This window comes from Scyliorhinus torazame, chromosome 11 (genome assembly GCF_047496885.1).
Source record: "Scyliorhinus torazame isolate Kashiwa2021f chromosome 11, sScyTor2.1, whole genome shotgun sequence".
NCBI lineage: Eukaryota > Metazoa > Chordata > Chondrichthyes > Carcharhiniformes > Scyliorhinidae > Scyliorhinus > Scyliorhinus torazame.
Window position 1 is genome coordinate 217,201,184 of NC_092717.1, and position 1,124,092 is coordinate 218,325,275.

General features: G+C 47.3%; 3 protein-coding genes and 1 long non-coding RNA gene across 12 annotated transcripts; 1 reads left to right on the top strand and 3 right to left on the bottom strand.

Annotated features, from left to right (window-relative positions):
• The first annotated feature begins 67,580 nt into the window (after window positions 1–67,580).
• LOC140385791 (focal adhesion kinase 1) lies at window positions 67,581–972,352 on the top strand. Of its 9 annotated transcripts, none has more exons than XM_072468319.1 (34): window positions 67,581–67,842; window positions 329,577–329,603; window positions 491,871–492,091; window positions 503,533–503,699; window positions 532,410–532,497; window positions 554,095–554,174; window positions 563,232–563,294; window positions 592,352–592,406; window positions 607,111–607,251; window positions 612,917–612,994; window positions 625,339–625,446; window positions 637,452–637,569; window positions 647,723–647,753; window positions 676,287–676,339; window positions 701,216–701,233; window positions 720,724–720,780; window positions 740,545–740,565; window positions 740,742–740,839; window positions 747,363–747,447; window positions 762,331–762,431; window positions 773,999–774,114; window positions 775,804–775,904; window positions 779,670–779,759; window positions 784,315–784,519; window positions 860,722–860,833; window positions 879,987–880,073; window positions 880,956–881,096; window positions 882,300–882,431; window positions 917,474–917,536; window positions 918,558–918,597; window positions 920,293–920,399; window positions 949,415–949,570; window positions 950,686–950,766; window positions 971,321–972,352. In XM_072468319.1, exons 3-34 carry the CDS (start codon window positions 491,903–491,905, stop codon window positions 971,534–971,536), a joined length of 3,198 nt encoding a protein of 1,065 aa, XP_072324420.1. In that variant the 5' UTR covers window positions 67,581–67,842; window positions 329,577–329,603; window positions 491,871–491,902; the 3' UTR covers window positions 971,537–972,352. The 9 variants fall into 9 exon arrangements, with proteins under 9 accessions (XP_072324420.1, XP_072324418.1, XP_072324419.1 ...); XM_072468317.1 differs by lacking the exon at window positions 67,581–67,842 and adding an exon at window positions 277,389–277,550; XM_072468318.1 differs by lacking the exons at window positions 67,581–67,842; window positions 329,577–329,603 and adding an exon at window positions 374,892–375,187.
• LOC140385793 (uncharacterized) lies at window positions 863,387–896,445 on the bottom strand. Its single transcript, XR_011933477.1, has 2 exons — window positions 896,329–896,445; window positions 863,387–863,755 (listed from the first exon to the last, which is right to left on the bottom strand). It is a non-coding gene; the product is annotated as an uncharacterized lncRNA (long non-coding RNA).
• Window positions 972,353–1,020,426: 48,074 nt separating the features above from the next.
• On the bottom strand, window positions 1,020,427–1,029,126 carry LOC140385794 (large ribosomal subunit protein P1-like). Its single transcript, XM_072468323.1, has 4 exons — window positions 1,028,944–1,029,126; window positions 1,024,520–1,024,594; window positions 1,020,842–1,020,944; window positions 1,020,427–1,020,563 (listed from the first exon to the last, which is right to left on the bottom strand). Exons 1-4 carry the CDS (start codon window positions 1,029,109–1,029,111, stop codon window positions 1,020,484–1,020,486), a joined length of 426 nt encoding a protein of 141 aa, XP_072324424.1. The 5' UTR covers window positions 1,029,112–1,029,126; the 3' UTR covers window positions 1,020,427–1,020,483.
• Window positions 1,029,127–1,041,210: 12,084 nt separating this feature from the next.
• On the bottom strand, window positions 1,041,211–1,057,341 carry LOC140385795 (lymphocyte antigen 6E-like). Its single transcript, XM_072468324.1, has 4 exons — window positions 1,057,323–1,057,341; window positions 1,057,129–1,057,216; window positions 1,048,772–1,048,897; window positions 1,041,211–1,042,615 (listed from the first exon to the last, which is right to left on the bottom strand). The coding sequence occupies exons 2-4, from the start codon at window positions 1,057,178–1,057,180 to the stop codon at window positions 1,042,416–1,042,418; spliced, it is 378 nt and encodes a 125-aa protein (XP_072324425.1). The 5' UTR covers window positions 1,057,181–1,057,216; window positions 1,057,323–1,057,341; the 3' UTR covers window positions 1,041,211–1,042,415.
• Between the last annotated feature and the right edge of the window lie 66,751 nt (window positions 1,057,342–1,124,092).

A 1,124,092-nucleotide genomic window follows, 5' to 3' on the forward strand; every position in this document is an offset into this window, starting at 1 on the left:
TGGGCGAGGAGTGAGTGGAGCTGTGCCCTAAATTCTGCATCCGGGAAATCGGATGTGACTTCTGGAGACAGAGTGTGTACGCGCTGAACGAGGTGGAGGATCTTGCACGCCTGTGCGCCTAGCAGGGAGTCCTTCGAGGATCCAACTATCTCAAAGGACAGTGTGGCTGTGTATGCATTGTGTGTAACCTCGAGCTGGCAGGGTCCCAGGGCCGGGATAACCTTTCCGCTATAATCGACCATCTGACAGCGGGATGGCCGAATCGGTGGTCTGACCTTCAAAGCGTAGAAGGCTGACCATGCTATGAGGTTGGCGGAGGCACCAGTGACTAAACGGAATGTGATTGGTGATCGGTTGACCGTTATCGCTGTTCACTGGCATCGGCTGGTGGGTCCTGCTTGGGGACATCCGGTTCCTGTCAATGACCGCGACGCGGAAGGCTTCCCGGTCGTCGGTATCCCTGGTCTGTACATCGTCAGGGTATGACTCGGTGTATGGAGGCTGAATGGCCCGCACGTCCCTGCGAGGCTGGAGGAATTGGGAGCGTTGGCAGGTTGAGCTGCTCGACAGCAGGCAGCGTAGTGGCCCATCTTGCCACAGCAGAGGCATTATCGATTCTCTGCTGGACATTGCCGCTTTAAATGTGCGGATCCACCGTTGCCGCACGTCGTGACGTCATGGCGTTCATTGCACCATCGCGCATGCGCAGTTCGGTCCTGCGTAGAGCGCGCCTGCGCGTCGCGTCCCTCTGCGTCGACGTCTCTATTGGCGCGTACAAGTGCGGGAGGCCGTGGAAAGCGCTCGAAATGGCCGCCCTCGTCTGGGCCGCGGGCCGGGAGGAACTCAATCGACTGGACCCGCTCGGCCTCGTAGGACCCCTGCCGTGCCGATTCAGCCGCCTGGAATTGGGAGTACCGGCTGGTCGCGTTTTCGTGGAGGACGCAGGTTTCGATGGTGGTGGCGAGGGTGAGGCTCTTAATTTTGAGGAGCTGCTGGCGTAGGGTGCCCGAGGTGACCCCAAAAACTATCTGGTCTCGAATCATGGAATCGGAGATGGCCTCATAGCCGCAGAACTGCGCGAGGATACGGAGGTGTGTCAGGAAAGGTTGAAAAGGCTCATCCTTACCCTGCAGGCGCTGCTGGAAGAGGTACCTCTCGAAGCTCTCGTTCACCTCGCGCTGAAGTGCTGCTCGAGTTTGAGAAGGTCTGTCTTGTACTTGGTCTTGTCCTCACCGTCCGCGAACACCAGGGAGTTGTAGATGTGGATGGTGTGTTGCCCTGCCCTGGAGAGGAGGAGGGCGATCTTCCTGGTGTCCGAAGCATTCTCCCTTTCTGTGGCTTCTAGGAAGAACTGGAAGCGCTGTTTAAACAGCTTCCAGTTGACGCCGAGGTTTCCAGCGATTTGGAGCGGCTGCGGCGGGCTGATGGTGTCCATGGCGCAGGATGGCGGATCTCTGAAGATGTGCAGGTAGGTCTCACAGTTGCTGGGTTCCAATCCTGGTACTATGTCGTGTTGGGTGTTCCGCTATACAGACAAACCAACACGGTTGCAGATGGTACAACTCTGTTTTATTACTATCATAACAACATCTGTAAACTTATGACTGTGGTTCGTTCTTTACCCTTTAACCTGTGGACCCAGCCCTAACACTATCTTAGAGAGGCACTCAGCACATGTTGTATGTCTGAGTGGCTTGCTGTGAGCTCTGTGCCGTGATCTGTCTCCTGCTGGAATGAGCGGGAAGTGTGGTGTTCCCCATTTTATAGTGCGTGTGCTCTTGCTTGTGAGTTGATTGGTCCGTTGATCTGTCCATCAGTGTGTATGTGTGTTTGCACCATGATGTTTATCTGAATATCATGACACTTGGTTTCGGACAAAGCTCGGCACAACATCGAGGGCCGAAGGGCCTGTTCTGTGCTGTACTGTTCTATGTTCTGTGTATTTGCAGATAATGATCATTGAACAAAAAAAAACTTTTTTAAGCCAAAACATCGAGAACGTGATTTTTGATTCACGCTACAATGGTCTGCCCTTCAAATAAGTGGCTACCAATTTTAGTTAAGACGTGCCATTCATTTAAAAAGTCGATGGTCACTAAATGACAAGGAGCCAGTCATTCAATCTCTTTGTCTGCCTGGTAACTTTATTGCGGTGCTGTCAGCAACCACTAGAGGGTGAACAGCATATAGTTTCTCTCGCTCTGTCCACGACTACCAGGCGCAATCCATTTCAGATTCATCTTCAACCTCCTTAAGCAGATGTGGTGTGAAGAGAGAGCTCCACCTCGGAGGAAGGGGAAATCACGGGGCGTCGCCACTAGGGGTTCCAGGCGTGTTGCCAGAAGGCAAACTCTTGTGTGTTTTTGAAGCTGGTGAAATGTGGCCAACGTTTATATAAGCGCCCAAAGTACCAGAACTCAAGATCCACACGAACAATCCCAAAGCTGGGAATAAAGCAGGCAGCAAGCTCAAGACCCGAGAAAGGCGAAAACTGTTGTCAATGTATAAAATACACATTTGTGTTTTTTAGAGTTTTATTTTGTTGCAATGTTATTCGTTTTATTTTAGGCAGGTAGCTATTGCTCATCGTGCCAAGTCTAACATCCGCCTACTGCAGAGCTGAGAAACCCACAAACAATAAATCTGAAAATGATGCACAGGGAATTGCTGCTGAGAGTTGGAGGGCACAAGTTCCATCCGCCACATGCGGTCCTGCCAATGAAGAGAGAGGAGGAGCAGAGCCGGATATCCTGCTGCTCTTTGCTTTTTCTATGCGTCAGTAATGCATTGAGAACAATGCAGAAGCAGAGCTGCGATCCTCGAGAGTGTTCTGATCGGGGCTATATGGCTTGGGACACCCCAGCCGGTCAAAGACAACCGAATTTCAATCGGTGCTCAGACACAGGGGCGGATCCCATCCTTGCAAACATTTTTAGAATCTTGGCACTGCAATAAAAAAGGTCGAAATAAGAATGCTGGCCCGGACTGTTTTTGCCTATTGGGGCAGCTACCCGATATTGCCTCCGACCCACACTTTGCCCCCAGGTGCAAAATGGACAATCACCGGTGCACATCTGAATTAGCCTGGCCCTGAAAACTCAATCTGTGAGCGTTTTGCCATTTTCAGTGGAGTGGGATTGTAACCATTCAATTCCTTATAATTAGCTCAATGAGGAGTCAACAGATAAAAGGACTTGGAAAAAAAAGTGTGTGGGGAAATGGTTGGAGGTTTCAGGATAATGTGTCTGAAAAAAAGGCATTCGGCCCCTGGGCTTTATAAATAGAGCAATAAAATGCAAAAACAAATAAGTTATTGCGAGCCTTTATAAAACACTGGTGTGGTAGTACCAGGTATTGCGGTACCTGAGAGGTGGATGACCATTGGTTAGACCCAGGAGTCTACCATTGGCTGATGTACATAGCTCCGCCCTGAGAGGCGGAGTATAAGAACTGGTGCCGTCCCAGCAGCCTTCACTTTCTGTATCGTAGCTGCTGGGGAAGAGTTCTAGCAGATTAAAGCCTTCAGTTATGAATCACTTCGTCTTGAGAATAATTGATTGCGCATCAACTGGTACAACCTCAACTGGAGTGTTGTAAACCAAGTCTGTTCACCACACTTTAGGAAGGATCTGAAGGCTTTACAGAGGCTTCAGAAAAGACTTACGAGAATGGTTCCAGGGATGAGGGACTTGAGTTTTGTGGATAGACTGGTGAAGCTGCGTTTGTTTGCCTGAGCGAAGAGAAAGTCGAGAGGGGAATTGATAGAGGTGTTCAAAATCATGAGGACAAAGTAGATAAGGGCCCGTTTTAGAGACACCTTTGCTGGAATGGTTTAAGGTGAATGGCAATAGAACAAATGGAAATGTGAGGAAAGATGTTTTTGTGCAATGAGTGGTTAGGATCTGGAATGCACTACCTGAACACATGGTGGAGCCAGATTCTTTTTTAAAATATTTTTATTCAAGGCATTTTCACATATATACACAAAATATCAGAAGAACAACACATCAATTTGATAAACAACCACAACCCTTCAATGGTGACCCTTCAGTCCACTTTTTAAAAATTGATAAATGGTTTCCACCTCCGGGTAAATCCCTCTGCCGACCCTCGCAGAGTAAACTTGACCTACTCCAGCCTCAGGAATTCTGCCAGGTCACTCACCCACACTCCCACTTTTGGCCGCTCTGAGTCCCACCACCCTAGCAAAATCCATCTCCTGGCTATCAGGGAGGCAAAGGCCAAAACGTTGGCCACTCTCACCCCCTGGATTTCTGGGTCTTCCGCCACCTCCGGAGTCAGGACCACCCCTATACCCAACACCTCGGACATCACGTCCAAAAGCCCCAGCCAGAACCTCCTCAGTCTTTGACCTGTCCAGAACGTGTGGATGTGATTCACGCCCCTCACCATGCACCACCCACACCTGTCCTCTACCCCCGCAAAGAACCTACTCATCCTCGCCACCGTCATATGAGCCCTATGCACCACCTTAAATTGGATGAGGCTTAACCTTGCACACGACGAGGACACGTTCACCCTCTGCAAGGCCGCCGCCCACGTCCTTGCCCCAACCTCACCTCCCAGCTCCTCCTCCCATTTACGCTTAATATCCCCCACCAGGGCTCCCTCCCACTCCATCAATTCTTGATAGATATCTGACATTTTCCCCTCCCCTGTTTCATCTTTGTCCTGAAACCCCAGGGGCGACAGCCCAGGAAAGGACAGCACCTCTCTCCTCACAAAATTACGAACCTGCATGTACCTAATGCCATTCCCCTTGGGCAGCTCATACACTTCCTCCAAGTCCTCCAGCCCTGCAAATTTTCCCCCTATAAACAAATCCCCAAAATGCTCAATCCCTGCCTGCCGCCACCCCCTAAACCTTGCATCCAGCCCCGCTAGCGCAAACGTAGGGTTGTCACAGATCGGTGCCCACATCGAGACACCCTTCAGCCCCAAATGTTGCCTCCACTGCCCCTTAGGGCCGACACCACCACTGGGCTCGCGGAGTACCTGGCCGGCAAGAACGGTAAAGGCGTCAACAACAAAGGCCTCAAACCCGTTCCCCTACACGATGCCGTCCCCAGACTGACCTCTCCTCCTCAGCCCACTTACGCACCATTGCAATATTCGCAGCCCAATAATAATTTATCATATTCAGCAATGCCAGCCGCCCACCCCTTGCCCTTCTTCCAAAAAAGCCCACTGCACCCACGGAGCCTTCCCGGAGATGAGCCCATTGACATTCCTAAAGAATGACTTGGGGACAAAGATAGGGAGATTCTGAATCACGAACAGAAACCTAGGCAGCAGTATCGTTTTCACTATCTGCACCCGCCCGGTCAGCGACAGCGGCAACACATCCAACCTCTTAAAATCCGCCTTCATCTTCTCCACAAGCCGAGCCAAGTTCAGTTTATGCAGCTGAGCCCAGCCCTGCACCACCTGTATAAATAAATACCTGAAACTCGCTCCCACCACCCTAAATGGCAACTCCCCTGCTCTCCTTTCCTGCCCTCTGGCATTAACCGGAAACATCTCACTCTTTCCCATTTTCAGTTTATATCCCGAAAACTGGCTGAATTCCCCCCAGGTTTCCATAATACCTCCAATGCTACTCACTGGGTCCGAGATAACAAGTCATCTGCATACAGCAAGACCCTATATTTAGCACCCCCTCGCAATCCCTCTCCAATCCTTCAACACCCTGAGCGCCATTGCCAATGACTCTATCGCCAAAGCGAAAAGCGTGGAGTTAGATTCAACCATAGCTTTCCAAAGGGAATTGGATAAGCACCTGAAGAGAAACAATTGTAGGGCTACAGGGAAAAAGCTGTGGAGTGAGTTAACTGAATTGTTCTTCCAGAGATCTGGCAGTAACATGATGGGCCAAATGGCCTCTCTGTTATATAACCGATGTCATATGGTTCTATGATTCGATAAAAACATTCCAGGATACTATGAGTAGTTACATTTCATTCCGATCTTTGCTTTGCAGAGTGAAGTAGGTGTTTAAATATTTTTTGATTGGTTGCCTTGCAGTGAATTAAGTCAGAGTATGCTTAAGCACCACTTGGGACAGATCAGATGTGAATGTTTGTTTTTCAACTAGATTTTTAATTTATATTATATTATTTATTATATTATAATTTAATAATACAGCAGGATTTAGATTGTTTGGAGACTTGGGCGGAGAGATGGCAGATGGAGTTTAATCCGGACAAATGTGAGGTAATGCATTTTGGAAGGTCTAATGCAGGTAGGGAATATACAGTGAATGGTAGAACCCTCGAGAGTAATGAAAGTCAAAGAGATCTAGGAGTACAGGTCCACAGGTTATTGAAAGGGGCAACACAGGTGGAGAAGGTAGTCAAGAAGGCATACGGCATGCTTGCCTTCATTGGCCGGGGCATTGAGTATAAGAATTGGCAAGTCATGTTGCAGCTGTATAGAACCTTAGTTAGGCCACACTTGGAGTATAGTGTTTAATTCTGGTCGCCACACTACCAGAAGGATGTGGAGGCTTTAGAGAGGGTGCAGAAGAGATTTACCAGAATGTTGCCTGGTATGGAGGGCATTAGCTATGAGGAACGGTTGAATAAACTCAGTTTGTTCTCACTGGAACGAAGGAGGTTGAGGGGAGACCTGATAGAGGTCTACAAAATTATGAGGGGCATAGACAGAGTGGATAGTCAGAGGCTTTTCCCCAGGGTAGAGGGGTCAATTACTAGGGGGCATAGGTTTAAGGTGAGAGGGGCAAGGTTTAGAGTAGATGTACGAGGCAAGTTTTTTACGCAGAGGGTAGTGGGTGCCTGGAACTCGCTACCGGAGGAGGTGGTGGAAGCAGGGACGATAGTGACATTTAAGGGGCATCTTGACAAATACATGAATAGGATGGGAATAGAGTGATACGGACCCAGGAAGTGTAGAAGATTGTAGTTTAGTCGGGCAGCATGGGCTGCACGGGCTTGGAGGGCCGAAGGGCCTGTTCCTGTGCTGTACATTTCTTTATTCTTTGTTCTTTGTTCTTGAGTTGTGAATGTCCCTGACAAAGCAACATTCATTCCCCATCCCCCTAATTGCCCTTGAGACGGTAGTTGTGAGGCACCTTCTTGAACTGCTGCAGTCCATGTGGTGTAGGAACACCTGTGATTCTGTTAGAGAGGGAGTTCCAGGCTTGTGACCCAGTAATTGTAAAGAAATGACAATAGATTTCCAAGTCAGGAGGGTGTATGACTTGGAGGTGAACTCACAGGTGGTGGTGTTCCCATGCATCTGTTGCTCCTGTCCTTCAAGGTGGTAGAGGCTGTGGGTTTGGAAGATGCTGTTGAAGTGGTCTTGGCAAGTTGCCAAAGTGCCTCTTGTGGTTGGTACACACTGCGGCCACTGTGCGATGGTGGTTGAGGGAGTGAATGTTTAAGGTGGTGGATGGGGTGCAAATCAAACTAACTGCTTTGACCGGATGCCATTGAGCTTCTTGAGCATAGTTGGAGCTGCACTCATCCAGGCAAGTGGACTGTATTCCATCACACTCCTTACTTGTGCTTCATAGATGGTGGAGGTGGGTTATTTGCCACAAAGCATTCTGGCTTGTTCTTATAGCCACAGTATTTACATAAAAGGATCTGTACGGTTTCTGGCTACTGGTTACTGCCCCTCCACCCCTACCCTACTGCCACTAGGATGTTGATGGAGGGCAATTCACTGATAATAATGGAGTTGAATGTCAAGGTGGGGTGGTGGCTAGCTTTTCTCTTGTTGCAGATCAAAAGACCATAAGAAAAAAGGCTGAAGTAGGCCATTCAGCCCTTTAAGCCTGCTCTGCCATGCAAGAAGACCATGGCTGATCTGATTGTGGCCTAAGCTCTATTTTCCTGCATGTTTCCCAGAATGCTTATTGCCTTGCACTTGTGCCGTGCAAATGTTATTCATCACTTTTCCCCCTAAGCCTGAATGTTGCCCAGATCGTGCTAACCTGGACTGCTTCATAACCTGAGATGTTGGGAATGGTGTTGAACACTGTTCATTCACACCAGACATCTCCACCTCTGACCTTACAATGCAGGGAAAGAAATTGATGAAGCAGCTGAAGATGGTGGAACCTAGGGCACTATCCTGAGGCACTCCTGCAGACATATCCTGGGTCTGAGATGGTAGGCCTCCAATAACCATAACCATCTGTCTTTGTGCCTGGCATGAGCTGAACCAGTGGGATTTTTCCCCTCTGATTCTTATTGACTTCAATATTGCAAGAGTTCACTGATGTCACACTCAGTCAAGTGCCACTTTGATGTCAAGGAAAGTCACTTTCACCTCAAGTCTGGACTTTGGTTCTTTTGGCCATGTTTGGAGAAATGGTGTGATAAGATCTGTAGCTGAGTAGCCCTGGCAGAATCATACTGAGCATTGGTGAGCAGATTATTGACAGATTGTAGTTTGTGAATTGGCTAGTTCTGGAGGAAAGGTCTTGTTGTCGGAGTCCATAGCATTGGCTGTGTCCGGTGTGCTCAGTCATTTCTTGATCTCATGGAGTAAATTGAATTGGCTGAAGATCCCGTACCAGCCTCCCTGAACGGGCGCCGGAATGTGGCGACTAGGGGCTTTTCACAGTAACTTCATTTGAAGCCTACTCGTAAGCAATAAGCAATTTTCATTTTTTCAGATTGGCATCTGTGAAGCCAGGAACCTCAGGAAAATGCCGGGATGAATCATCCACTCAGTTCATAAGTTCATAAGATATAGGAGCAGAATTAGGCCAATTGGCCCAATGGATCTGCTCCGGCATTCTATCATGTATCTCTGGCTGAAGAAGTTGAAAATGCATCAAACTTGTATTTTGAGGGCAGCACAGTGGCTCAGTGGTTAGCATTGCCGCCTCATGGCGCTGAGGTCCCAGGTTCGATCCTGGCGCTGGGTCACTGTCCATGTGGAGTTTGCACATTCTCCCCGTGTTTACGTGAGTTTCGCCCCCACAACCCAAAGATGTAGGTGGATTGGCCACGCTAACTTGCCCCTTAATTGGAAAAACAAAATTGCGTACTCTAAATTTATTTTTAAAAACTTGTATTTTGCACTGACATGCTGGGCTTTGTTATCAGTGAGAATGGGGATATTTGAGGAGCCTTTTCCTCCCATTAGTTGTCATCATACATGACTGGATGTGGCAGGGTTGCTGAGCTTTGATCTGACCTGTTGGTTGTGGGAGTGCTTAGCTCTGTCTATGCTACTTCCATTGTTCAGCATGTGTGTTCATGTGTTGTTAGCTCACCAGGTTGGCACTTCATTTTTCAGCATGTCTGGCACTGCTCCTGGTTTACTCTTCTGGATAAGGATTAATCTCCAGGCTTGAGGGCAATGGCAGAAGGAGAGATGTGCTGGGCCATGATGTTACAGAGTGTGGTGGAATACAATTCTGGTGCTGCAGGTAGTGCCTCACTGATGCCCAGTTTTGAACTGCTAAATCTCTTCTGAATCTTTCCCATTGAGCATGATAATTAGGCTGAGCGACACAACAAAGTATGAGGTGGGACTGGACTTTGTCTCCACAAGGGCTGTGCTGTGGTCACTCCTGCTAACCTGTTATGGATGGATACATTTGTGACAGGTAGATTGGTAAGCAGCGGGTCAAATAGATTTTGCCGTCATGTTGGTTCTCTCACCACCTGCATGGGTTAAAATCCAGATGGCCGAAAGACTACAATCGACAACAGTTGTGGCGTATGATGCAGCTGTACAATAACATCTATCTCATTTAGTGGAGTTAAATTTCAAGTCACTGAAAACTGATGGAAGCATTGTTTGCGGTTTCCAGTTCAAGGTTTAATTTTTTTCCTACTGTGACCCAATCATCAAATACAATTATTATCTGTGTTCATGTTCAAGTCCAAGAGATTAACAGTCTCTGCACTCCCCCTAGGTGCACCAGTTTTGATGAAGGATATCACTTGCTTTGACGTCACAGGCATTGTAACTACATGTACAGGAAGGGAGCCCTCTGCAGCTGCAATGTCACAAACCCCAGCCAAGAAACAAATAGGCAAATGGAAGGAATAATTTTCCAAGTGGGAGTTGAGCCTGATAAGTGTTCAATTTACCATGCACAAAAGCAGTTTAACTACCATTCTAGCCATCTGATACTGCTATTCAATGAAACTTTGAAATATATTTTCGTAGCCGTTCATTTTGAAAGAAATTTTGAAGGAATATTGAATATGTCAATTTATCATGCTTACAGCATAATACCAGTGGTTGAGACACAGCTCTTGACTCTGCATTTGAGATAGGAAGAGGCAGGTCAATCATAAATGAAGCATTTCTCTGTAACTATGTTATTTATTTGTGTACGTAGTGGTTACAGGGTGTTACTTTTTTTATATTTGTACGGGAAGGTAACTTTCAGCTGCCTAGTATATTATGTTTTAAAGTACATTGTAACTACATTGTATCCGCCTGGAAAGGCCAGCAAAGATAATGGTTTCCTTTCATGACTCCACAACGGACGTTTGTGGTAACAATCTTTTGACAGAGGAAACTGAGATTAGCCACAGATAATGGTTACAGTGGTAACACAAGTGCAGAAATGAACCACAGTGAAATTAGTGGAAGAAGCTAACATGGATAATACATTCATTCAGGAACTGATGCTACCTACAGGGATTACAAATCTTAAAAATCAAATAGATATTTTTCAGTCACATAGATGTTATAAATATTTGCAAATTAAGTTTAGTTTTGAAAGCAGAAAACTTAGAACACAGCTCAGAACACTTCCAGCTTAGAACAGCTTAGAACAGCTTAGAACACTTCCCTCTGAATTAGAGAAAAGAAATTACATCTTTTCACTAGTCCAGCTGCATTAGTATTCCGCATGCTCTCCGGAAGTGCATTCCATAAAATAACATTCTTTCTTATTTCTTTCTTCCGTCCCAACAATTCCGTGAATAAAATTGCCTGCTCTTCACACATTTTAGAAATTTGAAAAAAAATACTCTTCCACAACTGTATGTAAAAAAGAAACACCTGCTTCACTTTGCATCCATTGATTCAAATTCTGTTGCGAATTGTAAGCTATTGTTATGAACAATATAGAATTTTTACATTGGATTTTTTACGTATGTATTCTTGTGTTAAGGAAGGTAGAATGAATCATAGAATCATAGAGTTTCCAGTGCAAAAGGAGGCCATTTGGCCCATCGAGTCTGCACCGCCGCTTGGAAAGAGCACCCTATTTTTTTTGGGAAAATATTTTATTGAGGCACTTATAATTTTAACAACAGAGCGGTCCAACACACGCAAAAACCCCACAATAACATTCCCAACTTCCCCCCGCCCTAACATTTAGCTACCCATATACTAGATTCCCTGCCCTTATTCTTCACTTCCATGCCTCCCCTTCCCCCACCTGACGGTCCCCAAACTGACGGTCAGTTTTCCTTAAAGAAGTCGATGAACGGCTGCCACCTCCGAGCGAATTCCTGTAATGAACCCCTTAAGACAAATTTAATCTTCTCCAGCCTAAGAAACCCTGCCATGTCGCTGACCCATACCCCCGACGTTGGAGGCTCCGAGTCCCTCCATCCCAGCAAAATCCGTCTCCGGGGCACCAGGGAGGCAAAGGCCAAACCATTGACTTTCTCTTCCCCCCTGGGCTCCTGCATCTTCTGACACTCCAAATATTGCCTCCTCTGGACTTGGAGTCACACTCCCTTCCAAGACCTCTAACATGACTTCTGAGAATCCCTGCCAAAATCCTCTCAGCTTCGGACAAGCCCAAAACATAAGTACATGATTCGCTGGTCTTCCCCCGCACCGCCCACACCTGACTTCCACATCCTCAAAAATCGTATTCATCCGGGCCACAGTCATATGAGCCCTGTGGACCACCTTGAACTGAATCAGACTGAGCCTGGCACTCAACGAGGATGTATTGACTCTGCTCAGGGCCTTCTCCCTCAGCCCGACTTCCAACTCCCGTGAAGCACCAAGTGAATCTTCAAAAGTTCACCAGAATAAAACCGTCAGCAACTGTGCCAGCCCAAGCAAGAAACCTTGAAGTCAAGATAGTGGTAAATCTTCACTGGTGTTTAATGTCCATGGAGATATTTCTGGGGGTAAAGGAATGTTAGGAAATTGAATCATCTTCTTGTGTTTGCATTGAGATCTTTCCACATTTTTGTCTGGAATAGTATAGTTAATTTTTCTTGTTTTAATAAATATTTTTGTTCTTTGTGTTCATCAGCCGACTCCTGTGAATTTGTTCAGTGACTTCCCTCCATGGTTTGTTTAAAAAAAAAGTTAAGTGTCACTCTGGGATCTCACTTGTCCAGTATTAACATCAGCTGGGACTATGACATTATGTACCCAAAAAGAAAATGCTGGAAAATCTCAGCAGGTCTGGCAGCATCTGTAGGACAACATTCGACGGCCACTTCTCTTCCAGGAATGCCGACCCTGAAGAAGTACCGCTCTTCTCTCCGACAGGATTTCTGAATGTCCCTCCTCCGCTATCCACCTTCACTGCTTTCCATTTCTCTCTTAATGTTGGACAAAGTATTTACCAAGACTCGCTTCCACAGCCATATTTCCGTCCTCAGTGACTGACTCGTCTCCGACTTACACCACGGGGATTTCAACTTAAATTCCACCCTGCATGTAACCTCCAGGATGGCAGGTAACTCCAGGATATAAAACATTCTTCCAACTGCTGCTCTCGCCGCCTCCTGAAAGCCACACTCAGTGCCATGCGCCGCCACATGAAGGCACTCGACATCTCTCTCCAGCAACACCATCTTACTCTCTCTCAAAGCTGCCCCTGTCACCAGTTCCATTTCATCCTTCACATCATTCGACGCCTCCTACAGATGCTGCAGACCTGCTGAGAGTTTCCAGCATTTTCTTTTTGGTTTCAGATTCCAGCATCCGCAGTAATTTCCTTTAACCCAAGACATTATGTTATCCCTAGATGACTCAGTTGGTGAATTGTTGTCTGTTGATGAACTAAACCCATTGGCTGTGCTTAAAAACTAATTTCAACTGAGGCAGGAATATGGTTATTTCAATTGGTTAACATTCCTGGGACAGGAAGCAGGGAGGGGAAACCCTCAATTCTCACAGTTGAATATTGACTGATAAGAACATAAGAACATAAGAACTAGGAGCAGGAGTAGGCCATCTGGCCCCTCGAGCCTGCTCCACCATTCAATGAGATCATGGCTGATCTTTTGTGGACTCAGCTCCACTTTCCAGCCCGAACACCATAACCTTTAATCCCTTTATTCTTCAAAAAACTATCTATCTTTATCTTAAAAACATTTAATGAAGGAGCCTCTACTGCTTCACTGGGCAAGGAATTCCATAGATTCACAACCCTTTGGGTGAAGAAGTTCCTCCTAAACTGAGTCCTAAATCTACTTCCCCTTATTTTGAGGCTATGCCCCCTAGTTCTGCTTTCACCCGCCAGTGGAAACAACCTGCCCGCATCTATCCTATCTATTCCCTTCATAATCTTATATGTTTCTACAAGATCCCCCCTCATTCTTCTAAATTCCAACGAGTACAGTCCCAGTCTACTCAACCTCTCCTCGTAATCCAACCCCTTCAGCTCTGGGATTAACCTAGTGAATCTCCTCTGCACACCCTCCAGCACCAGTACGTCCTTTCTCAAGTAAGGAGACCAAAACTGAACACAATACTCCAGGTGTGGCCTCACTAACACCTTATACAATTGCAGCATAACCTCCCTAGTCTTAAACTCCATCCCTCTAGCAATGAAGGACAAAATTCCATTTGCCTTCTTAATCACCTGTTGCACCTGAAAACCAACTTTCTGCGACTCATGCACTAGCACACCCAGGTCTCTCTGCACAGCAGCATGTTTTAATATTTTATCATTTAAATAATAATCCCTTTTGCTGTTATTCCTACCAAAATGGATAACCTCACATTTGTCAACATTGTATTCCATCTGCCAGACCCTAGCCCATTCACTTAGCCTATCCAAATCCCTCTGCAGACTTCCAGTATCCTCTGCACTTTTTGCTTTACCACTTATCTTAGTGTCGTCTGCAAACTTGGACACATTGCCCTTGGTCCCCAACTCCAAATCATCTATGTTAATTGTGAACAGTTGTGGGCCCAACACTGATCCCTGAGGGACACCACTAGCTACTGATTGCCAACCAGAGAAACACCCATTAATCCCCACTCTTTGCTTTCTATTAATTAACCAATCCTCTATCCATGCTACTACTTTCCCCTTAATGCCATGCATCTTTATCTTATGCAACAACCTTTTGTGTGGCACCTTGTCAAAGGCTTTCTGGAAATCCAGATATACCACATCCATTGGCTCCCCGTTATCTACCGCACTGTTAATGTCCTCAAAAAATTCCACTAAATTAGTTAGGCACGACCTGCCCTTTATGAACCCATGCTGCATCTGTCCAATGGGACAATTTCCATCCAGATGCCTCGCTATTTCTTCCTTGATGATAGATTCCAGCACCTTCCCTACTACCGAAGTTAAGCTCACTGGCCTATAATTACCCACTTTCTGCCTACCTCCTTTTTTAAACAGTGGTGTCACGTTTGCTAATTTCCAATCCGCCGGGACCACCCCAGAGTCTAGTGAATTTTGGTAAATTATCACTAGTGCATTTGCAATTTCCCTAGCCATCTCTTTTAGCACTCTGGGATGCATTCCATCAGGGCCAGGAGACTTGTCTACCTTTAGCCCCATTAGCTTGCCCATCACTACCTCCTTGGTGATATCAATCCTCTCAAGGCCCTCACCTGTCATAGCCTCATTTCCATCAGTCACTGGCATGTTATTTGTGTCTTCCACTGTGAAGACCGACCCAAAAAACCTGTTCAGTTCCTCAGCCATTTCCTCATCTCCCATTATTAAATCTCCCTTCTCATCCTCTAAAGGACCAATATTTACCTTAGCCACTCTTTTTTGTTTTATATATTTGTAGAAACTTTTACTATCTGTTTTTATATTCTGAGCAAGTTTACTCTCATAATCTATCTTACTCTTCTTTATAGCTTTTTTAGTAGCTTTCTGTTGCCCCCTAAAGATTTCCCAGTCCTCTAGTCTCCCACTGATCTTTGCTACTTTGTATGTTTTTTCCTTCAATTTGATACTCTCCCTTATTTCCTTAGATATCCACGGTCGATTTTCCCTCTTTTTACCGTCCTTCCTTTTCGTTGGTATAAACCTTTGCTGGGCACTGTGAAAAATCACTTGGAAGGTTCTCCACTGTTCCTCAACTGTTTCACCATAAAGTCTTTGCTCCCAGTCTACCTTAGCTAGTTCTTCTCTCATCCCATTGTAATCTCCTTTGTTTAAGCACAAAACACTAGTGCTTGATTTTACCTTCTCACCCTCCATCTGTATTTTAAATTCCACCATATTGTGATCGCTCCTTCCGAGAGGATCCCTAACTATGAGATCCTGAATCAATCCTGTCTCATTACACAGGACCAGATCTAGGACCGCTTGTTCCCTCGTAGGTTCCATTACATACTGTTCTAGGAAACTATCGCGGATACATTCTATAAACTCCTCCTCAAGGCTGCCTTGACCGACCTGGTTAAACCAATCAACATGTAGATTAAAATCCCCCATGATAACTGCTGTACCATTTCTACATGCATCTGTTATTTCTTTGTTTATTGCCTGCCCCACCATAATGTTACTATTTGGTGGCCTATAGATTCCTCCTATCAGTGACTTTTTCGCCTTACTATTCCTGATTTCCACCCAAATGGATTCAACCTTATCCTCCATAGCACCGATGTCATCCCTTACTGTTGCCCGGATGTCATCCTTAAATAACATAGCTACACCACCTCCCTTACCATCCACTCTGTCCTTCCGAAAAGTTTGATACCCTCGGATATTTAACTCCCAGTCGTGACCATCCTTTAACCATGTTTCAGTAATGGCCACTAAATCATAGTCATAAACCTTTCATGACCTTTCATGGAAAGTGCATGTTAACAGATGTCAGATGAGGAGAAAATTAAACTTTACTGATAGCGGTAAGTAATATTGGTTGAGGAGAGATTTCCTCCCAACTAAGTATTGGGAAGACCAAAGCCACTGTCTTCACTCCCACCATATTCTCCATTCCTGACTAACCAACTCCAACTCTGTCCCTGAGATTCAACCAGACTATTTGCAACCTTGATGTCCTGTTTGATCCCCAGATGAGCTTCAAATCACAAACCCAGGACATCACTATGATGACATATTTCCGTCTCTGTAAAATTGATCTACTCATTTCATCTGCTGCTAAAACCCTCACCCATGGCTTTGTTACATCTTGACTGAGAAAGAGATCCACCAGGTGGCTCAATGTGATTTTAGAGCCAATGGGGTGTTCTAATGTTGGAAACACAGCAGCTAGTTTGTACACAGCAAGGTCCCACAAACAGCAATGTGAAATGGCCAGATAATCTGTCTTTGTGATGTTGATTGAGACATTATATTGTATATATTAGCCACAATACCCTCCACTGCCCTACTGGGGAATAGTGCTATTCTTCCCAAGAATAGCAGATGGAACTGTGATATAACATCATAGAATCATAGAATTTACAGTGCAGAAGGAGGCCATTCAGCCCATCAAGTCTGCACCAGCTCTTGGAAAGAGCACCCTATTAAGCCCACCCCTCCACCCTATCATCGTAACCCAGCAACACCAGCTATCCTTTTTGGACACTAAGGACAATTTATCATGGCCAATCTAGCACGGCAGCACAGTGGCTAGCACAGTTGCTTTGCAGCTCTGGGTCCCAGGTTCGATTCCTGGCTTGGATCACTGTCTGTGCGGAGTCTGCACGTTCTCCCCATGTCTCCTTGGGTTTCCTCCAGGTGCTCCTGTTTCCTCCCACAGTCCAAAGATGTGCAGATTAGGTGGATTGGCCATGATAAATTGTCCTTCGTGTCCAAAAGGGTTGGGTGGGGTTACTGGGTTGCGGAGATGGGTTGGAGGTGTGGGCTTGGGTGAGGTGCTCTTTCTGGGTGCCGGTGCGCACCCGATGGGCCGGGTGGCCTCCTTCTGACTGTAAATTCTATGATTCTATGAACCTGCACATCTTTGGACTGTGGGAGGAAACTGGAGCACCCGGAGGAAACCCATGCAGACACGGGGAGAACATGTATACTCCGCACAAACAGTGACCCAAGCAGGGAATCGAACCTGGGACCCTAGAGCTGTGAAACAACTGTGCTAACCACTGTGCTACCATGCTGCCCACTCATTTTGTGTACGATAGCATCTCCAACAATGCAGCAATCCTTCAGCCCTGCATCGGAGTGGTAACATTGATTTTTGTTCTTCAGTCCTGGAGCGGGTCTTGAACACACAACCTTCTGACTCAGAGGCTTGTGTGCTACCAACTGACACACGATTGCTGCAATGCATTCTTGGTTGGTTTCCTACTTTTCGCCCTCATCCAAAACCCCATCAAAAACTCTGATGTCTGTGTCCAAACTTGCACCAACCCCCGTGCCTTTGTGACCCCTTTAAAGTAACACTGTGATTTTAAAATTCCCCTTCCTATCTCTGTAACATCTCATCCTCCACAGTCTGAGATCTCTGCAGGCGTCTAATTCTGGGCTTTCCTAATTCTAATCACAGCATCATTGCTAGCTGTTCTTCAGCAGCCTTGGCCCTCAGCTCTGAAATTCCCTCCTCACCACCTCCCTATCTCTCTTTCCTTTTATAAGAGGATCTTTAAAACCTACATCATTGACCAAGCTTTTGGTTGTCTTCCCGAATAACCCTTACAGGACATGGTCTCAAATTTTCTTTGATAGTGCTCCTGTGGAAATTGCCTTTGGGTGTTTTACATTATTAAAGGCACTATATGAATGCAAGTTGGCATTTAATGGTATTAGATGGTATAGCTAACTAAATATGATATAATGTACGAAAGTTATAAATTCGATGTTTCATTCCTCACATTGTACTGTTTAGTGAACAATTCTACGTGAGGAATTAAACTGCAAATTGATAACTTTCAAAGATGCCACTATATTAGCCACAAGTCGCATGCTAATTGCATTTCTGATCAGTAAACAAAATAGAGAAATGGATCACCTACTTGGGTTGATATTGTCATGTGAGTGTCCCTTTCTAAAAATATATTTTTTATTCTCCTCCTTTTTCACATTTTCTCCCAAATTTACACCCAACAATAAACAATAATCAATAACAAATGTAATGTCAGTCCCCATATCAATAACAACGATCCCATCCTCCCACCGAACCCCAGACATTGGCCCGCATGTTAACATAAACAAATGACAAAAAGGAATCAGGAATCACCCATAGTCACCATTTCCGTACCAGCCTCCCCGAACAGGCGCCGGAATGTGGCGACTAGGGGCTTTTCACAGTAACTTCATTTGAAGCCTACTTGTGATAATAAGCGATTTTCATTTCATCTTTTTTCATTAACACATACAGTTCCTCCTCCCCCCAACCCTCCCAGCCCCCAACCCCCCTAATGTTCGATGTGATCCAATTCTCGAAAGTGCAAAATGAATAACGCCCAGAACCCCTCCGTCCTTCCCCTCAGTTCAAATTTTACCTTTTCAAGCGTTAAGAATTCCAGCAGGTCCCCCCGCCACGCTAGGGCACAGGGTGGAGAGGTTGATCTTCACCCTAACAGGATCCGCCTTTGGGCGATCAATGAGGCGAAGGCTACAACATCTGCCTCTGCACCCGTTTCCAACCCCGGCTGGTCTGACACACCGAATATGGCCTCCCGGGGGCCCGGGTCCAGTTTCCCGTGCACCACATTCAAGATTACCCTAAACACCTCCTTCCAGTAATCCTCCAGCTTTGGACAGGACCAAAACATATGAATGTGGTTTGCGGGGCCTCCCCCGCAACGTTCACACATGTCTTCTACCCCCTCAAAGAGCCGGCTCATCCTTGCCTTTTTAAGGTGTGCTCTGTGTACCACCTTCAGCTGTATCAGCCCCAACCTCGCACACGAGGTGGCGATGTGAGTGTCACTTTAAGAAAGGTTTAGTCTCTTATCATGTGACTTGGAGCACATGTGGCTGTGAGGTGAGAGGGAGTTTCAGTTTCAGTTTGACTGCTTTGGATTGCAGAGGGAGAAAGAAGTGTTTTCCCTGTTTTTTCTCTGTTTTCATTTTAAAAGCTGTTCCAGCAAAAAGCACATTGGTTGTGGCTAACTGCCTTGGTAACTTTAAAGATGTAGTTGTTTTCCGGAAGGAGTTTGAATGGGGCATGCCTTTGAAAAGGGCTTTTGGCTTAATTGGATTTTGTTATTGAATTGGAACAGCTAAGGGGGAATTCATTAAGTGTTATGTACATAGATTACTGTCGCTGTGTGGTGTCTTCATGTTTGTAATTGATAAAAATTCTTGCTGTGTTTATATATATATATTTGTTAACTACATTCTTAGAATAAACCTTGTTTGGATTAAAGTGTCTAGGAGGTCTGGTGAATCACACCTGCAGTGAAGGCTTTTGTGCTCATCCTAGTCAAATTCAACATAAAGGTTGTCGGTCAAGCGAACTTCACAATACACTTTGGAGTTTCTAAGCCCTGGCCCATAACAAAATCAATATTCATACTATCACGTGCATACGAATGTGTACTTTACTGTTTTTGTTCATTTGGTGGTAAAATGGTTTAATTAAAGTCAGACTTTGCAAGTGTTTTTTGATTTGTTATGACTGTATTGCTTCCTTGTGGTTACTGAACAGCGGTAGATGTTTGATATACACATGAAGTACAGTTAGCTGTAATGCATGAGTGGAAGACATTTTCTGCTAAAATTAACACACAGTTAAAACAGTGTTGCTGTGACCACGCTTGTAGCTCATCAGCAATTTCTGTTGGACAACATGGCAATAGTTGCCCATTGCATGCAGTATTACATGTAACTATTTTATTTGAAGGCACATATTGTAAGAGTGTTCTATTGAGCTTGAAGGAGACCTTGTGGCTCAGTAGATAGCACCTCTGGACCAGATGCTCTGGATTTGAGTCGATCTCCAGATCTTTTTGGCCACAGAATGCATGTTCGTGATGTGGTTTAAACTGGTTGATAATAAGCCTGTTAAACTTCCCGTACTATTCCCCAAAGGAGGAAATAGTGTGTAAACAGTTGTGCGTAAAAAAAACAAATATCTTTAGCTCTCTATGCTTTGTTGTATGCTGGAACCTTTGATTGTAAATTTAATATTTAGTATTTCAGACTCACAAATACCAAAGTCTAATCAGCTTGTAAGCACATTATATTTTATACAATAAAAATGCTCAGAAAGTCTGGCAGCATCTACAGAGAGAGAAACAGAGTTAAAGTCTCATCAGAACTTTATTTTTGAAGTTGACTATACAAACCTACTTATTTACAATTATCTTTAATCAGGAAAGAATTATTATCAGAGAAAGTAGGAAAGTCATAAGTTCAATCCATAGTTTGATTTTGTTTTTAAACTTCGCCTTCCTGGCAGCCAACCTTTGGGTCACAACCTGCTTTGGCCCCTCATACTGTCAATGCATTTGTCCTTTTAGAGCCTTTCAGCAGCTCTCCAATGTCCATCAGCGCCATCCAGAGTGGTGGCTGCTGCCACTAAAGCACCCACCCGAGGCTGAGGATTGACAAAAGTCAGTCGATGTGGTATATTTGGACTTTCAGAAGGTGTTTGACAAAGTCCCGCATAAGAGATTATTGTGCAAAATTAAAGATTGGGGAAAATGTATTGAGGTGGACGGAAAACTGGTTGGCACTTCTGGTTCCGGCTATGCGGAGCTAAGCCGCACATTCGGCGGCTCCCGCTAAAACGGACTTTTGGGCTCTCCATAGGAGCCCCAACGGCAATTTTTTCGACGACTTCCAGTGTGGGAAGGGGATAGTAAGGTCCCCCGTCCCCCCCCCCCCCCCCATAGTATATGGAGTGGACCAGGAGTGGAGCGGTCAAAAAAGCGTTTTTGGAGCAGCGAAAAGTGCGAGGGAGAAAAAACAAGATGGCGGCGGGCGGAGATCAAGCGGCATGGGGGCCGGAGCAGCAGGAGTTTCTCAGGCGCTGCTTTGAGGAGCTGAAGAAAGAGGTGCTGGCGCCCATGCTGACGGCGATCGAGGGGTTAGTGGAGAGCCAGAAAGCCCAAGGGGCGGCGATCCGGGAGGTGCGGGAAAAAGCCTCGGAGAACGAGGATGAGATCTTGGGCCTGGCGGTGGAGCTGGAGGCACACAAGGTGCTGCATAAGAGGTGGGCGGAAAGATTCGAGGACCTGGAGAACAGGTCGAGGAGGAAGAATCTTCGGATTCTGGGTCTCCCTGAAGGAGTGGAGGGGGCCGATGCCGGGGCATATGTGAGCACGATGCTCAACACGCTGATGGGTGAGGAGGCCTCTCCGAGTCCCCTGGAGCTAGATGGGGCTCATCAGATCCTGGCGAGGAGACCCAAGGCCAACTAGCCGCCAAGGGCGGTAGTGGTGAGGTTTCACCGTTTTGTGGATAGAGAGTGTGTCTTGAGATGGGCCAAGAAAGAGCAGAGCAGCAGGTGGGAGAATACGGAGATCCGAATCTATCAGGACTGGAGTACGGAGGTGGCAAAGAAGAGAGCTGGTTTTAATCGGGCCAAGGCGGTGCTCCATCGGAAGGGGGTGAGGTTTGGAATGCTGCAGCCAGCGCGATTGTGGGTCACATTTCAGGATCGACACCACTACTTCGAAACGCCTGAGGAGGCTTGGACCTTTATACAAACTGAAAAGTTGGACTCAAACTGAGGGTTTGTGGTTGTGGGGGGGATGTCGGCTGTATACAGGGTTTTAACTATGCGTAGGGAATGTTCCACGGGTTGGGTGATGGATGGGGATGGGGAAAGAGATCTGATGGGGAGACTGTGAGAGAGTGTGGGCGCGAGGGCTGGAAGGAGGGGAGGCCCGGGGATGGGGGAATTGGGATAAGGCCACAACAGGAGCGGCGCCAGAGGGGGCGGGGCCAGCTCAGGAAAGCGCGGGCTTTTTCCCCGCGCGAGGGAAGGACGGAGGGGGGGGGGTGGAGGAGCGCACACTGATTGCTGGGGACGAGGGGGAGGGGGGATTCCCACACGGGGGGGGGTGTCAATGGGACGGCGGGGGACGCCGGGGTCAGCAGGAGTCAGCTGACTTACGGGAGTGTTATGGGGGGAGCAAAAGAGCTAGATACGGATCTAGCGGGGGGAGGGGGAGGGGGAGGGGGGGGGGGAAATAGGGTTGCTGCTGCATTGGCCGATGGGGAACTGGAAACAGAAGAGGTGGTCGGGGCGGGGTCCCCCATCTGGGGGACTGGAGGGTGTGGGAGGCGCGGGCACGGGACTGGCCTAGAAAAGGAGATGGCTAGTCGGCAGGGGGGGCGGTGGGAAGCCCCCAATCCGGCTGATAACTTGGAATGTGAGGGGCCTGAATGGGCCAGTTAAGAGGGCCCGAGTGTTCGCGCACTTAAAGGGACTGAAGGCAGACGTGGTCATGCTTCAGGAGACACATTTGAAGGTGGCAGACCAGGTCAGGTTAAGAAAGGGATGGGTAGGACAGGTATTCCATTCGGGGCTGGATGCGAAAAACAGAGGGGTGGCAATACTGGTGGGGAAGCGGGTGTCGTTTGAGGCCAAGAATATTGTAGTGGACAATGGAGGTCGATACGTGATGGTGAGCAGTAGGTTGCAGGGGACGTGGGTGGTCTTGGTAAACGTATACGCCCCGAACTGGGACGATGCTGGATTTATGAAGCGTATGTTGGGGCGGCTTCCGGATCTGGAGGCAGGAAGCTTGATAATGGGGGGGGATTTCAACACAGTGCTGGACCCAGCATTAGATCGCTCCAGATCTAGGACGGGGAAGAGGCCGGCTGCGGCCAAGGTGCTTCGGGGGTTTATGGACCAGATGGGAGGAGTAGATCCGTGGAGATTTGCTAGACCCCTAGCCAGGGAATTTTCTTTCTTTTCTCACGTACACAGAGTCTACTCCCGGATAGATTTTTTTGTTTTGAGTAGGGCGCTGATCCCGAAAGTGGAGGGAACGGAGTACTCGACCATAGCCATCTCAGACCATGCCCCGCACTGGGTGGAGCTGGAGTTAGGAGAGGAGAGGGACCAACGCCCACTGTGGCGCCTGGATGTGGGATTACTGGCGGATGAGGAGGTGTGCGGGAGGGTGCGGGGGTGTATTGAAAGGTATTTGGAGGCCAACGACAATGGGGAGGTGCAGGTGGGGGTAGTATGGGAGGCGCTGAAGGCGGTGGTCAGGGGAAAGTTAATCTCCATCAGGGCTCACAGGGAGAAGAGAGAGGGCAGGGAGAGGGAGAGGTTAGTGGGGGAGATCCTAAGGGTGGACAGGAGATATGCAGAGGCCCCCGAGGAGGGAATACTTAGGGAGCGGTGAAGTCTCCAGACGTTGACCACAGGGAAGGCAGAGGCACAGTGGAGGAAAGCACAGGGGGCGACGTACGAGTATGGGGAGAAGGCGAGCCAGATGCTGGCACATCAGCTCCGTAAGAGGATGGCAGCGAGGGAGATAGGTGGAGTCAAGGATAGCAGGGGAACTACGGTGCGGAGTGCGGTGAAAGTAAATGAGGCATTTAAGGACTTTTATGAGGAGCTGTACAGATCACAGCCCCCAGCGGGGGAAGAGGGGATGCGACGATTTCCAGATCAACTGAGGTTCCCGAGGGTGGAGGAACAGGAGGTGGCTGGTTTGGGGACGCCAATTGGGTTGGAGGAGCTGGTTAAAGGACTGGGGAGCATGCAGGCGGGGAAGGCCCCGGGGTCAGATGGGTTCCCGGTTGAGATTTACAGGAAGTATGCGGACCTGTTAGCCCCGTTGTTAGTGAGGACTTTCAATGAGGCAAGGGAGGGGGGGACCCTGCGCCCGACAATGTCCGGGGCGCTGATCTCTCTGATCCTGAAGCGGGACAAGGACCCACTGCAATGTGAGTCGTATAGACCAATCTCACTCCTCAATTTGGATGCTCAGTTGCTGGCAAAAGTGTTGGCTACGAGAATTGAGGACTGTGTCCCGGGGGTGATTCATGAGGACCAGACGGGATTTTAAAGGGCAGGCAAATAAACACCAATGTGCGGAGGCTCCTAAATGTGATAATGATCCCATCGGTGGAGGGAGAGGCAGAGATAGTGGCAGCTATGGACGCGGAGAAGGCCTTTGACCGGATGGAGTGGGAGTATCTCTGGGAAGTGTTGCAGAGGTTTGGGTTTGGGGAGGGGTTTATCAGTTGGGTTAAGCTCCTATATAGAGCCCCGGTGGCGAGTGTGGCTACGAATCGGCAGAGGTTGGAGTATTTTCGGCTGTATCAAGGGACGAGGCAGGGGTGCTCCCTGTCCCCCCCTGTTGTTTGCATTAGCAATTGAGCCTTTGGCCATGGCATTAAGGGAGTCCAGGAAATGGAGAGGGGTGGTCCGAGGAGGAGAGGAGCATCGGGTGTCGCTGTATGCGGCCGACCTGTTGCTGTATGTGGCAGATCCAGTGGAGGGGATGGTGGAGGTCATGCGGATCCTAAGGGAGTTTGGGGACTTCTCGGGCTCAATTTGGGAAAAGTGAGCTCTTTGTGGTGCACCCAGGGGACCAGGGAAAAGGGATAGACGACCTACCATTGAGGAAGGCGGAAAGGAGCTTTCGGTACTTAGGGATCCAGGTAGCGAGGAGTTGGGGGCCCCTGCACAAACTTAATTTGACGCAGCTGGTGGAGCAGATGGAGGAGGACTTTAAAAGATGGGATGTGTTGCCACTCTCGCTAGCGGGCAGGGTACAGTCGGTTAAAATGATGGTCCTCCCGAGGTTTCTTTTTGTGTTCCGGTGCCTTCCTATTATGATTACCATGGCCTTTTTTAAGCGGGTAGGTAGGAGCATCATGGGTTTTGTGTGGGCAAACAAGACCCCGAGGGTAAGGAGGGGGTTTCTGGAGCGTAGTAGGGACAGGGAGGGCTGGCTCTGCCGAATCTGGGTGGCTATTATTGGGCAGCCAACGTGGCGATGATCCGTAAGTGGGTAATAGAGGGAGAGGGGGTGGAAGAGGCTGGAGATGGCATCCTGCAAAGGAACGAGCCTGAGGGCGCTGGTGACGGCACCGCTGCCGCTCCCGCCGACAAGGTACACCACGAGCCCAGTGGGGGCGGCAACGCTAAAGATCTGGGGGCAGTGGAGACGACATAGGGGTGAGATGGGAGCCTCGGTGTGGTCCCCGATCCGGGAGAACCATCAGTTCGTCCCAGGAAGGATGGACGGGGGGTTTCGGAGCTGGCATCGGGCAGGGATCAGAAGGATGGGGGACCTGTTTATAGACGGGACGTTTGCGAGCCTAGGGGCGCTGGAGGAGAAGTTTGGGTTACCCCCGGGAAATGCGTTCAGGTATATGCAAGTGAGGGCGTTTGTGAGGCGGCAGGTGAGGGGATTCCCATTGCTCCCGGCACAGCGGATCCAGGACAGGGTGATTTCGGGTGTATGGGTCGGAGAAGGCAAGGTTTCGGCGATATATCAGGAGATGAAAGAAGAGGAGGAGGCTTCGATAGAGGAGCTGAGGGGTAAATGGGAGGAGGAGTTGGGGGAGGAGATTGAAGAGGGTCTGTGGGCTGATGCCCTGAGTAGGGTTAATTCCTCTTCCTCATGTGCCAGGCTCAGCCTGATACAGTTTAAGGTTGTTCACAGAGCGCATTTGACAGGGGCGAGGCTGAGTAGGTTCTTTGGGATGGAGGACAAATGCGGGAGGTGCTCGGGAAGCCCGGCGAATCACGCCCACATGTTCTGGTCGTGCCCGGCACTGGATGGGTTCTGGAGGGGTTTCGCGAAGACTATGTCCAAGGTGGTGAAAGTCCAGGTCAAACCAAGTTGGGGGCTGGCATTATTTGGCGTGGTGGACGAGCCGGGAGTGCAGGAGGCGAAAGAGGCCGGTATTCTGGCCTTTGCGTCCCTGGTAGCCCGGCGGAGGATCTTGCTATTATGGAAGGACGCAAAGCCCCCCAGTGTGGAAGCCTGGATAAATGACATGGCAGGGTTCATTAAGCTGGAGAGGATAAAGTTTGCCTTGAGAGGGTCTGCGCAGGGGTTCTTCAGGCAGTGGCAACCGTTCCTAGACAATCTCGAGGCGTGGGCCTTTGTTCAGGCCAAGAAGCTGGACACAAACTGAGGGTCGGAATGGGGGGTCGGGCGTGGGGATGGTCGGGGATTGTTGTTGTTGTTGTGTTACATTTTGAGGGGGGGTTCTTTGTTCTTGTTCCTTTTTGGTTCCGTGTGGGTGGTTAGGGTGGGTTGGGCATTGTTTTGGTTGGGTCTGTCAGGTGGGCTCTTGGAGGGGGGGGCAAATAAACGGAGTAGGGGGTTGTTGGCCGGTTAGGGGGATGGGGCCCCGCGGGGGAGGGGGAGGCCCGAGTCGGGGGTGAGGGGACTGGGCCTGTAAAAGGAGCTGCGCCAGAGGAGGCGTGGCCGAGCAGGTGGAAAGCGCAGGCTATTTCCCGCGCCGAAGGCTGGAGGGGGCGGGGCTGGGGCGGGGGGGGGGGGGCGAGAACCGGGTTGCTGCTGGTATGGTCAAGGGTGAGCTGGAGGGAGTAGAGGGAGTTGGGACGGGGGTCTGCCGCCGTGGGGAACGGGTCAGGCGTGGGGAGCAGGCGCGTGGCTGGCCGAGGAGGGGTTATGGCTAGGCGGCGGGGGAGGGGGGCGGGTAGCCCCCTGATCCGGCTGATAACCTGGAACGTAAGGGGACTGAATGGGCCGGTTAAGCGGGCCCGGGTGTTCGCGCACCTGAAGGGGCTGAAGCGGATGTGGTCATGCTCCAGGAGACACACCTGAAGGTGGCAGACCCGGTAAGATTGAGGAAGGGGTGGGTAGGCCAGGTGTTTCATTCGGGGCTGGATGCCAAAAATCGGGGGGTGGCGATCTTGATGGGAAAGAGGGTGTCGTTCGAGGCGTCGAGCATTGTGATAGACAATGGCGGCAGGTACGTAATGGTAAGTGGTAAGCTGCAAGGGGAGAGGGTGGTGCTGATCAACGTGTACGCCCCGAACTGGGACGATGCGGGTTTTATGCGGCGCACGTTGGGTCGGATCCTGGACTTGGAAGTGGGGGGCCTGATAATGGCGGGGGGGGGGACTTTAACAGGTGTTGGATCCGGCACTGGCCCGCTCCAGGTCTAGGACGGGTAGGAGGCCGGCGGCGACTAAAGTGCTGAGGGGGTTTATGGACCAGATGGGAGGGGTGGACCCTTGGAGATTTGCAAGGCCGGGGGCTAGGGAATTTTCATTCGTCTCACATGTCTTCAAGGCTTATTCCCGGATCGACCTTTTTATTTTGAGCAGGGCGCTGATTGCGAAAGTAGAGGATACCGAGTACTCGGCGATAGCCATTTCGGATCACGCCCCGCATTGGGTGGACTTAGAGCTGGGGGAGGAGAGGGACCAGCGCCCGTTGTGGCGCTTGGAGGTGGGGCTGTTGGCGGACGAGGAGGTGAGCGAGAGGGTCAGAGGAAGCATAGAGAGATACCTGGAGGCCAACAATAACGGGGAGGTCCGAGTGGGGATGGTCTGGGAGGCGCTGAAGGCGGTGGTTAGGGGAGAGCTGATCTCCATTAGGACCCACATGGAGAGGAGAGAGACAGGGAGAGGGAGAGGCTGGTGGGGGAGATGATGAGGGTAGGCAGGAGTTACGCGGAGGTGCCAGAGGAGGGACTGTTGAGGGAGAGGCGTAGCCTCCAGGCCGAATTCGACCTGTTGACCTCCAGGAAGGCGAAGGCGCAGTGGAGGAAGGCCCAGGAGGCGATTTATGAATATGGGGAAAAGGTAAGTCGGATGCTGTCGCATCAGCTTCGGAAGCGGGATGCAGCTAGGGAGATTGGGGGAGTTAAGGATAGGGGGGGGTGGGGTGTGGCGCGGAGTGGGGTTGGCATCAATGGGGTCTTCAGGGACTTTTATGAGGAACTATATTGGTCCGAGCCCCCACTGGAGGAAGGAGGGATGGGCCGCTTTCTGGACCAACAGAGGTTGCCGAAGGTGGAGGAGGGACCGGTGCCGGGATTAGGGGCCCCGATTGGGCTGGAGGAGCTGGCCAAAGGGATAGGAAGCATGCAGGCGGGGAAGGCACCGGGGCCGGACTGTTTCCCGGTCGAATTCTACAAAACATATGTGGACCTGTGGGCCCGTTGCTGGTTAGGACCTTCAATGAGGCAAGGGAGGGGGGGGCTCTGCCCCTGACGATGTCCTGGGCACTGATCTCCTTGATCCTGAAGCGGGACAAGGATCCCTTACAGTGTGGGTCTTGCAGGCCGATTTTGTTGTTAAATGTAGATGCCAAGGTGCTGGTGAAGGTCTTAGCCACGAGAATTGAGGATTGGGTGCCACAGGTTATCCACGAAGACCAGACGGGGTTTGTGAAGGGGAGACAGTTGAACGCGAATGTGCGGAGGCTCCTGAACATTATTATGATGCCGGTGAGGGAGGGGGAGGCGGAGATAGTGGTGGCGATGGATGCTGAGAAGGCCTTCGATAGGGTAGAGTGGGGGTACTTGTGGGAGGTGCTGAAGAGGTTCGGGTTTAGGGAGGGGTTTGTCAGGTGGGTTAGGCTGTTGTATGAGGTCCCGATGGCGAGTGTGGCCACGAACAAGAGGAGGTCTGAGTACTTTCGGTTGCACCGAGGGACGAGACAGGGGTGTCCCTTATCCCCCCGCTCTACGCACTGGCGATTGAACCCCTGGCTATGGCACTGAGGGAGTCGAGGAACTGGAGGGGGTTGGTGCGGGGTGGGGAGGAGCATAGGGTGTCGCTCTATGCGGACGACTTGCTGCTATATATGGCAGACCTGGTGGGGGGAAAGCTGGAGGTAATGAGGATCCTCAGGGAATTCGGGGATTTCTCGGGGTACAAGCTCAACATGGGGAAGAGCAAGTTGTTCGTGGTTCACCCAGGGGACCAGGAGAGGGGGATTGGCGAGCTCCCACTAAAATGGGCGGAGAGGAGCTTCAGGTATTTGGGGGTCCAGGTGGCCAGGAGCTGGGGAGCCCTGCATAGGCTTAATTTTACGAGGCTGGTGGAGCAAATGGAGGAGGAGTTCAAGAGGTGGGAGGCGTTGCCGCTGTCCCTGGCGGGTAGGGTGCAGTCAGTCAAGATGACAGTGCTCCCAAGGTTTTTGTTCCTGTTCCAGTGCCTCCCCATTGTTATCCCGAAGGCCTTCTTTAGGAGGGTTAACAGGAGGATAACTGGGTTTGTGTGGGCGTGAGGGACTCCGAGGGTGAGAAGGGTGTTCCTGGAGCAGAGTAGGGATTGCGGTGGGGGGGGGCTGGCGCTGCCCAACCTCTGTGGGTACTACTGGGCCTCAAATGCGGCGATAGTGCGCAAGTGGGTGATGGAGGGGAGGGGGCTGCATGGAAGAGGCTGGAGACGGTGTCTTGTGAGGGTACGAGTCTGGAGGCACTGGCAACGGCGCCGCTGCCACTCCCTCCAATGAGGTATACCACGAGCACGGTGGTAGCGGCTACCCTCAAAATTTGGGGGCAGTGGAGACGACACAGGGGGGAAGTTGGGGCCTCGGTGTGGACCCCAATACGGGGGAACCACCGGTTTGTCCCAGGGAGAATAGATGGAGGGTTTTCGGGGTGGCACAGGGCAGGGATAAGAAGGTTGGGGGACCTGTTTGTGGATGGGAAGTTCGCGAGCCTGGGTGAGCTGGAGGAGAAGTACGGGCTCCCCCTGGGAAACATCTTTAGGGATCTACAGGTAAGGGCGTTTGCCAGGCGGCAAGTGGTGGAATTCCCGCTGCTGCTGCCACGCATGGTACAGGACAGGGTGCTCTCGGGGGGGTGGGTTGGAGAGGGGAAGATCTCGGCAACATACCAGGTGATGCAGGAGGAGGAGGAGGAGGAGGAGGCCTCAGTGGAGGAGCTGAAAGGTAAGTGGGAGGAGGAGCTGGGGGAGGAGATCGAGGAGGGGACGTGGGCAGATGCCCTTGGGAGGGTGAACTCTTCCTCTTCGTGCACGAGGCTCAGCCTCATACAGTTTAAGGTGTTCTATTTTATTTTTGTTTGTCTATACTGGGGGATCTGAGGGCGTGTATATACTTGCTATGTTTGCTATGTGTTTCAGGGTGTTAATTTATTATTTATGTATAGGGGAGGGGGGGCACGGGGTTGTTTTGTTTTGTTTTGTAGCACGGTAGCATTGTGGATAGCACAAATGCTTCACAGCTCCAGGGTCCCAGGTTCGATTCCGGCTTGGGTCACTGTCTGTGCGGAGTCTGCACATCCTCCCCGTGTGTGCGTGGGTTTCCTCCGGGTGCTCCGGTTTCCTCCCACAGTCCAAAGATGTGCGGGTTAGGTGGATTGGCCATGCTAAATTGCCCATAGTGTCTGAAATTGCCCTTAGTGTTGGGTGGGGTTACTGGGTTATGGGGATAGGGTGGAGGTGTAGACCTTGGGTAGGGTGCTCTTTCCAAGAGCCGGTGCAGACTCGATGGGCCGAATGGCCTCCTTCTGCACTGTAAATTCTATGAATTCTATTGGGTTCCTTTTACATTTTGTTGTTGATATTTTGTGAAAACTTTAATAAAAATTATTTTTTTAAAAGATGGAATTCTTCAGCTGTTTCGGCTGCGACTGGTCGAGAGTGACTGCGCCCAGTTGCGGGTAGCCTGTGTGGTCGGTAGAATCACAAGATGGCGGCCCCTATGAGTCGCACGTGTCAGGCTGGGGCGAAGGTGGCAAGCAAGATGGCCGCCCCCATTGGTCGCACGTGTTGGTCGGTGCCGGAGGCGGCGGCCAAGATGGTGGCCCCCGTGAGTCGCACGTGTCGGTTGGAGTTGGGGCCAGCGACCAAGATGACGGCCCCCACGAGTTGCACGATGCTGATGACGCATCTGACGGGGGCATTCCGGGCAGGCACGCAGCCACATTGCGGAGTCTGCGGGGCTGCGCGTCCATGGGTCAGGCCTGGTGCGTTTTCGATTTCTGAGCTTTAGGTCGGCCCAGATAGACTCTAGCGAAGTGCCCCTTTTTCCCACAGTCGCTGCACTTCGCTGTGCGGGCTGGGCAACGCTGCCGGGGGTGTTGGCTCTGGTCGCAGAAGTAGCACTGCGGTTCCCCGGGCTGTGCTTGCAGCCGTGCGGCACAGTCCTGCGACGTAGTCGGGTCCAATGGGGGTCGCGGTGAGGGTGTCCACGAGGTGTTCGCCAGGCCCGCGGGGAACGCGCTGAGGTTCTGGTAGGCCACCTCTAGCGAGGTAGCTAGCTTTTCCGTGTCCCGCAGGTCGGAGGTCCCATTTTTCAGCAGGAGCTGTCTGATGTAGTTCGAGCGGACCCCCGCCACGTAGGTGTCCCGGATCTGTGAGTCCATGTGTTCCTCCGCCGTCACTTCTCAATAGCTGCAGTTGCTCGCGAGTAGAGTCAGGGTTTCCAGATACTCGTCCAGCGATTCTCCGGCACGTTGACAGCGAGTAGTGAGGAGGTGCTTGGTGAACACCTCATTTACGGGCTTCACGAAGTGATCCTTGAGGGTTGCGACCGCCACCTCATACGTGGCCGCTTTCTCGATCATAGAACATATAGAACATAGAACATTACAGTGCAGTAGTCCCTTCGGCCCTCGATGTTGCGCCAACCTGTGAAACAAGCCCATCTACACTATTCCCTTATCGTCCATATGTCTATCCAATGACTATTTGAATGCCCTTAGTGTTGACGAGTCCACTACTGTTGCAGGCAGGGCATTCCACGCCCTTACTACTCTCTGAGTAAAGAACCTACCTCTGACATCTGTCCTATATCTATCTCCCCTCAATTTAAAGCTATGTCCCCTCGTGCTAGACATCACCATCCGAGGAAAAAGGCTCTCACTGTCCACCCTATCCAATCCTCTGATCATCTTGTATGCCTCAATTAAGTCATCTCTTAACCTTTTTCTCTCTAACAAAAACAGCCTCAAATCCCTCAGCCTTTCCTCATAAGATCTTCCCTCCATACCAGGCAACATTCTGGTAAATCTCCTCTGCACCCTTTCCAATGCTTCCACATCCAACCTATAATGCAGCGACCAGAATTGCACGCAATACTCCAAATGCGGCCGCACCAGAGTTTTATACAGCTGCAACATGACCTCATGGCTCCGAAACTCAATCCCTCTACCAATAAAAGCTAACACACCGTACGCCTTCTTAACAACCCTCTCAACCTGGGTGGCAACTTTCAGGGATCTATGTACATTGACACCGAGATCTCTCTGCTCATCCACACTGCCAAGAATCTTACCATTAGCCCAGTACTCTGTCTTCCTGTTATTCCTTCCAAAATGAATCACCTCACACTTTTCTGCATTAAACTCCATTTGCCACCTCTCAGCCCAGCGCTGCAGCTTATCTATGTCCCTCTGTAACTTGTAACATCCTTCCGCACTGTCCACAACTCCACCGACTTTAGTGTCATCTGCAAATTTACTCACCCATCCTTCTACGCCATCCTCCAGGTCATTTATAAACATGACAAACAGCAGTGGCCCCAAAACAGATCCTTGTGGTACACCACTATTAACTGGACTCCAGTCTGAACATTTCCCATCAACCACCACCCTTTGTCTTCTTCCAGCAAGCCAATTTCTGATCCAAACTGCTAAATCACCCTGAATCCCATGCCTCTGTATTTTCTGCAGCAGCCTACCGTGGGAACCTTATCAAACGCTTTACTGAAATCCATATACACCACATCAACTGCTTTATCCTCATCCACCTGTTTGGTCATCTTCTCAAAGAACTCAATAAGGTTTGTGAGGCACGACCTACCCTTCACAAAACCTTGTTGACTATTTCTAATCAAATTATTCCTTTCCACATGATTATACATCCTATCTCTTATAAACCTTTCCAAGATTTTGCCTACAACAGAAGTAAGGCTCACTGGTCTATAGTTACCGGGGTTGTCTCTACTCCACTTCTTGAACAGGGGGACAACATTTGCTATCCTCCAGTCTTCTGGCACTATTCCTGTAGACAAAGATGACTTAAAGATCAAAGCCAAAGGCTCAGCAATCTCCTCCCTAGCTTCCCAGATAATCCTAGGATAAATCCCATCCGGCCCAGGGGACTTATCTATTTTCACACTTTCCAGAATTGCTAACACCTCCTCCTTATGAACCTCAAGCCCTTCTAGTCTAGTAGCCTGAAGCTCAGTATTCTCCTCGACAACATTGTCTTTTTCCTGTGTGAATACTGACGTAAAATATTCATTTAGCACCTTTCCTATCCCCTCGGACTCCAAGCACAACTTCCCACTACTGTCCTTGACTGGTCCTACTCTTACCCTAGTCATTCGTTTATTCCTGACATATCTGTAGAAAGCTTTAAGGTTATCCTTGATCCTACCTGCCAAAGACTTCTCATGTCCCCTCCTGGCTCTTCTTAGCTCTCTCTTTAGGTCCTTCCTCGCTAACTTGCAACTCTTGAGCGCCCTAACTGAACCTTCATGTCTCATCTTTACATAAGCCTCCTTCTTCCTCTTGACAAGTGTTTCGACTACTTTAGTAAACCACGGTTCCCTTGCTCGACCACTTCATCCCTGCCTGACAGGCACATACTTATCAAGGATATGCAGTCGCTGTTCCTTGAACAAGCTCCACATTTCCATTGTGCCCATCCTCTGCAGTTTTCCTCTCCATCTGATGCATCCTAAGTCTTACCTCATTGCATCATAATTGCCTTTCCCCCGGATATAACTCTTGCCCTGCGGTATATACCTATCCCTTTCCATCACTAAAGTAAACGTAATCGAATTGTGGTCACTATCACCAAAGTGCTCACCTACCTCCAAATCTAACACCTGTCCTGGTTCATTACCCAGTACCAAATCCAAAATGGCCTCGCCTCTCGTTGGCCTATCTACATACTGTGTCAGGAAACCCTCCTGTACACATTGGACAAAAACAGACCCATCTAAAGTACTCGAACTATAGCGTTTCCAGTCAATATTTGGAAAGTTAAAGTCCCCCATAACAATTACCCTGTTGCTTTCGCTCCTATCCAGAATCATCTTTGCAATCCTTTCCTTTACATCTCTGGAACTTTTTGGAGGCCTATAGAAAACCTCTAACAGCCTGACCACTCCTTTCCTGTTTCTAACCTCAGCCCATACTACCTCAGTAGATGAGTCCTCATCAAATGACCTTTCTGCCACCGTAATACTGTCCTTGACTAACAATGCCACCCCTCCCCCTCTTTTACCACCTTCCCTGAGCTTACTGAAAAATCTAAACCCCGGCACCTGCAACAACCATTCCTGTCCCTGCTCTATCCATGTCTCCGAAATGGCCACAACATCGAAGTCTCAGGTACCAACCCATGCTGCAAGTTCACCCACCTTATTCCGGATGCTCCTGGCATTGAAGAAGACACACTTTAAACCACCTTCCTGCCTGCCGGTACACTCCTGCAACTTTGAAACTTTACTCATGGCCTCACTACTCTCAACCTCCTTTATACTGGAGCTACAATTCAGGTTCCCAAGCCCCTGCTGAACTAGTTTAAACCCTCCCGAAGAGCATTAGCAAATTTCCCCCCCAGGATATTGGTACCCCTCTGGTCCAGGTGTAGACCATCCCGTTTGTATAGGTCCCACCGACCCTAGAATGAGCCCCAATTATCCAGAAATCTGAAACCCTCCCTCCTGCACCATCCCTGTAGCCACGTGTTCAACTCCTCTCTCTACCTATTCCTCGTCTCGCTATCACGTGGCACGGGTAACAACCCAGAGATAATAACTCTGTTTGTCCTGGATCTAAGTTTCCACCCTCGTTCCCTGAATTCCTGCCTTACATCCCTATCCCCTTTTCCTACCTATGTCGTTGGTACCTATGTGGACCACGACTTGGGGCTGCTCCCCCTCCCCCTTAAGGATCCCGAAAACAGGATCCGAGACATCACGCACCCTGGCACCTGGAAGGCAACACACCAACCGCGAGTCTCTCTCGTTCCCACAGAATCTCCTATCTATCCCCCTAACTATGGAGTCTCCAATGACTAATGCTCTACTCCTCTCCCCCCCTTCCCTTCTGAACAACAGGGACAGACTCTGTGCCAGAGACCTGTACCCCATGGCTTACCCCTGGTAAGTCCCCCCCCCCCCCCCCAACAGTATCCAAAGCGGTATACTTGTTACTAAGAGGAACAACCACAGGGGATCCCTGTACTGACTGCTTCCTCCCAGCCCCTCTCACCGTCACCCATCTATCTTTATTCTTCGGAGTAACTACATCCCTGAAGCTTCTATCTATGACCACCTCTGCCTCCCGAATGATCCGATGTTCATCCAGCTCCACCTCCAGTTCCCTAACGCGGTTTCTGAGGAGCTGGAGATGGGTGCACTTCCCACAGATGAAATCAGTAGGGACACTGACGGCGTTCCTCACCACAAACATTCTGCAGGAGGAACATTGCACTACCTTCCCTGCCAACCCCTCGAGATAAAAAAGTAAAAGAAAGAAAGAGCTTACCTGTTATTCACTCCCCTTCTCAGCAAGCACTCACTTAGCAACCTCTGCACCCCGCACGATAACACCTGAGGGAAAATAAAAGAAAAACTACTTACCAGTCACCAGCCAGTCCCTTACCTGCAGGCTGTGACGTCACGGTTCAACTTCTTTCGATTTCTATTTGCCCTCGAGCCTTCCTTTTGATCTTTACAGCGGTTGTTATTTTTTTGGTTAGAGGAGGGGGTAGGGAGGGAAACACTGAGGAAGTGTTTCGGGTTTAATTGTCACTTGACAACAGCTCCTCCACAAACCACCTTCAAGTTAGGGTGAGCACACGGACGTATGCAAATTTCCCCCGCAACAGCCAATCAGAAGCTCCGCTCTACTGCCCTCTGCTGGATTCTTACTGAGATTCGATGGCTCACCCAAGCGAGGAGTCGCAGCCTGAGGGTCTCCGTGGGAGGCGTTGTGGAGGAGTTGAGGTAGGCCTCGAAGCATCAAAGCCAAAGTTTGAATATCTCCTTGGCTTCGGACGCGCTGGCGTCGAGTTTGAGCCGGTCTGGCTTTAGAGCGGCTTTCATAGTGCTGTCTATGATTAATTAACTGATATACCTTCACTTCATCGAGAGGCAGAGAGAGCGAGTGAACATAAGACTTTATTAATAATGAACTTGCCTAGCCAGAGTTGGTTGTACAGATGAATGCCACCCACAGGCGGCTGTCTATATATGGCCCCGGTCAGGGCGGAGCCAGAGGCGGAACCCACCGGGGTTACAGTACAGTACCTGGAAGCAGCTCGTATCACCATTTCCAGGTCATAGGTCATAGGTGACAGTATCATACATGCATTAGGTGAATACATTCACCACAGGTCTCCTTCTCTGAGGAAGGATGTTCTTGCCCTCGAGGGAATGCAGCTGACTGATTCCAGGGATGGCAGGACTGTCATATAAGTAGAGATTGACTAGGTTGGGATTGTTCTCGCTGGAGTTCAGAAGAAGAGGGGGATCTCATAGAGACGTATAAAATTCTAACAGGACTAGACAGGGTAGATGCAGGAAAGATATTACCAATCCATGGGTGTGTCCAGAACCAGGAGTCACAGCCTGTGGATTAAGGGTAAACCATTTTGGACAGATATAAGGAGACAATTCTTCACACAAAGAGTGGTGAGCCTGTGGAATTCATTACCACAGGAACTAGTTGGTGCTAAAACTTTGAATATATTCAAGAGGCGGCTAGATATAGCACTTGGGGAGAATGGGATCAAAGGTTATGGGGAGAAAGCAGGATTAGGCTATTGAGTTGGATGATCAGCCATGATCGTGATGAATGGCGGAGCAGGCTCGAAGGGCCAAAAGGCCTCCTCCTTCTCCTATCTTCTATGTATCTATGTCCCCGGTCACAGATGAGTGAGGGTGGGATAGAGATCATGGGGTGAGAAATTTGGGTTTGATACAAGTTACGGGGGGGGGGTGGGGGGGAGCTCTCACTGTTCACCTGCCTTCCTGGCTGTGTCCCTCGATTTGGCAGTAAGTGCCATCGAAACAGGGGCCGCACCCCCCAGCCCCAGGAGGCTGTTGGCTAATCTGACAGGATACAGGAAACCCATGCACGTTTGGGGGAATTTCTGAGCCACCACTAAATCCCACTGGGCTCAGGGATAATACCTTAACGTGGCTAGTTAATGAGCCTAATTTGCAAACGGGTGGGTTCCCAGTGTCGGCCTGTTCCCACTGCTGGCATAATGGGGGTCAGTTTTCCTGCCATTGGGAAAGCCTCCCCCATGATTCTGCTGACCCACACACCACCTATCCCACTCCAGTAAGCTCCATTAAATCCAGCCCCACGTCTCTATCTCTCCTAAATGTTGCCTTTTTCTTTTGTAAATGAAGCAACTGTGTCTTGATGAAGGAGGAGAATGAAAAAGGATTCACAGAAAGTGTAATTCCAACGTATAGTTCACCTTATAAAGGAAAAACATAAATAAAATTGTTTTTCTTGAGGTGCATCTCACTTTAATATCAAATGCTCCAGTATTGCACAATTAGTTTTGATTCTTTGGCATTGAATTAGTAGCACTCTGGAAGGCAGCAAACACTAAGAGCACCATTTGTCAACCCGTGTTGCACCCAGCGCCAATCTGGTCATGTCAGAAGCATCGCGGAAGAGGCTCAAAATGGGCTTTGTGCTGGGCGCAAAACTGCATGAGTCACCTGACTTGTAGTGCCTGGCACAATCTGGATTACTCCCTTGCTGGGCATGATCCAGCTAATGATATTTAAATGTGCCATAGGGTCATTTAAATATGTGCCCGGGAGTCATCGGCAGCACCAGCGAGGCCTCATCCAGGGACTGATTAGCACTAGACTCCACAAGCGGAGACGAAGTGTGATGGCTACTCCTGGGGCCCTGGAGGCCATTAGTTCCCCCCAGTGGTTGGGGCAGGGCTCTTCTCTGACGCTCCCCAATGCACGCAGACATCTTGGCAAAGCCAATTTGGCACTCAATGTAAGGCAGCCAGATCCTGAGTTCATATACCTCCAAAGTGCAAAAATGAGTATCATTGCAAGCATTTTGAACAAAATCTTTCAGTGGGAGGTAAGCAAGCAGTTGTGAGCACAGACACGTTATTACTATTGTATGCCTGACTTTGAATGAGTCCCTTGAATTGTCATTCTGTTCTCCCCTTGGTTTCAATGGCAAATTTTGATAACAAGTATCTTGATCCAGTTTCCCCTGATGCAACACTTAACAAAATGTGATCATGGCTGATCTGTGACCTAACTCCATAAACCTGCCTTTGATCTATATCTCTTAATTCCTATGCTTAACAAAAAATGATTTGTTTCAGATTTAAAATTCACATCTGATCTGGAATCAATTGCCGTTTGTGGGATAGAGTTCCAGACCTCTCCCACTTTGAGTGAAGTGCTTCCCGACATCTCTCCTGAATGGTCCAGCTCTCATTTTTAAACTATCCCCCAAGTTGTAGAATCCCAAACAATGGAAACAGTTTATCCTTATCTACCGTGTCTTTTCCTGTTAATATCTTGAAGTATTCGATCAGATCACCCCTTAACCTTCTATATTCTAGAGAAAACAGGCCTAATTTGTATAATCCCTCCTCTTCTGTATTTCTTTGGAACGCTCTGTGTTTCATAACTTAACCCCTGAAGTCCAGATATCATTCTTGTAAACCTATGTTGCACTCTCTCCAGGGCCAAAATATCCTTCCTGTGGTGTGGTATATAAACTGGCTATAAACTGGTCCCAGGTTCAATCCCGGCTCTGGGTCACTGTCCGTGTGGAGTTTGCACATTCTCCCCGTGTTTGCGTGGGTTTCGACCCCCAACCCAAAGATGTGCAGGGTAGGTGGATTGGCCACGCTAAATTGCCCCTTAATTGGAAAAAATGAATTTGGCACTCTAAATTTAGAAAAAAAATAATAAACTGTCTGTCAGTCCCCCAGCATAACAATGCTAGTGCAGTTTGATAAAATCTGTTCAAAATATGGTATGAAATTAGATGGAAGAAAGATTAAAGTTTGCATCCTAAAAAGAGCTGAGCTAAAGTTAGATGTACTGTATATTATGGGGGAAACGCAAGCAAGCTGACAATTGGTGTTACTATGGTGTGATCTTCTTCAGAGGCTAGATAATTATCAAGAAACATTGCCTTGTCAACAAATGTTACTCATACTAAAGCTATGTTTACAAATTAATGCAATATTCATGCACCTTCATGACCTTCTCCTTCTCTGCAGGAAGGTAGGTTCCATTCCACAGGAGGTGCATAACGCCAAAATCATTACACGATAAAAAAACAAAGGTGACAGAAGGCTGGGACATCTAATTCCTTAGTGCCACAAGGAAGACCTTCGCTAGGACATATTAAAGACTCTAGCTATTTGCAGACCAGGTGTACCCAGAATCACAGTGTGATGTCCATGCCAGCAGGTCTACTGTGGACATGATCTTCTCCATACACCAGCTCCAAGGGAAGTCGAGTGAACAGATATACCCCTTTACCTCTGTCAATTTCACTCAGATATACAACACTGTCAGCCGACCAGGGCTCCACAAGGTTTTGGAAAAAAATTGGCTGTCCATCCAAGTCCCTCGGTTTCATCCGCTCCTTCCATGACAACATGCACTGCATTGTACAGTTTGATGCCTCCACTTCCAACAGCTTCCAATAAAGATTGGAATGAAACAGGACTGTGTGCTAGCCTCCACTGGTAGGAATCATCGTCTCCATGCTCCTGACCTTTGCCTTCCCTGTCAATATGGAAGGAGTCGACCTGCACACTAGGTCAGATGGTAAGTTCTACAATATATCAAGACTGAAAGTGAAGAGCAAATCACATTGCATCCAGTCGGAAAACTCATCTACAACAGATGATGTTGTGCTAGTTGCCCCCACCGAAACAAAGACCTGCAACTTGTTTTCCTTGGCTCTCAGCTTCAAGAAGCTTCTCCACCCCTGATCACAGCCCACTGGAAGTGGTTAGCAAATTCGTTTACCTGAGGTTCACATTGACAATTTAGGCATAGCACTTTGGTTAGCACTGCTGCCATCACAGCTCCAGGGACCCGTGTTCAATTCCGGCCTCGGGTGACTGTCGTTGAGTTTGCAATTTCTACCCCTGTCTGTGTGGGTTTCCTCTGGGTGCTCCGGTTTCCTGCCACAGTCCACAGATGTGTAGGTTAGGTGATAAATTGCCCCTCAGTGTCCAAATGGTTGGGTGGGTTACTGGGTTATGGGGATGGGGTAGAGGCATGGACTTAAGTAGGGTGCTCTTTTCAAATGGTCTCCTTCTGCAATATCGGGATTCTATCCAAGATTCTATGACAACCTGTTTCTTGATACAGCTCAATATAAACAACTACTACATTAGGTTGACATTCAAAATGTCATGGGATAACATCAACCTAACCCTTACGACCAAGCTGATAGCTTAAAAGGCCTGTATTCCCAGGCAGCACGGTGGCGCAAGTGGTTAGCACAGTTGCCTCACAGCACCAAGGTCCCAGGTTCGATCCCGGCTCTGGGTCACTGTCTGTGTGGGGTTTTCACATTCTCCCCATGTTTGCGTGGGTTTCGCCCCCACAACCCAAAATATGTGCAGGGTAGGTGGATTGTCCATGCTAAATTGCCCCTTAATTGGAAAATATAAATTGGATAATCTAAATTTTTTTTTTAAAAGGCCTGTGTTCCCAACACCTTTCTGTATGACTATGAAACATGGGCATCTATGCAGTCTGTGATAAATAATGGCTATATGCCGGCAGGACAAAATTTGCAGTCCTCTCAAAGACTGAGCTCCCAAGGGTAGGTAGATTGGCCATGCTGAATTGCCCCTTAATAAAAAAATGGAATGAAATGAAATGAAAATCGCTTATTGTCACAAGTAGGCTTCAATGAAGTTACTGTGAAAAGCCCCTAGTCGCCACATTCCGGCACCTGTTCGGGGAGGCTGGTACGGGAATCAAACCGTGCTGCTGGCCTGCCTTGGTCTGCTTTCAAAGCCAGCAAATTTGAATTTAGCCCTGTGGTAAACAGCCCCTCTGCTTGCAAAGCATGACACGAAGGCCCAAAACATTGACTATCGTACCTGGGAGTCATTAACTGGCAAGACGGAATGGCTACACTTCCTGTGGGCAGATGTGAACTGTCATGTCAACCAGTGGCCATAGCAGTGTGGCAACAGGGCCAATACCACAAACAACAATCCAGGTATCACTTGGCAGCCTCATGTACAGCTTTTGTGGCAGAACCTGCCTCTCAAGAATTGATCTTCACAGCCAAATGCAAAGGTGCACCAAATTAAGGCATGCCATCTAATTGGATTGTCCACCATCTCTTGTAGATGAAAGGATGCCAACACACTTCTGTTTTTCAGAGTTGATAGTGGAAAAAATATTTATCAGGCGTTTGAGACTGCCTTCACTCCCATCAAATACATTTTATGGCAATGTGATGGAAGCTAAGTTTCATCTTGCTTCAAATTATAAATTGTAGTATATGTATTTTTCCCACATAATAAATATTATTGGCAGAGGAAAATGCCAATAATTTTAACTAACTAGGAATAAAGCCAAATTGTCTTTCTGGAAGAAAGCCAATCTGGTAATTAATTATTAAAGGTACATGTGATGCCTTCTACAACATTTAGCAGTGCCTGGACAGGAGCGACCTGGATGAATGTTCAACTTTGTCTTTAAAATTAGTCGGATTGCGCTGTGCAAGTATACTCATTTCCCAAGGTGTTTAACTCACTTACATGTTCAAGTGGCTGCAGTGAGATGGAACTCCATGGAATTAGAAGCATTCACAATTTTTAAAACTTAGTTACAATGATAAGGAAAGGGATCTTATGCTTTGGTTTCAAAAAATTGTTGAATATATCAGAGAATAAGCATTGTCATTTATCAGTTGATTTGTTTCTACTGTGCAAAACTTTAGTTTTTCAATAATGGTGTGTTCGGTGTTCGATGTCTAGCAAGGTATCTACCAAATGACTTGAGTCTTGTCCAAACCAGGATCTTTATTGAATCACACGTGGTTAGATAGTGATCTGTTACAGAGCAAGTTATCATGGAGTTTCTTTGTACTCCTCTGGAACTACCCCTAGGGAACTACCCCTAGGCACGACTGTCCACTTGTACATCTTATAACCAGTTCTCTGTGACTGGATGTGCCCCCACTTATATTGGAGTGCCTTGTCACATGACCACCATCTTGAGACTGCATTGGGTTTCTGTACCGCCACCTGCTGGTTGGAGGTCGCACCACCAACCATCTATGATATTGCTACAGGCATATCACCAGAAATAATTTTACACTTTAATTATTCTGAAAACTGCCCCATTTATACGGCAAGATTGATTTCAAAACAAAGAGCAACACAAAACTGCATTTCAACGGTGATTAAACTTGAAAAATAATTGGCTATAAAGCATTTGGATTATCCTGAGGTCATGAAAGATGCCATATGAAAGCAAATCCTTTTTTTCCTTCACATATGCTTTTTCCTTCGTGTTTAACAATCATGACTGCAACTTTTCATTGTTTTTAGGGGTGATCTGAAGGACTGAAATTCTACTCCTGCGTACCGGCAACATAGGTGCCCAAGAAGCAAAGGAGAAAGAGAAAACCAGGGGCAATATTCTCACACTGGATTTCCACTGGGGCTGAGCCAAAACAAAGTTTGGGCTGTTCTGTGCTACAAGCCTTGTTAATATGTGCATTTAGGGAGTGGTGTCCTGGAAATTCCAATGCTTTGTGCCACTGCTGCAATGCTATCCAGATGTATCAGAAACATTTGGAGCAGATCCTAGGCTGGCCCACGTACAACAGCTTAAGTTATTCAGAATGTAATTAATTCTTTATGAAATATGATCAATTTGCTTACCATGTCATAATTACAATTAAGTAACCACATAGATTTTAGCTGTAAGAATTATTTACTTTTTTTGCAAGATTGCTAATATATGCAGAGAACTGAAAGTAAAAACCTGACCATTACTGAAAAAACTATGAGCAGAATTGAAGTTTAAATATTGTTTGAACAATTCCAACATATGTATTGTGAACAATAAATACACGTTCATAAATATAAGCCTTTCCCTCTTCTACTTAAATCTTTTTGGTTTTTTTGGCAGTAACTATGATCCCTGTTGTATAAAGAAAATGGAGCAAAATTACTTGTAATATAACATTTGCTGTAAATACCCCAGTAATGAGGGTCAGCATTCTATCAATACAGAGTGGGTTGAAATTTCATTGTTACTCTATTTTTGCTTTGAAACAGGATTGGCAGATGGCCAAACAAGCACAGCTTCCCTTCAGTATTTCCCTTTCATAAGCAGATTTTTCGATGGTTCAAAGCTTCCTATTTTCTCTGTTTGATGTTACGCATGTTACTAATTATTTTAGTTACTGTCTCCTTTAAGTTAATGGTTGTGTATATGAAATCCTGCAACCATGTCTCAGTTGGCAGCACTTTCATTTAAGTCCAGACTGGAGCACAAAAATTTAGGCTGTCATTCCAGTGTGGTACTGCATAAGAAAGTGCTACACCATCGGATGAGCCATTTTTCAGATGATACATTAAACAAAGGCACTATCTGCACTGAAGATCATAGTATCATAGAATTTACAGTGCAGAAGGAGGCCATTCGGCCCATCGAGTCTGCACCGGCTCTTGGAAAGAGCACCCTACCCAAGGTCCACACATCCACCCTATCCCCATAACCCAGTAACCCACCCAACACTAAGGGCAATTTTGGACACCATGGGCAATTTAGCATGGCCAATCCACCTAACCCGCACATCTTTGGACTGTGGGAGGAAACCGGAGCACCCGGAGGAAACCCACGCACACACGGGGAGGATGTGCAGACTCCGCACAGACAGTGACCCAAGCCGGAATCGAACCTGGGACCCTGGAGCTGTGAAGCATTTGTGCTATCCACAATGCTACCGTGCTGCCCCAGATGGGTATAAAAGATTAGGGGAGGCAATGGCATAGTGGCAATGTCACTGGACGAGTAATCCAGAGACCCAGGGTATTGGTCTTGAGACATGGGTTCACACAATAGATGGTGAAATTTGAATTCAATAAAGCATCTGAAATTAAGTCTAATGACGGCCATCGTCGATTGTCGTAAAAACCCGTCTGGCTTGGGGATGGGAATCTGTCATCTTCATCCTGTCTGGTCTACATGTGACTCCAGATCCACAGTAATGTGGATGACCCTTAACAGCCTCAAGGGCAATTAGATACAGGAAAGAAATGCTAGCCAAGCAAGCGACACCCACATCCCATGAAAGAATGGCAACATTTTGAAGAAGAGCTGGTGAGTTATCCTTGGAGGCCGAATCAATATTTACCAATCAACAAATATGACCACATAAAAAGACATTAGCTGGTTATTACCACAGTGCTGGTGGGAGTTTGCTGCACGTTGGCTGCCATATTTTCAACATTCCAACTGTGACAACACTTCATAAAAGCACTGGTTTGGCTGTAGAACACATAAGAGATATCCCAAAGTTCTCCAAGGAACTATATAAATGCAAGGTTTATTTTGCACCTTCCCAATATGTTTGCCAGAGGATGGGTAATAGGAAGCAAAGTCATCAGTAGGCACGATGAGCTTGAGTGAAAGGAGTGAGCTTAACTCCAGTTTCCCAGCTTGGCCCACCTCCATGATTTGGCCAATGGGGTTTAAATTGTTATGAGGTGAGACCACTGTTCCTCTTCAGGAAGAATTCCTACTTCATAAAACTGCCAGTCAAGAGTACTGGCAGCACCACCGGGAGTGGTGGCCACTGCTGGTACTGCCCTAAGGACATTGGGTGGAGCTTCAGCGATGGAATTGGAACTGCAGGCAAGTCTGTGGTGGGCCACAGTGATGGGGATAACAGATAAGTGGTGGAAATGTTAGACAAGGGAAGATGAGGGTAGACATGGGGAAGAAAAACTAGGGGAAAGGAGGAAATCCCTCCCTTTGACTGATTAGCAGCCTACATAGTCAAATCTGCCAGGCTACACTTTGGGCACAGGTCCTCCCTGCCGTCTGTCTCAGGGAGAATTGATTGCCCAATTAAGGGTCTCAATTAGACCAGGGGCAGTTAGCCCGTCTGATGCCTCCTACACCACTCACAAAATCCCTGGGGTGGAGGTGGATAGGCAGGTAGTCGGCACATGGCCAATGTCATGGCATCCTTATTATGGGTCCATTCGCCTGATTTCTGGCCTCCAGGTGGATAATAAAATCCAGCCCTATACTTCTATCTTTGTTAAGGGAACACAAAAGTGTTCTGAGATTCCGAAGCTATATGTACTCTTCATCAGCCCTTCATAACCTCCTCCAGCCCCACATTCCTCTGAGATTTCTGTGCTTTTAGTTGCCTGGGCCCTAAGTTGTGAATTACCCTCCCTACACCTCTCTCTCTCTCTATCTCCACCCCCCCCCCCCCCCCCCCCCCCCACCCACCACCACCACCACACCACCACCATTCCCTAGCTTTCCTTGTTTAAGACACTCCTTAAAGCCTACCTCTTTTGAACAAGTTTTCGGACATCTGAGCCAATACCTCCTTAAGTGGTTTGATGCTATATTTTGTTATATAATGTTCCTGTGAAGCCCTTGGGCCATTTTATTATGTTAATAAATATTATATATATATACACACACATGTTTTTGTGGTACTCATAAGTTTTTGATCCATCATAATATTTCAACTCTCAGTTTTACTGATGACACCTCTCAGACCTTTGGGGTTGTCTTCCTATTTTAAAAGCACAATATAATTACACGTGTTTGCTGTTGATAAAACATGAATATAAATTCTAGTCAAAGAAATTTCAAACATTTAACATAAAATAAAGACCTGCACTTATATAATGCTTACAACCAATAGGTGTATTCTTTGTGGTGTATTGCCTTTTGTAATCTAGGAATCACAGAAGCCATATTGCACACAGCAAGCTCCCACAAACAACAAAGTGATAATAATCAGATAATCTGCTTCTTTGTGTTAATTGAGGGATAAACATTTTCCAGGGCACTTGGGATTACTCCTCTGCTCTTCTTCAAAATAATGCCACGGGATTTTTATATCCGACAGAGTGATCAGAGTGGGCCTCAGTTTAGCATCTTATCTGAAATATTGATAAAATATTGGTAAAATCAAAATAATTTGCATGATTAGAAACACATAATTTACTTTTAGTGCAAAATGTTATATTCACAATTTGCAGTATGAATATTTTTTCTTGATGTTGATTTTCCCTTTATCTTTCCTCCTGAAGAAGTTGACTGCTTGTTGAGGAATGGTCACCAGTATTTATCCCATGTGGGCCATTATTCATGTGGGAGCCTCAACAGGGATCTATCAATCTAAATAAGCAACCAGACGGCATGGTAGCACAGTGGTTAGCATTGCTGCCTCATGGAGCTGAGGACGTGGATTTGATCCCGGCCCTGGGCCACTATCCGTGTGGAGTTTGCACATTCGCCCCGTCTCTGCGTGGGACTCACCCCCACAGCCCAAAGATGTGCATAGTAGGTGGATTGGCCACGCTAAATTGTCCCTTAATTGGAAAAGAAATTGGATACTCTAAAAAAAATTTAAAAAGCAAACAAAATTTAAACATTTACCAATAGGAGACAACCTGGCTAATTTACCCTGCTCCAATCCAGGACAATAAAGCCAATTGTAGAACCTACGTGACATCTGCTTAAACCAGCACCAACAACGATGTAACTTGCCACTTTTAGTCATGTTTAAGTTTTTGCCATGAGCGAAAGCTGAGGGTTTATCCTCATGATTGAAAATATCACACTGAGGATAGTTTCAATGTTGGTAGCTCTGTTGTTTGTTGCTGTGTGGTGTGTCTAGATCTTTCTAATTGCTTTTCAATTGTTATGCATCTGGAACTGGAAGTCTGAAGCATTTTGTTTCTCTGAATGGCAGTTTCCTGTGCTGTACATCCTGCCTATGAAATTCCGCTCAGAGTCAGAGAACCTTCAGATGGGTGCTTGTCATACAATTATACTGTGAATAACATGGGTGGTTCTGTACTGAAGTAGCCCAATTCTTCCTCGGCATTAAAAATAGAATAATAAGTCTTACAGCTGGTGCACATTGTTGCAATGAGTTGCCTCTTAATTGCTTTTGATTCTGAAATGTCAGTTAATATGATCAGTTTTCCCCAATGAAAAAAATAATTCCACTGCAACTCAGAACTGGTTATGTTACTAGACTAATAATACAGATGTTATCCTGGTCCTACTGCAGTAGCTTGATCATTTGAATTCAGTTTCAAGCTAAAAAGATCTGGGTTCAATAAAAGTTGCCAAGATGTTGGTGGACTGTTGTAAAACTCAACAAATCCACAGTTTTGACAGCGGATGTTGTAAACAACTCTATGTGCCTTCCTAAGTTTTATTTTCTTCAGATTGCCTTTCAAGTGCATTCTTTAGTTTCACAGAAATGTGTGGAGTACAATCAGATGAAAAACTTAGTAAAAGGTATATTAATTAAATATCAGACTGTGTTTTCAATCCCATGACTGCTATATCACTGAAAATTTGGAATTATCAAAAGGAAATGCATTTTTCTTGTCCGATAACCATGCATAACTTTGTCCTTGAAAGTTAATTTTACTTGTTGATGGAAGATGAAGAAGTTGGCTGGAAAGGCGAGGGGGAGACAATTACCAGAGCATGACTTTAAAACCTGTCCTGGCAATATCTGTAACTAAACTCCCTTAACTCCTACTCGAGAACTTTTAATACAATGGGGGAACTGTTGCAATACTGATGTTTTTTTTTAAAAATCAGCGTGGCCCAATTGGACATCAAGCAAAAGCAAGTTAAAAAAGTCTTGAAAAGGCTCAACATACATTTACATAAATTAACATTAGAAACTGTATGCATTATATACCTAAATGCATGATAAATTATTTAATTTTTTAGAAAGAATTAATACAGTTTTAACAGCTACCTAAATGATTTTCAGAATATCATTAAAATCAATTTTCACTTATGTGCATTGACAAATTTTGGTTCTCTCAACTTTGAAAAAATTCATCTGAGATAAGTTTCAGAATGGAGGGGGAGCCTTTCGAGGCCTACTGAAGAGAACCCAGAGGCTCTGAGATGAGGGCCATTGTAGCACAAAAGTCTCATGTTGGTACATCACAGCCAAGCACCACTGGATGCCTTGGCACCCAGGTATCACCATGGTGCATATCAGGATAGATTTAGGAACAGTTCAACAGCAAGGGTAGATACATTGGTTAAACAAAAAACTTAAAACTTTCTGTATATAAATCTGCAGTAACACCATTTTGTAATAATCTTCCGAGCTTTGTCTGTATTTGTTTGTTTTGTGTTTTATAAGGATGTTTGGTCAATTTGCAACATGGCAATGAGTTACTTTGTGCCTCCTTACTGAATTGTTGCCTTTTTGTTCATTCGTCCATGGGATTCGACACATCCCAGTAATGCTAAATCATTTCCATTACCTTAATCTCATGTCCAAACTGTTGTGGTTTTTCTCTTTTCCACTAAATAATCGTTGGAGACTCAGGTACAGAATGATTGTTGGGAGAGCCCAACTTCAGATAGACCTCTAGAGCTGACACCCACCAACACATTAAATCAAGTAACATTTAGACAGAGTACCAGTTATATATTGTTTGCATTTGAGCATTATCTGGTTCAAACTTTAAACAAGTTACATATGTGTACCCAGGCAGAGTGAGTGTTATCTACTTTTAATCCACTCTTAATTTTTCTATGGATCACTCTCTAACTTCCCTACTTGGTGCCAGACCTGATACAGAGTTAGGAAAACATGTTTGTTAACCTTTATGCTGACTGCTGTAGATTGTGATTTAAGAACTGTTAAGGTCACTGAAAGCTGGTTTAATTGGAACATACTGTTTGACCCTTATGGTGACTGCTGCAGATGGTGCCACGTCAGCTTTTAGCTGATATCTTTATGGAAATTGACCTTTTTTGCTTCAGCATATTGTACTACACCATATTGATTCAAAATCCCCAAGAATAAGTGCTAATTGTCTGAATACATTGTTGTTAATAAATCCTCATCATTTGTCTTCCTACACCAGTTGGCGTAGTCGGCAGGACTGGTGGTCGAGCGGTTAGGATTTGGCGCTTTCACCACCGCAGCCTGGGCACTGTTGTGGGAAGACAAATTATTAGGATGATGGTGGTGGTGCGTGTTTGGAGGTGGGGGTGGGGACAGTGTGTGGGTGAGTGATAGGGTAGGTGCAGGCTACTGGTCTGGGTATAGGTCTGGAGGCAGCCATAGGATGCAGAAGCAGTGTGTTTAAAGGGCCCGCCTTCGTGTTGTGGAACTTCATCCCAGTTGGAATAACAGAGAATAAAGGCCCTCCAGCCCTCACCTCCCAGACACTACCCATGCCCCATCCTTGCCATTTAATGCCTCCATCTACCGCTTTTGTCAGGATGTGCCCCTACCCACCCCTTATTGCCCCTCATGCGCAGGTATGTCCCCCCACCAGCTTCTATGGCCCCATATTCCCTGCCCCCCACCCCTCCGCCAAGTTCAGCTATGGTACTTCCTGGGCCATTCAACCAATATACAATGTACAAAACCAATCTGGGGTTGGTTAGCTCAGTTGGCTGGATGACTGATTCATGATCCAGAGTGATGCAAACAGTGCGGATTCAAATCCTGTACTGGTTGAAGCATTTCATGAAGGCTTTTCCTGTTCAATCTTACCCCTCATCTGAGGTGTGGTGACCTTCAGATTAAATCACCACTAGTCAGCTCTGTTGCAAAGGGGAGAGCAGCCTATGTGGCTACATTTCCAGAACCAATGAACAATATACTCAAGAATACACAATGAGTCTTGGTTGAGAGCCCATAAATATGTTGGAACACATGAAAACCAGGGAATGCATTGCTTAATTGACAGCTTTGGCTCTCTGATCTATGCTGTGATATATGAAATGTTTTTAAACAAGGGGAAGAGGTTTCAAGTGCTTCAAGTTTCTGGATGGTTGACTCTTTTATTATCCTGTCGTAAACTGGACGGCACGTTAGCACAGTGGATAGCACTGTTGGTTCACAGCGCCAGGGTCCCAGGTTCGATTCCCGGCTTGGGTCACTGTCTGTCTGCATTTCTTCCTGTGTCTGCGTGTGTTTCCTCCGGGTGCTCCGGTTTCCTCCCGCAATCCCGAAAGACGTACAGTGAAGTGAATTTAGAATTTAAACATGCTGTTAGGTGAACTGTTAAGGTCACTGAAATCTGGTTTAATTGGAACATGTTGTTTAACCCTTATGTTGACTGCTGAAGATGGTGCTACGTCAGGCGACGGAATGTGGCGACTAGGGGCTTTTCACAGTAACTTCATTGCAGTGTTAATGTAAGCCGACTTGTGACAATAAAGATTATTAAATTATTAAAGACGTATTTTTAAGAGTGGAAAGTTATCAACGAATGCGTGTTTGTTTTTCAAAGCCTTTTTTAAAACATCCTACTTTCACCATAGCGTTCATTGGTTCAATACAGTGTACAGTATATTCTAATTAAGTTGACCTGTATCTGAATTTAATGACCCCTTTTTTGTTTTAGCTGTCAGTGGACTCGAGTAGAATAGTGGTTGATCCTATCATTTGGTGTAGCTTTATCTTACATTCCTCTATTATTTCCCAGAAAATCACACCCGCGTGCTTTCCAGCAGTATTATCAGACAGAATTTGACACCGTATCATATATATTTTAATAAATTTTGAGTGCCCAATTCTTTTTTTCCAATTAAAGGGCAATTTGGGGCAAGGTTTAGCACACTGGGCTAAATAGCTGGCCTTGTAATGCAGAACAAGGCAGCAGCGTGGGTTCAATTCCCGTACCGGCCTCCCCTAACAGGCGCCGGAATGTGGCGACTAGGGACTTTTCACAGTAACTTCATTGAAGCCTACTTGTGACAATAAGCTATTATTATTATTTAGCATGGCCAACTGACCTACCCTGAACATCTTTTTGGGTTGTGGGTGTGAGACCCATGCAGACACGGGAGAATGTGCAAACTCCACATGGGAAGTGACCCGGGGCCGGGATCGACCTTGGGTCCTCGATGCCGTGAGGCAGCAGAGCTAACCACTGCACCACCGTGCTGCCCAACACCACATCATATTAAGACAGGTAACCAAAAGCTTGGACAAATAAATTGGTTTCAAGGAGCAACTCAAAGGATGAGAGGGGGAGAGACAGCCCCATGTATCTATAGTTCCATTATTTTCTTTTACTTCTTTCAGATTCTTCCATTTTGTTTGCTGGTAGCCACAATGCTTGTTGATCACCCTTCTCCATCTCGCCCTCTCAGTCACACATTCCTTTTCCATTCCTGTTGTGTTTAAGTATCCTATCACCACATCCTTCAATCTGGTCTTAGGCCTTCCTCTTCTTCTTCTTCCTGGCAATTCCATCGCCATCACTCATTTCACAATTCCCCCTCTCTCCCTAACATATGGCCAAACCATTTCAGTCTCTCCTCAGCTACTTTCTTTGATGCTTCCACATCTTCACTGACCCCGATGAACTGATTCCTATGCTGTACTTTCTCCTTACTTCAAACATCGATCTCCGCATCTCATTGTTACTGTTCCTCTTTTTGATGTTTCTTCAAAAATATTTCATTGAATATTGTCCAATAAGTACAAAGCAATAAAACAAACCAAGAACGATAACATCCATACTCCCCCAGAACCCTATCCTCCCAACAGCTGATAGTGATGAGCTATCTAAAGTATAAAATAAACAGCAGCCATCTTTTGTTGAACCACTCTATTGCACCCCTCATGGTGTACTTAATTTTCTCAAGATGTAAAAATTCCATATGATCCCCCAGCCATATTGAGGCATTGGGCAGAGAAGCTGACCTCCACTCCAACCGTACCCCGCCAACGAGCGATCAGCGAGGCGAAGGCTAATACATCCGACCCCGCACCCTCCTGCAGCTCCTCTTTTTGATGTTGCACCAGTTTCTGTACTGTATAACAAGGCCAGTCTCATAATTGCCTTGTAGATTCTTCTCTTCAGTTTCAGCAATACTTTTCTGTCACATAGCACTCCGCTGCGCTTCTTCCAATTACTCCAACCAGAGTTCTGTAGCTTAGCTTCAATATGCGTATTTCCATCTTCTGCCAACACTAACTACAGGTACTTAAACCTGCTTACTTTCTCCAAAATTGCATCGGTAGTGCATCTTCCAGGCATGAATCCAAACTGACCTTCATGAATTTCCACTGTTTTTCTCATTCTCTGGTGGAGTTGAGGTTTATTGGGGTGGGGGCATATAGGAAAGTGGAGTTGAACATGGGGTCACATCCAATTCAGGCACACAGGGCTCAAAAGTAAATATAATTCTTATTTCCCCAGTGTTTATCCAGAGGGCAGTCCAAAATCATTTCATGTGCTGGAAGGTGCTACATTACCTGAATGAAACACACACAGATTTTTGATTAACAGTTAAAATCCACAGGGGATTTCTGTCAGCTCCTTTTGCTTTTCGATACAAATCTTCATCATAGTCAAAACAAAGGCAGCATGCAACAGGCATCTTGTAGGCAGGTTAATGTCACATTATTTTCACAGGAACTTTTAAACTGATAAGATTATTTTTGAAAATGGTGTTTTTGGGGAAGAGCAGATCATAGAAATGAGTATTTCTTCAGTATTTTGTCAGTTTTATAATGCCCCCAGCTGATTCAGTGAATTCCTTATTTTATTCAATCAAAAACATTTTTTTTGTTACTTAAGCTACACTTAATTTTTCCCACTTGAAAGAATGAGAGCGTGAGCTTCAACTCTGGAAGAAATCAGAACAGCAAAATTGTAGGACTGGATGAGATACCTGCGGAAGTATGGACCTGCAGAGGTGAACATAGGGTCCAGATCCTGACCAATTTACTCAATTGTCTGACGAGAGAAAATCAGAATGCCATGGAGGAATAGCATTTTGGTACCTTAATTGAAAGGAAAGGGATACATTTAAAAAATAAATTAATTTACAGGATGTGGTGTCGCTGGTTAGGCCAGCATTTACTACCCATCTCTAGTTACCCTTCAGAAGGTGGTGGTGAGTTGCCTTCTTCAATCACCGCAGTCCTTCAGGTACAGGTACACCCACTGTGCTGTTAGGGAGGGAGTTCCAGGATGTTGCCCCAGCGACAATGAAGGAGCGGCAATATATTCCCACGTCAGGGTGGTGAGTGACTTGGAGGGAAACCTCCAAGTGGTGGGGTTCCCAGGTATCTGCTGCTCTTGTCCTTCTAGACAGTAGTGATCGTGGGTTTGGAAGGTGTTGTCTAAGGAACCTTGGTGAGTTACTGCAGTGCATCTTGTAGCTGCCACTGTTCGTCGGTGGTGGAAGGTTTGAATGTTTATGGAAGGGGGAGAAATCAAGCGGGTCGAATGGTCACACGGGATGTGAAACCAACAGTTATTGAGGAGTTTTCAATACCCTCAAGACAAAGGCAAATAATGCGATTTCTTGGCATGAGTGGATTTGATCGAACATTTGTGCAAAGGTTTTGTAGGGTGATTGCTCCACTGATTGACTTACTGAAGAAACGTCGAAAATTTCAATGGACAGCGGACTTTCAACAGGCATTGTGCTGTATTTTTCTATGTTCTATTTCACTGCCTGAAATCTGTGATAACTAATGCTCATGTGTTGGAGAATTTCTTTTTTTTTTATTAAATATTTTATTGAAAATTTTTGGTCAACCAACACAGTACATTGTGCATCCTTTACACAATATTATAACAACACAAATAACAATGACCTATTTTATAAACAAAAAATGAATAAATAATAAATAACAAAAATGAAAACTAGCCCTAATTGGCAACTGCCTTGTCACAAGTAACACTCTCCAAAAATATAATTTAACAGTCCAATATATAATTATCTGTAGCAACGACCTATACATACTATACAGTATATATTAACAACCCTGAGAGTCCTTCTGGTTCCTCCTCCCCCCCCCCCCCCCCCCCCCCCCCGATCCTGGGCTGCTGCTGCTGCCTTCTTTTTCCCATTCCGTCTATCTTTCTGCGAGGTATTCGACGAACGGTTGCCACCGCCTGGTGAACCCTTGAGCCGACCCCCTTAGGACGAACTTAATCCGCTCTAGCTTTATAAACCCCGCCATGTCATTTATCCAGGTCTCCACCCCCGGGGGCTTGGCTTCTTTCCACATTAGCAATATCCTGCGCCGGGCTACTAGGGACGCAAAGGCCAAATCATCGGCCTCTCTCGCCTCCTGCACTCCCGGCTCTTGTGCAACCCCAAATATAGCCAACCCCCAGCTTGGTTCGAACCGGACTCCTACTACTTTTGAAAGCACCTTTGTCACCCCCATCCAAAACCCCTGTAGTGCCGGGCATGACCAAAACATATGGGTATGATTCGCTGGGCTTCTCGAGCACCTCGCACACCTATCCTCCACCCCAAAAAATTTACTGAGCCGTGCTCCAGTCATATGTGCCCTATGTAATACCTTAAACTGAATCAGGCTTAGCCTGGCTCACGAGGACGACGAGTTTACCCTGCTTAGGGCATCTGCCCACAGCCCCTCCTCGATCTCCTCCCCCAGCTCTTCTTCCCATTTCCCTTTTAGTTCATCTACCATAGTCTCCCCTTCGTCCCTCATTTCCCTATATATATCTGACACCTTACCATCCCCCACCCATGTCTTTCAGATCACTCTGTCCTGCACCTCTTGTGTCGGGAGCTGCGGGAATTCCCTCACCTGTTGCCTCGCAAAAGCCCTCAGTTGCATATACCTGAATGCATTCCCTTGGGGCAACCCATATTTCTCGGTCAGCGTTCCCAGACTCGCGAACTTCCCATCCACAAACAGATCTTTCAGTTGCGTTATTCCTGCTCTTTGCCACATTCCATATCCCCCATCCATTCCCCCCGGGGCAAACCTATGGTTGTTTCTTATCGGGGACCCCCCCCAAGGCTCCAGTCTTTCCCCTATGCCGTCTCCACTGTCCCCAAATCTTCAGTGTAGCCACCACCACCGGGCTTGTGGTGTAGTTCCTCGGTGAGAACGGCAATGGGGCTGTCACCATAGCCTGTAGGCTAGTCCCCCTACAGGACGCCCTCTCTAATCTCTTCCACGCCGCTCCCTCCTCCTCTCCCATCCACTTACTCACCATTGAAATATTAGCGGCCCAATAATACTCACTTAGGCTCGGTAGTGCCAGCCCCCCCCTATCCCTGCTACGCTGTAAGAATCCCTTCCTCACTCTCGGGGTCTTCCCGGCCCACACAAAACCCATGATGCTCTTTTCAATCCTTTTGAAAAAAGCCTTCGTGATCACCACCGGGAGGCACTGAAACACAAAGAGGAATCTCGGGAGGACCACCATCTTAACCGCCTGCACCCTCCCTGCCATTGACAGGGATACCATATCCCATCTCTTGCAATCCTCCTCCATCTGTTCCACCAACCGCGTTAATTTAACCTATGCAATGTGCCCCAATTCTTAGCTATCTGGATCCCCAGGTAACGAAAGTCCCTTGTTACCTTCCTCAACGGTAGGTCCTCTATTTCTCTACTCTGCTCCCCTGGATGCACCACAAACAACTCACTTTTCCCCATGTTCAATTTATACCCTGAAAAATCCGCAAACTCCCCAAGTATCCGCATTATTTCTGGCATCCCCTCCGCCGGGTCCGCCACGTATAGTAGCAAATCGTCCGCATACAAAGATACCCGGTGCTCTTCTCCTCCCCTAAGTACTCCCCTCCACTTCTTGGAACCCCTCAACGCTATCGCCAGGGGCTCAATCGCCAGTGCAAACAATAATGGGGACAGAGGGCATCCCTGCCTTGTCCCTCTATGGAGCCGAAAATATGCAGATCCCCGTCCATTCGTGACCACGCTCGCCACTGGGGCCCTATACAACAGCTGCACCCATCTAACATACCCCTCTCCAAAACCAAATCTCCTCAACACCTCCCACAAATAATCCCACTCCACTCTATCAAATGCTTTCTCGGCATCCATCGCCACTACTATCTCCGTTTCTCCCTCTGGTGGGGCCATCATCTTTACACCTATCAACCTCCGTATATTCGTGTTCAGCTGTCTCCCCTTCACAAACCCAGTTTGGTCCTCGTGGACCACCCCCGGGACACATTCCTCTATTCTCATTGCCATTACCTTGGCCAGGACCTTGGCATCTACATTTAGGAGGGAAATAGGTCTATAGGACCCGCATTATAGCGGGTCCTTTTCCTTCTTTAAGAGAAGCGATATTGTTGCTTCAGACATAGTCGGGGGCAGTTGTCCCCTTTCCTTTGCCTCATTAAAGGTCCTCGTCAGTACCGGGGCGAGCAAGTCCACATATTTTCTATAGAATTCGACTGGGAATCCATCCGGTCCCGGGGCCTTTCCCGCCTGCATGCTCCTAATTCCTTTCACCACTTCTTCTACCTCGATCTGTGCTCCCAGTCCCACCCTTTCCTGCTCTTCCACCTTGGGAAATTCCAGCCGATCCAAGAAGCCCATCATTCTCTCCCTCCCATCCGGGGGTTGAGCTTCATATAATTTTTTATAAAATGTCTTGAACACTCCATTCACTCTCTCCGCTCCCCGCTCCATCTCTCCTTCCTCATCCCTCACTCCCCCTATTTCCCTCGCTGCTCCCCTTTTCCTCAATTGGTGTGCCAGCAACCTGCTCGCCTTCTCCCCATATTCGTACTGTACACCCTGTGCCTTCCTCCATTGTGCCTCTGCAGTGCCTGTAGTCAGCAAGTCAAATTCTACATATAGCCTTTGCCTTTCCCTGTACAGTCCCTCCTCCGGTGCTTCCGCATATTGTCTGTCCACCCTCAAAAGTTCTTGCAGCAACCGCTCCCGTTCCTTACTCTCCTGTTTCCCTTTATGTGCCCTTATTGATATCAGCTCCCCTCTAACCACCGCCTTCAACGCCTCCCAGACCACTCCCACCTGGACCTCCCCATTATCATTGAGTTGCAAGTACTTTTCAATGCACCCCCTCACCCTTAGACACACCCCTTCATCTGCCATTAGTCCCATGTCCATTCTCCAGGGTGGGCGCCCTCCTGTTTCCTCCCCTATCTCCAAGTCCACCCAGTGTGGAGCGTGATCCGAAATGGCTATAGCCGTATACTCCGTTCCCCTCACCTTCGGGATCAATGCCCTACCCAGCACAAAAAAGTCTATTCGCGAGTAGACTTTATGGACATAGGAGAAAAACGAGAACTCCTTACTCCTAGGTCTGCTAAATCTCCACGGGTCTACACCTCCCATCTGCTCCATAAAATCTTTAAGTACCTTGGCTGCTGCCGGCCTCCTTCCAGTCCTGGACTTCGACCTATCCAGCCCTGGTTCCAACACCGTATTAAAATCTCCCCCCATTATCAGCTTTCCCATCTCTAGGTCCGGAATGCGTCCTAGCATCCGCCTCATAAAATTGGCATCATCCCAGTTCGGGGCATATACGTTTACCAAAACCACCGTCTCCCCCTGTAGTTTGCCACTCACCATCACGTATCTGCCCCCGTTATCCGCCACTATAGTCTTTGCCTCGAACATTACCCGCTTCCCCACTAATATAGCCACCCCCCTGTTTTTCGCATCTAGCCCCGAATGGAACACCTGCCCCACCCATCCTTTGCGTAGCCTAACCTGGTCTATCAGTTTCAGGTGCGTTTCCTGTAACATAACCACATCTGCCTTAAGTTTCTTAAGGTGTGCGAGTACCCGTGCCCTCTTTATCGGCCCGTTCAGCCCTCTCACGTTCCACGTGATCAGCCGAGTTGGGGGGCTTCCTACCCCCCCCCCCCCCCCCTTGTCGATTAGCCATCACCTTTTTCCAGCTCCTCACCCGGTTCCCACGCAGCTGTATCTCCCCCAGGCGGTGCCCCCCCGCCTATCCTCTCCCATACCAGCTCCCCCCTCTCCCCAGCAGCAGCAACCCAGTAATTCCCCCCTCCCACCCCCCCCGCTAGCGTAATTACTCCCCCCATGTTGCTCCCAGAAGTCAGCAAACTCTGGCTGACCTCGGCTTCCCCCCGTGACCTCGGCTCGCACCGTGCGACGCCCCCTCCTTACTGCTTCTCTATTCCCGCCATGATTATCATAGCGCGGGAACCAAGCCCGCGCTTCTCCCTTGGCCCCGCCCCCAATGGCCAACGCCCCATCTCCTCCACCTCCCCTCCTCCCCCCATCACCACCTGTGGGAGAGAGAAAAGTTACCACATCGCAGGATTAGTACATAAAACCCCTCTTTGCCCCCCACATTCGCCCCACCACTCTGTTCAAACGTTCTTTTTAATAACCCGCTCATTCCAGTTTTTCTTCCACAATAAAAGTCCACGCTTCATCCGCCGTCTCAAAGTAGTGGTGCCTCTCTTGATATGTGACCCACAGTCTTGCCGGTTGCAGCATTCCAAATTTTATCTTCTTTTTATGAAGCACCGCCTTGGCCCGATTAAAGCTCGCCCTCCTTCTCGCCACCTCCGCACTCCAGTCTTGATAAACGCGGATCACCGCGTTCTCCCATTTACTACTCCGAGTTTTCTTCGCCCATCTAAGGACCATTTCTCTATCCTTAAAACGGAGGAATCTCACCACTATGGCTCTGGGAATTTCTCCTGCTCTCGGTCCTCGCGCCATCACTCGGTATGCTCCCTCCACCTCCAACGGACCTGCCGGGGCCTCCGCTCCCATTAACGAGTGCAGCATCGTGCTCACATATGCCCCGACGTCCGCTCCCTCCACACCTTCAGGAAGACCAAGAATCCTCAGGTTGTTCCTCCTTGCGTTGTTTTCCAGTGCCTCCAACCTTTCCACACATCGTTTCTGATGTGCCTCCTGCGTCTCCGTCTTCACCACCAGGCCCTGTATATCGTCCTCATTCTCGGCTGCCTTTGCCTTCACGACCCGAAGCTCCCGCTCCTGGGTCTTTTGTTCCTCCTTTAGCCCTTCGATCGCCTGTAGTATCGGGGCCAACAGCTCTTTCTTCATTTCCTTTTTGATCTCTTCCACACAGCATTTCAAGAACTCTTGTTGTTCAGGGCCCCATGTTAAACTGCCACCTTCCGACGCCATCTTGGTTTTTGCTTGCCTTCCTTGCCGCTGTTCTAAAGGATCCACTGCAATCTGGCCACTTCCCCCTCCTTTTTCCATCCGTATCCAGGGGGGATTCCCTTCTGGTTTACCGCACAGTGTTTTTAGCCGTCAAAATTGCCGTTGGGGCTCCTATCAAGAGCCCAAAAGTCCGTTTCACAGGGAGCTGCCGAAATGTGCGACTCAGCTGGTCATCGCCGCACCCGGAAGTCGTGTTGGAGAATTTCAAGGGACTCTGTGATCAGATTGAACTAAAGTATCTGACTTTAAAGATAAATGCCGTGGACGGATCGTGCAGAGACCTTCTTGTTCAAGGAGATTGTGAAACGAGACGGCTTTCAGTTGGAGGAAGAAAAGCAAAAAAAAAAAAAGGACTATATTATTATACCTGTTTGCGTGTGCTGTTTTTTGAAACGAAAAAGTATATTTATTGTGTGCATTTCTTAAAGGGTAGTGAAAAATGAAACCATCTTGAAGTTGATGGTTTATTTTTTTTTCTTGGGGGCAGGTGTCATGTGAGAGTACTTTAAGAAATGGGTGTTTATAATGGGTGTGTATATAAATATCTGCTGTTAGAGTACCTCTATAAATATACTCTATTAGAGTACCTCTAAGAAATGGGTGTTTACTACTGCAGTGATATCAGAGACTGGGTGGAGCTGGGCTGTCTGTCAGCTTTTTACTTTTGTTTTTGAGCAGGCTGCAGGGTGTTTTAGTTTCATTTTCGGAGCTGGATAGCTGCAGTCACAGCCAGAAGGTGTATGAATCTCTCTCTGTAATCTAAAGACTGTAAATCGATCCTGGTGATTTAAAAATAACAGTAGTGACTTTAACCTTATGTGCTTCTGGTAAAAGGTGTTTTAAGTCGTATGGATGTTAAAAGGAACGCTTAAAGGATTACTTAGTGTTGTAGTCTTTGGGAGTTGTATTTGAATTAATAGTTGCTAAGATGTTCACTGTATGTTTTAAAAAGGTTCGAGTTCATAGAATAAACATTGTTTTGCTTTAAAAAATACTTTTCCATTTCTGCTGTACCACATCTGTAGAGTGGGCCGTGTGCTCCCCACACCACAATCTATTAAAAGTTGTGTGTCAGGTGAACTCCATGATATACTTTGGGGTAATCTAAATCCTGGCCCATAACAGATCTGGACCCCATGTTCACCTCTGTAGGTCCATACTTCTGCAGGTATCTCATCCAGTCCTACAATTTTGCTGTTCTGATTTCTTCCAGGGTTGAAGCTCATGCTCTCATTCTTTCAAGTGGGAAAAATTAAGTGTAGCTTAAGTAACAAAAAAAAAAGTTTTTAATTGAATAAAATAAGGAATTCACAAATTCACTGAATCAGCATTGGGCATTATAAAACTGACAAAATACTGAAGAAATACTCATTTCTATGATCTGCCCTTCTCCCAAAACATTTTTGAAAATAATCTATCAATTTAAAAGTTCTTGTGAAAATAATGTGACATTAACCTGCCTACAAGATGCCTGTTGCATACTGCCTTTGTTTTGACTATGATGAAGATTTGTATTGAAAAGCAAAAGTAGCTGACAGAAATCTCCTGTGGATTTTAACTGTTAATAAAAAAATCTGTGTGTGTTTCATTCAGGTAATGTAGCACCTTCCAGCACATGAAATGATTTTGGACTGCCCTCTGGATAAACACTGGGGAAATAAGAATTATAGTTACTTTTGAGTCCTGTGAGCCTGAATTGGATGTGACATTATTAAAGGAAATAATAAGAGCTTTTGTAAACATATCTTAAATAAAATAATAATTTAAGAGGGGCCAGGACATTTCCTGAATGAAGGGAAAATTTAGATATGGAGGATGAAAATGACAGATATTAAATGATATTAGCAGAGACACACAAAAAATATTTGCAATTCGGATTTTTAGAATTTTTTCACAGGAACTGGGTATCTGACCAGACCAGCATTTATTATCCATCTCTTATTGTCCTGGAGAAGGCACAACAGTATTTATTTTAATCCTCATCCTATGCTGTTCCATCCTTCCCATGCTATCCCAGTCTATTCATTTCATCCCACTTATTTAATTCCCTTTTCTTTAAAAAAAAAATATTTATTAAAGTTTTTAACACAATTTTTCTCCCTTACAAACAATAACCCACCCCCCACCCCACCGTAACTAAAAAAAGAAACGAGAAATCGCGCGGAGCAAGATATATGCATGGCAAAATAGTATATTTACATAGCTTTGTACACTGGCTCTCTCCCGTACGTGCCAGTTTCCCCGACTCTTCATGTTATCTCTTGCTCATCCACCCCCCCCCAGGCAGCTCCCCCTCCCCGGACTTCCCCTCTCCCCCCCCCCCCCCCCCCCCAGGTTGCTGCTGCTGACCGACCTTCCTCTAACGCTCCGCGAGATAGTCTAGGAACGGTTGCCACCGCCTGTAGAACCCCTGCGCAGACCCTCTCAAGGCGAACTTAATCCTCTCCAACTTTATGAACCCAGTTATATCGTTTATCCAGGCCTCCACGCTGGGGGGGGCTTCGCCTCCTTCCACATTAGCAAGATCCTTCGCCGGGCTACTAGGGACGCAAAGGCCAGAATGCCGGCCTCTTTCGCCTCCTGCACTCCCGGTTCGTCCACTACTCCGAATATTGCTAGCCCCCAGCTTGGCTTGACCCGGACTTTCACCACCTGAGATATTGCTCCCGCCACTCCTCTCCAGAACCCCTCCAGTGCCGGGCATGACCAAAACATATGGACATGGTTCGCCGGGCTCCCTGAGCACCTTCCACATCTGTCCTCTACCCCAAAGAACCTACTCAACCTCGCCCCCGTCAAGTGCGCTCTGTGGACCACCTCAAATTGTATCAGGCTGAGCCTGGCACATGAGGAGGAGGAAGCAACCCTACCTAGGGCATCAGCCCACAGACGTTCCTCAATCTCCTTCCCCAGCTCCTCCTCCCATTTACCCTTCAACTCTTCTACCAGCGCTTCCCCCTCTTCTTTCAACTCCTGGTGTATTTCCGACACCTTGCCCTCCCCGACCCATGTGCCCGAGATCACCCCGTCTTGAATTTCTTGTGCCAGGAGCAACGGGAATTCCCTCACCTGTCGCCTTACAAAAGCCCTCACCTGCATATATCTAAAGGCATTTTCCGGGGGTAACTCAAACTTCTCCTCCAGTGCCCCTAGGCTCGCAAACGTTCCGTCAATGAACAGGTCCCCCATTCTTCTGATCCCCGCCCGATGCCAGCTCTGGAACCCCCCGTCCATCTTCCCTGGGTTAACCGATGGTTACCCCTGATCGGGGACCACACCGATGCTCCCATTGCACCCCTATGCCGTCTCCACTGGCCCCAGATCCTTAGCGTTGCCGCCACCACCGGGCTTTTAATTCCCCTTTCAACCATACCATGTTATCCTACCATATGGCTTCCCCCAACCCTTCATGCCATCCTCCCAATCCTATTCCTTCTCCCATGCGGTTCCCCCCCCAGCCTTCCTCCCATGTTTCCCCCCATGCCTCCGTCATCCCATTCCATCTACCCACCCTGCCAGCCATGTGATTTTCTCCCATGATCCCACTTCCCTCCAGCCAGAGTAACTTTGCTTTTGGGTCCCCCTTACTTACCAACCTAAATATTTGCAGCAAAATTATCTTTATTGCAACAGTACTTATTGTAATTCTCATCCCATCCTTCCCATGTCATTTCTCTCTTGCCATACCCAACATATTCCTTTCATATTATTCCCATCCCAACCCCATGCTATACCTCCCAAACATTCCATGCCATGCTGAACAACCCATCTCCCCACCATGCCATTCCATCGCTAACTCCCTAACACACACCAGGAGTGTTTCACCTCTTATGCAGTTGTTCTTCAAATCTGCTGTTCTGCATTGGACGAATGGAAGATGATAATTAGATATTTTAAAACTTTATTGTAACATTCAGGAACTGAGTATTCCCACGTGCCACTCATCAAATAAACCCACCAACATCCCTTAAACTGACCAATTAAAACTGTCTGAACAGAACAAATCAGCATATTCTTATAGATTTTGGATTCTTTCACCAATGATGGAGGAAATTAGAATACTGGTATACCTGAAGAGGACATGGAACAATTGCAACTGAAGACTGTGGAAACAGAATTGGTTCTGAAAATATTTGCAGACCGTAAGATGAATATGTCCTTACACCATGGCGTCAAATAGTTTGTACTATTGGAGGAATTGGAATGATGATAGAAGAGGTTTTGCTCAATTTTAAAAATGTTCATTATTTGTTAGTTGCATAGAACCTTTCAGAGTCCATCAGAAAGTCCTTGGGCATAAGAGGGGTTATGATCCCAGGCAGCGGAGGTGTGGAGGTCAATTCCTCCCTGTAGTTGGGCGACGTTGCCTTCGTCTGCTTGGATTTGTTGTTTGTGTGCAGACCCTTGAGCATCTGTGACCAATTCAAACAGACCTCAGGGATCCAAGGTAAATCATGGCAAGAGCACGGTCATGTTCTTTGGGAACTGGGCCATCCGATCTTTTGTCCCCTTCACCGTCAGGTCAGACTACCTGAAGGTGCTGGGGATATGGTTTGGAGAGGCTGGGCATCTGCCAAAAGCTGGGAGGAACATATAGCCAAGGTAAGGCAGAAACTGGGCATTGGGAGCATGCTCCCTCTCCATTATTTCAAGAACCTGGTCATCAGGTGTGAGGTACTCTCGGTGTTGCAGTACATGGCACAGCTCTGGCCCATACCCCAATCCTACACCCTAGCAGTCATCCAAGGTATCTTCTACTTTATCTGTAAATTGAAGATGGATTGTGTCCATGGGGAGACACCATGTACAGAGCTTTCGATAGAGGGGGAGAAACGTATCCAACATTGACCTCATCCTGATGGCCATTTTTGTGCGTGGCTACATCAAGCTGTGCACAGACCCTCAGGAAGCAAACCACCAAGGGCGAGGTCTACCAACTGCGGTGTGTCCGAAAAGCAGAACTGCCGGTAGGTCCTTCTTCTGGGATGTACCCGGCTCACCATGCCTCATGAGATCTAACCCATTGTGGGCGGGATCACTTCCTGGAAAGTCTGCATATTAGAGTGAGACAGCTAGTCCAGGGATGTACTTCTGAGGTTGTATAAGGCTCTGGTCAGACCCCATTTGGAGTATTGTGAGCAGTTTTGGGCCCTGTATCCAAGGAAGAATGTGCTGGCCTTGGAAAGGGTCCAGAGGAGGTTCACAAGAATGATCCCTGGAATTAAGAACTTGTCATATGAGGAACGTTTGAGGATTTTGGGTCTGTACTTGTTGGGAGTTTAGAAGGATGAGAGAGAATCTTATTGAAACTTACAAGATACTGCGGGGCCTGGATAGAGTGGACGTGGAGAGGATGTTTACACTTGTAGGAAAAACTAGAACCAGAGGACACCATCTCAGATTAAAGGGACGATCCTTTAAAACAGAGATGAGGAGGAATTTCTTCAGCCAGAGGGTGGTGAATCTGTGGAGCTCTTTGCCGCAGAAGTTTGTGGAGGCCAAATCACTGAGTGTCTTTAAGACAGAGATAGATAGGTTCTTGATTAATAAGAGGATTAGTTAGGGGTTATGGGGAGAATGCAGGAGAATGGGGATGAAAAAATATCAGCCATGATTGAATGGGGGAGCAGACTCGATGAGCCAAGTGGCCTAATTCTGCTCCTATGTCTTATGGTCTAATATGCATTCCCACGATCTAACCAAGGCATCGGATCTAACACCCTCGTCTTGGGAGATCTCGGGCGAGTCCCGTCCAGTGCTGGTCTCCCCAAATGGAGAGGCACCCAGGTGCTTGCCCTCTGGACAGGGTGGCGCCCTGGGACTACTGGTGCCACCCAGGCACTGCCAACTGCCCACGTGGCACTGACAGCTAGCAGGGGTTTTGCCAGGGTGCCAGGCTGCATTTTGCACGACGGGGAATGGGACTGGCATGCCCTGTGTGGGTGGGTGCTGAGCCAAGGTTCCCCTTATAGGTGAGTTGGGGCTTTTGGGGGGGGGTTTGAGGTTGTGTCAGGGTGTCAAGATATTGGGACGCCGTTTCTCCCTGCACTGAAGAGTTTAAGCGAGCCGAGTTCCTCAGTGTAGAAAACGGGATTAAGTGCGGCTAGGCTGCTCGTTCCCTGCTGAGGCCCCTGATCTACCTGAATGGCCGTTCAATGGCATGGTGTTTCTTGACGCTCCAAACACTAGTAAACACCTGGTTAATTGTGCTATGATGAAAGACTATATAATACTTCTGATCCAAAAGGGAGAGAAGGATAAACTGGATAACAATCGATCAGTTGGTATAACACCATAATAAAATGTTGGAAATACTCAGCAGACAAGGGAACATCTGTGAAGAGAACAGAGTTGACAATTCAGCTCACTGACCTTTCATCAGAACTAATGAAAAAAGAACTAATGAAATTAAACACACATCAGACTACTGTGATTATATGAAATAATTTTGGTTTTATCTTTTAATATTTAACCATTTCTTGTAACATGGTAATATTAATGGCATTTTTAACTATACATAATTTTATGTAGCCGAAATGAAATCGCTAATGTAAATTATTTTCTCCTTTTATGTGTGAAGCAGATCATCTTCTAACACATTTTGTGGGGCTCTGCCACTTCTAACCAGAAGGAAATCCTGTGTTTCTTACGAGTTTATGACAAAGCATGTTCATGCACTCATGGGTGCCTAAGTCACAAATATCATTGTGAACATACAAGATTGAAGGTCAGTAAACTTGTCCATTAAACCTGCCCCATATCATGCTGCAATCTATGCACAGCATAACCGCCATCCATGCCCCCTCCCCATGCCAACCAGTCACACAATCTCCTACACCTAACAAATAAAATAACCATTTGGCGAGGTTTGACCACCTACTATTGAAACCCAGATGCCTTTTTATAATCCACTGATTCAATCACTCCTTTGGTCTCCTAACTGTTTTCCCATTCTCCACACTCCATAAATGTTAGCTAATCTGAAACTCTCCTGCCTATATCCTAACCAGCACCAAGTTCTGCTAACCAAACCCCACCCTCATTTACCTTTTTGTATTTGTTCATGGGATGTGGGCATGGCTGGCTATGCCAGTATTTATTGCCCATCTCTAATTGCCCTTGAGAAGGTGGTGGTGAGCTGCCTTCGTGAGCCACTGCAATCCATGTGATATTGGGACACCCACAGTGATGTTAGGAATGGAGTTCCAGGATTTTGACCCAGTGAAAGAATAGCGACATAGAAACTCCTTATTTCACAATGTTTCAAATTTATCCTCATCTGTAACCATTGCCTCACCTCTTCCAATCTAAATAATCTCCTCTTGCCCTACAACCTGGCATTCCTCCAATCTTTGTTTCTCTGGGTCTGGTCTCTTGCATATTCATCTCTTTATGCCTCACTGCACCTTCAACTGCTTAAATTTCAAATGACACAATTCCTTCCCTAATCCTGCTCTTGATGATGATTTGTTGACCTGTTCCTTGTAGTTTGTTGCACTATAAATGTTTACATAGACAGTTGCAATATTGTTAACACAAAAGCATGACTCAAAATTGTGACAGAGAAACTAAGGCTTGTGGATAGGAAGGATGTTACACAGGTATTTTTAGATCCAAAATTGCTAGGTATACAAAGAAAAAAGTGTACAGTTGTCAGATTAAATACTGGGAACACGTTTCTCAAGAGGTCCATGGTGAGTAAAAATAAATACATTTTGTTCCATCAGGGTTCAATTTTCTCACAATGTTTGGACCTCCCCCACACAAAATTTTCAGGAAAAAAACAAGGGGCGAACACAACGAGACTCAAAATCCATTCAATCATTTGGGGAACAGTCAGTGAAAATAATAACCCGAGTGTCCCATTGCGGTTAGTGACAATATTTAAAAAAAACTACTTTGGTGAGAAGTTACAACTACCAGGGGGGGGGGGGGAATCAAAAGATGCCGAGTGGGAGGGCGTGTTCATTATTTAACAAACAAGAATTGAAACATTCAGAATGTTAGATTTAAAAGGGAATGGATTCTTGGCGAACAGTGGGGTTGAAGTAAACAAGTGCACGCTATCCAAATTGGGATTTTTTTTTCTCCCGGTCACACGTCGGGGACATTTGGCGGCTGCAAACACGGGGCCATCAGTCAGAAGCACTTGTGGTTGTTGGGATTCTTACTCTCGGTCTTGTGCGTCCATCTCACTCACTCACTCACTCCTTCTCCCTCTTCCCTGCCGCCATCTTGGGATGCTGACAATCCCTCCCAGCGGCCAGCGCGACTGGCGGTTGGCAACCGTTGGGCCGGCGGGGAGAGGGGGTGAAGCCGGAGTAACGGCTGGTGGTGGAAGGGGCGAGCGCGCGGGGGGGACGGGGGCTGAGCGCTGCTGCTGCTGCTGGTGGGAGGTCCGCTGCATCTTCGCAGCGTCTGTCAGACGCAGCCGCTAATCAAGTAAAACGCGGCCGGAATCTGAACCTCCTTTGCTGATTATCTTTTTTTTTTCTTTCCCCACCCGTCCCTCGCCATCGATTTTTTTCCTGGGTTGAAAAAAAAAACAAACAATAAAAAGAGACGGCTTTGTCTATGTGTGTGTGTGTGAAGGAGGAAGATCGAATCGTTTACGGCAGCGACGGATTCCCCCCTCCCTCATAACTCGACAGAAAGTAAGTGTGGGTTTTGTTTTACATTGTAAATGTACGGGAATATTCTCTCCTTCCCACTCAGACTTTCGGTGTTGGTGCGAGTGGGGAGGAGGCTGTGTGATAGCTGACGGTCGATCCTGTTTTGAGTGCCGAAGTTTGTTAGGCGAGGATGGAGAGTGGCGCCGGCTGTCGCCCCGCAGTCCTTGTTCTCCTCCCCGTCCGGCCCTTCAGAGAGGAAAGAGTGGGGTGGGGAGGACTTTATTATTTTTTTTTCAAAAGCAACTTGGAAAAAAATAAATCTTGCAATTGAAAAGTGCAACAGATGCAAGCATAGTATTTTATTTTGTGCCTTTCTCCTTTCTTTGGCACGAAGTTCATTCTGGATGTGGGCAACAACAAAAAAATAATTGCCAGAGGTGTTCCTTTTGAAGTGTTGTGATTTTTTTGGGGGGTTGCATTTGGGCCTGAGGTTATGCATCTCTGTGTGAGAGTTGATCGTTGTTGCACTTTTACTGCATTTACGAAGGCTGCAATCAGTTGTAATGCCTGTGTAATATGCTGCTTGCCTCGTTTTGTTGTGTACATATTTCAGTTAACAGGATATGCAGTGGAGAGTTGCGGCTGTTTACTCCCCCTACCTGTTTTCTCTGCCTAAGCTTTTATTTCTTTGCAGATGAGTGTTTCGCTGTTTTCCTTGAGCAAAAATCTGTACTTTTAGGTCGTGTCCTGGATTGAATTTCATTTTCACTGCTATTCGAAATATGGGAACATACTTCCTTCCACCCACACCAAAATCCAAATCCATCCGCTGCAGTGGCACACGTACACCTGATTCAGTGTGTTTTCATTTGAATGTTAAGCAATTTTCTCGCCTCGCTCGGAATGAATGTCTGTGGCATAAATTTGCAATCTGCATTTTAACCTTCAACCATGCAGTGGTATGGTGCAGAATGGTGACACAACATATTTGTGTGCTATAAGATAGATTGAATGAAGTAATAGTCTCATCATTAATGGGTTATATTTAACTAAACCGTAAGATTAATTCGAGGTATTTGTTCCTTTGAATTGAACAGTTTTTATTGTATGTTGTTGACATTATTAATTTATGCTACACGAATGTGGCCATTATGATTTTTGTGTGAAATGTCTTGTATGTGTCCAAGATTCCTTTTAACTCATGGCCTTAGACACAAACAGTTAATGAAGAAGACTTTAGCTTTCGTATCTATCTTGTCTGAATAATGGAATAGTGTGGAACTTTGAGAAGTGTTTTAATTAAATATTGCTTTGCAAAGGAAAACCGTAATCTGTTGAAACTTTCATTTTGAGACCTATCTCAATGTATCTCAAAGGTCTACTATAGCTTTAAAATATCAATTTAAAACATTAGTCATTTCATGCCAGAAATATATATGATTCTCAAATTCGCCTATCTACGAATACAAATGTTATTTGTAGCGACAGATCAGAAATGAGCACTTAACTCTTTCTTGGAAATGAATCTAAACTGGTGTAAACTCAGTGGTATTTGAAGGAGATAGATATTGATGAGCAACTAATTCTAACAGGAAAAATTGTATTGAATATCTGTCTGATTTAATTGCTGTCAAAGACTGAGGCAAATGCACAACCTTTGAATCCAGTGATGTTGTGTTCCCAACAGAGCTTGATGTACAATATTCCTTATGAAGGAACGTCTACAATGAAGACCTGTTCTCATATCTTCTTCCACAGTTTGTATTTCATGAAAAAAGCTGTGATCAACTGGCAATCAACTTCCTTTGATTTGACTAAGTTAGATCAAACTCTAAACTCCAAGAAGACATACATGGACTGAAACAATGCAATTGTTCAGATAACCGATCAAATAAACTACTTTTTAATACTTTTCAGTAAAAAATGAAAAGGATTTCAATAAATAGCTTCTCAGATTAGTAAAGATTCTAAACCTGTAAATGAGTAACTCAGCATACCAGTCATCTGTTTGCAACATGACTGGCTGAATTTATGAGGCAGCAGCCCAGGAATTAAAGCATAAATAATTAACATCATGAACTATTCATGTTTTAAAACCAAACTTGATCACTCCCTTCATATACAACAATTAGATTATAAATGTCCAAAGAGAAGGCAAATAACCTGATGTATATTGTGGCATATAAGTCCACCTTTGAAGCCTCCAAAAATCCTTTCAAAAACAAAGACATGCCGAGAATAAAGAAATATGAACTGCCGGTGTGGGAGATTGCAATTTTGAAATGTGTGACGCATGTAAGAAATTGTCATATGTATTATATTTTTTGCAGTAATGTTATTAAAACCTGGGTTCAGATGCATACAGACAGTATGCTATAACAGTGATGAAGATGTTGTAAAAGTGAGGTGATCGTTGGTTAGCAGGTGAAGTGTTCATGTTAATAGGTCTTGAGAACCACTTACTACTTTACAGATAGCGACCTAATGGAATATTGTTTACATTTGGTGGACTCCTTGGGTGTAGATAATTTGAGGGGTATTGTGTTTGGTCCTTGCTAACCAAGTCAGGGGACATCTTGTAAGAAGAGACAAAAGAATGCCTTGTGCTTTAGGTGCAGATGATGTCATTAATGGGAGGAGCCAAGTCTGTTTTAAAAGTCTGTCGGTTCTAGAATTCTCAACTGAACAGAGATGTTTCAGTTTGGTCCTGAAAGGTTCTGTCTCCAAAGATTCTGCACAGAGAAAGGCAAGTAAAACCCTGATTATTAACTTTATTCATGAGTGGTATTTGAAATATATTGGTTTGCTTAAATGGAATATAGTGGTAGATTTAGGAAGTAAGTTAAGGTTTTCTCTTTTACTTAAGAACTGTTCTAACTGTTAGCTGCAAAGCTATTTCTTGGTTGCTAATGTGGGTTAATTTATTGTTTTAATATAAAAGATACCTATGGGTGACTGTTAACTCTTGTGGAGCAGTAACATTTTCTCACAGTTTTACATATCGCAAATAGTTGGGTTCTCGCCTGGGATCTTAACAAATGTGAAAAAATAGCACCAGTAATTAATAATTTAGTATGGCATGGCTTATTGAATCAATTCTACAAAGATACCTTTAACCCAAAGAAGGCCATTGTCTTTGGCATCTGATGCAAGCATTAATCAAATTCATTCTGAGTCACTTTGGTTATGGCATCATTGGCAGAATCCCACTCTGAATCAGATATGGTACTTTTGGTGTCAGAATCGTCCCTCCACAACAAGTCAGCAAAATCTCTACCCATTGCATTGGGATATTCTGCTATTTTTTGAATGATCTAATGACACTTGGTGCAACAATATCATCCCACGATTTGATGATGAAACCACATAACTATGAACTGCCTTCTGGAGCTGCTGCAGGCCATGTGGTGCAGGTATAATGACGTTAGAAAAAGAGTTTCAAGATTTTGACCCAGCAATATTGAAAGGGCGGCGATATATTTCCAAGTTACTGTGGCTTGGAGGGGAACTTGCAGGTGGTGGTCTTCCCATGCATCTGCTGCCCATGTCTTCTAGATGGTAGGGGTCATGTGTTTGAAAGATTTCGTTGAAGGAGTCTTGGTTAATTCCTGCAGTACATCTTGTATATAGTACATAGTGTTGCCACTGTGCGTCGATGGTGGAGGGACTGAATGTTTGTGGATTGGGTGCCAATCAAGTGGGCTGCTTTGTCTTGGATGGTGTCAAAATTCTTGTGTTGTTGGAACTTTACTCATCCTGGCAAGTGGAGAATATTCCATCACACTCCTGAGTTGTATCTTGTAGATTGTGGATGGACTTTGGGGAACCCACGGCCACTACAATCTAGAAGGAAAAGAGCAGCAGCTACCTGGGAACCCAACCACCTGGAGGTTCACTTCCAAGTCACTCACCACCCTGACATGGAAGTATATCGCCATTCCTTCGCTGTTGCTGGGCCAAAATCCTGGAACTCCCTCCCTAACAGCACTGGTGTACCTACACACCTGAAGGACTACAGCAGTTCAGGAAGGCAACTCACCAACACCTTCTGAAGGGCAACCAGGGATGAGCAATAAATCTGGCGTAACCAGCGACGCCCACATCCTGTAAATAATGTTTTTTAAAAAGTATCAGCAGTTGCGAATAGTGCTGAACATTCTGCAATCATCAACGAATATACCCACTTCTGACCTTATGATGGAAGGAATGCCATTGATGAAGCAGCTGAAGATGGTTGGACCGAGGACACTACCCTGAGTAATTCATAGAACATACTGTGCAGAAGGAGGCTATTCGGCCCATCAAATTTGCACCGACCCACCTAAGCCCTTACTTCCACCCTATCCCCATAACCCAATAACCCCTCCTGCAGCAATGTCCTGGAATTGAGATGTTTGACCTTCAACAACCACAAACATCTTCCTTTGTGCTCGGTATGACTCCAATCAATGGAGAGTTTTTCACTAATTCTCATTGATTCCAGTTTTGCTCGGGCTCCTTGATGTCATACTCGATCAAACGCAACCTAGATGTCAAGGGTAGTTATGCTCAACTCACCTCTGGAATTCAGCTCTTTGTCCATGTTTGTAGCAAGGCTGTAATGATGTCAGGAGCTGAGTGACCATTTTGGAACCCAAAAGAGTGCTTGACGAAGCAAGTGCCGTTTGATGGCACTGTTGATGGTCTTTTTCATCACTTTGATGATTGAGTGGACTGATAGGGTGGTGATTGTCTTGATTTTTGTTTACAGGACATACCTTTAGATTTAGATTTATTGTCACAGTACCAAGGTACAGTGAAAAGTATTGTTCTGCGTACAGTCTAGGCAGGTCGTTCCATACATAAAAAACATAGGACATACAATAAATACACAATGTAAATACATAGACATCGGGTGAAGCATATGGAGTGTAATGCAACACATTAGAGAAGATGCATGGAGAGGTCAGTTAAGTCCATAAGAGGGTCATTCAGGAGTCTGGTAACAGAGGGGGAGAAACTGTTTTTGAATCTGATAGTGTGTGTTTTCAGACTTTTGTATCTCCTGCCAGATGGAAGAAGTTGGAAGAGAGAATAACCCGAATGGGAAAGGTCTTTGATTATGTTGCCCACTTTCCCAGTGGACGTGATTTTTTTTAGATTTCCAGAACGCCTTTGACAAGGTGCCGCACAGGGACTGTTAAATACGTTAAGAGCCCATGTGTTAAGGGTAAGATCCTGGCATGGATAGAGGATTGGCTGACTGGCAGAAGGCAGAGAGTGGGGATAATGGGGTCTTTTTCAGGATGACAGCCAGTGACTAGTGGTCGGTGCTGGGACCACAACCTTTTAACAATATACATTAATGATCTGGAAGAAGGAACTTAAGGCACTGTTGCTAAGTTTGCAGATGATACAAAGATCTGTAGAGACAAGTAATGTGAGGAAGCAGGGGAGGCTACAGAAGGATTTGGGCAGGCTAGGAGAGTGGACAATGAAGTGGCAGATAAAATACAATGTGGCAAAGTGTGAGGTTATGCACTTTGGAAGGAGGAATGGAGGCATCGACTATTTCCTAAAATGAGGAAATGCTTTGGAAACCAGAAGCACAAAGGGACTTGTTCAAGATTCTCTTAAGGTTAACGTGCAGATTCAGTCGGCAGTTAGGAAGGCAAATGCAATGTTAGCATTCATGTCGAAAGGGATAGAGCAGGGATGTTCTTCTGGGGCTTTATAAGGCTCTGGTCAGACACCGTGTGGAGTATTGTGAGCAATTTTGGACCCCGTATCTGAGGAAGGATGAGCTGGCCTTGGAAAGGGTACAGAGGTGGTTCACGAGAATGATCCCTGGAATAAAGAGCTTGTCAGACGAGGAACAGTTGAGGACTCTGGGTCTGTACTCGTTAGAGTTTAGAAGGATGAGGGGGGATCTTATTGAAACTTACAGGATACCGCGAGGCCTGGATCGCGTGGATGTGGAGAGGATGTTTCTACTTGTAGGAAACACTAGAACCAGAGGACACAATCTGAGACTAAAGGGACGATCCTTTAAAACAGAGATGAGGAGGAATTTCTTCAGCCAGAGGGTGGTGAATCTGTGGAACTCTTTGCCGCAGAAGGCTGTGGAGGCCAATCACTGAGTCTCTTTAAGACAGAGATAGATAGGTTCTTGATTAATAAGGAGATCTGGTTCTTGATTAATAAGGGGATCAGGAGTTATGGGGATGAGAAAAATATCAGCCATGATTGAATGGCTGAGCAGACTCGATGGGCCGAGTGGCCTAATTCTGTTCCTATGTCTTTCTTTCCCAAGGCAGCGAGAGGTGCAGACAGAGTCAATGGATAGGAGGCGGGTTCGCGTGATGGATTGGGCTATGTCCACGACTCTCTGTAGTTTCTTATGGTCTTTGGCTGAGCAGTTGCAATACCAGGCTGAGATGCAGCCAGATAGGATGCTTTCTATGGTGCATCTGTAAAAATTGGTAAGAGTCAATGTGGACATGCCAAATTTCCTTAGTTTCCTGAGGAAGTATAGGCGCTGTTGTGCTTCTTTGATTGTAGCGTCGACATGGGTGGACCAGGATAGATTGTTGGTGATGTACGCACCAAGAGTTTGAAGCTGTCAACCATCTCCACCTTGTCACCATTGATGCAGACAGAGGTGTGTACAACACTTCTTTTCTTGAAGTTCATGACCAGCCACTTTGTTTTGCTGACATTGAGGGAGAGATTGTTGTCATTGCACGAGACCACAAATTCTCTCTCTCCGGCCCCTGTACTGTGTGTGCATGTGTAATATAGTAGGGGGCTCACTATGCAGCCTTGCGGGGCCCCGGTATTGAGGACTACCGCGGAGAAGGTATTGTTTATCCTTCCTGATTGTGGTCTATGAGTCAGGAGGTTGAGGATCGAAATGAGCATTGAATGCATTGAGTTCATCAGGGAGGGGTGCTTAGTTGCCAGAGATTCTACCCAGCTTTGCTTTGTAGTCGATTATATTGTTTAAGCCTTGTCACAACCGACGTTAGCCTGTGATTCTAGCTTAGTCTGGTATTGTCTCTTGGCATCCCTGATAGCTTTGCGGAAGTCGTACCTAGATTTCTTGTATAGGTCAGGGTCGCCTGTCTTGAATGCATCAGACCTGCCTTCAGTAAGGAGTGAATCTCCTGGTTAAATCATGGTTTCCAGTTGCGAACGCACGTGCTACCGTCTTTGGCATGCAATCTTCTACACACTTCTACTGATGAAGTCTGTGATGGTGGTGGCATACTCGTCTAGGTTGGCTGCTGAGTTATTGAATAAAGACCAGTTCATTGACTCCAAGCAGTCGCATAGGAGCTCTTTCGTTGCCTTTGGCCAGCATTGCATGACCTTTTTTTTAAGAAAATGAAAATGAAAATCGCTTATTGTCACGAGTAGGCTTCAATGAAGTTACTGTGAAAAGCCCCTAGTCACCACATTCCGGCGCCTGTTCGTGGAAGCTGATACGGGAATTGAACCGTGCTGCTGGCCTGCCTTGGTCTGCTTTAAAAGCCAGCGATTTAGCCCAGTGTGCTAAACCACCCCCTGGTTTTATTGAAGCATTTGTAATTTTCACAGTTTAACACTAACATTTCTCAACCAACAGCGCGGGCCAACACATGCAGAACACCTAAACGAACAAAAAATAGTAAACAACGTCCCTTACTACCCCTGCCCTATTCCTTAATTACCCAAATATTGCCAGTTCTGGACTTGGAGTTACCCTCCCTTCCAGGACTTCTGACATAATGTCCGCAAATACCTGCCAGAATCCTCTCAACTTCAGACATGCCCAGAACATATGTACATGGTTAGCCCCACACTGCCCACATCTGTCCTCCACCTCCTCAAAGAACCTGGTCATCTGGGCCGCCGTCATGTGGGCCCTATGAACTACCTTGAACTGGATCAAGCTAATTCTGGCAGACAACGCGGATGAACTGACTCTCTTCAAGGCTTTTTCCCACAGTTCAATTTTCAGCTCTCCTCCCAGCTCCTCTTCCCACTTCCTCTTCACCTCTCTGATAGGAGCCCCTTTCCACTCCATCAACTCCTTGTATATCTCCAAAACCCTTCCCTCTCCAACCCCTGTTTTTGACATCACCTTGTCCTGAGGTCCCCTCGGGGAGGCGAGGAAAGCTTGGAACCTGCCTCCGTATAAGTCCCGTACCTGTAGGTACCGAAACCCGTTCCCACCCGGCAACTCAAAATTCTCGTCTAATGCCTCCAGGCTCGGGAAACCCTCTTGAATGAAAAGATCCCCAAATCTCTCAATCCCTGCCTGCTGTCATCTCTTAAAGCACCCATCCAACCCCCCCCGGGGCAAACCGGTGGTTGTCACAAATTGGTGACCACACTGACACCCCCTCCAATCTCATATGCTGCCTCCATTGCCCCCACACCCTCAGGGCTGCCACCACCACAGGGCTTGTAGAGTACCGAGCGGTGAGAATGGCAGAGGCGCCGTTAGTAAAGCCTCCAAACTCGTACCCTTGCAGGATGCCGCTTCCACTCGCTCCCAAACCGACCCATCCCCCACTGCCACCTTCCTGACCATCAATATGTTGGCCGCCCAGTAATAGTTAATAAAGCTCGGGAGGGCCAAGCCCCGCTCTCCGCGACCCTGTTCCAGAAGTGCCTTCTTTACTCTCGGGGTTTTACCCGCCCACACAAAACCCTATATCGCCGCGCTCATTTTCCTGAAAAAGGCCTTGGGGACAAAAATCAGAAGGCATTGAAAAAAGAAGAGCAGTCTCAGAAGGACCGTCATCTTCACCGTCTGGACCCACCCCGTCAGCGGGAGCATGTCCCATCTGCAGAAGTCCCTTTTCATTTGATTGACCGCTTTGCCCAGATTTAACTTATGAAGCTGCTCCTAATCCCCAGATATCTAAAACTCCTCTGAGCCACTTTAAAAGGTAACCCCTTCAGTCTCCTTTCCTGGCCCCGTGCCTGGATCACGACCACCTCGCTCTTTCCCATATTTAATTGTAACCTGAAAATCGCCCAAATTCTCCTAGTATCTCCATGATTTCAGCCACTCCCCGCCCCCCCTCCCCCATATTCAACGGGCCTGTGACATAGAGCAGCAAGTCGTCTGCATAGAGAGAGATGCTGTGATCCACCCTCCCAACACCCCCTCACTATCCCCCGCCAGGCATTCTATGATCTAAAGGCTTGCTAAGGGCTCTATGAGCAGGGTAAACAGTAATGGGGAGGGCATCCCTGCCTTGTCCCCCAACAGAGACTAAAGTATTCTGACCAAACTCGGTTGGTTCTTACATTTGCCACAGGAGCCTGAAATAACAGCCGGACCCAGTCCACAAATCCCTGCCCGAACCCAAACCTGCCTAAAATATCCCATAGGTACTTCCACTCTACCTGGTCGAAAGCCTTCTCCGCGTCCATGGCTACTGCCACCTAAACATTGCGCCCCTCCGCTGGCATCATTATAACATTAAGCAGCCATCTAATATTGGACGTCAGGTGCCTGCCCTTCACATATCCTGTCTGATCCTCCGGGACACAATCCTCTAGTCGGGTGGCCAAGATCTTTTCTAGCAATTTAGCATCTACATTCAAAAGGGCAGCACGGTAGTACAAGTGGATAGCACTGTGGCTTCAGAGCACCAGGGTCCCAGGTTCGATTCCCCGATGGGTCACTGTCTGTGCGGAGTCTGCACGTTCTCCCCGTGTCTGCGTGGGTTTCCTCCGCGTGCTCCGGTTTCCTCCCACAGTCCAAAGACGTGCAGGTTAGGTGGATTGGCCATGATAAATTGCCCTTCATGACCAAAAAAGGTTAGGAGGGGTTATTGGGTTACGGGGATGGGGTGGAAGTGAGGGCTTGAGTGGTCGGTGCAGACTCGATGGGCCGAATGGCCTCCTTCGGCGCTGTATGTTCTAAAAGGGGAAATTGGCCTGTATGATCCACAGCTCTCCGGGTCCTTGTCTCGTTTCAGGATGAGAGTGATTGATGCCTGTGATAGCTTTGGGGGAAACACTCCCAGCTCCTTGGACTCGTTAAAAGCCTTGACCAGATGCGTCCCCCGTAGCCCAGAAAACCTTTTATAAAATTCCACTGGGAATCCTTCAGGTCCCAGGGCCTTGCCCGATTGCATCGCCACCGATCCATCTATCACCTCTCCAGCCCAATTGGGCCCCCCAGGACTTCCACCAGCTCCTCATCTACCTTCGGGAACTCTAGCCTCTCCAGGAATTGATTCATACCCTCCTCCTTGACTGGGGGTTCCGACTCATATAATCGACTAGAATTCACGGAGCACGTTGTTAACCGCCCCCGGGTCCATCACTACCGCTCCCTCGTATCCTTTATTTTCCCTATTTCTCTCACCGCCTCCTGCTTCCTCAGCTGATGCACCAGCATCCTGCTAGCCTTCTCCCCATATTCATATATTGCCCCTTTTATGCTCCTCAGCTGTCCCTCCGCCTTATCTATGGAAAGGAGCACAAATTCCATTTGGAGTCTTTGACGCTCCTTGAGGAGCTTCTCATTCGGAGACAGGGCATATCTCCTGTCCACCTGTAAGATTTCTCCTCCCAACATGTCCAGCTCCCCCCATTCAGTCTTCTCCCTATGGGCCCGAATTGAAATACATTCCCCTCTAATAACCTCCTTTAATGCCTCCCACACCACCCCAGCCGTGGTCTCCCATGTCGTTGTTCTTTATTTAACCCCGAATGACCTCCCTCACTCGCTCACGGATCTCGTCGTCCGCTAACAGCTCTGCACCTAATCTCCACTGAGGGCCTGGGACTTTCCTGTGCTTACCTGCAGGTCAATCCAATGGGGCGCGTGGTCTGACACCACAATTGCTGAGTACTCAGTGTCCTCCACCCCCGCCAACAGTGTTTTATCCAGTACAAATAAATCTATCCTGGAGTATGCCTTGTGCACGTGATAGTAGAATGAATACTCCTTGCTCTGTGGCCTCTCGAATCTCCACGGATCAACCCCTCCCATGCGCTCCATGAACCCCGCAGTTCTTTCGCCATTGCTGATACCTTCCCTGGCCTAGAACTCGACCGGTCCATCCTCGGATCTAGGACCGTGTTGACGTCACCCGCCAATAACCAACCGTGCTAGTCAAGGTCCGGGATCTTTCCCAGCACCTTCCTGACAAACGCGACATCATCCCAGTTTGATGCATATATATTTACCAACACCACTGCCATTCCCTCCGGTTTCCCGCTAACCATAATAAATCTGCCTCTCAGGTCTGCCTCTGTCTTCCCGACCTCAAATGCCACCCTTTTGTGAATCAGGATGGCCACCTCCCTTGTTTTAAAGTCCAGTCCCGAATGGAATACCTGTCCGACCCGTTCCTTCTTCAGTCTAACTTGGTCTCTCAGCTTCAAGTGTGCCTCCCGTAGCATGGCCACGTCCACTTTTAGCTGTCTCTCAAGTGTGTGAACACACAGGCCCTTTTGACCATTCAGTCCACGACGAACATTCCACGTAACCAGTCGGGGCGGGGCAGGGGGGGCGGCATCTGCCCCACATATCTGTCGATCAGCCATGACCTTTCCTCGGCCAGCCCTTAGCCCATGTCCCGCACCTCCCTGGCCCACCCCTCAGCAGCCACCGCCATCTGGTCTCCATCTCCAACCTCCTAAAAGTGCCCGAGTCGACAGCAGTCCGCCCCCCCCACCACTTTGTCTCTCTTCAGCTCCCCCCCCCCCTTGCTCCTGTGAACCAGCTCTCCCAGCTAGCCAAGAGCTCCCACCCCTGGCGCCTAGCATCCGACCCACCTGCTGGATCCTCACCCCCCCCACCACCACCACCAAGGTCCGGGAGTAGAGGCCCACCCCTCCTCCCTTTACAACATCTTATCAGTCCCATCACCTTCAAATAGCCGAAAATAATAGAAGAAACATCAAGCAGGTTAAGAAAAAATTTTTTTTTGCATGCAAAAGCTCTTTTGTCTGACCCCCCCCCCCCGTCTTGATACATCTCAGAATCTTACCACATGAACCGTTTTGGCTGCCTGGCCCACCTCATAATGCGTTCCTTGTCCAGGAACCGATGCAGCCTCGCCACCATCGCCCTCGGGGGCTGACGCCCCTGGGGCTTACGCATGAGCACCCTGTGAGCCCGGTCCACCTCTAACGGCCTGTCGAACTCATCTTCTTCGGCACCTTCCCCACATACACACCGGGATCCGATTCCTCCTTTCCCTCTGGCAAACCGACAACCCGGATATTCTGCCTGTGAGAACAATTCTCCAGGTCCTCCACCTTCTCCAACAGCCGTTTCTGCCAATCCTGTAGGATATTAATTTCCATTGCCATCGCAGTGGACTGCTCCTCTTGTTCCGCCGCCAGCTCCTGCAACATTTGGATCGCCTGTCCCTGAGTTGTCACTTTCTCCTCCACCCGGTTGACCACTTCCTTAATCGAGGCCACTGCCCGGGTCAGGTGCTCCGCACACTCCTTATGTTGCCGGGCGAACTTCTCATCTAAGTATTTAACCCACTGATCCATCGTCCATTGAAGTGGCATGGTCGAACTTTGCTTCTCTGTCATTGCTTACAGCAAACTCTGAGCTTCACTCCCAACCAACTTTTGATTTCTTCTTTTACAATTGTTTCTTGGGCGCAGCTCCATAAACTAGGGGCCGTCCTCCTCTCCTCTCACTTTTATCCACTTATGTTGAAAAATTCCCATGGAAATCCTGCTTAAAAGCCTTTAAAAGACCACCAAGAGCAGGAGCTGCTAAATGTAGAACAAAGAACAAAGAAAATTACAGCACATGAACAGGCCCTTAGGCCCTCCCAGCCTGCGCCGATCCAGATCCTTTATCTAAACCTGTCTTCGATTTTCCAAGGATCTACTTCCCACTGTTCCCCGCCCATTCATATATCTGTCTAGATGCATCTTAAATGATGCTATAGTGCCCGCCTCTACCACCTCCGCTGGCAAAGCATTCCAGGCACCCACCACCCTCTGCGTAAAAAAACTTTCCACGCACATCTCCCTTAAACTTTCCCCCTCTCACCTTGAATTCGTGACCCCTTGTAATTGACACCCCCACTCTTGGAAAAAGCTTGTTGCTATTCACCCTGTCCATACCTCTCAATTTTGTAGACCTCAATCAGGTCCCCCCTCAACCTCCGTCTTTCCAACGAAAACAATCCTACTCTACTCAACCTTTCTTCTTAGCTTGCACCCGCCATACCAGGCAACATCCTGGTGAACCTCCTCTGCACCCTCACTAAAGCACCAAAATCCTTCTGGTAATGTGGCGACCAGAACTGCACGCATTCCAAATGTGGCCTAACCAAAGTCCTAATCAGCTGTAACATGACCTGCCGACTCTTGTACTCAAAACCCCGATGAAGGCAAGCATGCTGTATGCCTTCTTGACCACTCTATCGACCTGTGTTGCCACCTTCAGGGTACAGTGGACCTGAACTCCCAGATCTCTCTGTACATCAATTTTCCCCAGGACTCTTCCTGACCGTATAGTCCACTCTTGAATTAGATCTTCCAAAATGCATCACCTCGCATTTGCTTGGATTGAACTCCATCTGCCATTTCTCTGCCCAACTCTCCAATCTATCTATATTTTGCTGTATTCTCTTGACTATCCTCCTCGCTATCTGCAACTCCACCAATCTTAATATCATCTGCAAACTTGCTAATCAGACCACCTATACCTTCGTCCAGATCATTTATGTATATCACAAACAACAGTGGTCCGAGCACGGATCCCTGTGGGACACCACTAGTCACCTTTCTCCATTTTAAGACTCTCTCTCCCACCACTACTCTCCAGTTGCCCAGCCAGTTCTTTATCCATCTAGCTAGTACACCCTGAACCCCATACAACTTCACTTTTTCCATCAACCTGCCATGGGAAACTTTATCAAACACCTTACTGAAGTCCATGTATATAACATCTACAGCACTTCCCTCATCAATTAACTTAGTCACTTCCTCAAAGAATTCTATTAGGTTTGTAAGACATGACCTTCCCTGCACAAAACCATGCTGCCTATCACTGATAAGTCTATTTTCTTCCAAATGTGAATTGATCCTATCCCTCAGTATCTTCTCCAACAGTTTGCCTACCACTGACGTCAAGCTCACAGGTCTATAATTCCCTGGATTATCCCTGCTACCCTTCTTAAACAAAGGGACAACATTAACAATTCTCCAGTCCTCCGGGACCTCACCCGTGCTCAAGGATGCTGCAAAGATATCTGTTAAGGCCCCAGCTATTTCGTCCCTCGCTTCCCTCAGTAACCTGGGATAGATCCCATCCGGACCTGGGGATTTTTCCATCTTGATGCCTTTTAGAATACCCAAAACATCCCCCTTTCTTATGCTGACTTGACCTAGACTATTTAAACATCCATCCCTAGCCTCAACATCCGCCATGTCCTTGGTGAATACCGATGCAAAGTACTCATTAAGAATCTCACCCATTTCCTCTGACTCCACACATAAATTCCCTCTTTTGTCTTTTGAGTGAGCCAATCCTTTCTCTAGTTACCCTCTTGCTCCTTATATACGAATAAAAGACTTTGGGATTTTCTTTAACCCTGTTAGCCAAAGATATTTCATAACCTCTTTTAGCCCTCTTTATTGCGTGTTTGAGATTTGTCCTACTTTCCCGATATTCCTCCAAAGCTTCATAAGTTTAAAGTCGCCTAGATCTTATGTATGCTTCCTTTTTCATCTTAGCTAGTCTCACAATTCCACCCGTCATCCATGGTTCCCTAATCTTGCCATTTCTATCCCTCATTTTCACAGGGACATGTCTGTCCTGCACTCTAATCAACCTTTCCTTAAAAGACTTCCAAATTTCAAATGTGGATTTACCCTTAAACAGCTGCTCCCAATCCACAATCCCTAGCTCCTGCCGAATTTTGTTACACTTGATCTTTCCCCAATTTAGCACTCTTCCTTTAGGACCACTCTCGTCTTTGTCCATGAGTATTCTAAAACTTACGGAATTGTGATCGCTGTTCCCAAAGTAATTCCCGAATGAAACTTCAACCACCTGGCCAGGATCATTCCCCAATACCAGGTGCAGTATGGCCCCTTCCCGAGTTGGACTATTTACATACTGCTCTAAAAAACTCTCCTGGATGCTCCTTCCAAATTCTGCTCCATCTACGCCCCCAACACTACGAGAGTCCCATTCAATGTTGGGGAAGTTAAAATCTCCCATCACGACCACCCTATTGCTCCTACATTTTTCTATAATCTGTACATATTTGTACCTCTACTTCACGCTCGCTTTTGGGATGCCTGTAGTAAAGTCCCAACAATGTTACTGCACCCTTCCTATTTCTTAGCTCTACCCATATTGCCTCAGTGCTCGAATCCTCCATCGTGCCCTCCTTAATCACAGCTGTGATATCATCTCTGACCAGTAATGCAACTCCTCCACCCCTTTTACCTCCCTCTCTATCCCTCCTGAAGCATCTATACCCTGGGATATTTAGTTGCCAGTCTTGCCCTTCCCTCAACCAAGTCTCAGTAATACCAATAACATCATATTCCCAGGTACTAATCCAAGCCCTAAATTAATCTGCCTTACCTGCTACACTTCTCGCATTGAAACAAATGCACCTCAGACCACCTATCCCTTTGCGTTCATCATCTCTTCTCTGTCTACTCTTCCCCTTAGTCACATTGAGTTTATTATCTACTACCTTACTGGCTTTAGTTGCTGCCTCTTTACGGACCTCTAACTTCCTAATCTGGTTCACATCCCCCTGCCACATTAGTTTAAAACCTCCCCAACAGTGTTAGCAAAAGCACCCCCTAGGACATTGGTTCCTGTCCTGCCCAGGTGTAGACCATCCGATTTGTAATGGTCCCACCGCCCCCAGAACCGGTTCCAATGTCCCAAAAATCTGAACCCCTCCCTCCTGCACCATCTCTCAAGCCACGTATTCATTCTGACTGTTCTTGAATTTCTACTCTGACTGTCTCGTGGCACTGGTAGCAATCCTGAGATTACTACCTCTTGAGGTCCTACTTTTTAACTTATCTCCTAACTCCCTAAATTCTGATTGTAGGACCTCATCCCGTTTTTTACCTATATCGTTGGTGCCTATATGCCCCACGACAACTGGCTGTTCACCCTCCCCCTTCAGTATGTCCTGCAGCCGATCTGAGATATCCCTGACCTGTGCACCCGGGAGGCAACATACCATTCAGGAATCTCGTTTTCGACCACAGAAACACCTGTCTACTCGCCTTACGATTGAATCCCCTATGACTATAGCCCTGCTAGTCTATTTCCCGCCCTTCTTTGCAGCAGAGCCAGCCACGATGCCATGAGCCTGGCTACTACAGCCTTCCCCTGGTGAGTCATCTCCCCCAACAGTATCCAAAACGGTTTTGGAGGGAGATGACCGCATGGGACACCTGCACTGCCTTCCTGCTCTTTCTCTGCCTTTTGGTCACCCATTCCCTGTCTCCCTCACCAATCCTAATCTGCGTTGTGACCAACTCACTGAACGTGCTATCCACACCCTCCTCATCACGAGGATGCTCCAAAGTGAGTCCATCCGCAGCTCCAGAGCCGTAATGCGGTCTAACAGGAGCTGCAGCTGGACACACTTCCCGCACATGAAGGAGTCAGGGGCATCGGCCGCGTCCCTGAACTCCCACATTGAGCACGAGGAGCATAACATGGGTCTGGGATCTCCTGCCATTTTTACACTTTACCGTAACTGATTACAAATATAATAACAAATAATGAATAAGTGAAAGGAATAAAGATTTTACTTGCCAATCACAATACTTACCAACACATGAAGAGTAAAATTTCTCCCAGCTACTGCAAATTGGAGCACTTTCCTTACCAGCCTGCTTTGCTGTGATGTCACTCTTCAAGGTAAGTTTTAAAAGTTTTTAAAGAAGAAAACTTACCTTCCCGACAGACCCCTGGCCACTGCTGCCGCCGAAAATCTGAAGGCAGCTTCTCCGCCGCTCTTCTCGCGCTCTTTTATCCTGTATCCCCGCCACTCTACTCGCGCTCTTTCACTGAGTCTCCGCCGCTCTCCTCACTTTACTCGGCTGGGATCCTTACAGTGATTGTCTTTCTTTTTGGGTTAGAGAAGGAGATAGGGAGGGAAACACTGAAGAAGTGTTTCGGGTTTAACTGTCACTTGACAACAGCTCCTCCGCAAACCACCTTCAAGATACGGTGACCGCAATGCACTTATGCAAATTTTCCCCACAACAGCCAATCAGCAGCTCTGCTCTACTGCCCTCTGCTGGATGTGCAAACGTTCACTCCATGGTCGCCACTGGAAGTCTCCTTGCACGATCTTCTTAACTGGAATTACCCGCTTAAGTTTCTGCTTATATGCCGGGAGAAGGAGCACTATCTTGTGGTCCGATTTTCCGAAGCACGGTCGGGGGATGAGGTGGTCAGCGACTTGATGTTTGTTAGCAGTGGTCAAGGATGTTGGGACCCCTGGTGGGATAGGAGATGTGTTGGTAGAATTTTGGCAGTATGCTCTTGAGGTTGGCCTGGTTGAAGTCCCCGGCCGCGATGAACAAGGCCTCCGGATAATCTGTTTCACTGTTATTTATAACGGTGTAGAATTCATCAAGCGCTTTCTTCACTTCCGTTTAGGGTGGTATGAAGGCTGCCGTGATGTTAGCAGAAGTGAACTCTTGGGCAATTCTCTACATTGCCAGGTAGATGCCAGTGTTGTAGCTGTATTGGAACAGCTTGGCGAGGGGATGCCTATTCCGGACAATGACAACTTCACTTCATTCTCCTCCATCCAATTGCTGAATGGCTATGCACCAAAATCTCTGCGCAAAACCTTATTTCTGGCATGGTTTTACATTTGAAATTAATTATAGGCTTTAATTTTGTTCCGTTGGCCACGAAAGCTCGTACCACTGAACCATATCTTTGTTTTTATTTATTTTGTTAATTCATAGGATGTGGGCATTGCTGCCCAGGCCAACATTTATTGCCCTTCCTTAATTGCTGCTAAACTGAGTGGCTTGCTTGGGCATTTCAGAAAGCAGCAAGAGTCAACCACATTGTTCTGGGTCTGGAGTCCAATGTAGACCACACCAGGTAAGGATGGCAGGTTTCTTTTAAGCACATCTGTGAACCAAATGGGGTTTTACAAAGATTGTGAGGTTGACACCGTTGTTGTATCAGTTTTTCACTAACACCAGGGGCGGGATTCTTCGACCTCCCGCTGGGTCGGAGAATCCCCAGGGGCGGCATGAATCCCACCCCACCGCTCCGATGCCGGCTGCCATATTCTCCGGCGCCGGCTTTTGGGCGGGGGCGCGGTTTACGCCACGCTGGTCGGTGGCCTGGCCTATACCGTGGGGGGCACTCCTTCCTTCCTCGCCGGCCTCTGCAAGGCTCCGCCATGGCCGGTGCGGAGAAGAACCCCCCTGCGCATGTGCGGAACCACGCCGGCAGTTCTGCGCATGCGCCGGCCCTTCGCCGCCGGTTGTTGCGGCGCCAACCCCTCCGGCGCAGGCCTAGCTCCTGGAAGTGATGAGGATTCCACAACTTCCGGTTGGCCCGACGCTGGAGTGGTTCGCCGGTGTCGGGCCATCCCGCCAATTGGGGGAGAATCCCGCCCCAGATTTCTGTGCGGCAGCACAACTTTTTTCAGACAAGTTGGCAAATTTTATAACTTTTTGCTTGAAACCAGTTTAAGACTTCATTTTTTGAAAGAGTGATTTTTATTCATCGTTTGCTCTGCGCAGTCTGTTCTCTGCTTGCATGTCCCTGTTCCCCCGCATCTTTGAAATGCGGATCATTTTGCCTGTTTAATTACTTGCGCCCAGTCATAATGTGCATTCGTGTGGTGAAAAATTGGGACTGACTACTAACCCAAGTATAGTATGATGTGTCTGAATTACATACTAATTTACAGACTGGGTGTATGCACAAATATGGGTCGGGATTCTCCGACCCAGTGCCGGGCCCCGATGGGCCGAGTGGCCGATGCATTTGGCCGAGTCCCGCCGGCGTGGATTACTCACATCCCACACGGCGGGACCTGGAAGGTTAGTGTGCGAGGGCCATCCTGGAGGGGGGTTGGGGGGGCCCACACAGTAGCTTGGCCCGCGATCGGGGCCTTTCCGATCGGTGGGCGGGCTGGTTCCGTGGGGGCCTACTTTACTCCGCGCCGGGTCTCTGCAGGGCACCGCTATATTGCCCGGGGCCGTTGCGGAGAAGGAAACCCCCACACATGCGTCGAATCACGCCGGTTGTTCCGCGTATGCGGGAAAATTCGCCGGTCGTTCTGTGCATGCGCGAAAATACGCCGGCCGTTCTGCACATGTGCGGACCCGCGCGGGCCGTTCCGCACCGGCTGGAGCTGCGGGGACGACTACGGCGGCAACCTAGCCCCCTAGAAAGGTGAGAATTTCTCACTTTCGGGGGCCGTTGACGCTGGAGTTGGTGCTGGTTTTCACGCCGGCGTGGGGACATAGCCCCATTATTAGAGAATCCCACCCATGATTTTTACACCCTGAAAATTTGGGTTGCCTAATTTGCCAGGTAGGCTTGTACACCATGATCGATTGTAATACCTTTAATTGATACTGGTCCAGTTTGTCTTTTGGGGAAAAATTGTATTATGGTGATTTCTGTCAAATATCATTTCTGCTGTTTTTATAAATTTAGAGGACCCAATTAATTTTTTTCAATTAAGTGGCAATTTGGCGTGGCAAATCCACCTACCCTGCACATCTTTGGGTTGTGGGGGCAAAATCCACGCAAACACGGGGATAATGTGCAAACTCCACACGGACAGTGACCCAGAGCGGGATCGAACCTGGGACCTCTGTGCCGTGAGGCAGCAGTGCTAACCACTGTGGCACTGTGCTGCCCTAACATGTTAACATTTCTGCTTGGAGCTGGCTATTCCATTTATTTTGTTACTTTTTTGTACTTTGTTCAATGAAAGAATGACAGACAGCAGTCCACTGAATGCTGCTTTAGACATTGTTGCTGGGCAGCATTCTTGAACACTTTCAAACTTTATTATGCTTTTGCGCTTGTGTTTGGTGGGGGTCAAGTTTGAAGAGGGAATGAAATGCATCAAAACAAAAAAACTGGAAGTATTTTGTCAAGCCCAACCCTGGAAAGACCATAAACAGATTATCCCCATGGTACTTCTGTAGTCTTGTGTTCAACTGCAATGAAAATTATCTTTGAAAGATTGCAGTTAAAAATCAAAATCAAAAAACCTAGCAAAATAGGTATAATTACAAGCTGTCAATCGTTATTAAGGAAGAGCAGACAAATGTGCTGAACGGTTGTGATTTCAGTCTTTGCTACTGTTTCTTGCTATGACCGTTGTTAATTTCGGATAATGGAATGTGTTGCATACACAGAATTTTTACTGCACAGAAAGTAGTAGTGTTGGCCGCCAAGCACCTATCTACTTTAATCCCATTTTCCAGCACTTAGCCCGTAGCCTATGGGCATTTCAAATGCTTATCTAAATGCTTCTTAAATGTTGAGGGTTCCCACCTCTCCCAGCCTTTCTGGCAGCGAGTTCCAGATTCCAACCATCTCAGGATGAAAAAGATTTTCCTCCCATCCCTTTGAACCTTCTGCCCCTTACCTTAAATCTGTGTTCTTGGTTATTGACCTCTCTGTCATGGGGAAAAGTTACTTCTTATCTATCCTATCTATGCCCTGCATAATTTTATACATTTCATTCAGGCCCTCCCTCAGCTGTCTCTGCTCCAGGTGAAACACCCCAGTTTATCCAGTCTCTCTAATCTCTTCATAGCTGAAATGTTGCAGCCCAGGCAACATCCTGGCAAATCTCCAATGCACCCTCTCTAGTGCAATCATTTCCCTCCTATACGCCCAGCAGTATTTGCATCCTTTCAATTTGAGTTACCTCTCACCTAAAATCATTAGACTGCTGTGATCAGTTGCTAACAACAGGATGTGTGACTGTGACAAAGGTGTGGTCTCCCTTCTCATCGTTCTTGACTCTTTTCTCTGGCTTTTTGACGTTGGTTACTGTGCCATACCTCTCCGTGGTTGTTTTTGTTTGCTGTTGATTCATTTGTTATTTGTCTGAATGTAGCCAGCATATATTTAGTTGTTTCTACTATGCCCACAAAGTCACCATTGGAGTAAGACGTGGCTGTAAATGTTCAGCAGGTCTGGCAGCTTCTCAAGGAAGAGAAAGAGTTAAACATTTCAGTTCAATGACCTTTCATGTGAAATGAAGGGACATTCGGAAATCTAATTTGGGAGAATAGCAGAATTCCTTCCAAGTGGGCATTTCTGGGAGAGAAGTGTCAGTGAAATAAACAACAACACAAAAGCAAAATATTGCAGATGCTGGAAATCTGAAATAATTATTTACATTTCTGATTTCTAGTATCCACAGTAAGTGATCTTTGTGCACCACTGTTCCATCCTTCCTGTCCTTCATCCTCATAAATATGTTACCACTTAGTAACATTATTTCCAAGCAAACAGATAGTTATGATAGATTTCCTGACCATACCCACTATTGTTATTCCGCCGCTTTTGATTTTTAACTTGCTGCATTGGGCAACAGCATGCCTGGTTTTGGGTGACCCAGAACCTCTCTGGCAGCATTGGATTGGATTGGATTTTGTTTATTGTCACGTGTACCGAGGTACAGTGAAAAGTATTTTTCTGCGAGCAGATCATTAAGTACATGAAAAGAAAAGGAAATAAAAGAAAATACATAATAGGGCAACGCAAGGAACACAATGTAACTACATAACACTGGCATCGGGTGAAGCATACAGGGATGTAGTGTTAATGAGGTCAGTCCATAAGAAGGTCGTTTAGGAGTCTGGTAACACAGTGGGGAAGAAGCTGTTTTTGAGTCTGTGCGTGTTCTCAGACTTTTGTATCTCCTGCCTGATGGAAGAAGTTAGAAGAGTAAGTAAGCCGGGTGGGAGTAGTCTTTGATTTTGCTGCCCGCTTTCCCCAGGCAGCGGGAGGTGTAGATGGAGTCAATGGATGGGAAGCAGGTTTGTGTTATGGACTGGGCTGTGTTCACGACTTTCAAGTTTCTTGCGGTCTTGGGCCGAGCAGTTGCCATACCAGGCTGTGACGCAGCCAGATAGGATGCTTTCTATGGTGCATCTGTCCTGTGCATCCCCGATTTTAATTGCTCCACCATTGGTCGACCTGCCTTCGTTGTGCCCTGAGCTGTGTAATTCTCTCGCTAAACCTTTCCACCTCTTATCTCATTTTAACACGCTGCTTAAAAGCTATCTCTTTAACAAATCTTCCATAATACCTCCTTAATGCTGTGATATATATTGTTTCATAATGTTCCTTGAGACATTTTAACATGTTAAAAGTGCTATATAAATATACATGCTGTTGATCCCATTAATCTCCCTGGATGACTGTTCAAACCAAATGTAATGGTGCACAATCTCCCTGTTCTTCACAATCCTGAACTTTAAATCCTTTCATCCAGTCTGTCAGTAACACTGGGCATTATTATCACCTTAAATAATGAGGTTTTAGCCTTTACCTCACATCCTCTCAGTTATGCCTTTGCTGCCCCCGGAGTCCATCGTTCTTTGGTCTTCTGAGCGCTACCCAACATGAATTCCACCTTCTGTAATCCTGAAACATCAGGTTAAAGTCCACCAGGTTTGTTTCGAATCACCTAGCTTTCGGAGCACAGCTCCTTCCTCAGGTGTTCACCTGGTGTTGTAAGACTTCTTACTGTGCCCACCCCAGTCCAATGTCGGCATCTCCACATCATGGTAATCCTGAAAGATACCATTTTTTAATCTTGCTGTCCCTTAGCTTCGAGGAGAAAATCTTTGTCCCGATCCAGGGCCAAGTGTCCACTTGATTGGAACCTATGTCACTGATGTCCTGTCCCTTCCATCATCACTATGGATTGCAGAATGAACTGCAGGAACTGACCAAACCTATTTCAAAAGCATCTTTCACCAGGAAAACATCAAATTCCCTGCTAAATATCATGATGGGAGTGAAACTACAACAATTTCAGAAAACAGCCCACTACCACTTCAGGGCATTTAGTGATGGGCAGTCTTTGCCAAGCCATTCCAAGAACATTGAAACAAAAGTCGGAGATTTAGCCTCTTGAGCCTGTTGAAGCATTTGATTGGATCATGACAGATCTCCAGCTATCGCAATCCACCCATATTGTTCTATACCCCTTGCAGAACAAAAATGTATCAAATCCTTGATTTTAATTCCTCAATTGGACAAATGGAAAATCTGAAGATTTCTTTTCCAGTACCATATTTCTCTTTGAACACATCTTGTGGTTTTCCTTCTCTCCTCATCCATACGTTCCTGATACTATTCCCATTCCAATCTGTTGTGATCAGTGGCTCCCCTTTCTTAGCCCACAGGTGGCTTGGTGGATTTTATACTCAAGATTCTTCTTCTTGACAGCAAGATTTGGGATGAAATTGTGGGGTATTTGGGGATCAGGGGTTACGGGGAGAAGGCAGGAGAATGGGGATGAGAAACATATCAGTCATGATTGAATGGCGGAGCAGACTCGATGGGCTAAATGGCCTAATTCGGCTCCTATGTCTTATGGACATTCATTATGAAGATACTGAAATTGTTTCAATGAAGCTCTGTTTTAACATTTGTGCTTATTCGTTTGTTTTCCTGGAACTTAGTTGTGTTTTAGAGCAGAAGTCCCTGTTTCGAACCTGACGTTCACTGCAATAAAGCCACAATGCCCATTCTGGATTTTTAAATTTGTTATTGGGATGTGGGTGTCGCTGGTTAGTCCAGCATTTATTACCCTTCCCTAATTGCCCTTGAGAAGATAGTGGTGAGTTGCCTTCTTGAACCGCTACAGCCCATGTAGTGCAGGTACACCAACGATGATGTTAGGGAGGAAGTTCCGGGATTTAGATCCAGGGACAGTGAAGAAAAGGTAATTTCATTCCAAGTCAGGATGGGTTTGCAACTTGGAGGGAACTTCCTGGTAGTTTCCCCATGCATTTGGTCCCCTTGTTCTTCTATGTAGTAGAGGCCATGGGCTTGGAAAGTGCTGATAAAAGGATCATTGGCAAGTTGTAGCAGTCTACCTTGTAGATTGTATGTAGTGCTGTTGCTGGTATTGGTGGTAAAGGGAAAAATGTTTCGGGTGATGGATGGGGTGCTGATCAAGCGGACTGCTTTGTCTTGGATAATCTCAAGCTTTTTGAGTGTTGAAGACGCAATCAGCCAGACATGTCGAGACTAATCCCTCATACTCCTGATTGGTGCCTTGCTGGTGGTGGTCAGATTTTACGGTGCCAGGATGTGAGTCTCTCTCCACAGAGCTTCCCATTATCTGGCACTTGGGTGGCACAAATGTTACTTGCCATTTATAATTCCAAGCCTGAATGTTGTCCAGGTCTTGCTGCTGACTCACGGCGCCCAGGACCCGGGTTCTATCTCGGCCCCAGGTCACTGTCCGTGTGGAGTTTGCACATTTTCCCCATGTTGCGTGGGTCTCACCTCCACAACCCAAAGATGTACAGGGTAGGTGGATTGGCCACGCTAAATTGCCCTTAATTGGAAAAAACAAGACATGGGCATTTTAAATTTAAAATTTATTTAAAAAAATCCCCGCTTCAAACCTAATTAAGGCGAGAAGATCATTGATGAAATAGTTGAAGATGGTTGGCCCTACACACTATCCTGCTTGCAGTGACCTCACGGGACTGAGATGATTGGCTTATTCTCATCTCTCCTGGACCAGACCTCGGTTTTTGGTAAGGTTCAATTAGGGACTGATGAAGTTTTGATTAAAGTAGACAAAGTTTGAGATTCTAGACATCTGAGAAGAAAGCCTTAAGATTCCATCAAAACCCAATTATAAAAGTTCAAAGATAAAGCTATATGCAATATCTATCATATACTGTAACATTCAGGGTAAATATGAGGTGGATGTGAATTGACAGGCAACCTGTGGTCGAACACACCACACTGCACAATAAATGGCAGATGCAACCAAGGCAGATTCTACAGATTGCCGAACAGCCAACCCAGATGCCTGAAAACAGTCAGCTGATCCCATTGAAAAACACACTCTCTCACGAGCTTTTCCAGTCTTCACTTTTGAAGATCTAATCTCCGGATTGTCTCCAAAAGTCACTGCAACTCTGGGCAACAACGGCCAAAGCCCCAGTGTTTCATTTCCGAGATTAGATTGTCAAGTATGCAGTCAAACACTAAATCAGAAGCACAGTTTAACTCTATGACCATGCTGAGCATAACTGCTTCAAAGGGCCACCTTTGCCCCAATGGTCCACAATAGAGTCACCAATCTTCTGCTGCCTTTTTCAATTTCCAGGTTTCTCTTGAGCCCCCTCAAATTACCAGGGTTTCTGTTTGGGTTATTGTCAAGTAACTTAACTACAATGCTACTGTCCCTTCTGGATTGCAGTGAAATTGTTTGGATTCATGGCAACCAGTTTATCTCACCTTTTTTAAAAAGTTTTTTGAAGCAGGCGGGGGGGGGTGTTGGGGTTCAACCCTAAATTGATGTGTCTGCCCTGCTGAGATGTGGCGGTAACATCCAGACTGCCCTGATGGGTGACTCCACCCATTTGAAAGAAAATCAAACCACCCCGCTTCCTGGGGGCGGGGGGGAAAGCGGGTGTTTTGTTGGGTTTCATTTTAATAATTAACAGAGAGGAATGGTTCCGATCCACTCATCTGATCGGTTTGCCGACCGGCGCCAAGAATGGATCGATCGGTCCTCAACCTTCACCCAACTCTTGACGTCCATGACCCCGGATTGCAGAGGCTCCCAGCTCCGGGCAGACACAGAGCGGGCAACGGCAGCCAAAATATAAAATAAAATCTCCCTCCTGTGCAGTATATTCCAGATACGGCGTCGAGGTAAAATTGTTTATCTCACCTTCAATCTTAAAATCTGGTGAACAGGAATGATTTGCCTTTCAAGTTTTCTTTGTATTAAATTGATTAATGCCAATCCTATTCTTCCAAGTTTTGGAACAATTTTCAAAAAATGTAACGACATGAAACTAAAGGTGTAATACAGAAGGTTGGAGAGGTTTTATAGCTCTTTGACGTTCCACACAAATTTGTTTTTTTGATCTAATTCGAAGATTAAATTTGATTTCTGTGGAACTGGAGTGTGCATGGCCCCTGAAAAGAATACCAGTGTTTTGTTCAGTTAGGCACTGCTTCAAAAGAATGATATTTCCTGTTTATGTCCTGAGTGTTAATTATCGTTCAGTAAACTTTAGGCTAGAATTAGGCTTTTTGTTTGCAGCAAACCTTAAGGATAGTTGTGGACATTTTGTGGTGATTAAGTATTTCTAAGGATGTTGCAAAAATAATTCTCAATGATTTTGAGCTGATTTTAGTACCCTTAGTTTTGAATTATTTATGTTAGCAACTGTAGATTATTGTGCATGTGCAAGGAGACATTTTTGCACAGATATGGAGATACACAATCTGAAATGTAACCATTCCCGTTCTCTCCTTACATTTCTGATTATAGTATGTATGGGGAGGCTACATGTATGTAGCATAAATGGTTGGCCTTGAAAACAAATTGGAAAACTAGAGATAGATCATTTGTTTGCTTACTTGATTTTTAACCATGATGTGGAGATGCCTGCGTTGAACTGGGGTGGGCAGAGTAAGATGTCTTACAACACCAGGTTAAAGTCCAACAGGTTTGTTTCAAATCACTAGCTTTCGGAGTGCATCTCCTTTCTCAGGGGAATCCATTCACTTGAGGAAGGAGCTGCGCTTCGAAAGCTAATGATTCAAAACAAATCTGTTAGACTTTAACCTGGTGTTGGAAGACTTCTTACTTGATTTTTAACAAACTGGAAAAAAATAACCTTGGGGATACTGTCATGTGAGAGAGTACCTTTAAGAAATGGGTGTTTATAAATGGGAGTGTATATAAATATCTGTAGTGAGAGTACCTTTAAGAAATGGGTGTTTACTACTGCAGTGATGTCAGAGAGTGGGTGGAGCTGGGCTGTCTGCCAGCTTTTGACTTTCATTTTAGGCTGTTTGCTGCAGGGTGTGTTTTAGTTTAGTTTTCAGAGCTGGATAGCTGCAGTCACAGCCAGAAGGTGTATGAATCTCTCCCTGTAATCTAAAGACTGTAAATCGATCCTGGTGATTTAAAACTAATAACAGTAGTGAGTTTAACCTGATGTGCTTCTGGTAATAGGTGTTTTAAGTCTTATGGATGTTAAAAGGAAAGATTACAGGATTACTTAGTGTTGTATTCTTTGGGGGTTGTATTTGAATTAGTGGTTGCTAGGATGCTCACTCTATGTTTTAAAAAGGTTAACTTGAGTTCATAGAACATTGTTTTGCTTTAAAAAATACTTTTCCATTTCTGCTCCACCACACCTGTAGAGTGGGCCGTGTGAACCCCATACCACAATCTATTAAAAGTTGTGGGTCAGGTGAACTCCATGATACACTTTGGGGTTCTCTAACCCCTGGCCCATAACAAATTGGGGGCTCGAGGGGGATAAAAGTCTATCTATTGGATTGACTTAGTGAACTTAAAGACAGTGAGGGGTGAGCATATTGTGGTTGCTTTTCAAGTGTGGTATTCGAGTTTAAGTAGGGTGTGTGTTGTGGTCAATGGCTCTTTCAGAGGCTCTGAACTTTTTGGGGGTGGAGGCGGTCACACGCAGTACCTTACGGACAGAGACTAAAAGCAGACTGTTAGATTTGGCAAAAACATTGCAGTTAACATTACCTGACAAAATGCAAAAAGGTGAGGAAATTATGGAGGTGGCTAAGCATTTAAAGTTGCCTGAGATACAGTTTGACTCATTAGAAATGGCAAAGATCCAGCTGCAGATAAAGCAACTTGAACATGAGAAAGAATGAAAGCAACTTGAATATGCAATGAGAGAAAAATAAAGAGAAAGGGAGATACAGATCAGGGAAAAAGCAAAGGAGATGGAAGAAAGAAACAAAGAAAGAGATAGAGGAAAAGGAAAGAGAGAGAGAGGAAAAGAAAAAGATAGAGAGTTTGAACTTCAGAAAATTGCTATAAAACATAACAGTCAGCATTTAAAATTGTCTGAGATACAGTTTGACTCATTGGAAATGGCAAAAATTCAGTTGCAAATTAAACAAATGGAACATGAGAAAGAATTAAAGCAGCTTGACTACGAAAGAGAGAGAGAGTAAAAAGAGAGAGAGAGGAAAGAGAAAGAGAGAGAGAAAAAAGAAAAGGAGAGAGAAGAAAGGAGAAAGAAAGAATAGCCCTAGCAGAACAAAAAAAAAGAGAAAGGGAGATACAGGTCAGGGAAAAAGATAAAGAGCGAGAGTTTGAACTTCGGAAAATGGCTATGAAACATGACAGTCAGTTAAAATTGACAGACGTAAAGGGAAACGTACAGTTGGATGATAGTGATGAGGATAGTAAGAAAGAGCGTCATAGTCGAAGGCTTGGTGGGAATCTATTTAAATATGTCCAAGCATTGCCACGGTTTGCCGAGAAGGAAGGAGAAGCCTTTATCTTTTCATTTGAGAAGGTGGCTAAACAATTGAAATGGCCACAGGACATGTGGGTATTACTGATTCAAACAAAGCTGATAGGTAGGGCGAGTGCAGTGTTTTGCATCACTACCGGAGGATGTATCTGGGACGTATGAGGAGGTGAAAAATCCATCTTGGGTGCATATGAACTAATGCCTGAAGCCTACAGACAAAGGTTTAGAAATTTAGGGAAAGTATTTGGTCAAACATACATGGAGTTTAAAAGGCTCAAACAGAGTAATTTTAATAGCTGGATAAGGGCTTTGAAAATAGACTAAACGTACAAAGCTCTCAGAGAAATTATACTTTTGGAGGAGTTCAAAAATTCAATTCCTGATGTAGTGAGAACTCAAGTGGAAGAACAGAGGGTTAAAACTGCGAGGTTAGCAGCAGAAATGGCAGATGATTATGAATTTGTTCATAAATCAAAGCTTGGTTTCCGACATCAGTTTCAGCCTGTAGAGAAACTGGGGACATGAGAAATACTCAAGTGGTAAAGGTGATCTGATGGGCGATAATAAGGAGAGTGTACCTCAGATTAAAAAAGAAATCCAGGAGGGTGGAAAAGAAATGAAAAGTTTCAAATATTTTCACTGTAATAAACGAGGCCATGTAAAGTCACAGTGTTGGTGGTTGAAGAAAAGCACCGGGAAGGCTGATGTGGTAAAACAGGATAAGACAGTGGCTTTGTTAGAGTGGTAAAGGAAAGCCCAAGGGAAGCGAAGGAGGTGCAAAATATTGTACAGCCTGATCAAGAGGTGATTGATAAGAAGGTGCCAGATTTCTTTAAAGAATTTACTTTGTGGGTAAAGTTTGCTCATGTGTATCAGGAGGAGCAAGTAAAGAAGTCACAATTTTAAGAGATATGGGAGCTAGTCAATCTTTGAATGGTAAGAGATGAGGACTTATGTAGTTTGGGAAGAATATTGCCAGAAAAGGTGGTAATATGTGGAATTCAGTGTGAGAGGAGTAGTGTTCCACTATATAAGGTAAGGTTATATAAGGTGGGCCCTTGGGCCCACGATGTGCCGAACTAGTCTGAAACTAAGATCAAATCAACCTACTCCAATCATTCTGGTGATTCGTGAGGCTGTTTTCGTTGGAGAGAAGGTTAAGAGGTGACTTAATTGAGGCATACAAGATGATCAGAGGATTAGATAGGGTGGACAGTGAGAGCCTTTTTCCTCGGATGGTGATGTCTAGCACGAGGGGACATAGCTTTAAATTGAGGGGAGATAGATATAGGACAGATGTCAGAGGTAGGTTCTTTACTCAGAGAGTAGTAAAGGTGTGGAATGCCCTGCCTGCAACAGTAGTGGACTCGCTAACATTAGGGGCATTTAAATGGTCATTGGATAAACATATGGATGATAAGGGAATAGTGTAGATGGGCTTTAGAGTGGTTTCGCGGTCGGCACAACATCGAGGGCCGAAGGGCCTGTACTGCGCTGTAATGTTCTATGTTCTATGTCCAGTGAAGAGTGGTGAAGTGGTAGTCGGAGTAATAGAGAAACTATCTTGTCCAGGAATACAGTTTATCTTGGGTAATGATATAGCTGGATCGCAGGTGGGAGTGATGCCTACCGTGGTTGATAAGCCAGTGGAAAATCAGATAACAGAAGTGTTGAAGGATGAATATCCTGGGATTTTTCCGGATTGTGAGTAACAAGGTCGCAAAGTCACAGGTTAAGGCAAGAGGAGAAATCAAAGAGTGAAGATGAAGTTGAAGTGCAATTATCAGAAACGATTTTTGATCAGATGGTTGAAAAAGAACAAGAACAGATGGAGGATGAGGCGGATATTTTTAGTTCTGGAAAATTGGCGGAGTTACAACAGAAAGATGTAGAAATAAAAGGGATGTATCAGAAAGCATACACGGAAGAGGAATCTGAGTGTATACCAGAGTGTTATTACCGTAAAAGTAATGTTTTGATGAAAAAATGGAGACCTTCCCTGTGCAGACAGAATAAAAGTGGGCAGAAGTTCATCAAGTAGTATTGCCGGTACGGTTTAGAAAGGAGGTGTTGCGAGTTGCACATGAGGTACCGCTGGGAGGTCATTTGGGGATAAGGAAAACTCAAGCTAAAATCCAGAAACATTTTTATTGGCCTGGACTACATAAAGATCTAGTTAAAGTTTGTCAAGCATGTCACACATGTCAAGTGATAGGAAAACCTCAAGCAGTGATAAAACCAGCACCCTTAAAACCCATTCCAGCATTTGAGGAACCTTTTACAAGGGTCCTAATTGATTGTAAGACTGCTTCCTAAAACAAAAAGTGGGAATCCGTATATTTTGACTATAATGGATGTGTCTACAAGGTTTCCAGAGGCCATTTCAGTATGTAATATTACAGCTAAAAAGATTGTGGAGGAGTTACTTAAATTCTTTACGCGATATGGACTACCCACAGAAATACAATCGGATCAAGGATCAAATTTTACCGTAAGATTATTCAAAGAAGTTATGGATAGCTTAGGAATAAAACAATTTAAATCCAGAATCATCCAGAATCGCAGGGAGCGTTAGAAAGGTGGCATCAGACATTAAAGACAATGTTGAGGGCTTATTGTCAAGATTATCCAGAAGGATTGGGATAAAGGAATTCCATTCGTACTGTTTGCAATTAGGGATGCACCTAATGAGTCAACCAAATTTAGTCCTTTTGAACTAATTTTTGGTCATGAGGCAAGAGGACTACTTAAATTGATTAAGAAAAAATTGGTGAGTGAGAAATCAGAACTTGCATTATTGGATTACGTGTCAAATTTCAGGGAATGATTAAATTGAGCCGGTGAATCGACTAGGCGACATTTTAAAGTTGCATAAAATGTGATGAAACAGATAGCGGACAAGAAATCCAAAGTTCGCAGTTTTGCCAGTGGAGATAAAGTTTTAGTGTTGTTACCAGTGGTAGGTGAACCTTTAAAAGCAAGGTTTTGTGGACCGTATCAGATTGAAAGGAAATTAAGTGAGGTGAATTATGTGGTACAAACACCAGATAGAAGGAAGACTCTCCGGGTGTGTCATGTGAATATGCTTAAAAGCTACTTTGAAGGGGAAGGAGAGAAAAAGGAGGTTTTAATGATTCTAACTCAAAGTGACGAACCAAATCCAGATGACTGTGAATTTGACATGCCTCAAATTAAAGTGGAAAATGAGGATGTTCTTAAAAATTGTGATAAATTGTTGGGTTACCTTCCAGAGGAAAAACGGACTGACCTGAAAGAGTTATTGATACCACATGGGCAAGTTTGTGGAGATAAATTGGGAAGTACTAAAATGGCTATACATGATGTAGAAGTGGGAAAGGCTGTTCCGATCAAACAACATCCATAGAGACTTAACCTTTTAAAATTGGCACAGGTTAACAAAGAGATTGAGAGTATGCTTAAAAATGGCATAATTGAAGTGGGTTGCAGCCAATGGAGCTCATCCATAGTGATGGTACCTAAACCAGACGGTACCCAACGGTTGTGTGTGGACCATAGAAAGGTTAATGCAGTTACAAGAACGGTCTCTTATCCTTTCCCACGTTTGGAGGATTGCATTGAGAAAGTGGGACAATCAGCTTTTATTTCCAAACTGGATTTACTTAAAGGTTACTGGCAGGTACCTTTATCCGAAAGGGCGAAGGAGATTTCAGCTTTTCTGACTCCAGATGGTATGTACCAATTCAAAGTTATGCCATTTGGAATGAAAAATGCCCAGCCACATTTCAACGGTTAACTAACAAAGTTGTTTCAGGATTACCCAATTGTACATCGACGATCTGGTAATTTTCAGCCAGACATGGAAAGAACATTTAAAACATCTGATGGAGTTATTCGATCGACTTCAGGAGGCGGGTTTGGTGATACACATAGAACATAGAACATAGAAACACTACCTCAATAGACAGATCCTCCTCAAACTGCCTTTCTGCAGCCATTATACTATCCTTGATTAACAATGCTACTCCTCCACCTCTTTTACCACCTTTCCGAATCTTACTGAAACATCTAAACCCCGGAACCTCCAACAACCATTCCTGCCTCTGTTCTATCCACGTCTCCGTAATAGCCACAACATCGTAGTCCCAGGTACCAATTCATGCTTCAAGCTCACCAACCTTATTCCTGATGCTCCTCGCATTGAAGTAGACACATTTCAAACCACCTTCATGTCTGCAGGCCCACTCTTGTGACCTTGGTACCTTCCTCAGTACTGCACTACCCTCAACTTCCTGAACTCCAGCAACGCTATCTCCTGGATTACAAATTAGTTTCCCATTCCCCTGCCAAATTAGTTTAACCCCCCCCCCCCCAAAAGAGCTGTAGCAATTTCCCTCCCAGGATATTGGTGCTCCTCTGGTTCAGGTGTAACCCGTCCTGTTTGTACAGGTCCCACATTCCCCAGAATGTGCTCCAATTATCCAAGTAACTGAAATCCTCCCTCCTACACCATCCCTGTAGCCACGTGTTTAACTGCACTCTCTCCTTGTTCCTCACCTCACTAGCATGTGGCACTGGCAGCAAACCAGAGATGACAACACGATCTGTCCTGGCTCTCAGCTTGCGCCCTAGCTCCCCGAATTCCTGTTTTACATCCCCAACCCTTTTCCTACCTATGTCGTTGGTACCGATGTGTACCACGGTACAAACCTAGCCAAAGGTGAATTTGGAAAAGGCCAAGTCACTTTTCTTGGCCATACAATCGGACAGGGTTGAATGGTCACATGGGATGTGAAACCAACAGTTATTGAGGAGTTTTCAATACCCTCGAGACGAAGGGAAATAATGCGATTTCTTGGCATGAATGGATTTGATCGAACATTTGTGCAAAGGTTTTGTAGCGTCATTGCTCCACTGATGGACTTGCTGAAGAAACGTCAAATATTTCAGTGGACAGCGGACTTTTAAAAATTTAAAAAAAAATATTTTATTGAAAATTTTTGGCCAACCATCACAGTACATTGTGTAACCTTTACACAGTAATATAACAATATAAATAACAATGGCCAGTTTTATAAATAATATATAAACAAAAACAAAACTAAATGGCAACTGCCTTGTCCCAGATAAATATTCTCCAAAAATATGTTTTAACAGTCCAATATACAATTATCTATAACAACAACCTATACATATTATACTTATATATTAACATCCCTGAGAATCCCTCTGGTTCCTCTCCCCCCCCCCGGGCTGCTGCTGCTGTCTTCTTTTCCATTCCCTCTATCTTTCTGTGAGGTATTCGACGAACGGTTGCCACCGCCTGGTGAACCCTTGAGCCGATCCCCTTAGGACGAACTTAATCCGTTCCAGCTTTATAAACCCTGCCATGTCATTTATCCAGATCTCCACACCCGGGGGCTTGGCTTCCTTCCATATCAACAGTATCCTGCGCCGGGCTACTAGGGACGCAAAGGCCAAAACATCAGCCTCTCTCGCCTCCTGCACTCCCGGCTCTTCTGCAACCCCAAATATAGCCAACCCCCAGCTTGATTCGACCTGGACCCCGACTACCTTCGAAAGCACCTTTGTCACCCCCACCCAGAACCCCTGTAGTGCCGGACATGACCAGAACATGTGGGTGTGATTCGCTGGCCTTTTCGAGCATCTCGCACACCTATCCTCTACTCCAAAAAATTTGCTAAGCCGTGTTCCAGTCATATGCGCCCTGTGTAACACCTTAAATTGTATCAGGCTTAGCCTGGCACACGAGGACGATGAGTTTACCCTACTTAGGGCATCAGCCCACAGCCCCATCTCAATCTCCTCCCCCAGCTCTTCTTCCCATTTCCCTTTCAGCTCATCTACCATAATCTCCCCCTCGTCTCTCATCTCCCTATATATGTCTGACACCTTACCGTCCCCCGCCCATGTCTTTGAGATCACTCTGTCCTGCACCTCCTGCGTCGGGAACTGCGGGAATTCCCTCACCTGTTGCCTTGTAAAAGCCCTCAGTTGCATATACCGGAATGCATTCCCTTGGGGCAACCCATATTTTTCGGTCAGCGGTCCCAGACTTGCAAACGTCCCATCTACAAACAGATCTCTCAATTGTGTTACTCCTGCTCTTTGCCATGTTCCAAATCCCCCATCCATTCTCCCCGGAGCAAACCTATGATTATTTCTTATCGGGGACCACACCGAGGCTCCCGTCTTTCCCCTATGCCGTCTCCATTGCCCCCAGATTTTCAGAGTAGCCACCACCACCGGGCTTGTGGTGTATTTCTTCGGTGAGAACGGCAACGGCGCCGTCACCATGGCTTGTAGGCGAGTCCCCCTACAGGAAGCCTTCTCCAATCTCTTCCACGCCGCTCCCTCCTCTTCTCCCATCCACTTACATACCATTGAGATGTTGGCGGCCCAGTAGTAGTCACTCAGGCTCGGTAGCGCCAGCCCCCCCTATCCCCTACGCTGCAAAAATCACTTCCTCACTCTCGGGGTCTTCCCGGCCCACACAAAACTCATGATACTCTTCTCAATCCTTTTGAAAAAAGCCTTCGTGATCACCACCGGGAGGCACTGAAACACAAAGAGGAATCTCGGGAGGACCACCATTTTAACCGCTTGTACCCTCCCTGCCAGTGACAGGGATACCATGTCCCATCTCTTGAAGTCCTCCTCCATCTGTTCCACCAACCGGGTTAAGTTTAACCTATGCAATGTACCCCAATTCTTGGCTATCTGGATCCCCAAGTAGCGAAAGTCCCTTGTTACCTTCCTCAGCGGTAAGTCCTCTATTTCTCTGCTCTGCTCCCCTGGATGCACCACAAACAGCTCACTTTTCCCCATGTTCAGCTTATATCCTGAAAATTCTCCAAACTCCCCAAGTATCCGCATTATCTCTGGCATCCCCTCCGCCGGGTCCACCACATACACCAATAAATCGTCCGCGTAAAGAGTTACCCGGTGTTCCTCTCCTCCCCTGAGTACTCCCCTCCACTTCCTGGAACCCCTCAATGCTATTGCCAGGGGCTCAATCGCCAGTGCAAACAATAATGGGGACAGAGGACATCCCTGCCTCGTCCCTCTATGTAGCCGAAAATACGCAGACCCCTGTCCATTCGTGACCACGCTCGCCATCGGGGCCCTATACAGCAGCTGTACCCATCTAATATACTCCTCTCCAAAGCCAAATCTCCTCAACAACTCCCAAAAATAATCCCACTCCACTCTATCAAATGCTTTCTCGGCATCCATCGCCACCACTATCTCCGCTTCCCCCTCTGGTGGGGGCATCATCATTACCCCTAGCAGCCTCCGTATATTCGTATTCAGCTGTCTCCCCTTCACAAACCCAGTTTGGTCCTCATGGACTACCCCCGGGACACAATCCTCTATCCTCATTGCCATTACCTTGGCCAGAATCTTAGCGTCTACATTTAGGAGGGAAATAGGTCTATAGGACCCGCATTGCAGCGGGTCTTTTTCCTTCTTTAGGAGAAGCGATATCGTTGCCTCCGACATAGTCGGGGGCAGCTGTCCCCTTTCCTTCGCCTCATTAAAGGTTCTCATCAGTATCGGGGCAAGCAAGTCCACATATTTCCTATAAAATTCGACTGGAAATCCATCCGGTCCCGGAGCCTTCCCCGCCTGCATACTCCTAATTCCTTTCACTACTTCCTGTATCTCGATCTGTACTCCCAGTCCCACCCTCTCCTGCTCCTCCACCTTAGGAAATTCCAGCCGGTCCAGGAAGCACATCATTCTCTCCTTCCCATCCGGGGGCCGAGCTTCGTATAATCTTTTATAGAATGCCTTGAACACTCCATTCACTCTCTCTGCTCCCTGCTCCATCTCTCCTTCCTCATCCCTCACTCCCCCTATTTCCCTTGCTGCTCCCCTTTTCCTCAATTGATGGGCCAGCAACCTGCTCGCCTTCTCCCCATACTCATACTGTACACCCTGTGCCTTCCTCCACTGTGCTTCTGCAGTACCCGTTGTCAGCAAGTCAAATTCTACGTGTAACCTTTGCCTTTCCTTGTACAGTCCCTCCTCCGGTGCCTCCGCATATTGCCTGTCCACCCTCAGAAGTTCTTGCAGCAACCGCTCCCGTTCCCTACTCTCCTGCTTTCCTTTATGTGCCCTTATTGATATCAGCTCCCCTCTAACCACTGCCTTCAGCGCCTCCCAGACCACTCCCACCTGGACCTCCCCATTATCATTGAGTTCCAAGTATTTTTCAATGCACCCCCTCACCCTTAGACACACCCCTTCATCTGCCATTAGTCCCATGTCCATTCTCCAGGGTGGACGCCCTTCTGTTTCCTCCCCTATCTCCAAGTCTACCCAATGTGGAGCGTGATCCGAAATGGCTATAGCCGTATACTCCGTCCCCCTCACCTTCGGGATCAACGCCCTTCCCAAAACAAAAAAGTCTATTTGCGAATAAACTTTGTGGACATAGGAGAAAAACGAAAACTCCTTACTCCTAGGTCTGCTAAATCTCCACGGGTCTACTCCTCCCATCTGCTCCATAAAATCTTTAAGCACCTTGGCTGCAGCCGGCCTCCTTCCAGTCCTGGATCTCGACCTGTCCAGCCCTGGCTCCAGCACCGTATTAAAATCTCCCCCCATTACCAACTTTCCCACCTCTAGGTCCGGGATGCGTCCTAACATGCGCCTCATAAAATTGGCATCATCCCAGTTCGGGGCATATACGTTTACCAAGACCACCGCCTCCCCCTGTAATTTGCCACTCACCATCACGTATCTGCCCCCGCTATCCGCCACTATGGTCTTTGCCTCAAACATAACCCGCTTCCCCACTAGTATAGCCACCCCCCTGTTTTTCGCATCTAGCCCCGAATGAAACACCTGCCCCACCCATCCTTTGCGTAGTCTAACCTGGTCAATAAGTTTCAAGTGCGTCTTTTGTAACATAACCACGTCTGCCTTAAGTTTCTTAAGGTGTGCGAGTACTCGTGCCCTCTTTATCGGCCCGTTCAGCCCTCTCACATTCCACGTGATCAACCGGGTTGGGGGCTTTTTACCCCCCCCCCCCCCTTGTCGATTAGCCATCCCCTTTTTCCAGCTCCTCACCCGGTTCCCACGCAGCTGTGTCCCCCCCAGGCGGTGCCCCCCCCGCTCACCCCACCCCATTCCGGCTCCCCCCTCTCCCCAGCAGCAGCAACCCAGTAACTCCCCCCTCCCACACCCCCCCGCTAGATCCCCCACTAGCGTAGTTACATCCCCCATGTTGCTCCCAGAAGTCAGCAAACTCTGGCCGACCTCGGCTTCCCCCCGTGACCTCGGCTCACACCGTGCGACGCCCCCTCCTTCCTGCTTCCCTATTCCCGCCATGATTATCATAGCGCGGGAACAAAGCCCGCGCTTCCCTTTTGGCCCCGCCCCCCATGGCCAACGCCCCATCTCCTCCACCTCCCTTCCTCCCTCCACCACCACCTGTGGAAGAGAGAAAAGTTACCGCATCGCAGGATTAATAACATAAAACTCATCTTTCCCCCCCTTTTTCCCCCCTCTTCGCCCTCCATACTCGCCCCACCACTTTGTTTCAAACGTTCTTTTTTAATAACCCGCTTATTCCAGTTTTTCTTCCACAATAAAAGTCCACGCCTCATCCGCCGTCTCAAAGTAGTGGTGCCTCCCTTGATATGTGACCCACAGTCTTGCCGGTTGCAGCATTCCAAATTTTATCTTTTTATGAAGCACCGCCTTGGCCCGATTAAAGCTCGCCCTCCTTCTCGCCACCTCCGCACTCCAGTCTTGATATACGCGGATCACCGCGTTCTCCCACTTACTGCTCCGAGTTTCCTTTGCCCATCTAAGGACCATCTCTCTATCCTTAAAACGGAGGAATCTCACCACTATGGTTCTAGGAATTTCTCCTGTTCTCGGTCCTCGCGCCATCACTCGGTATGCTCCCTCCACCTCCAGCGGACCCGCCGGGGCCTCCGCTCCCATTAACGAGTGCAGCATCGTGCTCACATATGCCCCGACGTCTGCTCCTTCTGCACCTTCAGGAAGACCAAGAATCCTTAAATTATTCCTCCTCGCGTTATTCTCCAGCACCTCCAGTCTTTCCACACATCGTTTATGGTGTGCCTTGTGCATCTCCGTCTTCACCACCAGGCCCTGTATATCGTCCTCGTTCTCGGCAGCCTTTGCCTTCACGACCCGAAGCTCCCGCTCCTGGGTCTTTTGCTCATCCTTTAGCCCTTCGATCGCCTGTAATATCGGGGCCAACAGCTCCTTCTTCATTTCCTTTTTAAGTTCTTCCACGCAACATTTCAAAAACTCTTGTTGTTCAGGGCCCCATGTTAAACTGCCACCTTCCGTCGCCATCTTGGTTCTTGCTTGCCTTCCTTGCCGCTGCTCCAAAGGATCCACTGCAATCTGGCCACTTCCCTCCTTTTTCTATCCGTTTCCAGGGGGGATTCCCTTCTGGTTTACCGCACAGTGCTTCTAGCCGTTAAAATTGCCGTTGGGGCTCTTATTAAGAGCCCAAAAGTCCGTTCCACCGGGAGCTGCCGAAACGTGCGACTTAGCTGGTCATCGCCGCACCCGGAAGTCCGACAGCGGACTTTTAACAGGCATTTGGCGACCTGAAAGCTGTGATAATCAATGCTCCTGTGTTGGCGAATTACAAGGGATTCTGTGATCACATTGAACTAAAGTATCTGACTTGAAATAGAAATGCCGAGGCGTAGAGAAATGGATGGATCGTGCAGAGACCTTCTTGTTCAAAGAGACTGTCAATTAGGAAGGATTTCAGTTGGAGGAAGAAGAACAAAAATGGACTATATTATTGTACCTGTTTGCGTGTTTTTTTCAACAAAAAAAGTATATTTACTGTGTGCATTTCTTAAAGGATAGTGAAAAGGTGAAAAACGAAACCATCTTGATGTTGATGGTTTATTTTTTTTTCTTGGGGAGAGGTGTCATGTGAGAGTACAAGAAATGGGTGTGTATATAAATATCTGTCGTGAGAGTTCCTTTAAGAAATGGGTGTTTACGACTGCAGTGATGTCAGAGAGTAGGTGGAGCTGGACTGTCTCAGCTTTTTACTTTCGTTTTAGGCTGTTTGCTGCAGGGTGTGTTTTAGTTTAGTTTTCAGAGCTGGATAGCTGCAGTCACAGCCAGAAGGTGTATAAATCTCTCTCTGTAATCTAAAGATTGTAAATCGATCCTGGTGATTTAACACTAATAACAGTAGTGACCTTAACCTGATGTGCTTCTGGTAAAAGGTGTTTTAAGTCTTATGGATGTTAAAAGGAAAGCTTAAAGGATTACTTAGTGTTGTAGTCTTTGGGGTTGTATTTGAATTAATGGTTGCTAAGATGTTCACTATGTTTTTAAAAAAGTTAACTTGAGTTCATAGAATTAACATTTGTTTTGCTTTAAAAAATACTTTTCCATTTCTGCTCTACCACACCTGTAGTGTGGGCCGTGTGCTCCCCATACCATAATCTATTAAAAGTTGTAGGTCAGGTGAACTCCATGATACACTTTGGGGTTCTCTAAACCCTGGCCCATGACAACACATCCATGAAGCCATTTATTAAGAAATTTATTACGGTCATATAGTCAAGAATAAGTTAAGTATTAATGCAGATCAAGTGAGGGTATGCTTATTACTATTTTAAAAATTACTATTTTCAGGGCTTTAGTATAAGTGACTGTGGTTGTCAGCAGGAAAACTACAATAGCTTGGAGCGTTTCGACTTAATCATGGGATTAAGTTAACATGTAAGTAAAAATTACAATGGTCTCGAGCTGCTTTAGTAATCTTCCAATTACAATTGTCTATGCTGGACACTATAAAATGCATTGGATTAAAATTCCAGTATGCCAGTTTAATACCTCATATGGTAATGCACCGTATGTTTTATAATTAAAGTCATATTATGGAGAAGGGTAAATGGAGACCAGCTGTTCGGTCCACAAAAGAGAACCATGAAAGCCTCTTTCTCAGAATCTTGGCTGGTTTCCTGCTTGTATCTGTAGAAGGCATGCATGTCATGGATATTTTCTAAAGAGAGGTAACAAAGCCAATTAGTAAAATTGTCCTCCAAGTCAGGTTTTTTGACCTTCAGTAATTAGTTAAAACCAAAGTATTGTTAAAAATTCACCAATAAATTAAATGTGCAAAAGTTGATAAATCTCTAAATGTATGTAAATAAAGGTTTTAGTTGGCTATTTTTAAATTGCACTGTCATAGTGACATTAGAAATTATTAATGCATTTAAATTACAACCTCAATGTCACCTTGGGCTCAGTTGTCGTACTTTCGCCGTATGTCGGAGAGTCAAGGGTTAAAGCCCCATTTTGGATCATCCAGCATGTAATTTAAGATGGGGGAAGTGCTGTCTCATGGAGTGAGATGTTGGAACAGTGCTAGCTTGTCCCTTCAGGTGGATGTTCCAAGATCTTGTGGTACAAGTTGAGGCAGAGCAGGGGAGTTCTTGCAGTGTTGAGGTCAGTTCTTATCTCCTGAGTGCAGTGAGAGAATACAAGAGTGAGCCTCAGATGGAGCAGGGCTAGACAGCCTATGGGTTCGCAGCCTACTGGCTGTGCTCTAAAGTGTGACTTCTCAGAGAAGAAGGTAAATAATTGGTTGATTAGTGTTCTTTTTCTCCAAATTAGGGTGCTTATTCAAATTCTGAATTGGGAAATTAAAAGTTTTCAGCTGGGATTAGTATAATAGTAAATGAATGGGCAGCACGGTGGCGCAGTGGTTTAGCCCTGCTGCCTCAGGACGGCGAGGTCCGAGGTTCGATCCAGCTCTGGGTCACTGTCCGTGTGGAGTTTGCACATTCTCCCCGTGTCTGCGTGGGTTTCGCCCCCACAACCCAAAGATGTGCAGGGTCGGTGGATTGGCCACGCTAAATTGCTCCTTAATTGGAAAACATTAATTGGGTACTCTAAATTTAAAACAAAATAGTAAATGAATGAAGATGTGCCACAGCAGGTCGATGTATTTATTAAAGTTAATAGTTTAAGCAGTATGTGAACTATTTTCTTTATTCGTTCATGGGTCGTGGGCGTCGCAGGCTCATGCCCCATTAACCATCCCTAATTGTCCTTGAGGGGGCAGTTCAGAGTCAACCACATTGTTGTGGGTCGAGAGTCACATGTAGGCCAGACCAGGTAAGGATGCAGATTTCCTTCCCTGAAGGGCATCGGTGAACCAGATGGGTACAATAATTGACAATGGTTTCATGGTCATCATTAGACTCTTAATTCCAAATTTTTATTCAACTCAAATTTCACCATCTGCAGTGGTGGGATTTGAACCTGAAACCCCAGAGCAATACCCTGGGTCTCTGATTTACTAGTCCAGTGACAATACCACTACGCCACTGCCTCCCCTTAAACAGGTTTTACTTTAGTCATGGTTGGGCATCTGAGACCTGTTGCTTGCATTTCTGCACCATGTGGGAACTTCAAGACACTTCACGTGTAACTTTTTATTCAAGCACAAGCATAAGTGTTAGCCAGTGCACTGATTTGAAGAAGATTGCTGGCTGTGGGGCCATTTTTTGTTTGACAAACAATTTTATTGAGGTATTTTTGGCATTGTAAACAGTAACAATATACATTAGTGTGCAAATATCAATAACATAGTGCAAATAACAGTTCCTCTCTCGCAAATAGACCCGCCTATTCTTCCCCCCTACTCTACACTATTCTAACCCCGCCCCCGCTGACGATTAGTTCCCCCCGAAGAAGTCGATGAATGGTTGCCACCCCTGGGCGAACCCCGATAGTGATCCACGTAAGGCGAACTTGATTTTTTTTCCAAGCCGAGAAAACTTGCCATGTCCGACAGCCATACTTCGGTCTTTGGGGGCTTTGAGTCCCTCCAGGCCAACAGTATTCGTCGCCGGGCTACCAGGGAAGCAAAGGCCACAACGTTGGCCTCTATCTCCTCCGGACTCCCGGGTATTCCGACACCCCAAAAATCGCCGCCTCTGGACTCATCACCACCCTTGTTTTCAGTACCTGGGACATGACGTCCGCAAATCCCTGCCAGTACCCCCTGAGTTTTGGGCATGCCCAGAACATGTGGACATGGTTCGCTGGTCCTCCCGCACATCTAGGTCTGTGGGGACTTTAAACAGTACACCTTCTGTGGGCAAGCAGAATATCATTGACAGCATCTTTTGGGTTTCCTTGTTCAAATACATGATATGGATAACAAAAGCTGTTATCAGTGTCACAGTATCTCTCATAAAAACAAAAATTGCTGGAAAAAACCGAGCAGGTCAGGCGGCATCCACAGAGAGAAACAGTTAACACTTCGAAGTCCATGACCTTTCATCAGAACTGAAGAAAGAAAAAAATGTTAAGCTTTTTAAGCCAATGATCAAGGGGAGGGAGCATAAAGAACAGAAGAGAAAGTATGTGTTAGGGTGGTGCCCGACCAGGGAAGATTGATAAACAGATTTCATGATGCAACAGTCAAAGAGGGTGGTAATTGTAAAAAAGAAGCTCCCAACTTCCACTGGCGTAATACCCGCACATTTCTTTTTATCTTCAGTTCTGATGACAGCTCATTGATGTGAACTGTTAATTCTATCTCCACAGATGCTGTTTGACCACCTGAGTTTACTCAGAAATTTTTGTTTTTGTTTTAGATTTCCAGATTTTTGCATTTGTATCACAGTACCTTTGGTTAGGATAAATGAGGTCAGTTCCAACACAATTTAAAATTAATTGACACAGAAATGCAACATGAAACATCCAGTTCCATTGTGTGACTCAATCTAATTGCAATTAGCTATTTCAAAATAAAAATCCTGCATTCCAATGTACTAATTGAAAGGAACATGAAGCATCAATGAAGTTATTATCTTGATCAATATTTGAGCATGGTGAATGATACACATTAATTAGATTGTGGTAGCCAGTGATGCTAAAAGTGCAGTAAATTTGACATAAATGTGTTTTTATATTTTAGTGTTTTTGGTTCTGAGATAGGTAGTGAAGTTTTTTTGGGGCATAAATTTGATATTTCCATTTGCTTAGTCCTATCTTGAGAGTTATAGAATTATTTACGGCACAAAAGGAGGCCATTTGGGTCATCAAGGCAATACCGTTCTCTGTAGACCTGCGAGTTTATTTACTTTAGTACCCATCCAATTTATTTTTGAAATCATTGATTATTTCACCGCCTTTGTGAACAGTGAGCGCCAGTTCATTACCACACACTGAGTAAAAAGATTCTTGCTCACATTCCCTCTGAATCTCTTGCCCATTACCTTCAATTTGTGTCACCTATTCCTCATACCATCAATAGATTTTCCTTGTCTGCCTTATCTAAGCCTGTAATAATATTGTCCACCTCTTTCAAGTTTCCCCTCAATCTCCTTTGCTTCAAGAAGAATCCCAGCCGTTCCAATCTAACCTTGTAACTAAAACCCTGGTAACATTCTGCAACCTCTTCTGGACTTTCACATGTTTGTGAACGTGTGGCGACCAGAACTGGATGCAATAATTGTGTATGGCCTATCCAGAACTTAATAAGGTTCAGAGTATTTGAACAGTGATGTGTAACTTCATGCAATCAAAAGAAAATTTGTTTTTGAAAGGTATCCAGAGAATCCGATATTCCAAAATGGATACAGCTCAATTGTTCCTACAACTTGGATATTGACTAGATTGTTTGAGGACTTTTAGGATTCTGTATTTTATTGCATTGTGGGAGGATTTATAACAAATTTTATTGGTGTCCACAAGTAGGCTTACATTTACACTGCAATGCCTAATCTGACCCATGAAACTACATTTCTGGAGAATGCACAGATTTTCTTTGTTTGATGTTGTGTTAATTTTAATTTATTTCCTAAAGCTTTAGAAGGCACTTTCAAAACATCGTTTTATAATAATGTTTATTAGTGTCATATGTAGACTTGGATTAACACTGCAATGAAGTTACTGTGAAAATTCCCTAGTCGCCACACTCCAGCGTCTGTTCGGGTACACTAATTCACCTAACAAGCACATCTTTTGGGACTTGTGCGAGGAAACCGGAGCACCCGGAGGAAACCCACACAGACACGGGGAGAACGTGCAGAGTTTGCACAGACAGTGACCCAAGTCGGGAATCAAACCCGGGTCTCTGGCGTTGTGAAGCAACAGTGCTAACCAGTGTGCTACTGTGCCACCGTAGTTTAATCCTACATTGTCTTGTTTTGCTGAAATAAATATTTTAGTTAAATTGTGCGTGAGTATTTATTTGAACTGCGATATTGTATGATGCCAAATCAGCAGATTTTATTGTTAGTTTGTCATGTTGACATATGTTACAGCTTAATGTTGTGTGATAGTAATGCACAATTATAAGTGACAGTAGTATGCCACTTGGCAATGCCATCATAGAATCCCTACAGTGCAGAAGGAGGCCATTCGGCCAATTGTGTTTGCACTAACCCTTTGACAGAGCACCCCACCCAGGCCCACTCCCCCATCCTATCCCTGTAACCTGCTCATCCCTGGACACTAAGGGGCAATTTTAACATGGCTAATCCACCTAACCTTCACATCTGTGGGAGGAAACCGGAGCAACCGGAGGAAAACCTACAAGACACTGGGAGAAAGTGCAAATTCCACATAGACAATCATCGGAGGCTGGAATTGAACCCAGGTCCCTGACGCTGTGAGGCAGCAGTGTTTACCACTGTGGCGCCCAATCTGGATCCAAGGAAAAGGGAACCTTGTTACATTGAATCTTTGTTGCTACCAGCAGAGTGTGGGTTGAATAAAGACACAGATCCAGTCATCCCTCCTCACTTGGGTTTGCGACAATTGGTGGTGACTGAGGAGAGTGGGGGGGGGGGGGGGGGGGGGGAGGGTGGAGGTATTCTAGCTGAACAGTGACTGATTGAGGGGTCCCTCCTGGATCTATAACTTTTGGGGAATCTCACCTGGGACTATTAATACCACTGTCATTTGTGTGAACCCACTGGAGGAGCAATGACAATTATTCAGTGGCTTATGGCCATTCGCAATTCATTGATATCTCTTCCTGGTCACATTTTGCTGGCACAACTTGCATATGTAACAACGGTCTGTCATTCTGCTTTATTCAGCAAGTTATGGCTCATTTGAATCATGGAAGAGATACAATGTCGATTGGGATGATGCACAGGGTGAAATGACAGACTTGAAGCACAAGGGCAGCAATGATTAGAACTGGCTGACGGAATTAAATGCAAGATTTTGTAATTCAGAAAAGATTTGACGAAATAAGTAGAGAACGGTTATTGTTATTGTCTGTGTGGAGTCTGAACGTTCTCCCTGTGTCTGCGTGGGTTTCCTCCGGGTGCTCCGGTTTCCTCCCACAAGTCCCGAAAAACGTGCTGTTATGTAATTTGGACGTTTTGAATTTCCCCTCTGTGTATCCGAACAGGCGCTGGAATGTGGCGACTCGGGGCTTTTCACAATAACTTAATTGCAGTGTTAATGTAAGTCTACTTGTGGCAATAAAGATTATTATTAACCAATTAGTATCAAAAGTTGGGTAAGGTAAGGATTGGAATTGGAAGCACAATAAGGAGGGGGTGGGTGGGAAGAATTGTCATGCAAAGGGTCATTAGGATAAGAAATGTATTGTTGGATTTGGAAAGAAATGTATTGTCAGACTTGTCTTGTCATGTATTGTCAACTTACAGGAAAATCAATCAGAAAATCAGAGAAAGTGCAGAACTGGGGAGGCCATCTGTCCCCTCATTCTTATTGTGGCTCTTTTAAACAGCTATCTGATATGTCCCACTTCCCTACCCTTTCCCCAAATATCCTGCAATTTTTCGCACCCCCCCCCCCCCCCCCCCCCCCCAAAATTGTGTATTTATTCAATCCCCTTTTGAAAGTTACAATTGACTCCGATTCCACCGTTCTTTCCGACAGTGCATTGTCGGTCACAACAAATAACGTCAGATTCCGTCAAGATTATCACGCACTTTTTAGCAGAAAGGAAGGTAACACATGGAAGAAAACCTGAAGAGGAAAAATGATTGTTCAACTCACTTTTTTTGAAAATGTTTCTGTAGAGATATTTCAACTAACAGGCACCCACTCGAGCTGTGCAGATCAAAAGTAACAAAAATAATTTTTAAAAAATTGGAGTCTTGTAAAACTGGATTTTTACTCCCATAAAGAGAAATGTTGTGAGTTAAAACTGATGTCCCCTTCGTGGATTTTTATGTTGGATGTTTGGGTTCAGTATTGTTGAACAATTCCATAAGTGAACATACCGCTCCTTTGACTTTGGAGTGTGTTTTAACTTGAACAATTTCTGTTTGAACGACAGTGAGTTTGTAGGGCAGAAATCTAGCATTTGGCTACAGGAATGCAAAGTTTGTTGCCATTCGATTCTATTATCGAAGGTGGACTAAAATAGATGATTGTTTTATTCAAAGAAAAAACAATTACGTGAATAATTTACTGTATGTGTCACAAGTTTCACTTTCTTCCCTGATATTGAAGAGTTCATACCATTTCTTTCTATGCATAAGAATTTTAAACACAAGCTGTGAGGTGTCCTTCAGATTCAGTCTGCCTCAGCATTCTTGCTGAAATGGCACAGACTTAAAACGCAGAATTCTATTCCAGGAAAAGCAGAAATAAAAAAGCACACAGCGCCCAATATAATCCCATGATTAGAGACTCCTTTCCAATTGTTGTGGTTAGAGAACCACTGCCAGTCAGTAAGATTGTCTACCCTCTTCTCAAAGTTCTCAAACATGGCTATCATTCAAACTCATTATGCCAGGCTGGAATAATTCTTTGATTCATGCCAAGGCAGTTTGGGATTGCCTCTATACATGTGAACACTTGGAAAGGACTCCAATCTTTCAATAAATAAATAAACAATGATGTCTGCATTTTGGATTCTCTACCCCAGTCCGCTCAATGTTATATAAGGTAAATGAATTCCTCTCAACTGAGCCTGCATGAGCAAATTAAAACATGGTTGTTGCACAGAAATCATTACTGTCTGTAAATAAGTTGAACTTTTTCATCATATTTTCTGGGCCTTGCAGAAAACAATGCAAAAAAAAATTACTACTTGCAATGTGTTTCAATTTAATTGAATACAGGCAAAATTGCATTTTTGTCACATTTGGTGTTAGCCATACAGTTAACAGTCGACTTTTCAGTACTTCTGTTGTATTATAATCTAATTAGTGGCTGCACAACATCCTTAAGTAAATCATGGTGCTGAGCCCAATCTGTGTAAAATTCTGCAGAATAAATCCAGTTTGTCTCGATCCAAGAGACATAGCTGTGTCTCCAGCCAAGCTTTTTTAATGCAACTATAGCACTGGCATCTAGATGACAAAGTGGAAATGTATGTCCTGTACACAAAAAGCAAAACAAATCCAATTGGACCAATTACTGGCATTAATTTACTCACAATCAGCACCAAGTCGATGGAAGATGTCACCAACAGTGCTCTGGCATGGTGGTGTGCGGGGGGCCCGCGAACCATGTTCACATGTTTTGGACTTGCCCGAAGCTGGAGGGATTTTGCCGGGGGTTTGCTGATGTGATATTGGAGGTACTGAGGGTGAAGGTGGTTCCGAGTCCAGAATTGGCAATGTTTGGAGTGTTGGAAGACCCAGGAGTCCAGGGGGCAAGACACGCCGATGTTCTGGCCTTTGCCTCTCTGGCAGCGCGGAGACGGAGCCTGTTGGGGTGGAAGGACTCTGAGATGCCGAAGTCGGGGATGTGGGTGAGCGACCTCGCAGATTTCCTTGGGCTGGAGAAAATTTAAGTTTGCCTTGAAGGGGTTGGTGGAAGGGTTTGCCTGGAGATGGAAACTGTTAGAATCATAGAATCATAGAAGTTTACAGCATGGAAACAGGCCCTTCGGCCCAACCAGTCCATGCCGCCCAGTTTTTACCATTAAGCTAGTCCCAGTTGCCCGCACTTGGCCGATTTATTGATTTCTTTCAGGACAGCTAAGTCAGCAGGGAGTGGGGTGGAGCTGGGGGTTAATAAGAAAATGTGGAGGCAGGGGGGGCATGGTGGGGAGAGAGGGTTGCGGTTGTTGGTTACTTATTGGTTGGTTTAAGTGGCTGGTTTAGCACAGTGGGCTAAAGAGCTGGTTTGTAATGCAGAACAAGGCCAGCAGCGCGGGTTCAATTCCCGTACCGGCCTCCCGACCAGGTGCTGGAATGTGGCGACTAGGGGCTTTTAACAGTAACTTCATTGAAGCCTACTTGTGACAATAAACAATTATTATTATTATTATTGAGTTATGATGTGATCTCCTATTTGTTATCTTTTTGATCTTGGGTATGGTTGTGTTTGATCATTTATAAATGCCTTAATAAAAATACTAAAAAAAAACAGTGCTCTGGCACTCACTCACCAATAACTTGCTCCTTCCCATCTGATGGCCAGTTTGGGTTCTATACCAGCCTTGTTCTAAAAAATGGGCAAAATGCTGAATTATACTGGTGAGGTGAGAGTGGCTGCCTTGGACGGAGAAATTATAGAAGCGGGTGGCACGGTGGCGCAGTGGTTAGCATTGCTGCCTCACGGCGCTGAGGACCCGGGTTCGATCCCAGCTCTGGGTCACTGTCCGTGTGGAGTTTGCACATTCTCCCTGTGTCTGTGTGGGTCTCACCCCCACAACCCAAAGATGTGCAGGATAGGTGGATTGGCCATGCTAAATTGTTCCTTAATTGAAAAAATATATAATTGGGTACTCTAAATTTCTATTTTTAAAAAAAAGGCATCGTAGAATCATAGAATTTACAGTGCAGATGGAAGCCATTCGGCCCATCGAGTCAGCACTGGTCCATTTTTTTGAAAGAGCACCCCACTTAAGCCCACGTCTCCTCTCCGTCCCTGTAACCCAGTAGTCACACCTAACCTTTTTGGACACAAAGGGGCAATTTAGCCTGGCCAATCCACCTAACCTGCACGTCTTTGGAGTGTGAGGAAACCGGAGCACCTGGAGGAAAGCCACGCAGACACGGGAAGCATGCACAAATTCCACACAGTCAACCTGAGACCGGAATTGAACCCAGGTCCTTGGAGCTGTGAGGCAACAGTGCTAACCACTGTACCACCGTGCCGCCCTAATCAAGGAAGTATTTGACCAAGTGGTCACCAAGGAGCTGCATGAAGTTGACATTGATGGGGATCAATTGAGAAAACTCTTTACTGGCTGCAGTCATACCCAGTACAAAGGAAGGTGGTTGTAGTTGTTGGTGTGAGGCAGGGGGTTGTTGCGGGAAGGCAGGCAATCACTTCAGTCCTAGGACATTTGGAGCAGGTGTTCCTCAGGGAGTGTTCCACGCCCAACTATCATCCTCTGCTGCACCAATGGCATTTCTTTTCTCAAGATGGGGAGATATTTGGAACATGGGTCCAGAAATGGAGCCCAAAATGTAGCAGGCAATTTTGGGGTTAAGAAGGCTGCTAGAAGCAGACTTGGGGATACCTCCACAACCTGAGTTAGCTTGTCCCATTCAGACGTAACCTTGTTAATGGGAATACACAAGATGATCCACTGTTGGGGCTGTTTAGCACAGGGCTAAATCTCTGGCTTTGAAAGCAGATCAAGGCAGGCCAGCAGCACGGTTCAATTCCCGTACCAGCCTCCCCGAACAGGTGCCGGAATGTGGCGACTAGGGGCATTTCACAGTAACTTCATTTGAAGCCTATTTGTGACAAGCGATTTTCATTTTTCATTTTCCAAGATCCATTGATAATCTGGACAGGTTTGTTTGACCAGCCATCATCCCATCACAGAGTCTGATAACCTATTTGTCCGGCAATAGAAGGCTAGTTGCATATAAATGGCATAGTTATGTTGTACATTTTTTTCTTATAAATGTTTTCCAATTAAGGACAATTTAGCATAGCCAATCAGCCTACCCTGCACATTTTTGGATTGTGGGGGTGAGATCCACGCCGGCACTGGGAGAATATGGAAACTCCACGCGGTCAGTGACCCGGGCCCGGATCGATATTGGGTTTGGCGCTGCGAAGCAGCAGTGCCGTTCTGTTGCATAAATTGTTGTATATGGGTGGCATGGTGGCACAGTGGTTAGCACTGTTGCTTCACAGTGCCAGGATCCTTGGTTCGATTCCTGCTTGGGTTACTGTCTGTATGAAGTCTGCACATTCTTCCAGTGTCTGCATTATTTTCATCTGGGTATTTCTGGTTTCCTCCCACAAGTCCCGAAAGACATGCTATTAGGTGAATTGGACATTCAGAATTCTTTCTGTGTGTACCCGAACAGGCGCCGGAATGTGGCAACTGGGGGATTTTCACAGTAACTTCATTGCAGTGTTAATGTAAGCCTACTTGTGACAATAAAGATTATTATTATTACAGGAGGGGGCAATCAGGCAAGATAAGGGATTCAACTCTGGCCACCCCAGGGGAGAACCTTTGTTTGAGGGGTGGGTGGAGCTTTGAGAGAGAGAAATGCTTTTTAAAAAAAAGTAGTTACAGGTGAAGGCTATGGAGGCCACTCAGAGAGATGATGAAAGAAGCTGCTCCAGATGCAGTCTTTGGAAAAGGGTTCAGAACGAATGTCCCTACCAGAAGGAAAGTTGCTTCGTAAATGCAAGTGTGCCTTCGTCTACCTGTGAAAGTAACATTAATCTACATGTTCTGTTACTGGTTTGTTTAATGGAAACTCGTGTGTTCAGGTAAAAAAAATGCATGTTATCGAGTAGTGTTAGAACTGAAGTAAAGGTTTAAATTTTGTTTTCCTTTGTTTTAATAAAGTTTGTTTATAAAATAATCAAGCCCTATTTCTTCTGTTATCATTCCTGGAACGAATCAATCTTTCCGTACTGCATTAAAACATGTTATGGCATCTGGTCCAGCCTCTTAACCTCTGTTGAGAGCTGACCAGGCGTCCGTAACACCTTCGTCATAACATCAGAAGTGAGGATATTCACTCATGATTCAAGTGTTCAGTTCATAGAGTGTTATCATAGAATTTACAGTGCAGAAGGAGGCCATTCGGCCCATCGAGTCCGCACCGGCTCTTGGAAAGAGCACCCTACCCAAGGTCAACACCTCCACCCTATCCCCATAACCCAGCAACCCCACCCAACACTAAGGGCAATTTTGGACACTAAGGGCAATTTATCATGGCCAATCCACCTAACCTGCACATCTTTGGACTGTGGGAGGAAACCGGAGCACCCGGAGGAAACCCACGCACACACGGGGAGGATGTGCAGACTCCGCACAGACAGTGACCCAAGCCGGAATCAAACCTGGGACCCTGGAGCTGTGAAGCAATTGTGCTATCCACAATGCTACCGTGCTGCCCCATTGACAATTCCATTGACGGTTCAATTGGCAATTCCTCGGATCTGAAGCAGTCTGTGCCAAGGTGCAACAATACCTGGATAATCATCCAGGCTTGGGCTAGTGTCATCCCATGACATTCAAAGGCTCTACTTTTGGTGAATCCCTCTCTGACATCAGCACCCTGGGCCTCACCATTGACCAGAAACTTAGCTGGCCCAGTCACATAAATACTATGGCTACAAAAGCGGGTCAGAAGCTGGAAGTTCTGTAAAATCCACCACCTGGAAAGCAAGTATCAGGAATGTGATGATCCAGCAGAGGGCAGTCGAGAGGAGTTGCTGATTGGCTGTTGCGGGGAAAATTTGCATACGCCTGGTGCGGTCACTCTAACTTGAAGGTGTACCTGTGCAAGACACGCTAACTGTTCAAGTGAAAACAAGCATCCAGCAGAGGGCAGTCGAGCGGAGCTGCTGATTGGCTGTTGCGGGGAAAATTTGCATATGTGCGGTGTGGTCACTCTAACTTGAAGGTGTACCTGTGCAAGAGACCCTAACTGTTCAAGTGAAGACAAGCATCCAGCAGAGGGCAGTCGAGCGGAGCTGCTGATTGGCTGTTGTGGGGAAAATTTGCATACGTCCGTGTGCACACCCTAACTTAGGTGGTTTGTGGAGGAGCTGTTGTCAAGTGACACTTAAACCCGAAACACTTCTTCAGTGTCTCCCTTCCTACCCCCTCCTCTAAGCAAAAAAAACCCAACCGCTGTAAAGACCAAGAGGAAGGCTCGAGGGCAGGTAGAAGTAGAAAGAAGTTGAACCGTGACGTCACAGCCTGCAGGTAAGGGATTGGCTGGTGACTGGTAAGTTGTTTTTCTTTCCTTTTCCCTCCGGTGTTATTGTGCGGGGCGCAGAGGTTGCTGAGTGAGTGCTTGCTGAGAAGAGGAGTGAATAACAGGTAAACTCTTTCTTTCTTTTTCTTTTTTTATCTAGAGGGGATGGCAGGGAAGGTAATGCAATGTTCCTCCTGCAGAATGTTTGAGGTGAGGGACGCCGTCAGTGTCCATGCTTATTTCATCTGTGGGAAGTGCACCCATCTCCAGCTCCTCCGAAACCACATTAGGGAACTGGAGCTGGATGAACTTCAGATCATTCGGGAGGCAGAGGTGGTCATAGATAGAAGCTTCAGGGATGTAGTTACTCTGAAGAATAAAGATAGATGGTGACGGTGAGAGGGGCTGGGAGGAAGCAGTCAGTACAGGGATCCCCTGTGGTCGTACATCTTAGTAACACGTATACCGCTTTGGATACTGTTGGGGGGAATACTTACCAGGGGTAAGCCACGGGGCACAGGTCTCTGGCACCGAGTCTGTCACTGTTGCTCTGAAGGGCAGGGGGGAGAGGAGCAGAGCATTAGTCATTGGAGACTCTAGAGTTAGGGGGAAAGATAGGAGATTCTGTGGGAACGAGAGAGACTCGCTGTTGGTGTGTTGCCTCCCAGGTGCCAGGATCCGTGATGTCTCGGATCATGTTTTCGGGATCCTTAAGGGGGAAGGGGAGCAGCCCCAAGTCGTGGTCCACAGAGGTACCAACGACATAGGTAGGAAAAAGGATAGGGATGTAAGGCAGGAAATCCGGGAGCGAGGGTGGAAACTTAGATCTAGGACAAACAGAGTTATTATCTCTGGGTTGTTACCCGTGCCACGTGCTAGCGAGACGAGGAATAGGGAGAGAGAGGAGTTGAACATGTGGCTACAGGGATGGTGCAGGAGGGAGGGTTTCAGATTTCTGGATAATTGCGGCTCATTCTGGGGTCGGTGGGACCTCTACAAATGGGATGGTCTACACCTGGACCAGGGGGGTACCAATATTCTGGGGGGGAAATATTATGATGCTCTTCGGAAGGGTTTAAACTAGTTCAGCAGGGGCTTGGGAACCTGAATTGTAGCTCCAGTATACAGGAGGTTGAGAGTAGTGAGGTCATGAGTAAGGTTTCAAAGTTGCAGGAGTGTACCGGCAGGCAGGAAGGTGGTTTAAAGTGTGCCTTCTTCAATGCCAGGAGCATCCGGAATAAGGTGGGTGAACTTGCAGCATGGGTTGGTACATGAGACTTCGATGTTGTGGATATTTTGGTGACATGGATAGAGCAGGGACAGGAATGGTTGTTGCAGGTGCCGGGGTTTAGATATTTCAGTAAGCTCAGGGAAGGTGGTAAAAGAGGGGGAGGGGTGGCATTGTTAGTCAAGGACAGTATTGCGGTGGCAGAAAGGACATTTGATGAGGACTCGTCTACTGAGGTAGTATGGGCTGAGGTTAGAAACAGGAAAGGAGGTCACCCTGTTCGGGGTTTTCTATAGGCCTCCAAAAAGTTCCAGAGATGTAGAGGAAAGGATTGCAAAGATGCTTCTGGATAGGAGCGAAAGCAACAGGGTAGTTGTTATGGGGGACTTTAACTTTCCAAATATTGACTGGAAACTCTATAGTTCGAGTACTTTAGATGGGTCCGTTTTTGTCCAATATGTGCAGTAGGGTTTCCTGACACAGTATGTTGATAAGCCAATGAGAGGTACTGGGTAATGAACCAGGACAGGTGTTGGATTTGGAGGTAGGTAGGTGAGCACTTTGGTGTTAGTGACCACAATTCGATTATGTTTACTTTAGTGATGGAAAGGGATAGGTATATACCGCAGGGCAAGAGTTATATCTGGGGGAAAGGCAATTATGATGCGATGAGGCAAGACTTAGGATGCATCGGATGGAGAGGAAAACTGCAGGAGATGGGCACAATGGAAATGTGGAGCTTGTTCAAGGAACAGCTACTGTGTGTCCTTGATAAGTATGTACCTGTCAGGCAGGGAGGAAGTGGTCGAGCAAGGGAACCGTGGTTTACTAAAGCAGTCGAAACACTTGTCAAGAGGAAGAAGGAGGCTTATGTAAAGATGAGACATGAAGGTTCAGTTAGGGCACTCGAGAGTTGCAAGTTAGCTAGGAAGGACCTAAAGCGAGAGCTAAGAAGAGCCAGGAGGGGACATGAGAAGTCTTTGGCAGGTAGGATCAAGGATAACCCTAAAGCTTTCTATAGATATGTCAGGAATAAAAGAATGACTCGGGTAAGAGTAGGGCCAGTCAAGGACAGTAGCGGGAAGTTGTGCGTGGAGTCCGAGGAGATAGGAGAGGTGCTAAATGAATATTTTTCGTCAATATTCACACAGGAAAAAGACAATGTTGTCGAGGAGAATACTGAGATTCAGGCTACTAGACTAGATTGGCTTGAGGTTTATAAGGAGGAGGTGTTAGCAATTCTGGAAAGTGTGAAAATAGATAAGTCCCCTGGGCTGGATGGGATTTATCCTAGGATTCTAGCGCTGCAGGAATTTTGGCAGTGCGTAGCGAGGACGGTGTCGAGGGTGGTAGGATCCAGGGTCAAACCGGGCTGGGGGCTCGCAATATTTGGGGTGAGCACAGTACGAAGTCTTACAACACCAGGTTAAAGTCCAACAGGTTTGTTTCGATGTCACTAGCTTTCGGAGCGGTGCTCCTTCCTCAGGTGAGAGTAGTGAACCTCACCTGAGGAAGGAGCAGCGCTCCGAAAGCTAGTGACATCGAAACAAACCTGTTGGACTTTAACCTGGTGTTGTAAGACTTCGTACTGTGCTCACCCCAGTCCAACACCGGCATCTCCACATTTTGATCTTTAAGTCATCTTTGTCTACAGGAATAGTGCCAGAAGACTGGAGGATAGCAAATGTTGTCCCCTTGTTCAAGAAGGGAAGGAGCGACAACCCCGGTAACTATAGACCAGTGAGCCTTACTTCTGTTGTGGGCAAAATCTTGGAAAGGTTTATAAGAGATAGGATGTATAATCATGTGGAAAGGAATAATTTGATTAGAGATAGTCAACACGGTTTTGTGAAGGGTAGGTCATGCCTCACAAACCTTATTGAGTTCTTTGAGAAGGTGACCAAACAGGTGGATGACGGTAAAGCAGTTGATGTGGTGTACATGGATTTCAGTAAAGCATTTGATAAGGTTCCCCATGGTAGGCTACTGCAGAAAATACAGAGGCATGTGATTCAGGGTGCTTTAGCAGTTTGGATCAGAAATTGGCTAGCTGGAAGAAGACAAAGGGTGGTGGTTGATGGGAAATGTTCAGACTGGAGTCCAGTTACTAGTGGTGTACCACAAGGATCTGTTTTGAGCCACTGCTGTTTGTCATTTTTATAAATTACCTGGAGGACGGCGTAGAAGGATGGGTGAATAAATTTGCAGATTACACTAAAGTCGGTGGAGTTGTGGACAGTGCGGAAGGATGTTACAAGTTACAGAGGGACATAGATAAGCTGCAGCGTGGGCTGAGAGGTGGCAAATGGAGTTTAATGCAGAAAAGTGTGAGGTGATTCATTTTGGAAGGAATAACAGGAAGACAGAGAACTGGGCTAATGGTAAGATTTGTGGCAGTGTGGATGAGCAGAGAGATCTCGGTGTCCATATACATAGATCCCTGAAAGTTGCCACTCAGGTTGAGAGGGTTGTTAAGAAGGCATATGCTGTGTTAGCTTTTATTGGTAGAGGGATTGAGTTTCGGAGCCATGAGGTCATGTTGCAGCTGTACAAAACTCTGGTGCGGCCGCATTTGGAGTATTGCGTGCAATTCTGGTCGCCGCATTATCGGAAGGATGTGGAAGCATTGGAAAGGGTGCAGAGGAGATTTACCAGAATGTTGCCTGGTATGGAGGGAAGATCTTATGAGGAAAGGCTGCAGGACATGAGGCTGTTTTTGTTAGAGAGAAGAAGGTTAAGAGGTGACTTAATTGAGGCATACAAGATGATCAGAGGATTGGATAGGGTGGACAGTGAGAGCCTTTTTCCTCGGATGGTGATGTCTAGCACGAGGGGACATAGCTTTAAATTGAGGGAAGACTGATATAGGACAGATGTCAGAGGTGGGTTCTTTACTCAGAGAGTAGTAAGGGCGTGGAATGCCCTGCCTGCAACAGTAATGGACTCGCCAACACTAAGGGCATTCAAATGGTCATTGGATAGACATATGGATGATAAGGGAATAGTGTAGATGGGCTTTAGAGTGGTTTCACAGGTCGGCGCAACATCAAGGGCCGAAGGGCCTTTACTGCGCTGTAATGTTCTATGTTCTATTCTCTCCACTTGCCTGGATGAGTGCAGTTGTAATATTTAAAAAGCTTGACATTATACAGCATATAATCCACTTGGAAAGCACTCCATGTATCATAAAATTCACTCCCTCTGCAGTGTGTATAAGATGCATTACAGCAACTCGCCTGGACCTGTACAGTGGCAGCTCAAACCCTTGAGTTCTCTTAGCTGGAAGGAAATGGCCCCCCTTCAGGTTCCCCTCCCAAGTTATGTACCATCCTGACTTGGAAGTATATTGCTGTCCCTTCATCGTAGAATTCCTGGTTGAATAACACTGGGAATACCTACATGACCCGGATTGCAGCCTGGACCTTTGAGAAAAAGAGCGGAACTTGTATATTGCGCCTTTCATGACCACTAGATGTCTCAAAAGTGCTTTAAAACCAATGCAGGACTTCTGAAGTCAATTCACTATTGTAATGTAGGAAATGCAACAGCCAATTTGCACAGAACACGCTCCACAAACAGCAATGTGCCGATGACCAGGTAATTTTTTTTGTGTGGTATTGATTGAGATAAATATTAATCGGGACACCGGGGATGACATTCCTGCTCGTTTTAAGTGCCAAGGAATCTTTAAAACATTCACTCGTGAAGGTGGACCGGGCATTGGTTTAACATCTCATCTGAAAGAAAATCACACGCATATCAATGCAGCTCTTGGAACATAAGAACTAGGAGCAGGAGTAGGCCATCTGGCCCCTCGAGCCTGCTCCACCATTCAATGAGATCATGGCTGATCTTTTGTGGACTCAGCTCCACTTTCCGGCCCGAACACCATAACCCTTAATCCCTTTATTCTTCAAAAAACTATCTATCTGTATCTTAAAAACATTTAATGAAGGAGCCTCTACTGCTTCACTGGGCAAGGAATTCCATAGATTCACAACCCTTTGGGTGAAGAAGTTCCACCTAAACTCAGTCCTAAATCTACTTCCCCTTATTTTGAGGCTATGCCCCCTAGTTCTGCTTTCACCCGCCAGTGGAAACAACCTGCCCGCATCTATCCTATCTATTCCATTCATAATCTTATATGTTTCTATAAGATCCCCCCTCATCCTTCTAAATTCTAACGAGTACAGTCCCAGTCTACTCAACCTCTCCTCGTAATCCAACCCCTTCAGCTCTGGGATTAACCTAGTGAATCTCCTCTGCACACCCTCCAGCATCAGTACGTCCTTTCTCAAGTAAGGAGACCAAAACTGAACACAATATTCCAGGTGTGGCCTCACTAACACCTTATACAATTGCAGCATAAGCTCCCTAGTCTTAAACTCCATCCCTCTAGCAATGAAGGACAAAATTCCATTTGCCTTCTTAATCACCTGTTGCACCTGTAAACCAGCTTTTTGCGACTCATGAACTAGCACACCCAGGACTCCCTGCACAGCAGCATGTTTTAATATTTTATCATTTAAATAATAATCCCATTTGCTGTTATTCCTTCCAAAATGGATAACCTCACATTTGTCAACATTGTATTCCATCTGCCAGACCCTAGCCCATTCACTTAGCCTATCCAAATCCCTCTGCAGACTTCCAGTATCCTCTGCACTTTTTGCTTTACCACTTATCTTAGTGTCATCTGCAAACTTGGACACATTGTCCTTGGTCCCCAACTCCAAATCATCTATGTAAATTGTGAACAGTTGTGGGCCCAACACTGATCCCTGAGGGACACCACTAGCTACTGATTGCCAACCAGAGAAACACCCATTAGTCCCCACTCTTTACTTTCTGTTAATTAACCAATCCTCTATCCATGCTACTACTTTCCCCTTAATGCCATGCATCTTTATCTTATGCAACAACCTTTTGTGTGGCACCTTGTCAAAGGCTTTCTGGAAATCCAGATATACCACATCCATTGGCTCCCCGTTATCTACCGCACTGTTAATGTCCTCAAAAAATTCCACTAAATTAGTTAGGCACGACCTGCCCTTTATGAACCCATGCTGCGTCTGCCCAATGGGACAATTTCCATCCAGATGCCTCGCCATTTCTTCCTTGATGATAGATTCCAGCATCTTCCCTACTACCGAAGTTAAGCTCACTGGCCTATAATTACCCGCTTTCTGCCTACCTCCTTTTTTAAACAGTGGTGTCACGTTTGCTAATTTCCAATCCGCCGGGACCACCCCAGAGTCGAGTGAATTTTGGTAAATTATCACTAGTGCATTTGCAATTTCCCTAGCCATTTCTTTTAGCACTCTGGGATGCATTCCATCAGGGCCAGAAGACTTGTATACCTTTAGCCCCATTAGCTTGCCCATCACTACCTCCTTGGTGACAAAAATCCTCTCAAGGTCCTCACCTGTCATAACCTCATTTCCATCAGTCACTGGCATGTTATTTGTGTCTTCCACTGTGAAGACCGACCCAAAAAACCTGTTCAGTTCCTCAGCCATTTCCTCATCTCCCATTATTAAATCTCCCTTCTCATCCTCTAAAGGACCAATATTTACCGTAGCCACTCTTTTTTGTTTTATGTATTTGTAGAAACTTTTACTATCTGTTTTTATATTCTGAGCAAGTTTACTCTCATAATCTATCTTACTCTTCTTTATAGCTTTTTTAGTAGCTTTCTGTTGCCCCATAAAGATTTACCAGTCCTCTAGTCTCCCACTGATCTTTGCTACTTTGTATGTTTTGTCCTTCAATTTGATACTCTCCCTTATTTCCTTAGATATCCACGGTCGATTTTCCCTCTTTTTACCGTCCTTCGTTTTTGTTGGCATAAACCTTTGCTGAGCACTGTGAAAAATCACTTGGAAGGTTCTCCACTGTTCCTCAACTGTTTCACTATAAAGTCTTTGCTCCCAGTCTACCTTGGCTAGTTCTTCTCTCATCCCATTGTAATCTCCTTTGTTTAAGCACAAAACACCAGTGCTTGATTTTACCTTCTCACCCTCCATCTGTATTTTAAATTCCACCATATTGTGATCGCTCCTTCCGAGAGGATCCCTAACTATGAGATCCTGAATCAATCCTGTCTCATTACACAGGACCAGATCTAGGACCGCTTGTTCCCTCGTAGGTTCCATTACATACTGTTTTAGGAAACTATCGCGGATACATTCTATAAACTCCTCCTCAAGGCTGCCTTGACCGACCTGGTTAAACCAATCAACATGTAGATTAAAATCCCCCATGATAACTGCTGTACCATTTCTACATGCATCTGTTATTTCTTTGGTTGTTGCCTGCCCCACCATAATGTTAGTATTTGGTGGCACTTCTTCAGTACTGCTCTAGATTTGGAGCTTTGAGTGAGGCTTGAACTCTCAACCGTCTGACTCGAGAAAGGAAATTACGACCAACTGAGCCGTTTCCGAAAGTAAGTGAATGGCCTGCATAGAGGTCGAACCCATGACCTTAGCATTAGCAGCATCATAGAATCGAATGGAATCCCTACAATGCAGAAGGAGGCATTTAGCCCATCGAGTCTGCAATAGCCCTCTGGAAGAGCACCCTACCACGGCCCATCCCATCCCCATAACCCACCCAACCCAACCCGCACATCTTTTCAACAATAAGGGGCAACTTTACCATGGCCAATCCACCTAAACTGCACATCTTTGGATTGTGGGAGGAAACCCACACAGACACTGGGAGAATGTGCAAACTCCACACATACAATCACCCTTGGCCAGAATTGAACCTGGGTCCCTCGTGCTGTGAGGCAGCAGTGCTAACCACATTACCCTACATGACCTGCAAAGTTTGTCTTTAAATACATCTTCCCAAGGCATTAGTTGCTAACAGCTTGGGTGAGTGGGTGAGTTTTGATCTTTTGGTAAAAATCTCATTTTTTTATTTGGCATTTAACTGATATCTGCTGTCTAAATCCCCCAGGCTTGGGGTCTCAGAGCTTTCATGGAAGAGCATCTGAAGTTACGAAATTCAGGATAGCAATTGAAACTTGTTTGTTTGCAATGGGTCAGGTAACTCCTTAATTTAGACCTATCTGTAAGGTTGAAAATACTATGCAAACTAACAGTAAGGTTAACAAAATATTTTAGAAAAGGGAAATAATTAAATGACTAAAATAATTAAGTAAAAACACATTAAGATTTGCAGGATAGGCGATGCGTCACAGCTGTGGCATGTGGGAGTGCCTGGACGCCAGGGAGATTCAAGGCAACATGAGAAGCTGATCAGGAGACAGTCACACCCCTTAGGAGAGGGTCTATTGATTTTGTCAGTTAGGGATTGAATAGTGTGACTGTGAGTGAGGCAGTTAAGGCGAGCCAGAGGGCAGGACCCAGGTGCCTCAGCCTTTGCTTTTGTTAAACAGGTTTGAGCTTCTTCTATCCTACAGTTCCTACTCTCATCCAAACAAGTTGAATGAGTTGAGTGACATGGCACTGTGGTAGAGGAATCCATATAAGTAGGGGGAGCAAAAAGGAGCGTCATGGTAACAGCATAGTGAGGGGGCTTGATGTTGTTCTCTGCAGCAAAAAGCTGAATCCAGAAGGTTATGTGCCTGTCTGGTGCCAGGATTCGGGATGTCTGCTCAGGGATGGAGAGAAACTTGTAGTGGTAAGGGGAGGATCCAGTCATTGTAGTCCATGTAGGTACTAACAATGTAGGTAGAACTAGGAAAGAGATTCTGCATAGTCAGTAGGAACAACAAGGCACTAAATTAAGAAGCAGAACCTCAAAAGATCATTATCTCTATTATTACTTGAGTCACGTGCAAATTAGCATTGGCAAAATAAGATAAGGGAGATGGATGTTTGGCTGAAACACGGATGGGGAGAAGTGGATTCTGGTTTGTGGGGAACTGGCACCAATATTGGGGAAAAGCTGGATCTGTACCATTGGGACAATCGACACCTGAACCGTGCTGGGAACAGTGATCTAGCGAGCCACATAATTATGTAGAGACAGTTTGAAAGTAAACAGTGGGAGCAAGAGATCAAATTTGGGAAGATATGGTAAAGAAGACCAAGGCAAGAGAGAAAGGTATTAACATGGGAAATGATTGACCGGGAAGGGATAGGGAGTACAAAGCCAAGAATGCATCAGTAGGTAAGGCTAGAGGTTACAAAAATAATACAAGGATAAAACTAAAGGTTTGTATCAGAATGCATGTTGCACTCGTAACAAAACCGATGAACTGAGTGCAAAACGTAATAAGAGTGAACTGATAGCCACTTCAGAGTCATGGCTGCAGGATGACGTAGATGGAGACCTGAATATTGAAGGGTATATGACATTTCGGAAGGACTGGAAGCTTGGAAAAGATGGTGGGATGGTTTTGTAGAGTAATGATGGTGCTAACACAATCAAGAGGGATGGCCTAAGTTCTAGAAAATGATGATGGAAAATAAATTGAATAAGTATTTTGCATCGGTCTTCACCATCGAGGATACAAGTAACATCCCAGAAATAGCTGAAAATCAGGGATCGGAAGGGAGGGATGATCTCAGAAAAATTGCAAACCCAGGGAAGTGGTACTTAGCAAATTGTTGGAGCTGTGGGCTAACAAAATCCCTGGATCCTGATGGATTTCATCCTCGGGTGAGAGAATTAACGTGTTGTCTTTATTTTCCGAACTCCCCTCGTATTGAGCAAGGTTTCATTTGACTGGATAATAGGAAATGTAACATCTTTATTCAAAAAGGGGGGGGGCGGGGGGAGACAGAAAACAGGAAACTACAGGTCAGTTAGCAAAGGAACAGCGTTTTTCAAACTTTCTTCCCTCGGACCCATGACGGACGATCGTCGCGACCCGTGCCGGCCAACCTTTGCAGCACACTGTTTTTGCTTGCCTTTATTGTGACACGTAAGCATGCTTGATCCTCATGATCTCATTTGCTTTGTCATTCAATGTTATATTTCTGCTAAGGAATTTAGCTGACAATTTAAGTCCTTGCTGCATCCTTTGAAAAAAAATCAAAAAGTTTGTCCTTGAATTTGCCTTGCAACTTCAGATGTCTTTGAAGTTTTGTGGAATTTAAACTTCATTTGCCAGTGCTTCCCTGCATATAACACACATGGGCTTTGCTTTCTGATTTGCACTGGCAAAATTAACACATCATACCACAAGAAATCATCTTTCTACTGCTTTGTTCCCGATTTCAGTTTCTTGATGAGTTGTTCAACAGAGATCCTGGAGCTATGGATACAGCTCACACTAGCACTGCTTTGTCCTGCTGTGGACTCTCCTGAAAAGTGCTTTCCAGCAGATTCAATTCTGAGATCCTGCATGTTGTGTCTCTGACCCTCTCTTCCTTATTACAAAATGATCCATCTTCAGTTCTTCACACAGTTGTTGCTTTTTTTAAAATTTAAAGTAAATTCTTTTTTTCAATTAAGGGGCAATTTAGTGTGGCCAATCCACCTATCCTGCACACCTTTGGGTTGTGGGGGTGAGACCCATGCAGACATGGGGAGAATGTGCAAACTCCACACGGACAGTGATCCAGGGCCAGGATCGAACCCGGGTCCTTGGTGCCGTGAGGCAGCAGCACTAACTATTGTGCTACCATGCTGCCCTTGTTCTAATGCTTTCTTGCTGGCAGCTACAAAATGGAGGACTCTCTCCTTTGAGCCCAAAGCATGGATCTACTGGGGATGTGACATCCGTGTATGTGCCAGGCGCGTGATCCACTCTCTGCCACCGCTTCTGGCGGGAAGACTCTAGCATTCGCATTTAAAGGCCGGTTGCGGCTGGCACTCTCAATTTAAAAGCCAGCCGTGGCGTTGGGTGCTTCGCCCATGACCTGGAACGCCATGACCGATCGGTCCATGACCCTCCTGACACCTGCCTGTGACCCGCAGGTGGGCCGTGACCCTGAGTTTGAAAAACCTTGTGTTAGAAACTACTATTAAAAATGTTATAACAGGACACTGGGAAGAATTCAAGACAGTCGGGCAGAGACGGCATAGTTTTGTGAAAGGAAATGCGTGTTTAACCAATTTATTAGAGTTCTTTGAAGGAGTCACGTGCTTTGGATAAAGGAGGATCAGTGGATGTACTGTACTTGCAGAGGCATTTGTTGAAGCACCACATTGTTATGGACAAGAGAGGAAATTAATTTAAACAACCTGAAATATCTGGGTGCAAACAGAAAGGTGTTTTGTGCCCCCCCACCCATAAGTCGCAGTTCTTCCCCCCCCCCCCTTGCCCTCCGTAACAAAAAGAAAGAAAGCTCGCATAGCAAGACATGAACATGGTAAATCGATATGATACAGAGCTTTGTACATTGGATTCCTCCCGTACATGTCAGTTTTCCAGCTCATTCATGTATTTTCTTGCTCGAATGCCCCCCAAATAAACCCCCCTTCCCACTCCCTCCCTCCCCCCTCCCCCCTCCCCCCTCCCCCCTTGGGTTGCTGCTGCTGCTGACCGACCTTCATCTAACGCTCCGCGAGATAGTCTAGGAACGGTTGCCACCGCCTGTAGAACTCCTGCGCAGACCCTCTCAAGGCAAACTTTATCCTCTCCAACTTGATACCCCCCCCCCCCCCCCCGGGCCGACTAGCCATCACCTTTTCTAGGCCAGTCCCGTGCCCGCGCCGCCCTCAACCTCCGACCACCTCTTCTGTGTCCAATTCCCCCTCGGCCAGTGCAGCAGCAACCCTATTCCCCCCCCCCCCCCCCGCTAGACCCGAGTCTAGCACTTTTGCTCCCCCCATAACACTCCCGTAAGTCAGCTGACTCCTGCTGACCCCGGCTTCCCCCACCGTCCCATTGACCCCCCCCATGTGGGAATCTCCCCTCCCCAACAATCCGCGGGTGCCCCCCCCCCCCCCCCGCTGTCCTTCCCTAGCGCGGGAAAAAGCCCGCGCTTTCCTGAGCCTGCCCCGCCCCCTCTGGCGCAGCTCCTGTCGCGGCCTTATCTCATTTCCCCCATCCCCGAGCCTCCCCTCCCTCCAGCACCGGCACCCACCTTCTCGCACAGTCTTCTCACTCGATCCCTTTCCCCATCCATCACCCAACCCGTGGAACATTTCCTGCGCGTGATTAAAACCCTGTGTACAGCAAACATCCAACATCCCCCCCCCCCACCCCCACAAACCCTCAGTTTGAATCCAACTTTTCAGCTTGGATAAAGGACCAAGCCTCCTCAGGCGTTTCAAAGTAGTGATGTTGATCCTGGAATGTGACCCACAATCGCGCTGGCTGCAGCATTCCGAATCTCACTCCCTTCCGATGCAGCACCGCCTTGGCCCGGTTGAAACCCGCTCTCTTCTTTGCCACCTCCGTGCTCCAGTCCGGGTAGATTCGGATCTCCACATTCTCCCAGCTGCTACTCCGCTCTTTCTTGGCCCATCTCAAGACCCTCTCTCTGTCCGTGAAGCGGTGAAACCTCACCACAATCGCCCTTGGTGGCTTGTTGGCCTTGGGCCTCCTCGCCAGCACCCGATGTGCCCCATCCAGCTCCAGAGGCCTCGGAGGGGCCTCCACACCCATCAGCGACTCAAGCATCGTGCTCGCATATGCCCCGGCATCGGCCCCCTCCACTCCTTCAGGGAGACCCAGGATCCGAAGATTCTTTCTCGTTGACCTGTTCTCCAGGTCTTCGGATCTTTCCGCCCACCTTTTCTGCAGCGCCTCATGCCTCTCCAACTTCACCGCCAGGTCCAAGATCTCATCCTCGTTCTCAATCGACTTTTTTCTGCACCTCCTGGATCTTTACCTCGTGGGCCTTCTGGGTCCTCCCTAATCCTTCGATCGCCGACAGCATAGGCGCCAGCACCTCTTTCCGCAGCTCCTCAAAACGGCGCTTGGTAAACTCATGCAGCTCCGGTCCGCATTCTACTTTATCTCCGGCCGCCGCCATCTTGTTTTTCTTCCCTCGCTGCCCTCGCTGCTCCAACGCCGCTTTTTTAGCCGTTCCACTTCTTGTCCGTTCCATATACAGTGAAGAGGGACCTTTCTCTCACCTTCCTACACGGGACGTCTTCGAAAAATTCCCGTTGGGGCTCCTCTGGAGAACCCGAAAGTCCGTAATCGCGGGAGCTGCCGAAACGTGCGGCTTAGCTCCGCATCGTCGCAACCGGAAGTCATCTTATTGAGACTTACAGGATACTGAAAGGCCTAGCTAGAGTGGACGTGGAGAAGATGTTTCTACTGGTAGGAAAAACTAGATAGCTTGAGAGCACAGCCTCAAATTGAAGGGACGATCCTTTAAAACTGAGATGAAGAGGAATTTTTTCAGCCAGCGGCTGGTGAATCTGTGGAACTCTTTGCCGCAGAAGGATGTGTAGGCCAAATCACCGGGTGTCTTTATGACAGATGTAGATAAGTTCTCGATTAATAAGGGGATCAGAGGTTATGGTGAGTAGGCAGGAAAATGGGGATGAGAAACAAAACAGCCATGATTGAATGGCGAAGCAGACTCGATGGGCCGAATGACCGAATTCTGCTCCTATGTCTTATGGTCTTAAATTGTGGTTTTACATGAGTCCAGAATCCAACATCAAATCTCTCTAGTGTTTTTTCAGAGGGGAGGTTGGTTGACTGTTGCAGGGTGATCCGTCTTTCCAGAAGTGAGGACTTCCACAAGGAGAGTAAGGCATGTAGAGTTGAATTAGTCTTGAAGGCACCAGTTCCAGTGTTTCAATATTCCACAGTGCAGATGAGGGCCAGGCGATCATACCTGGATAGAGCTCTCTCACTGCTACCTGTTTCATGGTTATGGTAGGCCAGACACAAACTGCTGCGTAGAGTCCTGCTCAAACTGAAAATATGATCCAAAAGCTTATTAATTAAAGGAATTCAGACAGCTCAAGTCTCAGTCATTGGCATTTTGGGTATGGGTTGACCAACGAGGACCTTAGTTGAGTTGAAACCCATTGTATTTTGGAGCTGGTAATGGTTGGGCCATGACACCACATTGGCTATTAGGAGTCACAAATGATTGATTGTGTACTTGGAGACAGTGTCACTGCTGGCCAGAATTATTCTTCAGCAAAGCAAAGAAGCTTTGTGCATGTCCAGGAAGGGGCATTAATGCTTCTTTAAAAAAAAGACTCTCTCCGAAGGTTATAAATTCCTCTGATGTGAGTCGTGGCTAGTCAGGGTAAAGGAGTATCCATTTAAAAAAATAAAACTATAATTTTACAGCGTAGCCCGGTATTTATATTTTCCATCCCGTTTCAACCGGATTAAAAGTTTATTGCAGAAAGTAAAAGCTCATTGTGTAATGGGCAACATACATGCAAGGATAGAAGATTAGCTATCTAACATAAAACAGAGCAGGCATAAATTGGATCTTTTTCCGGTTGGCAGGATGGATCTTTTTCTGGTTGGCTGAATGTAATGAGCAGTGTGCCACAGGGATCCTTGCTGCGGCCTCAAACTTTTACAATTGTAAGTTGTGAAGAAGGCATAAGGAAGCATCAAAGGGATGTAGGTAAGCAAGTGAGCAAAGACTTAGTAAATGGAGTATCAAGTGTGAAATTATCTCTTTTGGCAGGAAGAATAAAAAAGAAGTGTATTATCAAAATGGAGATTGTAGAGCTCCGAGATGTGGAGGGATCTGGATGTCCTAGTTTACGAATCACAGAAGGCTAGTATGCAGGTACAGAAAGTAATCAGGAAAACCAATAGAATTTTAATGTTTATTGCGAGGAGTTGAATATAAAAGTCGGGAAGTTATGCTTTGGTTGTACTGAACACTGGTGAGGCCACATTTGGAGTACTGTGTACAGTATTGGTCTCCTTATTTGAGGAAGGATGTATATGTGTTAGACGCAGTTCAGAAAAGGTTTCCTAGAGTGATACCAGGAATAGACAGGTTGTCTTGAGGAAAGAGGATAGGCTAGGGGCTTGCAGCTTACAAGAGTAGGAGGCGACTTGATTGAAACCTTAAGTTCCTCAGGATCTTAAACAGCGTGGAACAAGGGGATAACTAAAAATAAGGGGCAGCCTATTTAACACCGAGATGAGAATTACTTTCTCAAGGATAGTGAGATCTTGGAACTCTTCCTCAAAAGGTGGTACGAAGTCTTACAACACCAGGTTAAAGTCCAACAGGTTTGTTTCGATGTCACTATCTTTCGGAGCGCTGCTCCTTCCTCAGGTGAATGAAGAGGTCTGTTCCAGAAACACATATATAGACAAATTCAAAGATGCCAAACAATGCTAGGAATGCGAGCATTAGCAGGTGATTAAATCTTTACAGATCCAGAGATGGGGTAACCCCAGGTTAAAGAGGTGTGAATTGTCTCAAGCCAGGACAGTTGGTAGGATTTCGCAGGCCAGATGGTGGGGGATGAATGTAATGTGACATGAATCCCAGGCCCCGGTTGAGGCCGCACTCATGTGTGCGGAACTTGGCTATAAGTTTCTGCCCGGCGATTCTGCGTTGTCGCGGGTCCTGAAGGCCGCCTTGGAGAACGCTTACCCGGAGATCAGAGGCTGAATGCCCTTGACTGCTGAAGTGTTCCCCGACTGGAAGGGAACATTCCTGCCTGGTGATTGTTGCGCGATGTCCGTTCATTCGTTGTCGCAGCGTCTGCATGGTCTCGCCAATGTACCACGCTTCGGGACATCCTTTCCTGCAGCGTATGAGGTAGACAACGTTGGCCGAGTCGCACGAGTATGTACCGCGTACCTGGTGGGTGGTGTTCTCACGTGTAATAGTGGTATCCATGTCGATGATCTGGCACGTCTTGCAGAGATTACCATGACAGGGTTGTGTGGTGTCGTGGTCACTGTTCTGAAGACTGGGTAGTTTGCTGCAAACAATGGTTCGTTTGAGGTTGCGCGGTTGTTTGAAGGCAAGTAGTGGGGGTGTGGGGATGACCTTGGCAAGATGTTCATCGTCATCAATGACGTGTTGAAGGCTGTGAAGAAGATTACATAGTTTCTCCGCTCCGGGGAAGTACTGGACGACGAAGGGTATTCTGTCGGTTGTGTCCCATGTTTGTCTTCTGAGGAGGTCGGTCCGGTTTTTCGCTGTGGCGCGTTGGAACTGTCGATCGATGAGTCGAGTGCCATATCCCGTTCGTACGAGGGCATCTTTCAACGTCTGTAGATGTCTGTTACGCTCCTCCTCGTCTGAGCACCCCCACACCCCCACTACTTGCCTTCAAACAACCGCGCAACCTCAAACGAACCATTGTTTGCAGCAAACTACCCAGTCTTCAGAACAGTGACCACGACACCACACAACCCTGTCATGGTAATCTCTGCAAGACGTGCCAGATCATCGACATGGATACCACTATTACACGTGAGAACACCACCCACCAGGTACGCGGTACATACTCGTGCGACTCGGCCAACGTTGTCTACCTCATACGCTGCAGGAAAGGATGTCCCGAAGCGTGGTACATTGGCGAGACCATGCAGACGCTGCGACAACGAATGAACGGACATCGCGCAACAATCACCAGGCAGGAATGTTCCCTTCCAGTCGGGGAACGCTTCAGCAGTCAAGGGCATTCAGCCTCTGATCTCCGGGTAAGCGTTCTCCAAGGCGGCCTTCAGGACCCGCGACAACGCAGAATTGCCGAGCAGAAACTTATAGCCAAGTTCCGCACACATGAGTGCGGCCTCAACCGGGACCTGGGATTCATGTCACATTACATTCATCCCCCACCATCTGGCCTGCGAAATCCTACCAACTGTCCTGGCTTGAGACAATTCACACCTCTTTAACCTGGGGTTACCCCATCTCTGGATCTGTAAGGATTTAATCACCTGCTAATGCTCACATTCCTAGCATTGTTTGGCATCTTTGAATTTGTCTATATATGTGTTTCTGGAACAGACCTCTTCATTCACCTGAGGAAGGAGCAGCGCTCCGAAAGCTAGTGACATCGAAACAGACCTGTTGGACTTTAACCTGGTGTTGTAAGACTTCGCACTGTGCTCACCCCAGTCCAACGCCGGCATCTCCACATCAAAAGGCGGTGGAAGCAGAGTCTTTGACTATTTTTAAGGCAGAGATAGACAGATTCTTAAACAAGGGAGTGAAAGGCTATTAGGGGTAGGTAAGCAGGAGGATGCAGTCAGCTCAGCCATGATGTAATTGAATGGTGGAGCGGCCTTGCAGGGCTGAGTGACCGAATCTTAATTTGTATGTTTGTATGTATTGCGAGTGATGCGCACATCTGGTCAATGAATGAAGATAGCTTTCTAGTCCTCTGTGTGACTATCAAATATAACACTTGGAAAAACTGGATTTTACTTGATGAACCCTTGATATTTATACTGATGAATCAAAATAATTGCAGGAATAATGTTTTTCATGGAGATTTTTTAATTAAATGTTATGCCTGGGCCAGAATATTATATCAAGGTCGTGTGTGCCAACTGTTTTTGATTCTTGGAATATTTAGGTTTTGTACTTTCTGTTTAAGTCAGAAGTGTGTTGCAGATTATCGATGTGCTTGGAATCAAATGCACAGCAATCTACTGTTTAATACTAGAATAGAAAATGATGGCGACCCACTCCTTAATGATGAAGACCACTGTTAGGAAATTTACGGTCAATTTGTACCTTCATGTCAGCATTAGTCCATAATTTTCTCTTTCTATTGTGACGATGGGAGGATTTTAGGAATATTTGCGTCTAAATATTGGGACAAGTTGAGAGTTAAAAGCCTCTTAAAAACACAGGGTATGGTGTGTTTGGCTGCAGTGGTCATGGTTTTCAAAAGGGTTGTTTTGCTTCTAGGAAAAAGCAGGTGAAATTGACAAGAATAATGTGGATTGACTGGGGAGATCCCTGGAGAGTTAATGTGCTTTTGCAGACTGCAAAGATAATTTGCTTTTCAGCTTGGGGAGATGTGGTCATCGCTGGGTGGAGCCCAGAGAGGCAGTGAGTTTGGAGAAGCTATGAGAGAGAGAGGAGCTGAATTCTGATCTGCCTGAGTCTGAGTCAACAATTCTTTCCAAGTAGGATAGTTAAAAAAGAGTAATACTTTAAAGCAGAGCAGACTTGCCTGACGACAAGGAAGAAGCCAAAACAACCTAGCTGAAGCAACTATTTCAAGATATTCAGCCAGACCCGGAAGGGGTTCCAACCGGAGCCAAATCTGTTTTATAAAGCAAGTATTACTCTCTGCCGTGCTAATTTTACGATGGAGTAAGAGTTGCATGTTTCTTTTTGTTTAATGAGAAAATGTATAGTTGGGTTAAGGGAAAAAGATAAGCTGTTCTTTTCGGGTATGAAGTTAAAAGTTTAATATTGTATTCATAAGAATGTTTTTTGTTTTAGAAATACTAAAGCCCTATTTTGTTTCATGTAATCACTCCTGAAGTGAATCATTCCTTCCACACAGTCGTAAGATAAACTGAAATATTGAGATGTCGATCCAAACCACTGTTGGGGTCTGGCCTGGGATCGTATACTATATGCTTAGGGGCAGCAAGGTAGCACAGTGGTTAGCACAGTTGCTTCACAGCTCCAGGGTCCCAGGTTCGATTTCCGGCTTGGGTCATTGTCTGTGCGGAGTTTGCACTTTCTCCCCGTGTTGCGTGGGTTTCCTCCGGGTGCTCTGGTTTCCTCCCACAGGCCAAAGATGTGCAGGTTGGGTGGATTGGTCATGCTAAATTGCCCGTAGTGTCCAAAACAAAAAAGGTTAGGTGGGATTACTGGGTTATGACGATAGGGTGGAGGTGTGGGCTTGGGTAGGGTGCTCTTTCCAAGGGCTGTTGCAGACTCGATGGTCCGAATGGTCTCCTTCTGCGCTGTAAATTCTATGATTCTGGGATATGATTCGATGATAAGTTGTGATACTTTGTTGCTCTAACTTTCCAATATTTAAATAACACTCCTCTTCCCGATCAAAGTTAAAGCCCCTGATTTTTAAAATGCCTGTACTGTTGACAATCTTGGCAGATAGTATCTGATTTTTAAGTTAAGGGAAAGACGCCAAGCATATTTGCAGCCCTGTGACGATTAAACAACAACTCTCCCTCCCAGCAATCCAGCTTCCTGTTGCTGATTTGTAGTCAAAGAGACAAAAAGGAGACAATCTTCTTGGCAATCTTTTAGAAGGCTAGACATATGGGTATGGTAGCTTAGTGATTGCTGTACCAGAGTACCAACCTACTGGTTGTGAAATCAAGTTTCACAGTGGCAAATTATGAAATTGAGTTCAATAAAACCAGTTGTGTGTGGGTTAGGCTCAGAAAATGACCATGGAATCTGCCTGATTATCTGTTTAAAAAAAAGATTTACGAATGCCTTTCAGGGGAGCAAGTACATGTTTGACTCAATACCTCAGGGCACTCAGGAATAGGTAATAAATACTGCCTTTCTAGAATTGTTCATGTTCCAAGAAAATAATTAGCACCGTCATCCGATACCCCTATTCCTGGCCCTGACCTGTAACTGAAATTTTTTGTGTTCATGCTGGTTTATCACTTCTTTGCTAATTAAGGAAGAAACTTAAAACACATAGATGGAAGCAGACCCCGTTTTTACGTGGGTCTCACCCCCACAATCCAAAAAGATGTGCAGGCTAGCTGGATTGGCCATGCTAAATTACCCCTTAATTGGAAAAAACTAATCATGTACTCTAAATTTAAAGAAAAAAGGGAGCAGACATAATTTTCTTGCTATAAAGAGAGCATTTATCAAACTGCACTATGTCTGTGTATGTGTGTGTGAGAGAGAAACTGTTTGCTTGAGGTTATATTGTGCCAGGATTGGGTGGAGTTCAGACTTCATTTCCTTATTTCCATAAACAAACCCTGTGATCACTTCAGTGATGTTCAGCTAAATCATGCAGTAACTATTTTTTCCCCCACATAGCACAGTGTGTTTCTGATGTAACTGAGTGGTAAATGTTTCCTTGCGAGCAGCACATAAAGCATGGATAGTGGCTATAATGGTAAAATGGAACTATTAAGATGCTGGTTTTCTGACCTGAATAACTACATGGTATTATTTGTAATATCCATTTGGTGCTGTCTCGAGGAATTCAATGAAGCACAATTGTGAATGTGTACAAATTTCTGGATTACTTGATCCGTGAAGGACAGTGCAAATATATATTCTATTTGAAAATGTTATTGTATCTGTAGAAGCCTTGTGAGTCTTTGAATACTTCTGTCACAGGTGGTGACATTGGGAGTGGGGTCTGTCCTTGGGCGGTTGTGGGGTGGGGGGGAGTCGGCCATGGAGGGAGAGGTGAGGAGGGGAGATCGGATAGATGATAATCAGATCGGTGGGATGGGGGATTTGACATGGTGGGGGGGAATGTTGGAGGCAGTGTTGGATTGTGTCAGACATCCGGTTTAGTTGGCGAGGGGGGTGAAATTGAACACTGGGGAGGGGGGAAATTGAGATCTAACATCGGTGTGGGGGGTTTGTGGTTGTTGCGTGGGCAGTGATTGGGTCTGAGGTGGCAGTGGGGAGTCTTGTCAGAGTAGGTAGTCGGAGGCCTGTGTCCTTCCAATAGATACTCAGTAGTTCGAAGAGGTATTGATTCTTCTAACTTTTTCTGGGTAGCTGTGAAACACATTTGAAATCATACAAAGTTAGCGATTTAAATCGCATTTTTGGATGGTTCCTGGTGCAGGGCAATTGCCCAGACGGAGTTAGCACTTCCTGGCAACTCTTTGAAGTTCCAAGAAAGGTTCCCCAGCATAAGTTCAGGGAACCCCACCCCCCCAATCCGACACTGGGGAGATTGGAAATTATTATGGTGCATTATGTCTGCAGAATACTGCATATCCTATTCGGTTTAATCACAACCTGTAAATAGAACTTAACAAAATACAGAATATCCAGTGTGAAGATCTTTATTTAAAAATATGCCAGTGAATATGCTCTCTCTTCTACCTCAATGTTTCTTTTTTCTTTCCTAAAGCTGATGACTCTTGCTGAAATATGATTATGTATGGCAGCAGACCTTGCAGTAGTTGCGATTTGAGAAATTTAACAAACTGAATGTTGATGGCTTCCTCTTTGATCGGGCTTTTGGTCATCTGCTATGATATTGCCTTCCATGGCTCTCAAATTTTACTGTATAACTTGATGAACGAGGGCATCACAACTGAATTGTACAAGTGCACTTTCTCGTCAGGCCGCTCCCTGACTTCTCTTACACGAGGCACGAGGACCACTGAAGCCACTGCCCCTTTTTAAGATTAGTTAACTTCATATAGCCTGGCAGTCAAAACTGTGGAATTCGATATGTTGGCTAAATGCTACGTTATTTTAGCTTTTTTTTTTCATGCAAAATTATTAATGTAGAAATGGTTTATTTTTGATGATTTATATTGTTTTGTTTCACTTGTTTTGCAAGGAGTTCTTTCTCCGTCAGCTGGTTTTCATACATTTGGATGATTTCCTCGCCTGTGTCAGTATTTTCAGTCTGGGCATCTTGTATTTCATCTAAGTCATGTGTTGATAGTAATAAACCTGTTTCTGAAGGGAAGGTTGACTAAGATTCACTGCACGTCGATCCTACTTGCTGTGCATGTGATAGTTGTCCTTGAATGTAGTGTTATCGACAGACTAAAAGCCTGTCGAGACTTGGTATCATGACTTACACTTCAGGTGAATTGCCAGCATACGTCTCGTGAAACTGTGCCGAATAGGGTACTTCCAAATAAGATGGACATTTATTCACGATGCCAAATAACTTGCATCCTGAAAGATACAAGAGGCACTCTGAAACCAGAAGGTTTGCAAATTACGAATTATAAGCAGCACCTATACACCACAAAACATGGGACATGGCCTAAAATCAGAGTTCAAAATGCCACATAGAATTGCAACAACTTCTTTTTAGAAAGTACCTCTCATAGTAAAGTCCTCCATGGCACTTCACAGGTGCATTTTGAAACAAAAGTTTACACTGAGTCACATAAGATGATAATAGGACAGGTGACTAAAACCTTGATCAAAGAGGAAGGAGTATCTTAAAGCACGAAAGAGAGGCAGAGATGTTGAGGGAGAGAATGCCAAAGCTTGGTGCCTCAGCAGCTGAAGGCACAACTGCGTGATCTTGGAGACTTGTAGGACTGGAGAAAATTATAGAGATGGGGAGGGGTTAAGCCATGGAGAGATTTTAAACCAAAGGTAGGTATTTCAAAATTGAGGCCTTGCTCAAGTGGGAGTCACTAGCAATCAGCAAGCACAGGGTTGACGGATGAATGTGAGTTGGGACATGGGCAGCAGAGCTTTGAATGAGCTCCGGTTCACGGAGAGTTGAATTGGAAAACCGATTAGGAAAAAAACGATCAGGAGTGCTTTGGAATAGCACACGTTTTATCGGCGTGGAGTAAGGGTCCAGCCGCAGATGAACTGAGGTTGGATGATATTCCGGAGGGAATAGACCATTGTAGTGTAGGCATGGCATGCATTCAGAAGCTCATTGTTGACCCCACTAGTCTATAAATAATCTGGTTAAGCCTCAAACAATTGCTGTCCAACCAAACCTGTCTCTGCTGATGTTTAAGCTCATTCGAGCCTTTTCCCCATCTTACTCTATAAGCATGAATCTATTCCCTTCTCCCTTGTATGTTTTGTTTCCCCTTAAATGCATCTAACGATTCATTTCCATTCCCTACCCTAGTAACTGCTCCATTTTCTCAACCCCAGTACTTGGTTTGCTTTTTTTATTTGTTCAGGCGATCTTTTTTATTATAAATGTTTTTTATTGGGTTTTTGAACAAAGTATATTTACTGTTATGTACACAGAATAAAATATATATATACATACATAGAAGAGAAGGGAACACATACACACAAAAAAAATTAAAATAAAATAACTGATAGGGTATTATGCACTAGCTCAACAACAGCAACTCTTGTACAATTGGCAATATTATTTTTAACACATAAGTAGGCATCGGGCAGTGTGGGGGGAAGGGGGGGGGGAACTGGGGAGGTACATATACATTTGGGTGCAGGAGAAACAATTACAGAGGGCAATACGCGAATGGATCTGGTGTTGATGTTATCACTTGCTTCTCCTGGACGGTTTTCGCTGCCGTTGTCGTCTCGTGTTCACCTCCGCTTCAGCCGTTCGTCCTGTCTTTCGTCTGTATTTTCCTTGTTCTCTGCTCCTGTAGATGCCAAGTTTGTTATCGTTTCCCGTGCCCTCCTTCCGGCTGTCATTCCCTTGCCTCACCCCCCACCTCTCTGGTTCCACTCTATTGTTCCCTGTCTCCTCCCTCTTCACCCCCCCCCCCCCCCCATCTGCCCCCTTTCCCCCCTCCCCTCCTCCTGTGGTTCTCCTTTCTTTTCTCGTAGGTTTAGCCACTTTCTGGCGTGGCTCCACCCTTATCCCCACCACTTTGGACATTGCTGTCCAGTACCCCTCAAGTCTGGGGCAAGACCAGAACATGTGGGCATGGTTGGCTGGGCCTCTTTGGCACTGTTCACATCTATCCTCCACCTCTGGGAAGAACCTACTCATACGAGTTCTTGTTAAGTGGGCTCTATGTACCACTTTTGTTGCGTCAGGCTGAGCCTTGCGCATGTGGAGGTGGAGTTGACCCTGTGCAGTGCTTCGCTCCCGAGTCCCCAACCTATTTCAATCCCCAGGTCTTCCTCCCATTTCTTTCTTGTTGTGTCCAGTACGGTGTCGGCCCTTTCTACCAGTCGGTCATACATGTCGCTACAGTTCCCTTTATCTAGGATGCTTGCGTCCAGTAACTCTTCCAGTAATATCTGTCGTGGCGGTTGTGGGTATGTCCTTGTCTCCTTTCGTAGGAAGTTTTTGAGTTGCAGGTACCTCAGCTCGTTCCCCCTGGCTAGCCGGAATTTCTCTGTCAGTTCGTCCAGTGTTGCGATCCTGCCGTCCGTATGTAGGTCCCTGACTGTCAGTATCTCTCCGTCCTGTCCCCACTTTTTAAAGGTGTCAGTCAGCGCTGGTGTGAACCTATGGTTGTTGCAGATGGGAGTTTTGTCTGACATTTTGGTCAGGCCAAATTGCTGCCATAGATGGTTCCAGGACTGGAGGGTGGCAATCACTACTGGGCTGCTGGAGTGTTTCTTGGGTGGGGATAGGAGTGCCGCCGTGGTGAGCGGAGGGAGGTCCCCTTGCATAGGCCTCTTCCGCGCGCACCCACTCGGCTTCTGGCTCCCTGATCCATCCCTTTATTCGTTCGGCTGTCGCCGCCCAGTGAATTGTAGGTTTGGGAGGGCTAGCACCCCCCCTGGATTTTGCTTTTTGTAGAACCTTCTTTGGGATCCTAGCATTCTTCCACCCCCATACAGACACCATGATTAGTTTGTCTAGTGCTTTGAAAAAGGCCTTGGGGATGTAGTTCGGGATAGATCTAAGTAGGAAGAGGTAGCTGGGCAGCACATCATTTAGGCAATCTTAATCGCGTTGCGACTTTAAATAATAATAATCTTTATTATTGTCACAAGTAGGTGTACATTACCAACGTTTTGCAAACATGCTTGAGATATACGAACAGGGGACATCTATAAAATAGATCAGATCAGCACGTTCTTCAGTGCCTTGCCCAACTTTTGGGTCATCACTGGCTCACTATCTTCAGAAAGTGGTGAAAACACAGCAAAAGGCTGGGGGTCCATCACACTGATCTCTTCTGCAATGCTGTGGGGAAGTTCACAAAGTCTCTGGTTCTTGGCCTTGCTGTTCAATGCAGGTGTTTTAGTCACTTGTTCAGGTTTATTCTTGGGATATACCAGCATTTCTGTCCATCCCCAATCCCTCTTGAGATGTCAGTGGTGAGCTACCTTGAACTGCTGCAATACATGTAGTGTAGGTATGCCATAAATGCTGTTGGTTAGGGAGTTGCTGGACATTACCAGCCTTCCACTCACCTAAGAGCATAATAAGGCCTGGATAGAGCAACTTACCAGGGTACGGACTTCCGTGAAATGTGCAGCTAAAAGCCCATTGCCATTCTATTTGGACGATGCCCCCTCTCTCCCTGCTGATCATTGTCTTTCTATTATCAGTCTTGTGTTTTCCCTACCCCAAACGGCTTCCACTCTTCTTCAACTCTGCCATAATCTAAACTGTTAAAACCCACTCGTGCAAGTATCTGCTAAACTCTGTCGACACATAGATCAATTCACAGTCTGCATTCACCCCGCAAGCTTCATTACCTTACAGTGAAATTGCTCCACTCCTTTAGATTTTAGATTTAGATTTATTGTCATGCGTACCGAAGTACATTGAAAAGAATTGTCCTGCGTACAGTCCAGGCAGATCGTTCCATACTTGAAAAACATGGGACATAACAATAAATACGCATGATAAATACACAGACATAGACATCGGGTGAAGTGTACTGAGCGTAGTGTAACACAGTAGAGAAGATGCGTGGAGAGATCAGTTCAGTCCATAAGAGTGTCATTCAGGAGTCTGGTAACAGTGGGGAAGAAGCTGTTTTTGACTCTGTTATAGCCAAGTTCCGCACACATGAGTACGGCCTCAACCTGGACCTTGGATTCATCTCACATTACATTCACCCCCCATCATCTGGCCTGGACTTGCGAAATCCTACCAACTATCCTGGCTTGAGACAATTCACATCCTTGAACTTGGGATTACCCCTCTCTCTGGATCTGTAAAGACTTAATCACCTGCAAATGCTCACATTCAAAGTATTGTCTTGCATCTTTGACTTTGTCTATATATATATATATATATATATATATATGTTTCTGGAACCTACCTCTTCATTCACCTGAGGAAGGAGCAGTGTTCCGAAAGCTAGTGATTTGAAACAAATCTGTTGGACTTTAACCTGGTGTTGTAAGACTTCTTACTGTGCCCACCCAATCCAACGCTGGCATCTCCACATCATGACTCTGTTAGTGTGTGTTCTCAGATTTTTGTATCTTCTGCCTGTTGAAAGAGAGAATAACCCAGGTGGGAGAAATATTTGATTATGCTGCCTGCTTTCCCAAGGCAGCAGGAGGTGTAGACAGAGCCAATGGATGGGAGGCAGGTTCGTGTGATGGACTGGGCTGTGTTCACGTCTTTGTGTAGTTTCTTACGACCTTGGGCTGAGCAATTGCTACACCAGGCTGTGATGCAGCCAGGTAGGATGTTTTCTATGGTGCATCTGTAAAAGTTGTTAAGAGTTAATGTGGCCATGTTGAATTTCCTTAGTTTCCTGAGGAAGTATAGACGCTGTTGATTGTTGCGTCAACATGGGTCGACCAGAACAGATTGTTGGTGATGTGGGCACCTAGGAATTTGAAGCTGGCAACCAACCATCTCCACCTCGGCATCATTGATGCAGACAAGAATGTGTACGACACTTGGTTTCCTGAAGTTGGTGACCAGTTCCTTGGTTTAGCTTCCATTAAGGGAGAGATTGTTGTCATTGCACCATGCCACTAGGTTTTCTATCTCCCTCCTGTACTCTTGACTACTGGTTGTTTGAGACCCGACCCACTACGGTTATGGATTGTCCTTACATTACATAAAGTTAAGCCACCTGCTGACATCAAATCCTGTGCCAACTGCTGCTTCCTTGTCAGTGTCGAAGAAACTGGGAAGCCAACTTAATCTGCATGGAGGCTGATACAGCTTGTCAAGTGACTCTTGAAGCATGATGTTCTAAGAATTCTTTCTTGAAACATGAATGATACAGTGTGACTTTAGTTGTTGGAAAAGAAGGATACTGTTTAATAAGAAATTTGCTTTTAAGGATTAATTAGTATTTACCAGGAAAAATCATTCAGCTAAGTACTATATGATGAGCCTATCTGACCAATTGATGACCATCTTCATAGAATCTGGCTAAAAATGCAATATATATAGTGCATACAATGACCATATTGAAAATGAGTGCAAGTGCAAAAAAAATCACTGCTAATGCTCTTTTAGGTGGCTGTTATTCACAGGTTGCACTGTACATTGGATTTACTGTGTTTCCCATGTTCTGTTCAACCCTCCCCAGTGCTGGTGGCAGTGTTGTGTTGACTGGAAGCTAAAACATTTTTTACTCCTTGGGTTACTGTACATTATAAAATATTTTGCAAGGAACAGCAGTATAATCCCTGGGATTTCCAGATATATTCGATAAAATAATTACCACCTAATCAGGAACAAGTTACCACCCAAATGCAAAACATTATTACTCCTACGGATTACTCACGCCAAAGGAATCGATTGTACTTGAAAAATGTTCCTGCAGTACTGGAACATGTTTTGATCTGTCTTTCAGTCACGATGTTCTTGAAATATGGTGGAATGCTAATCAAGAGAGGATTTGTATTTGATAACAGAACAGTGGACAGGCTCCGATTCCCTGTCCAGAAGATTTATGTTCTACAGTGAAAAATGCAGTTTTGGGAAATTTTGAACTGTGCAGGTGGAGGTATGTGAGATACTGAACTTAAATTTCATAATCAGCAATTTAAACCTTGCATTATTAAGCCTTGCATTTCTTCATTTTGACGTTTGGTGTTATAAGTACAGCATTATGACCTGAGGTGTACTGAGTGTTAAACATAACTTTTGTTAATATATAGCCGGACTTGTGTTTAAGAAAAATAGGCCACCGAAGTAGCCAAGGCTGTTTGGTTCCTGTTTTTTTGTGAATGATATTATCAGCGAGAGGAAAAAATGAAACTAAAAGCAAAATGCTGGAGACACTGGAAATCTGATACACAAACCAAAAATTTTGGAAACACTCAGAAGGTTAGGGATCGTCTGTGAGAACAAGGTAGAGTTAACTTTTCGTATTGATGGCCTTTTGTCGGAACTGGGAAATGCTGCAAAAGAAAAGGGAGAAAAAGATGGTCAGTGATTAAGTGAAGCTCAGGAGATCATTAATAACTTGCGTGAGAACAATGTGACAAAAAGAAGATAATGAACTAAATTAAGATGATTAAGAAATATGTAGATGTGTCAGTGGCCGCAGAGATAGAGGGATGTGTGGAAAAACTAGCAGGATGGTGAAGGCTTGAATGGCCTGTGAGTTTAGTGGAGGAAAAAGATGTGACATCAAGGATGCAGACTATCTCACCAGCCATGTACCAATGAGGAATTATGATCCCAAGCACCAGTTTGTAACAAAATCTTCTCTTTTTAGTGAATACCTTGATGAGAATACATTACATTAGGGAACCTGGAGCTTGGGGTCCTGGTTTCAAAATAAGGTATCTCCCAATGTGCAGAGGGTCAGGCGAGTTAGGATGAGAGAGGGGGGGGGGGGGTTGCAAATCAGATAGTGGATAGCCGGCTGTATTTAATTTTGCCTATTTAATTATAAAGACTGTTAATAAGTTAATTGTGTTTAAAGTTACAAACCTAGTGACTGTAGTTACTGGGTAACCAAAGACCTTGGGTAAAATAAAAGCTAATTTTACCTGTGCTGAGACTCTGGGCCAGGTGGGGTTAGAATTGACCATGCACCTGCCCAGGGTTCTTTATCATAGATGAGGAATTCGATGATTTTGACCCCAGCAATGATTAAGGAACAGTGTAAGATGTCAAAGTCAGGATCATGTGCAACTTGGAAGTGATGGTGTTCATGTGCACTTGCTTCTCTGGTGTTGTATGTAGGCTGTCGGTTTTGGAGATGCTACTGAAGCTGCAAAGGTTGCTGCATTGTATCTTGTCAGTAATACACAGGGTAACCACAATTTGCTGTCTTGAAGCAGGTCGATATTTCGGTCAGTGAACGATGTGCTGATCACTTTTACCCTGATGGTATTGCTCTTTTTTGAGTATTGTTGCCGCTACACCCATCCAGGCAAAGGAAAGTAATCCATCATATTCTTCATTTCTGCTTGTCAGTGGCAACAAGACTTTATTGAGTCTGCCACTTGCTGCATTTGACCTCTAAGGGAGATGTGCAGGGTAAGTTATTTGTGCAAAGTGGTGGGTGCCTGGAACACGCTGCCAGAGGATATGGTGGAAGCAGGCACATTAGCAACATTTAAGAGGCATCTGGATGGGTACATGAATAGGGAGGAAATAGAGGGGTATGGACCGAGTAAGGGCGGAAGTTTTTTAATTAAAAAAATTAGGGCATTAGATCGGCACAGGCTTGGAGGATCGAAGGGTCTGTTCCTGTGCTGTACTTTTTATTGTTCTTTGTAGGGATAAGCCAGGGAGCTACAGGCCAGTGAGTCTAATGTCAGTGGTGGGGAAGCTAATGGAGAAGATTCTGAAGGAAAGAATCCATATCTCCACTTGGAGAGGTAAGATTTGATAGGAATAGTCAGCATGGATTTGTCAGAAGGTCATGTCTAACAAATTTGATTGATTTTTTTGAGCATGTGACTAAGTGTGTAGATGAAGGTAGTGCAGTTGTTGTAGTCAAAAAAAGTGACACAGTTAAGTCTGAGGCTAGGGTCCTGAACTTAAAGAAAGCTAACTTTGATGGTATGAGACGTGCATTGGCTAGGATAAGCTGGCAAAAGATACTTAAGGGGTTGATGATGGATAAGCAATGGCAGATATTTAAAGAACACATGGATGTACTTCAACAATTGTATATCCCTGTCTGGTGCAAGAGTAACTCAGGGAAGGTGGCTCAACCATGGCTAACCAGGAAAATCAAGGATAGTGTTGAAGCCAAAGAGGAGGCATATAAATTGGCCAGAAAAAGCAACAAGCCTGAGGACTGGAAGACATTTAAAATTCAGCAGAGGAGGACAAAGGGTTTAATGCAGAAGGGGAAAATGGAATAGGAGAATAAGCTTACAGAAAACAAAAAAGCTGACTGCAAAAGCTCCTATCGCTATGTGAAGAGAAAGACTGAGGAAGACAAAAGTAGGTCCCTGCCAGTTAGAATCAGGTGAATTCATAATGGGCAACAAAGAGATGACAGACCAGTTGAACAATTACTTTGAATCTGTCTTCACTAAGGAGGACACAAATAACCTTCCGGGAATACTAGGGGACAGAGGGTCTAGCATGAAGGAAGAACTGAAAGAAATCCCTATTAGTCAGGAAATTGATGGGATTAAAGCCCTATGAGTTCCCAGGGCCTGATGATGCTCTGCATCCCAGAGTACTTAAGGAAGTGGCCCTAGAAATAGTGGATGCATTGGTGATCATTTTTCAGCATTCTATAGATCTGGGCGTTCCAATGGATTGGAGGGTAGCTAATGTAGCCCCATTTTTTAAACAAAGGAGGGGAGAGAAAATGGGGAATTATAGACCGGTTAGCCTAACATCGGTGGCGGGAAAATGCTGGAGTCAATTAAAAATGAAATAACTGAGCATTTAGAAAATGGGGACAGGTTCGGCCCAAGTCAGCATGGATTCACTAAAGGGAAATCATGCTTGACAAATACACATATAAATATATATATATAAATATATTACCAAAAAGAGAACAAACAGGAAATCTCTCAACAAATAAATGACACCCCACTGCCCCCCCCCCCCCCCCCCCCACCCCCCCCCAACCCCACTGCTGACGTCTTAACTGTCCTTGAAGAAGTCGATGAACGATTTCCATCTCCGGGCAAACCCGTCCACTGACCCCCTCAAGGCAAACTTGATTTTATCCAGCCGCGGGAATTCCGGCAGGTTGCTCACCCACACCCCTGGCTTCGGCGACCCCGGGTCCCTCCACTCCAACAAAATCCGTCTCAGGACTACCAGGGAGGTAAAGGCCAACACATCAGCCTCTCTCTCCCCCTTGGACTCCCGGGTCTTCCAACACTCCGACTATCGGCACTTCTGGACTCGGGGCCACCTTCACCTTAAGCACCTCAGACATTACGCCCGTGAACTCCTGCCAGAACCCTTTCAGCTTTCGCCATGCCCAAAACATGTGAAGATAGTCGCGCCCCGAAAAAAAAATTAAAATATCCATACTGTCCTCCACCCCCTCAAAGAATCTACTCATTCTGGCCACCGTCATATGTGCCCTATGGACTAATTTGAATTGAATTAGGCTGAGCCTAGCACACAAAGAAGATGCATTCACTCTCCTCAGAGCCTCCTCCCACAACCCAGCCTCCATTTCACACCCCAGCTCCTTCTCCAACTTCCGTTTAACTTCTCCTATCGGGGCACCCTCCCAGTCCATTAACTCCATATACATCTCCAACACCCTACCCGTGCCAACTCCTGCTTTCAAAACCACCTTGTCCTGTAGACCCGGGGGCAACAGGCTAGTAAAGGACTGCACCTGCTTCTTAGCATAACCCCGCACCTGTGAGCACCGGAACCCATTCCCACTGGGCAGCTCATACTGGTCTTCCAATTCCTCCGAATGCGAAAAACTGTCCCCCAGAAACAGGTCCCCAAACAGCTCGATCCCTGGCCGCCGTCACCCCCTAAACCCTGCGTCTAGCCCCCCTGGTGCAAATCTATGATTCCCGCTAATCGGTGCCCACACCGAGGCACCCTTTAACCCCAGATGCTGCTGCCACTGACCCCACATCCTCAGGGCCGCCAACACCACTGGGCTCAAGGCGTACTTGGCTGGCGAGAACGGCAGTGGCTGCGTCACCAGAGCCCCGAACCTAGTGTCCTTTCAAGAGGTTGCCTCCATCCACTCCCATGCCCACCCCTCCCCCACTATTCACCTCCTAACCATGGCTATATTCGCTGCCCAGTAATAGTTCATTATATTTGACAAATTCCTCTTCCATCTACTCCGCCAACCACGTCAAATTCAATTTATGTAGTTGTTCCCATCTCCACGTCACCTGGATGCCCAAGTACCTGTAGCTCGTTCCCACCACTTTAAATTGCAGCTAGCCCAACCTCCTCTCTTGCCCCCTTGCCTGGATCGGAAAGACCTAACTCGTCCCCATGTTTAACTTGTAGCCAAAAAACTGGCCAAATTCCGTGAAGGTGGTCATGATCCCCCAATACCTTCCAGTGGATCCGATATATAAAGCAGCAGATCGTCCGCATATAGCGAGACTCTATTCTCCAAACCCACATGTTATCCCTTTCCAGCTCCTTGATGCTCGAAGCACCATTGCCAAGGCAAAAAGCGATGGGCATCCATGCCTTGTCCCACGATGCAGTACGAAGTATCCCAAACTCACGCGATTCGTCCTTACACTTGCTACCGGCGCCCTATACAGCAACCGGACCCAATCCACAAACGCCTGCACTGTAAATTCTATGATTGAGGATTTTGAAGCCTGCCACAATGCAGGGGTTAGCTCCCCCTTCTCCCTCGCCTCATTGTATGCCCTGACCAGCAGGGGCCCCAGCTCCCCAGACAACCTCTTATAAAATTCTACCGGGAACTCATCTGGGCCTGGGGCCTTCCCTGCCTGCATCGCCTCCATACCCTGCACCACCTCCACCAGTACAATGGGTGTGCCCAGCCCCTCTACCAGGTCCTCCTCCACCTTGGGGAACTCCAACCCTTCCAGACATTGCCCCATTCCCACTCCCCTGGTCGGGGGTACCAATTCATGTAACCTCATATAGAATTCCTCAAAAACCCCATTCACCCCCACCGGTTCCAAAACCACTCTTCCCCTCCCATCCTCTACCTTTCCAATCTCCCTCACCTCCAGTTTCCTAAGTTGATGAGCCAGCATCCTGCTCGCCTTCTCCCCATATTCATACACTGCCCCCCTGGTCCTTTGTAACTGCCCCACTGCCTTCCACGTAGACACCAGCCCGAACTCCATCTGGAGCTTCTGCCGCTCCTTCAACAACCCTGCGTCCGGGGCCTCCGAGTACCTCCTATCCACCCACAGGATCTCACAAACCTGCCTAGCCTTCTCTGCCCGCTCCATGCTAGCCCTATGCGCCCGGATCGATGTAAACTATCCCCTGACCACTGCCTTAAGCGTCTACCCTAGTGTGACGGCCAAAACCTCACCCTAAAATTCAACTACACATACCCACGAATAGCAGCCGTCACCCGCTCACACACCTCCTCATCCGCCAGCATAGAATCATAGAATTTACAGTGTTGAAGGAGGCCATTCAGCCCATCGAGTCTACGCAGGCCCTTAGAAAGTGCACCTCACTTAAGCCCACTCCTCCATCCTATCCCTGTAACCCACCTAAACTTTTTGGACACTAAGGGCAATTTATCATGGCCAATCCACCTAACCTGCGCATCTTTGGACTGTGGGAGGAAACCGGAGCACCCGGAGGAAACCCACGCAGACACTGAGAGAACGTGCAGACTCCGCACAGACAGTGACCCAAGCCGGGAATCAAATCTGAGACCCTGGCGCTGTGAAGCAACTGTGCTAAACACTGTGCTACCATGCTGCCCCACGTCTAATCTCCACTGTGGGTGCTGCCCTCTCAGGTCCACCTGCAAGTCCACCCAATGTGGCGCATGTTTGGCCCAATGTGGCGGAGGTGGGCCGGGTACAGCATCCCGAACTTCACCCCCTTCTTAGAGAGGACAGCCTTGACTCGGTTGAATCCGACTCTCCTCTTGGCCAGTTCTGCATTCCTCTATTTTTAAAGTTCTCCTTAAAATCAACATCGTAAACAAGTCGATTGGCTTCTGTTTTTCCTTCAGCCTTTGTTTTCTACATTAATGTTCAGAGCAGACTTGTGGGGCCAAATGGCTTACTCTTGCTATCGACATGCATTGCGATATCATTATACAAAGGTTAAGGAAGTGCAGCTCTTTGCACTATGACTTTTTTGATTGTTTTTACTTTAGAAATAAATGGGATAGTGCTCTGTTGTACCCTAACTGATTCTGTTGTCCACTATGAGCAACAAAGCATTTTCACATTAATATTCACTGAATATTACTGATTGCTTTATAGAAATTTTGCTTTGAAAACCTCACGGCATGTTAGTTTAGCTTTGATCTTTCCCTTTACAATTGCATGCTATTTATTCTTGACAGTGCATCGGGTTTTGGCAAAAGGCCATAGCCCTGGAATGTCTTTTTCTTCCATGGACGCTGCTGAGAGTTCGCAGCATTTTCTGTATTTATTTCAGATTTTCAGCATTTTGCTTTATCTATGTTGCAGTTGTACTCGATCCACAGATTGTTGTCATAAATTGGCTTCAGAATTGGATTGAGAGAGCCTTGTGAGGCCATCTGCCTACTTGGGTACGGTTGGTGTTACAGGGAAACCAAGGGTTTTCTGAGTGTCCAGAGATAAAAAGGGACCTGTATTCACAAGTTGGAAGCAAAACTCTTGATAAGGCTTGCAAACTAAGATCAAGCATGAGGTTGCCAATCAGATGAATATCTATGATTTATGAATACTTTTATATCATCATTTTAAAATAAATAATTGGAAGGCTAAAAGGTTGAGAGTTTAGCATACCCCAGAGATTTCAGTACATGAATTAACCTCTAACCTGGCTTCCACCCAACTATAGCATTGTTGATTTTATCAAAGCTTTCAATGTAATTATGACTGTTGAATGATGGCCCTCTTTCCCCTCCTTGACTTCTCAATGCTCTAAAACATTGTCAACTACTACATAGCCATCCAGTGACCTCCATTGTGGTCTTATTAAAGGCAGAATGCTCTGGTTCTAATTCTACGCATCCTCCTGCAATTGGAATATCTACTCAACCAGCTTAATCTCTTGTGTCTACAGTCTTTTGAAATGTGTACTGAAGCAACATCTTTTATTCATCGTCTGCAGAATAAATTTCCTCTTACTTTGCATCCCCTTAATGTAAAGCATTTTGAAATGTCTCACGGTACTGATCAGTTTGCAAGTACAATTTTTCAATGCCATAACATTCTACTCAGCAACATTATCTACAAACACCGTGTTACCTTGCACACGTTTACAGTCATTTCTGCCCCGTTAAACCACCATCAACTCTGAAGGCCAAACTATACAAGCTTCCAACATGAAATTCTGCACTGGCTAATATCCCTTCACCTAACATTAATAAAAACAAAGGCATCCTCAGCTGTCCTGTTAAGTAAGGTGGTGCAAAATCTTGGGCAGTATGCTTGAACTTCTAAATTGTCCCTGGGCCAGTATGGTTCGTTACCATATGCTAATTTTCAACTTCCTCTCTTGCCTAACTCCTACTTTTGTTTAATATATAATTTTGAGTTTTATAATTCTAACAGATAATGCAACAGAGAATAAGGCCACATAAACATGATATAACATATCAATGTACATTGAGATTACAACTTGCAATATGGCTTATGGGAAACCTTACAGGAGCAGATCCGTCAAAGCAGAGGCTAGAAATTTGAGATGAGAGTCCTACAATTTACTGAATGGAGCACAGACGTTGGGAACTTGAATGGAATACACTCCATGACTATTTTATGTCAATTTTGAATCAAAGGATTCATGTCACTGATCCAGAAGCGGAGGATATTTTTCCAAGTTAGGATATTATACAGCCTTTTTTCATTAACGCAATAATTCTCCTATCAGGAAGCCAGCTGCGACAGGTTTCATCAGCCTCTTCTGCAAATACAGAAAACACCAGTAGACTACCCAGTTATCGCTATTGACAGTTTTAGGCATTGGTATGTCTTCCCAGACTTTAAAGACTTATGAACAAAGGATCAAATTTGAAGGCCCTGCCAAATATCCTGTCAAGCTCGTTAACCATACCAGGTATATAATCTTTTTAAAAATAACTTTAGTGTACCCAATTCATTTTTTCCAAATAAGGGGCAATTTAGCGTGGCAAATCCACCTACCCTGCACAAAACTCCACACGGACAGTGACCCAGAGCCAGGATCGAACCTGGGACCTCAGCGTCGTGAGGCAGCAAGGTATATAACCTTGACCCAGGTCCATGTACAGTGCATATAATTACGCTCGACTACCAGACACTTGGCACATTGGAAAGTAGTCTTGCTAAGGATGAAGTCTCAATGGTGCAGATATCGGAATGTCAAAATGTTGGCATAGCTGCTCAAAGGATTAAAAGGACACCACTGAGCATATCTCCGAGCCTACAAATGCTCTATCTCTCCAAATATCAAATCCATAGTCCATAAGACCTGGTAGGAAATCCAGGCTGCTCTGGATGGAAGAGTGAAAGTAAGTTTAAATCTCCCTTCTAATTGACGGACCATTCTTCACGCAATAACAATAGTCATTTTTTCACACCTCGCAGAAGCCGAACTAAAGCTCCTATATAATAATAAGACCTGTAAAGGATAAATCGACTGGTCTGCCTTAATATCAAGCCAGATGGAGGTAGGGTCCTTTTTAACCCGGGACCCCCTCCCCTTAGAACCTAGGAGCTGCAACCTGATGAAGTTCAAACAAGACTTTTTAAAATTCCATGTAAATGAACTGATCATTCCATTGATCTCCTTTAAGGCTGAATAGGCAGTAAGATTGGCAACATCTAGGCAAAACATTGAGCTTAATTAGTGCCATGATACTGGCAGGTAAAACCAATGAGATAGGTCCCACCCAATAGACGATAACAACTGAGAGAAATTCAGCCCATGTAGTTGTTTGAAAAAAGGGGTAATTACGGCATCCAGGGACCCGGGTTCAATTCTGGCCTTGGGTGACCGTCTGTGGAGTTTGCACGTTCTCCCCGTATCTGTGTTGGTTTCTTCCGGGTGCTCTGGTTTCTTTCCACAGTCCAAAGATGTGCAGGTTAGATGGATTGATCATGCTAAATTGCCCCTTAATGTCCAAAAATTTAGGTGGGGTTAGTGGGTTGAGGTGATGGGGTGGGAGAGTAGGCCTAGGCAGGATGCTCTTTCCAGGGGTCGGTGCGGACCTGATGGGCTGGGTGGCATCCTTCTGCAATGTGGGGGTTCTGTGATGATGGGGGACCACCTAAAAGGGAAATTAACAAGGGGAGATGGTCTTCATAGTTTCAGACTTTGTAAATTGATCCGAAAGTATTAATTCACATGACAACAATAGTGGGAACTCAAATATCCACCTCGATACAGATAGCATAAGCCATGATCTTAGGGCTGTTTACCCCCACAGCGCAAGCCAAATATCAAAGGGTCTTGCCCAATAGCCTCTGTTCTACGGCCAATGCAAAAACCAAGGGGGATAAGGGGCCGGTCTACCTAGTCCCTCTCTGAAGGCCAAAATTCTCATATCTGTAACTATTCATAAGTTCAGCCACCAATGGCCTTTGATACAACACCTGAATCCACTGAACATATTCCTCACCCAGCCCAAATCCTCCACAACTATGTTCTGGGATTGCACAAGTATGAACCAAGTCATTCCATCCCATCCTGTCAATATCTCTGCTTCCAGAGTGATCACTAACCCATCCAGTGTCAGTTTTTGGAAAACTTGGATCACATTCTGTGTCCTTCTGACATTATTGTTAGAAAATGAAGCTTTTACGAACCCAGTCTAGTTCCCCCTGAATGATAAAAGGGCAGCACGGTAGCACAGTGGTTAGCACAGTTTCTTCACAGCTCCAGGGTCCCAGGTTCGATTCCTGGCTTGGGTCACTGTCTGTGCAGAGTCTGCGTGTTCTCCCCATGTCTGTGTGGGTTTCCTCCGGTTTCTTCCCACAGTCCAAAGATGTGCAGGTTAGGGGGATTGGCCATGCTAAATTGCCCTAAGTGCCCAAAACAAGAAGGTTTGGTGGGGTTGCGGGGATAGGGTGAAGGTGTGGGCTTGGGTAGGATGCTCTTTCCAAGGGCTGGTGCAGACTCGATGGGCCGAATGGCCTCCTTCAGCACTGTGGATTCTATGATAAATGGGAGAATTTTCTCTAAACATTGCACCAACACATTAGACAGCAATTTCTAATCCACATTTGGAAGTGAAATTGGCCTATAGGAAGTACACTTCTCCAGAATCTTGCCTTCCTTCAAAATCAGGTAAATATTTGCTTCCCGCAGTGTCGGCCTGCCTCAAATAAATGACAGTACATACCAATTAACGGATATATGAACAGGTCCTTAAATTCCTTGTAAAACTCACACCCCAAACCATCCAGCCCAGGGGTCTTGCCTGGTTTAAGCTCCCTAATGGCTATAGTCACAAATATTTTTAGAGATACGAGCATTAAGGAGCAATCGTTGACCCTCAAGCCATAGGAAGGTCGAGGGAAGAGACAAAGCGCTCCATACGTGTCACTATATCTCCAGACTGACATGATTTACACAGTTCAGGATAAAAATCCCTAAATGCCCTACCAATGTCTTTAGTTTTAATTAATCTATTACCCCTAGAATCATGCGCAGAGGGAATAGCCCTAGAATCAGCCCTCTTATTCAATAAAAAAGCCGAGCATTTAATTTGCTTGTTCCCGAATTCGTACAATTTTTGCTTTGTAAACTTTAGGCTCTTCTCAGCTTGCTAGGACAGCAAGGAATTAAGAGCCACGCAAGCTGTGTTAGCCACGCAAGCTGCGTTAACCACCCTCAACAACTGTCGGTTAGGATTCCTCTTAATCTCGTCCTCCACTTAGACCAATCTAGCCTTCAACTGGCGCTGGCTTTCCAGCATTCTCTGCCTTTTGTTGATGGTATAAGAAGTAACCAACCTCCTAGCATAAGCCTTGCCAGTCTCCCACAAGATAGAGGGAGTTACATCCAAAAGAGAATTGCCTGAGTGGCCTCCTTCTGCACTGTAGGGATTCTGTAATTCTATAAAAAAAGCTCAAACTGTTCCTTAAAATACATAGTAAAGGATGTATCCCTAAGTAGAGACATGTAAAATGCCATAACCTAGATTGGCGGGGCAAGCCCGCGAGTAAAAACTTAAGGAAGACAGGAGCACGATCCGAGATCACAGTACTACCTTTAGAACAGGAGGATACCAAATGTAGAATTGCTCTACATATAAAGAGCTAGTCAATTCTAGTATGAAATCGATGAGGATCTGAGAAGAATGGAAATTCTTTATCTCTAGGCTGTAAAGTCTTCTACACGTCTAAGTGTCCCACCTCGTCACATACTGACACCAACACCCTTGCCTGTAGTGTGTGTGTGTGTGGGGGGGGGGATTTCTGGTGATTGGGAGCTTATCCATCATGTATTCGAAAATATGAAGTCCCTGCTGTGACGAATACAGGAGTTTAGATAAACATTTGGAAATTTAAGGGTTAAAAGTCTGGGTTGGAGTATGTTTGGCTGCAGTAGTCCTGTTTTTAAAAACATTTTGTTTTGCAAAATCAGAAAACTTTGGAGCCAGAAATGAAATTGACCAGAGTAAAAAGCCTGGGCTAATGGGGGTAGTCCCTGGGGAGTTGATTTGTTTTCAGCATGGGGAGATGATGTCATTGCTGGGTGTCTGATCTGGCTACCCTTTCGACCACAAGTAAAGTATTATGCTCTCACGGTAGGATAGTTTTTAAAAAATGTATTTAAAGCAGTGCAGACTTGTATGAGGGCATGAGGGAAAATGAAATAATCAGTTGAAACAACTTTTTTGCAGATATCCAGCCAGAGACTGTAGGGGTTCTAACAGGAGCCAAATCTGTTCCAGAAAGCAAGTATTATTCTGTGCCATTGGGATGTAGGATGTGTGAGAGCTGTTGTTTAATTGGGAATAGAGTTGGTAATTAAGGATATTGAGTAATATGCCTTTAAGGGATAATTGTAAACTATTTTTGGGTGTGATTTAAACAGGTTTTTAAAAAAAAAAGTACACAATTTTGTTTTCCAATTATGGGGCAATTTAGTCTGGCCAATCCACCTACCCTGCACATCTTTGGGTTGTGGGGTGAGACTCACACAGACACGGGGAGAATGCAAACTCCACACGGACAGTGACCCGGGGCCAGGATCGAACCCTGGTCCTCAGCGCCGTGAGACAGCAGCGCTAACCACTGCGTCACTGTGCAGCCCCTTTCAGGTGTGTTAAAGAGTTTAATATTGTGTTAATAATAAAGATTTGTTTTAAAATACCAAGTCCTTATTTCTTTGTGCAATCACTCCTGGGGCAAAGTACTCTTTCTGGAGTTTTGGTTCAGTATCCCAGCCACTATTGGATCTGGTCTGGGACCATAATACCGCCCACAAAACAATTGGTCGAAACCAGCACTGCGAAGTCCATGAAGACTTTAGTAACAAACTCCAGGGAGTGATTTGGAGGGCCATACACATGCATTATCGAGACAGATTCTCTGCACATTCCCGCTTTAACTTTAAGTGCTCCTTGTCCTTGCTATGTCCACTTTCTCTTTCTTAAGAAAGAGGATATTTTTACTTTTGATAGGATGATGAATTTCCTTTACAATCCCAGAACATAGTTTAAAATTAGCTACTGCCATTGCACAGACCACCTGAACAGAAATGATAGGATTTTCACGCCACATTCGGGCATGTGCCAAAACACACCTTCTCCCATCTCAGAGGCACCATAATGTCCTGATAATGTCATTTTCTCAGATAAGAGACCTATCTGTACCACTGCAGGATTCAGTCAACATCTTATAAACCCCATAATAACAAAAATACAAAACAACCACAACCACCATAGCTCTAAAGGGACACTCTTCAACACAAGTGAGGACCTGTAAGGTTAACCATACAGCCATACTATCATTACCATCAGGAAACATACTCTTCGACATAGAGGAAGAGAAAAAACCAACCAAGGAATGGGAGCCAGCTGTCTTCACCCATGAAGACCTAAACCTTCTACCCACCTCCCGGCAATGGCACTACTCAGTTTTATCATGATTAAAGAGAGGATGCCAAACAACCATAAAGATATGGATAAGAAAAAAAAAGACGGATATTAACATGCGGCACAGCTACCATAAATAAAAGTCACTGAGATTCTTGAGGATAAGACATTCCATATAGTTAACACGTAACACCTCCCAATAAACAGGAAATATGACCAGTTAAAATTAGACAAGTCCAATCAGTCCACGTCCTCTCCTATGGATTTTATGAAGGCCAAGGCACTAGCAGGATTATTGAAAGACTTAACAGAGTTGTCGGATATGACTCTCAGGGTCGCAGGATAAAGCAGGACATAATTCACTCCAGCTTCCTTGAGTGGTTTACTGACTTCATTGAAGCCTCTATGCTTCAGCTGTGTTGCTGCTGAGAAGTCCTGGAAAAAGGAGATCCTCACTGCCTCATGGAGCCAGGACCTGTCACGCATCGCTACTTCCAGAACCTTCTGCCGATCTTTGAACTTATGAAAGTGAATGATTATGGGCCTGGGACGTGGATTGTCCCTAGGTCTGAAAGACAGATACCGTGTGGCCGTTCCAGCTTGAAGCACCCAGCCGTCACAACCTAGCTTAAAGAATAGTAGTAGTCAGCTCTGCAAAAACTTAACAGGGTTCTTCCCCTCCAGTTCTGGGCAGACTGACAACCGCATTCTTCCTCCGTCCTCAGTTCTCCAAATCTTCCAGAATTTCTGACGTATCATGCAGCTGGTTTTCCAAAGATTTAATGCGAGCTTTAGCCAAGGAAGCAGCATTCAGGATTCCTTCCTCCATTTCATCAAGCCTTTTATTATTCTGCAGCTCTGTCTCATGAGCACATAGATTTTATGTCAACAAGCTGAATTTGTCATCAAGTACTCTGATATTGATGATGTTTGCAATCATAATTTTGCTGTACCTGAGAAAATGCTGGGTAAAGAGCCCGCACGTTGCATCCGATTGCTCCCTTTTATCGCCATGTTTCTGAGAACTCCCTGGCATTTTTTTTTCCAGTACTCATCCAAAGATCTTTCAGGGACATGCTATGAAGTATTAACTCTTAAGATTAGACAAGCAACCATCAGGATAAAAGAAGGGTTATAAAAAGAGTAGCACCAGAGCCCATGGAAAAGCTCCTATTCCCGTGCCTGCATCATGTTATCCCCCAACTCCTACTTTAATCACCTCAAACATTACTTCTCTAATGTTCTCCTTGCTGATATTCCTTAGCAGCATTGCTCAGAGTCTTCAGTCCAACAATTGTTCAATTCATTCCCTTCCTGCTTACCCTTTGCACCAATAATTAACACTGGGTCCGTGCCCCACAAATCCTTTTCTCTTCACATACCTATGGAAGCTTTTACAGTTAGTTTTTATGTTCTCTGCAAGCTTACACTCGTACTCTATTTTCCCCTTCTTAATCAATCCCTTAGTCCTCCTTTGCTGAATTCTAAACTGCTCCCAATCCTCAGGTCTGTTGAATTTATTGGCCAATTTGCATACTTCTTCCCTGGACCTAATACTATCTCTAATTTCCTTGTAAGCCATGGTTTGGCCACCTTCCCTGTTTTATTTTTGCGCCAGACAGGAATGAACAATTTTTGCAGTTCATCCATGCGCTCCTTGAATGATGGCATTGCCTATCCACCATTATCCCTTCAACTAATGTTTCCCAATCATTGCAATTTCCTTTCTTTAGATTCAGGACCCAAGTTTCAGAATCAACTACGTCAATCTCCATCGAAACGTTGTATCACATTATGGTCGCTTATCCACAAGGGGTCTTGCATAACTGGATTGCAACTGATTTCTTTCTCATTATACAACACCCAGTGTAAGATGGCCTGTTCTCCTATTGGTTCCTCAACATATTGATCCAGAAAATCATCCCGTAAGCACTCCAGGAATTCCTCCTCTATGGTGTTGTTGGTCTCTAGCTTCCTCTGTTTCACTGAACCTGAATTTCCAACCATTGTGATCCTGATACTTGCAAGCTTTTCCTAAAATACTTTGCCATGTTATCTTTCTTTCTTTAAAAAGTATTTTGACATTCTTTCCTGTTCTATCATGCCCTTGATCCTTCCTGACACCACCTGCTAAATAACTTCAAGTATGCTGCTTGAAAATCCTGTTTTTGTATTTTTTAATGTGAAGTATGTGGTGATAAACCTTTTATTCATTTTATGTACAATAAGACAACACTGTAAATCTTAAGACTGTATTTTTCAATAAACATGTAATTGTATTTATGATTTTTAATCCATTAAGGCAGTTGAAGCCTGTTGAAATTCAGGGGAGTAATTGTATTTTTGCTGGGAGTTGGCTCAGATAGCTGTAATTATGATTACTCCATGGATGATAATTTAGATACAGTTCATAGCCAGCATTTTATTGTTGAGATTTGCTGCCGAAAGATATCCATTTGGATGCCTTAGAAATTAAGTTTAGAAAAAATGTACTTGTGGGTATGTTGTAAACCTTGGAGACTGTTTGTAATGCTCACAGACTGGAGAGGTGCCAATCTGGCTGACTCAAAAAATGAGCAAATCATTTCCTGCTATTTATGTCAGGGAACCTTTTTTTTCATTGACTTATGTGACCCATATTTGCTGTCTATTTTTCCACACACAGTTGTTGAATCATCCTCCTAAATATACTGATAGTGAATATACTAATATTATCCGGAAATATCTGCTGAAACATAATAAAGGACGACATGCTTTTTATGTGTATAGGTGTTTTGTACTGGATTTTTCTTGAAGGAAACAATTCATTTTCCACCCTTCAACAGTACCTTCCAAACCCATTCCCTCTACCACCTAGAAGGACAAGGAGCAGCAGATGCCTGGGAAAGCTACCGCCTGCCCGTTCCCCATAAAACCCCATATCGTTCTTACCAGGAACTGTATTGGTCATTTCCCAACTTGTCACTGTGTCAAAATCCTGGAACTCCCCCCCGCTAATAGCACTATGAGCGGACCTACACCATATGGCTTGCAACAGTTCAAGGAGGCAACTCACCACCACAACCTCAAGGGCAATTGGGAATGAGCAGTAAATGCTCAAGTAAACGTCCAGCAGTGTGGGGTGTCTTCAATGAGAAATCTCATTGAGAGGGGTGGGCACGGAGAATGCCGCCACCAGTGAATGGTGCGCCGCCGAGAAACAAGTGGCCAGCCCCATTTATTTTTATCTATCCATTTGGTTATTCTGATATAAAAACAGGACTTGTTGAAAATACTCAGCAGACCATGGGGGGGTGCAACTACGCTAGAGGGGGATCTAGCGGGGGCGGGGGGGGGGGGGAGTTAACTGCGTTGCTGCTGCTAAGGAGAAGGGGGAGCTGTTATGGGACGGGGTGGTCGAGACGGGGGGGGCACCGTCGGTGGGATATACAGGTACGTGGGAACCGGGTGAGGAGCTGGGTTAAAAAAGGGGATGGCTAGTCGACAAGGGGGGGGGGGGGGGGTAAAGAGCCCCCCAACCCGGCTGATCACGTGGAACGTGAGAGGGCTGAACGGGCCGATTAAAAGGGCACGGGTACTCGCACACCGAAAGAAATTAAAGGCAGATGTGGTTATGTTGCAGGAGATGCACCTGAAACTGATAGACCAGGTCAGACTACGTAAAGGATGGGTGGGGCAGGTGTTTCATTCGGGTTTAGATGCGAAGAAAAAGGGGGTGGCTATCTTAGTGGGGAAACGGGTACTGTTTGAGGCAAAGACCACAGTGGCGGATAGTGGGGGTAGATATGTGATGGTGAGTGGCAGATTGCAAGGGGAGGCGGTGGTTCTCGTGAACGTATACGCCCCGAACTGGGATGATGCAAACTTTATGAGGCGTATGTTGGGGCGTATCCCGGACCTGGAGGCGGGAATGTTGGTAATGGGGGAGACTTCAATACGGTGCTTGATCCAGGGCTGGACCGGTTGAGGTCCAGGACCGGGAGGAGGCCGGCAGCGGCCAGGGTGCTCAAGGACTTCATGGAGCAGATGGGAGGAGTAGACCCCTGGAGATTTATTAGGCCTAGGAGTAAGGAGTTCTCATTTTTCTCCCATGTTCACAAGGTATATTCACGGATAGACTTTTTTGTCTTGGGAAGGGCACTGATTCCGAAGGTGACAGGGACTGAGTATACGGCCATAGCCTTTTCGGACCACGCTCCACATTGGGTAGACCTGGAGGTAGGAGAGGAAAAAGAACAGCACCCACTCTGGAGAATGGATATGGGCTTATTGGCGGATGAGGGGGTATGTCTAAGGGTGAGGGGGTGTATCGAAAGGTACTTGGAGCTTAATGACAACGGAGAGGTTCAGGTGGGAGTGGTCTGGGAGGCGTTGAAGGCGGTGGTCAGAGGGGAACTGATATCCATAAGGGCACATAAAGGGAAGCAAGAGGGTAAAGAAAGGGAGCGATTGTTGAGAGAACTTCTGAGGGTGGACAGGCAATATGCAGAGGCACCGGAGGAGGGACTGTACAGGGAAAGACAAAGGTTACATGTGGAATTTGACCTGCTGACCACTGGTAAGGCAGAGGCACAGTGGAGGAGGGCACAGGGTGTACAGTATGAGTATGGAGAGAAGGCGAGTCGGCTACTGGCCCACCAATTGAGGAAGAGGGGAGCGGCGAGGGAGATAGGTGGGGTGAGAGATGAGGAGGGAGAGATGGAACGGGGAGCGGAGAGAGTGAACGGGGTGTTCAAGGCATTCTATGAGAGGTTATATAAGGCTCAGCCCCCAGAAGGGAAGGAGGGAATGATGTGTTTCCTGGATCAGCTGGAATTCCCGAAGGTGGAGGAGCCGGAGAGGGCGGGACTGGGAGCACAGATTGAGATGCAGGAGGTGGTAAAGGGGATTGGGAGTATGCAGGCGGGGAAGGCCCCGGGACCGGATGGGTTCCCGGTGGAATTTTATAGGAAATATATGGACCTACTGGCCCCGCTTTTGACGAGAACCTTTAATGAGGCCAGGGAAAGGGGGAAGTTGCCCCCGACTATGTCAGAGGCGACGATATCGCTACTTTTGAAGAAGGAAAAAGACCCGCTGCAGTGTGGGTCCTACAGGCCCATTTCCCTTTTGAACGTAGATGCAAAGCTCCTGGTCAAGGTGATGGCGACGAGGATAGAGGACTGTGTCCCGGGGGTGGTCCACGAGGATCAAACTGGGTTCGTTAAGGGGAGACAGCTGAACACGAACATACGGAGGCTGCTAGGGGTGATGATAATGCCCCCACCAGAGGGGGAGGCGGAGATAGTGGTGGCGATGGACGCCGAGAAAGCATTCGACAGAGTGGAGTGGGACTATCTGTGGGAAGTGTTGAGGAGATTTGGTTTTGGAGAAGGGTTTATTGGATGGGTACAGCTGCTATATAGGGCCCCGGTGGCAAGTGTGGTCACGAACAGGCAGAGGTCTGACTACTTCCGTCTTTATAGAGGGACGAGGCAGGGGTGTCCCCTGTCTCCGTTACTGTTTGCATTGACAATTGAGCCCCTGGCCAGAGCACTGAGGGGCTCCAGGAAGTGGAGGGGAGTACTCAGGGGAGGAGAAGAACACCGGGTATCATTGTATGCAGATGATTTTTTGCTGTATGTTGCGGACCCGGTGGAGGGGATGCCAGAGATAATGCGGACACTCGGGGAGTTTGGGGAATTCTCGGGGCACAAATTGAATATGGGGAAGAGTGAGTTGTTTGTGGTGCATTCGGGGGAACAGAGCAGGGGAATAGATGATTTACCGCTGAGGAAGGTAACAAGAGATTTCCGGTACTTAGGGATTCAGATAGCCAGGAGTTGGGGAACCTTACATAGGCTTAATCTAACACGATTGGTGGAACAGATGGAGGAGGATTTTAAGAGATGGGATATGGTGCCCCTGTCACTGGTGGGTAGGGTGCAGGCGGTCAAAATGGTAGTCCTCCCGAGATTCCTTTTTGTGTTTCAGTGCCTCCCGGTGATGGTCACGAAGGCTTTTTTCAAGAAAATCGAGAAAAGTGTCATGAGTTTTGTGTGGGCTGGGAAGACCCCGAGAGTGAGGAGGGGGTTTTTGCAGCGTAGCAGGGATGGGGGGGGACTGGCACTTCCGAACTTAAGTGAGTACTATTGGGCCACCAATGCCTCAATGGTGTGTAAGTGGATGGGAGAAGGGGAGGGAGCGGCGTGGAAGAGATTGGAGATGGCGTCCTGCAAAGGAACCAGCCTACAAGCACTGGCGACGTTGCCGTTCACCCCGAAGAAATACACCACAAGTCCAGTGGTGGTGGCAACACTGAAAATTTGGGGGCAGTGGAGACGGCATAGGGGAATGACGGGAGCCTCGGTGCGGTCCCCGATAAGAAATAATCATAGGTTTGTCCCGGGGAGAATAGATGGGGGATTTAGAGCATGGCAGAGAGCTGGGATCTTCTGTTTTTAGACGGGACGTTTGCGAGTCTGGGAGCAATGACGGAAAAATATGGGTTGCCCCAAGGGAATGCATTTCGGTACATGCAACTGAGGGCTTTTGCGAGGCAACAGGTGAGGGAATTCCCGCAGCTCCCGACGCAGGAGATTCAGGATAGAGTGATCTCAGGGACATGGGTGGGGGATGGTAGGGTGTCAGATATATACAGGGAAATGAGAGACGAGGGGAGATCATGGTGGATGAGCTGAAGGGAAAATGGGAAGAAGAGCTGCGGGAAGAGATTGAAGAGGGGCTGTGGGCAGATGCCCTACGTAGGGTGAACTCTTCGTCCTCATGCGCCAGGCTTAGCCTGATACAATTCAAGGTTTTGCACAGGGCACATATGACCGGAGCAAGGCTCAGTAAATTTTTCGGGGTAGAGGATAGGTGTGGGAGATGCTCGAGAAGCCTGGCAAACCACACCCACATGTTTTGGTCATGCCCGACACTGCAGGGGTTCTGGGTGGGGGTGGCGAATGTGCTTTCAAAGGTGGTGGGGGTCCGGGTCTAGCCAAGCTGGGGGTTGGATATATTTGGGGTTGCAGAAGAGCCGGGAGTGCAGGAGGCGAGAGAGGCTGATGTTTTGGCCTTTGCGTCCCTAGTAGCCCGACGAAGGATATTGCTTATGTGGAAGGAAGCCAAACCCCCGGGCGTGGCGACCTGGATAAACGACATGGCAGGGTTTATAAAACTAGAACGGATAAAGTTTGCACTAAGGGGTTCGGCGCAAGGGTTCACCAGGCGGTGGCAACCGTTCATTGACTACCTCGCAGAACGATAAAGGAAATGGGAAGGTAACAGCAGCAACCCAGGGGGGAGGGGGGGGGCGGGGAGGGCTTGGGCGGGTCCTCAGGGGTGTTTATGAATAGATATTTGTACTTGGTTATGTATATTGGATTGTTTGATTTTATTAATTGGGAGAGTTATTATTTTTATTATGGCAGCTGCCATTTAGTATATATATTTACTTATTTGTTAAAAAACGGTCGCTGTTATTTATATTGTTTTGTTGCTGTAAAAAGGGAAAAACCTTTGTACTGTTTTGTTTGGCCGAAAAATTTGAATAAAATATATTTTATAAAAAAAAAAGAAAATACTCAGCAGATAAGGCAACATCAATGGAGCGTGCAAGAGTTAGTGTTTTAAGTCAGTGACTATTCATCAGAATATGTTGCTCTGGAAGGTTCAGTTTAGAGGCACTCAGTGGCTTTCCTCATTTATTTGGATTTTGTGATCATCTAAGTTGGATAAATGAAATTCAAGTTTTAGAAGTTCGTCAACCTTGATGTTAATTGCTTTCTCAGCTAATAACAACCATTGATTGAAACCACCATCTATAGTATTATCGTGTACACCTAACAAAGCATTAAAGCCAGAAGAAAAATCTCTATTTTTAAAGTTTTAAACATTAAGGAGTTGAAGATTAAGTAAGTTAGCTTCAATTTGTTATGGGTTTCAGAAATGTCAGTTTCATTAGTAAATGTTCATTATCTTAAGTAATTCTCCGATTAGAGCATTTGCTACTTAATTTGGCCTCCCGTGTTGTAATGCAGTTTTATCTGTTGGCAAGTTTGCAATTGTGTAATTGAGAAATTATTATTATTTTTCCACTGAAGGTGGGTAGCGGTAATGTTTTCACTCCGTTAGTCTGTTTGTCTGTAGACAATGGGCTGGATTCTCCCAAAATGGAACTATGTCCCCACGCCGGCATAAAAACAGTGGAGTTTTACTCCAGAAATTCCAAGAAACAAGTTGAGCTATTTCAATGCCCTGCAGGGGGCTAGCAGGGACCCGGAGTGAATCTCGCAGCTTTAGCTCCTGACACGGGCCCACGCACTTCCGGTTTGGAGTCTGCGCCCGTGCACGGCGGCGGCCTCCAGTGGCCGCACCGAGCTCCATGGTGGACTCACACCGCGGAGCCAAACGGAAAAATTAGACCCCGTCCTCCTCGATCGACCGCGTGCCCACCCCCTGGTGTACGATCCCCCCGCCCCTGACCAGGCTGGCCGCGGACTGAGTCCGCAGCCGCCACGACAGCATCCCGACCAGCAATAGGTAGTTAGTTCCACGCCGCCCGGAACTCGGCCGGTCGGGAGTGGAGGTTTGCTGGGCGGGCCTCTGTCAATGGGCCCCCAGCCGCGCGACGTACTCCACGGTCGCACCAATTTTCAGGTACTGGAGAATCGCCGAACCGATGCCAGGCCCGATTACGGCGTGAAAGTGGATTCTCTGCCTCCGTGCCGAAAGCGATTATGGCGCAGGACTGCAGGAATCCAGCTCAATATGTCTCAAAAGCAAATTCTAAATGGTTTTGAACAAAACTTGGTACACAGATGGGGTATAAGAACAGAAGAACTAGGAGCATGAATAGGCTAACTCGTCCTCGAGCCTGCTCCGCCATTCAGTAAGATCATGGCTGATCTTTTTTGTGGACTCTGCTCCATTTACCCGCCCACTCACCATAACCCTTAATTCCTTTACTGTTCAAAAATCTATCTATCCCTGCCTTAAAAACATTCAACGATGTACCCTCAATTGCTTCACTGAGCACAGCCCTTTGTGTGAAGAAGTTCCTCCTCAACTCAGTCCTAAATCTGCTCACCTTATTTTGAGGTCATGCCCCTGGTTCTAGTTTCTCACGCCACTGGAAACAACCTCACTGCTTCTTTCTTATCTATTCCCTTCATAATATTATATCTTTGTATAAGATCCCCCCTCTCATTCTTCTAAATTCCAATGAGTATAGTCCCAGTCTACTTAGTGTTTTCTCATAACGGATTAAACTTTGGCGAAGATCTGGATCTTAATCTTTGAAATTTTTAAGAGTCTGCTAATGTTGCGAGATTGGGCAAGTTGACTTATTATTTTACAGTGTTGTGGTTTGTTCTATTTGGAATGGTGTTGATTCTTTTAGAATATTGTGAATTGTCTCAGCTGTTGTGGTGCAATTTGTCACAGCAGTCCAAATGTGAGCAGAGTTTTCAGAGCCGGTTGTTGGATGTGGATTGGCCTGGCGCCTTCTCAGTGCAATGGAAACTCTGAACAGGAAGATTGACTTGTTCAGTTTTGTAGTTAGAGAACAAACCAGGCAAGGAAAAGCCTGAAGGAAGAGCTGAATAATTGAAATACTATTGAGTTAAAATTGTGTTCCATCAAGTGTCCATTAGTTTTTATTGGTATTTATTAATTTTTACAGGATAGAAACTGGAGTTTGCTCATGAACGGGAGTGAGGTAGGGAGAGGGCTGCGGTCAGCCTAACCTGGATAGGTGGTTTCGGCTTACCGAGTAGGTGTTGCCGGGGGGGGGTGAGGAGGGGAGCTGTTTCAAGAGGAAGTGGTTGGAAGGCTTCTGAGAAGGGGTGGGTGGCTGACAGTGACTGGGAGAAGTTCTTGGTCCCATTCATGGGGTGGGGCTGCAGGCCATCTTGGATGGGCTTTGGTTTTAGGAATCCGGTGGGGGGGGATTGGATTACCCTCACAGTGCACATGCCTGATGTGTGGGTGGTTGGGTGGGGTATGTGAGAGGTCCCCGGTTCGGTTGGCAAGACGTAATGTGCAGGGATTGGGAGGGCTCATAAAGCGGGCAAGAGTTTTTGTCCACTTGAAGAGCTTGAGGGCCCATCTGGTGCTGCTGCTGAAGATGCATTTGCAGGTGAAAGACCAGGTAAGGCTTTGTAAGGGCTGGGTTAGTCAGGTGTTTCACTCCGGCTTTGATAGTAGGGTCCGGGGGTTAGCAATACTGATTAACACGAGAGGGCGGTTTCAGATGGATAAGCTGGTGGCGGATCGGGGGGACATATACCTGATAGTTACGGATACTTTGGAGAGAAGATCGGTGGTGTTGGTTAGCGTGTATCCCCCAATTGGCATGATGCAAGGGTCATGAAGAAGATGTTAGTGCCCATCCCTGATTTGGACACATATATTCGTTGATTCTGGGGGTGGGGGGTGGGGGTGTGCATTTACTTTTTTTAATAAATTTTTTATTGAGCTATTTTCAGTATTGTAACAACAACAAAATAAACAATATACATGAAACCATAAACATAGCGCAAAAGCCATTTACCTCTCGTACAGGTCCCACCCTTATTGACCCCCTACTCTAATCTAAACTACCCCCCCCCGGTCTGCTGACAATTAATTTCCCGCAAAGAAGTCGACAAACGGTTGCCACCTGCGGGTGAACCCTAACAGTGACCCACTCAAGGCGAACTTAATTTTCTCCAAACAGAGAAAGCTAGCCATGTCCGATAGCCAAGTCTCCGACTTTGGGGGCTTTGAGTTCCTCCATGCTAATTATATCTGTCTCCGGGCTACCAGGGAAGCAAAGGCCAGAACGTCTGCCTCTTTCTCCTCCTGGATTCCCGGGTCTTCTGACACCCCGAAAATCGCCAACGCTGGACTCTGTGCCACCCTTGTCTTTAACATTGTGGACATGACGTCCGCAAACCCCTGCCAAAATCTCTTAACCTTTGGACATGTCCAAAACATGTGGACATGGTTCGCCGGTCCTCCTGCACATTTTGCGCACCTGTCCTCCACCCCAAAGAATCTGCTCATCTGGGCCACTGTCATGTGAGCCCAGGCTGAGCCTGGCACATATTGTAGACGCGTTGACTCTACTCAATGTGTCTGCCAATAGACAATCCTCTATCTCACCTCCCAGCTCCTCCTCCCACTTGCGCTTCAGCTCCTCGGTCTGCGTCTCCTCAGCCCCCATAAGTTCCTTGTCAATGTTTGAGACACTCCCTGCTCCTACCCACCCTCTGGAAACTACCCTGTCCTGAATCCCCCTTAGCAGTAGGAGCGGGAAGGTTGACACCTGTTTACGTAGGAAGTCCCGCACCTGCAGATACCTGAATTAGTTTCCCCTCGCCAACCCAAACTTTTCCTCCAACGCCCTCGGAAAGCTCCCCTCTATGAACATATCCCCCATCCTCTCAATCACTGCTCTCCGCCATAACTGGAACCCCCCATCCATACTCCCCGGGGCAAACCGGTGATTATCACAGATTGGGGCCCAAACCGATGCTCCCACTGCTCCCACATGCCGCCTCCACTGGCCCCAAACTCTCAGGGCTGCCACCACCACTGGACTGGTGGAGTACCGTGCCGGCGGGAGCGGCAGAGGCGCAGTTACCAACGCCCCCAAACTGGTGCCCTTACAAGAAGCCGCCTCCATCCGCACCCACGCCGACCCCTCCCCCACCACCCACTTCCTGATCATGGCTATGTTAATCGCCCAGTAATAGTTGCTGAAATTTGGCAGCGCAAGCCCGCCCCCTCCCCGGCTCCGCTCGAGCATTACCCTCCTTACCCGCAGGGTCTTGCCTGCCAAGACGAAGCCCGTGATCATCCTGTTGACCCGCTTAAAAAAGGACCGCGGAATAAAAATTGAAATACAAATAGGAACCTCGGGAGGACCGTCATTTTCACCGTTGTACCCTCCCGGCCAGCGACAACGGGAGCGTGTCCCATCTCCAGAAATCATCCTTCGTTTGGTCCACTAGCCGGGCCAGATTCAATTTATGCAGCCGGTCCCATTCCCGCACCACTTCGATGCCCAGGTACCTGAAACTACCCTCTACTGACCTAAACGGCAGCTCCCCCACTCGCCCCTCCTGTCCCCTCGCCTGAACCACAAACATCTCACTCTTATCCATGTTTAACTTATACCCCGAAAACCGGCCGAATTCCCCTAAAATCTTCATGATTTCCTCCATCCCCTCTACTGGGTTCGAAACGTACAGAAGCAGGTCATCCTCATAGAGCAAAACCCTGTGCTCCATCCCTCCATCTCTCCTCCCCCCCCCCCCCCCCCCCCCCCCCCCCCGACCCGTCCCCTCCAGCCTCTTGAAGCTCTCAGAGCAATTGCCAACGGCTCTACAGCCAGCACAAACAACAGTGGGGAGAGGGGGCATCGCTGTCTCGTCCCCTGGTACAGTCTAAAATAGTCCGAAGTTGTCCTGTTCGTCCGCACACTTGCCACAGGGGCCTGATACAGTAACCTGACCCAGTCAATAAGCCCTGCCCGAATCCGAACCGTTCTAGTCCCTACCACCGATAATCCCATTCTACCCAATCAAAAGCCTTTTCTGCATCCATTGCGACCACTACTTCCACCTCCCTACCTTCCGGGGGCATCATGATCACATTTAGCAGCCTTCTTACATTGGCCACCAACTGCCTACCCTTAACAAACCCCGTCTGGTCCACCCCAATAACGTCTGGAACACAATCCTCAATCCTGGCGGACAGGATTTTGGCCAGCAACTTGCCATTCACATTCAGCAGGGAGATCGGCCTGTAGGACCCACACAGCTCCAGGTTCTTGTCCCGCTTAAGAATCAGCGAAATCATTGCCTGTGACATCGTCGGAGGCAGCACCCCACTTTCCCTTGCCTCATTAAACATCCTCAACAACACTGGCCCCAATATCCCCGAGAACCTTTTATAAAACTCCACTGGGTACCCATCCAGACCCGGGGCCTTACCCGCCTGCATGGCCTTCAAGCCCTCCACTATCTCTTCCAGCCCAATTGGGGCCCCCAGCCCTTCTACCCGCTCTCCGTCCACCGTTGGAATATTCAGCCCCTCCTAGAAGCGCCTTATCCCCCCCCCCCTCCCCCCCGGCCCCGTAGGGGGTTCCGACTGTACAGCCTGCTGTAAAAATCTCTAAAAACCTTATTTACCCCTACCGAATCACCGACCAGGCTCCCCTCACCGTCCTTTACTTTCCTTATCTCCCTAGCTGCCTCCCTCTTCCTAAGCTGCTGTGCAAGCATTCTGCTGGCCTTCTCCCCATGTTCATAAATCGCCCCCCTCGCCTTTCTCAGCTGCCCCACCGCCCTCCCTGTGGTCAGCAAGCTAAACGCCGCCTGCAGCGTCCGCTGTTCCCTCAGGAGCCCTGCCTCTGGGGCCTCCGCATGCCTCCTATCGATCTTTAATATCTCTTTTACCAGTCTGTCCATCTCTGCCCTGTCAGTCTTCTCCCTATGAGCCCGGATCGAGATCAGCTCCCCCCTTACCACTGCCTTCAGTGCTTCCCAAACCACTGCTGCCGAAGTTTCCCCCGTGTCATTGACCTGCAGGTAGTTCTGAATGCATTTCCTCAGCCGCTCGCACTGCCCTTCATCCGCCAAAAGTCCCACATCCAACCTCCAGCGCGGGCGCTGATTATTGTTAGCATCCTCTTTATAAACTCCACATCATCCCAATTTGGCGCATATTTACTAATACCACCTGCACCCCCTCCAGTTTCCCACTCACCATAATATACCGACCTCCCACGTCCGAGACTATTCTACCCGTCTCAAACACCACCCGCTTATTGATCAGGATCGCGACCCCTCTAGTCTCTGAATCTAGTCCCGAATGAAACACCTGGCTGACCCAGCCTTTCCTCAGTCTAACCTGGTCCGTTACCTTAAGGTGCGTCTCCTGCAACATCACCACGTCTGCCTTCAATCCCCTAAGATGTATGAACACACAAGCCCTTTTGACCGGCCCATTTAACCCTCGAACATACCAGGGTGATCAGCCTAGTTGGGCGGTTCATTGCTCCCCCTCCGCTGATCAGTCATCCCCTTTTTTAGGCCCGCCACCAGCCCGTGATCCGCGCCTCCACCGGTTCATCCCCATGCAGCCCCTGCCCCCGACCTCCTCTCTGTCCCTCAGCCCAAGTCCCTCCCTCGCTTGCAGAATATTCACCCCCCCCCCCCCCCAAGCAACAACACCCTGTAACCCAATCCCTTTCCTAAACTAAACATGTGCACCCCCTCCACTGCGCTTCTGAGAGCTAGCTCACCCAGCTCGCTTGGTGGCCCCCATCCCCGGCGCCAGATAGTCTCCCGCCTATTGTTCCTCCCCCCCCCCCGCTCATAAAAACAAGCTCCGACATCAAACAATCCCCACTCAATTGCCCAACCGAAAACCACCAAGATCTAAACTAACACACCTCCATCCCCCAGCAGTGCAAATAAAAACCTAAACTCACTCAGCTCTACTGCTGGTTCCAAGCAAAACGAGAAACTTTTTACAAAAACAGAGAAACCAAACAGGGAAAACAGAAATACGAACGTTGCAGCCAAGTTCAAAAGTTCTCAATCCTTCGTCAGCCCTTTCTTTCTTGCAAAGTCCAACGCGTCCTCCGGCGACTCAAAGTAAAAGTGCTGATCCTCATGCGTGACCCAGAGACGGGCTGGGTATAACAGTCCAAACGTCACCTTTTTCCTGAAAAGGATCGCCCTGATCTGATTGAAGCCTGCTCTCCTCCTGGCCACCTCCAGCAGGAAGGTACCGCAGGATGCTATTGTCCCACTTACAGCACCGTGTCTGTTTGGCTCACTGCAGAATACGCTCCATGTCCAAGAACCTGTGGAATCTCACCACCATAGCCCTTGGGGGGGGGGGGGGGGTCTCCCATTCGCGGCTTCTTTGCAGGTTCTCTGTGAGCCCTATCCACCTCCAAGGGCCGGGAGAATGCCCCACCCCCCAGCAGCTTCTCAGACATGCCTGCGCACCCTTCCGGGAGCCCGACAATTCTTAAGTTCTGCTGGCGGGACCTATTCCCTAGGTCCTCCACCTTCTCCAGAAGCTACTTTTGCTGGTCCCTCAGCATCCCCATCTCCAGCTCCACTGCGGCCTGATGCTCCTCCTGCTCAGCCTGCGCCTTCTCCACCTTCTGGATCGCCAGATCCTGGGCGTCCAATCTGAGCTCCAATCGCTCAATCAACGCTTTTATCGGGTCGAAGCAGTCCCGTTTCTGCGTAGCAAAGTCCTCCTGGATGACTTGCATTAGCTGCTCCATAGACTGCTGAGTCGACAAGCCAGAGGTTCGCCCCTCCGCCATGCTGTCCCCTGTTGCAACTACAGCCCAAGTCTTCTCTGTCTTCTTGTTTCTGCCCTTACGAACACTTCTAGTCCTTTACTCCATGCACCGAAGTAGGAATTCCGTAGAGAATTGCTATTAGCATTCGTTCTGCACTTCAAGTCCATTAATAAATCGGGGGAAAAGGTCCAAAAGTCCGACCAGAGCGGGAGTCCCCAAAAGTGCGACTTACTCCTTCATAGCCGCCACCGGAAGTCCGGGGGTGTGCATTTCTGATCATACCCCATACCTGGTGGAGGTGGTATTGGAGAGGGGGTCGACACAACAGCCGGCATGGAGTTTGATGTGGGGTCCTGTGTAAAGATGGCGAGCGTGATAGATGAGTATGTGGAGTTTAATGAAAATAGGGAGGTCTCGCCGTCGGTGCTGTGGGAAGTGGTGGTGAGAGGTGAGATAATTTTGCATAAGGTGCAGGTTGAGAAAGACGCAAGAGAGGAGCACCAGAGGCTGATAAATGAAATTTTGAAAGTTCATGGCAAGTATTTGAAAGACCCCACCCCAGAACATTTGGCCAGCAGGAAGGTACTGCAGGCACAGTTTGATCTGTTGTCCACAAGCAAGGCGGCGGTGCACCAGTTGAGGCAGGCAATAGGAGCAATGTACGAATATGGGGAAACGGCTGGCCAGCTTAAGAGGCAGGTGACCTCCCGGGAAACTGTTCAGACACGAGAGCCTCGTGGGGGGTTGGTGTTCACTGCGGAGAAGATGAATAAGGTATTTGAGGAGTTTTATCAAACACTGTGCAGGTTGCAGCTGCCAGGGGATGAATTGGATATGCTGGAGGTTTTGGAGGGATTGGATAGCCCTATGGTGGCCAAGGAGGATAAGGAGCCACTGGGGATTGAGAAGGTTGGGTCAGCCATAGGGAAAATCTGGCGGGCATGGCACCAGGGTTTGATGGGTTCCGGTGGAATTCTATAAGACGGTTGCGGACTGGCTGGTTCCACTGTTGATGGAGATGTTTGAGGATGCGGTGGCAAGTGGGGACGCTACTGGAGATGATGAATGAGCCTTCCATTTCACTTCTATTGAAGAAAATAGGGACCCGGTGGAATGTGGGTCGTATCGGCTGATATCTCTACTAAATGTGGATGCCAAGGTTCTTGCTAAAGTGCTGGTGCTCAGGTTAGAGGAGTGTCTTCCACAGGTGGTTGGGAAGGATCAGGTAGGGTTTGTAATGGGCAGACAGTTGTCATCGAATGTGCGGCATTTGTTTAATGAGGTGCTCTCCCTGTCGGGAAAGGGGGAACAGGAGGTTATTGTGGTGCTGGATGCAGAGAAGGCCTTTGATAGGATGGAGTTGAATTGCTTTTCAGGGTGTTGGAACGGTTTGGGGTTGGGCCAAAGTTTGTGTCATGGGTTAAGTTGCTTTGTAGGAAGCCCAAGACGAGTGTCCGTATGAACAATCGGAATTCGGGATGCTTCCAGTTGTATAGGGGAACGAGGCAGGGGTGCCCTATGTCCCCTTTCTTGTTTGCGTTGGTGTTAGAGCCTTTGGCCATTTCATTGAGGCAGTCAGATAAGTGGTGGGGGGAGAGCATAGGGTTTCCCTAAATGCTGATGACCTTTTGTGCATCTCGGGCCCGGTCCCCACGGTGGGGGATATAATGGGGCTGTTTACTCAATTTTGGGGCTTTCTTGGGCTACAAACTGAACTTGGAGAAGAACTGGGAGATCGTACTCGCTGGGGCTGCAGAATGTTCTTGCCTTTGCCTCACTGATAGCCTGGCGGCGAGTTCTGCTGGGATGGAGATCTTGTGCTCCGCCCAGTGCCTCGGCCTGGAAAAGGTAAATACATTGTTAGGTGGGGTCAGTGGAGGGATTCTACCTGAGGTGGCAGCCATTAATTTCCTAAAGTTAGTCACCATCAGCTGTTAATGTAGGGGGGTTGTTATTATTGTCTTTGGGTGGAATTTATAAGTTCAGTTGGGTGTTTTTTTCCTTTACACTATATTGTACTATTTGATATTCATTTTCTGGGCTGTTTGATAATGTCGTATTTGGTATAATGAAAAATGTCATTAACAATATTTTTTTTAAAAAAGAATTATTTGACCAGAGTGTAAGAAATATTTGCAAAATATTTCATTTAAAATGATAGAAGTCAATAACAAGAACAATTTGTATTTATGTAGCACATTTTAATGTCCCAAGGTGCTCTACAGTTATAAAACAAAATTGAACTGAGCCAGATATTGGGATAGCTGACCAAAAGCTTGGGTGAAGAGGTAGATTTTAGGTAGGGGATTGGGCTGAATGGCCTCCTACCGTGCTGTAGAAATAGGATCTTTAGGGCTGTGGGAGATGGAGAGGGGGTGGGTTTGGTTCACAGAACACAGTACCTACAGAATCAAAGAATACCTACAGCGCAGAAGGAGGCCATTCAGCCCATCAAGTCTGCAACAATCCTCTGAAAGATTACCCTACCCAGGCCCATTCCCCTGCCCCATTCCTGTAATCGCCCTAATTTTTGGAACTGAGGCGCAATTTAGAATGGCCAATCCACCTGGCCTGCACATCTTTGGAACATGAGAGGAAACCAGAGCACCCGGAGGAAATCATGCAAATACAGGGAGACTGTGCAAACTCCACACAAGTCACCCAAGGCCGGAATTGAACCCGATACCTGGTGCTGTGAAGCAGCAGTGTTAACCACTGTGCCACCAAGGTAATAATATAGTTGAAGAACTTGGGCCCAAAACAGCTGAAGACTGTGCAAGATGAGGCAAAAGGGGACATGTGTGAGCCGAGCAATATTTTCTTTAAAGTGCACAAGCAATTTAGAATTTGCTGCATATTTATGGGGAGGCAATACGTAATGATATTGTCACTGAACGAGTAACCCAGAGACCCAGGGTAATGTTCTGGAGATCTGGGGTCACATCCCAACATGGCAGATGTTGAAATTTCAATTCAATAAAAGATATATATTAGTATAACGGTGTAGGAACAGGAAGACTAGCCATTGCAGTTGATTATGTAGAGAGATGATCAATGTAGATGGCATGGTCAACTATGTTAAAGGCTACAGGCTGGCCAAGAAAAATGAAGAAGGTTAGTTTGTCACTGTCACATGAAATGTCATTTGTGACTTTGAGAGCTGTTTTGATACTATGATGGGGTGGAAACCTGATTCAAGGGATTCAAACATAGGGGGCTGGATTCTCCGATTTGAAAACTAAGTGCTGATGCCGGCGTGGGAACAGTATTTTACACCTGAAAAAAACGGCGCCAAAGCTGCACCGATCCTCCGTTGGGTGGAGGGCTAGCAGGCACGCAGAGGAATACCCCCAGCTTTACCTGCGGATACGGCTGGAGAATTGACGGGTCCGTGGCTGCGCATGCGCAAGGCGGTGGCCTGCAGCGGACGCGCCGTACAGCATGGCGCCGGCCGCGCGCGGACCCGGCCTGCCAAAAACTGAACCCCTAGACCAGACTTGCCACCCCCGGACCATCCCCCACCAGTGTCCCCAGCCCATGCCAAAGGCCCTGCCTGTGGAACAGCTCCCACCCGACTGGGGTGCTGCTGGAATCAGTCCGCAGCCGCCATGCCGGGTTCACAAAAATAAAAAGGACAAGTGATCCACGCCGTTGGGAACTCGGCCCATTGGGGGCGGAGCATCGGGGAGGGCCTCAGGTGACGTCCTGAGGCCTTCTCGGCTTTGTGCGGTGTACTTCGTTTACGAGGGGGCGGAGCATTGCAAAAGCGGTGCCGCCCCCGATTTCGGCGCAAACAGTGATTCTCCGGCCGATCGGCGAACGCGATTTATGGGTCGCCAACCGGAGAATCCTCCCAGGGTTCTGGGAACGATGGACACAAATTTGGGAAGTGACAATATTTTAAAGGACTTTGGAGAGGATAGGGAAAAAGAAGATGAATGTCAGTTAGATTTTTGATAATGGGGTGATGAAGACAGATTTGTAAGGTGGTGGGATGTGAGTAGGGTGGGTACAAGTATTTGAAGGAGACTGAACAATCTCAATGGGAGCCAAAAAAAGGTAGATATGTGGTCAGTAATTGAGTGAAATAGAGATGCGGGAACAGAAGGGCCTTTTGGATGAGCATGAAGTAGCCATGAGGGAAGATAGAGAAATTCGAGGAATTCAGGGTCAGGACAGGTGGAAACCTGAGAGGAAGTTTGACCTGGAGCATGAGGAAGTGAGAAAAATGGCAAAGGTAGCTGATTGGATGGTCTCAATCCTCGTGACAAAGAAGTCTTTGAGCTCCATGCTCTTGTTACAGGTCGGAGGAGACAGGCGAGGGTTTGAAGAAGATGATTTGCAGAAGGGAAAAGAAGCTGAGAATTTTCAGTACGTTCCATATGTTGCTGGAAGAGTGGACAATTTTGTTAGATGAGAGCAGGGCCTCAGTGCTTTATGTGGTCCAAGCAAATCAGACAAAACTAGCTGTCCGCTATGTGCACTCAAGCCTGTGTCCTTTGGACTTCAGGAGAAACTGCAGGATGGAGATTATGACATCAAAATGGAGGTGCAGATCAGTAGATGTAGAAATGTTGAGGGCCAAATTTATACATTGGAATTTTGAAAGTGCAGTTGTAAGTTAATTTCTTCAGAGCTTTTTTCCAGGGGCAGAGAAGAAAGAAGTCATGTTGAGAGTAATGATCCCTTAAGATATTTTTGAAGACTGAGTGCTACTTTTTCGTCCATGGCAATTTACATTTTCAAGGTTACTTTGTGCAAAGTAGTGAACAGCCTGTTTATTTTTTTTTAATTTGTTCATTGGATGCAAGGCCAACCCATCCCTAATTGCCCTTGAATTGAGTGGCTTGAGGCCATTTCAGAGGGTATTGACCCATTGCTGTGGGTCTCGAGTCAGATGTCGGTCGGCCAGACTAAGTAAGGACGGCAGATTACTTTCCCTAAAGAACATTAGTGTCCTAGATGGGTTTTTACAACACCGTACCCATCTCCCAAGTAGAATAGAAATCCAGTTTCATGGTTGTTTTAGATATATTTAATTTCAGACTTTTATTGAATTCAAATTTCAACATCTGCCGTGTTGGGATCTGATGCCAGGTCTCCAGAACATTACCGTGAGTCTCTTAAGTTCTTCAACTCCTTCCCAAAGCCTCACCACTTCTCTGTCTCTTTTAAGATATACCTGTAAAATATGTCTCTTCGACGAAACTCATGTTCATCTACCTTCATATTTCCTCAGTGTAAAATCTTATTGATAACAGTCCCATTAAATGCCTTGGGCACATTGTGTTCCAGGCGCAATATGATAAAAGTTGTGTCCTTATTTTGTGGAGAGGTAAAGAAGAGCAAAAATTAGGGTCAATATTGGAAAAAAGATCCTTTGGAATATTCCTCTCTGACCTCCACAGGTAATTCAAACCACTCCAGATGATCATGTGAATCATATGGTTATCTATAAGGCCCCTTGCTTTCTATATTATATGATCTCTGTCTCATTGAGGACTAGGATAGCTCTCTGCTGAAGTCTCGCAAAGAGTCCGCATTAGCCAGCCATACATTCTGGAGAGGAAGTAAATGCTGCTGGATACTCAGTTGAGACCAGTTTTGCATTGTGTTGTCTAACTGGAATAATCGACCAGTAGGCATGGTATCCATCCTTTCATTTATTTTGTAAATCTCTTTCAGGTTGCCTGTAAATCTGTGCTGATAAGTAAATAGACTGAGTTCCATAGGATAGGAAGCATTCTGATCACTCTTCATAACTTTTTCCGGGGGCAGTAATATCATCAATCATGCCTGTCAGGGGAATAGAACTTTGCACAATACTTCAGATGCAGTCTGACCAATTATATATAATGTCAGAATGGTGGTGTTCTATTTGTACTAAATGGGTTTTATTGATGCATCCCAGTACCTTGTTAGCATTAGCCACAATTTCTCACGTTGGTGACGAACATCCAGTGATCTGTGCACAATAACTTAGCTTTTTTTCTCTTTATCAACCACTTTCAGTATCATTCGCTGTATTCTGTGCTGATTTTAACAAAGCGCATGACACAGCATTTTTCTCGGTTAAATGCCATTTGCCATTTTACAGCCCACTCCCCTCGTCCTAGTAAATCACTTGGTAATAGATTGCACACCTCTACTGCCTTAACCCTTCCAGAGTTCAGTACCATTTGCAAACTTACTGGCGATACTTTGTAACACCATTGTCCACACCATGAATCAGAGCAATGAAACAATCCCTGGTGAACACTGCCTGTTAAGTGCCACTACGAGTTTTAAAAAAGGCCACACAAATGCAAGAAAGCACAACAGTGCCTATACTTCCTCAGGAAACTGAGGAAATTTGTCTGGTCCACACTGACTCTTACCAACTTTTACAGATGCACCATAGAAAGCATCCTATCTGGCTACATCACAGCCTGGTATGGCAACTGCTCGGCCCAAGATCGCAAGAGAGTCGTGAACACAGTCCAGTCCATCACACGATCCTGCCTCCCATCCACTGACTCTATCTGCACCTCCCGCTGCCTGGGGAAAGCGGGCAGCATAATCAAAGACTCCTCCCATCCGGCTTACTCACACTTCCAACTTCGTCCGTCGGGCAGGAGATACAAAAGTCTGAGAACACGCATGAGCAGATTCAAAAACAGCTTCTTCCCCGCTGTTACCAGACTCTCAAAAGATCTCCTTATGGACTGACCTGATTAATACTACATTCCTGTATGCTTCACATGATGCCGGTGTCTATGTATTTACATTGTGTACCTTCTGTTGCCCTATTATGTATTTTCTTCTTATTTTATTTTAATGTACTAAATGATCTGTTTGAGCTGCTCGCAGAAAAATACTTTTCACTGTACCTCGGTACACGCGACAATAAACAAATCCAAGTTGACGTTGTTGGTGTTGATGAAGCTAAATCTCACCAAAAATCAGTGTATTTGGGAGAGAAGGGAGATCTTTTCTTAGGGCAGGTGGTGATGTTGAGGGGGCAATGGAGAAACTCATGATTTAATATGATGTAGCATTACCTTTCAAACCCTGTCAGTCAACTCACCATGCTTATTCTTTTGACTTGCATGATGCATTTTCAACCTGTTGTTTTTGTGTTGTGATTTTAAAATTGCAAAGTTCGTATCTGAAAAGGATTCTTCTCATGTGAGTCTAGGACCAGAGGGCATCATCTCAATATAAAGGGGCTTCCCATTTAAGACTGAGATGAAGAGGAATTTCTTCTCTGAGGATTGTTAGTCTTTGGAATTCTGGACCCAGAGAGCAGTGAAGGTTGGATCATTGAATTTGAGTTCCAGATTTTTGATCTACAAGGATGGCAAGGTTAAGAGGAGCAGACAGGAAAGTGGGGTTAAGGCCTCAATCAGATCAACACTGGAACAATGTACTGTTGAGACCACATCTGGTTTTAGTTGCGAGCAGTCCCCTTATCTCAGGAAAGATTGAATTTTTTTTTAAAGTATCCAATTCTCTTTTTTTTTTCAATTAAGGGGCAATTTAGCATTGCCAATCCAGCTACTCTGCACATCCTTTGGGTTGTGAGGGTGAGACCCACGCAGACACTGGGAGAATATGCAAACTTCACACGGACAGTGATCCGGTATCGGGATCGAACCCAGGTCCTCGGCACCATGAGGCAGCAGTGCTAACCACTGAGCCACCGTGCAGCCCTTCAGGAAAGATATAATTTCATTGGAGGTGGTTCAGAGAAGGTTCACTTGGATGTTCCTCGGTGTGGAGAAATTGTCTTATGAGCAAAGGTTAGGCAGCTTGGGATTTTGCTCATTGGAATTTAGCAGAATGAGAGGTAATCTCATTAAATATATAGGATCTTAAGGGACTTGGCAGGTTAAATGCTGAGAGGTTATTTCCCCTCATGGAGAGTCTCGGTCCAGAGGGCATAGTCTCAGAATAAAAAGGTGCCGATTTAAGACTGAGATGAGGAGGACTTTCTTCTTTCAGAGGGTTGTGAGTCTTTGGAACTCCTTGCCACAGGAAGCTGTGGGGGCAGACTCCTTGTATATATAATTTTTTGGAAAATCTTTTTATTGACTTTTCTCATTTATAAACAGGTGTTACTTATATACATTACATTTTTCTTGCCTGTGCTAATTTGCTTTATTTTACAGAGAGGTTTGTTTTGTCCTTCATTTGACTAACTGTATGTACGTTTTGCTGCCGTCTGGATTGGTCTATGATATCCCCCCCCCTCCTCCTCCTCCTCCTCGGTTGCGCAGTTCTTTGGTTCTTCCTCATTTTTTTCCCCCTGACTTACTCCTCGTTGCTGGCCTCGAACAGGTTTTGGAACAGGCCGACGAACTGTCCCCAAGTATCCAGGAAGCCTTCCTCTGATCCTCGGATGGCGTACTTAATCTTTTCCAGGTGGAGAAATTCCGAGAGGTCAGCGAGCCAGTCTGCAGCTTTGGGCGGTGCTGCCGATCGCCAGCCGAGCAGGATTCTCCGGCATGTGATTAGGGAAGCGAAAGCAAGAGCGTTGGCCCCCTTACCCATGTGTAACTCTGGCTGCTCCGATACCCCGAAGATTGCCACTATTGGGCATGGCTTCACCCTCACCCCCACAACCTTGGACATTGCCTCGGAGAAGGCTGCCGAGAACCCAGCAAGCTTGGGGCAAGCCCAAAACATGTGGGTGTGGTTGGCCGGGTACCTCTGGCACCGTTCACATTTGTCCTCCATCTCTGGGAAGAACCTGCTCATTCGGGTTCTGGTCAGGTACTCTCTGTGCACCACTTTAAGCTGCATTAGGCTTAGCCTTGCGCAGGAGGAGGTGGAGCTCACCCTGCTCAGTGCTTCGCTCCAGAGTCCCCATCCCACCTCTGTCCCCAGTTTGTCCTCCCATTTTTGTCCAGTCCCATCCAGTGGTGTTCGGGCTCTGTCCAGTAGCTGTCCGTATATTCTCCCACATAGCCCTTCCTTTTCGCTGCTTGTGCCTATCAGGTCCTCTAGTAGTGTGGTTTCTGGGGCTCCGGGGTACCCTACTGTCTCTTTGCGGAGGAAGTGCTTTATTTGGAGGTGTCTCAATTTCTGTCCTCTTGATAGTTTCCACTTCCTTGTCAGTTCGTCCAGTGTTGCCAGTCTGCGCCCTACGTAGAAGTCCCCGACTGTCAGTGTGACCCCGTCCTGCCTCCATCTTTTGAAGGTGGTATGGCTGGGGGGAATCTGAGATTGCCGCAGATGGGGGCCATAAGGGACATTATGGTCATCCGGAAGTGCTGTCTCAACTGGGTCCACGTTCTCAGCGTGGCCGCTACCACTGGACTCGTTGTATACCTTGTTGTGGAGGATGGGAGTGCTGCTGTGGCCAGGGCCTGGAGGGTTGTTCCTTTACAGGATGCCTCCTCCATTTGTACCCAATCTGTGTCGGGTTCTTGTACCCATCCCCTCACTTTTTCTGCCCTTGCTGCCCAGTGGTAATATTGTACATTCGGTATTGCCAGGTCCCCTCTGACTTTCCCTCTTTGCAGTGTCAGTTTGAGAATTCTCGGGTTCTTGCCCCCCCATACAAACGCCATGATTAGCCTGTCTATGTTTTGGAATAAGGCCTTGGGGATGAAGGTCGGGATGGATCTAAACAGGAAGAGTTCATCTTGATCATCTGCACTCTTTCCGCCAGGGAGAGTGGGAGTGAGCCCACCGTTGAAGGTCTTTTCTTACTTCCTCCACCAGGCAGGTCGGATTCCACTTGTGGATCTGTATCCAGTCTCTGGCTATTTGGATCCCCAGATAACGGAATCTGTTCTGGGCCGTTTTGAACGGTAACCCCTTCAGCTCTGTCCCTCCCCCTTTTGGGTTCACTGGGAATGTCTCGCTTTTGCCCAGGTTAAGTTTGTAGCCCGAGAAGGTTCCAGACTCTTTCAGTATTTGCAGAATTGCCTTCAGTCCCTCCTGTGGCTTCGAGACATAGAGGAGCAGGTCATCTGCATAGAGTGAGACTCTGTGCTCTCTGTCTCCTCTCCGGATTCCCTTCCAGCTTTTCGCCAGGGGTTCGATCGCTAGCGTGAACAAGAGTGGGGACAGGGGGCAGCTTTGTCTTGTTCCTCTCTGTAGCTGGAAGTATTCAGAGCTGGTGGTGTTAGTTCGGACACTTGCTTTGGGAGCGTTGTACAGGAGCCTCACCCAGGCGGTGAATCCTGCTCCTCGCCCAAAACGTTTCAGTACCTCGAGGAGGTAGCTCCATTCGACTCTGTCAAAGGCCTTTTCTGCGTCCAGGGAGACGATCACCTCTGGTGTTCTCTCCCAGGGGGTCATTATCACATTCAGCAGCCGCCTGATGTTTGCTGTGAGCTGCCTACCCTTGACAAAGCCCGTTTGGTCCTCTGCGACCACCTCTGGTACACAGCCCTCCAACCTTTGGTCCTTGTGTATATTTAAGGCTGAGATAGATGTAATGTTCTTTGATTAAGCTGATATTGAAACTTGATGTGCTAGTGTTAATAAAGAACATTAGACTTTGTTTTACAACAAAACTATTTATTACTAACACTACTCTGAAGGATTACTACAATGTCTTGAGATTAATACAGTTGGAAATAATGGTCTAACACTAACTTACACTAAGATACTACAGAGCTACTCTGATATGCAACTGCTATCAACTCCTTACTAACATCTTCTGCTGGAACACATGGGGCTGGATTCTCCCAAAATGGGACTATGTCCCCCACACCGGCGTAAAAAGGCTGGCGTTTCACTCTGAAGATTCCTGTAAAAAAGTGGAGCCGATTCACTGACCTGCAGGGGGATAGCAGGGACCCAGAATAGTTCACGCAGCTTCAGCTGAGGATAGGGGCCCCGCACCTCCGGTTTTGTGTCCGTGCATGCGCACGGCGGCGACCTCCAGCGGCCGTGCCGTGCGCCATGGCGGCCTCGGACCGCAGAGGCAGATGAAAAGTGTCGACCCCCCCCCCGCTGGATCGGCTGCGCACCCGAAGATCCGACCATGCCAATCTGATTCTCGGCCGCCTATAAGACTGAGTCCGCAGCCGCCACGCAAGCATCTTGACCGGTGATAGATGGTTAGAACCACGCCGTCGGGAACTCGGCCGGTTGGGAGCGGAGGATCGCTGGACGGGCCACTGGCAATGGCCCCCCAGCCGCGCGGAATACTCCGCGAACACGCTGATTCTCAGGTCCCGGAGAATCGCTGGACTGGCAGCGGGCCCGATTTTGGCGTGAAATTGGATTCTCCGCCCCACGCTGAATGCGATTTCGGCTCAGGGCTGCGGAGAATCCAGCCCATTGTGCGTCTGGGTCATATGCCTGCAAACTCGCACCACCTGCTGGTCGGATGCTAGAACTATAATAACTTATAATACACATACAGATGATGATCTACTCATATATAGATGATAGTCTAACTATCATCACAATAGATAGATTATTGATCAGTATGGGAGTCGAGGGTTATGGATAAAGGGCAGGAAAGTGGACTTGAGGAATGTCGGTTCAGCTAAGATTCTATTGAACAGAGGAGCAGGCTCGAGGGGCCAAATGGCTACTCCTGTTCCTATTTCTTATGGTCTTCATAAGATACCAAGCCAGCAATATTACAAGAACTGCTTAGTACATCTAAGTTACTGAATGAAACTTGTGTGAGAGAAATTTCCATGTAGGATGGGATTTAAATTGAACCTATGCAAATTGATTGATACTTGTGTCAACTTTCACATTGAAATGGCTTTCTTCCCATCAGCAAGATTTTAAATAATTTTCAAGTACTGATAAAGCTGACTATTTTCTAATAGCATTTCAAGTGTCAATTTCTCCCAATTCTTTATTCATGGTTTCAGACGCAGCCTTGTGTTCTTAATGATGCCAAACCTAAAACCTTCAATGTGCTGCAAATGAGTGTGCTTCAGGCAAGCAATATCTTCTTAACTAGGATATTTGCACCAAAGGCTCCATGCATTCCTGTTTTCCATTAGGGGTTAAAACACTACATTTTTAGACAGTATCATTAAGGATAAAATTACAAGTTGGAATTATTTGGAAGCATTGAGTTCACCCAGACCAAGAAAATAATTACAAACTGGCAATGAGAATATCTTTAAAAAAGAAAAGAAGCTTTGGTTTTGCACACATTGGTTTGAATGTGCCTTGCTCAGACCATATTTCTAGCACTGTTCCATAACTAGCAAGACTAGTATAAGTATTCATATATATGGTCGCATGGTGGCACTGTTGTTAGCAATGCTGTCTCACCTGAAGTGGCCGGTCAAGCGGGCCCGGGTGTTTGCGCACCTGAAGGGGCTGAAGGCAGATGTGGTCATGCTCCAGGAGACACACCTGAAGGTGGCAGACCAGGTAAGATTGAGGAAAGGGTGGGTAGGTCAGGTGTTTCACTCGGGGCTGGATGCCAAAAATCGAGGGGTGGCGATCTTGGTGGAAGAGAAGGTGTCATTCGAGGCATCGAGCATTGTGGCAAATAATGGCGGTAGGTACGTAATGGTAAGTGGTAAGTTGCAGGGAGAGGGGGTGGTACTGGTCAATGTGTATGCCCCGAACAGGGACGATGCGGGTTTTATGCGGCGTATGTTGGGCCGGATCCCAGACTTGGAAGTGGGGGGCCTGATAATGGGGGGAGACTTTAACACAGTGCTGGATCCGGCACTGGATCGCTCCAGGTCTAGGACGGGTAGGAAGCCGACGGCGGCTAGAGTGCTGAGGGGGTTTATGAACCAGATGGGAGGGGTGGACCCTTGGAGATTTGCAAGGCCGGGGGCTAGGGAATTTTCATTCTTCTCACATGTCCTTAAGGCTTATTCCCGAATCGACTTGTTCATTTTGAGTAGGGTGCTGATAGCAAGAGTAGAGGATACTGAGTATTCGGCAAAAGCCATTTCGGACCACGCCCCGCATTGGGTGGACTTTGAGATGGGGGAGGAGAGGGACCAGCACCCATTGTGGCGCTTGGAGGTGGGGCTGTTGGCGGACGAGGAGGTGAGCGAGCGGGTCCGAGGAAGTATAGAGAGGTACCTGGAGACCAACGGGGAGGTCCGAGGATGGTATGGGAGGCGGTGAATGCGGTGGTGAGGGGGGGAACTGATCTCCATTAGGGCCCACAAGGAGCGGGGGGAGAGGGAGAGGCTGGTGGGGGAGATGGTGAGGGTAGACGGGAGGTATGCGGAGGTGCCCGAGGAAGGATTGTTGAGGAAGAGGCGCAGCCTCCAGGCCGAATTCGACCTGGTGACCACCAGGAAGGCGGAGGTGCAGTGGAGGAAGGCGCAGGGGGCGATTTATGAGTATGGGGAAAAGGCAAGCCGGATGCTGGCACATCAGCTTTGGAAGCGGGACGCAGCTAGGGAGATCGGGGGAGTTAAGGACAGGGGAGGGAGTGTGGTGCGGAGTGGGGTTGGCATCAATGGGGTCTTCAGGGACTTTTACGAGGAATTGTACCGATCCGAGACCCCACGGGAGGAGGAAGGGATGGGCCGCTTCCTGGACCAATTGAGGTTTCCGAAGGTGGAAGAGGGACTGGTGGCGGGATTGGGGGCCCTGATTGGGCTGCAGGAGCTGATCAAAGGGATAGGAAGCATGCAGGCGGGGAAGGCACCGGGGCCGGATGGTTTCCTGGTCGAATTCTAAAAAAATATATGGGCCTGTTGGGCCCGTTGCTACTCAAGACCTTCAATGAGGCAAGGCAGGGGGTGGGGGGGGGGCTTTGCCCCCGACGATGTCCCGGGCACTGATCTTGATCCTGAAGCGGGACAAGGATCCCCTGCAGTGTGGGTCTTACAGACCGATTTCCTTGCTAAATGTAGATGCCAAGGTGCTGGCGGAGGTCTGAGCCACGAGGATTGAGGATTTTGTGCCGCTGATCATCCATGAAGACCAGACGGGGTTTGTGAAGGGGAGGCAGTTGAACGCAAATGTGCGGAGGCTTTTGAACGTTCTCATGATGCCGGCGATGGAGGGGGAGGCGGAGATAGTGGTGGCGATGGACGCTGAGAAAACCTTCGATAGGGTAGAGTGGGGGTACCTGTGGGAGGTGCTGAAGAGGTTCGGGTTTGGGGAGGTGTTTGTCAGGTGGGTTAGGCTGTTGTATGAGGTCCCGATGGCGAGTGTGCCCACAAACAGGAGGAGGTCCGAGTACTTTCGGTTGCACCGAGGGACAAGGCAGGGGTGTCCCCTGTCCCCCCGCTCTTCGCACTGGTGATTGAACCCCTGGCTATGGCACTGAGCGAGTCGAGGAACTGGAGGGGGTTGGTGCGGGGTGGGGAGGGGCATAGGGTGTCGCTGTATGTAGACGACCTGCTGCTGTATGTGGCGGACCCGGTGGGGGGAATGCCGGAGGTAGTGAGGATTCTTAGGGAATTCGGGGACTTTTCAGGGTACAAGCTCAACATGGGGAAGAGCGAGCTATTCGTGGTTCACCCAGGGGACCAGGAGAGGGATTGGCGAGCTCCCACTAAAAAGGGCGGAGAGGAGCTTCAGGTATTTGGGGGTCCAGGTGGCCAGGAGCTGGGGGACCCTGCATAGGCTTAATTTTACAAGGCTGGTGGAGCAAATGGAGGAGGAGTTCAAGAGGTGGGACGCGTTGCCGCTGTCCTTGGCGGGTAGGGTGCAGTCAATCAAAATGACGGTGCTCCCAAGGTTTTTGTTCCTGTTCCAGTGCCTCCCCGTATTTATCCCGAAGGCTTTTTTTAGGCGTGTTAACAGGAGTATAATGGGGTTTGTGTGGGCGCGAGGGACTCCGAGGGTGAGAAGAGTGTTCCTGGAGCGGGACTGGCGCTGCCCAACCTCTGTGGGTACTACTGGGCCGCCAATGCAACGATGGTGTGCAAGTGGGTGATGGAGGGGGAGGGGGCTGCATGGAAGAGGCTGGAGACGGCATCTTGTGTGGGTACGAGTCTGGGGGCGCTGGCAACGGCGCCGCTGCCGCTCCCGCCAAGGAGGTATACCACGAGCCCGGTGGTGGCGGCTGCCCTCAAAATTTGGGTGCAGTGGAGGCGGCATAGGGGGGAAGCTGGGGCCTCGGCATGGACCCCAATACGGGGGAACCACCGGTTCGCCCCAGGGAGAACAGGTGGAGGGTTTTCGGGGTGGCACAGGGCAGGGATATGAAAGTTCGGGAACCTGTTTGTGGACGGGAAGTTCGCGAGCCTGGGTGAGCTGGAGGAGAAGTACGGGCTCCCCCCGGGGAACACCTTCAGGTACTTACAGGTAAGGGCGTTTGCCAGATGGCAGGTGGTGGAATTCCTGCGGCTACTGCCACACACAGTACAGGACAGGGTGCTCTCGGGGGGGGTGGGTGGGAGTGGGGAAGATCTCGGAAACCAGGTGATGCAGGAGGAGGAGGAGGAGGCCTCGGTGGTGGAGGTGAAAGATAAGTGGGAGGAGGAGCTGGGAGAGGAAATTGAGGAAGTGACGTGGGCAGATGCCCTAGGAAGGGTGAACTCTTCCTCATCGTGCGCGAGGGTCAGCCTCATACAGTTTAAGGTGCTGCACAGGGCACATATGACCGGGACAAGGATGAGTAGTTTTTTTTGGGGGTGAGGACAGGTGTGTTAGGTGCTCAGGGAGCCTAGCAAATCACACCCATATGTTCTGGGCATGCCCAGCGCTGGAGGAATTTTGGAAGGGCGTAGCGAGGACGGTATCGAGGGTGGTAGGATCCAAGGTCAAATCTGGCTGGGGGCTTGCAATATTTGGGGTGGCAGAGGAGCCGGGAGTGCAGGAGGCGAAAGAGGACGGAATTCTGGCCTTTGCGTCCTTGGTAGCCCGGCGAAGGATTCTTCTTTCGTGGAAGGATGCAAGGTCCCCAAGCGTGGAATCCTGGATCAGCGATATGGTGGGGTTCATTAAATTGGAGAGGGTGAAATTCGCCTTGAGAGGGTCGGTACAAGGGTTCTTTAGGCGGTGGCAACCGTTCTTAGACTTCCTGGCAGAAAGGTAGACATTGGTCAATGGCAGCAGCAACTCGGAGGGGGGGGGGGGGGGGGTTTTACTTTATTTTTGTTTTTGTTATTTACACTGGGGGGTCTGAGGGGGTGTATATACCTGTTCTGTTAAGTCGGGGTGTTAATGTTAATTTATTATTTATGTACAGGGGGAGGGGGGTATGGAGGGTTGCTTTTCTAGAATGTGTTTTGTACTTAACCCTGTTGGGTTCTTTTTTCATTTTGTTATTGACATTTTATGAAAACTTTAATAAAACATTTTTAAAGAAAAAAATAAATGCTGTCTCACAGCGCCAGGGACACAAGTTCAGTTCCAACCTCTGGTAACTGTGTGGAGTTTGCACCTTCTCCCATGTCTGTGTGGATTTCCTCTTGGTGCTCCGGTTTCCTCCTACAGTCCAAAGATGTGCAGGTTAGGTGGATTGGCTATGCTAAATTTCCCAGAGTGTCCAAAGGTTCAGTGACATTGTGAGGATAGGCCGGAAGATGGGGCCATATCGGGTGCTCTTTCGGAGGGTCGGTGCAGACCTGATGGGCTGAATGGCCTCCTTCTACACTAATGATTCTATGATTGCAATGGTATATGATCCACCTCACTACTCCAGTCGAGCTTTAGATCCAACAGAAATTGGACTGAGGAAAGCACCAAGCCTCTGAGCTTGACTTACCAATCATTCCAGAGCAAAACACCGTGAAATGTCTTGAACAAGGAACCACAAGCAGTAGTCCAGAAATAATTCAAATGTCAAATCTCAAATTAATGCTTTGATTGGGTAAGATCCACTTGGTCATTGTGGTTGATTTGAAATCCAAACAACTGACTTCTATTTTGTGGATAAAGCTTTTCTTATGGCTTGTGTATCGTAGGTAGCTCTGATAGGCCAGATTTTTCTACAACTGGGCATCCTGCATCGTGACCTGTGAGTTACACTTGTTGAAGCATGTCAAATGAGGTACAGAAAGAAAAATAAAGGAATGGCAAGAAAGCTTGGATTAAGAGGGAAAAGGGAAAAGCGCACAGACCATGAAACATGTGGAGAAAAATGAGATGGAAAAGGATAGAGAATGCACATTATGGTTGGCTGGATACTTTCTATGGTAATAGGAAAGTCACCAGGTTGTCATTTAATTAAAAAAAACTTTTTAAAGTACATTTCCTTTTTTAAATTAAAATGAACTCCAACAACACCTTTTTTATTCCCTCCTGATGTATTAACTGTCATATTCCTCTGTGAAAACAGAAAAAATAAGAAATATTTTTGCCAGTTCTACTCTCAGTTACAAGGAGATGACAGGTTTGTGCTTTTGTTCAAAAAATAAAGGTAATTTTATTTTTTTTAAAAGGCAATTTTAAATTTGTGTTGGTTAACATTAGAAATAAGGTACAGTTTTAAGTATTTCTGTGCCTGGAAGGATAAAACCTATAGTTAGATTCATGTTGACAAATAAGTTTGTGTGTGTGGGGGTTGGTTAAGATCCAACTGTGTTTCTATTATGCTTAGAGAGGGCTCTAGCATGAAGATTAAATAAAAAGCAGAAGCATGCGGGTGCTGCTCAGCAACTCGGTCCTTGTATGGTAGGGGAGCTTTTAAATTTAAGTTTTAGCTGAATTTGTGAGCAGTTAGAGATATGTAGAGATCAGACTGTTCTCACAGCTCTGCTGGAAGCAGTTCGTTTAGAAGGCTGGAGAAGGAACATCTTCCTCAGTCTTGATAGAAGAAAAGCCATACAGTAGGGTAATGGTTAAGAAAACAAGTGCAGCGGTCTGAAGAGCAGCAAGTTAAATAAACTGGAGAAAGGAAGAGAAGTTTCCAACAAGTCTGAGGTTAAAGGTACTAGAACAGAGCACTGTTCCATAAAGACTGACAGAGCTGAGAAGAAGGCTGAGATGCCAGAAAGACATCGGATGTGATTTTTAGGTTTGTGAGATTTTACTGCAGCCTCTGGAAATTGAGTAACTAAGGAAATTGGTGGCTGGATTTCAACATTTTTATACAAGCAGTGAAGATAAAGGAAACCTAAAAGGGGGTAGTGGAAAATCCTGGACTGGATTTGATAAAACTGGTGCGGAATCTTGGGATAAGAGAGTTATTTGTAAAACCTGGCTTGGATTTCAGAATATAAACGGCTAAGGGAAAGCATTATTATGAGAGAAAATTTTAAAGTGTATTTTTTTGGAATGGAGTTTGGAAACTCTAATGTGATCATCATCTGCGGTGGGGGTGGGGGGTAGATTTATACAAATGACATTTCAAAATTTACCACATTTGAATTTGGAAAGTGGACTTGTGAGTGAAACTATGCCTACAAGTGATGGAAAGAACAAATGCACTGTCGACTTAAATGAAACATTCTTTTCGGAGTTGAAAACTGGAAATCAGAAGAACAAAATGCAAGACTTGAGTTATTATAATGTTCCCATGTATGGCAGTGTTTTTCAAACTTTTTTTCCCGGAGACCCATTTTTACCAACCGGCCAACCTTTGGGACCCAACCCGGCCGACCTTCGCAACCCATGCCGGCCGACCTTGGCGACCCACGCCGGCCGACCTGTGCCACCCACCAATTTCTCTTACCTTGTTTGTTGCTGACAAGAATGGAGGGAATGGTTTTTGGTCCCTTTGGCCCCCCGAACTTGAAAAGAAAAGGCTGTGACCATATAAAAAAAATGTGGCCGCACTGCGCATGCGTGCCTGATCATCGGTGCGCATGCGCATAGTTTGGCGCAAGTGTACCGATGATCGGGCACGCACGCGCAGTGCGGCCAAATTCTTTTGTATCTGTTCCTGGCCATTTTGAAGGCTGCTCGCAGCCGGCATTATTAAAAGCCGGCACCTGCGGCTGTTGCGTGTTGATTTGCGTGATCAGGAGCGCCGGTACAGACGGCTCCGTCACCCGCCGCGCCCCACCCACGGGTCGTGCCCCTGAGTTTGACAATGCCTGATGTATAGATTCCGATGATGCTGTTAAAGTTATTGCTTTTGCTTTGGTTAAATCATAAGTAATTATATATTATGATGTGTAATTGTGAACTAACTGTGCTAATATGATGTAATAAGTAACGTGATTCGTTATTTGTCATGTTGAGCATGTGTAAAGTGGATATAATCATAGTGTAAAGAAATTTTCATGATTATGAAAATGTCTTTCTTTCAGAGCAAAAGCACAATAAAATGCCTTGAACAAGGAACCACGAGCAGTTAGGAAAATAAAGGGAGTTTTAAGGGATTTATATTTGTATTGGGGAACATTAGAAATAAGGTATAGTTTTAAATAGATTTAATTTAATGTTTCTGTGCCTGGAAGGTGTCATGTGAGAGTACCTTTAAGACATGGATGTTTAAACAATGTACCTTTAAGAAAACAGTGATGTCAGAGAGTGGGTGGAGCTGGGCTTTACCATTTTGCAGTTTAGTTTTGCAGTTTGAAAAGCAGCTTGTGTGGGTCTGTGTGTTTCCAGAGAGCTGCAGTTTGTTTGAAAAGAGCTTGGGAGTGTCTGAGTTTGCAGTGAGCTGGATCTCTCCCATGAAAGACTATCTCTGGATCATTTGGGTGATTTCAACTCATAATAGTAAAGATTTTAACCTGATGTGATTCTGTTTAAAGGTGTTAAGTCCTTTGGAAGTTTGAAGGAACATTTTTAGGAATTATTTACTGTTGCAATATTTTCTGAGTTATCTTTGAAGTAAGGGGTGTTAAGAGATCCAATGTTTATTTAAGATGTTAAGTTGAGTTCATGGAATAAACATTGTTTTGTGTTTAAAAACCCACATGTCCATAATTGTAATTCCCCACCTAGGGAACAAGCTGTGTGCTAGGAAAAGCAACAAATACATTAAAGGGAGAGGTTGGTTGAACTCCATGGGGGCTCGAGGGGGATAAAAGTCTATCTATTGGATTGGCTTTTGGGAACTTAAGACAGTGAAGGGTTGTTGCTTTTCCGCTGTGGTATTTTAGTTTAAGTGGGAAGTTTGTTGTGAACAATGGCTCTTTCAGAGGCTAAGAAGTTTTTGGGGGTGGAGAATGTCACACGTAGTACTTTACGGGCAGAAACGAAAAGCAGACTGTTCGATTTGGGAAGAACATTGCAGTTAACATTACCTGACAAAATGCGAGAAGATGAGGTAATTATGGCGGTGGTTAAGCATTTAAAGTTGCCTGAGATAGAGTTTGACTCATTGGAAATGGCAAAAGGGGCTGTTTAGCACAGGGCTAAATAGCTGGCTTTGAAAGCAGACCAAGGCAGGCCAGAAGCACGGTTCGATTCCCGTAACAGCCTCCCCGAACAGGCGCCGGAATGTGGCGACTAGGGGCTTTTCACAGTAACTTCATTTGAAGCCTACTTGTGACAATAAGCGATTTTCATTTCATTTCATTTCATTTTCAAGTTCAGTTGCAAATTAAACAAATGGAACATGAGAAAGAATTAAGGCGGCTTGAATACGAGAGTGAGAGAGAGGAAAAATAAAGAGAAAGAGAGAGGGGAAAAAGAAAAGGAGAGAAAAGAAAGGAGAAAGGAAAGAATAGCCCTAGCAGAACAAAAAGAAAGGGAGATACAGATCAGGGAAAAAGATAGAGAGGGAGTTTGAACTTCAGAAAATGGCCATGAAACATGACAATCAGTTAAAATTGGCAGACGTAAAGGGAAACGTACAGTTGGATGATAGTGATGAGGATAGTGAGAAAGAGCGTCATAATCGAAGGCTTGGTGGGAATCTATTTAAATATGTCCAAGCATTGCCAAGGTTTGACGAGAAGGAAGTGGAAGCCTTTTTCATTTCATTTGCGAAGGTAGCTAAACAAATGAAATGGCCACAGGACATGTGGGTATTACTGATTCAAACAAAGCTGGTAGGTAGAGCTAGTGAAGTGTTTGCATCACGACTGGAGGAGGTATCTGGAATGTAGGAGGAGATGAAGAAATCCATCTTAAGTGCATATGAGCTGGTGCCTGAAGCTTACAGTCAAAGGTTTAGAAATTTAAGGAAAGAATTTGGTCAAATATACATGGAGTTTGAAAGGCTCAAAACAGAGTCATTTTAATAGGTGGATAAGGGCTTTGAAAATAGACCAAACGTATGAAGCTCTCAGAGAAATTATACTTTTGGATGAGTTTAAAAATTCAATTCCTGATGTAGTGAGAACTCATGTGGAAGAACAGAGGTTAAAACTGCGAGATTAGCAGCGGCAATGGCAGATGATTATGAATTAGTTCATAAATCAAAGATTGGTTTCCGACATCAGTTTCAGCCGGTGAGGGATAGAAACTGGGGACATGATAAATACTCAAGTGGTAAAGGTAAAGGTGATCTGATGGGAGACAATAAAGAGAGTGTACTCGGATAAAAAAGAAATCCAGGAGGGTGGAAAAGAAATGAAAAGTTTCAGATGCTTTCACTGTAATAAACTAGGCCATGTAAAGTCACAGTGTTGGTGGTTGAAGAAAAGCACTGGGAAGGCCGATGTGGTAAAACAGGATATGATAGTGGGTTTGTTAGAGTGGTAAAGGAAAGCCCAAGGGAAGCGAAGGAGGTGCAAACGATTGTACACCCTGTTCAAGAAGTAATTGTTATGAAGGTGCCAGATGTCTTTAAAGAATTTACTTGTGTGGGTAAAGTTTACTCATGTGTATCAGGAGGAGCAGGTAAATAAGTCACAATTTTAAGAGATACAGGGGCTAGTCAATCTTTAATAATAAGAGATGAGGAATTATGTAGCTTGGGAAGAATGTTGCCAGAAAATGTTGGACGACGAAGGGTATTCTGTCGGTTGTGTCCAGTACTTCCCCGGTGCGGAGAAACTACGACATCTTCTTCACAGCCTCCAACACGTCATTGATGAAGATGAACATCTTGCCAAGGTCATCCCCACACCCCCACTACTTGCCTTCAAACAACCACGCATCCTCAAACAAACCATTGTTTGCAGCAAACTACCCAGTCTTCAGAACAGTGACCACGACACCACACAACCCTGCCATGGCAATCTCTGCAAGACGTGCCAGATCATCGACATGGATACCACCATTACACGTGAGAACACCACCCACCAGGTACGCGGTACATACTCGTGCGACTCGGCCAACGTTGTCTACCTCATACACTGCAGGAAAGGATGTCCCGAAGCGTGGTACATTGGCGAGACCATGCAGACGCTGCGACAACGAATGAACGGACATCGCGCGACAATCACCAGGCAGGAATGTTCCCTTCCAGTCGGGGAGCACTTCAGCAATCAAGGGCATTCAGCCTCTGATCTCCGGGTAAGCGTTCTCCAGGACGCGCGACAACGCAGAATCGGCGAGCAGAAACTTATAGCCAAGTTCCGCACACATGAGTGCGGCCTCAACCGGGACCTGGGATTCATGTCGCATTACATTCATCCCCCACCATCTGGCCTGCGAAATCCTACCAACTGTCCTGGCTTGACACAATTCACACCTCTTTAACCTGAGGTTACCCCATCTCTGGATCTGTAAAGATTTAATCACCTGCTAATGCTCGCATTCCAAGCATTGTCTGGCAGCTTTGAATTTGTCGATATATTTGTTTCTGGAACATACCTCTTCATTCACCTGAGGAAGGAGCAGCGCTCCGAAAGCTAGTGACATCGAAACAAACCTGTTGGACTTTAACCTGGTGTTGTAAGACTTCGTACAGTGCTCACCCCAGTCCAACGCCGGCATCTCCACATCATAATTCCTTCTTGAAATTACACAACATTTTTCCCTCAACTACTTTCTGTGCTAGCGAATTCCACAGATTCACCACTCTCTGGGTGAAGACATTTCTCCTCATCTCACTCCTAAAAGGTTTACCCCTAATCCTCAAACTATGCCCCCGAGCTCTGGACTCCCTCACCATCGGGAACATTCTTTCTGAATCTACCCTGTATAATCCTGTTAGAAGTTTGTAAGTTTCTTTGAGATCCCCTCTCACTCTTCTAAACTCCAATGAATATAATCCTAAATGACTTAGTCTCTCCTCTTATGACAGTTCCGCCATCCCTGAAATCAGCCTGATTTTTGCTGCACACCCTCCATAGCAAGAACATCCTTCCTCAGATAAGGACACCAAAACTGCACACACTACTCCAGGTGTGACCTCATCAATGCCCTATACAATTTAGTAAAAAATCTATTCCTACACTCAAATCTTCTCGCTATGAAGGCCAACATACCATTTGCCTTCTTTACTGCCTGCTGTACCTGTGCGTTTACTTTCTGTGACTGATGCACGAGGACACAAAGATCTCGCTGAGTATCCACCTCTCTCAATTTGCACCCATTCAAATAATAATCTTCCTTCCTATTTTTGCTACCGAAGTGGATAACCTCACATTTAGCCACATTATACTGCATCTGCCATGCATGTGTCCACTCACTCAGGCTGTCCACATCCCACTGAAGCATCTCTGCATCCTCCTCACAGCTCACCCTCCCACCCAAACTTTGTATCATCTACAAATTTGGAGATAATACATTTAGTTCCGACGTCCAAACCGTTAATATATAATGTGAACAGTTGGGGTCCCAGCACAGATCCCTGCGGTACCGCACTAATCACTGCTTCCCAATCAGAAAAAGACCCATTTATTCCAACTTCTTGCTTCCCAACTGCTAACCAACTTACTATCCATCTCAAGACACTACCTGCAATCCCATGAGCTTTAACTTTACATATTAATCTGTCTTGTGAGACATTGTCAAAAGCCTTCTGAAAGTTGAAATAAACCACATCCACTGGTTCTCCATGGCCAACTCTACTTACATCTTCAAAGAATTCCAGTAGATTTATCAAGCATGATTTTCCTTTTGTAAATCCCATGCTGACTTTTCTGAGTATACCACTGCTTTTGAAATGCTGTGCTATGAAATCCATGACAATGGACTCCAGCATCTTCCCGTCTACCGACGTTGGGCGCACTGGTCTATAGTTCTCTGTTTTCGCTCTACCTCTCTTTTATTTATTACTTTATCAGAGTTACAAAGCCAGAGCTCAGTGCGGACAGGGGCAAACCCCTAATCCAGCTCCTTGCCTGCTCACAAAAACCAATTTGAATTAAATCCAATTCATGGTCCCCACAAGTGAGACATACCAGATCCAGGCATTACACCTGATCCCACGCTCATCTTAGCCAAAAGGCCGAGAAGCAATCTCTACCTCTCTTTTTAAATAGCGGGGTTACATTCGCTACCCTCCAATCTGTAGGAAGCATTTCAGAGTCCAAAGAATTGTGGAAAATGCCCACCAATAGATCTACTATTTCTAGGGCCACTTCCTTAAGTAATCTGGGATGAAGATTATCAAGCCCTGGAGATTTGTCCGCCTTCAATCCATTAATTTCCCCAAAACCATTTCTTTACTAATACTAATTTCCTTCAGCTCTTCACTAAAACTTGTGCTTCTCTGAACTTCCGGTACATTATTCATGTCTTCCTTTGTGAAGACAGAAGTAATGTATGAATTTAGTTCCTCAGCCATTCTTTGTTCCCTGCTATGAATTGCCCCTTTTTTGAGTGTAAGGGGCCTCTATTAGTTTTTATTAATCTTTTTCTCTTCACATACCTACAGAAACCTTTACACTCAGTTTTTATGTTCCCCGCAAGTTTACTTTCAAATTGTATTTTTCCCTTCTTCATCAATCCCTTGGTCTGCCTTTGCTGAATTTTAAAACTGTCCCGAATCCTCAGGTGGATTGGCTTTTCTTGCTAATTTGTATGCGTCTTCTTTGAATCGAATACTATCTCTAATTTCCCTTGTGAGCCATGGTTTTGCCATGGTTCCCTTTCTACTCTTGCGACAAATAGGAATACACAACTTTAGGCGTTCGCCTATTTGTTCCTTGAATGCCTGCCATTGCCTGTCTGCCATCCTTTTAGTAATGTTTCCCAGTTCATCATAGCCAGCTCATGCCTCATACCACCATAGTTACCTTTATTGAGGTTCAGGACCTTGGCCTCAGAATCAACTACCTCACTATTCACCTTAATAAAGAATTCTACCATATTATGGTCACTCATCCCCAAGGGTGTTCTCACAACTAGATTGTTAAATTAATCCTTTCTCATTGCACTACACCCAGTTCAAGATGGCCTGCTCCCTTATTGGTTCCTCAACATACTGGTCCAGAAAACCATCCCGTATACACTCCAGAAATTCCTCCTCTATTGTACTGTGACTACAAAGAACAAAGAACAAAGAACAAAGAAATGTACAGCACAGGAACAGGCCCTTCGGCCCTCCAAGCCCGTGCCGACCATGCTGCCCGACTAAACTACAATCTTCTACACTTCCTGGGTCCGTATCCTTCTATTCCCATCCTATTCATATATTTGTCAAGATGCCCCTTAAATGTCCCTATCGTCCCTGCTTCCACTACCTCCTCCGGTAGCGAGTTCCAGGCACCCACTACCCTCTGCGTAAAAAACTTGCCTCGTACATCTACTCTAAACCATGCCCCTCTCACCTTAAACCTATGCCCCCTAGTAATTGACCCCTCTACCCTGGGGAAAAGCCTCTGACTATCCACTCTGTCTATGCCCCTCATAATTTTGTATACCTCGATCAGGTCTCCCCTCAACCTCCTTCGTTCCAGTGAGAACAAACCGAGTTTATTCAATCGCTCCTCATAGCTAATGCCCTCCATACCAGGCAACATCCTGGTAAATCTCTTCTGCACCCTCTCTAAAGCCTCCACATCCTTCTGGTAGTGTGGCGACCAGAATTGAACATTATACTCCAAGTGTGGCCTAACTAAGGTTCTATACAGCTGCAACATGACTTGCCAATTCTTATACTCAATGCCCCGGCCAATGAAGGCAAGCATGCCGTATGCCTTCTTGACTACCTTCTCCACCTGTGTTGCCCCTTTCAATGACCTGTGGACCTGTACTCCTAGATCTCTTTGACTTTCAATACTCTTGAGGGTTCTACCATTCACTGTATATTCCCTACCTGCATTAGACCTTCCAAAATGCATTACCTCACATTTGTCCGGATTAAACTCCATCTGCCATCTCTCCGCCCAAGTCTCCAGACAATCTAAATCCTGCTGTATCCTCCGACAGTCCTCATCGCTATCCGCAATTCCACCAACCTTTGTGTCGTCTGCAAACTTACTAATCAGACCAGTTACATTTTCCTCCAAATCATTTATATATACTACAAAGAGCAAAGGTCCCAGCACTGATCCCTGTGGAACACCACTGGTCACAGCCCTCCAATTAGAAAAGCATCCCTCCATTGCTACTGTCTGCCTTCTATGGCCTAGCCAGTTCTGTATCCACCTTGCCAGCTCACCCCTGATCCCGTGTGACTTCACCTTTTGTACTAGCCTACCATGAGGGACCTTGTCAAAGGCCTTACTGAAGTCCATATAGACAACATCTACTGCCCTACCTGCATCAATCATCTTAGTGACCTCCTCGAAAAACTCTATCAAGTTAGTGAGACACGACCTCCCCTTCACAAAACCGTGCTGCCTCTCACTAATACGTCCATTTGCTTCCAAATGGGAGTAGATCCTGTCTCGAAGAATTCTCTCCAGTAATTTCCCTACCACTGAAGTAAGGCTCACCGGCCTGTAGTTCCCGGGATTATCCTTGCTACCCTTCTTTAACAGAGGAACAACATTGGCTATTCTCCAGTCCTCCGGGACATCCCCTGAAGACAGCGAGGATCCAAAGATTTCTGTCAAGGCCTCAGCAATTTCCTCTCCAGCCTCCTTCAGTATTCTGGGGTAGATCCCATCAGGCCCTGGGGACTTACCTACCTTAATATTTTTTAAGACACCCAACACCTCGTCTTTTTGGATCACAATGTGACCCAGGCTATCTACACCCCCTTCTCCAGACTCAACATCTACCAATTCCTTCTCTTTGGTGAATACTGATGCAAAGTATTCATTTAATACCTCGCCCATTTCCTCTGGCTCCACACATAGATTCCCTTGCCTATCCTTCAGTGGGCCAACCCTTTCTCTGGCTACCCTCTTGCTTTTTATGTACTAATTTGAGTCATCCAATCTATATGCAGATTAAAGTCACCCATAATCCCAGATGTTCCTTTATCACATGCATCTCTGGTTTCCTGTCTAATGCTATTCCCAACATTGCCACTGCGGTTTGGTGGTCTGTATACCGCCGCTGTGAATGTTTCTTTGCCCGTTGATGTTTCTTAACTCAACCCAGACAGATTCCACATCATCTGTACTAATATCTTTCCTCAATATTGTATCAATATCTTCTTTAATCAACAATGCAACTCCATCACCTTTTCCTTTCTGTCCTTCCCAAAAACTGAATAACCCTCAATGTTTAGTTCCCATGCTTGGTCACCTTGGAGCCATGTCTCCGTCATTCCAACTATATCATATCCCTTTACATCTTTCTGCGCAACTAATTCATCCACTTTATTTTGAATTCTGCACATTCAGGTTCAAAGCCTTCAGGCTAGTCCTTTTAACATACCTTGTCCCATCCCTACTATTTACTTTTTTTTTTTACAGTGTCATTATCTGATCCAGGCCCTTGATTTCTCTGACTATCACTTTTCTTATTCTCCTTTCTGTCTTTTTCTCTTGTTATTGATTCCCCCAGTTCTGAATCCTTACATGGTTCCTATCACCCGCCATATTAGTTTAAACCATCTATCCATCCCCCCAGCAAGTACCCCCTCCAAGGACATCAGACCCACTACCGTCTGTGTAAAAAAGTGCCTCGAACATCTCCTCTATACCTTGCCCCTCGCACCTTAAACCTATGCCCCCTAGTAATTGACCCCTCTACCCTGGGAAAAAGCCTCTGACTATCCACTCTGTCTATGCCCCTCATAATTTTGTAGACCCTCAACCTCCGTCGTTCCAGTGAGAACAAACCAAGTTTATTCAACCGCTCCTCATAGCTAATGCCCTCCATACCAGGCAACATCCTGGTAAATCTCTTCTGCACCCTCTCTAAAGCCTCCACATCCTTCTGGTAGTGTGGCGACCAGAATTGAACATTATACTCCAAGTGTGGCCTAACTAAGGTTCTATACAGCTGCAACATGACTTGCCAATTCTTATACTCAATGCCCCGGCCAATGAAGGCAAGCATGCCGTATGCCTTCTTGACTACCTTCTCCACCTGTGTTGCCCCTTTCAATGACCTGTGGACCTGTACTCCTAGATCTCTTTGACTTTCAATACTCTTGAGGGTTCTACCATTCACTGTATATTCCCTACCTGCATTAGACCTTCCAAAATGCATTACCTCACATTTGTCCGGATTAAACTCCATCTGCCATCTCTCCGCCCAAGTCTCCAGACAATCTAAATCCTGCTGTATCCTCCGACAGTCCTCATCGCTATCCGCAATTCCACCAACCTTTGTGTCGTCTGCAAACTTACTAATCAGACCAGTTACATTTTCCTCCAAATCATTTATATATACTACAAAGAGCAAAGGTCCCAGCACTGATCCCTGTGGAACACCACTGGTCACAGCCCTCCAATTAGAAAAGCATCCCTCCATTGCTATTGTCTGCCTTCTATGGCCTAGCCAGTTCTGTATCCACCTTGCCAGCTCACCCCTGATCCCGTGTGACTTCACCTTTTGTACTAGCCTACCATGAGGGACCTTGTCAAAGGCCTTACTGAAGTCCATATAGACAACATCTACTGCCCTACCTGCATCAATCATCTTAGTGACCTCCTCGAAAAACTCTATCAAGTTAGTGAGACACGACCTCCCCTTCACAAAACCGTGCTGCCTCTCACTAATACGTCCATTTGCTTCCAAATGGGAGTAGATCCTGTCTCGAAGAATTCTCTCCAGTAATTTCCCTACCACTGAAGTAAGGCTCACCGGCCTGTAGTTCCCGGGATTATCCTTGCTACCCTTCTTTAACAGAGGAACAACATTGGCTATTCTCCAGTCCTCCGGGACATCCCCTGAAGACAGCGAGGATCCAAAGATTTCTGTCAAGGCCTCAGCAATTTCCTCTCCAGCCTCCTTCAGTATTCTGGGGTAGATCCCATCAGGCCCTGGGGACTTACCTACCTTAATATTTTTTAAGACACCCAACACCTCGTCTTTTTGGATCACAATGTGACCCAGGCTATCTACACCCCCTTCTCCAGACTCAACATCTACCAATTCCTTCTCTTTGGTGAATACTGATGCAAAGTATTCATTTAGTACCTCGCCCATTTCCTCTGGCTCCACACATAGATTCCCTTGCCTATCCTTCAGTGGGCCAACCCTTTCTCTGGCTACCCTCTTGCTTTTTATGTACTAATTTGAGTCATCCAATCTATATGCAGATTAAAGTCACCCATAATCCCAGATGTTCCTTTATCACATGCATCTCTGGTTTCCTGTCTAATGCTATTCCCAACATTGCCACTGCGGTTTGGTGGTCTGTATACCGCCGCTGTGAATGTTTCTTTGCCCGTTGATGTTTCTTAACTCAACCCAGACAGATTCCACATCATCTGTACTAATATCTTTCCTCAATATTGTATCAATATCTTCTTTAATCAACAATGCAACTCCATCACCTTTTCCTTTCTGTCCTTCCCAAAAACTGAATAACCCTCAATGTTTAGTTCCCATGCTTGGTCACCTTGGAGCCATGTCTCCGTCATTCCAACTATATCATATCCCTTTACATCTTTCTGCGCAACTAATTCATCCACTTTATTTTGAATTCTGCACATTCAGGTTCAAAGCCTTCAGGCTAGTCCTTTTAACATACCTTGTCCCATCCCTACTATTTACTTTTTTTTTTACAGTGTCATTATCTGATCCAGGCCCTTGATTTCTCTGACTATCACTTTTCTTATTCTCCTTTCTGTCTTTTTCTCTTGTTATTGATTCCCCCAGTTCTGAATCCTTACATGGTTCCTATCACCCGCCATATTAGTTTAAACCATCTATCCATCCCCCCAGCAAGTACCCCCTCCAAGGACATCAGACCCACTACCGTCTGTGTAAAAAAGTGCCTCGTACATCTCCTCTATACCTTGCCCCTCGCACCTTAAACCTATGCCCCCTAGTAATTGACCCCTCTACCCTGGGAAAAAGCCTCTGACTATCCACTCTGTCTATGCCCCTCATAATTTTGTAGACCCTCAACCTCCGTCGTTCCAGTGAGAACAAACCAAGTTTATTCAACCGCTCCTCATAGCTAATGCCCTCCATACCAGGCAACATCCTGGTAAATCTCTTCTGCACCCTCTCTAAAGCCTCCACATCCTTCTGGTAGTGTGGCGACCAGAATTGAACATTATACTCCAAGTGTGGCCTAACTAAGGTTCTATACAGCTGCAACATGACTTGCCAATTCTTATACTCAATGCCCCGGCCAATGAAGGCAAGCATGCCGTATGCCTTCTTGACTACCTTCTCCACCTGTGTTGCCCCTTTCAATGACCTGTGGACCTGTACTCCTAGATCTCTTTGACTTTCAATACTCTTGAGGGTTCTACCATTCACTGTATATTCCCTACCTGCATTAGACCTTCCAAAATGCATTACCTCACATTTGTCCGGATTAAACTCCATCTGCCATCTCTCCGCCCAAGTCTCCAGACAATCTAAATCCTGCTGTATCCTCCGACAGTCCTCATCGCTATCCGCAATTCCACCAACCTTTGTGTCGTCTGCAAACTTACTAATCAGACCAGTTACATTTTCCTCCAAATCATTTATATATACTACAAAGAGCAAAGGTCCCAGCACTGATCCCTGTGGAACACCACTGGTCACAGCCCTCCAATTAGAAAAGCATCCCTCCATTGCTACTGTCTGCCTTCTATGGCCTAGCCAGTTCTGTATCCACCTTGCCAGCTCACCCCTGATCCCGTGTGACTTCACCTTTTGTACTAGCCTACCATGAGGGACCTTGTCAAAGGCCTTACTGAAGTCCATATAGACAACATCTACTGCCCTACCTGCATCAATCATCTTAGTGACCTCCTCGAAAAACTCTATCAAGTTAGTGAGACACGACCTCCCCTTCACAAAACCGTGCTGCCTCTCACTAATACGTCCATTTGCTTCCAAATGGGAGTAGATCCTGTCTCGAAGAATTCTCTCCAGTAATTTCCCTACCACTGAAGTAAGGCTCACCGGCCTGTAGTTCCCGGGATTATCCTTGCTACCCTTCTTTAACAGAGGAACAACATTGGCTATTCTCCAGTCCTCCGGGACATCCCCTGAAGACAGCGAGGATCCAAAGATTTCTGTCAAGGCCTCAGCAATTTCCTCTCCAGCCTCCTTCAGTATTCTGGGGTAGATCCCATCAGGCCCTGGGGACTTACCTACCTTAATATTTTTTAAGACACCCAACACCTCGTCTTTTTGGATCACAATGTGACCCAGGCTATCTACACCCCCTTCTCCAGACTCAACATCTACCAATTCCTTCTCTTTGGTGAATACTGATGCAAAGTATTCATTTAGTACCTCGCCCATTTCCTCTGGCTCCACACATAGATTCCCTTGCCTATCCTTCAGTGGGCCAACCCTTTCTCTGGCTACCCTCTTGCTTTTTATGTACTAATTTGAGTCATCCAATCTATATGCAGATTAAAGTCACCCATAATCCCAGATGTTCCTTTATCACATGCATCTCTGGTTTCCTGTCTAATGCTATTCCCAACATTGCCACTGCGGTTTGGTGGTCTGTATACCGCCGCTGTGAATGTTTCTTTGCCCGTTGATGTTTCTTAACTCAACCCAGACAGATTCCACATCATCTGTACTAATATCTTTCCTCAGTATTGTATCAATATCTTCTTTAATCAACAATGCAACTCCATCACCTTTTCCTTTCTGTCCTTCCCAAAAACTGAATAACCCTCAATGTTTAGTTCCCATGCTTGGTCACCTTGGAGCCATGTCTCCGTCATTCCAACTATATCATATCCCTTTACATCTTTCTGCGCAACTAATTCATCCACTTTATTTTGAATTCTGCACATTCAGGTTCAAAGCCTTCAGGCTAGTCCTTTTAACATACCTTGTCCCATCCCTACTATTTACTTTTTTTTTTACAGTGTCATTATCTGATCCAGGCCCTTGATTTCTCTGACTATCACTTTTCTTATTCTCCTTTCTGTCTTTTTCTCTTGTTATTGATTCCCCCAGTTCTGAATCCTTACATGGTTCCTATCACCCGCCATATTAGTTTAAACCATCTATCCATCCCCCCAGCAAGTACCCCCTCCAAGGACATCAGACCCACTACCGTCTGTGTAAAAAAGTGCCTCGTACATCTCCTCTATACCTTGCCCCTCGCACCTTAAACCTATGCCCCCTAGTAATTGACCCCTCTACCCTGGGAAAAAGCCTCTGACTATCCACTCTGTCTATGCCCCTCATAATTTTGTAGACCCTCAACCTCCGTCGTTCCAGTGAGAACAAACCAAGTTTATTCAACCGCTCCTCATAGCTAATGCCCTCCATACCAGGCAACATCCTGGTAAATCTCTTCTGCACCCTCTCTAAAGCCTCCACATCCTTCTGGTAGTGTGGCGACCAGAATTGAACACTATACTCCAAGTGTGGCCTAACTAAGGTTCTATACAGCTGCAACATGACTTGCCAATTTTTATACTCAATGCCCCGGCCAATGAAGGCAAGCATGCCGTATGCCTTCTTGACTACCTTCTCGACCTGTGTTGCCCCTTTCAGTGACTTGTGGACCTGTACACCTAGATCTCTTTGACTGTCACTACTCTTGAGGGTTCTACCATTCACTGTATATTCCCTACCTGCATTAGACCTTCCAAAATGCATTACCTCACATTTGTCCGGATTAAACTCCATCTGCCATCCCTCTGCCCAAGTTCTCCAAACGATCTAAATCCTGCTGTATCCTCTGACAGTCCTCATCGCTATCCGCAATTCCACCAACCTTTGAGTCGTCTGCAAACTTACTAATCAGACCAGTTACATTTTCCTCCAAATCATTTATATATACTATGAACAGCAAAGGTCCCAGCACTGATCTCTGCGGAACACCACTGGTCACAGCCCTCCAATCAGAAAAGCACCCTTCCATTGCTAATCTCTGCCTTCTGTGACCTAGTCAGTTCTGTAGCCATCTTGCCAGCTCACCCCTGATCCCTGAATCACCCACAGATGTTGTTTTAATACAGTCTAGGGGTCGAGTGTCAACATAAATTTTGAGCATTTTGCACAGCAGTTAAGACCATGAAATTCTAAAGTGGTTGGTGCAAAATCCTGGACTACATTTGCTGTTAAAAGTGGAGTGGAAGCTTTGTTTGAAAGTGACATTTGTAGAACCAGAACTGGATTTCAGAATGCAAACTGCGAGGGGAAAGTATGATTTATTATGAGAAGAATTCAGAGCATGTTTTCGGGAGTGGAGTTTGGAAACTCTCATGTGACAAACATCTGGGGGGTGGCGGGGGGGGGGGGGGGGGGGGGGGGGGGATTCAGAGGAAAAAACCACAGACAATAACCTGGGTTCAGAACGGAGTGTGTACTATACCACAGGCACATGTGTACTTACAAAAAGGTAACTTTTGTGTTACTGAGACCATTGTAGCGTATGAGGTACTTTTCAATCAATGTTAATGTTTAAATCTGTATATTTGTTAAGCTAAAGGAGGGGTAAAGGAGTATTGTATTTTAATCCAATAAATGTTTTTTTTCTTGTTGTTGAAACTAATTAGTGGTCCTGTGACTCTGTTCGTCGAGGTTTGGTGAATAAAAGTAAACGTTATGGGACTGGATTCTCCGATTTTGCAGTTATGTCCGGAGGAAGCGTCTGGTCTTACGACCAAAGAATCGGCACCGCCCCCGCACCGAAGCTCTGCCCGGCTGGGGCCTAGCAGCCGTGCCATGTAAAGCCCCCCCTGCCGATACAAATGCAGAATAGCCGGGTCTGTGGCTGTGCATGCGGACGGCAGCGTCCTCTGGCGGCCGCGCTGTACAACATGGCACCGGTCGTGTGCGGGCCTGCCAAATACTGTCCCCCCCATAACCTCCCCCCAGCCCCCGCCAAAGTCGGCCCATCGGGAGCGGAGCATCAGGGGAGGGTCTCGGGGGACGTCCTGAGGCTGTCCCAACGACGAGGAGTATGCCGCTTTTAAGGGGGCGGAGCATTTAAAAAGTGGCGCCGCCCCCAATTTCAGCGTATAAAGGGATTCTCCGGCCGATTGCACATTGCGATTTTGTCGTCGGCAATCGGAGAATCCCGCCCCAGGTCTTTTGAGCCAGGGTTCCATTCTGGAATCTTCCCATCCAGTTAAACATTAACTGGGATCGTAACACTTTCTTCTCAAAGCTTCAAGCCCTTCCCATCAAGCACGCAGCCCAAAGTACAAGCTAAAAAATAATGTATTTGGGCTCACAATAGGAGGAGATCCTGTGGCTCATCAGCACCCTGTAGAGCAATCTAGTTTTTTCCACTGTCACTTCTCTAACCCCGTAGCCCTGCAACTTTATTTCCTTCAAATGTCCATTTAATTTCCTTCTGAAATCATTGATTGTTTAGGCCCACTGCCCACATGCGTAACACGTTACAAGTCATTATCAAGCATGCAACATTTGCTGGCTGGGCCAGAATTTATTAGACATCCATAGTTGCCCTTAAGAAGATGAGCTACCTATTGAACCACTGCAGTCCCCGAGGTGTTGTTAGATGTTTAGCTGCTGTTGTATAAAGAGTCAATGGTACTGCTCCTTTTACAAACCCTTTTATTTCACTTCAACAGACTGCACAAAACTATATCTTTGCATCACCTGACACAAACGCCACCTGAAGCTTCTTTACATATCAGTGTCAATTATTGGATACTTAACATAAATGAGACAACTAATTGGAATGTCTCTTAACCCATTACTTAACAGTCTCCCCTTCCTTGGAGAAAAAAAATAATTAGGTGAAACAAAATTACAAGAAACTCAAAAACACATTTGCAATTTCCCCCACTTTTTTTTTGGAAGAAAAAAAAACAGTCACAGAAACGGGCGTCCTTCATTAACAATATCCAAAAGTTTCTGTGAGCTAGCCCCTCTTTTTGTAAAACAGTCTGACAATTGGTAGCTACTGTCGACCCATTTAATTTTTGCTATCTCCCCTCTGTACAACATCTGCTTCAAACTTGCGATGTCTATCCTCAACCTTTTTTCATTGACACTTTTTGTAGAGTGCACATTTTCCCACAGGGATTTATTGTCAATGTGACATTCAATAGGTATATTACCCAAATCCCCCAATCCCAAAATATCTGTCAATATTGGAGATATATAAAAGGCCATATCCACCGCCTCTACAAGGCTTAACGTCTCAGCAGCCAAAGTACTTTCGACCACTCTCCTTATTTTCTTTGTTTCCCACTCAAGAGGGCAACATTTACCATTGTTCCCCAAAAGGAAAATTATAAAACATCCTGCGCTTGAAACCCCATCACAAATTTGCATAGGATAAATCACTATAAACTATGAGTTTCAAGTGCCTAAGGTCACCTAAAACCGGGGACCTCAAAACACACTCCTGTATTTTTCGTTTGACCAACGCTTTATTTGCTCGTCCACTTTGGGATCATTCATTTTTGTACTCAACTCTGAGACATCAAAACTCACGTCCGGTCTAGTCTGTCTACCTAGCCAGTTCAGGTGCCCAATTAAACTTCGCAGTTGCTCTTTTTCCATCTTTGAAACCATTGCGTCTTTTTGTGAAACCCGGCCACGACTAATTGCTATTGGGCTGACGCTTTCCAAATAAGATTGTTGACGTAAAGTTGTCCCTAACTTAGTCTATCCGATTTCCAGTCCAATATATTTAAATGCACCGGAAGCCTGACTTCCGACCCTGAATTCTTTCCTCAAACCAGAGAATACAATAGCTTCAAAATAACTTGTCCCACCCCACAAAAATCATCGACATGCATCATAAAGCTGCCAGAAAGATTTCCTTTATAGTGCCAGTAAAACATTGCAGGATCTGCTTTCAACTGGCAACAGCCTAAATTTAACAAAACTGACCTTACCGAAAAGTACCAGACTCTAGACGCATCATTCAATCCATATACACTTTTGTTCAACTTCCAGAGTACCCCTTCTGTGTTAGCTGCCTCTTTAGGAGGATGGAGAAAAATGTCTCTCTGGAGCTGATGTCCCTGCAAAAAAGCAGCTTTTATATCTATAGATTTGCATTCCCATGCCTTGTGGCTAATAGAGGCAAGAAATAACCTTTAAAATAACCTTTCCTGCCATCGGTGAATCTTCCTATGATCTTCTAAGTTTTCTTCAAATCCCCTTGCCACAAAGCCCGGCCTTTGCCTTATAAGTTCCATCCGGAAGAACCTTTTCCGTGCAAATCCACCTGTGGGATAGAGCTCTTTGTCTCCTATCCGGTACCTCCGTGTATACCCCAAATTCACTCCAACTGTGCAATTTTTGCTGTTTGGCATCTTTGATAACTTTCTCATCTAATTTATTGGAAGCCACCAAAATATCCCGTGCATATGGACTTGTATTCCTATTAGCATTTGTAGTCTTTCTCATGTCCGAGATCTTGATAAACTACGTCCTCCCGCCTGGTAACTCATTCTGTACTGCTTGATCTTTCCCGTCTGCTGTGGGATGTCCTTCCTATGGTTCTTGCCTTTTCCTGCGGACCTGTTCACTATCCGATGTACTATCTGAACTGGCACTGCATTTCTGTGCCCTCCATTTTTGAACTTTGTGTTCCCAATCCATTGTCTCCTTCCCCTGAATGCTGTACATTCAACCAATATTTATACTTTCCAGTGGCCTTCCCTGCTCTACTAATAACAGTTTCATCCTTCCTTTGACTAGACCCTTCAGGCAAGTATGTCACTTTTGGACCAACTTTTGGCAGTTGTCCTTTTGGAAAAATGGCCTGTTCTAATTCATCAGAAGTGTTGTGTTCCTCTACAAAAACCCTCTCTATATCAGTTAACTGGTCCTCATAGTTCCGGAAAACGTGCGTACCAGATGACTCTGGTTCCTCGTCATGTCTGTCTGGTCTTTCTGAATTTGAAACTTTGTAATCTGTACCTATTATCCTTGATAAGAACATAAGAGCATAAGAACTAGGAACAGGAGTAGGCCATTTGGCCCCTCGAGCCTGCTCCGCCATTTAATGAGATCATGGCTGGTCTTTGTGGACTGAGCTCCACTCTCCGGCCCGTACACCATATCCCCAAATCCCTTTATTCTTTAGAAAGGTATCTATCTTTTTCTTAAAAACGTTTAAAGAAGGAGCCTCAACTGCTTCACTGGGCAAGGAATTCCAGAGATTCACAACCCTTTGGGTGAAGAAGTTCCTCCTACACTCCGTCCTAAATCTACTTCCCCTTATTTTGAGGCTATGCCCCCTAGTTCTGCTTTCCCCGACCAGTGGAAACAACCTGCCCGCATCTATCCTATCTATTCCCTTCATAATTTTATATGTTTCAATAAGATCCCCCCGCATTATTCTAAACTCCAATGAGTACAGTCCCAGTCTACTCAACCTCTCGTCATAATCTAATCCCCTCAACTCTGGGATCAACCTAGTGAATCTCCTCTGCACTCCCTCCAGTGCCAATATGTCCTTTCTCAGGTAAGGAGACCAAAACTGAACACAATACTCCAGATGCGGCCTCACCAACACCCTATACAATTGCAGCATAACCTCCCTAGTTTTGAACTCCATCCCTCTAGCAATCAAAGACAAAACTCGATTAGCCTTCTTAATCACCTGCTGCACCTGCACACCAACGTTTTGCGACTCGTGCACCAGCACACCCAGGTCCCTCTGCACAGCAGCATGTTTTAACATCTTACCGTTTAAATAATAATCCATTCTGCTGTTATTCCTCCCAAAATGGATAGCCTCACACTTGGCAACATTGAATTCCATCTGCCAGACCCTAGCCCATTCACCTAACCTGTCCAAATCCTTCTGCAGACTTCCGGTATCCTCTGCCCTTTTTGCTTTACCACTCATCTTAGTGTCATCTGCAAACTTTGACACATTGCACTTGGTCCCCAACTCCAAATCGTCTATGTAAATTGTGAACAACTGCAGGCCCAAAACCGATCCTTGAGGGACCCCACTAGTTACAGGTTGCCAACCAGAGAAACACCCATTTATCCCCACTCTCTGCTTTCTGTTAGTTAACCAATCCTCTACCCATGCTACCGCTTTACCCTCAATGCCATGCATCTTTAGTTTATGCAGCAACCTTTTGTGTGGCACCTTGTCAAAAGCTTTCTGGAAATCCAGATATACCACATCCATTGGCTCCCCATTATCTACTGCACTGGTAACGTCCTCAAAAAATTCTACCAAATTAGTCAGACACGACCTACCCTTTGTGAACCCATGCTGCGTCTGCCCAATGGGACAATTTCCCTCCAGGTGCCCCGCTTTTTCCTCCTTAATGATAGATTCCAGCATTTTCCCTACAACCGAAGTTAAGCTTACCGGCCTATAATTACCCGCTTTCTGCCGACCTCCTTTTTTAAACAGTGGTGTCACGTTTGCTACTTTCCAATCCTCTGGGACCACCCCAGAGACTAGTGAATTTTGATAAATTATCACCAGTGCGTTTACAATTTCCCTAGCCATCTCTTTTAACACTCTGGGATGCATCCCATCAGGGCCAGGAGACTTGTCTACCTTTAGCCCCATTAGCTTGCCCAATACTGCCTCCTTAGTGATTACAATCATCTCAACGTCCTCACCTATCAAATCTTTATTTCCATCAGTCACTGGCATGTTATTTGTGTCCTCCACTGTGAAGACTGACCCAAAAAACCTGTTCAACTCCTCAGCCATTTCCCCGTCTCCTATTATTAAATCTCCCTTCTCATCTTCCAAAGGACCAATATTTACCGTAGCCACTCTTTTTTGTCTTATATATTTGTCGAAGCTTTTACTATCTGCTTTTATGTTCTGAGCCAGTTTACTTTCATAGTCTACCTTACTCTTCTTTATGGCTTTTTTAGTAGCTTTCTGTTGTCCCCTAAAGACTTCCCAGTCCTCTAGTCTCCCACTAATTTTTGCCACTTTGTATGTTTTTTCCTTCAATTTGATACTCTCCCTCACCTCCTTAGATAACCACGGTCGATTTTTCCCCTTTCTACCATCTTTCTTTTTTGTCGGTATGAACCTTTTCTGAACACTGTGAAAGATCACTTGGAAGGTTCTCCACTGTTCCTCAACTGCGTCACCATGAAGTCTTTGCTCCCAGTCTACCTTAGCTAGTTCTTCTCTCATCCCATTGTAATCGCCTTTGTTTAAGCACAAAACACTAGTGTTTGATTTTACCTTGTCATCCTCCAACTGTATTTTAAATTCCACCATATTGTGGTCGCTCCTTCCAAGAGGATCCCGAACTATGAGATCATTAATCAATCCTGCCTCATTACACAGGACCAGATCTAGGACCGCTTGTTCCTTTGTAGGTTCCATTACATACTGTTCCAGGAAATTATCCCGGGCACATTCTATAAACTCCTCCTCAAGGCTGCCTTTACCAACCTGGTTAAACCAATCGATATGCAGATTAAAATCTCCCATGATAACCGCTGTACCATTTCTACATGCATCCGTTATTTCTTTGCTTATTGCCTGTCCTACCATCCTATAACTATTTGGTGGCCTATAGACTACTCCTATCAGTGACCTTTTCGCCTTACTATTCCTGATTTCCACCCAAATTGATTCAACCTTGTCCTCCATAGCACCAGTATAATCCCTTACTATTGCCCGGATGCCATCCTTAAACAACAAAGCTACACCACCGCCCTTACCGTCCATTCTATCCTTTCGTATAGTCTGATACCCATGGATATTTAACTCCCAGTCGTGACCACCTTTTAGCCATGTTTCAGTAATGGCCACTAAATCATAGTCATTCACGATGATTTGCGCCATCAACTCATTCACCTTATTCCGTATACTACGAGCATTCAGGTAAAGTACACTTATGCTGTTTTTTATGTCTTTGTTATGAATCCTAACACCTTGATCAGTAACTTTTCGCAATTTATTTTTCCTCTTACCCTTTCTCCTAATTTTCCTTGTCTTTGAACCCATATCTCTACATAATAACCTGTCACGTAACCTGCTGCCTTGCTCTCCATTAACCATTATACTGTCCATAGCTTTACCCTTCCCTTCCCCCCAACTTGCTAGTTTAAAGTCCTTGTGACCAACCTATTTATCCTATTCGTTAGAACACTGGTCCCAGAATGGTTCAGGTGAAGACCCAACGGTACAGGTCCCTCCTGCCCCAGTACTGATGCCAATGCCCCATGAAATGGAATCCCTCTTTCCTGCACCACTCCTTTAGCCACGTGTTAACTTCCCTAATTTTCTCAACCCTATGCCAATTGGCACGTGGTGAATGTACGCTAACAGTTTTATTGCCATGTTGCAAAATAATTGTTTTGCCATCTATGCCTATGATCTTCCTTGGGCCTTTCCATTCATTAAAATTGTCTCTCTTATAGTATACTATGCCTCCTTGCTGAAAAACGGTATTTGATGGCCGTACATTATGTCTTAAAGCTTGGAGAATTCTTTCAGAGACTTCTGCTTCCAAAAAAGCTTTTCTACTGCTGTGTAATGCATTTAAATGCTCAGCAAAGGCAGAGCTAATTGTAGTCCCTTCCCAAGCTGGAGGCTGGTCATCTAAAATGGACGGAATTTTAGGATTTCTACCAAACACTAATTGATAAGGACTATAGCCCCCAACCATCTGCAATGAATTCTTTGCATGTACCGCCCATGCTAAAACTGAATTTAGCTCACAGTTTGGTCTATCGGCCAAACTTTTCCGGAGCATGTCATCTATTACCGCATGGTTTCTTTCACACACACATTACTAAATGGGCTATCCGCAGCCGTATTCATAACTGTGATATTCACATTTTCACACATATCCCTAAACTCATTAGCAAATTTTCACCCATTGTCCGTAAGGAATTTTGCTGGTGGGCCCATTCCTGTCCCTATCCATTTTTCCACGATTTGATTCATAATCACTCTCTCTTTTCTTTACTTCTTACAATCGTTGATTGTCTAAATCTGGTTGCTAAATCTACAAAATGCAAAATAAGTATATTATTGGCTATATCCCAGACCTTAAGGTCCATGGCCACAATGTCGTTAACATCTCTGGCCAAAGGTAGGGTTACTATCGGTCGTGCTCATGTCCTGCTGTACTTCCTACAAACTTCACAGCGATCACTAACCTGTGTTTAGTATAATTCAGTTTTAGCATGGGCGGTACATGCAAAGAATTCATTGCAGATGGTTGGGGGCTATAGTCTATCAGTTTAGTATAGTCTTCATCGCTTATCCCTACATCCTTTAATACATTTTTCAGCCTCCGAGGAGACGGATGCGCAAATTGCCTATGTAATTTTAATACAACAAGCTTTTTTATCAGCTAAAGTCCCATTTTCAACTGCCATTAACACATCCTTAACAACTGTACTTGAAATATTATTTGTCAGTAATGGAATACAATAGTGTCCCGACTGTGTAAATTGTAAGTCCACCGTCTTTCCAAAAACTGTTGCATTATCCTGTTCCATATCCAGTTTCATGTGTGCTTTCTTCATCGACGGTCTGCTCAAAAGCAAAGGTATCTCACTTGACACAATATCCGTGCTAATGAAATGATTCACTCCGGCAATATTGCAAGGGATCACCACTCTTTTCAGCGACTTCAGAGTATTGTCATCCCCAAACCTGAAACTTGTGGAACTTTCAAATTCCTTAACTTTGTTACGATTTTCAGCATTCAAATAATCCAGGTAACATTTTAACCAATCAATTCCGCACACAGTAGATGTGCAGCCACTGTCCAATACAGCATAATTCAAGGATTCTGCAGCCAACACCCTCATTACCGGCATACAACTGCTTGTTAATAGGACAATGCCTTCTTTCTGGTTACTATCTTTTTCCTCTTCTGATTCCTCCGTGTCATGTGTTGCTTCAAACACTCTGTTATAACGTGTTGGACAGTTGAAAGCATAATGGTATTGAGAGTCACATCGAAAATATTGATTTATCATACCCCGGGCATTTCTGGGGTTCATTTTCCTATTGTAGGTTCTAACTGGGTTTCTGTCTTCATAATTTACGGGTCCCGATCTCCTTCTATAGTCTTGGAACCTGTTTGTAGCCGTTTGATTTCGGCATCCTAATAGTAGTGTATCTTCCATATTCTGCGCTAATGCAGAGTGACCTATTTGGGTCATCAGAGCCATCGGAATCGAATGTTTCCCCAGAAACTTTTTTAAAGCTTCTGTCATCTGATCGAATAAGGTATCCTTATCTGCAAACTGAACTCCTGTCAAAACCAGGAGCCTAAACATGTTGCTTACTCTAGCAGAGTGAAGTAATTTAAAGGTCAACACAGATTGTGGAAATTCCAGGTTGTGTTTCTGTAGCCTTTTATATAGTCTGCCAAATTCCATTATATAGTCTTCCATGGAGAAATCCTCTATTTTCCAGAACCTATCAAAATCCGACCATGCTTCATATGCACTTAACAAGTCATCCTTATTTATAAAACATAATAGAGTCTCCAGACCTTCTTCTGAGGCTAACTCTTCCAATTCCAGCTCAGAAAACACTTTACCAAGGCAGTTACTTTAGTCCACATAATTACTGCACTTCTCCATTGGTCATACGATCCCCTTTCAAAAAATAAGGGGGGGGGTTAATCATATCCGGCCATCTTTATCCTAGGTTGAGCCATATATCTTTTTTTTTCTCACTCACTCCTTGGTTTGGTCTGGAAAAGTTGTATCTTTCAACCCTTCACATTTGCACAGCAACCATCCTCTGCTACCATTTGTTAGACGTTTAGCTGCTGTTGTATAAAGAGTCAAAGGTACTGCTCCTTTGACAAATACCTTTATTTAACTTTAACAGACTCTGCACAAAACTATATCTTCGCATCACCTGACATATAGGCCACCTGAAGCCTCTTTACATATCAGTGCCAATTATTGGATACTTAACATAAATGAGACAACTAATTGGAATGTCTCTTAACCCATTAGTTAACAGGTGTAGATACACCCAAGGTGCTGGTCGGGATGGGGTTCCACGATTTTGGCCCAGTGACAGTGAAGGAATAGCGATATATTTCCAAGTCAGGATGATGAGTGACTTAGAGGGGAACCTCCAGGTGGTGGTGCTTCCAGGTATCTGCTGCTCTTGCCCTTCTAGATGGTAGTGGTTGTGGGTTTGGAAAGTGCCGCCTAAGGAACCTTGGTGAGTTTCTGTAGATGGTACACACGTCTACCTCTGTTCGTCAGTTGTGGAGGAATTGAATGTTTGTGGAAGGAGTAGCAATCAAGCTGTCTGCCTTGTCCTGGATGGTGTTGAGCTTCTTGACTGTTGTTGGAGCTGCACTCAAGTGTAGAATATTCCTTTGCACTCCTGACTTGTGCCTTGTAGATGATGGACAGGCTTTGGGGGTCAGGAGGCGAATTACTCGCCGCAGGATTCATAGCTTTAACGACTGATTCACAGTTTTTTTTTAATAAACATTTTATTGAGGTATTTTTGGTGTAGTAACAACAACAAAATAAACAATATACGTGAAACCATAAACATAGTGCAAAAGCTGTTTACCTTTTGTACAGGTCCAACCCTTATTACCCCCTTACTCTAACCTAAACTACTCCCCCCCCCCCCCCCCCCCCCCCCCCCCCCCAGCCATGTCCGATAGCCAGGTCTCCGACTTCGGGGGCTTTGAGTCCCTCCATGCCAACGGAATCTGTCTCCGGGCTACCAGGGAAGCAAAGGCCAGAACATCCGCCTCTTTCTCCTCCTGGATTCCCGGATCATCCGACACCCCGGAAATTGCCACCTCTTGACCCAGCGCCACCCTTGCTTTTAAAGTGGTGCACATGACATCTGCAAACCCCTGCCAAAATCCCCTAAGCTTTGGACATGTCCAAAACATGTGGATATGGTTCGCTGGTCCTCCCGCGCATTTTGTGCACCTATCCTCCACCCCAAAGAATCTGCTCATCCGGGTCACTGTCATGTGAGCCCGGTGAACAACCTTAAATTGTATCAGGCTGAGCCTGGCACATGTTATGGATGGGTTGACTCTACTCAACGCGTCTGCCCATACACCATCCTCTATCTCACCTCCCAGCTCCTCCTCCCACTTGCGCTTCAGCTCCTCTGTCTGCGTCTCCTCCGACCCCATACGCTCCTTATAGATGTCCGAGACGCTCCCCTCCCCTACCCATCCTCTGGAAATTACCCTGTCCTGAATCCCCCTCAGCGGTAGGAGCGGGATGGTTAACACCTGTTTACGAAGGAAGTCTCGCACCTGCAGATACCTGAATTTGTTTGCCCTCACCAACCCAAACTTTTCCTCCAACACTCTCATACTCTGAAAGCTCCCCTCTATGAACACATCCCCCATCCTGTCAATCCACGCTCTCCGCCATAACCGGAACTCCCCATCCATACTCCCCGGGGCAAACCGGTGATTATCACAAATTGGGGCCCAGATCGATGCTCCCACTACTCCCACTACTCCCACATGCCGCCTCCACTGGTCCCACATTCTCAGGGCCGCCACCACCATGGGGCTGGTGGAGTACCGCACCGGCGGGAGCGGCAGAAGCGCAGTTACCAACGCCCCCAGACTGGTGCCGTTACAAGAAGCCACTTCCACACTCACCCATGCCGGGCCCCCACCACCCACTTCCTGATCATGGCTATTTTAGCCGCCCAATAATAGTTGCTAAAATTTGGCAGCGCCAGCCCGCCCTCTCCCCGACTCTGCTCAAGCATGACCTTCCTTACCCGCGGGGTCTTGCCCACCTAGACGAAGCCCGTGATCACTCTGTTGATACTGATTAACAGTTTTAATATCTTGAAGGAGTGTAATTGAAATTACTTGTGTAATTTAAGTGCTGCATTTTCCTATTGTGGTAGTCTGTGTAGAGGTATTACGGTACCTGGTAATGCTGGAACACCATTGGTAGATATTGTATGTTTCCTATTGGTCAAGCTGTATGGTAGCTCCGCCCTGCAAGGCGGGGTATAAGAGCCCGTGCCGCCCCAGCAGCCTTCTTTCTGTACCTGAGCTGCTGGGGGAAACATCTAGCTTATTAAAGCCTTCAGTTGGACTTCAACCTTGCTTTAGTGGTGATTGATCGTGCATCAATTTAATAAGCTAGATTTAAAAGGATGGAGCTCCGAATCAAGCCGGAGTGTCTGCAACTCAGCCCCCACGTGGCGAACTCAGCGGCATCGTTCAAGCACTGGCTGGCGTGTTTTAAAGGATATCTCGGAACGGCCGAAAACACACCCACGGGAGAACAGAAATTGCAAGTCCTGCACTTGAGGGTGAGCTGGAAATTTACACCCTCATCGAGGACGCGGACGACTTCGATGCCGCAATGGAGCTGCTATAATGACATTATATTCGCCCGATAAACCAGGTCTACGCCCGACATCTGCTAGCAACGAGGCGACAAATCCCTGGGGAATCGCTGGAAGAATTCTACCGTGCGTTCCTGGTGTTGGGGAACCCCTCCGCAGCCGACCCCGAGACATCTCCCATCCCCCCACAAGCTTGTGCTGCAAGGCGGCCTGCAACCCAGGGGGGCCCCGCTGCCACTTTTGCGGGCAGGCCAAGCACCCCCGGCAAGGGATGCGGTAAAAAGGGCCACTTCGTGGTGGTATGCCAGGCCCATGCGGTCGCTGCGGTCTCCGGTGGCGAATGCGGACCACCACCATCAACCTCTCCATGGTCCCCGTGCGGCCAGCGGGTGCCGCCATCTTCCTCCTCCAGGGCTACGTGCGGCCCCCGGGCGCCGCCATCTTGTCCCGCAGACGCCACGTTCGATGGATGGGTGCCATCATTTTGTGCACCCCCAGCCATGTGCGACGAATGGGAGCCGCCATCTTGGATGGACTCCCAGGACCCCAGCTCGGCTGACCGCACACCGCCCGAACAGACCTCTCAACTGCTGCGATTAGCCTCGGTGACCCTGGACCAGTCCCAGCCTCGAACACACTCAACTGCTACAACAGCAGTACGAATCAACGGGCACGAGACGTCCTGCTTAATCGATTCTGGGAGCACGGGGAGCTTCATGCACCCCGACACGGTACGGCGCTGTTCTCTCATCGTCCACCCTGTTAATCAAAAAATTTCCCTGGCCTCTGGTTCCCACTCAGTAGAGATAAAGGGGTTTTGTGTAGCAAATCTCACGGTCCAGGGAAGGGAGTTTAAAAATTACCGGCTCTACGTCCTTCCCCACCTCTGCGCGGCCACACTCCTAGGTTTAGACTTCCAGTGTAATCTCCAAAGTCTAACTTTCAAATTCGGCGGCCTGATACCCCCCTCACTGTCTGCAGCCTCGCGACCCTCAAGGTCGATCTGCCTTCCCTGTTTGCGAACCTCACCCCGGATTGCAAACCCGTCGCCACCAGGAGCAGACGGTACAGTGCCCAGGATCGGATCTTTATTAGGTCAGAGGTCCAAAGGCTACTGAAGGAAGGAGTCATTGAAGCTAGCAACAGTCCTTGGAGAGCTCAAGTAGCGGTGGTAAAGACCGGGGAGAAGAATAGGATGGTCATCGACTACAGTCAGACCATCAACAGGTTTACGCAGCTGGACGCGTACCCTCTCCCCTGCATATTCGACCTGGTAAACAGGGTCGCGCATTACAAGGTCTTCTCCATGGTGGATCTTAAGTCCGCCTATCACCAGCTCCTCATCCGCACTAGTGACCGCAAATACACTGCCTTCAAGGCAGATGGGCGGCCTACCACTTCTTAAGGGTTCCCTTCGGTGTCACTACCAGGGTCTCGGTCTTCCAGCGCGAGATGGACCGAATGGTTGACCGGTACGGTTTAAGGGCAACACTCCCGTATCTCGATAATGTCACTATCTGCGGCCACGACCAGCAGGACGATGACACCAACCTCCAAAAATTCCTCCAGACCGCAAAGATCCTGAACCTTACGTACAACAAGGATAAATGCGTGTTTAGCACCAACTGCCTAGCCATCCTCGGCTACGTAGTGCGAAATGGAGTTATAGGCCCCGACCCTGAAGGCATGTGCCCCCTTATGGTGTTCTCCCTCCCTCACTGCTCCAAGGCCCTGAAGCGCTGTCTAGGGTTTTTCTCTTACTATGCCCAGTGGGTGCCCAACTATGCGGACAAGGCCCGTCTCCTGATCTAATCCACAGTTTTTCCCCTGTCGATAGAGGCCCGCCAGGCCTTCAGCCGCATCAAAGCAGACATTGCAACGGTCACGATGCATGCCATCGACGAGTCCCTCCCCTTCCAGGTCGAGAGCGACGCGTCTGACATAGCTCTGGCGGCCACCCTTAACTAAACGGGCAGACCTGTGGCCTTCTTCTCACGTACCCTCCATGCTTCCGAAATCCGCCACTCCTCAGTCGAAAAGGAGGCCCAGGCCATAGTAGAAGCTGTGCGACATTGGAGGCATTACCTGGCCGGCAGGAGATTCACTCTCCTCACTGACCAACAGTCGGTTGCTTTCATGTTCGATAATGCACAGCGGGGCAAGATAAAAAACGATAAGCTCTTGCGGTGGAGGGTCGAACTCTCCACCTACAACTACGAGATCTTGTATCGTCCTGGGAAGCTAAATGAGCCTCCTGATGCCCTGTCTCTTGCGGCACATGTGCCAACGCACAAGTGGACCGCCTCCGAGCCCTCCACGAGGACCTCTGCCACCCGGGGGTCACTCGCTTTTTCCACTTTATCAAGACCCGCAACCTGCCCTACTCCATCGAGGAAGTCAGGACAGCCACCAGGGACTGCCAAATCTGCGCCGAGTGCAAACCGCACTTCTACAGGCCAGAGAGAGCGCACCTGATAAAGGCTTCCCGTCCCTTTGAACGCCTCAGCATGGACTTCAAAGGCCCCCTCCCTTCCCCCGACCGCAACACGTCAATCACGTTCAGGAAGTACGAGTACTCCCGGTTCCCATTCACCATCCCCTGCCCCGACATGAATGCAACCATCGTCATCAAGGCCCTCCATAGCATCTTTACATTGTTCGGGTTCCTCGCTTACATACATAGTGATAGGGGGTCCTCCTTTATGAGCGACAAACTGCGTCAATTGCTGCTCAGCAAGGGCATCGCCTCGAGCAGGATGACCAGTTACAACCCCCGGGGTAACGGACAGGTAGAGGGGGAGAACGGAACGGTCTGGAAGACCGTCCTACTGGCCCTACGGTCCAGGAATCTCCCAGTCTCCCACTGGCAGGAAGTCATCCCGGATGCCCTGCACTCCATCCGGTCACTGCTTTGTACCACGACCAACCAAACACCTCACGAACGTCTCCTTGTCTTCCCCAGGAAGTCCTCCTCTGGGACCTCGCTCCCGACCTGGCTGGAAGCTCCCGGACCCATCCTGCTCCGAAAACACGTACGGGCGCACAAGTCGGACCCATTGGTCGAGAGGGTCCATCTTCTCCAAGCTAACCCCCAGTACGCCTACGTGACGTACCCCGACGGCCGACAAGATACGGTCTCCCTACGAGACCTGGCGCCCACCAGATCCCCAGCCACCGGTCCCACCCTCCCACCGGTCCACCTTACAGGAGGATCGGTCCTTCCACCGGCCCCGTCTAGGCCCCCCACCCACCGACGCACCCCGCAGACGCTCCCTTCCCAGGTCAACCGTTTTCCCCACCAGCGCTGTCTAGGGGTGTTGTGGCTGCCACAGAGATCGAGGCCACACTCCCTGAGTCACAGACGCCCGAGCCGCCACCGATGTCACAACCAAAGCTTCGACGATCACAGAGGACGACCAGGGCCCCCGATCGACTGATTGCTTCATTTTAAAGTGTGTATAGTTAATTGTGAATCTGTAAATAGTTACAAAACGCTGTACGGAGGTATTACGGTACCTCCATAACTATAATTTCTACCACGTTATCATGTTTTAATATCAAGCCACCACCCCCGCCGGACTCTTTGTTAACAGGGGGTAAATGTGGTAATCTGTGTAGAGGTATTACAATACCTGGTAATGCTGGAACACCATTGGTAGATGTTGTATGTTTCATATTGATCAAGCTGTATGGTAACTCCGCCCTGCAAGGTGGGGTATAAGAGTCCGTGCTGCCCCAGCAGCCTTCTTTCTGTACCTGAGCTGCTGGGGGAATCATCTAGCTTATTAAAGCCTTCAGTTGGACTATAATTCACTTTAGTGGTCATTGATCGTGCATCACCTATGTTACTACTGTGGTGAAAGTTACTATGGTGGCTTTAAAGCACTTTGGGGCACCCTAAATTCATGAAATATCCTATATCAAAATAGTGAGAATTCTTCGTTCAATAAAACCTGCTACAATCCAGAGTTTCAAATAAGACTGTGCAGCTTCTCAGCAGGACACTTAGATCCTTTCTCATGATGAAAAATATGCCTTGTATGATACTAATGACAAGTTCCCCTGAGCAGAAGTCCGATTGAATGCAACTGGCTGACTACAAAGAACAAAGAAATGCACAGCACAGGAACAGGCCCTTCGGCCCTCCAAGCCCGTGCCGACCATACTGCCCGACTAAACTACAATCTTCTACACTTCCTGGGTCCGTATCCTTCTATTCCCATCCTATTCATATATTTGTCAAGATGCCCCTTAAATGTCCCTATCGTCCCTGCCTCCACTACCTCCTCCGGTAGTGAGTTCCAGGCACCCACTACCCTCTGCGTAAAAAACTTGCCTCGTACATCTACTCTAAACTTTGCCCCTCTCACCTTAAACCTATGCCCCCTAGTAATTGACCCCTCTACCCTGGGGAAAAGCCTCTGACTATCCACTCTGTCTATGCCCCTCATAATTTTGTATACCTCTATCAGGTCGCCCCTCAACCTCCTTCGTTCCAGTGAGAACAAACCGAGTTTATTCAATCGCTCCTCATAGCTTATGCCCTCCATACCAGGCAACATTCTGGTAAATCTCTTCTGCACCCTCTCTAAAGCCTCCACATCCTTCTGGTAGTGTGGCGACCAGAATTGAACACTATACTCCAAGTGTGGCCTAACTAAGGTTCTATACAGCTGCAACATGACTTGCCAATTCTTATACTCAATGCCCCGGCCAATGAAGGCAAGCATGCCGTATGCCTTCTTGACTACCTTCTCCACCTGTGTAGCCCCTTTCAGTGATCTGTGGACCTGTACTCCTAGATCTCTTTGACTTTCAATACTCTTGAGGGTTCTACCATTCACTGTATATTCCCTACCTGCATTAGCCCTTCCAAAATGCATTACCTCACATTTGTCCAGGTTAAACTCCATCTGCCATCTCTCCGCCCAAGTCTCCAGACAATCTAAATCCTGCTGTATCCTCAGACAGTCCTCATCGCTATCCGCAATTCCACCAACCTTTGTGTCGTCTGCAAACTTACTAATCAGACCAGTTACATTTTCCTCCAAATCATTTATATATACTACAAAGAGCAAAGGTCCCAGCACTGATCCCTGTGGAACACCACTGGTCACAGCCCTCCAATTAGAAAAGCATCCCTCCATTGCTACCCTCTGCCTTCTATGGCCTAGCCAGTTCTGTATCCACCTTGCCAGTTCACCCCTGATCCCGTGTGACTTCACCTTTTGTACTAGTCTACCATGAGGGACCTTGTCAAAGGCCTTACTGAAGTCCATATAGACAACATCTACTGCCCTACCTGCATCAATCATCTTAGTGACCTCCTCGAAAAACTCTATCAAGTTAGTGAGACACGACCTCCCCTTCACAAAACCGTGCTGCCTCTCACTAATACGTCCATTTGCTTCCAAATGGGAGTAGATCCTGTCTCGAAGAATTCTCTCCAGTAATTTCCCTACCACTGAAGTAAGGCTCACCGGCCTGTAGTTCCCGGGATTATCCCTGCCACCCTTCTTAAACAGAGGAACAACATTGGCTATTCTCCAGTCCTCCGGGACATCCCCTGAAGACAGCGAGGATCCAAAGATTTCTGTCAAGGCCTCAGCAATTTCCTCTCCAGCCTCCTTCAGTATTCTGGGGTAGATCCCATCCGGCCCTGGGGACTTATCTACCTTAATATTTTTTAAGACACCCAACACCTCGTCTTTTTGGATCACAATGTGACCCAGGCTATCTACACCCCCTTCTCCAGACTCAACATCTACCAATTCCTTCTCTTTGGTGAATACTGATGCAAAGTATTCATTTAGTACCTCGCCCATTTCCTCTGGCTCCACACATAGATTCCCTTGCCTATCCTTCAGTGGGCCAACCCTTTCCCTGGCTACCCTCTTGCTTTTTATGTAAGTGTAAAAAGCCTTGGGATTTTCCTTAACCCTATTTGCCAATGACTTTTCATGACCCCTTCTAGCCCTCCTGACTCCCTGCTTAAGTTCCTTCCTACTTTCCTTATATGCCACACAGGCTTCGTCTGTTCCCAGCCTTTTAGCCCTGACAAATGCCTCCTTTTTCTTTTTGACGAGGCCTACAATATCATTCGTCATCCAAGGTTCCCGAAAATTGCCGTATTTATCTTTCTTCCTCACAGGAACATGCCTGTCCTGTATTCCTATCAACTGACACTTGAAAGCCTCCCACATGTCAGATGTTGATTTGCCCTCAAACATCCGCCCCCAATCTATGTTCTTCAGTTCCCGCCTAATATTGTTATAATTAGCCTTCCCCCAATTTAGCACATTCATCCTCGGACCACTCTTATCCTTGTCCACCAGTACTTTAAAACTTACTGAATTGTGGTCACTGTTACCGAAATGCTCCCCTACTGAAACATCTACCACCTGGCCGGGCTCATTCCCCAATACCAGGTCCAGTACCGCCTCTTCCCTAGTTGGACTGTTTACATATTGTTTTAAGAAGCCCTCCTGGATGCTCCTTACAAACTCTGCCCCGTCTAAGCCCCTGGCACTAAGTGAGTCCCAGTCAATATTGGGGAAGTTGAAGTCTCCCATCACCACAACCCTGTTGTTTTTACTCTTTTCCAAAATCTGTCTACCTATCTGCTCCTCTATCTCCCGCTGGCTGTTGGGAGGCCTGTAGTATACCCCCAACATTGTGACTGCACCCTTCTTATTCCTGATCTCTACCCATATAGCCTCACTGCCCTCTGAGGTGTCCTCTCGCTGTATAGCTGTGATACTCTCCTGAACAAGTAGCGCAACTCCGCCTCCCCTTTTACATCCCCCTCTATCCCGCCTGAAACATCTAAATCCTGGAACGTTTAGCTGCCAATCCTGCCCTTCCCTCAACCAGGTCTCTGTAATGGCAACAACATCATAGTTCCAAGTAGTAATCCAAGCTCTAAGTTCATCTGCCTTACCCGTAATGCTCCTTGCATTAAAACATATGCACTTCAGGCCACCAGACCCGCTGTGTTCAGCAACTTCTCCCCGTCTGCTCTGCCTCAGAGCCACACTGTCCCTATTCCCTAGTTCTCCCTCAACGCTCTCACCTTCTGACCTATTGCTCCCGTGCCCACCCCCCTGCCATACTAGTTTAAACCCTCCCGTGTGACACTAGCAAATCTCGCGGCCAGGATATTTATGCCTCTCCGGTTTAGATGCAACCCGTCCATCTTATACAGGTCACACCTGCCCCGGAAGAGCTCCCAGTGGTCCAGATAACAGAAACCCTCCCTCCTACACCAGCTGTTTAGCCACGTGTTTGTCTGCTCTATCTTCCTATTTCTAGCCTCACTGGCACGTGGCACAGGGAGTAATCCCGAGATTACAACCCTCGAGGTCCTGTCTTTTAACTTTCTGCCTAGCTCCCTGAACTCCTGCTGCAGGACCTCATGCCTCTTCCTGCCTATGTCGTTAGTACCAATATGTACAACGACCTCTGCCTGTTTGCCCTCCCCCTTCAGGATTCCCTCTACCCGTTCGGAGACATCCTGGACCCTGGCACCAGGGAGGCAACATACCATCCTGGAGTCTCTTTCACGTCCACAGAAGCGCCTATCTGTTCCCCTGACTATAGAGTGCCCTATAACTATTACTCTTCTGCGCTTTGACCCTCCCTTCTGAACATCAGAGCCAGCCGTGGTGCCACTGCTCTGGCTGCTGCTGTTTTCCCCTGATAGGCTATCCCCCCCGACAGTATCCAAAGGGGTATACCTGTTCGAGAGGGGGACAACCACAGGGGATTCCTGCACTGACTGCCTGCCCTTTCTGGTGGTCACCCATTTCTCTGCCTGCACCTTGGGTGTGACCACACTTACATAACTGCGATCTATGACGCTTTCCGCCACCTGCATGCTCCTAAGTGCATCCAATTGCTGCTCCAACCGAACCATGCGGTCTGTGAGGAGCTGCAGTTGGGTGCACTTTCTGCAGATGAAGCCATCCAGGACGCTGGAAGCCTCCCGGACCTGCCACATCTCACAGTCAGAGCACAGCACCCCTCTAACTGACATTGCGTCAATTAATTAAAATTAAAATTTGTCTTTTTTTTTTAATAAATACTTTTTTTTTTTTAATTACAAAGTTACTGTCAACTATCTGTTTCCTAGCACTAGATTTCTAATAGAAATGCGATAGCTAACTATAATATCCTCCGATCTCTGGCTTAGATATCCTCTAAATTATAATTAAGTTATTATGTTTAATTAGTTCCCAAATAGTCAAAAAAATTTAGGTTAGAATCCCAACCAGCCACTCAGGTCACAGCTTTTCTGTCCCCCCCGACACACACAATTTGAAAAAAGGTATAAAAGTAAAAATCACTTGCTTACCTTCTGAGATGTTCTCAGGTTCTCTCGCTGACAGAGACTGCTCCTCCACCTCCAATCCTTGGCCTGCACAATGCTAATAATATATAATATAATATGGCACTTACCTTACACCAATGGGTCTTATTATTAGGTTAGAGGAGGAGGGTGGGTGGGAGACACTACACGTGTAGTGTCTCGGGTTTCCTCTCCACCAGAATTTATTGGGGGGGGGGGGACTTGCCAGAGGTCGAACTTCCGGTTCCCGCCGAAATCCAAAGGGCTGCTCCTGTAAAGGTAAGGTTTTTAAACTCACTACTCACCTCCAAGAAGGCCCCTGCGCACCGCTGCCGCCGAAATCCAATGGGCTGCTCCTGTAAAGGTAAGAGCTTTTAAACTAACTACTCACCTCCCAGAAGGCCCCTGCGCACCGCTGCCGCCGAAATCCAATGGGCTGCTCCTGTAAAGGTAAGGTTTTTAAACTCACTACTCACCTCCAAGAAGGCCCCTGCGCACCGCTGCCGCCGAAATCCAATGGGCTGCTCCTGTAAAGGTAAGAGCTTTTAAACTAACTACTCACCTCCCAGAAGGCCCCTGCGCACCGCTGCCGCCGAAATCCAATGGGCTGCTCCTGTAAAGGTAAGAGCTTTTAAACTAACTACTCACCTCCCAGAAGGCCCCTGCGCACCGCTGCCGCCGAAATCCAATGGGCTGACTAGTTTACCAATCAGGATCAAATCCGATTCAGATGCAATTTCATTAAATCTGTTATGAAGCACTAGTTGGCCAAAGGACATGCAGAGAGTTCTCTAAATTTAGTTCCTGTCTCTTAATAAAGACCAAATGCAGCATTGTTGGCAGCAACCAGCAGTCATTGCCTTGGACTCAGCAGTGTGATCAATACTTATTTTGCGATTGAAATGACTGTTCAGCACAGATTCTAAGGGAACGTCTGTGTTCAGAAATAGACTTTGTTGGCCTCCAGGAACACCCATCACTTTTTTGTGATTCTGGTTCTGTTGGCCTCAAGGATGGTTAGTTTCCTTTTTATTGGACCAGATTTCTTTTATGCATTTCTCGATTTCACATCGTTCTGTAGGCATTTTAAAATAAATAAGCTGAGATGAAACTGCTGATAGTAATCCCTAATCAGCTCAAAAGCTGAAGTGCTGAGTATTGATTCACAATCATTCTCAGTCGTCATAACACTAGGCAGAATCCCAATTCCTGCAAAAGGAATTTCCTTTCATGGTTGGTGGGTTTAATTTGCTATGTAAGCCTGGAATTTGGTTGAATGCCCTGGTCACTTAAATGTCCTGATGTTAAATTGGATCCCCTGATGACTGTGGTGAATACCTGGGCTTGATCCAGCACACAAGCCATAAATGGAGGTGATAACCCAAGTGGAAAATGCTGCGTTCCAATATTATTCTACTATGTAGTTTAGTCCGATCTATTATAATTTTGGAGTATTTACAATATTAATTTGACAGCAACATTTTTTTCTTGACAGTTTGTGCTGTTGGTCACCACAGCAGAGCGGTGAGTAAGTGGTGGGAAGGAAAAGATGGTTGAAGCGTACTCCACATTTTTTTTTTACAATTTTCCAGGAAAGAAGCCCAGTACCGCCTATTGCATGGTTGTTTCATGAGATCTTTCATGGCATTCCAGTTAATAGTTTTTCAGAAGTCTGCTTTCAGAGAATACAGTAATTTCAGGCATAATCATATATTGCAGAGAAGATAGTTGTGGGATAAGGATCCTTGGATTCCATTTCAAAGATTTTTGCATCAATGGATGGTGCTACTTCATTTTTTTTATTATTAACATCTAAGGATGTGGATTACAGTATGTTGACAAAGCAGCATTTTTCATGTTGAGGGCATTGAGTCAGCCATGTCATGTGGGACCAAAATCACGTAACTCAGAGTAGGCAGGTTTGAGGGGCATTGAGGAGAGTACTTTGCTGCAAAGTGCTTAGCATCTGATGTACTTTTGTTGCAATGATATTGACTGGTTCACTTAACCTCCTGGTTTGGCTTGGTATTGCTGCACTACACTGTCCCAAAAAATCTTAATTTTCATAGCAACTGGTTTAACGTAGACTGCACTGCTTGAATCAATGTTTCCAAAATAAAATCAACAAGTGGCACAACATGGAAGAATAAAATAACAAAAGGAGCTACTTTTAAAAAATAACCTTAAATCTTTTCACAGATTAGTTTAGTACATTATCTAATTACTTGAAAAGATTGTGCACATTATTCATTTTTCAAACTAAATCAGATCAGTAAAAACACTATTGAGCCTTACTTTGAATTTAATAAAACACTAATTCAACACTATATATATTTACTTGATCTGTGGGACCATTTGGCTGTTGGATTTATTCGAAAAAAGCCAGTGAAAATATTAGTAATCTCATTGTGTTCTATTGTAATGATTTAGTCTGTGGGTTAATTTATGTTTTGGCACTGGAATTTTGTGTGGAACGGTTTAGTTCCTGCACCTAATTGGCATTTATTCAGAATGTGGGAATTATGTGCAAACAGCATCCAACCAATCTTATCAGAACATCTTAAATTGTTGTCTACCATAAGAGCTTTTCAGCATTATGAAGGCTGAGTACAGCCACATCAAGATATTGTATTGGGCCCATGTTCAATATATAGGTCAAAATATTTCCCCATAAACCATGCACTCAGATATAAAAATAGAAAACTGTTCAAAATTCTATGTGGAATCTATGGAATTCATCTAGGCAACAGGAATGATTTATGATATCTGAGCAATTACTCAGTCGTCTTTCACTTTAGGGGTTAGGATGATCTCCAATGGTTTCAATGGGACTCGTAAGCGTGTTTGAAATCAGTTGGGAACAAATAAGATTTAGTAGCAAAGTCATGGTGAATTAACTTGTTAACCTCAAACCCTGCCATTTTAGTTTGAATGGAATAAAAGAGTGAAAACTTCCTCTGCTGACAGCGAAGTCGATGGCTAAATTTTGAGGACGGGGCTGGGGTTGCTGGGTGGGGGCAGGGGTTTGAAAGCAGATAATTAGTGTTTACTGTGATTACACCTCTGAAACAGATCACAACTTCAGTATCTAAGGCATGTGCAGATTACTGTGGAAATCCTGAAGTTGTGATCTGTCGCACAGTCCCATCACGGTGCCCTAGAAGTAGCAGTCATGAAAACAATGTGAATTTCAACTTTTTCGTTCGTAAATTGCTGTTTGAAATTCCATTAAATATTACAAACTCTTCAATCAGGTGTATAAAATCAGAGAATCCCTACAGTGTTGAAAGAGGCCATTTGGCCCACTGGGCCTCTGAAAGAACACCCTATCTGGGCGTGCCTCCCTGCAAACCCGTAACCTCACCGAACCTTTTGGACACTAAGGAGCAATTTAGCATGACCAATCCATCTAAGCTGCACATCTTCGGACTGTTGGAGGAAACCCATGCAGACTCTTGAGAGAACGTGCAAACTCCACATGGACGGTCACCCAAGGCTGGAATTGAACCTGGGTCCCTGGCACTGTAAGACAGCAGTGCCACTACTGGGTTTTTAATGGAGATGGGATGAATAAAATTTGATGAACAGCAGACTTAGCCCTGAAAAAATAGTTTCTAATTGTTGTTTTATTAAATGACTAATTAGCATTTTTAGGTTAAATTTTTATGTTGCCCAATATCTTAACTTTAGTGCATATCTCAATCTTAATTTTCAAATGGAGCAAATTGAAGTGCTTTTAACTTGCTGCATTTTGCTTCCTGTTTGTGTGACAATGAAAATGCTTTCAAGTGATTGGCTTCTTGAACAGTTGATTAGCATCGTTCCAGCTCAGCACTGGGAAATTCCCAGTATCGAATGCTGCAGCCAGTTACCGCAGTAGAGGTGAAATTCTCAGCAGAGGAATCACTTGACCTTTCAGCGAGGCTTATTAGACATCAGCAGCAAGTGCACTTGCTTCTTTGCTAATGGCAAACTCCAAGCCTTTGACTTTGAGCTTTCTTAACTGAATTTTTGTGAGCAGACCCCAAAGTATAAAATGTTATGTGATTTGACTGCATTGGCAATCACGCACAGAAAGGAGAATAATTTCTTTTTTAAAATACATTTAGAATATCAAATTCCTTTTTCCAATTAAGGGGCAATTTAGCTTGGCCAATTCACCTACCTTGCACATCTTTTTGAGTTGTGGGGGTGAGACCCATGCAGACACTGGGAGAATGTGCAAACTCCACACGGACAGTGACCTGCGGCCGGGATCAAACCCAGGTCCCCGGCACCATGAAGCAACAGTGCTAGCCACTGTGCCGCCCGAGAATAATTTCTAATGAAGTGAATACAATTATTCAGTGACAGATGCTTTGTCATTTGGATTAAAGCACTGTAATGATTATTTTGCATTTGATTTGGAATTTCTTGTGTTTTTGCTTTGGTGACATCATTATTCCATTATTCTGCTGACCAACATTTATGTACTTCTCACTATCGAAGTGCATTAAATACACTTTCTTCCTTTCCCATAAATAAAGCCATGTATTGTGAGTCATGGTTTGTACAACACGGCAGAATCTTCTGATTGCAATTTTAGTGGCTTGCCATTCCCAAGTCTAGCTTCCAAAGCTACGCACTGTCTGTGTATTCGTAGCTATCATTCAAATAATTGTTGCTGCTGCTTTGAATTTGTTGCAATGAAGTATGATTACCCATTAACACTACTACTCAATTTCCCATTAAGGAGCAAGAAAAGAAGCAGTCAGCTCTCAATGTTACTTAAAATTCACAGGTAATACTTTATAGAACAGATTTGGCTCCTGTTAGAATCCCTTAAGACTCTGACTGAATATCTTCAGAAAGCTGGTTCACCTGGCGTGTTTCAGCTTCTCCTTATCCTCAGACAAGACTGCTCTATTTTACATGTTATTACTCTTTTATAACTATCCTACTGTGAGAGAATTGTGGGTTCAGGGCAGGAAATACAAAAGTCTGAGAACACGCATGAACAGATTCAAAAACAGCTTCTTCCACGCTGTTAGGAGACTCCTAAACGATTCTCTTATGGACTGACCTGATTAATACTACACTCCTGTATGCTTCACCCGATGCCAGTGTCTATGTATTTACATTGTGTACCTTGTGTTGCCCTATTATGTATTTTCTTTTCATGTACTAAATGATCTGTTTGAGCTGCTCGCAGAAAAATACTTTTCACTGTACCGAGGTACACGTGACAATAAACAAATCCAATCCAATCCTCTCTGACCCAAAGCTTCTCCAGAAACTCACTGCCTCTCTGCATTCCTGGGCACCACTCAGCAAAGGTCTCCTCTCCCCAAGCTGAAAAGCAAATTAGATCTGCAGGCTGCAAAAGCATGTTAACTCCCTAGGGACTTAACCAGTCAAAATACATTCCTCTGGTCAATTTCACTTGCAGTTTCTGAGATGTTTCCAGGCCTTTACAAAACAAAATCCTTTTACAAAAACATGACCTCTGCAGTCCAACACACTATAGCCACAGACCGCTAACCTTTAAATTGTCCCAGTATGTAGAAACCAATTTTCCTAAAATCCTCCATTTGTCACACAAGTCAATAATATAGCTTATAGTTGAGGCCAGAGCACTGATCTCTGTGGCGCTGCACGAGTTATAGTTTGCTAACCTGCAAATGGCTCTCTTACCGCAAGTATTTTTTGTCAGTTAGCAAATTTTCTCTTCATGCTAATAACTTATCCCCAATTATGAGCTCTTTTCTTGTGCAGTAACTTTGTATGTGATATCCTATTGAATGCCTTGTGGAAATCCAAAAACACGAGATGATCTACTCTGTGAGTACATCCTCAAAGACACATGATTTCTCTTTAATAAGGGAGCGGCTTGCCCAAGGTTCCTTCAACAGCAACTTCCAAACCTGTTACCCCTACCACCTAGAAGGACAACGGTAGCAGGTGCATGGGAACACCACTACAAGTTCACACTCCTACGTTGCACACCATGCTGACCTGGAACTATTCTCCGTTTTCTCATTGTTTGGGTTAATATTCTGGAACTCCCTTCCTTTTTTTTGGTAAATATTTTATTGAAAATTTTTGGTCAACCAACACAGTACATTGTGCATCCTTTACACAATATTATAACAACACAAATAACAATGACCTATTTTATAAACAAAAAATGAATGAATCAATAATAAATAACAAAAATGAAAACTAACCCTAATTGGCAACTGCCTTATCACAAGTAACACTCTCCAAAAATATAATTTAACAGTCCAATATATAATTATCTGTAGCAACGGCCTATACATATTATACAGTATATATTAACAACCCTGAGAGTCCTTCTGGTCCCCCCCCCCCCCCGATCCTGGGCTGCTGCTGCTGCCTTCTTTTTTCCATTCCATCTATCTTTCTGCGAGGTATTCGACGAACGGTTGCCACCGCCTGGTGAACCCTTGAGCCGACCCCCTTAGGACGAACTTAATCCGCTCTAGCTTTATAAACCCCGCCATGTCATTTATCCAGGTCTCCACCCCCGGGGGCTTGGCTTCTTTCCACATTAGCAATATCCTGCGCCGGGCTACTAGGGACGCAAAGGCCAAAACATCGGCCTCTCTCGCCTCCTGCACTCCCGGCTCTTGTGCAACCCCAAATAAAGCCAACCCCCAGCTTGGTTCGACCCGGACCCCTACTACTTTTGAAAGCACCTTTGTCACCCCCATCCAAAACCCCTGTAGTGTCGGGCATGACCAAAACATATGGGTATGATTCGCTGGGCTTCTCGAGCACCTCGCACACCTATCCTCCACCCCAAAAAATTTACTGAGCCGTGCTCCAGTCATATGCGCCCTGTGTAATACCTTAAACTGAATCAGGCTTAGCCTGGCACACGAGGACGACGAGTTTACCCTGCTCAGGGCATCTGCCCACAACCCCTCCTCGATCTCCTCCCCCAGCTCTTCTTCCCATTTCCCTTTTAGTTCATCTACCATAGTCTCCCCTTCGTCCCTCATTTCCCTATATATATCTGACACCTTACCATCCCCCACCCATGTCTTTGAGATCACTCTGTCCTGCACCTCTTGTGTCGGGAGCTGCGGGAATTCCCTCACCTGTTGCCTCGCAAAAGCCCTCAGTTGCATATACCTGAATGCATTCCCTTGGGGCAACCCATATTTCTCGGTCAGCGCTCCCAGACTCGCAAACTTCCCATCCACAAACAGATCTTTCAGTTGCGTTATTCCTGCTCTTTGCCACATTCCATATCCCCCATCCATTCCCCCCGGGGCAAACCTATGGTTGTTTCTTATCGGGGACCCCCCCAAGGCTCCAGTCTTTCCCCTATGCCGTCTCCACTGTCCCCAAATCTTCAGTGTAGCCACCACCACCGGGCTTGTGGTGTAGTTCCTCGGTGAGAACGGCAATGGGGCTGTCACCATAGCCTGTAGGCTAGTCCCCCTACAGGACACCCTCTCTAATCTCTTCCACGCCGCTCCCTCCTCCTCTCCCATCCACTTACTCACCATTGAAATATTAGCGGCCCAATAATACTCACTTAGGCTCGGTAGTGCCAGCCCACCCCCTATCCCTGCTACGCTGTAAGAATCCCTTCCTCACTCTCGGGGTCTTCCCGGCCCACACAAAACCCATGATGCTCTTTTCAATCCTTTTAAAAAAAGCCTTTGTGATCACCACCGGGAGGCACTGAAACACAAAGAGGAATCTCGGGAGGACCACCATCTTAACCGCCTGCACCCTCCCTGCCAGTGACAGGGATACCATATCCCATCTCTTGAAATCCTCCTCCATTTGTTCCACCAACCGCGTTAAATTTAACCTATGCAATGTGCCCCAATTCTTGGCTATCTGGATCCCCAGGTAACGAAAGTCCCTTGTTACCTTCCTCAACGGTAGGTCCTCTATTTCTCTACTCTGCTCCCCTGGATGCACCACAAACAAACAACTCACTTTTCCCCATGTTCAATTTATACCCTGAAAAATCCCCAAACTCCCCAAGTATCCGCATTATTTCTGGCATCCCCTCCGCCGGGTCTGCCACGTATAGCAGCAAATCGTCCGCATACAAAGATACCCGGTGTTCTTCTCCTCCTCTAAGTACTCCCCTCCACTTCTTGGAACCCCTCAACGCTATCGCCAGGGGCTCAATCGCCAGTGCAAACAATAATGGGGACAGAGGGCATCCCTGCCTTGTCCCTCTATGGAGCCGAAAATATGCAGATCCCCGTCCATTCGTGACCACGCTCGCCATTGGGGCCCTATACAACAGCTGCACCCATCTAACATACCCCTCTCCAAAACCAAATCTCCTCAACACCTCCCACAAATAATCCCACTCCACTCTATCAAATGCTTTCTCGGCATCCATCGCCACTACTATCTCCGTTTCCCCCTCTGGTGGGGCCATCATCATTACCCCTAACAGCCTCCGTATATTCGTGTTCAGCTGTCTCCCCTTCACAAACCCAGTTTGGTCCTCGTGGACCACCCCCGGGACACATTCCTCTATTCTCATTGCCATTACCTTGGCCAGGATCTTGGCATCTACATTTAGGAGGGAAATAGGTCTATAGGACCCGCATTGTAGCGGGTCCTTTTCCTTCTTTAAGAGAAGCGATATTGTTGCTTCAGACATAGTCGGGGGCAGTTGTCCCCTTTCCTTTGCCTCATTAAAGGTCCTCGTCAATACCGGGGCGAGCAAGTCCACATATTTTCCATAGAATTCGACTGGGAATCCATCCGGTCCCAGGGTCTTTCCCGCCTGCATGCTCCTAATTCCTTTCACCACTTCTTCTACCTCGATCTGTGCTCCCAGTCCCACCCTTTCCTGCTCTTCCACCTTGGAAAATTCCAGCCGATCCAAGAAGCCCATCATTCTCTCCCTCCCATCCGGGGGTTGAGCTTCATATAATTTTTTATAAAATGTCTTGAACACTCCATTCACTCTCTCCGCTCCCCGCTCCATCTCTCCTTCCTCATCCCTCACTCCCCCTATTTCCCTCGCTGCTCCCCTTTTCCTCAATTGGTGTGCCAGCAACCTGCTCGCCTTCTCCCCATATTCGTACTGTACACCCTGTGCCTTCCTCCATTGTGCCTCTGCAGTGCCCGTAGTCAGCAAGTCAAATTCTACATGTAGCCTTTGCCTTTCCCTGTACAGTCCCTCCTCCGGTGCTTCCGCATATTGTCTGTCCACCCTCAAAAGTTCTTGCAGCAACCGCTCCCGTTCCTTACTCTCCTGCTTCCCTTTATGTGCCCTTATTGATATCAGCTCCCCTCTAACCACCGCCTTCAACGCCTCCCAGACCACTCCCACCTGGACCTCCCCATTATCATTGAGTTCCAAGTACTTTTCAATGCACCCCCTCACCCTTAGACACACCCCCTCATCTGCCATTAGTCCCATGTCCATTCTCCAGGGTGGGCGCCCTCCTGTTTCCTCCCCTATCTCCAAGTCTACCCAGTGTGGAGCGTGATCCGAAATGGCTATAGCCGTATACTCCGTTCCCCTCACCTTCGGGATCAACGCCCTTCCCAGCACAAAAATGTCTATTCGCGAGTAGACTTTATGGACATAGGAGAAAAACGAGAACTCCTTACTCCTAGGTCTGCTAAATCTCCATGGGTCTACACCTCCCATCTGCTCCATAAAATCTTTAAGCACCTTGGCTGCTGCCGGCCTCCTTCCAGTCCTGGACTTCGACCTATCCAGCCCTGGTTCCAACACCGTATTAAAATTTCTCCCCATTATCAACTTTCCCATCTCTAGGTCCGGAATGCGTCCTAGCATCCGCCTCATAAAATTGGCATCATCCCAGTTCGGGGCATATACGTTTACCAAAACCACCGTCTCCCCCTGTAGTTTGCCACTCACCATCACGTATCTGCCCCCGTTATCCGCCACTATAGTCTTTGCCTCGAACATTACCCACTTCCCCACTAATATAGCCACCCCCCTGTTTTTCGCATCTAGCCCCGAATGGAACACCTGCCCCACCCATCCTTTGCGTAGCCTAACCTGGTCTATCAGTTTCAGGTGCGTTTCCTGTAACATAACCACATCTGCCTTAAGTTTCTTAAGGTGTGCGAGTACCTGTGCCCTCTTTATCGGCCCGTTCAGCCCTCTCACGTTCCACGTGATCAGCCGGGTTGGTGGGCTTCCTACCCCCCCCCCCGCCTTGTCGATTAGCCATCCCCTTTTTCCAGCTCCTCACCCGGTTCCCACGCAGCTGTATCTCCCCCATGCGGTGCCCCCCCGCCCATTCCCTCCCATACCAGCTCCCCCCTCTCCCCAGCAGCAGCAACCCAGTAATTCCCCCCTCCTACCCCCCCGCTAGATCCCCCGCTAGCGTAATTACTCCCCCCATGTTGCTCCCAGAAGTCAGCAAACTCTGGCCGACCTCGGCTTCCCCCCGTGACCTCGGCTCGCACCGTGCGACGCCCCCTCCTTCCTGCTTCTCTATTCCCGCCATGATTATCATAGCGCGGGAACCAAGCCCGCGCTTCTCCCTTGGCCCCGCCCCCAATGGCCAACGCCCCATCTCCACCTCCCCTCCTCCCCCCATCACCACCTGTGGGAGAGAGAAAAGTTACCACATCGCAGGATTAGTACATAAAACTCCTCTTTCCCCCCTTTTTAACCCCCCTCTTTGCCCCCCACATTCGCCCCACCACTCTGTTCAACCGTTCTTTTTAATAACCCGCTCATTCCAGTTTTTCTTCCACAATAAAAGTCCACGTTTCATCCGCCGTCTCAAAGTAGTGGTGCCTCCCTCGATATGTGACCCACAGTCTTGCCGGTTGCAGCATTCCAAATTTTATCTTCTTTTTATGAAGCACCGCCTTGGCCCGATTAAAGCTCGCCCTTCTTCTCGCCACCTCCGCACTCCAGTCTTGATAAACGCGGATCACCGCGTTCTCCCATTTACTGCTCCGAGTTTTCTTTGCTCATCTAAGGACCATTTCTCTATCCTTAAAACGGAGGAATCTCAGCACTATGGCTCTGGGAATTTCTCCTGCTCTCGGCCCTCGCGCCATCACTCGGTATGCTCCCTCCACCTCCAACGGACCCGCCGGGGCCTCCGCTCCCATTAACGAGTGCAGCATCGTGCTCACATATGCCCCGACGTCCGCTCCCTCCACACCTTCAGGAAGACCAAGAATCCTCAGGTTGTTCCTCCTTGCGTTGTTTTCCAGTGCCTCCAACCTTTCCACACATCGTTTCTGATGTGCCTCATGCGTCTCCGTCTTCACCACCAGGCCCTGTATGTCGTCCTCATTCTCGGCTGCCTTTGCCTTCACGACCCGAAGCTCCCGCTCCTGGGTCTTTTGTTCCTCCTTTAGCCCTTCGATCGCCTGTAGTATCGGGGCCAACAGCTCTTTCTTCTTTTCCTTTTTGAGCTCTTCCACACAGCATTTCAAGAACTCTTGTTGTTCAGGGCCCCATGTTAAACTGCCACCTTCCGACGCCATCTTGGTTTTTGCTTGCCTTCCTTGCCGCTGTTCTAAAGGATCCACTGCAATCCGGCCACTTTCTCCTCCTTTTTCCATCCGTATCCAGGGGCGATTCCCTTCTGGTTTACCGCACAGTGTTTTTAGCCGTCAAAATTGCCGTTGGGGCTCCTATCAAGAGCCCAAAAGTCCGTTTCACCGGGAGCTGCCGAAACGTGCGACTCAGCTGGTCATCGCCGCACCCGGAAGTCCTGGAACTCCCTTCCTAACAGCACTATGGGTGTACCTAAGCCACATGTATTGCAGCAGTTCAAGGAGACAGCTTCTCAAGGGCAATTTGGGATGGACAACAAAATTACTGGCCTTGTCAGCAACGATGCCCACATCCCAGGAAAGAATTTAAAAACATTTTTGATGCAGCTTGATTGTATTATCATTTTCTAAATGACCGTCTACTGCTTCCTTAATAAATGGATCCCAGACCCTTTATTGCTCTACTTTCTAGTAAAACCATTTGTCTCTCTCACCCTGGTATGTCATTCATTTCTGCACCTTTTAAGTCCAAAGGACATCGCTTTGAACAGATATAATGGAAAACTGGTTTATCCTTTCGGCACCAGATCTGGCTGAGCCACATAGAGCACTATTGGGCCCTGCTCTCATCTGCAGAATTACTTACAATTCAACTATCATCCCGGAATGTAAAAATGAACCTATTTTCTTTTCTGTAATGCAATTTGACTGAAACACATCATCTCCCTGATCTCTTCCACCCTTGCTTCCAACATGAAGTTGAAGGAGCTCAGTCTTGGTTACAGAAATTGAGATTGTCTGTCAGATGCCTCTGTTGTAGAGGTGTCTTCTTTCCTCTCCTAACCCACTTGGCCAAACCTCCTGCAAAGTTTCCCCCATACCCAAGCCTGAACATGCATCCTTCTCTCATTAGTCTCCTGACTTATGCCATGACCTCTCAGCTCATTTTATCCATCATCACCTTTCGTACACCTTTCGAGCAGAAGCTGTCATCACTATTTTAATGTCAAGTTCTTGAACCAATCTAATGCCCTGCTAGAGAGCAAGTGTCACTCCAGGATGTTGCCCTCTAACCTGAGTCGCAGGAAAGACGTTATTGTATGTTTCATGGTTTGGTTAGGATTTCCACAATCACAGCCAAGTGACGTTTTGATGTGCCACTTGTACATCAGGTGACCACGTTGACTATGTTCAGTCTATTTTATTGAGGGTTGTCCACATACTCTCGGGGAGATTGAAGTCTGGTTGTTCAGATGTTGGGTAGGAGATGAATGGGATGGTGTTTTCTGCCCATTTCTTCCTCCAGGTTTCATTAATATTGTGGAGTTGCAGATATCTAATTTGTATGTACGTGAGCTTTTTTGAGCCATGTAGCAAGTTGGGAGTTTTTTGAAGGTCTCTATGGATGTGGAGTCCAGATTGCTGCTGATACAGCTGATGCGTGTTGCATGTCATACTGAATGGAGGGAGGGGTAATAGAGTGGACTGATCGTGTGTCAGTAAATCTAGTATGACAACTTCAGGCCCATAAAGATACACAGTATTCAGAAAGAAAATTATCAATGAGAGACACCGACTGCTTCATTAACATTATTGCCACTAAACTATTGATTACCAAAATTCTCTTCCTGACTTTCATGTTAGCCAATATTGTTAATGGCTTGTCTCTTTTACTGTTCCCCTCTTCTTTAAGACACCATCATAACCCCTCAAAATATAAAGAACCCTTGAGCCAAGATCCTGTTAACCTGTGCACCACAGCCTGGAAGATGTGTGACAGGTTTTGTTCAGACTTAAATACTGCATGTGCATGGTGTCATGGGAATGTCCCTTTAAGAAAGGCTTTTTTCTTATCATAGGGCTTCAGTGATGTCATTGCGTGGGTGGAGCTGGTTTGTGGCTCTGTGAGTTTTTACTTTCGTTTTCACATTTGGCTGCTGTAGCCTCAGACAGAGAAGTATTTTGGCCTGTCTCTCTATTTTCAATTTTAAAGAATTATTCCAAGGAAGAAACCCAATGATTATAGTTACCTGCTGTTTTGGTAAAAAGGGGATTTTGGTTTATGGGATTTGTTATTGAATTGGAACAGTTAAGGGGGAATTCATTAAATGTTAATAAAAGATTACTGTAGGTGTGTGGGGTATTTATGTTTGTAGTTGATAAAAAGACTTGCTGTGTGTGTTTATACAAATGTTAACTAAATTCTTAGAATAAAGCTTGTTTTTTTATTAAAAGCGCCCAAGAAGTCTGTTGAATAACACCTGAAGGCAGGCTCTTCTGCTCATCTTAGCCAAAATCAATAAACAGTTAGAGGTCAGGTGAACTCCGTAATATACTTGGAGTTTTGTAAACTCTGGCAGATAACAATGGCCTTTTATAAAAATTCAAAAGCTAACACGTTGAAAACCGATTCAGAGACGACATGAGAAGAAACATTTTTACATAACAAGTGATTAGGATTCAAAATGCACTGACTAATAAAGATGGTGGATGCAGATTCATTAGATGTCAACAGAAAATTCGATAAATACTGCAAGGAGAATAAATTTGCAGGGATATAAATAAGGAGCAGGGGACTGTTCCAACTGCATGGTCAACTTTGAAGAAAAGTCTTGAAACATTAACTGTTTCTCTCTGCATAGATATTGCCAAACCTGCTGAGTCTTTCAAGACTTTCTGTTTTTATTTCTAAATGAGCAGCTGTTTGAAAGTGCTGGCACAGGCTCGGTGGACCAAATTCCTTCTGGGCCTTTCTATTCTATGGTTCTACTTTTAGTGGTGTATATGGATTTCAGTAAAGCGTTTGATAAGGTTCCCCACGGTAGGCTATTGCAGAAAATACAGAGGCATGGAATTTGGGGTGGTTTAGCAGTTTGGATCAGAAATTGGCTAGCTGGAAGAAGCCAAAGGGTGGTGGTTGATGGGAAATGTTCAGCCTGGAGTTCAGTTACTAGTGGTGTACCACAAGGATCTGTTTTGGGGCCACTGCTGTTTGTCATTTTTATAAATGACCTGGAGGAGGGTGTAGAAGGATGGGTGAGTAAATTTGCAAATGACACTGAAGTCGGTGGAGTTGTGGACAGTGCGGAAGGATGTTGCAGGTTACTGAGGGACATAGATAAGCTGCAGCGCTGGGCTGAGAGGTGGCAAATGGAGTTTAATGCAGAAAAGTGTGAGGTGATTCATTTTGGAAGGAGTAACAGGAATACAGAGTACTGGGCTAATGGTAAGATTCTTGGTAGTGTGGCTGAGCAGAGAGATCCCTGAAAGTTGCCACCCAGGTTGATAGGGTTGTTAAGAAGGCGTGCGGTGTGTTAGCTTTTATTGGTAGAGGGATTAATTTTCAGAGCCATGATGTCATGTTGCAGCTGTACAAAACTCTGGTGCGGCCGCATTTGGAGTATTGCGTGCAGTTCTGGTCGCCGCATTATAGGAAGGATGTGGAAGCATTGGAAAGGGCGCAGAGGAGATTTACCAGGATGTTGCCTGGTATGGAGGGAAGATCTTATGAGGAAAGGCTGAGCGACTTGAGGCTGTTTTCGTTAGAGAGAAGAAGGTTAAGAGCTGACTTAATTGAGGCATACAAGATGATCAGAGGATTAGATAGGGTGGACAGTGAGAGCCTTTTTCCTCGCTAGCGCGAGGGGACATAGCTTTAAATTGAGGGGAGATAGATATAGGACAGATGTCAGAGGTAGATTCTTTACTCAGAGAGTAGTAGGGGCGTGGAATGCCCTGCCTGCAACAGTCGTGGACTCGCCAACATTAAGGGCATTTAAATGGTCATTGGATAAACATATGGATGATAATGGAATAGTGTAGATAGGCTTTAGATTGGTTTCACAGGTCGGCGCAACATCGAGGGCCGAAGGGCCTGTACTGCGCTGTAATGTTCTACAGCTGGGTACTGTTATATTTTCTTTGTTGCCATAAAAAGAAAGGATATGGAGTTTCCCACACTCTGGATTTTTGTAAAACACAATAAGAGGTTTTATCAAGAGAAATTGCTCATACAATCAAGATGGTGATCTGCCTAAAGCCCAAGCAAACACTCTGCTGATCACTATACATCACATGACGGATAACCAACAGGAATGTATTCTCGGGTACATAACAGGTACGTATAGCAACAACGTTTTTAAGGGAATGTTGCCCTTGACCCCACATCCGTGCAAACTACCAGCCCATTTTCAACTTTCCTTTTCTTCTCCCATGTCCTTGAACTTGTTGTTATCTCCCAGATCCATGCCTTTCCTTCCTGGGACTCGCACGTTTCAATCGTGTTTCCACTCCTACGATGGTACCAGTATATTCGTTCATGGGACGTTGGCATTGCAGGCTGGGCCAGTATTTATTGCCCATCCCAAATTGCCCTTGAGGGGGAAGTTAAGAGTCAACCACATTGCTGTGGATCTGGAATCACATGTGGGCCACACCAGGTAAGGACAGCAGATTTCCTTCCCTAAAGGACATTGATGAACCAGATGGGTTTTTACGATAATCGACAAGGGTTTCATGGCCATTGTTTGACTTTTAATTCTATATTTTTATTGAATTCAAATTTCACCATCTGCTGTGGCTGTATTTGAGCCTAGGCCCCCAGAGCATTACCCTGGGTCTCCAGTTTACTAGTCCAGTGACAATATCACCATGCCACCTGGCTCTCAAAGTCACAGATGACATTATATATGACTATGGCAAAAGGTAAATAATCCCTCCTGGTGCCTTCAGGACCAGGGTCTGCAGTATAATGGGCCAGGGTTTAGAGAACACCAAAGTATATCATGGAGTTCACCTGACCCACAACTTTTAATAGATTTTGGTTATGGGGAGCACAAGGGCCCACATTCCAGGTGTTATGCAACAGAGACCGTAAGTATTTTTGAACAAAACAATGTTTGTTCTATGAATCCTGTTAACATTTTATAAACACACAGTAAACAGTTTATCGCCTACCAACACAAATATCCCCCCAAAGATGCAATACTCTATAGGTAACCCATAATAACTTTCCTAACAACATCCATAAGTCAAGTACCCTTTTAACAAAGACAGCAGATTTGAATTCTCTACAGAACGCAGTTATCATTTTTAAATTATCAAGTGATCTGAAGACATAAAGAGAGAGATCAAAATACACCTTCTTGTTTGAATGCAGCTCCCAATTGAAAACGAAACCAAAAACTCGGCTACAAAACAGCTTCCAGCTCAAAACGAAAATAAAAGCCAGAAACACAGCTCAGCTCCACCCACACAATGACATCACTGCAGCTATTTGATAAACACGCTTTTCTTAAAGGGACCCTCACGTGACAGCAGCCTTTGAAATAGTTGACTGCATAAAACCTCTCCAGAGCCCTCCACCCTCACCCAGCTGGATTGAACCTCGAGACTTCCATTTGTCTATCCAGTTGCGCCCAGAATTTCCTTTCAAATAGCTTCTCGGATGTGACGAATGTGAGAAATTTTCATATTTTAAAGTTTGTATTTCGTATTTTTGCTGTGATTGCAAAGGGAGAGAATCATTGATTTTTGGAGGGGCAATGGGGGCAATGTTACCTTTTGTAACCAGACACGTGAATGTGGTGTGCTTTTGGATTGCAGGTGGTATATTTAATTGGAGGGGCCAGGTTTGTCAGTTGCTTCGGGAACACCAAGCTGGACAGACATGGTTGAGTTTGCTAAAGAACTCTCTCTCAAAAAGGCTTTCTACCAACATAAGCAAGTGAAAATCATTTTGTTGACTTTATCCATGAGTGGTATTCAAGACATGTTGGTTTGTTTAATTGAAATATGTATATATCTATATAGAGACAGGGTTAGAAAACAAGTAAAATGTTGCAACTTATAGAACATAGAAAATACAGTGCAGAAGGAGGCCATTCGGCCCATCGAATCTGCACCGACCCACTTAAACCCTCACTTCCACCCTATCCCCATAACCCAATAACCCCTCCTCACCTTTTTGGTCACTAAGGGCAATTTTTCATGGCCAATCCACCTAACCTGCATGTCTCTGGACTGTGGGAGGAAACCGGAGCACCCGGAGGAAACCCACGCAGACACTGGGAGAACATGCAGACTCCGCACAGACAGTGATCCACCGGGGAATTGAACCTGGGACCCTGGCGCTGTGAAGCCACAGTGCTGTCCACTTGTGCTACCATGCTGCCCTTCCTGTTAAATGTAAGCTCTTCCTTTGTTGCTATTGTGTTTAAATTAAAGTATCTGATGGTCAATGTTATCATTCCTGTGGTGCAGTAACATTTCCTCACGATTTTTCCAAGTAAAAAGTTGGGTTCCCATCTAGAATCCTGCCACAAATTAGTCTGAATCCTTAACACTGATCATTCCTGCACCATTTTGTCTGGTACCCCAAGGATCTTTGACTTTCCTCTTTCTCATCTTCATAATGCCCCTCAGTGTTACCATCCAAAAACACAGCATCAATTTTACGCTGATGGCACCATGACTTTTGATCGATTCCCCCCCCCCCCCCCCAATTTTCTCTAAATTGTTAGATTCTTGATTGATATCCAGTACTACACACACACACACAAATTTCATTGAACTAAGTATTGGGAATTCTGAAGCCATTGAATTCAGTTCCTGCCACAAGCTCTGTTCCCTGGCCACTGACTCCACCTCACACCCTAGCAACTGCTCAACTCCACCCTTGCCTCAGCTCATCTGTTTCTGAAACCCTCGTCCACATCTTTGTTACCCCTAGACCTGACTATTTTAATGCACTCCTGGCCTGCCTCCCATATTCTTCCCTCCATTAACTTGGGGTCATCAAAATCTCTGCTGCCTTGATCCTAACTTGTACCAAGTTCCATTCACCTTGAACTGGCTGATGGTTTAAGCAGTTCCTTGATTTTGAAATTCTCTTTCTTGATTTCAGATTCTTCCATGGTCTTGCCTCCCTATATCTCTATTCTCCAACCATTTGTGATGTGCATTTTTCTAATTCTGGCTGCTTGCGTATTCCTAGTTTTAAATTGCTTCCCTATTGGCGACCACCCTATCAACTGCAGAGGGCCCACACTCTGGAAGTCCTTCCATAAAGGAAGTCCTTCCATAAGACTCCCTGCCTGTTACGGACTCTTTTCTCTTTATAGACGGTCCTTTAAACCTAGTTCTCTGATCAAACCTTTGGACATCTACTCAAGGATCTTTTATGTCTCAGTTCAAATTTTGTTTGATACGCTCTTGAGTAAGGAAATACCTTTGGGTATTTAACGATGGTAACAATGCTGTATAAATACAAATAGTTGTTGAATAAGAGGCTAATTTCTTTCAAGCTGTTTGGAATACATTTTGTCTGCAGTTTCACTAGTTTTCAATCTAATTGGATTGGATTTGTTTATTTTCACGTGTACCGAGGTACAGTGAAAAGTATTTTTCTGCGAGCAGCTCAACAGATCATTAAGTACGTGGGAAGAAAAGGGAATAAAAGAAAATACATAATAGGGCAACACAAGGTATACAATGTAACTACATAAGCATCGGATGAAGAGTGTTAATGAGGTCAGTCCATAAGAGGGTCATTTAGGAGTCTGGTAACAGCGGGGAAGAAGCTGTTTTTGAGTCTTCGTGCGTGTTCTCAGACTTCTGTATCTCCTGCCCAATGGAAGAAGTTGGAAGAGTGAGTAAGCCGGGTGGGAGGGGTCTTTGATTTTGCTGCCTGCTTTCCCCAGGCAGCGGGAGGTTTAAATAGAGTCATTGGATGGGAGGCAGGTTCGTGTGATGGACTGGGCGGTGTTCACGACTCTCTGAAGTTTCATGCGGTCCTGGGCCGAGCAGTTGCCAGACCAGGCTGTGATGCAGCCAGATAGAATGCTTTCTAAGGTGCATCTGTAAAAGTTGGTAAGAGTTAATGTGGACATGCCAAATTTCCTTAGTTTCCTGAGGAAGTATAGGTGCTGTTGTGCTTTCTTGGTGGTGGCGTCGACGTGGGTGGACCAGGACAGATTTTTGGAGATGTGCACCCCTAGGAATTTGAAACTGCTAACCATCTCCACCTCGGCCCAGTTGATGCTGACAGGGGTGTGTACAGTACTTTGCTTCCTGAAGTCAATGAGCAGCTCTTTAGTTTTGCTGGCATTGAGGGAGAGATTGTTGTTGCTGCACCACTCCACTAGGTTCTCTATCTCCCTCCTGTATTCTGACTCGTCGTTATTCGAGATCTGGCCCACTATGGTCATATCGTCAGCAAACTTGTAGGTGGAGTTGGAACCAAATTTTTCCACGCAGTCGTGTGTACAGGGAGTAGAGTAGGGGGCTAAGTCCTGGTATTGAGGACTTTTGTGGAGGAGGTGTTGTTGTTCATTCTTACTGATTGTGGTCTGTTGGTCAGAAAATCGAGGATCCAGTTGCAGAGTGGGGAGCCAAGTCCTCGGTTTTGGAGCTTTGATATGAGCTTGACTGAGATTATGGTGTTGAAAGCGGAGCTGTAGTCAATAAATAGGAGTCTAATGTAGGGGACCTTGTTGTCGAGATGCTCGAGGGATGAGTATAGGACCAGGGAAATGGCGTCTGCTGTGGACCGGTTGCGACGGTATGCGAATTGCAGTGGATCAAGGTGTTCTGGGAGTATGGAAGTGATGTGCTTCATGACCAACCTCTCGAAGCACTTCATTACAACTGAAGTCAGGTCCACCGGATGGTAGTCATTGAGGCATGTTGCCTGGTTATTCTTTGGCACCGGTATAATGGTGGTCTTCTTGAAGCAGGTGGGGACCTCGGAGTGGAGTGGGGCAGGTTAAAGATGTCCGCGAATACCTCTGCCAGCTGGTCCGCGCAGGCTCTGAGTGCACGACCAGGGATCCCGTCTCGGCCCGTCGCCTTCCGAGGGTTCACTTTGAGGAAGGCCGATCTGACTTCGGAAGCTGTGATGGTGGGTATGGGTGAATTATGGGCTGCTGGGTCACTCGACAGTGGATTGTTGGTTACCTGCTCGAACCGAGCATAGAATGCATTGAGTTCATCGGGGAGGGGCGCGCTGCTGCCGGAGATACTGCCCGATTTCGCTTTGTAGCCCGTTATGTTGTTTAGTCCTTGCTACAATCGCCGAGGGTCTGTCTGTGACTCTAGCTTGGTTTGATATTCTCTCTTGGCATCTCGGATGGCTTTGCGGAGGTCGTACCTGGATTTCTTGTATAGGTCAGGGTCGTCTGACTTGAACGCCTCAGATCTGTCCTTCAGTAGGGAGTCAATCTCGTGATTGGGCCATGGTTTCCGGTTGGAGAACGTACGTATTGCTTTCTTTGGCACGCAGTCGTCCACACATTTGCTGATGAAGTCTGTCGGTGGTGGAATACTCATTTAAGTTGGTCGCTGAATTCTTAAATATGGACCAGAGAATTTATGGAAATACCTCCAAGAGCACCATTTGCTGCCAGCTTATCTTCCCTGAAAGAGCAAGAAACTGATTATCAATGTTGTGGAACTTTTCAGTGTTTATGTAGCTTGTGTGAAAAGTTGATAAAAATGTGACATGGTACAAAATGGCCAAATGTGTCCAGTTAACTTGCTGGCTTTGTTTGGTTACATCTACTTAAGGCCCACATTTGTCTTTTTATCTTTACTGTTGGCTCATTGTTACAGTTTTCAAATTATGACTACCATCAAATTCAGCTGTGAAACTTGGTTCTGTTAGTTTTAAACTTTTATACTGCATGTTCTCGTTGACTGTGTTAAGGTTAAAACAGAAACATGCTCTTGTCAATTTTTTTTGTTATTGAAAGCTAAAATCTAACATCTGATGTCAAATATCTTAATGCATCATGTGAAGGAGCAGCACTCCGAAAGCTTGTGATTTAACCTGGTGTTGTGTGACTTCTCACTGTGCCTACCCCAGACCAGCGCCAGCATCTTCACAACATATCATGCATGGAATGATGGGTGAATGGAACTTATGAAAGTTAGACTTGAGATGGTGAAAGATGCTGCAATGCAAGTTCTTAATTTTTACTGTTTTTTTTTCTTTCTCTCCTTTTCTAAACAGTAGACGAACCTAATACTAGTGTTGAATTCAACTACATTGGTACATTAATTCTTTAAGGGCTTTTAAAATGGAATGAAATTCCTGCCCCAACAGGACCATATCTTATGTTACCACCCTACTCACTGCTGCCAAATTCGGCACTTGAACTAACTACCTATAGTGAGCTTTAAGGGTGAGACATAAGAACATAAGAACATAAGAACTAGGAGCAGGAGTAGGCCATCTGGCCCCTCGAGCCTGCTCCACCATTCAATGAGATCATGGCTGATCTTTTGTGGACTCAGCTCCACTTTCCGGCCCGAACACCATAACCCTTAATCCCTTTATTCTTCAAAAAACTATCTATCTTTATCTTAAAAACATTTAATGAAGGAGCCTCTACTGCTTCACTGGGCAAGGAATTCCATAGATTCACAACCCTTTGGGTGAAGAAGTTCCTCCTAAACTCAGTCCTAAATCTACTTCCCCTTATTTTGAGGCTATGCCCCCTAGTTCTGCTTTTACCCGCCAGTGGAAACAACCTGCCCGCATCTATCCTATCTATTCCCTTCATAATCTTATATGTTTCTATAAGATCCCCCCTCATCCTTCTAAATTCCAACGAGTACAGTCCCAGTCTACTCAACCTCTCCTCGTAATCCAACCCCTTCAGCTCTGGGATTAACCTAGTGAATCTCCTCTGCACACCCTCCAGTGCCAGTACGTCCTTTCTCAAGTAAGGACTGTTGACCTATATCTAACATCCCAGACTGATGGTCATTGACCGTTGATGGGAATTAAGCAGCTGATGGACAACCCACCACCTGCGTTTTTGCATGAGCACTTTGTGCCAGGAAATGGTGCAGCAGGCCCAAAGCATCACCCGGAAAATTAGCGCTCCAAACTGACAACTGCAGGCAGCAACCTCCGCATAGTTTTATACCTGCAAGGAAACACAACTCCTTGGAGAAAATCCAAGGCAAACAAAAAGAAACGCAGTTGCTAATTTGGATACAAATCTGTGAATTTCCTGCTGTTGAGAAACTTTACGTTTCAATTCAGAACTTGTTGCTTTCAGGAAATTGACTGAATAATCCAGGATTTGTTCAAGCAATTACTGATCAGTTTCAGTTCATTCCGGTCAGACAATTGGCATCAAAAGTTGGCGGGTTACATGGTGGCTGAGCAATGGGTTACCTTCAAAGACAAGAGAGTTCCAAGCATAGTCAAGGTATGTTCCCTTGAAAGGGAAGGGTAGGGTAAACAAATGTAGAGCTCCCTGGATGACAAAAGAAATGGAGATGAAGAAGAAAAAATATGCTTATGACCGATGCAAGTGGATAATATAAATGGAGAACCAGGTTGAATATATATAAAAGGTTCAGAGGGGCGATGGAAAAGCAAACTTTAAAAAAAACATTTTTTTATTAAACGTTTTCATAAAATATCAATAACAAAATGAGAAAGAAAAAAGAACCCAACAGAGTTAAGTACAAAATACAATCTAAAAAAGCAACCCGCAAACCCCCCCCCCCTGTACATAAATAATAAATTAACATTAACACCCTGACTTAACACAACAGGTGTATACACCCCCTCAGACTCTTCCAGTGTAAATAACATAAACAAAAATACAGTATCCCCCCCCCCCCCCCCCCCCCCCGGGCGAGCTGCTGCTGCCATTGACCAATGTCTATTGTTCTGCCAGAAAGTCTAAGAACGGTTGCCACCGCCTAAAGAACCCTTGTACCGACCCTCTCAAGGTGAATTTCACCCTCTCCAATTTAATGAACCCCGCCATATCGTTGATCCAGGATTCCATGCTTGGGGGACTCGCATCTTTCCACTGAAGGAGAATCCTTCGCCGGACTACCAGGGACGCAAAGGCCAGAATTCCGGCCTCTTTCGCCTCCTGCACTCCCGGCTCCTCTGCCACCCCAAATATTGCGAGCCCCCAGCCCGGTCTGACCCTGGATCCTACCACCCTCGACACTGTCCTCGCTACGCCCTTCCAAAATTCCTCCAGCGCTGGGCATGCCCAGAACATATGGGGACGATTTGCTGGGCTCCCTGAGCACGTAACACACCTGTCCTCACCCCCAAAGAACCGGCTCATCCTTGTACCGGTCATGTGTGCACTGTGCAGCACCTTAAACTGTATGAGGCTGAGCCTCGCGCACGAAGAGAAGGAATTCACCCTCCCTAGGGCATCTGCCCACGTCCCCTCTTCGATCTCCTCACCCAACTCCTCCTCCCACTTACCTTTCAACTCCACCACCGAGGCCTCCTCCTCCTCCTCCTGCATCACCTGGTAAGTTTCCGAGATGTTCCCCACTCCCACCCACCCCCCTGAGAGCACCCTGTCAAAGAACAAAGAAATGTACAGCACAGGAACAGGCCCTTCGGCCCTCCAGGCCCGTGCCGACCATGCTGCCCGACTAAACTACAATCTTCTACACTTCCTGGGCCCGTATCCCTCTATTCCCATCCTATTCATGTATTTGTCAAGATGCCCCTTAAATGTCCCTATCGTCCCTGCTTCCACTACCTCCTCCGGTAGTGAGTTCCAGGCACCCACTACCCTCTGCGTAAAAAAACTTGCCTCGTACATCTACTCTAAACCTTGCCCCTCTCACCTTAAACCTATGTCCCCTAGTAATTGACCCCTCTACCCTGGGGAAAAGCCTCTGACTATCCACTCTGCCTATGCCCCTCATAATTTTGTGGACCTCTATCAGGTTTCCCCTCAACCTCCTTCGTTCCAGTGGGAACAAACCGAGTTTATTCAACCGCTCCTCATAGCTAATGCCCTCCATACCAGGCAACATTCTGGTCAATCTCTTCTGCACACTCTCTAAAGCCTCCACATCCTTCTGGTAGTGTGGCGACCAGAATTGAACACTATACTCCAAGTGTGGCCTAACTCAGGTTCTATACAGCTGCAACATGACTTGCCAATTTTTATACTCAATGCCCCGGCCAATGAAGGCAAGCATGCCGTATGCCTTCTTGACTACCTTCTCCACCTGTGTTGCCCCTTTCAATGACCTGTGGACCTGTACTCCTAGATCTCTTTGACTTTCAATACTCTTGAGGGTTCTACCATTCACTGTATATTCCCTACCTGCATTAGACCTTCCAAAATGCATTACCTCACATTTGTCCGGATTAAACTCCATCTGCCATCTCTCCGCCCAAGTCTCCAAACAATCTAAATCCTGCTGTATCCTCTGACAGTCCTCATCGCTATCCGCAATTCCACCAACCTTTGTGTTGTCTGCAAACTTACTAATCAGACCAGTTACATTTTCCTCCAAATCATTTATATATACTACAAAGAGCAAAGGTCCCAGCACTGATCCCTGTGGAACACCACTGGTCACAGCCCTCCAATCAGAAAAGCATCCTTCCATTGCTACTCTCTGCCTTCTATGACCTAGCCAGTTCTGTATCCACCTTGCCAGCTCACCCCTGATCCCGTGTGACTTCACCTTTTGTACTAGTCTACCATGAGGGACCTTGTCCTGTACTGTGTGTGGCAGTAGCCATGGGAATTCCACCACCTGCCGTCTGGCAAACGCCCTTACCTGTAAGTACCTGAAGGTGTTCCCCGGGGGGGAGTGTAGCCAGTTAAAATGGCTAACTCCCGATTTAGAATGGCTAAACCGATTTAAAATGGCGAACGGCAAAGGCTGATGGGAAAATCAGCCAACAGGACTAAAACAAGCAGCTACAGGTAGACTGTGTATTCACCTCTGGGAAGGCCAGACAAGATCGATACCAGTAACCATCAGCACAAAAAAATACCAGCCATCTGCATACTAATGAGCAATCCCCGGGAACAGTGTGCAACAATTTAGACGCACAAAGCCAACCCAGACTCTTTGGCACCAACAGAAACCACACAAAGGGAGGTGAACGATCACCTCAAGACCGCCCATCGATCAAGGAATTGCTCCAGCATTGGAGAATATCGAACCAAGTGATTGGGACAAAGTCCAATCACTTGGAACCAGGTACAGGGTCCGCCCCGAAAGGCGGGAAGCCCCTGGGGACTATAAGAATAGAGTCCAAGTTAAAATCGCCCCTTCTGCATCCTCCTGCACCCTTCTGCTTCTTCTTCTGACCGGGTCACTCAGCAACGTAGACCAACCCTTGACAGTGACCGGTCCAGCCATGGCGAAACATCCCGTAAGTCTTACTTCAACGCTCGCAACGAGATAGGCGCTCCTAGCTATCAATCTGTACCAGCTTCGAATCCCGCAGACTCAGAACCCGAACGAAAGGCCACTCGTTTCCCTGACCTGGTGGGCCATTTCCAAGTTAAGTATTGGCCTGTTAGTTGTAGGAAGTAGCTTAGACGTAGAATTTATGCATGAGTATTGATTACTGTAGATAATAAATGTGCTTTGATTTAACTCTTAGTAAGCGGTGTATTGGATTATTGATCATTACTCGGACTTGAACCACATGGCGGTATCAGAAAGATACCTGGCGACTCGAGCAAAAGTGATAGAACAGAGCAATTAAACGAAGGCAAAAGTTAGCAACTGGAGCCCGTACTTCTCACCCAAGCTCGCGAACTTCCCATCCACAAACAGATCCCCCAACTTTCATATCCCTGCCCTGTGCCACCCCGAAAACCCTCCACCTGTTCTTCCTGGGGCGAACCGCAATGGGGTCCACCCCGAGGCCCCAACTTCCCCCCCATGCCGCCTCCACTGCCCCTAAATTTTGAGGGCCGCCTCCACCACCGGGCTCGTGGTATACCTCCTTGGAGGGAGCGGCAGCGGCGCCGTTGCCAGCGCCCCCAGATTTGTACCCACACAGGACGCCGTGTACAACCTCTTTCATGCAGCCCCCTCCCCCTTCATCACCCACTTGCGCACCATTGTCGCATTGGCGGCCCAGTAGTACCCACAGAGGTTAGGCAGCACCAGCCCCCCCCTATCTCTACTCCGCTCCAGGAACACCCTTCTCACCCTCGGAGTCCCTCGCGCCCACACAAACCCCATTATACTCCTGTTAACCCGCCTGAAAAAAGCTTTTGGGATAAACACGGGGAGGCACTGGAACAGGAACAAAAACCTTGGGAGCACCGTCATTTTGATTGACTGCACCCTGCCCGCCAAGGACAGCGGCAACGTGTCCCACCTCTTGAACTCCTCCTCCATTTGCTCCACCAGCCTTGTGAAGTTAAGCCTATGCAGGGCCCCCCAGCTCCTGGCCACCTGGACCCCCAAATATCTGAAGCTCCTCTCCGCCCTTTTTAGTGGGAGCTCGCCAATCCCCCTCTCCTGGTCCCCTAGCTGAACTACGAACAGCTCGCTCTTCCCCATATTGAGCTTGTACCCCGAAAAATCCCCGAATTCCCTAAGGATCCTCATTACTTCTGGCATTCCTCCCACCGGGTCCGCCACATACAGCAGCAGGTCGTCCGCATAAAGCGACACCCTATGCTCCTCCCCACCCCGCACCAACCCCCTCCAGTTCCTCGACTCTCTCAGTGCCATAGCCAGGGGTTCAATCGCCAGTGCGAAGAGCAGGGGAGACAGGGGACACCCCTGTCTCGTCCCTCGGTGCAACCAAAAGTACTCGGATCTCCTCCTATTTGTGGCCAAACTCGCCATCGGGACCTCATGCAACAGCCTAACCCACCTGACAACCCCCTCCCCAAACCCGAACCTCTTCAGCACCTCCCACAGGTAGCCCCACTCTACCCTATCGAAGGCTTTCTCAGCGTCCATCGCCACCACTATCTCCGCCTCCCCCTCCCTCGCCGGCATCATGATAACGTTCAAAAGCCTCCGCACATTCGTGTTCAACTGTCTGCCCTTCACAAACCCCGTCTGGTCTTCATGGATGATCTGCGGCACACAATCCTCAATCCTCATGGCTAAGACCTTCGCCAGCACCTTGGCATCTACATTTAGCAAAGAAATCGGTCTGTAAGACTCACATTGCAGGGGATCCTTGTCCCGCTTCAGGATCAAGGAGATCAGTGCCCGGGACATCGTCGGGGCCCCCCTCCCTTGCCTCATTAAAGGTCCTAACTAACAGCGGGCCCAACAGGTCCATATATTTTTTATAGAACTCGACCGGGAAACCGTCCGGCCCCAGTGCCTTCCCCGCCTGCATGCTTCCTATCCCTTTGATCAGCTCCTCCAGCCCAATCGGGGCCCCCAGTCCCGCCACCAGTCCCTCTTCCACCTTTGGAAACCTCAATTGGTCCAGGAAACAGCCCATCCCTCCCTCCTCCCGTGGGGGCTCGGATCGGTACAATTCCTCGTAGAAGTCCCTGAAGAGCCCATTGATGTCAACCCCACTCCGCACCACGCTCCCTCCCCTGTCCTTAACTCCCCCGATCTCCCTAGCTGCGTCCCGCTTCCGAAGCTGATGCGCCAGCATCAGGCTTGCCTTTTCCCCATACTCGTAGACCGTCCCCTGGGCCTTCCTCCACTGCACCTCCGTCTTCCTGGTGGTCACCAGATCGAATTTGGCCTGGAGGCTGCGCCTCTTCCTCAACAATCCTTCCTCAGGCTCTTCCGCATACCTCCTGTCTACCCTCACCATCTCCCCCACCAGCCTCTCCCTCTCCCCCCGCTCCTTGTGGGCCCAAATGGAGATCAGTTCTCCCCTCACAACCGCCTTCAGTGCCTCCCATACCATCCCCACTCGGACCTCCCTGTTGTCGGTCTCCAAGTACCTCTCTATACTTTCTCGGACCCGCTTGCTCACCTCCTCGTCCGCCAACAGCCCCACCTCCAAGTGCCACAGCGGGCGCTGGTCCCTCTCCTCCCCCATCTCCAAGTCCACCCAATGTGGGGCATGGTCCGAAATGGGTATTGCCGAATACTCGGTATCCTCATCTCTCGCTATCAGCGCCCTACTCAAAATGAAAAAGTCGATTCAAGAATAAGCCTTATGGACATGAGAAGGCCTTGCAAATCTCCAAGGGTCCACCCCTCCCATTTGGTCCATAAATCCCCTCAACACTCTAGCCGCTGCCGGCTTCCTACCCGTCCTAGACCTGGAGCGATCCAGTGCCGGATCCAACACCGTGTTAAAGTCTCCCCCCATTATCAGGCCCCCCACTTCCAAATCTGGGATCCGACCCAACATACGCCGCATAAAACCCGCATCGTCCCAGTTTGGAGCATACACATTGACCAGTACCACCCTCTCTCCCTGAAAAACCACTTACCATTATGTACCTACCGCCATTATCTGCAACAGTGCTCGACGCCTCGAGCGACACCTTCTTTCCCACCAAGATCGCCATCCCCGATTTTTGGCATCTAGCCCCGAGTGAAACACCTGACCTACCCATCCTTTCCTCAGTCTTACCTGTCTGCCACCTTCAGGTGTGTCTCCTGGAGCATAACCACATCCGCCTTGAGCCCCTTCAGGTGCGCGAACACGCGGGCCCGATTAACTGGCCCATTCAGTCCCCTTACATTCCAGGTTATCAGCCGGATCAGGGGGCTACCCGCCCCCCTCCCCCGCCGACTAGCCATGACCCCTCCTCGGCCAGCCACGCGCCCGCATCCCACACCCGGCCCGTTCCCCACAGCGGCATACCCCTGTCTCGACCCCCCCCCCCCCCCCCCCCCCCCACTTGCTTCAGCTCCTCCTTGGCCTTAGCAGCAGCAACTCGATTCCCCCCCCCCCCCCCGGCTAGGACCCATCCTAGCTGGTTTACTCCCCCCATTGCACTTCCGCAAGTCAGCTGACTCCTGCTGACCCCGGCCACTCCCGCCTCCCCTTCGACTCCTCCCATTGTGTGGCACACCCTCCTCTCCCGCTCCCCATCCACAGGCTTTCCCCCTCCCCCCTCCGTTCTAAGCGCGGGAAACAATCCTCGCTTCCCGCCCCCCCCCAACTCTTCGGCGCGGGAAAAAAGCCCGCGCTCTTCACCTACCAGGCCCTGCCACCAACCAAACCAGCGCCCAACCCGCCCCATCCACCCTCCCCAACCCGAAAGAGACAAACACAGAGAAAAAGAAACCCAAAACAATTCAAAGCCCCCCCCCCCCCCCACCTCCCCGGACCAAAAATAGGCATAACATATCCACCGCAGTCCCCAATCGCCCATCCTGACCCTCAGTCTGTGTCCAGCTTCTCGGCCTGAACAAAGGCCCACAACTCCTCCGGAGACTCAAAATAATGGTGCCGGTCCTTGTATGTAACCCACAGTCGCGCCGGCTGCAACATGCCAAACTTCACCCCCTTCCTGTGCACCACCGCCTTCGCTCGATTGTACCCGGCCCTCCTCTTCGCCACCTCCGCACTCCAGTCCTGATATATCCGAACCTCCGCGTTCTCCCACATGCTGCTCCTCTCCTTGGCCCACCTGAGCACACACTACCGATCGACGAACCGATGGAACCGCACCAGCACCGCCGGCGGAGGCTCGTTAGCCTTGCTCCTCCTCGCCAACACTCTATGGGCCCCTTCCAGCTCCAGGGGCCCCTGGAAGGACCCCGCTCCCATCAGTGAGTTTAACATGGTGACCACATCGGCCCCCACGTCCGGCCCCTCCAGCGCCTCTGGGAGGCCCAGGATCCGCAGATTCTTCCCCCTGACCGATTCTCCATCTCCTCGAACCGCTCCTGCCATTTCTTGTGGAGCGCCTCATGCGCCTCCACCTTTACCGCCAGGCCTAAGATCTCGTCCTCATAGTCCGAGATCTTTTGTCGAGCCTCTCGGATCGCCACCCCCTGGGCCGTCTGTGTCTCCAGCAGCTTATCAATAGAAGCCTTCATCGGCTCTAACAGGTCCGTTTTAATCTCTCTGATGTAGCGCTGGATACCATCCTGTTGCTCCTCCGCCCACTGCCTCCACGCTGCCTGGTCTCCGCCCGCCGCCATTTTGTCCTTCTTTCCCCCCCCCCCCCCTTTCTGGTCCACCACCACCTTTTTTGTCACCCCGCTCCTAGTTAAAGCCATATACTGATGGGGAGCTATTAGTAACTCCTTCCCACACCAGGAAACGTCGAAGAAGTGCCCTTGGGGGTCCTGAAAAGAGCCCAAAAGTCAGTTTTTGCGGGAGCCGCCGAATGTGCGACTTAGCTCCGCATAGCCGCGACCGGAAGTCTCAAGAAGGAATCCTTTTGGCAGTGTTCGCTTCCCCAATCTGCCCCAAAACGTCTGTGAAAACTCCTGAAAAAGGTCTGAGAGTCCGTTCCAGACGGGAGCTGCCGAATGCGCGACCTACTCCTCCATGGCCGCCACCGGAAGCCTCATCCCCGCTTCTTCAATGGCCTTGGTAGATCTTTTCACAGTTGTTTCCTCTGCTGCTAGAATTCACCTTTAATAAAGGCCCTCAAGTCAGCTTGCAGCTTTAAGCTTGCCCTTCCCCCGCCTGCACGCTGGAAGAGGCTTTGTTTATCCTGCAGTTAAGCCAAATCTTTTACTGTTTCTGCCGGGTCTGGTAACTAAGAGACATACCATTCCTGGGGGACACTGTCGGGGTAATGTTGCAGTCTTCTTCCCACACTGGGAAATGCCAAACAAATGCCGTTGGGGGCCCTGTAAAGAGCCCAAAAGTTTGTTCCAAGCGGGAGCTACCGAACATGCGACCTAGCTCTGCATAGCCGCACCCGGAAGTCGGAAAAGCAAACTTGAGAAGCAAAGAGCAAGTATGAAAAGTGACTGGCAGCTAACAGAAGAGGAATCCCAAAGTTATCTTTCGGCTTATATTTTTTAAATTCATTCACAGAATGTGGGTGTTGCTGGCTTGGCCGGAAATTATTGACCATACTTTATTTCTCTTGAGATGTTGGTGATGAGCTTCCTTCTTGGACCGCTGCAATCCATGTGTTGTCAGTACACCCACAGTGGGGCAGCATGGTGGCGCAATGGGTTAGCCCTGCAGCCTCACGGCGCCGAGGTCCCAGGTTTGATCCCGGCTCTGGGTCACTGTCCATCTGGGGTTTGCACATTCTCCCCGTGTTTGCGTGGGTTTCGCCCCCACAACCCAAAAAGATGGGTAGGTTAGGTGGATTAGCCATGCTAAATTGCCCCTTAATTGGAAAAAATGAATTGGGTACACTGAATTTTTTTTTTAAAAATACACCCACAGTGCTCTTGGGGAGTGCCAGAATCTTAACCCAGGAACAGTGAAGAAATGGCAATGTATTTTCATGTCAGGATGGTGCGTGGCTTGAAGGGAACTTGCAAGTGTTCCCATGCTTCTACTGCTCTAATAGATGGTAGTGATTGTGGGTTCGGGAGGTGCTGTCAAAGGAGCTGTGGTAAGTTGCTGCAGTGCATTTTGTAGATAGTACACACTACTGCCACTGCGTCAGTGGGGGAGATAGGAAATGTTGAAGGTGGTGGATGGGCTGCCCGTCAAGCAGGCTGCTTTTTCCCTAGATGTGTCCCATGTTGTTGGAGCTGCACTTATCCAAGCAAGTGGAAAGTATTCCATCACACTTGACTTGTGCCTTGTAGCTCATGGTGTAGGGGTAACATATTGGCATGGTAGAAGCTTGGCTAGCGCGCAGAAAACAAGAGTCGGCATTTTTCAGATTGGCAGGATGCAACAGGTGATGTACCACAGGGATAAGTGCTGGGGCTTGACTTTTTACAACTTATATAAATGAGTTGGATGAAGGGACCAAAGCTATGGTTGTGAAATTTGCTGGTAATACAAAGATAGAAAGGAAAATAAAGTCTGTACAAAAGCTGCAAAGGGACATAGATTATGTTGACTGGGATCAGTGCTCAAGTCGATTACAGACGCAACACCTTTTAACTTTGAATCAAATCACTTGTTTATTGAATACAACATAAAAATCTCAATGCTTATCAGTACTACAAGAGAGGTTCTATCATACATTGTATCAAAAGCACACACATTATTCTACCTGTACTACACTATGTTCTGGAGATGCCGGCGTTTGACTGGGGTGAGCACAGTACGAAGTCTTACAACACCAGGTTAAAGTCCAACAGGTTTGTTTCGATGTCACTAGCTTTCGGAGCGCTGCTCCTTCCTCAGGTGAATGAAGAGGTCTGATCCAGAAACACATATATAGACAAATTCAAAGATGCCACCTACCAACTGTCCTGGCTTGATACAATTCACACCTCTTTAACCTGGGGTTACCCCATCTCTGGATCTGTAAAGATTTAATCACCTGCTAATGCTCGCCTTCCTAGCATTGTTTGGCATCTTTGAATTTGTCTATATATGTGTTTCTGGATCAGACCCCTTCATTCACCTGAGGAAGGAGCAGTGCTCCGAAAGCTAGTGACATCGAAACAAACCTGTTGGACTTTAACCTGGTGTTGTAAGACTTCGTACTGTGCACACTATGTTCATAAGCATACTTGTGTGGTATGAATGTTACTTGTCCCTTAGCCAAAAACCTGAATGTTGTCCAGGTCGTGCTGAATATGGGCACGGACTGCTTCCATATCTGAGCAGTTGCGAATGGTGCTGAACATTGTTCAATCATCAGCAAACCTTTCCACTCCTGACCTGATAATGGATGGAAGGTCATTAATGAAGCAGCTGAAGAGAGTTGGCCGGGGACACTACCATGAGGACTCTTGCAGGGATGTTCTCGGACTGAGATATTGACTTTGAACAACCACAATCATCTTTCTTTGTGCTAGGTATGACTGCATGTTTTTCCTTATTCGTACGGGCTGCAATTTTGTCTGATCCCTTTCCATCACTTTGCTGATGATCGAGAATAAACCGGTAATTAGCAGGATTGTATTTGCCCTGCTTTTTGAGGACAGGACATACCTGGGTAGTTTTCCATATTGCCAGGTAGACGCTAGTGCTGCAGGTGTACTGGAAAAGCTAGTGGTTATCACTGTTGCTTCACAGCGCCAGGGACCTGGGTTCAATTCCAGGCTTGGGTCAGTCTGTGCGGAGTCTGCACGTTCTCCCCGTTTCTGTGTGGGTTTCCTCCGGGTGCTCCGGTTTCCTCCCACAAGTCCCGAAAGATGTGCTTGTTAGGTGAATTGGACAGTCTGAATTCTGTGTACCCACCCGAACAGGCACTGGAGAGGACGACTAGGAGCTTTTCACAGTAACTTCATTGCAGTGTTAATGTAAGCCTACTTGTGACACTAATAAAGATTATTACCGCACCGACCTCCTCAGAAGAAAAACATGGGACACAACCGACAGAATACCCTTCGTCGTCCAGTACTTTCCCGGAGCGGAGAAACTACGACATCTTCTTCACAGCCTTGAACACGTCATCGATGAAGATGAACATCTTGCCAAGGTCATCCCTACACCCCCACTACTTGCCTTCAAACAACCGCGCAATCTCAAACAAACCATTGTTTGCAGCAAACTACCCAGCCTTCAGAACAGTGACCACGACACCACACAACCCTGCCATGGCAATCTCTGCAAGACGTGCCAAATCATCGACATGGATACCACCATTACACGTGAGAACACCACCCACCAGGTACGCGGTACATACTCGTGCGACTCGGCCAACGTTGTCTACCTCGTACGCTGCAGGAAAGGATGTCCCGAAGAGTGGTACATTGGCGAGACCATGCAGACGCTGCGACAACGAATGAACGGACATCGTGCGACAATCACCAAGCAGGAATGTTCCCTTCCAGTCGGGGAACATTTCAGCAGTCAAGGGCATTCGGCCTCTGATCTCCGGGTAAGCGTTCTCCAAGGCGGCCTTCAGGACGCGCGACAACGCAGAATCACAGAGCAGAAACCTATAGCCAAGTTCTGCACACATGAGTGCGGCCTCAACCGGGACCTGGGATTCATGTCGCATTACATTCATCCCCCACCATCTGGCCTGCGAAATCCTACCAACTGTCCTGGCTTGACACAATTCACACCTCTTTAACCTGAGGTTACCCCATCTCTGGATCTGTAAAGATTTAATCACCTGCTAATGCTCGCATTCCAAGCATTGTCTGACATATTTGAATTTGTCTATATATATGATTCTGGAACATACCTCTTCATTCACCTGAGGAAGGAGCAGCGCTCCGAAAGCTAGTGATATTGAAACAAACCTGTTGGACTTTAACCTGGTGTTGTAAGACTTCTTACTAATAAAGATTATTATTATTATAAAGGCGCAGCTTGTTCTGGAGCACAAGTCTTCAGTTCTGTTTCTACAATATCGAATTTCTCATTCAGAGAACTGGTGGAGACATGACTGCTGATTGAACTCCTGCGCTATTCGGTTCCTGGATGAGAACTCAACGATATGCTATTTGTATAATTGTGAGCAAACGTTACAGCTCCGTAGGAGTGATAAAGCCGACCCATATGTATGCTTTATGTCAAATAAACTTTAATTTAAATACACAATTAACCACATTAGCAACAAAAATGGCTTTCCAGTTAACAGTTACAATAATTCTTAATAAAAGGAGAAATTTTAACTTACTTCCTAAACCTACCTCTGTATTCCAATTAAGCAAACCAATATAGTACAAGTACTACTCTTGAATAAAGTTAACAACGAGAATTCTATTTGTTTTTCTCTGTGCACAATCCTTGTAGAGAGAACCTTTTGGAACCAAAACTGAAACAGATTGTTCAAATTAAAATCCTAGAAAGAACTAACAATTCAGACGGAACTGACTCCTCCCCTTAATTATATACCTGTACTCAAAGCATAAGATATTCCTCTGTCATCTCCCACACGATAACCCATGACCTGTTTAGTCAAGACCAAACATAATATCTCTCAAATTATCTACAACCAGCTGTCCTTTAAGCGTAAACAGTTTTCTAGTAACAGAACACTTCACCTGAAAAGTAAATGATACCTCACTTTTATGACCCATTAATAATAGCTTTAATGCTGCCAGCATGTATCTTAACCTAGGTTTTAATAACATTACTGCTAAAATATAAAATATGATCAATTCATACATTTAGCACAGCTGTAACAATTCCACCATTATTTGATAGACCTTCCTCTTCATCCTTGGTTGCTTTGAATGTGAACATTTCTCATTCTCTCACCAAATGGCCTGCTCCTGTGCTGTTGCCAGTTTGTGGTTCTGTGATATTCTGCTTCGCAAAAATATTGCTGCGAAACTTATTGCTGAGTGAACATCCCTCATTTAATCCGTCTAAATCACAAATCACATCTGCAGCCTGTTTGCACCAACTTCACTATGTTCCCACCAAACTATCATCACAAGGCTGGATACCTTGCACTCTCAGTCTCCCCCCCCCCCCCCCCCCCCCCACTGTCATCTGACTTCACTTACAACTTTGCGGGATAATGTAGCAATTTTATGGACTGAGTAGTTGATTGATCATCAGACTTAAATAGTAGTGTGTCACAAGCCTTATTATAACATTCTTTAATAAAAAGTTTGTGGTTTTGTATTGCAGTAAATATTTGTTTAGGCATAGCCCGAGCAGTTTAAATAAATGGCTTCAATTTGTTATGGGCCAGGGTTTAGAGAACCCCAAAGTGTATCATGGAGTTCACCTGACCCTCAACTTTTAATAGATTGTGGTATGGGGAGCACATGGCCCACTCTACAGGTATGGTACAGCAGAAATGGAAAAGTGTTTTTTAAAGTCAAAACAATGTTTATTCTATGAACTCAAGTTAACTTTTTTAAAACATACAGTGAACATCTTGGCAACCACTAATTCAAATACAACCCCCAAAGAATACAACACTAAGTAATCCGTTAAGCTTTCCTTTTGACATCCATAAGACTTAAAACAACTTTTACCAGAAGCACATAAGGTTAAAGTCACTACTGTTATTAGTTTTAAATCACCAAAATCGATTTACAGTCTTTAGATTACAAAGAGAGACTCCAATACACCTTCTGGCTGTGACTGCAGCTATCCAGCTCCGAAAACGAAACTAAAACACACCCTGCAGCAAACAGCCCAAAACGAAAGCAAAAAGCTGACAGATAGCCCAGCTCCACCCACCCTCCGACACCACTGCAGTAGTAAACACCCATTTCTTAAAGGTACTCTCACCACAGATACTTAGATACACACACATTTACAAACACCCATTTCTTAAAGGTACTCTCACATGACAAAATCAATAGATTATACTCCTGAATCCAAGGACTGCTTGTCGCAACTTCCATCTGCTATTTATTTTGTTCAACATATTTTTTTTCTTTGTTTATGGGATATAACTTTGAAGTGAGATGTTTTTTGTGTGATGGGTGATGGTGGAGACAAGAGGATTTAAAATCCACTGAACCCTGTCCAAATACACCACCTACTGGTTGGTTATGTTGCAACTGAACAATAGACTGTTATAACTGCACTATCTCTCTAGGTGAGCTCTGAGAATGGTAGAAGAGACAAGTTTAAAAAAACAGTTCTATTAAATAGTTTGTTTCACAGGAAATTAGAAGTTGCAGTTCTCTGAGCCAAGAAATTGTACGTTTATTTTTGTATCAAGTCGCTGTGGTTTGTTTAATATTGGATATCACGGGCGAAATTCTCCAGAAACGGCGCGATGTCCGCCGACTGGCGCCCAAAACGGCGCAAATCAGACGGGCATCGTGCCGCCCCAAAGGTGCGGAATGCTCCGCATCTTTGGGGGCCGAGCCCCAACCTTGAGGTGCTAGGTCAGCGCCGGACGAATTTACGCCCCGCCAGCTGGCGGAAAAGGCCTTTGGTGCCCCGCCAGCTGGCGCGGAAATTACATCTCCGGACGGCGCATGCGCGGGAGCGTCAGCGGCCGCTGACAGCTTCCCATGCATGCGCAGTGGAGGGAGTCTCTTCTGCCTCCGCCATGGTGGAGGCCGTGGCGGAGGCGGAAGGGAAAGAGTGCCCCCACGGCACAGGCCCGCCCGTGGATCGGTGGGCCCCAATCGCGGGCCAGGCCACCGTGGAGGCACCCCCTGGGGCCAGATCGCCCCGCGCCCCCCCCAGGACCCCGGAGCCCGCCCGCGCCGCCTTGTCCCGCCGGTAAGGTAGGTGGTTTAATTTACGCCGGCGGGACAGGCATTTTAGCGGCGGGACTTCGGCCCATCCGGGCCGGAGAATCGCGCAGGGGGGCCCGCCAACCGGCGCGGCGCGATTCCCGCCCCCGCCAAATCTCTGGTGCCGGAGACTTCGGCAACCGGCGGGGGCGGGATTCACGCCAGCCCCCGGCGATTCTCCGACCCGGCGTGGGGTTGGAGAATCTCGCCCCACATGTCAGACAATATAGGACCCTGGCAAGGCGTGGTACAAAAAAGTGAACTTGGAATTTGAATATTGTTGTCAACACAATGGGACAATCATCCTCTGGTGATTGAAAGTCATGCGTACAACAGATGTTCGATACAAGACAAAACCTCATTTTTGTTCTTAAAGCACAACATAGTTAAACTGTTTTTTTAAATGTATTTATTACAAATATGTATCAAAACAGGTCACAGCAAATGAACACCCCAGGAAACATAATTCCCTGCAATCAACTATACAGTCTGTACAAATGTTTTCCCCTTTTCACCACCCCGCCTTCGCCTGCAACGAACAGCTCTTCAAACACGGTCACAAACATCTCCCAGCTTTTTTCAAACCCCCCTGCAGAGCCCATTAACTCATACTTTATCTTCTCTAACTGCAGGAAGTTGTACAGGTCACCCAACCATGCCGCTACCCCCAGTGGCAATGCCGACCGCCACTCCAGTAAAATTTGCCGCCGTGCAATCAGAGAGGCGAAGGCTACGACATCCGTCTACCTTCTCTCCCTGAGCTCTGGCTTCTCTGAAACCCCAAATTCCGCCACCAAAGGGCCCGGGGCCCACCCCCTCCTCCAGTATCCACGCTCCGGCCCAGAATCTTCCCAATTTTTCGCAACCCCAAAACATGTGCTCGTGATTCGCTGGCCCCCGCCCACACTTCTGTTAAACGTTTTTGACGAAACATAGAAGTGTAGTCTTGGGAGTAATTGAATTGCATTTCTCGCTGTTCTCCTTCCTTGAAAAACAGAAGACCCCCATAATCATAACTAAAATTGCAAGCCATCTGTGCTCCTCTAATTCTGGCCGCTTGATCATCTCTGATTTTAGTGGCTCCATCATTGGTGGCCATACCGTCAGCTGCCAAGGTCTTGAGCTCTGGAGTTCTCTGCCTAATGATTTCTGCCTCTTTTTGTTATGTTAGCCTTTTCAGGCGCATCTTAAAATCTGCTTGCTTGACCAAAAATGTTGTTACCTACTGTAAGATCTCTTAATAAAGTAATCCTCTGAAGCACCTTAAGAGTTTAAAAAATATATATATATGTTAAGATAAGAATATAAGAAATTGGAGCAGGAGAATGGCGTGCAGCCACTCAATAAGATCATGGATGAATTTTGACTTCACCAGCACTTTCCAACACTCATGTCCCTTGATTACTTGAGAATTCAAAAAAACTATCGATTTTAGCATTGAATATGCTCAATGACTCAGCATCTACTACTTTCTGGGATAGAGATTTCGAAAACAAATTGCAGAACACTGAGTGAAGAAGTTTCTCTCATCTCCGATCTAAATGGCTGACCCCTTTAACTTCTATATTATGATCCTTCCATTTAGACTGCAGCCAGGGGCAGGGGGAACAATGCCCCAGCATTTACGCTGTCAATGGTCTCTCAATATAGGTTCCGCGAAGAGGGGTTACACAGTAACTTCATTGCAATGTTAATGTAAGCCTACATGTGACAATAAAGATTATTTTTTTATTTACTGCCCCCTTAATCGCCTTGGACCAGTCTTCTTGCATCTCTAGCCGATGATGCCTAAATTTCCCTTTGATGAACTACATCAACTGCTTCACAGGCAGCAGGGCAGGTGATGACGAAACTCCCGACTCCTCCAAGCTCTCAATTGCTGCACCACGTGGATACTCCACCTCTTGAGCCAAGGCTCTACTTGACTTCTGATGGAAGTTAATGTAAGAAAGTGTGAGGTTATCCATTTTGGGCCAAAAAAGGATAGAGCAGAGTACTTTGTAAATGGAAAGAGGTTGGGTGCAGTGGAAGTCCAAAGTGCCTAGGCCCTTAAAATGCCAGGAACAGGTGCAGAAAATAATCAAAAAGGCTAATGGAATGCTAACCTTTATAGCTAGAGGATTGGAATACAAAGATGCAAGGATTATGCTGCAGCTATACAAAACCCTGGTTAGACCCCACTTCACAGAATCACAGAATAATTCAGCACAGAAGAGGCCCTTCGGCCCATCGAATCTGCACTAACGCATGAAAGACACCTGACCTGCCTACCTAATCCCATTTGCCAGCACTTGGCCCATAGCCTTGAATGTTATGACATGCCAAGAGCACATCCAGGTACATTTTAAAGGATGTGAGGCAACCCACCTCTACCACCCTCCCAGGCCGTGCATTCCAGACCATCACCACCCTCTGGGTAAAAAGCTTTTCCTCAAATCCCCCCTGGACCTCCTGCCCCTCACCTTGAACTTGTGTCCCCTCGTAACTGACCATTCAGCTAAGAGGAACGGCTGCTCCCTATCCACCCTGTCCTTGCCCCATATAATCATGTACACATCGATCAGGTCGCCCCTCAATCTTCTCTGCTCCAATGAAAACAACTCAAGCCACCCAACCTCTTTTTATAACTTAAATGTTCCACCCAGGCAACATTCCAGTGAAACACCTCTGCACCCGCTCCAATGCAATCACATCCTTCCTATAATGTGGTGACCAGAATTGTGCATCGTACTCCAGCTGTGGCCTTACCAAAATTTTATACAACTCCAACATGACCTCCCTGCTTTTGTAACCTATGCTTTGATTGATAAAGACAGTTGTCCCATATGCCTTTTTCACCACCCTATTAATCTGCCCTTCTGCCTTCAGAGATCCATGGACAACAATTCCAAGGTCCCTTTGTTCCTTGGAACTTCCCAGTGTCAGACCATTCATTGAATACTTCCTTGTCAAATTACTCCTCCCAAAGTGTATCACCTCACACTTTTCAGGGTTAAATTCCATTTGCCACTTTTCTGCCCATTTGACCATCTTGTCTATATCCTCCTGTAACCCAAGACACTCAACCTCACTGTTAGCCACCTGACCAATCTTTGCAAATTTATTGATCCTACCCCCACATAGTCATTTATGTTATTTATATAAATGACAAACAATAGGGGACCCAGCACAGATCCCTGTGGTACACCATTGGACAATGTCTTCAGTCACTAAAGCAACCGTCCGTCATCACCCTCTGTCTCCTACAGCTAAGCCAATTTTGAATCCACCTTATCAAGTTACTCTGTATCCCATGTGCATTTGCCTTCTTTATAACTCTCCCCTGTGGGACCTTTTATTAGAATACAAGTCATAGAATCTTTACAGTGCAGAAGGAGGCCATTTGACCTTGTCAAAGGCTTTGCTGAAATCCATGTAAACTACATCAATTCACTCACATCATCTACACCAGTGTTTTTCAAACTTTTTTTCCGGAGACCCATTTTTACCAACCGGCCAACCTTCGCGACCCACGCCGGCCGACCTTCGCGACCCACGCCGGCCGGCCTTCGTGACCCCACCATTTTCTCTTATCTTGTTTGCTGCTGACAAAAATGGAGGAAATGGTTTTGGGTCCCTTTGGCCCTCGTACACGCTCCTCCAATGGAACCTGTTGGATGAAGGTGAAGCCTTCCGCTGTCGTAAGGTATGGAGCCTTCATCTGTCCAAAGTTCTGCATTTTTTTCCTGTAACATTTTATCAAAACCCCCCCCGAACTTGTAAAAAAAAAGAATAAAATAAATGAAAAAAAATAAAATAAAATAAATGATTGAAACACCCCGGAACTTGTAAAACAAAAAGCTGTGACTGTTTTAAAAAAAAAGCTTTTTTTGCGCATGCACGCCGTGATCTGGCATGCATGTGCAGTGCGGCCGCATTTTATTTTACATGTTCACGGCCATTTTGAAGGCCGCTTGCAGCCGGCGTTATTAACAGCCGGCTGCTGCGGCTGTTGGGCGCAGATTACCGCCATCAGGAACATTGCGACGGACGGCTCCGCGACCCCCCTGACACCCGCCCGTGACTGACCCGCGGGTCGGACCCCCGAGTTTGACCATGCCTGTTCTACACACCTGGTCACATGCCCAAAAAGTTCAATCACTTGGAGTACTGGGAGCAGTTCTGGGCACCACACCTTCGGAAGGATATTTTGGCTTTAGAGGGAGTGCAATGTTAGTTTATAAAACGATACCTGGATTACAGGGGTTGAGGTATGAGAAGATATTACTCAAATTTGACCTGTTTTTGCTGGAATTTAGAAAGCTAAGGAGTGATCTGATCAAAGTATTCAAGATATTAACAGGGAAAGTCAGGGTAGATAAAAATAAACTATTTCCACTGGTTGGAGATTCTAAAACTAGGGAGCACAGTCTAAACGCTAAACTGTTCAAGAGAGATGTTAGGAAGAACCTCTTCACTCAAAAGGGTGGTAGAGGTTTGGAAGTCTCTCCCACACAGTTGAAGCTTAATCAGTTGTTAATTTTAATTCTGAGTTCGATAGATTTTTGTTGAGCAAAGGTATTAAGGGATATGGGCCAAAGGCAGGTGTATGGAGTTAGGTCACAGATCAGCAATGATCTCATTGAATGGTGGCATTGAATAGCCTACCCCTCTTCCTATTATGTACTGCCGGGTGTTGTAGCCCGGCGACATTCTACTGGAGGAGAAACCAACCCCCTCCAATTATTTTGCACTTTTTCCAAACAGAGCGCCCGTTGATTGGGTACAAAGGGCCAAAACCAAAGCCTCCAGGCATAAACCACCTTGTGTGTGACCAATCAACTCATGGCTGCCATCGGAAGTACGTATTCCTTATTTCTAATCCTGTCTCATTACACAAGACATGGTGCAAAATAACCTCTTCCCGTGATTGGCTCCATGACATTTTCATTCAGACAAATTCTACTTCCTGTTCTTCCAAGCCAATATCTTTCCTCAATGCGGTCTTTATATAATTTATTATCAAGGCTACCCACCTACACGACCGCCATCAACACCACTCCCCCAACCCCCTAACATACCTTTCCTTTTTTGGCTGTCTTTTCAAAGTATTTTTAAAATCAATTTAGAGTACACAATTCTTTTCCAATTTAGCATGGCCAATCCACCTACCCTGCACATCTTTGGGTTGTGGGGTGAGACCCACGCAGACACGATTTTCAAAGTATTTAATAATTAGTTCTCAACCTTAGTGACCATGTTTCTTTAATGGGTATTGGATGAAGCTGATTTATCTCTTTGTGCCATTATTTCATCATATCTTGTTACAGATGCTTCCTGCATTTAGGTAATGTAACTTTAATTTGCCCACTTTCCCTTGATTTGACCTTACTCGCTGATGCACTCTTCCTGTACCGTACTTTCCTGTGACACTGATTATCTTTACCCAAATTGCTACAAAGTCCCATGGCCTTGACGTTTATATATTTATACATTCACCATCATCTGAACCCTTCCCCTCTACCCCCTCTCCACATTTTTCACTCAAATGCTCTATCTACAGCCTTGGTTAGTCTATTTACAAGTGCACTGGTCCCAGCCTGACAATTGGAATTACAAACAGAAAATGCTGTAAAACCTCTGCAGGCCTGTTGGCATCTGTGGAGAGAGAAACAGAGTTAACATTCCGAGACTGTATGACTCCCCCTTCGGAGCCCTGACTTCAGTGGAGTTTGACCCAATGGGACAATTCCCTCATTCCGCAGTAATGCTGCTGGTACTCCATTAATTGACCACTGCCTTCCACACTTTCTTTGAGTCACGCATGCATATTAGTTTGTATCTAAGCTATTGAATTTTCCTACGTAGAATTTCACTCCTCCTCTGCACTATCTTATTGGTTGCCATGTAAACAGTGCCAACTGGATTCTCCCCCTTCACTCCTAAGTTTCTGTCTATACATGAGGTGTCCTTCACTCTGCATTGGTCAGGCATCACAGCCTTCAAACTCAGGGTTGCAGCGAACAGTGTCAAACTCTTAACTATACTGTCACTATTGCTACCGTATTTGTTTTTCCTTCCTTGCACTTGAATGGCATCCAGTACAAAGGTGCTGTGGTCAGTTCATCCACCCTGCACACTTTGCCTTATCCACGCAGTCAGCCAAGAACCATGTACCTGTTAAATAAGGGCAAAGATTGAGGCTCGCAAAGATTGAGGCTCCTCCAGCACTACACGTGGAGTTCCCTTACCTACCTGACTTGCAGTTACACTTTTCAGTCCATAACCATTGACCATTTCCTAACCTAAGGGCTGTAACTGATTCTCCAGGATCAAAGTGTCCAGGTAATTTGATGCCTACAATGTTTGCACCTCAGACTCCAGCTCAGTAACTGTATGTTAAAGTTGCTTGACATGCAGGCATTTAGTGCAGATCATAGAATCCCTGCAGTGCAGAAGGAGGCCATTTAGCCTACTGAGTCTGCACCGACCCTTGGAAAGACAACCCCACCCTAAGGGGCAATTTGGCATGGACAATCCACCTAACCTGAACATCTTTGGACTGTGGGAGCACCCGGAGGAAACCCACACAGACACGATGGCTAGCCACTGTGCCACCGTGCCGCCCAGATGTAGATGTGCAGTATCACAGTGCTCTCCACAAATGCCCACATTCTGCAAGTGTGGTCCACCCCTATCTAACACATTAATTTATTCAATTAGTGAGAGTGTATATTTAGCATTAACTAGTAGTTTTTAACTTTTTAAACTAATTACTTTATCTTTTTAAGTTGTGGGTAGTTAGTTAAATATTTACCTGTAACATGAAAGGCCAGTTGGGACACATCTCACTGCAGCACTTGGTCCAGTGTGGACCAAAGAGTTGGGCCCCAGAGCTGAGCAGAGAATGATTGCCTTTGACATTAAGGCAGCACTTGATTGGATTGGATTGGATTTGTTTATTGTCACGTGTACCGAGGTACAGTGAAAAGTATTTTTCTGCGAGCAGCTCAACAGATCATTAAGTACATGAGAAGAAAAGGGAATAAAAGAAAATACATAATAGGGCAACACAACATATACAACGTAACTACATAAGCACTGACATCGGATGAAGCATACAGGGGTGTAGTGTTAATGAGGTCAGTCCATAAGAGGGTCATTTAGGAGTCTGGTGACAGTGGGGAAGAAGCTGTTTTTGAGTCTGTTCGTGCGTGTTCTCGGACTTCTGTATCTCCTGCCCAATGGAAGAAGTTGGAAGAGTGAGTAAGCCGGGTGGGAGGGGTCTTTGATTTTGCTGCCCGCTTTCCCCAGGCAGCGGGAGGTTTAAATAGAGTCATTGGATGGGAGGCAGGTTCGTGTGATGGACTGGGCGGTGTTCACAACTCTCTGAAGCTTCTTGCGGTCCTGGGCCGAGCAGTTGCCATACCAGGCTGTGATGCAGCCCGATAGGATGCTTTCTATGGTGCATCTGTAAAAGTTGGTAAGGATCAATGTGGACATGCCGAATTTCCTTAGTTTCCTGAGGAAGTATAGGCGCTGTTGTGCTTTCTTGGTGGTCGCGTCGACGTGGGTGGACCAGGACAGAGTGTAACATCAGAGTCCTAGCAAAACTGTAGTCAATAGGAATCAAAGGGAAAGCTCTCCACTGGTTGGCGTCATATCTATCTAGTGGTTGGAGACCAATCATCTCATCCCCAGGACATTGTTGCAGGAGTTCCTTCGGCCCGTGCCCTCAGCCCAACCATCTTCAGCTGCCTCATCAATGACCTTCTTTCTTCCGTCACACGGCCAGAAGTGAAGATGTTCGGTGATGATTGCCCAGTGTTCAGTTCCATCCTAACATGAAGCAGTTTGTACATTCATGCAGCAAGACTTATAATAAATAATCTTTATTATTGTCACAAGTAGGCTTACATTAACACTGCAATAAAGTTACTGTGAAAATCCCCTAGTCGCCACACTCCGGCGCCTGTTTGGGTACGTAGAGGGAGAATTTGGAATGTCCAATTCACCTAACAGGACTTGTGGGAGGAAACCGGAGCACCCGGAGGAAACACACGCAGACACAGGGAAAATGTGCAGACTCCGCAGAGACAATGACCCGAGCGCAATCGAACTCGGGATCCTGGTGCTGTGAAGCAACAGTGCTAACCACTGTGCTACCGTGCCACCCTGTACAATATTCAGCATGATTAATGAGTGTCAAGTAATATTTGAGCCTCACAGTTGTCAGACAATGACCATTAGGTATTACCATCACTGAATCCTTTATCATAAACATCCTGGGAGTCACCATTGTCCAGAAAATGAACTGACCAGTTGTATAAATATTGTTGCTAAAAGAGTAGATCAGAGGGTAGAAATCCTGTGGTGAGTAACTCACCTGATTCGCCAAATCCTGTCCACTATTTACAAGGCACAAGTCAAGAGTTTGATCGAATAATTTCCACTTGCTTGAATGAGTGCGGCTCCAAGAGCCCACAAGAAGCTCCATACCATTCAAAGCAGCCCCCTTGATTGGCACCCGCTCCAATGCATTAAATATTCAATCCACCATCAACCCTAAGTGGCAGCAGGATGTACCATAGGCAAGAATTACTGCAGCAACTTGCCAACCTTCCTTCAGCAGTGCTTTCCAAAGCCGCAACCTCTTACACTGAGACGAACAAATGCAGGAGACCATAAGAACATTACCACCTGCAAGCCCCTCTCCAAACCACACACCATCCTGACCGTGAAGCTTTTTCACCATTCTTCCATTGATGCTGGGTCAAAATCCTGCAACTCCCTCTTTAACAGCATTGTGTGTGTTCCTACAGCACATGGACTGCAGCAAATCAAGAAGGTGGCTCACCACCACCGTCTCGAGGGCAATTGAGGATGGACAATAAAGACTTGCCTAATGTCAGATTTGTATACATCAGTATTGAAATTACAAAAATTAGTCCATGGTGTCTGCATTCTGATTGTATATGTACAAATTTCACTAATAAGTAATGTACTGTAATATTTTGACAAATTAGCCTTTTTAGGCCATTGCAGACTCCAGATGAGAGCTGCATCTTCATTGGTGTGCCTTTGTTTGAACTTTGGGTCCATGGTGTAATTTGCAATGTACTACAATGTCAGGGAGGCTGTTTATGCAGGACTCAGCTGGCACATTATTACGTAGACTCCTGGGATATGTAGGGGGGAGGGAATGTTACAAAAATACATGAACTGTAAACAGTGAAGTGGTGACAGCATGATTATGACTTTGAAGAAGGAGACCTAGACAAAGGACACTATGCAAAGGATTCCTGTTCAAAATATACACTCTCCTAATTTATCAGCCTGATTTTATTCCAGTGATAACCCTAAAATGTTCTAATCTTAAAAATATGTTATCAACACATATTCACATTTTAAAAGCATCTCCTGTCTCAGCAGTTAACACTAAATTAATTACTTTTCAGGTATATCATTTGTTTAAATTTTCTAAATGTGTATCTTACATTTTTTGATATAGTTAAATCTATTGCATTACCAAAACCGAGTATAAATACAGTTCCAAAAAAAGAATGTGGTCCCAGTATTGAATTTCAATGCAGTAATCACATCTTTTATTGAAACTGTATTAGAGTCTAGACAATTGAACTAATCATTACCAACACAACTGCTGCTTAATTTTCTACAGCAGATTTAATTATAAGGATCGTACCCATCTGCGAGACAAAATTGGCGAGTCTGCAATGCTTATGGGCTGTAGTGATTGATGTGTATTGTTTCTGATGTGCAGCTTCTGGGTGCCGTGCCATAACAAAGACCCGCGTCAGTGTATACCATGGTGCAGGCTCTTTGGTGCTTTAATGCAGGGCTAGAGCCATTTTCTCTTCGTTTCTTCTGTGTTCAGTTGAACTGTTGATGTGCTGCTGATTTGGTGAAAATCTGAGACGTTGATTCTAGAAATCATTGCAGAACTGTTACAGTTGGGATAGCTGCTTTGTTTATATGGAAGATTTTCTTAATTGGAAGCTGAATATTAAATATTATGGTGAGTTAAGTCCTTTTGTGCTTTTTGGTTATATTGTTGGTCAACTTCAGACATTACCTGAATTCAGATTTTTAGTTGTACAGAGGCAAATTTGGCAAGTTTCTATTGTTTATATATTTTATTAATGGATTTCCTTCATTTGTTATAGATTGTAGAACAGATATTGCTGGCAGAGCAAATTATTAGTAATTGTAGTAGAAATGTATCTTGTGATTTTAAAATATATATAATATATTTCGACAAATCTAGGATAATGCATTGTACTCTATGTTGTCAAGAGGCACGAAGGATTTTGTTAAAATCACACCAGCAGGGATAACTGAATTTGGCTTTAAGAATTGAAATGTGAAAAGGACTTTAAAATGGTTGACTCCTTGTGTGTGAAAGAGATATGCCAACAATGCGTCTGGGAATGATAAAGCAGTTTGTAATTTAGGCTGGTTGATTTGAAGGACAGAAAACCACACAATATGCAGTGTATGGAGAATTTTCCTAGTCAGTCATATCTGAACATCTCGTGTTGCTGTTGAAGATCAGTGGTGTTTTCAAACTTAACCAAATACTGGTTTGTAATCACCACCGTTTCCTTTTCCTCACCTATGATTGGATCCAGGGTAACATTACAAATTTGTAAACAGACTCCATTCCAAATTGAAATTTGCAACATGTAAAACTTAAAACAATTTCTGTTCCATGTTGCAGATCCTTTATTTAGTTTTCCACATTGAAGGCTAGCGTTTCTTTCAGAGCATCAGCCTTGTATTTTGCTTTGTTCCAAAACTTATTTCTTGGCAATTAACTATAGTAAATTTTGTTATTCTATTAATTGATTAGGTTATTGCTCAATGCCTCTTTACAGTTTTATATATTTGCATTGGTCATCAATATCCTCCTGTATGCATGCACTCTGAACTTCACATAAGCGATCTTGTGTGAATATCCTATTCTTCTTGTTCCACAACCTCACTGCACTACTGCATCTATTTAAGTTTGCAGATCAACATCACCTCCACCCTGGGGCCAAACCTACCCCTGAATATATTTCCTGCCATTGCGCCTCATTTTAGCTAAATCACATCTGCTGTTTCCTCATCTGTATGTGGGCAAGATCGATCCTGGCAGTTTTGACCTGCATGATCAAATAACTATCTCTGTTCGTACTCGTTAACCACTTTCACAGCTAGAATTAATAACTGCTTCGGATGTATTTTTTAACATCTGCTTGGGAATGTGGTAAGTGTTCAGTAGCCTTTGACCACAGTTTAGTTGGGCTATTTTTGTCCTGCCTGTTTTACAATTAATTTACCGTCCGTGCTGCAGAAACTGCATTTCAGTGGTTAACCATTGGAAAGTGGGTTTTGTACAATGTAACTGTACCTTAATGAAATAAATCAAAATGATGAGTAGTGTTCTCTCTCCACAGATGCTGTCAGATCTATTGAGGTTTTCCAACATTTTCTGATTTTGATGACATTTGGTCTATCGGTTCTGAAGTTACGGTTACATGTAATCTGTCAGGCCTGATAGAAAGACTAATTGATTTTCACAAAGCAACCTGTTACGTGGTGGTGCACCAGGGACAGGTAAATGCAGCTTGACACTGTGAAGATGGCGTCCTTTTCAAAATATTGACAACACAAAATCTTTTTAAATCCATGAGTCAAAATCTTTTATTTATTTCATTAAAGTAGTCACATTACAGAGACCCATTTTACTGTGGTTAGCTATAGAAATACAGTTCTGCATCATATAATTGACTTTTATTGTATACTGCTTTACGGAAAGAGATGAATGATTTATGGAGGAATTTGGTTTGCTAAAAACTTATTTGTATGAAAATAACACATGGCTCTACTGTTTTTCTGCTGTTCCTTCATGAACAGCAAGAGGTTTTAAGAATATTAAGTATATCTTTAAATAGACACACTGTAGGGTGCTACTCAATTCCTGTTGGCTGTTGTTTTAAGATTCTTGAGCATAAAATTAAAACAAATTAATTAAGTTGATAGCATCTGTCATAAACACATCTCCTGCTGGTTTTAAAGCAGTGAACTAGGATCTGATCGCTGCATATGTCATATGCAAAAGAAGTGTGATATGTGCATGTGCTCTATTATTCAAACATATTTTGAGACTGTGCATCTGTGCACAGGGGCTTACATTTTTTTTTACAAACGTGAGGTTTATATTATTGTTGAACCTGCGGTAAGCGCGATACATAGACAATAGTAGAAATTACTGAACAAGGTTTAAGGGTCTCCTTCCCCAACCTACAACCGGTCTCCTTGTTAAGGAGAAGCCCTGCCCCCTTAAAGGGGCAGTTCATATCCCAGGGAGTTCATGAGGAACAGTATGGTCCTGATCCCAGGACCTCCATTGGGGTTATAACATCACCCCCACCCCTCAAGTCCGGAGTAACGTTCACACCCATGGGAAGTGCGCTGGGCCTTTCGGCCCTTTCGCCTGTGGACAGCGTTCAGGCGCAGACCTCGCGATATCAGGAGGTATCGGAGCGGGGAGTGGTGTTTACAAGACGAGCATCTGGGCAGTGGCGGTATTGCTGGTATGGTCACAAGAGGCAGCATTGCTGGTATGGTCACGAAAGCCGGCACGAACGCCTCCGGCAGTCGCAGAACGTCCATCGTAGTTCCAAGTTGGAGCGAGGCAGTTCTTCTTCCGGCATCTCAGTGTGCTCAAAAATGACCCTAGATCCTCGATAACTGGTGGGGCGGCTGGGCCAGCTGTAAAGACGACGGAGCTGGGATGCCTGAATCAATGGCCGGTGCGGCTGGAGTATCAGGCATGCAGCTTCAGAAATGATCCATGCAGCCATTAGACTCGCGGCGCTGTGTTCGTATTTGATAGGCAGTTGGACCCGTTTTCGGCAACACGAAGCCCAGTATCCAAGCAGCGCCGTCGCTGAAGTTCCAGACATGTACTGCGTCTCCTGAGACGAACTTGCACACCGGCCTGTGTCTGCCTCGGTTCGGTCCTGAGCACGGCGGACATTCCCGTCAATATCTGGAAAAACGAGACTCAGGCAGGTGCGGAGGCAATGAACCATGAACATCTCGGCCGATTGATTCCCGTTGTGGCATGCGGGGTTATCCGGTAGCAGAATAAAAACCCGGTTAAGTGGGTCTCCCAGGAACCCGATATTTGCTTTTTCATTCCGAGCTTAAATGTTTGCACCGTACACTGGGCCAAACCACTCGAAGCTGGGTGGTATGGGGCGCTACCCACGTGACTGATCCCATTGCGGATACAAATGCCGCAAATTCCACACTCTTAAACGCCGTACCATTGTCTGATACCAGCACCTCAGGTATGCCTTCTGTGCTGGAAATGTGCTGGGGTTTCGCCATGGTGACCTGGGCCGTCATTGCCTGTACCTTGAGTACCTCCATCCACTTGGAGTGAGCATCGCCGAGAAACATTGCGCCCTGAAAGGAGTCCGCAAAGTTTATATGGAGACGAGACCATGGACGACCTGCCCATTTCCACGGGTGGAGCAGGCTGCAGGAGGCAACGTCTTGTGTGTCTGGACACAGTGCTGAGCCACCCGCTTGACGTCTGCATCAATGCTAGGCCACCAAATGTAGCTGTGAGCTAACATTTTCATCTTGACAGTCAAACCCTTCTCAATCTGAGCATCAGATATTGCTTATCTGAATTGGCCAACTTTTCTGAGGCAAAGGCGATGGGACGTTCAGATCTGCTGTCCATGGTGTTGGACAGCACGGCCCCAACACCCTACCGAGAAGCGTTGCAGGCCAACAAGAGTGGTCGGGGTAGGTCGAAGTGGGTTCACAGTCTTGATGAGGGGAGTTGTTTCACCGTGGTACTCCCGTATTGGCTTCTTTGTAGTGGGTAAGTCATTGTTTCCTGGGATGGCGGGGTGGAGTACTTGACAATAGTAAAATCTGACCATACTCAGCACTATGGGGATTTCTATTTAAAGAGGAGCTCTGGCGACCCCTGTGGCGGCTGGAAAAGGCACTGCTTGCGGATGGGGGAGTGGGGTGTGAGGATAGCTTCTGCTTTTGGGAACATAGAACATACAGTGCAGACAAAGGTCATTCGGCCCATCGAGTCTGCACCGACCCACTTAAGCCCTCACTTCCACCCTACCCCCGTAACCCAATAACCCCTCCTAACCTTTTTGGTCACTAAGGGCAATTTATCATGGCCTATCCACCTGATCTGCACGTTTTTGGACTGGGAGGAAACCGGAGCACCCGGAGGAAACCCACGCAGACACGGGGAGAACGTGCAGACTCCGCACAGACAGTGACCCAGTGGGGAATTGAACTTGGGACCCTGGCGCTGTGAAGCCACAGTGCTATCCACTTGTGCTACCCTGCTGAGGAGGTCTCACCTTCCACGTTCTGGGAGGTGTTAAAGGCAATCATTGGGGCGAAGGGGGGGGAGGGGGAAGAGTTTATTTTGATGAAAGCTCATGGGGACAAGTCGGGGAAGGCTGAGAGGCAAAGGTTGATGGAATCTATTCTGGCAGTGGGCCGCCTCTTCTACCCCAACGTAAGAGTTGTTGGCGGAGAAGGAGAAGCTCCTGATGGAGTTTGAATTGGTATCAATGAGGAAAGCAGTTAGGCCACTTAATCGTGCAAAAGGGACGTTTTATGAGCACGGGGAGAAGGCCAGCCGGTTTTGGCTCACCAGCTGAGACGGCAGGCGGCCTCTCGAGAGTTTTATCAGACTAAGGACCTGGGGAGAGGAGTGGTCTCTGACCCAGAAAGGGTTAACAGGGTATTTGATACCTTTTACTGGGGTTGTACAGGTCAGAACCTCCGAAGGAAGACTCGACTATGGCACAGTTCTTGGATGGATTGGACTTCCCGGTGATGGAGAAGGAAAGAGTGGAGGAGCTGGAGGCTCCGCTCGGGTTGGAGGAAATTATGAAGTGCATTTATTCTATGAAGTCGGGGAAGGCACCAGCCTCGGGCGGATTCCCAGTGGAATTTTACAAAAGGTCTGCGACGGAACTATGGGAGACAATTATTGAGTAGCTCTGAGGAACTTGTGCACTAGTCAAAATCAAGATTTAGAGTGTTCACACATTATCAACTTTTATTTTCTTTAACTTTTCATGGAACGTGGTATCATTGGCAAGGCATTTGTTGTCCTTGAACTGAGTAGTTTGCTAGGCCGATTTCAGAGGGCGTTCAAACGTATTGCTGTGCGTCTGGTGCCATATGTAGGCCAGACCAGGTAAGGATGACAGATTTCCTTCCTTACAGGACATTAATGAACAAAATGGGTATTTACAACAATCGATGATAATTTCATGGTCACCATTAGTCACTAGAAAGAATCCTGAGGGGCAAAATATATCTGCACTTGGATAGAAATGGATTAATCAGGGATAGTCAGCATTCATTTGTTAAAGGAAGATCGTGTTTGATAGATTCAATTTAATTGTTTGAGGATGAACTAGGAGTGTTGCTGAGGATAATGCATTTAACGTGGTCAAATCACATTGAAAAGTGATGGGAAGACAGAAACCCATCGCCAGCAAACAGCGCGCTGCCATGAAACGGGTCGCTGGGGAACCGGATAATCCAGCACACAATCTTCGTCTTTGGAACTGCTGCCAGTTATATTTTGCTGCATAGGACAAGCTCTCTTCTAACCTTTCTCTCGAAATAAGTTCCATTATTGTTCCACAATTCTGCTTTGACTACACTGGACACAAGGGGCGGGATTCTCCGACCCCGAATGCCCGCCGAGTTCGGCCGAGTCCCGCCGGGACCTTGGCGTTCATGCTGCGGGGGCCGCCCTGGTGTGGGGGATCCTTCTCCGGGGGGGGGGGGGGGGCCTCCAAGTTGGCCAGGCCCGCGATCGGGGCCTACCGATCGGCGGGCGGGCTTATCCCGGGGGGCCCTATGTTCCACCATGCCAAGCCCCGGTAGGGCTCTGCCATGATGCCTGAGGGCCGGAGCGGAGAAGGCAACCCATGCGTATGCGTGAACTCGTGGCGCGCATGCATGAACTCGCGCCGGCCGTGATGCTTAAATTTTGTTTATATTGTGGTAATTGATCTTTTTCAATCAATTTTTGTTTTCTAAAACCGATATTTAATTTGATTGTGACAAAGTGGTTACTGCCCATTTTGTACGTAGGTTGCTACCCAGATTGGTAGAAGGAGATGGTGGTATTGAGGTAATGTCATTGGACTAGCAATCTAGACACCCAAGTTAATGCTTTTGGGACACAGATTCAAATTCCACCATGGAAGTGATTGGAATTTAAATTAAGTGAATAAATCTGGAATATAAAGCTAATCTCAGTAACTCATAGATTCATAAATATTTACAGCCTGGTTCATCTCCTCTGCACCCACTCCAGTGCAATCACATCCTTCCAATCGTGTGGTGAATAGAACTGCACACAGTACTCTAGATGTGGCCTACCGAGCATTATATACTGCCTCATCACAATCTCCCTGCTCTTATATGCTTTTTTTTAATAAATATTTTTATTAAGGCCAGCTATATATATATATAAATATACACACACATGAAACACAACCAAAAGCAAAAAGAACAAATAGGGAATCTCATAACAAATAAATAACACATCCTGCCGTTCCCCTCTGCCCATGCTTTGGGAAGTGATGGGCAAAATGGATTTGAGGGATCGTGGGAGTCGGTGTTGAGCTGATTCTGTGTTTCTGCGCACAATTAGTGTTACATTGCTTTATGTTACCTTCTGTGATGTATCACTTGAAGGGCCTCTAATTCACAGCATTGTTACGGTGCAGAAAGATGCCATTTGGCCCCTCGTGTCACCAATTGAGCATTATGACTTAATGTCATTCTCCTATCTTTTCCCTGTAACCGTGCACAATGATCTGATTTAAATAATCACCTAATGCTCTCTTGAAAGCCTTGAATGAACCGACCTCTACCAAACTTCCAAGCAGTGCATTCCAAACCTGATGCACTTGCTGTGTGAAAAAGTTTTTTCTTGCATTGCATTTGTTGCTTTTGTAAATCACTAAGTCTGTGCTCTCATTCTCCATCTTTTTACGAGCGGGAACACTGGGCGGGATTCTCCGAAATGGAGGCAAGAGTGTTTGCGCTGTCATGAATGCCGTCGAGGTTCACGATGGCGCGAAATGGCCCCTATCCCAACCGATTCAGGGCCCGATAATGGGCTAGAAAGGACAGCGTGGCGGGAAAATTTGGCCACCCATGCGATTCTCCAAACCGGCGCGGGAGCGGAGAATCGTGGCCACTATCTCCAATGTACTCTGTAGAACCTTCTCATAATTTTGAACACCAATATGAAATTTTCTCTTAGCCTTCTCTCCAAGGAGAACAGTCCCAACTTCTCCAATCTAGCTTCAATACTGAAGTGAACACTTTTTGTAGAGGAGCAAATTAATCTGATAGCATATTGGAACACCCATGAAAGTTTGGGTTTGCATTGGCCTTGACCTAATATTCTAAAAAATTAATTGTACTCCTGTTTAAAAAAAGCACAAACTTTTTTGGGTTGTAGCTAGGTTGAACCGTATTCACTCTGATATAAAATGTTTGGGAATGGTTGACTATGAATTGGTAGTTGATGGACTCCCAAGTTAAAGGAGTAGGAAATAGGAAGAGCAGTAAAGATAGTGTGCAGCTAAATATTAAGAAGTATTTAGATTGGTTCTTCACTCAGGCAGATAAATTACATGAAATATATGAATTCTCAGACATTGATCAAAAATATTGAGGATAGAATGAATGGAATTGACTTGGTGTAGTGGCATCACTGAGGGAGGACAACTTCACTTCTCATGCAAGTTATACCATTTTTAAAAAATGAAATTGTGGTTGAGGGATAAACGTTTGTGATAATACCACGGCAAACTGTCTTCTTGCAATTCTATATGATCTTTTCATGTCCACCCAAGAAGACCGATGCCCCTCGGATTAATTTCAATCCAGATACATTTGAAAAGTATTGTTACATTGTCAACAGGTGACATTTTAAATGCAACAATAATCAGACTTCTCATCTGCCTCCTGTGATTGAACAATGATTCTAAAATAAGGTGATGATATTAATCAGTGTCTAATGGAAAGGAATAATATTCTGTCAGTAAAGCGACAGTAATTCAGTAACTGTTCAAATTTAATGTTTAATTCTGATGCTGCAGTCATGCTGCATTGCAGAACAGTGAAGGTTGTTATTTTTGCCATGGTTTCCAACAGTTTATTGCTGAATTACCATTCTCAGTTTGGGACCATACAATTACAACTGGTCAACTCATGTCTGTGTGCAATACCTTCTGGCCAGTAAAATTTAGAACTTCATGGCCCCAATGCCACCCACAGGCTGCCAGTTGGACAAGCTTGTATGAAACTACCGTCCTTGGCTGTTTCAATGAATGTTATGTTCAAACGCTTTTAACGTGTACACCTTTAGTCGGCTGTAAGAAATTGATTTTTGGATCATCAGAAGTGAAACTTTGGATATTGTAAAGGGAAACTTGAAGTTCCTCACATTTGAAAGAAGAACAATGTATCAAATTACCTTTCTCATACATAAGCATCATACGATCTTGTGAACAGTTGACCATCAGGTGGTAATTTGGCCACCGGAATTTTCTTTCCATTTTCTTATTTCATCAACAACTAAAAACTATTAATATTTATTTTATATGCTTCTTTGCTTAGAATTTTGTTTCAGCTGTCATGTAAGATAATTATGCTTAAACTGTGTTAAATGATGCTCTTTAAATGTGCCAACTTAATTTCCCACTTAATATATAAATCAGGAAGCGCAGGTTGACCTGTGTATTGGGCCTGAAGCTACACCATCTTCACCGCCCATTCAATTTAAAATTAATTCAATGGATTTCTTGGAACCAAGCAGCTTATCTAGCAGCTGTATGGACTCATGCCAAGTTAACAGCCTTTGTGCTGCCTTGGAACATAGGTTGTCAAGTCTCCCATCAGCCTGTCTTGTCCTTGCTACTTGAAATTATTTTCTTCAAAAAGACTGTTATGGTCCGAACCAGAACCCCAATTGCGATTACGATACTGGATTAGAACCCAACCATTTGCATCATTTGGTAAAACTGTGAGGAAAGCCTACTCTACCACAGGATTTTTCTCGGTTTCCTCCCACAGTCCAAAGATGTGCAGGTTAGGTAGATTGGCCATGGTAAACTTCCCTCAGTGTCTTAAAAAGGTTAGGTGAGGTTACTGGGTTACGGGGATAGGGTGGAGGTGTGGGCTTAAGTGGGGTGCTCTTTCGAAGGGCCGGTGCAGACTCGTAGGGCCGAATGGCCTCCTGCACTGTAAATCCTATGATTTTCCCTCATCTGTCTTTAATGCCAGATCTTATTCTAAGATTGGGACCCCTAATCCGAGGCACCTTAACTAGGGGAAGAATTCTCCAGTCAAACCTCTTAAGAATTTTATATGTTTCAGTTCGGTCATCTTTCATTGTGTTAAATTCTAGGGACTATATGAGCAAAATTCTAAAGATACTGGAAATCTGAAATTGAAAACAGAGAATGCAGGAAACACAGGGCAAGTTAGGTAGCATCTGTAAAGAGAGAAACAATGAATGTTCTGGGTCAATAGCCTTACACCAGTTTGCGTATGGCTATGCAATTTTCCAGAGATTAAGACTTGTGAGGTTCTTTTATTTAATTTTGACTGTGTTGGCGTTCTAACACACACTAAGTCATGCCCATCAGCATTGTGGTCGCTGACTGACATTAGCTCCCAGTCCATGAACATCTCAAATTTGAAATTTTCACCTTTGTGTCCAAATCCCTCACTGAACTGGTCACTCCCTGGCCGAGATTTTCCGAAATCCCGGCCAAGTGTTGACGCCGGGGTCAAAACCGGCACGAGCGACACCGGCATCAACGGGCCTCCAGGCCCAGTCATTCTCCCCGTCCTCGGGGGGATGGAACGGCGCCGGAGTGCTGTGCGCTGTTCCGGTGCCGAAAGCCGGCCCGCCATGGATGGCGCGGGTCTGCGCATGCGCGCCACAGCCATCTCTGCGCAGGCCCGTGGGCAACATGGCGGAGCCCTACAGGGTCCCGGCGCGGAGGAACATAGGAACCCCGCCGGAATTAGCGCGCCCGCCGATCAGTTGCCCCCGATCGCGGGCCTGACCACCGTGGAGGTCCCCCTGGAGTCGGCTCCACCCCCCCCCCCACCCCACCACCACCAGGATGGCCCCCGCAGCCAGATCGCCGAGGTCGTGCTTCGCGGCTGCGACCGACCCGGCGCGATTGGCGACGATTCTCCGGTCGGCGGTGAATCGGCGTCGGAGCGGCGTGGCGGGATTTACATGCCCCCCCCCCCAAAGGCGATGCTCTGACCCGGCATGTGCTCGGAGAATCCCGGCCCCTATCTCTGTAACTTCCTTCAACTCTACAATACTCGGAGACGTGTGTTAATCTTCCATACACTATGAAATACAAACCTGGGGCGAAGTTCTCCGTAATTGGTGCGATGTCCGCCGACCGGCGCCAAAAACGGCGCAAATCAGTCCGGCATCGCGCCGCCCCAAAGGTGCGGAATCCTCCGCATCTTGAGCAGCCGAGCCCTAACCTTGAGGGGCTAGGCCCTAGCCGGACTGATTTCCGCCCCGCCAGCTGGCGGGAAAGTCCTTTGGTGCCCTGCCAGCTGCCGCGGAAATGACATTGCCGGGCGGCGCATGCGTGGGAGCGTAAGCGGCCGCTCACGGCATCCCCGTGCATGCGCAGTGGAGGGGGTCTCTTCCGCCTCCGCCATGGTGGAGACCGTGGTGAAGGCGGAAGGAAAAGATTGCCACCACGGCACAGGCCCACCCGCGGATCGGTGGGCCCCGGTCGCGGGCCAGGCCACCGTGAAGGCACCCCCCGGGGCCAGATCGCCCCGCGCCCCCCCCAGGACCCCGGAGCCCGCCCGCGCCGCCTTGTCCCGCCGGTAAGAGAGGTGGTTTAATCCACGCCGGCGGGACAGGCATTCCAGCAGCGGGACTTCGGCCCATCCGGGCCGTCGATTCGCCCGGGGGGGGGTGCCAACTGGCGCGGCGCGATTCCCGCCCCCGCCGAATCTCCGGTGCCGGAGAATTCGGCAACCGGCGGGGGCGGGATTCACGCCAGCCCCCCGCAATTCCCCGGCGGGGGGGTCGGAGAATCTCGCCCTTGGTTCCATCCAACGAATCCTCAGAACTTGATGCCAGTGATGCACTGCAGCAAGCTAGGGGTTGACGCCGGCATCAAAACAGGCATGAGTGACGCCGGCATCAACGGGCCTACAGGCCGAGTCATTCTCCACGCCTCGGATTAGAACGGTGCCGGAGTGCTGTGCGTTGTTCCGGTGCCGAAAGCCAGCCCGCCACGGACTGCATCCGCGACACGGCCGGCACGGGCTCGGAGAATCCCGGCCCCTATCTGTAACTTCCTTCTGGCCCCTATCTCCGTAACTTCCTTCAACTCTACAATACTCGGAGACATCTGTGTTAATCTTCCATACACTATGAAATACAAACCTGGTTCCATCCAACCAATCCTCAGAACTTTAATGCCAGTGATGCACATGCAGCATGCTAAGTGTCTTTGGCCATTAAAGATCCTGTCAATAGATGTTGTTGTCATTATTCCATCCCATCCAAACTTTTATTACCTCAGTAATGTCCTGCATCATCATGTTCACTCATTATTCTGAATTTAAAAATTACAAGACTACACATCTTTGCTTGACCACCATTTCTCTGCAACTCAAACAGTCATACGTTTCTGACTGAATGTGTAAGTGTGAATGTAAGTGTGTCATTTTGCTCCTCTTCATTCCATCAACAACTATACTACATTACCTTCAATATGATTAAGTAGCTGAATCTTTGCTGGGCATGGATCAAAGGCTGCTGTGTGCCCATGTAGCCATTATTCATGTCTGAACAAAGATGCATGTTGGTATGCTGTTAACCTTTGCAGACATCAGATTGCTCTCCTTTGTGCCTAGAAAATGCATCCAGAGAATCCAGAGTTGGATTGCAGTATTAACCATGTCTTACGAATTTCACAATGATATAAAAAGATTTAAAACGGTATTGGATGATTTGAAGAGTTACACATTGCTTATGGGTCCAATCAGTTTAGTGGATTAGCACATTAACCTTTTACTGCTGGGACTTGATGTTTGAATCTGCGCTGGGCAACTTGGATCAAATGCTCTCTTTGCTGCTTTAGGAGTCGAATACAGAATTGAATCGAGCTATCTTGCAGCCATTCCTTGTAGGTTTGTGTCCACAACATGCAATTGTCCCTAGATTGGCATTAAAATTAGCTGCCACATTCAGAGATGAAACCGGGATTGTTACATGTGGCGGGAATTTGAAATGCCATGGCTAGTACAGTCATATTATTTTGTGCTTGGAACTAACGTGCATGTCCTTTTTTTGAAATAAATTTAGAGTACCCAATTATTTTTTTTTCCAATTAAGGAGCAATTTAGCATGGCCAATCCACCCACCCTGCACATCTTTGGGTTGTGGGGGTGAGACCCACGCAGACACTGGGAGAATGTGCAAACTCCACACGGACAGTGACCCAGGGCCGGGATCGAACCGGGACCTCAGCGCCGTGAGGCAACCATGCTGCCCTTAACGTGCATGACCTGTCAGTAGAACTTGACTGTGCTGAAACGTGCCTTGTAATTCTTGATGTAGTCATTGTAGAGTAAAGGATTAACTCTAATAAAAGCATGTGTGTAAGGAGCTAAACCACAGCAATGTTATTCACTGAAAGAAAATGACTGAGAAGCATTTTAGGGAGAAGTTCAGCTTACCTTTGTAAATAATATATAAATAAATGTGTTTTCAACAAAAGACTCTCCCATTGCCTCTTAAATTATCAGACTGCTTGTCCAAAATCCAGTACTGGGTGAGCAGAGATTTCCTCCAATACTGTATTAGGAAGACTAGGGGAGGTGGTAGCGCAGTGGTATTGTCACTGGACTAGTAAGACAAGGACTCAGAGTACTGCTGTGGGGTTCCAGGTTCAAATCCTGCCACTGCAGGAATTTGAATTCAATAAAAATCTGGTGATGACCATGAAACCGTTGCCAATTGTCGGTAAAAACCCACCTGGTTCACTAATGTCCCTTAGGGAAGTGAATCTGCCGTCCTTACCTGGTCTGGCCTATTTGTGAGTCCAGACCCACAACAATGTGGTTGACTCTTAACTGCCCCTCAAGGGCAATAAATGGTACAGGCTGCGAAAAGAAAGCCATGAGCTGAATGGTTTCCTTCTAGGGCAGCACGGTAGCATAGCGGTTAGCGCAATTGCTTCACAGCTCCAGGGTCCCAGGTTCGATTCCCGGCTGGGTCACTGTCTGTGCGGAGTCTGCACGTTCTCCCCGTGTGTGCGTGGGTTTCCTCCGGGTGCTCCGGTTTCCTCCCACAGTCCAAAGATGTGCAGGTTAGGTGGATTGGCCATGCTAAATTGCCCTTAGTGTCCAAAATTGCCCTTAGTGTTGGTTGAGTGGGGTTACTGGGTTATGGGGATAGGGTGGTGTGGGATTGGGTAGGGTGCTCTTTCCAAGAGCCGGTGCAGATCGATGGGCCGAATGGCCTCCTTCTGCACTGTAAATTCTATAAGACCCTCGGGATGAAGATGGGGAGGCACTGAAAGACAAACAGAAATCTGGGAAGGACCGCCATTTTCACAGTCTGAACCCTCCCCGCCAGTGAAAGCTGGAGCATGTCCCATCTCTTAAAGTCCTCTTTCATTTGTTCTATGAGCCGGGATAGGTTTAACTTGTGCAGTGCCTCCCATTCCCAGGCCACCTGGATTCCCAGATATCGAAAGCTCCTTCCTACCATTCTAAACAGCAGCTCTCCCAGTCTCTTCTCCTGCCTTCTTGCCTGGATCGCGAACATCTCGCTTTTCCTCATTTTCAATTTATACCCCGAAAAATTACTAAATTATCTGAGGATCTGCATAACTTCCTCCATCCCCTCCAATGGGTCTGAAATATACAAGAGCAGGTCATCTGCATAAAACAAGACCCGGTGCTTCACCCCCCCCTCCTCCCCTCACACCCCCGAACCAGCCCTTTCCAGTTCAGAGACGCTCTTAATGCCATGTCCAATGCTTCTATGGCCTGAGCAAACAGTAGCGGGGAGAGGGGGCACCCTTGCCTTGTCCCTCGGTGTAGTTTAAAATACCCTGACCTCAGCTGGTTCGTACGAAAACTCGATACTGGTGCCTGATAGAGCAACCGCACCAGGTCAATAAAGCTCTCATCAAACCCTAACCTTCCCAGCACCTCCCAAGGGTAATCCCACTCCACCCGTTCAAAAGCCGTCTCCGCATCCATCGCTACCTCCACCTCCTATCCTTCTGAGGGCATCATAATAACATTCAAAAGCCTTCGAACATTGGCCGTGAGTTGCCTGCCCTTTACAAATCCTGTCTGGTCTTCCCCCATCACCCCCGGGGACACAATCCTCTATCTTTGTGGCCAGTATCTTAGCCAGCAGTTTGGTGTCCACATTCAGTAGAGAAATTGGCCTGTATGACCCGCATTGTTCTGGATCCTTCTCCCGTCAATTATTTCCCCAATTTCAATTGGGGCTCCCAGTCCTTCCACCAGATCCTCATCTACACTCGGGAACCTCAACTGACCCAAAAACTGCCTCATCCCCTCCACCTCAGCCGGGGGTTGCGACTCATAATTTGCTGTAAAAGTCCTTAAACACCTCATTCACTCCCACTGGGTCCAGGACCGTGATCCCACCTCTACTCTTTACTCTCCCTATCTCCCTGGCCGCCTCCCTTTTTATGAGCTGGTGCGCTAACATTCTGCTTGCCTTTTCCCCGTACTCATAAATCACCCCCTTGCCTTCCTCAGCTGTTCCACCGCTTTCCCTGTAGTCAACAGCCACCTGTAACCTCCGTCGCTCCCTCAATAGCCCCGCATCTGGGGCCTCCGAGTATCTCCTGTCCACCTGGAGTATCTCCTCAACTAACCTATCCCTCTCAGCCCGTTCCGCCTTTTCTCTGTGGGCCCGTATCGAGATTACCTTTCCTCTGACCACTGCCTTCAAGCTTTCCAAACCGTTGATGCAGAGACCTCCCCCGTATCATTTGTTTCCAGGTAGTTTGGGATGGACTTGTTCACCCGCCCACAGATTGCTTCGTCCGTTAACAACCCCACATCCAACCTCCATAGCGGGTGATGTTCTCTCTCCAAACTAACCCGTCGATCCACCCAATGTGGGGCATGATCCGACACTGCAATTGCCAAGTACTCAGTATCCACCACCCCCCCGGTATTAGAGCCCTGCTCAGAACAAAAAAATCGATGCGAGAGTCTGAAATGAAATGAAATGAAAATCACTTATTGTCACAAGTAGGCTTCAAATGAAGTTACTGTGAAAAGCCCCTTGTCGCCACATTCCGGCGCCTGTTCGGGGAGGCTGGTACGGGAATTGAACCCGCGCTGCTGGCCTTGGTATCTTTTACAAGCCAGCTATTTAGCCCACTGTGCTAAACCAGCCCCTATCTTGTGGACATGGGAGAAAAAAGAAAACTCCTTTGCCCTTGGCTGTGCAAACCTCCATGGGTCTACTCCCCCATCTGTTCCATAAACCCCTTCAATTCCTTTGCCGCGGCTGGCACCCTCCCTGTCCTGGATTTTGACTGGCCCAATTCCGGATCAATGACTGTGTTGAAATCTCCCCCCATGATCAAGTTATGTGACTCTAAGTCTGGGATCTTACCTAATACCCACCTCATAAATTCCACATCATCCCAATTCGGAGCATATATGTTCACGAATACCACCCGCAGCCCCTCCAGCTTCCCACTCACCATTATTTACCTACCGCCCCGTGTCTGACACGATTCTCCCTGCCTCGAATGCCACCCGTTTATTGATCAAGATCGCTACCCCCCTGGTTTTTGAGTCCAGCCTAGAGTGGAATACTTGGCCAACCCACCCCTTTCTCAATCTAGTCTGGTTCAGCTTTTAGGTGTGTCTCTTGTAACATTGCCACGTCCGCCTTCAGCCCCCTCAAATGCGCGAGCCCTCTTGACCGACCCATTCAACCCTCTAACGTTCCATGTAATCAGCCTAGTCAGCTCCCTCCCCACTTTCCTTGCTGACTAGACATCACCCTTTTTAGGCCAGCCTCCAGCTCGTGTCCCCGGCCTCCTCGAGCCCCTCCTCGGGTATTCGCCGTCCCCGACCCTCCCATTTGTCCCCTAGTAACAGTTCCTCTCCTGTCAGAAACGCAGCCCCCCCCCGTAACAGCACCAGAAACCCAACCCCCCATATCAAGCTCCAGCTTAACACCTGCTCGCCCCCTACTGTGCTTCCGTGAGTCAGCTGACCTAGCTGACTTGACAGCTCCCACCCATGGCACCAAATAGTCTGTGTCCCCATTGTTCTCTCCCCTCTCCCGAAAAAACAACCACAGAAACCACCCCCCCCCTCCACCCAGCTCCCAGTAAGACAACGTTAATGTTAGCCATTGAAACAGCCCCTTATTGCACATAACACTACTTATTCAAATCAGCACAAAAGTGATTGTCAACAAATCGCCACTGCAATACTCTCCCCAAGGATTCAGTGTCTTCAGTTCACATCAAGTCTTTTTTCCTTGACATCGTCTGGTGTTTCGAAGTAAAAATCCCGTTCCTCATATGTGACCCACAGACTGATTTGGGTACAACATCCCCAACTTCACCCCCTTCTTAAAGAGGGCTGCTTTTGCCCAATTAAACCCAGCTCGCATCTTGGCCACATCTGCGCCCAGGTCTTGATAAATGCGCAGCTCACAATTCTCCCACCTACTGCTCCGTTCTTTCTTGGCCCACCGCAGAACGTGTTCCTTGTCCAGGAATCGGTGCAAACGTACCACCATCGCCCTCGGTGGCTCGTTCGCGCAGGGCTTCTTCGCGAGGGCCCTGTGCCACTTCCAGGGGTCGAGGGAACGCCTCAGCCCCCATCAACTTCTCCAGCATGTTCATCACATAATCCCTCGCATCCGATCCCACACTGCTTTCAGGGAGGCCGACGATTCTTGGGTTCTGCCTCCTGGACCTGTTCTCCAGGTCCTCCAGATTCTCCTGCATTCTTTACTGGCCACTTCTGGTCCAATTCTCCATACACTGGAGGGGGATTTCTCCTCACCGCCTCACTCTTCACCGATTTATCCAATAAAGTCCGGAAAAAAACAGGAGAAAAAGGTCCAAAGGTCCGTCACAGGCGGGAGCTATCAAATGTGCGACCTATTGCTCCATGGCCGCCACCGGAAGTCACATTTCTTTCATTCTTTAAGACAATCCTTAATCCCAACCTCTTTGACCAGACTTTTGATCATTGGCCCTCCTTTCTTCTTATCTGGCTCCTGTGAAGCACCTTGGGATGTTTTGTTATGTTAAAGGTGCTATGTAAATGCAGTTTGTCAGCTTGAGCACAGTGGTGAATCTATTGGTAAATCAGAAAAAATTCAAACCTATTTGTGCTTTACATTCAAAGATCCAGTTAATTTTGGGGGCTTCCTCACAGATTGGCAAATGAGTGTAATTGATGGAAACTCACAATAGGGGCATGATCAGTTTTGTGAGCATTGCAATGGCAGTACAGCATCTTGCAGTTGTGAATTAAACTCTGGAAGCCAAATGTTGTCCTAAATTGTGGTCTTATGATCATCTAGTTTAGACAAACCAATAAATATATTTGAGCAATTTTCGTCTGCAATCACCACAGATGTGTTTTTATGTTCAACTGTAACCAAGACTTTCTTTGGACATTGCCAATTTATATTCTGTAAAGCAGATGGCCATTTAATATCTAGCTCCCAGAATCAAGCAGCATTATCCATCTAATAGTGGGATGTTTTTAAAGCTTGGGCAAAAGACTGCTGGAGCTCTGCCCAATTTACTTTGTTTAAAATTCCATGGTTGTTTTGTGGCAGTGACACCAAAGAACAAAGAAAAGTGCAGCGCAGGAACAGGCCCTCCGGCCCTCCAAGCCTGCGCCGACCATGCTGCCCGTCTAAACTAAAACCGATATCAGGGAAATTGTACTGAAAAAGAAACAGCATTACAAGCAAAAACATTGTGATTTTTCTAAAAAGGGGAAACTGATTCCTATGTTAGTGCAGTTGGTTAATTAAATAACCCGTTACCATGTCAAATTAATGAAGCACAATCAGCCAGTGACATAATCATGCTCATAATTTGAGAATTCAGATGGTAAAATTACTTTGTTAGATGGAATAGATTTGGTAAATGGGATTTAATTTATTTCTGTAGTCAGTTTGGCTCATTTAATTGTGCTCCTACCTTCCAGTCTGAAGCTTGTGGCTTCAAGCCCCACCTCAGGTCTTGAGCACGTAATCTAGTCTGGTGATTAACCAGACTGCATTGTTGGAGGTGCCATCTGTCAGTTGAGGTGTTAAACTGAGGTCTGTTCAGGTGATAAAACATCCAGTGACACATTCAAAGGACAGTGGAGAGTTCTCTTTATGTCCTGGCCAATGGTTTCCTTCGAACAGAATCGCTGAAATATGTATTAACTTATTGTGTGGTTAATCATTTTGACTCTATCTATAATTCCCACTGCCTCAGAAAGGCAGCCAGCATAATTAAGGACCCCACGCACCTCAGACATACTCTCTTCCACCGTCTTCCATCGGGAAAAAGATACCAAAGTTTGAGGTCACGTACCAACCGACTCAAGAACAGCTTCTTCCCTACTGCCATCAGACTTTTGAATGGACCTACCTCGTATTAAGTTGATCTTTTCTCTACACCTTGCGAGAACTGTAACATTATATTCTGCAGTCTCTCCTTCCTTCCCTATGTACGGTAAGCATTGTTTGTACAGCATGCAAGAAACAATACTTTTCACTGTATACTAATACATGTGACAATAATAAATCAAATCAAAAATCTGTTTGTATGACCTTGTTGTGAGTAAACAGGCTGCGTGCTACATTAGCCTGCATAGCAGTGACTGTGTAAAATATGTTTAATTGAATTTGAAGTGCTTTTGTATGACGAATGCTTTTGAATGTACTCGGAATGTAAAAATTGGTGTATGAAAGCAACATTTTTCTTTCCTTTAACCACAAACAGCAATTATCTTTGAACCAGAAGGCCTTTTTTCAAATTTGCTCTCTGTAGCACAATCAATCACTCATGAGACGAGATGAGAAGGAGTCATTCGATGGCTTTATTACACAGACTTGTTCCCCAGCAGCACAGTTACGGAATGCGGCTGCTGGGTGAACCCGGGCTCTTATACTTCGCCTTACTGGGTGGAGCCAGTAGGTGGCTGATCCAATCGGGACCCGGCGTCTATCCACCAATAGCCTCTCGGCATCACAGGGTACCGTAATACCCCTAATGCATACCCCTTGTTAAAAAGGAACCCGGCGGGGGTAGTGGGCCGTATGGTGGTCGGGGTTTACAGAGTCGGTACCTGAGATGCCACTAACACAGCGGCTATGCTCCGATATCAAACTACTAGCACTATTTACAATGCCGCTTTTACTGGGCAACTGAATTATTTACAGAGGCGTTTCTTACTTTGTTATAAAGATTCGATGAGTCGAATGGGTGCCCTGGTCGTCCTCCCCGATCGTCTCAGCCCCGGTGGTGATGTAGGCGCTGGCTCGGGCACCGTCGTCTCTGGGAGCGTAGCGATGTCTCTTCCTGCTTCACTACCCCTAGGCGGGGCCGGGGGGAAGGACCGATCCACCCAGGAAGGGGGCGGCTGTGGGGTGCGCCGGTGAGAGTCAGGGGGTGATTGGTGGAGTTCCGGCAGGCGCCAGGTCCCGCAGAGAGACCGTGTCCTGTCGGCCTTCGGGGTACGCCGAGGGTTCGTGTGGAGGAGATGAACCCTCTCGACCAACGGGTCCGATTTGTGCACCCGCACATGTTTTTGCGGAGGTTGGCGTCGTGGTCCTGCTGATCGTGGCCACAGATGGTGACGTTATCGAGGCACGGAAACGTGGACCGCAAACCATACCGGTCAACTATTCGGTCCATCTCCCGTTGGAAGACTGAGACTCCATTAGTGACGCCGAATGGAACCCTCAAAAAGTGTTAGAGCCGCCCATCTGCTTCAAAAGCAGTGTATTTGCGGTCGCTCGGGCGGATGGGGAGCTGGCGATAGGCGGACTTAAGGTCCACCGTGGAAAAGACCTTGTACTGTGCAATCCGATTGACCATGTTGGATATGCGGGGGAGAGGGTACTCCTCCAGCTGCGTGTACCTATTGATGGTTTGACTATAGTCTATGACCATCCTCTGCTTCTCCCCGGTCTTTACAACTACCACCTGAGCTCTCCAGGGACTATTGCTGGCCTGGATTATGCCTTCCCTCAGCAGCCGCTGGACTTCTGACCGGATAAAGGTTCGGTCCTGGGCTCTGTACCGTCTGCTCCTAGTGGTGACAGGTTTGCAATCCGGGGTGAGGTTCGCAACCAGGGAAGGCGGGTCGGCCTAGAGGGTCGTGAGGCCACAGATAGTAGAGTGGGGGTATAGGGCCGCCGAATTGAAACGTTAAACTCTGGAGGTTGCACTGAAAATCCAACCCCAGGAGTGTGGCAGCGCAGAGGTGGGGGAGGACGTAAAGCCGGTAGTTCTTGAACTCCCTCCCCTGCACCGTGAGATTCGCGATGCAGAACCCTTTGATCTCTACAGAATGGGACCCTGCCGCCAGGAAAATCTTTTGATTACTGGGTGGATCAGAAGGGAACAGCGTCTTACCGTATCAGGATGTATAAAACTCTCCGTGCTCCCAGAGTCGATCAGGCAGGGCATCTCGTACCCGTTTATGAATACCGTCGTTGCCGTTTGGAGCGTTCGGGGCCGCGACTGGCCCAGGGTCACCAAAGCCAGTCGCTGTTGCTACATCGGGGCGTTTTCCTCAGGCCCCGTGGGGCGGTCCATCCCGGGGTCCTTAGCCGTCAGCCAAGATGGCGGCGTCCACGGGTCGCACACGGTCGGGGGTGGATAAGATGGCGCCGCCCATTGATCGCACGAGGACGGAGGAGCACAAAATGGCGGCACCCATCCCTCCCGCATGGAGCCCGGGACCCAAGATGGCGGCGCCCGTTGGCCGCACATGGATCGTTGGGGGAGTTGAGTTTGGGGTCCTGGTTCTCCCCTGGAGGTTCGGTCGCGGTGGGGGTCCATGGTGCCCAAGGGGCTGCTGCGCGGTTGGGGGCATAGGCACGGGCGTTCTGCGATGCCACATCGAGCGAGGCAGCGAGGGCCCGTGCCTCCTTGAGGCCAAGTGCGTCTCTTTCCAGCAATCGCTGGCGAATTTGGGACGAAAGCATACCTGCCACGAAAGCATCCCGAATCAGTAGCTCCGTATGTTCATTAGCCGAAACCGGTGGGCAGTTGCAGTTTCTCCCCAGTATTAACAGCGCACTGTAGAATTCGTCCAGCGATTTCCCCGGGGATTTGCCGTCTTGTTGCGAGCTGGTGGCGTGCGTAGACCTGGTTGAGGGGCTGAACGTAGATTCATCTCAGCATGGTGAGCGCTGCCTGGACATCGTCCGCGTCCTCTATGAGAGTGTAGATTTCCAGGCTCACCCTGGAATACAGGACCTGCATTTTCTGGTCTTCTGTAGGTACGCAGGTGGCCGTTCGGAAATATCCTTCAAAACACGCTAACCAGTGTTTAAAAGTGGCCGCTGAGTTTGCCGCATGGGGGCTAATTCGCAGACACTCCGGAGTGATTCGGAGTTCGATGTTCTTTAAAGTCTGAGTAATAAATTGTAGCACAATCAATCACTCACGAGACGAGATGAGAAGGAGTAATTCGATGGCTTTATTACGCAGACTTGTTCCCCAGCAGCACAGTTACAGAATGCGGCTGCTGGGAGAACCCGGGCTCTTATACTCCGCCTTACTGGGTGGAGCCAGCAGGCGGCTGATCCCGACGTCTATCCACCAATAGCCTCTCGGCATCACAGGGTACCGTAATACCCCAAATGCATACCACCACACTCTCTAATATTGCACCCTTCACAATCTTTAACCAGTAGCACATTAATATTATAGGGCTAGTTGCAAATGAAGTAGTAAAGGAAGTGCAGTATTCATAAATCCCTTCAACCATAGTCAGGATGTTTGCAATAAAACTCGATGGCTTGATGTTGATTGACGAGTTAGTCTGGCTAATTGAGAAGGGCAGACTTGCTTATGGGTCTCTGATTCTTCATGGTCTCTTGCAAACCAATGCTTTAGCAGGCGGAATGATTTCCAGGCAAGTGAGTATTAGTTGGAATTATTATATACAGTTTTTGAAATCAATGATGAGGGTGGAGGCACAGGAAGGTTAATCTCGAGTAATGCTTTCTAGTAAAGACAGGTCAGGATGGACACCGATCAGGAGAATAGGAGATTGGTAAGCAGCCTGTTTTGAATCAGTAGCCACGGTTTTTAATGTCGTTGTCTTGAAAGGAGAATTTGATTAGAATGGAGATGGACTTTTTAATCATCTTGAGTGTGGATAATGTGGGAGCACTATGGATAGAAAGCAGGCATATGTGATTTGGAGCTCTATGGGGCTCTTCTACAAACCAGTTGAGCAGGAAGAGAATTGGCCCAAGAACTTGATCGGCGAGTAAGAGAAATTTGTTACAGATGGAGTTTTTAAGAGTGGCTTCAATTTATCTAGGATAAATTGAGAAATGTATAAAGGGTGCACTAGAAATGAAAATGTCCTTGACGTAGTATGAATCATATTTAAAAGTAGGTTGAACGGAGCACTGAAGAAATACATTTCACATGTGAAGAAGTATAATGTGGAGAACAGATCAATCAATGTGGGCAGCAATGGAAGTAATGGACTTAGAAGAGAAAAAAACAATTGTTTGTAAATTGTAAAGTTACAGGCACAACTATGGGCAAGGACGGCTATAAAATCAGATCAATAAAGTCAGTAATCTGATGAGAACCAAGATTCAAATTGAAGATGGGATATTAGTTATTTAAAAAGCAATTGCAAGAATTTCTAAGAATTTCTTTATAGGAGGCAGATTAAATAAGAAAATTATAGATGTGACGAACTCTGCAAAAGCTTTACTTTGTGAAATGCCCTTTTAAATACCAAGTGAAACCAAGTTAATTCTGGAATAGAATGGGTTAGGGTGGGTGGCTAATTCAATATCCTGGTTATCTGAGAAGGTAGATTCTGGCTGAGGGTCCGCTGAGGGTGAAAGCTCATTGTGGGGGTTTTCCTATTCCAACTTGTGCTGCGCAGCAGTTATAGGACACAGAATTTGTGTGAGGAGGAAGAAGCAAATTTCTCTCAAAAGGTTAGTTTTCTGTTTGGCAGTCAGGAAATAAAGAACTTCAGAAGTTCCTGCTGAGGGGATATGAATGAGCAAAAAGGGACTTAAACCCCCCAAAAGTGGTGTGAATTGCTCAGGCGAGTGCTGAGTGTTTATATCAGAGAACCAAACAGTGATCCAGATGTTGTTGAATGTTAGGTTCAAAAGCATCTCTGGAAAGCTACACCATCAGGGCTGACGTGATCCAAATGAGAAGATTCATAGATTGTTGTTATGTCTTTGTTAACTGTATCTGGGGACCTTAGAATATGGCTACAAGAAAAGTGACTCGAGTGGGAAAAGTGAGATCCAATGTACCAAAGGCCGAATGGAAAGAGTGAGAATGGACATCGTGCCACATTTGTGTAGTGAGTGATGCAAGTACTTGTAATTTCACATGGTGTATTTTTGTTGTGTCAATTATTTAAAGTGAAATTAGTAGTTTATTGTGAAAATTGTCGACGCATGCTGAATTTTATGCTGAGTCTGGATTTGACTGTCACAGCAATTTTTTAAAAAGTGAAATATTTTAATTGATTGTTTTCATAAGAGTTCCTTTCGTGTCAGGTAGTTGATCGCTACAGGGATCATAACATGGGGCCTTGTAATGGTGACTCGGTACCAAGTGACATGATAGCAAATACACCGAGTACATTGTTTCCTGCTTTCATGCAGGAGAATTATTTCAAAATGGTGGGCAAGTGGAGCTAGGTATCTATAAACTAATCAGTGTGGGAAAATTGCTGGAATCTTCACTCAGGAAAGAGTGACTGAGCACTAGGTAAAATTTGTGGTGATCAGAGAGAGGCAGCATCGCTTTGTGAAAGAAATGTCATGTTTGATTTATGTGGTTGACTTTTTGACAAAGTCACCATCATTATGGATAAGGAAGTGTCTATAGATACTACCTGTATGGTTTTACATGTGGGTATTAGATAAATTTCCACACAAAAGTTTAATAGGAAAAGTGAAATTATACACAACCGGGGGAAACCTTGTGGCAAGGCTGTAAATTAGAGGGGATGTAGGAGACTTTCCCTACGTAACTTGAAGTGACTTTCCCATGAGTGTGACTGGGGCCTCAACTTTTCATTAAATGAATAACTTGGATGATGGAGTGGAGACTTGATCCAAGTTTGCATATGATCCTTAAGTTTAGAAGCATGTTAAATTGTGCAGGTGGGAGCAAGAAATTACAGAAAGATCTGGATTAAATAATGAGATATTAAGTGGGCCAAACTGTGGCATGCAATGTGAGGAACTGTGAAGTCATCCACATTGGATCCAAGAAAGACAAATCTGAGAATTTTCTAAAAGGTGAGAAACTAAGATCTGAGGTATCCATGTACACAAATAACTAAAAGCTAGTGTACTGGAACAAATGCAGTCCAAAAGGCTAATGGAATGTTGGCCTTTACCTCGAGGCAATCTAAATACCAAGGGGGAGGAAGTTATTCTTCAGTTATACATCGCCATGGTCAGATGCCATCTGTAGTACTGAGTTCAATTCTGGGCACACATTTCAGGAAGGCTTTGGCTCAGATTCACCAGAATGATACTTGGGCTGGAAGGCTTAAATTAGAAGAAACGGTTGCATGAATTATGGCATGTATTCCTTTGAGCATAGAAAATTAAGGGTGTTCCCTGTGAGGTTTAAAATGATGAAAGGATTTGATAGAGCAGATAAAAAGAGAGTATATCCTCTGGTGTGGGAACCTACGATACATGATATTAAAATTGGAACCAACAGCAATAAAGATTGCATTTATTGAAGTGCCTCACAGGAGTGTTACTGAACAAAATGTGAATGTGCGCCACACATGGTGTTAGTTATTAAGAAAGATGACCAAAAGTTAAGAGCATCAACAGGAAGGACATTTTTGACAAGGAGTAGTGGAAATTTGTAATGGCCTCATAATTTGTGAAATAAATAGAAATTTTTGGCTAAGTGGTCAAGGGTTGATTGAAGAAGTTAAGTGTTTTGATGGAGTAGATATGGCAAAAGTGTTTCCACTGGCAGGAGCATTTTTAGGCAGAGGACATAATTTAAGATGATTGATTGAAAAAAAACAAGAACAACGAGATGTTTTTTACTTGGGAACATAGGCAATAACAACTGACGTAGGCCATTTGCCCCCTTGAGCCTGCTCCGCGGAGCTTATGGCTGATCCCTCAACACCATTTTCCCACACCCCTTGAACTGTTTAACATCTGGAAATCTGTCAGTTGCTGTCTTGAATATACTCTTGTGACCGGGTCTCCCCAGCCCTCTGGAATAGAGAATTCCAGAGATTCGCCACCCCCAGAGTGAAGAGGTTCCTCCTCATCTCAGTGCTAAATGGCCCGCTACTTACTCTGAAACAGTGCTCCCCTGGTTGTAGACAGCACCTCCCACTCCCTGCACCCCAATCCCAGCCAGAGAAAAACATCCTCCCTGCATCTACCTTGTTGAGTCCTAATCCCATCTACCTTGTTGAGTCTGTAAGAATTTGGTATGTTTCAATGAAATTGCCTCTCGTTCTTCTAAGCTCTGGAAAATGCAGGCTCAGTCTCCTCCGTTTCTCATGATCAGATGATCCTGCCATCCCAGGAATTAATCTGATGAGCCTTCATTTACTCTATGGCAAATATTTCTTCCCTTAGGAAAGAAGACCAAAACTACACAATATTCCCAGGTGCGGACTCACCAAGGCTCGATTGAATTGCTGCAAGACTTCTGTACCCCTGTACTGAAATTCTCTTGCAATAATGGCCAACATAGCACCTAATTGTATGCTGCATCTGCATGTTAGTTTTCAGTGACACCCAGACCTCTTTGGGCATAAACACTTTCCAATCTCACTCCATTTAAGAGATACTCTGCATCCTACCAAAGAGGATAACTTCGGATTTTTCCATATTATATTCCACTGCCAAGTTCTTGCTCACTCATTTAACCTGTGTAAATCCCCTTAAATCATTATCGCAATTCACATTCCCACCTAGTTTTGTGTCATCTGTAAACGTGGAAATATTACATTTAATTTCCACATTCAAATCATTGATTTAGATTGTTTTCAGGATGTTGCCTGAGCTGGAGGTTTTCAGCTATGAAGAGATTAGGTTGGGGTTGTTTTCCTCAGAGCAGATAAATCTGAGGGGGGGAACCTGATTGAGGTGTACAAAATTATGGGACATAGATAGGGTAGATAGAAAGAAATGTTTCCTCTTCGTAGAGGGCCAATACCCATGGGACATGGATTTAAGGTAAGGGGCAGAAGATTTGGAGAGGATTTGGGGAAAACTTTTTCACCCTGAGGGTGGTGGGAATCTGCAACTCATTGCCTGAAAGAATAGTCGAGGTGAGAACACTTAAACATTTAAGAAGCATTTAGATGAGCACTTGAAACACCATAGCGTACAAGGCTGTGGATCAAGTGCTGGAAAATGGGATTAGAATAGATTGGTTTTTGATGGCTGGCATAGACTTGATGGGCTGAGGGGCCTCGTGCTGTCCAGTAAAACTCTATGATTCTATGCCTCTATTATGAATAGCTGGGGTCCAAGTCCTAATCTTTATAGTTCCCCACCAGTCACAGTCTGAGAATGACCCATTTATTCCTGCTCTCTTTTCTGTCTGTTAACCAATTCTTAATCCATGTCAGTATATCCCCGCAATCCCATGTACTCTAATTTTGTATACTAGTTTCTTGTGTGGCACCTTTTTGAAACTTTCTGAAAATCCAAATGCACCATTTCCACTGGTTTCCCCCTTATTTTTTCTGCTAGTTTCATCCTCAAAAACCTCCCAACAGGCTTGTCAAACATATTTTCTCTTTCATAAATCCATGTTGACTCTATCCAATCCTACCATTATTTTCTAAGTTTCCAATTATTGACATCCTTTCTAATAGATTCTAGTATTCTCTCTATTACTGATTAGGCTAACAGGTCTGTAGTCCATGTCCATGTTTTCTCCCTCCCCCCTTAAATATTGGCTCAAATTTGCTACCTTCCAATCTGCAGGAACCATTTGAGAATCTGTAGAGACTTGCAAGATGATCATCAATGTATCTACCTTCCCGACTTCCACCTCTTTCAACACTGGGATATAGATCATCAGGTCCAGGAGATTTAGCAACTTTCAACCACATTATTGATTCCAGTACTACTTTTATTTTTGCTAATGCCAATTTCTTTCAGTTCCTTATTCTGGATGGTCCTTTGATTCTCCAGTATTTCTGTCAGGTTTTTTTGGTATCTTCCTCCATGAAGACAGACACAACGTATTTGTTTAATTTCGCTGCCATTACTTTATTCCCCATTACAAATTCTCTTGCCTCTGCCTGTAATTGGCCCATGTTTGTCTTTGCTGATATTTTCCTTTTTGCATACTTGTAGAAGCTTTGGCCAGAATTTTCCAGCCATTCAAGCCAGCAGGGTCTTCCGGTCCCGCCGAAGAGGATTCTTAAATTACTTCCATTCCTTAGACTTCTTCTTTTGGCAGCATTTTAAGCCTCTCCCATTGATCAAATATAATTAACTTTTCAGGTTAGCCACGATTGGATCACATTTCCTTTTGAGTTTTTGTGCTGTAAAGGAATGTACATTTACAAAAAAATGTATTCATTCTTTTAAAAAATATATATGTTTATTCAAAATTTTCAACCAAACACTCCAGAAAGAAAGAAAGAAAAACAAAATTGTACATAGGAAACCAAACAAGGATACATTAACCCCATTTAACCAATAAATACAAAAGTGGGGAACCCCCCCCTTTTAACAAAAACATAAACCAAACCCCCCCCCCCCCCCCCCCCCCCCCCCCCCGGTTGCTGCTGTTTCGACCTCCACCTAGCGTTCCGCGAGAAAGTCTAGGAACGGTTGCCACCGCCTGGAGAACCCCTGCACAGACCCTCGCAGGGCAAACTTTATCCTCTCCAACTTAATGAACCCTGCCATGTCATTGATCCAAGCTTCCACGCTCGGGGGCTTTGCATCTCTCCACATTAGTAGGATCTTCTGCCGGGCTACCAGGGACGCAAAGGCCAGAACTCCGGCCTCTTTCAGCTCCTGCACTCTCGGGCCGTCCAAATAATGCTATCCCCCAGCTCGGCTTGACCCGGGTGTTCACAACTTTGGTCATAGCCCTCGCAAAGCCCCTCCAGAACCCCTCCAGCGCTGGGCACGTCCAGAACATATGGCCATGATTCGCTGGGTTCCCCGAACATCTCACACATCTGTCCTCCACCCCAAAAAACCTACTCATCCTTGCCCCTGTCATATGCGCCCTATGTACTACTTTGAACTGTATTAGACTGAGCCTGACGCATGAGGAGGAGGAATTGACCCTGCCCAGGGCATCAGCACACAAACCCTCATCCAGCTCCTCCCCAAGCTCCTCCTCCCACTTGCCCTTCAACTCCTCCACCGAGGCCTCCTCCGCTTCCTGCAGCTCCTGATAAATCGGCGAGACCTTGCCTTCTCCAACGCATACACCCCAAATCATCCTGTCCTGAATCCTTCGTGCTGGAAGTAGTGGAAATTCCCTCACCTGCCATCTCACAAACGCCCTCACTTGCATATATCTAAAAGCGTTTCTGGGAGGCAACCCAAATTTCTCCTCCAGCGCGCCCACAGGCTAACAAAAGTCCCATCTATAAACAGGTCCCCCATCCTTTTAATTCCTGCCCGATGCCAACTTAGGAACCCCCCATCCATCCTGCCCGGCACAAACCTATGATTATCCCGTATCGAGGACCAAATTGAAGCCCCCACCTCACCCCTATGTCGCCTCCACTGCCCCCAGATCTTCAATGTTGTCGCCACCACCGGGCTCATGGTGTACCTCGTCGGCGGTGGCAGTAACGGTGCCGTCACCAGCGTCCCCAAGCGAGCACCCACACAAGACGCCGCCTCTAGCCTCTTCCACGCCGCCCCCTCTCCCTCCATTACCCATTTACGGACCATCGCCACATTAGCTGCCCAATAATAGCCACACAGATTCGGCAGCGCCAGCCCCTCCCTCTGTCCCGACTGCGCTCCAGAAACACCCTCTTCACCCTCGGGGTAAACTTATTCATTCTTTAACTGTTCACCATTGCCTGTCTGCTGTCATACCTTTTGTTGTAGCTTTCCAGTCTGCCAGAGCCAACTTGCCCTCATACCATTGTAGTTTCTTTTGTTTAGATTTAAGACCCTGGTTTTGCATTGCACTACATCACTTTCAAACTTAATGTAAAATTCAACCATGTTATGGTATTCTTCCCTTAAAGCACCTTTACAATGAGATTATTAATTCGCCATTTCTCATTGCACGATACTAGATCTAAAATAACCAGTTGTCTAGTTGGTTCTTCAACATACTGTTCTAGAAAACCATTGCCAGTTATGATTTTGAATGCACAACCTGATTTGATAATAGCTTTCAAAATGAAATTGGATATATACTTGAAAAGAAAAAGAAAATTTCAGGGCTTCAGGGAAAGGCAAACAAGACTAATTTGACAGCTCTTTCAAAGATCCAGCATAGTGTGATGAATGTAGAAATTGATACATATTAGATTTCATATTTGTGGAGGTAATGTTATTAAAAACCCTGATTTAAAATACATACAGGCAAGTGTGTCTGCTGAAGCTGTAATTAAAGAGTCATATAAAATGTGAGGTAATAATTGATTCCAATCACTTGGTTACAGAAAGCAGGCTAATGGAATCGTGTTTTGATTGTGGTAGATACCCTGGAGTGTAGATTATTTATTGGAGGTAGTGGTGTTTCATCTGAGCTAAGCAGGACATGTAATGTAATGGGATTCAGATAATGTAATTGATTGGAGGAGCCAGATCTGTCTGTAGTTTGCAGTTTGCCATAGGATTTGAGTCTGACAAGATACAATCTGCTCTTGAAAGGAACTCTCTCCAAAAGCCTCAACACAGCGAAGCAAGTAAACCTGTGTGGTTAACCTTATTTATAAGCTATTATGATCCCGGACCAGACTTTTTCATTTGCTAGGATACCAGACAGGAACCCCAAAAACTTTCTTTTTAATTTGTGAAACTGTGAGGAAAGGATACTTTGCTCCAGGAGTGGTTCCACGCACAAATGGGGATATGGTATATTGAAACAAACTTACTTATTTAACACAGTATTAAATTACCAAGCTTACAATTATCAGTTAAACAATGCTGAACAATAAAATGAAACACTTCAACTCCTAACTAATACCTCCCTTATCTCCCTATCAGCGGGGGCTGTTTAGCACAGGATTAAATCGCTGGCTTTGAAAGCAGACCAAGGCAGGCCAGCAGCACGGTTCAATTCCCGTAACAGCCTCCCCGAACAGGCGCCGGAATGTGGCGACTAGGGGCTTTTCACAGTAACTTAATTGAAGCCTACTTGTGACAATAAGCGATTTTCATTTCATTTCTAATCAAATAAAATTCATCGCTGGTAAAAACCATATTTTAATAAAGTTAGCAAACACCGTGGGCGGGATTCTCCCAACGGGAGTCTTAAGTGCCGACGCCGGAGTAAAAACCGGAGTGTTTTACTCTGGCGCAGCGCCCGTTCCCAGACCCCTATTCTGGGGTCTCCGTGGGGCTGGCAGGGGCGTGGCGTGATTTGCGGGGGCGAGGCCTCGGTGCGGCGTCGGAGACCCAGCGTCGTGTAAAACACGCAGCGCCCTGGGTTCCGCGTATGCGCAGTTGGGCCAGCTCAATCCTGCGCATGCGCAGTTGGGCCACGCCCTCCTGCGCATGCGCGGGGAACTTCTTACGCACGCCGGCCCCGACCCAACATGAGGTCGGTATTCAGGGGCTGGCCACGGTGGAAAGTAGGCCCGGAGGGGGAGAGGACGGCCCGCCGATCAGTGGACCTCGATCGCGGGCCAGACCCCATCGGAGGCACCTCCCCGGTGAAGGAGCCCACCTCTCCACCCCCCCCCCCCCACACACACAGGCCACCGCCGCAGAGTTCCCGCCGGCAGCGACTAGGGGTGAACGGCGCCGGCGGGACTCTGTCGTGTTGGAGCGGCCGCTTGGCCCACACGGGCCGGAGAATCGCGGCCCGCCGTTTCCAGTAGCCGGCACCACGCCAAACACGCCGGCGCAAATGGCGCCGATTCTCTGCACCTCGGAGAATCGCGCGCCGGCGTTGGGGCGTCCTGGCGCGGTTGCTCCGATTCTTGGGCCCGGTGTGGGGCTCAGGAATCGCCCCCAGGATTACATGCTGGCCTCTGGATAAAGGGCTCATTCAAAAGACTGCTTGTAGAAGGAGAGAGAGAGATCCTGTCAGGAAACAGGCTGCAGATTCTTGTCTGTGTCAGACTACTACTTAACCTGGCAGCCTTTTGCAAAAGCTGTTGAACAACTCACAGCTTCCAGAAACTAACTCAAAACTGACTGCCACAGACCTGGCTCATCCCATTACTACATCGGGCGGCATTCTCCTGCACTTGGCGCGATGGCCCGTCGCCGGCTCCAAGAGCGGCGCGAACCACTCCGGCGTCGGGCCACCCGGAAGCTGCGGAATCCTCTGTACCTCCGGGGGCTCGGCTGGCGCGGAGGGGTTGGCACTGTGCCAACTGCACCGAAGGGCTGCCGTGGGCTGACGCGAGTTGGCGCATGCACAGAACCGCCGGCGTGATTCCTGCGCATGCGCAGGGGATTTCTTCTCCGCGCTGGCCATGGCGGAATCTTACAGAGGTCAGTGCGTGCCCCCACAGAGTGCCCCCATGGCACAAGCCTGCCCGCAGATCGGTGGGCCCCGATCACGGGCCAGGCCACCGTGGGGGCCCCCCTGGGGCTGGATCCCCCCCATCTGCCCCGAGGATCCCGCTAGATGGCCTACATGCCAGGCCCCGCCGGGATGGACCATGCCTATTTCACGCCGGCGGTTCTGCGCATGTTATTATCTGATTATTGTAAAGCTATTTTGTGGTTAATTCTGTGTTTAAATGTAAGTTTCTTTGAACATAAAAGATAACTGTTGATCAGAGTAATCGTTCCAAGGGTGAATGTACCTTTTTCACAGTTTTACAAATTTAAAAAAAAAATGTTGGGAGTTTTTGTCCGGTATCCAAAAAAATGTTTGGGTCTGGTCCGGTATCCTAACAACAGACAGAATGGGCTGAATGGCATTCCTCTCTGCTCAAAGTTCCTGGAACTGGAGAAGGCAACTAAACAGTGGGAATATAAATAGATGGATGTTGGGTGAGAGATACGAGTAGCATTGCTGACTGAAACAAACAGTATAACACCAACTGTGCAAAAAGATAATCTGATTTTAGGCTTTGTGCTCATGTAATCAGGAAACAGCTGTAGGAAAGCACAAGTATTGTACTTTTGAAGTACTGGCTGTTGTGCTGCAGCAAGGATATGCCAGCCTTGGAACCAGTGCGAAAACCAGCAACTAAACTTGTATACGAAGATTCTGCTGTGTAAGGAGTTTGAAGGATCTTGAGAATATTCAAATGTAGAAAGTTCTTAAGGGAATAATGTATTGAATGCAATAGTTTGTTTGAGGTTACCACAAATTTTAGATACAGGAGACACAATCTCATGATTGGAAGAGGGAAAGTGCACATGGTTTAGATTGAACAGCTTGACCAGGGAAGGAGTTAAGGGAATATCGGAAAGATATCAGAAAGAGTGAGAAATTGAGAGGAATTAGTTTTTGGGATAAACCAGATGGACAGCAGCTTCTTTACTTGCTCCTGTACTAATTTTGCATGTTTCCATGAGCCTAGGTAGAAAAGCTCATTAGTGCTCTCTCGTGCTGACCTGTGTCGTTTTATATCACATGAACTTCGCTTACAGGAACAAACAAATAACAAAAAACATAGATGCATATGTCTAACGGTCATTATGAGGATAAGACTATATTCAGGAAAATCATTTCTGTTTCAAAAGAAATGCAATTTAATAGGAATAGAAAGTGAAAATGAATCTATTTGGTACAGTTGATAATTTTATACCTGGAATTTTTCACAGCAGTAGATTTTTTTTCCAGTGCTAACTTTGTGTTGACTTTGTACCTTTTCTAATGTTGGTTTGTGACTAATCATTGCTGTGTAAGACCAGGCAAAAAAAAGACTAAATATCTAACTGCAAAATTGTTCTGTTACAATTCAGGGACATTCCCAATACCATGTTTCTGACGCTGTTTCTTGTGCACAAACCATCATCTGTAACTTGTATTCTGAATGAAGCTGCTGTGACACTGAATGAACAATTAGAGTTTTACTCCCCGAACAGGCGCCGGAATGTGGCGACTAGGGGCTTTTCACAGTAACTTCATTTGAAGCCTACTTGTGACAATAAGCGATTTTCATTTCATTCACTGAGATATTTTGTAGCATGAGTTGCACAACCAGAGGTTCTGCACTTCATGAAAGCTTGAACACACAAGGCTGATGTCATTGAAGCAAAAATATTTAACTTTATTATATTTAATTAAACAGAAACTAAAGGTATTGAGTATAATTATCAGAAGTACAATCTTGAACAATAAACTGTTTCAAATGATAAAATGTCGAAAATCGTAACATTTTTCAGAATAATGTAACTATTTCATGTCGTCCATGCCATTATAGTGATGAGGAAACGATGAGTTGAAACATGGGAAGACAATAAATTCCCAGAAATTATGCCATTCTCTATCCTGAACACACTCACAGACCTTTCCACACATCAAGCAATTGATTTTTCATGAATTTTGAAGTACAGATTTCTGAAATTGATGGATTTTGTGTTTGCTTTTTACACTTTGATATCAAAGTACTTCCAATGGGTTAAACCACTGATCAGCATATGGAATCTCCTTTGAATTTCACTCTCGCCACTGATCCGAAAAGTTTGGGATGATTGCAAAATAAAAGCACTGTGCATTTTTGACAATTAAAGATGTTTCCAAACACTGCATACTGTTGGGCATTTCTGCTGTGTAAAGATTCTGAAGGAAAATAGCATGCATTAATATCGTGAGATGATTTAAAATAGTTTGGCTCTGAGAAAATGCCTTTCTGGCCATTCTGCATCAGCAGGTTTTGTGTGCAGCCAATATTTGAAAGAAGAATAATCCCAATTCAAAATAACACCTATAGTAATGTAGCCATCTGGGATGGCCACTTCCCGATTACAAAATGGACACTTTGCAAAGATTGCAGGGGAAATGGACAATACTGAGAAAACAAGCAGGTTCAGGGTTTGTCTGTTTATTGGAGCCGCATCTCCCAGACAAGACCAAAACTGTAGGTCCGTTAGCATACTAATGGCCCATCTCCGGGAACAAAAGAGTAACATTTGAGTAACCGATACTAAGGCAGCCACCCCGGTGCCAGAGGAGACCAGAACAAAGCAGGCCAACGGCCACCCAGGACATGCCCAGCCATCAGGGCACCCACCCCTTTATTGGATGAAATTGATAGGGACGATCGAGAAACGGCCCAATTGATTGGGGCCAAGTTCAAGGCCCGTCCAAAAGAGCACGAAGCCGCTTTGGGTATAAGAAGGAGTCCCCAAGAGAGAATCGTTCTCTTGGGTCCGGCTCTCACCAAGGAGAGACCTGTCCATCAGCTGCACCAGAAACAAGTAAGTCCAAGGTCAACGCACGCTACGAGACGGACGACCTTAGCTGTTATCCCGTACCAGTTCCACCCCAGCAGCCTCAGAACCGAACAACGGCCATTGTTCCTCTGGCTGAGTGGGCGCCCGAAGCTAAGTATAGGCTTTAGCAGTAGTGATAGTTTAGTCTACAGTATTTGTGCATGAGTATATTTAACTGTGTGTGTAAATAAATAAGCATTTGACTTTGAACTAACTAACTGGTGTATCGAGTTAATGTATGTCATCCTGGTAAATAGTTGTGTGGTGTTACAACTCCCCTGGGTTAGTGCGCGGTCAATTCTAGCCCCACATGACCTGGAGTCACAACATGATTTAAATTAATAAATATTTCTTAGGAAAACACACAAAGTGTTTAGACATATGGACGATAAGGGAATAGTGTAGATGGGTTTTAGAGTGGTTTCACAGGTCGGCGCAACATCGAGGGCCGAAGGGCCTGTACTGCACTGTTATGTTCTAAGTCTTTGGCCCTTAGCTGCCAAATAACTAGTCACCAGATTTGTAAATTTAAACACAATTTATTAATAACAATAACTACAATTAAATATGCAGCAAATACAACAGGTTAACTATTGTCTAATTCCTACCCCCCCCCCCCCAAGTAAACTCGCTCCACACTCTTATACACACACACAAGACAGACGAACAAAGAGGAGGGAGGAGGGGTGTAAAATTATAATCAAGCAAAAAGATATAAATCTTTGTTTCAGAATTACAGTTTGCGATTTCTGTTTCCAGTCTGTAATGGTTTTCACTGTAGATTCTGGTCTCTGCAATTTCAGAAATACAGCAGCATTTCTGGAGAAAAATGAGGGAGAAAGAGAGTAGATCCTTTCCTCTTGAGTGTCCTGGGGCGTCATTCTCCGACCCCCCGCCGGGTCGGAGAATCGCCGGGGGCTGCCGTGAATCCCGCCCCCGCCGGTTGCCGAAGTCTCCGGCACCGGAGATTCGGCTTGGCGGTAATCGTGGCGCGCCAGTTGGCGGGCTCCCCCGCTCGATTCTCCGGCCTGGATGGGCCGAAGTCCCGCCGATAAATTGCCTGTCCCGCCGGCGTAAATTAAAGTACCTATTTACAAGGCGGCGCGGGCGGGCTCTGGGGTCCTGGAGGGGGCGCGGGGCGATCTGACCCCGGGGGGTGCCCCCACGGTGGCCTGGCCCGCGATCGGGGCCCACCTATCCGCAGGCGGGCCTGTGCCGTGGGGGCACTCTTTCCCTTCCGCCTCCGCCACGGTCTCCACCATGGCGGAGGTGGAACAGACTCCCTCCACTGCGCATGCGCGGGAAACTGTCAGCGGCCGCTGACGCTCCCGCGCATGCGCCGCCCCGACATGTCATTTCCGCGCCAGCTGACAGGGCAACAAAGGCCGTTTCCGCCAGCTGGCGGGGCAGAAATTCCTCCGGCGTCGGCCTAGCCCCTCAATGTTGGGGCTCGGCCCCCAAATATCCGGAGCATTCCGCACCTTTGGGGCGGCGCGATGCCCGTCTGATTGGCGCCGTTTTGGGCGCCAGTCGGCGGACATTGTGCCGTTTTGGGAGAATTTCGCCCCAGGTTTCCAATTGCCTTATTCCTGGCTCTCAGAAAATCATTCCGCTCCAGCAGCACCCAGTCACTGCCTGTTACCAGGTAGAATACAGCCTTTTGGCCAATTAATTGGCCATCAGCCAACCAGTGGAACAGAGTCCCATCAATCTTTCAGGTGCCAATAAAGTCTGAGTTCTGCTGTCCGAAGCTAGCATAGTGTACTACTATGTTGTAACTTTTGAGTTCCTTTCTTCCCCTGCACCACTTTAAGATATATGTCCATTAAGCATCCATGGATTAAACTAATAACAGCAAAAATAAAGGGAAAATAAAGGAATCAACAGGAAGGGCCCTTAAATTGGTTATTGTTTTTTTAAAATTATGCAAATACAACTGAATTCCTTTCAACAAACCCCTAATTTTTTTTTAAGATCACTATTTTGGTCCATCTAAAATTTAAGCTGAAAAAGGTAGCGTCGAGACTTTGCAGTTTGAATTGAAATTGGACTTTACTTGTGTCACAGTTGTATCTGGAATTTTGAATATAATGTGCCTTTACTGATGTTCAAAATAAGATGTGTGGCTTCATTATTTCAGTGGCGTTACTTGGAATGGGTCATTTATATAAGGTAATCATAAGTTAACTTCATGCAGTTAACCAAATTTTACCAACATACCTGTTGGAACATTGACTACGTTTTACACCTTTATTCTTTTATGGGATATTGGCATTACTGGCAAGGCTAGCATTTATTGCCCATTCTGATTATTCTTGAACTGAGTGGTTTGCTCAGCCATTTTACAGGGCAATTATAGTCAACGAAATGGCTGTGGGCCTAAATGTCAGGCCAGATAAGGATGTCAGATTTCTTTTCTGAAAGAAACCGGATGCATTTTTATGCAATTCAGTGACAGTTTGCTGGACACCATTATTGAGAATAAATGTATATTCCAGATTTATTTGTGGAATTTATATTATACCAGCTGCCGTGGTGGGATTTGAACCTCTGTCCCCCAGAGATCAAGAATTGTGAAGATAATTTGTGCTGTTTTTGAGAACTTGATATTGCTGTTCGAATTTTTCAGGTAACAAATAAATATTTCCCCTTGGCTTGTGAATGAATTATATTTGAAATGTTGATATTTCTAAACTGAAATACATTTTCACTGATCCACTCAATGAGGATCATTCCTAATGCTGAAATCAGTTGCCTGCTGTTTGGCATATGGACTATGTTTGAGTTTTCTCAGATTATTGTTCCCTTTTATGAACTTTGTCTTATGTTTGCCTGATAGGCTGAGGAATGTTGGTTAATATTTAAATATTTGATGAACAGCTTATATATCCATCGCATGAGCAGAAACTTAGGTTCAGCTCGAGTTCTATGGTCATAAAATGACAGGCATTCAAAGGGACCAAAGTGAAATGTTTAATTATTTTAGTTGTGGTATGCAGGAGGCACGAGGGAAAAAGATTTTTCAGATTATCCGTAGGGTGATTTTTTTGTGTGGATGCGGTTTACTTTAAATATCAAGGGCGGGATTCTCTCAGCCCGGGGCCGGGCTGCAGAATCCCCGCGACCAGCGTGAATCGCGCCACGCCACCCCGACGCCGGCACGCGATTCTCCGCAGAGCAGAGAATCGACGCCATTGGCTGGTACCGGCGTGGTTGGGGCGGCGCTGGTCGGGGGCCACTCTACGCGACCGGCCTGCCAATTCTCGGCCCGGGATGGGCCGGGCGGTCGTCGTAAAAACGGCGAGTCCCGCCAACGCCGTCCACACCTGCTCTCAGCCGGCGGGAACTCGGCGTGGAAGGGCCGGGGGTGGTGGGGCGGGGGGGGGGGGGGGGTGTATGATCGGCAGGCCGGCCTCTCTCGCTGGGGGCCTCGTTTCTTCCGCACCGGCCCCTGTAGTCCTGCGCCATGTTGCGTCGGGACAGACGCGTTGAAAGAAAGCACTGCGCATGCCCGCGTTGGCATGTGCGCTTTGGCGGCAGTGCCACTGCGCATGTGTGGATCCCACGGTGCCTAGTTCACACCAGGATCAGCATCTGTAGCGGCGTGAACCGCTCCAGTGCCGCGCTGGCCCCTTTTGCGGGCCAGAATTAGTCGTCTGGTCGGCCCATTCACGCCTTCGTAAAACGCGACGGCGTTTGCGACGGCGTGGACACTCTGCTGCAGGATTAGAGAATCCAGCCCCAAGTGTCAGGAATATGACGATGAACAGGTAGATAACCCAGAGAGAAATAACCCAGAGAGAAATAATGAGGCAAGTGAATGAGGCAAGTATATTTTGTTTGCATTTCAGAAGCAGAAAGGGAAGCCAGCTGCTGCCAGTGTTACTGCTGACAGTTTAGTTCGTACAGCACTGACAGCTGTGCCAGACGGCAGCATTTGCATGAAGGAAGAACACTGCTATATAACTTTGAGAATAGTTGCCAATTCATTGCTAATCCAGAAAATTGGTATTTAATAAAAATTCTGACTTTTTTTAAAACTAGAGTTTGCAACACCAGATTCAGCTGCCCCATGACTTATATCTGGAAAAGAAAAATAACTCATCTAATTATTTTTTTATCTGAGGTTTGGGCGAGCCATCACCTTCAGGCATTTCTAGAATAAAGGTGCACAAATTTGACTATTGAATTGAGTATTTGTCAAAAAAATATATTCGGACCATTTTCAGTCCGAAATGAAGAAACATGAGGTTACTTCACAACCGTGGCCTTCGGTAGTTCCTTCTGCTCTTTTGAAGCACTGAGGAAATAAATTGGCAATGCTTGGAGCTGAGGCTAGTTGCCTTGCCTGAGGAACATGAGTGAGTTTGCCACACTAACGAGCAAGCTAAACATTGTCTATTAAAGTTTTCTAAAAAATAAATCTGAATGTTTTTCTATTGAATACAATATTGAACGTTCTTACTGAAATCTCAGCTGATTATGTTTGCCACCAAAGCTGGTGAAGAATCTCTTTTGGACCATTTTTATCTCAGTTTTGCAGAATACCAGCCCATTATGAAACAATGCCATCGCAAGACTACACCTATGCTTCTGTGTTTCTTTCAAATGCCTGATAGTGGAAAGTGGAGATTGTTGGCTGGGGGAAAAAAATAAATAAGAACTATTTTTAAATTGAGAGTTTGCATTAAGCATGATAGTAACTATTCTACCTCTATTATTACGAGTTAAAGTGATAATTATTTAACATCCTGTTTCAAGTATTTTCTCTATTTTAAAAGAAAGAAAAATATGAACAATTTTTTTGACATTTTAATAGGAATTTAGTTTTTACTGGCTTGAAAGCTTGTAACTCCAACTTAAAATTTTTTTTTTTTTTAAGTGTACCCAATTCATTTTTTCCAATTAAGGGGCAATTTAGCGTGGCCAATCCACCTATACCTGCACATCTTTAGGTTGTGACGGCGACACCCATGCAAGCACGGGGAGAATGTGCAAACTCCACACGGACAGTGACCCAGAGCCGGGATTGAACCTGGGACCTCGGCGCCGTGAGGCAGCAATGCTAACCACTGTGCCACTGTGCTGCGTAACTCCAACTTAATGCAAAAACTCCAGGGTGGCTACCTAACTAACTAGAAACCATGCAGTTTGTAAACTGTGGAAAAGCACTCATTCACCATTGGCACACCCAGAAGAAAGGGAAATGTGTATACTTTGACAGTTGGCGGGGGGGGGGGGGGGGGGGGGGGGGGGATAATGGTTTTATGTTCATTAAGTTTTCTTTCAAAATGACAAGAAACTTCCGCCCCTTTCTCAGACTTTACTTTCCACTTATCTGTTGATGATGATTGTAGAATTGCTAGTCTGATTTTGTCACAGCTATTTATTAAAACATTTTCAAATATAATGAGGAGATTCCGGCAACTGACGATTATCTTTATTTTGGTCACTTGTTTTTCCCAGCCTGATCCTATTTCTGCCCGACAGCTAGCAGCAAAGTATGCTTTCCAGAAAGAATCTAGCATTTAGGAGCAGAAGCCCAGGCTGATTTGTGGTCATTATTCAATTCTTTTTAGCTTGGAGATTAGATAAGGTGAATTGGGAAAAGTACAGCAATTCCTCACTTAACACCTTAGTTACGTTATCTGAAATCACAACTTTAAGCAAAATGAATCATAGGTTCCCATTGGGATCAGTGATAAACTGGAGTTAGATTATTTTGGAGGTTTCTCACTCGGAAAAAACGAAATACAGGTTGAAATACTGCATCTTTCTTGTACAGTACTGTGCATTTTCAGGCTGAATTAACTCGTTAAATACAACAAAGAACTAAATAATGCAGAAGTCTAAATTAATGCCAGATGATTTTTCTGTGATCCAAAATAACCTTACTACCTGCAAGACTTTTCCGGAGAACATTTGTTCTCTTTGCTTACAGGATATTTTTCACTTGTCAAGTGAAGCACTAGTAGAGGATATGCCTGTCCGTGTACTTTAATCAAAATGCAAATGTCTTTCATTCGTCCCACCTCCCCTGTTTAAGCAAAATGGTAAACGTCACCCTAGGCTTGGCGTCACAAATTATTGACTAACAATCATTTGAATAAATAAAATGGCATTCTTCCAAAATAATCTGCTATTGATGCAAATCTTACCTTCGTTAAAATGCCAGTGTTTTGTACATAAAGTAAATTTTGCATAGAATTCTCTCATATGGAATAAGGGGTGTTTTTTTTCTTTCCTTCTGCCCGGGCACACTACAAATGTTCTGCTATTTGTGGAGAATTCAGAAGTCAGGTAATCAACAATACCTGTTTGCATATAATGAACCATGTTACTTTAAAGGGAAATGTGCTCCCTTTTGTCTCCATGGCTCTCGAATAACATAAAATTGCTTGAATTAACATAGATTGGGGAATTATTGTATTTCCACCAGAGAGCATATATTTAAGATCATTACCGAGAAAGTGAAGGAATAGATAAAGAACATTGTTTGTATGTAGAGGGTTAATGCAGGGGGAATGGTGGTGTTACTGAATTGGTAATCCAGAGGCCCAGGCTAGTGCTGTCTGGCCATGGGTTCAAATTGCACCTCGGTGCGTGATGGAATTTAAATTCAATAATCTGGAATTAAAAACTAACCTCCGTAATCGTGAAACTATTGACAATTGTAGTAAAAGCCTATATGTTTTTTAATGTCCTTTTAAGAAAGGAAATTTCCATCTTGGTTTAAGCTCAATGTGACCCAAGACCCACAACAATGTAGTTGGCTGTGAACTACCCTCTGGAATGGCCTCCAAGCAAGCCACTCCGTTGTATCAAACTTCCACAAAAAAAGAAATGAAACTGGACAGACAACCCGGCAATGACTGGAAATGACAACAGACTGTATTGCTGTTCCTCATTGTTACTGGGTCAAAATCCTGAAAAACTCTTTGTAACAGCACCGTGGATTGCAGCAACTCACCACCATGTTCTCAAGGGCAGTTGCAGATGGGCAATAAATGCTGGCCTAGCCAGCTGACAGTGTGCAGTGTGATTTTTAACCTGATGTTGTTTAATGTTGCAATAAATTATGCCTCTACCACCTCCATGGAGAAGCATTTTAAACATATATTGTGTGATTTGCTAATTAATGACTGAGACATAACTATTTTCATTTTTTATAGCCCATTTAATAAGGTTAAAAAAATGTTTCAGCAGAAGATTAAAACAGGAATACTGACCTGACAGTTGACCTAAGACTTGCTGCAAGAGATGCCTTTTAAGGGGGAAGAAGATAAATAGAGACCAAGGGTTTTTGGGAGACTAGGCCTGAGATGTTTTTGTGAAAATGTGAAGTTTAAATTTATGTCTAGAGAAAGTTAGGAACCAACAAAGGGGTGTAAAATTAAGTAAATATGGACGTAACAAAGATGTGCAAGAGTTTTTCAGTGGGGCAGGAGCTAAGTGGTCTTGTGTTGGATAGATATGGAGGTTGGTGTCTTGTACAAGTCAAACAGATTGCCATCTGTGAATACTGATTCATTTTGGTGTGATGAAGCCACTGGCTAGTGAGCAAAGTTTTCAATGCTAGCCAGAATGATTAACTTTTATTTTCCTGTGTTCCATTGGGAAAAATTTTGACTCACCCATGTTAGTGTTTGATTGGCAGTCTGATGGCACAGCTCGTTAAGAGAAGGTTACGAGGTTATATATGGAAACCATTACTTCATGGTCCCTATGGATGTCACACATCCAGATGTTTGCACATTGTTGTAAGGAAGAGAACATTTTCCACAGAAATGCCTATTATAAATGTCTATACAGTCCCCCCCCCCCCTTGTGATGTGTGCAGTGTACTTTCATTCAGTATTTTGCTTAAAACCTTGTTTTATCTTATTCTTTAAGCTTTATATGTACTTTATAGCAGCTGAATATCATGACATTTTGAGGATCGATTGATTATCTGACCTTGAGAGTGCCTGCAGACAAAATTGAGAATTCCAATCATAGAATCCCTACAGTGCAGAAGGAGGCCATTGGGCCCATTGCTCCAAAAACGCACTCTACCCATGTCCACTCCCCCATCCACCCCGCCCTATCCCCGCAACCTAATCAGGACCAATCCACCTAACCTGCACATTATTGGACTGTGGGAGGAAACCGGAGCACCAGAGGAAACTCACACAGGCACGGGTAGAATGTACAAACTTCACACAGTCACCTGAGGCCGGAATTGAACCCAGTCCCTAGTGCTGTGAGGCAGCAGTACTAGCCACCCCCATTTGTGACTTGAAGATATGATTAAGAATTGCACAGTGCATATAAATAGTATCAATGTTGGGCTTTAGGAGAATCACAAAAATAAAATTAATTTGCTCCTTGGAGTTTTCTAATTTTAATTGGACATTATGCAAAATTCCACTTCCTGCCTTTGTCTAATTACTACTGTTCATGTTTGAGCATGGTCTCATCCATAGGATGTGCTGTGCAACTGTGAACCCATAAGAGAATACAAGACGGACTTCCGGTTGCGGCTATGCGGAGCTAAGCCACACGATTCGGCAGCTCCCGCTATCATGGACTTTCGGGCTCTTTAGAGGAGCCCCAACGGAATTTTTTTTGAAGAAAACCCGTGGGGAAGGGAAGAGCGAGGTCCCCCTTCAACTTTTATGGACCGGACCAGAAGTGAAACGGCCAAAAAAGCGTCATTGGAGCAGCGGGAGAAGCGAGGGAAGAAAAGCAAAATGGCGGCAGCCGGGGACAAAGCGGAATGTGGGCCGGAGCTGCAGGAGTTCATCAAGCGCTGCTTCGAGGAGCTGCGGAAGGAGATGCTGGCGCCTATGTTGTCGGCAATTGAAGGACTAGGGATGACCCAGAAGGCCCACGAGGTAAAGATCCAGGAGGTGCAGAAAAGAGTCAGCGAGAATGAGGACGAGATCGTGGGCCTGGCGGTGAGAGTGGAGGAGCACGAGGCACTGCACAAGAGGTGGGCGGGAAGACTCGAAGACCTGGAGAACAGGTCGAGGAGAAAGAACCTGCGGATCCTGGGTCTCCCTGAAGGAGTGGAGGGGGCCGATGCCGGGGCATACGCGAGCACGATGCTCGAGGCGATGATGGGCGCGGAGGCCCCTTCGAGGCCGCTGGAGCTGGATGGGGCACACCGGGTGCTGGCGAGGAGGCCCAAGGCAAACGAGCCGCCAAGGGCGATGGTGGTGAGATTTCACCATTTCACGGACAGAGAGAGGGTCCTGAAATGGGCCAAGAAGGAGCGGAGCAGCAAGTGGGACAATGCAGAGATCCGAATATACCCGGACTGGAGCACGGAGTTTGCAAAGAGGAGAGCGGGTTTCAACCGGGCCAAGGCGGTGTTGCACCGGAAAGGAGTGAGATTCGGAATGCTGCAGCCAGCGCGACTGTGGGTCGCACACAAGGATCAGCACCATTATTTTGAAACGCCTGAAGAGGCGTGGACCTTCATTCAAACCGAAAAGTTGGACTCAAACTGAGGGTTTGTGAGAGTGGGTGGGTGTTTGATGTTTGATGGTTGTTGTATATAGGGGGTCAATCACGCGCAGGAAATGTTACATGGGCTGGGGGAGAGAGACAAGTCCGCGACAGGAGCTGCGCCAGAGGGGGCCGGGGTAGGCTTAGGAAAGCGCGTTTTTTTTCCCCGTGCTAGGGAAGAAAGGCGGGAAGGGGAATGGAGGAACGCACACCGATTGGGAGACTCCCACACGGGGAGGTCAATGGGACGGCGGGAGAAGCCGGGGTCAGCAGGTGTCAGCTGACTTACGGGAGTGATATGGGGGGAGCAAAAAAGCCAGACACGGGTCTAGCGGGGGGGGAAAGGGTTGCTGCTGCACTGGCCGAAAGGGAATGGGACACAGAAGAGGTGGTCGGGGCGGGGGTCTCCCGGCTGGGGGACTGGAGGGTGAGGGCGGCGCGGACACGGGACTGGCCTAGCCTAGAAAAGGAGATGCCTAGTCGGCGGGGGGTGGATGAGAGCCCCTCCAATCCGGCTGATAACGTGGAACGTGAGGGGCCTGAACGGGCCGGTGAAGAGGGCCCGAGTGTTCGCGCAATTAAAGGCAGACGTGGTCATGCTCCAAGAGACATATCTGAAGGTGGCGGACCAGGTCTGGTTAAGAAAGGGATGGGTAGGACAGGTATTCCATTCGGGGCTGGATGCGAAGAATAGAGGGGTGATAATATCGGTGGGGAAGCGGGTGTCATTTGAGGCCAAGAATATCGTAGTGGATAACGGAGGGCGATATGTGATGGTGAGCGGTAAGTTGCAGGGGACGTGGGTGGTGTTGGTAAATGTATACACCCCGAACTGGGATGATGCTGGATTCATGAAGCGCATGTTGGGGCGCATTCCGGACCTGGAGATAGGAGGCCTGATAATGGGAGGGGACTTCAATACGGTGTTTGACCCAGCACTGGACCGCTCCAGATCGAGGACTGGAAAGAGGCCAGTGGCGGCCAGGGTGCTTAGGGGGTTTATGGATCAGATGGGGGGTGTGGACCCGTGGAGGTTTGCCAGGCCGCAGGCCAGGGAATTTTATTTTTTCTCCCACGTGCACAAAGCCTACTCCCGGATAGATTTTTTTTGTCCTGGGCAGGGCGCTCATCCCGAAAGTGGAGGGAACAGAGTATTCGGCCACAGCCGTTTCGGATCATGCCCCGCACTGGGTGGAACTGGAGCTGGGAGAGGAGAGGGACCAATGCCCGCTGTGGCGGCTGGATGTGGGACTGCTGGCAGATGAGGTGGTGTGTGGGAAGGTGAGGGGGTGCATCGAAAGGTACTTGGAGGCCAACGACAACAGGGAGGTGCGGGTGGGGGTGGTATGGGAGGTGTTGAAGGCGGTGATCAGGGGAGAGCTAATCTCCATCAGGGCTCATAGGGAGAAGACAGAGGGCATGGAAAGGGAGAGGTTAGTGGGGGAGATTTTAAGAGTGGACAGGAGATACGCAGAGCCCCCTGAGGAGGGATTACTTGGGGAAAGACGACATCTCCACACACAGTTCGATCTGTTGACCACAGGGAAGGCAGAGGCACAGTGGAGGAAGGCGCAGGGGGCGACCTACGAGTATGGGGAAAAGGCGAGTCGGATGCTGGCACACCAGCTCCGTAAGAGGATGGCAGCGAGGGAAATAGGGGGAGTCGAGGATGGAAGGGGAGCCACGGTGCGGAGTGCGACGAAAATAAACGAGGTATTCAAGGCCTTTTATGAAGAGCTGTACAGATCCCAGCCGCCAGCGGGGGAAGAGGGGATGAGACGATTCCTAGACCAACTGAGATTCCCGAGGGTGGAGGAGCAAGAGGTGGCTGGTTTGGGGGCACCAATTGGGTTGGAGGAGCTGAGCAAGGGTTTGGGGAGCATGCAGGCAGGGAAGGCCCCGGGACCGGACGGGTTCCCGGTGGAGTTCTACAGGAAGTATGTAAACCTGTTGGCCCCGCTACTAGTGAGGACCTTTAATGAGGCAAGAGAGGAGGGGACCCTGCCCCCGACAATGTCGGAGGCGACGATTTCTTTGATCCTAAAGAGGGACAAGGACCCACTGCAATGTGGATCGTACAGGCCGATCTTGCTCCTCAACGTGGATGCTAAGTTGCTGGCAAAAGTGCCGGCTACGAGGATTGAGGACTGTGTCCCGGGGGTGATCCACGAGGACCAGACGGGATTTGTAAAGGGCAGGCAACTAAACACCAATGTGCGGTGGCTCTTAAACGTGATAATGATGCCATCGGAGGAGGGAGAGGCGGAGATAGTGGCAGCTATGGACGCGGAGAAGGCCTTTGACCGAGTAGAGTGGGAGTACTTCTGGGAGGTACTGCGTAGGTTCGGGGTAGGGTTTATCAGTTGGGTTAAGCTCCTTTACAGAGCCCCGATGGCGAGTGTGGTGACGGACCGGCAGAGGTCGGAGTACTTTCGGCTGTACCGAGGGACGAGGCAGGGGTGCCCCCTGTCCCCCCTGTTGTTTGCATTGGCGATCGAACCCTTGGCCATGTCATTGAGGGAGTCTAGGAAATGGACGGGGGTGGTCCGAGGGGGAGAAGAGCACGGGTGTCGCTTTATGCAGATGACCTGTTGCTGTATGTGGCGGATCCAGTGGAGGGGATGGTGGAGGTCATGCAGACTTTAATGGAGTTTGGGGATTTTTCGGGCTATAAGCTCAATGTAGGGAAGAGTGAGCTTTTTGTAGTACAGGCAGGGGACCAAGAAAAGGGGATAGGGGATCTACTGCTGAGGAGGGCGGAGGGGAGCTTTCGGTACCTGGGGATCCAGATAGCCAGGAGTTGGGGGGCCCTACATAAGCTGAATCTGACGAGGTTGGCGGAGCAGATGGAGGAGGAGGACTTCAAAAGATGGGACATGTTACCGCTCTCGCTAGCGGGTAGAGTGCAGTCGGTCAAAATGGTGGTCCTTCCAAGGTTTCTTTTTGTGTTCCAGTGCCTTCCCATCGTGATCACCAAGGCCTTTTTTAAGAGAGTAGGTAGGAGTATTATGGGGTTTGTGTGGGCGAATAGGACCCCGAGGGTAAGGAGAGGGTTTCTGGAGCGCAGTAGGGACCGAGGAGGGTTGGCGCTGCCGAACCTAGGGAGCTACTACTGGGCAGCAAATGTGGCGATGATCCGCAAGTGGGTGATGGAGGGAGAAGGGGCGGCATGGAAGAGGGTGGAGATGGCGTCCTGTAAAGAAACGAGCCTGGGGGCGTTGGTGACAGTACCGCTGCCCCTCTCGCCGTCAAAGTATACCACGAGCCCGGTGGTGGCGGCAGCGCTAAGGATCTGGGGCCAGTGGAGACGGCACAGGGGTGCAATGGGTGCCTCGGTGTGATCCCCGATCAGGGGTAACCACCGGTTTGTCCCGGGGAGGATGGACGGGGGGTTTCAGAGCTGGCATCGGGCGGGGATTAGAAGAATGGGGGACCTGTTCATTGATGGGACGTTTGCGAGCCTAGGGGCACTGGAGGAGAAGTTTGGCATACCCCCGGGAAATGCTTTTAGGTACATGCAGGTGAGGGCGTTTGTGAGGCGGCAGGTGAGGGAGTTCCCGTTGCTCCCGGCACAGGAAATTCAAGACAGTGTGATCTCAGGTGTATGGGTCGGGGAGGGCAAGGTGTCGGCAATATACCAGGAGATGAAAGAAGAGGGGGAAGCATTGGTAGAGGAGCTGAAGGGTAAATGGGAGGAGGAGCTGGGGGAGGAGATCGAGGAGGGGTTATGGGCTGATGCCCTAGGTAGGGTTAATTCCTCCTCCTCGTGTGCCAGGCGCAGCATGATACAATTTAAGGTGGTTCACAGAGCGCACTTGACGGGGGCGAGGTTGAGTAGGTTCTTTGGGGTAGAGGACAGATGTGGAAGGCGCTCAGGGAGTCCGGCGAACCATGTCCATATGTTTTGGTCATGCCCGGCACTGGAGGGGTTCTGGAGAGGAGTGGCGGGAGCAATGTCTCAGGTCGTGAAAGTCCGGGTCAAGCCAAGTTGGAGGCTAGCAATTTTGGAGTAGTGGACGAGCCGGGAGTGCAGGAGGCGAAAGAGGCCGGCATTCTGGCCTTTGAATGAAAAATGAAAATTAAATGAAAAATGAAAATCGCTTATTGTCACAAGTATGCTTCTAATGAAGTTACTGTGAAAAGCCCCTAGTCGCCACATTCCGGCGCCTGTTCAGGGAGGCTGTTACGGGAATTGAACCGTGCTGCTGGCCTGCCTTGGTCTGCTTTCAAAGCCAGCAAAAATAGCCTCTGCGTCCCTAGTAGCCTGGCGAAGGATCTTGCTAATGTGGAAGGACGCGAAGCTCCCCAGCGTGGAGGCCTGGATAAACAACATGGCTGGGTTCATTAAGCTGGAGAGGATAAAGTTTGCCTTGAGAGGGTCTGCGCAGGGGTTCTACAGGCGGTGGCAACCGTTCCTAGACTATCTCGCGGAGCGTTAGAGGAAGGTCGGTCAGCAGCAGCAGCAACCCGGGGGGGGGGGGAGGGGGGGGGGGACGTCCTGTGAGGGGGGGGGCTTGCCTGGGGGGGTGGTTGAGCAAGAGAAAACATGAAGGATTTGGGAAACTTGCACGTGCGGGAGAGAGCCAGTGTACAAAGCTATGTAACATTTTTTTACCATGTATATATCTTGCTATGTGCGATTTCTTGCTATTTTGTTACGAGGGGGGGGCGGTTATTGTTTGTAAGGGTGAAAAATTGTGTTAAAAAACTTTAATAAGTATATTTTTAAAAAAAAAGAGAATACAAGATTGGAAAAGTATGTAGTCCATCAGTCTCAAAAGCTGGACAGAAAAGAGCATTTCATAGAAAACTCTCTGTTATGTTTGTGTATAGTGGTCCAAAGTGTATAAACAGCAATGTTTTGGAAGAAAATCAATTCTAGGTGATATCAAGACTGGAAGCTGAGTTGAAATTCTGAAGATTTTAACTATACCTTTACCCCTGCTGTCAATTTGTTGTTTGCTCACCTCCATAGATTTAACTTATTATCCATCCTTGTCTACATTTAAAAATTTCTATGGAATGTGTGTTACTGGCAAAGGCAGCATTTGTTGCCCATTCCTAATTGCCATTCACAAACTTTATTTCGGAATTGATATGTAGATTTTCACTGTTCATATTCTATTAACAAAAAAGTCTAAAGAAGTGGGATCTGGTTAATTGCTGAGTTTTTTGCCTTATTAGTTTAAACTCATTTTCCTGAATTAGCATTTTGCTGCAAGAACGTTTTACTTGAGATTTGATTTTCCTAATTCCAAATAAACCAACGTGAGACTATTCAGGGAGAGAATTGCTTTAATTGTTAGTACCGCACCAATGCCTTGTATAGTTGCAACAACACTTCCTTACCTTTATACTCAATTCCTTTTGCTATAAATGCCAACATTCCATTTGCTTTCCTCATTATCTGCTGCACCCGCATGCTAGTTTTCTGTGGCTCATGCACAAGGACACCCAGATCCCTCTGCATCGGAGCACCCCAAAATTTCTCCCCATTTAGATAATAAGTTGCCGTTCCACAGGTTCAAAAACAGCTTCCTTCCCACTGTTACCAGACTCCTGAATGACCCTCTTATGGACTGAACTGATCTCTCCACACATCTTCTCTACTATATATATATATATATATAGCACTGCACTCCATATGTTTCACCTGATGTCAATGTATTTACATTGTATATTTATGCATGTCCTATGTTTTTCATGTATGGAATGATCTGCCTGGATTGTACGCAGAACAGTACTTTTCACTTCCCTCGGTACACGTGACAATAAATTAAATCAAATCAAATATTCGTTTAGAAACCTACCGACATCCTCCGACTCCACACACAAATTACCACTGTGGTCCTTAATGGGCCCTACTCTTTCCCTAGTTATCCTTTTATTCTTAATGTACTTGTAAAACAACTTGGGATTATCCTTTACTTTACCTGCCTGTATCCTTTCATGTCCCCTTTTTGCAGTCCTAAGTTCCTTTTAAGTTCCTTTTTGCGCATTCTATATGCCTCTAAGGCTTCCGCTGTTTTGAGCCATATCTGCCATAAGCCTCCCCTTTTCTCCTGATCCAATGCTGTATATCCCCCGATATCCAGGGTTCTGTTGTCCCTCTACTCCCCCCATTTTCCTTCTTTAATTCGTCCCACTGTTCTGTCACAGATTTACCTAAAATTGTCTTGTCAAGTCCACTCTGGCCAAATCATAACTGATCTTATTAAAATCGGCCTTCCCCCAGTTTAGAACGTTGATCTCAGCTCTATCCTTGTCCTTTTCCATAACAATCTTGAATCGAACAGAGTTATGATCACTGTCTGCAAAATGCTCCCCCACTGATATTTGAACCACTTGCCCAGCATCGTTACACAAAACGTTGCCACACAAAACGTTGTTGCATGAGATACAGGCTCATGGGGTTCGGGTAATATATTAGTATGGGGAAAGAATTAGTTGAAGGGTGCAAATAGGGTGGCAATCTGCACTTCATCTTCAGGTTGGCAAGCCGTTATTAATTTGTTTTAAAGGCTTTAGAGCCAGGGCTTCCTATTAATCTGTGTTAATGACTTAGATGAAGGGACGCCGTGTAATTTATTTTCTGATGATACAAAGCCATGTAGGAGACAAAGCTATGAGGAAGACAGTGTCTGCAAAAGATGTTGAATGGACAAGAATGGACGTCTTGCTGTAATCGTACAGTGCTTTGCTGAGACTGAATAGCGAGTGCAGTTTTAGCCTCTATACCAAATTAAGAATATACTTGTTTAAGAGTGTGTGATGAAGGTTCACTAAATTCATTCCTGGGATGAGGGGGATTGTCCTACGAAGGAAGATTGAATACAGAGTCAAACTATAATCTGGAGTTCAGAAGATTGAGAGATTATCCCGTACCAGCCTCCCCGAACAGGCGCCGGAATGTGGTGACTAGGGGCTTTTCACAGTAACTTCATTTGAAGCCTACTTGTGACAATAAGCGATTTTCATTTAATTTCATCTCATTGAAACATAGAAAATTCTGAGAGGATTTGGCATGGTAAGATACTGTTTCCCCCTCTAGAATTATGTGTATAATCTCAGGATAAGGGATGAGCCATTTTGCTCTGAGATAAAGAAGCACGACAGAGAATTTTTGTTTCACTCAGACCTACATCTTTGGAATTAACTAACCCAGAAGGCTGTGGTTGTTCAATTGTTGAATACATTCAAGGCTGGTTATGAACAGCACTGAACTGTCACTTCTAGCAAAAACACTGATTTAATTATTATAGGTGCCGTAGTTTCTACTGAATTTAGATGTTCTATCAGTTTGGACGTGAAATACACAGGTGTGTGACTGAGTAGTTTGAATAAACTGTTAGAGCACAAATACCAGCAGATCTACCTTTGTATTTTCTTTGAACCACAGCTGCTTGTTCTCCATTAGCTTCTTATCCACCTCAATGAAAATGAGGGACCTAACTTCAACAATTGCTTGTGCCAGAGGACTCTTAAGTGCGAACTACTTCCCTATCAACTGTATATTAGTAATTATTCAGTTTTTGCTTTGTGTGATAAAGAAGCACGACAGAGCAAAAATATAAAGCACAAGTGATAAGAGTAATGCATTTCATGTTTTCTTTCTTACAGACTTTTCCGGTACATATCATCCGACAGGTGAGTGTGCATTATTTTATCTTCTGATGCGAGTTTTACATTCAATGTTGTTATTGGAATACAAGTCAAAATTATTGATGCATGCACTATTTCAGACATGGGTAAAGATACTTTAAATTCATCACCTGAAATTTTATTACTGTCACTGATGAGGATTTTGAATCAACACTAAACTGAATTGACACTTAATTATTTTAATATGGTGAGGAACACTATTTACTCTGTTCATTGTTTTTATTATTGTTCGGAGTAGTTAAAAATTTTGCAGCCTTTGACTTAGACTGCTACGTTTATATCTATGGGGCAGCACGGTGGCACAGTGGGTCAGCATTGCTACCTCATGACGCCGAGGTTCCAGGTTCGATCCCGGCTCTGAGACCCTGTCCGTGTGGAGTTTGCACATTCTCCCCGTGTTTGCGTGGGTTTCACCCCCACAACCCAAAGATGTGCAGGGTAGGTGGATTGGCTCTGCTAAATTGCCCCTTAATTGGAAAAAATTAATTGGGTACATTGAATTTATAAAAGAAAATATTTATATCTGTCGATGGTCTTTTTTTAAAAAGAAAGGGGCACCTGGCATGGATTTTCTGAACTTGTTGGTCATATTTGCCTGTCACAGTTTACTGTCTGTCATGCATGGAGGGTATGTGAAGAGAATAAGAAAGCCGCCATTGGAATATATGGAGAAACTCCATGCAAAGTAAATATTAAGTCAGTTAACATTGCGAACTGTGGTTACGTTTGAATTTTCATTCAAGGAAAGAGCTGGTGCAGATGCACGGAGCCAAAGGTCTCCTCCTAGGCTGTAAATCTCTATGACACTTTGTTGTTTACAAGCCATTGAATTTGCAGCGTGGAGACTGATAAAGGATCTTGATGACACAGCTACTTTGGAGAAATACTAACTCAAAACAGGTTACAATATTTGGATGTGTGTGCCAAGAGAAAATGCTAAATCGCTTCATACTACATGATTAAATGGAGGAGTCACTGTGTTGAAGCCAGTCTCTTGTGTAAGAGTTGTCTAATGGAATAAATAACGGAAGTTTGTAAAGCATGTAAACTTCCTTTGAACAGTGGTGAAGTCACCATTTTACAGGATGAAGGATACGATAGGGAGGAAATTTGAGGTTTATTAATATATTTAGTAGCCTTGCTGTTCTTTGTAAAGGGAAATATTTTCATCTGCATGGAATACCAGAGAGGAAACTGATGGAAGTGAGCAGTACTTGAATAGTGGTATGTGGCCTGGATATTTTATCTAAACAGATCTTTGGGTGAATGGGGCAGGATATCTGGATTGCAGGATTGGCTTCCTTTTCTGCCTCATAATTATGATGTTGCGACTCAAAGCATGATGCAGCTGGATGGACAAGTTGTTACCATTTTGAATGTTTGGTAGCAAGCTTCTCCCAGCCATTAATGCCGATGCTGCTGTGCTTCAGGACAGCTTCAAAGTGTCTTTGAAGTGTTTCCTTTGCCCTGGAATGTTAGCCTTTTTACGTCAGGAAAACAGGCCCTGGTTGGGAGATTCTTTTCTGCCATGTGGAACCAAGTTGATGTTGCAGGGGTTTTTCCTGAATCCTTGTGGACCAGGTGGGGGGTGGGTGGCCGGGGGCCTAGGTAGAGTGCTCTTTTGAAGGGTCGGTACAGACTCAATGAGCCAAATGGCCCTCTTCTGCCCTATGAGGGATTCTATGGAAAGATATTCATGTTTGGTCGATGGTCCTCCCATAGATTGGGAGGATGCGGTAGAGATCTTACTGATTAAATTTCCTCATGCCCTTCTGTTGCACTTGAGAGGGTACAGAGTTTTACAAAGATGTTGCCTGGACTGGAGAACTGTGGTAAATTATAGAGGCAGAGGGAGACCAAATTAAAATTATGTGGGGTCTAAATAGTGAATAAGAAGATACTATTCCCCTCAGCTGAGGGGGCGGGGAGAGGTCCATCTTACAAAGGCATAGATTTAAATTGAGTTGAAAGGTTTAAAGGAGATGTGAGGTGTGTGAAAGGGTGGTAGAGGCAGATACCCTCATAACATTTAAAAAGTACTTGGAGTACCTTAACCTACAAGGTTACTTTTTTTAAATAAAATATTTTATTGAAAATTTTTGGTCAACCAACACAGTACATTGTGCATCCTTTACACAATATTATAACAACACAAATAACAATGACCTATTTTATAAACAGAAAATGAATAAATAATAAATAACAAAAATGAAAACTAACCCTAATTGGCAACTGCCTTATCACAAGTAACACTCTCCAAAAATATAATTTAACAGTCCAATATATAATTATCTGTAGCAACGACCTATACATATTATACAGTATATATTAACAACCCTGAGAGTCCTTCTGGTTCCTCCCCCCCCCCGCCCCCCCCGATCCTGGGCTGCTGCTGCTGCCTTCTTTTTTCCATTCCATCTATCTTTCTGCGAGGTATTCGACGAACGGTTGCCACCGCCTGGTGAACCCTTGAGCCGACCCCCTTAGAACGAACTTAATCCGCTCTAGCTTTATAAACCCTGCCATATCATTTATCCAGGTCTCCACCCCCGGGGGCTTGGCTTCGTTCCACATTAGCAATATCCTGCGCCGGGCTACTAGGGACGCAAAGGCCAAAACATCGGCCTCTCTCGCCTCCTGCACTCCCGGCTCTTGTGCAACCCCAAATATAGCCAACCCCCAGCTTGGTTCGACCCGGACCCCCACTACTTTTGAAAGCACCTTTGTCACCCCCATCCAAAACCCCTGTAGTGCCGGGCATGACCAAAACATATGGGTATGATTCGCTGGGCTTCTCGAGCACCTCGCACACCTATCCTCCACCCCAAAAAATCTGCTGAGCCGTGCTCCAGTCATATGCGCCCTGTGTAATACCTTAAACTGAATCAGACTTAGCCTGGCACACGAGGACGACGAGTTTACCCTGCTTAGGGCATCTGCCCACAGCCCCTCCTCGATCTCCTCCCCCAGCTCTTCTTCCCATTTCCCTTTTAGTTCATCTACCATAGTCTCCCCTTCGTCCCTCATTTCCCTATATATATCTGACACCTTACCATCCCCCACCCATGTCTTTGAGATCACTCTGTCCTGCACCTCTTGTGTCGGGAGCTGCGGGAATTCCCTCACTTGTTGCCTCACAAAAGCCCTCAGTTGCATATACCTGAATGCATTCCCTTGGGGCAACCCATATTTCTCGGTCAGCGCTCCCACACTCGCGAACTTCCCATCCACAAACAGATCTTTCAGTTGCGTTATTCCTGCTCTTTGCCACATTCCATATCCCCCATCCATTCCCCCCGGGGCAAACCTATGGTTGTTTCTTATCGGGGTCCCCCCCCCAAGGCTCCAGTCTTTCCCCTATGCCGTCTCCACTGTCCCCAAATCTTCAGTGTAGCCACCACCACCGGGCTTGTGGTGTAGTTCCTCGGTGAGAACGGCAATGGGGCTGTCACCATAGCCTGTAGGCTAGTCCCCCTACAGGACGCCCTCTCTAATCTCTTCCACGCCGCTCCCTCCTCCACTCCCATCCACTTACTAACCATTGAAATATTAGCGGCCCAATAATACTCACTTAGGCTCGGTAGTGCCAGCCCCCCCCCTATCCCTGCTACGCTGTAAGAATCCCTTCCTCACTCTCGGGGTCTTCCCGGCCCACACAAAACCCATGATGCTCTTTTCAATCCTTTTAAAAAAAAGCCTTTGTGATCACCACCGGGAGGCACTGAAACACAAAGAGGAATCTCGGGAGGACCACCATCTTAACCGCCTGCACCCTCCCTGCCAGTGACAGGGATACCATATCCCATCTCTTGAAATCCTCCTCCATTTGTTCCACCAACCGCATTAAATTTAACCTATGCAAAGTGCCCCAATTCTTGGCTATCTGGATCCCTAGGTAACGAAAGTCCCTTGTTATCTTCCTCAACGGTAGGTCCTCTATTTCTCTACTCTGCTCCCCTGGATGCACCACAAACAACTCACTTTTCCCCATGTTCAATTTATACCCTGAAAAATCCCCAAACTCCCCAAGTATCCGCATTATTTCTGGCACCCCCTCCGCCGGGTCTGCCACGTATAGTAGCAAATCGTCCGCATACAAAGATACCCGGTGTTCTTCTCCTCCTCTAAGTACTCCCTTCCACTTCTTGGAACCCCTCAACGCTATCGCCAGGGGCTCAATCGCCAGTGCAAACAATAATGGGGACAGAGGGCATCCCTGCCTTGTCCCTCTATGGAGCCGAAAATATGCAGATCCCCGTCCATTCGTGACCACGCTCGCCATCGGGGCCCTATACAACAGCTGCACCCATCTAACATACCCCTCTCCAAAACCAAATCTCCTCAACACCTCCCACAAATAATCCCACTCCACTCTATCAAATGCTTTCTCGGCATCCATCGCCACTACTATCTCCGTTTCCCCCTCTGGTGGGGGCATCATCATTACCCCTAACAGCCTCCGTATATTCGTGTTCAGCTGTCTCCCCTTCACAAACCCAGTTTGGTCCTCGTGGACCACCCCTGGGACACATTCCTCTATTCTCATTGCCATTACCTTGGCCAGAATCTTGGCATCTACATTTAGGAGGGAAATAGGTCTATAGGACCCGCATTGTAGCGGGTCCTTTTCCTTCTTTAAGAGAAGCGATATCGTTGCTTCAGACATAGTCGGGGGCAGTTGTCCCCTTTCCTTTGCCTCATTAAAGGTCCTCGTCAATACCGGGGCGAGCAAGTCCACATATTTTCTATAGAATTCGACTGGGAATCCATCCGGTCCCGGGGCCTTTCCCGCCTGCATGCTCCTAATTCCTTTCACCACTTCTTCTACCTCGATCTGTGCTCCCAGTCCCACCCTTTCCTGCTCTTCCACCTTGGGAAATGCCAGCCGATCCAAGAAGCCCATCATTCTCTCCCTCCCATCCGGGGGTTGAGCTTCATATAATTTTTTATAAAATGTCTTGAACACTCCATTCACTCTCTCCGCTCCCCGCTCCATCTCTCCTTCCTCATCCCACACTCCCCCTATTTCCCTCGCTGCTCCCCTTTTCCTCAATTGGTGTGCCAGCAACCTGCTCGCCTTCTCCCCATATTCGTACTGTACACCCTGTGCCTTCCTCCATTGTGCCTCTGCAGTGCCCGTAGTCAGCAAGTCAAATTCTACATGTAGCCTTTGCCTTTCCCTGTACAGTCCCTCCTCCGGTGCTTCCGCATATTGTCTGTCCACCCTCAAAAGTTCTTGCAGCAACCACTCCCGTTCCTTACTCTCCTGCTTCCCTTTATGTACCCTTATTGATATCAGCTCCCCTCTAACCACCGCCTTCAACGCCTCCCAGACCACTCCCACCTGGACCTCCCCATTATCATTGAGTTCCAAGTACTTTTCAATGCACCCCCTCACCCTTAGACACACCCCCTCATCTGCCATTAGTCCCATGTCCATTCTCCAGGGTGGGCGCCCTCCTGTTTCCTCCCCTATCTCCAAGTCTACCCAGTGTGGAGCGTGATCCGAAATGGCTATAGCCGTATACTCCGTTCCCCTCACCTTCGGGATCAACGCCCTTCCCAGCACAAAAAAGTCTATTCGCGAGTAGACTTTATGGACATAGGAGAAAAACGAGAACTCCTTACTCCTAGGTTTGCTAAATCTCCACGGGTCTACACCTCCCATCTGCTCCATAAAATCTTTAAGTACCTTGGCTGCTGCCGGCCTCCTTCCAGTCCTGGACTTCGACCTGTCCAGCCCTGGTTCCAACACCGTATTAAAATCTCCCCCCATTATCAGCTTTCCCATCTCTAGGTCCAGAATGCGTCCTAGCATCCGCCTCATAAAATTGGCATTATCCCAGTTCGGGGCATATACGTTTACCAAAACCACCGTCTCCCCCTGTAGTTTGCTACTCACCATCACGTATCTGCCCCCGTTATCCGCCACTATAGTCTTTGCCTCGAACATTACCCGCTTCCCCACTAATATAGCCACCCCCCTGTTTTTCGCATCTAGCCCCGAATGGAACACCTGCCCCACCCATCCTTTGCGTAGCCTAACCTGGTCTATCAGTTTCAGGTGCGTTTCCTGTAACATAACCACATCTGCCTTAAGTTTCTTAAGGTGTGCGAGTACCCGTGCCCTCTTTATCGGCCCATTCAGCCCTCTCACGTTCCACGCGATCAGCCGGGTTGGGGGGCTTCCTACACCCCCCCCCTTGTCGATTAGCCATCCCCTTTTTCCAGCTCCTCACCCGGTTCCCACGCAGCTGTATCTCCCCCAGGCGGTGCCCACCCCCTCCCATACCAGCTCCCCCCTCTCCCCAGCAGCAGCAACCCAGTAATTCCCCCCTCCCACCCCCCCCCGCTAGATCCCCCGCTAGCGTAATTACTCCCCCCATGTTGCTCCCAGAAGTCAGCAAACTCTGGCCGACCTCGGCTTCCCCCCGTGACCTCGGCTCGCACCGTGCGACGCCCCCTCCTTCCTGCTTCTCTATTCCCGCCATGATTATCATAGCGCGGGAACCAAGCCCGCGCTTCTCCCTTGGCCCCGCCCCCAATGGCCAACGCCCCATCTCCTCCACCTCCCCCCATCACCACCTGTGCAAGAGAGAAAAGTTACCACATCGCAGGATTAGTACATAAAACTCCTCTGTCCCCCCTTTTTAACCCCCCTCTTCGCCCCCCACATTCGCCCCACCACTTTGTTCAAACGTTCTTTTTAATAACCCGCTCATTCCAGTTTTTCTTCCACAATAAAAGTCCACGCTTCATCCGCCGTCTCAAAGTAGTGGTGCCTCCCTCGATATGTGACCCACAGTCTTGCCGGTTGCAGCATTCCAAATTTTATCTTTTTATGAAGCACCGCCTTGGCCCGATTAAAGCTCGTCCTCCTTCTCGCCACCTCCGCACTCCAGTCTTGATAAACGCGGATCACCGCGTTCTCCCATTTACTGCTCCGAGTTTTCTTTGCCCATCTAAGGACCATTTCTCTATCCTTAAAACGGAGGAATCTCACCACTATGGCTCTGGGAATTTCTCCTGCTCTCGGTCCTCGCGCCATCACTCGGTATGCTCCCTCCACCTCCAACGGACCCGCCGGGGCCTCCGCTCCCATTAACGAGTGCAGCATCGTGCTCACATATGCCCCGACGTCCGCTCCCTCCGCACCTTCAGGAAGACCAAGAATCCTCAAGTTGTTCCTCCTTACGTTGTTCTCCAGTGCCTCCAACCTTTCCACACATCGTTTCTGATGTGCCTCATGCGTCTCCGTCTTCACCACCAGGCCCTGTATGTCGTCCTCATTCTCGGCTGCCTTTGCCTTCACGACCCGAAGCTCCCACTCCTGGGTCTTTTGTTCCTCCTTTAGCCCTTCGATCGCCTGTAGTATCGGGGCCAACAGCTCTTTCTTCATTTCCTTTTTGAGCTCTTCCACACAGCATTTCAAGAACTCTTGTTGTTCAGGGCCCCATGTTAAACTGCCACCTTCCGACGCCATCTTGGTTTTTGCTTGCCTTCCTTGCCGCTGTTCTAAAGGATCCACTGCAATCCGGCCACTTTCTCCTCCTTTTTCCATCCGTATCCAGGGGGGATTCCCTTCTGGTTTACCGCACAGTGTTTTTAGCCGTCAAAATTGCCGTTGGGGCTCCTATCAAGAGCCCAAAAGTCCGTTTCACCGGGAGCTGCCGAAACGTGCGACTCAGCTGGTCATCGCCGCACCCGGAAGTCTCACCTACAAGGTTACTGACCAAAAGCTGGAAAATAGGATTAGTTGGGGGTGGCTGCTTTGTTCGGCTGAATGGCCTCCCTCCGTGCTGTAAATTTCAACGATTCTATGATTCTCTGTCACCTGATACACAGCTCAGGTCTGCAGTCCAGTCGTATTGTGACAACAACTGCTCTGTACACTAGAGAATCCTGTTTACTTTGTTGCCCACCACTCTCCATCAGTAGGCTGAGCTGGTGCAGCTGATCTGATATTTGATTGCCTCGCCAAAAATTGTCTTTTATGAGAGGTGGCTGCCAAGTATGGGAAGTGTTCAATTTATTCCAGGGTTTCATTTATGTTATATTTGAGAGGTAGAATATTTGGTTGGCGGGTGTGGTTTAATAAAAACAAAGTGCTGGAAATACTCAACAGGTCTGGTAGCACATGTGGAGAGAGAAACAGAGTTAATGTTTCAAATTGAATGTGTCTCTTCAGAACTGAAGGGAGGTAGATATGCGATGGGCTGTATGCTCTTGAAAGGGGAGAGGGAGAGGAAGACAAAGGGGAAGATCTGGAATAGGTCAGTGAGTGCAACTAGGGATGGACAATAAATGCTGGCCCCAGAACAGGCGCCAGTGTGTGGTGACTCAGGGATTTTCACAGTAACTTAATTTCAGTGTTAATGTAAGCCTACTTGTGACACAAATAAAGATTATTATAACCAACGGTGTACACATCCTGTAAATTTGAATTTTAAAAAAAGTACTAAAATGTCATGGAATAAATGGCAAAGTGAGTGGTAATAGCTGTAGTAAAGAAACTAAGTATTAGTCCAGAGAGAGGGTTAAGAATGGACTGGCAATTGGATAGATAAATCAGAATTGAGAGCAGAATTTATGCTCTGAAGTTGTTGACTTCAATGTTGAGTCTAGAAGGCTGTAAATTGCTGAATCAGAATCTGAGGTGCTGTTCCTCAATCTTGGATTAAATTTCCCAGGAACATTGTTCTCGCGCTTACATTTCTGTCCTCGGCCTCTTGCAAAGTGGTGAATTAAAATGGCAAGCAATCGGAAGGTTAGGGTCATGCCTGCGGACTGTGTCACACTGTCTGGTCTCATGGGACTTTTTATTAGGTTAAAGATGTTTTATAAATAGGAGTTATTAACTGGAGTACCATTTGGTATACCATAGGATCAAAAATAAGCTTCATCTGAGCTGTGGATTGACTCCCCCTTAACCCAACCCCCTTTGTATTACAGTTTGGCATTTACAAGAAACCAGATTAATCATAAGTCTGAGAAAAGGCATCAAATTACTTATCTTTCTATTTTTAAGAAAAGGCAAAAAAGGCTTGTGCTGAATATTACGGATTCCCCAGCCTGACATCTGCTGTAGATCTTGAATCAATTTGGTTTGAATTATATTTTTGGGAAGTCATGAACTGTGCATGTGCAACTTGATGCCTGCCAGCTAAGTAAAATTTAGGCCCTCCAGCATATCCTCTCAGAGCTAATATTTCTCCTGCAGTTGAGGCAGATCTTGCTTGTACTTCCCAGCCAACAGCCTGGCTGAGATTTCAGCTATCATCAGACCCAGCATTGCAAGAAATAAAACCTTACGGAAAATACAGATAAAGAAAAAAGTCTGAACACCCCACATTGAGTACGATTCTGACCTCCACCTCCTTAGATAATTACGATCAAAACCTGCCCTCAGGTGGATTTCCAGTTGCAACCTGTCCACTGGCCATCAACCATTCCTTCAAATATCCAATGGTTGCACATCTCCTCCTCACCCCCACAACAGCAATCCCCACCTTGTCACTTCTTCCCAATGCTTCTACTCCTACTTCTGCTGTATTTCCCTTTCTCTGCATTCTCTTCCTCTCCTCTTCTTTGCCATTGCCTTTCTGATCTCCCTACTTATTTTCTACCTCCCACATCTTTCCCTTTCACTGTCCCTCTTCATTATTCTTCCTCATGATCTCCTCTGCTTTTTTTTGCCTCACTCTCTCCATTTCCACTTCCGTTACCACTTCTTTTCTCACTCTTTTTAAAAAAAATATATATTTTATTGAAATTTTTTTCCAAACAACAATTTTTTCCCTCTTACAAAGCAAAACGTAACAGTAAAGAATTTTTTTTAACAATACACAAATAACTAAACCCCATAATCTTTTAACATAAACTAAGCTAAACCGCCCCCCGCCCCTCCCCCCTGGGTTGCTGCTGCTGGTCATCTGTCTTCCCTCTAACATTCCCCTAGGTAGTCGAGAAATGGCTGCCACCGCTTGGTGAACCCTTGAGCCGATCCTCTCAGGGCAAACTTTATCTGCTCCTGTTTAATGAACCCCGCCATATCATTTACCCAGGCCTCCAGTCCGGGGGGTTTCGCCTCCTTCCACATGAGTAGGATCCTGTACCGGGCTACTAGGGACGCAAAGGCCACAACGTCGGCCTCTTTCGCCTCCTGCACTCCCGGCTCATCCGCAACTCCAAATAGAGCTAGCCCCCAGCCTGGTTTGACTCGGGCCTTCACCACCTTCGAAATCACTCCCGTCACTCCCTTCCAATACCCTTCCAGTGCCGGGCACGCCCAAAACATATGTGTGTGGTTTGCCGGGTTCCCGCCGCACCTCCCACATTTGTCCTCCACTCCAAAGAACCTGCTCAATCTTGCTCCCGTTATGTGTGCTCTATGTAGCACCTTAAGTTGAATCAGGCTAAGCCTGGCGCATGAGGAAGAGGAATTTACCCTGCTTAGGGCATCAGCCCACATACCCTCCTCTACCTCCTCCCCTAGTTTTTCTTCCCACTTTCCTTTTAGTTCGCCCACCGACTCCTCCCCCTCTTCCCTCATCTCTCGGTATATCTCTGACACCTTGCCCTCTCCGACCCAGACCCCTGAAAGCACTCTGTCCTGAATCCCCTGTGTCGGGAGCAGCGGAAATTCCCTCACCTGTTGTCTAGTAAACGCCCTCACCTGCATATATCTCAGGAAGTTTCCCCGGGGCAACTTATACTTTTCCTCCAATGCTCCCAAGCTCGCAAAAGTCCCATCTATAAATAAATCTCCCACCCTCCTAATTCCCAACTGGTGCCAGCTCTGAAATCCTCCATCCATTCTTCCTGGGGCGAACCTATGGTTGTTCCTAATTGGGGACCCCACCAGGGCACCCCGCACCCCTCTCTGTCGCCTCCACTGTCCCCAGATATTCAATGTTGCCGCCACCACCGGGTTCGTGGTAAACCTTTTTGGCGAGAACGGTAGCGGCGCCGTCACCAGCGCCTCTAAACTCGTCCCTTTACAGGACTTTCTCTCCAGTCTTTTCCACGCCGCTCCCTCACCCTCCATCATCCATTTACGTATCATTGCCACATTGGCGGCCCAATAGTAATCGCCCAAGTTCGGTAGTGCCAATCCTCCTCTGTCCCTACTACGCTGAAGGAACCCCCTCCTTACTCTCGGAACTTTCCCTGCCCACACGAAGCTCGTGATGCTCCTGTCTATTTTATTGAAAAAGGTCTCAGTGATTAGTATAGGGAGACATTGAAATACAAATAAGAACCTCGGGAGGACCATCATCTTAATTGCCTGCACCCTGCCCGCCAGCGACAGAGGCTGCATGTCCCACCTCTTGAAGTCCTCCTCCATTTGTTCTACCAGCCGTGTCAGATTAAGTCTGTGCAAGGTTCCCCAGCTCCTAGCGATCTGAATCCCCAGGTATCGGAAGTTTCTTTCCACTTTCCTTCGAGGCAGGCCTTCTATCTCTCTACTCTGGTCCCCTGGATGTATCACAAATAATTCACTCTTCCCCATGTTTAGCCTATACCCCGAGAAATCCCCGAACTCCCTCAACATTCGCATAACCTCTATCATCCCCCCCTGCTGGGTCCGACACGTATAACAATAGGTCAGCTGCGTATAACGAGACTCTGTGTTCTTCTCCCCCTCTAATCACCCCTCTCCATTTCCTGGAGTCTCTCAACGCCATGGCCAGAGGTTCAATTGCCAACGCGAACAACAATGGAGACAGCGGGCATCCCTGTCTTGTTCCCCTATATAGTCGGAAATACTCCGATCTTTGTCGACCCGTAACTACACTTGCCGTTGGAGCCCCATAAAGAAGTTTGACCCAGCTAATAAACCTGTTCCCGAACCCAAACCTCCTTAACACTTCCCATAAATACTCCCACTCCACCCTGTCAAATGCCTTCTCTGCATCCATTGCCGCCACTATCTCTGCCTCCCCCTCCACTGGGGGCATCATTATCACCCCTAATAGCCGTCGCACGTTAACATTCAGTTGTCTCCCTTTTACGAACCCTGTCTGGTCTTTGTGCATCACCCCCGGGACACAGTCCTCTATCCTCGATGCCAGTACCTTTGCCAACAATTTGGCGTCCACGTTCAATAATGAAATAGGTCTATAGGACCCGCACTGCAACGGATCTTTATCCCTCTTCAAAATTATCGATATCGTCGCCTCCGACATCGTCGGGGGTAAAGTCCCTGCTTCCCTGGCCTCATTGAATGTCCTCACCATCAACGGGGCCAACAAGTCCACATATTTTCTGTAATATTCCACCGGGAACCCGTCTGGTCCCGGAGCCTTCCCTGCTTGCATGCTTCCCAGTCCCTTAATAACCTCGTCCACCCCAATCGGTGCCACCAGGCCTACCACCTCCTGCTCCTCCACTTTAGGGAACCTCAATTAATCCAGGAACTGCCGCATCCCCTCCTCTCCCTCTGGGGGTTGAGACCTATACAGTCCCTCATAGAAGGTCTTGAACACCTCATTTATCTTTCCTGCTCTTCGCACCGTGTCTCCCTTTTCGTCTCTAATTCCTCCTATCTCCCTCTCTGCTGTCCTCTTTCGCAATTGATGAGCCAACAGGCGACTAACCTTTTCCCCATATTCATACCTCCTCCCCTGTGCCTTCCTCCACAGCACCTCCGCCTTTCTGGTGGTCAGAAGGTCAAACTCCGTCTGGAGTTGTCTCCTCTCCCTGTACAGTCCCTCCTCCGGGGTCTCTGCAAATTCCCTATCCACCCTTAAAATCTCCCCCAGTAATCTTTCCCTTTCCTTGGCCTCTGTTTTCCTTTTGTGGGCCCCAATGGAGATCAGCTCTCCTCTGACCACCGCTTTTAGTGCTTCCCATACCACTCCCACAGGGACCTCGCCGTCGTCATTGACCTCCAGGTATCTCTCAATACACCCCCGCACTCTTGCACACACTCCCTCATCCGCCATCAATCCCACATCTAATCGCCAGAGTGCTCTCTGCTCCCTTTCCTCTCCTAATTCCAGGTCCACCCAATGTGGGGCATGGTCCGAAACCGCTATGGCTGAATACTCAGCTTCTTCCACCCTAGAGATCAACGACCTTCCCAAAACAAAAAAATCTATCCGGGAGTACACTTTATGGACATGGGAGAAGAAGGAGAACTCCCTAGCCCTAGGTCTAAGAAATCGGCATGGATCCACTCCCCCCATTTGGTCCATATACCCCTTAAGCACCTTGGCTGCTTTGCAAAACAACATCTTGTGGTTAACCTCCCTGAGAGTTTCACAAAATAGTTTCATTTACGGATTAATTGCAATTTAAACCTGCCACAAAGTTTAAGCCTAATAATAAAAATTGTACTTAAAGAGGCTAGGGAGCAGGTTCCTAATATGTCATTTGGAACTAGGTATTGTGCATTGATTTGGGAGAAATAGAATGGGGCCTGGGGAAGACGTTTCATTAAGGTTAGACAGAATCTACCTGACTACAGCAGTAAATATTCAGCAACATTGTAAGAGAAGCATTGAAATATACAGTATTGGATGGATGTTGGAATGATCAACTTTCATGCATTCCTTTTGTTACTTCTAGACTTGACTATTACAACGGACTCCTTGCTGGTTTCCCAAATTCTACCTCCTGTAAATGTGAGGCAATTCAAAACTCTGCTGCCTGCATCTTAACTCGCTTCAAGTTCCATTCCTCTATCACGCTTGTGCTCGTTGATCTATATTGACTCCCAGTTGAGGAATGTCTTTAATTTTAAAATTCTCATTCTTGTTTCAATTCCCTTCATGGCCTTGCCCCTTCCTATCTCTGTAATCTCCTCCCGCCGTACAACCCTCCACGATATCTTGCCTCGTCCAATTCTGGCCTCCTGGTTGTCCCTGATCTTAATCCCTCCACCATTGTTGCTCATGCCTTCGGTTACCTAGGTACCTAAGTTATGGAGTACCCCTCTTACATTTCTCTGCCACTCTACTGTGCTTTCTTCCTTTAAGGCACTCCTTGAAACGTACCTTATTGACCAAGCTTTTGGCCAAATAACTCCAGCTGTGGCTTGGCTACCTATTTTGTTTTATGATGCCTCTGCATGGGATATTTTAGAACATTAAATGAGCTGTGTATATATAAATTGTTGTTGAATTTTAATCTGACTTGGCAATCTGAAAACATTTTATTGAAATGTTCCAAACAAAATCAGAGCAAATTAATTCAGAATTTAAAAAAACCCTCATATGAAATCAATAACTGTGAAGCCCATCTAAAGGAACGGGTGATTGTTGTGAATTAGTTAAATATTCTAGTCGGCAGTGAGTGGAGTTGGCATGAACTCGGGGAAGAGGAGCTTCGGAACAGTATAAATAACTGAGCTCGGAGATTCGCGGCCTAGTCAGCAGGTAGCAGAGATGGCGCCAGCTCGGGGAGCAGGAACTTAGGAACAGTAAGTATAAACAACTGAGCTTGGAGATTCATAGAATCATAGAATTTACAATGCAGAAGAAGGCCATTCGGCCCATTGAATCTGCACCAGCCCTTAGAATGTACTACTTAAGTCCACGCCTCCACCCTATCCCCGGAACCCAAAATAACCTTTTGGACCATAAGGGGCAATTTAGCAGGGCCAAACAACGAACCTGCACATCTTTGGACTGTGGGCGGAAACCGAAGCACATGGAGGAAACCCACGCAGACACGGGGAGGAAGTGCAAACTCCACACATACAATCATCCTAGACCTTAACTGCGGCACCGTGCCACCCCTAATCGGCAGGTGGCAGAGTTGCCGCCAGTTCTGGGAGCAGGAGTTTAGGAACAGTAAGTATAAATAACTTAGCTCGGAGATTCGTGGCCTTGTTGGCAGGTAGTGGAGTTGGCGCCGGCTCGGGGAGCAGGAGCTTCGGAACAGTAAGCACAAATAACTGAGCGCGGAGATTCGCTGCCCAGGTAGCGGAGTTGGCGCTAGTATGAATAACTGAGCTCGGCGATTCGCGGCCTAGTCGGCAGGTAGCGGAGTTGGCGCTATTATAAATAACGGAGCTCGGAGATTCGCGGACTACTCGGCAGATAGCGGAGTTGGCGCTATTATAAATAACTGAGCTTGGAGATTCGCGGACTACTCGGCAGGTAGTGGAGTTGGCGCTATTATAAATAACTGAGCTCAGAGATTCACGGAATAGTCGGCAGATAGCGGAGTTGGCGCAAGTATAAATAACTGAGCTCGGAGATTCGTGGCCTAGTCGGCAGGTAGCGGAGTTGGCGCTAGTATAAATAACAGCTCAGAGATTCACGGACTAGTCGGCAGATAGCGGAGTTGGCGCTATTATAAATAACTGAGCTTGGAGATTCGCGGACTACTCGGCAGGTAGTGGAGTTGGCGCTATTATAAATAACTGAGCTCAGAGATTCACGGAATAGTCGGCAGATAGCGGAGTTGGCGCAAGTATAAATAACTGAGCTCGGAGATTCGTGGCCTAGTCGGCAGGTAGCGGAGTTGGCGCTAGTATAAATAACAGCTCAGAGATTCACGGACTAGTCGGCAGATAGCGGAGTTGGCACTAGTATAAATAATATATCTGTTGGGTATCGGGGAGTGGGCAAAAACCTGAAAAGTGACGTCACAGTCAGGCTGTAACCTGATTGGCTGGTTGTGAATCTGTTCTAAATTTGAAAAACGAGAGTAATTAACGAAGTAGAGGAGTAACTAGGCGATTAGTGTATTTAGCATTTAATATTTATTGGCGAAATCTAGCGCAAGGGACCATATAGTTAATTTTAACTTAAATTTAATTTAAAAAAATATTTAGAATACCCGATTATATTTTTCCAATTAAGGGGCAATTTAGCATGGCCAATCCCCCTAACCTGCACATGTTTGGGTTGTGGGGTTGAAGGGTCAGCTACGAGGGGATACAAGTTCAAAGTGAGGGGCAAAACCTCCTCCTTTGAGAAAGTGGTGATGGCCTGGACTGCACTGTCTGCTAGAGTGGTAGAGGTGGGATGCCCAGCATTCTTTAAAAAGTACCTGGATGAGGGCAGCACGGTGGCGCAGTGGTTAACTGCTGTCTCACAGCGCCGAGGTCTCAGGTTCGATCCCAGCTCTGGGTCACTATCCGTGTGGAGTTTGCACATTCACCCCGTGTTTGCATGGGTTTCACCTCCACAATCCAAAAGATGTGCAGGATAGGTGGATTGGCTGCGGTAAATTGCCCTTAATTGGAAAAAAATGAATTGGGTACTTTAAATTTATATTTAAAAAAGTACCTGGATGAGTACCTGGCACGCCATAACATTCAAGACTATGGCCAAGATCTGGCAAGTGGGATTAGTTGGGCAGGTTGGGGGTCTTTCATGCGTTGGTACAGACTCGATGGGCCAAAGGGCCTCTTCTGCACTGTAGTATTCTGTGATTCTGAAATAACGATATTTTTCTGAAAATAATACATTGTATCATGAATGCAGAATAGAAAATATCGGGGTGGATTCTCTGCCTCTTGTTCGGGATCGAAGTTTGCAGGAGAACTGTTGTTGTTGATCCCGACAAGCGTATATTTGATGCAGTGGACCAAAAGGGGTCACACTTTAAGGAATTATCCTCCAAAGTCCATCAGACGGCCATCCTCTCTTCCCCCCCCCCCCCCCCCCCCCCCCCCCCACCAAACAAAATGCAAGACCTCCCAATCCCCGCCAGATCCCCATCTTCCCTCAGTAGAGAGACTGTCAGGAAGCCCCACAGAAGAGAGTGACACATAATAATAATAATCTTTATTGTCACAAGTAGGCTTCAGAATGTCCAAATTACCTAACAAGCATGTCTTTTGGGACTTTTGTGGGAGAAAACCGGAGCACCCGGGGGAAATCCACGCAGACACAGGAAGAACGTGCAGACTCTGCACAGACAATGACCCAAGCCGGGAATCGAACCTGGGACCCTGGAGCTGTGAAGCAACAGTGCTAACCGCTGTGCTATCATGCTGCCCGAGAAACATACATACAAAATAGAGGAGGCCATTCGTCAGCACTGAGCATCAAGTTCAATACCCTGATTCCGCCTTCCCCCCCATATCCCTTTAGCCCTAGAGCTACATCTAATTCCTTCCTGTCATTGCACAACATTTTGGCCTCAACTACTTTTGTGGTAGCGGATTCCACAGATTCAACGTCCTCTGGGTGAAGAAATCTCTCCTCACCTCTGACCTAAAACGTTTACCGCTTATCCTCAAACTATGACCCCTAGTTCTGGACTCCCCACCATCGGGAGCATTCTTTCTGAATCTACCCTGTCTAATCCTGTTAGAATTTTATAATTTTCTACGTGATCCCTCTCACACTACTAAACCCCAATGAATAGAATCCTAACCAACTTAGTCTCTCCTCATATGACACTCCTGCCATCCCAGGAGTCAGCCTAGTAAACCTTTGCTGCACTCCCTGCATAGCAAGTACATCCTTCTTGGGGCGGCATGTGGCACAGTGGTTAGCACTGCAGCCTACGGCACTGAGGACCCGGGTTCAAATCACGGCCCTGGGTCACAGTCCGTGTGGAATTTGCACATTTTCTCCGTGTCTGCGTGGGTTTCACCCCCACAACCCAAAGATGTGCAGGGTAGGTGGATTGGCCACGCTAAATTGCCCCTTAAATGGAAAAAAATAATTGGCTACTCTAAACCTATATAAAAACAAGAACATCCTTCCTCACATAAGGACATCAAAACTGCACACAATACTCCAGATGTGGCTGTACCTAGGTCCTGCTGTGTGAGACCTAATAATAATCTTAATGTCACAAGTAGGCTTACATTAACACACAATGGAGTTACTGTGAAAATTCCCTAGTCGCCACAGTCCAGTGCCTGTTCGGGCACACTGAGGGAGAATTCAGAATGTCCAATTAACCGAACAAGCTCGTCTTTCGAGACTTGTGGAAGGAAACTGGAGCACCCGGAGGAAACCCACGCAGACACTGGCAGACTCTGCACAGACAGTGACCCAAGCTAGGAATTGAACCCGTGTTCCTGGCGCTGTGAAACAACAGTGCTAACCGCTGTGCTACCAGACCGTCTGTTCAAAGCTTTCTGAAAGTCTAAATAAACCACACCAACAGGTTCTTCCTGGTCAACTCTACTCGTTACATCTTCAAAGAATTCCAGTCGATTTGTGAAGCATGATTACCTTTTTGTAAATCCATGCTGACTTTTTTGGAATATGCCACTGCTTTCGAAATGCTGTGTTATGAAATACTTTATAATGGACTCCAGCAACTTCCCTATTACTGACGTTAGGCTCACTGGACTATAGTTCCCGGATTTCTCTCTACCTCCCTTTTTTTTATATTAACTACCCTCCAATCTGTCGGAACCATTCCAAAGTCCAAAGAATTTTGGAAAATGATCACCAATGGATCTACTATTTCTAGAACCACTTCCTCAAGTACTCTGGGATGAAGATTATCAAGCCCTGGAGATTTGTCCACCTTCAATCCCATTAATTTCCCCCAAACCATATCTTTACTGATACTAATTTCCTTCAGCTCCTCACTGAAACGTGTTTCTCAGAACTTCCGGTACATCATTCATTTCTTCCTTTGTGAAGACAAAAGCAAGGTACGAATTTAGTTCCTTCGCCATTTCTTTGTTCCCTGTTATGAATTGTCCCGTTTCTGACTGTAAGGGGCCTACATTTGTTTTTAATCAATCTTTTTCTCTTTACATACCTGTAAAAACCTTTACACTCAGTTTTTATGTTCCCCGCAACTCACTTTTATATTGTATTTTCCCTTTCTTTTGAAAAATATTTTTATTGGGATGTTAACAATTAGTAAAAAGATTGTTTATGTATAACAAAATACACCAGAGCCATTGTCAAATACATAAACAAAGCAATTAGGCAACAGTAGTTGCATATACATCTGTACAAACGGTTGTCACTTTGCCTGTGACCAAGGTTCCCGTGCTTGCATTCTGTTATTTACATTCATATTCACAGTCCATGTCAGAACATTTGGCTTCCTTTATATGTGCACTTGTTCTGATGGGGGGAGTCTTGTGTTCTCGAGGGAGGTTAGGATAATCCGCCTCCCTGGTTTTCTGTGTGTAGGGGGGAATCTACCACAAGCTGGAAACGGCACCTGAACTGGTTCCAGGCCTTTAGTCTGGCCCTGTTTCTGGACTCCTGGAGTGTGCGTGCGGGGGGGGGGGGCACTAATATCGGATTTCTGGTGAGTGTATGTGTGTGTGTACAATTCGATCTTTATCCGTTCTGAGGATCAGTGAGGTCAAGGCCTGGGCTAGCATGATTGGCAGAGTGCCCTTCGACAGTGAATCGTTCAACATCTCCCGCAAGTAATTAATACATTCCACATCCTGGTAAATGTTTGCAAAGGCCTTGTTCATCTCGTTTAGGTCTGCCACTATCCTACCATTTCTGTCCCTAACCTGCGCAATCTCTTTTGCGGCAGCTTGTTTTCTTAGCTGGTGAACTAGCATGCGGCTGGCCTTGTCTTCATGTTCGTCGAAGGCACCCTGTGCGAAAAAGAGCGTGTGAACTGTCTTACCTATGGAGAGCAGGTCGAATTTCATCTGCAGCTTTTTCCTCTCCACCAGCAGCTCCACGGTTGGGGTGACGGAGTACCGTCGATCCATCTGTAATATGGAGTCGATCAACCTCTGCTTGGCTGCTCTTTCTTTCCTGTCCCTAAGGGCCTGATACGCCAAGCATTTTCAAAGTCGGGGTCGCGACCCGCGAATGGGTGGTAGGCGTATGTCGGGAGGGTCGCAGAGCCCTCCGTCGTGGCGCTCCTGATTGTGCAAATCTGCGCGCAATACCCCCAGCAGCCGGATTTTAACAATGACAGCTGCGAGCGGCCTTCAAAAAAGCTGCGACCATATAAACAAAATGTGGCCGCACTGCGCATGCGTGCCCGCTCATCAGTGCCCATGCGCAGAGTTTTGCGCATGCGCAGCGATGAGCGGGAATGCATGCGCAGTGTGGCCGCATTTTTTTATATGGAAAGGCCGCTCGCAGCCGGCATTGTTAAAAGTTAAAAGCTGGCTACTGCTCACTCTGCCCGGTTCGGAAGTGCTTGGTTCTTCTTAACGAAGCTAAGGCCGAGTTTCCCCCCGGCAACTAGCACCATCGGACCCACCCGCAGAGATCCAGCGCCATGGCCTCCACGTCGGAGCTCGCCTGTATCTACAGCACGCTCATCCTGCACTGTCACCGAAGACGAACTCAATGCCCCGATTAAAACAGCTGGTGTCACCATTGAGCCTTTCTGGCCTAGTCTGTTTGCCAAGGCATTGGCTAATACTGATGTCAATAGTCTGATCTGCAACGTTGGTGCTGGTAGCACTGCCCCAGCTGCTGCAGCAGCTGTTTCCACCGCTGCCCCTGTTGCTGCTGAAGAGAAAAAGGAAGAGAAGAATCTGAAGAGTCTGACGATGACATTGGCTTTGGTCTCTTTGATTAAACGTGCCGTGCAACAACATTGTTACAATTTACAAAAAAAAAATAAAACTTGAATATAAAAGCCGGCTGCTGCAGCTGTTGCCCGCGAATTTGCGCATTTGGAGACGCAGAAGATTTTTTAAAAAATTCAATGTAATCTTCCTGCCTGAAGGAAGGCAGAGAGCAAGTCAAGCCCCCCTAACATCGCCATCACGTGCTTTGGGTGCGATTGCGATTCCTCCATTTTGTCAGCAGCAGACAAGGTAAGAGAAAACGGTGGGTCGCGAAGGTCGGCCGGTGTGGGTCCCGAAGGTTGGTAAAAATGGGTCCCTGGAAAAAAAGTTTGAAAAACACTGTGATACGCTGTGATTTCCCCCTCATCGCGACCTTCAGTGCCTCTCAAAACGTGGAGGGTGAGACCCTCCCAGTTTTGGTTGCACGTTACATAACTGTTGATGACTTGAGGTACCTTCGTGCAGAATTCTCTATCGGTGATGAGAGATGTATCCAGCCTCCATGTGATGGGGTGTGGGCCCACAGGAAGGGGGGCCTCCGGATAGTAACATAGAATGTGAGAGGCCTCAACAGGCTGGTGAAAAGATCCAGAGTCCTCGCTCATCTCATGAGTCTGAGGGTACACAAAGCCTTCCTACAGGAGACATACCTAAGAGAGAGGGATCGACTGCTGGTCAGAAAGGGCTGGGTGGGACAAGCGTTTCATGCATGCTTCGACTTTAGGCCAAGATGGGGTGACCAGACAAGTAAACAGGGCAGTTTCATTCACAGCGCTGAGCACAGTGACGGACCAGGGGTGGCGATTTGTATGGCTAGCAGGACCCTGAAAGGGACACTGGTCGTCTTGGTAAATATATACGCTCCAAACTGGGACGTCGTAGAGTTGGTCAAAAAAACAATGGCTGAAATCCCTGACCTAGACGTGGTACTCATCATGGGGGGCAACTTTAACTGCGTTTAGCACCCGACAATCACCCGAGAAGTAAAGAATTCTCCTTCTTCTCCCATGTGCATAAGGCCTGAATGCGAATAGACATTTTGTTGTAGGAAAAATTTGATTTGATTTGATTTATTATTGTCACATGTATTAGTGTACAGTGAAAAGTATTGTTTCTTGTTTTCCCCTCCACCCTTGTCTTTGCCCCTATCTCCCCCCCCCCCCCCCCCACTTCTCGCCCATTGTTGCCCCTGAAATTCCGTTTTCCCCCTCTCTCCTGCAAGGCGTCCCTCCCTCCCAGGAAGTGTGCCATGGCCTCCTCCCTCATTGTACCTTCGTACACCAGCTTGTTTGCTACTGTAGTGGCTCCCCTATCAGTTGGATTCCCCGATTTGACCCCATGTACCCCCGCCCACATCTGCATGTGTTCGCCGCTGCCCTTGTCAGCTCCTTACAGCCTGCATTCTGGCCATTGCCCTCTACTGTTGTTTGTCCACTCCATTTTCCTGGACAAACTTGTTGGCCTCCTCTGCAACGTCAAAGTATAGTTCTTTCCTCTGCTACGTGACCTACAGTCTGGCAGTGTAGAGCATGCCAAACCACACCCCACTTTTGTAGAGTGCAGATTTGACTCCATTAAATTCTGCCCGGCGCTTGGCCCGGTCTGCACCAATGCCCTGGTACAAGCAGATGGAATGTCCTTCCCACTTGCACTCTTCACCCACCTCAGAATCTGCTCTTTATCCCAGTATCTGTAGAATTTTATAATTATCACCCATGGTGGTTCCCCAGTCCTGGGCCGCTGTCCTGTGGGCACGGCCTACCTCTGGGGGCTTTGCGAAGCCCTCCTTGCCGACCAGCTTCTCAAGGATCTCTGCAATGTATTCTGTGGGGTTTCGCCCCGCTGTTCCCTCCAACAGCCCACGATCCTCGAGCTTTATCGATGCAACGGTTTTCTTGATCGTTGACCTTGTCCTTCAACCTCTTCTGGGTCTTGACCAGACTTGTCACCTCGGCCCCGAGTGTCGCGAACTGGACCTCTTGATCTGTGATGTTTTTTCGATGTACTGTGTCGTCTTCTGGACCTCTCGCCTCCATTCCATTTGGTCCAACGACCCCCTCATGGGGGCCATTGCAACCTCCACTGCCACCTCAACGGCCGCCGAAAGGTCTTTTTTCATCTCCACCCTTTGTCTCTGGAGTTTGGAGGTGATAAAGCACTTCATTTGTTCCACCAGCGCCCAGGTCTGCGCTGGAAAATCTGCAGGGTCGCCCCTCTCCGGTCTGCATCTCCACGTGTGCATCCCTGTTCCGAGGCTGAACTGTCATTCCCCTCGTCTCTGCTGGGTTTTTGGCTGTTTTTTTCCCTTCTTTGATGGCAGTGCGGTCGATGGGGCTTAATTTGGAGGATTTTCTATGTTTTTGGTGCCTGTTTGTTGGGGTTAAAAGGCCATAGTCAATGTTCTTAGACGAGACTGCTCAGCTCATGGCCCCCACCAGAGATCCATATTTTCCCCCTCTTAATCAATCACTTAGTCCATCCAACTATTCCCAATCCTCAGCTCTATTGCTTTTTCTTGCTAATTTATATGCCTCTTCTTTGAATCTAATACTATCTTTAATTTCACTTTTAGGACCTGGTTTGGCCACAGTTCTCTTTCTACTCTTGCAGAACCCTGTATGGAAGCTAGCGGGCAGTCCAGACACAGGCAGTGAAAATAATCACTGCTTTAACACTGCCGAGGGCAGTGCACCTGCTGGTTCAGGCACAGGAAGTGGCATCTGTCAATTTCTGGAAAGAAAAAAATCAGTCAGCTGGCTTTAAACCCCCTCAGATCTTTGATCTGCAAGCCATTCATTTCTCTTTGATGTTAATTTTACTAGGCTGTGATTGACAGCTTCCACATACCCCAGCTGTCAGCATTGTTCCATTCATCTTTCTTAATGGTTGAGTAGCTTTGAAGTGAAACTAACCCCAATGTTTATAAGCATTTGATTGACAGCTCCTGGATCACTCTAAACAGATCTTAAGTGCTGTTAGTTTTACAGCTGACCACAGCTGACTTACTCAATCCTGAAGGGAGATGGTTCGGGGACAGAGGGATGCTACATTACATTGTGAGGGGCGGGTCAACCGCAGGACCTCGCTGACGGGCCAGGCCGCCCTCTTACAATGCTGGACCGATAGCGGGATTCCCTAGGGAATCCCTCGCAAACCTAACAGTGCGAAAATTTGCATGGCTAGGGATTGGGAATCGCTTCCTGATTTGTCGCATATCAGGTGCAATTCAGCTCTGGCAGGAGGACATTGTCTCCCAAATGGAGAATCCTGTCCACTGTCTCAAAGTTTCTGGTTGGCAAGACATAACTGGTGGGTTGCCACAGGATTCAGTCTTCGGGTGCCCCAACTATTCACAGTATCTATTAATAACTTGGATGGACTTCCGGTGGCGGCTATGCGGAACTAAGTCGCACATTCGGTGGCTCCCGCAAAAAATTGACTTTTGGGCTCTTTTCAGGGCCCCCAACAGCATTTTCTCGACGTTTCCCGGTGTGGGAAGGAGATTACAAGAGTTCCCCGACAGTATATGGCTTCTACCAGGAGCGGGGCGACTAAAAAGGTGGTGGTGGACCCGAAGAAGGTGCGAGGGAAGAAGAACAAAATGGCGGTGGGCGGGGACCAGGCAGCATGGATGCAGTGAGCGCAGGAGCAACAGGAGGTAATCCAGCGCTGCTTCAGAGAGATTAATGCGGACCTGCTTGAGCCGATGAAGACTTCTATTGATAAGCTTCTGGAGACACAGACGGCCCAGGGGGTGGCGATCCGCGAGGCCCGACAAAAGATCTCCGACAACGAGGACGAGATCTTAGGCCTGGCGGTAAAGGTGGAGGCGCACGAGGCGCTCCACAAGAAATGGCAGGAGTGGTTCGAGGAGATGGAGAATCGGACGAGGCGGAAGAATCTGCGGATTCTGGGCCTCCTGGAGGGGCCGGACGTGGGGGCCTATGTGGTCACCATGTTGAACTCGCTGATGTGAGCGGGGTCCTTCCAGGGGCCCCTGTAGCTGGAAGGAGCCCATAGAGTGCTGGTGAGGAGGCCCAAAGCTAACGAGCTCCTGCGGGCGGTGCTGGTGAGGTTTCATCGGTTCGCTGATCGGGAGTGTGTGCTCAGGTGGGCCAAGGAGGAGAGGAGCAGCAGGTGGGAGAACGCGGAGGTTCGAATATACCAGGACTGGAGTGCGGAGGTGGCGAAGAGGAGGGCTGGGTACAATCGAGCGAAGGCGGTGCTGCACAGGAAGGGGGTGAAGTTTGGCATGTTGCAGCCAGTATGACTGTGGGTCACCTACAAGGACCGGCACCGTTATTTTCAGTCTCCGGCGGAGGCGTGGGCCTTTGTTCAGGCCGAGAAGTTGGACACAGATGGAGGGTCGGGATGGGCGTTTGGGGATTGTGGTTAATATGTTACGTTTTGAGGGGGGGGTCTCTTGCTCTTGTTTTTTTCGTTCTGGTTTGGTGAGGGTGGTTAGGGTGGGTTGGGCACTGTTTTGGTTGGGTGGGTCGGGGGGGGGGGCTCTTGGAGGGGGGTAAGCAAATGGAACAGGGGTGGATGGCCGGCAGTGTGATGGGGCCCCGCGGGGGAGGGGGAGGCCCAAGTCGGGGGTGAGGGGACTGGGCCTGTAAAAGGAGCCGCGTCAGAGGTGGCGGGGCCAGGTAGGTGGAAAGCGCGGGCTTTTTCCCGCGCTGAAGACTGGAGGGGGCAGGGCCAGGGCAGGGAAGCGAGGGTTGTTTCCCGCGCTTAGGATGGAAGGGGGAGAGGGAGAGCCTGCGGATGGGGAACGGAAGAGGAGGGTGTGTCACACAATGGGAGGAGTCGAAGGAGAGGCGGGAGTGGCCGGGGTCAGCAGGAGTCAGCTGACTTGCGGAAGTGCAATGGGGGGAGTAAAACAGCTAGGATGGGTCCTAGCCGGGGGGGGGGGAGTGGGGAGAAATCGAGTTGCTGCTGCTGTGGTCAAGGGGGAGCTGGAGCGAGTGGGGGGGGGGGGGCGGGGTCGAGACAGGGGTCTGCCGCCGGGCGTGGGGTGCGGGTGCGTGGCTGGCCGAGGAGGGTTATGGCTAGTCGGCGGGGGAGGGGGCGGGTAGCCCCCTGATCCGGCTGATAACCTGGAATGTAAGGGGACTGAACGGCCCGGTGAAGCGGGCCCGCGTGTTCGCGCACCTCAAGGGGCTGAAGGCGGATGTGGTTATGCTCCAGGAGACACACCTGAAGGTGACAGACCAGGTAAGATTGAGGAAAGGGTGGGTAGGTCAGGTGTTTCATTCGGGGCTGGATGCCAAAAATCGAGGGGTGGCGATATTGGTGGGAAAGAAGATGTCATTTGAGGCGTCGAGCATTGTGGCAGACAATGGCGGTGGGTATGTAATGGTAAGTGGTAAGCTGCAGGGAGAGAGGGTGGTACTGGTCAATGTATATGCCCCGAATTGGGACGATGCGGGTTTTATGCGGGGCATGTTGGGTCGGTTCCCAGACTTGGAAGCGGGGGGCCTGATAATGGGGGGGAGACTTTAACACGGTGCTGGATCTGGCACTAGATCGCTCCAGGTCTAGGACGGGTAGGAAGCCGCCGGCGGCTAGAGTGCTGAGGGGGTTTATGGACCAGATGGGAGGGGTGGACCCTTGGAGATTTGCAAGGCCGGGGGCTAGGGAATTTTCATTCTTCTCACATGTCCATAAAGCTTATTCCCGGAGCGACTTTTTTATTTTGAGCAGGGCGCTGTTAGCGAGAGTAGAGGATACTGAGTATTCGGCAATAGCCATTTCGGATCACGCCCCGCATTGGGTGGACTTAGAGCTGGGGGAGGAGAGGGACCAGCGCCCGTTGTGGCGCTTGGAGGTGGGGCTGTTGGCGGACGAGGAGATGAGTGAGCGGGTCCGAGGGAGTATAGAGAGGTACCTGGAGGCCAACGATAATGGGGAGGTCCGAGTGGGGATGGTATGGGAGGCGCTGAAGGAGGTGGTTAGGGGAGAGCTGATCTCCATTAGGGCCCACAAGGAGAGGAGGGAGCGGGGGGAGAGGGAGAGGCTGGTGGGGGAGATGGTGAGGGTAGACGGGAGGTATGCGGAGGTACCCGAGGAAGGATTGTTGAGGAAGAGGCGCAGCCTCCAGGACGAATTCGACCTGGTGACCACCAGGAAGGAGGAGGTGCAGTGGAGGAAGTCTCAGGAGGCGATATACAGGGATGGGGAAAAGGCAAGCCGGATGCTGGCCCATCAGCTTCGGAAGCGGGACGCAACTAGGGAGACCGGGGGGGGGGGGGTTAAGGACAGGGGAGGGAGTGTGGTGTGGAGTGGGGTTGGCATCAATGGGGTCTTCAGGGACTTTTATGAGGAATTGTACCGGTCCGAGCCCCCACTGGAGGAGGGAGGGATGGGCCGCTTTCTGGACCAATTGAGGTTTCCGAAGGTGGAGAAGGGACCGGTGTCGGGATTGGGGGCCCCGATTGGGCTGGAGGAGCTGACCAAAGGGATAGGAAGCATGTAGGCGGGGAAGGCACCGGGGCCGGATGGTTTCCCTGTCGAATTCTATTAAAAATATATGGACCTGTTGGGCCCGTTGCTAGTTAGGACCTTCAATGAGGCAACAGAGGGGGGGGGGGCTTTGCCCCCGACGATGTCCCGGGCACTGATCTCCTTGATCCTGAAGCGGGACACGGATCCCCTGCAGCGTGGGTCTTACAGGCCGATTTTGTTGCTAAACGTAGATGCCAAGGTGCTGGCGAACGTCTTAGCTTTGAGGATTGTGTGCCACAGATCATCCACGAAGACCAGACGGGGTTCGTGAAGGGGAGGCAGTTGAACGCGAATGTGCGGAGGCTTTTGAATGTTATCATGATGCCGGCGAGGGAGGGGGAGGCGGAGATAGTGGTGGCGATGGACGCTGAGAAGGCCTTCGATAGGGTAGAGTGGGGGTACCTGTGGGAGGTGCTGAAGAGATTTGGGTTTGGGGAGGGGTTTGTCAGGTGGGTTAGGCTGTTGTATGAGGTCCCGATGGCAAGTTGTGGCCACGAACAGGAGGAGGTCCGAGTACTTTCGGTTGCACCGAGGGACGAGGCAAGGGTGACCCGTCCCCCCTGCTCTTCGCACTGGCGATTGAACCCCTGGCTATGGCACTGAGGGAGTCGAGGAACTGGAGGGGGTTGGTGCGGGGTGGGGAGGAGCATAGGGTGTCGCTCTATGCGGACAATTTGCTGCTATATATGGCGGACCCGGCGGGGGGGAATGCCGGAGGTAATGAGGATCCTTAGTAAGTTCGGGGATTTCTGGGGGTACAAGCTCAACATGGGGAAGAGCGAGCTGTTCGTGGTTCACCCAGGGGACCAGGAGAGGGAGATTGCCGAGCTCCCAGTAAAAGGGGCGGAGAGGAGCTTCAGGTATTTGGGGGTCCAGGTGGCCAGGAGCTGGGGGGCCCTGCATAGGCTTAATTTCACAAGGCTGGTGGAGCAAATGGAGGAGGAGTTCAAGAGGTGGGACGCGTTGCCGCTGTCCTTGGCGGGTAGGGTGCAGTCAATCAAAATGACGGTGCTCCCAAGGTTTTTGTTCTTGTTCCAGTGCCTCTCCGTGTTTATCCCGAAGGCCTTTTTTAGGCAGGTCAACAGGAGTATAATGGGGTTTGTGTGGGCGTGAGGGACTCCGAGGGTGAGAAGGGTGTTCCTGGAGCGGAGTAGAGATGGGGGGGCTGGCGCTGCCCAACCTCTGTGGGCACTACTGTCCCGCCAATGCGACGATGGTGCGCAAGTGGGTGATGAGGGGGAGGGGGCTGCAGGGAAGAGGCTGGAGACGGCGTCTTGTGTGGGTATGAGTCTGGGGGCGCTGGCAACGGTGCCGCTGCCGCTCCCTCCAAGGAGGTATACCACGAGCCCGGTGGTGGCGGCTGCCCTCAAAATCTGGGGGCAGTGGAGGCGGCACAGGGAGGAGGTTGGGGCCTCGGTGTGGACCCAATACGGGGGAACCACCGGTTCGTCCCAGGGAGAAAGGTTTTCGGGGTGGTACACGACAGGGATACAAAGGTTGGGGGACCTGTTTGTGGACGGGAAGTTCGCGAGCCTGGGTGAGCTAGAGGAGAAGTACGGGCTCCCCCCTGGGGAACACATTCAGGTACTTACAGGTAAGGGCGTTTGCCAGGCGGCAGGTGGTGGAATTCCCGTGGCTGCTGCCACACACAGTACAGGACAGGGTGCTCTCGGGGGTGTGGGTGGGAGTGGGGAAGATCTCGGAAACTTACTAGGTGATGGAGGAGGAGGAGGAGGCCTCGGTGGTGGAGGTGAAAGGTAAGTGGGAGGAGGAGTTGGGAGAGGAGACCAAGGAAGGGACGTGGGCAGATGCCCTAGGGAGGGTGAACCCTTCCTCATTGTGCGCGAGGTTCAGCCTCACACACTTTAAGGTGCTGCACAGGGCACACATGACTGGGACAAGGATGAGCCGGTTTTTTGGGGGTGAGGACAGGTGTGTTAGGTGCTCAGGGAGCCCAGCAAATCACACCCATATTTTCTGGGCGTGCCCAGCGCTGGAGGAATTATGGAAGAGCGGAGCGAGGACGGTGTCGAGGGTGGTAGGATCCAGGGTCAAACCGGGCTGGGGGCTTGCAATATTTGGGGTCACAGAGGAGCAGGGAGTGCAGGAGGCGAAAGAGGCCTGTATTCTGGCCTTTGCGTTCCTGGTAGCCCGGCGGAGGATTCTTCTTCAGTGGAAGGATGTGAGGCCCCCCAAGCGTGGAATCCTGAATCAACGATATGGCGGGGTTTATTAAGTTGGAGAGGGTGAAATTCGCTTTGAGAGGGTCGGTACAAGCTGTGGCAACCGTTCTTAGACTTCCTGGCAGAACGGTAGACATTGGTCAATGACAGCAGCGACTCGCGGGGGGGGGGGGGTTACTTTATTTTTGTTTTCGTTATTTACACTGGAGGGTCTGAGGGGGTGTATATACCTGTTGTGTTAAGTCGGGGTGTTAATGTTAATTTATTATTTATGTACAGGGGGGCGGGGGGGTGTGGAGGGTTGCTTTTCTGGACTGTGTTTTGTGCTTAACCCTGTTGGGTTCCTTTTTCACTTTGTTATTGATATTTTATGAAAACCTTGATAAAAATTATTTTAAACATTTTTTTGAAAAATTATGACTTGGATGTAGGGATAGAAGGTACTATAGCCACATATGCAGATTACACTTAAATAGTTGGGATAGCAAGTTGCAATGAGGAAATAAGAATTTTTTTACAAATGGATATAGATAGGTTAGATGAGTGGATTAAAATTTGGCAGATGGCGTTTAACGTACATAAGTGTGGGGTTATTCATTTTGGTCGGAAAGATGGAAAGACAACTTATTATCTAAATGGAGAGCAACATCAAGAGTACTTTGGTGCAGAGGGATCTGAATGTCCTCGTTCATGCATTACAGAAAACTAGTATTGCACGTAATAAGAAAGGCAAATGGAATTTTGACCTTTATAGCTAAAGGAATAGATTATAAAAGTAGGGAAGTGTTGCTGCAACTGTAAAAGATATTGGTGGAACTGCACCTGGAGCACTGTGTGCAGTTTTGGTCCCCTTATTTGAGGAAGTTGCATTAAAGACAGTTCAGAGGAGGTTCACTAGAATGTTTCCAGAGATGAGGGTTTTGTCTCATGAAGAGAGATTGAGCAGTTTAGGCCTGTACTCTCTCAAGTTCCATTGGGTCCTTTTCAAATTGGCAGGCAGTAACTAATGGGGTGCCGCAGGGATCGGTGCTGGGACCCCAGCTATTCACAATATATATTAATGATTTGGATGAGGGAACAAAATGTAACATCTCAAAGTTTGCAGATGAAACCAAGTTGGGTGGAAGGGTGAACTGTGATGAGGATATGGAGATCCTACAGCATGATCTGGACAGATTGGGTGAGTGGGCAAATCAATGGCAGATGCAGTATAATTTGGATGTGTGAGATTATTCACTTTGGAAGCAAAAACAGGAAGGCAGATTACTACCTGAATGGTTGTTAATTGGGGGAGGGGAGTGTGCAGCGGGACCTGGGTGTCCTTGAGTACTAGTCGCTGAAGGTAAGCACGCAGGTGCAGCAGGTGGTAAATAAGGCTAATGGTATGTTGGCCTTCATTGCGAGGGGTTTCGAGTACAGGAGCAGTGATGTGTTGCAATTCTACAGGGCCTTGGTCAGGCCACCCCTGGAATATTGTGTGCAGTTTTGGTCTCCTTTTCTGTGGAAGGATGTTCTTGCTCTCGGAGTGCAGTGAAGGTTTACCAGACTGATTCCAGCAATGGTGGGACTGTCATATGAGGAGCGATTGACTAGGTCGGGATTGTTCTCGCTGGAGTTCGAAAGAAGAGGGGGATCTCATATAGACGTAGAAAATTCTAACAGGACTAGACAGGGTTGATGCAGGGAAAATGTTCCCGATGGTGGATGTGTCCAGAACCAGGGGTCACACTGAAGATTCAGGGCAAACAATTTCGGACAGAGATGAGGAGACATTTCTTCACCGAAAGAGTGGTGAGCCTGTGAAACTCATTACCACAGGAAGTAGTTGACGCTAAAACATTGAATATATTCAAGATGCGGCTGGATATAGCACTTGGGGAGAATGGGATCAAAGGTTATGGGGAGAAAGCAGGATAGGCTATTGAGTTGGATGATCAGCCATGATCATGATAAATGGCGGAGCAGGCTCGAAGGGCCTAAAGGCCTCCTGCTCCTATCTTCTGTGTATGTATGTACCTATAAGATCAGAAGAATGAGAGATCATCTAATTGAGGTATAAAAGGTATTGACAAAGACGTAGAGAGAATGCGTCCTCTTGTGGACAATCAAGAACTAGTGATAATAGTTTAGGATAAGGGGTAGACTTAAAGCAGGTTTAAAACTGAGATGAGAAGAAATTACTTCGCTCAATGGGTCGTAAATCTGTGGAATTACTGGGTTGCTGCTGCTGGGGAGAGGGGGGAGCTGGTATGGGAGGGGATGGGCGGGGGGGCACCGCCTGGGGGAGCTACAGCTGCGTGGGAACCGGGTGAGGAGCTGGAAAAAGGGGATGGCTAATCGACAAGGGGGGGGGTAGGAAGCCCCCCAACCCGGCTGATCACGTGGAACGTGAGAGGGCTGAACGGGCCGATAAAGAGGGCACGGGTACTCGCACACCTTAAGAAACTTAAGGCAGATGTGGTTATGTTACAGGAAACGCACCTGAAACTGATAGACCAGGTTAGGCTACGCAAAGGATGGGTGGGGCAGGTGTTCCATTCGGGGCTAGATGCGAAAAACAGGGGGGTGGCTATATTAGTGGGGAAGCGGGTAATGTTCGAGGCAAAGACTATAGTGGCGGATAACGGGGGCAGATACGTGATGGTGAGTGGCAAACTACAGGGGGAGACGGTGGTTTTGGTAAACGTAAATGCCCCGAACTGGGATGATGCCAATTTTATGAGGCGGATGCTAGGACGCATTCCGGACCTAGAGATGGGAAAGCTGATAATGGGGGGAGATTTTAATACGGTGTTGGAACCAGGGCTGGATAGGTCGAAGTCCAGGACTGGAAGGAGGCCGGCAGCAGCCAAGGTACTTAAAGATTTTATGGAGCAGATGGGAGGTGTAGACCCGTGGAGATTTAGCAGACCTAGGAGTAAGGAGTTCTCGTTTTTCTCCTATGTCCATAAAGTCTACTCGCGAATAGACTTTTTTGTGCTGGGAAGGGCGTTGATCCCGAAGGTGAGGGGAACGGAGTATACGGCTATAGCCATTTCGGATCACGCTCCACACTGGGTAGACTTGGAGATAGGGCAGGAAACTGGAGGGCGCCCACCCTGGAGAATGGACATGGGACTAATGGCAGATGAGGGGGTGTGTCTAAGGGTGAGGGGGTGCATTGAAAAGTACTTGGAACTCAATGATAATGGGGAGGCCCAGGTGGGAGTGGTCTGGGAGGCGTTGAAGGCGGTGGTTAGAGGGGAGCTGATATCAATAAGGGCACATAAAGGGAAGCAGGAGAGTAAGGAACGGGAGCGGTTGCTGCAAGAACTTTTGAGGGTGGACAGACAATATGCGGAAGCACCGGAGGAAGGACTGTACAGGGAAAGGCAAAGGTACATGTAGAATTTGACTTGCTGACTACGGGCACTGCAGAGGCACAATGGAGGAAGGCACAGGGTGTACAGTACGAATATGGGGAGAAGGCGAGCAGGTTGCTGGCACACCAATTGAGGAAAAGGGGAGCAGCGAGGGAAATAGGGGGAGTGAGGGATGAGGAAGGAGAGATGGAGCGGGGAGCCGAGAGAGTGAATGGAGTGTTCAAGACATTTTATAAAAAATTATATGAAGCTCAACCCCCGGATGGGAGGGAGAGAATGATGGGCTTCTTGGATCGGCTGGCATTTCCCAAGGTGGAAGAGCAGGGAAGGGTGGGACTGGGAGCACAGATCGAGGTAGAAGAAGTGGTGAAAGGAATTAGGAGCATGCAGGCGGGAAAGGCCCCTGGACCGGATGGATTCCCAGTCGAATTCTATAGAAAATATGTGGACTTGCTCGCCCCGGTATTGACGAGGACCTTTAATGAGGCAAAGGAAAGGGGACAACTGCCCCCGACTATGTCTGAAGCAACGATATCGCTTCTCTTAAAGAAGGAAAAGGACCCGCTACAATGCAGGTCCTATAGACCTATTTCCCTCCTAAATGTAGATGCCAAGATCCTGGCCAAGGTAATGGCAATGAGAATAGAGGAATGTGTCCCGGGGGTGGTCCACGAGGACCAAACTGGGTTTGTGAAGGGGAGACAGCTGAACACGAATATACGGAGGCTGTTAGGGGTAAGGATGATGGCCCCACCAGAGGGGGAAACGGAGATAGTAGTGGCGATGGATGCCGAGAAAGCATTTGATAGAGTGGAGTGGGATTATTTGTGGGAGGTGTTGAGGAGATTTGGTTTTGGAGAGGGGTATATTAGATGGGTGCAGCTGTTGTATAGGGCCCCGATGGCGAGCGTGGCCACGAATGGACGGGGATCTGCATATTTTCGGCTCCATAAAGGGACAAGGCAGGGATGCCCTCTGTCCCCATTATTGTTTGCACTGGCGATTGAGCCCCTGGCGATAGCGTTGAGGAGTTCCAAGAAGTGGAGGGGACTACTTAGAGGAGGAGAAGAACACCGGGTATCTTTGTATGCAGACGATTTGCTACTATACGTGGCAGACCCGGCGGAGGGGATGCCAGAAATAATGCGGATACTTGGGGAGTTTGGGGATTTTTCAGGGTATAAATTGAACATGGGGAAAAGTGAGTTGTTTGTGGTGCATCCAGGGGAGCAGAGTAGAGAAATAGAGGACCTACCGTTGAGGAAGGTAACAAGGGACTTTCGTTACCTGGGGATCCAGATCGCCAAGAATTGGGGCACATTGCATAGGTTAAATTTAACGCGGTTGGTGGAACAAATGGAGGAGGATTTCAAGAGATGGGATATGGTATCCCTGTCACTGGCAGGGAGGGTGCAGGCGGTTAAGGTGGTGGTCCTCCCGAGATTCCTCTTTGTGTTTCAGTGCCTCCCGGTGGTGATCACAAAGGCTTTTTTTAAAAGGATTGAAAAGAGCATCATGGGTTTTGTGTGGGCCGGGAAGACCCCAAGAGTGAGGAAGGGATTCTTACAGCGTAGCAGGGATAGGGGGGGGCTGGCACTACCGAGCCTAAGGGAGTATTATTGGGCCGCTAATATTTCAGTGGTGAGTAAGTGGATGGAAGAGGAGGAGGGAGCGGCGTGGAAGAGATTAGAGAGGGCGTCCTGTAGGGGGACTAGCCTACAGGCTATGGTGACAGCCCCATTGCCGTTCTCACCGAGGGACTACACCACAAGCCCGGTGGTGGTGGCTACACTGAAGATTTGGGGACAGTGGAGACGGCATAGGGGAAAGACTGGAGCCTTGGGGGGGGTCCCCGATAAGAAACAACCATAGGTTTGCCCCGGGGGGAATGGATGGGGGATATGGAATGTGGCAAAGAGCAGGAATAACGCAACTGAAAGATCTGTTTGTGGATGGGAAGTTCGCGAGTCTGGGAGCGCTGACCGAGAAATATGGGTTGCCCCAAGGGAATGCATTCAGGTATATGCAACTGAGGGCTTTTGTGAGGCAACAGGTGAGGGAATTCCCGCAGCTCCCGACACAAGAGGTGCAGGACAGAGTGATCTCAAAGACATGGGTGGGGGATGGTAAGGTGTCAGATATATGTAGGGAAATGAGGGACGAAGGGGAGACTATGGTAGATGAACTAAAAGGGAAATGGGAAGAAGAACTGGGGGAGGAGATTAAGGAGGGGCTGTGGGCAGATGCCCTAAGCAGGGTAAACTCGTCGTCCTCGTGTGCCAGGCTAAGCCTGATTCAATTTAAGGTATCACACAGGGCGCATATGACTGGAGCACGGCTCAGTAAATTTTTTGGGGTGGAGGATAGGTGTGCGAGGTGCTCGAGAAGCCCAGCGAATCATACCCATATGTTTTGGTCATGCCCGGCACTACAGGGGTTTTGGATGGGGGTGACAAAGGTGCTTTCAAAAGTAGTGGGGGTCCGGGTCGAACCAAGCTGGGGGTTGGCTATATTTGGGGTTGCACAAGAGCCGGGAGTGCAGGAGGTGAGAGAGGCCGATGTTTTGGCCTTTGCGTCCCTAGTAGCCCGGCGCAGGATATTGTTAATGTGGAAAGAAGCCAAGCCCCCGGGGGTGGAGACCTGGATAAATGACATGGCAGGGTTTATAAAGCTAGAGCGGATTAAGTTCGTTCTAAGGGGGTCGGCTCAAGGGTTCACCAGGCGGTGGCAACCGTTCGTCGAATACCTCGCAGAAAGATAGATGGAATGGAAAAAAGAAGGCAGCAGCAGCAGCCCAGGATCGGAGGGGGGGGGGGGGGGGGGAAGGAGGAACCAGAAGGACTCTCAGGGTTGTTAATATATACTGTATAATATGTATAGGTCATTGCGACAGATAATTATATATTGGACTGTTAAATTATATTTTTGGAGAGTGTTACTTGTGATAAGGCAGTTGCCAATTAGGGTTAGTTTTCATTTTTGTTATTTATTATTTATTCATTTTTTGTTTATAAAATAGGTCATTGTTATTTGTGTTGTTATAATATTGTGTAAAGGATGCACAATGTACTGTGTTGGTTGACCAAAAATTTTCAATAAAATATTTATTTTAAAAAAAAGTAATGAATTGAAGGATTATGGAGAATGGCCATGAAAGTGGAGTTGAGGCCAAAGGAAGATCAGCCATGATAGTATTGAATGACGGAGCAGGCTCGAGGGGCTAAATTGCCTACTTCTGCAGCGAGTCCTTACGTTTTATGTAAAGTTGAAACAGCAAGTCACCTTAAGAATTAACACGTAAAATTGGGACATCATGCTCTAATCATACTCTGCAAAGGGTCTGATTGGTGTTCAGATATGTATCTTACAAGGCACTGTTTCAGGCTCTGTACAAGTCTTTGTGCAGCTTCTCTATTTGAAATTGAGTAAGGAAAATCAGACTTGCGAAGAAATTTATCATGGTGTTCCATTAATAGCTCATTAGCATGTTGCAGTGATTTGAAAACTGGGACATTAGAAGAGTTGTGAACCAGAATTGTGTGGGTATGTGTGTGAAGCTTTCATGAGAATTGAGCTAGACTACTAGGCATACTGAGATAATAATCTGTGCTTGGACTAGTAACACTTTGGAGCTTTGAAAACTGTGGAATAACTCGTCTTTATTTGTTTCTAAATAAAGTAACAAATTTTTCATGTTTAGTTTCTTAAATGGATATAGATAGGTTAGGTGAGTGGGCCAAAATTTGGCAGATGGTGTTTAACGTACATAAGTTTGAGGTTATTCAATTTGGTTGGAAAGATGGAAAAGCAACTTGTTATCTAAATGGAGAGAATCTTCAGAAACCTGAAAAAAACAGGTCAACACTGATTATGATTTGGAATGATCATCATGGTAAAATAAATACAATAACATGCACATTCCAAAATAACGTCAATGAATGAGAATGCATGTTCATTAATATTAAAGGAGATTTGATATGAGTGCAGTGTACACATTTCAAAATTGAGCATGTCTTGAACATTTCATTTGTATGTTTGCTAATTTTGATTTTCTGTTGATACTTATAGTTGTAAATTTTCATTGAATCATTGTTCTGGTATAGTTGTTCGCTGCAGTCAGATTAATGTCTTACGATTTCAGGACATTTAATTGATCTGGAGAGCTGACTGAGAAATTACTGCAACTTTCACTACATGTTAAACATCCTTCTCCGATCATGACGTTTGTTGGATTTAAGATGCAATTGTTCTCCATATATGCATGGCACTGACAAGGTCACCTTTACTTCCCATCCTTGTCTTGTTGAGTAACAGTTTTAATGGTTGTTTGTAGAAGCATTCAATGATATAGCATAGAAAGAGGCCATACTGCCCATTGTGCATGTGTGACTCTTCAGTGGAAGTATCCAGTTAGTCCTGCTCCCCTGCTGTTTTCCCAAAGTCTTGTAATTTTGTTTATTTTAGTATTTGAATGTCACTATTGAAAGTATTCTTCCACCTTACAGGCAATACATTTCAGATCATAGCAACTTGCTGCTTTAAAAAAATCTGTCCTTACCTCTGGCTGTTTTGCCAATTACTTTATATTTGTAACGCCTGCTCACAGACTCTTCTGTCATTGGAAATGGTTCTCTTTATTTACTGTATCAAAACTGTTCATACTGTACTCTTGCTATATTGGCTGCATACTGAATGGAAGAACAGAATTAATTAATTGTGTCACAAATAATTAATGTATAAATACTTTGTGATGTTGGCAATGTAATGGGGCACTTTATAAATGCAGCTACAGTGCGTTAGAATTAATATTTCTGACATGTAACTAGAGGGTAGACAGCTTGAAAACAGATTCATTACATTGTCACTAAATATACTTTTTTCATTGTTATAGCATCATTATTAATAATCCAAAAGATGTTTCTTTTTTGCAAATCTTCCCTTGCATTGCTAGCGAAAAGTTAAAATATTTTCTCTAAATTGCCTTGATTTTTCTTACTCTCCATTGGTGTCCGGGTTCATTTTAATGTTTCCTTCGCGTACATGTTTTTAGAATATGGTTTGTATTGTATTTTGCCTGTTATATTTTATGATTAAAATTGATGGGAAATGTTTTGTGAAATTAATTCACTGGATGCTAACTACTATGAACTTCACTGGATGTCCTCCATCATTTCATAAGACCATGAGACCATAAGACAGGAGCAGAATTAGGCCACTCGGCCCATCGAGTCTGCTCCGCCATTCAATCATGCCTGATAATTTTCTCATCCCCATTCCCCTGCCTTCTCCCTATAACCCCATATCCCCTTATTTGTCAAAAAAACATTTATCTCTGTCTTAAAGCCACTCAGTGATTTGGCATCCACAGCCTTCTGCGGCAAAGAGTTTCACAGATTCACCACCCTCTGGCTGAAGAAATTCCTCCTCATCTCAAAGGATCGTCCCTTTAGTCTGAGATTGTGTCCTCTGCTTCTAATTTTTCCTACAAGTGTAAACATCCTCTCCATGTCCACTCTATCCAGGCCTCGCAGTATCCTGTAAGTTTCAATAACATTCCCCCTCATCCTTCTGAACTCCAACGAGTACAGACCCAGAGTCCTCAACCGTTCCTTATACGACAAGCTCTTTATTCCAGGGATCATTCTAGTGAACCTCCTCTGGATCCTTTCCAAGGCCAGCACATCCTTCCTTAGATACGGGGCCCAAAACTGCTCATAATACTCCAAATGGGGTCTGACCAAAGCCTTATACAGCCTCAGAAGTACATCCCTGGTCTTGTATTCTAGCCCTTTTGAAATGAATGCTAACATTGCATTTGCCTTCCTAACTGCTGACTGAACCTGCCCATTAACCTTAAGAAAATCGTGAACAAAGACTCCGAAGTCCCTTTGTGCTTCTGATTTCTAAGCATTCCCCCATTTAGTTAATAGTCTGTGCCTCCATTTCTCCTTCCAAAGTGCATAACCTCACACTTTTCCACATTGTATTCCATCTGCCACTTCTTTGCCCACTCTCCTAGCCTGTCCAAGTCCTTCTGCAGACCGCCTGCTTCTTCAATAATATCTGTCCCTCTACAGATCTTTGTATCATATACAAACTTAGCAACAGTGCCTTCAGTTCCTTCTTCCAGATCATTAATGTATATTGTGAAAATTTGTGGTCCCAACTGACCCCTGAGGCACACCACTAGTCACCGACTGCCATCCTGAAAAAGACCCCTTTATCCCCACTCTCTGCCTTCTGCCAGTCAGCCAATCCTCTATCCATGCCAGGATCTTACCCTTAACACCATGGGATCTTAACTTATTTAACAGTCTCCTATGCGGCACCTTGCCAAAGGCCTTCTAGAAATCTAAATAAATCACGTCCACTGGTTCTCCTTTGTCTAACTTCCTTGTTACTTCCTCAAAGAACTCTAACAGATTTGTCAGATATGACCCCCCCCTTGACGAACCCGTGCTGACTCAGTCCCATTTTATCATGCACTTACAAGTACTCCGCAATCTCATCTTTAATAATGGAATCTAAAATCTTACCAATGACCGAAGTCAGGCTAACCGGCCTATAATTTCCCGTCTTCTGCCTCCCTCCCTTCTTAAACAGGGGTGTTACAATAGCCACTTTCCAGTCCTCTGGGACCCTTCCAGCCTCCAGTGAATCCTGAAAGATCATCACCAATGCCTCCACAATCTCCTGAGCTATCTCATTTAGAACCCTGGGGTGTAGTCCATCCGGCCCAGATGATTTATCCACCTTCAGACCTTTCAGTTTCCCCAAAACCTTCTCCTTAGTAATGGTCACTGCACTCACCACTGCCTCCTGGGTCTCCTGGAGCTCTGGCATTCCAGTGGTGTCTTCCACCGTGAAGACTGATGCAAAGTAACTATTCAGTTTGTCTGCCATTTCTTTGTTTCCTATTATTACTACTCCAGCCACGTTTTCCAGTGGTCCAATGTCTATTTTTGCCTCTCTCTTACCTTTTATATATTGAAAAAATCTCTTTCTATCTTTCTTTATATTACTAGCCAGCTTGCACTCATGCTTCATCTTCTCCCTCCTTATTGCTTTTTTAGTTGTGCTCTCTAGCTTTTAAAGGCGTCCCAATCCTCTGGTTTTCCACTAATCCTCGCTACTTTGTGTGCTTTTTCTTTAGCTTTTATGCTGTCCTTGACTTCCCTCGTCAGCCATGAATGCCTTGTCCTCCCCTTAGCATGTTTCCTCCTCCTTGGGATGAATTACTGTTGTGCCTCTCGAATAACCCCCCAAAACTCCTGCCATTGCTGTTCCATTGTCTTCCGTGCTAGGCTCCTTTTCCAATCAACTCTGGCCAGCTCCTCCCTCATGTCTTTGTAGTTACCTTTATTTAATTGTAATACTGTTACATTTGATTACAGCTTCTCTCTCCCAAACTGCAGGGTAAATTCTATCATATTGTGGTCACTGCTCCCTAAGGGTTCCTTCACCGTAAGTTCCCTGATCCAAGTCTGCCTCATTACACATCGCCAAATCCAGAATTGCCTGTTCTCTAGTAGGTTCTGTCACAATCTGCTCAAAAAAAACACCTCTTACACATTCCACAAATGTATTTTCTTGGGATCCACTACCAACCTGATTTTCCCAGTCCATCTGCATATTGAAGTCCCCATGATTATTGTAATATTGCCTTTTTTCAATGGATTTCATGGATTGGTGGAGCTACTATTTGAAAAATATATTTGAATATTTCCTAACATTATTTGAAATTTCGTATCATTTTGAGAAGCCTGATAAAATATTCTGTGATGGATTAGTGAGCTTATCCAGTGAATAGGTGAGCTGTAAAAACTGCAAATGTTTTGCTGGGCTCATTCCTAGACTATTTTGAAGTGTCCGATCTCAGCCAAGCAAAGTGTAGGTGTCTGTTATCAGCACTGCAGTTGTCCTCAGTACCCGTTGGTTAGAGAGTTGAAATTTGTCTTGACTTCTTGCTGTTCAGTGACCCCTACTGGGGAAGGATACATGGGTGAACCGCTCCACCTTTCTACCACCTAGCTTGACCCCTACACTGCCCCTGTTGTCAGACTGCTTGCCCGACCTTATTCCACTTGCAGGGCTGCATTTTTTCTCTAAATTTTCTTCTTTAATCATTGTGAAGAGCAAAGCATTATCTGTTCTCTAGCCCAGAGAGCTGTGAGGGCTGAGATAGATCCTTGAATTGCAGGGGCATCAACTATTATGGGGAACAGGCAGGAAAGTGGACCTGAGGCAAAGACCTGATCAGCCATGATGCAATTAAATGGCAGTTGGGCACATGAGGGCCAAATGGCCTACTCCTGCTCCTATTTCTCATGTTCTTAACTCCACCACCAGCTGAACCTCTTGCATGAATTTATCAGCTCAAAACTCAACCATCACAATGCTCTTCAGGCTGCCCTTCATAAACTTGAACTCTTATAGAGCTCTTGCAGAGTCTGCTGCCCACATCCTAACCTGCTCACCCATCTCCCCTGTATTTGCTGACCTGCATTAACTCACTGTACACCAGTGCTTCAGATTTAGAAGTCACATTCTTGGTTTCAAATCCCTTTACGGACCCACCTCTTTCTTTTTTGTACACTGCTGTAGCCCTGCATTCCTTCTAGAACTTGGTATTCCTCCAACTCTGTTTTCCCTGCCATCTCTCACTCAGCCTCACTATTGGTGGTCATGCCTTTACCCATCTATTTCCTAAACTCCAGAATTGCCTCTCAGAATCTCCACCTCTCTGCATCTTTCAGACCCTCCCTAAAAACCAACTTCTTTGTCCAAACTCTTAGAGACCCAGTTGTTTGGCTTAGTATCGTTGGCTCAGTTTTCTGCATTAAAACTACAACCATAGATCGTGGTATTTAAGATGAGCCCATTTAGTGCCAAAATGTATGTATAGGGCTTCACAGAGTATAAGTAACCCACTCACCCCCACACCATTTTTTAGACAATATAGGGAATGTTTGCATTCGGAGTTGGTCTCAATTGTTTCGCTCAGAAATACATGTTTACGGTTATACTTGTCTTATAAGCCAGCATACAAGATCAAACAGGCACTGACTTAGCAGGCCCTGTTACCAAGAAGATGCATGGGAGTTTAAGATGCAGCCACACAGAGCAGACCACATATGGTGACCGGTGAACAGAAATGGATCACCTTGCAAAAAAAATTAAGTATGAAGATGGTTTCAAGCTACATGTCATAATATTTGCTAAGCTGCCAAATGATGCAGCGAGAGGACTATGTTTGTGAAAAACTGATGCGCGAATAGAAGGAATCGTCTCGTGGGTGAGTTCAGAACTCGGGGCCGCTATTTTAAAATGAGGGATTTCCCTTCTCGAACAGAGATGAGGAGAGTTCTTTTCTTTGAGGATTTTGTGACTTTGGAACTCTGTCTCAGAAAACGATGGAGGCAGGGTCATGGAATACTTGTAAGGCCAGAGTAGATATATCCTTGTTGGGCAGGGGAATTAATTAAAGGTTATCCAGGAGTAGATGGGAATGTCGAACTGAATAAGATTATGGCTGATCTGTTTGTGTTTTGTATGGTGGCACAGGCTCAAGGAACTGAATTGGTCCACTTCTGCTCCTATTTTGTATGATTGTATGTTTCCTGAAGAAGATGCCGATGGCCAAATAAGCCAGATCAGCCAATGGGCCTGATCTTGAGAAGTATGTATTGGAATGGGTGCTCAAATTGTCAGAATGGTTACATAGTCATCAGAAATTCAATGCATACTTCAAATCTTGAGTCCAGCAAAGATTTCAGAGCCACAGTTCATAGAATTTACAGTGCAGAAGGAGGCCATTCGGCCCATCGAGTCTGCACCAGCTCGTGGAAAGAGCACCCCACCCAAGGTCCACACCTCCACCCTATCCCCATAACCCAGTAACCCCACCCAACACTAAGGCAATTTTGGACACTATGGGCAATTTAGCATGGCCAATCCACCTAACCCGCACATCTTAGGACTGTGGGAGGAAACCGGAGCACCCGGAGGAAGCCCATGCACACACTGGGAGGATGTGCAGACTCCGCACAGACAGTTAGTTGGTGTAGCTGCTTTATGGAAATTCCTCATGGTGAAGACCAAGATTGCGAAGAGACAATTAAAAGACCATGATACAAATGACCAGTTTTCAGCGATTCATCAGTGGCAAAAACACGAGTACCAATTATTTCATATTGACAACATGGATGAAACGTCCATGAGTTTTGATATACCCAGCAACCAAACTGTGGAATGGAAAGGTATGAAAACCTTTCAAGTGCAAAGCACAGGACATGAGAACACAACATTCATGATTCTACTTTCCAGCATGGCTGATGGAACAAAATCAAAGCCTGTGGTAATTTTCAACTGTAAAACCATGCTTAAAATCCAGCTCTATGATGTTGCGTTTTTGTGCATGTCCATGACAACAGTTGGATGGATGAGGATGGAGTGAAGTTATGGTTTGGTAATTGTGGAATGCGTGTGCCGGCGGCCTCTACAAAGAACGCAGCTTAGTAGTGTGGGATATGTTTAGATTCCATATAACCAAGGAGATCAAGAAGCACCTGCAATGAAGTAACACCCCAATTGTGGTGGTAGCAGGGAGCCTAATGTTTGTCATTCATCCTTTGGTTGTTTGTTTTCATAAGCTATTCGAGAATCATGGTCTTCTAGATTTTAGTCCAGTGACATTATCACTTTGTGACTGTCTCTCCCATAGCCTTCTGTGGTTTAAAAGAATGTACTTGTAATTCTCACGATCTAGGTTTTGAAGTGAATAGTTGATGCTTGGAAAAAGTACTGGAGGATTTGTGAAGCTCCCTCAGCAAGTGGTCATTGCCTCGAAGGGGAAGGAGAATAGTGTGTGACTGGTCAAGCATTGAAAGTGATGATTGGAGAATTTATTTTGTTTAAGATTTAGAGGAGGAAACCATGTCAGATTTGTTCTGATTATAGTTGTCATGTGGAGATACAAATCATTGCTCAGATTTCCCTTTCTATTCCCAAGTATAACCTGTATGGATTTGACAAGTAAAGATAACATTTTTTAAGCCCCTGCTGTTGTACAAGTACAGCCACCCCTGCATGCCAAGAACATTCTTTTGTCAAGTTAATTGGTAAGGTTTAGTTTTTGCATCATTGGCTGTTTTCACCACAAATGTTTAAATTTTAAGTACCTGACTTTAAAGCAAGCTTGGAACCTTTTCATCCTATTGTCAAACTTGATTACTATCTATGTAAGAATACACCTTCACGTGATCCCTATATGCAGTGAGATTGCTTCTCACTGTTCTGGTACTTCTATCTGGTCCCAGAATGCATTATTGATGCTGGCCTCTCCTTCTACCCTGAGACCATCACTCCCCCATATATAAATATTTATAATCAGCCACTATAAATAGATGAATGAGAACAAACACCATCTCCACTGTTGTTTTGGCCTAATAGATGTTGAAGGTAAATCAACCACAGATTTGTTGTCATTTGGAAGTAAAATCATCTGTACCTGCTCTCATGGCTTCCAACTGTGCTGTAAGATTCTGTCACTTACTGGGGAAAATAGACTTGCGCATTGTAGTGTTTTTCATGCTCGTAGGCTGCCCCAAAGTGCTTTCCAACCCGATGACGTTCTCTTTGATGTGCGATTACTGCTACAAGGCAGGGAATACGGCAGTCAGTTTGTGCAACAGCAATATTCCACAAGCAGCAATTTTGCTGATGAACAGATGTTAATGATGTTGCTTGAGCAATAAATGTTGCCCAGTTGAGGGAGAAGTCCCTTTCTTTTCAGATGGTGTAATGGGACCTTACAAGTCCACCTGAGAGGGCTGACAGGGCTTCAGTTTTACTCGTCGTCAGCACTTCGCTCAGCATCTACTCTGTGCTGCATTAGGAGATCTGTAGTATCCTGGAGAATTTTTTGATCATTGTAAATAGTAAATGTGATTACTGTCCACATGTGGCACTTGTATCAAGTTACATTGCATTCAGTTTGGAACATGGTAAATGTGTGAAGTGAACAATGGGATTCGTTGTGACCACATTTATATTGTGTTCAACACTGGCCTAAGTTGTTCATGAATTATAATGACTCAGATGCACAAAGAATACTGCGAAGTCAAAAGACACAATTTCAAGCAAATACCATTTTAATAAGACTGATGAATGCTGTTCAACACTGCCTGACAGCATTGTAGGAATATGGTGAATGAAATACAACTAGATGTAGTTGGCATATGGACTGAAAGAACGTAGTCAGCCGTCATTCTTCCCAGCTGTATGGAAAATATGGAAGCTGTCTTTGAGGATCCAGGAGCTAGCTGTGGTACTGATAGGTTATTATAGTACTGTCCTAGTTTCCAAGCAGTACGTGCTCAGACTTCAATGCTGTTCTCTTTAGGTTATGATTAAAAGAGCACACTCCTCTTATGATTAGAAAATGGCAAGATGAAACACAAGTTTTATTCTTTTATTACCTGACCTTCGGCATAATTTCAAATGAAACAAAGGGGAAAAACAACTCTGCAGAATGCCAGAGGCACATCTGAAGGCATACAGTCATGACCTGGGTCAGATTTGATTTGCAGTGAGGCATCAGTTGAATTCTCTTCTCAGTTTTGTAAACAGGAGTCTGCGGGTGGGATTAGCATATTAATAAGGTGCTTGCTAATCAACTCCAAATGGAGCTGCCTGCAGGCTACAGTGGTGCCTTTTAGCAGTTTGCAAGGATGGTTCGGATATACGAGAAACATGAGGAGAATCTGAAACTTGAAGGAGATTTGGTGCAGTTCTTTGCGGAGGGAATCGTATGCCACTGTGGAACCTGTAATAGGAGAACTAATGTGAAGACGCATATGAAAGGGAGCAGGGTTTTTGTGTTGGACTGAACACATTGAAGTGCCTTCCCAGCCCCCTGCTGGAGCCCATAATGACAGTGTTGAATTGAGACATTGTATGCAATCGCCCAGCTAGCGTGTACGCTGCTGCCAAGGCAGCAAGGCCTGATCCAAGAAGCAGTTGTCGTCTGCATGGAGAGGAGCGGCTGCAGTCCTTTCCCAGTATGCTGGGCCAGAGGTATTGACAGATAAAGAAATTCCGACCCATTTAATGAACACAGAAAAAAATGGCATGCTGTAACTGTTTGAAAAATCTTACAATATTTTGGATTAATTTAATTTAAAAAAGAACAATGCCTTAATTGCCTTTCTGGGAAAATACCTTTTGTTATTTGACAACTGTTTCCTGATCTGTTCTCTCACTTTGACCTTGTTTGATAGAATCATTTAAAAACAGATAATTGGCAATTCATTTACCTGGAGCAGTTTTTATTTAAAAAAAAAACTTCTGTGAAAAGCTAATTTGTGCTCTTGTTGCACCTTACCACCACCAGGTCATAGCAGGTAAATAAAATATGATAGTGCTCCTCATTTTGTTAATGATTAAAGTACCCAGGTGCAGGCATTTGTCATTGCTTTTGCTTCATATTTGGATCAACTCTTTCTGTTATCTACTGTTTAAAAAGTCAACATTTAATTTGATAAATTATTGACTATCTTAAGGGATGAGTAAATACTGATGGGTGTTTATATAAATGCCTACATTTCACAACCAGCTCTATTTTGTCCATTACCTATACAACATTTCAGGCAACATGCTGATTTTTTGGTTATATTGCAAAAATAAACAACAATGTATTTTCCAACTACTCAAGGTTTTACTAATTGTTCAAAAATAATTTCCCTGGAAAATGCTGCACTAAAGCTAAAATCTCTTTTCGTGCTCGCTGTTTTCTTCAGCAAAATATAGGGAAAACTGACAACTCGAGCATCATTGATAAATAGGCCAGAGCATATACCATATTTTTCTGAAGGTAGGTAGTTTGAAAATAAGACCATAAGATGTAGAAGCAGAGATAGGCCACTCGTCCCATCGATAAAGATTATTATTATTATTATGGTCATCTCTCATTCTTCTAAATTCTAATGAGTACTGGTTCAATCTACTCAATTTATCCTCATAAGAAAATCCCTCCATACCTGGGATCAAGCTAGCGAATTTCTCTGGGCTGCCTCCAACGGCTGCATATATTTGCTTAGATGAGGCGACCAAAACTGTTTTATAAAAATCTTTTATAATCATCTTTATTAGTGTCACAAGTAGGCTTACATTAACACTGCAATGAAGTTACTGTGAAAATCCCCTAGTCGCCACACTTCAGTGCCTGTTCCGGTACACTGAGGGAGAATTCAGAATGTCCAATTCACCTAACAAGCTTGTCTTTCGGGACTTGTGGGAGGAAACCGGAGCACGAAGAGGAAACCCACGCGGACAAGGGGAGAACGTGCAGACTCCGCACAGACAGTGACCCAAGCCGAGAATCAAACCCAGGTCCCTGGCACTGTGAAGCAACAGTGCTAACTACTGTGCTTCCATGCCACAGTATTCCAGGTGTGGTTAAACTCAGTGTTTTTCAAACTCTTTTTCCTGGGATCCACTTTTACCAACCGGCGGACCTTCGGGACCCATGCTGGCCGACGTTCGCGAGACATGCCGGCTGACGTTCGCGACCCACTCCGGCTGACCTTCGTGACACACCATTATTACTTATTTTTAATGCGGCAGGTGGGCCTGCTTGGTCCTCACGATCTCTCATGCATCGTCGTTCAATGTTGGTTGCATTTCTGCTATGGACTTCAGCTGACGATTTAAATTTTTGCTGCATGCTTTGAAAAAAAAATTGAGACGTTTGTCCTCGAACTCTCCATGCTTAGTTTTCAAATGTCTTTGAATATTTGAGTGTTTTAAACTTCATTTGTCAGTACTCCCCTGCATATAACACACATGAGCTTTACATCCTGATTTGCATTGGCACAATTAAAGCCATACCTTAAGCAATCATCTTTACTGCTTTGTTCCCGATTTAAGTTTGTTCATTTTTAAAAAAACTTATTTTATTACAAACCTGTATCAAAGCAGGTTACAGCAGGTAAACACCCCGGGAAACATACTTCCCAACAATCAACTCTATGGTCTGTGCAGATTTTCTCCTTTTTCAACACCCCCCCCCCCCCCCCCCCCCTCCCCATCCCCCACCCCCCTGCACCGAATAGCTCCTCAAACACGGTCACAAACATCCCCCACCTGTTCTCAAACTCCCCTGCTGAGCCTCTTAATGCATACTTTATCTTTTCTAACCACAGGAAGTTGTACAGGTCATCCAACCATGCTGCTACCCCTGGTGGCAATGCCGACCGCCACTCCAGCAAAATACGTCGCCGTGCAATTAGAGAGGTGAAGGCCACGACATCGGCCTTCCTCCTCTGCATGAGCTCCGGCTTCTCTGAAACCCCAAATATAGCCACCAAAGGGTCCGGGTCCACCTCCTCCTCCACTATCCTGGCGAAGACCACGAACACTCCCGCCCAGAATATTCCCAATTTTTCGCAACCCCAAAACATGTGCGTGTGATTTGCTGGCCCAGCCCACACCTCTCACACTCATCTGCTACCCCCTGAAAGAACCCACTCATTCTCGCCCGAGTCATATGCACCCTGTACACCACCTTAAACTGTATCAGGCTCATCTTGCACAAGAGGAGGTCCCGTTTACCTTTCGCAGTGCCTTACTCCATACTCCCCAATTGATCTCCATTCCCAACTCCGCTTCCCATTTCTCCTTGATCTTCACCCGCTCACCTCCCTGCTCCCCCAGCCACTTATACATATCCCCAATTTTTCCCTCCTGTTCCACATCTGGAAGCAGCAGTCGCTCCAGCAGGGTGTATCCCGGCAACCTAGGGAACCCCCTCCAGAACTTTGGTGCAAAGTCCCTAACCTGCGGATATGTGAACTCACTACCCCTCGGCAGCTCTACCCTCTCCCTTAGCTCCTCCAGACTGGCGAACCCTTCCTCCAAATACAATTCCTCACCTTGACCAACCCCACTTCCCTCCACCTCCTATATACAGTATCCAACCCATGATTCTTGCACAGCGGCGTTAGCACCGACATCCCTTTCATCCTAAAATGCCTCCTCAGCTGATTCCATATCTTCACCGTAGACTGCACCAGTGGGCACCCTGAATACCTACTTAGAGCCATTGGCAATGCTGCCGTCACCATAGCCCTCAAACTAGACCCGTTACAAGATTCATCCTCACCCACTCTACCCCTTCTTCCCACCAGCGCCGCAACCAATCGCGGACTGCCCGCAGCCGGTTTTCTTAAAAGCCGGTCGCGGCAGTTGGGAACTTATTCCCGCGGTCGGGAACACCACAACCGATCGCACCACGACCCTCTCGACACCCACACGCGACCCACCTGCGGGACGCGACCCTGGGTTTGAAAAACCTTGGTCTAACTAATGCCTTGAAAAGTTTTAGCAGGAATTCCATATTTTTATACTCCATTCCCTTTGTAATAAAGGCCAACATTCTATTTGCCTTCCCAATTACCTGCTGAACTTGCATGATGGTTTTTTGTGATTTATGCATGAGGACCCCCATATCCCTCTGTACTACAGTTTTCTGCAGTCTTTCTCTATTTAAATAATATTCAACTCCTTTATTTTTTGCCACCAAAGGGCAGAAAGTCATATTTTCCCACATTATATTCCATCTGCCAAGTTTTTCCTCACTCACCTAACTTGTCGATGTCCCTCTGTAGACTCTTAGTGTCATCCTCAGCACTTGCATTCCCACCTATTTGTGTGTCATCAGCAAACTTGACAACAGTGCATTCACTTCCCTCGTCCATATATATTGTGAATATATGAACCGCAGCACGGACCCCTGTGTCACTCCACTAGTTACAGGTTGCCATCCTGAAAATGCTCCTCTTATCACAACTATCTGTCTTCTACAGTTAGCCAATCCTCTATCCATGCTAACATGCTACCCCCAACACCATGAGCTCATATTTTATTAATAGTCTTTTGTGTGGTACCTTATCAAATGCTTCTTGGAAATCCAAGTATATTCCATCTATTGGTTCCCCTTCATTTACCCTGTTCATTACCACCTCAAAGACGGCACAGTAGCACAGTGGTTAGCACTGTTGCTTCACAGCGCATGGGACCCGGGTTCGATTTTCGGCTTGGGTCACTGTCTGTGCGGAGTCTGTACGTTCTCCCCATGTCTGCGTGGGTTTCCGCCGGGGGCTCTGGTTTCCTCCCGCAAAAGTCCCGAAAGACGCACTGTTAGGTGAATTAGACATTCTGAATTCTCCCTCTGTGTACCCGAACAGGCGCTGGAGTGAGGTGACTTGGGGATTTTCACGGTAATGTCATTGCAGTGTTAATGTAAGCGTACTTGTGACACTAATAAAGATTAATATTATAATAAATTGGTCAGGCATGATTTTCCCTTCATGAAGCAATGTTGACTCTCCTTGTTTATATGACGCATTTCTAAATGCTCTGCTATTACATCCTTTATAATGGACTCTTAACATTTTCCCAATGACAGATGTTAAGCCAACTGGTCTACAGCTGCTTGTTTTGTGTCTCCTTTTTTGAATAACGGTGTTACGTGTGTAGTTTTCCAATCATCTGAGACTTTTCCAGAATTTAAGGATTCTTGGAAGATTACTGCCAGTGTATCCACTATCTCTGTAACTAATTCCTTTAATATCCTGGGATGCAACACATTAGGTTCAGGGAATTATCGGTCTATAGCCCATTAGTTTCCTAGTACTTTTACCTAGGGGCCGGTTTAGCTCAGTTGGCTAGACAGCTGGCTCGAAATGCAGAGTGAGCCCAGTAGCGCGGGTTCAATTCCCATACTGGCTGAGGTTATTCATGAAGACCCTGCCTTCTCAAACTTGCCCCTTGCCTGAGGTGTGATGATCCTCAGTTTAAATCACCACCAGTCAGCTCTCTCCCTCCAAAGGGGAAAGCAGCTTATGGCCATCTGGGACTATGGTGACTTTACCGTTACTTTTTCTCTAGTGATTGTTATTGAATTTAGTGCCCTCCCCCCCTTCTGCCCCTTGATTATTTACTTTTGGAATGGTATTAGTGTCTTCCATGTGGAAGACTGACACAAAGTACGTGTTTGATTCCTCTGGCAGTTCCTGGTTCCCCATGATTATTTCGTCAGTCTCATTTCTAAGGGGCCTATGTTCACTTTGGCCCCTCTCTTCCTTTTTATATCTTTAAAAAATCTCTTCCTGTCCGTTTTTATATTACTTACTAGTTTACCCTCAAAAAAGTTTATCTCCTCCATCTTTATTGTATTTCTGGTCATCTTTGTTGGTTTATAAAACTTTCCCTGTGATGGATCTCTGTGTCCATTTGGTACCCTAGATATCCATTATCCCTTCTCAGTTCCCAAATAACAGAGGTCAAGTCTGTGCTTTTTGGCAAAGTCCACTGCAACTTTATTAGTCAGCTATAGTGCCCACTGGTAACTTTATTTTCAATACAACACTAAGACAATTCCGACCAGCCCTTTAGCAAGCTAGTCAGATTGATTGTCTTTAGCGAATACAGTGGTTGAGTTTTAGAATACAGATCGTGGTAATTCTTCAAATCATAATACACAGTATAAAATGACTGAGTGATTTAAACAAAAGAAAGATGGTGATTTCGCAAAAGCAGCAAGGAAATAGGTTTTAGAAAAAGATAGATTGATTCCGGAATGAGTTTTTCCATCCCGGGTAAGTTATTCTTAAGGAGATTATTGTCTTACGGTCTCGCCATCTTTTCACCTCTGATTGGCCTTAACTCATTTATAATTCACTCAATTCGGCCAAACTGTCTGTCTATCAATTTTAAGAAATGTATGTATTTGAATATCTTGGTTACACTTTCCCATACCACTGCTTGCCAATTCAATTAGAAAAACACAGTTTTTGTTCAGAAATTATCAGTCCTAGAGTGGCTGTTACTATAGAGACGGAACTACCAGTTCTTTACTGTATAACAATGAGGTCTTTTAGCTATTTGACGTCACTGTTCTTACAATCTTAAGCAAGTCTCAAGCAACTTGCAAAATGTTCCCAGCTATTCGGCTTCCCTTACTCTCATGGTAAATATAATTATGGTTAATTTATTCTTAATGAGTTCTCAATTAAACCTCTTGGGCGGGATTCTCCAACCCGGCGGAGTCCTCCGAATTCTCCAGCCCCCCAAAAACCGACGCGGCGTGAATCGCGCCGCCAGCCTTGGAGAATGGCGGGGTCCGGCACGACTCAGTTGGCGCCGGGGCTGCCCGAATTCTCCGGCCTGCGATGGGCCGAAGTCCCGCCCGTCTTTTGCTAGTCCCCCTGGTGTAAATTGGAGTAGGTCCTTACCGGCAGGACCTGGCGGTGCGGGCGGGCTCCGGTGTTCTTTCGGGGGGGGACGCGCGGGGGTATCTGGCCCCGGGAGGTGCCCCCATGGTGGCCTGGCCCGCGATCGGGGCCCACCGATCCACGGGCAGGCCTGTGCCGTGGGGGCACTCTATCCTTCCGTACCGGAGGCTGTACCGGTCCGCCATACCCGGTGCGCAAACGAAGCCCTCTGCGCATGCGCGGGGATGACGCCAGCACGCGCTGGTGCTCCCACGCATGCGCCAACTCACGCCGGTGGAGGCCCTTCGGCGCCGGTTGGCATGGCGCCAAGCCCCTTTCCCGCCAGCCGGCGGGGCGCAAAACACTCTGGGGTGGGCCTAGCCCCTGAAGGTGCAGAGGCCTTTGGGGCGGCCCGACACCGGAGTGGTTCACGCCACTTCGTCCCGCCGGGACCTCCCGCCCCACCGGGTAGGGGAGAATCCCGCCCCTTATATCTGACTAGAATAGTCAATTTCTATCACCCTGCTATTGCTGATCAACCACCTTTCCTGCTAATTTCCTTTCCCTGTCCATTCCAACCAACTCTGCTCTCATTCCTTTATAATTACCCTTATCTTAGTGTGGCACAGTTGTTTCTGATCCAAGTTTCTCACACTCAAATTGAGTGCTAAATTTTACCACTGCTTCCTCGGGGAACTTTTACTCTTGAGATTGTTTATTGAGCCTACCTCATTATTCACTCCAAATCCAAAATAGCCTGATCCCTGTCTGGATCCATAACTTATTGTTCGCGGAAACTGTCTCAAATACACTCATTGAATACTTACTCATGTCTACCTCTGCCGATTTGATTTTCCCAATCTACTTGAAGATTAAAGTCACCCATGTTTGAAGTACTACCTTTTTTTTTAACATGCCTTTGTTATCTCCTGATTCATTCACTGTCTTACAGTGTAGCCACTGTAGACTTCTCCTACCAGTGTCTTCTTCCCCATGTTATTTCTTGGCTCCACCGATTTGGATTTTACATCTTCCAATCCAAGATCATTTCTTGCTATTGCACTTATTCCGTTTTGTACCAATAAAGCTACCCCACCACCCTTTCCTTTCTGCCTGCTCTTATGAAACCCTGAATATTTAGTTCCCAGTTTGGTAAGCCTATATTTCCCCACTGCAGAACTGGCCCCCTCTCTTTTTAGTTTAAAGCCCTCTGTTTCCCTCGTTATGTGGTTTGCAAGAATGCTGGTCCCAACGCAGTTCAGATGTAGGCCGTCCCAATGGTATAGCCCCACCTTCCCCAGTACTGATGTCAGTGCCCCTCAAACTGAAACCTATTTCTCCCACACCAGTCTTTGAGTCACATATTCATCTCTCTAATTTTTTGTACCCTCTGCCAATTTGCATGTAGGTCAGGTAATAATCCGGGGATTATAACCTTGGAGGTTCCGTTGTTTAATTTAGTGCCTAGTTCCTTGGTTGAAAGAGGGACAGGATTGGCAACTAAACATTCCAGGATTTAGATACTTCAGGCAGGATAGAGGGGGATGCAAATATCACAGCTGTGCTGAGGAAGGACACCTTGGAGGGTTCAGGCAGAGAGCAATCTGGGTAGAACTCCGGAATAGGATGGGTGCTGTCACAATGTTGGGGGTTTACTACAGACCTCCTAACAGCCAGTGGGAGATAGAGGAGTAGATATGCAGACAGATCTTGGAAAGGTGCATGAACAATAGGGTTGTCGTGGTGGGTGATTTTATCTTTCACTGTATTGACTGGGACACACTTACTGCTAGAGGTATGGATGGAGCAGAATTTGTAAGGAGCATCCAGGAGGGTTTCTTGAGACAATATGTACTCTACCCCTTCTTCCCATCACTGCCACACCTTGACCACATTCACTGCCCAATAATAATGAAGCAAGTTCGGCAACGCCAAGCCCCCCTGCTGCCTCTGCCTCTGCAGCAGTGTCCTCCCCACCCTCAGCACCTTCCCCGCCCATACAAAGTCCGAAATTATCGTGTCCACTTTCTGAAAGAAGGCCTTTGGTATAAAGATCGGGAGAGCCTGAACGATAAACAAGAACCTCGGGAGAATATTAATTTTCACCATGGGAATATCTCGCTTTTCCCTACATTCAGTTTGTACCCCAAGGACTTTCCAAACCTCCCCAGCAGGCCCATAATCCTTCCTATACTCTGCAATGGATCCAAAACATACTGCAAGAGGTCATCCGCAGAGAGCGACACCCGATGCTCCCTCTGCCCCCTCATAATTCTCCGCCACTCTGCCGACCCTCTGAGAGCTATTGCCAACGGCTCTTTGGCCAGTGCAAATAGCAATGGCGACAGCGGGCACCCCTGCCTCGTACTCCTGTGTAAGTAATGGGGCTGTTTAGCACAGGGCTAAATCGCTGGCTTTGAAAGCAGACCAAGGCAGGCCAGCAGCACGGTTCAATTCCCGTAACAGCCTCACCGAACAGGCGCCGGAATGTGGCGATTAGGGGATTTTCACAGTAACTTCATTGAAGCCTACTTGTGACAATAAGCGATTTTCATTTCATTTTCATTTCTTTTTTCAAAGCTTTGTGAGCTCATATCATTCGTTCTCAGCCTTGCCCTTGGTGTCACAGACAGCAACTGTACCCATGCAACAAATCTCGACCCAAACCTTGCCAAAACCTCTAACAAGTACCGCCACTCTACCCGATCAAATGCCTTCTCTGCATCCATGGACACCACCATCTCCGGTACTAGAGCCCCCGACGGATTCATCACCACATTCAACAGCCATCTTATATTACTCGCGAACTGCCTGCCCTTCACAAAGCCTGTTTGATCTTCTGCAACCACCCCTGTGACACAGTCCTCCATCCTCCCCGCCAACAACTTAGCCAATACTTGTAGCCAATACAGTAGTGATATACATAGAACATACAGTGCAGAAGGAGGCCATTCAGCCCATCAAGTTTGCACCAACCCACTTAAGCCCTCACTTCCACCCTATTCCTGTAACACAATAACCCCTCCCAACCTTTTGTTTGGTCACTAAGGGCAATTTATCATGGCCAATCCACCTAACCTGCACGTCTTTGGACTGTGGGAGGAAACCGGACCACCCGGAGGAAACCCACGCAGACACTGGGAGAACGTGCAGACTTCGCACAGACATTGACCCAGCGGGGAAGCCACAGTGCTATCCACTTGTGCTACCGTGCTGCCCCATGGGTCTCTGCGACCCACATTCCACCAGGTCCTTCCCTTTTTTCGGGATTAGCGTGATTACTGCCTGCGTCGTCTCCGGCAACTCCCCCTTCTTCAGTGCTTCATTAAAAGCCCCCAACAGGTGTGGTGCTAGGTATCACGCAAATTTCTTATAAAATTCCACCGGGTACCCATCCGGCCCAGGGGCCTTCCTAGACTTCATCCCCCTGACACTATCCAGCACCTCCTTTAGCTCCAGGGGCTCCTCCAAAGGCTGCCTCTTTACTTCCTCCACCTGGGGAAATTCCAGCTCATCCAGAAAATGCGCCTTCCGCCTAGTAAAATCCATGGTAGTACTCCCTAAACGCCTCATTTATTCTCCCTGGCTCCGACACCACATCCACAGCCCCAGTCCGTATCTTCAGTATTTCCCTGGACGCGGCCTGCCTACGCAGCTGATGCACCAGCATACGGCTCATCTTCACCCATACTCATATTGCACCCCACTTGCCCTCTGCAGTTGTCCAACCGCCCTCCCCGTTGTCAGCCTGTCAAACTGCCCCTGCAACCTTTTCCTCCTTGACAATCCCTCACGGTGGGCACCCGCGAATATTCCCTGTCCACCTCCACTATCTCCACTAGACGGTCATGTACCTCCCTCCTTTCCCCATCCGCACGAGCCTTAAACAAAATAATTTCCCCCGGACCACTGCCTTCAGTGCTTCCCAAAAAATGGCCGTCGGCACCTCCCCATTTTATTTCAGGTCCACATACTCCTTAATCGCCGCCCGCACCTTACCACAAAAACCTCCATCCGCCAACAACCCCAAATCAAACCTCCACCCCGACCTCTGCTCTCGTCCCGCTCTAAACCGAATCGCTAGTCGGTGGGGCGTATGATCCAAGATAACCATCCCCACCCCAACTAAAATCTCCTGACTCACTACAAAGTAATCAATCCTCGAACACACCTTATGGACCTGTGAAAAGAAGGAATACTCCCCCCTGGGTTTCTGAAAACACCATGGATACACCATACCCATCCTCTCCATAAACCCTCCCAGCTCCCTTGCCATTCGTATCCTACCCATCGACTTGGGGTTCCACCTATCCACCCTCGGCTCCAGGACAAGTTAAAATCTCCTCCCATGATCAACTGGTGTGTGGCCAAATCCGGGATCACTGCCAGCAACCCCCTCATAAAACCCGCAACATCCCAATTTGGGGCATACCCATTTACTAACACCACCGGTGCCCCTTCCAAAGCCCTCTCACAATCACATATCTCCTACCCGGATCCCTCACCACCTTCGCACTCACAAATCCCATTTTTCTGCTCATTAAAATCCCCTCGATTTCAAATCAAACTCCGAGTGAAAACATGCCCAACCCACCCCTTACTTAACCTAACCTGGTCCTTCACACGGAGGTGCGTCTCCTTCAGAAAGACTACCCCCCGCTTTCAAGCTCCTGAGGTGCGCGAACACACATGACCTTTTAACTGGCCCATTCAGTCCCCGGACATTCCACATTACCAGCCTTACCGGAGGCTTATGCCTCCAATCCCCAATACCGTCCGTCATCTTCCCCATTTAACTCCTGCCCCCTTAATTCCACCATATACCTCCCCCTTCCCCTGGCCACCCCTCTCTGCCTTCTCCCCCACCACCTAACCTCCGTTCACCAGCATCACCTGCTAGCGCGGCTGCCCCTGCCCAAAGGCACCTCCCAATGACCTCTCCTTCCTTTTGCACCCCCCCCCCCCCCCCCCCCCCCCCCACTCCCCAGCTCAAGGAGGAAGGCTCCCTGCTGACCTTACCCTCCCGCACAATCAAGGACCTCTCCTGAACTCCAGGCAGCCTTCTCCAAAAGCAAACAAACAAATGTTAAACACAAGCAGTCGCATAAAACAGAAGGGGGGATGGGAACATCCATCCCTGTACAAACTCTTCACCCCATCAACCCTGTACAATCTCAACAATAAACAGTCCCTATCCCCACTTCAAACATGCTCCCAACCATAACAAAGTGGCAGCACCCCAGTTCCCAAGCATTGTCCGCTCAGTTCTCCCCCAGTATATGCTCCTTAATGAAGTCTTCGGCCGCCTCTGGGGTCTCAAAATAATACTCCCGGTCTCTGAACGTCACCCATAATTTCGCCGGGTACAGCACCCCAAACCTGATCTGCTGCGATACGGCACCGCCTTGGCCTTGTTGAAGCCTGCCTCCCACTTTGCTAACTTGATCCAATGTCCTGATAAATTTGGATGTTATTCCCCTCCCTGTCGCTGGTACGCTACTCCCTGGCACATCGCAGAATCTTTCTTTCTCCACAAATTTGTGGAGTTTCACGATCATCGCCCACGGCGGCTCCCCAGTTTTAGGCTTCTGCCTCAGGGACCTATGCGCTTGGTCCACTTCAGGCACCTTATCTAGCACCCCTTCTGCCACCAGCCCCGCCAGCATCTTTGAGACGTATCTTGTGGCACTCACACCTTCTACTCCTTCAGGCAGGCCCAGTATTCGCATATTCTGCCTTCTCGAGGCATTCTCCTACTTCTCTGTCTTTGCCCTCAATGTTTTACACATGTCCCATAAGACCATAAGACATAGAAGCAGAATTAGGCCACTCGGCCCATTGAGTCTGCTCCGCCATTCAATCATGGCTGATATTTTTCTCATCCCCATTCTCCTGCCTTCTCCCCATAATCCCAGATCCCCTTATTAATCAAAAACCTATCTATCTCTGTCTTAAAGACACTCAGTGATTTGGCCGCCACAGCCTTCTGCCGCAAAGAGTTCCACAGATTCACTACCCACTGGCTGAAGAAATTTCTCCTCACCTCCGTTTTAAAGAATCATCCCTTTAGTCTGAGATTGTGTCCTCTGGTTCTGGTTTTTCCTACAAGTGGAAATATCCTCTCCACGTCCACTCTATCCAGGCCTCGCAATATCCTGTAAGTTTCAATAAGATCCCCCTCATCCTTCTAAACTCCAACGAGTACAGTCCCAGAGTCCTCAACCGTTCCTCATAGAACAAGCTCTTCATTCCAGGGATCATTCTTGTGAACCTCCTCTCGACCTTTTCCAAGGCCAGCACATCCTTCCATAGATACGTGGCCCACAACTGCTCACAGTACTCCAAATGGGGTCTGACCAGAGCCTCCGAAGTACATCCCTGGTCTTGTATTCTAGCCCTCTTGACATGAATGCTAGAAGCCCCAGCTCCCGCCTCCAGAGCCACCACCCGATCGCTGTGGTCCGAGATCACGCCTTCGATCTCCCGAATCTGCGACCCTGGCATCTCTAAACACTTCTCCACCCATTCCAGAGAACACTTCAGGGGTGCCACAGCTCCTTCGATAGCCTTCGAGCGATCCTCACGCATTTCCTTCCTCTGCCGGCAGAATTCCTCTTTAATAAACGCGATCAGCTCCTCCGTCTGGGGCCTTCCAGCTTGCATCAGCCTTTCCCCCGCCGCCTTGCTTAAATTGGTTGCTGTTGCAGTACAGGCGTGCTCCAACTCTTTTGCCTGTTCTCCCTCTGTTTTCTGCTGGGTCTGATAGCCAGCAGACACAGCACTCCCGGGGGAAACTACTCCTCCAGAAGCCTTTTCATCCAAATTCCACCCGGTATTGGGTAAAATGAGCTATTTTCTGTGCCTTGAAGCAGGAGCTGCCCTGTGTGAGACCACTCACTCCATGGTCACACTACCTTCTGGCTCTTAAAAGCTCCCAAGAACTCCAGAATAAAATACTATCTAAAAAAACATGGCCACTACAGTCAAGCACACTGTAACCCAAGGCCTTTAAACCCTTAAATTGCCCCAATATCTAGAAGCCAATATTGCTAAAATCCTTCATTTATCACACCTGGGACTCCACTTTGGAATCCCTCCAATCAGCTTTTTACCCCTATTAAAGTGTTAAACATTTATTTTCAAATATAGAACATAGAAAAATACAGCACTGAACAGGCCCTTCAGCCTACGATGTTGTGCCGAACTTTTGTCCCAGATTAAGAACAAATTGATCGACACCCCATCATTCTACCGTAATCCATGTACCTATCCAATAGCCGCTTGAAGGTCCCTAATGTTTCCGACTCAACTACTTCCACAGGCAGTGCATTCCATGCCCCCACTACTCTCTGGGTAAAGAACCTACCTCTGACATCCCCCCTATATCTTCCACCATTCACCTTAAATTTATGTCCCCTTGTAATGGTTTGTTCCACCCGGGGAAAAAGTCTCTGACTGTCCACTCTATCTATTCCCCTGATCATCTTATAAACCTCTATCAAGTCGCCCCTCATCCTTCTCCGTTCTAATGAGAAAAGGCCTAGCACCCTCAACCTTTCCTCGTAAGACCTACTCTCCATTCCAGGCAACATCCTGGTAAATCTCCTTTGCACCTTTTCCAAAGCTTCCACATCCTTCCTAAAATGAGGCGACCAGCGCTGCACACAGTACTCCAAATGTGGCCTTACCAATGTTTTGTACAGCTGCATCAATCACCTCACGGCTCTTAAATTCAATCCCTCTGTTAATGAACGCTAGCACACCATCAGCCTTCTTCACAGCTCTATCCACTTGAGTGGTGACTTTCAAAGATCTATGAACATAGACCCCAAGATCTCTCTGCTCCTCCACATTGCCAAGAACTCTACCGTTAACCCTGTATTCCGCATTCACATTTGTCCTTCCAAAATGGTCAACCTCATACTTTTCAGGGTTAAACTCCATCTGCCACTTCTCAGCCCAGCTCTGCATTCTATCTATGTCTCTTTGCAGCCGACAACAGCCTTCCTCACTATCCACAACTCCACCAATCTTCGTATCGTCTGCAAATTTACTGACCCACCCTTCAACTCCCTCATCCAAGTCATTAATGAAAATCACAAACAGCAGAGGACCCAGAATTGATCCCTGTGGTATGCCACTGGTAACTGGCCTCCAGGCTGCATATTTGCCATCCACCACCACTCTCTGACTTCTATCGGTTAGCCAGTTCGTTATCCAACTGGCCAAATTTCCCACTATCCCTTGCCTCCTTACATTCTGCATAAGCCTACCATGGGGAACCTTATCAAATGCCTTACTAAAATCCATGTACACTACATCCACTGCTTTACCTTTATCCACGTGCTTGGTCACCTCCTCAAAGAATTCAGTAAGACTTGTGAGGCAAGACCTACCCCTCACAAATCCGTGCTGACTATCCCTAATCAAGCAGTGTCTTTCCAGATGCTCAGAAATCCTATCCCTCAGTACCCTTTCCATTACTTTGCCTACCACCGAAGTAAGACTAACTGGCATGTAATTGCCAGGGTTATCCCTAGTCCCTTTTTTGAACAGGGGCAAAACATTCGCCACTCTCCAATCCCCTGGTACCACCCCTGTTGACAGTGAGGACGAAAAGATCATTGCCAACGGCTCTGCAATTTCATCTCTTGCTTCCCATAGAATCCTTGGCTATATCCCGTCAGGCCCGGGGGACTTGTCTGTGCTCAAGTTTTTCAAAATGCCTAACACATCTTCCTTCCTAACAAGTATCTCCTCGAGCTTACCAGTCTGTTTCACACTGTCCTCTCCAACAATATGGCCCCTCTCATTTGTAAATATAGAAGAAAAGTACTCGTTCAAGACCTCGCCTATCTCTTCAGACTCGATACACAATCTCCCGCTACTGTCCTTGATCGGACCTACCCTCACTCTAGTCATTCTCATATTTCTCACATATGTGTAAAAGGCCTTGGGGTTTTCCTTGATCCTACCCGCCAAAGATTGTTCATGCCCTCTCTTAGCTCTCCTAATCCCTTTCTTCAGTTCCCTCCTGGCTATCTTGTATCTCTCCAGCGCCCTGTCTGAACCTTGTTTCCTCAGCCTTACATAAGTATTCTTCTTCCTCTTAACAAGACATTCAACCTCTCTTGTCAACCATGGTTCCCTCACTCGACCATCTCTTCCCTGCCTGACAGGGACATACATATCAAGGACACGTAGTATCTGTTCCTTGAACAAGTTCCACATTTCAATTGTGTCCTTCCGTGACAGCCTATGTTCCCAACTTATGCATTTCAGTTCTTGTCTGACAGCATCGTATTTACCCTTCCCCCAATTGTAAACCTTGCCCTGTTGCACGCACCTATCCCTCTCCATTACTAAAGTGAAAGTCACAGAATTGTGGTCACTATCTCCAAAATGCTCCCCCACTAACAAATCTATCACTTGCCCTGGTTCATTACCAAGTACCAAATCCAATATGGCCTCCTCTCTGGTCGGACAATCTGCATACTGTGTTAGAAAAGCTTCCTGGACACACTGCACAAACACCACCCCATCCAAACTATTTGATCTAAAGAATTTCCACTCAATATTTGGGAAGTTGAAGTCACCCATGACTACTACCCTGTGACTTCTGCACCTTTCCAAAATCTGTTTCCCAATGTGTTCCTCCACATCTCTGCTGCTGTTGGAGGGCCTATAGAAAACTCCCAACAAGGTGACTGCTCCTTTCCTATTTCTGACTTCAACCCATACTATCTCAGTAGGCAGATCCTCCTCGAACTGCCTTTCTGCAGCTGTTATACTATCTCTAATTAACAATGCAACCCCCCCCCCCCCCACCTCTTTTACCACCCTCCCTAATCTTATTGAAACATCTATAACCAGGAACCTCCAACAACCATTTCTGCCCCTCTTCTGTCCAAGTTTCCATGATGGCCACCACATCGTAGTCCCAAGTACCGATCCATGCCTTAAGTTCACCCACCTTATTCCTGATGCTTCTTGCTTTGAAGTATACACACTTCAACCCATCTCCGTGCCTGCAAGTACTCTCCTTTGTCAGTTTTACCTTCCCCACTGCCTCACTACACGCTTTGATGTCCTGAACATCGGCTACCTTAGTTGCTGGACTACAAATCCGGTTCCCATTCTCCTGCCAAATTAGTTTAAACTCTCCCGAAGTGTACTAGAAAACCTCCCTCCCAGGATATTGGTGCCCCTCTGGTTCGGATGCAACCTGTCCTGCTTGTACAGGTCCCACCTTCCCCAGAATGCGCTCCAATTATCCAAACACCTGAAGCCCTCCCTCCTACGCCATTCCTGCAGCCACGTGTTCAACTGCACTCTCTCCCTATTCCTAGCCTCGCTATCACGTGGCACCGGCAACAAACCAGAGATGACAACTCTGTCCTGGCTTTTAACTTCCAGCCTAACTCCCTAAACTCGTTTATTACCTCCACACCCCTTTTCCTACCTACGTCGTTGGTACCAATGTGCACCACGACTTCTTTTTTTTTTAAAGTAATATTTTATTGAAAATTTTTGGTCAACCAACACAGTACATTGTGCATCCTTTACCCAACATTGTAACAATACAGATAATAATGACCTTTTTAAATTTAAACAAAAACAACAACAAATAAATAAATATTAAATAACAAAAAATAAAAACTAGCCCTAATTGGCAACTGCCTTGTCTCAGGCCACACCCCCCCCCCCCCCATCCCCCCCCCCCCCCCCCAAGTCCTGGGCCGCTGCTGCTGCCTTCTTTGTTCTCCCCTATCTATTTTTCCGCAAGATATTCGACGAACGGTTGCCACCGCCGAGTAAACCCTTGAGCCGACCCCCTTAGGATGAACTTAATCCGCTCTAACTTTATGAACCCCGCCATATCATTTATCCAGGTCTCCACCCCCGGGGGCTTGGCTTCTTTCCACATTAGCAATATTCTGCGCCGGGCTACTAGGGACGCAAAGGCCAAAACATCGGCCTCTTTCGCCTCCTGCACTCCCGGCTCTTGTGCAACCCCAAATATAGCCAACCCCCAGCTTGGTTCGACCCGGACTCCTACTACTTTCGAAAGCACCTTTGTCACCCCCATCCAAAACCCCTGTAGTGCCGGGCATGACCAAAACATATGGGTATGATTCGCTGGGCTTCTCGAGCACCTCGCACACCTATCCTCCACCCCAAAAAAATTTACTGAGCCGTGTTCCAGTCATATGTGCCCTGTGTAATACCTTAAACTGAATCAGGCTTAGCCTGGCGCACGAGGACGACGAGTTTACCCTGTTTAGGGCATCTGCCCACATCCCCTCCTCAATCTCCTCCCCTAGCTCTTCTTCCCATTTCCCTTTTAGTTCGTCCATCATAGTCTCCCCTTCGTCTCTCATTTCCCTATATATATCCGACACCTTACCGTCCCCCACCCATTTCTTTGAGATGACTCTGTCCTGCACCTCTTGTGTCGGGAGCTGCGGGAATTCCCTCACCTGTTGCCTCGCAAAAGCCCTCAATTGCATGTACCTGAATGCATTCCCTTGGGGCAACCCATATTTCTCGGTCAGCGCTCCCAGACTCGCAAACTTCCCATCCACAAATAGATCTTTCAATTGCGTTATACCTGCTCTTTTGCCACATTCCATATCCCCCATCCATTCCCCCCGGGGCAAACCTATGGTTGTTTCTTATCGGGGACCCCCCCCAGTGCTCCGGTCTTTCCCCTATGTCGTCTCCACTGTCCCCAAATCTTCAGTGTAGCTACCACCACCGGACTCGTGGTATAGTTCCTTGGTGAGAACGGCAATGGGGCTGTCACCATAGCCTGCAGGCTGGTCCCCCTACAGGACGCCCTCTCTAATCTCTTCCACGCCGCTCCTTCCTCCTCTCCCATCCACTTACTCACCATTGAAATATTAGCGCCCCAATAATACTCACTTAGGCTCGGTAGTGCCAGCCCCCCCCTATCCCTACTACGCTGTAAGAATCCCTTCCTCACTCTCGGAGTCTTCCCGGCCCAAACAAAACCCATGATACTCTTTTCTATCCTTTTGAAAAAAGCCTTCGTGATCACCACCGGGAGACACTGAAACACAAAGAGGAATCTCGGGAGGACCACCATCTTAACCGCCTGCACCCTCCCTGCCATTGACAATGCTACCATATCCCATCTCTTGAAATCTTCCTCCATCTGTTCCACCAACCGCGTCAAATTTAGCCTGTGCAATGTGCCCCAATTCTTAGCTATCTGGAGCCCCAGGTAACGAAAGTCTCTTGTTACCTTCCTCAACGGTAGGTCTTCTATTTCTCTACTCTGCTCCCCTGGATGCACCACAAACAGCTCACTCTTCCCCATGTTCAATTTATACCCTGAAAAATCCCCAAACTCCCCAAGTATCCGCATTATTTCTGGCATCCCCTCCGCTGGATCCGCCACATATAGTAGCAGATCATCCGCATATAAAGATACCCGGTGTTCTTCTCCTCCCCTAAGTATTCCCCTCCATCCCTTGGAACCTCTCAGCGCTATCGCCAGGGGCTCAATCGCCAGTGCAAACAGTAATGGGGACAGAGGACATCCCTGCCTTGTCCCTCTATGGAGCCGAAAATATGCCGATCCCCGTCCATTCGTGACCATACTCGCCACTGGGGCCCTATACAACAGCTGCACCCATCTAACATACCCCTCTCCGAACCCAAATCTCCTCAACACCTCCCACAGATAATCCCACTCCACTCTATCAAATGCTTTCTCGGCATCCATCGCCACTACTATCTCCGTTTCACCCTCTGGTGGGGCCATCATCATTACCCCTAACAACCTCCGTATGTTCGTGTTCAGCTGTCTCCCCTTCACAAACCCAGTTTGGTCCTCATGAACCACCCCCGGGACACATTCCTCTATTCTCATTGCCATTACCTTGGCCAAGACCTTGGCATCTACATTGAGGAGGGAGATTGGTCTGTAGGACCCGTATTGTAGCGGATCCTTTTCCTTCTTTAAAAGAAGCGATATTGTTGCTTCTGACATAGTCGGGGGCAGTTGTCCCCTTTCCTTTGCCTCGTTAAAGGTCCTCGTCAGTAGCGGGGCGAGCAAGTCCAAATATTTTCTGTAAAATTCAACTGGGAATCCGTCCGGTCCCGGGGCCTTTCCCGTCTGCATGTTCCTAATTCCTTTCACCACTTCTTCTACCGTGATCTGTGCTCCCAATCCCATCCTTTCCTGCTCTTCCACCTTGGGAATTTCCAGCCGATCCAAAAACTCCATCATTCTCTCCCTCCCATCCGGGGGTTGAGCTTCATACAATTTTTTATAAAATGTCTTAAACACTTCATTCACTCTCTCCGCTCCCCGCTCCGTCTCTCCATCTTCGTCTCTCACCCCCCCTATTTCCTTCGCTGCTCCCCTTTTCCTCAATTGGTGTGCCAGCAATCTGCTCGCCTTCTCTCCATATTCATACTGTACACCCTGCGCCTTCCTCCATTGTGCCTCTGCAGTGCCTGTGGTCAGCAAGTCAAATTTCACATGCAGCCTTTGCCTTTCCCTATACAGTCCCTCCTCCGGTGCTTCCGCATACTGTCTGTCCACCCTCAAAAGTTCTTGCAACAACCGCTCCCGTTCCTTGCTCTCCTGCTTCCCTTTATGTGTCCTTATTGATATCAGCTCCCCCCTAACCACCGCCTTCAACGCCTCCCAGACCACTCCCACCTGAACCTCCCCATTGTCATTGAGTTCCAAGTACTTTTCAATGCATCCCCTCACCCTTAAGCACACCCCCTCATCCGCCATTAGTCCCATGTCCATTCTCCAGGGTGGACGCCCTCTTGTTTCCTCCCCTATCTCCAAGTCTACCCAGTGTGGGGCATGATCCGAAATGGCTATAGCCGTATATTCCGTTCCCCTCACCCTCGGGATCAATGCCCTACCCAACACAAAAAAGTCTATGCGTGAATAGACTTTATGGACATAGGAGAAAAACGAGAACTCCTTACTCCTAGGTCTACTGAATCTCCACGGGTCCACCCCTCCCATCTGCTCCATTGCACCATGACTTCTGGCTCTCTCCCTTAAGGATCCTGAAGACACGATCCGAGACATCCCTGGCCCTGGGGGCCTCTTTTACTCCACGCCGGGCCCTTGTCGCTCTATGCCATGTCGCCCTGGCACCCGGGAGGCAACATACTTTCCGGGAGTCTCGCTCATGACCACAGAATCTCCTATCTATTCCCCTAACCATTGAGTCTCTTATCACTATTGCTTTTCTATTCTTCCCCCCTTTCCCTTCTGAGCCCCAGAGCCAGACTCAGAGCGAGAGACCTGGCCGCTAGGGCCTGCCCCCGGTAGGTCATCCCCCCCCAACAGCATCCAAAAGGGTATACATGTTTTGAAGGGGAACGGCCACGAGGGATCCCTGCACTGTCTGCCCGTTCGTTTTCTTTCACCTGACTGTAACCCAGCTACTCTTGTCCTATACCTTGGGTGTGGTTACTCTGTACACCTGTAACTCTTGTCTATTACCCCCTCTGCCTCCCGGATGACCCGAAGTTCATCCAGCTCCAGTTCCCTAACACGGTCTCTGAGGAGCTGGAGTTGGGTGCAATTCCCGCAGGTGTAGTCGGCGGGGGCACCGGTGGTATCCCTCACCACCCACATCCTACAGGAGGAGCATGCAACTGCCATAGCTTCCATCCCCTCTTACCTTACAGAATATAGCTGCACTGTGGACCAACTGGAACTCCGCCCTCCGACTCTGCTCCCAGTCAGCTGCACTCTCTGTAAACTCCCGGCTCCCTTCACGCTCTTTGAGGAAATGTAGGAAATTAAATGAAAGGAGCACCTTACTCCCGCCTCACCTAACTCCCTCAGTCACCAAACTCTCACTATAGCACTCAAATGCACCCAAATTCAGCACTCAGTGCAAACAAATTACATCCTATGTTATTGTGACAAAGGTAAACTAAATATCCCTCCCTGCCCGTCTTAACCTATCGTCAACCTTTTTCTGATCACACCATCCTTACTAGAGTGTCCCTCCACTCGTGTCCAGCTGGATCAGACTGCCCTCCCCGACTCCATTTTTGCCAGAGAATAGCAAAACAAAAAAAAAATTCCTTTCAAACTTCAAACAGATTGTTGTAGCTGACTGAATACATTTAGTTTTCTGAAGGAGTGTTTGTTTACTTGGTAATTTACTGAATGCATGTAATTCTTGGGTCTATAATTAGTCTGAATCAACTGAATCACACCCAAAGTTCTGGGGGGGGGATTCTCCGACCCTCTGCCGGGTCGGAGAATCGCCGGGGGCTGGCGTGAATCCCGCCCCCGCCGGTTGCCGAATTCTCCGGCACCGGATATTCGGCGGGGGGCGGGAATCGCGCCGCGCCGGTTGGCGGCCCCCCCCGGCGATTCTCCGGCCCGGATGGGCCAAAGTCCCGCTGCTGGAATGCCTGTCCCGCCGGTGTGGATTAAACCACATCTCTTACCGGCGGGACAAGGTGGCGTGGGTGGGCTCCGGGGTCCTGGGGGGGGCGCGGGCGATCTGACCCCGGGGGTTGCCCCCACAGTGGTCTGGCCAGCGATCGAGGCCCACCGATCTGCGGGCGGGCCTCTGCCGTGGGGGCACTCTTTTCCCTACGCCTTCGCCACGGTCTCCACCATGGTGGAGGCGGAAGAGACCCCCTCCACTGCGCATGCGTGGGAATGCCGTCAGCGGCCGCTAACGCTCCCGCGCATGCGCCGCCTGGCAAAGTCATTTCCGCGCCAGCTGGCGGGGCACCAAAGGCCTTTCCCGCCAGCTGGCGGGGCGGAAATCAGTCCGGCGCGGGCCTAGCCCCTTAAGGCTAGGGCTCGGCCGCTCAAGATGCGGAGGATTCCGCATCTTTGGGGTGGCGCAATGCCGGACTGATTTGCGCTGTTTTTGCCGCCGGTCGGCGGACATCGCGTCGATTGCGGAGAATTCCGCCCCTGATTCTCCGCTCTTTGGATAATGTCAAGTTAAGTCGGAGACAAACCTGTTGAGATAGCAACTATTTCCTTACCTCTAAATGTGTTTTTTTTTTACAGCCAGAGGATACAAGAACTTCAAACAGGTCCTCACTTTTTTTTGGGATGCAACTATATAGCCTAACCATGCATGTCTTGTTTTGGTTCTCATTCAGATGCTCTAAATAGATTAAGCAGAGATAGGTTCTTGCGTATGGTGATATAATTAGTGCTTTAGTAAGAAACTGTAGCTACATTTTTGACTTATGGGAGTAGACCTGTGTGAAGGATAAATAAATACACAAGCTTTCCATTTCTGTTTTGCGATTTATTTGCAGTTCTATGTAATTTGGGCAGGATTCTCTGACCCCAAGTCGGAGAATGGCGGGGGGGGGGGGGGGGGGGGGGGCGGGGGGGGGGGGGGATTCACGGCATGCCGATTCTCCGGTCACTGGAGAATCGGTGCCATTGGCGCTGGCGTGGTCGGCGCAGCGCCCGCCGATTCTCCGCGCGGAATGGGTCGAGTGGCCGCCGAGTTAGGCTGAGTCCAGCCGGCGCTGTTCACATGTGGTCGTACCCGGCGTTACCTCGGCGCTCATCCTGCGGGGGGCTGCCTGGTGTTGGGGAGGTGGGGTCTGACCCCGGGGGGGGCTCCACCGTGGCCTGGTCCGCGATTGATGCCTACCGATCGGCAGGCCGGCTTCTCCTGGTGGGGGCCTCTTTTACTCCACGCCGGGCCCTTGTCGCTCTATGCCATGTTGCGTCGGGACCGGCGTGGAGAAAGCAACTAGCACGCATGTGCGAATTCGCGCCGGCCGCAGCGGGCATGCGCAGACCTGCGGCGCCCGTTTGACGCCGATATCGTCAGCCGGAGCTGCGTGAGTTGCTCCAGTGCCATGCTGGCCTCCTGTAGGGCGCAGGATCGCTGATCCTGGGGGCCTGTTGACGGCGTCGTAAAATGCGACGGCATTTACGATGGCGTCAACACTGAGCCTCCGGATCAAAGAATCCCGCGCAGTGTGAAGGGGGGTCAGACCCCGGGGTGGATCCACCCTGGCCTGACCTGCAATCGGGGCCTACTGATCGGCGGGCTGGCTTCTCCCGGTGGCGGCCTATTTTACTCCATGCTGGGCCCCTGTAGCTCTACGCCATGTTGCGTTGGGGCTGGCGTGGAGAAATCAACTATCGCGCACGCGCGAGTTCGTGCTGGCCGCAACGCACAGATCTGCGGCACCCATTTGACGCCGATATCGGCAGTCGGAGCTGCGTAAGTCGCTCCAGTGCCGTGCTGGCCCCCTGTAGGACGCAGGATCGCTGATCCTGGGGGCCTGTTGACGCCGTCGTAAAATGCTACGGCATTTACGACGGCGTCGACACTTAGCCTCAGGATCAGAGAATCCCGCCCAGTGTTGCCAATTTTTGGTTAATGTTGAGCTTATGAGAATATTGATTGTGGCATGTTGAATGACCCATACTGCATTTTCACAGCTGACCAAACAATTGCATTTCAAAATGGATTAATCCCTTGTATCGATGATTGTAAAATGTAGAAAAATACTGTTGGAGCATTCCTTTAAAATGAGGTAGAATCTCTTTTGGGATATTCATGAAGTATTCCTAAGGATACATTCAGTAAGCTGTGTCCAAAATGGATGGGTTGGAGAATTGGTAAAATGTTTCCTTGTTGTATAAAAATGGAAGTCGCCATTGTCCCAGAGGACAATAGGCTACTTGCAACTGCTGATTGGTGGTGATTTAACCTGAAAGTCACCACACCTCAGGCGAGGGGCAAGTTTGAGAAGGCAGGACCTTCATGGGTAACCTGTGTGGGGATAACTGCTGGATGCACAGAATCATGAATGGACCCTTGAATTAATTTTGCTTTGATTAAACATAAAGGAAGTTGTGTGTTGCTGGTGAGTTGAGCCATATTGTATAATGCAGTTTCGTCCCCATCAAATATTCAATGGATTAGTTAGAACCTTCTGAAGGAGAAGTTTAGCGAGACTTAGTGTTAGCTGTCACTAATTCAATTGAAGTAGTCTGAGGTAGCAAGAAGCAATGCTGATGTAGTTTATTGCCAAATCAGTTGAGCACAATTTCAGAGGACCACACTGAAGGCCACAGGATGCCTTGGACAGATGTACCTGAAATACATTACTATGTTTCTGTGGATGGGACTCAGGAGGCAGTGCAGATAAGAGTAATGAGGCTGATCCTTGATGTTAGAGCGTGAGCAATGAGGAATAACTTAATCAAGGACTCCATTGCTTCAAAGAGAATTTTCAAGAAGACTAAAATAAAGAACACGTTAAAAGTAAAACTTGCAGATGAGGTAACAAACCCCGCGAGGGTAATGAATGTGAAGAAGAAAATTTGGAACAGATGACATTAAGTATTTTCTCACATGAAGGGTAAATAATAGCTGAGGAAATTTTCCAGAAAGGATGGTAAGGACACTTGTTGAACTTAAAGTAACATTGCTGAAAAATGATACATGTTGAAACTTTTCGTTTTGCACTCTTCGGAACAATTTGCAAGAATACCTAATGTAAAAGGAACAACAATTTATACTGCAAAGGCAGAGTGCTGATTGACTGACTCTTGTAGAGGTATTGCCATGGAGATTGCACCAATTAACTGATGACTGATCGTTTTTTAAAATAAATTTAGAGTACCCAATTCATTTTTTCCAATTAAGGGGCAATTTAGCATGGCCAATCCACCTAGCCTGCACATATTTGGCATGTGGGGGAGAAACCCACGCAAACACGGGGAGAATGTGCAAACTCCACACGGACAGTGACCCAGAGCTGTGATCGAACCTGGGATTTCGGCGCCGTGAGGCAGCAATGCTAACTATTGCGCCACCCTGCTGCCCCTTGATGACTGATAGTTAACTGCCAGACTTTGTTTAAATTCAAACCAGGCAAGTTGACTCTGGTCAGGGCATTGCCCTGGGGAATTAGCCAGAGAATGGCTATCACCTAATTTGTTAGTTGAAATAGGTGCAATCAGTGTACATGTTCTTTATGTCTGCAAAAGACAGGACCCTGTGTCTCAATATCTAGCTTCTGGCATGCATAAGTGCACCACACTGAGCGCGACTGATGAGCATAAATTGGTTATCAGCGTAATTCCTGGCACACTCAGGATTGTTTAGCAAATGTTATCCAACCGTGGAATCACATCTAATTTCCATAGGTTCATAGATATGGGAGCAGAATTAGGCCGTTCGGCCCATCGAATCTGCTCTGCCATTCTATCATGGCTGATATATTCCTCATCTGTTCCCTACAATGCTACAGACCAAGAGCTGGATTGCAAAATCAGCAAGAACATCTCCTCCCTAGAACACATGACCGAAGCAGGAAATCGGCAATTTAGCCTCCTGAGCCTAACACCTTCAATGTGATCATGGCTGATCCCAGCCTGTCCTCAACTCCACTGTCCTGCCTGTTCTCAATAGCCCTTCAACCCATTACCAATTAAAAATCTGTCTAACTGCTCCTTAAATTTACTCACTGTCCCTGCATTCATTAATCTCTGGGGTAGCAAATTCAATATCAAAGGGCTCCTCCGGGATTGGAACTCGGAGCCTCTAGCAAATTTCTAGACCACAACACTCAAAGTGAGGATCATACCCCTAGACCAACGAGCAATGGTGGGCAATGTTTTTCACTTTGTAAGCATTGGCTGGTTGGGTACAGTTAGTACCTTGCCTGTTGCGAACAGCTGAAGGGACATGCTGTTTAATACGATCCACCAGTCTTTGGAACGTGTGGCCTGCATACCTAGCATCTCACTGGCACTGAAATTACTCATTTGTATGATAGGCAGAACATCTGTTTGGTTTGACAGCAGCATCCTTTTTGATTGAAGAACTTGGTGGTATGGAAAGATCTGGTGTCCTGGTACATAGAATAGATTTCATGGAACCCTTACAGTGCAGAAGGAGGCCATTCTGCCCATCTAATCTGCACCGACCTTTGGCAAAAGAACATCCTACCTAGACCCATGCTATCCTCGTAATCCCACCTAACGTGCTCACCTTGGACTGTGGGAGGAAACCTACGCAGACTCTGGGAGAACGTGCAAACTCCACACCATCACCCAAGGCTGGAAATGAGCCTGGATCCATGGCATGGTGAGGCAGCGGTGTGAACCACTGCCACCGTTCTGCCCTAACAATTCTGTTTAAACTTTGAAAAAGAGAGTCATTTCAAGTTAGTATACAGATACAGCAAGTTATTAGGAAGGCAAGTGGAATGTGGCATTTATTGCAAAACAAATGGAATAAAGAAGTAGGGAGGTTTTACTGCAGCTGTACCGGGCCTTGGTGAGACCATATTTGGAGTACTGTGTGCAGTTTTCAATCTCCTTGAAAAAAGATAAAATTGCTTTAGAAGCCGATCAGAGAAGATTTGTTCGACTCGTTCCTGGGTGTAGAGCTTGTCTTATGAAGAAAGATTGAACAGGTTGAGTCTATACTCATTGAAGTTTAGAACAATGAGAGGTGATCTTATTGAAATGTATTAGATCTTGAGGAGACTTGATAGGGTGGATATCAGGTACATGTTCACTCTTTGGGGGGAGACTAGAACTCTGAGACATAGTTTAAGAATAATAAGAAAGAGATGAGGAGAAATATTTTCTCTTAGGGTCATTCGAGTGTGGAATACTTTTCTCCAGACGTGAGTGGTAATGGGTCTTTAAATTTAGTCAAGGCTGAGTTAGATAGATTTTTGTTGGACAAGGGAATCCAGCTTAATGGGGGACAGATGGAAAAATGGAGTTGAGACCACAAACAGATCAGCCGTGATCTTATTGATTGGTGAAACGGGTTCAAAGGGGTGAATGACCTACTCCTGTTCCAAAGTCCCATGTGTCTATATGTATCTGGAATTCAAATTGACCACACGTGAAAGAAAAAGATGAGGCGGGATTCTCCGACCCCGGGCCGGGTGGGGGGCTCGATTCACGCAACGCCGCTCTGATGCCGGTCCGCCGATTCTCCAGTGACCGGAGAATTGGGGTCGGGGGCCGCCCTACATGTGGCACCGTTCACGTGTGGTCCTACCCGGCGGGATCTCGGCGTTCATCCTGGGGGGGGGGGGGGGGGGCGGCCTGGTGGGGGAGAGGGAGGATCCGATCCGGGGGGGGCGGGCGGGGGGCGGCTCCACCGTGGCTTGGCCTGCGATCGGGGCCTACCGATCGGCGGGCCGGCTTCTCCTGGTGGCGGCCTATTTTACTCCACGTCGGGCCCCTATAGCTCTACGCCATGTTGCGTCGGGGCCGGCGTGGAGAAAGCAACTAGCGCGCATGCACGAATTCACGCCGGTCGTAATGCGCATGTGCAAATTCGTGCCAGCCGCAGCGCGCATGCGCAGACCCGCGCCGCCTGTTTGACGCCGGTATCGGCAGCTGGAGCTGCGTGAGTCACTCCAGTGCCATGCTGGCCCCCTGTGAGGCGCTGGATCGCTGATCCTGGGGGCCTGTTGACGCCGGTGGGCTAAACAGCTGGCTTGTAATGCAGAACAAGGCCAGCAGCGTGGGTTCAATTCCCGTACCGGCCTCCCCGAACAGGCGGCGGAATGTGCCGACTAGGGTCTTTTCACAGTAACTTCATTGAAGTCTACTTGTGACAATATGCGATTATTATTATTAAATCAATTTCTGATCACTACATGCAAACTATAAGGGTTCACTTAGAAGAATCCAAATCCAGTTCTTCATGAACACAAGCCCATAACACCAAACTTCTATTCAGCAGTAGTGTGCGGCCTCAGTCCAAATACTGTTTTTGGAAGGATGACTGGTGTGAGAAGTAGATTAGTCTAATGTAGTTGGGGGGGGGTCCTCCTCACTCTCAGGTTACACCAAAGGCATGTCATTTGAGCCAGTTTGGCAGAGGACTTTGCTTTGTAGCTAGCTGTGCTATAATTAACTGGGAATGCTTGATGTTGACAGTTGTTGCATTAATGTCACATTGGTACCACCATAAAAAAATGTAACTATTGTTTTCTGAAGCATATGACCCACCTTGGAAAGCAGCCTTGAACTTTGAGCAATCTCACCTTTTTTTTTTAAAACAAAGAAAAAGTTGATTTCCCATGGCATACACACAGGGAGTCGATAGAAAAATTATTTTTTAGTTAATGTGATTTTAATGGGGATAATTGTGGGCAGGGAACGGAAATGACCAAGAGTGGGAGAGGAAGAGATTTCCAAATTTTGGAGTAAACTGGAGTGGACAGTGCAGAATTGTGGATCAAATACTAAACAGGCGGAGTCTCCCGACTGGAAGTGCTGCTCTGTGGGAGGGGAGTTCATTCTGCAATTAAAAACAAATATAAGAATTGCTGGAAATACTCAGCGAGCTAGTAGCAGCTATCGAGAGCAAAAAGAGTTCATGGTTCAGGTCAAGATGACCTGGTGAAAGGTCATTTCTACCTGAAACATTAACTCTGTTTCTCAGCAGATGCTGCTGACCTGTCATGTATTTCCAGCATTTTTCATTTTTGTTTTTATTTCAGATTTCCAGCATCCACAGTACCTTGCTTTTGTGATTCTGGAATTGCTGGGAAGGGTGACTTTATGTGGGATAATGAACAAAAGGATGAGGGGGAAAGAGGATGGCGATAATGAGCTGGGAACAAGGCTCTGTTGAGGGGGGTGCAGGTACGCTAATTGACAGATGTCAATATATGTCCATGTGCATATTTACTGCATTTTTATTGGGGCAGGACTGAACAATGTTTAAATTAAACTTCTTGCAGCTAATCTTGCAAACAACAAAGAACAATACAACACAGGAACAGGCCCTTCGGCCCTCCAAGCCTGTATCGGTCATGATACCACCCTTGGCCAAAACCCTCAGCACTTCTTAATGCCCTAAGTAACATTGCAGGAAAGGGGGAATTCAGGCTCAGGGACTGTCGAGTGTTGTTAGTTCAGTTCCATTGTACTTGGTCACATAACATCTTAACAGCATCATGTACAGTACTTGCAGAATGTTGAGGCACTTCTGAATTTCTTTATATGACTCAATCTGTCTGATGGAAATAACAAAACAAGTTGCCTATTTTCTACTGCAACAAATATGAGTGTTTTTCTGAGTTACTAATTCGAATCCTATTGAAATAAGCAAATAAATGAAAGATGTGCGTGGGGTTGTGGAATGTTTGCATGCTTCTTTGTTGGTGGTTCTGACTAAAATAGGATAAACTGGGTCATCAACTTGTGAATGATTCCCTTTTGTACTGATTTATGTAGGCAGGCACAGACTCTTCCAAACAACTTTGTTTAGTGCTACATGTGGGATAAAATTTAGTGATTGTGGAAACTTCACTGTGTGAACAAGTAGAGTCAAGCTTCCAAATAGTTGAGCTGCTCTTCAAACTCATCTTTTAGTTGCTTTATATGTCTACGATATTGCTGTGCAAAGCCTTCTAGAAGCATACTTAGACATTAAGCCTTGGCAATAAGTTAAATTTATAGCGATTTAGCAAGTAGACAATTCCCCTCTGAAGTTTTAATTCAATTCTCCGATATACTAAATTAACCGTATTGATTTGTAATGCTGTTGCACCATGTCATCTGATGAATCATGGGTTTTAGCTGTAACCAAAATTGAAGTCTTGGAAAAAACATTTCATGTTCATGTTTAAAAAAGAAAAGAGTTAAGAGAGTGATTGTTGGTCCTATAGAAAGTGAGCCTGGAGAATTGATAATGGAAAATAAGGAGATGATAGATGAATTGAAGGTAGGTTGCATCAGTCTTCAGTATACAGGATACAAGTAACATCCCAGAAGTAGACCTTAAACAGGAAATGGAAGGGAGGGAGGCATTCAGGAAAATTACAGTCAGGAGGAATTCAGGGAAATTACAGTCACCAGAGTCATGGGATGTGGGCCTTGCTAGCAAGGCTAGCATGTGTTGTACATCCCTAATTACCATAAGACACAGGAGCAGAAATAGGCCATTCGGCCCTCGGGTCTGCTCAGCCATTCAATGAGATCATGACTGATCTGATACGATAGTCCCATACTCCACTTTCCGTTTTATCCCCATAACCCAATTGATTCCCTGAATAAGACCAAATAAGATTATTGGTAAACTGGAGGTTGTAGGTTACTAGGTGGGATGCAGATTTGAGGTTACTATCAGATCAGCCATGATCTTGTTAAATGGCGGAGCAGGCTCAATGGGGCCTACTCCTCCTGCTCCTTGTTCGCATCGATGTTTGTATATTTGTCTGATTTGTAGAAATGTTGTGCTTCTGAAAGGCCAAATTGCAAAATTATTTGTAGGTACAATATGAGTGATGCAAAAAATTTTAGTTGAAAGGCATCAGCTTCACTCAGTTGGTCACGCCCTCACCTAGGCTGCATGTTCATGGAATCAACCTAATAATAGAAGTCACAATGTGGACTGATTCACCAGTGTCCTGCTGTGCAAGTGCTCAGTTGTCAGAGGTCTCATTTTCAGCTGAGTTGCTCCCTTTTTGGTTTAAGATCATGGCAGTAATTGAAAAGTTGAATTCTTGTTCTGGCCAACGTGTTTCTGTGGTAAACACCACTGGTTATACACTACGTGTATTACGGTACTGCCACTGTACTACAGTCAATACAGTAAATCCCGGCCTGCTGGCTCCACCCAGCAGGCTCTGTGTATAAAAGTGTGCTCTCTCCTGCGCTGCCTCCAGCTGCAGGAGGCTTAACATCTAGCGCAATAAAGCCTCAAATTGTTCACCATTTTGTCTTGTGGTCATTGATGGTGGATCAATTTATTGCGCTAGAATTTTAAACATGAGCGTCTTAATCAAGCCGGATCGCCTGGAGCTGAACCCTCACGCAGCCGACGCCGCAGCCACCTTCGAGCACTGGCTAGCCTGCTTTGAAGGATACCTCGGAGCATCCACAGAAGCCCTCTCAGACCCACAGAAGCTCCAGATACTCTACTCATGGGTGAGCCCAAAAGTCTTCCCCCTCATTCGGGACGCTCCCACTTACACGGAAGCGATGGCTCTCCTAAAAGGACAGTACATCAAGACTGTTAATCAGGTGTTCGCCAGGCACCTCCTGGCCACGAGACGGCAACTCCCGGGGGAGTCTCAGGACGAATTCCTGCGTGCCTTGTGGATACTTGGTAGAAACTGTAATTGCCAGGCGGCGTCGGCAGTCCAACACACGCAACTGCTGATCAGAGACGCCTATGTCACGGGCATTAAATCCAATTACGTCCGTCAGCGATGATTGGAAGGGGGTACAACTCGACCTTACAGAGACTGTACAGCTCGCTAACTCCCTGGAAGTGGCCTCCCGCAATCTGGAGTCCTACACCTGACCGCCCGGCACCCCCGTGGGCGTCATGGGCCGCATCATCACCCGACCCGGGTACACCGCAAGCCTGCGCTGCGCGCCAGCCAGCAACCTCCAGAGGACACAAATGCTATTTTTGTGGCCAGAACACAAACCCCAGACAATGCTGCCCAGCACGGAGCGCGACCTGCAACGAGTGTGGTAAGAAGGGCCACTTTGTCTCCGTTTGCCAGGCCCAATCGGTCGCTGCCGTTTCCAGGCCCAGCATCGCTATAACCCCCCCACGTGTGATCCAGCGGCGCCGCCATCTTGGAACGCACCCCAGGACCTCTGCTCGCCTGGCCGTTCGCGGGCTGTCGATGCCTCCACCGACCAGCCCTCCCAGCAACTTCCGCAGCTCGCCTCTCACCCTCGATCAGTCTCAGCCCCGCAACCTCGCGACCGCTAGAACGACCGTACGGATCAACGGGCACGAGACGACCTGCCTCTTTGACTCCGGGAGCATGGAGAGTTTCATCCACCTGCTATGGTAAGGCGCGGCTCCCTGCCGGTCCTCCCCATCACCCAAAAAAAATCTCCCTGGCCTCCGGATCCCATTCCGTATAGATCGGGGGGTACTGTGTCGCGACCCTCTCCGTACAGGGCGTAGAGTACAGTAACTTCAGATTCTACGTCCTCCCCCATCTCTGCGCTGCCCTGTTACTAGGTCTCGATTTTCAGTGCCACCTCCAGAGCATTACCCTGAAGTTCGGCAGACCCCTGCCCCCCCCAATCACCACCGCCGGCATGTGGCCTCATGACCCTTGAGGTCGACCCGCCTTCACTCTTCGCAAAACTCACCCCGGACTGTAAGCCCGTTGCCACGAGGAGCAGACAGTACAGTGCACAGGACAGGACCTTTATCAGGTCGGAAGTCCAACGGCTTCTGCGGGAGGGGGGTCATTGAGGCCGTTACAGCCCCTGGAGAGCTCAATTGGTGGTAGTTAAGACTGGGGAGAAACACCGGATGGTCATCGACTACAGTCAGACGATCAACCGGTATACGCAGCTCGACGCATATCTGACATTGTCAACCAGATTGCGCTATATCGAGTCTTCTCCACAGTCGACTTTAAGTCTGCATACCACCAGCTCCCCATCCACCCGGAGGACCGCCAATACACTGCATTCGAAGCAGACGGCTGCCTCTACCATTTCCTTAGGGTTCCCTTCGGCGTCACCAATGGGGTGTCGGTCTTCCAGCGAGAGATGGACGGAATGGTTGACCAGTACGGTCTGCGGGCCACATTCCCGTACCTAGATAACATCACCATCTGCGGCCACGACCAGCAGGACCACGACGCAAATCTCCAGAAATTCCTCCACACCACTAAACTCCTTAACCCTACCTATAATAAGGAGAAATGCGTTTTCCAGCATAACCACCCGCTTAGCCATCCTTGGCTACGTTGTGGAAAATGGAGTCCTAGGGCCCGACCCCGACTGCGCGCGCCCCCTCCTGAACAACCCCTCCGCCGCTGCCCCAGGGCCCTGAAACGATTCCTGGGGTTCTTCTCACATTACGCCCAGTGGGTCTCTAATTATGCAGACAAGGCCCGTCCACTCATCAAGTCCACAGTTTTTCCCCTGGTGGCTGAGGCCCGCTGGGCCTTCAACCACATCAAGGCGGACATTGCCAAAGCCACAATGCACGCGGTCGACGAGTCCCTCCCTTTCAGGTGGAGAGCGACGCATCGGACGTGGCTCTGTCCGCCACTCTCAACCAGGCGGGCAGACCCGTGGCTTTCTTCTCCCGCACTCTCCATGCCTCTGAAATTCGGCACTCCTCTGTCGAAAAGGAGGCCCAAGCCATTGTGGAAGCTGTGCGACATTGGCGGCATTACCTGGCCGGTAGGAGAATCACTCTCCTCACTGACCAACGGTCGGTTGCCTTCATGTTTAGCAATACACAGCGGGACAAGATTAATGAATGACAAGATCTTGAGGTGGAGGATCGAACTCTCCACCTATAACTACGAGATCTTGTATTGCCCGGGGAAGCTCAATGAGCCCCCAGATGCCCTATCCCGCGGTACATGTGCCAGCACACAAGTAGACCGACTTCGGGCTCTCCACAATGACCTCTGTCATCCGGGGGTCACCCGTGTTTTTCATTTTGTCAAGGCCCGCAACCTGCCTTACTCCATCGAGGAGGTCAGGACGGTTACCGGGGATTGCCAAGTCTGCACGGAGTGCAAACCGCACTTCTACCGGCCGGAGAGAGCGCACCTGGTGAAGGCCTCCCGCCACTTTGAGCGCCTCAGCATGGACTTCAAAGGGCCCCTCCTCTCCACCGACCGCAGTGTGTACTTTCTCAATGTCATTGACGCGTACTCCCGTTTCCCGTTCGCCATCCCATGCCCTGACATGACTTCTGCCACGGTCATCAAGGCCCTACAGTATCTTCACCTTTTTTGGTTTCCCCACCTACATCCACACCAATCAGGGATCCTCCTTCATGAGTGATGAGCTGCGTCAGTTCCTGCTCAGCAAGGGCATTGCCTCCAGCAGGACGACCAGCTACAACCCCCGGGGAAACGAGCAGGTGGAGAGGGAGAATGCGACGGTCTGGAAGGCCGCCCTACTAGCCCTTCTGTCTAGGTGTCTCCCGGTCCCCCGCTGGCAGGTGGTCCTCCCTGATGTGCTCCACTCCATCCGGTCGCTCCTGTGCACTGCTACCAATGAGACCCCTCACGAACGTGTTTGCCTTCCCTAGGAAGTCCACGTCCGGGGTCTCGCTCCCAACCTGACTGACAGTTACTGGGCCTGTCCTCCTCCGGAAGCCTGCGAGGAGCCACAAATCGGATTCCCTCGTCGAAAAAGTCCTCCTCCTCCATGCGAACCTACAGTACGCCTACGTGGCACACCATGACGGGCGGCAGGACACAGTCTCCCTCCGGGACCTGGCACCTGCTGGTTCCCCATCCACAATCACCACCAACCCCGACCTGGTAACGTCCCCTTCCCCTCCGGTTGCTACCCCTGCCCCTGCGCCGTTCGCCCCCCCCCCCCACCAGCGACCCTCACCGAAACCCCCACCCAAGCAGCACCCGTCCCCCCGCCGGATCCACTACTGGGTGAAGAAGGAGAGGACAACACGCTCCCGGAGTCGCAGGTACCCACATCGGCGTCCACACCACAACCGAGACTGAGGCGATCGCGGCTGAGGGTCAAAGCCCCGACAGACTCGACCTGTAACATTACTTCACCCTCGCTGGACTCTTTTTTTAAACGGGGTGAATGTGGTAAACACCACTGGTTATACATTACATGTATTATGGTACTGCCACTGTACTACAGTCAATACAGTAAATCCTGGCCTGCTGGCTCCACCCAGCAGGCTCTGTGTATAAAAGTGTGCTCTCTCCTGCGCTGCCTCCAGCTGCAGGAGGCTTAACATCTAGCGCAATAAAGCCTCAATTGTTCACCATTTCGTCTTGTGGTCATTGATGGTGCATCAGTTTCTCCATTAACTAAAATAAAAATCAGATTAACTGGGCATTGATCTTGGTGTTGTCTGTGAAATGTTGCTGACACATAATAGCTGCCAAATTTGCTGAAATAAGACAAATGTGCTGTTCCAAAAAATAATTTGCTACACGGAACACTTTCAGTGACATCAAACACAGGCAAGAATGGATACGAAGGTTATTTAAAAATATTTTATTTAGGCAGGGGGAGCCATCAAACTGATTTGATGTCTGAAAAAAACTGCATGACAAATTGGTTTAAAATCAAAATTATTGCCTATTTCTAGTTCCTGAGAACCATCCATATGCTGACCAGTACGGTAACAACTGAAGCAAGTCATTATTCTCCGTAATCAGTGTCGGCTGCTGCCTTGTCATTATCTCAAAGGGCTCAAAGTTTTTGAACTCATTCTCGCTCCCACAGCAGCAGGGTTTTAATTAACCCTAGATGTGAGGATTTCTGTTCATCATTTATTATTGTAACTCACTGTTCAGATCAAATTGGCATTTCACAAAACCAGAAATGATCCAAGTTAGAGAGATGTCATATAACTGATTTTAATTAGTTTCTTGATTTAATAGTAGAGGAAATGAATCCTTTTTAACTTGGTAAATAATTTCCCCCAAATCTAAAATTTAAGTTTGACATTTTCTCTGCATAATCTTAGTTACCATTCCCAAGCAAAATTAGTTCTTTATTGCTGGCTTAGCATGCATTATTTGATGTGGTAATAAAATCCATAAGCTGTGTGATAAAGCAACATCAAATCCTAATCTATTTTTGGATAGTGTTTTGGATGATGGAGGATGGGCAGCACAGATGGCTTTAGTTCCCTGGATTAGGTATGGAAAAATCAGCTCGGATTCCTGTTCTTGATTACTATCCATTGATTTTATTTATTTCTTCTATAAATTTAGAGTGCCCATCAATTTTTCTAATTAAGGGGCAATTTAGTGTGGCCAATCCACCTAATCTGCACATCTTTAGTTTGTGGGGGTGAAACCCACGCAAACACGGGGAGAATGTGCAAACTCCATAGTGACCCAGAGCCGGGATCGAACCTGGGACCTCGGCGCCGTGCGACAGCAGTGCCAACAACTGTGCCACCGTGCTGCCCTCTCTATCCATTGACTTTAGTTGAAAAGCTCATTTGTGCCAAAGGGCTATTGACAGAAGACCATATATGTGTATGGTGTTCAGAAATCAACTCTCCTACCTGAATCTCGGTGAGAAATAATAAGACTCATTCAAAACTCAAGCACTTGCAAAGAATTGAAATCGGACCCAGTGCATCAGATTTCTTGTGTGTTAGGATCTCAAACGAGAACCCAACTATTTTCGATTTGTACAGCTGTGAGGAAATGTTACTGCACCACAGGAGTGATAACTCTGACCAATAGATATCGTTTATGTTAAAACAAACTTTAATTTAATCACAGAATTTTTTTTTTTAATAAACAATTTTAATGAGGTATTTTTTGGCATTACAAACAGCAACAGTATAAAAACAATGTACAAAGAACAATCGACATAGTTCAGTCACCGACTCCCGACCCGCCTAATTGACCCCCTCTTCCACGCTACCCTAACCCCCCCCCCCCACTGACGATTAATTCTCCGAGAAGAAGTCGATGAATGGTTGCCACCTCAGGGCGAACCCTAACAGTGATCCTCTCAAGGCGAACTTAATCTTCTCTAGGCCGTGAAAGCTCGCCATGTCAGTTAGCCAGGTCTCCAACTTCGGGGCCTTGAGTCCCTCCAAGCTAGCAGTATCCGTCTCCGGGCTACCAGGGAAGCAAAGGCCAGAACATCTGCCTCTTTCTCCTCCTGGATTCCCGGGTCTTCCGACACCCTGAAAATCGCCACCCCTGGATTCATTGCCACCCTTGCTTTCAATACTCTGGATATGACGTCCGCAAACCCCTGCCAATATCCCCTAAGTTTTGGACACGGCCAGGACATGTGAACATGGTTCACTGGTCCTCCCGTACATTTTACACACCTGTCCTCCACCCCAAAGATTCTACTCATCCGGGCCATTGTCATGTGGGCTCTGGGGACCACCTTAAATTGGATCAAGCTGAGCCTGGCGCATGTTGCGGTCGAGTTGACTCTTCTCAATGCGTCCGCCCATAAGCCATCTTCCATCTCACCACCAAACTCCTCCTCCCACTTACGCTTCAGCCCCTCGGTCTGCGTCTCCTCCGCCCCCGTGAGTTCTTTATAGATGTCCGAGACGCTCCCCTCTCCCACCCATCCCCTAGGCACTACCCTATCCTGGATCCCCCTTAGTGGCAGGAGTGGGAAGGATGATACCTGCCTACGCAGAAAGTCTTGCACTTGTAAATATCTAAATTCATTCCCCCTTGTCAACCCAAATTTCTCCTCCAGCGCCCTCAAGCTAGGGAAGCTCCCCTCCAAAAACAAGTCTCCCACCTTCTCAATTCCCGCCCTCCGCCATACTTGGAACCCCCCATCCAAGTTCCCCGGGGCAAACGGGTGATTGTCACATACTGGGGACCAGACCGATGCTCCCACTGCTCCAGCGTGCCTCCTCCACTGACCCCAGATCCTCGGGGCCGCCACCACTACGGGGCGGGTGGAGTACCTCACTGGCGGGAACGGCAGAGGTGCCGTTATCAACGCCCTGTTGCTAACTTTTGGTTGGTTCAATTAGCTCTGTTTTATAACCTTTGCTCTCGAGTCGCCAGGTATCTTTATGATACCACCACAAGGTGCAAGTTCAAGTATAGATCAATAACTCAATACACCGATTAGTAAGATTCAAATCAAAGCACATTTATTATACACCGTAATCGCTACTCATGCACGAATTCTACTTCTAAGCTACTTCTACAACTAACAGGCCTATACTTAGCTTCGGACTGGCCCACCAGGTAGGGGAACAAATGGCCTTTTGTTCGGGTTCTGAGTCTGCGGGTTTCGAAGTTGGTATGGATTGGTAGCTAGGAGCCTCTATCTCGAGCGAGCGTTGACTTAAGACTTACTGGATATCGGCGGCGGCTGCACCGGTCACGGTCAAGGGTTGGTTCGCGTTGCTGAGTGACCCGGTCAAGAAGAACGATTTGAACTTGGGGGCTTAACTTTATAGTCCCCAGGGGCTTCCCGCCTTTTGGGGCGGACCCTGTACCTGGTTCCAAGTGATTGGACTTCGTTCCAATTGCTTGGTTCGATTTCTCCAATACTGGAGCGGTTCCTTGATCGATGGGCGGTCTTGAGGTGTCCATTAACCTCTTTTGTGTTGGCTTCTGCTGACGCCGGGGAGTCTGGCTTAGCTTTGTTTGTCCCAAATGTTGCGATTGTTCCTGGGGATCGCTCATCAGTATGTAGATGGCTGCTACATTATTATGCAGATGGCTGCTTGTATCGATGCTGTCTGGGCTTTTCCAGAGTTGAATACACAGTAAACTCGCACCTGCTGGTTTCTGCCTGTGTTGGCTGAACTTCCCTGCAGCCTTTGCTGTTCTCTATTTTACATCGGGAGTTGGCCAACCCAGGTGGCTACAGCCCCCAGACTGGTGCCCCTACACGAAGCTGCCTCCATCCGCTTCCAAACCGACCCCGCCCCCACCACCCACTTCCTTATCATGGCTATGTCAGCCGCCCAGCAATAATTGCTAACATTCGGCAGCGCAAGCTCCCCCTCCCCCCGATTCCTCTCGAGCATCACCTTCTTCACTCGCGGGGACTTACCCGCCCACACAAAGCCCAGGATGATTTTATTAGCCCTCTTAAAAAAGGACCGCGGGATGAAAATTGGGAGACACTGAAATACAAACCGAAATCTCGGTAGGACCATCATTTTGACTGTCTGCACTCTCCCATCTCCGGAACTCGCCCCTCATCTGTTCAACCAACTGGGACAAGTTCAACTTATGTAACCGGCCCCAGTCGCGCGCCACTTATATCCCTAAGTACGTGAAACTGTCCTCTACTAACCTAAACGACAGCTCCCTCAGCCGACCCTCCTGACCTTTTGCCTGAACTACAAACATCTCACTCTTTGTCATATTCAGTTTATACCCCGAAAACTGGCCAAAGTCCCCCAAAATTGCCATAATTTCACCCATTCCTGCCCCTGGATCCGAAACTTATAAGAGCAGGTCGTCCGCATACAGCGAGACTCTATGTTCCACCCACCTCCGAACCAGCCCCTTCCAGCCTCTTGAAGCTCTCAGAGCAATTGCCAGTGGCTCTATAGCTAACGCAACCAACAATGGGGAGAGGGGGCACCCCTGTCTTGTCCCACAGTACAGTCTAAAATAGCCCGAGGTCATCCTATTCGACTTTACACTATCCTCCGGGGCCTGGTACAGCAGCCTGACCCAGTCGATAAAGCCCTTACCGAACCCAAATCGTCCTAGCACCTCCCATAGATAGTCCCACTCCACCCGGTTGAACGCCTTTTCCGCATCCATTTCCACAATTACCTCAAGCTCCCTACTCTCTGGGGGCATCATGATCACATTGAGCAGCCTTTTTATATTGGCCACCAACTGCCTGCCCTTGACAAACCCGGTTTGATCCTCCATTATCACATCCGGCGCACAATCTTCAATCCTGGAGGCCACAATTTTGGCCAGCAACATTAAGCAGGGAGATCGGCCTGTATGACCCGCATAGCTCCGGGCTCTTGTCCCGCTTGAATATCAACAAAATAGTGGCCTGCGACATCGTCGGGGGCAGCACCCCTCTGTCCCTTGTCTCATTGAAAACCTTGACCAACAATGGCCCTAAAATCCCCGAGAACTTTTTATAGAACTCCACCGGGTACCCGTCCGGCTCCGGGGCTTTACCTGACTGCATTGCCTTCAAGCCCTCGACTATTTCTTTGGCCCTAATTGGGGCCCCCAGCCCATCTACCAGCTCCCTACCCACCCTTGGGAAGGTCAGTCCGTCCAAAAAGCGTCTCATCACCTCCGGCCCCGTAGGGGGTTCCGAGCAATAGAGCCTACTGTAAAAGTCCCTGAATGCCCTGTTTAGCCCTGCCGACACCCCTACCAAGTTCCCATCCCCATCAACCACCCTCTTTTATTTCCCTGGCCACCTCCCTCTTCCTAAGCTGCTGTGCAAGCATTCTGCTGGCCTTCTCCCCGTGTTCGTAAAATGCACCCCTCGCCTTTCTAAGCTGCTCCACTGCCTTACCTATGGACAACACCCCAAACTCAGCCTGCAGCCTCCAACGTTCCCTTAAGAGCTCCACCCCCTGGGTCACCACATACCTCCTGTCTATCTGTAAGATCTCCTTAACCAGTCGGTCCGTTTTTGCCCTATCCATCCTGTCCCTATGAACCCGGATCAAAATCAGCTCCCCTCTCACCACTGCATTCAGCGTCTCCAGACCACCGCTGCTGAGACTTCCCCCGTGTCATTATCTGCAGGTAATTCTGCATGCACTTCCTCAGCCTCTCGCACACCGCCTCGTCCGCCAACAACCCCACCTCTAACCTCCATTGTGGGCGCTGGAATCTTTCCTCACTAACCTGCAGTTCCACCCAGTGTGGGGCATGATCCGAAATAGTGATGGCCGAATACCCCGTGTCCACCACCCCCGCCAGCAAATCCCTGCTCAAAATGAAAAAGTCTATCCGGGAATAAACCTTTTGAATATGCGAATAAAAAGAAAATGCCTTCCCCGTTGGCTGCCTAAACCTCCATGGGTCGACCCCCCCCATTATCTGCTCCATGAACCCTATCAGTTCCTTTGCCATTGCTGGCACCCTCCATGTTTTTGAACATGACCGGCCCAGGCCGGGGTCGATGACTGTATTAAAATCCCCTCCCATAACCAGCTTGTGAGAGTCCAGGTCAGGTTTCCTCCCTGGCAACCTCTTTATAAACTCCACGTCATCCCAATTTGGCACTTACACATTAACCAAGGCTACCGTCCTCCCCTCCAGCTTACCGCTAACCATGGCATAACGCCCACCCCCCCCCCCCCCCCCCCCCCCCCGTCCACCTGAAATTGCACCCGCTTGTTGATCGAAATCGCAACCTCTCTAGTCTTGGTGTCCAGCCACGAATGAAAGACCTGACTGACCCAACCCTTCCTCAGCCTGACTTGATCCGCCACTTTCAGGTGTGTCTCCTGCAACATTACCCCGTCCGCCTTCAGAGCCCTCAGATGCGCGAACACACGTGCCCTCATGACCGGCCCGTTCAACCCTCTAACATTCCAGGTGATCAGCCTAATTGGGGGGGGGGGGCACCGTGCCGAACAACCATCCCCTTTCCTGGGCCCGCCACCAGCTCATGTGCCATGCCTCCATCGGGCTGCCTCCTGGCAGCCCCCACTACCGACCTCCTCTCTGTCCTGAAACCCAAGTCCCTCCCTCACCAGCAGAGTAACTCCCACCCCCTCCTCCTTCCCCCAGCAACAACACCTTGTAACCTAACTCCTGCCATAGATTAATCATATGCACACCCCCACTTTGCTTCCGTAGACTAGCTCGCCCAGCTAGCCTGGTGGCCCTCACCTCCGGCACCAAGAAGTCTCCCACCTATTGTTCCCTCACTCCCCCCCGCCCATCGAAACCACTTCCCTCAATCGCCCAATTAACATGAGACAACCCAAAAAGAAAAACACACAGAAACCCCCCCCAATAGTGTAAATCAAAGTAATACAAAGTAAAAAGCCCCACCAGCCACCCCCACCAAAACACCGAAAACCCACAGAAACCGAATAACTTTTACTTTCCCTTTCTTCAACCAAACTCAAATACAGAAGAGAAACGACAATAGGAACATATAAACATCACTCAAAATGTTGCAACTTAAAACAAAAGGTTCTCAGTTCAGCACCAGCCCTTTCCTCTTGGCAAAGTCCATCGCATCTTCGGGCGACTCAAAATAATGGTGCTGGTCCTCGTGCGTAACCCAAAGACGTGCTGTGTATAAAAGTCCAAATTTCACCCGCTTCTTGAACAGGATTGCCTTAACTTGATTAAAGCCTGCCCTCCTTCTGGCCACCTCCACACTCAGATCCTGGTAAACACGCAAAATGCTGTTGTCCCATTTGCAGCTCCGTGTACGCCTGGCCCACTGGAGAACACACTCCTTGTCCAGGAACCTGTGGAACCGGACCACTATCGCCCTTGGGGGGGTCCCCCGGCCGCGGCTTCTTCGCCAGCGCTCTGTGCGCCCTGTCCACCTCCAACGGTCGGGGAAAAGCCCCCTCCCCCAGAAGCTTCTGAAACATACTCGCCACAAACGCACCCTCATCAGCCCCCTCCGGGAGACTGTCAATTCTTAAGTTCTGCCGGCGAGCTCTTTCTCCAGGTCTTCTACCTTCTCCAGCAGCCTTTTTTGCTGATCCTTCAGCATCCCCACCTCCAGCTCAACCATCGTTTGGTGCTCCTCCTGGTCCGCCAGCACTTTCGCCTACTTCTGAATCGTTCAATCCTGGGCAACCAGCCTGCGCTCCAGCCGATCGATCGATTCCTTTATCGAATCAAGACAGTTCCGTTTCTGCCTAGCGAAGTCCTCTTGAATGACCTGCATTAGCTCCTCCGTTGATGGTTGGGCCGTCACAGCAGGGGTCCGCACATCAGCCATATTGTCTTCTGCCGCAACCTCCACCCAGCCCTTGCTTGTCTTCTTATTTATCCCTTTTCGATCCCTTGGGGTTCTTCGATCCATACGCCAATATGTGGAACCAGTGCCAGATTGACTTCGCCTTCAAAGCCAGCGCTCAAAAACGCAAAAAAGTCAGGGGGAAGGTCCAAAGGTCCGGCCAGAGCGGGAGCCACCAAATGCGCGACTTACTCTCTCATAGCCGCCAGAAGATCTTTAATCACAGAATTAACCACACCAGCAACCAAGATATAGTTTTGAACTTAATAGTTGCAAGAGTTCTCAAGTAAAAGAGAAACATTAACTGACTTCCTAAACCTGTCACTATATTCCAATTAAGCAAACCAATATATATTAAATACCAGAGAGAAAATGCTGGAAAATCTCAGCAAGTCTGGCAGCATCTGTAGGGAGAGAAAAGAGCTAACGTTTCGAGTCCGATGACTCTTTGTCAAAGCTAACACACACAGAAAGTGGGAAATATTTATACTGTGGAGTGAGAATGAAAGATGAGTCATAGCAAGAAAGCCAGGGAAACCGGGTGCTAATGGCCACAGAAACCAAGGGGAAAGAGTGCTGATGGCAGTCCCCAGAGAGGACAAAAGATGTGAAAGGTCAAACTGCAGGGAAACTAACATCAGAGGATGAACTGTAGATGTGGGGAAGGGGGAAGCGGGAAGCAAAGAGGAGAAAGGTGAAGGAAAGATGGATAAGATTGGCGGGGGGGGGGGGGGGAAATTAAATGTATATTAAGAGAGAAAGAAATGGTAAAAGACAGTTAAAATGAAATGAAAACAAATGGGTCGAAGTGGGGTAGAACATATAACATAGAAAAATACAGCACAGAACAGGCCCTTCGGCCCACGATGTTGTGCCGAACCTTTGTCCTAGATTAATCATAGATTATCATAGAATTTACAGTGCAGATGGATGCCATTCGGCCCATCAAGTCTGCACCGGCTCTTGGAAAGAGCATCCTACCCAAAGTCAACACCTCCACCCTATCCCCATAACCCAGCAACCCCACCCAACACTAAGGGCAATTTTGAATACTAAGGGCAATTTATCATGGCCAATCCACCTAACCTGCACATATTTGCACTGTGGGAGGAAACCGGAGCACCCTGAGGAAACCCTCACACACACGGGGAGGATGTGCAGTCTCCACACAGACAGTGACCCAAGCCGGAATCAAACGGTAGAGCTGATCATCTCTGAAGTTGTTGAATTCGATGTTCAGGCCGGAAAGCTGTAGCGTGCCTAACCGGAAGATGAAATGTTGTTCCTCCAGTTTGCGTTGCGCTTCACTGGAACATTGCAGCAGGCCAAGAACAGACATGTGGGCATGGGAGCAGGGTCTTTTGTTAAAATGGCAAGCAACAGGAAGGTCAGGGTCCTGAATGCGCACAGACCGAAGATGCTCAGCAAAGCGATCACCCAGTCTGCGTTTGGTCTCTCCGATATAGAGGAGACCACATTGGGAGCAGCGAATGCAGTAGACCAAATTGGAAGAGATACAAGTGAAACGCTGCTTAACCTGGAATGAGTGTTTTGGGCCTGGGATGTTAAGCATGGAAGAGGTAAAGGGGCAGGTGTTTACACCTTGTGCGATTGCATGGGAAGGTGCCATGGGTGATGGGAGAGGTGTTGGGTATGGTGGAGGAGTGGACTAGATTATCTTGGAGGGAATGGTCTCTGTGGAATACTGACAGAGGGAGTGAAGGGAAGATGTGTTTGGTGATGGCATCACGTTGGAGTTGGTGGAAATGGCGGAGGATCTTTGCATCGGAGGCTGGTGGGATGAAATGTGAGAACGAGGGGTCTCTATCCTTGCTCTGGGAGGAGTGGAGGGGGCGAGGGTAGTGGCGCGGGAGATGGACCGCACACTGTTGGAAAGTGGCATCATTGGAACAAATGCGACGGAGGCGAAGGAGTTGAGAGAAAGGGAGTAAGGTGCGAAGAGCTGTAGTCTAGATAGCTGTGGGAGTCAGTGGGCTTATAGTGGATAGTCTATTGCCGGAAATGGAGACAGAAAGATCCAGGAAGGGAAGGGAAGTGTCTCAGATGGACCAGATGAAAATGATGGAGGGGTGGAAACTGGAAGCGAAGTTGCTGAATTTTTCCAGGTCCGGGCGAGAGCATGAAGCGGCACCAAAATACTCATCAATGTATCGGTAAAGGAGTTGTGGGAGGGGGCCCGGATAGGCCTGGAACAAGGAGGGCGGGATTCTCCACTCCCACGCCGAAGTGGCCGCTCCGTCGTGAACGCCGTCGAGGTTCACAACGGCGCGGAACGGCCCCGGTCCCAACCGATTCAGGCCCTGACAATGGGCCAGGATTGGGGCCGCGTCATCTACACACGCCAGGCCTTGCCGCCCGCGTAAAAGCGGCGCCGCATAACGAGCGTCATCCACGCATGTGAGGGTTGGCCGGCGCCAACCCACGCATGCGTGGTTGCCGTCCTCTCTAAGTCCGCCCCGCAAGAAGATGGGGGACGGATCTTGCGGGGCCGCGTGGAAGGAAGGAGGTCCTCCTTCAGAGAGGACGGCCCGACGATCGGTGGGCACCGTTCGCGGGCCACCCCACATTCCAGGTAAAGCCCGGTGCAGGATCCCCCCTCGCCCCCCCACAGGCCGCCCCCCCCCTTCCCCAGCGTTCACGCACCGCCCACGACTGCAGCGACCAGGTGTGGACGGCACCGGGGGGGAACCCGCCATTTTGGCCTGGCCGCTCGGCCCATCCAGGCCTCAGAATAGCGGGGGTGCCGGAGAATCACCATTTTGGGTATCTCTGGTGATTCTCTGGCCTGCGGCCCGCGAAACTGGACCGGGCCGTTCCCGCCGCTTGGGAGAATCGCGGGAGGGCATCGGACCGGCGTCCCCGGAATTTTTGGCGGCCCAGCCGATTCTCCCAACCGGCATGGGAGTGGAGAATCGCGCCCAGAATGTTCCACATACCCCATAAAAAGGCAAGCATAGTTAGGACCCATGCGGGTACCCATTGCTACACCTTTGATTTGGAGAAAATGAGATGAGATAAAGGAGAAGTTGTTGAGGGACAGAACGGGTTCAGCTAGACGGAGGAGAGTGGTGGTGGATGGGAATTGTCCGGGCCTCTTTTCGAGAAAGAAGTGAAGAGCTCTCAGGCCATCCTGGTGAGGGATGGAGGTGTAGAGGGATTGCACATCCATGGTGAATAGTGTGTGGTTAGGGCCCGCGAACTGGAAGCTGTCAATATGACGTAGGGCATCAGAGGAATCCCGGATGTAGGTGGGCAGGGAATGGACCAGAGGAGTGAGGATGGAGTCAAGATAAGAGGAAATAAGTTCGGTGGGGCAAGAGCATGCTGACACAATGGGCCTGCCGGGGTAGTCCTTTTTGTGGATTTTGGGAAGGAGGTAAAAGCGGGCTGTCCTGGGTTGGGAGACTATGAGGTTGGAAGCCGTAGGGGGAAGGCATCCGGAGGAAATGAGGTCGCTAACGGTGTTGGAGATAATGGTTTGATGTTCAGTGGTCTGGTCATGGAACAGGGGGAGGTAAGAGGAAGTATCTGAGAGTTGCCGCTCAGCCTTTGTGAGGTCGAGGTCAGTGTGCCAGACGACAACAGCACCCTCTTTGTCGGCAGGTTTGATGACAAAGTCAGGGTTAGACCTGACGGAGTGAAGAGCAAAATGTTCGGAAGGAGAGAGGTTGGAATGGGTGAGGGGGGCAGAAACATTAAGACGGCCAATGTCCCGTCGACAGTTCTCAATGAAATGATCAAGGGCAGGTAATTGTCCCGGCCGAGGGGGGGGGGGGGGGGGGGTCCACTTGGAGGCAGAATGTCGGAGGCACATGAAAGGATCAGTGCAACGGGGGGAGGATTCTTTGACATCTTTTGTCCTCTTTGGGGACTGTCATTAGCAGTCTTTCCTCTTGGTTTCTGTGGCCATTAGCACCCGCTTTGCCTGGCTTTCTGTGGCTATGACTCATCTTTCATTCTCACTCCACAGTATAACTCCTTCCATTAACTACATCATCTGTACCCAAAGCATAAGGCATTCTTTTGTCTCTTATTACAAAATGTACTTTGACTTGTTTAGCCAGGACCAAACACAATACCCCTGATAAATTAGCTGCAACCCAGTGGTCCTACAAGCTTAAAACAATATTCCATTAGCTAACTATCTGTAGACAAATGGTTCTCAAGATCTATAAGCAGAGCACTTCATCTGCGTATCAATGATTACCTCACCTTTACGATGCCTTTCACCGGTCTAGCAGCCATACTTTCTGTATGCATTTGAGCCTACGTTCTAATAACGTTACTGCAAAAAAAAATCTTATATTCACCACATTCAGTCAAGGCATCCTCGCAAAGATCTGCCACCTGTTGCAGTGACAGTTAAAACCTCAGAGAAGGCAAGAACCATATTGCCAGTGCCTGTGAAATTAACTGCGATGGTGGGTTTTTGTGTGTCTGGCTCTTTCTAGGCTAGAGCTGGACATACTTATAATAATAATCTTGCCAAACCTCACACTACTGCCCACTACTGTGCATGCGAAGTCACTGTGGCTGTGTGTTCAAAGAGAGCTAACTACATTGCCACAGAGAAGCAGACCGGGTTATGCCCAGCTTTATTCGGGTGGCAGATTGCCCAGTAGTGCCAGTTTTTAAAAATTCAGTCACAGATGCAGGCAAAAACCAGCATTTGTTGCCCAATTCTAATTTCCCTTGAGAAAGATGGTTGCGAGCTGCCACCTTCTTGAATTACAGCTCGGTGACTGCCTGACTGCAGTTAAGAATCATCCACACTGCTGTGTGTTTGGAAATGCATATAGACCAGATTGCGTTAGGACAGAACATTTCCATTCCTAAAGCATGTTAATCAATCAGATATCCATTTGCAACAGTGGTCACCATTGTCAATGACTGCCCACACATCACTTGGCAAGGGCTGCATGGCAGTTCACTCTGTACTGATATGATCTTGGTCATGGCCAGTAACTGTTTAGAAGAAGAAGTGCAAAATCCCAGTTACATACTGAAAGAATGCAACCACAGGATTCCATGGTTTACAAGTCAAACAAAGAAAACACTAAATACTATATTGGGTAACCACCTATACTCAAACCCAGAATCAACAGGAAAATTGTGGTTCGTTATAAACTCTAACTTATGACGAATGTGATATAAAATAGTTACTTGAGAGATATTAGTTACTGTAATGTAGAGATAGGCCAGTCTCATTCTGGTGAGTTCACAGACAAAGGATTTCAGACCGCATGGAAAAGCAGGAAGAGGTGTGTCTACGAGAGTGATGCTGAGTAATAGGGGCCAGAGGAAGGGATTGGAAGTGAGCCAATTAGAATAGATCAAACAGGTCAGGAGGGACATAGGATGACCTATGGGCATCGAGTATGTGAAACTTGATGCCATTTGAATGTATCAGTACAGAGCTCTTTGTTTGATAACTTCACTTGATTCTGGAGGTACAGAGAGCGAGAGGCATTCTGTACTGCTGTGAACTGAGAAAGCTTGCACGCTGAATAAAATAACTAATGCTGTACCTGCAAATCCATCTCGACTTTTATTGAGGCCAGACTGACGGGTAAAGAAACTGAGGATTTAACACTTACACATTAAATGGCACATACACCGTGGCACATGTATCATCAATCTCAGTCACACTCCTCTTTGCGCGGTTAGCCTGATCCCCAGCCAGATGACGAGTAGCTGAGGGTCAGGAGCATGAGGAGAAGGAAACGGGATGGCGATGTTGGCAGCCCTTCTTTGACCTTGCTGTCTGTGAAGTGTGATGTCTGTTTCCATAACCCAAATTTTCCATTCATTACCAATCCCACACCCAGGGATGGCACGGTGGCGCAGTGGTTAGCATTGCTGCCTCACGGCGCTGAGGACCGGGTTCGATCCCGCGGTTTTAATTGTCACTGCAACAGGTGGCAGATCTTTGCGAGGATGTCTTGACTGAATGTGGTGAATTAATAAGAATTTTTTTTTGCAGTAACATTATTAAAACCTAGGTTCAAATGCATACAGAAAGTATGGCTGCTAGAGCGGTGAAAGAAGAGCTATCGACAGAAGACCATATATGTGTATGGTGTTCAGGAATCAACTCTCCTACCTGAATCTCGGTGAGAAATAATAAGAGTCATTCAAAACTCAAGCACTTGCAAAGAATTGAAATCGGACCCAGTGCATCAGATTTCTTGTGTGTTAGGATCTCAAAAGAGAACCCAACTATTTTCAATTTGTACAGCTGTGAGGAAATGTTACTGCACCACAGGAGTGATAACTCTGACCAATAGGTATCCTTTATGTTAAAACAAACTTTAATTCAGCCTCAGATAGCCCCAGGTCACTGTCCTTGTGGAGTTTACACATCCTCCTGTGTTGTGTGGGTCTCACCTCCACAACCCAAAGATGTGCAGGATAGGTGGATTGGCCATGCTAAATTGCCCCTTCATTGCAAAAAAGAATTGGGCACTTTAAATTAATGTTTTAAAAAACAATCCCACACCCAGCTTCCGTTTGTCACTGTGACAGTGCCACTTGGTCACAATGCAGAAGTAAATGTGACCATAAAATCAACATTCCAAACATTGTTATAAATTAAATCATGCTGCTTTGCATAGAAAAACCAACAAATCACCCATGTGCATTCTCGTAGTATACTTCTTGTGTGCATCTTTACCTGTCCCAGTGCTCTGAAGAAGTCCTACCCCCAATGCTTGTCAATCAAGGAGGGCTGTGAAAAAATGCATCTTGTAAATCAGGATGTGATGGGAATGATGAGGTATGAGGATGCTCACAGCTTTGTTTTCACCCCCTGCACCACCACGTCTATGTGGGTCAAGGCATGCAGACACACGTGTCGTCTCTGTCAGCTTTTGCTACCTCTGTTTGTATGGCACCCTGTCCTACAAGAGAAAGTGGACTGAGTCAGTCAGGGAATGCTGTGGTTGTTAACGGTTGAATGGCTAACAGTGTGCAAGCTGAGAGATGTTTGTGTGTGAGGCTTGCAACAGTACTGAGTGTGCGACAGTGCAGTGGAGCTATAATACTAGGATGAATCATAATTGAAGAGATCAGTAACTATCAGGTGATTTCTCCCTGTATCCAAATCCAAGTTTATCCCCAGTTCAACCATTATAATGGATAACTTTTTTTTTAAATCCCTAACATGTGACTACACACACAAATCAACATTTTGGGGAAATTCTGTAATGGTTAAGTACATTCTTTTCAAAGTTTTAAAACTAGTTGTCACATACACTTTTTTTCTTCCAGCTTTTCTTCCTTTTTTTACAGCAATGACCAGCTTGCACTAAATAGCTTGTGTGCACGATTCCTCTGTATATCTGACTTTATATATTTCCAAGAGTTTTGTCATTTATTGTATACTTCCTCTCTATGTTAGACCTACCAAAATGCATTACCTCATATTTGTCCAGATTAAAGGGCAGCACGGTAGCACAATGGATAGCACTGTGGCTTCACAGCTCCAGGGTCCTGGGTTTGATTCCCTGCTGGGTCACTGTCTGTGCAGAGTCTGCATGTTCTCCCTGTGTCTGCGTGGGTTTCCTCCAGGTGCTCCGGTCCAGAGACGTGCAGGTTTGGTGGATTGGCCATGATAAATTGCCCTTAGTGACCAAGAAGGTTAGGAGGGGTTATTGGGTTACCGGGATAGGGTGGAAGTGAGGGCTTAAGTGAGTCGGTGCAGACTCGATGGGCCGAATGGCCTCCTTCTGCACTGTATGTTCTATGTGAGTTCTCCCTTCCAACACTTCGGTGAAGACATGCCACCATTTCAAAGACCATGGTGTTTTTTGGTTGTTTGTACGTATATCAAGTGTTAGATGATCAGTTCTGACTTAGAAATAATTGGAAACAATTCGGCAAAACAGCAACAGATTCACATTTGTCTGGAGATAATGGTTTTGTGATTGTACAGTAATCTCTTCAAGGGACTTATGACATACACCATGACAATAAAGATTATGAACAAATATAATGTTATTAAATTCCAAATAAGAATATTGGTTTAAAATCACTCCCATGGGTGCTTTTTGTTCTCATAAAATAATAGTTTGCGGAAAGATGAAACCATTTAATTTTGTTTTACAATTTACTCCCTCTACTCCCTTGCAACAGATTCAAAAGTAGATGGATGAGCAGTGTTCTCCATGTTATTAAACCAGAATGTCCCCTCAATCAATCAAGACTGAATTGTTGTATGTGTAAATTTATTTTGTGATGTTTTGTGGTTTATTACTAAAAATAAATTGGGATGTATCTATTATTTAGTTGAAAGATGATGCTTCAGTTTTGCTACTTATTTGTAGTTCTGATTTTGGCAGCGCAGGAATTGAAATGAGATGGGTCTACTCCTGGCACTGGAGGCAGCCAATTTAGGAAATTGTTTTCATGGTTCCTTTGGAAGCAGCCATACATCACCAACTGTAGTGGCTGCTATTTTTCTGACTGACCAAATTGAAAACTCAACTGTTGGAATGTCTACAGCCTGAAAATTGCAACTTGCAAAATCCTTCCTATTGGTGGTAATGGGGTGGTACACATTTTGGCGTGCCTTCGTACATTGTGGAACTGATATTTGTCTTGTAGATGGTTGATGGGCTTTGGGGAGTCGGGAGGTGAGTTACCCAGCACATAATTCCTAGCCTTTGACCAGCTCTCATTGCCCCAGTATTTATATGGCTAGTCCAGTTCAGTTTCCGGTGTTGCTGCTAACTTTAGCCTTAGTTTAATTGCTCTTGTTCTATCACCTTTGCTCTTGAGTCGCCAGGTATCTTTCTGATACCGCCACGTGGTTCAAGTCCGAGTAATGATCAATAATCCAACACACCGCTTAGTAAGAGTTAAATCAACGCACATTTATTATACACAGTAATCAATACTTATGCATAAATTCTACTTCTAAGCTACTTCCTACAACTAACAGGCCAATACTTAACTTGGAAATGGCCCACCAGGTCAGGGAAACAACTGGCCTTTCGTATGGGTTCTGAGCCTGTGGGATTCGAAGCTGGTACAGATCGATAGCTAGGCGCACCTATCTCGTAGCAAGTGTTGAAGTAAGACTTACGATTTGAGCGGCTGTTGCAGATGGTCAGCAGAAGGGGTTGCAGAAGGGTTTTGAAGGGTGGCAGAAGGGTCGATTTGAACTTGGACTCTATTCTTATAGCCCCAGGGGCTTCCCGCCTTTCGGGGCGGACCCTGTACCTGGTTCCAAGTGATTGGACTTCGTCCCAATCACTTGGTTCGATATTCTCCAATGTTGGAGCGATTCCTTGATCGATGGGCAGTCTTGGGGTGATCGTTCACCACTCTTTGTGTAGGCTCCTATTGGCGCCGAAAAGTCTGGGTTGGCTTTGTGTGTCTAATTTGTTGCACATTGTTCCCGGGGATTGCTAATTAGTATTCAGGTGGCTGGTGTTTTGTTATGCTGATGGCTGCAGGTATCGATCTTGTCTGGCCTTCCCAGAGGCGAATACACAGTTTTACCTGCAGCTGCTTGTTTTAGTCCTGTTGGCTGATTTTCCCATCAGCCTTTTCCGTTTGCCATTTTAAATCGGGGTTAGCCATTCTAAATCGGGAGTTAGCCATTTTAACTGGGTACACCGGTCAATAGTAACCCCCAGGATGTTGATAGTGGGGGATTTAGCGATGTTAATGCCGCTGAATGTCAAGGCAGATGGTTAGATCCTCTCCTGTTAGAGACAGTTATCGCCTGGCACTTGTGTGGCACAAATTTTACTTGCTTCTTGTCAGCCCAAGCCTGGGGTATTGTCCAGGTCTTGTTGCATTTCTACATGGACTGTTTCAGTATCTGAGGAGTCGCAAAAGATACTGAACATTGTGCAGTCATCAGCGATCATCCCCCACTTCTGACTTTATGATGACATCAATAAGTTCCATCCCACCATCAGACTCACCATGGACTACTCTCAAAAATCGGTTGCATTCTTGGACACACTCATCTCCATCAAGGACGGTCACCTCAGCACTTTGCTTTACCGCAAGCCCACGGATAACCTCACGATGCTCCACTTCTCCAGCATCCACCCTAAACACATTAAAGAAGCCATCCCCTATGGACAAGCCCTCCGTATACACAGGATCTGCTCAGACGAGGAGGAGCGTAACAGACATCTACAGAGGCTGAAAGATGCCCTTGTACAAACGGGATATGGCGCTCGACTCATCCATCGACAGTTCTAACGCGCCACAGCAAAAAACCGCATCGACCTCCTCAGAAGACAAACACGGGACACAACCGACAGAGTACCCTCGTCGTCCAGTACTTCCCGGAGCGGAGAAACTACGACATCTTCTTCGCAGCCTTCAACATGTCATTGATGAAGACGACCATCTTGGCAAGGTCATCCCCACACCCCCACTACTTGTCTTCAAACAACCGCGCAACCTCAAACAAACCATTGTTTGCAGCAAACGACCCAGCCTTCAGAACAGCGACCACGACACCACACAATCCTGCCATGGCAATCTCTGCAATGCGTGCCAGATCATCGACATGGGTACCACCATTACACGTGAGAATACCACCCACCAGGTACGTGGTACATACTCCTGCGACTCGGCCAACGTTGTCTACCTCAAATGCTGCAGGAAAGCATGTCTCGAAGCATGGTACATTGGCGAGACCATGCAGACGCTGCGACAACGGATGAATGGATGCAGCCTCTGATCTTTGGGTAAGCATTCTCCAAGGCAGCCTTCAGGACATGCGACAACGCAGAATCGCCAAGCAGAAACCTATAGCCAACTTCCGCACACATGAGTACGGCCTCAACCGGGTCCTTGGATTCATGTCGCATTACATTCACCCTCCGCCATCTGGCATGGGCTTGCGAAATCTTACCAACTGTCCTGGCATGAGACAATTCACACCTCTTTAAACTGGGATTACATCTCTCTCTCAGGATCTGTAAAGAATTAATTACCTGCAAATGCTCGCATTCAAAGTATCGTCTTGCATCTTTGACTTTTGTCTATACATATGTTTCTGGAACCTACCTCTTCATTCACCTGAGGAAGGAGCAGTGCTCCGAAAGCTAGTGATTTGAAACATACCTGTTGGACTTTAACCTGGTGTTGTAAGACTTCTTAGCATGTTAAAAATAGATTAGAAGCAGCTGGAGTGTGAAATGCTCACTTTTGTTCCTGCACTACAGAGCTGACTTCCCCCTTGTGCAACATGTTCTGGGGAAAAGCTTCTGCGACTGTTCAGATCCATTGAATAAGAAAACGCCCCAGTAATACTGCAGCTTCCACATTGCCACTACACAACACAAAACCATTTTAATTCATAAAAACTTGAGAATTAATGACTCAGTTTGTAAGTGTACTACTCCATATGGAAGTAAATCATGCAGGCAAAGAAGGTTCCGGGGCTAGTCCGGATCCATGTTAAATCACCTACTCAACTTGCAGCAGAATGGATACTATAACTGCAAAGCATCTCTAATTATGTTTTTGTTCCAATGGCTCCCCCAATATTCCCTGCTCAAATTGTACTTCATTGGATTTGACCAATTGCAGAATTGGATTAAGCATCTAGTCTCCATGTTTGAAGAATCTGGGTACACTGCCCACCTGGATCATTTGCTTATGACTGTGGTCTGCAGTTGAACACAGGCATTGTTGTCTTCAAAAGTGGCGAAACGTTGTGTTAGTGGGGGTTGGCAGTGGTACAAAAGTGACACATTTAACCACTGTGCAGCAGTAATCAACAAAGTAAATAGACTGTTGGAATACAAAAGTGACATACTGTGGAGGGTGGAAATCTGAGTTAAAAACAGAAAATGCTGAGAATTCTCAGCTGGTCTGATAGCATCTCTGCAGAGAGAAAATATACTTCCAATAAGACTGGAATTGAAGTCCAAAGAAGTCATACTTAAACTAAATGAATTTGGTTACTGCAAACTGTTAATGATGCATCTAGTTCCAGTCATCCAGCCTCTGGAAGAGGTACAAAGAAGAATGATTTCTAGTGTCAGTGATTGAATTATGAAGGAAGGCGTTTGAACTTCTTAGACTTAGAAAGAGAACAGGCACTTTGGCCTACTCCATCTTTGCATTCATCCTCCACAAGAATAGGAGCCCGAATTGCATGTTTTCTTCTTATTCATTCATTTGATATGTCCATTACTGGTAAAGTATTTGTTGCCCATCCCTAATTTCCCTAAAGAAGGTGGTGGTGAGCTGCTTTCTTCAACCTCTGTGTTAATATTATTAATCATAAATTGAGGAAAGGTTTCCATGGCCTCACTATCTCATTGTGCAAGCAATCTGTCCTGTTCTGATTTGATGAACATTGCATGATATTAGCTGCAAATTTTCATTGGCTCGTTTGATTGTCACTCGTGTCCATACAGGTGAGTGTTACTCTCAGGGAAGTTGGGTTGGGTGCTCTTTCGGAGGGTCGGTGCAGACCCAATGGGCCAAATGGCCTCCTGCACTATAGGGATTCTATTATTAGTAGCAGAAAATACCTGTAGAGACTGATGAAGAATCTATACAACGCAGGATTATTTTGCAGGTGGTTGTGACTGAATCTACCTCTGCTGCTGATGGCCCACAGCACCTTATGGATCCCTAGTCTTGAGTTGGTAGATCTGCTCTGAATCTATCCAATTTAGCACGATAATAGTGCCACACAGCACGTGAGGGTATCCTCAATGTGAATACGGGACTTTGTCACTTCTACTGATACTCTCTCATGGACAGGTGCATCTGCGGCAGGCAGGTTGATGAGGATGAGGTCTAATATGTTTTCCCCTCTTGTTGGTTCCCTCACCACCTGTCACAGACTCAGCCTAACAGCTATGTCCTTTAGGGCTCTGTCAGTAGTGGTGTTACCCAGCCACACTTGTTGATGGACATTGTAAGTCCCTCACCCAGAGTACATTCTATGCCCATGCCACACTCAGGGCTTCCTCCAAGTCGTGTTCAATATGGAGGAGTACTGAGTCATCAGGTAAATTAATTGATGGCGCAAATCATCGTGAATGACTATGATTTAGTGGCCATTACTGAAACATGGTTAAAGGATGGTCACGACTGGGAGTTAAATATCCGAGGGTATCAAACTATTCGGATGGACAGAGTGGATGCTAAGGGAGGTGGTGTAGCTCTGTTATTTAAGGATGACATCCGGGCAATAGTAAGGGATGACATCGGTGCTATGGAGGAAAAGGTTGAATCCATTTGGGTGGAAATCAGGAATAGTAAGGTGAAAAGGTCACTGATAGAAGTAGTCTACAGGCCACCAAATAGTAACATTATGGTGGGGCAGGCAATACACTAAGAAATAATGGATGCATGTAGAAATGGTACAGCAGTTATGGGGGATTTTAATCTACATGTCGATTGGTTTAACCAGGTCTGTCAAGGCAGCCTTGAGGAGGAATTTATAGAATCTATCCGCGATAGTTTCCTAGAACAGTATGTAATGGAACCTACAAGGGAACAAGCGGTCCTAGATCTGGTCCTGTGTAATGAGACAGGATTGATTCATGATCTCATAGTTAGGGATCCTCTCGGAAGGAGCGATCACAATATGGTGGAATTTAAAATACAGATGGAGGGTGAGAAGGTAAAATCAAACTCTAGTGTTTTGTGCTTAATGAAAGGAGATTACAATGGGATGAGAGAAGATCTAGCTAAGGTAGACTGGGAGCAAAGACTTTGGAGAACCTTCCAAGTGATTTTTCACAGTGGTCAGCAAAGGTTTATACCAACAAAAAGGAAGGACGGTAGAAAGGGGGAAAATCGACCATGGATGAAATAAGGGTATCAAATTGAAGGAAAAAGCATACAAAGTGGCAAAGATTAGTGGGAGACTAGAGGACTGGGAAATCTTTAGGGGGCAACAGAAAGCTACTAAAAAAGCTATAAAGAAGAGTAAGATAGATTATGAGAGTAAACTTGCTCAGAATATAAAAACAGATAATAAAAGTTTCTACAAATATATAAAACAAAAAGAGTGGCTACGGTAAATATTGGTCCTTTAGAGGATGAGAAGGGAGATTTAATAATGGGAGATGAGGAAATGGCTGAGGAACTGAACAGGTTTTTTGGGTCGGTCTTCACAGTGGAAGACACAAATAACATGCCAGTGACAGATAGAAATGAGGCTATGACAGGTGAGGACCTTGAGAGGATTGTTATCACTAAGGAGGTGGTGATGGGCAAGCTAATGGGGCTAAAGGTATACAAGTCTCCTGGCCCTGATGGAATGCATCCCAGAGTGCTAAAAGAGATGGCTAGGGAAATTGCAAATGCACTAGTGATAATTTACCAAAATTCACTTAGACTCTGGGGTGGGCCCGGCGGATTGGAAATTAGCAAACGTGACACCACTGTTTAAAAAAGGAGGTAGGCAGTAAGCGTGTAATTATAGGCCAGTGGGCTTAACTTCAGTTAGGGAAGATGCTGGAATCTATCAACAAGGAAGAAATAGCGAGGCATCTGGATGGAAATTGTCCCATTAGGCAGATACAGCATGGGTTCATAAAGGGCAGGTTGTGCCTAACTAATTTAGTGGAATTTTTTGAGGACATTACCATTGCGGTACATAACGGGGAGCCAATGGATGTGGTATATCTGGATTTCCAGAAAGCCTTTGACAAGGTGCCACACAAAAGGTTGCTGCATAAGATAAAGATGCATGGCATTAAGGGGAAAGTAGTAGCATGGATAGAGGATTGGTTAATTAATAGAAAGCAAAGAGTGGGGATTAATGGGTGTTTCTCTGGTTGGCAATCAGTAACTAGTGGTGTCCCTCAGGAATCAGTGTTGGGCCCACAATTGTTCACAATTTACATAGATGATTTGGAGTTGGGGGACAAAGGGCAATGTGTCCAAGTTTGCAGACGACACTAAGATGAGTGGTAAAGCAAAAAGTGCAGAGGATACTGGAAGTCTGCAGAGGGATTTGGATAGGCTAAGTGAATGGGCTAGGGTCTGGCAGATGGAATACAATGTTGCCAAATGTGAGGTTATCCATTTTGGTAGGAATAACAGCAAAAGGGATTATTTTTCAAATGATAAAATATTAAAACATGCTGCTGTGCAGAGAGACCTGGGTGTGCTCGTGCATGAGTCACAAAATGTTGTTTTACAGGTGCAACAGGTGATTAAGAAGGCAAATGGAATTTTGTCCTTAATTACTAGAGGGATGGAGTTTAACGACAATCGACAATGGGGTTTCATGGTCTTGATTAGACTATTAATTCCAGATATTTGTTGGATTCAATTTCCACCATCTGCCGTAGCGGGATTCAAATCTGGATCCCCAGAGTATTACTAGGTCTCTGGATCATCAATCCAGTGACAATTCCACAATGCCACTATCTCCACAATAAATGGCAATATGAAAATGCTGCTCTCCAAATTACATAAATCTGTCATTAGCTTTGTGAAATCTGCATTTCATTGCTCACTGTAGAAATGCAATGAATGGATTGAAGTTGCCATATTTGCAGAATAGTTACAAATTAAATTTGCTACAACGTTAGATTGCCATTTCAGTCCAAGTACAAAAGATGAGATAATGCGAGCTTGTCAGCAAGGTACTGCGATAATCATGGGGGATTTTACTCTACATATAGATTGGAAAAATCATAAGGGGCAAAGCTAGCATAGATGTGGAGTACATTGAATGTTTTCAGGATAGTTTCTAAGAACAGCATATTCTGGAGCCAACCCAGGACAGGCTATGCTAGATCTGGTATCGTGCAATGAGATAGGATTAACTGATAACCCCAGTGAAGGCACCCCAAGATAGTAGCAACCTTAATATGATTACATTTTACATTCAGTCTGAGGGAGATAAGAATTGTGTCTAAGACAAGTATTTGAAAACTTATGTAAGAGCAACTATGAGGGCATGAAAGCGGAGTTAGCTAAAGTGAACTGGAGATATACTTAAGTGGGCCGATGAATGGCAGATGGAGTTTAATTTGGATAAATGTGAGGTGTTGCGTTTTGGTAGATCAAATAAGGGCAGGACCTACTCAGTTAATGGTCGGGAGTTGGGGAGAGTTACAGAACAAAGAGATCTATGAGTACAGGTTCACAGCTCCTTGAAGGTGAAGTCGCAGGTGAACAGGGTTGTGAAGAAGGCATTCAGCATGCGAGGTTTTATTGGTCAGAATATTGAATACAGGAGTAGGGTCGTCTTGTTGAAGTTGTACAAGACATTGGTAAGACCACACATGGAATACTGTGTGTGTTCAGTTCTGGTCACCCTATTATAGGAAGGATAGTGTTAAACTAGAAAGAGTGCAGAAGAGATTTACGAGGATGCTACCAGGACTTGATGGTCTGAGTTATAAGAAGAGGGTGGGTAGGCTGGGACTTTTTTCCCTGGAGCGTGAGAGGCTTAGGGATGAACTTACAGAGGTCTATGAAATAATGAGGAGCATAGATAAAGTAGATAGTCAACATCTTTTCCTAAAGGTAGAGGAGTCTAGAACTAGAGGGCATAGGTTTAAGGTGAGAGGGGAGGGATACAAAGGAGACCAGAGGGGAAATTTCTTCACACACAGGGTGGTGAGCATCTGGAACAGGCTGCCAGAGGCAGTGGTAGAAGCGGGTACTATTTTGTCTTTTAAAAAGCTGTTAGACAGTTACATGGGCAGAGTGGTATAGAGGGATATGGGCCAAATGTGGGCAAGTGGGACTAGCTTAGCGATAGAAACTGGGTGGCATGGACCAGCTAGGCCGAAGGGCCTGGTTCCATGCTGAAAACATTTATGATAGGTTAACAGATGTTCAGTGGCAGACATTTAAAGGGATATTTCAGAATATACAGAATAGTTTCTATGCCTGAAACAGTAAAAGCTATAGTTAGCTTCATGCTGGAGTAAAGTGTTTGTATGTTTGGAGGTTGGTTTCAATTCCAACTGTGATTCTGTTGTGCTTAGAGAGGGTTACAACATGAAGAATGAATAGAACTAGCAGGGGTTTATAAGCAACTGGAAGCCCCCGTAAGGATTTTCAAAAGTTTTGTTTTGGTTTTAGTTGCATTTGTGGGCAGTTGGAGACAGGACACTGAGGAGTGGACCTTTCTCAACTCTGCCAAGAGAAGCTCGATAGGACAAGGGAGTTGTAAAGGTGCAAATTTCCGAAGGAACAAGTTACAGTCTAGATAACCAGGGAATTGGGACAGAACTAATGCTTAAGATGACTGGTGTTAAGTGAACAGAGACCAAGGTGTTCAGAAGAATTCCAGGAAATGTAAACAAAGTTCAGGGGGAACCACAGACGCCAACTTGGGTTCAGAGCAGTGTAAGCACAGTCATCTTGTGTGCTTAAAAGGGACTTTGTGTTAATGAGACCATTGCAGAGCAAGATGTACTTTGTAATCCATGTTGATCCCACATCCTAGAACCTGTGTACAAGTGTTAAGCTAATTGGGGGTGGGGGTATAACAGTATATTGAATATTAATAATCAAATTTTTTCATGTTAATAAATGATTTTCCTGCTAAAATTAGAAAGCAGTCCTTTTATTCTGTTCCTCCATGTTTTATAAAAATAAAGTGAAAGTAGTGGGGCTGGATTCTCTGATTTTATGGCTATGTCCGAAGGAACCGTCTGGTCTTACAACCCAAAGATCAGCGCCGCCGCCACTGCACCGATGCTCCACCCGGTGGAGGGCTAGCAGCCGCGCCGAAGCCTCCACTGCCAGCGGAATGGCTCTCTTCCCCCCCCCCCCCCCCCGAAAAACAGCGCCGTCCCGATTTCGGTGTTAAAAAAAAGATTCTCTGGCCGATCGCCGATCACGATTTCGGAGTAGGCAATCGGAGAATCTGCCCATGGTGTTTGGAGCCAGGGTTCCATTCTGGGATCTTTCTGTGCAGTTATAACATCACCTGGGATTGTAACAGAATCTAGAACTAGGGGTTACTGTTTATAAATGAGGGGCTGCTCATTTAACACTGCGATGAGGAAATTTTTTCTGACTGTCGTGAGTTTCTGGAACTCACTTCCTCAAAAGGCAGTGGAAGCAGTTTCGTTGAGTAGTTTTAAGGCAGAGCTAGCTAGATTTGTGATTAACATGGGTGTAACAGGTAATCGGGGTAGGCAGGAATGTGGGGCTGTGTTACAATCATATCAGCAATGATCTTATTGAATGGCGGAGCAGGATCGAGGGGTTGAGTGATGTACTCCTAGTTTAGTTCGTTTGTATTCATTTAACAATTGCAATGCTTTAATCAAAGTATATATTGAATTGTAGCAAGATTAGAAGAGTACTAAACTCATTCTGCATCTATGGATGAGAGAAATTTCACTGAACGTACTAGCTCCATGTGTGTTGTGGAGTTTAGCTAATTGAACCTGTGATTCTCCGGTGAAGAAAACATTATCAAGCAAGGATGTAACTGTTAGGGGGCGATTCTCCGATATTGAGGTCAAGTGTTCGCGCCGTCGCGTTTCACGACGGCGCAAACAGGGCCCACGGGGCCAGCACGGCGCTGAAGCGGTTCACGCCAAATGGGCGCCGCGCCAACCCACGAATGCGTAGTTGGGGCAGCCCAATCCTGCGCATGCGCAGTTGGGCCGCGCCATCCTGCGCATGCGTGGCGAACGTCTTGTGCACGCCGGCCCCTCACCAACATGGAGCCGGTGTTCTGGAGCCGCGCGCGGAATGAGGTCGGCCCGGGGGGGGCGGGGGGGGGGGGGGGGGAGAGAGAGAGGCCGGCCCGCCGATCGGTGGGCCCTGATCGCGAGCCAGACCCCATCGGAGGCCAGAAGGAGCCCCCCCCCCCCCCCCCACACACACACAGGCCGCCCCCCCCAGCGTTCCCGCAGAGTTCCCGCTGGCAGTGACCAGGGGTGGACGGCGCCAGTGGGAACCTTTTGTGTCGTAGCGGCCGCTCGGCCCATCCGGCCGGAGAATCACCGCTCGCCGGTTCTCCGAGCGGCCCGGTGCGAATCGCACGCCGCTGGTTTCTGGGGGGTGGGAGAATCGACTGCGGGGGTTGGGGCGGCGTGGCGCGATTCACGCGGCACCCCGCCGATTCTCCTACCCGGCGTGGGGAGGGAGAATAGCGCCCTTAATGTTCCATTTGTTTTTTTCTTCCCACTGTGACAAATATTTCCTTTTTGTTTTGGCTCATGGACTTGAAATCATTATTGTGTGACTTTAGTATGATTGCTTTTTAAAGTAAGATTTTTTGAAAAACAAAATCCATATTATTTGTTCATGGGATGTGGGCGTCGTTGGCTGGGTTGCCTTTCTAAGAGTCAACCACATTGCTATGGATCTGGAAGTCACATGTTGTCCAGACCAGGGAAGGACAACATAATTCCTTCCCTCAAGGACATTAGTGAACCAGGTGGCTTTTTGTTTTAATGACAATTGACAATGGTTTCATGGTTATCATTAAACTTTTAATTCCAGATTTTTAATTGAATTCAAATTTCACCATCTGCGATGATGAGATTCAAACCCAGGTCCCCAGAGCCTTGGTCTCTGGATTATTTTCCCAACGAGAATACCACTACGCCACAGCCTCTCCATATTTTATCAAATTGGATGTCAATGAAACTGAGGGAAATTGGACTGTCATAATTACAATCAAATAGAACTGGGATACAGAGATGGAACTGCTGTTGACTTTTAGTCACATATTTGTTTCTGGAAAGTTGCTTCATTTATGTTCACTGTTGCAGAAACAGAGTAATGAGGCTTTATTTTTGTTCTCTTGTTGCTTGGAAAGCAGCTGATCTCTGAAAAGGGACGGTCAGTCGTCTTGTTTCCAAGAGAAAGTGCTACTTTCCACCCAATTTGTTTCTCTTAACTTAACTCCAAATAAAAATCAATTTGTTTCTTCTCTCTCATTTTCTCAACATATTCTACCTGTGGTAAGGAAGCCGTCTGTGCACTAACTTTTCCAGTGCTTATTATAGTTTTTCCTTATGACTTGTTTCACTGTCAGTTGAAGTCCAAAAGCACTTGTTCAAGCCATGTTATTTTTAAGTCCGTCAAGTAGTCTGACAGGACTCCCTATTATTAACTGGCTAAATGTGACCAATGTACTTCAGTGTATAGATACTTTCATTTTGAATACCAGTCCCATTGAGATTTTATTTTAATCGCATCATGCATTGTCAATCATTAACTTCTACGTTTTCTTGTTCAAATGCAAATCTTGAGTCTTCCAAGAGTTGGCTGTTCCATTCATTATATAAATTTGTAATGTTCCTGTTTATATAAAATTTGAAAGGCACCTGTGGGCAACACGGTAGAATTGTGGATAGCACAATTGCTTCACAGCTCCAGGGTCCCAGGTTCGATTCCCGGCTTGGGTCACTGTCTGTGCGGAGTCTGCACATTCTCCCCGTGTGTGCGTGGGTTTCCTCCGGGTGCTCTGGTTTCCTTCCATAGTCCAAAGATGTGCAGGTTAGGTGAATTGGCCATGCTAAATTGCCCTTAGTGTCCAAAATTGCCCTTCGTGTTGGGTGAGGTTACTGGGTTATGGGGATAGGGTGGAGGTGTGGACCTTGGGTAGGGTGCTCTTTCCAAGAGCAGGTGCAGACTCAATGGGCCGAATGGCCTCCTGTACTGTAAATTCTATGAAAATTCTATGGTCAATCTTTTAAATGTACAGAGAGAAGGAGCTTCACAAAAGTATTGAAATCTAAACTTGTGGAATGAAATAATGATTGACATTACCAATATTTGCTAAATATTTTTTTAGAGCTAAAATAGAATTTTAAAGCGCAATTAATTTGCAATCTGTCGGTTGCATTATGGCAGTTTGCCTGTATAGCATCAGCAGTGCAGTTAACACAGTGGTTTGTCTTCAGAATTGATGCATCTTTGGTTGTTGATGGAAATCGATTACAGCATGTTAAATGGACCTGCCTTTCTGCAGAATTACTTATGTGAAAAATGAATTTATTTTTGCTAAGTGTTTGCACAAGCTACTGTAAAGTTATCATAATGTGGTATCAATGGGAAGAGAACAAAAATAGAATTTCTCGGTACATTACAGAAGAATTCATTTTTATAATCACTGAATGACCGCAAAATATCACCACTTGATCTACCACATATATGATGGACGGTTACCTACAATTGAAAAGGTGCAAATTTTGCAAAGTTAATTTCAGATGGTGCTGTGAATCAAGGCTTGAGAGTAAGGTCTATGCTTTTATATTTCTATTTTAAAAAAATTAGAATGTTCTGGAGATAAATACTTGACTGGATTGTGGTGGCTAGGTGAACTAAAGTTGTTTTTAATTTTAAAACAATAGTTGTTTGATGGGCAATCAGTGGAGAGGTTATTTTCCTTGCGCATGTTTTCTTTCACCCATTATTTACTACTTTTTCTCCAATCTGGAATTTGTGCCGCAAGTCTTCTGTTTTTTTAAAAAAGCAGTTACGTAAATATCATCACGGCCTCTGGCTCTTTGTAATTGGTTTTCCGAAAGTTTGCAAAGACACTGCGCTTCTTTTTCCACCCTGGGCACCTTTCCATGGTTATACGTTTTAAAATCACAAAGTTACTATGTCAGAAATTTGAAGCAGAAATCTGAATTCAGTTTATGTGTGGCATAGTATTTTGGTTACCTGCTGTATTAACACACCCTACCACTCTAATACCTGTTGTAATGTAAAAATGTTAGCATTTTGTCCCATCAGGTAGCAAGATTAATGTTTATTATGCAAATAATAATGTAAATTGGTGAACAATATATCTGCAGAGCATTATATGGATGTGCAAAACAAACTGCAAAGCTGGAGTGGAACGGCTGATGAATGAAAGGAACCTCGCTACCATAATGTTGACATTATGTAGTGTCTATGTTTATTTTCAATTAACATTTCTGTCCATTTATGGCATTATTTTGAGTGTACTGATTAAAGCCAAGGTGTAGTAAGGGTAGAAAAAGGGATAGGATGCAAAAAGGAGTGTATGATCATAGTATTATACATATCGATTTGCATGTAAAACTGCATTAATATAAAAACTACTGTTCGTATTCCAAAGATCATTAGCAACAACAATTGTGTTTACATTAATGAATTTGTGTGTCTTTAAATGGTGGGTGAATGCGGGACGTTTAGGCGGACTTACTGACCCTGAACCTTGGATGCTGAATAACCATCTGTGCAGAGGATTTAAGACGTTTGAATTCATTGTGGCTCAGCTCATAATAAATCAGGCTCAACAGCTGTCTTTAGTTTTGCTTTGCTCTTTATAGAAGTTAAGCAATTTTCAGGGAAGTGACAAATATTTTGGATACCAACATAAATTTTTAATTTAATTAATGGTGCATTATTTTTAACCTTAAAGCATGCTGTACAGAATTAAAACATAGAGACAGGATCTATTCAGTACAAATAAAGAACCACGGATGTTGGGATTCTGAAATAAAATTAAAATCTGCTGGAAATAAGACAGCAGTGCTACCAGAATCTATGAAAAAACAAAAACAAATTAATGCTCTGGGTGTAAGCGATTCGTAATGATGGAGAGTCCTTAGCTGAAATGTCATTCCGTATCTTGCATTTACAGATGCTGATGAATCGTTTATGTATTTCCAACAGTTTTTATTTAATTTGAGAACGCAATTGCTTTGTTTTTCTTGCTTCTCTTGAGAATTAAAGTAGCTTGTATATTTCAACCTTTACTTATGACTTATTCCTTGCTAAGTTTCCATGCTACAGAAGGTTGTGAATTGTAATGGCCTATGTTTTCACAGGTACCAAACCTGGGCAGTGACAGTTTAAGGTTATTCAACTTCGGTTGAACATCACAATCAACAAACCCTTTTATTATAACATCCAATACTCTCATCAGCACTAAGTCACAGGACGCTTGCATGGTTTGTTGTTGAGTAGATAGCACCCTCATCAGCACAGCAGTTTATGGCACTTTATTCATATGCCAAAAAACTGTCCTGCGCCAGGAGGATAAGCACAATCAGTTTATCATTTGGATTGTTAATCTTGACAAGTTGGCTGACACATGCTTAATTATTTAAAACTATCACCGAAGTGACTGACTGGATTCTGACTCTCCGATTGTCTCTGTATATACTGGTTATTTCTGGTGATGACGACTTTTAATTACTTTAAATCTCAGTCTTGGTTTGTTGAAAAATATTTGTTTTACTTTAATGGGAGTTCTGACCATTTTTATCAAAAACTGTTTCATGGGATGTCTGTAGAAGTTGAAGTCGAGTGGACTTTGCATTAGCTGTGAACAGGCTCTTAAAATAAATTAGGATGGTTAATATAACAAATATGGATGCAATCTTTATCAAGATATAGAAGTTTTGTCTTGGGGACGGCGGAGGGAGAGGAAATCAGACAATAAGGGAATTTTGAGGAATTGATTAAAGGGGGAGGCTTTTAAACTTACGAAGGTGTGAGACGAAGGGGTTTAGGTGAAGATTTTCAGCGTGTGAGATGGTGGTTGCTGAAGACTATTATTAATGATGGATCAGAAGGAGACAACATACACACACCAGACTTGCTAGAATGGAACTGTTATAACCTGCCTACTTACCATTGGCTGGGGACTAATGACTATCCCACAATCCTGTGGGAGTATGAGCTTCCCCAATGAGGGGGGCGGAGAAACCACGAGTAAACTCCTAGTATAAATAAAGCTGGCCAGTTCAGGAACCAGCAGGAAGGAGTATGTAGCAAGGGAAGTTACTGTTATGTATATATGTTATAGTAAATAAATGTTATTACTTTGTATCCTTAAAACTCGTGCTGGATTCTTCGTGGCCCTTACAAAACTGACGACGAAGGTTAAAGTGAATAGCTGTCTACACTGCTGAAGCCACCTCCCTGGATTTTTGTTGGATACAGGTTGGAAGTTGTTTTCTATTATACCATGCCTCTGTACGGACGTTTGGATGTTTTTGATGCTGCGCTGGAAAGCTGGAACCAGTACACACAACGGATGCGTTACAATTTCCGGGCAAACAATATCACCGAAAACGAGCGCCAGGTGGTCATATTGCTCACCGCCTGCGGCCCGCATATGTTAGGGGTGATTAGGAGCCTTACGTACCCAGCTGCGCCGGACACCAAAACGTTTGATGGACTTGTGAATATAGTGGGGCAACATTTTAACCCAACCCCGTCCACGATAGTCCAGCGTTACCGGTTTAATACCGCTGAGAGGACCCCTGGAGAATCCCTTGCCGATTTTCTATCCAGGCTACGCAGGATTGCGGAGTACTGTGACTATGGTGAGACCTTGTCAGAAATGTTACGGGACCGTTTGGTTTGCGGTATTAACAATGCGGCCACCCAGAGAAAGTTGTTAGCGGATCCAACATTGACTTTTCAACAGGCCATTCAAATAGTATTGTCCCGAGAGAGCGCAGAGCGAGGAGTACAGGAGCTACAGGGAATGGAAGTGCATGCCTTGGGGCGCAACCCCTTCCGTCCGAAAACGTCCCCCTGCACTCCTGCGGTACCTTGGGCGAGGCAACGTCCGGACCGACGCCAGTGGCCGTCGGACATTCCTCCCCGAAGGGAGCCTTCTCTAGAGCCAATGGATGAGGAACCTTGTCCGTGTCAGACTTGTAGGCGCCGACCCCGTCGCGGACGGCGGTCCTGGGGGCGCCAGAGGCGCCGTCATTCCGACCGAAACTGGGACCAGCCCAGGGGCCGTAACTGGGACCAGCCCAGAGGCCGTACCTTCCATGTGGAAGAACCTGCGGCGACTACTCCTGAGGACGTGGAGATGGAGGACGACTGCCTGCAGCTACATTGTGTGGCAGCTCCCCATGTGGCCCCCATTAAGGTGACAGTACGGGTCAATGGCCACCCGCTTGAGATGGAGTTGGATACTGGCGCAGCGGTCTCCGTGATCGCCCAGAGGACATTCGACCGCATCAAGCAGGGTATACAGACCCTTACATTAACCGACTCACAGGCCAGGTTGGCCACCTACACGGGGGAACCACTGGACATTGCAGGAACTACAATGACCCCTGTTGTCTATGGACGCCAGGAGGGGCATTTCCCACTTATCGTGGTGCGCGGCCATGGGCCCAGCCTGTTGGGTCGGGACTGGTTGCGCCATTTGCGGTTGCAATGGCAGCACATCCTCCAAACAGTTTCTGAAGGGTTGACTGAGGTGCTAGGACGATACCCAGATGTATTCCAGCCTGGTTCGGGGAAAATAAAAGGGGCCGTAGCCCCTATCCAAGTTGAACCAGGAGCCACGCCGCGCTATTTCCGGGCGCGGCCAGTGCCTTGCGCCTTGCTCGAGAAGGTAGAAGGGGAGCTCACTCGTTTGGAGTGTTTGGGTATTATCAGGCCCGTCCGTTTTGCTGACTGGGCAGCACCAATTGTACCTGTAATGAAGCCAGATGCCACAATTCGCTTGTGTGGCGACTATAAACTTACAGTGAATACGGTTTCCCGACTCGACCGATATCCAATGCCTCGCATAGAGGATCTCTACGCGAAACTTGCAGGTGGACTCTCGTTCACAAAATTAGATATGAGTCACGCCTACCTGCAGTTGGAGCTGGACCCTGCCTCCCAACCATATGTAACGATTAATACACACCGGGGCCTGTATGAATATACACGGTTGCCCTTTGGAGTATCCTCTGCCTGCGCAATTTTTCAACGTGTTATGGAGGGCATTTTGAGAGGTTTACCACGAGTGGCTGTCTACCTAGATGATGTTTTGATTACAGGGACGTCGGAGCAGGAACATTTGGAAAATCTGGAGGCTGTCCCTAGAACCCTTTCGGAGGCTGGAGTCCGTTTACGTCGCACAAAGTGCGTATTTCAGGCAAAGGAAGTAGTCTACCTAGGTTATCGGGTGGACCGCGAAGGTCTGCACCCCGTCGCAGAGAAAGTGCGTGCAATTCAACATGCCCCCGCCCCGACTGCCACTTCGCATCTTCGTTCTTTTCTCGGTCTCGTAAACTATTACCGGAAGTTCCTCCCCAATCTGGCAACTACGCTGGCCCCTTTGCACCTTCTGCTAAAGAAAAATCACACCTGGGTTTGGGGTCAGCCGCAAGAAACCGCTTTCCGGCGGGTAAAGCAACAATTGTCGTCATCTGGGTTACTAACCCACTATGATCCTGGAAAGCCTTTGCTCGTCACATGTGATGCATCCCCATATGGTATTGGGGCCGTCCTGTCCCACAAGATGGAGAACGGGGCCGAACGACCGATAGCTTTTGCCTCCCGCACATTGACTGCAGTGGAGAAAAAGTACGCGCAGATCGAGAAGGAGGGACTGGCAGTGGTTTTTGCGGTGAAACGCTTCCACCAGTACGTGTACGGCCGCCATTTCACTATCGTGACTGATCATAAGCCCCTGCTGGGACTTTTCAGAGAGGATAAGCCAATACCACCCATTGCTTCTGCACGGATCCAGCGCTGGGCTTTGTTACTTGCTGCATACGAGTATTCTCTGGAGCACAAACCAGGTACGCAGATAGCAAATGCCGACGCACTGAGCCGACTGCCTTTATCGACCGGCCCCATGTCAACCCCCCACGACCGGTGAGGTGGTTGCAACCCTAAATTTTATGGACACCTTGCCTGTCACGGCATCACAGATCCGTGAGTGGACCCAGACGGAGCCAGTCCTGTCAAAGGTTCGGCACATAGTCCTGTATGGTTGGCAGCATAGACAGCTCCCAGGCGAGTTGCGGGCATTTTCCTCCAAGCTGTCAGAATTCAGCGTGGAAGACGGCATCCTCATGTGGGGGACGCGTGTGATTGTCCCGGAAAAAGGCCACGAGCTGATACTATCAGACTTGCACAATGGGCATCCAGGCGTGACCAAAATGAAAATGCTGGCCCGGAGTTATATCTGGTGGCGAGGCCTCGACACCGACATTGAGAAGGTGGCCCAAAACTGCTCCATTTGCCAGGAGCATCAGAAGCTTCCGCTGGCCGCGCCCCTACATCACTGGGAATGGCCAGAGCGGCCTTGGGCACGCTTGCATGCAGATTTTGCAGGCCCTTTTCAAGGATCCATGTTCCTTCTACTAATTGACGCCAAGTCCAAATGGCTAGAGGTGCATAAGATGCAGGGGACAACGTCCTGCGCAACAATTGAAGAGATGCGTTTATCGTTTGGTACGCATGGCCTCCCCGAGGTGCTGGTCACGGATAGCGGCACTCCATTCACGAGTGAGGAGTTTGCGAGGTTCACGAAGATGAACGGCATCCGCCATATCCGCACTGCCCCTTACCACCCGGCTTCAAATGGGTTGGCAGAGCGCGCAGTGCAGACATTCAAAAGAGGCCTAAAGAAGCAGTCTTCCGGATCAATGGACGCGAGACTGGCTCGCTTTTTGTTTATGTACAGGGCCACCCCCCATGCAGTGACTGAGGTAGCTCCCGCAGAACTCCTAATGGGCCGGAGACTTCGCACCCGCCTTAGTATGGTTTTCCCGGACATTGGCGCAAAAGTACGCCGCACACAAGAACGGAAGGGACAGGGATTTTCTCGGCATCGGCCAATTCGGCAGTTTGCGCCCGGTGACCCAGTGTTCGTTCGGAATTTTGCTGGTGGTGCCCAATGGGTTCCTGGTGTACTCTTTCGCCAAACGGGCCCTATATCTTACAAAGTGCAAGCCCAGGGTCGTCTCCAGCGAAAACATGTAGACCACGTTCGGTCCAGAAGACCATCCCCTCAAAAGATTCCCCCCCCCCCCCCCCCCCCCCCCCGGAGCTCATTTCAACAGCCGCAGAGACCAGAGACAAGGGAAGGTAGTCCTCACAATCTTCCACTGGTGCCTCACTCGAAGCCTGCGCAGGTCGTTACGGGACCAAATGGAGATAGAGACGCTGACATGACGGAGGCAGCAGACTCTGACTCCGAGATGGAGACACAGGATGCTTCAGAGGGGGAATCCTCGGGTCCACGGGCCGTGGATGTACAACCGCGCCATTCATCACGGAAGCGCCGGTCTCCGTCTCGTTACACGCCGCCTGATCCAGCGCCGCGTGCAAATGGTGTCCGGCCTGCGGCCAAACGAGTCCGACGCCCTCCTTCGCCAGGGTCTTCGGTGGATTCCTTGGACTTTGGGCGGGAGGGATGTTATAACCTGCCTACTTACCATTGGCTGGGGACTAATGACTATCCCACAATCCTGTGGGAGTATGAGCTTCCCCAATGAGGGGGGCGGAGAAACCACTAGTAAACTCCTAGTATAAATAAAGCTGGCCAGTTCAGGAACCAGCAGGAAGTAGTATGTAGCAAGGGAAGTTACTGCTACTGTTATGTATATATGCTATAGTAAATAAATGTTATTACTTTGTATCCTTAAAACTCGTGCTGGATTTTTCATGGCCCTTACAAAAGGAACACAGGAGATTTCAAAGGCATGGAGGAGTCAGTGCGATCATGTTCTTTTCAATTTGTTCTTGGGATGTCGCCTTCACTCACAAGGCCAGCATTTATTGCCTATAGCTAGTGGCCCAGAGCCACCGTCTTGAACTGCTAACAGTCCATGTGGGTATAGGTACTGCCACAGTGCTGTTAGGGAGGGAGTTCTAGGATTTTGATCCAGCAACAGTGAAGAAAATGCAATATATTTCGAAGTCAGGGTAGTATGCGGCTTGGAGGCAAACTTGTGGGTGGTGATGCAGCAATGAATAATTTCAGTTTTGAAGTTGTGGTGCTGAGCAATGAAGGGTCAGCGGAATTGAGTAACGTAGAAGTGATAGGAGAGTGGAGTGTAGTACATGAGTGGTAGAATGAGTTGAGGTTGTGTGAGCTGGAACTTGGAAATTTGAAAATGACATGAAGCAATAAATGCTGAAGGTTACAGAGGTGTAGAAAAAGTTTTCAGCATAATGGCAATAAGATTGACATGATGGTGTGATGGACCAGTTGGTGACTTGTGAGCTCATTTCCAGTTTGGTGTTGTTTATGGTCAGATTCAACCTGAGTGAGCAGTTAGAGTGAAAGATAGAATCAGAGGGTAGACAGATCCTTGGCGTGGCATTTTAAACTGCACTTGAACTGTCATCTTAGATTATATGCTCAAATCGATGGAGTGGGTCTTGAATCCGCAGCCATCTTATTTAGACACAAGGGTGCTATCACTAGCCGAAGATACTGTGCTTTGTAAAGCTTTTTGATGGAAAGATGTTTTCAGGACTATAACCATGATCTTCTTGAGCTGCTCAGTGCTGACACCAAGAGTGCATGTTAAACACTTTTTAACTTTTGCTTCAGGAATTGTTTGTTCTCTCATCACTTAATGTGGCTCATCTCATAATTAGGTTAACATTCGTGTTATGGACAGTTTTGGTATAATCAACAAAGGATGCAATTATAAAATTGTTCCTGGTGAAGAGAAAATAATTAGAAGCAACCAATGCAGATTTTAAAATAGCAAATTGTACTTGTGTGATGACTGGAGGTTTTTAGGAAATTTGGATACTAAGTATTGGTCAATTTAAGGGTTAAAAGCCTAGGGTTATAGTGTGTTTGACTGTAGTGGTCATGTTTTTAAAAAATAATCATGTTTTACAGGTCCTGAGAGCTTTAAGGAGCCAGACCTGACATTGACCAGAGAAATGTGCTTTTCAGTCTGGGCTAATGCACTGATTTGACTGGAAGTCCCTGGGGAGTTGACGTGCTTTTAGCTTTGAAAGTTCATTTCTTTTTCACCTTCTGGAGAGGAGGCCATTGCTGGATAGAACTAAAGGATAGGGAGACATTTTTTTTGAGAAAGCTTTTAGCGAGGAAAGTTGAAGCTTGAGCTGGCAACCCTTGTTTTGATCGCAAGTAAAGGCAGTTTTCTATCCCAGTAGGATATTTAAAAAAAGAGTAATAAAAGTTAAAGCAGAGCAGTCTTATCTGAAGAGAAGTAAGAGGCTGAAATAACCCAGTTGAAACAACTATTTGAAGATGTTGAGTCAGAGTCTGCAGGAGTTCTAACTGTAGCCCAAATCTGTTCTGCAAAGCAAGTATTACTCCATGCCATGCTGGTTTGAGAGCTGTATATTTCTTTTCTTGTTGTTTAACCAGGGGCTGGTTTAGCACCATGGGCTAAACAGCTGGCTTGTAATGCAGAACGATGCTAGCAGCGCGGGTTCAATTCCTGTACCGGCCTCCCCGAACAGGCGCCGGAATGTGGCGACTAGGGGCTATTCACAGTAACTTATTGAAGCCTACTTGTGACAATAAGCGACTATTAATGAGAAATTAAGTAGGATTGTTTAAGGGGTAATTTTAAGCTACTCTTTGTTTCTGAAGTTAAAAAGTTTAATATTGTATTCATTGTATTTCCACAGTCTTACAAAAATAAACTTAAATATTAGGGTTCGGTCCCATACCTTAGAGCCACTGTTGGGGTCTGGTCTGAGATCGTAATACTCGGCAAACCTAGGAAGTGTTTTTTGTGCAGGTGACAGATGTGGTGGATGGAGAATAATGCACTGCACCACAAGGCACCATGCACAGGACAAACTGGAAAAGATGGGACTAAGGGACGAGTAGCAAGTTGGACGTAAAACTGTTCAGAAGGAAAAACATGGAATTAAGGGACGTTTTTAATTATTGTTAGAAGTGGGTAACAGAGGCCTGTGGGATTCTGTTTTGGGGAATACTTCAACTTGCTGTTTACATGATGAATTGCATATAGGTTCAGAAGAAGTGGTGCCCATTACTGCAGATGATAGGAAATTAGGAGACATAGTAAAAAATTCTGAGAGCCAAAAGAAACTGCCAGGGGATGTTCGTAAGGTGATGGAGTGGGCAACAAAGCAACAGATGGAATTCAGTGGGAAAACTGGGTGAATCTGAAAGTGCAGGCAGAGATTTTGGGATAGAACAGAGTATTTTCTAAATGGTAAAAAGCTAGGAACATTGGAGGTCCAAAGCCCACCTTGACGCTACGACTAAGAAAGCACAATGGCACTTATATTTCCGCAGGAAACGAAGGAATTTCGGCATGTCCATAGAATCATAGAATTTATAATGCAGAAGGAGGTCATTAGGCCCATTGAGTCTGCACTGGCCCTTAGAAAGAGCACCCTACTTAAGCCCACGCCGCCACCCTATCCCTGTAACCCCACCTAACCTTTTTGTGGACACTGAGGGCAATTAGCATGGCCAATCCACCTAACCTGCACATCGTTGGACTGAGAGGAAAGTGGAGCACCCGGAGGAAACTCACATGTCCACATTGACTCTTACCAACTTTTACAGAGTGCACCATAGAAAGCATCTTATCTGTCTGCATCACAGCCTAGTATGGCAACTCCTTGGCCCAAGACCGGAAGAAACTACAGAGAGTCGTGAACACAGCCCAGTCCATCACACGAACCCGCCTCCCATCCATTGACTCTGTCTACACCTCCTGCCGCCTTGGGAAAGTGGGCAGCATAATCAAAGACCTCTCCCACAAGGGCTATTCACTCTTCCAACCTCTTCCATCGGGCAGGAGATACAAAAGTCTGAGAACATGCACGAACAGATTCAAAAGCAGCTTCTTCCCGCTGTTACCAGACTTCTAACCAACCTCTTATGGACGGATGGACTTATGGACTGATCTGATCTCTTCACACATGTTCTCTACTGAGTAGTACTACACTCCTGCATGCTTCACCCGATGCCTATCTCTATGTATTTACATTGTGTATTTTATGTCTGCCTTATTACGTATTTTCTTTTCATGTACGGAATGATCTGTTTGAGCTGCAGAACAATACTTTTCACCTCGGTATGCATGACAATAACCCAATCCAATCCAAGATATCTCCGCACCCAGATACATAGGTGTCATGAGCAGGTACAGAAAATAATCATAGGCAAATTGAGTGCTGGCCTTTATATTTAGAGAACTAGAATTCAAAGGAGGCAGATGCTTCAGCTGTACTGGACTCTAGTTAGACCACACCTGAAAAATAGGTATTATTCTTAGAACAAAAGACATTTGGTGGAGGTGTTTAAAATTATGAAGGAATCATTTGGCATGAATCAGCCCATCAGAGTTTTAAACTTCCCAAGCTATTGTAATGTATGTCTGTGTGTCAAGACGTTTGTGGGATACTGATGCACATATCCCAATGAATGTCCTATCTCCAATGATCCAGAGACTGGAAGATTTGGACCATTGATAATAGAAAATAACAAATGGGGGTGGGAAAGATAGAACGAAGGTGCTACAGAACACAGGCATTGATATAGTTCGGTCCAAAATTCATAATGTGTTGGAATTTTGTGATAGTTATGATGACACAATGCTCAGCGCTGTCAGTAACCCCCTGAAATGAGCAGCTGAACGCCAGATTCTAGAGTCTACGGGTGGGATTCTCCGACCCTCCGCTGGGTCGGAGAATCCCCGTGGGGCGGCGCGAATCCCGCCCTGTCGCTCCGACGCCGGCTGCCGTATTCTCCGGCAGCGGTTTTTGGGCAGGGCGGGGATCGTGCCACTCCAGTCGGGGGCCGTTGGCAGCAGCTCCCCCGGTAATTCTCCGGGCCCTGATGGGCCGAGCGGCCCCCAGTTTTTGGCCAGTCCTGCCGGCGTGGATTAGACATGGTCCCACACCGCGGGACTTGGCAGGTAAGTTGGCTGGTGCGGTCCGTGGGGGGATCCGACCCCGGGGAGAGGCCCCCACGGTGACCTGGCTGGCCCGCGATCGGGGCCCCCCGAACTGAGGGCGGGCCTGTGTCGTGGGGGCACTCCTTTCTTCTGCGCCAGCCCCTGGAGGGCTCTGCCATGGCCAGCGCGGAGAAGCGAACCCCCTGCGCATGTGCCAGAATACGCCGGCCGGTCTGCGCATGCGCGGAACCACGGCGACGGTTCTGCGCATGCGCTAACTCGCGCAGTCCCTTCGGCACCGGCTGGCGCGGCGCCAACCCCTCCAGCATCCACCTAGCCCTCGGAAGTGCAGAGAATTTCACTACGTCCAGTTGGCCCGATGCCAGAGTGGTTCGCGCCGTTTTTGATGCCGCCGTCGGGCCATCGCGCCGATTTCTGTGAATACCGCTTTACATGTCACACAATTAAATGCTAAAATCCCAGACAGCAATCAACTATAATTAACTGAACTGACACACTTGCCCTTTTACACGAGTCGTGTCACTGTCAAAAAAAAAACTTTAAAGAAGTTATAATGTGTTAAATGGGCTGTAACTGGGTTTTTAATAACATAAGAGCATAAGAACTAGGAACAGGAGTAGGCCATCTGGCCCCTCGAGCCTGCTCCGCCATTTAATGAGATCATGGCTGATCTTTGTGGACTCAGCTCCACTCTCCGGCCCGTACACCATATCCCCGAATCCCTTTATTCTTTAGAAAGGTATCTATCTTTTTCTTAAAAACGTTTAAAGAAGGAGCCTCAACTGCTTCACTGGGCAAGGAATTGCAGAGATTCACAACCCTTTGGGTGAAGAAGTTCCTCCTACACTCCGTCCTAAATCTACTTCCCCTTATTTTGAGGCTATGCCCCCTAGTTCTGCTTTCCCCGACCAGTGGAAACAACCTGCCCGCATCTATCCTATCTATTCCCTTCATAATTTTATATGTTTCAATAAGATCCCCCCGCATCCTTCTAAACTCCAATGAGTACAGTCCCAGTCTACTCCACCTCTCGTCATAATCTAATCCCTCAACTCTGGGATCAACCTAGTGAATCTCCTCTGCACTCCCTCCAGTGCCAATATGTCCTTTCTCAAGTAAGGAGACCAAAACTGAACACAATACTCCAGATGCGGCCTCACCAACACCCTATACAATTGCAGCATAACCTCCCTAGTCCTGAACTCCATCCCTCTAGCAATGAAAGACAAAACTCGATTAGCCTTCTTAATCACCTGTTGCACCTGCACACCAACTTTTTGCGACTCGTGCACCAGCACACCCAGGTCCCTCTGCACAGCAACATGTTTTAACATCTTACCGTTTAAATAATAATCCATTCTGCTGTTATTCCTCCCAAAATGGATAGCCTCACACTTGGCAACATTGAATTCCATCTGCCAGACCCTAGCCCATTCACCTAACCTATCCAAATCCTTCTGCAGACTTCCGGTATCCTCTGCCCTTTTTGCTTTACCACTCATCTTAGTGTCGTCTGCAAACTTTGACACATTGCACTTGGTCCCCAACTCCAAATCGTCTATGTAAATTGTGAACAGCTGCGGGCCCAACACTGATCCTTGAGGGACCCCACTAGTTACAGGTTGCCAACCAGAGAAACACCCATTTATCCCCACTCTCTGCTTTCTGTTAGTTAACCAATCCTCTACCCATGCATTTACCCTTGAGACTTTACCCTCAATGTCATGCATCTTTAGTTTATGCAGCAACCTTTTGTGTGGCACCTTGTCAAAAGCTTTCTGGAAATCCAGATATACCACATCCATTGGCTCCCCGTTATCTACTGCACTGGTAACGTCCTCAAAAAATTCTACCAAATTAGTCAGACACGACCTACCCTTTGTGAACCCATGCTGCGTCTGCCCAATGGGACAATTTCCCTCCAGGTGCCCCGCTATTTCCTCCTTAATGATAGATTCCAGCATTTTCCCTACAACCGAAGTTAAGCTTACCGGCCTATAATTACCCGCTTTCTGCCGACCTCCTTTTTTTAAACAGTGGTGTCACGTTTGCTACTTTCCAATCCTCTGGGATTTTGATAAATTATCACTAGTGCGTTTACAATTTCCCTAGCTATCTCTTTTAACACTCTGGGATGCATCCCATCAGGGCCAGGAGACTTGTCTACATTTAGCCCCATTAGCTTGCCCAATACTGCCTCCTTAGTGATTACAATCATCTCAAGGTCCTCACCGATCATATCTTTATTTCCATCAATCACTGGCATGTTATTTGTGTCCTCCACTGTGAAGACTGACCCAAAAAACCTGTTCAGCTCCTCAGCCATTTCCCCGTCTCCTATTATTAAATCTCCCTTCTCATCTTCCAAAGGACCAATATTTACCTGAGCCACTCTTTTTTGTCTTATATATTTGTAGAAGCTTTTACTATCTGCTTTTATGTTCTGAGCCAGTTTACTTTCATAGTCTACCTTACTCTTTTTATGGCTTTTTTAGTAGCTTTCTGTTGTCACCTAAAGACTTCCCAGTCCTCTAGTCTCCCACTAATTTTTGCCACTTTGTATGTTTTTTCCTTCAATTTGATACTCTCCCTCACCTCCTTAGATATCCATGGTCGATTTTTCCCCTTTCTACCGTCTTTCCTTTTTGTCGGTATGAACCTTTTCGGAACACTGTGAAAGATCGCTTGGAAGGTTCTCCACTGTTCCTCAACTGCTTCACCATGAAGTCTTTGCTCCCAGTCTACCTTAGCTAGTTCTTCTCTCATCCCATTGTAATCGCCTTTGTTTAACCACAAAACACTAGTGTTTGATTTTACCTTGTCATCCTCCAACTGTATTTTAAATTCCACCATATTGTGGTCGCTCCTTCCAAGACGATCCCGAACTATGAGATCATTAATCAATCCTGCCTCATTACACAGGACCAGATCTAGGACCGCTTGTTCCTTTGTAGGTTCCATTACATACTGTTCCAGGAAATTATCCCGGGCACATTCTATAAACTCCTCCTCAAGGCTGCCTTTACCAACCTGGTTAAACCAATCGATATGCAGATTAAAATCTCCCATGATAACCGCTGTACCATTTCTACATGCATCCGTTATTTCTTTGCTTATTGCCTGTCCTACCATCCTATAACTATTTGGTGGCCTATAGACTACTCCTATCAGTGACCTTTTCGCCTTACTATTCCTGATTTCCACCCAAATTGATTCAACCTTGTCCTCCATAGCACCAATATAATCCCTTACTATTGCCCGGATGCCATCCTTAAACAACAAAGCTACACCACCGCCCTTACCGTCCATTCTATCCTTTCGTATAGTCTGATACCCTTGGATATTTAACTCCCAGTCGTGACCACCTTTTAACCATGTTTCAGTAATGGCCACTAAATCATTGTCATTCACGATGATTTGCGCCATCAACTCATTTACCTTATTTCGTATACTACGAGCAGTCAGGTAAAGTACACTTATGCTGTTTTTTATGTCTTTGTTATGAATCCTAACACCTTGATCAGTAACTTTTCGCAATTTATTTTTCCTCTTGCCCTTTCTCCTAATTTTCCTAGTCTTTGAACCCATATCTCTACATAATAATGGGTCACTAAATTTGTAATTACTGGTAAGCAGCTTCACTAAGCCCTGAAAAAAACAATTTTAGAATTGTGGAATGTCACCTTTCTCATCTGGTAAAATAAATTCCACACTTTAAGTAGTAATAATAATAACCTTTATTAATATCACAAGTAGGCTTACATTAACACTGCAATGAAGTTACTGTGAAAATCCCCCAGTCGCCACACTCTGGCGCCTGTTCGGGTACACTGAGGGAGAATTCAGAATGTCCAATTCACCTAACAAGCGCGTCTTTTGGGATTTGTGGGAGAAAACCAGAGTGCACAGACACTGGATGAAGGTACAGACTTTGTTTGACACTTCAGTTTCCACTTTAGTCCCATTTTGACGTCCCAATAATTTATTTTTGCCCTCTAGAATTTATAAACGGTGCAGTGCAGGATAATCATTGCATTTCGCTTCCTTGTTTTCTGTCTGTGTAAACATTACAATTGAGATGGCGGTGGCATAGTGGTATTGTCGCTGTATTAGTCATCCAGAGACTCAGGCTAATGCTCTGTGGATCTGGGCTTGTAGCAAATGGTGGAATTTGAATTATAAGAATCTGGAATTAAAGGTGTAATGATGACCATGAAACCATGTCGATTGTCGTAAAAACCCATCTGGTTCACTAATGTCCTTCAGGGAAGGAAACCTGTTGTCCTTTCCTGGTTTGGCCTACATATGACTCCAGATCCACAGCAATGTGGTTGACTCTGAAATTCCCTTAGGGATGGGCAATAAATGCCGGCCCAGCCAGTGATGCCCACATCCTATGTACAAGTAGAAACAAAATTAGCTTCTTAACCTGCTAGATGACATAATTGTTACTCCAAGCCCTTTGACTTGGCCCTGAATTGTAATTGAAATCTAGAAAGGTGAATTCTGTGCCACTTAGATCACTGGATCTTTGTGGCCAGCCCTCTTTAAAGTCAGTCGCGGGTGCCATTTATTCGCTGCTGACTATGAAACTCCCATCATGTTTAGAAATACAATGCATACCATAAGCAGGGATGGTTTTAGGGCCCTGCCACACAAGCAATTAGACAGGGCTCTGAACTAGTCCAGGCAGGCCAAGCTGATATGTAAAATAGCAAGTTATTGAGCAGAATTCGGTACTGCAATCGAAATGGTGTGCATTATTGGCTGACTTCTTGCAAAATTATAGCAATGTTTGCACACTCTTAGCTGTAACTTCAGAATGTTGGCGCACATGGCAGAATCACAGATTTATTGGGTTCCAGAATCACTTGTTGTCTGCACTTGCCGCTTCCTGGTACTCTGACTTCACTAAAGGTGTTTCCAAATTGCAATATAAATTAATTGTTGCATTGTGTAGAAGTAACTGGAGCAACAGATAGTAAATCTGTTTCATTTGTTCATTTATTTTGCTTTCAGTTATTGTAATACACTTGCATTTGGTGTGAAGGACATTGGCTACATTTTTACACAATTGTTTCACTTTCTGGATATTGCTGTGCATTTCCAGCATTTTATGTTTTTATTTTAGATTTTAAATCTTTGTTTTATCTATAGCAACATAGACATAGAAACGTAGAACATCGACATAGAAGCATAGAAAATAGGAGCAGAGGAAGCCCTTTGAGCCCGCTCCACCATTAATTATGACCATGGCTGATCAACCAACTCAATAGCCTGATACCGCCTCTCCACCCCCCCCCCCCCCTTATCCCTTGATCCGCTTCACCCCAAGTGCTCTGTTTTAAAAAAAATTTAGAGTACCCAATTATTTTTTTCCAATTAAGGGGCAATTTTAGCATGGCCAATCCACCTATCCTGCACATCTGTGCGTTGTGCGGGTGAAACCTGCGCAGACACTGGGAGAATGTGCAAACTCCACACAGTGACGTGGGGCCGGGATCGAACCCGGGTCCTCAGTGTCGAAGGCAACAGTGCTAACCACTGTGCCACCGTGCCGCCCCCCAAACGCTATATCTAACTGCTTCTTGAAAACATATAATGTTTTGGCCTCAACTGTTTTGTGCGGTAGCAAACTCATGATGATGACCATTATGGGTGAAGGAATTTCTCCTCATTGCAGTCCTAAATCTACCCTGTCTAGTCCTGTTAGAATTTTATAGCTTTCCATGAGATTCCCCCACTCATTCTTATGAACTCTAGAGAATATAATCCTAACCCAATCTTAACCAACTCAATCTTTCCATATAAGTCAGTCCTGCCATCCCTCGTTCTCTGCATTCCCTCTAGAGCAAGAACATCCTTCCTCGGATAAGGAGACGAAAATTGCATACACTATTTCTGGTGTGGCTCCACCAAGGCCCTGTATAATTACAGCGAGACATCCCTGCTCCTGTACTCGAATCCTCTCACTATGGAGGCTAGTATACCATTTGCCTGCTGCACCTGCATGCTTACCTTCAGCGACTGTTGCACAAAAACACCCAGATCTCATTGAGCATTTCCATCTCCTAATTTATGGTCATTCAGATAAGTTGCCTTCCCATTTTTGCTACCAATATGGTAACCTCACATTTATCCAAATTATACTGCACCTGCCATTCATTTTCCCACTCACTCAACTTGTCCAAATCACACTGAAGGATCTCTGCATTCTTCTCACAGCTCACCCTCCCACCCAGCTTTGTGTCATCTGCAAGTTTGGAGATATTACATTTAGTTCCCTCCTCCAAATCATTAATATATATTGTGAACAGCTGGAGCCCTAGCACCAATCCTTGCAGTATCCCACTAGCCACACTGCCCTGCCATTTGGAAGGAGACCCACTTATTCTGACTCTTGTTTCCTGTCTGCCAACTGCTGAATTCTAAACTGCTCCCAATCCTCAGCTCTGTTGTTTTTTTCTGGCCAACTTGTATGCTTCTTCCTTGGATCTAATACTATCTCTAATTTAACTTGTAAGTCATGGTCTGGCCACCTTTGCTGTTTTACTTTTGAGCCAGACAGGAATAAACAATTGTTGCAGTTCACCCACGTCCTACTTGAATGTTTGCCATTGTCTATCCACTGTCATCCGTTTAAGTAATATTTCCCAATCTATTACAGCCAACTCATGCCTCACATCATCGTAGTTTCCTTTATTAAGATTCAGAACCCTAGTCCCAGAATCAACTTCCTCACTCTCCACCTTGATGAACAATTCTTTGGTTATGGTTGCTCATCCCCAAGGGACCTCGCATAACTAGATTGCTAATGATTCCTTTCTCATTACATAATTCCCAGCCTAGGATGGCCTGTTCTTTAGTTGCTTCCTCATGTATTGGTCCAAAAAAACACCCTGTATACATTTGTGAAATTCTTCCTCTACGGTATTGTGACTAATTTGATTTTCCCAACCTATATACAGATTAAACTTACCCATAATTACAGATGTTCCTTTCTCGCATGTGTCTCTAATTTCCTGTTCAATGCCATTCCCAACATCACCACTACGGTTTGGGGGTCTATATGCAACCCCCACAAATTCCACATTTGGAGCTAATATCCTTGCGCATTACTGCATTAATTTCCTCCTGAACCAGCAATGCAACATCACCGCTGTTTCCTTTTTGCCTGTCCTTCCTAAATAGTGAATACCCCCTGATCACCCTGGTCATCATGCAGCCATGCCTCCGTATTCCCACCATATCATACCAGTTTCAATCTATTTGTGCAATTTAATTCATTCATTTTATTGCAAATGCTCCGCACATTAAGGCACAAAGCCTTTAGGCTTGTCTTTTTAACATCACTTGTCCTGTTTTGATTATTTCTCACCATGGCCCTGTTTGAATCTTTTTATTTTAAACAGTAGTTTGAGCCAAAAGCCATGTTGAACCTTTATCTGAGCAAGAATGTTCAGAATGATTTGATTGAGCTGATTGGAATTTGCACCCTTCAAACTATCGCCAAACAAGTCCACAGTGCAAGATATTTTTCCGTGATTACACTGACCGGCTGCCTCTGATTTTGTATATATACAGTCACCAATTGCAAGCATAGTTTTTAACAATTGTGTGCTGATTTGACACCAGATTAAGTTGGTATGATTTAGTTTCATTGTATCCTGAAATATACAACCCAAACTGAACCTTCGCCTCAAGGCAAGCACTACCTAGACCATAAGAGAGAGGGATAACAGGTGAAAAGAAAGGAGGGTAAAGTAAAAGTAATCCTGGGAATAAAGGCAAAAATAAATTCTGAAAGTTTAAATTTATGGGTGGTAGGTTGATGCAAATATAAAAACGTTGTCATGGAGACTGGGAAAATGGTGAGTAGCTGTATTATTATCTTGTCTGTTCTCTTCACAAATGACTGTTTCTAGAATTTTCTGTTTTGTTTTAAATTTCCAGGACCCTTTTTTGGTTCATTGAGCAGATAAATTAAATCTTGATTTAGATGGTTGAGATTATTGTTACATCTCAATGACTGTGATGTAGACTGCTCAGGGACACAGCAGCAATAGATGGTATGAAAACATACCAGGGTTAGTTTCGTAAATATTTAAAGGAGCAGGCGATTAAGCATGATTGATTCCTCCATCCATTTTGTTAAGTGTTTATGAACATACAAAATAGGAATGGAAGCAGGCCATTCAGCCCCTCAAGCCTGCCCATTCAATAAAATCACGGTTGATCTGTTTGTGTTTCGAATTCCACATTCCCATCTACCAATGACATTGGATTTTTTGCCCAACAAGAACCAATTTACCTTTGCTTTAAAAATATTCAGTGACACTGCTTCCACTGCCTTCTGAGATAAAGAGTTCCAAAGTCTCACAACCCTCTTGAGAGAAAATATTAATTCTCTAATCTGTCCTAAAAGGGCGACTCCTAATTTTAAAAGAGTGCCCCTAGTTCTGGACTCACATAATATGAAACATCCTATGCCCGTCCACCTTGTCAAGACCATTCAGGATCTTACATCCTTAAAACAAGTCACCCTTGACGCTTCTAAACTCCAATGGAAACAAGCCCAGTCTGTCCAACCTTTCCTCATAAAACCACCCATTCATTCCAGTTATCAAACCACCTCCGTAACGCCTCCAATTATTTCATTCACATTCGTCCTTAAATAAGGAGATCAAAAACTGCACACAATATTCAAGATGTGGTCTCACCAATGCCCTGTATAACTGAAGCATAACATCCTTACTTGTATGTTCAATTCTTCGTAATAAATGATAGCATTCCATTAGCCTTCTTAATTACTTGCTGTTCCTGTGTACAAACCTCTTATGGTTCATTTAAAAAAAAGTAAATGCTGTGTTTATCTAATAGGAAATATATATTTTTTGAGGACTGACCCAAACTAAAACAAATTGCCTTGTTTCATTTTGTTCTGCTGTTGAAGCCCTGAAAGGGTTAAGGAAATTAACACTTAAACATTCCTGTGGTGCCCCACCTCACTGAATAGTATTTGGCAGGAGTTCCTGTGTATTGCAACTCTTAATTGTTTTAGTGGCGTTTGAGCCAATCAGAACTTCAAATACTCACATGGTGCAATCTAATACTTACTAACATGCAATGTCTTCGTAGTCTGGAGGCGGTCTCTTTGGGATGTGCAAATACCGTCACTGTAAAATCGTGGTCAAACATGCAGACAGTGTTACAACTGGGAAGTATACTACTTGTGACGTTTAAAAAGCTCCAGGTTACAATGATTCATGTTTGGCTGGTTTCTGAATAGTTTGACTGCAAGAATGTAATGCGACAGGACGAAAGCTCTGAGGCCCGTTGATTTATTTTTTGAAAGTGAAGTTAATTATTCTAAACATTATCTATGATTGTTAACGAGAAGGATCCTCCTTCCCCATCAGAATCCTACATGCCATGTATTTGCTGGGGTGCTCGAACAAGAAACGGGGTAGAAGTTAAACCTCTCGTGGCAGAAGGTATTATTATCAAGGACTTAGTCATATTTCAAAAATTTCAAGTAAATTGACAAGATTTTCACTATGTTGTTAAACATTGCTGAATTAAAAAAATATTGGCTAGTTCAAGATTCTGTTTTAAGGTGCAAGTTGAATCTGCATTGTTATTCAGCCATAAATGTGAATGGAGTAAAATATATTTTTGGCTTGCACCCAATCACCATACCCCGACTGATTGGGGGAGGGGGGGCAGCCTTTCTGATTAAACCAGTAGCTGAGATCCCCGCTATGTAGAAAGGTGCTTTCTTTTCCTGGGTTTCTTACACTGATTGCATAACGGAGATTGAATCTGACATCTTGCACACGGGAATCCAGGTTCAGCACATTACTTGTGTTCCGTACGATTAAAGGGCCAGTATGCTGGATGACCTCACCTTTTCTACGAAAACATTTTTATTTGAGGATTGGAAATTTGCAGCTGGTATTTTCGCCTCTTTAAATCTAAATCTAAAATCTCAAATGTGGCAGTGATGTTCAATAATCTTTACCAAACTGAAGAACACAAAGCACTCAGCTGTTTCATCTACGTACAATGTTGTGGTATTTTATGGGAGGAGGTGCAACAGCTGCTGCCTATTATTGTCTGCTGCTGTAGTGCTTTTGATGCACATTAATTCATCCTTGGTCATAAAAGTTTCAACACTTTCATGGTAATCCCATGCAAATTACAACATGCCTAATTTGCTCACGCATCAAGAATAGTTGTGAATGCATGTTAACTCCAATGTGGCACTGAAATTCATACAGTTCATTGCGCAACCTTACGGTAGGCACAATGTCTTTCTGGACTGATGGCAGCATCCTGTTAGTGGAAAATACCGTTTACATAACCACTGCATTTTAGTACCGTTGCAATGCCATAAATCCCAGCGATTGGCTAATTAATCAAACTGTATGTTCCTTCGATTATTAGCAGTTGGCAGAGTACAGACCATTCTCAACCAGCCGTACTTTCAAAATCCAAAACAAAACATCGGCTGTTGGATGTGGTTCTGAGATTAGCAGCACTTGCTGAATAATCCCGAGTGCGTTAACCGCTACACTAACCAAATTAAGACAATCAGTCAAGCTTGTGTGCGGCTTATTTACACTTACCAGAAATGACTTCGGTTTGCAGGGACCTGTTCTCTGCCAAGAAAAGGAATATATTCAATTCTTGTGCCTTTTTGAATTACCTGGGAGCTTGGGAAGCCTGGAGTTCCCTGTTGCTTTCTACATGACAACGGTCATCTTGTAACCCTTGCCTCCCATAGTATAAATCATTGTGGTCCTTTGAAATGTGGCATTCATACATTTGTCCTGAAAAGTTTGGCAACATGTGTTTCTTTTCTCTCCTGCAAAGTAAATTCTGATAATCTGTCTGGAGATTATATTATGAATTTAATTATTCAGCATGAAATTGTAGTACATCAATGAAAATAAGTTTTCAGGTTATCTGTTGGCCAACAGGTTTTGCGGGTGTGGAGATGGGATTCCAGTTTCTAACAAGGAGAAATCAATTTTGGTTAATATTTTCCTCTGATTCAATGGTCAGAGGGAGTAATTATGATGAACATTTATAGCTTGGGGTTCCTATGAGGAGTTCAACTCGAGTGCTGCGTTTGCAATAATTCAGGTCAAAATTAAATGTTATCTGGATAAACATGAATGATAGCCAGCACAGTTTTGTTCAAGGCAAGTTGTGCTTAACTAACATGATTAAGTTCTTTCAAGTAAAGCAGAGCATTGATGAAAGTAATGTGTTTGATGTTGTGCTGTTTATTTAGACTTTCCAAAAGTGTTTGATAATGTTTATAGACTCGTTAGCAGGAATGAGCTTCATGAGATTAAAGGGACAGTAAGTAACAGCATGGCTACAAAATTGGTTAAGGCACAGAACGCAAAGAGCAGTGGTAAATGAATAAAAGGATGTAAGAACATAAGAAATAGGAGCAGGAGTCGGCCATCTGGCCCTTCAAGACCACTCTGCGTTTCAATAAGATCATGATGGTGGCTTTAACTACTTTTCTGCCAGTCATCCCCCAAACCCCACAATCCTTGACTCCTTTGTGGATCAAAAATCATCTGTCTAGCTCTGCCTTGAATATATACGATGGCCCAGCCTCCACTCCTCACTGGGGTAGAGAATTCTGAAGATTAGTGACCCTCTGGGAGAGAAAATTCTTCATTTCTGACTTTCTCGATGGAAATTGTTTTTCGATCAGAGAACAGTATACAATGGTGTTCCTTATGGTTAAGGTCACAGCTCTTGATGAACCTGGACATGCAGGGCAAAATTTCAAGTTAAGTTTGCAGATGATTGAGGGAAGCACGGTCGCATAGTGGTTATCACAATTGCTTCGCAGCTCCAGGGTCCCAGGTTCAATTCCCGGCTTGGGTCGCTGTCTGTGCGGAGTCTGCACATCCTCCCCGTGTGTGCGTGGGTTTCCTCTGGGTGCTCCGGTTTCCTCCCACAGTCCAAAGATGTGCAGGTTAGGTGAATTGGCCATGCTAAATTGCCCTTAGTGTCCAAAAATTGCCCTTAGTGTTGGGTGGGGTTACTGGGTTATGGGGATAGGGTGGGGGTATGGGCTTGGGTAGGGTGCTCTTTCCAAGAGCCGGTGCAGTGAAGTAATATAAGTAAACAAAGTAGTGTAAGGGAAGTCTAGTTCGTGTAAGGGAGATAAGTAAATAGTATTCTTGTATAGCATAATTTTTTGTTAAAAAAGGGAGTTAATAGGGGGCTTCAGTAGTCATGGTAGGAGAGCTTGCACCTGTGATATGCTCCTCCTGCGCAATGTGGCAAATAATGGAAGCTTCAGTTGTGCAGGAAGTGTGTCCAACTTCAGCTACTGGCTAACCATATTTCGGAGCTGAAGCTGGATTTACTGTGGAGCATCCGCAATGCTGAGCAAGTCATGGATAGGACGTTCAGTGAGGTGGTCACACTGCAGGTGATGGTTGATCAGACAGAGAGGGCATAGGTGACCATCAGGCAGAATAGAGGAAGGCAGGTAGTGTATGAGTCCCATGTGGCCATCCCCCTTTCTAACAGATATACCATTTTGGATACTGTTGGGAAAGATGACTGTGTAGAGGAAAGCAGTGGCTGTCAACTTCATGGCACCATGGGTGGAGCTGCTGCACAAAAGGGGAGGTGGAAGAACGTCGGATTTGCAATGGTAGGGGATTCAATTGTATGGGGAACAGACAGACGTTCTGTGGCCACAAAAGAGACTCCACCATGGTATGTTGCCAGGGTCAGGGATGTCACTGAACGGCTGCAGGGCATAATGAAGGGGGATGGCAAACAGACCAATATTGTGATACACATTTGTACCAAGGATATAGATAGATAATGGAATGAGGCCCTGAAAGCGGAATATAGGGAGCTGGGAAGTAGATTAAAAAACAGGACCCAGAGGTAGTAATCTCTGGATTACTTCCGGTGTCACCTGCTAGTAAGTACAGAAATAGGTTGGTCTAGATGAATGCGTGGCTGGAGAAATGGTGCAGGAAGGAGGGCTTTAGATTTCTGGAACATTGAGACCGTTTTTAGGAACGATGGGACCTGTACAAGGTGGACCGTTTGCACCTAAATCGAAATGGGACCAGTGTCCTTGCAGGGAGGTTTGCTAGTGCTGTTGGGGATGGCTTAAACAAACTTTGAAGGGGGCTGAAATCCTGAGAGAAGGTTCAGCAGGGATAGATGCACAGCCAAAAGTAGAAGAGACATCATGTGAGTCAGGAAGGCATGAAATGCCTTGTCACAAGAGAGTTTGGCAAGATTGGATGGTACTTATTTTAATGCAAGGACTATGACGAACAAGGCAGGTGAATTGAGGGCACAAATTGAAACATGTGGGTATGATGTTATTACTGTCACTGAGACATAGTTGAAAGAGGAGCAGGATTGGCAACTCAATATTCCAGGGTACAGAATCTTCAGGCAAGATAAGAGAAGAAGGTAAAAGAGGTGGGTTGTTGCAATTTATTTCAGGGCATCATTTAAGAGTAAGGAAGTGTGACACCTCAGAAGGCTCTTCAACTGAAGCTACATGGGTAGAACTTAAAAACACATTGCTGGGAGTGTTCTACAGGCCCCCTAACAGTCTGAGAGAAATAGAAGAGCAGATATGTAGGTACATTTTAGAGAAGTGTAAAAATAATAGGGTAGGGGGATTTCAACTTCCCCATTATTAACTGGAGTAGCCATGGTGTGAAAGGTTTAGAGGGAGTGGAATGCTTAAAATGCATCCAGGAGAACATTTTAAACCAATACATAGAAGGTTCGACAAAGAGGGGACGGTCCTGGAATTAATTTTAGGTAATGAAGCCGAAGTGATTGAAGTATCAGTGGGGGTGTATTTTGCAGACAGTGATCATAACTCCATTAGATTCAAGATTGTTATGGAAAAGAACAAGGATGGGCCTGAGATCAAAGTTCTAAATTGGGGTTGGCCGATTTTAATAAGATCAGTTATGATTTGGCCAGAGTGGACTGGGTGCTTTTAGGTAAATCTGTGACAGAACAGTGGGAGGCATTCAAGAAGGAAATAGGGAGAGTACAGGGGCGGCATGGAAGCACAGTGGTTAGGCTTCAGCGTCCCAGGTTCGATTCCTGGCTTTGGTCACTGTCTGTGCGGAGTCTGCACATTCTCCCCGTGTCTACATGGGTTTCCTCCAGGTGCTCCGGTTTCTTCCCACAGTCCAAAGATGTGCAGGTTAGGTGGATTGGCCATGCTAAATTGCCCTTTATGTCCAAGAAGGTTAGATGGGGCTACTGGGTTATGGGGATAGGGTGGAGATATGGGCTTAGATCGGGTGATCTTTCCATGGGCCGGTGCAGACTCGACGGGCCGAATGGCCTCCTTCTACACTGTAAATTCTATGATAACCAATTCTATGAACATGTTCTAGTCAAGAAAAAGGGTGGGACCAACATATCCAGTGAACCCTGAGTATCGAGGGATACACAGCATTGGATAAGGAGAAAAAGGGAGGGTTATGGCAGATATCGAGGGTTCCAAATAGCAGAAGCCCTGAGAGAAGTATAGAATGCACAAAAGGGAACTTAAAAAATAAATTAGGAGAGCAAAAAGGGAACATGAAAGTATACTGGCAGGTAAAATAATGGAAAATCCTAAGTTGTTTGCCAAGTACATGAGATTTGTTGGAGGTTTTTAAAATCATGAATGGTTTAGATGTAGAGTAAATAAAGATAAATTGTTTTCAATTAATAATGGGTCAGTAACCATGGATTTAAGCCTTTAAAGTGATTAGCAAAAGAGCCAGAGATAAATGTGTTTGTGCAACTCGTGGTTGGGATTTAGAATGCACTGCTTGTAATGATGGTGAAGACCGATGCATTTGTAGCCTTGAAAAGAAAATTTGATATATGCTTGAAATTGGGAAGAAATTTCAGGGATAAGGTGCAAGAGCAGGGAGTGTACTAATTCTGCATTTTGAAAGAACTGGTACAGACTTGATGGGCTGAATGGCCTCCTTGTATTGTACTATCTGACAGCACACATATTAACCAATGCTTTTTGTCACTGCGAGGCAGTCCACTATCGGAGACTAATAGTCCTGTAATTGCTATGTTCACTTGCATATCTTAAATTTTGCACAAATATGTTTTGGGTACCTGATTAATGTTCTTTGATAAACCTGCAAAAAAAATACAGTTCTGTTTTATATGAAAATCTGTGTCAGCACAGAAATGCTCATGCATGGTAATAAAAACACAAATTTAAAAGTCAATCTAAAAATCAAAACTTAAATAGTGTAAACAGTAATGTGTAGGATAAGAAAAGAATTGTGTAATCCATAGATTAAAATGGTTGTTATAAAGTTGTGATGATATGCATAAAGCAATTCTATATATAATATTTATACATGACCTCCGACCAGCAGGTGGCAGTGTAAGTTCATCATGCGGCTCTGCCTCGATGCTGTTGGGAGTAAGTTGTGTTGGTGGATAGATGTATTTTGCAGTAGCTCTATAATAGTTATTTATTTATTCGAGTTATCTTTACCACGCAGTTGTTTCATAATAAATTATTTAAACTAGATGTTCTGTCGTGCATCATTCATATCGGCCGGTCTACAGCACATGACAAAAGTGTCCTGTCTTCACTCGTGATTTATGACATCATTTAAATATTTAAGATTTTGATTGTATAAAGCCTTGTTTGAAAGATTCCCTGTATGAGCTGTTCTTGCACATAGAATTATAGAAGGAGGCCATTCAGCCCATCAAGTCTGCACTGACCCTCCGAAAGAGCACCCCACCCTATCCCCGTAACCCACCTAACCTTTGGACACTAAGGGGCAATTTAGCATGGCCAATCCACCCAACCTGCACATCTTTTGAATGTGGCCGAGATCTTCCCACTTACTCCATCCACTCGGGGCTTGACACGAAGATGAGAGGGGTGGCTGTGTTGATCAGCAAGAAGGTGGCTTTCACAGTCGGAAAGATTGTGACCAATCCGGGTGGTAGATCTGTGCTGGTGAGGGGGAGGTTGGAGGGTTTCCCCGTGGTGCTGGCAACATCTACGCCCCCAACTGGGATAATGGAGAATTCATGAGGCGGGTTCTGCTATTGATCCCAGATTTGGATACTCACAGATTGATTCTTGGGGAGACTTTAACACAGTGCCAGACCCAAAGTTACACTGTTGGTGCTCTAGACCCGGGAAGATGTTGCTGATGGTTCTCGAACTGTCTGGGTTTATACAGCTTATTGGGTTGGGGGGGGGGGGGGGGGATAGCTCCCTGGCGCTTTGAGAGACCCATATCGGGGGAGTTCTCCTCCTTTTCTCCTGTCCATAAGGGTTATTCCCTGATAGACTTTTTTGTTATGGACAAGACATTGATATCACGAGTGGCTGGGGCGGAATACTCAGCAATTGTGCTGTCTGATCACCCACCGCCCTGGATGGCGGATTTCCGGGCAGAGAGGCCCTGGTGGAGGCTGGACATAGGTCTTCTTTCAGATAAAGAAGTTTGTGAGAGGATAGAGGGGCTATTCTGGACTACAATGATACGGGTGAGGTTTCTGCCGGTATGACGTGGGAGGCACAGAAAACTGTGCTTAGGGGAGAGCTCATAAGACCATAAGACATAGGAGGAGAATTAAGCCATTTGTCCGATCGAGTCTGTTCCACCTTTCAATCATAGCTAAAATGTTTCTCATCCCCGTTCTCCTGCCTTCTCCCATAACGCTTGATCCCCTGATTAATCAAGAACCTTTCTGTCTATGTCTTAAAGACATTCACTGATAGATAGTTAGGGTCACTGAAAGCTGTGATTAGGGGAGAGCTTATCTCAATTCATGCACACAGGCTGAGGGTGGAGGGAGTAGAGCAGTCTGGGCTGAGTGCCTCGGTAGGATATTGGAGATTTTGAAAGTTTGGCACCTTCTCTGGTTACAAGCTCAACATGACAAAGAGTGAGGGATTCCCTATTGGCACCGGAGGGCAAGAGGTTAGTTTGAGTGAGCTTCCATTTTGTTTGGTAAGATTGAGTTTCCGACATCTGGGGGTACATGTGGCACGTGATTGGGCCAGATTCCATGAGTTAAATTTGACGAGAATTGTGGAGGAGATGTGGGAGGATTTCCAGAGATGGGAAATGTTGCCACTGTCCTTGTCTGGGCGAGCTGGTGGTTCTGCTGAAATTAACATAGAATTTACAGTGCAGTAGGAGGCCATTCGGCCCATCAAGACTGCACCGGCTCTTGGAAAGCGCACCCTACCCAAGATCACACCTCCACCCGCTCCCCATAACCCAGTAACCCCACCCAACACTAAGGACAATGTTGGACACTAAGGGCAATTTATCATGGCCAATCCACCTAACCTGCACATCTTTGGACTGTGGGAGGAAACCGGAGCACCCGGAGGAAACCCACGCACACACGGGGAGGATGTGCAGACTCCACACAGACAGTGACCCAAGCCGGGAATCGAACTTGGGACCCTGGAGCTGTGAAGCAATTGTGCTATCCACAATGCTACCGTGCTGCCCAGAGTCTCCCAATCCTCCTCCCCAAATCGTTCTTTAAGAAGGTTCACAAGCTGATCCTGAACTTTGTGTGGGCAGGGAAGATTCCTTGAACCAAGAGAGCTTTCCTGGAGAGAGATGGACAAGGGGGTGGCCTGGTGCTCCCGAACGTACGGAATTATTACTGGGCTGCAATCATCGTCATGGTCCTGAAGTGGAGAGGACCAAAGATCGGTATGGGGCAGGGTAGAGGAAGCCTCATGTAAGGGGACTAACTTGAGAGCACTGGTTTCGACACTTCTGCCGTTCTCGCAAAATAGATACTCATCAAATCCAGAGGTAATCTCTACACTAAGAGTGTGGAATCCGTGCCAGCAGCACTTTTGGATGGAGGGCATGTATATGAGGGCCCCAATTTGAGATAACCATAGATTTGTCCCAGCAAGGCTAGACGATAGGTTTAGGGAATGGGACTGGCTAAGGATTAGATGCTTTGAGGACTTGTTCATCGGAAGGAAATTTGCAGATGTGTCTGAGCTGGCGGAGGTTTACCAGCTACCTAACGGAAATTGGTTCAGGTACCTTCAAATTAGGGTCTTTCTGAAAAAGCAGTTAGTTCGTTCCCATGTTGCCACCCTCGGGACTACAGGATAGGCTCTTATCGGAGGACGAGAATGGGAAAGGCAAGCTCTCCGTCGTCTGTGCAGAACTGACCTGGGGGGGTGGTTGTGGGGGGGGGGGGGGGGGGGGGAATTTGGAAAGAGTTACTAAAAAGGATAAATGCTTCCTTGTCATGCCCCAGACTAAGCGTTATCCAATTCAAAATGGTTCACCGTGCACCTACGACGACGGCCACGATGAGCCGATTCTTCTCGGGAGTAGGCGACCAGTGTGTGAGGTGTGTAGGGTCTCCGGCGAACCATGTTCTGTGCGTGTCCAAAATTGGTTGAGTTCTGGAGCGGGGGCTACCAATGTACTGTCAAAGGTATTGGGATTGGAAGTAACATCATCCCCGTGGTAGCAATTTTCGGAGTATCTGACGATCCACATGCTCTGGTGGGGAAAGAAGCTGATGTGGTGACATTTGCCTCCCTGTTAGCAGGGAGGAGGAATCTCCTGAATTGGCGGGTCCCGAGAACTGCCAAATGTTGGGACTTTGGTGCAGAACCTAGCTGAATTCCTCCACTTAGAAAAAATTCAGTTCACCATTAGAGGGATGGATGAGGGATTCTCCACGAGGGGGAAGATGTTCATTGACTTCTTCAAGAAGTACTAAAACGTCAGTTGCCGGGGAGGGTGGGGGTTGAGGGATATATTAATTATCTTTTATTTGGGGGAAGGGGCGGGTTGAGGGATATTTTGGTTGAAAAAAAAACTCTCTGGGGGTGAGGTGGGTTTGTATATATGGTGGATTTACCATGTCATATTATTACAGTGCTATGTGACACGCGACTGCTTCATGATTTGTTTGTTATGGTTCTTTGGTTGTTCTCGTTGCCTGTACTTATTTGATATGCCTCCAATAAACTATCTTTTTTTTAAATTTAGTTTTCAGTAATTATTTTGGTCATCCTGAAACATAAAACCCTGCTTAAGGGGTGAACTTTAGAATTTAAACTTTAGACTTCAGAAGAATGTAAATTACAAACAACATTTGATATTTTCAAAAGATTTAGGAGGTTAAGACTCCTTGCTCTCCATCCTCCAGCATCCATTCCTGGGTCTCGAATTGGGGGAAATTCGTTATCATTGCTGCCTCACAGCTCCAGGGACCCGGGTTCAATTCCGGCTTCCGGTGTCTGTGTGCGTTTCCTCTGGATGCTCCGGTTTCCTCCCACAGTCCAAAGATGTGCAGGTTAGGTGGATTGGCCATTATTATGGGCCAGAGTTTAGAGAACCCTAAAGTGTATCATGGAGTTCACCTGACCCACAACTTTTAATAGATTTTGGTTATGGGGAGCACAAGGGCCCACTTTACAGGTGTGATGCAACAGAGAACTAAAAGTATTTTTAAAACAAAGTAATGTTTATTCTATGAACCCAGTTAACATTTTATAAACACACAGTTTTATCAACAACCAATCCTGATAACCCCCCAAAAGATACAGTACTCTCTTGATAACCCTTAATACCTTTTCTAGCAACATCCATAAGTTAAACCCTTTTTACAAAGACAGCCGGTTTAAATTCTCTACAGAAACTGGTATTACTTTGAAATCATCAAGTGATCAGGAGACATTCTACTTCATGAAGAGAGAGAGGCCAAAATACATCTGCTTGCTTCAAATGCAGCTCTCCAACTGAAAGCGAAACTAAGACACACTGCAGCTCACAGCTCAAAACGAAAGTAACAAGACAAGACAGACAGCCCAGCTCCACCCACACACTGACATCACTGAAGCTATTTGATGAACACCCATTTCTTAAAGGTGCATCCACCTGACACCATGCTAAATTGCCCCTTAGTATCAGTAACCAAACATTTAGGTGGGGTTACTGGGTTACAGGGGTAGTGTGGCGGCCTGGGCTGAAGTAGGGTGCTCTTGCAAGGGCTGGTGCAGACCTGATGGGCAGAATGGCCTCCTTCTGCACTATAAATGCTATGATTCTATGGATTAAGAATTGGTTAGCAGATAGGAAACAGTATGAATAAATGGTTTTTTTTTGGCATGTGGTGACTGGTGGGAGCTCGCAGTGATCAGTGCTTGTGCCCCAGCTATTCACAATATACATCAATGATTTGGATGAGGGAACCAAATGTAATATTTCCAAGTTTGCAGACAACATGGAACTTCGTGGGAATGTGGGTGACGAGGAGGATGTTAAGAGTCTTTAAGTGATTTAGATACGTTGAGTGAATGGCCAAAAGCATGACAAATATAGTATAACATGGATATGTGCGAAGATATCCACTTTGGCGGGAAAATCAGAATAGCAGAGTATTATGTAAATGGTGATAGATTGGGAAATGTTGATGGGTGTCCTTGTACACCAGTTACTGAAAGGAACCATGAATGTGCAGCAAGCAATTAGGAAGGCAAATAGTATGTTGGTCTTCACTGCAAAAGGACTTCAGGAGTAAGGATATCTTCCTGTAGCTGTATCGGGCCTTGGTGTGACCCACCTGGAGTATTGTGTGCAGTTTTGGTCTCCTTACCTAAGAAAGGATATACTTGCCAATGAGGGAGTGTAGCGAAGGTTCACCAGACTGATTTCTGGGTTGACAGGATTGTTGTATGAGGAGAGATTGGGTCAACTGGGCCTGTATTCACTGGAATTTAGAAGAATGAGAGTGATCTCATTGAAAGATTCTGACAGGGCTGAACAAACTGCATGTGGGGATGATATTTCCTCTTGTTGTGGGGTCTGGAACAAGAGGCCACAGTCTCAAGATACTGGATGGGCCATTTAGGTCTGAGATGAGGAGGACTTGTTCACTCACAGGGTATGTGAACATATGGAATTCTCTACTACAGAAGGCTGTGGAGGCCAAGTCACTGAATCCCTTTAAGAAGGAAATAGATGGACTTTTAGACTCGAACGATATTGAGGTTTAAGGGAAAAGTGCGAGAGTCTGAAGTTAGAGGATCAGCCATGATCCTGCTGACTGGCAGAGCGGGCTCAAAGGGCACAATGGCCTGCTCCTCCTATTTTTCTATGTTCCGATTAAGTTTTCTTTTGGTTTCAATTTGTTTTTGCAGTGGGTTAGTCGTTCCTTTCAAATAAGGCACCTATTTGGTAATTGGTTTTGCAAACAAATTATATAGTTCAGTTACCCATGACTCTTTCTGTATTATGAATTTAAGACCCATCCGTTGCAGATTTTGATGCTGTTAAGGGGCATTGATATATATTTTATTCTTTCATCCTCTGCATATATTTTGTACTCGATTGGAGATTATGGTTATTGTTAAATACTGTTGTTATTTGAGAAATTGTACATATATGTAATCCAGGGAGCCAAGTTGACAGATTTTGGTCATCTTATTCGATGTCACGGTAGTCTTAGTGACATCACCTTGCTTCTTATCTGGCTTTCTTCAAGCCTCGCTCAATTCAAGTTGCAGTGTTATCCACCCTTTTGCTTTCTCTTTTCCACTTCTGTTTTTAGCCTCCATTTACCCTTCAATTGGTGCTGGACTAAGCCTGTCAGGTCTTTGTTTCCAATGTTTGTTTACTCAGGCCTATATTTGCAAATAGGAATTTGTTGGGTAAATAAATGAGTGTTTATTTTAATGTTGGTTTCTTTCTGCTGTTGAAGCCCATATAAAAGTAAATCCATTATGCCGTGTTCTTCCTCTCCAAGTAACCTGATATTGTATTGAAGGCATTCAGTATGCACATGTACATTTTGTTCTGTGGAAAATCACCTGTTTCAACACGACCTTATATTGCAACTGCTCATTTGCTGCTGTCTGGATAATCCACTTCGCTTCCAGCCCACATATCAGCCGTTAGTGGCCTGGATTGGTTTATGATTCTCCACTACCTCAAATTTAAACTTGCATCTTTGTGCCTGGCCAAGGCCTTGCCTTTCTGTACGCCCTTGACCATTAATTACCCCATCCTCTCAAATGCTACAAACCCGCCTTTCTTCAGCTCCACTATTGGCAGCTGTGGTTTTAAAAAAATATATGTTTATTCAAGTTTTCCAACAAAATTTTTGACAAACCGCCCCCCCCCCCCCCCCCCCAATAACAGAAGATAAAAGAAACGCAAACACAACAATTAAACATTGTACAAAACATTCGCATTGGGTTTCCCCATGTACAATAGCCCCCCCCATATGACATTTAAAGGTACTCGTAGGGAAGGCCCCCCCCCACCCACCCCCATTCCCCCCCCCCCCCAACAGAAACCCCCCCACCATAGGGTTGCTGCTGACCTCCTTCTAACGCTCCGCGAGATAGTCTAGGAACGGTTGCCACCGCCTGAAGAACCCCTGCACAGACCCTCGTAAGGCAAACTTTATCCTCTCCAGCTTAATGAACTCTGCCATATCATTTATCCAGGCTTCCACACTGGGGGGCTTCGCGTCCTTCTGTAATAACAAGATCCTCCGCCGGGCTACCAGGGACGCAAAGGCCAGGATACCGGCCTCTTTCGCCTCCTGCACTCCCGGCTCGTCCGTTACCCCAAATAATGCCAACCCCCAACTTGGCTTGACCTGGACTTTCACCACCTTGGACATAGTCCTTGCAAGACCCCCTCCAAAACCCCTCCAGTGCCGGGCACGACCAGAACATGTGGACGTGATTTGCCGGGCTCCCCGAGCACCTCCCACACCTGTCCTCCACCCCAAAGAACCTACTCATCCTCGCCCCTGTCATATGCGCTCTGTGAACAACCTTGAATTATATTAAGCTGAGCCTGACGCAAGAGGAGGAAGAATTAATCCTACTCAGGGCATCAGCCCACAGACCCTCATCTATCTCCTCCCCAAGCTCCTCCTCCCACTTGCCCTTTAGCTCCTCTACCGCTGCCTCCTCCTCTTCTTTCAGCTCCTGGTAGATCGCCGAGACCCTGCCTTCTCCAACCCATACACCCAAAATCACCCTGTCCTGGGTCCCCTGTGCCGGGAGCAGCGGGAATTCCCTCACTTGCCGTCTCACAAACACCCTCACTTGCATATACCTAAAAGCATTCCCCGGGGGAAACCCAAACTTCTCCTCCAGCGCCCCAAGGCTCGCAAACGTCCCATCTATGAACAGGTCCCCTATTCTCCTAATCCCTGCCTGATGCCAGCTCCGAAATCCCCCACCCATCCTTCCCGGGACGAACCGATGATTCTGCCGAATTGGGGATCCAACCGAGGCTCCCACCTCGCCCCTGTGTCGCCTCCACTGCCCCCAGATCTTCAGCGTTGCCGCCACCACCGGGCTCGTGGTGTACCTTGTCGGCGAGAGCGGCAGCGGTGCCGTCACCAGCGCCCTCAGGCTCATGCCCACACAGGATGCCATCTCTAACCTCTGCCACGCCGCCCCCTCTCCCTCCATTACCCATTTACAGATCATCGCCACATTGGCTGTCCAATAATAGCCGCATAAATTCGGCAGAGCCAGCACACCCCCCCCCCGTCCCTACCCTGTTCCAGAAACACCCTCTTTACTCTCGGGATCTTATTTGCCCATACAAAACCCATGATGCTCCTGCTTACCCATTTGAAAAAGGCCTTGGGAATCATAATGGGAAGGCACTGGAACACAAATAGAAACCTCGGGAGGACCACCATTTTAACCGACTGCACCCTGCCCGCCAGCGAGAGTGGCAGCACAGCCCATCTTTTAAAATCCTCCTCCATCTGCTCCACCAACCGCGTCAAATTGAGTTTGTGCAGGGCCCCCCAACTCCCAGCCACCTGGATCCCTAAGTACCGAAAGCTCCTCTCCGCCCTTTTCAGCGGCAGGTCGTCTATCCCCCTTCTCTGGTCCCCTGGATGCACCACAAAGAGCTCACTTTTCCCTACATTCAACTTATACCCCGAGAAGTCCCCAAACTCCCTTAGGATCCGCATGACCTCCGCCATCCCGTCCACTGGGTCTGCCACATACAGCAACAGGTCGTCCGCATACAGCGACACCCGATGTTCCTCTCCCCCATGGACCAATCCCCTCCATTTCCTGGACTCCCTTAGTGCCATGGCCAAGGGCTCAATTGCCAGTGCAAATAGCAAGGGGGACAGGGGGCACCCCTGCCTCGTCCCTCGGTACAGCCGAAAGTACTCCGACCTCCGCCGATTCGTAGCCACGCTTGCCACCGGGGCTCTATATAACAATCTGACCCAGCCGATAAACCCCTCCCCGAACCCAAACCTCCGCAACACTTCCCAAAGATACTCCCACTCCACCCGGTCGAAAGCCTTCTCTGCGTCCATAGCTGCCACTACCTCCGCTTCTCCCTCCACCGAGGGCATCATAATCACGTTGAGGAGCCCCCGCACGTTAGTATTTAGCTGCCTGCCCTTTACGAACCCCGTCTGGTCCTCATGAATTACCCCCGGGCGACTTGATAGAGGTTTATAAGATGATCAGGGGAATAGATAGAGTAGACAGTCAGAGACTTTTTCCCCGGGTGGAACAAACCATTACAAGGGGACATAAATTTAAGGTGAATGGTGGAAGATATAGGGGGGATGTCAGAGGTAGGTTCTTTACCCAGAGAGTAGTGGGGGCATGGAATGCACTGCCTGTGGAAGTAGTTGATTCGGAAACATTAGGGACCTTCAAGCAGCTATTGGATAGGTACATGGATTACGGTAAAATGATATAGTGTAGATTTATTTGTTCTTAAGGGCAGCACGGTTGCATTGTGGATAGCACATTTGCTTCACAGCTCCAGGGTCCCAGGTTCGATTCCGGCTTGGGTCGCTGTCTGTGCTGAGTCTGCACATCCTCCCCGTGTCTGCGTGGGTTTCCTCCGGGTGCTCCGGTTTCCTCCCACAGTCCAAAGATGTGCAGGTTAGGTGGATTGGCCATGATAAATTGCCCTTAGTGTCCAAAATTGCCCTTAGTGTTGGGTGGAGGTGTTGACTTTGGGTAGGGTGCTCTTTCCAAGAGCCGGTGCAGACTCAATGGGCCGAATGGCCTCCTTCTGCACTGTAAATTCAATGATAATCTATGATTAATCTAGGACAAAGGTTCGGCACAACATCGTGGGCCGAAAGGCCTGTTCTGTGCTGTATTTTTCTATGTTCTATGACACAGTCCTCAATTCTCGTAGCCAGCACTTTTGCCAGCAACTTAGCATCCACATTAAGGAGCGAGATCGGTCTATATGACCCACACTGCAGTGGGTCTTTCTCCCGCTTCAGGATCGGAGAGATCAGCGCCCCGGACATTGTCGGGGGCAAGGTCCCCCCCTCCCTAGCCTTATTGAAAGTCCTCGCTAGCAACGGGCCTAGCAGATCCGCGTACTTCCTATAAAACTTGACCGGGAACCCGTCCGGCCCCGGGGTCTACCCCACCTGCATGCGCCCCAATCCTTTAACCAGCTCCTCCAGCCCTATTGGCGCCCCTAAACCAGCCACCTCCTGCTCCTCCACCCTCGGGAACCTCAGCTGATCCAAGAATCGTCGCATCCCCTCTTCCCCCGCTGGGGGCTCAGATCTGTACAAATCCCCATAAAAGTTCCTAAATACCTCATTTATTCTCACCGCACTCCGCACCGTATTCCCCCCTCTATCCTAATTCTACCTATCTCCCTCGCTGCCTCCCTCTTACGAAGCTGGTGTGCCAGCATCCGACTCGCCTTCTCCCCATACTCCTACATCATCCCCTGCGTTTTCCTCCAGTGTGCCTCTGCTTTCCCTGTGGTCAACAGGTCGAACTCCGTCTGGAGATTCCGTCGCTCCCTGAGTAGCCCCTCCTCGGGGGCCTCTGCATATCTCCTATCCACCCTTAAAATCTCCCCCACCAACCTCTCCCTGTCCCTCCCCTCTCTCTTCTCCCTACGGGCCCTAATGGAGATTAGCTGTCCCCTAACCACCGCCTTCAGCGCCTCCCAGACTACCCCCACCTGCACCTCCCCATTGTCGTTGGCCTCTAAATATCTTTCAGTGCACCCCCGCACCCGCCCACACACCTCCTCATCTGCCAACAGTCCCACATCCAGGCGCCACAACGGGCGCTGGTCCCTCTCCTCCCCCAACTCCAGCTCCACCCAGTGCGGGGCATGGTCTGAGATGGCTATGGCCAAGTACTCCGTTCCCTCCACTTTTGGGATTAGCGCCCTGCTCAGAACAAAAAAATCTATCCGGGAATAGGCTCTATGGACGTGGGAAAAGAATGAAAATTCCCTGGCCTGGGGCCTGACAAACCTCCATGGGTCCACTCCTCCCATCTGGTCCATAAATCCCCTAAGCACCTTGGCCGCAGCCGGCCTCTTACCCATCCTGGACCTAGAGCGATCCAATGCTGGGTCCAGCACCGTGTTGAAATCCCACCCCCCCATTATCAAGCTTCCTACCTCCAGGTCCGGAATCCGACCCAGCATGCGCTTCATAAATCCGGCATCATCCCAATTCAGAGCATATACATTTACCAGTACCACCCGCACCCCCTGCAGCCTACCGCTCACCATCACATATCGACCTCCACTATCCACTACAATATTCATTGCCTCAAACGACACCCGCTTCTCCACTAGTATTGCAACCCCTCTGTTCTTCGCATCCAGTCCCGAATGGAACATCTGTCCTACCCATCCCCTTTTCAGCCTAACCTGATCTGCCACCTTCAAATGTGTCTCCTGAAGCATAACCACGTCTACCTTCAGTCCCTTTAAGTGTGCGAACACTCGGGCCCTCTTGACTGGCCCGTTCAGGCCCCTCACATTCCAAGTTATCAGCCGGATTGGGGGGCTGCTCCTCCCGCCGACTAGCCATCTCCTTTTCTAGGCCAGTCACGTGCCCGCACCTCCCGCACCCTCCAGTCCCCCAGACAGCAGACCCCCGCCCCGACCACCTCCCCCCTCTAGATCCACATCTAGCCCTTTTGCTCCCTCCATAACACTCCCGTAAGTCAGCTGACTCCTGCTGACCCCGGCCTTTCCCACCATTCCATCGACCCCCTCCACTGTGAGAATCCCCCCTCCCTGGCAGTCAGTGTGCGCCCCCCTCCAGCACCACCCCCGGCCCCCCACCCCCGTCCTTCTCTAGCGCGGGGAAAAGCCTGCGCTTTCCTGAGCCGCCCCCGCCCCCTCTGGCGCAGCTCCTTTTGCGGCCTTACCCCAATTCCCCTCCCCGGACCTCCACTCCCCCTCTTCCCTCGTGGGGGGCTGCCCCTCCAGCACCGACGCACACTCTCTCCCACAGTCTCCCCATCAAATCCCTTCACCCATCCCCTTAACAAAAAGAACATTCCCAAGCGTAGCAAACACAGCAAACATCCCCCCACAACAAACCCTCAATCTGAGTCCAACTTTTCAAGCCGTATGAAGCTCCATGCCTCATTAGGCGTTTCAAAGTGGTGGTGTCGATCCTGGAACGTGACCACAGTCGCGCTGGCTGCAGCATACCGAACTTCGCCCCCTTCCGATAGAGCACCGCCTTGGCCCGATTAAAACCAGCTCTTTTCTTAGCCACCTCTGCACTCCAGTCCTGGTAGATTCGGATCTCTGTATTCTCCCACCTACTGCGCCGCTCTTTCTTGGCCCATCTCAGGACACACTCTCTGTCCATAAAGCGGTGAAACCTCACCACTACAGCCCTTGGCGGCTCGTTGGCCTTGGGTCTCCTTGCTATGATCTGGTGAGCCCCATCTAGCTCCAGAGGCCTCTGGAAGGCTCCCGCGCCCATCAGCGAATTGAGCATCGTGCTCACATGTGTTCCGACATCGGGTCCCTCCCCTCCCTCAGGGAGACCCAGAATCTGAAGATTCTTCCTCCTCGACCTATTCTCCAGGTCCTCAAATCTTTCCGTCCACCTCTTGTGCAGCGCCTCGTGCGCTTCCACCTTCACTGCCAGGCCCAAGATCTCGTCCTCGTTCTCCGAAGCTTTTTGCCGCACCTCTCGAATCGCCGCCCCTTGGGCCTTCTGGATCTCCACTAGCTTCTCAATCGGCGCCAGCATTTCAGTCTTCAGCTCCTCAAAGCAGCGTCTAAGAAACCCCTGCTGCTCCTGTGACCACTGCGCCCATGCTGCTTGGTCTCTACCCGCCGCCATTATGTTTTTCCTCCCTCTCACTTTTCGCTGCTCCAAGATCACTTTTTTCACCGCTCCACTCCTGGTCCAATCCATATACTGCCGGGGGGGACCTTGCTGTCACCTTCCCACAATGGAAGCCGTCGAACAATTGCCGTTGGGGCTCCTCTAGAGAGCCCAAAAATCTGTTCTCGGCGGGAGCTGCCGAACGTGCGACCTACCTAGGCATAGCCGCAACCGGAAACGGCAGCTGTGTTTTAACTATTAATCAAGAATTATTTTCCTAAACCCTTCCACCGTTTCATTTTTCTTGACTTTACTTAAAACAGCATTGAACAAACTTTTGGACACTTCTCAATCAGTCCTCCTTTGTCTATGAATTTTATTCATGTTGTCTGATTTTAAAAGTGCTATATAAATGCAAGTTGTTTAGGCTCTTCTCACTGCCAGTCCTAGTTTCAGCTCATGTGGCTATTACCATACCTTTTTGTGGTCGCTTCTGTTGCCTGAAATTTTTGATCTTCTGATAATCTTCCTGGAATTCCAAGCCGTATGTTTTTTTTTTGTGGGCAATATAAAGACTGCTCCTGGAATAAAGAAATAATCTTGGGCAGGAGTTATAACCAGGCATATCAGTGAGAGAAATGCAGGGGAGGAAAGAGCTTCTCCCTGAAGTTGAGCAGCATCTGTGAAACCGTTCTAGATGTTCCATTGGAGCGTTACAATTGCATTCACTGATTAAGGTACAGGAGTTTGAGCAAATTTAAGTTTGCCCTCAACATGACAGAGCACTAAATTCCTTGTGTTATTTTTTTCATTCTGAAAAATGTACGTGATTTTTTCATTTTAATCTAGACCCTGACTCATTACTCTTTCGAAGGTCTTTTCTGCATCTCGGGAAATGATCACTTCTGGTGTTCTCTCCATGGATGTGGTCATTATGACCTTCAGCAGGCGTTTGATGTTCGATGTTTGCTGCCTACCTTTAACAAAGCCCGTCTGGTCCTCTACGACCACCTCTGGCACACAGTTCTCCAGTCACCTGGTCAGGATTTGGCCAGTTTTTTCACATTTACGTTGAGCAGCGAAATGGGCCCGTAGGACCTGCATTCAGCCAGGTCTTTGTCTTTCTTGGGTATCAGCGAGATTGAGGTTTGTGCTCGTGTTGGTGGCAGTGTACCCCTAGCTAGCGAGCCTGCGAACATCTCCCAGGTGCGGGGCCAATGCTGACCCAAGGTTTTTTTTGAAGTCCACCGGGAATTCGACTGGTCCCTCCTGGGGTCTTCCCCGCCTGCATGGAGTTAATGCTTTCCATGAATACTCCCAGTTCTAATGGTGCTTCCACCTTCCCGTTTTCTGTCCTCCCCATGACTGGCATGTCCAGTCCATTGAGCAACAGTTTCATCCTCGAGTCCCCTTTGGGGGGCTCGGAGGTGTACAGCCTCCGGTAGAAAGCCTTGAATGCATTGTTGACGTTTTCTGGCTTGGTTACTCATCTGCCATTGCTGTGCATTATCTGTGCTATTTCCCTTGTGGCTGCCTGCTTTCTTAGCTCGTGAGCCAGCAGGCTTTGTTTCCGTGTTCGTAGAAGGTCCCCCGTATCTGGCGGAACTGGTGTACTGCCTTCCTAGTGGAGAACAGGTCAAAGTCCATACGGACGTGGCCTTGGAGTATCGCTGGTCCACCATGTATGGAGTCGACCAGCTGTTGTCTAGTCGCCCTCTCCTGCCTGTCTCTATGTGCTTTATCGGTGATAATCTCACTCCTGATCACACCCTTCAGCGCCTCCCAGAACGTGGAGGGTGAGACCTCCCCATTTTGGTTGTTGGTAATATACCTGGATACTATGCCCTGTGATATATTGGTGCCTGCTGTCTCCGCGATTGTTCGCGCCAGTGATTGGACCATTAGCCATTGCGCTTAGATCGTCACGTTAGCGGAATGGAAGGGTATGGAGGGGGGTGATGAGGAACATAGGGTGGGATTCTCTGACCCTCCGCCAGGCCGGAGAATTACCGGGGGGCGGCGTGAATCTCGTCCCGCCGCCCCGACACCGGCTGCCGAATTCTCCGGCACCGTTGTTTTGGCGGGGGCGGGAATCGGATCGCGCCGGTCAGGGGCCGTTGGCAGCGGCTTCCCCAGCGATCCTCCGCTTCGCGATGTGCCGAGCGGCCGCCCTGGGATCACGCTTGATCCTCCTGGCGCTCCCACGTATGCGCCAACTCGCGCCGGCCGGCGGAGGCCCTTTGCCGGTTGGCGCGCCGCCAACCCCGCCAGCGCTGGCCTAGCCCCTTCCGCACCTTCTGGGCAGCCCGATTGGTCCACGCCACTCCTCGGCGCCGGTATGGCCTGCCCGCGGATACTGGAGAATCCCGGCCATAGTGTCCCTTTATGCGAACGATTTGTTGTTGTACTTTTCTGATCCTCTCACAGATATGGGAGCTATTATGGAACAGTTGAAAAATTTGGATTCTTTTCAGGGTATTGAATATGTGCAAGAGTTAAATCTTCCCGGTAAATTCCCTGGGGAAGAGGACAGATCTGGGGAGGCTGCTTTTTAAACTGTCCAAGACCAAGTTTAGGTATTTAGGGATTCAGAGGGCGCACGTTTGGACACCGTTAAATAAGTTGAACTTGACCAATCTGGTGGAGGTGGTGAAGGGGGACCTGAAGAGGTAGGATGCCCTCCCATTCTTGGGTAGAGTATATATACACGGTCAAAATGAACGTTTTTGCCGAGGTTTTTTTTTGTGTTCCGGAGTCTTTCAATCTTCCTCCCTAAATCTTCTTTCGCTCAGGTTGATAGATTAATCTCTGCCTTTGCCTGGGCAAGCAAGACTCCCAGGATTAGAGCCTTCCTGCAGAAATGGCGACAATCAGGTGGGTTATCGCTGCAAAACGTGATGCTCTATTGCTGGTTGCCGAACATTGGGAAAGTGCAAAGACCTTTGAGGTGCGGTATGGGGACAGATGGAGGAGGCCTCTTTGTAGGGTCGTGTCTAAGGACGTCGGTTATGGCCCCTTTCCGCCAGACTCACGATGAGCCCGGTGCACGTGGCACCTTTAAGAATTTGGATCAGTTTAGGCAACATTTTGGGCTGGGGGGCATGTCTTTACTCTAGCCAATTTGTGATTATCATAGATTTGCACTGTCAGGGCTGGATGCATTGTATAGGATCTGGAGGAGAAAAGGTGTGGAGAGTTTCAGGGATGTGTTTGTGGGCAGTAGATCTAGAGGAGATGGAGGAGAAATGTTAACTCTCGAGGGCGAGTGCATTTAAGTATTTGCAGGTAAGGAACTTAATTCGTGAAGAGCTGTCTTCGTTCCCCCAGTTGCTGAGACCCACACCGATGGATGAATGCTATCATTGGATGACATGGGGCAAGATCTCTGATATGTTGCTGGAGATGGTGAAGCCATTGTTAGAAGATGTGACGGCAAAATGGGAGGAAGAGCTGGACCTAGGACTAGAGTGAGGGGTGTGGTGTGAGATCCTGCAGAGGGTAAACTTTACCTCCTCCTGTGCTAGGTTGAGCCTGATACAGTTTAAAGTAGTACATAGAGTGTACTAAACTAAAATGTCTTTGAGAGGGTTCTTCCCTGGGGTGGAGGACAGGTGTGTGAGCATTGTTCAGGGCGGGCTGTGAATCATTCATGCATGTTCTGGTCCTGCCCCATGTTAGTTGGGTTCTGGGTCTTGTTTTTTTGAGATCATGTTGGAGATTGTTGGGGTCAAGCTGGAGCCATGTCCACTGTTGGTAATCTTTTGGGTGTCAGACTCCCAAGAGCTCCTTGAGGCAGGGAAGACTGGTGACTTGGCCTTTGCCTCTTTTATGACCCGGAGACGAGTCCTGCTTGGAGGTGGTTGGTGGTACCGCTCAAGGCCTCGACATGGTTGGGTGACCTGGCAGAATTCCTGAGATTGGAAAATATTAAATATACCCTGAGAGAGTTGGAAGAAAGGTTCTATTCCAGGTGGATTTCATTCATCACTTTCTTTAACAACCTGTTCGTTGCCAGCAGTTAGAGGGATGGGGAGGGAGGGTTAGGAAGGAAGTGTTACCCAGGAGGATAGTCGGGCTGCGGGGGAAAGGGGATTTAGGGTTGTTGCTGTTACTTGGTAACATCAAAATAACAAACGTTTTGTATGATATAGTCGATAATATTTGGAATAAAATATAGATTTTAAAAATAGTGTAAGAATAAATGATGTCTGAATAAGTTAGAATGCAATCTTAGGATCCTGATATTCATGACCACTTAAGAAAATGAAAAGATTAAAACTGTTGTTACCTCCAGCCCCAAACAATGAATTGAAACAAAAGCAAAATAACTGAACATTTAATTGGCTTTATTAAATTTAGCCAATGATTATCTTGAATAAATTGAGCCAAGCAATCCGGCAAACCTCTATTACGATTAGAGACGAGGATTTTCTGTTTTGTGTTGTATCTTGAGAATGTTTGTTGGCATAACACCTCATTGAACTGGAATGTCTTATGCTTGTGAAAGATGGAAGTTTAAAAAAATGTAATGAATGTTCAGGGGAGGCTGTGGCAGAGTGGTATTTCCATTGGATTAGTAATCCAGAGACCCAGGGTAATCCCACCATGGCAGATCGGAAAATTTGAATTCATTAAAAATTTGTAATTAAAAGTCTAATATTGACCATGATTGTTGTAAAAACTCAGCTCTTTTGGGAAGGAAGTCTGCCGTCCTTATCTGGTGACTCTATAGCCACAGTAGTTGGTTGACTCTTAAATTCCGTCAGCCACTCAATTCAAGGGCAGTTAGGGATGGGGGAATAAATGCTGGTTCAGCCAGTGAAGCCCGTATCCCAGGAATTAATTGATAGAAAAATAAAGTCTGCCTCTCATAAATATATCAGGAACGTTTTTAATGTTTTTGTATTGTATACAATAATTCATGCTTGATTTATGAAATACTTTGGTTATAAAACATTTCATAAATTATTGCTTTTACCTTTTTAATGAGATTGAGGATTCCAACCGAAAGCTTAAAACCCAAGAATGTGGACTTATACAGGAGTTCTAATTTGATGTAATGCTGGAAAAATTATATAAAAAGCTGCTTTTGTTGTTTCTCAAAAAGTTTCTGTCAAACCTCCTTTGACATTATACAGGGGAAATTACTTGCATAGGTCTGTACACTGGAAAGTTATAGCAATAGCAAATTTGTTTAATTTTATAGATCTATGTAGCTAAGCCAATAAAAATTCATTTTCTCTTATTTTCACGCCCACAGAAGGGCGGCACAGTGGCCCAGTGGTTAGCACTGCTGCCTCACGGCACTGAAGACCCGGGTTCATCCTGGCCCCGGGTCACTATCCGTGTGGAGTTTGCACATTCTCCCCGTGTCTGCCTGGGTCTCACCCCCACAGCCCAAAGATGTGCAGGGTAGGTAGATTGGCCACGCTAAATTGCCCCTTAATTGGAAAAACAAGAATTGGGCACTTTAAACTTTAAAAAAAAAATCACTTCCACAATACAGTTCAAGAAAAATTGAAAAGAAAGAACAATTTCATTGAGGGACTTGTAAATAGTGTTGATTTTATTCAATTATCAGTTAAATTTCTTTTGGATATATATCACCATTCCTTCATTGTTGCTGTATCAAAAAGCCGAAACTCCCTTCCTAAAAACACTGTGGGTGCAGTTACACCAACATGAACTATGCTTCTAGAAGGCAGTTCCCTACCACGTTCTTAAGGGCCGTTAGGAATGGACAACAAATGCTGGCCTTGCCAGTGGTGCTCACATCCCAGGAACTAAGTTTAAAAAATTGGGATATGGTACACGAGTACGTCGAGCCATGGCATTACGAAAGAGTTTGAGAGAGATAGGTGACTTTGGTGGAAATCTTTGGGAATCACTGAGGCTTTCGCTGCCTCATGTCTGGGTTTTTTGCAGCCAAATGAATAGCGATTAATTGCCATGACTCATTGACAACCTATGTTATTGTTGCACAATGCAATTACCAAGGTGATAAATGGCTAACAAGATTAACTTATTATTTTCACCCTGTGTTCTTATGAATTGAAGGATTTAAAGTAAGAATGAAACAGCAGCAATTTGCATTTATATATCGACATTAATATAAACACATGCTTCAGGAGTGTAATAGGAAAACAATTTACACCAAGTCAAAGAAGGAAGCCTAAGGATATGTGACTAAACATTTAATGAAAGAGGTATGGTTTGAAAGAGCATCAGAGGAGGACACACGGTGGGATTTCAGGAGGGAATTCTTAAGGCAGCATGGTAGCATTGTGGATAGCACAATTGCTTCACAGCTCCAGGGTCCCAGGTTCGATTCCGGCTTGGGTCACTGTCTGTGCGGAGTCTGCACGTCCTCCCCGTGTGTGCGTGGGTTTCCTCCGGATGCTCCGGTTTCCTCCCACAGTCCAAAGATGTGCAGGTTAGGTGGATTGGCCGTGATAAATTGCCCTTAGTGTCCAAAATTGCCCTTAGTGTTGGGTGGGGTTACTGGGTTGTGGGGATAGGGTGGAGGTGTTGACCTTGGGTAGGGTGCTCTTTCCAAGAGCCGGTGCAGACTCGATGGGCCGGGTGGCCTCCTTCTGCACTGTAAATTCTATGATAATGATGGAACAATGGCCAGAATGAAGGAGTGCTGAAATCTCAGAAGATTTTAGAGCTGCAAGAAGATACAATGATATCAAACAATTAAACCATTGAGCAGTTTCCATTGGATGATGAGAATTTTAAAATGGTGCATTAGGATCCAACATAGGTCAGGGCATATGGGTTGAATGAGATTTCTGTGTGTCAGAACATGGGCAGCAAAGTTTTGAGCTTAGGGAGGTTGCAAGATGGGAGGAGGTCAACCAGTAGAGTATAGGAGTAGTCGAGTCTGGAGGTATCAAAGCACGGATGAGTGTTTAAACAACTGTGCTGAGACGGGTGGAGACAGATGATGCTACAACGGTGGAAGTAGGCTGTCCTCGTGATGGACAGGACATGGGGTTGGAAGCTCAGCTCTAGATCATATAGAATGTTGATTCTGGAAACAGTCCGATTCAGATAGCGACAATGACCAGGGGAGGAAATGGAATTAATGGCTGGGGAATGGAGATTGTGGCAAGGGCTAAAGGCAATGGCTTAGGTTTACCCAGCATCTAATTGATGGGAATTCTGGTTCATGCATAACTGGTTATCATGCAGAGACAGTGGGCAGGTTGAGTTGGGTAGTGGTAAGGTCAAGCTGCTTGTTGTCTATGTACACTAATGTTGTGTTTTTGATGATGTCACCAAGGCACAGCATGATGAAGAGAAATCAGAGTGGGCCACGGAAAAATCTTTAGGGAACTCCAGAAATAACAGTACAGGAGATAAAAGGAAAACTATTTCAGGAAAGTCTCTGGCAAGGACTACATTGATGAGTGTAATGAGGCAAGGGCTGTATTGCTCAGCTGGACAAGAGAGAGGTGTTGGATGTGGATGGTCAACACCTATTATTTGTGGGATGCAATCCTGTTTCGATACATGGGGCGGATTCTCTGATCCCCCGCTGGAGAATCGCTCGGGGGGGGGGGCGGCGTGAATCCCACCCCTGCCGGCTGCCAAATTCTCTGGCGCCGGGGTTTTGGCGGCCGCTGGTAGCAGCCCCTTGGCGATTCTCCGGCCCGCGATTGGCCGAACGGCCGCCCGTTTTAGGCCGGTCATAAATTAGACCTGGTACTTACCGGCGGGACTTGGCTCTGCGGGCGGCCTGGGGGGGGGGGGGGGGGGGGGGGGGGCGCGGGGGGATCTGGCACCGGGGGGTACCCCCATGGTTGCCTGGCCCGCGATCGGGGCCCACCGATCCGCTGGCGGGCCTGTGCCGTGGGGGCACTCTTTCCCTCCGCACTGGCTGCTGTGGACCTCCGCCATGGCCGGTGCGGAGACGAACGACCCTCGCATGCGCTGGGATGACCGCCAGCACATGCTGGCGCTCCAGCGCATGCGCCGGTCGGCGGAGGCCCTTCGGCTCCAGATGGCACGGGGCCAAGCCCCTTCCGCGCTGGTTGGCATGGTGCCAACCCGCCGGCGCCGGCCTAGCCCCATTCTCCGTACTTTCCAGGTAGCCCGACGCCGGAGTGGTTCACGCCACACCTCGGCGCCGGGACCACCCGCCCCGATGGGTAGGGGAGAATCCCTCCATGGTATTTTTGAAGTAAGAACATACATACATACATACATAGGAAATAGGTGCAGAAGTAGGCCACTCAGCCCCTTGAGCCTGTTCTGCCACCCAATAAGACCATGGCTGATGCCATGTTTGCATTGAGATCCATATTCCCATTTACCCCCGGTAACCTTTGATTCGCATGCCCAACAAGAATCTATCTACCTCTGCCTTAAAAATATTCAGTGATCCCATTTCCACTGCATTCTGAGGCAAAGAATTCCAAAGTCTCACAAACCTCAGAAAAGAATGTTCTGCACATCTAATTTTAAAACAGTGCCCCCTGGTTCAGGAGTTGCCTACAAGAGGGAACAACATTTCCATGTCTAGCTTGTCGATACCATTCATATCTTATACACTTCAGTCAAGTCATCCCTCACTCTTCTCAACTCCAGTGGAAACTAACCCAACCTGTCCAACCTATCCCCATAAGACAACTCGCTGATTCCAAGGATCAATCCCCTGAACCGCTTCCAACGCATTTATTTGATGCACCCCAGGTGGGACTTGAACTCACAATCCCTGGCTTAGGAGGCCAGTTCCATATCCATTAGGCCACTGGGGCTACACTTCCAATGCATTTATGAGGAGACCAAAACTGCACACGGTATTTGAGATGCGGTCTCACCAATGCCTTGTTATAACTGAAGCATAATACCCATACTTTTATGTTCAATTCCTCTTGCAATAAAGTATAGCATTCCATTTGCCTTTTTGATTACATACAGCAACTGCATACTAACTTGTGACTCATGCTTGAGAACACCTCGATCCCTCCGTTCCTCGGTATTCTGCAATCATTCTTCATTTAAGCAATGCTCTGCTTTTTAAAAATTCTTCCTGCCAAAGTGAACAACTTCATATTTTCCCATAGTATGCTCCATCGACCAGATTTTTGTCCACTCACACAACCAATCTTTATCCATCTGCAAATTCCGCATGTCTTCTTGTTCGGGAAACAAAGGTAGTTTTAAGAGATTTATATTTGTATTGATGAACATTAGAAATAAGGTATTGTTTCAAGTAGGTTTAATTTCATGATTCTGCTAGACAAAGGTGTTTGTATGTGTGGGGGTTGGTTTAAGTTCCAACTATATTTTTATTGTGCTTAGAGAGGGCTACAGTATGAAGATTAGATAAATAAGCCAACAGAGTTATGTGGTGTTGCTTAGCAAATGGGCCTTTTAAGGTAGACCAGCTTTTAAGTTTTAGTTCAGCTAACTTGATTACAGTTGAATATAGACAGTAAGAGACAAGACAGTTCTCACATCTCTGCTAAAAGCAGTTAATTTAGAAGGCTAGAGAGGGAACATCGCTCAGCTTTGCTGGAAGGAAAGCCATACCATGGAATAATGGTTAAGAAAACAAGTGCAGAAATCTGAAGAGCAGGATGTTAAGGAAATTAGAGAAATAAAGAGAAGTTTCCAAGATGTCTGTGGTTTTAGCTACTGTTCAATAAAGACAGGCAGAACTGAGAAGAAGGCTGAGACACCAGATAGATATCTGAAGTGATTTTCAGATTTGTGAGATGTTGCTACAGCATTATGGAATATGAGTTGAAATAACTGGAAATCGCTGGCTGAATTTCAGAGTTTGTGTAAAACCAGTTAAGAGAAAGTAAATTTAAAAGGAGGTGGTGTAAAATCCTGGGCTGGATTTGCTGTTAAAAGTGGAGTGGAAGCTTTGTTTACAAATGTCATTTGGAAAACCTAGCCTGCATTACGGAATGCAAACTGCAAAGGGATAGCATTATTAGTTCATAGGATGTACAGTGCAGAAGAAGGCCATTCGGCCCATCGAGTCTGCACCAACCCTTGGAAAGAGCACCCTATTTAAGCCCATACCTCCACCCTATCCCCGTAACTCAGTAACCCCACTTAACCTTTTTTTGGACACGAAGGACAATTTAGCACCTAACCAGCATATCTTTGGACTTTGGGAGGAAACCGGAGCACCCGGAGGAAACCCACGCAGACACAGGGAGAACGTGCTGACTCCGCACAGACAGGAACCCAAGCTGGGAATCGAACCTGGAACCCGAGAGCTGTGAGGCAACAATGCTAACCACTGTGCTACTGTGCCGCCCAATTATGAGAGAAGATTTTAAAGCTTGTTTAAAGGAGTGGAGTTTGGAAACACTCAAGTGGCAATCATCTGGGGGGACTCTGAGGAGAAAACCACTGATACTAATTTGGTTTCAGAGTAGAATGCTTGTATTTGACCACAGTCATCTTGTGTACTTCAAAGAGACTTTGTGTGAATGAAACCATTGTAGGCAAATATGTACTTTCTTAATCTGTGTTAATCCTAAAACCTGTGTGTAATTGTTAAGATAAGTGGAGGGGGGAGGGGAGAGAGCAAGTAAAGTTGTGTTCTATCGTTCAATTGTTTCATTTTTTAAAAACCTTTTTTAATTTTTAATTTTAATTTTAATTTTTAAGGGGCCATTTAGCGTGGGTTGTGGGTGTGAGACCCACACAGAGACGGGGAGAATGTGCAAAGGCTGCACGGACTGTGACCCGGGGCCGGGATCGAACCCGGGTCCTCGGCGTCGTGAGGCAGCAGTGCTAACCACTGCGCACCCCGAATCTTTCATGTTTAATTTTTTAAAAATTCTTGTTGCTAAAACTAATTAGCAGTCCTGTAACTCTATCCTTCCATTAAAAAAATAACAGTTACAGTCTTTTGTGCCAGGGTTCCATTCTGGGATCTTCCCGTCCAGTTATAATATCAACCGAGATCATAACACTTCTTCACAACATAGCTTTCCTACCTGTGTGTTTTCAGTTGCTCGGCATGGTAAAATCTATATGTATTGGGAAATGAAAGAGGAATAATGATGTCAGGGTTCCAAACAAACAACATCTGTGTTCTGAAATTATTCAGCCTTTGAAAGCTATAATTTGCATCGTTACAAACCTAAATGCTTTGCTGCCCAAATCTATGTCTGAAGCTGATGATTCAAAGCCAATCTGTCTTTATTCTTTGGCCGTTTTCGGATGAATACTTGGAGAATATTGCGCAATTTCAAATGATTTTACTTTTGGAATTTTACATGTTAAGTTCTCATACCATTCAACTGTCCTTTAAAGTGGATCTGTTTTTAAGTCGGTTATGTTTTCAATAATTAGCTTATCCATAACAAATAAGGTAATTTTTAACTAAATGCTTGTTTGACCTGATGTCATCTGCAGAAACTATCAGAATTTCAGTGAAACACAAGAGTGGGCATGTGATATTTACAGATCTCTTGAACTGTTGCAAAGCCAAAGTAAAATTTGTCCACCTATGCCTTGTTTCAGGGCAGTTTTATTTCAAAAACTGACTTGTCCTCTTAACTGCTCATTTCCCATTCAGTGAGCTGACTTTTATGTGCCCCAGCAGGCATGTTTCCCACAATGTGGCGGATGGTATGGGTCTATCCCACCACTTTCCTGCTCATCCCCATGATACTTGGAGCGGGGATTAGAGGAGATGCACCATTTGTAAATGAATAAGGGACAGTTAGTATGACTATCAATCTATTTCACACTGATAATACGCTGCCCACGCGTTTGACGTGAGCAGGAAGCCTTTTTACCTCGTGATTACAGGAAGGGGGAAGTTTTTTTTTTTCATTGGGGTCTGTCGTCTGCTGATTGCAGGGCGGGCCCACATTAGGATGAAACCCACATTCTTCCTACACACACACACACACACACACACACACACACCCACCCACATACCCCCAAACTCCTAACCACCCAGCCCCGGATGTAATTGCTCAGGGTATCCAAGGCCTTGGGGTCCTATCATCAGCAGCCCCAGCAACGGAAACTAATGTCTTTCTTGTGCTGCTGGCCAATCACATTGTCTGGCAGCTCCACCGGGGTTTTCATTAATCAGCCCTGCAGAACTTAATACGTGTGGAGGTCACAACATTTAAGCAACATTTACATCTGCACTTGAAACACCATAGCATATAAGACGACGGATCAAGTGCTGGAAAATGTGAATAGGGACACAATGATTTAATGGGGGAAAAAAACAGAGTCCTGTTTTGCGTGTGAATAGGGGAATGTTTCTCGGAGCCTGCAGCGCCGAGAACGACCCTGTTATTAAACGGGACTTGCCCCGCCGAGGCCACGCTTACCTCACTTCCTGCACTGCAGGAGGAGATCGGGGGCGTAATTTTAAAATGTTGCCCCGATCTCTCCACCCTCTCGGCCACCCCACCATGGCTCCCGGACCCCCCTCCGCCTTCTCTTTTAGTCTTTGGCTATCTTCCAATGAGTGCCCTCACTCCGTTTCTCTCTTGTTCGCTGTATATTTCTCACTTGGAAATATTTAGCTTGATTCGGGGATCCAATTCCCTTGTTCCCTTCATAAAAATGATTGTCTTTCTCAAGGTCAGATGAAGGGACAAAGGCATTAGTGGATCACAAACTCAGATTGCTGGATGCGCTCAGTTAGTCTGGCAGCTGGAAAGAAGAGGGAGGACATTAAAAAAAATGTGTGCCTTTATTTAGTACCTTTTGCAATCTCAGGATGACCTACTGCCTTTGCAGTTAATCACACACCTGTTAAGCACAGTCATTGGCTGCATTTGCAGACAGCAAGGTCTCACAGAAGGCAAATGATAAATGACTATCTTGTCTGCTTTTTGTGATTTTGAATAAGGAATAATTTTTGATCAGGACATGTCTGTTCTTTAAATCATGGCAAGGGATTTTTTATGTCCCCCTAGAGAGGACATATGGAGCCTTGGTTTAACATCTCATCTGAAAGACCGCACCTATATAAACCCTTGGTGTTGCATTGAAGAGTCAACATAAAGTATGTGCTAATGTCTCTGGAGTGGGATTTGAACTCACAACTAATTCAGCTGAGACTGCGACCAGTGAGGCAATAGCTGATAAAATAAAGTACGAGATAAACTCAAGTCTTGTTTGTGTTTTGAGTATGGACCATTTTGTTGCAAGTCAGTGGTGATGATCAGCAAGCAACACGTCACTTGAAATTAAAATTTTCCTGTTATGTGCACTAATATATTTTGTTCCAATGCTTATTTTGACACCAAAAATCAAAATGTTCCTTGTGGTTCCTTAAAATATAGAATTTTAGGTCTAACCTTCATTTTCCTACTTCACAGAATATGACCGACACATAGCATCCCGCAGAAGCATGGCAGCTGCTTACCTTGACCCAAATCTGAACCACACAGCAGGTTCAGGAGCCAAGTCCCGTTTGAGTATGGAACGATCCCCTGGTGCCATGGAACGAGTGCTGAAGGTCTTCCATTATTTTGAGAGCGATAATGAGCCCTCAACCTGGGCCATGAACATCAGGCATGGTGATGCCACCGATGTCAGGGTGAGTTAGTACTTTTATTACTGAAATTTGTTCGACCGTTATCATTTATGATTAAAAATGGCGTTTTTTGATTTCAAGGTTCTTTTAAATTAGTAAAGATTTTGGGGAGGATTGTTCATATTTTTTTTAAAAACCAGCAAAGCATACTGCTATTAATTGCATCATTCTCAAATATTGTTCCTAATTCTTTGAAGTCTTATTTAAGCTTACGAAAAAAAAATCCTGGTCTTCTGGAAAGGAGATGGCAAACTGCACTAAATGTTATCTGCATTCCTATCATCAAAAGAGGCATAGCAAAACGAATTCTGTTTCTCAAAAAAGTGCAGAGACTGGAGGAGATAGCATCCGTGGCAAGCTTAAGCTGAAATTTGATCAAAACTCATGAGGAATCCCACAAAATTGCCTAAAGCATGTAATTTTGTTTTAAAGTTCACTAACGATTGTCTTTACAGCTGGAATTTTTCAGCTGAGTTAATGTCTTCAAGTGTTGGTCTGAGAGTTTTCCACAACAGCAAGGTGTTCGGGGTCAGAAAACAAGGAGGTTTCGTGGTCATTGGGATAAATTTTGTGGAAGGCAGCAAATTAACGGATTGCTGATGTGCTTGCCATCCAAGTACGAACACCTACCCCCAAAGGTGCCAAAACAATTAGAAGGTTGCTGGCTCGATCCTCAGCAGTGCCACCAGAAACGGTGGCCGCTGCTCCAGCTGCATCTGGAGAAAAGAGAATGCAGCAGTGGACATGTCTCTTATTTTGAGTGCTGCCAAACCAGAGAGCTGGGTCATGGGGGAGAGTGACAATGGGGTGGCTTTCTTCTTGATGTCCAGTCTCGCAATCAGACACTGTGTACATTTGATCAAGAGTCCCCCCCTGAGGTTACAAGCAGCCTGCACAGTTTCACCTTTAGTGCTTGCCACACGACGACAAGCCCGCTTACAGCTGGGTTAATGCTGGCGGCAGCAGGATGAGTCCCATTTGTAATCATTAATTATTATTTGAAAGGTATCAAATGAATACAAGTGGTGATATAATTGCAAGCACTTTCCAGAAGATAGCGAGATAAAATCCAAACTATGTTTGACAATTTTCTGGTCATAGTGACGACGGCAAAGAACAAAACCGAACAGGAACAGACCCTTTGGCCCTCCAAGCCTGTACCGGTCATGATACTAACCTTGGACTAAACCCTCAGCACTTCCTTGTGCTGTATTCCTCTGTACCCATCCAAGCCATGTATTTGTCAACATGCCTTTTGAACGGCATTAGTGTATCTGCGTCCACAACATCCCGTGGCAACGCGTTCCAGGCGCTTACTGCCCTCTGTGTAAAAAAGCCTGCCTCGCACATCTCCTCTAAACTTTGACCCACGGACCTTAAACCAATGCCCCCTGGTGACTGACCCCTCCACCCTGGGAAAGACTGCCTGCCCATCCACTCTATCCATGCCTCTTATAATCTTGTCGACCTTTATCAGGTCACCCCTCAACCTCGGTCGTTCTAATGAAAAACAATCCGAGTCTATTCAGCCTCTCCACATAGCTAACACCCTCCAGACCAGACAACATCCTGGTAAACCTCCTCTGCACCCTCTCCAAAGCCTCCACATCCTTCTGGTAGTGTGGCGACAAGAATTGTGCGCAATATTCCAAGTGCGGCCGTACCAAGGTTCTATACAACTCTTGCATGACTTGCCAGTTTTTATACTCAATGCCCCGCCCAATGAAGGCAAGCATTCCGTATGCTCCACTTGTGTTGCCACTTTCAAAGATCTATGGACCTGCATGCCCAGATCTCTCTGACTTTTTGTATTCCCAAAGGTTTTGCCATTTATGGTATATTTCCCCTCTATGTTAGACCTCCCAAAATGCATTACCTCACAGTTGTCTGGATTGAACTCCATTTGCCATTTCTGCCCAAGTTTCCAACCTCCCTATGTTCTGCTCCAACCTCTGACAATCCTCAACACTATCTGCCACTCAACCAACCTTGGTGACATCCGCGAACTTACTACTCAGACCAGCTACGTTTTCCTTCAAATCATTTATGTCGAATCATAGAATTTACAGTTCAAAAGGAGGCCATTCGACTCATCGAGTCTGCACCGACCCTTGGAAAGAGCATCCTAATTAAGCCCACACCTCCACCCTATCCCCGTAACCCAGTAGCACCACCTAACCTTTTTGGACATTAAGGGCAATTGATCATGGCCAATCCACCGAACCTGCACATCTTTGGACTGTGGGAGGAAACCGGAGCACCCGGAGGAAACCCATGTGGAGAATGTGCAGACTCCGCACAGACAGTGACCCTAGCCGGGAATCGAACCTGGGACCCTGGCGCTGTGAAGAAACAGTGCTAACCACTGTGCTGCGGTGCCGCCCTGATATGTGGTATGTATACTACAAACAACAGAGGCCCCAGCACAGATCCCTGTGGAACGCCATTAGTCACAACCTTCCATTCAAGAAAAACACCCTTCTACTGGTTCCCTTTGCCTTCTGTGACCGAGCCAGTTCTGTATCCATCTTACCATCTCACCTCTGATCCCGTGTGATTTCACCTTTTTGTAGCCATCTGGGATGGCCACTTACAAAGGAAATATGAATACTTGCAAAGACTCAAGGGAAATATGGCCAATACAGGATTCAGGCAAACTCAGAGCCTATATTTGCTAACAGAGAACCAGACAGTATCGAAACCCCGAGCCGATTTGCATTCTAATGACTCATTTCCCCAGGACAAAGGACTGGTACTCGGGTATCAGATACAATTCCAGACACATCGGTGCCACTCCCTTCACCCGGGAAGCCCAAACAGCCAAGGTCAATGACCCTCAGGCCACGCCCAGCCATCAAGGCACCCGCCCCTTTATTGGCTCAAATCGAAGGCAGTAATCGAAGCCTGACGAATTATTGGGTCCAAAGCTAAGGACCGTCCAAAAGAGCGCGATACCCCAAAGGATAAAGAGAGACACTGCCATGTGTTTGATCTCTTTTGGCCCTGGCACACCGCCACTCTTCGGCCCAGCCTATACCTGAAGCCAACTGCAGCACCACAATCAGAAGCAAGTTCAAGATCAACGATCACTACCAGACAGATGAGCCCAGCAGAACCAAAGTTACTTCTCCAGACCCAGCCACTCCAGATCCGAACAAAGGCCTTGTTCCTCTGCCAAAGCCGGGTGCCTGAAAGTTAAGTACAGGTTGTTGTAGTATTAGGTGTAGTTTAGCTTGCAGTGTTTCTATGTTGCATGTGTGAGTTAATCTTGTGTGTAAATAAACCATTATTGAACTTGAACTAACTGACTGGTTGTTGGGTCTTTGATCCGGTTGAACCTTGTGGTGGTATCATCTGATACCTGGCGACTCTGAAAAGCAATATCACTCAATATTAAAAGGGACAACCTTATTGTCGTCTCCGGCGCAAATTGGCAATATTTTGTATCAGTCTGCCATGCGGCACCTTGTCAAAGGCCAAAGTTTGGCCTGTTTCGGAACCTGAGGAAGAAAAGAAGAGAGAATTCTGAAACCCTGATGACTAGATTGATGACTTGTGGAAAACATTAGATTATAGCTATGTCTTAATCTATTGCAATGACTGAAATTTTGCAGTTGTAATGACACAGGAACTGTCAGCATTGGCCATCACTATGCTGTCAAACTGACAACCCCTGGCATCCGCACATGCATGAATGTGGAAATCCAGAAGTTGCTATCACAATTCCTGCTCCTCCAAAGCGTGCATTCTAGAAATCCCTAAGGATGGAAATCTTAGAAATTACATGATTTGTTGTGAACCTCCACTCTTCATAGCCTCCCTCTTTTAAAGCTCCTTGAAAACGTTACCTTGTTGGATGAGTGTATCTGGGTTTTCAACTGTATACCAAGTCATAATCCCTGTTGTACAGTCTTACTGGCTCTTAAAGAGTAGTGTTATATATTTGTAATGTCATATTTCTCCATTATGCTGAGAAAGTTCCATAGATTTATTTTATTAAAGGTAGTTTGATATTTCAGCATCTACCTTAATCCCATGTAATGCTCCAATCTTTATTTCGCTCTGTGCTTTGATTTCTAATAATTTCACAACCAGTGTTTTTTTGCTTCATGGTTTGCTATCGGTGAGAATTCTTCATTGTGACGAACTACTCATCTTGTGTGATTACCCAAGTGTTCCTGGATGTCAGAGACTTCTGATAGCTGACACTGGAATGAAATTAATGTTGGGAAAGATAAAATCCACGCCACAGAGATCACTACATTTTTAAATGTAGCTTTCTTCAAGGTCAGTGATGTACCCTATCACTGTACTGCTGACCATAAAATCGAGGACATAACACATGCTGTTAGAATATTCCAATTTTCTTTAACCGAATCTCCCAAATCTGTGATTTCCATCACCTAGAAGGGTAAGTGCAACAGATGCATAGGAACCCAATCACCTTCAAGTCACAACACAATATCAATTGGTATATAATCAGTGTGAATGGCACAGAGGATGTCATATTCTTGAATTTCATTTAAGAGAACATCTTTAGCCAGTGCTTAAAAGCCCAATGAGGAGGGGGAGCAATTCTAGATTTAGTCTTCAGAGTTGAAGCTGGGTAAGTCAATGAAGTAGCAATGGGGAAAGATTTTGTAGTTAGTAATCATAATGCAGTTAGATTTACCAGCATTATGGAAAAGGAGAAGGATAGAACAGGCATGACAGTTCTAAACTGGGGGGATAGAAAGTTGAGAGGTGAGTGTGGAGGGGATGCAGCTATTAGAAGGAAAAACTGTCAGATCAGTGGGAGGCTGGGCGGCACGGTGGCGCAGCGGTTAGCACTTGTGTCTCACAACACCGAGGACCGGGTTCGATCCCAGCACCGGGTCTCTGCCTGTGTGGAGTTTGCACATTCTCCCTCTGTCTGCGTGGGTCTCACCCCTACAACCCAAAAATATGTAAGGTAGGTGGATTGGCCACACAAATTGACCCTTAATTGGAAAAAATATATAATTGGGCATATTAAATTGATTTTAACAAAATCAGTGCGAGGCATTGAAAGGCGAGATGCTATGAGCACAGTGTAGACAAGCTCCCACAAAGAAAAATTGAGGTACTGCCAAATCTAGAGCCCCCTGGTTATCAAGAAGCATACAGGCCAAGGTAGAGCAGAAAGAGAAAGCTTATGACAGTCACAAAAGATTTGCCTAGAGGAGTTTCGAAAGTACAGAGGTGAAATAAAACTAGAAATTAGGAAAGCAAAGAGAAGATGCGAAAAAATATTGGCAGGCTAAAATTAAAGAAAATCCTATGGTGTTTTACCAGTACATTAAAAGCAAGAGAATAACTGAGGAAAAGATAGGGACTGTCAGAGATGTACATGGTAACATGTGGGTGGGCGCAGAAGATGTAGCACGGTAGCACAAGTGATTAGCACTGTGGCTTCACAGCGCCAGGGTCCCAGGTTCAATTCCCTGCTGGGTCACTGTGTGCGGAGTCTGCACGGTTTCCTCCGGGTGCTCTGGTTTCCTCCCACAGTCCAAAAATGTGCAGGTTAGGTGGATTGGCCATGATAAATTGCTCTTAGCGACCAGAAAATGTTAGGAGGGGTTATTGGGTTACGGGGATAGGGTGGAAGTGAGCGCTTAAGTGGGTCGGTGCAGACTTGATGGGCCGAAAGGCCTCCTTCTGCATTGTATGTTCTATGTGGGCAGATTCTCAATTAGTACTGTGCCTCTTTCTTCACAAAGGGGAGGAGGGGTGATGTGGACATTCTAATTAAAAAAAGAATGTGAAATATTAGATAGAGTAAGTATAGTGAGCTACTCATTCAAAATGTACCAGGATCTGCACCTGAAATGCTGTAACCTGCAAGGCTACAGACCAGGTGCTGGAAAATGGGATTGAAATGAATGGCTAATTCATTTTCTCTTTTTGGTTGACGCAGGCACGAAGGGCTGAATGGCCTCTTTCTGCACCTTAATCTTTCTATGGTTCCACATACTATCTCAACTTGAATATTAGTTCATTCACTATATGAATTTCAGTTGTTCAAGCACAAAATCTGTTATATCCAGTAAAGACATATATTCATACCCTTCAGGATAAAAAATTAATTCAATATGGGCTCTTTGAGATTGCATTTAAAAAGAAAAGCCAATGTGCTGCAAAGATGACTGGCAAAGATCAGATGCGTATTCAAAAACTGTCTCCCTGCCTTCAGAGAGGAAGAACTGTAGGGATTGGCATCCTTGAATGTGGATAAATAATCAGGGCCAAATGGATTGTATCCTAGGCTAGTGATGGAAGCCATGGAGGAAATAGCAGATGATCTGAAGGTTATTTTCCAGCCCTGACTAGATACAGGCGAGATCCCAGAGCAGAACACTTCCCAAACGACAAGGTATTAACTGCCTATATCCTGAGACCATCAAGAGACATTCTTGAAATGATTGAGTCTTTTTTGAAAACCTTAAACCCCTCTCTGGATGAGTGGCTTGAACTAATAAACCACATGTGGCTCATCAACCTAGATGATGCACTGCTTGGTAATGTTTAAGAAGTGACTGCAGAAAGGTTAGCAACACCTATGCCTTCAAGTTCGAGTTCAGAAGAATGAGGGGGATGTCATAGACATCTATACAATTCTAACAGGACGAGACAGAGTGGATGTACAGGACGAGACAGAGTGGATGTAAAAAGGATGTTTACAATGGTGGGGGTGTCCAGAACCAGTGGTCACAGTCTGGGGATACGTGGTAGACCACTTAGGACTGAGATGAGGGGAAATTTCTTCACCCAGAGAGTTGGCCTGCTAACAGAGAAAGCAGTTGAGGCCAAAACACTACTTGGGGTGAAGGGTCAAAACAGATGGAGGAAGGCAGAATCAGGCTATTGAGCTGGATGATCAGCCATGATCATAATGAATGGGGACCAGGGTCGAAGGGCCAAATGGACGCCTCCTGTTCTTATTTTCTATGTTTCTAACAATACAGTGAATGGCTAAAGAAAAATTAGCTTGGAAAAATTAAGCAAAATCAAGCATTTTGGGGGGGGGGGGAAAAGGATCATTTTAAAATGATGCTCTCTGGGGCAGGGACCCAGTGTTAAATATTGTTGCAAAGGGTAAGCAGGAGGGGAATTGGCTGAAAAATCGTTGGACTGAAAACTATGAACAATGCAGCCATGGAATATCAGCAAGGAGAATATTAGAGAAATAATATTTGAGGTGATTTAAGTATGAGTTGGGGGAAATCACGTGATGTGGGTGCGGTAATAGCAGCTTTCCTTTGCGCTCTGGTGCTATTCTTTTTGTAATCCTTCTTTTATCCTGAAGGGAGACACATGCTTGCCCAATCTGAGAGTTAATGCTCTGTAGTATGTTCCCGGAAGATGCTCGGATGTAGCAGGGGTGGAGCCACCGTCTCAATATGGCATCCTGATCTTCCAGCAGGCTCTTGTCCCGGCATTTTCTAAGGCATTGCAAACATCAGCAAGAACAGATTACTTGACGACAAACTCAGTTGGTTGACATAGAATCCAAGCGCTCATGAGACAGAGCTGCAGAATAATAAAAGGCTCGATGAAACAGAGGAAAAAATCCTAAATGTTGCTTCCTTCAAGCTCGCATTCAATCCTTGGAAAACCAGCTAGGTGGTGTGTCAGAAATCCTGAAGGTTTGAACAACTGAGGCCGGAAGAATTATGTCCAAGTTAACGGTCTGCTCGGAGTGGAGGAGAAGAACCTAGTTCAGTTTTTGCAGAGCTGACTACCATGTTTCCTTAAGCTAGATGTGAAGGCTGGGTGTTTCAAGCTGGAAAAGGCACCATGTCTTGTCTTTCAGACCTAGGGACAATCAGCGTCCCAGGCCCATTCTCTTTCATAACTTCAAAGATCGCGTCTCATGTAGAAGTTGATTGGTTTTAAAAAGGTGTACTCTTAACTGCAGCATTATACATTCTTTATAAAAGCAGATGAACAAAGCTGTGATGCAATTATATTTTCTGAAATTAATATGAAATAGTACACATTATGCTTGCGAGTAAACTTATAAATAAGAGCTCAAACAAGTTGTTTAGATCCTCAAAATCAGGAGAATAAATTTAGCGTAGGAATAATTTTTGAAACCTTTAATTCTGCTGCTACTTTTGCTAGCTAATTTCTCTTTTTGTTGTGTACAGCTTGTGTTGTATATGTTCTCCTGTGACATGTTGGCCCACTGAAGGATAGGCAAGGGAATCTATGTGTGGAGCCAGAGGAAATGGGCGAGGTACTAAATGAATACTTTGCATCAGTATTCACCAAAGAGAAGAAATTGGTAGATGTTGAGTCTGGAGAAGGGTGTGTAGATAGCCTGGGTCACATTGAGATCCAAAAAGACGAGGTGTTGGGTGTCTTAAAAAATATTAAGGTAGATAAGTCCCCAGGGCCTGATGGGATCTACCCCAGAATACTGAAGGAGGCTGGAGAGGAAATTGCTGAGGCCTTGACAGAAATCTTTGGATCCTCGCTGTCTTCAGGGGATGTCCCGGAGGACTGGAGAATAGCCAATGTCGTTCCTCTGTTTAAGAAGGGTAGCAAGGATAATCCCGGGAACTACAGGCCGGTGAGCCTTACTTCAGTGGTAGGGAAATTACTGGAGAGAATTCTTCGAGACAGGATCTACTCCCATTTGGAAGCAAATGGACGTATTAGTGAGAGGCAGCACGGTTTTGTGAAGGGGAGGTTGTGTCTCACTAACTTGATAGAGTTTTTCGAGGAGGTCACTAAGATGATTGATGCAGGTAGGGCAGTGGATGTTGTCTATATGGACTTCAGTAAGGCCTTTGACAAGGTCCCTCATGGTAGACTAGTACAAAAGGTGAAGTCACACGGGATCAGGGGTGAGCTGGCAAGGTGGATACAGAACTGGCTAGACCATAGAAGGCAGAGAGTAGCAATGGAGGGATGCTTTTCTCATTGGAGGGCTGTGACCAGTGGTGTTCCACAGGGATCAGTGCTGGGACCTTTGCTGTTTGTAGTATATATAAATGATTTGGAGGAAAATGTAACTGGTCTGATTAGTAAGTTTGCAGACGACACAAAGGTTGGTGGAATTGCGGATAGCGATGAGGACTGTCGGAGGACACGGCAGGATTTAGATTGTTTGGAGACTTGGGCGGAGAGATGGCAGATGGAGTTTAATCCGGACAAATGTGAGGTAATGCATTTTGGAAGGTCTAATGCAGGTAGGGAATATACAGTGAATGGTAGAACCCTCAAGAGTATTGAAAGTCAAAGAGATCTAGGAGTACAGGTCCACAGGTCATTGAAAGGGGCAACACAGGTGGAGAAGGGAGTCAAGAAGGCATACAGCATGCTTGCCTTCATTGGCCGGGGCATTGAGAATAAGAATTGGCAAGTCATGTTGCAGCTGTATAGAACCTTAGTTAGGCCACACTTGGAGTATAGCGTTCAATTCTGGTCGCCAGACTACCAGAAGGATGTGGAGGCTTTAGAGAGGGTGCAGAAGAGATTTACCAGAATGTTGCCTGGTATGGAGGGCATTAGCTATGAGGAGCGGTTGAATAAACTCGGTTTGTTCTCACTGGAACGATGGAGGTTGAGGGGAGACCTGATAGAGGTATACAAAATTATGAGGGGCATAGACAGAGTGGATAGTCAGAGGCTTTTCCCCAGGGTAGAGGGGTCAATTACTGAGGGGCATAGGTTTAAGGTGAGGGGGGCAAGGTTTAGAGTAGATGTACGAGGCAAGTTTTTTACGCAGAGGGTAGTGGGTGCCTGGAACTCGCTACCGGAGGAGGTGGTGGAAGCAGGGACGATAGTGACATTTAAGGGGCATCTTGACAAATACATGAATAGGAAGGGAATAGAGGGATACGGACCCAGGAAGTGTAGAAGATTGTAGTTTAGTCGGGCAGCATGGTCGGCACGGGCTTGGCGGGCCGAAGGGCCTGTTCCTGTGCTGTACAGTTCTTTGTTCTTTGTGTGTCAGTTGAAAATAGTACTTAGATTTTGTAGACTGTAAAAAAATTAGCAAATAGGATATTATCAGGAATGTTCAAAATTAGTGTGATTGTAACAAACATTCAAGGTTCTCCGTAACAGCCAGCATACTTTGAAGAAGCATGGACAATATTCTATGAGATTACAAGCACTCTGGAAATGAGGCATAAAATAAACTGACAGGTTGAATATCCGGTGCATGTTTTACTCAAGTCCGAAAAATGTATCCAATAATGTTGGATGCTAATACAGAGTATTGAAAAACCTATTCTGAACCAAAGGTAGCGTAGACCACAAAAATAAACTTCCAGCTGAAGAGTTTGTGCAGTAACAACTTCGAAGTCTACCTTAAAAGTCAGCAGGATTTGGAAAGACCCCAAGACAAACTTAAATTATTTTTTAATTAAGCTTCAGATTTTCAGCCTACTTGAGAAAGAAACCACACAAAATTGGGTGAGTATTTCAGTGCCTGCACAAGGTATTCCAGTCTCTTAAATGCTGGACATCCCTCATCTCAGGATGTGCCTGCATCCTCATCCAGTGTGAATCATAGCACAGTGGTTAACATAGTAGCTTCACAGTGTCAGGGACCTGGGTTCGATTCCCGTTTGGGTCACTGTGCGAAGTCTGCACGTGCTCCCCGTGTCTGCGTGGGTTTCCTCCGGATGCTCCGGTTTCCTCCCACAAGTGCCGAAAGACGTGCTTATTAGGTGAATTGGACATTCTGAATTCTCCTCCAGTGTACCGGAGTGTGGCGACTAGGGGATTTTCACAGTAACTTCAGTGCATTGATGTAAGCCTACTTGTGACACTAATAAAGATTATTATTATTAAAATCAAAATTTCCATAAAACAGCCAAGGCAATTGGAGTTGATTCACTGCACAATAATGAAATGTGCTACGAGTTTGAACCTTAGCTCTGTATTCTCTTTCCTAACCACTCTTACTGGACAAAATTTCTGCTATGAAGGATTAAAAGGAAGATACAATCCTGCCTATATATGGGAGAATGCAACTGTCAATCTGCTACGTAGAATCGGTAGCACTTATTTGCATATTCTTCCCTTCCTTTCTTCCTCATAAGCTTATCTGGCTTCCCTATGAATGCATTTATGCTATGTGTCTCTTAAAACATTCTTACTACTCTTTGCATAAAACATTCTTTCTGAATCTCAACCTCTATTGGACTTATTCTTGCATTGGTGACCACTAGTTTTTGCTTTCCCTACAGTGGTAGCCTCTTCTCTCCATTTACTCCACCATAATTTTGAAGGCCATATTGGGTCACCTCACAGCCAAAGGCCACAACATAATTTGGTTTTTCTGGCATGTATTTTAGGTAGAAACTTAAATAAGTTGATTTCAACAAGCTTGGCAGTTACAGCTGTTAGTTTTTTGTGTGGCTCTTTTGGATAATTCAGTCTCATTGTGTATCTGTATCACATTTCAGGGAATTATTCAGAAGATTGTAGACTCCCACAAAGTTAAGAATGTGGCATGCTTTGGAATTCGACTCAGTCATATGCATTCAGAAGAAGTTCACTGGCTGCATCCAGATGTGGGCGTCTCACATGTGCGTGAAAAATTTGAACAGCATCATCCTGCAGAGGAATGGAGGTAAGAAACACAATATAATGGATACAGTCTAACAGTGACAAAATAGTAATAAAATCAGGAAGATCCATGGCCACTATAATCGTTGATGACTTTGTTTGTAGTTAGCAACTTGCATTTATCCAGTGTCTTGAACAAATATCAGTGTCAAACATGCCAAGGCGCTTCACAGGAGAGTTGTCAATCAAAATTTGACATCCCATGCAGCGATATTAGGAAAAAAATACTCAAAAATCTAAGAGGAAAGAAGGGTGAGAGATTGCAGGAGGCAATTCCAAGTTGAAGGCACTGTCATCAATGGTAGAACAACCATAATTGGATATGCAAGAAGATGGCATAGAACAGAGAGACGGGCAGGGGGTGCGGGGGCACAATGGTTCGCACAATGGTTCGCACAATGGTTCAATCGTCACAGAGCCAGGGACCTGGTTCAATTCCAACCTTGGGTGAATATCGGTGAAGTCTGCACGTTCTCCCCGTGTCTGCGTGAGTTTCCTCCGGGTGCTCTAGTTTCCACCCACAGTCCACAGATGTGCAGGTTAGGTGGTTTGGCCATGCTAAATTGCCCCTTAGTGTCCAAAGATGTGCAGGTTAGGTGGGGTTATGGGGATTGGGCAGGGGTTGGGCTAGGTAGGGTGCTCTTTCAGAGGGTCGTTGTAGACTCAATGGGCTGAATGGCCTTCTGTACTGTAGGGACCCTATGATTCCATGAGGGTGTGGAGGGATATTATCGATAAGGGTGAGAATTTTAATATGCAACTGTTGCTGGACTGGGAACCAATCTAGATAAGCGAGGAAAAGGGTGAGCAATGATTCTAACTTGGTGGGATTTATGACATGGCCAGTAGATTTTTGGATGAGCTCCTGTTTTATGAAGTGTAGATGTAGGAGGCCAGTAGAAGTATCTTGGAATAGTCAAATCTAAAGATAACGAGCTTGCCTAAGGGTTTCAACAACAGATGAGCTGAGGCTGGGGTGGAGTTGGGTGATGTTACCAGAATGGGAATCGGTGTTTTGAGTGCAGCTATGTGTTCGGAAGCCTACCGTGAGGTCAAATATGACACCTAGGTTACGAAATGTTCAGCCTCGCAGAGTTGTCAGGGTTTGGTGACAAGGGAATGGAATTTGCCACGGGATCTAAAGAGAATGGCTTTGATCTTCTCCATGTTTTGTTGAATGAAATTCCTGCTCTTTCAGTACAATATGTTGGTCAAGCGGTTTGACAATTTTGAGATAGTGGAGGAGTTGACATCGGTGGAGCTGAGCCAACAGTGATTTGTGGAAATTGAAGCAGTATTTTCAGGCGGTGTTGCTGAGGGGATAGCATACCCATGAGAAATAGGATGTTTAGGTTGCTAATAGTTAAGAGCAAATATTCTAACATTCTTGCCTTGGTATCCCTAGGGAGGTGGTGGCAATGGGGTAATGTTACTGGACAAGTAATCCAGAGGCCCAGGCTGTGGGGGTCTCGTGTTCAATCCCACCATAGCAGCTGCTGTAATTTAAAGTAAATTCATAAATCAGGGATGTAAAGTTGGTCTCAATAATGGAGTCCATAAAACTAACATTGATTGTCGTAAAAATGCATCTTCTTCCTTTCGAGGAGGAAATCTGCCATCTTTACTTGTTCTGGCTGACATGTGACTCCAGACCCACAGTAATGTGGTTAACTACAATCTGAAATGGTCTAGCAAGCCATTCAGTTTTATCAAAACACTACAAAAAAAATGAAGGAAAATCCAAATCCATTGGCAACAGCATACAGAAAGTTTTAAATCTACTCCAGCCCATTGCAACTAATCCCCTCGTGATTAAGAAAAAATAATCAGCCTTGTAAAATGCATCCTTTTTCAGAATCTGTATCAGGTATTACTGGTAAGGCCTTCTCTATCTACGTGATGATGCAGAACAGTTCCAATGATAACTTTTGATCGTAATTACTACTTAAAACACCATTGGTTTTTAAGTACTTCCTTTTTGCTCCTGTTTGAAAATCAGAGCTATATTGTCATTGTGGAGCAAGAAGCATTTTGTTTAACAGTTCTGCACGCCTTGTAGCTGTCATTTGTGGCCTTACTTTCTGTATTGTACTGCAGTTATACCATTGCAGCTGTACAGAAATATACTTTATAGTCTGTTATGCCAGTTGCATTTAATATGCATCAGTGGTGTGTCCCTGTGGCTAAAGCATCGTGTAATCTGATTGTTTCTTGAACGTGGCCATTAGTATTACACAGTCGAGCAGTGCTCTTCAAGATTGACTGCAGATGGTGGAGATCCTGAAATCACAGGTTGATTTAAGTGACTGGGACAGATCATTTGACATTTCAGAAATTAGGCAAGCTGACCATTCCAGCATTCTGATTAAAGTAACCGGTTTATTTGATATGTAGATATTTAGTGAGACCAAAATCAGGTTTGAAATAGGAACACGGAGAGGAGAACCCTGGTTTGTATCACTATATTGGCTGTCTGTGCTCAGATCTTGAGTCAGACTGAACCAGCCTACTCAGAGCTCTGTGGTATTAAATAGCCCATGTTACATGTGTTTCGACAGTCAGCCTTTTATTGAGGATTAATTCAGGAAACCCAACTTTTGCTTCTGCTACTTGGAACAAATTAATAAGAATTTGCAATTACTAAAATTAGACTGGAGGCTGAATAATTTTGGCCAATATTTTTAATTCAGTTCTGAGCATCCATATCTGAGTATTTATTTGTTTTCTTTTCCAGCTCATTTATGTTTGGTTTGTTTCAGTTGTAGTTGACCTATTACTGTTTCATGAAGGTTTGTTTGTTGGCTTTTTTAAAGTGAGTAGGAGGAGATAATGGTTTACTTGAAAAGTAACATTTGCAAGGTTGTTGGGTTGGTCTAATTGAAACGAAAGAGAAAATGCTGGAACATCTCAGCAGGTCTGGTAGCATCTGTAGGGAGAGAAAAGAGCCAACATTTTGTTTCAGATTCCAACATCCACAGTAATTTGCTTTTATCCAGTGGTCTAATTGAATGGCTCTTTCAAAGATACAGCACAGGCACATTGGACCATATGATTCTGTGCCATGCAAAATGATAAATTAACTTCAATATCCATGTGGTTTATGGTTTGGATTGATTTTGATTTGCTTACAAAAAAAAAGCAGCTGTCTTTTCTGTGAATCGCTATTCCTAGCTCTGACTTTTTCCCATTTCAAAATTTTTCCTGCTGCCTGACATTAACCCGGAATCTATGGTTTACGGTGGAGCAAGGGTCCTCGCCACTGACCTTAAAGTCAGAACCCAAGCCTATCCAACCTCTCTTTATAACTTAAATGTTCGATCCCAGGCAACATTCTAGTGAATATTCTCTGCACCCCCTCCAGTGCAATTGCATCCTTCCTATAATGTGGCGACCAGAATTGCACACAGTACTCCAGCTGTGGCCTCACCAAAGTTCTGTACAGCTCCATAATGACCTCCCTGCTTTTGTAGTCTATGCCCCATTGATAAAAGTGAGTGTTCCATATGACTTTTTCACCACCCTTTAACTCTCCCTTCTGCCTTCAGAGATCTATGGACAAACGCACCAAGTTCCTTTTGTTCTTCGGAACTTCCCTGTGTCCATATTATACTCCCTTGTTAGATTACCCTTTCCAAAATATATCACCTCACACTTTTCTGTGTTAAATTTCATCTGTCACTTCTCTGCCCGTTTGACCATCCCGTCTACATCTTCCTGTAACTCAAGGCACTCAACCAATGGGGAGCTAAAGGCCCAAGGCACATGGGGCAGAGCCACAGGGGACGGGCCAGAGGGCACGTGGAAAGCCAGAGGGAGCAACAATACACCAATTAATACATGCTCGGCCCAACACTGGGAGGGCTGCTGAGGCAGATCTGCCTAATGGGGCCCACAGCCACAGGATGGAAGGGGCGGCGGCGGAGACAAGTAGATGTAAATACTTGTAGTGATCTTTGTTTGTTTATGGTTTTCTTTCTCACTCTTTGGTTTATCTCTCTGTTGTAAATTTTAATCTTTCCGTTTAACGTACAAATTGAAATGTGTAACATAAAATGTGAAAGCCAATAAAAACATTAAAGAAACAAGGAAACAATAAAACATGTATCATCAGCCACAGCAAACATATATATATATATCTATTTAAAAAAACACTAACAATTATAACCACCCCACCCCCTTACAGCTAACAGTGACCAGATCCTTGAAATGTAATATAAGCGGGCGGACGCCATCTACAGTAGAACCTGTCAATTGCCCCCCTCACTGTGAACTTAACCATCTCAATGTGCAAAAACTCCCATCTAATCACCCAGCCACGCTGCGGCACTGGATGGTGTCACCTGCCTCCAACTCAGCAGAATCCACCACCGAACCAACTAATTGGCAAAAACCAGAACATTCTCTATCACACCCCGCCTCCGTTCCGGCTGGTCTGATACCCCAAATATCGCAGCTAATGGGCACGTCTCCAAATTCATATCTAAAATTGCTGGGTGTGGTTTTCTTTTTAAAAAATAGGCCCCCAGATACCCACCAACCTGGGCAGGATCAGAACATGTGCATGTGGTTCGCAGGCCATCTCGCCACTCTCACACTTATCTTCAACCCCCTCAGAAAACGATTCACCCTGGCCTTGGTGAGATGTGCTCCTCCCCCATGATCCGACCATAAACCCTGGACGTACTGCCCTCCTCCGAACCTGCACAAGGGAATAACCTTTCCAAAAACGTGGATGTTGATGTGTCCGTGAATGTTGAGAAAGCTCGCAGGATCCAATTGTGCACCCGCTCCTCATAGTCAGCAAGCCGCCTCTCCAAAAATAAGTCCTTTATCCTCTCCAGCTTTCCACCCCCAAACGTGGCATCCAATTCCCCTGGTTGGACCAAATGATTCCCTCAAATAGGGGACCACCTTGACACCCCCACTCACAAATTTCAAAATGCTGGCGTAGCTGCTGCCGTACCTTTAATGTGGAAATGACCATCAATTCTATGAATACTTCGCTGGAGCAAACGGCAGAGAAGCTGTCAGGAACGTCTAAAGACCCCGTACAGGGCCCCAATTCATCCATACCCAGGCAACCTCCCGGGCCCCGAACCAGCCCAACATCTTCTCTGCATTGGCCGCCCAATAGTACAATAACAGGTTCAAGAGCGTCACCTCCTTCTCCCTCTGCAAGAGTCCTCTCCACATCCGAGGCGTTCGCCCTGCCCATATAAACCCCATTATAAGCTACGCCAGCCCCCGGAAAAACACTTTAGGCAGGAAGACTGGAAGGCACTGACACAAAAACACGAATCTTAGCAGTATGTTCATCTCATTCGCTTGCAGCCAGCCCGCCTGAGACAATGGAAAGCTGTTCCATCTCTGCAAATCCCCCTGCACGCTACTCGCCAAACCAGTGAAGTTCAACTTACGAAGCTGCACCTCCTGGACCCCCCGATAATGGAAGCTCGTCCCAGCACAACAAAAAGACAGCTCCCTCACATCAACTTCCTCCCCCCTCAAGGGGCCACTTACAAAATACTAATTCTTCCCAATATTCAACTTAAACCCTGAAAACGAGCCGAACTTCTCCAATAGCTCCATAATATCACCCACCCCTACCCTCGGGTCCCCTACTTACAGCAAGTGATCATCGGCATGCAAAGACACCCTATTCTCTACTCCTCTCCTCGCCAAACTTCTCCACTTGTCCGAAACCCTCAAGGCAATTACCAATGGCTCAATTGCCAATGTGAACAACAGCGCAGACATGGGATAACCCTGCCTCGTCCCCCTGTACAACCTAAAGAACCCAAACTCGTGGGGTTAGTTCGCACACTAGCAGACGGTGCCTCATATAACTGTCGCATCCACAACACAAACTCTGGACCAAACCCAAACCTCTCCAGGAGCGTAAACAGGTATCTCCATTCAACCCTGTCAAAGGCCTTTTCTGTTTCCAAAAACGCAATTATCGCCGCACTGGTGCAAGAACCACATTCAGTAACCGCCTTTCACAAAGCCCGCCTGATCCTCCCCCACAATCTGTGGGCGACAACCACTTTAGCACTAATATATTAGTGTTGAGTTTTGCATCCGCATTAAGCAGGGAAATCGGCCGGTACGCCCCACACTCTCTGGCTCCTTATCCTTCTTTAGGAGGAGGGAAATAGAAGCCTGTCTCAACATCTACGGAAGGGCAGCTCGTGCCAATGAATCATGAAACACCAACACCAATGGGGCCAACTGATCCACCAATGTCTTATTAAATTCTACTGGGAACCCATCTGGCCCCAGCGCCTTCCCAGCCTGCATCTTCCCCAGAACCGTGCGCACCTCCTACAGCCCAACGGTGCCTCCAATACCTCCCTCAACCTCTTCTCCACCTGAGGAAACTCAAAGCCTTCTCAAAAACAAAACACTTCCACTCGTTCTCCAGCAGCTCTGACTTATAAAGTCCCTCATAGATGGACTGGACACCTCATTGACCTTTTCAGGGCAGATACCAGCCGCCGCCGCCCTCTCCCCCTGGCTCCTGCACCTGCACAACCTCTCTAGCAGATTCTTTCCGCCGTAACTGATGGGCAAAAAGTTGGGCTTTTGGAGATAAAGAAAATATCCTGGTGACTGTTAGCTCTCTGCCCCTCCCCCTTGGTGCTCCCCCCCCCAATCTGACAAACAAACTAGTCTCATTGAATCTCGTCTCACCAGGTCCAATAAATTGCAGCCGCTTCCTCTACTCCGCTCTTATTTACGAACCTATAGTGAGATAGTCGGCTAGCCTCTTGCTAGTGAGATAACCACCACACAGAGTTCACACCCAAAAGACAACAGAAAATAAACCCCCTAGCCCGTTCTCAAAGAACAAAGGACAAAGAAAATTACAGCACAGGAACAGGCCCTTCGGCCCTCCCAGCCTGCGCCGATCCAGATCCTTTATCTAAACCTGTCGCCTATTTTCTAAGGATCTACTTCCCTCTGTTCCCCGCCTGTTCATATATCTGTCTAGATGCATCTTAAATGATGCTATCGTGCCGCCTCTACCACCTCCGCTGGCAAAGCATTCCAGGCACCCACCACCCTCTGCGTAAAGAACTTTCCACTAACATCTCCCTTACACTTTCCCCCTCTCACCTTGAAATCGTGACCCCCTTGTAATTGATACCCCCACTCTTGGAAAAAGCTTGTTGCTATCCACCCTCCACAACTGACTAAGCCCCAGCAACCCTACTGTGTTCCACTTTCTACCGGGGGCCATATGATTTCTTTATTCAAGGAAAGGTATAAATGTATTGGAAACAATTCAGAGAAAGTGCTGAGAAATATCTTGCTAAATATGTGGTTTAACAGACTTGGGTCCGCTGATTCGTGCCTATATGTTTGAGATAGAAGCCCCATACTTTTCAGAACGCATCCGATTTGGATCGGGAATACAGTTTAGAAATTCCATTGGGATACATTCCATGATAATTTATTGTCAAACCTGAACTGAAGGAGATTTACCGCTAATCCAGGAGCAGAAGATATGCTGAAAATGTTAAGGTAATATGCAGCCTTTTTTCATTAGCATAGATTATCTTTCTATCTGGGAGTCCCAGAATTAAGAACAAAGGAGAAAATTCTAAGACCGTCTCAAATATCTTCTCAAGCTTGAAGCACACCAGGCCAGTAGGATTTAATTTTGACACAGGACCAAATACAATGTGTGTAGTCTCCCTCGACTACTTTGCACTTTTGGCACAGTGAGGATATGGTAGGGTAAAACCTGTGCCTTAAGCTTGGCATGATATGCAGATGGTGTAATATTTTTAAATGAGTCTCTTTCGTTCTATTGCAACTGAAATTCTATTGGCATTTTCCCATATATTGTCCCAAGTCTCCTCATCAATTTTCACTGCAAAAGTCTTTTTCCCAAGACTGCAGAGTCTCTAGTATATTCACACAGAATCTAGAACATACAGTATCATAAAACTTGCTGATGACTGGCATAGGTTCCATGGATATCAGGATTTTTTCCATTAGGGAGACATTAGCATCGAGATGCAGAGATGTATTTTTCAGGATAAAGTCTCTGAGTTATAGATATCTGAAAAACGAATATCTTAGGATACCAAATTTGTTGACATAGTTGCTCAAAAGATAACAAGGAAGCTCCACTAAATATATTACCCAGCCTACAAAATACCTCTGTCCCCCCAGATATCAAATCCATGATCCATGAAACCTGCTGGGAAATCTGGGTTGCTCTAAATAGAAGAGAGAGCATAAGTTAAATTGGATCTCCCTTTCAGCTCACGGGCCATCTTCCACACTCTTGAGTGTTGATGATTATAGGATTTTCGCACTTGACAGGCACAGTCTTGAAATCCCTGAGAAACAACAGGGGGAACACAGACTGGCCAGTTTCAGTATTGAGCCAAATGGAAGAAGAGGTCTTTCTGACCCATGTAATGAATGTATTATAGTTATTCATGCATTATGGTTTAGAAACCTGGGTTAGTATGTCTGTGACTGCTGTAGTTATGTTTTAAAAGCATCTTGGTTTATGAGGATAGGTGCCAGGGATACAATTAGGCCTTTGTTAAAAGCCTGGGCTCATGTAGTTTTGTTTGGATTAAGGAGAGTTCCCTGTGGAGTTAATTAGATTTATCTTGGTAAGATGATATAATTACTGGGTGCTAAGTTATCAGGCATTTTGCAGAAAAGCAGGTCAATGGGGTTTTAGATGAAACTGAACAGAAGTCAACATTTGCTCTAACTGCAGTTCAGTTAAAAGATATGTCTGTATACAGATTGGCAGTGTGCTGGAAAAGTGAACAGACCGGCTGAAGCAGCTTCTAATGAAATACAGCCACATTTCTGCAGGAGTCAGGTCTTTTCTTTAAAGCAGTGTCAAAAGATCTTTCATTCTCAAAGTCTAGTATCCCTGTGGAACAGGTATTCATGAGTGCTAATTATATTTAAAGTGGATTGAGAGCTGAGATGGTTTGTCTTGTTGTTTGAGTGGGAATAAAGATAGCAGTTAAGGGTTACTGTGCCACTGCATTGATTAGCATTGTCTTGTGTGATGTTAAAGATATTTTAATACTGTTTAGTAATACAGTTTGTTTTAATCTACTATCTATTTTTTGTGAAATCACTCCTGGAGCGAGGTACCCTTTCCTCACCGTATTACAAAATTAAAATAAAATATTGGGGTTTCTGTCCAGTATCCCAGCCACTGTTGGGATCTGGTCTCGGATTGTCAAGCCGGGTTCCGCCCTGTGATCTGCCTTGTCCAGTAGTAACATCAGCCAGAATCATAACACCGCTCTGTTGCAAGCCACTTGGTGGAGGTGTGGGATTACTCGGCAGAGGGAGGAAGGAGCTGCAGAGCCCCAGGATCAGCTGGTTGCCGTGATTTCATACTGGTTTTCAATCACAGTGACCTAGCCCTGAAGAGGTCTTTGGGGCCCCAATGAAGCTCATGTTGATATAATATGTTGGAAATGTCAAGTTGCTGTGTGAGTGAATTGGAGGAAAGGGATTTGGGAAGGAGGGCTGCTGAGTGAGTGAGTGATGGCAGGAAATGTGAAAGGAGCGGCTGCTGAATGTGAGTGTTGTGAGGTTTCGGAACGGGGCTGTTGAGTGAGTGCGGCAAGTAGGGCGTTTGGGAAGGTGGGTCGCTGAGTGAGTGGAGAGGATTGGAGGTTTCAGAAGAGAGGCTGCTGAGTGAGTGTGGGGAGGGTGGATTTGAGTGTGTGGGTGAGTTTGTTGCTCATTCCTAATTGCCCTTCACAAAGTGGTGGTGAGGTCAAATGGGATCCCATTGGAAAATGGTTTCTGAAGCACTGTCGCTTTGCATGTACTTAGTACAGCGGTGCCATGTTCCGTTGTTAGTATGAACTTTAACCTCCATTACATGCACTAATTGCATTGAATACTGAAATGCTGAAATCACCTGGTGATTTGATAGACACATGCCTAGCATCAAAGTGATAATCATTCAAAACCAGCTCTGTTGGCTGGGATATGTCATTTGTATGCCTGACAACAGATTCCCAATGCAATTACGCTATTTGGAACTTGGCAGTGGCAGGGGACTCACAGGAGGACAATAATAAAAAGTAGCTGTGGCAATGTGGATACAAAACATGGAATAAAAGTGACAGTAGCAATGTGGATACAAAATTGGCTGAATAATTGGTGTTATGTGAGTGTCCCTTTAAGAAAGGTTTTTGTCTTATCACATGGCTTCAGTGATGTCATTTGTGTGTAATGAGCTGGGCTGTGGCTCTGAGTTTTTACTTTCGCTTTGAGTTTTGGACTGGTTTGAACTGCACAGGTTGAAAGAAGTATCTCTCTCTATCTTCATTTTAAAAGTTGTTTCCAGACTGCTTGGTAACTTAAAAGAGATAATTGCTTTCTGTAAGGAATTCAAATCTGCTGTTTGAAAAGGGGAATAGAGTATCAATAATAAGTCTTATACCAGTGAGAATGCCGTGTGCTGGGCCACGCCTTTGAAAAGGGTTTTTTGGTTTTACTTGGATTTTGTTATTAAATTGGAACAGTTAAGGAGGAATTAATTAAGGGTTATACATAGATTACTGTAGCTGTGTGGAGTCTTTGTGCTTGTAATTGATAAAAGTTCTTGCTGTGTGTGTTTATGCAAATGTTAACAAAATTCTTAGAATTGTTTTTTTGATTAAAAGTGCCTAAGAACTCTGTTTAATAACACCTGAAAGGCAGGCTCTTGTGTTCATCGTAGTCAAATTCAACAAACAGTTATAGGTCAGGTGAACTCCAGAATAACGTAGGAAGCAGCGAGTAAAGGTCAATGGATACTTTTAAAGCTGGATGAAGGTTTGTACTGGTGTTCCCCAATGGTTGGGAACCTTGCTTTTCCTAACATAATTAATGATCTAGACCTTGAAGTGCAAGGGACAATTACAAAATTTGTGTATGACACAAAACTTGGAGGTATTTTAAATATGAAGAGGCTGGTTGGAAATTCAAAAGGACATCGACAAGTTGTTGGAGAGGACAAATAGGTGACAAATGAAGTTCAGTGTGGAGAAGTGTGAGGTGATGCAGTTTGGTAGGAAGAACATGGAAAGACAATGGCAGGGATTCACCGATATCGCGGTCCAGTGTTGACGCCGGCGTCAAACCCGGTGCGAGTGACGCCGGCGTCACCGGGCCCCCATGCCCAGTAATTCTCCACTTCTTCGGGGGCTAGAATGCCACCGCAGTGCTGTGCGCTGCACCGGCGCCGAAAGCCGGCCCCACACAGCCGGCCTGGGCCCGCACATGTGCGCCACGGCTGGGGCATGCATGTGGTTGCGGTCTCCGCGCCGGCGCGGAGCAACCTATCGGCAATCGAACAGCGGGCCCGCGTGGCAGGAGGTAGGCCCCTTCCACATCACGGCCGCCCGGCGATCGGAAGCCCCCGATCGTGGACCTAGACCCCGTGGAGGCCCCCCTGGAGTCAGATCCCCCCGCACCCCCAGCATGATGTCCACATCGGCCGCGGGTCCGGGCTCCCGTTGGATGGGACCAGGTCTGAGCCACGCCGGCGGGAGTCCGTGCGCGGAGAATCACCGCAGAGGCCTATTTCAGTGGCCCCCCACCGTCGATTCTCCGACTCACCGCGGGCTCGGAGAATCCCAGCCAATATAAAATAAGCGGTCAATTTCTTAAGTGAGTTCAGGAGCAGAGGGACCTGGGTGTGTGTGTGCATAGATCATTGAAGGTGGCAGGACAAGTGGAGAGAGCAGTTAATAAAGCAAATAGTATTCTGGGCTTTATTAATAGGGGCAGAGAATACAAGAAAATGAAGATTATGCTGAATTTATGCAAGACACTATTTGGACCTCAGATGGGGTATTAATGTACAGTTCTGGGCCCCACACTATAGGAAGAATGTGAACATATTGGAGAGAGTGCAGAAGAGGTTCACAAGAATGGTTCCAGGTATGAGAAACTTCAATTATGGAGATAGGTTGGAGAGGTTGAGACTGTCTCCTTGGAGAGAAGAAGGCTAAAAGGTGATTTGATACAGCTGTTCAAAATTATTAAGGGGCAGGGGAGAGTAGATGGGGAGAAACTGCTCATGCATTTAAAGGGATCGTGAATGAGCGGGCACAGATTTAAAGTGATTTGTAAAAAAGAAGCAAATGTGATGTGGGAAAAAACTTTTTCACACAAGTTGTTTTGGCCTGGAACGCACTGCCTGGAAGTGTGTGGAGGTAACTTCAATTGAGGCATTCAAGAGGGGATATGATGATTAATTGAGTAGAAACAATGTACAGGGAATGGGGAAAAGGCAGGGGAATGGCACAAAGTCATGATGCTGATTTAGAGGACTGGTGCAGACATGATGGGCCAAATGACCAACTCCTGTGCCACAACAATTCTGAGAAACACTTTCGGGCAAAGTATTCCTGAAGAGGTAAAACATTCCCACCAACTCATGGGGAGTCCCTGGCTTTATGACTGATAAAATGGAGGATGTTGATTCAGGAAGAGATTGCCAATCCTCCCTCTTGCCAAACCTCCCACTCCCCAACTTCCTGCTTACCCCTTTCCTCTCCTGAACGCTTACTTTACAGCCTTCCCTTCTGGCCGATGATATCTGCTTATTTGTGGAGGTGTTCTGAATTTTTCAAATTTTAATTTTATTTCCCTCAAAGCCATTAGACGTGTGCTTTTAGTTTGTCTTAAATTATTCCATCTGGCTCATATTAGTGCATGTAATTATTTCACAAACGATAGGCAAAATTAGGAGGTGATAAATTTATGAACAGATTTGCTGGAATTGTAAAGCATTTTTTTCAGATTTATTCAGTAGAACCTGTTAAATGACACAGTCTGTCAATTAAAATGCTATTCAGGAATGAATGATAAAGTGTAATTATTGAGCAAGTTGTGTGCCGACTGATTCATCCCAATGTGGATACTATTGTGCAGCTTCCATAAAGTATTAAAAGGTTTGGAATTGTTCCACAGAAATCAGTCTAACAGATGGGGGTAAACTATGATGTGTATAATATTGTTTTTTTATTTGCGTAGATGAATGAGATTTAGGAGAAAATGTAAATCTCTTCTTTTATTGTAATTGTGAAGCATTTCACTTATGCAAATTCGAATGCTGTGAAAGACTTAAAGATTTATTTGCTTGATGACTTATTTAAAAAAATTGATCTATTTCAGAGAAAGTGTTTGGGGGGGGATGTCATGTTTTCCACCATCTTATTTCACGACTCTACAATGTCTGTCTGCCCACAAATAAGCAATGGCTCATTTGTCAATTATTAGATTTTGTCAAATATTTCTCTGATGCTTTATGCTGACTGCTCCCATTAGTAAGACCTTGGTCCTTTTGAAATGAAATGTGATTCTACCTGTATAATATAGAGTCAAGTTGGGGTCATAAATATTTACTGTATTTGTTTGCATCTCCTAGAATTGAAATTAACCTGTAGTTTATAGCATTTTCAGAATAATGTCATGTGAGAGTCCCTTTCAGAAAAGTGGGCGGGATTCTTCCATCCCTGCGGCAGAGTTTCCGCGCCGTCATAAATGGCGTCGCGTTTTACGACGGCGTGAACGGGCCACTGTCAGGTGTAATAGGGACCAGCATGGCGCTGGAGCGGTTCGCGCCGCTCCAGCTGCCGATCCCGATGCGAACTGAGCGGCGCCAACGCAGACATTCGCAGTAGCGCCAATGCCAACGCACCCATGCGCAGTAGCCTCCTTCAACGCGCCGGCCCTGACGCAGGGCCACAGGGGCCGTCGCGTAGGAAAGGAGGCCCCCAGCCCGAGAGGCCGGCCACATCGGAGGCCCCGGGGTCGGACACCCCCAAACCCCCAGGCTGCCACCCGACCCTTCAACGCCGAGGTCCCGCTGGCTCAGGGCAGGTTAGAACAGTGCCGGCAGGACTCGTTTTTTTTTTTTACGGCTGCTCGGCCCAGCCATCTGGGCCGGAGAATCGCGGGGGTGCCCCGGCGCCACGCCGGCCCTAATGGAGCGGAGAGTCGCATCGGGGCGGCGTAGCGTGATTCCCGCCCAGTGTGTTTCATCAAATGGCTGCAGTGATGTCATTGTGTGGGTGGAGCTGGGCTGTCTGTCTGTCTTTTACTTTCGTTTTGAGCTGGCAGCTGCAGTGTGTTTAGTTTCGTTTTCAGAGTTGGAGAGCTGCATTCAAAGCAAGCAGCTGTGTAAGGATCTCTCTCACTAGAAGCTAAAGAATGTGTTTAGCTCATTGATGATTTCAAAACTGTCTGTTAAAAAGTGTTTTGGGTTTATGGATGTTAGAAAAGTTACTAAGGGTTACCTATAGAATATTGTATTTGGGAAAGTATCAGTGTTTGTAGTTGATAAGATGTTTACTGTGTGTTTATAAAGTGTTAACTGAATTCATAGAATAAACATTGCTTTATTTTTAAAATACTTTAGATCTCTGTTGCATCACACCTGTAAAGTGGGCTCTTGTGCTCCCCATAACCAAAATCTATTAACAGTTGTCGGTCAGGTGAACTCCATGATATACTTTGGAGTTTTCTAAACCCTGGCCAATAATAATAATGATAATCTTTATTGTCACAAGTAGGCTTATTTTAACACTGCAATGAAGTTACTTTTAAAAAGCCCCTAGTCGCCACATTCCAGCGCCTGTTTGGGTATACAGAGGGAGAATTCAGAATGTCCAAATTACCTAACAGCACGTCTTTCGGGACTTGTGGGAGGAAACTGGAGCACCCGGAGGAAACCCACGCAGACACAGGCAGAGCGTGCTGACTCCGCACAAATAGTGACCCAAGTCGGGAATCGAACCTGGGACTCTGGCGCCGTGAAGCAATAGTGCTAACTACTGTGCTACCGTGCTGCCCTATTGTCAAAAATAAAAGATAAACAGCAACAACAAACAATACAACTTAAAAGTACTTTTGCCAAATGTTTAATTTGAGCGTCCTGTACAGGAACAAAACTAATACCTGACAAATGACTAATTCTACTGATAATGCAAACTTGTTTGAGCCTTCCTCAAAGTTAGCTCTAATTCTTGGACATTCAGTTTGATTCAAATAATTACAAAGGAGTCATCGTCATACGAGCTGTGGTAAAGTAATATCAAGGTAGAACTGGGGTATTGGGATTACCCCTTTCTCTGGATCTGTAAAGACTTAATTACCTGCAAATGCTCGCATTCAAAGCATCATCTTGAATCTTTGACTTTGTCTATATATATGTTTCTGGAATCTACCTCTTCATTTACCTGAGGAAGGAGCAGTGCTCTGAAAGCTAGTGATTTGAAACAACCCTGTTGGACTTTAACCTCATGTTGTAAGACTTCTTACTGGGGTATTGGGGCATGCTATTGAAATATAACTTGTGAATCCTTTGAGGTTGACAATGAGTTATAGAATTTTTAAAAATCTCCGAGTTGACCCAATATTATCGAATTGAGGTATGGTTTTCTGAATTCTGCCAAGTGCCACCTCCAGTGGTTTGCAGATGTTCACTTTACTGTAATTTGTTAGATTTTAGAACTAAACAACTAAGCAGCATTTTTTTTTTAAACAAACAATTTTATTGAGGTATTTTTGGCATTGTAAACAGTAACAATATACATTAGTGTGCAAATATCAATTACAAAAACATAGTGCAAATAACAGTTCCTCTCTAGCAAATAGACCCGCCTATTCTTCCCCCCTACTCTACACTATTCTAACCCCCCCCCCCCCACCCTCTTCGCTGACGATTAGTTCCCCGAGAAGAAGTCGATGAATGGTTGCCACCTCCGGGCGAACCCCGATAGTGATCCTCGTAAAGCGAAATTGGTTTTTTCCAAGCCGAGAAAACTTACCATGTCTGACAGCCATACTTCGGTCTTTGGGGGCTTTGAGTCCCTCCAGGCCAACAGTATACGTCGCCGGGCTACCAGGGAAGCAAAGGCCACAACGTCGGCCTCTATCCCCTCCTGGACTCCCGGGTCCTCCGACACCCCAAAAATCACCACCTCTGGGTTCATCGCCACCCTTGCTTTCAGTACCCGGGACATGACGTCTGCAAATCCCTGCCAGTACCCCCTGAGTTTTGGGCACGCCCAGGACATGTGGACATGGTTCGCTGGTCCTCCCGCACATCTAGCACACTTGTCCTCCAGCCCAAAGAATTTACTCATCCGGGCCACCGTCATGTGGCCCGGTGAACTACCTTGAACTGAATCAGGCCGAGCCTGGCACATGTTGTGGTTGCATTTAACTTCCTCAGAGCGTCTGTCCATGCGCCTCCCTCCAACTCCCCACCAAGCTCTCCCACTTGAGTTTCAGTTCCTCGTGTCCTCCGCTCCCATAAGCTCCTTATAAATATCCGAGACTCTCCCCTCTTCTACCTCTCCCCTGGAAACTACCCTGTCCTGTATCCCCCTTGGTGGAAGGCGTGGAAAGGACGGTACCTGTCTACGTACGAAATCCTGCACCTGCAAGTACCGAAAGTAATTTCCCCTTGCCAGCCCAAACTTCTCCTCGAGCGCCCTCGTGCTCGCGAAGCTCCCTTCCAGGAACAAGTCGCCCATCCTTCCCACCCCCGCCCTCCCCACGCTCGAAACCCGCCTTCCATCTTTCCCGGGACAAATCGGTGGTTGTCATATATTGGGGACCAGACCGACGCTCCCACTTTCCCCGCGTGCTTCCTCCATTGGCCCCAAATCCGCAGAGCCGCCGCCACTATAGGGCTGGTGGAGTACCTGGCCGGCTGGAACGGCAGAGGAGCCGTGACCAGGGCTGCCAAGCTGATGCCCCTGCACGAAGCAGCCTCCACCTGCTCCCAAACCGACCCGTACCCACCATCCGTCTCCTTATCATGGCTATGTTAGCCGCCCAGTAGTAGTTGTTGAGGTTCGGCAACGCCAGTCCCCACTCGCTACGGTTCCATTCCAGCATCCCCCTCTTTACCCGCGGGGACTTCCCCGCCCAAACAAATCCCAGGATGATTTTATTGATCCTTTTAAAGAAGGACCGCGGAATGAAAATAGGGAGACACTGAAAAATAAACAGGAATCTCGGGAGGATCGTCATCTTCACCATCTGTACTCTCCCTGCTAGTGACAGCGGGAGCGTATCCCATCTCCGAAACTCGCTCCTCATTTGCTCCACCAGCCTAGACAAGTTCAACTTATGCATCCTGCCCAGTCCCACGCCACTTGTATCCCTAAATACCTAAAACTTTCCCCAACCAGCCTAAACGGTAGCTCCCTCAGCCTATTCTCTTGACCCCTCGCCTGCACCACAAATATCTCGTTCTTTGCCATGTTCAACTTGTACCCCGAAAACCGGCCAAATTCCCCTAGGATTTCCATAATCCCGTCCATCCCTGCCGCTAGATCCGACATGTACAAAAGCAGGTCATCCGCGTAGACCGAGACCTTGTGTTCTACCCCCCAATCCCCCACCCCCTGACCATTCCCTTCCATCCCCTTGCCGCTCTCAGAGCAATTGCCAACGGTTCTATGGCCAACACAAACAGCAATGGAGAGAGGGGGCATCCCTGTCTTGTCCCACGGTATAGTCGAATATACTCAGATGTCGTCCTGTTAATCCTTACACTAGCCTCCGGGGCCTGATATAGCAGTCTAACCTAGTCCACAAAGCCTTCCCCAAACCCAAACCGTCCCAGCACCTCTCATAAGTCCCACTCCACCCGGTCAAAAGCCTTTTTGGCATCCATTGCCACCACTACCTCCACCTCTCTGCCCTCCGGGGGCATCATAATCACATTGAGTAGCGTTCTTAGGTTGGCTACTAGCTGCCTGCCCTTTACAAACCCGTTTGGTCCTCCACAATCACGTCCGGTACACAGTCTTCGATTCTGGACGCCAGGATCTTGACCAGTAGTTTAGCTTCAACATTAATCAAGGACTTTGGCCTATAGGACCCACAGGCTTCCGGATCTTTATCCCGTTTTAATATCAGGGAGATGGTGGCTTGCTACATCGTCAGGGGTACACCCCATTGTCCCTCGCCTCGTTAAACACCCTAACCAGCACCGGCCCCACTATCTCTGAGAACTTTTTGTAGAACTCCACTGGATACCCGTCCGGCCCCGGGGCTTTACCCGACTGCATGGCCTTCAGACCCCCATTACTTCTTCAGCCCTAATCGGGGCCCCCAGCCCCTCTACCATCCCCCTGCCCACCTTTGGGAAGGTCAGCCCATCTAAGAAGTGCCTCATTCCCTCTGGCCCCGTGGGGGGGTTCCGAGGTATACAGCTTGCTGTAAAAGTCCCTGAATACCCTGTTCAATCCTGCCGGCTCTCCAACCCGGTTCCCTGCCCCGTCCACTACCGTCCTTATTTCCCTGGCTGCCTCCCTCTTCCTAAATTGCTGTGCAAGCATTCTGCTGGTTTTCTCCCCATACTCATACACCACGCCCCTTGCCTTTCTGAGCTGCTCTACGGCCTTCCCAGTGGATAGCGCCCCCAGCGCCGCCTGCAGTCTCTGTCGTTTCCGAAGTATCTCTGCCCTCGGGGACTCCGCATATTCCCTGTCCATCCTTATCATCTCCTGAACCAGTCTGCCCATCTCCGCCCTGTCCGTTCTGTCCATATGGGCTCGGATTGAGATCAGTTCCCCTCTCACCACCACCTTCAGCGCCTCCCAGAGCACAGCTGCTGAGACTTGCCCTGTATCATTGATCTGCAGGTAGTTCTGCATGCATTTCCCTACTCTCTCACACACACCCTCATCTGCCAACAATCCCACCTCTAACCTCCATTGTGGGCGCTGGTAACTTTCTTTGCAGACCTGCAGGTCGACCCAATGTAGAACATGGTCCGAAATAGTGATCGCCGAGTATTCTGTATCCCTCACCCCCTCCAAAAAGTCCCTACTCATAATAAAGAAGTCAATACGAGAATAAACCTTGTGAACATGTGAATGGAACGAGAACTCATTCCCCGTCGGCTGACTGATTCTCCAGGGGTCTATGTTCCATGAACCCCCTCAGTTCCCTCGCCATTGCCGGGACCCTGCCCGTTCTGGAGCACGACCGATCCAGGTTGGGATCAAGGACTGTATTAAAGTCCCCACCCATAATCAGCTTGTGCGAATCCAAGTCGGGGATTTACCCCAGAAGCCTTTTGATGAGATCTACATCATCCCAGTTTGGAGCGTAAACATTCACTAGGACAACCCTCACCCCCTCAAGCGTACCCCGGACCATGGGAAATCTACCACCCCCCAACCGCAACTGTGCTGTCCGCCTCAAACTTAACCCGTTTATTAATAATGATCGTGACCCCTCTGGTCTTAGCGTCAAGCCCCGAATGGAACACCTGGCTAACCCAGCCGTTCTGTAATCTAATCTGGTCCGCCACTCTCAAATGTATCTCCTGCAGCAACATTACAACCGCCTTCGGAGCATGTAAGTGCGCAAACCACACGTGCCCTCCTGACCGGCCCGTTTAACCCTCGAATATTCCAGGTGATCAGCCTGGTTGGAGGGGGCCCTGCCCCCCCCCCCCCCCCCTCCCTCCCCCCACGACGATCAGCCATCCCCCTTCTTGGGCTCACCCCCTGCCCAGGTGCCACGCCTCCCCTGGTCCGCCTCTTGGCAGCTCCCACCCCCGACCTCTTCCCTGTTACCTGGTTCAGTTCCCTTCCCACGTCAGCATCTTCCCCCACCCTCCAGCAACAACCCCCTGTAACCTAACCCCTGCCATATAGTGGCTGTATACACACCCCCCACCTCGCTCCCGTTGACTAGCTCAAAGCAGCTAGCCTGGCGACTCTCAAGTCCGGCGCCACCATGTCTCCCACCTATTGTCCCCCCCGCTCCCTTCCCCCCGCCCATCAACACCACTTCCCCAGAACAGCCCTGTTCGAGCAATCGCTCTGGGACCGAAACAGAGAGAAAACAAACAAAGAACAAAGCTCGCCCCCACAATAGTGCAATTCAAACTGTGTAATGAGGTGGGCGCTACCACCCACCCCCTCCCAACAAAAGAACCCGTACCGCCCCCCAGCACCCAATAACTTAACCTTTAACTATGACTTTGGCTTTAACTTTAAAACTTTCAAACAGGCAAAAACAAACACAAGAACACCCCAAATTTTAAGTAAAAGAACATGCCGAATGACATCGCTAACACGAAGGGCAATCCACAAACAAATGCAAACATCCCTTGAAACACTCTAACTTGAGACCATGGGTCCTCAGTTTGGCACCAGTCCATGCCCCTTAGCGAAGTCCATCGCTTCCTCCGGGTCGTCAAAATAATGTTGCTAAAGTAAAAAGCCGTGCCGGAAAAAGTAGCCCGAACTTGACCTTTTTAAACAGGATCTCTTTAATTTGTCTGTAGGCTGCCCTCCTTCTGGCCACCTCCTGGCTCAGATCCTGATAGATGCGCAGGACACTGTTCCCTAAGCAGCTCTTTGTGTTCTTGGCCCACTGTAGGACCCGCTCCTTGTCCACGAACCTATGGAACCTGACCACCATCGCCTGCCCACCCCCCTCGCGGCTGCCTCGCCTGCACTCTGTGTGCCCTGTCCAGCTCCAACGGATGCGGGAAGAAATCATCCCCCACCAGCTTCTGCAGAATGTCTGCCACATATGCAGTGGCATCCACTCCCTCGGCCCCCTCCGGGAGCCCAATGATTCTCAGATTCTGCCAGCGAGACCTATTTTCCAGATCCTCCAGCCTGTCCATCAGCCTTGGTTGTTGCTCCCTCAACTTTCTAATTTCCACGTCCGCAACCGTTTGGAAATCCGCCTGCTCCTCCACTGTTTTCTCCAATGCCTGGACCTTCTTATCCTGGACGTCCAGCCTTTGGTCCAGTCGCTCCACCACTTTCTGAAGCGGTTCCAAATTATCCCGCTTCAGCGCTGCAAAACTCTCCTTCATGACCTTCAGCATGTTGTCCAGTGCTGTCTGGACTGTCTGTTCCGTGGTCCATTCGTCGGCCATCTTTCCTCCCACTTGAACTTCCACACCACCTTTGTTCAGCCCCTTCTTTGCCTGTTTTCACTCCCTTCTATTCCTTAAGTCCATACAGAAACTGTGGAATTAATCTGGCACTTGGAGCTAAGTGATGCGTGCCGTTTCACATAACTCCAGTTCTCTTGTATAAGTGTTGTGCTATTCATTATTTTGTCATGTGTTTGCTTTAATTAAGAAGTTTTTAGGTTTGAGTAACTTTGACAATTAGTTCAGTTTGTGTAATGTCGTGTAAAGTACTTGATAGTTTTCATCTTCAAACTGATTAGGTGAAAATACGTTTGACAGCCTAAGTAATAACACTGGTATCTTAATTATCAGGGTGAACAGCCTCAAAGAAGCTTGTTAAGTGCCATGGTTGGGGCGGCAGGGGGACACAGTGATTCGCACTGCCACCTCACAATGCCAGGGACCCGGGTTCAATTCTGGTCTTGGGTGTGGTGTTTGCGCATTCTCCCCATACCTGCGTGACTTTCCTCCGGGTGCTCTGGTTTCCTTCAACAGTCCAAAGTGGTGCAGGTTCCATGGATTGGCCACGCCAAATTGACCCTTTGTGTCCAAAGATGTGCAGGTGGGATAAAGAGGTAGGGTGGGGGAGTGGACCTTGGTAGGGATCTCTTTCAGAGGGTTAGTGCAAACTTGATGGGCCAAGTGGCTACCTTCTGCACTTTAGGGATTGTAGGGTTCTATGGATTTTGAGAATTTTTGTTCTTTTCTGCAGTTTTCTATCTTCCACAATTGGCTTTTTCTGAAGGTGTTGACTCCATTTTAGAGTTCAGTTTCAAAGTTGCAAGCTGCATTCTTGGTACCTTGCCGAAGCAAAGATTCATCACATACAGTTGCTAAGTGTCAGTAGGCTAACTGACCACAGGAACATTCTGGTCCTCTTCCACATGTACAATTTGAACATAGATCATGGATTAGTTATGAGGAATTACTGGTCAGTTGGCCCTGGCCAACTTTTACCTTACCTGGGATGCTGAAGTCCATTGTATCACTCCTGCATAACTCAGCTATTGAGCTATAATACTTGTGTCTCTTAACAGTTTGAAATGGCTACAAAATAAGTGAGTTAGTCATTTGGCTGTCCAAAACTTTGGTGTTGGTAAAAAAGACACATGTCTTACAAGGAAAGGCTGGACAGACTGAGCTTGTTTCCACTGTAGTTTAGATGAGTGAGGGGTGACTTGATTTAAATATAAAAGATCCTGAATGGTCTTGACGTGGTGCCTGTGGAAAGGTTGTTTCCTTTTATGGGCGAGTCCAGAACTAGGGGTGAAGTTTTAAAATTAGGGGTTCTCCAAAGAGGACAGAGATTAGGAGAAATCTTTTGGGGGTTGTGCAACTTTGGAACTCATTGCCTCAGAAGTTATGGAGGCGGGGTCATTGAATATTTTTAAGGTGGAGGTAGATTCATGTTAGGCAAGGGATCAGGGGTTGATGAAATGTAGAACTTGAAACACAAAGAGGTCAGCCATGATCTTATTGAATGACGGAGGGGGCTCAAGGGGTCGAATGCCCTACTACTCCTCCTATTTCATATGGTCGTATGTTGTCAAAACTTTTTCTCCTGTACTGATGAGGACAATTTGCAAGAATACCAAATGTAAAGGGAACAACAATTTATACTTCATGAGAAGAGTGTGTAATCTGATTGGTCGAGGCATTGCCATGGTGAATACACCAGTTAGCTGATGACTGACGGTTAACCGCCAAACTTTGTTTATATTCAAACCAAGCAGGTCGGCCCTGATTGTTCAAGGCATTGCCCTCTGGAATGAACCAGAGAATAGAGCGGCATGGTAGCACAGTGGTTAGCACTGTTGCTTCACAGCGCCATGGACCCGGGTTCGATTACCGGCTCTCTCTGTGGAATTTGCAGGTTTTCCCGTGTCTGAATGGGGTTCCTCCGGGTGCTCCAGTTTCCTCCCACAAGTCCCGAAAGACGTGCTTGTTAGGTGATTTGGACATTCTAAATTCTCCCTCAGTGTACCCGAACAGGCGCCGTACTGTGGCGACTAGGGGATTTTCATAGCAACTTTATTGCAGTGTTAATGTACGCCTACTTGTGACACTAATAAAAGATTAGAAGAGATAGCACACTCTGGATTGTTTAGCCAATGTTGCCCAACCTTGGAATCACATCACAATGTTGGACACAATGTTTTGAGTATTGCAAGCACGGGCTGGTTGTGTACAGTCAGTACCTTGCCTATTGCGAACAGCCAAAGGGCTGTTTAATATGATCCTCCAGTCTTTGGAATGTATGACGTGCGCATACCTAACATCACCCTAGCACTGAAAGTCATATACCACATTACTCATTTGTGTGATAGGTAGAACATATTTTTGGTTTGACAGCAAAAATCAGTGAGTTCTTGATATTCTTGATAGGGGCTGGTTTAGCACACTGGGCTAAACCGCTGGCTTTTAAAGCAGACCAAGGCAGGCCAGTAACACGGTTCAATTCCCGTACCAGCCTCCCGAACATGCGCCGGAATGTGGCGACTAGGGGCTTTTCACAGTAACTTCATTGAAGCCTACTTGTGACAATAAGCGATTTTCATTTCATTTCATATTCCATCTCTGGTGCTGAGAGATTTTAAGCTGACTAAATTTATTTGCCAACAGTTGTCAATACAAATAAGTTTATGAGTAACTGTGGTGGATTAATTGTTAATGAAATCTTAGTGGAGGAAAATTTTTTGAGTTCAACTGACTGAAAGTTAGTTGATGATCTCGGTACTACGTGTATGGTCAATTCATTTAAATTGAGAGAGTGTGAATGAACTATTTTCTACTTACAGTTAGTTTCTCTATATGCAGCAGAAGCTTTTTGCAGCAGTTGCCTGCAACACATTTTCATGATATTTGTAACCTCCATGTCGGGGTGCACCATTCAGTTAATTATTTAATGGGTTCCCAACCTGATGTATTTGTATGTTATGTGAATGAGGGGCATGCTGTCAAAATAAAATGTTCACGGATGCCCTTGAGAGAAGGAAATCTGTCATTCTTACCCAGTCTGGCCTACGTGTGACTCCAGGCCCACATCAATGTGGTTGATTCTTAGCTGCCGTCTGAAAAGCCAAGCAATCCACTGAGTTTAAGGGCTTTTTTAAAATAATCTTTATTGTTACAAGTAGGCTTACATTAACACTGCAATGAAGTTACTGTGAAAAGCCCCTAGTCGCCACATTCCGGCGCCTGTTTGGGTACACAGAGGGAGAATTCAGAATGTCCAATTCACCTAAGGCTTGAGAGATGGACAACAAATGCTGGCCTTTCCAGCAATGCCCACATCAAATGAAATAATTTTTTTAAAAGCCAAAGGCCCCTGATGTCTTTATAATGACCATCTCAACTTGTTCTGCCACCTTCATTGATTTGTGTACATGCACCTTTCTCTCACACTGTTCTTGCACCCGCCCCATCAGCTTGTACCATTTTGTTTGCATTGCCTCTCCTCCTTCTTCCTACCAAACTGCACCACTTCATGCTTCTGTGAAATTTTGTTCCCTATTTTGTGTCCTTGCCCTCATTAAATCTGTTATTATCCTCCCTAATGTTTGCTACATTTCACGTCCTTGGCAGACTTTGAAATTATGTCCTGTATACCTAAATCCAAATCATTAATTGTATCAAAAAGAGCAAAGCTCCCTGGGGAACATCACTCCTGCCTGATTAAAATGGTTTGCTGCCGGCCTTTGCCTTCTGTCCCTTAGCCATGCTGCCACTGTCCCTTTAATCCCATGGGTTGTGATTTTGCTAACACGTTTGTTGGTACTTTGTCAAATACCTCCTGATAGTGCATATGCACAACACAATCACACTAATTTCATCAACTCTTTCCTTTACCTCGTCAAATAAGCAAGTTTTTTAAAATATAAGCACGTAGGACAAATTAGTTTGAATTATGGTTACAATTTCTTTGCATTTTATGGTTTCTGTGCACTGGATAATCTGGATTACTACACTGGCCACATTTATGTATTGATGCATCCCTAAAACCAATTTATATCAGCGTAAGATTGGCTGTATAATACAGTTTAAGTACAGTACTGTCAACTCTGTATGAAAATGATCTATGTGCCTTCGCTCTGCATAAGGAAGAATTTATTTCTGACTAAATCCAAATAAATTTGTGCTGTTTCATAATGCAAATGTTCATTGATAGATGGAAATTTAAATTGAAAATTAATTTAGACAGCCCAATCCCAATGGTTTTGCTCAATATAATACTTCGTCATTCCAAATCAGGAAGGCTGCTGGTTTGTTGCGAGACTGTGCTAAGTTAGTTAATGAGAGCTGGGTTATCAGTAGCAGAGTTGCTGTTTATTTTTCTGGAATAGGGGAGGTGGGGAAGAGATGCAGAACAGCAGTGGTTCCTCCTTTGGATTCTGCCTTGGATTCTTTCTTGTTACGAAATGTGAAGGAGATACTCAATGGTGACAGGATCAACGTTGGACATGATATCATCCTTTCCATTCCCCTCCCAACTTCATGTGTGAAACACATTCCATTATGAGCCACTGCTGCCTGGAAAGGCGAGGACAAAGTGCAAAGAATCTGAGCAGGCTGTTTACAAATGTTGAGGGAGCATCTAATAACGAGCTTTAATGCATTTGTATTTGATGGAAATATGGTAAAGTGTGTTTGCACTAATCTGCATTCAGCTGTCAGTTCAAATTTTTTAGGTTAATTAGAATGTCAGAATGAAGAATTTAAGCCAGCTGCTTTGGGACACCAGGACTAAAAATAGTTCAAAATGTTTGCCAGCCACTATATAGTACTCAAAATTGCCCGGTATTAGGGCCTTACAAACTTTAATTGAAGAATTGTGACTTGGAATGGGAACTGAAGAAACAAGCTAGTTTTTTGGTGACACTGCTGGATTAGTAATTATAAAACAATAAGGATATCAGGATTTTTTTATGGAAATCGATATGATGCTGGAAAAAATAATTTGTAGCAGGCAAGATGCTCACCAATAAAAACCCTAAATGTGAGGAATATTTCAGATACTGAGAACAATCAGTATGTAGAAAATCACATCACTGGATCAATCAGATCACTGGACTATGAAGCTGTTCGTTAAAAGCAAATGTAATAATCTCATGATAGTAAAAATAGTTGTAATTTACTGAAAAGTGTTATACCCTGATCAGCATTGAGCAAGCCCTGATCTGTTTTTTTTTAAAAAATTGGTCAGTCTTGCTTTGACAAACCTTGAACTATTGGTTTTCCAAGAAAATAAATATTGACGTATGAGGTTAACAGGTAATGTGGTGCAAAGTGTTTTAAAATGTTCCCTGAATCCCAGTCCAAGTATCCCAGGTTCAAAAAGCAGTTCCAAATTAATCTGTATTTACTGTGCCGAGGCTAATGTGTAATTAAATTAGACATCCATATATAATAAAAACAGCAAATGCTGGAAAAAAGTAGGTCTAGCAGCAAGTGTGAGGAGAGAAACAGAGTTAACAATTCAGATCCGTATGATTTCCTAAGAGCCCTGAAGAAAAACCATATGGACTTGAAATGTTAACTCTGATTCTCCCTCCACAGATGCCATCGGGCCTCCTGAGTTTTTTCCAGTCTTGCAGGGAACCCACCATGGCTGTGGTCACCTCAATCAATGACTCATTATTGAAGACTGCTCCCCTGACGACATACAGCGGAGGGCTCAATGCTCCATTTAGCCACTGTGGAAGTTATTGCCTGGCTTGGTGATTACTTCACACGTTCCTTTCAGCAGATTTTAGCTGGGTGGGGGAGACATCTCGCCTCCACTTTCTCTCTCTCTCAGCATCTATCCTAATATCTCCTTATCTGGCTTGGGGTCAAATTGTTGATGCTGCTATGAAGCACCTTGGATTAATTTGCTCGCGGTGATATATAAATTCAAGTTGTTCTGTGCATCATATAACATCCCTATTTCAGAAACTTGGGTTCAGACATTGTAATATCTGTCAGCAACCAGGGGCGAAATTCTCCGGTATCGGCGCGATGTCCGCCGACCGGCGCCAAAAACGGCGCAAATCAGTCGGGCATCGCGCCGCCCCAAAGGTGCGGAATCCTCCACATCTTGGGGGGCCCAGCCCTAACCTTGAGGGGCTACGCCCGCGCCGGACTGATTTGCGGAAGTGCCCTGCCAGCTGGCGCGGAAATGACATTGCGGGGCGGCTCATGTGCGGGAGCGTTAGCGGCCGCTCACGGCATCCCTGTGGAGACCGTGGCGAAAGGAAAAGAGTGCCCCCACGGCACAGGCCCACCCGCGGATCGGTGGGTCCCGATCGCGGTCCAGGCCACCGTGGGGGCACCCCCCGGGGCCAGATCGCCCCCCCAGGACCCCGGAGTCCGCCCGCGCCGCCTTGTCCCGCCGGTAAGGTAGGTGGTTTAATCCACGCCGGCGGGACAGGCATTCTAGCAGCGGGACTTCGGCCCATCCGGGCCGGAGAATCGCGGGGGGGGGGGGGCGGGCGCCAACCGGCACAGCGCGATTCCCGCCCCCGCTGAATCTCCGGTGCCGGAGAATTCGGCAACCGGCGGGGGCGGCATTCGCACCTGCCCCCGGCGATTCTCCGACCCGGCGGGGGGGGGTCGGAGAATCTCGCCCCAGATGTCTAATAAGATCAGTCGAGAAAGAAGCTGGACTGTATGTTGGCAACATAGTTAAAACGTATTGCATTTATTGAGGTACAGTTAATTGCAAGAAGAACAATTGCCTCTATTTCAATCTGACTGTTCGCCTTTATAACACGTGACATACAATGTGTCCGTGAGAATTTAAAACTTGCCAACAGGTGTTTGTCACTGAAAAGACATTTGTTGCACTTGATACACTAACAGGTAGTATAGAATCCACTGGATAGCTATAACACAGATATTGTTCTAGACTGAGATACAGCAAGCAATGGAGGAAGACAGACCAGATTTCTGATCCCAAATCTGTTCTATTGCGCAGTGAAATTGTTTAACTGTTTACAGTTCGGCAAACATTGGCATTACTTCAGGTCAAGTTGCGAGCACTGTGAGGCAGCCACCTTCCGGCTGTTGTTTTCATGGGCAAAGACAAAGATCTATTGTGTGGCTCAAAGTTGTGAAACAGGATATTTAACTTGTGTTGTGGACAAATTGTGGAGGTAGTGAACAAGTTCATCCACCCAGGTAGCAAACTGCCATAAGATGGACGTAGTGGACAAGGCGAAATGGAATTAAGGTCAGGAAGCGACACACAAATTTGCTCTCGATTCAAGGCAGTTAATTAACCTGGTTGCATCAAATCAGTAACAACCCAGTGGACTCTGATTCTTCCCCTGCCCTATGAGGGCCATACCATCAGTCATCATATTTTCCCTTAAATGTTTCTGCCTCTACTATTCTTTAAGTCACTTCTTGAAACCTACCTCTACAATCAAACCTTTAATCACCTCATTTATTATTTCCTCCTTTGGCTCAATGTCTGGTTTTTGCCTGATTTGTGCCTTTTGAAATGCTTTGGAATGTTTTAATAATACTTTATAAATGCAGGTTGTAATTGTTCTCATTCACCATAAATCATGTGTTTATCCTTAATGCAGCAAACCACGTAATAGACCGTAAGATTTTAAAATGCGAATCCATTCCAATTCAAAAAAAATGTAGTGTCTAATTGGTTTGACAATGCTGTCTTAAGTGTGAATCAAAAAGTATTCAACATCATTTTTAGCTTTCAAATCAACAGCTAATTAATGCTTTCTTTTCTCCTCACAGGTATGAATTACGAATCAGATATCTACCTAAAGGTTTCCTGAATGAGTTCAATGAAGACAAGCCGTGTTTAAATTTCTTTTATCAACAGGTGAGTTGATGCCTGAAATATTCATTCTATGTGGGCTGAGGATTTTTGAATAGCAAGTTGGGATCTCAATGAATTTGCAGGTGGAAAAGATCTGCATGTATACAAATTGGTATCTTTTCCCAAATACAGTTGTGATAAATGTTGTGTGCGGATTTTCTTTTAATGCTTCCTAGTAACTGCTGTATTTTTTCTCGGAATTGGACATTCCCCCTCAACCTTAGAGATGTACTGAAGATAGAAGTGCTTAGATTTTTAAATTATTGTCTAAAGTTTTCTGTTTACAGAAAACATTCTTCATTTTGTTTACAAAGGAATAAATAGGTGGGAATAAAAGACCTGAAAAACTTTCAACATAATAGTTATACTAATTCCTACATCACGTATCCTGCAGAGTGGGGTGGGGTGATTGTCAACAGAAAGAAAGTCTTGCATTTATATAGCGCTTTTCACAACCACCAGGCATATCTCAGTGCATTGCAGCCAGTGAAGTACTTTTGAAAGTGTGGGTACTGTTGTAATGCAGGAAGTGCGGCCGCCAATTTGCACGCAGCAAGTTCCCACAAACAATACTGTGAATGTGATAATGACCAGATAATCTGCTTTTATGATATTCATTAAAGGATAAAACGGACAGATACCAGGGATAACTCAACAGGTCTTTTTGAAATAGTACCATAGAATCTTTCATGTTATGCTCCAATGGTAGCCTTGACTTCTTTGGCTCCAAGTTTAGTAATCAGTGCCACCTGTATCCCCTTTATATATTGGTGTAGTCTATTAATCAATAAGTGCAATCAAGTAAACAACTAAAACCCTAATTCCAACTTATGTACTATGAAACATTAACTCCTTCTAAACATTTCACATCCACCAGTGCAGTCTGATGGTTTAAAGTTTCATCCAAATGACAGTATCTTTGACAATACACAGTGAGTTATCACATTGGAGTGTTAACCTTGACTGTTGTACTCCAATCCTGGAATGGGACTTAACGTGGGACCTTGTGAGTCAGAGGTCAGAGTGCTACCACCTGAGCCATAGGGCAACAACGATGGATTGAGTACAAAAATGCATAGTAAAATGAATTTAGGGGTAGATATTCATCTGGCACATCATCATTAGCCCATCATGTGACTTGACTCTGACAACAACAGTCATGGACATCATTAAAATAGAAAGTATTCAAATATCCTTTCACAGAACTGTGAAGAAAAAACATTTAGCAAGCTGAAGAAAGGAAGATTTGGAGTCGTGCCCAAAAACCTAGTCAAAGAACAATGCGCCTATCAGCAGGCAATACAGAACAACACCAGGCTCTGATTGGTGGATTCCCCTTTAGACAGAGAAAACAGATTGCCAGATGTTGAGAGGTGGTGGCGGTTTAGAGCAGTTCAGACACTGATCTTTTCTGAACTTTCGTTATAATATATATATAATCTTTATTAGTGTCACAAGTAGGCTTACATTAACATTGCAATGAAGTTCAAAGGTGGGGCGGGGACTCTGGAGCGAAGCACTGAGCAAGGCTAACTCCACCTCCTCCTGCGCAAGGCTAAGCCTAATGCAACTCAAAGTGGTGCACACAGCGAACCTAACCAGAACCCGAATCAGCAGGTTCTTCACGGAGGAGGAGGATAAATGTGAGCGGTGCCAGAGGGGCCGGCCAACCACACCCACATGTTCTGGGCTTGTCCCAAGCTTGCTGGGTTCTGTGCAGCCTTCTCTGAGGCAATGTCCAAGGTTGTGGGGGTGAGGGTGAGGCCATGCCCAATTGTGGCAATCTTCAGGGTATGGAGCAGCCAGAGCTACACATGGGGAAGGGGGCCTACGCTCTTGCTTTCCACTTCCCTAATCGCACGCCGGAGAATCCTGCTCGGGCCGGTGATCAGCATCACCCACAGCTGCAGACTGGCTTGCAGACCTTTCGGAATTTCTCAACCTGGAGAAGATTTTTAAAAAATATATATATTTTATTAAAGTTTTCAAACACAATTTTTTCCCTTACAAATCAACAAAAAATGGTAGCATGATCGCTGCTATATAACATTGTTTAAATAATATAGTAAACTAACCAAATAACACAAAGTAATGCTCCCCCACCCCATCTAGAACACAAACAATTTATCCCCCCCCCCCCACCCCGCCCTGGGCTGCTGCTGGCTATCTTATCTTCCCCCTAACGTTCCGCTAGATAGTTGAGGAACGGTTGCCACCGCCTGGTGAACCCTTGAGCCGATCCTCTCAGCCAAACTTCATCCGCTCCAGTTTTATGAACCCCGCCATATCGTTTATCCAGGTCTCCAGGCGGGGGGGGGTTTCGCTTCCTTCCACATGAGTAAAATCCTACGCCGGGCTACCAGGGACGCAAAGGCCACAACATCGGCCTCTTTCGCCTCCTGCACTCCCCGGCTCATCCGCTACTCCAAATATAACTAACCCCCAGCCTGGCTTGACCCGGACCTTCACCACCTTCGAGATCACTCCCGTCACTCCCCTCCAATACCCCTCCAGTGCCGGACATGACCAAAACATATGTGTGGGGTTCGCTGGGCTTCCCCCGCGCCTCCCACACTTGTCCTCCACTCCGAAGAACCTGCTCAACCTTGCTCCCGTTATGTGTGCTCTATGCAGCACCTTAAATTGGATCAGGCTAAGCCTGGCACACGAGGAAGAGGAATTTACCCTGCTTAGGGCATCAGCCCATAAACCCTCCTCAATCTCCTCCCCGAGCTCTTCTTCCCATTTTCCCTTATGTTCGTCCACCAGCTCCTTCCCCTCTTCTCTCATCTCCCGGTATATCTCGGACACTTTGCCCCCCCCCCCCCCCCCCCCCCACCCCCGAAAGCACCCTGTCCTGGATCCCTTGTGTCGGGAGCAGCGGAAATTCCCTCACCAGTTGTCTCGTGAACGCTCTCACCTGCATATACCTAAAGGTATTTCCCAGGGACAGCTCATACTTTTCCTCAAGCGCTCGCAAACGTCCCATCTATAAATAAGTCTCCCACTCTCCTGATTCCTGCCCGGTGCCAGCTCTGGAATCCTCCGTCCAGCCTCCCTGGGGCAAACCTATGGTTGTTCCTGATCGGGGACCACACCGAGGCTCCCAGCACACCCCTCTGCCGCCTCCATTGCCCCCAGATACTTAATGTTGCTGACACCACTGGGTTCGTGGTAAACTTTTTCAGGGAGAGCGGTAATGGCGCCGTCACCAGCGCCTTCAAGCTCGTCCCTTTGCAGGACTTCATCTCCAACCTTTTCCACGCCGCTCCCTCTCCCTCTATCATCCATTTACGAATCATCGCCACGTTGGCGGCCCAATAGTAGTCGCCCAAATTCGGCAACGCCAGTCTCCCTCTGTCTCTGCTACGTTGTAGGAACCCTCTCCTTACCCTCGGGGCTTTCCCTGCCCACACGAAGCTCGTGATGCTCCTATCTATTTTTTTTAAAGAAGGCCTTAGTGATCGGTATAGGGAGACATTGGAACACAAATAGGAACCTCGGGAGGACCATCATCTTAATTGCCTGCACTCTGCCCGCCAGTGACAGCGGCTGCATGTCCCACCTTTTGAAATCCTCTTCCATTTGTTCCACCAGCCGTGTCAGATTGAGTCTGTGTAAGGTTCCCCAGCTCCTGGCTATCGGAATCCCCAGGTATCGGAAGTTTCTTTCCACTCTCCTTAGCGGTAGGCCATCTATCCCTCTACTCTGGTCCCCAGGGTGTATCACAAAAAGCTCACTCTTTTTCATGTTAAGCCTATATCCCGAGAAATCTCCAAACTCCCTCAATATCTGCATGACCTCTGTCATCCCCCCCACTGGATCCGTCACATACAGCAGTAGGTCTTCCGCATAGAGTGACATCGGTGTTCCTCTCCCCCTCTAACCACCCCTCTCCATTTTCTGGAGTCTCTCAGCGCTATGGCCAGTGGTTCAATTGCCAGCGCGAACAGTAATGGGGACAGCGGGCATCCCTGTCTTGTTCCCCTGTGTAGTCGAAAATACTCCGACCTTTGCCGATTTGTGACCACACTTGCCGTTGGGGCCCCATAGAGGAGTTTAACCCAGCTGACAAACCCCTCCCCAAACCCGAACCTCCTCAGCACCTCCCATAGATACTCCCACTCCACCCTATCAAATGCCTTCTCTGCATCCATTGCCGCCACTATCTCTGCCTCCCCCTCTGCTGGGGGCATCATTATCACCCCTAATAGCCGTCGCACGTTGACATTCAATTGTCTCCCCTTTACGTACCCTGTCTGGTCTTCGTGCACCACCCCCGGGACACAATCCTCCATCCTCGTTGCCAGCAACTTGGCGTCCACATTTAGCAATGAGATAGGCCTATAGGACCCGCACTGCAGCGGATCTTTATCTCGCTTCAAGATTAGTGATATCGTCGCCTCCGACATTGTCGGGGGTAGGGTCCCCCCTTCTCTGGCCTCGTTAAAGGTTCTTACCAGCAGCGGGACCAACAAGTCCACATATTTTCTATAGAATTCCACCGGGAACCCATCTGGTCCCGGGGCCTTCCCTGCCTGCATGTTCCCCAGCCCTTTGGTCACCTCGTCCACCCCAATTGGCACCCCCAGGCCTGCCACCTACTGCTCCTCCACCTTCGGGAACCTTAGTTGGTCCAGAAACTGCTGCATCCCCTCTTTTCCCTCCGGGGGTTGGGACCTATATAGTCTCTCGTAAAAGGTCTGAAACACCTCGTTTATCTTCCCTGCTCTCCGCACCGTGGCTCCTGTTTCATCCCTAACTTCCCCTATCTCCTTCGCCGCTGTCCTCTTTCGCAGCTGGTGGGCCAACAGGCGACTCGCCTTTTCCCCATATTCATATCTCATCCCCTGTGACTTCCTCCACTGTGCCTCTGCCCTCCCTGTGGTGAGCAGATCGAACTCCGTCTGGAGTCGTCGCCTCTCCCTGTATAGTCCTTCATCTGGGGCCTCCGCATATTTTTTATCTACCCTCAAAATCTCCCCTGGTAGTCTTTCAGATCATGCCCCACACTGGGTGGACCTGGAACTAGGAGAGGATACCTGGAGGCCAACGACGACGGGGAGGTCTGAGTAGGAGTAGTATGGGAAGCACTAAAAGCTTAATCGGCCCATTTAGGCCTCTCACGTTCCACGTGATCAGCAGGACTGGGGGGCTGCCCGCCCCCCTCCCCTGTCGACTAGCCATCACCCTCTCTGGGCCAGTCCCACATCCCGGTTCTGCGCACCCACTCGTCCCCCAGGCGGCGCATTCCCGCCCCGACCACCTTTTCTTTTACCAGTTCCTTCTCGATCTCCGCAGCAGCAACCCAGTTATCCCCCCCCCCGCTAGATCCCCATCTAGCATGGTTACTCCCCCCCATATTGCTTCCGAAAGTCAGCTGACTTCAACTGACCCCGGCTTCTCCCGCTCTCACCTTGACCTCCCCGTGTGAGGAACTCCCATCCACCTTGCGCCTATCTTCCCGCCATCATCTTTCTGACGCGGGAACAAGAAAAAGAAACCTAGTGTTCTCTAGAGCCGTCCCGCCCCTCGTGGCGCAGCTCCCTCTGCCGCCCCACTTCCGTTCCCCATCCCCCGCCTGAGTCTCTTCTTCCCCCCCCCCCCCACCGGCGCCCACATTTCACAATGTCCCCCACTCCCCAATTTACATTTTTATATACATCAGCATTGTTGTTTCCCCTCCAACATCAGTCCCTCAGTTCTGATCCAGTTTCTCGTTTTTAATGAAGGTCCATGCTTCTTCCGCCGTTTCAAAGTGCGTGACCCACAGTCCTGGTGCGTGACCCACAGTCGCGCCGGCTGCAACATCCCGAACTTCACTTTCCTCTTGTGCAGCACCTCCTTGGCTCGATTGAAGCTCGCCCTCCTTCTCGCCACCTCCGCACTCCAATCCTGATACACTCGTACCACCGCATTCTCCCATCTACTACTCCGTACCTTCTTGGCCCATCTCAGAACCGCCTCTCTATCATTGAAGCGGTGAAATCGCACGATCATCGCCCTAGGTGGTTCTCCAGCCTTTGGTCTCCTTGCAGGGACCCGATGGGCCCCTTCCACTTCCAAGGGGCCCGAGGGGGCCTCAGCTCCCATTAGCGAGCGTAGCATCGTACTCACGTAAGCCCCGCCGTCAGGTCCTTCCACTCCCTCGGGGAGATCCAGGATCCGGAGGTTCTTTCTCCGTGATGGGGGGGGTGGGGGTGGGGGGGGGGGGGCGATGGTGGGGTGGGGGTGGGGGGGTGGGGGGGGGGGGTGATGGGGGGGGTGGGGGGGGGCGATGGTGGGGTGGGGGTGGGGGGGGCGATGGTGGGGTGGGGGTGGGGATGGGGTGGGGGGATGGGGGTGGGGGTGTTGGGGATGGGGTGGGGGTGGGGGGATGGGGTGGGGATGGGGGGTGGGGGTGTTGGGGATGGGGTGGGGGGATGGGGTGAGGGTGGGGATGGGGTGGGGGTGGGGGGATGGGGTGGGGGTGGGGGGGTGGGGCGGGTGGGGGATGGGGGGGTGGCGGGTTGGGGGGTGGGGGGGGAGTGGAGGGGGGGTGGGGGGGAGTGGGGGGGGTGGGGGGGAGTGGAGGGGGGATGGGGTGGGGGGGATGGGGTGGGGGGGTGGGGGGGATGGGTGGGGGGGTGGGGGGATGGGTGGGGATGGGGTGGGAGGGGGGGATGGGATGGGGGGGTGGGGATGGGATGGGTGGGTGGGGTGTTGGGGATGTGGTGGGGGGTGGGGATGGGGGCGTGGGGATAGGGTGGGGGGATGGGGGGATGGGTGGGGATGGGGTGGGAGGGTGGGGATGGGATGGGGGGGTGGGGACGGGATGGGTGGGTGGGGTGTTGGGGATGGGGTGTGGGGGTGGGGATGGGGGTGGGAGGGTGGGGATGGGTGGGGATGGGGTGGGAGGGTGGGGATGGGATGGGGGGGTGGGGACGGGATGGGTGGGTGGGGTGTTGGGGATGGGGTGTGGGGGTGGGGATGGGGGTGGGAGGGTGGGGATGGGGTGGGGATGTGGGGGTGGGGTGGGGGGGTGGTGGGGATGGGGGGGTGGGGATGGGGGGGTGGGGATGGGGGGGTGGGGGTGGGGGGTGGGGTGGGGATGGGGGGGTGGGGGTGTTGGGGTTGGGGTGGGGGATGGGGTGAGGGTGGGGATGGGGTGGGGATGTGGGGGGTGGGGGTGGGGGGATATGGGGGGGTGGGGGGGTTGGGGGTGGGGGGTGGAGGGGGGGATGGGGTGGAGGGGGGATGGGGGGGTGGGTGGGGGTGGATGGGTGGGGGGTGGGGGGGGGATGGGTGGGGGGTGGTGGGGGATGGGTGGGCGGTGGGGAGAAGACAAAGGGAAGGTCGGAAAGCCACAAAAGAGCCCCCCCCCCCCCCCCACACACACACACACACAACAGCCATCCTCGAGCACAAAAGCAAAGCACAGCCGAAGTCGACCGGTGGAGGGGGGGGAATAGAAGGGACCAGAGGCCGAGCCAGAAGGCGGCAAAATGTATATAAAGTTAATAAAAGGAAGGACAAGATAAATCTTTCTGTACAATAAAGTAAATTAAAGCGGTTAAGAAAAATATGTCAATATACAATTGTTCATAAATATGGCAAATGCCAATGAAAAGATTTTTTTTTTTTTTTAAACACTGCAATGAAGTTACTGTGAAAATCCTCTAGTCTCCACACTACGGCGCCTGTTCGGGTACACAGAGGGAGAATTCAGAATATCCAATTCAGCTAACAAGCACGTCGTTCGGGACATGTAGGAGGATACCAGAGCACCCGGGGTAAATCCACGCAGACACGGACACAGAACGGCATGTTTCTGGCGTTCGGTGTGGCGGGCAGTCTGAGGCAAAAGTGAGACTGCAAAACCTTCAGCGAGGTGAGGGGAAAGTGCTGGCTGTCGACGGGAGCAGTGGGGAAATTCTCGTCCTCCAGGCCAGGACTGAGGAAGGCGGGTGACAACCAACCAAAAAGAACAAAGGCCATATAGCCTGGTAGCTAACCAGGAGCATACGCGGTCATCGAGGATTGAGGAAAACTGAGCGAGAGGTGAGCAGAGCAGCAGTCATAGAAGTTACAGTGCAGAAGGAGGCCATTTGGCCCATCGATTCTGCACCCGTCCTTGGAAAAGCACCCTACTTAATCCCATACCTCCACCTTTTTCCCGTAACCCAGTAATCCACCTAACGTTTTGGACACTAAAGGGCAATTTAGCGTAGCCAATCTACCTAGCCTGCACAACTTTGGACTGTGGGAGGAAACTGGAGCACCCGGAGGAAACCCACGCAGACACGGGGAGAAAGTGCGAACTCCACTCAGACAGTCACCCGAGGCCGGAATTGAACCCGGCACCCTGGAGTTGTGAAGCAGCATTGCTAACCACTGTGCCACCGTGCCGCCCGGGAGGTATGAAAAAGGCCAGACGAGCACTGGCGTCGTGTCTTGGGGAATTAGAGAGCAGCAGCCAATGGGAGCAGGGTGACTCGACCAGAGCTAAAGGCCAGCCAGGCAGACTGAGAGTGAGAGAGCTGGGAAGCAATCAACATCTTCTTTCTCTTGACCTCGAGAGAGCATGGCAACCTTATGGAACTCTTGTAACAGTGCTTTAAAGCTGGATTTCTCTCAGAGCTACCAGACTGACTTTTGGCATAAAGTTGCCTTGGAATACCCATGATGTGGAGAAGCCGGCGTTGGACTGGGGTTAGCACAGTAAGAAGTCTTACAACACCAGGTTAAAGTCCAACAGGTTTGTTTCAAACACTAGCTTTTGGAGCACTGCTCACCTGAGGAAGGAGCAGTGCTCCGAAAGCCAATGTTTGAAACAAACCTGTTGGACTTTAACCTGGTGTTGTAAGACTTTGTACTTGGAATACCCAGACCTATCCCACAGGGCAGTAAAGCTTCTGATACCTTTACCTGCAACCTACCTTTGCGAAACATGGATTTCCAGGGCTTGTCGCATTGAAGATCAAACATCAGAATAAGCTTAACATTGAACCAGGGGCGAGATTCTCCGACCCCCCGCCGGGTCGGAGAATCGCCAGGGGCTGGCGTGAATTCCGCCCCCGCCGGTTGCCGAATTCTCCACCACCTGATATTCGGCGGGGCGGGGATCGCGCCGCGCCGGTTGGCGGGCCCCCCCCCCCCCCCCCCGCGATTCTCTGGCCCGGATGGGCCGAAGTCCCACCGCTAAAATGCCTGTCCCGCCGGCGTAGATTAAACCACCTACCTTACCAGCGGGACAAGGCGGCGCGGGCGGGCTCCGGGGTCCTGGGGGGGGGGGGGGCACGGGGCGATCTGGCCCCGGGAGGTGCCCCCACGGTGGCCTGGCCCGCGATCAGGGCCCACCGATCCGCGGGCGGGCCCGTGCCATGGGGGCACTCTTTTCCTTCCGTCTTCGCCACGGTCTCCACCATGGCGGTGGCGGAAGAGACTCCCTCCACTGCGCATGCGCGGGAATGCCGTCAGCGGCCGCTAACGCTCCCGCGCATGCGCTGCCCAGAGATGTCAGTTCCGCGCCAGCTGGCGGGGCACCAGAGGCCTTTTCCGCCAGCTGGCAGGGCGGAAATTTGTCCGGCGCCGGCCTAGCCCCTTAAGGTTGGGGCTCAGCCCCCCAAGATGCGGAGCATTCCACACCTTTGGGGCGGCGCGATGCCCGACTGATTTGCGCCGTTTTGGGCGCCAATCGGCGGACATCGCGCCGTTTCCGGAGAATTTCGCCCCAGATCTCTGAATGAGACTGACATCCCTGGAACCTGACATCCATTTGACGTCTGCGAAACAACATCTGCCATCTCATTAAGGGGTAAGCATTATCTTTTTCCACTGGTAGGCCTATTTCAAGTAAATGTGCTGTGACGAGTGCAATGTATCTATGAGTATGCATTATAAACTATTAGGTGCAGCTGTATTTTTAATACCCCTTTAATCTATTATATAAGTTCAACTCCAGTCAACCATAGGCTACGTAAAAAATAATGTTGAAGACCATAACACACAGGAGCAGAATTAGGCCTGCTCTGCCATTCAATCATGTCTGATATGTCTCGTCCCCATTCTCCTGCCTTCTCCCCATAACCCCTGATCCCCTTATCATTAAAGAACCTATCTATCTCTGTCTTAAAGACATTCAGTGATTTGGCCTCCACGGCCTCTGCGGCAAAGGGTTCAACAGATTCACCACCTCTGGCTGAAGAAATTCCTCCTCATCTCAGTTTTAAAGAATTGTCCCTTCAGTCTGTGGCTGTGCCCTCAGGTTCTAGTTTTTCCTACTAGTGGAAACATCCTCTCCACATCCCCTCCATCGACCCTCCGCTGGCCCTTGGAAAGAGCACCCTACTCAAGCCCACCCTATCGCCGTAACCCAGTAACCCCAGCTAACCCTATTTTTGGACACTTAGTAACCCCAGCTAAAATGTTTGGACACTAAGGGCAATTTAGCATGGCCAGTCCATCTAACCTGCACATCACAGGAAACAGGAGCACCTGGAGGAAACCCACGCAGTCACGGGGAGCACGTGCAGACTCCGCACAGACAGTCACCCAAGCAGGAAATCAAACATGGGACCCTGGAGCTGTGAAGTAAAAGTGCTAACCAGTGTGCTACCGTGCCGCCCATTTGCCTTCCTAACTGCTGACTGAACCTGCACATTAACCTTAAGAGAATCTTGAACTAGGACTCCTAAGTCCCTTTGTGCTTCTGATTTCCGAAGCCTTTTCCCATTCAGAAAATAGTCTATGCCTCCATTCTTCCCACCAAAGTGCATAACCTCACAACTTTTCACATTGTATTCCATCTGCCACTTCTCTGCCCACTCTCCTAGCCTGTCCATATCATTTGGCATACCCTCTGGTTCCTCAATACTACCAGTCCCTCTGCATATCTTTGTATCATCTGCAAACTTAGCAACAATGCCCTCAATTCCTTCTTCCAGATCGTTAATGTATATTCCCGTTAGGTGAGTGGAAGGAAATGGAGTCTAAATTAACGAGCTTGAGAGCAAAACTGCCAGACCTTGTGGGTCTAATGATTTTCAAACATTTCGGGTAATTCTTCGCTAAATTTTAGTACAATTTCTATTTGAATGTTCTCCTCCAATGTACTTAAGATTGTTTAAATCTTTAGATTGTTTAGTTCTGTTTGTGGTTTCCATTTAACATGCTATGTGTCAACAGATGAATGTAAGGGCCACTTTTATGGCTAGGTATGGCAATAAATGAAATGTATTAAAAAATACCCCAAAGTGGTTCCAAATGCTAGGAAGATTTCAAATTGAGAAGGGTTGTGCTGGATATTATTTATCCTTTTATTATGTTCAGAGCTGGATGAACTCTGGTGATCTTTCTGCATCAGGAAGCATGTTTGAAGTTATGCAAGGCATTTCTATAGAGCAGTATGTTGTCCAGACTGATAAACTAGGTCAGATTTAACATCTTGTAACTGTTAGGTTTCATATCCTGCTGGGGACAACATTTCCTGCATATAGTGGTTATGACATTGAATGTCCTTTGGAGAAGCTCCTAAAATCACAAGACTGAATAAGGAACCAGCAACAAAACAAATAATAAACTTCATCGGCAAACTGGTGGCATTGTCAAGGCAGCATGTGTAATTAAATCAAGCAAGAAAATCAATGTCCTCATAGTTTTTGCTAGTTGACTGATTTAGCTCAAGTATTCCACCAGTTAATTTTATTTGATTATAGTAATTTCTTTTAGCTGAATCTGCTTTCATTTTCAATTGAATTCAACAGAGAAGACTTTCTATTTTACGGTTGGATGATTTGGTGGAATACATGCAAAAATTAAGCTCCAGGAAGAGAATTTAGTGATAAATTGAGGTTGAACTTGGATTTGGTGGATATCAACGTCTGATCTTCTCAATGATAGGTTTTGCAACTTCCAGAAAGCCTCCTCACTGCAAATGGTGCTTATAGAATCAGTCTGTGTGAAAGCTAGAGCTTTCATCTTTGATATTTATCTTTACTAATACGATTTAGAGCAGTATTTATCAAACCCGTTTTCCCCGGGGCTCACTTTTGCCGGCCGACCTTTGGGCCCCATGCCGACCGACCTTCAGGACCCACACTGGCTGACCTTCGCAGCACACGCCACGTTCGCTTACTTTAATGCGAAAGCGGAGCCTGCTTGGTCCTCATTATCTTATTTGAATCAGGTTCAAAGGAGGAGAGGGCAATGCCCATACCAAGTGCAGACTTCAGCCAGATCTTTGATGCCGTTTTCATTTTTATGAAAACGGAATATCCAACCTTGCATAAGTGGGTCAATAGCAACAAAATGTGTTTTTTATTTAGCACTGGATACTCCTAAGAGATGCTACACCAGAATGATGACAGCTTTTGGCGTGTTTCCAATGTGGTACTACAGGTCAGCTACAGCAGCATAGTCTTTTCATTTGGAATCAATTGTAAGTTAATAACTGACTCTGGAGTCTCAACCTCTTCTTCACCCACCACTTCCCTTTCAAAATCTGAAACTTCTCCTCTCATTTGCCAATACTTCCATGCATATAACACATGTGGACTTTTCATCCTTATTTGCATTGGCACAATTGACAAAACCACACCTCAAGAATTATCTTTATACTGCTTTGTTCAAGAGTTAAGTTTCTTCTTTATAGGCTGTTAACCAGAGGCCCTGGAGCTCTGTACAGAGCTAACACTAGCACTGCTCAATCCTGCCTTAGACTCTCCTGTGCAGCTCTCTCCAGCAGATTCTGTTGTGAGATCCTGCCCAATTGGTAAACTGCCTATTTGAATTTCTGCCTAGCTCTTTTAAGAAAACCACTTGTCTTCACAGTTCACTTGTCTTGCTTGCCAGCAGCTAGAAATTGAAAGCAATATTTCTCCGTGATTTGACGCCAAAAGCACGTACCTGGAGGGCGCTTGACATCAAGTTCTCTGGTCACCCTGCAGCCAAGTCTTCGTAAACCCGATTATATCATATCCGTTTACGTCTATTTGTATGATTAGTTCATCTGCTTTATTGCGAATGCTCCACGCGTTAAGGCACAAAACCTTTATGTTTGTCTTTTTAACATTACTGGTTCTGTTCCCAATATTTTTCACTGTGGCCCTGTTTGAATCATGCAGAGCACGTGACCTGCTCTCCATTGCCACTTCTGACTGGGAGACTCCACATAGCCTCATTTATTTCCATTTAAAAGGTGGCAGCAGCCTTCATTGCTTGTCTTATGAAAATTATACTCTCTTCAGATTGTTGAATACCTTTGATGTTTTGACCACAAAGTGCAATTTGTTGGTTTCTTGTTGGTTAAAGTTCTCTAGGCCTAAGGAATCCAAAAGCTGCTGTACATTCTGAAAGTGGTTCTTCACTGCATCACTCTGGAATAAGAATTTACGAAAAGTGTTTTTGTGGGAATTTGAATACTGATTTCATAAACTTTACTTCATATGCATTTCTCACCCGTGTTGTCTAACTGACCAGCCAGTTAAGCATAATTATTGATTTATGCTGTGTAATAAATGAAGATCCTGCCATGTAGAGGACTGCCGTTGAATGTTAGTAGAAATAGGAGAATGAACGTGAAGTCATAGAGCACACATTCGCAGGATATCTCAAAATACTTTACACGAATAAAGTTCACCAGAAATGGTTGTAAAGTAGGTAAGGTAGAAGTGCAAGACAAGTTAATTTTAAGCCGCTAAATGCATTAGAAAGTTCTTCAGCTCCAGTTACCCTGAATATTATCGGGTGAACACACTCTTATCTGTACAAATCTTTAAATAGTTTTTCCTGTAGTCTTGAAGGAAATCAACCTTTATCACTGCAGCCATCATGTGAGAAAGATCTATTCGGATATGGAAGTACCACTGAACAATCGCAGAATGAGCAGTGAGCAGGTTTCAAGGAATAAGTCTCAGTTGGGCAATCTTTAACTCTAGACTTCTAATTTCATTAATAAAATATGTAAAATCCTCTTGTCTTAGATTAAAATATATTTCTTGCAACATTTGTACAACAATTTAAACATTAATATAAAACTCTGCTTCTACCTTCAACCCTCCTCATTTTGATTCTCAACTATACAGACAAGGAAGGGCCAAAGTTCAATCACTGCTGTAATAACCTTTCCAGCTGGAATAATGATGCTTAAAACTGGTCTCCTTGTCCTTCGGTTAGAAAGGAGTAGGAAATCATTTGGGAACGATTAGTTTTTTAAGATGTGGAGATGCCGGCGTTGGACTGGGGTGGGCACAGTAAGAAGTCTTACAACACCAGGTTATACTTTTTTTTTAAAGTATGAAACGAATTGTAATATTGAGGTTATTCATGCCCTGCCTTTTCAACCTGAGGTGTGATGATCCTCAGGTTACATCACCATCAGTCAGCTCTCCCCCTCACAGGGAAGAGCAACCTATGGTTATCTGGAACTATGGCGGCTTTACCGTACCTATATTATGATCTAATCAATAAAGCTTTAGATTTAATCAGAAAAACAGTTGAAATAAACCAGTGCTTCAAGCTGCTCGCGTGAATATGATTTAAAAATTGAATTGATACTTAGATCATCTGCATCCTCAGCATCACTTAATCTGTGGGACCTTAATTCAGACAATGGCATATGAATTCAATCATAATGTTTATTGTTGACATAGAGATTCTGCACTAATTTCTGCAGTTAGGGAGAAGTTACATTTTGCATTCTGCAGAAAGTTCAGTCTACCAGAATGGGCAGTTATGATTGGGTTTAATACAATTTTTGAATTTGCCTTTAAGATGTGAAGGTTTACATGTAAATGTGCCAATTTGTACTTTTGCAAACTCAACCCTGAATATCTGACCTGTAACCAAATATCTTGTATTGCTGATGAACGATGTATGTCAATCTGCCGAACACTTCCATTTAAAAATTGTTTTAACCTATCCAACACCATAGAAATCACCATCTATAACTTTTACATTTTAAAGTTCAATTTCTCTGATGTAGTCCTTGCCAGCCTCCATAGCTCCTCTCAACCACCAACTCCCATGCATTCTATGTCCTCATCAGTCAACATTGGCTCTAAGTCCCGCATCTCGTTGACTTTAAAATCTTGTGATCATTCTGAAGTCCATCGATGGCTTTAGTCCATCAAGGTTCCAACCCATTCCCCAGCTCTAGTCTTCCATTTCCAACCTATCATTAAGATCTTTCCTATTGGCTGTAGGTAACACTGGAATTTGTTGTATTATTGGTAGAATAGTTAAGACCCAGTAGAGGGACTTCCGGGTGCGGCGATGACCAGCTGAGTCGCACGTTTCGGCAGCTCCCTGTGAAACGGACTTTTGGGCTCTTGATAGGAGCCCCAACGGCAATTTTAACGGCTGAAAACACCGTGCGGTAAACCAGAAGGGTGTTCCCCCTGGACACGGATGGAAAAAGGAGAGGAAAGTGGCCGGATTGCAGCGGATCCTTTGGAACAACGGCAAGGAAGGCAAGCAGAAACCAAGATGGCGTCGGAAGGTGGCAGTTTCATATGGGGCCCTGAACAACAAGAGTTTTTGAAACGCTGCGTGGAGGAGATAAAAAAGGAAATGAAGAAAGAGTTGTTGGCCCCGATATTACAGGCGATTGAAGGGCTGAAAGAGGAACAAAAGACCCAGGAGCAGGAGCTTCGGGTCGTGAAGGCGAAAGCAGCAGAGAATGAAAACGACATACAGGGCCTGGTGGTGAAGTCGGAGATACAGGAGGCACACCAGAAACGATCTGTGGAGAGGTTGGAGGCACTGGAAAATAACGCAAGGAGGAACAACTTGAGGATTCTTGGCCTTCCTGAAGGTGTGGAGGGGGCGGACGTCGGGGCATATGTGAGCACGATGCTGCACTCGTTAATGGGAGTGGAGGCCCCGACGGGTCCGTTGGAGGTGGAGGGAGCATACCGAGTTATGGTGCGAGGACCGAGAGCAAGAGAAGCTCCCAGAGCCATAGTGGTGAGATTTCTCCGTTTTAAGGATAGAGAAATGGTCCTTAGATGGGCGAAGAAAACTCGGTGTAGTAAATGGGAGAACGCGGTGATCCGCGTCTATCAAGATTGGAGTGCGGAGGTGGCGAGAAGGAGGGCGAGCTTTAATCGGGCCAAAGCGGTACTTCACAAAAAAAAGATAAAGTTTGGAATGCTGCAACCGGCAAGACTGTGGGTCACATATCAAGGGAGGCACCACTACTTTGAGACGGCGGATGAAGCGTGGACTTTTATTGTAGAAGAAAAATTGGAATGATTGGACTACGAAAATGAACGTTTGGACAAAGTGGTGGGACGAGTGGGGGGGGGGGGGGCGAAGAGGGATTGTATGATTAATCCTGCGGTATGGTAACTTTTCTTTCTCCCACAGGTGGTGATGGGGGGAGGTGGGGAGGGAGAGGAGATGGGGCGTTGGCCATGGGAGGCGGGGCCGAGGGAGAGGCGCGGGCTTGGTTCCCGCGCTATGATAATTATGGCGGGAATAGAGAAGCAGGAAGGAGGGGGCACCGCACGGGGCGAGCCGTGATCACGGGGGGAAGCCGAGGTCAGCCAGAGTTTGCTGACTTCTGGGAGCAACATGGGGGAGTAATTACGCTAGCGGGGGGTCTAGCGGGGGGGGGGGGGGGGAATTACTGGGTTGCTGCTGCTGGGGAAAGGGGGGAGTGGGTGCGGGAAAGGATGGGCGGGGGGGCACCGTCTGGGAGAAATACAGCCGCGTGGGAACTGGGCGAGAAGCTGGAAAAAGATGATGGCTAACCGGCAAGGGGGGGGGTGGGAAGCCCCCCAACTCGGCTGATCACGTGGAACGTGAGGGGGCTTAACGGGCCGATAAAGAGGGCACGAGTACTCGCACACCTTAAGAAACTTAAAGCAGATGTGGTCATGTTACAGGAAACGCACCTGAAACTGATAGATCAGGTTAGGTTGCGCAAAGGATGGGTAGGGCAGGTGTTCTATTCGGGGCTGGATGCGAAAAACAGGGGGGTGGCTATATTAGTGGGGAAGCGGGTAATGTTCGAGGCAAAGACTATAGTGGCGGATAACGGGGGCAGATACGTGATGGTGAGTGGCAAATTACAGGGAGAGATGGTGGTGTTGGTAAACGTGTATGCCCCGAATTGGGACGATGCCAATTTTATGAGGCGAATGCTAGGACGCATCCCAGACCTAGAGACCGGAAAGCTGATAATGGGGGGAGACTTTAACACGGTGTTGGAACCAAGGCTGGATAGGTCGAAGTCCAGGACTGGTAGGAAGCCGGCAGCAGCCAAGGTGCTTAAGGATTTTATGGAGCAGATGGGAGGGGTGGACCCGTGGAGATTCAGTAGACCTAGGAGTAAGGAGTTCTCATTTTTCTCCTATGTCCATAAAGTCTATTCACGCATAGACTTTTTTGTGTTGGGTAGGGCATTGATCCCGAGGGTGAGGGGAACGGAATATACGGCTATAGCCATTTCGGATCATGCCCCACACTGGGTAGACTTGGAGATAGGGGAGGAAACAAGAGGGCGTCCACCCTGGAGAATGGATATGGGACTAATGGCGGATGAGGGGGTGTGCTTAAGGGTGAGGGGATGCATTGAAAAGTACTTGGAACTCAATGACAATGGGGAGGTTCAGGTGGGAGTGGTCTGGGAGGCGTTGAAGGCGGTGGTTAGGGGGGAGCTGATATCAATAAGGACACATAAAGGGAAGCAGGAGAGTAAGGAACGGGAGCGGTTGTTGCAAGAACTTTTGAGGGTGGACAGACAGTATGCGGAAGCACCGGAGGAGGGACTGTATAGGGAAAGGCAAAGGCTGCATGTGGAATTTGACTTGCTGACCACAGGCACTGCAGAGGCACAATGGAGGAAGGCGCAGGGTGTACAGTATGAATATGGAGAGAAGGCGAGCAGATTGCTGGCACACCAATTGAGGAAAAGGGGAGCAGCGAGGGAAATAGGGGGGTGAGAGACGAAGATGGAGAGACGGAGCGGGGAGCGGAGAGAGTGAATGAAGTGTTCAAGACATTTTATAAAAAATTGTATGAAGCTCAACCCCCGGATGGGAGGGAGAGAATGATGGAGTTTTTGGATCGGCTGGAAATTCCCAAGGTGGAAGAGCAGGAAAGGATGGGATTGGGAGCACAGATCACGGTAGAAGAAGTGGTGAAAGGAATTAGGAACATGCAGACGGGAAAGGCCCCGGGACCGGACGGATTCCCAGTTGAATTTTACAGAAAATATTTGGACTTGCTCGCCCCGCTACTGACGAGGACCTTCAACGAGGCAAAGGAAAGGGGACAACTGCCCCCGACTATGTCAGAAGCAACGATATCGCTTCTTTTAAAGAAGGAAAAGGATCCGCTACAATGCGGGTCCTACAGACCAATCTCCCTCCTCAATGTAGATGCCAAGGTCTTGGCCAAGGTAATGGCAATGAGAATAGAGGAATGTGTCCCGGGGGTGGTTCATGAGGACCAAACTGGGTTTGTGAAGGGGAGACAGCTGAACACGAACATACGGAGGTTGTTAGGCGTAATGATGATGGCCCCACCAGAGGGTGAAACGGAGATAGTAGTGGCGATGGATGCCGAGAAAGCATTTGATAGAGTGGAGTGGGATTATCTGTGGGAGGTGTTGAGGAGATTTGGGTTCGGAGAGGGGTATGTTAGATGGGTGCAGCTGTTGTATAGGGCCCCAGTGGCGAGTGTGGTCACGAATGGACGGGGATCGGCATATTTTCGGCTCCACAGAGGGACAAGGCAGGGATGTCCTCTGTCCCCATTACTGTTTGCACTGGCGATTGAGCCCCTGGCGATAGCGCTGAGAGGTTCCAAGGGATGGAGGGGAATACTTAGGGGAGGAGAAGAACACCGGGTATCTTTATATGCGGATGATCTGCTACTATATGTGGCGGATCCAGCGGAGGGGATGCCAGAAATAATGCGGATACTTGGGGAGTTTGGGGATTTTTCAGGGTATAAATTGAACATGGGAAAGAGTGAGCTGTTTGTGGTGCATCCAGGGGAGCAGAGTAGAGAAATAGAAGACCTACCGTTGAGGAAGGTAACAAGAGACTTTCGTTACCTGGGGATCCAGATAGCTAAGAATTGGGGCACATTGCACAGGCTAAATTTGACGCGGTTGGTGGAACAGATGGAGGAAGATTTCAAGAGATGGGACATGGTAGCATTGTCAATGGCAGGGAGGGTGCAGGCAGTTAAGATGGTGGTCCTCCCGAGATTCCTTTTTGTGTTTCAGTGTCTCCCGGTGGTGATCACGAAGGCTTTTTTCAAAAGGATAGAAAAGAGTATTATGGGTTTTGTTTGGGCCGGGAAGACTCCGAGAGTGAGGAAGGGATTCTTACAGCGTAGTAGGGATAGGGGGGGGCTGGCACTACCGAGCCTAAGTGAGTATTATTGGGCCGCTAATATTTCAATGGTGAGTAAGTGGATGGGAGAGGAGGAAGGAGCGGCGTGGAAGAGATTAGAGAGGGCGTCCTGTAGGGGGACCAGCCTGCAGGCTATGGTGACAGCCCCATTGCCGTTCTCACCAAGGAACTATACCACGAGTCCGGTGGTGGTAGCTACACTGAAGATTTGGGGACAGTGGAGACGACATAGGGGAAAGACCGGAGCACTGGGGGGGTCCCCGATAAGAAACAACCATAGGTTTGCCCCGGGGGGAATGGATGGGGGATATGGAATGTGGCAAAGAGCAGGTATAACGCAATTGAAAGATCTATTTGTGGATGGGAAGTTTGCGAGTCTGGGAGCGCTGACCGAGAAATATGGGTTGCCCCAAGGGAATGCATTCAGGTACATGCAATTGAGGGCTTTTGCGAGGCAGCAGGTGAGGGAATTCCCGCAGCTCCCGACACAAGAGGTGCAGGACAGAGTCATCTCAAAGAAATGGGTGGGGGACGGTAAGGTGTCGGATATATATAGGGAAATGAGAGACGAAGGGGAGACTATGATGGACGAACTAAAAGGGAAATGGGAAGAAGAGCTAGGGGAGGAGATTGAGGAGGGGATGTGGGCAGATGCCCTAAACAGGGTAAACTCGTCGTCCTCGTGCGCCAGGCTAAGCCTGATTCAGTTTAAGGTATTACACAGGGCACATATGACTGGAACACGGCTCAGTAAATTTTTTGGGGTGGAGGATAGGTGTGCGAGGTGCTCGAGAAGCCCAGCGAATCATACCCATATGTTTTGGTCATGTCCGGCACTACAGGGGTTTTGGATGGGGGTGACAAAAGTGCTTTCGAAAGTAGTAGGAGTCCGGGTCGAACCAAGCTGGGGGTTGGCTATATTTGGGGTTGCACAAGAGCCGGGAGTGCAGGAGGCGAAAGAGGCCGATGTTTTGGCCTTTGCGTCCCTAGTAGCCCGGCGCAGAATATTGCTAATGTGGAAAGAAGCCAAGCCCCCGGGGGTGGAGACCTGGATAAATTATATGGCGGGGTTCATAAAGTTAGAGCGGATTAAGTTCGTCCTAAGGGGGTCGGCCCAAGGGTTTACAAGGCGGTGGCAACCGTTCGTCGAATATCTTGCGGAAAGATAGATAGGGGAGAACAAAGAAGGCAGCAGCAGCAGCCCAGAACTTGGGGGGTGGGGGGTGGGGGGTTGGGGGGGGGGGTGGGGGGGGGGTGGCCTGAGACAAGGCAGTTGCCAATTAGGGCTAGTTTTTTTTATTTTTGTTATTTAATATTTATTTATTTGTTGTTGTTTTCTTTTGTTCTTGTTTAAATAAAAAAGGTCATTATTATCTGTATTGTTATAATGTTGTGTAAAGGATGCACAATGTACTGTGTTGGTTGACCAAAAATTTTCAATAAAATATTATTTAAAAAAAAAAAAAAAAAGACCCAGTAGAGGATTAGAGATGTGAGATCTACCAGCCTCGAGATGTTTGTAAGTGGAACCCACCCTAGAGTGCGTTGCAGAGGCGTCAATTCTAGGGGTGGGCTGAACCCCCCAAAACAGCTGAATATTTTTGAAAGCGTCTTGATTAATTTCTAAACACAAGGAACTGACCTTTATTGCCTGGGCAAACCTCAAAAAAAGAGGGTGCTGGATGTTACTGGCCAAATAGAGCTAGCATGGGATCTGCAAATGTGCCCTTAAGACAATGCAAATGAGGTGGTCTTGCATCAGCAATGTGGCTGGTACCCATGGGTACTGGAAGGTGCAGTCCCATTGGGCCATTTCGGTTCTGAGCTCGCAAATGATGGTGTACAACATAACGAACAAACCTTAGATTAAATGGATTTTAGTAGTTTTGTTGATTACTGAAAATTGTTCTGGAGCAGAGTATAAAATGAATTGAAAAATGTTTCCCGCTTGCATTATTTCAGGTCAGAAACAATTAATGACTACTTTGCTAGTTAAATATACTCAAGTCCCCAAATACGATTTAATGAAAAATATATGTTTTTTTTAAGAATTCCATGTCAGATGGGAATTTTAATAATTTTTTGCCATTTGAAAATGACGGTGTAAGTGAGATTACATGTGTTAATTATTCATGCCTGAATAAATGTATGTTTTAGCACCATTAGATGTCATATGGCTAATCTGCAGGGCAAATAAAAACAAAGCTTGAACTCTATTATTTACCCTTAGTGCATATATTTTCATGTTTAGGTTAAGAATGATTATATGATGGATATAGCAGATCAAGTGGACCAAGATATTGCACTGAAGCTTGGATGCCTTGAGATCAGGTAAGCCCATCTTGGTAACCTTGCCATATTAACACAGTCAAAAGATTTTCAACCTGGTCGATTCAGGCATATTACTTGATTAGGTATTTTGGAAATGTGCATTCAAATAAAATGGAATAAACTAAAGCCTAGTCGACATTGATCGAATTAAAAATAAATGTTTTGCCCCTCAGTCGCAGCTCTGGATTGGAAATAGTCAGTAAATTATTAAAAACGGGTAATTTCAGCCTTTGTGATTTGGCTGTAAGAATTTGCACAGCTTGGGACATGTGCATTTGTGTTTATTTTTCATAATCGGAGCATAAGAAATAGGAGCACGAGTAGACCATTCGCCCCCTCGACCCAGCTTTGCCATTCAGTAGGACCATAAGAAATAGGAGCAGGAGTAGGCCGTTTGGCCCCTCGAGGGTGCTCCGCTATTCGATAGAACCATGGCTGATCCCACATTCCTCACTCCCACTTTCCTGCCCTTTCCCCGTAACCATTGATTCCCTTACTGATCAAGAATCTGACTATCTCAGCCTTAAATATGCACAAGGACTCTGCCCCCGCAATTCTCTGTGGCAAAGGGTTCCAAAGACAACCCTCTGAGAGATGAAATTCCTCTGCATATCAGTCTTAAATTGGCACACTTTTATTCTGAGACTATGCCCTCTGGTCCTAGACTCTCCATGAGGGGAAACAGTCTCGGTATTTAATCTGTCAAGCCCCTTAAGCATCCGATATGTTTCAATGAGATTACCTCTAGTTCTTCTAAATTCCAATGTGTAGTGTACTACCTGTAAAACCTCATACGTTCAACCAGTTTACTTACTCAAAAGTTTTACCCAGGTGTCCTTATTTGCGAGATGAACAAAGGACAAAACAGGTTCACGGTTTAACACAGTTTTATTCACAATTCTCTTACTCAACAAAATATAACTCAGATTCACAGATGAGCTTTGGGTTTTACCCGTACTTAGTGAAGGAGGTTGGCAGGCTACGATCACTCAATGTGGATGTCTTCTCTGGGTTCGAAACCCAGGGTCCTTTCTTCTTCCGATGGTTGTGCCTGGGGGACTCCCAGGTTATTGCTGAAGATCTGTTCTGCCGTTCCTTTCTTTATACTTGTATGTTAGCATTGTTAGCATAGGTAGACGCCCAGAACTGACCATTGTCCCACCGGTGGGCAGCACGGTAGCACAGTGGATAACAATGTGGCTTCACAGCGCCAGGGTCCCAGGTTCGATTCCCCGCAGGGTCACTGTCTGTACGGAGTCTGCACGTTATCCCCGTGTCTGCGTGGGTTTCCTCCGGGTGCTCCGGTTTCCTCCCACAGTCCAAAGATGTGCAGGTTAGGTGGATTGGCCAGGCTAAATTGCCCTTAGTGTGCAAAAAGGTTAAGAGGGGTTATTGAGTTACGGGGATAGGGTGGAAGTGAAGGCTTAGGTGGGTCGGTGTAGACTCGATGGGCCGAATGGCCTCCTTCTGCACTGTATGTTCTATGTTCTAATAACTGATCTGGTTTTGGTCTTAATCCCACTTTCCTGTCTGCCTCTCATCACCCCGACGTGTAGATCAAAAATCTGCCTAAATCAAATTCAGTGGCCCAACCTTCACTGTATTCTGGGCACAAGAATTTCAAAAACCAACAATTCTCAGAGAAGAAATTCATCCTCATCTAGGCCTTAAATGGGAAGCCCTTTATTTTTAAACTGTAGTCACTAGTTCTAGATTTCCACACATGGGTAATATCTTCTTAGCATCTACCCAATCAAGTGCTCTTAGAATGTTATGTTTCAATAAGATCACCCATCATTCTTCCAAATGAGTATAGGCTCAACATCACACGTGATTAAATGCCACCCCCTCCTGCCGCCAAACTCACTTAAGAGAGGGCATTACATTCTGCCCCTGAGCACTGTTGTATTTTACACATTTAATATTCTTAATGATTTTGAAGTTTGTTTCTTCTTATAGTCAAGCCTCAGTTGTCTTCCCCAATGTATAGAACCGTAACTAATTAGCATTAAATAATATTGTAAGTTTGCTTTATATAAGTCAAGCCTTGAACGGAACCAAGTTACATTTTTATGTTTTATTGATATGGTTAACTCTTGTAGTCAATTGCACACATCAAGTAAACGTGTATTGTAACTTAGATGATATAAGCATGCCTATCATCTTCAAATGGGAATTGAAGAAAGTTAATGCTACTGCCTTAGCAAACGCATGGACTCCACTTTGTTTTAGCAATAGACCATTGCCTCAGTTCTAATCATTATTTGACTGTCTTCAGCTGCTTATTCCAATCTGTGTGAAAGTTTCATAAACCATCTCCCCATCCTGCTTGCCTCTCAAAACCCTATTTCCGTCTGTGCCTGCTCCTTGAAAAATCTCTTCCCCAAATTATTTGCAACTTGATATTTGAAATCCTAGCTATCAAGCCTTTAATAATAATAATAATAATAATAATAATAATAGCTTATTGTCACATGTAGGCTTCAATGAAGTTACTGTGAAAAGCCCCTAGTCGCTACATTCCGGCGCCTGTTCAGGGAGGCCAGTACAGGAATTGAACCCGCGCTGCTGGCATGGTTCTGCATTGCAAGCCAGCTATTTAGCCCACTGTGCTAAACCAGCCCCATTGTCTCTTTTTCAGCTTGACGTTTCTCCAGTTAACCATCTGCTCAACCGTACGCTGTCCTCCATTTTGATGCACCAGCCCCCATTAAAACAGTTTATCTCTGTCACCCAGACGCTCTCCCACTATAACCCTCATCTTCACTCCTTTAAATCCATTGGACGCAGACCTAAATGGCTATAATGCAAAAATTTAGCCACCCACTGCCAGATCAAGCTGAACCGTATAGAGCACTGTTAGATCCTGATCTTTGTTGAAAATTGCTCACAGTTTCAGGATCCTGGGGTGTAAAGGTAATCCCTGACTTTTCTCTACCGCATGCCATCTTCTCAAACTCTTTTTCCCTATCTTATACCTCATTTTCAGTGTACGGAATTCATGGATTTCTTTGTTGTATTTAGGCCATCTAATCAGCTGCCTCTGCACTTCCCTCCCTTCCACTATCCCACTGGTCCAAACCTCCTTGTGAGGCTCCCTCTTCCCCTCGCACTAAACTGTGACAAAAGACAAACAATCCCTCCTTGCTCTCTCGATCCATCTGCAACCTTTGACATGGTTGAGCACGCAGCTTTCCTTCAGTGCCTCTCCACTGTACTCCAACTGATTTGGGACTGCACTTGCCTGGTTCTTCTTATCTCTCTAATCATGACCTGCAGTGAATGACCTGCAGTGGGTTCTCTCTTGCTCTGGCACAGTTACCTCTGATTCACTCCTATTTCTTGTCCACATGCTGCCCCTTTGCAACATCATCAAAAAACATGTAAGTTGGCTTTGTGGATAAAGATGGAGGTCGGGATTGCAGGCGCTGGCTACAACGCTGCACCCGTTTGCCCCATGGAAAGATTCGGGGAGTCCGGTGGTGGTGGCCACGTTGAAGATATAAAAGCAATTTCGGCAGCACTTTAGGTTAGGGGCAGTGTTGAAGCTGATGCCGATCCTAGGGAATCATGGGTTTGAGCCAGCGAGGTTTGATGCTAGGTTTCGGGAATGGAAGGAGTGAGGGGTGATGGAAATGAAGGACTTGTATCTAGATGGACGGTTTGCGAGTTTGGAGGACTTGGGGGAGAAGTTTGGGATCCTGCGGGGGGAGGTTATAGGTATATGCAGGTGTGGGATTTTGATGGTTGTTTAAGTGAGTGGAGGGCATTTGTGAACGGTATGGGAGGGGCCCGACCAATCACGTACTTATATTCTGGTCCTGCCCGAAGTTGGGGAAATTTTTGAGGTCATTCTTCAGCACCATGTCGGCAATCTTGCACATGGATATGGAGCCCAGTCCCTAGGGGGCCATATTTGGGTGTAGGACTTGTTGGAGCTGCATACAAGAGTGGGAGGCGGACATTTTAGCCTTCACATCGCTGATTACTTGCAGGTGGGTCCTGTTGAGGTGGAAGTCAGCTTCTCCACCTCGTGCTTAAGTATGGCTGGGGGAGAAGGTCAAATTTGTTTTGAGGCGGCGAGTGGGGGATTCCACAAGAGATGGGGTTTGTTTGTATTACATTTTAAAGAGCTGGTTACCATCAGCTGTTAAGGGGGGTGGGCGGGGGTGGACAAAGTGGGGTTTTTGGTCTCGGTGATTGGATGGAGGAGGGGCAGTTTGGAGTTTGTGTTTGTTATGTTGTGTATTTAAAATGTTAAAATATTAAAAACTTGAATAAAAATATTTTCAAAAAAATACCAGTTTTTAATATGTGTTCTCTAAATTGTCAGATTGCATGCCTGACATCCAGTGTACGGTGAGCAGAAATCTCCATAGCCATTACTTATGGTCCGATCCACAAGCTCTGTTCCCCAGCCACTAACTGAAAATGAAAATCGCTTATTGTCACAAGTAGGCCTCAAATGAAGTTACTGTGAAAAGCCCCTAGTTGCCACATTCCGGTGCCTGTTCGGGGAGGCTGGTACAGGAGTTGAACCGTGCTGCTGGCCTGCCTTGGTCTGCTTTAAAAGCCAGCTATTTAGCCCAGTGTGCTAAACCAGCCCCTCTATCCTCTCGCTGGCAACTGACTTGAGGTGAAACAAATCTTTACAAATGTTGATCAATCCTTTGATCATCTGCCCTTATCGCTTCAGGTGACTTGGTGTCATATTTTGTTTTATATTGCTCCTGTGAAACTCCATGAATATTTTATAATCTGAAGTGTCCTATATAGGTGTTCTCTGGATAATGATTTATAGCGACTTCAATGTCACTCTTACTTTAGTGTGACCTTGAATTGAGCTATCGGTTTCAGTAAAGTTGCGCAAAGTGTACCATGTGGTAATTTAGAGGTTGCAGTTTTAAAAAGAACAGTTCTTTAGAAGAATCTGTTACAGATCCTGAATACTTTCATTTGATTATTTAAACTTAAAAGGGGAAAATGCACAGTGAAGTGCCATTTTATAAAATAAATATATCCAAAGACTGTCTTTGTAATAAAAAATGGTTATGGAGATTTCTGCTCTCGCTATGCTGCATGTCAGGCATGCAATCTGACAATTTAGAGAACGCATATTAAAAACCTGACTTTTCTTGGAAAATATTTTTATTCAAGTTTTTAATATGAAATGAAAAAATAAAAATTGCTTATTGTCACAAGTAGGCTTCAAATGAAGTTACTGTGAAAAGCCCCTAGTCGCCACATTCCGGCGCCTGTTCGGGAAGGCTGGTATGGGAATTGAACCGTGCTGCTGGCCTGCCTGGGTCTGCTTCAAAAGCCAGCGATTTAGCCCTGGTGCTAAACCAGAGAATACAAATATAAGAGAATACGTAAATCTTTTAGAGGCATATAAATTGTATAAGATCGTTAGAGGTTATCGACTAAATAGGAGATCTACATATGGGGTGGGCAGGATATTTCGGATGGTGGGGTTTCCCTCAGGAATATATTCCCACCAATGATGGCAGCCCAGCAACCATTTGACTCTCTTAAGCCCCCACCATGAGCCCTATTCTAGTATTTATTCCACCTGGTCCCTGACCACATTCACAGCCTGATAAATGTCCATAGATTCAACCTCCTGTATCCTTTTTGATGTTGAGTTAAGTCTCTGATCCCATTTATTTTCCGTTAGAAAGGCTGATTACTCCCACTTCTGGAATATTTGACGAATGTGATATAAAATATTTGTTTAGAGATATTAGTTACTGTAATGTAGATAGGTCGGTCTGATTTTATTAGTTCACAGACAAAGGATTTCAGAACGCATGGCAAAGTAAGGAGGAGGTGTGTCCAGCTACGGAGGGGAAAAGGATGCTGGGTAATAGGGGGCCAGAGGAAGGGATTGGAAGTGAGCCAATTAGGATGTATGGCCAGGTCAGGAGGGGTATAGGATGACCTATGGGAATCGTGTATGTGAAGCTTGATGCCATTTGAATGTATCAGTAGAGATTCCTTTGACCTGCAGACTCACTCGATTCCGGAGGTACAGAAAGCAGGATGTGTTTTGTACCGCTGTGAACTGAGTCAGACTTGCAAGTCAAATAAAATAACTAATGCTATACCTGCAAATCCATCTCGACTTTTATTGAGGCCAGACTGACGGGTAAAGAAATTTATGGTTTGTCATATTGAACATCTCAGCCTCTCATTTTGTTTCTCTTATCGCATTTGCAGTGCCAAGGCATTCAAGGCTATGAGCCAAGTGCTGGAAAATGGGGTTAGAATACTTTGGTGGTTGTTTTTGACCGGTGTAAACGTCATGGACTGAAGGGCCTTTTCTGTGCTGTAAACTTCTATGACTATGTCCCAATGAAACTATTGCCGACAAACTCTACTATTACTGTTCTCTCCCAGCTTCCTAGCTTGGATGTGGATTCAATTGTAGCTTTTAAAAGGAAATTAGAGGAGAGAGAAAATTTGTACGCCAATGGGGAAAGGGGAGGTTAATGGTACTTATTAAATTTCTCTTGCAGGGGCAGCACGGTGGCACAGTGGTTAGCATTGCTGCTTACGGCACTGAGGACCCGGGTTCGAATCCCGCCCCGGGTCACTGTCCATGTGGAGTTTGCACATTCTCCCCGTGTCTGCATGAGTTTCACCCCCACAACCTGAAAGATGTGCAGGGTAGGTGGATTGGCTACGCTAAATTGCCCCTTAATTGGAAAAACGAATTGGGTACTCTAAATTTATTTATTTTTAAAAATTTCTCTTGCAGAGCCTGCACAGACATTTTTTTTAATTCAAAAAAAATAAAAATTTAGTGTATCCAATTAATCTTATCCAATAAAGGGGCAATTTAGTGTGGGCAATCGACCTACCCTGCACATCTTTGTTCTTTGTTCTTTGAAACCCACGCAAACACGGGGAGAATGTGCAAAGTCCACACGGACAATGACCCAGAGTCGGGATCGAAGCTGGGACTTGGGTGCCATGAGGCAACAGGGCAAACCACTTGCACCACCGTGCTGCCCTCGCCTGCACAGACAAGATGGGCCGAATGGCCTCTTTTTCTGTGCTGTAACCATTCTATGATTCTATGTTTTTTTTGATTTGCCCTCGTTAAGTTTCCTTGCTGTATTTACTAGCTGAGTGGTCAGCAGATAATTAGTTTCCTGGTTTCTCAGGAAAGAGGCGCCTGAACGTTCCATGAATTTCTCTGGTATCTAATGGTCAAGTAAGTTGGGAGTTACATGGAGATTTAGAAAACGAATTCCTCTCTGAGACATTTAATACATGGGACGCAATACATCACAAAGCCTATCAGAGTTCATCCTTGTTGTGTTTAGCTGTTCTGTAGTTCCCAAATAAACATAAAAATATTGAATAGTGCAGCACAGAAAAAGGGCATTTTGCCCATTGAGTCTGTGTTGGCTCTTTCAAAGAACCCTCTCATCATCAGCCATTGAAACGGTTTATCTTTATTTACCCCAACTAAACCCTGAACACCACCATCAAATTTCCTCTTACCTTTTCTTTTCCAGTATTTAATAATCTTTATTGTCACAAGTAGGCTTACATTGCAATGAAGTTATTGTGAAAAGCCTCTAGTCCTCACATTCCAGCCCCTGTTCGGGTACACAGAGGGAGATTTCAGACTGTCCAAATTACCTAACAGCACATCTTTCGGGACTTGTGGGAGAAAACCAGAGAACCCGGAGGAAACCCACACAGACACAGGGAGGGCGTGCAGACAGCGCACAGTTACCCAAGCTGGCAATCGAACCTGGAACCCTGGAGCACAGCTCTAGTCTCTCCAGACTTACCCACAAACATAATCACTCATCCCAGAACTATTCCAGTACATGTTTCCTGTTGCCTCCAAAACTCTCAAGTCCTTCTTTTGAAGTATGGTGCTCAGAATTGGACACAATACTCCAGCTGGGACGGAGACCATGAGATATTTGAGTATGTCCAAGCTGTAAATGACATCATCATCATCATCTTCATCGTCCCCTCATGATTGAAGAGTCCAATGCCAGATCGGCACAGACATCCACAGAACTGGCAGTTCATTTTGCCACGGTTGGTTACAGTATTTTCCCCAAGAGTGGTAATCTGCAATGCATAAGTTTGTATGGTTCTTTTTTAAGCTGTCCTTCTTTTGTTTTTACTGACCACCATGTTGTAGTTTGCGGTGAGATAGTGTTTTACCGAACTTTACCTCCCTCATTCGTAGTAAATTACAGTTTCCTCTATACATCTTTGAAATCCTTCTATTCCTTGTCTTATCTAGCTTCTTCCCATTGAATCAACCGTATCCATTTCAGCTCAACCACTGCATGAGGCACCAGATTTCACATTCTGACCACTCTCTGGTCAAAGACAATTCTCCTGAATTCCTTATTGGATCCAATAGTAACCATCCAATATCCATAGCCTCTTGACTTGGACTTCTCCCGAACATCCTTTCCATTCGACTAAAGCTGCCAAGGTCCCGAAGACCTCTAACAGGTTACCATTTAGCCCTCTCCATACTTGGGAAGCGTCCCCAGCTTATCCAGTCCTTTCTAATACTTTTGTTAGAGATAGTTTGATGAGTTTAATGATTAAGAGACTACATTGAAACATATGAATCCAGACTGGAGTACTTCATTTAAATGCAGCAGACTTTGATTTGGAAGAATATGTCTTTTTAAAAAGGTCTTATTTACCTTGTGTATCTTCGGTCTCTGAATCATTTTGGAACAGATTAGCTTAATCTAAAATATTCCCTATGTTAAACAGGAGTAGACCATTCAGTCTCTTGAGGCGTTTAAAACACTCCAATAGATCATGGTTTATCTGTACCTCAACTGCACTTACTGGTCTTTGATCTGTATCCCTTGAGACCCTGTTCATTCTGTCCGTATTTGTGTAATGCAGTCAACGTAAATCATTTACTTCTAAAACTCAGATTTTCATATGATTGTAATAGTTTTCTCAGTAGAATGGGGATTCAAATGGATAATGGTTTAATTAACACAACACTTTTTCGAGGTTGTTTGATTTAACAATTTATTCCATTTTTTATAGGAGATTCTATAGGGAAATGCGGGGAAATGCCTTGGAAAAGAAATCCAATTATGAATTGTTGGAGTGAGTAGCTTTTTGTTTCTGTACTAAGAGCTAACATGTCGCGTTTTAATGAGTATGTATTTATTTCAGTGTGTAAGTAGCTTATTTTCTGACTTGTCTCAAAATATTCCAAAAGGGATAAAGGCTGTAATTTGGTAGTTATTTTTTATTCTGAAATCTCATTTGAGAAAATTGGATCTAAATAAAGTTAATTTCTGTCAGCCTAAATAAAAACTAAATTTAGTTTGTAGGTATAAATGTTAGACCAATTATTGCAAGCAATGCAACATTAGATTTTAAGACCCAGTGTTCACAAAACTTTTTTGAAAATAAAAATGCTTTTGTGCATTAAGGATGGCATTTTATCAGGGGGTCGGGATTGAAAGCACTGGCAACAGCGCCGCTGCCGATAGCCCCGGGGAAGTACTCAAGGAGTCCGGTAATAATAGCTTCATTGAGAATTTGGAGGCAGTTTCGCCAACACTTCGGGTTGGGGGCAGGGTCAAGGGAAATGTCGATTCGGGGGAACCACAGATTTGAGCCAGGGAGGTGGGATGGAAATTTTCGGAAATGGGAGTAGAAGGGGATTAAGACACTGAAGGATTTGTTTCTTATGGGTCGGTTTGCAGGATTGAAGGAGCTGGAAACAAAGTATGGGCTGGAGCAGGGGGAAATGTTTAGATACTTGCAGGTTCGAGATTTTGCCAGAAAGGAGATACAGAACTTCCTGGAGGAGCCGGCCTCCACATTGCTGGAGGAGGTGCTGATGACAGGGGGACTGGAGAAGGTGGTAGTGTCAGCGGTGTACGGAGCTATTTTGGAAGAGGATAAGGCACCACTGGAAGGGATCAAAGCAAAGTGGGAGGAAGAGCTGGGAGAGGTTATAGAGGAGGGGGTCTGGTGTGAGGTGCTCCGGAGAGTGAATGCCTCCATCTCGTGCGCGAGGTTGGGGCTGATACAGCTGAAGGTGGTATACAGAGAACACCTCACGAGGGCGAGGATAAGACGATTCTTTGAAGGAGTAGAAGATGTGTATGAACGTTGGGGGGGGGGAAGCCCGCTAACCACATTCATATGTTTTGGTCCTGTCCGAAGCTAGAGGATTACTGAAAGGAGGTTTTTAGGATAATTTTTAAAGTGGTGCACGTGAAACTGGATCGGGCCCCCGGGAGGCCATATTCGGGGTGTTGGACCAGCCATGGTTGGAAACAGGTGCGAAGGCAGATGTTGTAGCCTTCGCCTCGTTGATCACCCGAAGGTGGACCCTGATGGGTTGGAGGGCAGCCTCTCCACCCTGTGCCCTGGTGTGGCGGGGGGATCTGTTGGAATTCTTGACTCTTGGGACGGTTAAGTTTGAACTGAGGGGAAGGATGGAGGGGTTCGACAATTCATGGGCATTATTCATTATGCACTTTCAAGAACTGGATAACATCGAACATTCGTTGGGTGGGAGGGTTGGGGGGGGGGGGGGGGAGGGGGGCGGTGAGTGTTAATGGTGGCCATGGGTGATTCCTGATTCCTTTTTGTCAGTTGTTTATGTGAACATGTGGGTGAATGTTTTGGGTTTGGTGGGAGGATGGGATCGTTGTTATCGATATGGGGATTGACATATTTGTTACTGGTTATTGTTTATGACTGATTATTGTTTATTGTTGGTGGGTGTAAATTTGGGATAAAATTCGAAAAAGGAGGAGAATAAAGAAATATTTTTGAAAAAAAGAATGGCATTTTATTCCGTAGTATTTGGTAGTGTAAAGGTAAAGTCGCCAAAGTCACAGTCACCATAGGCTGCTTTGCCCTTTGAGGAGGAGAACTTGACTGGTGGTGATTTTACCTGAGGATCACCGCACCTCATGCAAGTGGCAAGGTTGAGACGGTGAGGCCTTTGTGAATAAGCTCAGCTGGTACAGGAATTGAACCCATGCTGTTGGCCTTGCTCTGCATCACAGACCAGCTGTCCAGCCAAATGAGCGAAACCTGCCACCTAATTGTAGTATTTACAGCACAGAAGCAGATCATTTGGCCCAGCATGTTTCTGATGGTATTTATACACCACATGAGTCTCCTCCCACCCTCTCATCCAATTCCATCAACAGATCCTTCTATTATGTTCTGCCTTGTGTTTGTCTACCTTATAATTATGCCTATGCCATTTGCCTCATCTGGTGATAGTGAGTTCCACATTCTAACCACTCTCTGGATAAAATTTTTCCTGATTTGCCTCATGAACTTATTCGTGGCCATCTTTAGTAGTGCCCCCCCCCCCCCCCCCCCCCCCCCGAGTTGCTGCTGCCATTGACCAATGTCTACCACTCTGCCAGGAAGTCTAAGAACGGTTGCCACCGCCTAAAGAACCCTTGTACCAACCCTCTCAAGGCAAATTTCACCCTCTCCCACTTAATAAACCCCGCCATATCGTTGATCCAGGATTCCACGCTTGGGGGCCTCGCATCCTTCCACTGAAGAAGAATCCTTCGCCGGACTACCAGGGACGCAAAGGCCAGAATTCCGGCCTCTTTCGCCTCCTGCACTCCCGGCTCCTCTGCCACCCCAAATATTGCGAGCCCCCATCCCGGCTTGCCCCTGGATCCTACCACCCTCGACACCGTCCTCGCTACGCCCTTCCAAAATTCCTCCAGCGCTGGGCATGCCCAGAACATATGGGTGTGATTTGCTGGGCTCCCTGAACACCTAACACACCTGTCCTCACCCCCAAAAAACCAACTCATCACTGTCCCGGTCATGTGTGCCCTGTGCAGCACCTTAAACTGTGTGAGGCTGAGCCTCGCGCATGATGAGGAAGAGTTCACCCTCCCCAGGGCGTCTGCCCACGTCCCTTCCTCAATTTTCTCTCCCAACTCCTCCACCCACTTACCTTTTACCTCCACCACCGAGGCCTCCTCCTCCTCCTGCATCATCTGGTAAGTTTCCGAGATCTTCCCCACTTCCACCCACCCCCCCCGAGAGCACCCTGTCCTGTACTGTGTGTGGCCGTAGCCGCGGGAATTCCGCCACCTGCCGTCTGGCAAACGCCCTTACCTGTAAGTACCTGAAGGTGTTCCTCGGGGGAGCCGTACTTTTCCTCCAGCTCACCCAGGCTCGCGAACTTCCCGTCCACAAACAGGTCCCCCAACTTTCGTATCCCTGCCCTATGCCACCCCGTAAACCCTCCACCTGTTCTTCCTGGGGCGAACCGGTGGTTCCCCCGTAATGGGGCCCCCGCCGAGGCCCCCACTTCCCCCCGTGCCGCCTCCATTGCCCCCAAATTTTGAAGGCAGCCACCACCACCGGGCTCGTATACCTCCTTGGAGAGAACGGCAGTGGCGCCGTTGCCAGCGCCCCCAGAGTCGTACCCACACAAGATGCCGTCTCCAGCCTCTTCCATGTGGCCCCCTCCCCGCGCACCATCGTCGCATTGGCGGTCCAGTAGTATCCACAGAGGTTGGGCAGCGCCAGTCCCCCCCCTATCTCTACTCCGCTCCAGGAACACCCTTCTCACCCTCGGAGTCCCTCGCACCCACACAAACCCCATTATACTCCTGTTAACCCGCCTGAAAAAAGCCTTCGGGATAAACACGGGGAGGCACTGGAACAGGAACAAAAACCTTGGGAGCACCCTACCCGCCAAGGACAGCGGCAATGCGTTCCACCTCTTGAACTCCTCCTCCATTTGCTCCACCAGCCTTGTCAAATTAAGCCTATGCAGGGCCCCCAGCTCCTGGCCACCTGGACTCCCAGATACCTGAAGCTCCTCTCCGCCTTTTTTGGTGGGAGCTCGCCAATCCCCCTCTCCTGGTCCCTGGATGAACTACGAACAGCTTGTAGCCAGTTAAAATGGCTAACTCCTGATTCAAAATGGCTAACTCCCGATTTAAAATGGCGAACGGCAAAGGCTGATGGGAAAGTCAGCCAACAGGACACAAACGAGCAGCTGCAGGTTGAGTGTGTATTTACCTCTGGAAAGGCCAGACAAGATCGATACCAGCAACCATCAGCATAACAAAACACCAGCCATCTGCATATTAATGAGCAATCCCCGGGAACAATGAGCAACATTTAGACACATAAAGCCAAACCAGACTCTTTGGCGCCAGCAGAAGCCTACACAATGGGAAGTAAACGACCACCTCAGGACCGCCCATCGATCAGGGAACCGCTCCAGCATTGGAGAAAACGAACCAAGTGATTGGGACAAAGTCCAATCACTTGGAACCAGGTACAGGGTCCGCCCCGAAAGGCAGGAAGCCCCTGGGGACTATAAGAATTAAGCCCCAAGTTCAAATCGTTCTTCTTGACCGGGTCACTCAGCAACGCGAACCAACCCTTGACAGTGACCGGTTCAGCCGCCGTTGATATCCAGTAAGTCTTACTTCAACGCTTGCTACGAGACAGGCGCTCCTAGCTACCAATCTGTACCAACTTCGAATCCCGCAGGCTCAGAACCCGAATGAAAGGCCATTTGTTTCCCTGACCTGGTGGGCCAGTTGCAAGTTACATATTGGCCTGTTAGTAGTAGAAGCAGCTTAGACGTAGAATTTGTACATGAGTAGCGATTACTGTGTATAATAAATGTGCTTTGATTTAAATCTTACTAAGCGGTGTATTGGATTATTGATCATTACTCGGACTTGAACCACGTGGCGGTATCATAAAGATACCTGGCGACTCAAGAGCAAAGGTGATAAAACAGAGAAATTAAACTAAGGCAAAAGTTAGCAACAAGCTGGCTCTTCCCCATGTTGAGCTTGCACCCCGAAAAGTCCCCGAATTCCCTAAGAATCCTCATTACCTCCGGCATTCCTCCCACCGGGTCCGCCACATACAGCAGCAGGTCATCCGCATAAAGTGACACCCTATGCTCCTCCCCACCACGCACCAACCCCCTCCAGTTCCTTGACTCCCTCAGTGCCATAGCCAGGGGTTCAATCGCCAGTGTGAAGAGCAGGGGGGATAGGGGACATCTCTGTCTCGTTCCTCGGTGCAACCGAAAGTACTCGGACCTCCTCCTGTTTGTGGCCACACTCGCCATCGGGACCTCATACAACAGCCTAACCCACCTGACAAACCCCTCCCCAAACCCGAATCTCTTCAGCACCTCCCACAGGTACCCCCACTCTACCCTATCGAAGGCTTTCTCAGCGTCAATCGCCACCACTATCTCCGCCTCCCCCTCCCTCGCCGGCATGATAACGTTCAAAACCCTCCGCACATTCGCGTTCAACTGCCTCCCCTTCACAAACCCCGTCTGGTCATCATGGATGATCTGCGGCACACAATCCTCAATCCTCGTGGCTAAGACCTTCGCCAGCACCTTGGCATCTACATTTAGCAAGGAAATCGGTCAGTAGGTCCCACACTGCAGGGGATCCTTGTCCCGCTTCAGGATCAAGGAGATCAGTGCCCGGGACATCGTCGGGGGCAAAGGCCCCCCTCCCTTGCCTCATTGAAGGTCCTAACTAACAGCGGGCCCAACAGATCCATATATTTTTTATAGAATTAGACTGGGAAACTATCCGGCCTCGGTGCCTTCCCCACCTACATGCTTCCTATCCCTTTGATCAGCTCCTCCAGCCCAATCGGGGCCCCCAATCCCGCCACCAGTCCCTCTTCCACCTTTGGAAACGTCAATTGGTCCAGAAAGAAGCCCATCCCTCCCTCCTCCCATGGGGGCTCGGATCGGTACAATTCCTCGTAGAAGTCCCTGAAGACCCCATTGATGCCAGCTCCACTCAGCACCCCACCTCCCCCCCCACCCCTGTCCTTAACTCCCCCGATCTACCTAGCTGCGTCCCACTTCCGAAGCTGATGCGCCGGCATCCGGCTTGCCTTTCCCAATACTCTTAAATCGCCCCCTGGGCCTTCCTCCACTGCAGCTCCGCCTTCCTGGTGGTCACCAAGTCGAATTCGGCCTGGAGGCTACGCCTCTTCCTCAACAATCCTTCCTCGGGCTCCTCCGCATACCTCCTGTCTACCCTCACCATCTCCCCCACCAGCCTCTCCCTATCCCCCCGCTCCCTGTGGGCCCTAATGGAGATCACCTCTCCCCTCACCACCACCTTCAGTGCCTCCCATACCATCCCCACTCGGACCTCCCGTTGTCGTTGGTCTCCAGGTACCTCTCTATACTTCCTCGGACCCGCTTGCTCACCTCATCGTCCGCCAACAGCCCCACCTCCAAGAGCCACAGCGGGCACTGGTCCCTCTCCTCCCCCGTCTCCAAGTCCACCCAATGCGGGGCGTAGTCCGAAATGGCCATTGCCGTTCGTGAATACGCCTTATGGAAGAATGAAAATCCCCTAGCCCCCGGCCTTGCAAATCTCCAAGGGTCCACCCCTCCCATCTGGTCCATAAACCCCCTCAGCACTCTAGCCGCCGCCGCCGACTTCCTACCCGTCCTAGACCTGGAGCGATCCAGCGCCAGGTCCAGCACCGTGTTAAAGTCTCCCCCCATTATCAGGCCCCCCACTTCCAAGTCTGGGATCCGGCCCAACATACGCCGCATAAAACCCGCATCGTCCCAGTTCGGGGCATACACATTGACCAGTACCACCCTCTCTCCCTGCAACTTACCACTTACCATTATGTACCTGCCGCCATTATCTGCCACAATGCTTGACGCCTCAAACGACACCTTCTTTCCCACCAAGATTTTTGGCATCCAGCCCCGAGTGAAACACCTGACCTACCCACCCTTTCCTCAATCTTATCTGGTCTGCCACCTTCAGATGTGTCTCCTGAAGTATAACCACATCCGCCTTGAGCCCCTTCAGCAGCGCGAGCACGCGGGCCCACTTAACCGGCCCATTCCGTCCCCTTACATTCCAGGTTATCAGCCAGATCAGGGGGCTACCCGCCCCCCTCCCCCGCCGATTAGCCATGACCCCTCCTTGGCCAGCCATGCTCCCGCACCCCACACCCGGCCCGTTCCCCACAGTGGCATACCCCCGTCTCGACCCCCCCCCCCCCCCCCACTCGCTCCAGCTCCTCCTTGACCATAGCAGCAGCAACTCGATTCCCCCCCCCCCCCCCCCGGCTAGGACCCATCCTAGCTGATTTACTCCCCCCCCATTGCACTTCCGCAAGTCAGCTGACTCCTGCTGACCCTGGCCACTCCCGCCTCTCCTTCGACCCTCCCATTGTGTGGCACACCCTCCTCTCCCGTCCCCATCCATAGGCTCTCCCCCTCCCCCTTCTGTTCTAAGCGCGGGAAACAACCCTCGCCTCCCCGCCCCAGCCCCGCCCCCTCCAGTCTTCAGCACGAGAAAAAGCCCGCGCTTTCCACCTACCAGGCCCCGCCACCTCTGACGCAGATCCTTTTACAGGCCCGGTCCCCTCACCCCTGACTCGGGCCTCCCCCTCCCCTGCGGGGCCCCATCTCACCTCCAAAAGCCCCCCCCGACCAACCCAACCAAAACAGTGCCCAACCCGCCCCAGCCACCCTCACCGACCCAAAAGAGAAAAAACACAAAGAAAAAGAAACCCGGAGCAATACAAAGGCCCCACCCTCGAAACAAAAATAAACATAGCATATCAACCGTAGTCCCCAATCGCCCGTCCCGACCCTCAATCTGTGTCCAACTTCTCGGCCTGAACAAAGACCCACGCCTCCTCCGGAGACTCAAAATAATGGTGCCGGTCCTTGTAGGTAACCCACAGTCGCGCCGGCTGCAACATGCCAAACTTCACCCCCTTCCTGTGCAGCACCGCCTTCGCTCGATTGTACCCGGCCCTCCTCTTCGCCACCTCCGCACTCCAGTCCTGATATATCCGAACCTCCGCGTCCTCCCATCTGCTGCTCCTCTCCTTCTTGGCCCACCTGAGCACACACTCCCGATCGACGAACCGATGGATCCTCACCAGCACTGCCCGCAGAGGCTCGTTAGCCTTGGGCATCCTTGCCAGCACTCCATGGGCCCCTTCCAGCTCCAGGGGCCCCTGGAAGGAGCCCGCTCCCATCAGCGAGTTCAACATGGTGACCACATAAGCCCCCACGTCCGGCCCCTCCGGGAGGCCCAGAATCCGCAGATTCTTCCGCCTCGACCGATTCTCCATCTCCTCGAACCGCTCCTGCCATTTCTTGTGGAGCGCCTCGTGCGCCTCCACCTTTACCGCCAGGCCTAAGATCTCGTCCTCATTGTCAGAGATCTGTTGTCGAGCCTTGCGGATCGCCACTCCCTGGGCCGCCTGTGTCTCCAGCAGCTTATCAATAGACGCCTTCATCGGCTCTAGCAGGTCCATTTTAATCTCTCTGAAGCAGTGCTGGATACCCTCCTGCTGCTCTTCCGCCCACTGCAGCCACGCTGCCTGGTCTCCGCCCGCCGCCATTTTGGCCTTCTTCCCTCGCACCTTCTTCGGGTCCACCACCACCTTTTCTGTCGCCCCGCTCCTAGTTGAAGGCATATACTGACGGGGAGCTTTTGTAGACTCCTTCCCACACCGGGAAACGTCGAAAAAGTGCTATTGGGGGCCTTGAAAAGAGCCCAAAAGTCATTTTTTGCGGGAGCTGCCGAATGTGCGACTTAGCTCCGCATAGCCGCAACCGGAAGTCCCCTGGTATCATTCTTAAACTGCAACCTAACCGGTACCTCAATAATTTTACATATATGAAAATGAGGACTGTTCTGAGTAGTGTAGCCAAGGTTGTTTACAAATTTAATGTCAGTTCTCTGTTTTTTAAAAGTATGTTTTTATTAGGTTTTAATTTTTTACAAATAACGCAACAAACATATTTTCAATGCAAAACAGGTACAGTAGAGAAGAAGCGTTATTACAAATATAAGAACAAAATTAAACTTTTTCCAATAATACAACCACAACAAAGAAAAAGCAAATAACTTAAACTCTATATCCAAAATCCCTAATAGCCCTAACAGCTGACAGTGTCTAGATCTTTGAAAAAGGAGATAAACGGTTGCCTTCGTCAGGTAGGATCTCTCGACAGAGATCTCTCAAATTTACCCCTGATGGTAAATTTAACTTTCTCCAAATGCAGAAAGGACATTTTTGTTTCCTTTTTGGGCGGCAAGGTGGTTAGCATTGCTGCCTCACAGCTTTATGGACCCGGATTGAATTCCAGCTTTGGGTGACTGTCTATGTGGAGTTTGCACTTTCTCCCCATGTCTGTGTGAGTTTCCTACGGGTGCTCCGGTTTTCTCCCACAGTCTAAAGATGTGCAGGTTATTTGGATTGGCCGTGCTAAATTACTCCATTGTGTCCAAAAGTTTAGGTGGGATTATGGGGATAGGGTGGTGTTGTGGTCTTTTAAAAAAAAAAAAATATGTTTATTCAAAGTTTTTCAACAAAAATTTTCAACCATTTAAACCCCCCCCCCCGTAACAAAAAAGAAAAGAGAAAGAACCGAACAAAACATAAACATATCAATCCAACATATTGCAGAACTTGTACAATGGGTTCCTCCCGCACATATTGACTTTCCCACATGTTTATGTTTTTCCTTTTTCAAGAGCCCCTAAGAAAAACCCCTTCCCCGCCTGCCCATATCCCCCCCCCCCCCCCCCCCCCCCTGCCGAAAGAGACACCTCCCCCCCCTCCCTCCCTGGGTTGCTGCTGCTGCTGACCGACCTCATTCTAACGCTCCGCGAGATAGTCAGGAACGGTTGCCACCGCCTGAAGAACCCCTGCGCAGACCCTCTCAAGGCAAACTTTATCCTCTCTAGCTTAATGAACCCTGCCATGTCATTTATCCAGGCTTCCACACTGGGGGGCTTTGCGTCTTTCCATGATAGCAAGATCCTCCGCCGGGCTACCAGGGACGCCAAGGCCAGGATACCGGCCTCTTTCGCCTCCTGCACTCCTGGCTCGTCTGCCACCCCAAATAGTGCCAGCCCCCAACTTGGCTTGACCTGGACTTTCACCACCTTAGACATAGTCCTCGCGACACCCCTCCCGAACCCATCCAGTGCCGGGCACGACCAGAACATATGGGCGTGATTCGCCGGGCTTCCTGAGCACCTCCCACATCTGTCCTCCACCCCAAAGAACCTACTCAGCCTCGACCCTGTCATATGCGCTCTGTGAATAACCTTAAACTGTATCAGGCTAAGCCTGGCACACGAGGAAGAGGAATTAACCCTACTCAGGGCATCAGCCCACACAGACCCTCTTCAATCTCCTCCCCCAACTCCTCCCCCCATTTGCTCTTCAGCTCCTCTACCAGAGCCTCCTCCTCTTCTTTCATCTCCTGATATATTGCCGAAACCTTGCCCTCTCCGACCCATACACCGGAAATCACCCTGTCCTGAATCCCCTGTGCCGGGAGCAACGGGAATTCCCTCACCTGCCGCCTCACAAACACCCGCAACACTTCCCAGAGATACTCCCACTCCACTCGGTCAAAGGCCTTCTCCGCGTCCATAGCTGCCACTATCTCCGCCTCCCCTTCCACCGATGGCATCATAATCACGTTTAGGAGCCTCCGCATATTGGTGTTTAGCTGCCTGCCCTTTACAAATCCCGCCTGGTCCTCGTGAATCACCCTCGGGACACATTCCTCAGTCCTTGTAGCCAGCACTTTTGCCAGCAACTTAGCGTCCACAGTAAGGAGCGAAATCGGCCTATACGACCCACATTACAGTGGGTCCTTGTCCCGCTTCAGGATCAAAGAAATCATCGTCCCGGACATTGTCGGGGGCAGGGTCCCCCCCTCCCTTGCCTCATTGAAAGTCCTCAGCAGCAACGGGGCTAACAGGTCTGCATACTTCCTGTAAAACTCAACCGGGAACCCATCTGGTCCCGGGGCCTTCCCCGCCTGCATACTCCCCAGTCCTTTAATCAGCTCCTCCAACCCAATTGGTGCCCCCAAACCAGCCACCTCCTGCTCCTCCACCCTCGGGAACCTCAGTTGATCCAGAAATCGTCGCATCCCCTCTTCCCCCGCTGGAGGCTGAGATCTGTACAGCTCCTCATAAAAGGCCTTAAATGCCTCATTTACTTTCGCCGCACTCCGCACCGTTGTTCCCCTGCCATCCTTGACTCCACCTATCTCCCTCGCTGCCATCCTCTTACGGAGCTGATGTGCCAGCATCCGGCTCGCCTTCTCCCCATACTCGTACGTTGCCCCCTGTGCTTTCCTCCACTGTGCCTCTGCCGTCCCTGTGGTCAACAGGTCGAATTCCGCCTGGAGACTTCGCCTCTCCCTAAGTAGTCCCTCTTCAGGGGCCTCTGCATATCTCCTGTCCACCCTTAAGATCTCCCCCACTAATCTCTCCCTTTCCCTGCGCTCTCTCTTCTCCCTGTGAGCCCTGATGGAGATGAACTCTCCCCTGACTACCGCCTTCAGCGCCTCCCATACTACCCCCACCTGCACCTCCCTGTTGTCGTTGGCCTCCAAATACCTTTTAATGCACCCCCGTACCCTACCGCACACCACCTCATCTGCCAGTAATCCCACATCCAAACGCCACAGCGGGCGTTGGTCTCTCTCCTCTCCCAACTCCAGTTCCACCCAGTGCGGGGCGTGGTCTGAGATGGCTATGGCCGAATACTCCGTTCCCTCCACTTTCGGGATCAGCGCCCTGCTCAGAACAATAAAATCTATCCGGGAGTAGGCTTTGTGTACGTGGGAAAAAAAAAGAAAATTCCCTGGCCAGGGGCCTAGCAAATCTCCACGGATCCACTCCCCCCATCTGGTCCATAAACCCCCTAAGCACCTTGGCCGCAGCCGGCCTCTTCCCCGTCCTAGATCTGGAACGATCTAATGCTGGGTCCAACACCGTGTTGAAATCCCCCCCCCCCATTATCAAGCTTCCTACCTCCAGGTCCGGAATACGCCCCAACATAGGCTTCATAAATCCAGTATCGTCCCAGTTCGGGGCGTATACATTTACCAATACCACCCACGCCTCCTGCAGCCTACCGCTCACCATCACGTATCGACCTTCATTGTCCACTACTATATTCTTGGCCTCAAACGACCAAGTATTGCCCCACCAGTATTGCCACCCCTCTATTCTTCGCATCCAGCCCTGAATGGAATACCTGTCCTACCCATCCCTTTCTTAACCTGACCTGGTCTGCCACCTTCAAATGTGTCTCCTGAAGCATGACCACGTCTGCTTTCAGTCCCTTTAAGTGCACGAATACTCGGGCCCTCTTAACCGGCTCATTCAGGCCCCTCACATTCCACGTTATCAGCCGGATTGGGGGGCTCCTCCCCCCCCCCCCCCCCCCCCCCCCCCCCCCCCCCCCCCCCCGCCGACTAACCATCTTCTTTTCTAGGCCAGTCCCGTGCCCGCGCCTCCCGCACCCTCCAGTCCCCCAGACGGGGAACCCCCGCCCCGACCACCTCTTCTGTTTTCAGTTCCCCCTCGGCCAATGCAGCAGCAACCCTATTTCTCCCCCCCCTCTCTTCTCCCCCCCCTTCCCCCCCCCTGCCAGATCCATATCTAGCTCTTTTGCTCCTCCCATAACACTCCCGAAAGTAAGCTGACCCCGGCGTCCCCCGCCTTCCCGTTGACCCCCCCCCCGTGTGGAAATCCCCCCTCCTCCTCCTCCCCAGCCGTCGGTGTGCGCTCCTCCATCCCCCCCTCCGTCCTTCCCTAGCGCGGGAAAAAGCCCGCGCTGTCCTGAGCCCCTCTGGCGCAGCTCCTGTTGCGGCCTTATCCCAATTCCCCCATCCCCGGGCCTCCCCTCCCTACAGCACCGGCGCCCACATTCCCTCACAGTCTCCCCATCAGATCTCTTCCCCCATCCCCATCCATCGCCCAACCCGTGGAACATTCCTTACGCATAGTTAAAACCCTGTATACAATCGACAACCCCCCACAACCACAGACCCTCAGTTTGAGTCCTTCTTTTCAGTTTGTATAAAGGTCCAAGCCTCCTCAGGCGTTTCAAAGTAGTGTTGTCGATCCTGAAATGTGACCCACAATCGCGCTGGCTGCAGCATTCCGAATCTCACCCCCTTACTAAGCAGCACCGCCTTGGCCCGAGTAAAACCAGCTCTCTTCTTTGCCAACTCCGTACTCCAGACCTGATAAATTCGGATCACCGCATTCTCCCACCTGCTGCTCCGCTCTTTCTTGGCCCATCTCAGGACACACTCTCTGTCCACGAAACAATGAAACCTCACCACTAACGCCCTTGGCGGCTCGTTGGCCTTGGGTCTCCTCGCCAGGACCCAATGGGCCCCATCTAGCTCCAGGGGACTCGGAGAGGCCTCCGCACCCATCAGCGAATGGAGCATCGTGCTCACATACGCCCCGGCATCGGCCCCCTCCACCCCTTCAGGGAGACCCAGAATCTGAAGATTCTTCCTCCTCGACCTGTTCTCCAGGTCCTCGAATCTTTCGGCCCACCTCTTGTGCAGCGCCTCGTGCGCCTCCATCTTCACCGCCAGGCCCAAGATCTCGTCCTCGTTCTCAGCGGCTTTTTCCCGCACCTCTCGGATCTCTACCCCGTGGGCCTTCTGGGTCTCCTTTAGCCCCCCGATCGCCATCAGCAGTGGCGCCAGCACCTCTTTCTTAAGCTCCTCCACGCAGCGCCTGAGAAACTCCTGCTGCTCCGGCCCCCATGCCGCTCGATCTCCGCCCTCTGCCATCTTGTTTTTTCTCCCTTGCTTATTTCGCTGCTCCAAAACCGCTCTTTGACCGCTCCATTTCTGGTCCATTCCATATACTATGGAAGGGGGACCTTGCTCTCACCTTCCCACACGGGAAGTCGTCGAACAATTTCCGTTGGGGCTCCTCTGGAGAGCCCAAAAGTCCGTTCTAGCGGGAGCCACCGATATGTGCGGCTTAGCTCCGCATCGCCGCAACCGGAAGTCCGGTGTTGTGGTCTTAAGTAGGGTGCTCTTTCCAAGGGCCGGTGCAGACTCGATGGGCCGAATGGTCTCCTGCACTGTAAATTCTATGAACCTATGATTAAGTCCCCTAACTAGCCAGATGCACGAGGCGGAACGGGAGACCTCCAACTGAGCAGCATCCACCTCCAGGCTATCGATAAGGCAAAGGCAATAATAATCTTTATTATTGTCACAAGTAGGTTTACATTAACACTGCAATGAAGTTACTGTGAAAATCTCCATGTCACCACATTCCGCCGCCTATTTTGGTACACTGAGGGAGAATTTAGAATGTCCAAATTACCTAACAGTAAGTCTTTCAGGACTTGTGGAAGGAAACCGGAGCACACTGACAAAACCCACGCAGACATGGGGAGAACGTGCAGATTCCGCACAGACAGTGACCCAAGCCGGGAAGCGAATCTGGGACCCTGGCGCTGTGAAGCAACAGTGCGACCCACTGTCTCTATCCCAGAGTGAACTGCCGAAGAGTTCGAAACCCCAAATATAATCACCAGTGGACATGGCTGTAATTCTAATCGGAGAATATTAGATGTAGTTTTAAAAAACGAAGCCCAGAAACTGGCAAGTTTGTGGCAAGTCGAAAACATATGCTTGTGATCTGTGGGGGCAAGCGAACAGTGGTCATAACATTTGGGAAAAGTCCATTCATCCTTGACTTGGTCAAATGTCTTACTACACCAGGTTAATGTCCAACAGGTTTGTTTCGAACCACTAACTTTCGGAGTGCAGCTCCTTCCTCAGGTGAATGAATCATTCACCTGAGGAAGGAGCTGCGCTCCGAAAGCTAGTGATTCGAACCAAACCTGTTGGACTTTAACCTGGTGTTGTAAGACTTCTTACTGTGCCCACCCCAGTCCAACGCCGGCATCTCCATATCTTGGTCAAATGAATGCTATATAGCATTTTGAACTAAATTTAGCTCAAATGAGCATATGAGGACATAGAGTTGAACCTGTAGAGGGTCTCTGCCCACATCTCTTGTGAGTGTAGGGCCCAGTTCACTCTCCCATTTCACCCTCACCCTGGTCAGTGGAGAGGATAGACTCCCTGCCCGGCTGAGCGGAGGAAAGAATCCTCTCCAGTAAGGTGGAAGATGGAGACCGATGAAAGGAAGGTGCTCTCTGCCACCTTTCCAGGCAGGAAGGCTCCAACGATTTAAAGGTTAGGTGGATTGCTCCTTAGTGTCCACAGATGTGTAGGTTAGGTGGGACTTTGGGGTTATGGAGGTAGGATCTTTTAGAGGGTTGGTGCAGACTTGATCGGCCGTATGACTTTCTTCTGCAATGTAGGGAATTCTGTGGTTCTATTGAAGATCATTTGTCAATTACTCACCCATTCTGTAAGCTTATCAACATTTTCCTTTATTTTGTCTCAGTCTGCTGTATTGACTGCAACTGCTATATGGTGTCACCTGCAAATTTTGAAATTGTGCTGCAGTTCCCAAGTCCAGAATAATATGTGCAACTTGGAATAGGGAATACACATGTGAATGCATATTTCCTGTTCAGATATAGGGCAGCACAGTAGCACAGTGGTTAGCACTGTTGCTTCACAGCACCAGGGTCCCAGGTTCGATTTCCGGCTTGGATCACTGTCTGTGCGGAGTCTGCACGTTCTCCCTGTGTCTGCGTGGGTTTCCTCCGGGTGCTCCAGTTTCCCGCCACAAGTCCTGAAAGACGTGCTGTTAGGTAATTTGGACATTCTGCATTCTCCCTCAGTGTACCCGAACAGGCGGCGGAATGTGGCGACGAGGGGCTTTTCACAGTAACTTCATTGCAGTATTAATGTAAGCTTACTTGTGACAATAAAGATTATTATTATTATATAGGCAGTTATTTGCACATGAGAGATTTGACTGCTTCCAAATAGGAAGCTTCTCCACATGCTTTGTGAATCTGAGGTTCACCATGGAAGCATATTTGGAATGTACAAAAGCAAATTTTGGCACATCTAAAATCCTTGGGCGGGATTCTCTGTTTTGCCGGAGCCCGGGGGTTTCCCGACAGCGTGGGGCTGCCCCACAGTGGGAAACCCGATTGGCCAGCCGGCGTAACGGAGAATCCCGCTGGCGGGTCGGGGCCGAAATGTGGCACGGGGGGCGGAGAATCCAGCCCCAAGAGTCTGAAATAATCTGCACTTGCCACCAATCAGTTGACAACAAAGTTTTTATCAGTTGGTGCAGTATTCTTGGCACATAGCATCTTTTATTTGTCATTAACATGCTTTTTGGAGTAAATAGTCATCACTGTCTTCTATGTAGATATACTAATATGTTTCTCCATGTTTCCATAATTTTCTCCCTTCCCTGACACCCTTGGCTTTGATAGAAGAAGATTCAATTGGTTTGGTGGATCAGATTTGGTTTCTTTTGAGTTAACAAATAGACAATGCTGAAGCAATTGTGTTAGAAAGAATGTTGTTTAGTAATTACAATTACACAGTCCGATCAAATCATGTGGCATTTTTTAAATCGGTGGGCAGGAAATACTTTAGGATAGTTGGACATTGTCTTACTTTCCAGTTAGGTCATAAATCTGCACAAGACTGCAATGGTAATATTGAAAAAAATGAGGTTTATAAATTGAAGAATACTCCAATTCCACCTTGTACAGTTAAATTTTCAGAGAAGTAAGAACTGCTCCTCCCTGTTGATAAAATCTGAGTATTAGTTTTGTTCTTTGTGAAGCCATTCTTAATAATCTTTATTCCTGGATGACTAGATATTTTCAACAATGAAGTAACTGTCATGCATAGTTTTTGTTTTCTGGACCAAATTAAATGTATTCCTTTCATCAATGGAAAGACCTGCACTGATGTGAAGTTCGATTTGCATTTTATTCACCAGATGGTCAATGCGATACCTTATGCCTTCCCCGGAGTAGCTTTTAGGAACTAAATGATCAACAGCAGGAGGCTGTTCACTAATTAATAATGGTCAAGTTGGTCAATTAGAAGGCAGATCAGATTACCATCCATTCTATACGTTTGCTAATTAGAATCTGCACAGTCCCTCAGAGTGGTATGGATAACGCGTTCAGTGCAGAATCCTGTTGTACTTAATAGATTTGAACAGACAAGCTGCCTGAGAATAAACCTAATGATTTTACAAATATTGACTTAAGTAATGGACAAACTGGGATTTTTGTTACATGTATATCAATTTAGTTGATGTTGAAAGAGCAATATTTTATTCGTGTTAGTTATTTTGAAAAAAATCTTATCCTTTTGTCTTTGTCTCTGAGATATTTGGAACAGAAATAAAATGGAGCTACCTTAATCCAGTTGATCCCTTCAGTCTGTACTCTCTCTGGATGAAGCATTATGACAAGCAAATAAATTCATACAATCATTTCATTTCTTTGAAGTGTAGGTGAAATGCATACCTCTAGTTCCCGCACACTGTACTATATCTACAATTCCAGATCGCAGCCCCAAAAGGTTAACAGGATGACTTTCTTCAAAGCTTACCTGGCTGAGTATTTCTAGCTTTTCTGTTCTTATAAAGTAAAGTATAGATTTTTCTTTGGTTTCTCAAATGTGTAACATTATAATAAATGCCACAGATGCAATGACTTTTGAAAAGGGGCAACTACAATATTTCAACATAGGTATTGAGAGACAAACAATGATTATGCTCTCCTTGCTATTTTAATTTCCTGAAACGTTGTTTCAAAGATATGTGCATTTATTAGTCTTAGAACCTTTTGTGCTTCGATTGGTAACTTGATATTTTGTAAATCTATTAGATGCAGTTCAATTATATATGCATCACTTGCCCAGGCTTATTTGTTTTGATTCTCATCTACTTTCATGGTGCCTTCCATAGCCATTCTAAATTCTTCCTTTTGGTTTATACTGATTCATCAAATGACTGAGCTGGTCCTGTCCACCACCAGTTTTTACCATTTAATTTGAGGTTCAAATGTATATTTTCCATGCTGAATAAAATTATGCTACAACGAGTGTAATTTTTTACTCATTTGGCAGTCTGGATAGAACATTGGCTAGTTGTTAAGTCCCTAATATAAACCATTTTAGCTCAATAGGCTGGACAGCTGGTTGGTGATGCAGAGTGAGGCCAACAGCGGGTTCGATTCTAGTACCGGCTGAGGTTCTTCAAGAAGGGTCTGCCTTCTCAACCTTGCCACTTGCCTAAGGTGTGGTGACCCTCAGGTTAAATCACCACTGGTCAGCTCTCTCTCTCTCAAAAGGGGAAAGCAGCCTATGGTCATCTGGGACTATGGCGACTTACTAATATGTATGATACTGTGAGATAAATACATGCAAGTACTGCATTGTGATGCCTTTTGCAAAATGAAATGTTGCAGCTGTCAAATTGGAAATCTCTACAAGTATTCTGAATTGGAGTTTCAAAGATGGATGCAGTGAGAAAAATTATTTCCAACATAACATTTGTCTTGTACAATTCTGTTAAGAAACAATGCGATGAATGTTGAGCTCCCTAAGCGTTCGCATAATTATGACTGGATTCACTCTGACCTGATTGCAGTAATTTGTACCAGTTTGATCTGGAACGTTGCCAGTTGCCTTTTTTTTGTTGGACACACTTTCACACTATACCAGCAGATGGTTTTGAAATCTGCTTTGTGGCTTGTAGATAAATGTTCTGCCTTAAGCTGACCTACTGTTCCTCGGATGTCAGATGTCAAAGCTTTCTTTCATTTTAAGTGGATCTGTCCCTGTGGCTGTTGAAATTGCATATGTTCTAGCATTTGGTGATATCATGGTATTTAATCATACATTCTGCATGAGTACATTTCCTGAGGGTTTTAATGAATAACTGGCCAAAGACTGAGATTTTAGTGATTCAAGACATGAAAACTTGAACCAATGCTGTGCCTTAATAAGATATTTCAAAGAATAATCATTTCCAGAATCATTTTCTTTTTTAAAGCAAAATTTAAATAATAGAAAGTGTTCGGAGAAGGAAACGACAGATGTTCTAAACAGCTATGAAAATTATACGGTTGTGAAGCTGAATGTTTGAAGTACACGGTGGGTTAGAAACGAGCCTGAATATAGCTTTTGAGCATTTATGTAGCATTTGGAGTATTGACATAACATTTCAAGTACAATCGTTGTCTGCAGTTGGACATTCTTTTTTCAGAAATTACTCAATTAAATACTGGGAAGTCTGAAGCCATTGCCTTCTCTCCTCGCTACAGACTCCGTTCCCTAGTCATCAACTCCATCTCTCTCCCTGGTGGCTGTTGTGCCTGAACTAGACTGTTTTTGCAACCTGGGGTATCATACTTAACACAGAGGTGAGCTTCTGACCACATCCGCGTGATCGCTAAGACCACCAATATCCACCTCTGTAATATCGCCCCACCCTGCCCTTGCTCAGCTCCTCTGTTGCTGAACCCTCATCCATGCGTTTGTTACCTCTACCTTTGTCTATTCCTGGCAAGACTTCCGCCTTCTACTCTCTCTAAACTTGAGGTCATCCAAAACTAATCTGCCTGAATCCTTAGCCGCATTAAGTCCATACACACTGTTGTCGAACGCATTGTGAAAGTTCAATCTTCTTTACTTATAAAAACATCAAAATAACAGTACAACAAGGATTCAGAAACCATCAGCGGTTATACACAATACACAAGCTCCTCGTGGCAAAACTGAAACCCGTGCAAGCACATTCTACACATGAGTTCACTCACGCATGCTCGCACTTGCTAAAGGCATTCATAAGTATAATCAAATAGGAAGATGCTTACAATAACACTCTATAACACTTCTTTCCCCACCTCTCTAAATGTCAGCCCCCCTTTAGGAAATAAACATAATTAAACTGAATGTCGCAACCACATGTCAATCTTTCAGGAACATTAGATTCCCCTGAACAACAGGAACCACTTCTGTTGAATTTCCACAGCAGCATTTCCTTCTGCCGTTTGATCTGGAAACTTAGCTGTCTCAGGATTTCGGTGTGGTTTTTTGCTGTGGCGTGTTGGAACTGTCGATCAATGAGCCGAGTGCAATATCCCGTTCATACAAGGGCATCTTTCAGTGTCTGTAGATGTCTGTTACGCTCCTCCTCATCTGAGTAGATCCTGTGTATATTATGTTGTGGTATAGATACATAAAAAGACGAGAACTTGCATTTATTTTGTGTTGTGACATACCTTTCAGAAACATTCTGAAGTCCTTCATTTTTAAAAGAAATATTTTTATTCTCTTTTTTTCACATTTTCTTCAAAATTTACATCCACCAACAAACAGTAAATGGTAACGAATACAATGTCAATCCCCTTCTTAACAGCAACAATCCCATCCTCCCACTAACCCCCGAACAGCAGTCCACATGACAATATAAACATCAAATAAAAAACAGACAGAAAGGAATCAGGAATCACCCATACACCATTAATGTATATAGTCCCTCCCCCCCCCCCCCCCCCCCCCCGGCTAATATTCAAGACCATCCAATCCCCGAAAGTGTACAATGAATGGCACCCCCCCCCCCCCCCCTCCTCCCAGACTCCTCACCTCCACTTCCTCTCGAAAACACCTCACCCAGTATCGGTCCCTTCTCCCAACTTTTCATCCCGGCTAGGCTCATCAAAACCTGTTCTACCAGGCTCTGATGGCCGCAACCCCTCCCCCACCTCACTCCCGTTCACTGGCCGGCTTAAACCAGCCAGTGTGGAGGCCCCCGCCTGGGTCTCAATCCCCTCCCATACCCTCCCCCCGCCCGGTCCCAAGAAAACACAAAAATCCCCTTTAACACACAACCCCAGCATAAACACACAAGCCCCAAAGAATCATCATTGCGAAAGAGAATCCCAGCTCTTACCTTGTCCAAATAGACAATGTCAACTCATTTAGTACATATAGCAGCATGCAGTGAAAAAATAAAGCTGCATAAAGCTACATACTCTCCTACCAACCCCCTGCCCTCAGTATGAGACCAATCCTCAGTCCCATTTCTCAATTCTGCCACACTCCTTCTGCCTTCACAAACACCTCCGCCGCTTCCACCGTCTCAAAATAAAAGTCTTTGGATTTGTGGGTCACCGTCACCGTAGCTGGATAAGCTATGCCGCACCGCACCTTGCTGCTATACAGTGCTGTCTTCACTCGGCTGAAGGCAACCCGCCTCCTCGCCAACTCCACAGTAAAGTCCTGGTATATGCATATACCAGCTCCAGCCCACTGCACCTCCCGCTTCTGCTTTGCCCAGCACAGGACCTTCTCCTTCATGCAGTACCTACGGAAACAAGTAGTGACTACTCTTGGCAGCTCACTCACCTTTGGTACAGGCCTCCACTACCTGTGAGCCAGTTCGTACCGAGAGGGATCTTCACCCTCCCCCAATAGCTCCTGCAATATCGTGGCAAAATACTCCGTCGGCCTCAGGCCCTCCACCCCTTTGGGCAGACCCACGATCTTCAGATTCTGCCGCCTGGATCTGTTTTCTAGGTCCTCCATTTTGGCTCGCAGACCCTTGTTGGTCTCCACCACCCTCCGTCGGGATTCTATGGATTATTATTCCTCCCACAGTCCAAAGCTCTGCAGGTTAGGTGGATTGGCCATGTAAATTGCCCCTAATTATCCAAAGGATGGGTGGGGTTGTGGGGATGGGGCGGGAATTGGGTCTGTGTAAGGTGATCCTTCGGATGGTCAGTGCGGTCTCAATGGGCCGCGTGGCCTCCTTCTGCACTGTAAGAATTTTATGATTCTAATTTTGCCACCAAGCGAGAATTATGTGTTTAGGCTGATCAGTAATGTCAGTGTACATCATCCAGGCGAACGATATGCCAATCATGTCCTTTTCCTTCAAGCACCTATCTAACCTATTTTAAAATGTTTATATGGGGTGAGATTCTCCGTTTCCGATTTCGTAATCAGCGATCGGGCGGAGAATCTATTTTTACGACGGAATTGGGGGGGGGGCGCAGTTTTAAGCAGGTTTCACATGCTCCCTCCCTCCGAAACGGCATCATTGTGGCTCGCGCTGCACGCCATTGGGACGGCCTCAGGACGTGACCTGAAAGCCCTCCCCCGATGCTCCGCCCCCAATGAGCTGTGTTCACGACGGCATGGGGGACGTGTGGCCCCAGGCGTGCGGGAACCCGGCGTGGTGGCTGCAGACTGTGTCCAGCACCGCCACATTCAGACGGGAGCCATGCTGCTGGCTGGGAGGGCTTTGGTGAGGGCTGGGGGTCTGGTGGGGGCTGGCCAGGGGCTATCTAGGCGGGCACTATCTGGCAGGTCGGGTCCACGCACAGTGGGCGCCATGTTGTACGGCGCGACCGCTGCAGATCATCGCATGCGCGGCCATGGACCCGGCAATTCTCCGGCCGTTTATTATGAGGAGGCCGGGCGTTTTATATGGCGCGACTGCTGGCCCCTCACTGGTCGCAGCATTGGTGAGGGGGTGCTGCCAACTTTTTCCACGTGAAGCGCCGTGGTTCCTCTGCACTGAGCCTCAAAATCGTAGAATCTGGCCCAAGATCTCTACTTCAATCAATAACTCATTTTCATCTGTGTAAAGCAAGGTTTTCCTGCTTTCATTCCTACATCTCTTGCATTTAATCATATTTGTGCCCCTTGTTCTAGATCCCCCTCCCAACACTATTTACTTGCTGATCTATTCATAATTTTAAACAATTTTATCAAATACTCCTATATTCTCTCTCTTCCAATGAAACAGTCCCAATTTTTCATAATTTTATTCCTGTTTGAACTGATTTTGATTTACTTGTCCAGTTTTATAATTAATAGAACAGATGTATCATAGCATTTTCTGGTCTTGAGATTTGCATGGTCAGTGTAAAGCTTGCACAGAACTTAAAGCCAGAATGCTTCCCTAATGTGTCGTCGGTCTCAGAATTGTAAAATCCTAGAAACTTGGAGCATATAAAGAGGCTATTCAGCCCATCCTGCATTTTCTGGCTCTCTGAATAAACAATGTTGCTTATTCCCATCCCCCTTTTTCTTTGGAGCCCTGTACGGCCCTCATTCCTCAAGAACATGTATAACTTCCTGGGAAAATGATTTATCTAATCAGCTCTCACCACCCTTTAATAATCTTTATTGTCACCAAGCAGGCTTACATTAACACTGCAATAAAATTACTGTGAAAAGCCCCTAGTCGCCACATTCTGGCGCCTGTACGGGTACACAGAGGGAGAAGGCCCAAATTACCTAACAGCACGTCTTTCGGGACTTGTGCGAAGAAACCGGAGTGCCCGGAGGAATCCCATGCAGACACGGGGAGAACATGTAGACTCCACACAGACAGTGACCCAAGCCGGCAATCGACCCTGCGACCCTGGAGCTGTGAAGCAACAGTGCTAACCACTATGCTATCGTGCTGCCCAGGAGGCGTTCCAGAGTAATCTCCCTTTTCAAACATATGGACACACAAATTAAGAGCAGGAGTAGACTGTACAGCACCTCGAGCCTGCACTGCCATTTAATAAAGTCATGGCTGATCTGATTATGGTCGCTAATTTCTTGTCTACCTACTATACCCTTTGATTTTCATGTCAGCCAAGAATCTAACTCTGGCTTAAAAATACTCAATGGCATCCACTGCTCTCTGGGGAAGAGAATTCCACAGACTAATGACCTTAATGAAAGTAATGAGAAAAAAATTATCCTCTTAAATTATCCTCATCTCAATTCCATATGAGAGACCCTTATTTTTAAACTGTGTTCTGGTCTCCAATTGGGGGAAGCACTCTTTCAACCATCCACACTGCCATCCCTTCAGTATGTTGTATGTTTCAATAACATCACCCCACAGTCTTCTAAACGCCAATAGATACAAGCCTAACCTTTCCTCATTAGACACCCCCTAACACCAGCAATCAGCCTGTGAACCTTCTCTGCACTGCTTCTAATGCAGTTATGTACTTTCTGAAATAATGAAACCACAACTGTAGACAGTACCTAGATGCCCTGTACAACTTTAGCAAAACTTCCAATCCCCTTTCAATAATAATAACAGTATCCCATTTGCCTTCCTAATCAGTTGCTGTACCTTTGTGCCAACTTTTGTAATTAATCTACTAGGATACCCAGATAACGCTGTCCCATAGAGTTCTGCAATCTCTCTCAATTTATGCTGTTTTACTATTCTTCTTCTTAAAGTGGAAAAGTTCATATTTTCCCACATCACTTGCGAAATACGTCACTTGCCAAATTTCTGCCTCTGCACTTAACCTACCTATATTGCTTTGCAAACCTCTATGTTCTCTTCAGAATGTACCTCCCTATTTTGCGTCATCAGCAAATTTAACAGTCTTGCATTTGGTCCCTTCTTCCAAGTCATTGATATAGATTGTAAATAGTTGAGACCCCAGCATGATCCTAGTGACAATCTACTTGCCAACCCAAAAATGACCCATTTATGCCTACTCTCTGCTTCCTGTCAGCTAACCAATCCTCTATCCATGCTCATATGTTGTCCTTACACCATGAGCTCTTACTTTGTGTAGTAATCTTTGATGTGGCACCTTGTCAAATGCCATCTGGAAATCTAAATACATCACATCTACCGATTCCACTTGACTAATGTTGCTAGTTACTTCCTCAAATGACTCAAATTAGCAAAACAGGACTTCCCTTTCACAAAACCATGTTGACCCTGCTTGACTGTATTGAGTGCTCTGCTATAACCTCCTTAATAACAGATTCCAGCAATTTCCCTATGACCTATGTTAGGCCAATTGGCCTATAGGATTAAATTTGTTACTTTCCAATCTGATGGTGCATATTTTGCTAATATTTTAAATCTGTGATCTCTGGTTATTGGTCATCTATCTACTTTTTCAGAATCTCTCATCTTGAAAACCTCTATTAGATCATTGTAGTTTAGTCGGGCAGCATGGTCGGCACGGGCTTGGAGGGCCGAAGGGCCTGTTCCTGTGCTGTACATTTCTTTGTTCTTTGTACTCCGACTGCAGCCGGTTCACTGATACATTCACTACCGGGGCCTGGTACAACAATTTGACCTCCCTATAAATTCCTCTCCAAACCCAAATCTGCCTAACACTTCTCACAGGTACTCCCACTCCACCTGATCAAAGGCTTTCTCCGCATCCATTGCCTCTACCACTTCTGTCCCCCCCCCCGTCCCCCCCCTCTGAGGGCATCATAATCACATTCAGGAGCCTCCGCACATTCGTATTCAACTGCCTGCCCTTCACAAATCCCGTCTGATCCTCATTAATCACTCCCGGGTCACAGTCCTCAATCCTAGTGGCCAAGATCTTGGCCAACAGCTTGGCATCCACATTCAGGAGCGAGATCGGCTTATAGGAGCATTGCAACGGGTCCTTATCTCGCTTGAGGATAAGCGGGATCGGAGCCTGCGACATCGGCGGGGGAAGGATTCCCTTTTCCTTAGCCTCATTAAATGTTCTCAACAACAGCGGGCCCAACAGCTCCGAGAATTTCCTATAAAATTCTACAGGATACCCATCCGGTCCTGGGGCCTTGCCCGCCTGTACCCCCTAACCCCTTAACCAGTTCCTCCATCTCAATCGAGGCCCCCAATCCCTCTACCCACCCCTCCTCCACCTTTGGAAACCACAGTTGGTCCAGGAACTGCCTCTCACCCCCCCCCCCCCCCCGGGGTTCTGACTCGTACAATTTACCATAGAAGTCCTTGAAGACCTCGTTTATCTTTGCCGAGCTCAGCACCGTGTTCCCCCCCATCTCTAATTCCCCCAATCTCCCTAGCCGCCTCTCTCTTCCGCAGCTGATACGCAAGCATCCTACTTGCCTTTTCCCCATACTCATACACTGCTCCCTGTACCTTCCTCAACTGGGTCTCAACCTTCCCCGTGGTAAGCAAGTCAAGCTCCGTCTGGAGGCTCCGACGCCCCTTCAACAACCCCTCCTCGGGGGATTCCGCATACCTCCTGTCCACCCTAAGTATCTCCCCCACCAATCTCTCTCCCTCCATCCTCTCCCTCTTCTCTCTCTCTGGGCCCTGATTGAAATTAGCTCCCCCCTGATAACTGCCTTCAGTGCCTCCCAAACCACACTCACTGGAACCTCCCCATTATCATTGGCCTCAAGATAGCTTTGGATACACCCCCGATCACGCTCACAAACCTCCTCGTCCACCAGTAGTCCCACGTCCATTCGCCACAGCGGCCGTTGGCCTCACTCCTCTCCCAACCCCAGCTCCACCCAGTGCGGGGCATGGTCCAAGATCGCAATGGCCGAATACTCCACCCCCTCCACTCTCGGGATTAGCGCCCTACTTACTGCGAAAAAATCAATCTGCGAGAAAGCTTTTGCACATGGGAGAAGAAGGAAAACTCCTTCACCCTAGGCCTGGCAAATCTCCACGGATCCACTCCCCCCATCTGGCCCATGAACCCCCTCAGGACCTTGGCCGCTGTCGGCCTCTTACCCGATCTCAACCTAGACTGATCCAGTGTCGGGTCCAGGACCGTGCTAAAGCCCCCCCCCCCCCATTACCAAACTGCATGACTCCAGATCCGGAATCCGACTCAACATCCGCTTCATGAACCCTGCATCGTCCCAGTTCGGAGCATACACATTCACCAGCAGCACCCGGGTTCCCTGCAGCCTGCCACTCACCATAACATATCGACCCCCCCTAATCCACCACAATACCCGCACCCTGAAATTGTGACCCCCCTGTTCTTCGCATCCAGCCCTGAGTGGAACACCTGCCCCACCCATCCCTTCCTCCACCTGGTTTGATCCGCGATCCTCAGGTGCGTTTCCTGTAGCATGGCTACGTCGGCCTTTAGCCCCTTTAAGTGCGAAAACACACGGGCCTTCTTGACCGGCCCATTCAGGCCTCCCATGTTCCACGTGATCAGCCGGATTGGGGGGCTACCACCACCACCCCCCACCCCCCCGACTAGCCATCTCCTTTTTTTAGGCCAGCCACGTGCTCCCCGCCCGGACTCTCCCCTTTAACATCAATTCCCCCTCAGTCAGCACAGCAGCATCCCAGCCCCCACCCCCCTTAACCAACCCCCCTCCCTCCGGCCAAGCATCTGCTTAATCCCCCTACCCCCCCCCCCCATTGCACTCCTGTAAATCAGCTGACTCATGCTGACCCAGGCCGCTCCCGCCTCCACCTCCAATCCCCCTGTGGATTCCCCTTACAAATCTCCAACAGCGCCCCCCCCCCCTCCCCACTTAAGTGGGGTAGAGAGAGTCCCCCCACCCTACACCCCGTGTGAACCGAGAAGGAAAACAAAACAAAGTACCGCACCCACCAGCCCCCAGCTTCAGGCACCACCCCCACCATTTCGCCGGAAAAACCGCGCTCCCTGCCTGGGCCGACCCCACCTCCTGCGACGCATCTCCTCCCAACTGCGACCTCGCCCAAAGCCCCGAGAGCCCCGGGCAAGGGGGCCACAAAAACACAAGAAAACACGGGGGAACCCCCAACAAAACACCGCCCCATCCCCCCCACCAATAACCCCCCCATCCCCCCCACCAACAACCCCCACAACATACTGCAGTCCATTAACTCCAGTCCAACTTCTCATTCTTGATGAAAGTCCACGCCTCGTCCGGCGTGTCGAAAAAGTGGTGTCGGTCCTGATACGTAACCCACAGCCTCGCCAGCTGCAACAGCCCGCACTTCACCCCCTTTACATGGAGGACCGCCTTGGCCCGGTTAAATCCTACTCGCTTCTTGGCCAGCTCTGCACTCCAGTCCTGATAGATCCGGACCTCGGTGTTCTCCCACCTGCTACTCCGCTCCTTCTTCGCCCATCGCAGGACACACTCCTTGTCGGTGAAGCGGTGGAACCTCACCACCATAGCCCTCGGCGGCTCATTCGCCCTCGGCCTCCTTGCCAGGACTCTGTGCGCCCCATCCAGCTCCAGGGGCCGCGGGAAAGCCCCCGCACCCATCAGCGTACTCAGCATTGTGGCCACATACGCCCCAGCATCCGACCCCGAATCCGCAGGTTCCGCCTTCTTGACCAGGTCCTCCAGCTTCTCCTGACATTTTTTATGCAGCACCTCGTGCGCCTCCACTCTAACCGCCAGGTCCAGAATCTCTTCCTCATTATCAGAGGCCTTCTGCTGCACCTCCTTGATCGCCGTCCCATGCATCTTCTGGGACTCCACCAGCCTTTCAATCGACGCCTTCATCGGGGCCAGCATCTCTGCCTTTAAATCAGCAAAGCAGCTTCTTAAAAACTCCTGCTGCTCCCCTGACCACTGGGCACACGCTGCTTAATCGCCGCCAGCCCCATCTTGCATTTTCGCACCCGTTCTCCTCTCTTCTCCAAAGCCACTTTTTTAACCGCCCCACTCCTGGTCCATTCCATACAGCGCTGGGGGATCCTCACTGTTTCCTTCCCACACCGGGAATCATCGTCAAAGTGCCGCTGGAGCTCCTTAAAAGGGCCCAAAAGTCCGTTATCGGCGGGAGCTGCCGACCTTGCGACCTACCTAGGCATAGCCGCAACCAGAAGTCTCTGTATAGGTTATTTATAAAGCATTGAAATGTGTAATAGACCCAACACCGATCCTTGAGCAACACCACCATAAACTACCTTCCAGTCTGTAAAGCATGCATGTGCCATCACTGTCTGCTTTTTGCTGAGAAATTTGCAGCACGACAACCACATTCATCTTATTCCATGGACTTCCTTCACCTTTGCAATTAAGTCAGGGTTGTTTGGTTACAAATGCTCTGTAGGACTGATGAGTAGGAATGATAAGAAGTCTTCCTGTTCACCATAGGAACACATGTGATGACTTTCATTGTTCCATGCAATCTGTACGAAAAGGAATGTGTTGTGTTATTGGCATGATTTGGGGTGGCACTGTAGCACAGTGGTTAGCACTGTTGCTTCACAGCACCAGGATCCCAGGTTCGATTCCCACTTGGGTCACTGTCAGAGCGGAGCCTGCACATTTTCCCCTTGTCTGCGTGGGTTTCCTCCGGGTGCTCCGGTTTCCTCCCACAAGTCCCGAAAAGCGTGCTTGTTAGGTGAATTGGACCTTCTGAATTCTCCCTCTGTGTACCCGAACAGGTGGCAGAATGTGGCGACTAGGGGCTTTTCACAGTAACTTGATTGCAGTGTAAATGTAAGCCTACTTGTGACAATAAAGAACATTATTATGATTTACCGAATAAACTTAAACTTCAATTTTGTAGATTGTGGAATAAATATTTTTATGCCTGTTTTTGTTAGTTGTTGGTCAATGAATAGGGACTTTAAAATTGTACGAAGAATTAAATACACATTTATTTTATTTTTAACAGGAAGGATGTGGGTTTAAAGAGATTCTTTCCCAAGAGCCTTCTGGATTCAGTAAAGGTAAGGTTTTTTGGATTAAAGTTGAAGTGCAGTTTCACTTTTTGGTAGAGTCTTTATATCATCATCTGATGCTCATACATGTGCACAATGTGAATGGATGAAAAGAAGAGCTGAAAATTAAAAATAAGAAATGAAATATCCCATGAGAATTTGGGACTCACTTATTGGCTAAGATGTGCAAGAGACATATTATCAAATAGCTGCTTCTATGGTGGTTTTGGATGTGTTCCGACTGAGCTGCTTAGTAGCTTTCTCTGTGTCCATATAGCTTCTCTGCTATTATTCATGACAGTTCGATTGTATGAAAAAAGATTCTACCTGGAAAATTAGAAGATTTGTTGTTGACATGAAACTGAGAAATCTAAAACAAAGAGATTGGAAGTGTTTAAACAAATGAACAAATCGATGTGCTTTATAAGCTTTCATGGTTTCCATGCATCATACTGATTGCAAGGATAGATTTGCAATTTGCTTCCATGGCTCTGCTAATATTGTTGTATTTCTAGTGACATCAAAGTGCAAGGCTAGCCTTAGCTGACTTACTCTTTCAATTTCTCCTCAATCCCTATTGGGAAGCATATGGCTTCTTATACTCCCACACAGTGGAATTCCTAGCATTGGTAATTCAGTCTGGGACTTGATTATGTACGGCATGTTATACCTGTAATGTGCACTCGGGATTACAGGTGATATTCTGCTGTTGGTGTTTGTGTGGGCTTCTTAAAAAAGATTTTGTTTTATTTAGAAGTATGTTGCTTTAATTAGGAAATTAAAATGATGAATGATTTCAGCTTTTAAATTCTTAACGAATAAAAAAAATATAGAGCCAATATATTTTATTCAAAGTAATTTTGGTTTCTATCTATTTGTGCATAAACATAATTCAGTTCCCATTTCAAGTATTAAACTTGTGTTCTATTTGTCCACATTTCTTAAAGAAGCTGGCTCTGTCTATTTATCATGCTGTAATTACACAGTTCCAGCAGTAGTGATGATGCACTGCCTCCATGAGAAGAATAGTATAATTACTGTATGGCAAAATAAATGTTCTTCAGATGTGCTGATATCAATTATAGATATGATATTGCTGTGGAAGATTTGTGAGTTTTCAAATCATCAGTGATTTCCCTCCATGGAAATTTCCATTATGAGAACATCCTACAGAGATGACACTTCAAATGTATGTCATTGGCTAGGAAGTGCTATGGGCTATCCTGAGGTGGTGATAGGCAGTACAACAGGCTACAGTAATTGCTCATTGAAGGAAATCAGTTGATTTGAAGGATACAATTTACAGTCCTTGAAAAATACTACATTTCCTGAGGTTAATCTCAAAATTCTGCCTAAATAAAACAATTTAAATATTTAGCGCGTGATCTTAAATATTTACACTAATAGAACAGCGTGTGCCGTGTTATTTATGTGTGAAGTCAAAAAACTCTGTTGCTCTAGACCTGTAGATAAAATATAAAACTTGCCAAAATTTATGTAATCTAGACACTGCATTTGAATATTTAGTTTTGACTTCACCTGTCAACTTTGCGATGCAGTTCTGAGCCTGTTACACGGAATGGGAATTTGTGATTTTAAAAAGTGAGAACTGAGAGGAATCTTGTAAATGGATGACTGAATAGGGGGAATAGAAGAGAAGAAAATGCCATGAACTACACACACAATATTACTCAACCATGGAATGTATGCTCATATTTATTGCCTGTTCCTAATTGTGCAAACAAAGGTGATGATAGCTGCCTTCTTGAAACATTGCAACCCATGTGCTTTTGACCCAGTCTTAATCAGAAAATGGTGAAATATGTCCCACGTCATCGTGACTTGGAAGTGAATTTGAAGGTGGTGCTTTTAACCAAAAAGATGATAGATGTTGTGGGTTTGGGAGATGCTGTCGAAGGAACCTTGATGAGTTGCTGCAGTGCATCTTGTAGACGGTACACACTGCTGCCATCCTGTGTGGTAATCGGGTGTGGGAATATTTAAGTGCTGGAAGGGAAGCGGTTTGTGGGCTGCTCTCTCCTGGATGGTTAGGAATTGGGAAAAATTAAGATAAAAAAATTTAATTGAGATAAAATAAAAATGGGAATTGGTACAGGGAATCTGCCTGAAGGGGGTTATGATATTCAAATTAGCATACCGGTGAGTAAAGCAAGTGTTTACCTCTGTGATTAGAAGAAACAATGGGATGTAGAAAAAGTAACTTTAAAGTGGAGAGATAAGTAAATCGGCATTTTCATGCTAAAAGCAAGGTGGGTAACACCAAACAGAGAGAATGATATATCCATAGCACATATCCATAGCACAATAACTAGAGAAAGGGACACAATAGAAGCAGCTACCATCACAGCCATAAACAGCTGCAGAGAACAGTCTTCTCTTGGGTAGCTGAATTCAAAACCTGAAATTCAAAACCAGGGCGGAGCTATGTACATTATACCTTCGCTGAAACGGAAAATGGTTTTACCAAACATGGGCAAATAACCTCTGTGTGGTGATTATCTGTTGGATTTTGCTCTGCGTTATATAATATGTTGTTTGTGAACAAGAGTTCAGGAAACGTAGGCATTGGGAACAAAGGGGCAACTTCATTTAACTCTATATATATATATATATATATATATATATATATAATATATATATAACCATTCATGTAGTTAGTTAAGTGTACTGTTATATTCTTTCTTGCCGTGTGTTTTTCTTTTTAGTCAATAAATGTTCTTTATTAATGGATCACTGATGTACAATCAGTTACTCTCGAGACAAGGTGAGTCATAACTAATAGGCTTTAATCAGCTAGAACTGTACCCAGCAGCTTCGATACAGAAAGTGAAGGCTGCTGGGACGGCATTGGTTCTTATACCCCGCCTCTCAGGGCGGAGCTATGTACATTAGCCAATGGTAGACTCCTAGGTCTAGCCAATGGTCATCCACCTCTCAGGTACTGCAATACCTGGTATTACCACATTCACCCCCTGTTTAAAAAAAAAAGAACCCAGCGTTACTGTTGCCTTTTTGCATGGTAGGACCAGGTATGGAGGTACCGTGATGTCGAGGGTAACAGAAAACGTTTTTTTGTTTTATGGTGCAGCAATCAGACGATCGGGTGGCCTGGTCGTCCTTCTGGAGCGTCTCGGCTTCGGCGATGATGCTGGTGGGGGCCACTGGTGTGGCTCCGGGAACGTGGTGTCTTCCTCCCAGGCAGCTTCGTCAGCCCTAGGCGGCGCTGTTGGGGCGAAAAGTGGGCAGGTGGGAGGGGCGCCTTTAGGGGGCGTCGGTGCCTGTTCGGCGCTGGGTAGGGGCGGCGGCAGTACTGACCCTCCGGTCAGGTGCTGCGGGGAGGGTGGGGGTGGGGGCAATGGTGCGGGTGCGCGTGGGGCTCCGGCGGGCGCCAGGTCCCGAAGGGAGACCGTGTCTTGGCGGCCGTCGGGGAACGCTACGTAGGCGTACTGGGGGTTGGCATGCAGCAGGTGGACCCTCTCGACCAACGGGTCCGACTTGTGCGCCCTCACATGTTTCCGCAGCAGGACGGGTCCGGGTGTCACTAGCCAGGTTGGGAGCGAGGTTCCGGAGGAGGACTTCCTGGGGAAAACAAGGAGACGTTCGTGAGGTGTCTGGTTTGTGGCAGTACAGAGCAGCGACCGGATGGAGTGAAGGGCCACTGGGAGGACATCTTGCCAGCGTGAGACTGGGAGATTCCTGGACCGAAGGGCCAGCAGGACGGTCTTCCAGACCGTTCCGTTCTCCCTTTCTACCTGCCCGTTTCCCCGGGGGTTGTAACTAGTCGTCCTGCTGGAGGCGATGCCTTTGCTGAGCATGAATTGACGCAGTTCGTCGCTTATAAAGGAGGACCCCCTATCACTGTGAATGTATGCGGGGAAACCGAACAGTGTAAAAATACCCTGGAGGGCCTTGATGACGGTGGTCGTGGTCATGTCCGGGCAGGGGATGGCGAATGGGAACCGGGAGTATTTGTCAATCACGTTCAGGAAGTACGTGTTGCGGTCGGTGGAGTGGAGGGGGCCCTTGAAATCCATGCTGAGGCGTTCAAAGAGACGGGAAGCCTTTATCAGATGCGCTCTCTCTGGCCGGTAGAAGTGCGGTTTGCACTCAGCGCAGATTCGGCAGTCCCTGGTGACTGTCCTGACCTCCTCAATGGAGTAGGGCAGGTTGCGGGTCTTAATGAAATGAAAGAAACGAGTGATCTCCGGGTGGCAGAGGTCCTCGTGGAGGGCTCGGAGGCGGTCCACTTGAGCGGTGGCACAAGTGCCACGTGACAGGGCATCAGGAGGCTCGTTCAGCTTCCCGGGACGGTACAAGATCTCGTAATTGTAGGTGGAGAGTTCTATCCTCCACCGTAAGATCGTGTCGTTTTTAATCTTGCCCTGCTGCGCATTATCGAACATGAAGGCCACCGACCATTGGTCCGTGAGGAGAGTGAATCTCCTGCCGGCCAGGTAGTGCCTCCAGTGTCGCACAGCTTCTACTATGGCCTGGGCCTCCTTTTCGACCGAGGGGTGGCGAATTTCGGAAGCATGGAGAGTGCGGGAGAAGAAAGCCACGGGCCTGCCCGCTTGGTTGTGGGTGGCCGCCAGAGCTACGTCGGACGCGTCGCTCTCGACCTGGAAAGGGAGGGACTCGTCGATGGCGCGCATCGTGGCTTTTGCGATGTCCGCTTTGATGCGGCAGAAGGCCTGGCGGGCCTCCGTCGACAGGGGGAAGGTTGTGGACTGGATCAGGGGTCGAGCCTTGTCTGTGTAATTAGGGACCCATTGTGCATAATAGCTGAAGAACCCGAGGCAGCGCTTTAGGGCCTTGGGGCAGTGAGGGAGGGGAAACTCCATGTGGGGGCGCATGCGTTCAGGGTCGGGGCCTATGACTCCATTTCGCACTACTCGAGGATGGCTAGACGGCCGGTGCTAAACACGCATTTATCCTTATTGTAGGTCAGATTAAGGATATTCGCGGTCTGGAGAAATTTTCGGAGGTTGGTGTCGTGGTCCTGCTGGTCATGGCTGCAGATGGTGACGTTATCAAGATACGGGAACGTTGCGCGTAAGCTGTACCGGTCAACCATTCGGTCCATCTCACGTTGGAAGACCGAGACCCCGTTCGTGACACCGAAGGGAACCCTTAAAAAGTGATAGAGCCGCCCATCTGCTTCGAAGGCAGTGTACTGGCGGTCACCATGACGGAGGGGCAGCTGGTGGTAGGCAGACTTGAGATCCACCGTGGAGAAAACCTTGTATTGCGCAATCCTGTTTACCAGGTCGGCTATACGGGGGAGAGGGTACGCGTCCAGTTGCGTAAACCTGTTGATGGTCTGGCTATAGTCGATGACCATCCTCTGTTTCTCCCCGGTCTTTACCACCACTACTTGAACCCTCCAGGGGCTGTTGCTTGCTTCGATGACCCCTTCCTTCAGCAGCCTTTGGACCTCGGACCTGATGAAGGTCCGGTCCTGGGCACTGTACCGTCTGCTCCTGGTGGCGACGGGTTTGCAATCCGGGGTGAGGTTCGCAAACAAGGAAGGCGGGTCGACCTTAAGGGTCGCGAGGCCGCAGACAGTAAGGGGGGGGGTATAGGGCCGCCAAATCTAAAGGTCAGGCTTTGTAGGTGGCACTGGAAATCCAGCCCAAGAAGGGTGGCTGCGCAGAGGTGCGGCAGAACGTACAGGCGGAAATTGCGGAATTCTTTGCCTTGGACAGTGAGGTTCGCTAGGCAAAACCCCTTTATCTCCACTGGGTGTGACCTGGAGGCCAGGGAGATCCGTTGGTTTACGGGATGGGTGACAAGAAGAGCGCCTTACCGTGTCGGGGTGAACAAAGCTTTCCGTGCTCCCGGAGTCGATCAAGCACGATGTCACGTGGCCGTTGATGGCAATCGTTGTGGTGGCTTTCGCTAGCGTCCGAGGCCGACTCTGGTACAGGGTAACGGAGGTCAGCTGCAGCAAGGGGAAGTTCTGGTCAGGCAGCGTGGAGTCGGCTGTGCTGGGGGCTTGAGGCCGGTCCAGGGTAACGGAGGCCAGCTGCAGCAAGGGGAAGTTCTGGTCAGGCAGCGTGAAGTCGGCTGTGCTGGGGGCTTGAGGCCCCATCCAAGATGGCGTCAGCCATGGGCCGCACACGGAGCCCGGGGATGCCGAAAATGGCGGCGGCGAGGGACAAAATGGCGGCGCCCATCCAGCGTGTTGGCCGGGGGGCAAAATGGCCGCGTCAGTGGATCGCACGCGGCCAGGGGATAGGAGGGCGACGGTGGGCTTTGGACGACCGTGACCTGAACTAAAGGTTCCCGATTGTCGCTGGAGACTGCGGCTACGGCGCGGGCCTGGCAGACCCCCACATAGTGGCTCTTCTTGCCGCACCCTTTGTAGGTGGCGGTGCGAACCGGGCAGCGCGGGCGGGGATGATTTGCCTGCCCGCAGAAAAAGCAGCGTTGGCCGGTAGCGATAGTGGGCCGTCTCGTCGCGCAGGTTTGCGGAGTTAGGGGATCGGTCTGGGGGGCTGCCGTTACGGGGTGCCACGCAGCCCAGGGGGGCGCCGCGCGTCTGGGGGCAAAAGCCAGCGCGTTTTTATACGCAACATCCATAGACCCCGCCAGGGCCTGTGCCTCAGTAAGTCCCAGTGTGTCCATTTCTTGGAGCCTTCGGCGGATATCGGGAGAAGTCTTACCTGCCACAAAAGCATCCCTAATCAAAAGTTCCGTGTGCTCGTTCCCCTCTGGGCATCCACAGTTCCGGCCCAGCACTAGCAGTGCCCGATAGAAGTCTTCCAGTGTTTCTTCAGGGCTTTGCCTTCTAGTTGCCAGCAGGTGACGGGCGTAGACCTGGTTCACAGGTCGGATATAGTGTCCTTCTAGCAGCTCGATAGCTGCAGCATAATTCTCCACCTCCTCGATCAGAGGGTAGATTGCAGGGCTGACCCGGGAGTGTAGAAGGTGCATTTTCTGCCTCTCCGTGGGGGTGTCGGCGGCCGTGTCGACGAAGCTCTTAAAACACGCCAGCCAGTGCTTTAAGATAGCAGCGGAGTTGTCTGCGTGGGGGCTGAGCTGAAGGCACTCCGGCTTGATGCGGAGATCCATCCTTTCAGAAGTAATAGCTGATTAAATTGATGCACAATCAATAACTCTCGAGACAAGGTGAGTCATAACTAATAGGCTTTAATCAGCTAGAACTGTACCCAGCAGCTTCGATACAGAAAGTGAAGGCTGCTGGGACTGCATTGGTTCTTATACCCCGCCTCTCAGGGCGGAGCTATATACGTTAGCCAATGGTAGACTCCTCGGTCTAGCCAATGGTAATCCACCTCTCAGGTACTGCAATACCTGGTATTACCACAATCACAAAATGACTGGACTATTCCTCCCTGGTTTGCATATCTTCCCTCACATTATACCACATTGGAAATATACACCACTAAGATCCGGTGTTCCAAGTTTCCCATCTGGGTTTTAGGATACCTTCACATTTAATATCACTAGGGTCCTTAACAGTAGCATCAAACGTCTTGAGTGTCGTTGGAGCTGCACTCATCCAGGCACGTGAGAATGTTTCGTCACATTTCTCACTTGTGCCTTGTAGGTGGTGGAGGGGCTTTGAGGAGTCAGGAGGTGAGTTAGTTGCAGAATTCTGGGTCTCTTATCTCTTGTAGCTCCAGCTGGTGCAATCACTGGTGACCCCAGAATGCTGATGGTGTGATATTCAACAATGGTATGGAATGTTACAGAGAGGTGGTTAGTCCCTCTGTCATTGGGGGTGTATATATATAGCTTGGTGCAAGGAACAAGCCCAATTTCTCTAATATTTCCTTGTATCTAAAATTCCTCATTCCTGGTATCATTCAAATAAATCTCCTCTGCACTCTCTCTAGGGCTTTAACATCGTTCGAATGTTACTTGCCACTTATCAGCTCTAGGTTTTGTTGCAAGCTGGCATACATAACTATTATCTGAAGGACTGTGAATTGTATGAACACCGCGCAGTCATCAATGAATGTCCTCACTTCTGAACTAATGATGGAGGGAAGATAGAACAGAATTTTACAGCACAGAAGGAACCCATTTGGCCCATCATGTCTGCACCAGCTCCAAAAAGCTAGTCCCATTCTCCAGCACTATCTCTGTAGCCCTTTCAAATATGTATCCAGCTCTCTTTTGAAACTTCCTATAGATTTCGGCTCCACCTCTCTCTCAGGCAGCACATTCCAAATCCCAACAGCTCTCTGAGTAAAGACGTTTCTCCTCATCTTGCTCCTAGCTCTCTTGCTGCCATCTTAAAATTGTGACCCATAGTCACTGACATACCAACTAGTGGAAATAGACTATCCTTCTTTACTCTGTCAAAATTGGTCATAATGATCAATAAGATCACCTCTTAATCGTCTCAGCTCCAAGGAACAAGCCCAATTTCTCTAATATTGCCTTGTATCTAAAATTCCTCATTCCTGGTATCATTCAAATAAATCTCCTCTGCACTCTCTCTAGGGCTTTAACATCCTTCCTTAAATAAGGTGCCCAGATACTGAACACAATACTCTAAATGTGGTCTGACCAATGATTTGTCGAAGTGTAGCATCACTTCCTTGATTTTATACTCTATGCCTCCATTTATAAACCCAAGGATATTATAAGCCGCCTTAACTACTGTTTCAACTTGTCTGGCCACCTTCAGAGAATTATGCACTTGAAACCTGAGGTCCCTCTGCTCCAATACTCCCCTCAAAGTTGTACCATTGTGTCTATATTGTCTCCCCATGTTTCTTCTAGCAAAATGCATTACCTCGCATTGGCTGCATTGAAATTCATCTGCCAGGTGTCTGCCCATTTGGCCAGCTTTTCAATGTCCCTCTGAAGCCGCTCAATGTCTTCCTCACAATTCACTATTCTCTCTAGCTTAGTATCACCTTTAAATAATTTATATAAATCAGAAAAAGCAAGGGGTCCCAACACTGATCCCTGGGGAGCACCACTTTCAACTCTTCTCCAGTCTGAGAAATGCCCATATATACCTACCCGTTGTTTCTTATCTCTTAGCCAACTTCTAATCCAATTGCTAACCAACCTGCTACGTGGCACCAGAGCGAATGTTTTCTGGAAGTCCAAATATACAACATCCACGGCACTACCCTCAACCGCTGGTTGGGTCACCTCGTCAAAGAACACAATTAAATTTGCCAGAAATGTCCTGCCCTTGACAAAGCCATGTTGACTGTCTAGTATTAACTTGATGTGGAGATGCCGGCGTTGGACTGGAGTGGGCACAGTAAGATGTCTTACAACACCAGGTTAAAGTCCAACAGGTTTGTTTTGAATCACTAGCTTTCAGAGCGCAGCTCCTTCCTCAGGTGAATATTAACTTAATTTTCTCCAAGTGTATATTTATCTCATTCCATATTATGGCCTCCATCAGTTTTCCCACTATTAATGTCAAGCTTGTAGTTTCCTGGATTATCCTTTTCCCCATTCTTAAACAATGGTGTCACATTTACAATCCTCCAATCCCCCAGGACTAATCCTGTATTCAGAGAGGCCTGGAAAATCTCTGTCAACGGCTCCGCAATATGTTCCCTTACCACGCTCTAATCTAGGACGCATCCCATCTAGGTCTGGCGACCTCTCTACCTTTCCGCAGGGCACAAGTCAGGAATGTGATGGAAACATTTTACCTGGCTGAGTGTAGCTCCAAAAGCTATCAAGAAGCTCAACACCATCCAGGACAAAGTAGCTTCCTGGTTTGGCCTCCATCCAAAAACATTCTCTCCCTCCACCGAAGCGCAGTGGCAGCAGTGTGTATCACCTGCAAGATGCACTTCAGCAACTCGCCAAGCCTCCTTTGACAGCACCTTCCAACCCCTGATCTCGACCACTTTGAGAACCACCTCCAAGTCACACACCACCCTGACTTGGAACTATATTGCAGTTCCTTCTCTGTCACTGATTTAAAATCCTGGAATTCTGTTTCCTAACTGCACTGTCATTGTACCTACACCACATGGAATGTAGCAGTTCAACAAGGTGGTTCACCACCATCTCAAGGCCAGTTAGGGATCGGCAACAAATGATGGCCTTGGTAGTGACACTCCCAAAAAGTCATTTAATTCCTTGCGTCTATTCTCTCATTTAGTGAGATCATGGGTGACCTGTGAACTTTGTGCCTTTGCCCCATATCTTTTAATACTATCAATCTCAAATTTAAAATTAGAGTTGATCTAACATATAATGCCATTTGCGGAGGAGAATTCCAAATGTTCATCACCTCTTGCATTTGGAAGTGTTTCTTAAGTTCGCTCCTGAAATGTCTAGCTTTAATTTTTACATTGTGCCTCCTTGTCATAGACTCCCCAGCCAGTGGAAATTGTTCATCTGTCACTACCTACCTGTTCCCCTTGCTATCTTGCAAACTTCAAATAAATCACTGATTAACCTTCTAAATTCCAGGGTCTCGGTCATAACTTAACCAGGTATCATTTTATTAAATCTGTGCTGACTTTCCTCCAGGAGGAGGCCCAATGAGAATTCCCACCCTCAAATCAACAGAACCCAGCACATCTCAATCATTGGCAAAATGATGGAAGATGTTGTAGACAGTGTTACCAAGCAACATTTACTCACCAATGATCTGCTTATTGATGCTCTTTTTGGATTCTGCCAGGACCACTTGACTCCAGATCCCATTACAAATTTGGTCCAAACATGAATGAAAGAGGTAAATTCCAGAAGTGAGACAAAGGTGACTGCCCAACATGTAGGCAACATTTAACTTTCCCGCATGGCCAATATATCCTTTGGATATATAAGGACATTAGTGAACCAGGTGGTTTTTTATGACAATCAACAATGGTTTTATGGTCATCAGATTTTAATTCCAGATTTTTTTTATTGAATTCAAATGTCACTATCTGCAGTGAACCTGGGATTTGAACCTGGGTCCCCAGAGCATTGCTCTGGGTCTCTGGCTTACTAGACCAATGACAATACCACTATGCTACCGTCTCCCCATATTATAAAAGACTAAGCACTTAACAGGATCGGACAGAGTCAGCATGGATTTATGAAAGGGAAATCATGCTTGACAAACCTGCTAGAATTCTTCGAGGATGTAACTTAACAAGGAGGGAGCCAGTGGATGTGGTTTATTTGGACTTTCAGAAGGCTGTTGACAAAGTCTCACGTGAGAGATTAGCGTGTAAAATTAACGAGTATGGAGTTGTAGTCTTTTGAGATGGATAGAAAATTGGTTGGCAGTTGGAAACAAAAGGGTCGGAATAAACAGGTCTTTTTCCAAATGGCAGGCAGTGACTAGTGGGATTCCGCAGGGATCAATGCTAAGACCCCAGCTATTCACAATATATATTAATAATTTAGATGAGGGAACTAACTGTAATATGTCCAAATTTGGATTTGGATTGGTTTATTGACACTTGTACCAAGGTACAGTGAAAAGTATTTTTCTGCGAGCAGCTTAACAGATCATTAAGTACATGAAAAGAAAAGGAAATGAAAGAAAATACGTAACAGGACAACACAAGGTACACAATGTAACTAGATGACACAAGCAATGGGTGAAGCATACACAGGGGTGTAGTGCTAATTAGGTCAGTCCATAAGAGGGCCGTTTAGGAGTCTGGTAACAGTGGGGAAGAAGTGGGGAAATTTGCAGATGACACAAAACTGGTTGGGAGAGTGAGCTGTGAGGAGGACGCAGAGATGCTTCAGTGTGATTTGGACAAGTTGAGTGGGTGGGCAAATGCATGGCAGATACAGCAGATAAATGTGAGGTTAACCACTGTGGTAGCAAAACGGGAGGAGAGATTTTTATCTGAACGGCTATAGACTGAGAGAGGGGAATGTGCAATGAAACCTGGGTGAGCTTGTAGGTTAGGATTGTACTTACTGGAGTTCAGAAGAATGAAGGGTTAATCTCATAGAAACCTATAAAATTCTAACAGGACTAGACAGGATAGATGTAAGATGGATGTTCCTGATGGTGGGGGTGTCCAGAACCAGGGGTCACTGTCTGAGGATATGGGATAGACCATTTAGGACAAAGATGAGACATTTCTTCACCCAGAGAGTGGTCAGCTTGTCAAATTCACGACCACAGAAAGTATTTGAGGCCAAAACATTGTATGTTTTCAAGAAGCAGTTAGATATAGCACTTGGGGCGAAGGGGATCAGAATATTGGGGGGGGGATCAGGCTATTGAGTTGGATGGTCAGCCATGATCATAATGAATGGTGAAGCAGGCTCAAAGAGCCGAACGGCTCCTCCTGGTCTTCTTTTCTATGTTTACAGCAATCGCTGAAAGTAAGAATACAGATGCAGGTGCAGCAGGCAATAAAGAAGGTGGTATGCTAGCCTTCATTGCACAAGGATTCGAGTGCAGGAGCAGGGATGTCTTGCTGCAATTGTACAGGGCCTTGATGAGACTACGCCTGGAATATTGTGTGCAATGTTGGTGTCCTTATCTGAGGAAAGATGTTCTTGCTATAGAAAGAGTGCAGTGAAGGTTTACGAGACTGATTTCAGGGATGGCTGGACCGACTATGAGGAGAGATTGAGTCGGTTTGGATTATATTTGCTGGAGTTCAGAAGAATGAGAGGGGATCTCATTGAGCCTGTGGAATTCGCTACCACAGAATGTAGTTGACGCCATGTTTTCAAGAAGGCGTTAACGGAAACAGGTTACTGAGTTGGACGATCAGCCATGATTATAATAAATTGTGGAGCAGGCTCGAAGAGACAAATAGCTTCCTCCTTCTCCTGTTTTCTATGTTTCTATGAATATGAAGGCACGCATTCCATTAAGGGTTTTGATTATTTTTTCATTATTTTCTCTACCTTCTGGCATTTTTGTCACATACGTACCAGAACCTCATATGTTTTTGGACCTTCTCCATTTAGAAAGTACCCTGTTCTGACCAGCACTGCTGCTTCACAACACCAGGGTCCCAGGTTTGATTCCCGGCTTGAGTCAATGTCTGTGCGGAGTCTGCACGTTCTCCCGTGTCTACGTAGATTTCCTCCGGGAGCTCTGGTTTCCTCCCACAAGTCCCAAAAGACGTGCTTGTTAGGTGAATTGGACATTCTGAATTCTCCCTCAATGTACCCAAACAGGAGCCGGAGTGTGGCTACTAGGGGATTTTCACAGTAACTTCATTGCAGTGTTAATGTAAATCTACTTGTGATAATAATATAGATTATAAAGATAAAGATTAATTTTTTAGGTTCACAGTGGATGACCTCATATTTATTTACATCAAAATCCATTTGCCACAGTTGACATGTATGGATTTTAATGTAATTTTATGCTTCCATCTATACTGCTTACAATGCCACCTGTCATTGGCAAATTTGGATATGTGGTTTTCTATCCCATCATTTAAATCGCAGTGGCATTCCTGCACACCAGAATGTCGGGTGTCCTCAGTTTTGAGGCAGAACTTTGTCTCCAGTGAAACTGGGCAGTGACCACATAAACAGGTGCTTCTGTGACAGATTGGACTCGATCCGAATCTGATGGCTATGTTGAAACTCTGTTCAGTTTGTTCTTTGTAACAATTTGATGCAACTGAATTGCTTGTTAGGTATTTCAGAGCACAGTTGAGAGTCAACATTTGAAGGACAGCACTGCCCTAAAGGACATTCGTGAACCAAGCAGCATTTTTATGACAATCCAAAAGCTACATGGTCACTATTACCAGATTTTTATTCCAGAATTATTTAATTCAGAAACCGTCATGGTGGAATTTGACTGAGTCTCTAGATAACCGGTCCAGTAACATAACACTACCCTACCATACCTACACTGTGTAAATTCTGGAGTTTATATCAAAGGAGAATGTGAAGGAAATAATATTTGTTGTGTATCAATCCAGACATAACAGATGAGTAAAGAAGTAAGTTAATACCCTTTCTATGAACCTACAACTAAACCCCAGTTTCCCAAATTAATATAAATCAACAGTGATTATCTGATAAATGATCAAATAAAATGTGAATTAGTAAAGTGCTAATTGTGGTAAGTGATTAAGATATGTTTGTTGAAAGATGATGCAGCGTATCAAAGATCTGACTTTTAAATAAAGGTATCTGATATGCTCCAGATTATGTTTTATCCTTTGAAAAGCCTGTTCAGGTAACATGTGTTGTTCAATTGTAATGTTGCAGAATGTCAATTCTACCACTTCCAACAGATGTTTAACAGCAAAAATCGCATACATTATCATCAGTAATGGGTATTTGTAGGCAAAATGAGTAGCATTTGCAAATAGATCAGATTGTTAAATGAAACGAAAATTAGTAAAGTTTCACCCACCCAGGATAAATTTGGAATAAAGCTTCAATTAATCTGAACTACTATATAGAACAGAGGAAGACGATCAAGTTGAAAACGTGTCATCTTTAGGCATTGTAGCAATCACTACAAATCAAATCCATTGACAATCATGTTCAGTCTTCAGGAATTTAGCCAGTTCTCAATCTACCGCAGCAGATTACTGCTAATGCCACCACTCTATCTTGTCGAAAAGCCTCTTATATAATGTTTAATTATAATGATCCCACATTTCTTACTCCTAGGAGGGCATAGTCTGAAGGATGACAATAATAGCTTTAAAGGAAAAATAAACTTTATAAGCAGCCAGGTTTTTGAGTTGAAAATCTATATCTTCCTGATAAATAATTCCAATTTCTGTTTTAGGCCAAAACGCTAAGGAAGTTGATACAACAGTCTTTTCGACAGTTTGCCAATTTGAATGAAGAGCAAAGTGTTCTGAAGTTCTTTGAGATTCTGTCTCCAGTTTACAGATTTGACAAGGAATGCTTCAAATGTGCCCTTGGGGTAAGCTTTTACACTGATGTTTTGATAATTTATCAAAAAGGATGATATTCTTAAAGTTAATCGTGTTTCCTTTGATCTAAAGCTAGTGTGGATGAATACATACAATGTAGCAGAAGACTGATGTGGTAGTGTAGTGCTGGCTGCATTCTACTGCTGAACGCGTATTCAGGTTGATGTGTTTTTCATTCCTTATCCATGTAAGATACTTTTCGCTGCTTCAGCTTGTCCAATTTCTTTCACAAGTTCACTATGAGAAAGAGAGTAAGAGTATACAAATTCATTTGTGGACATTATCGATTGGAGAATGTTTCTAATAAATTTCAACTTCCAAAATATGAGCCGAATCACGAATGTGAAAGAGAGAGAATAATTAAATAAAAGTTTGACAATCTACTTCATTAAGAAATTCCTGTCTTTCATATATGTAGAGTCCATTGTCTACAAAACCTTCAATAGTGGGCCATTGATCAATTTTCTTATTTTACATAGCCTGTGTTTAAATGTTTCTCATTTTTATTTGCTTATTTCTCCTTCAATTATCATTCATCAGTTATGCTCCACAAACACCTTTTCTGTCATTTTAGCTTTCTTTTTGATCACATGCCCCTAAAAAAGCTCTCCAAAATACTATTATATAAATACATTAATGTATCAAATGAAAACCACACAAAAAACATAAAGTTTCTCATGAACTTCAACATCTTTCCAAAAGCAAACCTCTCTCCCTCCATACTTCTTCACTGACATGGAATCCTGATTTTTTTTAAAGTATTTTTATTCAAATTGTTAACAATTTTCATTACAACAGGAAATAAACCCAACATAACCCCCCCCCCCCCCCACCCTATCAGTTGACTGTAACTAGTTCTCCAAAATGCAGAATAAACAAACTCCATTTCTTGTGGAACCCCTCATTCGCCCCTCTTAGGACGAATTTCATCTTTTCTAAATGCAGGGATTCCATTAGATTCTCCAGCCACACCAAGGCACAGAGTGGAGAAGCTGCCCTCCACCCCTACAAACCCCCCCTGCGAGTGATCAGTGAGGTGACAGCTAAAACATCTGTCCCAGCACCTGTCTGCAACTCCAGCAGGTCTGACACCCCGAATATGGCCCCCCAGGGGACTAGGCTCCAAATCCATATGCAAGATCACCGACATGGTGCTGAAAAACAATCTCCAAAATTTCCCGAACTTCAGGAAGGACCAGAACATATGTCCATGATTAGCAGGACCCCTCCCAAACCGTTCACAAATATCCTCTGTCCTCTCAAACAACCGGCTCATCTTCAACTTAGAGGGGTTCCATAAGAGATGGAGTTTGTTTATTCTGCATTTTGGAGAACTAGTTACAGTCAACTGTTAGGGTGGTGGGGTTATGTTGGGTTTATTTCCTGTTGTAATGTATACCACCTTTTTAAAAATAAATTTAGAGTACCCAGTTCATTTTTTCCAATTAAGGGCAATTTAGTGTGGCCAATCCACCTAGCGTGCGTGCATATCTTTGGGTTGTGTGGGCGAAACCCACGCAAACACGGGGAGAATGTGCAAATTCCACACGGACAGTGACCCAGAGCCAAGATCGAACCTGGGACCTCAGCGCCATGAGGCAGCAATGCTAAACACTGCGCCACCATGCTGCCTGGTTGTGTACCACCTTTAACTGTATCAACCCTAGCCTCGCACAAGAGGTTGAGGCATTTGCCCTCCGCAGCCCGTCATACCATAATCCTTTCTTCAACAACATCCCCAGCTCCGGGGCAGCACTGTGGCACAGTTTGTTAACAACCTGTTAACACAGTTTGCCCTTGGAAAAGGGCAAAGAAATAACAGGAATAAAAGTTTTAAATTGGGAGAAGACAAATTTTGAAAAGCTGAGAGGTGAACTGACTACGGTTGATTGGATACAGTGGTTAGCACAGTTGCTTCACAGCTCCAGGGTCCCAGGTTCGATTCCCGGCTTGGGTCACTGTCTGTGCAGAGTCTGCACATTCTCCCCGTGTCTGCGTGGGTTTCCTCCGGGTGCTCCGGTTTCCTCCCACAGTCCAAAGATGTGCAGGTTAGGTGGATTGGCCATGCTAAATTGCCCTTAGTTTAGGTGGGGTTTCTCCCCGTGTTTGCATGGGTTTCACCCCCACAACCCAAAAGATGTGCAGGGTAGGTGAATTGGCCACACTAAATTGCCCCTTAATTGGAAAAAATGAATTGGGTACACTAAAATTTAAAAGAAAAAGAAGAAAAAAAAAGTTTAGGTGGGGTTACTATGTTATGGGGATAGGGTAGAGGTGTGGGCTTGGATAGGGTGCTCTTTCTAAGAGCCATTGCAGACTCGATGGGCTGAATGGCCTCCTTCTGCACTGTAAATTCGATGATTCTATGAAAATCAAAAGAAGTTTAGTCATACATTAAGAGAAAGAATAACTAAGAAAATAGTAGGGTACATAGAACTTATGCATTGATGCAGAAGAGGCGGGCAGGACTCTCAATGAGTATTTTGTCTTTGTGTTGCCCAAGGAAAGGGATGATGTTAAAGCGGAGGAATGTAAAATATTAGATACAACAAGCATTACGAGAGAGGATGTACTGGAGAGACTGTCACCCTTGAAGGTGGATAAATCATTGGGCCGCATGGATTGTATCCCTGTCTGTTAAAGGAAGTCAAGGAGGAAATAACGATTTCTCTGAGGATCATTTTCCAATGCTCGCCAGATACAGATGAGGTACCAGAGGATTGCAGGTCTGCGAACGTTATACCATTATTTAAAAAAGAATGTGAGCGATAGTCCAGAAAATTACAGGCAGGTCAGTCTGAATTCAGTGGTGGACAAATTATTGGAATCAATTCTGGAGAGACTGATAAACTGTCACTTAGAAAGGTGATCAGAGATAGTCAACATGGATTTGTTAGGGGTAGATCATGTCTTACTAACTTAATGGAATTTTTGAGGAAGTAACAAGGAAGAATGATGATGATAGGAGGCCATTCGGCCCATCGAGTCTGCACCGGCCTTCTGAAAGAGCACCTTACCTAGGCCACTCCCCTGCCCTATCCCTGTAACCCCACCTAACACGCACATCTTTGGACACTAAAAGGCAGTTTACCACGGCCAATCCACCTAGCTGGCACATCTTTGGACTGTGGGAGGAAACTGGAGCACCCAGAGAAAACCCACGCAGACACGGGGTGAACGTGCTAACTCCACACAGATAATCACCAAATGCCGGAATTGAACCCAGGTCCCTGGCGCTGTTAGGCAGCAGTGCTAACCACTGTACCAGCTTGCCCGTCCCTTTGGACATAAATGTGGTAGGCATGATTGGGAGATTTGCAGGTGACACAAAAATTGGCCATGTAGTTGATAAGTGAAGAGGATTTCTGTTGTCTTCAGAATTATGTTGTTTAGTTGCGTGAGCGGACAAGTGACAAATGTAATTCAGTCTGGAGAATTGTGAGGTACTGCATTTGTGGAGGCAAACCAAGCTAGGGGGATACACTGTAAACGGGAGGAGAGTGAGGAGTGGAGGGAGGAAGTGAAAAACCCTGGAGTGCACATCCTCAGGTCCTTCAAGATGACAAGGCAGATGAATAAGGTGCTAAAGAAAGCATATGGACAAAGTATAGAAACAAAAGCAGGGATGTAATACTGGAACTGTATTTATGTCCAAAGGGACGGGCAAGCTGGTACAGTGGTTAGCACTGCTGCCTAACAGCGCCAGGGACCTGCGTTCAATTCTGGCATTGGGTGACTGTCTGTGTGGAGTTAGCACGTTCTCCCCGTGTCTGCATGGGTTTCCTCTGGCTGGTTAGGCCACAGCTAGAATTTTGTATACAGTGCTGGTCAACACATTACAGGAAGGACATTTGCAAGAATGTTGCCAGAGATTGAAAAATGCAGCTATGAGAAAAGAGTGGATAAATCAGGATAGTTTTACTTAGAACAGTGGAGGCTGAGGGCTGACCTAATTGAGATGTACTAAATTATGAGGGGCTTATATCGGATGGACAGGAAAAATCTGTTTCCCCAGCTGAGGAGTCAGTTACACGGTCCTAGATTTAAGGTAGAAGGATTAGAGGGGACATGAGGAAAAACATTTTCACACAGTTCAATAAACCTGCAAGTCTCTGAAAAGTATAGGCAGTTTGCTTATCTGTCCAGTTTTGGTTATGATGATTTTTGCTGGAGGCCGCTGTACATTTTCAGAATGATAGTTAGGGTTGCTTTGTTTGTGCTATGTCTTTGACCATGTTTCAGTGGCAGTGGGATTGCTTTACAGTATTGTTCTGATCTGGCATTGTTTTGTCGCACTGTCATGCCATTTGGTGTTCGTACTTGAAACAGTCTGACTATTTTGGCTGGATTCCATCAGTTAGGTGTTGTACGCAAACCTTCTGCCGATGTTGAGGTTGGGTAGGTCGTTACCTGCATGCCGGACTTTCATCTTCCCCTGTTTTTCAAGCAGTGCATCACGTACTCCTGGGAGTATTGATGAGTGGGAGGTTTGCCCATACTTGTCTGCCAATTAGCAATTCTGCATTGGTTCTGCATTGTGATGTTTGCAAATGCGGAATCATGTTATGATCATTGACCAAACCCCATGTTATCAATGGGATCTGGTTCGGGACCAAAAATGTTTTGCTAAAGGTAGACGAAGTTTGAGATTTAAAACACTTGCTACATGAATAAAGCCACAAGATTCCACCGGTTTTGAACAAACAAAAGTAAGCTTTACTGTAAAAGGTTAGAAGATAAAACAATTTCCAAATCTCTTAAAATCAGCTTCTATATTTCTTGCTGGCCAACTCAATTTTTTGGTCATTCTTTGTTGGTTTCCAAAACACTATCAATCTTCATGCTTAATAATCGTCCTTGCAATATTATAAACCTCTTTTGTAATATGTAGATTATAGAAGTTCTTCTCTGATGGTATATGCAATTTATTACTGAATATACTTGATTGCAAAACATACATTGCAGTATAAATAATTATTGCACAAAATTGACACTGAACAATATTAGAGCATGTGACTGAATTCATGTTATAAAAATAAGATTCCTTCTTTGGTTCACTGCTAATGATGGGCATTAAAGTGACCAAAATGTATTGTCTGCGTAATATTTATCTTTTAAAACTAGCCAACAGCTTCTTTGTATCAAATTATGGCACAGCAGCCTTGAGTCATTTAGAATTAGTTTATTGTAGCCAAAACTTGTAATAAATGATGACCTTAAATGATGCAAAAATTTAGTGACGATGCTCAATTTCTGTGACCATCTTTGAACATGCCCTTCATTAAAGTCTGAAGTTGCAGTCCTTTCTTTCAAATACTCTTTCTCCAAATTTTAGCGTAGTTGACAATTTATTTTTAAGACTCGAGGCAAAGTAGATGGGAAAAGAAAAGGATTGGCAAGAAAAGCCTTGGTAAAATAGATCAAATATTTGATCCTGCAGTTTTAATTTGACTTGGAATTTGGAAGTAATGTCGTAGTAGGTCGATCTGTGCTACTGTGCAGACCACTTAATGTATGTAATGATTTTGTGAATGTACAGTTTTTTTGAAATATTTGAAGAACCTAATTCAGTAATATGCATGGTTTGAAACAGAATTCATTGAATGCTACAATTCCTATCATTCATTTCTGTGTTTTATTTTCAATCTTCAACAGTCAAGTTGGATAATTTCAGTGGAATTAGCAATTGGACCCGAAGAAGGCATCAGCTATCTTACAGACAAAGGCTCCATGGTACATATCTTCATCACATTTCTTTCACCAAAATAGTATATGTATTCCTTTCTTTCCCCTCTCATCAAAATGAAGTTGTAGTATTTGCAAGTTAATATTTACTTGGAAAAGCATGGGTTAGTAAATAGTGGCTAACACAGCTTTTATGAAGGCAAATAATATCTGACTAACTGGAATGAGATCTTCAGTGAACTAAAGGAGATGATTAAAGGTTGATGTTAACACTTTCAAAAGGTGTTTGTAATCATGCTGCATAATAGACTTTAAAAAAAAAAATTTAGAGTACCCAATTCATTTTTTCCAATTAAGGGGCAATTTAGCATGGCCAATCCACCTAGACTGCACATCCCTGCAAACACGGGGAGAATGTGCAAACTCCACACGGACAGTGACCCAGAGCCAGGATCAAACCTGGGACCTCGGTGCCATGAGGCTGCAGTGCTACCACTGCGCCACCATGCTGCCTTTGCTGCATAATAGACTTGTTAGCAAAATTTAAGCCCAAGGAATTGAAGTGATAGCTTGGATATTATATTGGTATGAGACAGAAAGCAGAGAATAGTGATGAACAGTTGTTTTTCAGACAGAGTGGGTTGTGGTGCTAGGGTGTCGATGGTCAATTTGCGAGGAAGGATACATTGATGTCCCCAGGGGTCAGATTGGTATCATGGCTTTTACTGATATATAGTAATGACCTGGAACTGAATTTAGGATGTTCTCTTCCAAAAAGTCAGTTGTGAAGGTTAGAACTCGAGCCAATCTTTATATACTTCTGTATTTATTTATAGAGTTACACATTACAAATATAGATCTCCTAATCCACTGACCACAATTATTTTTATTTATAAAGGATAAAGTGAATGCCCACTTAATGACCACCATCTGCATACAATTAAAAACAACTAATATACAATTGACATTCGTACCTAATTCCGAATTTTGTAAATGACACAAACTTGCAAGTGCAGTTAAGTGAGGAAGATGGGAAAAGACTTCAAGAGAACATAGACTGGTGAAATTAGGCACACGACAGATGGAATTTAATGCAGAGAAGTGTCAAATGAGGTTATAAACTAACTTGAAACATTTTATTTTTAAATTTTTTTTCTCCCAAATTTACACCCAACAATAATCAGTAACGAATGTAATGTCAATCCCCATATCAATAACAACGATCCCATCCTCCCACCAAACCCCCAAACATTAGCCCGCATGTTAACATAAACAAATGACAAAAAGGAATCAGGAATCACCCATAGTCACCATTAACACATAGAGTCCTTCTCCCCCCAACCCTCCCAGCCCCCAACACCCCTAAGAGCCGGCTCATCCTCGCCCTTGTACGGTGCGCTCTATACACCACCTTCAGCTCTATCAGCCCCAAGCTCGCACACGAGGTGGAGACGTTCACCCTCTGGAGCACCTCGACTGAAACATTTGAAAGGGCTGCAAGTTCAGAAAGATCTGGAGATTCATGTGCAAATGTCTTTGAAAGTGACATGTCAGGATGATAAAATTGTTTTGAAAAAAATTGAATCCTTGGCTTTATTATTTGAGGCATGGAGCACAACAGCAAGAAAATAAAGTGAACATATATATGTTTTTTAAAAAGCTGGTTCGGCCCCAGCTAAAGTATTGTGTTCCTCCCTGGGTCCCACACTTTTGGAAGGATGTGAAAATCTTTAAAATGGTACAGATGAGATTTACTGGAATGATACTCAGGATGAAGAGCTTTAGTATCTGGAGATACTTTCCTTGAAGCAGAGATAATTCAGAGAGATTTAATAGGGTGTTCAAAATCTTCAGGGATTTTGATGGAGCAAATGGATATGAACTGTTTCTACTGGCAGAGGTGAACTGATGGAGAGGGGAAGAAAAAAGCAGGTCAGTATTTATAAATTGAAAAGATTGGCTGTTTTTGAGTGTCGGCAACATGTTTTGCCTAAGATATTGATCCATCTTTTATCTTCGCAAATACTGATGGAATCATCATGTATCTGCGGCACTTTGTTTTTGCTTCACAGAGTGTGAATCTGATCTGTATGGCCTGACTCAGAATGGATCATGACCCACTGAGCTTATCGGTATAATTGCAGTACTTCTTACTCGCTGTTAGTGGTTTTGATCAGTTCACAGATGTACTTCTGCAATCTAATAGTGATCCAATGTTTTTTTTCTCTATTTCTGGTTGAGTTAAGATGAATCAGTTGTGCTAGGTTTAATTTAGTATTTTGGCTGATGGATATGTTGAGACGTGAGGATCTTGATTTAAATTGCTAAAATTCAAGGAACAACTCAAAAAGCAAATGATTGTACTTTGTCCTGTGACTAGCTCTCTTTTAATAATAAAATGATGTTTCTGTTAAAAATATATAAATGTCACATATATACTAGAAACAGTAGCACCTAAAATGTAAAACGTAGAGTAGTGCGTTAAAGTACATGTACACTAAGACTGCAGTTGTGAGATGTTGAATTGACCTATTATCAGAGAGCTCAATAACCAAGGGCCATAGAGTTAACTAAATTGGTTGAAGGATTTAAAGAGGAGTTGAGCATTTGTTTTTCAGCCACAGGATGATGGGCATGTCTTATCAAGTGCCCTAATACTTTTATAAACTTCAATTAAATCATCCTTCAACCTCATCTGTTTCAAACAACCCCATCTGTTTCAAACAACCCCAGCTTATCCTTCCTCATAGCTAAAAGTTTCCATTCCTGACTACATACTCATTAGTCTCTTTGTATCCCCTCTAATGTGATCACATTCTTCCTGTCATGCGGTTATCAAAACTGTACCCAGTACACTAGCTGTGGTCTGACATGTGTCTTATATAATTCTAACAGAACCTCCTTGCTCTTGTACTTGAGACCTTGACCAGTAAAGAAAAGTATGCCTTCTTGACCATCTTCTCTACTTGCCCTGCAATCTTCAGGGATTAATAGACATACACTTATTGTGCATTCCCTTTCCATGTTTGCCTTTCTCAAAAGCATTGCTTTACATGTCTCTGGATTGAATTCTGTTTGGCAGTTTTCTGCCTACCTGATCACTCCATTGATGTCTTTGTACAGTTGACAGCTTTGAAAACCAATCACAATTGATATTCGTATAATCTGAAAGCTTCTCAATTGTTCTCTCTACATGTAACCCTAACCCTAACCCTAATCCTACATGTAAGTTAAATATCATGAACTGCAAGGGACTGAGTGCTGAGCCCCAAGAAGCCAGGAACTGTGTCCAACCGCAAAGAAATACCCATCAATCAGAAAACATTGTTTCCTGCAAAGGAGCCAATTTTGGGTCCACTTGCAACTTTCATTCGATCTCCTGAGCTTTAAACTTTCTGACCAGTCAATGGTCATGGGACCACTCAAAAGCCTCGTTAAACTCTGTGTAAACTGTCAAAGTTGTAAAGTGGGAAAGGCCAATTTTACTCAGCTGATTTGGCAAAAGTGGACTGGGCACAGCTCAGTGTCAGAGCAGTGGAAGACATTCAGAGAAGAACTAAAGAGGATTCAGAACAAAAGTGTTCCACTAAAGAAGAGTGAGATTCACAAATCTAAACACCGACCTCCCCAGTCCACCAATGGATGGTGAAGAGCATACAGAGTAGGCAGAAAAAGAAAGCCGACATTGGATTCATTAAAATGCACATGCTTTCTGGCTTCAAAAGCGAGTCAAACCCTTGACTGCAGATGCTGGAAAACTCAAATAAAAATGGAAAATGCTGGAAAAACTCAGCAGGTCAGGCAACATTGCAAGAGAATTGAAATAGCAAACAATAAAAAGCTTTGGGTCATGCTCACAGACTGAATGGAAGTGCTCTACAAAGACGCGTCAAATCTGTGTTTGGCTTCCCTAATATAGAATTTACAGTGCAGAAGGAGGCCATTCGGCCCATCAAGTCTGCATTGGCCTTTGGAAAGAGCACCCTACTTAAGCCCACGCATCCACCCTATCCCCGTATCCCTGCAACCCCACCTAACCTTTTTGGACACTAAGGGCAATTTAGCATGGCTAATTCCACCTAACCTGCACATCTTTGGACTGTGGGAGGAAACCGGAGCACCCGGAGGAACCCCACACAGACATGAGGAGAACATGCAGACTCCACACACACAGTGACCCAAGTTGGGAATTGAACCTGGGACCGTGGAGCTGTGAAGCAACTGTGGTAACCACTGTGCTACTGTGCTGTCCTATATGTGAACTGGAAATATGCATTCACATGTGTATTCCCTATTCCAAGTTGCATATATTATTCTGGACCTGGGAACTGCAACACAATTTCAAAATTTAGAGGTGTTGAATTGTAATTTACATCTGCGCCAAACAAGTGTCGAGCAATGACCATCTCCAATAAGAGCCAAACAAGTGTCGAGCAATGACCATCTCTGATAAGAGAGAATCTAAACATCACCCCTTGACATTAAATGGTATTACCATGGCTGAATCCCCCACCCATCAATGATCTGGGGGTTACCATTGACCAGAAACAGAACTGGATGAGGCCAGAGGCTAGGAATACTGCAGCGAGTAACTTGCCTTTTGACTCCCCAAAGCCTCTCCGACAACTACAAAGAGTGTGATAGAATACTCACCGCTTGCCTGGATTAAAAAAATTTTTTTACAAGTAGGCTTACATTAACACTGTAATGAAGTTACTGTGAAAAGCCCCTAGTCGCCACATTCCAGTGCCTGTTCCGGTACACAGAGGGAGAATTCAGAATGTCCAAATTACCTTAAAGCTCATCTTTCAGGACTTGTGGGAGGAAACCAGAGCACCCGGAGGAAACCCACGCAGGCGCAGGAAGAACGCGCAGACTCTGCACAGACAGACTCCGCACAGACAATGACCCAAGCTGGGAATTGAACCTGGGACCCTGGCGCTGTGAAGCCACATTGCTAACCACTATGCTACCGTGCTGCCCGATGAGTGCAGCTCCAACAATACTCAAGAAGCTCGACACCATCCAGGACAAAGCAACCCATTTGATTGGCACCCCATCCACAAACATTCCCTCCCTCCACCAACGCACAGCAGCATATACCATCTACAAAATGCGCTGCAGGAACTCACCAAGGCTCCTAATGCACCACTTTTCAAACCCATAAACACTACCATCTAGACGGACAAGAGCAGTAGATACATGGGAACATCACCACCTGGAGGTTCCTTTCCAAGTCACTCATCATCCTGACTTGCAAATATATCGCTGTTCCTTCACTGTCACTGGGTCAAAATCCTGGAACTTCCTCCTTAACAGCACAGTGGCTGTACTTAACACCACATGGACTGCAGTGGTTCAAGAAGGCAGCTCACCACCCCCTTCTCAAGGGCAATTATAGATGGGTGACAATTGCTGGCCTAGCCATTGAAGCTCACATTCCATAAAAATTAATGAAAAAAAATGTCTTTTGATTTCACATGTGAGTTTTGGTCTCTAATTGGACCTTCTCTTTCCTCTTGATATTTTTGTATTTATAAAACATCTTTGTGTTTTCCTTGATTTCAAATATTTTCTCCTGAATTTGTATTCCTAATTTCCCTTTTAATTTCTCCCTGAACCGATCAGATTTCTGTGGTATTGAGCTTTGGCTTCTGATGTAGGCTTTATTTTTCTGCCTCAATCCAGTCTATATGGTCTGAACCATTCAAGGCGAGGTTGGTGGGCTGGGGAGGTTGTGAATCCCACTCTGCTTTTTGTACAATGTATTTGTTCTGATTCCTCTATATTTGTTCTTTCCTGAATGTCTCCCACTGCTCTGACACTGAGCTGTTCCCAGTCCACTTTTGCCAAATCACATCTCAGTTGTGTAAAATAGACCTTTCCTCACTTTACAACTTTTACTCTTGACCCTATTCCGTGACTACATTGAATCTAATTAAAATATGATCACTACTTCTAAAATACTCTCCCCCTGATGCTACTTCCACCTCTCATACCAATTCCTTAAAACTAAGTCCCGAACTCCAGAAATGCTTCTCAGAAACATAGAAAATAGGAGCAGGAGGAGCTATTCAGCCTTTTGAGCCTTCTCCGTCATTCAATATGATCATGGCTGATCATCCAACTCAATAGGTTGATCCCGCCTTCCTCCCCAAATCCTTTGATCCACTTCGCTCCAAGTGCTATATCTAACTTCTAAACATACAATGTTTTGGCCTCAACTACTTTCTGTGGTAGCGAATTCCACAGGCCGTCTACTCTCATGGGCTTGCTACCTACTGGCTAAAACAAGTCCTGAATGCATTTTGAGAATTCTGCACCCTCTGTACTTTTTACACTGAATTTATCCCAATTAATATCAGGCTATTATCCTTTTGTTTTTACATTTCTCAGCACTTTCCCTCCTGTCCGCAGCCGGCACGCCAGGCTCACAGAAGCTGTGCTCACATGTGGCCTATCGGAGGCAGAGCATCGCAGGCTGATGATGTGCCAACGGTGTTGTGGCTGCACGCGGCACAGGACCCGATGATGCAAATTTGGAGGGGGCAGGAGCATTGCGAACCGGCGCCTGCCCCGATTCCAGCGTTGGTAGCCATTCTCCACCCGATTGCTGTTCCCAGTTCCACCTTCGGGCTACGGAGAATCCCTCCCATCATATTTTTTTTAAAGCTGTCTTTGCATTTAGGAAGGGTCCTCTCCATGCACAGACATTTGCCTCAGTTAATTTGTGTGTGGAAACCATGTCCTATATTGCATTCATCGAAGTACAAAATATTTACTGTAAATTTTACTGCATTAATAGAGTTGTTCACAGATCACAGTGAATACTTGGTCGTTAATAGCTATTCTTTGTTCTTGTATTCAGTTGCAAATCCAACCACAACCACACAACTGTGATAACTTGTTTGCAGTGCCACCCTGTGGAACACTTTATTTATGGCTTGTAATACAGCCATAAAGGAGTAACTTGGAGTAGAGATGTTTTGATTCCTTCACAATGTGCATTGATTTCCCTCAGGCCCTGCTGCTTTATTTAAAATCTGGAGAATTATAATTGCAGTGCAAGTTGCAGGAATACAGCATTATATCATTGGGAAGTGAATTTCATTCCAACCTGTCTTCTCGTGATGGACTTACATCTGTTAAGACCTGGTTTCCAGTTAGGGAAACTGTTTAGCTGTTTACAGTTCTGTGAAGCCCATGTCCTTGACCCCAACTGCTGATTGTAGGGTGACTGGCTCTTTGTGCAATAAATAGAGTGACATTGGACTTAGTGCAAGGAGAATGCCAAAACATGTTATCCTTTCACCAGTTTCTAAAGCTAATAATGCACACTTTCAAGGGCATAGCCATTTTGGGACCGTGCAGATAGTTTTGACAGCAATGTATGTGAGGTTTCCCTGTTGGATTTGTGTCATTGAAACAAGAATTTGAATGAAAGTTTACTGAATCCTCCACAGAGAAATGTGTTTGTGATAAAATATACTTCAATATATATTAATCAGTATCAGGAAACAGAATTTATTAATTTCTTAAAATAACAAAAACACCATTGCAGCTTACAGAAATAAATTGAATTTTTAATTATCATGCTCTATCCATGATTTCCTTAAATAAATGTTACGGCACTGTACCTTTTAGCATGATTTGAGGTTACCTTTTCATCTGTTTATTAAACAAAGATCTCATCCGGGGGAAGATGGATTAATTTTGGTTTTTAAATGTGTCATCTGCTATAGCTGCGCAGCTTTAAATAAAAGGAAGAATTTAATGCTCCCTCACAGATGGATTTGAAGGTATGGCTCATTAAATTCAGAGGTGGGCTGCCCTCACTGAAACTTTACTAGCGGCAGAGGTGGCCTGGGCAACCTGCCCATCAGTGGCTAAATGAGACTCTTGAATGGGCAATTAATGCCCACTTAAGAGCCTTGTGTTTTTTTTCTTTATTTTTTCATGGGATATGGGTATCGCTGGCAAGGCCAGCATTTATTGCTCCTCCATAATTGTCCTCGAACTGTTTGACTTCCTTGGCCATTTTGAAGGGTAGTTAAAGAATCAAGCACTTGGCTGGGGTCTAAAGTGACAGGTAGACCAGAGCAGGTAATGGTGGCAGATTTCCTTTCCTAAAAGACATAAGTGAATCAGATGGGTTTTTTAAGGCAATTGATGGTAGTTGGATTTGTTTATTGTTACGGGTACCGACGTACCGTGAAAAATATTTTTCTGCGAGCAGCTCAAACAAATCAATTAGTACATGAAAATAAAATAAAATAAAAATAAAATACATAATAGGGCAATACCAAGGTACACAATGTCAATACATAGACACCGACATCAGGTGGATCATACAGGAGTATAGTATTAATCAGGTCAGTCTATAAGAGGGTCGTTTAGGAGTTTGGCAACAGCGGGGAAGAAGCTGTTTTTGAATCTGTTCGTGCGTGATCTCAGACTTTTGTATCTCCTGCCCCATGGAAGAAGTTGGAAGAGTTTCTAGTGGCAGTGCTGTGCCAGGCCAGACCTGGTATAGCGGTCAGTATCCTGTTGCTCCTTGGTCGGGGCACCTCCCTTGGGATAATACAAAAAGCGATCAGGTCAGAGGGAATACAGTGGTTGAAAGTTGCAAGGGAGTAAGGCAAGGCTGCATGGCCTCTACTTTAATGCCAGGAGTATTACAGGTAAAACAGATGAGTTAAGGATGAGGATTGACATGTGGAATTGTGATATGGTAGCCAACACGGATACGTGGTTGAGGGAGGGGCAGTATTGGTAGCTCAACATCCCAGGATATAGAATGAATCTTCAGACAAGACAGAGGAGGGGGTAAAAGAGAATGAGGCATTGCATTGCTAGTTAAGGAGTCAGTTACTGTAGCAAAGTGAGATAATATCTTGAAGGGGACATCAAATGAATGGGTAGAGCTTAGGAATAAAAAAGAGACAGCCACATTGCTAGGTGTTTATTATAGACTCCCCAGATTGTCAGCGGCAAATTGAGGAGCAAATATGTGTGCAATCCACGGAGGTGGGTAAAATAAATAACAATATGGTAATAATATTTGGTGATTTCAATCTTCCCAACATAATAGCGATTGTTTTAGTGTTAAGTGCTTAGATGGAATGGAGTTATTAAAATACACACAGGAGAACCTTTTAGGTCAATATGTAGAGGGTCTAACAAGGGACGGTGCAGTGCTGGACCAAATTCTGAGGAATGAAGCCAAGCATGTTGTTGAGATGTTGATGTTTGTGATAACAACCACAAGAAGGTACAATTTATGCTAGTTATGGACAAAGAAATAGACAAGTTGCAAAAAAAGGTTTTGGGGTGAGTGGAACCCAAGGTAATCTGGGAAGAGTTGCTGTGGGGAAATCTACAGAAGAGCAGTGGGGGGGGCGTTCAAAGAGGAAATGGGGAGGATACAGGCCCATGTTCTCTCTAGGATGATAGGAAGGAATAATAAGCCCAGAGATATTCAGGATACGATGACCAGGAAAAGAGAGACTTTTAGTAAGTACAAGAGGAGCAAATCACTTCAAATTATTGGAGTACAGAAAGTGCAGGATAGAGTTTAAGAAAGCAATTAGGAGAGCTAAGAGAGGATGTGAAAACGCTTTGGCTGGTAAAAGAAGGGAAAATCCCAAGATATTCTATAAGTATGTCAATGGCAAAGTATATTGCGGACATCTTTAACCTGTCCCTACTCCGTTCCGAGATCCACACCTGCTTCAAGAATACCACCATCATACCGGCCAAAGAAAAATCAGGCAACGTGCCTCAATGTCTACCATCCGGTGGCCCTGACTTCATTCATTACAAAGTGCTTTGAGAGATTGGTCATGAAGCGCATCACCTCCATACTCCCAGAACGCCTTGATCCACTGCAATTTGCATACCGCTGCAACCAGTCCACAGCAGTCGCATTCTCCCTGGCCCTATAGTCATCCCTAGAGCATCTCAACAACAAGGACTCTTACATCAGACTCCTATTTATTGACTACAGCTCCGCCTTCAACACCATAATCTCAGCCAAACTCATAACAGAGTTCCAAAACCTAGGACTTGGCTCCTCACTCTGCGACTGGATCCTCAACTTTCTAACCCACAGACCACAATCAGTAAGAATAAACAACAACACCTCCTCAACAATAGTACTCAATACAGGGCCCTGCAAGGCTGCGTACTTAGCCCCCTACTATACTCGCTGTACACACGACTGCATGGCAAAATGTGGTTCCAACTCCATCTACAAGTTTGCTGACGATACGACCATAGTGGGTCGGATCTCGAATAACGACGAGTCAGAATACAGGACGGAGATTGAGAGCCTAGTGGAGTGGTGCAGCGACAACAATCTATCCCTCAATGCCAGCAAAACTAAAGAGCTGGTCATTGACTTCAAGAAGCAAAGTATTGTACACACCCCTGTCAGCATCAACGTGGCCGAGGTGGAGATGGTCAGCAGTTTCAAATTCCATGGGGTACACATCTCCCAAAATCTGTCCTGGTCCACCCAGGTCAACGCTACCAACAAGAAAGCACAACAGCGCCTATGCTTCCTCAGGAAACTAAGGAAATTCGGCATGTCCACATTAACTCTTACCAACTTTTACAGGTGCATCACAGCCTGGTATGGCAACTGCTCGGCCCAAGACCACAAGAAACTTCAGAGAGTCGTGAACACAGCCTAGTCCATCATAGGAGCCTGCCTTCCATCCATTGACTCCATCTACACCTTCCGCTGCCTGGGGAAAGCGAGCAGCATAATCAAAGACCCCTCCCACCCGGCTTACTCACTCTTCCAACTTCTTCCATCGGCCAGGAGATACAAAAGTCTGAGAACAAGCACGAACAGACTCAAAAGCAGCTTCTTCCCCACTGTTACCAGACTCCTAAACGACCCTCTTATGGACTGACCTCATTCACACTACACCCTGTATGCTTCACCCGATGCTGGTGTAATCTAGTTACATTGTATACCTTGTGTTGCCCTATTATGTATTTTCTTTTATTTCCTTTTAATGTACTTAATGATCTGTTGAGCTGCTCGCAGAAAAATACTTTTCACTGTACCTTGCTACACATGACAATAAACAAATCCAATCCAAAGAGGATAGCCAGTGAAAGAGGCTCTCTGGGTGGAGTCAGAGGATGTAGGGTGTTGATCAAATACTTCATATCTGTCTACATCCAAGAGAATGAGGATATTGCTATGCAACTCAGGAAGAGAGACTGTGAGGTTCGTGAACAAATTGACATAAGGAATGACAAGGTATTGGAGCTGTTGACAGGCTTAAAAGTAGACAAATCTCCAGGTCTGGATAAATTGGGCGGGATTCTCTGCCGACACAATTGGGCGGAGAATAGCTTCCAACGCTGTAATCGGGCTAGGCGCCGGTTTCACACCAAATCGGGATGCTCCGGCACTCCGAAAATGGCGTAGATGCGGTGTTCGCCGCGCGTGGTAAAAATACAGTAGGCCTATCGTTAGCGGGCCTGACACACACTGCTCCAGGCAGGGGAAGGAGAGGGGGAGTAATGGGCATCATGGATGGGCACTGCCGGCAGTCTTGCTGAATACCCACTGGCCACCCACCCCGACCCCTGGTTCTACACAGTGACACTGGCCGTATGGGTACCCCCCCCACCCCCGCCCCCGCCAAACTGGCAGCCACCCACTTGGGGCACCACCCATGGCCACACCCAAGGCAGCCCCTCGTGAGGGCAGTGCCAGCCATCGGTGCCCCTGGCAGCAGGATGGGCATCGGGGCCGGATACTGACGGGGCAGGAGTGTGGTGGTGAGGGGAAACTTGCGTGGGCGGGGCCCGCAGTGCCAACCAGGGCCACTGTGTAGTCCATGGAACCTGGATGTCACGGGAGTGGTGAAAATGGCACATGGGACACTTGGCTTCATAAATCAAGGCATAGATTATAAAAGCAGTGAGGTCATCTTGAAGTTGTATAGAACTTTGGTGAGGCCACAGATGGAGTACTGTGTGCAATTCTGGTCACCACTTATAGGAAGGGTGCGATTGCACTGGAGTGTGTGCAGAGAAGAGTCACAAGATTGCCTGGGATGGACTATTTAAATTATGAAGAGAGGTTGGATAGGCTTGGTTGTTTTCGCTGGAGCAGACAAGACTGAGAGGCGACTTGATCGAGGTTTACAAGATTATGAGGGGCATTGATAAGGTGGGTATCCCACATTAACATGTATAATCTTCAGTTACTCCGGCCGTATGGGTGCAGCTCTCTGGTTGATGAAAAATGTTATTGCAAACATAACATGTAAATCTTTGACATATTTTGGTAGCGTGAAAGGCCACATTATGGTTTAGCCTTTTACTATTGTCAGTATTCACTAAAGAACATGTTTCTTGTTTTACAGCCAACTCACCTGGCTAATTTTAACCAAGTACAGACCATTCAGTATTCAAACAGTGATGATAAAGACAGAAAAGGAACTTTACAGTTAAAAATAGCTGGAGCGGCAGAGGTAAGGTCCTATATCAACTTGTGTCAAATGGCAGCTGTCCTGAACTTGTTTTTATTTTTGTTTTCTGTTCCCAAAAATGTTTTCATTTGAGTATAGTTTCAGAACAGTAAATTAAACCACATACAAGAGATGTCACCAAGCATTATATTGTTGTTGAATTCTTCTATGTATAAAACTGGATCAAATCATGATACAGCAGTGGGACTTGACAGAATGGATCTGGAAGGGATGTTTCATCTTGGTGGATAACACTTTCATTTATGACGATGAGGGAAAATAATATCGGAATGTTGAGACACTTTTGAAATTCTCTTCCTCAAAAGGTGGTTGAGGCAGAGTCTTTGAAAATATCTTGAAGGCAGAGGTATATAGATTATTGATAATGAAATGAAATGAAAATCGCTTATTGTCACAAGTAGGCTTCAAATGAAGTTACTGTGAAAAGCCCCTAGTCGCCACATTCCGGCGCCTATTCGGGGAGGCTGTTACGGGAATCGAACCGTGCTGCTGGCCTGCCTTGGTCTGCTTTCAAAGCCAGCGATTTAGCCCTGTGCTAAACAGCAAGGGGGTGAAAGGTTATGAGATTATATCAGATCAGTCTTGAGCTCATTGAATAGCAGAGCAGTCACGAGGGGCCAAGTGGTCTACTCCACCTAATTTTTATGTTCCTATATAACACAAAATGAGTCTTAAACAAGTTTAATGCACACTAAATGAAGAGTTCAACACTCAGCTTGATGGGGCTGGTTTAGCTCAGTGGGCTAGACAGCTGGTTTGTGATGCAGAACAAGGCCAGTAGCGCAGGTTCAATTCCCGTGCCAGCTGAGAATTCTGGATTCCCCTTCTGTGTACCTGAACAGGGGCCGGAATGTGGTGACTAGGGGCTTTTCACAGTAACTTCATTGCAGTGTTAGTCTAAGCCTACTTGTGACAATAAAGATTATTCACATTTACAGTGTGGATTTCATTTGTGTGTAGTTTCAATCTGGATAGAAAATCCATGAAGTACAAAAAATTAGTGATTACAATGTGATCTTCAAAGATCTCACCAACGAGACTTCCGGTTGCGGCGATGCGGAGCTAAGCCGCGCGTTTTGGCAGCTCCCGCGACTACGGACTTTCGGACTCTCCAGAGGAGCCCCAACGGAGCTGTTTTTGATTTAATCCCGTGTGGGAAGGTGCAGTGATGTCCCCCCTCACAATATATGGCAGAGATCAGCGGTGGAGCGACGAGGAAAGAGACCCTGGAGCAGAGACCAAAACGAGGGGAAAAAGGCAAGATGGCGGAGAGCGAGCAGCGTGGGGGCCAGACCAGCAGGAGTTCCTCAAGCGATGTGTGGAGGAGCTGAAAAAGGAGGTGCTGGCGCCGATGCTGTTGGCGATCGAAGGGCTGAAGGAGACCCAGAAGACCCAGGCGGTGGAGATTCGTGTAGTGAATGAGAAAGTGAATGCCAACGAGGACGAGATCCTGGGCCTGGCGGTAAAAATGGAGGCGCACGAGGCGGTGCACAGGAGGTGGGCCGAGAGAATTGAGGTCCTGGAGAACAGGTCGAGAAGGAATAACCTCCGGATTCTGGGTCTTCCCGAAGGAGTGGAAGGAGCTGATGCCGGGGCGTACGTGAGTACGATGCTCCATTCGCTGATGGGTGCGGAGGCCTCTCTGACCCGCCTGGAGCTGGAAGGAGCTCACCGGGTCCTGGTGAGGAGACCCAAGGCAGATGAGCCGCCAAGGGCGATAGTGGCAAGGTTCCACCGCTTCACGGACAAAGAAAGTGTGCTGAGATGGGCCAAGAAGGTGCGGAGCAGTAGATGGGAGAACGCGGTGATCCGAGTATACCAGGATTGGAACGCAGAGGTGGCAAAGAGGAGAGCTGGCTTCAACCAGGCCAAGGCTGTGCTGCATAAAAAAAGAGTCAGGTTCGGCATGCTGCAGCCTGCGCGACTGTGGGTTACTTATCAGGACCGACACCATTATTTTGAAACGCCAGAAGAGGCTTGGACCTTTATTCAGATGGAAAAACTGGACTCGATCTGAGAAGATGTGGTTGTATAGGGGGTTGTAAATATGGGTAAAGAATATTGCATGGGTGGGATGATGGATGGGGATGTGGGTACAGTTCTGGTAAAAATTCCTAAAATTTCCTTTTTTCTTTTCTGTCGACAAGATGATGATGATGGGGAATGTGGGCGTCGGTCCTGGAGGGAGGTGAGACTCGGGGATGAGGGAACTGGGATAATGGCCGCAATAGGAGCTGCGTCATAGGGGGCGGGGCTGGCTCAGGAAAGCACGGGCTTTTTCCCACGCCAAAAGGGGGGGGGGGTGGAGGAAGGTAAGGAGGAGGAGAGACTCCCACACGGGGAGATCAACGGGAAGGCGGGGGAAGCCGGGGTCAGCAGAAGTCAGCTGACTCACGGAAGTAATATGGGGGGAGCAAAAGAGCTAGATGTGGATCTGGCGGAAGGGGGGGGAGGGGGGAGTTTAGGGTTGCTGCTGCACTGTCCGAGGGAGAACTGAAAATGGAAGAGGTGGTCGGGGTGGGGGTCCCCCGCCTGGGGGACTGGAGGATGCGGGAGGCGCGAGCACGGGACTGGCCTAAGATAGGAGGTGGCTAGTCGCCGGGGTGAGGAGGGGGGGGTTACCCCCCCAATCCGGCTGATCACGTGGAATGTGAGAGGCCTAAATGGGCCAGTTAAGAGGGCCCGAGTGTTCGCGCACCTAAAGGGACTGAAGGCAGACGTGGTCATGCTTCAGGAGACACATCTGAAGGTGGCAGATCAGGTCAGGTTAAGGAAGGGATGGATGGGACAGGTGTTCCATTCGGGGCTGGATGTGAAGAATAGAGGGGTGGCAATACTAGTGGGAAAGGGGGTGTCGTTTGTGGCCAAGAACATAGTAGCGGACAAGGGAGGTCGATACGTGATGGTGAGTGGTAGGTTGCAGGGGACGGAGGTGTTACTGGTGAATGTATATGCCCCAAACTGGGATGATGCTGGATTCATGAAACGGATGTTGGGGCGTATTCCGGTCCTGGAGGTAGGGAGTTTGATAATGGGTGGGGATTTTTACACGGTGCTGGACCCAGCATTAGATCGTTCCAGATCTAGGACGGGGAAGAGGCCGGCTGCGGCCAAGGTGCTTAGGGGGTTTATGGATCAGATGGGGGGAGTTGATCCGTGGAGATTTGCCAGGCCTTTGGCAGAAAATTTTTTTTCTCCCACGTTCATAAGGCCTACTCCCGGATAGATTTTTTTGTTCTGGGCAGGGCATTGATCCCGAAAGTGGAGGGAACTGAGTATTCGGCCATAGCCATTTCAGACCATGCCCCGCACTGGGTGGAGCTGGAGTTGGGGGAGGAGAGGGACCAACGCCCGTTGTGGAGGTCGGATGTGGGACTGCTAGCAGACGAGGAAGTGTGCGGGAGGATGCGGGGGTGTATTGAAAGGTGTCTGGAGGCTAACAACAACGGGGAGGTGCAGGTGGGAGTAGTATGGGAGGCGGTGGTCAGGGGAGAGTTTATTTCCATCAGGGCTCACAGGGTGAAGAGAGAGAGGGCAGGGAAAGGGAGAGGTTAGTCGGGGAGATTTTAAGGGTGGACAGGAGCTATGCAGAGGCTCCAGATGAGGGACTACTCAGGGAGAGACGAAGTCTCCAGACGGAGTTCGACCTGTTGACCACAGGGAAGGCAGTGGCACAGTGGAGGAAGGCACAGGGGGCAATATATGAATATGGGGAGAAGGCTAGCCGGATGCTGTCACACCAGCTCCGTAAGATGATGGCAGCGAGGGAAATAGGTGGAGTCCAAGATGGCAGGGCAACTACGGTGCGGAGGGCAAGGAAAGTGAAATTAGGCTTTTTAGGCCTTTTATGAGGAACTGTATAGGTCCCAGCCCCCAGGGGGAAAAGAGGGGATGCGGCGATTCTTGGATCAGTTGAGGTTCCCAAGGGTGGAGGTGCAGGAGGTGGCTGGTTTGGGGGCGCCAACTGGGGTGGAGGAGCTGGTTAAAGGACTGGGGAGCATGCAGGCAAGGAAGGCCCCGGGGCCGGATGGGTTCCCGGTGGAGTTCTACAGGAAATATGTAGACCTGGTAGCCCCGTTGCTGGTAAAGACCTTCAATGAATCAAGGGACAATGTCGGAGGCGACGATCTCTTTGATCTTGAAGCGGGATAAGAACCCACTGCAATGTGGGTCGTATAGACCGATCCCGCTCCTTAATGTAGATGCTAAGTTGCTGGCAAAAATGTTGGCCATGAGGATTGAGGACTGTGTCCCGGGGGTGATTCATGAGGACCAGACGGGATTCGTAAAGGGTAGGCAGTTAAATACTAATGTGCGAAGGCGCCTAAATGTGATAATGATGCCATCGGTGGAGGGAGAAGCAACCCTGGGGGGGGGGGGTTTCTCTGGGGGCATTTGAGCAAGAAAACACATGGTAGGATCCGGAAACTGACATGTACGGGAAGAATCCACTGTACAAAGTTTTGTATCTTATTGACTTGCCATGTTCATGTCTTGCCACGCGAGTTCTTTTTCCTTTTTTTTTGTTGTGGGGGTTGTTTGTAAGGTAGAAAATATTGTTGTTGAAAAATTCTTAATAAAAACATATTTTTTAAAAAAAGATCTCACCAACACTGTACATGTATAAACTGTGATGTGGAGATGCCCATTGGGGTGGGCACAGTAAGAAGTCTTACAACACCAGGTTAAAGTGCAACAGGTTTATTTGGAATCACTAGCTTTTGGAGCATAGCTCCTTCATCAGGTGAGTGAACAAAGAACAAAGAAAATTACAGCACAGGAACTGGCCCTTCGGCCCTCCCAGCCTGCGCCGATCCAGAACCTTTATCTAAACCTGTCGCCTATTTTCCAAGGATCTACTTCCCTCTGTTCCCCGCCCGTTCATATATCTGTCTAGATGCATCTTAAATGATGCTATCGTGCCCGCCTCTACCACCTCCACTGGCAAAGCGTTCCAGGCACCCACCACCCTCTACGTAAAAAACTTTCCATCTCCCTTAAACTTTCCCCCTCTCACCTTGAAATCGTGACCCCTTGTAATTGACACCTCCACTCTTGGAAAAAGCTTGTTGCTATCCACCCTGTTCATACCTCTCATAATTTTGTAGACCTCAATCAGGTCCCCCCATAACCTCCGTCTTTCCAATGAAAACAATCCTAATCTACTCAACCTTTCTTCATAGCTAGCACCCTCCATACCAGGCAACATCCTGGTGAACCTCCTCTGCACCCTCTCTAAAGCATCCACATCCTTCTGGTAAAGTGGCGACCAGAACTTCACGCAGTATTCCAAATGTGGCCTAACCAAAGTCCTATACAACTGTAACATGACCTGCCGACTCTTGTACTCAATACCCCGTCCGATGAAGGCAAGCATGCTGTATGCCTTCTTGACCACTCTATCGACCTGCGTTGCCACCTTCAGTGTACATTGGACCTGAACTCCCAGATCTCTTTGTACATCAACTTTCCGCAGGACTCTTTCATTGACCGTATAGTCCGCTCTTGAATTAGATCTTCCAAAATGCATCACCTCGCATTTGCTTGGATTGAACTCCATCTGCCATTTCTCTGCCCAACTCTCCAATCTATCTATATTTTGCTGTATTCTCTGACAGTCCTCCTCGCTATCTGCAACTCCGTGAATCTTAGTAATATCTGCAAACTTGCTAATCAGACCACCTGTACCTTCATCCAGATCATTTATGTATATCACAAACAACAGTGGTCCGAGCACAGATCCCTGTGGAACACCACGAGTCACCTTTCTCCATTTTGAGACACTCCCTTCCACCACTACTCTCTGTCTCCTATTGCCCAGCCAGTTCTTTATCCATCTAGCTAGTACACCCTGAACCCCATGAGACTTCACTTTTTCCATCAACCTGCCATGGGAAACTTTATCAAACGCCTTAGTGAAGTCCATGTATGTGACATCTACAGCCCTTCCCTCATCAATTAACTTTGTCACTTCCTCAAAGAATTCTATTAGGTTTGTAAGACATGACCTTCCCTTCACAAAACCATGCTGCCTATCACTGATAAGTCTATTTTCTTCCAAATGTGAATGGATCCTATCCCTCAGTATCTTCTCCAACAGTTTGCCTACCACTGACGTTAAGCTCACAGGTCTATAATTCCCTGGATCCTCCCTGCTACCCTTCTTAAACAAAGGGACAACATTCGCAGTTCTCCAGTCCTCCGGGACCTCACCCGTACTCAAGGATGCTGCAAAGATATCTGTTAAGGCCCCAGCTATTTCGTCCCTCGCTTCCCTCAGTAACCTGGAATAGATCCCATCTTTGAATGGGCCAATCCTTTCTCTAGTTACCCTCTTGCTCCTTATATACAAATTAAAGGCTTTGGGATTTTCTTTAACCCTGTTAGCCAAAGATATTTCATGACCCCTTTTAGCACTCTTTATTGCGTGTTTGAGATTTGTCCTACTTTCCCGATATTCCTCCAAAACGTCATCAGTTTTAAGTCGCCTAGATCTTATGTATGCTTCCTTTTTCATTTTAGCTAGTCTCACAATTCCACCCGTCATCCATGGTTCCCTAATCTTGCCATTTCTATCCCTCATTTTCACAGGGACATGTCTGTCCTGCACTCTAATCAACCTTTCCTTAAAAGACTCCCACATTTTAAATGTGGATTTACCCTTAAACAGCTGCTCCCAATCCACATTCCCTAGCTCCTGCCGAATTTTGTTAGACTTGGCCTTTCCCCAATTTAGCACTCTTCCTTCAGGACAACTCTCGTCTTTGTCCATGAGTATTCTAAAACTTACGGATTTGTGATCGCTATTCCCAAAGTAATCACCGACTGAAACTTCAATCACCTGGCCGGGATCATTCCCCAATACCAGGTCCAGTATGGCCCCTTCCCGAGTTGGACTATTTACATACTGCTCTAAAAAGCTCTCCTGGATGCTCCTTACAAATTCTGCTCCATCCACGCCTCCAACACTACATGAGTCCCATTCAGTGTTGGGTAAGTTAAAATCCCCCATCACGACCACCCTATTGCTCCTACATTTTTCTATAATCTGTCTACATATTTGTACCTCTACTTCACGCTCGCTTTTGGGAGGCCTGTAGTAAAGTCCCAACAATGTTACTGCTCCCTTCCTATTTCTTAGCTTTACCCATATTGCCTCAGTGCTCGAATCCTCCACCGTGGCCTCCTTAATCACAGCTGGGAAATCATCTCTGACTAGTAATCCAATTCCTCCAACCCTTTTACCTCCCTCTCTATCCCTCCTGAAGCATCTATACCCTGGGATATTTAGTTGCCAGTCTTGCCCTTCCCTCAACCAAGTCTCAGTAATACCAATAACATCATATTCCCAGGTACTAATCCAAGCCCTAAATTCATCTGCCTTACCTGCTACACTTCTCGCATTGAAACAAATGCACCTCAGACCACCTATCCCTTTGCGTTCATCATCTCTTCCCTGTCTACTCTTCCCCTTAGTCACATTGAGTTTATTATCTAGTACTTTACTGGCTTTAGTTGCTGCCTCTTTACTGACCTCTAACTTCCTAATCTGGTTCCCATCCCCCGCCACATTAGTTTAAACCTCCCCAACAGTGTTAGCAAAAGGACCCACTAGGACATTGGTTCCAGTCCTGCCCAGGTGTAGACCATCCGATTTGTAATGGTCCCACCGCCCCCAGAACCGGTTCCAATGTCCCAAAAATATGAAACCCTCCCTCCTGCACCATCTCTCAAGCCACGTATTCATTCTGACTGTTCTTGAATTTCTACTCTGACTGTCTCGTGGCACTGGTAGCAATCCTGAGATTACTACCTTTGAGGTCCTACTTTTTAACTTATCTCCGAACTCCCTAAATTCTGATTGTAGGACCTCATCCCGTTTTTTACCTATATCGTTGGTGCCTATATGCACCACGACAACTGGCTGTTCACCCTCCCCCTTCAGTATGTCCTACAGCCGATCTGAGACATCCCTGACCCGTGCACCCGGGAGGCCACATACCATTCGGGAGTCTCGTTTTCGACCACCGAAATGCCTGTCTATTCCCCTTACGATTGAATCCCCTATGACTATAGCCCTGGTAGTCTTTTTCCCGCCCTTCTGTGCAACAGAGCCAGCCACGGTGCCATGAGCCTGGCTACTACTGCCTTCTCCTGGTGAGTCATCTCCCCCAACAGTATCCAAAACGGTATACCTGTTGTGGAGGGAGATGACCGCAGGGGACACCTGCACTGCCTTCCTGCTCTTTCTCTGCCTTTTGGTCACCCATTCCCTGTCTCCCTCACCAATCCTAATCTGCGGTGTGACCAACTCACTGAACCTGCTGTTCACGACTAACTCAGCATCGCGGATGCTCCAAAGTTAATCCGTCCGCAGCTCCAGAGCCGTCATGCGGTCTAACAGGAGCTGCAGCTGGACACACTTCCCGCACATGAAGGAGTCAGGGGCATCGGACGCGTCCCTGAACTCCCAAATTGAGCACGAGGAGCATGCTCGTAACGTGATTACACTCCGAGAGCTAGTGATTTCAAATACATCTGTTGGACTTTAACCTGGTGTTGTCAGACTTCTTATTGTATAAACTGGGAAAGAGAGACAACAATAAAATTGGAAATTATATCGGGTCTTTAACATTTAAAAAATGAAGTAAATTAATTATATAATAACCTACAAATGGAGCTATCACTAAATTGTGTCTGTATCAAAGACATTTTGTTGTCTTGTAGAGCGTTGAAACTCCTGTTAATGACTGAAACTTTTAAAATTATTTCATGGAATGTGGGTTTTGTTGGCATAGCCAGCATTTGTTGTCCATCCTTATTTGCCCTCAAGAAGGGGCTGGTGAGCCAACTTCTTGAACTGACAACCTGAGTGGCTTACTGACCAGTTTAGAGGGCAGTAAGAGAGTCAACTACGTTGGGTCTGGAATCACGTAGGTCAAACCAGGTAAGGTCGGCAGAATCCTAAAAGATATTCGTGAACCAGATTGGTTTTTATGGCAATTCAATTCAAATGGTTTCAATTTCCCCCAGAACTTGCAATGAAAATATGATTGCGATCTCAAAATAGCAATAAATACCTTGAAATCTAATTTAATTTTTAAAAATTACTATGAAGCAATGGTTATGTTCCCAGACCTTTATTCAGAGCTGTTTTATGTTATACTGGGTGGCATGTTCCATTGTCTGGTTGAGCTTTCAAGCTGCACAACCATTTTTTCTCACTAGACAATCCAGCACCCTGTCCAGAAAAAATCTGCAGGGTTACGCTGGCGGGGCCGGAAAAAAACAGGAATCCCAAGATCAAGGGTGCTCCGATCAGAAAGACCGGAATCCCTGCCCCCCCCCCCCCCCCCCCCACATACACTCACGGGGATAACTCCCCCACAAACATACATGGAATAACCACACCCACACATGGACATGAAAAACCCTCACCCACAAAAAAGAGAAATCTCGCTCCCCAAAATAGAGCTCGCAGAGGGATCCCCCTTGTCATTGTCCTCTGGGTGCCAAGGGGACCAGTGCCAGGGTTCTGCACAGCCATGTTGCCCCCATGAGCTACACTTATCTGTGCATCCCCGGCGAGTTCCACCCACCTGGTTCCCATTGTTAAAAGCTTGTTGGAAACCTGGCATCAGTGAAGGGTGGAATCGCCATGTGTGGGAAACATACGGTGTGGAAGCCCTCGACCTTTCTCATTGGGAATCACAGGTTGGTGGGGGGTGGGGAAGAATCGGAAAAAGAGATCTCCTCGGTGTGATTCTCGTTTTCCAATGATCACGATATTTTGCATCATCGTTGCCATTTGCGAATGCTGGCGCAAAATCGGGGCAACTGCTTTATTTGTGTTGTCAGCATTTTGGTGATTGCATCAACATTCTGGAAGTTATCTGTCAGCTTTTCCAAGTTTTCTAAATAAGCATGTATGGTGCTGGGTTATAGAATTCCAAATTATTTTGTAAAATACATGGGGCTGGATTCTCCGCCCCGCTGCACCACATTTCTGTTTCATCCCGCCGGTGGGATGCTCCGTTACGTCAACTGGTCAATGGGGTTCCCATTGTGGGGCAGCCCATGCCGTCGGGAAACCTGCCGGCGGAGAATCCAGCCCATGTTATTTTAGTGAATGGGAAGTATTGGAAATTTTCTTCAATTCTTATTTTCATATATAACAGTGATGAGCGTTTTTTTAAATCACTGAAATGTGTACACATTTAAGGGTTGAAATTTCTTACAGTCCGTTTCCAGTCTAAAATTGGTGATTTACTTCCAACACATGTCCAGACCATGAGCCCGGAAGCTTGTCTCATGTGGCTTGACCCAATTTGTCTCACCAGCACTGATCTTAGGTATGTTCTAAAAGGAGGTGTAGATGTGTCAACAGTGCAGTGGAGCTGATCCTTCGAGCTCCACAGGACATTAAATAAAAAGTAATTACTTTTAGTTGGCAACAGCTTGTTAGGCTGCAGTAATCCGGTTGATGCTCTGTTGCATCAGGCATAGTGCCTGCTTTTGAACTCTTGTGTCGATGACTTTTGCTGAGGGATCCGTAAACAGATGTTAAGCCCCTCATGAACACAATATGTTGTACTGTTTCAATTGGTCATCAATTGTCTTGAAGCAAATATAGGTTTGGTCGTATTTCAGGTATCCTTGGGGCATGGACTGTGACATTGGTAATTCCTTGAACCCCTGTTTTCCACTAGAAAACAAATCAAACTGTTATGGGCCAGGGTTTAGAAAACTCCAAAATATATTATGGAGTTCACCTGGCCTACAATGTTTTGTTTAATTTGGCTAGGATGAGCTGAAGATCCTGCCTTTCAGGTGTTATTCAATAGACTTCTTTGGCGCTTTTAATCAAAAAAACAAGCTTTATTCTAAGAATTTAGTGAACATTTGTATGAACACTATATTTTTAAATAATTTTTATCAATTACGAACATAAAAACCCCACACAGCTACAGTAATTTATGTATAACCCGTAATGAATTCCCCCTTAACTGTTCCAATTCAATAACAAAATCCAAGTAAAACCAGAAACCCCTTTTCAAAGGCGTGGCCCAGCACACGGCATTCTCACTGCTGTTGTTATTGACACTCTATTCCTCTTTTCAAACAGCAGATTTTAATTCCTTCCAGAAAGGAATTATCTCTTTTAAGTTACCAAGTAGTCTGGAACAGCTTTTAAAATGAAGAAAGAGAAAAATACTTCTTTCAACCTGTGCACTTCAAACCAGCGCAAACTCAAAGTGAAAGTAAAAACTCACAGTGCCACAGCCCAGCTCCACCCACACAATGGCATCACTGAAGCCATGTGATAAGACAAAAGACATTTTCAAGGGACACTCCCATGACACAACAAGGACTGGGTTTCTACCTCTGATGTCTCAATACCACTGTATTGTGAACCCATACTATACTCATTCACAATGGCGTATTCAGAATTTTAATTGTGTTCTTTGAAATATCCCACACTTTCTTATAACAGTGTGCATAAGTGTGTGCAACTTATTAGTGTTTGAGAGCTGGTTGACTCAGTAATCTGTGGGACAGTTTATGGAGGAAGACCAAATTGATTTTATTCCTAGATCCGATTTGTTGATTTTGTATTGCATATTTTATATTGTTTCACTGCAAGTAACCATATTTTTGGATTAACAAAAGTTGTCAGTTGTGTTTGATCTTCAAAATTACTCTTTTCTCCTAAATTTTTTCCTCTAACACTATTTGTCTTCTTAAAATAAACTTGTAATTTGTTTTCCATGTTATATCTGTTTCCTATTTGTCAAACCATTGAGCTTGAGTTGTCGATGACTTTTACACAAGAAGCAGAAACTGCATTTGGCCAAGTCTCATTCCGCATTGAGTGTTCATGCTGATGTGTTGACCCCTGGCATCTTGTTTCGAATGGGTAGAGTGTCCTGATGGGAAACTGGCAGCTGGTACAAGTTATGGCAATAATGTTATATTCTTATTTTCAGCCTTTGACAATAACAACTCCATCACTGAACATCGCAGAGAACATGGCAGACTTGATAGATGGTTATTGTCGCCTTGTGAATGGAATCATGCAGTCATTCATTATTAGGTCACAGAAAGGTATGTTTTGGTTTCCTACAAAGTTCTTGTTTTTTTAACCAAGATTTACGATGTCTCGCTGCTGCATTTCAGATTTTAATGAGTAGTTCTGATGTTCAGCACCGTTTCTCAGGAAAATAAGAAATTGAGGAATATGTTGAAGACTTTTGCCGAAACATGCATCTAGATAGAAATATATTTTAGAAAACTTAATGACATGTATCTCTGATTCAAAAGATACATTCTAAGTTACCTGTTTTTATTATTCGTATTGAATTCTAGAAAAACAAATGATTGTCATATTTCAGCAGTACTTTGAAAGACATAGTGGCTGACACTGTCTCCCTCTGCCATTTTGCAGCTGCTAATTTGTTGTTCAACAGTCAGAGTATCTACTCAGTACTGGGGACAAAAATAGAATATGCATTCATATTGTTCATTATCTGTCTCCAGGCTTTCCCCAAAAGCTTCACATGTAATAAATTACCTTTAGTTGAACTGTCATTCCTGCCGTTATATGAGCGAATGTTGAATGTTGAAACTAAGTTGCTTACACGATACACATTGGGCTCAATTCTCCCATAGGGAGACTAAGTCCCGACGCCGGAGTGAAAACCGGAGTGTTTCACTCCGGCGTCGGAGGCCGCTCCCAGCCCCCTATTCTCCCGCCCCCGGGGGGCTAGGAGCGGCATCGCGTCATTTACGCGTAAAAGCGGTGCTGTGTAAAACACGCGGCCGGCGCCACGTAAATGACGTCACCCGCGCATGCGCGGTTGCCGTCCTCCCTGAGGCCGCCCTGCAAGAAGATGTCGGATGGATCTTGCGGGGCGGCGGAGGAAAGGGGGTCCTCCTTCAGAGAGGCCGGCCCGCCGATCGGTGGGCACCGATCGCGGGCCAGACCCCTTTTGAGGCCGCCCCCGGTGCAGGAATCCCCCGGCGATTCTCCCACCCGGCGTGGGGGGGGGGGGGAGAATTAACTGTAATGTGATCGATTGATCTATTTCGGTGTCATTGATGATAAGTGAAAGCAGAAACATCCTCTCCACATCCACTCTATCCAGGCCTCGGAGTATATTGTAAGTTTCAATAAGATCCTTTGAAGCCCCTAACGAATACAGACCCAGAGTCCTCAACCGTTCCTCATACGACAAGATCGGCATTCCAGGGATCATTCTTGTGAACCCCCTCTGGACCCTTTCCAAGGCCAGAACATCCTTCCTTAGATATGGGGCCCAAAACTGCTCACAATACTCCAAATGGGGTCTGACCAGAGTCTTATACAGCCACAGAAGTACATCCCTGGTCTTGCATTCTAGCCCTCTCGACATGAATGCTAACATTGCATTTGCCTTCCTAACTGCCGACTGAACCTGCCCGTTAACCTGAAGAGAATCATGAACAAGGATGCCCAAGTCCCTTTGTGCTTCTGATTTCCTAAGCACTTCCCCATTTAGAAAATAGTCTATGCTTCCATTCCTCCTTCCAAAGTGCATAACCTCACGCTTCCACATTGTATTGCATCTGCCATTTCATTGCCCACTCTCCTAGCCTGTCCAAGTCTTTTGTAGACCCCATGCTTCCTCAATACTACCTATCCCTCCACATAGCTTTGTTTCATCTGCAAACTTGGCAACAGTGCCTTCAGTTCCTTCTTCCAGATCATTAATATATATTGTGAAAAGTTGTGCACTGACCCCTGAGGCATACCACTAGTCACCAGCTGCCATCCTGAAAAAGACCCCTTTATCCCCACTCTCTGCCTTCTGCCAGTCAGCTAATCCTCTATCCATGCCAGGATCTTACCCTTAACACCATGGGTTCTTAACTTATTTAACAGTCTCCTAGGTGGCACTTTGTCAAAGACCTTTTGGGAATCTAAATAAATTATGTCCATTGGTTCTCATTTGCCTAACTTCCTTGTTACCTCCTCAAAGAACTTTAACAGATTTGTCAGACATGTCCTCTCCTTGACGAAGCAGTGATGTGGGCGGGAGAAGTATTTGGCAGGAAGGATCAAGGAAAACCCAAACGCTTTCTATAGGTATGTCAGGAATAAGCGAATGACTAGGGAAAGAGTAGGACCAGTCAAGGACATGGATGGGAAATTGTGTGTGGAGTCTGAAGAGATAGGCGAGATACTAAATGAATATTTTTCGTCAGTATTCACTCAGGAAAAAGTTAATGTTGTGGAGGAGAATGCTGAGCCCCAGGCTAATAGAATAGATGGCATTGAGGTACGTAGGGAAGAGGTGTTGGCAATTCTGGACAGGCTTAAAATAGATAAGTCCCCGGGACCTGATGGGATTTATCCTAGGATTCTCTGGGAGGCCAGGGAAGAGATTGCTGGACCTTTGGCTTTGATTTTTATGTCATCATTGGCTACAGGAATAGTGCCAGAGGACTGGAGGACAGCAAATGTGGTCCCTTTGTTCAAAAAGGGGAGCAGAGACAACCCCGGCAACTATAGACCGGTGAGCCTCACGTCTGTAGTGGGTAAAGTCTTGGAGGGGATTATAAGAGACAAGATTTATAATCATCTAGATAGGAATAATATGATCAGGGATAGTCAGCATGGCTTTGTGAAGGGTAGGTCATGCCTCACAAACCTTATTGAGTTCTTTGAGAAGGTGACTGAACAGGTAGATGAGGGTAGAGCAGTTGATGTGGTGTGGTGTATATGGATTTCAGCAAAGCGTTTGATAAGGTTCCCCACGGTAGGCTATTGCAGAAAATACGGAGGCTGGGGATTGAGGGTGATTTTGGCTAGCTGAAAGAAGACAGAGGGTGGTGGTTGATGGGAAATGTTCAGAATGGAGTACAGTCACAAGTGGAGTACCACAAGGATCTGTTCTGGGGCCGTTGCTGTTTGTCATTTTTATCAATGACCTAGAGGAAGGCGCAGAAGGGTGGGTGAGTAAATTTGCAGACAATACTAAAGTCGGTGGTGTTGTCGATAGTGTGGAAGGATGTAGCAGGTTACAGAGGGATATAGATAAGCTGCAGAGCTGGGCTGAGAGGTGGCAAATGGAGTTTAATGTAGAGAAGTGTGAGGTGATTCACTTTGGAAGGAATAACAGGAATGCGGAATATTTGGCTAATGGTAAAGTTCTTGAAAGTGTGGATGAGCAGAGGGATCTAGGTGTCCATGTACATAGATCCCTGAAAGTTGCCACCCAGGTTGATAGGGTTGTGAAGAAGGCCTATGGAGTGTTGGCCTTTATTGGTAGAGGGATTGAGTTCCGGAGTCGGGAGGTCATGTTGCAGCTGTACAGAACTCTGGTACGGCCGCATTTGGAGTATTGCGTACAGTTCTGGTCACCGCATTATAGGAAGGACGTGGAGGCTTTGGAGCGGGTGCAGAGGAGATTTACCAGGATGTTGCCTGGTATGGAGGGAAAATCTTATGAGGAAAGGCTGATGGACTTGAGGTTGTTTTCGTTGGAGAGAAGAAGGTTAAGAGGAGACTTAATAGAGGCATACAAAATGATCAGTGGGTTGGATAGGGTGGACAGTGAGAGCCTTCTCCCGCGGATGGAAATGGCTGGCACGAGGGGACATAACTTTAAACTGAGGGGTAATAGATATAGGACAGAGGTCAGAGGTAGGTTCTTTATGCAAAGAGTAGTGAGGCCGTGGAATGCCCTACCTGCAACAGTAGTGAACTCGCCAACATTGAGAGCATTTAAAAGTTTATTGGATAAACATATGAATGATAATGGCATAGTGTAGGTTAGATGGCTTTTGTTTCGGTGCAACATCGTGGGCCGAAGGGCCTGTACTGCGCTGTATTGTTCTATGTTCTATGTTCTATGTCTCAGTCTTATTTTATCATGCACTTTCAAGTACTCCACGATCTCATCTTTAATAATGGACTCTAAAATCTTACCAATGATCGAAGTCAGGCTAACCAGCCTATAATTTCCTGTCTAATGCCTCCCTCCCGACTTAAACAGCTGAGTTACATTAGCCACTTTCCAGTCCTTTGGGACCCTCCCTGCCTCCACTGATTCCTGAAAGATCACCACACAATCTCCTCAGCTATCTCTTTTAGAACCTTGGGGTGTAGTCCATCCGGTCCAGGTGGTTTATTCATTTTCAGACCTTTCAGTTTTACCAAAACCATCTCTTTAGTGATGGCCACGACGCTCAAGTATACTACATACAAAGTAACTATTCAGTTTCTCTGCCATTTCTTTGTTTCCTATTATTACTTCTCCAGCCTCATTTTCCAGTGGTCCAATGTTTATTTTTGCCTTTCTCTTACTTTTTATATTTTGAATAAAAACTCTTCCTATCTTCTTTTATATTATTAGCCAGCTTACACTTATATTTCATCTTTTCCCCCCCCTTATTGCTTTTTTAGTTGTCCTCTGCTCGTTTTTAAAGGCTTCCGAAACCTCTGGCTTCCCACTAATCCTCGCCACTTTGTATGCTTTTTCTTTTGCTTTCATGCTGTCCTTGGCTTCCCTCGTCAGCCATGGATGCTTCATCCTCCCCTTAGCATGTTTCCTCCTCCTTGGGTTGAATTTCTGTGGTGACTCCCGAATAACCAGCAAAATCTCCTGCCATTGCTGTTCCACTGTCTTCCCTGCCAGGCTCCCTTTCCATTCAACTCTGGCCAGCTCCTCCCTCATATCTTTGTAGTTATCCTTATTTAATTGTAATACCGTTACATCTGATTGCAGCTTCTCCCTCTCAAACTGCAGGGTAAATTCTATCATATTGTGGTTACTGCTCCCTAAGGGTTCCTTCACCTTGAGTTCCCGAATCAAATCTGCCTCATTATACATCACCAAATCCAGAATTGCCTGTTCCGTAGTAAGCTCTATCACAAGCTGCTGCAAAAAAACCATCTCTTAGACATTCCACAAATTCCTTTTCTTGGGATCCACTACCAACCTGATTTTCGCAGTCCACCTGCATATTGAACTCCCCCGTGATTATTTTAATGTTGCCTTTTTTATATGCCTATTCTATCTCCTGATTTATTTTCTGCCCCACATCCTGAAAGCTACTAGGGTCATCTGGTATACTGCCTTTATTAGCCAAGGCATGGAGTTTAAGAGCAGGGAGGTTATACTGAAACTGTATAAAATGTTGGTTAGGCCACAGCTGGAGTATTGTGTGCAGTTCTGGAATCCACATTATAGGAGGGCTGTAAAGCACTGGACAGGGTGCAGAGGAGATTTTCCAGGATGTTGCCTTGGTTGGAGAGTTTTAGCTCTGAAGAGAGGTTGGGGAGACCGGAGTTGTTTTTCTTGGAGCAGAGGAAACTGAGGGGGGACATGATTGAGATGTATAAAATTATGGGCAGCATGGATAGAGTAGACAGGAAGAAACGTTTCTCCTTGGAGGGATCAATGACCAGGGGGCATAGGTTTAAGTTAAATGGCAGCAGGTTTAGAGGGGTTGTGAGGAAAAATGTTTTCACCCAGAGGGTGGTGGGAGTCCAGAACTCACTGCCTGAAAGGGTGGTGGAGGCAGAGACCATAACACTTAAGTACTTAGATGTGCACTTGTTATGCCAAGGCATACAAGACTATGTACCAAGTGCTGGAAAATGGGATTAGAATACGTAGGTGGTTGTTTTTGACGATGCAGACAGGATGGGCCTCAGGGCCTTTTTTGTGCTGTGTATCTATGATATGGGCGGGTAAGTGGGGATAGGTTATGGAGTTGGATGATCAGCCATGATCATGAATGGCAGAGCAGGTTCAAAGGGCCGAATAGCCTACTCCATCTCCTATTTTCTATGTTTCTAGGAAGGGAGCTCCAGGTTTTTTGACCCAATGATAACAAAGGAACAATAGAAACTTTCATGTTGGGATGGTTTATGACTTGAGGGGACTCTGACGGCGGTGTTCCCATATACCTACTGCCCTTGTGCTTCTAGATGGTGGAGATCATGGGTTTGGAAGGTGTTGTGGTAGCCGTGCCAAGTTGCTTGTGTACATCCTGTGGAAAGTGCAGACTGTAGTCACTGTGTGCTGGTGGTGGATGGGATGCCAATCAAACGGGCTGCATTATTATGGATGGTGTTGAATTTCTAAAGTTCTTTTATAGGGTATAAGCTTTGTTGGCTCGGCCAACATTTGTTACCCATCCCTAACTGCCATGGAGAAATGGTGGTGAACTGCCACCTTGAACAGCTGCTGTCCATGTGGTGTGGGTACACTCATAGCCCTGTTAAGAAGCGGATTGCCCCCATTCCCCATTGACTTCAGTCTTTTACTGCACTTTCTTGGTATTTGCCTCAACTAAATGCTGCCTTGTCGTAACCTTACTTTTGGAATTCAGCTCTTTTTTGTTCTGTTTGGGCCAAGGCTGTAGTGAGGATGAAGCTAGATGGCCCTCGATTCATTGAATGTTAGGATGTTCATATAGCCTCATCCTCCTCCTCTTATTTATCCATTGCTATTGTCTGAAATTTAAGCTTATTCACCTGCTACAGAAGAAGTTCCTTAGATTGCACCATCTTCAACACAGACCTTCATAGATTTACTGAATATTTCTTTTTTTTTTAAATTTAGATTGCCCAATTATTTTTTTCCCAAGTAAGGGGCAATTTAGCGTGGCCAATCCACCTAACCAGCACATCTTTGGGTTGTGGGGGCGAAACCCATGCAGACACAGGGAAAATGTGCAAACTCTACACGGGCAATGACCGCGGGCCAGGATTCGAACCCGGGTCCTCAATGCCGTAGGTAGCAGTGCTAACCACTGTGTCACCATGCCGTCCAAACTTACTGAATATTTCTAGTTTCTTTAGATAAGCTTTGATATTTTTGGACCTCAAATTCACTCTCCTGGTACTAATTGGAGAATGAGTAACAAAGGGTGGGCAATAGCCAGCCTTGGGATGAAGATAGGAAAGGAAATTAGAACAGAATTAAGGGGGATAAAAATCATAAGACTAAAGGAAAAGCCTGATGTGACAACTGGTGCAATGTAAAAACATTGCATCTATACAGTATTATAAGTTTGATCAGCACCTCACTCACCACTGCAGACATTTACTCCCGCTACCATCAATACACGGTGGCAGCAGTGTGTGCTATCTCCAATGCACTGCAGCAACTCGCCAAGACTTGTTCAACGTCACTTTTCATATCCACAATGCGCCACCCAGTCCAAGTTTGTTTCCAAGTTTAGCATCATTCAGACTTAGAAATATATCACTGAAATTTATCTTACTGCGTCAAAGTTATTGAACTTCCTTCATAACAGCACTATGGGTATACCTACACCACACTATAACTGTCTCAGCGATTCAAGAAGGCAGCTCACCACCATCTTCTCCAAGGCAATTAGGGATGGTCAATAAATGCTGGCCTTTCCAGAAATGCTACATTCCATGGATGAATAAACAGATATGCATATATTCTTTATGTTTATCAGTCGGTCAGCACCAAATTGGGAAAACAGGATAAAGCAAATATGTCGAGCCAAGCATCTTATTTTAATGGGGCCCCTTAATTTGCACTTTGTAGTTGTGATGACCCTGCTCACAACTATGATTCTTTTTGACTTCCGGTGACGGCGGGCTGGAGGCGGCCGAACATTGGAGGACTCCTGATCGGGAACGGCATTTTCGGGGTTTAATGCCCGGTCCCAGGGGCAACGGAGGCGGCAAAAGCAGGGAGAAGGCACAGTGAAGGGAAATGTTGAAAATAAGTTTAAAAAACGGCTGTGAAAAAAGCGGCTGAATGTCCGTCGGGGAGTGGAAAGTTCACTGCGGGGACGACAAGAAAAGTGGAGGCTGGGGCACCAGGGGAGGCCGCATTGCCCACGGCTGAAGAAATGACTAAGGTGATGGCCGTGGAACTCGAAAGGCAGTTCACAAAACACATGGAGGCGTTGAAGGAGATGGGGGCGGTATTGAAAGTGCCGGTGGAGGAGGCGATTGCCCCGGTGAGAGCGGCGGTATTGAGCGCAGTGGCGGAGGTGCGGGGAGCAAGGTGAGGCACTGAAGGAAATGGAAGAGACATGATCGCAGCACAGTGATCAACTTACCTCGATGGGGAAGGAGATGCGGAAGGTGATAGAGATCAACAAGGGTCTGCGAGCCAAAATGGACGACTTGGAAAACAGATCCAGGCAACAGAATCTGAGGATTGTGGGTCTGCCCGAAGGAATGGAAGGCCCGAGGCCGACTGAGTATTTTGCCACGATGTTGGCGAAGCTATTGGGGGAGGGGGATGATCCCTCCCGCTATGAACTGGATCGGGCTCATTGGTCGTGGAGGCCTGTACCAAAGAAAAGTGAGCCGCCAAGAGTAGTGACTCTGTTTTCGTAGGTACAGTGTGAAGGAGAAGGTTGTGTGCTGGGCAAAGCAGAAGCGGGTGGTGCAGTGGGCTGGTGCTGGTATACGCATATATCAGGACTTTACGATGGAGCTGGCGAGGAGGCGGGCTGCCTTCAGCCGGGTGAAGAAGGCACTGTACATCAGTAAGGTGCAGTGCGGCATAGTATACCCAGCTAAGTTGAGGGTGACCTACAAATCCAAGGACTTTTATTTTGGGATGGCGGAAGCAGCGGAGGAGTTTGCGAAGGCAGAAGGACTGTGGCTGAATTGAGAAATGGTCATGTACCGATGTAGCCTCATGTAACTGTATTTTTTCACTGCGTGCTGGTGTATGTGCGAAATGAGCCAACGTTATATATATTTGAACAAGGGAAGAGATGGGACTTTCACTTGCAATGATGGTTCTTTGGGGCTTGGGTGTGTATGAGGGGTTTGTGTGCTAAAGGGGATTTCTTGGTTTTCCTGGGACCGGGCAAGGGGGGGAAAGAGACCTGGGCCTCCACGCTGCCCGGTTTAAGCCGACCAGTGAACGGGAGTGAGGTGGGGGGAGGGTCTGCAGCCCTGGGAGCCTGGCACTACAGGTTCCGATGAGTCTAGCCGGGGTGGAAAGTTGGGGGGAAGGAACAGAGGTTGAGGGGAGGAGTTTTATAAGAGGAAGTGGAAGGGAGGAGTCGGGGAGGGGGGGGGTTACAATTAATGGGTGTCATTTATGGTACTCTTTTCGGGATTGGGTGGCATTGAATGTTAGGGGGGGGGGTGGACTCTATAGGTTAATGGTGACCATAGGCGATTCCGTTTCCTTTTTTTTCCTTTGTTTTTTCCACCGTGGGAGGGTTTGTTTTATTTGATGCTTATATTGTCAGGTGGGGCGTTGTTTGGGGTGGTGTGAGGATGGGATCGTTGTTGTTGATAAGGGGATTGACTTTGTATTTTGTTACCGTTTGCTGTTTGTTGGTGGGTGTAAATTCTGAAGAAAATTTGAAAATGGAGAATAAAAATATTTTACAAAAAAAATCTCTGATTCCTTTTTCAGGGCGGCACACTGGCGCAGTGGTTAGCACTGCTGCATCATGGTGCCGAGGACTCGGGTTCAATCCTGGCCACGGGTCACTGTCCGTGTGGAGTTTGCATGTCTGCGTGGGTCTCACCCCCACAACCCAAAGATATGTAGGGTAGGTGGATTGGCCACGCTAAATTGCCCCTTAACTGGCAAAAAAAACTATTTGAAAGAAAAAGATTCCTTTTAATTTTCTGCGTGAAAAGAGTGAAAGAATGAATACCAGCTTCGCTGATATCCTAGAGTCAGGCAGACTGCGAATTTAAAGACTGAAATGCATATTAGAACAACATATCTGCCATTAACGGTCAAGGCACCGTGGGTGCATATGGCATTCTGGCATAATTAGGAGAGCCAGCAATATTTGCAAACTAATAACCTATTCTGTTCCTCTGATGTTGTGAAGTGATACCTTCAACTTTCTATCATGTTACGCAATTGAAAATTGTTTGATGAAAATTGTTCAGTTCTAACTGGGTATCTTTATGGATCTAGAAATGAATTAACATTATGAAAAGAATTTAATAATAAACCAAATTCAAGCTTCGGAAGTTTGGATTAACTCAAGTTGCGCTACATCTTATTGGTGGGTTCAACTGGCAATGGTGCGTTTATTGTTTCGTTTGGAGATCCTGGTGGTTTCTGATTTTTTTTTTTTGGATAGATGTAAATCATTTACACATGATTCATGGCGTTCTTGTTTCCATATTTTACAGCTTTAAAACAATGCACATTAATTTAGTAAAAGCACTAATAGGAAAGAAGCTGTTGATTATTTGCTTAAATTTGTTGTTTGTTTCTTGTTCCCACAGAAGGAGAGCGAGCCTTGCCTTCCTTACCCAAGTAAGTAAGAGTTCCAAGTAATTAGCAGTGGATTAATTAAGTGAAATTATGTTTTAAGAATAAAGTAGTTTTGTCCGCTTTCACTGAAAGAACCAAATATTTTTCTGAACAATGGAGTATAACGTGGAATCATAGAATTGTTGCACCACAGGAGGAAACAATTTTGCTCTTTGTGGGCGCAATTCTCCCATCGGGAGTCTAAGTGCCGACGCCGGAGTGAAAACCGGAGTGTTTCACTCCGGCGTCGGAGCCCGCTCCAAGCCCCCTATTCTCCTACCCCCCCGGGGGGCTCGGAGCTGCGTTGCGTCATTTACGCGCGCCGGGCATTGGCGCCGCGTAAAAGCGGCGCCACGTAACTGCCGTCACCCGCGCATGCGCGGGTTGGCCGGCGCTAGCTGGCACCAAGCCGCGCATGCGTGGTTTCCGTCCTCCCCGAGGCCGCCCCGCAAGAAGATGTCGGATGGATCTTGCGGGGCGCGGAGGAAAGGAGGTCCTCCTTCAGAGAGGCCAGCCCGCCAATCGGTGGGCACCGATCGCGGGCCAGACCCCATTTGAGGCCCCCCCAGGTGCAGGAACCCCCCTCCTCCCCCACAGGCCGTCCCCCCCAGCGTCCCCGCACTGTTCCCGCCTGCAGCGACCAGGTGTGGACGGCGCCGGTGGGAACCCGTCGTATTGGGCAGGCCGCTCGGCTCATCCGGGCCAGAGAATAGCGGGGATAGCGGCGAATCGGCATTTTGGGTGTCTCGGGCGATTCTCCGGCCTGCGCCGCGCTGAACACGACGGGGCCATTCTCGCCGCTTGGGTGAATCGCAGGAGGCGTCGGACATGGCGTGGAAAAATGGCGCGCCAGGCGATACTCCCAACCGGCGCGGGAGCGGAGAATCGCGCTCTCTGTCTATGCTGGTTCTCTGCAGTAGCAACTCTGCCATTTCCCTGTAGTCTTGCAAATTTTGCTCTCTTCATATAATTATTCAATTCAGTTTTTAAGGCCACACATTCGGTCAGAGCTTTCAAGATGAGTGTATTTCAACCTTTTTTTCCTCGGGACCCACTTTTGCCAACCAGCCGACATTCACGACCTACGCCGGCCGCCCTTCATGACACACACGATGTTCACTTACTATTAATGCAAAAGGGGAACCTGCTTGGTCCTCACAATCTCACTCCACTCAGGTTCAGAAGAGCAGTGTGCAATGCGCATCTCAGGTGCAGTCTTCAGCCAGTTCCTTTGTGCCGTTTTCATTGTGTGAGAACGGAAAATCCAACCTCACATATGTAGGTCAACGTGAAGGCAATAGCAACAAAATGCTTTTTTTAATCAGCACTGGATGCTACTAGATGCTGACAGCATCATGGTCTTTTGGCATGTTTTCAATGTACTGTCACAGGTCAGGTAAAACATCATAGTCTTTTAATTTGGACAGTACGAAGTCTTACAACACCAGGTTAAAGTCCAACAGGTTTGTTTCGATGTCACTAGCTTTCGGAGCGCTGCTCCTTCCTCAGGTGAATGAAGAGGTCTGTTCCAGAAACACATATATAGACAAATTCAAAGATGCCAAACAATGCTAGGAATGCGAGCATTAGCAGGTGATTAAATCTTTACAGATCCAGAGATGGGGTAACCCCAGGTTAAAGAGGTGTGAATTGTCTCAAGCCAGGACAGTTGGTAGGATTTCGCAGGCCAGATGGTGGGGGATGAATGTAATGTGACATGAATCCCAGGTCCCGGTTGAGGCCGCACTCATGTGTGCGGAACTTGGCTATAAGTTTCTGCCCGGCGATTCTGCGTTGTCGCGGGTTCTGAAGGCCGCCTTGGAGAACGCTTACCCGGAGATCAGAGGCTGAATGCCCTTGACTGCTGAAGTGTTCCCCGACTTGAAGGGAACATTCCTGCCTGGTGATTGTTGCGCGATGTCCGTTCATTCGTTGTCGCAGCGTCTGCATGGTCTCGCCAATGTACCACGCTTCGGGACATCCTTTCCTGCAGCGTATGAGGTAGACAACGTTGGCCGAGTCACACGAGTATGTACCGCGTACCTGGTGGGTGGTGTTCTCACGTGTAATAGTGGTATCCATGTCGATGATCTGGCACGTCTTGCAGAGATTGCCATGACAGGGTTGTGTGGTGTCGTGGTCACTGTTCTGAAGACTGGGTAGTTTGCTGCACACAATGGTTCGTTTGAGGTTGCGCGGTTGTTTGAAGGCAAGTAGTGGGGGTGTGGGGATGACCTTGGCAAGATGTTCATCGTCATCAATGACGTGTTGAAGGCTGTGAAGAAGATGACGTAGTTTCTCCGCTCCGGGGAAGTACTGGATGACGAAGGGTATTCTGTCGGTTGTGTCCCATATTTGTCTTCTGAGGAGGTCGGTCCGGTTTTTCGCTGTGGCGCGTTGGAAATGTCGATCGATGAGTCGAGTGCCATATCCCGTTCGTACGAGGGCATCTTTCAACGTCTGTAGATGTCTGTTACGCTCCTCCTGGTCTGAGCAGATCCTGTGTATACGGAGCGCTTGTCCATAGGGGATGGCTTCTTTAATGTGTTTAGGGTGGAAGCTGGAGAAGTGGAGCATCATGAGGTTATCCGTGGGTTTGCGGTAAAGCGAAGTGCTGAGGTGACCGTCCTTGATGGAGACGAGTGTGTCCAAGAATGCAACTGATTTTGGAGAGTAGTCCATGGTGAGTCTGATGGTTGGATGGAACTTATTAATGTCATCGTGAAACCCACGGATAACCTCATGATGCTCCACTTCTCCAGCTTCCACCCTAAACACATTAAAGAAGCCATCCCCTATGGACAAGCGCTCCGTATACACAGGATCTGCTCAGACCAGGAGGAGCGTAACAGACATCTACAGACGTTGAAAGATGCCCTCGTACGAACGGGATATGGCACTCGACTCATCGATCGACATTTCCAACGCGCCACAGCGAAAAACCGGACCGACCTCCTCAGAAGACAAATATGGGACACAACCGACAGAATACCCTTCGTCATCCAGTACTTCCCCGGAGCGGAGAAACTACGTCATCTTCTTCACAGCCTTCAACACGTCATTGATGACGATGAACATCTTGCCAAGGTCATCCCCACACCCCCACTACTTGCCTTCAAACAACCGCGCAACCTCAAACGAACCATTGTGTGCAGCAAACTACCCAGTCTTCAGAACAGTGACCACGACACCACACAACCCTGTCATGGCAATCTCTGCAAGACGTGCCAGATCATCGACATGGATACCACTATTACACGTGAGAACACCACCCACCAGGTACGCGGTACATACTCGTGCGACTCGGCCAACGTTGTCTACCTCATACGCTGCAGGGAAGGATGTCCCAAAGCGTGGTACATTGGCGAGACCATGCAGACGCTGCGACAACGAATGAACGGACATCGCGCAACAATCAGCAGGCAGGAATGTTCCCTTCCAGTCGGGGAACACTTCAGCAGTCAAGGGCATTCAGCCTCTGATCTCCGGGTAAGCGTTCTCCAAGGCGGCCTTCAGGACCCGCGACAACGCAGAATCGCCGAGCAGAAACTTATAGCCAAGTTCCGCACACATGAGTGCGGCCTCAACCGGGACCTGGGATTCATGTCACATTACATTCATCCCCCACCATCTGGCCTGCGAAATCCTACCAACTGTCCTGGCTTGAGACAATTCACACCTCTTTAACCTGGGGTTACCCCATCTCTGGATCTGTAAAGATTTAATCACCTGCTAATGCTAGCATTGTTTGGCATCTTTGAATTTGTCTATATATGTGTTTCTGGAACAGACCTCTTCATTCACCTGAGGAAGGAGCAGCGCTCCGAAAGCTAGTGACATCGAAACAAACCTGTTGGACTTTAACCTGGTGTTGTAAGACTTCGTACTGTGCTCACCCCAGTCCAACGCCGGCATCTCCACATCATGGCTTTTAATTTGGAGTCAAGTGTAAGTTAATAACTGGCTTTGGAGTCTCAACCTCAAAAAGCATTTTTTACCCATGACTTCTCTTTCAAAATCTGAAATTTCGCTGATTTGCCAGTACTTCCTTGCATAGAACACACATGGGCTTTGCATCCTTATTTGCATCTTTATACTGCTTGGTTCCCGAGTTAAGTTTCTTCTTCGTATGCTATTAACCACAGGCCCTGGAGCTCTGTACAGAGCTAACACTAGCCCCTGTGTCCTGCCCTGGACTTTCCTGAGCAACTCTCTCCAGCAGATTCAGATGTGACATCCTGGATAGTAGGGACTCTACCTATTTGTGTCTCTGGCCATCTCTTTCTTATAAGAAAACAAGGCATCTTCACAGTCCTCTTGCCTAGATTGTTAGTAACTAGAAAATGGAAGAAGCTCCGCTCCGTAATTTGGCGCCAAAAGTGCAAACATACCTAAGTCAAGTGTACATGCAGGGTACGTGACCTGCTCACTACTGCCGTCTGTGACCGGAAGACTGCACACAGCCTCCTTTCCTCATTTAAAAGACGCAGTGGCCGCCATTTTAATAAAAATGCCAGTCGCAGCCATTGGATGCTTCTCCCACGATTGGGAACACTGCAATCTATCACTCCATGACCCACACTCTGAAAAACCCTATTCTAGATGTGAAGCACTTGCTGTGGGGGAAAAGATATTTCCTCCTGTCGTTTTTGGTTCTTTTGTCATTCACCTTAAATCCGTTTCCTGTGGTTCTGGACTTTTCTGCCAGTGGAAATTATTTCTCCCTGTCTACTCGTCTGGATTTTGGAGATTGCAGTCGAATCTTCTTTCAACCTTCTCTTTCAGGAGAACAGCCCCCATCCATCCAACTAACTGAAGTATCTCTTTCTGCATCCTCTCTATAATGTCTTCACATCCTTCCTAAAGTGTGATACCTAAAACTGTGATACCCCACTTGAGGCCAAACCAATATTTTATACTTCCTTGATTTCAGCAACTTCCCCACCACAGAGGTCAAGCTGACCGGTCTTTAGTTTCCTACAGCTTTAACACAGTGCAAACCATTGTATTACGAGATAGAGGTTGCCAGTTAACTCTCTGAAAATTCACTTACACTTGATAGGACAAGCCCTAACATGTTCTGGCCTGCTTACAAGGTAAGTACTTCAACTTCACTCCCGTCCACTTGTCTAAATGATAAACGTCTCAGCAAGATACAATTGGAGCGAATCGTGTGGTGGAGTAGGGCCACATGGACAACACCTTTCTCTTTGAAGTGCGCATGTGAAGACCCTGGAAGTTGCTGTCTCATTTTGTCCATTATGATTATGAGCACTGATTGCCTCACTGGTTTTTCTTCCCTGAAATTATGGTCATTGTTTTTTCTGTTCTTATTGTAAATGTCCCAATGATACAAACTGTATTTGCATTTCTATAGCACATTGTCAGGTCAAAAAGTGGCAATGTGCTTAACACAACTGTTATGGGCGAGGCTTTTCAGAACCCCAAAATGTATCATGGAGTTCAACGAACCTCTCCCTTTAATGTATTTGTTGCTTTTCCGAGCACACTGCTTTTTCCTAGATGTGGGATTACAATTATGAACACGTGGGTTTTTAAACACAAAACACTGTTTATTCCATGAACTCAACTTAACATCTTAAATAAACCTTGGATCTCTTAACACGCCTTACTTCAAAGAAAACTCAGAAAATATTGCAACAGTAAATAATTCCTTAAAATATTCCTTTAAATTTCCAAGAGACTTAACACCTTTAAACAGTATCACATCAGGTTAAAGGATATATATTTTTTCTGTAGAATGGCAGACTGTCGCAAACTGGCTTTCTACTTTTAAACTTCTCTCAGCAAAACCAGCCAGGCACTTTTTAGCTCAGCAAAACCAAACTGCAAAACTTGCAGCTCTCTGGAAACACACAGACACTGCTTTTAAAACTAAAACTAAAAACCTGCAAAATGGCTGACCTAAAGCCCAGCCCCACCCACTCTCTGACATCACTGTTTTCTTAAAGGTACATTGCTTACACATCCATTTCTTAAAGGCACTCTTGCATGACACCTCCCCTCAAGAAAAAAAACCATCAATTTCAACATGGTTTCATTTTTCACTTTTGCACCATCCACTAAAAAATGTACACAGTAAATATACCTTTTTGTTTTGTTTTTTTAAAAACAACGCATGCAAACAGGTATAATAATATAGTCAATTTTTCTTTGCTCTTCTTCCTCCAACCGAAATCCTTCTCGATTGACAGTCTCTTTGAACAAAGTCTCTACACGATCCATCCATTCCTCTACTCCTCGGCATTTCTCTTTAGAATCAGATACTTTAGTTCAATCTGACCACAGAGTTGCAATTCTCCAATACAGGAGCATTGGTGATCACAGCTTTCAGGCAGTCAAATGCCTGTTGAAAGTCCGCTGTCCCTTGAAACTTTTGATGTTTCTTTAGCAAGTCCATCAGTGGAGTAATCACGCCACAAAACTTTTGCACAACTGTTCAATCAAATTCATTCATGCTAGGAGATCGCATTATTTCCCTTTGTCTTGAGGATAATGGAAACTCCGCAAGGAAAGTGATTCGGGCTTCTCCAAATTCACTTTCAGCTAGGTTTATCACCAAACCCGCCTCCTGAAGTCGATCGAAGAACTCCATACGATGTTTTAAATGTTCTTTCCATGTCTGGAAGTTGGAAATAAAAGCAGATTGTCCCACTTTCTCCATGCAATCCCTCAAACGTGGGATAGGATAAGAGTCCATTCTTGTAACTGCATTCCCCTTTCTGTAGTCCACACACAACCGTTGGGTACCGTCTGGTTTAGGTACCATCACTATGGGTGAGCTCCATTGGCTGCAACCCACTTCAATTATGCCATTCTTCAGCATACTCTAAATCTCTCTGTTAACCTGTACCAATTTTAAAGGATTAAGTCAATATGGATGTTGTTTGATAGGAACAGCATTTCCCACATCTACATCAGATATAACCATTTTAGTACTTCTCAATTTATCTCTACAGACTTGCCCATGTGATATCAATAACTCTTTCAGGTCAGTTCGTTTTTCCTCTGGAAGGTAACTTAACAATTCATCCCAATTTTTAAGAACATCCTCATTTTCCAATTTAATTTGAGGTATGTCAAATTCACAGTCATCTGGATTTGGTTCGTCACTTTGAGTTAGAATCATTAAAACCTCCTTTTTCTCTCCTTCCCTTTCAAAGTACCTTCCAAGCATACATGACACACTCGGTGAGTCTTCCCTCTATCTGGTGTTTTACCACATAATTCACCTCACTTAATTTCCTTTCAATCTGATACGGTCCACAAAACCTAGCTTTTAAAAGCTCCCCGACCACTGGTAACAACACTAAAACATTATCCCCACTGGCAAAACTACGAACTTTGGATTTCTTGTCCATCACACGTTTCATCACATTTTGTGCAACTTTCAAATATTGTCTAGCCAATTCACCTCTATTTAATCGTTCCCTAAAATTTGACACATAATCCAATAGTGTAATTTCCGATTTCTCACCCACCAATTTATCCTTAATCAATTTAAGTGGTCCTCTTACCTCATGACCAAAAATTAGTTCAAAAGGACTAAATTTGGTAGACTCATTAGGTGCATCCCTAATTGCAAACTATACGAATGGAATTCCTTTATCCCAATCCTCTGGATAAGCTTGGCAATACGCCCTCAACATTGTCTTTTTTTTTAATAAATATTTTATTGAAAATTTTTGGTCAACCAACACAGTACATTGTGCATCCTTTACACAACATTATAACAATACAGATAATAATGACCTTTTTTTATTTAAACAAGAGAAAAAAAAAAGCAACAACAATAAATAAATATTAAATAACAAAAATAAAAACTAGCCCTAATTGGCAACTGCCTTGTCTCAGGTCACCCCCCCCCACCCATCCCCCCCCCCCCATCCCTCCCCCCCCCCCCCCCCCCCCCCAAGTCCTGGGCTGCTGCTGCTGCCTTCTTTTTCCCCCATCTATCTTTCCGCAAGATATTCGACGAACGGTTGCCACCGCCTGGTGAACCCTTGAGCCGACCCCCTTAGGACGAACTTAATCCGCTCTAACTTTATGAACCCCGCCATATCATTTATCCAGGTCTCCACCCCCGGGGGCTTGGCTTCTTTCCACATTAGCAATATCCTGCGCCGGGCTACTAGGGACGCAAAGGCCACTCAATATTGTCTTTAATGTCTGATGCCACCTTTCTAACGCTCCCTGCGATTCTGGATGGTACGCAGTTGATTTAAATTGTTTTATTCCTAAGCTATCCATAACTCCTTTGAATAACTTTGAAGTAAAATTAATTCCTTGATCTGATTGAATTTCTGTGGGTAGTCCATATCTAGTAAAGAATTTAAGGAACTCCTCCGCAATCCTTTTAGCTGTAATATTACGTACTGGCATGGCCTCTGGCAACCTAGTAGACACATCCATTACAGTCAAAAGATATTGATTCCCACTTTTTGTTTTAGGAAGCGATCCTCCACAATCGATTAGGACCCTTGTAAAAGGTTCCTCAAATGCTGGAATGGGTATTAAGGGCGGTGGTTTTATCACTGCTTGAGGTTTCCCTATCACTTGACATGTGTGACATGATTGACAAAATTTAACTACATCTTTATGTAGTCCAGGCCAATAAAAATGTTTCTGGATTTTAGCTTGAGTTTTCCTTATTCCCAAATGACCTCCCACTGGTACCTTATGTGCAACACGCAACACCTCCTTTCTATACCCTACCGGCAATACTACTTGATGAACTTCTGCCCACTTTTCATCTGCCTGCATATGTACAGGTCTCCATTTTCTCATCAAGACATCATTTTTACGGTAATAACACTCTGGTATACTCAGATTCCTCCTCCGTATATGCTTTCTGATATGTCAGTTTTATTTCTACATCTTTCCGTTGTAACTCTGCCAATTTTCCTGAACTAAAAATATCCACCTCATCCTCCACCTGTTATTGTTCTTTTTCAACCATCTGATCAAATATCGTTTCTGATAATTGCACTTCAACTTCATCTTCACTCTTTGATTTCTCCTCTTGTCTTAACCTGTGACTTTGCGACCTTGTTACTACACAATCCGGAAAAATCCCAGGATATTCGTCCTTCAACACTTCAGTTGTTTGATTTTCCACTGGCTTATCAACCACAGTAGGCATCACTCCCACCTGCGATCCAGCTACATCATTACCCAAGATAAACTGTATTCCTGGACAAGATAGTTTATCTATTACTCCTACTACCACTTCCCCACTCTTCACTGGACTTTCCAACCTTACCTTATATAATGGAACGCTACTCCTCTCACCCTGAATTCCACATATCACCACCTTTTCTGGCAACATTCTTCCCAAACTACATAATTCTTCATCTCTTATCATTAAAGATTGACTAGCCCCTGTATCTCTTAAAATTGTGACTTTTTTACCTGCTCCTCCTGATACACATGAGTAAACTTTACCCACACAAGTAAATTCTTTAAAGACATCTGGCACCTTCTTAACAATTAATTTTTGAACAGGCTGTACAATCGTTTGCACCTACTTTGCTTCCCTTGGGCTTTCCTTTACCACTTTAACAAACTGTCTTATCCTGTTTTACCACATCAGCCTTCCCAGTGCTTTTCTTCAACCACCAACACTGTGACTTTACATGGTCTAATTTATTACAGTGAAAACATTTGAAAGTTTTCATTTCTTTTCCACCCTACTGGATTTCTTTTTTTATCCGAGTACACTCTCTTTATTGTCTCCCATCAGATCACCTTTACCTTTACCACTTGAGTATTTCTCATGTCCCCAGTTTCTATCCCTCACCGTCTGAAACTTGTGTCGGAAACCAATCTTTGATTTATGAACTAATTCATAATCATCTGCCATTTCTGCTGCTAATCTCGCAGTTTTGCCCCTCTATTCTTCCACATGAATTCTCACTACATCAGGAATTGAATTTTTAAACTCCGCCAAAAGTATAATTTCTCTGAGAGCTTCATACGTTTGGTCTATTTTCAAAGCCCTTATCCACCTATCAAAATTACTCTGTTTGAGCCTTTCAAACTCCATGTATGTTTGACCAAATTATTTCCTTAAATTTCTAAACCTTTGTCTGTAAGCTTCCGGCAATAGCTCATATGCACTTAAGATGGATTTCTTCATCTCCTCCTACATTCCAGATACCTCCTCCAGTCGTGATGCAAACACTTCACTAGCTCTACCTACCAGCTTTGTTTGAATCAGTAACACCCACATGTCCTGTGGCCATTTCATTTGTTTAACTACCTTCTCAAATGAAATGAAAAAGGCTTCCACTTCCTTCTCGTCAAACCTTGGCAATGCTTGGACATATTTAAATAGGTTCCCACCAAGCCTTCGACTATGACGCTCTTTCTCACTATCCTCATCACTATCATCTAACTGTACGTTTCCCTTTACGTCTGCCAATTTTAACTGATTGTCATACTTCAAGGCCATTTTCTGAAGTTCAAACTCCCTCTCTTTATCTTTTTGTTCTGCTAGGACTATTCTTTCTTTTCTCCTTTCTTCTCTCTCCTTTTCTTTTTCATCTCTCTCTCTTTCTCTTTCTTTTTCCTCTCTCTCACTCTCGTATTCCAGCCACTTTAATTCTTTCTGATGTTCCATTTGTTTAATTTGCAACTGAATTTTTGCCATTACCAATGAGTCAAACTCTACCTCAGGCAACTTTAAATGCTTAACCACTGCCATAATTACCTCATCTTTTTCGCATTTTATTAGGTAAAGGTTATCTGCAATGTTTTTGCCAAAACTAACAGTCTGCGTTTCGTTTCTGCCCGCAAAGTACTACGTGTGACATTCTCCACCCCCAAAAACTTCTGAGCCTCTGAAAGAGCCATTGTTCACAACACTCTCCCCACTTAAACTAAAATACCACAGCGGAAAAGCAACAATCCTTCACTGTATTTAAGTTCACAAAAGCTAATCCAATAGATAGACTTTTATCCCCCTTGAGCCCCCAATTGTTATGAGCGAGGCGTTTTCAGAACCCCAAAATGTATCATGTAGTTCAACGAACCTCTCCCTTTTATGGATTTGTTGCTTTTCTGAGCACACGGCTTTTTCCTAGGTGGGGGATTACAATTATGGACACATGGATTTTAAACACAAAACACTCTTTATTCCATGAACTCAACTTAACATCTTAAATAAACCTTGGATCTCTTAACATGCCTTACTTCAAAGAAAACTCAGAAAATATTGCAACAGTAAATAATTCCTTAAAATGTTCCTTCAAACTTCCAAGAGACTGAACACCTTTAAACAGTATCACATCAGGTTAAAGGATATATTCTGTAGAATGGCAGAGATTGTCGCAAACTGGCTTTCTACTTTTAAACTGCTCTCAGCAAAACCAGCCAGGCACTTTTTAGCGGCTCTCAGCAAAACCAAACTGCAAAACTTGCAGCTCTCTGGAAACACACAGATACTGCTTTTAAAACTGAAACTAAAAACCTGCAAAATGGCTGACCTAAAGCCCAGCCCCACCCACTCTCTGACATCACTGTTTTCTTAAAGGTACATTGCTTACACATCCATTTCTTTTTTTTAAAAATATTTTTATTAAGGTTTTTTAACAACACAATTTTTTCCCCTTACAAACAATAACCCCCCCCCCGTAACAAAATAACGCAAATTCTCCCTGAGCAAGATATATACAAGGCAAGATGTTATATTTACATAGCTTTATACACTGGCTCTTGGCCGCGCGTACCGTTTCCCCCCACCCTCCATGCTATCTTCCGCTCGTCCATCCCCTCAGACAGTCTCTCGTTCTCCCCCCCCCCCCCCCCCCCCCCCCCCGGGTTGCTGCTGCTGCTGATCGACCTTCTTCTAACGCTCCGCGAGATAATCTAGGAACGGTTGCCACCGCCTGTAAAACCCCTGTGCAGACCCTCTCAAAGCAAACTTAATTCTCCAATTTCATGAACACCGCCATGTCATTAATCCAGGCCTCCAGGCTAGGGGGCTTCGCCTCCTTCCACAGTAGCAAGACCCTTCGTCGGGCTACTAGGGACGCAAAGGCCAGAATTCCGGCCTCTTTCACCTCCTGCACTCCCGGCTCATCCACTACTCCAAATATTGCTAGCCCCCAGCTTGGCTTGACCCGGACTTTCACCACCTAGGATATTACTCCCGCCACTCCTCTCCAGAACCCCTCCAATGCCGGGCATGACCAAAACATATGGTCATGGTTCGCCGGGCTCCCTGAACATCTTTCACATCTATCCTCTACCCCAAAGAACCTACTCAGCCTCGCCCTCGTCAAATGCGCTCTGTGAACCACCTTAAATTGTATCAGACTGAGCCTGGCACACGAGGAAGAGGTATTAACCCTACCCAGGGCGTCGGCCCATAGCCCTTCCTCAATCTCCTCCCCCAGCTCCCCCTCCCATTTACCTTTCAGTTCTTCTACTAGCGCTTCCCCCTCTTCTTTCATCTCTTGGTATATTTCCGATACCTTGCCCTCCCCGACCCATACCCCCGAGATCACCCTATCTTGAACTTCTTGTGCCGGGAGCAACGGAAATTCCCTCACCTGTCGCCTCACAAAAGCCCTCACCTGCATATATCTAAATGCATTTCCCGGGGGGTAACTCAAATTTCTCCTCCCGTGCCCCTAGACTCGCAAATGTCCCGTCAATGAACAGGTCCCCCATTCTTCTTATCCCCGCCCAATGCCAGCCTTGGAACCCCCCGTCCATCTTCCCCGGGACAAACCGGTGGTTACCCCTGATCGGGGACCACACCGATGCTCCCATTGCACCCCTGTGTCTTCTCCACTGGCCCCAGATCTTTAATGTTGCCGCCACCACCGGGCTTGTGGTGTATTTTGTCGGCGAGAGGGGCAGCGGTGCCGTTACCAACGCCCCCAGGCTCGTTCCTTTGCAGGACGCCATCTCCATCCTCTTCCATGCCGCCCCCTCTCCCTCCATAACCCACTTATGGATCATCGCCACATTTGCTGCCCAGTAGTAACTCTCTAGGTTTGGCAAAGCCAACCCACCTCGGTCCCTGCTGCGTTCCAAGAACCCTCTCCTAACCCTCGGGGTCTTATTTGCCCACACATACCCACACATCCATTTCTTAAAGGCATTCTTGCATGACACAACAATTATCTTTTATAAAATCTAAAATGCTGTTAACCTTTTTCTGGCCGTATCTGCTTGAACTCGCAGAAAAATGTGAACTTGAGGTCTGTCTGTTATTCTTAATTTTCATCATCCTTTAATTCATAGAATCAGGAAATAGTGGTAGTCATACTTTTAACATCTCATTGTAAGAGCTATCCAATTAGTCACACTCCCTGCTCTTTTCCCATAGTCTTGCAAATGTTTCAATTTCAAGCTCCCTTTCCAAAGTTATTATTGAATCTGTTTTCACCACTTGCTCCAGCAATACACTTCAGACCACTATTGCCTCATGTATTAAAGCAGTGTTTTTCAAACTCTTTTTTCCGGGGACCCATTTTTACCAACTAGCCAACCTTCAGGACCCATGCCAGCCGACCTTCTCGACCCATACCGGCTGACCTGTGCGACCCACCATTTTCTCTTGTAATCATTTTTAGGTGAAATGTGGTGAACCTCCAATTTCTAGAGGATGAAAACATTTTCCGTTTCTGCATTTTTTCCCCTGTAAAGCTTTATCAAATAAAAACTCCCTGAACTTGTAAAAAGAAGGCTGCGACCGTATTTTAAAAATGCAGCCGCACTGCGCATGTGTGTCCGCTCATTGATGAGCGGGCACGCATGCGCAGTGTGGCCGCATTTATTTAATATGTTCGTGGCCATTTTGAAGGCCGCTTGCAGCCGGCATAGTTAAAAGCCGGCTGTTGCGCGCGGATTTGCGCGATCGGGAGCACCGCGACGGTCGGCTCCGCGACGGTCGGCTCCGCGACCCTCCCGACACCCGCCTGCAACCCCGCGGGTCGCGCCCCCGACTTTGACAATGCCTGTATTAAAGCATCCCCATTCCCTTCCACAACCCCTCAGCTTTTTTTGGCAGTTATCTTAACTATGTGTCTTCTGGTTACTGACCTTCTTGCCAGTGGAAATATTTCAGCTTAAAGATGTTGTAAGGTTTTTCAGCATGATGTAATAGGGAGCTATGTCTTTTTACTATTTTGTTATTTCACTTAAGATATTGGTTTCTGCTCTTTCTTTATTTATCTGCACAAAATTGACAAGCACTGGCATCATAGTAAGTAATTTTGGACAATAAAAGCCAGCTTTGCCCAATTATCATAATCCTGCTCAGTTTCTATAGATTTACTGTACAGCATATTGTTGTACTACCGTCATGCTGCAGACCATACAATGGTACATTTAAAAGCAACCCATTGGCAATGGGTTGCTTTTAAAAGTGGCAATTCAAAAGAGTTACAAGATGATGTTTATTATTAAGATAATATGCAATGTTTGCAGAATCCCTCTCTCAAACAGTTCCTGGGGATCAAAAATGACTTGCTTCCGGTCCAGTTCAAGGTATTTGTAATGGCTGTTAAGTCTGATGTGCGATCGGCAGATTCTGTTACGTGGAGCAGTTGGAAGGGTTGTTTAGTGGTTTGTTCACTCCCATACTTCAACTTCATCTCTGCAAATTCCCGACGAAGTCTGTGGGTTTAGTGCCTTCCCAAATGAGCCTTCTCCATTTCCGTCAGTCAGAAGCCAGGGTCCCCCACGAGTTGACGGGTATGTTTGACCTCTTCAGGGATGCTTTGAGAAATTAACACGTGCGTTTGTCTTCCCCCTGGGTGGTCTTGCCATGACTGAGTTATAAGATCATAAGACATAGGAGCAGGATTAGGCCACTCGGCCCATCGGGTCCGCTCCGCCATTCAATCATGGCTGATATTTTTCTCATCCCCATTCTCTTGCCTTCTCCCCATAACACCTGATCCCCTTATTAATTAAGAACCTATCTATCTCTGTCTTAAAGACACTCAGTGATTTGGCCTCCACAGCTTTCTGCGGCACCGATTCACCACCCTCTGGCTGAAGAAATTCCTCCACATCTCTGTTTTAAAAGATCGTCCCTTTAGTCTGAATATGTGTCCTCTGGTTCTAGTTTTTCCTACAAGTAAAAACATCCTCTCCACATCCACTCTATCCATGCCACGCAGTATCCTGTAAGTTTCAGTAAGATCCCCCCTCATCCTTCTAAACTCCGAGTACAGACCCAGAGTCCTCAACCGTTCCTCATACGATAAGCTCTTCATTCCAGGGATCTTTCTTGTGAACCTCCTCTGGGGGCCTTTTCCAAGGCCAGCACATCCTTCCTTAGATACAGGGCCCAAAGCTGCTCACTGTACTCCAATTGGGGTCTGACCAGAGCTTTATATAGCCTCAGAAGTACATCCCTGGTCTTGCATTCTAGCCCTCTCGATATGAATGCCAACATTGCATTTCCCTTCCTAACTGCTGACTGAACCTGCGTGTTAACCTTAAGAGAATCAAGAACAAGGACTCCCAAGTCCCTTTGTGCTTCTGATTTCCTAAGCATCTTCCCATTTAGAAACTAGTCTATGCCTCCATTTCTCCTTCCAAAGTGCACAACCTCACACTTTTCCACATTGTATTCCATCTGCCACTCCTTTGCCCACTCTCCTAGCATGTCCAATTCCTTCTACAGCCCGCCTGGTTCCTCAATACTACTTGCCCCTCTACAGATCTTTGTATCATCTGCAAACCTAGCAACAGTGCCTTCAGTTCCTTCCTTCAGATTATTAATGTATATTGTGAAAAGTTATGGTCCCAGCACAGACCCCTGAGACACACCACTAGTCACCAGCTGCCATCCTGAAAAAGACCCCTTTATCCCCACTCTCTGCCTTCTGCCAGTCAGCCAATCCTCTATCCATGCCAGGATCTTCCCCTGGACACCATAGGCTCTTAACTGATTTAACAGTCTCTTATGCGGCACCTTGTCAAAGGCCTTCTGAAAATCTAAATAAATCATGTCCACTGGTTCTCATAGAACATAGAACATAGAAAAATACAGCACAGAACAGGCCCTTCGGCCCACGATGTTGTGCCGAACCTTTGACCTAGATTAATCATAGATTATCATTGCATTTACAGTGCAGAAGGAGGCCATTCGGCCCATTGAGTCTGCACCGGCTCTTGGAAAGAGCACCCTACCCAAAGTCAACACCTCCACCCAACACTAAGGGCAATTTTGGACACTAAGGGCAATTTATCATGGCCAATCCACCTAACCTGCACATCTTTGGACTGTGGGAGGAAACCGGAGCACCCGGAGGAAACCCACGCAGACACGGGGAGGATGTGCAGACTCCGCACAGACAGTGACCCAAGCCGGAATCGAACCTGGGACCCTGGAGCTGTGAAGCAGTTGTGCTATCCACAATGCTACCGTGCTGCCCTTAAGAACAAATAAATCTACACTATATCATTTTACCGTAATCCATGTACCTATCCAATAGCTGCTTGAAGGTCCCTAATGTTTCCGACTCAACTACTTTCACAGGCAGTGCATTCCATGCCCCCACTACTCTCTGGGTAAAGAACCTACCTCTGACATCCCCCCTATATCTTCCACCATTCACCTTAAATTTATGTCCCCTTGTAATGGTTTGTTCCACCCGGGGAAAAAGTCTCTGACTGTCTACTCTATCTATTCCCCTGATCATCTTATAAACCTCTATCAAGTCGCCCCTCATCCTTCTCCGTTCTAATGAGAAAAGGCCTAGCACCCTCAACCTTTACTCTCCATTCCAGGCAACATCCTGGTAAATCTCCTTTGCACCTTTTCCAAAGCTTCCACATCCTTCCTAAAATGAGGCGACCAGAACTGTACACAGTACTCCAAATGTGGCCTTATCAAAGTTTTGTACAGCTGCATCATCATCTCACGGCTCTTAAATTCAATCCCTCTGTTAATGAACGCTAGCACACCATAGGCCTTCTTCACAGCTCTATCCACTTGAGTGGCAACTTTCAAAGATGTATGAACATAGACCCCAAGATCTCTCTGCTCCTCCACATTGCCAAGAACTCTACCGTTAACCCTGTATTCCGCATTCATATTTGTCCTTCCAAAATGGACAACCTCACACTTTTCCTTTGTCTAACTTCCTTGTTACTTCCTCAAAGAACTCTAACAGATTTTTCAGATATGACCTCCCCTTGACAAAGCCGTGCTGACTCAGCACTATTTTATCATGCACTTCCAAGTACTCCGCGATCTCATCTTTAATAATGGACTCTAAAATCTTACCAATGACCGAAGTCAGGCTAACTGGCCTATAATTTACTGTATTCTACCTCCAAGTAGAGCAGTTGCTTTTTGGGTCTGGTATCAGATGCACAAATGAAATGTCCTGTACAGGAGAGTTGGTTTTGAATGATTTGTACCTCGACGGTGGGCAAGTTGCCTTTGAAAAGGATACTGCTGCTGGGACTGCCTTTTTTGTCATTCGATTTATGGATTTTTGCAAAGACACTGTTATTGATACCTCTCCAGTGCGTTGAGGTGCCTGCCGTGGCTTGTCCAAGTTTTTGAAGCATATAGTAGTGTGAGGATCACAGCTTTCTGGCAAACCATGACTTTTATCTCCGGTTTGAGATCCAGGTTCTCAAATACTCTTCCTCAGTTAGGTAATTTGGACAACAGTGCGGATTCAATTCCTGCTGAGGTTACCATGAAGACCCCACTTTCTCAACATTGCCCCTTGTCTGAGATGTGGTGACCCTTGTTTTATATCACCACCAGGAGCGAAATCTTCCTGGTGAACCCTCAGCGGGGGTCTCTCTCAAGGGGGAGAGCAGCCTCTACTCCTCTGGGACTGTGACGACCTTTCACTTATTGTGCAGTGGATTCCAAGTACACTCCTTAAGTAAAAAAAAATGTTTTAATTCATGTCAGCTCTGGTTCTTCTTCCAATTGCCTTAAACTGGCACCATCTCGTTATTGACCCTTCACCCATTGATAGCAGTTTATCTTTATTGATCTAAATCCTTGATGATTCCAAACACCTTCCCAAGCCTTTTCTGTTTAAAGGCGAAAAATTCCACTTCTTTTATCTATCATTGTAACTGGAATCCCTCAAATCAAGAGCATTTGCAGTAAATCGGCCTGTACCATTTTTGATCATTTTTTAATTGAAAGTGGGCATCGCTGCCAAGGTCAGCATTTATTGCCCATCCCTAACTGACCTTAAGTTGTTATTGCGCTGTCTTCTTGAACTGTTGCAATCCGTGTGTTGAAGGAACACACACCCTGCTGTGAAGGAGCGAGTTCCAGAGTTTTGACGCAGTGACAGTGAAGGAATGTCAATGTAGTTCTAGTTGGGTCGGTGTGTGGCTTGGAGGGGAACTGACAGATTGACTTCCCTTGCATCGGCTACCATTTGGGTTTGGATTTTGGTTATGGTCACGTGTACCAAGGTACAGTGAAAAGTATTTTTCTGTGAGCAGCTCGACAGATCATTAAGTACATGAAAAGAAAGTAAAAGAAAATACATTGTTCTTTGTGGTGGTAGAAGTCATAGTTTGGAAGGTCCTGTCGAAGGTGTTGCTGCAGTGCATCTTATAGATGGTACACACTGCTGCCGCTGCGCATCAGTGTTGAAGGGAGTGGATGTTGATTGTGATGTATGGGGTACCAATCAAGTGAGCTATTTTGTCCTGTATGGTGTTGAGCTTCATAAGTGTTGCTCGAGCTACGCTTATCCAGGCAAGTGGAGAGTATTCCATCACACTCCTGACTTGTAGATGGTGGACAGGCTTGGGGGAGTCAGGAGGTGAGTTAACTCTCTGCACAATTCCCAGCCTCTTGTATTTATCTGGCTGGCCCCATTCAGCTTCTGGTCATTGATAGCGCCCAGGATGGTGATAGTGAGGAAATCAGCAATGGTAATGCCATTGGACGCGAAGAAGAGATGGGATTGGATATTCTTTTGTTGGTAATTATTATTGCCTTGCACATGTGTGATGCGAATGTTGCTTGCCACTTATCAGCCAAGCCCTGAATGTTGTCTAAGTCTTGTTGTATTTGGACACAGGTAACTTCAGTAGAGTCTCAAATGGTGCTGAGAATTGTGCAATCATCTGTGAACATCCTTTTGTCCTTATGATGGAGGGAAGGTCATTGATGAAACAACTGGAGTTTGTTGGGTCTAGGACAGTGCCCTAAGGAGCTCTTGGAGTGATGTCCTGGGAGTGAGATGATTGACCTCCAACAACCAAAACCACCTTCCTTTGTGCAAGATATGATTCCAACCAGCGGAAGGTTTTTTTCCCCCACATTCCCCTTCTCTCTAGTTTTGCTACGGCTCCTTGATGTCACACTTAGTCAAATGCTGGCTTGATGTCAAGAGCATTCAGCTCTTTTGTCCCTGTTTGAACCAAGGCTGTAATGAAGTCAGGAGCTGAGTGCCCTGGCGGGACCGAAGCTGGGTATGTGAGCAGGTTATTGCTGCGTAACTGCTGCTTGGTAGCACTGTTGATGATTCTTTCCATCACTTGCTGTTGATTGAGAGCAGATTTATGGGACTGTAAGTGTCCAGGTTGGATTTGTCCTTTTATGGGCAGAAGATATCTGGGAAAGTTTCCACATTTCTTGGTAAATGACAATGTTGGAGCTGCACAAGAACGGCTTGGCCTGGGGCGCAGCTATTTCTCGAGCACAGCCTTCAGATCTCTTGCTGGAGTGTTGTCAGAGTCAATAGCCTTTTCAGTATCCAGTGCCTTCAGCAATCTTTTGATATCACGTGAAGTGAATTAAATTGGCTGAAGAGTGGCATCTGTGATGCTGGAGGCCTCAGGAGGAGGCACAGATGGATCATCCACTCAGCACTTCTGGCTGAAGATTGTTGCAAATACTTCAGCCTTGTCCATTGCACTGATGTTCTGGGCTCCAACATCGTTGAGGATGGAGTTATTTGTTGAGCCTCCTCTTTCTCCTATTAGTTGTTTAATTGTCAGCACCATTCAAGACCGAATGTGACAGGACTGCAGGGCTGTAATCTGATTCATTGGTTGTGGATTACTTAGTTCTGTCTATTGCGTCCTGATTATGCTGTTTGACATGCAAGTAGTCTTCTGTTGTAGCTTCACCAGGTTGACGCGTCATTTTTAGATATGCCTGGTGTGCTCCTAGCATTCCCTCCTGCACTCTTCTTTGAACCAGGGCTGATCACCTGACTCGGTGGTAATGGTCTGGTGTGTGTGTGTGGGGGGGGGGGGGGGGGGAATATGCTGGGCCATAAGGTTACAGATTATGGTTATGTACAATTCTGCTGTTGCTGATGATCTACAGCGCCTCATGGATCCCCAGGTTTGAGATCTGTTTGAAATCTATCTCTTTTAGCATGGTGGTAGTGCCAAACAACACAATGGAGGATACTCGAACTGTGCAATGGTCTCTCCTACCAATACTGTGATGGATAGATGAACCTGTGACAGGTCGATCAGGGAGAACGAGGTCAAGTATGTTTTATCCCCAGATTTGTTGGTCCCCTCACCACCTGTCACAGACCCATTCCAGCAGTTATATCCTTTGGAGACTATTTTGGAACTTTTTACCAACGGTGCATATTTAATTAAACCGAGTTAGCTGTCAGAGATTCTTTTTTTTTTTAAAATATATTTATTAAAGTTTTTTAACACAATTTTTCTCCCTTACAAACAATAACCCCCCCCCCCCGTAACAAACAAAAACGAGAAATCGCGCAGAGCAAGATATATACATGGCAAAATGATATATTTACACAGCTTTGTACACTGGCCCTCACCCGTACGTGCCAGTTTCCCCAACCCTTCATGTTATCTCTTGCTCATCCACCCTCCCAGGCAGTCGTCCCCCCCCCCCCCCCCCCCCCCAAGACGTCGTCCCCATCCCCCCCCCAAAGGTTGCTGCTGCTGCTGACCGACCTTCCTCTAACGCTCCGCGAGATAGTCTAGGAACGGTTGCCACCGCCTGTAGAACCCCTGCGCAGACTCTCTCAAGGCGAACTTAATCCTCTCCAACATTATGAACCCAGCCATATCATTTATCCAGGCTGGGGGGCTTCGCCTCCTTCCACATTAGCAAGATCCTTCGCCGGGCTACTAGGGACGCAAAGACCAGAATGCCGGCCTCTTTCGCCTCCTGCACTCCCGGTTCGTCCACTACTCCAAATATTGCTGGCCCCCAGCTTGGCTTGACCCGGACTTTCACCACCTGAGATATTGCTCCCGCCACTCCTCTCCAGAACCCCTCCAGTGCCGGGCATGACCAAAACATATGGACATGGTTCGCCGGGCTCCCTGAGCACCTTCCACATCTGCCCTCTACCCCAAAGAACCTACTCAACCTTGCCCCCGTCAGGTGCACTCTGTGGACCACCTTAAATTGTATCAGGCTGAGCCTGGCACACGAGGAGGAGGAATTAACCCTACCTAGGGCATCAGCCCACAGACCTTCCTCGATCTCCTCCCCCAGCTCCTCCTCCCATTTACCCTTCAACTCTTCTACCAGCGCTTCCCCCCCCATTTCTTTCAACACCTGTTGTATTACCGACACCTTGCCCTCCCCGACCCATACACCCGAGATCACCCTATCTTGAACTTCTTGTGCCGGGAATTCCCTCACCTGTCGCCTCACAAAAGCCCTCACCTGAAAGGCATTTCCCAGGGTAACTCAAACTTCTCCTCTAGTGCCCCTAGGCTCACAAACGTCCCGTCGATGAACAGGTCCCCCATTCTTCCAATCCCCGCCCGATGCAAGCTCTGGAACCCCCCGTCCATCTTCCCCGGGACAAACCGGTGGTTACCCCTGATCGGGGACCACACCGATGCTCCCATTGCACCCCGGTGCCGTCTCCACTGGCCCCAGATCCTTAGCGTTGCCGCCACCACCGGGCTCGTGGTATACTTTGTCGGCGAGAGCGGCAGCGGTGCCGTCACCAACGCCCCTAGGCTCGTTCCTTTACAGGACGCCATCTCCATCCTCTTCCATGCCGCCCCCTCTCCCTCCATAACCCACTTGCGGATCATCGCCACATTTGCTGCCCAGTAGTAGCTCCCCAGGTTTGGCAGCGCCAACCCTCCTCTGTCCCTACTGCGTTCCAGGAACCCTCTCCTTACTCTCGGGGTCTTATTCGCCAACACAAACCCCATCATACTCCTGCCTACTCTCTTAAAAACGGCCTCAGTGATCACGATGGGAAGGCACTGAAACACAAACAGAAACCTCGGAAGGACCACCATTTTGACCGACTGCACTCTACCCGCCAGCGAGAGCGGTAACATGCCCCATCTTTTGAAATCCTCCTCCATTTGCTCCACCAACCTCATCAGATTCAGTTTATGTAGGGTCCCCCAACTCCTGGCTATCTGGATCCCCAGATACCGAAAGCTCCCCTCCGCCCTCCTCAGCGGTAGGTCCCCTATCCCTCTTTCTTGGTCCCCCGCCTGTAATACAAAGAGCTCACTCTTCCCTACATTGAGCTTATAGCCCGTAAACTCCCTTAGAGTCTGCATGACCTCCACCATCCCCTCCATTGGATCCGCCACCTACAGCAACAGGTCATCCGCATATAGCGACACCTGATGCTCTTCTCCCCCTCGGACCACCCCCCTCCATTTATTAGACTCCCTCAATGACATGGCCAATGGTTCGATCGCCAATGCGAACAACAGGGGGGACTCGGTACAGTCGAAAGTACTCCGACCTCCGCCGGTTCGTCACTACACTCGCCATCGGGGCTCTGTAAATGAGCTTAACCCAATTGATAAACCCTACCCCGAACCCAAACCTACGCAGCACCTCCCAGAGGTACTCCCACTCTACTCGGTCAAAGGCCTTCTCCGCGTCCATAGCTGCCACTATCTCCGCCTCTCCCTCCTCCGATGGCATCATTATCACGTTTAAGAGCCACCGCACATTGGTGTTTAGTTGCCTGCCCTTTAAAAATCCCGTCTGGTCCTCGTGGATTACCCCCGGGACACAGTCCTCGATCCTCGTGGCCAGCACTTTTGCCAGCACCTTTGCATCCACATTGAGGAGCGAGATCGGCCTGTACGATCCACATTGCAGTGGGTCCTTGTCCCGCTTTAGGATCAAAGAAATTGTCGCTTCCGACATTGTTGGGGGCAGGGTCCCCTCCTCTCTTGCCTCATTAAAGGTCCTCACCAGTAGCGGGGCCAACAGGTCTGCGTACTTCCTGCAGAACTCCACCGGGAATCCGTCCGGTCCCGGGGCCTTCCCCGCCTGCATGCTCCCCAAACCCTTGCTCAGCTCCTCCAACCCAATTGGTGCCCCCAAACCAGCCACCTCTTGCTCCTCCACCCTCGGGAATCTCAGCTGATCTAGGAATCGTCTCATCCCCTCTTCCCCCGCTGGGGGCTGGGATCTATACAGCTCTTCATAAAAGGCCTTGAATACCTCGTTTATTTTCGTTGCACTCTGAACCGTGGCTGCCCTTCCATCTTTGACTCCCCCTATTTCCCTCGCTGCCATCCTTTTACGGAGCTGGTGTGCCAGCATCCGACTAGCCTTTTCCCCATACTCGTAGGTCGCCCCTGCGCTTTCCTCCACTGTGCCTCCGCCTTCCCTGTGGTCAACAGGTCAAACTCCGTCTGGAGCCGTCGTCTTTCCCCAAGTAATCTTTCCTCCGGGGCCTCTGCGTATCTCCTGTCCACTCTCAAAATCTCCCCCACTAACCTCTCCCTTTCCATACCCTCTGTCTTCTCCCTATGAGCCCTAATGGAAATTAGCTCTCCCCTGATCACCGCCTTCAACGCCTCCCTTACCACCCCCACCCGCACCTCCCCGTTGTCGTTGGCCTCCACGTACGTACCTTTCGATACACCCCCTCACCTTCCCACACACCACCTCGTCCGCCAGCAGTCCCACATCCAGCCACCACAACGGGCGTTGGTCCGTCTCCTCTCCCAGCTCCAGTTCCACCCAGTGCGGGGCATGGTCCGAAACAGCTATTGCCGAATACTCCGTCCCCTCCACCCTCGGGATGAGCGCCCTACCCAGAACAAAGAAATCTATCCGGGAGTAGGCTTTGTGTACATGGGAGAAGAAAGAAAATTCCCTGGCCTGCAGCCTTGCAAACCGCCATGGGTCCACTCCCCCCATCTGATCCATAAACCCCCTAAGTACCTTGGCCGCCGCCGGCCTCTTTCCAGTCCTTGATTTGGAGCGGTCCAGTGCTGGATCCAACACTGTATTGAAGTCCCCTCCCATTATCAGGCCTCCTATCTCCAGGTCCGGAATGCGCCCCAACATGCGCTTCATGAATCCTGCATCATCCCAGTTCGGGGCGTATACGTTTACCAACACCACCCACATCCCTTGCAGCCTACCGCTCACCATTACATGTCGCCCTCCATTGTCCGTCAGAGATTCTTTTGACAATGTACTAATTATTAATTCCAGCCACTGAAAATATTTGGCCCTGGAAATTATATTTTTTTCTTTTTTCATAAATTTAGAGTATCCAATTATTTTTTTTCCCAATTAAGGGACAATTTAGCGTGGCCAATCCACCTAACCTGCACATCTTTTGGGTTGTGGGGTGAGACCCACGCAGACACGGGGAGAATGTCCAAACTCCACATGGACAGTGACCCAGGGCCGGAATCGAACCTGGGACCTCAGCGCTGTGAGGCAGCAGTGCTAACCACTGCGCCACCGTGCTGCCAGTGGCCCTGAAAATAAACTTATTTTAGTGACCTAATTTAACTGGATATTTAGAAAAATGAAATTCAGAGTTAAAGTCATTTTTAATTTCCCTTCTGTCTGATTTCTCTCTCTTGATCCAATCTTTCTTTGCCTCTCAATATTTCTCTTTCAACACCTCATATTAGATTGGATTAATGCATGCTGCACGTCTTTCTTAGTCCTTGTGATGTCCATTTCACAATAATTCAGATTGGTTAAGGAGACTTGGAGTTGCTTGCGCTCTTCGATTTGGTCCAAGCTGCCTGGTTTCTCTCACTGTTCTTTTTTTAAGTATTTTTATTGAAGCGTTTTGTTTATAATAAACAAAATATAATCAAAATGCACAATAGTAACATAAAGAAACGGGTATTTAGAAGGTACAGTATTAGAGACAAAAACAAAGAAAAATGTTTTAAACAAAAATTCAACAATTTGCAGCGCAATGTTAGGCTTGTAAGCACCTGTGCCACAGGTCTAGTGCAAACACTTTGAGCTGCTGGTCACGAACAGGTCTTTGACGATGTTGGGGAACTCCTTCCACCTGAAGTGGAAGTGGAATCCTTCAGCTGACAGCCCTGAAGAGAAAATTCATTTTCTCAAACCTCAGGAATTCCGCCATGTCGGCCAGCCAGTCTGAGGCCTCTGGTGACGCTGCCGACCATCATCCGAGCAGGAGCCCTGGCCGGGCTATCAGGGAGGCGAAGGCCAAGGCATAAGCCCCCCTCCTTTCGAAGAGTTCTGGCTGCTCTGACACCCCGAAGACCGCCCGTAATGGGCATGGCTCTACCCTAACCCTCACAATCTCAGAAATGGCCTCAAAGAATGTGGTCCAGAATCTAGTCAGCCTTGGGCAGGACCAGAACATGTGGGAGTGGTTAACCAAACCCTACTGATACTGCTTGTATCTGTCTTCCACTTCTGGGAAGAATCTGCTCATGCGCGCCCTGGTCAGGTGTGCCTTATGCACCATCTTTAGCTAAGCCTCGCACACAAGGAGGTGAAGTTCACCCTGTGTAGTATCTCGCTCCAGAGTCCTCCCCCTATGTAGATGCCCAGCTCCTCCTTCCACCTCTCTCGTTTTGTCCAGTGGGGCCCTTACTACCTCTAGCTGTCATCTGTATATTTCTGCACTCTTACACGCCAGTCTGTCCAGCAGGGTGTCTGGGTAACTGGGGGAATGATGGGGCCTCTTTGCAGAAAAAGTCACGTGTCTTAACATTTCTGAGCTCATTCTCTTTTGGGAGCTAAAGCTTCTCCACTAGTTCTCCCAGGGTTGCTGCTCTACCATCTACATGTAAATATCTGACCCTCAACACCACGAGGCTGGTACAAGGGGCTGGTTTAGCTCACTGGGCTAAATAGCTGGTTTTTAAAGCAGACCAAAGTAGCATGGTTCAATTCCCGTACCAATCTCCCCAAACAGGCGCCGGAATGTGGCGACTAGGGGCTTTTCACAGTAACTTCATTTGAAGCCTACTTGTGACACTAAGCGATTTTCATTTTTTTTCATTTCATGACCACTACCATCTAGAAGGACAAGAGCAGCAGATAGCTGGGAACCCCACCACTTGGAGGTTCCCCTCCAAATCACTCATCACCCCGACTTGGAAATATATCGCCGTTCCTGCACTGTCTCTGGGTCAAAATCCTGGAATTCCCTCCTTAACAGCATAAGGGGTGTACCTACTCCTAAAGAATTGCAGCGGTTCAAGAAGGCAGCTCACCACCACCTTCTGAAGAGGAACTAAGGATAGGCAAAGAGTGCTGCCCTAACCAGCGACGCCCACATCCCGTCAATGAATTTAATTTTTAAAAACTCTTCCTCCCTGCTCCAGGATTTATACATTTTGCTTTACATGTCCATTTTGGCTGGGATGAACCTATGCTTTTTGCAGATTGAGGCTGCAACGGATGTGACTTTTAAGTTTGAAGTGGTGTCTGAACTGGTTCCAGGTTCTTCATGTGGTTACCACCATCGGGGCTCATCGAGTACTTGGCTGGAGTGGATGGGAGTGGAGTGGTGGCCAGTGCCCGCAGGGATGTTCCAATACAGGAGGCCTCTTCCATCTGTACCCATTCGGCCCCTGGCTCCCCCAGCCAACCCAACACCCTTTCTATGTTTGCTACTCAGTAGTAGAACAGGAGGTTCGACAATGCTAGGGCCCCGGGATCGTCACCCTCTCTGTTGGATGGTTTTGCGCATCCTGAGGTTCTTTCTCATCCACATGAAGGCCGAGATTAGGTTGTCCACCTCAGTAAAGAAGGATTTGGGGACGAAGGTAGGGAGTGATCTGAATATGAAGAGGAACCTTGGCAGAGCTTTCATCTTTATTGTCTGCACTCTTCCCACCAAGGAGAGCGGGAGTGAGTCCCACCTCTGCAGGTCCCCTTTCACATCCTCCACCAGGCTAAACAGGTTCCAATTGTGGATCCGGGCCTAGTTGTGGGCTATCTGGATCCCCAAGTATCTGAACTTGGTTTGGGCCAGTTTGAACTACAGTGTTCCCAGCTCTGCTTCTTCCCGCTGGGGGTTCACCAGGAAGATTTCGCTCTTGCTCAGGTTAAGTTTAATCCCGAAAGGCTCAGAACTCCATAGTTTCGTACCTTCCCAATTACTTCTTCCCAAGTCTGTTCCTCTGCACAAAATCATTTTCTTCTTCCGGCGTGTAAAGCAAGCGCATAAACAGGACTTTGCCAAGATGGAAATGCTGCTTGTCTACAGGGCTGATGTTTTCTTTAACTGTTCTTTGTTTACTTTAGAAAGTAAGAAGTAATGATGTGATTATAAGAATAAACGTTTATTTCATAAAGCATGAATTAAATTGTTGGTCCTTTTGTCCCATTGCAAGTTTACTAATGGCATTTTTCCTTAAAATCCATGTTTAAAAGCCAACCAATTTTGAGTTTGGTTCAAAAATACCATCTATTTTTATGTGTCTCACTAAGTTTAGAAGAATTTGCTGTTAGGCTCAGTTCTTTTAATCACACAATTCACTCCCAATATTACCCCGATTTGACCATTATTTTTAAAAGAGCATATAGAACTACAGCAACTTGCACTTATGTTGTGTCATCAAGGTAGGCAAATGCCCCAAGGTACTTCATGCAGGCATGTGTGTGTGTGTGGGGGGACGGGGATGGGGACCGGGGTGGGGGGGGGGGGAGACATATGATCAAAAATTTAGCCAAAACAGTTAGTCTTAGGAAGGTCGTTCAGGAAAATAGGGCGGTAAGAAAGGCAAAACGTTCAGACAGATTCAGAGTACATCTTGGGCTGCTCATTATGGTGATTACTTGTCACTATTTTTCTCTACTAACAATGCATGAGCACCAACCGGTTACTTTTTATGCAACACGAGAAATGTTGGAGACTGGAGACTATTTGGCTCTTTATATTGCAGGGTCAACTTCTTCCCCGTTCACAGTGCAAACTAATGATCCTCAGTCTGCAATTTTCTGTAGGTTTCCCCCCTTGCATTTCGAAGATATATGATGGAGTCACAGTTTTGTGTTAAGTTGTAATGCTTGCCTGCAGATCAGCAAGTCCGTTTGCAACATACCTGACACAGATATGTTGAGCATCAGCTTAATTCTGTTGAATTTTTGAGTTTGCTGTGATACACATCATACATTCTCTTCATTCACTCTCTAAAGCTTTCATATATAGTAACTCCTATTCATAGCAATCTCCCTGTGCCAGAAAAGGAATGGTACATTCCGCTCATTATTGTAGGCAGCCATTGGGTGGAAGGAATGAATTCATAGTAGACATTGCAGAAAATGTATAACGTTCAGCATCTCAACCATTCATTTTTCAGATTATCAAACAGTGAGAAACAGGGATTGAGGACTCGGACCGTCTCAGTCTCAGGTAGGACTTTCTGGGGTTAGGAAAATGTTTTTACTTTTTTAAAACCTTCAAATTTAATGGAAGATAGTGACTTAGGCATGGGGAACAGTAGTATATTTTCCTTTTAGGTGTTTGGCATTTGCTCAAGGATGATGTTCTGCATCTTTGTACTTAAGAAATTTTAGAATTTCAAAATTTCAGTTCCAGGTCATAATTGGTAGTGTTATTTTAACAAAATAGGTTCTTTATTCTGCTTTTAAAACCCACACTTAAGCAATTCAGTATTTTATGCATTTACAAATTCTCAACTTAAATGATCAAACATACACTGATTATTAATTATAATTTACCAGTTTTAATTGACAATCCAGTGATGACAGTATTATTATGTTAACACTTTCACTCATTGAATATACAGTAAGTCTTGCAAATGAGTAAAGGAATTCTCAGTGCATCGCTAATAGTAAATTGTGATCATTTTAAATACATCGTTGAAGACTTTGTGTGAAATTAGCTGCCAACTGTTAATCAGTTGCAATTATCTTATTTTCCTTGAAATCATCACATTTATCAAATGTGGAAGATAGAGTAATAATTTTTTTAAACATTTAAAATATGTTCGGCAATGAAGAAATCAAGATTTGTGGCCTGAGGTGCGTATAAATTATAGATTAGGAGGCTTTCATTGTTACACTTCATAAAAAAATAGAACTTTTTAATAATTGAACATTAACAAGTGGATTTTTTAAATTTGTCATCACTTGCATGTTTGTATTCATTTTATCAGCTGTTTAACTTAATTTACTGTTGTGAAATCATTGCAACATTTAATTCTGTTTCATTGATTTTGGTCTTGTTAGAATGGCTGAATGAATACCCATGTAATAATGATGTGGAAAATTGCATTGATTATAATTGAACTACTTGCTGCTATACAGTGACTAAGTTCTCACAAAGACTGGAGTCAATAAGCCATAGGCTATATTAGCTCTGTTGAATAGCAATCAACATAAAATGTATTCTTTTGAATGTCGCAGTGCTTAATCCTACGTTCAGGCCGATCACAGATGAATGCTAAATGTCAGGCTACTGAGGACAAATAGAAGTTTATTGGAATTTCAGCCAAAGCACAGAGTGAGCTGTGTGTTGTGACCTCAGTGTTAAGATGATGATGAGGCCTAGTATCGGATGTGAAAGAACTTCTTGTATAGGAATTGCTTTCAGATTTCTGCCATTGGAGTTCCACAGGAGTAGCTACCAAATCTCAACTCTTTTAGCCCACTTCATCTGATCCCGTACCAAGCTAAGGCAAAATATAATTTACAAATCATAATTGCATTGGTCAGCTTATCAATGATTTCTTATCAATGATTTTACAAATAACTGCTGCACTCTCAGTGAATTTCTCACACTAAAAAGCATCTTAAACCCTATTGAACTATGTTTAGTAAACTTTTACGTGGACCACTCTGAAAGGCTATTGCTTTTACAGAAGCTCTTGCAAATTTGACCACCTGATGAGCGAGGTACTGTTAAGAACCCCGCTGACGTTAAATGCAAGAGTATCCTAAAACCCAGAAGGCTAACTTGGAACACCATTTCTTAGTGCTTTATATTTTCAATTTGATATACTGTGAGTAAAATATGTGAACCAGGGAGAAATAGTTGTTGTGTGAACAATTGATGAAGAATATTTAGTAGCTTAGAAAAAAAACACATTACAAGAAGGAATATAATACACTACACCATATAAGCCTACTGATGGCTATACACACAGTATTCCAGGAAACTACCACTTTGTACCAACGACCTATGTTCCCTGAACTATGAAATGTCTCTTTGTTCCCAAACAACATCCAATATTATATAACTCTACCAGCTACATTCAGCAAATAATTATCTTGCACCGGTCATGTGACCATGTTTGGGAAAACCATCTTCAATTTCAGCAAAGGAAAAATCTACTCAGCTCGAATTTTGATCTTAACCGGCTGCCTGTTCAGCAATAACTTGTTTTTGGAGACTGTTTCTGCAGCTGGGTGTGGCTGATAGTAGCTGTGTCTGTGTTTGTCTCTGTTTCCCTTTTTCCCCAGACATTGTGCTATGGATGCACCATTTTTCCCTTTGATATTATCCACCCTGTGAAGTCAGCTTTTTGCATATACGTATCAATTTTCTTATCTCTCGGACAGCATGGTGGCGCCGTGGTTAGAACTGCTGTCTCACGGCGCCAGGGACCTGGGTTCGATCCCAGCCCTGGGTCACTGTCCGTGTGGAGTTTGCTCATTCTCCCCGTGCCTGCGTGGGTCTCGCCCCCACAACCCAAAAAGATGTGCAGGGTAGATGGATTGGCAATGCTAAATTGCCCCTTATTTGGGAAAAAAAAGAATTGGATACTCTAAATTTTAAAATTAGAAATATACCCCTATTGTTTTCCTCTAGTCACCTATAAAAACACAGTAGGGTAGCACAGTGGAGGGCAGCACGGTAGCACAGTGGTTAGCACAGTTGCTTCACAGCTCCGGGGTCCCAGGTTCGATTCCCGATTTGGGTCACTGTCTGTGTGGATTCTGCACGTTCTCCCCGTGTCTGTGTGGGTTTCCTCTAGGTGCTCCAGTTTCCACCCACCGACCAAAGATGTGCAGGTTAGGTGGATTGGCCATGATAAATTGCCCTTAGTGTCCAAAAAAAGGTTACGTGGGGTTACTGGGTTACGGGGATAGGGTGGAGGCATGGGCTTAAGCAGGGTGCTCTTTCCAAGGACCAGGGCAGACTCGATGGACCAAATAGCCTCCTTCTGCATTTAATGATTCTATGAAAAACACTTGCTTTTCTCACTGACATGCAACTTCACATCTCAACATCTCTTCAGACATCTCCTTGTTTTATTTCTTTTGATCCCAAATCCATTTTAAAATCTTAATTTCCCCAATTCTTACCAGGTACAAGCTGTCAATAGTTGCGGCATTGATTTGACCAACTGAATCGAGAGCAGATGTGATTACTGCCAGGAAACAAGCATTTTTCGATTGGTTTTCTTTCTTTGAAATATTTTTTTCTAAATAGATCAACAGATACTGACTCTTTGACCCATTTAGAAGTTCATCAGTTCATAAGATATAGGAGCAGAATTGGGCCATTCAACCCATCAAATATGCTCCACCATTCCATCATGGGTGATATGTTCCTCATCTATTGCCTACAATGCTACAGACCAAGAGCTGGATTGCAAAATCAGCCAGAATATCTCGCAATCCAACAATAATTCAAGTCATAGAATCGCGACAATGCAGAAGGAGGCCATTTGGCCCACCGAGTCTGCACCCACCCTCTGAATGAGCACTTTACCCAAGCCCACTTCCTGCCCTATCTCAATAACCCCTTAACCTAACCGACACATCTTTGTGACCCTTCGGGGAAATTTAGTATAGCCAATCCACCTGCACATCTTTGGGCTGAGGGAGGAAACCAGAACACCCAGAGGAAACCCACGTAGATGCTGGGAGAAAGTGCAAACTCTGCGCAGTCACCCAATATGGGATTGAACCTGGATCCCTGGCACTGTGAAGCAGCAGTGTTAACTACTGTGCCACCCTGTTGGGCAGTCTTTAGCAGCTTTAACAGTTCTGTGGTATTATGAGCACCGAGCCACCACAAAACTAAGGTGTCGTTGTATGTCATTGAATCATGCAGAACAGAAGGAGGCTATTCGGCCTAGTGTGACTATGCCAGCACTTTGTGAAAATCATCCAATTTGTCTGACTTCCCTGTCCTTTCTGCATAACTGCTATTTTTTCCCCTTTGTCCAATTTTCTTTTGAAAGTCACCTTTGAACCTGCTATCACCATCATTTCAGGCAATGCATTCTAGATTATAACTCGTGTATAAAAATAAATTCTCACTCCTGGCTTTTTTGCCACTTATCTTAATTCTGTGATGTTTAGTTACCTTCCTGCCAGTTTCTTTCTATTTACTCAAAGTCTCTCATAACGTGAAACAGCTCTATTAAATCTTCCCTTTTCTAAAAATAACCCCAGCTTATTTGTTCTCTACGTAACTGCAATCCCACATCCCTGGTAGCATTCTAGTAAATCCCATGCATCCTGTCCAAGGCTTTGACATCATTTTTAAAGTGTTGTGCCCAGAATTAGATACAATATTCCACCTGAGGGCTAACCAGTAGTTTATAAAAGTTCAGCATGGCTTATTTGCTTTTGCCCTCAATGCCTTGATTTATGACGCCAAGGATCCAATATGGAGCTTCAGCCTTATCCAATTGTTCTGATAGTTTGTCTGTTATATACAATGTTAATTCTGATCGTAATTAATTTAGTGAGTTTTTAAGCATAATGCTCTACATGACTGTCCATCACGTAAATTCTAATGAAATTATTTAACATTCACCAAAGGATGGCGCTCCAGTAGCACATTTCCTGGTGGAAAAGTGTCATCTTCCGCAAAGTGTGGAGGTGCCGGCGTTGGACTGGGGTGAGCACAGTACGAAGTCTTACAACACCAGGTTAAAGTCCAACAGGTTTAACCTGTTGGACTTTAACCTGGTGTTGTAAGACTTCGTACTATCTTCCGCGAAGTAAAGGCAAGTCTGTATTGACCATAGGGCCCCATAGTTAGCCATAATTTGGTGTTCCCTCTGCCCCTGTTTGTGCCGGGTAGTATGGGTTTAGCTTCCGCAGTTTATGTTTTGCCATCTCCTTTTCAATAGCAGCATTGCAGCTGTTACGCCTGTTTGTTAAAGCCCTCCCACAGCTGCTGGGATATTCTGCCTGCCACTGCTTAGTTCGCCTCACTGAATCATCCACCTACTTTGCTGTTCTTGCAGTAATGCTGCCTTGTCACTGTCCATCTGACTGTTCTCCAACCCAATGGCTTGTTAACACATCCCAATCAGATTTGTGATGAACAGCGAGAGTTCATTAATACGTGGCTCGCTACTGACCAAGTGACCTCATTAATTGTTTAGTTAATGAATTTTCTCCAGCAAAAACCTGATTAATTTTCCCTGCAGAAGCATAATCTTGAATTACTTTCTTTGAAGCTTAGGCATATATTTCAGTAACATTGCTAATGTTTAAAGATCATTTCTGATTATTAACCCCATTTTATGAACTTTCTCCAAATGTATATTGTTCATCAATCTGCACCAGCACCAACCTTTATTTGGTGCTGCATTTCCTCACACAGACCAATCATAATAAAAATGTGATTACTGATCTGTATCCTTGGTCTGTGTGGCAGGACGGGTGCTTCAATTAACCTCAATACTTCCGGTTAAGAAGGGAAAATAATAGACTTCCGGTGGCGACGACGTGCTGAGCAGTCGCACGAAAGGTGACTCTCCCTTGGGAAATTCAATTTAGGCCCTTTTTAACTCGTAAATCGGATACCAAAGTACCAAAAAAAAACATCCTCACCCCAAACTAACAACATCCAACAAAATGTCTTCAAACCAATCACGGAACCGGAAAAATAGTAGTAATAGTAAAAGTCAGGAGAGGAGGATCCAGATCTGAGACGCACTGACCGAAGAGGAGCAGAGAATGGCGGACCGGACAGGGATTGCCAATGCAAAGGTCGATCCACCCACTGACAGAGCAGTGGATGGAGCTTCTTTCAATAGAGCTAAAAAAAACAGGGACACGATAAAGGAGTATTGCACGGCCATGATGTCAACCATAGAAACCGCTCTGGCTCCCATCAAAGAGATGTTGGAAAGAATGGAGCGGAGACTGGAGAACCAGGAAGCAACGTGCGTGACCTGGTGAAAGCAGCCACCGACCTAACCGATCGGATCATCTCGCTAGAGGCCTAGGTGACATGATTGGTAACAACACAGAGTGCTCAAAGGGAAGGTAGTAGATCAGGAAAACAGTCCCGCCGCCAGACCTAAGGATTGTCAAGCTACCTGAGGGCAGAAACCCAACAGAGTATGTTGCGAGGATGCTCAGGGAAACTGATCGAAGGAGAAGGCTTTGTCAAACTCCCAGAGGTATACCGGGCCCACAGTTCCCTCCGTCAAAGGCCCAAATCAGGAAACTACTGCAGGCGAGCATAGCGAAACTCCACAAGTTTCAGGATAAAGAACATAAGAACTAGGAGCAGGAGTAGGCCATCTGGCCCCTCGAGCCTGCTCCGCCATTCAATGAGATCATGGCTGATCTTTTGTGGACTCAGCTCCACTTTCCGGCCCGAACACCATAACCCTTAATCCCTTTATTCTTCAAAAAGCTATCTATCTTTATCTTAAAAACATTTAATGAACGAGCCTCAACTGCTTCACTGGGCAAGGAATTCCATAGATTCACAACCGTTTGGGTGAAGAAGTTCCTCCTAAACTCAGTCCTAAATCTACTTCCCCTTATTTTGGGGCTATGCCCCCTAGTTCTGCTTTCACCCACCAGTGGAAACAACCTGCCCGCATCTATCCTATCTATTCCCTTCATAATTTTATATGTTTCTATAAGATCCCCCCTCATCCTTCTAAATTCCAACGAGTACAGTCCCAGTCTACTCAACCTCTCCTCGTAATCCAATCCCTTCAGCTCTGGGATTAACCTAGTGAATCTCCTCTGCACACCCTCCAGCGCCAGTATGTCCTTTCTCAGGTAAGGAGACCAAAACTGAACACAATACTCCAGGTGTGGCCTCACTAACACCTTATACAATTGCAGCATAACCTCCCTAGTCTTAAACTCCATCCCTCTAGCAATGAAGGTCAAAATTCCATTTGCCTTCTTAATCACCTGTTGCACCTGTAAACCAACGTTCTGCGACTCATGCACTAGCACACCCAGGTCTCTCTGCACAGCAGCATGTTTTAATATTTTATCATTTAAATAATAATCCCTTTTGTTATTATTCCTACCAAAATGGATAACCTCACATTTGTCAACATTGTATTCCACCTGCCAGACCCTAGCCCATTCACTTAACCTATCCAAATCCCTCTGCAGACTTCCAGTATCCTCTGCACTTTTTGCTTTACCACTCATCTTAGTGTCGTCTGCAAACTTGGACACATTGCCCTTGGTCCCCAACTCCAAATCATCTATGTAAAGGTGCTGAACTGGGAGAGGAGCACACAGTCATGTAGATGGGAGGGAAATGAAATCCCCATCCACCAGGATATTGGAGCCGACCTGGCCAAGTGCTGGGCGGAGCTTAATGGGACCAAAGCGGCTTTATTTAAAAACAAGTTGCGGTTTGGCATGCTGTACCCAGCGAGACTTTGGGTAACCCACGGCAACAAAGAGCACTGTTTAACATGCCGGAGGACGCGAATGAGTTCATCCAAAAAAGAGACATCACGGCCCGGTGAAAGGATCCAGAGTCTTCGCTATCTAAAAAGCCTGAGGGCCGACATAGTCTTCCTCCAAGCGATGCACCTGAGGGAGAAGGACTGACTGGGGTAAACAAGAGCTGGTTACGACAGGCGTACCACACGTGCTTCGGTACAAAGTGGGTGGCCATGCTGTTTAGCAAAAGGACGAACCTTCCAGTGACAAATACGGAAATGGACCTGGAGGAGACGGTACGTAATGTTTAACGGTGTCCTGGAAGGGGCACCGGTGGTGCTTGCTAATGTATATGCCCCCTAACTGGGACGACGTGGACTTCATTTTTAAAACATCCATGGAGGAGATCCCGGACCTAGACTCTTACTGACTCATGAGGGGAGACTTCAACTGCACACAGGACCCAGTGACGGACAAATCCAGCCCCAAATCAGGGAAACAATCAGCAATGGCTAAGGAACTGGCTGAACACCTTTTGGAGCAGATGAAGGGGGTGGGGGGAGGGGAGTATACCTTTGGAGGTTCAACCATCTGAGGGAGAAGGAGTTCTTCTTCTCCCAAGTCCACTAAGTATACCCCGATCAATGTCTTTGTAGTTGATAAATCTGTGCTTCCAGGGGTAGTAGGAATGGAATATTCCGAAATAGTAATAGTAAATGGCGCCAGGGTTCATCTCATGGGTGAACTACTGTACAGCGCTCCCATGGCGAGCGTACGGGTGAACGCCGCTAGCTCTGAATACTTCCAGCTGCACAAGAGGCAAGTGGCAAGGTGACCCTTTTCCCCGCTGCTATTTGCTTTGGTTATCAAGCCACTGGCTGTCGCTCTTAAAGCAGCAAAGAGCTGGATAGGCATCCATAGAGGAGATAGAGTCTCACTCTACGTGGATGACCTGCTCCTCTACGTTTCAGACCACCCCCACAGCCATCATGGGAGGAAGAATGGAACCCCTGAGGGAGTTCAGAGCCTTCTCAGGTTACAATTTTAACCTGAGTAAGAGCAAAATCTTCCCTGTGAACCTTCAGTGGGTGGGAATCAGAGTTGGGAGAGCCCATGACTGGGCACAGATCCACAAGTGGAACCTATCGAGTCTAGTGGAAGAGGTTATGGGGACCTGCGGAGGTGGGACCCGTTCTCCCTGGTGGGGCGAGTGCAGACAATCAAAATAAACGTGATGCCAAGATTCCTCTTTCTTTTCAGATCATCACCGTACTTCATCCCCAAGGTCTTCTTCACCAAAGTAGGCAAACTAATCATGCGTTTGTGTGGGAATGGGGACCCTAGGATGCATAAAAGTGTCCTGCAAAGAAGGAGGAACATGGGGGGGCTTGGACCTTCCAAATCGCCTATTCTACCACTGGGCGGCCAACGCAGAAAGGGTTCGTGGGTGGATCAAGGAGCCAGAGGCAGGACGGGTGAGAATGGAGGAGACCATCTGCAGAGGGACATCCTCCAAGCACTGGCCAAGGCCCTACTCCCACTTTCCCCAAGTACTCAAGGAGCCCAGTGGTAGTGGCCACTCTGAGGACGTGGAACCAACTCAGGCACCATTTTCATCTGGGATCGATGTCCATTATGGCCCCCACCTGCATAAATTAACCCCTGCAACGTTAGACACCTCCTTTAAAAAGTGGAGACAAGACAATGGGGTACTGACGGTGGGGGACCGATACATAGACAACAGAGTAGCGACTCTGGGCGAGACTAACAGAAAAGCTCCAGCTCCCGAAAGGGAACAAGCTCTGGTACATGCAGCAAAGGAATTTCATCCGTAAGGAGACCGCAACGTTCCCCGGCGCCCCAGACACACCCTATTGGACAGACTTCTGACATTGGACGAACTAGGGGACGGTAGCTGCGCCAACATATAGAGACGACTACGAGAGGAAATAAGGGTACCGTTGGATGAGACACGGGAAAAATGTGAGGAAGAGCTTAGCATTGAAATAGGGGGAGGACTCTGGATCGAAGCACTGCCTAGCGTAAACTCCACCTGCTCATGCGTAGGGCCGAGCCTGTGTGACTAGAAGGTGTAAGAGCGGGTTTGTCCCGGGGGTGGGGCACAAATGTGAATGGTGCCAGGGATGCCCAGTCAACCGCAACCGCAGGTTCAGGTCTTTCCCTAGTCCTGTCTGGTACTGGACCGCCTTTTTGAGGCCATATCCAAGGTTGTGAGGGTGGATCCATGCCCACTCGTGGCGGTCTTCAGGATATCGGGACAGCCAGACCTCTTTACGGGGAGATGGGCAGACGCCCTAGCCTTTGCCTCGCTGATTGCCTGCTGGAGACTCCTGCTCGGCTGGAGATCAGCAGCGCCATCCAAACAACACAATTGTGGTGACCAATCACTGGGGCCCAATGTAAACAGCTGTGTGTATGTCTCCTATGTATTCATAACTGATTACTTCATTTTACTTTTCTGTTTGTATTTTTTATTCAGTTGTCTAGTTTTTGCAATGTGATCACAATCAAATGCAAAAACTAATTAAAAAAATATTTTTTTAAAAGGGAAAATAATGAATGAACATTTCAAAGAATTTAACCGACCCACCCACGCCCCCAGAGGGCAGAGGGATGTTTAAAGAGGAGACGGGAATTGAATGTGTGTAATCTGACCCTTATGTGCAGGCTTCTGCCACCATTTTCACACGTATATTGTGATGTCTCGAGTGTCAGCTGCAGACAAACTGAGCACTTTTATCAACTGGTTAGAATCTCCAGCCGTACAATTGGGAGCCTGACTTGAAATTAACTTGTGCTGCGCAGGTTTCCCTGGGGGATTTAGAAACTTGACAGTGAAATCGAGGCAGCAGCAGCTTTGTGCATTCGTTATGGTCCAAGAAGAGTAGGAATGCATCCCACTCCCTCACCCCAGCAGGTTCCCTCAAGGAACCCTTTGGCCTCACCCAGCCTTGCGCCCTTGCAATCTCAATCCTCCTATCTTCATCTTCCAACTTTCCACGCCCACCCTCCAAAAACCATCAGGAAAGCTAGTGAATCTTAAGGAAGGAGGAAGAATGAGAGTGAAAAAAACTAATATAAATGGTTTTTTTTAAGAAGTATTCATTTGTTCTTTGTTTTGATTGACAGCACTAATAGCGACAGCTTCTATTTAAGTAGCATTTTTTAAGTGTCTTGCATGTTTATTGATTGATAGAGGCATATTCTGTATTTGTGTGTGACACCAAGCCACACAAGGTGATATTAGAACAAGTAGGTTTGATGCAAGTAGGTTTTGAGAAGTGCCGTCAAGGAAAGTGAGCTGGAGGGGGGAATTCTTCAGCTCAAAATTGTGTACACCTCAATTAAGTCACCCCTCAGCCTTCTTTGTTCCAAGTAAAATAATCCCACCTTATCCAATCTCTCCTCGTAGCCATACTTTTCTAGCCCTGGCAGCATTCTTATAAACCTCTTCTGCACTCTCTCCAGAGCAGTTATGTTCTTCCTGTAATTTGGTGACCAGAATTGCACACAATACTCCAGTCGTGGCCTCGCCAGGGTTTTATACAACTCCAGCATTATATGCTTACTTTTATATTCTATACATCTGCCAATGAAGGCAAACCTTTAGGAACCTGTGTACTTGTATGCCAAGATCTCTCACTTCATCTCCTCCTCTAAGTATATTCCCATTTATTGTGTACTCCCTATAACTGTTTGACCTCCCTAAATATATGACCTTACCCTTCTCTGTGTTAAATTCCATCTGCCACTTTATCGCCCTCTCTACCAACCCATCGATATTATTTAATATAATTTAGTTTGTTACTTTGATAAGAGGTGTTTCAGTACTGCATCAGGGGAAAAAAGCTGATTGGAGGGATTCAAACATGGAGTTCCGATTTAAAAAAAGGAGTATGAACTTGGCAGATGTCAACACTGCGGTAATTTGTCAAGCAGGAAGGATCAGTGTTATTTTTTGAGGCGAGGGGAGATTTGAAGGAGATAAGGACAGAACCTGGAGAGGGAAAGAATGTCAATCAATGTGAGAGGCAGGAAGATAAATTGAGTGGTCGGTATTTAGTGGGAAGAGAGTTGAGAGGGCAGAAAGTGGATAAAGTGAGCTTGGAGAGGGCATGAAGGGAGCATAGGAATAAAGGTCGGCCATTTGGCCCATTGAGCCTGCTCTGCTATTCAATTAGGCCATGGCTGATCATCTATTTCAATGCCACTTTCCCTTGCTATCCTCATATCCCTTGATGTAATTCATATCAGAAGTTTCCACAGCTCTCTCAGGTTTAGAAATCCAAAGCTTCACTCTCCTCAGTGAAGAATATCCTCCTCCTCTCAGTCTTAAATGGCCTTGGCCTTATTTTGAGACTGTGTCCTCTGGTTCTAGAATCACCGCTCAGGGGAAACATCCTATCCTTATTTACCCTGCCATCTCCTGTAAGTATTTTGTAATTTTCAAGAGCACCTCTCATTCTTCTAAACTATAAAGAATACAGGCACAGTTTGCTCAGTTTCCCCTCAAAGCAGTCCCACAATCCCAGGGATTAGCCTGTTGAATCTCCATTGCAATTCCTCTATGGCAGGCATATCCTTCCTTAGAAAAGGAGACCAAAACTGTATGCAATGTTCCAGGTGCAGTGTCACCAAAATGATGTAATTGCAGCAAGACAACTTGACTCAAATCCCCTTGCGATGAAGGCCAACATATCATTTGCCTTCCTAATTGACAGCTGCACCTTCATGATAGCTTTCAGTGACTCATGAACAAGGACACCCAAGTCCCTTTGGACATCAACACTTCCCAATCCCTCTCAAATTAAAGAATACTCTGCCTTTGTGTTAGATTTAGTTTTATTGTCACGTGTCCTGAGGTACAGTGAAAGTATTGTTCTGCGAACAGTCCAGGCAGATCGTTCCATACATGAAAAACCCAATAAATACACAATGTAAATACACAGACATAGACATCTGGTGAAGCATACAGAGTGTAGTGCTACACAGTAGAGAAGATGCGTGGAGAGATCAGCTCAGTGCATAAGAGGGTCATTCATGAGTTTGGTAACAGCGGGGAAGACGTTTTTGAATCTGTTAGTGCGTGTTCTCAGACTTTTGTATTTCCAGCCCGATGGAAGAAGTTGGAAAAGAGAATGACCCGGGTGGGAGGGGATCTCTTTGATTATGTTGCCCACTTTCCCAAGGCAGCGGGAGGTGTAGGCAGAGTCAATGGATGGGAGGTGGGTTTGCGTGATGGACTGGGCTGTGCTCATGACGCTCTTGTGTTTCTTACGGTCTTGGGCCAAGCAGTTGCCATACCAGGATGTGATGCAACCAGATAGGATGCTTTCTATCGTGCATCTGTAAAAATTATCAAGAGTCAATGTGGACAAGCGGAATTCCCTTAGTTTCCTGAGGAAGTATAGGTGCTGTTGTGCTTTCTTGGTCTTAGCATTGACGTGGGTGGACCAGGACAGATTGTTGGTGATGTGCACACCTAGGAATTTGAAGCTGTCGACCATTGCCACCTTGGCACCATTGATGCAGACAGGATGTGTACGATACTTTGCTTCCTGAAGTCAGTGACAGCTACCAAAGTGGATAATTTCACACTTCACATTATATTCATCTGCCATGTTCTTGCCCATTCACTTAGCCTGTCCAAGTCCCTTTGAAGCCTCCTTGCATCCTCCTCACAAGTTACATCTCCACCTAGTACTGTCATCAGCAAATTTGGAAATATTACATTTTGTTCTTATCCAAATTATTCATATATAGTTGATGAACAGCTGTGGCCTCAGCCCTGATACTTGTGGTATCTCACTGGTAACCACCTACTCTCCCAAAGAATTTTCCTACTCTCTGTTTTTTTCCCTGTTAACCAATTCTCAATCCATACCAGTATTCCTGAAAAAAGAGATGTGCTACCAAAGCTTTTCCTCTTGCACTCACCAGCACAGTGTGCAAGAATATCTGTTGTAAAGGGAACAACAAACTAGTTTGAATTTGAACAATGGTTTTGCAGTTAACTGTTCCCTGGTGCATTGTCCATGGCAACATCTCTGCCAATCACAGTCCACTTGCCAAACAATCAGCACTCTCTTCCCATGCAGTATAATCCCCTTCTAATTCTAATGCCAGATTTTTTATTAATTGAATCAAACCCAGTATATGAACCAAGGTCCCCAGAGCACTACTCTGGGTCATCTGGTCTACTAATCCAGTACTAATACCACCATGCCACCACTTCCCTTCTATCGTCCACCTTTCCCAAACTATTCCCATTTCCTTAGTATCCAAATCTCTGCCAATTTCTGACCTGCATATACTCAAAAACTTGAGTATCCACAGCTGTCAGGGGTCATGAATTTGAAAGATTCAGAACCCTTTGAAAAAATATCTCCTGATAGAAAATAGGAAACACAGAAAAGAGGAGCAGGAGGAGGCCATTCAAACCTTTGAGCCTGCTCTGCCATTCATTATAATTATGATTGATCCCCCCGCCCCCATATCCTTTTATCCCTTTCTCCCCAAGTGCTGTATCTAACTGCTTCTTGCAGACATACAGGGCGGGATTCTCTCATCCTGCAGCAGAGTGTCCACGCCGTTGCGTTTTATGACGGCGTGAACGGGCCACTGCCAGGAATAATTCTGGCCCCTGTAGGGGGCCAGCACGGCGCTGGAGCAGTTCGCACCCCTCCAGCTGCCGATCCCGCCGCAAACTGGGCGCCGCGGGATCCGCACATGCGCAGTGACGCTGGCGCCCCTTCAACGTGCCGGCCCCGATGCAACATGGCGCAGGACTACAGGGGCCGGCGCGTAGGAAAGGAGGCCCCCAGCCAGAGAGGCCTGCCTGCCAATCGGTGGGCCCCGATAGCGGGCCAGGCTGCATCGGAGGCCCCCCCCCCCCCCGGGATCGCCACCCCCCAAACAGGCTGCCACCCGACCCTTTCACGCTGAGTTCCCGCCGGCTGAGAGCAGGTTAGAAAGGCGTCGGTGGGACTCAGCGTTTCCACGACGGCCGCTTAGCCCATCCCGGCCCGAGAATCGGCGGGCTGGCCGCACATAGCGGCCCACGACTGGTGCCATGCCAAACACGCTCCCCCTATTTCTCTGCGGAGAATCGTGTGCCAGCTTCGGGGCGGCGTGGCCCGGTCGCGGGGATTCTCCAGCCCGGCCCCGGGCTGAGAGAATCCCGCCCACAATGTTTTGGGCTCAACTACTTCCTGTGGTAGCAAATTCCACAGACTGACCACTCTCTTGGTGAAAAAAGCTCTCCTCAGCTCTGTCCTAAATGGCCTATCACGTATCCTCAATCTATGAGCCCTGGTTCTGGACACACCCACCATCGGGAACATCCTTCGTGCACCTACCCTGTCTAAGCCTGTTCGAATTTTATATGTTTCTATAAGATTCCCCCTCATTCTCATGTACTCCAGCGAATACCATCCTAACCAATTCAATCTCTCCTCATAGGTCAGTCCCGCCTTCCAAGGAATCGGTCTGGTTAATGTTGTCTGCGCTCCCTCTAGAGCAAGAATGTCCTTCCTCAGATAAGGAGACCAAAACTGCAGACACTATTCCAGGTGTGGCCTCACCAAGGCCCTGTATAATTGCAGCAAGACATCCCTGCTCCTGTACTCAAATCCTCTCGCTATGAAGTCAAACATACAAATTGCCACCTTTATCGCTGTACCTGCATGCTTACCTTCAGTGACTGGTGTACGAGGACACCCAGGTCTCATTGCACATTCCCCACACCTAATTTAATGCCATTGAGATTGTAGTCTGCCTTCTCGTTTTTGCTACCAAAGTGGATAACCTCGCATTTCTCCAAATTATGCTGCATCTACCATTCATTTGCCCACACACTCAATTTGTCCAAATCACACTGAAGGATCTCTGCATCCTCCTCACAGCTCACCCTCCCACCCAACATGGTGTTATCTGCAAATTTGGAGATATTACATTTTGTTCCCTCATCTAAATCATTAATATATATTGTGAATAGCTGGGGCCCTAGCACTGATCCCTGCGGTACCCCACTAGTCACTGCCTGCCCATTTGAAAAAAGGCCAGTTAATTCCTACTCTGTTTCCTGTCTGTCAACCAGTTTTCTATTTATCTCAACACAGTACCCCTAATTCCATGCGCTTTAATTTTACACACTATTCTCTTATGCGGGATATTGTCAAAAGCCTTCTGAAAATTTGAATATCCCATATCCACTGGCTCCCCCTCATCAACTCTACCAGTTACATCCTGGAAGAATCCCAGTAGATTTGTCAAGCATGATTTCCCCTTCATAAATCCATGCTGACCCTGTTTTATCATGCCACTATTTTCTATGTGCTCTGCTATAAATCTTTGATAATGGATTCTAGAGTACCGACGTCAGGCTTACTGATCTATTATGCCGGTTTCTCTCTACCTTCCTTTTTAAATAGTGGAGTTACATTAGCTACTCTCCAATCTGCAGGAACTGTTCCAGAGTCTATAGAACCCTGGAAGATGACCACCAATGCATCCACTATTTCTAGAGCCACTTCCTTAAGTATTCTGGGATGTAGATTATCAGGCCCTGGGGATTTATCAGCCTTCAATCCCATCGATTTCTCCAACACCATTTCTCTACTAATATTTATTTCCTTCAGTTCCTCCCTCTCACTAAACGCTGTATTCCCCAACATTTCTGGTATCTGATTTGTGTCTTCATTTGTGAAGACAAAACCAAAATATGTGTTTAGTTGTGCAGCCACCTCTTTCTCCCCTACTATACATTCCCCTGTTTCTGACTGTAAGGGACCTACATTTGCCTTCACCAATTTTTTTCTCATCGCTGTAGAAAATTTTACACTCAGTTTTTATGTTCCCTGCAAGCTTACTCTCATACTCTATTTTCCCTTTCTTCATCAATCCCTTGGTCCTTCTGCTCCCAATCCTCAAACTTGTTGTTTTTCTTCGCCAATTTGTACACTTCTTCCTTGGGTCAAATACTATCTCTATTTTCCCTTCTAAGCTCTCTTGCCCATTTTGCTTTTGTGCCAGACAGGAATAAACAATTGTTGAATTTACCCCATGCACTCCCCGAATGATTACCATTGCCTATCCACTGCTAGCCCTTTCAGTAATGTTCCCCAATCTATCAAAGTCAACTCACGCCTCATATCGTCATAGTTTGTTTTATTAAGATTCAGGACCCGAGTCTCAGAATCAACTACTTCACTCTTCATCTAGATTTAAAAATTCTGTGATATTACAATCACTCATCCTCAAGCGGTCTCGCACAACTGGATTTCCAATGATTCCGTTCTCATTAAACAGTACCCAGTCTAGGTTGGCCTGCTCTCTAGTTGGTACATCAATGTATTGGTCCAGAAAACCATTCCCTATTCATTCCAGGAATTCCACCTCTACGGTATTGTGGCTAATTTGATTTTCAAAACACTCATAATTACAGAAGTTCTTTTATCGCATGCATATCTACTTTCCTGTTTGATGTCATTCCAAACATCACCACTGCAGTTTAGGGGTCCATATATGATGCTCACTAATGTTTTTATCCCCCTTGGTGTTTCTCAGCTCTACCCATACAGATTCCATATTGTCAGAGCTAATATCCTTCCTCAGTATTGCATTAATTTTCTCTTTAACCAGTACTGCCACTCCACTGCCTTTTCCCTTTTGTCTGTCCTTCCTAAATACCGAATACCCCTGGATATACCCCTGCATGCTTCCCCCGATGCCGGTGTTTATGTAGTTACATTGTGTACCTTGTGTTGCCCTATTATGTATTTTCTTTTATTTCCTTTTCTTTTCATGTACTTAATGATCTGTTGAGCTGCTCGCAGAAAAATACTTTTCACTGTACCTCTGTACACGTGACAATAAACAAAATCCAAATCCAAATATCACTGGTCATCCTGCAGCCATGCCTCCGTAATCCTGATTAGTTTATCCGCGTTATTGCAAATGCTCCACATGTTAAGGCACAAAGCCTTTAAGCTTGCCTTTTGAACATTACTTATCTCGATCCAAATATTTTTCCATGTGGCCCTGTTTGAATCTGGCCCTTGGTTTCTCTGCGTATCGCTGTCTATCACTTTTCTTATTCTCCTTTCTATCTTTTGTTTTCGTCCTTGTTTCCTCCTCCTCTGACACCTCGCATACGTTCCCATCCCCCTGCCATATTAGTTTAAATCCTCCCCAACGACTCTAGCAAAAACACACCAGGACATCAGTCCTGATCCTGCCCAGGTGTAACCCATCCAGTTTGTACTGGTCTCACCTCCTCCAGAACTGTGCCCAATGCCCGATAATCTGAAACCCTCCCCATCACATTATCTCTTCAGCCACATATTAATCCGATATATTCTGCTATTACTACTCTGACTAGCACATGGCACTGGCAGTAATCCTGAGATCACTATCTTTGAGGTCCAATTTCACAACTTTCTTCCGCAATCCCTGGGCGGGATTCTCCTTTCTGGGGACTAAGTCCCCACGCCAACGGGAAAACCTGTGCGGACCACTCCGGCGTCAACAGCCCCCGAAAGTGCGGAATTCTCCTAGGTGGACGCCTAGGAGATTGGCGCCAGGGACTGCGCGAGTCAGCAAATGCGCCAAAGGGCCGGCGTGAACCGCCGGCGTGTTCTGCCGCATGCCCGGGGGTTCTCTTCTCCGCGCCGGCCATGGCGGAGCCCTACAGGGGCCGGCATGGAACGAAGGAGTGCCCCCATGACACAGGCCGGCCCGCAGATCGGTGGGCCCCCAATCGCGAGCCAGGCCACTGTGCCCCCCCCTAGGGGTCGGATCCCCTCGCCCCCCCCCGAGGACCGCCCCAGCCGACTTACCTGCCAGGTTTCGCCGTGTGGGACCATGTCTAATCCACGCCGGCGGGACTGGCCAGAAACGGATGGCCGCGCGGCCCATCGGGGCCCGGAGAATTGCTGGGGGGGGGCGCTGCTAATGGCCCCCGACCGGCATGGCGTGAACCCCGCCCGTAAACCGGCATCAGAGAATATGGCAGCCGGCGGCGGGGCGGGATTCGTGCCGCCCCCGGGGATTCTCTGACCCGGCGGGGGGTCGGAGAATCGCGCCTCATATATTCTGCTTTTTGGACCTCATCCCTTTTTTTCACCTATGTCGTTGGTACTGATATGTGCCATAACCACTGGCTGTTCACCCTTCCTCTTCATAATGTCCTGCATCTATCCTGAGACATCCTTGACCCTAACACCAGAGAGGCAACATACCATCCTGGAGTCTCGTTTGCAGCCACAAAAATGCCCATCTATTTTCCTTACAATTGAATCCTGTATAACTATTGCATTCCCACACTTTTTACTCCTCCCCTCTGCAGCAGAACCAACCGTGGTGCAGTCTTAAATGACTGGCCCCTTATTTGGAGACTGTGGTCCCTTAAATATAATTCTATTATATATTCAATTCCTCAGCCAAGGGAAACATCCTCCCTGCATCTCCCGTGCCAAGCCCATTTGAAAATGTTATTTGTTTCAATGAGATCGCTCCTCATTCTTCGAAATTCTAGAGAACATAAGACTGGTCTACTCAATCTGACCTCAAATAACAATCTCCTCAACTCAGAAAGCAGCTGAACAAACCTCCATTGCACATTGTCTAAGGCAAGCATGTCCCAACCGTGTGCAAGGAGACCAGAATTGTTCACCGTACTTAAGGTGTGTTCTCCTCAAGCCCTATCTATGTAAGTGCAGTAATACGTCTTTACTTTTAGCTCAAATCCCTTCGTAATAAAGACTAGCTAAAGACATTTGCTTTTATAATTGATGGCTCTACCTGCATGTTTAATTTAGTGATTTGTGTGCAAGGACACTCGGGTCCCTCTGAATACCAACATTACCCAATGTCCCACTATTGAGAACATTTTCCTTTTCAGTCACTTGGTGAGTTTGTGTACTGCATCTTGCAGATGGTACACTGCTGCTACTCCATTGGTGGTAGAGGGTTTAACCCTACGGGCCACTGGTCAGTGAAAAGGTGGAGGTGTTCCATCCCGGGCCCCTGTGCCGATCGGAGTGATCCATACCCCATAGTTTTGCTTCTCCGTTCCCACTTTCCCATTCCTTGTCCAACATGCCCCATTACGCTTCTTGCCGGGGCCTGCCAACCTGACCCTGGTGAGATTTAACTGGACTTGGGGACATCCATGGTTTATCTGCCTGTTGGATATCCTGTAATAGTGACAATGGCTATGATCCTGGTGTGGCTCAGAGCTGCTAGCCTCCAATTAGCTGGCACCGCTGAGGCAGGAATTCCTCCTGGAGATGGATAGAAGCCTTGCCTCATACTCATTAAAGGCTTGGGAAGAACACACTTTAAGTATGGTGAACAATTTGGTCTCCTTACACAAGTTTGGGACATGCTGGCCTTAGACAACGTGCAGTGGAGGTTCTCTCAGCTGCTTTCTGAGTTGAGATTGTTTTATGAGGACAGATGGAGCAGACTAGTCTTATGTTCTCTAGAATTTAGAAGAATGAGGAGCGATCTCATTGAAACAAATAACATTTACAAATTGGCTTGGCACGGGAGATGCAGGGAGGATGTATCCCTTGGCTGAGGAATTGAATATAAGGGACCAATAAATTAAAGAAGGGTGAGCCAGCCAAGTCGGAGGCTTACCCCTCCCAAAATGTCCACTGGGTGCTGGAAACCCATCCACGTCATATAATCCACTTAACAAAGAAACATAGGAAATAGGTGCAGGAGTAGGCCATTCGGCCCTTCGGACATGCACCACCATTCTGTATGATCATGGCTCATCATGAAAATTCACTATCTTCTTCACATTTTATTCCTTTTGCAGTGTTCTTGCCCACTCACTTAACTTGTCTATGTCTCTTTACAACTACTTTGTATCCTTCTCGCAGTTTGCTTCTTATCAAGCTTTATTTTGCCAGCCAGCTTGGATACTCTCATTGAAGCAATTCAATAGATTAGAAATAACTGAGGCCCCGGTACTGATCCTTACAGTACCCCATGTGTTACAGCCTGCTAGCCCCCAAATGACTTATTTATTCCTACTGTTTGTGAGTTCCTGTCCTAGGGAAAATTATGATTGCAGAGACTGGGAAGGAGGAGAAAAGGGCAATGAACATGAATGGACAGAGATAGGAAAGGATTAATATACATATTGTGTTTTCTTGAGAAAATCCACTTGAAACTGGAAAAGAGAAAGCAAAATTTCAAGCTGCTAAATGCAGAAATGGAAAATTGAAGAGAAAAAATGTTGGAATATATTTTTTTGAAGTGACTCTAAGGTAAGGAGTAAATAAATAGTCGAATGGTAGAGCAGAACTGAAGTATTGCTGAAGAAAGTGTCATGCTGTCAAAGCTTATCTTGCACTCATCAGGACAAATGCAAGAAAACCAAATTCCAAACGGAACAACCATATATTTATGCATGAGATTCAGCATCCCTTTTGCGTCTGTGCTGATGAATGCAGGATAAAGAGACACAAGACAGCATGCATTATTTCAGCATTAGTGAAGAAACAACTTTTTATACAGTTGTTCGCACCAATGGGTGACTGCTTAAAGGTAAAATATATCATTGTTGAAGTGAAAATGCACACCTCAAGCCAAAGGACATAGAAGTAATTATGTGCTTTTGTTGCTTAGTGCTTTTGAGGCAGCTCTTCATGGCGTTTGAAAACTTTAGCATTTCATAAAGGTTTACGGTTTCTGTGTTCATTAAATTTCCAACTTTAAACTATTTTGTATTTCATCATGATCTCCAATCTTTCCTTTATTCTTGTCAACACTGAAGGAATGAATCATTGGCAGCCCAGAGTTAAAAAATCCAGACGCTTTCTTCCCTTCATCCTCTGCTCTCATCATACGCCCAAGGGTACTGGATTGCTGTTTGACTTCATGCAAAATTTAGAGCATTGCCTTGATGAATTTAATTGTAGTCTTCAGTCTAACACCTCAGCTTTGTGGTTGAGTTTGCAATAGTCTTTAAACAGCACTTCTGTTTGTAGTGTTTATGCAAATTATCATTTGGCATATGGCCCGTATAACCTGTCTGATCAACCGGAGCTATTCATCCAATAAAATTGAATGCTCATCTTTGTATTTAAAGGTGATTTATATAAATGGACATAATTTTTCCTGGAACTGGATGGCCCAAACAGTTAGAATCATGGAACAGTTGGTGTGCAGAAAGAGGCCGTTCAGCCCATCATGTTATTACTTACTAAGATTTTACCTAATTTCCAAAAAACAAACTTTACTGTTGGCAGTTACTGACAAATAGTAAGGAGAAATCTTAAAATCGAAAACAAATACATCTTCTTGCAAGAGAGATGGCAAAGTAAATTATATGACCACTGTATTCAAGAATGTTAAGTCACCTTGAAGTAACGTGTGTTTTGTTGTTGATGGCCTGGTAGTACAACTTGCAATAATATCAACAATAACATAATATTCCAATAACAAATTCTGAAAATGCTCTGTGAGTCAAACAGCATCTGTGGAAATGGAAACAGAGGTTTCTTTTATAAATTTAGAGTACCCAATTCATTTTTCCAATTAAGGGGCAATTTAGTGTGGCCAATCCACCTACTCTGCACATCTTTGGATTGTGGGGGGGCAGAACCCACGCAGACACAGGGAGAATGTGCAAATTCCACAAGGATAGTGACCCAGAGCTGGGATCGAACCTGGGACCTCAGCGCGGCGAGGCTGCCGTGCTACCCACTGCCCCACCAGTCTGCCCATGGAAATTGGAGGGCAATGGCATGGAGATGAAATGTTAATTTTGTCCCTTCTCACCTTCCAAGGTCCCAAAAACCTAATTCAGAAGAAACAGCAATATATTTACAACCCTGCAAACAAGGAGATCTAACTCTGATTGAGTAACTACTTTGTGGAGCACCTCCAATCAGTGCAAGTGTAACCCGGAGCTTCCCATCAGCCACTATTTATTTTAATTTACCGTTCCACTCTAACCATGATCTCTCTCTATCCTCGGCCTCCTATACTGTTACAATGAAACTCAACATGAGCTAGAGGAACAGCAACGCCAGGAATGTTAAAGGCAGTATATAAATATAAGATGCCCCAAGGCCCTATGGTGCTACTGGGTCAGTTGAGCAAATGCTTGGTCAGAGGGGTAAGTGTTGACTGTCTTAAAGGAGGAAAGTGAGGTAGAGAGTGTAGGGTGGGTATTCCGGAACCTGCGACTTGGGCACAGCCACCAATGGTAGAGCGATTAAAATCAGGGATGCACAAGAGGCCCAAATAGAGGAGTGCAAATATCTTGGAATATTGTGAGGCAGGAGGAGATTACAGAGGCAGAGGGGCTGGACCATATCGGGATTTGGAAACAAGGATGAGAATTTTAAAATTACAATGTAGGTCAGCAAACACATGGTAATAGAGGAATGGAGCTTGGTGTGAGATCAGATATGGCCATAGAGGTTTGGTAACCTCAAGCTTATGGAAAATAGAATTTGGGAGACCAGCCGGAAATGTATTGGAATAGCCAAGTCTGGAGGTAATGAACGTTGGAATCAGGGTTTCAGCAGCATATGAGCTGATACAGGGTGAAGTTGGGATGATGTGCTTATGGTGAAAATAGGCAGTTTTTGTGATAGTATGAATATGGGGTCTGGAAAAACATCTCATCTAATGTGACACCAGGATTGCAAATAGACACATCTCACACTATTGACAGGGAGAAAGTTGGAGTTGGTTCAGCTTTCAGTACGTTAAAGTCCTCTAGACTCAATGTTGAGTTTAACAATTTCAGATCATAACTTCTGACCCATTTTCTATTTTTTTTTTACTTTTGTGTTTTTCAGATAGCAGCTGTTGATAATGATTCTGCTTGTCCAATTTACATTGTCTCTAGACCTATCTTTTGGTCCTTTACTTGATCTTTACCATCATCTTCTGCCTTTCACTGCCATCCCTTTTGCCATTTCATCATTCCTGCCTTCCACTGTATTTCCAACCTCCCTTTTATTCCCGTCTCCTTTGCCAGCCTCAGTACTTGCTTGAAGCCTGTTACATCACTAATTTTTTTCCAATTCTGATGAAGGGCATTGACCTGAAACATTAACTTGTTTTTCCCTCCTCCGATGCTGACAGACTTGCTGAGTATTTCCAGTATTTTTTGCTTTTATTTCCGATTTCTTGCATCTGCAGTATTTTGATTTAGTCTAACTTCCAAATATACTTACTATAATTTGCTTGCCAGCTAATACAATATCTGAAATTCACTCTGCTTTTTCAACTAGAAATTGCTCTACTCTCAGATTTATAATTGATATTTATTGAAGGGAATTTGAGAGTTTTATACCTCACACACATATATATATATATATATATATATACTTTACATATATATTCTTTATATATACTTTATATGTGATTTCTGATCTTTATTGAAAATATGAAATTAAAAATGTGTATTTAATGCCTCTTTCCATTTTAAGTTGAAAGTAGAGCAAGATGTCATAAAATGCTAACTGACTTATCACCATGTTTCTTTCTAACCTTTTTAACTGATGTACTGATACTTTGTAGTATTTTGGGAAATACTTATTCTTTTCAAGCCAAAGCATGCCCAAAGGAACTTTTCAATATTAAAATTATTCTACTGTACTTTAAAAAAATATTCTTTGGTGCTTAAGCTGATATGATGACTGGTACGCCCAATTTTTAAATAAGTAATCTACTGAGAGCATTCAAGGATGTCTGAATAATTTCTCCACCTCAAAATTAAGGACATTATAGACAAAATTTTAATGCACTTTGCAAAGTTACTCTGATGATTATTCCTGATTCAGCACTTGGCTTCCATCCAGCTCCTTCCCGGCCCCTCTCCAAAGCTGCTTACAATGCTGCTGTTGGGATGGTCACAGACTGCATAATAGAAACCCCAGGCACGTTGCTCAATTTGTTTTTCACTCTGCAAACATGGGCCCAGATCTTGCTAAGTTATCCTGCATCATATTATTTCCCTGAGGGATCTGGGCAACATGCTCATCACACTGCAATTGTTCAAACACCTAGGACTGACTCCAGCCCAAACTAATTGAATGGAAGTGTCCTCTTTCTGCTGGCTTCTGGGTCCCAAGTGAAGTGGTTTCCAGTTTTGTCAGCCTGATGAACGTGAAACCTTAGCACAAAAGTTGGTCAACTTTTTATTATTAGATACTCTGATACTTCAAGGTTCATCTTGCTTTTAAACAAATTGGGAGGAAAGGTAGTTATTTACTCTGTATCTAGGCAAGCTGTACTTGAAGAGGGAGGGAGTGGTTGATGTTGACAGATGCTGCCAAGTGTGGAAATTGGTTTAATTTTCAGTATTAATACCTTTAATGACTCATCCCAAAGTTAAGGATGAGAAAATGAAATATAATGAATTTATAAAGATTTGTTTTTAAACCAACCATTAATTCAGTTTTCATTTTCATTTGTTGTAGCAATCCCATGTAATTTAGATTTGCTTGCATTTTCTGCCCCTTTTGTTCGTGAAAGTTGATTCTTGTCTTGTCTTTGTTTCTTGCCTCTGATAATAATGCAATTTTTCCACTTTTTTCCCTTCCTTGTTTCTCTTTTCTTTCTCACTTGCTGCCTGGATTCACAGATGAAATTAGTGGGGACGGTAATGGTTATGCTTAAAATTACAAAAAAAATTTAACTTGCTAACAACAATAATTCATGTTTTAGAAGTTTTTGGTTTGAGTATAGTTATTAGGAAAATGGAGTCTGACTTTTGCATACGTTCCACACATCACTTCAGAAACTTCTTTTAAACTAAATAATTAGCATATTTACTGTTGGCATTTTCATTCTATGCACGTAAATCAACAACTACAAAATGTACTAACTGCTTTCTCAATGTAAATATTGCTACTAACAAGAACGGTATTGTTTGGATGTTCTTTACATTAGTCATGTCTTTTGCTGTCTGATTCCCCTCGCACCATATTTTGCATCAGGAAGATAATTTTCGTGCCAGCTTTCTGGCAGTGCTATTAACTGTTGGTGTGTGAGAGTGATCTAGGACAGTCATTTTGCTTTTCTGCTTCCTGGAAGGTGTCTGGTCTCGGTTCAATAGCATTTTATAATAATAATGTTGAAATCAGAACATCATTGAATGGGAAGCTCAGGTACATGGTCTCTCAAAATCAATTACTCCAACATTTTCTGCCATCAATGTAAAATTAGGCCTTCATCAAAATTAGCACTGGCTTTTGATTATTTCTGACATTGATAAATGAGATCTGACCGTTATGTATAATCATGGTCATTGCGGAATGGAGCAGACCCCTGGTATTTTATTTATTTTTGAATATTTACCAATGTACTGAACTGGGAGGAAGAATTAAATCTCCTCCAATTCTGATCAATTATTGAGCTATGCTAACCAATTTTCCTTGCCAATGAACAGCTATAAAAGTAAACCAATCTGAATTCGACCAGGTTCAAAGATTCCAATCTAAAATAATTTTTAGCTACTAATTGTAGCTGTATGTCTGACAGCTTCAAAGGTAAATGAATGCATCAAATTCTGCATCATAGTATTGAGTAATTCAAAGAAATTTGGGGGCAGATTGAGTGATTATTTTTGGCAGATTATGATTGCTTTTGAAATCAATGAAGTAAATGAGGCATTGGCTGCCATAGGGCGTTGAATTCTACTCTTACTATCAAACGAGCCCAAACTGGTCAGATGCAGGCTTCCTGACCAGTGTGTTTGGTGATTATTTCTCAAACACAGTTAAAAATCAGGGTGAGGTTCTTTTTTAATTTGTTGAGGGGATGTGGCTTTGCTGGGAAGACTAGCATTTATTGTCCCTCCCTAATTGCCCTTCTGAAGATGGTGGTGAACAACCTTCTTTAACTGCTACAGTCTATCTGGTGCAGGAACGGCCACAGTGCTGCTGAGAAGGACATTCTAGGATATTGATCCTGTAACAGTGAATAGAGTTATAGTTCCAAGTCTAGATCGTTTATAGCTTGGAGGGAAACTTGCAGCTAAAGATATTCCCATGCACCTGCTGCCCATGTCAGATTAGATGGCAGCAATTGTGGGTTTGGTGGGCAGCACGGTGGCACAGTGGGTTAGCCCTGCTGCCTCAAGGCGCCGAGTTCCCAGGTTCGATCCCGGCTCTGGGTCACTGTCCGTGTGGAGTTTGCACATTCTCCCCGTGTTTGCGTGGGTTTCGCCCCCACAACCCGAAAATGTGCAGGTTAGGTGGATTGGCCACGCTAAATTGTCCCTTAATTGCAAAAAATGAATTGAGTACTCTAAATTAAAAAATAAATTAAAAATTGTGGCTTTAGAAAGTGCTATTGAAAGAGCCTTGGTGAATTGCTACAGTGCATCTTCTATATGTGTATGCTGCTGCTACTGTGCGTCGATGGTGGAGAGAGTGAATGTTGAAGGTGGTGGATAGGGTACTGTTGAACTGTTTTGTTCCTCGTCCTGTCAAATTTCTTAAGTGTTGCTGCAGCTCAGTTGACCCAGGCAAGTGTGAATAGCCCATCACATTCTTGACTTGTTCCTTGTATATATTGTACAGGCTTTGGAGAGTCGGGGGTTAAGTTATATTCTACAGGGTTCATAGCTACTGATCTGCTCCTGTTGCCACAGTATATGGTTGGTCCAGTTCACTTTCTGGTCAGTAGTAATTCCAGGATGGTGATGACGAGGGATTCAGTGGTGGTAATGCCTTTGAATGTTAAGAGGTAAAGGTTAGATTCTCCCTTGTTGGAGATGGTCTTTGCCTGGCGCAGTTGTTACTTGCCACTTATCAGCCCAAACTTGAATGTTGACCAGGTCCTGTTGCATATTGGCACGGGTCTGAGGAGCTGTGAATGGTACTCAACATCCACTTCTTGACCTCATAATGGAAGGAAGGTCATTAATGAAGCAGCAAAAGATGATTGAGCTCAGACATTACCTGAGGAATTCCTGCAACAATGTCCGGGGACTGGGTTTTTTTCCAATTTCTATTGATTTCAATGTTGTCAGGTTTCCTTGTTGCCATACACAATCAAGTGCTGCCTTGGTATCAAGGTCAGTGGCTATCACCTATCTTCTTGAGCTGTTTTGTCCATGTTTGGATAAGGCTGTCATGAGGTCAGGAGCTCGGTGGCCTTGGTGGGAGGTTTGAGCAATCGAGAACCAGTTCCTCATCAACTATGAATATAGTACAAAATTGGTTCATGTTTGACATTAATTGGCATTCTCATTGCAGTCAAAAGATATTTAGCGAGGGAGATATGTTGTCAAAATAATGCATTTGGGAAATTGTTTTACTGAGGTTTACTTTTAGATCAACTTAAGTTTTACTTCACTTTGTTTTACCTAACATGCAAGTGTTGTTCCTCAATTTAGGTGCCCAAAAGTCACCAGAACATTTGAAAGAAACCCTATGGAATTATGTGACTGTTCTTTCACAATGTACAGATCCAGAACAAGCTATGCATGCATGAAAATAATATATTCCATATGTATCAAAGGCAAATTTTGGGGAATAATAAGCAATCTTAAGAATAAAATGGTCACAAAAACAGTTGGACTGCAGAGGTTTAAAATACACTCCAACAGCAAGACATAATGCAACAAATGCATAAGTCAGACCACTTTTCTATTTTGCTTGCACTCATTATATTGAAAGGAGGTTCTCAAACAGTGAAGTGCAACAGAAAGCAGGGTTGTGAGGTCTGGACATGTGAGGACCAGAATGCACAATTAACCTGAAGGATGCTGGTATCACTGGCATTGACATAATGGCTCCTTCAAATTAATCGAGTCCACATTCATGTTTCGGAGCTCTTCCCCTTATTTGGGTTCAATTTGATAGTTCCCGAGAATGGGCCAAGGTATCATGATGCACAATTAACCATTGAATATAAAGAAGGTAAAAGATCGACTTCATGCTGACTGCTCACTTTAATCATTTCAGCATCTAGCCAGTACTAACCACGCCGTATGGCTGAATGCAATAGCACAGGCTAGCTCGACCTAAAGCTAGCATGTCCCTCTTGAAGGGAAGTGCAATGTAGCAGAAGTATGTGCCGGTAGTCGGGCAGGAATGATGACTTCGGAAACATTGAAAAATTACACAAATATTGAGAGCAGATTCCAAGGTTTTTGGATGCTACACTTTCTGAGGGCGGTGGAAATGAGGATAGGTAGTTTGTATCTGCAGGGAACCTGGAGGCCTTCCAAACACCATTCAGAAGGCAGTGGGAGAAAGTAGTTGTAGAGGTTATTGGCAGGTGTCAAGTTTGGAGGATTTGGAAGCAGTTCCACAAGACAATCAATGGCATTGCATAAGTGGTTTGGGTCAGTAAATGCATCTTCCGATGTTGCACCCTACCAAATGCCCAATAGCCTCAAATGCAGCTCAATTCATCGCACCTCTCCATCACTCACTTACCACCACTGTCTATCAATCATGTCTCATATCTGACATCCATCTGCTTCACTGCTCCCACAACAGTTAGTACTGTTGGCGACAGCTGCATCTCAGGTTGCCACACAGTCGCAAGTCAACCAATGTAGCCACATAACCCAAACTGACTGCACCACACTTACTGAAGCACTTCTTTTTCTCTACACAACTGAGGCAGCAGGATCTAACACTGGGATGGTCATCCCTCCTTGCCTAAACTCCATGGAAGAAATGGCACTGGCCATTATTGGGGTGGTTATTGCTGATGCTGTCCACAAAGTGGTTAAAATCACCAAAGGTGATATTCTCATAAACTGATATCATCATGTCACCCTGAACTGAGGAAAACCTACAGCCTAGCACGCTCACTCGGCCTATGTAGTTAGCTTTCTTTGAATATGGAGCCTCAGTGGTCTTCCTTACACAACAGTGGGTCGGAAACTGTGAAATGGTGGAAGTATCCCCAGCTCCAGTCCAGAAAGGGTTAGTGTGTAAAATTTAAGTTCCACAGTCACCTTTCCACCCAATGGCAATTTGCTACTTGCCCTGCAAATTTCAGTGAGGATGTCCTTGTTGAAGTGCAGATGTCTTGCACATTAGTCTGGATTTTTCAGTGTTAATGATGCTGAAACTATCAGTGTTCACCATCATTACTCCGCTAAAACTGAGAGAAACTTTACGAGTCCAGAAACGTGAGGGATAACACAGATGTTGCTGGAATTGACTCTACGTTCCTTCAGAGTGTGCTCTGTTCAGGTTCACCAGTCTGCAATCCCAAGCAATCAGTAAATTAATGAAAACTTCCATTTTTGCATTGTTAGACTCATTGTAAAAATGCTTGAAAAAGTTGCACTTTATTAAATGTGTTGTAACTGGGTTTTTAACGGTATACTAACTTCATAAATACTGCTAAATACCCTCACTTGCTCTTAAAAACTAGCTTTCTTTTGTGAAATGCCTCATCAATCCATGAAATAATACGATATACACTCCAGGGGCGGGATTCTCCAATAATGGGGCTATGTCCCCCACGCCCGCAAAGAAACACGCTCAAAGCACTCTGGACTTACCTGGAGAAAGTCCAGGGTGATTCTCCGATTTTCAGGGGGCTAGCAGCTCCTTGCAGCTCCGGCTGCCGATATGGGGCCCTGCACTTCCGGTTGGGGGTCCACACATGCGCACGGCAGCAGCCTGTGTCGGCTGCCCCGTGTGACATGGCCGACCCACATCGCGGACCAGCACTGAAAACATAGGGCCCACCTCCCAGATCATGCACGCCCGCGGATCGGTGGCCTGGCCGTCCTGGAGGCCCCCCCCCCCGTGAATGATCTCCCCACCCCTCACCAGAGCGGCTGTGGACTGAGTCCGCAGCCACCACGCCGAGTGCCCGCCAGGTGGACCATGAGAGAACCATGCCGGCAGGAACTCCTCCAGCTGCACTCGGTGAATCGCCGCGGGGGCCTCTTTCAATGGCCCCCGACCGGCACCGCGTTGACAGCCCGATTGGCGGCGATTCTCCGGAGAATCACGGGAGCGGCGTCGGACCCCATCTTGCGTTTGACCCCCCCCCCCCCCCCCCCCCCCCGGTGCGCTGAGCGCGATTTCGGCTCGGAGAATCCCGCCCCATTTTTTCTTTCTTTCTTCTTTTGTTTTAGCTTCCATCTTAATCCAAATGGCATCATTTATTTTGCTTTCAGAAAATGTAAAAGTGTCCCAGTGTTTTTAACCTCCTACTTTGTTGCCTGAGAGAATACTTCAATGTGATTGGCTTTTTAAAATGCTTGCTGATATCATTGCCACTATCTGCTTAAAAATCCTTTGACTGGGTAGCAGATTTAAACTGCCTTCAGTAAAGCAGACGTACATGCCATAGAGAGTGCTAGATCATTCAGGGAAGTATTCCTTAAGGTCAGTAGAAAGCACAATTGCATCGCTGTTGACTGACATTTCTAGCCCATTGTTCCTGGCTGAGCTTCAAGTAGGAGAATTGCTCACTGAGTGGATATGACCTCCTTCTTTCCCTCCTCAGTCAGCAGGAAGATTTTCAGTAGCTGCTACACTAATCCCTGTAACAATAGAAATCACCAATTGAAATGAAAGCTAAACAAAAGCAGATAGTACTTAACCTCCAAGTAGTAAATTACGCCTTTTTTATAGTGCTGGTGGAGCTCCTAACTGCTGTTGAATCCATGTTCAGCTATATACAGTTAGGAGATGGGATTATCTGGAACGTTGAGCTACAAAATGGCACCGGTTGTGTCAAATTAATGTTGCACGCTGGTTGTCACATTCTGCTTGTATTGCATACTCGCTGCAGTGGTTACTGCACGCCTGCCAATGCCCCCACTAATATAGTGGCTGGTGTGATTTGTCCCAAAATGTTTTTTGTCAACTCTTTCGAAGCTCTAGGGACACTTAGAACTGCAACCCCCGCCAAACAATAGGCACAACTTCTGATCCACTTTGAAATTTGTCACCCACTTTGTTTTGTTCACACGAGTGTAACTGCTGAAGGTTCATGCAATGGTTTAGATGGTAAATTGTAGGTCAACCTTATTATAGGAGTAATATATCATTTTTTTAAATTATGTTATTACCTGCTTTGGAAAAACAGTAAAGAAAATAATTTGGTACCTACAGTGAATCATCATGACATATATATATCACCATATATCACCCAATACCTAGGCTAAGCATGCAGGCACAATGTTATAAATTGTCCTGCCCAATAGTCATTGATAATTCTTTATCATTTATTCTACTTGTTTGAACATTCAGCATTGATGTTCCAGAATGAAGCATGCAAGGAAGTTGAATTAGCATGCATTTTGAAAATTACATGACACTCCATCATCCTTTCCCAGAGGATCCTTTACTGTAAGATTACTAATTAGCTCAATCTGCACAATATTAGATTGAAAATAGTCTTTTATTTCATGGGTTCCTCAACATATTGTTCTAGAATATGAATGGAAAATGGGGGAGATACTCGGGTCTGGCAACTTGTGAAGAGACAGTAAAGGTTGTGGGCTTATGAACTGCTCCCACCAATGTTTTCTGATCTTTCTTATTTCTTAGTTCCATACTTACTGATGGTACATCCTGATTTTTCACACTAAGATTTTTTTAATGTCTTTATCTCATTTTTATTATCAGTTACTCCCCTTTTCCCTTCTGTCTTTCCTTTTGAAAGCTCCAAGTCCCCTGAAATATTTACTTCACAACATTTGTCTTCCAGCAACCACATCTCAAAAATGGCTACTAGATCAACCTATTCGCTTTTGTTTGTGCCATTATTTAATTTATCGTGGTGTGAATGCATTGTGAATTAAGATTTAGTGCCTTTAATTTTAACTTCTTATTATTTTTCCCTGATGTGACCTTAGTCGGAAGTTCTATTATTGCAGTTCCTTTTCCTTTCCTTACGCATCCTTTTTTATAGAATGTGGGCGTCGCTTGTTGGGCCAGCATTTATTGCCCATCCCTAGTTGCCCTTCAGGAGGTGGTGGTGAGCTCCATTCTTGAACCGCTGCAATCCTTGAGATGTAGATACACCCACTGTGCTGTTCAGGAGGGAGCTCCAGGATGTTGCTCCAGCGACAGTGAAGGCGCGGCGATATATTTCCAAGCCAAGGTGGTGAGTGACTTGGAGGGGAACCTCCAGGTGGTGGAGTTCTCAGGTATCTGCTGCTCTTGTCCTTCTAGATGGTAGTGGTCGTGGGTTTGGAAGGTGCTGTCTGAGGAACCTTGGTGAGTTACTGCAGTGCATCTTGTAGATGGTACACATGGCTACCACTGTCCATCAGTGGTGGAGGGTTTGAATGTTTGTGGAAGGAGGAGCAATCAAGCAGACTGCTTTGTCCTGGATGGTGTCGAGCTTCTTGAGTGTTGTTGGAGCTGCACTCATCCAGGCAAGTGGTGAGTATTTCACTACACTCCTGACTTGTGCCTTGTAGATGATGGACAGGCTTTCGGGGGTCAGGAGGTGAGTTACTCGTCGTAGGATTCCTAGACTTTGACCTGCCCTGGTAGTCACAGTATTAGTATGGCTAGTCCAGTTCAGTTTCTGTTCAATATTTACCCCCAGGATGTTGATTGTGGGGGAGTCAGTGATGGTAATACCATTGAATGTCAAGGGGCGGTGGTTAGATCCTCTCTTGTATGAGATGGTCATTGCCTGGCACTTGTGTGGCTTGAATGTAACTTGCCACCTGACAGCCCAGGCGTGGATATTGTCCAGGTCTTGCTGCGTTTGGACATGGACTGCTTCATTATCTGAGGAATCGCGAATGTTGCTGATCATTGTGCGGTCACCCGCAAACATCCCCGCTTCTGACCTTATGATGGAAGGGAGGTCATTGATGAAGCAGCTGAAGATGTTTGGGCCAAGGACACTACCTTGAGGAACTCTTGCAGTTATGTCCTGGAGTTGAGATGATTAACCTTCAACCACCACAATCATCTTCCTTGGACAGTAGATTGAATGGGCGGTAATTGGCTGGGTTGGATTTGTCCTGTTTCTTGTGTACAGGACACACCCTGTGTAATTTTTCACATTACCGGGTAGATGCTAGTGTTGTAGCTGTACGGGAGCAGCTTGGCTGGGTATGGCAAGTTCGGGTGCACAAGTCTTCAGTACTACTGCTGGGACATTGTCAGGCCCATAGCCTTTGCTTGATTTTCCCAAATTGCTAATGTGGTCTGCAGCCTTGACATTTCTCTTCAGACTGAAAGGTTTGCCCTTACCTGACCCTTCCCTCCCCTGATGAGTTTAAAATCCTTTCTAACTCACTAGTTACTCATTGTCAGAACATTGGTCCTAATTCAGCTTCAATGGAATACATTCCATGGGGTAGCGCTCTGTTTCCTTCATACTGGTGGAGCCTAGCATGGGACTGCACAAGAAAAGGCTGAGGCAAGCAAGGCAGGTCGCGAGCAGAAATACCGAGACACCATCCAGGCTTGGACTAATATGTGGCAATTAATATTTGTGATAATGCCTAACCATTAACTATCGATGGTCAGTAGCATTTTCAAATCGCCAACCATAAACATCAGCGGATTGCCATTGACCAGAAATTAATCAAGGCCAACCACATAAATATTGACTAGAGCAGTGTTTACTAACTACAGCATATACTGCAGCCTGTCAAGATTTGTGGAAGAAAAGAGTGGGTAGATGGATATCCTGCTCAGGAGGCAGAAACTGATGCCTCCTCAGTGGATGTTTTGGAGAATTCTTATGGAGACACAGAAGTACCTGCAAGATTATTCGACAGATTAAAGCATGTAAGGGGAACAGGAAAGTTAAGGAGAAGTGTTAGATTGGGGAAAGGATTGAAGGAGCAAAGCTTCAGCGAGGGGGGGGGGAAAGGTGACTTGTATGAATACAAGTTGTGGAATGCAACAACAATAGAAGATTTGAGAGAGATGAAGAAATCAAAAGAAGATACAAATAATGGACTCTGTTCGGAAGAGAGGCCAAATGTGTACACCAGTGAACATGGAAAATTCGGGTTGTATGGGCTTGGTAGAGGTTGGTGAAAGGGGAGGAATTTCTAGATCTATGGGTTTGTATATCTCTGCACAAGAGTGTTAACTTGAGTAGTGATTTATGATTTTTCATCCTGAAGCTTAAATGTACTCCTTTTATCTGCATAGTAATGGATCAATAAAGTACAGTGCAAAATATTAAAAAGGAGAGCAATAATAGTAAGTACATAAAAGGGAAGAGAGTCGCGAAAGTAAATGTTGGTCCCTTGGTAGATGAAACCGGAGTGTTAATAATGGGGAACACAAAAAAGGCAGAGATGTTAAATCAATATTTTGCCTCCGTTTTCAAGGTGGATGACACTGGTACCATCCCTGTAGGAACGGGAAATTCAGAGGTAATAAAATGGGTGGAACTTAGAACAATCAGCATCAGTAGGGAAATAGTACTCAACAAACCTTTGGGACTAGAGGCAGACAAGTCCCCAGGAGCTGATAACCAAGATGATCCTCGGATGTTAAAGGAAGCGGCAGTGGAGATAGTGGATCCATTGGTTGTAATATTCCTGGACATGGGAAAGGTTTCAGTGGATTGGAAAAATGCTAATGTAACATCCTTATTCAAAAAGGGAGGGAGTCAGAATGTAGGAAATTACAAACTAGTTAGTTAAGCACCTGTTGTTGGGAAATTGTTCAAATCCATTATTAAGGAATTAGTATCAGGACCGTGGTTAGCACTGCTACCTCACGATGCCGAAGACCCAGGTTCAATCCCGGCCCTGTGTCACTGTCCATGTCGAGTTTGCATATTCACCCCATGTCTGCGTGGTCCCATGTCTGCGTGGGTCACGCCCCCGCGACCCAAAGATGTGGAGGGTAGGTGGATTAACCACACTAAATTGCCTGATAATTGGAAAAAACTTATTTAAAGTATTATCAGGACATTTGGAAAGTCAAAACACAATCCATCAGAGTCAGCATGGTTTTATGAGGGGTAAATCTTGTTTGACTAATTTGCTAGAGCTCTTCAAAGATGTAACAACAAGCTAAGTATACAATGGGGATCCTGTAGATGTAGGGCGCTATTCTCCCCCCCACGCCAGGTGGGAGAATCGCCGGGGCGCCGCACGAATCGCGCCACGCCGCCCCGACCCCCGCACGCGATTCTCCCATCCCCCGGAAACCAGCGGCGCGTGATTCGCGCCAGGCCGCTCAGAGAACCGGCAAGCGCCGATTCTCCGGCCCGGATGGGCCGAGCGGCCGTTACGACCCGACAGGTTCCCGACGGCGCCGTCCACCCCTGGTCGCTGCCGGTGGGAACTCTGCGGGAAAGCTGGGGGGGCGGCCTGTGGGAGAGGGAGGGGGGCTCCTTCACCGGGGTGGCCTCTGATGGGTTCCGGCCCGTGATCGGGGCCCACCGATCGGCGGGCCGGCCTCTCCCCCCTGGGCCTACCTTCTTCCGCGCGCGGCCCCAGAACACCGCCGCCATGTTGGTGAGGGGCCGGCGTGCGTAAGACGTTCCCCGCGCATGCACAGGATGGCGCGGCCCAATTGCGCATGCGCAGGATTGGGCTGCCCCGACTGCGCATGCGCGGGTTGGCGCGGCGCCCATTTGGCGCCGCGTAAGGACGCTGGAGCGGCGTGAACCGCTCCAGCGCCGTGCTGGCCCCCTGTGGGGGCCAGAATAGGTCATGCCCGGGCCCTGTTCACGTCGTCATGAAATGCAACGGCGTTCACGACGGCGCAAACACTTGGTCTCCATATCGGAGAATCACCCCTGTAGTATATCTTGACTTCCAGAAGGTGTTTGATAAGGTGCCGCACAGACGGTTAATACTCAAGGTTTGATCACTCAAGGTTAGACTCACTGGCTGATGGACAGAAGACAGAGAGTTGAGATAAATGGGTCTTTTTCTGGGTGGCAAGATGTAACTAGTGGGGTGCCACAGGGTTCAACTATTGATCCCCAACTATTTACAATCTATATTAATGACTTGGATGCAGGGATAGAAGGTTCTATAGCCAAATTTGCGGATGACACTAAAGTAGGTGGGACACAAAGTTGCAATGAGGAAATAAGAACCTTACAAATGGATATTTGGTTGGTTGAGTGGGCAAAAATGTGGCAGATGGAGTTTAACGTGGATAAGTGTGAGGTCATGCATTTTGGTCAGAAAAATGGAAAGACAACTTTGATCTAAATGGGGAGAGACTTTGGGGTGCTCTGTTGCAGAGGGATCTGGGTTTCTCTGGGCATGAGTCGCAGAAAATTAGCATGCAGGTACAACAGGTAATAAAGAAAACAAATGGAATGTTGGCATTTATAGCTAAAGGAATAGAGTATAAAGGTAAGGGAAGTATTGTTGCAACTATACAAGGCATTGGTGAGACCGCACCTGGAGTATTGTGCACAGTTTTGGTCCCCTTATTTGAGGAAAGATGTAGTGGCCTTGGAGGCAGTTCAGAGGAGGTTCACTAGATAGATTCCAGAGATGAGGGAAGAGAAATTGAGCAGTTTAGGCCTATATTCTAGAATTTAGAATGAGGAGAGATCAAATTGAGGTATATAAGATGATAAACGGTATGGATAAAGTAGACGTGGAGTGGATGCTTCCTCTTGTTGGTCATTCTAGAACGAGAGGTCATTGTCTCAGGATAAGGGGTAGCAAATTTAAAACACAGATGAGGAGAAATTAACTACTCCTCCCGAAGGGTCGTGAATCTGTGGAATTCGCTACCCCAGAGTGCGGTGGATACTGGGACAGTGAGTAAATTTAAGGAGGTGTTCGACAGATTTTTAATTCGTAATGGGTTGAAAGGTTACAGAGAAGGGGTGGAATTGATGCCATGATGAGATCAGCCATGATTGTATTGAACAGTGGAGCTTGCTCGAGGCTTTTTTTCTCATTCGTTCATGGCATATGGGAGTCGCTGGCTGGGCCGGCATTTTTTCCCATAATTGCCTACCCTTGCTCCTTGTTCTTATGTTTTAAGAAAGATCTATTCTGGTTAATCCCACCTTCCAGCTCTTGGTCTGTAGCCCTATAGGTAACAGCACCTCGAGCACAATTCTGGTGTTCTTGATTAATATGGGGATTTCTTGATTAATAAGGGAATCAGGGGTTATGAGCAGAAGGGATGAGAAAAATATCAGCCATGATTGAATGGCAGAGCAGACTCTCGCTGAATGGCCTAATGGTGCATTAATACCTTATGGCCTATATTGGTAGTTCAAGTCTCGTAAATATTTCTATATTTAACTGCAGGAACGTTGTCACTGTGGAAACATTTTTTAAAAAATCATTTTTATTAAGGTTTTCATAAAATATCAATAACAAAATGAAAAAGGAACCCAACAGAGTTAAGTACAAAACACAGTCGAGAAAAGCAACCCTCCATAACCCCCCTCCCCCCTGTACATAAATAATAAATTAACATTAACACCCCGACTTAACACAACAGGTATATACACCCCCTCAGACCCCCCAGTGTAAATAACAAAAACAAAAATAAAGTAAACCCCCCCCCCCCACCCTCCGAGTTGCTGCTGCCATTGACCAATGTCTACCGTTCTGCCAGGAAGTCTAAGAACGGTTGCCACCGCCGAAAGAACCCTTGTACCGACCCTCTCAAGGCGAATTTCACTGTCTCCAATTTAATAAACCCCGCCATATCGTTGATCCAGGATTCTACGCTTGGGGGCCTCGCATCCTTCCACTGAAGAAGAATCCTTCGCCGGGCTACCAGGGACGCAAAGGCCAGAATTCCGGCCTGTTTCGCCTCCTGCACTCCCGGCTCCTCTGCCACCCCAAATAATGTGAGCCCCCAGCCCGGCTTGACCCTGGATCCTACCACCCTCGACACCATCCTCGCTACGTCCTTCCAAAATTCCTCCAGCGCTGGGCATGCCCAGAACATATGGGTGTGGTTTGCTGGGCTCCCTGAGCACCTAACACACCTGTCCTCACCCCCAAAAAACCGACTCATCCTTGTCCCGGTCATGTGTGCCCTGTGCAGCACCTTAAACTGTATGAGGCTGAGCCTCAGGGCATCTGCCCACGTCCCTTCCTCAATTTCCACTCCCAACTCCTCCTCCCACTTACCTTTTACCTCCACCACCGGGGCCTCCTCCTCCTCCTGCATCACCTGGTAAGTTTCTGAGATCTTCCCCACTCCCACCCACCCCACCAGAGAGCACCCTGTCCTGTACTGTGTGTGGCCGTAGCCGCGGGAATTCCGCCACCTGCCGTCTGGCAAACGCCCTTACCTGTAAGTACCTGAAGGTGTTCCCCGGGGGGGAGCCAGTACTTCTCCTCCAGCTCACCCAGGCTCGCGAACTTCCCGTCCACAAACAGGTCCCCCAACCTTCGTATCCCTGCCCTGTGCCACCCCGCAAACCCTCCACCTGTTCTTCCTGGGACGAACCGGTGGTTCCCCCGTAATGGGGTCCCCGCCGAGACCCCCACTTCCCCCCCTATTATATTGTTAATTAAACAGCCCAAACATTATGAGCTTAACCACATCCGCCTTCAGCCCCTTCAGGTGCGCGAACACACGGGCCCGCTTGACCGGCCCGTTCAGTCCCCTTACATTCCAGGCTATCAGCCGGATCAGGGGGCTACCCGCCCCCCTCCCCCACCGACTAGCCATAACCCCTCCTCGACCAGCCACGCGCCCGCACCCCACGCCCGGCCCGTTCCCCACAGCGGCATACCCCCGTCTCGACCCCCCCCCCCCCACTCGCTCCAGCTCCTCCTTAACCATAGCAACAGCAACTCGATTCTCCCCCCCCCCCGGCTAGGACCCATCCTAGCTGTTTTACTCCCCTCATTGCACTTCCGCAAGTCAGCTGACTCCTGCTGACCCCGGCCACTCCCGCCTCTCCTTCGACTCCTCCCATTGTGTGACACACCCTCCTTTCCCGTCCCCATCCATAGGCTCTCCCCCTTCCGTTCTAAGCACGGGAAACAACCCTCGCTTCCCCGCCCCGGCCCCGCTCCCTCCAGTCTTCAGCGCGGGAAAAAGCCCGTGCTTTCCACCTACCCGGCCCCGCCACCTCTGACGCAGCTCCTTTTACAGGCCCAGTCCCCTCACCCCCGACTCGGGCCTCCCCCTCCCCCGCGGGGCCCCCATCTCACCGCCGGCCATCCACACCTGTTCCATTTGCTTACCCAGCTCCAAGAGCCCCCCTGACCAACCCAACCAAAATAGTGCCCAACCCGCCCCAACCACCCTCACTGACCCGAAAGAGAAAAACACAGAGAAAAAGAAACCAAGAGCAAAGGACCCCCCTCAAAAAGTAACATATCAACCGCAGTCCCCAAACGCCCATCCCGACCCTCAATCTGTGTCCAACTTCGCGGCCTGAACAAAGGCCCACGTCTCCTCTGGAGACTCAAAATCATGGTGCCGGTCCTTGTAGGTAACCCACAGTCGCGCCGGTTGCAACATGCCAAACTTCACCCCCTTCCTGTGCAGCACCGCCTTTGCTCGATTGTACCCGGCCCTCCTCTTCGCCACCTCCGCACTCCAGTCCTGATATAACCGAACCTCCGCGTTCTCCCACCTGCTGCTCCTCTCCTTCTTGGCCCACCTGAGCACACACTTCCAATCAGCGAACCAATGAAACCGCACCAGCACCGCCCGCGGAGGCTCGTTAGCCTTGGGCCTCCTCGCCAGCACTCTATGGGCCCCTTCCAGCTCCAGGGGCCCCTGGAAGGTGTCCACTCCCATCAGCGAATTCAACATGGTGACCACATAGGCCCCCACGTCCGGCCCCTCCAGCCCCTCCGGGAGGCCCAGAATGCTCAGATTCTTCCGACCGATTCTCCATCTCCTCGAACCGCTCCTGCCATTTCTTGTGGAGCGCCTCGTGCACCTCCACCTTTACCGCCAGGCCTAAGATCTCGTCTTCGTTGTCAGAGATCCTTTGTCAGGCCTCGCCCTGGGCCGTCTGTGCCTCCAGCAGCTTATCAATAGAAGCCTTCATCGGCTCTCGCAGGTCCGCTTTAATCTCTCTGAAGCAGCGCTGGATACCCTCCTGTTGCTCCTGCGCCCACTGCATCCACGCTGCCTGGTCCGCTCCTGGTAAAAGCCATATACTATCGGGGAATTGTTGTCATCTCCTTCCCACACCGGGAAACGTCGAAAAAGTGCCGTTGGGGGCCCTGAAAAGAGCCCAAAAGTCAGTTTTTGCAGGAGCCGCCGAATGTGCGACTTAGCTCCGCATTGCTGCAACCGGAAGTCCTCCCTGTGGAAACATTTTTAAGATTACTGTAGCTAGGACAAACGGCTGAACAGATGGAATTATGCATCCTTTTAAAAATATTTTACTCACTTCACATGCAAGCTTAACACTGCCTTTATGTGTATCAATGATGCTCACAAAGGAGCATTAACTGCACAAATTACTGGAACCTTTTCAATCATTTTGCTTGTCGTCTGGTCCAAATTTCTGAATTTGTACATTATAAATTTACAGTATTTTAAAATAGACTGTCAAGCACAAGAGTATTTGGACTTTGTTCGGGCACAATATTTCTTTGGGCAGGATTTTTCAGATGCCGGGATTTCCTGCTCCGCCACCCTAAGGGTTGGCGGGTAATGCATCCCCATGCATCACAGCGACCAGTCCGTTTAAAACTACAATGACAGTTAATTAGCACGAGGTGAGACTTTTCCCTCACTCAGGTAGAGGTCCCGCCTCAGAGAGCTGTGGGCTAATCTGATTGGCCATCAGCTCTGCAGTCCCAGCAGCTGCCACAGCAACTATGTCCTGGGAGTAGGGTGGGGAGAGAGCACCCATGGTGGGGTGAGGGGTAGTGCAGCGTTTATTCACTACAGAAAGGAGGCCCTTGAGACGCACACTCCCCAACCAGTTTGTCCAACTAAAGCCTAAGCAGGGTGACCTGCTGGGTTTCCTACCTGTCCCACACGCAAGAGCTCCTCTCCCCAGCCTCAAACCTTGAAGCAGAGCAGGAAGAGGCTTTTTAAAAGTCTCAATTGCAGCAAGGGTGGACAGCCTGAGGTCTCTCATGCCCCCTGTAAAATTGCAGACAGGCCTGGGACAGTGGGAGGGCTAACTGTGGAGTTTTACAGCCCACCATGCAAACCCGCCAATGGGGGGGTGGTAGAATTCTGCCCTGTGAGTTATTTATGTAAGGAGAATAAAGGAAAGTATTTTTTCAAAATCACCCAGAATTATCAGAGTTAGTTACTTTATTTCCCACAGCTTCTAAGTTTAATATCATTTCGTTTCGCCTCATTCTTCCCTCATCCCAACCACCATTCTATATTCATCCATGCCTTTGCCTCAACCTCATAATTAGATTAGGGCTTTTTTCTCTCTTTTCGCCAGTCTGTCACGAAGCTTATCTCAATGGCACCTGCCTCTTTCCCCCTTAAGACTGTGTACCCTCCCCACAACAGTGCTGTTACCCTGCTCTCCACAAAACACCTTACTGCCAACCACCTTGTTCTCTTGAAACCACTTGAATGTTCTGTCACCATTCAGTATTTGCCTCTCCTAACACTCCATTTGTGATTCCTAACTCCCTCCAATTTGGTTTCTGCTCAGAACACCATGGTTGCCATCGTTGAAATTGCATATTGTCCTTGACCTCTCTGGACTGTTAAATGCAGTCTCCACCATCCACCCAATGTGGAATGTATATCTTGGTTCCATCCTGCTTCATAGAATCATAGAATTCCTACAGTGCAGAAGGAGGCCATTCAGCCCATAGGGTTTGCACCGACCCTCTGAAAGAGCAGTAGGCCCAATCCCCCACCCTATCCTCATAAGGCCACCTAAGGGCAATTTAGCATGGCCAATCTACCTAACCTGCACATCTTTGGACTGTGAGAAAATCGGAGCACCCGGAGGAAACCCACACAGACACGGGAAGAATGTGCAGACTCCACACAGTCACCCGAAGTCGGAATCGAACCCGGGTCTCTGGTGCTGTGAGAGAGCAGTGCTAACCACTGTGTCATCCCCGAACGCCTCCATGCCCTGGACGATTTCATCAGATATGTCCCCAGGCTTCAATTTTTCTTTTCCTTTTAACATGTTTTTGGCAACACCATTGATTATTATGGTGTCATTTGTGACATATATGCTGAACCAGATGGACTTCAATGTTCAAGAAGGCAGCTCACCATTACCTCCAGGACAATTAGGGATGGGCAACAAATGCTGACCTTGCCCACATCCAAATTTTTTTTCAAACCTCTGTGACACCACTGTAAAGTCCTCAATTACCAATGTCCTATCTGACTGCAAGCCAGTATTCAATTCTGGGCCAGAAATAACTTTGGTCATTACAGTATTGGCAAGACCAACGTCACTCTACTCATCTTCCATCGAAAACTACATATGATAGTAACTGACTTCCTCCATCTTTCTGACAGCAGCCTGGCCAGAACACAGTGGTGCGCAACCTTTGACCCTTTGGTGAACTTTAAACCCTCCATCCTGGGTGTCACCAATTCCAAGTTTGCAAAATTACTGCTCCTGACCCTACTTCATTCCCTGTACCCTGAAACTTTGTTATTTGCTGACTCAGTTACTCCAGTACCCTAACAGACATTCAAGCTGTACCCTTCAGGAAATTGCCCTATGTTAAAAATTCTGCCACTCACATGCCAGCCTGCATTGCCCCTGTGCTGACTCACCTTCATTTGGCTCCTTTTCACTTGATGGATTTCAAATTCCTTGCACTTGCCCACAGATGCTTTACATGGCTTCAGCACTTCCTATCATTTCACCTCATTCAGATTTTCTTCCTGTACATGCCGTTCATTCTTCTGGGTCGCTTTTGTTCCCTCTTCACTTTCTACTGCAGATCCATTTCAACTGCATATTTCAAAATCATCTCCTTGAAACACCTTATTTTTGCTTTGCTGCTCCTCCTTCAAAATCTATCTCTCATCTAATTTCTGTTTACTACCCCAAACTTTCCATTTTAGTCACTCTGATGGCAGCACGATAGCATAGTGGTTAGCACAATTGCTTCACAGCTCCAGGGTCCCAGGTTCGATTCCGGCTTGGGTCACTGTGCGGAGTCTGCACATCCTCCCCGTGTGTGCGTGGGTTTCCTCCGGGTGCTCCGGTTTCCTCCCACAGTCCAAAGATGTGCAGGTTAGGTGGATTGGCCATGATAAATTGCCCTTAGTGTCCAAAATTGCCCTTTGTGTTGGGGGGGGAGGGGGGGGTTACTGGGTTATGGGGATTGGATGGAGGTGTTGATCTTGGGTAGGGTGCTCTTTCCAAGAGCCGGTGCAGACTTGATGGGCCGAATGGCCTCCTTCTGCACTGTAAATTCTATGATGAGTTTTAACAGAAGTGTACTGTGACATTTTATCCCATTGAAATAGCAATGCAAGTGCAAGTTGTTATTGCACATCAGTGACAGATTTTGTACTTCGATTTTCTGGGAAGTAAATGTATTTACCTCAATCTTGAAGCACTGCAGAATGTGTATTCAAAAATATGTATTCTGAGGAAATCTAGGCAAATATTTTTCTTACGTTACGTTACATTTAACTAGCATGAATGTTCCAAATGAAATACATTTTAACCATAGTTACAAGGCAAAGTGCCAGAAATGTTAATGTGTGGGAAGTCATCAGAACTTAATTCTGGGCAAAGACCACCTTGTTTTCCCTTGTGCTGCACTGCTCGATAATAACCTTGGCTAGATAGAGCTCTGACATTTTCTGTAAAGCATAGGGGGCCAACAGAAAGGGTTTTGCAATTTTTGAGCTTGCCGTGGCATACCGGCCTTATATGTTGAGTTTCCTTAATTAAACTTTAGTCTGTTTCAAACACAGCTCAGTGCTTTCCTATTTTGTTTTAAAATTTATTGATGCTTTTTCCATCCCATCAGGGGTCATCCCCCTACTTGCTGTTCTTCCTTTTTCTAGAGGAAAGGCAGTACTTATGATTGAATGATGTCATCTTATTCTGCAGAAATAGCTTTGCATTCTGGCTCTCCACAGACGTCACTTTCTGTAATAGCGGTTGAGTGAAACCCAAGAGTGTTTTTTTTTTCAAAAGCGTGGGCTTCAGCCCTGTCTTAAAGGAAAGGGGACGTTCATCTTCTAATGCCTTCCTGATGCTGCGTGTCTAAGTTTAATTAGAAACGGTTTGTGTCTTGAACAAACTCAGCTAAAATGCGTGGTTCTTCACTTGCAGAAACCGATGACTATGCAGAGATCATAGATGAAGAGGACACATATACCATGCCCTCCAGTAAGTACATTTGGTCTTGTGCACTGGTTATATATGGCTCATATTTAAACATCTGTTGAACTGTAAATATTTACGTAAGCATCAGGTTTGTAAAAGTGTGTCTGATCTGAGGCATTCGGAGTTGTTAGTTCATATCCAAGTGCTAGCTGGATTTACAGCGGAAAATCAGCTTGATTGTATATAGTTTTTGACATTGTTTAGGAATACTTAGAATGCTACTTTATAGAACATGTCATTCAATTTTACAGTCACTTGGTCAAAAGCTAAATCTTCAGGCATCAGTTTGTTTCTTGTACTGAGCACTTTTTGAAACTTGTGGTTGAGTGAAGTTACTCACAGCTGGTTAGTTTTGTTAACACTTAATTCAGTGACATTTGATAAATTGTTAACATTTGTTTCTTTTCAAACCTAAAGTTAAACAAAGTGCCTGCTAGTTGGTCCCTTTATTCTGTTTCATATTTTTTCTTTGGACACACAGCTCTTTAAAATATGAAAGAGCGTTATGTGACTAGCACTGCCGTATTAAGTAGTACAGCGTTGATCATGGGAGAACGGAGAGTTGGATGAATTTCTTCAGTGAATCATCCAAATTTCACAGTGCTCAGTGGTCGTCATGATGAATGGATAATGAATACTTACAAGTTGTTTATGACCAGACTAATTGAATAGATAATATGAAACGTGACAATAGATTTGACTACAACTGTTAACTGAATTTTCACAGGTACTGTTTCACATAACATGCTCCACGATGTATACTAGTATTTTGCGATTATAAATTGCAGTAGCATCTAATGTTAAACTTGACTGACCATTCTACATGAGTGATGTAAGTGAAAAAGAAATGCATCATCGTGGGACAGTTTAAAATCTATTGTTTTCTCAGTTATATATTATTTACACTTTTAATTACTAGTATTTCTGAGATAGATCAGTGTTGCCACATGTTCCATTTGAAAATTCCAATGTTTGATTTCTGCTGGAAGAAAAGGCTAATCCCTCGTATTAACCAGTATACAAGAAAAATGCATATTTCTACAGGACATTTAATGTTGTACGGTGTCTTAAGGACGTTATCACACAAATTTTGGCACAGAACCACATAAGGACAAAAAGCTTGGTCAAAGAGGTTTAAAGGAGCGGCTAAAAGGAGGAAGGAGAGGTGGAGAAGTTGAGGGAGCAAGAGGGGGTGGCGGTGGGCAGCAGAGGATTTTCAGCACTCAAGTCCTTGGCAGCTGAAGGCATAGATGCCAGTGGTGAAGTCATTAAAATCCAGGATATTCAGAGGCCAGAATTGGGGTGGGGGGGGGGGGGGGGGGGGGGGGTGCAGATATCTCAAAGGATTGTAGGGCTGGAAGAGATTATAGAGATTGGGAGGAGCAAGATTTGAAACATACCATTATTATATGTTTACTTCTGTCTCGAGCATTGCTGTGAATCAATAAATCAATTGACAATAAATGAAACAGAAAAGCTGAAAATGTCGAGTAAATCAGTCAGTGCCTGATTGATAAAATTAGGTTGAAGTTTCAAATGGGAGTATTGGTTGTTATTTATTCATGCTCTCATACTGACTGACCACCTCTGATTGTCTGTGTTTTATTTCAGCTTTTTAACAAGTGTTTAATTTTCATTTCTGGTTATTTGACCTCCTGTGAACCTGTTCCTGGATAGAAATAAAAATTACCTGCATCTTCATGCAGTTGTCTCCTTATCTCATAATATTGAATCCTCAGGAATTGAAATGTATTAGCCCAGTCAAAGGCCACTCAAAATTTAATAAAAGTAAAAATTCTGGTGTTCATTTTGCCAGTCCTGTTTTTGTACCAAATTTATTCTGAAGTTGTGTTTTTAACCTTTCATGGGTTGTCGGCCCCCCTGTTGCCCATCCCTAATTCTCTTTAAGTGAGCTGCCATCTTTAATTACTGGTTCAACTTTTCTGTAGTGGTTTGGTACAACTGGGTGATGTGCTAGGCCATTTCAGAGGGTAGTTAAGAGTGAATCTGGAGTTGCATATAGTCCTAATAAGATAAGGATAGCAGATTTTCTTCCCTGAGGACATCAGTCAACCAGATGCGTTTTTACAGCAGGTGATAGTTTTGTGGTCACCACTAATGAGATTAGCTTTCAATTCCAGATTAATTAATTAATTGAATTTAAATTCCACCAACTGCTGTGGTGGGTTGCGAACCAGGGCAGTGATTTCCAACCTTTTCAATAATATAGCACACTTCAATAAGACAAACAATTCCATGGCACACCCACTTTTTTTGGTCCACTGTCTCCATTAATACTGTTACGGCATCCTGGGCTAGTGTGTGGTCGATTCCAACCCACAGACCCCGGAGTACCAATACAAGTGCATTAAGCAATAATTTATAGACCATTTACAGTATCTTTGGCCCTTGACTGCCAAATAAATTATAGCCATCAGGTTTGTAAATTGAACACAACAACTGTTTATTGATATCAGAAATAAAAGTTGAAACATGCTGTAATCACAACTCAATAATGGCCAGCTAACCTACTACCTTTTGACCATCCCACCCTCTACCCCCACACACTGAAGACAGAGAAACACAGGGGGAGGGGTAAAATAATAGGGATTAAGTTGTAAAATAAATATGAGAGTCCTTGCTTCCGATGTTGAAGTCGTTACAGCAGGCTGCCCTCCCAGGATGCTGAGTGATTGAAGGCACCGGTGTAGTGTTAGTGATGATTTTCTGACAGTAGCATTCAATCAGTACTCCCAGACAATAGAATTTTCTCTGGAGAGTCACTTTAACTTTTATTAACCTGGGGCGTCCCTCAAGGAACAGCCTCAGGCCTATTTAATTCTCTTTGTCTCATTTCAGCCTGAGTTTTAAGCTTACTTTCCAGCTTCACCAGAATGGCCTCCAGCCTTACTGAGGAAAGAACAGTGATTTTTAGAGAGTTTTAAATATCTGAACCCGCATTCAGGTGACGGCTGGACTTTATTTCTTTGCAGAGGGAAACTTTTACCTCACATATTTAGAGGGAGTCCATTAGATTTTTTTTAATTTGTTCATGCGACATGGGTGTAGCATTTAGAAATTTGTGTTCGTATAATTATCTTGGGCGGGATTCTCCCAACGGGAGTCGAAGTGCCGACGCCAGAGTAAAAACCAGAGTGTTTTACTCCGGCGTCGGCACCCATTCCCAGAACCCATTCTGGGGCCTCTGTGGGGCTGGCAGGGGCGCGGTGTGCTCTCTGTGGGGCTGGCAGGGGCGCGGTGTGATTTCCGGGGGCCGGGCCCCCCCCTCCCCCCCCAAGCGTTCCCGCCGGCAGCGACCAGGGGCGAACGGCGCCGGCGGAACTCAGTCATGTCGGAGCGACCGTTTGGCCCATCCGGGCCGGAGAATTGGCAGCCCTGCCGATTCCAGCGGCCCGTGGCCGGCGCCGCGCCAAACGCGTTGGCACAAATGGCGGCGATACTCCGCACCTCGGAGAATCGCGCACCGGCGCCGGGGCGTCGTGCCGCGGTTGCTCCGATTCTCCGGCCCAGCTTGGGGCACGGACAATCGCCCCCCCCCCCCCCCTTGACTTTGCGTGCAACAAATTCACTGAAACAGGATCTCTGTACTTAGATTAGCGTGTAAAATGTAATAACAAGAAATGCGAAGCATTTTTACTGAACCCTGCCAGGTAATGAGGAACTCCATAGAACAAGCTGTACAGTTTGTTTCACAATCAATTAATAACATTTACTTGTGGTACAGACACAACAATAACACATCTCTGTGCAATGCATGCATGTAAAAAGGCACTAAAACATCTAGGGGGCGATTCTCCAATATGGAGCCTAAGTGTGAACGCCGTCGCGTTTCACAACGGCGCGAACCGGGCCCGGGTACGACCGATTCTGGCCCCCACGCCAAGTGGGCGCTGCGCCAACCAGCGCATGCGCAGTTGGGCTGCGGAAACTTGCGCATGCGCGGGGGACTTCTTTAGCGCGCCGGCCCTGACCAACATGGCGTCGGTGTTCAGGGGCCGGCTGCGCCGGAAAGTAGGCCTGGGGGGGGGGGGGGGGGGGAGAGGCCGGCCCGCCGATCGGTGAGCCCCGATCGTGGGCCAGACCCCATCGGAGGCCCCCCCCCCCCCCCCCGGTGAAGGAGCCCCTCCTCGACAGGCCGTCCCCCGACTGTTCTCGCAGAGTTCCCGCTGGCAGCGACCAGGGGTGAACAGCGCCGGCGCAAATGGTGCCGATTCTCCGCACCACGGAGAATCGCGCGCCGGCGTTGTGGCGCGGTTGCGGCGATTCTCCAGCCCGGCGCGATGCTCGGAGAATCGCCCCCCTAGGGTTAGTTAAAAGGTGGTCAGATAACAAGAGCCCCGTTGCTCTGCTATTTGCAAAGTCTTTCCATTTCAGTCACCTTCTCAAGGACATGGGCTCTTCTGAGAACTTTTTAAAAGAAATTTCCAATTAAAGGGCAATTTTGCATGGCCAATCCACCTACCCTGCACATCTTTGGGTTGTGAAGGTGAGACCCACGCAGCCACTGGGCGAATGAGCAAAATCCGCACGACAGTGACCTGGGGCCTGGCTCAAACCCGGGTCCTCAGCACCGTGATGCAGCAGTGCTAACCACTGCGCTTTTGAGAACTTTTAAAGGGGAATGACTTTCCTGTTTAATGGGGAAAAAAACCTTGATCAAGACCCTGATCTTGAAGGATTTTTCCGAATCGGAGATCTGGACTTGCAGCTCATGGGAGTGAGGGACCAGCTTCTCTTCTTAGAATACGAAGGAGAACGGGCAGTGATCAGAGATCACGGCTGTGGTTTTGGAATCTGGTGTAACAACCCTCCCTTGATCTAGAACTCAAACGGGAACAAGACCTTCCTAGGTGCTAGCCACACACAAACCTTGCCCCTCTGCTGAGTGCACTGTCAATCAGCAACATGTTTCAGTCTAGGCTGCATGCGACGAACAGTGAGTATGCATCTTTTCTGTCTCAACTCAACTGGGCACAATCATACAACCAATCCCCATGCCCTTAAACAAACTTAATTGAACATTGAAAAACTGGAACAAAAATAAAAACAAATATGTTGGAAATGACAGCAAGGGTAGAGAGAAACCAGCCTCCCTGAACAGGCGCCGGAATGTGGCGACTAGGGGCTTTTCACAGTAACTTCATTTGAAGCCTACTTGTGACAATAAGCAATTTTCTTCTTTTTTTTTCCAAATAGAATTATCATTTCAGTTCGATGGCATTTCATTGTGTTCTGATGAATTGCTATCAACCTGAAACATTAATTGTTTCTCCATCTCCACATCTGCTGTCTGGCTTGCTAAGTACTTCCAGCATTTTCTGTTTTTATGATGTCCAGCTTCTGCAGGATTTTGCTTTCGGCACAAAAATAAAGTGCATTTTCTTCCTACTGTTAAAATGCTGGAGTGCTCCATTCTATTCATCATTTTCAGAGTGATAAAGCTGAAATGCTGTTGGCTTAAATGTCAATAAAATTGGGATTTGATTATTCAGTCAAACTCTCCTGAAAGATTTTTAAAGTGACGGCTCCAAAAATGCAGCTAAGGGATTCAGGGGACATCATGAGCTCATTCTAGCTCTGGGTCTGTTCTGTAAATGTGATTGTGCAAACCTCGCTGCTCTGTGTTATCAGTTGGTATTTTGTATGTGCCAATAAAAACTTGGGTGAATCACATCCAAAATGAACTGGCACAAAACATGATAATAGATTGGGCACCTTAAGTGCTTTTAGCCCTCTTAATGATTTTTTAAAACTAATTCTAGCATCTTTAAGATGATAAACTCGTTCCATGAGGTTTGTAGCTCCTGCTTTAGCAGGTAGAATTGGTATTCTTGATTGACTCAGGAAGATTTCAAGTAAATGTTTTAAAAGGTGTGAAATGTGTGTAATCCACAATGCTGAAAAAAAGCAGTGGAGGTAAAAAGAAACCCAATAACTATTCCAGATAAGTCCAGAATTTCTCAAAATATCATACCCGAATCACTAGCGCCTCTTAGTATTCTTGGTTGCTGCTTATTTCCAGTATTTTTTTTAAAATTTGCCCCTCAACAGAAAATGTTTTTTTTTTTTTTAAAGCCTCAAATGCCAGCAGCCATTGCTGTCACAAACGCTGCCTGCACCACCTCCTCTCTCAATCTTGCCATCCATCCCACGCACAACATCCTCTGCATCTCTAGGGTCTTCAAACTCCACAAAGGCGAAGCCTAGAGGGTTCCGCACTACCCACACATTCCTCAAAGGGGTAGCTGAAAGCTTGTTCCAGCTCTCCTTTGGCAGGGTCCCTTTCCCAAATCACCAAAACAGACCTTGCAGTCTGTATCCCTGGAGTAATACGACATTCAACTCTGTTGTCTTTCCCTCCATTCCACTCCACCTGGTTAAGAGTTGTTGCTTGTTGTCATGATATACACCAGTATATCGTGGTGCAGACACACACACTGATGGACACACAGCAATACCAATCAACACACACAACACCGCAGCCAATCACCAGTTAGAGCACACTCACTATAAAGACAGAGGGCATCAGTTTTCCCACTCATTCGTGATGCAGCCTCTCCAAAGGACAGAGCTTACAGCTTACAGCACAGATCTTCACCATGTGCTGAGTGCATAGACTGGTTAGGATAGGCATAGGTCTTTAGTTTAATCTAACATCGTGTTAACCACAGTGAAAGTATGTTCAACAGTTTCTAGCTTAATAAAATAGTGTTCTATTTTAAGTGTTGGTAACCTGTATGTGTTCCACGGATCCAAAGCACCCAACACATCACTTGTGTTAATCGGTTAATAGCTATAGCTGTGAGAGTGCCATTGGAGCAGAAGTTGAGCCTTCGGGAATTGACAGAGAGAGAAAAAATAAAGTTGAGGCTCAGAGTCTGCCCTACAGCACACTTCTTGTGGCACACCAGTATGCTGCAGCACAACAGTTGGCAACCACAACTCTAGAATATTAGCGAGGGCCCGTAGCTTATTAGTCCTGTGACATTACCTGTATGCCACTGTTCTTCCAGCTTCTAATTCATGATAGTAGACAGGGGTAGTGGTGTTCTAGGCCAAGACCATGCACATGCTTAGTAGCAGCCAAGTAGATGCAAGTATCAGTGGATGAATGAAGCCCCAGGCCACCTGATCCTAGGATCAGTGCACTCCAATGAGTTCATATGAAGAGGTGAACAAAATTATACGTTTTTCTTTACATATATGCTAACTGCCTGTGGTGTGAAGTAAAGTGGCAATTATGTAGTTTTATAGCATAGATTATATATGAACAGCTGATTTAGATCAAATGATTGAGAATTGGTTAGTTGATAGGAAACTGAGTAGGAATAAATGGATGAAGGAGCCAAAAGTAATATTTCCAAGTTTGCTGAAGACAGAAAACTTGGTGAGAATGTGAGTGGTAAGGAGGATGTTAAGAGACTGAAGGTGATTTAGGCAAGTTGAGTAAATGGATAAGTACATGGCAGATGCAGTATGATGTGCATAAATCTGAAGTTATCCACTTCGGACAGTGAAAGAGAGTGGCAGAGTATTATTCAAATAGTGATAGATTGGGAATTGTTGATGTACAAAGAATTGGGATGAGGATAGTTGGTGACATAGTGGATAGTGAAGAAGGTTATATAAGAATGCAACAGGATCTTGACCAATTGGGTCAGTGGGCCGATGAATGGCAGACGGAGTTTAATTTGGATAAATGTGAGGGGATGCGTTTTGGTAGATCAAATCAGGGCACGACCTATTCAGTTAATGGAGAGTTACAGAACAAAGAGATCTAGGAGTACAGGTTCATAGCTCCTTGAAGGTGGAGTCGCAGGTGGACAGGGTGGTGAAGAAGGCATTCAGCATGCTAGGTTTTATTGGTCAGAATATTGAATACAGGAGTTGGGACGTCTTGTTGAAGTTGTACAAGACATTGGGAAGACCACACATGGAATACTGTGTTCAGTTCTGGTCATCCTATTATAGGAAGGATATTGTTAAACTAGAAAGAATGCAGAAGAGATTTACGAGGATGCTACCAAGACTTGATGGTCTGAGTTATAAGAAGAGGATGGATAGGCTGGGACTTTTTTCCCTGGAGCATAGGAGGCTTGGGGGTGATCTTATAGCGGTCTATAAAATAATGAGGAGCATAGATAAAGTAGATAGTCAACATCTTTTCCCAAAGGTAGAGAAGTCTAGAACTAGAGGGTATAGGTTTAAGGTGAGAGGAGAAACCAGAGGTGAAATTTCTTCGCACAGAGGGTGGTGAGCATCTGGAACGAGCTGCCAGAGGTAAAGGCGGGTACAATTTTGTACTTTAAAAAGCAGTTAAGACAGTTACGTGGGGATATGGGCCAAATGCAGGCAGGTGGGACTAGCTTAGTGATAGAAACTGGGTGGCATGAACATGCTGGGCCGATGAGCCTGTTTCTATGCTGTAAACATCTATGACTATGAGGAGGAATTTCTTCACTCAGAGGATGGTGAACCTGTGGAAATCTCTATCACAGAAGGTTGTGGAGACCAAATCATTGAATATATTTAAGAAGGAAATAGATTTCTAGACTCGAAAGGTGTCAAGGGGTATGGGGAGAGCACAGGAGTGTGGTGTTGAGTTGGAGGATCAGCCATATTCGTATTGAATGGTGGAGCAGGCTCGACTGGCCTACACCTATTTTCTATGTTTCTCTGATTAAGTTAAACTATTTCATGACAGAGTAAGAGTGCCATTGATACTTTCAGGCTCAAATATATATACTTTTATGGAAAATAAATCCATGATTGCTATTAAACTAATTTAACTACCCTGTATTGTTAATTTTAACTCATTGTATATGCAATAACCAGGGGGAAATGCTGTGAAAATTGTTGCAGATAAATAAATTGTAGGCTATAGAATCTGAATATCATTCAAGTGGGGGTTTGGTGGGTTATCTAAGTCTCTGGTATTGGGAAGCTGATTCTAGCATTTGTAAACTGGTCATGAACATTCCTCCTTGTCATGAATATTGCTTCTGGCACGAAGGCCTAATAGGGGGAGCTACTTTTAAACTCTGCCTCACCACTCACTCCCAGTGAACACACAAGCATGGCCACAAGCAGACCTACTCCTTGCTTTGGGGATGCTGACCAGTACAGGCTTGTCGATGCTGTGAATGAGAGACGGGACATCCTGTTCCCCCAATGGGGTCGGAGGAACAGCAGCAGGGTCAGCAGTACCACCTTGGAGGCTGTGGCGGCGGTTGTCAGTGCGGGCAACGTGACCAGGGGACAAGCATCCATTGTCAGAAGACCAACGACCTCCACCAAGCTGCAAGGATAAGTTATCACCTCTCTCCTGGCATCAGTTCCGCCTGCCGCCCCTCAAAATCCCAACTTGGAGATCTGCTGGATCCCAGGACTCAGCTGAGTCCCAGTCAGATGCCGAACTCTGGACACGGACGTGAGATTCAGGAGGGCACGTCAGCGACATTCCAGCGAGTGTTTAGCACTGCTGCCTCACAGCTCCAGGCTCCTGGGTTCAATTCTGGCCTCGGGTGACTGTCTGTGTGGAGTTTGCACTTTCTCCCCGTGCCAGTGTGGATTTCCTCCGGGTGATCTAGTTTCCTCCAAATATGTCCAGGTTAGGTGGATTGGCCATGCTAAATTGCTCCTTCGTGTCCAAAACGTTAGGTGGGATTACTCAGTTACAGGAATAGGGTGGAGGTGTGGGCTTAAGTCGGGTGCTCTTTCCAAGGGCCGGTGCAGACTCGATGGGCCAAATGGGCTCCTTCTGCACTCTAAATTCTATGATTCTATAAATTGGAGGAGTCCTAAAGGCTACGGGCGCAGGAGATGATGCTGACAATCCATCGCACCAAGGCCAACACTGGCGGCCACAGTGGAATGCCTGGAGCACAAGCTCAGCATCTTGAGTGGTGATGTCTAAAATATGGCTCAGTCTGACGACCATGGCTGAGGGCTACGACATCATATCCCAGTCACTGAGGGACATGTCCGACACCCAGGTGGACATTGCTGAGGCACTGCAGAGCATGTCCCAGTCATTGAGGAGCATCGCTGAGGGCATCAACGCCATGGTGCAGACAACTGGGAGGCGCCATGACTGGCAGAGCCAGAAGGTACAGAAGCCTCTGTGATCACGCTGCCCCTCCATCCCATGGAGATCCCTAGGGCCCTATGGGTATCGACAGGGAGGAGGAAGTGCTGGAGGCCAACAGGGGGCCTGCCACCAAGGAGATAATGGCGGTCTTCAGTTCTTCTGAATCCCCCCTCCTGACACTTGCGCATGTCAATGTGCAGCAGGCAGAACAGTGTGGCACGGTGAGGCCAGTGACATTGTTAAGTCAGCCAGGGCCCTCCAGCTCCAGGTCCTTCAGAGGATGTCCACCAAGGGTATCAAAAGCCACAAGGTGCAAAAAGCAGCAGGCTGCCTCCACTTCTGATGTGCATCCCAGGGACACACCTAGACATAGCACTAGACCACAGAGGATCAAGAAGATTGAGGATCACTGATAGGGCACGGGCTGGGGTAATATCTGTAGCAAGGGAGAATGGAAATGTCAATAGTTCATTATTAAAACATGTAACACCTGACACAGATGAAGCCTCTGTCACGTCAATCTTCACAGGGCCTGCCTGCACTCTCACCCCCTGTTGCCCTCTGCTCCCCCCACCCCTCGAGTGTAGTGTCCAAGATCAAACGCCCCGAAGCGGACGCCACTCAGAGGATGGGTATGAGCGCTCTATCAGAAGACAGGAGTCAGACTTTGGCATAAACTGAGGAGCAACCCAGCTTACCTCACGTCGAGTGATCATCATTCTTCTGCCTTGTATATTGGCCCACTGACAGTGCCGACACAGGCCTAGCACTCTGGGGTGATGATACACGGACCCTTGGAGGGTGAAACAGGGTAGTCTGGTGGGGGGTGGGGGTGGGGGGGGGGGGGGGGGGGGGGGAGAGAGAGAGAAGGAGGGGAATGGCAGGAAAGGTGGGGGGGGGGGGTAGGTGAGCTGACGGACAAAGCCTTCTCCTATGAGAATTGAGTGAGGATGAGGGCCTCCTTAGTACTCCGGGCATGGCAGACCCTCGCCGCCGCTTGTCTGCCATCCTCTGCCACTTCCTGTGGGTCCTCCCCAGGCTTGTCCTTCTTCCCCCCCCCCCCCGGTCCGCCGCCTCAGATGAGATTGCATGTCCCTCTTCCTCCTCCAGAATGTCACGCCGCTGCTGTGCCAGGTTGTGGAGGGTATAGCAGACCTTCACAAATTGGAAGATCCTTTGGGGGAAATCTTGATTTTGTCTTTTCCCGCTATTTAACCAGCGCGCCCAGATCCATGCCGGGTGCAAAGGCGGTGGTTAAATCATGCCCAAATGTCAGGGGGTTGTTGAATATTGCAATAATTGGAGTAGGCATGGTACGTGAGAAGGTACGAAAGCACTCGGATCATGGTGAGCAGTTGTAGGAGTTGCCAAGTGAGAATAAAAATATCCAGGTAGAAATATTTAAAGATTAAGTTAGCAGCAGGGAGGGTCAGGTATTGGTGCTTGATGAAGAAAGGAAGGAAACATTTTTTTAAATTTGAAAGACTTGCAATTATATCATCCCTTCATGATGCCAGCATGTCTCATAGTGCTTTACTACCAAAAAGTGTTCTTTTTTTAAAAATATTTTTATTCTCCTTTTTCACATTTTCTCCCACATTTACACCCATCAACAATAAACAATAATCAGCAAGATATGTCAATCTCCATAATAACAACGATCCCATCCGCCCACCAACCCCCAAACATCAGCCCGCATGTTTACATAAACAAATGACAAAACGGAATCAGGGATTACCCATAGTCACCCTGAATCTACACAGCCCCCCTCCCCCCACCCCACCCCCACCCCAACTAATGTTCGATGTTATCCAGTTCTTGAAAGTGCATAATAAATAGTGCCCATGACTTGTAGAACCCCTCCGAGCTTCCCCTCAATTCGAACTTAACCTTCTCAAGGGTCATGTATTCCAACAGGTCACCCCGCCACGCTAGGGCACTGGGTGGAGAGGTTGCTCTCCATCCCAGCAGGATCCGCCTTCGGGCAAACAACGAGGCGAAGGCTATGATATCTGCCTCCGCTCCCGTTTCCAACCCTGGCTGGTCCGACACCCCGAATATGGCCTCCTGGGTCCAGTTTCACACGCACCACCTTGGAAATTACCCTAAACACCTCCTTCCAGTACTCCCCTAGCCTTGGACAGGACCAAAACATATTTGCCCCCCCCCCCCCCGCAACGCTCACACACCCTCTACTCCTTCAAAAAATCGGCTCATCCTCGCCCTCGTGAGGTGCGCTCTATATACCACCTTCAGCTGTATCAGCCCCAACCTCGCACATGAGGTGGAGGCATTCACTCTCCGGAGCACCTCACACCAGACCCCCCCCCCCCTCCTCTATAACCTCCCCCAGCTCTTCCTCCCACTTTGCTTTGATCCCTTCCAGTGGTGCCTTATCCTCTTCCAAAATAGCTCCGTACACCGCTGACACTGCCCCCTTCTCCAGTCCCCTTGTCGTCAACACCTTCTCCAGCAATGTGGAGGCCGGTTCCTCTGGGAAGCTGTGTATCTCCTTCCTGGCAAAATCCCGAACCTGCATGTACCTAAACACTTCTCCCTGCTCTAGCCCATACTTCGCTTCCAGCTCCCTCAATCCTGCAAACCGACCCCGAAGAAACAAATCTTTTAGCATCTTAATCCCCTTCTCTTCCCATTTCCGAAAACTTCCATCCCACCTCCCTGGCTCAAATCTATGGTTCCCCCGAATCGGCATTTCCCTTGACCCTAAACCCAACCCGAAGTGTTGGCGAAACTGCCTCCAGATTTTCAATGAAGCTATTATTACCGGACTCTCTGAATATTTCCCCAGAGCTATTGGGAGCGGCGCTGTTGCAAGTGCCTTCAGCCCCGACCCCCTGCACAAACTCTCCTCCATTCTGACCCACTGAGAATCAACCCCTCTGACCCAGCTCCGCACTTTCTCCACATTCGCCACCCAGTAGTAGTACAACAGGCTCAGGAGACCCAAACCCCCTGCCAGCCTTCCCCTCTGTAGCAGCACCTTTCTCACTCTGGCCACCTTCCCTCCCCATATGAATGAGGTAATCCTTCCCTCAATCTCCCTGAAAAAAGACTTTGGCAGGAAAATCGGTAGGCATTGAAACATAAACAGGAATCGCGGCAACACATTCATTTTAACCGCCTGTACCCAACCAGCCAGTGACAGAGGAAGGCCATCCCACCTTGCCAGATCGGCTTTCGCTCTCCTCTCCAAACTAGTGATGTTGTACCTGCGAAGCCTCCCCCACTCCCGGGCAACCTGCACCCCCAGATACCTAAAATGAGTCCCTGCTCTACAGAATGGCAGCCCCCCTTCCCCCACCCCCGGCCGAGACACCACAAAGTACTCACTCTTGTCCAGGTTCAACTTGTACCCCGAGAAAGACCCAAATACCCGCAGTAGCTCCAATATTCCTCCTATCGACGCACTCGGCTCCGACACATACAGCAGCAAGTCGTCGGCATATAAGGACACCCTATGCTCTATCCCCCGCCCCCGCACTATTCCTTTCCATGCTCCCAAACTTCTCAATGCGATGGCCAACGGCTCAATCGCAAGTGCGAACAGCAGGGGGGACATAGGACATCCCTGTCTCGGCCCTTGGTGGAGAGAAAAGTATCTCAAACTGATATTATTTGTGCGGACACTCACCTTCGGTTCCTTATATAATAGCTTTACCCAGTTCACAAACCTTGGCCCAATCCCAAACCGCTCCAGCACTGCCATCAGGTACCCCCATTCTACCCGATCAAACGCCTTCTCGGCGTCCAATGCCACAACTACCTCTATTTCCTTTCTTTCCGCCGGTGCCATAACAACGTTCAAAACCCTCCTAATGTTCGAAAACAGCTGCCTCCCTTTCATGAACCCCGTCTGATCCTCCCCTATCACCTTCGGAAGGCACTCCTCCAGCCTACCCACCAGTACCTTCGCCAACACTTTTATGTCCACATTCAGAAGTGATATGGGCCGATACGACCCACACTCCGTCGGCTCCTTATCTTTTTTTAGTAACAGGGAAATCGATGCCTGCCCCAAGGTTTGCGGCAACACCCCCTTCCCTATCGCCTCCTCAAACATCCCCACCATCAGGGGTGCCAACCTATCCTTAAATTTTTTATAATATTCCACCGGAAACCCATCTGGCCCTGCCACCTTCCCCGACTGCATCCTCCCAATCGCATCCTTTATCTCCTGCTCCACTATTGCTCCTTCTAATGTAGCCCTGTCCCCCTCCCCTAGCCTCGGGTACGCCAACCCAGCTAGAAATTCCTGCATCTCACGGTCTCCCCCGAGTGGCTCTGACTTGTACAACCTCTCATAAAACTCCTCAAAAACCTTGTTAATCAGCACTGGGGCCACCACCAACTTCCCTGCCCTATCCTTCACCTGAAGAATTTCCCTTGCCGCTGCCTCCCTCCGGAGCTGACCTGCTAACATACTTATCTCCATGTTCATAAACTGCACCCCTTGCTCGTCTCAGTTGGCACACCGCCTTCCTGGTGGACAGTTAGTCGAAGCTCGCCTGTAGTTCCTTCCTCTTTTCCAGCTTCGCTGGGTTCCCATCTTCTGCATACCTCCTATCTACCTCTAACATCTCATCTATTACTCTCTGCCGCTCAAACCTCTCCTCTTTATCCACCCTGGCCTTAAACAAAATTACCTCACCTCTCACCACCGCCTTTAAAGCCTCCCAGACGACTGCCTTCGACATCTCACCCGTACAATTGAAACCTACATATTCCTTAATTACCTTTTCAATTTTCTCACAGAATACTTCGTTCCCCAAAAGCCCCACATCCAGTTTCCACCCCGATCTCTGCGCTGCCCCCTTCTCTAGCACCATATCCACCCAATGTGGAGCGTGATCTGACACTGCAATTGCAGAGTATTCCGACCCCTTGACTCCAGCCATCAAAGCCTTTCCCACCACAAAAAAGTCGATCCGCGAGTATACCTTATGGACTGCTGAGAAAAACGAATACTCCCGTTCCCTTGGGTGCAGGAACCTCCAAGGGTCCACCCCTCCCATTTCCACCATTAGCCCAGCCAGCGCCTTCGCCCCCCCTGATGGGACCAGCGAGCGCGGCCGTGATCTGTCCAACCTTGGCTCCTGCACCAAGTTCCAGTCCCCCCCCCCACAATCAGCTCATGCGTGTCCAGGTCGGGAATAGCCCCAAACACCTTCCTCGCGAATCCCACATCATTCCAATTGGGACCGTATACACTTAACAGCGCCACTAATCTCCCCTCCAGTGCCCCTGTCACAATCACATATCTACCCCCCTGATCTGCCACCACCTTCTCCATCTGGAAGCGTACCCTTTTGCTGACCAGCACCGCTACCCCTCGAGCCCTTCCATCAAATCCGGAGCGAAACACTTGGCTAACCCAGCCCTTTTTAAGTCTCATCTGGTCCATCACCCTCAAGTGAGTCTCCTGCAGCATTGCTACATTGGCTTTCAAACTTTTAAGATGTGCAAGCACCCTTGACCTCTTGACCAGACCTCCTAGCCCTCTCACGTTCCACGTGATTATCCTTATTGGGGGTCTCTCACCTCCCCCACCTTTCTTATCCGCCATCGCCATACCACTGTGCCCTGCCCCATAAGCCTGACCCGCCCCTGTCCATTGTTAACATCGAACCCCCCCCCCCAAGAACCCCCCCTACAAAAACATCCATCCCTCCACCCCCTCTTGCTCACGTCGTAGGCCCATTGAAGCCTGCTATCCAGGCTCCAACGTCCGCAGTCCTCCTCTCACCTCACCCCCGTCCACTAACTGACTTTAGTTAGCTAGCGCGGGTGGCTCCCCCCGCCAAGACCTCTCGCCCCCTTCCGCCCAGTCCCAGAGAAAGAAACACCAAAACAAACCCAACAATCCAGCCCCTACAATTCACTAACATAACATTTAACCATCGCAACACAGAACGCCATTAACTTGAACTCTGTAACAATGCAAAGAGAAGTAAATTTCAATACAAATCAGTAAAAAGAAAGTTGTAACATTTGTACATTTTCCAGTCGCTCAAACACAGTCCACAGTCCCTCTTCACATCTGTCCCAAGCCTTCTGCCCTCACGAACGCCTCAGCCGCCTCCGCTGTCTCAAAAGAAAAGTCTTTGGCGTTATATGTTACTCTCAACTTCGCCGGAAACACCACACCAAATCGCACCCCCTTCTTGTACAAAGCCGCCTTCACTCGCCCAAATGCCGCTTGTCTTTTTGCCAACTCCACCGTCCAGTCCTGGTAGATCCGAACCGCAGTACCATCCCACAGCACCTCACGCTCCTGCTTCGCCCAGCTTAATACTTTCTCCTTCATGCAAAACTTATGGAAGCAGATAATTACTGCCCTTGGCGGCTCGTTCACTTTGGGCTTCGGCCTTAATGACCGATGAGCTCGGTCTAGCTCGTACAGGGTGGGGCTCTCACCCTCCCCTATAAGCTCCGCCAACTTCTTAGCGAAGTATTGCGTTGGCCTTGGGCCCTCAGTCCCTTCGGGCAAGCCCACAATTCTCAAATTGTGCCGCCTTCAGCGGTTTTCCAAGTCTTCCAGTTTTGCTCGGAGTCCTCTGTTAACCTCCACCACCCTCCGCAGCTCGTCCCCCATCGAGGTGACCTGGTCGCTGTGTCGTGTCACGGCCTCCTCCACCTCCTTCACCTTCTCGCCCTGCTCTCTCACCTCGGCCAATGTCTTTGCCTCCTCCAACAATGACCTCAACACGACCGCCATCTCTTTCCTCAGGACCTCCATGTGCCTCACCAAACGTTTTTCCAGCTCCACCACCATCACCTCGGTCAACTTCTCCACCGTAAGTAGTGCGGCTTCCGCCATCCTGTCAACACTTTTGCTTTTGCTCGTCTTCTCCTTCGGCGGCAAACCCGCGTTTCCTCCCTTCTTCGACGCTGCTTTTCGCATCCTTTAGCGGCTTATTGTTTTTTATCTTCTTTCCTTTCTCCTCTCTCCCCCTTCACCCTCCTGTCCTTCATCAATCTGACATTCTTCTTTTTTGAAAAAAAAACTTTCACCAAACTTCCTTAAATCTTCTTTCTTTCTCCTCTACATTCACCTGGGACCAGGCTTCAACCTTCTTTCTTCTTCTTTGGTGGGAGCCATCCGACGTGGAGCACCCTCCCTACATGGCGCTCGGGCCTGCCGCCTCGGCCTCCTCGTAGCTGCTGCTCTGACCTGCCGGGCCCGGCGCCTCAGCCCCCGCCGCCCGACACCCGCGCGGGGTTCTTCGCCGGTTTTTAAACCGGCCCCGCTGGCTGCTCGTGGCGGCCCCAAAGGCCGACGATAGTCGGGGAGTGCGTGAGGACTCGGGGATTTCCCCGAAATCGCCGCGAATCGCAGCCACCGGCGGGAGCTCTTGTTATTGCGGCCGCCCTGCTTGCCCACGCCACCGGAAGTTCCCCAAAAAGTGTTCTTAAAGTGCAGTCACTGTTCTGATGTGAGAAGCACAGCAGCCATTTTACACTGAAATTATTTTGTTTCCCATATTCATTTTGTGTAACCATGAAATGCAGGAGGTCTCCTCACGCTCCACAGATGGAACGATTGTCTCTCTACTACCTCCCTCACTAAGACCTCTTTTTGAGTTGGCCGAGAACCACTTCTGACAATCAGAATTCTCGCTCTCTCACTCTCTCTCTCCTGATAAATAGATAATTGAAGTTTCATGTACAAATCAATGAAAATCCAAAAACCCACAATGAAGGTTAAATGCATCACTGTGTTACTGTTAAAGTTATGTTAATAACTCTTTATTTGTTGCCCCCTTTTATTCTGTTGACCCCAGATCTCTGAAATGAATGGTCAGTGGTATAACTGTGCACTATTGATTCCCTCAGCACTTAGTGATGTACATTTTGAAAACTTGGGGCGGGATTCTCCATTTGGGAGACGTAAGTGCTGATACCGAGACTGAATCATGGAATTCCTACAGAAGCAGGACATTCGGCCCATCATGTTTGCACCAGCCCTTGGAAAGAGAACCCTACCTAAGCCCATGCCTCCATCCTATTCCTGTAATCCAGTAACCCCACCTAGCCTTTTGGACACTCAGGGGGCAATTTAGCAAGGCCAATCCTACCTAACCTGCACATCTTTGGACTAATAGCACCTTTAGCGTACTAAAATGTCCAACCCATTGTTTTCAGTCCAACCTCTGGATTTATTACCTAGCTACTGACTCCGTCCCTTTCCCTGGCAACTGACACTAAACTAGATTGTTCGCAACTTTGGTGCGACATTTCATCCTACCATGAGCTTTTGACCACATATTTGTACCATCATTAAGACTGCCTATGTCCACCTACATGTCATCATCTGAGTTTGTTCTTGGCTCAGCTCATCATCTGCAGAAGCTTTTATTCATGCCTTTGTTCCAGTGCACACCAGGCTGATCTGCCGCATTCTACCCTGTGTAAACTTGAGGCCATCCAAAATTCCATTACCTGTGTCCTGACTTGCCCCTGTTCGCATTCACCTATCACATCTGTGTTCACTGATGGCTCCCATTCAAACAACATCTCAATTTTAAAATTCTTTTCCTTTTTTTCGTGTTTTTAAATCGCTAAATGCTCTCGCCTCTCTATTCCTCCAGCCTTGTAACTATCCAAAGATATCTATGCTCATTTAATTCTAGCCTCTTCATTGATAAAATCTGGCATCTCCAATTATAATTGCAGCACCATTCGTGGCAATGTCTTTATTTGCCTATGCCCCAAGGTCTGGAATTCTCCTGCTACACTACTTCACCTCTCATCTAATTTTTCTTCTTTAAGAAACTCTTTAAAACCCACCTTTTCGATCAAGCGTTTGGTTATCTTATCTAATATTCCTTGCGTGACTTGGTGTCATAGTTTGTTTTATTTTGCTCCTGAGAAGTGCCTTGGAATGTTTCCTTGCATTAAAGACACGGTATAAAATATAGGTGATTGTTATTATTCTGCTTTTCTATGATTTTGTTTGATTCCTGAAAAAAGGTTTTTCCCTTGAACATCCCTTGGCCAGTGTACAAGTGCAAAGTTTGATGAAGTCTTTATAAATATATCAAATAACAAGAATCACTTAACGTTATATTATGCCAGATTCCATTTTTTTTCCCTGTCTGCGCTGTCAGAGGTGCCATCTTTGGAATGAGATACTGAGGCCCAACCGGCTCTCTCTCAGGTGGGTGTGTAAGATCCGAGGGTACAATTTCGAAGAGCTGAGGGGTATTCCCAGTGTCCTGGCCAATATTCATACTTCAACCAACATCAGTTTAATCTGTTTAGATTACTTGGCCATTACCACATTGGTGCACATGAGATGTTGATGTGTGCTCCTGTCTTTTGCTATATTGCAACATTTCAGAAATACTTACTTTTCGGAAACCAGAGATTGTGAAAAGTGCTGTTACTCTACTGGTTTGTAAGGAGAGAGAACCGCAGTTTGAACTTTGTCATATATAAACATTTTCACACTAAATTGTTAGTTAATTTTTAAGTATTTGTAGCTTTCTGCACAGAAGAAATAATGGGTTAATCCATTGTTCGACATTAATTGCACTACCATACTGCATAAATTGCATTGTTTCATATTTATCTACAGAAACCGTAATGTACACTGCTTTTTGATTTTCTTCCCCCTACTCCCAATTGCAATGCAGAAAGCTATGGGATAGATGAAGGTAATGAAACTGTTTATTAATTGTTGCCTGATTATTGTGCTTGCTGCCTGTTGGATGAACATAATTGTGCCAACTTGTGTGTCACTTAGTGTGTAACTTTTTCTCACTTTAAAAACATGAAAAAATAATTTGTCCCTAAAGTTGATTTAATAATTAATTATCTCCACTCTTTACAGCCAGGGATTATGAGATACAAAGGGAAAGAATTGAACTGGGGCGCTGCATTGGAGAGGGGCAGTTCGGTGACGTGCACCAAGGAATTTACATGAGCCCTGTAAGTAATTCAGAAATTATAGCATTGTGGCAAGGTTAAAGGCAATATAGACAGAAAATTGATGCAGTTCTAGTGAGAGAGTGGAATCTCATTGCAGAACACCAGGTTCAAATACCAGTTTTGCCTTATATTCATAATAAGCTAGGTTTTTGAGTGACCACCGGATCAAGTCTCTTGTGAAAGAGCCCCCAAATTGCAGGGCTAAAATTATTGGCAGTGGAATGTCTTACCCTACCATCTCTGTACCACCTCCGTGCTCCCACGTGCCACCTCCATGCTGCTTCATATTCATGTACCACCTCCTTAGCCACTCATTCAGTATACACAATGAACAGACCTCCGGAATCAAGTGGAGATGAAAATAATAATAATATAATAATATTTATTAGTGTCACAAGCAGGCTTACATTAATACTGCAATGAAGTTACTGTCCTTGTTCTTTAGTTTTTCGTGTAATGATGACAGAAGCCAAAAGTGAATCACTTTCACCTGCACCACCAAAGCTATCACTTAAGCCTTACAACATCTTTAATTCAAACAAGTAACAACACCAATACAGTAATCAGTTGTTCACTTGTAATGTTTGATTGGGAATCAGATCCGTTTCTGCTTCAGTAAGGAGATGGCGGAGTTTTATCAGAAAAAATATGATCAATGATCAGAAGTCCAGAAACAGAATTGTGCAAACAGAAATTTGTCATTATATTCATTTGCTGTTGTTTCCCTTGATTGTTTGATTAATGTCAGTCCCAAACAGGTTTTAAAAAAAAATTTCCATGGAAAATAGATACAAAATAGGTGTAATTTAATTGGTCAGATGCATTAAAAATTACACTTCAGAAAGAACACCTTGATAGATTTTCCTTCAGCATGGAGTGTGGGCTGGTGAAATTAATAATGCATGCTGTGTGCATGTCCAAACTCTCATGAGTGAAACTGTCCCTCACATAAGTGGGTGACACGGTAGCACAGTGGTTAGCACTGTTGCTTCACAGCGCCAGGGTCCCAGGTTCAATTTCGAGCTTGGGTCACTATCTGTGCAGAGCCTGCACGTTCTCCGTGTGTCTGCATGGGTTTCCTCCGGGTGCTCCGGTTTCCTCCCATAAGTCCCAAAAGACGTGCTCTTAGGTAATTTGGACATTCTGAATTCTCCCTCTGTGTACCCGAGAATGTGGTGACTAGGGGCTTTTCACAGTAACTTCATTGCAGTGTTAATGTAAGCCTACCTGTGACAATAAATATTATTATTAATAACACTTTATGGCATCTGCCATGCCAATCATGCAACAATTTAAAAAAAACATTTGTACCTTTTTAAAACTTTTCATTGTTTCAATTACTGCATTTGAGAAAAAGAATCTTCAATGAATAAATTTCATTGAGAGTGTTGTAATTTTAAAAGTTGTGCTGCCTAAAGTAATGAATGGACTGTGTGAGGATCAGAACACACTTCTACAATTTTCAGGAAACCTCTGGTGATGATGTTGATTTTTGAAATGAATTGTAATCAAAAGTATTCCATAGAATTTACACTGCATCCCAGGTTTGAATCCCGGCTCTGGGTCACTGTCCGTGTGGAGTTTGCACATGCTCCCCGTGTTTGCGTGGGTTTCGCCCCCACAACCCAAAGATGTGCAGGGTAGGTGGATTGGTCCCTTAATTGGAAAAAATGAATTGGGTACTCTAAATTTAAAAAAATAAAAATAAAAAATAAAATAATAATTTACTCTGCAGAAGGAGGCCATTCAGCCGAGTCTGCACCGGCCCTTGTAAAGAGCACCTTACCTAAGCCTGCACCTTCACCCTATCCTCGTAACCCCATCTAACCTTTTTTGGACACCAGGGGCAATTTAGCTCAGTCTATCCACCTAACCTGCACATTTGTGGACTGTGGGAGGAAACCGGAGCACCCGGAAGAAACCCAGGCAGACACGGGGAGAACGTGTAGACTCTGCACAGACAGTGACCCAAGCCGGGAATCGAACCTGGGACCCTACAGCTGTGAAGCAACCATGCAAACCACTATGCTACCGTGCTGCTCATTGGTACCGTGCTGCCCACGGTTAACATTTAATATTGTGAATTGTTAATTTTCTTATAAAATGTTTATTTATTTTCATTGCTGAAAAAAAGAGAACTGTAACAGCTTTTGTCTTGCAGTCATTAGGACCCTGAAAAAATACCGATGTAAAGGGAGATGACAAATTATTCTGTAGGAGAAGAGAATGCTAATTGGTTGGCAAGTGGACTCTGATTGGCAGATCCCCCTCTATTAATCAGTGTCCATTTGCCAACCAATCAGCATTCTCTTCTATTTCACAATAATTTCACTGCAGTGTTAATGTAAGCCTACTTGTGACAATAATAAAGATTATTATTATTATTATTATTACAGGATAATTTGTCATTTCCCCATACATTGGTATTTCAGCATCCTAATGAGTGCAAGACAAAATGCTTTTTTTCAGCAATGCTTAAGTTCTGTACTACGAAACATCAACTTATTTTTTTATGATATTCGCACACCACCTATGTGAAAGTATGTGCTAGCCACACTCTGACCAGTAACTAGGCTGGGCGAATGCCTCGGAAACTTGTCCTCAGAATGTTTACTTCCTTCCCACTGGAGAAGTACTTAACTTTGATCTGGCATCTCCACAATACTGCAGAGTGATGGTATCCTCTCTCAATTTCAGAATTATAGTATTTTGTCTGGATGAAGTAGGTCTTGTCTGTGTACCCTGTTAGATCCAAGAAATACTTAGTGTTTTAATAGTACTACTCTTTGAAGCATGTCAAGCATCTCACATCTTTAGTTCTTTGAAGATTCAGTTACTGTTATTGTGTGGGCAAAGCTGACACCTTTTAGTGCATGGAAAGACTCCACAAAAATGCAATGAGCTGGTTAACCAGTTGATCTGTTCTGGCTGATGCTGATTAAATAAGAATGCTAACCAGGGCAACACACTTTTTCACAGTCTCAGGATTTACCCAAGTGTTTCAGAATGCATGATGTACTTTTTAAGTGCAATCACAGTTATAATATAAGAAACCACAGCAGCCAGTTCCTGCAGCGAGAAACAAATGACCAGGTAACTTGTTTTGTGGAGACATGAGGGCAGGTGACTAAAAGCTTGATTAAAGAGGTATGCTTTTGGGAGATGGGCCTCAAAGGAGGCAGGTGAAATGAAGAATTGAGAGGTTGAGAGAGGGAATTCCACAACTTTGTGCCTTGGCAGCTGAATTCTACTGATGGAGGGACTAAAATCGGTGATGTTTGCGAGACCAGAATCAGAGGAGCACAGATATTTCAGGCAATTGGAGGGCTGGATGAGATTACAAAGATAGGGAAAAGCATGGCCATGGAAGGATTTGAAAACAAGATGAGCATTTAAAATCAAGGTATTGCTTCACTGGAAGCTAGTGTAGGTGTATGAGCATAGGAGTGATAGCTGAACAGAACTTGTTACAACTTACAAAGGGAGGCAGCAGAGATTTGGATGACCACATATTTTGATAGGATAGGACGTGGGAGATCGGTCGGTTGTAATAGCCACGTAGCAAAGTAGAGGAAGGGACTGTGATGTGATTTGATGATTTTATCTTATTGGTGCTTGGAATGTGGAGACACCACTGGGGAAGATGGAATTTATTGAAAATCCTTAATTATCTTTGAGAACATTACAAATGACAAAGAACAAAGAAAAGTACAGCACGGGAACAGGCCCTTCGGCCTGCCAAGCCTGTGCCGATCATGCTGCCCCTCTAAACTAAAATCTTCGACACTTCCTGGGTCTATTCCCATCCTATTCATGTATTTTTCAAGATGCCCCTTAAATGTCACTATCGTCCCTGCTTCCACCACCTCCTCCGGCAGAGAGTTCCAGGCACCCACTACCCTCTGTGTAAAAAAACTTGCCACGTACATCTCCTCTCAACCTTGCCCCCTCGCACCTTAAATCTATGCCCCCTAGTAATTGACCCCTCTACCCTGGGAAAAAGCCTCTGACTATCCACTCTGTCTATGCCCCTCATAATTTTGTAGACCTCTATCAGGTCGCCCCTCAACCTCTGTCGTTCCAGTGAGAACAAACCGAGTTTATCCAGCCGCTCCTCATAGCTAATGCCCTCCATACCAGGCAACATCCTGGTAAATCTCTTCTGCACCCTCTCTAAAGCCTCCACATCCTTCTGGTAGTGTGGCGACCAGAATTGAACACTATACTCCAAGTGTGGCCTAACTAAGATTCTATACAGTTGCAACATGACTTGCCAATTCTTATACTCAATGCCCCAGCCAATGAAGGCAAGCATGCCGTATGCCTTCTTGACTACCTTCTCCACCTGTGTTGCTCCTTTCAGTGACCTGTGGACCTGTACACCTAGATCTCTCTGACTGTCAATACTCTTGAGGGTTCTACCATTCACTGTATATTCCCGACCTGCATTAGACCTTCCAAAATGCATTGCCTCACATTTGTCCGGATTAACCTCTATCTGCCATCTCTCCGCCCAAGTCTCCAAACGGTCTAAATCCTGCTGTATCCTCTGACAGTTCAGAGTCCACCACATTTCAGTAAATCTGGAGTCAGGCTGGGTAAGGATTGCAGATTCCTTCCATAAAGGGTATCAGTAAACAGAATATTAGTGATAATCCAACAGATTCATGATCTCCGTTCCTAATGCTGCCGTTTTATTCCTGATTTATTTAATTAATTGAATTTAAATTCCACAGAGGCCTAGGTGCGATCTGAATTCATGTCTCCGGATCATAAGCCCACGTCATAATCACTTTGCTGCCATAACTAACCAGATGACCATTGATCAGCTTGGGTGGGGCAGATGATGATAAGTATAACCAGATGGGGGGGAGGCTTCAGTAAAGGGGAAGTTGTTTCTGCCTGTGAACAAGTGGTCAAGTTTCCATCAAAGCTGATGTGAATGCAATCCGCTGGCAATAAGATAGTGAATGACAATGTTGCAATTAACAAGCTAATGTGTAAAAACAATATCAAAGCTTCGCTCCCTGCCTCTGCATTCTGAGAGTCTGCTTAAATCTGCCTGCTCCTCTGTGAAGACCTAAAAATGTTTGCAGTTGCACTGTGAGATCTGTTAAATATTCATTCCTTTTTATAGCCAGGACTTGGTATGAAATTCATAATTGCTAGTCTCGTTCAGAAAATGACACGGTGTCATCTTCATAACTAAACCAGTCAGAAAGTCTGGATGCATTTGAAAATCATACTAGACTTAAATCAAAATTTGCACAGTGTGTAATAAAGCAGATTGAGGCTCTCAAGTAACCTTTTAAGATCTCATGTACTTTGCTTAATTTGAAAGTGACATGCACAGACTAACCTTCAGAGGTTTGCATTTACTGAATGCTACAGAACAGCTCACAACTGGCGAAGTGTTTTGCTTGCAATGAAGTTCTTCCCGGTGCAGTGAGTTTATTTTGTGTAGGCAAAAGTTACTGCTATGTTGAGTGCAGCAAAATCCCACAATGTGCAATCATAAGAATGACATTAATCTGCTTTGTTAATTGATCTATGACTACACGTTTGTACATTCACCACACAGTGCCCTATATCTGCCCTGTCAAAGGCACCCCAGGGGCATCAATCAATCGAAAAGACTGTAGACCTTCCTTCTTTTCAATTACAAGGGGGCACAGGTTTGGATTGGATTGGATTGGATTTTGTTTGTTGTCACGTGTATCGAGGTACAGTGAAAAGTATTTTTCTGCGAGCAGCATCATTTAGTACATGAAAAGAAAAAGAAAATACATAATAGGGAAATTTTTCAAGATTAGTACGATTAGAAGAGATGTTTTTAAAAAAAGGATCTGTTTGGGAGAGCTTGCAGAGAGCCGCCACTCTCTGGTGCCATCTTACTTCTTGCTTTTAAGGTGAGAGGGGGAAAGTTTAAGGGAGATGTGCAGTTTAGGTTTTTCACACAGAGTGGTTGGTGCCTGGAACGTGCTGCCAGAGGATATGGTGGAAGCAGGCACATTAGCAACATTTAAGAGGCATCTGGGTGGATACATGAATAGGGAGAAAATAGAGGGATACGGACCAAGTAAGGGCAAAAAGTTTTTTCAGTTAGGACGTCATGATTGGCAAGGGCTTGGAGGCCCGATGGGCCTGTTCCTGTGCTCTACTTTGTTCTTTGTTCTTTAGGGGCATCAGCAGAAGCTGTGCTTTGACGAAACCTTGGCCTTGCTCAATGATTTGCCATATACATTGCTTAAAAATATTTGTAAATATACTGTGGTGATTTAGAAAAATAGAGGGATAATCTTTATCGATTTTGTACCAAATCAGGTCTTAATTGAAGAGTATTTCTGTCTACGTTTAATGACATTTCATGTAATTTATAATTGGTTTACCCAGAAATTGTCGTTTGTTCTGTTTGGATCAGGATTATCAAATCATTTAAATAGTTCAGTGTAGTTCTGTGTTTAGTTCAAACTACTTCAGCAAGCATTGGTAATTATGTTTTTTTTTCTCCTTGCTAATACAGGAAAACCCTGCAATGGCAGTTGCCATCAAAACATGCAAAAACTCCACTTCAGATAGTGTGCGAGAGAAGTTCCTACAGGAAGCCTGTAAGTTTTTACAATGTGCTTTTATTCTGCAGTTTAAATATAGCACTTCAAACAACTGCTGTATAAGTGAGATGAGAATAGATGGTTCCATTTGAAAAGGTAGCACAGCAAAGATGCAGTGGGGAAGATGATCACCTCCTTTTCTGCAATTTCAAACTTGCTTGACAAATTACTGGAGTTATTTGAGGATGTAATTCATAGAGTTGATGAGCAGCAGCCAGTGGATGTGGTTTATTTGGACTTTCAGAAGGTTTTCGACAAAGTCCCACATAAGTGTAAAATCATAGCACATTGGATTTGGGGGAGTGAATTTAAAATGGATAGAAAACTGGTTGGCAGATAGGAAACAAATAGTAGGAATAAACATGCCTTTTTCCAAATGGCAGCAGTGACTAGTGAGGTATCGCAGGGATCAGTGCTAGGACCCCAGATATTCACAATGTACATTGATGATTTAGATAGGGGAAGTAAATGTGATATCTCTAAATTTACAGATGACACAAAGTTGGGTGGGAGGGTGAGTTGTAAGGAGGATGCAGAGATGCTTCAGTGTGATTTGAGCAAGTTGAGTGAGTGGACATGTCAGATGCAGTATACTATGGATATATGTGAGGTTATCCATTTTGGTAGCAAAAACAGGAAGGTGGATTATTATCTGAATGGCTATAGATTGAGAGAAGGGAATGTACAGTGAGACCTGGGTGTCCTTGAACACCAGTTGCTGAAGGTAAGCATGTGGGTCAAGAGGCTTTAAAGAAGGCAAATCGTACGTTGACCTTCATAGCGAGAGGATTGTGTACAGGAGCAGGGATGTCTTGCTGCAATTATACAGGGCCTTGGTGAGACCACACCTGGAATATTGTGTGCAGTTTATATCTCCTTATCTGAGAAAGGATGTTCTTACTATAGAGGGAGTGTAGGGAAGGTTTACCGGACTGATTCCTGAAATGGCGGGACTGACGTATGAGAAGATTGAGTTGGTTAGGATTATTTTCGCTGAAATTCAGAAGAATGAGGGGGGAATCTCATAGAAACCTATAAAATTCCAACAGGACTGGGCAGGGTAGTTGCAGGAAGGATCTTCTCAATTGCTGGGGAGTCCAGACCCGAAAGTCACAGTCTAAGGATACGGGGTAAACTACTTAGGACTGAGATGAGGAGAAACCTCTTTATCCACAAAGTGTTGAGCCTGTGGAATTCGCTACCACAGAATGCAATTGAGGACTTGTTTTCAAGAAGAAGTTAGATGTAGCTCTTGGCCTAAAGAGATCAAAAGATATGGGGGGAAAGCGGGAGCAGGTTACTGAGTTGGATGACCGTGATGAAAGGCTGAATGATCCTACTACTGCTCCTATCTTCTATGGGTGCGAATTACCCGAATAGGGGCAGAGTCCAGTCGCACACGAGATTAGGTGGGTGTTTCTTGGTGCTCAGAAAAACACCCAACTATGTAATGTCCATCAGGGTAGATCGGGGTTTCAGCGAGGGACTCCACAACGAGGTCACGCTTATCCCCGTTTTCTACACTGAAGGAGCTCTGCTTGCCGGAACTCCTTAATGCAGCGAGAGGTGGCACTGCCAATGTGCCAGCAGTTCCAGGCTACAACCCTGCTAGAGGGCATGTATCTGGGGTCTCCAATCCTCTGGTAGATCCCCACAAGTGTCATTCCATCTGGTCCCCTTTTGTGGAGACCAACACTGCACGGCGCTCGCCTGGATCTCCAAGGCGAGGGAATTAGATCCCATGCCTTGGCTAGATCTCGGGAACGCATAATAGAGTGAGACTAGCTGTAATCTTCCAAAGTTCCCAGCTGTCTGAAAAAAATGCATCACATCTATACAAGAAAAAAGGGTGTCACAAAGTGAGAAGCTGTTTTACTTACTTAGTCAATGCAAAGTCCCTAAGCCAAGCAGTTTCTTCCGGTCCTGCTGTGATGAGTGTGGATAGGCCTCTGCTAAATCTGTGGATTGGACATTCTTCTATGGTGCATAGTTTGTGTTCTGCCACAGGCGCATAGGGGGCTGATACTAATGCCTCATCTGGGGAGGTTGGCCAAGTAGGGGTCGTGGCCGGTTCTGAACCTGTTAAGGGCGGACCACTCTTTCCTTAGAAGGTTGAAACTAGGCAACTATTGGGTTGGGTTTGAGACCAGGTGCTTGTTTGTCATGTCAAATGATTTGCATTCATTTGTCCAGGTGGAATTTGCATTGGGAGTCCTGTCCTATGTGGGAGGGTTTTTCCAGATCAGCTGTCTTGATGTGAATCGTACCTTTGGTGAACTTATTGGATCAGCATGAATTGGCAGGTGGGGGGTATTGTGAACTCATTTAAAAAAAAAAAATCTTTATTAGTGTCACAAGTAGGCTTACATTAACACTGCAATGAAGCAGGTACACAGAGGGAGAATTCAGAATGCCCAATTCACCTAACAAACACATCTTTTGGGACTTGTGGGAGGAAACGAGCGCCCGGAGGAAACCCATGCAGACACGGGGCGAAGGTGCAGACTCTGCACAGATAGTGACCCAAGCCAGGAATCGAACCCGGGTCCCTGGTGCTGTGAAGCAACAGTGCTAACCACTATGCTACCGGCCGCCAATTGTGGGTTGTTGCACAACTTTGGACAAATGGCCAATTGAGCATTGCCAATCCAGCTAACCTGCACATCTTTGGACTGTGGGAGGAAACTGGAGCACCCAGAGGAAACCCTTGCAGACACGGGGAGAACATGCAAACTCCACACAGACAAAGATCCAAGGCTGGAATCAAACCCGGGTCCCAAGCACTGAGAGGCAGCAGTGCTAACAACCACTGTAAAGCACCAAACTGGGTCAGCCAGGCAAGAGTTTTGCGGCCTAAGGTGTTTCATAAGTTGTGGATATCTTGCTGCCTTGCCACACTTCAAGCCTTATAGGAAATTCTATAGTTCTGCAACCTCAAAGTGGATGGGGCTGATGTCTTCGCTGTGTTGCTGATGGCATTGTCTTAGATCACCCTGGATTTTTCTTTTGGTGTTTTTGTCCAGGGAAGCCTTAGCTATCACAAGCAGGTAGCTGGAGACATGGTTGGGAGTAGCTGAGGGTGGTTTTGAGTGGATGGCTTTTGGGCTGCTCTAAGGCGACATATTAGGCTCCAGCACGTCCTGCTGGATTGTGTGAGGTTTAGCTCTGTTATGGTTTCAAAGAAGAACAAAGAAAAGTACAGCACAGGCACAGGCCCTTCGGCCCTCCAAGCTTGTGCCGAACCAGATACCCTAACTAAAAACAAAACCTTCTGCCCTTCCTCGGTCCATATCCCTCTATTATTTCCTCCCTATTCATATACCCATCCACATGTCTCTTAAACGTAGCTAATGTGCCTGCTTCCACCACATCCTCTGGCAGCACGTTCCAGTCACCCACCACTCTGCACAAAAAACTTACCCCGCGCATCTCCCTTCAACTTTCTCCCTCTCACCTTGAACCTATGCCCCCTTGTAATCTGACTATACACTCTGTCTATGCCTCTCAATTTGTAGACCTCTATCAGATCTCCCCTCAGCCTCCGTCTTTCCAGTGAAAACAATCCTAGTTTATTCAACCTGTCCTCATAGCCAACAACTCGAGGCCAGGCAACATCCTGGTGAACCTTCTTTGCACTGTCTCCAAAGCTTCCATGTCCTTCTGATACTGTGGTGACCAGAACTGCACGCAATACTCCAAATGCGGCCTAACCAACATTTTGTATAACTGCAACATGATTTCCCAACTCCTGTACTCAATGCCCCAGCTGATGAAGGCAAGCATGCCATATGCCTTCTTAATCACCTTGGCCACCTGTGTTGCCAATTTTAAGAACTGTGGACCTGCACGCCCAGATCCTTCTGCATGTTAATGTTCCTAAGAGTTCTGCCATTTATAGTATAATTCATACCTAGATTTGATCCTCCAAAATGTATCACCTCACATTTGTCCAGATTAAACTCCATCTGCCATTTCTGTGCCCAAGTCTCCAATCTATTTATCTCCTGTTGTATCCTCTGACAATCCTCGGCGCTATCTTCGTGTCATCTGCAAACTTACTAATCAAATCACCCACACTTTCCGCCATATCATTTATATATACTACAATCAATATCGGTCCCAGCACTGATCCCAGCGGAATACCACTAGCTACAGATCTCCATTCTGAAAAACACCCTTCCACCGCTACTCTTCTATAACCAAGCCAGTTCTGTATACATCTAGCCAGCCCAGCCAATCCCATGTGATTTTAGTTTTTGTATCAGTCTGTATCAGTACCTTATCAAATGCCTTACTAAAGTCCATATAAACTACACCCATAGTCCTTCCCTCAATTTTCTTTGTCACCTCTTTAAAAAACTCAATCAAGTTGGTAAGACATGACCTTCCCCATACAAAACCATGCTGCCTGTCACGATCTAGTCCATTTTTCTCCAAATGTGCATATACCCTGTCCCTCAGTATCTTTTCCAAAAGCTTCCTCACCACTGATGTCAGGTTCACCGGCCTAGAATTTGCTGAATTGTTCCTGCTTCCTTTCTTAAACAAGGGACTTACATTGGCTATTCTAGTCCTCTGGAACCTCGTCTGTGGTCAAAGAAGATGTGAGGATATCTGTTAAGGCCCCAGCTATTGCTCCCCTTGCCTCCCGCAGTAATCTGGGATACGTCCCATCCGGCCCCGGGGACTTGTCTACCTTAATGCAATTTAGGATACTTAACACTTCCTCTTTTGATATATTGACATTCACACACCTATCCCTGACTTCAACATCCGTCATGTCCTTCTCCCTGGCAAATACCGATACAAAGTACTCATTAAGGATTTCACCCACTTCTTCTGGTTCCATGCATAACTTTGCTCCATTGTCCTTGAGAGGGCCTACTCTGTCTCTTGCTGTCCGCTTGCTCATAATATATGGATAAAAAGCTTTGGGATTCTCCTTGACCCTGTTTGCTAAAGACATTTCATGGACCCTTTTAGCCTTCCTAATTCACAGTAACTTCATTGCAGTGTTAATGTAAGCCTACTTGTGACAATAATAAAGATTATTATTATTAACTTCACCTTTAAGTTCCTTCCTACTTTCAGGGCAGCATGGTGACACAGTGGTTAGCACTGGGACTGCGGCGGTGAGGACCCGGGTTTGAATCCCGGCCCTGAGTCACTGTCCGTGTGGAGTTTGCACATTCTCCCCGTATCTGCGTGGGTTTCACCTCACAACCCAAAGATGTGCAGGGTAGATGGATTGGATATGCTAAATTGCCCTTTAATTCGACAAATAATAATTGGGTATTCTAAATATATATATATTTTTTTAAATTATTTTTAAGTTCCTTCCTACTTTCACTACTCCTCAAGGGCTTCATCAGTTTTTAGATGCCTAGACCTGTCTATTCCTTTTTCCATTTGACCAAGCTTACAATTTCCCTTATCATCCATGTTCCCGAATCCTGCCATTTCTATCCTTCATTTTTCCCTTCAGTCTGAGGCTGTGTTCTAGTTTTTTGGCTCCCATCTACATACCTATCCTCAGCCTTAGAAAGATAATGTTTATTGGACAGTTCAAACTATATTCGAATATGCTAAATATTACTTCATAGAACATATAGTGCAGAAGGAGGCCATTCGGCCCATCGAGTCTGCACCGACCCACTTAAGCCCTCACTTCCCCCCCTATCCCTGAAACCCAATAACCCCTCCTAACCTTTTTGGTCACTAAGGGCAATTTATCATGGCCAATCTACCTAACCTGCACGTCTTTGGACTGTGGGAGGAAACCGGAGCACCCGGAGGAAACCCACGGGGAGAACGTGCAGACTCTGCACAGTCAGTGACCCAGCGGGGAATCAAACTTGGGACCCTGGCGCTGTGAAGCCACAGTGCTATTCACTTATGCTACCGTGCTGCCCAGAAAACTTGATAGAAAACTCCTGTTATTAGGAATTATTATATCCTCCAACTCACTGTTGGGAAAGCTACAAGTGATTAATATTTATTAAAATTGATTAATCTGTCTGGTTCTTCTGCTTGCATTTGTCAACATTTCTTGTGGCACATTACCTCATTGTGCTGCTTGACAGAAGAGTTCTCATCAATATCTGAATTGCAGTGTTAAAAGCTGTGAACGCGATGTACCAGCCGCGACCCGCCGGAATCAGGACGGGATGCGGCCGGTAAATCCCGGAATTGACCTCTCCCAGGATTCCCTATGGTTGTTACACATCGCGAGATCTTACAAGACGTTGCGATCTGGATCCTGCCCACAAAGGACGGGAACTAGACTTGTATAGTTAAGTGTGTTTAGAAACTCACTTAACCATGCTGATGCCAGATCGAATGGCCACCCGGCGTCTATTGACCTCACCAAGGAGACCACAGCCGGGCGCTGTAGCACCCTGGCACTGCTGATGCCACGTGGGCACCTTGGCACTACCAGCCTCACACCCTGGCACTGCTATCCTGGGCACCCTGACAATGCCATTCAGGAGCCACCCTCACACTGACAGAGTGCCCAGGTGGCATTTTGACCACGCCAGGGGTCGGGCCCAGGGGTGACCTTTCCGTCTGTAAAATACACAGACGGAAATATCTTGTGAGTTGGGGTGCGGGGGACCGAGGGACCCCTTATAGATGAGTTTGGGGGTGGGTGGGTCACGTTGTTGGGGGGGTGGATGGAGGTGGTATTGAGAGATAAGTGTGACCTCGGGGTGGTGGTTGGGGGGGGGGGGGGGGGGGGGGCGGCACATTCCCCGCAGAGGGCTCAAGTAGCAACAAAGTGTCGTAATGCCGGGAAAGACCCCGCTAATCCAGAACGGACTCAGGTTTTTAAAAAATTTAATTGCCCCCTGTGACTGCTTATTTTATGAATAGAGGAATGGTTTGTTATAGCAAGAGGTATGCAATAACATTTGACTCAGCTACCTCGCTCTATCTTTTCACTGTAACATGATATTCAAAGTAGCACTGGTGAAGGTCAGAGTTGGGATATTAAGGCAGAAATTGAGCATAGTGAGAGCATTATTCAAAAGCTAGTCAGGCAAACTGCTGTGTAGCAAGCCTCCACTTTGACAAGACTGTTGAAAATGTTGTGGCCTCTTTTTTAACTCTGAGGCTGCTTTTGATGTCTTTATAGGAAAGATTTGGTAAGAGAAAAGAATTAGGCAGTCTTACAAGGCTTGCTTTTTCCTTCATTTTAGTGATGTGTTTATTTGACTGGGAGCAGCCCCATGCTTCTGGTTTCTAAACAAAAATTGCCTTCAACTAAGTTGAAGTCTGTAAAATACACAGACGGAAATATCTTGTGGCGAGCTTAAAATTATAATGGAGAACACAGCCATTCGTGTACTGATGCCAGATATTATTCTGAGCCTCAGTAGTCCACGATTAATTATATCTAACAAAGTAATCTTCTTTTTCCATGTGAAGTTTTTGCAGAAATCATTTTCTATATAAGCAAAGTTTTAAAGAACATGGGGTGGGGAGGGTTGCGATCAAACTTTATTTTACGTGTGTGTGTGTGTGTGTGTCAGTGATAAGGCCTGCATTTATTACCCATTCCTAGTTGCCCTGAGAAAGTGGTGGCGGGTTGCCTTCCTGAACCACTGCGTCGTAATTTGACAAACCCGACTGGATTGTGAGGCCACATCACAGGACAGTTAAGAGTACAGCCACGTTGTTATGAGACTGGAGTCACAGGGAGGCAAGACCTGATAAACATAGGAGATTTCCTTCCCTAAAAGGCATGAATGAACCAGTTATGTTTTTACAACAGTCCAACAGCTTCATGGTCATTTTTACTGGTACCAGATTTTTATTTCAAAACTCTTTTTAACATTGATACCAAATTCTATAACGGCTTAATGTGGTTTCAATTATCATTATCTGGATTACTAATCCAGGCGTCAGGATTATTAGTCCAATATGTAACAATTGCACTTTGGTGTCATGTTGGAATTATGGTTTCAGTTCAGAAACCCCCATTCAGGCCCCTTACTTATCTAGAAAGCTATCATGAAAACACTGTAGAAATTCTTCCTCTTTGTTGCTAAGTTTACTCTATCCGGTTACAGTATTTTGGACCTGTTGGATTATTTTTGTTTTGTATCTCCTCTTCTATTGCTTTTCTACTTGCGGTCTATGTAATACCACCCACTTATCTAAAATTCTTCTATGCTGAAGTCCCACTTTTTAACCAAATTAAGTCAAATCCCAGTGCCTTCTCCAAACATTAATACTAAAAGTTGCAAGTGTTGATATCAACATGAACCTTGGTCATTCAAAAATTTGAAGTCAAGGGCCTTCTGTTTCTATCACTTATGTTCATAGATGTGGCACATACGTTTGCCACCTCTTTTTTTGGACTAGCTATATTGTGAGTAGCAATTGTGATTAATTTAAGATGGATACCAAGACTGAAATGTAATTAAACAGGTCATTGAAGAGTCAATCAGGTTGTTATGTGACTGGAGTCACAGAGGGCAGACCAGATGATCACAGGAGGTTTTGTTCCTAAAAGGCATGAATGATCCAGTTGGGCTTTTACAACAATCTGACAGCTTCATGGTCATGCTCAGGAATAAAGAAAGAAAGACTTGAGTGCAACTCAGCCTAGGGCAGCCCAAAGGTGCTCTGGAACCAATGAAGTACTTTTGAAGTGTGCTCACTATTGTAAAGTAGCAAGTAGCCTCCCCCACTCTGATGTGGAGAGCTATTGGCTGCTTGGGGGGGTGGGGCGGGGGGCGGGGGGGGGAGGGAGCGGGGGGGGGGGGGGGGTCGATTTAAGCACGACTGTAAGATCCCGCTGGCGAGAAGGCACTTCCAACAGTACAGCACTTTCTTTGTAATGCACTAAGTGCCAACCTAGAATTTGTGTTGCAATTCCTGGGGTGGGACTTGACCCGACAACCTTCTGACTCCCCACCTCTTAATGTTATTACATCATACCCTGCCTTCAACATTTTTGCTCAGGATCAAATTGACAATGCTTCATCCATTATTGTATGTGCAACTGAAGTCCGAATCCTTGCCGCCACATCCTATGTTTTTCTTGGCAATTACACTGCCCTTCTTCTGATCTGTTTTTTCTCTTGATTTTTCCGACATTCCTTGTCACTTTTGCCTTTCTTTCTTATTCTCCTTGTAGATTTTTTATTTCCTCTGTCGTATTAGCTTAAATCCTTTGGCACTAGACTACTTAGCAAGTTCTGGCCCCCTATTTCAGCATTTGAACACATACACTAATCTGACTCTTAAGTACTAAAGGAGTATTCATTATTGTTGTTCGATCTTCTTGGTGAGGCATTAAACCATGATTGATATAAAAGGAGGGCAGTATGGTGGCGCAGTGGGTTAGCCCTGCTGCCTCACGGCGCCGAGGTCCCAGGTTCGATCCCTGGGTCACTGTCCATGTGGAGTTTGCACATTCTCCCCGTGTTTGCGTGGGTTTCACCCCCACAACCCAAAAGATGTGCAGGCTAGGTGGATTGGCCACGCTAAATTGCCCCTTAATTGGAAAAAATGAATTAGGCACTCTAAATTTATTTTTAAAAAACGATTGATATAAAAAATTCTGTAGCATTTCCTATAAATGCATTCTAGCCAACATTCCTTCCAAAACTGATCAATTGCTGTGCTTTGCAGTGTACAAATTGACTGTCACGTTTGCCTGTGTAAGTTCCTTCATTTCATCGCAGGCATCGATCTCCCTTATTTTGAAGCGGGATAAGGATCCGGAGAGTTGTGGGTCATATAGACCGATCTCCCTGTTGAATGTAGATGCTATATTGGTGGCAAAGATCTTGTCCATGCGCATAGAGGATTGTGTCCCGGAGGTAATAGGGGAGGACCAGACGGGATTTGTGAAGGGACGACACCTGGCATCCAATATTAGACGGCTCCTAAATGTGATAATGATGCCTATGGAGAGGCGCGAAGTTGAGGTGGTGGTAGCCATGGATGCAGAGAAGGCCTTTGATCGGGTGGAGGTTCGGGTACGGGCAGGGGTTCGTGGATTGGGTCCAGTTGTTTTATTAGGCACCAGTGGCGAATGTAAGGACCAACCGGGTCCGGTCAGAGTATTTCAGAATGTGCAGAGGGACAAGGCAGAGGTGCCCACTGTCCCCACCATTGTTTGCCCTGGCCATAGAGCCTTTGGCAATGGCGCTGAGGGCATTGAACATTTGGTGGAGGATAGTGAGGGGGGTGGAGCATAGGGTCTCGCTCTCTGCGGACGATTTGCTCCTGTATATAATAGACCTGTTTGGGGGGATTTCAGGAACTATGGGAATACTGGAAGAATTTGGTCGGTTCTCAGGCTACAAACTAAACGTGAGGTCTTCGTGATCCAGGCAAGGGGTCAGGAGAGGAGACTGAGGGAGATGCTGTTCAAAGTGGTGGGAAGGAGTTTTAGGTATCGGAGATTCAGGTAGCAAGGGACTGGGGTCAGCTTCATACACTAAATTTGGGCAGGGTGATTAAGCAGATGAAAGGGGACTCCCGCAGGTGGGACATGCTCCCGCTGTCATTGGCGGGGAAGGTCCAGACTGTGAAAATGACAGTCCTCCCAAGATTGCTGTTTGTGTTTCAGTGTCCCCCAATCTTTATCCCCAAGGCATTTTTTAGGAAAATGAACATAGAACATAGAACATAGAAAATACAGCACAGAACAGGCCCTTCGGCCCACGATGTTGTGCCGAACCTTTGTCCTAGATTAATCATAGATTATCATTGAATTTACAGTGCAGAAGGAGGCCATTCGGCCCCTTGAGTCTGCACCAGCTCTTGGAAAGAGCACCCTACCCAAACTCAACACCTCCACCCAACACCAAGGGCAATTTGGACATTAAGGGCAATTTATCATTGGCCAATTCACCTAACCCGCACATCTTTGGACTGTGGGAGGAAACCGGAGCACCCGGAGGAAACCCACGCAGACACGGGGAGGACGTGCAGACTCCGCACAGACAATGACCCAAGCTGGAATCGAACCTGGGACCATGGATCTGTGAAGCAATTGTGCTATCCACAATGCTACCGTGCTGCCCTTAAGAACAAATAAATCTACACTATATCATTTTCCCGTAATCCATGTACCTATCCAACAGCTGCTTGAAGGTCCCTAATGTTTCCGACTCAACTACTTCCACAGGCAGTGCATTCCATGCCCCCACTACTCTCTGGGTAAAGAACCTACCTCTGATATCCCTCCTATATCTTCCACCTTTCACCTTAAATTTATGTCCCCTTGTAATGGTGTGTTCCACCTGGGGAAAAGTCTCTGACTGTCTACTCTATCTATTCCCCTGATCATCTTATAAACCTCTATCAAGTCGCCCCTCATCCTTCTCCGCTCTAATGAGAAAAGGCCTAGCACCCTCAACCTTTCCTCGTAAGACCTACTCTCCATTCCAGGCAACATCCTGGTAAATCTTCTTTGCACCTTTTCCAGAGCTTCCACATCCTTCCTAAAATGAGGCGACCAGAACTGTACACAGTACTCCAAATGTGGCCTTACCAAGGTTTTGTACAGCTGCATCATTACCTCATGGCTCTTAAATTCAATCCCTCTGTTAATGAACGCGAGCACACCATAGGCCTTCTTCACAGCTCTATCCACTTGAGTGGCAACTTTCAAAGATGTATGAACATAGACCCCAAGGTCTCTCTGCTCCTCCACAATGCCAAGAACTCTACCGTTAACCCTGTATTCCGCATTCATATTTGTCCTTCCAAAATGGACAACCTCACACTTTTCAGGGTTAAACTCCATCTGCCACTTCTCAGCCCAGCTCTGCATCCTATCTATGTCTCTTTGCAGCCGACAACAGCCCTCCTTACTATCCACAACTCCACCAATCTTCGTATCGTCTGCAAATTTACTGACCCACCCTTCAACTCCCTCATCCAAGTCATTAATGAAAATCACAAACAGCAGAGGACCCAGAACTGATCCCTGCGGTACACCACTGGTAACTGGGATCCAGGCTGAATATTTGCCATCCACCACCACTCTCTGACTTCTATCGGTTAGCCAGTTCGTTATCCAACTGGCCAAATTTCCCACTATCCCATGCCTCCTTACTTTGTGCAGAAGCCTACCATGGGGAACTTTATCAAATGCCTTACTAAAATCCATGTACACTACATCCACTGCTTTACCTTCATCCACATGCTTGGTCACCTCCTCAAAGAATTCAATAAGATTTGTAAGGCAAGACCTACCCCTCACAAATCCGTGCTGACTATCCCTAATCAAGCAGTGTCTTTCCAGATGCTCAGAAATCCTATCCTTCAGTACCCTTTCCATTACTTTGCCTACCACCGAAGTAAGACTAACTGGCCTGTAATTCCCAGGGTTATCCCTAGTTCCTTTTTTGAACAGGGGCACGACATTCGCCACTCTCCAATCCCCTGGTACCACCCCTGTTGACAGTGAGGACGAAAAGATAATTGCCAACGGCTCTGCAATTTCATCTCTTGCTTCCCATAGAATCCTTGGATATATCCCGTCAGGCCCGGGGGACTTGTCTATCCTCAAGTTTTTCAAAATGCCCAACACATCTTCCTTCCTAACAAGTATTTCCTCAAGCTTACCAATCTGTTTCACACTGTCCTCTCCAACAATATCGCCCCTCTCATGGCGACCTCTGGTTTTATATGGGCTGGGAAAGCCCCGAGGGTGAAGAAGATCCTTCTTGCGCGGGGAAGGAGGCTTGGCTCTTCTGAACTTTATTAATTACTACTGGGCGGCTAATATTTCGATGGTTAGGAAGTGGGTAGTAGGGGAGGGGTCGGTGTGGGAGCGGGTAGAGGCAGCATCGTGTAGGGGCACAAGTCTAGAGGCTCTGTTGACAGCCCCTCTGCCATTCTCGCCGGCTCGGTACTCCACAAGCCCAGTAGTAGTGGCAGCCCTGAGAGTGTGGGAGCAATGGAGGCAGCATATGAGACTGGAGGGGCGTTGGTGTGGAAATTTATACGGAATTAATGGAGTGGGAAGGGGTCCCAATCGGGGAGGTGGAGGAAGTGGGAAGATGAGTTGGGGGGGCGGTCAGAGGTCCTGAAAGGGAGGGTGACTCCGAGTCCAGAGGTGGCAATATTTGGAGTGTCGGAAGATCCAGGAGCCCGGGGGGTGAGAGAAAGGCTGACATCTTGGCCTTTGCCTCCCTGGCGGCCCGGAGACGGATTTTGCTGGAATGAAGGGACTCGGAGCCTCCAAAGTCGGGAGTGAGGGTCAGTGACATGGCAGAGTTTCCAGGCTAGAGAAGATTAAGTTCGCCTTAAGGGGTTCAATACAGGGATTCGCTTGGAGGTGTCAGTCGTTCATCGACTTCTTTAAGGAAAACTGACCATCAGCAGAAGGTGGGGAGGGGGGGGTTAGCAGATGCATGGAAGTGGAGAATAAGGGTAGGGAATCTAATATATGGGTAGTTAGGGCGGGAGGAACTTGGGTATGTTACTGTGGGTTTTTTGCGTGTGTCGGACCGTTCTGTTATTTTGAATGTTAATACGTTAAATGTTAAAATTCTAAATGCCTCAATAAAATGTTTCCTAAAAAAATAGTTCCTTCATTTCAAAAATTGTGATTTGCAGGGGGATCTCCTGGAGATGTGATCGGTAGCTTTATAATTGCACTTTTCTTCATACAAAGCAGAGTTTTGGATTTGCACTCTACTGTCCACGTTGTCACATTTTACTGGTTATAGTTAATACTGTTTAATAATGCTAAAGAAGAAAATATTTCATGTACTATTCTTCCCCAGAATATAACTACCCCAGACTTACATTTCATTCCAAGTTATTGAAATAGTGTTGTGGTTGAGGTGGAAGGTTCATGCTTATAATGTATCACTCTGTAAATAAATGTAAGACTGTGTAAAGATCGGCTCCACTGAGCTCACTAATTGGCTACTCCTAGAAAGGCCAGTTTCTCCCACTGTGCCTATTGGGAGTTGCGGCACCTTCTATTCGGCATGTGAACCTGTGTTCGACCACTCCATCACACTAGGTAGTAGTAGTATATTATTGTCCTATATTTTGGGCACAGTTACATCAACAGTTGTCATTTCTTGATTATTAAATCAGATTTTGCACCATCATTCTAAGGCACTAGCTTGAGGGATGCATTTATACGATGGAAGGGATGGTGTCACTTCACAGGAATTTTGTTTTGATGTTGTATTTCAGCAGTTAACAGTTGTTTACAGAAAAAAAGCTCAGATTTTCTTTGACCGTCAAATAAATTCTTCCTAGTTTTGCCAACGTTTTGTATTGAAGGTTAAGCAGCTAACTTGATTGTTCAAATTAACTTCACTGGCTTTAAAAGCATTGCTTTGCGATTTGCATTTGCTTCCAGTTTCAACATTGGATGTGTCACTCATTCAGGCTTAATGTTTATGGCTAAGTTTTGAGCTCTCTGATTAGGCACAGAATAGTCAGGCTCCTAGCACATTTTCTCTGGTGGCTCAGCTGAATATAGGTATTGCTAATGACAAGAACTGTGTTGGGCCAAACTAATTTTCTACCATTATATAGTACAATATTTGATATAGACTCATTGCTATAGACTTGTAGACCAGTATGCACTGGTTAATTTTTCGTGCATTCTTTCTCCATGAAAATACTACCGATTCTCGGTCAATTGAATCTTTCAAGACAGAGATTGATAGGTTTTTGTTCGGTAAGGATTTCAAGGGACATAGTGAAAAGGCAGATAAATTGAATTGGGTTACAGATCACCCTCAATCTAATTGATTGACTCAACTAATTCAATGGACTTAATAGTCTGCTTCTGACCCTGTGTTCCGCCATAGTTTTAACCTTTCTCTTTGATTCAGTTAACATAACATGTCTTCACTAAAAAATTATTTTTTATTTTCTCAGTGACGATGCGGCAGTTTGACCACCCTCATATAGTGAAGTTGATCGGCGTAATTACAGAAAATCCGGTCTGGATAATAATGGAACTGTGTACCTTTGGAGAGGTATGATCATTTGCATTGACAAATGCATCAGAAACATTTGAATACAATGAAAGTATCTATTTTGTGATAGGTGTTTTTTCGAACATGAATTCATTTAGAATTTCATGGATTAGTTCAGGATTTCCAGCACATATTTATAAAAAGAGATGTCTGGCAAACTTAATAGAGTTCATGGAGAATTAATGAAGGATATTTAGTGGCTGTGTACATAAATTATCAAAGGAAATTTAATAAGATGCTGCAAAGGCCGCTTATTGACATTGCATGAGGTATTAAATAATTCAAATGTTTATCTACCACTGCTTCTGGTAGTATATTCCATGTCCTAACAACCTTCTGCTTATAAAAAAAAATAGCAACCTTCTGCTTATAAAAAAAAATAGCCTGTCCCTTTGTTATTTTGATGGTGATCTAAATTTTTGCTCTTTTTTTAGTGGTGTCCAACTTGTCAATGCACCTTTTATGTGTGTGAAGGAACTTAGCAGGCTTCCCGCTTTTGTGTGCTAGTTTGCTTCTCATTTTCTGCCCACACCATTGGCTCGTAGCAATGCAAAAGAGTGAGCCTTTTTGTGTAAGTCTTTCTCTGTGAGTTGAGTCCTCAACAGTGCCTCCTCGTGGTGACACATGGAAACAGGACCCCAAGTGGTCCCCAGCTGAAGCTTCAGAGGAACTCCGAGAGGGTTTGGCACCCAGACATGCATTGTGCAGGCCCACTGGCATTTGAACATGTGTTGACACTCATGAACCAAACTCCCAGCTATTGGAAAATGGCTCCAATGCCTTTTGGGTACCTCGGGAAAGTTGAAGGATAAGAGAGTAAACCCTGACAAAAATCTGGAGTGGAGCCCAAAGGCACACTGACACCTAAATCTATCACCTTTCCAGAAATTCCTGCAACCAATCCAGTGCCAAACGTAGTGCATTGCATTCCTTTAGGGTCAAACCGGAAAGCTGAGGGGAAGACCTTGACATTTGGGAAGTCCAAGGTCTCCATAATTTTTGTCCATGCTTGTGCCCTGGAACAGTCCAGTTTCCCTGGAGCATTAACACAACAGTGGAGACAGCATTTATGCGTGATAAGCCCCACTTGACTGGAACACTGAACAGGTGCTTCTGTAACATTGAGAAGGGAAATCGTATCCTTTTTGATCAACTCCTATCCATTTCCGGTCACAGTAAGAAGTCTTACAACACCAGGTTAAAGCTCAACAGGTTTGTTTCGACTCACTAGTTTTCGGAACACTGCTCCTTCCTCAGGTGAAATCCTCAGGTGAAAGCTGTGATAAGAGGAAGGAGCAGTGCTCCGAAAGCTAGTGATTCGAAACAAACCTGTTGGACTTTAACCTGGTGTTGTAAGACTTCTTACTATGCTCACCCCAGTCTAACGGCGGCATCTCCACATCACATCTCCGGTCAGACAGCCCCTGACTAGTAAGGTGACCTACTATCGTCCATCTGCTTCAGTGTGTGCGTGAAACTTATTCTACTCAACAAGTGGACTGAATCCATTACATCAGGCAAACCAACAAAGTAAATGTGAACTCTTCAATTGGCAAGCTGAAATGTCAGGACCATGTGCTCAGAACTGACTGATGACTTGCAGTTGGTTGGTAACGTGCACATGACAGCTCTGAACAACATGGAACTTGATGGGCCGAATGGGTTCATCTGGCAGGGTAAGAGTTCTGAAGGAACATGTTCGCAAGATGTTGGCTTTGCTGTGAGGAATTCTCCACTCTTGATGATGATGCTAGAACCCCCCATAAAATGGTTAAGGACGTGTTTTCTCCATGCACCACCTCCCCCCACCCCCGCATTCAATTGGTGCCAGTTAACTTCATGAGTATCTTTGCTCCAGAGCTATTCTCCACTACAGAGGCAAAAGACTAGTTCTATGAGGAGCTCGAAGCTGCTCTCAGCAAAATCCCTAATCAGAACCTACCATCAACTTCGCTTGGCCTCCCTGCATCAGACGTAATAGCCTAGAAAAGATCAATGTGAACTAACAGACACTGCATGGGTTTTGCTGCTATCATGAGTTTTCTGTAACTAACGCCTTCTTTCAGAGCAAACCTAGTCACAGGGTGTCTCGGTGACTTCCAACATCAGTGCATTGGGCCCAGCTAATCACCACCAGACGTAACTCGAAACAGGATGCTTAACACACACAGCTACCACTGCGCTGACTGATGCAGATCACTCCCTAGTACACAAAAGGGTTATAATGCAACCCTTGAAGATTTTCATTCAAACCAACACCAGCCATGCTAACTACTCAGATAAAAAACAACTTCCTGTGGCAACATGCAGGTGGAGGTCGCGTGTTGGTTGGCTCCTGCTGGAGCTTTAATTTTTTGGCCCTTTCTGCCAAGACTTTAGTGAGAATTTTATATGATTGATTGTTAGAAAAGTTGCAGCAACCAAAGGATGTCGACGTATCAGAAAAGGAATATGGGAAGAAAGGATGCAAGCAATAGTCCGCCGGCAAGCTCGATGGGGAGTTCAGTGGGAGGACAGATGGCCGGATCGAGCTCGCTGGGTGGGGCTGCCCCCATTACAGTGGATAAGCTGGCCGAAGTGATAGCGGGGGAGTTTGAGCGACTGTTTTCCAAGTACTTCAACAGGCATCGAAAGGAGATGCTGGCCTCGCTCAAGGGGTGGGTGGATGAGACTCTTGCCCTGATAAAGGAGGCTTTGGCAAAGACATCAACGGAGGTGTGGGAGCAAGGAGAGGTGTTAGAGGGGGTGGAGGAAGCATTGTCGCAGCACAACAACCAGTTCACCTCGATGGGTGCGGAGCTGCAAAGGGTGGTGGAGAGTAACAAAGGGCTGAGAGCCAAAGTGGAGGACCTGAAGAACAGGTCACAAAGGCAGAACTGAGGATCATGGGACTGCCTGAGGGGCTGAGGGGGGCAGAGGACGACAGAGTACTTTGCAGAGATGTTCGCCAAGCTGGGAGGGGGTGGGGGGGGACGACAACCCTTCCCTCTACGAGTTAGACAGGGCTCACTGGTCATTCTGGCTGAAACCAAAGGCGAATGGACCACCAAAAGCTGTGATCATCTGCTTTCACAGCTACCAGGTGAAGGAAAAAGTGTTGAGATGGGCGAAGCTGAATCGAGAGGTGAGTTGGAAAGGCGGTGGTATTTGTATATACCAGGATCTCACGGCTGAGCTAAGAAGGCAGGGCGGCCTTTGGGAGGGTGAAGGCGGTGTTGTACAAAAGCAACATGAGGTTTGGGGTGGTTTACCCGGCGAGACAGAATCACACGTAACTCCAGAGACTATTACTTTGAGACGGGGAGGAGGCGGAGGCACTTGTGAAAGCTGAAGGACTGAGATTGAATTGAGTTTGGACTTTGTTGGTTTTTATCTTTTTTCCTTCTTTCGGTTTGTGTTTGGGAGGGGATGATTTTGGGACTTTGGGGTAATTTGTTGGGATTTGTTTCTTCTTGATTTGAGGGGTTATGGAGTTGGGTGTTTGGACGTTCTGGGTGTGGGGGGCCTTTGTGTTGGTTTTCTTTTTGATATTGGGCATGTGGGGGTGGGGGTTCTGGCAGGGGCCACCTTGCTAGCAAATGTAAGTTGGCGAGAGATTGGGAGCGAGGTCGGGGGAGGGGACATAGCTGTCGGAACCTGTATGGATAGGTTTTGATGGACCTGGGAAGTGTGAATGGCGGGGGGATAGGAAGATATTGGTAGATGTGGTTTTGAGAGGAAGTGGCTGAGAGGTTTCCGGGAACGGGATGGAGGGATTCGTAGGTGTGTGATGGTAACGAGGGGTAGGGCTGTGCCCCGCCTGTTGGGCGAGCCAGGAGTAGATGACTGATAGGAGGGGCGCGGGGGATGTAGTGAGAGACCCCCGGTCCTTTTGGGAACTTGAGGGCTGGGGGAACCGGTGAAACGAGCGAGGGTTTCCTCGCTTTTGAAGAGCTTGAAAGCCGATCTGGTGCTGCTGCAAGAGACCCATCTGAGGGTGAAGGACTAGGTAAGGCTTCAAAAGGGTTGGGTGAGTCAAGTCTTCCACTCTGGGTGGGGGGGGGGGGGGGGGGGGGGGGGGTGGTGCAGCGAAGGTGTTGGCAGTGTTTATGGGGAGGTGGGGGCGCAGACCCATGGAGGTTTTTTGCATCCGTGGGACAGGGAGTATTCGTTCCTTTCACTCACCTTTGGTTAGGCCACATTTGGAATACTGCGTGCAGTTCTGGTCGCCACATTACCAGAAGGATGTGGATGCTTTAGAGAGGGTGCAGAGGAGGTTCACCAGGATGTTGCCTGGTATGGAGGGTACTAGCTATGAAGAAAGGTTGAGTAGATTAGGATTGTTTTCATTGGAAAGACGGAGGTTGAGGGGGGACCTGATTGAGGTCTACAAAATTATGAGAGGTATGGACAGGGTGGATAGCAACAAGCTTTTTCCAAGAGTGGGGGTGCCAATTACAAGGGGTCACGATTTCAAGGTGAGAGGGGGAAAGTTTAAGGGAGATGTGCGTGGAAAGTGTTTTACGCAGAAGGTGGTGGGTGCCTGGAACGCTTTGCTAGCGGACGTGGTAGAGGCGGGCACGATAGCATCATTCAAGATGCATCTAGACAGATATATGAACGGGCGGGGAACAGAGGGAAGTAGATCCTTGGAAAATAGGTGACAGGTTTAGATAAAGGATCTGGATCGGCGCAGGGATTCCTCGGCGCAGGAACCTCCTCGGGTTCCTGTGCTGTAATTTTCTTTGTTCAGCACACAATGTGTATTCAATGATTGACTTTTTTATTATGAGGAATGCGCTGTTGGCCAGGATGAGGAAAGCAGAATATTCAGTGGTTGTTATCTCGGTTCCACATTGGATGGATGCGGTCTTAAAGAAGTGGGCCAGCACAGACCCCTGGTGGTGGTTGGATGTGGGGCTGTTGGCAGACCAGACGTTTGCGCTAAGATGGGAAAGGTGATTGATCACCGTCAGTGGTATGGGTAGCTTTGAAGGCAGTAGAAAAGGGCAAGATCACCTCATTTAAGGCAAGAGAGGAACTGCAGCAGCTGGCAGAGGAAACTTTGGAGGTGGATGGAAAGTATGCGGAGAATCCTACTCTAGATCTTCACGTGAGGCAGATTAACAAAGCATTCAGAGTTTTATAAAAAGTTATATAGGTCGGAGCCTCCGGAGGATGAGTCAGACATGAGGAGTTTTGGGGTGGGTGGAGTGTCCTAAAGTAGGAGAGGAGGAGGCAGCGGGGTTGGAAGAGCTAATGGGGCTGGAAGAGGTGCGTCTCAAAATGCAGATGGATAAGACACCGAGACCGGATGAGTCTCCAGTGGAATTTTATAAAAAGCGTTTGGGCAAGCTGGCACTGCTGTTGGTGGAGATGTTTGAGGATGCGGTGGCTACGGAGCCACTACAAGAAACAATGGGAAAGGCATCAATGCCATTGCTGCTAAAAAAAAGGATAAGGACTCAGTGGAATGTGGCTCGTATAGGCCAATATCTCTGCCGAATGTGGGTGACACTATTTTGGCTAAGGTGCTGGTGCTTCGGTTGAAGGATAATTGGGGAGGATCAGACAAGGTTCGTAAAGGGTAGGCAGTTGTCTGTTGAATGTGGTGCTTTCTCCGGCAGAAGGGAAGGAACCGGAGGTGATGGTGGTGCTGGATGTCGAGAAGGCGTTCGATCGTGTGGAGCTATTTGTTTGTGGTGTTGGAGAGATTTGGCTTTGGACCCAAGTTTGTGGCATAAGTTAAGTTGCTGTATAAGGAACCAAAGGCAAGTGTGCGCATGAATGAGGTGAATTCAGGGTAGTTTCCGTTGCACAGGAGAACGAGGCAAGGATGCCCCATGTCCCTCCTCCTGTTTGTACTGACGATAGAGCCCTTGGCAGTGGTATTGAGGTGCTCAGATAAATGAAAGGGAATAGCGGGGGGGCGGGGGGGGGAGCGAGGAGCACAGGGTGTCTCTGTATGCTGATGGCCTGTTGCTGTACACCACCAACCCGGACTCTTCCGTAGGGGATATAATGGGACTGCTTAGGAGATTTGGGGCTTTTTTAGGCTGTAAGTCAAATATGGAAAAAAAATGTGTTTTATGGTGTCTTCGCTGGGGGCGGGAATAGGTTTGGGGGCGTTGTCATTTCAGGTGGCCACTTTAGGTATTGGGAGTGCAGGTGGCTTAGGATAGGTCTCGACTCCATAAATTGAATTTTACAAGTCTGGTGGGCAGGGTCAAGACCGATTTATTGAGAGACAGCCTTCCTCTCGGATGCAGGCGGTAAAGATGAACCTTTCGTGGTTTTTATTTTTATTTCCGTGCCTACGGATCTTTTTGCTGAAAACGCTTTTTATGGGGTGGAACAGTTGATTTTGTAGTTTGTGTGGGAAGGTAAGGCGTCAAGGATTAGGAGGACGGTGCTTCAGACAGGACCACAGTCAGTGACCTGGCCCTTCGAAACCTGAGGTATTATTATTGGGCGGAGAAAGTGTTGGGCTGGAGTAGGGAGCCAAACGCTTTGTGGGTGAGGATGGAGACAGGCTCTTGTAATAGGTTGGGGTTGCGGGCGCTGGCAAAGGCTCCGCTCCCGTTTGCCCCAGGGAAATACTCTGGAGTCCGGTGGTGGTGGCCACGTTGTAAATATGGAGGGAATCTTGGCAGCACTTTAGGTTGGGGTGGGGTCGAAGTTGATACTGATCTGAGGGAGCCATGGGATTGAGCCAGCGAGGATGGATGCTAGATTTCGGGGATGAGAAGAGCAAAGGGTGATTGAAATGAAGGATATATTTCTAGAAGGGCCGTTTGCGAGTTTGGAGGAGGTGGGAGAGAAGTTTGGGATCCCATGTGGGAAGGTTTACAGGTATATGCAGGTGCAGGATTTCGCGAAAAAGGGTTATCTGACTTTTCCAATGTCACCATCCTCCTCGTTGTTGGAGGGGTGCTGTTGGTGATGGGGCTGGAAGGGGGAATCATCTCGCCGATGTACAGGAGGATTTTGGGGGAGGATATGGCACCTCTGGAGGGAGTTAGGATCAAGTGGGAAGAGGAGCTGGGGATGGCGCTGGAGGAGGGATTGTGGTGTGAGGTGCAGAGCAGGGCGAATGCCTCAACCTCATGTGCGAGGCTGGGATTGATACCGCTAAAGGTGGTACATAGAGCACACCTGACTAAGTCGAGGGTGAGCTGGTTGTTTGAAGGTGTGTGGGAGGGGCCCAGCAAATCACGTAAATATGTTCTGGTCATGCCGTAAGTTGGACGTCATTCTTCAGCACCATATTGGCAATCTTGCACGTGGATTTGGAGCCCAATCCCCTGGGGGCCATATTTGGGGTGTTGGACTTGCCGGAGCTGCAGACGGAAGCGGAGGTGGATGTTTTAGTCTTCTCCGCCTTGTGCTTCGGTGTGGTTGGGGGATTTGATGGAGTTTTTGAATCTGGAAACGGTAACATTTACTTTGAGGGGGGGGGGGTGAATGAGGGGTTCCATAAGAGATGGGGTTTGTTTGTACTGCATTTCAAGGAGCTGGTTACCGTCAGCTGTTAAGGGTTGGGGGGGGGCAAAATAGGGTGTTTTGTTGAGGTTATGAGGAGGGGCTATAGGGGTTTGTGTTGTGTTTTCTGTGTTATATTGTGTGTTTAAAATGTTAAAATATCAAAAGTTTGAATTAAAATATTTTTAAAAGAAACAACTGTTTCTCAACTCAGTTGAACAGGCACTCAAAGGCACTCCACACAGAGTATGAAGTAAAATACTTTGAGGCACCATCTACACGGTTGTTTCCATTTCCACTAGTTGTGGAATCTACTCGAGTACAGGAGCAGGGATGTGTTGTTGCAATTATACAGGGCCTTGGTGACGCCCCACCTAGAATATTGTGTGCAGTTTTGGTCTCCTTTTCTGAGGAAAGATGTTCTTGCTCTCGAGGGAGTGCAGCAAAGGTTTACCAGACTGATTCCAGGGATGGCGGGACTGTCATATGAAGAGAGATTGACTAGGTTAGGATTGTTCTCGCTGGAGTTCAAAAGAATTAGGGGGATCTCATAGAGACAGGGTAGATGCAGGGAAGATGTTACCAATGGTGGTTGTGTCCAGAACCTCTCAGTCTGAGGATTCAGGGTAAACCATTTTGGACAGAGATGAGGAGTCATTTCTTCACCCAAAGAGTGGTGAGTCTGTGAAATTCATTATCACAGGAAGTAGTTGATTCTAAAACATTGAATATATTCAAGCGATGGCAACATATATCACTTGGGGTGAATGGGATCAAAGGTTATGGGGAGAAATTAGGATTAGGCTATTAAGTTGGATGATCAGCCATGATCATGATAAATGGCGGAGCAGGCTCGGAGGGCCAAAAGGCCTCCTCCTCCTCCTATCTTCCATGTATCTATGTAACCGCAGTCGAAGAGTTCCCACTGCTAAGCACTGTGGAGAAAGGTATTTGGCTGTGTTGCTCTTGTCAGACTGCAGATCATTGTTAAACACACCTAACCCCGAATTCCAGTGTGGTTTCTGAACAGCAAAATCTATAAAAGACATGGGGCTGAACTCCCCGTTCCTGAGACTAAGTGTTGACGCCAGGGCAGGATTCATGGACTTTCATGACTGCCACCGAACCTAGACCGATTGAGCAACTGTGGAGGGGCTATCACCGGCTCAAACTGAAACACAATTGACGTCAGTGAGAAACGGTGCAGGATTCGCCAGGTCCTTGATTAAAACTCGGAAGGCTGACAAGCTGCAGCTGCATATACACATTAAAATCCCCAAACACACTCATCCCAGCCAACAAGATGCCACTGGTTGTGCTGGAGCGTGCCCCATCCCGCTGATGGGTCGGCTGGGGCCAGAGGGCACCTACCGGGTTGCCAGGGGGAACATCCATACGACATGTGGCTCTGAGTTCACATGGGCTGTCAGCGGTGTGCGCAGCTGCATGACTACCTTTCCGGCTGCAGCAATGGTATTCCCTGCCCGTCCACCCCGACCCCACAGCCCACCACCTGGCCACCCCCTACTACTACACCCCCGGCCCTGGCAGAAGCCCCCATTGCTAGCAGCACAACGGTCAGCAAACTGGCGATGTTGGACGCTTCCGTACCTCCTCTCCCTCAGCAGCAATGACGTCGGTTTCATGATTTTTAAAAGCACGAGTGAACTGCGCCATCGGGAATCCAGCCCCTCGGAGGCAGAGAATTGCGAAGGTCCTGGAGAATACCGGGTCAGGCCTACTACTAATGATATATAAACGGTGTTTACTGTACGTGCGTTCCAGACCACATCGACGCCGCTGTTGAGGTGACGGAGAATTGCGATTCAGTGTCAAATCAGCACCTGCCACAATTTTGGCAGCGAAACCTATTCTCCCTCAGTCGAGTTACCCGATTTCGGAGTCAGCCAACAGAGAATCCTCCCATGATCTTCTCAGTCCTTCAGCTGCAAATGAATTGTCATGACCATAGGAAGTTAATAATAATAATTATTATATTATTATTATTATTATGTGAAGTTATATATAAATCCTTCAATGATGCCATTTGACCATGTCAGCAGGGGTGGTCTACTTAAGCTGCTGGAGAAGATTGGCTACCCACCAAAGCTGCATGATATGATTTCTTTCCATGACAACGTAATGTGTAAAATCAGCCATGATGGGCAAACATCGGAATCCTTTGTGATCTGCCGTGGGGTCAAACAGGATTGTGTTCTGACACCTATACCTTTTGGCATATTTTTCTCTTTGTGCTGCCCTATACCAGTAACTCATCGACACAGGATGTCTACTTACAAAGCAGACTGATGAAAAGCTATTCAGCCTAGCTTAATTGAGATCCAATAGAAAGGTATTCCAAGTCCTCATCAGAGAGCTGTCCCACACTGACAATGCCATACTAGCATTCCATACTGAGAAACATTTGCAGCAGCAAATGGACAGACTTTCAGGCTGTAAAGAGTTTGTTTCGATTATCAGCATCAGGAAGATAGATGTCATGATCCAGGATATTGCAATACTGCCATGTATCAGACAGTGTGATGCTGGAGGGTGTTGATAGGTTCACATATTTAGAGTCCCATGATCATCAGCAACCTGTCACTCAAAATTAACACGTTCATCACAAAAGCTGCAACTGTAATGTCCAAACTGAGTAAGACGGCAACAACCTGACTGAGAACACCAACTACAAGTCTACCAACCTTGCATCCTCAGTGCACTCCTACAGTGGTGAGACCTGGATATACTAGACTGGGGAAAAAGTTTCCACCCTCGCTGTGTCAGACGTATTCTTGCTAACTCAACAATGTCACCAATTGCCATGTTCATCAAATAGATGAGGACCTTATACCTGAAGACCTTCTGTCTGGTGAACTGGCCACTGGGTTATGACCTCCTGGTCACCATACCTCCGCCATAAGGACATCTGCATGCGAGATATGCTGATAGGAGACATTGATGCTGACCACTGGGAGGTGGTCGCTGATCGTCATGACCTCGGGAATCTGACTGGAAGGCATTTTAAGAGGCGGACAAAAAGCAAAAGCTAAGCCGGTTGAAAAGAGGGGCCATGGAAAACAGAGGCCAGAAAACTTTGCATCTTCTCAGCCAACTCTATTCATCTGCAGCAAATGAAGCAGAGACCGCCACACCAGAGTGAGGATCATGAGCCACACCAGGTGATGTTTAACAGAGTTGGCTACAGTGCAAACCACCATTATGAGGCAGAAGGCTGCCATAAACCATAAAGATTCGGTGATTCTTGAAAGAATAGAAATGTTTTTCACCATTTCATAGAATCATATAATTTACAGTGCAGAAGGAGGCCAGTCGGCCCATCAAGTCTGCACTGACCCTTGGAAAGAGCACCCACTTAAGCCCACACCTCCACCCTATCCCAGTAATCCCACCATCCTTTCTGGACACTAAGGGCAATTTATCATGACCTGTCCACCTAACCTGCACATCTTTGGACTGTGGGAGGAATCCCACGCAGACACGGAGAGAACATGCACACTCTGCTCAGACAGTGACCCAAGTCGGGAATTGAACCTGGGACCCTGGAGCTGTGAAGCAACTGTGCTAACCACTGAGCTGCTGTGCTTTATAAAATCTGAGAAAGATTTGAACACTGTTATCAGATCTTCTCTTAATCTTCTTTGTTTTAATGAAAAGACCAGTTTCTCAGAACTCAGAAATAAAAGTCTCTCATCTATGGCATCATCTTAGTGAATTTTTCTGGACCACTCCAAAACTATCACATCCTTCCCCAAGTAAGGCTTCCAAAATTGGACACTAGAGTATCCTAACTATGACGTAACCAGTGATTTATATCATTTGTAATTCACGACTTTTCTTCAGTAATTTAATTTGATCAGTTTTTTTCCAAATTATAAAGAAATTTACACACAAGACAATTCAGACTAATATTTATCTAAAGTTAATTTTGAAATTAAACCTACACAAAATACAAATAAGGTTTACAATATGATGCACTTACAATGTACTTGTTTTTGGGCTTTGTCAAAAGAGTAATACTTTTAGAATTGATTTTTAACAGGAAAGTGCCTATTTTTAAAAATTGGATTTTGTTTTTGATTCAGTTACGGTCATTTTTACAAGTAAGAAAATACAACTTGGACTTGGCCTCCTTAATTCTGTATGCCTACCAGCTCAGCACAGCGCTCTCTTATCTGGAGAGTAAGAGATTTGTACATCGGTGAGTGAATGTGCAATTTAGTCTTGTCGTTTAGAGGAAAGGATCCTGCTGGAATGTTGATTTGGATGTGGGCATCACTGGCATTGTTAACCATTTACTAACTAATGAAATGAAAATCGCTTATTGTCACAAGTAGGCTTCAAATGAAGCCCCTAGTCGCCACATTCCGGCGCCTGTGCGGGGAGGCTGGTGCGAGAATTGAACCCGCGCTGCTTGCCTGCTTTAAAAGCCAGCTATTTAGCCCTGTGCTCCTAATCAGTGGACATAATAGTGTTTGAATTGGAAACAAAATGCCACTAGACTCTGAGATTGTTTGGAAGTGCTACATACCATACTGTTACATGGCATGTTCCAAGTCTCAGACATTTTATTTTCCTACTTGAGAAACTGAATATATGTAAAGTGCTTGATGACTGGCAGAGAGGAGCGCCCTTAAATTTTTCATGTTCCACACCTTATTAAAGAAAATAATAAACAGAACGTAACCTTATACTGTATATCCCGACATACAAATAAAAAAGTCACCTTTTGGAAACAGAGTTCCCCCTGCTGGATTACAAATGAATGACAGAAGAAAGTCAATCTTTGCCTCTTGGTGACAAGTTGCTTTAAATAAGCGTGCAGTATAAATGTGCACAACGAAAATTAACAGAAAGCCTCCATCAGCCATTAAAATGGAGATTAGATCCTGGGAGCCATCAAGAGCCTTCTGGCAGAGGTCACTCAATATTAACTTAGTTTAATTTTGTTGTAAAATCACTGATTTATTCACCATTAAAGCTTTAGTAAGTTGCCTTTAATCGGAGAGCTGGATGGCAATGTTTCTGATCTTTCGCTGTGGGTTAGGGTTGCCCCGAGTAAAATTAATTGTTTTGTAGCTTTTTTAAACCTCATTGTTGATCCATAGCATATGGCTTGCTATGTTCAATGACTAGAAAGAAGACTGTTCATCAAATTGTATATATATATTAAGCTTCAGTTTGATTTCTTTGTTATTCACAATAAAATGCTGTAGACAATTTGTATTGAAAAAAAAAGTAAATTTTGGGGAATTCTTCTGATAACTAAAATTGAGGTAATACACTGAAGTGTATTTAATAAATACACCCATCGCAAATGTCTACTGGTAAGAGGACTGTCACCTTAAAAATACAGAAAAAGATGATTGGATCAATTCTCTGTGTGACCCATCCAAAGAAGGTATTTTTCTGATATGTAAATAAAATTATCCATGGCTTGTTTCATACTCTTCAGTCATGAGTAACAACATGCCCTTTGATAGAACGGGTAGACAGTAACAATTGTCACAAATGAAAGGGGATAAATTTGATATCACCAAAATTGACAGTAGAATCAGCCCCGTGGCAGTGGGATTAGTGGTTGCAGAGCAGAAGGACAGCAGTAAAGGCTGTTGATGGAGGCTTGTGTTAAATTGTGTGATATTGCAGCAAATTGTATTCTGTAAATCACGAGTGTTTCGTTTGATGGATCACCTAAATGAATACTACTGTCAAATTTACAAACCTTTAAAATGCAATTTAACAAAGCGAAGAAGGTCATTATCTAGTGAAAATGTAACATGAATGGTCCTTTCACCTGAAAGAACTGAAAAGGATTAATCTGACCAAATCAGCATTTCTTCAGAGGAATAATATAAGTATTTTAATCTATGCTTCTTTTCCTTTACAGGGATATTGCTGCCAGAAATGTATTGGTATCCTCATTAGACTGTGTAAAGTTAGGAGACTTTGGTTTATCGAGATACATGGAAGACAGCACTTATTACAAAGGTGGGGATCAGAATAAAAAGGAAACTATAAAGGTTTGGATATGGCAGACTCGGTAAATAACAATAGGAAGGGTGGAAAACTCAGCAGGTCTGACAGCATCTGTGGAGAGAGGAACAGGGTTAACGTTTTGAGTCGGGACTATTCCAAAGAAGAGTCATGATGGACTCAAAATATTAACTCCGTTTCTCTGTTCTGTTTCTCTGATCACAGATACTGCCAGACCTACTGAGTTTCTCAATGCTTTGCTTTTTTAAATTTCACATCACCAGCATCTGCAGTATTTTGTTTTTACTTTAAGTAACATTCTGAAAATCTATGCCAACAGTGAGTTATTTGAAATATGAAAACAATTAGATTTTTGACACAGAAAATTGTTAACCTGTCTGATTTAATACTGGTCCAACAGAATCCTTCACCATTTATTTGAAATGTTTTAGCACTCACTTTACATAGAATACATTCCCCATCTCTACAAGTATTCAAACATGCATAGAGTACTGTTGGCTGTTCACGACATAGTAATTTGCAGTTCTTGTTGAGTGGTCCTTGGAAGCAAGTATTGCACAATGGAAACGTGAGGAATCTGAAGATGAAAAAATTGGCAGAATATCAAAAACCTCATCAATTTAGTTGCTAGACCTTAGTTTGTCTTAGATTAACATACACCCGGAGGGGATGGAGGAAGTAATGCGAATCCTGGGGGAATTTGGCAATTTTTCAGGGTATAAATTGAGCATGGGGAAAAGCGAGATGTTTGCGATCCAGGCAAGAGGACAGGAGAAGAGACTGGGAGAGCTGCCGCTTAGAATGGTAGGGAAGAGCTTTAGATATCTGGGAATCCAGGTGGCCTGGGAATAGGAGGCACTGCACAAGTTAAACCTATCCCGGCTCATAGAACAAATGAAAGAGGACTTCACCGGCGGGGAGGGTACAGACCGTGAAAGTGACGGTCCTCCCCAGATTTCTGTTTGTCTTTCAGTGCCTCCCCATCTTCATCCCAAAGGCCTTTTTCAAGCGGGTGAATAAGGTTATTTCGGGCTTTGTGTGGGCGGGTAAAACCCCGCGAGTGAAGAAAGTGTTGCTGGAGCGCAGTCGGGGGGAGGGGGAGTTGGCGCTGCCGAACGTCTGCAATTACTACTGGGCAGCTAATATAGCCATGATTAGGAAGTGGGTAGTGGGGGAGGGGTCGGCATGGGAGTGGATGGAGACGACGTCATGCAAAGACACCAGTTTGGGAGCAGTGATAATGCACCTCTTACGTTCTCGCCGGCCCTATATTCCACAAGTCCAGTGGTGGTGGCGGCTCTGAGAATCTGCAGGCAATGGAGGAGATATAAGAGAGTGGAGTGAGCATCGGTTTGGATCCCGATTTATAATAATCATCAGTTTGTATCGGGTAGACTAGATGGTGGGTTCTGGAGTTGGCAAAGGACAGGAATTAGAAGGATGGGGAATCTATTTCTAGACGGGAGCTTCCCCAGCTTGAAAGCTTTGGAGGATAAATTTGAATTGCCAGCAGGGAACGGGTTTAGGTATTTGCAGGTGGAGACTTCCTGAGAGGTGCCGGCCTTTCCGCTGCTGCCGCCATGGGGGATACAGGATAGAGTAGTCTCCAGGACCTGGGTGGGCGAGGGGAAGGTTTCATATATTTACCAGGAGCTTTTGGAGGCGGAGGAAACTCTGGTAGAGGAGATTAAGGGCAAGTGGGAGGACGAGCTAGGAGGAGAGATAGAGGCGGGTCAATTGGCGGATGCCCTAAGCAGGGTGAATACATCCTCATCATGTGCCAGGCTTAGCCTGATACAATTTAAGGTAGTCCACCGGGCACACATGACCATGGCAGCGGCTAGTATGAGCAGGTTTTTCGGGGTAGAAGATAGGTGTGCGCGGGAAGCCCAGCAAATCATGTCCACATGTTTTGGGCATGCCCGAAGCTTAGAGGGTTTTAGCAGGGTTTTGCTAAGGCAATGTCCACGGTGCTAAAAACACGTGTGGTGCCGAGCCAGAGGTAGCGATCTTTGGAGTGTTGGAAGAGCCGGGAGTTCAGGGGGCGAAAGAGGCTGACCTCTTGGCCTTTGCCTCCCTGGTAGCCCGGAGACGGATCTTGTTAATGTGGAGGGACTCAAAGCCCCTGAGTGTAGAGACCTGGGTTAGTGACATGGCTGGGTTTCTCAGTCTCGAGAAGATGAAGTTTGCCTTAAGAGAGTCAATGGCCGTGTTCACCCGGAGGTGGCAGCCGTTCGTCGACTTTCTCGGGGAAAATTAAAATGTCAGCAGATGCAGCATTGGGGGCGGGGGGCAGATTGTTGTTTTATGGTTGGGGGATGTGGAGATTGAGATGGGGGGAAATGTTTATTATACCATGTTGATGTCATTGGCTATGTTATTTTTATAAAAAATTTCAAATACCCTAATGAAATATTTAAAAGAAAAAGATTAACATACACCCGATCACATTATTACCAGTAATTCTACATCAGCATCGTGACATATGATCTGAAAAAGGAAGACCCATGCTTTCCTGGTCCTCAGAATAAGTACAATGGCCTGGAATCGCCACATGTTTGTCATCCAAGTATAACCAAATTTAAAACGTAATTTACTTATGCCAATAGTCACTGTATGGTTCTGCAATCTTGTGCATTGGTTCAAAAGTCAGTTCAAGTCATCTCCAACCTCAAAATTGACCGCACTCCCAGATTGGCTTGACCATTATGTCCATTGTATCCATTTAGGAGTGTTTACCACATTATACCCAGAATTACACACACAGATGTTAATCCATCCTTAATGATGCAGCTCCAGTGACCCATCAATTGAATCTCTCTCGGGTCTGTTACTCATGCTTATGCAATGAGAACTTTAAATTCAGTTATTCATCTGCCCTTGGTACATGAGACCTGTGATTAGCAGCCAATTTAAATAATTGGTCATCCTGTTTCTCCAACTGCACCAAGTCCTCAAATTATTTGAACACATTTTCAATTATCTTGACGCCTTATTTGCCATTTAAAAGAAATTAATTCATGGGATTTGGACAATAATGGCGAGGACAGCTTTTGTTGCTCATTCCTAATTTCCCTTCAGAAGGTGGTGGTGAGCTATCTTCTTGAATACAGCAGAGTAGGTTATTAGGCTATATTCATAGAGCATTTAAGAGTCAACCACATAGCAGTAGGTCCAAAGTCACAGATTAGCCAGGCCAGACCAGGTAGTGAAGACAGATTTCCTTTCCTAAGTGAGATTAGTGAACCAGATGGGTTGTTACAACAATCCAGTCGTTTAATGGTCACTTTAATTTTTTACTCCATATTTATTCAATTGAACTTGAATTCCAAAATTACTTGGGTGGGATTTGAACTCGTGTCTCCATATCATTTCTCCAGGTCTCTAGATAGCTTGTGCAGTGACAACCACTATGCTATTTGTACCCCTGGTGTAGTCATTAATGAATTGTACTCACTCACACTTCTTGATTGTACTGATTCAAGGGAGATTTTAAGTTCTGGCTTCTGCAACTGTGTTTGAGCAGAAACCTGGAGCTAACTTCACCTTGGCAGAACCAATATCGTGACCAGCTATTAGCAGACACACATTCCCGATTGCGCTCCAAGTAGAAACTCAGGCCTTATATTGTGCACATGGATTGCACTACTTTGTTTTGTGAGGACTTACTTTAAATTTGTGTAATTAATGACCATGAATGGATATGGAAAAAAAGGCATAGATTGTGATGTTTGTGAACCTGTGTCATTCTCTTGGCAGCCTCGAAAGGGAAGCTACCCATCAAATGGATGGCTCCTGAATCAATCAACTTCCGCCGGTTTACCTCAGCTAGTGATGTATGGATGTTTGGTAAGTTTGTTTTGATTCCATTCATGAACATTTTGCTGATTTTTAAATGAAATACAGTTCTCTCCTTAGACCCCTCTCCCCTATCTTTGACACCCTCACATCCAACAAGGAGTGAAGAAGATCATGAACTTCTTTATCACTGAGATTCAGACAATTAGTTCAACTGCCTTAAGGTTTTCCACTGCACTCCTCCTTAAACTGACAAGATTGTATCCTGCATGAAATTCCCTTGCCAACTAACCCAAACCTTCTCCAACCTAAATCAAACCCTAGTGTATTTTCCTATGTTCCCTCTCATCTTCCCTGTCCAAGCTTATCATCTGTTAGATTTAGTACCTGCTTTCTCAATCCTAGCCACACTAAATTACTGACTGTGCAACCTCCCTTTTTGGCTACCATGATGGCTGATGTAATTTATTCATTATTCTTAGACAACATTCCTCTCCTTTTCAAAATGACCAGCCTCCTCCCCTGTGCTCAGGATAACACTCCCTTTGTCCTTCCTGTCTATTCGGAACCTGTACTACAAGGTTGACCAGTACTCAACTCCATTTAACCCCCTTTTATATCCATATCTCCCAATAACCCTACCTAACAAAAGTCTACCAATATCTGGCTTGAAAATTTCAATTGACTCAGTATAGCCTTGTTGAATAGAGTTTTCTGATTTCACTTCTAGATGGCCTGGCTCTAATTTTAGGATTAAGATCTCTTATTCCTGGTTCATCCATAAGAGAATAGTTTATTTTTACGCTTAAACCCCTCAATCATTTTCAAGACAAATATTCCATTTAGTAGTGCAGAACCAGCCGATTGGTGATGCAATGCCAGCAGCGCGGGTTCAATTCCTGTACCAGCTGAAGTTATCCATGAAGGCCCTGCCTTCTCAACCTTGCCCCTCACCTGAGGTGTGGTGGTCTTCAAGTTAAGAGCCAGTCAGCTCTCAAAGGGATCAGCAGCCTATGTCCTCTGGGATTGTGGTGACATTTACCACCCAATAATCATATAATTGAAAGGAATACTTACCAAGTTAATGCAACATCCCAAAGCTCTTGAATGTTCGATTTCCCCTAGCTCGCCCCCAAATTCATACCCTCTTTTCTGAAATTACTGCATCCAGGGTTCCATCCCTGCCATCTTCTGTGACTATGACCAGAATGTGTAATCGCTCATTGATCTGCCTGTAGTTTTTGACCTGACTGACCACTCCACTCTCTTTGACTGTCTTTCTTCTATTGCTCATCTAGGTGGGTATCCTCTCACTTGCTTCTACTCTTAGCAATTTGATTGAAGTTAGACAGTCTCCAGCAATGATTTCTCTTTCTGCCCTGCACCATAACATTAATAACACCCGACTCTACCTCTCCACAGCCTGTCTCAGTTCATTTGCTGTAACTTTGTTGTCAGAGTATTAGGCCAATATTCATTGTTGGTTGAGCTACATCTGGGCAGCACGGTAGCACAGTGGATAGCACTGTTGCCTCACCGCGCCAACGACCCGGGTTTGATTCCGGCCTCGGTGACTGTCTATGTGGACTTTGTACTTTCTCTCCATGTCTGCGTGGGTTTCCTCCAGATGCTCCAGTTTCCTACCACAGTCCAAAGATGTGCAGGTTAGATGGATTGGCCATGCTAAATTGCCCTTAGATGGGGTTACGGGGATAAGCAGGAGTCGGGCCTAGGTAAGGTGCTCTTTCAGAGGGTTGGTGCAGACTCGATGGGCCGAATGGCCTCCTTCTGCACTATGAGATTCTATGATTCTATTCTATGATTCTATACAACTTTCTCCAGGTAACATGATGGAAAGACAGAAGCCTTCACTTTTGACCCACGCTATCACTCTTTTCCCTAGGTTGCCAATGATGCATTGCTCTCCCCTACCGTTGTCTTAGGTCAAACCAGACTATTCACAATCTCTTCATGCATTTCAATCCCAAATTAGGATTCTGATTTAATGTACTCTCCGTAATAAAGAAAACTTTTGTACATCTCTATTAACATTGCTTGCCTCTGTCCCTGCCTTAGCCTTCTACTAAAGACCCTCAATCCTCCCTCCAGCCCTGACAATTCCAGTGCCCTACTGATAAATCTCCCATGTTCATCCAAAACTGCTGCACTTATTTACACTGCCCCAGTTACTCCTCGTCTATCACCTCATGTACATGTTGAACTACATTGACTCCTGGTTTCCCCCGTGCTTCCAGCTTGTAAATCACATCATTGTGTTTATATCCGTTTTTGGCCACACCCTTGCTCTCTAGCCGCCTCCAGTCCTCGTAACCCCTTCACACCCCATGAACTTTGACATTTTTGGGAATCACCACTACTGTGCAACCTTTGGTGGCTGTGATGTATGGTTTGGAATTCCCTCCACAGACCTTTCCTGTCTCCACTTCTGCCTCCTCCTTTAAGGCTCTCCTTTGATGTAACTTGCGGGTTAAATCCTTTCAGAAAATGTCCGGCTGCGTCAACACATTCACTTGATGTTTCAGATCTAATTTTTCTCATCTAGCCTAATGCTTGTGACTATAATAGTACTGCTTTACAACACAAATTCCTGCATGGCAAAAAAATGGAATAAATTTGTGTTTCCAAAAAGCCTGCAATAAGGTTCCACATTGTAGGCTAATGACAATGGCCAGAGCATGTTTGATTGGGATAGGTAGCAGAATAGACAGCAAGCAGGCTACAAATCAGAAAAGTGAAGAGTTGCAGTTAAGATTCTTTACTCTTGACAGACAAAAGATTAGGAAGTGGTGTTGCACAGAGATCCCTGCCGGCAGCACAGTGTTCACGATTTACATTAGTGAAGTAGACTCGGGAATCAGAAGTGCAATTTTAAAATTAGCAGACAGCACAAAATTGGGAAGTATAGTTCACGCTGAGAAACATGAGTAAACTTTTAGAATGATTGTGTAATTGGACCATTGTGGGAGAGTAATGCATTTTGGTAAGAAGAAGAAAGAGGCTTCATACTGTTTGCTTGATAAGAGCCTGATTGAGGCAAAGAAGAAAATAAATCATAGAATCACAGAATTTACAGTGCAGAAGGAGGCCATTCGGCCCATCGGGTCTGCACCGGCTCTTTGAAAGAGCACCCTACCCAAGCCCACACCTCCACCCAATCCCCATAACCCAGTAACCCCACCCAACACTAAGGGCAAGTTTTTGCATACTGAGGGCAATTTAGCACAGCCAATCCACCTAACCTGCACATCTTTGGACTGTGGGAGGAATCCGCAGCACCCAGAGGAAACCCATGCACACATGGGGAGAACGTGCAGACTCCGCACAGACAATGAACCAAGCTGGGAATCGAACCTGGGACCCTGGAGCTGTGAAGCAATTGTGCTAACCACCATGCTGCCCCTAGGGTACAGATGCAGAAATCACTAAAAAAAAGTAGTGACAAAAGGTATTAAGGATTTTTTTAAAGCAAAGCAAACACTGATTTTATTTTTAGACGATAGAATAGGAAAGCTAGAAATGTTGTGTTAAATTTGCATTGACTGTTGATTAGACCACACTTGGGCTGGATTTAATGCTCCCCAGTCAACCAGGTTGGAGAAAGGGTTCTTAATAATGCCAGTGGACAATCTGCCAGCAACCTTCTCACTCCTGTATCCCCTGCAATTGTATCAGCGGCAGGGGTGTCATCAGGCAGCCTGACTTCCAATGGGCCACTTAAGGGCCTCATCCCACTGTTTCCAGGACCCCGTTGTTGGAGATGGCCAGCTTGGCAGCTGATGAGACCCTCCAAACATACCTAAAAGATCCAGTGCCTCATGCTTAGAGTTCTGGAGTGATGCCGCTTTGGATTGGCTGGATGTCCTGATCCAGAGGGGCAGGCCATTAAATACATGTTGTATAGCCACTTCCCCATGTCAGGCTCCCAGCAAGATTGTTTAGGCAGGGCTGTGGGGGGAGGAGAATCCAACACCTTATATTGCATAATTCAGTCCTTCAAGTACCGTGTACAGCTGGGGCTCATTTCTCTCAAAAAGGGAAGGCTGACACTGATCTGATTGCGGCTTTTAAGGTAATGAATTTGATAGGGAAGATATAGAGAAAATGTTTCCATTTGTGGGGAGTTTCAAAATTTGGGGTCAGAAATATATGATAGTCACTAATAAATCCAGACGGAAATTCAGGAGAAACTACCCAAAGAATGGTCAGAATATAGAATGTGCTACCTCGAGGAGTAGATGAAGCAGCTGGGCCAGATTTAAGGGGAAGCTACCATAAGCTCATGAGGGAGTTCATGTCAATTTTTCTAAAGTGTATTATAGGTTGTTTGTAACAGTTTTGCCTTTTGGTGTGTTGAGTAGAAATTCTAAATGGAAATGCTCGGCCTGACATTGTGACAAGTTGGAGGATCGTGAGGCAATCTGGTTTTGCATAAAGTATTAAACATGTGTGCAAAGCTTAGTGTTTTGCCTGGCTAAACCAATTGGTTCAATTCTCTAAGCAAACTGCTGAAAAGAGAGTCCACCTTTTAGCTACATTGATTTAATATAAAAATGTTAATGTTTTAACTTTTATTTCTATATTTTAGGTGTCTGTATGTGGGAAATTCTAATGTATGGAGTGAAACCTTTTCAAGGAGTAAAAAATAACGATGTAATTGGTAGAATTGAAAATGGTGAGCGGTTACCAATGCCTCCAAACTGTCCCCCAACGCTCTACAGCCTTATGACAAAATGCTGGGCATATGATCCGAGCAGAAGACCACGGTTCAATGAACTTAAACAGCAGCTCAGGTAGGAAGAAGTTCTCATTTTCTTAAGATTAAGTTTTGAACAAAATAAAATTTAGTCATCTCAGAATTACTCCCAGTGCCACGTACTAGTGAACATAGAAATAGGAGGATTGATCGATTGAACATGTGGCTGAAGAATTGATGTAGGAGGGAGAGCATCAGATTTCTGAGGCATTGAGACCTGTTTCTGGGGGCAGGTCAGTCGTGCACAAGAGGGACGGGTTACACCTTAACAGGATCGGGATTTACATTTTTAAAAATCTGGAGTTAAAAGTCGAATGATGACCATGAAACCATTGTCGATTGTCATTTAAAGAAAAACATCTGATTCACTAATGTACTTTAGGGGATGAAGTCTATCATCCTTACCTGGTCTGCCCTACATGGCACTCCAGACCCACAGCAATGTGCTTGACTCTTAACTGCCCTCTGAAATGGCCTAGCAAGCCACTCAGTTCAAGGACAATTGGGGATGGACAGAAAATGCTGGCCCAGCCGGCGACGTTCACATGAAATAATTAAAAAATGAACATTCTCGCAGGGAGGTTTGTGAGTGCTGTTGGGGAGCGTTTAAACTAGCTTGTAAGGGGGATGGGAATCTAAGGTGTAGCTCAAATTGGAAGGAAGTAAAGCTGGTAACAGGAAGTAGAGAGGTGGCAAGTCAAATTAGAAGGTAGCTGAAATGAAGGCAAGCATTAAATAAGCTTAGATTGTGGAATAATGTCAGAAAGACAAAGTTAGGGGCACTCTACCTGAATGCATGCAACATTTGCAACATGGCGGATGAATTAAAGGCACCAACAGAGGAGAATTTATAATGGGGTATAGAGAAATGCTATGATTTAAATGATTATTTTGTGTCTGTCTTCACTGAGAAAGATACAAGAAATACCCCAGAATTTGAGATCCAAGGGACTAAGTAGAACGAGGAATTGAAGGAAATTAGTATTAATAAGCAGGTTGTGTTGGAGCAAGTAATGGGACTGAAGTTTAGTAAGTCTCTGGGCCCTGATATTCTTTATCCCAGAGTGTAAAAAGAGGTAGTTATGGAGATAGTGGATGCGTTGGCTATCATCTTCCAGAATTCTGTAGATTCTGTAACGGTTCCTGCAGATTGGAAGGTAGAAACGTTTGCCCCACAACAAGAGTGAGAAAATGGAGAACTGAAGACCTATTAGCTTTACATTAATTTTTTTTTCAATGTATTTTATTACAAACATGTATCAAAACAGGTTACAGCAAATAAACACCCTGGGAAACATACTTCCCAGCAATCAACTATACAGTCTACAGATTTTCTCACCCTCTTCCCACCCCCACCCCCCTGCGACGAACAGCTCTTCAAACATGGTCACAAACATCCCCCAACTTGCATCAAAGCCCCTGCAGAGGCCCTTAACTCATACATTATCTTCTCCAACCGCAGGAAGTCGTACAGGTCACCCAACCAAGCCACTACCCCTAGTGTCGATGCCGACCGCCATTCCAGTAAAATTTGCCGCCGTGCAATCAGAGAGGCGAAGGCCATGACATCGGCCTTCCTCCTCTCCATGAGCTCCGGCTTCTCTAAAACCCCAAACATCGCCACCAAAGGGTCCAGGTCCACCTCCTCCTCCACTACCCTGGCTAAGACCGGGAACACTCCCACCCAGAATCTTCCCAATTTTTCACAACCCCGAAACATGTGCGCGTGATTCGCTGCCCCCACCCACACCCTGTCACACTCATCTGATACCCCCTGAAAGAACCCTCTCATTCTCACCCGAGTCATGTGCACCCTGTGCACCACCTTGAACAGTATCAGGCTCATCCTTGCACAAGACGAGGTTCCGTTTACCCTTCGCAGTGCCTCACTCCATACTCCCCAATTGATCTCCCCCCCCCCCCCAACTCCGCTTCCCATTTCTCCTTGAACATCACCACCCACTCACCTCCCTGCTCCCCCAGCCACTTGTATATATCCCAAATTCTTCCCTCCCCTTCCACATCCGGAAACAGCAGTCGCTCCAGCAGGGTGCAACCTAGGGAATCCATCCAGACCTTTCACACAAAGCCCCTAACCTGCAAATACCTGAACTCACTCCCCCTCGGCAGCTTTATCCTCTCTCTTAGCTCCTCCAGACTGGCGAACCCTTCCTCCAAATACAGATCCCACATCTTGACCAGCCCCACTTCGCTCCACCTCCTGTATACACTATCCATCCCTCCCCCCGGCTCAAACCCATGATTCTCGCACAGCGGCGTTAGCACCGACATCCCTTCCACCCTAAAATGCCTCCTCAACTGATTCCATATCTTCACCATGGACTGCACCACCGGGCTCCCTGAATACCTCCTCGGAGCCATTGGCAACGCTGCTGTCATCATAGCCCTCATTTACATTAATTAATGGTCGGGGACATTTGCAATGGAATATTTATTAAATACACTTCAGTGTATTACCTCAATTTTAATGATCAGAAGAATTTTCCAAAATATATTTTTTTTTTAATTAAAATTGTCTTTCGCATTTTATTGTGAATAATGAAGAAAACAAACTTAAGCTTAATATGTATACAATTTGATAAACAGTCTTCTTTGTCGTCATTGAACATAGCAAACCATATGCTACGGAACAACAATGAGCTTTAAAAAAAACTACAAAACTGTTAATTTTACTGGGGACAACCCTAACCCACAGCGAAAGATCAGAAACATTGCCATCCAGCTCGCCGATTAAAGGCAACTGTTACTAAAGCTTCAATGGTGAATAAATCAGTGCAAATTAAACTAAGGTAACACTGAGTGACGTCTGCCAGAAGGCTAGCTTCTTCCTATTCTTGGTGCCTTCCGGAATCTAATCTCCATTTCAATGGCTGATGAAGGTTCACAATTAGGCACATTTATTTCATGAGACACTTTGTCTCACATCAAGCCCTGCTTCCAGCCTGTGGTCTGACTTCAGTCTCGAGAGAATAACACCCAGTCTTGCTGGAGAGAGAATCAGCCTTCAGTGGCCTTGTGAAGAGATTTCAGCTGGGTCTTTTGGGAGAGAATTAGATGAAATCCTCCATCCAGACTGCAGAATGAAAAGTGAAATGAAAACACGAGCCTTGTGACACCAAAAGCCTATCAGTGTGATCGTATCCAATCGCCACCTGTTATCGGGCCGAGCATCGGCGTTTTGGGCCAATTCATTGGCCACCAGCGAAGTCAGTCAAACTGAGTCACAGCCCATCTCTGTCATTGGCCAATTTAAACCAGCACAGACTTCTGCTCGAATTAAAGTCACAGGTACATTAATCTTCCATGGATCAAAATTGTAACAGCAAAAACAAAAGAAAGGGGAAATACGGGAATAAACAGGAAACAAACATGAAGGACCCTTTCAAATGGTATAGGGCAGATCCAATATGCCAGATGCTGTTCCGTTTTGTAAAGGCGGCAAATTCTTCACTCGTAAAGAGCATCCCATCATCCGTTACCAGGAACTCAAGGATCCTACGTGTGTTGAACGAGCACCGGAGCTTTTCTACCATAGCCCTGGACTTTGTCGAGGCTATCTTGTACACCTGGCCACTTTTAGTGGGCATCCACAGTGATGAGGAACATGGACCCATGAAAGGCTCTGCGAAGTCCGCATTGTAGTCGCACCCACGGGCATCCTGGAACAATACGTGGAGTGGAACCAATAAAGCGGCCAGGTTTGTATTGAACTTCCCATAGTAGTTAACCAGGCCTTGGAACAACCAGAGTTCAGTGGTGTTCTTTGGGGTCAGGACCCCTTTTATGGCCCGAACTTCATTTATCATTGGGTGCAGACTATCACTATCTTCCCTGTAACCTAAGTAGGTCATCGCTCCTCTTTAGCTGGGCGCCTACTTGGAAAAAACGGCAGAGTACTTTGTTCAGGTTGTTCATATGCTCATCTCTCTGTTGTCTACATGGACTTTAGTAAGACCTTTGACAAGGTCCCACATGGCAGTCTGGTACAGAAGGTGAAGTCAAGTGGGATCAGAGGTGAGCTGGCAAGATGGATACAGAACTGTCTCAGTCATAGAAGTCTGAAGTGGAAGGGGGTTTTTGCAAATGGAGGGCTGTGGCTAGTGGTGTTCCACAGAGGTCAGTGCTGGGACCTTTACTGTTTGTAGTACATATAAATGATTTGAAGGGCATGGACAAAGTCAGAAGCTTTTTCCCAGGGTGGAAGAGTCAATTACTAGGGGACTTTAAGGTTTAAGGTGAGAGGAGCAAAGTTTAGAATGATGTGCGAGGAAAGCTTTTTATACCGAGGGTAGTGGGTGCCTGGAACTCGCTGCCGGAGGAGCTGGTGGAAGCAGGTAAAATAGTGATATTTAAGGGACATTTTGAAAAATACATGAAATGGATGGGAATAGAGGATATGGGCCCAGAAGTGTAAACAGTTTTAGGTTAGCCGGGCAACATGATCGGCGCAGGCTCTGAGGGCCGAAGGGCCTGTTCCTGTGCTGTACTATTGTTTGTTCTTTATTGTCACAAGTAGGCTTACATTAACACTGCAATGAAGATACTGTGAAAAGCCCCTAATCACCACATTCCGACACCTGTTCGGGTACATTGAGGGAGAATTCAGAATGTCCAATTCACCTAGCAAGCACATCTTTCAGGACTTGTGGGAGGAAACCAGAGCACCCGGAGGAAACCCACGCAGACACGGGGAGAATGCGCAGACTCCACACACAGTGACCCTAGCCAGGAATCGAACCTGGAACTCTGGCGCTGTGAAGCAACAGTGCGAACCACTGTGCTACCGTGTTGCTAGAATGTATTCTAAAGGATGTGATAAATGGACACTTGGGTAATAATGATCTTATTGGGCAGAGTCGTCATGGATATTTGAATGAGAAACCCTGTTTGATGAGCCTGTTGGGTTTTTTGAGTATGTCCCTCAGAATTTAAAAAGGGGAAACGGTGGACGTAGTATAGTTGGATTTTCAGAAGGCTTTTGATAAAGCTCCCTAAAGGAGGTTGATTCGCAAAGTTAAAGCACATGCGATAGGAGGTAATATAGTGGCATGGATTAAGGATTAGCTAACAAAGGGCGGCATGTGGCGCAGTGGATAGCACTGCGACTGCGGCGCTGAGGACCCGGGTTCGAATTCCGGCCCTGGGTCACTGTCCGTGTGGAGTTTGCACATTCTCCCCATGTCTGCGTGGGTTTCACCCCCACTACCCAAAGATGCGCAGGTTACGTGGATTGGTCATGCTAAATTGCCCCTTAATTGGAAAAACAAAACAATTGGGTACTCTAAAAAAAAATTTTAAAGGATTAGCTGACAAGCATAAATGGGTCATTCTCGCATTGGCATGCTGTGGATAGTGGCGTACCCCAAGGATCAGTACCTGGGGCACTAGTTGTTCACAATATATATCAATTATTTTGATGTGGAGACAAAATGTAATATCCAAGTTTGGGGATGACACAAAGTGAAGTTGAAATGTGTGTTGTGAGGAAGATGCAAAGTGGTTTCAAGAGAATTTGGACAGTCTTAGTGAGTGGGCAAGAACATGGCAGATTGAATATAATGTGGAAAAATGTGAGCATATTCACTTTGGCAGAGGAACAGTTGTGCAGAGTATTTCTTTTTTTTTTAAATTTTATTAAGGCATTTATAATTTTATAACAATAAACAGCACAAATACAAATCTAAACATAGTGCAAAAAACATCTCTCCATCTCTCACTAATCCCGCCTACCTTAAACACAAAGTAGCCTAACTCCCCCCCCCCCCCCCCCCCCCCCCCCCCCCCCCTGCCATCCCCTTTATTGCCTCTGCTAACAGTTTAGCTTTCCCCGAAGAAGTCGATAAACGGCTGCCACCTCTGGACGAACCCCAACGTTGACCCTCTCAGGGCGAACTTAATTTTCTCAAGTCTGAGAAACCCAGCCATGTCGCTAACCCAAACCCCTGATTTTGGGGGCTTTGAGTCCTTCCACGCTAACAATATCCATCTCCGGGCTACCAAGGAGGCAAAGGCCAAAACATCAGCCTCTCTCGCCCCCTGGACTCCCGGATCTTACGACACTCCAAAGATCAGCACCTCTGGACTCGGCGCCACCTTTGTTTTAAGTACCGTGGACATGACATCCGCAAATTCCTGCCAGTATCTCCTAAGCTTCGGGCATTCCCAAAACATGGACATGGTTTGCTGGCCCTCCAACACACCTCACACACTTGTCCTCTATCCCGAAAAACGTGCTCATACCGTCATGTGTGCCCGGTGAACCACTTTGAATTGTAACAGGCTGAGCTTGGCACACATTGGACAAAACGGACCCATCTAAAGTAGTCGAACTATAGCGTTTCCAGTCAATATTTGGAAAGTTAAAGTCCCCCATAACAACTATCCTGTTGCTTTCACTCCTATCCAGAATCATCTTTGCAATTCTTTCCTCTACATCTCTGGAACTTTTCGGAGGCCTATAGAAAACCCCTAACAGGGTGACCTCTCCTTTCCTGTTTCTAACCTCAGCCCATACTATCTCAGTAGACGAGTCCTCATCAAACGTCCTTTCTGCCACCGTAATACTGTCCTTGACTAACAATGCCACCCCTCCCCCTCTTTTACCATCTTCCCTGAGCTTACTGAAATATCTAAACCCTGGCACCTGCAACAACCATTCCTGTCCCTGCTCTATCCATGTCTCCGAAATGGCCACAACATCAAAGTCCCAGGTACCAACCCATGCCGCAAGTTCACCCACCTTATTTCGGATGCTCCTGGCATTGAAGAAGACACACTTTAAACCACCTTCCTGCCTGCCGGTACACTCCTGCAACTTTGAAACCTTACTCATGATCTCACTACTCTCAACCTCCTGTGTACTGGAGCTACAATTGATTCCTTTTCTAGCCTTGTTTGTCCCTCCTTCCCTGTGCCCCCCCACCCCGGCCTCTCCTTCCCTGTGTACCCCCCGCCACCCGGTCTCTCCCTTTCCGCCCCTCTCCCTTATACCCCTCCTTTGTCCCTCTTTCCCCTGTTCCTATCCCCGTTTGCTCTCCCGCCTCTGTTGAGTGGTCCCCCCCACCCCCTGCCTGGCGCCTGCTTTGTTGCATGCCCCCGGCGCTAGCATTCCTGCTCGTGCGGTGACCCCCCTCTCGGGAGTTATTGTCTCGCTTCTCCCCTGCCCGGCCTCTGCGGTTTTCTGCCCGCTCTTCCCCTATCCTATCCTGCACTCCTCTTTCTTGCTCTCCCTTCTCCGCTACTCTCGTTCCCTCGTGCTGGGGTTGGTCTGCCACCTGAAGCGGTCCCTTGGGCAGTGGCTTGCTCTTTGTTCAGGGTGCGCTTGCCGGGGCGGGGGTGCCTGGCGTTGCCTCACCCCTCCCCTCGCCCCCCCCCGTCGGTATGTTGTTGCCCCTTGCCAGGGTCCCCTCGTTTCTACCCTCGCTGCTGGTTTTCCAGACCGTGTTCCTCGACAAACTTGTTTGCTTCGGCGGAGGCTGTAAGGAAGTATTCTCTTTCTTGATATGTGACCCAGAGTTTCACTGGGTACAGCATACCAAAACGCACGTTGTTCTTGTGAAGAGCTGATTTCGCTCTATTGAACTCGGCCCATTTCCTGGCTAGGTCTGCCCCAATGTCCTTGTAAATTCTAATGGCGTGTCCTTCCCATTTGCAAGTTCTGTTTTTCCTGGCCCAGCGCAGGATTGTGAAGAGATCAGTTCGCTGGCAGAAAATCTCTCTGGAATCATAGAATCTCTAAAGTGCAGAAGGAGGCCATTCAGCCCATCAAGTCTGCACCAACCGTTCGAAAGAGCACCCTACGTAGGCCCAATCCCCTGCCTCATCCTTGTAACCCCACCCAACTTGGGGAACATTTAGCGACTTCCGGGTGCGGCTATGCAGAGCTAGGTCGCATGTTCGGTAGCTCCCGCTTGTAACGGACTTTTGGGCTCTTTACAGGGCCTCCAACGGCATTTGTTTGACATTTCCCGGTGTGGGAAGAAGACTGCAACATTCCCCCGACAGTGTCCCCCAGGAATGGTATGTCTCTTGGTTACCAGACCCGGCAGTAACAGTAAAAGATTTGGCAAAAACTGACTTTTGGGCCCTTTTCAGAGCCCTTAAGGGCACTTTTTTGACGTTTCCCGGTGTGGAAAGGAGTTAATAATAGCTCCCCGTCAGTATATGGCTTTAACTAGGAGCGGGGTGACAAAAACGGTGGTGGTGGACCCGAAGAAGGGAGGGATGAAGGACAAAATGGCGGCGGGCGGAGACCAGGCAGCGTGGAGGCAGTGGGCGGAGGAGCAACAGGAGGGTATCCAGCGCTGCCTCAGAGAGATTAAAACGGACCTGCTAGAGCCGATGAAGGCTTTGATTGATAAGCTGCCGGAGACACAGACGGCCCAGGGGGTGGCGATCTGGGAGGCTCGACAAAAGATCTCTGACAATGAGGACGAGATCTTAGGCCTGGCGGTAAAGGTGGAGGCACACGAGGCGCTCCACAAGAAATGGCAGGAGCGGTTCGAGGAGATGGAGAATCGGTCGAGGCGGAAGAATCTGCGGATTCTGGGCCTCCCAGAGGGGCTGGAGGGGCCGGACGTGGGGGCCTATGTGGTCACCATGTTGAACTCGTTGATGGGAGCGGGGTCCTTCCAGGGGCCCCTGGAGCTGGAAGGTGCCCATAGAGTGTTGGCGAGGAGGCCCAAGGCTAACGAGCCTCCGCGCGCGGTGCTGGTGCGGTTCCATTGGTTCGTCGATCGGGAATGTGTGCTCAGGTGGGCCATGAAGGAGAGAAGCAGCAGGTGGGAGAACGCGGAGGTCCATATATACCAGGACTGGAGTGCGGAGGTGGCGAAGAGGAGAGCCGGGTCCAATTGAGGCGGTGGTGCACAGGAAGGGGGTGAAGTTCGGCGCGACTGTGGGTTACCTACAAGGACCGGCACCATTATTTTGAGTCTCTGGAGGAGGCGCGGGCCTTTGTTCAGGCCGAGAAGCTGGACACAGACTGAGGGTCGGGATGGGCAATTGGGGACTGCGGTGGATATGTTATGCCTATTTTTTGTTCGGGGGGGGGACGGACCTTTGCATTGTTTTGGGTTTCTTTTTCTCTGTGTCTTTCTCTTTTGGGTTGGGGAAGGTGGATGGGGTGGGTTGGGCACTGTTTTGGTTGGTGGCGGGGCCTGGTAGGTGGAGAAGGCGGGCTTTTTTGCCGCGCCGAAGACTGGGGGGGGGGGGGGGCGAGGATTGTTTCCCGCGCTTAGAACGGAGGGGGGGAGGGGGAGAGCCTGTGGATGGGGAGCGGGAGAGGAGGGTGTGCCACACAATGGGAGGAGTCGAAGGGGAGGCAGGAGTGGCCGCGGTCAGCAGGAGTCAGCTGAATTGCGGACGTGCAATTTGGGGAGTAAACCAGCTAGGATGGGTCCTAGCCGGGGGTGGAGTTGCTGCTGCTAAGGTCAAGGAGGAGCTGGAGCGAGTCGAGACGGGGGGGTCGAGACGGGGGTATGCCGCTGTGGGGAACGGGCCGGGTGTGGGGTGCGGGCGCGTGGCTGGCCGAGGAGGGGTCATTGCTAGTCGGCGGGAGAGGGGGTTGGTTAGCCCCCTGATTCGGCTCATAACCTGGAATGTAAGGGGACTGAATGGGCCGGTAAAGCGGGCCCGCGTGTTCGTGCACCTGAAGGGGCTCAAGGCGGATGTGGGCATGCTCCAGGAGACACACCTGAAAGTGGTAGACCAGGTAAGACTGAGGAAAGGGTGGGTAGGTCAGGTGTTTCACTCGGGGCTAGATGCCAAAAATTGAGGGGCGGCGATCTTGGTGGGAAAGAAAGTGTCGTTCGAGGCGTCGAGCATTGTGGCAGATAATGGCGGTAGGTACATAATGGTAAGTGGTAAGTTGCAGGGAGAGAGGGTGGTACTGGTCAATGTGTATGTCCCGAACTGGGACGATGCGGGTTTTATGCGGCGTATGTTGGGTCGGATTCCAGACTTGGAAGTGGGGGGCCTGATAATGGGGGGAGATTTTAACACGGTGCTGGATCCGGCACTGGATCGCTCCAGGTCTAGGACGGGTAGGAAGCCGGCGGCGGCTAGAGTGGATTTATGGACCAAATGGGAGGGGTGGACCCTTGGAGATTTGCAAGGCCGCGGGCTTATTGTCCATAAGGCTTATTCTCGAATCGACTGTTTCATTTTGAGTAGGGCGCTGATAGCAAGAGTAGAGGATACCGAGTATTCGGCAATAGCCATTTCGGACCACGCCCCGCATTGGGTGGACTTGGAGATGGGGGAGGAGAGGGACCAGCGCCCGCTGTGGCGCTTGGAGATGGGGCTGTTGGCGGACAAGGAGGTGAGCGAGCGGGTCCGAGGAAGTATAGAGAGGTTCTTGGAGACCAACGACAACGGGGAGGTCCGAGTGGGGATGGTATGGGAGGCACTGAAGGGGGTGGTGAGGGGAGAGCTGATCTCCATTAGGGCCCATAAGGAGCGGAGGGAGCGGGGGCAGAGGGAGAGGCTGGTGGGGGAGGTGGTGAGGGTAGACAGGATGTATGCGGAAGAGCCTGAGGAAGGATTGTTGAGGAAGCGGCGCAGCCTCCAGGCCGCATTCGACCTGGTGACCACCAGGAAGGCGGAGGTGCAGTGGAGGAAGGCCCAGGGGGCGGTCTACGAGTATGGGGAATGGGCAAGCCTGATGCTGGCGCATCAGCTTTGGAAGCGGGACGCAGCTAGGGAGATCGGGGGAGTTAAGGACAGGGGATGGAGCGTGGTGCGGAGTGGGGTTGGCATCAATGGGGTCTTCAGGGACTTCTACGAGGAATTGTACCGATCCGAGCCCCCACGGGAGGAGGGAGGGATGGGCCGTTTCTTGGACCAATTGAGGTTTCCAAAGGTGGAAGAGGAACTGGTGGCGGGACTGGGGGCCCCGATTGGGCTGGAGGAGCTGACCAAAGGGATAGGAAGCATGCAGGCGGGGAAGGCACCGGGGCCGGATGGTTTCCCGGTCGAGTTCTATAAAAAATATATGGACCTGTTGGGCCCGCTGTTAGTCAGGACCTTTAATGAGGCAAGGGAGGGGGGGGGCTTTACCCCCGACGATGTCCCGGGCACTGATCTCCTTGATCCTGAAGCGGGACAAGGATCTCCTGCAATGTGGGTCTTTCAGACCGATTTCCTTGCTAAATGTAGATGCCAAGGTGCTGGCGAAGGTCTGAGTCACGAGGATTGAGGATCGTGTGCCGCAGATCATCCATGAAGACCAGACGGGGTTGTGAAGGGGAGACAGTTGAACGCGAATGTGCGAAGGCTTTTGAACGTTATCATGATGCCGGCGAGGGAGGGGGAGGCGGTGATAGTGGTGGTGATGGACGCTGAGAAAGCCTTCGATAGGGTAGAGTGGGGGTACCTGTGGGAGGTGCTGAAGAGGTTCGGGTTTGGGGAGGTGTTTGTCAGGTGGGTTAGGCTGTTGTATGAGGTTCCGATGGCGAGTGTGGCCACAAATAGGAGGAGGTCCGAGTACTTTCGGTTGCACCGAGGGATGAGACAGGAGTGTCCCCTGTCCCCCCTGCTCTTCGCACTGGCGATTGAACCCCTGGCTATGGCACTGAGAGAGTCAAGGAACTGGAGGGGGGTTAGTGCGGGGTGGGGAGGAGCATAGGGTGTCGCTTTATGCGGACGACCTGCTGCTGTATGTGGCGGACCCGGTGGGAGGAATGCCAGAGGTAATGAGGATCCTTAGGGAATTCGGGGACTTTTCGGGGTACAAGCTCAATATGGGGAAGAGCGAGCTGTTTGTAGTTCAGCTCAGGGACCAGGAGAGGGGGATTGGCGAGCTCCCACTAAAAAGGGCGGAGAGGAGCTTCAGATATTTGGGGGTCCAGGTGGCCAGGAGCTGGGGGCCCCTGCATAGGCTTAACTTTACAAGGCTGGTGGAGCAAATGGAGGAGGAGTTCAAGAGGTGGGACGCATTGCCGCTGTCCTTGGCGGGTAGGGTGCAGTCAATCAAAATGATGGTGCTTCCAAGGTTTTTGTTCCTGTTCCAGTGCCTCCCCGTGTTTATCCCGAAGGCTTTTTTCAGGCGGGTTAACAGGTGTATAATGGGGTTTGTGTGGGCGCGAGGGACTCCGAGGGTGAGAAGGGTGTTCCTGGAGCGGAGTAGAGATCGGGGGGGGGCTGGCGCTGCCCAACCTCTGTGGGTACTACTGGGCCGCGAATGCGAAGATGGTGCACAAGTTGGTGATGGAGGGGGCTGCATGGAAGAGGCTGGAGACGGCGTCCTGTGTGGGCACGAGTCTGGGGGCGCTGGCAACGGCGCCGCTCCGCTCCCTCCAGGTAGGTATACCACGCGCCCGGTGGTGGTGGCGGCCCTCAAAATTTGGGGACAGTGGAGGCGGCATAGGGGGGAAGTTGGGGCCTCGCGTGGACCCCATTACGGCGGAACCACCGGTTCGCACCAGGAAGAACAGGTGGAGGGTTTTCGGGGTGGCACAGGGCAGGGATACAAAAGTTGGGCTCCCCCTGGGGAACACCTTCAGGTACTTCAGTATGGGCTCCCCCTGGGGAACACCTTCAGGTACTTACAGGTAAGGGCGTTTGCCAGACGGCAGGTGGTGGAATTCCCGTGGCTACTGCCACACACAGTACAGGACAGGGTACTCTCGGGGGGGTGGGTGGGAGTGGGAAGATCTCGGAAACGTACCAGGTGATGCAGGAGGAGGAGGAGGCCTCGATGGTGGAGTTGAAACGTAAGTGGGAGGAGGAGTTGGGAGAGGGGATCGAAGAGGGGACGTGGGCAGTTACCCTAGGGAGGGTGAACTCTTCCTCTTCGTGTTCGAGGCTCAGCCTCATACAGTTTAAGGTGCTGCACAGGGTACACATGTCCGGGACAAGGATGGGCCGGTTCTTTGGGGGTGAGGACAGGTGTGTTAGGTGCTCAGGGAGCCCAGCAAATCACACCCATATGTTCTGGGCATGCCCAGCGCTGGAGGAATTTTGGAAGGGCGTAGCGAGGACGGTGTCGAGGGTCGTAGGATCCAGGGTCAGACCGGGCTGGGGGCTCGCAATATTTGGGGTGGCAGAGGAGCCGGGAGTGCAGGAGGCGAAAGAGGCCGGAATTCTGGCCTTTGCGTCCCTGGTAGCCCGGCGAAGGATTCTCCTTCAGTGGAAAGATGCAAGGCCCCCAAGTGTGGAATCCTGCATCAGCGATATGGCAGGGTTCATTAAATTGGAGAGGGTGAAATTCGCCTTGAGAGGGTCGGGACAAGGGTTCTTTAGGTGGTGGTAACCGTTCTTAGACTTTCTGGCAGAACGATAGACATTGGTCAATGGCAGCAGCGGGGGGGGGGGGGGGGGGGGTTTACTTTATTTTTGTTTATGTTATTTACACTGGATGGTCTGAGGGGGTGTATACACGTGTTGTGTTAAGTCGGGGTGTTAATGTTCATTTATTATTTCTGTACAGGGGGAGGGGTTTGGGGGGTTGCTTTTTTAGATTGTGTTTTGTACTTAACCCTGTTGGGTTCTTTTTTCTTTCTCATTTTGTTATTGATATTTTATGAAAACCTTTAATAAAAATTATTTTAAAATGGGGAACATTTAGCATATCCAGTCCACCTAACCTACACATCTTTGGACTGTGGGAGGGAACCGGAGCACCCGGACGAAGCCCATACACACGGAGAATGTGAAAAGTTCAGACCGACAGTAAGAATGGACTCCACCCTAAGTGCCACCTCGGCAGGGAAAACAGGGCCAAAGAAACAGCCAGGTGGCGTTGACTAGCAGGATGATTGTTGGCGCTGCAGCCACCGAGAATCATCCTGCCAAACACGCCCCAAAATATACTTTGTTTTAAGTCCTCTGAATCGTGCCCAATGTCTCTATTAATCTACTCCCCAGGGAACTTTCTTTATATAAACAAAATTCCATTAGCCCTTACGTTGCTTTAATTTCACCTCTGTAGCTAAAGATCTGCTTTTCAACCAGGACTTTTAAAAACACTGCAGACGTGGACTTTTAACCCTTCCTGCATCAACTACATATAATAGGCTTTGTTGTAGAGTAGGCTTTGCTGTATGTTTGGCTTTGCTGTAGGGTTGGCTTTGCTGTAGAGTAGGCTTTGCTGTAGAGTAGGCGTTGTTGTAGAGTAGGCGTTGTTGTAGAGTAGGCTTTGCTGTAGAGTAGGCGTTGTTGTAGAGTAGGCGTTGTTGTGGAGTAGGCTTTGTTGTAGAGTAGGCTTTGCTGTAGAGTAGGCTTTGCTGTAGAGTAGGCGTTGTTGTGGAGTAGGCTTTGTTGTAGAGTAGGCGTTGTTGTAGAGTAGGCGTTGTTGTAGAGTAGGCTTTGCTGTAGAGTAGGCGTTGTTGTAGAGTAGGCTTTGTTGTAGAGTAGGCATTGTTGTAGAGTAGGCGTTGTTGTGGAGTAGGCGTTGCTGTAGAGTAGGCGTTGTGGAGTAGGCTTTGTTGTAGAGTAGGCGTTGTTGTAGAGTAGGCGTTGTTGTAGAGTAGGCTTTGCTGTAGAGTAGGCGTTGTTGTAGAGTAGGCGTTGTTGTAGAGTAGGCTTTGTTGTAGAGTAGGCATTGTTGTAGAGTAGGCGTTGTTGTGGAGTAGGCTTTGTTGTAGAGTAGGTGTTGTTGTGGAGTAGGCTTTGTTGTAGAGTAGGCGTTGTTGTAGAGTAGGCATTGTTGTAGAGTAGGCGTTGTTGTGGAGTAGGCTTTGTTGTAGAGTAGGTGTTGTTGTGGAGTAGGCTTTGTTGTAGAGTAGGCTTTGCTGTAGAGTAGGCTTTGCTGTGGAGTAGGCTTTGCATTAGAGTAGGCTTTGTTGTGGAGTAGGCTTTGCTGTAGAGTAGGCTTTGTTGTAGAGTAGGCTTTGTTGTAGAGTAGGCGTTGTTGTGGAGTAGGCTTTGTTGTAGAGTAGGCTTTGTTGTAGAGTAGGCGTTGTTGTGGAGTAGGCTTTGTTGTAGAGTAAGGCTTTGCTGTAGAGTAGGCTTTGTTGTGGAGTAGGCTTTGCTGTAGAGTAGGCTTTGTTGTGGAGTAGGCTTTGCTGTAGAGTAGGCTTTGTTGTAGAGTAGGCTTCTTTAACCTTTTCATATTGGGGGGGGTGAACATTATGACTTTTCGCAAGCAAATGATGAGCAAATTTCGGAAAGATAAGCTTTGGCATAACAAGGAGCATGAATTTTTTTTATGAAAGCTTTTTTATGAAAAGAAACAAGTTACTGAGCAAAACAAAATGTCTGAACAATAAATTGTACATTTGAACTAATGGGGACTGAAGAAAGATGATCGTTAGAGTGTGAAAGGGTGAGTGTGTGTGTCCAGTTCACCCCCAGCCTCAGGATGCACACTCACTCCCCTCACCCAATGTGAGAGTGGGTGAGAATGCAAGTTGGTGTATGGGTGTGAAGTGAATGAGGAAGGAGCCCTGTGGTGAGTGAGACGCAAACTATTGTACCTCTCACACACATGCATACACACTCACCCCTCACATACACATGCGCTCACACCTCTCACATACACACAAGCTTACACCCATCAAGCATGCATTCACTGGCCACTTGCCCCTCCAGGCACTTGATCCTCCCGTGGACACTCATGCTGCTCCCATGCAGGTCCTCGCTTGCCTCTTCCAAGAAGCCTCTCTGTTCCCGCAGACCCTCACCCATGCCCCTCTGGCAAGCCGTCACTCCCCCCCCCCCCTCCCCCACTCTCACTCGGTCACCAGGGGAGTGATGTAGGTGCAATGAGAATGAAACAGAGATCTGAAGCAAGGCCTAAGGCCTAGCAACGCCGGACAGCAGGGGAAAATCATGGTAAGCAGAGGCCCCACAAACCCAGAGTCTTCCTCTATCTCCAACGTACTAACGCAGTTGCCAGTGTTCACTGCTCTTCCAATCTCACATTCTTTCTCACCTATGTTTGCTGCTGATAAGTTCACTGTTGGAAAAATCTCACTGGTCCATCACAACCTGGGACTGCAGGTTGGACAAGGCTATTATAACAGCGCAAGGCCAATGAGAGTGGGGATGTGGCTATGAGTTGGATATAGCCCTGTATTGAATAAAAGGATAAAAAAATCCATTCCTGGTTCGAAAGGCTTTTGATATTATGCATTCTGTTCGTTAGAATGTTTTTCTTGATTATGTAATCTTTGTTCATGAGCTACTTGCTAAATAAGCGAGTGAAAACACTGGAAAAATGTAATTAAAAATCACTTTTAAATGTCATGCTTCATGCCATCGATCTATATAACCTGATGAGTTGAAATTTAGAATTGTCTTTATTTGGCAACCATGTAAGGTTCCCGGTTTAACTTGGTTAAACTGCTGGTTTGTGATGCAGAACAAGGTCAACAATGCACGTTCAATTCCTGTACTGGCTCAGATTATTTATGAAGACCCCGTGCCTGAGGTGTGGTGATCCTCAGGTTAAATCACCACCAGTCAGCTCTCCCCCTCAAAGGGGAAAGCAACCTATAGTCTCCTGGGACTTTACCTTTCACAAGTTTAAAAAGACAACTATAGGATGTATTGCCATTCGAAAGGAATGGACAGAGATCAATATTTTATTCTTGAAATGTTTTCATGAACTCCAGAGGGTTCTGGTATTTATGTATAGTTAAAACTGATGAGAGAAGTTATATTTTGCTCTTAGAATGACAAATTACATTGATTCAGCAATTATAGTACTTGGATGCTGTATTTCTGACCACTAATGAGTTGAAATTTAGCATGTAGCCTGTCACCATACCAGAGGAAAAATGAAAATTGCCTAGGCTGCCCTGGTATTGCTATCATCTTGCAAAATAATTAAATTGAAACTGTATATGCCTAAATTGCAGTGATATCCTAGAACTGAAATGATTGACCTCTAACCTCCACAGCCATCTTTCTTTGTGCCAGTTACGACTAACCAGTGCAGGGTTTCCCCCCTGATTTCTGTTGAGTACAGTTTTGCTGGGGTTCCTTGATACCGTACTCGACCAAATGTTGCCTTGATGTCAAAGGCAGTCACTCTCACCTCACATGTACAGGTGTAATGAGGAGCATGGACAGCTCTTTTGTCCATGTTTAAACCAAGGTTGTAATGAGGTCAGAAGCCAAGTGCAATCAAAACTGAACATCAGTGAGTAGGCTATCGCTGAGAAAATGCCACTTGTAGAGCTGTTAATGACCCCTTCCATCACTTTACTGATGATCAAGAGTGGGGCAGTAATTGGCCGGATTGCCCTGTTTCTTGTGTTCAGGACATACCTGGGCAATTTTCCAAGTTGCGGGTAGATGCCAGTGTTGTACCTGAACTGGCTAGGGGCGTGGAAGGTTCTGAAGCACAAGCCTTCAGTTCTATTTCCACAGATTTGAGCCAGGGGAGTGGGGTGGGAGTTTTTGGAGATGGGAGGAGAGGGGCGTTAGGGCACTAAAGGATTTGATTTTAGGGAGCCGGTTTGCGGGACTGGAGGAGCTACGGGCAAAATATGGGTTGGGGCAGGGGGAAATGTTTAGGTACCTGCAGGTCTGAGATTTCGCTAAGAATGAGATACAGAGCTTTCCGGTCGTGCCAACCCCACACTGGGAGGAGGTGCTGATGATATGGGGCATAGAGAAGGGGGTGGTGTCGGCGATTTATGGGGCGCTTCTGGGAGAAGATAAGATATCACTGGAGGGGATTAAGACAAAGAACGAGGAAGAGCTGGGAGAGAGCATGGAGGAGGGGTTGTGGTGTGAGCTGCTCCGGAGGGTGAACGCCTCAACTTTGTGTGCGAGGTTGGGGCTGATACAGCTGAAGGTGGTATTTAGGGCACACCTCCTAAGGCAAGAGTGAGCCGACTCTTTGAGGGGGTAGAGGGTGTTTGTGAACGTTGAGGGGGTGCAAATCATGTTCATATGTTTTGGTCTTGTCCAAAGCTGGAGGGGTATTGGAGGGGGGTTTGCAGGGTAATTTCGAAGGAGGTACATATGAATCTTGAACCGGGTCCTCTGGAAGCGATATTCAAGGTATTGGATCGGCCGGGTTTGGAAGCGGGCGTGGAGGCAGATGTTTTAACCTTCGCCTCGCTGATCGCCCGAAGGCAGGTCCTGTTGGGGTGGAGGTTAGTTTCCCCATCCTGTGCCCTGGCATGACGGGGGGATCTGTTGGAGGTTTTAACACTCAAGAAGGTGACGTTTGAGTTGAGGGGAAGGATGGAAGGATTCTACAATTCATGGGCTTTGTTTATTATGCACTTTCAGGAGTTGGACGACATCGAACACTGGGGGGGAGGGGGGTGGGGGTTGGGGAGAAGGGGTTTAAACTGTGTATGTGTTGGTGACTATGTATGGGGTGATGGATTCCTGATTCCTTTTCTTTGATGTTTGTATTCAGACTGTTGAGGGATGTTTGGAGATTGGTGGGGGGAAGGGATTGTTGGCCAGGGGATTTACATTGTATTTGTTACCGTCGATTTTTTTATTGGTGGGTGCAAATTTGGATGAAAATGTGAAAAAGAAGGAGAATAAAAATATATATTTTTTTAAATGTAGGTTTCTCCCTCGTGCTGTTTCCCTCACCATGTGCCGCAGGCCCATTTAGTAGCCAAGTCCTTTAGGACCCAGCCTGCTCAGTCTGTGGTGGTGCTGCTAAGCCACTCCTGGAAGATGAATATTGAAGTCCCCCACTAAGTGTACAATTTAGTTTTGTATGTATCCCTTCAGGTAGGGAAACAATCGATTATCATGCGTGGGCTTATGAATTAAGGTAGATTTTAATATAGATAAATGGAAAGTAATGCACACTTGAAGCAGAAACATGAAAAGAAGTTTATTTAACACAAGTCAGAAAGGAAAAGCATTGACCATTTATAGTGTCATCTGTCCTCCATTGAACTCAATGTAGGGCATGCTCTAAAAGCCTGCCGGTGTGGTCTGCCAGGTTATCACCCACGCTGCAAAGCTCAAAATTATCCCCACTGATGATTCAAAGAAAGTTTAGAGAAACATGATGATTTGGGGTCTAATTGCTTTAAGTTACAAAGCAACCATAACTGAATTAAGTTGAAAATAATCCAGGTTTATTTGTAAAGCATAAACAGAACGATGTTATCAATATAAGAAGGCTAATTAACTTGGTCTGTGATCACAAAACAAGTTGATGCAAAGATTAACCAGAATTAACTGAGACTCAAGATTAGAATCTGCAGAGAAATGCTTATGTGAAACAGGAATTTAGCAAAAGCACTTAAAGCTATGTCAGTTAACCATTTTGAGAAACAGTTGGATAAGCAACCAAAGGAGATGACATCACACTTCTCCACATTTAACTCCAATGCCAGTTTTCGCCACTCACCTAAATCTTCTTTGCAACTTTCCGCTCCTATGTGCTATATGCTATTTCACCTAACTTATTTTTTAAAAATGTTTATTCAAATGTTCCAACAAAATTTTTAACAAACCCCCCCATAACAAAAAAAAGAAACACAACAGTCAAAAATTATACAAAACTTATACATTGGGTTTCCCCCATATACAGTAACCCCCCCATATGACATTCAAAGGTACCCATAGGGAAGCCCCCCACCCACCCGAATTACCCCCCCTCCCCCCCACCCTTGGGTTGCTGCTGCTGCTGACCTCCTCCTAACGCTCCGCGAGATAGTCTAGGAACGGTTGCCACCGCCTGAAGAACCCCTGCACAGATCCTCTCCAGCTTAATGAACCCTGCCATGTCATTTATCCAAGCTGGGGGGCTTCGCGTCCTTCCATAATAGCAAGATCCTCCGCCGGGCTACCAGGGACGCAAAGGTCAGGATACCGGCCTCTTTCGCCTCCTGCACTCCCGGCTCGTCTGTTACCCCAAATAGTGCCAACCCCCAACTCGGCTTGACCTGGACTTTCACCACCTTAGACATAGTCCTCGCGAAAACCCTCCAAAACCCATCCAGTGCCGGGCACGACCAGAACATGTCGATGTGATTCGCCGGGCTTCCCGAGCACCTCCCACATCTATCCTCCACCCCAAAGAACCTACTCAACCTCGCCCCTGTCATATGCGCTCTGTGAGTAACCTTGAATTGTATTAGGTTGAGCCTGGCGCAAGAGGAGGCAGAGTTAACCCTACTCAAGGCATCAGCCCACAGACCCTCATCTATCTCCTCCCCCAGCTCCTCCTCCCACTTGCCCTTTAACTCCTCTACCGAGGCCTCCTCCTCTTCTTTCAGCTCCTGGTAGATCGCCGAAACCCTGCCTTCTCCAACCCATACACCCAAAATCACCCTGTCCTGAGTCCCCTGTGCCGGGAGCAGCGGGAATTCCCTCACCTGCCATCTCATAAATGCCCTCACTTGCATGTACCTGAAAGCATTTCCCGGGGGTAACCCAAACTTCTCCTCCAGCGCCCCTAGGCTCGCAAACGTCCCATCTATAAACAGGTCCCCCATTCTTCTAATCCCTGCCCGATGCCAGCTCCGAAACCCCCCATCCATCCTTCCCGGGACGAACCGAGGCTCCCACCTCGCCCCTGTGTCGTCTCCACTGCCCAGATGATCTTCAACGTCGCCGCCACCACCGGACTCGTGGTGTACCTTGTCGGCGAGAGTGGCAGCGGTGCCGTCGCCAGAGACCTCAGGCTCGTGCCCACACAGGACGCCATCTCCAACCTCTTCCACGCCGCCCCCTCTCCCTCCATGACCCACTTACGGATCATCGCCACATTGGCAGCCCAATAATAGCCGCACAAATTCGGCAGAGCCAGCCCTCCCTGTCCCTACTACGCTCCAGAAACACCCTCTTTACCCTCGGGGTCTTATTTGCCCACACAAAACCCATGATGCTCCTACCTACCCGTTTGAAAAAGGCCTTGGGAATCATAATGGGATGGCACCGGAACACAAAGAGAAACCTCGGGATGACCATCATTTTAACCGACTGCACCCTGCCCGCTAGTGAGAGTAGCAGCACATCCCATCTTTTGAAATCCTCCTCCATCTGCTCCACCAACCGCGTCAAATTGAGCTTGTGCAGGGCCCCCCAACTCCCAGCCACCTGGATCCCTAAGTACCGAAAGCTCCTTTCCGCCCTCTTCAACGGTAGGTCGTCTATCCCCTTTCCCTGGTCCCCTGGATGCACCACAAAGAGCTCACTTTTCCCTACATTGAGCTTATACCCCGAGAAGTCCCCAAACTCCCTTAGGATCCGTATGACCTCCGCCATCCCCTCCACTGGATCTGCCACATACAGCAACAGGTCGTCCGCATATAGCGACACCCGATGTTCCTCTCCCCCTCGGACCAGTCCCCTCCATTTCATGGACTCCCTTAGTGCCATGGCCACAGGCTCAATTGCCAATGCAAACAGCAAGGGGGACAGGGGGCACCCCTGCCTCGTCCCTCGGTGCAGCCGAAAGTACTCCGACCTCCACCAATTCGTACCCACACTCGCCACCGGGGCTCTATATAAGCAACCTGACCCAGCTGATGAACCCCTCCCCGAACCCAAACTTCCGCAGCACTTCCCAAAGATACTCCCACTCCACCCGGTCGAGGGCCTTCTCCGCGTCCATAGCTGCCACTACCTCCGCTTCTCCCTCCACCGAGGGCATCATAATCACATTGAGGAGCCGCCGCACATTGGTGTTTAGCTGCCTGTCCTTCACAAATCCCGTCTGGTCCTCATGAATCACAGTCCTCAATTCTCGTAGCCAGCACTTTTGCCAGCAACTTAGCATCCACATTGAGGAGCGAGATCGGTCTACACGACCCACACTGCAGTGGGTCCTTGTCCTGCTTCAGGATCAGAGAGATCAGCGCCCCGGACATTGTCGGGGGCAAGGTCCCCCCCCTCCCTTGCCTTACTAAAGTCCTCACTAGCAACGGGCCCAGCAGGTCCACGTATTTCCTGTAAAACTCGACCGGGAACCCATCTGGCCCCGGGGCCTTCCCCGCCTGCATGCTCCCCAATCCTTTAACCAGCTCCTCCAGCCCAATCGGCGCCCCCAAACCAGGCACCTCCTCCTCCTCCTCCACCCTCGGGAACCTCAGCTGATCCAAAAATCGTTGCATCCCCTCTTCCCCCGCTGGGGGCTCAGATCTGTACAGTTCCCCATAGAAGTCCTGAAATACCTCGTTTATTCTCACCGCACTCTGCACCGTATTCCCCCCTCTATCCTTAACTCCACCTATCTCCCTCGCTGCCTCCCTCTTACGAAGCTGGTGTGCCAGCATCCGACTCGCCTTCTCCCCATACTCATACGCCGCCCCCTGCGCTTTCCTCCACTGTGCCTCTGCTTTCCCTGTGGTCAACAGGTCGAACTCCGTCTGGAGGCTCCGCCGCTCCGTGAGTAGTCCCTCCTCGGGGGCCTCTGCATATCTCCTGTCCACCCTTAAGATCTCCCCCACCAACCTCTCCCTCTCCCTGCCCTCTCTCTTCTCCCTGTGGGCCCTGATGGAGATTAACTCTCCCCTGACCACCGCCTTCAGCGCCTCCCAGACTACCCCCACCTGCATCTCCCCGTTGCCATTGGCCTCCAAGTATCTCTCAATGCATCCCCGCACCCGCCCGCACACCTCATCTGCCAATAATCCCACATCAAAATGCCACAGCGGGCGCTGGTCCCTCTCCTCTCCTAACTCCAGCTCCACCCAGTGTGGGGCGTGGTCTGAGATGGCTATGGCCGAATACTCCGTTCCCTCCACTTTCGGGATTAGCGCCCTACTCAAAATAAAAAAATCTATTCGGGAGTAGGCTCTATGGACGTGGGAAAAGAATGAAAATTCCCAGGCCAGGGGCCTGACAAACCTCCATGGATCCACTCCCCCCATCTGGTCCATAAGCCCCCTAAGCATCTTGGCTGCAGCTGGCCTTTTACCCGTCTTGGACCTAGAGCGATCCAGTGCTGGGTCCAGCACCGTGTTGAAATCCCCCCCCCCCCCCCCCATTATCAAGCTTCCTACCTCCAGGTCCGGAATCCGACCCAGCATGTGTTTCATAAATCCGGCATCATCCCAGTTCGGGGCATATACGTTTACCAATACCACCCACACCCCCTGCAACCTACCGCTCACCATCACATTTAGACCTCCATTATCCACTACAATATTCATTGCCTCAAACGACACCCGCTTCCCCACCAGTATGGCAACCCCTCTGTTCTTCGCATCCAGCCTGAATGGAATACCTGTCCTACCCATCCCTTTCTCAGCCTAACCTGATCTGCCACCTTCAAATGTGTCTCCTGAAGCATGACCACGTCCGCCTTCAGTCCCTTTAAGTGCGCAAACACCCGGGCCCTCTTGACCGGCCCGTTCAGGCCCCGCACATTCCACGTTACCAGCCGGATTGGGGGGCTGCTCCCCCCCCCCCCCCCCCCCCTTGCCGACTAGCCATCTCCTTTTCTAGACCAGCCACGTGCCCGCACCCTCCAGTCCCCCAGACGGCGGACCCCCGCCCCGACCACCTCTCCTACTTAACAGCTCCCCTTTGGTCAATGCAGCAGCAACCCTAACCCCCCCCCCCTCACCCCGCTAGATCCACATCTAGCCATTTTGCTCCCCCCATAACACTCCCGTAAGTCAGATGACTCCTGCTGACCCCGGCCTCTCCCGCCATTCCATCGACCCACCCCCCCCCCCCCCCCCCAGTGTGAGAATCCCCCCTCCCCCTCCCTGGCAGTCAGTGCGCGCTCCTCTCCAGCACCACCCATCCCCCCCCCCCACCCCCCCACCCGCGTCCTTGCCTAGCGCAGGAAAAAGCCCGCGCTTTCCTGAGCCGGCCCCGCCCCCTCTGGCGCAGCTCCATTTGCGGCCTTACCAAAATTCCCCATCCCCGGGCCACCACTCCCCCTCTTCCTTCGTGGGGGTCTGCCCCTCCAACACCGACGCCCACACTCTCCCACAGTCTCCCCCTCAAATCCCTTCACCCATCCCCATCCAGCACCCAACCAAAGGAACATTCCCAAAACGTAATAAACACCATATACACAGTAAACATCCCCCCACAACAAACCCTTAATTTGAGTCCAACCTTTCAGTCCGTATAAAGCTCCATGCCTCATCAGGCGTTTCGAAATAGTGGTGCCGATCCTGGAATGTGACCCACAATCGCGCTGGCTGCAGCATACCGAACTTCACCCCCTTCCGATGGAGCACCGCCTTAGCCCGATTGAAACCAGCTCTCTTCTTGGCCACCTCTGCACTCCAGACCTGGTAGATTCGGATCTCCGTGTTCTCCCACCTGCTGCTCCGCTCTTTCTTGGCCCATCTCAGGACACACTCTCTGTCCATAAAGCGGTGAAACCTCACCACTACAGCCCTTGGCGGCTCGTTGGCCTTGGGTCTCCTTGCTAGGACCCAGTGAGCCCCATCTAGCTCCAGTGGCCTCGGGGAGGCTCCCGCGCCCATCAGCGAATTGAGCATCGTGCTCACATATGCCCCGGCATCGGGCCCCTTCACTCCTTCAGGGAGACCCAGAATCCGAAGATTCTTCCTCCTCGACCTATTCTCCAGGTCCTCAAATCTTTCCGCCCACCTCTTGTGCAGTGCCTCGTGCGCCTCCACCTTCACCGCCAGGCCCAAGATCTCGTCCTCGTTCTCCGAGGCTTTTTGCTGCACCTCCCAGATCGCCGCCCCTTGGGCCTTCTGGGTCTCCACTAGCTTCTCGATCGCCGTCTTCATTGGCGCCAGCATTTCGTCTTCAGCTCCTCAAAGCAGCATTTAAGAAACTCCTGCTGCTCCTGCAACCACTGCGCCCGCGCTGCTTGGCCTCCACCCGCCACCATCTTGTTTTTTCTTCCTCTCACTTTTCGCTGCTCCAAGATCACTTTTTTCACCGCTCCACTCCTGGTCCAATCCATATACTGCCGGGGGGACCTTGCTGTCACCTTCCCACACTGGAAGCCGTCGAACAATTGCCGTTGGGGCCCCTCTAGAGAGCCCAAAAGTCCGTTCCCGGCGGGAGCTGCCGAACGTGCGACCTACCTAGGCATAGCCGCAACCGGAAGTCCTATTTCACCTAACTTGATGCAATTCGCAAACCTGGATAGATAGCTCTCTCTCTCTTCCCGCTTCTGACTGCCCCGGGGAAATACTCATGGAGTCCGATAGTAATAACTTTGTTGAGAATTTGGAGACAGTTTCGCCAGCACTTTGGGTTGGGGGCAGGGGCAAAGGAAATGCCGATTCGGGGGAATCATAGATTTGAGTCAGGGCAGTGGGATGGAATTTTTGGAGATGGGAGGAGAAAGAAATTAGGACACTAAAAGATTTGTTTCTTTGGGGTTCGGTTTGTAGGATTGAAGGAGCTGGGAGCGAAGTATGGGCTGGAACATGGGGAAATATTTAAATATATGCAGGTTCGAGACTTTGACAGAAAGGAGATACAGAGCTTCCCGATAGAGCTGAGAGCTGGCCTCCACATTGCTGGAGGTGGTGTTGACGATAGGGAGACTGGAGAAGGGGGTAGTGTCTGCGGTTTACGGGGCTGTTTTGGAAGAGGAGAAGGCACTGCTGGATGGGATCAAGGCAAAGGGGGAGGAAGAATTGGGAGAGGGTATGGAGGAGGGGTTCTGGTGTGAGGTGCTCCAGAGGGTGAACGCCTCCATCTCGTGCGCAAGGCTGGGGCTGATACAGCTGAAGGTGGTATATAGAGCGCACCTCACAAGGGCGAGGATGAGCCAGCTCTTTGAAGGGGTAGAAGATGTGTGTGAGCGTTGCAGGGGGGCCCCGCAAACCACGTTCATATGTTTTGGTCCTGTCCAAAGTTGGAGGATTACTGGAAGGAGGTTTTTAGGGTAATCTCTGAAGTGGTGCACGTGAAACTGGACCCGGGCCCTTGGAAGGCCATATTCAGGGTGTCGGACCAGCCGGGGTTGGAAATGGGTGCAGAGGCAGATGTTGTAGCCTTCGTCTCGTTGATCACCTGAAGGTGCATCCTGTTGGCTTGGAGATCAACCTCTCCACCTTGTGCCCTGGCGTGGCGGGGGGACCTGCTGGAATTCTCCTCTATGATTTGGCAGAAAAAACACGTACATAGAGGGCAATTGACGTCATGTGTACTACAGGACGCGTGGCCTGATCACTGCTACTGCTTATGACCGGAAGACTACACACAGCTCCTTTCCTTCTCACTTAAAAGGCGTCTTCCATTCTCAAATAAAAATGCTGGTAGTGGCTGTTGAGTGCTTCTCCCACCATCGGGACCACCGTGAGAACGGAGAATGCAGCCACCGATAGCTCCACGACCCCCCGCACCGCACTTTGAAAAACCATAGTTTTAGCTCTGTGTCACTCTTGATGACTGCATTTAGGATAAACCAATTACATATAGGGAGGGTGAAACATAAATAGGAATTGGGCCTTTTATTGCTAGATTCAAAGGCACTAATGCCTATTTGAGGCACAGGTCCTCTGTGCCTCTTTTAATACCTATACCAATATTGCATGTGAATGTCTGCCTCAAAATATGTCTGCACTGCCTGTCTTTTTGGATACCTATAAAACAGGTACGTCGTCACACATTTAACTAAGTATCAAAAATGTCCGATTTTCAGACAATTCTGATTTTCGGAAAACCTGAGTTTGTGTAATGTAAGTAAAACTTGTTAAAACTTCAAACTGCTTGCCATTATGCTTGTAATTTTTAATTTTAATTTGTCTATAATTGTAGTTCAGTTTAGCTCTCTATGTGCCCTGCATCTAACTTATAATGTACTGCTGTCAACTTTTGAGAAACACATTTTTGACATCAGTCAAAATTTGCCTCGCTTAAAAGTCTCTTACTGAAGTAAACCTTAATTGACATTGAGCTGTAAAGAAAATTTCAATGAACTAGAACTTAATCTCCCTTATTAGCCAATGAAAAAATATTTTTTAAGTTACAGGACCGTGCTTTGTAAAGCATTAGGGGTTATCCAACACTCCTACTTAACTAATTTGAATTTTTGCACAAATTATTTTCCTTGATTTCAGTCACTCCCATGAGCAGAATTTTCATTCTCGAAGAACCTGTCCAATAACTAAGAAAACAAAATATGTCTTTGAGGTACAATCAGAAAATCTGTCATTGTTCTCCACCTTTCTGAAGTAAATGCTGTTGTGTAATCCCGTTGTTGTTAGTGGCTAAAAGAATTTGCATTGAGTTAGACACCTATCACAGAATGTTGCCGAAGGTTCTGTACTAACCGCTATTAATCCCTGTCAAACGGTTTACAGTTTTTCGAAGTGTTATGCTATGCAAGTAAATGTACCATGTGCATCGTCTGGCAAGGGAAGGTCCAATAAACCTCACAGACAAGTATTCTTTAGTACTGTCACATCAGAACCCTCTCACCACCACCTCAAAAGCTTCATGTGCGAGTCTAGTGCATTACTTTGAGGGCTGTGTTCCCATATATAGCACAGCATAATGGCTGCAAATCTTCTCTGGTTTTGTTATTCCATGGGATCTATGGAGAGCTGGTTGATAGACATGCCACCTCTTTGCCAGCACCCTTGGTACTTAGTTTTGCTGTTGTCTTATTTCATTGCACACCAAAGGATGCAAGTTCTGCCTGGCTGGCATCATCTTGGCATATTTGCCTCTTAGGGCACATTTCTTACTCCACCATTGTTCATTGACAGAGGCTAGATATTACATAGGCTTTGCTTCTACCTGTCTCTGAGTGTCTGTCCCACCACCAAGTTGAACTGAGGTTGGACCTTTGATGACTCCCTTGAGTATAAACACAAATTTATCTCGTCTAGTACAAGGTGGTGCATGGACTTGTTTTTTGTACCATTTCATGGACCCCTTAATGGTTAATTACGAAAGTCAATGGCAAACACTTCAATGCATTAAGTGTATCTATAAGTTTGAAGTGTTATCTGAGGTATGAGTACTCTGCCTACATTTCTCTCAGCATTTCACTGGTGGGGCCAAAAGTCTGGCCTGAATATTTGGTTTTCCTAGACCATGCTGTTAAGAGATTAGGCACATGACTTGCCACTGTTCCACGTGTTTCTGATGTATTCCGTTGCCTGAAAACACACTACTCCCTGGTCAGATCAGCGAATCTTGTGCCAAGATGTCAGTATCCAGCATAGCTGACTGTGCTTGGTTAATAAAGCCTGTGTGATTCCCTGCAGTCTTTGTCTCATCTCTGCGAAATAATTCGGCATCTAGCTTCAACCATCCACATTACTTCCAAGTAAAACCTCAAATGTGATGATTGCAGAAATCAGTGATAGGATTTCAGCCAAATTCTGATCATTTGGGACTCTGTAAAGCCTGGAGCACACAAAGTTATGAGAGGGATGGGAAAGCTAAAGATGAAGATTTAAAACAAAAAAAATCAGAGCAACAGTGAAGTATTTCAAAAGTCAATTGAAAGATGATTTTTCAAAGTGAGTGGGACCTTTGAGAGGACCAAGTGTATTTTTAAAAGTACTTACCAGTAATTTTAAAAGTACTTACCAGTAATTTTGACCAAATGGAAGAAGATATGACTGAATAAGCTGAATAATATTAGAAATAAAAGTTATATGTTAGCCAAATTAGTTTAACTAAAAGAAGAAAAAGCACAAGTGTCTGGTCCTGAGGAACAAAATTCCAGAGGCTGAAGAAATGATATCTCAGGGACCGGTTGAATGTGCCAGATTAATGGAAAGTGACCCAACATTTTTTTTAAAGGAAAATTGAGATAATTTGGATAATTACAGGCCAATTAGATTAACATCTGTGATTCTATTTCCTGTTTCTCACAACCACTTCTAAGATCACGCCCCCCCCCCCCCCCCCCCCCCCATTGTCAAAAGTTCCTCCTGTTTCAGGCACATTACAGATTTCTCGACTCAACATTTGAGTTCAACAACTTTCGACTGTGAACTTTCCTCTTCGTCTTTACTCCCCGCTTTTGTTTTCTGTTATTTGGTTCCCCTGGCTTGTCCCAATGTTATCCCAGCTGGGGCTGGTTTAGCACACTGGGCTAAATCACTGGCTTTTAAAGCAGACCAAGGCAGGCCAGCAGCATGGTTCAATTCCCATACCAGCCTCCCCGAACAGGCGCCAGAATGTGGCGACTAGAGGCTTTTCACAGTAACTTCATTTGAAGCCTACTTGTGACAATAAGCGATTTTCATTTCATTTTCATTTTAATCTCCCCTCCCCCGCATGGCCACTGTCCCTTGTTGTTCAGTTTTGCTCCCACTGAGCACTGATCTCTGTTCTCTTATTAACACATTCTGCTATCCTACCTTTGCCACTATTAATACTCATCAGTCGCTTATGGCACCATTAACAGCCCCATTGTCTTATGTTCAAGATATCTTTATCAATCACTCCTTACCTCCAAACTATCACTGACTGTCCATTCTGCCCTACACACCTCTCCAAGTGTGGTATTCATCACATTTCTGTCCTTTTTCAGTTTCGTAGAGGGGTCAATGGACTCTCAATGTTAACTGTGTTTCTCCCTCTACAGATGCTGCCAGACCTGCTGAGTTAATCCAGCGTTTTCTGTTCACTTTTATTTCAGTTTCATTTATTGCAATTCCTGCTTGTGTGCAAATTTGACTCTCACAAAAGTTGATTTAAGACTTGGCACTTTTGCATCTAGGGAGAAGATATTCCGGTCCTGCCAATGTCAATGGCATTTTGCGTTCGCTGGGGAATTTGCCGGAAAATTCAGCCCTGGGACTTCTACCTCCCAATTTGATTGGGTTCAGCATTTAACATGCTTCAGGACCAGTTTGACCTGATTTCCACACATTTGTTTTTATGTTTCATAGAATCCCTACAGTGCAGAAGGAGACCATTCAGCCCATCAGGTCTGCACCGACCCTCTGAAAGAGCACCCTACCTAAGGTCAGGGCCCCACTCTATCCCTGTAACCCAGCAGCCCCACCTAGCCTTTTGGACACTTAAGGGGCAATTTATCACAACCAATCCACCTAACCTGCACATTTTTGTACTGTGGGACGAAACCAGAGCACCCGGAGGAAACTCACCCAGCCACTGGGAGAGAGTGCAAACTCCACACAGACAGTAACCCATGGTGCTGTGAGGCAGCTGAGATACCCTCAATTACAACTCAGGAGAGAAGATTGATAATTTATGGAGCATAGAACATTACAGCGCAGTACAGGTCCTTCGGCCCTCGATGTTGCGCCGACCTGTGAAACCACTCTAAAGCCCATCTACACTATTCCCTTATCATCCATATGTCTATCCAATGACCATTTGAATGCCCTTAGTGTTGGCGAGTCCACCACTGTTGCAGGCAGGGCATGCCACACCCTTACTACTCTCTGAGTAAGGAACCAACCTCTGACATCTGTCCTATATCTATCTCCCCTCAATTTAAAACTAGGTCCCCTCGTGCTAGACATCACCATCCGAGGAAAAAGGCTCTCACTGTCCACCCTATCCAATCCTCTGATCATCTTGTATGTCTCAATTAAGTCACCTCTTAACCTTCTTCTTTCTAACGAAAACAGCCTGAAGTCCCTCAGCCTTTCCTCATAAGATCTTCCCTCCATACCAGGCAACATTCTGGTAAATCTCCTCTGCACCCATTCCAGTGCTTCCACATCCTTCCTGTACGGCGATCAGAATTGCACGCAATACTCCAAATGCAGCCGCACCAGAGTTTTGTACAGCTGCAACATGACCTCATGGCTCCGAAACTCAATCCCTCTACTAATAAAAGCTAACACACCGTACGCCTTCTTAACAACCCTCTCAACCTGGGTGGCAACTTTCAGGGATCTATGTACATGGACACCGAGATCTCTCTGCTCAGCCACACTGCCAAGAATCTTACCATTAGCCCAGTACTCTGTCTTCCTGTTATTCCTTCCAAAATGAATCACCTCACACTTTTCTGCATTAAACTCCATTTGCCACCTCTCAGCCCAGCGCTGCAGCTTATCTATGTCCCTCTGTAACTTGTAACATCCTTCCGCACTGTCCACAACTCCACCGACTTTAGTGTCATCTGCAAATTTACTCACCCATCCTTCTACCCCCTCCTCCAGGTCATTTATAAAAATGACAAACAGCAGTGGCCCCAAAACAGATCCTTGTGGTACACCACTAGTAACTGGACTCCAGTGTGAACATTTCCCATCAACCACCACCTTTTCTCTTCTTCCAGCTAGCCAATTTCTGATCCAAACTGCTAAATCACCCTGAATCCCATGCCTCCATATTTTCTGCAGTAGCCTACCGTGGCTTTAATTACCGTAGGCTTTAATTACCAGAGAACCAGACAGCTGCTGAGAGGTGTGCTCATTGCACGCTGCCTACTGAACGCAACCTTATATACAGTTCCCTGGGGGCGGAGCTGGAGGCGGAGTCCCCCAGGGTCCCAAACCCGGTCTTAAAGAGGCCTACGCATTAAAGGTACATGTGTATAAAGATATCATTCATCACATTCACCCCCTGTTTAAAAGAAACGCATAGTCCGTCGGGGGTGAAGTGGCATTACAAGTTCAGTCCTTTGACTGGTCTGATTGCCGGTGTCGACCTTCTCAGCTCCGGTGGTGGTGCGGTGGATACGGTCATCCTCGGTGGTGTTATATCCGGGAGCACAGTTGTCTGAGCCTTTGCCCGCTTTGGAGCAGGGGGGATATCCGGGATGACTGGGGTGATTGGTGCCGGCACCGGCTGTGGGGAGGGGGGCGCTATGGGGGGGGCGCTGTCGGAGTCGACAGCCGGTGCGGGGAAGGGAGCGTCGGTAGAAGGGGGGGGCGTCAGCGGGTGCCAGTTCTCGCAGGGAAACGGTGTCCTGCCTGCCGTCGGGGTGCTCGACGTAGGCGGATTGAGGGTTTGCGTGTAGTAGTTGGACCCTCTCGACCAGTGGATCTGTCTTATGGCTCCTCACGTGCCTCCGGAGTAGAACTGGTCCCGGAGTCGTCAGCCAACGTGGAAGCGAGACCCCAGAGGTGGACTTCCTGGGGAAGACAAACAAACGGTTGTGAGGGGTCTCATTCGTGGCCGTTCAGAGGAGCGACCTAATGGAGTGTAGGGCATTGGGTAGGACCTCCTGCCAGCGGGCGATTGGGAGACTTCTTGACCGGAGGGCTAGAAGGACAGCCTTCCAAACTGTCGCGTTCTCCCTCTCCACCTGCCCGGGGCCGAATGGCCTCCTTCTGCACTGTTTATTCTATGAAATGTGGGTTATAGCTGGTCGTTCTGCTCGAGGCGATGACCTTGTTGAGCAGATATCGGCGCAGCTCATCGCTCATGAACGATGTACCCCGGTCGCTGTGGATATAAGCGGGGAAACCAAACAGCGTGAAGATGCTGTGCAGTGCCTTGATTATGGAGGCCGAGGTCATATCCGGGCAGGGGATAGCGAAGGGGAAGCGGGAGAATTGATCGATGACAGTGAGGAAATAACTGTTGCGGTTGGTGGACGGGAGGGGCCCTTTGAAGTCCACGCTTAGTCGCTCAAAGGGCCCAGAGGCCTTTCCCAGGTGAGCCTTGTCTGGTCTTGTCTGTGCACTCCGCACAGATCTGGCAAGCCTTGGTCATGGCCTTGACCTCCTCGGTGGAGTAAGGTAGGTTGCGGGACTTGATGAAATGGGCAAGCCGGGTGACCCCCGGGTGGCAGTGGTCATCGTGGATGGCCCTCAGGCGGGCTTTTTGCGCGTTGGCGCACGTGCCGCGGGACAGGGCATCTGGGGACTCGTTGAGCTTCCCCGGACGATATGTAATACCGTACGTGTTGGTGGAGAGTTCGATCCTCCACCTCAGAATTTTATCATTCTTTATTTTGCCCCGTTGTGCGTTATCGAACATAAAGGCGACCGACTGTTGGTCGGTGACGAGGGCAAACCTCCTACCGGCTAGGTAGTGCCTCCAGTGCCACACGGCCTCCACTATGGCGTGTGCCTCCTTCTCGGCTGCAGAGTGTCGAATTTCCGAGGCGGTGAGGGTTCGAGAGAAGAACGCTACTGGCCTGCCCGCCTGGTTGAGGGTAGCAGCCAGGGCGACGTCTGATGCGTCGCTTCCTACCTGGAAGGGAATGGTTTCGTCCACTGCGTGCATGGCGGCCTTGATGATATTGGCCTTGATACGGCTGAAGGCCGGCTGAGCCTCAGCCATCAGGGGAAAAACCGTGGTCTTAATGAGTGGACGGGCTTTGTCCGCATATCTGGGGACCCACTGGGCATAATAGGAAAAGAGCCCCAGGCACCGTTTGAGTGCCTTGAGGCTACGGGGGAGGGGAAGTTCCTTAAGGGGTCGGGGTCTTGGCCTCGGACCCCGTTTTCCACGAGGTAGCCGAGGATGACTAGCCGGGTGTGTGGAACACGCATTTCTCTTTATTGTATGTCAGATTGAGGGCCCAGGAGGTCTGGAGGAACTTCCTCAGGTTTTCAGCATGGTCCTGCTGGTCATGGCCGCAGATGGTGACGTTGTCCAAGTATGGGTATGCAGCCGTAAGCCATACTGGTCCACCATTTGATCCATCGCCCTTTGGAAAACGGAGACTCCGTTTGTGACACCGAAAGGGATCCTGAGGAAGTGGAAGAGCCGACCGGCTGCTTCGAAGGCCGGATAGGGGCGGTTCTCTGGGCGGATAGGTAGTTGATGATAGGCAGATTTTAGGTCGACCGTGGAGAATACTCAATACTGGGCGATTTGGTTCACCATTTCTGCTATGCGGGGAAGTGGGTACGCATCGAGTTGCGTAAAGCGGTTTATGGTCTGGCTATAGTCCACCACCATACGTTGTTTTTCTCCGGAGCAGACTACCAGTACTTGTGCCCTCCGAGGGCTGTTGCTCTCTGTGACCCCCTTCTTTTCGTAGCCACTGAACCTCTGACTTGATGGAAGTCATGTCTTGGGCACTGTATCACCGACTCCTGGTGGCGACGGGCTTACAGTCGGGAGTGAGGTTCGCGAAGAGGGGGGGGATGCAACTTTGAGTGTCGCCAGGTTACATACCGTGAGCGGGGGCAGGGGTCCGCCGAGCTTCGGTGGCTGCACTGAAAGTCCAGACCGAGCAGCAGGAGGGTGCAGAGGTGAGAGAGGATGTAAAGTTTAAAACGGGCGTATTTGGCGCCTTGAATAGCGAGGTTCGCGACACAATACCCCGTGATTTGGACCGAATGAGACCCAGATGAGAGGGCGCTTGTTTGGGAGGTGGAATAGGTGTGCAGGGAGCGGCGTCTTACCGTGTCTGGATGGATAAAACCCTCCGTGCTCCCGGAGTCAAAAAGGCAGGGCGGGTCGCGGCCGTTGATTTGAACCTGCATCATTGAGTTTCACAGGTGCTTCGGCCGAGATTGATCGAGCGTGATTGCTCCTAGTTGCGGGCAATCAGAGTCCTCAGTTGAATCGGACTCGCGAAATGGCCGCCGCCGTCGGTCGCACGTTTTGGATTTTGAAGATGGCCGCCGCCAAGATGGCCGTCCCCATGACTCGCACGAGGCCGATGACGCGTCGGAAGTAGACTTTTGTTTCTGGCCTTTGGGCCCAGCCAGGCAGACCTTCGCGAAGTGCCCCTTCTTTCCGCATTTGTTGCAGATAGCGGAGCGGGCCGGGCAACGCTGGCGTGAGTGCTGGCCTTGCCCACAGAAATAGCATGGGGGGCCCCCGGTGTGAGCGGGCCGCCGCGCGGCGCAGGCCTGTAGTGTGGCCGAGTCTGGAGGGGATCGAGAGGGGTTCGCAAGGTCCGCGGAGTACGTGCGGAGATTATGGTGGGCCGCTTCCAGGGAAGAGGCGGGCGTTACCGTGCCTTGGAGGTCCTTCGCTCTGTCTTCTAGGAGCCGCTGCCGGATGTATGTGGATCGGATACCGGACACGAAAGCATCACGAATATGTAAGTTCATGTGGACTTCTGCCCTCACCTCTTTATGGTCGCAGTTCCTGGCGAGCTCGGTGAGTCCTCTCCAAGTATTCATCTAGCGTTTCCCCGGTGCGCTGGTGGCAGGTCGAGAGCAAATGTCTGGCGTGTACCTCGTTTATCGACTTTACGAAGCGCTTCCATAGGATTTTGACCGCCGTTTCGTACGTCGTAGCTTTCTCGATCACGGAGGATAGTCGGTGGCCCACCCGGGCATGTAGTAAGCTCAGCTTGCGAGGTTCATCAACTTCAGTCTCTGAGGAATTCAGATAGGCCTCAAAGCGCCGGAGCCAATATTTAAAAATTTCAGTGGCTCCTGGCGACCGGGCGTCCAAATTGAGCTTCTCCGGCTTTAGACCGCTGTCCATCTTGATGTAGTCTGGTAATTAAATTGAGATACCCTCAATTACGACTCAGGAGAGAAGATTGATAATTTAAAGGCTTCAATTACCAGAGAACCAGACAGCTGCCGGGAAGTGTGCTCACTGATGTGTTGGGTGCTCTGCTACACAGACGAACCAACGCGGTTGCGAATGGTACAACTCAGTTTTATTGCTAACATTTATTTACAGTGGTAAACTGGTTACTGAGGTTCGATCATAACCCTAGAATCTGTGGACCTATTCCTAATACTATCTTGTAGTGGCACTCAGCACATGGTGGATGTCTGAGTGGCTTGCTATGAGCTCTGTGCCCTGAGCTGTCTCCTGCTGCAATGCTCAGGAAGTGTCGTGTTCCCTGTTTTGTACTGCGTATGCTCTTGCCTGTGATTGGCTGTGGTGTTGTGTGTGTGTTGATTGGTCCGTTGATCTGTCCATCAGTATGTATGTGCTATGATGTTTACCTGGATATCATGACACTCACTGCACGCTGCCTACTGAACATAACCTTATATACAGTTCCCTGGGGGCGGAGCCGGAGGCGGAGTCCCCCAGGGTTCCAAACCCGGTCTTAAAGTGGCCTACGCATTAAAGGTACATGTGTATACAGATATCATTCATCACAGCAGCAGTGCTAACCACTGTGCCACCGTGCCGCCCTGTTGTACGGGTGAGGTGGAATAGAAGTCAAAAAAGCATCATGACTTGCTTCATGAACAGGTAAATACTTTGAACTGTTAGATTGGTTTGACGTTTCAAAAGCTGGGCCTGATAGAATTTGGTATTATTAATTTCTGCTTTCTTGAATTTTGAAAAGTTCAGCAGACACCTTGAAAAACTGGGCAAGAAATGAGAACTGAGCTCGGAAATGAAAGTGTGAAAGTAAGATGACCAATGTAAATGAAGTACTGTGTCGGTGGTTTAATCACAGGAGAGCTCAGAAAATACTGGTTCATGGCAGCCTGTTGAAAGCTAGTGAGTTCAATGCAGAAAGCTTTGAAGCATCAAGTGGATTCCTGTGCTGCTGGAAAGTGAGGCACAGCCTTGATTAATTACAACAAGCTGTGTGGTGAAAATGTTTTGCTGCTGCAATGCATGGACTGAGGAAGTGTTGCCAGGTTTATTAACAGAGCATTGTGTAATACAGCAATGAGCCTTGTTTTCTGTCATGCCGTGTCTGATCAAATCTTTGCAAACCAAAGAGAGAAGATGATCAATGGCAAAATGAGAAAAGAGCTTCTTATGATGTTGCGCAGGTTTGGGCAAGTGAAAACCTCCTGAGATCGGAAAAACACAAACTCACATGCCTACAAAAATGTAAGAACTTTACCAACTGATTGAAATGATGCAAACAATTTTTGGAAGTGACTACAGTTTTGAATGCCAGGATGAGAACATGCTACCTAGTGCTTTTGATCGGGAATGTCGCCTGACATTATGTGACAAAGAAACATCTTTGTCCAAAGAGTGGCAAAAAAGTCACTAACTCAAGGATTAGATAATGAAATCACAAAGGTATATTGAAGGAGAAGTTATATGCACATGAGGGTGAAAGGGATAATAGGTTATGCTGAGCTTGGATGATGATGTGTATAGTAAGAGGCTTGTGTGAAATTTAAATGCTGTCCGGTTGGATCAAACTACCTTTTGCAGTGCTATAAATTTAATGTAATCTAATATCCTTTAATCTGGGTCCAGGAGCTTAGAGGATGGCTGTATTTTGGACATTAAGAAGCACAAAAAGCAATTCTTGCACATGGTCTGTTTAGGTCTGAGGAAACAGTGCTTCGAAGTTTATGAAAGTCTGGCCTGTTGGGTGCAATGCATTTAAGCAGTAGATTTGGAATGTGGTGACCTGGTTATAGTGGAGGAGGGAGGTTAAGCAGAGTTCGATCTTTTTGCTTTGGTAGAAGATTATATTGGCATCTGTGGAGAGGTGACTGATGCAGAAGCCATTTTATTCTGGAAGGCTTGGAAAATGAGGCTGCAGAGGATGTCAACTGGTGGCGTGCTTAAACTGGAAAATCCCAAAGTTATTGAGGTGTGTTCTGCATTGTGCATTATCTATTGATTTGTTGAATCAAAAGAGAGTGCAATGTTTGAACTTGTGCACTGAAAGGGATTATGTGAAGGTTGATGACTTCTGATCTCCAGCAAAAACAAAACTTCCGAATTCTCCACTACATTGGAAAAGCTCACAAGATCAAAACGTTTTTGTCTTTATTGGGTAAGCTATTATTTGTAATTAACCTTAAAATCAAATTCAGAAAATTCAAGATGTTGCAATGAATGTCCATGTTGCAAAGAAAATCACAAGATGCAAGAATCTTTCTTAAATAATGCAACATCGGCATATTAACAAACATGCAAGTTATCGGTCAGAGTAGTAGGAAGTAAACTCAGAAGAACTTTGTGGAGATTACTTTGGAATTAAGTTGGCAACTTGCCCCTGCTGCAAATTCAGACAGGGACATTTTTTTGTTTATAACATGAGTTCTTCATTGAATCAAGTCTGAACGAGAGCTCTTGCAAAATAGGATAAAACTGACATAGTATACCAGCTACCCAGCAAAAAAGTGAGCCTTGCAGAGATTTAAATGATCACCTTAGGACATGTAAAGGACTACTCCCAGTTTATGTAATACATAATCATCTTTGAGAGCTTCATCCATAATTATTTTGTGATGAATGCACAAACTGGAAAGTCTTTCCTCATTGTTTATGCGTTTTTTTCATGAAGAAGACAGAAGACTGCAGCATCATTATGCATGGAATGATGATATAGTAATTCATATACACAGTGCCATCTCCAGCATTCCATCTTGGAAGCCGCATCAAGTCTCGGGGAAGGATGATCTGTGAAAATGGTACCTTGGGACTATGTCATTATATATCCTAAAGGTATACTTAATAGCAGCATTGGTGGAAGGTGATGAGCAGACTACCAGGTCATCCTCTTTAGTATTGAAGGATTGGGGAAAGTAGAATGGAAGAACATGGCTGAGGGGGAGGGGGTGAAAAGTCTTCTTTCCCATTCAAGAGACAAATAATTTTCACAAGGATAAATATGCAACTTTGTTACATTTAACCAAAGTGAAAAAATGATCCGGAACATGGTTCTGTTCAGTTGATGACCATAGGTGGTGCCTCTGGAGGTTAAGCTGGCAGTGTACATGCTAGTTTGTTGAGCTTTGCAAAAAATGACTGACGTTAGAACTTGCGTAATCAGATTCCGTCGTCCCTTAAATTGTGTAATTTTATCAGTTGTCTGGACTGCTTAGCTTTATGACTGTGATGAAAAAATGAAAAGAAGGAACATATTCAATTTCTTTCAAATATGACGCAGTTTCTGAAGAAGAAAAATCTGCAGTCACTCCATTCATATTCTTCGTATGAAAGCATTGCTCATGATTTTTTTAAATCATCCAACTCCCACAGTATTTTAAATCGTCTCATTTAATTTTGACTCATTCAATAAAACTCCTGAAAACTTATGAAACAAGAGTATAAAATATATAAACATTTCCCTTCTAGAATCATCATCATGTTGAGCTCTCCACTTGAAGCCAGGTCCAACCCACAGTGCAGTGATCTCCACCACAGGTAGAACAAGGAGGCAGGTCCCGAATCCACCCAGACGGAACAGGGATGGAACCCTGTGCTGTTGGCACCAATCTGATCCACACCAGTTGAGCTAACAACCCACCCCGTCCCCCAGGAGTCCGAGGTACTGTGGCAACGTGCACATTTACATACATGTTGTAGTCCAACTCTATGAATAGTGAAAGTGGAGGCTCCAATTTATTTCCATCACGTAGCTGACCAGGAATCTCTCTCTTTCCTGCCTGCCATTGAGTATGTTGGAAGGATTTAAAAGTTGATACTGAATCTGTTTGGCCACATTATGAATCCAACTTCCTTGGTCATCAAGCTCTGGAGTGGGACTTGAGCCTGGAATTTCTGGCTGGGAGGCCACGTTTCTACCAACAAGACATCCTTTTCAATCGAGAATAGTGAAGAGAAAGGTTTCGCTAACTAACAAAAATTGCACACAATGGAGATGGTATTTCACCAAAAGTCTGATGAAACAAGCCTGCACCACTTTTATAGTTTCCTGACCAAGAAAATGTTGGTTTATCTTCTACCAGCAATTCACTGCCTTCTAGGGTGTGAAAGTGGTCAGCGTGATAGAATCTGTCCTTTCTTGTTTTCACTCTCGCTCAGTGGTGGACTTACTGTGAAGCAAGCCTTGCAGTGGTATGGGGCCCCCAAACCACAGGAGTCCCCAAAATGAGGTACTCGGTGATATGTTGACCCACCCTCACAGTTTATTGAGATCTCACTAGCAGGGCTTATCACAAAGCAGGGCTGACGTTGCTGTTTAATTAAACCCTCCATACTGATGTGGTTGTGCAAGTTGGTTATTATACCATCAATAAACATGCTGCTAAACGCTGAAATGGCATTTGCATACGGATCTAACCCTTTCCACTTCACTTTCTTATGTCCTGCGTGGACTGGAGATTAACGAGCAATGATTTAAAGGATTCAAACACAGTATTCACATCTGGAACTATACTGCTTGAATGAATAGAAACAAAATGAACAGGTATCTGTGTCTACAGCAGTATGTGCATTATTTGGAGCCATCCTTTAACACTTATTAAAGACACACAAAATTAATATCCCTATCAAATCATTAAGTGGTGAACAGATATTTACACTTTGTACAGACCCATGTCTCTGGGAACATATATTTAAAGACTGCACTATTGATTCATATTTCTTACGTTGAATCTTTCCTAGATATGTTTTTGTCAATGAAATGCATATTAAAAGAATATAATCAAACATTTTTAAAATTTAATTCTAACACTAACACTAACCTTTATCTTGTGTTGCCCTATTATGTATCTTCTTTTATTTTCATGTACTAAATGATCTGTTTGAGATGCACGCAGAAAAGTACTTTTCACTGTACCTCGGTACACATGACAATAAACAAATCCAATCCAACTATTGATATGTGACAGAGGAATGCCGGGCTATCTGCAAACGTGATATTATCAATAGCACCATCAAGTAGAGTTGCTATTTTAGACGATCTTACAGCAATCGAGCAAGGTGTAAAGTGTGGTAAATGTCATGTATCTTATAGAAAATAGGAGCAGGAATAGACCACCTAACCCCTCGAGCCTGCTCCGCCATTCAGTATGATCATGGCTGATCCTCTCTCTCAATACCATACACCCACTCTCTTCCCATACCCCTTGGTGCCTTGAGTGTTTAAAAATCTATTTTCTTCTAAATATACCCTTCTGTGGTAGAGAATTGCACAGGATGACCACCTTCTGAGTGAAAAAACACTCCACATACCAGTCCAAAATGGCCTTTACCGTTAGAGACTAAGACCCCTTGTTCTAGACCCCGCAGGAAAAACATCATCCCTGTATCCAATCTGTCCAGCCCTGTCAGAATCTGATATTGTTCCATGAGATCCCCTCTCATTCTTATAAACTCCAGTGAATTCAGGCCTTGTCGACCAAATCTCTCCTCACACGACAATCCTCTCACCCCAGGAATCAGTCTGGTGAACCTTTGCTGCACTCCCACTATGACAAGTTTATCCTTTCTGACGCAAAGAGTCCAAATCTGCACACGCTACTCTGGATATGGTCTCACCAAGGCCCTGTACAGCTGCACTAAGATATTCTTGCTCCTACACTCAAATCCTCTTGCAATGAAGCCGGCATACCACTTGCCTTCCTAACTGCTTACTGCGCCTGCAAGCTCATTTTCATTGGCAGGTGTACAAGGGCACCTGGTCCTCTTTATACATCAGCATTTCCCAATCTATCACCATTTAAATGATACTCTGCCATTCTGTTTTTCCTAATTATCCTTGTTATACTGCAGCTGAAATGAAAACCTTTTTAATATATGAAACGGAACAATGTCTGTAAGTGCGGAATGTCAAGGTATGAGAGGATGGTAAAGGAGAAAGGACAGGGGCCACAAAAATGAAGCTGCAAATAAGGCCCCAGTCCCCTCACCCCATCCTTGCAAAGAAGTACCTCCTCCTGACAAGCTTGCTGATCGCACATGTGAAATGAAGAACTTAATGGGAGGAAGTCATGGATATGAATCCTGGTGCTATCAGAAGCACAAAATGTAACATACCAACATGCTCAATTGTTGTTCTATCTTCAAGTCATTCTGTAGAAATTAGATTATCTGCAAAAAGTTACCATGAATTTACTAATAGGTATTGTCAATTCCAATTAGATTATTCCTCAATAATAAAGTATCTGCTTATTAGATGAAAAGGGGTGGTTCGTGAAAAGGAGAGTCATGTGGAGCACCAACACTGACCTAAAGCAGTTGTGCCGCATGATTGTTTCTGTGCTGTAGATTCCATGAACAGAGTGAAACATCGCGCACACTTCCAGTTTCACTTTGCCCACAGAGTCGACAGCACACAACCAAATATTCAGCACAAAAACAGAAAATACTGGACAATCTCAGCAGGTCTGACAGCATCTGTGGAGAGAGGAAAGGGATCTAACGCTTCGAGTCTGGATGACTCTGTCAAAGCTTTGTCGGACCTGTCAGCACAATTTCTCTATGCCAGTGTTTATGCTCCACATGACCCTCTTCTCTTTTCTCCTCCCCCCCCCCCCCCCCCCCCCCCCGTTTCTCAAGCACTTGCAATTAGAATTTAATGTGTGAGTGTCATGAACTGGAAGGAGGCATGTGCAATTCTGTCGGGAAGCTTTTCATGGTAAAACCTGTCATCAGCTGGCAATGCTACAGGTGGAAGTGAACTTTACAAGAGTCTCTTGGTCAAACAGGGAGCCCCTTCATCAATGCCAACTCCAATTCTATTAACTTAAGACGTTGAAAGCACTAGGACATAGGAGCCATTCAGTATATCGGGACCGCTCCGATGTATGAAATCATAACTGATCTGATGTGATAATCCGCAACTCCACTTTCCGCCTTATCTCCAAACCCTTGATTCTCTTACTGATTTAAAAAATCGATCTATCTCAGCCTTGAACATACTTACGGACCTCTGCGGTAAAGAATTCCACAGATTCACTATTCTCTAAGAGAAGAAACTCCTCCCCATCTCTGTCTTAACTGGGTGACCCCTTGCTCTGAGATTATGTCCTCTGATCCTAGACTCTCCCACAAGAGGAAACGACCTCTCAGCATCTACCCTGTTGAGCCTTCTGAGAATCCTATGTGCCTCAATAAAGTTGCCTCTCATTCTTATAAACTCCAATGAGTACAGGCTCAATCTCTCTTCATAAGAAAATCCCTCCTTACCCAAGATCAACATAGTGAACCTTCTCTGGACTGCCTCCAATGCCAGTATATCTATCCTTAGATAAGGGGACCAAACTGTTCACAGTATTCTAGGTGTGGTCTAACTAGTGCCTTGTATAGTTTTAGCAAGACTGCTCTATTTTGTACTCCATTCCCTTTGAAATAAAGACCAACATTCCATTTGCCTTCCCTATTACCTGTTGAATGTGCCAATGCTAGCTTATTGTGATTTACCCTCAACACCTTCTGTGCTGCAGCCTTTCTCAATTTAAATACTATTCAGCTCCTTTGTGGGCGCACGGAAGCACAATGGGTAGCACTGTTGCTTCACAGCACCAGGGTCCCGGGTTTGATTCCTGGCGTGGGTCACTGTCTGTGCAGAGTCTGCACGTTCTTCCTGTGTCTGTGTGGGTTTCCTCCGGGTGCTCCGGTTTCCTCCCACAAGTCCCGAAAGATGTGCTTGTTAGGTGAATTGGACATTCTTCCTCAGTTTACCCGAACAGGCGCTGCAATGTGACGACTAGGGAATTTTCACAGTAACTTCATTGCAGTGTTAATGTAAGCCTACTTGTGATAATAATAAAGATTTTTATTATTATTCCTACCAAAGTGTATGACTTAATATATTCCTACATTATATTCCATCTGCCAAGTTTTTGCCCACTCAGTTAACCTGTCCCGCTAAGGAAAAGCATAATTATGAGAAAAAATTGCAAAGCATATTTTTGGGGGTAGAATTTGGAGACTCACACATGACAATCATCTGGAGGAATTCTTTTTTTTTTTTTAATCAATATTTTTATTGAATTTTGCATTTGTACACTATACAGGAGATGATTGAAACGGCTATTATTTATAATCTTGTTTTTGTTCCTATGGCTTTGTGGGGAGGGCCCTCTGATCCGTCTTCGATCTTTCCCTGAGTACTCTGCTGGTATTTCCTTGGATTCCTCCCCTACTGCACCCTCCCCTTTGTCTGCTTTGTATGGTCCTGTTGGTTCCTATTCGTCCCCCTCACCTTCCTCCCTTCCTATCCGTTATTGGCTTCAAACAGACCTTGGAACAGACTGATGAACTGCCCGCGCGCTTTGTGGAAGCCTTCATCTGAATCTCGGATGGTGTATTTGATCATCTCCAGATGGAGAAATTCCGACAGGTCTGCCAGCTAATTTGCATATGTGGGTGGTGCTGCTGATCATCAGCCCTGCAGCATTCTCCGGTGGGCGATTAAGGAAGCAAAAGCAAGGGCATCGCCACTATTGCCCATATGAAGTTCTGGCTGGTCCGATACCACGAAGACTGCTACTTTTGGGCACGGCTCCATCCTCACCCTGATAACCTTGGACACCACTTCGAAGAAGGCTGTCAGAACTCGACAAGTCTGGGGCAGGCCAGGACATATGGGCGTGGTTGACAGGGCCTCCCTGGCACCGTTCACACTTGTCATCCACCTCTGGGAAGAGCCTGCTTTTTCGGGTTCTGGTTAGGTGCGCTGTGTGCACCACTTTAAACTGCACGAGGCTTAGCCTTGCGAAGGAGGAGGTGGAATTAGCCTTACTTAGTGCTTCGCTCCAGAGTCCCCACCCTACTTCCGTCCCTAGTTCGTCTTCCCATTTTTGTCTTGCTCTATCTATTGATGTTCTCGCCCTTTCTAAACGTCATCCGTATATGTCCCCACAGTTCCCTTTCTCCATACTGTCTGTGTCCAGTAGTTCCTCCGGCATTGTGTCTCTCGGGGCATTCGGGTGCCTTGTCATCTCCTTGCGGAGAAAATTTTTGATTTGTAAATGACGGAGCTCCTATCCGGTAGTTCCAGTCTCTCCATCAGCTGATAGCCAAGTTCTACACGCATGAGTATGGCCTCAACCGGGACCTTGGATTCATGACTCGTTATATTAACCCCCCCACCATCTTGACCTGGGCTTGCAAAATCCCACCATCTGTCTTGGCTTGAGACAATTCACACCTCTTTAACCTGTGACTATCCCTCTCTCCAGTCGCACCGTCTGAACCTGTAAAGACTTAATTATCTGCAAAGTCTCGCATTCAAAGTATCATCTTGCATCATTGATTTTGTCTATATATGAGTTTGTGGAACTCATCTCTTCACTCACCTGATGAAGCTAGTGATTCCAAATAAACCTGTTGGACTTTAACCTGGTGTTGTAAGACTTCAACTCGTCCAAGATTGTAAGTCTGTCCCCCATGTAGAGACTTTTCCAGCTCTAGGATTGTCTTCCCCTGAACTTCCAGTTTCTTCCCCATTTCGTCTATCACCATCTGCATGGCTATCACCACCTCCGTCACTACCACCATGACTGCCACCTGGATCTCCACTTTTATCACCTCTCTCATCGCCATTTCCATCCCTCCCCAGGGAGGGCTGAGGGCATGGGAAGGTCGTTGTTCGGGTAGTCGGTCTCCCTCTCTCCAGGGTGGCCAGGGACCCCTGCCTCTTGGGTCCGCCGACTTGCTCGCCCACTGCTCTTGGCCTTTTCCTCCGCTTCTACCTTTTCTGCGGCGCCTCGAGCTCCCATTCACTGGCATGCTGTACCTATTCTCTCCCTTTCTTACTCGTGGGTGAAATTAGTCCGAATGTACGGGCTAAATTCGCCTATTTGATTGTATTCTGGAGGAGAGACACCTGATGTGTGACTGCTCAGCACATCATCGTCACCGGAAGTCCATTTGGAGGAATTCTGAGGAGACGTTCACTTGGGGTTCAGAGTGGAGAGTGTATTTGCCCACAGTCATCTTGTGTGCTTAAAAGGGACTTTGTATTAATGAGACCACTGTCGCTTAAAATGTACTTTATAATCCATGTTAATCCTAAACCATGTGTACGATGGTTGGAGTAAGTAAAGGGCTTTGTACTTTAGTCCAATTTTTCCATGTTTAGTAATTATTTTTTCTTGTTAAAACTAATTAGCAGCCCTGTGACTCTGCTCCTCCGTGTTTTATAAAAAAAGATAAAAGTTATGTTCTGTTGAGATAGAGTTCCATTCTGGGATCTTCCCATCCAGCTATAACATCAACTCGGATCCTAACAGTTACCAATTGCCATGCCATCTATTTTTGTCATCCACAGACATGGCAAAGAGCATTCAGGTTATTTATTTTCTTGTGGAAGAAAGATTGTTGTAATTTGTGTTCACTCTTTTTGAATGTTCATGTATTTGCCACTGTGTGGGACCTGGCTGAACTTTCAGACTCAGCTGGCCCTCCCTTGGATTGTAAAGGACATTGCCTGAGATCACTCTCATTGGGGATAATTTAAATGTAGGTGATCTCAAAGCCCGGAAAGGACTCTTATAGCCACCAGCTTGCGATAGATGCTCACAGACAGTAATTACTTGAAGCCCTCATTTTCTTATAATAATCTTTATTAGTGTCACAAGTAGGCTTACATTAATACTGCAATGGAGTTACTGTGAAAATCCCCTCGTTGCCACACTCCGGCGCCTGTTCGGGTACACAGAGGGAGAATTCAGAATGTTCAATTCACCTAACAAGCACGTCTTTCGGGACTTGTGGGAGGAAACCGGAGCACCCGGAGGAAACCCACACAGACACTGGGAGAACGTGCTGACTCTGCACAGACAGTGACCAAGATATGAATCGAACCCAGGTCCCTCGTGCTGTGAAGCAACAGTGCTAACCACTGTGCTACTATGCCACCCATATCTTGACCAGCTATTCCAGCACACCCAGAACATCAGGCCCTTCCCACTTCCACTCACCCATGCCCCCAAAACCACCCTCTGCCCTCTCATGGAATTTCTCTTCCACTCCTCCACACCTTACCCTCCTCTCTCACCAACGGTTTACCCATGCCGGTGCCAAGCCACCATGCAAGTCGTCATTCTCCTCCTCCCTTCCCTTGTACCATAGGGCTAAAGAAGGAAAACCGCTGACTAATGCACACTTGCACATAATTACATGAAGCTGACTGATGCACAGTACCTTTCACAAATGCAAATTGGATCCCAGAGTTCCTTATGTACCACTGACTTTATTTAAATTTATGACGTACTTAGAAAAACATTTTGCTCAAATGAATATTCATGGCATGCCAACATATTACAAGACTGAACCTGCCACAAGCCAGCGTGAAACTCGACATGCCACAAACACACTGCTGAATTTATCTTTGCTTCTCAATCCACTGTCAGAAAATCAAGTTTCTGCAAATCATCTAAGTCTTGCTGCACACCACTTTTGCAAGCTCCATAAAATTCCCTTCCATTTAATTTATTTTATTAATTCATGAGATGTGCGTGGCACGGGCTGGACCAGCATTTATTGCTGATTCACAATTGCCTTTGAGAAGGTTGTGATGGGCTGCCTTCTTGAACCACTGCAGTCTGTGTGGTGTAGGTACACAATGCTGTTAGGGTGGGAGTTCCAAGATTTTGACCCAGCCACAGTGAAGGAACAGTGATATATTTCCAAGTCAGGATGGTGAGTGGTTTGGAGGGGAACTTCCAAGTGGTGGTGTTCCCATGTGTCTGCTGCTCTTGTCCTTCTAGATGGTAGCAGTCGCGGGTTTGAAAGGTGCTGTCCAAGGGGCCTTCGTGAGTTCCTGCAGTGCATCTTGTAAATGGTAAATACTGCTCCACTATGAGCCAGTGATCGAGGGAGTGAATGGGGTGTGAATCAAGCTGGCTGCTTTGTCTTGGATGGTGTCGAGCTTCTTCAGTGTTGTTGGAGTTGCATTCATCCAGGCAAGTGGGGAGTGTACCATCATTTACACCTTATAGATACTGAGGAGTGGGCTTTGGGGAATCAGGAGGTGTATTCCTTGCTGTAGGAATTTCAGTCTCTGACCACTCCTGGAGACACAGTATTTATATGGCTAATCCAGTTGAGTTTCTGGTCAATGGATGTCAATCCTGCAAGATTAAGTGATGATAATTCCATTGAATGTCAAAGGGCGATAGTTAGGTCATGTCCTGTTGGAGATTGTTATTGCCTGGCACCTGTGTGACATAAATGTTACTTTCCATTGTTAGACCAAGCCTGGAAGTTATTCAGGCCTTGCCGCATTTGGACTTGGACTGCTTCAGTATCTGAAGAATTATGATTGGTGCTGAACATTGACAGCGAATGTCCCCACTTCTCATGATGGAAGGAAGGTCAATGATGAAACAACTGAAAATGGGAGGGCCTAGGACACTACCTTGAGGAACTCCTGTAGTGATGTCTTGGAACTGAGATGATTGACCTCCCAAAACCACAAACATCTTCCTTTGTGCCAGATATTACTCTAACCAACTGAGTCTTCCCTCTCATTTCTGTTGATTCAAGTTTTGCTCTGGCTCCTTGATGTCACACTCGGTCAAATTCTGCCTTGATGTCAAAGACAGGCACACTACCCTCACTCTGAAGTTCAGCTCTGTTGTCCATGATTGAACCAAGGCTGTAATGAAATCAGGAACTGAATGACCCTGGCGAGCCCAAAATGAGCATCTGTGAGCAGGTTATCGCGAAAGAAGCAACACGTGACAGCACTGCTAATGATCCCTTCCAGCACTTAACTGATGATCAAGACTAGATGATAATTGGTCTACTAGAAGCTAATTGACCAGGTTGAATATGCCCTACAATTTGTGTACTGGACATACCTGGGCAATTTTGCACATTGCCGAGTAAATGCTAGTACTGGAACAGCTTGGGTAGTGGCTCTAGCATGCCAGCCTTCTGGACTATTGCAGGAATATTGTCAGGGCCCACAGCCTTTGCTGTATCTAGAGCTTTCAACTGTTTCTTGATACACATGGAGTGAATGGAATTGGATGAATACTGGCATCTGTGATGCTGGGGACCTGCGGAGGAGGCCAAATGGATTCTTCACTCAGCACTTCTGGCTGAAGATTGTTGTAAATGTTTCAGTCTTCTCTTCTGCACTGATGTGCTGGGCATATGGGGATATTTTTGGAACCCCCTTCAGTGAGTTGTTTAATTGTCCAATTGTTTAGGACGGCAGCACTGAGGTCTGATCCGTTGGTTGATGGATCACTGTTATTGCATGTTAGTTATGCTGTTTGATATGCGATTTAGTCCTGTTGTAACATCGCTAGGTATTTTTAGGTATGTCTGGTGCTGCCTTCCTGCACTCTTCATTGAATCAAGGTAGAGTAGGAGAAATATGCTGGCCCATGAGGTCACGGGTTGTGGTTGAGTACAATTTAATAGCCCACGGCACATTATGGCTGCTGGATCTGTTCACAATCTATCCCATTTAGCATGGTGGTACAAAATGTTGGAGCGTATCCTCAATATAAAGATGGGACTTTGTCTCCACAAGAACTGTGCAGTGGTTACTCTTACCAATACAGTCATTGACAGATGCATTTGTAGCAAGCGGATTGGCATGGGCGAGGTCAAATATGGTCTCCTTCTGGTTTCCTTACCACCTTGCTGCAGACCTAGTCTTGCAGTTGTGTCCTTCTGGACAGTCAGTAGTGATGTTACCGAGCCACTTTGGTCCTGCACATTGAAGTCCTGCATTCTATGCCCTTGCCACCTTCAGTGCTTCCTCCAAGTGGTGTTCAACATGAAGGAGTACTGATTCATCAGCAGAGGGTTGAGGGGGCAGTGGCGGGGGGATGTACAGCATGTTTGACCTGATGTCATGAGACATCATGAGGTCCGGAGTCAATGTTGAGGACTTCCAGGGCAACTCCCTCCCAACTGCATATCATTGTGCCGCCGCTACCTCTGCTGGATTTAACCTGCCGGTGGGATAGGGCACACACAGGAATGGTGATGGTTGTATTTGGGACATTACCTCTACAATATGATTCTGTGAGTATGACTATGTCAGCCTGTTACTTAACCAGTCTGTGGGACAGATGTTAGTAAGAAGGACTTTGCAGGGTCAACAGTGTTGAGTTTTTTAAAATTCCTTGGATGTATTTATTGACCATTCCAAATTGCACGAGAACTGAGTGGTTTGCGAGGCCATTTCAGAGGCATTTAAGAGTCATGTGATCATGTTACCAGACCAGGTAGGGCAGCACGGTGGTGCAGTGGGCTAGCCCTGCTGCCCCACGGCGCCGAGGTCCCAGGTTCGATCCCGGCTCTGGGTCACTGTCTGTGTGGAGTTTGCACATTCTCCCCGTGTTTGCATGGATTTCGCCCCCACAACCCAAAGATGTGCAGGGTATGTAGATTGGCCACGCTAAATTGCCCCTTAATTGGAAAAAAAAATGAATTGGGTACTCTAAAAAAATTTTTTAATGTTACCAGACCAGGTAACACTAAAGGACATTCGTGATGGGTCTTTACAACAATCGACAATGATTTGATGGTCAGCGTTGAACTTTTAATTCTATATTTTTACTGAATTCAAATTTCACCATCTGCCATTGTGGGATTTGAACATTGCCCTGTGTCTGTAGATTACTAGTCCAATGACAATACCACTACTCCACTGCCTCCCCTTAACAGTTTTGCAACTGTTTCCCACAGTGAAAGAGAAACATTAAGCATTAATTTGATTTGGAAGTGCTGTCAGTTAGGCATTCCTTGGATGTAAGATTGCAGCCAGCAATGTGGATTTGCTTGGGGCTCTGAACTTGCATACCTTAAAAAAAATTTCCATGAAATGACTCATTCTGCCAGCCACTCGCACATCCTGTTTCATCATAATTGGTTTGGTGAGTAGTAATACATGTGGCTATCGCTCAGCTGCTTCCCAGGTTTTCTTTGCCATCAGCTTTTATCATGGAGCGGTTTGAAAAGCTTTAGCTTTCTCGGAACCATATTTCCACTGAAACACGTAGTTCCCTAATAAATATTCCCATAGCAACTTTACTTCAATCAGTCTTAGTCTATTTCCTCTGCACTTTTTTTAAATTGTGGACCGTTTTCAAAAATGCTGATAATGCAGTGGAAACGTAAAGTCAAGCAACTTTTTGATAAGCATGAATTGCAGTACACCAATTCGAAGTAAGTATTTCTATTGACTGTGTACTGTTTGCAGGTCATTTTGTGACCTAAATGTATGTCCTAAAATGTATGTTGCAGTTTCTTAATTCATAAAAAGAGTTTTCTTATTTTGAGAAACTTGCAAGCTGAGCAGGAAAGCATCAATTGCCAATGGTTGTGTTCAAAACCAGTTGTAAAGTTTAATGTGACCGTTGGGACATGTAGATGGAGATTCATGTTTTAATTTTTGAGTTCCAGTATTTCATTGAGTAGCTTAATCAAGTTGTTTGTTTCCTTCTGTTGAGGAAATGCTGCACGTGTATTTAAACTCAGGGCAAGGGTTGCGATCAGCAAGTTTGTCACTTCTGTGACCACATTGTCATCAGTTATTTATCACTTATACTTTGCCGACCTTCTTCAGCAGATGAGGGATTAAAGGCCAATCCTTCAGGGAGAAGAATCACTAAGCAAAGCTTCTATTGTTTAACATCATATTTTAACCAAGTGACGTTTTACATATTGGAAGCTGTGCTAATTTTATAATGCAAAAATATTGCGTTCATGCAAAAGTTTTAATTGGAACAAACTGAGCTGATCTGGAATAGTTACAAGTTTTGGATGTTGCACCTCCAGATGCTCCCTTAATTTTGTCATAGCCCCAGTAATGAAAATATGACCGCTTTTCTCTCTCAGAAGCTGTTTTACTCTTTTCTGTTACACTCTCTATAGCACCCCTCAGAGCTCCAGGAACTTGGCTATTGCTTTCCCCTTTCCACATTGTAACTCACTTGAATTCTGATGGTGCAAATTGAAATTACATGTTTGTTACTACATTAGTTAGTGGTAGTGGATTATTGTGAAATTTGGCTGGATTTGTGATGTTTCTCCCCAGAGATGCAGTGCTCTGCTATTGAACAATCATGCCATTTATTATCATACTTAATTGCTAAAGCTTTCACAGTGAGAGCTGGTCTCTCCAAATGTAGTAAAATTTGAAATTCAGAATCGGAACTCTCCTTAAAAAGGAGTTCAGGGCTTTAATACTGCTCTCTGAAATGTACTCTAATGGAATGCTCACCCAGTTGGAACTATTATTTTTACTTGAATAAGGCTGATGTTGAGTATTTAATTATTTTGTGGGATAAATTTTAGAATATTGGTGTTCTGTTGTAAAGTGACATCACAGGAAATTCATAGGTTGATTGATCAATACGTTCTTAGGACAAAGACTGTATAAATAACTGGGTTTGTTCACTATTTCAAGGAGGCGTCTACAAAATCTGGATAAGAAAGAGGAAGGAAAACTTTAAACGTCACAACGAAGGCAATTTATTGGTAATTGTACTGTATTGTTAGTAAGGTGTATTGGTAGTAATAAGGCTTATTGGGAGTTGTACCACAGAATCTCTTGAGTGCAGAAGGAGGCCTTTCGGTCCATCGAGTCTGCATCGACCCTCTGAAAGAGTAGACCCTGCACATCCCCATAACCCCATCTAACCTGGATAATTAAAGGGAAAATTTAGCATGGCCAATCCATCTAACCTGCACATCTTTGGACTGTGAGGGGAAACAGGAGCACCCGGAGGAAACCCACACAGACTCAGGGAGAAAGTGCATACTCCGCACAATGACCCAAATCCAGAATTGAACCTAGGTCCATGGTGCTGTGATGCAGCAGTGCTAACCATTGTACCACCGTGCTGTGTAGCGGTTATAAATTAACTGATTAAAGGTTATTAATTAACTTTATGTTGTGTTCACTTAACTTCCTATTTTAGTACAGTAAATAAATAATGCAAGGCTGCTCACAAAACATCCATCGAGCACACATCCTGTACCATCTGAGGTATCCAAGACCTACTCCTGTCCTGGATAACTACCCGTGTAGGAAGTGTCACAAAATGCAAAACTCGAGCACTACCTTGGGACTCGAGAGGAGCTGGTGTCACTGCGGTGCAATTGCGAGGATGAGATCTACTTGAATGGTATGTTTCAGGAGATGGTCACCCCACAGCTTAAGAAAATGCAGGCAGAGAGAGTCTGGGTGACTGCCAGACAGGCAACAAAAATAAGGCAGGTAATGCAGCAGTCCCCTGTGCACCTCTCACTTTCTAACAGGTACTCAGTTTTGCATACCAGCGGGGGATAGGGTTCCTCTGGGGAGAACAGCGAGAATCATGAGCAGAACACCACGGTGGCTGAGCTGTGCAGGGAGGAGAAAAGACAGGAGCGATAGTGGTAGTGAACTTTAGAGTTTAGCAAACAGATAGGCAATTCAGTAGTCGCAGATATGATTCCAGGATGGTATTTTGCCTCACTGGGGCAAGATGCATGGATATTACTGAGCAGCTACAGAGCATGTACAAGAGTTGGCAGATCATGTTACAGTTATATAAGACTTTGGTTCGGCCACATTTGGAATACTGCGTACAGTTCTGGTCACCACATTACCAAAAGGATGTGGATGCTTTGGAGACGGTGCAGAGGAGGTTCACCAGGATGGTGCCTGGTATGGAGGGCGCTAGCTATGAAGAGAGGTTGTATAGATTAGGATTATTTTCATCAGAAAGACGGAGGTTGAGGGGGGGACCTCATTGAGGTCTACAAAATCATGAGCGGTACAGACAGGATGGATAGCAAGAAGCTTTTTCCCAGAGTGGGGGACTCAATTACTAGGGGTCACGAGTTCAAGGTGAGAGGGGAAAGGTTTAAGGGAGATATGCTTGGAAAGTTCTTTACGCAAAGGGTGGTGGATGCCTGGAACGCATTGCTGGCGGAGGTGGTAGAGGCGGGCACAATAGCGTCATTTAAGATGTATCTAGACAGATACATGAATGGGCAGGGAGCAGAGGGATACAGATCCTTAGAAAATAGGCGACAGTTTTAGATCGAGGATCTGGATCGGCGCAGGCTTGGAGGGCCGAAGGGCCTGTTCCTGTGCTGTAATTTTTCTTTGTTCTTGTTCTTTGAAAAGAGATGACTTCCGGTAATGGGAAGTGCTGAGTAGTCATACATCAGGTCCATATGACAAAAAAATAAGGACTTCTGGTTGAATTTAGCCCGCAAAATTGGACTTATCCCTTCACCCTCAACATAGTACGAACAACGAAAATGCCAGGACATTAAGGGAAGAGAGCGGGACGACGGCCAAGGGAGTAGCCATACTGAATAAATGAAATGAAAATGAAAATCGCTTATTGTCACAAGTAGGCTTCAATGAAGTTACTGTGAAAAGCCCCTAATCACCACATTCCGGCGCCTGTTCGGGGAGGCTGTTACGGGAATTGAACCGTGCTGCTGGCCTGCCTTGGTCTGCTTTCAAAGCCAGCGATTTAGCCCTGTGCTAAACAGCCCCTGCTACTGTTTAGTAAGAGGACGATGTTCACTGCGATGAGGACCGTTACGGACCAAGGGGGGCCAAGTGGTGTCCTGGATAGGGCACCGGTGGTCCTGATGAACATATACGCTCTCAACAAGTACGACACAGAATTTATAAAAAAGACCATGGCAGAAATCTCCGACATAGACACGCACAGACAGATGGTTGGAGGGGGGCGGGCTTCAACTGTGTACAGGATCCACTGATGATCAGATCAAACCCCAGAACGGGGAAAACAGCAGGCATGGCTAGGGAACTGGGAAAGTATATAGAGCAGACTGGGGCAGTGGACCCATGGCGGTTCATGCACCCGGGTAAGAAGGAATTCTCATTTTTCTCGCCAGTTCATAAGGTCTATACACACATCGACTTTTTTGTAGTGGGGAAATCGGTGCTTCCAGACATAGGAAGAGCAGAATACTCCGCTGCAATCTCCGACCGTGATCCACATGACATGGATGTGAGGTTGGAAATGGGCCGTGCCCAATGCCCTGCATGGAGTTTGGACACGACCCTCTTGGCTGACAAGGTCCTCTGCCAGAAAACATCACAGGCCATAGGCGAGTACATCACTAACCACCGGAACGGGGATGTCTCACTTTCCAAGTTCTCGGAGGTACTGACGGCTGTAATTAGGGGAGAAATAATAGCCTAAAAGGCCTGCAGAGAAACGGAACAGAGGGCAGCTAGGCAACAACTGATCCTCCATCCTGGAGGACAACAGAAAGTACTCCGAGGCTCCGACTGTAGAGCTTCTGGCGGAGAGGAAAAAGGCTACAAATGGACTATAACCTGCTATCCACCGGGAAAGCAGTGTACCAACTCCGTCAGACATGGGGGTCCTTTTACGATCATGGAGACAAGGCTTGCCGCCTGCTGGCTCACCAGCTGAGTAAGCAGGAAGCCATGAGGGAGAACGCCCAGGTAAAGGATAACAGAGGCAGACTGGTAGCCGAATCAAAATAATTCAACAAGGCATTTGAGGCCAGGGTCTGTACATCAACGAACCCCTCGACGGGGACTCGGGGATGAAATGGTTCCTCGATGGACTGGACACGCCAGCCATGGTGGACGATAGACCGAGGGGGCTGGAAGCATCACTAGGACTGGGAGAGGTCATGGATAGTATCAACTCCATGCAGGCAGGGAGGGCGTCGGTACCCGACAGTTCTTGGCGGGCCTCTACAAAAATTCCGCGATGGCATTGGCCCCGCACCGGTGGGAGATGTTCGCAGACTCGCTAGCGAGGGGCACCCAGCCTCCAACACTAACACAGACCACCATATCGCTGATGCCCAAAAAGGACAAAGACTCAATGGAGTGCGGATCGTACAGACCCATTTCTCTGCTCAATGTGGACACAAAAATACTCTCAAAAGGCCTGGCTAAAAGGCTGGAGAACTGCATACCAGAGGCGGTCACAGAAGACCAGATGGGTTTTGTTAAGGGTAGACAGTTAACTGCGCACATCAGTCGCCTGCTGAAAGTGATAATGACCATATCGGGGAGAGAATACCAGAGGTGATCATCTCCCTGGACATAGAAAAGGCCTTTGATAGTGCCGAGTGGAACTACCTCATTGAGGTACTAGAGTGGTTTGGACTAGGGACAGGGTTTACCTCGTGGGTGAAACTCCACAACACCCCCAAGGTGAGCGTACGGACCAAAGCCACCAGCTCTGACTGCTTCCAGCTGCACAGAGGTACAAGGCTGAGATGCCTGCTGTCCCCACTCTTGTTCGCCCGGGCAATCGAGCTGCTGCCGATCACTCTGAGAGCGGCAAGACTACAAAGGAGAAGAAACATGGGAGGCCTGCCACTCCTGAACTTGCAATACTACCACTAGGCAGACACGGCAGAAAGAAAGAGTGAGGGGATTGGTAAAGGAACAAACACGGAATGGGTGAGGATGGAGGAGTCCTCCTGTACAGGGACAACCTCCAGACCCTCACCACAGCAGTGCTCCCATCCCCACCAGCAAAACACTCAGCAAGTCCAGTGGTGGTAGCTACCCTGAGAACTTGAAACAGATGAGGCAACATTTCAGTCTGACCAAAGTGTCCATCATGTCCCCCCTCTGTGGCATCCATAGGTTTGCACCAGCCATGTTCAATGCCACCTTCAAGGGCTGGTGATAAGACAGGGGACACTGACGGTTAGGGTCTTTTACACGGAGGCAAACTAGCGACCTTAGAGGAGCTCACGGAAAGACTGGACCTACCAAATGGAAACGAACTCCGACATCTGCAGGTCAAGAACTTTCTCCGCAAGGAGATGACTACAACCCACAAAATCCAAAAAACATAATACTAGGAGGCAGCACGATAGCACAGTGGTTAGTACTGTCGCTTCACAACGCCAGGGTCCCAGGTTTGATTCCCGGCTTGGCTCACTGTCTGTGCGGAGTCTACATGTTCTCCCTGTGTCTGCGTGGGTTTCTTCCGGGTGCTCCAGTTTCCTCCCACAAGTTCCAAAAGACGTGCTTGTTAGACGAATTGGACGTCCTGAATTCTCCCTCAGTTTACCCGAACAGGCGCTGGAATGTGGCGATTAGGGGCTTTTCACAGTAACTTCATTGCAGTGTTAATGCAAGCGTACTTGTGACAATAAACATTATTATTATTATTATTAAATTTCCATTATAGCAAGGATATGATGCCATGTATCTGTGCCCTCAGCTTATAAATTTTGTTTGCTGTACTCCTTGCAATTAAATATATATGTTTTAATACTTACAAATTCCTTCATTGTTCACTTTTTACCCTTTGCTTCTTCTGTCCTGTAGTTACTCGCTAATTTTCTGTCTCGTGCTCCTTGCGTTTGATTTGGCCTATCTGGCTTATGAGAGGCAAAATTGACAGCTTAACACCCCTGGAAATAGGGTGTTCAGACAGGATAAAGAGAGGTCTAAAAAGGTGAGGTTATTGGTAAAAGAATCAATTACAGCTGAGAGGGGGCTGATAATTAAATCATCAAATCAGGCTATATGTGTTGAGCTCAGAAATCAAGAAGGAGCAACTACACTACTAGGACTATATTATAGATCACCAAATTGTGAGAGGAAGGTAGAAGAGTAAATATGTCTGCAAATTTCTGAGTGCAAAAACAAGGAGGTCAGTGATATTTGGTGACTTCATCTACCATAAAATTAACTGGGAAACGAACAGCTCAGACCAGCCATGGATGGCAGATTGGGACACGAGTGAACTTGATAGGTTTTATGCGATAATCGGCAATGGTTTCAGGGTGATCATCATACCTTTCATTCCAGGTTTACAGAATAAATTCAAATTTCACTATCTGCTGTGGTGGGATTAGAACCCCTGTCCCCTGAGTCTCTGGGTTACTAGTCCAGTGGCAATACCACTATACCACTACCTTTCCATACAGTTGGACATTTATATTGCTGAATTTGGAGTCTAAACTCCAAATCTGTTTTGCTGCAAATGATCAAGGAGATCTCAATTGCTGTTTCTTTTGTGAAGGCTTATAATTAATATGTGGACAAAGATCTGAAATCTTCAATTGCTGGAAATTTTTAGGTGGCACGGTGGCATAGTGGTTAGCACTACTGCCTCACAGCTCCAGGGACCCGAGTTCAATTCCGGCCTCGGGTGACTGTGTGGAGTTTGCACTTTCTCCCCGTGTCTGCGTGGGTTTACTCTGGGTGCCCCGGTTTCCTCCCACAGTTCAAAGATGTGCGGTTAGGTGGATTGGCCATGCCAAATTGTCCCTTAGTGTCCAAAAAAGGTTAGTTGCGGTTACTGGGTTATGGGATAGGGTGGAGGCGTGGGCCTAAGTAGGGTGCTCTTTCCAAGGGTCGGTGCAGACTCGATGGGCCGAATGCCCTCCTGCACTGTAAATTCTATGATTCTAAGAAATTAGCTTTCAATTAAAACCCACAATGTTGTAGTTCATTTTGAAATAATTTGATTTTAAATGTATTTTGCAGGGTTAAACTACATCCTTAAACATTTAGAATATTTTGATTTATTCTTTCCATCTCAATTGTAAATCATTTGGGGCGTATCTGAGCCTTATTTTAATTTTATTGTATTTTCAATCGTATAATTAGTAGGATTATTTTTTAGCTGTGGTAACTCACAATCACAGGAAAATCTGCTGCCCTCATCTGATCTGGCCATACGTGACTACAGACTCTCAACAATGTGATTGACTCTTAACTGCCCTCTGGAATGATTCAGAATGCCACAAAGATGGTCCACCACCACTCAAGGGCAATTTGGGGTGGGCAATAGATGCTGGCGATTCCAGCAACACCCTTAGGATTGTTCATTGCTTTGAAAAATTACCACTCAGAGGATTAAAAACTCCTTCTGTCTTCACATAACTTGGTCCAAACAACTTGTCACAGTCTGCACTTATCTTTTGTTGCCTCGCTTCCTTTAACTTTGTCGTTCAAGTTGACTCCTCCCCACCCACTCAAACTTTATATCATACAGGGCCCTCCCGTGTCAAAAGTTAAGAATCGCCGATTGACTCATCAATTTTTCTTATTTCTTGCACAATGTACGTGCAGTGTCTTATTTTATTTTATTTCTTATTTTATATGGTGGACCTGTTCTAACATCTTGGTTTTTGGCAATGGTCACATTCAGCAGAAGTTTTTTTCAATAGAAACAAAGACAAACCTTACTAGTACTTAACCTGGATTTAGAAATTATTTATTGCCACTACACCACCCCAATACCTGGCACCTCTTAGCTTTAACCATTACATCAACATTTGGAGCAAATGACTGTACTGAGGATTTCTTGAGTATCGACTTCAGATTTTCTGCCATAGTCCTGAGAAAGTGGTTTCAACTTGTTGATGTTCATAACTGGCAGTACTTGTTCAAACCTGTACATGGCACACAAATAAGTTACACCATTTTCACATGATCTACTTGCGGAGCTCAAGATCGGATAGCAAGACGATGTTCCTAACAATGAGAATCTCTTCCAGACTGACATTCCAAGCATCCATACTGTAGAAATAGAGATTAGGTAAGATGGGAGGACATGTTGCGAGAATGTACTTCCCAAAAGAAAACTCTCCCAAAGTGAGCTAAATGAAGGGAAATGTTCATATGTTGGTCAAAAAATGTACTTCCAAGGACAACCTTAAAGTCTCACTAAATTTTCTGACACCACCGCTGACACATGGCAGAACTTGCCACAAGACCTCACAATACAGCGCAGTCTCATCAGCAAAGGTGCCTCCTACTATTAACAGAATTGAGTCACACTGGCCAACAGGAAATTCTCTTCTCAGTTAATTTTCCGAGTTACCCTTTCTTGATGCCAGCACATTGAGCGCCAACAATGACACCCGGTGATTCAAGGTGAGAAAACCTACCAAAGAATGTTATTTCACTCAGAACTGAAGCTCAGTCTCAGAGGCATGAATGTTGTCACAGTATCCGCTCACTACTTGTTATGCTCTCACATTCTCCTATTAAGTGAGTTCAGGTGCTCCATATTATGAACCATCAAAGATGGGCATGAAGCCATTTGGTGTCCTGCAATACAGATGCATCTTCCCAGTTCTGATCTGTTAAAAGTTGTTTCTCATCACACAATTGATAAAATGATTATAAAACAGTTCCCCCGAGATAGCCATCGAACTGCAGCATGATTCAAATTAGTCACAGTACAATAGAGGAGAGATTTATGGAGTGTATATGGGATGGTTTTCTGGCCCAATGCATTGAGGAACCAACTAGGGAACAGGCCATCTTGGACTGGGTGTTATGCAGTGAGAAAGGATTAGTTGCCAATCTAGTGAGAGAACCCTTGGGGATGAGTGACCATAATAAGATATAATTATTTATCAAGGTGGATAGTGAAGTAGTTAATTCTGAGACCAGGGTCCTGAACCTCAATAAAGGTAACTAAGATGGTATGAGACATGAACTGGCTATGACGGACTGGGAAACATTACTAAAAGTAAGGACAGTGGATAGGCAATAGTAAGCATTCAAGGAATGAATAGGTGAACTCCAAAAGTTGTTTATTCCTATTTGGTACAAGAGTAGAAAGGGAACTGTGGCTAAACCATGGCTTACAAGGGAAATTAGAGGTAGTATTAGATTCAAAGAAGAGGCATACAAAAAGAATTGAGGATTGGGTCCAGTTTAAAATTCATCAAAGGCAAACCAAGGGATTGATTAAGAAAGGGAAAATACAATATGAAATTAAGCTAGCGGGGAACTTAAAAACTGACTGTAATAGTTTCCAAACATATGTAAAGAGAAAAAGTTTGATAAAAACTAATGTAAATTTACAGTCAAAAATGGGGGAATTCATAGAAATGGGATCAAAGAAATGGCTGAGGAACTAAATTCATACTTTGCTTTTGTCTTCACAAAGAAAGACATGGATAATGTACGGAAGTTCTGAGAAACACAAGTTTCAGTGAGGAGCGGAAGGAAATTAGTATTAGTAAAGAAATGGTTTTAGGGAAATTAATGGGATTGAAGGTGGACAAATCTCCAGGCCCTGATAATCTTCATCCAGATCACTTAAGGAAGTGGCCCTAGAAATAGTAGATCCATTGGTGGTCATTTTCCATAATCCTTTGGACTCTGGAATGGTTCCTACAGGTTGGAGGGTAGTTAATATATCCCCGCTATTCAAAAAGGGAGGTAGAGAGAAAACCGGGAACTATAGACCAGTGAGCCGAACGTTGGGAAGTTGCTAGAGTTCATCATCAAGGATTTCATAGCACAGCATTTGGAAAGCAGTGATGTAATCAGAAAAGTCAGCATGGATTTCCGAAAGGGAAATCATGCTTGACAAATCTACTGGAATTCTTTGAAGATGTAACTGGTAAAGTTGATTAGGGAGAACTGGTGGATGTGGTTTATTTAGACTCTCAGAAGGTTTTTAGATAAGGTCTCACATAGCAGATTACTATGTAAAGTTCTCTTTTTTAAAATAAATTTAGAGTAGTCAATTATTTTTCTTTTCCAATTAAGGAGCAATTTAGCGTGGTCAATCCACCTAACCAGCACATCTTTGTGTTGAAGGGGTGAAACCCACACAAACACGGGGAGAATGTACAAACTCCACATGGACAGTGACCCAGGGCCGGGATTCGAACCCAGGAACTCAGCCGCAGTCCCAGTGCTAACCACTGTGCCACATGCCGCCCCCACTATATAAGGTTAAAGCTCATGGATTTGTGGGTGGTGTGAGATGGATAGAAAGCTGTTTAGCAGACAGGAAACAAAATGTTGGAAGAAATGGGTCTTTTTCAGATTGACAGGCATTAACTAGAGGGGCACAGCAGGGATCTGTGCTAGGACCCAACTGTTCACATTGTATATTAATGATTTGGACAAGGGAACTAATTGTATTATTTCCAAACTTGCAGATGATACAAAATTGGGTGGGAGGCTGAGCTGTGAGGAGATGCAGAGGTGCTTCAGTGGGATTTGGACAGGCTGAGTGAGTGGGCATATGCATGGCAGATGCAGTACAATGTGGATAAATGTGCAGTTATCTGCTTCAGTAGCTAAATGGGAAGGAAGGTTATTATTTGAATGGGTGTAAATTGAGAGAGGTGGATTCTCAGCAACACCTTGGTGTCCTCGTGCATCAGTCGCTGAAAGTCCGTGTGTAGGTACAGCAGGTGGTAAAGAGGCAAATGGTATGTTGGCCTTTATAGTGAGAGGATTTGAGTATAGGAAGAGGGATCTTTTACTGCAATTGTGTAGAACGTTGGTGATGCCACATCTAGAGTCTTGTGGGCAGTTTTGGTGTCCTTGTCTGAGGAAGGATGTTGTTTCTGTGGAGGGTGTGCAGCGAAGGTTTACCGGGCTGATTCCTGGGATGGTGGGACTGTTATATGAGGAGATAAGGGACTAAGTCGGGTAGGATTATATTCATGGGAGTTTAGAAGAGTGAGGGGGAATCTCATAGAATTTTAGAAAATTCTAACAGGATTAGACAGGGCTAAACTGCCAGGAGTTGGGAAGTGTACCTCTGATAAAACAAAGGAGAAAAACCACATCCATGATTAATTTTCAAAGTTTGCCACCCAGAGCTTTCTGATGCCATAAAAATAATGGAACTGCTGGTTTGCGTTAATTTGCCCTTCGTCTCCGGCTTTCTTGTTCACCATTGAATATGCCTCATCTGCGGCTAGACTCAGCTCTTGTCCAAACCAAACCCAATTTGTCCAGAACACCCAACAAGTGGCTAAAAAGGTAATTTTCCATTGTTTCTCTCATCAGCACAATATTGGCCTTGATTTTGCAAGAGTCATGATAATGAAATCGTCAACACTCATCATGTTACTCCTCTGAAACTCACGGAAACTATTGGAGTGTGCAGTTAAACTCAGAAATCCAGATCTTGTCAGTGGTTCTACACTTTCTCATTATGTGCCCTGTTGAAATCAAGTAGAAATCACTGAAATAATGAGAAATTATCCTTTTATGCTATTAGTCTTGCTGGAAAACACTTAAAAATGTTACAACTTGTTGAATAAAGTGGAACTGGGTTTTTAACATCACACTAGGTTCATAATTCCCACTTACCACCCTCCCTGGCCCTAAAAAATTATATTTTTGGTTTGTTTAATGTCAAATGTTTCCATTGTGAAGAAAATTCATTTCAAAATAATTGTTTAAAATGTGATTTGAATATTTCAACACCTACCTTAGTTCCATGTCTATGGCCTGATTATTTATTTTGTACTCAATAAAATTTTCATTGTCCCAATGGCCTAAAATTTATCTCTCAACCAACACCAGAAGCAGATGATCTGCTAGCTTACTCATTGCTGTGTACATATCGACTTCCATTTTCATCACATTACGACAGTGACTTGAGTCAAAACTACTTTGTCTGATTGTAAAATACTTTGGGATGTCCTGTGGCTATGAAAAGTCCTCGATAAATGTCCCTCCTTTCTAGATGACCTGCGGCTGGATAGTGAATATAAGAACATAAGAACTAGGAGCAGGAGTAGGCCATTTGGCCCCTCGAGCCTGCTCCACCATTCAATGAGATCATGGCTGATCTTTTGTGGACTCAGCTCCACTTTCCGGCCCGAACACCATAACCCTTAATCCCTTTATTCTTCAAAATATACGAGGTTGCATGGATCCCCTCGATTCCTCCTGTTGCTTTTGGATTGAGGGAACGATTTTATGGTTAGTTTAACTTTTGTCCTTGACATTTTAGATAATGCACTCTAAAAGTTTTTTTAAGAAATGAAAACCAGTAACCGATAATTCTTCTGACCTTGATTTTTTAGTTCATTCGTGGGCTGTGGGCATTGCTGGAATGGCCAGCATTTATTGCCCACCCCAAATTGCCCTTGAGAAGGTGGTGGTAAGCCGCCTTTGTGGCTTGCTAAGTCATTTCAGAGGGCAATTAAGAGTTGACCACATTGTTGTGAGTCTGTAGTCACATATTGCCAGACCAGATGAGGGCAGCAGATTTCCTTCCCTCAAGGACCACTAATGTCAACTTGATTGTTTCTTGCTTGCTTGCCATTATTGGTGCTAGAATTTTATTCCAGATTTAATTAATTAATGGAATTTAAATTCCCAGCTGCCATGGTTGGATTTGAACTCTTGTTACTGAGTCATTAGTCCAGGCCTCTGGATTGCTGGGCCAGTAGCATGATTACTCGGCTACCTTAACTGTTTTCCCATTACCTGCCATCTCTCACAAGGCAAGAACTGAGGATTTATAGGCAATTGCTAATCATCTAAGGAAATTTCCTTGTACACTAGCTCTGCCTATTTAGACCACTTCCCAATAGGGAGCACCTGCACATTGGTCCGAAAGGAACAGGCAACATTGTGCACAGTTTAGCTAAATATCAAAGCTGTATGAAAACAAAGTACTGCGGATGCTGAAATAAAAACCAGAAATGTTCGAAAATCTCAGCAGGTCTGACAGCATCTGTGGAGAGAGAACAGAGCTAACATTTCCAGTCTGGGTGACTCTTCGTGAGAGCATAACTGATCAAAATTGTGTGTGGGGGACAAATAAATTGGGGAGACTTTTAAATTGCAGTCCCGATTGGCTCACTGGAAGGAATGAACTCAGTGAGACAAATGGCTCTCTTCATTTCACATTTATCTTTTTTCTTAAGACATGGGAAATAGTTTGTCTTCTCTTTAAGTGAGACCTCCAGAGCTTGACGCAGTAGTGAGTATGAGCCACAGTATAAAATTTATGTCTTGTGCTTTATGAAGTTTTCTTTAATCATTAGTTGTGTAACCAGAAGCCCTAAATTATAGTTTTTAATTGCACCTGTGACATAGAACTGCATAACTTTCTCTTGAATGATTTGGTTACTCTTACTGATGGAATGAAAATTGCATTTGCTGTCAGCCTTGCTGTAGCATGTGTTTATACTTGTGCGTGAACAGCAAACTGCAAAGAGCTCCCCTGGCGACTCAATAGGCAAGGCAAAGACTTGAAGCACTAAATTTGAAAAAAAGCTAATTTCGAAAGGCTGGAAATGAAACTAGACAAGGAACAATGGTGAAATAAGATGACACAAAAGCAATGAGAAATATTTCAAATGGTGATCAATAGAGATCCGGAGAAATAAATTCCTCTGTTGAAGTACAGTGATGAGTAAAAGGCACGGGTAAAATGAAAACTGAAGAAAAAGACACACTCTTGAGTCGATGGGCATAAAGGAAAGGATGGCAAAAACGAATACCACGATGTTTGGAAAGAAGTAAAAAAAAATCGAGAGAACAATGTAGACATAGAAAATTAAATTAATAATGTATTCTACAGACACTTAACTCAAAAAATCAGGATAGAGTGAGGGCCACTAAGGAATGCACAAGATAAATTAGTCTGGGCAATAACAATGAACTGGCAGAAATATTCAATAGTTACTTTGCCTCCGTATATATCGGGCAACCTAATGCATGACATCAGAAGAAAGCAAAATATTATTGAATTATTTAGGTGGAAAGGGAAGAGACAATAAGTAAACTAATCAAATTTGGAGTATAAAACCCCTTGTCCAAGGTGGATTGCATTCATGCATTTTTAAAGCAGTTGGGAAAGAGTTAGAAAAGGCACTACGTATATATAAACAATCATTAGAAAATGATTAGATTGGGGTTTGGAGGAGGAGTTTGAACTGCCAGGAGTGAATAGGTTTTGTTATCTTCAGGTGAGGGACTTTATACGGAGGCAGGTTTCGATCTTTCCGCTTCTACTGCCCCAGGGGATACAGGACAAGGTCGTTTTGAAAACAGGACTGGGGGAGGTGGAAGGTCTCGGAAATTTATAAAGATCTCATAGAGTGGAAGGGAACCTAGATAGGGGAGGTAAAACATAAGTATGAAGATGAGCTGGGTAAGGAAATAGAGGCATGTCTATGGGAGGATGCTCTGAGCAGAGTCAACACGTCCTCATCATGTGCCAGGCTCAGCCAATTTAAGGTGGCTCACCGGGCACACATATGACGGTGGCCCAGATGCGCAGGATTTTTGACGGGGTGGAGGACAGGTGTGGGCGGTGTGCGGGAGGGCCCGCAAATCATGGCCACACGTTCTGGGCATGGACGAAGCTTAGGGGATTCTGGCACAGATTTGCCGATGTCATGTCCATGGTATTAAAGACAAGGGTCTGAGCACCTCTGAGTCCAGAGGTGCTGATGTTTGGAGTGTTGGAAGACCCGGGAGTCCAGGGGGCGAGAGAGGTTGACGTTTTGGCCTTTGCCTCCTTGGTAGCCCAGAGATGGATCTTATTAGTGTGGAGGGACTCGGAGCCCCTGAAATTGGTGGTATGGGTTAGCGACATGGATGGGTTTCTCAGGCTTGAGAAAATCAAGTTCGCCCTAAGAGGATCAACGTCAGCGTTCGTCCAGAGGTGGCAGCTGTTTATCGACATCGTCAGGGAAAATTAAACTGTTAGCAGATACAGTAAGGGGGGGTTAGGGAACGAGGGAGGGTAGGGGGAGATAGTTTAGTTTAGGCGGGATCAGCAAGAAGAGGAGGAGGGACCAGGGAACTGTGTGTATAAACCATGTTGGCTGGGTATGGTTGTTGGTTGGGGGGGGGGGGGTGTTATTTACTGAGGTATGTTTATATTTGTATTTGTTGTTATAAAATCATAGATCAAGATTTGGCAGACAACTGATGTGGAGAAAAGAAGAGTCTGAACAAATCCAGGGAATTTTAGACCAGTTAGCTTAACGTCATTGGGAGGAAAGATAATGGAATCTTTACTCAAACTATACTTGAAAAACATCTGGAATGTCAAAACATCCTAAAGACTGTCTGCATGCTTTTCAAAAAGGAAAGTTTTGTTGACCAAACCTTTGATTTTGTTTTGTACAAGAACTGAAAGGGCATTTCATGTATTTGGATTTTCGAAAAACCTTCTGTACCAGATGATAAACTCACGACTAGGGTCAGAATATGTGGAGTTGAGGCAATGGTAGCAAAATGGATAGCAAGCTGACTACATCACAGAATATAGAGAATTGGGGTTCAGGGTAGCCACACAGACTGACAAAAGTTGAGCAATTGTTTTCATAGAGATTGATGATTTTCGTTCATTATTTGCTTTAACATTTTTGTCTCAGGAATTAGAAATATGTTTTTAAAAATTGGAGACACCAAAATTGAGGGGGTTTCGATGTCACAAAGGAGGTGTTATAGACCAGGGTTTAGAGAACCCCAAAGTGTTTCATGGAGTTCACCTGACCCAAAACGTTTACTAGATTGTGGTATGAGGAGCACACGGCCCACTCTACAGGTATGGTAGAGCAGAAATGGAAAAGTATTTTTTAAAGCAAAACAATGTTTATTCCATGAACTCAAGTTAACCTTTTTAAAACATAGAGTGAACATCTTAGCAACCATTAATTCAAATACAACCCCCAAAGAATACAACACTAAGTAATCCTTTAAGCTTTCCTTTTAACATCCATAAGACTTAAAACACCTTTTACCAGAAGCACATCAGGTTAAAGTCACTACTGTTATTAGTTTTAAATCACCAGGATCGATTTACAGTCTTTAGATTGCAGGGAGAGATTCATACACCTTCTGGCTGTGACTGCAGTTATCCAGCTCTGAAAACGAAACTAAAACACACCCTGCAGCAAGCAGCCTAAAACAAAAGTAAAAAAGCTGACAGACAGCCCAGCTCCACCCACTCTCTGACATCACTGCAGTAGTAAACACCCATTTCTTAAAGGTACTCTCACTACAGATATTTATATACACACACATTTATAAACACCCGTTTCTGAAAGGTACTCTCACATGAGAGAGGAATGTGACAAAATAAAAGAAAACAGCCTATAATTGCCAAATTAATTTCAGTATACGTAAGTGTAAGGTGGTGCATTTTGTTAGAAAGAATAGAGGCCACATATTGCATGGATAATTGGGGTGTTATGGGATGAGGAAACAAAGGAGATCTTCGGGTACAGATTTAGAAATCACAAAGTAGCGACACATTAAAAAGGCCATTAAATAGCAAACCAAGCACGGGGTTCATTTCCAAAGAGATTTAATTTAAAAATAGAGCAGCCGAACCTTGGGTAGACCATGCTTGGAGTACTGTATGTGGTTCTGGTTTTTTCATTACAAAAAGCTATATAGAGACACTCATGAATGTCAAAAAATAGATTTGTAAAAATGAAAGAAGAACTGAGGATGTACTCATCAGAAAAGGCTGGGGCTTATTTCTTTCGAGAAAAAGGTTGATGAGGTGGCCAAATAGAGCCCTTTAAGATGCTGAAAGGATTTGATAGGCACAGGGGAAAAAGTTTCCATTGTTATGATCATTTTTAAAAAGAAATTCAAAGTTCCAGTTCATAGCTGATTGGATGACACAATATATCATATTTTAAGACATTTACTGTAAACAACAGACCAAAAGAACTCTTGTCTAAACGCTAATTTTGTGAGTTACTTACATTTTAAACTATAAGAACTACAAGGACATAACGCTGTCCTTTAGAGATCAAATTCTCCAAGTACTAGTCCAAAATGATTCTTAGCTGCCATCTGACCTATTCTTTCCCAACCTTTAACTCCAGAACTGTCTTTCATCGTCTTATGTTTTCCTGGAGTCTTCTCCCAAGGCAAAACATCCAGCCTCGCTTTAACTTCCCATGAGTCTTTCCAATCCAAACACGAGCTCCCACCCACATTCTGCATGGTGAACCACAGCATGTTGCTGCTGATAGCTGCTCTCCCTCTCCTGGTTTCTGACATGCCAACTGTGCCTTTTTTCCCCAAAGAGTGATAAGAATGTGGAATGTGCTCCCACAAGCAGTTGATGAGACAAATAGCGCATATGCATTTCTGGGGAAGCTAGGCAATCACACAAGGGAGAAAGTGATAGAAGGATAGGCTGATAGGGTTAGAAGCAGATGGGTTGGGAGGAGGTTAATGGGGAACGTAAGCATCAGGCACTGACCAGTTGGGCTAGACTATAAATGAGCAACATTTTGTGGTTCTGAGTCATACATGTTGTGTTATGCTTCTTCATGTAGCATAAGCTGCTTCCTTGATGTATACTCTGACAAAGGAAGGTTCAGACTTGGGGATAGGGTTAACACATTTATTGAACAATTAACAATTCTCCTACTTGAGTTCGACTCTCCTGCTAATCTAACTATAGTAACTCAATCTAACTAACCAGTCTGCTCTAATCCATGCGGTGGGGTTGATGCTTCCAATCTGCCCCTGTCCCTCTGAGTGTCGCCTGTGGAAAAAAGAGAAAGAGCATGTGTGTCCTGTCCTTTTATATGGGTTGCCCCCTTGTGGTAGTGTCACCTCTGGGTGTCTTGACTGCCCATTGGTCGTGTCCTATTCTAAGTGTTCATTAGCTGTATGTCTGCATGTCATGATGTCTCTGGTGCTTCCTCTAGTGTTTACTCAGTCCTAGTGTATCTACATTAAGCCCTTGTGTATTTACAGTGATGCATATCACCACAATACAGACTAGGAACGTTTCCAAGTTCCCTGATCCCTGTTCCCTGTGTTACTGTTGCCTTTGTGCTGGAAGAGGGGGAATAAAATGAGCTACTCTTCCTGCTGTCGACTGTTAGCCAGTGACTGCAGTTAGAAAATGTTTGTGCAATTGCATGCTCAAACTTGGTTATGATACCCTCATTGCAGAATAGCCTCCAGCTATTCATTGTTTTGGCTTGAACATCATCAATGATGATTTGGGTAAGGGAGCAAAGGGTGCCAGTATCTGTGCAATTGTGCAAGTCAATACTGAAGGAAGGACATTAGGCGAGAAAATGAAAAATATTCCTGATTGCAGTTCCTGAGCCTAGCTCAGTCGAAGTAATGAAATGAAAAAATTTTGCAAAGAACTGAATGTTTAGTGGGAGGTAGAATCACCTCTGAAAGTTAGTAGATTTTGAAAAGAATAAACGCTTTGATGGTATTCCTACTAGCTACCGTGGAAAATATCTCACAATTTTCGCTTTCTTCATCGGTAAAAATAAACGTAGGTTACACTTGATGCTATAAATATTCCACAAAAACAACTTGTCGAACATTTGCAATGCACAATGCAGGAACATCATTTGATATAATGTGGCACACAGGTAGCCCTAAAGCCATGTTATTGTTTAAAACATTGTATATAACTCCATTGCTGCTCAGTAAAGTTATTGCCACTTCACTTAAGAAATATGTTGCCGAATATGCCGGACAGCCGGTTTTGAGAGTGTGTTCCTGTATTTATTTATTTGAGCGTGTGTACCTGTATTTTTGGTAAAAAGTTTGTCATTTTAGAATAGACTGGAGAGCTCCGATAAGGAATTGGAGAATGCCATGAAAATGTTTGAACTTGGGTAAAGATGGGGGTGGCACGGTGGTTAGCACTGTTGCTTCACAGCGCCGAGTACCTGGGTTCGATCCCAGCCCCGGGTCACTGTCCATGTGGAGTTTGCACATTCTCCCCGTGTCTGCGTGGGTCTCATCCCCACAACCCAAAGATGTGCAGGGGGATTGGCCCGGCTAATTTTGTCCCTTAATTTGGAAAAAAAAGAATTGGGTACTCTAAATTTAAAAAAGATAAAAAAAGAATTTAGGTAAAGACCATTTATAACCATGGGTGCGATTAAATGGCCGGATCGCACTTGAACGAGAGCGTCACATGGCCATTAGATCGCGAGAGAGGACAAAACCGATAGTCTCATGGATCGGTTTGCGATCTAATCAGCCCACTCCCGTTGGCAAAATCAGGATCCCACCGTGGCTTGGCGAGAAAACAATAATCACCACTTACGACCAATTTCCACACAATTAACGGGAAAGATCCCCTATCTAATGGCCTCCCATGATCTAATAGCCTATCCAGCAAGGGATCACACGGGCGCCAATTAGTACACCTTTTTAAAAACATGAAGCTGGCGGAACAGCAGCTGTGGGGACTCGAGTACAATCTTTGCTCCCAGGCAATGAGCCCTGGGGCACTGAGGTTGCTGCTCGGGTGGGGAGGGGGAGGGGGGGGGGGGGGGGGGGGGGGCAGCCTCAGTCAGGGTGGGCTGCAATCGGGGGAGGGGAAGCAGGTCGCCCCTTGGCTGAGAAGGGAGGGGTCTCAGCGCCCTCAGGTCCACCATGCCATCCCTTGGATCGCATGTGCCTATTACGGGGGCAACCCCAGCCCCTGCCTGTTTGTCCCACTGACCACCCATAACTCCCACTGACCGTGGAGGCCTCTGGCCACGCAGTTTGAAGGCTGTTGCTGATAGGGAATTGGCAATCATTGTTAAGTGAGCACTTAACAACTCCCAAGTGGATTCCTACAGTTAGGCGTAGAATGTGGGGGTTATTGCCCAGCATCCCAATCAGACTGTGATGCCTAGACACTGTGCCTGAACACTTGAGGAAACAACACCACGGATGCAGCAACAAACATCTGAACACCGAGGGTTGGGCCTCAGCACCGGGTACATTTCCGCGACCAGAGGATGGTTGTGTCCACCAGTGAGGGGGCCAGCGCCTGGTCCAGTGTAGGTTATGGGGTACAGGATGTGAGGCGATCCGGTGCTGCTGCAGCCAGGGGTGCATGGGTTGGGCGTGTCGGATGGTTAGGGGAGTGGGGGAGGAATGGAAGATCTCTGGGTGGAAGCCATCGGAGACTGAGAATTAGAATTGACACAATCCCATACTAAATCCGACACCTTTATTGAGAATTTTAAACCCAATGGTTTCTATTAAATCACACAGTAATCCCTCAAGTGGTTGAGCTTAGATGACTGTAAGAATGATCTTTGACTGAGATCTTTCTGTTTGGTTCACCAGGACTGTTATCGTCAATATGTATTTTCTCTCCTTTCTGAAGTACTGACCATTGATATGCATTCTGTGTTTTTCTTATTGAACTCTCCTGTGTGGGACTTTTTCAGGGTTTTATAGAATATGGGGCGGGATTCTCCAATAATGAGGCTATGTCCCCATGCCCGTGGAAAAACACGCACAAATTACTCTGGACTTGCCTGGAGAAAGTCCAGTGTCATTCTCCGATTTGCCGGGGGCTAGCAGGGTCCCGGAGTTGTCCTCGCAGCTCCGGCTGCTGATACGGCGGCCTGCATCGACAACATGGCCGACCCACACCACGGACCGGCACCAAAAACATAGGCCCCCCACCAGATTGCGCGCGCCCGCGGATCGGTAGCTCCTGATCGGTAGCCTGGGCATCCTGGAGGCCCCCCCCCCCCCCCCCCGTGAATGATGCCCCCCACCAGGGCGGCTGCGGACTGAGTCCGCAGCCGCCACGCTGAGTTCCCGACGGGTGGAACCATGAGAGAACCACGCCGTTGGGAACTCGGCCAGCTGCACTCGGTGAATTGCAGCGGGGCATCTTTCAATGGACCCCGACCGGCGCCGCGTTGACCGCGCGAGCGCGATTGCCACCGATTCTCCGGGGACCGGAGAATCGCGGGAGCGGCGTCGGACCGATCTCGATTTCGGCTCGGCGAATCCCGCCCAAGCTTTCGGAAAGAGCTTGTGTACATTTCTCTTCTGAACCTGGATTGGTTCACTGGTTGCATGATTGGCTGTTGGTTGGTTAACATAGTCCCAGGTTGTCTTCTGTTAGCTTAGCCGTATAACCAAAGTGGTCTTCCTGTGCTGTTGTGATTACCTGTCTAGTTTTAATCAGCCTCCACTGATTTCAACCAGTTTTCTGTATTCCATTTAATTTACTTCTGTTTAATTCACATTATTCTAGTTATTCAATAGTATCACTGAAATTAACAAGTATCGATGTAATGAGAAAGCATTGACTCATCGGTTTCCACATAACAACCGTTGCTCTGAACTCGTAGTCCACCTTTTAATCCTTTCCTTACAAATTCTGATTATTTCAACAGCATAGTCAAACAAATACGCCTTTTGACCTAGTTGGACTACTGAAGGAGAAACATTTTGTTGAACTGGAGTTCTTGCTAGTGTAAAGCTGAAGCTGTCTAAAATGGAAGTGATTTGTGTTGCTTGCACAATGTAGTAACCATCAGATTATAAACAAGGACAAAATAACTGCTGTATTTCACATTGTGACATTGTGTATTTTAGACACATCAATTTTGATGTAACTTACAAAATGTTTAAATCAAAATAACTTTTCCTCTGGCATTGATTTTGCTCAGCATTGGGAACAGTCATCGCTGCTTATGTAGGTCATTTTAATTGCCACCAGAGAGAAATGACAGAACGATACAGTATTTTTATGAAATGCTTTTTTTAAAGAAAATGTTATTTTCAACGTTGCTAAACAACAAATTGGTCTTCCTAATCTTTATTTTGATTTATTTAAAGCTTGTTAATAAAGGGAGGAATTGGGCCTCATTGCACTTTTTATCAGGTGTGAAATTAGACAAAAAGATCCAAGGCTGCTGAAGTACATTTAGTGCCATTCTGTGCTTCAACAATACTTAAGACATCCTGACAGCTGTCTTAAATATGACTCAGACTTCTTGCATATGTGTAATTCAGGGCTGCGAACTTTGTGAGGTCTGCAAAGACCTTTTACGGTCCTTCAAATAGCTTCTATTCTGAGATTTATGTCCTTCATAAGGAGGGATATTAATGCTTGGGCAGATAGAGTAGGTGTTCATAAGATCATAAGAAATGGGAGCAGGACTAGGCCATTCAGCCCCTCTAGCTGCTCCACCATTTGATAATATCATGGCTGACATTGTGGTTTTAACTGTACTTGCCTTCCGCCCCCCCCCCCATAAGCCTCAACTCCTTGATTAAAAATCTGTTAAACATCCACTATCTCTGCAGCCACTTTTTTAAAGACCCTAGGATGCAGGCCATTAGTTCCAGGGGCCTTATCAACCTTTAGTTCCATTAGTTTTCCTAGCCCTTCTTCGCTAGTGAATCATGATTGTTTTAAGTTTCTCTCTCCCTTTTCACTCTTGATTTCCAACTATTCTTGGGATGCTTCTTGTGCCTTCTACAGGAAAGATAAAATTTGATAAAAAATAACCCTCCCTCTACATCATCCCATCAATCTTCCCAAGGTCAGTTATAACACAGGTTAGATACAGTGTAAATCTCCCTTTGAAGGTTATGCTGATCAGGTTTAATGAAGTCGGGCGGGAGGAATCCATGTGCAGTGTAAGCACAAACATATTTCGCATTACCATTGCTGAATCTCCCCTATCAGCTATGAAGAAAAGCTGGTTAGGCTGGGATTGTTTTCCTAGGAACAGAGAAGGCTGAGAGGAGACCTGATTGAGATCTCCAAATTTATGAGGGACATCGATAGAGTAAATAAGAAGAACCTTTTCCCCTTAGTAGAAGGGTCAATAACCAGGGGCATAGATTTAAGGTAAGGGGCAAAGGGTTTAGAGGGAATTTGAGGAAAACCTTTTTCACCCAGAGGGTGGTGGGAATCTGCAACTCGCTGCGAGAACCCTCACAACGTTTAAGAAGCATTTGAAGAGCACTTGAAATGCCATAGCATACAAGGCTATGGACCAAGTCCTGGAAAATGGAGTTAGAATAGATAGGTGCTTGATGGCTAGCACAGACATGACGGACTGAAGGGCCTCTTTCTGTGCTGTAAATCTCTATGACTATGACCATCAACATCCTGGGGCTTATCATTGATCAGAAACTCAACTTTAGCACAGTGGTTAGTAGAGTTGATTCACAGTTACAGGCTCCCAGGTTCGATAACCGGCTTGGGTCGCTGTCTGTGCAGAGTTTGCACTTTCTCCCCGTGTCTGCGTGGATTTCTTCCGGTGCTCTGGTTTCCTCCCACAGTCCAAAAAAGAGAAGGTTGGGTGGATTGACCATGCTAAATTGCCCTTAGTGTCCAAAAAGATTGGGAGGAGTTACTGGGAAAGGGTGGAGGTGTGGGCCTGGATAGGGTTCTCTTTCCAAGGGCTGGTGCAGACTCGATGGGCCGAATGGCCTCCTTCTGCGCTGTAAATTCGATGAAATTCTATCAACTGAACCACTTAAATATTGTGTCTATATGAACAGGTCAGAGGCTAGGAATCCTGTGGCAAGTAACTCACCTCCTGATTTTCCCAAAGCTCGCTCCCAAATATCTACAAGGCACAAATTAGGAGTGCGATGGATGAGGGCAGATGCTTAAGAATACCCACCCCCACACACACACACACATACACACATGGTTGTGGTTGCTGGGTAAAAATAATGTAGTTTGTTTCCTAACAATACAATGAGTGTTCTTGCACCATTGAGATTGCAATGGTCCAAGAAAGTAATTGAGCACCGCCTTTCACATGACCAAATAGGGATGGGCAAGTAGTGCTGGCCAAGCCAGTGACGCCCACATCTCATAAAAAGACCAATTAGAACTGCCTCTATGCTGTAATTTCTATGCAATTCTACTCCAAACCAGCCTCAGGACGCTGATTGGGAATAGATTTAGATCTATTGTCACGTGTACAGAGGTACAGTAAAAAGTATTGTCCAGGCAGATCGTTCCATACATGAAAAACATAGGACATGTGACAAATACACAATGTAAATATATAGACATAGACATCAGATGAAGTATACAGAGTGTAGTGCTACACAATAGAGAGGATGGGTGGCAAGATCAGTTCAGTCCATAAGAGAGTTATTCAGGAATCTGTTAACAGCAGGGAAGAAGCTGTTTTTGAATCTCAGACTTTTGTAACCTCTGCCCAATGGAAGAAGTTGGAAGAGAGAATAACCCAGGTGGGAGGAGTCTTTGATTATACTGCCTTCTTTCCCAAGACAGCAGGAGGTGTAGACAGAGGCAATGAATGGAGGTGGGTTTGCATGATGGGCTGGGCTGTGTTCGCAATTCTCTGAAGTTTCTTACGGTCTTGGGCTGAGCACTTGCCATACCAAACTGTGATGCAGCCAGATAGGATGCTTTCTATGGGGCATCTGTAAAAACTTGGCAAGAGTCAATATGGACATGTGGAATTTCCTTAGTTTCCTGAGGAAATATAGGCGCTGTTGAGCTTTCTTGGTCATAGCGTCGATGTGGGTGGACCAGGACAGATTTTTGGTGATGTGCACACCTAGGAATTTGAAGCTGTCAACCATCTCCACCTTGACACCATTGAAGCAGACAGGAGTGTGTACGACACTTCACTTCCTGAAGTCAATGACCGGCTCCTTAGGTTTGCTAACATTGAGGGAGAGATTGTTGCCATTGCACTATGCCACTAGGTTCTCTGTCTCCTTGCTGATGATATGCTGATGAGGTCCATTTCCGGCTCCTGATATACACTACTAAGTTGATCACTTCATAGCACCTGAAAAAGAGGCCCTAAATAATTTTCTGGTGTAATAATCTTTGCTGTGTAACCATAAAAAGTGCAAGTCACTTAGTTGATCAGTCCAGTTAAAGATTATTTTTGGATTGCATCGGGCATATACATACATCTTTTGATTGGAACGAGGGATGAATTGCTCCAAATTTGTTTTGGGTTTAATGACACCATTCATGAAAAGTGTCGCAAAACCCATTTTGAGGTCAACCAATTAGTAGAGTGATGTCAAGATGCATAATGCAGTTTTTTCTTAACTTTTAACATTTATTTCAATCCTTATCAACTGGGACAGGAGCATCAGCCACTTGCCAACATTTGAAGCTGTGCCTTCAACTGTCCAGACTACATGAACCAGAATTCACTACTTAAATTCGACTCCTCTAACACCTTTCTTAAAACCCACCTCTTCAACCAAACCTATCTCATTCTTTGGATCCATGTCTACTTTTGTCTGATTACACCTCTGTGAAACACCTTGAAACACTTTTACATGATAAAATGCTATATAAGTGCAGGTTGCTTTGTAATTTGGTCACCTCTAGCCTCCTAGCACCATTATTTGCTATTTGTTTGTAAGAACGCAAGTATTAATTAGTGAATTGTCTGAACTTTGCTTGTAAATATTTTCCTAATTTCAAAAAATATATATTATTTTCTTTCTTGCAGTATGATATTAGAAGAAGAGAAAGTGCAACAGGAAGAGCGAATGAGAATGGAGCAGAGACGACAGATCACAGTTTCCTGGGATTCAGGAGGATCAGATGAAGCCCCTCCAAAGGTATCATGGACATTCAACCCATCTAGCATTCTGTACTATTTTAAAAACATATAATCATCTTAAGATTCCTCTACCGTGGTATTCTTTAGTTGCTCGTTCATTTCCCTCCTTGACAGAGTGCATCTTGTCAAGTCCTATCCCTTTAATAGTTTATGTGAAAACATTGATTAAATTATGTTGATGACAAATGCAAATAGATATCTGTACCATTGACGTGGATTTGTTGACGTAAATAATATAGAATATTTGTGGATATCTTTCCACTTACCATCAGTGGAAGAATATCCTATAGTATTTGTTTTCCGGTTTGACCATCAGTGGTGGAAAAATATCAAATGACGTTTCTCCAAAATTTCATTTTGCATTTGGGTAGATTTACATTTATGAAATCAGTAATAGCAACCTGCATTCTCGAGCACCGTTAATGTAGTGAAATGACCCACGGTACTTTAGAGGACAGTTGCTTGACACTGAATCACAAAAGGGCAGGGCGAGACCTCCAGCTGTTCTCACCAGCCGGAACTTCCAGTCCTGCCAGCAGCATGGGGTGAATTCAATGGGAAATCCCATTGACAGCAGTGGGACCAGAAGGTGAGAAACAGCCGTGAGTAGGCCAGAGAATCTTGCCCATGCTATTCTATCAGCTAACAGAGAACTTAGTTAAAGAGGTAGGTTTTACGGAGCACCTGAAAAGAAAGAGAGGTGGACGGATCTTAGGAAGAAATTCCAGAGCTTTGCTGGAGACATCGCCACTAATTGTGGAGCAATTAAAATCAGAGATGACCAAAAGCCAAAATTGATCAAGTGTATAGAACTCAGGAGGGTTGAGAAGCTGGAGAGAGGATTGGGCGAGGCCATGGCGGGATTTGAAAAGCAGGATGATGATTTTAAAATTGAGGAATTGATGAAGGTGAGCCAATTTAGATCAGGGAACATAAGGGTGATAGTGCGAATTAGGGTAGCAGCAGAGTTTTGGATGACCTAGTGTTTGTATAGGATGGAGGGTGAGAGACCAGCCAGGAGAACATTGACATAGACTAGAGGCTGTAAAAGAATGTATGAGGATTACAGCAGCAAATGAGCTAATACAAGGGCAGAACAATGACATGTCATGAACCCTATCTTCACATGATTTTTAATTTCAGAAATTAAAGGTAGCGGGTGAGACTTTTAAGCCCCACTCGGGCCTGGAATGGAAATGGATGGAAACTACCTTAGTCTGTCTGCTTAGAGGCAGCATCTGCAGGCCACCCTCAAGAGGGGCACACCCTACTCCCCTCTCTCCTGTACTCACCCATGTTCACCAGCACCCTCCTGATCCCCCCCCCACACACACAGTGGTGGCCTGGCTCAAAAAACATTTATTCACTTTAAAATTTAAAAAGTGGTACAACATCTCCCTACTTGCCTTCCATTGTATATTGTGGTTACTTTCAAGCTGGTTGGCCTGTGATGGGCCCTCCAGCTTTGAGATATTGTCTGCCATCCAGATTCGCATGGCAAGCCCTTTTCCTGGCCGTTATTTGAAACTCTTGGGAAAATCACAATGAGTGACTGATTCCCTCACAAGTGTAGGCTTCTAACCCACATTTCGGACTGACAGCCGGTTCAGAAGCCCACAAGGAAAATCCTGCCCTTGGGCAAAATACTCAGACTATAGATGAATAAAAGTACAATTTTGGTGGGTCCTTGTGAACTTGTATTGAAGTATTGCCATTTTCTGATCAGATTTTCTCAACCGTGTGCCAGTCTTAGAATGTTAGGCATACATGTATAAGCAATATATATTATAGATATTTAAACTGGTATATATGTAATATGACTACAAACATAAAAGGGGTGGAAAATCAGACAATAATTACTTTTTAAATTAATTCCTAAATACTGAAACAACAAGCATTTGTATTATCAAATAAATTATTTAAGCAAATGCATCGCTGGCACACGGTTGAGAAAACCTGATCAGATATTATGCTGTTTGGTGGATGACATGGTATAGATTGTTTTTGAATTATGCAGCGTCCTATCAAGGCTTTGTATTATCTGTCAAAGATCCCAATTCCGAGTAAATAAGGCAGATATTACCTTTAATATACAGTGATTTTGAGATGCTACCACAATGGCAGTACTTGGTAATTCATTTATATTGCCTAATTTATTTGTTTGAATTCATTTATTTGAACAAAAATCAAAACTGACCAGTCATTAGTAACTTAACTAATGATCACTCTTGTACGATGAAATAACTTGTCTTTCAGTGGGCTGTGTGTTTATATAAATCCAAATGGCCACATTTCTACCGCATTAGTGATTTGTTAATAGTGTGCATTGAAAATGTTAACGTTTTACCATTAGGGTAAGAAGAGGATGGTGCTTTGAGTCTCTTCTTTTCTAAAAATAGCTAATGTTTATGACATATTTTATTTGTGGAACACAGTCTTTATTTAAATTTCGTTGAGTTTGCTGTCTATGCTTTTCATGTAGCATGTCTTTGATTTTGACCTTGTTTATTGGTCATCTATAATGATAATAATAATCACTACATAATCGTAATCACTGATTCATGCTGCTTTTCTGCTTTAATTTGCTTTGTGTCTGTCTGCAGCCAGCCCGTTGGCCACCTTTGCAACACAGTCTTAGCTTGGACAGTCTGTATTTTCCTGAGTTCTCCCAGCGCTACACCAAGTCATGTTTATGTCTAGAACAGCCATCAAAAGCTTATGATCATCCATTCACTGCATCTGCTTCTGACAGGCTTCTTCCTGTGTGTCCTCGGCGCAGACCTTCTCTGCCCCCTTCAGCACACCAACAGAGTGCTCGTCTGCTTCCCCTTTATTTTGACAGGCTGAACATTAATCTGCAGCGACAACTGATACCTGAAGAATGGAGAAGAGTCCAGGGCGATGCAATGGTTCGGATTCACTGTGCAAAAGGAAAAAAACACCAACATATACATTGTCATCTAGTTCAGGATGAACATAAATGAGCTAACTTTTATGAAACCGTCATGCACTTATTTACTAGGAGTGATGCACCTTAACAGTAACCTTATGTATTCAATTGAAAAATCTCTATTTTTATTCAATTTTTTCTTCTCTGTAAACCTAGATGTCACAAGGGTATATCAGAATAATCTCCCTCCCACCCCACCCCCTCACTTTCTACAGTGAAACTCTCTATATAATATCTCTACAGTTGGTGAACTGAGTTCAGTCAGCTATTATGTGGTGAGATTGTGGATGCAAACTCATTTGCTATCAGTCTGACAGAGTGCCATCAATACACCTTTTTCTTTGCTACGCATAGTTTTACATTCAAAATGTACTGACAAGAAATTATCTAAGTAATAAATAGATCATAAGCACATCCTTCAACACTGGCCTTTCACTTCTGAGATTTTGATTCATACCCAGCCCAGATTGATGGGATGTGTGTATCCTCAGCCTGGTCACTTAAGTGCTCGATATGGAATTAGTTTCCTGTATGGGGTTTCCTGTATGCATTGCCAGGTAACCACCCCTCTTTCGCATTAAATTGCCAAGTCACAGAACAACTGATGTGAAAAATGTTAAAATGTGAAGAGCAGTGAACAATAGCCACTCTCTAGCTAACGGCATTGTAAGTGGCTTCACCACATTCACTTCAATTAAGATGGCAGCTCACCACCACCATCTTAAGGGCACTTAGGGATGGGCAATAAATGCTGCCCTTAGCAGCAATGTCACTATGCCATAAATGAATAAAAATAAAGAGAAAGTTTCACTCTGCAGTTAATAATGGTACACATAAACTGGGAATGCTCAAAATTAATGATAATTACATCCTTCCCCTTGAGTATGAAATTCACACTCACATCAAGAGGTTTGAGGATGCTTTGGAGGAAATTTATAAACCCATTTTTTGGCATATGAGGGGCAGGATTCTCCCCAACCCGGCGGGACAGGCCGTACCGGCGCCGAGGAGTGGCGTGAACAATTCCGCATCGGGCCTCCTGGAAGGTGCAGAAACCTCCGCACCTTCGGGGTCTAGGCCGGCGCCGGCAGGGTTGGCACCGCGCCAACCGGCGCCAAAGGGCCTCTGCCGGCCGGCGCGAGTTGGCGCATGCGAGGGAGCACCAGCGTGTGCTGGCGTCAGCGCATGCGCTGGGGGGGGTTCTTCTCCGCGTCGACCATGGCGGAGGTTGACAGCAGCCGGCGCGGAGGGAAAGTGTTCTCCCACAGCGCAGGCCCGCCCGCGGATCAGTGGGCCCCGATCGCGGGCCAGGCCACCGTGGAGGCACCCCCCAGGGCCAGATCCCCCTCGCACCCTCCCAATGACTCTGCAGGCCGCCCATAGAGCCAGGTACGGATCTGGTTTGATTTATGCCGGCAGGACCCGCCGAAAACGGGCGACCGCTTGGCCCATCGGGGCCCGGAAAATCGCCGGGGGGGCCGACCGGTGCGATTCCCGCCCCCACCAAAACCCCATCGCCAGAGAATTCGGCAGCCGGTGACGGGGCGGGTTTCAGGCCCCCCCCCCGGCGATTCTCCGATCCGGCGGGGGGTCGGAGAACCCCGCCCCATATTTCTGCTGTGATATTGTGGCCAAATCTTTAGACAGTTGGCAAATTTCTTTTTTAGCAATAGCTATGAAAACTTCCAGTTTCTTTGAGTAACATTCATGCCAACTGCTCTTTCTTCCTGGATGCAGTTAGTAAAGTAAATGTTCAGTCTAACCCAGCATGTCAATTGTAGCTCTCCCTTTTATAGAGATCCTGTTGTATGATTGGTAACTTTCCCTTTCTTTTAATTTCTTGTCTTTTTGTGCATCCACTTTACATCACTTCTTCCTGCTTTCTGATCCTATGAAAGTGATGGCAATAATTTTTCATTTGAATTGGTGTTTTCACATGTGCAACTTGATAATCTTTTATCCACTAGCACAAAAGATATTGCCATACCATGATGTATGGTTGCATGCGTATAATATATATGGTATATGGAGTTTCTTTCTCTATATATGATTCAGATACTGGTAATACTTTATTTATTGTAACAGTAAATGTTTTATCCAAATGTTACAGAAATGAATGAGGGAACGTGAAATTTAGCAAAAATTAAACACCAAAAATCTACTTTTCTGAACTTTAATTAGTATTTGTCTTACTATACTCTTTAACTTTTATTATTTTAAGCGATGCATTCAGCCTGCACTTGATGTTAACATTGTGGTTAGCACAGCTGCCTCATAGGACAAGGGACCTAGGTTCAATTCCAGCCTTGGGTGATTGACTGTGTGGAGTTTGCATGTTCTCCCCGTGTCTGCGTACGTTTCCTCTGAGTGCTCCGGTTTCTCCAGCAGTTCAAAGAAGTGTAGGTTAGGTTACAGAGTTGCGGAGATGGGGTAGGGGAATGGGCCTAGGTGGGGTGCTCTTTCCAAGGGTCGGTGCAGACTCAATGGGTCGAATGGCCTCCTGCACTGTAGGGATTCTATGATTCATGTTTGTTCTTTTGCCTACAAAAGTTAGTTGGTGGGAAGTGGTTCTGGTCTATGCAGAATCAACTAATCTTAATGGAAAGATGATTCTGATTTTGAAATGCATTTCAGCAGTTCTTCATTGGGATGGGGTGGAAATCAACCAAGATGCTCCTCCATCTGTTTGATATACGTCCATTCCAGGAAGGTAAACATTTATGGATGTCAAGTGAGGATAGGATGGATTCTGCAACAGTGTACTCAATTTTTCAAGCAGCCATCCATCATTCAACATTTTGCCTCAATCCAAAAGCATCATTAATTAGTATGGATGAGGTACCAGAGGACACTATTTTGTTCAAAGCTATAATAGCAACTATCATTACACCTCATTGACTAACCATGACTAACTAACAATCTATGTAGCAGGAGACTTTCTACCTTGACAGGTGACTTTACCTAGTCAGGTGATTTTCAACGTGGTCGCAGTTTTGCTTGCCAGAAACAACTTGAGCCTTCTGAAACCTCATTATCTGAACAATAACAACCAAGTTAAAGTGATTATTTCAAGAAACCAGATCTGAAGACATCCCTGTTGCTGGCTCGTGGTGGGGTTTGGATGCAGCCTGTAACCTAATCACCGCTTTGTACCTTTTAGGGCACCCTATTCTCTTTGCTAATACTGCATGTATCAAAAGCACTGATTTTAATATAAACCCTTCACTTATTTTATAGGTCTGTGGACTGGGGCTGGTTTAGCACAGTGGACTAAATAGCTGGCTTGCAATGCAGAACAATGTCAGCAGCAATGTGGCGACTCAATGGGAGGATTAATAGCAGGGAAGAAAGAAGTGACTGAGGAACTAAATTTGCACTTTGCTTCTGCCTTCACAAAGGAAGACATGAAGAATGTACTGGAAGTTCTGAAACACAAGTTTCAGTGAGGAAATTAGTATTAGTAAAGAAATGGGGTGGGATTCTCTCCTACCCGGCGGGGCAGGCCGTACCGGCGCTGAGGAGTGGCATGAACCACTCCGGCGTCGGGCTGCCAGGAAGGTGCGGAATCCTCCGCACCTTCAGGGGCTAGGCCGGCGGCGGCAGGGTTGGCGCCGCACCAACCGGCACCAAAGGGCCTCCGCTAGCCGGCGCGAGTTGGCTCATGCGTGGGTGCGCCGGCGTGTGCTGGTGTCATCCCAGCGCATGCGCAGGGGGGTTCTTCTCCGCGCCGGTCATGGCGGACCGTTACACCGGCCGGTGCGGAGGGAAAGAGTGCCCCCACAGCACAGGCCCGCCCGCAGATCGGTGGGCCCCAATCGCGGGCCAGGCCATCGTGAGGGCCCGCCCCCCAGGGCCAGATCAACCGCGCCGCCCCCCCCCCCCCCCCCCCCCCCCCCCCCCCAAGGACTCCGCAGGCTGCCTGCAGAGCCAGGTCCCGCCGGTACGGACCTGGTGCATTTTACGCCGGCGGGATCCGCCGAAAACGGGCAGCCACTTGGCCCATCGCGGGCCAGAGAATGGGAGGAGGGGGGCGCTGCCAACAGCCCCCGACCAGTGTTTCACGATTCCTGCCCCCGCCGAAAAAACCGCCGCCGGAGAATCCAGTGGCGGGGCAGGATTCATGCCGCCCCCTGGCGATTCTCTGGCCCGGCAGGGGGTCGGAGAATCCCGTCCAAGGTTTTGGGGAAATTAATGGGATTGAAGCAGATAAATTTCCAGGGCCTGATAATCTTCATCCCAGTGTACTTAAGGAAATGGCCCGAGAAATAGTCGATCCAGCGGTGGTCATTTTCCAAAATTCTTTGGACTTTGGAATGGTTCCTACAGATTGGAGGGTAGCAAATGTAGCCCCGCTTTTCAAAAAGGGAGGTAAGGAGAAAACGGAACTATAGACCAATGAGCCTAACGTAGGGAGTTGCTAGAGTCTATTATCAAGGATTTCATAGCACAGCATTTGGAAAGCAGTGGTACAATCAGACAAAGTCAGCATGGATTCCCAAAAGGGAAACAAACCATGCTTGACAAATCAACGGGAATTCTTTGAATATTTAACCAGTAGAGTTGATTGAGGAGAACCACTGGATGTGGTTTATTTCAACTTTCATAAGGCTTTTGACAAGGTCTCACAAAGCAGATTACTCTGTAAAGTTAAAGCGCATGGGATTGCGGGTAGTGTCTTGAGATGGATAGAAAGCTGGCTAGCAGATAGGAAGCAAAAAGTTGAAATAAATGAGTCTTTTTCCAATTGGCAGGCAGCGACTAGTGGGATACCACAGGGATCGCTGATAGGACCCTAACTGTTCACATTAATGATTTGGATGAGGGAGTTAAATGTATTATGTCCAAATTTGCAGATGATACAAAGTTGGTTGGGAGGGCGAGCTCTGAGGAGGATGCAGAGATGCTTCAGTGGGATGTGGACAGGCTGAGTGAGTGGGCATGTGCATGGCAATTGCAATATAATGTCGATAAATGTGAGGTTATCTGCTTCAGTAGCAAAAATAGGAAGGCAGATTATTATTTGAATGGGTGTAAATTAAGAGAGGTGGATACTCAATGAGACCTTGGTATCCTCGTGCATCAGTCGCAACAAGTAAGCGCACAGGTACAGCAGGCAATAAAGAAGACAAATGGTATGTTGGCCTTCATAGCATGAGGATTTGAGTATAGGAATAGGGATGTTTTACTGAAATTGTATAGGGCATTGGTGAGGCCACAACTGGGGTATTGTGTACAGTTTAGGTGTCGTTATCTGAGAAAGAATGTTCTTGCTATGGAGGGAGTGCGGAGAAGTTTTCCAGGCTGCTTCCTTGAATGATGGGACTGCCATATGAGGAGCGACTAAGTCAGTTAGGATTATATTCATTGGAATTTATAAGTAAAAGGGGATCTCATAGAAACTTATAAAATTCTGACAGGATTAGATAGAGTAGATTCAGAAGGAATGTTCCCGATTATGGGGGAGTCCAGAGGTAGGTGTTTAAGTTCGAGGATAAAGGGTAAACCTTTTAGGACTGAAGTGTTAAGCTAAAAAGTAGGACCTCAAAGGCAGTAATCTCAGGATTGCTACCAGTGCCACGAGCTAGTCAGAGTAGGAATGTCAGGATAGATAGGATGAATGTGTGGCTCGAGAGATGGTGCAAGAGGGAGGGATTCAAATTCCTGGGGCATTGAAACCGGTTCTGGGGGAGGTGGGACCAGTACAAACCGGACAGTCTGCACCTGGGCAGGACTGGAACCAATGTCCTGGGGTGGTGTTTGCTAGTTTTGTTGGGGAGGGTTTAAACTCATGTGGCAGGAGGATGGGAACAGATGCAGGAAGTCGGAGGGAAGTAAAACGGGGTCAAAAACAAAAAACAGTAAGGGGGAAAGTGTAAGGCAGAGAAGCCATAATCCAAAATCAAAAAAGACCACAGTACAGGGTACAGTGACTGAGGAGAGTGCGAAAAGGGATGTGGTCAATGCAGGATTGAGGGTGTTGTACCTAAATGCGCGCAGTATACGGAACAAGGTAAATGAGCTTGGAGCTTGTTGCGCACATTGAAATTGGCCAGTACGATGTTGTGGGAATCACAGAGACGTGGCTGCAAGGGGATCAGGGCTGGGATCTAAATATCCAAGGATATGTGTCCTATTGAAAGGATGGGCAAAGGGGGCAGGGTTGCATTGTTAGTAAGGAATGAAGTTAAATCGATAGCAAGAAGCGATATAGGATCAGAAGGCATAGAATCTCTGGGTAGAGTTGTGGAATCGCAAAGGTAAAAAGACCCTGATGGGAGTTATATACGGGCCCCCCAGCAGTAGTCAGGATGTGGGGCAGAAAATAAATCAGGTAGAAAAGGCATGTAAAAAAGGCAATATTACAATAATCATGGGGGACTTCAATATGCAGGTGGATTGGGAAAATTAGGTTGGGGTAGTGATCCCAAGAAAAGGAATTTGTGGAATATCTAAGATGTTTTTTTGGAGCAGCTTGTGATAGAGCCTGCGGGGGAACAGGCAATTCTTGATTTGGTGATGTGTAATGAGACAGACTTGATTAGGGAACTTAAGGTGAAGGAACACTTAGGGAGCAGTGACCACAATATGATAGAATTTATCCTGCAGTTTGAGAGGGAGAAGCTGCAATCAGATGTAACGGTATTACAATTAAATAAGGGTAATTACAAAGACATGAGGGAGGAGTTGGCTTGAGTTGATTGGAAAAGGAGTATAGCAGGGAAGACAGTGGAACAGCAATGACAGGGGTTTTTTGGGGTTATTAGAGAGGCACAACAGAAATTCATCCCAAGGAGGAGGAAAGATGCTAAGCTTAGGACAAGGCATTCATGGCTGATGAGGGATGTCAAGGACAGCATAAAAGCAAAAGAAAAAGCATACAAAGTGTCGAGGATTAGTGGGAAGCCAGAGGATTGGGAAGCCTTTAAAAGCGAGTAGAGGACAACTAGAGATTGGGGGGGAAGGGAAAGTCAGGGAACCAAGAGGTGAAGTAATCAGTGGGAAGCGTAGCTGCTTAGGAATACAAAAAAACACGAACAGACAAAACTCAAGAGTGGTTACGATTGTCCCCATCCCACAAAATATGACACAGTGTATGGAAAGGCTCAGTAAACCAAGGTCTACCACACTAAGAAAACAAAAAGGGACGGTCAATAGAGAATTAAAGGTGCTATATTTAAATGCGCGCAGTGTACGGAACAAGGTAGATGAGCTTGTGGCCCAGATTGTGACTGGCAGGTATGATGTGGTAGGCATCACAGAGACGTGGTTGCAGGGGGTTCAGGACTGGCATTTAAACATCCAGGGATTCACAACCTATCGAAAACACAGAGAGGGGGCGGGGTTGCCTTGTTAATTAGGAATGAAATTAAATCAATAGCACTAAACAACATAGGGTCAGATGATGTGGAATCTGTGTGGGTAGAGTTGAGGAACCACAAAGGCAAAAAAACCATAATGGGAGTTATGTACAGGCCTCCTAACAGTGGTCAGGACCAGGGGCACAAAATGCACCACGAAATAGAAAGTGCATGTCAGTAAGGCAAGGTCACAGTGATCATGGGGGACTTCAATATGCAGGTGGACTGGGTAAATAATGCTGCCAATGGACCCAAGGAAAGGGAATTAATTGAATGTTTACAGGAGAGCTTTTTGTAACAGCTTGTGATGGAGCCCACGAGGGAACAAGCCATTCTGTACTTAGTGTTATGTAATGAGCCAGACTTGATTAAAGATCTTAAAGTAAGGGAACACTTAGGAGGCAGTGATCATAATATGGTAGAATTCAATCTCCAATTTGAAAGAAAGAAGGTCGAATCAGATGTAAAGGTGTTACAGTTAAATAAAGGTAACTACAGGGGCATGAGGGAGGAACTGACGAAAATCGACTGGGAGCAGAGCCTAGTGGGAAAGACAGTAGAACAGCAATGACAGGAGTTTCTGGGAGTAATTGAGGACACAGTACAGAGGTTCATCCTAAAGAAAAGAAAGGTTATCAGAGGGGGGATTAGGCAGCCATGGCTGACAAAGGAAGTTAGGGAATGCATCAAAGCAAAAGAGAAAGCCTATAATGTGGCAAAGAGTAGTGGGAAGTCAGAAGATTGGGAAGGCTACAAAAACAAAGCGAGAAATAAGGAAAGAGAGGATCAATTATGAAGGTAGGCTAGCCAGTAACATTAGGAATGATAGTAAAAGTTTCTTTAAATACATTAAAAACAAACGGGAGGCAAAAGTAGACATTGGGCCGCTCCAAAATGACGCTGGTAATCTAGTGATGGGAGACAAGGAAACAGCTGAGGAACTAAATAAGTACTTTGTGTCAGTCTTCACAGTAGAAGACATGAGTAATATCCCAACAATTCAGGAGAGTCAGGGGGCAGAGTTGAATATGGTAGCCATCACAGAGGAGAAAGTGCTAGAGAAACTAAGAGGTCTAAAAATTGATAAATCTCCGGGCCCAGGTGGGCTACATCCTAGAGTTCTAAAGGAGATAGCTGAAGAAATAGTGGAGGCGTTAGTTATGATCTTTCAAAAGTCACTGGAGTCAGGGAAAGTCTCAGAGGATTGGAAAATCGCTGTTGCAATCCCCCTGTTCAAGAAGGGAACAAGGAAAAAGATGGAAAATTATAGGCCAATTAGCCTAACCTCGGTTGTTGGCAAGATTCTGGAATCCATTGTTAAGGATGAGATTTCTAAATTCTTGGAAGTGCAGGGTCGGATTAGGACAAGTCAGCATGGATTTAGTAAGGGGAGGTCGTGCCTGACAAACCTGTTAGAGTTCTTTGAAGAGATAACAAATAAGTTAGACCAAGGAGAGCCAATGGATGTTATCTATCTTGACTTCCAAAAGGCCTTTGATAAGGTGCCTCACGGGAGACTGATGAGTAAAATAAGGGTCCATGGTATTCGAGGCAAGGTACTAACATGGATTGACGATTGGCTGTCAGGCAAAAGGCAGAGAGTTGGGATAAAAGATTCTTTTTCGGAATGGCAACCGGTGACGAGTGGTGTCCCGCAGGGTTCAGTGTTGGGGCCACAGCTGTTCTCTTTATATATTAACGATCTAGATGACGGGACTGGGGGCATTCTGGCTAAGTTTGCCGATGATACAAAGATAGGTGGAGGGGCAGGTAGTATGGAGGAGGTGGGGTGGCTGCAGAAAGATTTAGACAGTTTAGGAGAGTGGTCCAAGAAATGGCTGATGAAATTCAACGTGGGCAAGTGCGAGGTCTTGCACTTCGGAAAAAAGAATAGAGGCATGGACTATTTTCTAAACGGTGACAAAATTCATAATGCTGAAGTGCAAAGGGACTTGGGAGTCCTAGTCCAGGATTCTCTAAAGGTAAACTTGCAGGTTGAGTCCGTAATTAAGAAAGCAAATGTAATGTTGTCATTTATCTCAAGAGGCTTGGAATATAAAAGCAGGGATGTACTTCTGAAGCTTTATGAAGCATTAGTTAGGCCCCATTTAGAATACTGTGAGCAATTTTGGGCCCCACACCTCAGGAAGGACATACTGGCACTGGAGCGGGTCGAGCGGAGATTCACACGGATGATCCCAGGAATGGTAGGCCTAACATACGATGAACGTCTGAGGATCCTGGGATTATATTTATTGGAGTTTAGGAGGTTGAGGGGAGACCTAATAGAAACTTACAAGATAATGAATGGCTTAGATAGGGTGGACGTAGGGAAGTTGTTTCCATTAGCAGGGGAGACTAGGACCCGGGGGCACAGCCTTAGAATAAAAGGGAGTCACTTTAGAACAGAGATGAGGAGAAATTTCTTCAGCCAGAGAGTGGTGGGTCTGTGGAATTCATTGCTACAGAGGGCGGTGGAGGCCGGGATGTTGAGTGTCTTTAAGACAGAAGTTGATAAATTCTTGATTTCTCGAGGAATTAAGGAATATGGAGAGAGAGCGGGTAAATGGAGTTGAAATCAGCCATGATTGAATAGTGGAGTGGACTCAATGGGCCGAATGGCCTTACTTCCACTCCTATGTCTTATGGTCTTAACTAAAAAAGCAATAAGGGTGGAGAAACTAAAGTATGAGTGCAAACTAGCTAGTAGGATAAAGGAAGATAAGAAGAGTTTTTTTCAATAGAAAAAAGATAAGCGAGAGGCAGAAATAGACATTGGACCACTGGAAAATATGGCTGGAGAAGTAATAATAGGAAACAAAGAAATGGCAGAAGAACTGAATAGTTACTTTGCATCAGTCTTCACAGTGGAAGACACCAGTGGGATGCCAGAGCTCCAGGAGAACCAGGGGGCAGAGGTGAGTGCAGTGGCCATTACTAAGGAGAAGGTTCTGGGGAAACTGAAAGGTCTGAAGGTGGATAAGTCACCTGGACCAGATGGACTATACCCCAGGGTCCTAAAGAGGTAGCTGAGGAAATTGTGGAAGCATTGGAGGCAGGAAGGGTCCCAGAGGATTGGAAAGTGGCTAATGTAACACAACTGTTTAAGAAGGGGGGGAGGCAGAAGGGAAATGATAGGCCGGTTAGCCTGACTTCGGTCACTGGTAAGATTTTAGAGTCTGTTATTAAAGATGAGATTGTGAAGTACTTGAAAGTGCATGGTAAAATAGGACTGAGTCAGCACGGCTTTGTCAAAGGGAGGTAGTGTCTGACAAATCTGTTAGAGTTCTTTGAGGAGGTTACAAGGAAGTTAGACAAAGGAGAACCAGTGGACGTGATTTATTTAGATTTCCTGAAGGCCTTTGACAAGGTGCCGCATAGGAGACTGTTAAATAAGTTAAAAGCCCATGGTGTTAAGGGTAAGATCCTGGCATGGACAGAGGATTGGCTGACTGGCAGAAAGCAGAGAGTGGGGATAAAGGGGTCTTTTTCAGGATGGCAGCTGGTGACTAGTGGTGTGCCTCAGGAGTCTGTGCTGGGACCACAACTTTTCACAATATACATTAATGATCTGGAAGAAGGAACTGAAGGCACTGTTGCTAAGTTTGCACATGATACAAAGATCTGTAGAGGGGCAGGTAGTATTGAGGAAGCAAGGGGGCTACAGAAGGATTTGGACATGCTAGGAGAATGGGCAACGAAATAGCAAATGAAATACAATGTGGAAAAGTGAGGTTTACACTTTGGAAGGAGGAATTTAGGCATAGACTATTTTCTAAATGGGGAAATGCTTAGGAAATCAGAAGCACAAATGGACTTGGGAATCCTTGTTCATGATTCTCTTAAGGTTAACGTGCAGGTTCAGTCGGCAGTTAAGAAGGCAAATGCAATGTTAGCATTCATGTCAAGAGAGCTAGAATACAAGACCAGGGAGGTACTTCTGAGGCTGTATAAGGCTCTGGTCAGACCCCATTTGGAGTATTGTGAGCAGTTTTGGGCACCGTATCTAAGGAAGGATGTGCTGACCTTGGAACGGGTCCCGAGGAGTTTCACAAGAATGATCACTGGAATGAAGAACTTGTCCTATGAGGAAAGTTTGAGGACTCTGGGTCTGTACTCGTTGGAGTTTAGAAGGATATGGGGGGATCTTATTGAAACTTACAAGATACTGCGGGGCCTGGATAGAGTGGACGTGGAGAGGATGTTTCCACTTGTAGGAGAAACTAGAACCAGAGGACACCATCTCAGACTAACGGGATGATCCTTTAAAACAGAGATGAGGAGGAATTTCTTCAGCCAGAGGGTGGTGAATCTGTGGAGCTCTTTGCCACAGAAGGCTGTGGAGGCCAAATCACTGAGTGTCTTTAAGACAGAGATAGATAGGTTCTTGATTAATGAGGGGATTAGGGGTTATGGGGAGAATGCAGGAGAATGGGGATGAGAAAATATCAGCCCTGATTGAATGGCAGAGCGGACTCAATGGGCCGAGTGGCCTAATTCAGCTCCTATGTCTTATGGTCTAGGTTAGGAGAAATTTCTTCACCCAGAGAATGGCGAATCTGTGGAATTCACTACCACAAAAAGTAGTTGAGGTCAAAACGTTGCGTAATTTCAAGAAGGAATTAGCTTTAGCTCTTGGGGTTAAAGGGATCCGGGATAAGGGGGGAATCGGAGTATTTAACTTGATGATCAGTCACGATTCTAATGAATGTCAGAGCAGACTCTAGGACTGGATGGCCTCCTCCTGCTTCTATTTTCTCTTGTTTCTATGTGTGCTGTAAATGGAAGTTCCTTCCCTCCGTCCCTCCCTCACTGGGTTTTAGAAGTTTTGCCAGTTGTCAGATCAGAGTTTTATCAGCATGGTTTACCAATTAAGACATCACTGCATATGCACTTATATCAAGTCTTATATAAGTGCAGTTTCTGCTTGTTAAAAAGTCTGTCTTTATCTTCTGCCACATACTCCATACCTTAGCCTCTGATTCCATCTCCCTCCCAGCCACTGCTGGCAGAACCAGACTGTTTACAATTCTTATTTAATTCTGAGCTACAAACCCCACATCCTGTCCATATCAAATACTGTCTACTGTACCTCTATAACATCCCCTGCCTCCAGCACTCCCCAAGTCCACCTCTGCTGGAATTCTCATTCAAGCCTTTTTCGTCTACCCATCAAACTATTCCAATACTCTTGTGCCTCGCCCTCCTGCTCCAGCCTCTCTAAATCTCAGGTCATTCAAATCCCTGCAGCCGTATCCTAACCCACAGGTTTTCATCATCTGGGGCAGCACGGTGGTGCAGTGGTTAGCACTGCTGCCTCACGCCGCCGAAGACCCAGGTTCGATCCCGCCCCCGGGTCACTGTCTGTGTGGAGTTTGCACATTCTCCTTGTGTCTGCGTGGGTCTCACCCCCACAACCCAAAGATGTACAGGGTAGGAGGATTGGCCACGCTAAATTGCCCCTTAATTGGGTAACAAATATAATTTTTTTTAAACGGTTTTCATCATCTGTCACTCCTGCGCTTGCTGATCGACATACGCTCACAAATCTCCAGTTCAGAATTCTCATGTTTGAGCCTCTGGGAGGCCTTGCTTTTCCCTGACTCTGTCACTTCCATCAGTCCATAGGATCTCCCTCTCCACCTCCACCCTGAAAACCCTCTGTTCCCCTGGCTCGGCCTTCTTGTGCATCCTTCCCTCCCTTCACCTAGTCATTGACAACTATGCTTCCAGTGGCCTAGGCCTCCACCTCTACTTCTTTAAAACTCCTAATCTCTTGCCCTATGGTTTGCTGTTCTTTATTCTTTGCTGTTTGTTTGTTATTTATGTCCCTGTCAAGTGCCTTGGGACACAGTGATGCATTCATATAATATCTTTATGTGTAAGTTATTGTTATATTGTTAATTTTTTTAAATTTTTTTTTAATTTTATTAAAGGTTTTCATAAAATATCAATAACAAAATGAAAAAGAAACCCAACAGAGTTAAGTACAAAACACAGACCAGAAAAACAACCCTCCATACCCCCCTCCCCCCCCTGTACATAAATAATAAATTAACATTAACACCCCGACTTAAAACAACAAGTATATACACCCCCTCAGACCCTCCAGTGTAAATAACAAAAATCAAATGACACCCCCCCCCCCCCCCCGAGTTGCTGCTGCCATTGACCAATGTCTATCGTTCTGCCAGGAAGTCTAAGAACAGTTGCCACCGCCTAAAGAACCCTTGTACCGACCCTCTCAAGGCGAATTTCACCCTCTCCAACTTAATAAACTACGCCATATCGTTGATCCAGGATTCCACGCTTGGGAGCCTCGCATCCTTCCACTGAAGAAGAATCCTTCGCCGGGCTACCAGGGACGCAAAGGCCAGAATTCCGGCCTGTTTCGCCTCCTGCACTCCCGGCTCCTCTGCCACCCCAAACATTGTGAGCCCCCAGCCCGGCTTGACCCTGGATCCTACCACCCTCAACACCATCCTCGCTACTCCCTTCCAAAATTCCTCCAGCGCTGGGCATGCCCAGAACATATGGGTGTGGTTTGCTGGGCTCCCTGAGCACCTAACACACCTGTCCTCACCCCCACAAAACCGACTCATCCTTGTCCCGGTCATGTGTGCCCTGTGCAGCACCTTAAACTGTATGAGGCTGAGCCTCGCGCACGATGAGGAAGAGTTCACCCTCCCCAGGGCATCTGCCCACGTCCCTTCCTCAATTTCCACTCCCAACTCCTCCTCCCACTTACCTTTTACCGCCACCACCGAGGCCTCCTCCTCCTCCTGCATCACCTGGTAAGTTTCCGAAATCTTCCCCACTCCCACCCACCCCCCCCGAGAGCACCGTGTCCTGTACTGTGTGTGGCCGTAGCCGCGGGAATTCCGCCACCTGCCGTCTGGCAAATGCCCTTACCTGTAAGTACCTGAAGGTGTTCCCCAGGGGAGCCCGTACTTCTCCTCCAGCTCACCCAGGCTCGCAAACCTCCCGTCCACAAACAGGTCCCCCAACCTTCGTATCCCTGCCCTGTGCCACCCCGCAAATCCTCCACCGGTGGTTCCCCCATAAAGGGGTCCCCGCCGAGACCCCCACTTCCCCCCTATTATATTGTTAATTAAACAGCCAAAACATTATGGGCGCGATTCTCCGAAATGGAGACAGAGTGTTCGCGCCGTCGTGAATGCCGCATTTTCATTTCATTTCACGACGGCGCGAAACGTGTGCGGGGACTACCGATTCCGGCCCCCACAGGGGGCCAGCACAGCGCTGGAGTGGTTCACGCCGCTCCAGCCTACCTTCCTGACGCCAAATGGCTGCCGCGCCTCCCCGCGCATGCACAGTTGGGCCGCGCTAATGCGCGGGGGACTTCCTCAGCGCGCTGGCCCCGATGCAACATGGCGTGGGGGTTCAGGGGCCGGCCGCGCAATAAAATAGGGCCGGGGCTGGAGAGACCGGCCCGTCGATCAGTGGAGACCCCATCGGAGGCGCCCCCCCCCCCGGTGAAGGAACGCTTTTCCCCGCCCCACAGGCCGCCCCCCGACCCTTCACACAGAGTTCCCGCCGGCAGCGACCAAGTGTGAACAGCGCCGGTGGTACACTGCCGTTTCCGCGCGGCCGCTCGGTCCATCAAGGCCGGAGAATCGGCGGCCCGGCCGTGGACAGCGGCCCACGACCGGTGCCACGCCAAGCACGCTGGCGCCGATTCTTCACTACTCGGAGAATCACGTATCGGCGCCGGACCAGCGCCGCGCGAAAAAATGGCGCGAACGCCGATTCTCCCATACGGCGCGGCATGGGAGAATCGCGCCCTATGTTTAAGGCTAGGACAGTTTTCATTTGAACGACGGAGGTTGGAGGCTGACTTGATCGAGGCCTACAAGATTATGAGGGGCATGGATAGAGTGGATGGGCAGGCACTCTTTCCCAGGGTCAAAGGGTCAGTCACCAGAGGGCATAGGTTAAGGTCTGTGGGGCAAAGGTTAGATGAGATGTGCGAGGCAGGTTTTTTATGCAGCGCGTGGTGAGTGCCTGGAACGCGTTGTCAGGGGAGGTTGTGGAAACAGATATTCTAACGGCGTTGAAAAGGCATCTCGACAAATACATAGATAGGATGGGCATAGAGGGATACGGCACTCGGAAGTGCTGATGGTTTTGTCCAAGGGCGGTATCATAACCGGTACAGGCTTGGAGGGCCTGTGCTATATTGTTCTTTGTTCTTTAATCTAGGCTTCTTTCAAAAGCCTTTTTAGGCTATCAGTAGAAAATGGTACTTTAGCTTGCTGAAAGAAACTATTCAATACCTTGCATGATAACATTAAAACACATACATTCTAAATGTATGTTTGTTTTAATAAAATTACTTTAAACGGCATTCCTTTCTTGTTATCCACCTATCCTTCAGCAGGTAGACAGACCAAAGACAACACAGTTGGAAAATTATTTTTTTGACCCTCGTCACTGGTCTCTCTAATGTGAACAAGCAATTATTACTGCAGTTAACAGGGTTAAACTTGACAATCACTGCACTGAATAATTGCAGAGGATTGTGTCTATTTTCCTGCAAGGGCCAGTTCTCCATTTTAACTGCATTTGATGAAAATTTAACGGGGGACTAATCGTCAAATTTACTTGAAAGATGATTTGCACATATTAACCTTTAACCTTGTAACAAGTATGGAATATTCCAGCCAACTGTCTGAAATAATCAATTGTCTGTCATAGTGCAAACATCATGTACCTCACCTCTTCTATTATCTGTAGCGTGCAAGTGCTTGGCTCTTTGTGCTCAGTTGTAACAATGGACGATATTTACAGTGTATTTCTCTTTGTTTCCTTTTCTACAATAGCCCAGTAGACCAGGCTACCCAAGTCCAAGGTCCAGTGATGGTTTTTTCCCCAGCCCACAACACATGGTACAGCACAATCATTATCAGGTAAATAACAAACATTATGGCCACAATTCAACGGGAAGAAAACTGACTGCAGCACGGTAGCATTGTGGATAGCACAATTGCTTCACAGCTCCAGGGTCCCAGGTTCGATTCTGGCTTGGGTCACTGTCTGTGCGGAGTCTGCACATCCTCCCCGTGTGTGCGTGGGTTTCCTCCGGGTGCTCCGGTTTCCTCCCACAGTCCAAAGATGTGCAGGTTAGGTGGATTGGCCATGATAAATTGCCCTTAGTGTCCAAAATTGCCCTTCGTGTTGGGTGGGGTTACTGGGTTATGGGGATAGGGTTGAGGCGTTGACCTTGGGTAGGGTGCTCTTTCCAAGAGCCGGTGCAGACTCGATGGGCCGATTGGCCTCCTTCTGCACTGCAAATTCTATGAAAAAAAAATTCTATGAGTCCGCTTTTGGGCACGTTTAGCGGGATGTTTCACTGTAACACAGCAATACAGGAATTCTGTGCTTTCCACGGAAGATTAAGAAAAAACACCTTTTCCAGCACTAACTGTTACTTATTAAGAATGCATGTAAGAAAGTCTAATACATCCACCAATTACAATAGAAGTATTGTAACATGTTACCAACATAATGGAAGTATATTATACCTTGTATATTTTCCCTTCAGAGAAGAAACAACTGGCTCAGTAAATTTTAAGCGGTTCAAAGTATTTCTGTTTTAGAAATTCTACTTCCATCTATTTAAAATTGTACCTTAATTTTGGTGCAGCCCACTAAACGTGTAACTCGAGTATTATATTAAATTCTCGAATCCACTGTTTAAAATTCCATGTTCTCTTGACAGTTGGTTGAGTTAAATTAATCTGTCAACGTAGTTACTGAAGATCATTCCAGTAAGTTGTGTTTGCTAACAGGTTTCTGGATATACTGGTTCACATGGAATTTCGCCCATGCCTGGAAGCACTTATACTGCACAGGCAAGTGTATTAGATGCTCACGATTCCTGGAATCACCACAGGCCTCAGGATATTCCAATTTGGCCACAGAATCTAGAGGTAATATAGTTGTGTGAACAAGGTAACCAATGCAGTGAAGCTTATTGGAATAATATTGATGGCTCACAGCACTTCTCCTTCGAACATTGCAGTGATTGTTAATGTTTATTTCAAAACAACCACCATCAAGTCATGGTGGAGTGATTGTAAAAAATATAAAGATATTCTAATCCAGACCCCAGCAAAACATTTCTCAAGACTTGGGGATTTGAAACTCTTCACAATGTGATCCAAACAATTAAGCGTTAAATATTTTCAGTTGAATTGTAAAGCAATAATACAATCTCTAAATTCAAATATTGTCTCGAGTACTGTGATTACAGTATTACGTTTATTTATCAAACTATGTAATATGTAGGTCTGGCAGCATCTGTGGCGAGAGAAATAGAGTTAGCCTTTCAGGTCTGTATGACCTCTTCAGGGCTTCAAACAAACTCAAAACTTTGTTTCTCTCCACAGAGGCTGCCATACTTGTTGAGTTTTCCCAGCATTTTCTGTTTATATTTCAGATTTGGGTTGCACGGTAGCGCCATAGTTAGCACAGTTGCTTCACAGCTCCAGGGTCCCAGGTTCGATTCCCGGCTTGGGTCAATGTCTGTGCGGAGTCTGCACGTTCTCCCCGTGTCTGCGTGGGTTTCCTCCGGGTGCTCCGGTTTCTTCCCACAGTCCAAAGACGTGCAGGTTGGGTGGATTGGCCATGATAAATTTCCCTTGGTGTCCAAAATGGTTAGGTGGGGTTACTGGGTTACGGTGGAGGCAAGGTGCTCTTTCCAAGGGCTGGTGCTGACCCGATGGGCCGAATGGCTTCCTCCTGCACTGTAGATTCTATCTATGATTTACAGCATCCGCAGTATTTTGCTGCTATTATTACATAATATGCCGTTTTGGTTAATTAACTTCATTGTAGCACAGGCTAAATGTCCTTTTTTGTTGGCTTATAGGCAGTAATGTAATAGATTTTGAAAATGGCATGTTAATGTAAAATAATGCAATGTAACTGATCTTTTTAATGGAGGATCTGAAGTTGTATTAGTTCCAGCTAGATTACATATTTGTGATGGGGTGTAAATTGCACAAAAATGCAAGTGTTGGCAGCATCTTAAGCTTGTGCTGTTGTGCTTCAGTCAATATCTTAAGTAATTTTATACTGCATGAGTAGGAACTGATATGGCATAGCATGTCAGCATTTAATTACATTTTCAGGATTCTGGCTCTTTGGACATGCGTGGAATGGGGCAGATGCTCCCAACAAATGTTATGGAAGAACAGTTGATGAGACAGCAGCAGGAAATGGAAGAGGACCAGCGATGGCTTGAACAGGAAGAGAAGTTTCTGGTAAGCTCTTTTATGTTTTATGTGCGCCATCGTTTACAGTCTTGAGCTAAATATACAGTGTAATGACATATCAGATACAATGTGGGGAATTTTCTACAGTTAGCATGAAACTGCACGGAATCTACATACAGTTGTCGATTGTGTATCATTGGGATTAATCCGTTACCTGTTTTCAGGTTGTTTAAGAAAAAGCTGCAGTGGAAAACGATTGGAAAAAACAATGTCAAGTGATACCCTGAAGCATTATCTAAATGTTGCACAGCTTAATTTCTGCTCTTAACTTGGACATTCCTGTATTGCTGAAGAATTATGTTTGGTTATCTGATTGAAGCAATGCTACATGCTTTATGTACCATTTGAAATGCGACAACGGCAATTTTTGTTATCCCGTCTTTAACATAATAAAATTCTAATATCTTCGTAGTGGATAAATAGCCACAAAGCAATAGATAAGTGGAAGAAATGGCCGATAGCAGGAGTAGAGTCATAAAATAACTGTAAGCTATGCCAGCACTGGTGGAATGTGGTAGACAATAGGAAGTTCACAGAATGCCATTTTGAAGGACTGGAGGACCAAGCTAGAGGATATTGCTGGAAGAGATTGTAAATGTAGTATGGGACAAGGATAAGGAGAGACTAGAAAAGTGTAATGAAGATTTTGATTTCAGTGCTTTGAAGGAGAGGGTGGTCAGGTGGGACCTGATACAAAAGATTGTGCTTTGGTCATATTTGAACCTGGTGTAAAACGGATCTGGAGGAATCGAGCACCAACATTCCAGAAAAACCAATCTGTCGATAAATGAAAGCAGGGGTATGAGTTTCAGCAGTTATGCTGTGGCACAAAGGCAGAGCTGGGTTTGTTATGGGAAAGAGTAATTAGATGTCTTGGTAATGGATAAGCTGTGAGGTTATAAGCTCTGCTCTGGTTGAAGTGGACACTAGAGTTGTGCACTATTTTGTTGCCTGAATCAGCAGCCAGCGAGGAAAAGATAGTCGGGCAAAGATTTGGGTATTTCTTTTCCTGGAAACCAAACAAGATGCTTTAATCTCTCCACTCTTGTAATGAACAGGGCTGTCGCTTTGGTGCCTTCACCAACATTTATCCCTCTACCAACATTTATCCCTCTACCAACATTTATCCCTCCACCAACATTTATTCCTCGACCAACATTTATCCCTCTACCAATATTTATCCCTTCACCAACATTTATCCCTCGACCAACATTTATTCCTCGACCGACATTTATCCCTCTACCAATATTTATCCCTCCACCAACATTTATCCCTCTACCAACATTTATCCCTCGACCAACATTTATCCCTCTACCAACAATTATTCCTTTAGCAACATTTATCCCTCCACCAACATTTATCCCTCCAGCAACAATTATTCCTCTACCAACATTTATCCCTCTACCAACAATTATTCCTTTAGCAACATTTATCCCTCCACCAACATTTATCCCTCCAGCAACAATTATTCCTCTACCAACATTTATCCCTCTACCAACATTTATCCCTCTACCAACAATTATTCCTTTATCAACATTTATCCCTCCACCAACATTTATCCCTCCACCAACAATTATTCCTCCACCAACATTTATCCCTCTACCAACAATTATTCCTTTATCAACATTTATCCCTCCACCAACATTTATCCCTCCACCAACAATTATTCCTCCACCAACATTTATCCCTCTACCAACAATTATTCCTTTAGCAACATTTATCCCTCCACCAACATTTATCCCTCCAGCAACAATTATTCCTCTACCAACATTTATCCCTCTACCAACATTTATCCCTCTACCAACAATTATTCCTTTATCAACATTTATCCCTCCACCAACATTTATCCCTCCACCAACAATTATTCCTCCACCAACATTTATCCCTCTACCAACAATTATTCCTTTATCAACATTTATCCCTCCACCAACATTTATCCCTCCACCAACAATTATTCCTCCACCAACATTTATCCCTCTACCAACAATTATTCCTTTAGCAACATTTATCCCTCCACCAACATTTATCCCTCCAGCAACAATTATTCCTCTACCAACATTTATCCCTCTACCAACATTTATCCCTCTACCAACAATTGTCCTCTACCAACATTTATCCCTCTACCAATATTTATCCCTCTACCAATATTTATCCCTCTACCAACATTTATCCCTCTACCAACATTTATCCCTCTACCAATATTTATCCCTCCACCAACATTTATCCCTCTACCAACATTTATTCCTCGACCAACATTTATCCCTCTACCAACAATTATTCCTTTATCAACATTTATCCCTCCACCAACATTTATCCCTCCACCAACAATTATTCCTCCACCAACATTTATCCCTCTACCAACAATTATTCCTCCACCAACATTTATCCCTCTACCAACAATTGTCCTCTACCAACATTTATCCCTCTACCAACAATTGTCCTCTACCAACATTTATCCCTCTACCAACAATTGTCCTCTACCAACATTTATCCCTCTACCAACATTTATCCCTCTACCAACATTTATCCCTCAACCAACATTTATCCCTCTACCAACAATTATTCCTCTACCAACATTTATCCCTCTACCAACATTTATCCCTCTACCAACAATTGTCCTCTACCAACATTTATCCCTCTACCAACATTTATCCCTCTACCAACATTTGTCCCTCTACCAATATTTATCCCTCTACCAACAATTATTCCAGCATTACAAACCGATTATTGTTTAATTGCTGTTTCTTAGTCCTTGCTGAGCACATTTGAGCAGCCATGTTTTCTATATTACTGCAGTGACTACACTTCAACAAAAGTACATAAATGGCTGTAAAGTACTTTGCAATGTTGTGCAAGGTACTATATAAATGCAAGTTCTTTCTTTGGTTGTTTTGCTCAAGCTTGTGATCATTGAGATTCATCCGGAGGTTGGGTGGAACAGAATTCAGTGCAAGTGCAACATATTAATGCGCAGAGGTGGATATGGACAGGAAATTCTGCATTCTGCTTTCAAAATGTACATGTTCAAACTGCTTGCTTTTTATACATTTGTACATGCCATGCTTTATCCATTTTGCTTTGAGGAAGCTGAAAACTGAAAGTTTATTTTGTATGATTGTGCTGAATGAAGCAATTTTCATATTTTTTCATTACTGGAGTCTGGAGTATAATTCTGTAACAATGAGGGAAGCATTTTAGTGTGTTTAGTTCAAATAGTCTCTGACAACATAAACAGTATTTGAGATCAATTCCCAACTTTGCCATATTTCCCATGCACTGTAGTAATCTTCCAGTGAACTGTGTAGTTCAAATCTTTCATACCCAAAGGCATTTGAAGGACTTTACTTTGGCAAGCAAGAGCTTAGTCAAGCATTCTGAAATTGGCAGGAGAGTTGTATCAGAGTGATTCAAGCTACTGAAATGGCACAGCATTGTGCTAAATAAAATCTGAATATTCATTCCACAAATACGGTATGTTTTGTACATAGTTGCATAAAGCCTTCAGAGCAGAAAGAGGCAATTTGGCGCAGTTTGTCCATGCTGCCGTTAATACTCCACAAGCCTCCTCCCAGCTGAAACTATCCCTTCCCCCCCCTCATGGGCTTATCTAGTCTCCCCTCAAATTCATCACCCCCCCCCCCCCCCCCCCCCACCTCCAAACTGCTTCTGAAAGGGTATTCCACTCTTTGGGGAAAGTTTCTCATGAATTTCCTATTGCATTTATTAGTGACAATCCTATCCCCAGACCGGGAACATTTTCTCAAGTCTACCCTATCAAACCTTTTCAGTATTGTAAAGATCTCTACAAGGTCACCCTTCAGCTTTCTCTTTTCTAGAAAACAGCCTGTTCAGTCTTCCCTCACTGTTCTGGTTTCATCCTTGTGAATCTTATTTGTATCCTCTCCAAAGCCTTTGTCCTTTTTATAATATGAAGATCAGAACTGTGTACAATACTCCCAAGTGTAACATCACCAAAGTTCATACACGCTTCTTTGTTTTTCAATTCAGTCTCTAGAAAACCATCAAATTTGATTTGTACTTCAGTGCCTTACTAACTTGAGTTGCTACTTAGAGTAATTTGTGAATGTGTGCTCTCAGATGACTTTGTTCTTTGACCCTATTTGCTCTCTTATCCAATAGAAAATGGCCTCCCAATTCTTCTTACCAAAATGCACCACCTCGTACATATCTACATCGAAATTCACTTGTCAATTACCTGCTCATTCTCCATGTCCTTTTCTATTTCATCATATTTTTCCACTGTGTTTACCTCCAATGTTGATGTTGTCCTCATATTTTACCTCTAGTTCTCAAAATCAGTTACTTAAATAATAGCGATTCCAATACCGAGTGCTACAGGATGCCAATTCCCACTTTTTTCTAGTCCAAGTAGCTCCCCTCTGTTTTCTGTTCTGTAGCCAGCTTGGTATCTATTTTGCTACCTTCCCCCAGCACCCCCAGTACCATTTGATCTAAACTACACCATCAGTCCACTGTGCAATAGTAATTCACTGAAAGCTTTTTGAAAAATCCAAATATATTACATCTACTATATTATTCTGGTCTACTCTGTGTTACTTCAAAGTATTCAGTAAGGTTGTCAAGCTTTAATCTTCCCTTTTGGAATCAGTGCCATCTACTTTTTGTTTTCTATATGGTTCCTCATTGTACATTTCAGTAGAGGTTATCAATTATCTTTCCCATCATCACCGTTAAGCTAACGGTTCTGTGGTTCCTTGGACCTGCTTTACCTCCCTTTTTAAATAATAGAACAGCATTAGATGTTTGTCTGCCCTCTGGCACTGCTTCCTTTTCTAATTCATTGCTCTTTATGAGATGTGCTTTTGCCATCCTTCTCTCACTTCCTTTGATATGTGAGAATGCAATACATCTGGATCAGAAGTTTTATCCTCTCGGAGTTTGATTATGTAATTAATTGTCTACCCCCACCCTGACCACCGAATTTCTATATTAACTGCTTTTTCATTCCTCTCTTCCATTGTCACACCCACATTGTTAGTCACCCTGGTAAATGCTAAGACTGGGATTTTCTGGCCCTGCCCACTGGTGCGATCTTCTGGTCCCACCAAAGGCGACCTACCTGTGGCGGGTTCCCCGGCAGTGAGGAATCTGGCTGGCGGCCAATGGCTAGCCACCTCCACCATAGGAAAACACGTCATGGGGCAGGGCCAGAAAATCCCAGCCTGAGGCTAAATAACTGTTTAATAATTCTGCCATTTCACTGTAATGGGCCGGGATTCTCCAATCCCGCGCCCAAGTTCTGACTCTGGCGTGAAAAGCGGCGCCAACCACTCCGGCGTCAGCGGTCTTCGATAATCAGGAATGCTCCCCTTCCTAGAGGGCTGGGTCAGCGCCGGAGTGGTCCCCGCAGCTCCAGCCGGCGGGGAACGACCGGCGTTATTCCGCGCATGCGCATGGGTTCCCGTCTCCGCACCGCCCCCAGGCAATATGGCGGAGCTCTACAGGGGCCCGGCGCAGAGGAACATAGGCTCCCACAGAACCAGCCCGCCTGCCGATCGGTAGGCCCGATCACGGGCCAGTCCACCGTGGAGGCCCTCCCCGGGGTCGGATCCCCCGTCCCCCCTCCAGGACTGCCCCCACAGACACATCTTCCAGTAACCCACATCGGTGGGACTCGGCCAAACTCGGCAGGCACTCGGCCCGGAGAATCGCCGGGGGGGGGGCGGGGGGCGCTTTCAACGGCCCCCGACCGACGCGGCGGCGATCCCAGGAGCGCCCGAAAATCGGTGTCGGAGAATCGGCAAGCCGACAGCGCGGCGCGATTCTCGCACCCCCCCCCCCCCCCCCGCAGATTCTCCAACCCGCGCCGGGTGAGATAATCCCTGCCATTATCTGTGAGTTCATCTCTGTGTATCCCTTAGTGGCTCTTATATTGTCCCTCTTTTTGCTTTATTTGTGTGATGATACCTGTGCACACTTAGTCTATGCCTTTCTCCTTTTCCCATTTACTTTTATCTCTTTATTCATCAAGAGTGTTTTATATAGGCTAGTTTTTCCTGTTGTCAGTGGAATATATTTCTCCTGAGATCCCTTTTTATTTCTGGTTTAAGCCGCTTAAGTCAAGTCAGAGGCACATTTTGTTGAGAAAGCTCAGAACTGCAGGAACAAAATTGCATTTTGTAATATTATGCAAGACCATCTTCATCCTCCATTCACTCACACAGGTCCACCTTTGCAAGTTATAAACAATAAAAAAATCTCACTCCTACCTGTTTGTATGCGTATGGTTCCTTGCCTCTGTGGCTCTCAGTTTGCCCAGAAGAATATTGTAATAAGAATGAACAGTAGCCGAGAAAGTGGTACTGAGAAGAAATAATGTAACTTAGCGGAAAAATCCTGGGTCCTAATGGCATAATAAAAAACTGAAGAAAGTCAGAAGGAATGTCTGAGGCGCTGACTACAACATTTCCAAGTTCCTGGAGTTTAAATGTTGCTTCAAATGGTTTGGAGAGGTGGATATCAGATGGAGTTTAATGCAGAGAAATTTGAGGTGATATGTTTTAGAGAAAGGGAAAGAAAAGAAGCTCTGCACTAAATGGTGTAATTTTAAATGGGGTAGAGAAGCAGAGAGACTTTGATCTATAAGAAAAAACAACAAATAGATCTAGGTTTTAAAAATAGGGATTTGGAAGATAAAAATAAACAGGGGGCAGGATTCTCTGTTTGGGAGACTATGGGCGGGATTCTCCGACCCCGCGCCGGATCGGAGAATCGGCGTCAGGCCGCGCGAATCACGCCACGCTGCCCCGACGCCGCCACGCGATTCTCCGTTTGGGAGACTATGGGCGGGATTCTCCGACCCCGCAGCGCGGAGAATCGGCACCAGCGTGGTTGGCACGGCGCCGGTTGCGGGCCGCTCCACGCGGCCGGCCCCCAATTCTCTGGCCCGGATGGGCCGAGCGGCCATAGGAAAAGAGCCGAGTCCCACTGGCGCCGTTCTAACCTGCTCTGGGCCGGCGGGACCTCGGCGTGTAAGGGTCGGGTGGCGGCCTTTGGGGGGAGGGCGGGTCTGACCCCGGGGAGGGCTCCGATGTGGCCAGGCCCACGATCGGGACCTACCGATCGGCGGGCCGTCCTCTGTGGCTGGGGGCCTCCTTTCCTACGCGCCGGTCCCTGTAGCCCTGCACCATGTTGCGTCGGAGCCGGCGCGTTGAAGGAGGCCATTGTGCATGCGCGCGTTTGTGCCGGCGCCACTGCGCATGTCCTCGTTGGCACCGGCGCAACTGCGCATGCGCGGATCCCGCAGCGCCCAGTTCGCGCCGGGATCTGCAGCTGGAGCGGCGCGAACCGCTCCAGCGCCGTGCTGGCCCCCTGTAGGGGCCAGAATTAGACATGGGAGCGGCCCATTCGCAACGACGTTTACGACGGCATGGACAGTCTGCCGCTAGATTGGAGAATCCCGCCCTATGTATTCCTGCTGGTACTGAATCGATTCTGGTTTGCGTTGGTGCCCAGAAGATATTCACTCTCCCTTGCCATTCAAATTTTGTTGGTGGAGAGTGAAAGGAATTCCTTTCCGAATCCCGCTGTCGGGCCACCATTTGAGCGGGCGACCCAATAACGAGGTCCTTGATGGGGGCTCTGAAGGGGAGCTCTGATGGGGAGTGGGCAGGATTTGCTTTGTGGGGGGAGGGGAGTACTCCGATGGACTTTGGAGGCACCTACATTTAATACTTAGCCCCTTGAGCCAACACAAGGTCCACCGCGACAGGGCCATGCTGACAAATGCTTGCACCGATCCACGCCTGTGTGAATCCTGGCTTAGAGGGCAAGAGTACCATGGAGACATGGTGAATCCAGTGTGCAGCCAGTAAATAGGATGCAAATGGATTCAAATGACCCATTTGCATCCTCCTGCTGGCATGCGGCGCAAACCTCGATGCTGCCACCAGCGCAGGACTGGATCATCGAAAGGTTTTTGCCCAATACGAGATTCTCCGTCGTACCAGGAACTCCATTGCAGGTGGCGAAGAAATCCCCCCCCCCCGGATCTTCTTCAACCTATTGAAACCATTAATTAGACCATAGTTGGGAATTTCCGGTTTTGAATGCCTAACTATAAGAAGGATGGAGGGAGCGGGAGAAATTTGCAAACATGATACCAGGAATTAGAGACTTTAGTTTTGCAAAGCTAGAAAAACAGGAGCTGTTTTCATTCAAAGAAAGGCGAGGAGATTTGGTCGTTCTTTTTCGTTAAATTTCAATAAGGTAAATCGGGGAAAACTTTTTTTCCTCTTTTATGAATCAAAAACTAAAGGATTTCTATTTAAGATCATCAGGAAAAGAATGAAGAGAGGATGGGAGATTTTCTTACACTGGGGGGGTTGTTGTAATCCCTTACCATGGGTGCGGGGGGTCACCATGGCCTGTTTTGTGTTTTAAATGTCTGATTCGATTATAACATTGGGAAAGAACCAAAATGAATTAATCAAAACAAATAACAAAACTGGTGTTGGTGCTTGGCTCTGAATGAGTGTGCGGGAAGGTCTTGGAGCAGGCCACATGATCGGCCTCAACCAGATTGGCATAAAGACCTGGCTGAAAGAGAAGAGGACGCAAGATTACATGAATGGAGCTCCTTAAAAAAATTCATGGGGCTAGATTCTCTGTTTCAGCGGCTAAGTGCAGGTGCCAGCAGAGCATGTGTGGTCTTTTACGACCAGAAAATCGGCGTGAAACCCTCACCGATTCCAGGACTGGTGAGGGGCTAGCACTGACGATGAGTGAAACTCCCGCGCCGAAAATGGCCGGGCCCCAGGCCGCGTATGCGCACAGCTGATGAACTGCAGCGGTCGCACCGTACAACATGGTGCCGGCCATGCGCGGAGCCAACCTGTCATCCCCGACCCCACAACCCACCCCCTGGCCACCCCCACCAGTACCCCCAGCACTCAAAGAAACCCCCCCCCCCGGCCAGCAGCACGGACCCCACAGTCCACAGCCGCCACATCGGGTTCACGATTCGTGTGACCACAAGTGGTCCACACCATGGGGAACTTGGCCCATCAGGGGCGGAGCATCGCGGATGGGCCTGCCGTTGATGCACCAATGCCGTTGCAATGGCGCACGGCACATGTCACGATGATGCCAGTTTGGAGGGGGCGGAGCATGGCTGACCGCCGTCAAACCGAAACCGGTGCCAATTTTGGCATCGGAGCCCATTTTCCGACCGATCAGCAAACACAATTTTGATGTCAGGCAACAGAGAATCCCGCCCCTGCTTTTCCATTTTGATGCTTTCCATTTATGAAATTACTGCTAATATTTCTGATGTAACCCATGGCAGGTGGATGGGCGATAAGTCTTTTAACTGTCAGATAAATCCCTGGTTCATTGTTCCATAAACTCATAGAAAACTCAGTGTTTGATCTGTTCTTGAATTAATGTGGCTTTTCAAGCATTGACAACCTCTCTATTATTGTATAATATTTAATCCGGTAATCATGACTGAAAAGATCCTGTTTATCATGGGATTTAACCAGTGAAAAGGGTGAGGTCAAGATTAATTTATGCACTTGCTTCCTTAATGTCATAAAGCTTCATTTATGTTAATAAATCATTGATTAGACCTGAGCACTCTGGGCACCACAATTTGGAAATTATGCCAAAGCTTTTCAGAGGAGGCATACCAAAATTCTACCAATCGTGAAAGGGAAGCGGAAGTTGTTTATCCTAAAGTAGAGAAGGTTAAATTTGCATGTTCTCTGAGTGTCTGGGTGTGTTCCCTCTGGGTGCTCCAGTTTCCTGTCACAGTGGGGTTACGGGGATAGGGCTGAGGGGGTCGGCCTGTGTTAGGATGCTTTTTCAGAGGGTTGTGCAGACTCGATGGGCTGATTGGCAGCCTCCTGTACTATAGAGATGCTATGGTTCTAGGGATGCTGTGGTTCAGGAAGGATTCTATGGAGGTGCTCAAAATCATGAGAGGGTTTGTTACAGTTGATTGGGGGGAACTGTTTCCACTGACATGAGGATTGGTAATCAGAGTTGTTTTTAGTTTACAAACTGTTATGATCTGGAATGCATTGCCTGAAAGATGGAAGCAGATTCAGTAGTACTTCAACAGGAAAAAATGCACAGCTTTGAGTATAGAACGAGGAAGTGGGACTAATTACATAGCCATAGCCTTTCAGAGAGCCAGCACAGGCACGCGGGGCCAAATGGTCACCTCCTTTGCTGTATGATTCTATGTTGTCAACACAGAGATCACATTCCATTAAGAACAAAGTGACCTAAATTGAATGCATTCCTCAGAGCTTGTTTAGCAGGCTGCCTGGCTGCCCTTCATTAGTTTGTCTGCCAGAAGATATTAAATAAGAGGTTGATAACTTGACTTGAGCTCCAGGTAAAGCTGACAGAAGGTCAGAATATCGGATTTTTGTTTTGTGAGGTCTAATGCTTTGTTTCACAAAAAGTGTCGTTTTTCGTAGTTCAGCAAAGAGGAAATTAGTTTCTACTAAAACCAAGATCAAAATAAAGTATAATTCCTTCCCCACTGCCACTTTTCTTTTTGCTTAACCAGTTACTTCAGTTCTGCTATCATTTTACTCCCAAAAATTAACTGAGTTTCTGATTACTGGAAACCTAAGAGAAAGAAAATCTCAAGTTGTACTCACATGATTTTTTTTAAACAGAAACATTGCGGCTGTAATGTGTTTGAAGATTCTATGGTTTCAATTAAGTGAATAGTTAAGACTTAAGTCACCAACAGAATTGAGAACATTGCATGCATTTTTTCTTACCAAATGCCAAGATTAGAATTGGGTGGGACAGTGTGTTCTTCAATTCACATTGTCTCAGATGCAGATTTGTGACCACAGATTCTCATGCATGTCCCTGACCTCAACGGTGCTGATCAGAGGTTAAACACACCCTTGAAACTCGATGGTAACCCAGATTTGCTTCCTAAAAATCACAGGCCTTGGAACAGGTCACCTAAATCATCAAGCATCATAAGCAACAACAGCTTGCCTTTGAAAGGCATTTCTAAGGTGCTCACAGACAACCGCAAGTAACTCAAATGTTGAGCTAGACGGGGAGTGTTTAGGAAGAACTACCAAAAGCTTGGTTAAGGGAATTAGTTTTCCAAAGATTTATCAAAGTATAACTGGGGTGGCAGAGAATTTCAGGACCCAATGGCTGGAAGCTCTGCACCAATAATTTTGTTTTCATTTGTGGGTATTGCAAAAAGATTGGTATTTATTGCCCATCCTTAGTTGCCCTGAGAAGGTGCCATTGAGCCTCCTTCTGTTTTCTGTATTCTTGATAAGTGTTTAATATAGCTGAGTTTGTTTCTAAACCAGTTTAAGAGTCAACTACGTTGATGGGGAAATTATTCGTAGACTTATACGTAGGCCAAACCCAGGCGACGATAATGGTTTCCTTCGCGGACTGGCCTTAGCCAACCAGCTGGGTTTTTACAAAAATCCAACAACCTCACACTCACTTGATGTAGGGGTAAAGGTGGGCAATGTTGAGGAAGTGGAAGTAATTGTAGAATTAGTAGTGTTTGAGATGGAAAGGATGTCTAAAGGTAGGCTGAGGGATGTGCTGTGAGAAGCGTGGAAGCCAGACTGGAGCGGTTCAAGCAGGGAGTTGTAGAGTGGTAAGTGTTAGTGCACCTGAGAGGTGTTGGCACATTCATCGATATTAGAAGGAAAGTGTAGGTTAGAGATCAGGCAGTGTGCCAGGCTTTGCTTAATACAATTTAAGGTAGTCCACCGGGCACACATGATAGAGGCTCGGATGAGCAAGATTTTCGGGGTAGAGGACAGGTGTGCACAGGAAGCCCAGCAAATCATGTCCACATGTTTTGGGCATGCCCGAAGCTTAGAGGGTTTTGGCAGGGTTTTGCTAAGGCAATGTCCACGGTACTAAAATCACGGGTGGTGCCGAGTCTGGAGGTGGTGATCTTTGGAGTGTCGGAAGAGCCGTGTGTTCAGGGGACGAAAGAGGCTGACCTCTTGGCCTTTGCCTCCCTGGTAGCCCGGAGACGGATCTTGTTAATGTGGAGGGACTCCAAGCCCCCGAGTGTAGAGACCTGGGTTAGTGACATGGCTGGGTTTCTCAGTCTCGAGAAGATAAAGTTTGCTTTAAGAGGGTCAATGGTTGGGTTCACCCGGAGGTGGCAGCCGTTCGTCGACTTTCTCGGGGAAAATCAAAATGTCAGCAGATGCAGTATTCCAAAGGGGGGGGGGGGAAAGAGGGCCGGATTGTTGTTTTATGGTTGGGGTGTGTGAAGATTGGGAGGGGGGTGGAAATGTTTATTATACCATGTTTATGTCATTGTTATTATTATAAAAACTTGCAAATATTCTAATAAAAATATTTTTTTAAAGAAAGAGATGAAGCAGTAAATGACGAGGACAGAATGGTGGAGAGTATTTTGAGAAAGTAGCTATGAAGGGAAGCAGGGATAAGTGCTGGGAAGTGGGCTTAGTGTAGATTAAAGTAGGTTTTTTTTGGTGGTGCAGGCTCGATGGGCTAATGGGCCTCCTCTGTACTGTATGATTCTATGAAGGAAAGTGTAGGTTAGAGATGAGGCAGTAAATGGAAAGGGCAGAAGGTTGGCGAGTGTTTTGAGAAATAATCTTTCAGGGAAGCGGAATACTGACTGAGCATGGCACAGGAGAGGAAATTGGATAATCAGAACAAGGGAAAAGAGGATCATACACATATGGGTCAGGATTCTCCGATCCCCGACGCCAAATTCACGTTCGTCAACGGGGTGGAGAATCCCAGATGACGCCGAAATCGGGCCGGCGCTGCTTTCGCGATGCTCCGCCCCCTGAAAAGCGGCGTAATCGCAGAGTTCGCTGCCGCCGAATCCATGGCCTCCGAACATTGGCTAAGGCCCGCCCTACAATGCTCCATCCCCAACAGGTCGAGTTCCCGATGGCGTGGGTCGCGTGTGGTCTCACCTGTCGGGAAATCAGCGTGGCGGCTACGGACTCAGTCCACGCCACCACAGTCAGGGGACGACTGATCCGCGGGCAGGGGGTACATATTCTGGGCTGGGGGCACTTTGGTGGGGCGGTCCGGAACACACAAGCTGGCCAAAGGGGGGGGGACTATTTTGCAGGACAGGTCCATCAGCGGCATCTGCCATGAAGCAGGGCGCAGCCGCTGCAGGCCGCCGCCGTGCACATGCGCGGCCACGGACCTGGCAATTCTCCAGGCCGTATCGGCATCTAGAGCTGGGTGCTCTACGCTGCCTGGCTACTAGCCCGCACCGGAACAGGGAATCGATGGCCGTTTTGCGCCAGTTTTCCTGGCGTACCGTTTTAATGCCGGCGTGGGGACTTAGTCTCCAGAACGGGGAATCCAGCCCAAGATATGCAGTGCGATTGTGATTTTTCTAGACTACCTGTATCGAAGAATATGTGCGGCAACTATTGAGTTAAACATAAATCTATTACGGCTGACACGGAGATAATATGTTGCCTGAACATACAAGAGCAAGGAAATGATTTTGTCCATTTTTTTAAAAAACAGTCTTCTCGGCTTTCAACCACAATATTAATAGATTATTGTATTAAATTAAAAACTGACTGTATCTTGGTGAGAAGTGGTGGATTCAAACGGGGTACACATTGTTGAAGAGTTTTTTGTCAAAAAAATCTGAAATCTTTTCTGTCCATATTTTAAGTGCCAAAGTTAAAAATTACAGACAGGTTTTTATGGGTTTTGGAATTATGCCTGGAAAATATGCTGAGAAACATCCACAAAAATTATAGTCCTTCACAACATCTGGAAATGCTTAGAAAAACACTCCTTCCCTTGTGTGAGATTTTCATCCTTTTATTACCTTGAACTGGTTTCTAATAGATAACATTTTATTTCTTACCTGTAATTGCTGTTCTTTCCAGTTTGGATGGAATGAAAGATAATTACTTTCAGTTTATGGTTTCACTACAACAACAATTAAACAAATTGTAACTTTTCTTATGACTGTAAATGCAATCTATAAATGCCAGATTGGTCAGGGAAACTTGAAATGTCGATGGAAGATTAATTATGCTTAACTTCTCCCTATTTGGAAATGCTGCTTCAAGAAATACAACTGTGCTGACAAGTTAGTTTGGCAATATGAGATGTTGTCTTAGTCTGGAATGTGTGGTTGCATCTGGCTGGCAGAGTGTTTTGGATTGGAGACAAGCTTGTTGATAATGGGTTAAAACCTAACATAAATTCTGCTGCAGAAACATATCATCGATGTACAGAGACTGCTTGAAACCCTCAGCAGGTCAGACAGCATTTGCAGGGAGAAAAAACGTATTATTCGGGTGGATGCCTGAAAAACTTAGAATTGCAACATCGGAAGTGGAAAAAATGTAGAGAATACAATAGGTTAGAAGCAAGTACAGAGGCAGGGAAAGAAGTGAAGAGGGGAAAAGCCACAAGGGAATGTTTATAATAATGGCATAGAGATTAAATGAGGACAGTTGTGAGAGATGATCTAAACTTGGATGATGTAGAATCCATTTGGGTGGAGGTAAAAAAAACAGCAAGGGAAAGAAAACATTGGCAGGAGTATCGAATAGGCCCCCAAACAATAGCCACACTGTAGGAAAGGGTAAAAGTCAACAAATCATAGAAGCATTTTTTAAAAATAGGGCAATAATTATGGGTGATTTTAATCTTCATGTTAATTGGGTTAGTCAAGTTGGAACGAGTAGACAATAAATTCATGGAGCTCATTAGGGATAGTTTCCCAGAGCAATATGCCATGGAGCCAACCAAGGAAAAGGCTGTCTTGAATCTGGCAATGGGTAATGAGGTAGGTTAAATATTGACCTCCGGAAGTAGTGATCATAACATGATAGAGTTTAATATTCAGTTTGAGAGTGAGAAACTTGGGTAGGAAACAGCCAAGTTTAACTTAAATAAAGGGAATTGCAATGAATTGAGGATAGAGTTAGCTAAAATGGATTGGGCAGATAGATTAGCACGAAAGACAGTAAACAAGCAGCGACAGACATTTAAGAAGGTAATTTATGAATTTCAGCAAAACTATATTCCAGTAAGGAGGAAAGATTCTAACAGAGAGATAAACCAACCATGGCTAATCAAGGAAGTTAAGGAGAGTATTGAGCTGAAAGGAAAAGTTCATAAGGAGGCAAAAGTCAGTGATAGCCCCGACGATTGAGATAAATTCAGAATTCAGCAAAGGAGGACTATAAAGAGAGAAAATAAACTACGAGGTAAACCAGCAAAGAATATAAAAACTGACAAGAGCTTATTTAAATATATAAAAAGGAAGGGAGAGGTCAAAGTGAACATAGACGGGTGGCACGGTGACACTGTGGTTAGCATTGCTGCCTCCCGGCGCTGAGGACCCAGATTCAATCCCGGCCCCATGTCATTGTCCATGTGGAGTTTGCACATTCATCCCGTTCCTGCGTTGGTCCCACCCCCACAACCCATAAAGATGGCAGGGTAGGTGAATTGACCATGCTAAATTGCCCCTTAATTGGAAAAAAAATAATTTTGTACTCTAAATAATTTTTTAAAAAGTGAACATAAACCCCTTAGAAAATGAATCTGGCAAGATAATTATGGGGAACAAGGAATTGGCAGAGGAGTTTAAACAGATATTTTGCATCTGTCTTTACAGTGAAAGATATTTCGAACATCCCATTAATAATAAAGAATACATAAGAGCAATTAAATACCATCACCATCACTAGAGAAGTAGTATTAGATAAACAAATGGGTCTAAATGGGCAGCACGGTAGCATTGTGGGTAGCACAATTGATTCACAGCTCCAGGGTCCCAGGTTCGATTCCGGCTTGGGTCACTGTCTGTGCGGAGTCTGCACATCCTCCCCGTGTGTGCGTGGGTTTCCTCCGGGTGCTCCTGTTTCCTCCCACAGTCCAAAGATGTGCAGGTTAGGTGGATTGGCCATGATAAATTGCCCTTAGTGTCCAAAATTGCCCTTAGTGGAGTTACTGGGTTATGGGGATAGGGTGGAGGTGTTGACCTTGGGTAGGGTGCTCTTTCCAAGAGCCGGTGCAGACTCGATGGGCCGAATGGCCTCCTTTTGCACTGGCTATGAATTCTATGATAATCTAAAGTCAGATAAGTCCCATGGCCCCGATGACTTGCACCCTAGGATCCTAAAAGAAGTAGCTGCAGAGATAATGGTCGCGATTCTCCGCTCCCGCGACTAAGTGCCCACGCCGTCGTGAACGGCGTCGAGTTTCACGACGGCGCGAAACGGCCCCGATCGCGATCGATTCAGGGCCCGAAAATGGGCTAGGAGCGGGGCCGCGAGGAACTTAGGGGCGTGGCGCAAAAGCAGTGTCGTAAGCGTGCGACGCCCGAATGACGCGGCGCTGCGCCATAAATGTCGCGATCCGCGCACGGAAGGACCCAGGAGGAGGAGAGATGGCTGAGCCCGATGAGCCGCACCGAGGATCCGGGACACGGACCTGGACACCCTCCTCGATGAGGTTGAAAACCGAAGGGCCACCCTCTGCCCAAGATGTGGGCATCGCCAGCACGGTGCAGTGCGGTTGGCGTGAAGTTGGCACCACTGTGAGTGCTGTGGGTCCGGGGAGCAGTGTCGGAAGAAGCTGCACGACCTCACTCGGGCTGCCAGGGTAAGTGCAATGAGGGTGTCCCCGGGTCACAACCAGCCCTCCCCCCCCGGGCACGAGGGGGGTGAAGTGGGGTGGGGGGGGTTTCAGGGTGCTCAACATTGTACTCGACCCACATGAGCACCGGGACCCCCCCCCCTGGAGAGATGCCATGGCGTGGCTCCAACTGTCTCCTCACCCAGCATTAATATAGCTTATATCTGCACGCCCTGATGATACCCGCCTAATTGTGATGCTTTATCCAACCGAGAACCGGAGGGGGTTCTCCTGTGCTGCACCCCCTAAATGTTCACGAGCAGAGGGCCCTGGACCTCGCTGGGGGATCCGCCACCCGGGAGATCGCGACATGCCAGGTCGGAGGCGCAGAAGTAAGTGAAACAACCCTGCATGTCCTCACCCCCCCCCCCCCCCCCAAGCCCGTCATCGCCCCCCTCACACTCATGCCACTGCACCCTCGATCCCCTACCCCCTCACACACTGCCCCCACCACCACCATACACTCGGCCCAGCGTGTCTAACTAACCCCGTATCGTTGTGTTCCCCAGGGCCAGCCGCCGAACGTCCAGGGTCGTCTCGGCCAAGACACAGCCGACCATCTCCAAACTCAAGCGCACCCAGGGACACCCGCAGAGGGTGGCAGTCGGTCGGACGGAGGGCCATCCTCTCAGTCTGGGACGCTGGACGGAGACGCACATACGACGGACAGAGACAATACTGAGGGGCACAGGAGGGACAGTGACGATGACGCACAGAGAACAGCCACACAGTCCACGGATTCACCTGGAGGGCAACATGACATGAGCCGCATGCACCTTGCGCCGGGCCATGAGGGGGACCAGTACGCACCAGACTTCCTAACGGACGATAACCTCGAGCTAGCGGCACTGCTGTCTCCCACACCATCCAGCATCGCAGAGACACTCACCTCGGTTTGGCAGATAAGTGATGAGGCTCCCGTGTCACGGTCTGGTGCGCACCCCACAGCCGAGCCGGTACAGCAGGTGGGGTTTGGAGCAGCCGAGGGGCTGGACGGTCAGAGGGCATCCCAGGCCCAGCAAACAGCTGCCGCCCAGACGGTTCCTGGGTTCCTGGATGTACTTGACCCACCCGGACAACCGATGCATGTGGACACTGAGGGACTGAATAACGGGATGAGGGCCATCTTCCAGGACCTGCACACACATTGGTCAGGTTCTGCAAGGCGTTGGGCTTCACGTGCACGCGTCATCCATGGCCCAGGAGAAGGCTGCCCTCTCACAGGTAGCCATGCGCCAGAGCCAACACGATATTGCCACCGCTCTCTGGGCCCTGGCCGAGTCTCACCATGCCATGGACTGGCCCCAGCAGGCGATGGCACAGTCCCAGCAGTCAGTCGGGGAGAGCATAGTCCACCTGGCGCACGTGATGGATGGCGTAGCGCACTCACAGGTTGAGATAGCACAGTCTCTGGCAGGAGTGTCGCACTCCCTGGGCTCCGTCTCTGCGAACATTCGGACCGTAGTCGATAACGCTGCAGGCCTCCAGGACTGGCAGCGCCAGGTGTCGGTGGTGCGACGGGGCATGTCTCCGATCGCACCTCCGTCCCACAGTGAGGCCCGGGGGCCACCGGGCTCCCTGAGGGAGGAGGAGGTTCTGGGGCCCGTCCCGGTAACTTTAGCAAGGGGGGTCCCTGAACACTCGGCCTCCCCCGTTCCGTCCCTGGCGCATCTGGTGGGCAGTGGGCAGGACAGGGTGGCACCACGCCATCCAGCATGCCCGCCGAGCAGCCTGGCCCATCGAAACCGGGCCGCCACAGGAAACCCGTGCCGACGGGGAGCCATGTCGCAGGGCGTGATTCTCAGCAGTCTGCCTCCACTCCTGCTGTACCATCTGGGGAGGCACCTAGATGTAGTGGTAGGGCCCGTTAGGCAAAGAAGTTCGGCACATAATAAGTTGGCATGGGTGCAGGGCACAGTTTAGTTGTAGGGGGTAGGGCATCTGTATGTGAATGTCACAAATAAACTCACTGTTGCACTTAACTTGTAAGACTCTGTGCTATGTCCGGTGCTATGTCCGGTGCCAGGGGGCTCGTGAGGGTGACCGAGTGGCGCTGTGGTTAACGAGCGGTTCAACGTCGGTGTCAGATGTGCTGTCCCTTTCCCCTCTGCCTCCCAAAATCGGACGCCGTAGTCCTCGGCACTCGGACGCCAGTTACCCCACACGGGCACATGATGAAATGCCCGTTACGAAGGCATGGTTCAGCTATAGCCATGAGACAGACCTTGGCTGGCGAATCTGAGCTCACAGCTCATCGCTGAGCGGGCTGTCATCATTCAATATGGCACTGATCACACCCGCTTACACAATCATCAATGTTATGCAATCCCGTAGTGCCGCAGTGGTAAGGTGATGTGGAATTGGTGCGGTGTGCGGAGGTGGGGTGGGGGGGGGGGGCGGGGTGCTATGTGGTGCCCGTGTGCAGGACTGGCGTTGCAAGTGGCAGTGTTCAGCGAATCCCTCCCCCACGGTGCGAGAACCGTGCGGCCACCAACGCGTCGCGTACCCGCTGTCCTCGACGGTGCCGTCGTGCAGCCTCCTGGACGTAACGAGCACCCAGGCAGTGTCTGCGTCCTGCGCCCCTCCCCCCAGCCTGATCCACGCCATCCTCCTCTTCCTCCTCCTTTTTGTTTGCGTTAGCTCCGGTGCCGTCGGGTCCTCCCTCCGACTCCTCCACCAGTGCATCTCCCCTCTGCATGGCAATGTTGTGCAGCGCACAGCAGACCACAACCATGCGACCGACCCTGTCGGGCCGGTACTGCAGGGCCCCTCCGGAGCGGCCCAGGCATCTGAATCTCATCTTCAGCAGGCCGAAGCACCGCTCCACCACACCCCTGGTTGCTGCATGGGCCTCGTTGTATAGGCTCTCCGCGTTGGTCTGAGGCCTCCGTATTGGTGTCATCGGCCATGACCTCAACGGCTAGCCCCTGTCGCCCAGCAACCAGCCCCTCAGCCGGGGGGGGGCATCCATCTAACATTGTGGGGATGAACGACTGTGCCAGAATGTAAGCGTCATGCACACTCCCGGGGTACCTTGCACACACGTGCATGATCTTCATGTGGGGGTCGCACACCACCTGAATGTTCATGGAGTATGCACCCTTCTTGTTCATGAGCACGTCCCTATTGTCTGCAGGTGGGCGCATGGGGACGTGAACACCATCGATGACACCCTGGACCATCGGTATCCCGGCCACCTTGGCGAATCCACGTGCCCGTGCTTCCTGCTGTGCTCTGTCCTCGGGGAATTTAATGTACCTGTCCGTGATGGCGTACAAGGCGTCAGTCACGGCCCTGATGCACCTGTGGACCGATGCCTGTGAGATCCCGGATAGGTCCCCGCTCGGCACCTGGAAGGAACCGGTAGCGTAAAAGTTTAGGGCCACTGTCACCTTGACGGAGACTGGTATCGTGTGTCCTCCACCCATTTCAAGTGGTGCGAGGTGCGCCACGAGGTGGCATATATGTGCGACCGTCTCCCTGCTGAACCGTAGTCTCCTCCTGCATGTGATGTCCAGTAGGGCCTCGAACGACATTCTGTCACGGTACACCCTCGGCCTTGCTGGACGCCTGTGGCACCCTGGCACCACCATCAGTGGCTCCTCCTCCTCCTTCCCCCACAAACACTTCGATATCAGTGCCCGCTTTCTGTGCATTCCTCGCCGTCGGGGGGTCAATGTTCCCCTCGGCATCCCCCTGGACATTCCAGGCCTGAGCGCCTGCGGCATGCGCGGTGACGATGGGCCACTCCGCGGCCATCCCCTCTGCTGCAGCAGCAGCCGCTGCATCTGCAGCCACTGTGGACTGTCTGAGTCTACGCTGCCGGATGGCCACCTGCAGAGCTGCGGCTCCAACCACGGCAGTGAACATCGCTATCTGGTTGGCATACATGGTGACCTGCAGGAGTGTGGTGGGGGGCAGAGAAACGACATGTTACACGGAGGTTCTTCCACGCCTCGCCAGCCGTGTTGCATGGGATACCTGTGTGCCCCGGTGGCCTGGTCGCGCTGCAGATACACAGCCAGCCTCACATCTGGTCACTGTCTGCGTCCAACGGTCAGTTCACACCGTCCTCCTGACCAGTGTGCCAGTCGCCTGTGCCCATCAGCCACACGACAACCTGCGGCCGCGTCCTCGTCACCGTCCTGCCATGTCAGGCCGGCTGACATGTGGCATCCGCAAATGGACGACACCCTCCACACTCTCCCTCACCCACCTCCACTCCCTCCATCACCCACCACCACTCCCTCCCTCACCCCCCCTCCCACCTCCACACTCTCCCTCACCCTCCTCCCACCTCCACGCTCTCCCTCACCCCCAGCATTCTCGGGGAAGCCAAACCGGTCTGCAGGAGCTCCGGAACAGTCCGCTCACCTCCTCCCTGCTCAGCGTCAGCCAGCACGACTGGCTGACGACTTTATTTACCAGGTGTGAACCGCGACGGCGTGAACTGGGGTCACGCCGTCGGGACTTCGGCCCATCCGGGTGGCTCGGACGATTCTCCGGCCTGCGCCGCGCAGAACTCGATGGGGCCGATCTCGCCGCTTGAGTGAATCGCGGGAGGGCGTCGGACCGGCGTCGAGTGGAAAAATGGCGCGATCGCCGATTCTCCCAACCGGCGCGGCATCGGAGAATCGCGCCCAATGGATGCATTGGTTGTAATTTTCCAAAAATCCTAGGATTCTGGAGAAGTACCGGAGGATTGGGAAACTGCCAATGTGACATCCCTATTCACAAAGGGAGGGAGGCAAAAAGCGGGTACCTATAGGCCGAATGTCTATTATTGGAAAAATGCTGGAATCAATTATTAAGGAAGTAAAAGCAGCGCATTTAGAAAACATAACTAAATCAAGCAGAGTCAATGTTGCTTTATGAAAGGGAAATTGTGTCTTGACTAATTTATTAGTCATGATGTGGAGATGCCGGCCTTGGACTGGGGTGAGCACAGTAAGAAGTTTGTTTCGAATCTCTAGCTTTCAGAGCTCAGCTCCTTCCTCAGGTAAATCTGTGCTCTGAAAAATTCAAGACAAACCTGTTGGACTTTAACCTGGTGTTGTAAGACTTCTTACTGTAATTTATTAGTATTTCCCGAGGAAGTCTCAATTAGAATGGATAGAGGGGAACCAGTATATCGCTTGTATTTGGCTTCCCTGTAGGCGTTCTACAAGGTTACTCACAAAAGGATAAGTCAAAAAAAAGAGCCCATGGTGTTGGAGAAAGCATATTGGCATGGCTAGAGAAATGGCTCATGGGCAGGAAACAGCGAGTGGCGATAGGGTTATTTTTCAGGTTGGCAACCTGTAACCACTGGAGTTCCACAAGGATCAGTGCTGGGTCCGCAACTGTTCATATATATTCATGATTTGGAAGAAGGAAACGAATGTACTGTAGCCAAATTGGCAGACAATATAAAGGTAGGTGGAAAGCAAGTTGCAAGAGGGATACAGACAGTTTGCAAAGAGATATTGATAGGTTAAGTAAGGGGGCAAAAAGTTGGCAAATGGATTATAATGTGGGAAAATGTGAAGTTGTTCAAAAGAACAGAATATTATCTAAATGACGAAAAACTACAGAAAGCGGAATCACAAAGGGACTTGGGGGTATTTGTGTACGAAACACAGAAAGCTAGCCACAGGTACGGCAGGTAATCAGGAAGGCTAATGGAACGTTGGCACTCATTTCAAGGAGGTTGGAGAATAAGAGTGGGGAAGTCTCGCTGCAACTGTACAAGGTACTGGTGAGAGCACATCTGGAGTAATGTGAGCAGTTTTGGTCCCCTTATTTAAGGAAAGATATCGTGTTGCGCCCGAAAGGCAGCGCAGCACGGCCAGTAGATGCCGGGAGATCCCTCTTCTGGGATCTACCCGGCTCGCCACACCTTGTGAGGTCTAATGCGATCTTGCCAGACATTGCGATATGAAACTAGTTGTGGGTGGGATCACATTTTAGCAAATCTGCATTTAGAGTGAGACAGGTATTTTTACTCAAATTTGCACTCCCAGGGTCTACCCAAGGCATTGGATCTAACCCCCTCGCCTTGGAGATCTCGGGCAAGTGCCATTCAGTGCTGGTCTCCACAAACGGAGCTGACAGCAGCACTGCCAGGATGCCTGGCTGGTACTGCTATGGTGCCCAGTGGCACTGCCAGCTGGTGGGGCATTGCCAGGATGGATGCCAGGCTGGCATTTTCCCCATGCTGCTGATCGAGCCTGGGGGCACACTGTGTACGTGGAGAGGAGTGAATGGGGGTGCTGAAGATCCCCATAGCTGAGTTGGGGCTTTGGGGGGGGGGGGGGGGGGGGGGGGGGTGTCTGGGGTCACGTCGGGAGGGTTGAACGATTGGGATGCCATTTAAAAATGATGAGAGGAATGTTGGGTCAGCCATGATCCTATTGAATGGTGGAGCAGGCTTGAGGGGCCGAATGGCCTAATTGTTATCCTATTTCTTCTGGACTTCTGGACTGGCAGAAGAGATCAAATGACAAAAGGGATGATAGTGCAAGCCAAAAGGGACAAGTAAATAAATAAATGGTTTAAAGAGGAGGTGTAAATGAGAATAGTAGAATCATTACCCAGAGCTGCTATCCGAAAAATTTGGGGCAGTGGTTATGATTTGAAATTGTTGAACTCCGTGTTGAGCCCTTAAGCATGAGGTGCTGTTCCTCGAGTTTTCTTAGTGAAGATAGTGTGGTTAGAGTGGGAATGAAGTAGAGTTTAAAATGCCAGGTGACTGGAAGCTCAAGGTCATATTTGCAGATTGTATGGAGGTGTTCCACAACACAATCACCATATCTGTGTTGGTGTCCCTGCATAGAAGAGACCGCATTATGGACACAGAATACAGTATTGCAACAGCAAATTACAAGCCTGAATTTATGAGCCTATCAACATGTGGCAGATGGAGTTTAACGTGGATAAATGTGTGGTTGTGCATTTTGGTTGGAAAGATGGGACGGTAACTTATTATCTAAATGAGGAGAGACTTTGGGGTGCTCCTTTGCAGAGTGACCTGGGGGTCCTCGTTCATGAGTCACAAACAACTAGGTACAACAGATAATAAAGAAAGACTAATGGAATGTTGGCATTTATAGCTAAAGGAATTGAGTATAAAGGTAAGGAAATGTTGTTGAACTATACAAGGCATTGGTGAGACCGCACCTGGAGTATTGTGCGCAGTTTTGGTCCCCTTATTTGAGGAAAGATGTAGTGGCCTTGGAGGCAGTTCAGAGGTTCACTAGATTGATTCCAGAGATAAGGAGTTTGTCGTATGAGGAGAGATCGAACAGTTTAGGCCTATAGTTTATAGGATTGAGGGAGGCTCAAATTGAGGTATAGAAGATGATAAACGGTATGGATAAAGTAGACGTGGAGCGGATGCTTCCTCTTGTGGGGCATTCCAGAACAAGAAGTCATAGTCTTAGGATAAGAGGTAGCAAATTTAGAATGGAGTTGAGGAGAAACTACTTCTCCCAAAGGGTTGTGTATCTGTGGATTTCGCTACCCCAGAGTGCAGTGGGTGCTGGGACAGTGAGTAAATCTAAGGACAGATTTTAAATTGGTAATGGGTTGAAGGGTTATGGAGAACTTACCGGGAAGGGCTGCGTGGGGAGGGGTCATAAAACATCACGGGAAAGTGTGGATTGGTGCCGTTCACATTGTCTTCCCACCGCCATGCCATCTTGCCAGCAGTGAAGAAGAAGGCAGCCAGCCTTCCCACCCGGGGCACCTGCTGAACAATTTAAGTGGCCAGTTAAAGGCCTTTTCCTGCCTTCACTGGCATTTTGCTGGCGGTGGTAAAGGTGTGGCCTCTAGGAAAACCCTGGCAGGCTCAGGGGGTACTCTCATTTGCAGGCACTCGTTAAGCCATGCAGGGCTCTCCCAACTGCAGCGGCAATTGGTGCCCATGCATCAACAGTCCCACCTTCCCTCCGACCCCTACCTCAGAAGGAACTGCCTGACTGGTTCCCAATTTTCAATTTACCTGGAAATGAGGCACACGTTCATCACTGAATCCTCCTTTTCCTCCAGATACAGCCCCATCATTAGCCACTGCTGAGTTGCTGGCAGGTCTTGGGATGGATGGATGAGTGGCTGGGCTCAGTGGTGACGACCACCTTGGCATCGCTGACCATCATAGAACATACAGTGCAGAAGGAAGCCATTCGGCCCATCGAGTCTGCACTGACCCACTTAAGCCCTCACTTCCACCATATCCCCGAAACCCAATAACCCCTCCTAACCTTTTTGGTCACTAAGGGCAATTTATCAATCCACCTAACCTGCTCTTCTTTGGACGGTGGGAGGAAACCGGTGCACCCGGAGGAAACCCACGCTGACACCGGGAGAATGTGCAGACTCCGCACAGACAGTGACCCAGCGGGGAATCGAACCTTGGACCCTGGCGCTGTGAAGAAACAGTGCTATCCACATGTGCTACCGTGCTGCCCTAACGGTGAGGCCTCAGGTCCCACTGATTGTCAAAATGGGGCCACCCTTGCACTTTTAGGCCCCTCAACAAGGCTTCTGCCAGAAAACAGAATCCTGGCCACTGTTCCACCTGGGGGGAATGTTTGAGGCTTGGACAGTGGAAAGGGAGCCAGTGATGTAGTGATATTGTCATTGGATTGTTAATCCAGAGACCCACAATAATGTTCTGGGGAGCCACATTCAAATCCCACCATGGCAGATTCAATAAAGAAAACAATCTGGAAATAAAAAATGACCATGAAACCTTTGTTACCAATGTTCTATCGGGAAGGAAATCTGCCATCCTTTCCTGGTCTTACTCCAGATCCACAACAATGTGGTTGATTCTTAAATAGCCCAGCAAGGCACTCAGTTCAAAACAATTTGGGATGGGCCAGCAAAAAAAAGGTCAGCTGTTGCTCCTCCTCTGCTTGCATGGAGAAGAACAATGGAAAGGGGATTGTGGATGATTGGAGAGTGTCTTAGAGAGCCCGTTCTCTATGTGGTCTGCAGGGGTGGGAGATGGTGTCAAGCAGATATCTATAGAGGTTCTTGGAGGTAGAGAGCAGTCGTGCAGGAAAATGGAGGCAACATTGTTGAGGCTCCATGATGACCCTGCTTTTATATTATCTATCTGTATGTTTCAGAAAACTGGAGTTAATGTGTACTTTATGAAAAATAAGTATTTCTTGCAAACGTGCTGTCAGGTAACTCCTTCAATAACATTTATCTTTCTGGGAGTGCAAATCAAATAATGATGACAATTCCAATAATAATAATTTAACAACACATACAGTACTGAACCGCTAGCATAGACCTGTCAGTGCATGGTCAAGAATCTTCCCACTTTGCTTTATCTGAAGCAATGTTCGAAAGGATGGTGGTCCAGCTGGACATGCAGCAAGAAGGTTGGAGTACCCAGTACCAACGTACCTTATTAGTTTATCTGCTTCAGTTCTCACAGCATCATTATAATAATCTTTATTGTCACAAGTAGCCTTACATTAACACGGCAATGAAGTTACTCTGAAAATCCGCCAGTCGCCGCATTCTGGCGCCTGTTCGGGTACACAGAGGGAGAATTCAGAATGTCCAATTCACCTAACCTGCATGTCTTTTGGGACTTGTGGGGGGGGAAACCGGAGCACCCGGAGGAAACTCACGCAGACACGGGGAGAACGTGCAGACTCCTCACAGACAGTGACCTAAGCCGGGAATCAAACCCGGGTCCCTGATGCTGTGAAGCAACAGTGCTAACTACTGTGCTACCGTGCCGTGGACAGGACTCCATAAGCTTTAGTTCTCAGCTAGTCCAAACCTACACTTTCGGTATTCAGAGGGGTAGGTTATGTCCATATGGTTAAAGAGTGCAGACTCCCTATCAAGCAAAAATTCTTCATCTGTGAATTTCTCAGTAGCTTTATTTGAATCTGTTTTCCGACATGCCAAAAATGTTTACAGTAAAATCTTTATCATCCAGCATGTGAGGAGAATGGGTGGTGTTGATTAACAAAAATGCCAGTTAACTAAGAGTTCCATTTACCAATGTGCGATACAGTGTCATGCTTGTCACATGAACTAATATGCAAGTATTCAGAAAATAAAGAACAGTATTTTTAATGCTAACCTTCAAAACTACATTAAAGCATAAAGTATAAAATAATTACAATATACGGGTACAGATAACTTTGTAATTGCTTCCGGTTAATAAAGTGACAGTTCACATTGGGGGGCATCAGAAATTCCAGTTAGTTGAGAATTCCAGTTGGTAAAGTGTTGGATAACACAAAGCTTACTGGAAAATGTCAATATCTTGGCTTTTTGTTCAGCGGAACATCCGAGTTCTGAAGACCATCCCAGCTATAAAATAGTTTTTTTATAGTGAAGTCTTAACACAACCGATACACCTTTTGTTTTAACACAACCGATACACCTTTTGAGATGTCATCTGCTGCGATTGAATGTACTTTTGTGTATTTAAAGATGGGGCTAGTCCTGCTTTAGTTTAGTATCATAATTGGATTATAATCTTGGGCAGAAAGTACTGTCCTGTAACCCAGAAATAGTGAAACCAACTGACGAACAAATTCCATTGGAAACTAAAGTTAATAAAACAGCCTTGAGTCATATTTTTTTGTCTCAAACATATTAGACATGGCAGTGCGAATCACTTTACAGTTAAGACATGCACAGAATACAGGAGCTGACACTGCAGGGTAAATGGGTGTGGCGTGAGGAGAGTGTGTTCATATAATTGCTTTGTAGGTTGTTGCAAAGATTGATAGAATTTGCTTATCGCTTCAGGGCTTTCTTTGAAATAGTCTGAAGACTTTGGAGTTTTAGGTGAGCTTTTGTTGGTAATATTCCGATTACTCTTTTACTACACCAAGGCCGGGGTTTTCCAGCCCCAACATGGCAGTACCTGCTGCAGGAGATGCGACAGCCCAGCCTAAAGTTCATTGACCTTCGCCGGGACCGGACGATCCCAGCAGCAGGACGGGGCTGGAAAATTCTACCCTAGGTCACAGCAGTACAAATGCAAAACCACATTTACAGTGTCCCTACTAGTTTTGCAATGAAGTTAGGAAGCCAGCGATTCACTTATCTACTCAAAAATATTTAACAATTACTCCGGAAAGGAAGAGCTTGCATTTATATGATATTCCATAATGCACTTTGGACAAAAAGAGTTTTCACATCTATTTAATTTGTTTTGAACTTGCCTCATGGCGTCGAGGACCCGGGTTCGATCCCAGCCCCGGGTCACTGTCCGTATGGAGTTTGCACATTTTCCTCGTATCTGTGTGGGTCTCACCCCCACAACCAAAAGATGTGCAGGGTAGATGGAATGGCCTCGTTAAATGAAATGAAAATCGCTTATTGTCACAAGTAGGCTTCAAATGAAGTTACCCTGAATGAAATGAAATTTCATTCCATTTCTGAATACCAAATGCCCCTTAATTGGAAAAAAAATAATTGGAAACTCTAAATTTAAAAAAATAACAATTTGTTTTGAGCTGTTGTTATGAAAACAAAAAGACAGCAAGATATTTTTATATATTAAAGTCCCACCAAAAACAAATGAGATGAATGGCTGTTTTTTTATGTTGATTGAGGAAGGAATGGTGAAGGATTGGCACTGGGAGAATAACATGCTTCTTCCCAAATGATATCAAGTGTACTTTTTAAATCCACATCAACGAGTGGCCAGGGTTTCTGCTGAATATCTCACTCAAAAGCCAGCGGGCTGGATTCTCTGCAGCCCCACACCGAAATCGCCTTTGGCGCGGGGGCGGAGAATCAACTTTCACGCCGAAATCAGGCCCGGCACCAGTCCGCCGCTTCTCTGGGACCCGGGTATCGTCATGATCGCCAGAGGGTCCGCCCAGCGATTCTCTGCTTCCAACCAGCCAAGTTCCCGGCAGCGTGTTTCTATCCACCTATCACCATTCGGGAACCTTGCATGGCGGCTGCGGACTCAGCCCCCTGGTGGGAGGAGCGGGGGTATCGGGCACTGGGGGGGGGACAGATCGGGCCGGACGGATCTTCGGGCGGGGGGCCTACATTTTGGAGCTGCCTCCGCAGTCAGAGTCCGCCATGGCGCTCAACGCGGCCGCTGAAGGCCGCCGCCATGCGCATGCGTGGACCTCAGACGGAATTACAAGGGCCCGTATCCGCAGCCAAAGCTGCGTGAATCACTATGGGTCCCTGCAAGCCCCCTGCAGGTGAGTGAATCGGCTAATCTTTTTTATTGGAAACTCGGGAGTGAAACGCCAGCATTTTTACGCTAGCGTGGCGGCATAGACCCATTTTTGGAGAATCCATCCCAGCATATCTGACAATGTAGCACTCCCAGTACTGCAAAGCAGTGACAGTGATTGGTAGAGCACTGAACACCAAAAACTGCGAGTATGTGAAAATAGAGAGAGAGACACTGGAGCGCACGGGCTCCCCACATCCCTCCAGACTCCCCTCTTGACGTCCCTCCAGGCCCCCCTCCCTGCAGTCCCACATTCACCACATCCATCCTAGCCACCTAACTTGTCCCTCCTGGTTCTTGGCAGGCTCACTCGTTCTGGTGCAGCTAGGCCTCGCTCCAGGTTCCTCCTCTACTCTCATCGCATCGCAGACCAGGCAAATTAATGAGTGTGTGAGTATAGATGAGTGTGTGTGAGTATAGATGAGTGTGTGCGTGAGGATGGATGAGTGTGTGTGAGGATGGATGAGTGTGTGTGAGGATGGATGAGTGTGTGTGAGGATGGATGAGTGTGTGTGAGGATGGATGAGTGTGTGTGAGGATGGATGAGTGTGTGTGAGGATGGATGAGTGTGTGTGAGGATGGATGAGTGTGTGTGAGAATGGATGAGTGTGTGTGAGGATAGATGGGGGGGGTGAGGATAGATGTGTGTGTGTGTGAGGATAGATTGGGGGGGTGAGGATAGATGGGGGGTGAGGATAAATGGGGGGGGGTGAGGATAGATGGGGGGAGGGGGGGGGATAGATGGGGGGGTGCCAGGATAGATGGGGGTGTGTGTGAGGATAGATGGGGGGGGGTGAGGATAAATAGGGGGTGAGGATAGATGGGGGTATGTGTGAGGATAGATGGGGGTGTGTGAGGATAGATGGGGGGGTGAGGATAATTGGGTGTGTGTGTGTGAGGATAGATGGGGGTGTGTGTGAGGATAGATGGGGGGTGAGGATAGATGGGCGCGTGTGAGGACAGATCGGGGTGTGTGTGTGAGGATAGATGGGCGCGTGTGAGGACAGATCGGGGTGTGTGTGTGAGGATAGATGGGTGCGTGTGAGGATAGATCGGGGTGTGTGTGTGAGGATAGATGGGTGCGTGTGAGGATAGATCGGGGTGTGTGTGTGAGGATAGATGGGGGGTGAGGATAGATGGGTGCGTGTGAGGATAGATGGGTGTGTGTGTGAGGATAAACGGGTGTGTGAGGATAGATGGGTGCGTGTGAGGATAGATGGGTGTGTGTGTGAGGATAGATGGGTGTGTGAGGATAGATGGGTGCGTGTGAGGATAGATGGGTGTGTGAGGATAGATGGGTTTGTGTGTGAGGATAAACGGGTGTGTGAGGATAGATGGGTGTCTGTGAGGATAGATGGGTGTGTGTGTGAGGATAAACGGGTGTGTGAGGATAGATGGGTGTCTGTGAGGATAGATGGGTTTGTGTGTGAGGATAAACGGGTGTGTGAGGATAGATGGGTTTGTGTGTGAGGATAAACGGGTGTGTGAGGATAGATGGGTGTCTGTGAGGATAGATGGGTGTGTGTGTGAGGATAAACGGGTGTGTGAGGATAGATGGGTGTCTGTGAGGATAGATGGGTGTGTGTGTGAGGATAAACGGGTGTGTGAGGATAGATGGGTGCGTGTGAGGATAGATGGGTGTGTGTGTGAGGATAGATGGGTTTGTGTGTGAGGATGAACGGGTGTGTGAGGATGAACGGGTGTGTGAGGATAGATGTGTGTGTGTGAGGATAGATGGGTGTGTGTGTGAGGATAGATGGGTGTGTGTGAGGATAGATGGGTGTGTGTGAGGATAGATGGGTTTGTGTGTGAGGATGAACGGGTGTGTGAGGATAGATGGGTGTCTGTGAGGATAGATGGGTGTGTGTGTGAGGATAAACGGGTGTGTGTGAGGATAGATGGGTGTGTGTGTGAGGATAGATGGGTGTGTGTGAGGATGAACGGGTGTGTGAGGATAAACGGGTGTGTGAGGATAGATGGGTTTGTGTGTGAGGATGAACGGGTGTGTGAGGATAGATGGGTGTCTGTGAGGATAGATGGGTGTGTGTGTGAGGATAAACGGGTGTGTGTGAGGATAGATGGGTGTGTGTGAGGATAAACGGGTGTGTGTGAGGATAGATGGGTTTGTGTGTGAGGATGAACGGGTGTGTGAGGATAGATGGGTGTCTGTGAGGATAGATGGGTGTGTGTGTGAGGATAAACGGGTGTGTGAGGATAGATGGGTTTGTGTGTGAGGATAAACGGGTGTGTGAGGATAGATGGGTGTCTGTGAGGATAGATGGGTGTGTGTGTGAGGATAAACGGGTGTGTGAGGATAGATGGGTGTCTGTGAGGATAGATGGGTGTGTGTGTGAGGATAGATGGGTGTGTGTGTGAGGATAGATGGGTGTGTGTGAGGATGAACGGGTGTGTGAGGATGAACGGGTGTGTGAGGATAGATGTGTGTGTGTGAGGATAGATGGGTTTGTGTGAGGATGAACGGGTGTGTGAGGATAGATGTGTGTGTGTGAGGATAGATGGGTGTGTGTGTGAGGATGAACGGGTGTGTCAGGATAGATGTGTGTGTGTGAGGATAGATGGGTTTGTGTGAGGATGAACGGGTGTGTGAGGATGAACGGGTGTGTGAGGATAGATGGGTTTGTGTGTGAGGATAGATGGGTGTGTGTGAGGATAGATGGGTTTGTGTGTGGGGATAGATGGGTGTGTGTGAGGATGAACGGGTGTGTGAGGATAGATGGGTGTCTGTGAGGATAGATGGGTGTGTGTGTGAGGATAAACGGGTGTGTGTGAGGATAGATGGGTTTGTGTGTGAGGATGAACGGGTGTGTGAGGATAGATGGGTGTCTGTGAGGATAGATGGGTGTGTGTGTGAGGATAAACGGGTGTGTGTGAGGATAGATGGGTGTGTGTGTGAGGATAGATGGGTGTGTGTGAGGATGAACGGGTGTGTGAGGATAGATGGGTGTCTGTGAGGATAGATGGGTGTGTGTGTGAGGATAGATGGGTGTGTGTGAGGATGAACGGGTGTGTGAGGATGAACGGGTGTGTGAGGATAGATGGGTGTGTGTGAGGATGAACGGGTGTGTGAGGATAGATGGGTGTCTGTGAGGATAGATGGGTGTGTGTGTGAGGATAGATGGGTGTGTGTGAGGATGAACGGGTGTGTGAGGATGAACGGGTGTGTCAGGATAGATGTGTGTGTGTGAGGATAGATGGGTTTGTGTGAGGATGAACGGGTGTGTGAGGATGAACGGGTGTGTGAGGATAGATGGGTGTCTGTGAGGATAGATGGGTGTGTGTGTGAGGATAAACGGGTGTGTGAGGATAGATGGGTGTGTGTGTGAGGATAAACGGGTGTGTGAGGATAGATGGGTGTGTGTGAGGATAGATGGGTTTGTGTGTGAGGATAAACGGGTGTGTGAGGATAGATGGGTTTGTGTGTGAGGATAAACGGGTGTGTGAGGATAGATGGGTGTCTGTGAGGATAGATGGGTTTGTGTGTGAGGATAAACGGGTGTGTGAGGATAGATGGGTTTGTGTGTGAGGATAAACGGGTGTGTGAGGATAGATGGGTTTGTGTGTGAGGATAGATGGGTTTGTGTGTGAGGATAAACGGGTGTGTGAGGATAGATGGGTTTGTGTGTGAGGATAAACGGGTGTGTGAGGATAGATGGGTGTGTGTGTGAGGATAAACGGGTGTGTGAGGATAGATGAGTTAGAGAGGACGGGTGAATTTTGTGTGAGGATGGGTGATTTGTGCGCGAGGATGGGTGAGAGAGACTGAGGGTGTGCCTCAGTGAGAGAAAGGGTGTACCTGTGTGCAAGAGAGAAAGGGGGTGAAAGGGAGGGAAAGTATCTGTTTGGCTCACTCGCATCTCCAGTTCTCATTCACCCTCAGCGCTCTCACCCACTCTGAAAGCGGGTGACGGTGATGAATGAGCACCCTGAGCCTGGCAATAAACACACACACTCACTCTTTCAAACTCTGGTTGTCATTATTTTTAATTATTAATTTATCGATGTGACTTTCTTGTTCAGCAATTTATTTGTTTTCATACCCCACCTTTTATTTTTTTAACTCATTTTTAATGTTGTGCTAAACTTTATCTTTCTGAAATTTATTCATCAGCCCCGCCCCATCCCAAGAGTGAGAAAAATTGAAATGTGGCTTCCCACATGAAAAGGCTGGTTTAGTCAATGAAAAGAGCTAACTAATGTCATCTTTCAAATGTGAATGAGTTTGCTGCGCTAGAATTGTTTTCACCTTTTACATTGTAGCTATTATGTAAGTTTTTGTCCTGTAAAAATTATCTCCGTGTTTCCAGCTTTGTAATTCACTTTTGGCTTGGGTTAACTCTGAAGGGATGTCACATCGCCTCAAAATTTCCATGTAAAAACAGCATCACACAGTCATCTTCACTCAGATTTAAGAAATTTTAAATTATATCTCCATCGGGCAGCACGGTGGTGCAGTGGTAGCACTGCAGTCTCATGGCGCCGAGGTCCCAGGTTCGATCCCGGCTCTGGGTTACTGTCCATGTGGAGTTTGCACATTCTCCCGGTGTTTGCGTGGGTTTCACCCCCACAACCCAAAGATGTGCAAGGTAGGTGGATTGAACACGCTAAATTGCCCCCTTTATTGGAAAAAATGAATTGGGTACTCAATTTTTTAAAAAAAAATTATTATCTCCATCTTCTTCCCTGAAACTTAAGGCAGAGAAATTCAGCATCATTCTGTCCACCTTGTGCATATTAAAACAGCGATCGCCTATGCCTGGCCCCTGAAGTACGCAATAACCAAATTGAATCCAGTGACATGTAGCTCCTCGCCTGCGATGAGCACTCTGTATCTTGCACAGGCAAATCAGGGTCCTAACTGCCGTTCTTGGACCCCATTCAAAATTTGTCTGCAATTGTGCCACTGGCAGCCGTTCCACATCTTTGGGCTATCCAGGGCTGGATGAAGAGACTGTGGGAGCTGCGGATAAAATTTACAGAGTTTTTTTTAAGCATTTGTGTAGCCTGGAGGCGTAAGATTGCTCCTTCTAACTCCATAAAAGTGCTACAGCCTCCCCACCCCCTCACTTGTCTGCACCCCCACCGCTATCCCAAGAATCTACTCGGAACTAGATCAATGTTGGAGCTGACCAGAATGGCAACTTGGTTCATGAGGCCCAATTTTGATTGGGCCTCAAGAGGGTTGTCTTTGGGTGGACTTTCTATTAATGCGTCTCGGCACAAGTTGAACTTCTTCCTCATTGTACAGTGAAATGGTCTCAGCTTCAGTACATAAGCACTGTTAGAAGATTAGGAGAGTCAAAAATGACAATCTAAAGCAAATCTCAATGTACCAAGCTGTTGCAAGAATGATGACTTCTATCTCTGCTTAGAATCAATTTCAATTACATAGTTTATATCCCTCTTAAAACTGTATTTGTGCCAGAACATTTGGGTTAGAGAGGGAAAACAGTTAATCCAAATAAAGACATTGGTCACAAACCAAATATTTAAAGTATGAGCTTAAAGAAGAGGCAAATAATTAATAGATCACAAACCAGAAACTCCCATGGGGATGAGGCTCGGGACAAATTGAATACAGACGGTGTCAGAACTACAAATGGAGTTCACAAGTTAAGATTTCGAATTGACCCTATTTCTTTCGCTGCATTTTGATCTTTACCATTCCCACACTGATGAAGTGAAGCACCATCATCATGTCTGAAGTAAACAAGAGCCTGTTGAATTTAACGAGTTGTCAATCTAATTTTAAACGGTCCTGTTGCACTGCCTGTAAGTTGTAATTGAACACTTTTTCTGTATTTCTGCAGCCAAGTAGATGTAAGCCTTCGCTGACAGGAAACAGGAATTAATGCATGTTATTCTCATCCTGTGTATGTAATTTCTGCTGCGAAGGGAAAATAGGCTGCTGTGTTGCTCCCAGACAAATATTATTCTATGGAGGTTTTCAGGTCATGTGTTGGAAAATTGGTAAAGTAACCACTTTTGAATTTGAATTGTTTGCATTTAGGTTTTGCTGAATTGATTTAACTGCCATATGTGCAGCAGAAAAATATACGGCTAACATTGTCTGAATATTTTAATCTCTGCCTTTTAATTTCCTTTTCAGAAACCTGATCCAAGATCCATGAGAAACAATGTTGATCGAGATGACGGAGGACTCCTGGATCCAGTAAGTTTTCGTGCTACATAATTTGTGGCACGGGTAGACTTTCTTACTCTGATCCAGGGAGGGAAAGATGTCTCTGACCTGTTTATAATTTTAATCACAGATGGTTTCTGCCAGTATATTTACACCGAGGGTATGATTTAGGAGCTTTGCTTGAAGTTGGCATATGCATCGCGCGATCTAAACTGAACTTTTGATCGGACAAACAAAATCAGTCTTATAAACAAACCCACTTCCCCACTAAATTGCTTTTGCCAGTTACCCTGCAGTGTTGTGCATTAGCATTTTATTCAGAAAATATTTTTATAGAAACTTGAAAACGGCACCTGGATGTCACTATTGGTGGATCACTGCAGGTCAATATGTTCAGAAAGTGATGGATCTTAGCCCAGAGATTTCTGAAATGTTGCCTGAACATTTCAAGAGACACCAAGATAGACAAGGTTGTTCCAATTCTAACATTCTCTGGCATCCGCAACTTAAATGGTCAGAGTGTCAAAGATGAAAAACAAGCTGTCCACCTCTACAATAATAATAATATGCTACCTGAAATCACAAGGGGAAAAAACAATCAAAATATCTGGCTTTTTGCTGTCGAGCAAACTGCAAGAATAACTTTCACTTTCGTTTTCAAGAGCTTCAATTAAAAGCGTGCTTTAAAAAATAAATTATGTTAAGTAATGTAATTAAATGAAAATAATTAGGGGCAGCATGGTGGCACAGTGGGTAGCACTGCTGCCTCACGACGCCGAGGTCCCAGGTTCGATCCCGGCTCTGGGTCACTGTCCGTGTGCAGTTTCCACATTCTCCCCGTGTTTGCAGGGGTTTCGCCCCCGCACTCAAAGATGTGCAGGCTAGGTGGATTGGCCGCGCTAAATTGCCCCTTAATTGGAAAAAATGAATTGGGTACTCTTAAATTTTTTTTTAAAATTAAATGTAAATAATTAATGTAGTTAATCCAATCAGATCATTCAGCTGTATTATGACAATGTTTGTATTTTCATACCTTTTCATTTTCCTTTAGAGTGGCAATCAACACATCTATCAGCCCGTAGGTAAACAAGGTAAGAATTGAAGTCTACCTTCAATGCCAAGTTGTAATTATTTTGCTCACTAAATGGGGGTAGATTTTGAAGTGAAGTTGCAATGACCAATTTCGGATCCTACCAGAGAAACAAAATAAAACTCATGTCAACATTAACATGGCATACAGGCCGTTTCATGAAATATATGCTTTGACCCTTTTCACTCTTTACATGCAGCACCAGAAGAGTAAATGAATTCAGTAGCAATTCAGAAACAAGAGTCCTAATTAGTCAGAGGAAGAAACTTTGTTTGATAGACAGGTTTGCTAAAATGAAGGGAAACAGTCAGGTGTTGTGATTAATATAAAACGCAATGACCTTTGAAGTAAAAGTATTACTTTCAATGCCACGGTCACACTGTCTGTGCGGAGTCTGCACGTTCTCCCCGTGGCTGCGAGGGTTTCCTCTGGGTGCACCGGTTTCCTCCCACAGTCCAAAGAGGTGCAGGTTCGGTGGAGATAGGGCTGGGAAGTGGGCATAGGTGTGCTGGGCTGAATGGCTTTCTTCTGCACTGTCGGGATTCTATAGAAAAATAATCTGTGAACTAAGTTCTGATAGTTGAAATAGGGTTCTCACGGAGGTGAAGCACATACGGGGGAAATGAGACACAAAGCAGTCGTATGCACAATTTGTTTTCATTCCAGTTGTAGGAATATTATAAACACAAGCCCATCCATAATGATGGTGTATGGCATAATTTCAAACTTTGCAGATGACATTAAACTTGGAAGTGTAGTAAACAGCGAAGATGACAATAATGGACTTCAGGAGGGCATAGACAGGCTGGGGGAATGGATGGATGCATGGCAAATGGAATTCACTGTCGGAAAGTGTGGGTTATACATTCTGGTAAGAGGAATGAAGAGAGACCATTCAATTTAACTGGCACAGTTTTAAAATGGATGCACAAACAGGGGGTGGCTGGGCACAAATCCTGCGTGATAGGGTAAGTTAGCAAAATAGTTAATAAAGCGTATGGAATCCTGGGCTTTATAAAAACAGGCATGGAATGCAAAATCTTGGAAGTTATGGGATTTTTATGGATTTTGAAATGTGAGTTTCACTGACAAGGTCAGCATTTATTGTCCATTCCAAGTTAACCTTGAGAAAGTGATGGTGAGCAGCCTTCTTGAACCACTGCAGTTTTGTACCAACAATGAAGGAATGACAGTATCGTTTCAAGTCAGGATGTGTGTGGCTTGTGGGGGTGATTGCAGAAGGTGGTGGTTGCAGAAGGTGGTGTTCCCATGCACCTACTGCCCTTGTTCTAAGTGGTAGAAGTTGTGGATTTGGCAAGTGCTGTCCAAGAATCCTTGGTGAGTTGCTGCAATACATTTTGTAGATTGTACACACTGCTGCCATGATGCACTGGTGGAGGAAGGGGTGAATGTTGATGATTAGGGGTGCCAGTCAAGCAGACTACTTTGTCCAGGATGGTGCCAATACTAATGAGGTCAGGACCTCAAAATCGACTGGGCCTCCCACAGTGACAATCAAGCATTCCACTAGTCAGACACACAAAATCCACTCTATGAGGAAGTCTGTCCTACATTCTGTTAACGTATTCCTAATTGATTGTCCATTATCTGCCTTTTTTGCAGAGACCTGCTTTCAGTCTCTTAACAATCAATATAAATAAGGGTTTTGTTCTCACTTACTTTTTTTGCCCAATAGAGCATGTAGCACCACCAAAGAAGCCACCTCGACCTGGTGCTCCAAGCCATGGAGGAAGCATTGCCAGCCTAAACAGTCCAATAGACAGTTACAATGAAGGAGTGAAGGTTAGCATTTATATGAAAGCTTAAACCACTAATCAATATGCCATCCTGTCTGAAGTAATAATCATATGCATTTTTCATTTGGAAAATGGTTTGAGTCTGATCATTCTATGAGATTGCAGGTAAATCCTTGTAAACGTTTTGCTATTTGGGAACCAATGCATTTTTTAAATAAAAGCAGAAAATGTTGGAATTGTGCAATAGGTTGGTGAGAACCAGGAAGAAGAAAATTATTCACATAACTGCTCCTCCAGGCTGTCATATAATTTATGAACATATCTCTTTACTTGTTGTTTTAAATTGTATGTATTGTTTTGAAGTCCCAGTGTTCATAACAGTTTCTACAGACATCAGCAGAATAGAAAGAAAGAATTGTATTTATGTACTGCCTTTCACAACCACGGGGCATCCCAAAGCACTTTACAGAATGAGGTAAATTTGAAGTGTAGCCGTTAGTGTAAATTTGCTCACAACAAGCTCCCACAAACGGTAATCTGGCAATGATCAAATAATCTGACATTGACTATTGGATACATTTTGGTGAGGTCACTGGGGTAACTCCCAAGCTTTACTTCAATGTGATGCCGCATCGGATCTTTTATCTGAGAGGGCACACAGGGCCTTGGTATAATGTATCATCCAAAAGACAGCAACTAGGGTCAGTCTGGATTTTTGTCCTCAAGTTCTGGTGTTGCGTTGGGCTCCAAACAGATGCTAGTAAGCGATGAATTTCAATCCCCAACACCACTGAATTCTCAGTTAATCTGTGGAAAGTTGTTAAGCAGCTTGGCGCTTTTGGTTTCTGGAAGCAAGCCTCAACAATGTGAAAAGGAGGGAAAATAAAGAGATCTTGTACCTTTATGAAAAACTGAACAGATCATGTTGAAAAAGTTGGAACACTTTCTCAGTATTAGCTTCCCATGTATATTGCTGTTAACACTTATTTTCTCCTTGCCTGAAGATGCTGATTTGTCGCTGGTACCAGATTCGTGGATACCAGTTGACCTCTGATATATTGCTGTTATTCATTTGTGAGCTTTGACATTTGTTAAGCTATTTTTGCCTTCGGGTTCATCGAGGTTAAGCCTAATTCTAGATCAGCTATTCACTGAATCATCAGGGAGATTCACGTATTTGATTTTTACAGGAAGCTAATTCTGTAATAATACTTCTTAAGGACTGGGTTGCCTTGGCCTGCTGCATGTGGTACAATTTTAATGATTCACTTAAATAAGGTGGAAGCATATGGTACCGATTTGTTCCATCATTCTTCAGTATCACAAAGGGAGGTATTTAAAATTATTGATGCCTTTTATTATTGTACTGCTGACTAAAGGCAGTCTGGGAACCAACATAATGGGCAGTATTTAATGGTTCCCCACTGGCGAGATTGAAGGGAATGGAAAATGTTAAATCTAGCGAGCACTGTGAACTTGGAAATGACCTGTCATGACACAGGACATTAAAAGCTGCACCTCTGGTTGATAAAGCCATTAAAAAGATAGAAATCTAAGTTTAGTAAAGAGGTATAGAATATAATTACCGAGAGATAATGATGAACCAATATATTAGAATAATAATACTTCTGTTTTATATTGCTGTGGGCCGTATTGGATACCACGTATAATAGGAAATTGAGGCTTTTGAGGGGTGGAAAGCAGATTCACCAGGATGCTGTCTGGTATAAGGAAAGACAAATGTGAAGAATGTTGCCACATTTGGGGCTGTTTTCCTTTGCTGGAACAACTCAGATTACAGGGCAGCATTGTAAAAGTTATGAAAGGATGGGACAGGATAGGGAGGGCTGTAACTTCCAAGCTCCAGGACAGTGTAACTGAGGAATATCCCAAAGATAAACCGCGGAAGCACCTTCGCCAAGATAGTCCAGGTAAGGTTCTCACAGCAATTGTATGGGAAGTGCAAACTCCCGATGGACAATTGCCTTACACTGGGAACCATCTGAAAATACAATTTAAATTGCAAACATTGGATGGTTCAAGACTGTGTTGCATCAATAGTTACACAGAACATGTAAAAAAAAATTAAAACCATTTCTAACTTCTGAATAACTGCCACACAGGACCCTACCCCCTGACAGACCCAATTCTCATCCCTGCATGTTCAGGCCCATTAAAGCTGTTTTCAGTGGATCAGAGATCCATAATGAGGGACCCTATTAAATTATTTCAAACAGAGGGAAGGTCGAACATAGTTATGAGGCTGGAGAATTCACATCCAGGGTTAGAGGTTGAGCCAGAACTATGTCTACATTCAAGTTTAGATTGGATAGGTGATGAAGACAAAAGGATTGTGATGATATTGTGATGAATGTAAGATATTGTCATATTTTTTATTTTTTGCAGTATTGTTATTAAAACCTGGGTTAAGATGCATGCAGACAGTATGACTGCTAGAATGATTATTACGGTGTCATAAAAGTGAGATAATCATTGATTTACAGGTGAAGTGTTCTGCTAATAGATCTTGAGAAACATTTTTGTTCACATTTAGCTAGCTAATGACTATTGTTTAGGTTTGAAGGACCCCTGAGGTATAGACAATTTATGAGGGGTATTGTGTTTGGTCCTGGCTAGCAAGTCAAGGAATGTCTTGTAAGAAGAGACAAAAGAATACCTGATGCATTGGATACAGATGATGTGTTAATCGGAGGAACCAGATCTGTCTGAAGAGTCAGTAGGTCCTAAAACACTAATCTAAGCAAAGGTGTTTCGGTTTGATCCTGAAAGGTTCTCTCTCCAAAGATTCTGCACAGAGAAAAGCAAGTAAAACCCTTGTTGTTAACTTCATTCATGAGTGGTATTTAATATATATGTAGGTTTGCTTAATTGGAAAATAGTGGCAGGTTTAGGAAGTAAGTTAAGGTTTTATCTTTTACTTAAAAACTGTTTTAACTGTTATCTGTAAAACTATTTATTGTTGCTATTGTGGTTAATTCTGTGATTTAAAGTTTGTTTTAACATAAAAGATACCTATTGGTCAGTGTTATCACTCCTGTGGTGTAGTAATATTTCCTCGCAGTTTTACAAATTGAAAATAGTTGGTTTCTCGTTCGGGATCCTAACAATACGAGAGCACAGGGTAAATATGATTAGAACTCTATTTGAAGGAAAATAAATGCTGACACGGACAGATTATTCCAAAGGGACTAGTTTCATTTTGCAGCTTTTAAATATCTATGTAGGTTTTTAGATGCTTTGACACGACAAGCTGTAAAAATCGAAGTTTTGCTTTCGGACCATTTCAAACATGCCGAATTTGTCTCAAAAGTTAAACAATATAAACATATATCGACGAATGGAAACAACCGTGGTCCGCTGTTTCGTTGCACAGCTATCACATATCAGTCAAATACAAATATATATTTTTAAGCAATGTGGAGGACGGGAGCAAGCACCAACTAATTGAATCACCGTCCAAAAGCTGTCAGTGATGGGTGTACTAAAACCTGGAAGACTGAAGTTTTTGTCCTATATTTTGTGCAGCTGTACGGGAAATGGACTGTGGTTTGTCCATGAAAATAAATAAAACTGGTTGGTTCCCATGGAGTATATAATGAGTGGAGTGTACTTAAAGGCATCATCGGGAAGCAAAATAGTAGCATTCTTATTTTTAAAATGTTACCCTGAAGAGATGCACGGTTTCCAGACTCTGATGAATTTTGCCATTGCCATATGCCATTGCCACTGCTGTGAAGTGGGCTATTTCACTGCACCAACTTAAAATGTCATGTTATTCAACTTATCCAGGTTACCCATATTTATCCCTTCAATTATTTTTAGTGGGCAAAGGCAACACTAAGTCGTAAAGATCTTAAGCTCCCAAAATCACTCATCACAGGGGCTTGTTTAGCACAGTGGGCTAAACAGCTGGCTTGTAATTCTGAACAAGGCCAGCAGCGCAGGTTCAATTCCTGTACCGGCCTCCCCAAACAGGCGCCGGAATGTGGCGACTAGGGGTTTTTCACAGTAACTTCATTGAAGCCTACTTGTGACAATAAGTGATTATTATCATTATTATCAACCAGGCTAGCAGTTGTGGACAATTAATTGACCTCTATTCCAATTGGCCACAGTGGGGAAAGGAAGCAAACACCTTCGCTAAGGCTCAAACTCCTGCTGTGTAGTTTTGAGATGAATCCTGGATTGTTCTCAGTTGTGATGCCCTCCAAGATTGAGTCACTCACTGGTGGCTATTTTTGTCTGCCCCATTCATGCTCAAAATCAGGACGGTCAACAGGCAAAACCGCTTTTTAAACTTTCTCACCGTTGGAAGAGCAAAGTCCATCTGACCAAATTTTCAAGTCTAATTCAAGTTCCTGCCCAAAGCCGGCAGAAGCCTTACTTCAATATTTAAATTGTAGTACCCTACACAGTTTCCTCGTACAAATGATTGGATCATCTGCCACGCTAGCTCTGCTGAGTAATGCTTACTGGTACTTAGCCAGTTGCTATGGAATAGGCTAGGAATGGAATTGTTTGATTTTCCCTCATCCATTTTTATTGGAAGTGACTGACTCCCTGTCATATTCCTATTGTAACATGCCTGAGTTCAGAAATGCAAAATCATGGACTCAAACGTCGACCTGAGTTTTTGTCTCATGTTTTGGTTCTCCTACCTAATGCTTCTTTTTAATTTCCACTTGGCTATTTATTCATTATTCTTTTACAAATTTGTTTTGCACATACAGTTGTCTGTTCATAGATTAGGCATCTTGTCTAATAGGAAACAACTTATATTTATACAGTGTCAACGCCGGGAAAAGTCCAAGGCTCATCACAGGGGCACATGAGACAAATTTTATTACAAGCACACATAAGAAGGTGACCAAAAGCTTGGTTAAAAGGTAGATTTCAAACAGTGAGTTAAAAGAAGGGAGTGAGGTAGAGAGGAGGAGAGAATTAGGAAGGAAATTCTACAGCTTAGGGTCTCGACAGCTAGATACAGTTGCTAAGAGTGGAGTGATGAAAAATCAGGGTACACAAGCAGCCAGAATTGGAGGAACACCGAGATCTCAGATGGTTGCGATGCTTCAGGGAGGCTACAGAGATAAGGGGGAGTGAGATCGAAGAGGGACTTGAAAACCATAATGAAAATTTTAGATATTCATCTCAACAAGTAGTTTTCATTGGAAATTGTAATATTGGAAAGCAGTCCATCAGGGGGGAAACTCTCCGCTGGTTGGAATCATACCTGGCACAAAGGAAGATGGTTATGGTGGTTCGAGGTCAATCATCTCAGCTCCAGGACATCGCTGCAGGAGTTCTTCAGGATAGTGTCCCAGGCCCAACCATCTTCGGCTACTTCACCAATGACCTCCTTTCCATCATAAAGGTCAGAAGTGGGGATGATTGCAGATGACTGCACGATGTTCAGCACCATTCACAACACCTTAGATAATGAAGCAGTCCATGCCCAAATGCAGTAAGACCTGGACAATATCCAGGCTTGGGCTGACAATTGGCAATTCGTGCCACACAAGTGCCAGGCAATGACCGTCTCCTACAAGAGAGGATCTAACCACCACCCCTTGACATTCAATGGCATTACCATCGCTGAATCCCCCACAATCAACATCCTGGGGGGGTTACCATTGATCAGAAACTGAATTCGACTAGCCATATTAATACTGTGGCTACCAGTGCACGTCAAAGGCCAGGAATCCTACGGCGAGGAACTCACCTCCTGACTCCCCAAAGCCTGTCCACCATCTACAAGGCTCAAGTCAGGAGTGTAACGAAATACTCACCACTTGCCTGGATGAGTGTAGCTCCAACAACACTCAAGAAGCTCAACATCATCCAGCCCGCTTGCTTTCTCCCCCTTCCACAAACATTCAAGCCCTCCACTACCGACGAACAGTGGCAGCCGTGTGTACCATCTACAAGATACTCTGCAGTAACTCACCAAGGTTCCTTAGACAACACTTTCCAAATCCACGGCCACTACCATCTAGAAGGACAGGACCAGCAGATACCTGGGAATCCCATGACCTGGAGGTTCCCCTCCAAGTCACTCACCACCCCAACTTGGAAATATATCGACGTTCCTTCACTGTCGCTGGGGCAACATCTTGGAACTCCCTCCCTAGCAGCACAGTGGGTGTACCTACTGCAAGGGCTGCAGTAATTCAAGAAGGCAACTCACCACCACCTTCTGAAGGGCAACTAGGATGGGAAATAAATTCTGGCCGAACTAACGACGGCCACATTCTGTAAATGAATTTTTAAAATCTAAGCAGATCAGGGACTTAAAAAGCTCATTTGAAACATCTGTGTCGGTTGAAGATAGTGAAATTCTATTTATTTTTACTCTTCTGTGACTTAACCCAAAATTCTGAGTGGCATTACATGCCAGAACTGACAACACTTCAGCGGACAACATTTTGCTTCAATTATTTGAGGACAAGCAGAAAATCTGACGGATATGAATCGAGAAAAATGAAGGTGCGGTGGTCGAGTATAGTTCTCTAAAAGACTTCCAATTATTGTCACAGGTTTGGTTCCATTTCGCAAAGCATGGATTAAATAGATAATGTTACAGTGATGTGTGGATTTTGCACGTTCTCCCCGTGTCTGCGTGGGTTTCCTCCGAGTGCTTCGGTTTCCTCCCACAGTCCAAAGATGTGCAGGTTTGGTGAGTTGGCCATGCTAAATTTCCTCTTAGTGTCCAAAGTCTAGGTGGGGTTACAGGGATAGGGCGTGGGAGTGGGCCTCAGTAGGGTGCTCTTTTGGAGGGTCTGTGCAGAACCGATGGGCCGAATGGTCTCCTGCACTGTAGGGATTCTAGGCCCGGCTTCTAAATACTTGTGCCAATCCGCGCCCGTGCGACTTCTGCCTAAGAGGGGCGGAGAATTGCGGTGGGGGGAAGCGTGATATACCCAACCTGCTAATGGTACTTAAACTACAAATGACGGTTTTGCATGGATACGTCGGCATGGGCTGCAAACTTCAATAACACGACCAGCAAGGGAACAGAGCATGCTGATTTTTTCCATTGCCGCTATTCTCCACCCGTTTGCAATTCTCGCTACCAGCGTCCTGAAGTGGAGAATTGGAGCTCCAAAAATTATCAGTTTCACAGGTAATGACTTTGAAGTCTGACACTTTTGCTCTTAGTAGGACAGATGCAGGGAGGTTGTTTCCACTGGCGGGTGAAAGCAGAGCTAGGGGGCATCGCCTCAAAATAAAGGGAAATAGATTTAGGACTGAGCTTAGGAGGAACTTCTTCACCCAAAGGGTTGTGAATCTATGGAATTCCCTGCCCAGTGAAGCAGTTGAGGCTCCTTCATTAAATATTTTCAAGATAAAGATAGATAGTTTTTTGAAGAATAAAGGGATTAAGGGTTATGGTGTTCGGGCTGAAAGTGGAGCTGAGTCCACAAAAGATCAGCCATGATCTCATTGAATGGCGGAGCAGGCTCGAAGGGCCAGTTGGCCTACTCCTGCTCCTAGTTCTTATGTTCTTATTACAACTACATACTCCAGCCAATGAATATGGACAACAACAATTCAAGAAGGTGGCCCATCATGACCTTCAGGCTACTAGAATGTAATAAATCCTGGGTTTGACAGTGATGCCCAAGAATAAATTACAAAAAAGAAGGAAGTCATTCTGAAAACCCCTCTTGAGCTTAAAATCGTTGGCACCATCCATTTTTGGTCAACTTGATCTGCATCCAATATACTTGAACCTATTGAACTGCTAATGTGTAAAAGTATTTAGCGATGTCTTTTCGGTTATGCGACATACAGTTGCCAAGCTTCAAATTTTGCTTTTCCTTTTGCAACTTGCGCTAAAAGCAGCCCCAGTCACTTTATTGCAATAATAATCATTTGAATCTATCTTGCAGTTTTGATATTTTAAGTAATTAAAACTTAAAATAGCTAGGTAATTGGAATAACATTCTCTGCAATCAATATGTTAACAATTAAATGGTCCCCAAGTGAAGACATTAAATTAAGACGAGTATTTTGTACATGAATTTGATGGAAGAACATACTAACCTAATCACAAAGGGCAAACTTGTGCCCCTTTGTGTATTTTTCTTTTAGTACCAGCAAAAATATAATTTAAAAATTATTCACCTAATTATTGAGCCTGAAAGTCAGATTCTCTGAGCAACTGCTTCCTGAACCCAACTGGCCTTCACTTCTGCTTTGTACTGTTCAGAAGGCTGGCTGGGGGAAGAAATGGCAGCACGATTAACTACAACTTACAAAAGAATAAGCAAATTTGTAGTGATTACATAGCTCTGAAGTAGCGGTGCTGGTTAAATATCCTGTACCTTCCAGCTGTTATGCCTCTTGGAACATGTTTCAATTTTGCACTTCTTGTATTACCATGCCACAGTAGATTTATTATAATTCATCCATATGGCATTGCATATTTTCAAAAATTTTGAAACATCTGACTTGAAGGTTAGATTTGTTGTTATTACCACAAGTTGCAACATCTAAGTTGAAATTTCGAAAAATCTTTCCACTGTATAGAATGTGAACTGCCGGTGTTGACCTTACGACATAGGGGCAGAAATAGGCCTGCTCCACCATTCACTGAGATCATGACTTATCTGATGTGATAAACTTCAGCTCCACTTTCCCGCCTTATCCGCATAACCCTTACTGATTAAAAATCTGTCTATCTCAGTCTTGAACTCGACCCAGCCTCTACAGCCCTCAGTGGGAAAGAATTTCACAGATTCACTGCCCTCTGAGGAGAAATTCCTCTTCATTGGTGCTGTAAATGGGCAACTCCTTACTTTGAAATTATGCCTTCCAGTGTTAGACTCTCCCAGAAGGAGAGACACCTCTCAACGTCTGAGAATCCTATACGGCTCAATAAGGTTCATTCTTCTAAACTCCAATGAGTACAGACCCAACCTATTCAACCTCTCTTCATAAGAAAATGCCTCCATACGCAGAGTCAAAACTAATGAACCTTCTCTGGACTGGCTTGGTGTAGGAAGTCGCCGTTTTGAAATGTGAAGCAATTTCTGTTCAGTCGCCTTGTGCTGTCTGCTCTGTGTGTGGGTGTGTCTTAAACTCCCACGCCTTTCCTTGGTATCTTTTGGATGCACTTGATATCGCCCGCTTGATCCCATCCACTGACTACTAATGCGATTACAGCCCTAAACATGCATTTATTACCTGAAAAATGGGAGGTTCCACTGAGCATAAGCCTAAGCAACGGTTGACTTATACTTTGATTCAACTTACACTCTTAAGGTCTACTGTGAAGAAGTGAAACTACACTATTATTGAATGGAATTAAAAGGTAATGTAATGACATGCAATTGTGAATACATTAGATAGCAGAATTGATCATATAGCTTTTGTTCCACAAAAATAAGAGTTCCTATCTGGATTTTGATGTTGGTCTATTTTATATTACAGTATGCTTACCCTTCAAGCTACATGTCCACCACAGTTCGAGTTGCACAATTATATATGACTAGTCAAAGCCATGTGCCACAATCACATGTACTTTCTGACAATAATCATCTTTATTAGTGTCACAAGCAGGCTTACATTAACACTGCAATGAAGTTACTGTGAAAACCTTTACATATCAGTGCCATTCAAAATTTTCATTTTTCCCTGCTTGAGTGTACACCCTTATGGGTTATTCTGTATTTTATAGAGGTATGGTATGTAATACAAAATGACTCATAAGGGTGACCTCTCAGGCAATGAAACATGTTATGGTCAGGCATGTAAACCTTTTTCATGTCGTATGACTCCATAATATACCCCAATATGTTGACCTACAAGGCTTGGGTTGGCATGAGGTTATTCTGTTTAACTCTTAATCTCTCTCTACATCATGATCCAATGTCAGCAGAGTGATGCTTATTTTGTTTCAGTGAGTGAAGGCAAAACTGGAAATTTTATACAAATATCCTAGCAGCAAGTAATCGTACCTGTACCAGTGAAGCAGGGTATTGTTTTTAATTCCAGTGAAACAAGTGTGTCATTCAGTGAATAGAAAAAGGTGAATGAGCAAAGAATGAATGTGGAGTGGCACGGTGACATTGCTGCCCGGGGTCACTGCCCATGTGGAGTTGGCACATTCTTGCTGGGGGCGATTCTCCAATATGGAGCCCATGTGTTCACGCCGTCGCGTTTCACAACGGCGCAAACTGGGCCCGGGTATGACCGATTTTGGCCCCCACAGTGGTTCACGCCGCTCCAGCCTCCTTTCATGGCGCCAAATGGGCGCCGCGCCAACCTGCGCATACGCGGGGAACTTTAGCGCGCCGGCTCCAACTCAATATGGCGTCGGTGTTCAGGGGCCGGCCGCGCCAGAAAGTAGGTCCGGGGGGGGGGAGAGGCCAGCCTGCCAATCGGTGTGCCCCGATCACGGGCCAGACCCCATCAGAGGCCCCCCCCCCCCCGGTGAAGGAGACCCCCCAGGCCGCCCCCTGACCGTTCGCGCAGAGTTCCTGCCGGCAGCGACCAGGGGTGAACGGCGCCGGCGGTACTCTGTCGTATCGGCACAGCGCTTGCGCATCTGGACCTTGGAATTGGCGGCCCCGCCGATTCCAGTGGCCCGGTGTCGCGCCGGCGCAAATGCCGCTGATTCTCCGCACCTCGGAGAATCACGCGCCGGCATCGTTGCGCAGTTGCGGCGATTCTCCGGCCCTGCCTGGGGCTCGGAGAATCCCCCCCGCCCCCCCGTGTCTGCGTGGGCCTCACCCTCACAACCCAAAGATGTGCAGGCTAGGTGGATTTGCCACGTTAAATTGTCCCTTAATTGGGAAAAAAATAATTGGGTACTCTAAATTTATTTTTAAAAAGCAATGAATGAATAAGTTGCTATTCCATTTATGTACAAACAGGTTAGAAAATAAACCATAACATTAAATTGGAGAGATTTCAGACAAAACATGAGAATGTTACTTAGCTTAAATATTTTCAGAAGCAGTTTAACATAGAGCCTCAAAGGACATGATTTTCAACTTACATACAAACATATGAATTAGGAGCAGGATTTGGCCATTGAGCCCCTCAATCATGCTCCGCCATTTGATAAGATCATGTTTGTTCTGATTGCAGCCTCAGCTCTATTTTCCTGTTTACTCCAATAACCTTTGGGATCTATCTCACTCAACCTTAAAAATATTCAATGGCGGGTGGCACGGTGGCGCTGTTGTTAGCATTGCTGCCTCATGGCACCAAGGTCACAGGTTCGATCCCGGCCCTGGGTCACTGTCCTTGTGGAATTTGCTCATTCTCCCCGTGTCTGCATGGGTTTCACCCCCACAACCCAAAAGATGTGCAGGGTAGCTGGACTGGCCACACTAAATTGCCCCTTAATTGGAAAAAAAAAATTGGATACTCTTTAAAAAAAAAAAATGTTATTCAATGACCGTGCCTCCACTGCTCTCTGGGGCAGAGCATTCTTTGAATGTCCTTCCTGCCTTTCTTACAAGCGGAATTTCCCGATTTCACACCTCTTCTGGTAGATGCAAAAAGAAACATCGGAAATAGCTTGTTGGCCTGAATTTAGACATGCCATTGTGTAACAGAAGCTTGAATGATTGTACAGTACACAAAACTGTGTCTACAGTTTCTCATTCTGCCTTATTGGAGTTTTTGTTTGCATTGTGAGCTGCTGCAATTTCTTTTTTGCCTTCATTGGGAAGTCAAACTTTTGTCCAGTTTCCTTCTTTGTGGTCCTTTTCTGTGCAGTAAAGCCATTTAATTTTTACCAAGTGGTGGATTTTATTACTTATTTGTTATGGTCAAGTGATTTGATTTGCATGGTTTTTAAATAATGCTTTAGTTCAACAAAATAGCTTCTTGAGATGAAATTATGTACACAGCAGCTTTTAAATTGCACTCTAACAAGTTTGATGATGCATGATATTTTTAGACTGCCATTTTCTTCACAGCTTTTAACATCATTTTGTTAACTGCACATTGCATTATTGGTTTGCTTGCTGCATTTTTAATGATTGTTTTCCTTTTTTTTTCCCTTTTGGTAAATTTCTTTAAACTTCACATTGTGTTCACCACTAGCCATGGAGGGTAAGCAAATAATATGAGTATTTCTTTCTTTTTAATTTTTGTCTAACTTGTAATTATCATATCTGTTCCTTCAAGGTGACATGAAAAGGGCTGTATAATTGCAACATGTTTCTTTGAGAACAGTTAGACATTTAAATTGTTACAACAGGAGTGCACTATCCCACAGATTCAACGCTTGAATATATAAGGATTTAAAAAAGACTTTTTCGTAGACACATACAACACAAGGAAACCATTCAGTCCATCGCATATGCATTTGCTCTTAAAGAGGGCTGTCCAAGTAGCCTCATTCCTCTGCCCTTTCCCCCAAATCCTGGAAATTGCTTTATTTCAAATATATATCCAATTCCCTTTTGAAAGTTGCTATTAAATCTACTTCCACTGTCCTTTCCAGCAGTACATTCCAGCTGGTTGAAGGACAGGATGGGAAAGATTGATTTTGGTTCAATTAATTGCACACTTTTGGTTTCAGTAAAGCTTTCAAGTTTAAAATTGTTGTAATATGACATTATATGGTCGGTATAAAAATGTGTGCAATATCACCATTGAAATTCAAACAGCCATATTAGAATCCTAGATATCTGAAATTAATAGCCAAACGATAAGCAAATTATGTTAATTTGACAATTACTAATTGGGATTGTGACCTCAAGACTAAAATGAAATTGGTGATGAATACTGAACACATCAAAGCAGGAATTTCCGTTCGTTACTGCTGGTGCTCTTGAGCATTGGCGATTGTCATGTGACTCTTGATTTTGTGTTTCAATCACGAGAATGTAATACTACATCAGTCCATCTGAGAGTTATTTTTCAGGTGCCCAGTGAGGATAGAGAAACTTCAATCCATAGAATCCCTACAGTGCAGAAGGGGGTCATTTGGCCTGTCGAGTCTGCACCGACCCTCTGAAAGAGCACTCAACCTAGGCCCACTCCCCCGCCCTATCCCCTTAACCCCATGCTTTGATCATGGCCAATCCACCAAACCACATCTTTGGACTGTGGGAGGAAACCGGAGCACCCGGAGGAAAGGTACGAGGTCATGGGGAGAACGTATAAACTCCACACAGTCAGACAAGGCTGGAATTGAACCACTGGTGCTGTGTCTTGTTAGTTTGGGATTATTACAGCTTGATCTGCACAGCAATCATGGTTTTGGTTGCAGGAACTTTACATTCCTCCTAGATGGGGTGATTGATCATGGACCAAAATAATGGAGCAATAAAAAGACTCAGAACAAATTGTTATTTTGGTAATCAGCAAGGACAAGATTATTTGCCTTTACATCATGTGCACAATTCTATTGTGTATTATTAATCATGCTCCATATTTCCACTTGAAATAAAACATTGACTAAGTGCAAGTTATAACATTTTCAGGTGGTTATAACCTTGCCTTTTGACTAAACTTTGCACTCATTGACCCTCTTCTCATCAGATACATTGAAAGTAGGCATGTTTAGAACAATCATTGGTCTTTGTTTCTTTTATGTAGTTGTTGATCACTTCCATAAATTTAAAACGGTATTTTAGGAATGCAGAATATTTTGCTTTGGTGCAATCTTGTATTTTTCAGTCTCCACTGTCATAATATCCACTCATGTATATAATGAGGTGCAGACAGGCAGTGATTGACACACAGGATGACCAGTAAGCACACAGCACAGTGCAGCCAATCACCAGACAGGACACTACCACTATAAAGCCAGAAAGCACTAGGTTTCCCGCTCTCTCGGGAACCAGCCACTGAGACAGTCAGAGTCCACGAGCTAGCAAGTGCAAACACCATGTGGTAACTAGTAAGTCTGGTCAGCCTACTACAAGGTCTCCAGTCAGTTCAGTATAGTGTCGACCCACAGCTGAATATGTATATCAGTTCTATCATTGAATAAAACAGTGTTGGATCTTCTCCAGTGTTAGACGTCTGTTTCTAGCTTCCCTGCATCGGGTGCAGTCCACATCGAACCTACCTGCCTAACACTTTGCCAGAGTCCAGAGTGATACTGATCTTGACGGACCTACCTCGAGTGAATCAGCATTGACCAGCAAGCAGCCATCCGGTGAAATGTAATACATCCAGCCTCCTCCGCAGCTCCGCATTTCCGGCAACCTCGACGCCAATTGGAAAATCTTCAAGCAAAAGTTCCTCTTGTACATCGAGGCCTCCGACCTCGAAGCAGCATCGGATGCCAGGAAGATCGCGCTATTTCTCTCCACCGCGGGGGACCACGCCATCCACATCTACAACTCCCTTACGTTCGCTGACGGCGAAGACAAAACAAAATTCAAAACAGTCCTGCTGAAGTTTGACAGCCACTGCGACATTGAGGTGAATGAGAGCTTTGAACGGTACATTTTCCAGCAGAGGCTTCAGGGTAAGGATGAACCTTTTCAGTCCTTCGTCACCCATCTCCGCATCCTAGCGCAGTCATGTAACTATGACTCGACGGCTGATTCCATGATCCGGGATCAGATCATTTTCGGAGTCCACTCCGACTTCCTTCGGCAACAGCTCCTGAAAGTCAAAACAGTTGACCCTCTCTGTCGCTATCGAGACACCCGTTGTCCATGAGCATGCTAAGAATCGTTACTCCCACATCAGGGCGGCAGAAACTGCGAAGCTGGCCTCTCACGAGGCAGAACAGGTGCAGGCCCTTGCACAAATGCAGGATCTGAGCATCGAGGAGAGTGGCTGTTTCGCGCGTTTTTCACGGGTCCCTGCGCATGCGCGCCACGACCGAGTGGACGACGAGCCCGACAACCCAACTCGCAGGTGCGTACATCGACCGCACTGCGCATGCTCAATGGCGCACGGAACGCGCTAACGTCGGCGACATGACGTGTCCGAATTGTGGCTCTGCCCATTAAAAGCGGCAATAATCCGGCAAAAGGATGCCGGTGTCTACAGTGTGGCAAGCTTGGCCACTACGCAGCCCTTTGCAGATCTGCTCCACCGCTCAGCAGCCAGCGATCCCACCTGCGATGCAGAAGTGTCCTCTCAATACAACAAGGCATGCCAGATTCTGATCCCGACAGCCCAACAGACCCTGATGCTGAGTGCCTCAAGTCCCCATACCAGGTGGGCATCATAACTACACATGCGCTGCCTTCCACCACAACGGCGAAACGCCTCTCGATCCTCAGTGTGGATCCCGACGACGAGTGGTGTGCTGTCCTCACAGTTAACAAGGCTCGCATCCGATTTAAACTGGACATCGGCGCATCAGCGACCCTCATCTCAAAATCCAACCTCGACACCATCCGCGCTAGACCAAGCATTCATTCTTCCACCGGCCTGCCAGCTCCTTGACTACAATGGCAATGCCATAGCTGCCAGTGGCTCCTGTAAACTAGGGGTATCCAACAAAGCGATCAAGGCAACTGCGGTTTGAAATCGTCGGGCCTGACAGAGCGTCCCTGCTCGGTGCTCGAGCCTGCAAGCTCCTGAACCTGGTTCAGCGAGTCCACACCATGTCATCATCACCGGCGACGGCCTCGCTTGATGGAAACTTGCAAGCCGACATAGATGACATTATCACGCAGTACCAGAGCGTATTCGATGGAATGGGCACGCTCCCATACCGATATAAAATCCTGCTCAAGACGAACGCCACCCCTGTAATTCATGCACCACGCCGGGTGCCGGCACTCCTCAAGGATCGTCTGAAGAAGCAATTACAGGACCTCCAAGACCAGGGCATCATATCGAAGGTCACAGAGCCAACAGACTGGGTCAACTCCATGGTCTGCGTAAAGAAGCCATCAGGGGAGCTTCGCATTTGCATTGACCCTAAGGATCTAAACCGCAACATCATGCGGGAGCATTACCCGGTACCAAAACGTGAAGAGTTGACCAGTGAGATGGCTCATGCCAAATTATTTACTAAGCTGGACTCCTCCAAGGGTTTTTGGCAAATACAGCTGGACGCGTCCAGTCGCAAGCTGTGCACATTCAACACCCCGTTCGGTCGCTACTGCTACAACCGGATGCCTTTTGGGATCATATCTGCCTCCGAAGTATTTCACCGCACCATGGAGCAGATGATGGAGGGCATCGAGGGGGTGCGAGTATACGTTAACGACGTAATTATCTGGTCCACATCGCCCCAGGAACACATCGCTCGCCTCAAGAAGGTATTCCTTGAATTCATGAACATGGTCTCCAGCTCAACAGGGCCAAGTGCTCATTTGGTCAATCGGATATTAAGTTCCTGGGTGACCACATCTTGCAGCAGGGCATGCGTCCAGATGCCGACAAGATCTCTGCGATCAACGCCATGAAGACCCTCCCGGAGGACAAGAAGGCGGTCCTCCGTTTCCTCAGGATGGTCAACTTCCTCGGGAAATTCATTCCCAATATGGCATCCCACACCACGGCCCTCCGCCATCTCGTCAAGAAGTTGACAGAATTCCAGTGGCTGCCCACGCATGAAGAGGAGTGGCGTGAGCTGAAAGCAAAGTTCACCACAGCCCCAGTTCTAGCGTTTTTCGACCCAACCAAGGAAACCAAGATATCGACTGATGCAAGCCAGGACGGCATTGGGACGGTGCTCCTTCAGCGAGATGACTCTTCATCCTGGGCTCCAGTGGCATATGCCTCCAGGGCATGACACCCATTGAGCAACGGTATCCTCAGATTGAGAAGGAGTGTCTGGGCCTCCTGACCGGATAGTCAAGTTTCACGACTACGTTTACGGCCTGCCAAAATTCAAGGGAGAAACGGACCACAGGCCTCTCGTCCGTATAATCCAGAATGATTTAAATGACATGACACCTCGGTTACAGTGAATTCCTCTTAAGCTACGCCGCTACGACTTCAAACTTGTCTACACGCCAGGCAAAGAGCTGATCGTTGCAGATGCCCGAGCCAGGTCCATTACCACACCGTGTGAACAAAGTGACTTCATCTGCCACATAGAAGCGCAAGTGCAGTTGTATGCCACCAGCCTTCCGGCCTCTGACGAACGGGTGGTCCAAATTCGTGAGGAGACGGCCAAGGATCCTCTGCTGCAGCGTGTGATGCAGCACCTTACCAATGGCTGGCAGAAGGGACAATGTCCCCAGTTCTATAACGTAAAAGACGACCTGCGGTATTGGAGGGAATCCTTCTGAAACTTGACAGGATCGTAATTCCTCAGAGCATGAGGGCTATGGTGCTGGGCCAACTCCATGAGGGTCACCTTGGGGTCGGGAAATGCCGACGCAGAGCTCGGGAGGCGGTCTATTGGCTGGGCATCAGCCAGGACATTGCCGACACAGTCCTCAACTGCCCTACCTGTCAGAAGTTTCAACCAGCTCAACCCAAGGAAACGCTGCAACAGCACGAGATCGTGACCTCTCCGTGGTCCAAAGTAGGTGTAGACCTTTTCCACGCCAAGGGGCGTGACTACGTACTCCTGGTCGACTACCTCTCCAGTTACCCAGAAGTGGTGAAACTGTCCGACCTCACGTCGAAGGCAGTAATCAAAGCCTGCAAAGAAACGTTCGCCAGGCATGGGATTCCGCTCACGGTAATGAGCGACAACGGTCCTTGCTTTTACAGCCAGGAATGGTCTGATTTTGCACAATCCTACAACTTGCGTCACATAACCTCCAGTCCCCGCTACCCGCAGTCAAACGGGAAGGCCGAGAAAGGGGTCCATATTGTATAGCGGTTGCTGTGCAAAGCTGCAGACTCGGGCTCCGACTTCAACCTGGCGATGCTGGCATACAGGGCAACCCCACTGTCCACTGGGTTGTCTCCAGCGCAGATGCTCACGAATCGCACTCTGAGGACCACAGTTCCAGCCATCCATGTTCCAGACCTTGACCACCTCACGGTCTTACAGAAAATGCGTCAGTCACGGGGCCAACATAAGACCACCTACGATGCTCATGCCACGGATCTACCCGAGCTGTCCCCAACTGATCATGTTCGTGTCCAGTTGCCTGAAGGCGGCTGGTCAGCCACAGCTGTTGTGATCAAACAAGTGGCCCCAAGATCGTTCCTTGTCCGCATGGCTGATGGCTCCCTGCTACGGCGCAACAGACGGGCACTGCGGAGAGTTCCATGCCCGCTACCTGACCGACGTGCCCCGCCGCCTACGATGCTTCCTCCGGACGTACCCTGCCACGAGGCCACCTATCTACCAGCAATCCTGCTGGCCCATGCGACCACTGCGATGGCAGCGATCCCGCCTATCCACGTGCAGGCGGCTCCTGATCCACCTCTGCGGCGATCGACAAGAATTCAGCGCCCACCACAAAGACTGAATCTGTAGACTGAACTTTTGTACATTTTGTGACTTCATCGATTTAACCTCTGTAAATATTGTTTCATTTGCCATGTATCTGCACCAACACCTTCCTATGTATATACGTTCATTTAGACACCTTTTGTATATGGTCAGGCATAAATATATATATATACGCACGCACACCTTAGTATTTATTTGACTAAAACAAAAAGGGGAGATGTCATAATATCCACTCATGTATATAATGTGATGCAGACCGGCAGTGATTGACACACAGGATGACCAGTAAGCACACAACACAGTGCAGCCAATCACCAGACAAGACACTCCCACTATAAAGCCAGAGGGCACTAGGTTTCCTGCTCTCTCGGGACCCAGCCACTGAGACAGACAGAGTCCACGAGCTAGCAAGTGCAAACACCATGTGGTAACTAGTAAGTCTGGTCAGGCTATTACAAGGTCTCCAGTCAGTTCAGTATAGTGTCAACCCACAGCTGAATATGTATATCAGTTCTATTGTTGAATAAAACAGTGTTGGATCTTCTCCAGTGTAGGACGTCTGTTTCTAGCTTCCCTGCATCGAGTGCAGTCCATATCGAACCTACCTGACTAACACATCATCCACCTCATCCATGTCTCTTGGAATGGTTAGATATTTCTGAAGTAGAAAGTATAATTAACCAATTAAATTGTCTGTTTCATAACTGAAGCAGCTCAAAGATCATTCGCTTGTCTCCTTGGCATTTTTGTTCAAGCTTTACGTGTACCACAAAGGACTGGTCAAAGAGAGAGACCAAGACAAAGTAAATTGACCAAAAAATAAATACATTTGGGATTTTCACCAAATTTGACTCATAATTTCCTTTCTTCTTGCTATAGGTTCAAAAACAGACCTGCTCTGAACAGCCAAATTCTGACTCTTTTTTCCTGTACTTGAATACTACATTGTTACAGTAACTGCCTTGTCCCTCATAGGTGAACTGAAAACTATACCAGCAGATTAGGATGTAGTTATGAACAGTGACATTGCAATTTCGAGTTTTGTTTTCTCTTTTTTTTTAATTTAGAGTACCCAATTCATTTCTTCCAATTAAGGGGCAGTTTAGCCTGGCCAATCCACCTACCCTGCACATCTTTGGGTTGTGCGGGCAAAACCCACGCAAACACGCGGAGAATGTGCAAACTCCACACGGATAGTGACCCAGAGCCGGGATCAAACCTGGGACCTCAATGCCATGAGGCAGCAGTGTTAACCACTGCGCCACTGTGCTGCCCACGCAATCTCAAGTTAATGTATCATTGCATTTTAACTCAAAGTCCCAAAGAATCCCTACAATGCAGAAGGAGGCCATTCAGCCCATTGAGTTTGCACCAACTCTCTGAAAGAATTCCCAACCTAGACTCACTCTCCTGCGCTATCCCTGTAACCCCACCTAAACTGCACATCTTTTGACACTAAAGGGCAATTTAGCATGGCCAATCCACCTAACCTGCACACCTTTGGATTTGGGAAGATACCAGAGGAAACCCACGCAGACATCGGGAAAATATACAAACTCCATATAGACAGTGCCCAAGATGGGAATCAAACCCAGGTCCCTGGTGCTGTGAGGCAGCAGTGCTAACCACTAAGTATAAGTGAGTGACTTCCTCCCCAACACACCTTTTAAAAAAATTGTTATGGCTGTAACTTGATTCATCTAAGGCTATAACTTTTCAGCATATCAACAGTGTTCACATACATGTGATCATAGCACAACTGTATACTTTTTTTGAAGACTATAAAAGGCAAAGCAATTTCATATTGCCTTAAGTAGACAGCTTCTCAGGTATTGTGTATTTCCTTATCATGTGTTTGTGCAACTTTTTAAAATAATCTCCACAAAGCGTCTTTTATTATTTAATCTCCAAACCCAAAGGGAATTTGCAGCAGCACTCTGTCACCACAGGACAAACATGTCTGATGTAACTCATAATTCCAAAATACCCAGAAGATTCTATGCTCCATAATAACTTGTAGAATATAACTTTACCAAATATTGTGCAAATATATCTCGCCACAAGTGAAATAAACAGGGAAATTGAACTATTAATGAAAAGTTAAGAGATTAATTTTGGCATTATTTTCACAGAAAAAGAATACTCCCTTTTCTCGTCACCTTCTAATCTGACAACTAAACAATAATTTGTGTATATAACAACACATATTCAACTTAATCACTTGTGTGGTCGTAATCACCTTTTACTAATCTGTTTTAAATTGATTTTAAATCACTTACATGGTAAACTACTATTATAAATGTTCTGTGGCCTTGTTTTGATGAATTGATGGTAGAATCTTTTTTTTTAATGTATTTTATGACAAACATGTATCAAAACAAGTTACAGCAAATAAACACCCCGGGAAACATACTTCCCAGCAATCAACTATACAGTCTGTCCAAGCTTTTTCCCTTTTTCAAACCCCTCCCAATGCGACGAATAGCTTATTGAACACAGTCAATAACATCCCCCACCTAGAGAATCATAGCATTTACAGTGCAGACTGAGGCCATTCAACTCATCGAGGCTGCACCGGCCCTTAGAAAGGGCACCCTACCTAAGCCCACACCTCCACCCTATCCCAGTAACCCCACCTTTTTGGACACTAAGGGCAATTAGCATGGCCAATCCACCTAACCTGCACATCTTTGGGCTGTGGGAGAAACCGGAGCACCCGGAGGAAACCCACGCAGACCCGGGGAGAATGTGCAGACTCCTCACAGGCAGTGACCCAAGCTGAGAATCGAACCTGGGTCCCTGGAGCTGTGAAGCAACTGTATTAACCACTGTGCTACCGTGCCGCCCTTTTTTTCAAGCCCCTCTGCAGAGCCCCTTAACTCATACTTTATCAGGAAGTCGTACAGGTCACCCAACCAAGCCGCTACCCCCAGTGGCGATGCCAGTAAAATTCGCTGCCGTGCAATCAGAGAGGCGAAGGCCACAACATCGGCCTTCCTCCTCTCCATGAGCTACAGCTTCTCTGAAACCCCAAATATCACCACCAAAGGGTCCGGGTCTACCTCCTCCTCCACTACCCTGGCTAAGACCATGAACACTCCCGCACAGAATCTTCCCAATTTTTCACAACCCCAAAAAATGTGCACTTGATTCGCTGGCCCCTACCCACACCTCTCGCACTCGTCTGCTGCCACCTGAAAGAACCCACTCATTCTCGCCCGAGTCATATGCACCCTGTACACCACCTTAAACTGAATCATGCTCATTCTTGCACAAGCGGAGGTCCCGTTTACCCTACATAGGGCCTCACTCCATACTCCCCAATTGATCTCCTCTCCCAACTCCCCTTCCCATTTCTCCTTGATCCCACCCGCTCGCCTCTCTGCTCCCCCAGCCACTTGTATATATCCCCAATTCTTCCCTCCCCTTTCACATCCGCAAGCAGCAGTCGCTCCAGCAGGGTGTATCCCGGCAACCTAGGAGACCCGCTCCAGACCCGCTCCAGACCTTCCGCGCAAAGTCCCTAACCTGCAGATACCTCATTGCTGGTAGAATCTGTTATTTAAATGAGATTCCATATGCAGCGGACTAAAATGCAACTAAGGAATGAATAAAGCATGGGGGCTCAGTAGGTATTTTGCAAGGTTTTTTTTGGTCTGCTACAGAGCTCAGGATGGTTGATTTGAACATTTGCTTAGTTATGTATAATGAAATAAACTGTTCCACTTTTACTTAACCAGTTTGTATAGAAGAGTCGTATCAAAGTGAATTCATCATTTGAGACTACTTGCTGTGCATAAGCACACAGTTATGAGTTTTCTCCAGACTTATGGTGGGACAGAGGCTTCTTCATTTTATTAAATTTGTCTGTTTATATTTTGTTCTTGCTTAACCTTTCTTACTGATTTGTCTCCCTATTTACATTAATTGAAGCTAAAGACCTTTCCTTTACATGTCTGTTCTGCATAGAAAAATTCTAAATTGTCAACCAATCTATCTACCTACGAGAGAATTCACACGTCTCCAATAAGGACGTAGTGTTCTAGTACAGATCATAATAAACATTATCAGTCAGTGAGAAAGTGGGTGGAGCAGTAAATTAAAATGCAACATTTTCCCAACTTCTGTTTAAGTTCAGTCCAACCCAGAGATGAAGGTGATGTTGAGGTTGTGAGAGTCTTCTTGAAAAGCAATTTGGCTGACTGTTTTGTTGCAAATTCAGCAGAAAAATGCCCATATTTTTAGAACTCAGTGGTACTAAATTTCTGGCTTTACTCAGTGTGGCATTAAGAATAGCTGCTTGGGAAATTTAAGAATTAGTCTGGTCACTGCATGGAGATTGAAGTTGAAGCAAACTGCTGGCACAGAGTATAGGGGATCTCTTCTCTACAACTAACTCTGATGCCCTCAATTCAAGAATGGTTATTGCTCCTGGCACTTGGTGCTAAACGTTATAAGAGGATTCGATTTTCCAGCTTACATTTATTTTTAAAAAAAATAAATTTAGAGTACCCAATTATTTTTTCCCAATTAAGGGGCAATTTAGCGAGGCCAGTCCACCTAACCTGCACATCTTTGGGTTGTGGGGGTGAAACCCACGCAGACACAGGGAGAATGTGCAAACTCCACAAAGACAGTGACCCGGGGCCATACATTTATGAGCAGAAAACCCCACCAACGAGGTTAATTATTTATTCTTTTAAATCAAGTTTTTACATTATTTTGATGGAATACTCTTCTACACTCTTATACATGGTCTATAGCCAAATTTGCAGATGACACTAAAATAGGAGGGACAACACTTGGAACACTGTGTACAGTTTTGGTACCTTATTTGAGGAGGGATGTAATTGCTTTCGAGGTAGTTCAAAGGAGGTTCGCTATATTGATTCGAGGGATGAGGGATTTGCCTTATGAAGAGACATTGAGCAGTTTGGGCCTATACTCTCTCGAGTTTAGACGAATGAAAGGATATCTAATTGAGGTATCTAAGATGATAAATGGTATTGACAAAGTAGAACTTGAGGGGATGCTCCCTTTTGAGGGGCAATCTATAACGAGAGGCAATATGAGGTACCCTCAATAATGATGCTTCGAGATTAAACTGTAAAGAAGGCTTTATTAGGCTAATAACTATGCTACAGATTTGGACGAGAGCTGACTGCTATACAGACCATGAGGCAGGCCTTTATGTATGGCTCCCAGATGGGCGGAGCCAGAGGCGGAGTCCCCAGGGTTCCAAGCCTGGTCTTAAAGGGGACATCACCTTACATGATGATAAGGCAGTAACCGTTCTTCACATTCACCCCCTGTTTAAAAAGGAGTCCGGCGGGGGTGAAGTGCCATCATAGGTCCATCCGTCTCGGCGGCCGGATCGTCCTCCTCGATCTCCTCAGTTCGGGCGGTGGTGCGGCGGGCACGGACGTCCCGGTTGAGGGCACATCCGGGAGCACAGCGGTCGGAGCTTCGGTCCGGGTCGGGGCAGAGGAACTAGGCAGGGCCGGGGGTAGCGGAGCCGGCGCCGGCGGGGTGTGTAAAGGGGGGGCGCAAGGGGGGGCGCACGGTAGGAGCTCACCAACGGGTGGTAGGGCCGGAAGGGGGTGTGTTGTAGGGGGCGACGGGTCCTGCAGGGGAGCAGCGCGGGAAGGGGCGTCTGTGGTGGAGGATCCAGCGGGCGCCAGATCCCGGAGGGAAACCGTATCTTGCCTGCCGTCGGAGTACTCCACGTAGGCGTAACTGGGGTTGGCGTGGAGCAGTCTGACCTTTTCAACTAATGGGTCCGTTTTATGGCTCCTCGCGTGCCTCCGGAGAAGAACAGGTCCCGGAGCCGTCAGCCGAGGTGGAAGCGAGACCACGGAGGTAGACTTCCTGGGGAAGAGAAACAATCGCTCATGAGGGGTCTCATTTGTGGCCATGCAGAGGAGTGGCCTAATGGAGTGTAGGGCATCGGGTAGGACCTCCTGCCAGCGGGTGGTTGGGAGATTTCTCGACCGCAGGGCCAGAAGGACAGCCTTCCACACGGTCGCGTTCTCCCTCTCCACCTGCCCGTTTCCCCGTGGGTTATAGCTGGTCGTTCTGCTCGAGGCGATGCCTTTGCTGAGCAGATACTGACGCAGTTCATTGCTCATGAACGATGTACCCCGGTCGCTGTGGATATAAGCAGGGAAACTGAACAGGGTGAAGATGCTGTGCAGTGCCTTAATCACCGTGGCTGAGGTCATGTCGGTGCAGGGAATGGCGAATGGGAAACGGGAGAACTCATCGATCACGGTGAGGAAATAGGCATAACGGTTGGTGGACGGGAGGGGCCCCTTGAAGTCCACGCTCAGTCGCTCAAAGGGGCCCGAGGCCTTCACGAGCCGAACCTTGTCTGGCCGATAGAAGTGCGGTTTACACTCCGCACAGACCTGGCAGGCCCTGACCATGGCCTTGACCTCCTTGGCTGAGTAAGGTAGGTTGCGGGACTTGATGAAATGGATGAGCCGGGTAACCCCCGGGTGGCAGAGGTCATTGTGGATGGCTTGCAGGCGGTCCTCCTGCACGTTGGCGCATGTGCCACGGGACAGGGCATCTGGGGGCTCGTTGAGCTCCCCTGGACGATACTTGATATCGTACGAGTAGGTGGAGAGTTCGATCCTCCACCTCAAAATTTTATCGTTTTTTATTTTGCCCCGTTGCGTGTTAACGAACATATAGGAAACCGACTGTTGGTCGGTGACGAGGGTAAACCTCCTACCGGCGAGGTAGTGTCTCCAGCACAGCACAGCCTCCACAATGGCTTGTGCCTCCTTTTCGACTGCAGAGTGTCGAATCCCGGAGGCGGTGAGGGTTCGGGAGAAGAACACTACTGGTCTGCCTCCTTGATTGAGGGTAGCAGCCAGGGCGATGTCTGATGCATCGCTCTCTACCTGGAAAGGGATGGTTTCGTCCACCGCGTGCATGGCGGCCTTGATGATGTCGGCCTTGATGCGGTTGAAGGCCAATTGAGCCTCAGCCGAGAGGGGAAAAGTGGTGGTCTTTAGGAGTGGGCGGGCTTTGTCCGCATACTTGGGGACCCACTGGGCGTAATAGGAGAAAAGCCCCAAGCACCGTTTGAGGGCCTTGAGGCTGCGGGGGAGAGGGAGTTCCTTAAGGGGGCGCATGCGGTCGGGGTCGGAACCTAGGACCCCGTCTTCCACGACATAGCCGAAGATGGCCAGCCGGGTGGTGTGGAAAACGCATTTGCCCTCGTTATAGGTCAGGTTAAGGGCTCGGGCGGCCTGGAGGAACTTTTTGAGGTTAGCGTCATGGTCCTGCTGATCATGGCCGCAGATGGTGACATTGTCCAGGTACGGGTATGTAGCCCGCAAACCGTACTGGTCCACCATTTGGTCCATCGCCCTTTGAAAGACGGAGACCCCATTTGTGACACCAAAGGGGACCCTGAGGAAGTGGAAGAGCCGGCCGGCTGCTTCGAAGGCAGTATAGAGGCGTCTTTTGGTCGGATGGGGAGCTGGTGGTAGGCAGATTTGAGGTCGACCGTGGAAAAGACTCGGTATTGGGCGATCCAATTTACCATTTCCGCGATGCGAGGAAGGGGGTACGCATCAAGCTGCGTGAATCAGTTTATGGTCTGGCTATAATCCACGACCATCCGTTTCTTCTCCCCGGACCGGACTACCACCACTTGCGCTTTCCAAGGGCTGTTGCTAGCCTCGATGACCCCCTCTCCCAGTAAACGCTGGACCTCTGACTTGATAAAAGCCATATCTTGGGCACTGTAGCGCCGGCTCCTGGTGGCGACGGGCTTACAGTCGGGAGTGAGGTTAGCGAATAGCGAGGGGGGTGCGACTTTCAGCGTCGCAAGGCAGCACACCGTGAGGGGGGGCAAGGGTCCGCCGAACTTCAGTGTCAGGCTTCGGTGGCTGCACTGGAAATCCAGTCCGAGCAGCAGGGGGGCACAGAGGTGAGGGAGGATATAAAATTTGAAACGGGTGTATTTGGCACCCTGGATCGAGAGATCCGCAATACAGTACCCCGTGATTTGTACCGAGTGGGACCCAGATGCGAGGGCTATGGTTTGGGATGTGGGATGGGTGCGTAGGGAGCAGCGCCTTACCGTTTCAGGATGGATAAAGCTCTCCGTGCTCCCGGAGTCGAAGAGGCATGCAGTGTCGTGTCCGTTGACCTGGACCTGCATCATGGAGTTCTGCAGGTGTTTTGGCCGAGTTTGATCGAGGGTGATCACACCCAGTCGCGGGTAGTCGGAGTCGTAAAATGGCCGCTGCCGTTGGTCGCACGTGTCGGGTCGAGAAGATGGCCGCCGACCAGATGGCCGCTCCCATGATTCGCACGAGGCTGATGACGCGTCAGAAGAGGACGTGTCGGGTCGGTGCGCAGCAGCATTGCGAGGCCTGCGGGCCTGAGAGCCTGATTTTCGGGCCGGCTGTTCTTTGTTTTTCTGGCCCCTGGGTCTGGCCAGGCAGACCCTCGCAAAGTGCCCTTTCTTCCCGCAGTCGCTGCAGATCGCGGAGCGGGCTGGGCAGCGTGGGCGTGGGTGCTGGCCCTGCCCGCAGAAGTAGCAAGGTGTGCCCCCATGGTGAGCGGGTCGCCGCGTGGCGCAGGCCTGTAATACGGGCGAGTCTGAGGAAGTCCGGGGGGGGCTGGCAGAGTCCGCGGGGTACGTACCCAAGTTATGTCGGGCCACCTCCAGCGAGGAGGCGAGCGTTAGCGTCTCCTGGAGGTCTTTTGCCCCGTTTTCGAGCAGTCGCTGCCGGATGTAGGTCGAGCGGATGCCGGACACGAAAGAATCTCTGATGTGCAGGTTCATATGGACTTCCCCTGTCACATCCTGATGGTCACAGTCCCTGGCCAGCGCGGTGAGTTTCTCAACAAACTCGTCGAGCGATTTCCCCCGAGCGCTGCCGGCAGTTAGAGAGCAGATGCCGGGCGTGCACCTCATTGACGGGTTTGACAAACCGCTTGCGGAGCAACTCAATCGCTTCCTCATAAATCGTCGCCTTTTTGAGCGTGGCGGAGATTCTGTGACTCACCCGGGCGTGGAGTAGACGCAGCTTGCGTGGCCCCAGGATGGGAGTCTCTGCGGAGTCCAGGTAGGCCTCGAAGCACCGCAGCCAGTATTTAAAAATTTCCTTTGCCTCCGGCGTTCGTGCTTCCAGATTGAGCTTCTCTGGTTTTAGGCCTGCGTCCATCCTGAATCTAGTTTAGCCTAATAAATTGAGGTACCCTCAATAATGATGCTTAGAGATTAAACTGTAAAGAAGGCTTTATTAGGCTAATAACTATGCTACAGATTTGGACGAGAGCTGACTGCTATACAGACCATGAGGCAGGCCTTTATGTATGGCTCCCAGATGGGTGGAGCCAGAGGCGGAGTCCCCAGGGTTCCAAGCCTGGTCTTAAAGGGGACATCACCTTACATGATGATAAGGCAGTAACCGTTCATCACACAATACTTTTAGGATCAGGGTAGATTTAAAGCAGATTTAAAACAGATAGAAGAAACTGCTTCTCTCAAAGGGTGGTGAATCTGTGGAATTCACTACCCCAGGGTGCGGTGGATGCTGGGACATTGATAAATTTCAGGAGATGGACAGATTGTTAATTAGTAATGGGTTTGCACATTCTCCCCAAGTCTGCGTGGGTTTCACCCCCGCAACCCAAAGATATGCAGGTTAGATGGATTGGGCAAGCTAAATTGCCCCTTAATCGGAAAAAAGGTAATTAGGTACTCTAAATATATAAAAATAAATTAGTAATGGGTTGAAGGGTGATGGAGAACAGGCAGGAAAGTGGAGTTAAGGCTGAGAAGAATTCAGCCATGATCGTATTGAATAGTGGCGAGAGGCTGAATTGCCTACTCCTACTTCTGAGTAATTCATTATTTTTCACAAAACTAAAAAGTCACCCTTTTTGTCAGCTTACCTGAGACTTTCCCTAATGCTCAATATGTTAAGTTCCAGGGTTAAATTTTTTAAATCGATAAGTTAGAAAGTTAATGTTATTTAAGCCTACAAATTGCAAGAATTCCCATTTATTTAAAAAGTCACTTTCCTAGTTTTGGTTCAGTTTTGGTGAAACTGTTAAAAGTATTTTTTTGTTTCAATTCAACGATGTAAAATGTTTTATGTAAAATGTACCAAAATAATATGGAACTGATTTCTGTAACAACCCTGATTTTTAGCTTACAATGAATCTACAAGTAGCGTGCATTTGGTTTAACTTCGAAACATTGATGCACTTTGTCAAATGAATGGATACTGTATTTTGAGAATAATAGATTCTTGAGAGTGATGATTATAATCTCATTGAGAGGATACGGTGCTGTTGGTTATGTGAGCAATGCTGAAGAGGTATGCATGATCAAATAAACCCCATAGTTAACTTGCAGCCTTGAAACTGTGTTCCTGTTATTAGTTTTGTTTGGAGGGCAGCCTTTGTAGTTTTGTGGTGTCTGTGCCCCATCATGCTTTGTTACAAAGGCTAACTGACATCTCCTTGATGTGTGAAAATGTTCACACTAGAGGCTACACATTGTGACATTGTTACGAAATGAAATGCAGTCAGCAGCTTAGAATTCTTTTGTCACCGCGGTATATGCTATGAATCAATAATATTCTTTGATTCTCATGAAGCTGAGGAGATTTATATAGCTGACAACCAGTGATGATATGGTGTAAATTGAAGAAGTGGAGTATACTATGATGCTAACCAGCTTGATTCTTGTAATCCAGATTCAACCACAAGAAATAAGCCCTCCACCCACCGCTAACCTGGACCGTTCCAACGATAAAGTGTATGAAAATGTAACTGGATTGGTGAAGGCAGTTATAGAAATGTCTAGTAAAATCCAACCAGCACCTCCAGAGGAATACATACCAATGGTTAAGGTGAGAGGTGCTTTTAAATGTGATACTGTGGATACCTTCACACTTGCAGTCAGCGCTATGTCTTTGGAAAAAAAGTATGAACAAGCATGATTGATGAGCACAAAACAATTTGACACTGCCCTTTCACCTCTGGAATCAAATCAAACACAGACTGGTGGTTGGAAGCCATCTGTTAACTGTAAGGGTCCTATGTGAAATAGATTTGGACATTCCCAAATGAGCACAAAACCACACTTAATTAGCACTAAATTGACAGTCATACTTGGAAAGACATGAAAATGTCCCATACATTTTAAAAGCAAGAAGTAAAAATAGCCCGAGCCACTTTGATGGAGAATGATGTGAAATCATTTTAAAGAGGATTAGAACATTAAAAGCAGAAATTGATGGGGTTGTAGACCAATCCAACGTCATCCATCTCCAAGTTGCCTGCCAAGTGTGCTGTTCTCAGACTTTTGCTAGTGCACCCCTTCTAACCTCATGGCTGAATGAAGATAAATCCAAAAAAGGGGTTTCTGATTTAATTCATTTAGCAGGAAGCCTAACTTTCTTTTTCATGTCAAAACCCCCTCAACTCCCAAAGTTTGTGAGACTTTATATATTGAACTGTATGTTGAGACGGATCAAGACAGTTAAGTGCTCTTCAGTAAAATGTGGGATTTGTACTCGTTCATTTGTGAAATTATTGATGTGAGTACAAATTTTCTATTTCCATAAACCGCGAGACTTTGGTGGTTGTGTAAGTTTCCCAGCGTAGTGAAATTGTTTATGTTAACATACTGTCCAAACTTAATACCATTCTCAAAGTGGATTGATAAATAACCATGTAAGACCAGCTTGCTACCATGAGTAGAAAGGACTTCTGCAGTTGTTTCTTCACAGCTCACAATGGTGAATAACAATTAATATGAGATAAGCTAAAAGGAAATGCTCGGGAATGTCACACATAAGTGATGTTTGAAGAACAAACTGTTTTATGGATCATGTTCTCCCATAAGCCACTCAATTTCAATAAATTTGAACTAACTAGGATAAAGAAGTGCGAGTCTTCCTGTTCATGTCCTGTACTAAATTGTGTTGTCAACAGTGCTTTGATTCTAATAATGTGTTCTCAGGAGGTTGGTTTGGCATTAAGAACTTTATTGGCGACAGTGGATGAAACCATTCCTTCACTCCCAGCAAGCACCCATAGAGAGGTAAGCAAATTGGCTTTGACTGATCAAATTGATTGCTACCCACAGAGCAACACTTACGAGTTGATGAGTAAATCTTGTGTATAATACATCTGAGCTCACTTCTTGTCCGTGTATTCATTATAATTTCCCACATCAAGATTTATAATGGAAACTGCCTGTGTAAACGTGCTAAACTATAACTACGTGCTCTATTCCCCCATCTCACCATTGCAGGGCAAAAGTGCGGAAGCACCATCAGAGGGAAGCTTTAATTGTACCACTGAGGGCTAAACAGCTGACTTGTAATGCAGACGCGGGTTCAATTCTCGTACCGGCCTCCCTGAACAGGCGCCGGAATGTGGCAACTAGGGACATTTCACAGTAACTTCATTGAAGCTACTTGTGACAATAAGCGATTATTATTATGTAGCCATTAAGATTGTGGCAATAGCTTTTCTAATGGGAATTTAAAATCAAAGAATTACCACATTTTTGGAATTTATCAATGAATCAAATTCTCTGGAAAATACTGTAGCACAAAGGACCTGCTCATATGTTTAAAAAACAATCAATTACCTATCACAGTACACATGAGGGGCGAAATTCTCCCCCAACGGCGGGATGCCCGCCGACTGGCGCCAAAGCCGGCGCAAATCAGACGGGCATCGCGCCGACAAAAAGGTGCGGAAGTCTCCGCATCTTTGGCGGCCTAGCCCCAACATTGAGGGGCTAGGCCGACGCCGGAGGGATTTCCGCCCCGCCAGCTGGCGGAAATGGCGTTTGTTGCCCCGCCAGCTGGCGCGGAAATGCGGCGCATGCGCGGGAGCGTCAGCGGCCGCTGTCAGTTTCCCAGCGCATGCGCGGGAGCGTCAGCGGCCGCTGTCAGTTTCCCGCGCATGCGCAGTGGGGAGAGTCACTTCCGCCTCCGCCATGGTGGAGGCCGTGGCGGAGGCGGAAGGGAAAGAGTGCCCCCACGGCACAGGCCCGCCCGCGGATCGGTGGGCCCCGATCGCGGGCCAGGCCACCGTGGGGGCACCCCCCGGGGTCAGATCGCCCCGCGCCCCCCCCCCCCCAGGACCCCGGAGCCCGCCCACGCCGCCTGGTCCCGCCGGTAAATACCAGGTTTGATTTACGCCGGCGGGACAGGCAATTCCTGGGCGGGACTTTGGCCCATCCGGGCCGGAGAATCCAGCGGGGGGTCCCGCCAACCGGCGCGGCTGGATTCCCGCCCCCGCCCAATCTCCGGGAGCGGAGACTTCGGCGGGGGCGGGGGCGGAATTCACGGCGGCCAACGGCCATTCTCCGACCCGGCGGGGGGTCGGAGAATGACGCCCGAGGAGTCAGGATAAATATATGTGTATGTGTTTGTATGCAACCCCCTTTAACTTGAGTGATTCAACTTAAATATAACCTTAGTTAATCTTTAGTCTTAAATAAGATAAAGGTTAGATTATTACAAAACTACTGCTGGAAGTTACTTTCTAGATGCCTTACTCTGTAACTTCCAATTGCAATTCTGCTAATCTGCTGTTGACAATTAATTCAGCTAAGAGGTGTGGGCTGGAACTGACTTCCTGAGGACTTCCAGGTTCTCTGCACACTGCCACACAAAATGGCTTCTTACAGCCTTCTTTATACCGTTCAAAAAAGACAAAAATGGCTGCTTGTTCATTTTCAATAAGTCATTGTTAGGAAGTTAATTACACTGAGGTCCTTTAAAGTCCCTTCCTGTTTCCTGTCCCCTTAATAGTCAATAGGTTTTCTCACCTTTTAGAAGATGCAGTGGACATCCCTGGGAGAGTCTTTGCATTTTAATGACTCTTCGTAGCCAGCTCTAGAGAGAAGAGTCTGAACAAACACAGGAAACTGCGAGGTTGTCTTATCAATATTACTATTTTGAAAAGGAACCTTCAACCCAATTTAAAGGTTTGAAAACAAAAATGCCCCTTTAAAACAGTTGTCCCTAAACATAAGATCTAGGAGCAGGAATGGACAATTCAAGCCATTCAAACCTGCTTCGCCATTCAATACAATTATGGCTAATCTCATCTTGGCTTCAACTCCACTTTCCTGCCTGTACTCCATAACCCTTCAACCCATTACGAATGAAAAGTCTGTCCATCTCCTCCTTAAATTTGCTAATTGTCCCAGCATCCACTGCACTCTGGGGTAGTAAATTCCAGAGATTAACGACCCTTTGAGAGAAGTAATTTCTCCTCATCTCTGTTTTACATCTGCTGCCCCGTATCCCCCCCTTTCCTAAAACTATAACCTTTCATTCTAGATTGTCCTACAAGAGGAAACATCCTCGCTATGTCTACGTTGTCAATACCTTTTATACCTCAATTTGATCTCCCCTCATTCTTCTAAACTTGAGAGAGTATACACCTAACCTGCTGAAGCTTTCTTCATAAGACAAAACCGCTTGGCCGGGATTCACCGAGCCGTACCGGGTCGGAAAATCACCAGGGGTGCGGATAATTCCCGCCGCTCCGATGCCAGGCCACTGATTCTCCGGCAACCGGAGAAGCGGCTCCCACGAGATTGCCGCAGCGTCGGTCGGGGGCCGCTGAAATAGGCCCCTGCGGCAATTCTCAGCGGGGGACCAGCCGAACTCCCGCCGGCGTGGTTTACATCTGGTACCACCCGGCAGGAGCTCGGAGCCGCGGTGGCGGTCCTGGTGGGGGGCGGGGGAATCTGACTCCGGGGGGGCCTCAGCAGTGGCCAGTCCCGCGATCAGGGGCCATCGCGATCTGGGGGGGACCTACCTTACTCCGCGCGGGCCCGCTGTGTGGCTCCGCCATGTCAGCGACGGCCGCACGGTCTGGACAGCAGGGCCCCGCCGGCAGCCAGAGCTGCGGGACACACGCCGGGGCCCTGCCAGCCCCCTGGAAAACAGAGAATCAACCCGGACTTTCGAGGAAAAAGTCCGGAGTGATTCTTGCCCGTTTTCCGGTGGGCCTGGGGACTTATTCCCCAAAAGGAAGAATCCCGGCCCTTATCTCTGGAATCAACCTAGTGAACCTCCTCTGAACTGCCTCCAATGCAACTACACCCCCCGAATAGACCAGAACTGTACACAGTACTCCAGGTGCAGTCTCACCAAAGCCTTGTAGAGTTGCAACAACACTTCCCTACTTTTATACTCTATTTCTACAGCCAGAAATGCCAAAATTCCATTTGCCTTACTTATTACCTGCTGTACTTGCATACAGGTTTTCTGCGATTCTGCAATCGTTCTGCACCGCAGCACCCTGATGTTTCTCTCCATTTAGATAATAAGTTGCCTTTCCATTTTTCCAACCAAAGCGGATAATCTCACACTTCCCGTAACAGCCTCCCCGAACAGGCGCCGGAATGTGGCGACTAGGGGCTTTTCACAGTAACTTCATTTGAAGCCTACTTGTGACAATAAGCGATTTTCATTTCATTTCATTTCACTTATCCATGTTCAACTCCGTCTGCCACATTTTGGCCAACACACCTAACCCATCCATATCCATTTGTAAATTTCTTATTTCCTCATTGCAACTTATTGCCCCACGTATTTTAGTGTAATCTGCAAATTTGGCTATTGTATCTTCTAACCCTGCATCTAAGTTGTTAATATAGATCGGGCGGCACGGTGGTTAGCACTGTTGCTTCACAGCGCCAGGGACCCAGGTTCGATTCCCAGCTTGGGTCACTGCCTGTGTGGAGTCTGCACGTTATCCCCGTATCTGCGTGGATTTCCTCTGGATGCTCCTGTTTCCTCCCATAAGTCCTGAAAGGCGTTCTGAATTCTCCCTCCGTGTACCCAAACAGGCGCCGGAATGTGGCAACTAGGGGATTTTCACAGTAACTTCATTCCAGTGTTTATGTAAGCCTACTTGTGACAATAATAAAGATTATCATTATTAAATAGTTGGGTTCTTGCCTAATTCTAGGGTGTACCCTGTGATACCCCGCTGTGCACACCTTGCCAACCAGAAAAGGACCCATTTAAAACAGAAGACCATAAGACACAGGAGCAGAATTAGGCCACTCGGCCCGTCGGGTTTGCTCCGCCATTCACTCATGGCTGATATGTTTCTCATCTCCATTTTCCTGCCTTCTCCCAATAACCCCTGATCCCCTTATTAATCAAGAACCTATATATCTCTGTCTTAAAAACACTCAGTGACTTGGCCTCCACAACCGTCTACGGCAAAGAGTTCCACAGATTGATCACCCTCTGGCTAAAGAAATTCCTCCGCATCTCAGTTTTAAAGTATCATCCCTTCGGTCTGAGGCTGTGTCCTCTGGTTCTCGTATTTCCTACCAGTGGAAACATCCTCGCCATGTCCACTCTATCCAGGCCTCTCAGTATCCTGTAAGTTTCAATAAGATCCCCCCCTCATCCTTCTGAACTACAATGAGTACACACCCAGAGTCCTCAACTGCTCCTCATATGACAAGTTCTTCATTCCAAGGATCATTCTTGTGAACTTCCTCTGGACCTTTTCCAAGGCCAGCACAGCCTTCCTTAGGTACAGGGCCCAAAAACTTACCCGGACTCTCTGCCTTCTGTTGATTAACCAGTCCTCTATCCAAGCTAATCAGTTATCCCGAACTCCATGTGATCTTAATATCATAATTACATGTTCATGACGCTGCTAACCTTAATTCAATTGAAGACCGCACAATGTATTGACTCCATGTATACAACAGTATAGGTAACTGACTGATAATTCAAGTAAAATTCTAAAAAAAAATTATTATGTGAAAATTTGTCTCATTTGTACGCACACTTGGCACCTCCACTGCCCACCCCCTGACGGAGTCATAACTGCATTCAACAGCCTTCTAGTGTTGCTGGAGCTGCCTACCGTTCACAAAACCTGTTTGATCTTCGGAGACCACCTATGGCACACCCATCCAACCGGCCCACCAGCACCTTCACCGGTACTTTCACAGCTGTGTTCAACAAGGAGATGGGCGTGTAGGACCCACACTCCAGTGTGTCCTTCTCCTTCTTCGGGAAAAATGAAACTGTTGCCTGTGACAACATTGCCAGCACACCCCCCTCCACCACCTCCCTGTACATCCCCACCAGGTGGGGGCCAATTCTGTTGCAAACTGCTTATAAAACTCCACAGGAAAGCCATCCGGCCCCAGGACTTTCCCTGACTGTTTTCCCCTGATACTACCCATCACTTCCCTCAGCCCAAGCAGTTCCTCCAATGCCTGCCTCTTCCCCTCCCCCAGCTCTGGGAACTCCAACCTGTCCAGAAACTGCCCCATAGCACCCACCTCTTCACCCGGCTCAGCCTTATACAACTTAGCATAATAATAATAATGATAATTATAATAGCCTTTTATTGTCACAAGTATGAAGTTACTGTGAAAAGCCCCTAGTTGCCACATTCTGAGGGCAGCATGGTAGCACAGTGGTTAGCACAATTGCTTCACAGCTCCAGGGTCCCAGGTTCGATTCCCGGCTTGGGTCATTTGCGTGGGTTTCCTCCGGGTGCTCCGGTTTCCTCCCACCGTCCAAAGATGTGCAGGTTAGGTGGATTGGCCATGATAAATTGCCCTTTGTGTCCAAAATTGTCCTTAGTGTTGGGTGGGGTTACTGGGTTATGGGGATAGGGTGGAGGTGTGGGCTTGGGTAGGGTGCTCTTTCCAAGAGCAGTGCAGACCCGATGGGCCGAATGGCCTCCTTCTATGATTCTATGATGATTCGGGTGCCTGTTCGGGTAAGCTGGTATAGGAATTGAACCCGCGCTGCTGGAGTTGTTCTGCATCACAAACCAGCTGAGCTAAACCCCGAAACATCTTGTTTATCTTTTCCAGCTCCGACACCACATTCCCTTTCTCCGCCCTCACCTTTAAGATCTCCCTAGACTCTGCATGCCTCCGCAATTGGTGAGCCAACATACGACTCGCCTTCCCTCCATACTCATACTCCCGTTTCGCCCTCCACAGCTGTCCACCGCCTTGCCGTCGTCAATCTGTCAAACTGCCCCTGCAACCTCTTGCTGTCCACCAACAACTCCTGCTTTGGGATCGCGAGTATCTCCTATCCACTTCGACTATCTCCTCTAACAGCCGCCTGAGCTCCTCCCTCCTCCTCCTATCTCTAAGAACCTTGGTTAACTAACAGAAAGCAAAGAGTGGGGATAAATGGCTGTTTTTCTTGGCAATCAGTGGCTTGTGGTGTGCCTCAGGTATCACTGTTGGGACCACAATTATTTCTTTTTTTTTAATAATTTTTATTAAAGGTTTTCATAAAATATCAATAACAAAATGAAAAAGGAACCCAACAGGGTTAAGTATAAAACATAGTCCAAAAAAGCAACCCTCCATACACCCCTCCCCCTGTACATAAATAATAAATTAACATTAACACCCCGACTTAATACAACAAGTATATACACCCCCTCAGACCCTCCAGTGTAAATAACAAAAACAAAAAATAATAACGTGACCACCCCCCCCCCCCCCCCCCCCCCCCCCCGAGTTGCTGCTGCCATCGACTACCGCTCTGCCAGGAAGTCTTAAGTACGGTTGCCACCGCCTAAAGAACCCTTGTACCGACCCTCTTAAGGCGAATTTCCCACACCAGCCTCCCCGAACAGGCGCCGGAATGTGGCGACTAGGGGCTTTTCACAGTAACTTAATTGAAGCCATCTCGTGACAATAAGCGATTTTCATTTCATTTCATTTCACCCTCTCCAACTTAATAAACCCTGCCATATCGCTGATCCAGGATTCCACCCTTGGGGGCCTCGTATCCTTCCACCGAAGAAGAATCCTTCGCCGGGCTACCAGGGACGCAAAGGCAAGAATTCCGGCCTCTTTCGCCTCCTGCACTCCCGGCTCCTCTGCCACCCCAAATATTACGAGCCCCCAGCCCGGCTTGACCCTGGATCCTACCACCCTCGACACCGTCCTCGCCACGCCCTTCCAAAATTCCTCCAGCGCTGGGCATGCCCAGAACATATGGGTGTGATTTGCTGGGCTCCCTGAGCACCTAACACACCTGCCCTCACCCCCAAAACACCGACTCATCCTTGTCCCGGTCACGTGTGCCCTGTGCAGCACCTTACATTGTATGAGGCTGAGCCTCGCGCACGATGAGGAAGAGTTCACCCTCCCCAGGGCATCTGCCCACATCCCTTCTTCAATTTCCTCTCCCAACTCCTCCTGCCACTTACCTTTCACCTCCACCGCCGAGGCCTCCTCCTCCTCCTCCTCCTGCATCACCTGGTAAGTTTCCGAGATCTTCCCCCCCCCCCCCCCCCCGAGAGCACCCTGTCCTGTACTGTGTGTGGCCGTATCCGCGGGAATTCTGCCACCTGCCGTCTGGGAAACGCCCTGTAAGTACCTGAAGGTGTTCCCCGGGGGGGAGCCCGTACTTCTCCTCCAGCTCACCAAGGCTTGCGAACTTCCTGTCCACAAACAGGTCCCCCAACCTTCGTATCCCTGCCCTGTGCCATCCCGCAAACCCTCCCCCTGTTCTTCCTGGGGTGAACCGGTGGTTCCCCCATAATGGGGTCCCTGCCGAGGCCCCCACTTCCCCCCTGTGCCGCCTCCACTGCCCCCAAATTTTGAGGGCAGCCACCACCACCGGGCTCGTGGTATACCTCCTTGGAGGGAGCGGCAGCGGCGCCGTTGCCAGCGCCCCCAGACTCGTATCCACACAAGACGCCGTCTCCAGCCTCTTCCAGGCAGCCCCCTCCCCCTCCATCACCCACTTGCACACCATCGTCACATTGTCAGCCCAGTAGTATCCACAGAGGTTGGGCAGCGTCAGTTCCCCCCTATCTCTACTCTGCTCCAGGAACACCCTTCTCACCCTCGGAGTCCCTCGCGCCCACACAAACCCCATTATACTCCTGTTAACCCGCCTGCAAAAAAGCCTTCGGGATAAACACGGGGAGGCACTGGAACAGGAACAAAAACCTTGGGAGCACCGGCATTTTGATTGACTGCACCCTACCCGCCAAGGACAGCGGCAACACGTCCCACCTCTTGAACTCCTCCATTTTCTCCACCAGACTTGTAAAATTAAGCCTATGCAGGGCCCCCCTGCTCCTGGCCACCTTGACCCCCAAGTACCTGAAGCTCCTCTCCACCTTTTTTAGTGGGAGCTCGCCAATCCCCCTCTCCTGGTCCCCTGGATGAACTACGAACAGCTCGCTCTTCCCCATGTTGAGCTTGTAACCCGAAAAGTCCCTGAATTCCCTAACAATCCTCATTGCCTCCGGCATTCCTCCCACCGGGTCCGCCACATACAGCAGCAGGTCGTCCGCATAAAGTGACACCCTATGCTCTTCCCCACCCCGCACTAGCCCCCTCCAGTTCCTTGACTCCCTCAGTGCCATAGCCAGGAGTTCAATCACCAGTGCAAAGAGCAGGGGGGATAAGGGACACCCCTGTCTCGTCCCTCGGTGCAACCGAAAGTACTCGGACCTCCTGTTTGTGGCCACACTCGCCATCGGGACCTCATACAACAGCCTAACCCACCTGACAAACCCCTCCCCAAACCCAAACCTCTTCAGCACCTCCCACAGGTACCCCCACTCTACCCTATCGAAGGCTTTCTCAGCATCCATCGCCACCACTATCTCCGCCTCCCCCTCCCACGCCGGCATCATGATAATGTTCAAAAGCCTCCGCACATTCGCATTCAACTGCCTCCCTTTCACAAACCCCGTCTGGTCTTCGTGGATGATCTGCGGCACACAATCCTCAATCCTCGTGGCTAAGACCTTCGTCAGCACCTTGGCATCTACGTTTAGCAACAAAATCAGCCTGTAAGACCCACACTGCAGGGGATCCTTGTCCCGCTTCAGGATCAAGGGGATCAGTGCCCGGGACGTCGTTGGGGGCAAAAGCCTCCCCCTCCCATGCCTCATTGAAGGTCCTGACTAACAGCGGGCCCAACAGGTCCATATATTTTTTATAGAATTCGACCGGGAAACCGTCCCGCCCCGGTGCCTTCCCCGCCTGCATGCTTCCTATCCCTCCTCCAGCCCAATCGGGGCCCCCAGTCCCGCCACCAGTCCCTCTTCCACCTTTGGAAACCTCAATTGGTCCAGGAAGCGTCCCATTCCTCCCGTGGGGGCTCGGATCGGTACAATTCCTCGTAGAAGTCCCTGACGACCCCATTGATGCCAACCCCACTCCGCACCACACTCCCTGCCCTGTCCTTAACTCCCCCGATCTCCCGAGCTGCGTCCCACTACCGAAGCTGATGCGCCAGCATCTGGCTTGCCTTTCCCCCATACTCGTAAATCGCCCCCTGGGCCTTCCTCCACTGCACCTCCGCCTTCCTGGTGGTCACCAGGTCGAATTCGGCCTGGAGGCTACGCCTCTTCCTCAACGATCCTTCCTCGGGCTGCTCCACATACCTCCTGTCTACCCTCACCATCTCCCCCACCAGCCTCTCCCTCTCCCCCCACTCCCTCCGCTCCTTGTGGGCCCTAATGGAGATCAGTGCCTCCCATACCATCCCCACTCTGACCTCCCCATTGTCGTTGGTCTCCAGGTACCTCTCTATACTTCCTCGGACCCACTCGCTCACCTCCTCGTCCGCCAACAGCCCCACCTCCAAGCGCCACAGCGGGCGCTGGTCCCTTGCCTCCCCCATCTCCAAGTCCACCCAATGCGGGGCGTGGTCCGAAATGGCTATTGCCGAATACTCAGTATCCTCTACTCTCGCTATCAGCGCCCTACTCAAGATGAAAAAGTCAATTCGGGAATAAGCCTTATCGACATACAAACAAAGAACAAAGAAATGTACAGTGCAGGAACAGGCCCTTCGGCCCTCCAAGCCCGTGCCGACCATGCTGCCCGACTAAACTACAATCTTCTACACTTCCTGGGTCCGTATCCCTCTATTCCCATCCTATTCATGTATTTGTCAAGATGCCCCTTAAATGTCACTATCGTCCCTGCTTCCACCACCTCCTCCGGTAGCGAATTCCAGGCACCCACTACCCTCTGCGTAAAAAACTTGCCTCGTACATCTACTCTAAACCTTGCCCCTCTCACCTTAAACCTATGCCCCCTAGTAATTGACCCCTCTACCCTGGGGAAAAGCCTCTGACTATCCACTCTGTCTATGCCCCTCATAATTTTGTATACCTCTATCAGGTCTCCCCTCAACCTCCTTCGTTCCAGTGAGAACAAACCGAGTTTATTCAACCGCTCCTCATAGCTAATGCCCTCCATACCAGGCAACATTCTGGTAAATCTCTTCTGCACCCTCTCTAAAGCCTCCACATCCTTCTGGTAGTGTGGCGACCAGAATTGAACACTATACTCCAAGTGTGGCCTAACTAAGGTTCTATACAGCTGCAACATGACTTGCCAATTCTTATACTCAATGCCCCGGCCAATGAAGGCAAGCATGCCGTATGCCTTCTTGACTACCTTCTCCACCTGTGTTGCCCCTTTCAATGACCTGTGTACCTGTAATCCTAGATCTCTTTGACTTTCAATACTCTTGAGGGTTCTACCATTCACTGTATATTCCCTGCCTGCATTAGACCTTCCAAAATGCATTACCTCACATTTGTCCAGATTAAACTCCATCTGCCATCTCTCTGCCCAAGTCTCCAAACAATCTAAATCCTGCTGTATCCTCCGACAGTCCTCATCGCTATCCGCAATTCCACCAACCTTTGTGTCGTCTGCAAACTTACTAATCAGACCAGTTACATTTTCCTCCAAATCATTTATATATACTACAAAGAACATGTGAAAAGAATGAAAATTCCCTAGCCCCCGGCCTTGCAAATCTCCAAGGGTCCACCCCTCCCATCTGGTCCATAATCCCCCTCAGCACTCTAGCCGCCGCCGACTTCCTACCCGCCCTAGACCTGGAGCGATCCAGTGCCAGATCCAGCACCGTGTTAAAGTCTCCCCCCATTATCAGGCCCCCCACTTCCAAGTCTGGGATCCGACCCAACATACGCCGCATAAAACCCGCATCGTCCCAGTTCGGGACATACACATTGACCAGTACCACCCTCTCTCCCTGCAACTTACCACTTACCATTATGTACCTGCCGCCATTGTCTGCCACAATGCTCGACGCCTCGAATGACACCTTCTTTCCCACCAAGATCGCCACCCGTCGATTTTTGGCATCCAGCCCCGAGTGAAACACCTGACCTACCCACCCTTTCCTCAATCTTACCTGGTCTGCCACCTTCAGGTGTGTCTCCTGAAGCATAACCACATCCGCCTTGAGCCCCTTCAGGTGCGCAAACACGCGGGCCCGCTAAACCGGCCCATTCATTCTCCTTACATTCCAGATTATCAGCCGGATCAGGGGGCTACCCGCCCCCCTCCCCCGCCGACTAGCCATGACCCCCTCCTCAGCCAGCCACGCGCCCGCACCCCACACCCGGCCCGTTCCCCACAGCGACATACCCCAGTCTCGACCCCCCCCCCCCACTCGCTCCAGCTCCCCCTTGACCATAGCAGCAGCAACTCGATTCCCCCCTACCCAACCCCCCACCCCCTGGCTAGGACCCATCCGAGCTGATTTACTTCCCCATTGCACTTCCGTAAGTCAGCTGACTCCTGCTGACCCCGGCCACTCCCGCCTCTCCTTCGACACTTCCCATTATGTGGCACACCCTCCTCTCCCGTCCCCATCCATAGGCTCTCCCCCTCCCCCTTCCGTTCTAAGCGCCGGAAACAACCCTCGCTTCCCTGCCCCCTCCAGTCTTCAGCGCGGGAAAAAGCCCGCGCTTTCCACTTACCTGACCCCGCCACCTCTGACGCAGCTCCTTTTACAGGCCCGGTCCCCTCACCACTGACTCGGGCCTCCCCCTCCCCCGCGGGGCCCCATCTCACCTCCAAGAGCCCCCCTGACCAACCCAACCAAAACAGTGCCCAACCCGCCCCAGCCACCCTCACCAACCCAAAAGAGAAACAACACAAAGAAAAAGGAACCCGGAGCAATACAAAGGCCCGCCCTCGAAACAAAAATAAACAGAGCATATCAACCGCAGTCCCCAATCGCCGTCCGGACCCTCAATCTGTGTCCAACTTCTCGGCCTGAACAAAGGCCCACGCCTCCTCCGGAGACTCAAAATAATGGTGCCGGTCCTTGTAGGTAACCCACAGTCGCGCCGGCTGCAACATGCCAAACTTCACCCCCTTCCTGTGCAGCACCGCCTTCGCTCGATTGTACCCGGCTCTCCTCTTCGCCACCTCCGCACTCCAGTCCTGATATAACCGAACCTCCGCGTTCTCCCACCTGCTGCTCCTCTCCTTCATGGCCCACCTGAGCACACATTCCCGATCGACGAACCGATGGAACCTCACCAGCACCGCCCGCAGAGGCTCGTTAGCTTTGGGCCTCCTCGCCAACACTCTATGGGCCCCTTCCAGCTCTAGGGACCCCTGGAAGGACCCCGCTCCCATCAGTGAGTTCAACATGGTGACCACAAAGGCCCCCACGTCCGGCCCCTCCAGCCCCTCCGGGAGGCCCAGAATCCGCAGATTCTTCCGCCTCGACCGATTCTCCATCTCCTCGAACCACCTCTGCCATTTCTTGTGGAGCGCCTCGTGCGCCTCCACCTTTACCGCCAGGCCTATGATCTCATCCTCGTTGTCGGAGATCTTTTGTCGAGCCTCGCGGATCGCCACCCCCTGGGCCGTCTGTGTCTCCAGCAGCTTATCAATAGAAGCCTTCATCGGCTCTAGCAGGTCCGCTTTAATCTCTCTGAAGCAGCGCTGGATACCCTCCTGCTGCTCTTCCGCCCACTGCAGCCACGCTGCCTGGTCTCCGCCCGGTCCATTTTGTCCTTCTTCCCTCGCACCTTCTTCGGGTCCACCACCACCTTTTTTGTCGCCCCGCTCCTAGTTGAAGCCATACAGTGACGGGGAGCTGTTGTAGACTCCTTCCCACACCGGGAAAGGTCGAAAAAGTGCTGTTGGGGGCCCTGAAAAGAGCCCAAAAGTCCGTTTTTGCGGGAGCCGCCGAATGTGCGACTTAGCTCCGCATAGCCGCAACCGGAAGTCCGCCACAATTGTTTCTAACTTACATAGATGATTTGGGGACCAAGTGCCATGTGTCAAAGTTCACAGATGACACTAAGATGTGTGGTAGAGCCAAGTGTACAAAGGACACTGAAAGTCTGCAGAGGGATATAGATTGTGTAAATGAGTGGGCAAGGGTCTGGCAGATGGAGTACAATGTTGGTAAATGTGAGGTCATCCATTTTGGTAGGAATAACCGCAAAATCTACTCTTTATTTAAATGGTAAAAAATTCAGCATGCTGCTGTGCAGAGGGACCTGGGTGTCCTTGTGCATGAATCTCAAAACGTTGGTTTGCAGGTGCAGCAGGTAATTAAGAAGGCAAATGGAATGTTGTCCTTCATTGCTGGAGGGATGGAGTTTAAAAGCAGGGAGGTTATGTTGCAGCTGTACAGGGTGCTGGTGAGGCCACACCTGGAGCACTGTGTACAGTTTTGGTCTCCTTACGTGAGGAAGGATGTACCGATACTGGAAGAGGAGCAGAGGAGATTCACTAGGTTGATTCTGGAGTTGAGAGGATTGGCTTATGAGGAGAGACTAAGTAGACTATACTCATTGGAATTAGCATCTTCCTGCTCTTTTTTTCTATGTTTCTAACCAAATGTTATGTAGATTTGCAGCTCACTGTGTAACTCTTTTTGCCTGAACTCTGTGCCTAATTTCCTCATCAGGTAGAGGCATGCATCAGGAACTCATCTTTGATTTTTCCAGCAGGATTTGGCCTAATTTTTTTTTAATGAACTTTAAAATGAGTGTCACATGGTATCATCGATTGTGTAACTCAGGCTATAGGGCACGTAAGCAGGCCAGTCGCCACATCAGTCCACGATGGGTTTTATGCTCCACTTGAATCTTCTCATATTTTCTCATGTAAATATACACCGCAACCATCAATTCCCTTCTTCATCATATGTTTGTCAGTTGCCCCAAAAATGCAACAATACTACTCATTTCAGTCACTCCCTGTAGTAGCAAGTTCCACATTCATAACACTTTTTTGTGAAGAGGTTTCCTCTGAATTCTGAATTTCATCCTGCCTTTTGTATATATATTTTTTAATAGATTTAGAGTACACAATTGTTTTTTTCCAATTAGGGAGCAATTTAGCATGACCAAATCACCTACTCTGCACATCTTTGGGTTGGAGGGAGTAAGGCCCACGCAGACACAGGCAGAATGTGCAAACGCCACACAGACAGTGACCCCGGGCCGGGATCGAACCCGGGTCCTCTATGCCGTCAGGCAGCAGTGCTAACCACTGCGCCACCGTGCTGCCCACGCCTTTCGTATATGGATGGACTCTAGTTATGCTCTTCCCCACAAGAGAAAACATTGGGCAGGATTCTCCATGGCGTGTTTCACCACTATCACCGGGGTTTCCCGTTCTATGCGCCATCAAAAATTTTCATAATTTTATTGACCTCCGTTAGGTCAAATCTTATTGTTGTGTTTGATGGTGTTTTTTTCTTCATATTTTTATTTTCACAAATCAGTTTTTTTTATTTGAATGTCTGTTAGTTTTATATTATAATAGCACATCAGTATTAGCATATTGTTATGGGCCAGGGTTTAGAGAACCCCAAAATATATCATGGAGTTCACCTGACCCACAACTTTTTATAGATTGTGGTATGGGGGGCACACGGCCCACTCTACAGGTGTGGTATGGAAAAGTATTTTTTAAAAGCAAAACAATGTTTATTCTATGAATTTAAGTTAACCTTTTTAAAACATACAGTGAACATCTCAGCAACCATTAATTCAAATACAATCCCCAAAAAATACAACACTAAGTAATCCTTAATAACTTCCCAAATAACATCCAGACAAAAGAAACACCTTTTTACAGAAGCACATTAGGTTTATATTCACTACTGAGAACATTTATCATTCTGAATTCACCAAATGATCAAGAGATAGTCATTTCATGGCAGAGAGATCAACAGTACACTTGCTCTGTCTGGCTTCAGCTCCAACACTGAAAACGAAACTAAAACACACCCTGCATCAAACAGCCTAAAATGAAAGTAAAACGCTGACAGACAGCCCAGCTCCACCCACTCTCTGACATCACTGCAGTAGTAAACACCCATTTCTTAACGGTACATTTCTTAAACACCCATTTCTTAAAGGTACTCTCACATGACACCTCCCCCAAGAAAAAAAAATAAACCATCAACTTCAAGCTGGTTTCATTTTTCATCTTTTCGCCATTCTTTAAGAAATGCACACAGTAAATATACTTTTTCGATTCAAAAAACAACACACGCAAACAGATATAATAATATAGACCATTTTTGTTCTTGTTCCTCCAACTGAAATCCTTCCTGATTTACAGTCTCTTTGAACAAGAAGGTCTCTGCACGATCTGTCCATTTCTCTGAACCTCGGCATTTCTCTTTAAAGTCAGATACTTTAGTTCAATCTGATCACAGAGTCCCTTGTAATTCTCCAACACAGGAGGAGCATTGGTTATCACAGCTTTCAGGCCGTAAAATGCCTGTTGACACTCCGCTGTCCACTGGAATTTGTTACGCTTCTTGAGCAAGTCCGTCAGTGGAGCAACCACACTGCTAAAATTGGGTACAAATTTCCAGTAAAATCCACTCATACCAAGAAATCACATTATTTCCCGTCGTGTCGAGGGTATCGGAAACTCCCCAATAACTTTTGTTTTCACATCCTGTGGGACCATTCGACCCTGTCCGATTGTATGACCAAGGAAAGTGACATGGGCCTTTCCAAATTAACTTTTGGCTAGGTTTATCACCAAATACGCCTCCTGAAGTCGATCGAATAACTCCATCAGATGTTTCAAATGTTCTGTCCATGTCAGGCTGAAAATTACCAGACCGCACAATTGGGTAATCCTGAAACGACTTTGTTAGTTAACCGTTGAAATGTGGCTGGGGCGTTTTCATGCCAAATGATAATGAAATGAAATTAAAATCGCTTATTGTCACAAGTAGGCTTCAATGAAGTTACTGTGAAAAGCCCCTAGTCGCCACATTCCGGCGCCTGTTCGGGGAGGCTGGTACGGGAATGGCATAACTTTGAACTGGTATATACCATCTGGAGTCACAAAAGCTGAAATCTCCGTCGCCCTTTCGGATAAAGGTACCTGCCAGTAACCTTTAAGTAAACCCAGTTTGGAAATAAAAGCTGATTGTCCCACTTTCTCAATGCAATCCTCCAAAGGTGGGATAGGATAAGAGTCCGTTCTTGTAACTGCATTAACCTTTCTATAGTCCGCACACAACCATTGGGTACCGTCCAGTTTTGGTACCATCACTATGGGTGAGTTCCATTGGCTGCAACCCACTTCAATTATGCCATTTTTAAGCATACTCTCAATCTCTTTGTTAACCTGTGCCAATTTGAACGGGTTAAGTCTATATGGATGTGGTTTGATTGGAACAGCATTTCCCACATCTACATCATGTATAGCCATTTTAGTACTTCCCAATTTATCTCTACAAACTTGCCCACGTGATATCAATAACTCTTTCAGGTCAGTCCGTTTTTCCTCTGGAAGGTAACTCAACAATTTATCTCAATTTTTAGGAACATCCTCATTTTCCAATTTAATTTGAGGCATGTCAAATTCACAGTCATCTGGATTTGGTTCATCACTTTGAGTTAGAATCATTAAAACCTCCACCTTATTCTCTCCTTCCCTTTCAAAATACCTTTTAAGCATATTCACATGGCACACTCGGTGAGTCTTCCTTCTATCTGGTGTTCTTACCACATAATTCACCTCACTTAATTTCCTTCAATCTGATAAGGTCCACAAAACCTAGCTTTTAAAAGCTCACCTACCACTGGTAACAACACTAAAACTGTATCTCCACTGGCAAAACTACGAACTTTGGATTTCTTGTCCGCTACCCGGTTCATCACATTTTGTGCAACTTTTAAATGTTGTTTAGCCAATTCACCTGCCCTATTTAATCGTTCCCTAAAATTTGACACGTAATCCAATAATGTAAGTTCTGATTTCTCACTCACCAATTTTTCCTTAATCAATTTAAGTAGTCCTCTAACCTCATGACCAAAAAGTAGTTCAAAAGGACTGAATTTGGTTGACTCATTAGGTGCATCCCTAATTGCAAACATACAAATGGAATTCCTTTATCCCAATCCTCTGGATAATCTTGACAATATGCCCTCAACATTGTCTTTAATGTCTGATGCCACCTTTCTAACACTCCCTGCGATTCTGGATGGTACGCAGTTGATTTAAATTGTTTTATTCCCAAGCTATCCATAACTTCTTTGAATAACCTCGAGGTAAAATTTGATCCTTGATCCGATTGTATTTCTGTGGGTAGTCCATATCTAGTAAAGAATTTAATTAACGCCTCCACAATCTTTTTAGCTGTAATACGTACTGGAATGGTCTTTGGAAACCTAGTAGACACATCCATTATCGTCAAAAGATATTGATTCCCATTTTTCGTTTTAGGAAGCGGTCCTACGCAATCAATTAGGACCCTTGTTAAAGGTTCCTCAAATGCTGGAATGGGTATTAAGGGCGCTGATTTTATCACTGCTTGAGGTTTCCCTATCACTTGACATGTGTGAAAAGATTGACAAAATTTAACTACATCTTTATGTAGTCCAGGCCAATAAAAATATTTCTGGATTTTAGTTCGAGTTTTCCTTATTCCCAAATGACCTCCCACTGGTACCTCATATGCAATTCGCAACACCTCCTTTCTATACCCTACCGGCAATACTACTTGATGAACTTCTGCCCACTTTTCATCCGCCTGCTTATGTAAAGGTCTCCACTTCCTCATCAAGACATCACTACTCTGGTATACACTCAGATTTCTCTCTGTGTATGATTTCTGATACATCCGTTTTAGTTCTGTATCTTTTTGTTGTAACTCCTCCAATTTTCCTGAACTAAAAATATCCGCCTCATCCTCCCATCTGTTCTTGTTGTTTTTCAACCATCTGATCAAAAATCGTTTCTGATAATTGCACTGCAACTTCATCTTCACTCTTTGATTTCTCCTCTTGTCTTAACCTGTGACTTTGCGACCTTGTTACTACACAATCCGGAAAAATCCCAGGATTTTCGCGCTTCAACACTTCAGTTGTCTGATTTTCCACTGGCTTACCAACCACCGTAGGCATCACTCCCACCGGCGATCCAGCTATATCATTACCCAAGATAAACTGTATTCCTGGACAAGATAGTTTCTCTATTACTCCTACTACCACTTCACCCCTCTTCACTGGACTTTCCAACCTTACCTTATATAATTGAACACTACTCCTCTCATCCACATATTACCACCTTTTCTGGCAACATTCTTCCCAAACTACATAACTCCTCATCTCTTACCATTAAAGATTGACTAGCTCCCATATCTCTTAAAATTGTGACTTCTTTACCTGCTCCTACTGATACACATGAGCAAACTTTACCCACACAAGTAAATTCTTTAAAGAGATCTGGCACCTTCTTATCTATCACCTCTTGATCAGGCTGTACAATATTTTGCACCTCCTTTGCTTCACTTGGGCTTTCCTTCACCAAAACCCAATTGTCTTATCCTGTTTTACCACATCAGCCTTCCCAGTGCTTTTCTTCAACCACCAACACTGTGACTTTACATGGCCTAGTTTATTACAGTGAAAACGTTTGAAATTTTTCATGTCTCTTCCACCCTCCTGGTTTTAGTTTTTAGTCTGAGGTACAATCTCCTTATTATCTCCCATCAGATCACCTTTACCGTTACCACTTGAGTATTTCTCATGTCCTCAGTTTCTATCCCTCAGAGGCTGAAACTGATGTCTGAAACCAAGCTTTAATTTATGAACTAATTCATAATCATCTGCCATTTCTGCTGCTAATCTCGCAGTTTTAACCCTCTGTTCTTCCACATGAGTTCTCACTACATCAGGAATTGAACTTTTAAACTCCTCCAAAAGTATAATTTCTCTGAGAGCTTCATACGTTTGGTCTATGTCCAAAGCCCTTATCCACCTATCAAAATTACTCTGTTTGATCCTTTCAAACTCCATGTATGTTTGACCAAATTCTTTCCTTAAATTTCTAAACCTTTGTCGGCTTCAGGCACTAGTTCATATGCACCCAAGATGGATTTTTCACCTCCTCATACGTCCCAGATACATCCTCCGGTAGTGATGCAAACACTGCACTCGCCCTACCTATCAGCTTTGTTTGAATCAGTAATACCCACATGTCTTGTGGCCATTTCATTTGTTTAGCTACCTTCTCAAATGAAATGAAAAAGGCTTCTACCTCCTTCCCATCAAACCTTGGCAATGCTTGGACATATTTAAATAGATTCCCACCAAGCCTTCCACTATGACGCTCTTTCTCACTATCCTCATCACTATCATCCAACTGTACCTTTCCCTTTACGCCTGCCAATTTTAACTGACTCATGTTTCATGGCCATTTTCTAAAGTTCAAACTCTCTTTATCTTTTCTCTGATCTGTATCTCCCTTTCTCTTTCTTTTTCCTCTCTCTCTCTTTCGTATTCAAGCTGCTTTAATTCTTTCTCATGTTCCATTTATTTAATTTAAAACTGAATTTTTTTTGCCATTTCCAATGAGTCAAACTGAACCTCAGGCAACTTTAAATGCTTAGCCACCGCCATAATTTCCTCACCTTTTCGCATTTTGTCAGGTAATGTTAACTGCAATGTTTTTATCAAATCTAACAGTCTGCTTTTAGTCTCTGTCCGTCTCCACCCCCAAAAACATCAGAGCTCTGAAAGAGCCATTGTCCACAACACACTCCTCACTTAAACTGAAATACCACACCTGAAAAGCAACCATAATATGCTCGCCCCTCACTGTCTTTACGTTCACTAAGCCAATCCAATAGATAGACTTTTATCCCCCTCGAGCCCCCAATTTGTTATGGGCCAGGGTTTAGAGAACCCCAAAATGTGTCATGGAGTTTACCTGACCCACAACTTTTAATAGATTGTGGTATGGGGAGCACACGGCCCACTCTACAGGTGTGGTACAGCAGAAATGGAAAAGTACTTTTTTAAAAGCAAAACAATGTTTATTCTATGAACTTAAGTTAATCTCTTTAAAACATACAGTGAACATCTTAGCAACCATTGATTCAAATACAACCCCCAAAAAATACAACACTAAGTAATCCTTAATAACTTCCCAAACAACATCCAGACAAAAGAAACACCTTTTAACAGAAGCACATTAGGTTTACATTCACTACTGAGAACATTTATAATTCTGAATTCACCAAATGATCAAGAGATAGTCTTTTCATGGCAGAGAGATCAACAGTACAGTTGCTCTGTCTGGCTTCAGCTCCAACACTGAAAACGAAACTGAAACACACCCTGCAGCAAAAACGAAAGTAAAAAGCTGACTGACAGCCCAGCTCCACCCACACTCTGACATCACTGCAGTAGTAAACACCCATTTCTTAAAGGTACATTTCTTAAACACCCATTTCTTAAAGGTACTCTCACATGGCAATATTACAAATTATACTCCCACCTCTAACCTTATTCTTCCTCTATAGATTGAGATGGCGCAAAAGCTATTGAATTCTGACCTCGCGGAATTAATTGGAAAAATGAAGCTGGCCCAACAATATGTGATGACGACCCTCCAGCAGGAATATAAGAAGCAGATGCTGACAGCTGCACATGCATTGGCCGTGGATGCCAAAAACTTACTGGATGTTATTGACCAGTCCAGACTGAAAATGATTGGAGGTCAGCCGAGATCCCTCTAGCCGTCCGAAGCCTGCTCTGGGGGTTCTTGAAATGGTCGCGTGATCAAATCTACCACCAGCATGTAGAATCACAAAGAGCCAAAAAAAAAACTTTATATATCTACATATGTAAAAAAAGCAGAGAAAGTACTGTCAAGCCGAGGATTCCGGGACACCCGAGGGCTGAGAATTCTTGCTCCACAGTACAGGAGCTCTAGACTGGAACACACTGAATAGAAACAGGCCAATATTTAGCTGCAATACATCAACCAGGATTTGAACAAAGATGTTATATTTTCAGACTGAAGTCATTTAAGGTAACAAAAAAAAAAAAAAAAACACCTTTCTTCGTTGCACCGCCTCGCGTGGAGAATGGAGGTGCTCCTGTATTTCGACAACACTCTGAAGTGTTAATTAAAAGACTAGCATGTAGAATAGACCTGAGACTGTACCTTGCTTCAAGCAGAAATACATGCCAGTTTGTTGAGAGAAAACCTGGAACCGAGATTGCGCTGCATTTGCAGCTGCAGCAAAATCGAGTGCTGTGTATTAATATTTCTTCTACCATTGTTTAACTTCATTTTTTTAATTATTTAAAACGAAAGCCATGATCACAATTAAAAACAAAATAGTTACTAACCATCTTGTTTCTGGCTTGTCTCGGAGTTTGTTGGGAACAGCCGTAGTATGCCGGTGTGGTACATTTTTATTTCTATTTTCCATATGTATTACCTGTTCTGTGGAACTCCCTCCTTTATTTTGGGGTATAAATTATTCTCAGGAAGAATATAATGAACTGTACAGTTATTTGACCTATTAAAAAGGTGTTAACAAAAAGCACAGCCTTGTAATGTTTCCTGCAGATTATCTGGCATACACCTGCACAGCGTTTACAATTTTAAAAAATTATATTTAAAACATGGGACTGGATGAGCAAGCCAAAGTTTTGAGTGATTTATGAGCTGGTATCAAAAGATTTGGTCATGGGAGCTTATGAATCTGGTTCACAAATATCCTCCGACTGCCTGAGAGGGAAGGGAAAGTGGCCCTACACGTGGATACAGTCCCACACTCGTGGACTCTTAATGCCTGTTTCATCTTGTGTTTCACTTTATCCCCTGGAGAGTAAAATGTAGATGTTGCCACAGTCCTAAAGGACCGTAGGCTGCTCTCCCCCTTGAGAGCTAACTGGTGGTGATTTGACCCTCAGGTCACCACACCTGGGGTGCGGTTGAGAAGGCAGGGCCTTCATGACTAACCTCAGTCGGTATGGGAATTGAACCCGCGCAGCTGGCCTCACTCCGGATCACAAACCAGCCAACTGAGTTGAGTCGGTAAAATCTCTCCATATCGGCACAACCCTGTTGCTACATGGATTTGCCTTCTTGAGGTTGTAGAATTTTTTTTTTGATAAAACAATTTTAATGAGGTTTTTTTGGCATTACAAACAGCAACAGTATAAAAACAATGTACGAAGAACAATAGACATAGTTCAGTCACCGACTCCCATCCCGCCAAGACCCGCCTAATTGACCCCCTCTTCCACGCTACCCTAACCCCCCCCTGACGATTATTTCTCCGCGAAGAAGTCGATGAATGGTTGCCGCCTCCGGGCGAACCCCAACAGTGACCCTCTCAAGGCGAACTTAATCTTCTCTAGGCCGAGAAAGCTCGCCATGTCAGTTAGCCAGGTCACCGACTTCGGGAGCTTTGAGTCCCTCCATGCTAGCACTATCCGTCTCCGGGCTACCAGGGAAGCAAAGGCCAGAACATCTGCCTCTTTCTCCTCCTGGATTCCCGGGTCTTCTGACACCCCGAAAATCTAGACTCATTGCCACCCTTGTTTTCAATCCTCTGGACATAACGCCCGCAAACCCCTGCCAATATCCCCTGAGCTTTGGACACGGCCAGAACATGTGAACATGGTTCGCTGGTCCTCCCGCACGTTTTACACACCTGTCCTCCACCCCAAAGAATCTACTCATCCGGGCCACTGTCATGTGGGCTCTGGGGACCACCTTAAATTGGATCAAGCTGAGCCTGGCGCATGTTGCGGTCGCGTTGACTCTTCTCAATGCGTCCGCCCATAAGCCATCTTCCATCTCACCACGAAACTCCTCCTCCTACTTACGCTTCAGCCCCTCGGTCTGCGTCTCCTCCGCCCCCATGAGCTCTTTGTAGATGTCCGAGACGCTCCCCACTCCCACCCATCCCCTAGACACTACCCTATCCTGGATCCCCCCTTAGTAGCAGGAGTGGGAAGGATGATACCTGCCTACACAGAAAGTCCCGCACCTGTAAATATCTAAATTCGTTCCCCCTTGCCAACCCAAACTTCTCCTCCAGCGCCCTCAAGCTAGGGAAGCTCCCCTCCAAATACAAGTCCCTCATCTTCTCAATTCCCACCATTCGCCATACTCTGAACCCCCCCATCCAAGCTCCCCGGGGAAAACCGGTGATTGTCACATACTGGGGACCAGACCGATGCTCCCACTGCTCCAGCGTGCCTCCTCCACTGACCCCAGATCCTCAGGGCCGCCACCACTACGGGGCTAGTGGAGTACCTCGCCAGCAGTAACGACAGAGGTGCCGTTATCAACTCCACCAGACTGCTGTCCCTACACGAAGCTGCCTCCATCCGCTCCCAAACCCACCCCACACCCACAACTCGCGGGGACTTACCCGCCCACACAAAGCCCAGGATGATTTTAAAAGGACTGCGGGATAAAAATTGGGAGACACTGAAATACGAACAGAAATCTCGGTAGGTCCGTCATTTTGACCGTCTGCACTCTCCCAGCTAACGACAGCGGGAGTGCATCCCATCTCCGGAACTCGCCCCTCATCTGTTCAACCAACCGGGACAAGTTCAACTTGTGTAACCGGCCCCAGTCGCGCGCCACTTGTAACCCTAAGTACCTGAAACTGTCCCCTACTAACCTAAACGGCAGCTCTCTCAGCCGACCCTCCTGACCCTTGCCTGGACTACAAACATCTCACTCTTTGTCATATTCAGTTTATACCCCGGAAACCGGCCAAATTCCCCCAAAATCGCCATAATTTTGCCCATCCCTGCCCCTGGATCCGATACGTACAAGAGCAGGTCGTCCGCGTGCAGCGAGACTCTATGCTCCAACCCTCCCCCTGACCAGCCCCTTCTAGCCCCTTGAAGCTCTCAGAGCAATTGCCAGGGCTCTATAGCGAACGCAAACAACAGTGGGGAGAGGTGGCACCCCTGTCATGTCCCCCGGTACAGTCTAAAATAGTCCGAGGTCATCTTATTCGTCCTTACACTATCCTCCGGGGCCTGCTACAACAGCCTGACCCAATCGATAAAGCCCTTATTGAACCCAAATCGTCCCAGCACCTCCCATAGATAGTCCCACTCCACCCGGTCGAACGCCTTTTCCGCATCCATTGCCACAATTACCTCAAGCTCACTACTCTCCGGGGGCATCATGATCACATTGAGCAGCCTTCTTATATTGGCCACCAACTGCCTGCCCTTAACAAACCCGGTTTGATCCTCCATTATCACATCCGGCACACAATCTTCAATCCTGGAGGCCACAATTTTGGCCAGCAACTTGGCATCCAAATTAAGCAGGGAGATCGGCCTATACGACCCGCATAGCTCCGGGTTCTTGTCCCGCTTCAATATCAACAAAATAGTGGCCTGCGACATCGTCGGGGGCAGCACCCCTCTGTCCCTCTGTCCCATTGAAAACCTTGACCAGCATCGGCCCTAAAATCCCCGAGAACTTTTTATAGAACTCCACCGGGTACCCGTCCGGCCCTGGGACTTTACCCGACTGCATTGCCTTCAAGCCCTCGACTATTTCTTTGGCCCTAATTGGGGCCCCCAGCCCATCTACCAGCTCCCTACCCACCCTTGGGAAGGTCAGTCCGTCCAAAAAGCGTCTCATCCCCTCTGGCCCCGTGGAGTGTTCCAAGCAATAGAGCCTACTGTAAAAGTCCCTGAATGCCCTGTTTAGCCCTGCCGACACCCCGACCAAGTTCCACCCAGTGTGGGGCATGATCCGAAATAGTGATGGCCGAATACCCCGTGTTCACCACCCCCGCCAGCAGATCCCTGCTCAAAATGAGAAAGTCTATCCGGGAATAAACCTTGTGAACATGCGAATAAAAAGAAAACTTCCCCGTCGGCTGCCTAAACCTCCATGGGTTGACCCACCCCCCCACCCCCATCTGTTCCATGAACCCTATCAGTTCCTTTGCCATTGCTGGCACCCTCCCCGTTTTTGAACATGACTGGTCCAGGCCGGGGTCGATGACTATTAAAATCCCCTCCCATCACCAACTTGTGCGAGTCCAGGTCAGGTATCTTCCCCAGTAACCTCTTTATAAACTCCACGTCATCCCAATTTGGCGCGCACACATTAACCAAGGCTCCCTTCCTCCCCTCCAGCTTACCGCTAACCATGGCATAACGGCCCCCCCGTCCGAGACTATACTGCCCACCTGAAATTGCACCTGCTTGTTGCTCAAAATCACAACCCCTCTAGTCTTGGTGTCCAGCCCAGAATGAAAGACCTGACTGACCCAACCCTTCCTTAGCCTGACTTGATCCGCCACTTTCAGGTGTGTCTCCTGCAACATTACCACGTCCGCCTTCAGAGCCCTCAGATGCGCGAACACACGTGCCCTCTTGACCGGCCTGTTCAACCCGCTAACATTCCAGGTGATCAGCCTAGTTGGGGGGCACCGTGCCCCCCCCCCCTCCACCGATCAACCATCCCCTTTCGTGGGCCCACCACCAGCCCATGCGCCGTGCCTCCATCGGCCCGCCTCCTGGCAGCCCCCACCACCGACCTCCTCTCTATCCCGAAACCTAAGTCCCTCACTCGTCAGCAGAGTAACTCCCCCCCCCCCCCCCCCAGCAACAACACTTTGTAGCCTAATCCATGCCATAGATTAATCATAAGAACACACCCCACTTTGCTTCCGTAGACTAGCTCACCCAGCTAGCCTGGTGGCCCTCGCCTCCGGCGCCAAGAAGTCTCCCACCTATTGTTCCCTCACTCCCCTCCCCTCCACCCATCGAAACCACTTCCCTCATCAAACCGATCCCAAACAGTCGCCCGATTAACATAAGAGACAACCCAAAAAGATGAACACACACAAACCCCCCCCCCCCCGAATAGTGTAAATCAAAGTAATACAAAGTAAAAAGCCCCACCAGCCACCCCCACCAATACACCGAAAACCCACAGAAACCGAATAACTTTTACTTTCCCTTTCTTCAAACAAACTCAAATACAGAAGAGAAACGACAATAGGAACATATAAACATCACTCAAAATGTTGCAACTTAAAACAAAAGGTTATCAGTTCAGCACCAGCCCTTTCCTCTTGGCAAAGTCCATCGCATCTTCGGGCGACTCAAAATAATGGTGCTGGTCCTCGTGCGTAACCCAAAGACACGCTGTGTATAACAGTCCAAATTTCACCCGCTTCTTGAACAGGATTGCCTTAACTTGATTAAAGCCTGCCCTCCTTCTGGCCACCTCCACACTCAGATCCTGGTAAACACGCAAAATGCTGTTGTCCCATTTGCAGCTCCGTGTACGCTTGGCCCACTGGAGAACACACTCCTTGTCCAGGAACCTGTGGAACCGGACCACTATCGCCCTTGGGGGGGTCCCCCGGCCGCGGCTTCTTCGCCAGCGCTCTGTGCGCCCTGTCCACCTCCAACGGTCGGGGAAAAGCCCCCTCCCCCAGAAGCTTCTGAAATATACTCGCCTCAAACCCGCCAGCATCAGCCCCCTCCAGGAGACCGGCAATTCTTAAGTTCTGCCGGCGAGCTCTTTCTCCAGGTCTTCTACCTTCTCCAGCAGCCTTTTTTGCTGATCCTTCAGCATCCCCACCTCCAGCTCAACCATCGTTTGGTGCTCCTCCTGGTCCGCCAGCACTTTCGCCTACTTCTGAATCGTTCCATCCTGGGCATCCAGCCTGCGCTCCAGCCGATCGATCAATTCCTTTATCGGATCAAGACAGCCCCGTTTCTGCCTAGCGAAGTCCTCTTGAATGACCTGCATTAGCTCCTCCGTTGATGGTTGGGTCGTCACAGCAGGGGTCCGAACATCAGCCATATTGTCTTCTGCCGCAACCTCCACCCAGCCCTTGCTTGTCTTCTTATTTATCCCTTTTCGATCCCTTGGGGTTCTTCGATCCATACGCCAATATGTGGAACCAGTGCCAGATTGACTTCGCCTTCAAAGCCAGCGCTCAAAAACGCAAAAAAGTCAGGGGGAAGGTCCAAAGGTCCGGCCAGAGCGGGAGCCACCAAATGCGTGACTTACTCTCTCATAGCCGCCACTGGAAGTCCCTTGAGGTTGTAGAATTGAACAGGCATGTCCTTGGAAGTCTGGTTTCAGTAACTCTCATATGCTAACCACGTTGCTGCTTCTAATCAGTATAACTTTGGGAAAAGCATTCTTCAAGACACTAGAATTCTGTCCAGAGAACTAACAGCATTGTAATTTTGCAGAGTTTTCTGAATATTTCCAAGTAACCAAGAAACTGAATTGCTGCCTTTGTTTTCTTCTGTTGCTACACTTGAGTTGAAGATGGGAATCAGCTGGCCATTCAGCTCCTCAAGCCAATTCTATCATTTATTTAGATCGTGGCTAATCTCTACTTCAAATCCATTTTCACCTTTCTCCTTGTATCTTGATACCATTTTTTTTTTTTTTTAAATTTTTATTAAGGTTTTCATAAAATATCAATAACAAAATGAAAAAGGAACCCAACAGGGTTAAGTACAAAACATAGTCCAAAAAAACAACCCTCCATACACCCCTCCCCCTGTACATAAATAATAAATTAACATTAACACCCTGACTTAACACAACAGGTGTATACACCCCCTCAGACCCCCCAGTGTAAATAACAAAAACAAAAATAAAGTAACCCCCCCCCCGAGTTGCTGCCGCCATTGACTAATGTCTATCGTTCTGCCAGGAAGTCGAGGAACGGTTGCCACCGCCTAAAGAACCCTTGTACCGACCCTCTCAAGGCGAATTTCACCCTCTCCAACTTAATAAACCCCGCCATATCGCTGATCCAGGATTCCACGCTTGGGAGCCTCGGATCCTTCCACCGAAGAAGAATCCTTCGCCGGGCTACCAGGGACGCAAAGGCCAGAACTCCGGCCTGTTTCGCCTCCTGCACTCCCGGCTCCTCTGCCACCCCAAATAATGTGAGCCCCCAGCCCAGCTTGACCCTGGATCCTACCACCCTCGACACCATCCTCGCTACGCCCTTCCAAAACTCCTCCAGTGCTGGGCATGCCCAGAACATATGGGTGTGGTTTGCTGGGCTCCCTGAGCACCTAACACACCTGTCCTCACCCCCAAAGAACCGGCTCATCCTTGTCCCGGTCATGTGTGCCCTGTGCAGCACCTTAAACTGTATGAGGCTGAGCCTCGCTCATGAAGAGGAAGAGTTCACCCTCCCTAGGGCATCTGCCCACGTCCCCTCTTCGATCTCCTCTCCCAACTCCTCCACCCACTTACTTTTCAACTCCATCACCGGGGCCTCCTCCTCCTCCTGCATCACCTGGTAGGTTTCCGAGATCTTCCCCACTCCCACCCACCCCCCCGAGAGCACCCTGTCCTGTACTGTGTGTGGCAGCAGCCGTGGGAATTCCACCACCTGCCGCCTGACAAACGCCCTTACCTGTAAGTACCTGAATGTGTTCCCCAGGGGGGAGCCCGTACTTCTCCTCCAGCTCACCCAGGCTCGCAAACTTCCCGTCCACAAACAGGTCCCCCAACCTTCGTATCCCTGACCTGTGCCATCCCGAAAACCCTCCATCTGTTCTCCCAGGAACGAACCGGTGGTTCCCCCGTATTGCGGTCCACACCTAGACCCCAACTTCCCCCCTGTGCCGCCTCCACTGCCCTCAGATTTTGAGGGCAGCCACCACCACCGGGCTCGTGGTATACCTCTTTGGAGGGAACGGCAGCGGCGCCATTGCCAGCGCCACCAGACTCGTACCCACACAAGACGCCATCTCCAGCCTCTTCCATGCAGCCCCCTCCCCCTCCATCACCCACTTGCGCACCATCGTCGCTTTGGCGGCCCAGTAGTACCCACAGAGTTTGGGCAGCGCCAGCCCCCCCCCTATCTCTACTCCGCTCCAGGAACACCCTTCTCACCCTCGGAGTCACTCGCGCCCACACAAACCCCATTATACTCCTGTTAACCCGCCTAAAAAAAGCCTTCGGGATAAACACGGGGAGGCACTGGAACAGGAACAAAAACCTTAGGAGCACCGTCATTTTGATTGACTGCACCCTACCCGCCAAGGACAGCGGCAACGCGTCCCACCTCTTGAACTCCTCCTCCATTTGCTCCACCAGCCTTGTAAAGTTAAGCCTATGCAGGGCCCCCCAGCTCCTGGCCACCTGGACCCCCAAATACCTGAAGCTCCTCTCCGCCCTTTTTAGTGGGAGCTCGCCAATCCCCCTCTCCTGGTACCCTGGGTGAACCACGAACAGCTCGCTCTTCCCCATGTTGAGCTTGTACCCCGAGAAATCCCCGAATTCCCTGAGGATCCTCATTACCTCCGGCATTCCCCCCACCGGGTCCGCCACATATGGCAGCAAGTCGTCCGCATAGAGCGACACCCGATGCTCCTCCCCACCCCGCACCAACCCCCTCCAGTTCCTCGACTCCCTCAGTGCCATAGCCAGGGGTTCAATCGCCAGTGCGTAGAGCAGGGTGGACAGGGGACACCCCTGCCTCGTCCCTCGGTGCAACCGAAAGCCTCCGCACATTCGCGTTCAACTGCCTCCCCTTCACGAACCCCGTCTGGTCATCGTGGATGATCTGCGGCACACAATCCTCAATCCTCGTGGCTAAGACCTTCGCCAGCACCTTGGCATCTACGTTTAGCAATGAAATCGGCCTGTAAGACCCACACTGCAGGGGATCCTTGTCCCGCTTCAAAATCAAGGAGATCAGTGCCCGGGACATCGTCGGGGGCAAAGCCCCCCCCCCTCCCTTGCCTCATTGAAGGTCCTAACCAGCAACGGGCCCAACAGGTCCATGTATTTTTTTATAGAATTTGACCGGGAAACCGTCCGGCCCCGGTGCCTTCCCCGCCTGCATGCTTCCTATCCCTTTGGTCAGCTCCTCCAGCCCAATCGGGGCCCCCAGTCCCGCCACCAGTCCCCCTTCCACCTTTGGAAACCTCAATTGGTCCAGAAAGCGGCCCAGCCCTACCTCCTCCAGTGGGGGCTCGGATCGGTACAATTCCTCATAAAAGTCCATTGATGCCAACCCCACTCCGCACCACGCTCCCTCCCCTATCCTTAACACCCCCGATCTCCCTAGCTGCGTCCCGCTACCGAAGCTGATGCGCCAGCATCCGGCTTGCCTTTTCCCCATACTCGTTTATCGCCCCCTGCTCCTTACTCCACTGCACCTCCGCATCCCTGGTGGTCACCAGGTCGAATTCGGCCTGGAGGCTGCGCCTCTTCCTCAACAGTCTTTCCTCGGGCACCTCCGCATACCTCCTGTCTACCCTCACCATCTCCCCCACCAGCCTCTCCCTCTCCCCCCGCTCCCTCCGCTCCTTGTGGGGCCCTAATAGAGATCAGCTCTCCCCTAACCACCACCTTCAGCGCCTCCCATACCATCCCCACTCGGACCTCCCTGTTATCGTTGACCTCCAGGTTCCTCTCTATGCTTCCTCGGACCCGCTCGCTCACCACCTCGTCCGCCAACAGCCCCACCTCCAAGCGCCACAACGGGCGCTGGTCCCTCTCCTCCCCCCAGCTCTAAGTCCACCCAATGCGGGGCGTGATCCGAAATGGCTATCGCCGAGTACTCTGTATCCTCTACTCTCGCTATCAGCGCCCTGCTCAAAATAAAAAGGTCGATCCGGGAATAAGCCTTGATGACATGTGAGACGAATGAAAATTCCCGAGCCCCCGGCCTTGCAAATCTCCAAGGGTCCACCCCTCCCATCTGGTCCATAAACCCCCTCAGCACTCTAGCCGTTGACAGCTTCCTACCCGTCCTAGACCTGGAGCGATCCCGTGCTGGATCCAGCACCGTGTTAAAGTCTCCCCCCATTATCAGGCCCCCCACTTCCAAGTCTGGGATCCGACCCAACATACGCCGCATAAACCCCGCATCGTCCCAATTCGGGGCATATACATTGACCAGTACCACCCCCTCTCCCTGCAACTTACCACTTACCATGACGTACCTACCGCCATTATCTGCCACAATGCTTGATGCCTCGAATGACACCTTCTTTCCCACCAAGATCGCCACCCCTCGATTTTTGGCATCCAGCCCGGAGTGAAACACCTGACCTACCCACCCTTTCCTCAATCTTACCTGGTCTGTCACCTTCAGGTGTGTCTCCTGGAGCATAACCACATCCGCCTTCAGCCGCTTCAGGTGCGCGAACACGCGGGCCCGTTTAACCAGCCCATTCATTCCAGGTTATCAGCCGGATTAGGGGGCTACCCGCCCCCTCCCCCACCGACTAGCCATAACCCCTCCTCGGCCAGCCACGCGCCCGCACACCACACCGGGCCCGTTCCCCACGGCGGCATACCCCCGACTCAACTCCCCCCCCCCCCCCCCCACTCGCTCCAGCTTGACCATAGCAGCAGCAACTCGATTCACCTCCCCACCCGGCTAGGACCCATCCTAGCTGCTTTACGCCCCCCCATTGCACTTCCGCAAGTCAGCTGACTCCTGCTGACCCCGGCCACTCCCGCCTCTCCATCGACTCCTCCCATTGTGTGACACACCCTCCTCTTCCATTCCCCATCCGCAGGCTCTCCCCCTCCCCCTTCCATCCCAAGCGCGGGAAACAACCCTCGCTTCTCCGCCCCGGCCCTGCCCCCTCCAGTCAATCTGTGTCCAACTTCTCGGCCTGAACAAAGGCCCACGCTTCCTCCGGGGACTCCAAATAATGGTGCCGGTCCTTGTAGGTGACCCACAGTCGTGCCGGCTGCAACATGCCAAACTTCACCTCCTTCCTGTGCAGCACCGCCTTCGCTCGATTGTACCCGGCCCTCCTCTTCGCCACCTCCGCACTCCAGTCCTGGTATATTCGAATCTCCGTGTTCTCCCACCTGCTGCTGCTCTCCTTCTTGGCCCACCTGAGCACACATTCCCGATCAGCGAACCGATGAAACCGCACCAGCACCGCCCGCGGAGGCTCGTTAGCCTTGGGCCTCCTCGCCAGCACCCTATGGGCACCCGCCAGCTCCAGGGGCCCCTGGAAGGACCCCACTCCCATCATCGAGTTCAACATGGTGACCACAAAGGCCCCCACTTCCGGCCCCTCTGGGAGGCCCAAAATCCGCAAATTCTTCCGCCTCGACCGATTCTCCATCTCCTCGAACCACTCCTGCCATTTCTTGTGGAGCGCCTCGTGCGCCTCCACCTTTACCGCCAGGCCTAAGATCTCGTCCTCGTTGTCGGAGATCTTTTGTCGGGCCTCGCGGATCGCCACCCCCTGGGCCGTCTGGGTCTCCAGCAGCTTATCGATAGAAGCCTTCATCGGCTCTAGCAGGTCCGCTTTAATCTCTCTGAAGCAGCGCTGGATACCCTCCTGTTGCTCCTGTGCCCACTGCATCCATGCTGCCTGGTCTCCGCCCGCCGCCATTTTGTTCTTCTTCCCTCGCACCTTCTTCAGGTCCACCACCACCTTTTTAGTCGCCCCGCTCCTGGTAGAAGCCATATACTGTCGGGGAACTCTTGTAATCTCCTTCCCACACCAGGAAACGTCGAGAAAATGCCGTTGGGGGCCCTGAAAAGAGCCCAAAGGTCCGTTTTTTGTGGGAGCTGCCGAATCTGCAACTTAGCTCCGCATAGCCGCAACCGGAAGTCTGTATCTTGATACCCTTAATTAACAAAAATCTGTCAATCTGAATGTTGAAAATTTAAATTGATGCTCTATGGGACAAAAGAGTTCCAAATCTCCTTTGTGTGAGAGAAGTGCGTCCTGATTTCATTCTTAAATGGTCTAACTCAGATTTTAAGAGTAGGCCTTTTTGTCTAAGTTTGCCCTGCCAGAGGAGGTCTCTATCCACTCTATTAGATCCTTTTATAATTTAAAAAAAACCTGTATTAGGTCAGCCCTCAACCTTTAAAACCCATGGGAATACAAATCCAGTTCTTGCATTTGGCCTGATAATTTAATGTAATAAACCCTGATATTCCAGTGAATCTGCAAAATACACCCCCCCAACACTGAAACCCAAACAGTCTGATGAAAGCATTGTACACTATATTCCAATCCTTTTGAGATAATAGTCAACACTCCATTGCCATTTTTGATTGCTTTTTATGGCTATGCACTACTAGCTTTTAGGAAATTGTCTACCAAGACATCTAAATCCTCTTGCTTCTACAGACCTCCTAGTCTCCTAACATTAAGAAAATTTCCAATTGGTCCTCCTTAGATCGAAGGTGGATGAACCCAGACTTCCTCACATCAAACTCCATCTGTCAGTGTTGTGTCTATTCACTTACTCTTTGCCCTGTCATGACTTCCAAACAAAATAAGAAATAGGAGCAAGAGTAGACCATTCATCTCCTCGAGCCTAACCCACCATTTAATTATATCACAGCTGATCCCCAATCAGGGCGGGATTCTCCCACCCGCCGCCGTGTCGGAGAATCCCCGGGGGGGCGGCGTGAATCCCGCCCCGCCGCTCCGATGCCGGCTGCTGTATTCTCCGGCCAGCGAAAGATCCCACCGATGGGAATCGTGCCGCGCACCTCGCAGAATCGCGAGAATCGACGCGATGTGCCCCGGGGCTGCTTCAGATCTCCGGCCCCTGTGGTCGCGTCGGCGTCAAACATGCTTTTTAACGGCGACAACGAGTCGTGCTGCCAGACGCCGGCAAACGCGGAGGCAGGGGTCGGCGTGGAGCGGCCACCGGAGAGGTTCCGGGGATGGGGATGGGAGTGACGGGGATGGGGATGGGAGTGTCGGAGATGGGGGTGCCGGGGATGGGAGTGATGGGGATGGGAGTGATGGGGATGGGAGTGCCGGGGATAGGGATGAGGGTGCCGGGGATGGGCGTGTCGGGGATGAGAGTGCCGGGGATGGGAGTGCCGGGGATGGGAGTGCCGGTGATGGTGCTGGGGATGGGGATGGGAGTGCCGGAGATGAGAGTCCCGGGGATGGGAGTGCCGGGGATGGGAATGCCGGGGGTGCCGGGGATGGGAGTGCCGGGGGTGCCGGGGATGGGGGTGCCGGGGATGGGAGTGCCGGGGGTGCCGGGGATGGGGGTGCCGGGGATGGGGATGGGAGTGTCGAGGATGGGGATGGGAGTGCCGGCGATGAGAGTGCCGGGGATGAGAGTGCCGGGGATGGGGATGGGAGTGCCAGGGATGAGAGGGCCGGGGATGGGGATGGGAATGTCGGGGATGGGGATGGGAGTGCCGGGGATGAGAGTGCCAGGGATGGGAGTGCCGGGGATGAGAGTGCCGGGGATGGGGATGGGTTTGCCGGGAATGGGAGTGCCGGGTATGAGAGTACTGGGGATGGGACTGGGAGTGCCGAGGATAGGAGTGCCGGGGATGGGGATGGGAGTGTCGGGGATGAGAGTGCCGGGGATGGGGATGGGAGTGCCGGGGATGGGAGTGCCGGGGATGAGAGTGCCGGGGATGGGGATGGGAGTGCCTGGGATGGGGATGGGAGTGCCGGGGATGGGGATGGGAGTGCCGGGGATGGGGAATGGAGTGCCGGGGATGGGGGTGCCAGGGGTGGCGATGGGAGTGCCGGAGATGGGGATAGGAGTGCCGGGGATGGGGATGGGAGTGCCGGGGATGGGGATGGGAGTGCCGGGGATGGGGATGGGAGTGCCGGGGATGGCAGTGATGGGGATGGGAGTGCCGGGGATGGGGATGGGAGTACCGGGAATGAGAGTGCCGGGGATGGGGATGGAAGTGCCGGGGATGGGGCTGGGTGTGCTGGGGATGGGAGTGCCGGGGATGAGAGTGCCGGGGATGGGGATGGGAGTGCGGGGATGGGGTGCCGGGGATAGGGATGGGGGTGCCGGGGATGGGAGTGCCGGGGATGGGGATGGGAGTGCCGGGGATGGGGATGGGAGTGCCGGGGATGAGAGTGCCGGGGATGGGAGTGCCGGAGATGAGATTGCCGGGGATGGGGATGGGAGTGCCGGGGATGGGGATGGGAGTGCCTGGGATGGGAGTGCCGGGGATGAGAGTGCCAGGGATGGAGCTGGGAGTGCCGGGGATGGGAGTGCCGGGGATGAGAGTGCCGGGGATGGGGATGGGAGTGCCGGGGATGGGAGTGCCGGGGATGAGATTGCCGGGGATGGGGATGGGAGAGCTGGGGATGAGGGTGCCGTGGATAGGGATGGGAGTGCCGGGGATGGGGCTGGGAGTGCCGGGGATGGGAGTGCCGGGGATGGGGATGGGAGTGCCGGGGATGGGGATGGGAGTGCCGGGGATGGGGATGGGAGTGCCGGGGATGGGGCTGGGAGTGCCGGTGATGGGGGTGCCAGGGGTGGCGATGGGAGTGCTGGAGATGGGGATAGGAGTGCCGGGGATCGGGCTGCCAGGGGTGGCGATGGGAGTGCCGGGGATGGGAGTGCCGGGGATGGGGATGGGAGTGCCGGGGATGAGAGTGTCGGGGATGGGGATGGGAGTGCTGGGGATGGGAGTGCCGGGGATGAGAGTGCCGGGGATGGGGATGGGAGTGCTGGGGATGGGAGTGCCGTGGATGGGGATGGCAGTGCCGGGGATGGGGATGGGGGTGCCGGGGATAGGGCTGGGAGTGCCGGGGATGGGAGTGCCGGGATATGAGAGTGTCGGGGATGGGGCTGGGAGTGCCGGGGATCAGAGTGCCGGGGATGGGGATGGGAGTGCCGGGGATGGGGCTGGGAGTGCCGGGGATGGGGCTGGGAGTGCCGGGGTTGGGGGTGCCAGAGGTGGCGATGGGAGTACCGGAGATGGGGAATGGAGTGCCGGGGATGGGGGTGCCAGGGGTGGCGATGGGAGTGCCGGAGATGGGGATAGGAGTGCCGGGGATGGGGATGGGAGTGCCGGGGATGGGGATGGGAGTGCCGGGGATGGGGATGGGAGTGCCGGGGATGGCAGTGATGGGGATGGGAGTGCCGGGGATGGGGATGGGAGTGCCGGGGATGGCAGTGATGGGGATGGGAGTGCCGGGGAGGGGGATGGGAGTACCGGGGATGAGAGTGCCGGGGATGGGGATGGTAGTGCCGGGGATGGGGCTGGGTGTGCTGGGGATGGGAGTGCCGGGGATGAGAGTGCCGGGGATGGGGATGGGAGTGCGGGGATGGGGTGCCGGGGATAGGGATGGGGGTGCAGGGGATGGGAGTGCCGGGGATGGGAGTGCCGGGGATGGGGATGGGAGTGCCGGGGATGGGGATGGGAGTGCCGGGGATGAGAGTGCCGGGGATGGGAGTGCCGGGGATGGGGATGGGAGTGCCGGGGATGGGGATGGGAGTGCAGGGGATGGCAGTGATGGAGATGGGAGTGCCGGGGATGGGGATGGGAGTACCGGGGATGAGAGTGCCGGGGATGGGGATGGAGGTGCCGGGGATAGGGCTGGGTGTGCTGGGGATGGGAGTGCCGGGGATGAGAGTGCCGGGGATGGGGATGGGAGTGCGGGGATGGGGTGCCGGGGATAGGGATGGGGGTGCCGGGGATGGGAGTGCCGGGGATGGGGATGGGAGTGCCGGGGATGGGGATGGGAGTGCCGGGGATGAGAGTGCCGGGGATGGGAGTGCCGGAGATGAGATTGCCGGGGATGGTGATGGGAGTGCCGGGGATGGGGATGGGAGTGCCTGGGATGGGAGTGCCGGGGATGAGAGTGCCAGGGATGGAGCTGGGAGTGCCGGGGATGGGAGTGCCGGGGATGAGAGTGCCGGGGATGGGGATGGGAGTGCCGGGGATGGGAGTGCCGGGGATGAGAGTGCCGGGGATGGGGATGGGAGTGCTGGGGATGAGGGTGCCGTGGATAGGGATGGGAGTGCCGGGGATGGGGATGGGAGTGCCGGGGATGGGGCTGGGAGTGCCGGGGATGGGAGTGCCGGGGATGGGGATGGGAGTGCCGGGGATGGGGATGGGAGTGCCGGGGATGGGGATGGGAGTGCCGGGGATGGGGCTGGGAGTGCCGGTGATGGGGGTGCCAAGGGTGGCGATGGGAGTGCTGGAGATGGGGATAGGAGTGCCGGGGATGGGGCTGCCAGGGGTGGCGATGGGAGTGCCGGGGATGGGAGTGCCGGGGATGGGGATGGGAGTGCCGGGGATGAGAGTGTCGGGGATGGGGATGGGAGTGCTGGGGATGGGAGTGCCGGGGATGAGAGTGCCGGGGATGGGGATGGGAGTGCTGGGGATGGGAGTGCCGTGGATGGGGATGGCAGTGCCGGGGATGGGGATGGGGGTGCCGGGGATAGGGCTGGGAGTGCCGGGGATGGGAGTGCCGGGATATGAGAGTGTCGGGGATGGGGCTGGGAGTGCCGGGGATCAGAGTGCCGGGGATGGGGATGGGAGTGCCGGGGATGGGGCTGGGAGTGCCGGGGATGGGGCTGGGAGTGCCGGGGTTGGGGGTGCCAGAGGTGGCGATGGGAGTACCGGAGATGGGGAATGGAGTGCCGGGGATGGGGGTGCCAGGGGTGGCGATGGGAGTGCCGGAGATGGGGATAGGAGTGCCGGAGATGGGGATGGGAGTGCCGGGGATGGGGATGGGAGTGCCGGGGATGGGGATGGGAGTGCCGGGGATGGCAGTGATGGGGATGGGAGTGCCGGGGATGGGGATGGGAGTGCCGGGGATGGCAGTGATGGGGATGGGAGTGCCGGGGATGGGGATGGGAGTACCGGGGATGAGAGTGCCGGGGATGGGGATGGAAGTGCCGGGGATGGGGCTGGGTGTGCCGGGGATGGGAGTGCCGGGGATGGGAGTGCCGGGGATGGGGATGGGAGTGCCGGGGATGGGGATGGGAGTGCCGGGGATGAGAGTGCCGGGGATGGGAGTGCCGGAGATGAGATTGCCGGGGATGGGGATGGGAGTGCCGGGGATGAGAGTGCCGGGGATGGGAGTGCCGGAGATGAGATTGCCGGGGATGGGGATGGGAGTGCCGGGGATGGGGATGGGAGTGCCTGGGATGGGAGTGCCGGGGATGAGAGTGCCAGGGATGGGGCTGGGAGTGCCGGGGAGGGGAGTGCCGGGGATGAGTGTGCCGGGGATGGGGATGGGAGTGCCGGGGATGGGAGTGCCGGGGATGAGAGTGCCGGGGATGGGGATGGGAGTGCTGGGGATGAGGGTGCCGTGGATAGGGATGGGAGTGCCGGGGATGGGGATGGGAGTGCTGGGGATGGGGCTGGGAGTGCCGGGGATGGGAGTGCCGGGATATGAGAGTGTCGGGGATGGGGCTGGGAGTGCCGGGGATCAGAGTGCCGGGGATGGGGATGGGAGTGCCGGGGATGGGGATGGGAGTGCCGGGGATGGGGATGGGAGTGCCGGGGATGGAGCTGGGAGTGCCAGGGATGGGGGTGCCAGGGGTGGCGATGGGAGTGCCGGAGATGGGGATAGGAGTGCCGGGGATGGGGCTGCCAGGGGTGGCGATGGGAGTGCCGGGGATGGGAGTGCCGGGGATGAGAGTGCCGGGGATGGGGATGGGAGTGCTGGGGATGGGAGTGCCGTGGATGGGGATGGCAGTGCCGGGGATGGGGATGGGGGTGCATGGGATAGGGCTGGGAGTGCCGGGGATGGGAGTGCCGGGATATGAGACTGTCGGGGATGGGGCTGGGAGTGCCGGGGATCAGAGTGCTGAGGATGGATATGGGAGTGCCGGGGATGGGGCTGGGAGTGCCGGGGATGGGGCTGCCAGGGGTGGCGATGGGAGTGCCGGGGATGGGGATGGGAGTGCCGGGGATGGGAGTGCCGGGGGTGAGAGTGCCGGGGATGGGGATGGGAGTGCCGGGGATGGGAGTGCCCGGGATGAGAGTGCCGGGGATGGGGATGGGAGTGCCGGGGATGGGAGTGCCGGGGATGAGAGTGCCGGGGATGGGGATGGGAGTGCCGGGGATGGGAGTGCCGGGGATGAGAGTGCCGGGGATGGGGATGGGAGTGCCGGGGATGGGAGTGCCAGGGATGCGAGTGCCGGGGATGGGGATGGGAGTGCTGGGGATGGGAGTGCCATGGATGGGGATGGGAGTGCCGGGGATGGGGATGGGAGTGCCAGGGATGGGGGTGCCAGGGGTGGCGATGGGAGTGCTGGAGATGGGGATAGGAGTGCCGGGGATGGGGCTGGGAGTGCCGGTGATGGGGGTGCAAGGGGTGGCGATGGGAGTGCTGGAGATGGGGATGGGAGTGCCGGGGATGGGGCTGCCAGGGGTGGCGATGGGAGTGCCGGGGATGGGAGTGCCGGGGATGGGGATGGGAGTGCCGGGGATGAGAGTGTCGGGGATGGGGATGGGAGTGCTGGGGATGGGAGTGCCGGGGATGGGGATGGGAGTGCTGGGGATGGGAGTGCCGTGGATGGGGATGGCAGTGCCGGGGATGGGGATGGGGGTGCCGGGGATAGGGCTGGGAGTGCCGGGGAAGTGGGAGTGCCAGGAAATGAGAGTGTCGGGGATGGGGCTGGGAGTGCCGGGGATCAGAGTGCCGGGGATGGGGATGGGAGTGCCGGGGATGGGGCTGGGAGTGCCGGGGATGGGGCTGGGAGTGCCGGGGTTGGGGGTGCCAGGGGTGGCGATGGGAGTACCGGAGATGGCGAATGGAGTGCCGGGGATGGGGGTGCCAGGGGTGGCGATGGGAGTGCCGGAGATGGGGATAGGAGTGCCGGGGATGGGGATGGGAGTGCCGGGGATGGGGATGGGAGTGCCGGGGATGGGGATGGGAGTGCCGGGGATGGCAGTGATGGGGATGGGAGTGCCGGGGATGGGGATGGGAGTGCCGAGGATGGCAGTGATGGGGATGGGAGTGCCGGGGATGGGGATGGGAGTACCGGGGATGAGAGTGCCGGGGATGGGGATGGAAGTGCCGGGGATGGGGCTGGGTGTGCTGGGGATGGGAGTGCCGGGGATGAGAGTGCCGGGGATGGGGATGGGAGTGCGGGGATGGGGTGCTGGGGATAGGGATGGGGGTGCCGGGGATGGGAGTGCCGGGGATGGGAGTGCCGGGGATGGGGATGGGAGTGCCGGGGATGGGGATGGGAGTGCCGGGGATGAGAGTGCCGGGGATGGGAGTGCCGGGGATGGGGATGGGAGTGCCGGGGATGGGGATGGGAGTGCCGGGGATGGCAGTGATGGGGATGGGAGTGCCGGGGATGGGGATGGGACTACCGGGGATGAGAGTGCCGGGGATGGGGATGGAAGTGCCGGGGATGGGGCTGGGTGTGCTGGGGATGGGAGTGCCGGGGATGAGAGTGCCGGGGATGGGGATGGGAGTGCGGGGATGGGGTACCGGGGATAGGGATGGGGGTGCCGGGGATGGGAGTGTCGGGGATGGGGATGGGAGTGCCGGGGATGGGGATGGGAGTGCCGGGGATGAGAGTGCCGGGGATGGGAGTGCCGGAGATGAGATTGCCGGGGATGGGGATGGGAGTGCCGGGGATGGGGATGGGAGTGCCTGGGATGGGAGTGCCGGGGATGAGAGTGCCAGGGATGGAGCTGGGAGTGCCGGGGATGGGAGTGCCGGGGATGAGAGTGCCGGGGATGGGGATGGGAGTGCCGGGGATGGGAGTGCCGGGGATGAGAGTGCCGGGGATGGGGATGGGAGTGCTGGGGATGAGGGTGCCGTGGATAGGGATGGGAGTGCCGGGGATGGGGATGGGAGTGCCGGGGATTGGGCTGGGAGTGCCGGGGATGGGAGTGCCGGGGATGGGGATGGGAGTGCCGGGGATGGGGATGGGAGTGCCGGGGATGGGGATGGGAGTGCCGGGGATGGGGCTGGGAGTGCCGGTGATGGGGGTGCCAGGGGTGGCGATGGGAGTGCTGGAGATGGGGATAGGAGTGCCGGGGATGGGGCTGCCAGGGGTGGCGATGGGAGTGCCGGGGATGGGAGTGCCGGGGATGGGGATGGGAGTGCCAGGGATGAGAGTGTCGGGGATGGGGATGGGAGTGCTGGGGATGGGAGTGCCGGGGATGAGAGTGCCGGGGATGGGGATGGGAGTGCTGGGGATGGGAGTGCCGTGGATGGGGATGGCAGTGCCGGGGATGGGGATGGGGGTGCCGGGGATAGGGCTGGGAGTGCCGGGGATGGGAGTGCCGGGATATGAGAGTGTCGGGGATGGGGCTGGGAGTGCCGGGGATCAGAGTGCCGGGGGTGGGGATGGGAGTGCCGGGGATGGGGCTGGGAGTGCCGGGGATGGGGCTGGGAGTGCCGGGGTTGGGGGTGCCAGAGGTGGCGATGGGAGTACCGGAGATGGGGAATGGAGTGCCGGGGATGGGGGTGCCAGGGGTGGCGATGGGAGTGCCGGAGATGGGGATAGGAGTTCCGGGGATGGGGATGGGAGTGCCGGGGATGGGGATGGGAGTGCCGGGGATGGGGATGGGAGTGCCGGGGATGGCAGTGATGGGGATGGGAGTGCCGGGGATGGGGATGGGAGTGCCGGGGGTGGCAGTGATGGGGATGGGAGTGCCGGGGATGGGGATGGGAGTACCGGGGATGAGAGTGCCGGGGATGGGGATGGAAGTGCCGGGGATGGTGCTGGGTGTGCTGGGGATGGGAGTGCCGGGGATGAGAGTGCCGGGGATGGGGATGGGAGTGCGGGGATGGGGTGCCGGGGATAGGGATGGGGGTGCCGGGGATGGGAGTGCCGGGGATGGGAGTGCCGGGGATGGGGATGGGAGTGCCGGGGATGGGGATGGGAGTGCCGGGGATGAGAGTGCCGGGGATGGGAGTGCCGGAGATGAGATTGCCGGGGATGGGGATGGGAGTGCCGGGGATGGGGATGGGAGTGCCTGGGATGGGAGTGCCGGGGATGAGAGTGCCAGGGATGGGGCTGGGAGTGCCGGGGAGGGGAGTGCCGGGGATGAGTGTGCCGGGGATGGGGATGGGAGTGCCGGGGATGGGAGTGCCGGGGATGAGAGTGCCGGGGATGGGGATGGGAGTGCTGGGGATGAGGGTGCCGTGGATAGGGATGGGAGTGCCGGGGATGGGAGTGCCGGGATATGAGAGTGTCGGGGATGGGGCTGGTAGTGCCGGGGATCAGAGTGCCGGGGATGGGGATGGGAGTGCCGGGGATGGGGATGGGAGTGCCGGGGATGGGGATGGGAGTGCCGGGGATGGAGCTGGGAGTGCCAGGGATGGGGGTGCCAGGGGTGGCGATGGGAGTGCCGGAGATGGGGATAGGAGTGCCGGGGATGGGGCTGCCAGGGGTGGCGATGGGAGTGCCGGGGATGGGAGTGCCGGGGATGAGAGTGCCGGGGATGGGGATGGGAGTGCTGGGGATGGGAGTGCCGTGGATGGGGATGGCAGTGCCGGGGATGGGGATGGGGGTGCATGGGATAGGGCTGGGAGTGCCGGGGATGGGAGTGCCGGGATATGAGACTGTCGGGGATGGGGCTGGGAGTGCCGGGGATCAGAGTGCCGAGGATGGATATGGGAGTGCCGGGGATGGGGCTGGGAGTGCCGGGGATGGGGCTGCCAGGGGTGGCGATGGGAGTGCCGGGGATGGGGATGGGAGTGCCGGGGATGGGAGTGCCGGGGGTGAGAGTGCCGGGGATGGGGATGGGAGTGCCGGGGATGGGAGTGCCCGGGATGAGAGTGCCGGGGATGCGGATGGGAGTGCCGGGGATGGGAGTGCCGGGGATGAGAGTGCCGGGGATGGGGATGGGAGTGCCGGGGATGGGAGTGCCGGGGATGAGAGTGCCGGGGATGGGGATGGGAGTGCCGGGGATGGGAGTGCCGGGGATGCGAGTGCCGGGGATGGGGATGGGAGTGCTGGGGATGGGAGTGCCGTGGATGGGGATGGGAGTGCCGGGGATGGGGCTGGGAGTACCGGGGATGGGAGTGCCGGGATATGAGAGTGTCGGGGATGGGGCTGGGAGTGCCGGGGATCAGAGTGCCGGGGATGGGGTTGGGAGTGCCGGGTATGGGGATGGGAGTGCCGGGGATGGGAGTGCCGGGGATGGGGATGGGAGTGCCGGGGATGGGGGTACCAGTGGTGGCGATGGGAGTGCCGGGGATGGGAGTGCCGGGGATGGGGATGGGAGTGCCGGGGATGGGAGTGCCGGAGATGGGGATAGGAGTGCCGGGGATGGGGGTGCCAGGGGTGGCGATGGGAGTACCGGAGATGGGGATAGGAGTGGCGGGGATGGGGCTGCCAGGGGTGGCGATGGGAATGCCGGGGATGAGAGTGTCGGGGATGGGGCTGGGAGTGCCGGGGATGGGAGTGCCGGGGATGAGAGTGCCGGGGATGGGGATGGGAGTGCCGGGGATGGGGATGGGAGTGCCAGGGATGGGGCTGGGAGTGCCGGGGATGGGAGTGCCGGGGATGAGAGTGCCGGGGATGGGGATGGGAGTGCCGGGGATGGGAGTGCCGGGGATGAGAGTGCCGGGGATGGGGATGGGAGTGCTGGGGATGAGAGTGCCATGGATGGGGATGGGAGTGCCGGGGATGGGGATGGGAGTGCCGGGGATGGGGCTGGGAGTGCCGGGGATGCGAGTGCCGGGATATGAGAGTGTCGGGGATGGGACTGGGAGTGCCGGGGATGGGGATGGGAGTGCCGGGGATGGGAGTGCCAGGGATGGGGATGGGAGTGCCGGGAATGGGGATGGGAGTGCCAGGGATGGGGGTGCCAGGGGTGGCGATGGGAGTGCCGGAGATGGGGATAGGAGTGCCGGGGATGGGGCTGCCAGGGGTGGCGATGGGAGTGCCGGGGATGGGAGTGCCGGGGATGGGGATGGGAGTGCCGGGGATGAGAGTGCCAGGGATGGGGATGGGAGTGCCGGGGATGGGAGTGCCGGGGATGAGAGTGCCGGGGATGGGGATGGGAGTGCTGGGGATGAGGGTGCCGTGGATAGGGATGGGAGTGCCGGGGATGGGGATGGGAGTGCCGGGGATGGGGCTTGGAGTGCCGGGGATGGGAGTGCCGGGGATGGGGATGGGAGTGCCGGGGATGGGGATGGGAGTGCCGGGGATGGGGATGGGAGTGCCGGGGATGGGAGTGCCGGGGATGAGAGTGCCGGGGATGGGGATGGGAGTGCTGGGGATGAGGGTGCCGTGGATAGGGATGGGAGTGCCGGGGATGGGAGTGCCGGGATATGAGAGTGTCGGGGATGGGGCTGGTAGTGCCGGGGATCAGAGTGCCGGGGATGGGGATGGGAGTGCCGGGGATGGGGATGGGAGTGCCGGGGATGGGGATGGGAGTGCCGGGGATGGAGCTGGGAGTGCCAGGGATGGGGGTGCCAGGGGTGGCGATGGGAGTGCCGGAGATGGGGATAGGAGTGCCGGGGATGGGGCTGCCAGGGGTGGCGATGGGAGTGCCGGGGATGGGAGTGCCGGGGATGAGAGTGCCGGGGATGGGGATGGGAGTGCTGGGGATGGGAGTGCCGTGGATGGGGATGGCAGTGCCGGGGATGGGGATGGGGGTGCATGGGATAGGGCTGGGAGTGCCGGGGATGGGAGTGCCGGGATATGAGACTGTCGGGGATGGGGCTGGGAGTGCCGGGGATCAGAGTGCCGAGGATGGATATGGGAGTGCCGGGGATGGGGCTGGGAGTGCCGGGGATGGGGCTGCCAGGGGTGGCGATGGGAGTGCCGGGGATGGGGATGGGAGTGCCGGGGATGGGAGTGCCGGGATATGAGAGTGTCGGGGATGGGGCTGGGAGTGCCGGGGATCAGAGTGCCGGGGATGGGGTTGGGAGTGCCGGGTATGGGGATGGGAGTGCCGGGGATGGGAGTGCCGGGGATGGGGATGGGAGTGCCGGGGATGGGGGTACCAGTGGTGGCGATGGGAGTGCCGTGGATGGGAGTGCCGGGGATGGGGATGGGAGTGCCTGGGATGGGAGTGCCGGAGATGGGGATAGGAGTGCCGGGGATGGGGGTGCCAGGGGTGGCGATGGGAGTACCGGAGATGGGGATAGGAGTGCCGGGGATGGGGCTGCCAGGGGTGGCGATGGGAATGCCGGGGATGAGAGTGTCGGGGATGGGGCTAGGAGTGCCGGGGATGGGAGTGCCGGGGATGAGAGTGCCGGGGATGGGGATGGGAGTGCCGGGGATGGGGATGGGAGTGCCAGGGATGGGGCTGGGAGTGCCGGGGATGGGAGTGCCGGGGATGAGAGTGCCGGGGATGGGGATGGGAGTGCCGGGGATGGGAGTGCCGGGGATGAGAGTGCCGGGGATGGGGATGGGAGTGCTGGGGATGAGAGTGCCATGGATGGGGATGGGAGTGCCGGGGATGGGGATGGGAGTGCCGGGGATGGGGCTGGGAGTGCCGGGGATGCGAGTGCCGGGATATGAGAGTGTCGGGGATGGGACTGGGAGTGCCGGGGATGGGGATGGGAGTGCCGGGGATGGGAGTGCCAGGGATGGGGATGGGAGTGCCGGGAATGGGGATGGGACTGCCAGGGATGGGGGTGCCAGGGGTGGCGATGGGAGTGCCGGAGATGGGGATAGGAGTGCCGGGGATGGGGCTGCCAGGGGTGGCGATGGGAGTGCCGGGGATGGGAGTGCCGGGGATGGGGATGGGAGTGCCGGGGATGAGAGTGCCAGGGATGGGGATGGGAGTGCCGGGGATGGGAGTGCCGGGGATGAGAGTGCCGGGGATGGGGATGGGAGTGCTGGGGATGAGGGTGCCGTGGATAGGGATGGGAGTGCCGGGGATGGGGATGGGAGTGCCGGGGATGGGGCTTGGAGTGCCGGGGATGGGGATGGGAGTGCCGGGGATGGGGATGGGAGTGCCGGGGATGGGGATGGGAGTGCCGGGGATGGGGATGGGAGTGCCGGGGATGGGGCTGGGAGTGCCGGGGATGGGGGTGCCAGGGGTGGCGATGGGAGTGCTGGAGATGGGGATAGGAGTGCCGGGGATGGGGCTGCCAGGGGTGGCGATGGGAGTGCCGGGGATGGGAGTGCCGGAGATGGGGATGGGAGTGCCGGGGATGAGAGTGTCGGGGATGGGGATGGGAGTGCTGGGGATGGGAGTGCCGGGGATGAGAGTGCCGGGGATGGGGATGGGAGTGCTGGGGATGGGAGTGCCATGGATGGGAATGGCAGTGCCGGGGATGGGGATGGCGGTGCCGGGGATAGGGCTGGGAGTGCCGGGGATGGGAGTGCCGGGATATGAGAGTGTCGGGGATGGGGATGGGAGTGCCGGGGATCAGAGTGCCGGGGATGGGGATGGGAGTGCCGGGGATGGGGCTGGGAGTGCCGGGGATGGGGCTGGGAGTGCCGGGGTTGGGGGTGCCAGAGGTGGCGATGGGAGTACCGGAGATGGGGAATGGAGTGCCGGGGATGGGGGTGCCAGGGGTGGCGATGGGAGTGCCGGAGATGGGGATAGGAGTGCCGCGAATGGGGATGGGAGTGCCGGGGATGGGGATGGGAGTGCCGGGGATGGGGATGGGAGTGCCGGGGATGGCAGTGATGGGGATGGGAGTGCCGGGGATGGGGATGGGAGTGCCGGGGATGGCAGTGATGGGGATGGGAGTGCCAGGGATGGGGATGGGAGTACCGGGGATGAGAGTGCCGGGGATGGGGATGGAAGTGCCGGGGATGGGGCTGGGTGTGCTGGGGATGGGAGTGCCGGGGATGAGAGTGCCGGGGATGGGGATGGGAGTGCGGGGATGGGGTGCCGGGGATAGGGATGGGGGTGCCGGGGATGGGAGTGCCGGGGATGGGAGTGCCGGGGATGGGGATGGGAGTGCCGGGGATGGGGATGGGAGTGCCGGGGATGAGAGTGCCGGGGATGGGGATGGGAGTGCTGGGGATGAGGGTGCCGTGGATAGGGATGGGAGTGCCGGGGATGGGGATGGGAGTGCCGGGGATGGGGCTGGGAGTGCCGGGGATGGGAGTGCCGGGATATGAGAGTGTCGGGGATGGGGCTGGGAGTGCCGGGGATCAGAGTGCCGGGGATGGGGATGGGAGTGCCGGGGATGGGGATGGGAGTGCCGGGGATGGGGATGGGAGTGCCGGGGATGTGGCTGGGAGTGCCAGGGATGGGGGTGCCAGGGGTGGCGATGGGAGTGCCGGAGATGGGGATAGGAGTGCCGGGGATGGGGCTGCCAGGGGTGGCGATTGGAGTGCCGGGGATGGGAGTGCCGGGGATGAGAGTGCCGGGGATGGGGATGGGAGTGCTGGGGATGGGAGTGCCGTGGATGGGGATGGCAGTGCCGGGGATGGGGATGGGGGTGCATGGGATAGGGCTGGGAGTGCCGGGGATGGGAGTGCCGGGATATGAGACTGTCGGGGATGGGGCTGGGAGTGCCGGGGATCAGAGTGCCGAGGATGGGGATGGGAGTGCCGGGGATGGGGCTGGGAGTGCCGGGGATGGGGCTGCCAGGGGTGGCGATGGGAGTGCCGGGGATGGGGATGGGAGTGCCGGGGATGGGAGTGCCGGGGGTGAGAGTGCCGGGGATGGGGATGGGAGTGCCGGGAATGGGAGTGCCCGGGATGAGAGTGCCGGGGATGGGGATGGGAGTGCCGGGGATGGGAGTGCCGGGGATGAGAGTGCCGGGGATGGGGATGGGAGTGCCGGGGATGAGAGTGCCGGAGATGGGGATGGGAGTGCCGGGGATGGGAGTGCCGGGGATGCGAGTGCCGGGGATGGGGATGGGAGTGCTGGGGATGGGAGTGCCGTGGATGGGGATGGGAGTGCCGGGGATGGGTGGGAGTACCGGGGATGGGAGTGCCGGGATATGAGAGTGTCGGGGATGGGGCTGGGAGTGCCGGGGATCAGAGTGCCGGGGATGGGGATGGGAGTGCCGGGGATGGGGATGGGAGTGCCGGGGATGGGAGTGCCGGGGATGGGGATGGGAGTGCCGGGGATGGGGGTACCAGTGGTGGCGATGGGAGTGCCGGGGATGGGAGTGCCGGGGATGGGGATGGGAGTGCCGGGGATGGGAGTGCCGGAGATGGGGATAGGAGTGCCGGGGATGGGGGTGCCAGTGGTGGCGATGGGAGTACCGGAGATGGGGATAGGAGTGCCGGGGATGGGGCTGCCAGGGGTGGCGATGGGAATGCCGGGGATGAGAGTGTCGGGGATGGGGCTGGGAGTGCCGGGGATGGGAGTGCCGGGGATGAGAGTGCCGGGGATGGGGATGGGAGTGCCGGGGATGGGGATGGGAGTGCCGGGGATGGGGCTGGGAGTGCCGGGGATGGGAGTGCCGGGGATGAGAGTGCCGGGGATGGGGATGGGAGTGCCGGGGATGGGAGTGCCGGGGATGAGAGTGCCGGGGATGGGGATGGGAGTGCTGGGGATGAGAGAGCCATGGATGGGGATGGGAGTGCCGGGGATGGGGATGGGAGTGCCGGGGATGGGGCTGGGAGTGCCGGGGATGGGAGTGCCGGGATATGAGAGTGTCGGGGATGGGACTGGGAGTGCCGGGGATGGGGATGGGAGTGCCGGGGATGGGAGTGCCAGGGATGGGGATGGGAGTGCCGGGAATGGGGATGGGAGTGCCAGGGATGGGGGTGCCAGGGGTGGCGATGGGAGTGCCGGAGATGGGGATAGGAGTGCCGGGGATGGGGCTGCCAGGGGTGGCGATGGGAGTGCCAGGGATGGGAGTGCCGGGGATGGGGATGGGAGTGCCGGGGATGAGAGTGCCAGGGATGGGGATGGGAGTGCCGGGGATGGGAGTGCCGGGGATGAGAGTGCCGGGGATGGGGAAGGGAGTGCTGGGGATGAGAGTGCCGTGGATGGGGATGGGAGTGCCGGGGATGGGGATGGGAGTGCCGGGGATCGGGCTAGGAGTGCCGGGGATGGGAGTGCCGGGGATGGGGATGGGAGTGCCAGGGATCAGAGTGCCGGGGATGGGGATGGGAGTGCCGGGGATGGGGATGGGAGTGCCGGGGATGGGAGTGCCGGGGATGGGAGTGCCGGGATATGAGAGTGTCGGGGATGGGGCTGGGAGTGCCGGGGATCAGAGTGCCGGGGCTGGGGATGGGAGTGCCGGGGATGGGAGTGCCGGGGATGGGGATGGGAGTGCCGGGGATGGGGGTGCCAGCGATGGGGATAGGAGTGCCGGGGATGGGGGTGCCAGGGGTGGTGATGGGAGTGCCGGAGATGGAGGTGCATTTCCGGTGCCTGGTCCGCTCTGGAGGGACCCTCCAGTACCATTACGAGAGGTGCGGCCGATTGTTGTGGTCTGCTGCGTCCTGCACAACATCACCCAGCAGAGGGGTGCTGGAGGCAGTGGAGGGCGCGGGGGAGGAGCCACACGACGAGGGGCAGGCCTCCCCAGATGAGAAGGGGGCAATGTACAGGACAGACTGGCTGGACAGGAACGGGAGGCTGCCAACCGTCACATAGAACATAGAACATTACAGCGCAGTGCAGGCACTTCGGCCCTCGATGTTGCGCCAACCTGTGAAACCACTCTAAAGCCCATCTACAATATTCCCTTATCGTCCATATGTCTATCCAATAACCATTTGAATGACCTTAGTGTTGGCGAGTCCACTACTGTTGCAGGCAGGGCATTCCACGCCCTTACTACTCTCTGAGTAAAGAACCTACCTCTGACACCTGTCCTATGTCTATCTCCCCTCAATTTAAAGCTATGTCTCCTCGTGCTAGACATCACCATCCGAGGAAAAAGGCTCTCACTGTCCACCCTATCCAATCCTCTGATCACCTTGTATGCCTCAATTAAGTCACCTCTTAACCTTCTTCTCTCTAACGAAAACAGCCTCAAGTCCCTCAGCCTTTCCTCATAAGATCTTCCCTCCATACCAGGCAACATCCTGGTAAATCGCCTCTGCACCCTTTCCAATGCTTCCACATCCTTCCTATAATGCGGCGACCAGAACTGCACGCAATACTCCAAATGCGGCCGCACCAGAGTTTTGTACAGCTGCAACATGACTTCATGGCTCCGAAACTCAATCCCTCTATCAATAAAAGCTAACACACCGTACGCCTTCTTAACAACCCTCTCAACCTGGGTGGCAACTTTCAGGGATCTATGTACATGGACACCGAGATCTCTCTGCTCATCCACACTGCCAAGAATCTTACCATTAGCCCAGTACTCTGTCTTCCTGTTATTCCTTCCAAAATGAATCACCTCACACTTTTCTGCATTAAACTCCATTTGCCACCTCTCAGCCCGGCGCTGTAGCTTATCTATGTCCCTCTGTAACTTGTAACATCCTTCCGCACTGTCCACAACTCCACCAACTTTAGTGTCATCTGCAAATTTACTCACCCATCCTTCTACGCCCTCCTCCAGGTCATTTATAAAAATGACAAACAGCAGTGGCCCCAAAACTGATCCTTGTGATACACCACTAGTAACTGGACTCCAGGCTGAACATTTCCCATCAACCACCACCCTTTGTCTTCTTCCAGCGAGCCAATTTCTGATCCAAACCGCTATATCACACTGAATACCACGCCTCCGTATTTTCTGCAGTAGCCTACAGTGGGGAACCTTATCAAACGCTTTACTGAAATCCATATACACCACATCAACTGCTTTACCCTCATCCACCTGTTTGGTCACCTTCTCAAATAACTCAATAAGGTTTGTGAGGCACGACCTACCCTTCACAAAACCGTGTTGACTACCTCTAATCAAATTATTCCTTTCCAGATGATTATACATCCTATCTCTTATAAACCTTTCCAAGATTTTGCCCACAACAGAAGTAAGGCTCACTGGTCTATAGTTACCGGGGTTGTCTCTACTCCCCTTCTTGAACAAGGGGACAACATTTGCTATCCTCCAGTCTTCTGGCACTATTCCTGTAGACAAAGATGACTTAAAGATCAAAGCCAAAGGCTCAGCAATCTCCTCCCTAGCTTCCATGAGAATCCTAGGATAAATCCCATCCGGCCCAGGGGACTTATCTATTTTCACACTTTCCAGAAATGCTAACACCTCCTCCTTATGAACCTCAAGCCCTTCTAGTCTAGTAGCCTGAATCTCAGTATTCTCCTCGACAACATTATCTTTTTCCTGTGTGAATACTGACGAAAAATATTCATTTAGTACCTCTCCTCTCTCCTCGGACTCCACGCACAACTTCCCGCTACTGTCCTTGACTGGCCCTACTCTTACCCTAGTCATTCTTTTATTCCTGACATATCTATAGAAAGCTTGAGGGTTATTCTTGATCCTACCTGCCAAAGACTTCTCATGTCCCCTCCTGGCTCTTCTTAGCTCTCTCTTTAGGTTCTTCCTAGCTAACTTGTAACTCTTGAGCGCCCTAACTGAACCTTCATGTCTCATCTTCACTTCAGCCTCCTTCTTCCTCTTGACAAGTGTTTCGACTGCTTTAGTAAACCACGGTTCCCTTGCTCGACCACTTCCTCCCTGCCTGACAGGTACATACTTATCAAGGACACGCAGTAGCTGTTCCTTGAACAAGCTCCACATTTCCATTGTGCCCATCCCCTGCAGTTTTCCTCTCCATCCGATGCATCCTAAGTCTTACCTCATCGCATCATAATTGCCTTTCCCCCAGATATAACTCTTGCCCTGCGGTATATACCTATCCCTTTCCATCACTAAAGTAAACGTAATTGAATTGTGGTCACTATCACCAAAGTGCTCACCTACCTCCAAATCTAACACCTGTCCTGGTTCATTACCCAGTACCAAATCCAATACGGCCTCACCTCTCGTTGGCCTATCTACATACTGTGTCAGGAAACCCTCCTGCACACATTGGACAAAAATGGACCCATCTAAAGTACTCGAACTATAGAGTTTCCAGTCAATATTTGGAAAGTTAAAGTCCCCCATAACAACTACCCTGTTGCTTTCGCTCCTATCCAGAAGCATCTTTGCAATCCTTTCCTCTACATCTCTGGAACTTTTCGGAGGCCTATAGAAAACCCCTAACAGGGTGACCTCTCCTTTCCTGTTTCTAACCTCAGCCCATACTACCTCAGTAGACGAGTCCTCATCAAACGTCCTTTCTGCCACCGTAATACTGTCCTTGACTAACAATGCCGCCCTTCCCCCTCTTTTACCACCTCCCCATAGCTTACGGAAATATCTAAACCCCGGCACCTGCAACAACCATTCCTGTCCCTGCTCTATCCATGTCTCCGAAATGGACACAAAATCGAAGTCCCAGGTACCAACCCATGCCGCAAGTTCACCCACCTTATTCCGGATGCTCCTGGCATTGAAGAAGACACACTTTAAACCACCTTCCTGCCTGCCGGTACACTCCTGCAACTTTGAAACCTTACTCATGACCTCACTACTCTCAACCTCCTGTATACTGGAGCTACAATTCAGGTTCCCAAGCCCCTGCTGAACTAGTTTAAACCCTCCTAAAGAGCATTAACAAATTTCCCCCCCAGGATATTGGTACCCCTCTGGTCCAGGTGTAGACCATCCCGTTTGTAGAGGTCCCACTGACCCCAGAATGAGCCCCAATTATCCAGAAATCTGAAACCCTCCCTCCTGCACAATCCCTTTAGCCACGCGTTCAACTCCTCCCTCTCCCTATTCCTCGGCTCGCTATCACGTGGCACGGGTAACAACCCAGAGATAATAACTCTGTTTGTCCTAGATCTAAGTTTCCACCCTAGCTCCCTGAATTCCTGCCTTACAGTCCTATCCCTTTCCCTACCTATGTCGTTGGTACCTATGTGGACTACGACTTGGGTCTGCTCCCCCTCCCCCTTAAGGATCCCGAAAACACGGCTGGGCCAGCGGGGACGGGACAGGCTGATAGCCGCATGGCTCACAGACTAGGGGGGGTGGGAATCGCCGTGTAGGGGCACGGACAGCACAGTACGCAACCCCACCCACCACCCAGCACCCTCATCCCACCCACCACAAACCACCCTGCTGGGACTGCGCCACGGCGTTGAGTGCTGCTGCGATCTACAGCTGGCTCTGGCTCTTGGCTTCCTGTGAGAGGGCAGCCATGTCCCGGGCCGCGAACGCCGCCTGCACGGAATGCCCCTTGCATACTGCGACCCATGTCTGACACCGTCGCACCCACTGCCTCCACCGCGGACCCCACCCGTGCGGTTTCGGCCTGGGTGGCACGCATGGCCGGCTCCACTCCCTGCTCCTGCACCCAGGTGGACTCCTCCACCTGCGTCTGCAGGTGCCGCAAGCCGGCCGTCACCCACTTCGATCGTCCCTGGGTCCGTGACTGCATCGGGTCTATGGGTGGGTGTGGCAACTCCAGGAACCCGGGACCTGGCTGGGCGGCAGCTGGTTGCTGCCTATCTGTGACGAGTAACGCCCTTCCGGGTCGGAGGTTTCCGGAACTTCCGGGTGGCCTGACGCCGGAGTGGTTCGCGCCGTTCTTGGCGCCGGCGTCGGGCCACCCCGCCGATTGTGGGAGAATCCCGCCCCGTATCTTTTCATTCCCTCAGAGCTCCAAAATCGATCACAGCCTCAAACTTACTCAACAAGTAAGCAGCCACTGCCCTCTCAGAAGGAGAATTCCAAAAGATTCGCAACCCTCTGAGGAAATAATTATTTCCTCATCTGTCCAAAATGGCTGGCCCCCTTTTCCTGAGACCATCCCCCTAGTTCTGGACTCTCAGATATTACAATCCCAGATCAGACCCCAACAGTGGCTAGGATACTAGATAGAAGCCCCAATACTTTATTTTACTTTTGTAAGACTGTGAGGGAACAATACTTTGCTCCAGGAGTGATTGCACAAAGAAATAGGGATATTATATTAAAACAAACTTTGTTACTAACACAGGGCCACAATCTTTAACATCGCACCAGAAAATAGCTTACTTACCCCTTAAACAAGACTACTCAATACAGTGAATAATTGCTGCCTTTTTAAAAATGTTTTTATTGGCTTAATAGCTGTATTTATTCCCACTTAAACAACAAGGGTAAAAAATCTCTCAATGCACTGTAACGACCAATCAGATTCAGGAATACTTGCTGTACAGAAATAACTACCAATCAGATTCAGGAATACTTGCTGTACAGAAATGTTCTTTGAGAACGAGAGATCTTTTGATGCTGCTTTAAAAATGAGATCTGGGCCGGCATTCCCCCCTACCCGGCGGGGTGGGGGGTCCCGGCGGGATGGAGTGGCGGGAACCACTCCAGCGTCGGGCCGCCCCAAAGGTGCTGATTTCTCCGCACCTTTAGGGGCCAAGCCCTCACCGTGAGGGGCTAGGCCCGCGCCGGAGCGGTTTCCGCTCCACCGGCTGGCGTGGGAGGCCTTTGGCGCCACGCCAGCCGGGGCCGAAAGTACTTCACCGGCCAGCGGAAGCCCGCGCATGCGCAGGAGCGTCAGCGGCTGCTGACGTCACCCCCACACATGCACGGGGGGGGGGGGGTGGGGGGGGGGTCTTTTACGCGTCGGCCATGGTGGAGGCTGTGGCCGAGGCGGAGGGAAAAGAGTGCCCCCACAACACAGGCCCGCCCGCGGATCGGTGGGCCCCGATTGCGGGCCAGGCCACCGTGGGGGCACCCCCCGGGACTAGATCGCCCCAGGACCCCGGAGCCCGCCCGTGCCGCCTAGTCCCGCCGGGAAGAGAGGTGGTTTGATTCTCGCCGGCGGGACAGGCATTCCAGCAGCGGGACTTCGGCCCATCACGGGCCGGAAAATCGTCGGGGGGGGGCCCGCCGACCGGCGCGACGCTATTCCCACCCCCGCCGAATATCTGGTGCCGGAGAATTCGGCAACCGGCGGGGGCGGGATTCACGCCAGCCCCCGGCGATTCTCCGACCCGGTGGGGGGGTCGGAGAATCCTGCCCAAGATTCTTGACCCATCCCAACCAGGTTATTCTTTCAACTTCTTCCATCAGGCAGGAGATACAAAAGTCTGAGAACATGCACTGACAGGTTCAAAAGCAGCCTCTTCCCTGCTGTACCACACGGTACGCTGGGTGGCACGGTAGCACAGTGGTTAGCACTGTTGCTTCACAGCGCCTGGGTCCCAGGTTCGATTCCCGGCTTGGGTAACTGTCTGTGTGGAGTCTGCACGTTCTCCTCATGTCTGCATAGGTTTCCTCCGGGTGCTCCGGTTTCCTCCCACAGGTCCCGAAAGACGTGGTTTTTAGGTGAATTGGACATTCTGAATTCTCCCTCGGTGCACCCGAACAGGCAAAACATTTTCCTTTATAGCAGGAGGTTTGGTTTGGAGTACAGGATTTCCATTGACCTTCCTAATTGCTTGATGCAACTGCAAAATAACTTGCTCATACAAAGACACCCAAATCCTTCTAAACAAACATTTAATGATTTCTCTCCAGTTACAAAAATATTCTGCTTCTCTGTTCTTCCTGCGTCTTTGACCAAACTTTTGGTCCCCTGTCCTAATATCACCTCGGTGTCATATTTTGGTTGATGGTGCTCCTGTGAAATGCCTTGGATGTTTTCCCATGTGGTGAATGGTACCATATAAATACAAGGTGTTGATAAGCGTCCGTCTGTGAATTTAACCATGTAACCAATGCCTGTGCTAAATTGGCGCACTTCTGGCTGGTTTGCATTCAGTAAGCGAGCTCAATGGATATTAATTTCTAATCTTCTGTCTCTTACCTCCTAACCAATTGACTAACCCAGGTCACAAGGTTACCTCCAATGACATCAGATTTTGAAAATAGTTTTTGGCGTAGAACTTTGACATATCTCATGGAAGTCCATATAGCTAACGCTACCATGTGCATCACAGAATAATACAGGGCACCCTGCCTCGACCACCCTCCCGGGCAGTGCAGTCCAGACCGTCAGCACTCTCTGGGTAAAAATGGTTTTCCTCAAATCCCCCCTAAACCTCCTGCCCTTCACCTTGAACTTGTGTCCCCTCGTAACTGACCCTTTAACTGAGGGAGGCAGCTGCTCCCTCACCATCCTGTCCATGCTAGTACCACAAAAAGCCATTCAGTTACATTTTTCAGACAGGACCTAGTTTTCTCAAATTCATGCTGACTGTCTCTGAACAGCTCATACTGTGGAAATGCTCAGTCATTCTTGTCTTTGATAGATTCCAGTAACTTCCCCACAACTGATGACAGACCAATAGGTCTACAATTTAACTGGTTTCTCTCCTCCCTTCTTAAATAATAGAATGACATTTGCAATTTCCCATTCCAATAGCACAATCCTTCAATCCAAAGAGCTTTGGAAAATTCTGACTATTGCATCCGTTTTTTCTTTGTTTCTTGATTTTACTGCCCTGGATCTACACCATCAGGTCGGGGAGATTTGCCTATTTTACCAAATGCGAGCTGCAGCACCTTATCCAGAACACTGCAGCCAGAGGAGATGGCCTTCACGCAAAGGGTAAATTCTCCCCCCACGTTGTGCCCGATGCACCTCCCGTTATTCCCAGAGAATAGCAGGAGAGCCCCCAACCAGGTTTCACACCGGGCGCCAAACAGAATGCGTTGTTCCCGGTCCATGGCGCCTGACGCAACCTGGATCACGCCCTCGCTGGGCATGAACCAGACTTGCATATTTAATTGAGCCTTTAAACTGATTTAAATATACTCAACTTTGGTTCTGGGGAATGAAGTAGATCACGGGGGCGATTCTCCCAAATGGAGCCCAAGTGTTCGCATCGTCGTGAACACCATCGCGTTTCGCGGCGGCGCGAACCGGGCCCGGGTACGACCTATTCTGTCCCCCACAGGGGGCCAGCACGGCGCTGGAGCAGTTCATGCCGCTCTAGCCTTCCCGGCGCCAAATGGGCACCGCGCCAACCTGCGCATGCGCGGGGGACTTCTTCTGCGCGCCGGCCCCGACGCAACATGGCGTCGGTGTTCAGGGGCCGGCCACGCTGGAAAGTAGGCCCGGGGGGGGAGAGGCCGGCCCGCCGATCGGTAGGCCCCGATCGCGGGCCAGGCCCCATCGGAGGCCCCCACCGTCCGCCCCCTGACCATTCGCGCAGAGTTCCCGCCGGCAGTGACCAGGGGTGAACAGCGCCGACGGGACTCTGTCGTATCCGCACGGCCGCTCGGCCCATCCGGGCCAGAGAATCGGCAGCCCCGCCGATTCCAGCGGCCGGCGCCGCGTCAAACGCGCCGGCGCAAATGGAACCGATTTTCCGCACCTCGGAGAATCGCGCACCGGCGTCGGGGCTCGGAGAATCGTCCCCATGTGTCAGTAGGGGAACATTTAGGGGGTCATAGTATATGGTTTACCAATGTAAAATGAGAAGGAACAATCCAGAGTAAGCGATTGGCGGACTGCCTACTTCGCTGGGTGAGATCTGGCACAGGTAAATTGGAACCATCTAGAAGGACAAGAGCAGCAGATACCTGGGAACCCCACCACCTGGAGGTTCCCCTCCAAGTCACACACCACCCTGGTGTGGAAATATATCACTGCTCCTGCATTGTCACTTAGTTAAAAGCACGGTGACGCAGTGGTTAGCCCTGCAGCCTCACGGCGCCGAGGTCCCAGGTTCGATCCTGGCTCTGGGTCACTGTCTGTGTGGAGTTTGCACATTCTCCCCATGTTTGCGTGGGTTTCGCCCCCACAACCCAAAGATGTGCAGGGTAGATGGATTGGCCACGCTAAATTGCCCCTTAATTGGAAAAAATGAATTGGGTTCTCTACATTTTTTAAAAATTAAATGAAATTAAAAAATCCTGAAACTCCCTACACTGTAGATTACTTACAGGGATTGCTGTGATTCAGAAGGCAGCTCACCACCACCCCCTCCAGGGCACTTAGGGATGGACAGTAAATGCTGGCCTAGCCAGCAACGCCAACATCCCGGAAATAAATACAATGCCAGCCATTTCCATACAGCAAGGTTCTACAATGAGCATTGTAATAATGCTGTTGTCTGCCAGATGAATATTGAACATAAGAACTAGGAGCAGGAGTAGGCCATCTGGCCCCTCGAGCCTGCTCCACCATCAAATAAGATCATGGCTGATCTTTTTGTAGACTTACCCATCCGCTCACCGAAACCTTTTATTCATTTACTGTTCAAAAATCTATCTTTGCCTTAAAAGCATTTAATGAGGTAGCCTCAACTACTTCACTGGGCAGGGAATTGCACAGATTTACGACCATTTGGGTGAAGAGGTTCCTCCTCAACTCAATCCTAAATCTGCTCCCCCTTATTTTGAGGCTATGCCTCCTAGTTCTAGTTTCACCCGCTAGTGGAAATAACCCCCCTCCTTCTATCTTATCTAACCCCCTTCATAATTTTATATGTGTCTATAAAATCTCCCCTCATTCTTCTAAATTCCAATGAGCATAGTCCCAGTCTAATCAATCTCTCCTCATAAACTAATCCTCTCAGCTCCGGAATCAACCTCGTGAATGACCACTGCACCCCTGACTGTCATGATATTCAGGTAAACATCATGGTGCAAACATACATACTGATGGACAGATCAACGGACCAATCAACACACACACAACACCACAGCCAATCACAGGCAAGAGCATACACACTATAAAACGGGGAACACGACACTTCCCGCAGATTCCAGCAGGAGACGGCTCAGGGCACAGAGCTCACAGCAAGCGACTCAGACATTCACCATGTGCTGAGTGCTTCTCCGAGATAGTGTTAGGGCTAGGTCCACAGATTCAAGGGTAATGAACGAACCACAGTAACCAGTTTACCATTGTAAATATTGTTAGTAATAAAACTGAGTTGTACCATCCGCAACCGTGTTGGTTCGTCTGTGTAGCAGAGTACCCAACATGACATAGTACCAGGATTGGAACCTGGTAACTGTGAGACCTACCTACGAATCCTCAGGAATCCACCATCCTGCGCCATGGACACCGTCAGCACGCCGCAGCCGTTACAAATCGCTGGAAACCTCGGCGTCAATTGGAAGCTGTTCAAACAGCGCTTCCAGTTCTTCCTGGAAGCCACCGAAAGGGAAAGTGCTTTGGACACCAGAAAAATCGCCCTCCACCTCTCCACGGCAGGTCAACACGCCATCCATGTCTACAACTCCCTGGTGTTCGCGGAAGGTGAGGGCAAGACCAAGTACAAGATAGTTCTTCTCAAACTCGAGCAACACTTCAGCGTCGAGGTAAATGAGAGTTTTGAGAGGTATCTCTTCCAGCAGCGCCTGCAGGGTAAGGATGAGCCCTTTCAATCTTTCCTTACACACCTCCGTATCCTCGCGCAGTCCTGCGGTTACGACACCACCTCCGATTCCATGATTCGGGACCAGATTGTTTTTGGGGGCATCTCGGGCGCCCTACGCCAGCAGCTCCTCAAAATGAAACGCCTCACCCTGGCCTCCGCAATCGAAGCCTGTGTCCTTCATGAAAACGCGACCACCCGCTACTCCCAATTTGAAGCGGCCGAATCAGCGCGGCAGGGGTCCTACGCGCCCGAATTGGCAAGGCAGGCGCCCTAGGAGGCCGAACGGGTCCAGGCGATCGAGTTCCTCCCGGCCCGCGGCCCGGATGAGGGCGGCCATTTTGCGCGCTTTCCGCGGCCTCCCGTGTTTGTGCGCGCCAAAAAAGACATCGACGCAGAGGGATGTGATGCGCAAGCGCGCTCGACGCATGACCCAACTGCGCATGCGCGGTGGCGCAACGAACGCCATGACGTCACGACGTGCGGCAACTGTGGAGCCGCACATTTAAAGCGGCAATGTCCGGCAAATAAATGACAATGCCTCCGCTGTGGCAAGATGGGCCACTACGCTGCCTGCTGTCGAGCAGCTCAACCTGCCACTGCTCCCCAATTCCGACAACCTCGCAGGGACGTGCGGACCATTCAGCCTCCGTACTACGAGTCGTGCCCAGACGATATCCAAACCAGTGACAGACGACCGGGACGCATTCCAATTGCGGTCATTGATAGGAACCGGATGTCTCAGGCAGGACCCACCAGCCGATGCCAGTGAACAGTGTCAATCCGGGTGATGAATGGTGTGCCACCCTAACGGTCAACCGATCACCGATAACATTCCGTCTGGACACTGGTGCCTCCGCCAACCTGATAGCATAGTCAGCCTTCTACGCCTTGAAGGTCAGACCACCAATTCGGCCATCCCGTTGCAAGATGGTCGACTACAATGGAAATGTTATCCCGGCCATGGGATCCTGCCAGCTCCAGGTGACATACAACACATACACAGCCGACTTCCGGGTGCGGCGATGACCAGCTAAGTCGCACGTTTCGGCACCTCCCGTTTTAACGGACTTTTGGGCTCTTATCGGGAGGCCCAACGGCAATTTTCGAAGGCTAAACCCACTGTGAGGCGACATAGAAGGGAGTCCCCCCGGATGTGAATGGACAGAAGAGATAATAGCGGCCAGATTGCGGAGGATCCTCTGGAGCAGCGGCAAAGAAGGGAAGTGAGAAGCAAGATGGCGGCGGAGGGAGGCCAGCTGGTATGGGGCCTGGAACAGCAGGAGTTCCTCTGGCGATGTGTGGAGGAGCTCAAGAAGGAGGTGCTGGCGCCGATGCTGCAGGCGACTGAGGGGTTAAAGGAGGCGCAGAAGACCCAAGAGATGGAGCTTCGTGGAGTGAAGGCAAAAGCTGCCGAAAATGAGGACGAGATACAGGGCTTGGTGGTGAAGACGGAGACACACGAGGCACTGCATAAGAGGTGTATGGAGAGACTGGAAGCCCTGGAAAATAGCTCGAGGAGGAAGAACTTAAGAATCTTGGGGCTTCCCGAAGGAGCAGAGGGAGCAGACGTTGGGGCGTATGTGAGCATGATGCTCCATACCTTAATGGGAGCTGAGGCCCCAACGGGCCCCCTGGAAGTGGAGGGAGCGTATCGAGTCCTCGTGAGAAGACCAAAGGCAGGAGAAATACCTCGAGCAATAGTGGTGAGGTTCCACCGCTACAAGGCCAGGGAGATGGTCCTGAGCTGGGCGAAAAAGACATGGAGCAGCAGGTGGGAGAACGCGGTGATCCGCGTGTATCAGGATTGGAGTGCGGAGGTGGCGAGAAGGAGGGCGAGCTTCAATCAGGCCAAGGCGGTGCTCCACAAGAGGAAAGTGAAGTTCGGAATGTTGCAGCCGGCAAGACTGTGGGTTACATACCAGGGTAAACACCACTACTTCGAGACGGCAGAGGAAGCGTGGACATTTATTGAAGAGGAGAAGTTGGACTAGATTGGAGAAAGAGTGTTTGAAATGAAGTAGCGAGGTGGTGGCAAGGGACTGAGAATCAGATGGGGGAAAATTTTCTTTCCCCTCGAAGGGGGGGGACACGAAGAAATGTGGGCGCCGGTGGGGAAGGGAGGGGGAAGGAGAGAGGGAGCTGCGCCATCAGGGGCGGTGGCAACTGTTCCTCGACTATCTCGCAGAGCGATAAGGGAAAATAGGAAAGGCAGCAGCAGCAGCCCAGGGGGGAGGGGGGAGGGGGGGGGGGAGGGGGAGGGGGGAGGGGGGGAGGGGGGAGGGTGCATTCGGGTCTTCAGGGGTTTTATGTGTGTGTTTATATATTAGTTATTTATATTTGATTTCACAAAGTTACAATTTAGTTATTATTTCTGTTGTTTCTTATTTTGTTGTTGGCAGTTGCCGTTAGTTAGCATATTATTTATTTAAAAAACGATCAATGTATATATTATTACAAAGTTGTAAAATGGGAAATTTTTGTTTGATCGAAAAACTTTAATAAAATATTTTTATTTTTTTAAAACACATACACGGCCACACTGTCCTTCGAAATAGTCGGATCATCAAAGGACTCCCTGCTAGGCGCACAGGCGTGCAAGGTTCTCCACCTCGTGCAGCAGGTCCACGCTCTGTCTCCAGAAGGCACATCAGACTTCCCGGATGCAGAATTTAGGGCACAGCTTCAATCGCTCCTCGCCCACAACCAGGAGGCATTCGAGGGCATGGGCACACTGCCCTACACCTACAGAATACGACTCAAACCGGACGCCACCCCGGTCATTCACGCACCTCGCAGGGTCCCAGCACCACTCAAAGACCGCCTCAAGCAGCAGCTGCAGGATCTCCAGGACCAAGGGGTCCTATCCCGGGTCACAGAGCCCACGCCATGGGTCAGCTCCATGGTGTGTGTTAAGAAGCCCTCTGGCGAACTCCAGATCTGCATTGACCCGAAAGACCTGAACAACAACATCATGAGGGAATACTACCCCATACCCAAACGGGAAGAGATCACGAGCGAAATGGCCCGGGATAAAATCTTTACAAAGCTTGATGCCTCGAAGGGTTTTTGGCAGATCCAACTGGACCAGTCCAGCAGGAAGCTGTGCACCTTCAACACTCCTTTCGGCAGGTTCTGCTATAACAGAATGCCGTTTGGCATCATCTCGGCATCCGTGGTCTTTCACAGGATCATGGAACAGATGATGGAGGGCATCGAAGGGGTGCGCATCTATGCTGACGACGTCATCATCTGGTCCACCACACCACAGGAGCACATCAATCGTCTCCAGCGCGTCTTTGCGCGGATACGGGAACACGGCCTGCGCCTCAACTGAGCCAAGTGTTCTTTCGGCCAAACCGAGCTGAAGTTTCTGGGGGACCACATATCCTGGTCAGGGGTGCGTCCGGATGCAGACAAGGTGAGCGCCATCACAGCCATGCCGCAGCCGGCAGACAAGAAAGCAGTGCTACGCTTCCTAGGCATGGTCAACTTCCTGGGAAAGTTCATTCCCAACCTTGCCTCCCACACAACGGCTCTTCGCCACCTCGTCAAGAAGTCCACGGAGTTCCAGTGGCTGCCCGCACACCAGGAGAAATGGGAGGAACTCAAAATTAAGCTCACCACAGCCCCGGTATTGCCGTTTTTCGACACATCTCGTGACACTTAAAATTTCGACTGATGCCAGCTAGTCCGGCATTGGGGCGGTACTCCTACAGCGGGATGACACGGCGTCATGGGCCCCGGTCGCCTATGCCTCGCGGGCCATGACCCCCACAGAACAGCGCTACGCGCAGATCGAAGTTCCATGACTACGTGCATGGTCTCCCCCAGTTTACCATTGAGACTGACCATCGCCCCATGGTCAGCATCATACAAAAGGACCTGAACGAAATGACCCCTCGCCTCCAGTGCATCCTACTCAAACTCAGGAGGTACGACTTCCAACTGGTCTACACCCCGGGAAAGGACCTTATCATTGCGGATGCCCTATCTAGAGCAGTGAGCACACCGCCCGACTCGGAGGGGTTTGTCTGTCAGGTCGAAGCGCAGGTGGCCTTCACATTGGCAAATCTGCCAGCCAATTACTCCAGTCTGGCCCGTATTCGCCGGGAGACTGTGGCTGACCCCCTTCTACAACGTGTGATGCGCCACATGACGGGAGGGTGGCTCAAAGGACAGTGCCCGCAGTTCTACAATGTCCGGGATGACTTGGCCGTCATTGATGGTGTCCTCCTTAAGCTGGACCGGATTGTGATTCCACACAGCATGCACAAGCTCTTCCTCGACCAACTACGCGAAGGCCATCTGGGGGTCGCGAAGTGCAGACGGAGGGCCCGAGGGGCGGTATACTGGCCGGGCATCAGCGATGACATTGCCAACATGGTGTTCAATTGCCCCACCTGCCAAAGGTTTCAGCCGGCGCAATCGCCTGAGATGCTTCAGCCCCATGAGCTGGTGACGTCCCCCTGGGCGATGGTGGGTGTGGACCTTTTTCACGCGCTTGGCAGGGACTATGTAATCGTCATAGATTACTTTTCAAACTATCCAGAGGTCATACGCCTGCACGATTTGACATCGTCCGCTGTCATAAGGGCCTGCAAAGACACCTTCGCTCGCCGCGGCATTCCGATTACTGTCATGTCGGACAATGGGCCCTGTTTTGCCAGCCAGGAATGGTCGTCCTTTGCTGCTTCGTATGGCTTCACACACGTGACATCCAGCCCTCTGTATCCCCAGTCCAATGGAAAGGCGGAGAAGGGCGTTTACATTGCCAAGCGGCTCCTCTGCAAGGCTGCTGCTGCTGATCGGATTTCTGCCTAGCCCTGCTGGCCTATCGCTCGGCCCCAGTAGCCACTGGCCTCTCACCAGCCCAGCTGTTGATGGGTCGCGCCCTCAGGACCACTGTGCCGTCCATTCTGGTCCCCACAACCAACCATGCACCGGTACTACACAGGATGCGACAGCAGTGCGTTCGCCAGAAGGTGGCACATGACACACGGGCAACTGATCTTCCCGCCCTGACGCCTGGGGACGACGTCCGCATCCACCTACCAGAAGGTGGCTGGTCAGCACCTGCCGAAGTTCTCCGACGCATGGCTCCCCGCTCGTTCCTGGTTCACATGCCGGATGGATCCATTTGCAGGCGCAATTGCCGGGCTCTTCGCCTGCTTCCACGCTCGCTTACGGGAACTTACACCGGTACCACGCCCTCCTGTTGATCCTGATGTCGACTTCGTAGAGCTTCCTGCCACCATGCCCATTCCGTCGTCGCCCGTGGCCAGGCCCATTCCTTAGCCGGTGGATCCTGACCCACCCTTGAGGCGGTCAACCCGAATTCGTCGCCCACCTACTAGGCTGGACTTATGAGCCTGTTTGAACATTGAACTCACTGATGCATAATACCACTGTGTTAATATGTTTCTATTTTTCCCTGTCGTTACAGGAGTTCGTTTTGACGTTTAACATTTCCACGTGTTTTGTTTATGGTACAACCTCGTTGCTATGTCGCACCTGACATCGCCCCTTGTGTATAGTTTAGCCTCATGTACATGCTGTAGATATTGCACACACACACACATACAGCTGCACTCAGTACACATCTCTATTTATAACCACATAGGCACATGTTCTTGTAAAAAAAGGGATGTCATGATATTCAGGTAAACATCATGGTGCAAACATACATACATACTGATGGACAGATCAACGGACCAATTAATACACACACAACACCACAGCCAATCACAGGCAAGAGCATACACACTATAAAACGGGGAACACGACACTTCCCGCGGATTCCAGGAGACAGCTCAGGGCACAGAGCTCACAGCAAGCCACTCAGACATCCACCATGTGCTGAGTGCCTCTCCAAGGTAGTGTTAGGGATAGGTCCACAGATTCAAGGGTAATGAACGAACCTCAGTAACCAGATTACCATTGTAAATATTGTTAGTAATAAAATGAGTTGTACCATCCGCAACCGTGTTGGTTCGTCTGTGTAGCAGAGCACCCAACACGACAAGTACATACTTCCTCACGTAAGGAGACCAAAACTGTACACAGTGCTCCAGGTGTGGCCTCACCAGCACCCTGTACAGCTGCAACATAACCTCCCTGCTTTTAAACCCCATCCCTCCAGCAATGAAGGACAACATTCCATTTGCCTTCTTAATTACCTGCTGCACCTGCAAACCAACGTTTTGAGATTCATGCACAAGGACACCCAGGTCCCTCTGCACAGCAGCATGCTGAATTTTTTACCATTTAAATAGCAGTCCATTTTGCTGTTATTCCTACCAAAATGAGTGACCTCACATTTATCAACATTGAACTCCATCTGCCAGACCCTTGCCCACTCATTTACACAATCTATATCCCTCTGCAGACTTTCAGTGTCCTCTGCACACTTGGCTCTACCACTCATCTTAGTGTCATCTGTGAACTTTGACACATTACATTTTGTCCCCAAGTCCAGATCATCTATGTAAATTGTGAACAATTGTGGAACCAACACTGATCCCTAAGGCACACCATAGGCCACTGATCACCAACCAGAGAAGCACCCATTCATCCCCACTCTTTGCTTTCTGTCAGTTAACCAATCCGCTATCCGTGCTAATACATTACCCGTAACGCCTTTATCTTATGCAGCAGCCTTTTGTGCAGCACCTTGTCGAATGCCTTCTGGACACACTACATCCACCGGTTCCCCATTGTCCACCGCGCTCGTAATGTCCTCAAAGAATTCCACTAAATTAGTCAAACATACCTGCCTTTCATGAACCCATGCTGTGTCTGCCCAATGAGACAATTTCTATCCAGATGCCTCGCTATTTCTTCTTTAACGATGGATTCAAGCATTTTCCCCACTACAGAAGTTAAGCTAACCGGCCTATAGTTACCCAATTTCTTTCTACCTCCTTTTTTAAACAGTGGCATCACATTTGCTGTTTTCCAATCTGCCGGAACCGCCCCAGAGTCCAGCGAATTTTGGTAAATTACCACAAGCACATTTGCTATTTCCCCCACCACCTCTTTTAGTACCCGAGGACCCGGGCAGCACGGTAGCCTTGTGGATAGCACAATTGCTTCACAGCTCCAGGGTCCCAGGTTCGATTCCGGCTTGGGTCACTGTCTGTGCGGAGTCTGCACGTCCTCCCCGTGTGTGCGTGGGTTTCCTCCGGGTGCTCCGGTTTCCTCCCACAGCCCAAAGATGTGCAGGTTAGGTGGATTGGCCATGATAAATTGCCCTTAGTGTCCAAAATTGCCCTTAGTGTTGGGTGGGGTTACTGGGTTATGGGGATAGGGTGGGGGTGTTGACTTTGGGTAGGGTGCTCTTTCCAAGAGCCGGTGCAGACTCGATGGGCCGAATGGCCTCCTTCTGCACTGTAAATTCTATGATCTATGATGCATTCCATCAGGGCCAGGAGACTTATCTACCGTTAACCCCATTAGCTTGCCCAACACTACCTCCTTAGTGACAATGGCAATTGGCCTGGATGGCTGAGAGATCTGCTCTGTTCCTCTTCAAAATAGTGTTGTACGATCTTGCACGTCAACTTGAGAGGTTTAGTACCTCATTAAATTAACAGAATTTTGGAAGTCAAAGGATAGGCAACATAACTTAATAATAATCTTTTAGCTATTGAAAAGTTAACTCCAGTTGCAAGTGATCTTAATTTAAGAGTATTAGCACCACCTGGTGGTGCTTGTTGGGATCATTAGGATTTTGACACATGAATTAGTTTTATAACACAGTTTATAATATTCTTTACTATTATTTTAGTCTTCCTGAACAAAGCCTGGCGATATCTGCTACCACCTACCCTACCAACACCACTGAGGTGGCAGTGTGGCTCTTTTTAAAAAACTTATGTTTATTAATTTTCTATAAGCAAAATCGTACACCACTAACTGAAGTTACATAATAAAAGACTGAGACTAACAAGCAAACACACATATTAACTTAACCACCCAAAAATTAATTAGACCCCCTAACAACTGACTGTGACTAGCTCCTTAAAAAAGGAAATGAATGGCAACCATAGAATCCTTCAACTGATCTTCGAATGGTCCAAAAACGACAGGCCACCCAAAAAGCCAAGGCACTGGGCGGAGTAGGAGACCTCCGCCCAAGTAGAACTCATCTCCGAGCTATTAACGAGGCGAAGGTTAGGACATCTGCCTTCACCCCTCACTGAAGCACCAGCAAGTCTGATACCCCAAAAATGGTCACCATTGAGTATCTCCAACATGGTGTTGAAGAAAGCGGTCCAAAACCTAACTGACTTGGGACAAGACATATGAGTGTGGTAAGCTGGCTCCCAAGAGCAACGTTCACACTTGTCCTCCACCCCAGAGAAAAATCCATTCCTCACTTTAGTCAAATGTGCCCTGTAACACCACCTTGAATTGGATCAGCTTTAGCCAAGCACAAAGGGCTATGTGGAAAAATATAGACAGCTACTGGACAGAGCCCAGACTCCATTGGACGAGACCAGACAAAAATGGGAGGACGAACTGGGGACAGAGGTAGGATAGGGACTCTGGAGCGAAGCACTGAGCAGGGCTAACTCCACCTCTTCCTGCGCAAGGCTAAGCCTAATGCAGCTCAAAGTGGTGCACAGAGCGCACCTGACCAGAACCCGAATGAGCAGGTTCTTCCCGGAGGTGGAGGACAAATGTGAACGGTGTCAGAGGGGCCCGGCCAACCACACCCATGTTTTGGGCTTGTCCCAAGCTTGCTGGGTGGGCAGCCTTCTCCGAGGCAATGTCCAGGGTTGTGGGGGTGAGGGTGAAGACATGCCCAATAGTGGCAATCTTCAGGGTATCGGAGCAACCAGTTACACATGGGGAACGGGGCCAACGCCCTCGCTTCCCTAATCGCACGCCGGAGAATCCTGCTCCGCTGGCGATCGGCAGCACCCACGGCTGCAGACTGGCTCGCTGACCTCTCGGAATTTCTCCACCTGGAGAAGATTAAGTACGCCATCCGAGAGTCAGAGGAAGGCTTCCTGGACACTTGGGGGCAGTTTGTCGGTCTGTTCCAAAGCATCCGCGCCGGAGGCTTTCCCAGTTTGCATCAACCCAGTGCATTTAATGATTTCCTCTGGGTCCCAACAAGGAGTCCAACTTCTTGCGCTCTCCCCCTTCACTGTGGGGATGGGCAAGCTGTCCAAAAAGCCAGTCATGACCAATTCCTCAGTCAGAGACCCGAAAAAAATGATTCAAAAGCCACATTAACCTGAGGGGCCGAAACCAGGCCGGTGCTGGAGTTACATACTTGTGTGATCTCCCGGGAAGCCACCTACCATTTCATCTGGTGAGCTAAGAGGTGACTGACCTTCTCCCCGTATTCAGAAAAAATGCTCCTCAAACAGCACAGCTGGTCCTCCGCATTTTGGTGACAACAGCTCAAATTGTGAATGCAGCTTTTTCCTACCTGCTAACAATTCCAATGTTGGGGTGAGTACTGATGGTCCACCTCAGGAATGGAGTGTGCAATTCTGATCGCTACATTATAGGACGGATGTAATTGCACCGGAGGGGGTGCAGAGAAGATTCACCAGAATGTTTCCTGGGATGGAACATTTAAGTTAGAGGTTGGATAGGCTAGAGTTGTTTTCTCTGGAGCAGAGAAGACTGAGGGGTGACCTGATCAAGGTGTGCAAGATTATGAGGGGCATGGACAGGGATGAGGGAGCAGCTGTTCCCTTAGTTGAAGGGTCAGTTACGAGGAAACACAAGTTCAAGGTGAGGGATGGGAGGTTACGGGGGGGGGGGGGGGATGAGGAAAAACTTTGTTACCCAGAGTGGTGATGGTCTGGAATGCACTGCCTGGAAGGGCGGTAGAGGCAGGATGCCTTCCATCCTTTATACCTTGAGGAGTACTTGGCACACCATAACATTCAAGGCTATGGGCCAAATGTTGGCAAGTGGGATTGGGTGGCAGGTCAGGTTCTTCCATGTGTCAGTGCAGACTTGATGGGCAAAGAGCCTCTACTGCACTGTAGCATTGTGATACCATCTTAACCTTTCATCAGAACTAAGGAAAGACAGAAGTGTAAGCTGAAATGTTAACCATCTCCACAGATGCAGAGTATTTCTAGCACTTGCAGTATTTTGGTTTTGCGCTTACACCCCGTTCAAGAATGCATTTCCTCATGCATTGCCTTGGCATCCCACTTCACCCACATCCTGCCCAAGGGGGTCAGCTTCTACTTTCAGTGACAACAGCTTGAATCCTCCACAGGCTGCGTGCAGTTGCTTACCCAAGATGGGGTCAAGAATGAGCAACAGCTTCCTCCAATTAAATATCTCAGCCTCTCCTACAAGGTATCTTGAAACATGGATAGCGTGGGATGCCAGTACATTTCTTTTAAAAAACAAAAAATCAGTTAAATTATTTCTCTAGGTCTGAATATCATACTGAAAGTATAAGAGCCTATATAATTCCTGGTTTATCCCCATATCCTTTGACTACCTGCCGGTCCTTTCACCCTCCGTTCTCAATGCAAAATACCGTGGACACAGGCAACCCGACTTTCTTTCTATTGATACAACAGATTTGTTGAATGTGGCCTCTATGTTATTTCAGCATTTGGTATTAATTTTGCGTCTTTATAGCTCCTGTGATGCAGTAAAATGTCACCGCACTCTACCCATACAAAAACAGGTTTGTCTGCTGGATCCCAGACTCTAACATGAATCCCACACACAAGTATATTCAATTTTTATTTATTTTTTGTAAATTGTAACATTGTTGTCGCAGGGCACGTTTAATCGAAGAGCCCAAAGCCCATGTCATCGTCAGACTCTTCAGATTCTTCCTGTTTCTTCTCTTCCTTTTTCTCTTCAGCTGTCGGACAGAAAAGAGATTTTAATTCTTCAGCACAAACCTGCACAGCAATGAGCAAAATTAACTTCCATCAAACGGTAGGTAAATTAATTAAAGCATGCAGTACTGAGGAAATTGACGGTTAAAGAATACGTCCCAGCAACATTCCACAAAGCACGCTAACAATTCATCATTTTATTACCTTGTTTTCCAAATTGCTTCTAAAATAATTGGAACTCCAAATTGTTATCCAAAATTAGCCCTGCAACCCCCACCATTGAAAGTAAAGTTACACTCACCAGCAACAGGGGCAGCGGTGGTAACAGCTGCTGCAGCAGCTGGGGCACTGCTACCAGCACCAACGTTGCAGATCAGACTATTGACGTCAATATTAGCCAAAGCCTGAAAAATAAAAAGATAGTCAATGTTGACAAGACTTCACAACCTGTCAGTGTTAAAAGCTGTAGTCTTACTCCAGAGCATTACCTCTCAACTCCTGCCTTCAAGCACCTAGGCCCCAAGCTGTGCAACATCCTTACTTTGACCTATCTTTTAGTTATCCAACCAAATATTCTTCAGTGGCTCATTGTCATATAATTGCGAAGCACCTTGGGGCCTTTAATTAAAGGGAGAGTACAAGGGTGGCACAGGGGGGTTAGCATTGCTGCCTCACAGCGCCAAAAAGACCCGGGTTTGATCCCAGACCCGGGTCACTGCCCGTATGGAGTTTGCACATTCTCCCCGTGTCTGTGTGGGCCTCACCTCACCCCCACAACCCTAAAAGATGTGCTGGGTAGGTGGATTGGCGTATTCTAATTTTTTCTGAAAAAGGGGACCATATGAATAGTATAAAAGCTATTGTGTTCAGAGATAACGAAAAGCACTATATAAGACATAGGAGCAGAATTAGGCCATTTGGCCCATCGCGTCTGCTCCACCATTCAATCATGGCCGATATATTTAGCATCTCAATTCTCGCCAATACATAACGTGTATTTTGAGTATTGATTTTTTTTTTGTGCTGGGGAAGGCGGTTAGCTGGGGTGAGGAAGACACTGTGCAGACATGGTCAAGGCGGAGTCGTCAGCCCAGAGGCCGCTCTTGAGGGTTTGATGTGGGACTATTGGCGGACCCAGATTTTTGTATCAAAATGGGGAAGGTGATCAAAGATTATGGAGGGTTTAATAGGAATGGGGAGGTTTTGCCATCAGTGGTGTGGGAAGCATGAAAGCTGTAGTGAGGGGCGAGGTCATCTTGTTTAAGGCACAGATAGACAGGGAGGAGCGGCAGTGGTTGATAAAGGAGATCTTGGAGGTAGATGGAAGGTACATGGAGGACCCAACGCCGGGTCCTCTGGCAAGGACGAAGGAACAATGGGCGAGGTTTGATCTTGTCCATGGGGAAGGCAATTCGGCAGCTATGGGGAGTTGTGTAAGAGCATGGGGAAGGCCAGCCACTTGTTGGGGTTTGTACAAATTAGCTACCGGAATATGCGCCAGATGCGAGGAAGTTTTTGGGACGATTGGAATATCCCGAAGTACGAGAGTGCTGGACTGGAGGAGCCAGTGGGGGTGAAGGAAGTGATGCTGCCGATAGGGAGAATGCAGATGGGCAAGCCACCGGATGGTTTTCCGGCAAATTTTATGAAAAGCGCAAGGATAACTTGGCTCCGCTGTTGGTAGAAATGTTTGAGGACGCAATGATCAGGGGCATTGCCAGACACAATTAGTCATTCATTTCATTGCTCCTTAAAAAGGACTAGGATCCAGTAGTGTGGATCATGCAGGCGGAGATCTGTTGAACGTGGATGCCAAGATTTTGGCCACGGTGCTGGCAACTCAGGTTGGACGAGTGTCTCCCAAAGGAGACTGGCATCAGACAGGGTTCGTAAAGGGCAGGCAGATGTCGTCAAACGTGCAGCGGCTGTTGACTGTGGTGCTTTCTCCTGCAGAAGCAATTTGGAGTGGCGCTGGAAGCGGAGAAGGCGCCTGATCGGTTGGAAGGGAGCTATCTGTTTGCAATGTTGGAGAGGTTTGGGATTGGGCATAAGTTTGTGACATGGGTGAAATCGTTGTACAAGGATGTATTGACGTGTGTGCGAACAAACAAAATTAATTTAGGGCATTTTCCATTGCACAGGGGACAAGGCAGGGATGCTCCATGTGCCCCCTTCTGATTGCATTGGAGCCCTTGGCCACAACAGTGAGGTGCTCAAATAAATGGAATGGGGGTGGGGGGGGTTGGTGGAACGTAGGGTGTCCCTGTATGCCGATTATCTGCTGTATATATATATATATATATATATATTCCCAGAATTTTCTGTGGGGATAGAATGGGAATCTTAGGAGATTTGGGGCATTTTTGGGCTACAAGCTGAAGCTGGGTAAAAGTTAGTGTTTTGTGGTGTCAACTCCAGGTACAGGGGTTGCCATTTCAGGTGGCAACAACCCACTTCAAGTATTTGGGAGTGCAGGTGGGACAGATTTGTGCGCAGTTTCATAAATTTAACTTTGAGTCTGGTAGGTAGGGTTACAGCAGATCTACTGAGGTGGGATAATCGGCGAAGATGAATTTTTGGGGCAGCGCAGTGGCTAGCACTGCCGCCTCACAGCACCGGGGTCCCAGGTTCGATCCGGGTTCTGGATCACTATCCTTGTGGAGTTTGCACATTCTCCCTGTGTTTGCGTGGATTTCGCCCCCACAAACAAAAGATGTGCAGAGTAGGTGGATTGGCCACACTAAATTGCCCCTTAATTTGGAAAAAAGGAATTGGGTAATCTAAATTTATTTATTTTTTAAATGAATTTTTGCTGTGGTTTTTATTTCAGTGCCTGCCGGTCTTTTTGCCCAAATAGTTTCATGGGCGTGGAAAGGTTGATTTTTTATCATTCGCCTGGGCAGGTACGGTGGTTAGGATTAGGAAGATGGTTCTTCAGAGGGCGGCAGTCGGGGGAGGGGCGTATTGTATTATTACTGGGTGGCAAATGCAGAGAAGGTGCAGGGTTGGAGTAGGGAGATGGGAGGCAGGTTGCTATAGGGGGGGTGGAGTTGTGGGCACTATAATGGGACCATTCGTCACAGGGAGGTTTTCAGGGAGTCCTGTGGTGGTTGCCACAATGAAAATATGGAGGCAATTTCAGCAGCATTTCAGCTTAGGAACAGGTCGAGGTTGATGTCGATCAGAGGGAATCATGGGTTTGAGCTGGGGAGGAAAAAGGGGCGATGGAGATGAAGGACTTGTTTTTGGGGAAGGGCAGTTCGTAGGAGTTGGGGTGATGTTTACTTTATTTTGTAATGCTTAGTAAATGTTGTAAAAGAGCCATATACAGCCTCAACAGTACAAACCTGCTCTTATACTCTCACCCTCTCAATATGAATGCAATCATTGCATTTGCCTTCCTAACTGCCAACAGAACCTGCATGTTGAGGTTAAGAGAATCCTGAACTAAGACTCCCCCACGTCCATGTGATTTCCAAAGCCTTTTCCAATTTAGAAAAGTCTATGCTGCTATTCTTCCCAGAGCACAGACCCAGAGTCCTGAGCCGCTCCTCATAGTCCTTCATTCCAGGGATCATTCTTGCGAACGTCCTCTGGACCCTCTCCATGGCCAGCACATCACTCCTAGATACTATATTAGAAGTGCAAATATACTTGTTCAAGACAAATATACTCTGGTGCCAGGCTGAAGTTTCTAGAGATCAGATAATGCCTCGCAGCGCCAGGGACCCAGGCTGGATTCCAATCTTCAGTGACTGCATGGAGTTTGCACATGCTCCCAATGTCTGCGTGGTTTCCCCCCGTGTGCTCCGGTTTCCTCACAGTTCAAAGGTGTGCAGGTTAGGTTACAGGGATGGGGAGTGAGCCTAGGTCGAGTCTACTTTCAGAGCGTCAGTACAGACTTGGATGGGCTAAACAGCTTCGTTCTCAACTGCAGGGCTTCTCGGAATAACATTGCCAGCATGAATTTGGATATTACCTTGGCAAACAGACTCGGCCAGAAAGGCTCAATGGTCACACCAGCTGTTTTAATCAGGGCATTGAGTTTGTCTTCCTGAAAAAGAAGAGTTTTAAATATGTTATTAGCAGATTAATACAAATATTATACAATATTAAGACCAAAAGCATGTTCACAAACAATGAAATGAGGCAATTCTGGGGCAAGGTAGCTATGGTCAATGCGACAGGTAGGATGAATGTAGTTTAAAATTCAGCAACGGCAGACCAAGGGATTGATTAAGGCGGCGAAAATAAAGGGCTACAAGAGCAGCCCAGAGGCTGGGAATTCTGCAGTGTGTAATTCGCCTCCCGATTCCCTGAAGCTTGTCCACCACCTACAAGGCACAAGTCAGGAGTGTAAGGGAATACTCTGCACTTGCCTTGTGCAGCTCTAATAACACAAGCAGTTTCATTGGCACCATCCAATCCAAAGCAGCCCACATAATTGCTGCCCCTTCCACATTCACTCCCTCCACCAAGGACAAACAGTGGCAGCAGTGTGCCATCTACAAGATGCACTGCAGGAGCCCACCAAGGCTCTGTGGGCAGCAACTTCCAATCCACGGCCACTACCATCTAGAAGGACAAGACCAGCAGATACCTGCGAGCGCCACCACCTGGAGGTTCCCCTCCAAGCCACTCACCACCCTGGTGTGGAAATATATCACTGCTCCCGCATTGTCACTCAGTTAAAATCCTGAACGACAGCACGGTGGTGGTGGCACGGTCGGTTAGCCCTGCAGCCTCACGGCGCCGAGGTCCCAGGTTCGATCCCGGCTCTGGGTCACTGTCCGTGTGGAGTTTGCACATTCTCCCCGTGTTTACATGGGTTTCGCCCCCACAACCCAAAAATGTGTATGCTAGGTGGATTGGCCACGCTAAATTGCCCCTTAATTGGAAAACATTAATTGGGTACACTAAATTTTTTTTGAAAGGGGGGAAATTACAATTTGAAATAGCTGAGGAACCAAATTCATACTTTGCTTCTGGCTTCACAAAAGATATGAATAATGTACCGGAAGGTCTGAAAAACATGTTTTAATGAAGAGTTGAAGAAAATCAGCATTAGTAAAGAAATGGTTTTGGGGAAATCAATGAGACTGAAGGCAGATCAATCTCCAGGGCCTGATCATCTTCATCCCAGTGTACTCAAGGAATTGTTCCTGGATCCATTCATGGTCATTTACCAAAATATTTGGACTGAATAGTTCCTACAGATTGGAAGGTAGCTAATATAACCCCGCTATTCAAAAAGGGAGATAGAGAAAATAGGGAACTATAGACTAGTAAACCTAACATCGGTAGTAGGGAGATGCTAGTCCATTACCAAGAATTTCATTGCTTTCCAAATGCTGTGCTGTGGTATCATCAGACAGACAGCATGATTTACAAAAGGAAAATCATGCTTGACAAATCTACTGGAATTCTTTGAAGATGTAACGAGTACAGTTGAGCAGGGAGAACTGGTGGATGTGGTTTAAGACTTTCAGAAGGCTTTCGACAAGGGTGGCAAGGGGGTTAGCACTGCTGCCCCACAGCACCAGGGACTGAGTTGAATTCCAGCCCCAGATGATTTTGTGTGGAGCTTGTACATTTTCCCCCGTCTGTGTGGGTTTCCTTTGGGCGCTCCAGATTCCTCCCAGTCACAAAAACGTGCGGGTTGGCCATGCTAAATTGCCCCTCAATATCCAGAGATGTGCAGATTAGGTTATGTGATAGCCACGAGGGTTGACACTTGTAAATGGGCAGAGTGCTCGTTTGAAGGGTCAGTGCAGACTCAATGGGCCGAATGGCCTCCTTCCGTACCGTAGGGGTTCTTTGATGAGCAGCACAAGTGACTGGCACTGTGGCTTCACAGCACCAGGGTCCCAGGTTCGATTCCTCTCTGGGTCACTGTCTGTGCGGAGTCTGCATGTTCTCCCCGTGGGTTTCCTCCCACAGTCCAAAGATGTGCAGGTTAGGTGGATTGGCCATGCTAAATTGCCCTTAGTGTCCAAAAAGGTTAGATGGGGGTCATTGGGTTACGGGGACAGGGTGGAAGTGAGGCCTTAAATGGGCCGGTGCAGACTCGATGGGCCAAATGGCCTCCTTCTGCACTGTATGTTCTATTAGGTCTAGATAATCTAAGGTTTCACATAGCAGGTTACGATGTAAAGTTAAAGTGCATGGGATTACAGGTAGTGTCTTGAGATGGATAGAAAGCTGGATAGCAGGCAGGGAGCAAAGAGTTGGAAAAAATGGATCTTTTTCCAACTGGCAGGCAGTAACTAGTGAGATACCACAGGGATCCGTGCTAGGACTCCAACTGTTCACATTATATATTCATGCATTGGACATGGGAACTAAATACATCAAATTTGCAGATGATATAAAGTTGTGTGGGAGGGCGCGCTGTGAGGATACTTCAGTGGGATTTGGCAGATGCAGTATGTGGATAAATGTGAGGTCATCCACTTCGGTGGAAAAAATAGGAAGGGAGATGAATATTTGAATGGGATTAAATTGAGGGAGGTGAATATCCACCAAGACCTTGGTGTCCTTGTGCATCAATCGCTAAGCATGCAGGTACAGCAGGCAGTAAAGAAGACAAATGGTATGTTGGCCGTCATAGGAACCAGGATGTTTTACTGCAACTGTATAGGACATTGGTGAGTCCACACCTGGAGTAGTATGCGCAGTTTTGGTATCCTTATCGGAGGACGGAAATTCTTGCTATGGAGGGAGTACAACGAAGGCTGGGATTGGGGGGGGGGGGGGGTCTGTCACTTGAGGAGTGATTAAGTCGGTCAGGATTATACTCATTGGAGTTTAGAAGAGAGGTGATCTCGTAGAAATTTCAAGTATATACAGCTCTTGGGGCCATGTCATTGCAGAATAGTGAAAGCAAGTTCCCTGGAGCACACAGCTATAATCCAGGTTGGAAAGAACACAAAAACAGAAAATGCTGGTCAATCTAACGTCCGAGTAACAAATCATCCAGGTTCGAAACGTTAGCTTCACTTTCTCTACAGATGCTGCCAGACCCGCCGATTGTCCATTCCCTTGTTTCAGAGTCTAGCAAACAGTGATTTGCTCGTAAATCACCAGCCCTGAATTTGTTCGGGGGGGGGGGGGGGGCATCCTGACAAACTTGCCCAGTGCCTAACCGCTTAATTACAAACTGGTCACTATCGGGGAAGCAGGTGGGCAAGTTCCAGCTTCAACAAACTGCACATTTCAAGTCACATCAGCGACATCAACATTGGATTTGATTTATTGCCACGTGTACCGAGATAGTGAGTGCTCTGTGTAGTCAAGGCAGATCATTCCTTACATTAAAAAAAAAGAGGGTATACGAGAAATACAAAGTTAATACATAGACATCGGGTGAGTATAGGAAATGTAGTGCTCCTCAGAGATCAGTTCATGTCTTTCAGGAGCCACAGGTCGAGTTGTGGAAGGGCTCGGGGGAGAGGCGCCCAGTCTGGCCCCACGTGTGGAGCAGCAGCTCCGGCTCCAGAGGCTCAAAGGGCTGAATGCCACCTACTCGCCGGGACTATCCCTCTCTCCGGGTCCCGGGCCTCCCTCCCCGCCGTGCCGCAGGTCTCGCTCTCTGGTTCCAGGGCGTCCCGGCGGGGGAGGAAGGCCCACTCAAGATGGCGCCCGCCCGCCTCTCTCTCTCCCCCCCCCCCCCCCCCGGGCGGACTCTAGGATGGCGTTGGGGCCTCACTCACGGTGACGGTGACCTCGTCGTCGTGCAGGATGAGCGCGCTGTAGATACAGGCGAGCTCCGATGTGGAGGCCATGGCGCTGGATCTCTGCGGGTGGGTCCGATGGTGCTAGTCGCCGGGGGAAACTCGGCCTTAGCTTCGTTTAGAAGAACCAAGCACTTCCGAACCGGGCAGAGCGAGAAGAGGAAGTGGGGGGGCCGAGGGCAGCCTTATATAGACTCACCTCTGCGTCACTTCCTGGTTACGCCGCTCACTTCCGGGTCAGTGTGACGATTCATCCGGGTGGGAGGGAGCTGTCTCATCGGAATGTTGCGACAGGCAGGGGCCAGTGACTGGAAATTTTATGTTGCAGGTTATTATAAATCACTCTAGTATCTCTCTGAGCAACAGGTAGTGTTTTAATTGAAGCAACATCCTCCTAATCATGAGAATGGTCACAGCACAGGAGGAGGTTATTCGACCCTTCATGTATCTGCTAGCCCATGGAAGGAAACATTTACCTCGTGCCCCCCCCCCCCCCCCCCTCTGTAGCCCTGCATATTCTACCTTGTCAGATAATCATCCAATTCCTCTTGACCTCTTGAAAGCCTCAATTGGACCTGCCTACACCACGCCTTTGCTACTATCGTGCGTTCCAGGTGCACTAGAGACATGGAAACATTTTTCCTTTCTTTGCTATTCTTTTGCCAATTACCTTAAATCTGTGCCCACTGGTTCTCAACCCATCCACTGATGGGAACAGTTTCCCATTCTTACACTGTCCAGATCCTCTATCAAATCTCTTAAATTCTCCACAGAACAATCCCAAGTTCTCCAGTATTTCTATGTAACTGAAGTTACTCATCCCTGGAAACTTGCTCATGATTCTTCTGTGCTCTCTCCAATGCTTTCACATCCTTAAAGTGTTGACGCCCAGAACAGTCCTTCAGTTGAGACTTCCTTGCTTTTCGACCCTGTTGCTGAAGCCCAGGATGGTGTATGAAATATTAGCCATGCTCTCAACCTGCTCTGCCACCTTCAGTGATTTATGCACATGTACACCCTCTTTTGAATTGTAATATCAACAAATGCCGGTCTTGCCAGCGACACCCACATAGAATCATAGAATTTACAGTGCAGAAGGAGGCCATTCGGCCCATCGAGTCTGCACCGGCTCTTGGAAAGAGCACCCTACCCAACCGCACACCTCCACCCTATCCCCATAACCTACTAACCCCACCCACCACTAAGGGCAATTTTGGACACTATGGGCAATTTAGCATAGCCAATCCACCTAACCTGCACATGTGGGAGGAAACTGGAGCACCCGGAGGAAACCCACGCACAAACCGGGAGAACGTGCAGACTCTGCACAGACAGTGACCCAAGCCGGGAATCGAACCTGGGACCCTGGAGCTGTGAAGCAATTGTGCTATCCACAATGCTACCGTGCTGCCATCTCACAAACAAAGTTTTTAATGAAACTTCCTCCAGTCTGAAAAGCAACTGTTCACCATTATATTTCATATCACTGAGTCAGTTTCATATCCACATTATTACTGTCCCTTTTATTCTAGGGGCTGTAATTTTGTTCACGAGTCTTGTTGTGCGGCATCTTATCAAGTGCTCTTTGGAAGTCCCTGTATGTCAAATGAACAGAATCATCCTCATCAACCCTCTCTGTTAGCTCATCAAAAAAACTCATGCAAGCAGTGCAGATTGCCAGTTCAGAAGTGGGCTTAGTTTTTAATTTGGCGTCGGCAACCCATCACCTGGATAATTTCCAAGTTACTAACCTTGTGCCTCAACTGTGCTGCTTATGGATCTCTATGTTGAAATGCAAATGACCTAATTGTCACAATTAAACTTGATGCCGAATTACTGGTGCTTGGCACCTCCAGGAAGTGGTTAACTACTGGCAGGCAGTGAGTGGCAAAGGCAGACAATAGCCATGATGGGGCTTTCTGCTGCCTTGCAGAAGAGAACCGGCAGCGCCTCAGGATGTCAGCAGCTTGTAGCTGAACTGCCAAGTGAATGGCAATATGCACAATCTGGTGCATACCCTCCGCCCACCCACTGGGAATGGAACCAAGATTCCTCACCTTCTAAAATGGTCTTTCACTTCTCTGCACTTTAAATGCAATAGCTATGAACCAACATGCACCAGACTGTTGGCGTTCGGCGTTTATTTTGGAGATTATTATGAATTAGTCTGGTAACATTTTGGACACACTGAGGTTCCAAAAATAGCAAACGAGACAAATAACCAATTAATCTCTTCTGATTGTATTGGTTGACAGGTGAATTTTGGCTAGACAACAGAGCTGCTTTCGGTGTCTTCAAAATAGTGCCCGAATAACGTGCTCAAAGCCTGAAATGAAGTTTGGATCCACAACATGTTAATCCTCCAATATTATACTCTCCTCCCTTTGCGGGAGTGCCTCTACTCTATCCAGTACTGTTCACTTAAGACATGGTAATAAAGGGATCTCAACAAGTGGGAAATGATGAGTGTGAACCAAATCTGCCAACAGAACACCATTCCACCATTTCTTTTTCATGTGTGTCTAGGGCACAACATAAATAGGTGATTTACTTTATTTTCACAGAATCATTATAGTGCAGAAGAATTGTTATGATACATATTGTGGATAATTTCCTATTTCTTCATAAGGTGCCAAAGAGGATCAAGGTGGGGGCTGGAACTGAAAACCAGTTTAAGCCCACCTTCAACACAAGATGTCATTTTGGTAAAGAAGTTGAATCTTATGGTAGGAGCGGTTGACCAGAGACGATGTGTGTCACTTAAATTGCCTGCTAGAGTGGGCAGCACGGTGGCGCAGTGGGTTAGCCCTGCTGCCTCACGGCGCCGAGGTCCCATGTTCGATCCCAGCTCTGGGTCACTGTCCGTGTGAAGTTTGCACTTTCTCCCCGTGTTTGCGTGGGTTTCGCCCCCACAACACAAAGATGTGCAGGCGAGGTGGATTGGCCATGCTAAATTGCCCCTTAATTGGAAAAAATTAATTGGGTACTCTAAATTTTTTTTTTTTAAATTGCCTGCTAGGGGAGCTCAACATTTTGATGGGGAGTGTTTGTCCTCTGCCTCCCCCAGATACCAATCATCTGATCGGCAGTAACCAAATCATCGATGAGAATTGCAAACACTACTTAAAAGTATATCACCATAACACCCGTACTGTTCACTGGAGGTTATGCACTGGGGACACATTGACAAGATTTCACCAACATCCTATCAACATTTATTCTGGAAATTCTGTGAGGAATCCATCCAAAAGAGTATGTGGTGTACTTCACCTTATAGCAGTCACCAGGAGGCAGAGGGCTTGATCATCAGCACCTATTTTATTTATTTATTCTTTCATGGGGTGAGTACATGAATGGCAAAGCCAGAGATGGTTGCCCATCTTTTCACAGTAACTTCATTGCAGTGTTAATGTAAGCCGACTTTTGACAATAAAGATTATTATTATTAATTGCGCTTTAACTGAGTGGCTTGTTTGGCTGTTGCAGAGGGTAGTTAAGAGTCAACCACATTACTGTGGGTCTGAAGTCACATGCAGGCCAGACCTGATAAGGATGGCAGATTTCACTCGTGAACCAGATGGGTTTTTACATGAATCCATAACAATGGTTGTTGTGATCACTATTACCAAGACTAGCTTTTATATTCCAGAATAATTAATTGAATTCAAATTCCACCGGCTGCCTTGGTGGAATTTGAACTTTTATGCCCCCAGAACATAAGTCTATTAGTCTGGACATCTGGATTTCTAGTGACATTGCCCTCCAACCCCTGTTGAAATTTCCTCTTTGTCTAGGATGAGAGGAGAAGATGAGACCAGGCAGGGAAGCACCAGCTGCAGCAGGAGAGAGTAAAGTGGGTGAAATGGCCCCCTTCCCTCCAGGAAATAGATATCTCTCCTGTTCTCAACCCTCTCCACCAGGACCAACAGTGCTGAATCTGGGAACCTGACCCCTCAGTCCCTGAGTCATCCTGAAGCCGACCACTGTGTGTCAGCCAACACACCCCATACGTTCAGTGGAGCTGGGTGTGTGAAGCTCCCATGTACTGCTTCATAAAGTTCTGATCAGTACTTGAGTGCAAAACCTGCAGCTCTTTTTCTCTTTCAGTATTTCCAGGCAAGTTCAAATTACAGTAATTGACAATTAGGAGAAATGTTGTGCTGAAACCAGACTCTGAAATAGGTATGTCTTATTTGCACAACTAATCGTCACCACCAAAATAACCCCCAATATCTCGCACATAAAAAGTCAGGATTAATCAGGGATTAAAAGAGGTGTGCATATATATTTTTAGTATGAGTATTAATTTTATTTTTTTTTATTCTCCATTTTCACATTTTCTCCCACATTTACATCCATCAACAATAAACAATAATCAGCAAGATATGTCAGTCCCCATAATAACAACAGCCATCCCATCTACCCACCAACCCCCAAACCTCAACCCGCATGTTTACATAAACAAATGACAAAAATAAATCAGGGATTACCTGCCCCCCCCCCCCCCCCCCCCGGCCTCCAGCTCCTCCCGTCCACTGCCTCTTGTAAAACTCCTCCCCCTACCCTCGGTTCCTTCCCCCCCAACTTTCCACCCTGGCTAGACCACTCGGACCCTGTTCTGCCAGGCTCCGATGGCCGCAGCCCCTCCCCCCACCTCACTCCCGTTCACTGGCCGGCACACACCGGCCAGTGTGGAGGCCCCCGCCCGGGTCCCTTTCCCACTTGCCCGGCCCCAGGAAAGCCCAAAGATCCCCTTTTAGCACACAAACCCCGCCTATCCACCTACACCCCAAAGAACTCTCATTTCGAGTGAAAGTCCCGTCCCTTCCCTCGTCCGAATATATACCACCTTGGCTCCTTTAATCTCTACACCCGCGCGCAGTGATACAAAAAAGAAGAAAATACAGTCATGAGGTTACATCGGCACATGACCATTCCTCAGTTTGTCAGTTCTGCCACAGTCCTTCTGCTTTCGCAATCTCCTCCGCTGCTTCCGCCGTTCCAAAATAAAAGTCCCTGAGCTTGTAAGTCACCCTCAGCTTCGCTGGATATACAATGCCGCACCGCACCTTGCTAATGTACAGTGCCCTCTTCACCCGGTTGAAGGCAGCCCGCCTCCTTGCCAGCTCCACCGTAAAGTCCTGGTATACACGTATACCAGCTCCAGCCCACTGCACCACCCGCTTCTGCTTGGCCCAGCTCAGGGCCTTCTCCTTCACCCTGTACGTACGGAAGCACAGAGTCACTGCCCTTGGCGGCTCACACGCCTTTGGTACAGGCCTCCACGACCGATGAGCCCGATCCAGTTCATATCGGGAGGGGTCCTCCCCCTCCCCCAGTAGTTTTGCCAGCATCGCGGCAAAATACTCAGTCGGCTTTGGTCCTTCAACTCCTTCGGGCAGCCCCACAATCCTCAAGTTCTGTCGCCTGGATCTATTTTCCAGGTCTTCCATTTTTCCTCGCAGATCCTTGTTAGTATCCATCACCTTCCGCATCTCTTTCCCCATCGAGGCAAGTTGATCATCGTGCTGCAATAACGGCTCCTTCACTTCCTTCAGCGCCTCCCCTTGCTCTTGCACCTCCGCCACTGCGCTCGCCAACTCCGTCCTCACCGGGGAAACCGCCTCCTCCACCAGCACACTCAAAGCCTCCCTCATCTCCTTCCCCACCGTCTCCATGCATTTCGCAATCTGCGCCAACTGCTTTTCAAATTCCGCAGCCATCACCTTGGTTATTTCTTCAGCCGTAAGCAGTGCGGCCTTCCCTGGTGCTCCAGCCTCCATTTTTCCTGGTGACCCCGCGGTGACCTTTCCACTCCCCGACGGACCTCCAGCTGGTTTTTTTTCGGCCGTTTTAGTATGAGTATTAATAATCCCCCACAACTCACCACACTTTGGATATCGAAAAACAAACAGTTTCTGGCAAATCCATTCAATGACCGCTCATTGGGTTTATATGTGCTGTTATTAAGCTGATTCACATCACAGATAATTGGAGCACAATAGATTTTTCAAATTAGAACGGAAAAGATTCTAAGTGTGGTAGCAAGTGTGAATTGCTGGGTGCTTCCTGCCGGCCGATCCAGTGAGGCTGCTATTGGTATCTAACGCCAATTAGGGCCAGTAATGATGTCCCACTTGGGTTCACATCGGAAATGACGGTCTTGCCAGCTGATTCACCCGAACCATGCCCAGCAGCTCCCCGCTAATGAGGGAGGCAGCACTTAAACAGACCCCACAGAGCAAATCCAAGACAGCATGCAGCCATGCCACTGTGCAGACCAGCTCCACAATTCGGAGACGCCAACATGGCCAGACTGTTGGACGTAGTGGAATCCAGATGGGATATCCTGTTCCACCGAAGGGGTTGGAGGGTCAGCCACAGGGCAGCCAGCGCTGCCTGGGAGGCAGTGGCATCGGCCGTCAGCGCGGGGACCACCACCCAGTGCAGTAAGAAGCTAAACGACATCCACTGGGCCGCATTCGTGAGTTGGCATTGGCCCTCTGGCACCGGTTCCGCCCGCCACCCATGGCCGCACCCCCGCACCCCCATGACCCTGCGGTTGGCACCGCATCACCTCCCCCTCCCCAGCACAACCTAGCCTCCACCAGCACACCCAACCCACCACCAGCAGCTGCCCCATGTCTGTCTCCTGCCATAGAGACATAGATAGGCTGCAAAGAGACATAGATAGGATGCAGAGCTGGGCTGAGAAGTGGCAGATGGAGTTTAACCCTGAAAAGTGTGAGGTTGTCCATTTTGGAATGACAAATATGAATGCGGAACACAGGGTTAACGGTAGAGTTCTTGGCAATGTGGAGGAGCAGAGAGATCTTGGGGTCTATGTTCATACATCTTTGAAAGTTGCCACTCAAGTGGATAGAGCTGTAAAGAAGGCCTATGGTGTGCTAGCATTCATTAACAGAGGGATTGAATTTAAGAGCCGTGAGGTGATGATGCAGCTGTACAAAACTTTGGTAAGGCCACATTTGGAGTACTGTGTACAGTTCTGGTCGCCTCATTTTAGGAAAGATGTGGAAGCTTTGGAAAAGGTGCAAAGGAGATTTACCAGGATGTTGCCTGGAATGGAGAGTAGGTCTTACGAGGAAAGGTTGAGGGTGCTAGGCCTTTTCTCATTAGAACGGAGAAGGATGAGGGGCGACTTGATAGAGGTTTATAAGATGATCCGGGGAATAGATAGAGTGGACAGTCAGAGACTTTTTCACCGGGTGGAACAAACCATTACAAGGGGACATAAATTTAAGGTGAATGGTGGAAGATATAGGGGGGATGTCAGAGGTAGGTTCTTTACCCAGAGAGTAGTGGGGGCATGGAAAGCACTGCCTGTGGAAGTAGTTGAGTCGGAAACATTAGGGACCTTCAAGCAGCTATTGGATAGGTACATGGATTACGGTAGAATGATATAGTGTAGATTAATTTGTTCTTTAGGGCAGCACGGTAGCATTGTGGATAGCACAATTGCTTCACAGCTCCAGGGTCCCAGGTTCGATTCTGGCTTGGGTCGCTGTCTGTGCGGAATCTTCACATCCTCCCCGTGTGTGCGTGGGTTTCCTCCGGGTGCTCCGGTTTCCTCCCACAGTCCAAAGATGTGCAGGTTAGTTGGATTGGCCATGATAAATTGCCCTTAGTGTCCAAAATTGCCCTTAGTGTTGGGTGGAGGTGTTGACCTTGGGTAGGGTGCTCTTTCCAAGAGCCGGTGCAGACTCAATGGGCCGAAAGGCCTCCTTCTGCTCTGTAAATTCAATGATAATCTATGATTAATCTAGGACAAAGGTTCGGCACAAAATCGTGGGCCGAAGGGCCTGTTCTGTGCTGTCTTTTTCTATGTTCTATGTTCTATAGCAACACCTCTCCACCCCCCAGCACCAGGTGCCAATCGGTTCCGCTCTAACTGGCCTGTTCCCGTTGGCGACATTCAGATCCCGCTGTGACGTGGCAAGAAACCAAAGGTGGTCGAGAGTTATGGAAGTCGAAGCAGTGAAAATGGAAGCAGGCTTGTTAATGGTGACAACCTGCTATGGCGAAGGTGGGGTGTGGGAGGGGGAGGGTGGGGGGGGAAGTCCTAATTATAATATGCAAATGAGATGAGATTCCATTCCTGATCTTTTGGTAACAATTTGAATTCAATGAAATCCAGCAACTATTGCGAGGATCAAGCAGCTGGATCCAACTGGTATTATAAAGAGAAACTTGCATTTATATAGCACCTTTCGCAGTCACTGGACTTCTGAAGAACTTTATAGCTAATTAACTACTTTTTGAAGTGTAATCAGTCTTTTTTTTAAAATATATTTTATTCAAAATTTTGTGGCCAAACGTAACAGTACATAGTTTTTCTTTTGAACAACAATAAAGCAATATAAATAACCGTGGCCAGTTTTAAACAAATAAATAAATAATATATAAACAAAAACAAAAACAAAACTGAACTGAGTGGCAACTGCCTTGTCAAAAATAGTTACTCTCCAAAGATACAATCCAACAATCCAATATACATTACCTATAACAAGTGTCTATACATATACAATGACATCCCTGAGAGTCCGTCCGGTTCCCCGCCCCGCCCCCCCCCCCCCCCCGGGTTGCTGCTGTTGTCTTCTTCTTTTCCATTCCCTCTATCTTTCTGTGAGGTAGTCGACAAACGGTTGCCACCGCCTGGTGAACCCTTGAGCCAAACCCCTTAAGACGAACTTGATCCGTTCTAACTTTATAAACCCTGCCATGTCATTTATCCAGGTCTCTACCCCCGGGGGTTTGGCTTCCTCCCACATTAACAATATCCTGTGCCGGGCTACTAGGGACGCAAAGCCCAAAACATCAGCCTCTCTCGCCTCCTGCACTCCCGGCTCTTCTGCAACCCCGAATATAGCCAACCCCCAGCTTGGTTCGACCCGGACCCCCACCACCTTCGAAAGCACCTTTGCCACCCCCACCCAAAACCCCTGTAGTGCCGGGCATGACCAGAACATGTGGGTGTGATTCACTGGGCTTCTCGAGCATCTCCCACACCTATCCTCTACCCAAAAAAATTTACTGAGCCGTGCTCCAGTCATATGCGCCCTGTGTAGAACCTTGAATTGTATCAGGCTTAGCCTGGCCCACGAGGACGATGAGTTTACCCTACGTAGGGCATCAGCCCACAGCCCCTCCTCAATCTCCTCCCCCAGCTCTTCTTCCCATTTCCCTTTCAGCTCATCTACCATGATCTCCCCCTCGTCCCTCATTTCCCTATATATGTCCGACACCTTACCATCCCCCACCCATGTCTCTGAGATCACTCTATCCTGCACCTCCTGCGTCGGGAGCTGCGGGAATTCCCTCACCTGTTGCCTCGCGAAAGCCCTCAGTTGCATATACCGAAATGCATTCCCTTGGGGCAACCCATATTTTTCCATCAGCGCACCCAGACTCGCAAACGTCCCATCTACGAACAGATCTCTCAATTGTGCTACCCCTGCTCTTTGCCATGCTCCAAATCCCCCATCCATTCTCCCCGGAACAAACCTATGGTTATTTCTTATCGGGGACCGCACCGAGGCTCCCGTCTTTCCCCTATGCCGTCTCCACTGCCCCCAAATTTTCAATGTAGCCACCACCACAGGGCTTGTGGTGTATTTCTTCGGTGAGAACGGCAACGGTGCCGTCACCATTGCTTGTAGGCTCGTCCCCCTGCAGGACACCCTCTCCAATCTCTTCCACGCCGCTCCCTCCCCTTCTCCCATCCACTTACACACCATTGAAACATTGGCGGCCCAGTAATAGTCGTTTAGGCTCAGTAATGCCAACTCCTCCCTATCCCTACTACGCTGCAAAAATCCCCTCCTCACTCTCGGGGTCTTCCCGGCCCACACAAAACTCATAATACTCTTCTCGATTCTCTTGAAAAAAGCCTTCGTGACCACCACCGGGAGGCACTGAAACACAAAAAGGAATCTCGGGAGGACCACCATTTTAACCGCCTGCACGCTACCTGCCAGTGACAGGGACACCATGTCCCATCTCTTAAAGTCCTCCTCCATCTGTTCCACCAACCGCGTTAAATTAAGCCTGTGTAATGTACCCCAATTCTTGGCTATCTGGATCCCCAAGTACCGGAAGTCCCCAGTTACCTTCCTCAACGGTAAATCCTCTATTTCCCTGCTCTGCTCCCCTGGATGCACAACGAACAACTCACTTTTCCCCATGTTCAATTTATACCCTGAAAAATCCCCAAACTCCCCAAGTATCCGCATTATCTCTGGCATCCCCTCCGTCGGGTCCGCCACATACAACAACAAATCATCCGCATACAGAGATACCCGGTGTTCTTCTCCTCCCCTGAGTACTCCCTTCCACTTCCTGGAACCCCTCAATGCTATGGCCAGGGGCTCAATCGCCAGTGCAAACAATAACGGGGACAGAGGACATCCCTGCCTCGTCCTCTATGGAGCCGAAAATAATCAGACCCCCGTCCATTCGTGACCACGCTCGCCATCGGGGCCCTATACAGCAACTGTACCCATCTGATATACCCATCTCCAAAGCCAAATCTCCTCAGCACCTCCCACAAATAATCCCACTCCACTCTATCAAATGCTTTCTCGGCATCCATCGCCACCACTATCTCCGCTTCCCCCTCTGGTGGGGGCATCATCATTACCCCTAGCAGCCTCCGTATATTTGTGTTCAGCTGTCTCCCCTTCACAAACCCAGTTTGGTCCTCACGAACCACCCCCGGGACACAATCCTCTATCCTCGTTGCCATTACCTTGGCCAGAATCTTAGCATCCACATTCAGGAGGGAAATGGGCCTATAGGACCCGCATTGCAGCGGGTCTTTTTCCTTCTTTAGGAGGAGCGATATCGTTGCCTCTGACATAGTCGGGGGCAGCTGCCCCCTTTCCCTAGCCTCATTAAAGGTTCTCATCAGTAGCGGGGCCAGCAAGTCCATATATTTCCTATAGAATTCCACTGGGAATCCGTCTGGTCCCGGGGCCTTCCCAGCCTGCATGCTTCCAATCCCTTTCACTACTTCCTCCGTCTCAATCTGTGCTCCCAGTCCCGCCCTCTCCTGCTCCTCCACCTTAGGAAATTCCAGCTGATCCAGAAAGCACATCATTCTCTCCTTCCCTTCCGGGGGCTGAGCTTCATATAATCTTTCATAAAATGCCTTGAACACTCCATTCACTCTCTCCGCTCCCCACTCCATCTCTCCCTCCTCATCTCTCACCCCCCCTATCTCCCTCGCTGCTCCCCTTTCCCTCAGTTGGTGGGCCAGCAACCAAGTGTAATCAGTCTTAAGACCATAAGACATAGGATAGGAAGTAAGGCCATTCGGCCCATCGAGTCCACTCCACCATTCAATCATGGCTGATTTCAACTCCGTTTACCCGAGATAAATGTCAACATTGCATCTGGATGTGTCTCACTCACTCAGGCTGTGTCTCTTTGACCTGTGCAACGCTAGGAAATGCAGCAGCTAAGTAGGGTGCTCTTTCCAAGGGCCGGTGGAGGCTCGAAGGGCTAAATGGCCTTCTTCTGCACTGTAAATTCTATGACTCTATGATTCCATCTGCACAATTAAGCAAACTCCTACAAATGTGAGGTAACCATTGATTTTAACCATTTATTTGTTAACAAAGAGATGGCTATGGAATATTGTTTTGATTTTGAAGGATTTATTTTAGGGTCCAATCAATGTAATAGAATAATAGAAATTAACTCAGGAACAAATTAAAAAGGGCCAAAAGTAACAAAGAACAATGGAAATTTATCAACGTCAAATCATATGGGAAAAGAATTGTCGATAAAGCAATCCAACCCCTGAGGCGCCCACCGGCACGAAAGGCCTCAAGGGTGTTTGTTGACACTGCTTTCTCCTTTTCCAGGGACACCCGGCCTGAATAAAGCCATGGAAGATGGGCCAGGCAGTCCGGCCAGCTGATCTGCTCGGTCGCTCGCTGCCTGGACCTGTTAATGGCGTGTTTTGCCAGGCCCAGGAGCAGGTTTTGATTTTGGAGCATCCCTGGGTGTAGATAATTTTTGAGGGATTGCGCTTAGTCCTAGCTAAACAGGCCATGGGTCATCTTAAGCGATAGAAGAATGCCTTATAATATAATTAATGGATGGAGCCTAGTCTGTGTAGTTCAGCAGCTTGCCACAGAATTGTAAGTCCATCAGAAATGCCTGACAAGACAGTTCTTCAAGCTGGCTCTGGAAAGGTTCTTTCCAACGATACTTCATCAAGAAAGCAAGTAAACGTGATTGCTAACTTTATTTATAAGTGGTCTTTGAAACTCAAATTAATTGGAATATATAGTGGCAGGTGCAGGTAGTAAATTAAAGTTTTTCCCCTTTCACTGAAGAACTGTTTGGACTGTTAACTGCAAAGCTGTTATTTTGTTGCTAATATGATCAATTCTGTGTTAAAATTAAAGTTTGTTTTAACAAAAAAGATTGGTCAGGGCTGCGCGGTGGCACAGTGGTTAGTACTGCTGCCTCACAGCCCCGGGTCATTGTCCGTGTGGAGTTTGCACATTCTCCCTGTGTTTGTGTGGGTCTCACCCCAATGACCCAAAATATGTGCAGGGTAGGTGAATTGGCCACACTTAATTGCCCCTTAATTGGGGAAAGAAAATAATTGGGTACTTTCAAATTAAAACAAAAATTATTTTAAAAACATGAAAGGTAGGTCAGTGGTATCACTCCTGTGGTGAAACAGCCTCTCCTTATTGCAAAGTGTTGCGTCTTGTCCGGGATCTTAACAATACATTTGGTACTACAATGAATAAAGGTGAGTGTTGAAGGAGCTGCGCTCTGAAAGCTAGTGATTCCAAACAAACCTGTTGGTCTTTAACCTGGTGTTGTAAGACTTCTTACTGTGCTCACCCCAGTCCAACACCGGCATTTCCACACAATGAATAAAACCACTCAAAGCTATTGTATTGCATTTATTAATTATTGGCAGAACAAAACAATATCCTAAGTTGTCTTATCAAACAAAATTTGACACTGCGGCACATGAAGAGATGCTAGGACAAATGAACAAAGCTCGTTTGTTGGGTTTTAAGGAATGTCTTAAGAAGGGAAACAACTAGAGAAGTGGATTTAGGGAGTGGATGACAGAGGCCCAGGCAGCTGAAGGCAAAGCCTTTAATAGTGGAGTGACTAGAATTGCGAATTGGAGCAATGCAGAGATCGCAAAGGGTTGTAAGGTTGGAGAAAATTGTAGAATAAGGAAGGGCAGGCCGTTACATCATCTTCATTAGCCATGATCCTCTATCTTGCATTATAACCATAGTAAATTATATTGATAATTCTAGTAAAATTAACCAAATAGATCCTTCACAAACGGTACGATTACATGTTTCTAATTGCAGTTCCAGTAAAGAATCACAAAAATTCATAACGTGTTATAGCAATTTACAATTTTTTTTTAACATTACATTTGAACACAACCATGTCACTCCAATAACATGAGGATAAATATTTGTGCCAGCAAATGCCAATACCAAATTTGTCCCTGTACCATTTTAGGGAAAATTTTAAGTCCTTTATTTTAATCGTGCCATAACATCACTCACTTTTAACACTTATCCAACAGTTACAAATTAAACTATGCTGGACGTGCTCATGAGCAAAATTGATGATGAGGTCAGTAAGTGTTCAGTTTATACCTAGGCTCCTTTTTTTAAATAAACTTAGAGTATCCAATTCATTTTTTCCAACTAAGGGGCAATTTAGCGTGCCCAATCCACCTACCCTGCACATCTTTTGGGTTGTGGGGGTGAAACCCACGCAAACACGGGGAGAATGTGCAAACTCCACACGGACAGCGACCCAGAGCTGGGATCGAACCTGGGACCTCAGCGCCGTGAGGCAGCTGTGCTAACCACTGTGCCACCGTGCTGCCCTACCTAGGTTCCTTTTAATTAACTTATTAATCTTGGTTTGGTTTTGTCATTTGAATAACATGATTGCAGGCATGTGGTGAAATTTTGGCAATATGGGATCATTGTAATAAGTCATCGCATGAAACTTGAGAATGAATCAATTTTGATGGTGAGCCTTTGCTGTTAGTGAAATCAGTAAGTCATTAGTCTCAATGTGTAAATTTCTCAGGCATGTGCTGCATCCTACATGTTAAAAAAACTTGAAGGTTACATAGAGGAAGCTTGCTATCAGCATCAATTTGCTTCCACCGACACTAGCCGAGCCATTCACATTGCATAAGTTGGTCTTGCAGCACTCAGTCCCTGTAGTGATGAAAAGGATATTGATGGTTCCAGTACACTCTGCACTTTTAATACACCCTTTCTTCAAAGTAGTTATTTGTTGTCCAACTAGAATGACAGGGAGGGAAAATAATTTAGTTGTTAGTTTTCAAGTATCAGTCATGCTTATATTTTAAACATTGTTGTATATTATCTGACTGCTCTTGTGTGTTTGCAGAGGGGAGTTCCACATACGATTCTCACAAAAAGTAACCAATTTTATTGGGAGAATAACAGGAACACTTTGGGTGCTGTGCCACAGAGATGGCCAGACTTGCTGCAATAAATCACTGGCTGTTTGCTTTCATTGTCGAGTAGCCAACTGAATAAGGCTTTACTAGCAGAGGCACAGGACCAGGCCATCACCTTCCATCCAAGGTCATTATGTATGTGCCAAAACAACATGGAAAGAGTATATAATTTTTTTGGGGGGGGGGGGGGCGGCATGGTGGTGAAGTGGTTAGCACTGCTGTCTCACGGTGCTGAGGGCCCGTGTTCGATCCCAGCTTCGGGTGACTGTGTGGAGTTTGCACATTCTCCCCGTGTCTACGTGGGTCTCACCCGCACAACACAAAAATGTGCAGGGCAGGTGGATTGGCCACGCTAAATTGCCCCTTAATTGGAAAAATAGAATTGGGTACTCTAAAAAAAATGTTTAATTTTTTTTGCAAATTTGTTTTGTCGTATAATTTAACATTATTAATCATTATTTATAGTTTAGCTCAATGTAGACAATCATCAATCCTCCTGATGTTCTTTGAATAGTACCCACATTGCAGAAAGGAAAAACACTTAAAGGGCCAGAAATTCATCTCAGGCAGTGGAAGAGAACACATGGGGTGGAACTTTCCGTTTCTTGCACAGAGTGCAGGGTGAGGTGGGAAGACGGGCGTTCGGCTTGGCAACTGCACAGCTGGCTTTTCTCGCCACATTGCGCAGCTCTCTGTGCAGAAAACATCTGCAGGCGTGGCCCATGGCATCTTGCTGGTGAGGCGGGGCCAGAAAAGGCTGGCAACGCCAGGAATTCCGAGATCGGGCCCTTTAAAAACAGTGGTCGTGAAGGATGATGGGGGTCGTTTCCCTTGCGCCCAACCATTTCAAATAACAGAATTGTCTCTGATAACACCCTGGCCAGGAATCTCCATTTGGGAGATTAAGGCTGAAATTCTCCCGTCGTTGTGATTCACCTTTCCTGCCAGCAGCTCACTTGCGCCAGTGGGTTTCCCAGCAGCGTGGGTTGGCTACAATGGGAAATCCCATTGACAAGCGGCGGGAGTATAGAATCCTGCCGCCAACGAATGGCATGCCGGACCGGAGAATCCCAGTCAAAGTGTTCCTGCCGGGACTGAATAGCGCGCGATTTGCGTTTCTGTCGGGGGCACTATACTTTCCATGATTCAGAACTTGCAATGAGCCAGCACTCTGCCAGCAAGAGTTCAGAGCAATCCGCTGCCTAGCAGGGGGTGTAACCGCTGGCCAGAATTAGTGCTAAAAACACATTAATGGCTCGAAGATGGCTCAGAGAAGACCTGCTCCTGGTTTTGGGAGTCAGAGGTGGACCCACTGCTCGATGTCAATGAGGAGAGGAGGGACAACGTCTTTCCCAGGGTGGGCCGCAGACATAAGCCTGTTGTGTTGGACGCTCTGGATCCGTGGAACACATATAGATCACCAAAACTTGAAATAGTGCAACACTATTTTATTGAGTCATTAAGAGTTTAACATACTCTCACTGTGGGTTAACACAATACTAGCTTTAACGAAAGACCTTTGCCTTGTCCTAACCAGTCAATGCACTCAGCACATGGTGAATGTCTGTGCTGCAGGCTGTGAGCTCTGTCCTACTAGGAAGCTGCAGCTCGAATGAGCGGGACCTCTGATACCCCCTGTCTTTATAGTGCGTGTGCTCTAACTGGTGATTGGCTGTGGTGTTGCGTGCGTTGACTGTGTGTCCATCAGTGTGTGTGTCTGCACTATGATATACTGGTGTATATTATGACATCCCCCTTTTATAAAAGAATGTACATGTGTGGCAATAAATAGTGTATGGTGAGAATGTCCCTAACTACGTGTGTGCGAAAGACATATTTACAGGACTACGTACATGAGAACTAAGCTATTTACATGGGAAGGTGCCTGGTGCAGAAAAACAGTATGCAACAAGAATAATGAGATGAACACTATATACAAACCATGTAAACGATCAAACGGAAGAACAGAACAATTCAGAAAGTCTATAAGTCCACAAAGTTCACAAATTAAGTCTCTGAGGTGGGCAACGAATTCTGGTTGACCGTCAGGGTGGCACACCACTCATCGTCTGGATCGATGCTGTATACCGACAGCGGCTGTGTCTTTGCTTCGGGGAACATCCTGATTTTTGTCACGATACCGACTCGAAAAGGCGTCTTCGGGTCCTCGGTGTCACTGCTGTGTGGGAGGTCCGCATCGGACTCGGTGACCGTGGGTTGAATTGTCCGGACATTCCTGCGAGGCTGGCTGAAGCGATATGAATTGACAGTCTGAGCTGCTCGTCATAAGGCAGCATAGTGGCCAAGTCTGCCACATCATAGGCATTGTCGAGATTTGGCAGGACATTGCCGTTTTAAATGGGCGGAGCCACAGTTGCCGCATGTTGTAGCGTCAACACGTTCGCTGCGCCACCGCGCTTGCGCATTACATTCTTCAACGTCGCCGTCCCCTCATTTGGTGTGCACAAGCACGGGAGTCCGTGAAAAGTGCGCGAAATGGCCGCCCTCATCCAGGCTGAGGCCCGAGAGTTACTCAATTGCTTGGACTCGTTCCGCCTCGTGGGGACCTTGCCGTGCCGTTTCAGCCGCTTGGATTTGGGAATACCGACTTGTGGCGTTTTCGTGTAGGACACAGGTCTCAATGGCGGTCGCTAGGGTGAGTTGCATTACTTTGAGGAGCTGCTGTCGTAGGGGGTCCGACTGAACACCGAAAACGATCTGGTCGCGTATCATGGAGTCGGAGGTGGGCCCGTAGCTGCAAGACTGCGCAAGGATGCGGAGGTGAGTGAGAAAGGATTGGAAAGGTTCATCCTTACCCTGCAAATGCTGTTGGAATACATAGCGCTCGAAACTTTCATTCACCTCTACGCTGCAGTGAGTGCCAAACTTGAGGAGGACCGTCTTGAACTTTGTTTTATCTTCATCATCCGCAAAGGTGAGAGAATTGAAAATGTGGATGGCATGGACCCCGGCCATGGATAGGAGGAGAGCGATCTTCCTGGTATCCGAGGCGTCCTCCCTGTCTGTGGCTTCAAGGAAGAGCTGGATGCGCTGTTTGAATATCTTCCAGTTGGCCCCTAGGTTGCCGGCGATGCGGAGCGGCGGCGGCGGGCTGATGTTGTCCATGTTGCAGGATGACGGAATGCTGGCGGAAGGCAGATCACTTGCAGGTGTAAGAAGTGCTAGTATCCAACCACACCTGGTATCATGTTGTGTTGGGTGCTCTGGATCCGTGGATCACATACAGGTCACCAACACTTGAAATAGTGCAACACTATTTTATTGAGTCATTAAGAGTTTAACATACTCTCACTGTGGGTTAACACAATATTAGCTTTAACTAAAGACCTTTGCCTTGTCCTAACCAGTCGATGCACTCAGCACATGGTGAATGTCTGTGCTGCAGGCTGTGAGCTCTGTCCTACTAGGAAGCTGCATCCCGAATGAGCGGGAACTCTGATGCCCCCTGTCTTTATAGTGTGTGTGCTCTAACTGGTGATTGGCTGCGATGTTGTGTGTGTTGATTGGTCCCACTGTGTGTCCATCAGTGTGTGTGTCTGCACCATGATATGTTGGTGTATATTATGACAAAACCTGCCCTCCTGAACACTGGGAGGTGGTGACAGAGGCAGTCAGTGCTGCCACCTCACCGGGAGGAGACAGCTAGTGATCCTGAGGGGTGGGGGTCACTGGTGAGGCCTCTGTCCTGTGAGGGGCAGAAAACTAGGGAGAGTTCCAAAGGCCATGGAGCAGGTGTCCTTTGGTTGTGCTAAGCTCTGCCAATCCCCTGCTTCCTCTGCAGTGGGGCAACACTTCTGAGGAGTGGCAACACCTGGAGGCCACTAATTGAGATTGGCCCTGCTGATCCTCTTGATGATGCGTGTTTCCAGAGGGACGACCTGGGTAGGCTCCAAAATCACCAGAGGCTCTCTGAACATTCACAGGACGCAATGAGCAATGAGCAGTGTGAGCAGCCAGGCGCCTGTAAATAGCACCAAAGGGGTGTGTTTAAATCCACATCCTGCAGGAATGGCGTCGTGAGCCAGGTCACCCCAATCCTGAGGGGGGCACCTAGCGTCCACATACCTGGCACCAAGTCGTTCTCCGCTATTGCCCCCAGCTTAGGCAGCACCCCCTGCACCCCCCCCCCCTCCACTTCCCACCTCCAGCAAGCCCAACAATCCTTGAAGGTTTTTGAGAGTTTTTGTAGCCTCCTTCTCCCCCTCACCAGCCATTGCGCCCAGGCCCCGCTTGTAATACTTGCACCAACTGAATGTAGGGAAAAGCGAGGTATTCCCAGTGAATGAGCTGGGACAATGGGCAAATTTAGGGGGGATGCCATTTACAGTAGCCAGGGATAGGTTTGGGTATTTGGGGATTCAGGTCGCGAGGGAATGGACAGGGCTCCATAAGTGGGACTTAACAAAGCTGGTGGAGGGGGCCAGGGAGGATCTTAGGAGGTGGGGTGAACAACACTTAACGTTGGCGGGGAGGGTCCAAGTGGTGAAAATGAATATTCTGCCGAGGTTCTTGTTTATCTTTCAGGCTCTCCCGATCTTTATACCAAAGGCCTTTCTTGTAAAGTGGACACAATCATCTCTGACTTTGTATGGGCGGGGAAGGTGCCGAGGGTGGGGAGAACCCTGCTACAAAGGCAGAGGCAGCACGGGGGGGGGGGGGTTGAAGCAAAATGAACTTGCTTCATTTTTATTGGGCGCCGAATATGGACAAGATGTGGCGGTGGTGGGAAGGAGAAGGGGTAGAGTGGGTTAGGATGGAGGAGGAATCTAGTTTGAGGGCTATGGTGACGGCAGCGTTGCCAATGGCTCCAAGTAGGTATTCAGGGAGCCCGGTGGGGCAGTCCAGGGTGAATGGAATCAGCTGAGGAGGCATTGTAGGATGGAAGGGATGTCGGTTCTCACGCCGCTGTCCGAGAATCATGGGTTTGAGCCGGGTGGGGAATGGATAGTGTGTACAGCAGGTGGAGCGAAGTGAGGGATTTGTATTTGGAGGAAGGGTTCACCAGTCTGGTGGCGCTAAGGGAGAGGGTAGAGCTGCCGAGGGGTAGTGAGTTCAGGAATCTGCAGGTTAGGGACTTTGCACGAAAGGTCTGGAGAGGGTTCCCTAGGTTGCCGGAATACACCCTGCTGGAGCAACTGCTGCTTCTGGATGTGGGAGGAGAGGGAAAAATTGGGGATATATATAAGTGGCTGGGGGAGCAGGGAGGTGAGCCGGTGGTGAAGATCAAGGAGAAATGGGAAGTGGAGTTGGGAGGGGAGATCAATTGGGGAGTATGGAGTGAGGCACTGCGAAGGGTAAACGGGACCTCCTCTTGTGCAATGATGAGCCTGATACAGTTTAAGGGTGCATATGACTCAGGCGAGAATGAGTGGGGGCGGGGGGGGGGGGTGAAAAAGGGGGAAAATCTGTACAGACTGTAGAATTGATTGTTGGGAAGTATGTTTCCCGGGGTGTTTATTTGCTGTAACCTGCTTTGATACATGTTTGTAATAAAATACATTTTTTTTAAAAGTAAATACTTGCACCAATTTGCTCCCGCGAGAGCTTCACAGAGGGGTAGAGCATGAAGTGCCCAACCCGCTAATGATATTAAAATCCACGCAAATGATGGTTTTGCATGGACCTGCCTTCGCAGAGTGCAAACCTCGATAATGTCACCGACGAGGGACCAGAGCATGGCGACAGAATCGGTGGCGGGTGCGAAACCCCATTTTCCCATTCCACGCTATTCTCCACCTTATCGCAATTCTCGCTGCCGGCGTCGCGAAGTGGAGAATTCAGCCCCCCATTTCCATTATACACCTCTGTTCTAGCCGGATTGAATAACCTCGTCTTTCTATATAATTGGTTGATGCAGAAATCTGAAGCCACAGAAAAAAACAACATCATGGATGGGTGCCTCATTAGGTTCAATGGCGGCATTGGAAAGAATGGATTTTAAATGTAAACTTACAAATCTCTGTGGTGACCTTGGATACCATACACCTGTCCTCGCCACTCGTGCAATTTATAGGTGGCTTCGCATTACACACTTTATTACTCGTCTCGCTGGTGCATGAGTAACATTGCAAAGGGACCACTGCAAATAGAATAAACACAGCAACAATTTTAACACTTCATGTACAAAGCAAATTTCCTACCTGTTGGAAAGTTGTTATTTCTTTCTTAGCTGGCTTCATAGCTTTTTTAATCGTCTGAAGTGCTTTAAGCACGATAACACAAAACAATTTGCAGAGAGGAGAATGTTCTCTGTCACAGGTGTGAGAATACATGGGACTGATAAGAAAAGTTCCGCTTGAACGAAAAACAGGAAATGCTGGAACTACACAGGAGGAATGGCAGCATCTTGGAGAGGGGAAAGCAGAATTATTGGGAGGGATTTAATCCAGGTCATTAGAGACCTGCATCGCCTTCTTTGCCCACTGTATTAAGTCCCAATCAAGCACTGAGGCGACCAGTGGCTGGCCTCCCCAGGATCAGAGGCCTGTCTGCCACCCCGTGAAAGCTGCCAGCTGTTCAAAGGACAGCCACTCTCCATTGCAGGCAGTGCCACGGGGAGCAGTGACAGCCTTTGGCAAGGCACCCACCAGAGGCCGAGTGAGTGAACACAAGATTGGGGGGGGGGGGGCGGGGGGCAGGGAGAGATGGTGGGAGGGCAGATGGGGGAGGGAGGTTGGGTCTCAGAAGTTTCCACCTCTGCCGATGACAGGTCCCCCGATTAGTGAGTGCCTTTAAACGAGGGACCCCCAGGAGCCCGCAAACAAACCCAACGGGGTTTTGTTTCTTCTGTTCCTCTGGTTCCTCTGTCCACCACTGGTTAAGTACATAATCGGGACAGAGGCAGGAAGGAGGCTGGGCCTCCACCCCATGCCCCTTAGCCTGATTAAACTCCCCCCCCGCCTCCAAATTCACTCGGGGAGGTCATTAAATTCCACCCAATGTTTCAGTTTGGTGATCTTACATCAGACTTTGTGCGTAAGGAAGTGGTTGATATTGGAGAAAAGAAGCCAAAGGTCCTCTTTGCTCTTAATAATGAATGCTTCAGGAGTAGGGGATCATTTTGACAAGATAGTGAGGCACAATAATCCATGAGGTGGTTCAGCTGGATTTAGTGATGGATGTTGCGCACCAGGTATGCTGTCAAATGTTTTAAAGGGATAAGTATGAGCGGTGGAACAAAATGTGGAGATTGCGGGAGGAGAATGTGTGCCAGGTGACCATGAAAATACCCTTGATTGTCATTAACACAACATCTGGTTCACTAATGTCCTTTAGAGAAGGAAATCTGCCATCCTCACCTGGTCTGGCCTACATGTGACTCCAGACCCACAGCAATGTGGTTGAATCTTAACTGACCTCTGAAATGACCTACCACGCCACTCAGTTCAAGGGCAGTTAGGGATGGGCAGCAAATTCTGGCCTTCCCAACAATGTCCACATGCCACGAAAGAATAGATTTTGAAACGATGAGGAGGCAAAATTGTGATTTAGTGATAAAGGCCAAACCACCATCTCTTAGTCTGTTCCTGTTATTCAGGTCCAGTCCGTCAGTCCCTCCACCACCAGGGAGTGGTGCTGCCTGTCAGTCACTCCCTGTGACTCTGGAGTGGTTTTATGTGGATGACGAATTTCACCAAACTCAGTACCAGGCCCAGAAGTGAGTCCTTTTTTTATTCCTTATGGGGATGTGGCTTTGCCGGCTACACCAGCAGGATTTTGACCATCCCTACTTGCTCTTGAGACAATGGTGGTGAGCCACCTCCTTGAACTACTGCAGTCCATTGGTGGTAAAGATTGCGGGTTTGGAAGGTGCTGTCGAAGGAGCCTCGGTGAGTTGCTGCAATGTATCTTGTAGATGGTACACACGGCTGCCACTGTTCTTCGGTGGTGGAGGGAGTGAATGTTTAAGGTAGCGGATAGGAGATCAATCAAGTGGTTTGCTTCTGTTGGAGGATATGATTGGAGCTATACTCATCCAGGCAAGTGGAGAGTACTCATCACACTCCTGACTTGTGGCTTGTAGATGGTGGACAGGCCCCTATGAATTAATTTTAAGTTACATTATAAATGCACAGTGGTGAAGTGGTTAGCACAGTCGCCTCATGGCGCCAAAGACCCGGGTTCGATCCCGGCCCCGGGTCACTGTCCATATGGAGTTTGCACATTCCCCCTGTGTCTGCGTGGGCCTCACCCCCACAACCCAAAGATGTCCAGGGTAGGTGGATTGGCCACGCTAAATTGTCTCTTAATTGGGGGGAAAAAAAATTGGGTACTTTAAATTTAAAAAAACATAGAAATAAATAAATGCATTTTGTTGTTGACACTGAAGATACAAATTGAGGGCATCATTGAGAACTAGTATTCTTAAAGGGAATGCATAATTTAAAATGAAGTTCGAAATCAACTATCGCGGCCATTTTTAAACTTACATTGCCTGCCTTGTCCTTCCAAATAGATCCCAGTAGGATCACACATTTATTTATTTACTCCCAATATTTTACATTCTCTGATTCCTTCCCCAAGGTTGTGAGGAGTTAAGAAACGTTTCTCAGACCCCCATTGTCTCAGAACACAGAGCAATCAGTCTATTCTTGGGGCCCTGCCAAGCCTGCTGTTAGTTGGCTGCCAAAGGTTTTGTGAGGGCTGCCAACATTCCTCTGATTTTCCCTGTAACAATAATGGTGACACCTGGCTTCTGCCAGGTGCTGCCCTGCAGTTTCAGAACTTTTCGGATTAAGTGTCACACACTGATCCGTAGAATCTCTACATGCAGAAGGAGGCCATCCGGTTCATCGTGTCTGCAGCGACCCTCTGAAAGAGCACCCGACTTAGATCCACTCCCCCACCCCAACCCCATAACCCGGCAACACCACCTAACCTACACATCTTTGGACCCTAAGAGGCCATTTATTATGGCTAATCCACCTAACCTGCACATCTTTGGACTGTGGGAGGAAACCGGAGCACCCAGAGGAAACCCACGCATACATGGGGAGAACGTGCAAACTTCACACAGACAATCACCCAAGGCCAGAATTGAACCCGGGTCCCTGGCGCTGTGAGGCAGCAGTGCTAATAAACAGTGTGCCACCACTGTGCTCCATAATGCTTTCAGTTCGAAACAACTTGTTAAAGAGTTTAAGTAAAAATACCTTTGATGCATTTTTAAAACAAGCACTCAAGAACTAGTCTGCTGTTGTTTTCTATATGAGGGTCTGGACGAAATACGAAACCAACAATGGAAAATCTCTTAGGTGACTGGAAGAAACTGGTATGTCAGCATATGGCCACATTGAGAGAGAGAATAATCTCTTTTGAATGCACAAGCTGCAGATGTCATACCTTCTTTCATTCAATCTCTCCTGTTTCCCGATCACAAACCTTCCTTTTGTCCTTGTCCCACCTATTCCTTACTCAAAACCTATTTTATTTCTAACCCTATTATATTAGAGGGATATTAGAGAATGGAACACTTTACGCAAGCAATGTGTCTCGACCCCAACCTCAAAAGCACTCCATGTCTCACTATGCTAACTGCCTGTGTGGAGTCTGCACATTCTCCCTGTGTTTGCATGGGTTTCCTCCGGGTGCTCCGGTTTCCTCCACAAGTTCTGAAAAATGTGCTGTTAGGTGAATTGGACATTCTGAATTCTCCCTCTGTGTACCCGAACAGGCGCCGGAGTGTGGCGATGAGGGGATTTTCACAGTAACTTCATTGCAGTGTTAATCTAAGCCTACTTGTGACATCAATAAAGATTATTAATATTAATGTACCAACATTTCCTTTTCCACTTCCTTCATCCTGTGGGCTGATCAGATGCGATTGTCAATTTAGGGGCATTTTTTCTCTCTTCCTTCACTGTCACTTGGCCAAAATCCTGGAACTCCCTTCCTTACAGGGAGTGTGGATGTACCTACACCATTGGGACTGAGCGGTTCAAAAAGGTAGCTCTGCACCAGCGTCTCAAGGGCAGTTAAGGATGGGCAACTAATGCCAGCCTAGTCAGTGATGCCCACATCCTGTGGACGCATAAATACAAAGATAAACTGATACAGCCCAAACCTATTTCAAGCGGGACCCTTATAGCTGGAAGTGAACTTTTCGCCCACTTAGACTGGGTGGAATTTAAGGCCAGTTCCCAGAGTTAAAAGAAGACATTATCCAGTTCTCCTAATCTGTTTATTTACTGAAGTAACATGAAACATTGATAATTTAAGATTTTAACAGTGGACTTCAATATGAATATAAAATTATGAGAGATTTACCAAATTGCCTTGGGTAATTTCTTGATATGGATTAAATCGAACATGATTAAATGGTGTCTTATGACATAGCCTTAAACACAAAAATGTTTATTAATGGGTATTTAATTGTACATATACACATAACATTGGGATCCTTAATCACCTTAGGTCATTGACGTACAGCGATTGTAAAATACATTGGGCGGGATTCTCTGATCTCTGACGTCGATTTTGTAATCGGCGATCGGGCGGAGAATCCCTTTTGATGCTCAAATCGGCGGTGGTGCCGGTTTGATGCTGGTTTTGTATCCTCCGCCCCTGCCGAAATGGCGTCATCACGTCATGCGGGCACGAATGCCATTGGTGCGTCACCTGAAGGCCCGCCCCCGATGGGCCGAGTTCCCGACTGCACGGTTGACGTGTGGTCTCAGCGGTCGGGAACCCGGCGTGGCAGCTGCGGACTGTGCCCAGCGCCGCCCCAGCCGGATGGGAGCCATGCTGCTGGTCGGGGCGGGCTTCCGCAGGGGCTGTGGGGACTAGTGAGGGGTGGCCAGGGGGGCACTGACTGGCAGGTCGGGTCCGCGCCTGGCCGGTGCCATGCTTTACGGTGCAACCGTTGCAGGTCGTCGCCGTGCGCATGCGCGGCCACGGACCCGGCCATTCTCCATCCGTTTATATCGTGGGAGCCGGGAGTTTTACTCAACGGGCACAAGATCAGTGAGGGGTCGGCGCTGATACCTGCGCTGACGTCAACACTTAGTTTTAAAAACAGTGAATCCAGCCCATTGTTTTTTTGTTAGTTAATAAAGTCATTTATATCACCTTCAAATTTAACCTAGGAAGAAGCACATGGGATTTCCAAGAGGCGGCACGGCGGCACAGTAGTTGGCAGTTTGCAATTTCTTCCCCTGTCTACGGGGATTTCCTCCGGGTGCTCCGTTTTCCTCCCACAATCCAAAGATGTGCAGGTTAGGTGGCTTGGCCATGCCAAATTGTCCCTGAGTGTCCAGGGATGTGTAGGTTAGGTTAGAGGGTTGTAGGAATAGGACGGGGCAGTGGGCCTGGGTGAAGTACTCTTTCAGAGGGTCAGTGCAGACTCAATGGGCCAAATGGCCACCTTCTGCACTGTCGGGATTCTGTGAAGCAAATTTTCCCAATCCCCTGCCTTGAAGGTCAACAGGAACCCTGGCGAAATGGTGTAAACAACCATCTGGCTAAATAGCCAAAGTTAAAACTCCAACATTCTATCCCAAAATCTTCCACAGGCCAGATAGTGGGATTTTAAATCATGCCGCACTTTTTAGTCTGATATCTCTAGAGAAAGAAGATTTAACAGGTTTCCCTGTTTTATATTCTCAGCCGGTGAGCATAAGAATATATATCTAATATATATATCTAAGATATATCTAATCCAACTATAATAATTTTGATGATAATTATTACCCCCTTGTTATCTTTTAGGTAATAAATCCGAACCATTTCCCCTCCATCGTTAATCCATGAACAAAAAATATTAAATGTTAAATGCTGCTTTTTTCGCATTAATATACTTGATAGGTGCAATGAAGTTGCACAGAGGTCTAGAGGGAAATTCAGAAACACCAGCACTGTGCTGATTTTAAGAGTTTGAAATGTGACACTTGGAGCCTTCCTATTCCAAATGGAATGCATTAATTCCATATGGTGTTGAGGGGGGGGGGAAACACCCTGAGAAAAGGAACAGGGAATCATAGAATGGTCACCGCACAGAAGGAGGCCATTCAGCCTGATGTGCCCATGCTGGCTCTGTGTAAGAGCAAGTCACCTTGTGCTACCACCCCCCCCCCTGCCTTTTCTGCATAGCCCTGTAAAAATTTCCTCTTCAGATAATGATCAATCCTCTTTTGAAAGCCACAATTGAATCGGTCTCCAACACACTCTGAAGCAATGAATTCCTGTAACAAGAAAAGTCGGCAGAATGCCTGAAGGAAATAGAATAATCTGGAAAATAGGGGGGATGGGGGTAAATTGGATTGCCCTGGCAAATGAGTGGGTGACCGCAGTGCATGTTTGATTCACGTCCATTCGATATAATGCAGCAACTTTCTGTTGCCTGCAGATCTGCATGATTGCTGCCTGCAGCCAGAGCTGACCACGTTGTTCATTCGCTGCATGTATCAGCAGATGACCATAATTGTAACTTCCCGGTCTCAGATAAAGTTGGCCTGTACTTGTTGAAGCAGGTGTTGGTAGCCATGCAGAAAAGATGCTGCAGATCAGCAGTGCGGAATATTGGTCCTCCAGGCCCTTGCTCAAAATGCAGTGGGAATAGATGTCCTTGAAGGTCAATGCCAGGAGCAAAGCATCAGTGACTTGGATGCAGTGCCACAAGAAATTAAATGACCTTAAACGAATGGTTGCGGTCAGTTAATGCATCTTCAACTGCCATAACTTAGCAACTTTATGAGTAGCCTCAGCTACTGCTTAATTCACCACAGCCTCATCACGCGCCTACCAACAATCTCCATTGACGAAAACAACTTATATTTATATAGCATCTTTAAAGTAATAAAGCATTACAAGGCACTTCACTAGAACTTTATAAGATGAAAGTAGGGGCAGCATGGTAGCACAGTGGTTAGCACAGTTGCTTCACAGCTCCAGGATCCCAGGTTCGATTCCCGGCTTGAGTTACTGTCTGTGTGGAGTCTGCATGTTCTCCACGTGTCTGCGTGGGTTTCCTCCGGGTGCTCCGGTTTCCTCCCGCAGTCCAAAGATGTGCAGCTTAGGTGGGTTGGCCATGATAAATTTCCCTGAGTGACCAAAATGGTTGGGTGGGGTTACGGGGATAGGGTGGAGGCATGGGTTTAAGTGGGGTGCTCTTTCCAAGGACCGGTGCAGATTCGATGGGCCGAATGTCCTCCTTCGGCACTGTAAATTCTATGATTCTATGAAATAGGACACCGAGGCACAGAAGATATTAAGTCAGATGACCAAAAGTCAGAGTGGTAGTTTTTAATGAATATCTTAAAGGTGGAATGTGGGTAAAAAGAGGTGGAGAGGTGTGGACGGAATTCTGGAGCTTAGGGCCCAGGGAGCTGAAGGAGTGGCCATCAGAGGCAGCAGGAGCAAAGTAGAAGGGGGCTGATGAACCTGGATGCAAAGGATGGAGAAAATTGAAAATGGACTGCTTTGAGGGCATGCAGTGTTCCCTGCACGATTATCCTCAACGTGCAATGTCCGGATGATTCTTCACAACAGCACAAAAATCTTCCCCCATGCAATTCATCACCCACATGTATTACCTTATGCCCCAAATCACTGAGAAAGTGATACTCAGCTAGACTGAGTTCATCCAAACTAATCTTAAGGATTAATCGTTTACACAATAAGCGAAGGAGGGGAGGGCTTCCCCATTGAGTTTAAGAATGACCACACAGATGGAAAAGAGCACCAGGAGGTGGACACCTGTCTTTTACAGACTCACTCGGTCGGAACTACATTAGAGTCATACAGACTCGAAACACGAACTCCATTTTCTCTCTCCACAGATGCGGCCAGGCCTGCTGAGCTTTTCCAGCATTTTCTCTTTTTGTCCCATCATAATAATAATCTTTATTATTGTCACAAGTAGGCTTACATTAATGAAGTTACTGTGAAAATCCCCTAGTCACCACACTCCGGTGCCTGTTCGGGTACACTGAGGGAGAATTCAGAATGTCCAATTCACCTAACAAGCACATCTCTCGGGACTTGTGGAAGGAAACTGGAGCACCCGGAGGAAACCTACGCAGACACGGGGAGAATGTGCAGATTCCGCACAGGCAGTAAGCCAAGCCGGGAATCGGACCCGGGTCCCTGGCACTGTGAAGCAAATGTGCGAACCACTGTGCTACTCTGCCGCCCCATCGTTCGCGGTTCCCAACTGCAGAGAAAACATGTTCAATTGTCGCTCACATACCCCCCGTGCTCTATGTTCTCAAAATATATTTGTAAAGCACCAAAATGTTAATTGTTATATTTTTGAATCATGAGAGGTACGATGTTAAACTTAAGTCTGAACTTGTAAAAAAAATAAAGTTTTACCTGGAGTAGTAAAGAGGTAAATCATAAACAGAAGGGCTAAAACAGTCTTCATCTTGTATCACGGTTTGCAGGAGTGCTCAAAACCTTCCTTTATAAATGCAATGGGGAAATGTTGTTAGCAATTGTAGTTATGGAATTAGAAACACTTTGACAATAATCTCAGTGTAAAGTTCTGAAGTTCTAAAGCTGCATACCTGGAGACAATTAACCGCATGTATTTTAACTACACAATCACATTCTGCACGCATTATTTAAAGGTCAATCAATTTGATTATGAAAAGATATTTTTGAATCTCTGATCTTATTCCTATTGTCCGACCATTGCTTGGATATTAATCACCTCCCGTTGCATAGGTCTGATATTCTAAACCAGTGCTGTGAATGATGATGTTTTACATCTTGAATTTCATGGGTGCAGACACGCATGTAAAAAGTGCATGTTGCCACAACAACACAGCCCCTTGAGCAAACTGTGACATGCCACCAATCTTGAATTTAATAAAAAATGAAACCAGAATTTGGTAAGAATGTGTCAACCTTTTTCAGACTTTTGCTATTGAAAGGGCCGGCACGGTGGTGCAGTAGTTAGCACTGCTTCCTCACGACGCCAAGGACCGGGTTCGATCCTGGGTCACCTGGGTCACTGTCCTTGTGGAATTTGCACATTCTCCCCGTGTCTATGTGAGTTTTGATGTGTTGGGTATGCCGGGTCTGCGAGGACTGCGTTTACTGCAGCAGTGAGACAGGCTTCCAACACTTGAAGAAATGCAACTCGATTTTATTGAACTCTTTTTTTTTTTAAATTATGTTTATTAAGAATTTTCCAACAAAATTTTCAACCATACAAACCCCCCTCCCCGTAACAAAAAGAACAGAAAAGTCGCATAGCAAGACATAAACATATCAATTCAACATAGTACAGAACTTTATACATTGGATTCCTCCCGCACATATCGACTTTCTCAAACGTTTATGTATTTTCTTGCTCAAGTGCCCCTAGGAAAAAACCCTTCCCCGTCCACCCTTCTTTCCCCCCCGCCCCCGAAAGAGATATCCCCCTCCCCCCCCCCCTTCCCCCCTTCCCACCACCCCCCTGGTTGCTGCTGCTGACCAAACTTCATCTAACGCTCCGCGAGATAGTCTAGGAACGGTTGCCACTGCCTGGAGAACCCCTGCACAGACCCTCTCAAGGCAAACTTTATCCTCTCCAACTCGATAAACCCTGCCATGTCATTTATCCAGGCTTCCACACTGGGGGGCTTCGCATCTTTCCACACTAACAAGATCCTCCGCCGGGCTACCAGGGACACAAAGGCCAGAATGCCGGCCTCTTTCGCCTCCTGCACTCCCGGCTCGTCCGCCACTCCAAATAGTGCTAGCCCCCAACTTGGCTTGACCTGGACTTTCACCACCTTAGATATTGCTCTCGCAACACCCCTCCAGAACCCATCCAGTGCCGGGCACGACCAGAACATATGGGCGTGATTCGCCGGGCTTCCTGAGCACCTCCCACATCTGTCCTCCACCCCAAAGAACCTACTCAGCCTCGCCCCTGTCATATGCGCTCTGTGAATAACCTTAAACTGTATCAGGCTAAGCCTGGCACACGAGGAAGAGGAATTAACCCTACTTAGGGCATCAGTGCACAGCCCCTCTTCAATCTCCTCCCCCAACTCCTCCTCCCATTTACCCTTCAGCTCCTCTACCAAAGCCTCCCCCTCTTCTTTCATCTCCTGGTATATCGCCGACACCTTGCCCTCTCCGACCCATACACCCGAAATCACCCTGTCTTGAATCCCCTGTGCCAGGAGCAACGGGAATTCCCTCACCTGTCGCCTCACAAACGCCCTCACTTGCATGTACCTGAAAGCGTTTCCCGGGGGTAGCCCAAACTTCTCCTCCAGCGCCCCTAGGCTCGCAAACGTCCCATCAATGAACAGGTCCCCCATTCTTCTAATCCCTGCCCGATGCCAGCTCTGAAACCCCCCGTCCATCCTTCCTGGGACAAACCGATGGTTAGCCCTGTTCGGGGACCACACAGAGGCTCCCATCGCACCCCTGTGCAGTCTCCACTGGCCCCAGATCTTTAGCGTTGCTGCCACCACCGGACTCGTGGTGTACCTTGTCGGCGAGAGCGGCAGCGGTGCCGTCACCAGCGCCCCCAGGCTCGTTCCTTTGCAGGACGCCATCTCCAACCTCTTCCTTGCTGCCCCGAGAGACGAATAGAGTGAAGTCGATGAGGCTTTATTAAGCGTGTCTGTTCCCCCGCAGCTCGATAGTAGAATGGCCTGCGGGGGAGGACTCCGGCTTCTTATACTCCGCCTTCAGGGCGGAGCTAGAGGTCAACGGCCAACCAGGACCCGGGATCTGTCAGCCAATGACATTAGGGCTTCCAGTCCCACATGACCCCTAATACATACTACCACATTCACCCCTTGTCAAAAATGAACCCGGCGGGGTGATGCTTCGCATGGTGGTAAGGGTTTACAGGGCTGGTCCTGGGAGGAAAACATTCATATGGCAATACAGTATGTACAATTTTGTCCTGTTTCAACTATTTACAGACGGTATCGGGAGAAAAAGCAAAATGTTCTTGTGAAAAGTCCATATATTGATTTAGATCGACGCCACGAGTCGGTCGGGCGGTCTGGTCGTCCGTGTCGATCGCCTCGGCCCCGGTGGTGGTGGTGGTGCTTGTTCCGGTGTTGTCGTCTCCGGGAGCCTTACGGTTTCAGCTTGGGCTTTATTCTTGGTCGGGCCTGAGGGGAGGGGAACGGATCCTCCTGGGAAGGGGGCGGTCGCGGGGTGCGGCGGTGGCAGGAAGGGGGGGGGGTTGGGTGAATGGTGTCGGGGGGGTGTGTGTGTTGCCGGCGGGCGCCAGATCCCGCAGGGAGACCGTGTCCTGTCGGCCGTCGGGGTACTCCACGTAAGCGTACTGCGGGTTCGCGTGGAGGAGGTGAACCCTTTCGACCAACGGGTCCGCCTTGTGTGCCCGCACATGCTTTCGGAGCAAGATGGGTCCTGGGGCCGCCAGCCAGGTCGGCAGCGACGTTCCAGAGGAGGACTTCCTAGGGAAGACAAGGAGACGCTTATGAGGCGTTTGATTAGTGCTCGTACATAATAGCGACCGGATGGAGTGGAGGGCGTCCAGGAGGACCTCCTGCCACCGTGAAACTGGGAGGTCCCTGGACCGTAGGGCCAGTAGGACGGCCTTCCAGACCATGCCGTTCTCCCTCTCTACTTGCCCGTTCCCCCGGGGGTTGTAGCTGGTCGTCCTGCTTGAGGCTGTGCCCTTGCTGAGCAGGAACTGGCGCAGCTCGTCACTCATGAAAGAGGACCCCCTGTCGCTGTGGACGTATGCGGGGCAACCGAACAGTGTGAAGATGGTGTTCAGGGCTTTAATGACTGTGGCCGCGGTCATGACAGAGCAGGGGATGGCGAATGGGAAGCGGGAGTACTCGTCCACCACATTAAGGAAGTATGCGTTGCGGTCGGTGGAGGGCAGGGGCCCTTTGAAATCCAGACTAAAGCGTTCAAAGGTGCGCACCATCCGGCCTGAAAAAATGCGGTTTGCATTCTGCGCAGATGTGGCAGTCTCTTGTGACTGTACGGACCTCCTCTAAAGAGTATGGAAGGTTGCGGGACTTGATAAAGTGGAAAAACCGAGTGACCCCCGGGTGGCAGAGGTCCTCGTGGAGGGTTTGGAGGCGGTTAATTTGTGCATTGGCACATGTGCCGCGGGATAGGGCATCGGACGGCTCGTTCAGCTTTCCGGGACGATACAAGATCTCGTAGTTGAAGGTGGAGAGCTCGATCCTCCACCTTAAGATCGTGTCGTTTTTGATTTTGCCCCGCAGTGCATTATCGAACATGAAGGCTACCGACCGTTGGTCGGTGAGGAGCGTGAATCTCCTGCCGGCCAGGTAATGCCTCCAATGTCGCACAGCTTCCACTATGGCTTGGGCTTCCTTTTCCACTGAGGAGTGGCGGATTTCTGAAGCGTGGAGGGTTCGGGAGAAAAAGGCCACGGGTCTGCCCGCTTGGTTAAGGGTGGCCGCTAGAGCTACGTCGGAGGCGTCGCTCTCGACCTGGAAGGGGAGGGACTCATCGATGGCGCGCATCGTGGCCTTTGCGATATCCGCTTTGATGCGGCTGAAGGCCTGGCAAGCCTCTGTCGACAGAGGGAAGGTCGTGGTCTGTATTAGGGGGCGGGCCTTGTCTGCGTACTGGGGGACCCACTGGGCGTAGTACGAAAAAAACCACATTCAGCGTTTCAGGGCTTTTGAGCAGTGTGGGAGGGGAAATTCCATGAGGGCGCGCATACGTTCGGGGTCGGGGCCTATTATCCCATTGCGCACTACGTAGCCCAGAATGGCTAGCCGGTTGGTGCTAAAAACGCACTTGTCCTCGTTGTACGTGAGGTTCAAGGCTTTGGCGGTCAGGAGGAATTTTTGGAGGTTGGCGTCGTGGTCCTGCTGGTCGTGGCCGCAGATGGTTACATTGTTGAGATACGGGAACGTGGCCCGCAACCCATGTTGATCAACCATTCGGTCCATCTCCCGTTGGAAGACCGAGACCCCGTTTGTAACGCCAAATGGGACCCTTAGGAAATGGTATAATCGCCCGTCTGCCTCGAAGGCTGTGTACTTGCGGTCACTTGGGCGGATGGGGAGCTGATGGTAGGCGGACTTGAGGTCCACGGTGGAGAAGACTTTGTATTGGGCAATCCGATTGACCATGTCGGATATGCGGGGGAGAGGGTACGCGTCTAGTTGTGTGTACCTGTTGATGGTCTGGCTATAGTCTATGACCATCCTTTGTTTCTCCCCTGTCTTCACTACTACCACCTGTGCTCTCCAGGGACTATTGCTGGCCTGGATTATGCCTTCCTTTAGTAGCCGCTGGACTTCGGACTGAATGAAGGTCCGGTCTGGGCGCTGTACCGTCTGCTCCTAGTGGCGACGGGTTTGCAATCCGGGGTGAGGTTCGCAAACAAGGACGGGGGTTGCACCTTGAGGGTTGCGAGGCCGCAGATAGTGAGTGGGGGTATTGGGCCGCCGAATTTGAACGTAAGGCTCTGTAGATTGCACTGGAAATCTAATCCCAGTAATGTGGGGGTGCAGAGTTGGGGAAGGACGTGTAGTTTGTAGTTTTTGAACTCCCTCCCCTGCACCGTTAGGGTAACTATGCAGAAACCTTTGATCTGTACGGAGTGGGATCCTGCAGCTAGGGAAATCTTTTGTGCGCTGGGATAGGTGGTCAAGGAACAGCGTCTTACCGTGTCGGGGTGGATAAAGCTCTCCGTGCTCCCGGAGTCGACTAGGCATGGTGTCTCGTGCCCGTTTATTAGCACCGTTGTCGTCGTCGTCTGGAGTGTCCGGGGCCGAGCTTGGTCGAGCGTTATTGAAGCGAGACGTGGTTGTAGTAGTGGAGCGTCTTCCTCGAACTCCGTGGAGCCGTCGACACTGGGGTCCGTTGTTGCCGTCCAAGATGGCGTCGGGGATGAACAAAATGGCTGCCCCCATACATCGCACATGGCTGGGGGGTCACAAGATGGCGGCGGGGGTGGACAAAATGGCCGCCCCCATGCGTCGTACAGGTCTGGGGTGGTCCAAGATGGCGGCGCCCTTCCTCCCCTCGTGGTGGCCGGGACCCAAAATGCCACAGGTCTGCCCGCTTGGTTAAGGGTGGCCGCTAGAGGTACAGGTCTGGGGTGGTCCAAGATGGCGGCGCCCTTCCTCCCCTCGTGGTGGCCGGGACCCAAAAGGCCACGGGTCTGCCCGCTTGGTTAAGGGTGGCCGCTAGAGCTACGTCGGAGGCGTCGCTCTCGGCCTGGAAGGGGAGGGACTCATCGATGGCGCGCATCGTGGCCTTTGCGATATCCGCTTTGATGCGGCTGAAGGCCTGGCAAGCCTCTGTCGACAGAGGGAAGGTCGTGGTCTGTATTAGGGGGCGGGCCTTGTCTGCGTACTGGGGGACCCACTGGGCGTAGTATGAAAAAAAACCCAGGCAGCGTTTCAGGGCCTTTGAGCAGTGCGGGAGGGGAAATTCCATGAGGGCGCGCATACGTTCGGGGTCGGGGCCTATTATCCCATTGCGCACTACGTAGCCCAGAATGGCTAGCCGGTTGGTGCTAAAAACGCATCATACAGGTCTGGGGTGGTCCAAGATGGCGGCGCCCTTCCTCCCCTCGTGGTGGCCGGGACACAAAATGGCGGTGTCTGCGTGTCGCACATGGGGCGCTGGGGGGGTTGGGGAGCGTTAGGACCGCGCGGGGCTCCCTCATCTCTGGGGACAGCGGTGGTCGGGACCCAAATTGGTAGCGCCGGCGGGTCATACGTGGGGATGGGGGGGGGGGGGTTGGGGAGCGTAAGTGGCGTGCAGGGCTCCCTGTTCTCCCGGGACCGCGGTGGTCGGGACCCAGAGTGGCTGCGCCTGCGGGTCGTACATGGGGCGCTGGGGTGGTTGGGGAGCGTAAGTGGCGTGCAGGACTCCCTGTTCTCCCGGGACAGCGGCGACCTCGCGGGACCGGCACACAACCACGAAATGGCCCTTTTTCCCGCAGCTCTTGCAGATTGCTGCGCGGGCCGGGCAGCGCTGCCGGGGGTGTTTCGCCTGGCTGCAGAAATAGCAGCGGGCGCCCCCGGTGCGACTTGGCATTTGGACCGCACAAGCCTGTGGGGTGTCCGGGGGGGGGGTGGGTTTGTCGCGACGGGTACGTACGGAGCCCAATGGGATGCCGCGCGATCGGGGCCGTAGGCGCGGGTATTCCGCGCGGCCACATCTAGGGAGGCTGCTAGGGCCCGTGCCTCTGAGAGTCCTAGCGACTCTTTTTCTAGAAGTCTTTGGCGGATTTGGGACGAATTCATACCTGCCACAAAAGCATCGCGCATTAACATGTCCGTGTGTTCATTTGCGTTCACCGAAGGGCAGCTGCAGGCTCGTCCCAAAATCAGCAGCGCGGCGTAGAATTCGTCAATCGATTCTCCGGGACTTTGCCGTCTCGTCGCGAGCTGGTAGCGAGCGTAGATTTGGTTAACTGGGCGGACATAGAGACTTTTCAGTGCTGCAAACGCCGTCTGGAAATCCTCCGCGTCTTCGTTGAGGGAGAAAATCTCCGTGCTTAACCTCGAGTGTAGGACCTGTAGTTTTTGGTCTTCTGTGACCCGGCCGGTGGCCGTTCTGAGGTGGACCTCGAAACAAGTCTGCCAGTGCTTGAAGGCTGCTGCCGCGTTCACTGCCTGGGGGCTGATCCTCAGGCATTCCGGGATGATCCTGAGCTCCATAGTCCTTTTTAGGCACGCTTAATAAATTGTAGCGCACAAAGACTCCGAGAGACGAATAGAGTGAAGTCGATGAGGCTTTATTAAGCGTGTCTGTTCCCCCGCAGCTCGATAGTAGAATGGCCTGCGGGGGAGGACTCCGGCTTCTTATACTCCGCCTTCAGGGCGGAGCTAGAGGTCAACGGCCAACCAGGACCCGGGATCTGTCAGCCAATGACATTAGGGCTTCCAGTCCCACATGACCCCTAATACATACTACCACACCCCTCTCCCCCCATCACCCACTTACGGATCATCGCCACATTGGCTGCCCAGTAGTAGCCACCCAGATTTGGCAACGCCAGCCCTCCTCTTTCTCTACTACGCTCCAGAAACCCCCTCCTTACCCTCGGTGTCTTATTCGCCCAGAAAAAAACCATAATGCTCCTGCCTACCCTCTTAAAATAGGCCTTGGTGATCACAATTGGAAGGAACTGGAACACAAAAAGAAACCTTGGGAGGACCACCATTTTAATCGACTGCACTCTGCCCGCTAGCGAGAGCGACAACATGTCCCATTGTTTGAAGTCCTCCTCCATCTGCTCCACCAGCCTCGTCAAATTAAGTTTATGCAGGGCCCCCGAACTCCTAGCTATTTGGATCCCCAAGTACCGAAAGCTCCTTTCCGCCCTCCTCAACGGTAGATCGTCTATCCCTCTTCCCTGGTCCTCTGGATGCACCACGAAGAGCTCACTTTTCCCTACATTCAGCTTATAGCCCAAAAAGTCCCCAAACTCCCTTAGAATCTGCATGACCTCCACCATCCCCTCCACTGGATCCGCCACATACAGCAACAGGTCGTCTGCGTACAGCGACACTCGATGCTCCTCTCCCCCTCGGACCAACCCCCTCCATTTCCTGGACTCCCTTAATGCCATGGCCAAAGATTCAATTGCTAATGCAAACAACAGGGGGCACAGGGGGCACCCCTGCCTCGTCCCTCGATACAGCCGAAAATACTCCGACCTCCGCCGATTCGTAACCACACTCGCCACCGGGGCTCTATATAGGAGCTTAACCCAGCTAATAAACCCTCCCCCGAACCCAAACCTCCGCAACACTTCCCAGAGATACTCCCACTCTACTCGGTCAAAGGCCTTCTCCGCGTCCATAGCCGCCACTATCTCCGCCTCTCCCTCCACCGATGGCATTATTACCATGTTTAGGAGCCTCCGCACATTGGTGTTTAGCTGCCTTCCCTTTACAAATCCCGTCTGGTCCTCGTGAATCACCCCCGGGACACATTCCTCGATCCTCGTAGCCAGCACTTTTGCCAGCAACTTAGCATCTACGTTGAGGAGCGAGATCGGCCTGTACGACCCACATTGCAGTGGGTCCTTATCCCGCTTCAGGATCAAAGAGATTATCGCCTCAGACATTGTCGGGGGCAGAGTCCCCCCCTCCCTTGCCTCATTGAAAGTCCTCACCAGCAACGGGGCTAACAAGTCTACGTACTTCCTATAGAACTCAACCGGGAACCCATCCGGTCCCGGGGCCTTCCCTGCCTGCATGCTCCCCAGTCCTTTAATCAGCTCCTCCAACCCAATTGGCGCCCCCAAACCAGCCACCTCCTGCTCCTCCACCCTCGGGAACCTCAGTTGGTCCAAGAATCGTCGCATCCCCTCTTCCCCCACTGGGGGCTGGGATCTGTACAGCTCCTCATAGAAGGCCTTGAATGCCTCATTTACTTTCACCGCACTCCGCACCGTAGTTCCCCTTCCATCCTTGACTCCACCTATCTCCCTTGCTGCCATCCTCTTACGGAGCTGGTGTGCCAGCATCCGGCTCGCCTTCTCCCCATACTCATACGTCGCCCCCTGTGCTTTCCTCCACTGTGCCTCTGCCTTCCCTGTGGTCAACAGGTCGAACTCCGTCTGGAGATTTCGCCTCTCCCTGAGTAGTCCCTCTTCAGGGGCCTCTGCATATCTCCTGTCCACTCTTAAAATCTCCCCACTAACCTCTCCCTTTCCCTGCCCTCTCTCTTCTCCCTGTGAGCCCTGATGGAGATTAACTCTCCCCTGATCACCATCTTCAGTGCCTCCCATACTACCCCCACCTGCACCTCCCCATTGTCGTTGGCCTCCAAATACCTTTCAATGCACACCCGCACCCTCCCGCACACCTCCTCATCTGCCAGCAGTCCCACATCCAACCGCCACAATGGGCGTTGGTCCCTCCCCTCTCCCAATCCAGTTCCACCCAGTGCGGGGCGTGGTCTGAAATGGCTATGGCCGAATACTCCGTTCCCTCCACTTTCGGGATCAGCGCCCTGCCCAGAACAAAGAAAATCTATCCGGGAGTAGGCTTTGTGCACGTGGGAGAAAAAATAAAATTCTCTGGCCAGAGACCTGGCAAATCTCCACGGATCCACTCCCCCCATCTGGTCCATAAACCCCCTAAGCACCTTGGCCGCAGCCGGCCTCTTTCCGGTCCTAGATCTGGAGCGATCCAGTGCTGGGTCCAACACCGTGTTGAAATCCCCACCCATTATCAAGCTTCCTACCTCCAGGTCCGGAATACGCCCCAACATACGCTTCATGAATCCAGCATCGACCAGTTCGGGGCGTATACATTTGCCAATACCACCCACGTCCCCTGGAACCTACCGCTCACCATCACGTATCGACCTCCATTGTCCGCTACTATGTTCTTGGCCTCAAACGACACCCGCTTCCCCACCAGTATTGCCACCCCTCTATTCTTCGCATCCAGCCCCGAAGATTTTATTGAACTCTTAACTATCATACATACTTTAACTGTGGGTTGACACTATGCTGACTTGACTGGAGACCTGAGGCTAACCTGACCAGACTATCTTACTACCACATGGTTTATGTTCTAGTTGCTGTTCATGGGCTCTGACTGTCTCAGAGGCTGGATCCCAAGAGAGCGGGAAAACTAGTGCCCTCTGGGTTTATAGTGGCCGCGTCCTGTCTGGTGATTGGTTGCTGCATTCTGTGTGTTCACTGGTCATCCTGTGTGTCAATCGCTGTCTGTCTGTGCACCATCATATACCTGTGTGTATATTATGACAAGTTTCACCCCCACAACCCAAAGATGTGCAGAGTAGGTGGATTGGCCATGCTAAATTGCCCCTTAAATGGGAAATAAAATTGCGTACTTTTGCTATTGAAAATGCTGATCTTCCCTTTCTAGGATGGGCAATTAAATAGCTAACATTTAATAAAGATATTGTTGATTTTGAAGTGATAACTTGCTTGGGAACTGGATTGAACACTTGTTGAGATATTAGCTGGCTGGACAGCTGGTTTGTGATGCAAAGTGACGCCAACAGCGCGGTATCAATTCCAGTACCGACTGAGGGTATTCATGAAGGCCCCGCCTTCTCAACCTTGACCCCCGCCTGAGGTGTTGTGATCCTCAGGTTAAATCACCACCAGTCAGCTCCCCCCCTCAAAGAGGAAAGCAGCCTATGGTCCTCTGGGACTATGGCGACTTTCATTTCATCCTTTCACTCCAGATGTGGGCGGCTGATGAATTTGAAGTATCTACAGCAACATTGATCTGATCTATTTGTAACAATTGGCTTTTCATTTTGTGAAGAAATAATTTCCATTTAATAATATCTCATTGTGTTGAAAAACATCAAAGATTACTGCACAAGATAAGAGAACATGGTGTAGGGGTAACATATTAACATGAATAAAGGATTGGTTAGCTAACATGAAGCAGAGCGTAGGGATAAATGGGCTTTTTTCAGGTTGGTGAGATGCAACCTGTGGAGCATCACCAACACCAGAGTTGGGGCATTAACTATTTACAATCTACATCAATGAAGAGACTATTGTGCTGATGGCATCGAGATAGAACAAAGAACAAAAAACAAAGAAAGGTACAGCACAGGAACAGGCCCTTCAGCCCTCCAAGCCCGTGCCGACCATGCTGCCCATCTAAACTACAATCTTCTACATTTCCTGGGTCCGTATCCCTCTATTCCCATCCTATTCATGTATTTGTCAAGATGCCCCTTAAATGTCACTATCATCCCTGCTTCCACCACCTCCTCCGGTAGCGAGTCCCAGGCACCCACTACCCTCTGTGTAAAAAACTTGCCTCGTACATCTCCTCTAAACCTTGCCCCTCTCACCTTAAACCTACGTCCCCTAGTAATTGACCCCTCTACCCCGGGGAAACGCCTCTGACTATCCACTCTGTCTATGCCCTTCATAATTTTGTAGACCTCTATCAGGTCGGCCCTCAACCTCCGTCGTTCCAGTGAGAACAAACCGAGATTATTCAACCGCTCCTCATAGCTAATGCCCTCCATACCAGGCAACATTCTGGTAAATCTCTTCTGCACCCTCCTCTAGCTTGGAAAGAAAGTTGTCAAGAGGGATTGGAGAGTCTTCAAACTGAGGTAGACAGGTCAAGCGAGAGGGCAAACATTTGGCAGATGGAGTATAAAACTGTGGGAAAATGTGAACTTGTCCACTTTTGGCAGGAAGAATAAAAAAGGGCTTCACTATTCCCACAAATCCCGAAAGACATGCTTGTTAGGTGAATTGGACATTCTGAATTCTCCCTCAATGTACCCGAACAGGTGCCGGAATGTGGCGACTAAGGGCTTTTCACATTGCAGTGTTAATGTAAGCCTACTTGTGACAATAAAGATTATTATATTATTATTATGCATAGTATATGAAATTAATTAACCACTCATATTAAAGTTCTAAATGTTTAACTAAACTATCCAATCATTACAAATGCATGTATGTTGTCTTGAAATTGGAGATATTGGTAGTCCGATATCTGGGATGTAGCCATCAATCATCTACCCCCCCATTACTATCAGCAGACTTACTGGGGTCATCACAATGGTACCCTGTTACACATTGTAGAGTAGACCTTGAATTCTAACATGCCGTTTCTCTGCCTAAAAACTGGCTTCTCACAGACAAACCGTATCCCTGTAATAATGTCTGTCACAATTGGCAATTCCCACAGTCGGAACTGAAGAATTTAACTTTCCAAGTAAAATGGTGGAGCTGTAGGTTTTACAATGGTTACAGTATACTATCTAATATCCAAGGATCTCCAAATTGCCCTCTTCATTCCCTCCTGTTTGGCCCTTGGTTTTACCCAATGGGGCAATTGTCACTCCCTTTTGAACAGCAGGCATTAGAAAACAAACCTTCCGTTCCACACTCAATGTGCAATGAGGTTCAGTTAAAGCTGCCAGTTACTCACTACATGGAAGCCACAGCCTTCAGTGTGACCAATCGTGCTATTAGCCTAGGTCGGCATGATCGATTTCTAATTTATCTCTTGAGAGTGACGGTCATCTATTGATATCATTACCCTTGTTCCTCTAAATCAAATAAGCTCAGGGATTCCCTAATCCCCTTGATTGGCCTTCTGAGGTATCAGTTAGTTGTTGCTGAGATAAATCAATATTTTAATACCTCCATGATTTAGACCTTGAGCTCATCATCTCAAAATCTCATTTAGCTGGTATTAATGTGTTGGGCAGGTTATCTGGAACGGGCTCCGTAATGTGGCGACTAGGGGCTTTTCACGGTACTTCATTACAGTGTTAATGTAAGCCTATTTAGAATTTACAGTGCAGAAGGAGGCCATTCGGCCCATCGAGTCTGCACCGGCTCTTGGAAAGAGCACCCTACCCAAGGTCAATATATCCACCCTATCCCCATAACCCAGTAACCCCATCCAACACGAAGGGCAATTTTGGACACTAAGGGCAATTTATCATGGCCAATCCACCTTTGTGACAATAAAGATTATTTATTTTTAAAACAAACAAAATTTGACCAGTTGCTCTGTTATTAATTTCACTCATTGCTTCCTTATGTGGATTAAATGTCATTTCAACTTGTGAGTCACATATAATGTTCCAGTTTTCACAGGGTGAGACCTTACTCCTTCACCCCTTACCTCATTATTATTCAGTGGGGGAACACTTCAGCAGTAAAGGGCATTCAGCCTCTGATCTTCGGGTAAGCGTTCTCCAAGGCGGCCTTCAGGACGGGTGACAACGCAGAATCGCCAAGCAGAAACTGATAGCCAAGTTCCGCACACATGAGTACGGCCTCAACCGGGACATTGGATTCATGTCGCATTACATTCATCCCCCACCATCTAGCCTGGGCCTGCAAAATCCTACCAACTGTCCTGGCTTGAGACAATTCACACCTCTTTAACCTGTGATTATCTCTCTCTCCAGTCACACCGTCTGGACCTGTAAAGACTTAATTACCTGCAAAGGCTCACATTCAAAGTATCGTCTTGCATCATTGACTTAGTCTATATATGTGTTTCTGGAACCCACCTCTTCATTCACCTGAGGAAGGAGCTGCGCTCCGAAAGCTAGTGAATTGAAACAAACCTGTTGGGCTTTAACCTGGTGTTGTAAGACTTCGTACTGTGCTCACCCCAGTCCAATGCCGGCATCTCCACATCATTATTATTCTTGATCACTTGCTTTTTCTAGCCCTTGAGTGGGGTTATCTGTGCAGGGAGAAAATTCACTTTTTTGTGGGGGGGTTTTTTTAGATTCCAGTTTTCTCTTCATATAATTTGTGTTAAATTCCATTTTATTCCATAATTTGTTGTAACTTGAGTGTGATCTCTGAACAATTAGATTGATATCCCTTTTTCTCTGACACTCACCCCTTGCAAATCACCTCACTCAATATCATTCAAAATAACATCATGCATGGACTTAAAATATCCCCCCGCTCTCCAATCAACTGTATCCATCTTGGGGATACTTTTCACCAGGTTTATTTCTTACCAGGACTTTAATTGTTCCTATCCAACTGATTTGCCTTTTCACATGAATTTTACCCATTCTTGACAGGTGATGGTGTATTCAATTCAATCTCACTTGTTTTAATTCCTCTATGTGAACATTTTAGCAACCAGTAAATCAAATACACCTCCCAAAGAATACAACACTAAGTAACCTGTATGCTGTCCTTTTCACCCATAAGACTTAACAAACCTTTAAAAAGAAGCACATCAAAGTTTACATTCAATACTGAAAACATTTATAATTCTGAATTCACCAAATGACTAAGAGATAGTCCTTCATGGCAGAGAGATCAACAGTACAGCTGCTTTTTCTGACTTCAGCTGCAACACACTGAAAAACGAAACCAAAAAGACAGAGACACACCTGAGCTTTTCTCAAAGTGAAACTAAAAAGCAGAACCCGAGCTCAGCTCCACCCACACTCTGACATCACTGCAGTAACATGAGCAGCTAACCATTTCTTAAAGCGACATTCTCATGACAGTTTGTCAAGTAACGTGCATGCATGGAACCTGCTCTTCAATGCATAATGGCAAGGAATTTCAAATCCTTGAAAGGGTCTATTTTGAACTTGTTTCCTGCCTATTAGTTACTTCACATGTAACTCATCTGCACATTTACGCGGTGCCCCAAATTTCATGCCACACATTCATAAACTCTTTGCGATCTTATCATAAGATCTCAAAGTTGTTGCTTTTCTCTCCTCGTATGGTCCAGATGCCTTGGGTGGTGGCCAGAGTATCACACTTTGTTTTCTGAAATAAAAACATAAACAAGGGCACATGCATTGCCAAGAGAAAGTTTATCAATTTACTAGCCTCCTTTAGACTTTCCCCTTCATATCAATGCAAGATTGAAATATTCCATTGAATTGCACCCAATATCCCAATTCGCATTTGCTACTTTGATTCCCTCTCTCTATTGTCTACTCTCAATTACTTAATCCTATCCCAATCATGAGCCCTGGAGGAAACTTGCAGTAAAATAAAATATCTTCATTTTTAAAACAGAAATCAAACATTTCTATTTGATTCCAGGCAGTAACATATTTTGGTTGCTTGTTCTTTGTCTTACTTGAGAGTATTTTTAAAGATGGGTGGCTTGATATTACAACATGGTAACGTGGTAGAAATTATAGTTATGGAGGTACCGTAATACCTCCGTACAGCGTTTTGTAACTATTTACAGATTCACAATTAACTAAACACTTTAAAATGAAGCAATCAGTCGATCGGGGGCCCTGGTCGATCTCTGTGATCGTCGAAGCTTTGGTGGTGACGCCGGTGGAGGCTTGGGCGTCTGTGACTCCGGGAGCATGGCCTCGATCTCTGTGGCAGCTTCAACACCCCTAGACGGCGCTGGTGGGGAAAACGGTTGACCTGGGAAGGGAGTGTCTGCGGGGTGCGTCGGTGGGTGGGGGGGCCTTGACGGGGCCGGCGGAAGGACCGATCCTCCTGTAAGGTGCACCGGTGGGAGGGAAGGTGGGACTGGTGGCTGGGGTGTGCATGGGGATCCGGCGGGTGCCAGGTCTCGTAGGGAGACCGTATCTTGTCGGCCATCGGGGTATGCCACGTAGGCGTACTGGGGGTTAGCGTGGAGAAGATGAACCCTCTCGACCAACGGGTCCAACTTGTGTGCCCACACATGTTTTCGGAGCAGGATGGGTCCGGGAGCAGCCAGCCAGGTCGGGAGCGAGGTCCCAGTGGAGGACTTCCTGGGGAAGACAAGGAGATGTTCGTGAGGTGTTTGGGTGGTCGTGGTACAAAGCAGTGACCGGATGGAGTGGATGGCGGATTTCGGAAGCATGGAGGGTACGTGAGAAGAAGGCCACTGGTCTGCCCGTTTGGTTGAGGGTGGCCGCCAGAGCTACGTCAGACGCGTCGCTCTCGACCTGGAAGGGGAGGGAGTCATCAATGGCGTGCATCGTGGCCTTTGCAATGTCTGCTTTGATGCGGCTGAAGGCCTGGCGGGCCTCTATCGACAGGGGAAATACTGTGGATTGGATCAGGGGACGGGCCTTGTCTGCATAGTTGGGGACCCACTGGGCATAGTAAGAGAAAAACCCTAGGCAGCGCTTCAGGGCCTTGGAGCAGTGAGGGAGGGGGAACTCCATAAGGGGGCGTATGCGTTCAGGGTCGGGGCCTATAACTCCATTTCGCATTACGTAGCCGAGGATGGCTAGGCGGTCGGTGCTAAACACGCATTTATCCTTGTTATACGTAAGGTTAAGGATCTTTGCGGTCTGGAGGAATTTTTGGAGGTTGGTGTCGTGGTTCTGCTGGTCGTGGCCACAGATGGTGACATTATCGAGATACGGGAATGTTGCCCGTAAACTGTACCGGTCAACCATTCGCTGGAAGACCGAGACCCCGTTAGTGACGCCGAAGGGAACCCTTAAGAAGTGGTAGAGCCGCCCATCTGCCTCAAAGGCAGTGTATTTGCGGTCACTAGTGCGTATGGGGAGCTGGTGGTAGGCGGACTTAAGATCCACCGTGGAGAAGACCTTGTAATGCGCGATCCTGTTTACCTGGTCGGATCTGCGGGGGAGAGGGTACGCATCCAGCTGCGTAAACCTGTTGATCGTCTGACTGTAGTCGATGACCATCCTATGCTTCTCCCCGGTCTTTACCACCACTACTTGAGCTCTCCAGGGACTGTTGCTCGCTTCAATGACTCCTTCCCTCAGTAGCCTTTGGACCTCTGACCTAATAAAGATCTGGTCCTGGGCACTGTACCGTCTGCTCCTGGTGGCGACGGGTTTGCAATCCGGGGTGAGGTTCGCAAACAGGGACGTTGGATCGACCTTGAGGGCCGCGAGGCCGCAGACAGTGAGGGGGGTATCGGGCTGCCGAATTTGAAAGTTAGACTTTGGAGATTGCACTGGAAGTCTAACCCTAGGAGTGTGGCCGCGCAGAGGTGGGGAAGGACGTAGAGCCGGTAATTTTTAAACTCCCTTCCCTGGACCGTGAGGTTTGCTACACAAAACCCCTTTATCTCTACTGAGTGGGAACCGGAGGCCAGGGAGATTTTTTGATTAACGGGGTGGACAATGAGAGAACAGCGCCTTACCGTGTTCGGGTGTATGAAGCTCTCCGTGCTCCCAGAGTCGATTAAGCAGGGCGTCTCGTGCCCGTTGATTAGGACTGTTGTTGTAGCAGTTGAGAGTGTTCGAGGCCGGGACTGGTCCAGGGTCACCAGGGCAATCGCAGCAGTTGAATGTTCTCTTCAGGCGGTGTGTGGTCAGCCGAGCTGGGGTCCTGAGAGTCCATCCAAAATGGCGGCTCCCATTGGTCGCACATGGCTGGGGGTGCACAAAATGGCGGCACCCCTCCATTGAACGTGGCGTCCGCGGGACAAGATGGCGGCGCCAGGGGGCCGCACGTGGCCCTGGAGGAGGAAGATGGCGGTGCCCGCTGGCCGCCCAGGGACTGTGGAGCGGTTTGTGGTGGCGGTCCGCCAAGCACCCCCGGCAGCGCTGCCCGGCCCGCGCATCCACCTGCAAGGGATGCGGTAAAAAGGGGCACTTCGTGGTGGTATGCCAGGCCCGTGCGGTAGCCGCGGTCTCTGGTGGCGAATGCGGACCGCCACCACAAACCGCTCCACAGTCCCTGGGCGGCCAGCGGGCACGTAAGCGCGGGCGTTTCGGCAGGACACATCCAGGGAGCCAGCAAGGGCCCGTGCCTCCTTGAGGCATGGGTGTCTTTTTCCAGTAATCGCTGGCGGATTTGGGAGGACAGCATACCTGCCACAAAAGCGTCCTGGATCAAGAGTTCTGTGTGGTCGCCCGCCGAAACTTGTGGGCAGCTGCAGTTTCTCCCCAACACCAGGAGCGCACGGTAGAATTCTTCCAGCGATTCCCCAGGGATTTGTCGCCTCGTTGCTAGCAGATGTCGGGCGTAGACCTGGTTTACCGGGCGAATATAATGTCCTTTTAGCAGCTCCATTGCTGCATCGAAGTTGTCCGCGTCCTCGATGAGGGTGTAAATCACCCTCTAGTGCAGGACTTGCAATTTCGGTTCTCACGTGGGTGTGTTTTCGGCCGTTGCGAGATATCCTTTAAAACACGCCAGCCAGTGCTTGAAGGTTGCCGCTGGGTTCGCCGCGTGGGGGCTGAGTTACAGACACTCCAGCTTGATTCGGAGCTCCATCCTTTTAAATCTAGCTTATTAAATTGATGCACGATCAATGACCACTAAAGCGAGGTTGTAGTCCAACTGAAGGCTTTAATAAGCTAGATGTTTCCCCCAGCAGCTCAGGTTTAGAAAAAAGGCTGCTGGGGTGGCACGGGCTCTTATACCCCGCCTTGCAGGGCGGAGCTACCATACAGCTTGACCAATAGGAAACATACAATATCTACCAATGATGTTCCAGCATTACCAGGTACCGTAATACCTCTACACAGAGCTCAGCTGTTTAATCTCTTCTTAAAAATAGGTTGTGTCCTTATATCCATGGAAACCACCTAAACTGTGTATGTTTTTTTATTTATTGTCTTTTTAAAATCCCTTTCAGAGTCAAGATTTTAAAATTCTCATTCTTGTTACCCATCAAATAGATTCCCCTTTAAATGTTGTCCCGCCTTGTTTATGGCTCTCCATTCAGTCCGCCGTAGTTGACAAACAGGGTCACAATGGCTTCCTCGAATGCCTCTTCTCCTACTCGGTCACTTCCTCAACTCTCATCTGCACATCACATACATATTCCTTTCCTCAATGTTCATATATCCCACTGGGCTGTTTCTCTCGTCCTTAACTACTGTAATCCACACATTTACGTAATAGACACTCCCCTTGAGCCCTTGTAGTGTCCGAGATCATTTTCAATCTTCCCATGTGCAGAATCTGAAACTGCTGATTGCTTGTTAGAGTAATAAGCTAGAGGGCTGCGGCATTGCTCAGACATGTTTAAGACTGGTGAATGTGACCTCACACTCCTCCATTTATTCTGTCTTTTGTAACTTCTCACCAGGTGCCCGCCTCCCGCCCCTTTTATTAAATTTGAAATTGGGCCGACTGTTGCTGCAATATTGAAATCTACAATTAAATTCTCAAATTCTTGAAGCTGCAGCATATCTTGTTCCACTTGCAATTACCTGTAAAGTAAAACCTGTAAAAAGACCCACTCTGCTTGGGGCAAAATGGGTTAATTAACCTGAACATATCTGACAGTTCAAACTTAACATTTTGTAATTCCCAATTCCTGTAAAATAGGACAGTTGCTTCACAGCTCCAGGGTCCCAGGTTCGATTCCCGGCTTGGGTCACTGTCTGTGCGGTGTCTGCACATTCTCCCCGTGTCTGCATGGGTTTCCTCCGGGTGCTCCGGTTTCCTCCCACAGTCCAAAGATGTGCAGGTTAGGTGGATTGGCCATGATAAATTGCCCTTTGTGTCCCAAAACAGGTTAGGTGGGGTTACGGGGATAGGGTGGAGGTGTAGGGATAAGGTGGAGGTGTGGGCTTAGGTGGGGTGCTCTTTCCAAGGGCCGGTGCACACATGATGGGCTGAATGGTCTCCTTCTGAACTGTAATTTCTATGATTCTATGATGACTCGCTGAGAGCCTGGAGCATGACGTCAGAGGCATGAGTGGTGGTGGCCAAGGCATGGCTCAGGCAGTGATGGGGACACAGGGGGACCTTTCTGAGGCGGGACCCAGGGCCAGGATCGAACACAGGTCCTCAGTGCCTTAGACACGTAGGCATGTTGAGGCACTCCAGAGCATGTCCTGCTAGCTGAGGACAATGTCCCAGATGCAGGTGACATTGGCGAGGCACTGCAGAGTGTGGCCCGGTCACAGGGGGGCATCGCCGAGGGTATCGACACCATGGTGCAGACATTGGGGAGCCGCCAGGGCTGGCAGAGCTAGATGATGCAGGGGCATCCGGAGCTCAATCCAGCTGCCCCTCTGTCCAAAGGTGACTCCCTGCACCCTATGGGCACAGAGCTGGAGGAGGGAGGGCTGGAGGCCAATCGGAGCCTCCATACAGGGAGACGATGGTGGTCGCCAGCTCACCCGCAGGCTAAACACGCTGAGGATTACTGAAAGGGCACTGGGTGGGAGGGGGAGGAGAGAGGCGGCAACATCGGAGATTAGGAACAGGGGGGTCACTATTGTACTTGTACACCATTAAAACACATTACACCAGAGATATGTGAGGCTTTGGACACATTATTCCACACTGCGGGCCAGCTTGCAGCCCCCATCCACACCATAGTCCCCCACCCTCCAGGCACACCACGTGGAGGTGCTGGGTACAAGCATGCACTCAGCAGACAGACAGGATTCAGATTTTGGTGTAGTTCTATCATGGTTGTGTTGTAATTCACTGACTGACCACTAAGAGTCTCACTAGTATATAAGTGAATGTTAGAGTCAGGTGAGTCCTCAGACTGGCTGGAGGAAGTTGGAGAGAGCTTGCTTGTGCTTGATTTTACTGTTATTCATCTGTTGTTTACCCACAGTTCATGTTAATAAATTGTTTATAGCCTTAGCTACAAGTGTTCATGTAATATAAATCAGGCCACCTGACAAGAACATTACATGGTCCCAGGGTTGGATGGTTTTAAACACTGAGAAAAAAAAGCCTTCTACGAGGTCCACAGGGATTTGGCGATTTTGCGGACTGCAAGAATGGAGTCCTTGAAGCCACCAGAGTCTCAGTTTTCATAGTAATCTGAACAGCAACTGGCAGGTGTTTGAACAACAATTCAATCTGTTTCTTACTGCAGTAAATTTAGAAGATCAATCAGGTTTGTGAAAGGTAGCGATGCTCCTAACAACGGCAGAGCCCAAAGTAATTCCTGTGTTTAAATTCGCAAATAACGAAGTAATTCGAAGATTTGATGCACATTGCAGCCCCAGAACGAATGAAATTTATGAACGCTATGTGTTTAGATCATGTTTACAGAAGACTGGGGAGTCCATAGATCATTTCATCACTGATTTAAAGTTAAAAGCTAAAACCTGTAATTTGTCTGCCGTGGAATCTTCCATGATTCGGGACCAGATTGTGTTTGGTGTGAATGACAATAAGCTGAGGGAATGGTTGCAGAGGGAACCGGAACTGTCTTTGGAACAAACAGTTTAGATTTGTCAGGCTCACAAGCTAGCAGCACAGCATTCTAAAATGTTTCTCAGTAATGGCGCCGTCTTCTTGGAGTAAAACATTCCGGTTGCCGCCCTTTTTCAAAAATGGCAGGAAACTTCCAAAAAAGGTGGGAAAGTTCCTGCAGCTTGTTGCACACCAACAAACAGGTTAAAGAATCAGGACAAAGTATTTCTGTGTAAAAGAGGCAACCGTGGACTTCCGGGTGCGGCGATGACCAGCTGAGTCGCACGTTTCGGCAGCTCCCGGTGGAACGGACTTTTGGGCTCTTGATAGGAGCCCCAACGGCAATTTTAACGGCTAAAAACACCGTGCGGTAAACCAGAAGGGTGTTCCCCCTGGACACGGATGGAAAAAGGAGAGGAAAGTGGCCGGATTGCAGCGGATCCTTTGGAACAACGGCAAGGAAGGCAAGCAGAAACCAAGATGGCGTCGGAAGGTGGCAGTTTCATATGGGGCCCTGAACAACAAGAGTTCTTGAAACGCTGCGTGGAGGAGATAAAAAAGGAAATGAAGAAAGAGTTGTTGGCCCCGATATTACAGGCGATTGAAGGGCTGAAAGAGGAACAAAAGACCCAGGAGCAGGAGCTTCGGGTCGTGAAGGCGAAGGCAGCAGAGAATGAGAACGATATACAGGGCCTGGTGGTGAAGTCGGAGATACAGGAGGCACACCAGAAACGATCTGTGGAGAGGTTGGAGGCACTGGAAAACAACGCAAGGAGGAACAACTTGAGGATTCTTGGCCTTCCTGAAGGTGTGGAGGGGGCGGACGTCGGGGCATATGTGAGCACGATGCTGCACTCGTTAATGGGAGCGGAGGCCCCGACGGGTCCGTTGGAGGTGGAGGGAGCATACCGAGTTATGGTGCGAGGATCGAGAGCAGGAGAAACTCCCAGAGCCATAGTGGTGAGATTCCTCCATTTTAAGGATAGAGAAATGGTCCTTAGATGGGCGAAGAAAACTCGGTGTAGTAAATGGGAGAACGCGGTGATCCGCGTTTATCAAGATTGGAGTGCGGAGGTGGCGAGAAGGAGGGCGAGCTTTAATCGGGCCAAAGCGGTACTTCACAAAAAGAAGATAAAATTTGGAATGCTGCAACCGGCAAGACTGTGGGTCACATATCAAGGGAGGCACCACTACTTTGAAACGGCGGATGAAGCGTGGACTTTTATTGTAGAAGAAAAATTGGAATGATTGGATTATGAAAATGAACGTTTGGACAAAGTGGTGGGGCGAATGGGGGGGGGCGAAGAGGGGTTTTATGTTTTAATCCTGCGGTATGGTAACTTTTCTTTCTCCCACAGGTGGTGATGGGGGGAGGTGGGGAGGGAGAGGAGATGGGGCGTTGGCCATGGGAGGCGGGGCCGAGGGAGAGGCGCGGGCTTGGTTCCCGCGCTATGATAATTATGGCGGGAATAGAGAAGCAGGAAGGAGGGGGCGTCGCACGGTGCGAGCCGTGATCACGGGGGGAAGCCGAGGTCAGCCAGAGTTTGCTGACTTCTGGGAGCAACATGGGGGGAGTAATTACGCTAGCGGGGGGTCTAGCAGGGGGGGGGGGGGAGGGGGGAATTACTGGGTTGCTGCTGCTGGGGAAAGGGGGGAGTGGGTACGGGGAAGGATGGGCGGGGGGGGCACCGTCTGGGAGAGATACAGCTGCGTGGGAACTGGGTGAGAAGCTGGAAAAAGATGATGGCTAACCGGCAAGGGGGGGGGGTGGGAAGCCCCCCAACTCGGCTGATCACGTGGAACGTGAGGGGGCTTAACGGGCCGATAAAGAGGGCACGAGTACTCGCACGCCTTAAGAAACTTAAAGCAGATGTGGTTATGCTACAGGAAACGCACCTGAAACTGATAGACCAGGTTAGGTTGCGCAAAGGATGGGTGGGGCAGGTGTTCCATTCGGGGCTGGATGCGAAAAACAGGGGGGTGGCTATATTAGTGGGGAAGCGGGTAATGTTCGAGGCGAAGACTATAGTGGCGGATAACGGGGGCAGATACGTGATGGTGAGTGGCAAATTACAGGGAGAGATGGTGGTTTTGGTAAACGTGTATGCCCCGAACTGGGACGATGCCAACTTTATGAGGCGAATGCTAGGACGCATCCCAGACCTAGAGACCGGAAAGCTGATAATGGGGGGAGACTTTAACACGGTGTTGGAACCAAGGCTGGATAGGTCGAAGTCCAGGACTGGTAGGAGGCCGGCAGCAGCCAAGGTGCTTAAGGATTTTATGGAGCAGATGGGAGGGGTGGACCCGTGGAGATTCAGTAGACCTAGGAGTAAGGAGTTCTCGTTTTTCTCCTATGTCCATAAAGTCTATTCACGCATAGACTTTTTTGTGTTGGGTAGGGCATTGATCCCGAGGGTGAGGGGAACGGAATATACGGCTATAGCCATTTCAGATCATGCCCCACACTGGGTAGACTTGGAGATAGGGGAGGAAACAAGAGGGCGCCCACCCTGGAGAATGGACATGGGACTAATGGCGGATGAGGGGGTGTGCCTAAGGGTGAGGGGATGCATTGAAAAGTACTTGGAACTCAATGACAATGGGGAGGTTCAGGTGGGAGTGGTCTGGGAGGCGTTGAAGGCGGTGGTTAGGGGGGAGCTGATATCAATAAGGACACATAAAGGGAAGCAGGAGAGTAAGGAACGGGAGCGGTTGCTGCAAGAACTTTTGAGGGTGGATAGACAATATGCGGAAGCACCGGAGGAGGGACTGTACAGGGAAAGGCAAAGGCTGCATGTGGAATTTGACTTGCTGACTACAGGCACTGCAGAGGCACAATGGAGGAAGGCGCAGGGTGTACAGTATGAATATGGAGAGAAGGCGAGCAGATTGCTGGCACACCAATTGAGGAAAAGGGGAGCAGCGAGGGAAATAGGGGGGTAAGGGACGAGGAAGGAGAGACGGAGCGGGGAGCGGAGAGAGTGAACGAAGTGTTCAAGACATTTTATAAAAAATTGTATGAAGCTCAACCCCCGGATGGGAGGGAGAGAATGATGGATTTTTTGGATCGGCTGGAAATTCCCAAGGTGGAAGAGCAGGAAAGGGTGGGACTGGGAGCACAGATCACGGTAGAAGAAGTGGTGAAAGGAATTAGGAACATGCAGACGGGAAAGGCCCCGGGACCGGACGGATTCCCAGTTGAATTTTACAGAAAATATTTGGACTTGCTCGCCCCGCTACTGACGAGGACCTTTAACGAGGCAAAGGAAAGGGGACAACTGCCCCCGACTATGTCAGAAGCAACGATATCGCTTCTCTTAAAGAAGGAAAAGGATCCGCTACAATGCGGGTCCTACAGACCAATTTCCCTCCTCAATGTGGATGCCAAGGTCCTGGCCAAGGTAATGGCAATGAGAATAGAGGAATGTGTCCCGGGGGTGGTTCATGAGGACCAAACTGGGTTTGTGAAGGGGAGACAGCTGAACACGAATATACGGAGGCTGTTAGGGGTAATGATGATGGCCCCACCAGAGGGTGAAACGGAGATAGTAGTGGCGATGGATGCCGAGAAAGCATTTGATAGAGTGGAATGGGATTATCTGTGGGAGGTGTTGAGGAGATTTGGGTTTGGAGAGGGGTATGTTAGATGGGTGCAGCTGTTGTATAGGGCCCCAGTGGCGAGTGTGGTCACGAATGGACGGGGATCGGCATATTTTCGGCTCCATAGAGGGACAAGGCAGGGATGTCCTCTGTCCCCATTACTGTTTGCACTGGCGATTGAGCCCCTGGCGATAGCGCTGAGAGGTTCCAAGAGATGGAGGGGAATACTTAGGGGAGGAGAAGAACACCGGGTATCTTTATATGCGGATGATCTGCTACTATATGTGGCGGATCCAGCGGAGGGGATGCCAGAAATAATGCGGATACTTGGGGAGTTTGGGGATTTTTCAGGGTATAAATTGAACATGGGGAAGAGTGAGCTGTTTGTGGTGCATCCAGGGGAGCAGAGTAGAGAAATAGAAGACCTACCGTTGAGGAAGGTAACAAGAGACTTTCGTTACCTGGGGATCCAGATAGCTAAGAATTGGGGCACATTGCACAGGCTAAATTTGACGCGGTTGGTGGAACAGATGGAGGAAGATTTCAAGAGATGGGATATGGTAGCATTGTCAATGGCAGGGAGGGTGCAGGCGGTTAAGATGGTGGTCCTCCCGAGATTCCTCTTTGTGTTTCAGTGCCTCCCGGTGGTGATCACGAAGGCTTTTTTCAAAAGGATAGAAAAGAGTATCATGGGTTTTGTTTGGGCCGGGAAGACTCCGAGAGTGAGGAAGGGATTCTTACAGCGTAGTAGGGATAGGGGGGGGCTGGCACTACCGAGCCTAAGTGAGTATTATTGGGCCGCTAATATTTCAATGGTGAGTAAGTGGATGGGAGAGGAGGAAGGAGCGGCGTGGAAGAGATTAGAGAGGGCGTCCTGTAGGGGGACCAGCCTGCAGGCTATGGTGACAGCCCCATTGCCGTTCTCACCAAGGAACTATACCACGAGTCCGGTGGTGGTAGCTACACTGAAGATTTGGGGACAGTGGAGACGACATAGGGGAAAGACCGGAGCATTGGGGGGGTCCCCGATAAGAAACAACCATAGGTTTGCCCCGGGGGGAATGGATGGGGGATATGGAATGTGGCAAAGAGCAGGTATAACGCAATTGAAAGATCTATTTGTGGATGGGAAGTTCGCGAGTCTGGGAGCGCTGACTGAGAAATATGGGTTGCCCCAAGGGAATGCATTCAGGTACATGCAATTGAGGGCTTTTGCGAGGCAACAGGTGAGGGAATTCCCGCAGCTCCCGACACAAGAGGTGCAGGACAGAGTCATCTCGAAGAAATGGGTGGGGGACGGTAAGGTGTCGGATATATATAGGGAAATGAGGGACGAAGGGGAGACTATGGTGGACGAACTAAAAGGGAAATGGGAAGAAGAGCTAGGGGAGGAGATCGAGGAGGGGCTGTGGGCAGATGCCCTAAACAGGGTAAACTCGTCGTCCTCGTGCGCCAGGCTAAGCCTGATTCAGTTTAAGGTATTACACAGGGCACATATGACTGGAACACGACTCAGTAAATTTTTCGGGGTGGAGGATAGGTGTGCGAGGTGCTCGAGAAGCCCAGCGAATCATACCCATATGTTTTGGTCATGCCCGGCACTACAGGGGTTTTGGATGGGGGTGACAAAGGTGCTTTCGAAAGTAGTAGGAGTCCGGGTCGAACCAAGCTGGGGGTTGGCTATATTTGGGGTTGCACAAGAGCCGGGAGTGCAGGAGGCGAGAGAGGCCGATGTTTTGGCCTTTGCGTCCCTAGTAGCCCGGCGCAGGATATTGCTAATGTGGAAAGAAGCCAAGCCCCCGGGGGTGGAGACCTGGATAAATGATATGGCGGGGTTCATAAAGTTAGAGCGGATTAAGTTCGTCCTAAGGGGGTCGGCTCAAGGGTTTACCAGGCGGTGGCAACCGTTCGTAGAATATCTTGCGGAAAGATAGATGGGGGAAAAAAAAGGCAGCAGCAGCAGCCCAGGACTTGGGGGGGGGGGGGGGGGTGGCCTGAGACAAGGCAGTTGCCAATTAGGGCTAGTTTTTATTTTTGTTATTTAATATTTATTTATTTGTTGTTGTTTTCTTTTGTTCTTGTTTAAATAAAAAAGGTCATTATTATCTGTATTGTTATAATGTTGTGTAAAGGATGCACAATGTACTGTGTTGGTTGACCAAAAATTTTCAATAAAATATTATTTAAAAAAAAAAAGAGGCAACCGTGCTAACCACTTGCGCCACTGTGCTGCCCGTCAAAGGCACAAATTAAGGCAGTGTCCAGCGTTAGGCAAATTTCGTTCCAGATGTAAAGGAAAAAATTACATTGCTCAGAACATCCCAGATCATCAGCACAGTGTCAGACACAGTCTCCAGTGATGAATCATCATTGTTTGATGGAGTAATATCAGGGAAGAATCATTTTTTGGAGACACAAATAATTCCTAAAAAAAACTTCTAAAAAAATAAAAATTGATACACCATGTAAAATAAATGCAGTTGATGAGGACAAATGGCTGCTACCACTTGAAGTGAATAGTGCAATTGAAGTTAGACACTGGTGCCAAAGTCAATTTAATCAGCATGACTGATTTTAAAAATCTAAAATTCAGCCAATTAGAAGAAATCACAAAATATCTCTGAGAGATTATAATGGTTTGAGCATTAAATATTATGGTGCATGTGACCTGAGTGTGGTGGTGAAGGACACAGTTTATTCCATCCCATTTTGTATTGTATCCGAGAGCTTGGATTCATTATTAGGTGATCAGTCTTGTGAAGAATTAGGTCTAGTGCAGTTGGCATATAGCATCCACAATGGATTGGATCAACACTCCAACGACTCTGAGAACATTATCAACAAATTCAGCGATGTGTTCACAGGTTTTGGTGCACTACCATTCACCTACAAGATACAACTCAAAAAGGATGCAAAACCGGTGATACAGGCACCAGGAAGAGTACCTGCACCTCTTTGGGATCACCTCAAAAAGGAGCTAGACAGAATGACAAAATTAAAAGTAATCAGAAAAATAGAAGAACCAACCGACTGGATAAACTCCATGATATATTAAAGAAAAACATTGGTGATATTCGCAAATGCATGATCCTAAAGAATTTCACAAGAGTATCAAGAGAGAACATTACAAAATATCAAAGCATGAGGAAATCCCACCTGAGATAGTTGGTGCACAATTCTTTATGAAACCTGACGCATCTCAAGGTTTCTGGCAACTAAAGCTAGAGGAACAAAGTACAAAATACTGCACTTTTAAGAGACCATTTGGATGGTACTGCTTTCTGAGAATACCGTTTGGCATAATTGCCGTATCAGAAATTTTTTACTGAGCCATGGAGCACATAATCAAAGGGATCGAAGGTATACGTGTGTACGAGGATGATATAATCGTTTGGGGCTCAACCATAGAAAAGCACAATATGAGGTTGCTCAAAGTTCTAATGAGCGTCAGGAGAAATGGGCTCAAGCTCAACAAGCAAAAGTGCCAATTTGGAGTAACTGAGGTCACATTCCAAGGTGACAAGCTCTCATTGCATGGCATTGAACCTGATAAGGACAAAATCCAAGCAATTCTCAACATGCCAAAACCACACGACGAGAAAACCATCTTAAGAGTGATGGGTGTGATCAATTTTATTGGGAAATTCATTCCAAACCTGCCAGTAAAAACAACACATCGCCAGTTTTCACATTTTTTGACCCATCCAAATAGATTAAAGTGTCAACAGACGTGTCAAAAGATGGTCTAGGAGCAGTTCTTCTGGAACTCGAGCATGACGATTGGAAACCAGTCACGTCTACATCACGATCCATGGCGACAATAGAGCAGAGGTCCACTCAAATAGAAAAAGAATGTCTCGGTTTAGTTGTAGTTCACAGTTGAGACAGATCAGCGTCCTTTGGTTAACATCATCAAAAAAATCTAGGGGACAGGGTGGTAGCGCAGTGGTTAGCACTGCTGCCTCACAGCGGCAAGGTCCCAGGTTCGATCCCGGCTCTGGGTCACTGTCCGTGTGGAGTTTGCACATTCTCCCTGTGTTTGTGTGAGTTTCGCTCCCACAACCCAAAGATGTGCAGGGTAGGTGGATTGGCCACGCTTAAAATGCCCTTAATTGGAAAAAAGAATTGGGTATTCTAAAAAAAAATCTCAACCAGATGTCTGCGCACTCAGACGTTGATGATGAAGTTACAACGCTATGACTTCAATCACATCCACATGCCAGGCAAATATTTGTTCTTAGCAGGTGCATTACTGATAGCGCCAATACAAAGTATTAGTAGTGAAATTGCTGAAGATGTAGATCTGCATGTCAATCTTATTTCCACACTACTACCAGTATCCGATACAAAATTACGTGAGATGCAAGAAAAGACCAGGAAGGATCAAACTCTTGAAGAGGTGATGAGGAACATCAACTCACACTGGCCAGAGGTCAATGTTTGGAGTTCTACAATATAAGATCTGAACTTAGTATCATTAATGGAGTGATACTTCATCTGAACACTATAGTCATACCTGAATCTCTTCGCAAGGATGTACTAAAGAGGATACATGAATGACATCTAGGGATTGAAAAATGTAAATGGAGAGCTGGTGACTGTTTACTGGCCAGGTATAAACCATGATATTGACAGGATGGTCAGTTGTTGTGACACATGCCAGACACATCGTTGCAAGCAAACAAGAGATCCTATGCAAATATCTGATTTACCTATGGGACCATGGCAAAAAGTAGCTATTGATCTCTTTCACCTACGAGGGAAAGATTATTTCATGATCATAGACTATTTTTCAAACTATCCCGAAATGGCTCTCTGTCAAACATAACGGCAAGCAGTGTAATACTGCATACCAAGTCAATTTCTGCTAGACACGGAATTCCGCAAGTCGTCGTGAGTAACAACGGTCCTTGATTTAGCTGTAAAGAGTGGCAACACTTCGTAGTCACGTATGATTTCAATCACATCACGTTGTGTCCATGGTACCCTCAAGCCATTGGGAAAACCGAAAATGGTGTACACATTGTTAAACAATTGTTGAAGAAAGCAATGGACAACCAATCTGATCCATATCTCGCACTATTGAGTTACAGAGTGTCACCATTGTCACATGGTCGATCACCAGCAGAGTTGCTCATGAATAGAAGATTGCATACCACACTTCCATACTTGGCAAAGAAGGAGGAGAATGAAGTGGTACTGCAGGAAATGCAAATTATTAAAGCAAAACAAAAGGGGTTAGATGATAGAGTGCCTAGAACGTTACCACCTCTGAGTAGTGATGATATTGTGAGAGTAGAAGGTTCAGGCAATTGGTTGAGAAAAGCCATTGTACTTGAAGAAGTAGCACCTCGTTCCTACAATGTACACAGTAAGAAGTCTTACAACACCAGGTTAAAGTCCAACAGGTTTGTTTCGATGTCACTAGCTTTCGGAGCGCTGCTCCTTCCTCAGGTGAATGAAGAGGTCTGTTCCAGAAACACATATATAGACAAATTCAAAGATGCCAAACAATGCTTGGAATGCGACCATTAGTGGGTGATTAAATCTTTACAGATCCAGAGATGGGGTGACCCAGGTTAAAGAGGTGTGAATTGCATCAAGCCAGGACAGTTGGTAGGATTTTGCAGGCCAGATGGTGGGGAATGAATGTAATGCGACATGAATCCCAGGTCCCGGTTGAGGCCGCACTCATGTGTGCGAAACTTGGCTATAAGTTTCTGCTCGGCGATTCTGCGTTGTCGCGCGTCCTGAAGGCCGCCTTGGAGAACGCTTACCCGGAGATCAGAGGCTGAATGCCCTTGACTGCTGAAGTGTTCCCCGACTGGAAGGGAACATTCCTACCTGGTGATTGTTGCGCGATGTCCGTTCATTCGTTGTCGCAGCGTCTGCATGGTCTCGCCAATGTACCACGCTTCGGGACATCCTTTCCTGCAGCGTATGAGGTAGACAACGTTGGCCGAGTCGCACGAGTATGTACCGCGTACCTGGTGGGTGGTGTTTTCACGTGTACACCAGATACATCGATGACATTTTTTTCCTTTGGACCCACGGCGAAGAATCACTGAAACGACTACACGATGACATTAATAAGTTCCATCCAACCATCAGACTCACCATGGACTACTCTCCAAAATCAGTTGCATTCTTGGACACACTCGTCGCCCTCAAGGACGGTCACCTCAGCACTTTGCTTTACCGCAAACCCACGGATAACCTCATGATGCTCCACTTCTCCAGCTTCCACCCTAAACACATTAAAGAAGCTATCCCCTATGGACAAGTGTTCCGTATACACAGGATCTGCTCAGACGAGGAGGAGCGTAACAGCCATCTACAGACGTTGAAAGATGCCCTCGTACGAACGGGATATGGCACTCGACTCATCGATCGACAGTTCCAACGCGCCACAGCGAAAAACCGCACCGACCTCCTCAGAAGACAAACATGGGACACAACCGACAGAATACCCTTCGTCGTCCAGTACTTCCCCGGAGCAGAGAAACTACGTCATCTTCTTCATAGCCTTCCACACGTCATTGATGACGATGAACATCTTGCCAAGGTCATCCCCACACCCCCACTACTTGCCTTCAAACAACCGCGCAACCTCAAACGAACCATTGTTTGCAGCAAACTACCCAGTCTTCAGAATAGTGACCACGACACCACACAACCCTGCCATGGCAATCTCTGCAAGACGTGCCAGATCATCGACATGGATACCACTATTACACGTGAAAACACCACCCACCAGGTACGCGGTACATACTCGTGCGACTCGGCCAACGTTGTCTACCTCATACGCTGCAGGAAAGGATGTCCCGAAGCGTGGTACATTGGCGAGACCATGCAGACGCTGCGACAACGAATGAACGGACATCGCGCAACAATCACCAGGCAGGAATGTTCCCTTCCAGTCGGGGAACACTTCAGCAGTCAAGGGCATTCAGCCTCTGATCTCCGGGTAAGCGTTCTCCAAGGCGGCCTTCAGGACGCGCGACAACGCAGAATCGCCGAGCAGAAACTTATAGCCAAGTTTCGCACACATGAGTGCGGCCTCAACCGGGACCTGGGATTCATGTCGCATTACATTCATCCCCCACCATCTGGCCTGCAAAATCCTACCAACTGTCCTGGCTTGATGCAATTCACACCTCTTTAACTTGGGGTCACCCCATCTCTGGATCTGTAAAGATTTAATCACCTGCTAATGGTCGCATTCCAAGCATTGTTTGGCATCTTTGAATTTGTCTATATATGTGTTTCTGGAACAGACCTCTTCATTCACCTGAGGAAGGAGCAGCGCTCCGAAAGCTAGTGACATCGAAACAAACCTGTTGGACTTTAACCTGGTGTTGTAAGACTTCTTACTGTGCTCACCCCAGTCCAACGCCGGCATCTCCACATCATGGCTACAATGTACAGACAGAGGATGGGTTGGTTTTAAGAAGAGATCATCGCGCTCTCCTGAGCATGGGAATGTCACGGAGAACATTGAATCTACAAGTTCTGAGCAGCAAGGCAAACGTTGAGAAGATCAACCAGAGTCAGAAGACAACCTGATCGATTTGGAGATTTGGATTATTTGTACATACTATGCTTGCTGTTCTTGTATACATAAACCAGTTTTACAAATTTAAAAAAAAATTAATACTGTTGGACTCATAGGCTCATGATATCACATGTAAATATACTGATGATAATATATAAATGTATTCCTTCAAATGAAAGGGGATGTAGTGATATCATGGTTATGTTGTAATTCACCGACTGTCCACTAGGGGTTTAACTAGTATATAAGTGAATGTTAGAGTCAGATGACCCCACAGACTGACAGGAGGAAGCTGGAGAGAGGTTGCTTGTGCTTGATCTTACTGTTAATTATCTGTTGTTTGTATATAGTTTACCCACAGTTAATGTTGATAAATCGTTTATAGCTTTAGCTACAAATGTTCTTGTAATGTAAATCAGGCCATCTGACAAGAACATATGGCATAGATTGAGGAGCACCAGAGCTCACTCACAGTGTGTTATCATCACCCTCCTGCCTTGCAAATTGATCCGCTGATAGCACTGACACACGCCCATCACTCTGCAGTGATGTAACACAGACCCTGGGAGGGTGGAACAAAGTGATGGGGGGGAAGGTACAGGGGGAGGGGACAATGGGAGGGGGAAGGGGCATGATTAAGGGGGACAGAGAGTGGGATGGGGAGAGGGAGTGCAATGACGGATGAAGCCATGTCCTATGAGAAGCGGGTAAGGATGAGGGCCTCCCTGGTCCTCCGGGCATGCTGGACCACGCCACCACCGCCTGTCCTCCATCCTCTGGCTGGTCCCGCGGATCCTCCCTGGGCTCGTTCTCAAGCCCTTCCTGGTTCGGCTCCTCCTCGAAGGTGGCCGCATGTTCCTCCTTCTCCACCTCCAGCACATTGCCCTGCTGCTGTGCCAGGTTGTGGAGGGCACAGATCACCACAAGGCCTGCGATCCTACGGGGGGTGTACTGCAGTGCACCACCAGAACGGTTGAGGCATCAATGACATCACGGGTGGGCACATGGGCCTCATTATATCGGGGCTCCGCATCGGTCACCGGCCTCCGTTCTGGAGTCATTAGCCCTTATCCCTCAAGAGCCATCCAGTCATCCCTCGAAAACGCCAGGGTTCTCCAAGTGTCCCAGGATGTGGCTGTCATACACACTTCTGGGGATGTGTGCAGACACGTGCAAGATCTTGAGGTGGTGGTCGCACAGGAGTTGGATGTTCAGGGAATGGAACCCCTTCCTGTTGATGAAGGGCTCTCCCGCACCGCTAGTGCGTGCAAGGCGAAATGCGTGCCATTTATTACCCCCAGGGCCTGGGGCATCCTGGCGATGGGGGAGAATCCTGCTGCCTGGGCATGGGCTTGGTCCAGGTCAAAGTCGATATAGTCAGCTACCCGGGCAAACAGGACTTCATGGATGCACTTGTGGGCTGATGTTTGAGATATACCACACAAGGAGCCCTGGAATGAACCCGAGGAGTAGAGGTTCAGGGCTGCAGTGACCTTGACGGCCACCAGGAGTGGGTATTTTCCTCCTCCACATGGTGCCAAGTCTGCACAGACATGACACAGGTGCCATACTGTCTCCTTGTTGTGGCATAGCCATCTGTGACGCATACTGTCCAATATCAGTTTGAAAGATCAGTGACACCTGTACACCATGGGCCATCGCTGGTCTTCCCCTCTGGGTCCCTACTGGCCTAATGGGTGGTCAGGTCCTCAGGGTGTGGGGCGAAACCCTGCAAGTGGGCCGTCGCCTTGAGCCTCTGTCGATGCTGCTGCTGCTGCCTTCTCCGAAGTCTGGCTGCCTGGCTGCCTGGCCTGCCAGCACCACTGCGAGGGGAGATTCCACAGGGCCCATAATATCATCCATCATGCGATTTCTGCAAAGAATTGGAGAGAGTGAGAGACAAACCATTGGTTCCCCCAGGCCTCCCCACCCTCACTTCCCCTGCAATCTCTCATGGTGCCATCCAAAAAGACCTGTACACGCATTCCGGCCCTTTGGCACCGGACCCCAGACCCTGTATCCCAGACACCTGCTGGTAACGTTACCTAGGCTGGGTGCTGATTCCCTCCCCGGTTCACACACACACCCTCTGGTTGCGGGGATGTACCCAGCGCTGTGGCCCAGGTTTTGGGTGTTCAAATGTTGGCTGCTGCCTCTGTGGTGTTGATGCCTCCGGATTTCAGGACAAATGCCCAGGTCTCACAGTCTGATTGGGATGCTGGGCAGTAACAACCGCCTGCATCATGGCACATGTATCCACGGCAATCCACTTGAAGGCTGTGAAGTGCTCACATTACTAACATTGACGATTCAGCATTAACAATAGCCGACAGCTGTGCGGCCAGTGGCCGCCACGGTCAGTGGGAGTTAAAGTGACCTTCACCATATTACCACGGACTGGGCTCTGACACTGGGGTGTTTGGTGGGACAGACAGGCAGCAGCGGGAGCTGCTCCCGTTATGGGTATAAGCGACCCGGGGCGTGGCATGCCATGGGCGCAGGCACTAGACCACCCAATCCCCAGACCAGGGCGACCCCCCCACCGATGGTGGCCCACCCCCCTGACTGAGCTTGTCCCCCCTCGGAAGTCTCCCCCCCCCTCTCCCCCGCGCAGTTGCCCCCCGGGTTGACTGCCCGATTCCGAAGATGGCTACTCACCTCCTCAGATTCGCACAGCAGCCACTGCGCTAGCTTCAGGTTTTTAAATAGGTGCCGCTCGCTGGGGCGGTGGTTAGATCACGGCTGGCCGTTCGATATGGGGTCCTTCCTGTTAATGGTGCGGAGTTTGGGCTTAACCAGTGATTATTGGATCCGGATCTCGCCAACGGGAGCGGGCCAGTTAGATCGGAAATCAATCAGCGCCCGACGTGGTTCCCCATTTTGGCCTCTCCTGCAATCAATTTCTTTGTTTTTAAAATGTTTTTTCAATTAAAGGGCAATTTAGTGTGGCCAATCCACCTACCCTGCACATCTTTGGGTTGTGGGGGTGAGACCCACGCAGACGCGTGTAGCCACCTAAAATGGCTGATTCCCGAGTAAAATGGCCAAACCCCGATCTAAAATGGCGAACGAAAGAGGCTGATGGGAAAATCAGCCAACAGGACTCAAACGGACAGCTGCAGGCAGAACAGTGTATTCGGCTCTGGGGAAGTCGGCCCAGACCGATACCTAGAATCATAGAATCATAGAAGTTTACAGCATGGAAACAGGCCCTTCGGCCCAACCAGTCCATGCCGCCCAGTTTTTACCATTAAGCTAGTCCCAGTTGCCCGCACTTGGCCCATAACCCTCTATACCCATCTTACCCATGTAACCATCTAAATGCTTTTTGAAAGACACAATTGTACCCGCTTCTACTACTACCTCTGTCAGCCCATTCCAGACACTCACTACCCTCTGAGTGAAGAAATTGCCCCTCTGGGCCCTTCTGAATCTCTCCCCTCTCACCTTAAACCTATGCCCTCTAGTTTTAGACTCCCCTACCTTTGGGAAAAGATGTTGACTATCTACCTTATCTATGCCCCTCATTATTTTATAGACCTCTATAAGATCACCCCTAAGCCTCCTACGCTCCAGGGAAAAAAGTCCCAGTCTATCCAGCCTCTCCTTATAACTCAAACCATCAAGTCCCGGCAACATCCTAGTAAATCTTTTCTGCACTCTTTCTAGTTTAATAATATCCTTTCTATAATAGGGTGACCAGAACTGCACACAGTATTCCAAGTGTGGCCGTACCAATGTCTTGTACAACTTCAACAAGACGTCCCAACTCCTATATTCAATGTTCTGACCAATGAAACCAAGCATGCCGAATGCCTTCTTCACCACCCTGTCCACCTGCGACTCCACCTTCAAGGAGCTATGAACCTGTACTCCTAGATCTCTTTGTTCTATAACTCTCCCCAACGCCATACCATTAACTGAGTAGGTCCTGGCCTGATTCGATCTGCCAAAATGCATCACCTCACATTTATCTAAATTAAACTCCATCTGCCATTCGTCGGCCCACTGGCCTAATTGATCAAGATCCCGTTGCAATCCTAGATAACCTTCTTCACTATCCACTGTGCCACCAATCTTGGTGTCATCTGCAAACTTACTAACCATGCCTCCTAAATTCTCATCCAAATCATTAATATAAATCACAAATAACAGTGGACCCAGCACCGATCCCTGAGGCACACCACTGGTCACAGGCCTCCAGTTTGAAAAACAACCCTCTACAACCACCTTCTGTCGTCCAGCCAATTTTGAATCCAATTGGCAACCTCACCCTGGATCCCGTGAGCTTTAACCTTCTGCAACAACCTACCATGCGGTACCTTGTCAAAGGCTTTGCTAAAGTCCATGTAGACAACGTCTACTGCACTGCCCTCATCTACCTTCTTGGTCACTCCCTCAAAAAACTCAATCAAATTTGTGAGACATGATTTTCCACGCACAAAGCCATGCTGACTGCCCCGAATCAGTCCTTGCCTCTCTAAATGCTTGTAGATCCTGTCTCTCAGAATACCTTCTAGCAACTTACCTACTACAGACGTTAGGCTCACCGGTCTGTAGTTCCCAGGCTTTTCCCTGCTGCCCTTCTTAAACAAGGGCACAACATTTGCCACTCTCCAATCTTCAGGCACCTCACCTGTGGCTGCCGATGATTCAAATATCTCGGTTAGGGGACCCGCAATTTCCTCCCTAGCCTCCCACAACATCCTGGGATACATTTCATCAGGTCCCGGGGATTTATCTACCTTGATGCGCTTTAAGACTTCCAGCACCTCCTCCTCTGTAATATGCACACTTCTCAAGACATCACTATTTATTTCCCTTAGTTTCCTAACATCCATGCCTTTCTCCACCGTGAATACCGATGAGAAATATTCATTCAGGATCTCACCCAACTCTTGTGGCTCTGCACATAGATGCCCTTGTTGATCCTTAAGAGGCCCTACTCTGTCCCTAGTTACTCTTTTCCCCTTTATGTATCTGTAGAATCTCTTTGGATTCTCCCTTGCATTATTTGCCAAAGCAATTTCATGTCCCCTTTTTGCCCTCCTGATTTCCCTCTTAACTCTATTTCGACAATCTCTATACTCTTCAAGGGATCTACTTGATCCCAGTTGCTTATGTACGTCATATGCCTCCTTCTTCTTTTTGACCAGAGTCTCAATATCTCGAGTCATCCAGGGTTCCCTACTTCTACCAGCCTTGCCCTTCACTCTAAAGGGAATGTGCTTACCCTGCACCCTGGTTAACACATTTTTAAAAGCCTCCCATTTACCAGCCGTCCCTTTGTCTGCCAATAGTCTCCCCCAATCTACCTCTGCAAGTTCCTGTCTGATACCATCAAAATTGGCCTTGCCCCAATTAAGAATTTTAACTCTTGGGCCAGACCTATCATTCTCCATAGCTATCTTAAAACTAATGGAATTATGGTCACTTGTCCCAAAGTGATCCCTCACTAGCACTTCTATCACTTGCCCTTCCTTATTTCCCAAGACGAGGTCAAGTTTTGCCCCCTCTCTAGTCGGTCCATCCACATACTGAATGAGAAATTCCTCCTGAATACACTCAACAAATTTCCCTCCATCCAAGCCCCTAATGCTATGGCTGTCCCAGTCAATGTTGGGAAAGTTAAAGTCCCCTACTACTACCACCCTATTATTCTTGCAGCTATCTGTAATCTCCTTACATATTTGCTCCTCAATTTCCCGCTGACTATTTGGGGGCCTGTAGTACAGTCCTACCAAGGTGATCTCTCCCTTCTTATTTTTCAGTTCCACCCATATAGACTCAGTGGGCGAACCCTCGGATATATCCCCTCTAAGTACTGCCGTGATGTTCTCCCTAATCAAAAACGCCACTCCCCCTCCTCTCTTACCTCCTGTTCTATCCTTTCTATAGCATCTGTACCCCGGAACATTGAGCTGCCAGTCCTGCCCCTCCCTTAGCCATGTTTCAGTCATAGCTATAATATCCCAGTCCCATGTGCCCGTCCATGCCCTGAGTTCATCTGCTTTGCCCGTCAGGCCCCTTGCATTGAAATAAATGCAGTTTAATGTAGACCTTCCTTGCTCTCTGCCCTGCTTTCTCTGGTCATGCTTTACACACTCTCCCTTCCTGCCTTTTGTTTCTGTCCCCACTGACTTCCTACATCGATTCCCATCCCCCTGGCACATTAGTTTAAACCCTCCCCAACTGCACTAGCAAACACCCCCCCGAGAACATTGGTTCCGGTCCCACCCAGATGCAGACCGTCCGATTTGTACAGGTCCCACCTCCCCCAGAATCGGTCCCAATGTCCCAGGAATTTGAAACCCTCCCTCTTGCACCATCTCTCAAGCCACGTATTCATCCTAGCTATCCTGTCATTCCTAGTCTGACTATCACGTGGCACTGGTAGCAATCCTGAGATTACTACCTTTGAGGTCCTACTTTTTAGTTTAACTCCTAACTCCCTAAATTCAGCTTGTAGGACCTCATCCCGTTTTTTACCTATATCGTTGGTGCCTATATGCACCACGACAGCTGGCTGTTCACCCTCCCCCTCCAGAATGCCCTGCAGCCGCTCCGAGACATCCTTGACCCTTGCACCAGGGAGGCAACATACCAACCTGGATTCTCGTTTGCGTCCGCAGAAACGCCTGTCTATTCCCCTTACAATTGAATCCCCTATCACTATAGCTCTGCCACTCTTTTTCCCGCCCTTCTGTGCAGCAGAGCCAGCCACGGTGCCATGAACCTGGCTGCTGCCACCTTCCCCTGGTGAGCCATCTCCCCCAACAGTTTCCAAAACGGTAAATCTGTTTTGGAGGGAGATGACCGCAGGGGATCCCTGCACTGCCTTCCTACTCTTCCTCTGTCTGTTGGTCACCCTTTCCCTATCTGCCTCAGTAATTTTAATCTGCGGTGTGACCAACTCACTGAATGTGCTTTCCACAACTTCCTCAGCATCGCGGATGCTCCAAAGTGAGTCCATCCGCAGCTCCAGAGCCGTCAAGCGGTCTAACAGGAGCTGCAGTTGGACACACTTCTTGCAGATGAAGGAGTCAGGGACACCAGAAGGGTCCCTGACTTGCCACATCTCACAAGAGGAGCATGACACGGGTCTGAGCTCTCCTGCCATGACTTAAACCTGAAGTTAAATTTGAACTACACTACACAGCTAAGAGAAAGTCAAAGAGAGAGAAATCACTTACCAGTTACAAGCCAATCACTTACCTGCTGGCTGTGATGCAATTGCTCCAGAGACTCCCTCACAGGTCTGCTTCTCTGCACCTCCTTCAGGTGAGCACCAAATTCCCTTAACTAGTTAATTAATTTACTTAATTAACTTGATTTTTTTTTTTTTTTTGTCACTCCCCTCTTACCCGAACTCAGCCTTACCCAAACTCAGATACACTCTGTTTGCCTTCAGCACTCTGTTTCTAAAGGCACTTCAGCCACACCCTTTGTATCCTTCCTGATTTACAGTCAGCCAATAGGCCTGCTCCCAAAACTGATCTCTCTCCCAAACAGCTGACCTGCAAGGTAAGGAAGTGGTTAATCAGTACTTACCTCACCCACAGCGCGCCCTTTTAAACTGTCCCCTCTGCCTCGCAGCTCCCGCGCTTTTTGAAACTCCCGCGCTGTTTCCAAGGTCCTGGCTTCCTCTCTCTCCCGAACAGCTGACCTGCAAGGTAAGGAAGTGGCTAAGCAGTACTTACCTCACCCACAGCGCGCCCTTTTAAACTGTCCCCTCTGCCTCGCAGCTCCCGCGCTTTTTGAAACTCCCGCGCTGTTTCCAAGGTCCTGGCTCCCTCTCTCTCCCGAACAGCTGACCTGCAAGGTAAGGAAGTGGTTAAGCAACCATTAACAGCACATCAACCCAGCCATCTGCATTTTAATCAGCCATCCCCGGGAACAATTGCTATAAATTAGCAATTGAAAGCCGATCCAGACCTTTCGGCACCAGCAGTGGCTGAGACAAAGAAAGGTGGACGACCACCCCCCGATCAAGGAATCGCCCCATTATTGGAGCATATCGAACCCAGTGATTGGGACCAAGTCCAATCACTTGGGACCAGGGTCAAGGTCCGCCCCGAGAGGCGGGAGGCCCCTGGGAACTATAAAAATAGGGGCCAAGTTCAGATCGACCCTTCTTCTCCTACTCGCAACCTTCGAGAGACCCTTCGACGAAGAACAAAGTAAGTCTTACTCCAGCGATCACTACCAGATAGGTGTTCCAGACTATCGACCCGTACCAGCCTTTTTGAATCCCGCAGGCCAGACCCAATTCGATAGACCATTCGTTTCCCTGACCTGGTGGGCCATCACCAAAGTTAAGTATTGGCCTTTAGTGGTAGGTAATAGTCTAGAAGTAGGATTATTGTATAAGTATGTATTGCTGTATATAATAAATGATCGTTGATTTAACATTTACTAAGCGGTGTGCTGCATTATTAATCATCACTTGAGCTTGAACCACGTGGCAGTATCAGAAAGATACCTGGCGACTCGTGAGCAAAGGTGACAGAATTAGAGCTAATAAAACTAAGGCTAATAAGAGCAACACACGGGAGAATGTGCAAACTCCACACGGACAGTGACTCGGGGTCGGGATCGAACCTGGGTCCTCGGCGCCATGAAGCAGCAGTGCTAACCACCGTGCCGCCCCCTCTCCTGCTATCTAACCGGTCCACTCATTTTCACCCCTGGCAAAACGAGATCGTTAAATCTGCCGCAAATCTCAAAGGCATTCTCACCAAAACACATTATAATCTACAAAACCTTTGTTCTCTAATGGGGATGATGTGATAGCACACTAAAATTCTCACATTTTTTCCAAATTCATCGAGAGCATGCTTAAAATTTCACTTTTGATTGGTGTCAATCTATTGCCATAAATCCACAATTAAACCATATATCAAGTAATTTAGACTCATATATAATCATAGACACACAGTTCCTTGGCAATTTAAAACCAAATCAATTGCCCGCTGAAATAGTTAACTTTTCAGATCCAAGAATTTTATATCCTTCTATTTTTTCTTTAAACCCATTTCAATGTTGTCACTTAAGCAAGTTTGAAAGAAGTTTTAATCGTTTTTTTTTCAAATGTCTGAAAGTTCAAATTGGACTGCTGCCAAACTGCAAGTTATCTGACCTTGACACAGAGCTGAATTTAAGAATTGTTTAACACAAGCCTGTATTTCGTTTACAACTTAATTCATTCTTTATTTTGTCAATTTTGTTATAACATTCACAGTGCGAGTGTCCGGGAGGAATCCTTGTCAGAGCTTCGCAGCCCCCTTCCCCCCCTGTACAGCAGAGTGCCTGTTGGAATTCACACTGTTTTTACATTTCATCAATTAGGATGCTGTTGGACAAGGAAAGCCACTTTGTACTTTCCCCTCCCCATGCGGTCACAAACTTCTGCTTTTGATTTTGCCCTGTTGGGCCATCCTGTGGCTGCCTCAATTTCACCCCCTCTTGGGGCCACCCCAATTTAACTACCCCAATGGTGGAACTGTAGGTTTTAAAATGGTTACAGTATACTATCTAGCCCAGTGGTTAGCACAGTTGCTTCACAGTGCCAGGGTCCCAGGTTCAATTCCCGGCTTGGGTCACTGTCTGTGCGGAGTCTGCACGTTCTCCCTGTGTGTGGTTGGGTTTCCGTCGGGTGCTCCGGTTTCCTCCCACAAGTCCCGAAAGACGTGCTTGTTAGGTAATTTGGACATTCCGAATTCTCCCTCAGTGTACCTGAACAGACGCCGGAGCGTGGCAACTAGGGGATTTTCACAGTAACTTCATTGCAGTGTTAATGTAAGCCTACATGTGACAATAACGATTATTATTAATATTATATCTAAGGGTGCCCAAATTGCCCTCTTCACTCACCATAGAAAATGAATTGTTCATCATCTTTTGTTAAGCAATGTATACATAATTTCCACAAAAAAAACTTTCGACTGATGCACGTGATGCAGGGAACTCTATAGTCAGGGGTACAGATAGGCACTTCTGTGGATGTGAAAGAGACTCAGGGATGGTATGTTGCCTCCCTGGTGCAGGTTCCTGGACGTCTTTGAACTGGCAGGGGGCATTCTGAAGGGAGAGAGTGAACAGCCAGCGTCATGGTACTTATTGCTACTAACGACATAGGCAAGAAGAATGGCGAGGTCCTGCAGCAGGAGTTTAGGGAGTTAATTGGAAAGTTTAAAAACAGGACCTCTAGGGTTGTAATCTCGGGGTTACAGTGAGGCTAGAAATAGGAAGATAGTACAGCTAAACAAGTGGCTAAACTGGTGGTGTAGGAGGGAGGGTTTCAGATATCTGGACCTTGGGATCTCTTCCAGGGCAGGTGGGACCTGTACAAGAAGGACGGGTTGCATCTAAACTGGAGGGGCAAAAATATCCTGGCTATGAGGTTTGCTAGTGCCACTCGGGAGGGTTTAAACTAGTGTGGCAGGGGGGTGGGAAATGGAGCAATAGGTCAGAAGGTGAAATAATTGAGGGGAATTAGAGAATAGGGCCAGTAAGACTCAGAGGAAGACTAGGCAGGGAGATGTTGCTGAACACAGTGGGATTGGTGGTCTGAAGTGCACTTGTTTCAATGCGAGGAGTAGAACCTGTAAGGCAGATCAACTTTGAGCTTGGATTAGTACTTGGAATGATGATGTTGTTGCTATTACAGAGGCTTGGTTGAGGGAGGGACAGGATTGTCAGCTAAACGGTCCCGGAATTAGGTGTTTCAGGTGGGATAGAGGGGGATGTAAAAGGGGTGGGGGAGTTGCATTACAGGTTAAGGAGAGTATCACAGCTGTACTCTGGGAGGACAGAGGGCTCATGCAGGGTAGAGCTCAGGAATAGGAAGGGTGCAGTCTCAATGTTGGGGGTTTACTACAGGCCTCCAAACAGCCAGCAGGAGATCGAGGAGCAGATATGTCGGCAGATTTTCGAAAGGTGTAAAAGCAACAGAGTTGTTGCGGTGGGTGATTTTAACTTTCTCTTTATTGACTGGGACTCACTTTGTGCTAGGGGCTTGGATGGAGCAGAGTTTGTAGGGAGCATCCAGGAGGACCTCTTGAAACAATATTTAGATAGTCCAACTAGGGAAGGGGCCGTACTGGACCTGGTATTGGGGAATGAGCCCGGCCAGGTGGTCGAAGTTTCAGTAGGGGAGCATTTTGGGAACAGTGACCATAATACAGTAATTTTTAATGTACTATTGGATAAAGATAATAGTCCTCGGGTGAATGTGCTAAATTGGGAGAAGGCTAATTTTCACAATATTAGGCAGGAACTGAAGAATCTAGATTGGGGGCGGAAGTTTGAAAATGAAATGAAATTCGCTTATTGTCACAAGTGGGCTTCAAATGAAGTTACTGTGAAAAGCCCCAAGTCGTCACATTCTGGCGCCTGTTCGGGGAGGCTGGTACGGGAATTGAACCGTGCTGCTGGCCTGCCTTGGTCTGCTTTCAAAGCCAGTCCTGATTTAGTCCTGTGCTAAACCAGTCCCGGGTAAATCAACATCTGGCATGTGAGAGGTGAGGAAGAAGGATAAGTATGTCAAGTTTTGGGAACCTTAGATATTGAGGGATATTGTGAGCCTAATCGGAAAGAAAAAGGAAGCAATTGTTTGTTTTTTTAAAAAATATGTTTATTAAAAAATTTTCCCCAAAATTTGCAACCATACAAACAAACCCCCCCCCCCCCCCCGCCCCCCCGGTAACAAAAAAGAAAGAAAGCTTGCACAGCAAGACATGAACATGGTAAGTCAATATGATACAGAACTTTGTACGTTGGATTCCTCCCGTACATGTCAGTTTTCCGGATCATTCATGTGTTTTCTTGCTCAAATGCCCCCCAGAAAAAAAAACCTTCCCCCTCCCTCCCTCCTTCCCCCCGCCCCCCCCACAAAAGATATCCCCCCCCCTCCTCCCCCTGGGTTGCTGTTGCTGCTGTCCGACCTTCATCTAACGCTCCGCGAGACAGTCCAGGAACGGTTGCCACCGCCTGTAGAACCCCTGCGCAGACCCTCGCAAGGCAAACTTTATCCTCTCCAACTTGATAAACCCTGCCATATCATTTATCCAGGCCTCCACGCTGGGGGGCTTCGCCTCTTTCCACATTAACAAGATCCATCGCCGGGCTACTAGGGACGCAAAGGCCAGAATACCAGCCTCTTTCGCCTCCTGCACTCCCGGCTCGTCCACTACTCCAAATAGTGCTAGTCCCCAGCTTGGCTTGACCCGGACTTTCACCACCTTAGATACTGTTCCCGCAACTCCCCTCCAGAACCCCTCCAGTGCCGGGCATGACCAAAACATATGGACATGGTTCGCCGGACTTCTGAGCACCTCCCACATCTCCATCCCAAAGAACCTACTCAGCCTCGCCCCCGTCATATGTGCTCTGTGAACTACCTTAAACTGTTATCAGGCTAAGCCTGCCAAACGAGGAAGAGGAATTAACCCTACTTAGGGCATCAGCCCACAGCCCCTCCTCAATCTCCTCCCACAGCTCCTCTTCCCATTTATCTTTCAGCTCCTCTACCAAAGCCTCCCCCTCTTCTTTCATCTCCTGGTATATCGCCGACACCTTGCCCTCTCTGACCCATACGCCCGAAATCACCCTGTCTTGAATCCCCTGTGCCGGGAGCAACGGGAATTCCCTCACCTGTTGCCTCACAAACGCCCACACTTGCATGTACCTAAAGGCATTTCCCGGGGGTAGTCCAAATTTCTCCTCCAGCGCCCCTAAGCTTGCAAATGTCCCATCGATGAACAGGTCCCCCATTCTTCTAATCCCTGCCCGATGCCAGCTCTGAAACCCCCCGTCCATCCTTCCGGGGACAAACCTATGGTTATCCCTGATCGGGGACCACACCGAGGCTCCCATCGCTCCCCTGTGTCGTCTCCACTGCCCCCAGATCTTTAGCGTTGCCGCCCCCACTGGGCTCGTGGTGTATCTTGTCGGCGAGAGCGGCAGCGGTGCCGTCACCAGCGCCCCCAGGCTCGTTCCTTTGCAGGACGCCATCTCCAACCTCTTCCACGCTGCCCCCTCTCCCTCCATCACCCACTTACGGATCATCGCCACGTTGGCTGCCCAGTAGTAGCCACCCAAATTCGGTAATGCCAACCCTCCTCTATCTCTGCTACGCTCCAGGAACCCCCTCCTTACCCTCGGGGTCTTGCTCGCCCACACAAATCCCATAATGCTCCTGCTCACCCTCTTAAAGAAGGCCTTGGTAATCACAGTTGGGAGGCATTGGAACACAAAAAGAAACCTCGGGAGGACCACCATTTTAATCGACTGTACCCTGCCCGCCAGCGAGAGTGGCAACATGTCCCACCTTTTAAAATCCTCCTCCATCTGTTCCACCAGCAGCATCAAATTAAGTTTGTGCAGTGCCCCCCAGCTCCTAGCTACCTGAATCCCCAAGTATCGAAAGCTCCTTTCCATCCTCCACAACGGTAGGTCGTCTATCCCTCTTCCCTGATCCCCCGGATGCACCACAAACAGCTCACTCATTCCCACATTGAGCTTATAGCCCGAGAAGTCTCCAAACTCCCTTAGGATCTGCATGACCTCAACCATCCCCTCCACTGGATCCGCCACATACAGCAACAGGTCGTCTGCGTACAGCGACACTCGATGTTCCTCTCCCCCTCGGACCACCCCCTTCCATTTCCCCGACTCCCTTAGCGCCATGGCCAAAGGTTCAATTGCTAATGCAAACAGCAGAGGGGACAGGGGGCACCCCTGCCTCGTCCCTCGATACAGCCGGAAATACTCCGACCTCCGCCGGTTCGTGACCACACTCGCCACCGGGGCTCTATACAGGAGCTTAACCCAACTAATAAACCCTCCCCGAACCAAACCTCCTCAACACTTCCCAGAGATACTCCCACTCTACTCGGTCAAAGGCCTTCTCCGCGTCCATGGCTGCCACTACCTCCGCCTCTCCCTCCACCGATGGCATCATTATCACATTTAGGAGCCTTCGCACATTGGTGTTTAGCTGCCTACCCTTTACGAATCCCGTCTGGTCCTCGTGAATCACCCCCGGGACACAGTCCTCAATCCTCGTAGCCAACATTTTTGCCAGCAGCTTAGCATCTTCGTTGAGGAGCGAGATCAGTCTATACGACCCGCATTGCAGTGGGTCCTTATCCCGCTTCAAGATCAAAGAGATCGTCGCCTCCGACATTGTCGGGGGCAGGGTCCCCCCCCTCCCTTGCTTCATTGAAGGTCCTTACCAGCAACAGGGCTAACAGGTCTACATACTTCCTATAAAACCCCACCGGGAACCCATCTGGCCCCGGGGCCTTCCCTGCCTGCATGCTCCCCAGTCCTTTAACCAGCTCCTCCACCCCAATTGGTGCCCCCAAACCAGCCACCTCCTGCTCCTCCACCCTTGGGAACCTCAGTTGGTCCAAGATTCGTCGCATCCCCTCTTTTCCCACTGGGGGCTGGGACCTATACACCTCCTCGTAAAAGACCTTGAATGCCTCATTCACTTTCACCGCACTCCGCACCGTAGTTCCCCTGCCATCCTTGACTCCACCTATTTCCCTCTCTGCCATCGTCTTACGGAGCTGATGTGCCAGCATCCGACTCGCCTTCTCCCCATATTCATATATCGCCCCCTGTGCCTTCCTCCACTGTGCCTCTGCCTTCCCTGTGGTCAACAGGTCGAACTCCGTCTGGAGACTTTGTCTCTCCCTGAGTAGTCCCTCATCAGGAGCCCCTGCATATCTCCTGTCCACCCCTAAAATCTCCCCCACTAACCTCTCCCTTTCCCTACCCTCTCTCTTCACCCTATGAGCCCTGATGGAGATGAACTCTCCCCTGACCACCGCCTTCAGCGCCTCCCATACTACTCCCACCTGCACCTCCCCGTTGTCGTTGGCCTCCAGGTACCTTTCGATGCACCCCCGCATCCTCACACACACTTCCTCGTCTGCCAGCAGTCCCACATCCAACCGCCACAACGGGCGTTGGTCCCTCTCCTCCCCCAGCTCTAGCTCCACCCAATGCGGGGCATGGTCTGAAATGGCTATGACCGAATACTCCGTTCCCTCCACTTTCGGGATCAATGCCCTGCCCTATCTAGCTTGATTGCTCCCCCCATATTACTTCCGTGAGTCAGCTGACTTCTGCTGACCCCGGCTTCTCCTGCCTTCCCGTTGATCTCCCCTGTGTGGGAGTCTCTCCTCCTCCTTACCTTCTGTAGCCACGTAAAATGGCTGCATTCCGATTAATCGGCCAAACCCCAGTTTGAAATGGCTAACCCGAAAGACTGCTGGGAAAAGCAGCTAACAAGACACAAGCAGGCAGCTGCAGACAGTATTGCATATTTGGCTCTGGGGAAGTTAGCCCAGATCGATACTCAGGGCTATCAACAGCCCATCAACCCAGGTATTTGCAGTTACATTCAGGACTGTTTGCAGCTCATCTATCCAGACATCTGCAGTTAAATCGGCTATCCCCGGGAACAATTGCAACATATTAGCAATTGAATACCGGGCCAGACCTGTCGGCGCCTGCAGTGGCCGAAACAAAGACAGGTGAACGACCACCCCCCGATCAAGGAATCGCCTCACCATTGGACACATCGACCCCAGGGATTGGGGACAAATCCAATCACTTGGGACTCAGGGTCAAGGGCTGCCCCGGGAGGCGGGAAGCCCCTGGGCCCTATAAAAGTGAGGGGCCAAGTTCAGATCTCTCTCTCTCTCCTCTTCGCTTGCTCGAGACCTTCGCAAGAACAGCAACCGGCAACTGTAAGTTTGAATCCAGCGATCGATATCCGGTAGAGACACCTAGCCACCGACCTGAAGCAGCCTTTTGAATCCCGCGGGCCAGATCTGATTGGACAAGCCATTCGTTTCCCTGACCTGGTGGGCTCTTCCTAAGTTAAGTATTGGCCAGTAGTGATAGGTTTATTATATAGATAGTGGTATTAGTGTATTAATATTGCTTGTTGTATATAATAAATGACCGTTGTTTTAATCCTTACTAAGCGGTGTGCTGTATTATCAATCATAACCTGAACTTGAACCACGTGGCCGTATCATAAAGATACCTGGCGACTTGTGAGCAAAGGTGACGTAATCAGAGCCAATAGACTAAGGCTAAAAAGAGCAACACTTCCTCCCCCCCCCCCCCCCCACCCCCAGCGCGAGAAAAAGCCCGCGCTTTCCTGAGCCAGCCCCGCCCCCGTGGCGCAGCTCCTGTTGCGGCCATTATCCCAGTTCCCCCATCCCCGAGTCTCACCTCCCTCCAGCACCGACGCCCACATTCCCCACTATCTCGTCAACAGAAAAAAAAGAATTTTAACCAGAACTCTACCCACATCCCCATCCATCATCCCACCCATGAAGCATTCTTTACCCATATTTACAACCCCGTATACAACCAACATCCCCCCCACAGTTCGAGTCCAATTTTTTCGTTTGGATAAAGGTCCAAGCCTCTTCTGGCGTTTCGAAATAATGGTGTCGGTCCTGATAAGTGACCACAGTCGCGCAGGCTGCAGCATGCCGAACCTGACTCTTTTTTTGTGCAGCCCCGCCTTGGCCTGGTTGAAGCCAGCTCTCCTCCTTGCCACCTCCGCGCTCCAATCCTGGTAGACTCGGATCACCGCGTTCTCCCATCTACTGCTCCGCACCTTCTTGGCCCATCTCAGAACACTTTCTTCGTCCGCGAAGCGATGGAACCTTGCCACTATCGCCCTTGGCGGCTCATCAGCCTTGGGTCTCCTCGCCAGGACCCGGTGAGCCCCTTCCAGCTCCAAGGGGCTCGGAGAGGCCTCTGCACCCATCAGCGAATGGAGCATCGTACTCACATACGCCCCGGCATCAGCTCCCTCCACTCCTTCGGGAAGACCCAGAATCCGGAGGTTCTTCCTCCTCGACCTGTTCTCCAGGACCTCAATTCTCTCGGCCCACCTCCTGTGCACCGCCTCGTGCACCTACATCTTTACCGCCAGGCCCAGGATCTCGTCCTCGTTCTCATTCGTTTTATCCCTCACCTCGCGAAGCTCCACCGCCTGAGCCTTCTGGGTCTCCTTCAGCCCCTCGATCGCCAACAGCATTGGCGCCAGCACCTCCTTTATCAGCTCCTCCACACAGCGCTTGAGGAACTCCTGCTGGTCCGGCCCCCATGCTGCTCGATCTCCGCCCTCCGCCATCTTGTTTTTTCCCCCTCGTTTTTGCCGCTGCTCCAGAGCCTCTTTCTCCGACGCTCCACCGCTAATCTCCGCCATACAACGTAAGGGGGGACCTTACTTCACCTTCCCACACGGGATTTAATCAAAACATTTCCGTTGGGGCTCCTCTGGAGAGCCCAAAAGTCCGTTATAGCAGGAGCTGCTGAAATGTGTGGCTTAGCTCCGCATTGCCGCAACCGGAAGCACCAAAAAGGAAAGAAGATTGGGAACATACGAAGCCCGTGAGGAATATAAGGAAAGTAGGAATGAACGTAAGTAAAGAATCAGGAGGGCTAAAAGGGGTCACGGATAGTCATTGGCAAACAGGATTCAGGAAAATCTCAAAGCATTTTATACATATGTAAAGAGCAAGAGGGTAACCAGGGAAAGGGTTGGCCCACTCAAGGACAGGAGTGGGAATCTATGCGTGGAGCTAGAGGAAATGGGTGAGGTGCTAAATGATTACTTTGCATCAGCATTCACCAAAGAGAATGACTTGGTGGATGATGAGTCTGGGGAAGGTGTGTGTAGATAATTTGGGTCACATTGAGATCAAAAAGGTGTTGAGCGTCTTGAAAAACATTAAGGTAGATATGTCCCCACAATCTGATGGGATCTATCCCAGAATACTGAGAGAGGCAAGGGAGAAAATTGCTGGGGCCTTGACGGAAATCTTTGTATCCTCACTGGCTACAAGTGAGGTCCCTGAGAACTGGAGAATAGCTAATGTTGTTCCTTTATTTAAGAAGGGTTGCAAGAATAATCCAGGAAATTACAGGCCGGTGAGCCTTACGCCAGTGGTAGGGAAATTATTGGAGAGGATGCTTTGAGACAGGATTACTCCCATTTGGAAGTAAGTGGACGTATTAGCGAAAGGCAGCATGGTTTTGTGAAGTGGAGGTCGTTTCTCATTATCTTGATTGAGTTTTTTGAAGAAGTGATGAAGTGATTGATGAGGGGTGGGCAGTGGATGTTGTCTACATGGACTTCAGTAAGGCCTTTGACAAGTTTCCTCATGGCAGACTGGTACAGAAGGTGAAGTCACACGGGATCAGAGGTGAGCTGGCAAGATGGATACAGAACTGGCTAGATCATAGATGACAGTGGGTAGCAGTGGAAGGGTGCTTTTCTGAATGGAGGGCTGTGGCTAGGGTGTTCTGCAGGGATCAGTGCTGGGACCTTTGCTGTTTGTAGTATATATAAATGATTTGGAGGAAAATGTAACTGGTCCGATTAATACGTTTGTGGACGTCACAAAGGTTAGGTGGAATTGCAGATAGTATGTGGACTGTCAGAGGATACAGCAGGATATAGATCTGTTGGAGACTTGGGCGTTGAGATGGCAGATAGAGTTTAATTCGGACAAATGTGAGGGAATGCTTTATGGAAAGTCTAATACAGGTGGGAAATATACAGTAAATAGCAGAACCCTTAAGAGTATTGACAGGCAGAGGGACCTGGGTGTACATGTCCACAGGTCACTGAAAGTGCCAACACAGGTAGTCAAGAAGGCATATGACATGCTTGCCTTCATTGGCTGGGGCATTGAGTATAAAAATTGGCAAGTCATGCTGCAGTGTATAGAACCTTAGTTAAGCCATACTTGGAATATAGTGTTCAATTTCACAAAAAGGATGTAGAGGCTTTGGAGAGTGTACAGAAGAGATTTACCAGAATGTTGCCTGGTATGGAGGGCATTAGCTATGAGGAGAGGTTAGATAAACTTGGTTTGTTCTCACTGGAATGACAGAAGTTGAGGGGCGACCTGATAGAAATTAACAAAATTATGAGGGGCATGGACAGAGTGGATAGTCAGAAGGTTTTTCCCAGGGTGCAAGAGTCAATTACTAGGGGACATAGGTTTAAGGTGCGAGGGGCAAGATTTAGAGGAGATGTGCGAGGCAAGTTTTTTACACAGAGGGTAGTGGGTGCCTGGAACTCGCTGCCGGAGGAGGTGGTGGAAGCAGGTACAATAATGATGTTTAAGGGATGTCTTGAGAAATTGCTTAATCGGGAAATTAACTCCCTACTGAAGGACAGGTCTGAAGCGTTCAAGTCAGGCTTCCCTGACCTATACAAGAAATCCAATATCAGATCAAGCTGGAGTCACAGACTAGCGTTACAGACTCTCGGCGGTTGTGGCAAGGCTTAAACAACATAACGAGCTATAAAGCGAAGCCGAGCAGTATCTCCGGCAGAAGCGCACTCCTCCCTGATGAACTCAATACATTCTATACTTGGTTCGAGCAGGAAACCATCAATCCGCTGTCGACTGCCCCAGCAGCCCCGGACACACCATACCCACCATCACAGCTTCCAAAGTCAGATCGTCCTTCCTGTAAGTAAATCCTCAGAAGGCGACGGGTCCAGACGGGGTCCCTGGTCATGCACTCAGAGCCTGCGTGCATCAGCTGGCACATGTGTTCGTGGATATCTCCAACCTCTCCCTACTCTGCTCCGAGGTCCCCATCTTCTTCAAGAAGACCACCGTCATACCGGTGCCAAAGAACAACCAGGCAACGTGCCTCAATGACTACCATCCAGTGGCCCTGACATCAATCCTAATGAAGTGCTTCGAGAGGTTGGTCATGAAGCACATCAACTCCATACTTACAGGGTGCCTAGATCCACTGCAGTATATATACCGCCGCAACTGGTCCACAGCAGATGTCATCTCATTGGCCCTACACCCATCCCTGGACCATTTCGACCACAAGGACTCCTACATCAGACTCCTATTCAATGACTACAGCTCCGCCTTCAACACCATAATCCCAGCCAAGCTCATATCAAAGCTCCAAAACTTAGGACTTGGCTCCTCACTCTGCAACTGGATCCTCAACTTTCTGATCAACAGACACGATCAGTAAGAATAAACAACAACACCTCCTCCACGATAGTTCTCTATACCGGGGCCTCGCAAGGCTGCGTACTTAGCCCCCTATTATATTCCCGAGACACACGTGGGAAAATTTGATTCCACCTCCATCTACAAGTTTGCTGATGACACAACCATAGTGGGTCGGATCTCGAACAACGACGAGTGAGAATACAGGAGGGAGATAGAGAACCTAGTGGAGTGGTACAACGACAACAATCTCTCCCTCAATGGCAGCAAAACTAAAGAGCTGGTCATTGACTTCAGGAAGAAAAATACTGGACACACCCCTGTCTGCATCAACGGGGCCGAGGTGGAGATGGTTGACAGCTTCAAAGTCCTAGGTGTGCACATCATGGTACGGGCGGCACGGTAGCACAGTGGTTAGCACAGTTGCTTCACAGCTCCAGGTTCCAAGGTTCGATTCACTGCTTGGGTCAATGGCTGTGCGGAGCCTGCACGTTCTCCCCATGCCTGTGTGGGTTTCCTCCGGGTGCTCCGGTTTCCTCCCACAGCCCAAAGATGTACAGGTTAGGTGGATTGGCCATGCTAAATTGCCCTTAGTTTAGGTGGGGTTTCTGGGTTACAGGGATAGGGTGGAGGTGTGTGCTTAAGTAGGGTGCTCTTTCCAAGAGCTGGTGCAGACCCGATGGGCTGACTGGCCTCCTTCTGCACTGTAAATTCTCTGATTCTTTCACCAAAAATCTGTCCTGGTCCACCCACGTCGACGCTACCACCAAGAAAGCACAACAGGGCCTATACTTTCTCAGGAAACTAAGGAAATTCGGCATGTCCACATTGACTCTTACCAACTTCTGCAGGTGCACCATAGAAAGCATCCTATCAGCATCACCGCCTGGTATGACAAGTGCTCGGCCCAAGACCACAAGAAACTTCAGAGAGTCGTGAACACTGCCCAGTCCATCACACAAACGCGCCTCCTATCCACTGACTCTATCTACACCTCCCGCTACCTGGTGAAAGCGGGCAGCATAATCAAAGACCCCCTCCTACCCGGGTTACTCACTCTTCCAACTTCTTCCATCGGGCAGGAGATACAGAAGTCTGAGAACACGCACAAACAGACTCAAAAACAGCTTCTTCCCCGCTGTTACCAGACTCCTAAATTACCCTCTTATGGACTGACCTGATTAATACTACACCCCTGTATACTCCACCCGATGTCTAGGTATTTACATTGTGTATCTTGTCTTGCCCTATTATGTATTTTCTTTTCATGTATTAAATGATCTGTTTGAGCTGCTCGCAGTAAAATACTTTTCACTGTACCTTGGTACACGTAACAATAAACAAATCCATTGAATAGGATGGGATTGGAGGGATACAGACCCCGGAGGTGTTGAAGGTTTTAGATGAGACGGGCAGCATGGTCGGCGCACGCTTGGAGGGCCGAAGGGCCTGTCCCTGTGCTGTACTTTACTTTGTGATATTTTATAAACGTTATTAATTTATCTCTCCATTTTTTAGTTTCCGTTGTAGTTACTGCAATTTGTCTAATTGGCCAATTGGGGGGTAATTTAATATTAGGACTAATTCACCACAATCTTTTGCAACCTGTTTCCTTCTCTTTATTCGGGCACCAAAGTATAGCACATTCCACATGAAACCAAATCATCTGTATTGTGTTTTAGAGCAAACCTATTCAACAATATAAAAATAACCAGCCCTTTGTTTGGTCGAGGTTTATTTGTTTGGTCCAAGTTTCCATGACAGTATTGAATTATTTTCTTATAAGGAAAATTCACACCAATCACAACAGGTGAAGAATTTGACTCTGGACTCAATTAAAGAAGAATTCAATGTTTTTATATTTTATTGAAATTATAAAAATATATTTTATTGAAATTTTTTTTCCCTGAGCAACATTTTTCCCGCTTGCAAAACGATAACAATAACAAAACAGAAATTTTTTAACTTTTTAACAATAATAATAATAATAATAATAATATACAAGTAACAAAACCTCGTACTCTATTGACCTATACTCAACTAAGCCTCCTCCCCCCTGGGTTGCTGCTGCTGGTCATCTGTCTTCCCTCTAACGTTCCCCTAGGTAGTCGAGAAATGGCTGCCACCGCCTGGTGAACCCTTGAGCCGATCCTCTCAGGGCAAACTTTATCTGCTCCAGTTTAATAAACCCCGCCATATCATTTACCCAGGCCTCCAGTCCGGGGGGTTTCGCCTCCTTCCACATGAGTAGGATCCTGCGCCGGGCTACGAGGGACGCAAAGGCCACGACATCGGCCTCTTTCGCCTCCTGCACTCCCGGCTCTTCCGCAACTCCAAATAGAGCTAACCCCCAGCCTGGTTTGACCCGGGCCTTCACCACCTGCGAAATCACTCCCGTCACTCCCTTCCAATACCCTTCCAGTGCCGGGCACGCCCAAAACATATGTGCGTGGTTTGCCGGGCTCCCGCCACACCTCCCACATTTGTCCTCCACTCCAAAGAACCTGCTCAATCTTGCCCCCGTTATGTGTGCTCTATGTAGCACCTTAAATTGAATCAGGCTAAGCCTGGCGCATGAGGAAGAGGAATTTACCCTGCTTAGGGCATCAGCCCACATACCCTCCTCTATCTCCTCCCCTAGTTCTTCTTCCCACTTTCATTTTAGTTTGCCCACCGACTCCTCCCCCTCTTCCCTCATCTCTCTATAAATATCTGACACCTTGCCCTCTCCGACCCACACCCCTGAAAGCACCCTGTCCTGTATCCCCTGTGTCGGGAGCCGCGGAAATTCCCTCACCTGTTGTCTAGTAAACGCCCTCACCTGCATATATCTCAAGAAATTCCCCCGGGGTAACTTATACTTTTCCTCCACATATTTTCTGTAGAATTCCACCGGGAACCCGTCCGGCCCCAGGGCCTTCCCTGCTTCCCAGTCCCTTAATAACCTCGTCCACCTCAATCGGCGCCCCCAGGCCTGCCACCGCCTGCTCCTCCACTTTCGGGAACCTCAACTGGTCCAGGAACTGCCGCATCCCCTCCTCTCCCTCTGGGGGCTGAGACCTATACAGTTCTTCATAAAAGGTCTTAAACACCTCATTTATCTTTCCTGCCCTTCGCACAGTGTCTCCCCTTTCATCCCTAATTCCTCCTATCTCCCTCGCTGCTGCCCTCTTTCGCAGTCGGTGCGCCAACAGGCGACTAGCCTTTTCCCCATATTCATACCTCCTCCCCTGTGCCTTCCTCCACAGTACCTCCGCCTTTCTGGTGGTCAGAAGGTCAAACTCGGTCTGGAGTCGTCTCCTCTCCCTGTACAGCTCCTCCTCCGGGGTCTCTGCAAATTCCCTGTCCACCCTTAAAATCTCCCCCAGTAATCTATCCCTTTCCTTGGCCTCTGTTTTCCTTTTGTGGGCCCCAATAGAAATCAGCTCTCCTCTGACCACCGCTTTCAGTGCTTCCCAGACCACTCCCACAGGGACCTCGCCGTCGTCATTGACCTCCAGGTATCTCTCGATACACCCTCTCACTCTTGCACACACTCCCTCATCCGCCATCAGTCCCACATCTAATCGCCAGAGTGTCCTCTGCTCCCTGTCCTCTCCTACTTCCAGGTCCACCCAATGTGGGGCATGATCCGAAACCGCTATGGCTGAGTATTCAGCTTCTTCCACCCTAGAGATCAACGACCTTCCTAAAACAAAAAAATCTATCCGGGAGTACACTTTATGGACGTGGGAGAAGAAGGACTACTCCCTAGCCCTGGGTCTAAGAAATCGCCATGGATCCACTCCCCCCATTTGGTCCATAAACCCCTTAAGTACCTTGGCCGCTGCCGGCCTTCTTCCAGTCCTTGAGCTGGATCTATCTAGCCCCGGGTCCAGCACCGTATTGAAGTCCCCTCCTAAAATCAAATTTCCTGCCTCCAGATCCGGAATACGCCCCAGCATCCGTCTCATGAACCCTGCATCGTCCCAATTTGGGGCATACACATTAACCAACACGACCTCCATTCCCTCCAGCCTACCACTCACCATTACATATCTACCTCCACTATCTGCTACGATGTTCTTTGCTTCAAATGCTACCCGTTTCCCCACCAAAATGGCCACCCCTCTGTTCTTTGCGTCCAGTCCTGAGTGGAACACCTGTCCCACCCATCCTTTCCTTAGCCTAACTTGGTCCGCCACCTTTAGGTGCGTCTCTTGGAGCATAACCACGTCTGCCCTTAGTCCTTTCAAATGCGCGAGCGCTCGGGCCTTTTTTATCGGTCCATTCAGGCCTCTCACGTTCCACGTGATCAGCCTCACTGGGGGGCTACCTGCCCCCCTCCCGTGTCGACTAGCCATTACTTTCTCTAGGCCAGTCCCATATCCCGCCTCCGCGCTCCCGCTCGCTCCCCCAGCGTCGCATTCCGCCCCCGACCACCCTCTCTTTAGCCATTTCCTTTTGGATTTCCACAGCAGCAACTCAGTTGTCCCCTCCTCCTCCCCCCCCCCCCCCCCCCCCCGTTAGATCCCTATCTAGCTTGCTTGCTCCCCCCATATCACTTCCGTAAGTCAGCTGACTTCAACTGACCCCGGCTACTCCTGCTCACTCCTCGACCCCCCCGGCGTGAGGGAACTCCCATCCGCCTTGCGCCTGTTTTCCCGCCTTATTCTTTCTGGCGCGGGAACATCCCTTTACCTGACCCGCCTCTTATGGCGCAGCTCCCTTTCCCCTCCCCCTCTCCTTCCCCATTCTCCGACTATGTCCCGCCTCTCCCCCCTCACCGGCGCCCACATTTCCCCAGTGTCCCCCCCCTTCCCTGTTTACTTCTCGATTAACTTTCACCATCCCATTAACAAAAACAATAATAACAACAATAACAGTTCCCTGCAGCATCAGTCCCTCAGTTCCGGTCCAGTTTCTCTTCATTGATGAAGGACCATGCTTCCTCCGCCGTCTCGAAATAATAGTGTCTCTCCTGAAGCGTGACCCATAGTCTTGCCGGCTGCAGCATCCCAAACTTCACCTTCCTTTTGTGCAAAACCTCTTTGGCTCGGTTGAAGCTCGCCCTCCTTCTCGCCACCTCCGCACTCCAATCCTGGTAGATCCTTACCACCGCATTCTCCCATCTGCTACTCCGCACCTTTTTGGCCCATCTCAGGACCTCGTCTCTGTCCTTAAGGCGGTAGAATTGCACGATTATCGCCCTCGGTGGTTGAAGAATTCGATGTTTAAATGGCTCAGAGCATGTATTCTCATGAGTCAAGCAACAGCGTGACACAGCCATACTCGTGGAATCATACCTTACAGATAATCCCCAGACACCGCCATCCCTGGGTATGTCCTGTCCCACTGGCCGGACAGATCCAGCAGTGATGGCAACACAGTGGTAACAGTGATATACACTCAGGAGGGAGTTGCCCTGGGCGTCCTGAACATTGATTCTGGACCCCATCAAGTCTCGTGGCACCAGGTTAAACATGGGCAACCTCCTGCTGATTACCACGAACCATCCCCCTCAGCTGATGAATCAATACTCCTCCATGTTGAACACCACTTGGAGGAAGCACTGAGGGTGACAAGGGTGCAGAATACACTCTGGTGGGGGACTTCAATATACATCACCAAGAGTGGCCCGGTAGTACCACCACTAACTGAGCTGGCTGGGCCCTAATGACATAGATGCTAGATTGGGACTGCAGCAGGTGGTGAGGAAACCAACAAGAGGGAAAAGCATACTGACCATATCCTCACCAACCTGCCTGCCACCGATACATCTGTCCATAACAGTATCGGTAGAAGTGACCACCGCACAATCCTTGTGGAGACAAAGTCCCGTCTTTATGTTGAGGATACCCTCCATTGTGTTGGATGGTACTACCACTGTGCTAAATGGGATAGACTTTGAACAGGTCCAGCAACTCAAGGTTGGGTATCCATGAGGCACTGTGGGCCATCAGCAGCAGCAGAGTCGTACCCGACCACAATCTGTCACCTCATGGCCCGCCACCCCCCCACTCTACCATGACCACAATGCCAGGGGATCAACCCTGGTTCAATGAAGAGCCAGGAGGGCTTGTAAGGAACAACACCAAGCATATCTACAAATGAGCATCAACCTAGTGAAGCTACAACACAGGACTACTTGTGCGCCAAACAGCATAAGTAGCATGTGATAGATAGAGATAAGAAATTCCACAACTAATGGTTAAGATTGAAGATCCTGCCACATCCAGCTGTTAGATGGTGGTGGGCAATTAAACAACTCACTGGAGTGGGAAGCTCTACAAATATCCCTATCCTCAATGGTGGCGGAGCCCAGCACATATGTGTGAAAGATAAGGTTGACGCATTCACACCAATCTTTAGCCAGAAGTGCCGAGTGGATCATCCATTTTGACCTCCTCTGGAGGTCCTCAGCATCACAGATGTCACTTTTTAGCCAATTCAACTCACCCCACTTGATATCAAGAAACGGCTGATGGTATTGGACACTGAAAGGCTATTCGCCGTGACAATATCCCAGCAATTGTACTGAAGACTTGTGCTCCAGAACTTGCTGCACCCCTAGCCAAGCTGTTCCAGTACAGTTACAACATTGGCATCTACCCGACAATATGGATAATTACCTAGGTATTCCTGTACACAAGAAACAGGATAGATCCAACCCGGCCAATTACCGCCCCATCAGTCTACTCCCAATCATCAGTAAAGTGATGAAAAGAGTCATCAGCAGCTCTATCAAGCAGCACTTACTTTGCAATAACCTGTTGACGGATGCTCAGTTTGGGTTCCTCCAGGGTCACTCAGCTCCTGATGCAGACATAGACAAAAGAGCTGAATAACAAAGGTTAGGTGAGAGTGACTGGCCTTGGCATCAAGGCAGCATTTGACTGAGTATGGCATCAAAGAGCCCGAGCAAAACTGAAGTCCATGGGAATCGGGGAACACCTTCTGTTGGTTGGAGTCATACCTGGCACAAAGGAAGATAGTTTTGGTGGTTGGAGGCCAATCATCTCAGCTCCAGGACATCACATCTGGTGTTCCTCAGGGTAGTGTCCTAGGCCCAACCATCTTCAGCTGCTTCATCAATGACCTTCCTTCCATCATAAGGTCTGAAGTGGCGACTTTCATTGATGACTGCACAATGTTCAGCACCATTCCTGATTCCTCAGATACTGAAACAGTTCATGTCCAAATGCAGCAAGACCTGGACAATATCCAGGCTTGAGCTGACAAGTGGCAATTAACATTCACAGAACACAAGTGTCAGGAAATGACCATCTTCAAGAAGAGAGGATCTAACCATCATCCTTGACATTCAATGACATTACCTTCTCTGAATCCCCCATTATCAACACCCTGGGGGTTACCACTGATCAAACTGAACTGAACTAATATAAATACTGTGGCCACCAGAGCAGGTCAAAAGTTAGAAATCCTGTGGCGATTAACTCACCTCCTGGCTCTCCAAAGCCTGTCCACCATCTACCAGGCACAAGTCAGGAGTGTAATGGAATACTCTCCACTTGCCTGGATGAGTACAGCTCCAACAACACAGAAGAAGCTCGGCATCATCCAGGACAAAGCAGCCTGCTTGAGTACTATCCCTTCCAGAAACATTCAATCCCTCCATCGCCAACACAGAGTAACAGTCGTGTGTACCATCTACAAGGTGCACTGCAGCAACTCATCAAGGTTCCTGAGGCAGCATCTTCCAAACCCACAGACACTACCATCTAGAAGATCAGGAGCAGCAGATATCTGGAAACACAAACACCTGGAGGTTCCGCTCCACATCACTCACCATCCTGACTTGGACGTGTATTGCAGTTCCTTCACTGTCGCTGGGTCGAAATCCTGGAACCCCCTTCGTAGCAGCACAGTGGGTGTATTTACACCTCAGCGACTGCAGCTCACTGCCACCCTCTAAAGGGAAACTATGGATGGGCAATAAAGACTGGCCTAGCCAGCAACGTCTAATCCCATAAATCAATAGAAGAAAATCAATGGATGTATAAATACTGGAGAAGGGTGACATATTTTAACTGGTTCAGTCACAGTCACTTTCCCACTTGGCTACGCAGTATAAGGCCATCGTGGTTCACATGCCACTGATCATACTCCCACTCAAATCAGGTGGGAATCGGGAGGGAAACAGCAGCACGCCCCGCCAAATTGGGGGTAGTAAATTGCCACCTACCCCCACTCAGCTAAGTATAGGGGAACGATTCCTGTGACCTCCTCCAGCCTTAATCGACTCTGAAATTGACGTCCTTCTTTTAGTGGGAGAGCGGGCGGTGGGGGGGGGGGGGGGGGGGGGGGGGCTTTATAATGCATCTGAGAATTGCCTTGGGCCTTTCTTTACTCTGTTAAAGGTGTTTAATCTGTTCCTGTTGTCTTTGGTCTGGTATGTGCTCCACTTGGTCCTGGAGTTACACATGACGCTGGTGGCAATACTGTCAACAAATGTTTCTTTTTCTTAACATTATGCTAATTATTTACAAAGTAGTCTCTACATTTTGCTCTACATGGAACTATCTCTACCCATGCCGTTATCATGTGATCCTACATTAAAAAATGATGTCAACTATATATTTACATCCCACTTTAGACACCTGGGGGTGCAGGTGGCTCGAGATTGGGGGGGGGGGGCTCCATAGATATAACATCACTAGTTTGGTGGGAGGGTGAAAGTGGATTTGGCAAGATGGGATTGCCTTCCTCTATCGCTGGCAGGTCGAGTGCAGGCAGTTAAGATGAATGAATTGACGTGTTTTTTGTTCATTTTTCAATGCCTGCCGATCATTTTATCAAAGGCGTTTTTAAGGAAGTAGAAAAGCTGATTACCGTGTTTATTTGGGGGGGGGGGGGGGTGGCCAGAATTAGGAAGGTGCTGTTGCAGACAGGATGGCAGTCAGGGGGGTTGGGTCTCCTGAATTTACTGTATTATTACTGGGCGGCGAATGCTGAGAAGGTGCGGGGCTGGGTGTGAGGGGGGACTCCCAGTGGGTTAGAATGGAGGAGAGTCGGCAGCACCGTGGCGCAGTGGGTTAGCCCTGCAGCCTCACGGCGCCAAGATCCCAGGTTCGATCTCGGCTCTGGGTCACTATCCGTGTGGAGTTTGCACATTCTCCCCGTGTTTGCATGGGTTTCGCCCCCACAACCCAAAGATGTGCAGGGTAGGTGAATTGGCCACGTTAAATTGCCCCTTAATTGGGAAAAATGAATTGGGTATTCTAAATTAATAAAAATAAAAAAAATAAAAAGAATGGAGGAGAGTCTATGCAGGGGGTCAGGGTTAAGGGTGTTGGCAACAGCGTCGCTCCCGATGGCTCCAGGGAAATACTCAGGGAGTCGGGTGGTAGTGGCGACACTCTGGATCTGGAGGCAGTTGCACCAGCACTTTAGGTTGTGGGTGGTTGCGAAAGGGAAATGCCGATTCAAGGAAATTAGAGATTTCAACCAGGGAGGTGGGATGGGACTTTTCGGAGATGGGAGGACAGGGGAGTTAGGTATTGAATGATTTGTTTCTGGGAGGCCGGTTTGCGAAGTTGGAGGAGCTGGGGGAGAAATATGGGTTGGGGCAGGGGGAGATGTTTAGATATATATGCAGGTCCGAAATTTTGTCAGGAAGGAGGTACAGAGCTTTCCGATGGCACCGGCCCCCACACTGTTGGAAGTGATATTGATGGCGGGGCGATTGGAGAAAGAGGTGGTGTCGGCAATTTATGGGGATATTCTGTGAGAAAATAAGGTATCACTGGATGGGATTAAAGCAAAGTGGGAGGAAGAGTTGGTTGAGGGCATGGAGGAGGGGCTGTGGTGTGAGGTGCTTCGGAGGGTGTATGCCTCAACTTCGTGCGCAAGGTTGGGGCTGATACAGTTGAAGGTGATGCATAGGGCGCACCTCACAAGGAAGAGGATGAGCCGACTTTTTGAGGGGGTGGAGGATGTTTGTGAACGCTGTGGGGGAGCCCCGCAAATCATGTTCATATGTTTTGACCCTGTCCAAAACTGGAGGGGTATTGGAGGGAGGTCTTTAGGGTAATCTCAAGGGTGGTGCAAGTGAGACTCGAATCAGGTCCACTAGAAGCCATATTCAGGGTGTCAGATCGGCCGGGGTTGGAAGCGGGTGCGGAGGCAGATGTCTTAGCCTTCGCCTCGCTGATTGCCCGAATGCGGATTCTGTTGGGGTGGAGGTCGGCTTCTCCACCCTGTGATTCGGCCTGGCGGGGAGACCTGCTGGAGTTCTTAACGCTCGAGAAAGTAAAGTTCGAGTTTAGGGGGAGGATGGAAGGGTTCTACAACTCATGCACCTTGTTCATCATGCATTTTCATGAATTGGATGACATCAAACATTGGTGGGGGGTGTGGGGGGTATGAATTAATGATTCTTTTTCATTGGTGTCTTGCATTCAAAATGTTGGGAGCTGTTTGAGGGTGGGTGGGATGAGGGGATTGTTGGCTGGGGGGTTGCCATTGTATTGGTTGTTATTGTTAATTATTTGTTGTAAATATGATGAAAATGTTAGAATGAATAAAAATATTTATTTAAAAAAAACATATACTTACATATTTTACATATAACACTTTATACTACATAATAATCTCTTATTGTCTCAAGTAGGCTTACATTAACACTGCAGTGAAGTTACTGGGAAAAGCCCCAAGTCGCCACATTCTGGCGCCTGTTAGGGTACATGGATGGAGAATTCAGAATTAGAATGTCCGAATTACCTAACAGCACATCTTTCAAGACTCCCCCCCCCCCCTGCAAAGGGACATCTCCCCTAAGTCCCTAACTTAATAAAGACCATTTGCATTATCCTACATCTCCCCCCAAAGTTTGTCTTCATTCCTGGTTTACAGAGATAAGCATTGTAATGTAACCAGAATTTGTATTCAAGTGTAGTTAATTTAACAGTTAATTGCTGTTATCTGGCCTCATGCGTCAGTAATGGGTGGTGCCACTGGTTTAAAATATTTAACGAAAGTTCCACCATTCAAAAATCTGAGATGTCTGATAATTTTTATTTAAAAAAATATATATTTATTAAAGTTTTTTAACACAATTTTTCTCCCTTCCAAACAATAACCCCCCCCCCCCCTTCGTAACAAAAAAAAAACGAGAAATCGCGCAGAGCAAGATATATACATGGCAAAATGATATATTTACACAGCTTTGTACACTGGCCCTCACCCGTACGTGCCAGTTTCCCCAACCCTTCATGTTATCTCGTGCTCATCCACCCTCCCAGGCAGTCCCCCCTTCCCCCCCCCTCCCAGGACGTCCCCTCCACCCCCCCCCCCCCCAAGGTTGCTGCTGCTGCTGACCGACCATCCTCTAATGCTCCGCGAGATAGTCTAGGAACGGTTGCCACCGCCTGTAGAACCCCTGCGCAGACCCTCTCAAGGCGAACTTAATCCTCTCCAACTTTATGAACCCAGCCATATCATTTATCCAGGCCTCCAGGCTGGGGGGCTTCGCCTCCTTCCACATTAGCAAGATCCTTCGCCGGGCTACTAGGGACGCAAAGGCCAGAATGCCGGCCTCTTTCGCCTCCTGCACTCCCGGCTCGTCCACTACTCCAAATATTGCTAGCCCCCAGCTTGGCTTGACCCGGACTTTCACCACCTGAGATATTGCTCCCACCACTCCCCTCCAGAATCCCTCCAGTGCCGGGCATGACCAAAACATATGGACATGGTTCGCCAGGCTCCCTGAGCACCTTCCACATCTGTCATCTACCCCAAAGAACCTACTCAACCTCACCCCCGTCAAGTGCGCTCTGTGGACCACCTTAAATTGTATCAGGCTGAGCCTGGCACATGAGGAGGAGGAATTAACCCTACCTAGGGCATCAGCCCACAGACCTTCCTCGATCTCCTCCCCCAGCTCCTCCTCCCATTTACCCTTCAACTCTTCTACCAGCGCTTCCCCCTCTTCTTTCAACTCCTGGTGTATTTCCGACGCCTTGCCCTCCCCGACCCATACACCCGAGATCACCCTATCTTGAACTTCTTGTGCCGGGAGCAACGGGAATTCCCTCACCTGTCGCCTCACAAAAGCCCTCACCTGCATATATCTAAAGGCATTTCCCGGGGGTAACTCAAACTTCTCCTCCAGTGCCCCTAGGCTCGCAAACGTCCCGTCGATGAACAGGTCCCCCATTCTTCCAATCCCCGCCCGATGCCAGCTCTGGAAACCCCCGTCCATTTTCCCCGGGACAAACCGGTGGTTACCCCTGATCGGGGACCACACCGATGCTCCCATTGCACCCCGGTGCCGTCTCCACTGGCCCCAGATCCTTAGCGTTGTCGCCACCACCGGGCTCGTGGTATACTTTGTCGGCGAGAGCGGCAGCGGTGCCGTCACCAACGCCCCCAGGCTCGGTCCTTTACAGGACGCCATCTCCATCCTCTTCCATGCCGCCCCCTCTCCCTCCATAACCCACTTGCGGATCATCGCCACATTTGCTGCCCAGTAGTAGCTCCCCAGGTTTGGCAGCGCCAACCCTCCTCGGTCCCTACTGCGTTCCAGGAACCCTCTCCTTACTCTCGGGGTCTTATTCGCCCACACAAACCCCATAATACTCCTGTCTACTCTCTTAAAAAAGGCCTTAGTGATCACGATGGGAAGGCACTGAAACACAAACAGAAACCTCGGAAGGACCACCATTTTGACTGACTGCACTCTACCCGCCAGGGAGAGCGGTAACATGTCCCATCTTTTGAAATCCTCCTCCATTGAAATCACTCCCAACTCCCAACCACACACACACTGGGCACACACACACTAGGCACACACACAGCTCCCAACCACACACACACTGGGCACACACACAACTCCCAAGCGCACACACACTGGGCACACACGCAACTCCCAACCACACACAACTCCCAACCACACACACACTGGGCACACACACAACTCCCAACCACACACACTGGGCACACATACATCTCCCAACCCCACACACACACTGGGCACACACGCAACTCCCAACCACACACACACTGGGCAAACACACAACTCCCAACCCCACACACACTGGGCACACACACAACTCCCAACCCCACACACACTGGGCACACACACAACTCCCAACCACACATACACTGGGCACACACACAACTCCCAACCCCACACACACTGGGCACACACACAGCTCCCAACCCCACACACACTGGGCACACACACAGCTCCCAACCACACACACTGGGCACACACACAACTCCCAAGCGCACACACACTGGGCACACACACAACTTCCAACCCCACACACACTGGGCACACACACAGCTCCCAACCCCACACACACTGGGCACACACACAGCTCCCAACCCCACACACACTGGGCACACACACAGCTTCCAACCCCACACACACTGGGCACACACACAGCTCCCAACCGCACACACACTGGGCACACACACAACTCCCAACCCCACACACACACTGGGCACACACACAGCTCCCAACCCCACACACACTGGGCACACACACAGCTCCCAAGCGTGCACACACTGGGCACACACACAGCTCCCAACCCCACACACACTGGGCACACACACAGCTCCCAAGCGCACACACACTGGGCACACACACAGCTCCCAACCCCACACACACTGGGCACACACACAGCTCCCAAGCGCACACACACTGGGCACACACACAGCTCCCAACCCCACACACACTGGGCACACACACAGCTCCCAAGCGCACACACACTGGGCACACACACAGCTCCCAACCCCACACACACTGGGCACACACACACTAGGCACACACACAGCTCCCAACCACACACACACTGGGCACACACACAACTCCCAACCCCACAAACACTGGGCACACACACAACTCCCAACCCCTCACACACTGGGCACACACACAGCTCCCAAGCGCACACACACTAGGCACACACACAGCTCCCAACCACACACACACTGGGCACACACACAACTCCCAACCCCACACACACTGGGCACACACACAGCTCCCAAGCGCACACACACTGGGCACACACACAGCTCCCAACCCCACACACACTGGGCACACACACAGCTCCCAAGCGCACACACACTGGGCACACACACAGCTCCCAACCCCACACACACTGGGCACACACACGACTCCCAACCCCACACACACTGGGCACACACACAACTCCGAACCTCACACACAGACACACTGGGCACACACACAGCTCCCAAGCGCACACACACTAGGCACACACACAGCTCCCAACCCCACACACACTGGGCACACACACAACTCCCACCCCCACACACACACTGGGCACACACACAGCTCCCAACCACACACACACTGGGCACACACACATCTCCCAACCCCACACACACACTGGGCACACACACAACTCCCACCCCCACACACACACTGGGCACACACACAGCTCCCAACCACACACACACTGGGCACACACACATCTCCCAACCCCACACACACACTGGGCACACACACATCTCCCAACCCCACACACACACTGGGCACACACACAGCTCCCAACCCCACACACACACTGGGCACACACACAGCTCCCAACCACACACACACTGGGCACACACACAACTCCCACCCCCACACACACACTG

Excerpts from the sequence above, each read along its gene's own strand:
- LOC140385791 (XM_072468313.1), top strand. The coding sequence starts at position 459,755 with ATGATTGTTAACGAGAAGGATCCTCCTTCCCCATCAGAATCCTACATG. Across the intron at positions 459,867-491,870 it reads TAAACCTCTCGTGGCAGAAG|AATATGACCGACACATAGCA; the intron begins GTATTATTATCA and ends CCTACTTCACAG. Across the intron at positions 503,700-532,409 it reads CATCCTGCAGAGGAATGGAG|GTATGAATTACGAATCAGAT; the intron begins GTAAGAAACACA and ends TTCTCCTCACAG.
- LOC140385794 (XM_072468323.1), bottom strand. The coding sequence starts at position 1,029,111 with ATGAGCAAGTTTCCAGGGATGAGTAACTTCAGTTACATAGAAATACTG. Across the intron at positions 1,020,945-1,024,519 it reads GGCCGAGTCTGTTTGCCAAG|GCTTTGGCTAATATTGACGT; the intron begins GTAATATCCAAA and ends TTTATTTTTCAG. Across the intron at positions 1,020,564-1,020,841 it reads CACCGCTGCCCCTGTTGCTG|CTGAAGAGAAAAAGGAAGAG; the intron begins GTGAGTGTAACT and ends TCTGTCCGACAG.
- LOC140385795 (XM_072468324.1), bottom strand. The coding sequence starts at position 1,057,180 with ATGAAGACTGTTTTAGCCCTTCTGTTTATGATTTACCTCTTTACTACT. Across the intron at positions 1,048,898-1,057,128 it reads TTACCTCTTTACTACTCCAG|TGGTCCCTTTGCAATGTTAC; the intron begins GTAAAACTTTAT and ends TTCTATTTGCAG. Across the intron at positions 1,042,616-1,048,771 it reads CAAGGTCACCACAGAGATTT|TTGGACAACAAATAACTACT; the intron begins GTAAGTTTACAT and ends CTGTCATTCTAG.